Genomic DNA, 1,153,433 nt, shown 5'->3' with positions numbered 1-1,153,433 from the left:
TAAATAGATAAATAATTAATTAGTATTAATACAGCAGAGAGCAAGTAATAATTTAGATATTTTTTTCAAAATAAGATTATTAAAAACAAGAGAAGAAAAAAGAAAAAAAAAGAAAGGGATTAGTAAATATTAGTCAATAAATAATAGGAATGGAAAGTTTAGCAGAAAGACTCAAAGCCTTCAGTATTGATGAAAAGTAAATCGCTGATATCTTGAAGAACAAGAAGATTTGCGAATCTATTGAAAAGGTTTTAAATTTATCAGGAATTAACTCCGCTGACAAGAAGAGAGGTAATCTTTTGTATGGTATTGCTACTAAGATTACTCCTTCTATTGAAGAATTCAGATAGACACTCACAAAGTATGTTGTCGAAGATAAGATTGCTAATTAAAATCATCTCGATTACACTATTTCTTATATTGATACTGCTATCAAGAAAGAAGGTAGCATTGCTACTGAAGTTCTTGAAAAGAACTGCGGTATTGGCGTCAATATGACTGATGCCTAAATCTCTTAAAAGATTAAGGAGTATCTTACATCTAAGAAGGAAGTTTTAGAAAAAATTAGATATACACTCAGTATTTCTGACTACCTTAAGGCTCTTCGTGAAATAGTTCCTTTCGCTGAAGGCAAGCTCCTTTCTACTGAATTTAAAGTTTAACTTGAAGCTATCATAGGACCTGAAACTGAATAAGATAAGTAGATGAAGGCTGATTTGCTAAAAAAAAAAGCCAAAGAAGAATCTAACAAGCACAAGAAGGTTGAAACTGCTGCTACTGAATAGGAAGTTGAAGAACCAAAGAAGAAATTAGGTGATATTTTCAATGCCAGAGATCTTGCTTCATCTAGAAACACTCCAGAACTTATCAAGTAAAGAAACGAATAGTTTGGTGATGTTATTCTTACCCGTTTCCCTCCTGAGCCTAATGGTTATCTCCACATTGGTCATGCTAAGTCAATTAATTTCAATTTTGGTATTGCCAGTGAATACAATGTAAATATCAATCATAAATTTTACTCTTTTTAAAAACGTTTAAGGGAAATTATTCTATTTGAAACGTATTTTCATTATCAAAGGCTTAAGAATTAAAAAATTTGTTAGTTAGCTAGCTATTTTCTCAGTCATAGATTTTATTCTCTTTTCTGAAAAGTTTTATTGCTTGATAAAATAAGAGAAGAAGCCAAATAAAATATCCTTATATCGTCTTCTAAGATAAATAGATAAATACAAAAATAGTTAAATCAATTAAAATTTAAATTTCAGAAACAAGCTAAAAAAATTCTGCCAAATATTAATAATATTAATTGATTTATTAGCATATATTTTCTTCAGATATAAGAGACCAGAAAAATTAGATAAACATAAAGATTATAAATAATACTTAGTTAGTGTGTTAATTAGAAGATAGATACAAAAAGATTGAATTAGATTTCAAAAAAAAGTTTAAAATTCTCATTTTTTTAAAGCCACTCTTCAACAATTATTTTATGAGTTATGAGCAGTCATTTATATCAAATTTCCCTTAAAATTTTAGCAATTAAACAAATTTTATTCAGAAATTTTAAACATTCGTTAAAGAATTTTGAATAAACATTTTAAAATCTTACTTATTTTTAATATTAATAAATAGGGTTAATGCTATTTGAGATTCGATGATACCAATCCTGAAAAAGAAAACATGGAATATATTAACTCTATTAAAGATAATGTTAAATGGTTAGGAAGAACTCCTTTCAAGACCACTTACTCTTCTGATAACTTCGAAATTCTCTACTAATGTGCTATCAAGCTCATTAAAAAGGGATTCGCTTTCGTTTGTCATTAGAACAAGGAAGAATCAAGAAAGTTCAGAGAATAAGGTATTCCCTCACCTTACAGAGACAGACCTGTTGAAGAAAATCTCCGTATTTTCGAAGAAATGAGACTTGGTCTTTGGGATGAAGGAGCCGTAAATATTAATAAATTTTATTTCACAAATATAGCTTTTAGATAAATCATAAATTTGAAATAATATTTGCAATTAAGTTAAAAGAATAAAATAAAATAGTTTTGAGTTTAGCATAATATATAAATTTTTATTAGCTCAATCAAAAAAATATAAAAGCTTTCAAATTAGCTATAAAATTTTATTTGGTTTATTTATTTTAGCATTCTTAAGCATTTTATATTCGAAATAGGCTGTTTTAAGAGCTAAGATTGACTACAAGTCACCCAACACTACTTTAAGAGATCCTGCCATTTATAGAATTAGATATGTTTCTCACCCTCACGCTGGTAGCAAATGGTGTATCTATCCTCTCTATGATTACACTCACCCTATTTGCGATTCATTAGAAGGTATTACTTACTCTCTCTGTACCTTAGAATTCGAAATTAGAAGAGAACTCTATTACTGGTACCTTGAAAAGCTCGATATGTATCGTCCCTACGTCTGGGAAGTAAACATTTTAGAATATATTTTTACTTTATTTTTTACAATATTTTCATGCAAATAAAATAAAGTTCTCTCGTTTGAATGTCTCCAACACTGTTTTGTCAAAGAGAAAGTTATAAGCTTTGGTCTTCGGTAATCACGTTAAGGGTTGGGATGATCCTAGATTGTTAACAATTTAAGGTATGAGAAGAAGAGGTTACACTCCTGAAGGTATTAATGCTTTCTGTGATTTAGTTTCTGTCACTCGTAACGGTAATGAAAATGTTATTGGATTCTAGTTATTAGAACATTGCATTCGTAAAGATTTGGACAACACTACCAAGCGTACCATGGCTGTCATCGATCCTGTCAAGGTTACCATTACTAACCTTCCTGATACTTATGAATAGGTTCTCGAAGCTCCTGATTTCCCAACTTAAGTCGAAAGAGGTAAATTAGATTATTATATATTGAATGAGAAACGATTTATTTTAAGCTTTAAATTTTATTTCATTTTTACAAAAATAAATATTAAACAAAAAATTTAATTATTTTAATAGGATCTCACAAAATCTCTTTCACCAACTCTGTTTATGTTGAAAGAGAAGATACTTAATTAAAGGATCACAAGGACTTCTTTGGTTTAGCTCCAGGAAAAGTTGTTGGTCTTAAGTACGCAGGTGTTGTTAAGTGTATTGATGTTAAGGCTAAGGACGGAGTTGTTACTGAAGTTGTTGCTGAATTCATTAAGGACGATCCTCCTAAACCCAAGACTTATTTGAATTGGGTTTCTGCTAAAGAAGCTTTTGATTGTGAAGTTAGAATTTATAATAGTTTATTCACTGAAGATCCTACTTCTTCTGATAAAGAATTCCTCGAATTACTTAACCCCAACTCTCTTGTTTTCAAGAGCGGTGCCAAGATTAACAAGAATATTATCCCTGAACTCTAACACTTATCTAGATTCTAATTCGAAAGATAAGGTTATTTCGCTATCGATTTCGATTCTGATATCACAAAGAAAACTTTCGTCTGGAATAAGATTGTAGGTCTTTCCGACACTGGCAAATAAAAGGCTTTATAGAGAGTTGCATAGGCTTGATTTAATAAAAAGAACAAGTTAGTGAGTAAAGCTCAACTTAATCTTATATAAATACATATAATTAGATAATCTATTTAAATACATATTCTATCTAATAAAATTATAATTAAAACTAAATAAATGCTTTAAAATTTATAGAATAACTAACTAACTAAATGGTTTGTATTGTTCATGTTTTTTTTTAAAATTTATTCACTTATTTTTTAGAAATTATCTTCAAAATAATATCTAAACTTTTCAATTCTATTTTAATATTCATAAAGCAAATAATAAAATTTGTGCATAAATAGATTTAATTTTTTCAAAAAAAACTAATTTAGAATTATATCAAGCAAGATTAGCTTTTACTAATTATGTAAAAAATTGTGTATATATATATATATATATATATAATACTATTTTATAAATTTAAATAATGTTAACTTATTAACTACTATAAACTCTTCATTTTAATGAGCTAGATTAATTTTCTTATGAAAATTAATTTCATTTTAAATCATCAAAAAGTGTTTATTTCTTGGTTTAAAAATTTGAAGTTTAAAATCAAGGTTTTACAGTATTTATTAACTATTTGAAATTTGTTTAATTACTTTTTTATTTTATATACTGAGAATAATTAATTAATTTTTAAAGTAGTTATTTTAAATAAATTTTTAGTTTTAATCTAATCAATAATTTAATATTTAGTCCTTATTTATTTTTTAAAACTCAAATTTAATATAGTAGTAATTTAATTTAGTAATTGAATATCCATAGATACTTTCATGTTTTATCATTTGAATTATTTTTGCTATAAATTTTTGATATGTAGCTCATTTATAAAGAATATTATTTTTAATCTAAATTTTGTACTTTGTTACTAGCAAATTTTTCAACAAATGAGAGATTTTGTTACTCCTTTTGTTTTTAATACTTAACTGGGATATTAGAATTTGTTAAAATAACGCGATTTCTATTATCATCTTCCAAGTCATATTTTTAATTAGACTCAGTTGATATTGAAACAATTAGCTTGCCTTTATTTAACTGCTATTGAATGAATTCTATACAAATCATGGCAATATCATAAAAAAAGGAAATTATATAAACGCTATTAAAAATTGATAAAAATATGATCATCATTAATCCAAACATATTTAGTTTATCTTAGTCATCTTTGGACATGATATTAACAGAATTAAATTAAGAGCGAATTATTCCTATGAGTAATAAGCAAATCCAGGAAAGTAAAAAGGATGTGGTTCCTATTATTTTTATTATAAAATAAACCTTACTCTTGAAGGGCCTATTGTATAAGATATATGTTAGAAGGAAGGCCTAGATAGATACAATAATAGATACTGTAACAATAAAGTTAAAGGGTGTTAAAATTAAGCATAAGCAAGTGAAGAATTTTCCTAGCAAACTGTAAAAATGAAAATAATATTTATTTTAATTCAATTCCAGCCTCGTTGTAAATATTGGTATTTTTTCATATTGATTTTATATCATCTACTATAAACTATACTTAAAGCAAAATATCGTTTGTATCAAGAATATGCACATTATGTAAATCGAATATCTATTTGCAAAGTAGTCACCTTACAAATTTTAAAATTAGAGATAAACTGAAACAAAATAAACAACAAAGTTAGATTCTAAATTAGCAATCATCAATTTTCTCAACAATATGATTATACTATCTAACCTTTCTTAAAATTTACTTTAAGATTATTCAGTTTAAGGGTTATTTTATGGGAGTAAAAGCTAAATATTATCTTTATCTTCTTGAGGATTTTATTTTAGCTGTTCTATAAGACATTATTTATTATTACTTAAGTAGTTTAATTATACAATATATTAAAGTTATTTTAGCTTATATTGTTCAACTTTATGTTTTTGATCAAACTTAAATTTGTAGGTGACTATGCATATAAAATGTAATATTGTAAAGATAGTGAATAGAAGTGATGGAATCTGGGTGTTATAAAAGTAATTATTCAGAAACCCAATTTATTAGAAATATTCATTAGTTGGTACATCATTTTTTAATTACTTAGAAAAATCTAAATTTAGGATTTTGTATTCGTTTTAATCTGACTAAGTAGACTTGTAAATTTAATACCAGCTGAAGAATTTATTTTTACTGAAGACAAATTATCCTATAATTTTTAAGTATAACTAAATATTTAATGGCAGCTAGATTTGAGCCAGTAGAAAAAGTATAGTAGGTTGCAATGTACTCAAAATATATAGAAAAAAATAATATGTTGTTACAAACTAAACAAATGGGTTGTTTTATACAGACTCAGATGCAGCTTTGAGTTCAGCTAGATTTCGTTAACTACTTGAATAATCTACATTATCTTATACCATTTTAACAAAAATAGGATTTTCTACATATTTAATATCTAAAATTGTATTGCTAACCCCTTAAAAGTAATTTTACTTTAATGCGATTACAAATAATTTTTATCTTGGTATTACTTTTTAACTTATCATAACAAATTCAAGCATATTTTAATCATAAAAGGTCTACTAAAAGGTATATTCACTTTTTGGAGTACCTTCTAAATAAATTGATAAATTTTACATAATCAAATCACTACTAATCTTTTATAGGATAGTATCTGAAAAACTAATTCTATATATTTGTTAAAATTCGCTATTTATATATATGCTCAAATTTATATTTAGAGAAGTCACACATTTTGGTAGATTGTTATCTAATTCATCTTTAAATAAAGTCATATTTGCTCCAACACACTAACAATAACCATCTGAATTCTAAAGAAATGAATCATTATAGCACTTTGTGCATTAATTTATATTAGGACCACTACAGTGTTTACAAGAAAAATGGCAAGGTAGGCATCCCTTTTAGTTATCATTTAGCATACCAAAATATTACCCATCAGGGCATTTTACACAGTCAGTACTTTATCCATCATCATAATAATTTTATTAACACTAACAAGTGGGTGGATTTATTCTATTTCCTTTGCATTTTAAACAGTTAAATGAATTACCATCACAAGAAACGCATTTATTGTCACAAACTAATGGTACACATTCCATACGCTCATAATCAAAGATTTCATAAGCTGTGCATTATATTTAACAAATAGGCGAATTAATAAAACCTGCAGCACAAGAAGTACATTAATTTTATCCCGAGGCTTATTTATTATATGAGCATGTATAGCAATTACTATTGCAGTCTTTTTTAAGTAAATATTTTATCTTAATTTTTTTGTTTTTGTAATAAATAAGTTAACAAAATAATTTTTTTACCCTAAAATAAATTAATATTTTAATATACCATAAATACTATCTATCTTCATTTATCATTAGATTAATAAATATAAACTATAAAATTTCATTAATTTTTATGAAATATGGTGGGTTAAAATTAATTTCAGTGAGAATTAATGAGGATTTAAGGTAAATAGGTAAATAAATTATCAAAAAAAAATTAGTCTTCAAAATCACAAAATTAAATTAAATATTACTTTTGCATGAGGATGAAACTGGATCGAAAAACATTCCATTTGGACAAGAACAATTAGGAAGAATTTAATTTTTGTCAATACATAAAGTACAATAATTTTCTGTAAAGTAGCACGTTTTACACATGACATTGCATTCTAATTTTAAAATATAAATTATTGGTTAATTTTAATTTGATGAGCTAAAATTAAATTAAATTTTGTAATTAAAATTATTTGATTTCTACCCAGAATTTTAGATTACTTTAGATACTTTAGAATTGTACACATATAATTAATTTCAAACTTTTTTGATGAATTTCTATTCGAAATTATTTTTTTAGACCAAAAACTTATTTATTATCAGTAAAAATAATTATATGAATTACTTTAACAGCGAAATGAGTCATTCATGAAATATCCAGCATTGCAGACACATTAATTGTACAATAGAGATGCATTTTCAAAACAATCTAAGCAACCAATAGTGTCTTAGCATGATTTGCATGTTGGCAAGCAAGCTATACAAATTGGCGAGGAACTTTACTCGTAATATCCTTTTTTGCATACACATCTACCATTATCAATAACTCTGTTTTGTTAGTTTTAGCAGGAGCTGCAAAGTTCTATGTTATGTATGTCTGCAAAGCTTGGACAAAGGTTATTTGTTAACTGTTAGTAGTAAACTCTTTTTATAATTTTTTTTAAAACAAATTTAATTGATTTGAGTGTAATCTTAATCAGAAATAAAATTAAGAAAAGACTTATATAATTTTACTTTTAAACTTAATTTTCACTTTGAATTTAAGGATTTATTCCAGGATTTAAAAATGAGCAAGTAGCCGTAGGAGAAGAAGTAATTTATATGATTAATATATTGTTTATTGATCCAACATATTAATTCCAATCAAAAGTTAATGTTTTTTAATAATAATTATAGCAAGGACTAATAGATAAATCTTTGTTTAGTACATTATTTCCATTAAATTCTATTTAAAGTTATTCATTGCATGTTTATCTAGATATTACATTAAAATTAATTAATATTTTGATTTAGAAAAAAACATTGTTTTAAAACAATGTATATAGATTTATTTTACTGTTTGTAAGTGACACTCATGGTTATCTTATAATAGCTAAATATGGTTAGCCGCGAAAACTAAATAGTTCCTGTGTAGTATAACAAGCAATGTGATGGGTTTTAAATATTATGTTATAGCCAAATATTCCCGTTTTATAAGCTAGAACTTATGCTGAAAACTTAAACTGTAGTTGTACCTTTGAAATTAATATTTATCTTTTTAATTCATGTCATAAATAAACAAAACATATCTTACTTAGAGTTATATAGCTATTTTATGATTTGACTACTTTTAAGAATTCTGTAGATATAAATAAGAAGAGAATCCAGTTTTTTAAAAGTAAAAAAATGCCTATCCTCATTTTTTGAAATATTATAGGATTCTCAATATTCAAAATGCAGTTTTTCTCTCTTATTTATTTACTTAATTCTTAATTAAAAAAGAAGAATATTATTATTTATCCTTCAAATTTTTAAACATCAAAAAAATTTCTCTGTAATTTAACTTAGTCAATCAACTATTATTATTTATTTTTACAATCCTTAGTTTTCATTTAAATGATATCAGTAAAAGCTGATATCTTCAATTTACAATCCACTTGTATTAAGTCAACATTTGGATGGTTTATTGGTTAGTTTTAAGACTTTTTTAGATTTTAGTTAGATGTTATTTTTAAATGATAACTATAAATAACTTTAGAGATTTTTGTAAATATTTATTCAATTACTATTAAAAAATTTATAAGATAAACTGTGATTTTTATTTTTTTACCAATATAAATTTCAAGCATTTATTTTTAAATATTTTCACTATAATTATTCTAAAATCAAAATTTTTTTTCCTTCTAAATTATTTCAGATAGGCACACATATTATATATAAAAAATTATTAACACACTAAAACTAAAATTTGTTGAGGAATAGGGAAAATAAATAGTAGAATCTTAAACTAAAAAATTGAAATATCTAGTTTTTTGCTAAAATAATATTGAGAAATATATATAACTAAACAAGTAAATTTATCTTATTTAATAAGACAGACAGACGAATTTAACTATTATGAGTTAGCCAAAAATAAATAAACATTTTATTATTAATAAAAATAATATAATATAATGTAATATAAGTTATATTTTAATTTTTTGAGATTTGATTTTTCACTATTTATTTAATTTAATTGTACTGAATTTTTATTAAAAAACTAAAGGGTTTTTTAATTCATTTGGAGAGTTTTCGTTTTAAGCATCATCAGTTTATTTTAGTTCATATTTTGATAAATATGGTAAGAATTATATATCAGTTAAATTTAAGTTTCTTGTATTATGTAACTCTATGCAAATATTTTAATTATCAACAATGTGAATTGTGTCAAACTTTTTATTTTTTGAACCAAAACATTTAAATATTAATTATTTAATTGTAATGAAGATATCTAAAAAAAAAGATAATAAATACAATCCATTAAATAATGACAATGTAACCATCATAGCAATACCAATTTTATTTAAAGTTTGCTAATCACTGTCAGTCATTAGATTATTTTGATCGAATCGAGACTTTATTATTCCAATAGTTAGCACACAAACCCAAGAGGCTAAAAAAGAAAGTGTACCTAAAACTTTAATGATCATATATATTATGCTTTTAAAAGGTCTATAATAAAAAATGTAGGCTAAAAGCATTATTTATGTTAATATAATTATTGAGATATTCAAATTAAAGGTTTTAGAGCTGAATATGGCACATATAGATATAATTAATTTTAAAATCAGGCTGTAAAAATGGAAATAATATTTTGAATTCTTATTCTTTAATCTATCTGCAAACATAGGTACTTTGTCAAATTAGTTTTGCTTCATATAATGATAGGCTCTTACTTAGATGTAGATTGCTTAAAAAATAAAGGCAAACATGATATAAATAGATACTCTATTTATATAAACAGAGTCTTAGAAATTGTAAAATTAAAGATAGATTGATATCAGATAAAGTACAAAATTAGATTCAAAATTAGAGAGCAGTTAATTGTTTAAGAGCACAGTGATGTTATAAATTTTTTATGTTATATTTGTTTATGATTATTAATTTAAAATAAAAGGTTAGTTTTGATTATTTTAATTAGGATTTATCATTTTATTATATTATTCGATTAGTTCAAAATACTAAGTCTAACCAAAATTCTAAAAATTCAATTCTCTATACAGTAGGATACTCATTTTTAAATCATTCTAATCTTTGGTATCCAAAAACTTGTGAATTAATCTAAGAATCCAGTAAACAGACAGAAAGATTATGAATAGCAGGCTTGGGACTTGTGTGTTGTAGAAAAAATTATTTAAAAATCCTATTTAATAGAATTATTCATTTTCAGGTATTGAATTTTTTAATTCATCTGTTAGATCAAAACTAAAGATGTAATATTAATTTTATTTGGTATAGTCATTACCTTATTCTTCATATGAGGAAAAAAATTAGTTATGGCTGAAAACAAACTACCCAACTATTTTCAAATAAAGCTAAATATTCAAAGGAAATTCAATAGGCACAATCAAGAATAGGATAGTGGGTTGAAGAGTACTCAAAATAAATAAAAAAAAATAATACTTTGTAACAAATTAAACAAAGAAATTATTTTAGACTGACTAAGAAGCTGCTTTAAGCTACTAAAGATTTTATAAGTTATTTTAAGAGTTAACCTCTTCTTAAACCAAATAGACAGATAGTGGTTTTTAGAGATATTTTAGGTCTAAGATACTTTTGTTAACACCCTAAAAAATGTGCTACTCAGCTGCGTAAACGTATAAAAATTATCTAGGTATAACTTTTTTAGTAGAGATGCAGAATTCAATATATTTATTGTTATAAAAAGTAGGAATCATTTAATATTCTTATGGTGAAGAGTATTACAAGTAAATAACTAGATTATTTACAGCTTAATCTAGAGAGACGCTCTAAATTAGTTAATCAGAAAATTCAATTCTAAATATTTATTTAAATGATTTATTTATGTAAATGGTAAGATTCATATCTAATCTATTCATGCAAATAGGTTTATTTTTATTTAATTCATCCATGATTTAAGTTTTTGTATTGTCTACGCATGCACATCTACCATCATATGTCCTAACAAATTCATCACTATAGCAATCTGTACAATCAAATTTATTTGGACCAGTACAGCGCTTACATGAGTAATGGCAAGGCTAGCAGCCTTTATTACTATTGTCATTTATGTCTAAAAACTATCCTTCAGGGCATTTAATACAATTAGTGCTAACACCATCTTCAAATAAAAACCTATCGCATTAACAATATGGTGGATTTTTTCTATCACCTTTGCACTGCTAGCAATTAGATGAATGCTTTGAACATGTTAAGCATTTATTATCACATTATAAAGGTATACATTAATTTTAGGTGTAATCATATACTTAAACATCAGAACATTCCTATTAACAAAAGGGAGGGTTTATAAATCCAGGAAGGCAAGAAGTACATTAATTTTTAGAAGCTTTCGCTGGATTATACTAGCAAGTCTAACACTGAGTATCACAAACTAATCATAAATTTAATTAATTAATGTATTTAAAATAAAATTTGCCTGATTTAAAAAGAAAAAATTTTTGTTTAACAAGGCGAAATTAATTTATGGTGTCTGTTTAATAATTTCTTGACCCCTGTTTAACTTAATAAATAAATGTAATGTAAAATTAATAATTGCGACTAAAATTTGGGTGGATTTTTCATACTTACTTTCTTTTTATTTATTTATTTTAATAAATTTAATTTACCTTTGCAAGAGAGTGCAGATGGCGTTGGATCAAAATACATTTTTGGAGGACATTAGCAATTAGGTAAAATTTGTAATAGATCAATGCATGAAGTGCAGTAATTCTAAGAAAAAACACAAGTTTTACATGGGAGATTGCACTCTAAATTAATAAAAAAAATAATTTATCTTAATTGAGAATTTTTAATCTAATTAATCTTTAAACAGCCTTTCAAAAATTAATGATAATTTTGAATAATATATATATTAAGATCAGAAATTAGATCTTTCTTTTTTTAATAAATTTTTTAATTATTTTAAGACAACTTGAGCTGAATATTTGGATAAAAAAAATTTCAATTACTTTGGCATTGATAGGAATCATTCATAAAGTATCCTTCATTGCAAATACATTAATTTTATTTTAGGGTTGCATTTTCAAAACACGCAGTGCATTGTGATTAATTATTGCATGTAAGACAAGATGGTTTACAGGCCAAGCAAATTAAATTCTATTTAGACTAAAAATAACCTTAGTTACATTGACAATCATTATTAACAAGATATCGATTTTAGCTGTTTAAACATGAATAACAGTTTTTCAAATTTGATTGATTAGTAGCTTCAGGACAAAAGTTATTTATTAAATTTTGAAAATAGATCCTTTATTGTTAATAAAATTTTTTAATTATTTTTAGCTTACTAATTAGATAAGTGGAATATGCATATCTTGAAAAAAAATCTTTATTTACTTTATAACATAAGATTAATCTGATAAAGAAGGAGTCTATTGCGATCCAGTTAATGAACAAGAATCAGTAATTGTTTTTATAATTTGCAATTCAAAATTATTATTTTAACTTGAGATATAGAGATCAGTCGTGATATTCAAACTAACATGATAGTTAACATAGCAGTTATTTATAAAGACATGACTGAAATCTAAATTATTACTATTCCTTGTAAAGATTATTTATTCGTTGCAGGTTTATCTATTTGTAATGTTTAATATAAAATCTTATTAATAGATAATAATAGATAAAACTAACTAACTAAATATGTATTTTTACGCTCTATAATAAACAATAAAGGTAAACCTATAAAACTTATGTATGTCTTATGATGAGAACTATATTTATCCAGTATTGCTAAATAAACATACTCCTGGGTTGCTTACTAATTAATTAAACCAGTTTCCTTATGATGCCTTGTAAATACTGAAAACATTGTTTTAATGAGCACCTAAATAAATAATATATAAGAGTTAAGAATAAATATTAAAATCGCATTTAGATTTTCTAAATTACTAATTTGTATATTAAACGGATAAGAAGAGCTCCCTAGTTTTATATTGAGCAATATAATAAATAGACTTATAATATGCCTAAAATAAGATATTAAAAATATCATTTTTAAGCTTATATATTTGCTATCAGCAAAATTTTGTATTAATTTTTAATTTTAATTAAAGGTTTTTACTGTTTCTCAAAATTAATTTACTTTTTTTTCAAAACAAAATTTTACATTAATTCTTATATTTTCTTTTGTTATGGCAGAATATGTGGCGATTGGATTATTCTAAATATATTTTACTTATGAAATAGTATTTAATATTCTCTTAAATTAAATTATCATTTTCTGAATATTAAGCTATTTTTATTTTATATATAATTTAAAAGTAATAAATATATTCATGCCTAAATTACAGAAATATGATACATATTTATTATTTAAATAAAAGCTCATTCAATTACATTAAATCAAATCAACAAAAGAATTATTATTTTTTAATTAAATTAATGATGTTTCTTAATTGAGCAATTTACTTTGTTAAAAATTCTTTTTTAAAATGTAAATTTCGTCAAAATTAAACAGAATTGAATATTTAATTATCACTTGAATACAATAAATATCTATTATTACAATTATAATCAATTTTTTATTTATATTTTATTTCTTAATACTCACAACTAACTTGTTATTAAAACTAAATTTTAATAGCACAAAATTTTGATTAAAAATTATTAACTTTATTTAAAAGTCATTTTATTTAGATTATTTTGTTATTTTTTAACTTTAACTTTATTTTATTTAACTATAAATAATATCTTTTTGAAATTAAAAAATATTTTTAGGTCATTTAGATTTTTATTTGATTTATTTGGAAATTAATTTTTCATAAGGCAAAAATCATAACCAATTTACTAATTGATTTCTTATTTTATTTTATTTTTAGTATGTGCTGTTAAAAATAATCATAATTTTAACAATCTCAAAACTAAGCAAAGAAGTTAAGCAGTTAGCTAGCAAGAACACTATCCTTTGACTAAATAACTTTTTAAATACTTGAAATTTTTTAATTTTTAATGTTTATTCTTGTAAACTTTAATAATGTATTAAGATAGAAATTTTAAATATTTAAATTAAAACTAAGCAGCCAAGATAGCAATAAGATCCTTTTACTTCATATCTTTTTGTTTAAATATTTGAGATCGTTTTAGTTTGTAATGCTAATTCCTGTAAGTTAAATGCATTAAGATTTAAATTACATTTTTGTTTTATTATTGGACTCTTCGTATTCCATTTTTTTATATTTATCCTCGCTGTTGTTGGTCTAAGTTTAGAGTTCAATAAATTGTTACTTTATATTATTTTTCATATTAAACTATAAATATGTGTCATCTGAATTAGAATTTTTATACACTACTATCAAATTAATTTCTTTCTTAGACCAAAGAAGCTTACATAATTCAACAGTCTAATAGGCAATTTTTATTAAAAACAAAATGAGGTAAATTGCGTTAAATACTATTAGTAGTATTATAATCGAAAGACCTAAATTATCCATATATTCAACGTCTTTTGACTCGTAAAACTGTTCAGATTAAGAATTTAATTGTTACCTTTTGATCAAATAAAGCAAAAGGCAAAACCAACTAAGCAAATAGCTGGAGGTTGCAATTACTTTTAAGCAAAGGAAAATTCTACTCTTAAATGGTCTAACAAATATAATGTATATAAGCAGGAGTATTTAAACAATTAATATCATTGAAACAAAGGCTATTTAATTAAAGCTATTAAGCTATACGCAGATGATAGTTATTATTTTTCCCAAAAAACTATAAAAATGAAAGTAGTATTATTTGTCTTCTTTTGTTGATAATGTAAACACAGGTATCTATTCCCTTTTTCCCTACTTCATTAATCTGAAGCACTTTATATGAAAGTATATAAACTATATCAAGAAAAAAAAACACAAGTACATTGAAATTCTATTTACAATATTTTGTTATTTGAAGTTAGTAAATTACATTCCCATAGAAATAAAGTAAATAGCAAAATTAGATTCCATATTAGAGACTATTAAATTTTATAAAATCTATTTGATCTTTTTAATCTTGCTTTAATCATTTTATTTTTCCTATTCATCAGTTATTTTGGACTGATCTTGAGAATCAATTGATGTTTTTGTTTCATTAGATTCTCTTTATTCTTATAAAACTTATTAGCTATTCATTTGCTCATATCCATTTATTGATTAATTCTAATTTTGATTCATATAAACTTATTCTTATTTTTTATCCTAAATATTTTATCCTTTTTATTATTGCTCTTTCATTAAACCTTTAGAATCTGTTATATATTATTTATACTATTAGTAAGTAAATTTGCAATTACTATTACTTTACGATGTTTAACTAAGATGTTAACTCCCATTATCAACTTAATCTTCTTATTTTTATTTAAAACAGATCTTACAAAGCTTAAACACGTCAATAAAGGAAATTATCCAATAAATAATGCAAAAAAGAGTAACAATAAGTAAAGGTATCTAGTTGTTAAATATAAAGTTTTTCATAAATCCTAACTACTCTATTTCATAGCTTTGTGGCTTATCATTTTTAATATACTCAGTAACATCAAAAAAGAAAATATAATACTCTTATTTCGCATTTTCCTAAGATAGTTCATACCATGCAAAAAATTTATTTTTATTAAAGACAAATTATCCTATTATCTTTAAGAATAGCTCTAAAGTAATTGGTAGTTAAGTAGAAACTAAAATAAAAAGTATCGTAGGTTGAAGTGTGCTTAATATAAATAAAAAAAAGTAGTACTAGGTTACAAATTTCACAAACGGATTGTTCTAAACGGATTCTGAAGCCTTTTTAAGCCTGAGTAAATTTTATTGTTTGTTAGATAAATCTTGAAGGTCTTGGAACATCTAGATTTCTATAGGGTTGTTCAAGTACCATCTACTCAGTATATTTTAGCCCTCTCCATATAAAACATATTGAGTGAGCAGCTATACAAATATTTTTTATTTGGGAATAATCTTATTAGCAAATATGATAAATTCTATGTAGTTTCTATCTATTATATCAAAAAACTATATTTAGTATTCATTTTAGCTAACATTCTCCAGTTTTATTTATAAAGCTTCAACTAAGTCTAGTTTTTTTATGCTCTTTATTAAAGGCGAAGAAAACTCTATTCTAAAAACTTACTGAAAATTTTCATTAATGTAAACTTTCAAGCTCATTTTCATCATAGTTTAGCATTTTGGAGTTTTTGATTTTGTATCATTTATTATATCCATTTCTTATTCAATGCATTCGCAAGTAGACGAAGCGCTTAAATAAAACTAATCTGGATAACATTCAGTGCAATCCGTTATTAGGCTTCCTTTGCATCTTTTACAGGAAAAGTGGCACTTTTAACATTTAAAATTTCCTGAATTGACATCTATGAATTCTCCAATAGGACAGGTTAAACAATTTTCACTTTTCAAGTCATCATATTTGTGCTATTCACATAAACAATAAGGAGGACGCTAGCGATCTCCTCGGCATGTAGAACAATTGTTTCTTTTTCCAATACAAGAACCGCATTTATTATCACAAGAAAGTGGTACACACTCATTTTTTTAAAAGTCTAGCTCTTAAAATTAATCGCATTCTTTTATACATAATGGCGCCAACTAGTACCCTTTTGTGCAGGTAGTACATTAATCAGGTCTATCAGTGCAAGTCGAACATTTATAGCTACAAACTAATTAGTTAAAAAATTTTTAGTTAATTTACACTTGCTTAATTAGTTAAGATATTTTCTAGCACTAATTAATTTTTTTAAATCAAAATCGAAAATTTTATTTTTCTGTCGAATATCTGAATTTTCTGACAAAATTTAATTTCGTCAAAAACATCAAAAACACAAGAGTCACACATACATACATACCAGCTCACAATATTTAATTGAGAAAAATAAGATATTGATCTATAAATTTTTACATTTGCATTTCTAATCAGCAAGGTCAAAATACATTCCGTTTGGGCACTTGCACGAAGGGGGTTTCATATTAATATCATCAATGCATTGAGTACAAAAATCTGAACGGCCTTAGCACTTCTTACAATTAGAACTACATTCTATCATTAATGGATTTATCAAATTTAAAAATAGAACTTAAAAAAAAATTTACTTTCACATTTCTAATCGAAATTAGAAAAGAATCCATCATAACATTTACATTAATTATTTAAATCTAAATAAGCATTTTCAAAGCATTCAGAACATTTATTTTTGTTGTAATTGCATTTTTTGCAACTTCCATTACATCTTGAGCAAGTCAATTAATTTTTATATTAATAGTAGCCATCTTCACATTCACAATAATTATTCACCATAACTCTGTTGTATTCCTCTAAACAGTTATAGCACGAGTAAATGCTTTCAGGTGAGGATTTTGTAGGACACAAAATATTAGTTATTTTAGTAATAGTCATACTTTTACAGTAATAAAAAATATTTAATTTTTCTTGATAGGAAAAAATTAATTAATTACCTTTTAATATTTCCGTAGGTAAAATCTACATTTTACAATTCTTCAGAATTGCAATTAGAATCAATATTCAATGGTAATTTTAATTCTAACTCTAATATTTTAGTATTAACAAAAATATCAAATGAAACTTGAATGTATTTCCAACTGAAAAATCTGCTGTCATATTCAACTTTATAATCATCAATTTCTTTTCTTTATGCTTTGACAACAAGTTTTTAAAAGTCACCTCCTCTATTTAATACAATCAAAATAAATTCATTTTTTTCAAAGTATTAATAATGATTTAACTTACTATATTTTATATTAATAGTATATCTAAATTTAAAAGAAGTTATTAATGTACTCAGCTTCGATATACTATTTAAAATTGTACTTAAAAATGCACTGAGTTGAATCTATTTTATATTTTTTCCAGTCAGCAGAAAAGCTCGATCCAATATTTTTATACACTCCTTATTTATAGTAAATTAATATGAATAAAAATCATAAACAATTCATTATTATTATTTACTTCTCTAAATCTAAACATCTCCAGTCAGTTGCTATCCTTATGACAAAAATATATTTTAAGAATAAATAGTTATCAATAATAGTAAATTAATAAGCCTATTCATTTTGCTTCTACTTTGTTTTAAATTAATTAACAGCGTTTGCTAATTTTTTGTTAATATTAATAAAATTAAGAATTTTACCTTTAATATTATAATTAAATGAATATTTTTATTTTCTTTTTAGCTAAATTAATTTTTTTACATAAAAAATTTAATACTTAGAGGGTGTAAGAGATGATCAGATATAATTCTAAAGTGTTAATTTTACATGTATTTTTTACCATAATTATTGACTATCTAGTAGTAAGAGTACTTCTTAATTATTGCAAGATAGAACTAGATAAAATTGTAGATTAAATAAAGATGATATATTTTTTATTTACATTAAATAAATTTTTTTAAATTTATTATTTTTACTTATAGTTGAATTCTGAATGAAAAATACATTCATAATTTATTTTCTTAATAAGTAAATTTTACTTTTATTATGTAAACTTAAGCTTTTAATTTGTAAATTTCTACTTTAAACTTCCAATTTTTTTAAAAATATGCATTTAAAATATTTTTATTAATAATGTTAATAATTTTATTAAATTTTATTTAAAGTAGATTTTGTGTTATAAATTAGCTTAAATTAGGAGTTTTTGAGACAAATATTTTAAATACATTTTTTTTAATTAAAAGCTCTTTTTTTAATACTCTTTACTCTTAGCTTTTAATCTTTTTATGGAATAATATAAAAATTATTTTTGAAAATATAAAATTAAATTTAATTAATTAATTTTAATAATAATTGTTTATATTTTCTTTATTTAATTTGAGTGTGTTTAATTTAAATTAAATATCTAGATAATTTATATTTGTTGAAATTGATAATTAAAACTAAATAAATTCAATAATTAATAATCTATTTCTTTTATTTTATTTTTGTACTAATTTTTATTTTGAAATAATTTTATTATAAATTTTAGTTGACTCATTTCTATTTAAAAGCATTTATAATCTTATTTTTATAAATAAAAAAGAATTTATTTAGTCATCTCCTTTATTATTCTAATTATAATTTTTGAATGGCTTTTTCACCAGAAAATATTTATAACATATTAATTTTATGGTTTGCTAACTCTTAACAATAGAAATATTTCGGGATATGGATGATTATTCCTTAATCTTCAAGCTACAATAATCTTTTTTATAAAAAATTACATTTTTAGTAGTATTTTTATAATTTGCAATTAAGTAAAAATGTCTCACCTTATATTAATGAATATTATCTGATAATTATTAATTACAAATATTTTGAAATATCTAAAAAAACAATAAGAAAAGAGATAAATAATCAATTAATCAATCATAAATTAAGAAAACTTACTAAATGGAATTCTTAAAATTTTTTGTATTACTAACTTGTATCTTCGGCTTTTTAAGAGCATAAGAAACATCTAATACTTCATAAAATTAAAACTCAAGCAATACTCCATTAGAGAACGCTGTAGCATGTGTAAATCATTTAGTAGATCCATGCACTAATATAGATAAATAATGTAATTAAGATTACTATAAATATAGTTCATGTAGTAGTGCTTGCTCCTCTAATCCAACAGATATCAATTAATATTAAACTTGCATAAGTGCTTGTGTTTCTACAAATTAGGCTCTCGCAGGCTACATTACTTAAATAAACAATTGTATAATATTAGCAACACCTTCATCTAGTTTAATCATAAACCTTTATTCATTAAGTGTTATTATACTTATCTTAATTTACTGAATAATAATAACTTAAAAAATCATTTGTAAAATTACTTTAATGCTATATTTATATGTTTGTTAATTTTATAATTAATTTTTTTTTTTCTATTATATTTGGTCTCTGTCATTTTCATGATTAAAATTAAAAATATCTTTTGATAAGATTAATAAATAATCAAATAAATTAATAAAATTAAAGGATACTCACAATTTAATTTGTATTTTGTAGAGTTTCTAATAAGTCAAAGATTAATAGTTGCCCAGAAATATATAATCAATAATTTATATTTCTAATGTTACAAATTTTTTTATAAATGAATCTTAGAATTAGGTCAAATTTTACTGCTAAGACACAAAACAACCATAATAATAAAATAAAATAAAAATTATATTAATATTAAAATATATATTGTAAAGAACACAAAGATATAATATTTTATATCAGGTATTTTTATGCATAAATATGTCCCCTTAACTAAAATATTTATCTCTCCACATTACCTCATTCATTCGACACAGCTGGGAGAATTAAGGTATATTAAATATTTTATTTTAAAAATAATATATCTCTCTAAATTTAAAAAAAAAAGAAAAGATAATTTATTTTCTAATTAATTAGAGATTACAATTATTAAATAGGATAAAAACAAATTAAATAATAAATAAACTACAAATTTGTATTTTAAATAACTTAATTTAACTTAAACAAAAAATTTTTGAAAAAATTACTACAAAATAAAAATTTTAATTTTAATTAATTCTTTATATAGTAGACTAATCTAACTAAACTCTTCTAAATTATAAAATTTAAAACTGCAATATATTTTATTTTTTTTTTAAACTTAACTAATGTGACAAATAAACCTGAATCATTTGTCTATCAAAACAATCATTTGAAACTATTTAAATATTTTCCTATTTTGTTATTTTGTTAATAAATTTTTATAAAACACAATAAAAACATAATTAATTGAAAGGATATTTCAGTAATTGTAAGTTAAAAACAATTCTTTTTTTGAAAATAAGAATCTTATCTTTAATTAATATAAAAAATTAACATACAAAATTTAGCAATAAAAGTTAAGTTAATTTATTTTTTTTTTTCACTTTTTTTTATCTTCTTTATCAATTTTTTCCAAATCTACACCCATATCTAAATCTATTATATCATCATCGTTTCTATTTTCATAATCTATTTCTATTTTGGAGGTAGGCACTGTGTTTCCATAAACATCATAAGCAGTGGGTCTAGCTTTAGTTAAGATGGTTTGAAGTTATCCGATTTTAAAAATCAAGAATGGAAGACTTAAGTATCCATAAACTAACTTTGCAACAGCAAACTAAACAGACGTTTGATGGAATTATGGTGGTACTTTTGTAGAATATGAGTAGTAAAATGCAAGACAAGCAACTCCAAAGGCAAGGAAGTCATAAATCATAAAAATGTAAAGTTTACCACCTTTTGAGCAGTCGCAACATGATTTCTAATTTTACTAGGCTTCCTTTTCAAGCATTTTTTCCTTTTCTTCTTGTTCTAGCTAATGAATGGAATTTTCAATATCTTCTTGATGAGCTTATTCTTCACTTTTTTATTCATTATTTTCTTATTAGTCCAATGCCTATTATAATTCTTTTGCCTTTTATTACTAATCTAAGTGATCAAAATCAGCTTTTCCTTTAGATTCAGAACAAGGTAGAAGTAAGAAAGCTAGCCAAATAAGTATAATCTAAGAAGCGAAGTCAACTAGATCTAAATAAAAATCTAACATAGGGGAAGATGGAGCTCCATAGATACAATCATATATAGGGTCCTTTTCAGATTTGTCATCCCAGAGTCTCATACACTAAAATTAGCTCAAGTACAAAGTCAATGCTGCAATTACTCCTTGTCCTATAAATTAAGCCTTTTTATAATCTAAAATGTAAGAAACAAGCATGAATTCATCACCAGTATCCATGCATAGGAATGCAAAAAAGTACAATGCTTGCTAGATGCCATAAAATGGAATAAGTGAAATTAATGTTAAAAGCCAGTAAGAAAAGGTTCTCATTCTTTTCCATATAGACATGTCTACAGGGTTAGTTGTGTAATTATACCAAGCTTTTATTTTGTAGCAAGGAACACAAATACAGCTTACTTAAGGCTCTTTTATGGTTTTCTTAGGCTTAAACATCTTCATACGGAACTGGTACTTGACTTCATCTAGAATAATAGGATATGTTTCATCAACAGCAACATCAATTCCTTACTTTACGAATTCTGGCATGTCTGGATCTTTGATTGAGTTAGCAACTTTAGGCTTGAATTTTAAGAGAAACTCAATCATTTTCTTTTCCATTTACTTTTTTATCCATAACTCGAGCTTATTCTTCTTTTCTCTGATAGCTGAAGAAACAAAATTGTCAGCTTTTTCAGCAGCTTCAGTAGCTTATCTAACAAATTTATTTTCCTTTACTGAATCTATAGCTTTCTGATATTCTTTAGAAAGACCATCAAACATAGAAGTTTTTTTTGGCTCAGCAGTCTCGTTACTATCTAAGCGTTCTTTCTAGCTTCCTTGCTCCTCTGAACCCTTCCTCTCTTTTTCCTTATCTTTTCCTCCACTAATCTTATTTTTTAAAGAATCAAACATTTTTGAAAAATTGGGAACCTCTACTTTTCTTTATTTTTAATTTAATATTATTGCTTATCAATTAATATTTATTAATTATTTTTTAGATCTAAATATTGGTTTTATACTAAAATAGATAGATTTAAATAATCTAAAAAGTGGGTGAAAATTGAAAACGTAAATTGAATACAAAATATAAAATACAAATAAAATAAAAGTATTTGTAAAATAAAATTTAGATAGATTGACAGGCAGACAGATTTAGATTTAAATCAGGATTTGATTTAGTTTTCCTTCTATAACTTTTGTAAATTTTATTTAAATCTTTGGAGATATATTCTGAGTGATCATGAATATTCTTTTCGTACAAATAATAGATAAATAATAAGGAATATTTTTAATTTATTTAGGAAGAACAATAAAATAATTATTATTTAATATTTCTTTTATAAAAAAATACTTTTTAAAGTTGTTGATATTATTTTTAAAGTAATACATTTATAAATTATTTTTATATATTTCAGACCAAATAAACAATTATATTCAAATAATGATTCAATATTTAATTTTTATTTAAATATTTTTTAAATCATTATGGCTATATTATAGAATTGTTAGTATTACTTTAAATATTTATATTTTAAATAGTTTTATGAAAATTAGATCATTTCATAATGACAGGCTTAAGTAAAAAAAATAAAGGTATGTAAATTAATCTTTCTATAAACTATATGTAGTATGTGTCTCCTTTAAGTTATGGTTGTATCTTAAATAAATTTTAAAAATTTTTATGCGGTAAATGAAAGAAAAAAAGAATCTAATCATTTTGAAATAAAATAAAAAATTGTTCTTTTCTCAAACAAATTAAAGATCTAAATGTAAACCTGAAAATAGAAAATAATATTTTTTTATAAATAAATAATTTGTTTTTTAATTCTAAAAATTTAATAAATGAAGATGTGCTTAACAAATAACTTCATTTGTGAAAATATGAAAAACATACGTAAGTTATGAGATTCTATTATATTTACACTTTAAAAAAAATAAATTATCCTTATATAGTTATTTGTTTTTTAATTTCAATTATACCACAAATCTAATGTAATTAACCTCGGATTTAATTTCATAAACAAAGCAATTTATGAATTAAATACGATTAGTTATTAAACCCTCGATCTTCTGAAATTAACAAATTAACTTATTAAATTAAATAGACTTTTTAGTTTTTGATTACTTATAATGAAATCTTTTAAATTGATTTTGGTTAAATATGGCAATTAAACAAGCAATTTTGAAAAATCAACTATAGGCTTTATTTGATTTGGTTTTTTAGAGTTGTTTATGCTTTCAATTATCTATTGTATTAAGACTATTTCTACCAGCTTTTCTTTTATACAAATTATGTTTTTAGTTAATTATTCATAATTTATCTATTCACTACTATTCTAGCAGAAGTAAATAGACAAATTTGGAAAATTTTTTGGAGAATAGGATTCAAATATATTACTCTAAATATATTCAATGCTTTGTGAAATTAATTATTCTTCAAAATCCTTACTTATAGTGAGTACTATCAATGAATTTTCATTTTTTGTTTCTTATTTTTTTACATTAAGTTTAAGATGCTTTAGATTGTCTAACTTTTTTAATTAATCAAAAAGTAAAATAACTCCCTACTTAGAAAAGGAATTTATGGAGTTAAAGACTAATTCAAGCTTTTTAACATTCTTAAACAATCCTAATATATCTGATACAATATACACATATTTACCCAGTTGAATTAAACTGTTTATGTTCCACTTTAAATTTTTAGTATATTTTGCTATTTTACTAATTTAATTTGCAAAGTTAATCAATATGTGATTTTGAGAAAACTGAATGTCTATACATAAGTCTAACTATTTTGGGCATATTTTCATTTTATTATAGATTTCGTTTATATTTTGAATGAAATTAAATCCTTTTAACTCTTAATACACTAATTCATTTGCTATTAAAATACTATCTGAGTTGTTGAAATCATTTCTTTCAAATTTAGTTTATCCATCATAACATATTTTTTCATTTTCACATTCCAAATAGCATAATGATGGTTATTAGTTTCTGTTTGGAGCAATGTTTTCTTTATCACAACCTTGAAAGAAATCAGTAACAGATGGCATCAAAATCTGTCGTTTGTGTATATTCAGCTTTTAAATATTCATATGTTTATTATCTTTTCCAGCAATTTAAAAAAAATACTTATTTTCAATAATAAACAACAAAAGTTGAATAATATTTAAATTTAAATCTATTTTTTAAAATTCTCTACTTAAAAAATGATGTAAATATTTTTTAAACAAACTAAATATTTAATAGTAGAAAAAAGAAAATAATAATAAGAAAACAAAGATTTTTTATTTCTTATAATTTCTATTAATTAATTTTCTATATCATAATTACAAGATTAATATTTTCTGATTTACAATTATTTTTTTTGTTTTTTCTATATTCTTGGATATTTAATTAAAGAATCTATATAAAAATTGTATTTAGGTTTATATTATTATTTAAATTCAAAATTATTTTAATTTTAAAACACTACTTTTTTAATGAAAATAAATTTTGAAATTATAAATAAAATAAAAATTAGGAAACAAACAACTTAAAATTTAAATGTATATAATACTCTTGATCTCAAAGAAAGTAAGCTCTATGTAAATTATAGAAAATTTACAGATTACTGCTTCAAAATAATGAATTACTGATCAAAGTCTAATGCGAGAAAAAAAAGATGTAAGAACATATAAATAGAATCAAAAAAAAAAATTTTTTTATCAAACATAAAAAACTTTATAATGAAAGTATTTTTCATATTATTGTTACAAGGCTAGCCACTAATCGAAATTGACTATGAGACAATAATTATTTCAAAGAATTATATATATAATTTATTTTTATTTTGATTTAAGGATGTAACATTAATGAAATGAATAAAAATAGTATATTAGTTAAGGCACAATTATCTCAAACATTTAAATCAAATATTAGTTTATTAATAACAATTTTATAACCTATTTATGACAAAAGAATTTATATTTATAGTTGTATAAATATTTTTGATACTGAAATTAAATTATTTAGACCTTACTCTAATTTATTTATTTTCATAAGCAAAATTTTAATAACTTATTTAAATTTCTTAAAGTTTTATCTAAATATTTTTAATTAGGTTTTACAAAAGAAAGTGAAATTTATATTTAGGCCATTAAAAATAATCCTACTCAAGATATCGAACAATAACAGAAAAATAATTAGTTTTTCATTTAAAAATGTTTTGTAACATGTTAATTATAAAGCAAGACTGCCTGAAACCTTGCTATAAACACATTAAAATCAGTTGAAATTTCATCCATTTTTAAATCTAATAATGTTAGTATTTATTTCTGGAAGTGCAATATTTTAATGAAATAAACACTTATATTTTTATTTAGAAATAATTATCTCTAACATAACTCAAAAAAGCATAGTGAACAATATAATTGAAGAAAGCTGGAGATTTTTTAATTTTTTTATAAAATATTGTAACATGATTTATAATTAAAATAAAGTTAGGCTAATTGAATATTTAGTTTATTAAAAATTAATAAGATTTAAATATTTAAATTTATAGAATATTTTATTTGAAATCATTTTAAATTAAACGAGGTGTTATTTTTCTAATATAATACAAACACCGAATCGAAAATTAAAAAACATCCAATTATTATCATTGCAAAAATCACATTTATTTATTTAAAATAAACATGATATATCTCATAAAAATATAGTAATTAAAACAAAATATAATTGATAATTTATCAAAAATAATTAAAGTCAAAAAAAACAAAAAAACAAAAGCACAGCACTATAAACATAAATTAAACAAAATGAGTTTTCTTTTGAGGGTTTTTATGGTTTTAACTTTTGTAAATGATGTTTATTTATCATTAATAAATATCTTAGATAGCAATTTCATACAGACTGGTAATTTCGCTATCTACTAGAGAAACACTCCTATGAATATTTAATTCTCCTCACCTTTTAATTCTACTCCTAATATTATAACTTCACTTAATTTTTTGGACACTTATAACAAATAGGTTGAATTAGACTTTCAAATTTTCATTACAAATCAAAGCCCAACTGGTTTTTAAGTTACACTCCAAGCCTCTGATTTTTCTTCTCTAGCATAAGCAAATTACTCCTACATAGCTACAACAGCATCAAATATTTATTAATTTAACACTACTAATTAAACATTTTTATTAGATAACAGCTAAGACTAAAACTATAACATTTATACTACTAAAATACCTTATTCTTAATAAAACCTTCTCTAAAATTCGAATATGAAAGTTTTAATCGTTGGATTTATGACTGGGTTTTATGTAGATTATTTTACTAATATCTTAAGTGTTTCCTTTTAAATAAGCTAACCAACCAATGATCCTAATAATTTTTTAATAAATTTAAATGAAGATCTCTCAGCAAATGGGTAACTTAATGAAGTTAGATATAATTATTTTGAGTTTTATTATCAAGAAAACAACTCTATAATGATGAAAACATACAATGATCAAACTTATGAATTTATTTCTAGTACATCTAACTGCTTGTATAATAATTTAATATCAACTAGTTATACAAATAATTTGAGCCCAATATGCAAGCAAGGATTATGTTGTTAAGATCTCACAGTAGCATATGTTAGACTTTAAACAATACCTATTCCTATAAATACTATGCAATCTAATAAATTCAACTTTTAATTCGGTTTTTCTAAAATTTCAATAGATTTAAATGCTTAAAATGGAAGATTATTAATCATTGACTTTTATTTTAAATAATAAAATGGCAACAATGGAATGTATATAACTTATAGAACTTGGGAAGGTTCAAAAATATTAGGAGCTACTTCTACTATTATTGAATACTATAATTTATCTTGTCCTACTGGATATTTTTATTCATTTACTGTTAAAGATTGTGTATAAACCTGTGAAAGTTAAACTTATTCAGAATAAAATTCCTTAAATAGTAGTCTTTTACCTTCATGTAATCCATGTAATTCGAGTTGTTTATAATGCTCTGGCCCTCTATCCACTAACTGTAAAAGCTGTCCATCTTCCCTCCCTTTCTATGTTGTATAAAATAATTAATGTCAGTCAGTATAACCGGTTACTGGTTATATTTGTTAGCAAAGTACAGATATATCTTTGCCTTATTAATAAAACTGTTATTCTTGTGACTCTACATGTTTAACTTGTTCAGGAACACTTTCAACTAATTGTCTTAGTTGTTCTTAATCTTTTCCTTATTTTGTTACTTCCACTAATTAGTGCCTTTCATCTCCATAAAGTAATTTCTATTGCTAGCAAAATACAACTACTCCTACTTATCAATTCACTTGCTAAACTTGTGATCAAAACTGTTAAACTTGTTTTGGTCCTTTATCTAATAATTGTTAAAGCTGTCCTCCTAATCTACCATTTTTTAATACTTAAACAAATGAATGTCTTCTTTAAGCTCCAGCTACTGGGTATTATTGTTAAAATAGCACTGGCACAACTTAAACATACCAATAAAATTGTTATCCTTGTGATCCTAGTTGCTTTTAATGCTCAGGACCACTTTCTACAAATTGTTTAAGTTGTGCTACTTCTTTTCCTTTCTATAATCTATCAACCAATTCTTGCTTAGCATCAGCTCCTAATTAAGGTTATTTTTGTCAGTAAAGCTAAAATACAAGCTTACCTTATTAATAAAATTGCTCACCTTGTGATTCTACTTGCTTAACTTGCTCAGGTAGTCTCCAAAATAATTGCATCAGTTGCACAAGTTAGTTTCCTTATTTCAATATTTAAACTAATTCTTGTCTTTCAAATATTCCAAGTTCAGGCTTTTATTGCATATAAAATTAAACTAATCCCACTTATTAGTTTAATTGTAATAATTGTCATGTAAATTGTTTAAGCTGTACAGGCCCATAGTCTAATAATTGCTTGAGCTGTTATCCTTATCTACTTTTTTTTAATACCAAATCTAATGAATGCCTAGTATAAGCACCCGCATCAGGATATTATTGTTAAAGTAGCTCTAGCGCATCGCCATGGTATCAATAGGACTGCTATCCGTGTGATCAAAGTTGCTTATAGTGCTCAGGTCCTCTTTCTACAAATTGCTTAAGCTGCACTACTATTTTCCCTTTTTACAATTTATCAAATAATTCTTGCTTAGTTTAAGCACCTAATTCAGGTTGCTTTTGCACAAAAAACTCAAATATCAATTTGTCTTACCAACAAAATTGCTATCCTTGTGATGTAAACTGTCAAAATTGTAAAGGACCTCTTACCACTGACTGCACAGCATGTTCGCAATCATATCCTTATTACAACACTCTCACAAATACTTGTATTTCGTAAGAACCTTCTGGCTTCATTTGTTAATAATCTCCTAGTAACTATCCTTCATACTAATCAAATTGTTATCCTTGTAACGATAATAATTGCCTTATATGCACAGATGTTATGCCAAACTCCTGCATACAGTGCTAATCAAATACTTATTTGTATAATAAAAGCTGCTCGTTAACAAAACCTTCTCCAGCATTTTGTGATAGCAATAATAATTGTCAAGATTGCACAATTTAATTCTGTCTCAACTGTGATTAAGGGCCTTAGACTTGTAGTTTATGCCCTCCTTCATTTTATATAGATCCAAATTCAAACTAATGCAAATGCCCTTATGCTTCTTACTTAGATTCAACCAATAATAATTATCAGTGTTTATCATGTCCTGTAAATTGTGCATTATGTGTAAATAGCACGACTTGCTAATAATGTGCTTCAAATTCATCACCAGATCCTTTATATCCAGGAAATTGTATTTTGAATTGCTAGTCAGGATAATTTTATGATAGATAAACACAAAGCTGTTAATAATGTGCTCCAACATGCCTTACTTGCTTTGGGTCTTATAATAATTGTTTATCTTGTAAAACTGGAGCTTAAACTCTTTTTAATTAAATTAATAAAATAAATGAATGCGTTTGTATAGATTAAAAAGATACATTGAGCGAAATAACTGGAATATGTTAGTAATGTTCTGATCCCATGTGTCTGTAATGTGACTCAGATAATAGAAGTATATGTTTATAATGTATAAAATAAGCATAATATTCATAAGCTGATTAAAAATGTGAGTGCTCTTAATCAAATTATTACTCTTCTATTACAAATAGTTGCATCTAATGTCCTTAAGAAAATTGTTAGGAGTGTTTACCAGATGGATCTTAATGCATTTAATGTAAAAATGGATTCTTTTATGATAATAAATTATAAACCTGTAGCTTTTGTAAATAAGGTAAATTTACTGATAATGAAAACAAGTGTAGTTTAAGTTGTACTGATTAATGTGAATTGTGTTCAGATACCAGTTTATGCTTTTAATATTATTCTAATTCCACTTTTGTTGGGAACTAATGCTATTTTACATGTAGTAAATGCACAGGAAGCAATAGTGATTAATGCATAGAGTGTAATTCATCAACTAGGACTCTCGATCCATAAACAAATAGTTGTATTTGCTAATCATCATTTATAGAAACTAATTAAGAGGATTGCTAATTTGATCCTAGCTCAAATATTTTATTTAAAATAGCAAGTATAGTTACAAATATTTAGTATTTTATTTACCTTCCAACTTTGTTTGTGAACCATCATCCTTTCTCTGATTATTTTTTGATGAACTCTTAATTAATAGGCAACCATTTTTATTCAAAAAAGCTAGATTAAACAGGTATTTTTGCATGCCACAATGCTAAATTCAACTATTTTAATCTTCTTGATAGTTAAATTTTAGTATTTAGCTAAGAAATTCCTCAAACCAAAGATTCATCTAATAATTTAAGTGTTATGGTTTTTTTTGGTTATGCCTTTTTATCATATTTATTTATCGCTATAGGATTTGTTTATTTTAAGATTGTTGATATTAAATGTTTGAATTTGAGAAATTCTCATAGGAGCTTAGTTATAAAATACTTTTTAAAATGGAATTTATTCATAAAAGTGAATAGAATATCAAGTAATATGATACTGATGTACTCAATTAATAATTTAGAAATGTTTAAGTAATTAAACCTTTACTCTGTTTGCACAATAATATATGGAATATTATATCTAATATTTCTTTTGCTTGAAGTATATGTAGTAAAGACCGTCCCTAGTAATCAACAATTAAAGTTTTTAACAGATAACTTAAATACTAACTCCAAAGTAGGTTTGATGTTTTGGTTAATAGCAGAATTAAAGAAAATAGCTTTTTGTTCAGCCTTTTTACTCAGCTAAAGTTACTTTTTATGGGTGTAGTTTTCTATTTGTACCTTTAGTCTAATAATATTATTACTAAGCAAACCTTATAATAATAAAAGAAGAGATATGTACTATGTATTAATAAGCGATATTATATAAATAACATTTGTTTCATGCCTAATAATAATCAATTAAACTTAATAAAATCAGTCTTTAGTACATTTAGTAAAGTATGAGTAAAATAGCATCTCCTTATTATTAGTAAGTGAAATAGCTTTGGCAGCATTTCATTGCCTGGTTATTATTGAATTTGCCCATCGAATGTACCTTAAGATAAGTAAAAAATAATTATAAAAATCTTTAATTAGAAATTAAAATAATAGTTTCTTATAGACAAATAACTGCTTTATCTTTGAATAAAAAATAAAAGAAGAAGGTATTACTGTAGATTAAATTCAAAGTATTCTAAATATCAGTACAATTTCAATCCAATTTACAAAAAGAAAAAAAATTCAAAAAAGCTAGCCTACTTTTAGCTGAGTATTTAATATTGGTAGCATTTTTAAAAATTATTCCTAAATAGAAATAGAAATATTTAAATTTTTAAAAGAATTTATTCATAGTTAATTATATATCTTATTATATTTACTATTATTTTTTTATAAAATTTATTAAAAAATATTTTATTTTATTCTAAATAATTCTTTTTAATTTAATTTTTCTCAATAATGTATATTTAATTTTTCTCTACCTTCAAGTAAGAGTTTATCTTTATGTTAGGTTGCTTATAAAATAATTTGTTTTTAACAAGCAAAACTTATTGAAATCAATAAAATAAAAATTATACCATAGTTTCTCACAGTCTCGGATCCTCAGCATGAGGAATTTCCTATGTCTAGGAATGAGGAATAAATTTTTACTAAAAAATTTTTAAATTCTCAAGTATAATAAATAAAAATTATGAAACAAATAGTTTATATATTTAAAAATATATAATATTGATCTCAACAAAAGTTAACTCTATCTAAATTATAGACATTTTTCAGATTATTGCTAATAAATGAACTACTTACCTAAGTTTAAAAATAATTATTTTAAGAATTAAATACAAAATTTTAAATAAAGATTTAAAGAAATATAAAAAGAATCAAAAATAAAAAGTATTTTTGTTATCTAACATAAAAAACGTAATAATTAATATATTTTTCATATTTTTGCTACAATGCTAGTCACTAATCAAAATTGATAGTGAGGTAATAATTATTTCAAATAATTAAATAAAAAATTATTTTTTATTTTTAGTAAAGGAAATAAAATAGTAAATATTAAAGAAATATATAAAAATATGATATTAATTGCTAAAGAAATAATTAACTCATATATTAAAATATAATAATACTTTATTAATAACAATTTTTCAACCAGTTTATGATAAAAATAATTTTTATTTATCAATATTTAAGGCTGTATATATATTTTTGCTACTAAAGTTAAATTATTTACAACTTAATTTGATTTATTTATATTCTTAATAAAGTATTATTTACTTATTTTAATTTCTTAACATTTTATCTAAATTTTTTAATTAAGTTTCATGAAATAAAGTAAAATTTATATTTAGGCCATTAAAAACAAATTTTAATTAAATTTTTCAATGTTAAATAAATAGAACAAAATATAAAGAAACAATTAGCTTTTCTTTAAAAACAAATTAATCCAAAACTTTCTTTTTTGTTAAAATTCTATTAAATATATTAATATATATTTTGGAAGCAAAATTTTAGATAATTAATGAGTCTGCTGTAAAATTCACAAAAATTTATTTAATTTTGATATAAAAATAATCAGATTTTAAAAATAGCAAGACTGAATAAGAATTTGCTATAAACACATTAAAATCTATTGAAATTTGACTTATTTTTAAATTCAAGAAAGGAGAAATTTAAATTTCTGGAAGTGCTATTTTTTTTATTAACAAAAAACTATTATCTTTATTAAGAAATATTTGCTTCTAATATAACTCAAAAAAACATAACCAGTAATATAATTGAAGATGCTGGAGATTTTTTAAATTTTTTGTAAAATATTGTACTAAGATTTATATAATTAAAATAAAGTTAGACTAATTGAATATTTAGTTAATTAGAAATTGAGATGAGGATTATATATTTAAATAAAAGAATATTTTATTTGGAATCATTTTATATTAAACGAATCACATTCATTAAATTTATAATAAATATGAAAGAATATACCTAATAAGTAAATTATAATTAAAACAAAAATTTAATTGATCATTTATCAAAAAAATTTAAAGGTAAAAAACAAAAAAACAACAGCGCTATAAACAAAAACTAAACAAAATGAGTTTTCTTTTGAAGGTCTTTATGCTACTATCATTTTTTAAAAATATTTATTTATCATCTATAAATATCCTAGATAGCAATTTCATATAAACTGGAAATTTTACTCTATCATAAACAAACACTACGCTCACCATTTAGTTTACCTCTCCTTTTAATTCTACTCCTAATATAATCACTTCACTTAATTATTTAGACACTTTAAATAATTAGTTTGAATTAGACTTTCAAATCTAGATTACCAATATAAGCTCAGTTGGTTTTTTAGTTACTCTCCAAGCTTCTGATTTTTCTTATGTATATTAAGCTAATTACACCTACATAGCTACAACAGCATCAAATATTTACTCATTTTCTACTTCTAATTAAACATATTTATTAGATAATAGCTAGGACCAAAATTATAATATTTTTACTACAAAAATACCTTATTCTTAACAAAACCTTCTCTAAAATCCAAAAACTAAAGTTTTAGTTGTTGGATTTATGACTGGGTTTTATCTTGATTATTTATATAATCTTTTAAGTGTTTCATTTCTAATAAGCTAACCTACTAATGATCCTAATAATTTTTTAATTAATGTTAAAGAAGATCTCTAGGCCTAGTGGTAACTTAATGAAATAAGGTTTAATTATTTTGAGTTTTATTATCAAGAAAATAACTCAATAATGATGAAATTGTATTAAGATCTAACCTATGAATTTATTTCAAGTTCGTCTAACTGTTTATATAATAATTTAATATAAACTAATTATGCAAATAATTTAAGTTCTACTTGCAAGTAAGGTTTGTGTTGTGATGATCTCTCTCTTAAATATGCTAGAGTTTAAACCACGCCCTCTCCTATAAATACTATGCATACAAATAAATTAAACTTTTAAATTGGTTTTTCAAAAATTTATAGTGATTTAAATGTTTAAAATGGAAGATTAGTAATTAATGACATTTATTTTGTCTATTAAAATAGTAACAATGGAATGTATATAACTTATAAAACTTGGTAAGGTACAAAAATATTAGGAGTAACTTCTACTTTTGTTGAATATTACAGTTTATCTTGCCCTCAAGGGTATTTTTATTCATTTACTGTTAAAGATTGTGTTTAGACTTGTGAAAGCTAAACTTATCCAGAATAAAACTCATTAAATACTAGTCTTTTACCTTCATGTAATCCATGTAATTCGAGCTGTTTGCAATGTTCTGGCCCTCTCTCCACTAACTGTAAAAGCTGCCCATCTTCCCTCCCTTTCTTTATTGTATAAAGTAATTAATGTCAATCAGTACAACCAGGTACAGGTTATATTTGTTAATAAAGTTCAGATTTAACTTTACCTTATCAATAAAACTGTTATTCTTGTGATTCTACTTGTTTAACTTGTTCAGGTAGTCTCCCAACTAATTGTCTTAGTTGTTCTTAATCTTTTCCTTATTTTGTTACTTCCACTAATTAGTGCCTTTCATCTCCGAATAGCAATTTCTAATGCTAGCAAAATAATACTACCCCTACTTATCAATTAAATTGTTAAACTTGCAGTCCAAACTGTTAAACTTGTTTTGGTCCTTTATCTAATAATTGTTAAAGCTGCCCTCCTAATCTACAATTTTTTAATACTAATACAAATGAATGTCTTCTTTAAGCTCCAGCTACAGGATATTATTGTTACAATAGCACTGGTACATCTCCATCATACCAATAAAATTGTTATCCTTGCTATATATCATGTTTATAATGCTCGGGACCACTTTCTACAAATTGTTTAAGTTGCACTACTTCATTCCCTTTCTATAACTTATCAACTAATTCTTGTTTACCCTTAGCTCCTAGCTAAGGTTATTTTTGTCAATAAAGCTCAAACACAAGTTTATCTTATTAATAAAATTGCTCACTTTGTGATTCTACTTGCTTGACTTGTTCAGGAAGTCTCCCTACTAACTGTATTAGCTGCTCAAGTTCATTTCCTTATTTTAATATTTAAACAAATTCTTGTCTTTCAAAAGCTCCAGGCTCAAATTTTTATTGCCAGTAAAATTTAACTAATCCTACTTATTAATTTAATTGCAATATCTGCAACATAAATTGTTTGACTTGTTCAGGATAATAATCTAATAATTGTTTAAGTTGTCCTTCTACTCTATCATTTTTTAATACTAAAACAAATGAATGTCTTCTTTAAGCTCCAGCTATAGGATATTATTGTTAAAATAGCAACGGTTCATACCCATCATATCAATAAAACTGTTATCCTTGCGATCCTAGTTGCTTTTAATGCTCAGGACCTCTTTCTACAAATTGTTTAAGTTGCCCTACTTCATTACCTTTCTATAATCTATCAACTAATACTTGCATAGCATCGGCTCCTATTTAAGGTTATTATTGCCAATAAAACTCAAACACTAGCTTGTCTTACTAATAAAATTGCTCACCTTGCTATTCGACTTGCCTCAATTGCTCAGGTAGTCTCCAAAATAATTGTTTAAGTTGCACAAGTTAATTTCCCTATTTCAACATTTAAACTAGTTCTTGTCTTTCAAATATTCCAAGTTCAAACTTTTATTGCATACAAAATCTAACTAACCCCACTTATTAGTTTAATTGTAATACTTGTCATATTAATTGTTTAAGCTGTACAGGTCAATTGTCTAATAATTGTTTGAGCTGTCCTCCTTCTCTACCATTTTTTAATATCAAAACTAATGAATGCCTAGTTTAAGCTCCAGCATCAGGATATTATTGTTAAAGTAGCTCTAACACATCGCTATCATATCAATAGGACTGCTATCCTTGTGATTAAAGCTGCTTGTAATGCTCAGGTCCTATTTCTACAAATTGTTTAAGTTGCACTACTATTTTCCCTTTTTACAACTTATAAAATAATTCTTGCTCTGTTTAAGCACCTAATTCAGGTTACTTTTGCACAAAAAACTCAAATATCAATTTATCTTACTAATAAAATTGCTAGCCTTGTGATTCTACTTGCTTAACTTGCTCAGGAACGCTCCCTACTAATTGTCTCAGCTGCGCTAGTTCTTTTCCTTACTTTAATACTTAAACTAATTAATGTCTTTCCTAAACACCAGGTTTTAATTTTAATTGTCAAAAAAACACAAATTTTCCAAACTATTAGTTTAATTGCAATTCCTGTAATAGTAATTGTTTAAGCTGTACAGGACCTTTACCTAATAATTGTTTAACTTGTCCAACTTCTCTACCATATTTTAATACATCCACTAATGAATGCTTTTCATAAATTCCAAACCAAGGATATTTTTGCTAAAATAGTTCCAGTCCATAACCATCATATCAACAAAATTGCTATATTTGTGATATAAGCTGTCAAAATTGTAAAGGACCTCTTACTACTGACTGTACAGCATGCTCGCAGTCATATCCTTATTATAACACTCTTACAAATACTTGTATTTAGTAAGAACCTTCTGGTTTTGCTTGCTAATAATCTCCTAGTAACTATCCTTCATACTAATAAAATTGCTATCCTTGTAACGATAAAAATTGTCTTATATGCACAAATACTTTACCAAACTCCTGCATACAGTGCTCATCAAATACTTATTTGTATAATAATAGCTGCACATTAACAAAACCTTCTCCAGCATTTTGCGATAACAATAATAATTGCCAAGCTTGCACTATTTAATTCTGTCTCAACTGTGAATAAGGGCCTTAAACTTGTAGTTTATGCCCTCCTTCATTTTATATAGATTTAAATTCAAACTAATGCAGATGCCCTTATGCTACTTATTTAGATTCAAGCAATAATAATTTTCAGTGTTTATCATGTCCAGCAAATTGCGCGATATGTGTAAATAGCACAACTTGCTAACAATGTGCTTCGAATTCATCACCAGATCCTTTATATCCAGGAAATTGTATTTTGAATTGTTAGTCAGGATAATTTTATGATAGATAAACACAAAGTTGTTAAAAATGTGTTCCAACTTGCCTTACTTGCTTTGAATCTAATAATAATTGTTTATCATGTAAAACTGGTGCTTAAACTATATTTAATTAAATAAATAATATAAATGAATGCGTTTGTATAGATTAAAAAGATACATTGAGCGAGTTAACTGGTATATGTTAGTAATGTCCAGATCCCATGTGCTAAAAGTGTGACTCTAATAATAGAAGTATATGTTTATAATGTATAAAATAAGCATAATATTCATAAGCTGATTAAAAATGTGAGTGTTCTTAATCAAACTATTACTCTTCTATTACAAATAGTTGCATCTAATGTCCATAAGAAAATTGTTTGGAGTGTTTACCAGATGGATCTTAATGCCTTTAATGTAAAAGTGGATTCTTCTTTGACAATAAATTAGAAACCTGTAGCTTTTGTAAATAAGGTAAATTTACTGATAATGAAAATAAATGTAGCTAAAATTGTATTGATTAATGTGAATTGTGTTCAGATACAAGTTCATGTTTTTAATACTATTCTAATGCCACTTTTGTTGGGAACTAATGCTATTTTACATGTAGTAAATGCACAGGAAGTAATAGTGATTAATGCTTAGAGTGTAGTTCATCAACTAGGACTCTTGATCAATAAACAAATAGTTGTATTTGTTAGTCATCATTTATAGAAACTAATTAAGAGGATTGCTAATTTAATCCTAGCTCAAATATTTTATTTAAAATAGCAAGTATAGTTACAAATATTTAGTATTTTTTTTACCTTCCAACTCTGTTTGTGAACCATCATCCTTTCTCTGATTACTTTTTGATGAACTCTTAACTAATAGGCAATCATTTTTATTCAAAATAGTTAGATTAAACAGGAATTTTTGCATGCCACAATGCTAAATTCAACTATTTTAATATTCTTGATAGTTAAATTTTAGTATTTAGCTAAGACATTCCTCAAACCAAAGACTCATCTAATAATTTAAGTATTTTGGTTTTTTTTGGTTATGCCTTTTTATCATATTTATTTATTGCTCTAGGATATTTATATTTTAAAATCGTTGATAATAAGTGTTTGAATTTGAGAAATTCTCATAGGAGCTTAGTTATAAAATATTTCTTGAATTGGAATTTATTCATAAAAGTGAATAGAATATCAAGTAATATGATATTGATGTACACAATTAATAATTTAGAAATGTTTAAATAATTAAACCTTTACTCTGTATGCACTATAGTTTATGGTATATTATATCTAATATTTATTTTGCTTGAAGTATATGTAGTAAAGACCGTCCCTAGTAATCAACAATTAAAGTTTTTAACAGATAACTTAAATACTAATTCCAAGGCAAGTTTGATGTTTTGGTTAATAGCAGAATTAAAGAAAATAGCTTTTTGCTTAGCCTTTTTACTAAGCTAAAGTTACTTTTTATGGGCATAATTTTCTACTTGTACCTTTATTCTAATAACATTATCACTAAGCAAGCCTTATAATAATAAAAGAAGAGATTTGTATTATGTATTAATAAGCGATATTATATAAATAGCATTTGTTTCAGGCTTAATAATAATAAATAAAACTTAATAAATTCAATCTTTAGTACATTTAATATAGTATGAATAAAATAGCATCTCCTTATTATTAGTAAGTTAAATAGCTTTGGCAGCATTTAATTGTTTGATTATTATTGAGTTTGCCCATCGAATGTACCTTAAGTTAAGTAAAAAATAATTACAAAAATCTTTAATAAGAAATTAAAATAATAGTTTCTTTTAGACAAATAACTGCTTTATATTTGAATAAAAAATAAAAGAAGAAGGTATTACTGTAGATTAAATTCAAAGTATTCTAAATGTTCGAACATTTTCAATCCAACTTTCAAAAAGAAAAACAATTCAAAAAAGCTAGGCTTCTTCTAGCTGATTAGTTAATATAGGGAGCACATTTAAAAAATTAAATTATTCCTAAATAGAAATAACAATATTTAAATTTTTTAAATTCATAGTTTATTTTTATCTAGTTTAATATTTACTACTTTGTTATAAAATTAATTAAAAAATATATTATTTTATTCCAAATAATTAATTGTAAATATTAAAAGTAATATTTATAACTAAAATTAAATTAAATAATTATAGATTTTAAAGTTACTCAAAATTTAAGGGTTATAAAGATTCTAATTTTTTGGTTGGCAAAATATTTTTTTAAAAAGAAAATATTTTGTAAGCCCTTTTATATTTGTTTATCAACTTATTCTTAACAAGGATTAGTTTTTTAAATTGAATCTTTTATAATTCTTTAATAAATATTAAAATTTAGATTTTAATTCAGTATATAATTTTAATTAACTAATAGATTTTATTAATTATTAGCATTTTTCAATTTAATTTATAAATTGTAGTTAAAATGGGTTAAAGTCATCCTAAAGATAATAGAAGATAAGTCAGAGGAGGTATTTAAATTTAATTGAATAAACTAGCTTTCGTTAGTAATGAAGTTATATAAGGTATGCTTTATATAAGTCTTGAAGAACCTTTTTAAGGGTGCTTTCTATAAATCAATCTTTAAGGGTTTGAAGATGTTCACTATACATATACTACAGGGAGCGGTGAAAACGAAAGCACTGTTTATGCAAAAGCTATGAATAATTTTTTAAATTATAGTATGCCTATCTATGATTTCTCTTAAGGGATAGGTAACTAAGCATTTGTAATTCAACCTTGTTAGTTATCTATACCATTTTAGCTTGTAATTGCTTAGTAATTACCTTCTTCAATCTAATATTTTAGCAATGAACATAATAAATGCAGTCTAAAATATTTATTAACAGCATAAATACTCTCCACAGAACCTAATGTAAGGCCTGTTAGTGGAAGCTAAGAGATATTTATAGGGTAAATAAACTAAGTTTAAAATTTACCCAATTTTACTACTTCAAAATAAACACCAGTTGTTTGTTGCTGCTGTAAATCAGGAGAAATAAATTACAATATGATTTTGAACAGTAGATCCTTTGTCCCTAACGAGATTATAAATATTAGAATGAATGCAGATCTTGCTTAATATAGAAATACAGTAAAAAATTTTAGTGTAAAACTAATTGGGAAGCTTGAGATGAAGGCAGGTAGTCGTTATAGAGACTAAATTGTTAACTAATTCGAAAAAAGCACTTAATTTTAAATAAATAGTAAGCAAGTTTCTTAAGAAATCTAATTACAAATTCCTAGTAACCTTTTATTAAGTTCTCAAGGTTAGCTAATTTAAATGAACTATTACTTATAAATTATACCTGATATTAATTCTTGTTGCTGTGTAACTAATAAATCCCCTCATGAAATGCTAATATATATAAATCCTAATTCAAACTAGATTTTACCCTTTCAAAGTAATTAACAATATTAACCCTAATCAATCCCTTAAAACTGGAATCCAGTTTAATTACAATAAGCTTAATTTAATCCAATGTAATACAATTAAATGTAATAGTAGCACTTGTAAAATTTAGCTTATGAATAAAAATTATATGATAATTACTTAGCTATTGAACCAGCAAAAATAAAAGTTGATTATTAACAAGAAATGCTTAATACTTAACAATAAAATATAAATTAACAGTAGCAAATTTACTAGCAGCCTGCTTAATATTACCAAAACCAAATCTAAGCTAATATTGTTAATGGTTAATAATAATAAATTTACGCAGCTTAAAATTATAATAACAATATTAATTAATTCAACTAAGTGCCAGGATAAGAGATTCCTCTAGGTTAACCAGTAATGTAAGATCAAAATAAAGTTTATATTTGATATTTTTTTTGTAAATTAAAAATAATAATTATTAATTGAAATATTCAAAATAAATTCAGAAATTGGCAAATTAAAAAAGTTTTTTGATCAGAAAATTTATTTTTTGAAGAAATTTAAATTAACTAACTTAATTAATTCCTGATCAAAAATATAAAATTTAATTTTTAAAATAGAATCATGATTGATGTATAACAATAAATAAATCTATCTTATATTTATTTATTAAATATTGTTATTTCAATTTTAAATATCTTTTTCAATAAAAATTTAAATCATTTTTATCATTTTAAATTTCAGTGAATTGAATTAAGTATTTATGAAAAAGAAAATAGAGCTAAAAATCACATTCTTTATATTCATATCTATATATTAAAAATATATCTGAATTTGAAACTATATTTTCAATCTATGAATATAAACTTTTTAATTCAAAAGATACTGTGGATTCTAATTTAAAATTAGATTTTTTAATACAAGCACCTTTTATAAAGTGTGTTGTTTAAATTTTCTTTTTTCTATAAAAAATTAAAAATTTATTAATGGTAGGGAAATTAAGGAAGTATATTAAATTAAGATGCTGATCTAAAATAGATTCTGAATTATGTTTAGTTAAAAAAACGATATTTTATCAATAATTAATTAATTAATTTAAAAGATTCTGATAATATATATATCTCTATTTTTTTTAAAATTATGATTTTTATTTATATAATATATTTAGTATCATTCCTCACATTCGCCACTTTTAAAATTCTTCTTAATAATTTTATATTTTTATGGTAATACTATTACTTAGCAAACCTTATAATAAAAAAAGATGAGATCAATAATATGTGTTAATAAGCGATATATATTATATAAATAGCATTTTTTTCAGGCTTAATAATAATCAAATAAACTTAGTAAAATCAATCTTTAGTACATTTAGTATAGTATGTATAAAGTAGCATCTCCTTATTAGTAAGTTAAATAGCATTAGCAGCATTTAATTATTTGGTTATTATTGAGTTTGCTAATAAAAATAATAACAAAAATCTTTAATTAGAAATTAAATATTTCTTTTAGACTAATAACTGCTTTTTATTTGAATGGAAAATAAAAGAAAAAGGTATTACTGTATATTAAATTCAAAGTATTCTAAATGTCCGAACCTTCTCAATCCAATTTTCTAAAAAATAAAGAATTCAAAAAAGCTAGCCATCAACTATCTGATTATTTAACATCTGGAACATGTTTAAAAATTAAATTATTCCAAAATAGAAATAGCTTTTTAAAAGAATTTTTTTTATAGTTTTATTCAATATTTACTACTATGTAATAAATTTAATTAAAAAATATATTATTTTATTCTATAAAACTCTTTTAAATTTAATTTTTCTCAATAATGTTTATTTAATTTTATTAACCTTTCAGATAAGAGTTTTTCTTTATAAAAGGTACCAAAGTTATTTATTGTAATTATTATAATTTTGAATTTAAAAAATTCAAAAAGAAACTTCAAATAAAAAAATGGAAAAGATGTAGAACAAAAAATTTTAATTAAAATATAAAAATCATTTAAGATATCAGAAATCACGATATAATTGATGGTGATATTTCAAATGAAGGAACAGCTATATTTATATCAAGATTATTTTTAAATCCTGAAATTTTATTTATATAAGTTGTGAAATTATTAAAGTATTCTTAGAATTTAGATACTTAATAAAAATAAGTTGGAAAAATATTTTGTAGACTTTATTTGTTTATCAAATTATTCATAAAAAGGATTACTTTTTTAAATTGATGATTTTATAATTAATTAATAAATAAATATCAAAATTTAGATATTCAATACATTATTTTAATCAATCTATAGACTTTATTAATTATTAAGGAATTTATAAATTAAAGTATAAATGGGCTCAAGTCATCCTAATGATAAAAGAAGATAAGTCAGAGGAGGTATTTAAATTTAATTGAATAAGCTAAGTTTCGTTAGTAATGAAGTTATATAAGGTATACTTCATATAAACCTTCAAGAGCCTTTTTAAGGGTGCTTTCTATAAATCAATCTTTCAGGGTTTGAAGATTATTATTGTACATATGAAACTACTGAATATAATTAACATACGGAATAAGAGGAAACAAAAACTTAATTTTTGGAAGGTCATAGTAATTTTTTAAATTATAGTATGCCTGTCTATGATTTCTCTTAAGGGGCAGAAAACTAAGGATTTGTAATTCAACCTTGTTAGTTATCTATTCCATTTTAGCTTCAAATTGCTTAGTAATTACCTTCTTCACTCGAATATTTTAGCAATGATCATAATAAATGCAGTCTGAAATATTTATTAACAGCATAAATACTTTCCACAGATCCTAATGTAAGGCCTGTTAGTGCAAGCTAAAAGATAACTATAGGGTAAATACACTAAGTTTAAAATTTACCCAATCTCATTACTTCAAAATAAACACCAGTTTTTTGTTGCTGCTTTAAATCAGGTGAAATAAATTACAGTACACTTTTGAACAGTAGATCTTTTGTCTCTAACGATAATGTAAATATAGTAATCAATATAGATCTTGACTAATATCAAAAAACAGTAAACAATTTTAGTGTAAAACTCATTGGGAAGCTTTCGATGGGGAGTTTTCATGTTATTAAATAGTTTAAAAAAAGCACTTAAATTTATACAAATATTAGGCGAGTATCTTAAGAAATCTAAATTAAAATTCCTAGTAATCTTTTATTAAGTTCTAAAGGTTAGCTAATTTAAATGAACTACTACTTAGAAATTTTACCTCATATTGATTCTTGTTGGTCGGTAACTACTAATTTACCTCATAAAGTGCAAATTTATATAAATCCTAATTCAAACATACACTTTCAAGGTATGCAACAAGATTAACCCTAACAAATACCTTAAAACTGGAATCCTGTTATATTACAATAAGCTTAATTTAATCCTAAGCAGTACAATTAAATGTAATAGTAGCACTTATAAAATTTAGCTTATGAATAAAAATTATATGATAATTACTAAGCAATTCAACCATCTAAAAAAAAAGTTGAGAATTAACTAGAAATGAACAATTTAGAACAATAAAATAAAAATTAGCAATAACAAATTAGCAATCATCAAGACCAAATTTAAGTTAAAATTGTTAATGATTAATAATAATAAATTTAACCAAATTAAAATTAGAACTTCAATATTAATTAATTCGACTAAATACCTGGATATGACTATCCTCTAGGTTAATCAGAAATGAAAGATCAAAATAAAACTAAAATTTGATATTTTTTTTGTAAGTTAAAAAATATTTGAATCAATATGAATTGAAATATTTGAAATAAATTCAGAAATAGGCAAATTAAAAAAATGTTTGATCAGAAATTTTATTTTTTGATGAAGATAAATGAACTAATTTTATTAATGCCTGATCAAAAATATAAAATTTAATTTTTAAAATAGAATCATGATTGATGTATAACAATAAATAAATTAATCTTACAACTATTTATTTTTATAAGTATTGTTATTTCTATTTTAAATTTATCTTCTACAATAAAAGTTTAAATTCATTTTTATCATTTTAAATTTAAGTAAATTGAATTAAATATTTATGAAAAAGAAGTAGAGATAAAAATCATATTCTACAAAGCGCATACATGTATTAAAATATATCAGAATTTGAAACTATTTTTTCAATTTATGAAAATAAATTTTCTAATTTAAAATATAATGTGGATTCTGATTTAAAATTAGATTTTTCAATACAAACTTCTCTTATAAAGAGTGTACAATTAATTTTCTCAAATTTTAACTCTAAAAAACATAGCAGCTTCCATAATTGAAAATCGATGGTACTTTTTAATAGTTTTGAAAAATATATAATAAGATTAAAAAAGTTAAAGAAATCATACTTGTTGTTAATTTAGGTATTAAGAAGTTAATATGATACATAATTATTTAAATTTAAAGACTATTTTAATTAAAATCAATTTAAATTTATAGATTGATAAAAATTACATCTTCATTTACTAATTTTGTAAATAAAAATAGAAGTTTTCATTTTAGTAAGTTATTAATAGAAGAAAAAAAAAGTTAATTTAAATTTATCAAAAAATTCAATTGTAGAAAACAAAAAAAATTGCAATGCCATATTAAAAATTAAATAAAATGAGCTTTCTTTTGAGGACTTTTATGGTATTATCTTTTGTAAAAGATGTTTATTTATCATTAATAAATATCTTAGATGACAATTTCATACAGAGCGGTAATTTTACTATCTCATAAACCAACACTATAGTCAACATTTAATTCTCCTCACCTTTTAATTCTACTCCAAATATTATCACTTCACTTAATTATTTGGACACTTTAAACAATTAGTTTGAATTAGACTTTCAAATTTTCATTACAAATCAAAGCTCAACTGGTTTTTAAGTTACACTCCAAGTTTCTTATTTTTCTTCTTTAAAATAAGCAAATTACTCTTACATAGCAACAACAGCATCTAATATTTACTCATTTAACACAAGTAATTAAACAATTTTATTAGATAACAGCTAAGACTAAAACTATAACATTTATACTACAAAAATACCTTATTCTTAGTAAAACCTTCTCTCAAATTCGAAAATAAAAGTTTTAGTAGTTGGATTTATGACTGGATTTTATGTAGATTATTTAAATAATATCTTAAGTGTTTCCTTTTAAATAAGTTAGCCAACTGATGATCCTAATAATTTTTTAATTAATTTAAAAGAAGATCTATCAGCAGATGGGTAACTTAATGAAGTAAGATATAATTATTTTGAGTTTTATTATCAAGAAAATAATTCAATAATGATTAAAACTTACTAAGATCAAACTTATGAATTTATTTCAAGTACATCTAACTGCTTGTATAATAATTTAATATCAACTAACTATGCAAATAATTTGAGCCCGGTATGTAAGTAAGGCTTGTGTTGTTAAGAACTTTCAGAAAAGTATACTAGAGTTTAAACAATACCTATCCCTATTATTACTATGCAATCTAATAAATTAAATTTTTAAATAGGTTTTTCTAAAATTTCAAGTGATTTAAATGTTTAAAATGGGAGATTGATAATCTCTGATATTTATTTTAATTATTATAATGGCAGCTATGGAATGTATATAACTTATAGAACTTGGTATGGTTCAAAAATATTAGGAGTTACTTCTACTTTAATTGAGTATTATAGTTTATCTTGCACAACTGGATATTTTTATTCATTTGCTGTTTAAGATTGTGTTTAGACTTGTGAAAGTTAAACTTATCCAGAATAAAACTCTTTAAATACTAGTCTTTTACCTTCATGTAACCCATGTAATTCGAGCTGTATACAATGCTATGGTCCTCTATCAACTAACTGTAAAAGCTGTCCATCTTCTCTCCCTTTCTTTATTGTATAAAATAATTAATGCCAATCAATATAACCAGGTACAGGTTTTATTTGTTAAAAAAGTTCAGATATATCTTTGTCTTATCAATATAATTGTTATTCTTGTGATTCAACTTGTTTAACTTGTTCAGGAACTCTCCCAACTAATTGCCTTAGTTGTTCTTAATCTTTTCCTTATTTTATAACTTCTACTAATTAGTGCCTTTCATCTCCGAATAGTGATTTCTAATGCTAGTAAAATAAAACTACTCCTACTTATCAATTCAATTGTTAAACTTGCAGTCCAAACTGTTAAACTTGTTTTGGTCCTTTATCTAATAATTGTTAAAGCTGCAATCCTAATCTACCATTTTTTAATACCAAAACAAATGAATGTCTTCTTTAAGCTCCAGCTACAGGCTATTATTGTTAAAATATCAATAGTACATCTCCATCATACCAATTAAATTGTTATCCTTGTGATCCTAGTTGCTTTTAATGCTCAGGACCTCTTTCTACAAATTGTTTAAGTTGCACTACTTCTTTTCCTTTCTATAATATATCTACCAATTCTTGCTTAGCATCAGCTCCTAATTAAGGTTATTTTTGTAAATAAAGCTCAAAATCAAACTTTTCTTATTAATAAAATTGCTCACCTTGCTATTCGACTTGCCTCAATTGCTCAGGTAGTCTCCAAAATAATTGCATCAGTTGCACAAGTTAATTTCCCTATTTCAATATTTAAACTAGTTCTTGCCTTTCAAATATTCCAAGTTCAAACTTTTATTGCATTCAAAATCTAACTAACCCCACTTATTAGTTTAATTGTAATAATTGTCATATAAATTGTTTAAGCTGTTCAGGCCCATAGTCTAATAATTGTTTGAGCTGTCCTCCTTCTCTACCATTTTTTAATACCAAAACTAATGAATGCCTAGTTTAAGCTCCAGCTTCAGGATATTATTGCTAAAGTAACTCTAACACATCGCTATCATATCAATAGGACTGCTATCCTTGTGATTAAAGCTGCTTGTAATGCTCAGGTCCTATTTCTACAAATTGTTTAAATTGCAATACTAATTACCCATTTTATAATTTATCAAATAATTCTTGCTCTGTTTAAGCACCTAATTCAGGTTACTTTTGCACAAAAAGCTCAAATATCAATTTGTCTTACTAATAAAATTGCTAGCCTTGTGATTCTACTTGCTTAACTTGCTCAGGAACTCTCCCAACTAATTGTATTAGCTGCTCTAGTTCTTTTCCTTACTTTAATACTTAAACTAATTAATGTCTTTCCTAAACACCAGGTTTTAATTTTAATTGCCAAAAAAACACCAATTATCCAACCTATTAGTTTAATTGCAATTCCTGTAATAGTAATTGTTTAAGCTGTACAGGACCTTTACCTAATAATTGTTTAACTTGTCCAACTTCTCTACCTTATTTTAATACATCCACTAATGAATGCTTTTCATAAATTCCGAACCCAGGATATTTTTGCTAAAATAGTTCCAGTCCTTAACCATCTTATCAACAAAATTTCTATCCTTGTGATGTAAGCTGTTAAAATTGTGAAGGATCTCTTACTACTGACTGTACAACATGTTCGCAGTCATATCCTTATTACAACACTCTTACAAATACTTGTATTTAGTAAGAACCTTCTGGTTTTACTTGTTAATAATCTTCTAGTAACTATCCTTCATACTAATAAAATTGCTATCCTTGTAACGATATTAATTGTCTTATATGCACAAATGTTTTACCAAACTCCTGCATATAGTGCTAATCAAATACTTATTTGTATAATAATAGTTGCACATTAACAAAACCTTCTCCAGCATTTTGCGATAGCAATAATAATTGCCAAGCTTGCACTATTTAATTCTGTCTCAACTGTGATTAAGGGCCTTAAACTTGTAGCTTATGCCCCCCTTCATTTTATATAGATTCAAATTCAAACTAATGCAGATGCCCTTATGCTTCTTATTTAGATTCAAGCAATAATAATTATCAGTGTTTATCATGTCCAGCAAATTGTGCCAATTGTGTAAATAGCACAACTTGCTAATAATGTGCTTCAAATTCATCACCAGACCCTTTATATCCTGGAAATTGTATTTTGAATTGTTAATCAGGATATTTTTTTGATAGATAAACACAAAGCTGTTAATAGTGTGCTCCAACATGCCTAACTTGCTTTGGATCTAAAAATAATTGTATGTCTTGTAAAACTGGTGCTTAAACTATTTTTAATTAAATAAATAATATAAATGAATGCGCTTGTATAAATTAAAAAGATACATTAAGCGAGGTAACTGGTATATGTTAATAATGTCCAGATATCATGTGTTAGTTGTGTGATTCTAATAATAGAAGTATATGTTTATAATGTATTAAATTAGCACAATATTCATAAGCTGATTAAAAATGTGAGTGCTCTTAATCAAACTATTACTCTTCTATTACAAATAGTTGTATCAAATGTCCATAAGAAAATTGTTTGGAGTGTTTACCAGATGGATCTTAATGCATTTAATGTAAAAGTGGATTCTTATATGACAATAAATTATAAACTTGTAGCTTTTGTAAATAAGGTAAATTTTCTGATAATGAAAATAAATGTAGCTAAAATTGTATTGATTAATGTGAATTGTGTTCAGATACCAGTTCATGTTTTTAATACTATTCTAATTCCACTTTTGTTGGGAACTAATGCTATTTTACATGTAGTAAATGTACAGGAAGTGATATAAATCAATGCTTAGAGTGTAGATCATCAACTAGATCACTCGATCAATAAACAAATAGTTGTATCTGCTAGTCTTCATTTATAGAAACTAATAAAGAGGATTGCTAATTTAATCCTAGCTCAAATATTTTATTTAAAATAGCAAGTATAGTTACAAATATTTAGTATTTTATTTACCTTCCAACTTTGTTTGTAAACCATCATCCTTTCTCTGATTATTTTTTGATGAACTCTTAATTAATAGGCAACCATTATTATTCAAAATAGCTAGATTAAACAGGAATTTTTGCATGCCACAATGCTAAATTCAACTATTTTAATCTTCTTGATAGTTAAACTTTAGTATTTAGTTAAGACATTCCTCTAACCAAAGACTCATCAAATAAATTAAGTGTTTTGGTTTTTTTTGGATATGCCTTTTTATCATATTTATTTATTACTATAGGATATGTTTATTTTAAAATCGTTGATAATAAGTGTTTAAATTTGAGAAATTCTCATAGAAGCTTAGTTTTTAAATATTTCTTGAATTGGAATTTATTCATAAAAGTGAATAGAATATCAAGTAATATGATACTGATGTACTCAATTAATAATTTAGAAATGTTTAAGTAATTAAACTTTTACTCAGTTTGCTCAATAGTTTACGGTATATTATATCTAATATTTCTTTTACTTGAAGCCTATGTAGTAAAGACAGTTGCTTGTAATCAACAATTAAAGTTTTTAACAGTTAACCTAAATACAAATTCCAAGGCAAGTTTGATGTTTTGGTTAATAGCAGAATTAAAGAAAATAACTTTTTGCTTAGCCTTTTTACTTAGCTAAAGTTACTTATTATGGTTGTAGTTTTCTACTTTTACCTTTAGTCTAATAATTCTATCACTAATCAAGCCTTATAATAATAAAAGAAGAGATCAGTATTATGTTTTAATAAGCGATATTATATAAATAGCATTTGTTTCAGGCTTAATAATAATAAATTAAACTTAATTAAATCAATCTTTAGTACATTTAGTATAGTATGAATAAAATAGCATCTCCTTATTATTAGTAAGCTAAATAGCTTTGGCAACTTTTCATTGTTTGGTTATTATTGAATTTGCCCATCGAATGTACCTTAAGTTAAGTAAAAAATAATTACAAAAATCTTTAATTAGAAATTAAAATAATAATTTCTTTTAGACAAGTAATTGCTTTATCTTTGAATAAAAAATAAAAGAAGAAGGTATTACTGTAGAATAAATTCAAAGTATTCTAAATGTCAGAACATTTTCAATCCAACTTTCAAAAAGAAAAATAATTCAAAAACGCTAGGCTTCATCTAGCTGAGTAGTTAATATCGGGAGCACATTTAAAAAATTAAACTATTCCTAAATTTAAACAACAATGCTTAAACTTTTTAAATAATTTTTTTATTATTCGAAAAAAATCCTATTCTAATCCATTTTATTTTACAAATAATTTATAACTAATTCAAAAATATTTTATTTTATTTATTAATTTTATTTTTCCAAATTAATATTGATTTGTATTTTTTTCAACCGTCCAATAAGAGTATATATTATAATTAACATGCTTAATCAATTATTGATGAGTTATTAAATAATTAATTGTAAAATTTAATAATATTGATTTTAAAAATGGAATAAAATAATATTAAATCAATCTAAAGACTTTTTGAGTCACATTTTTTTAAAATGATAAATGAAAGAAAAAATAAGTATAAATTTCTTCTATATTAAATAGAAAGCAAATATTAAAGTATAAATATTGATGTTCTTGATGTTTAGTTATTTATTATGCTTTTATTTGAGAATTTAGCATCAGCGAAATTATTAGGAAAAATGTGAAATATCTAAATCTAAATTTATTTTTTGGTAATTGTGAATTAAATTGTCTTGTGATTAAAAATTTAAATAAAAGCTTATTAATTTATTAATAATTATTTATTAACAATAAAATATCCAAAAGTTATTTGAAATAATAAGCACATGATATAAAATAGGATCTTTTTTTTTTAACAAACAAACACTAATCTAAAAAAATTATTTTATTTGATAAATAAATTCAAAAATTTGCTAGTATAAAATTATTTTTATCTTTGGATGTTCAAATTAAGATTAAAATAAATTTTTTATTACTGTAAACTAAAATAATCAAAAATAAAAATCTATTAAGATTAGAGACCAGAGCTCTATCTATTAATTTATTTTACTCTCTTTTAAATGGATAAATTATTCATTTTTAAGCATTATATGACCTAATTTATTTTTAATTACAATCACAAAAACATAATTGCTATCATATATTTATTTTTTAGATAGTAATTTATATCAATTTAAATAAAACTTCAATATTTCAAAAAACTACAAAATAAAATTAAAGAAAGTAAGTAAAATACCTAAATACCATAATAAAATTGTGAATTTATTAAAAAAATTCTTTTATTTATATTTTGCTTCATAACAACTTAATGTATTATCAACTTTGATTCATGAAAGTATTTCATTTTTTTGATTTTTTTTTATCTAATGAAATACAAGTAGTTGTTTCTGAATATCTAATTATCTTAATCATACTAAATAGCTATTGAGAGTAAAAACTATTTAAAGTTATTTTTAATTAATTAAATTAAGAGTAAAAAGAAGACAGGCAAATAAAATGAGTTTAATTTATATATTGACTACTTTCTATATTCTGATTAGGTATTCATATTCACAATAAAACAAATAAATAATCGAAGTAGACAGTAATTTATGCAAAATAGGAAAATTTTCGATTTAAATTAATAATAAACCAACCAGTGTTAAATTTAATAGAACATTTTCTTTTATCCCTTAAGTGATAATCTCTTAAAGCTATTTGGATTCATCAAATAGTACAAATGAACTAGATTATTAAGTTTAATTAATAGATATTGATTAGACTGGCTTCTAAGCTGTCCTCAATTATTCTTAAAATTCTTAAGTATTTGAAGTTTAGTATAACTATATCGCAACAATAGTTAAAAATATTTATTCAATATCTAAATCAATTGAGATTAATAATATGAATGTAACCTCTGACGAAAGTTATTAAATTTATTCAGCTTCCATTCCTTTTTAAAATTATACTCTTCTTAATAATCCAAAAATCAAAGCCAGAGCTATCGGATTTATGACAGGATTTTCTATAAGTTCTATATCTTAGCAATTAGATGTATAATTTGAAATTAGCTCATATTAAACTAGTATTTTAATTTAAGTTAGAAACAACAAAAAATTTTAAGAATAATTAAAAATAATTAGATTTAATTTTTTTGAATTTTACTATCAAGATAATAATTCAATTATGATGAATATGTATTAAGAAAAAAGTTATGAATTTATTTAAGATCGTTCAAATTGTTTGTTCAATAACGTAATATAAGACCAATATTTATAATTAAACTCAACATGCAAAATAGGACTTTCTGGTGATGATATTTAGGAAAAATGTGCAAGAGTTTAGACTTCTAAAACTCCAATAAGTGTCTAGCATATGATTAAACAAGATTTTGCTATTGGTTTTTCTAAAATTTCTTGTAATTTATCTGCCTAAAATCCTAGAATTGTTCTATATGATTTTACCTTATCTAATAATACAATCTAAATCACTTACTACACTTGGTAAGGTTCTTAGGTATTAGGAGTAACTTCTACTATTATTGAATTATATAGTTTATCATGCCCTACAGGTTTTTTCTATTCCTTTGCTGATTCTGATTGTGTAAACAGTTGTGAATAATAAACTTATCAAGAATAAAATTTATCCAATAATAATTTATTACCTACTTGTAGTGAATGTGATACTAGCTGTCAAAATTGTATAGGGCCTCTTCCTACTAACTGTACAGCTTGTTCATAATAATATCCTTATAACAACACTCGTATAAATAATTGTGTTTCTAAACAACCTTAACCTGGATTTATTTGTTAACAATCTCCTAACAACTATCCCTCATATTAATATAATTGTTATCCTTGTCAAGATAAGTACTGTAATAACTGCACAAATATTACACCAAACTCTTGTTCGTAGTGCTAACCAAATTATTATTTATACAACTAAAACTGTTAATTAACAAAACCTTCTCCAGCTTATTGTAACAATTAAAATATTTGTCAAGATTGCACTATTTAATTTTGTCAGAACTGTGATCAAGGACCTTAAATTTGTAGTTCATGTGCTCCTTCATTTTTTTTTGATCAAAATACAAGCTAATGCAAATGCCCTTCTGCTACTTTCTTAGATTCGAATAATGCTCAATGCATATCATGTCCAATTAATTGTGCTATATGTTAAAGTAGTATAGATTGCTAGGTCTGTGCTTCAGATTCATTAAAAGACCCGTTAAATCCTGGAAAATGTATATTAAATTGTAAATCTGGATAATTTTACAATAGATAAACTTAAAGTTGCTAGTATTGTGCTCCATAATGCCTTACTTGTTCTGAATCTCAATCTAATTGTTAATCATGTAAAACTGGTGCTTAAATAAAATTAAATTCTGTGTCTGATTAAAATGAATGCACTTGTATTGATTAGAAAGATACATTAAATTAAATAACTGGAAATTGTTAATAATGTCAAGATCTTATGTGCTAGTAGTGTGATATCAATAATAGAAATTAGTGTTTATAATGCATATAGTTAGCATAATTTTCACAAACTGATTAGAAATGTGTGTGTTCCTAATCAACCTATTACTCATAAAGCACCAATAGTTGCATTTAATGTCCTCAAGCAAATTGTTTGGAATGTTTACCTGATGGATCTTAGTGCATTTAATGTAAAAGTGGGTTCTTTTTTGATAACAGGCACAATACTTGTAGCTTTTGCAAATCAGGTAAATATACTGATATTAATAATAAATGCACTTAAAATTGTATTGATTAATGTGAATTTTGTTTTGATTCTAATTCCTGTTTCACATATTACTTAAATGCAACTTTATCTGAAAATGAATGCTATTTTACATGTAGTAAATGTAATTCAATTAAGAAAAATTAATGCTTAGAGTGCAGTTCTTCAACTAGGATTATTGATCTATAAACAAAAAGCTGTGCATGCAAACCTTCTTTTATAGAAACCAATCAAAAGGATTGCTAGTTTAGTCCTAAGCCTAACATTTTATTCGAAATTACAAGTATAATGACAAGTATTTAGTACTTTATTTACCTTCCAACTTTGTTTATTAATCATCATCCTTTCTCTGATTACTTTTTGATGAATTCACAGTTAATAGGAAATCAATTTTATTCATAGCAACATGATTAAGTAGGTATTTTTGCTTGTAATTATGCTAAATTCAATTATTTTAATCTTCATGATAGTTAAATTTTAGTTTTTAGTTATGATTTACCTTCGTCTAAAGACTCTTCAATCCTCTCAAACTTAATTGCTTTTTTTGGGTATGCATTTTTCTCATATTTATTTATTACTTTCGGATATGCATATTTTAGAATTAACAATAAAAAGATCTATAATGTAGCAAACAATTTTAAATCTTTCTTAAACTGGAATTTGTTCATTAAAGTGAACAGAATATCAAGTAATATGATACTCATTTACTCAATTAATAATTTAGATATATTTAAGGAATTAAACTTTTACGCTGTAGGCTTGCTTGCTTATGGAGTGTTTTATTTAATTTTTATATTGCTCCAAATAAAAATAATAAAAAATGAGCTTATAATTTAATCTTTTAAATATCTTACTGAAAATTTAAATTTTAATTATGGATTTAGTAAGTATTTTTGGCTAGTAACAGAATCAAAAAAAATAACCTTTTGTTTATTTTTCTTGCTAAGTGATCATATATATCTATGGACATAATTTTCTGTGTGCCTTTTAAGCTTATTTATAAATTTGATATTTAGACCTTACAATCATAAAAAATTAGATTTGTTCTATCTGCTTATTAGTGATATTTTATAAACTTTAATAATGCTAATTTTAATACTGATGAATTAAAATAGTTAATATAGTTAATCTTTACAGGATTTAATATTGCACCAGGAATTGTTAATTAATATTTTATTATTATTATAAATGTTTTTCTCAATTGTACACTCATTTATTTAAATTGAATACACTTATAGATAATACAAACAATTTAGTTAAAGAAAATTGAAATAGAGTTTTATTCATAAATAAAATGGTACAATAATGATTAACAACTGCTAAGAAGATGAACATAGAGTAAGATAAGAAGGAATTTCAGCTAGTTAAATTGAAAGCATATTAAATTCTAAGGCATTTTAAATATCCTTTTCAAAGAAAAGATCAAAGTAAACATCTATTTTTTGATTTCATAAATAAATCTAAAATAAATTCAAATTATTCATTAATATGATTATTATATTATATTGTATAAAATTATAATCACAGTAGTTAATTTTAAATTAAAATAAAATCATTATTTTTCGATTTAAAAAAGATAAATTAATTAATTTTATATATCTAAATTAAATTTAATATTTACAATTTCTTAGAAAAATTTAATTATTTGTTAATATTACATATCTTGTAATACATTTAATTCAGAACAAAGCTTTAGTAGATAAATGTGACCTTTAAATTATATTTTCATTTTTAACTTTTAAAAGAGCATTAACACTGCAATATTATAATTATTGTATTAAATAGTAATATATTTTTAACTTTTAAGGGATATTATTGAAAACTTAAATTTGTTTGATTTAAAGAGATCAAATAAACAAAGCATGAATATTGATTAAAATTATAATTGCGAAAAAGTATTATCTTAAAAAAAAATCAGCTTAATTACAAGTATTTAATTTGTTTGGCTACTAATAATCTAATAGATTAATTGTCTATTTTTATTTTTGGTAATTTGGCTTAATTAAATTTCTTTAAGATAAAAATAAATTTTAAATAAAATTTGCTGCATGATATATATCGAGTATTTACCTAAAATGAATTTTTTAATGTGAATAGTCTAATATAGAGATAAAATTTTGAGTAGATAATACCATTAGTAAAATGAATACTCCCACACAATTTTATCATATAACTAATCAATAGATTACTGCATTTTAGCTTTATATATTTAATATTTTATGTACTTTGCAGTTTTTGCACCATATAAATATTCTGGAAATCTTCCAAAAAGAAAGTATGTCACTATCTATAAATTTATTTTTTATGAAAAAACCTTACATTTTGAAATCAAATTTAAAGAAAATTAAACTTTTACTCTGTTTGCACATTAGTTTATGGTATATTATATCTAATATTTCTTTTACTTGAAATATATGTAGTTAAGATACTTGCTTGTAACCAACAATTAAAGTTTTTAACAGATAACTTAAATACTAATTCAAAGGCAAGTTTGATGTTTTGGTTTATAGTAAAATTAAAGAAAATAGCTTTTTGCTCAACTTTTTTACTTAGCTAAAGTTATTTTTTATTAGTGTATTTTTCTACTTGTACCTTTAATCTAATAATTTTATCACTAAACAAGCCTTATAATAATAAAAGAAGAGATCAGTATTATATATTAATAAGCGATATTATATAAATAGTATTTGTTTCATGCTTAATAATAATAAATTAAACTTAATTAAATAAATCTTTAGTACATTTAAATATTGTATGAATAAAATAGAATCTCCTTATTATTAGTAAGTTAAATAATTTTGGCAGCATTTAATTGTTTGGCTATTATTGAGTTTGCCCATAGAATATATCTTAAGTAAGTCAAAACTAATTACAAAAATCTTTAATTAGAAATTAAAATAATAGTTTCTTTTAGACAAATAACTGCTTTATATTTGAATAAAAAATAAAAGAAGAAGATTTTCTGTATATTAAATGAAAAATATTCTAAATGTTAGAACATTTTCAATCCAACTTTCAGAAAAAAAAACAATCCAAATAAGCTCGCCTTCATCTATAGCTGAGTAGTTAATATTGGGAGCTCATTTAAAAATTAAATTATTCCTTAATATAAACAAAAATATTTAAATTTTTAAATAATTTTTTTTATTACTCATTATAAAACTTATTTAATCCATTTTACTTTACAAATAACTAATAATGAATTTAAAAATATTCTATTATATTTTTTTATTTATTATTTCTAAATTATAATTTTCTTCAACTTTCTAATATGAGTTAATATTATACTTATCATGTTTGATCAATTATATATAAACTGTAAAATTTTACAATTTTGATTTAAAAATAAAATAAAATAATATTAAATCAATCTAAAGATTTTTTAAGCCACATTTTAAAAAAATGATAAATGAAAGAAATAATAAACATGAATTTCTTTTATATTAAATGAACAGCAAATATTCAAGTATATATATTGATGTGCTTGAAGTTTAGCTATTTATTATTCTTTTGTTAGAAAATTTAGCATCAGCGAAATTATTAGGAAAAATGTGATATATCTAAATCTAAATTGCTTTTTGGTAATTGTGAATTGAATTGGCTTGTGATTAAAAATTTGAAAAAAAGCAAATTTTTATATTATTAATTTATTAACAATAAAATCTCCTCTCCCTTTAATAAATGGCAAGCACATGATATAAAAATAGCATGTTCATTTTTTTAACTAAAACAAACACTAATCAAAAAAAAATATTTTGTTTGATAAATAAATTCAAATATTTGCTAAAATAAAATTATTTTTGCTTTGGATGGGTGTTCAAATTAAGATTAAAATAAATTTTTTATTACTGTAAACTAAAATAATAAAAAATAAAAATCTATTAAGATTAGAGACCAAAGCTCTATCTATTAATTTATTTTACTCTCTTTTAAGTGGATATTATTCATTTTTTAACATTAAATGACCTAATTTATTTTTAATTACAGTCATAAATACATAATTGTCATCATATATTTATTTTTTAGAAAGTAATTTATATCAATTTAAATAAAACTTCAATATTCCAAAAAACTAAAAAATACAATTAAAGAAAGTAAGTAAAAGTAAGTAAACTACCTAAATACCATTAATATAAGTTGTCAACTAATAATAAAACAATTCTTTTATTTAATTTTTGCTTCATAATAACTTTCTGTATTATCAACTTTGATTCATGAAAATATTTCATTTTTTATGAGCTTATATTATCTAGTAAAATTCAAGCAGTTGTTTATGAATATATAATTGTTTGTTTTAATCATACTAAAATAGCTATTGTGAGTAAAAACTATTTAGAGTTATTTTTAATTTAATTAAGAGTAAAAAAGGAGACAAGCAAATAAAATGAGATTAATTTATAAATTGACTACTTTCTTTATTCTTATTAGGCTTTCATATTTAAAATAAATAAGTATTGTAGACAGTAATTTCAGTAAAACAGGCAATTTTATACTAACTAATTAAAATCCATCAATCAATGTTAGTTTTGAAAGCAAATTTTCTTCTATCCCTTAAGTGATAATCTCTTAAAGCTATTTGGATTCATCGAAAAATACTAATGAACTTGATTATTAAGTTTAATTATCAGCTATTGATTAGACTGGCTTCTAAGCTGTCCTCATATATTCTTAAAATTCTTAAGTATTTTAAGTTGATTATAACTATATAGCAACGATAGGTAGTAATATTTATTCAATATCTAAATCAATTGACATTAATAGTATGAATTAAAGCTCTGACGCAAACTATTAAATTTATTCAGCTTTCATTCCTTTTTCTAAAAATAATCTTCCTAATAACCCAAAAATCTATGCTAAGGCTATCGGATTTATGACAGGATTTTATATAAAGTAAAATTCTTAGGAATTAGATATATATTTCGAAATTAGCTCAAATTTAACTAGTATATTAATTTATGTTAGAACAAACATAAATTATTAAGTTTAATTAAACACAATTAGATTTAATTATTTTGAATTTTACTATCAAGATAATAATTCAATTATGATGAATATGTATTAAGAAACCAGTTATGAATTTATTTTAGATTCTTCCAATTGCTTATACAATAACGTAATATCAAACCAATATTAATCATTAAACTAAGAATGCAAAAAAGGACTTTCTGGTGATGATATTTTAAAAAAATTTGCAAGAGTGTAGACTTCTAAAACTCCAATAAATGTCTAGCATATAACTAAACAAGATTTTGCTATTGGTTTTTCTAAAATGTCTTGTAATTTATCTGCCTAAAATCCTAGAATTGTTCTATATGATTTTGCCTTATCTAGTAATACAATCTAAATCACTTACTACACTTGGTAAGGTTCTTAGGTATTAGGAGTAACTTCTACTATTATTGAATTATATAGTTTATCATGCCCTACAGGTTTTTTCTATTCCTTTGCTGCTTCTGATTGTGTAAACAGTTGTGAATAATAAACTTATCAAGAATAAAATCTGTCAAATAATAGTTTATTACCTACTTGTAATCAATGTAATACTACTTGTTTTGATTGTACAGGTCCCTTATCTAATAATTGCAAAAGCTGCTCAGTTAATTTTCCTTATTTTAATACAATCACAAACGAATGCTTATAGCAAAAGCCTATTTCAGGCTATTTTTGCATACAAAGCAAAGATATCTCATACCAGTTTAATTGTTAACCTTGTAAAGATATTTATTGTAATAACTGCACAGATATTATACCAAACTCTTGTTCGCAGTGCTAACCAAATACTTATTTATACAACAACAGCTGTTAATAAACAAAACCTTCTCCAGCTTTTTGTGACAGTTAAAATATTTGCCAAAAATGCTCTATTTAATATTGTCTCAGCTGTGATCAAGGACCTTAAACTTGTAGTTAGTGCCCTAGTTCATTTTATATTGATCAAAATACAAACTAATGCAAATGCCCTTATGCTACTTTCTTAGATTCAAATAACCCTCAATGCATACCATGTCCAATTAATTGTGCTATATGTTAAAGTAGTATATATTGCTAGGTCTGTGCTTCAGATTCATTAAAAGACCCGTTAAATCCTGGAAAATGTATATTAAATTGTAAATCTGGATAATTTTACAATAGATAAACTTAAAGTTGCTAGTAATGTGCTCCATAATGCCTTACTTGTTCTGAATCTCAATCTAATTGTTAATCATGTAAAACTGGTGCTTAAATAAAATTTAATTCTGTGTCTAATTAAAATGAATGCACTTGTATTGATTAGAAAGATACATAAAATTAAATAACTGGTAATTGTTAGTAATGTCAAGATCCTATGTGCTAGTAGTGTGATATCAATAATAGAAATTAGTGTTTATAATGCATATAATAAGCATAATTTTCACAAACTAATTAGAAATGTGTGTGTTCTTAATCTACCTATTACTCATAAAGTACCAATAGTTGCATTTAATGTCCTTAAGCAAATTGTTTGGAATGTTTACCTGATGGCTCTTAGTGCATTTAATGTAAAAGTGGGTTCTTTTTTGATAACAGGCACAATACTTGTAGCTTTTGCAAATCAGGTAAATATACTGATATTAATAATAAATGCACTTAAAATTGTATTGATTAATGTGAATTTTGTTTTGATTCTAATTCCTGTTTCACATATTACTTAAATGCAACTTTAACTGGTAATGAATGTTATTTTACATGTAGTAAATGTAGTGGAATTAATAAAAATTAATGCTTAGAGTGCAGTTCTACAACTAGGATTCTTGATCTATAAACAAATAGCTGTGCATGCAAGCCTTCTTTTATAGAAACCAATCAATAGGATTGCTAATTTAGTCCAAGCCCTAACATTTTATTCAAAGTTGCAAGTATAATGACAAGTATTTAGTACCTTATTTACCTTCCAACTTTGTTTATTAATCATCATCCTTTCTCTGATTATTTTTTGATGAATTCACAGTTAATAGGAAATCAATTTTATTCATAGCAACATAATTAGGTAGGTATTTTTGCTTGCCCTTAAGCTAAATTCAATTATTTTAATCTCCTTGATAGCTAAATTTCAGTTTTTAGTTATGATTTACCTTCCTCTAAAGATTCATCAAGCCTCTCAAACTTAATTGCTTTTTTTGGGTATATATTTTTCTCATATGCATTTATTGCTTTCGGATTTGCATATTTTAGAATTAACAATAAAAAGAGCTATGACGAAACAAATAATTTTAAATCTTTCTTAAACTGGAATTTGTTCATAAAAGTGAATCGAATATCAAGTAATATGATACTCATTTACTCAATTAATAATTTAGATATATTTAAGGAATTTAACTTTTACGCTGTAGGCTCGCTTGCTTATGGAGTGTTATATTTAGTTTTTATTTTTCTCCAAATATATATAATAAAAAATGAGCTTCTAATTTAACCTTTTAAATATCTTACTGAAAATTTAAATTTTAATTATGGATTTAGTAAGTATTTTTGGCTAGTAACAGAATCAAAAAAGATAACCTATTGTTTATCTTTCTTGCTTAATGATCATATATATCTATGGACATAATTTTCTGTGTGCCTTTTAAGCTTATTTATAAATTTGATATTTAGACCTTACAATCATAAAAAATTAGATTTGTTCTATTTGCTTATTAGTGACATTTTATAAATTTTAATAATGCTAATTTTAATACTTATGAATTAAAATAGTTAATATAGTCAATCTTTACAGGATCTAATATTGTACCAGGAATTATTAATTAATATTTTATTGTTATTATAAATATTTTTCGCGATTATGCACTCATTTATTTAAATTGAATACACTTATAGACAATACTTGCAATTTAGTTAAAGAAAATTGAAAGAGAGTTTTATTCATAAATAAAATGGTACAATGATGATCAAAAGCTGCTCAGCGGAAGAACATAAAGTAAGATAAGAAGGAATTTCAGCTAGTTAAATTGAAAGCATATTAAATACTAAGACATTTTCAATTTCCTTTTCAAGGAAAAGATCAAAGTAAACATCTATTTATTGATTTCATAAATAAAATCTAAAATAAATTCAAATTATTCTTTTATATGATTATTATGTTTTATTGTATAAAATTATAATCAGAGTAGTTATTTTAAATTAAAATAAAATCATTATTATTCGATTTAAAAAAGATAAATTAATTAATTTTACATATCTAAATTAAATTTAATATTTACAATTTTTTTGAAAAAATTAATTATTTGTTAATATTGCATATCTTGTTATACATTTATTTCAGAATTTATAAGAAAGGCTAAGAAAAAAGCAAAAATATACCATATTTTTTTATGGAAACAAATAAAAAATATTTTAAATTACTGATTCTAAAGATTAAAATATTTTAAATGTTAGTTTCTCTTTATGAATCTATTGTAAAAAATAAGTATATTTGCTCAATTTAATCTATACTTATTTTATCAGAATTTATTAATATCTAATTTTCAAAGCAGCAATATATCTTGGAATTGGAAGCTTACTAAATTAATATAATAATAATATACAAAGCTATTGTTCATAAATGTGTACAAAATATATTTTCATTTTTAACTTTTAAAAGAATATTAATACACTGCAATATTATAATTATAATATTAAATAGTATTATTTTTTTAACTTTAATGGGATATTATTGAAAACTTAAATTTGTTTGATTTAAAGAGATCAAATAAACAAAGCATGAATATTGATTAAAATTATAATTGCGAAAAGTATTATTTAAAAAAAAAAATCAGCTTAATTACAAGCATTTAATTTGTTTGGCTACTAATAATCTATTAGATTAATTGTCTATTTTTATTTTTGGTAGTTTGGCTTAATTAAATTTCTTTAAGATGAAAATAAATTTTAAATTAAATTTGCTGCATGATATCTATCGAATATTTATCTAAAATGAATTTTTTAATACTGAATAGTCTAAAATAGAGATAAAGTTTTGAGTAGATAAAACTTTTAGTAAAATCACTATTCCCACGCAATTTTATCATATAACTAATCAATAGATTACTGCATTTTAGCTTTATAAATTTAATATTTTATGTACTTTGCAGTTTTTGCACCATATAAATATTCTGGAAATCTTCCAAAAAGAAAGTACGTCATTATCTATAAATTTATTTTTTATGAAAAAACCTTAGATTGAAATTGACACAATTGCTAAATGATAAAATATATTTTAAGAAGTTTTGCAGATAATCTTAGTAGCATAAGAGTGTTCAATTCGATACTCTTTAACCAAATATTATTGGAGTTTTTTGCTTATTCTTTAATGAATATTCAATACAATTTCTTTTTTGCCTTCTATAAAATTTTATTATTTTGTCTATTTTAAAAAGATTCTATTCATTTTTTGAGATTGGATTAATTAAATTTTAATATTTGATTAAGTTAAATCCAGAATTCTTACTTGAAATTACATTTATATTTAATGCAAGGCGCTATTTAATTATGGCAGTACAGCTAAAGCAAAGAGAGAAGCTAGTAAGAAAATTCTTAAAAGGAAAAATGAAATATCGATTAATCTTCATTAACTTAGATATTTAAATTAAATTAAATAGCAATCCTATATTGTTGATAAAAGAATATATCTTGAATTAGAAAGTAAATAATTCAATTTGACTTGTAAATTCTTATAGAATCTCTCAGGAATGGATAAATTATTGAAATTTATAATACCAATGATTTTATTACTTTTAATAAATATATATAGGTACTGCTTTATATATATCCAAGGCTTAAATGGTCCTAGCAAGATTTAATAATTAATAATTTGATTTAAATTATTTATAAATATTGAATTTAGGTTGATGCTTTCTTATATAAATAATATATTGGAAGACAGAAGAATAAATAAAAGAACTCTTGCATTTGGAATATCATTTGTATTAGCTGCTTTTGCAATAACAAAAAGCTCATTAGTTTAAAGGTTGAAAGATAGAATCATGGGATCAAAGGCTTCCTGTTGTTAAAGTAATACAAACAATTCTCTGTCTTCCGAAATTGATGCATAAAATTTACCATACACAAAAAGACTGAATGCTGTTTCATAAGAAGATAAAAAAGAATTTGTTTTTGTTCAATCATCCTCTATTAAAGAAGGTGAGTAAAAACCAGTTCACAGCATTCTCAAAAAGTCTACTTCTATAGAAATTTAAAAAAATAGAAGTTCAATATTGAAGTCAACGAAAAATAAATCTTCAAAGGAACCAGAAAAAAAGAATCAAGCGGAAGAATAGAAATAACAAAATATTCCATTTATTTAATAAAATTAAACTAATTCTTTAATAGGTAGCAAAGTTACAGAAATACCAAAAATTGATGATTCCGTTAAAGTGGAAACAAGAGGTACTCTTAACGTTGTATATGGGACAACTGGAGGTAACAGTGCTAGATTAGCTGCTAACTTAATTGCTGAAGCTAAGAAGCATAAATATCAACCAAAACTAATCCATTTAGGTGATTTTGATGCTACCAATTTTGTCAACATGGATAGAGCTATTTTTGTTATTTCTACCTACGGAGTAGGTGGACCAACAAGCGATGCTTAAGTCTTTTATGATTGGATTTCTTAATAATCTGATTCTAAATTGTTTTCCCATATGAAGTACACAGTGTTTGGGCTTGGAAATAGCACTTTTGAAAATTTTGCTGGTTTTGGAGTAAAAATTGACTCTAAATTAGAGGAATTAGGGGCTAAAAGATTATATCCTTTGGGAAAAGGTATTTTTATAAATTATCATACTGGATTTATATAACTATAATAAATAATTTAATTAATTTTCAAACCATTAGTTTCGAAAAAATATAAAATATCATTTATAACAAATAAAGGTGATGCTGCCGAAGATACAACAGATTAAGATTTTAACAAATGGAAAGAAAACTTATGGAATGTTTTGAACGAATAATTTTCAATTCAAGAAACTACATTGAAGGAATTACGTAAGGCAGAAGCAGGTTTCTAACTCAAGATGGTGTAAGGAGTTAACGAGCTTGATTTTGATAATTATACTTTTGAAGAATAAAAAATTGAAAGCAAGTTAAGAGAATATTTTAATGCAACAAATGTCCCAGTTAAAGAAATTCGCGAACTTAGACAAAAACCTGATGAATCAAGTTGCTTACATATTGACTTTGATATTTCTTCCACTGGATTTAAGTATGATACAGCTGGAAATTTAGGTGTATATCCTGAAAATGACTATAAATCAATTCAAGACTTTGCTACTCTTTAAGGATATTCTTTAGATGATGTATTTGTCTTAGAACCTTCATAAGAAAGAACCAAATTACCTTTACCTTCTCCAATGAAGGTTAGTACCTTTTTGTCCAAGTTCTGTGATTTGTTTGGTCCTGTTAACAAAACAATTTTATAGGGTTTAGCTGATTTAAGTGGTAATCAATAGTTTATTGCGGATTGTGAAAAATGGGTTAGTGATAGTCAAGGCTTTGAAGAAAACATAAGAGAAAAAAATCACTCTATCTTTTCTTTAAGCAAATAATATAAGATAAGAATTCCACTCTTAAGCTTGATTAAAATAAGCAATCGTATATTCCCTCGTTTCTATACTATTTCTTCCTCAAATAATAGTAACCCTAAAGATCTCCATATGTGTATTTCTATATCAAAAGTAAAAGACCCATCAGGTACTCGTAATGGTTAAGCTTCTTCATTTTTCACTGCTTTAAAGTCTAACTATTCTGGTAAAAGAGTTAGAATTTTCCACCAAGAAAGTACATTTAAGCTACCACAAGATAAAGAAAAACCTATAATAATGGTTGGTCCTGGTGCAGGACTTGCTCCTTTTAGAGCCTTCTTGTAAGAGAAATAGTTCTTTGAGGAATCCAAATAAAACACTTAATTTGGTGAAACCGTTCTTTATTTTGGTTGCAGAGGCAAGAAGGTAGATTACATATATAAAAGTGATTTAGAGGACTTTGAAAAATCTAAAGTGTGCAATAAACTTAGATTGGCATTCTCTAGAGATGGTCCAAATAAAGTTTATGTCTAAGATTTAATGTAAGAAGATTTAGAATTAATTGCTGATCTTTTCTTGAATAAGCAAGGAACCATTTATGTTTGTGGTTCTAAAGCAGTTGGAGAGTCTGTTAAAGAATTTATAATAAATATGTACTAAGAAAAAGAAGGTATGGTTCCATATTTGGCATACTCAAAAATCGCTGAATTAGAATCTGAAAAACGTATAATAATGGAAGTTTGGGGTTGAATAATTAGTGAATGAATGAATGTATTTATTGATGATAAAATATTTATTAATTAATTAATTTTGTAAAAATATATTTTTATACAAACTTAAATGCTCAAGTTTAATTTTATTTCATTCATTAATAATTATCATTTTTAAATATATACTGAGATTAAAGTATATTAAGAATTATAATAATTAACTAACTAATTGCCATACTTAATCAAAATACAAGTAAATTTATATTTTTTAAAATTTAAAATATTATCAATAATAAAAATAATTATATTAAATATCTGAAAAAATAATTAACTTTTTAATTAATGGTCAAATTTATTAAAATATTTGTCTAAAAACACATGAAATATCTTTAATTAATTCAAAAATTATTAATTAAATCTATTTGCTATTGTAACATTTTTGTCTTTAGAAAAACTTAGGAATAATTAAAGAACATTTATTTGCTTATGTTAAAAATAGTAGCATATACAACTGTATTTGATTATTTGCTTTATTACTTGGTTGTTAATAAAAAAATTTTTATTATTTAAGTCAATAAATTTTATTTTGAATCTTTATTTTGCAAATAATTTTATAAAAATATGTAAAAATTAAATAATTTTAATTTTCCTTTTATGTTTAGCTAAAAGTAAAATAAAAACAAAATATAAATTAATACTTTATTTATAAATATTTTAAATTTTAGCTTCTTTTTGAAAGACAGACTTCATTAATTTATCCAAAAAAGATTTATCTACAAGTTTATTATTATTAATCTTATATAAAATTCTGAAGAGTTAAGAGTAACTAAAATTTCTAAAAATTTTCTAAGATTTTTTTAATTATTTTTAATATTGAAAAAATAAGGATGAAAAATATAAAAAAAATAATTAAATCTAATAATAAGTCTAAATTATAAATGAAAACTACAAAATTAGCTTAAACTGTGTTGCTTAGTGATGGAAATAAGATTCCTATTATAGGGCTTGGGACATTTTTGACTACTAATAAGGATTAAATGACAGACCTTATTAGAACTGCATTAAACGTAGGCTATCGTCATTTTGACACTGCTAAAGTTTATGAAAATGAAGTTTATATTGGTGAAGCATTCTAATAGATTTTTAGCGAAGGAGTCTATAAAAGAGAAGATATTTTCTTAGTATCTAAAATAATGTCCAATAAAAATGAAGTTGTTAGTGATGTTATAAGATAAACTTTAAAAGATCTTTAGGTAGAGTATTTAGACTTGCTTTACTTACACTGGTCATTTACTCCACCTTCAGATTAGCTAGAATGGAATCACAAGCCAGTCCATCAAGTTTGGGCCGAGTTAGAAGAAGTCTAAAAGAAAGGCTAAACAAAATCTTTGGGAGTCTCTAACTTTAATGTTTAAGGATTAGTTGATTTGCTTTCATATGCAAAAATTAAACCTGTCTCATTATAAGTAGAACTTCATGTTTTTCTTTAACAAAATAGACTCATCGAATTTTGTAAAAGAGCTAATATACATGTCACTGCTTACTCACCCCTAGCTAGATATACAGAAGTTATAAATAACTAGGTCCTAAATAACATAGCAAAAAAATATGGTGTTCCAGTAACTTAGATTTTACTTGCTTTTCTTATTTAGTAAGGAATATCTGTAATTCCAAAAACTGAAAAATCATTTAGATTAAAGGAGAATTTTGATGCAATTAACATAACTTTAGAATAAAACGATGTTGAAGAACTTAAAAAATTGGATATAAATCACAGAACTATATAACCAGCCACATTTTAGCCATTTTAATTTATACCTATATTTGATTGATATTATATTAATTTGTATATAAAAAGTATTTCAAGTGATTATTAATAATTTTTATAGTACTTATTTAATTTTTTTATTTTAATTGAAATTTTCCAAAAACTTTTTAAGATACAAGAAATTGATAAAAATACTGTTTTATAAAAAAAGAAATTTACATTTTTTAGTTCCCTCATTATTTAATAGGAAAAAGATTAAGCATTCAAGTAAATGTAAAACTAAAATATGAAGCGAAAACTGGATTAAATTGAAATTTCGTATATTTATTTTTTAATTAGGCTACTGCCTTAACTTTTAACTTGTCTTTTACATACTAATTCCAAGCATTTTTATTAAATTGCATATTTTAAAAGTCATATAAGCTAATTAGAAGATGTAGAATTAGTTTCCAACATTGTCTACAATGGGTATTTAATTGAAAGAAATATTTTAAATTCCAAAAAATATCTTTAAAAGAGAAGAAAGGTATATAAATGATGAAGTAGTAAAGCAATTTTCTTAAAAAGTTGCAAAAAAATACCCTAATTTATAAGGGTTAAAATTGAAATTTGAGTAAATTTAAAGATCTTTATTTTTTCTAAGAAAATCTAAATTTAAATACAAATTATCAAATTAGGAGAAGCTATATTAATATAGAAGGATTTAAGTATTTAGGAAAGCTTTTTAAAGGATTATAAAACCTTAAATATCTCTATTTAGATTTATTGTAAATTATTTGGATATATTCAATAATTTATAAAAAAATTTATAGTAATGCAGGAATAACAACATATGATATCCATGAAATAGCCTCTTCAACTTCATAGTGTATGCAGCTAAGCTATTACCATATATACATCAAATAATTGACTTAGATTGAAAGTAGTGATTTTACTTTGCTTATAACATCTGTAAAAGACCTTCCTTAACTATATGATTTTGGGATAGAGATTCAAAATATTATTTTAGAAAATGAAACTTTTAGCGACCTCAACTAAAATATTAAAAATTTTTACTGCCATCTCAAGTAAAATCTAAGATTTTTTTAATTATAATTAAAATTTAAATTATACAATATTTTAGTTTTTGCACTATTAATGATGATTATTGTTTGGAGTACTTAAAGATATTTTTGAAAAAGAGCTACAAGTAACTTTAATCAGTAATTCTTAAATTCAGGTAACTCATTTATTTGAAAAAAAGATTTTTTAATAGAAATTTTTTATAAAAGTGACACATTTCTGTCTTAGTAGAATTTTTAATGCATTCAATATTGCTTAGAAAATAAGTAGTTGTTTACTGTAGAAATTTAAGTGGAGTAAAAAATTAATCTATTTTAATGAAATAAACAATAATTAATTTAATAGGGATTGTGAATTAGAATTGGATGGAGATTATTTCATATATAGACTCAAAAGACTATAAAATTTGTAAAACCTAAATATTAACTTTTGGTAAATAAATTTTCTTGTTTGTGATAATTGATAGCTAAATTATTTCTTCCCATTATTCTAGCGGAAACAAATTGGCTTACAAATCAGATAATAAAAAGACTTCTGAAGATAAAAAGATAAAAAGCTTGAAGAAATTGATTATAAATCTAGAGTAAAATAAATTCAAAGAAATTATATTTTATAAAATTTTTTATGTTAGGAGAGTTAAGCTTGCAGAAAAAAACTGTTTATAGTTTTTAAATAATTTTACCTCAAATGTAGGCCTTTAAGAATTATCGCTTAACTTTAAGTAAATTTACTGAGCAAAACACATCCTAAAAAAATTTATAAAATAAGTGGGTTGAATTACAAAAATGAGTTTTATAATGACTTAGGAGATTTCATAAAAAAATAAGCGAATTTAGGTGAACTAAGCTTGGTGATGTAGATTAGGTTACATAGAATAAATAATAAATAAATAAAATTTAAGTTATTTTAATTTTAAACATATAGCTGTAATGATTTTTAGAAGCTCATAGAAGACATCGCTTTCAACAAATAAAATTTAAAAAAAATTCATTTAGATTGTAGGTAAATAAATCAATTAAATATTTAAAAATATATTATTGGTATATAATTAATTTCCTATAATTGATTATTTTTATCTTTTTAAACAAATTTTATTATCAATTATATTAAGATATGTGATCAGTAAAAACGAAAATTCAGTTGAAGAAAAATATTAATTATCTTCCCTAAACTAAATCAAGAATTTATAGTCATTCACTTTTCTAACAAGGTATTTAAATTTTTTTTGTATTTCTAATATCATTAAGTACTAAAAGTTTTTTTGCCTAATTTATTTTTAATTTAGAAACATAGGTTTTGATTAAGATGATATCATCGATTTAATAGATAAGTTACGATTGAATACAAGAATCAAATCCTTCGTTTGTTATTCAATGTAAATTTATATTTACCATCCAATATTCATTTGTTCGTTTCAAAATATTTTGTTAATTTTGCAAATAAATTTAAGGGATTAGAAAAAAAATGTGAATTCGATATCTAGTTTGTGCAACTATTTTATTAATTTACCTTACTAATTCGATAGATTAAGTATTATTTTTGGGGTTAGTGAAAAACTTTTAAAGTAGTCGGATATTTTACTTGACTAAATAGAGCTAACTATGCATAGAATAGGATATATTATTTCTTTACAAAGCATTGAAGTAGTTGAAAGGTAAAATTATAAATTAGCTTTAGAAATATCTATTTAAAATTTTTTTTAGTAAGTACAGCATGAACAAGGCTTTTAAAAATTTTTAGAGATCTATCACAATTTAAATACTTCAGTGTGTAGCTTTTAAAATATAGATATTTAATGAATTAACATATAATCCTATTTTTATTTATTAAGATTTATGTGTGTGACGACAACTGATAATTAAATAAATAATCATTTCTTTTACACTTAATTGAATTTAGTTAGTATTTATATATATTAAGCTTAAATTTTAAATCAAAATTATATATAGAGTAAATAAATAAATTCACAAATAAACTATTAATAGGTTTTTATATTATGGCATCGAAATAATTAGATGCCAAAAACATTTAATTAAGTAATTCCAAATAATTAATTGTATTACATAAACTATATGAATTGCTTTGTATAGTAATATTTTTAGTTTATTCTTTATAAAATAATAAGGTATAACAAAATTTCATTAAAAATATAAAGAAAGAACACTGTAGTTTTTAAATAAGTATTAAAGCTTTTGTTTGTTTATTTTAAAAGATAAAGACTATGTAAATGAGGTTGTTGTCATTTAAGTAATAGATCATTGAAAAGTTTAAGTCCTCCTCAGAAGTATTTTATAATTATTTAACTTTAAGATACTTGAATAGTTAAATGGAGGAAGAGTTCTATCAAGAAGAATCAAGGGCAGTAAAATAGAATTATTGTTTATGTTTAATCTGAATATATTACACTCTAATTGCTAATAATTTATTTTAACTAACCTTAGAGAATTAGACAAGTAGGCGTCGTCATGATATACTAAGTACTTATGAATATAATATACATCATCGGAGACTTTTAATATCTTTTTTTAGGCAACATTTTTTTTTGTATAATACTGTTTGCAATTTGCTTCTACTTTCGAAAGATTCACAAGTATATTTATACAATGGCTTTTATCTATATCTCATATGCTCATACAAAATTCCTAGTTTCAGATAATATTTCTAAATATACCTTATTTAGTAATGGTCAAGTATTTATCATATATATATCTTTTATTTGCTATATCTCTACTTTTAATTCATACCATAAACTTATCTTCTATTATTTATCTTTAAACTATTACTTTTAATTAATAGATTTTTGTACTTTATTACACTGTTTCTCCAAGTGATTTTATAGTATAAATGCTTGCAATTATTTTTGGACAAGTATGGGTTACATATAAATTAGCTGATGAGTGGTTAGACGCTGTAAGGTAAACACTATGGACGTTGACATTTATGTTGTTTATAAGGGTTTAGTATATCGAGAAGAAAACATCTTACTTTATGCAATAAAAGTAGTTTAAAGTCGATTAGATCATTAAAAACAATATATTTTAACAGATTTTAATTACTTCTTTTGACAGTCGCACTAACTTAATGAATGTCTATGGTAAAATAATCATCTTATCAAATGTTTTATAATAAAATTCAAGCAAAATTAAATCAAATATATCCCTATTATTAATATCATCTCAGCATCAATTATAATCTGTATTTTTTATTTACAATCAAAGTCTTATAAATTTGTCAATTAAATAATTTTCGAAGAAAATTTTTTAAAACTTAAATGGTAGAAAATAGCCAAAAAGAATTTTCTCTTTTCATTTTCAACTTTTGATTAAAATCTATAATCAATTTAAAAATACAATTATACCCACTAATTATATTTAAGAATAAAATCTTCAATAAATTTTTGCAGTTTTGATTGATATTAACTCAGCAAGATATTTATACCAATTTTAACTATCAATTATGCTATCATTTTTCTTTAAATATGATAATTATGTTTATTTTAGAAATTTAAATCTAAATATTTATTTTTTAAGAAAAAAATGAATAGATGGATCAAATATTAGATGGTTAAAAAAACTAAATAAATTTGAAGAAATGCCTCGAGACTTTTGAAATAATTAAAGCAAGTAAAGATGCTGAAGTAAAAGGCAATCTATACAAATATTTACAAAAAAAACATTTTATAATGCAGAATAAAAGTAAAGATAGGTTCAAGAAAAAAGAATTTAATATATAAAGCCAATTAAATATACCTCTTTAAAAAACAAAAAATACATCTTTCAGCGCATTAAATTCATAAAAAAACTTAAAGGTAGAATCAAAGAGAGAAACTGTTACATAGAAAAATATGAATGAGTAACTTGAGCATGAATTTTTATATTTGATGCACAATGAACAAACATATAAAGCTCGAATTTAAGAGGTTTACTTAGATCAACCTTTGCTCATGATTATTTTTGAAAATTAAGAAATAGTAAAAAATAATACCAAGCTAAAAAAATAGTTAGAAGTCTCAAACAGTGTTTTATTGAATTTTTTTTAAGAAGTCAACTCTAAATGTAACACTTTGAGAAGCCTCATTTTCAACAATGACATATTTAACTCAAAGTTTTTATTTCAGCTGCTCCAGAATAATATTTACAGTATACAACAGTATCTTCGAAAGAGAGGGAACAATGCTCAGCAAAAAGTAAATAGCAATAGTGCAAGTTTATCTTAAATAAATAATTTAGAGAACCCTATCTCTGCACCTCTTTAAATGCAAAATCTAAAAAAATAAATATTAAAATTTGAATGTTGCTCTGACACTTAGAATGTACATATGTCAGTTGATATTTCCAATCTATTTAAAAATAATTTTCATCATAACTTAAAAAAATAAAATAAATGTAATGGAATAAATGGCTAAGCTCACTAAGCTCAAAGAGATAAATAAAAAAAAAGACATAGTAGTTTTGATTAAAACTCTTCAAGCTTTTAAGATGATGTAAAGTTAAATTGTGATGGTAAACACTCATTTACTTAGTAAGCTCATTCTAATTCAGATGAAATGTTTTCTATATCTAAACTAGAAATGTTGGAAGAATAAAACTAAATTGACTATATTGATAGAGTTAAAATTGACGATAATTATAACTTTCAAAACATTTAAAAGAATAGCATGAGTTAGCTCAAATCAGTTTAATAGATTTAAAATGAATTGAAATTATAATTACAAATTCAAAATGCAAGTTAAAAATAATAATAATAAATAAATAATAATAATTTAAACAAAATATAACAATTTTAAAACAAATCTTTTAATACCTAAAAAATAGATTAAAACAAGATACTCAATACAAATGAAAATAAAATATAATTTGATAGTTTTAATTAGAACAATATCAAAAATAATTTTAACAATATAAACAATAATGCATCAGTTATGGCAACAAATATCACATAAAATAATACATTTATACTTAATGTTAGCAATAATATCTTTATTAATTAGAGCAGCATGGATAACAATAAAAATAATCTGAATGACGAATAATTTAATATGAAATCTATTGAAGGTAAAAATGGATAATAAATAGATAATATTGCATCTAAATTTAATTCTAATTTCCCTTCTTCAGTAAATTTTTCAAATGTATAGTTAAATAATTAGCCTGTATCATAGAATTTAGAATAAAACCAAGTAAAAGCAACAGATAACAATTTAAACTTTAAAAGCTCAATGCATAAAATAAGAAGTAATAATCGACACCTAACATAGGATTTATTTAGGGGAAATATAAGATTATTTAATTTCTAAGAAATATTAGAGGAAATTAAAATTTTTCAAAGCCAAATTAACATAAAATATGATTAAGAAGTCGCTCATAGTAAATTTTAGAGTGATAAAGACATGATTATTTATGTTTTAAGGTCGTTCTTAAGTAGTATTTTAGTAATTAACAATTATAGAAGAAATTAAATAAATTAATTAAAATTAAATTTGTAAAATAGTTTAAATTCTCCTAATTTTAATTAAATTAATCAAGTCATTTAATTAAACACTTAAAAACCCACTTTAGATTAAAATAATTCTAATGATAAAACTTATGAAGCTCCTTTACAGAATGGTTAATAACTCACAGAATCATGCTATTCTTACAATTTGCAAAATCTATTTTTAGAAGAACCTGTAAAGTAAACAAATATTCGTTTATTTTTTGAAGATAAATCTAATAACTAAATAATTTAAAATCCTTAAAATAAAATACCATAAAGCTAGCAAACAGAAAATAAAAATATTTAAAAACTTGTTTCAAGTAAATTAAGCTAAAAGATATTTTTTTAAATAAATAAAGAAAGATAGTCAAGTGAAAAAAAGCTCAGTAATTTTTCAAACTAAAATAGTCAAAATAACACATTAAGTGATCTAAAAAAATAAAATAGTTAAATGCAGTTAAAAGAGTAAAAAAATTTAACAGATTAATAAAAAAGCAAAACAGATTTAAGATAAGATTAATTGGCTTCAAAAAAAATCTAAATTATTGATTAAAATATGTAATAAAGAACTAAAAAATAACAATAAGCAGGAGAAATTATTCAAGGAATAGATATTCCTTTTGATTTATATGAGTCAGAGCTGGAATTTAAAATTGAATAAAGTAAGTATTGTAAAAGTATTAATGTAATAATTAATAATGTAAGTAAACATGAGCTCTTGAGCTGTTTAAATTTAAATACCAACAAAGAAGTTAACTAAACAGAATATGAAATCATAAAATTAATCATTCAAAAAATAGGTCCTTATCCTTTATTTTATGAATCAAGAAGAATATCTTTTTCTTTTCTCTTAGATTTAGCAGATATAATTGAAGGGTAGTCAATTTTTAATCTCCACAATCAAGATAATCTTACTCAATGAATTTTAGAATAAACACCTGAACCTAATGAGAGTTCTTAAATTGCAAAAAAAAAAGAAAGCTCAAGTTATTAGCTTAATTATTTTCAAAGTAAATTATGAAAAGTATCTTAAGTCCCTCCATATTTATTCTTATATTTTTCTTTCTAATTAGAATAAACCTTATTTCTCTAGTTTAATATGTATCAATTATATCATTGTGGAAATTTACTTGATTGAAATATATTATTTTCTATTTAATTTATGTTTATTTTGTAGCAAATTATTGGCTTTGACTATTTATTAATATTTCTTGATAGTAAATATAAATTAATTTGTGAAATATTATTATATACATACATATCACAATTCCCTTTATCTAAAATTTGTTAAATGTTTATAATTTATTTAAATATTAAAAATATAATTTGATTTTGTTTATTTTATAAATTTAAAAAAAAGCTTGTTAAAAAATTATTATTAAGAGTTATTTTAAAAATTAACCATCAATATGTTTAATAAATAGTAGAACAAACAAAAAAACAAAATTCTTAACATTTTGGGATTAAAAAATTTGTATTATATTTTTTAACTCTAAATCAGTAAATCTAATTAAATCTTAATTGTTTAGCAAATAATATGAAGAAAAGCATGAAGAAAAGAAAGGTAGACCTTTCATTTAATGTCAGTTCTGTCTTAAATAGCTTTACTTTAAGATACAAAAATAGTGAATTAGAAAAGGGATTTTTTTAATATGAAAGCAATTAGGTTAGCCATTTTTTAATTATTATTATTTTTTGTTAACATTTTCTAAATCACATTGAGCTTCATATTTTTTATAAGTCATAAAATCTAGATTTTCTTAACTAATTTATTTTAATAGAGAATAAATCAAGCAAAGCTATTGGCTTTATACATAGTGATGGTTAATTTAATGATTATAGCAATGAAATAATTTTAAATTATCTATTTAGTTAATTTATTCGCTGGTCTTGGATTTTATTTTTTAATGCAAAAAATTCAAAGGCTACATAATATTATCATTGTTGTAGTTATCATATATTCAGGATATGCAATATCAGATCACTTAAAGAATCCAGAGACTACAAATAATGCTTACTTTTTATCTGGAATGGTACACTTATTAACATATGAATTTTATTAATATTTATAGTTTATATTTAATAACTTATTTCTTTTTAATCATTTTACAGGCTCTTACTCTTTATTATAGTATCCCTCCAGGGGACTTTTTGCTATAATTTATAGCGATAATTATTTCATAGATATTTGTAATGATAACAGTTCCAAAAGAAATAAATGAAAGAACTGCCTTGATTTTGTGGAATTTAGGGTTCATTGCTTATCATTATATCTAACATAAAGAAAGAAAGATTTCTTATTTTCTAAAGTAGAAGTAATATAAAGTAGACTAGCTTATTAAAAACAATATTTTTTAGCAGATAATCCTAACATAGTTTGAAAGCACAACTTAATAGATTTAAATATATGGTAAGATAACTTTATTTCTACTTTTTAAATAAATTTCATATTTTCAATTATAGAAAAGAATGATCAAATGAATTAACTATTGAATGAAAAAGATTTGTCAGATTTAAAGCTTTGCTTTGAAGCTTTTATCATACCAGAAGAAGAGCAACGATCAAAAAATATTCACTTTTAAAATTTATATGCCTACACTTAATAAATGCATTTTGAAATGGACCAATAAATCCAGAAAACTAAATCTAAAAAAAACTATTATACAGTTCTAAAGACTAATCTTGAGAAGCTTTGTACTTTCTTTAAAAAAAAATCAAATCAAGACGACTAGTATCTAGAAAGCTCAAGTGCAAGAAAAAGGAGAAAATTAAGTACAAATTAGAATGATTTTAAAGTTTTTAAGGTTGTAAACATTGTTTTGGATATTTAATTTTTTGTAAGAATCAAAGCTGTACATTTAGATTGCCCGTTAGTGATGATAATTTTCGAAAATCTTGATATTGTTAAAAATAATAAAAAGCTTAAAAAATTAATGGAAGTAAATAATCTCTTAAATACAAAATTCTTTTTTGAAGTCAATAAGAAATGCGAATATTTGAAATGGGCTATGAAATAAAAATAGATAGATTAAATATAATTTTTTTTCTCTATTTTGCAAAATAATGTGTTTTCAATTATGAGTAGATAGTAAAAACAAGATACTTTTAACAGCAACAGCCCTCTTTTAAAGAAAAGACAAAATGACTCTATTTTTAATTAATCTGCTCAATTTTCTCCTGTTATAAAATTCAAAATATTTAATCAAAACAATACATAGCTTGGTAAATTGAATATAGTAAAGCTATTTAATTGTTAGTCTTAATAAAACAGCAATTAAAATTTAAATGAAAATAAACTCTCTTCAAATATTTCTAAATAATCATTGTGTAGCAGTCTAAATAAGCATATTATAGCTGAAACCAATTTTTTTAATATTGACAAAAAGTCTTAATCTGTTGACGAATATAAATAAGAATAGGATTATTATAAACTTTCATATTTTTTTTAAGAAGGAGATATGAGTCAAAGTTTACAAGAAATCAGCTAGAGAGATATAAATTAAAAATAAAACATAGAATCTCATTATCAGTTTTCACAAATGTATAAAAATTACTTTCAAAAAGCTTCCATCAAAATAGATCTTGAGAGTAAATTAGAAGATCCTAAATAATAATTTAGCAAATAAAAAAATGAATTATAGGAATTAAATGATTTGAATTTAAGTCCAAATCAGGCTAAATCTATAAATTAATCTGATTCAATATATAAAAACAATAACAATAATTCTTTTTAAAGCACTCATAATAACCTCTTGCAATCTCCTTGTTAAGAAATTTCAAAGCCAAATTTATATAGCTTGAATGGCAGCTATGAATAATAAAAATACAATAACAATAACTACGGATTTAACTTTCTAAATTCTACTTAACAAAAAAAGAAATCATTCGAAAAGCACAAAAAATAAGTATTAGGAGGGACTTTTTTATAACCTATTTCTGATAAAAAGCGAAATTCACTTTAATTAGTGCAAGATATTGTTTTGTTTTAAATAAATTAGCTTAACTTATAAAACGATAAAAATGTTAAACTAAGTCCATAATAAATCAAAAACATTCAATATAGCTCTGTTTTTTAAGATAAAGAATAACAACTACGTTTTGACAATAAAGATAGAGATAATATTAATGAATTTGAATTCTAAGATATTATTCAAGAACTAAGTATATTTAGAAAATTTGTTAAGATAAAAATAGATAAAACGTTATTTGGACTAAAAATATCAAATAATAAGGAAGCAATGTTGTATGTCCTCAAAAGTTTTTTAAGTAGTGTTATAGCTTTAAATTATATAAAATCTCGTAAAGCCAAATAAGATAGTAAATAATAATTAAAGTAATTTGAAGAAAGTAATGAGATTTAGTACAATCAACCCTTTAAAATTTAAGAGTAAGTTTAAAATGATTTATAAAACTAAAGGGTTTCTAAGAATAGCAGTGCTTCTTCTTTAAATAATGTCGTTTAATCAAGCATTTAAAAGTCAAAAGAAGTTTCATTTACACCAAGTTTGAAAAGCAATTCAATAAAAAAAATAAAAAATAATATCAATTTTAGTTCCTCTCCATATAATAAAAATAAAATTAATTAAGTTAATTTAAGCTTAAGAGATGAAAAAGAAGAAACCAAAACATTATCATTTTTCTAAAATACAAATATATTCATTAATAGCAACTCAAAAGATAGAACGAGTCCCACTTACTAAGAATATAAACAATATTTAGAATAAGATACTGTTTTAAGTAACACAGTTTAAGGCTAAACATAAAATAAATTAGAGAGTAGTACTTTAAATTTAAAGAAGTTTGATAATTTCAAAGAAATTTAATTTGAATTTCAATTAGAAACTAATTCGTTAACAAAGTGTTTGCTTGTTAAAATTGCTAATGTGTAAAAAGATGAGCTAATCAGTTGCATAAATTTTAATTCAAACAATTAGATAAATTAAATGGAATATGAAAACATTAAAGATATTATATAAAAAATAGGTCCATAGCCTCTTTCTTACTATTAAGGAAATGCTTATTTTTCCTTTTTAATTGATTTAAACTAAATTTTAAATAGAGAAAGTGGATTTAATCTAAGACCTACTAAATCTGAACTAAATAATGAAAACCTTTTAATTATTCCAGAAGAATAAGAAATAGAGAAAAAATCTTTTATCAAATTAAGTCCAGTTAATTGATTTAATATTTATTATTAGTTTTAAAAATTTTTGTTTATTTTTTGGAAATATAAATTAATTAAGTATTTATCATAAATTTAAATAAAATATATTTAAAAATCGTGATTAATTCTTAAAAATCTAAACATAGAATATAACTAAAATTTCTCTATAAAACTAAAGTAAATAAATATGTAAAGATTTTATTTATTTCATAGCTTTTGTATATTGAAAATTTACAATTATTTAAAAAAAATTTGTTCATGTTTAAAATACTTAAGTTTAATTAAGTTAACCTATTTTAATTAAAGAAGATACATTTTTAAATTAAAAAATCATTTATTAATTCATATTAAAATTTTTTGACAAAATTTAAATTAAAAGCAAATATAAATAATTATTAATACTCATTAAAAATAGTGATAATTTTTTTGCTATTGAAAAATAACTAAACTCAGCATAAAATTAATAATATTTCTTTATAAAACTAAAATAAATATATCAATTAATATATGCATGCATTTATATATGATTTAATCATAGTTTTTGTATATTTTAAATTTACTATTGTTAAAAAAGATTATTTATGTTTAAAATACATACTTAAATTTAATTAAAATTTTCAGTTCATTAACGAAGATTTAATTTTAATTTGAAAAATAATTTATTTAATTTAAAATTCATATTAAAATTTCTTTTCAAAATTAAAAATTAAAAGTACATCTAAATATTTATCAATACATATTACAGTTTATAGCAAATTTATATTAAATAGATAATGTGATTCTTATTAGACATAAAGCTTTAGTATATAATTTAATTTTTTATTATAAATATAGAATTAATGGAATAAATATTTTAATTAAAGTTGTAGATAGGTAGGCAGGTAGGTAGGTAGGTAGGTAAATGAAATTTTTAGGATTTACTTTTTCAAGTTTTTTTATTAATTATTTATTTAGTTGATTCTCAATTATTATAGTTGTTATAGAAATTCAATCTATTAGGTTTTTATTAGTTTTACTATGCTTAATGCTATTGTATTTATTATTGTTATTATATTGAATAGTTTTAGAGATTTATATTTTAATTAAGATGATTCAAATTTTAATAAGACATAGGCTATTATAATGGTTGCTATTATTGTTGAATTGAAGAGTTGCTGCCAAGAGCTGCTCCAAATCTATCTTTTGATCTTTCTCTATTAATATTATTTAAGTAAGAACTGTCTTTAACATTTAATTAAAGTTATAAGTATTTCTTCTCTAATTCAGTGTATTTTATTGTTTTTGCGTCTAACTCTCCTGTTAAATTTTTTATTTTATTTTCTTTATCCTATTTAGTTTTTTCAATTAATTAAATATTTATTTATTTGAGACAAAAAAATATCTTACAAGTATTTCTTAGACAATCTATTTAACTCCACTAATTAAGTCTCTATCAAGAGAAGATTTTTGGAATTATTTGAGTCCTTTGCTTGATTAACCCATTTATATGATTTAATTTGTTTAAATAATAATATCTTGAAGCTTCTTGTTTTCATTTATTTGTTTCTGTTTTAAAAAAATATTTTTATTACATAAATAAATTCATAATTTAAAAAATGCTTACTTCAAGTTCCATTTAAATTGATTTATCTGTTGAAGAAGATGAATTACCAAACCTCTGATTTCCTATATTTTTTAAGGGGTTGCTTCTATCAGGATTTGTGCGAAGCTATTCAATTTATTTTAATAGCTATTTATTTTCTTCTGCAATCTAGGCTAGTTAAGTAGATAATTCTTTCTTTTCGTTTTTTAATAAAGTATTTTCTTCTTTTATTTTATTAAACATTTTGATCTTCTGGTCAGGATTGCTTTGAATATAAAGAATTTAATTTAATATTATTTATCTAAATTAAATAGTTATTACTTATGACCTCCGATGTACTGTAATTCTCTTTACACATTTTCATAATCTTCCTCCAGTTTTTTATTATCTTCGTTTAATCTTTTATTGACTTCAATCATATCATTCAACTGCTACTTGAGTTTTTTTTCATTACTTTATAGTCTTTTTTATAAAATTCATATTAGCTCTATAATTAATCTTATTATAAATTTACTTTCTAATTTCTTAATTAATCTAAGCTTTCTCTTTTGCATAGTCTGATATTTCAACCTTTAATTTATCCATTTTCTCACTTTGTTCGTTATATTAGGACTAAAATTTAAATACAAATTTATAAATAAAAAAGCAACTTAAAATAAGTTATTTAATACCATAATTTTATTGTGTTCATCTAATAGCTTGCAGTATTAATCTTTAACTTCTTTCACATCTTTGTCTCTTGTTTGAGCAAATACCTAAGTTCTTTCATAAAACTCTTTCAGTTCATTTTTTTATACATCTATTTCTTTGTTTTTTTAATCTAAAATCTTTTTCATTTCTTACATGTCTCTTTTAGCTTGAATCAAGTTAACTTTACTTTCTTCAATCATCTTTGTCTTCTTTTCTAAATCGTTTTCAAGTATTTTATTAACTTCAACTAGTTTCTCATACTCTTCTTATATATATAAAAGCTCATCCCTTTTATTTAACTCTTACTTGAATTCATTAAGAGCAACTTAAAATTAATTGCAAAGTTCTTCTTTCTCAGCGTTTTCTTTTTCAAGGAATTCGTTTTAGTTTTAGAGGTTCTTTGTGAGTTTTTTAAAATTATCTATTTCCTCTGCATATTTTAAACATAATTCTTCAATTTCACTATCCTTTTGTTATTTTTGCTCTTCTAACTGCTCGAGCATTATTCTTCTTTCTTCAAATATTTTATTGAGCTCTTCATTATGCTTTTTTAAAAATTATGAATTATTATTTTCTTAAAATAAATTAATTTTACCTTATTTTCAAGTTCCTCAAGCTTTGATTTGTGCACTAACTCAAGTCTTTCAACTTCTTTTTATTTATGAATGATAGATTGTTTTTCTAGTTAAGTTTGAGTTTCAGAAATTTGATGCTTTAGCTATTCGTTTTATTATATTACTTTTGAATATTCTTCATTAAGAGTCTGGATAATATCCTTCTTTTGCTAAATTTCTTGAGCTGTTTTTTGAATATAAGTGTCTTATTGCTAAATATTCTTGCTCAATTAAATTATTTTTGTTTCCTTCTCTTGATTCAATTATTCAAGCTAATGAGCCTTTGTTAAATATTCTCCATTTTAAACAATAAGTTTTTGAGTTTCTTCAGCTTTTTCTTGTAGTTTTGCATTAAGATTTTCTAAATTTTGTTTAAGTGAGTTCTTTTCAGTATTAACTTAATCTAATTATTTAGTGAAAATCTGGGTATTGATTACACTTTACTTTTCATTAGATTCTTAAATTTCTTTTAACTTTGTTTAATAAGTATGACTCAAGCTCTTGAATTCTTCTAATTGCTATTTCATTTAAAGCAGTTCTTAATTCTTTTCGAACAATTCATTTTCCTTTTGAGAAATTGTCATTTTATGAGAATGAAGTATTTATTCTTTTTCTGCTTTCCATTTCTCATCTCTTAAAGCTTCATTTAAAAGCACCTACTTTTGAGTGTTTTATTCAGCTTCTTTCTGAAGATTTGTAAACTTCTGCAAGAACTTGTTATGTTCTTCTTCAAGTTTATTGTTAGATATATCTAGTTATTACTTTAAATATGCTATTTGCTCTTACAAATTTGCTTCAGTTTAGTTGAAAACTAATTAATTATTCTCAGCTTCAGCTAAGATTTGTTTGTTCTATTCCTTTAATTCATTTAATTCTCTTAACTACAATTATTATTATTATTCTATTTTTTATATTAAATTATTATTCTCTTTTACTGATTAATTCTTCTCTTACAAAAGCTACTCTTTTACTTATTCAACTAGTTTGTTAGCTTATTACAACTCCTCCTCCTTTTATTTAATTATTTTTTCAAGTTATCTCTTTAATTCTAAAATTTATTTTTCAGCTGTTTCAATTGCTTCCTAAGATTCTTGCTAGATTTTGTTTATTTCTTAACTACTTTTTTCTTCAATTTACTTAATCTACATATCAAATTATTATTAAGTTTCTTATTATTCTTCCCTTTCTGCAATAAGTTATTCAGATTTATTGACTATTTCTTTCTTTAAATTCTCAATTTGCTTTACTAATAAACGATTTTCTTATTGCTGATTCTCATATAATTACTCTTGCTCAGATAATTTTTCATAGCGTTGAGTTTTTAATCCTTCGATTTCAGTTTTCAATTCATCTATAATATTTTGATGTTCCTCAATTATCATTTCCTTTTATTCAATTTGAGACTGATGAGCTTCTTATTCATTTGATAGTTATTCTTAGTAACTCTTAATTTATTCTTCCATTTGCTTTTGTTTCACAGAGAATCTGTTTTCAAGTGAAATTTAAAGATTTTGCTTTTCTTCAGCATATTTTTCAATCAAATCTTGCTTTTCCTTGCTTTCTCTTTCATAATTTTCCTGCTTTTCCTTTTCCTTTTAAGATATTTTCTATCTTAATAAGATAACCTATTAGTTTAAGCTATCTATTTCCTCATTTTAATTTTGTATATTTTAACTTTATTCTTCAATTTGCTTTAGTAAATCAGAAATTTTATTTTCTTTTTCATTATTTTTGTCTTCATACTGAGTAATTATGATTTCCTTTTCTGAAATAGCCTGTTGAACTAATTCTTCTAATTCTTTGATTCTCTCATTGAAAATCAATTCCTGTTTTTAAAGTGAAATATCTTTATCTTACTATTACAATTTTACAATTTCTTCAATTTCTTGCAGCTTACTGTCTAAAATTTATTTTTTTTCCAAATTTAAATGAGCAATTTCATTTTCTTTGTCTAAGAGCTTTTCATCAGATTCTTACTATAGTTAATTATTCAATTTAACCATACTAGCTTTTTCCTATTCTAGTTAACGAACCTTATCTTCTAATTCATAGACATATTTTTCAGATTAACTAGATTCCTCTTACTGTCTTTCTTTTAATATCTTGATTGTATTTTCTTATTAAAGAATTTTCTCTTGTTAGTATAGAATTTCATTTTATAATTTTTCAACCTCTGCTTTAGCCTTAGAATATGCTTAAGTCTAGCCTTCAAGTGATTCTGCTAATTGAGATGCTTTATCTTTTAATTCTTAAGCTTCTTCTTTTAATTATGAAGATTCACTTTCTAAATGACGAAGCTTAGATTGTTATTCCTTAAAAGCATTATTTTTTTCTATGTAGAGACCTTCTTTTTCTATCAAAGAACTCTCAAGTTCCTATATTTATTATTCATAAGCTTAGATAGAATTTTAATGCATTTAAATCTCGTCTTTATTTAGTTAAATTTATTTTAAAAGCTGCTATTTCTCATTTAAAAGACCCTATAACTCCTCAGAATTCTTTTCAATTATTTACTGTATTTCTTAATCCTTTTATTCAGTAATTAAAACAACTTATCTTTCCAAATCTTCTTTCAAGGTTTCTAATTCCTATTAAGTTTCTTCTTAGCTTTATTGAATAACCTTGCTTTTTTCTTCTTCTAACTTAGCAATTTTTTTCTCACGAATTTCAATTTATTTCTCTAATTCAATACTAAAATTTTATTGTAGCTACTCACATTATTCCTAAAGATCTCTCTTACATTGTAAAAGAGTTTCTTGTTTCTCCTTTTTAAAATTTTCTTCAAGTTTGGTTTTTTCATTATTGAATGATTCAATTTCCTTTTGAATTGATGATTTTAATTATTAAACCTATGATCTCAGTTATTCAATTTCAGTTTATTTTTAGTTGATAACTTCTTAATTTTAGTCATCTTCTAACAATAATTTTTCTTTCAGAATTTTTATTTCACCTTCTAAAACTTAAGTAATTCTTTCTTTTTCATCAGAAATTTCATTTATCTTCTATTAAACAAATACCTTTTCTTATTCTAAAGACTTAATTTACTCCAATTTATTCTAAATAACTATGTTATCTGCTTCTTTAGTCTTTCTGATTTCGTTTAATTCTTATTCAATAACTACTTTTTCGTCTTCTAATTTTTTCACTTCTTCTACTTTTTCCTCTAAAAGTTTATTGTTTTATTCATTGTTTTGGCTTTCAAGTTCTTCGATTCTCATTTTTAAGGTTTGAACTAATTCTTCAATTTAAACTTTAGCAGCTTATAATTCTTAGATTTAGTTCAAAAGTTGAGTTTTTTATTTTTTCATTTCTTCAAGTTCATTTTCTCTAAAGTTTAATGTTTCATTTAATGTTTCAATTTCTTCTTGCAAATCTTTTCTCTAATTGTCAGCTTCTTCAAGCTCAATCAACTATTCTTCAAGCTATTCTATTTGATTTTTTTTCTACTCAATTTCTTGTTAAAGAGAGTCTTAAACTTGTTTTGCTTAACTGATATTAGATTCTAACTCACGAATTCTTTCATTACCTTGAATCACTTCATCCTTTATTCTTAAATTTTCAAACTCTTTTTCATTAAAATTCGAAGTGAGTTCCTAAATACTTGCTTGAAGATGAGTTGTTTCTTCATTGTATTTTTCTAAGTATTTCAAATATTTCTCGTGAGCTTACTTTTTTTCTTCAGCCATATCTTGTCTTTGTTTCTCTGATTCCTTGCTTCTTTCATTCAATAGTAAATTCTACTGTTGTAATTATTTTATTTGTTCTACTAAATCAATATTTCTTAAGCGCAACTCTTAGTTCATTTCATCAGTTACATTGCTCTTTTCAGCAATTAACTTCTTCAATTAATGAACTGTTTCTTCGTGTTAAGCTTACTTAAATTCTTACATAAGCTTCATTTATTCAAGTTCTTTTGACAGCATTTAATTCTCTTCAACGATCTAATCAATCATTCTTTCTTAATCGTTTAATTTTTATTTTTATCTTTTTATATTAATTTAACATTAAATAAAAATCTATTAATTCTTTTAATATTTACGTGAGTAATTCCGAATTTAAATTTTCTACTGCTGACTTGTGCTCTTTTTCAATTTGAGTGAGCTAAAATTCAAGTTTCTTTGAGCGATCAGGTGAAGCATTTTTTTTTGACTCTTCAAGATCTTCAACAACTTTTTACAATCTAACTCTTTGTTCAATATTTTGTTCGAGCTTATTTTAAATACTTTTTAAGACATCAACATTATTTGTTAGTTGCTAGAAAATTGATCTGCCTGGTTCTTAAATTTTTTCAACCTATTATTACAACTCAACATTTTCATCAAGTAATTTAGCACAGTACATTTAATTTTCTAATAATTCTCTCAAGTTGTTCAACTCTTTTTAAGTTTTTTCTCTGTCCTCATTAAAAAATTCTTGAACTTGCTCTTTTGTTAATTGCTTATTTTTCAACATTAATTCAACTCTTTCGATCTTAGCTCTTTATAATTTAATAATTGAGCGATATTAATATTCGTTTTATTAGAACTTCTCAACGTATTTCATAAGATGCATTAATTGATCTTTAGTTTTACCCATATTATAATTCATTTTAAGCTCAAGCTCTTAAGCTTATTCCAAATAGTGCTAACAAAGTTCTTCAGTTTCTTGCATTTTTATATTTTCATCTTTAATCATTCTTAAATTGTTTTTTTACTAAATTTTAGTTAAAATTTCAAATTTAAATTAAAATAGCTAAATTAAATATTACTTCACGAATAGAAGGCGACTGAGGTTAGCTATTATTAGGTTAAAAGAATGATGGAATAGATCCTCCTTTCAAGAGTAATTCTCTAAACTTTAAATAAAAAAGTGAGATTAATATTATTGATAAATCATAATTTAAAAATTAATAATATTCTTGAAATATTACTTGCAAATTTTCTAATCTAAGTTTTTTAATTTCATTATTGAGAGATTCAACATTTCCAGAATGATCCTCGTTGATTTGAACTTTATTTTTGATTAATTTAGCTCTTTTAGCAAATTTAAGTGTAGATAGAGTTTCCTAAAAAGCGCTGCTAGCAGGTGAAATATTAGCTATAACTCTAGTTTTACTATTACCTCCTAGAGAATCCTTTAAGAAAAATGTTAGTTTACTATCTCTATAATGAATATGTCTAGCCCTTCCATTATCTACTTCCACTAAAGCATTAATTACATTACCAAGTATACTGAGAGATTTGTTAATATTGCAACCTTCTTTAAGTCTTTCTCCCATAGCATTTGTTTGCTTTGTTCTCTCACTTCCTGCCAAATCAACAAAATGAAATCTGCTATATCTTAAGTGAGTGACTCCCTCAGAAAGAGTCTATTATTAAAAAGTAAAAATTTATATGAGTATTAATCCATTTAAAAATATTCAAATATTTATCTGGAATAATTTAGTTATGTTATCAAACATTACTTTAAATAATATTTTATTCTAAGCTTTTTTAATTGAATAATTTTTATCTTTTGCAAAATAAAAATTGATTTGATAGAATTTTATTTTATTCTAAACATTTAATTCAAGCTAAATTAAATATTTTCTACTATTGTCTCATTTTCATTTCTAAGAATTATTTAATACCTTTGATTGCAGAATGATAGAAAATACAGAGTGAGAGCGAGATGACTCTCTATTCATTGATGTTGCTCCGTTGTGGCGATTTCCACTTCCTGTTTTTAAGATTTCAATAGCTTACAAGAAATTTTAAGTAACACATTCAGTAAGTCCTTCAACATAAACACCCTAAAAAAATAATTTTATATATTTTATGTTAAATTAACAAATAATAACTCATAGAGAAATTTCTCTAATAAATATATTATGAATGCATAATTTAAATAGAAGGAAATTTTCAAAAAATTATCTGTTATTGATGCTATTTACTTTATTTATTTTTCTATCAATAAAGAAAACCTATGATTTTAATTTCTTTTTAGCTCTAAAAATTCAAACGCATCAATTATTTGCATTAGTAAAATTGAATTAAAAATTATATTTATTTTAGACATCAAATTAAATTACTTTTTTAAGATCTTCTCTAAGCTAGAGATTATTTCCATTATCTGAGAGAAGATCAATAATATGTTCATTATATATTTCCAAATAACTGCATTTAACTAAATACTCTACTGACAATGATTACTATTGCTTTATTTTTTAAAATATATACTCCAAAACACGAGGTAGCATACCTCTGTGGTCTGTATTTAAAACACTTTCTACATTACTTGCACCAGTAATTGTATATGTCTTACCAGCGCCAGTTTAACCATAAGCGAATATACATCCATTATAACCTATTTTTATATTCAAAATTAATTTATTTACACTAAAATTTTCCCTTATTCTTTTTTATTATTTTTTAGAAGCTTAAAGAATTTAAATTTCAAAAACCTATCATGCTATTCATCTAAAAATATATTCAAAATATTATTAATAAACTGAATTTACCTTCTAAACACGAATCTGCTGCAGGTAGCGCTACCTTATTAAAAACTTCCTATTATGGAGTAAATTAATGGGCAATATAATCAAAACAGAACATTTTTGACTCAAATGAGTTGGTTTCTAAAGTTATTGTATTTGGATAATTTGGATCTACTTTTACACATGAAATTTCATTTTCAGATAATTCTTTTTCATTCAAAGGTCTAATTCTGACAGTGACTTAAATGGAAGTCTTTTCTGCCTCGCTAAGATCTGCTTAACTCATAGAATTTAATGGAGTTTATACAGACTGCATACCGATGCTATCAGACATTTATTTATGATTCTATTGCTATATATTTATTTGCTTGAAAGATAAATGCAAAAATTAAAAAAAATTTTTGAATAATTAGTATTCCTTTTGATTGTAATTTCAAATTATTTAATGATGATTATTGCAAATTTCTATTTACTTTAATTAAATTCTTATTAATTTTTTTTTTTTGATTATAGCATTATATTGACTCATTTCTTGTTGGGTATGGAAAATATCAATTTTTACTAATTAAATCTTGATTTGTTATTAATTTGAATATCTTTGATGATTTTGTAATGAATTACTTGATGTGTTTAGAATTAAGGTAAAATGCATTAAAAAAAATAAGGAATTTATTTTTAAATTGTCTTTAAAATCTTCTTTAAATTTACTTGTTAATTGAATCTTCACCTTTCATCTTATAGTCTAAATTTTAAATTTGAATAATAAAGCTTAAATGTTTGGAGTTATTAGCTTGATGTATCTTTAAATTTTGGCTAAATCAATTAATTAATATGTGTAAAAGTGATAAAAACAATTTACTCCTCAATTTCAAAAATCAGTTTCTTAAAAATAAATCAAAAAATAACAACTCATTTTTTTATTAATTATAAATAAATTAATATTTTTTTTCTTATTTTTTTTGAAATGATTTAAAATTAAATTTATAAAAATATTTAAAATAAATTTTTGGAATATTTGATAAGTCAATTACAATAATAAAAATAATAATTAAAATTAACTATTTTTAAAAAATTTAATCATTTTAAATAAAATTTATACTAATTTATATAAGATGATTTAGGTATTTTGCTTAAAAATATTTTTTTTAAATTTAACTTTAAAACTTAAATTTATATAAACAGTTGTAAAACATCCAAAAATTGGTTACTATTCTAGTAAGCTCACATTCTTATTATCCTTTATATTGCATAGAATAAATAAGAAGAAACTTTTTAAAAAGTTATTATTGATGTTATTTACTTTATCGATCTATCAATAAAGAAAACATATTATTTTAATTTGTTTTAGTTCTAAAAATTAAAATGTGTCAATTAATTTGATTAGTAAAATTGAATTAAATATTATATATATAAATCGCTGTAATATTTATAATAATTATTTAATTAACTCAAAAAATATATTTTTATTGATTTTCTATCTAAATTTTTTCAAGTTGCGTTATTTAAGTAAGACGAAATTTAGATATTTTTAATATTTTGATTTAATTATTTATAAGGTAAAGTTAATCACAGCTTGTTTGAATTAGTCAAATGGCGAGATATTTATTATTAAAAAATACTATATCGTTTTATATAATTTTAATTAATATTTATTGCATTAGGTAAGTGGTTTTAATCTCAATAGAGAATTTTGTTTCAAGCTATTTCAATAAGAAAATATCAAAATTTTAATATAATTATTCACTTTATTTAGCTCGGAATCTTCTAAGATAGGTTGAATAATATAATTTTCTTCAAATAATGATAATTACAATGAAATCTCCATAATTCAATTATATAATCAGGCTTCTATTATATATTTGGAAATTCCAGCTTCTTATAACATATACTGTTTGGCAAAGATAGCTTTTGACATCATTCTATGCTTTCCATGTTTAAAATTATATCCAATTTTACTTTTCTTAATTTTTACAAGGAAGGGAGTGTGAGACTTTCTGAATAGTGAAAAGGATTTCAGAAGTAGTTATCAATAAGCTAATCTGAATAGATTTATTTATCTTGTTTAAACCTAGCTGTATGAGAGTATAGTATTAAATGGTCAAACTAAAAATATATGTAAGGGGAGGATAGATAACAGGTGATTAGAATTATGTCTCTTAGAAATGGGAAAAGCTAAGAATCAAAACCATTTTAGTCTAGATAAACTTAAGATTTTGAATATTTAAGACCATATTAAGATAAACAAGTGGCTTCTTTACTGATGCATTTGTCATTTCCTGTTAACTGAATTTTAATCAAAATATACTTTTTAATTCTAATACCGTAAAACCTATTTTCTTATGTTTCGCAATTCGTGAAAAATCGCGAAAAACAAACGTTCTTATATATAGTGAGTTTTTTGACCCTCCTCGCGAACTCGGTGCAAACATTATTGAGGATTTACAGTAAATAAAAGAAAATATGATGGCAGGCATGCTCTTAAAAGCTTATTTTAAATAAAAACGTTTAAATTGAAATAATTACTATGAAATGGATGGGATTCAATTATTCTTATCTGATAACCTCTCATCAAAGTAATATTTATAATCTATTATTACAAAATTATGAATCGAAGAGTTAAATTTTCCTCGAATAATATTTCAGAATATGTAAGAATTAAAAACCTTAATAAATATACCATGAGTCTCAGAGATATTTCTCTTTTTTAAATTTGATAGATACAAAAAGAGAGACTTTTTCTTAAATCAATAATGAATAATTAAATACTTATAAATTATAAAAAATATTGATTTCAAAAAACAATGGGCTGCTGCAAATCATCTGATAATAGAACCTAAGAGGATTTTGAATCTAAAAAACCTCAAAAGCATTCAGAGAATCTTTAAAATAATAAATAATATTCTGAATAAGAACCAAAGGAGAAGGTCTCTGAAAAAAAAACTCAAGCAGATTTTTCTGATTAAAAATTTAATAATAATGAATCTTAAAATGCCTTAGCACTCTATAATAATGATAATGAAGCAAGTAATACTAGGATTATGCTTTATTAAAATAAAAATCAATAAATCTTAGCTGCTTAATATAGTAATCAATATTAAAGGATTTAATATCTATAATCAACGTATAAAACAAATACATTTTCTGATTCTTAAGTGGAGCTTTAGCAAAATCAAGAGGATGATAGTGAAAATAACTAGGATCACAATATGTCTATGTTAAGAATTAGCATGATTGGGCACAAGTCTAATTCAGATAATACAAAAATTGTTTTGTATTAGAAAATGATATAACTCAACTTTGATAAGGATAAGATGTAAATGATTTTAAGCTAAAATATTTCTATCGGAAATATAAATTCTTAAAATATTTAGTACTCGTAATAATTTTATTAGTATCGTATGTACAGCTACTTTAAGCAAAAAGAATCTAAAGAAAATGCTTTAAAAACTAAACAATAGGCAGTGAGTGATCAAGTTGAGCGGATGATGAAAGAAAAGATTCAAAAAAATAGATCAAGCTTTGATTTATGCTTTTAAGAGATAGCTTTACTAGCTTTGAAAGCTTATTATCAGAAGCAATAAACAAATTTGCTATTTGAATCACCTGACAGAGATAATAATATTCTAAATAATATGGATGATGATGATGATGACTCTTTCAGTGAAGAAGATGAGGATTATGAAGATATTTAAAGACACTTTACCTAAATAGGTTTTAATCTGGAAACATATTATCAACTCAATTTAAATAATAATTAAATAGGCTGGAATTGCTAATAAATTAAAAATAATGAAAAGGGTTTTATTGACTTTTTAAGGTAATAAATTTTAAAAAAATATAAAAATTTGAAAGAGGATGATATTATTATCCTCAGCATAACAGATGGAAAAGTTGTAGATTTTATATGCCCAATATAACTTGAAAACATCTAAGTTGGAAATCAAATATTTAGGTAAGTTACTAAGAAGTCTATAGTTAAGGAACTCAAACTAAAATTAAAATATTTTGATCATAAATATAACTAAAAATGGCAGACTACTAACTTGAAATGCTATAGAGGGAAAATAAATAATAATAAATAGGAATACCACCTTCCATTCGATTATTATGGATTAGGATTAAGGGTTCTAGATAAATATCCTCAAGATGGTTGGATAAATTCAGATACAAGCGATTCTACTTGGATTGTTCTTTTTCACTCTACACGTCCAGAATCTTTATAACCTATTTTAGAAAATGGGTTTAAAGAAGGATAAGGTTAAAGGTATGAAAAAAGCCTATGCAGATTTGGAAGAGGTAAAGTTGGGAAAGGTGTCTATTTTTCGGACAATATTAAAAATTGCGAAAAATTTGGATCTCAAATTTCTGTCTGTGGTAAAGACTACTAATTAGTTTTTTAATGCAGAGTTAATCCAAAAACAGTAAAAAGTCCTTCAGATAAGTAATCATACTATGTTGTCAATGAACCTAAAGATATTAGACCTTACAGGATATTAATTAAAGAAAAAAAATGAAATTAAAATATAGTATAAAGAAAAATGTTCTATAATAAATTTTAGTTAGTTAGTCAGTCAGTCAGTCAGTCAGTCAGTCAGTCAGTCAGTCAGTCAGTCAGTCAGTCAGTCAGTCAGTCAGTCAGTCAGTCAGTCAGTCAGTCAGTCAGTCAGTCAGTCAGTCAGTCAGTCAGTCAGTCAGTCAGTCAGTCAGTCAGTCAGTCAGTCTAATAGTCTAATGTGAAGCTAAAAGCTTATCAGATCTAAAAAAAATATTTTTTTATTTTAATAATAGAATTGTAAAAAATAGAATAGTTGATTTTTATTTTTGTTTTTCAGGTATTTATTTTTTAATAGAATGATTCTATCATATATTTTAATAATAATCTTATACATACTTACTATTTTAACATTATGATTTAAAAATTACAAATTAGAAATGTTTGAATAATCATTTTATTTTCATAAATTAGTTAATAAAAATCATATTGCTTCAAACTTACTTAGACACATTATTTATGCTTATTTTAATTTATAAAGTAATGCAAAAAATAATATTTATTTACTTTGATTTGCATTTTATTTAATCAAAAAATATTGTTTGTAACACTCATTTAATAAATTATTTCACTTTTTCTTACTTATTTTGCAGCTGATTTTCAATTTATTATTTGATTAATATATATATGATATTCCTCAAAAATAAATAAAACACCAATAAAATTAATTTATAATTTTTAAGAAGTTATTTTTTAAGTTGAAGCAAATTAAATAAAACATGTTCGATTTCCTTAAAGAAGTTTTACAGTAAATTTAGCTATTATTGTGGCGTGGTGTTGCGTTGTTAGTTATTATATTCTTTGTTCCTTTTTTATGTATTAATTAATAAATATGTGCTTTACTTTTTTTAATTCTATTTTTCTAAAAATAAGAAAAATACTTTTTGCTAATTATTCAGAATATGTTTTGAATATTAAAATATCATTCATTTAATTAGAATCTCCTCTTTAAAAAAATATATTTTTAAATTTATTTCTATTTCAAAAATATTTTGTAATCTTTATTTTTTTATATGAGTATTATTTGATAATACAAAGCAAAAAATTAATAAAGAAAGAAAGAAGTAAAGAATATAAATAGAGTAGTAGATATGGTATAGGAGCCAAATGAAATCATCTATGTAACTAAAAATATACTCAGTAAAAGAAATAAGAAACTTTTAGTAATTCCAAAAATAGAAAATGACTTAAAACTATAAATTTAAAATATAAAGAAGAAAAACATCTTAATGATTCTTATTGGATGTATTTTAAGCAAATTTGGGATCATTTTATGCTAGTAGCTATGCAGCTATAGCTAAAGCTAAGTAATTGACTAGAATTAATCTTATAAATTTAATATAATTTAGTATTTTAGTGTTCTTTTTTCTTAAGGACTTCTTGGTTTCACTGTAGATTTGATATCCTTAAGTTCATCATGGAGATTTACATAATGTGTCTGTATCATTGGTATGTTAATATTTATATTAGCGTCTTAAAGTTAAAATTCATAAATAATTATTGTGGCAAATATTTTAATAAGATTCAGTTAAGGATGCAATTATATTTGTGGAACTTATATTTTGTATGACTCTTCTTACTACCTCAAGAAAAGATTTTTATATCAGTCTCTTTTCATACTTATTGGAAGTTTTGGGGGTTTTTTAATATACTTGATATTAGATTGGCTATCGATTCTTAATAAAATAAATCAAAAATACTTAATCTAAGTAATTTGTGTATGCTTATTAATTAATTTAATTGGAGATATCATAGTCTCCTAATTTTATAATAAACTTGATAAAATTAAATTAATGTCTCAAAGCTATCAGTAATATTTACAGAGTAGAGGAGTGGCAATATCTTTAAGAGCTATTTTCAACTATTACTGGAACGAAAATATTATATATTTAGCAATTACTATGATCTCTTATAGAAGTATGTCTTCAGTTAATAATGTTTTATTCACTATCACTAATATATAATAAAATAAATAGATTAACCTTTCAAATAATTTAGCAGAGTTACTAAAAATGTTATTTTATTTATCTACCATAACGATAGGAATAATTATTATGTACAGGATACAAAAAAGGAAAAAAGTAATTTAATTTTCATATTAAATTACTAGAAACTTTATGGTTATCACAACCATAGCTTAGATTCTACTCACTGCTACTTTATACTTCTAAAATAAATTAAATTTATACTTAATATATCCATTGTTGATAATAATTTTAATAACCAAAGGAATTGCTTTTATTCTCAGTTCTATTTTGTGTAATCAGTTACTGATAAGTTTACAATCAGAAAAATCTTCAATAAGGTGTATGGGAATAGGAATATTTGGTATTTGCTAAAATCTATTTGAAATTTTCTACTACCTTAGCATAAATCCCATAATATTAAATTCTATTTTAAGCTTAGTTGGTATTTTATTCTTGCTTTACAGCTTTTATTATTTATAGAATAGGAGATTTGATTTAATAGATTAAAAATTAAATTAAAGCAAATTGGGCGAGCCTTTAATTTCAGTAGATAATTCTAATGCTTGATTTAATGGATAAAAAACAATTTAAAACCACTTTTATACATATCTTTATAATTATTAATAATTTTAAATATCCTTACCTGATTATTTATTTAATTTAAATGATAAATAGTAGGAAAACAAACATAAAAACAAAAATTTTTTAGAAAGTGTTGTTTAACACGAGGTACAGATAAATCCTTTCAAATTTCTAATTTAGTGATTTGTAATTGATTTGATGTTTAATATTATACTTTTGTAAATATGAATTTGTATATTTGAATATATATAAACGGCAATATTTCTTTTAAAGTCTTTATATTTAAAATTTTTTTATATTTTTATTCAATTATTGGGGTTGAAAGGTGTAAAAAAATTTTTCATTTTTAGGCGGTCTTAGAGTTTGCTGTTTTCTATATATAGAAAGTTTATCTTTCATATATTTATTTTTTTTTGTTATCAACAACATTTTTCAAGTTATTTTAATTATAGCATTTCAAAAACGAATATTTTAAATAAATAAATTAAACATCTTTTTATTAGAATAGATTAGTATTTTAAATGTGACTATTAAAGTGCTGATGTAAGGCTTTTGTCTTGTCATCATGCCACATATTTTTATAACAGGAATACTACCATCATTCCTCTACACTGAAAAATATCACTTTTATGCTTAAGTTTTGATAAATAAATGAAATAAAAATATCTATTACAATAATAATTTAGATCAAAATTTAGATTCTTTTATCAAATATAATATGATAAATTTTATTTTATTTTTTATATTCTCAATTTATAAAAATTTTTAAATAAAAAATTAACAATAATGTATCTTAATTAAATAAATAAATTAAAAGTCTTTTAGTAGAACAAAAAGAAAGTGCTTCAAATATGGAAGATGAAATTTTTTTGATGTAAGGCTTTTGTCTTGTATACATGGCACTTATTTTTATAACAGGAATACTACCATCATTCCATTTCACTGAGTAGGATGATTTTTATGTAGAAGCTTTAAATTGGTCATAAGGATTAATAAATGACTTACAAATTGTTAATTAACTTAATGATTGTCCTTAATAATTTGAGTCTTTAATAAATTATAGCTGGCCTGGATTAAAGGGAGGATGTTTTTGTGCTGATAGTAGGTACTATGAAATGTCTTAATGCAAAACCTAAATGAAAAAATAAATTTGTTAAGATTTGCCTTCTATTAACTCAAAGACACTCAACAGCTACTTATTTACATAGGTTGATAGCAATAGCATATAGAAAGAAATACCTTTCAAAATTTGTGGCAAAAAAATATCTTCTTAAGCATAAAAGACTAAAATGAGGATAAAAGATATTTGTAAGTAGGGCGCAGGAGAGAGATGTGTCATAGAAAACTTAGCATTTTGTATGCCAGATAATACGTAATGTCCTTAACTCAAATAAACTTGCTTAAAAACAGAAAAAAAGTGTCAAATAAACAATAATTTGAGTTTTTGTGTTTAAAAGAATTAATATTGTCCATAAACTTATGAGTGCGAATCTTCAAGTAACAGACCCTGTTTTTCTAAAGACAGAATAATATGCATTGATAAAAATGAAAAATGCCCAATAACTAACATCAGATTTGTTGATAATAAGACATAAATAAATTTAAATCTTTCTTAAGATTATGAAGAAAAAAGCATGTAAGTTAGCTCTAATTACAGATTGTTTATTGATAGAAGTAAAAAAGGAATACCTATAGTAGACTTTACAATATCCTCAATTGATGGAGTTTGTTTGGGTGACAAAAACTAAATATTAGTAAAGTACTATCCAATGGATATAAGAAATGTATGCCAAGAATAGGATTTTCGTTACAATTCTGTTTTTGAATAGCCTATTCTTTCTACTGACCTCTATAAATCAAATGGAATAGAATTAGGAAATCATGAAAGTTTAATTCCAGAAAGTGATTAATATGATATGTACTTTAGACGATTTTATGATAGTTCATATGAATGCTAGTATTAAGTTGATATAGACAGTTGGAGAGATCTATTTAGAAGCATAATAAATCTATCAAACGCTATGTTTTACTTGTCTATTATAGCTATGATTTTTTTGATATTGTCAATATACTTTTACTTACAACCACATTAAGATCCAAAATAAATGATGGTTTTTATTCCATTCATAATTGTTTTCATAAATTCAATTATTGTATTATTAATTGAAAGCGATATTGAAGAAATCGATTAAGGTCTAAAACTATTTTCAGATGAAAAGTGCTACGATTAAGTTTTAATTAGTGAAATAGATAATCTAAGATATTATTTAGGAAGTGGACCATTAATTTTTGTTAAAATAGTATATTTTCCTATTATACTATATTTAAAAATAGCATCTAATTTTTGATTGAAATGAATGTTTTTGAGAGATAATTGAAACATACATACATAATATTTTAAAAATTTTTAAAATATTTTTTATTATTAAACAAAATATAAAATATTACTTATAAAAAAAATATTTACTTATATAAATTCGAATAGCCTAATTAAAATTATTGAAAACTTTATTTTTTATTTAAAATTAAAGCATTAAAAAAATTTATTTTAAAAAATTTAAATAATATATTTGAGAGCTTTTTATAGTATATTTATATATAGGAGTTATTTTAAATTTATCAATTTTATTGATGAGTGTCCTTACTTATTTTTTAAAATATTTTTTCAATTTCTTGATTTTAAAATAAAGCTAATCCAAGTATTAAAATTAATTTAATGCGTATCAGTTTATCAAATATTCGTACCTGGAATAGCAATAGTTTTTTAATAAAATTTGAGAAAGTTTATTTTTATTTTCTATCAAAACCGCATTTTTCTATTTTTTAATTATGAAAACTAATCTTTTGAATAAATAACTTATATTTTACAATTCATAAGTATTTTAAATATGATTGATGAATTAATTACTGATGTCAGGCTTTTTTCACCTATTTTTAAACATAAGACAATATCAACAATCCTCTACACTGAAAAATATGACTTTAATTTTAAACTTTTGATAAGTAAATGAATTACAAAAATCACTAATTACAATAATAATTGCTTACAATATTTTAAGTCTTTTTTTAATCAAAATAAATTTGAGAAAATTTGTTTTATTTTCATCAGCAGAACTTTTCAATATGTATTTTAGATGATTTTATGATAGTTTATATGAATTTCAGTATTAAGTTGATATAGACAACTGGAGAGATCTATTTAAAAATATAATAAATCTATCAAATGCAATGTTTTATTTTTCTATTATAGCTATGATTTTTTTGATATTTTCAATATAGTTTTACTTGCAATCACATTAAGATCCAAAATAAATGATGGTTTATATTCCATTCACAATTACTTTCACAAATTCAATTATTTTATTACTAATTTAAAGAGATATTGAAGAAATTGATTCAGGTGTAAAACTAATTTTAGATGAAAATTACTACGATTAAGTTTTAATTAGTGAAATAGAGAATCTAAGATATTATTTAGGAAGTAGAACATACATTCTTGTTAAAATAATATATTTTCCTATTATAATATTTATAAAAATAGCATCTAATTTTTGATCAAAATGAATGTTTTTTGTGAAATAATTGAAACATACATAATGTTTTTTTTTAATTTTTAAATTTCTTCTCATCATTAAACTAAACAAAAAATATTAAATTATATAAATTCGAATATCCTAATTAAATACTTTATATTTTAGATAAAATTACCTTAAGTTTTTTTTTATTTTTTATAAAGCTGAAATAAAAGGGGGTAAAAAAGATAGAATTGAGTATAATTTTCAAAAATTTTACAATGATTTATGTATCGTTATTAAATATTTTTAAAAAAAATTAATTATTTTAACCCTGCTTATTCAGAATTGCTTACACTAATTTTATAATTGTTATTGAAGATACTTTTATTAAATGTAAATATCTTATAACATATACCAAACAGATAAATAAATTAATAAAGCTTTACTTTTTGTTGAAAAGATAATTAATTGGCTTTATAGTTTAGATATCAAAGCTTAATTTAATTGTAAATGCAAGAGAAATACCATTTGTAAATTTGAAGAATAATTAATAAGATAAAATAATAATTAATAAATTTGCGTAAAACAAAGCTAGAAATGGAAGTATTAAAAAATAACTTGATAATTTAAGTAAATTAAAATAATTTAAAGCAATAAGATAGAAGTCTAATAGAAATTCCGCCAATTCAAGATAAAATTTAGTTAGAAATTGAATTAATCAAAAAGAAATATTTACATCTTATTCTAATTGGTTGCATCTTAAGTAAATTTGGAATAGTATTATGTCTTAATCTATAAAATGAAAGCTAATATAAACAGGTAAATTATGAGGATTATCAAATTATAACATATTTTACAATCAATATTTTAGCTTAAACATTTATTGGATTTACAGTTGATTTAATATCCTTAAAGACATCTTGGTTATTTACTTAGATAATTTGTGTTTTATCGATAATGATCTAAATTGCTTCTTCATTTATTGAAAATTATTAAACAAGTTTATTAGCAAATTATCTTTTAAATTTTAGTTTTAATTGTAATTACATATGTGGAACATACATATTATATGATTCATCTTATTACATCAGAAAAAGATTCAATTACTAATCACTTTTCGTTAGCATAGGTAGTTTTATTCCATATACAATTGCCTTGCTATATTAATGGTTTTTTATTGAAAAACAACATGCAAAAACATATGTTTTTTTAAGCATAATATGCTTCTGTTTACTTATAAATTTGATAGGAGGAGTTTTGATTACTCATTTGTATAGTCAAGTAGAAAATGTTAGATAAAAATCATAAAATTATTAGCATGCTTTAAAATACAGAGGAGTAGGTCTCACTTTAAAGATAATTTTTAGATATTATTGGAATTAAAATATTATTTATTTATCTGTAATTTTAATTACGATGATGGCAATTTCATCAATGAACAATGTGAAATTTTTGAAGAATGTAATAGAAAATAATTACAATTTCAAAAATTATAAAATGGATAATGCTTTAAAATTGATATTTTATCTCTCAGTGATATTTATAGCTACACCTTTAATTTATATTATTAATAAGTAAAGATAAATAATCACATCTTCCTTTATGGTATTAAGGAATTTAATTATCATTTTGACAATAATTCAAATTCTATAAACACTTTTAATATAGTTTTAAGATAAATTTGCATTTTCTTTTCTTTCAGTAGTATCTTGCATTATCTTAGCTGTTAAAGCTATTGGATACTTGTTAAGTCATGTATTATGTAATTAGTTGCTGATAAGTCTTTAATCTGAAAAGTATTCAATAAAATGTATAGGACTTTCATTTTTTGGAGTATTTTAAGATGTAACAGAAATTTTTTATGAGATTCAAATTGAGCCTAAAATATTTTCACTTTTACTTTGTTTGGCAGGAGTCTTATGTATATTGTATAGTTTTTATTATTTATAGAATAGAAGGTTTAATGATTTAGAAAATAAGCTTCTCCAAAAAATAGATGAATAATAAAATAATAACAGATCTACAACTTTAATAGAGGATATATATTAATGAAACATTTATTTATTTATAATATAACAAAATATAATTTAATTATTGATGAATACATATTATATGGTTATTATATATCAATTAGTAATAGTATTAAATTTATTAAATTCTAATATACAATAAATAATTTTTAATTAATAACTATTTACCATAAAGATTATTAAATTATCTAATTTTCTAAATTGAATAAATAAATTAGTCTAAGTAATAAGAGATTTATTTTTTTCCCATTTTTAAATTTATCATATATTTCTTTTTAACAAGATATAATTTAAAATATATTGAAAAATTTGTAAATTAAAAAAAAAAGAAAACCAAATTTATCATTTTTATGAAAACTAAAATAACAAATTATCTTTTAAATAATGCTTAGAAAATGGTGAATTCTCAAGCTCATTTATAATACAAAAATGAAGCTAAATTAGTATTAAAGGCAGCTTAGTTTAAGTCAATAACATTTGATTATGATTCAGGTATTAATCAAATTATTACATATATTTCATTTTATTCTAAGCAATTTTTAATTTATGACTGTTTGTCAAAAAGGTTATCTAATAATTTGATTTTGTTGATATTTTTGCTTATTAATAAAGTAAAAAAAATAATTGGATTCTATTTGAGCTATTGATTAAATTATTAAAAATATATCATTCTAATATGTTAGAAGCTACTTTTAATTAATAAATATTTACCATAAATATTATTAAGTAACTAAATTAATTTTCTTCATTAATAAATCAATTAATCTAAGTAAATAAGAGACTAATTTTTTTCTATTTTTTAATTTTATTATATCTTTTAATTCAAGATTTAATTAAAATATCTTGCAAGAATTTGCAAATACAAAGAAGTAATTTAAAAATCTTATTAAAACTAAAAGAATAAATTATCCTTTGAATATATATAGTTCATTAAAATGGTGTAACTTAAGCAAAATAAAATGAGAAAATAGGATTTAAAGCTTCTTCTTATGCCAGATCTTTAGTAAGCAAATGAAACCATATTTTAAATAAAAAAGAACTATAATTTAATTATCCTAGTGTCCTTGATTTTGTCTAAATTTAGTATTTCATTAACTAATTACGCTATTTCAGATTATAATCAGAAGCTAATAACAAACTCAAACTTAGTTTTTATAGTATAATTTATTTTTGGGAATATGTTTAGTCAATTAACTATTGGATTTTTAAATGATTTAATTTCTGTATAAACGAGTTGGATTTTTACTTGGTTTATTTCTATCCTAGCTATGTCTTTAAATATAATTTAGATATGCGGAGATTTAGATAATATTTATCTTTTAGGAAGTATATTGGCTATTTGTTCTTTTGTTAATAATTACATAGCTGGAACTTTTATTATTTATAATTCATCCTATGCTTTAAGCGTTAGATTTAATTAAGCTGTGCTCTTTGTTGTTATTGGTTCGTATGCTTCAAAATGCTTATTTGTATTATTATAAGAGCTTATTTAAATGCAAAAGTAACTTTATGTATATATGATCACCATTTGCTTATTTGTTAATATAGTTACAGGTGTTATTATATTTTAAGCCTATAATAAAATAGAAAATGTAAAGAAAGATCAACTTGCTTATTAAGTATTTCTTAGGCATTAAGGCGTTGGACTGAAAATAAAAAGCATATTTTACTATTATTTTAATAAAAATATGGTTTTTTTGGTTGTTCAAATACTTGTGGGAGATCTTATTGGATATAATTCACCTTAATAGCTTCTTGATATCCTTAAACAAAGGCAAGGAGATTGGATGATAAGTGAAAAATATTACACATTTTTTTTGAATTCTTAACACATATGTTGTTTTTTCTTTATTTATTTCTTATTTAAACGAATCAACTCTTCTAGATAGTTCATCAGTACTTAATATTTAATCCTAAAAATAGTGATGATAATTTCGTTAGCAGTGTATTTGCTTGCATCAATAGTTTTGATAATTAACGAATATCTACCATTCATTTTTCTAATAATTTTCTTTTAGCTACTTTTAATCTACTAAGGGGTAATATTTCTTTTGAGTGCAACTATCTCATTTCAAATAAATTATTGCTTGCAAGATGAAAAGTGTTCAATAAAATGCATAGGACTTGGTTTATTAGGATTTATATAGGATCTTCCATCATTTATATAAATAATTGATGTTAATGCTAAATTATCTTATAGTTTTCAAACATTAATAATATTTTCAAGTTTAATCTATAATAAGAAATATTTAAGAAATATTGAATTTGATGAAATAGAAGAAAGGATTAAATAATAGTATCAGATTTAACAAACTTGATGCTCATTTATTTTTAAAAATATCAATTTATATTTTTTATATATTTAAAAAATGATATTAGTTAAGAAAACTATAAATATAAGATCTTTTTTTTTTAAACAATTTGTTTGGTATAAAAATAAAAAAAATTATTTTATGATCCCACAGTTTTAAAAACAATTTATAAAGCATTTTTTTACTTAAATAGCCATGATACTAGGTACATATTTTTATATGCGTCATATTTTTAATTTATTTTTTTGTAAATAATTTTTAAAAATAATGAAAAATATAAAATTAACGAGAAGCATGTTTGTTTTTTTTCAGAATTGCACCAAAAAATTTACAAAATGAAAAAAATATCTTGATAAATTTCAAATTATAGTTTAATTAAATATAAATAAATCTAAAATTAATTACATTTTTACAGCATTAAGTCTATATTAAAAAAATACATATTTTAAGGTAAAACTTTATAAATCAGTAAAGTTAGAAGCAAAAAATGAAATATAATTCAATAATATTTGTAAATAATTCCTTAATTATAAGAAGATAGAAAAAGTGCATTTATTACTGCAATTTCTCAAAAAAGATTTTTTAATTATGGCGTTTAATATGTATCTGCATATAGTTATTTTCTATTAATCGGGTTATTAGTAGATAGAAAATTCAACTTTTTAGCAATATTATAATAATTAATGCTTATATTGTTTAATATCTATTAGCATTTATATTTGTTTGAAGAAAGATTATTTATAACTAAAAGATAGGAATAACAAATTGAAGGTTAACAAATAAGTTTGCAAGTATATAGAATTTTTTTAGGAACAGCCAAGCATTTTTATATTATGAAAAAGTATAACTTAAACAAATACACTCTTAGATATTTTAATTCTAGCTATGAAAAAGAGTTTAATGAGAAAGATGCTATAAAAGTAAGTTTTTACAATAAAATAAAAGCCATCTTTAAGTTTTTTCAAATTATGTTTATTAACAATTATAAAATAGAAATACAAGCTATAACTTGCAATTGCTATCTACTATACAATTATGAATTCTATATATTTAGGAGTGGATGGATTTGATTTGAATCTCATTTTGTATACAATAATGCTTTTGATTTTTATAATTTTAGTGCACTAAAAAAAGATACTTGTTTATTATACAAACATACTTATAATATTAGCGACGTAGTTTTCTTATTTAATATATATCAAAGAAAGAGAAGGATAGATATCTGCTGGCGAAATCTTTATAAATGGTCAAGTAAATTGCATCTTTTTTATTAAATAATATGATTTATTTCTTCAACTCAATATTTTCAAATTAATACTGACAAATATTTATATGTCTCTGCATGAGAAATAAGTTATTTTAGAATATTTATAGTGTTTAAATTTAAAGGCAAAAGTGAAAATAGGTTAAAGAATTGAATAATAAAGATTTAAATATGATTGATTTTTGATTTTTATTTTGAAAATATACAATATTAGGCAGTATCATCTTTATTTCTACTGAGTAGTTAATCGTTTTATTTTGATGCTATAACAATGATTATATGTTAGGCCATGTTGAGATACATGATGCAGACACTTAGTTATCTGAACCTACTGGATGCATTTTAAATTATTTTTATTAACTCGACCTTTAAGTATTTGCAACAAAGATAAGAGAGATAGACATTCTTCGAGAAAAAAAAAGCAGAATAATGGAATTTATGCACTGATAATTTATTTTAAAACACAGTCGTTTTAACTAAATACGATAAAGTAACTTGTAAAGTTTGTGTCTAAGGTAAAAAATATTTAAATTATATAATTTTTTTATTTTAATGTTTTGTATTATTATGGAATTTACTTTTAGAAATATAATGGATGAATATTTATTTTTATATGGTTTTTCATTTATTAAAAACTATTTAATCGTTAGGCTTTAAAAAAATATTCACCAATTTAGAAATCTTATGGATAAAAATTGTTTTTAAATTTGTTATCAAGATATTGAAAATTATAGAATATTTTTCTAATTTTTTTATTTGTTTCAAGGACTTACTTATCATGTGATTAAGATTTGATTGATTTAAATTTCAAAAATTTTCTTTTCATGCTTTTAGTTTATTCCTTAATTTTTCTATAAGCTTATATTTTTTAACAAATTAGATTGTAATTATCAAGCGAGAAAGCTAAAGATTTATGATGATGATTCCTTTGAAGAATTTAGTTAGACCGTAAAGATTGATTTAAGCAAATCGAAAATAAGCTTTTTGCTTTCAAATGAAAAGAATACACTCAAGGATTACCTACTTTTAAAACACTACCTTTAATCAAACTTAAAAAAGAGGAAAGCAGGAAAAATACCAAATTAAATTTAGTCCTAATCAGGATCTTCTTAGTAAGATACGAATTAATAAGAATCGAAGAAGGTTACACAGTAAAATATTGACGGAAGCACTTCTATAAAATATGCAAAGCATGATGTGTTGTATGTTACATATGAGAATCCAAAGTGTTAAGGAGAAATAAAAAGAATGAAAATAAAAGCAGGAACTCTGGAGTTAGATTATCCATTTATTATATTATCTATGTAGGATGTTTCATCTCAAACAAACCTATCAAATTTAAAAATAAAATCGACAAAGAATGATCTTATTTACATAAAAAGTATAAATGAAATCAGAGACAAAGTAGTCAAAATAATAAGCTAGATAACTTCATCTAGATTTTCATCTTAAAAAAATGAGACAAACTCAATTAATTAGTAAAACTAAAGAAGGGTATCAAACGAAGAAGTCTAATTAAATGGTTTCATAACTTATAAGAAATAGAGAAGCTTTTACGATTAAAGGGAATAAAATCAAACAAATAAGTAGAATGCTAATACCCCAGTAAATAATACTTTCTTAAATGTGCAAGATTAGATCACATTTTAAGCAGCGAGTGAAAATTATAGCTAACAAAATTGTGTTGAAAATAAAGATGAAAAAGATAGCAAAAATATAAAGCTTGAGGGAAATGATAACAATAATTAATCCCCGTTATCAGCAGATATTTATCTTAATAAAGCTAACTTAAAAAAAGAAATAAAGTAATTATAACAAAACTCAAAATAGCAAGATGAATAAATTAAATATTATAATTAACAATAGAATTTTATATTACAATAAAAAAATATTTCAACATCGATTTATTAAAAAACTAATTAGTTATTATTACCTCCTCAATCAGAACCCCTCATTAGCTAATTTTCTTAGAGAATTTCAGATTTTAAAGAAAAAGATGAATTAAGTGATATTGCTAGCGAATATAGAAGCTAGAAGTTATATCAATAAAATAATAATTAGAATAATAAAATTCTTAAAAAGTCATCATTTAATAACAGCTATTATGAAGGAGATTCAATATAATTGATTGAAAATGATGAGATTGATTATAAAATATCTAGTTTAAAATTGGGTCTAAGCTGCTTGCTTAACAATACGTATTCTTTGCTTGATTACATCATACTTTCAAATGAAAAATCACATTTTAAAAAATTAATTGTTAAACCTAATTCGCTATAATTAAGAAAATTAGAGTAATTCCTAAAATAACTTTTTCCTAACCTCAAAGTGACTTATTAAACTTAGGAACTTTAAGACAAAGAGCTAAAGACTGATATAAGAAGACTCAAGTATATTTTAATATCTATTATTAGTTCCTACTTTTATAGAAAAAAAGAATTAGATGCTTAATTCAATAATCCCATACGCAATCACAGTAATACTTTTATGATTCTAACAGATTAACTGAATTAGACAGTTTTGCCAAATAAGACAAAGTAATTGTATAAATATCAATAACAAATTCATAATTTAGAATATGATAAATAGATTGAAATTCTTTTAAACATATCAATAAATGAGCAACCCCATTTTACTTCTATTAGCTTTTCAGTTTAAAATTTTGGTAGTATAAATCTACAACCTGAAAATTCCCTAAACATAATAAACTCCCCTAAAGTAAGAAATATATCTGATACTTGTATCCCAATTTCTTACACAAACAAAATAGCGGGACCTGAGAAATTCACTTCTTTCATGTCAAAAAATATGTGCATAAATGGAACTTGTGATTTAACAATTAGGGAGATGGAAATTAGAAATATATATTTCAACATAATGAGGCTAGGACCTTATATGCCTGAATATGATTCAAGTTTGAATTTGTTTTAGTTTGATATATTTGAAAATATAGATGTAATAGAGCAGATTCCTTCAGCAACAAATATTTAGACTACTTAAACCAATATCATGATGCAGCCAACATCAGGTTTTAATGTAGAAAATAGTGTCAAACAGACAAACGGGGTCTAACTACTAAATAAAATTAATTTAAATTTAGCACCTTAATTTTCATCAGATAATTAAAGTACGAAACATCGAAAAAGCAATTTCTTTCAGCAAGGAGCAGCTAATTTAAATATTACTTTTCCTAATGGTAAATCCTAAGATGTTATTAGAAAGAAAAGTGCTTAAAGAAGTAAATTTAATTCCAACGAGAGTGTATTTAGTAAAAAGAAAATCCCTCTAGACGAATTTAAGCAGCAAGCTATTGAAAGAATAAAGGAAAATATTTAATCATTTGATGGAGACTTTGATATTGGCTCATATATAACGTTTTCTAGTGGAAATGAGTAAAAAATGGAGGAACATATGGAAGATTCTCTCTATATTTCCAAAAAGTTACCAAAATCGTTTTGGGACATAGTCTAATCAGAGGAAATTCAGTAATAAATTTGAATTTAATAAATAGCATTTGCTAAAAAAATAAACATTTGTTCATATATTTATTGCAAATACATTTAAAGTAATAAAGTAAAATGAATAAATATATTATAATTATATTTTTGATTTATTTTTAAATTGATAAATACTCTTTGAGCTAAAAAAGTTTTAAATAGTTTAAATTTTGTTAAATATTTTTAACTTAAATTAATTAAAAAATATTTTTAGAATAACATAGTTCTTATTGCTTTAAAAAATTAAAAATTCACTTTAAATGATAAAGAAATCTTAATTCAATAGTACTTACCCTATTTCTAGTTTAAAAGAAATAAATACTTTTTCAGTCAAATATGTTTTAAATAAATTAACCCCTTTTAATCTTATTTAAAGTTGTTAAAAAAATATTTTATAAAAAGAAGTATTTAGTGAATTATTTGACAAACTTCAAATAGTTTAATTTTTCCTAAATATATTTTTTGGACACATTCATGTTGTTTTAAAAAATTTATAACTTTTCTCAAAATGACAAGCTAATCTAAATTGAATAATATTAATTTTTTTTAATCTAGTTTAAAACAAATAAAACCCCTTTAATAGACAATATTTTAAATAATTTTAATTTATATATATTTTTAACTGAAATTATTTAAAAAATATTTTTTTTTTTGGACAATTACTTGTTGTTTGAAAAAATTATAATTTTACTGAATATGAAAAACAAATCCATATTAAAAGTGATTTTTTTTGTTTATTATTATTCTTCTAGGTTGCAATTTATAAGAGGGTAAAATAAATTCTTCTTTCTTCCTTTTTATTCATTATTTTAAATTCAGCTATATATATAAAGACTAAATGTATAGACTAATTATAGGAATTTCATTTAAATTAATAGTCTAAATGTATTGATTATATAATAGAGGTCTAAAATCTATTCATATCCAATCAATGATTCATTATTGTTTTAAGAAATATTGAAAATTAATCTTAAAGGAGTGCTTAATTAAGAAATCTATCAGTTTCTTTTAGATTATTTAAGTAAAAATTAAATCAAATTTGTTTGTGTGTTTGTTTGTTTGCTTGCTTGCTTGCTTGTTTGCATGCATGCATATATGAATGAGTGTCTTTTTATATGAATGTATAAGTGTTTTTTAGTTGCTTATTTGTTAAAAGGATATATATATATTCTCATCGTCTTATATTTATAAAATTAATATAAATATTCTACATAATTGATTGAAATTATCACTAATTAAAAAGGATAAAAAAGATATTGTTAGTTGACATTTTAAATAAAAAATGAATTTGTATTTCGATAAAGATGATGATGATCATGATGAGTAAGATGCCATTTAATAAATTCAATAATAATAGTAATCTTAGATGCATACATTCATATTTAATAAACAACTATTTAGAAGTTCAGCTGAAAAAGATATCTTAAGTTTAATTAGCAAACTCCCATCATCGTAAAGCTTTTCTTAAATGAAAACTACTTCTCATTTGATTAATTTAACAAACAGCGAGTAATATATTCAAAATTTAAAGAAAAAATATAATATGTTAAGAGATTATAGAGATAAAGAAGCAATGTCACGCACAAACTCTTCGAATTCCAACTAATCAGGATTAATATTATATAATACAAGACTTTAAGGATAATCAGAATCGGATGATGAAGATCAGATTTAAAAAGATGATATAAAGTATGGTGAAGAAGAACAATTAGATGAAGATGATGAAGATTTGGAGTCGTTGTAAGATTAAGAAGAAAGGAACTATTCCAATTCGGAATCTCCAATAAAATATTCTAAAAAATTAAGTCAGCATGATTCAATTAAAGAATATGATGATGGCAGCTATAATCCAAACATTCGAGAAGAGGATTCTCTAATCAGCAAAGAATAGATAATAGAGTATAAAAAGTTAGAACCTATAGAGAAGCTAGCAACTTTTAAGAAATACAAATAGACTTTGCTGAAGCAACCTACCTAGAGTGTAAGAGAATTTTTTTGTGAAATTCTTCATGATAAAATTGAAGAAGAGAAGATAGTAAAAATGAAGTATATCGCTAGAGTGATTGGATTTATTTTCTCATTAGAAAAATATTTTCCACATAAATACTTAGTAAAATTGATAGAAGAGAAGGATCTCAGACAAAAAAAAATTAGAGAAGTGCTTAAAGAAATTTATGATGAAAAAAACATTGATAGAAATTCAATTCTTCCATTCATCTCAGCTTATAAAGTTTAATAATTTGTAGATGATCTGTAGTCTCTACGCTCAATAAAAGATGATGATAAAAAAATTTAGAAGGAAGATGAAATATTAAAAGAATTCATTAACAGGAAATAAGAAATTTCTAATTATGAAAGCAACGAAGAGTTTAAAAACCTTATTGAGCAAATTATTATTTTTAAAGCCTAAAGATATTATGATTTTTCAAACTCTGCTGAATTAATTGCTTCATTTTTGCTTAAGTTAAACATGTCTTCTTCATTTATGTTTAAATATCTTCTAGATAGTTAAAAGCTGTAGAAAATGTGCAGCTATGCTATGGAAGTCATTAGGTTTCTCTCTAATAATTAAAAATATGATGCACCATAATAAAAATGATAAAAAACTATATTCTTAATTATTTAGATAATAAATTTTCCTATTTTAACATTTCAGCTAATATCTTCGTTTATTCATTTAATTAATCTATTTATATTGAAGTATCTATCGTTAATAATTTATAATAAACAACAGACACTCATCCAATAAATCCTATTGCAAATTTAAATATTTCTATGTTTAAAAGTTATTAATTAAAATTAGAATTTTCTTAAAAATCACAAAATTCTAAAGAATTTCATCTTTTAATAATAAATGGGTTAATTATTAAACCAACGATCGATCTCACAAAATAATTTCAAAAATAATATATCCAAAAGATAAATTTTTTACATTTTAAATGACTACAAAATTTACAAAAAATGAATTCAAAATTTTTATTAATTTAGTTTGAAAAACTTTTTAAATAAGTTTTAAAATTATTTTTTGTGATATTAAATAGATTTATTAACTTTTAAATAAATTAAAAAAAACTGTGTTAAATTTTTATCTTGACCTTAACATAAAAAGAATAAAATAGAAAGAGCTGAATTAAATTATTACAGATTATGCCTTTAATTAATTTAAATTTAAAAATTTTACCATTAGAAAAATATCATTCTATGAAATATGAAGTTAAAAACATTTTTAGTATGAATGACTAGATTATTCCAATAAAATGAGATTTAATTTTAAAAATAAAGTATCATATTAAGAATATAAAATAGTAGTCATAGTATATTAGATAATTCATAAGAAAAATATTATAATTCTTCATTTATAAAATGAAAGTTAATCAAAATTACTTGGCTTTATAATCAAGGAAATTAAATTTAGAGTCAATTAAAATTATTAGAAACAATTAAGCTTTTTATGAGCTAGTTAAATTTAATTTAATGTAAATTATTTTTATTTCTAATTTCCTTCTTATTTTTAAAAATGAATTTTACCATTTTACTTATTTTACTTGAGATTTCTTAATACGATTTTTTTTTTAGTGTTATTTATCTCATTATTTAAAAATAATTTTATTTTTTAGTTGATAATAATAATATAAATTAAAAATAATCATTATCTACTTTACGAAAATATTACACTTATTTGAATATATTGACTTGGGTGTTTTTAATTTTTGGTCCAACAAGTGGTTTACATTGATTTATAAGAAAAATTTTTTCGACTCAAAAAAATTTTGGTAAATTATGGTAATTCTTTTACTTTTTCTAGTTGTTTTTTGATAAGTTGTTAAATTAAAATAGCAAACAAACAAAAGAGTAATAAATAAAAAATAATCAAATCAAATTTTTTATTTAAATAATATAGTACTATTTTACAATTATGGGATAATAAAGCACTAAAATACCAACTCAAGAAAAATCAAAGTGGTTTTAATTAAAATGTAATTTTATTATTCAATGTTATCATGTCTTCTCATATATACCTAAAAAATAAATCTCCACATTGATTTGGTAGATTCAGAAAATGATTCGAATATAAATTATGTATAACTTTAATATACTTCTCATTTTCAATCTAAAAATAGAAAGAAGAATCACTGAGTTAGAAGAATAAGCATTAAGTTAAAGAATTAACTTTCCTTTTGAGAGTATTTAAAAAGCTGTAAACTTTCTAGAGTAAAAAAAGTATATTGTGGAGAATGGATTCCTTGGAATGGGAGGATCTGCGCTTGTAATGAAAGCATGTAGCGAAGAAAATGATTACTTAGCCATCAAATTTATAATTAATCCTAGTTAAGCATAAGTAAAAGCATGCTAGTAAGAATTCCAAATACTAAGCCAATTTAATAGCCCACATATCATAAAGGTCTATGATATCATTTAAGAATAATATGAATAGATGAATTATTAAATTTTAATCATGGAAAGATGTGCATGTAATATTTTGTTTAGTAGTTTTTCATATCGAAAGAAAAATAATTTTTATCTATCAAATTTAATTTTAAATTGAATACAAATTTTTATTTTAATAGATGATCTAAAGTCCTACTTATAAAAAAATATAAAAAATAAAAAGATTATATCAAATAATTAAACTTATAGGCTAAGTCTGGAGCTTGCCAAAGGACTAAGAGATTTGCATTCTAAAAATATCTTGCATTTAGATATTAAGCCAGGAAATATTTTGTTTGGCATTGATCTAAAATGGAAATATGGTATTTAAAGCTTTATGAATTTATTGATATTATTTGATTAATTAATTAATTAATTTCTGTAAAATTATAAAGCTGATCTAGGAATCTCTAAATTTCTTGATAGCAAAGACCATACAGATCATCTTGTACAGTTTTTTATTTTTATCTAAATTGTGAAAATTAATAATTTAAATAAATTTATTTTGACTTTAAAATTACTTAACAGGAAGGTTTCACAGCTCAATATTCATCACCCGAATAATACTAGCTTGCTAATTGCCATTCTAAGAAGTCTATTACTAAATCTGTAAATTTTAAAGAATAATATTTAATTTTACATAAATACTCAATATATTTTAATGTAATAGAGTGATATTTATAGCCTTGGATTAGTTTTTATGCAATTGACTGGAGTTGATATTAGTCAAAAATGGGTTTTTTCTGAAAAACTTAACGGAGGAAACTATGATAAATGTCTTAATCCAAACTATGAATAATTTAATACAATAATCAAATAAATGGTTTGCTATGAACCTGAATAAAGATTAGAAATAAATGCCGTTGTTCTTAAAATTAAATAAATAATAAAAAATGAATATGAAAGCAATTAGAACTAATCAAAAATACAAGTTTTGAAAAAAGCACAATCAAACGGCCTCTTATAGAAAAAAGAAGATTCAAGAGAGCAAACTCCAATCAATTTGTCCAGAAATAGTAGTAACCTAAATATTCTATAAAACTCAGTTGTTGAATAAGAAGAATAGCCCAAATCGACAATAAAAAAGTTAAAAATAATAAGAAGACCAAGCTTAAAATTATTTTAAAATGATATAATTTAATAAGAAATAAATAAATAAGGAAATTAATCTCCTATCTCTCCTTAGGTTTTTAAGTAAACAATTTATAATTAAAAAAGCGGAGATAATACACCAAAGCTTCCATAAATAAAATAAAATCCTGCTTCATTTAATGTAAGTGGCTATTTTAATCATGCCCAAACACCAAAATAAATAGTTCAAAACAAATATTCAAATATTAAACTAGGATTTTCTAATGTTTTAGCTTAAAGCTCCTACAGTTCAGATTTTAAAGAATCGAATTCTAATTCTCCATTAAGTATCTACAATTCTCCTTCAAACTCTTCAAATTCTCAAAAATTTAATTTCAGATAAAAAACGCCTTCATAATTTTCAAACTATAATCAAGATTTTGATTTCTTCTAAAAATAACAATAACAAGAGTTAAATAGTCCATAATATAAAATTCCTTTAAGAAAAATAGATTCCACGTTAGCAGTTAAAGATTTTAATCTACCAAAGTTAAAATTAGAAAGTAATAATATCCATAGTAATATTTACTAGGAATATGCAATTCAATAAAACCAACATAAAATACAAAAAGTTAATGGTAATTTGTTAAATAGTAGTAATTATTTTGGATAAAAATAAAAATAGTAAAATCACAATTAATTTTAAAACTAAGAATAAGGAAATAACCAAAAAAGAAGGAGCTCATCTTTAATTACTTTCTAATGAATTATTCAATATATATTATTTATTAAATATTAAAAATATTAAAATAAATATAAAAAATAAAATAATTTATCTACAAAATATTTTGAAATATATAAATATATATGAGTGTTGTGTGCGTTTTCTTGTTTTATAGTATTTTTCCTCAATATTTAATTAACTTAGAATAAAGATCATCTAAAATTTAAAATTGATAAATACTTTTCACTGTTAAAGTAATCTGCTAAAAATTATATAAAATTTAAAACATTATCCTTATTTATAAAAATACTTAATTAAATTGAATTACAAACCCACTCTATCTCTAATGGAGGTGCAAGCAGAATGAATTTTAGGCATAAAAATATGTATCTTAATTAATTAAAACTTATATATTAGTTAAATTTTTTTTGCAATTTAGTTAAAATGTAATAATATTTCATACCTTAGATATAAAATCTCTAAAATACATTATATTTAGTAACGAAAACATTCATTTGAAATATTTTTATATTTAATTTTCATTTACATCTTTATTAAAATACATTTCAAAATTTTTTGACTCATCAATTTCCAGTTATTATGATTCTAATTAAATTAAATAAAGAAACAGATTTAAAAAAATATTAATAAATTAATAACTTAAATTTTATTACAAATATATCATTTCATCAAGCAAATCTTTTAAAATATTTAATTAAAACAAAAAATAAAATTATAACCGGAATTTTATTTAAGATTATAAAAAAATAACTAATCAAAATGTTATGCACTTAGTCAGAGCTAGTAAGGTAGATATACATATATACTGTCAGTACTATTTGATAAGGTGAAATTTTTACTAAGGTTTAAAAATTTTTTAAATTGTTTTTGATTATATCCTAATAATATGAGAGTAAATATTTATTATCACTTTTAGATTTTTTTCATATATTTTGATATTTGAATGATATAAATTTAAAAAATTCATATTATTTATTATTAATTATTTAGCATCAGTATTTTTAGATTAAAGTTAAATTTATTTTAAATTAATACATAATTTAGAAGAAGATGATGACGATGATAATATCAGACATCGATGATGATATTGATAATTGTTTTAACTTAAAAAAAAAGTGCTACAATATAATATTCATTATTTATTTAATATTTTAAAACTATTTTTTTAATTTAATATAAGGTGAGTTTTTCTTCCTTTCAATAAAATACTGAACATATTTAACGTAGATTAAATAATATCTAAAATTAAAAAATTAAAATTAATTAGATAAATAAATTAATTTTAATAATAGTTAATATTTGTCTATTTTTAATGGATTATAAATTTTAGAAAGATTCTACTTGAAATCTATCTATCTATGGATCGATCGATCCTAAAATTCCTCGTCAGAAAAAGTAAGCAGATTTAAGTATCTTTGCAATAAAAAGAAGCTCATTAAAATAAAATACAAAATTGATTAATTAACAATTATAAAAAATATTTGAATTGAAATGATATTTTTAGACTGTATAACTAGTATTAGAATATAAGCCTTTCTATTTTAAGTTACTGTGTTTTTATCCTATCTTGCAGCAGCTTTAAGCCTTTGGCTAACTATTTGCCTATTTGATGAAGATATTAGCATATTTTATCCTATAATCGCTTTATTTTTAAATATAGTGGAGAAATTTTTTGGGTTAAAACAATTTTATGGAAATGATAAAATAAATAAGTTTAGTTTCATAGTATTAGAGATATTTTATGCTTCATTTATTGGATTTTACTCAAAAGCTTGCTAATCTTTGGTTGAAAACTAACCTCTTAAGAACTTCTATTTTATTCTTCCTTTTTAATTGATATTAGTAATATTAATCCAATAGGATAATTTAAAAAGCTCTACTTACAATCTTAGCATAGCGTTAATAATTATATTGCTTGTGATTAAGCTTCTACAGCTAATTAATAGACTTGCGGTTAAGGATAATCATTCTATATCATTTTTGAGTTATATTCTTAATTTAAAGATTTTTATAGCAGCTTTTTTGATATTCTTCTGTAATTTAGAAACAATATTCAAATATATTTTAATAACGATTTGTTTAAAAATAATATAATACGTTCTAGTTCTACAATACTTGCAAAGAAATTTTAACTTTTATAGGTATGAAAAAAATAATATGTTTTTATTCTCTATAATTAATTTTAATCATGGTAATTTTGAGCATAAAACTCTAAATTAAGAACCCAAGTATTATGAATGCTCTTAAATGCAATTTCTATGCTTCATACTTAAATCTTTGTGTCTATTTCTGTTAATGGTAGTTACATAATAGTACTCTTTATGGTATTTAACAATAAATTTGTATATCGAAATGATGTAGCCTCATCTCAACACAATAATTTTCAATAAATTTAGTACTGCAGATCCTCATTAATTAAAAATATCTCTTTCCCCAAGCTTTTTAAACTCCCAGTTGACCCTCTAAAACTTTTAAAAAATGATTAATGAAAATTTTGACCCATAATTTAAGGAGATCCATAGTAATTATATAATAAAAGAATTTAAAAATATATTGGATTTATTAAACTTTCTTAAGAGCTAAGATACGAATTAAAATTTAATTATTTATTAATCTTAAAAAAAGATTAAAATAACAGAAAATTACATTCAATTAAAAGATGAATAAGAAACAAATGATGAAAACTTCAGTCTAAATAGCCAGTTAGAACTTCATGACATTCTTCATGCTTTTTATAAAAATGAGAAATAGATAAGTATATAATAATTTACAATTTATATAAACAAAATTTGTTTTGTGGTAGAAAAGTGTGTTAGCAAATAAGCTCTTTTCGAATTTTTATACTATGTAAAAAGAATCCCAGAGCCTTATTTATCACCAATATTTTACTTAGATATCAACATTTGGTCTGTTGTTTTTAATAGAATCTTGAGATTGTAAAGAATATCTTATTATGAAATAGGTTATGTTCCTCATTATATGCATGTTATTTACTATTAAGCATATTTAAGGCTGACTCCTGCAATTTTGCTAATAACAGTTTTTGTAAAGTATGTAAGTCAATATTAAATTACAAATCCTACATATGTTCTTTATGATCTTTATTAGTGATAAATAATTTTCTTTATTTAGGTAGTGTTAACATTTTTTATTTTTTAATCTTTATTAAATAAATATTTAATTATACACTAAAAATTTCAAAAACACATAAAAAAAATTTATAAACAACTTTATTATAAAGATATTAAATAGAATTTTAAAAATAAAGCAAGAAAGAATTTATAAAAAAGCATTAAGTTTTTCTACCATCTTAGTTTGTTTATTTATTATTTTAATCATCCAAATATTTATCTTTACATTTTTATTAAGTGAAAATAGAACATAAGCCATTTTAAAATATAATTATTTTATATACTTTTCTTTCATTAATAATTATTTAATTGCAGGATTATATTTTTTCTTACATGTAAAAAAAAGATTTTTAAAAATTTGAGGATTTTACTAATTAGAAAAAACTCATTAATTTATTTATATATTTTAATTAAAAATTTTAATCTAATCAAAAGGGTGTAATTGATTGATATTTATATTATTTATTTATTTAAAACCTTATTGGTCAGAATTAAATAATAAAAATAAAAAAACTAATCATAATTCATAATTATTTGAATAGAAAAAAAAAATACATAAAATTACTTATATTTTAAATATAAAACAAAATTGATTTTTAAAAATATTTTTGATAAATCAAAAACTAATTGTGAATTATTATTTAAATTTTTAATACATTAAAATTGCTTGCTAAAGTATAGATGATGTCAGAAAATTATAAATATAGTACTTACTATCTGTAATAGTTTATAAAAGAAAATAGTAAGATATTTAAAATAAAGCATCAAAAATAAAACAGAGATTTATAAATAAGGAATAGAATTTTAGCGTTAAAATAAAAAGCTGGGGTAAAAATAGACAATTAATTTCAAAAGAGTTTCATTCATTCATTTACACTTTTTTTATTATAAGCAGGTTGTTAATAAAAATGCTATTCACTATATTTCTTGAAATTTAATTGTATAATTTAAGGTAAAAAAGCGTTGTAACATATGGTAATAAATCTATAGAAATTATAAAAAATACTTTTGATTTGTATCATAAAAAATATTTAAGCAATATCAATTTTATTTGATATATTAGAAAATTAATTTGAGTTATACTATTTATATCAGGTATAATTATAGTGTGCTAGGATAACTTTATAAAAATGCTCCTAATTATAAAATTAAATTTATTATATATCGATGATCGCTTTATTCGTTCATGCTAATATTAGAATGTATAAATAAGTTAGGTATAAAATACAAATAAGTTAGATAAAAAATTGAAATAAGTTAAGTATTTATTTTGGATTACATATACGAAATTCTTAGTAATTAAAATTAATCTCTTTTATTCTATTTAAGTTTTCATTTTCTACTTAAATTTTGAATATAAATAGATAAATGGTTGAATAAATTTGTATCTAAATCCAAGAAATACAAAGAAGCGTAAAAAATTATAATTTTTTATGGATTTAGAAATTTGAATTAAGCTTGAAAATAATGATAGTTTTATGTATACTGTTTAAATCTTATTTTATTAAATGAGATTTGAAGCATTAATTATTTAATTCAGTACGATCAGTGTCGTAAAAAAAGCATAATCATGTTATCTATTCAAATCAGTAAATTAAAATTTTAAGGAAAACAAAAAATTGAAAAAATAATTAAGAAAAAATAAATACTAATTTTATATTCACTGAAAGTACACTCTGATAATGGGATCTTCTCCTACTAAGAATTAAGCTATTTAGCTTGAAACACCTGCTTAAAAGAGCCCTCCTAAATCGGAATAATGGATTAAACTGAAAGGTAAAACATAAAATATTTTATTTCATAAAGCTTAAATATCAAATAATTAATATATTTTACTCAGCTTGAAAAATCTCTTTATAAAATTCTATAAAAATAAATAGAAAGATAAATTAATTTGCAAGAAATGACTGAGCTTGGTTAAAAAATAAAATAACCTTTAGACTAGATACAAAAGGCAGTCAAATATATAGAAAAACAAGGAATAATAATTGAAAATGGGCTCCTCGGAGCTGGAGGAAGCGGGTTTGTTTTAAAGGCATGCAGCGAGTGGAATGAACATCTCGCAGTAAAATTAATGAAATACTCTAATCTTGAATAATTTGAAAGTAACAAGAGAGAATATGATATCTTAAAAAAATTTAACTCAAATAATATCACGAAAGTTTATTAATACTTCACAGAATCTCATGAGTCAAACGAATATTAATTTATTGTCATGGAAAGATGCGTGTGTAAATATTTAAAATCCTTTGTTTTATATATTATTGCATATATTCATAAATAAATACAAACATAAATATATAATTTTTAAAGAGCAATTTTACCAATCGTAATATAATATTAGCTAATTAATTTGCTAATTGATCTTATTTATTTTAGTAAAGAAGTACATTACTCTGAAATGAATTGATTGGTCAAATAATTTATTAACTTTCAAATTATTAAAATTAGATGATTTAAAGAATTATATTGCCAAAAAAATCTCTTCAAACAAGCTTCTCAGCCACTAAATTTTGTATACTCTATGTCTACAGCTATCCAAAGGATTGCAGGAACTTCACTAAAAAAATATTATCCATCTTGATATAAAACCTGCCAACATACTTCTAGGTTTAGATTTAAAATGGAAGTACGCAGATTTAGGCGTCTCTAAGGTAGTATCAGAGCAAAGATAACACACTAAAAACTTAGTAATTAATTAATTAATTAATTAATTAATTAATCATTTATCTACTTGCTATTTTAGTTTATCTTACACTTGCCAATATTTAAAATTATTAATAATTTTTTTGTCCACTTCTTATATTTAATATTTATTCATCAAAAAAGATAGGATTTACAGCCACTTATTCTTCTCCTGAATAGTATTAGCTCATGACCACTAGTGCTACTCATAAAGTCACAAAATCTGTAATTTATTTTTATTACCACAAAAAACAAAACAAAAATATAATTAATTTATTTTCTAAATGTTTTTTAAATTTTTAAATATATTCAAAAATTTGATAATTAAAAATATATTTAATGATTTATTTCTAATACTTTAGAGTGATGTTTATAGTCTAGGAGTAGTTTTTCTGCAGCTAACAGGAGTCGATGTCACATAGAAATGGATTATAAAAGAAAAGATTTCAGCACATAATTATGATAGATGTCTGAATCCTTACTATGAAGAGTTCAATAACTGCATTATAAAAAAAATGATGTAACATGAAGCAAATGATAGATTATAAATTGAGGAAGTGATTGATATTTTGAAAAGACTATAAAAAAATAAAAATGAAGAGCCTGCCAAAATTAAAAATTCAGCAAATTAAATTTAACAAGATTAACTAGAACAAAAAGAAATAATTAAAAATAATCGAGAATAAATAATATAACAAATTAAAACATAAAGAGAGTCAAATAAAGAGTAAGAAGATGGATAGAGCGATTAAGTCAAAGTTTTAAAAGTATACAAAGGTTAAAAAATGGTAAAAGTAAGACCTGTTTCTACTATGAGTTTAAATGAAATATTTAATATTGATGAAAAAGTGAGAATTCCAATACAACCTTAGATTCCTCAGTCTCAAAAATAAAGAGTATATTCATCCAAAAAATAACTATTTATTAATCATAATTAGAATGAAAATATTGAAAGCAAACCCTATTAAAGTGATAGGATTAGAAATTTTTCTTCGCAACCTTAATTATAAAAAAATTAATATGATAATAGTAATATAGAACATAGACTAGTAGTTAAACTTCCATAAATAACACCACCCCTTCGTTCGATGGATAGATTACCTTAATTATCTACTAAAGATACAAAAAAAAAATTCATAATTTCTTCACTCAACGATTTGGACTAATTTTAATCTAGCAATAATCTTGATAAGAAGTCTTCAAATAATCTTCCTTCAATTGATGAATTTAAATCCCCATAATTAGCATAAAAAAATTAAAGATATGTTAATATAATGTAATACCTTTCATCAGATAAATAATAATAAAACTAACTATAAGAATTATAGTAATACCATTAAAAGTAATAATACATATTTGTATCACCTGATAAAAAGAGCTACACAAAAAAATTATTTGGTTCAGGATAATTTTCCTCTCACTTTTAAGATTAAAGATTAAATAAATTCGAAAATCCTTTTAACTCTCCTTTTAATCCTTTTTGAATTTATTACTCTTAAAAAGCCTTTAATAACTACTATATATATACATAACAAAATCATCTCATATAATTCTTATACTAAAAAATATTTCAAAATCAAGTTAAAAATAAATAAATTCAATTAATGTATTTTTATTTATGAAAATATATTTTTATATGGTACAATTTTAATTTATTAAACAAAATTAAAATACTATTGAGAATTAAATGTCAGTACTTACTTCATTTTTACTTAACTATTTTTCAAATTTTACCAAATTTATTTTAAAGAAAATACAATAAATGATAAATAGTATTTATTCATTCATTTTATTAAATTAATTTACTCATTTTAGTGTTTAAAATTCCTAATTATTTAAATTAAAATTCCTAATTTAATATTGTAAATATTTTTTGTCACTTTTTTATACAATGTGAATTAGTAGAACACATCTTTTCCTTAAAAAAAACTTTATTTACAATTTTTAAAATGAAAATATGCTAAAATTTTTAAAATTAAAAAAAATTTTTTTCGTACCCCCCCCCCCTTAATATCTATTACTAATATTAGAATGTATAAATATATGCAGAAAATGTAAATTAATTAATTTGATAAAATATTGAAATAAGTTAAGTATTTATTTTAAATTAAATATAAAAAATGCTTATTATTTTAAATCAATTACTTTAATACTATTTAAGTATTAATTTTGACCTAAATTTTGAATAAAAATACATAAATGGTTAAATCTAAATTCAAGAAATACAAAAAAGCTTTAAAATAATATATTTTTTAAGATTTAAACATTTGAAGTAAGTTTGAAAAAAATAATAGTTTTATGCGTTTTATGATTAATGTTTAAATCTTAATTTTTTAAAAATGATGCCTGTAGCATTAATTATTTAATTTATACTTTTAGTATCTTAAAATAAGCACAATAAATGATATTTTTTATTCAAATCATAAAATTTTATGGAAAATAATATTTTTATTGAAAAAATAATTAAAAAACAATAATAAATATAATCCACTGTAAAAACAAACTGATAATGGGATCTTTTCCTACTAAGAATTAAGTCATTTAAGTTAATACACCTACTTAAAAGAGCCGATCAGAGAAATGGATTAAACTGAAAGGTAAAACAAAAATATTTTATTTCATTCATTAAATTTAGAAATTAAAAATAAAATTTATTGAACTTTAAAAATTCTTTAAAAAAAGAAAGAAAAATCAATTTGCAAGAAATGATTGAGCTTGGTTAAAAAATAAATCAGCCTTTAGACTAGATACAAAAGGCAGTGAAACATATAGAAAAACAAGGAATAATCATTGAAAAAGGGCTCCTCGGATCTGGAGGAGGCGGGTTCGTCTTAAAGGCATGCAGTGAGTGGAATGACCATCTTGCAGTAAAATTAATGAAATATTCTAACCTTGAGTAATTAAAAATTAACAAGAGAGAATATGATATCTTAAAAAATATTAACTCAAAATATGTCACTAAAGTTTATTAATTCTTCACAGAATCTTATGAGTCAAACGGATACTAATTTATCGTCATGGAAAGATGCTTATGTAAATATTTAAACTCCATTCTTGTTTTATTATGATATTATTACATAAATGTGTACTTAAATATATAATTTTAAAGAATGAAATTAGTAATCGTAATATTAAATTTGTTAATTAATTTAGTCATTGATCTACTTACTATTTATTTTTTTATTTTACAAGGAAATTAATATTACTTTGAAATAAGTTATTATAGTTTGGTCAAATAATTTATTAACTTTTAAATTATTAAAATTAGATGATTTAAAGAATTATATTGCCAAAAAAATTACTTCAAAAAAGTTTCTCAGCCACTAAGATTTGTATTATCTATGTCTACAGCTTTCCAAAGGATTGCAGGAACTTCATTAAAAAAATATTATTCACCTTGATATAAAACCTGCCAACATACTTCTAGGCTTAGATTTAAAATGGAAGTACGCAGATTTAGGTGTCTCTAAGGTAGTATCAGAGTAAAGAAAACACACTAATAACTTAGTAATTAATTAATCTTTTAACTGATTTGCTGTTTATTTATATCTTACACATATATAAATTATTAATTATTAATTATTTTTTTCCTCTCCTTAAATTTAATTTATTCATCAAAAAAGATAGGACTTACAGCCCTTTATTCTTCTCCTGAATAGTATTAGCTCGCGAATACTAGTGTTACTCATAAAGTCACAAAATCTGTAATTTATTTTATAAAATGATTTTTTAAATTTTTAATTTATTTATTAAAATATTTGATAATTAAAAATAATTGATGATTTTTTCTAAAATACTTTAGAGTGATATTTATAGTCTTGGAGTAGTTTTTTTGCAGCTGACTGGAGTAGATGTTACATAAAAATGGATTATAAAAGAAAAGATTTCAGCACATAATTATGATAAGTGTCTGAATCCGTACTATGAAGAGTTCAATAACTGTATTATTAAAAAAATGATGTAATACGAAGCAAATGATAGATTATAAATTGAAGAGGTGATTGATGTTTTGAAAAGACTATAATAAAATAAAAATGAAGAGATCGTCAAACTTAAAAATTCAGCAAATTAAATTAAACATGATTCACTAGAACAACAAGAAATAGTTAAAAATAATCGAGAATAGCTAGTGTTACAAGTTAAAACACCAAGAGAGTCAGAAAGAAAGCAAAATAAAGGATAGAGCGATTTAGTCAAAGTTTTAAAAGTAGACAAAGGTTAAAGTAAGGTAAAAGTAAGACCTATTTATAATATGAGTTTAAATGAATTATTTAATATTGAAGAAGTATAAGAATATAAAATAGAGCCTTTGATTCCTTAGTCTCAAAAATATAGGATATATTCATCCAAAAAATAAATATTTATTAATTAGAATTAGAATGAGAATAATCAAAGTAAACTAAATTTAAGTGATAGGATTAATAACTTTTAATCCCAACTTTAATTATAAAAAAATTAATTTGATAATGTCAATATTGAAAAAAGACTATCAGTTAAACTTCCATAAATAACCCCTTTCCATAGTTCTTTGGATATATCACCTTAATTATCTGCTAGAAATAATTAAAAAAAAATTGAAATTGCTTCATTCAACGATTTGGATTACTATTAATCTTGCAATAATATTGAAAAGAAGTATTCAAATAATCTTACTTTAATTGACGAATTTAAATATCCTTAATTAATTTAAAAATAAAAAAATTAAAGATACGCTTATTACCTTTCATCATAAAAATAATAATAAAACTAATTGTAGGAAATATAATAATACCATTAAAAGTAGTAATACATATTTATATCACCTTGATGAAAAGAGCTTCACAAAAAATTATTTGGCTCAGGCTAACTTTGCTCTAACTTTCAAGACCAACAAAATAATTCCAAAATCTTTTTTTAGCTCTCTTAGTAATCCTTTTTGAATTTACTCTGAAAAAGCTTTTAAAAACCACTATTTATGTATAACAAAATAATCTCATAAAATTCATTTACTAAAAAATTATATATCTAAATTAATTAATAAATAATTTTTGTTTAAGGAAATATATTTTAAAATTATTTATACCCTTTTAATTTATTATAAGTTAAAGAAAATTAAAATATTGTTGATAATTAAATTCATTAGTGCATTTTTAGTAAATTTTTTTTTAATTTTGCCTAATTTATTTTAAAGAAAATATTTATTAAAGTAATTTATGAATAAATACACCATACTTCACATTTCTTGAAATTAAATTATTTAATTTACAAATATTTGCTAACATATGGTAATAAACCAATAGAATTTATAAGAAAAAGCTTTGATTTGTATGATAAAAATATTTGATTAATATAAAATTAATTTGTGTTATCCTATCTATATCAGATCTAATTATAGTTTTCTAGGATAACTATTTAAAAATAATCCTAATTCTAAAATAAAATTTATCATATATCAATTTATATCATTACTAGGGAAAGGACTATTATTTTGAAATAAGTTATTTTATTCAAATAATTTATTAATAAAATTATTAAAATTAGAGGATTTAAAGAGTTTTACTCCCAAAAAAATTAGTTAAAAAATGCTTCTTAATCACAATATTTATATTTTTTATGTTTACAGCTTTCCAAAGGCTTCACTAAAAAATATTATCCATTATTGATATAAAATCTTTCATCATTCTTCTAAGCTTAGATTTAAAATGGGTGTACGCAAATTTAGCTGTCTCTAAGGTAGTATCAAGTAAAGATAACACACTAAAAACTTAGTAAATAATCATTTAACTGCTTTACTGTTTATTTATATTCTAAGCTTACCAAAATTTCAAATTATTAATATTTTTTTCCCTCTCCTTAAATTAAATTTATTCATCAAACATATAGGATTTACAGCCTTATATTCTTCTCCTAAATATTATCTGCTCATGACCACTAGTTTTACTCATAAAGTAACAAAATCTGTAATTTATTTTATAAAATGTTTTAAAAACTTTTTAATTTACTTATTCAAAAATTTGATAATTAAAAATAATTGATCATTTTTTTCTAAAAAACTTTAGAATAGATTTTTATAGTCTAGGAGTAGCTTTTCTACAGCTAACTAGGGTTAATGTTACTTAGAAATAAATTATTAAAGAAAAGATTTCAGTATATAATTATTATAGAAGTCTAAATTCATATTAAGAAGAGTTCAATAACTATATTATTAAAAAAATGATGTAATATGAAGCAAATGATAGATTATAAATTGAAGAGGTGATTGATATTTTGAAAAGACTATAAAAAAATAAAAATGAAGAGCTCGCCAAAATAAAAAATCCAGCAAATTAAATAAAACAAGATTTAATAGAACAAAAAGAAATAATTAAAAATAATCAAGTATAGCTACTATTACAAGTTAATATATCAAGAGAGCATGATAAAAAACAAAAAGAAGGATAGAGTCATTAAGTCAATTTTCTAAAAGTAAACAAAAGTTAAAAAATGGTAAAATTAAGACCTGTTTATGATATGAGTTTTATGTATTAATTAATATTTGTGAGAAATAGAGAAATCCAATAAATGCTTCTACTCCTCAGTCTCAAAAATAAACGGTAATTTTTCCAAAAAATAACTATTTATTAATCAGAATTAGAATGAGAATATTGAGTGCAAACCCTATTAAAGCGATAGGATTAGAAATTTTTCTTCGCAACCTTAATTACAAAAAAAATAATCTAATAAAAGCAATATAGAACATAGACTAGTAGTTAAACTCTCATAAATAACACCACCCCTTGGTTCGATGGATGGACTACCTTAATTATCTACTTAAGATACTAAAAAAAAATTTATAATTCCTCCACTCAACGATTTGGACTAATTTTAATCTAGCAATAATATCGAAAAGAAGTCTTCAAATAATCTTCCTTCAATTGATGAATTTATATCCCCATAATTAGCTTAAAAAAATAAAAATATGTTAATATGATGTAATACCTTTCATCAGATAAAATAATAATAAAACTAACTATTAGAATTATAATAATACCATTAAAAGTAATAATACATATTTGTATCACCTGATAAAAAAAGTTATACAAAAAAATTCTTTGGTTCAGGCTAACTTTCCTCTCACTTTTAAAATTAAAGATTAAATAAATTCGAAAATCCTTTTAGCTCTCCTTTTAATCGTTTTTGAATTTATTTACTCTTAAATATTCTTTAATAACTACTATATATGCATATACATATAGTTAATTTAATTGTGATTTAAAATAATTTAATATTATCTTTTAACAATTTTTATAGGTTTCTTTTTTTTCAAAAGAAATAATCATTACTTGACAAAAAATTTAAAATTAATTTAATATTTTAAAGAAATAATTAAATTTTAGTCCTAAAAAATTCATGAAAATAAAATCATTTTTAAAATAAATAGTATTTTTAAAATAAAAAATTGGTCTAAAAATAGACAATTTATATCAAAAAAGTTAAATCGATTATTTATTAAAGTAGTTTGGGAATAAAAAAATAAATAAATATATTATAAGTCATATTTTAGAAATTAAATTGTATAATTTAAAAATAATTGCTAATATTTGACACTAGATCAATATAATTTATAAAAAGTATTTTTGATTTGTGTTATCAAATTTTATTTGACATAATATAAAATTAAATTGAATGAATAGATCTTATTTATATTAGATATAATTATAGTTTTCAAGGATAAATATTATAAAAATAATCCTAATTCTAAAATAAATTTTTTGAATATCAACGTTTACTTTAATTGCTATTGCTAGTATTAGAATGTATAAATATGTGGCAAAAAATGTAAATTAATTAGATAAAATATTGAAATAAGTTAGGTGTCTATTTTAAATTACAAAAAAAAATTCTTTTTATTATTATAAATTAATCTCTTTTATATGACTTAAGTATTTGTTTTTACCTAAATTTTGAATAAAAATACATAAATGGTTGTATCTAAATTCAAGAAATACAAAGAAGAATAAAAAATAATACATTTTTAAGGGTTTAGACATTTGAAATAAGTTTGAAAAAAATGATAGTCTTATGCATTTTATGATTAATGTTGAAATCTTAATTTTTAAAAATAATACCTGAAGTTTGTTTTAATTATTTAATTTATACTATTAGAACCTTAAAAAAAGCATAATGATATTTTTAGTTAATTAAAATTTTAAAGAAAATAAAATATTTATTAAAAAAAAAACTTAAAAAGCAATAATAAATTTATATCTACTGAAAATACAAACTGATAATGGGATCTTCTGCTACTAAGAATAAAGCCATTTAACTTAATACACCTACTTAAAAGACCCCATCGGAGAGATGGATTAAACTGAATGGTAAAACATAAAATATTTTATTTCATTAAATTTAGAAATTAAAAAAAATAATTTACTCAACTTGAAAAATTCTATAAAAAAGAAAGAAAAATGAATTTTCAAGAAATGACTGAGCTTGGCAAAAAAATAAATGAGCCTTTAGACTAGATAGAAAATGCAGTCAAATATATAGAAAAACAAGGAATTATAATTGAAAATGGGCTCCTTGGATCTGGAGCAGGCGGGTTCATCTTAAAGGCATGCAGCGAGTGGAATGACCATCTTGCTGTAAAATTTATGAAATATTCTAACCTTGAGTAATTCAAAATTAACAAGAGAGAATATGATATCTTAAAAAAACTTAGCTCTAGATATGTCACTAAAGTTTATTCATACTTCATAGAATCTTACGAGTCAAACGGATATTAATTTATTGTCATGGAAAGATGCTTATGTAAATATTTAAAATCCATCCTTATTTTATTATGATATAAAAGTCTACTTAAATATATAATTTTAAAGAATGAAATTACCAATCTTAATATAAAATTTGTTAATTAATTTGGTAATTATCTACTATTTTTTTATTTATTTTACTAGTGAATTATTATTACTTTGAAATAAGTTATTATAGTTTGGTCAAATAATTTATTAACTTTTAAATTATTAAAATTAGATGATTTAAAGAATTATATTGCCAAAAAAATTACTTCAAAAAAGTTTCTCAGCCACTAACATTTGTATTATCTATGTCTACAGCTTTCCAAAGGATTGCAGGAACTTCACTAAAAAAATATTATTCACCTTGATATAAAACCTGCCAACTTACTTCTAGGCTTAGATTTAAAATGGAAGTACGCAGATTTAGGTATCTCCAAGGTAGTATCAGAGTAAAAACAACACACTAATAACTTAGTAATTAATTAATTAATTAATCATTTAACTGCTTTGCTGTTTATTTATATCTTACACATTTCTAAATTATTAATTATTTTTTATCCTTTCCTTAAATTTAATTTATTCATCAAAAAAGATAGGACTTACAGCCGTTTATTCTTCTCCTGAATAGTATTAGCTCGCGACTACTAGTGCTAATCGCAAAGTCACAAAATCTGTAATTTATTTTTTTTAATGTTTTTAAAATTTTTTAATTTATTTATTAAAATATTTTATAATTAAAAATAATTGATAATTATTTCTAAAATACTTTAGAGCGATATTTATAGTCTAGGAGTAGTTTTTTTACAGCTGACTGGAGTAGATGTCACATAGAAATGGATTATAAAAGAAAAGATTTCAACACGTAATTATGATAGGTGTCTGAATCCTTACTATGAAGAGTTCAATAATTGCATTATAAAAAAAATGATGTAATACTAAGCAAATGAAAGATTATAAATTGAAGAGGTGATTGATGTTTTGAAAAGACTTTTAAAAACTAAAAATGAAGAGATCTCCAAGCCTAAAAATTCAGATAATTAAATTAAACAAAATACACTAGAACAACAAGAAATAAAAAAATAATATCTAAAAAATCTATTACTAAAAAAATTTATTTCAAAATCAGGTTATACATAGTAAATTAGTACTTAGTATAATATTTATTAATGAAAATATGTTTTTATATAACTTTTATCATTTTAATTTATAAAAAAAATTGGAAATTAAAATTTAATACTTCATTTTTACTTAAATATTTTTAAAAATTTTGTCTAATTTATTTTAAAGAAAATGTAATATATGATAATAATCATATTGTGAATATTAGCTGTTACTTTGTTACATTATTTTGAATGAGAACAACACATTTTTTCTTTGATTTATAAAATTTTATTTACAACTTTTAAAATGAAAACATGCAGTTTATACTTTTTTTATTAAATAAAAGTAAAAGTGATAAAAAGTTTAGTTTAAATTGCTATATGCAAGGAAAATTAAAAATATATATCAAGTTATTTCAGAATTTTTATTACATATTTATTACTCATTTTCACAAGGAATAATAGGTACATATCAAATGTCTTTATATAAATTTTATTACTATTTATTTATTAATAGAGCATTTTAGTTTTATTTATTGGTAATTGCAATTATTTTTATTTTAATAGAATAGCAAAAATGAATTTCATCTATATTATAAAAATTTTTTTATTGATTTTTAATTTCTCATCAGATCAAAACTGCTATTTACTCTTGAATAGTAACTTCTTAGTAAATTTGAATTTTTATAATAAAAAATTTAGTTAATTAATTGATAGCGCTTCAAAATAATTTAATATTATCTTTCAATTATATTTGTTGATCTATTATTTTCAAAAGAAATAATCATTATTTAAAAAAATTTTTTAATTAATTTAATGGTTTTTATATATAATTCAATATTAGTTCTAATAAGAAATGATAAAAATTTTTAATTAATTTAATGGTTTATAGAAATAATTCAATACTAGTTCTAAGTAATGCTAAAAATTAATGAAAATATAATCAAAATTCATTTATTTTCTAGAACTGAATAAAATAGTTCTAAATTTATCATTAAAAAATTAATTATTTTTTTTGGAATGCTCACTTAATTTTCTGAGGTTTTGAGTATAGTTTGTTGTTTTATTACACTATGAAATGTTATTAAATGCTTTTTTTAATTAAAGTATTTCTTAATAATTTTTTTGCAAATATTTATTGATTAATTATTGAAAAAATAAAAATAAAAAAATAAACTCCGATTTAGCTGCCAAAAAATAAAAAATGAGTGATTATTATTCTTATAAATAAATAAATACTGAATAAACAACTTAAGAATCTACAACCCCTTAGAGTTAGAAATGGCTCCAAATAAAAAGTATAGATAATCAAACCATTAAAAAATTTAAATTTTAATATTATAACCATTTCTTATTTCAAAAAAACAAATATAGGCGAAAGACAAATAAATCAAAACTAAATACTAGCACTGTGCACAAAAATTTAACAACCATATGAACAACTCAGCCTTGCTTTTAAATATTTGCAAGAAAAGGGTATTTTTATAGAAAATGGATTAATGGGATAAGGAGGGAGTGCTTTTATTCTAAAAGCTTTTAGTGAATGGAACTTATCTTTGGCTGTGAAGTTTATTAAGTTAAACCAAAATTAATAAAATCAAGAAGACTATAAAAGAGAATATGAAATTTTGAAAATTTTTAATTCTCCTTATATTTTAAAGGTTTTTACCTTCTACAACAAATCTAATAGTAAAAACTTAAGTTACCAAATAATTGTTATGGAGAGATGCAAATGTAATTCCTATTTATCAATTTATTTAATTTTTTTGGATTTTTCAGATTTTTATTTATGGTGGAATTTGAGTAGTTAAATTAATATTCCCAAAGTTAAGTACACAAACGATTCATTTATTTATTTATTAATTTACCCAAATATTTAAAGATGACTTGAGAAGATATATAAACAAAGTAATTTATCCTTAGCAGTCAGATAATCTGTTGAATATTTATCTCTTGTCTCTTTAATTAGCTAAAGGTTTACAAGTGCTTCATTAAAATAACATCATTCATCTTGATATTAAACCTGGAAATATCCTTTATGGCTATGATTAAAGTTGGAAATTTGCAGATTTTGGAATAGCAAAAGTAGTTTCAGATGACAGAACTTTTACCAATCAACTTGTAATTAATATTATGCTATTTACTAAACGACATTTATTTTTTAAAAAAACTAATTAAGTAAGGATTTACTATGAGGTATTCATCTCCAGAGCAGTATCTTTTAGCAATGGGAGTTCCTTCTACCATAACCAGGGCTGTAAATCTTTTTATTAATTTAGACTTTTGTAATTAAATTAAATAGTTTACATTTTGATCAGAAATCTCCCTGATATAAAATATATTTAATCTTTTTATACAACCCAACCAAAATAGAGTGATGTATATAGTCTTGGTATTATTTTCCTAGAGTTAACTGGTGTAGATATTACTCAATAATGGATAGTGGAACAAAAATCATGTGCCTTAGATTTCGATGAATACCTAAACCCACAATTTGAGAGATTTAATTCTATGATAGTAAAGAAAATGATCTAATTTAAACCAGAGAACAGAATATCTTTATAAGAAGTTATTCAAATATTAAGTGCATTCATAACTTAATAAATTTCTTTTACAAAAAAATTAATTAATCCAATGGTCAAAGGTTATAAAATCTCTATACCTGTCAAGCCAATAGTTAAAGCCCCTTAAGAGGAAAAGCCATAGTCTAAATCAGAATTAACTAATATCAAAGAAGCTGATCCTAATAAAGAATAGTCATAATAACAATTATAATAAATACCCTTAGAAGATAAACAATAGCATATATATTTAAAATAATCTAAAAGATCTTTTCATAACCATATTGAAATATCATAAAATGAACTTTCTAATAGTCCGAGAAGATTAAGGTCTATTCATAGATCGATGGATTATATCTTATCAGAAAGATCGAATAGCCTTTATGACAAAAAGCACTTATTGATGTAAGAAATAGAAAATAAAAACTAGTTAAAACTTAAATTAAATGAAATTCCTTCAAAAAATATTTAGAAGAGTTCACCATAAAATGTAAATCTAAACATAGTGAGAAAAATTGGTGATCAAAACACACCACTAAAATAAGATTAAATAAGTAAAGTGAGTAATCTAAATTAAATAATAAAACAAAATTTCTCATAATCTAAAATTAACTTTAAATAAAATGCCTAATTTAAATTGAAATTGAAATAATAATTATTAAATTCTTAGTAATAGAGCCCAGCATATTTGTTTTAAAAACAATAAAATCCAAACAAATAGTTTGAATTCTCTAAGGCATTAAAAGATATATAATTCAAATCTCCTTAGTAAAAAAATTTTTTTGTCACTCCTATTGATTAAATGTATAAAAAATAATGAATAATCTTTGTTATATAGTTAGTTATAATACAAAAAATATTATTGTATAAATAAGACAATGTTTTATAAATCAAAAAACATTTATTGATTGTTGTACATTTTTGTTTTGTTATTCTTTCTTATCCGAATATAATTTAAATAAAAAGTTAATTATTCTTATGATTTATTCTTATCAAAAAAAAACTTCTTTTTCTACTAGATTTCTGATTGCGATAATAAATTTTGATATTTTAATATGCGGTTTATAATTTTGGAGATTGATTAACAACTTTTTTATTCATTTTAATAACTATTTAAATAATCACTAATATTTGTTTGTAGATTAAATTTCTAAATGATAAGATAATTACTTATGAAAGATGATCAAATAATAATAAGCTATTTTAACTTTCTAAATAATTAACCACTTTGAACAAAGAGTTAAATTTTATTACTTGAAATATTCTTTTATATTCATTAAATTTAGTATTAAAAATAATTATTCTACACGATTATTACATCATTTTTTAAATAATGTAAATTTTCATATATTGGTCACCTCAATTTCAGTTTGGATGCATCACTTAAGGGCCTTTATGACCTTATCAAATCAAATTACAAATTTTTTAAAAACTGGTCTTAATTTATAAGTATTTACAGTATTTTATAAGGCATAAAAACAAAAAAAACAAATTTATTACTATAACTAATGATTTTTTTATTTTTATTTAAAAGAATAAATTTAAGCAAGTGTAAAATAAAAATAATTAATGTAAGATACAAGCAAAATACAAAATAGAATAGAAGGTAATTTCAAATAACTAATATATACAACTCAAAGAATATTCTAATCCAATTTAACATTTAAATAAAGCATAATTACATCATTTTGCAAATAATTTTTAAGAAATTGGCTTAGAAGAATTAATTTGATTAACATACATTTCTAAGAACAAATTTAAGCAAATGTTTAAATAAATAATTAATTATATTTTTTGTATATATTAATTAAAATTGAAGAAGATTTATTATTATTATCAAAGAATTTTCAAAACCAATTTAAAATTGTATTCTAGTAAAAACAATCTAATCTGAATCAAATTATTTATTTTATAGTAGATTAAATTTTTTGATATTAAAAATAAAAATAAATTTTTTTTATTTAAATTATATTTAAGAATTTCAATCATATGATTTAGAACACTCATTTTTTTGTAAAAATTGTAACTGTTACATTTGATTTTAATTTATTAATAAATATTATTAAAATTTAAATTCCAAAATATGAAAAATATTTTATGATTATTTAATCAAGATATAATATTTTTAAACTGTTTTTATTAACTTAATTATATTTAAAAAAATAAACATAAATATTTTTATTTTATTTATTATGTTTATTGTTAATTGCATAAATATTTAAAGTATGGCTTTTAAGAAAACCATTAAAAAATTAAGGTTATTGTTAGAACATAAATAAATATATAAAATACAACAAATTATTGACTTTGTTATGACTTTTAAAGTAATAAATTTGTAAAGAAATGTAATAAATGTTTCGATAATTTGTTTTCCTTAAAATTAAATAATTAATTTTCCTCTAGTATTACAGATTGATAATTTTTTAAGGAGAAAAACTAATTTATGTTTTTGCGTGGCTATAATTTAATGGGGAAATGAAAAAGAATGATAAGAAATTAATAATTAAAAATCAAATAATAATTCAGTCTCAAAGATATGATTTAAAATCAGCCAGTTTGGTTATATTTGATTTGAAAAGTAAATCGGTGGAGATATTTTAATCAAATTGAGATATTAATAGTACTGATTTTGAATAAATAAATAATAATACTTCTAAGAAGATATACCTTGAATTTAATCATATAAGGTGTTGATCTATATTATATTTTGCGGGGGAAGATATTACAGAAATTAAATGATTATTATTTTTCGATAAACTTGATATTTTCATCAAAAATCACAAACACTATTTAAATTTTAATCAATGCACCTTTTTTTTTCAAAATTATAATTTTTTAGGTATACATTTATAAGGTTTAAATTTAAAATGGTGTCAACAAATAGATATAGTGCATTTTGCATAATTTTAAAATTAATTATAAAATCTCTCTTTTTTTAAAGAAGATTTAAATATTTCAAAAACTCTAAATTAATTCACAAAAAAATGTATTTTTTATCTCTGTCTTAGTTTGGTAAATCAATCACCATTTATTCTCAAAAAAATATGATGAAGAGTTTTTGTATATAAGCTATTATCAAGCTTAAGCTCGCCAATTTAATTGAATTTTAAATCAAATATTCTACCATTTAATGCATAAATTTAAGTTTTAGGTTTTTTGTGATGACTGTAGATTTGGAAAAGTTGTATTAAAATCTCCATTTTTGGTTTAAATAAAATGAATGAAATAAGTTTCTTAATTTGTAGGAGAAAGGTGTGATTTCTGTCTTGAAAAGTGAATTTCATATTGATTTTAATGCGTTGTATTAGTGATAGCATAACAATAAAAATAAGTACGTTTTTTTTGCAATTTTTAAGAATTGAATAAAAAAATGAGAATTTAGAATTAATATACTTTTCAAAGTAATAGGATAAGATAGAAAAGAAAATGCAATCTTATTAATTGACAATAAAAGAATATAAAATATGTTTTTTTTCTTTTTTTCTGTTGTTTGAATTTTGTATGGCCATCTAAATTTTCAAATTGTTTTAATTAGAATGTAACATACTCACAGAAATAGTAGGTTGATCCAATAATAAATTGATTACTAATTTATGGAGTTGAAGCAAACAAATGTAATATGATAATAATTGATTGATATGAATTTTAATAATCTTACATTTAGAAGACTTGTAGTAAATTCATAAAAAATGCTTGATCTAATTTTTTAAACTAATAATTTTTTTATGTACCAATACTTTACAAAAATACACTAAATCAAAAACAAACAATAATATTAAACATTAAAAAGAAAAATTAAATACTAATCTAACTTTTATACTTCAAACTAATGGGTTAAGAGCAAGCTAAGCCTACCAGGCAAATTAACCAACATAATAATAATAAATAAATTAAATCATGTAATGCATTCGAAGATAATAACGATCCAGCTAGTCCCTTAAAAGCTAAATAAAACAGTAAACATTCTTAAAAACTCTAACCTTAATAATATAATTCATAATATTTATTTTAAATTATTAGATAATGCTACTCCTAGTATTAAAGACCTTTAACAATAAATGGGATTAGATGATAGTGAGATCCTTGAGATTATCGATTATCTCAAAAAAAGCAAATATTTTTTGGATTAAACCATTTTAGGTAAAGGAGGAAATGGTTACGTTTTAAAGGGAATTGACGCATTTAACTACAAAGTAGCAATTAAGGTATTAAAGTGCGAAACAGAAGAATAATATCTATAAAATTAATATGAATATGAAAACATGAAACAGTGTAATTCAAAATACGTAGTAAAAGTTAAAGATTTACTGCATTATCACAATAGTAAATCAAGTATCTAATTCCTCATAATGGAGCGCTGCTTAAGTAATAATTTAACAATATAAATAGCTAATTTTTAAACATTCTTCATTGATTAATTGATTCATGAATTCATTCAAAATTCAAAGTTTGAATGATGATGTGTATGGATAAAAAATAAATGTAGGTACTTTGTATCTATAATATTTATTTATTAATTTAATTCTATTTACAAGAAACAATAACCAATAGAAACTTTTAGTTTATAGATGTTTGTTATTAATCTTCTTGAAAATATCAATTAATAAATTCCCCAATATTTCCCTCCCCATTCACTCTTAGGTGTTATCTCTTGTTATTTCTTAATTAATTAAAAACAAACCATACATCGATTATTTCAAAGATAGTTTATTATCCATAGACTTCTTATTTTTACTTATATAATACAATTTCATTACATTTAAATAGTATTTAATGATTTTTTTTGACATTTTTTTTTTCTATTTTAAAGCTGATTTGAAGCAATTTATGAAAGATAAACTTGCAAATAACATATGGATGTCTAAAAAATATATTTATGAGACATGTTTATAGCTAGTTCTCGGTTTAAAAGCTATACATAATAAAAATGTTTTACATCTTGATATTAAACCAGCAAACCTTCTTCTTGGACTCGATCTTAAATGGAAATACAGTAAAAAATTATTTTTAATTGATATTTTGTCTTTTTTAGAGAAATTTTCAATTTACACATTTTTAAATTGAGATAAGCAGAATAAGCAGAGAATTAAAAATTTACCACAAATGAAATTTAATTTTCTAAGCAATTATTTAGCATCTTATAATTAATATCTTTTTATCAAAAGCCGATCTTGGAGTATCTAAAAATGTTGATGATGAGCGTGACCATACTGTTAATCTAGTAATTAATTATTCTCTTTAAACAAATTATATTTAATTTTTAGCTGAATCATACCCAAATTTATAAATTCCACTTAATTTATTTTCCTAATCTATTCTTAATTAAATTAGAAAGGTATCACTGCTTGCTATTCATCACCAGAACAATATTAGCTTTACCAATTTTAGAGCAACAAAAAAATAACAAAATAGGTAATTTATTTATTTTAAATGTCATTTTATATCATTTTAAAAATAAAATATTCTCAATTTGACATAACATATTTTTATTATTTAATATGTTTGTTATCAACAAAGTTTAAACAAATAATTAAAAATTCAAATAAATAAATCAATCAATCAAAGAATCTTTCAATAAATATATAATTTTAATAGACGAGATAAATTATATTTAAGAGATATCAAAATAAATTTGTGTTATTTTATCTAAATTTTCAATAATTTTACTTAAATAAATAGTGTGATATTTACAGTCTTGGTGTAGTTTTTATGGAACTGACTGGAGTTGACATTCGTAAAAAATGGGTTATTAAACAAAAGATTAGATAAAAACCATTTGATAAATATCTTAATCCTGAATTTTAAGAGTTTAATGATGCTGTTCTTAAAAATATGATGTAATATAACGCAAACTAACGTATATAGCTCGATGAACTTGAAGTTATTCTAAAGAATTTAATAAATTAAGAAAATAAATAAAGTGATTCACAAGAAAGTACTACTTAAGACGATGCTACACGTAAATCTGTTGTATTTTTAGTTGAAGAATCCTCACCTTCTAAACGCGTAAAATCCATACACAAAAAAAGTTTCAGTGTATCAGAAGACAAATTTTAGGATTAGTAAGCTTCTAATTCAGCTGCAAACGGTCCCTCATAGATCTATTAGATATAAAAATCAGGTAATTAATCTCCTTCTAAAAGAATCATAATTCCTATTGAAAAAATTCAGTCATATAATTACTCAAAGAATGTTGGTGATTCTCCTGAAAACTCTCCTTTAAAAAAGCGTACCACTAAAATAATAACTCGTTAAGTTGGAGGATCTAAGACTCCTTTATCAAATAAATAATCTGAAAACATTTACATGACAGGAATGAGCTTAACTCCTAACAAGCAAAGAAATTCTTAACAAAACATTCCCGATTAATAAGAAATATTTACCAAATAAAACTTTAACCCTGCAAGGAGAGCTGTATCAATGCATTAAAACTAAGAAATGCTTCCTCCAATTTAAGGAATAAACAGAATTTAACAAATGAATAATAATGCCTATAATAATTCTCCCTCTCCCATCTCATTTATGAAAAGGTCTTTTATACAATAACAATAATAAAACATACCTGTTTAAATGGTAAGCAGCTAATTAGTGTAAAATAGTTCAAGCTAATCTCCAATCAACAAAAATAAAAAAGCTAGCAGCAAAAGCTTTTCTTAAAAAATAATTATTCCTAAAAAACTGATTCCTGGAAATTTTAATGGAATAATGATGACTAAAAATTAATTTGACTAACAATTCTTAGTGAGCAATTGATTTAATTAATCACTTCAAAATTAAACAAAAATGTTTCTTCGAAATTGACTTCAAAATAATTCTCAAACTTCCAACAAATAATTAATAATTAAAATTAATGAACAAATACTAAACAAATAAATAAACAAATAATAAATATATATATTTGATTTACCTCACTAACTTATAAATATTCATAAATGAATAAATAATTAATCAATTAAAAAAAAAACATTCTTATCCTTTTATTCTTATACTCTTTATTAGTATTACTGTATGTTTTAACTGAGTTTTTAAATAAATTCAATTAATTGCAATTGTCCTAAAAATAAATAAATAAATTAATTTATTAATTAATTTAATATTTATGTAAGTAAATTTATTTATTTTTTATATTAAAATTAAAAACTACTTTTATTTTTGTGATAATTTGTAATTTTTTTTATCTGAAATACTTTACATTTTTAGCATTTTCAGTGAAACCATGTGATTCTATTATTTTATTAAATGCATCAACTGGTAAAGCATATTTTAATTTTATGATGGTGTTAAGTCTATGAATTAAAAATAGATCAAAATAAGATAAATTAATAATTTAAAATTTATTAAATAAATTAGACAGATAATTAGTACAGTCGATATAGCTATTATAATAACTCTATATTGATTTATACATTATTTCAATTAAATTTACAAGCAAAATTAATATGATTTTTTTAAAATCTAAAAAAAAAAAAATTAAATTATTAACATTTTTAAATTGGAAAACAAAATTTCTTTAAAAATTAAATTGGTAGCATTTTTACAATGATGGTAAATCTTTAATACATTTCAAGTATTAATTTATCAGTAATTTAATGATTTATCTTAAAATTTACTATCCATTAAAATTGTTCATTATTTTTAATTCAAGCCTGAAACTCTTTTTTTATTCTGATTCATTGAACAAACTAGTTGATTACAAAAAATTATATTGAGGTATCAATTTTAATTATTAAAAAATTTACACAAATAGTTTAAACAAATAGAATACTTTAAAGATTAAAAAAAAAAAAACTTGAAATGGGAGCAGTAGAAAGTTAGCAGCAAGACAAAGCTTTGACAAATGGTAATTACATTATTAAAATTATTTGATAAGTCTTTTTAAAAGATGGTAATCGAACTATTTCAGATTTTTACATTCAACAATAATATTTTTATCTTCTTAAAAAAGTGACTGATAGTGTTTTGCTAGATAGAGTATTCTTAAAAAAAATAGCTTTAAAGCTAAACATTTAAGAAGCTGAAGCTCAAGATATTAAAGAGTATCTTAATTAAAAAGGCTACACGTTTTCAAATAGGCTATTAGGAAAAACCCCATCAACTAAAATACTCAGAGCACTGAATAAATAAGGTAAAAGTGTGGCTATAAAAATACTTAAATGCAACAGTATGAAAGATTATGAAAAGAATCAAAATGAGTTTAAGTTAATGAAGCTATTTAACTCTGATTACATCATAAAAGTTCAAGAGTTACTTGAGTATAGAACATAAGATAAGCTACTACATTTTCTTATCATGGAGAGGTGTTTATGTAATTCTTAATAACTTAAATATTTGTTTGATAGACTAAAACTTTTTTTGAATAAATGCGTTTAAAACCAAAAAAAATTCAATTAAGAATAATTTCTACATCTTACGTAAATTAAACGCAGAAGTCTATGATTTCAATATTATAAATATTATAAGTAAAAATATTGATTCAATAATAGATTTATTCATTCAAAATAAGACTCAACTCCACAAACTTAATAAAATAGTTTTTAATGTAATTTTAAAAATAATAAATAGATGATCTCCATTCATAATTAATGCTGATGACTGTTAATCAAAGTCATCCAGATATTTACAAAATTTGCTTAGATTTGATAAGAGGACTGTAAGATATACACAATAAGAATACAGTTCATTTAGATATAAAGCCCCATAATATTGTACTTGGAGCAGATAATAAATGGAAGTTTATTGACATGGGGATTTCGAATCAGCTAAGCACTAATGATGGATATGTTTCAAAATTAGTATAAATTTTATTTTTTTATTTATGTCTAAGTGTTATGAAATCTGTCAAACTTACAATTTATTTATAATTTTATTAATAGAAAGGATTAACTTTAAACTATTGTTCTCCTGAATAATATTAACAATTCTATGGTATTAACAAAGTCAAAGCTACTAAATCTAGTGATACATTCAGTTTAGGTCTAGTCTTTCTAAAGCTAACAGGAGTAACTATCCCTAAATCGGATGTTGAAAAATCCAAATAAGAAAGCTACAACTATGTTAGCTTTTTTAATCCTAAGTTTCCAGAGTTGAATATTATTATTAATCAAATGCTTTCTTAAATTCCAGATCAGAGGCCTTAACTGATAGAAATAGAAGAAAATCTTAAAAAGATTATAAAGTCATCTACTTCATCTAATAATCTCTCACCACTAAAATAACATAGAAAAAATAATTCGTCGGTTACTGTACCCATACCTATGAAATCAATATAAAATCCAGTAAATTAGGATGTCGAAAGCAGTTTCTTTGACTATAAAAAGCTTACACCTCTAAAATTAAGAAAGGAGGCATAATTTGATAAGAAGAATACCTCATTTGATATGATTGATAAAAACATGTTATCTCCTGTTAAATCTTCTTTAAACCTTCCAAAAATGAGCCAGTCTGATTAAAGAAAATAAAATTCTTCATAAATTAATCTAAATAAACATCCAAACATATAAAAATTTGCTCTCCCATAGATCTAGCAAAGATCCTCAGTCCAAAGTGTATTCTAGAGTGCATATATTTCTAAATGAACTAATGAATGAATGGACTTACTTAACAAATAAATACATAAAAATGAATAATTTAAACAACCTCTTCTTAAACCCATCTTGACTCTTCAACTTTAAACTGCTACTGCAGTTTAACTAATTAATTAATAACAATAAGTTAAAAACCTATTATATAAATAAATATTTTTCCATTTTAAAAACTGTAAATATATTTATAGTTTTATAAAAGTATCTTGATATCTATTTTTAATATTTATTTTTTGTTATAACTATTAAGAAATCAATTTTTTAAACAAATCTAAAGCTAATATAATATTGAGCGACCTAAGATTAAAATTATTTTTACAACTAACCAGTAATATTGCAGTATAAATGATAAAATAAAAGTATTTATTGTAACCAAGGTTGAATAATTAATTAAAAAAAAAAATATGAGAAATTCTTTATCAAGTTACATTATACTAAATGATATTTTTATAAAAGTTTAATGAATAAAGCTTAAGATAGATTACAATAATTAAAAAATATCAATAGCTAAATATAAAAATACCTATATATCTTTGCGATTTTTTTAATTTTGAATTGGGGTAAATAAACTAAATTACTTAAGTTTTAATGCTTAAATTTTTTGGTTATACTTAGATTAAAATTATTAATTAAATATAAACTTTAACTAAAATTTTTTTGGCTTGCTAGTTTATTTTCATGCAGTATTTTAAATATTTTATATTTTTTTTTTTTTTGATGAACGCCTGATAAGGCTCCCTAAAAATCCAATCAAGCCTTTAGTCAATTATAGTTTATTGTGAAGAACTAATATTTAAATAATGAAATTATAATTTTTTACCAACAAATACACTTCTTTATTTAATATTGTAAATTTAGGTGATAAATTATTTTTTTATTATTGCAAAATAACAACTTATTATTCATCTTAAAGATTTTAAAATTCTCAAAAAAATGGCATAAGCTTAAAATTAAAGTTAGAAAAAGGTGAAACCTATCAGCAATACTAGTTATGTTATTGATTTCAGAGAAAATCCTATTGCTAAGGGTTCTTTTGGATAGATTAGGAGGGTTTATGACTTAGAAAATACTTAAAAAAAGCTTTGCTGCAAAATAATATCTATTAAAGATTTTAAAAATTTACAATCAGCATTAAATGAACTGAGAATAATAGAGCAACTACCTTAAAACAAAAACTTGGTAAGTTTTGAAAAAATAAAATTTAACACATAAGAAGATATGTATTTTATTATGGAGTACTGCGAAGGAGGAAATCTTTAAGATTATATTTATAATAATGACTATCTCAGTGAAATAGAGATACAAGATTTTTTATATCAATTTGTTTCAGGTTACGCAGATTTACACAGTCATAACATTTTGCATAGAGATTTAAAGCCTGAAAATATTTTAATTCATAAAAAGTAATACAAAATTGCTGATTTTGGTCTCAGCACAATTTTAGAGTTTAAAAACTAAAAAGTTGAGGGCCTAGGTAAACAAATTGATTAATTATTTATTTATTTTTATTATAAAAAACAAATTTATTCTTCTTTTGGCTAATATCAATATTATGTATTAATGTAGGTAATTTATTAACTAGAGCGCCAGAGCTTTATCCTATGCATTTGAGAGACTAGATGTTTAAAGATAATAAGGATTATTCAAAGGTAATAAGATTAAGTTATTATATATTATTAAATTATATAACTAATAAACAGATTGATATGTTTAGTTTAGGAGTAATTCTTTACAATTTAGCATATAAAGAAGATAGCCATCCTTATGTTGGAACTATTAGATCACTCTTTGGCAATAATTTTTAAGGTGATCAAAGTATACACTTCTGTAAATCTGTAAATGCATCGAAGCAAATAGTATTTCCTCCTTTTCCACCTCGCTCAGAATAATTATAAAATATAATCAAAAAATTATGCCAAAAAGATGTTAACCAAAGAATGAGCTTTGATGAACTAATATAATGCGACTATATTTTTGATATCAAGCCAGTACAAGAGAATGAATCTCAGTTAAATATCTTTGACTCAAAAATTTAAAGTGAGAGTGACTCCATTTTAAAGCTTACTTAAAGATAAAGTTATCGACAAACAATTTATCCATAACCAGAAATTCGTCTTATTTCTCAATTTTTTTATGAAATGGATTTATAAAATAATTTAAATTAATCAGATATCTAAAACAGTTCAAAAAGTAAAATCTTATTCGATGAAAACGATGATTTAAATTAAACCTCAATAAAGATTATGAGTGAAATAGAAGAATAAGAACTACAAAAACAATTAGATTAAATAGAAGAAGAAAATAGGAGAAATGATAAATAAAATGAAGAAACCTTTGCAATTTTTGATAAGTGTTTATATTTAAGACAGATTGTTTTTTTTTTTGATAAAGTTTAGCTGCACTTAGACGCATTTATTAAGATGCTTGAAAAAAAAATCAAACCTCTTAAAAAAATATAAAATATTGACCTTTATATAAAAATATTCTAAGACCTGAGGATTACATGTGCTCTTGAATCAAATAATAGAAACGAAACTATTTATATGTAGTTAGAAAACTACTATCCAAAAAGTAGTATTTATAATTTCAAATTAACTCCAGAATGTGTAAAATTCGAATAGCTAAGATGCCAAGATGAATATTAATTAATCACAATTATAAAATAAATACAATAATAGAATCAATAAAATATAAAATTAACTGAAAATTTAACTTTAAAGGCTTTTTATACATTCTAAGAAATATTTGAACTGTTTGAAAACTTGGATGAATAGCAATATAAATTTGAAAAAAAGCAAACACTCATTAATTATTGGTATATCTATCAGATAAACCGATTTTTAAATTGTCTCTCTTTTTTTTGCAACTCTCCTTCTTTTGAAAAAAATACAAATAAATTCCATTAGTACTATGAATTAATTGATCACTATTTAACTATAGATGAATTAAGATATAAAATATTAGAAGCTGTCTAGTTATTCAATATCCATTGCATAATAAACATAGATTGATTGTTGACTTATGTAATTAATTACATATTATGCTTTATACAAAAGCAAATTTTTGACCTTAAATTAAGTAAAAATTAAATTATTGATAAAAATTAAAAATGTTAAGCTGGTTTTGTATTAAATTTTTAATACTGTTTGATTGGATTTTCTTTAATTTTCATTAAAATAAATATAAATTCTTGTTTTTATGTATTAAGTAATTTCTTTTATAATTTTATTTGATAAAAATAGCATCAAAAATTTAAATAAAATGATATCATTTCCATATATGCTGAAATAATAATTTATTTTTCTTCATTCTATGTTTAAAAGAGAAGAAATTAATATTTTTGACATTTGTTATTCATAAAAAATACAGAAAAATCAATTTTTATCTATTTTTATTTCTTATTAGAACAGATAAAATCTTAGAAATTATTTTGTTTTAAAAGTTTAAAACTCCATCCATTTATTCATACATATAAATCAAAAAAATAATAATAATTTAGATTTTTATATTTTGTAAATGTTAGTAAGAATATTTAAGTAATTAATTTAAAAATTATATTTATTAGAAGGATTTTTAGACTTTATCCCCCAAGAAATCCTTATCTGAATGGTCGAAAAAGAGTACTTAATTTTAGTTTTATAAAAAAGTATGTGGTGCTTAATAATTATAATCTTAAGCTAATATTTTTGATAATAACTATAAGCTAAAATCATAAATAAGTTTATCAAAGTTAATTAAATATTCATACTTTATCTTTAAATAGAAAAAACTACCTAAAAATGCTAAATATTAGATAAAATAAATCTTTTTTTCAATTTAGAAGCTTGCTTAGTCAATTTAAAGTATATTTTTTGATATAAACAGATTTCAATAAAAAAAATAATTTATAATCAACTTTAATTTTAAACTATTACCATCAAAAAGTAATAGATTACTTAGTTTTTATATTTATTTACTAAATGTAACACTATAAATTTTATTGATAGCAAATATGTTATATATAGAAATAAAGATGTTAATAATAGTGCTATTCATAATACCAACAAAAAAAAATGTAAGCAAAGGTAAGCAAAAAAAGAGTGGTTAAAGATTTTTGTATATTTTTATTTAGTTATTCTTATATTACAATTTTAAGATGTTTTTACTTATTCGCAATATTTAGAAAATGAGATATTTGCTCATATATATCCAACAATAATTACATTTCTAGTTAACAAAAAATTATAATTTGAAAATAACACATATTGCTCATCAAAATTAATTAATTTAGAAGCAAAATATATTTGATAATTATTATACAAATAAATAAATGGGTTCATAGCAAGCTAAACAAAATTAGGAATTCTAAAATTTTTCTGAATACTGTAATTAAAATTATTAATTCTCTTCATAATCAACTGATTCATTTATGAGAAAGAATTTTTAACATGTTTTTTAATTTCATTTTAGATTTAACTGAAACGGGTCCTTCAAATAAAGAAATGCAATACATAGAGAAATTAGCTACCAAATTGAACCAAACAACGGAGGAATTGTAACTCATTAAGAATTTTTTAGAATAAAGAGGATACAAATTTTCTGAAAGACTGTTGGGGAAAGGTGGAACTAGTGTTGTTTTAAGAGCAGAAAATATTCAAGGACAGAAATTAGCACTCAAAATATTAAAATGCTCAACTAAAGAGCAATATTTGAATAATCTATAAGAATACCGCTTAATGAAATAAACAAATTCAAATTATGTTATAAAAGTGAACGAACTTCTTGAATACAGAACAAATAATAAATTAATTTAATTTTTGGCAATGGAGAAATGTTTATGTAAGATTTATTTATATATCAAACATTTTATTGTTTATTTAGCTTAATTGTGTTTAAAATATCAAACAAGCAAACATAGATAGATAAATAAATAAATATTTTGATTAATTTATTAACTTATGCTAATAATAAGCTAATATTTTACTTGGATAATTAATTAGATAATTTATAGTCTTAGCTCTGTGGAGGCAAGAAGATGAAAAAAGATTAAATATATGAGATTTGTCTTCATCTCACAAAGGGATTAAGCTCTCTTCATAAATAAAATATTTTACATTTAGATATCAAGCCAGGAAATATTGTTTTGGGATTTGATAATAAATGGAAATTTATTGATTTGGGATTGTCTTAGGTTTTACCTCAGAACTAAGATTGCTGTGATGATGTGGTAAATGAAAATTCAATTTAATTGTGAGCTTACTTTTATTTTTATATGATTGGGTTAGTAAAAATTAAATAAAAATACAATTTTTTTAAATTAATTATTTTTAGAGAATGGTTGTAGTTTCTCTAAATAAGTTAACAAACATTATAATAGTTGTAAAGTAAAGAAAAATTTATTAATTGGATGTCAGCAACCACCTATTTACACTTCAATAAACTATTTAAATTGATTACAATTAATTGCTATTATTTAATTAAAAAATGAGGAAGTCTAAATAAAAATAAATTTCAATCCAAAAAGCAAAAAAAAAAAAAACATTCCACAAACAATTATTTGAAAAAATAAAGAAAATTAATTAGCAATTATCAATTTTTTTAAATATTTATTTTATGAAAATAAAAGCAAGGCCTGACAAGATATTATTGCTCTCCAGAATAGTACTAATTGTTCTATAAATTATCTAAAGCAAAAATTGGCAAGTAAAGTGATATCTACAGCTTGGGACTAGTATTTCTCGAGCTTACAGGAGTCAAAATACCAGAAGCATAAATACAAGAAACAAAGTTGAAGAAAATAAACTTTGAGCAGATGTTTAATCCAGAATTTGAGGAAATCAATATACTACTAAATAAAATGTTATAATATAATCCTGAAAATAGATGCAGTTTATCTTAAATTAAGAGTTATTTAGATTAATTGAATTGCGAAGAAGGTTAATGTACTACCACTGTTGGCACTTCTCCTATGAATACACTGCAATTCTAAATTAAAAATATATCAATAAGTAAAAAAGACTAAAGATCGAAATCAAATCTTAAATAAGATATTGATTAGTAGATCTTTGAGAAAAGAAGACATTACAAGCATGGGAGTATGAATGATTTGTCTTCTTTAGAAAATGTATCAAGTTTATCTCCTAAAAAAAACATGCTTTAAATCAAATAAGAATAAAATTATTAGAACTAAAACTTCTCTCATTTCTTCGAGCTGAGGAGATCTGGGTCTCAGGCATAAATTCCCTCAGAAATGTTTAGTAATAACTAACATCAAGATGGCTTATCTCCTACAAAAAAAGTAGTTTATCCTTAAAAATTAGAACAAATTTAATTAGCAAGAAATATTATTTCTAAAAAACTATCTGTTGCTGATATGTTTAAAAATACAAGTACACAATAATTTAAAGATGTTAGTCCTATAAGACCTAAAATCAAAGTAGTTCTACCTTCTTTAAGTAAGGTATCTTCTAAAGTAGTCTCCCCATCTAGTACATAAACAAAATTCTTTTTGCATAGATAACATATAAATGAATAATAAAATTGAACCAAATTCAACTAAGAAAATAACCATAATATGAATAACTTAGCGAACCAATTAATAAATAAATTTAGTCAAATTAAAAATATTTAAAATAGATTTAAATAAGAAAGCTGTAAAAATTAAAAAAAATTAAAATAGCCACAACAGAAATATAAACAATTTTTGAATTTTATAATTTATTCATGAATTAATTATTAATTAATAATAATAATTAGCTATCATCAATTCAAAAACGAATTAAATAATAATCAACTTTCTATTTCAAAAATTGATTCTAAAATTTGACAAATTTTCTGACGAATAATAATTATTTATCTATCTATCTTTTAATTAAACAGCAGTAATGCTTACAAAAATTTAATTACACAAAATCAAATTTATAATAACAGAACACATTATAGTCTAATTTAATTTATAAACTAATATAAATAAAATAGTCTTATTTATTTAAATATAATAATTAATAACAAAAATCAATATAAACTATATTTACCTATCTTCCTACCTATCTACTATTATATATATTATGTCCTATTGTGATTAACTTATTTCATATTCAAATAAAAACATAATACTTTCATTTTTAGATATATTATTTATCTTAATAGCAAATATAGACATTAATTACTCCTATAACTAGAATTGAATAGTTATAAATGATTTTTATATTTTTAGGCTTTGTAAATTGGTTTTGAAAACTAAACTTACAAAAATCTAAATTATTAAAAGGATGAAAGTGGGTTGTAAAAAGCAATTCATACTGTAAATCAAATTGAGATTATCTAACTTTAATTTAACAAGCGTTTATAAATAAATATGTTAAGAATAATTAAATACAAAAATTAGACATAATAAAAAACCACATCCTTTGCTTTTATTAAAAAATTTAAGTTTTATTTAATATATATAAAAATAAAATAGATAAAAAAATATGAGTTCAGTTTAACTTGAAAATCAATTTTTATAAGTGTAAATTAACTACATTTAAAATAATACTACAAGAAAACAGTTATTTGAAAACAAAATGTTATTTCTAAAACATTAAATTTAGACTTTTTATATTTTTTATAAGGCAGAATTAGATTTTTAACAAGTAATGAATTTTCATTAAGTAGATGTAGACTTACCTACCTAAAAATAACTATTGTAATTAATTTTTCCTTTTTATATATTCCTTAAATTAGCTTTCTAGCTTTCAAAATCATTCATATTGTGTAATTAAATTATTTATGAGTTATTCATTATCAGATATTTATATTTATTTTTTAAAAAAAATCATCAATTGCAAATAAAAATAAGTAATTGCATAATAAGCTCTATATAAAAACATATAGCCATATTTTCAAAAATATTTTAAAATAAATAACAATCAAACTAACACAGTACTATCTTAAAAATATGGGATCTGAGTAAAGTAGCTCTGTTTTATCCACAGACAATTAATTTTATATGGAATGTAATTAACGCATAAACATCAAAAAAAGTTTATCACAATACTCTTTTTTAAAAATTAGATGTCTCTAAAAAGAAGATGACAGTATCAAATTTAACAGCAAAATTATAAATTGAGGCAGTAGAGGTATGCAATCTAATGAATTTCCTTGAATAAAATTAGTACCTAATTAGTGACTAAGAGTTAGGAAGAGGTGGTTCGGGAATAGTTTTAAGTGGTGAAAAAATGGATAGGTAGCCTATTGCTATTAAAATAGTAAAGTGTATAAAAAGGGGATAAGTAGAAGGTATGGTAAAAGAATTTAATATACTAAAATCTATCTAAAGCACTCATGTTGTAGAGGCTTATGACTTATTGTAATATGAATCTCCAAACATTAACATCCTAATCACAATCATGGATAAATGCGAATGTAATTTTTTAGTCTTTGCTAAAACTTTTAAACTTTTTAAGAAATCTAATAATTTAGATTGATTTTGTTTAGTATTTGTATTAAATTATCCATACATACATATACTTGTTAAATCAATTACTCAAATGATAAAAAGAATTTTTTAATAAAAAGGTAATCTAACAACATATCTTAGATCAATTAGATACTAATTTGAAAAATAATAATATGAAGAAAAAATATATGAAATATGCAGATAGCTCATAAAGGGACTTAATGATATTCATTCAGCTAACATCCTTCATTTAGATATAAAACCAAGCAACATTATGATGGGAAGAGATAAATTATGGAAATTCATTGATATGGGAATCTCTGTGAGACTTGAAGAATAGCACTTTATTAGCAGCGTAAATATTTATTATACTTATTTTCCTGCCGAAAACTCACTATTATATAAAGATAATTATTTTTTCTCTCTCTCTAAATAGATTTATGATTTTCAGATTACAATATTACCTAAATATTTTTATTTATACAAACCTTTTTAATTTATCTATTATCAATTCTTCTTCTATAATTTAACAATAATGAAAAAATGAATTTCATTTCTTAACATTTTATTTAATCATTTTTTTTAAATATAGTTTGGACTCACTTAACTTTATTCTTCTCCTGAATAATTTAAATGTTATATGGCTAATATGCAAAAATCTTCATCAGTAAAATAACAAATAAATAAGTAAAGCGATATTTATTCACTTGGTTTAGTTTTCTTAGAAATGACAGGTGTTAATATGGATAAAAATATAATAATGTAAGTAAAATAGAATTAACCAGCTGCAGAAGGCTTAAAAGGAATCTAGTTGAATTCTCAATTCAATAAATTTAACACTAATGTCATCCTTCAGATGGTTTAGTTCAACTAAGAAAGTAGACTTAATACAGAGTATATAGACAAATAATTGTAAAGCCTCTATTTAGAAATATAGAAAAGCGGGTAATCTGAAAATAGTTATCCTACAAACTAAAATTACAAATCTCATCCTCTATCAAGATAATCAACACTTCCTATTTCTAATTCATAAAATGTTATGATAGCAAGACAATCTTCATTAAAAACTGGTTTCCTCCAAAATTAAGAATAATAACAATAATAAAGCATAAGCACATTAAATTATATTCAAGATCCCTCAACCTAAGTGTCTTCCAATAATATTAATAATTAATCTATTTCTCCTCCAAATACAAATTATTGTACCAATCATATATTTAAAACATAAAATATACAATCTAATTTATAAAAGAACTCATATTAATGCTAACAATATTTTAATAAGAGTCCACAGAGTAACAATAGTCATCAATAAATAAGTAGTAAAGTATTTGATTAAACTTCTGATTTTAATAAGATTAGCAGAGAAAGTGATTTTTAAAATAATAACTACAAAAAGCGCTATTCTGTTTTGACTCAATTTTAATAGTATTGATTGAACATTGAATGTAAAATGATAATAATATTAAAATTTTTCAAAAAAAATATCAAAAAATATTAATTGTAAACAACAAAAAAGTTTATTAATTAATTAACTAAATAAATAAATAAATAATACATTTCTAATCAATAAAAAATAAATAATTTAAGTACTATAAAACAAACAAACAAATAATTTGAAATAAATAACTAGCTAGTTGGCTTTCTTGCTTGTAGCTGACTTGTTAGCGAATAAACAAAGATAACTAATTAATTTATAGTTATTAAAATAAATTCTTTTATAAAATTACATATATTAATTTGATTTATTTATATTTATGTATATATAAGATTTCTAAATAGTTAATAATATTATCAAAATCAAATCAAATTAAATATCAAAATATTTAATCAAATCATTTCATTTTTTGTATATATATTGTTAAAGAAATTATGTTTAATAATTTATGTAAATAGTTATTAAATTATTAACTAATATTTGATGATTTGTTTGTTGACTTGCTTAATTAAACGCACTTCAACTAATACTTTATTCTTCGTTTTATAAAAATTATTCATATTACTCTTTCGTTAGTTCAAATACAACTTAGTCATCAGATACTCCATTTAATTATGCTCCAATTTCTTATCTTTTGAAAATTTAAAATCCAAGTTTTAAGCCTACATTTTAACTTCTTAGATTGCTAGATTTTGTGATTAATATAAATCTTTATATTTAGTACTATTAAAGGGCATATTCTATCATAAATTTCATACATTTTCTTAAAATACCTTTACCTTAATAGTCTTTGTCCATCATATATCCTACTTCAGCTTCTTTTTTTGTAAGATCTATAGTCCTAAAACAAAAAAAGCCAGCTACATTTTCATTTTGCATTATGTAGTAGCATGATTTTGTACCTTGCAAATATGCTTATTGCCATGTATCTATCAACTTTTTAGAGTCCTCGATAGTGTTAAAACTTTACACCCATGGAATGGTATTTAAAAATATATCTCTATTTTTTTAGATAAAGTTGTACAAGACTGTGTAGTCTACACAAAGTTCAAGTCTAAAATCATTATCTATCTTTATAGTTTATTCTATTTTTATCTCTTATTAAAATTGCATTGAGAAAGTAGAAAAGTAACAAAAAATCAAAAATGTATCTAAATTTATTTAATTTAATTTATTTATATCTCTAAAACAATAGTATCAAATTATAAATCGATATATATTAACCAAATATGCATTTTTTATTTAGTAAATATTTTGATCAATGATGTATTATAAAACCTTAAAACTATTCCCTAATAATAAGAAAACAATTAAAATAATATAGCCTTTGATAAGTTTTAAAGATTTTCGTAATGAATAAATGATAAAATAGTACTTACTACTCATTCAATTAAATTAAAAAAGAAAAAACCAATTAAATAACGATCATATATATAAGATATTTAAATTTATTAACGAAAAAAAGATATGATAAATTAAATAAAAGCTTTATCATAAATATTGGAATAGAAATAAAAACTTTATCATAAATATAAGAAATAAAACAATTAACCAATCTAAATTAATTTTTAAAATATAAAAATTAAAGAAATAAATTAAAAGTAAAGTGTATTTCATATAAACAATTTATTATAGCAAAAAATGATCTGATCATATTTAAGATTATATAAATTAATTATTTTCTATTTTTTTTTATTTTTTCTAAAATATAAATTAATAAATTTTTTATGATTCTTTTAATTAAGCATTTCCATATTTAAATTTTTTTAACTTTTCATTTTTAAAAAAATGATGAAAAATTTTTAAAAACTATTATTTTCTATATTTAATTCATAATTTAATTAATAAGTATATTGATTTATAAAAATGTTGATTATATTTAAAATTTAGTTAGAATTAATATTTTTTTGGATGTTTCTTTATTAAATTATTTCAAAATAAATTAGTCAATAAATTTATAAAACTTTCTAATCCATTTTTTAGATATTAAGTTTATAAATTAGATTATTAATTAATTCATTTTGCAAAAAAAATTTTTGAAATTAAATCTTTATTTTAACGATCATATTATTAATAATATAGTAAGAATAATTAAGATATATTTTTTCTTGTATAATAGATAAACACATATTTTTGCAAGAAATGAAATCAATTGATTACTAAAACAGCATTAAAAAAATAGCTCAAGCTAATTGCAATTATAATAGCGAATCTTCAAATATATAAAACCTATTATAGCCCCCCAAATATTTGAAAACTTAATGTATTTACTCATATTATTTATAACTATACATTATTTTTATTTTATATTAAACATAAAGAAATGATGAAGGTTCTTTCTTTTGCTAACGGGGTTTATTAAGGACATGTAGATTAAGATAATTAACTCAATGGTTTAGGTGTGTTTATTTGGAAAAACTCTTAAACATATTATGGTACTTTTTCTGTTTTATTTTAGCTTAAAATATATTAATTTTAAATCATAAGGTTAATGGTAATTAAATTAAATGGCAGGTAGAGGTATTATTGTCTTCCCATAAGGAGGTTATTTATATGGACACTTTAAAAATAATTTATTAGAAGGAAAATCTAAATTAGTTTTCCCAAATTAAGATGCTATGTTTGTATATTGCAGCTAAGGATTTTTTTAAGGTAAAGCAATTAGAAAATTCAAAGATTCTTCGCAATACATCGAATGCTTATATGATAAAGGAAACATGATTTCTATTAATAGCAAATTGACAAAAGATTAATTTAGTAAACAATTCTACTCTTATTTTAGATTATTAATCATATTCTTATTTTATAATATGAATAGAGCATAAAAAAAAACTAGAATTTGATGAATTAATAAATATGAAAGAATTTTTCGAACATTTAAACAAATCAGACCAAAATAGTTAAACTGTAACTAAATTAAATGAAGATTATGTAAATTAAAAATATTAAATTTCTTAAAATTCAATTAATTAAAAAGGATATATATGACAAGTTTAATAATTAAATGAAATGCCTATTGATAAATGATGAAGAAATATATTTTGGTTCATCTAAATTTAACTTTCCTAGAGGTTATGGAGTTAAATTACATCTAAAATCTAATTTAATTTAAAGGGGTAGATTTTTAGATGGACTGCTAGATGGTAGAGGAAGGAAAAACTTTTTGAATGGTGATATTTATGATGGAGGATTTACTGAAGGTCAAATATCAAATAGTGGTTTGTTCTATGATAATACTAACTTTAACAGCTATAGAGGCTTTTTCGAGTATAATAAGTTAGTTACTTTGTTCGCTATTTTTTAGACTAAATTTCCATCTTCTTAGTGTAAAAAATTGATTAATAATACTTATTTTGTTTATTAAGAAAAATATATTATGATTCAATTATTTATTTTTTTAAAAAAGATGATTATGAAAAATAATAAAATTAAGACCTTGATTGCAATATAGAGTTACAAAGTGAATGCATTTTTTTCACTTAAAAAGAAGCTCTTTTTATGATAAATTCCCTTCATACTTTAGGTAAAAAATACGTTTTAAGTACAAATTCTACAGAAGATATTATAGTAAACAACGAATTGATTGAATTATAATAACTTAAAAATAGCTTGTAATAATAATAATAAGTTCACTTTTTAGATTTAAAAACATTTTAATAGGATGAAACAATAGAAAAAACTCTTACTGAAAAAAATTAAAGTAAAAACTTCTCTGAGTAAAATTAAAATGAAAAAGTAGATTTAGATGCAAAATAAAAAGCAGTAAATAAAAAATCTGCAAAAAGTCTTTTACCACCTTTATCAAGAAAAGCTAGTTTATTAGATGGATAGAAGGGAAATGCTAATACAGTTTTATCAACTTCAATGCTTAACTCTACACAACCCTTTAGTAGCTAGTATAATTCTAATACAAGTAGCAACACAACTTTTATTTAGTAAAACTAAGGAGAATTTTCTAATACTGATAAAAATTCTCAACAAAGTAGTTACTTTAGTAAATTTAGGTCAACTCAAGAAGTTAATTAAGAAGATAATTCAAATATAGCTCATAGTTAAAGTTTAGTTAAGAAAGTTAGTTTCTGTGATCAAATCAAAAAAATGAATACCTAGACAAACAAGGCAACGAATATATAAAACTCTTTTTTGGAACAAATGTAAATCGATACAATAAATGAGATGAAAAAAAATGATAAAAATAATAATTTAAATAAATCTAAAGAAGAATTAATTCTTCTATATGACTCAAAAGATTAATAAAAACCTTAACAAAATAATGATTATGAATCGAATAATTACCATTTATTATCTTTAAATGATAACAGAAGTGAAATGCAAAAATAAAATATAGATAATTAATCTGTAATTTTTGAAAAATCAATAGAAATTTATGATAGTAATGAAAATTTATAAGAAATAAGTGCTTAAAATGAATTTGAAAATTCTTATTTTGAAAGTAATATAAAAAATTTATAAATGCCTAATTTAGAACAATAAGATTTTAATTAAATTATCAATCAAGACTAATAAAATTTAAACCAAAATAGTTATCTTGAAATCTCACCCTAGAAGGAATAAAAATAATAAAAAGAAAACCTAAATTCTTCTTCTCCAAAATTAGGTTCAAGCGAGTTTTCTTTAAATAACAATAATTAAAATGAAAATTCTTGTCAATATTAACATTAATTGGAAGACAATAATTGCTAATCTATGAAAAAATCAATTTAAAAAAGTTAATACACATAAAATGATGAAAAATAAGAGTTTGATAAAAAGGAAATATCAAATTTTTTAAATAATTCATTTTAAATGAATTAAATTTACAACTAAAATAATGAATAATAAGAAGAGGAAGAATCAATAAAAAAGCAATCCTAAATACAGTTTAAAGGTTAAGCTAATTTAGATTATTGCTACAACTCAAACTAATCCATAGATTATATGACTAAAAGTGTTTAATTTTATGATTCAGAAGAAAATTCTATTTAAAACAATAGATCTGACTTTGTAGAAAACAATTAAAATGGTCTTTAATAAAATATTACGTTTGAGTAATATTTTTAGATTTTATCTTAGAAATAGAATATTCAATAAGAAAATGGCTAGTTAACACTGACCTTTTCTAAGAATAATGACTCTACTAATTAGTGTATTGATTTAAAAAATCATAGAGGCACCTTTAATAAAAATGAACAATCCCAAAAATCTATTTGTTAAAATTTTTTAGTAGGAATTCCTTAAGATTGTGTGCATTCTCATTATGATATATAAGAATAAAAATAAGTAAGAAATGATTTTTCTGCAAAATTGAAATAAATAGTTTAACATAAATAACTTCAATTTCATAATTAAAAATAGCAAAGTTAAACTGAAAAAATAGATTAAAAAACTATTGTGTCTGAAAATTAAATAATAGACAGCAATATTACAACTGACCCCTCATATTCGTATCAATAATTTAAATTACAGAACTAAAATTAATAATAGAAAATGCTAACAAGTAACATAACCAATGAAAATAGATTCTCTTTCTGTAACAATGCTTCATTTAATGATAATCTTCATCTGTAAAATTAATCATAAAAAAGCTATTATTACAATAATATTGAACAGGAAGATTAAATCAAGCAAATTTAAGGAAGAAAAATAAATCAGTAAGAGTTAAATAATGATTTTGAAAATAAAGAAAATAATTCTTTAAAAAATAAATTTGATAAAACTCAACAAAATTAAAAAGCCAAATCACAATAATAAAAAGTTAAAATTGTCTAAATAGACCTATTAAAAGAGCTTTCATAAAATAATCTCAAATTTGATTAAGATTTTTAAGAGAAAGATAATGTTTATGTTCCTTAAATATTCTATAATGAAAATTCACAATATAGGCATTAAGATCACAATTAGTTATCCTAAAATTTATAGTAAGATAATAATCAAAAATAATCAAATAAAAATGTTAATAAAGCCTGCTTTTATAAATCAAATCATAGAAAATAGAATTCTGAAATTTTTTAAAATGCTTATATAGAAGTTTAATATCACTAAAAAAATGAAAATAAAATCAATAGTTTAAATCATAAATTGTAAAGAAAATAGTCAACAAGCTCATTAAACGTTAGCCATAGCAATTAAATTTAAAAAATGGTATCATCAAAATCTTAAACTCTTTTGAAATAAATGTCTTCTGGAGATTTACATACAAAAAATAATTGTGAAGAAAGTAGCACAAAAATATTAAAATAAATTAGTAGTAAATAGTTTTAGGGTTAAAAGGCAATATTTTAAAAGTTGATTGAGTTTAAATATGTCAATAAACTAGCTTAATTGCATTGAAACATTTTTTAAAATATAAAATTGAATTTTGTAAATATAAAATTAAAATTAATTTAAGAAATAATTAATTGTTTGTAAATAAAAATATATATACTATTTATTATTAAAATTTTTCTGAAATTATAAATTTTAATTAGAAATAATTTTAAATATTTTTTTAAATTAAATGAAAATAAATACATTTTTTTATATATATTGAAAGTGCATACATAATATATAAATTAAATTATAATATTATCTATATTTTGTTTTTATTAGTTTTTTCTTTCACCAAGCCTCAACTACATATTATCTTTTTTTGATTAAGTTTTATATAATTGCTTTTGCTTTTTCACTATCACCTTCTAAATACTTGGTTAAAAGCTCTACGAAACCTTCTTCTACTTATTTTGGCATATATTTTGCTGTTCCACAGACAAATATTTTTATTTTTTCAAAGTTATTAGCTATTAAATCTCCAAAAACTTCGTAGTGCTTTGTAAGTAAATGTTAGACATAAACTTTACTGTCAAAATCTCTTGAAAAAGCAGTGAAAAGGTTTATTCTTTTTTAAATAAAAAATTTAAGTTTACAATTAAAATGAAATAAAATATATTACCTGTTAAGTTCATGAAGTTCTTCTAAGAATTTTTAGTAGTAAAATTCTTTTTATTTATAACGACAACCAAATAGGATAAAAGTTTTATTTGAATACTGCTCTTAAGTAAGTTACTGTCTTTCAATTAAAATGTTTCTTTACTCGACTAAGCTCATAAAGGGTGCAATTCCTGTTCCTGGTCCAACTAGTATTACTGGAATTGTAGGATCATTGAAAGGCATTTCCATAGTACCTTTTTTGATCCAAGCAATTACTTTCTACTACTTAAGTTCTATTTATTTGAGATATTAACTGCATACACCAACTATACTTCTTTTAAATGGAGTTTGATATTTAACTAATCCAATTGTTATGCTTACCCTATTTTTATTAGAGAGCTAAGAAGATGATATACTATATTCTCTTGGTTTTTAAAGAGAAAGTCCTTCTATCAGATATTCTAATGGAATTTGAACTGTTCCGAAATCAAAAAGAATTTCAAAGACATTTCTTTTTTCTTTAACAACATAATTATAATATTCTTCTTTTCCTTCTTTTGATGATATTTCAATTAGTTTTTCATTATGAAGTTCATCATTTGTAAAGTAGCTCATTAGCTTAAAAAGGTAACGAGTTGGAGGAGTTGAAATAGATAACCACTACTTAAATAATTATTCTATTGTTATGTACTCAGGGAAGGGATTCTTAAACTACTATAAACTTTTTTCATTTTTTGTAATTCTAACAATTTAAGATAAACTCAAATTGAGGTGATCAGCCAAATCCTTACATAATTGGTGTGAATTTTCAGGATGGATAACTAAGATGTCACCAGGATTATACGAAGTTTAATCATTTGAATCAAATTCAAATTCTATTTTTCTAGTTTCTCTATCATAATCAGCAGGAGTTAATAACTCATTTTCTACAACTCTTGAAACTATCATTTGGTTTTTTTTACACCCTTATGGAGTTGGAATCAGTTTGTAGTTTTCTTATCTTTTATAAAGAAAATTAAAAATAAATTTATTTAAAAACATAAAAATATAAATAAAGAGATTATACATTTTTTATTATGCTTATTCCTCATACATATTTTCCTTGATTAATTCTATCTAGTATCTAGGCTAAGGTTTTTGTTTTATTTTTTCTTCTAAATTTTCATATTACTTATTTGGAAAGATATTTTTCAGACTTTCAAATAGTTTTTCTGTCCAGCTATCTAATTCACCATCATAACCAAATGGATGTTAATCATCTCCTAAGCCTCTTTCATGGAATATCTTAGCGCCTAGTTGCAGCATACGCTAATAAAGTTTTCTTGCCATAGAATTAAACTATTGATAATTACTGTCTCCTAAACCAAAAACAGTGAACTTTACATCCTCTAGAGCATCATTAGGCAAATCTTTAATAAGTAAGAATTACCAAAAGTTAATCATATTTGAAGGAGGTTCGCCTTATCCTGTAGTTGAAACAACAAAAATTACATAATTTTCTTCTGGAAGATTGGTAATTGCATAATCATCCATAGATTATAATAATGTCTTAAATTCCCTCAAAATTAATTGTCTTTCTAATTCCTCAGCAACATATTTTGCAGTTCCTGTCTATGAGGCATATAAAATCAATATATCGTGGCTACTCATATTGTAAAAAGCCTTTATATTAGCTAAAAAATGATTGAAATTTTAAAAAGATAGACCTAAATATCGTAAACAAGTACTTAACTAATTTTAATCAATAATTAATTTTGTATGCTAATCAGAATTAATTATTAATTCAATGAATACTCTTTCAAGGCAATTCATATTTTAGCGAACAATTCTAGAATAAATCCATATCTTTAAAACCAGAAAAATATAAACATGCATTTTCTTATCAAAAATCATTCATGGAGCCTAAGGAAAACTTATTTTTTATTTAAAATCTTTATTTTGTTTGATTTTAGCTATTTTAATAAAGATTAAAAATAAATATTAAATAATTAAATTTTAACATTAGCAAAAAACACAATATATTAAAATCTTTTTACTAAGTTTAAATAAATTGTTTAATTTGAAAACAAATAAAACTTGTCTTCCTTTCTAATGAAATTTATTTTGATGTCATATTAAATCTCTTACAAAATAAATGTCTAATTTAACTTGTAAATTGATAAATTATTGAAAATCAAATTATTAAAAAAGAATAAATTTTTTTTATACAAAATATATTTAATTTACTGCTTGAATTGTTTAAATAAAATTTATATTTGAGAAATATTTTTCATGAGTAGCAATTAAGAATTGGTTTTTCAAATAGAAAAATGAGACATTGTTAAGAAATTTACATGAGCATATATTTTTTAAATATAGATTTGAAATAGTATTTGAATAAAAAGTAATGAATAAATGATTAAATTACATGTTAAAATATAAATTTCTATTTACAAACAACTCCTCTTAGTATTAATAAAATTCTACATTAATTATTTAAATTTGTATAGTGGTAGTTATAACTAATTAGTTACTCTTTCGATAATTTGGACTCAATAAGATAGTAAATTTATATATCTTAAATAAATAATAAATAAGTTGAAAAATTATATTTATCTAACTAACTTGTGCTTTAGTTAATTCTAATTGGCACATAGTAGAAGATATGTTTATGGATGAATTAAAGGATGGCAGAAACTCACTTTCTTTTTTTGCTTAAATTAAGATACTGATAAATTTTTTTAGTCAATACCCACTTAAAGTTTTAATTGATAGTTATTAAAAAAAAACTATTTAGCTGATTCATCTTTTGGATGAAGGTTACTTTTAATGATTTAGCTCTAGTGATTACAGTTGATAAGACTTAATATTTAATTTTAATCACACAAAATTTGATATTTTTTGTGATTTGTTAAATACCACTAATTAAATGAAAGTCCACTTGAGTTGCTTTACAATTTACGATTAAAATCATAATCAACTTTTCACATCAAATCATATTTTTATTTTAAAAAACCATTAGAGGTTCATCCTTTTTGGCTGTTTCAGTTGATAGAGTTTAGTTGAAAGCATCTTTTTTATTAAAGCTTGAATATAAGTGGCTGTTATTGTTTTACGAAGCATCATTATTGAAAGATTAGTCAACATATTTCGATCTGTTTTTTGTGATAGGTATATCACTCTTGTTTGGTTACTGCGCTTCAGCTTCTACCATAGAGCTTTAATAGCTGGATATATCATTTAAATACTCTTTTTCCATTAGCTATGACCACTACTCAAATGCCATAAAATCTTAATTGTTGCAATGCTATTAATTAATTTCATCAGATATCTTTTTTATTGCTTAGGCTATTTCATTATCCTTTAATTTCATTAGATCACTTTACAATTTAAACATCTCTTTATCTTTTTCAATAAACGGAGCTTGCATTAAGAAGTCAAAAAAGTTTTGATAAAATGAATATAGATCATCTCTTTCTATTTTTCCATCATTGTTTGTGTCAAACAGCTAAAAAATGAACTCAAGTTAATCTTTTTTCTGTCCGTACTGCATCAAATGTATCATTTTGATAAATTTTGAGTAGTCCATAAATTGACCTGTCTAAGCATGATCAATTACCTTTAGGCAAGACTTAAATAGTAGTTAAATAAATTGACAATCTGGAATATAAGAGCTAATTTTATCTGGCTCATCATAAACGTTTAATAAATCACTCTGAGTCCATATATACTATAAAAATTTCTACTTGCCTATAATATTTTCTCTTGATAATTGAACAAAATCATGGTAAAACTAATCTGTATTATTATCTTCAGGAAACTTTTTGTAAATTTCTTGAACATATTCAACAGCATTTTTATTTTCTAAAACCTCTGCGCGTTTAACGAAAAGAGTTTATTACTCTTGCTCTACAGGTAAATAAGCCTTTATTGGTGAAACAAAACCAGTATCTACGGCATCATGATTGTAAGGCTTAACTAGCTTTTTTTGCTTTTATTTGCTTTATTTCTTCTCTTCACCTTCATCATCATCTTCCTCTTTGAAAGCCAACGGTCTCATTAATTATTTGTTTCCCATTTAGCAAATTCAATCTAATTTTACTTAAAAAATGCTTTTATCAACCAATATATGATTCTTTTAAGTTAGCCAAGCCTTATTGACAAATTTTAAAATAATTATCAACTAAGATGATTTGACCTTTATTGTTAATTATATATTTTGCTTAGTCTGGCACTCAATTATCTTTTTTTCAAACTCAATTAGTTTTTACTTGAAAATTTAATTAGCTTTTTAATATTATTTTTATTAATTTGCAAATAATCTAGCTAATAAACAAATAATTCAAGTTTTAATGTAGGAAAGGCGTTTAAAAACAATCAAAAATTCTTTATCTATTATTCTTATTATGCATTTCATTATTTAATTAATTTAAAATTCACCTTTCTGTTTACTTTTTTTATAAATTTGTAAAATACATATTTCTTTTCTCTCATTTATAATAAATACTTTTATTCTTTACTTCCAAAATTTGTTTGTGAAAATCAATAATTTTTTAGCTTTTAGATTTTTTTTTAAATAATAAAGTATTTTCGCAAAAAGAAAGCCAACAAATTTGAAATTAACTCAACATTGAAAATCGCTTGATATCAATATTACCATCTTAAGTAATTAAGTAATTAATTTAAAAATATTTTCTAAAAATAAATTGAATAATTGATTTTTTTAATTCATGAAACATATAAAATATTGTTTTTGAAAGCTAAAATTAATTACACTATATTAAAAAATCAAATCTTTATAATAACATATACAATCTCAAATCAAAAATTTCTAAGGTAAATAATTGATTATCTTTGAAGTAAGGGCATCAGAAAATATTAAAATCACATTTGAGAAAATAAAAAATTTATTTACTACTTAAATATTGAATTATTTATTTATTAATTAATTATTTGTTTTACAGCTTTCTAGAAAATTTTTTGTACAAATTCTAATTTTAAATATTATTTATAAAAAACTAATATAAAAGCATTATTAATTAATTATGAAAGGAGTGTCCAACTTTCAAAGCAAAATTTTAGAATTAGTTAATCAAATTTTAAATTATAATTAAAAAATTGAAAGGTTATTTGAAAATCTACAGCATGGATGCGAAATATCTAAAGAGATCAATTAAAATTTACTTCATTTTGAAATTGCTAAAATATTTTTAAATAAGAAATTTAATTTTTTATTTTTTATAATTTCCATCTTTTTACTTGTGATTAATTGTAACTTGCTTTTACCTTTAGAAAATTTATAGTTTCAATTAAGATATTTAAAATAAAATTCTAGCAATTAAAATTGAAATTCACTAAAGAATAAATATGATTTGGATCTAATGCAAATTAAAATAAACTAATTAATGAATAATTATTTTTTTTTGGTTTAAAAATTGTGAATTGTTTGCTTTCTCAACATTTTATTGAATTTTTTTATTCTGATGATAGCTATAAAATTAAAAAAAGAATAGCGCCACGAGTAAAGATAACACTTTAGCTCGGATGAAACACCCAACCCAAAATAATAGAAGTAACTCGTTGACTTGTCTATGCGTTTATTAAAATATCAAAAATTATAAATAAAAATTTTTATTATTTTAACTTTTTTATGGGTTTTTCTTATAAATTATTAATATTTGATTTTACTATTTTAAATAAATAAGGAAAATATATTTTATGGTTTTAAAATAGCATCACAACTATCATACTTTTTAATTCATATTTTTTGCGAAATAAAAGAGTAAAGAGTAATAAATAAGAAAATAAGTGAAAAATATTAGATGCTAACTATTTATATTTAACTATATTAAATTCCACAATAAAATTATATTAAATTTAAAGCGATATTTATATATATTTCTTATCAAACTATTATTATATTTCTTTTTACTAAAAGTTTATTGATTATCACTTACTTTATTTCCCAAAAAACTTAAGTTTTAGATTAAAATAGTCATCAAATAAAAAAATGGTAGGTAGATTCATTAATCAGAATGTTAGATTTTTAATATTTATTATTAATTAATACAAACACACATTTTCAAAAATAATATACTGTAGTCCCTCAATAATTAAGACGTCATGTTATAAAGATTGATTTCTAAAGAAAAATATACAAAAATTAATAAATTAAATTAAAAAATGAAACTTAAATAGAAATAGAAATATTGAAGTATAACTTATTAGATATTTTTTTAAAAAAATATGAATTTACTAAAAGTATTCATTTGATAAATTTTAATATAAATCAAATAAAAGCTATATTTTAAAGTTATTTCTTTTAGATTTACATTAAGCAAGAACTTAATTTTCAAAATCACAGAGATAATTTTGAATTTATTTAATAAACATTACTCATGAAAATTTACATGAAACAAGCCTAAGCAAATATTTTTTTAATATTCTTTATGTTACCATTTTCAATTAATTATTTTCTTGTTCTTATTATAAATCTTCAAATTTGATAAGTATTCTAAATACTTAAATTTTTGCATTTTTTAGTCCATCTATTATATTTTTTACTGATTCTAATGTAATTTTTTCTGTGCTATACTAAGAGTAATATTTTATAAGTGCCTTAACTTTTTTAGGCTATCTGAGAGTAAATAAGTAATTTATTCTTATTTTTGGTAAATTTTTTTTTACTTCCGCATTTATTTGACTTATTTTTTTCTTTTTGAAAAGTTATATTTTAAACAATAAATATTATTTGGATCAAATGCAAATTAAATTAAACTAATTCATGATTCACTATTTTTCGTATAAAAATTATGAATTGCTTGCATTCTCAACATTTTATTTTTCTTCTAATAATTACAATAAAAAATTTGCACACTGAGCAAATTTCACCAAATTGGTTCCAATTGGAAACCTGAATTGTTAATAACAAATTTTAAAATAAGATGGTATATCTCAGCGTGCATATATTTATTCAATCATCAAATATTATAAATAAAAAATTTTAGTATCTTTAATTTTTTATGGGTTTTTCTTAATTAAATATTTTTAACTTCTCCAATTAAATTAAATTAAAAAAAATCAAAATGTTATTTGAACAATTAAAAAAAGCGAATTACCAATTATTTTACCTTACTTTTTTCCTTTTGAAAAGATATATTTTCATTTAATTTGCTTAAAGTAAAACTTTTACAAGGAAAATTGAATATTACCTAAACAATAAATATTATTTGGATCAAATGCAAATTAAATTAAACTAATTCATGATTCACTATTTTTCGTATAAAAATTATGAATTGCTTGCATTCTCAACATTTTATTTTTCTTCTAATAATTACAATAAAAAATTTGCACACTGAGCAAATTTCACCAAATTGGTTCCAATTGGAAACCTGAATTGTTAATAACAAATTTTAAAATAAGATGGTATATCTCAGCGTGCATATATTTATTCAATCATCAAATATTATAAATAAATAATTTTAGTATCTTTAATTTTTTATGGGTTTTTCTTAATTAAATATTATTAACTTCTCCAATTAAATTAAATTTCAAAAAAATCAAAATGTTATTTGAACAATTAAAAAAAGCGAATTTCCTACCTAAAAAGCTCAAACAAATTAGTTAATTTTGAAAGAGCTCCAAAATGTTTAAATAAGTAATTTATTTTTAATTTTTTGTAACTTTTTTTTTACTTACGCATTTATTTAACTTACTTTTTTCCCTTTGAAAAGTTATATTTTCATTTAATTTATTTAAAATAAAACTTTTGCAAAGAAAATTCAATATCACCTAAAGAATAAATATGATTTTGATCAAATGCAAATTAAAACAAGCTAATTTATGATTAACTATATTTATTTAAAAATTGTGAATAGTTTGCATTCTCAACATTTTATTTTTCTTCTAATGACTACTATAAAAAATTAGCCTAAAGAGCAAACAAAAGTTTTTGAAAAATTTGTTCCAAGTGGAATACCCTATTCTAAAATTAAATAATATGTCATACAACTAACTCTTTAATGTAGTTATTAAATCATCAAAAATTATAAATAAAAAATGTTAGTATCTTTAATTTTTTATCAGTTTTTCTTCAATATTATTAATTTCTCCAAATTAATCATTTGATTTTAAAATTATTACAAACTGAAAAAAATTTAATTCATACTTTGAAAATAGCATCACAAATATCATATTTTTAATTATTATTTTTTGCAAAATAAATGAATACAAAGTAATAAATCGGAAAATAAGAGAAAGATATTAGATTTTTTAATTATTTAATAATCATTTGTCATAAAAATTTACATGAAACAAGCCTAAGCAAATATTTTTTTAACAACCTTTATCTTATCATTTTCAATTAATAATTTTCTTATTCCTATTATAAATCTTCAGTTAGATAAGCATTCAAAATACTTAAATTTTTGTGTTTTTTTAATCCATCTCTAATATTTTTTACTGTTTCTAATGTAATTTTTTCTTATGTGATTATACCAAGAGTAATTTTTTATAAGTATTTTAACTTGTTTAGGCTATCTGAGAGTATTTTTGAAGCATCAAAGCTAAAAGAGCTAGGCATTACATTTAATACTAGTTAATTAAGATTAACTAAGTGCTTAATCTCTCTAAATAAATCTTCAATGTATTCATCTTCGGTTTCAGTTTAAAGAAAAAAGATAAATTTCTAAAGATGAAATAAAAATTAGAATCCTTTCGAAAAATATAAAAGATGAATATTCTGTATTTTAAATATCCTTAATTCTAGTTCTTGTAATGATCTTATTTATCCAATTAATTCTAAAAATTAAGTTATTTTTTCTTCCTTTATGGTGGTTTAAATTATAAAATTAATCTTAAAAGAAGTTAGATTTTTCAAGCTGTTAAGAGCTTAAGCTATAACACAAAGCTCATCACTTATCCGATAATTAATATCTAAGCTGACTTAATTTAAATTCTAAGCACTTTAAAATATATCTACTAACTCATTGCTTATACTCATCTAGTGTACTGTCATAGAATTAAGTTTTAATTCAAATATCGTCAACTTACTTAGATTTTTAATACAAACAACTTCTTTTTGTAATTGTGATTATTCTTACTATATTTTTTTTTATAAGTCTCTTTTTCTGATTTGCAATTTAAGGTTTTCCAAATTACAAAGAGAATTTATGCCTTTCTAAAAAGAATCTACATATGTGTAATTAGTCAAAAGAGACAATTTAAGTGTTTTTATATTTTTAAGATTTGTAAGAGATTCTCCAATCCCATCTAAGCAAATACTTGTTACTTATTAACTTATATTCAAATCTAAATATATTAGGTTTTTCATATTTTAGAGAGAAATCCCTATGTTATCATATCTATCTTCTTAACCATAAAGATATTAGAAGTCCAACTTTAAATATTCAATAAAAATCATTTTTCTTAAATAAATTAATAAATTATTATTATTTTCTTCCTTAATATATATGTTTTAATTAAATTTCAAGTTCAGAAATTTAAGATTTTGTTATACTTTTAAAGTTTCAATAAATTTATTTTGAAGATTTAGAGAACTTAATGAAATGATATGCATTTTTAATTTTTCAATATTTTTTTATTAGGATAAGCCTAAAAAAAATTATTCTAAAGCATTTTCGCTTAAAACGCAATTTTCAGTGATTTACAAATCTAAATCTTCTAAATTTTGAATGCTTGAAATATATTTTGATAGATTTATAATGACTTCGTCATTAATTTCACAAGATTTGATATTAATTGATAAGTTTTTAATATTTCGCATAGATTAGGATAATTATTGTCTAAAAATGAAAGTTTATTTACAATTACTTTAATCAAAGCAAAATGTTTGTAAACAACTAAATTAACTTAAGATTTAGAATAATATGTCTTCTTCTTCAGGAAATAATTCGTTGAATAGTTCTAATTTTAAATGAAATACTTTTGAAAGCTAATAACATACTTGTTGCAAAATATTAAATTATTTTTTAGATTAATAATTTTTAGGAAGAGATAAGCAAATATGATCTTAATTTATATCATACTGAATATGATTAATATAATATTCAATAGAATTAGAAGGATCTATCTAGATTTTATAATATTTATTTGCATTTTAATCCATTTCTAATAAAATATCTTTGCAATAAAAGTTTATAATTTATTTCATTATTATTTATTTTGTATATTTAATTAATTGACTGATTGATTTGATATTTATTATTATCCATTAAAATAAATCAATCATTTAAAAAATATTTATTCAATATTAACATAAATTTTATTTATATTAGCATAAATTTAATATTTTTTATATTTAAAAACTGAAATATTTAATGAATATTTTGATTAAAAATGCAGCCTGTCATTTCATTAATTTATTTATTTAAGTGTTTGCATAATTATATCTGTAGAATACTAATTAGAATAACTTTTTTTTCAAGTACATAAATTGGCATCAAATCTTTTTTTACAAATAATTAGAAAGTTCTATTAAAAAGTCTAAATTAAAAGAAAATATGATATTGAAAAAATAAATTAGTAAATTTTTAGCAAATTTAAATTACTCAAGCTAATAGCCCTTTTGTTATTCACTGAAGAGAGTAGCAGGAGAAGAAATTATAGGTATAGATTTAGGAACTACCAATTCATGTGTAGCAGTAGTTTAAAAAAATGGTCCTGTTGTAATTGAAAATTCTGAAGGTAAAAGAACTACGCCTTCTATTGTTGCTCTTGAAAAAGAAGGTTTTTCTTTAGTAGGGTAGCCAGCTAAAAACTAAGTAATTTTTAGTTTTGTAAATGTTAAAAGAATTCAAATATTTTAAATTTATAAAATAGGCAGTTGTAAATCCAGAAAATACTTTTTACGCTACTAAGAGATTGATAGGTAAAAGATTTGATGATAGAGATGTTTAAAAAGAAATGAAATTAGTTAACTATAAGGTAGATTTAAAAGATAATAAAACAAATTGAATAAATAGCAATTATTTTACTTATAAATAAATAGATTATACCTTCAGATAAAGGTGATGCTTGGGTTTAAACTAAAGAAGGGAAAAAATACTCTCCAAGTTAGATTGCAGCATTTGTTTTAATGAAAATGAAAGATACTGCTGAATAATATGTAGGAAAGGAATTAAAAAATGCAGTTATCACAGTTCCTGCTTATTTTAATGATTAATAAAGATAGGCTACTAAAGATGCTGGAACTATTGCAGGGCTTTAGGTAATAATTTTAAATTTGAAATATAAATAAAAGCAAAAGTTCAAAAATATGAAGCAAATTAAGTTCATTATACAAATTTAAATAAAGCAAAAAATAGCAAAAGCCAAAATTCTACTTGTTAACTATTATATAAAAATTAATTAAATTTATACTTTTTTATAAAAGGTTTTGAGAATTATTAATGAACCAACAGCAGCTGCATTGTCGTACGGTGCAAATAAAAATTAAAACAAAATTATAGCAGTTTATGATTTAGGTGGTGGTACATTTGATATTTCGATCGTTTAGCTTGATAATGGTGTTTTCGAAGTAAAAGCCACTAATGGAGATACTAGTTGTGGTGGTGAAGATATTGATGGAATGCTTTAGAGCTTTTTAATTAAATAATTTAAAGAATCATCCAATATTGATATAACATCTGATAAGATGGCTTGCTAAAGAATCAGAGAAGCTGCTGAAAAAGCTAAAATTGATCTCAGCTAATCAGATTCTACCGAAATTAACTTGCCTTATTTATTCAATACTCCAGCAGGTCCTAAGCATTTCAGATACTAATTGACTAGGAAATAGTTTGAGTAATTAGTTGGGTCATTTTTAGATAAGACAATAGATTCATGTAGATAATGCCTAAAAGATTCTGGCTTGACTATTAATTAAATTGATGAAGTACTTTTAGTTGGTGGTTCATCCAGAATTCCATATGTCTAAAAGTTGGTTTAGGACTTTTTTTAGAAGTAACCAAATAAATCAGTCAATCCTGATGAAGCAGTAGCTCTTGGTGCTGCTATTTAAGGAAGTGTTCTTAGCGGTATTATTATTAATTTGATTAAGAATTTTTAAATTGACATTGAATTTTTTAGGTAATATGAAAGATTTAATTTTACTAGATGTCACTCCTCTTAGCTTGGGAAAAAGTATAATTGGAGATATGATGAGTGTAATTATTCCTCGTAATACTCCTGTTCCATGCTCAAAGACAAAAACCTATACAACAACAAAAGACAATCAAACAAAAATTGACATTATTATTTATTAAGGTGAAAGAGAAGTTGCCTCTAAAAATAAGGAGCTTGGAAGATTTATGCTTGATTAAATTCCTATGGCAAGAAAAGGAGTTCCTAAGATAGATGTAACTTTCAGCTTAGACTCAAATGGTATTTTAAATGTTTTAGCAAAAGAAATTGGAACTGGAAAAACTAAAAAAATAACTATCTAACATCAAGGAGGTCTATCATCTTTTGAAATAGAATAGATGATTAAAGACGCTTAAAACCATAAAAGATATGATGAAAAAAGAAAGGTATTTATTTATTTTGTGTTATTTTTTCTATCATAGGAATTTAATATTTTTATGCTAATAAAATTAGAAATTGACAAAATTGAGACACGAATCTGAAGACTTAGTATAATAAATATCGAAAGAATTAGAAACGCATAAAAGTTCATTAGATAAGCAGGTTTATACAGAGATTAGTTAAGAGGTATCTAAGCTCAGAGAATTAATTTCAAAGAAATTAGCTTTTGAAGATATAAAATTGATAGAACCCCAATTAAAAATTACTAAAGAAGCAGGTTTTAAAATAGGTGAATCAATATATGCAAAGCACTAAAGAAAATAACAATCTAAGGAAGATTGAAACAAATTAATAAATAATATAAATATAAATAAAAGTTTTAAATATTCAATATTTTTTTTAATTTTATATATAAAATTTATTCATAAAACTTGAAAATATTCTTTTCAAATAAAAAAAAGCTTATTTAATTGATTATAACTTGCTTTAGCTATAGAAACATTTTGTAAATTAAACTGATTAAATTCATCTATTAATTTATATCAAGTATTCCTGAGTATTTTTTAATTTTATCTAAAATTAATTATTTGTGATAACGCAAAATTATTAAATTTAATCCACCGATTAAACTTCTAGTAAAACTAACTTAGATATATTTGTAAATACTCTGTATTTTTTATTTTGCTATAATTCAATCAAAAACTTTAAGCATATTTAAACCATCACTTTACGAATAGACAAAATAAAAACCAATAAATTTATAATTTTACATAAAGTTAAGTATCGTAGATATTTATTAAGATTAATTACAGTCAAAATGAGTAAACAAAGAAAATTTTAATATATTTTACCATGCTATTACAGAATAAAAAGCAGTAAATCACAAAGCTAACTTAAATATTTCCAATTGAAATGTATTAATATTATTTTTGAATTTCAAAATAAATCTCTTTGTAGAGTATCTTTTGATGGGTGATTTATAAAAAAAATATAGGTTTGAAAGAAATTTTGATTTAAAGGAGTAACAGAATATAAAAAAAATTAGAAATAAAATAAAAAATCAGATCAATCAATAAAAAGACTAAGAAATTTAACAATGTTAGTACACAAATACCTTTTTTATATTATTAAATTATTTATTTTAGACTTTTAGTTGTTCAAATTTCTAGAAATGACTCATTTTTCTTTTTGATTAAATTGATATTTATTTACATTAAAACAAAAATGGCTTATTTCAAATTGCTTGTTTGATTTGTTTCAAAAAAATGTAAGAATGTAGAAGAATCTTTTATTAAATTATGTACTTTAAAACAGTCATTAATTTTTTTTACAACAAATAAATGGTTATTTATAATATTTATCAAAATTAAAGTGTAATGTGAAGCTTTACAATCATTCAAATATATTTGGGGTAACTTTTTAATAAGTGAATGATAAAATTTTTAATTGAAAAAATAGAAAAATTTTCTGATTAACACAGAATAATCAGATAAAAGCTTACAAAAAAAAGAAATAAGAAAGCACAGATCTTTAAAAGAACTAATATCAAATTATAGTTTGTTTTTAATCATAATAAAAATGTTTTGATTTAAACATATGCTTTATTAAAGTAGAAATGACGAAGTTAAGTTAAGCATAAAAAAAATGTTAATATTTAAGAAATTTCATGCTTAATTTTTTTAAATTTCTTTCTTAACTTAGTGAGTTTCCAATAATATCTAATGAATAATATAGTACTAAGATAAATAAATATTGGTGATTAATTGCCAGAACCAGAATAAGTAAAATAAAATTATAATTTATTTAAGTTTTGCAAAGGTTCTAGTTAATTAAAAAGCTAATTAAAAGAATATTAAAAATTTGTGGTGTTTTTTAAAATGAGTAAATTAAGTTTTTAAATTAAGAATTCACCAGTTTAAAATCATAAACAGCCATTTCTAATAAATTTATCTTTTAATTTACTTTAATTTATGACAAAAAATGATGGTTAAGACTACAATTTATCTTTATCTTAAGTCGTAATTGAAAAGATTCAAAATTATTCAATTAATAATCTTAGGAAAATCCCAATTTTTCTAAATCAATCCATTAGGTATTCTTTATAAATTAATGAAAAAATTATGATTTATTCAAAAGCACATCACCAGATCAATATTTTTAATAATAAATAATAAATAAATAAATATTTTATAGATTTTTAAGCTTTAAAAAAAAGTTGAATCGCAATTTTTAAATAATAAATAAATAAATAAAAAATAGCAGTGTCTGTGAGACAGGATGGATAAAATTGATTTATTTGGTAGTCAGATATTATTAAGATTTAATGGCTAGCCAACTCATAACACGAAGTTTGGCTCTATTATCACTTTATCTATATTAACAATACTAGGTTTACGTCTTTTCTTTATAATCAAAGATGTGTTCCTGCGTACTAGCCCTTAAGTCATTTTCTAAGAAAGACAAGTAGATAATCCAAGTGTTTTCGAAATTACAAATGAGAGTTTCTAATTTGCATTTGGCATGTAAGATGCTAATTTTGATCATTATATAGATGAGTCTATATATAATATTCAAGTCACTCAGAGAACAAAAAAAAGTGTTCTCAATTAAGCTACTAATTAGTATGAAGATTAATGGATTGATAGAGATATTAAATTAGTAAGATGCAGTCTTGATAGTTTTCCTGATCCAGCAACTAAAGATAAATTTGTACAGCTAAAGTACTATAATATGTACTGTTTTCCAACTAATGAAACTCTTTACATTTAAGGAGATTTCGGGTCTCCTGAATATTAATTTTTAAGGTTAACCATCACTCAGTGTCAAAATTCAACAAATTAAGTTTGTAAGGGACCTGATGTCCTTAAGTCATATTTAAGATCTGCTAATTTCGCTTTGTATTTTTCTGATATGTTTGTAGACCCCACTAAAAAAAATGACCCTTTTTAAAAATTTTACAGAGATATGTTCTATACAACAAGTACTGTAGTACCCAAAGATGTTAACTTTTATTTAAGAAACAGCTATATCCAGAGCGATTTTGGATGGGTATAGGAAGATTTGGTGACCTTGCATCATCCTTAATTCAGCTACACAGATGTTAATGTAATTTACTATTTTCTAATTATTTGGAGAATGTTTATATAAAATTTTGATAGTATTTTATAATTGGTTTTTCAGAAATTTATTAATTCTTTTTTAATGTAAATTTTTAAAGATTGAGCCTTCAGATTTTTAAGATTATTTCCTTTAAATGATCGTTAGATTCGAAAAACAAAAAGAAAATTTATATCTAAGATATTATAAGAATCTCAATAACATTATTTCAGAAATTGGTGGTTTTACTCAGAGTTTACTAGCCATAGGATTTTTGATTTGCTCAAGGTTTTCTTAATTAGATTTAAATAAAAACATCATTAACGAGGCATTTAATTTCAAGAATATCCCCTTAAGTTCTTTCTATAATTAAAGTGGTAAAAGATCTCCATAGAGCTCGTCTGATGATAACGAATGTAAGAAAGAAGATGAGAAGATCCAAAAAAATGTAGATCGAAACTAAAATAATTCTAATTTAATTAACATATTCCCTATTTCAAGTCCTTCTAATTCATATATGAATTAAAATTATTAATCATCAGCTATCGATTTGTTTCCTAGTACAGCGAGGGGTAACTTAAATCATACGTAAAATCTACAGAACGAAATTTACTAGTAACAATAACTTTAACAACCTCAAATTTTTTCTCCCAGCAAAATTCAAAGCTAGATAAATAATTCTCAATCCTCACCTTTATCTAAAAAGTAATACAAAGTCAAAAATGCTCTAAATGAAACAGGTTTATCTATGAATGTAAACTAATCTTCTTCTGCTATGTTTGTAAATGAACAATAATTTTTAACAAATTTGATCTAACAAAACTAATACAAGGAATAACAAAAACAGAATTAGCAGGATTAGTTAGCATTCATTTCTACAGATCATGAAAAAGTAAAGAAACAATAGCAAAGACTTGAAGAGAAAGAGCAAAAAATAAAAGAGTCCATTTTCAAAAAATTAATGCAAAAAACAACTAGCCATATGAGCTTAGGTGTGTTTGAATATTTGAAATTACTTATTTGGCCATTCGGGAAATTAAAAGAAAAAAAGAAAGTTTTGGATTTTAGTATTGATACACTTTACTATCATCTAGATGTAATGTATGTTGTCAAAAAGCTTTTAGAAGTAGATAAGTTAAAATAGATATTATTAGATAAAGATTAACTTAAGCTTTTTGAATACATCCCTAAGCCAACCATAACTTCAAATTATGGCTTTACAGAGAAAGAAGATGACCTGCAGATAGATATTGATACCTAATACTAAGATAAAAGAACTGAACTGCAAAAAGCACAATAGGCTTTCAACGCTTATCAAAATATATCCAATAAAGAACATTAAAATTTATTAGATAATAGGATAATAGAACTGCTTGATCCTAAGTTATTAGAATTATTTGGATCACCTTCAAAGAGAAGTAGCTTGAATTTAAATTAATAAAACCTTAATGGTACTACTAACAATCAATAAATAATTCTGTTATAACAATAACATTCTTAAAGTTAAATTTAATTTGAATAGTTAGAATCAGCTAGGAAATCTGATAATTTATCACCTAAACTTCAAAATGGGGTATCTCACTAAAATGCTAACAGCTTTTTAAATTAATAATAAAAAAATATTCACTTTTTTAAATCACAAAATAATCACGCTTAACAAAAAAATAATTCCATCCAACAATCACTAACTTCTTCTCAATAAAATTAATAATCCTCCCCAAATTAATAAATTACTTCATCAAAAGTAAAGTTATAAATTTAATAAGATAACACACACAAAAGGAAAAAGTCAATTTCAATATAAGAAATATAAAACCAATCGATAATCTAAGAAAATAATATCAATAATATTAGTAAAATTATATAATAAAGCTTTCCGATCAGTATGATAGAAAATAATAACAACAACACCAACAATCCAGATTTGAAAGTTGAATCTCATATTAGCATATCTGAAGATAATGCAGCTGCCAGTTAAAGGGAAGAAATTGTAACTGAAGGCTAAGAAAATGCTAGCGAAGGTGAAGAAATTCAAAAGGAATAAGCTAATGACTTCATTATAAGTAAGACAACTAAAGAAAATTAAGAAAAATAAAGTTAATAAAAAGACTTTTAAGAATAGTGATTCTTCTATAGATAATACAGAAATAATATTTCTTTTAAACATCAAATGTAAATAAATCTAAAAGAAATTTTATTGATCATTAAAAAATTTTTGATAGAGGAGTAAATAAATCTCAGCTTTTAGCTTACACCTAATAATTTAATTTATAATAAAAAATGACAATTATTTCTTTAATAAGAATTTTATATAATTTACATATTAGTATTGCATCATTTAGTTTAGTTTATTACTTATTCATTATAAATATTATAATTTCTATGATTGCCCTTACTATATGGACAGATAGATGTTAATCAAGAAAGCAATATTTATTCTCAATATCTTTCATCTTAATACTTATTTTAATGCTAACTTTAAAAATAGTGTTAAATTTCAATAGAAGAAAATAATTGTTTTAATAATAGATTCAAGCATGTACTTATTACTATTTCAAATTACAATTAAATTTTTACTAGGCTAAGATTAAAAAATCTTAATTTGTATAAATTTAAAGAAAATTTAGTAAAGAAAGACTTCTTCATTTTTATTAATTATAGATAGTAGCGTTGCAAAAGAATTAAAAAATACTTTGTTGTTGTTCTTTTAAAACGTAATAAATGAATGAAGTCTTCCTTAGATAAAATAGTCTTTTAATAATTACCAAAATATTAGCTTTTTTGAGTTTTTTCACTATTTAATTAAAAATTTTTTATCAAAATTAATTAATTTTCACAAAAGTATTCAAAAAAAATCCAATAAATACTATTTTAAATACTTTTATAGTAAAAATTAAATTTTGCAAATTACTTAATAGCTATATTTGATGCTGAATTAAAAAAAACGAATAGAAGATTTTTAATTAAACATTTCGAAGAAATTTTAACATTTATGCTAAAAACTAAATTTACAATTATATACACTTAATTTTATTTAAAAGAAATCATTTTATGGATGAAATAACTTTATCATACTTTAAAAATATTTATTTCTTTTATTATAGATGTTATTTATTATATGTGTTTTCATATTACATAAATTAAAAAATTTATTTAACTGAAATTAAATAAAAAAGGAAAAGTTATTTACAAACTTTTATTACTCATTTACATCAATTTACAAGTTAGTTTTGAATCTTCGATTTTTGATATAGAATAATTAAATTAAAATACTCCATCAAATGAAAATCTATTTATTTGTGGTGTTGCTATAGAAAATTAAATTTAATAATAATTAAAAAACAATAAAAAAATAAAAATCAAAAAAAATATCAATAATATTCATTTTAATATAATACAAAATAAAATTATGAAAAAGCTAGATCTTTTTGGCAGCTAGATTCTTTTTAGATTTAACAGGGAGCCAGCTCACTAAACCTATTTTGGATCAATTTTCACATTAGCTATAGTGTCCATAGTAGGGTTGCGTCTTATTTTAATTATAACCTCTGTTGTTTAAAGAACTAATCCTGTTGTCATTTACTAAGAGCGATAAGTAGATAGCCCAAAATTATTTACAATAAATTAAAACACTTTCTAAATGGCATTCGGAATGCAAGATCCTAATTCTAATTAATTCATTGATGAACAAGTTTATAACATTACTGTTTAAAATATACATAAAACTACGAAGGCCGATCCTACTACTGGTAAGTCTACTGATAGTTATATAATAACTTAAGTACCACTTACAAGATGTTCTTTAGCTAATTTTCCAGATTAAAATAATCTTCATTACTATCAATAAATAGACTATACTAATATGTATTGTTTTCCATTAGATTTCGATTTATAAATAGAAGGAGATTTCAGTGCTGATTCTTTTTAATATATTAACATTAATATTTAAAAGTGCTCATCAAATTGCAAACCCGATGATTATATACAGAAAATGTTAGATTATTCATTTTTCTCAATGTAATTTTCTGATATAATTGTTGATCCCACACAAAAAACAAATCCTTTTAAACATTACTCTAGAGATACTTTTTTCTCAACTAGCTTATAAATGCCCAAATAAGTTGCTTTCTATATGAGAAACAACTACGTTGAAAGTGATTATGGATGGATAACCTCAGATATAGAGACTGTTGATTTTCCTTCATTCAGCTATGCCGAATCAAATGTAAGAAACTGAAAAAAATTTCATGATTAAAGATTATTTGCTATTTTTTATGTAAATTATTAAAAAATTAAAAATAGCTATTTAATTTTTACAATCAATTTTGATATTCTAGTTTGAAGATGAAATAATTAATTAACTAAGAATTTATTTATTATTACATTAAAATAGGTTTATCCAAGCACTTTCTAAGATTTTTTCTTCTCGTTAATCTTTCGCTTTGAAAAACAAAAAGAGAGTCTTTACACTAGGAAATATTAAAATTTAAATGACATCATTTCCCAAATAGGTGGGTTCTCTTAGTCTTTACTGGCTATAGGTTTTCTAATATGCTCAAGGTTATCTCAACTTGACCTAAATAAAGAAATAATAAATGAAGCTTTCAACTATGAAAATGTTAACTTCGAAGAAGAGAAAAATTTTAAAATGTTTAAACCAAATGATTAAAATGAAATGGCTGCTCATGTTTAATAAAATATTAGTCCACCAATTAGTTAAGATATTTCATTTAATAACATGTAATAAGTTTGTGTTAAAAAAAAATTGAAAATATTTCACAAAGTCCAAAACATTAAACTAAATAATTTTTTAAATAAGATCAGCCTTGTGTTAATTAATCTGATAATAAAGGCAGTTTGATTAAACCAATATCAATCAATCCTAATCAATCTTATATCAATAACAACAATCAATTAACTCCTACTAATGGAAATATAAATTAAAATAATTAATAATCTTTTATTAATTAAGCAAACTAATCCAATAATGCTAACCAAAATTTAGCTACAAAAAGATACTCATTTAGAAATAATTTTAAACCTGAAAATTAGATGCATGATTCTGATGAAAAAAAAGGTTTAGAAGATATGCTATCAAGCAAGCAATATTTTTTGCAAATTCTCAAAAGTAAGATGAAAATGAAAAATAATTTTTATCTTATTTAATTTAAAACAAAAATTCAGCAGTGAAAAGCAATAAGCATAAAGATGATTGCACTTATTAATTGTCTTAAGACCATTAAAAATTGAAATAGCAGTAATAAAAATTAGAAGAAAAAGAATAAAAGTTAAAAGAAAGCTTTTTTAAAAGACTAATGTAAAAAGCGACGAGCAGCATGACTTTAAATACTTTCGAGTATTTGAAGTTCTTTTTGTGGCCATTTGGATAAAAGATTTAACAAAAAAAGAAAGTTATTGATTATAGCATAAATTAGCTTTATTAAAATTTAGATGTTCTCTATGTTATTAAAAAACTGATGGAAGTTGATAAGTTAAAAAACATACTCCTCAATCCTGATTAGCTTAAATTATTTGAATACATCCCGAAGCCTACAATTAGGTCAAATTATGGATTTTGTAAAAAGGCTAAAGATATTCAATTTGAAATAGATGATCATTATTAAGACAACAGGACAGAGCTTTAAAAGGTTCAATAAGCTTATTAATCATATTAGAATATAGCAAATAAATAAAATTTAAGTGCTCTGGACGTTAAAATACTACAGCTTTTGGATTAAAAGCTGCTTTAATTATTTGGATTTAGCTAGAATTAAAGAGATTCTTTGATATAAAATATATAACTAATACCACAAAATATAGAAGTTTCTTAATATTTGGACCCAAATTTAGGACATAGAAATGCTAAAGATAAAATATAAACCTAATCTATCTCTATATCAAACTCAAACTCTGATGAATATAAAAATGAAAAAATTTAAGAATTTTCCAATTTTAAATTAAATAATTAACCAGCTCCAAACGCAGCGAAAGAAGAGTATCAATTCATCTTCAGTCCAAAAGGCGAAAACTAGCACATGATCAACACAGCTAAAGATAACCAAATATTGAGTGCCCGATTAGATACTGAGAAGAGTATGTATTCAGATATAGCGGGAAACGAAGCTGAGCTGAAGTAAAACGAAATTCATTAATTTGAGAACTCTAACCCTAAAGGCTAGAGCTAATTAAACCAGTGAATTGTGTGGATAAAAAAGTTAATAAATTAAATATAATTTATTTCATTATTTTAAATGTAATAATAATTAATTAATTAAGTTTTTACTAAAAATAGAATTCAAAACTGATTTTGTTTAATTAATTAATAAAATAAAATACGTAATGTTTTATAAAAATTAATTTAAAAAAATGTTTGCTTGTCGTATTTTATTGACTTATAATTAATGTGATTAATTTCATTAAATTAATAAATTTCTAAGCAAATATTTTCTAAAAATACAAAAAATTTGATAAACTTAAAATTTATATTCTGAATACTCCTCTCCTTATTATTATAAAAAGAAATAATTTTAAATTCTAGTTTCAAAATAATTATAATTTCATAGGTATCATATAAATATCGATATAATTTGTCGTTTGAGATCATAAATAAAACACTAGAAATTTTGGAAGAAATTTAGGAAAAATACAAAATAATACACAAAGGCTTATGGAGTTAAAAAAATTAATAAAAAATTGAATAAAGTATAATTAAAGCTAGAATATTTTACATTATAAAGGAGAGTTTTTGACCATATAAAATCAAACAGAATTTGAGGCTAGTAATCATTTAAACTAATTTTAAATCTAATCTGAGAGAAATGAATATAAATTATAAAGTAATAGTAATTCTTGAATAATATTAGGAAAAATACAAAATAATACCCAAAATAAAATTATGAAGTTAAGAAGAATTAATAAAAAATTGAATAAAGAAAATATAGCTAGCATTTTACACTATAAAATAGATTTATATACCATATAAAATCAAACAGAATTTGAGGTTAATAATCATTTAAATTAATTTTAAATATAATCTTAAAGAAATAAATATAATTATAAAGTAATAGTAATTCTAGAATAATAATTAATATTAGGCTGCTTAAATTTTAATTATACTTATTTGCATTTTCAGTCATAATGATTAATATCATTATTAATTTAATAGTAAAAAAAAAAAATAGAAGAAAAAAAGAAAAATAATAAGCTAGAATAAAAACTATTAAGAAAATAAAAGTTTTAATAGGCAACAAAAAAGCTGGATTCCTCTCAGAAACCTTAATTTCGCTAAAAAAATTTCTTCAAACTTAATTGATTTGGCATATTTGTTATTAGTGCTAAACGAAATATGTATACATAGCTATTATTTTCTATATTTACTTTTGCTTAGCTTGCAAAAATAAGCCTAAGCTAGAACTTACAAACAATAAATGGAAATCTACCAGTTTTTTAACCTTTTCCGCTCTCTACTCTTTAGCCTACAAGCTTATGTTAAAATGCAACAACTGATGTCATGGCACTTTTTACTCAAAGCTAAAAAAATATGCTTGCACTGAATTTAGAGCTTTGCGGCTTTGCTATATATGATTTAAGTCAATTATCATCAGGGTAAGTAGAATTAATATATCATGCGTAATTTAACTAGGACAAAGGTTCTGTGCTTTCTTTAAGTGTAACAGATGAACAAAAATTTCTTTGGGTTGGTTATACAAAAGGAATATTGGAAATTTATGATTTATCTTAGTAAAGTTTCCCTATGATTTACTCAAGTAACATTACTTTTTATGGCAATCAAGACAATGTAAATAAAGTAATTCAATTTCCAAATTAAAATGTGACTTTTTTAGCTTGTTTAAATAATTTTAAAATGGTCAACTTTATTAATAACTAACTTTCCATCATTTAAACATACAATTTATCTGATTGGAATATAATTAAAATGAGATTTGCTTTAAATTAGTCTGTACTTGTTGTACTAGGCTACACCTCTCTCCATTTTTACTAGCAAACAATATTAAGCTTTTAACAAGGATAATTAAATTTAACATGCAATTATTAACCAAGTACTGCATATATTTTAAGTTCTTTTGAAGTTATTTAAGAATCAATACTTGTTGTCCAAATTTCACTTTCTCAATATATAATGATTGATATCACTAAGTATATAGCCTCGTATGACGGTAAAACTTGTAACGTAAATACAATTACAACTCTCAACACTTATCCCTCCACTCCTCTTGGAAATAATTTTGCTCTCTCAAAAGATGGAAAATTCCTATACACTCAACAAAGTTCTTTGGGAATCTTAATTTTTGATGTAAGTCAAAAAAGCCTTTAAGTATTTTAATCAGTTAAAATTAATGGATACTGCGGAGACTTGTAACTGAGTGATGATGAAAATTTTGTATTTTACTCTAACTAGTATAATGTGCAGATTTTTTAAACAACTGCTCCAAATTTAAATTTAGATAAACCTAACCTCCTTTTAAACTAGTATCAATTGACAAGCTATTCTTTTTACAAAACAAAAGGGTTTAGCTTTGATAATCAAATAATATTTTAATAGCCAAGCAATTATTTGTATATGGCTAGAAAAGACTAAGGGAGTGCCATATTTCAATACTAGGGTTCAGGAACTTTATAGCTAAAGTCTCAAATTCAGAATGGAATACCAAACATTTCGATTGCTTATCAAGCTATAGTTCCAGGTACTTCTATATTCTATCAAAGTAGAGAAATTTTGGGCTTATAAATAGCTGACTGTTCTAATATAACAGCTCCTGTAGTCCTCAAACAGAACATTACCTTTAATTTAACAAGTATTAAATTTGAGATGATTGTATTTAATTCTAAGGGAACTTTAGCTTTTATTGCAAATCTAGTAAATCTCCTTATCTTAAATACAACTGATATCTTAAACCCTGTACTGCTTTCTGTCCTTAACACTCACCAATATCTAAACGGGGATTAAAGTCTCTACAAATTCATGCTTTCTAATGATGAAAAGACACTATTATTGTGTGCTTAGCTTTATGGAATAACTTTTGCTGACGTCACAAACCCTTAGCAGCCTTACTTCTTATTTTAATTAGAATAATAAAACATAAATTTCATCCAGTAATAAATTTTTTTAATTTTTTATTTGTAAAATTTAAATTACAATTTTGTTACTATTTTAGAGATTAAATTAATTATTATTTATAGATAAACGATGGATAGTAAATATTTGATTGCAGGACTCAGATTTTATGGAGTCTATATTTATACAATAAATTAAGACAGAAGTATAACTTTCCTCTCTTCTGTATAAATAAATGGTGTCCTTTACTTTTAATGGTTGATTTACCAAGATAATTATTTAGTAGTAGGTACAGGAATTAATAACTATATATTTTTAGTGAATTTAGTTGATAAGGCTAATCCTTTTGTTGTACAGAGTGTGTCGCTATATGGGAATCGTCCTATTTATTGGATTTCATCATCCTAAGACTAATCGTTTGTTTTTGTCTCAGCCTATTCAGCACTTTACTAACTGTTCCTTTAAAGTTCTATTATTATCCATTCTTAATATTACTTGCTAACTCCTATCGAAAATACTAACCAATATAGTCGTTAATTGTTAAATATTGGATAGCCTTTGATGGTTGGATAGTAGATAGAGATCTACCTAGTCAATATTTACTAGGCTAAAAACCTATAAATTAGCTAGGCATTTTACTATTAGAATCTGATTGTGTAAAATCTACCGAGCTGGATGTAATATTCTCCAACTACTTAAGTATTAAGTTTATAAGTATCAAGAGATTCTCTCATCCCTGATCAAAACGGAATGTATGTTGGCAAGACACTCCAATAAGTCATATTTTTAAGCTATCAGCAAATAGCATAAAATGCATTCATAAATTCAAATTTAAACATTACTGCTAGTGATTCGTCTTCTATTTGGTCAGCTTGCATGAAAGTTGGATACTTGAATAACTAGGGTTATATTTCATCAACTTACTCTCCATTAAATATGTTTACTTTAGGTGGTGATCAATAAACTGCAGTTTACCTTGCAAAATGGAACTCTTCTCAAAGCTAAATATAGTCAATACTAAATTTCGTTTAATTTATTTTAAACTAAAACATAATCAATTATGTTGTTTAATTCTAAACATAATCATCACTTATTGTGAATTTCACTAATCAGGCTCATCCAATTTAGTCAAACCAGTAGCAAGTTACAGTTACCCTACAAACTTCTAATGGAAAATTTGTTTAAAAAACATATCCAGGAATTTTGAGTGTAATAAATTCACTTGAGAATGTAATACAGTTATAAGGATCAATATCCAGCATTAATTTTGTTTTATTTAAAACAATAAAACTTTCTTTAACAGATAATTCATAAAACTCCACAAAAATTTCGATTGTAATTGATGATTCTATCAATTATAAGTATATCACAACTCTTAATTTAAATTAAGCTACGTTTATTTCACAATAATCACCAGTCTTATTAATAGGAAAGCTTTAATAAGATTTTAATTAGCAATACCCTGGTGGAGAAATTGCAATTTAGACAGCTTTTTCTTACAAATTAAATTCATCTATATTTGTATGCAAAGATTCATAGCAATTAATCTACTCAGCTTAAATAAAAATAAAAGACTAATATTAAAATATACCTTAAGGATATTGGCTATCATTTTCCTCAAATGAATAAACATTTGTTGGAAATCCTCAATCAAATATATACTATGAAAGCTTTACTGTAAAAGTCTAAGTGACAGATGGATACACAGTAGTTGAAGATGAATTAGTAATAAAGGTTGATCTAGTTCCTTTCATGTATATAGTTTAGATTTTGATATAGATCATAGGTCCAATCCTGGGTATTTTTGGAGTCTGGAAATATAGAACTTCGTTATATAACACTATTTATAAAAGTAGATGTATTTACACTCAAGAAATAGTTTATGTATCTTAATACTATGAAAAGAACATAATAATAGCAAGCGATACATTATCTTACTCTCTTTAACTCTGGAAATAAGTTAAAAATAACCTCCCTGTGGAGCTTGTGCAGTAATAAATTAATTAAGCTGCATAGAATAAAGAGTTAGTAGCAGAATTGCTAAAAAAATACTCATAAATTTATGAAAAAAATTAAAACAAACCTAATTTTTTAGAGGAACTATAAAAATCAATTAACCCCTATTTGAATCATTATGCTGATTCAAATGATGAAGAATAAAGTTATAAAATACAAAAATAATTTAGATTACTAAGCTTATCAGATAAGAATCAAATACCTCTTAAATCTAATACTTTTAAAGATTCCCCTCTTTCTCCTGAATTATCAAGAAATAACTTGATTGATAGCCCGTCACAGGGCTTTTTAAGGAAATAGAAGTCTATTAGTGATAAAAATTAAAAAATAATGAGAAAATTTTCAATTTAGTAAAAGAAAATTAACTAAAGTTTAATTTTGGAAAAACAGATTGATACAAACGCTAGTAAAAAATTATTTAAAGACCATTTTTAAATTGACTTCAACTCAATAAAAAATATGATTTTTTAGATTTAAACAAGTTTACCTGTGAAAAAATAAATTCTCTCTAAGTAATAAATAAAGTAACTTAATATGCCTGAATCGCGTTTATAAATAACAATAAAAGGGTTAGCAACATAATATTTTGTATTATGTTCTCCAATTTGTTCATATATCGTGTAGAAGCTTAAAGAAAAAGCTTTATAAATCTATAAATAAATAGATTGGTACAGAGCTTATGTAACTTATTAACCATAGATTATTGATGAAAATACATATCCTAAATATACAATCAACTATGATTGCTTTAAAATTGCAATTTAAGAAATACTACATGAAATGTAGTAATAGTAGTAGTTGTTTTAGTTGTTTCCATAAAATAATGAAACAGTCTAAACTGAAAATAACAATTCTAAAAACTATTTAGAATATATTGTAGTTTATCTACCTTTGATTGAAGAATATATATTTGCTTAGGCTTTAGGAATTTCTAATTAAACCAAAAGAAAATACTAAATTTCTTAAGGTGATACTTTACATTGTAAGCCTTTTAAAATACGTTCCATCAAATGTTTTGAAAAAAGTTAAGGATTTAGTTGCTGTCACAGTCTCTAAGAGTTTTTAGGAATGAATATGGTAGAAAAGGGGCTCTCAGAAAATTAAAGGCTACCTGAGTGGATGTAAGTTGAATATAAAAAATCTCATATATCTATTAAAGGAACTCCAAGCTAAGAGCATGCTGGTTTATCGAGATTAAAAATATATGATTTGGATGGATATCTTTTAAGATAATTTGATATCAAAGTTATGCCACAAAAGAAAGATAGTGTTAATGATCCATAAATTACTTAGTAAGTAAAACTACTTTAATCTTAAAATACTGAATTAAATACACTATTAAAAGAAGCCAGTCCTTAATTTCAATCTACTTGCCGTGGTTATACTAAATCTCACAGTGATGAGATATTAGAAGAAGAAATTACCTCTGTCAAAAGATATATAAGTATTGAGAAAAAATCTAATAATAAAAACTTTAATACTCTCTCTGAAAAATAAGAATAAAATTTTAGTTTATAAATCTGAAATACTTTTCACTATTTTATTCAAAAAAAAATTATAAATATACTGAATTATATTCACTTTTCTTGTTTTGCTTTTTTTTAAAATATTTTAATTTTACTTAATATTCACTTTTATCTTTTTTGTATTTTGAATTTCTTTTTAAATTAAGAATTTATTATGTTAATATTAATTTTAATTTGTGTTGATAAAATAATTATTAATTTATTTAAATTTATCTTGAATTTTTTGAGATAATAAACATTTTTAAAAAATATTTTAAATCCTCACTAATTAAATTAATTAAAATATAAATTTACTGAAAAATAATAATATAATCCAAAATGGTACAAATTTAAGGTGAGGTTAGCCTTAATTATCTAGAAACTACAGTATATTATAGTATATCAAAAAAAGTAATACTATTCACATATTTTAATTAAATTTAGATCAAATATATCTTATCAGGAGAGTAAAATTAGCAAATATTTATTATCATCAAATTTATACAATTTAATAAAAACAAATTCTCAAAATAAATAAGACAATTTATATTAAAAATATGCTATGAAATTTTTTAAAAATCTCACATAGAGATTAAAAGAAGTTACTAAGATTTCTATTCATATTTTAATTAGAAAAGTCAATTTACAAATAAATAAAATGTTTGATTTTTCAATTGAAAATTAGAACTGTTAATTCAATGAAAAAAATATTTAAATGTTAAAATAATAGAATAAAAATTGCTAGAAATAATTGATTTAGGATAGTGATATTTTAGTGATGATTTCTTAAAGTGTTTATGAAGTTTCTCCTAATTAATTTATGTAATTGCGTAATAGAGATACTTATGAAATTATTTAATTAATCATTACTTCAAAAAAAATTAATATATTGCGTAATAATGAAAATACAATCTAATTTGTTTATAAAAATTGAATAAATTTAAAATAATCATTACAAACAAATCCATATAATTTAATTATTATCATTTCTGATTATCTTTGGTTGCCAATTGATAATTGAAAAAATTATTTATAAATCAGAAGTATACTTTTTGAATAGCATTTTTTTAATCCTAAACAGTTAATCTAAATGCTTAACTGCATAATATTAAAGCATACTTAAAATTTTTTAATGCTAATTTTTTATTGGTGATGAAGTATTTAGTAATTTCATTTAAAAATAAGGCTATTCTATTTGATTGTTTAAAATTCTATTTCATTTTAAATTTGAATGAATCTATTATTTATTATAAAGCAAGCAAACATTCATTTAAATTTTGTTAAAAATTTTAAATAGCGTATTAAAAAAATACGTATACTAACTTATCGTCAATACACCTTTGAAGGATATTATAAAGCCTTTTTTAACAATTTAAAAATTTTCTCTACTTTAAACACGAAAAATAAACTACTACGCATGTACTTATTGAGATACAATGCAGAATTTTAGTTTTATTGTGCTTTCGGCTTGCTCATTTTTTTTTTTTGGCAGTATTCTATTTGATTATGAATTTTACTTTCTATTATAAATTTATTATGTCATTACTTTCTACTTGCTTTTTTATTAGCTTTAAAAAAAGCTTTATAATATTAATACTAAATTTTAAGCTAGTACTAAGAATTTTTAAGGAGGGTTATAGACAATCTCCATTTATGAAATTTTTAAAGTTATCTAAAGGTTCAAACGCTTTCAACAAAAAATATATTATAACGATTTAGATACAAATATTGATATAAATTTATAATTCAAAGCCGTATCAGGTTTATCATGTTCGCACTTTGTTAAATAAAAGAAAATTTTTTAGCTTGGGTAAAGTTAACTTATTAATTACTAATAAAGAAGGGGGTACTAAAAATAAATATGGATACCTAACTTAAAATTTAAAATAGTCCTAATAAAATGCCAACAAACAATAGACGGAGGCTACAGATGACTTATTGAGGGTAGAGGAGTTACTTTTCATATGTTTTAGATGAGATTAAGACCCAATAAGGTGATATCTCAAGATGTACAACTATGGTAGAGATTTTAGGAAATACTAAATCTTATCAATAATACGAGAGATGTGTATCTAAAATTCAATATTAAAGCGTATCAAAATATCAGACTTAACAAAATAATTCGCAATATTGACGGCTCGTAATTTTGCAATCACGTATTATTTAAAAAATTTTTCAAAATAATACGCAGTTTCTATCTCTTTTAATATAGATTGAATATTTAGCATATGTAGATGTATAATCAATAAATTAACACTAAAATAAGTAAAAAAAAAAATATCAAGTATCTCCTTATAAAAATGTCTCACACTGCTATCAACACCAACTTTGTCACCTTAACCAGAAACTTAGTTTTTGAATAACAATAAGTCAAGGAAGCTTCTGGTGACTTCACTCTCTTACTTTCTTCCATCCAAACTGCTTGCAAGTTCATCTCTTCCAAGGTCAAGAAGGCTGGTATTGCTAAGCTCTATGGTCACCACGGTACTGAAAACTCTAGTGGAGATTAAGTCAAGAAGCTCGATATCCTTTCCAACGAAGTTTTCGTTAACTGTCTTAGATCCAGTGGTAAGGTTGCAATTATGGCTAGTGAAGAAGAAGACAAGCCCATCGAAGTCGAAATCAAGAACCAAGGTAAATACGTTGTCAGCTTCGACCCCTTGGACGGTTCCTCTAACATTGATGCTAACGTCTCTATTGGTTCTATCTTCGCTATCTGGAGAAGATAAACTGAAGAAGAAACTGGTGCAACCATTGAAGATCTCTTACAAGATGGCAGAAGCTTAGTTGCTGCTGGTTACTGCTTATATGGTTCTTCTACTCACCTAGTCCTCTGCACTGGTCACTAAGTTAACGGATACACCTTAGATCCTTCATTGGGTGAATTCCTCTTGACTCATCCTGACATCAAGATTCCCAAGAGAGGTAACATCTACTCCATCAACGAAGGTAACTCTACCTACTGGGATGAATCCGTTAAGGAATACATCCAAGCCAAGAAGTTCCCCACTGATGGTACTTCTCCCTACTCTCTTAGGTAAATAGCTTTTACAAGCTTTCTTATATGAATTTATTATTTTATTCAGAGCCTTTAATTAAATTCTACTTTTAAAATTTTAGATACATTGGTTCCATGGTTGCTGATGTTCACAGAACTTTACTTTATGGTGGTATCTTCTTATATCCTACCGACAAGAGAGTAATTATTTTATTTTCACACTTATTAAAATGAAACTATTTATATAGCTAGTTATCAGTTAGCTTTTTTGGTAGTGTTTAAGCTTAAGCCTACCAAAACAGCTTGCTAGGCATCAATTATAAATTTATTTTATTAATTAATTCTAAAATGTTTTTTTAATGTAAAATAGTCTCCCAAGGGTAAATTAAGAGTTTTATACGAATGCTTCCCTATGGCTTACATCGTTGAAAAGGCTGGTGGTAAGGCTATCACTGGAGAATGCAATGTTTTGGATATCAAGCCTAAGTCTATCCATGAAAGATGCGGTATCATCTGCGGTTCCGTTGAAGATGTTACTGAAATTGAAAATATTTACAAGACCCACAAGCAATGAACAAATTAGCTAAGCATGTGAGTGATGATTGAACTAATAAGTTGGTCCGTCATCCTCATTTCAAAAAACAAAAAAAAGCATTGTATAAAAAATAAGGAAAAACATTAGTACTAAAAACAAGCAAAAATCCTAATAAAAATTAGTTAAAGTTAATTATTAAAGCAAATTTAAATCTTATTAGAGAAGAAAGCTTAAATATAGATGAGCAAAGGAACAAAAGGAAAATATATATTTAATAAGTAATGAAAATGCAAATGGATCAATACAAATAAAATATTTTAAAACATTCTATATTTATTATAAAATTCAATTTTGATTGTAAATTCATACTTTATATTCTATGTTTTCTTTGCACAAATATTTATAAAATTTCTTCTGACAATAGGAGATAAAAATAGCTTTTCAAAATATAAATAAATAGATGAGCATTTAATTTGCTTTTTTTCTTTTTCTTATTTCAATTTAATTTAAGTCAAGAATTGAATTTGGTAAGAAATTTTTTGGTATTGAGTTAATAACTAAATAATGAAATAAACAATTGAATAATAAAGTAAAGTCATTAAAAAAACCAAATAAATAGTCTAAGACTTTTTCTAGTAATCTTGTATAAAATTACATACATATTTCTACTATTTGGATGGAAACAAAGACACAAGCAATAAAATAATAATACTCATTCTTCATTTCTTTTAATCAAGTAGAAGAATTTTTTAAATATTATAATTTTTTAAATTTAGTTCTAGAAATAGACAACTTATAAAAAATATTTGGAATACCAAATAATTTTTAATTTACCCTCATATTAATTCTAACCCAATTTAGGAAAGTATTTTTTTGCTAAATTTGTCTAATATTTTTATTTTTATATGTAAGTTTTTACAAAAATAAAATTTCAATACACATTATAAATATTTTTATCAGATAGATTAAGTTAATAATTATAAGTCTCTGATTAAATAAAACTCAGTATAAAACTTTTTTTGTGCCATATTCATGATTACCTAATAACAGTTTTTATTGATAATAAAAATAATTAAAATTATTTTTTTTGGTTTCAATCAAAATATTAAAGAATAAAATAGAATCTTTTAATTTAGTAAGATAATTAATTAAATTTTTGAATTTCATTTTATTATTTAGTGAATGGTAGGTATCCTTTAAATATTTTTTTTTAATTCATAAAAAATAAATAAACTTATTTTTACCTGTTGAATAGTCAGCATGTTAGTCTAAAATAAAATTTTTAGATCTGACAATATTATAATAGTGTTATTCTTTATTTTCCCAATTTCTAAATTATTCTCTGTCATATTTATCTATTAATAATAAATTAATATTTTAATTATCAAAACTCATATGTACTCAAAATTATCTTAATTACCCCAACTAGCATTTACTCCATATCTTGGCTCATAAACTGCAGATACTTTCTAAATCAAAGGATTGTATATTTTTTTCATTCTCTTATCACTTTTATAGTTATAAAAAGTTAAAAATTTAATAAAATTTAAATTTATTTACTTTAGTATATCAGGAGAAGAGTAATATTGGTTATCAATTTGAGATGCACTTAAAGGTTATTAATATCCTTACTACTATTAATAATTTTTTTAATCATTATACTGTTGTTATAATTATTATTGGGAGCTTCGACGCTCTTAAACATTTTAATCATATATCTAAGGTGGAGGGATATTTTAGTTAGGTAAATAATCTTATGGTATTCCTTTTTACTGAAATTATTGGTTCATTTACTTTTCTTACTATTAAAGTTACTATTGATATGCAGGATTATCAAAGTCTTTTTGCTTTTATTATTATTATTAGTATTAATCTTCCTAGTAATTATTTGTTCGCTAATCATATTGTTACTAATTATTTAAATTATAGTCATTTTAGTACTATTAATTTTAATAATCAGGCTAATAGTTGTTATATATTTAACTTTGATTTTGCTAAGACAAAAGGTTTTACTAAGATTGTACCTATCTAGAGGGAGGAATAGCATTTTAACCTGCTCCAATTTACATTTAATATTATCTAGAAGGAGGAGCGATTGGACCTTGATTAATTTAATTATTTTATGGTATCTTATGAATATTGGGAGCACTCGCTCTCTATGGGTTATAGTTATTTTATTGCAGTTACTAAGGAGGTGGAGGACTTCCTTGCCTTATGTTTTAATAAACATTTTCAGCTTATGGATAGTCATTCTTTTAAGCGTAATTATTATAAGGACTTTATTGCTATATAGTGTTATTTTGATTGTTTGAAGCAAGGCGATTTTGCTAATCTAATTGGTAATTCATTAAGTTATGACCTTATTTAGCTCTATCGAAATTCTTTTGGCGCTAAAGGTAGTTTTATTAGAACATATCTAACGAATCCACATTATCTTGGCTCTTTATATAAGAATTAACTTGCTCTATTTCCTACTTTTTTTAAGGCATAGTATATTAAGGTTCAATAATTTTTTTGTAATGAAACTCATGAAATAGGGGATTTCTCATCTTCAAATTCATATCTGCATGTCTTTAAACTAAATGAATAATTTTTAGATTTAAATTTATAAAATTGTAATGAAATTAATAAATAGAATGATAATATATTATTCAATTTGATATATCTTTGTTTGCTTTGTGTATTTTCAAAACGATAAACCAATATGGTATCTATCATATTTTTATTTTCAATTTTTGCATTTTCGGATATAGCAGTTCGTTTATTCATTCTTTTTAGACCAGTGAAGTGATAGCAATTATTTTAGCAAAACACAAAAAATGCTTTATATATCTATGATTAATCGAATATTAAATATTTTTACCATGTCCTTGATCATTAGTAATTTGCTCTGTAATAAATTGGTTCTAACCAACATTTCTATCATTTCTTAAATTTCTTGGATGAGATCCTAATTGATTAATAATTAAAATAATTATTTAGATGCTATGAAATAATAACTAAATTTTTATTTCATTTTTAAATTTAAAAGCTAACCTTGATAATCATTTAATTTAGATGATAGAACATCTCTTCCAGGAGGATGCATTAAATCATAGACTTATCCTTACGGACTTCCTCTTTAATATTGCATTTTTAAAAGGTCTAACTATTAAAAGATCAAACTTCTTTTTTAATAACTTTGAACTGTTTTAAGCTTTATAAATTGTTAAAATCTTTAATATCTTAAAAAAAAAACATTGATTCAAGCAACCAAAAAAGAATTAAACAGCATTATTTAATAAATAATTTATAAATTTGTTAATATATTTTGATGATCTATTTGTAACTTATTATAACACATATTAATTAATAAATTTTCATTTTGTTTGACCAGTTAAATTTAGAAAGAAGTAATTAGTATTCTTAAATTTTTTATTTTATAAATTAAAAGCTATTTTAAAATGCAATTATGAAACTTTTTATTTATTACTTCATAATTCCATTTTATTTTTAATAGTTTATTATCTTTAATTTAATTTTATAATAATACTGACTTCCTTAAATATGAAATGCATATCTGTTTTACCACAAAGCATGATTTGATTATTAAAGTAATTTATAAAATATAGATAGTGATCTTATATTCTAGCAAAAAATAAAAAATTATTTATTTAATTAATATCTCACTTCTAGTAAGAAAACCATCGATCTATATTAAAACTTGATTACTTTCAATTTAGTAAATCATAATATTAAATTTATAGTTTGATTATTAAAAACACAAAATTATTTTATAAATTTTTAACATATTAGAAAGGCTTACATTAAAATAAAAATATAAATTTCAAATAATATTAGTTTATTAGTTAATTTTATATCAAGCTTGGATCTTAGCCTTGTAGTATTCAACGATAGCACGAACACCATGGATATCGTTGTTGAGGAGAGTCATACCAGCAATATCAATATGAGCCCACTTAACTCCTTCTTCAACGAACTTTTCAAGGAAAGCAGCGGCAGTACCAGCACCAGCCCAAGGAGCCTTACCTAAGTTTTGAATATCAGCAGTGGGATTGGTGGTGTTTTCTCTAGGATAAGCATCCAAAGGTAATCTCCAGAAGGTTTAGTGAGTATTCTTAGATTTAGCTTCTAATTCAGTGGCTAATTCGTCATTAGCAGTGAATAAACCAGCAGCAGAACCACCCAATGCAACGATGCAACTATTTGAATTATTAAATAAATTTAGTTTAAATCAATTAAAAAAATATATATATACGCTCCAGTAAGAGTAGCGAAGTCGAAGATAGTGTGAGGCTTGTAAATATCTTGTTAGTAGGCAAGACAATCAGCTAAGACTAATCTACCTTCAGCATCAGTGTTCAAGATTTCAACAGTGAGACCCTTGTAACTGGTGATGATATCTGAGTTTCTGTAACATTTGTCAGAAATAAAGTTTTCAACGTAACCCATTGTGCAAACAAGGTTAATCTATTTAATAATAATAAATTAGTTAATTAATTCAATATTTTAATTGTTTGTTGACAATCAATTAAAAATATATTATTTCATTTTCATTCTAATTGATGAACAAAAACATATCCATCTGAATTTCCTCTCAATTATATAATTTATAACTTGATACTTAATACTATAAATAAATGCTATCTTTTTATTTGTTTATTTAACGTTTATTAACTAAATCTCTATTTTAATAAATAAAATGTTTCTTTAAATAATTAGCTACCTTTAAACCAAGAGCAACAACAGCCTTGAAGATACCGAAGATAGTGCAAGCACCACCCTTATCAGTATACATCTTATCCATAAGTTATTGCTTAAGGGAGAGACCACCAGAATCAAAGCAGACACCCTTACCAACTAAACCGTAAACGTCATCCTTACCTTCAGGGTTACCCTTGTAGTAAAGAGTGACCATTTGAGGAGTGTTAGCAGAACCCTTACCGACAGCGTGGATAAGGTTAAGACCCTTCTTAGCAAGGTCATCACCGCTAATAACTTCGATAGTAACCTTATCAGTGTGCTTTTCAGCAAACTTTCTGCAGTAGTTAGCCATATATTCAGGGGTAGCTATAGAATTTAAAAAAAAATACTTTAATATATATGTATGGGGAACTAAATATGTTAGTTAATAGAAAAATAATGTATTATTTTATTGATTATGTTGCATTTTTAAAACTATTTCATTATATGATTTTCTTTCTATTTGAAATTTATTAATTTACCAACATCAGCTCTGGTGTAGGTAAGTTCTCTAGCTTCAATGTGAGGACCAACAATAGTTTGCAAGTACTTGTGGTGTTCACAGTTAGGATTGAAGTGGGTAGCAACAACAGTCAAAGCAGTGAAAGGCTTGAATAAACCAGTAGGTTATTCGCCAACAGCGTGACTCTTCAATTCATTCTTCCAGTTGTATAAAGTAAGACCTTTTAAATAAAAGTTAAAAAATGAATTTCAATATAAGCTTAAGTATTTAGAAATCTAAATATAAAGCATTTAGCTAATTTAATACAGGTGAATCAATCCAAAGAAAAATAATTTTACTAAAATATATTTCTCATTAGTTAAAATATTTAAAATTATATTTACCATATAAGTATTCAGCAAAGAAGGTAGCAGGGAAATTGTCGCTGAAGACCAAAGTTAAATCCTTGAACTTCTTTTCAATCAAGACCTTAGACAAAGATTGACCAGACTTGAATGATTCCTTGCAACACTTAGTGTTCTTAACGAATTAAACGTATGCAACTTCAAATAAATCAGTTGTTCTACCATAAACAGTTTGAACAGACTTCTTAACATCATCAACGAAATGGGTATTGGTAAGATAGTCAGCAACCAAGGTAGTTCCTGAAGTTAAGTCTTCTTCAGAGAGGACAATAACTGCAGCAGGTACTCTAGTTGTCAAAGCAGTAGCGTGGTGAGTGATTGTGGGAACAACTGGACCGTTGGGGCTATGGATAAAAACTTGGTTTTTCTTCATTTTTCTTTGAACAAATTTTAGGATTAATTTTTTTTTTTTTAATTTTTACTTCTAATAGAAAGATACACTTTTCTATTTAAAATCAAAAACGAATAAGAAGTAAGAATAGAATCACACTAGTTGAATAGTAGGATTATAATCATCTTTAAGTATTTAAACATCTTATCAAATGAATCTTAATCTCTTTAAAAATAATAAAAGAATAAAAAATTGAACTAAAAGTTTCTTAGATTTTCATAAATACCTCTAAAATTGAAATAGATACAATTTATTTTAATTTATTATCTGATGTTCAAAAATTAATAATATCTTGTTCAAAATATTTAATGTAAACTATTATGACACAGCAAATATTTTAGATTATTTAATTTATTTAACTCAATTTGTTGAGAATTTTTATAAGATAGTTCAAGCTAAATTATTTATTAAAATAATATAAACAATAAATTTATTTTTTTTTTTGAACTTTTTTAATTCTTTCTTTTTATGAATTTAATTAACTTCATTTCTAGCAAATAAAGATTTTATAATCTATTAATTTAGTTATAAAAGCATTTTAACTCTTTTAAAGTATTATTTTAAACCAGGATATTTCTTTATTTCAAAAAAATACTGAGATAATAAGACATGCAAAGTATTTTTTATTTTTGATATTTAAACACAAAATATCTTCATCTATCTATGCTTATTAAAAATCTATAAATTTAGAGGCAAATTTAATTGCAAATCCAAAATTTTTTTCTTAACTTTTAAAGTAAAATTTGTAACCTTTTACTTAAGTTATTGTTTTTCGCTATATTAAAATAACTAAAAAGTGACAATTGTTTAAATATAAAAACTCAATGTAAATATATTTGATTTGATATGAAATTAAATACTTTTGATTAAATTTAGTGTAAAATATTTAAACTAAGCTTTTATTCTTAATCCATCACATAAAAGAAAATATCTGATTATATCATTAAAAATGACTAAATAAGCTTATTGTCAATGTATTAAGCTTTTTTTATTTTTATTTGTGAGTTTTATAGTATGAAAACTTTAAAATATAGAAACAATTATTAAAAGTAAAATATATTATTAAAACAAAAAAATTAATTCCTGAGTATGGATTTTAAATTTTCATTATCATTATTTCATTTTATTTACAAAGTGATATAATCTACCTAATTATTTAAACTTCTAATAAAATTATTTAAACAAGCTATCGTTCATTTTTAATCACATATATACTATAGGTTTATTTCAGTGAATGATACTCTTGATTGATTTCTAGATAAAATGAATTCTTTGAATTAAAGTACATCATCAAGATAAGCAATTTTAGTTGTCATTTTTAATTTTTTCATTCCTTATTCATTAAATTGACAACTTATAAATAAATAATTGTTAAACTGTAAAAAAAATTATTATATCTTTAGCTATCAGATTGAAGTTAGGGAAGATTGAATTATAAATCTCATATGAAAACTGTAGCGTGAGTTAGGTGCAATTGATAGTAGTAGATTATTAAAGAACAAGAGGAAATATATGGATAGCTTAAAAGAAAATAAATTAACCTATTTACATTAATCTTATTATTAAACTCCAGTTACTATTTGAATAATTCTCTATTAAATATTAAAATAATTATTATAATTTAAAACTATTTTAAGATCTAATTTAAAAAATTTGTTAAATATTTATAATATTTTAATATCTCTCTCTCTCAGAATAAATTTTAATTTTGTTGATAATTTAATTATATCAACTTATAGATTATTTTAATCTATTCATCAAGTCATCAAAAAAGAATTTAATATATCATAATTTATTTTGCAAAATTTTTTGCTTATAATTTTAAGAAATTAAAATTTTATTATAATAAGTTAATTCTTAATATTTGTTTATAAACACTCATTCAAATGAAAATTATAAATTAAAAAATAAAAATTCATGATGCTGTTCATAATTTTCATTCAATTAATTTAGGCATTTTAATATTTTGATCATCCTTAAAGTTACTTAAATTATTATTGAAATAAAGTAATATACTATTTAAATATGATATTCTCTTTATTAGTATATTTTTCTAAAATATTGATTCAACGAAATAAAAAAATTAGATATTTAGTGGTCAAATTAATTCCTTCATTATTTTATCAGCCTTAAATTTACTCAAATCTGTTTTGAAACAAAGTAATGTATTACTAATATATAAACCGCTCATTCTAATTAAAAATTTCAAGTATTTTGCTTTAAAAATAAAAAATATATCAATATTTGACTATTCACTTCACTCATAAACTTAATAATATTATTTTGAAAAACTTAAAATATTTACATATATTTTATAAATTTTTAACAATTAATCTACAGGATATTTAAGTTTTTCAAATTATTTTATTTAAATCCATATAATTTAATAAATATAAATAAGTCATCTTTTGACAAATCAAGCAAAATATTATATTATTTCAGCTTAACACTTTTAATCAGAAATCAGAAATCATTCATTCTACCAATATATTTGAAAAAGAATTTGAATGTAATAACTATGATTTTCATTTAAAATATCAAATTTATTATGAAAGTACAGTTCATATGAAAATCTATTTAAATAATAATGAAAATAACAATTTATTACAAAATTTCGACAAAATAGTTTCCTATTTTATCATATTTTAATTAGTTTTTTTTCTAAGGATAAAAATAGTTTGGTTTTTAATTAATTTAATACCATTCTTTTAATAATTAGAAATTTTATATATTAGCATCTTCAACAGATAACGCAACTAAAATATATTTTAGTAAATTTTTTGACTTTAGACTAAATGTTTTACTAAAACTCCATTAAAGACAGTAGTTTAGAAGGTTACATTAAATAAATTATCAAATAAATACTGAACAAAAACCCTTCAAAAGCTTAATTTTTAATGGAGTTTCTATTAAATATTTTAAAATAATTAAGATTTGAATTTTCTTTTGATAGAAAAATAAATTTTGGAAAAACAAACTTTAAAATATCTATTTTTAGAATTTTATCTTTTTTAGACATTTTAACTTTAAGAATTACTTAAAAATATAACATATTTAATTTAAAAATAATCTAATTTAGGTAAATGATAAAGAAATATGTTGATTGAAATAAATTTTGTAAATAAATATAATGGAATATTATATTATATTTATGAGAAAACACTTATTCGAAAATACATCAAATTAATCAAAATTTATAATCAAAGTGATCTATTTAATAAATTTACTTGTCTAATGTTATATAATCAAATTAATTTTTAAAAATTAAAAAAACAAAAAAAAATCAGAAAAAATAACAAAACTAAGCTCAATTGAAGCTAACCATTTTGACTAACATAAATTTTCAACAACTCGAAAAACTGACTTATTTTACCAGACACCAATCTTTATAATTAAAAATACCATATATACAAGGTAATTATTACATTAATAAAGCATATCCAATAGACAATACTATTTCTTATCCCAAAAAATTCAAAGGATTTAAATATTGAACTCCAAAAAGAAAATTAAAACTTGGCAAATAACATATATTTCTAAATACAAAATAAATTTATCTTATTGATTTTTATGCTTCAGGAGGATTTTATTATTTATTATCTTGCTGAGTTTGATGCAAAGCAGAGTAGTACATTTTAAATACTTTGATCAGATTATTTTTAAAAACAATGAAATATTCAAAACAAATTTTCACTTAAGTTTTTGTGGTAAATTTTGTATTAATATTATTTATTTGGCAGACACATACAATTTGAGACTAATGAACATTTAAATCAAATATTGTGAAAATTAATAAATTGATAATTTGAGATTTTAAGATAAAAAAGAGATTTTTACAGATTTATTTTTTATCATTTTTCTTTGATTTTTAATCTAAAGCAAATCACTAAATTTGTAAATAACTCAACATTTAAAACTTATTTTATTGCTTTTTAAAAAAAACTGAATATAAAATTGGTATTTATAATTAATAATTAAATGTTTTTATTAAATAGATGACGTAATTTATTAAAATTTATTGTAAATTGAAAAATTTTCAACCAATAAATTATATTTAGAGTAATCGATAACACTGAAAGCCTCTAAAATTCTCAATTGCTCGCTTAACAATAGCATGACGAATTTTTGAAGATTGAGATTGTGTAAATAAAATTGTTTATTTTCTTCTTAATTCAATAATTATTTAAATTTTATTTTAACAAATTTGTTATAATCAGACATTAATAACTTGAAGATAAAGATGCTTAAAAAATTGGTTAAAGTCTTCATAATTTTTGTGACATTTAATACTTAAAAATGGACTTGCAGTAAATAAGTTAACTAATTATTTTTCTATAAAATTTAATTATATTTTTTGTTTACAGCCACAACAAAATTGGCCCACAGGGTGCTTGCGAAATAGCCAATGGCCTTTAAAGATGTTTCAATTTAGAAGTTCTTGTTATAAATCTTTGGTATTCTAATTTTAGCTTAATAATTAATATTTATATATCCAAATAAATAATAAAGCTACAATGCTATTTGTGCTGATGGATTGAAAGCTCTCATAAAAGGAATTTAAAATTGTAAAAACCTTAGATAACTTACACTAAATTTAAAGTATTTAATATTAATAATGAAGAAAAACATTTATTAAAATTTACTCTAATGAATTTATAGTGGAAACAATATAAGAGATGAAGGAATCATCTAATTTTACGAGAGACTAGGGACATTTGATAACTTAAGTAAATTAAGTCTTCATTTAAGGTAAAAAATTATTAAGAAGATCACTAACTAAATTAATCAATTAATTTATTTATCTTTTTTTTGTTATTATTTTAGTCAAAATAAAATTACAGACGTTGGCGCTTAATACTTAGCTAAGGCTTTTTGCAAATTTTAATCAATTAGTGAATTGAAAATACATCTTTTGTAAATAAATCTTTTTTTTATTTCATTTGTATAAAATTTAAGCTAAAAATCTTATAATATTTTTTAGTTCTAATCGAATTGGTTAGGAGGGTTTGGATTGCATGGTAAAAAGTTTAAAAAATACAAGCATTAAAGATCTCCGTATAGACATTAGGTAATAATTTTTATTTATTTATTCCATCTTTTAAAATTAACTCATTAAAAAATAAGATAAAACGAGATTGATGAGACTGGAATGATTAATTTGGTGAAAGATATAAAAAATTGTAAATATTTAAGAAACTTGCACATAGAAATTAAGTAAACTTAAAAAATTAATTTATTTTAAAATTAAAATTAATAATGACTTAAAAATAGTCGCAATAATTTTGAAGAAAACACTCTCTTTAAACTGGCTCAAGGACTCAAATATTGTACTTAAATTATGACACTTAAAATCAACATATTGTACAATAAATTTATTTAATTTCAAAATAATAATTATTAATTATTTTTGTCAACTTTTAAAATTTAGATCATAAAACTACGATGATGAAATAATTGACTAGCTTATAAAGACTCTCAAAAAAATGAAAAGATTAGTTAGCTTATGTATAGTTTGAGCTACCACTCAACTCATTATGAGATCTTTAATAAATATATAAAATTTTATTAAACTATTTAAAAACATTTTAATTGAAAGTAGAATTTTTTCAACTTATTTCAAATGAATAGCTTTCAATTTTCTAAACAGATAGCTGAATTGAGAAATAATATCTATAAAATTAAAAAAAAACACACACCCACTGAAAATAAGACAATAAATAAAAAAATAAATACTTTATAAATAAAAAACTACTGTAAAATAAGGTTTACTTTTACCAAAATACTTTTACTTTCAACTATTTACATACAAATTACATTATTAGTAAGTTTTAATTAATATTTATATCTGCATTACTTTGAGTAGTATTCACCCTTTTTAGATTTACTTTTTATCTTTATCAGAAATTCAAACCTTCTTAAATTAATAAAAAATATTATTCACTTATGATTATTATTTTAATTTTGACTGCTTTCTTAATGTTAATTTTATTGTTGCTAATGTTCTTATTTTTATTGCTATTTATGATTATCATCATTTTAATCTTATTGGTGATTGTTATTTTTTTAGCTATTATCTCCTTCTCCATTATGTTTGTTGTCTTTGTTATCAACTTAAGAATTACTTCTATTTTAAGGCTAATTATTTTGTTTTTAATCATGCTTTAATTAAATTTATATTTCATTTAATTCTTGCTAATGTTTTTATATTTAATGATAGTTTTCAGTATTTTTTTACTCCACACTACTTATTTACAGCTACATTTTTTATTACTGCTCAGATTCTTTAGCATGACTTGTCTCTAAATTATGTAATTTTAAGCCTTAATCTTTAAGCAACTAAGAATTATGTATGTTTTCCTATAAAATTGAATCAATTTTTTATTAATATTAAGCTTTGACTTAATTCTTTTATTAAAGTAAAATAAATAAATATTTAAAAATAAATTTAATAACTGTACAATATTTTCGCTAATTTCAGTATCTTTTTATTCATGCAATTTAATAATGTCCTCAAATTATCTAAAATTTTGCTCTGTTTGCTCTATAAACATATCTAAATCTTTAGAGTTACTTAAAATTTCTTAGTGAAGCTAAACAAATTATTTAAATTAAACAATATTAACTAAAAAACATAATTAATTTTATTAAACTAAAGATACCTTAACCTATTCTAGGTTTGCTAATTCTATTTTTTGGAAGCATTACACGAACTGGTATTCAGCTTGCTGAAGGGCATCGTCAATTTGATGTATAGATAACTAATTAAACTATTTCTAAAGATATACTTGATTTTATAAGTCTATAGATGTATCATCAATGTAATTCCTTAATACCTCCATCTACTTCAGTAAGTCAGTTTATATTTTTAGAGTTTTTGTATCCATTTGTTTTAGCGAGTTACTAGTCTCATATTGTAATTTTTATAACTCAGATTCAATATATTTTTTTAAGTTATTTTCACTAGTTTCAAGTGATAGTTTCAAAATTTTCATTGAATCTTCATGTTATTTTTATCTCTCTACCTACTCAGATTGTATTAGAGCTCTTGTAAGAGCTTTATTGCTCTCTACCTTCTACTCTAAAGTATGTAAAAGCATGTTTTTAGTATTTTAAATATTTGTATCTAATTTTTAAAGACTCTCTTTCCTTTAACCAACTTCTTCATCAATGCTTTACATAATTTTCTTTAGCACAATTTCATGCAATTCAGTTTTAAATTATTTAGTTATATCATTCTTTTATTCGTTTAAATCTTCATTTAATTTGACACCTAAAGCTTCTATTTTACTATTTGCATTTGTTTCTTACTTTAGCAAGGCTACATTTGTTATCTTCCTTTCTAGCTCTAATTTTTCTTTTATCTAAATTATAAAAATTTTATCAAAATTAATTTATTAATTTTTTTTAATTCAAACAAATATTCAATATTAAATAAATTTTGAATAAAAAAATAAATATTTTACTTTATTATCTGATTCTTGAGTATTTAAAGCAATTTATTCTAAAATATCTTTTTGGAATTTTGATAGACTGAGATCTGTTTCTGTTTTATGCTTTTCTACCTTTTTACCATGCTCTTAAATAATTTTGTCATTTTTAATGATTTCTTGTTATGTTTCACTTTATTTATAAAACAAAAAATAATATTAAATAAATGAGCATCAAAAATAAATTTTTTACTTTCTGTGATTTTGTAGATTTTTCAAAATTAATTCATAATTCTCTTCAATTTTTGCTAGTAAGTTGTTTGCAAGTATTTTGTCAGCTAAAATGAAATTTTTTTCAAATTTTTAAGACGTTTCTTTAATTAATTAAGCTGTTTAATCAGTTATTTCTTAAGATTTTTATTGAATTTAAAGAGCTATCTTATTCTCAAGCTATTTATCATCTCTTTTGTGGTTTTCTGATATTTCTAATTTTAAATCTTACAATTGATATTTAGTTTTTTCTTTTATTTAATTTATTTCAAAGAAGATTTTCTCATCCATTCTTTTAGTGTGCTCAGCTAGATTATCAACCATTTATTCATTCATAACTTAATTACTAACTGATCTCTGCATTAGATCATTTAACCTATTGTCTGTATTTTGAGATTCCTGAAGCAATTAATAAATTATTTAATGTTAGATAAAGATTCACTTAAAAATTTTACTTTACTGAAATCTGATTTGAGAATTTTCATGGTGTTTGAAATCTCAACAAAAATAGTGTGATTTTTTTATTCGAATTCTTTTTTCCAAATATTATTCTAATTTTCTATTTCCTTGATTTTTTCATTTTAAGTGTTTGTATACACATCAAGCTCTTAATTAATAGCTTATTGCCATTTTTCAACCATCGTAAACTTTCTTTCAAGTTTATCGTTGATATCTTTAAAATGATCTACAATGTTTTTTTTATTATCTGAATCACTCTTTAGCAAAAAAGTACTCTATTGATCTAATAAGCTCATCCTTGTAAGTATTGCATCTTTAAAATTTTCTACATTTACTCTTAAATCTTAAAAAGATAAATTAAAAACAAGTCATATATTTACTAAAATGATATTTACTTGACACAACATCATTTATTAAAGTCTATCCTTATGCTTAATTAGCACTCAATTCTTCTTTGTTTAGCCTTTTTAAATAAAAATCAAGTAAAATTAAATAAAATCAAAATAATTTTTACTTAACAATTCTTGAGAGCTGCTCAATACTTTCTTAGAAGATTTTGACGAATTTGCTTTCACTTGAAATTAGTTCTTTTTCTTCTTTTTGCTTAAAGAATAAATAATTATTAAAATATTTATTTCAATTTAATTTTTACAATTTCAATTTTTAAATTTTCTAATTAATTTTATATGTCCATTTGCACTTATTCAATTTAAACAGGTTTTCTTTCGCTAAATTATTTAATAGAAATTTCCTAACGAGCAATTAAATCTTTTAACTAAGCTGTTTCTTCTTAAATTTTTTCAAATTTAATTTTATCTAAAGTTGATTGCTAGTCTTTAAACATATCTTAAGATTAAAATATCTCTTATTTCCACCTATTGAATCTATCTATCATTTCTCTTTGCAAACCTGCCATCTTTTGCTCAAATTCTCTACCATAATCTATATCTAAATTATTTCTCCTCCTGTTCTACTCATTTATATACTCTTTCAGAGTTATCATTAACTCTCTTTACATTTGAGAAGTATCTAAAATATTCTACTAATAAGGCACTAATTATCCTTACTGATTATCCTTATTAAAATATATTAAATTAAAAGTTAACTTATTTTGAATTCAAACTTACTTGCTAGTTTTAAACTATTTTTTTTAATTATTGATTTTAATTTTTCTATTCATCGATGCCTAGTCTTAACTGATTTATTTAATTTTTAAGACTATTTAATTCACTTTCCAAAGATTTATATTAAATTGAGCTTGTTTCTTATTCTGTTTATCTCATTTTTTAAAACTACTGATACATTTTATCCATTATCTAATCTTCAAACATTTTCATTTAACTTTGAATATTCAAACCATCAGTTTTTACAGTAATTTAATATATTTTTCTTTCTAATTCTGCTTTTTAATCAATCATCCTACCTTCTACATCCTTTAATCTGTAAATAAATATATTATACAATATCATTGAGCTTAAAAAAAATTAGTATTTACTTAGCAAATACCTCTAGATTGCTCATGTCTTTCTCAAAAGTACTGAATTCCTTACTATCTTAGGCTAGTTAAGTCGATTTTTGTCCTTCAAAATAGCTAATATTATTGCTTTTTATAAATTTCAATTAAATTTTTCAAAATATACTGAATGAGAAATACTCAACTGTTGAGAATTAACCGTCAACTAATGATTTTATTCTACTTCTTCTATTACCTGTTTCATTCTAATTCTATAAATTTATTTTTAAAATAATATTTTTAAAATGTATCATATATAATTTAAAATGTACCATATTATTAATTTGAGGAAACTTTGGTCGACTAGAAGGCCTAATTTGAACTTTGCTAAAATTCAAAGGAATGTTAGACTAGCTATTAGATTATATTTTGATGAAGGAGTCATTTAAACTTCTCATCTTTCCACTGTTAGTTCTCTGGTAAGAATAAAATGAATCGTTTTAATTTTTCATGCACTACTATAATATGTGAATTATTTTATTGGTCAATATTAGCCGAAAATATTTATTTTCTGAATAATAATGAAAAATATCAATTACAAAATGTAAAAAAAACTTAATAAAAAATAAATTCACAATTAAATATTCGTTTGATACAAAAAATATTAAATTGAAAATATATTAAATTACTAAACTATAACAATAACAAAATAAATAATTTTATAAATAACTAATACAAAATTTAAATATTTCTATTTCGATGAGAGAATTTTTATTTTTCTTTCAACAAATCTAAAAAATATTTTTAACGATTAAACCTACTTTTATAATCTTAAAATCTATTTAATATAAGAAGCCTTTTACTAAAATTGATTGATAAATAATTATTAAGCAAGCTTTATTTTCAATTCTTTTTTATACCATGTTCCCAAATTCCTTTTTTCTCTATACCTTTTTCAATCATTACCCCTTCTCCATGTGGTTTATCATCTAGCCAATTTCCTTTATAAATCTTATTCTCACTCACAACATACACACCATAACCATTTTTTTAATCATTTTTAAATTGACCTTCATAAACATGTCCTTGGTCTGAAATATCTCTTCCTTTACCTTCCATTTTACCATCTACCCATTCTCCTTCGTATAATCTTCCACTCTCCCACTAATAATACCCTAATATTATATTTAAAATTTTTAATATAAAATACAAATAAATGAAATAATAAACATCAACTATCATTAAACAAGAATTAATTTAAGAAAAAATAAACAAATGATTTTTTGATTAAATGATAAAACAAACTGAATGATTAAATTACCATTTCCATTAAATTAATTATTTTTGAAGTTTCCTTGATAAAAACTTCCGTTCTTCCACATAAAAATTCCCAAGCCTTGTCTCTAGTTATTTAAAAACTAACCTTCATAATAGGCTCCATTATTCCAATTTTTCCTACCTTCTCCTTCTAATCTTCCTTACTTAAACTCACCAATATAATCTTATCCATTTGGATATTTAAGATATCCATTACCATCAAATACTCCATTGAGAAGATCTCCTTCATATCTAATTTACATAAATAATATGCTAATCTTTTAGAAATTAAATAATAATTGAATATACTGTTAGCCATCTTTCAAAATTAATCTTCCTTTCCCTGTCATTTAATCATCTCTCCACTCGCCTTCATAAATACTACCATCTTCGTCATAAAATGTTCCTTTTCCGTGTCTTTTTCCTTTAAGCCACTCCCCTTCATAATATTTTTCACCTTTTACTGATTTCATCAATCCTAATCTTGATTAGTTCTAATTTGTATCTGGTATTTTAACAAAGCCACATTTAGCTTAAATTTCTTTTAATTTATTTTTTTAAACAAAATTTTCTGGCAAACTCTTTTGTGCAACCCAATCTTTTTAAGGCTAGTTAATTTTTATATTTTTTTGATCTGTTTCTACTGGTTTTTGGATCAAATCATATGGAGCAGACTACACAGGTAATTTGCAATGATCAAAATTTTTTTACTATGGAGGCTATCTTATATGTGACTCTTACTTTTCAAGTTGATTTTCAGAAGGAAGATACATTTTAGATCCCTACGGTACAAAGTCTTTATTAGCATCAGAAGGTAATATAATACTCATTTAATTATTTGAGCTCCTCTCTATTTTACTTTTTGAAGGACTATCAAATTATATGTTTTGCAATGAGTCATTTACACTTTAATTATTTCTTTTTTCTGACCTATCTGGAGAAGAGTTTTCATATTAGTTATTAAAATTAGAATGGCTGTTTTCTTATTAATCTTCAATTTAGTTAAGACTCTTAGGAGCTTAATAACCCTAATTTTATTTTTAATTAATAATATTTAAGCAATAATTACACTATCTAAAAGAGTTTAAAGAATATTAAGCAGGAGAATTGTTTAAATTTGTATGAATAATACAGCTATTATTAATAATATTTTTATTTTCTCTTTTTGGACTTTCATAATAAATTGTTGGGCGGAGATAGGGAAATATTTATTTTTTCTTCTTTTTTGATATTAAAGAGTTGGTTTTTTATTTATTTTTTATAGATTTATCATTTAATTCAGGCACAGGTAAAAGAGGAATTAAAGTTGAATTATTTTTTCTATTCTGATTGATAAGAATCAAGGATGTTGTTCTTTATCTTTCTTAAATAACAGGTTAACTTTAGTTATCTTTATTTTACTCATAAATATCTTCTAGCGAATGAGAAAAATGCTTGTTTATTTATTAGCTTCTGGTTTGTTTGACTTAAACACTTTGGTTTTCAATAGGTTATAAAGTCCTAATCTCCTTATCGCCCTGATTTATGCTTGGTAAATTATTGTTATCTATAATAAATTATGCAAAATTTAGTCTCATTTTAGCTAAATCTTGCTTTGAAAATCTGTTTTAAATAGCCATATTTCTCATTAATTGTTTTTTAGTTTTAATTGAAACTGCAGAATATTATTGTTTTTGTTATTTTTTGAGGGGTTACTAAGAATATTAAATATCGTTTTCAATAAATTAATCATTTTAAATTACCTAATATTCTCCATTATGATTTTGATTATGATGATTGTTTTGTCTTTGATACTGAGTATCTTTGCTTGCTTCATTATTATAATGCAAGCTGTTTCCTTTTCTCTATTGAAGTTATCTAGAATAACGAATATACGGATCTTAAGAATCGCTGAACATATCTTATTACCCAAAAGGATAATATCCTTAATTACCATTGTTATTACTATTATAGCTGTTTTAATTACCATTTTGCATTTAAATTGCATACTAATCTAAGCTATCACCATGATGATGATTTTTTTTATCTTGAGATTGATCATGTTACCTAAATAAGACACTCTAAGGTTTAGAATTCAATCCATTATTCATTATATTTTGCATAGATCTTGCTGTACGCTATTATTATTAATTATTATAACTAGCCTGATCTAGATTTCTTTATCTTTCTAAGTCAATGGTATTTTAATTGTCAAGGTCTTATCTAGATTTGTTAATATCTGTAGACATTAAATTTCTTCTGGCATTTCCTATGTTTGGATCATATATATTGTAGCTATTATTCTATCCTTCAATTTCTTTTTATTCTCTCCTGATTGAAGAAGTTCTTATTGAAGGATATGTCTAATCTTTTTCTTTTCTTCTTATATTTAGAATTTCATTTTGATTATCATTCGTATTATTAAAGCTCTCTTTGAAAATCAATGGTATTTACTCCATAATGTTTTTAAAAAAAGCCTCTAATTTGATGTGAACAGTTGTAAAATAGTTATTTATAGATTGTAAGTTTCTGTGACTGATAAAATATTCATCCTCAAGAAGTTCACCGTACTTGTCTCCTCTATAAATTTTTGACATTAAATCTATTGCTTGGTTAGATTGATGACTCCATGGTCTATTAATTATTCTTTGCACCTTAGTTTATAAATCAAATACACTTTATCCTAAAGCCTTTTCATCAATTTAATGATTCATTTAATGAATTTGACCTTAAACTTCTGCGTTTATGTTGCTAAAGACTCCTTAAAGTTGCATATTTGCATAATGAATTTCATCTTTAATTTTTTTATCTATTTTTTACCAATATAGCTAATCTAATTAGCTTTTTTTCCCTTTTTCCTAAAGCTAAATATTAAGCATTAATCCATCTTTTTATACTTTATTTGTGAAATCACTGATCTTTACTAAAGATTAAATGTGCTGATTATGGAAACGAAATTTACAATAAGAGCAGCACAAGCGTTAGTCTGCTGTGCAATTTTCGAACACACAAACATACTAAACTTTATCCAAAAAGTGGTTTGGTATTTCACATCTAATGTCATCACTTAAACTTTATTATAAATTCATCATATCTTGCTTGCTTGCTTCTTGCTTACTTGACTTGATTTTGATTTATATTTAATTAATAATAATAATTATTATTAATTAAAAATTATGAATTTATAACTAATTTGGTAATAATAAAGCAAACTAACTTTAAGCTAATTACCTTATTTATTTATAATCAGTGGCACATGATCACCAAAATTGTGGTTAAAGATAAATTAATTTAGATTTTCACTTTATATATCTTTTACATAAACCATTAAATACTTGCTTACAAGATAAGCCGTATGATAAAGCCAGCCAAACAAATATTTATTATATTTAATTTTGTGTTAAAAATCATAAAAAAATGATTCAAAATCTTGCAAATAATAAATATAAAACAACAAAATAAGTTATTGAACTTAAATATTTAAATTTTTCTCATCAATAATTTTTAAATGAATTTATAAATTCTAATTAAACAACATTACTTTATCTAAACTTAAAAATAAAAAACTACTTACTTTTGATTATGAAAATAATTAATTTTTCTTTTATTTTTAAATTTTAATTTATCATTAATTGAGATGATCATTTTTATCCATTTATTTATTTGAAATAAATCGAATAGCAATTTAAAAAAAAATCTACTTCCCTAAATTATTAATAAATATTTAAAATATATTTTACATATGAAATTATATTTTTTAGAATTGTGTGTATTACAAAATAAAAAAACAATTAAATGTAATACTCAATAAATTTTTAATTTTTTTATTGTAAAAATAAAAATAGTTGAGTCCTTTATTTTTTTGTGAATAATTTAAATAAATTATGTTTGTTGTTTAGAATATTAAAATTCAAATGAGTAAATACATTAAATATTCAAAATAAATATATATGCACATAGATTTTTAAATTTACAGAATGATTCAGCATAGAAGTAATTTAAAATGAATATCTAATTATTTCAAAAAAACTAATGCAACAGTAAGACTTTTGCATAATCATAGAAAATGCTGAGTAGTTTAAATTAATTTAAATACAAATTTTCTTTTGCTTCACTTGCCTTCATTTAATGCGTAGTATTATTGAATGGCTGCATCTACTTGGATGGTTAATTCCTTTTGAACTTCTAATTTAATCTTTCTTCTGTAAATGAAAAGACCTATCAAAAAGACAAAGAAGAGAACTATGCAAACTGTGATGATAACATAATTAAAATTGCTATCATTGCTGCTACTAGTTCCATCTTCTTCTGGGGTTTCAAACTATTCGCAAGCATCAATATTCTTAAGGTTTTCAAAACCTTCACAAATAAATTCCTAAGCACTTTCTTTTAATGTCAAATCACCCTATTTTTTTATAAAAAATTTATTTTTTCCGTTCTCTTCTATATTTTGTAAGAATAGTTTACTCTGTAAGGGGAACCATTAACAAAAAGAGCTGGATAGAACTTTAATCCTTATTCAGTGAATAACTTGTATTCTTATTCTAACAATTTACCTTTTTCTATTTCTGCCACTCTACATTCTTTAATTTCATAGGTAAAACTATCTTTCTTAGCATCAGGCTTTAGTTCTTCTACTCTTTTGAAAGCGGTTTCTTAGCATGAAAGTAATTTTTTGGAATTACCTCCATAGCAATTATTATATTCAGTAAAGTAATCAAAGAAATATTATGGGAATAAGCTTTGGACGCACATTTCAGTAATTGCTAACTACAAAGAATCAACACCACTCAAAGGTCCATTACCATCTTTTTAATTAGAATGAAAATTGATTTTAAAATGAGTAATGAATACTAAATGATATTAAAATATTCAAACTTCAACAAATTTAAAAGAATAAAATAAGCTAATTATTGCTAAAGTAAAATTACCAGGATCAGGATGACAGTACTTACCACCCTAAATACAAAAGCTTTGAGTTGACTAACCATTTCTTTGGTAATTAGCTTAACAATCTTCATTGCAACGGAAAAGAACAAAGTGAGGTTCAAAAACAAGTTTTTCTTATTATACTAAGTATTACAAGAAGCTGGTATGGTTTTATAAGAACTTGTAGCTATCGAGCTCAGCAGGAAGCATCCAATATTGAACTTCACTTTTTTACTTACTGAATGGCTATTAAATATAAATATTTTATCAAGTTATGCTTCAGAAATTGTTTTTATTTTTACCTTATAGAATTTAATTGAAGCTGTAACCATCAAATCTGAATCAAAATGATCCTAACTCATTTCATCTTCAAGTAAACTTTTTATTTTTTAACCGTCTTTTTTTGAAATCATGACAACTGGAATCCTTACCTTTTCACCTATTTAAAAATTTATCATAAATAACTATATAATATTCAAAAATTTGAATAAATGTTCTGCTTATATTCCATATTCTTCTCTAAATAAAATTATGTAAAGCTTCTTTGAAAACATATTTTATTTTTTTAGGTTTTGTTTGTTTAAAGTTGATTTTGTTTTATTCAATCAATTATTAGTAAATGATTAGATAAATAAATATTGTTGCAAACAGAAAAAAAAATGGTGAAAGATTAAATTACCTGAAAGATCGTCACCCATGATAGATTCTGTCACATCTTCATTATCACTATTATCAATAATAATTAACATTTTGCCAGTTTTAGCTGCAAGACTTGCCTTTCTGACAAAGGTGCAATAACCTCTGTCAACTATATAAATTGGAGACCCATAACTTTAAATGTAGGCATCGTTGAATTGTTAGTAAGATTTGCATCCAGATGTATCAAGCTTTACACCATTAGGCTTATCAAACAAATTTGTATTATTGACTTTAACGTATTCATTGCTTGTTTTATTTATTCTATTCATATCAACTTAATCTCCCCAATAAGTGTAGTTTGCTCCAATTTGTATTCTTCCAGTTAGAGTATGTCCATATCTGAATTAACCGAAATTAGCAAGTGATACTTTGAATGCTTTATATACAAAAGACATTTGAATATTTTTTATTAGCTCTCTAACAGAGCAAATTTATTTAATGAAAAATTAGAATAAAAAGCTTTTTTACAAAAAAGCAAAAAACAAATAAAAAATTCATCCATCAATCAATCAATGATCTTAATATATTTTGAAAAATTAAAATATCATCGTGCATTATGGAGAAAAAGTAAGTAAAGGTCAAATATTTTACAATATTTTTGGTTTTTGCTATATACATTCAAATAGGTGTCTTCAGCTTAAATGACTACCAATGACAAAAGGATTAGTAGAATAACCTTTTACATCTTTTTCCTTTTATTTTATTAATTTTTCACTAATAATATTTAATTAGATTATATTTATTATGATTAAATATAGTTAATTAATTTTCATTCTTTTTATTATTTAACAAACTATTTGTTTGTTTTTTGCTTTCTCGCTTAATTAATTATCTGTCTGTCTGTCTTTCTGTATGTATGTGTTTCTGCTGATTAATCTAATTTCTTTTATTTTATCAATTAATTTTACTTAATCTCACGTATCAAATCTACATTCTTTTATAAAAATTTTTTATCCTATTTTTCTTATCATCCTATTCAAAATTTACTAAAATTTGTTTGATAAGGTTTCCTAATGTTCCATTCCAACTAACATTAATTTTTTTCTTTTTATATTTTAAAGCTAGTTTTCTCTTTCTCTCATTCTCATTAATTATTAGATTTTTAATCACCAAATTCACTAAAAAGAGAAGATATTTCCTAATATCTTTTATTTTTTGATAAGTGATCTGCTTATTTAACAAATATTGATAAAAAATTTATTTGGACGATATCAATCGAAAATAATCATTTTTATTAAACATATGCTTTCTCTTATTAAATTAAACTCTTAAATTATTAGCAAATAAATCAATACACACAATCAAAGATACATTGCTAGATTTTACTCATTAAAGGAGAAAATATAATATTTACAAGATGTAAAATTACGCATAAGAAAAGATTAATTTATCAAAAATTGATAAATTTATTAATCTAATATTTCTTTTAATATTAATTAGATCTAATTATTTTTGATAAACTTAATTTCAAAAAACTAAATTTTATTTTTAGAATCATGTTACACATTATGAGTCAAAATTATTCAAATAGAAAAATTTTACTCATAATCCATAAGATAATATCATATATAGATTTAGTATATTTTATAGATCTTTTTTTTAAGTTTTGTTTAAAAAATAATATATTTTATATTAAATTTCAACAAATTTTTAACTTGCTTTCAAAATATAAAATAAAAATTAAGTTTTAAAAAATAAAATATTTTTAATTATAAAGAAATTAACAAATATTTTGTTAATTGGATTTTTAGTTTTTAAATAAAATATAATTAAGGTCTTATAAAAATTTGTCATGCTTTACTACATTTTATTTTAGATTTTGTTAAATTTTAACAGTTTTAAAAATGAAAAATAAATTAAGTTATAAAAATAAAATAGTTTTAATAATAATTAAATTTTTTTTCTATTTCATCAATTATTTTTTATATAAAATGTAATATAATTATTATGGATGGATAAGTTTTATGTATTTAATAAATAAAAGAAATATTTATAGTATTTATTTAGATTAAATAGATGAGAAATCTTATGATATATAAGATTCAAATTTATAAAATAATTTACAACTCAAAATATATTTATTAAATATGAAAATTATTTATTATTATTATTTAGTTTGAAAATTTATTTCATTTGTTTTAACTTTTTTGTTACATTGATAATTTATTTAATTTTTGAAATTGGTTCATTCATTTGTTAACTCATATTAGTAGACCTTGAAATTAATAATCGCATCTGTAAATGGCAATTTTCTTTTCAAATGTATCATCCCATTAAGTTATAATCTGTTAAATAGTCTTTTTTCTATTATTCCATTAAGAGTCATGAGAGTCAAAGTTGAATTTTACATATAGAGCCTCAAGCTAATTACTAAAATTCTCTAAAATAAATAATCTTAACAATTCTAAAGAGCTTTCATCACAATTTAATTTATCAATCCCAAAAGTTCTAGTATTTAAATAATTTATAATATGTATTTTTTTTTATGGATTGAATTATTTTACGCTACGCTAATAGTAATCCATAATACTTTAAGATTAGGAAAATTTTCAAGATACTTAATAAGTTTTTTGTAATCTGAAGTGTTCATAATTCTATTAATTTTATAAGTTTAATATAACTCAATTACACCATTTTTAATTTTAAATACAAGTATTTTGTGTGTATTGCCAATGATTTAATAGAATTAAGGGTTTCTGCATTATTCTTTTCTTCTGAGGCTATATAATCTTTAATCTCATACAAGGTATTGAACTTAATTTATAGTTTTTAAATAAAAATTCATATTTAGAGTGATGACTAAATTTTACATAAAGTTTATGTTCATTTGAATATTAGTTCATATATTCTGAAAATCTTTTTTAAAATTCTTCTTTTTAAATCATCTTTTATTATAATTTCTCATAGAAAATCTTTGTTTATTCTTATTCCTACTTTTTTTTCCTCTCTATTTCTTTTTCAATTTCGCTTTCTCCTTTTGATGTTATGTTGTCTTTGCTAAAAAAAAACATATTGTCTTAAAAATATTAAATTTAAAAATTAGGTAGATGTTTTTATTATTTGTAAATAAATACCTAAATCTTTTTTAAAATACTAATTTAGATTAGTGTTTTTAAAATTAATTTCATATTTTATTATTTAAATGTTAAAATAAATTAGCAGCAATAATCAAATAATATTCAGTTTATTTGTATCACCTTACATTTTTGTTACAAATTTTATTAATAAATATTTTATTTAGTTTGAATAAGTAATTTGTTCATTTTTTAATTTCTTTATAAATATTTTTTTTTTGAAAATGCTCATCGAATTTTAATTATTTATTGATTTTTTTATCTTGCTTTTTATTTTTAATAAAAATATTTTCTAAATTTATAATAAAATTAGTTAAGCTTTTTTATTGTTTAAATTAATATTTAAGGCAATCATTTTTTAATTACTTATTTTTAATTTTTGTTTTTCTTATAATTCACTAATAAACATAGAAAAATAAATTTAAACTATTTACATTTTTTATTTAAAATTTGATTATATTTTTATATAAATTTTATTATAAATTAAATTAATTTTTTGATTATTTTCATTAATAAAATAAAAATTGTTTTTACTAAATATCCTAAATATTGTAACTAAAATGAAGTTTATTTTTTTACTCTTTTAATGAAGTAAGTGAAAAAAATATTGCATTTGTTCTCATTTTCATTTTATTCAACTCATATCCAAATCTATGTCTTCTAAAAATCGAACTTACTTTGATTTTTTTTATTACTTTAAAAAATTTTTAATACATATTTCCAAAAAAAAAGTATTGATTTACTTATTTCATAAAAGAGCTCCTTTACATAATTTTTTCAGGATGACATTACTCAATAAAATTTTTAATATTTTATATTTTCCAGTCTAGATTTAATTAGTTCTTTTTAATAATTAAATAAAAATAAATTCTCAATTAATAAAAATATAATTTTTACAAAAAGATTTGTATATCTTTAATTCAAATCTTTGCTCTATTTCTAATCTAAGTTAGGAGTTTAAGTGTTATTCTTTTAGATATTTGTATTTGATCTTCTTCTAAAGTTTACATTCTCAGCTTTTTTGTTGTCTGCAGTTTTAATACCAGAAATATTTGAAATTTCATTAGAGTAATTTGAATTTGGTGAATTATTTAAAATTAATGTGTTTGACCTAATTTTTGTATTTTACTTATCAATATTAAGAATTTTTACATCATTTTTGGTATTATTTTATAAATTATTTTTATTTTTAGTGCTGCTTGCTTTTAAGTTTTATCCTTATTATTTTGTTTTTTACTAATGCTCATTATTTTTAGGAGTTTCAGTTTATTTTTTTTTTTAGTTCTATGAGCTTTTGAAATTATGAGAAAGAGAATTTGATCTACTTTTAATATTTTACATAATATTTTTAACAGATGAAGGAGTGTCATATATATTATTAATTTATTCCAATAGATTAATTTTTTTAGCTTGATCTTAATTAGATTCATATTAAGAATTCAAAAAATAATTTTAAACTTATTTTTATTCGTTTATTTAATTAAATAATTAAATTTTTTCATTTTTTGCTTATTAATTCTAAGAAATTATTAGTTTCTAAGGATTTATGCTTTACTCAATGTCAATATTTTAGCCAAATCTTATTTCTAAAACATTTTTTTAGTCATTCCTAACAATATCTTTATTTTAGTTTGTATTTTAAATTGAATTTAATTTCTATTTTATTATAAAATTATAATTTAAATTAACAGCTTTTTCTTAAGATTCATTTTTCTAAGGAATAAATTAAAATCCTGTACTTTTAATCATATCTATTTACTTAAGTCCTTCGATTTTAAAATGCTATTAATTTTATTTTCCTTATGAGCAGCTGATTGGAGTTAAACTTTTTTATTAATAAGTTTAATCTTATTTTTATAAATTATAATTGCATATCTGTTACTTCTATTAATTATTATTATATACCTATTGAGAGAGTACTCTTTTTCTATTGGGTTGGCTATTAACAGTACTTTTGCTTTCGTTTACTTTAATATTTTACTCAATTTCAAGTAAATTCTAATTATTTTTTGAATTAACTTCATTTAAATGCTCAATTCGACAAGAGTTGTCTAAGAAATTTACCTTTGTGTTATCACACAAAACTTTACGATGCTTTATCTTTTAAATGTACTAAGAAATATTAGATGAAGTATTTTGCTATTTTTTAACATCATTTTATTACAATTAATTTTTTTCAAAGCCAATTATTAATGGATCTTTTATTAAATGCTAATCTTATTTTATATCTTCAAATTAAAATACATTTTATTAACTTTAATTATTCAATTAATTTGTATTTATTTGTAAAAGTGCCTCGTTTTTAGCATAGTTAATTTTTATTTAAGATTTCTTATTGCTGTGATATTCAATTTATCCACTCGCATCTAGAGTAGATTAAAAAGATTATCCTTTGACAAATTAATTATTTATTTGTTAGTCATTTTTATCTATTAAAAATTAAGAATTTGTACATTTGTTTGAAAGAGATAACTGTTCAAATTGATACTCATTATTTTATGCTTGTTTGTTTGAAGATTATGATTAGCATTCTGATAAGAAGGAAGAGGAATATTATTCTTAAAAATCATTTATTATGTTTTCTTAGCATTCTTACTTTTATTTTTAGTCATCTTCAAACTTTTGATAAAAGTATCCTTGTTTTTTTTATTCCTCTTTTTAGGTATTATCTAAACTTAAATCAAAACTTAAATTAGAAGAAATTGTGACCTTACTATTACAAGAAGATAGTTTATTCTAGCTTTGCTATTCATCTTTAAAATTATTTATATATTATTAATTTACAATAGCTTTCACTTCAAATGATTTATTTGTTTAACTCTCTTAAGCAGTTTATTTTACATCAAGTGCTTTAGCTTATACTTTTTCATTAATATTATTTGCGTTGTTTATAACTGTTAAATATTTTGTATCTTTAACTGATTTTTATACTTTAGTTGCATCTGCTGGTTTTCCAATGCTTTCCTATCCTCTACAAATCTATTAATCTAATTTAATTTCGTTTTTTATATTTAATGAAGTTTAATTTTAATCTTTAGCATTTTTTTTAGTTACTTGCTAAAAATCTAAAGGTTTATAAACTTCCATTACTTATTGCAGCTATTATTTATTTATCTGTTTGATCAGATTAATACGCTTTCTAAACTTTTTTTAGTTTGGAATTTTATCCACTTAAGACTAATCGTTTTTTACTGTCTCCTCTTGGTTAATTTCATTTTTATCTATAATTTCGCTTTTTATTTATGCTGTGTTGTCTTAAGAATCAGAAATTTTCATAATTTTCTTTATATTTTTATGTTTAAAAATTGAATTCTCCTTTATGTTTATTAAATAACATCAAATTACATATAAACTGATTTTAATTTCTTAATAATTTATGCTTACTTTCACAATCTTTGAGATCAAATATTAATGGTTGATATTATTTATTCTTTCAGCAAATAAATAAATATCATTAAAAAATTAATATTTTTCTTAAATAAAATAATAAAATATCTATATCGTTTCTATAAAAAAACTATTCTTCATGAAAAGAAAATAAAATTAACAAACTCTAATAAAATATATTTTTTTAAAATTATTTATTCCTATTTCCCTTAATTTAAAAAGTAAATAAATTTATTTATTTTTTTGTTTAAAAAAATCTAATCTAATTTTATAAATTAATAAAATCATTAGCATAAAATTAAGATATTAAAATATTATAAACATAAGTATAATAAACCATAGAAGCAAAATTTTGATAAAATTAATATTTAAAAGGATATTTTATTACAAATATGCCACATTAATATTTACAGTTAGTTAGTTAATTAGGTTCAAAATTTTTAATATATTTTAAAAGTATTTTTTATTAATTGTTTTTAATTTGTTACTTAAGCAATTTTTTAAAAATAAATTCATATCTTCAAGAGAAATAAATTTCTACGATTTCTGTAATTTATTTATTACAAATTTAGCACAATTAGATATTCTTACTGGTAGAACAGCTTTTACAGCAAACTAAATGCCCACATGGTTTGTATATCATTTATTTATTTTAATCGTTACACAAATCACATTTCATGTCATTAATTTCTTTTACTAATGCCTTTTGTACATTTTTAAGAGAATCTTGCTATTGGTTAATAAGCATTCTTCCAGCTCTTTAAGCTTTTTTAATTTAATTGTAAACGTAGTAAGAGCTTAAGCAAGAGATTACGATAAAAAAATAAAAGTAGAACTTTTTTTCTTTCTATTTAGTTATTAGCCTTCTAATATAATCAGCCTTTTTACCAATGATAGTTAAAGGATTGATCATTTTTAGCTCTTTAGTTTAGAAATTGTAAATAACCTAAAAATAAAAAAATAATTAATTGATTATAAGTTAGTTATCTATCTTTTAAAATAAATATTAAAAATTAATTTAAGAAGTTATGTTTACATCTCCAATAATTGCAAGAGTTCCTCCACTTTTAATGCCTATTTCATGTTCATTAAATCCTATTTCTATTCCTTTAGAAAAGCTGAAGTATTTATCTTTTTAAAAGAGCATTCCTAAAATATTGACAAAAGTAGAAAATTTAGCTTAAAATTTATGTAAAAGGCTGAGTTGTCTATCAGTATATCTTAATGTATAGTGATTAATTGAAGTTTAGCAAATTTTAGGTTCCAAATTTATACAAACTTCTATTTTTTTCTCTAAATCTTTTTCATCAACTAAATTAAATTCTGGGACATACATGCAGACCTAATTCTATTTCTTTTAGTTAGCGAATTTTGTAAAATCAAAAATATTTTTTAGCTCATCATTAGAGTATTTGACTATACAAAAGTTATATCTATAAATGAGATTATTAACATTTTAATCTATTTTAGACTACAATGGTTGTTAACACTGAACAGCTCCTTAAACAATAACCTTTTTAAATAATAATTCATTTTCAGTAAGCTATTAGCTATCTTGACTCGTTTCTTTAACTCTTTATTAAACCAATTTATCAAATTCTTCACTACATTCTGAAGGAGAGTAAAATTTCGATTCTTCCATCCAAGTTACTTTCTTTTACAATTTTTAGATATCATTATAGCACCTAACCGCAGATATGCCAAATCCTAGAGAAATAATGCAAGTAAATACAATACTCTTGTTTAGATGCTAAAATACATTGATGTTTCCCATATTTATTCTATTAATGATTGTATAAAAAACTACTTTTTAAATTATTTGCTTCAAGAATTTTCTGACTAAAAACAATATTTTACAATATTTATTTTAAATTATATTTGATAGCTGTTTAAAATTAGAAAAAACAAACAAATCTGATGTAATAAAATTAAATTGAATATTTATTGATCAATAAGCAAATAAATTTGTGTTTCATTAAATAAAATTTAGAATATATTTTACAAAGGATATAATTTATTTATTCTAATAGAAATTCTTAAATCTTTAAATCCTTTCAACAATTTATCAATTAAATTACATGATTAAAAATAGTATTTTAGATTATTTATCAAAACTAATTTTATAATGAAAATGTTTTATAATAAAATTAAACATTTATAAACAAATAAATTTAAATAATTTTCTTTTCATATTGTAGAGTTTTCTGTTTCGTTTAAAAAATCAAAATCGTTCTCGTTTATAGCTTATCCGCTTTAATCTTCGACTGCCTATAAAAAATTACTGCTGACGCTATTTTCTTGGTCCATTTTTTCTCTTTTATAAAATATTGTTAAAAATAAAATTACATTTTTAAGAAAGTAAAATTAAAAAACTTACTAAAATCCTTTTATGAACTATTTTAGATTTTCGTTTTACTGCGACAAGTACTTAATTTTGTTTTGCATGTCAAGCAATTAAACTGCATGCTAGTTTTAAAGGAACTATATCTCTTCAGTTTACAATTTTTATTGTTGATTATCTTCTTATGCAGCCAATTACTATTTTACTGTTTCATTCTTTTTAAATAAAATTATTTTTAAAAATAGCTTATAAAATTTCTTAATTAATTTTTACTTCTACTTTTAAATTTTGATACTTTTTTATCAACAAATTATATTATTCTTGGAGATTGTTAGGACCTGAATAAATATGTTTGGGTTTTCTTTGTGGGTGTTATTTTTTAAAAACTTGAACAGGACATTGCCCAAACTCCTACACTTGGATTTCCATGGCAGCCTTCTCATAAGGAGATTAATATTTACTCCAGTTTATATTTTATTCATAAGTTAGAGGGTAGAATAAATTATTGGATTTTTTTGCCTGTTCTCCTGTTTGCTTGTATCCAAAAATCAAATCAATCCAATGATGTATGTTCTTACTAACGTAATCTGACTCAATACACAATTTCATTTTTTAAATGAAATCATGAACATTCTTTTTATAAAAAAATAAATTTAATGTGTAAGCAAATAATTAATGAATGAATAAATAAGTACTTCAGCCCAGTTTGGAATAAGTGCATCATCTATAATATCTCCTTCTGGAGAAATACCTAACTCTAGTTTTTCATTATTTACTAAGAAATCTCCATCTGAATAATAGAATTCTGGTATTAATTCTTTAAAATCTGCATCTAGCTTAAGAGTGTTGTCCCAAGTGCTCTCAACTCCCCTAAAAATACGATCTGTTGGACCAAAAACGCCATTTTATAATTTAATAACAAATTCTGGAATTTTTCTAATCAAAAAGTAGACAACTAATCCTGGAGAGCTATAATGTGTTGGATATAAATACCCTTCTGCATTTTTATATTTCTCTCTCAGTATGTCAGTGTAGAAGTCCTTTTTTCATAGAATATTATTGTAATAAAATATTTAGATATTATTTTTTTGCACGATTAAAATTTGTTTTGCTAAATAGAGCCAACTAAATTCTAAATTATTATTATAAAATATTTATTATTTTTATTTACTTTTAGCTTTTGAAGTCTATGTTTATTTAAAGCTCCTACTGGCTTAGATAAATCTCTAAAAAATTCAGGATTATCTAGATCAATTGATTCAGATCTATAATCACCTACTATCCATGGAAAAATTGGATAAGAGCTTATATCATTAAATGATCTATTAGCTATAGTATTTAAATACATTAGATATTCAAAATTAGAAATAGAATTATTTATCCAGAGTTAAGTGATTTAATCTTAGTTATAACCATACTATTATACTTTTGTGCATGCTTCTCCCAAATATGAGAAGACAGTTTATTATGTTTAATTATCATCGAAGACAAGTAATAAGCTTCTCTTTTTGTTATAAAACCATATTTCTATTCCTTAATGCTTCATCAGGTATCTGTATTTCAAAAATCCTTTTACATCTGATAGCTTATATTCAATAATATTAGAATCAATGCTGTTTATAATTGGGCAAAACATCAAACTTGTTCCTATTGAAGTCCAGAACCCATGAATGTTACCTTTTACATTAAAAAAAAATAATTAACCATATTGATAACCAAAAAAAAATAAATAATACCTTCTGGAGTTATTTTCATAGCTTTATGAATAAAGTTTATCTGTTTCCCTTGATTTTTTTTTTATTCTGCAAACTCCTTCATACTTTACTGTACTGAATTTTCTATGATAAAATTAATGTACAAAGTTTCATCTTTTGTCCTTATAAAGCCATCATAAAACTTAAGGAATCTAATAATTTATTCTTTTGTATTTGTTTTGTCAATGCTAAAAATTATGTTGTCTGTATTCTAAAAAATATTTTTGAATAAAAAAATTAGTAACTAAATAAATAAATATAAAACTATCAAAAAATTTACTATTTCTGTGAGGTAAGGAGAAATAGGATTTCTATGAATTACAAAAAGCTTATCATTCTAAATAAAAATTGCATTCATTAAGACATCTTTGAAGTAGTTTTACTATTATTAAATACTTTATGATTCTTTAATGCTATTACTTGATTGTTTTTATTATCTATATAGTCTAGTTACTAATTCTCCCTTTTTTTTCTTTTAAAAAAAACATAATTTGATATTAATCCTTGCAATATTTATCCAAATGCAATAAATTTTTCTAAACTAATTTAAATTTAAACATACATTTTTAAGATCTTAGTTTAAAGGTGATTAAGGTCTAGCCTAATTACTTTATCCTTATAGCTTCTAAATCTCTTTTTCTATTTTACCTTCCTAAGTCATAAAATAAGATATTGCTATTCTAAATATTTCAAATAATATTATATTAGATTACATTTAATTAGCTAGCTGGTAATTATATCTAGAGTAGTGCTTAAAGCTTTTGGCAATTAACACTTTTAATTAATTTAAGGGAAATGTTATGAGAATATTTCATTTTAATAAGAGGCAAATCAATATCAAAAGGTTCAAACACTAGAGACCTGCTACATAAATGAAGCTTTCCTTATACCCTACCATTATAAAATATTAATTTAGTAAACAATTTTTAGAGGTTGAATGTTTTATTCTAAAAATAATTATCATTTAAACAATTTATTTGATCAAATAATATATGAATCAAAGATGATTTTTACTCTTCGGTATTTAAATCAACTATTAAGGAAACGCCCAAAGAAAGTATGTAAAGTTCATTAGATTCCAAGTGAAGTAAATTGAACTACTTCTTTGGCTTTTTTATTGATGATAAACAGTAGAACATTTTTGATAAAAGCTAGTAATTATTAGTTATTTATTTGTTATTTTTCAATAATTAAATGCAAAATTAAACAACATTTAAATTATTCACAATAATACCAATAAATAATAAAGATTTCAAAATTATTTTCGCATATATCTTAATATCAAAAAATCAATCAATTTTTTTTTTTTAAATCTTAGAATTTAAATAATTTTAAATTGGGATAATAAAAAATTTATAATTATTATTATTTTTTTGAAATCGTATTTGTTTAAGATAATAAAAAATATTTTATTTAGAAGTTTTATTAGTATTCAGATTTTATTAAGTCAATATGTTTAACTGAAAAAGCTTATAAATATTGTAATTGTATAATTTCTTTACTTTTTATCGCAAATTCTACTTTTAATTAGAATCTCATAAGTTAAAGTCACTCTAAAAAATAGACATGTTAGAAATAAAAATAATGTCTAAAATGTTTATTTGTCTGTTTCTACTCTTTTTAGAAGACTAGAAAATTAATTTATAATTTCAAATAGAGATATATTTTGATAATTTTACTTAATAAATAAAGCAAAAAAAATTGCATATAAAGTATAAATATAACAACTTAAAATGTATCAGACGAAAGACAAAGTAGAAATTTTTAACAATAAATATTAGCAAATAAAAAGCTTAGGATAGGGTGCTTATGCAGAAGTATTTGCTTGCAGATATATAGGTCAGTAAGAGAAACAGCATCAGGTTCCATCTTTTACTCTTGATAGATTATATCAAGAATCAAAAGAAAAACCGAAGGCAGGAGAACTATTTGCAATCAAGAAATTTAAAGACAACGGAGTATGGAGATGATCATAATAAATAAATTGATCAAATATGTTTACTAGCAATTAATCGTAATATCTCTTTTAAATAGTAAAATAGATTAGGGTTGAGTATGGATAATATTAGAGAAATTAGATTTATGTAATAATTTAATCACCCTAATATTGTCAAAGTAAATAAAATTAAAACAAGCATAAGCAAGAGTATTTTTTACATTAAATTTAAAAAAAGATAGTCGACGTCTTCATAGTCTAAAACGAGAATAGCCAAAACGAAAAATAGTCTAATTTGATGATTGTTATGCCTCTTTGTGTACCTATACATAAATTGCTTGAACTAAAACGTATAGATTCATTTAAGGAAGAAGACTTTAAATGTATGTTTAAGTAAATTTTATAAGGAGTGAAATATTTGCATGAAAATTACATATTGCACAGAGTAATTATTTTATTGAAAGAGTTATTTTATTCGCTTTGAGAGAAAATTAAGCAAAAAAAATAAATATTTGATGTTAAAATATTTATTAGGATATTAAGTGGGAAAATCTTTTAATTGATAAAGATAGAAAGATAGTAATTACTGATTTTGGTCTTTCTAGAGAGTTTGGTTCAACCGAGCGTATTTTTACAACAAACATGTTCACTGCAAACTACAGACCTCCTGAAATTATTTTAGGCAGTGCTAAATATGGACCTAAGAGTGATATGTGGGCTATCGGAGTTGTCTTTATGGAGATTCTTATGAAATTCGAGAAATTCTTATTCCCAATTACTTCCGATAATAATGTTGAAATATTAAATTGTATATTTGCACTTAGGGGTACGCCTGACGTAAAACTATTTTCGATCTTTTTTGCAAATTTCATAGCATATTTTATAATAAGTTCCTTAAATTTTTAAATTATTTTAATTATGAAAAGTAAGAAACATGGAAGGACTATGATTAGCTGCCTTTAAAAATTAAATTTAATCCAGTCTAAGCTAAAAAGTTAAAAAATTTGGATGTCTTATAAGGATACTCAGATGGTTTGGTAGATGTTTTGGAACGACTACTTCAGTTAAATCCAAATAAAAGACCTACAGCAGCAGAGGTAATTAATTAAATTTACAAATAAGAAAATAAATAGACAATCTTTAGTTATTAGAAGATAAATATTTCAAGAATGCACCCTTAGAAACTGAATAATATGAATCAGTAATTAGAATTCTTTTATAAGAATAGTAAAATTAATTAAAATGAAAATGCCTACAAATATTAATCATTCAATCAAAAGAACAAGCAAGCAAGCCTCCTGTCAATAGATCGATAGATTATCCATCTTGTTATTAGCTTATTTTCAAATATTTAACAAATAATAAAAACATTATCGAATTTTAATAAACAATCTGTAAATAAATAAATAAATAAATATTTTTTCCATTATTTTAATTTAAAAATAAAAGTGTATCTATCTTCTTACAATAATAAGTTATCATTTTTAAGCAATAAATTAAATTATCAATTTGGATTCAAATATTTTTTATGTTTGTTTTTAAAAATCTTGTTTCTATATTTAGTAGAAAAAAGTATTTTATGAAAAAATAAATACTCATTTTATTCGATTTAAAAAAACTAAAAGTTTTAGAATAAAAAATAAATGGAGTTTAAAAATATTAAAACTTTTTAGACATTTTATCATTTTATTTTTGAGTCATTGTTAAAATATCACAGCTTTATAAATAAATCAAAATTTTTCATTACAGATTTAATTTAAATTGTTTTTTGCTTTTTTATAAATTACAAATTAAAATTTAGATGTTTTATTTTTATATGAATGATGGGTATCAATTTTTTTTACAATACTTGTAAAAAATATAATTGAGATCTTCAGCATCTTCTTTTGGAGGTAAGTCAATATCCTCTTCATCTTCTGCTTCATTCTTTCTGCTTATAAAAGACTAAGCATTTTCTCTTGATTTTTAATTAAATTAAATTTTTTTATTAAATGAAAAAAAAAATTTTAATGCTTACTCAGATATTATATTTTCATCTGCTATCAATTTTTAAACTAAGGTTGTCACTAGTACAGATAGATCTTTCTTTTAATCACGATTATTTTTTTATTCTTCTTAACTCTTAGGTTCTTTTTGTTGAGATTTTTTGTCTCTCTACTACTATTTAATATTCTAAAACTCTATTTGTATCGGTTATTATTGCTTTTAGGTTTTCTGCACAATCAAATTTTTATTTATTGGCCTTATACTTGGTGAGTAATTAAGATTATCAAAGGAAGTCAATTGTTTATTTGATGATTGAGAATTCTGAAAATTATCTTATAAGTTGCTACTGCTAAGAAGTAACTATGGTTATTATTGCTGATTATAACTTAGCATTCTTCTTTAGATTTTTATATTCTGTTTAGTTACAGCTATTTCATCTTATAATTCTTTTTCTTTTTGATTAATTTTTTAGTTTTTTTCTTAAATCCTTTACTATTCCCTTTATAAACCGATTTAGTTTAAGTTCACTTTTTCTTTTTAAGAGTAGTTCTATGTAAGTTATTTATCATTTTTTCTTTTGATTGGCTCAGTAAAAGTGTTGCTAACACTAATTGGCTATGTGTGTGATTATTAAATTTATTAAACAGGATTTACATCATGAGATTTTACAAACTTTTAATTGTCTATTTAATTAGTTTGCATCACATCATATAAGGATGAACGCACACGACTCTTTCTGAAGTTTTCTTCTACATTTCTTATGTCATCATCACATATCAAATACTCTACCTACTCAGTTTTTTGCTCAAACATATTTTAATTAGCCTTTTCTGAGCTAGGGCTCTATTGTTGAAAACCAAACTAATTGTTTTCATTTTACCTTTAATTTTGGCAACCAACATTACTAGATGAGTTTTAAATTTCTTATGAGCTCACAACAAAGTTTTTAGTTTGTTTTTAGGCTATATTTGATGTTTGCTTTTCTGATAATCTTACTTATTCTTTATCTGAATTATGCTTTCCTTTTTTTATCAATTTACAATCAAACTTTAACCTAAGATTAATATCATAATATTTTTAATTTTCTTTAATATGCTCAGAGTTATTAATATTATTAAGTGTTTAAGAAAACCCCCTTTAATATAGAGAAGGAATATCTTATATTTATCTATCTTCATCGTCATCGTCTTATCTAAGATTCATGAAAAGTTCTGGATGTAATTGCATTTAGTGCTTCTTCAAAGCATCCTTCTTTAACTAGACTTCAACACATTAATGACTTAAGTGATCCTCTTTATCACACAAGAAGCATTTGAGGCCAAATAGTTTATAATTTTTCTAATATACCATTTAATCTTTCAATTTAACATACTTTTACTGTTTGATTTTTAAGGAAGTTTATTATTTTCAGTTAAAAACTAAAATAATTAATTAATTACATAATCTTCAGGAAAGTTTTTGATGATTTTTAAAAAATCATTTCTAGAAACTGCAAAAACATTTGTTAATTCAATACATCTTGCACTTTCATGTTTTTTTTCTCCACTAAAAAACTCATATAAACCAATAAAATTTCCTGATTCAATAGACTAAATAGGTATTCCCTATCCGTTATTGTAAAATTACATATCATAATAGAGTTATACTTCTCCTTGCTCTACGTAATAGAGATACTAGTCTTCTTCTTACTCGTCTTGCTAAATTTAAAAATAGAGTCAATCTTAATAAATAAATCATAAAATTAATAATTAATTACATGATAAAGTAGATCGTCTTCCAAATATTTTTTTTCCGTTATAAACTATGCTAAAAGTTATAAAAATCCATACGAAAAATGCTTAGACCATTCATATTTTTTAAAAAAGAAAGAATTGGCTTAGTAGATCAATTATAACTTCAAGTTTTGAGGAAGAGATTATATTATCTTTTTTTCCTTATCATCTTCTCTTGATTTTGTGTCTTTCCAAACAAAATCCAAATACCCATTTATTTTTTTTGATAATTGAGGATCTATTCCTTTATCTCTCATGTACCTATTCATAGCATTCATATTCTGCCTATAAAATAATATACAAGAAAAAAAATTAAAATAATTTAATTAATGAGTCTATTTTACTAATATCTTTATGTCCCTTAAGAAACTTCAGAGATAATAAACCAAATGCTATTAATACTATAAGCAAAAAGGATACAAGAGCACATCATTGAAAAAATACAAACAAGAACTTCATATGGAGCTACTGGAGTTACATCACCATAACCTACAGAAATCATTGTTGTTATACTCCAGTACAATGCATATAAATAATATTGAAGAGTAGAAGGATCATCAACACCAATTTTACTAAACCAGCACTTACCATCATAATATTCACATTCAATAACACCTACTCTATAAAAAACACAAGCAAAGAAATTTGAAATAAATAATACAATTATTCCAAGTCTTAATAATTAGTATGCTGCTTTGCTATATAATTAAAATTAAAATTTATAAACGATCATGAAATAATGTGAGATCTACTGTATAAAATTTACTACTGGATCTAATAAAAAAATAGTATTAAAATTTTTTTTTTTTCAATATATAATAAAATCAATAAAATTTGATGGTGTTTTTATATTGCTAAATAAAGAAGATCTACAATAGAAATAATTAATATATTTGAATAAAAATTATCAAAACTATATTAAATTAGTTCTAGAGTTTAGTGCTTATTTGTTTAAATTAAATAGATTTATCAATTTAAAGATAAATTACCTCTTTCTATGCAATTAAAGCTACTAAATAATGACTGTATCAAATGAGTTTAAATTGATAATTCTCACATAAAACAGTAGACAAAAATAAGATGATACATCAATTCCGAACTTTCTATCATTTTAGAAGAGATTCAATGATAATCCGGTGATACCAAGTATATCAACAAGAATTTTTCCATCAAAAAATTTTTTTAAATAGTTCATAAATATTTTTTTGCGATCTAAAATAAGTTTTCCTCTATCAAAAAATCCAGTGTTGAGATAGAAGATGATATCCAAAATAAAAGCAATAAACAAAAGTATTCTAATAGCCAAACCCATTCCTTCAGTAGGGATGATGCTAGTCTGAAAAAATAGTTCAATAGGAATGAAGAAAAAGATAATGCAAGTCAAAATAAATATCATAAACTCCCAGTACAAGAGATAAACATTTGATGGCTCAAACACTGGGATTTTTTCTATGATTTGTTAAATTAATGGAACCTATTCAACTTAGTTTTCTATTAATTAAACAAAAATGATGTTATTTATATTTAAATGCAATTATTTGGGTAATAATTGTTACATATTCTTTAATTAGGAGGAGTAAAATTATATAATGCATTATATATTTTCATGTTTTTTAGGTAAGTCTACCTTTTCTAAAAGCACACCACATTTTCTTTTTTGCTTTTTCTTATGTATGGTTACCTTTACTCTTCAATGTGCTAACGATTTGATTAAGATAAATTATCTGCTTTATGCATTGTTTATCTAGTTTAATTGTTTTAACCTTTTTATTCTGTAGAAGTGTAAGATTACTGATGATAATCTATGATGTCTTGATCTATACTTTCTTATCCTACTCCATTTATCAATGGCTACTTTAATCCTCCAAGTTTACTAAAATTAACTTATTAGCTTTCATAATCCTTTTCTTCTTCTGATGTATTATCTATATCTATTTATTAGGAATCTTCAGGTTTTTTAAAAAGAGATTTCATAGTGCACTGCCAAATTATTTACTCTTTTTTAATAAAAGCTACTTTTTGGATATTTTTATTATTTCCTAAAAAAACTTAACTTTTTTTTGATTGAATTTAATAAGAAGTTTTTATGTAGATTAAATTTCTTTAAAGCGAAAATGAGCACAGTTTATGTTTAAAAACTCATATTTTAGATAGATAGATATATCTTACACTTTTTTCAATTTTTTTGGTATATCAATTCTTAATTTAATCTATGATAATATCTAAAAATAGAACTAATTTCTATTAAAAATATTATTATTAAAAAGAGAATATTTATTTTAACTCCCTTTTACAAAAATCAAAGGCTATTAAAAATTTAATTTTTATTTTATTAACATGATAGACACACATAAATATTTTCGATGATATAATAACTAAAAAGCTTATTTATTCAAAACAGAAATAATTACAAAAATATTTACTAATAAATAATTTAAATTTAATAACAAAAAAAAAGTTTATGATTAATAAGTAAATAATTTACATGGAATATTTTTATTTTATGATTATAAAAAGTATTTTATTCTTTAGTTCTAAACAACTAAACTAAATTCATTTTTAAGATTAAATAAATAGCTTAAGAATATTTATTTCAACTTATTTTTACATAAAACTGAGGCAAGTAAAATTAAGCTACTGCCTGTACTATTTATTAGGCGTTCTTCAAATTAGGTGAGGAGAATTTTTGATAAGGTGTAAAATGGAAATTTATTTATATTCCCCAATAAAATGTTTGTAATTAAAATTTAGAAATTATAGTATTTAGTCTTCTTAAATTCTTAACTAAAAGCTCAATGTATTTTAAGGTTTTAAAAAAATAATAAAATAAAACATAAAAAAAGACATAAAAAAATTATTAATAATATTTTTGAGTGAAATATTTATATAAACTCTCCACTTAATTTTTGAATTAAATAGTACACTTTTTATCTTTATTCAATCACTTTTATCTGAAAGATTTTTGGTGAATAATTGATTATTTAAGAGTTCAAATTAGAATTAAAAAATTTTAAATATTAATCTTTCAAATAAAAACGAATAGATAGATATTTAATCATTTTACATATAAAAGAATGTCTTGCTCTTATGAATTTTTTAAATAATCTTGGTCAATACAAGATTAAATTTAATCTTTTACAAAGCTATCCGTTATGATAAATATTTATTTATTATCTTTAAGCTTTTACTATACTAATTTTATCAACTCATCTTTATGAAGAGTTTCTTTGTCTTTCATAATCTATACAATGTATGAATTGATAATTACTTTCCTATGATTTATTATATTTGAATTTATTTCTTTTTAGCTCTTTTAGGTTTAAGCATCTGCTCTTAGATTTTGTAAAATTTACTAAGAATAAAATTATTCTTATGGGATAGAATCAATTTCTAAATCTTAGGTTTTAGCATAAAAATCTGTATTAACTTCATAATTTTTTTTATTTTTTTCACTTTGTTAATCTTTATTGTCTTCTGTTATTTTTAGTTTTAAAATGTTAAATTTGGATAAAATGTTAAGCTTTTCTTTTATTATTTTTTTATTTATCCCTGTCTTTTCCTTTAATTCCTAAACACTTATAGAATTATTTTTGTTAAAGCAAAGTAGGATGATCATGGAGTAAGACGAAACTTAAAGCAAGTAAGTTCCTCCAAATTATAATTTCGAATCACTCTTAAATTATAATGTAGAATAGCTGACATGATGCAGCAAATCTAATTTACGTTAATTTTTGAATACTTTTCTAAAACTTTCACTGTATTCTTAGTAGTATCTTTATAAAGCTTTAGGAAGAATTATCTAAGAGTTTGCATTTGTTTTTGAAAGCTTCAGTGGCCATTTCATATTAGTTAAGATCATGACATCTATTAGTGAATTTTTAATTTCTTAAGAATTATTATTATGCTTTCCTCCTTCTTCTTCATTTTCTTCTTTTTCATCAATTATAATCTAATTCTTTTTTAATAAGTACCTTTTCCCCTTTTACTTAGTAGGTTTGGTTTCACTAATTATTAAATCTTCATCACTGTTATTTTAGTCGCTATCTTCAATTTGTATAAGTTAGTTAGAATCTGATCTTTCAGTTCTACTATTTGATCTCATTTATCCGACTTCTTGATTTCTTTAAGAGTTATCTATCATTATTAATTCTTCACTTTAACTTAGGTTATCCTTAATCATTTTTAAATATAAGTTTAACTTTTTGGTAAAGAATAGTAAATTACTTATCTGCTTTGTTCGATTTCAGCATTATCATCTATTACAATTTAGTCTATCTAATGATTATTGTTTCTTCGAATCTTGTTTTAATAAATAAATAAATAAAATATTTTTTTAATCTATAATTATTGGAATGAAAATAATTACTTAATTATTGTTATTTCTACTATTTTAACTAATAATTTCTATTTCTTCTTCACTATTATCATCACTAATATCTATTTAAATTCCGTTATTTCTCCTTTTATTTGATTTTTCACTACGAGACTCAATTGATTTTGATCTTGATCTGGATCTAGATCTTGACCTTGAAGAAAGAGAATTTTTGCTTTTTTAATCTTAGTTATCCTTATTAATTTTCTTCATCTACTCATAGTAGTCAAATTTAATCAGATCACTTTTATTTAAATCTTAGATCATTTATTTCATGTGATCGATTTGAGTAATCAGTCCTATTGACTTTTCAAAATATTCCAAATACTTTAGTTCTTATTTTTCTCCTTAACTTTATTTATATATTAATCTACGAGAAAGCAGCTTTCTATAAATTTCTAAGAATTAATCTTTTTAGAAAATATAAGAAAATATTTTGCTGATAAAATTTTCAAACTCATCTTCTTTAAGTTCAAGACTAGTTTATCTGAATTTTTCATTCAACAGATATTAATGGCAAGAGTTTACTAAATAATCAACTGCTAGCTCGCTTGAATTAAATTATGACTCAAAAGCTCTACTTAAAGCAGTATTCAAAGTAGGATTGTTATCAAATGCTTAAACTAACCCATTTTAATAATAAATTAAATAAATTTCATAAATCTATTTAATCCATTTTTATTAGCAATTCTAAATATATTGAATATCTTTTTCCAAATTTTCATCCTTTGATTCTGAATTTTGCATATAGTTTTCTGCCTAATTTTATTGCTCTTTCTTATAATCTTCAAACATGATTTCTTGTTCTTTTTCTACTTTTTAAATTACGCTTTCTACAATCGAATTAAATTTTTGGGACAAAGTCTTGATCGATTCGTTATCATTTTAAACGAAATTGTAAATCAACTTCAATTCTTTATAATTTTAATTATTAAAACAATAAGTCAAGCCATACTTTTAATGATTAATTAGTTTTGGATAATTCTGATAGATACACATTTTTTGTAATAAATCAGACACTTTGATAGAAATACGGTTCATGTAATACGAAATAAACTATTACTCTCTAAAAATATACTCCTCTATCTAGGTTATTTAATCTTCCAATTTTTCATCTTTGATACGATCGATAAATTCTTCAGAATCTGATTTCAATTTCTAAATATATTTTTCCTCAATTAAGCTGAAAATAGATTCAAATTCAACTTTCTCTTTTTTCTTTTTTTCCTTTTTACTTTTAGATTCAATCACTCTTTTTTTCTTCTTGCTTTTTTTATTTTCTAATTCTATTTCTAGGCTTTAATCGCCTTCTTCTTACTCTTATTCTATTTCCTATTAATCTAATGATTTTTAGCTACTAGACACTTATTTATTTTCATCGCTACTAGAATCGTCCTCCATCAATTACTTGAATTTTTCTTCCTCTATCCTCTTTTTTTCTTAATACCTAATTAGCTTTTCTGCCTCTTCTTCAGTGAAGTCACAATTGAATAAAACGCTTATCTAAAAATCATATGATTGCCTATCCAAATAAAGCTAATTCAAAAATGTTCTACATGAAAAAAAATTGATAATTTATAATAAATCTTAGCTAAATCTCTCATTTTATTCCTCTAACTATTTTCTCTTATTGAGATCTTTGACAATTTAATCAACTATCTTCATTGAAAATTTCCCATTTGAGCTATCAAGAACTTTTTAAAGACAATATTGCTATAAGCTTACCTAATGTAAACCTTTGAAAATTAATTCATCGAATTAATAGAAAAAAACTGATATAAAATATATTTATATGAGCTAGTCTCTTAAAATTTTTTAAAATTAATTTAAAATAGTCGAGTCATCATCAGAGCTTTTTCCTTTAAAAATAAGTTTTAATTGTTGATTAGAGCTATCTAAAATATTGATCATAATTTCATCAACTAGCAATTATACTTATTTACCATCAAGCTAATAAACATTTTGAAATAAATTTGCATATTTATCTTAAGAAAATAGCTTATTTATGTCTTCATATTGGTTATTCGCTAAAAGCTTTCTAATTTTATAGAAGATTTTAGGAATTTTTTTTAAAATCTTCATTTTTAACCTTGGTAATTAATTAATTGAATTTAAAGTTTTATTTAGTTTATTAATAATTAAAAAATACTAATCAATAATTCTTTCTTTTAATATCTTTAACTATTAATCGTTTCTAATAAATCTTATTAATATTTTAACAGTTTGTAATAAAGCGCCATTTAGAGCCTTTAATTTAAATAAATGAATAATAAAATAAAGATTTTATTACTACTCAAGTATGAAATAATTTATCATTCATTGTTTAAAGACTTATTAAATCTTCATAAGGAGATTCATTTTTATTATTTTATATTATTTTTTATAACTCATAAAAATATTTATTGGCTTCCTCAATTTGTTTTTCATTTTAATGAAGTAAATAAATAACCAATGCTATAAAAAAATATTTTTATTAATTGATTAATAATTTTGCAATTTTTTATTTTGAATTTTATAATTATTTTTATAATAAATGTAATTAAAGGATTTGTTTAAAAGATAAAATTAAAATTTTAAATCCTTTTTGTATACAATAAATAAATAAATAAATAAATAAATAAATAAATATTTATTTTTTAGAATTTAAATGGAATAAAATAAGAATAATTTTAGTTAAAGATTTTTTTATCTCAAAAAATATAAACAAAAAAGTTGTATATAAAGCAAGCAAATAATATTTGATATAATAAACGAATGGCTTTTATTTCTTAATATAAGCAAACAAAAAAATGAATATTAGTTGAATTAAGACCAATCAAATTATATTTCTTACTATTTATTTAAAATTTCAATTTAATTATTTGATCCTAAGATATTTACAAATTAAACTTTTTACTAAATTTTAACTAAATTTACTATTTGAATTTTAAGAAATAGATTTGTAATTTGAAAATTAGAAATAGGTTAATTACCAACATTTAATATAGCATTATTTATGAATGAATAATAAATCTTTATGTGAAATGGATTCTTCAGACATTGATGTACTTATTTATAGCATATATATTTAATAAATATTGATTTTTTCTTGTTTGTTTTTCAGAAGATCTAATCTAAAACTTATTTCAAAAAAGGAGATAATCATTTTGTTAGAGCAAAGAGAGAAAGTATAATAAAATATACAATTGATTTAAAAATAAAATTCAAATAATCCTGCCTCACAAGAAAATTATTATCAAACTAATGAGCTCTCATAGTCAATAAGTGACCTTGAAAATTAAAAAAATAATTTAGAATAAAAGGTTTTTAATGAACTGCTAAAAATTTCAAAATTTCAAAACTATTTTTTAGATGGCTACAGCACATAATTTCGCTAATGTATGAATTACATTGAGTATTAGAAGCTGAATATTCATTAAAAATTATTCACTCAAGGTAAGTAAATTTGAAATGGCAAATTTAATTAAGTATTTTGTTTAAATATTAATAGACAGCAATCCAGATTACTTTTATATAATTTTGAAGGGGCAAATAGGTCTTTTTTCAAGCTAACAGCTATATAATGAATAAGATGGGTATTAGTATCAAGGCAAAACTTTAATTAAAATAAGCAAACTACTAAAATAAAATTAAAATGATAGCAGTTAATGCAATAAAAGTGATGCTACTCCAAAATAGAAAACAGGAGATATTAATATAAAATAAAAAAATAATAATAATATTGATGGTTAGTATTACCTACTTAAAACATTATGTTAAGGCATGCAGTTTGGTGAAATTAGTATTCTTATGGAGTAAAATAGAACATCTACAGCAATCGCTTTAGAAGATGAAACTATACTTTTAAAATTAAACTGTTAAAAATTCTTGTAGATATTAAAAATAAGAGAGGAATCAAAGCTATTTGCAAGCTTGAGCTGCATAAAAGAAAGTAGCTCAATAAACTTTTTATCTTTTAATGCCCTAAAAGATATATTTATTAAGTCGTATTTTGTAAGATTTCAAAGAGATTAATATGTTTGCATGTAAAATTAATATCCTAAGGCAGCATTCTTGATATAATCAGGTGAATTCTCTCTTTGGTCTTATACAAATTTAAACTCAAATAAAGCTCCTCCTTCAAAAGAGCCATACTAAACAACTCTTCCTAAATACCATATCAAGCAGGATATTAAGGTAATTTAATTTTTTCATTAAATAAAATAAATTTATTTTAAATTTCTACATAATCAAATCAGAACATATTTGTATAAAAGTGAATTGAATTAAATTAATAAATTAGCACTATTTATTTCTAATTGATATAAATAAATATCTACTTATGAAATTTAAAATTTAATTTAAATTTCAAAACAATTTACATTTTTTCTTAAGAAAAAAGACAAAATTCAACTTTAAAAATTTAAAAAAATTTTTTAATTTATTTGTTTTCAAAAATAAAATTTTTTATTGATTTTCAGTTGATATTTTTGCTCATTGTAAAATCTTAATTAATATAAATGTGAATTTTATAATTAGATGTCATTACTTGGTGTTAAAGAAATATTTGGAGATATTGAAATACTTTCAGATGAAAATTACTAATACTCTTTAAAATGTGAGAGTGAAGGAGATATTCTTATTATACCAAGAGAGATTTATGAGGCTAAAGTGAAGCAAAATGAACTTCTTATTGACATTATAAAGAACAAGTCTTCAAAAATTAATTAAAAAAGATTACAATTATATAAAAAATTTAACTAGAATTTAGAGGTATTTAGACATTTTATGTATGATGCTGATGACACAGATGAGGAAGACTCAGGAAAGATCGGTTACAACAAAGGCTATGATGTATTCGTAAAGTCAAAATTTTTTAAGAAATTGCTCTAATAGGAAAATGGACTAAAAGGGAGCAGTAAAAATAAAAAAGATGAATAAACCCAACAGATAGATTAGCTTTCTTTTAAAATGTAGTAAGCAGATAAAAATCAAATGAAAGAATTGTTATTTCTAGAAAATATCAACTGCTATGAATTAAATAATTAAGATAAAAAAAATTTTTACTTTACTTACAAGGGATCTTCTAACTAGCCATCCTCATTAAATTCCTCTAATAACTTTACCAATTAGCAACAATAGATTTTTAAAAATAAAAAAAGTGAAAAAGGAAATGGAAATAAGAAATCTTTTGAATTATTATTCTAAACAAATTATCCTAATTAAATTGAAAGAGCTTTTAATTCTACTAAAAATAATTTAGTTTCAGAACAGAATAGTTCAATACAAAGAAATTCAAATAGTCTAAACTCATAACAAATTTCTTAATTTGAAGATTCCTCAAATGTGAGAAATATATTTTATAGAAATCGTTAACAAAGATCTTCAAGCAGGAATTAAGAATAAAGGACAGGATAAGGATTCTATTCAATTTAAGATGACTATGACAGCAAAATAGCTCAAATATCTAAATAGAATGTTTGTTACTCTCTAGAATAAGGTGTAAAGGCTCAAGAAGATAGTGATTGTTAGAGTTATTCACCAACTCATTCAGTTGGGTTCAGTCGATAAATGCAGGGAGAGTTAATAAGTTAGCTTTCTTAAAGAATTTGCAAAAACGACCTAAATGAAAATTAAACTAAAAATACTAATGAAAAATAGCAAAGACTATCAAGCAGAGATCAAAGAAAAATAATAAAAAAGCTGTAAAAATAAAACAAAGACCTTTTTAAGATGAAAATAGATCCAAAGTTAAGATAAAAATTGATTGGTTATGAAAAAAAAAAAAATTTTATTGAAGACTATAGAGAATAAAATCTATAAATCAAAAGAAACTCTTTACATGCTAACTAAATACTAAAACAACTTAATTATTAGCAAGACTAATTATAAGAATTTATTAAAATAAATTAACTTGAAAACTAAGAAAACTAATAAAATGTTAATATATTAAAAATCAACAATTAGCAAACTAACAGTTAAAGAAGTAAGAATAAATCTATGCCTCATACTCCTCTTCCTGGTTAGCATAATAACACATTCATTTAGATTCATAGAAAAAATATTCCTAAATAAAGACCTAACACTTTTATGGCTTAACAACACATGTAATAGGATAAATAATTTCTTATTGCAAGAATAGAAGATTCTTCTTCTGTTTAAACTCCGCTTACTGCTCCAAGTAGTAAACTAGGAGTGCATAGAATAGGATCACCTAGTAAAATTTAAAATGACTAATTTTAATTACTTGTAAAATAAAAGCCAAAAACTGCTATCCCAGCAACTTCAAGACATACAACAAATTTAGTCCAGTAAAATAAAAGTAATTTAAATAGGGAAAGTAACAGCTCTTTTACGTCTCACTATACAGCAAATTCTGAAATAGATGGATTCGATAAATCTCAACTTAGCTTTGAATAAAACGGTTATGATATCAACCAGTATAGGTAGGACAGAATAAAATCGTAATCATTTTCTCTAAATATCATGAACTCTCTTGAACTAGGTATTTAACCCAACACTCCTTTAAATAGCAATAGAATTGTTAAAAATAATATGGATAGCCACTTTATTTAAAGAAGATAAACTTTTAATTGTATCACAAACACAGTAAAAGAAAATCAATAACAAGTATAATAATAATAACAGTAGTAAAAATAGTAATAGCAATAATAGTAAATGGTTCCTACAAGACCACCGACTGGGAGATAAAAGCTATCCTCAAAAGAAGGAAGATCCCAAAATAATAATCATATTAACTAAAATTCATAAATAAGCAAAAATAGCTTAAATAATTTTTTTGAAGACAAAAAAGAATTAATACCATAGGCACTGGTTGGAAATTAAATTTAATTATAAAAAAAGCAAAATAGAAATTCTTCAAGATAAGGCCCAATATTGCGAGATGATTTTTTAGTTAATAATAATGTTTAAAACTAAAATACTTTGAAACATTTTTAAATTTAAAATTCAGATCAGGAAACTCGAGAATAAATAATTGAAGACAATTTGAATAATAAAATTTTAAATTTATAAGCTTCTCCTGCTTAAAGCTTTTTTGTTGGTAATAAACTTAATATTACATATTAAAAACAAAAAGAAATCAGTAGAGAGGGTTCCAACGAACATCAAATTTAGGTTGAATAGCAATAGAAAAATAATAGCCAAAGAAGATATATATCATTTGACTTTCGTCCTCCAGCTTAAATTAGATAGCAATACTGATAACTAAATTTATTCATTAGTTCTTTTTTTTCAAATCTAAAATTAAATTTAAAATTAAAATTCTTAAATCTAATTTATAATCCGAATAGATAAATAAATATCAACTAACTTTTAATTTAAAATTAGTATTTTCTTAAAATGAATTCTCAACATACATAATATGAAATACATTATTGTATTTTATGAAGAGTTTTTATATTTAAATTATTTTTGCACTAAAAATTTTACTGTAACTTAAAATTTTGTTTTTATTAAATTATCTAATGTATTTTTTATTAAAATGTAATTAATACTTCATTTTCGTGTTAGTTTTATTTACTTATATTAGATTAACATTATTAATATTTGATTTTTGCAATTTTTATCCATATTATTTTAGTCAAAATATATTATTGGTTAATAATTTATATTAAATCACAAATTCTAGCTTAAAAAGCGCATGGTGAGAAATATTCTTACAGAGAAGAAATATTTTGGTAGTTACTATACTAAAAATACACATATTTTTTAAGAAATAGATTGTGGATTATTTATTCTTCCTCATAAAGAATTTTGATATATTTAGATTGTATTTTAAAAATAAGATAAATAAACAAATTAAATGTAATTAGACTATATTATGTTAACCTTTTAGCTCTTATAGATTTTTATTATTTTTGATAATTTTTTTGAATTGAAATTTTACTTTAATTTTTTATGCATCAAAGAAATATATAATATGCTCAACAAAATTGATGAAAGTAAATTTTAGAATCCAAAAGTATAAAAAAAGTGTATAAAGAAGGAAATAAAATATAATTGCATTTTCAAATAGAGAAATTCATCTATTTTTATCATTTAAAAAGAAGCAAAGAAATAGAAATGCTCAAAAAACAAAAACAAAATTATAAAATTTACTTAGAAAGAAAACTACTAAAAAATAACTAAAGCGATTTGATGCATATGAGAAAACAAAAATTAAACTAATCAATCAGTCAAATTAAGTCGAAAAAAAAGAAACAATCTCTACCACATTCATTAAAAATATTCAACATGATCCAGATTTATGACTACCTTAAATGAAAAGCTAATAGAAAACTTGATTAATTTAAGGTGAAAAAAGAAGTACGCAGACTCAAAAAATATAAATAAATAAATAAAAAAAGAAAAAAAAAATAAATACCACTACAATAATCAAATTATCAATAAATCAGATTTAACACAAAATACATTAATTCGTAAATCATGAGCATACAATGTATGTCATCGAATTCATCTCTAGACTTCCAAAGTAGCTTTGGATAGCCTGATCTTTCTAGTCTTGCATTCAGCGGAAGTGCCAACCGTAAGTAAAATACCAAGAAAATAGTTAAGTAGATCTAAGAGGATTATTCTATTGAAAAAAATCCATCAACTGACTGCTCTAGTGATTCTTCTGATTAAGGTAAATAAATAATTTGTTTGTTTAATCATCATTTATTTTCAGCGATTTAGCAAATTGTACAAATGGAGTTAACATAAGAACAAAATATCCTACTAATTTAGACGCGCATTTAATTTAACGCTAAATTGTTACATTCTCATGATAACTCTAGCGTAAATGTGCAGTGCCTGTCATTTTAGTGGAAAAAGACTATCATTTGATCCAAATTTGAATTTTTGAAAACTCTTCTATATTAAATATTTCAATCATTTGTCTTTCTTTGTCTTTATTTAAGCTCCTACCTATCACTAAATCTTAAAGATTATACTTAACTTCCTCTTTTAAAATAATAAATAGCAATGAAACCTAAAACCGATGAAACTAAATATAAGACAGAAATGTGTAAAAACTTTTAGGCCACCGGCACGTGCAATTATGGAAAGAAATGCAAGTTCGCTCATGGAAAATAAGATCTTGTGAACAAGCCAATTCAAAACTCTAAGAGTTACAAAACAAAAACATGCAAGGCATTCCATGAAGAATTAAATTGTCCTTACGGATCTCGCTGCCACTTTAAGCACGATTAGCGTTCTATTTCAGAAATTTAATAAAGCAAATACTACTCAAAAAAGCTTGCGACATTAGAGTTTGACCTAAGCGAAATGGAAAATTGCAATTTGAAAATCAGTCATGGATCTCGCTTACCATTTTTCATGTCTATGATCCAAAATAATTGAAAACTATAACATCTAAATATCTTCTTTTATTAATATATTTATCACTAAAATTTGATAAGTCACTAACTAACTAGCTTGCTGGATTAATTAGCAATTTGAACTAAAACTATGAATTAAAATCATATCCTATTTATATATAACTACTTCATAACTTGATCATCCATATATCAATAACATTTTTACAGCTAGTTAATTAGCCTTTACTTAACTACGACTTAATAATAAATTAACTATATCAAGGGAGGAATCACTTTCTTTCTTTCTCAATTAAAACTTTTTTATTCAATATGCATCTCCAGCTATATTTATTTGCCAATTTGCTTTTATAGAGGTTAAATTGCCGCTGCGGAAGAGGGGCAGACAAACTTTATTGCTCTACTTTATCCTCTATAAGCAAAAACAAAAGGAGATGTATAGATTCTATAAAAAAATAACCATATAATAAAACATTTTTTATTTATTCGATTATATTAATTTGCTTTTAATATTGATTGAGGCTCTTTTCAAGCGTTGTAATTAGTTTTCAAAAATCATTATTTTGCTCCAAGGCTGCTAAGATTAGAATTAAATATAGATAAATATTCATACAAATTCAATTAAGATTAGAACTTAAAGAGATAAACAATTATTTTTATGGTTAATTTTTTGAAAAAGGGAGAAAACAAACTAACTAAATAAATAAATACATGCATTATTCTAAAATAATATTTTTGAAATCTGTGACTTTCCTTTCTCAAAACTGAATAAACACTCAGAAAAAAGTTGTCCTTTTAGCGTTAAGTAGACACACTAATGATCTGCTCTTACTCTAACAATAATAAAATATTCTCAAATAAAATTTGAAGGACATTTCTTATCTTAATTAATTAATTCGCACATTCATAATATATTTTTGATTAAATACGTTCAGCATCAAAATATAATTAACATTTCAAATAGAGAAAAGCTAAAACATACATACACACATACACTCATAAATAGATACAACCCTAAACTTAATTAATTCCTATGATTATTTATCAACCTCTAACAAAAATTGATACAAACTTTTGATTCAATAAATTATTATCTCTATTTCCATTTACATGGAGTCTCGCGTCTAATTTCCTTACTTATGTAGTATTCCTAATTCTATAAAAATTCAAATACTTGGAAATAATGAAAGCTGAAACTGCAATCTATTGAGGCAGAACTTTTATTTTATGATTTTAGCACAATTTAAGAAAGCGGAGGTAAAATAGAAATTAGAGAGTGAAAGAGACGTTGTGATACAAATGAAAACAAATTAAGTTTGTATTGATAACAAAACTAATTAATTTCTGATGATTTATCTTAATAGAACAATTTTATTAATTCATTAACTGAGATAATGAAAAAAGCTTAGCTCGTATTTTGTTTGAATCAAAATTGCTTTAATAATCCTTTTATACTAAAATAATAAATTTTTTCTATCCTTAATAACCATATTTATTAACAACCTAAATAGCAATTTATCTTCAACTATTTCTCTTATTTTATAATAAATAACCATAAAAATTTAATGAATTCATATATCAAGAGACTCTGTAAGTTCATATTTATTTATTTTGGCTTACTTACTAATGATAATAAGCTGATTTAATGGCTTATATATAAAAATAAAACGGCAAAAACAAAACAATGAAAGAATCTATTCGATTTTGAAACTAACAACAACATTACTTTAAACCTCAATCAACCAATACATATTAAAGATTTCCTCACTTTATATAATAATTAGGATAATAATCATACTTTTCTACATTAAACACTATGCAAATATAATATATATTTTCCATATTTATTTAATTATTTATTATTTTTTTCATCTATAAAAACAATCTTTCTATTAATAAAAAAATTAAAAGAAAATTGAAGCCAAATTTAGTACTACAATTTGTTAATTCATAGGCTTCAGATGCTTTTTTTTTATTTAATCAAAAAATCTTTATTTAATCTTTAAGCTGTATGCTTTTTGATTTGAAATGATATTACAAAAATAAAGATATAAATATACGCTTGTAATATATACACGCTCATTTTTATTAATAATTAAAATCTAATTCTCCCCATATAATATTCATAAGAATAAATTTTAGAATAAGTAAATAAATATTAAATACAAAAGGAATAATTTAGAATTAAATTAGAAGTAGTTTTTTTCTAGATTAATCTTTTAATTATTTTTATTTTAAATACTCTTACTTTAAAGTAGAATTAATATGCTGGAGCTATTTTTAGGATATTAACTCTGCAATGACAATTTTGAATGATAGTTTATATTCGTACTGCTTATACTTATTTTCATTGAAAAATTATAAATTTTAAACTGAGGCTACTGGCAATTATTTAATGTACAAAAATTTTCTTTTATTTTTAGTTGTGCTGTGATACAATATCAAAAATAAATTGAATAATATAACAAATAAATTTATTTATTAAATCCAGCATTAACTAATCTGCAAAAACAACAATTTGCAAATATAAAATAATTTTTAAAAAAATTTAATTTATTGAATATCTACTTTCATGAAAAGCTTGAAAGAATTAAATTTTATTATTTGAAATATTCTTATTTATTTATTTAATCTTGATGCGTAAAAAGCTTACAAAATAAATTGAGATAAATTTTGTTTTTAAAAATAAAACTAAATTTTTCAAAAATCTTTTAATTTTACTTAAATATTCAAAGAAAATTTATTAAAACAATGTTGAGTTTCAGTTTACAATTTTAAAAAACTATTTTGGCAAATACACAATTTATAAATTAGTATTATTATTTCATTTTATTTACTCTTATGTTAAAAATTCTTATCAAATGCAGCGAAAATTTAGTGAACAAATATTAAGAATTGCTTTCTATTGTATTAAAAAATGTACTTTAAATATTAAAACTAGATGCAAGTAAATATTTTCTACTTTTTTTCAAAAACTTTCATTTTAACTGAATCAAAAGATTTATTTTATATATAAACATTTTTATTTTGCTTTTTTCCTGCAATCATAAGTTTTTTTTGATCATAAAATTAAGAAAATAATATATATTCTAATTATTTTTAACAATAAGAGTACTTAAAAATACTTATTTGTGGAGAAGTAAGTTTAATGTGTTATTTTAAAAAATTACTTGATGGATAATTTAGAATAAATCTAATATATTTTTAAATATAATTAATAAAATTCTTTGAATAATGTTTATTTTTATGCTTAGCATAACAAAATTTAATTAAAATCAAAGCAATAAGATAGATGTCGAATAAATAGTAGAGTTGTCATTGAAATATATTCTACAATAAATATTTGATAAAAATGTAGAATTTATTTACTTTAAAATTTAAATTGATGAAAAATATCGAATATAAATTTAAATTTATGAAAATTTATAATGCGTAATTTCTTTTTTATAAACATTTTTTTGCTCTTTTAAAAATAAGCCAAGGCAATACAAAACCATTTGTTAATATAATTCAAATTATAATATAAAATAAAATTAAAAAAGAAGAGACACTCACTTGTAAAGTAAGAAAAAAATAGACTGTAATCAATTCTCAATACAAAAATAAGGTAAAAGTTTTTATTAAAAAAAGTTTTTTGCTAATTAGCACAATTTTTCTCTGTAAATACAATCTCAAACTGTCTCAAGCACATCATTCATGAACCTATGTGCTTTTGTTTATGACTGAACACGATGATTTTGAGATTAATTTCACTTTTCTTTTTTTATCTTTGAGCGAAAATTTTTATAACAAAAACTTTTCTATTTCAAGAAAAAATATTTACTCTTAAAATTTTTAATACTACAATACATTTACAGTATTTCTGAGTTATTCAAAACCTTCATTTTTTATCCCCTAAACTTTTTTATCGCATTAGTATGCTTGATTAGTAAATTTTCACTTAAAAATATTTTACTTTTAAGAAAGAGAGAAGGAAATCAAAAGAAGAAAAAAATTTTTAGAAGCAATTAAAAGAAAAAATTTTATTAAAACCAAGGAAGAAATATTTCTCAAAATTTTCTACACAATAAAAAATCTCTTAATGATGAATGAATAGCTTTTTATTTGCTAAGATTTTTTAAACATGAAAAATTTAATAACCTCACATATGATAGGCTAAAATATTATTTAAATTTTAGTATTTCGCATTTCACTTCTAGACTAAGAAGCTTTAGATTACACTATATTTAATGCCATGTGTTTATGAAAAATTTAAATTAGTTACTCTAATTTTTTTTTCTTTCTTATTCTTAATAACTTAGGTTCGTTTAAATCCTCTCTTTTAGCAAGAAAATACAAAACTTAATTTATTGTTTTTAGATTTTGTTAGGTACAAAAGATTTTACATCATTGATTCTAAATATTTTTCATAATCATAATTATTATTATAATTATTTGCTACATAAAAAATTTTTTATCATTTATAAATAGATTTCTAATTAAATTACTGCTTCATATTATTATTTTTTTGAAAAAAAAAAAATAGAAAGAAAAGAAATAACTATATTGCTAGCTTTCAAAGATAAATTAATATCTCATTTTAAAAATTTGTTTGCAAAAGCATATCTTAATATTAACAAATAATTTTTTTTGTCAAAATTTAACTAATATAGATAAATAGGATAGCACATAAAAGGAGAAAGGAAAAAAAAAAATGGTAAATTGTTAAAAGTGTAGGAAAAGTGAACCATTAAATTTAATATGCCTAGACCCGAAATGCGGTCCTTAGTAGAATCTAAATTTAATTTGCTGCACATGTCATAACGCTGCTTTAATTCATCACACAATTTCAATAAATATGTTCTTAGATATAGCTTTTATTGCTACTTAGAGCTGGATCGACAGTAAAGAATAGACCAATAGTCTTATTGCTGAAGTTGAAAATTTAATTTAAAAATTATAGGAAAGGAAAGCAAAAATGGTTTAATTTTTATCTTACTATGAAAAAAGTAAGCACAAGTATAATAAACTTTAGAATTTGATTCAAGAATTTCGCTACTAAATAAATGATCAGTCCTATGATGAATACGAAGAATTTGAAGAAACATTCCTTGAGATAAAAAACCATTTTAGCTTTGTACCTAGCAATCCTCGTTTACCAATTAAGTTAAATTCAGAATAATCGCTAGACGTTATTCAGTCTAACTTATAAGAAGAATTGGATGAATTCTCAAGAAGCTATCTTCAATTATTAGAAATTAGAGATGAAGATCTAAAGCAGCTTTTATAATAGCAAATATAATCTTAGCATACAAATAGCTATAATTAGAATGGTAATCACAACAATGTTGCAAAAAATAGCACTTTTTCTAATAATTTAAAAGTAAATAATCATCTTAATGGTAATCTATAAGGTTAAAAAATTACTTATAGTGCAAGTAGTGGTTCAAACCAGTAAAATTCTAAAAAATCTTCTACAAATTTTATTACTTTGCAGTAGTAGATTCAAAATTTATATGAGCCTAAAGAAATGCTAGACTATGATGAACTATACTCAAAAAATTGCATAGACATTGGATTTAAGGTAGTTCCCAAATATGTAGAAGACAGAAAAAATATAGAAAAGTCATCAAATGAAAGTATTAAAAAGAATGGAGTAGAGGAACCAAATAAAATTTATTAGAACTAAAGCAATAACTCTACTTCCATTTCTTAGAATTAAGTTACAGACTCAAAGACACAAACAAAAATGGAAATAGAATAGACAACTAATTCCACCTTATAAAGCGAAAACCACAACCATGACATATAAGTAAAAAGTTAGAAATTAAATAATCAAAATACAATGGAAATTGAAAAAAAAGACGAATTAAATTTAGAGTAGAAGTAATAATATTTAAATCAAGAAAACAATCATAGTGAGAATAAAAATGAAAAAGATTCAAGCTATTAACAATAATTTGATAAATAGGTATTGAGCTTAGAAGATTAGAGAGATAAAAAAGACCTCATACAATATTTTGATTCTGTTCATCAGAAAACAGTTAGCAATAGTAACTTAAGTTTAGCTCAGTAATAGCAGCAATAATAAATAAATAAATTAGAAAAAAAAATACTAACCAGAAGTGCATCTGCAACAAACACTAACAATTAAGGAACCACTAGTGTTGCATAATTTACAAGTTAGCCCACTTCCCTAACTTCAATACCACAAGCAAACAATGCTTCTCCTGAAAAAGATAAGGATAAGGATAAAGAAAAAGAAAAAGAAAAAGAAAGATAAAGAGAAAAGGAAAAAGAAAGAGAAAATGTAAAATAATAGCTGAAAGTAGAAAAGGATATTGAACAAATAAATTATATAAATAAAAAAGCAGATTCTTACTCAAATATTTCTTAATCAAGCAAATAAAATATAGATTCAAAACAGTAATTCTCTTAAAGGAGATATTAAAATAATGAGGAAGATTAAGATATGTCATCAAATAGAAAGTATAGAGGTGAGTCATCTGAAGATGAAGACGATGATAACAATGATGCTCAAAAATCTTAATCATTTCCATCAGGTAAAAAACCTAAGTACATAAAAAAATATGATAGAAAAGGATAAGATTATTTGAAAACTCTCACTGAAGAGTAAATTGACGAGTTAATACAAGATTATAATCATTTAAAAAATTGGAGAGAAGTAGAAAAGAAATGGGGAATATCTAAGTACCACATTATTAAATTTTTTAAAGAGAAAAACTATATTTTAACATCTTAAGATGAAAACGATTTTGATACAGAATCAAGGTGAAATTAATTATAAAACATTAAATATTTCTTTCTTTCTTTATATCAAAGAAAAATAAGTGTAAGTAAGTAAGCAAGCAAGCTTTCTATTGAATTGCCAATTTACTACACTTAAAAATAATTAGTCAATTATAAAATAATTATATAATCTAATAAATTAGTTATAAATTCATTAAATAAAACTTAATTGTGAAATAAAAAAAAATTATTATAGGTCTTTTTGTTGTTTTAGCTTTTATATCATTTAATTTATAGAAATTTTGTTAATATTTTGCAATTTTTATGTGCAAAGTGTCATAATATATGCTCTCACATTAATTATTAGGCGTATTGAATGATAAAGATCTTATAAATCACATTTATTTTAAGATTTTCCACTTTTATATTTTTTAAATAAAAAATAAATATTTTTCAAATAAATTGTTGTGGGATTTACTTGTTATTCTTTAAGATTTTTTAATTGTTCAAATATATTTTATATAATTTTAGTGAAATTATATTGGCTATCTAGGATAATCTTTATGTACCTTCAGTAAATAAATAACATTTAAATTTGTTAGTTTTTACAAATTGATTTAAAAAATAGTTTCTTTAAATTGAATTCCAATACACTTTAGAAAAGTATAAAGTATGTGAAGAAAATCAAAAAATGAATGAAATGTCTTCATTACTAAATTTTAAAATAAAATTTCCTATTTTTTGTTTGATTTCAAAATTTATTGAATTTCTTTTTTCAAAAATGTAAATATAATTTGTTGAGTAAGTCGGTATTATATCCACAAAATTAAACTAATGTTTATATATTTATTGATTTAAGGATTGTGTAAGTGAAAAATAAAATTAATGTTTAAAGATCATTTAAAGAATTGTAATAAGAGATCAATGATTTTGTCAATTTAATTAATTTCTACAAATTATTTTTACAATTTGATAATATTAAAATTTATTTTAGATTTTAAAGCTCAAAAGATTATGGGGTGCGGCGTAAGTAAGGAGAGAGAAACAAATTCTTAGCAAAAAGCTTCAGAACCAGTTGTAGTTTAAGAAAAAGCCTAAAATTTGGAAGATCATATTGAAAAAGACTAAGTTGTAAAGCTAAATAATTCATAAGATTTAGAAGATTATAAGAAGAATCCAGTTTCTGTAAAGAATTAAAAAGGAAACTAAAGGAATAAAATTGTAAGAAATTCATAGTAGAGAGGTATATATAATAAAAATGATTATTCAGGAATCGATGATATAGAAGAGGTATCTTTAAATGACAATTTATATCAGGTAAAGTAAACTGAATAAGCAAATAAAAAAGGATTAGCCATTAATAACTAAAATGATACAGATATAGAAAAAACCCAAACATAAAATGATATCGCTGAAAAATAATTAAATGGATTCTATTTAGGTAATGGATATAACATTAGAAGATAGCATTCTAATTCTAAAAACAAATCTAATGAGCGTTCATTCTCTTCTGAATCTAAAAACGACTTAAATCATTTACATGTCAGCCTTGATACTACTTTACAGATTAAAAAAATGAACGCAAATTAGAGTAATAGCAATTACTTAAATATATAGGATTAATCTTAAACTAATGAGAAGAAAACCTTCAATTTATTTCAAAAAAAGTAGAATAACTAAAATATTTTAGAAAGAAATACTGGTGGTATTGAAGATCTTACTGTGCATATTTTGGATGAATAAAATAATAAATATGACAAGAATACAAGTGCAACTTTCGATCTTGATACTAATGATAATCATGATATTGATTCATTTTTTGCAATAAATGAAGTAAAGCCACCTTTGTAAAAAGCTAATAGTTATTTATAATTCAGTTTAGGCACAGCTCCAGTATTAGGCTATATATTTTACTCACCTGATATAGATTTTACAAAGGAAAATAAGTAGAGATAATTCAGCAAAGATGGTATTTTTAATTTAAATGAAAGCAAAAAAGCATAACCTATTGATAAGTAAACTGCTGATTGTGTGAGAAATCTTTTGTTTGGTAATTCCTAGAAACAATATTTACCCAAATCCTGGTCTCAGGGTTTTATATTAAATGAGTAAGATATATTTGGATTGGTTTAGAGAGAAGGAGGACCATGTGGAGTTATAGCTGTTGTATAGGCTTACTACATAAAATATATTTTGCTTTAATCAAAAATAGATGAATCACTTATGAAAAAAAGAAATGTTTAGGAGAACTGTCTTTTGGCTGCTTTGGCTGAAATAATTTATAAATGCAGAATAATATTAAGTAAGAATAACTATTAAGTTAAGTTTGTGATTGCCAAATAGCAAAATACATCTACTTTCAAATCTTGTGATATTGGCGACTGCCAAGTAATTAACTTATATGTTAGTAAATTTGAAGATTTATTTAATCAATTAAGGGAGTTAAAAGAAGAATTGATAGGAAACTATAATAATGGAATAATTAACTTCCTCTATTCTGTTTTAATCACAAAAGGAGTTGATAATATTGTAAACTCTATGGATGTCAAGTATAACTCATTAATAGGAAATCATGGCCATGCTACTTAAGAATTAGGTAATTTTAAAAATACATTTTTTAAAAGAATTTAAATAAATAATTTTAATAGTTAATTTGTTAATTACGGGGGAATCAACAAGCAACTGTTTTGATGGAGTTAAGGAATTAGGACAAATGAAACTTTTTGGAATAAAGAAGAGATAGTAAATTGGATTCTTAAGTGCTTTAGAGTGTGATTCTTTGATAGAGGTAGGAAAAAATTATAAAGAACCTTATCTACCTATCTGGGTTATATGCAAAGAAAACCATTACACAATTTTATTTGCTAAAGATTCAAGAATCATACATAATTCTTTATGGGATAAATTTGATTTAATCTTTTATGATTAACTTTCTGAGAAGGGTTCATTTTACTATAAAATTACTATAGAAAAAGACAATATGCTGAGAAATAATAGATTTACTCGAAATAGCAATGATATCCTTGAAATAATAAGTAAAAGCACCCAAAATATTCTAAATGTTAAATGGGGTTCAGATATTTTAATTTCATGGCCTTCCAATAATGTCCTATTTTGAAATATTGATTGCTATATTTTTAAACTACTCAATTAAAATATAATTAAAAGCTCTATTTGGATCTAGAAAATAAAGAATACAAAACTACTTTATAATATTAAGTGTTAATTAATTTAATTTAATACATTCTAACACAATCAATCAAAATCTTCGCTACAATTAAACTAAGTATTAAAATATTTAAAAATTAATTTATTCTAGATTGTTTAAAAAAGAAAATAATAATCTTTTTTTTGATCTGAGTATTTAAGCAAATCAATTTAATTTAAAATATTACATATTTACTTACTATCTACTTAATTATATACTTGTTTGCTTATTAAATAAATTTTATTAATTTTATAAGGCAAATTGTTTAAAAAACAAATAAAAAATATTTACATTTTAACTTATGTAAATTATATTGATTTTATATGTGAAATCTATGTTGAAATTTAAAAGATAGATTATATTGTTATTAACTTAATCTTTTATCTTCTACATAGAAAATTATTTTTTAAATTATTGGTTTAAATAAATATCTAATTGTATCAATATTTTTATCTACTAGTTAAAATATAGAAAGATAGATAGATATTTTTTTTGTATTTTATTTATTTGGAAAAACCTAATTTAAGAGAATAAATAATACTTCTAAAATATATAATTGTCAGATAATATTTAAATTTTTCACTTTTAATAACAATTTGTAAAGAAAAATAAAATATTTTAAATATATATATAGTACCTAATGCCTTTTTCAAGGCTACATACACAAATAATATCCAAATATATTATTTTTATTTTCTAAAAAAAATAATTTATGTATGTATTTTTATAACAATCTAAAAAATGATTTAAAACATTAGTTAATTTGTGATAAAACTTGATATTTTTTATATATACAACATTTAATTATTATATTTATTTAACTCATCTTATAAATAAAAGAATAAATTTATATCAGGAAAATAATTATTTTTAACTCATTATTTAAAATTAATACTCTATTAATTAATATTTGATATACTGTTTAATTTATTTGTAGTGTCATCTTTAAATTATTTATTCTATGCTTGGTTTTAGATTATATACTTTTATTAATTGGTAAGAATTTTATTATTTTAAAGAGGTTTGAAAGCTGTATTAAATTCTAATTCATTATATTTTCTTAAAGTAGAAATTTCCATCCATTTTTAAAATGAATCATTATGTTATTCATCCACATTTTGCCAGCCTTCAAAGCTCAATTGATTATCCTACTCTTGTTATGAACTTATTTTAGGAATATAGGGCAGGTGATCTTTCCTAGCTGAGCTATTCTCTTCCAGATAATCCTAAATATTTTTACTTTGAATACTATGTCGTTGAGGATTAATCCCAGCTTAAGCCTCTAAAAGGTAAGGATTTTGTACTTTGCTTTAAATTTAACTTAATATTTCAACAGAATTTTAATAAGAATTTTATAATTCATTAACTAAATGAGATTATTCGAGCTAATTGTTAATGTCTTTAAAAAATATGTTCCCTTTATTTGCATCTTATTATTATCCTGTAATATTGCCATTTATTTATTTATTATTATTTTTATTGCTTAAAATAAGTTTAGAATTACTTGCATTCAATAGACTTTGGTTTGCATTAAAATTTAAGCTTACATTTGATTGATTAATTCTTTCACCATTAACATAATGCTTTTCAGGAGAATTAAGTTTAATATTTTTTTATATAGTTTAAAAATTTGAAACTGGATCAGTTAAGCTTGATGGGGACGTTGCTAGTTATTGTTAACTTATTTATTAGAACGATTAATTATATTAATTGTTTCCAGAATGAGCTATTTGCTACGATTTTATAATTTCCAATTCAGTTTCCTTTAGAAGATTCTTTTGGGATTGCAAGAGTTTATTACCTCCTTTAAAACCATTGGCTTGATTCTAAAAAAAGAAATTGTGATTACTGTTTTCTACTGCATTTTCAGATATGCTTTCTTAAATTATTGATATGTGATTTTTTAACTTATCATTTCGTTCTGTTGATGCAAAGTTTTATTTATTGAAATTTATCTAATTTGGATACTAATTTTGTTATTAAGCTTATTGAATCATATTTATTTCCTAAAGAAGCTTTTTTGATGTCTGAAGAGGCTAGGGATCTGGAGAGTTTTTAATGTCAATCATGAGCTCATTTATCGATGGAAGAAAGTCATACATGAATCCATTTACTATATTGCTTTGAAATCCATTTTGAGACTAAAATGGATTAGAAAGAGATCTAGATTTATTTTTTATGGAAGATAACTAAGTTCTTCCGCTAATTTAAGGGCTTTAATTGCTTTAATGATTATTTGAATTTAATCTTTTAATTATCAGAGGTCCTTATGTTTGAGAATTCAAAGAGCTTAATGAATTTTAGTGATTAAATCTCTAACCTAAAGATGCTTGCTTCCCTAATCCTATAACTCCAAAATCTGTAAAAGAAGAACTTATAACAAATTGATTGCTACTACTTTTCGACTCTTTAATGTTAGCTGTGCTAGATTTTTAGGCACAAAAATTATTTCTTTTTTATATTTGTTGTAGTCTATCTGAATTAATACTATGGTTTTTTTTGTAAGATGTGTTATGCTCTCCATTCTATGCATTTTCTTATTTTGTTTTAGAAAAATTTGCATGGCTCTCATCCAAGTGATTATCTTTAAGAATTCTTATGTCAGAAAATATTTAAAAATGCAGGATTATTTAGTTATTTTTGAACTTATAATTCAGCTCATTGTTGGGACCTATCTATTAGATGAGATTCCTTGAGACGGGAATACCCAATTTAATTTTTTTGAGAACATTGTAATAATCATCATCTCCATTTTAATTATTTTATACACTATTTTAGTTAGATTCTTACAAAGTCTATTCTAAATCTCTTGTAAGTGCAAAAGTGTCTAAATCCTTTTCTAATGAATTAATTATGTGAATATCTAAAACATAACTAGAAATTAAATTTTTTTTAATTATAACTGCAATTTTCCCATTTAAGGGAGTAAATTTAATAGCGTTATCGAGTAAATTAAATATAATTTAATTGAACTTATTCTTGTCATTGATTATGTTATTTAAGGATTCATCTATTTCGTGAAAAATAAGTAACTTTTTTTCTTCTAATTTAGACTGGAATATGCTCAGCCATCCAAATAATTCTTTTCCTGGGTTAAATTCGCACACATCAAGTACATGCTTTTTAAAAGTGAATAAGTTATTTGATGAGAATGTAGCTTTGTTTTAAGAATTTAGTCCTAATTTATTTGAAGAATAAAATTTATTATTTTTTTTCCCTGCTTAATGTTTCTTCTAAGATCTCTCTTATTGCATCATGAAATCACTAACATTTTTATTAAGTATTAACATCTCGTAGCCTACTTGTAGGCTTTATTTAAGTTTTGAAGCTAAACTATTCTTCTTCTGCTTCATAGATTTTAATTAAGATTATAATTAAACTACTATTTTCTTACAGTTTTTTTCAAATCTTTGCATTATCTCCTTGTGGAAAGTTTAGTGAAACTCATTTTTTTTTTATTATTTTCTAAATTTAGACTTAAAGCTCTCACTTTCAATTGTCATAACAGCATAGTTATCAACTAAACAAAATGTAAATACTTTAATCGTAAGTTTCTTAGAATTACCTTTATCAGTTATCAAATTAGCAGAGTAATGTTCAAGATTCTCAAAAGTGTTATTTGTTAATCTAGGATTATTGGTCAGATTTGTATCCCCATTAAAACCATCTGCTTAACTCTGTTTTCGAGTTCTCTCTTACTCTTACTGCTATTAAGCGCTTTAATTTTTTTGATCTAACTATTTCACTAGTTTGTTTTTTAGTAGCTTCTTTAGAGTGAACTTATCGCTGTGAGCATTTTTCGTAGTTCCATTTTAATTAAGGGTAAATCCAAGATTTAGACTTTTTGATAAATCAATCTGCCCTCCTTTAGGAAGTTAAGTTGCTTGTCTTTGAAACGGGGGGTTTCCAGTTTTTGAACCATTTTTCCCCTCCATTAAGATGTTATTATTTGTTGGCGATAATATATTATTATTATTATTCATGAAAGATGTTGTTGTATTTTCATTCGTTTCAATAATTGTTCTATCTAAAAAGTGCTAAAGATCATCATCATTTATAATTCTTAGTTTTCTGCTGGCACATTTATTAGTTTATGTCAATTCTAGCCTTTGAGTAGTCTTATTATATTTAACTACAATTAGGTTTATTGGTAAGAACTCTTCTATAATCGAGTCCCATAAGTTCTACTTGCGTGTTTGCATAAAAAGGTGTCTTTTCATTAAGTCTTCATTGTAAAATTTAACAAGTAGCATGAGCATAAGAAAGGATTGGGCAATAATCAAAATCCAAATATTAGAGTGATGCGGGAATATAAATATAGCAGATATGTTAACCACTAGAATCAAAATTATCTGTAGATTATTGTAAAAAGAAAGAATATTATAATTTGATATTCGAGTGATGTAATTAATTTATTTTCTATTTCTTTTATTGTGTATTTTTTTATTTGCTTAAATTAAATTTAAATAACCTAATTTCCTAATTGTAAATATTCGCATCTAACTAACTAACTAACAAACTAATTATTTCTGTTCAAAATAATGGGTATAAAATGGATAATAATCCTTCTCTAAGTATTTGAATAGTTTAGCTAATTGTTAAAATTTCTGTTATTTTTTTTATTGAGTGTTTAAATTTTACTTGGTATGATGTAAGTTGCGTTAGTATTAAAGTATTTTTAACAAACTATTATATAAAAAGTACTTACTCTAATAAAGAAGATTGATAAAGAGGTTTTGTTTTTAATTAGTAAAATTTGATACAGAAAATCTAAAATATGAGCCATCAATTAAGTGCGAATAAATAAATGTTTGTTTAAAAATAAATAATCAACAATTAAATCTGATTTACTTTTGTTGTGTATTTGGCAGATATGTACAGAAAGATGTAAACGTTTGCAAAAATAAAACCTTTATAGAATTCGCTAAATGAATTAAATGTTGTGATATCAGTATCAACCATTTGCCAGCAAATCAAAAGATGCAAAATAAGAACTATCGTAGAGTGAGTGTAATCAAATAGATTTGGATATTTTTTTTAAACAACTATATTTGATATAAATACTACAATAGGGATAATGTAATAAACATAGATTTTAGCAGGCATTCCTCCTTTTCTCTAGTAAAATGGCAGTAGAAAAAAAGTGAATAAAAGCGGGATAACAGCTATTATAAATGTAATATATGAATATCTACTAAGCTACTTTGCTTGGCTATTGTTGAAGTCATCTTCAAGCTACTATTCCTTGAATTTTAATATAAATTTATTCATCTATTTATCCTTTTTCTTGGCATCTAACTTTGTACCAATTTCTCCTCCACCTATACCATTTCCTTATACACCTACTTATGTATTATTTTATGTCTTCTACGCATTCATTCTAACTACTGAAATTAATTGTTTTTAGTAATCTTTCTTTTTAGGATTATTTTACCTTTCTTTAATAAAGTAAATGATTAATAGTGATATTCAATAAACTTTCAAAGATAGCAAAATTTTAATAAAAAATAATCTCAAATTTTATGTTTATATATATTTGATTGCATAACTTTATCTATTCTTTAATAAAAAAAGCTGGATGAATCCATTTATAATAAAAATTTAATATTTTTTTAAAGTAGCTAATGTACTGATTCCAAATTATATGCTTATTATATAATATATTTTGCTAATGTCCTAATTATGGTATCTTGTAAAAAGCTTCATTATTTATTTTATATTAAAAAATAATACTACTTACATTTTCAACTTAGAAAATTTCTAATTATTAATATTTGTTTATAAAACAGCACAAACCGTCTTTTATCCATTTTTTTTGTTCATTTAATTAAATTCATAAAATCAATCTTAATCATCATATATGCTAAATATTAAATATATTAAGATATTTATTAGTATTTTTTTTCATTTTTTACTCATAATCTACTGTTAAACGTTTTGTTACATAAATAGAAATCTAAGTAATACTTTGGTAAAGCTTAAATATATAATTTAATTAATGACTTGAAATAAAGGTTTACCTCAAAAAAAATAAAAGTTATTTACATATTTTTGTTTGAAAATTTCATAAATAATAAATTACTTCAGTATGGATATTGGTTAACAATCTATAAATAGTTTAGAACAGTTTTCTATAATTTTAACATAAAAAAATTGATTGTAATCATTAAGTTAAAGAATTTAAAAATTAACTTACATTTAATTATTTATTTTTTTATTTTAATTACAGCAAATATAAATCTTAATTTTCTATTTTATGATTAAATTAATTTTCACCTTAAGAATTTTTATTTCAAATAAATACTTTTTCTTTTTTAAATACTGTAGATGTTCTTAAATAAGAATAAGTGAATACAAGATGCCTTGATATGATTATTATCTTATCTTATTTATTTTAGAGTTATACGATAGCAAACATATTTTTATTTATAAGGATCACTTATGGTAAATATAATTAGTGATAAATTTTAACTATATTTCAACAGATCTTTAATAATCTGTTTTTCGACAAAATTAATTGAGATAAGCATAAAAATTAAATTCATTCATGATCACACATTTACTATTAAAAAATAATAAAAGATAATTTTATTTTGTTTAAGCTTTATAATTATTAAATTTTCTTAAATTGCCAAATTGTAAGAAATATTTTTAGAATTTTAAAAAATTGTTTGATTAATTATTAAATTATATTATAAAAGTAAAAATTACTTTAGCAATTAGGCAATTTAATAGATTAAGATTAAATCTTTGTTTTACTCTAAAATAAAATTTTATAGTTAGTAGAAAATTAAACAATAATAAATACTTTTCTAATGCATTTTTTTTTTTTAATAGTTGCATTTGCTTCACAAATTTAAATGAAATATTTGTATATTTATTACTACTCTTATTTATTTTTAGTTAATTTTTGTTGTCTATAGCGAGTTAATTTATTTATGATTTTGATGACTAAACATTTAGATTTTAATTATTTTTTTTCGTAATATTTTAGGAAATTAAAGATAAAGAGATGATGGGTTTTTTAACAAATTTGTCTATTTATTAAAATTTTTAGTGAAATAAATTTTATGAGAATGAAATCAAAGATAATTAATTAATTATTTATTTATTTTAATTTACATTAAATTGGAGAGAGCTAAATGAAATAAGAATGCATAAGAAAAATTTAATAATCAATTAATTAAGAAATTATTTAAAGTATCATAAATGAATGAATGAATGAATGAATGATAAAATTTTAATTAGAAATAAGAATAAAAACTTTATTTACATAAATTATAATAAATTTATACTTACTTAATTAATTAATTAACTTATATATTTATTCTCTTCATATATATTAGCTTTATATTTAAATTTGTTGATAAAATACTGCTAAATTTGCTTATTTATTTTCAAACAAGTAATAATCAAAAATTCTTTTTTTAAATTAAATATATTCATTTAACTTTATGATTTATTTATTTATTAAATGTGTATTTCGTATTTTCTATTTGGATAAAATTTGTGAAGTTTGTTTTTTTGTTTATTTATTTGTTATTAGTTAGTTGATTCAGAGTTTTTGTTTAGTACTATTAACATTCTGTTAATCTTAATTATTTTTTAATAAATTCCTTCTGAAAAATTTTCAGATATTACAAATCCTTTTTAAAACAATTTTTTTATTTAAGCTGTTAATCTTTCAGTCATCATTTTTTAGTTGATTGTCGCTCTTTTAAAATTTAGATGACTGTGCCTTTTTATTTATTTCTCTTAAGTTTGGTGGTGGACCAGGCAAATCCATAAAAAGATCAATTGAAGGCTCCTTTTTACTTTCCTTTAATTTGGTACCGCTTTCTTTATTTTTTTTGCTTTAATTATCTTAATCATCATTTCCAGGTAGAGTATTTTATTGCTTTAAATCTAGTGCTAAATTACTCGAGGCAACATTATCTATTTAACTACTTTTTTCTTTTTCATTTTCTCTATCTTTTTCTTTATTTGCTTATTTATTATCCTTTTCTTCATTTTTAGACTTAGATTTTTGAAAGGAGTCTTTCTCTTAATCATTTTCAAAAGTAGGAGTACGGTTTTGCTTTGCTTGGCTTGATAGCTACTTTTCACTATTATTTTTTAAGCGAAAATTAGTTTACAGATTTTTATGGATAAAAATCAATATATTGAAATTACAAATTTTTATTTTTTCCATGCTTGGAGGCTGTATCGTCAGTTCCAGCTAAATCCTGTATTTTAAAAGTTTAAAAGATTAGGTAATTAAAGAAATAAATAGCAGAACAAATAAGAATTATGGACTTACTTATTTTGAAGCAGTCTTTTCTATATCAGGTTGCGTTTTATTTTCATCTTTCACTAATGTTTAGCTCTAATATTAAGAATAATTGATGTAAAATAATTATATATATACTTTGTTTATCTGTATTTTTTGTATATTAAAATTTTTAATCTATAAGCTCAAATGTGCTGATGAATAAATAAGTGCAGAAAGATGAACAAATTTAGAAAAATATACATTTTCAACATTTTTATGTGTGCAGCAAGTCTATCCCATCTATTAAGCTAAACTAAAGAAGTTTCTTTTCTATTTATAATAAAGTATCCAAATATAAGGCCCTTGCTTGTTGTGGATCTTTATAGGGCTATTTTATGTATTTTTTAGTTTAATTAATATAATTTAGCTATAAAATTGAAATTATTTACGAATTTAATGATTATCACTAATTTAATAAGTAAATTACAAAATTATCTTATTTTGTTATTGACAGTTTTATGGATTAAGTAAAATCCATTACTTCTTAAATTTCTAATTCGATCCATTGATTTATAACATAATTTTTTAAATATGCTTAAAAAACTTATTTGCCATACTTAATCCTAGTCCAATCTTGTTTCTCTTTGTTGGAAAAAAGACAAACATATAATTTCTATACTCAAATTATTTGTTTTCTATTAATATTAAGACTATGAATAAAAATATAGCTTTTTGGTAGAATAAACTTTTTTGTTTATATTACTGCAATAAATATTTAATATTTTTATTAGATAATGATATAGACTTTTTTTAATCTTTGATGATAAAAATAATTACGATACTTAAATTACTTTTGTACAGTCCAAAATATTCACGTAATTATAAGCGATATAGTTTGAAGATTTTTGCCTTAAAATAATTAAATAAATCCCACTACTTTTTGTGAATAAACGAATTATTTAATTTTAATTAAGATTGAGAGTATTAAAAAGGAAGTAATTATAAATATAAATATTTTTGGATATCTTAAACAGGATTAAATGTATGATATAGGATTAAATGTATGAAATAGTATTTATTAAAAGTGCGGAGTTACCAAAATTACAAACAAGAAAATAAGAGAAAATTCCTTAACTTTTCTTCAAAAAAATATTGGTGCCTCTACTTTGTTAGTCAGTTTTTACTTACTATTTTTCTTTACATATAGCAAGCATTTCACTTGTTTATTTTAAAGATATATAATTAAAAGCTATTCACTTTTTGATAAAATTAAAACAAAGCAATCAACCATTCATAAAATTAAGAAGAATAAGAAGAACAAGATCAATAAAAATTAAAATAATCAAAATGAGCACACATAAAATTTAGGTTCTATAATTATTTAAAGAAACTTTGAGAGCTGGATTTGGATTTAAGGATTACAATTTCAGGAATTACATTGTAAGAAGAGCTAAAGAAGATTTTCGTAAATATAGCGCTCTTACCGACTAAAATGAAATAGCTAAACAAATCTAATTTGCTAAGGAATAACTAGAATTGCTTCAAAGGTAAAAGATCATACAGAATTTGTATTACTAACAAAAGAGTATTATTGAAAAGTGAGCATATATCTATAATTTAAATGTTATAAACCTGTTTTCAATACTTAATTTAAATTTGTTGATGGATGAATGATAAATGTAGAAAATAATTTATTTTAAACTTAATTCTTTCATTATTTTTATATTTGGTTTAGTTGTTAAGTTAGTTAGTGAGTTTATTGAAATTTGACATTTTAGTAAAGACTAAAAAAGATCATGCAGTAGAATTTAATTTATTTTTTTTAAGATAATGATTTTTATAGATATTTTCTAGAAAACGAATAAAAGATATAAATAATCAATAAAAGAACTTTATTTTAAAAATTAATATTCATTTAATTGAAATAGAAATATATTTATTATTAATAATTTATTTAATATTTTAAGAGTTGAAGATTTGGTATTGTAAATAATATTTAATATAGATTTTGTAAATGCAAAAATTTAGAAATATAAATGAGAAAACAAAGAATTAATTCATATTTTTTAGATTTAAATATTTATCTTAAAAGAGTAGATTTTTTATCTAGTAATTAAAATTTTATAAAATACTAAATTTTGCATTCTTTAGATAAAAAATATTATTTTTTAACTTATTTTAAAAAAGTATGTCTATCATGTTACCTTTTTTCTTCAATTAAAATTTATTTTTCTTTCATAAATCTTAAATTTTGTTATTTGTAATATAGTATATTTAATACCTAAATTATTTTTATATTTTTAATTTATATCTGCTTTTTTATTGAAAATCTGATGAGTAAGATGATCAGATTAAAAGCATTTAGTTGATATTTTTAAAATTAATCTTTGATAATAAAAATAATACTCTATAGATTTTTACAGTAAAATAAATTAAATAATTATAAATCCATCCACCTAGATTTTGTTAACAATAAAAACAATAATCAATAGATTTTTGTATTTAGGGTAAATAATTATAGTAAATATGAATCAATTCATTTAGATTTTATTTTTAAAATAATTAATTTGACAATAGTTTAAAGTTTGTTTTGTCTATTGAAACTATTAATGTTTGTTTTAATACATAGCTAAAATTTATTTTTAGCAAATTTTTCATTTTTTAATTGATAAAGCTTATCTTTTAATACCTTTTTTAAGAATATTTATTTTATTAAAATCCTTAAAATATAGAATAAAAATAATTGTATGATTTGCAATTAATTATAATATCTTTTAATTAAGATATGTATCTAATATATTAATTATAGATGAATAAGGGAGAACAATTTTCTTAATTGCTGTTAGTTGATTAATAATAATAATAATAACTAACATTTATTCATTCATTATGCATACACTTCTTAGTGTAAATTTACAAGCTTTTCGTCTATTTTTAATTGAAAACCTGAAACTATTTTAAGATTTTCATCTATTTATTCTACTAATTTTGATATCTAATTAATAAAAAATGATTTTTAATATATTTTAATGATAGAAATTTTGAAAAAGGATCTTTCTATCTATTTTATTTACTTTTTCTTAAAATGAAATTGCTTTCTTGATATCCTAGGTAATTCTTTGAAGATCTTTTTTCTCATTTGGATCATTTGATATTTTTCTGTTTTAATTTTTAATAGAATTTATAATATTTATTTGTATAAAATTAAGATTATTTACACTCTTATATTATCGATTTACTCCATTTTATCTTCTATTCGCTTGAGTTCATATACACTTATTTTTCTTGTTCCATCAACTTAATTTTTAAGACTATTAAATTATTCATGAATCATTTCAATTTCCTTTTTTGTATTTTCTATTTCTACTTCATCTAGTCTATTTCGGAATAGCTGCAATCTCTCTTACTTTATATTTATTCTATCTTCTAAATTTCTTAATTCATTAACTAGTCTTTGACAATTTTCTTTATTGAACTGATCCATTTCATCTAAATTATTGAAATTATCATAATTAATGACTATTAAAAATGATTAATTTTATATACCAAGTAATACTCCTTATTCGACATTGTTAATTTTTAACAATCTTTCAAACTTATCCAAGTTATCAGGAAGGACAAGTAAATTATTTACTCTTTCTTTTCTTTTCTAATCTAATTGAAGTTGATAATGAACACAAACTACCCCTATTTCCTTTATTAAGTTTAAAGTGTTATTTAGGAGTAAAAATTAGAAAAATAAATACTCTCCAAATGCTGATAAACTCTTTTTCAATTTATTCTCTCAAAATATGCATTTACATATCAACTCTCTCTTCAATCAATTTGCTGTTATCCCCTATCACCTACTAGTTAACACCTCCAAATTTTCCAGAATTGATCAAATTTTAATAATTCTAAAATTTTGAAATATTAATTAGATTTATTTATTTTCTATTTTGCAGAAATTCATTTTGAAATAAAAACCCGATTTAATTTCGAGAATAGTAAATAGAAATAAATTACAGCTGAAATATGATTTATCGCTTATTGAATACCAGTCTATTCATTACTAAATATCTACTTAAAATCTTCTAGAGATTTATTATGAGCAGCAAGCTTGGAATTTATATCATCTTTCATCTCTCTGATAATATTATTGAAATCGCTTTCTATCTTATTTTAGTTTTTCTTTAGTATATTCAAATTTTACTCACTTTCTTAATTGCTATTACTGCTCTGAGATTTTTCTCTTTTCATTTACTAAACAGGCATTTTCGAGTTATCTATTTAACTTATGCCACTTAAATATTAGTATTTTATCACATCTACATTCTTTTGTAAAGTTTATATCTATTACGAGAATTGAATTATTTTTTCATCATTTTCTATCTACTTTTTTTATATTTTTTTAATGGTTGCATCTGCTTTATTTATATTATTTGCTTATTCAAGCAAGCCAAGTAATGGAATAAATTAATCATATTAGCTTGCTAATATAGATAGTCTTTCTTCTAGTTTATCAATCCTTTTCTCAGAATTTGAGTTAGCTGTTAAAGACTAATACATAGGAAATATATTTGGTGAGTCTAAACCTCCAGCAGCTTAAGTGAAATCAGTAAACCGAACAGAATTAGCCATATGAGTCTTTCTGAAAGTCTATCTTTAAGGAGAGTTTCCAGTTTACATTTTTTGTTTCTCTGTTGCGCTATCCCTAGTTTTAGGCTTTGCAAACATTTAATAAATTCAAATTTTTAAAGTGCAAAATTGATAAAAATCAATTAATTATATTTTATTACATCAATAATATAGCGTTTAAGATATTTTCTATGATTTACTAGCAGCTAATTTTTTATAAATTTGTGATTTAACTAATTTAGGGACTTAATTAGAATTTTCATCAATAAATAAATGGATTAAGATCAAAAGTAAACAACTTATTCTTTATATTTACAATTGTTTTATTTAAATTATTATATTTTCATTTTAAATCTATTTTTAAATATTCAAAATAAAACGATTCGTTGTTAAAGAATTAAAAATCAAATAAAAGCCATAGAAAATAGAAAAATATTTTGTAATAATAAATAATTTTTAAGTTGTTTATATTTCCTTTTATTTAAAATAAAATAGTCAACTCAATATAAAAAATATAAAGAATCAAAAACAAACAGCTATAAAGTAGTTTATAAATGAAAAATGATAAATTTTTTATTCTATTATCATTAACTTTTTTATTTAATTTGATTAAAATCAAAATATATTCAAATTTACTATATGATTATGAATAAAAATTATAATTTAACTGAAATTAAAAGAATCAATTTGTTAAAAACTAACAAATTAATTGAGAAAGCATGTAATTTTGGATAAGTATTATACATTTTTCCAATGAATATGAAAATAATCTAACATGAATTAATACTCAAGTAAATTTTATTAAGGATTTTAAGTTTTTATATTATTTTTTAATTTATTTTTCAATCTTTAAAAATTCATTCAATTCCTCCCTCCCTTAAATTTCATCAATATTTTAAACAGAATTAATTATATTGCCTAATCAGTTTAATTTGCTGTTTTAATAATTTATTGTCTTTAAATCTTTCTATTTATTTATTTTTTGTTATTTTTCTGTTTGTTTTTCATTACTTATTAAAAACTGGCTTTTTACCAAGGACTAAATATTCTTCATTGAATTTTTTTGATTTTTTCTGCTTATAAGGAGGATATTGATTATTTGGTTTTTATTTGACTGAATTCTACCCTTTCATCATATTGACTTTTGTTTCCATTTACATCATATGGTTGGGATTCATTTAGTTTTTAATAGGAGGTAAGAATTAAGGCTTGCTTCTATTGTTGTTATCAGCATCTTCGTCAGTTCCTGAATCCTTATAATTACTTTCAATTTTCAAATTCAAATTAAAAGAGGGATATTATTAGTGTTAAGTTTTCTTCATTGAAGCTGCTTGTTATCCCTTCTTCTTATGGTATGGGTTTGTAGCCTTTTTGATAGTCAGTACAGGATAGAATACATTTTCAGCGCTTTCTCTATAAGGATTATATTTTGTTGTTGTATTTAAATTACTATTGGAAGAATTATTTTATCCACCTTAGCCACTAATTTAGGAGTATATTTTCATAGTATTTAAATTTTTAGATTAATACTAAGGATCATTGTGCTAAGGAGATACTTCTAATCTTGTAGTTGAGTTAGTGTGGTTATTGTTAGTGTTATTGTTTGTACTTTAATTTAAATTCAATTAGTTTTCAGGTAATGTACGATTATACATATTGCTATTATTACTTGGAGAGAGTTTAGTCTTTGAAGTAATAGTGCTCTACAAAAGTAATTAGTTTTCTTAATCCATCTGATAAAGATCACGGAAATATGGATGTTAAAGAGCTTATTCAGCATTAATACGCTCTTCAGGATCATAACATAATAGCTTATAAATTAAGTCTACACAGTCTTTGGGAATGTGTGGAGCTAATTTTTCAATACCAGTTCCTTTTTTAGGAGGAAAATTTAGTTCCATATGGGTGGCGTGTTTTTAAAACTGCTCCAAAATTTTTGGATTAGGTGTTCCCAACACATTATGAATTTTATGGGCTTAATCTAACTCATCATTACCAGGGAAAAGTGGGAATAAACTCATTACCTTTTTAATTTTTAAGTAATAAAAATATTAACATCAAACTTTAATCAAAAGAGAAAGTGTTTGTTTAAAAAGTCTAAAATTTTATTCAGAAATATTTTTTCTTAATTGAAATTGAAATTAATTTATTTATTGTTTATTCATATCGTTTTATGACTTTTAGAACTAATTAATTTTTATAAGGTTTAAGAAATACATGTTAGATTAAAGTTAAAAAAAATTTTTTGTCGCTCACTCATGAGTTTTGTTTGGTTGAAAGTATATTTAAAATTTAAGAGATTTGAAAAATAAATTAAATTTAACAATAAATTTTAAATTGATTGTTTTTATGTATCTTCTGTTTGAATTAACAAAAGTATATTCTAAAATATTAAATATTAAAAATCTTCATATTTATATTTAAAAATTGATGTACCTCAAACATAACACAGCCAACTCCCCAAAGATCCATTTTACTAGAATAATAACCATCTGTTAACAAACACTCTGGCGCACGATACCATCTAGTTGAAATATATTCTGTGTAAGGATGCTCTGAATAAATACCTTTGCAGCTACCAAAATCAGCTAATTTAACGTGATCACCCAAGAGTAAAATATTTTCTGGTTTTATATCTCTGTGAAAGATTCCCTTTTTGTGCATATGATCTATAGCCTTCAGAAGTTGATACATGTAAAATTTGACCTATTTTTAAAGATCAAATATTTTTTTTTAGCCTTATTGAAAATTCAAAAATAAATAATCGTAATATTATAAATATTATCCCATATATATCTGGTCTAGTCTCATGTGATTATTTGAACGATTTAATTTGTATTTAATTAATAATAATATTTCGTAATATTTCATTATTATTTTTCATCTGTTATTTACTGATATTGGTATTGTCACCTTGAATATATCGAATTTTTAGTTATTTATTCTTTGAGAGAGATAATATGCAGGGCGCTTTTCACCTTTAATATGCTTATTCAACTTTAATTTGTTTATTATCTCAATAATTTAGTTAGAATGACAATTAATTGTATCAAATAATTTTGAATAAATATCATTTAAACAAAAAAATTAAAAAAATTCTACTAATTAAATTGCATTTATTTCATTTTCTTAATGAAAAAATATTTAAAATTTATTAAAAGATCCTTCTATGCATTTTATAATTTTATAAGCTTGTTCAAATTTTTATATCAAAAATATTTCTTCTAACTTTTGTAACTAATCGATTACGCTATATTTATTTGATTTTGAAGTGTTGGATTTTATATTATTGATTTTGTATGTATGCTTACTTACTATTCAAAGGATTTACTAAGTAAATGAGATATATAGATTTATAGATATGTAAATTAATTGATATATGGGTTTAGTTTATAATCTCAATGAAATGAGAGAAAGAAAGAATATTGTAAAAGTAAGAATAATTGTTTGTTTACCTTCTATTAATTTAAATATTGTTTTTTCCCTCTAATTGCTTCATATAGGTTCTGATCCATCAATTCAAACACAAGTGCCAAACGTCCTGTAGGTTCATCATAAAGAACCTCTATTAGTTTAATAATGTGAGGATGAGGCGAAACCTTTCTCAAAGCTTATATCTCCTTTAATCTTTAAACTTATTCAATTGAATTAAAGTGATTTTTCATGCATTTAATCGCTACAAACTTGCCCTCTTTAAGAGACTGCGCTTTAAGTACTTCTGAAAATGTACCCTCTCCTTTCTTTGATAACAATTTATATTAGTTCATTTGGTATGATTTTTTAAATATTATTTATTGATTATCTCTAAATATTAATGTCTTTCAATATTTTCTAAACAAGCTCTTCTTTTCCTTTATGCTCTTTAAACCTTTTTAATGCTAAGACTTATTTTTTTAACTAATTGGACGTTATCCAAAATATTTATATCCAGATATAGTGGCTTCTCTGAGTAGCTTCAAACAAATTATTCAACTGGTTTAATTGAATTGAAAAACTATTAAATTGATAAAAAAGTTTCTTTTTTGATTTATTTATTATTTTTTTGATTAACTCAAACAATGATTTTGTTTCTTTTTTATTATATTGTTTGTTTGTTTATTTGTTTATTTATTAATAAATCAGCTCAATTCAATGTATTTTTACATACACTTCAAACAAATTTTGTTTCATTTACATGAAAAAAAGATAGACTCAAAAACAAATATTTTTTTTAAATGGATTCTTCCTTATCGAAATAATGTAAATCCATTCAAAATATAAAGTTTGATCAAAAGGATAACATTTTTAATAAATCAATAATACTTCAAAAATATGAATCTCAACTAAATTAGAAAGGAGTTTAGTGATTGATTAGCAGCATATTGAATAATAATTATTAAAACTAAAATTTATAAATAATTCAAAATAAGGGAAATACTGACAGAAATCTAAAAAATATGTTAGGTAAAATAAATTTTCTGTATTTTCATAATTTTTGTAACTATACAATTTAAAAATATTTAATTCATTTTAGTTTCAAAGAAAATTATACTAGATTTAGTAATTTGTTAATATATTGTATAATAATAAAAAAATTATATAAAAAAATTTCAAAGTAAGAAAAGAAATACTGACAGAAATATAAAAAATCTGGTAGGTAAAACAAATTTTCTATATTTTTTCATAATTTTTGTAACTTTACAAATTTAAAATATTTAATAAATCATAATTTCAAAGATTACTTACTAAATGAGATTTAATGATTAGTAAAATATTGAATAATAATAATAATATTAAAAACAATTTAAAATAAGAAGAGAAATACTGATAAAAATCTAAAAATCTGGTAGGTAAAACAAATTTTCTATATTTTCTTATTTTTAAAAATTTTACAACTTTAAAATATTTAATTCAGCTTAATTTCAAAAATTAAGAAGTTAGTTAAATCTTTATTTTTTATATTTAAATTTTATTTTTTTTTATTTTAACATAAAGACTATCACATAAAATTATTATTTCCTTAAAAAAATGTTTTTAAAATTATTTTTGAGAAATTACTTAAGTTTTATTTACTCTATATATTTTAGATAAATGAACTTATTTGTTTTGTTAAAGTTTATTTTCTTTTAAGATTTTTGGAATATATATTTAATAATTAAAATAAATTTATATAAATTATAATTTTGAAATAAAATATATATTTTATTAATAAAAATTAATATTAAATTTTAATTATTTATTAGTTTCTATTTTAACATATAATAATTCCATGTTAGGAGATCTTAATATAATCATTGATTTTAAGAATTTGTATTTGTTGAGTATGTTCCTATAATAGATGGTAAGTTTACTATTTTAAAAGTTTTTTTAAAAACCTAGCTGAGAGCAAGTTAAATTTAATATAATGAGAGATCTTAGATATGATATGTAGAAATATACGAATTAGTCTAGTTTTAACTTATCATTTCATCACACTATACGAAGTAAAAGGCAGTACTTTCTCTGTGGCTAGACTAAGGTAACTCATCATAAATACGAGCTTATAAGTAGTATATTTCTCTTATTTCTAATAAACAATTTAGGTTCAAGTAGAATTCTAGAGATTTATTTAGACATTATAATGCATTTTTTCTTATTTCATCAAATACTTCTATATTTATTATGTATCAACATATTAATTAATTAATCAGTCTTACAAATTTAAAATTTAATTACATTTGTTTATAGAATCTGAAGCTGTCGATATCTTTAACAATAAAATAGATTTAACATAATAGAAGAAAGCTTATGTCTTCTAACTAAAGTTCATTAACCATTTTTCTTCAATATCTAAAGGTTGATTAAAGAAAATTAAGATAAAGTTTTTTTTTTTTAAATTAAAAAGTTACTTTTTATTATCTTAAGAGTAGAACTTATGTATCCTGTGTGAATTAGTATCAGCACTTTATATAATTTAGCAACTGAATACTGTTCATGGAGACCATACAATTTAGCTTTTTTAAGAACTTATTGGATAAGGGTGAGTGCTGAAAAGAAATCTCTTGTCTAGTATTTTAGCATTATTAAATAAATATACGACTAGGTTAAAAGCTCTTTATGAAAACCACTTTGCTAGTTGTATTTTATATTTTACAGGATAGCTTGGTATGCTTCTGAGTGTTTATTCTCTTTGATCAAAATTTCAATGTGAATTTATTGGATTTTAGAGTTTAAAAGTGGATCAATAAGATTATTTTAATATGTATCTATCATCAATTCAAGCATGAATCTGCTAGATGCTATTTCCATTCTATTTAAAAACATTTTTGCATTAGAATAGTATAAATAAAATTAATATAATGGTTTGAGCATATTATTCATCATCTCATAGAGCTTCTAAAAAAGGGTTACACTCTTATCTAAATCCCAATCAACCTATTTTTAATTTAGATGAAAATCAATTAATTCATTTTTTTTTCTGATAAATGCTTTTATTATTTTACTTATCTAATAGCAATATCGAAAAGAATTTGTAAGTTTTTATTTGCAACTAATACTTGAGGAGTAGTTTCGTAAACGTTATTTATCAGCAAATCTACAAGTGCAGGCTAGTTTTATGAATCAAATATTTATGACTTTATCATGAATTCTAGAGATCTAGGAATCTGTAAAAGGACATACTTAGATTATTTCCTGCCTGGAAGTAAATAATTTTCATAGTTTTGTATGATTTTTCGTATTGAAAAATGGAATAAGTCTATCCACTTAATGTTATTCTACTTTAGGAGATCATTAGTTTTATTGTTTAAGTCATAGTGCTTAGAAAATTTAGCATATGAGAGACAGGAATAAAGCATCAATAGAGGATTTGTTTAGATATTAACTGAATGACAAATAGCGTGCTAAGTAAGCTGAATCGTGTCTTAATGATGAGAAAGTAAACTAGAAATCTCATATAAGTACATTATGCAATGATTTATGCTTTCATCATCCTGATTATTTTAAGAGATACGCATAGCTTCACTGAGACTCTTCAAGCACTCATCCACAAAACCCATTTACAAATTTAGATAAGCCAGATTCAAAATGCAATGATTAACTTTACTCTGATTGTAAGCTACCTATTATTCACCCTATATTTCACAAATGTTTAAAGTTAAAATTTTAACAATCATTTGGCAATATATTAAATAATGAACTTTATTTTATACTTTCATATTTACTTTTAAAAGATAAAATCAGAAATATTTATTTAAAGTAAGTCTATTTAAAGCAGACTTTTATTTTAAATAATTTATATTTTTTCATTTATATTACCTATTTATCAGAAAAGAAGAGCATTTCAAGCTATTTATCAAAATATCTGTGTATGTTATCTAAAGCTGCTAAAGGGTGTTGATTTTTTGCTTCATTTTATGCTTTCAAATAGCTTATTTTATCATTAATTTTTCCATTTTCTAAGCTCTCTATTTACTTATGTATCTCATTGTATCCGTAACAGTTATCGAAATCTTTTTAATAAATTCAAATTAACTAAAATTAAAAAACAATAATTTACTTAAAATTTTCAATTGCAAATCTTCCAATTTTTTATCTATCAGGTATACATTTTAACCATTCTTTTTTAGTTTATATTCATCGTTTTTATAGTCCAAGAAATTTTGCCATAACTTAACCATTTCACTAAATCCACATCTACGTAAATTCAATAAAGATCTTCTCAAAAAAATATCAATAATATTTCCCTATTCAATTCTAATTATTCTCATTTATCTTAGTTCCTTCAAAGCTTTTATTTACATAAAATTTCATATTTTTTTTTGCCAAAAAGTATTATATTTGTTTACTATTTTCTAAATAACTGTATAAATCATGCAGAGACTGAATTCTTTCTATCTAAATACCATTTTAAAAAATATTGATTAACTAATCATTGAGTCAAATATCTGAAAATGTTAAGATAAGAAAATAAAATTTCTTTATTTTTACCTGTACTCTATATCTATCACTAATATCAAAATTTTGTGTTTCTTTAATCATCTTTTTAAAAAACTACGAACTGCTTAAAGCCTCATCTTCCTCATTCAATTTCTATTTCGAATTAAATTTATATATAAATAAATACATTTATATTCTGTTTTATTGAAAATTTAAGTTTGAATTTCTTTTGCTTTCCAAAAATATTGATACCATAATTTTATTGATCAAGAAATTAGCAAACGGATTAGATGGATCAAGCTCGTTTGCATTTCTGGAATACTCTTTTAAAACTATGATGCAAGAAATAGTATTTGGGGAAAGAAATTCAACTCCTCCTCTATTCATTTTTATAAGTGCTATTGTTTAAACGCTTTTGAAGACCCTATTAATTCAACCGTTTCTTGAACCTAATTTAGTAAAATCTTTATTTATTTATTACCAAACTTTTTTATTTATTTTTCAAAATTTACAAATATTTATGATTTTAAATTTTACTACCTCTTCAAGATTATTAAAAAATAATCGTTTAAAAAAAAATTGATCATAAAATATAAATAAAATATTTGATTGAAGTGAAACTAATAAATCATTTTAACTCGTCAAGATATTATTTAAAATTTGTCTATAATTTTTTTATAGTTTTTGTGAATATTTTAAAAATAATTATTAATATTTAAAAATAACATGTACTCTTTGAAATTTAAATTACTAAGCAAATTTTCTGAAATTTAATTTGAACTAATTTTTAAACAGTAAAATTCTTTTTAAAATGTAATTATACCTTAATCCTTCTCAATCCAATTTTTATTCCACATTGAGATATATTTTATTTACAATAATATTTTTTGAAATATTACAAATATTGTGATATAATGGGTGATGATATTTCAAATGCAGGAACAACTATATTGTGTATTTTTTTTTAACAAAACTTGAAATAAAATATAAATAAATAAATAATTTTAAATATATTATATATAGCAAAATAATCTAAATCATATGTTGCTTTTTAATTGTTTAATTTCTAAAAGCTTTTCTTATATTAATGCTTTTAATTCTGATGCTCTTACATTATTACCCTATTGCTTTTTATTTTAGTATTCAGCAATAATTTATTCTAATTATTTATTTTTTTCTTTAATATCTTCAATAATAGTTGTAGAGTGATCTTAATCAAGGAGCTAAGCTATGTTACTCAAATGAAGAACATGATTAGAATTTTACTGTACATTTAGCAAACTATTACGTACTTTAATTTACTAGTTAGACTAATTTTAAAAATATCCAGAATTATTTTTTTAACTCTTTGGTGCTTCAACTGGTATTTCATTTAACTGATTAAATATGTTATTACTTTATTTTTAGTTTTAAGAGAATATTTGCTATTTAGCTGTAGTTACATTTTCTTAGGTGATTTTATTATTATTTTGTTTTACATTTACACCTATTCGCTGGATTTGAATTGTATCTTAGTTTTATTAATTTTCTTATATTTTTTTAGGGACCAATTTATTCTTAACCAAAAACTCTTTATCAAACCAATTTAGAATCTCTTTGGCTTTGTCTTCAGATCCTTATCTGAATGTTGGGTTTCCTTAAGAGGATGGTGGTTTATTTGGTGTATTTTATTAAAAGAAAACTTTATTTTACTATTAAATATTTATAGAATCATTTTGAAATGACTCCTTGCTTAGCTAATGATTTGGGAAAAAACTCATTTAATAGGCATGCTATCTTTTATTACTTCTATCAAAAACAATAGTGTCTTTTGGTTACTAAGCTTTTATGTTTTATAAACCTTTCTGCTATTAAATCTACTACTTGTTTTAATTTTAACAATTTAATTATTTTTTTAAGATTTTCCTTCTTTCATAAAAATCTAGCCATTTTCTACCATACTTAAAGGCTAAATCTTATTCCCTTATTTTTATTTTAACTAAATCATTCTTTTAGAATTTGATCTTACTTTCTTTGATTTCGATTCCCATCATAATAACTTTTTTCAAAACTGATAAAAAATAAATAACAGTTTGAATAAAAAAAGATAATAAAAATACCTTCATTCTATTTATGAGAAATGTGTAAACTAAATGCATCTAGTTCTTCTTATCTTTTTTATTTCTTTATTTACAAAAACTCTTACATTTTTTTGAAAGAAATTTTTTTTTTCTGGTTTGACCAATGAACAATAGCATACTTAACTTTCTATTTAGCTCTCCTAAGCTATTTTAAAATATTTTTAATAAATAATTATATTAATTAAATTACAGCTTTTAGGTAGAGTTTCCATGCAAATAGAGATTTTATCAATAGTTTAGCTAGGTATAGATTCTCCTTTTCCTTTATTTCCTGTTTTTTTATTTACTTCTTCCATAAAAATTATTTCATATGAGTGAATATTAGCTTTTTCATTTTAATCATTTTTTTTAGTTTCAAAGCTCTTAACTTTCTTTTAATTATTCTTTATTCCTGTACATTTTTCTCAAATCTCTTAAATGCAATTTTTTTGGCTATCAAAGTTGACTTTTCTTAAAAATAAGTTCTTTTATTTTTTTTTAGGCAAATTATGTTTTTCCATGATTGTAAAATTCTTTACAAAAGTCCGCTTTAAATATTTTTTTAATGCTTTTGTTAGTCTATTTTTTTAAAGATTTTAGATTTGGAGTATAGTTTAAAAGCATTAAATATTTAAAGTTGCTATTTATTTACATTCTTATTTAAAAAGTTCTAGTATTTAGCTTTCTTTTTCTATTTGTTTGCTTTATTTTAAAGTAATATTTAAAATGATTATTTAGCCAACAAAATGTTATTTTGTTATTCTTTTTATTATATTTTGAGAACTATATTTTTTTTAATTAAATAAACTCTTTTCATTTCATAAAAACCTTATTTTACTGATTTTATGAAGTAAAATTTCCTTGCCTGCCTCTCTTTTTCTTATACAGACTTTTTTCTTAAATAAAACTTAACAACTAGTTAAAAATATTTATGAAGTAAATGTTTGTTTATTATTTTTTTCTATTTTTTCTTAACTTATTAATTAATTTAATAATTTTTTAGTATCTAAAATGATTTCTTCAAATACTATTTGTTCGAAATTTATTAAATATCTTTTTGTTTCTCTCCTTCAGCTTGCTTTAGCAGTAATTAATCTCTCCATTATCTCCACACAAACTGTTTGACAAATTTCTGTCTAGACCTAGTAATTAAGTAGCGCTTTTTAGTCTCTAATTAGCATCTTTACCAATAACTTTTAAATGAGTTGAAGATATCTTTAACTAAATATTTTATTTTTCTTTAATTTTTTATTTTATGATAATGCACGATTTTCTAATAGAGCTTTAGAGCAGTGAAAAATTTTTTAGCTAGCTTTTATTCAAAATGCTTATCAGCATAGTAAATATTTACATTAAAGTTATATTCTAATTATGACACAAAAGAATTGAAATATTTTTTTAGCATTTTCTTTTTAATGAGGATTTATTTTCTTTTAAAATCCTAGCAATCTTTTACAATCTTTTACAACAAGTTAAAATATTTTTGTTTGATTAAATTTCCTACTCTATTTTATTGATAGCTATCAGCTAATTATAATCTTTTTTATTTTATTTATTACTTTACCAAATAATTTTTAAGCTTATCAAAATAGATTTTCATCTTAGCATTCGCCAGTTATTTAAATTACTATTTAATCTATATTCTATGATCGACATTTTCTTTTAGATTCTTAATAAAAATTCTAGCATGAGTCTTCTTAAATATGAGCTTACAAATGTTTATCTTCTTTTATATTTCTCTGTCAATTTAAAGCTTCATAATTTTTGCTTACTTCAAACACAAAAAATACTTTCTTTAAAGACTTTACTTCCAAAATATATTTGCTTTTTGTTTTTAAAAGTCCTACTCCCAAATCAGTTCTTTCTAATTTTTCATTATATTAAAGTACTTGTGAAGGATGAAATCATGATAGAAGTAGCAAATCTTAGCAAAAAATTCGGATCTGACCTCTTTCTTTTATTTTATACTTTAAAACCCTTTAAAAACTTTCTCTTTAAGCTTTTGATTAATTCTTGCTGACTATTCCATTAAAAGAATCCTAACATTAATGAAAATTAATTATTTTTATTAACAAAAATGAATAATACCTCATATTGTAGGAATAAGACTTGTTATATTATAAATAATCAAATATTTTCTTCTTTCTTTTAAATTCTATTTCGTAACGGGCTATAACTAATTTTCTGAACATATCCTATAATATGATTTATATATTTATGATATACTACAAAAATTTTAAACAATCTACTTTTTTATTATTTAGCCTTTACTTCCACTCATTAAATGCTTTCTTGATAACTTTCTTATTCCAATAAATGATTCCCTCTTCATCCTAATCGTTAACTTCTCCTTCATTCATTCTTTAAAGCAACTTTTAGAGTTTAAAAAATCAACTATTTATTTTTTAATACTATTATTTTGATTAGCTAATACTGATCGCTCTTTAGAATTTAAAAATCTTTTGAATAGTAAATAAATAATCTTTAATTTTTTAAAATCATAAAAAAAACCAACAATTAATTCAAAATATTTAACTATTTCATCCAGGCTCTCTCACTTAGTATCTTAAAATATAATAAAAATTGCCACTTATTTAAAATAAACAATATTCGATAAATATTATTCTCATATCTTTTTAGTAGAAATTTCAATAATTAATTCTAATTATTTCAAAAAATTTTAATTTAAACTAAAAAATCTACTTCATCTCAATATTTACTATCAATCTAACTTATCATTACTTGTAAATACATATTTACATTAAATGTTTATAAAAATAAATACTTTCTTGTTTCTATCAATCATAAAACTCACTCATAAAAATTAATAAAAGATTCATTTTAAAAAATCTTAATATTTACAAACTTTAAACACTCTTTAAAAAGCAAATGTATAAAACAGAAGTTAATTTGCTTAATAAAATATGCAAAACAGATTATTTTAGTAAATTAAATACTAAACTTGACAATCTGGTTGATTATAATATCATTTTTAATGAATACTGCGATTTTTTAATGATTGAGAAATACTCCCTACTTTTAAATGAGCCTAGAATAAATTAATTTAAATATAATCAATTTTATTATGATGAAGTGAATCTCAGACAGCAGCTATTTTCCTAATTTTAACTAAGTCGAATTAACCAAACAATAAAGATTTCTAATATACTTGTTCAACCATATAGTAACAAGGGAACTTATCAATTAGTAAAAGACTTAGACTCTGAATTAGAAGCATAGGCTTATTTTTTAGATAATACAGAATATTCTTTTTTAGATGTGATAGTCTTTTCTTCTTTACAAAAATGTAGAATATGGTACAATTTATTGATTTAAATGAATTAAATTTAGCAATCCTTTTTACCATACAATAAATAACTTTATTATCAAAACAAAATCAGGCCAAAGCTCTACAAAGATGGGAAGAAGTCAAAAAAGGAATTACCTTAGCTTATTGATTGGTATAAAGTATTTATGAATACATACAAACATGAAATTGAATACTAATTTGATCCCAATATTGTGACAAGTAAATACTAAAAAAGACTAGAAATATAAAAGAAAGAAAAAAGATTAGATAAAAAATTAATTGAAGCTGTTTAAAGTAAATAATATGATTTAATCCGGAGTCTCATAGAAGAAGGCTCAGATATAGAAAGCATAGAGTAGTAGATGTACAAAAAACCAGCTCATATAGCATGTGAACTAGGAGATATAGAGCTTTGTAGGTTTATAGACTAGTTTGGGTGTGATTGGGAATCATTAGATAATGAAGAATAGACTCCTATATTCTATGCAGTTACGAGTGGAAATTTAGAAGTTGTAAAATTTCTCATTGAAGAAAAAAATGTCAATCATTAACATAAAGAATTTTAAGATAGGACTCCATTTTATTTGGCTTGTTTCTTAGGAAATATGCCTATTATTGAATATTTATATGAAAAAGGTGTGAATATTAATGAGCCATCAAAGCTCAAGCGCTGTGCACTAAGCAAGGCTTGCTATTTAGGGCATGTAGAAGTAGTAAAATTCCTCGTATCGAAGCCTGAAACTGATATTACTATGTAAGATTCTAAAGGTAGAACGGGGATGCATAATGCAGCATGGGGAATTGAAGGTGGGAAAGAAGGAAAGAGGAGGGGAACTTTGAAACTCCCAGACTCTCCTTAATCTATAGAAATACTTCATGATTATGGTAAACTTATGGTATTATGTAAGACTTTTTAAAAAAAAAGAATTATTTTTATTAAAAAAAGGTCATCCTATTGATTTTTAAGATTTTGAAGGAAACACTCCTTTACTTAGTGCAGCATCCAGCGATGCAAGGGAATCCTTAAGAGTACTAATAAATAGAGGCGCAAATAGAAATATTAGGAATTTTTATGGAGAAACTCCAGTCTTTTTAGCAGCTAAATATGGTCATACTGAGATCTTAAAAACCTTAATTAATGAATATAAATGTGATTGGGAAATGAGAGATATTAGAAACACTACTCCTTGCGAAATAGCTGCTATAAACTAGAAATATGAATGTTTTGATATACTTTTAAATTTAGAAATTCAAAACAATACAGTTAATGTTGAGAGTTTCATAAAAAAAATCAATGATGACTACATCACTCATGAAGAATAACTTAAAATATTTGAATTGTACAATAGTAAAGTAGATATTAAGAATCGTATTTAAGATATAGAAAGTGTAATCTCTTTTTTGACTAATTGTACTAATCCATAATTAATGCTTAGAATTTAAGAAATAATATTAGATAGATTAAATCCTTCTCACATTAAACAATTTTTCATTAACTTAGCTGATAATGGCAAGTATGATACAGCATTTTAAATCTTAGAGACATTTGAATTAAAATATAAAGCTTCAGATAATCAAATTTAGGGAATTCTGTTTGATCCATAAGAAATTTATAATTTTATTATTAAGGGAGTTAGTGCCACTGATGAAACAATAAGTAAACTTCTATTTAAGGTTAATAGTGATTGGATCAATTACACAGATGATTCAACTAAAAATAACTTTTTACATATATTATGTGAATAGAGGAGAATGAAAATAATAGTAGATTTAATTACCATAATCAAAGAAAAGAGCATTAATCCTGCTTACTCTTTTACATCTAACATATATTTGCTAAATAATAATTAGTTTTACACATAGGATTTTGTTAGAAAATACTTAAATGCAGTCAACTCTTAAAACTTAAATTCGTTAGATATATGTTTACTTTCAAAAGCAAACGACATTCATTTGATCATAGATAATTTTATTAGGAGCTTTCTTCATGAAGAACCTTCTTATCATTATGTTATACCAAGTTATGACTTTGAAATGATTTCCCAAAGAGACACAGATGTAAAATAAATTATTACACTTGAAGCCAATATATTTTTGTCTCAAACAATTCACTTATTTATATTTTATTTTAAAATAAATTAGCATGCTTTAATCGGTGAATTAGAAGAAGAAGCGAAAAAGCTCTAAGAACAAATCAAATAAAAAAGTGGAGATCTTTAGCATTTGAATTGTTATTCTTTCTTAGACGACTTAAGTGTAATTGATTAGTAAAAAGTGACAGTTGAGGACAATTCAGAATAAAACCAGAACATTGAAAAATTATATCCAAATAGAAAGTTGTATTTTATAAATTAGATTGATTCAGATGAATCAAGAATTCTTAAGGAAGAAATCGAAAAAAACAGTATTTTTGGTATTGACCTTGAGTATTACTCTGAAAATAAAGATAAAAATCTAGGATTTGTATGTACTATTCAGATATCTACAGTTAATATGGATTTTATGATAGATGCTATGGCATTAAGAAATTAGATAAATTAATTACTAAATAAATCTCTCTTTTTAAATAAAACAAAAATTAAAATTTTGCATGGCTGCGAAAACGATATCAAGTGGCTTAAAAACGACTTCGATATTGATATAGTTAATCTATTTGATACAATGTTTGCAGAAATGATTATTAAAAACAAGCAGCAATCTTACTCTCTCAAAAATTTATCTTAAGACTATCTAGGTGTAGAACTAGATAAATCATATTAAATTTCAGATTGGAGAATTAGACCTCTTCCAACTCCAATGATGAATTATGCAAGAGTCGATTCTTTTATTCTGTTGAGACTATTCCCCATCATGAAATAAATGCTAACATCCAAAAATTTGTTAAATCAAATGTTCCTAAAGTGCCTTCTTTTCATAATTCGTTAAAGCAATTCCAAAAAAACACAACAATTATAATAATGCTAGTAAAATAATAATAAGTGAAATATATTTAATCTATTAACAAATATTTAAAACATTTTTATTCTTAATAAATTGAATGTACTATAATAATTAACAATACATAAATTTAAATAATTTTAGAATTCAATTTTTATTATTGTGAAAATGAAAACTAACTTTAACCTCATTATAATTTTGAGCGAGCTTTAAAAATAATTTCAATATTATATAAAGAATGTTTAAATTAAAACTAAAAAGTAGATAACAAATTCATTTTTTTGTTAGAAATTAAATATTTTAGATTATTTTTTAAAAAGTTTTTAAATAAGAAAGCTTGAAATAAAATGAAACAAAATAAGAAATAATCAATAAAATCCAATAAATAATTTGATTTTGTTCAAAAAAAAAATGTTTTTTAATATTTAATGAATTAACAAAACACTTAAGAAAAGTATTTTTTAAATTGTTTTAATGAAAACACTTCAATTAAAAAGATTATTTATCAATATAATATGAAGTTTAATATATTTTATTTGAATTAAGAAACTCTTTAATTTTTAACTAGCTTTATATTTTGTACACAAACAAATACATAAAAAAATGATATATAATACATTGGATATAAAAAAATTTAATTTCAAACAAATGGATAAGCTAAAATCACTATTAAACTAAAGAAGCCAATTAGCTTGAGCGAAAAAGTTGCATCAGTGCATTACCCTAGCCAATCCAATTAAGGGGGATGACATCCACATGTTCCATTTATATTTGTATAATTAAAATCAAAACAATAAGTTGTAACTGTAGGACAAGGATTAACTCCATCTATACAAGTAGGAGGCTAGCAAGTATCAGAGCCTGTATCGTTATAAAAGCCGTAATCTGTGCATGCTTTTAAATAATTTGGTGAGTTTGAATTGCATGCGTCAGTAATTCCATAGCAAAAAGAGTATTATGGTGGAAGACATAAAGTGCTATTTTAATCACTAGTATATCCAGATTAAATGCAAACATTAGGACAAGGCGTTATTTATTAATTCATACAATAGTTCCAACTTGCTATTGGCTAACTACCTCCACCAGACTAAGTATTAACCTAAGTTAGAATTAATCCAAACGTAAAAAGAAATTATAGCTTTAATTTCATAAATTTACAAAACCTTTAAAGTTATACTCAAAAATATCTGTTTCTATTTTTTAAAATATATAAAAAATTCTTAGTAAACGCTTGTACAAAGAAACAAATTGCAAACAAATTTTTTATGAACCTGCAACATATTATAATTAAATATTATGTTAATAATAATAAATAGAAATGCAGCTTTTATTCTTTTTGTTCAAAAAATATATTTATAATTTAAATAAGTAAATAAACTTTTTAAAACAATTTTAATTTAATCTTTAATAAAATATATTTTAATGATCAATAAATAGTTCAACTCTCTGAAAAAAAATTATCCTCAAAATAAAATAATATAATTTTATCAAATTGATTTGAATTTATATTAACAGAAGTGTTTATAATTTTTCTCTAACAATGTAATAAATATGATGTAAGCACTTATTTATTTTAAATAAAGAAAGAATTAAAGACAGATGTTTTAAATTTTCAATAATAGTTTTATAAGCAGCAATATAAAAAATTAGAATAAATATTATTTTAATGATCTTCAAATAATTTTGCGTTGTCTACAATACCTCGAAAAATATAATATTTGTTTTGCTAAAATTTTAATTTATCCTTTGACTTTTGATGCTAACTTCAATAAATTGGATCTAAAAAATTTAAAGCATTCGAGTAGTGTTTGAGTTTAAAATTGATGTCAACTTGTAAGCATAGATTTCAAAATTGATCATCTGCAAAAGTTACGAAATGAAAAATTAGTATATTAGAAATATGGATTGAGTATAATAAATTTTCTACTTTTTTTAAGTGATATCTTTTTAAATGATGTGTATTTAACTGAAACAATAATAATAATTAGTTCTACTTTTTATTTTTAGGTAAATCTTTGAGGAAATAGTTTTTGAAATAGCTAAATTATTAAAATTGTGATAATTTCAATTTAGAGTAAAATTTAAAAAAGTTTGCTAATAATTTTATTGGAAAAATGAGCAAAATTAAAAAGTTTAATACCAAAAATGTTTTTTATAAAATAGAATTACACAAATAAACCCATTTATTTAATATATGTACATATATTTTTCTTTCTATCTCTCATATAAACGAAATTATATTTTATGATTTTAAATTTATGAGTTTTTTGAAGCAATTTGTAATTATTTAAAATTAATAAATTTCATCCTTTTCAAAAAAAACTCCATATTTTTAATTTAAAATATATGATAATATTTTATGTTTTATGATTAAAAAAGTAGATTAATTTAATTTAAATACAAATTTTAATAATATTTATTTAATTTTAGAGAATAAGAGGAATAAAAAAATATTATTATTTTTAACACTTTTAATCTATCATTTGAGGATTATATAAAATTTTTCAAAATTATCTTAAATTTATAAAAAATTAGATAGATAAAGTGTTAGCAAGTATTATATATAATTACATAATTTAATCCATTACAATGTATCCTTTAGTAAGTCATGAATTATATATTTTTATTAATTTTTTAAGAAAAAATTAAATTATTCGTTTTTATATCTTATTTCAAAATAGATAGCAATGATAAGTTTTAGTTGGAACGTTTTATAGCTAATCCTAGTTTCAATCATAATTCTTGTGACTTCATCTTTGATTTAGCAATATTAAGATGATTTAGTATAAAAATTTAATGATTCCATTCCTAATTTAATTCAGGAAGCTGTTTCTTCTGGCTAAGGCAAAGCTAGTTAGCTTGAAACTATTTCAAAATTGATTAACTCTTACAAATAAATTTTAGAAAATGCATTTGGAAAAACAGATGAATCTTATAATCAAGTTCGTAAAAATTAGAATTTAGCATTTGGATATGTGGCAGATTTAGATATTTATGTAGACGCAATTGAATTAATGAAATAATTAGGATTTAACTAATTTTAATAACCTCATTTTCATGATAGTTTGCTAAATAAATAAGAAGTTGGAGAGACATTCTCTTACTACTTTGAAAAAGGTGCAGGAAGCGAATTATTTGTTCAAAATAAATAGCTTTTCGATGAGATAGTAGATATCTCTAAAAAGATTTAGAAAAAAGATGGTTTAGGAGGAAATGCATCTACTATGGCAGCAAGGGCATTCAAAGAAGGAACAAAAGTTATTTTAGGCCACGCTATGAATAAAAAATTTTACAAAGAAATTTTTTAGGAAAAAGCAATATTAGTTGAAGAACTTTCCGAAATTAAAGATGTGCATTTAGTACTAGATTATTATAAAGACGAAACTTGGGGAGGTAAAGCAACACCTCGCTCTAATAGAATGTATCTTAATCACGATATTGAAAATTCTCAGCTTTCATATATGGATAGATTGCATGAATTTATTAGAAAAACTCCAAATCTCAGATTAGATATCCTTGGCTTAGGAGGATTTTAACTTCTGAATCATAGAAACGCTACAGAAATTTCTTATTTAATGAAGAAGCTAGGTAAAGAATTACTTGAAATGAGAATGTATGGACCTAAAATTCACATGGAAATGGGCACTTTTACTGATGATCATTTGCTTTCTGAGCTTATTAAACACCCCCTTCTATAAACAGATTCTATTGGGCTTAATGAATAAGTAAGTTTATATTAATGATTTATTTTAAGTAATTAAAAAACATAAATTTTATCAGAAATTAAATTTTTTATTTTAGATAATTATCAAAAAATATAAATTTATTTAAAAAAATAAGTTTTTTTTATTCAAAATTCTTTTCATATTAAATAATAGGAACTCAAGAATCTGATATAGTATTTAGAAAATCAGCACTTTATTGAGGCTGTATCATCTGAATTTGAGCTTAACCAAGCTTTGCATGATGTGTTAAAATTAGTAAGTCTATTTCACAAGTATAAATTTAAGATTAATCGTGTTCACTATCACACTATTAATCTATAAATGATTTGCAGTAACGTTAATGAATGGGAATCTAGTCGACTTGCTTTAGTAAAATCAATAACAGTAGCGCTTTAAGAGAGTGAAAATAAAGAAAGAAGCTTCTTTGATTTTGAACCTTAAAAACTAAAAATTTCAGTTCCAGAACAAATTATTCTTCCTTTCTTCGATGACACTTTTAACATTATCTAAAGTGATTAAGGATAAAAATCTATTGAATTTAATCCAGAAGATCCTGTTTCATGCTGGAATCCTCATAAATCTATAGAGTGTTGTGTTGCTCCTAATATTTAGGTTATACATCCTTAAAAGACATGCGGTTTAGGTGATAATATCTCATCTACTGGTCTTGTTTATCACAAAGTTATTTCAAAACAATGAGACAGATTATTTATAATTATAGAAAATAAAATAAATATCATTAAAAAAGATAATTTTATATTGTTTTATTTTTTGAATTAATGTCGATAAAAATGTATTAATAGACAAATAAATTACATTTCAAATGTTTAAAGTGAATAACTTATACATAGAAATTTTGCAAATCATATTAATTAGTTAGTATTAATAATACTAGTTATTTTATAGTGACTTTAAGCTATAACTTTATATTGAAGAAAGCCTAAACATTTTTAAAATAAAAAATCTTTATTTATTCTTTTAAATTTATCTTATATTGAAATGAAATTTAATTTGTCATTTCATTAATGTGAAATTTATTTAGTTATCTTTTATTGATTGATATTGATTGGTCATTTCTTTTATTATTCTAATCTAAATTAATATTCTTCAAGTATTTGATTATGCGATATGAATGAATCTTGATTTGTTCGATTAATATCTATTTGCCAAATATACAATAAAAAATGTGTCATTTTTGATGGCAATATTATCAATATTAGCGTATATTTTGAAATAAATTTATATTATATACTCTTAGTATTATGTATGTATATCTTTTCAAATTATTTAATTAAAACTTATAAAAGTATCCAATCATATAAAAAAGAATAAACTAAAAGAACCAATTAAATATTATCAAAATGCTTAGCAGATTAGTCAAGTCATAAGTTTGTGCTTTAAGAAACTTTAAGGCTCTTTAAAATAAATTCTAAATGAACTTCGCAGGTACTTAATTTTTAAAATATTAGCACCATGCTCTAGATTCATAATTTCATTTGCCTTTTTTATTAATAAGTCCTGAATCTATTTATAATATATTAAAGTTGTTAGAAAATTCACAAAGGAACACGAATGGGTTGATTATGATGAAGAAGCTAAAGTAAATTTATTTTGAACATAACGCTAAATCAAATTAATCTAATTATTTTATTTTTTTAGACTGGTACTATTGGTATTACTGCTTATGCTGCCTAAGAATTAGGTGATATTGTTCATATTGAATTCCCTGATGTTGGCACTAAATTCAAAGTAGGAGAATCAATTGGATCAATTGAATCAGTTAAAGTAGCTGCTGATGTTTATGCTCCTGTTGATGGAGAAATCGAATAAGTAATATTTTAATAAATAACAATATTCTATTATCTTAATATTAATATTTCTGTATATGCAAACAAATAATTGATTTATTAATTAACAAAAAAAAGATCAATGAAATTGTTAATGAAGACCCTGCATTAGTTAACTAAGACCCTAACTTAAACTGGTTCTTAAAACTTAAGGTTACTAATGAAGCATAAATTAGAGAGTTATTCACTGAAAAGTAATATCAAAGATTCCTTGAAGACTTAAAATCTGGAAACGCTGGATCTCATTGATTTTTTTGTATAAAAATATATGTTAGTAATAAAGTTTAATAGCAAATAGTAATATTGTATAGATTTGTTAAATATGGTTTGTAGATATTCATTATCAAATATTAAATAATTTGGTTCTATTTTTTACTTTACTTTCAATTTATTTACATAAAAAAAACAAATAACAATTGTAGTGCATATTGATGTTAAGCAACTTTGTTGATCTATCTCTTAAAATCAAAATTATCAAAAGTATCCTCTTTATTTTTGAATTCCTTTTGATTTAATTTAGATTAAATTTAATGGAATAAGGAATATTCTTTGTTATTTTAGATTGATATTCGTTTGCTTTTCTAATTTATTAATAAGGTTAAATTATATTTTATTATTTAGCTTTTAAGCTAAACAAATCTGATTAAAATTTCTTTATTATACTTATTTCTTCATAAAGTATTGAATTTATTGAAACACTGTAACAAAATATCTTAATATTAAAATTAAAACACGTATATACTACTTATTTAACTTGAAAATCTTAATTTATTTTATTTATGAAAAATATGAATAAAGTTAATAATTCGTGATAAAAAATATTGTAAATTAAAAAAAATCATTTTTTTATGTGTAAAAGCATCACTTTTAAAAATCATTTTTTAAAAACTATTCACTAAAATTAAAAAAATTTTTTGGTTTTTAAATATTTGATTAAATCTTATAAATTAATATTACGAAAATAGTTAAGCTGTATGTAAAACATTAAAAATTGAATTTATTATAAAAATAATTTGAAACATCGCTAAGCATGATATCTGTATTGGTGATATTTTATAATAGGAATAGCTATAATTCAAATGAAATAAAAATTTCCATAATTAATATAGTAAATTTTAAAACATTTTCTTTAATGAATATATTTATTTAACTTAGTTTTTAATCAAATATGATTATTGAAATAAAGGGGGAAATTCAGATGTTGATTATTAAATAATCCTGTAATTTTTCAAATAGTTTTGCTAATTTATTTTAGTTAAGAAAATAAAATAAAATTAAATAATATCATAAAAACAAAAATCTTTTTATCAATATTAATTTTTAAATTTATTTTACAAAGAATGAATTAAAGAATTGATTTATTTATTTAATTAATTTTATTAATCAGTCATAGCAATTTTTATTATATATTTAAGTTGAATAGAAGTCATTTTTTGGAATCATTGCTAGTGGTGGAGAATTTCTTTTTGCCAAATTGTTAAGCAAATGAATTTGAAGGAGTTTGAGCTAATGAAGTAGAATTAGATTTAAATAGTTTATTTATTGATGATACATTTTTGAAATTTTATGAAGAAGAACCTTATCCTACTGCACTTTAATTAGAAGAACTTTTTTTATTTAATTTGTTTCCTTTATCAAGAGGTCTTGAGTTTGAATCTTCATTATTTTATTTAGAGTAAAAGATACTTTAAGAGTGGTCAGCATAGTTTTAGAAAGCCTTTGTAAGAGCTGATTCACCAAATTCATTAATCATTGACTCTTTATTAAAACTATCATTGAATTAAGAGAATCTATTTTTATTGTTTTTAACATGCAAAATTGAATTCTTAAGATTTGCTCCTCTTAAATTACTGAAACCTTAAATATTTTACTAGTTCTATTATTACTTTTGACTAACTAGTTACTAAGCAAGACTAGTTTACCCATTTCCGAAAGATAAATTACCTTTTAATACTCCAACTTTTTCAGAGATCTTTGTAGGAATTATTTTTTTCTAAATAGTGGTTCCATTAGCTGCAGGTCCTTATGCAGTTTGGGTATTACCTGCTTATTTATTTTAAATTAAATCTAAAATAGAAGAATCCACTAAATTCTTTTCATCAAACTTATTCTATTCACTTGCTTTCTAGTATTCCTTTTTTAGAAGTAGATTTGCTTCTCTAATTTATATTTGTTCCTTTTCGTTATGATCTTTCTTGCTCTTTGACTTATTTGTTTTTTAGTTACCAGTAATAGGATCAAAGTCCTCTTCAGATTCATTTTCATCTTCTTCATCTGAATACTAGTTTTCTCCGGTTTGTTCTTACAGAGTTCTGATTGCATCCTATATTCTCTTTAATTTTTTAGACTCTGAAGTTTCGCCATCTTCAACGAGTAAATCGCTTAAATTTCTTCTTTTAGCACGAGTACCTTTGTATGCACCTTCGATAATCTTTTTGATTTCTTCTTTGTCTCTTTTTTCTAAATCTCTGATAAATTTACTTGTAGCAAGTTATTCATTTTCTTCATTAAATTCAACAATGTTATTTATCAATTCCTTTAATTCAGCATCTAGGTCTTCATCTTTACTCAAGCCTGCTTCTTTGTACTCATCTTCATCACCAATTTATTTAATTTTATCATCATTTTCTTCATTATCAGAACCAAGCTCTGCCTCGTCATCTATCATTTCATTCATTATTTTTTTCATTATAGGGTTGTTTAGCAGTTACTTTCTCCTTTCCTCCTTTTGTTAACGTATTCTCTCTTTTTCCTTTTTTTCTTACTGTTTCTTCAATATTTCTGCAGCTATGTTTTTTAAACGTCTCATTGGTTTTATTTCACTTTCATTATCATCATTCAATTTATTCTAGTTTAGTCCTTCAGCATCTTCTTCAAAACCAACAAGTTAATCTTCTAAATTTTAAGCTTGCTGATCTTAATTCTCTTCATCTTGCTTATTGTCTTTTTCAGCAGGATTTTCTTCTAAATCTTCACTCTCTTGATCGAGATCATCATCTATTTCCAGATTTTCTTATTATTCTGTTTCCAATCCATACTCTAAACGAATTTATCTTTCAAAATCTTTTTCATCAATACCTTCTTCTAAAGCTAACAGTTTTCTATATTAAATTTCTGCTTCTAAAAGTTATCTTTATTTGTCTCCTTCTTTATCGTCAGATTTTTCATCATTATTAGCTTCCTCTGCCTCACTTTCTTCAGAATTTTTATTTGGGTCATAGTCACTATCATTCTCTGTATTTTGACTATCATTTTCATCATCTTCATTTTTTTTAGTTTCTGTTCTTGACTTTTCGCCATCTTCTTTTTCTTCAGAGCTTTAATTTTTCTTTTGCTTTTTATCATTTTATTCAAGCAAATGATCGAATGTTGTTTGTTTGAAAGTATTTTGAACAGCTTTTAAATCAATATTTTGAGATTTTCTTTCAGTGAATCTCTTTTAACTTTACTTTAAGAACTCACCTCTTGATAGAGGCTTAATTTTTTCTAACATTTTTTGACTACCAGCTTATCCTGCAATTTGAGTATTGCTATTAGTAGAGCTTATTGAAGATTGTTGCTTTAATAACAAATTTTAATTATTGGTTCTAATAATTTTATTAAAGAATAATGTATTATTAATTAGTTGCTAATGTTTCTAAGATTAATCAATTGTAGGCACTTATAATTCGAGTTCTAAATCATCATCTTAACTTTAACTTTATTTGTTTAATCCTTAACTTAAATTTTGAGATTAAGAGAAAGAAAGCATTCTTGTAATTTTTTGTGAACTTTACTTTAAAAGTTATAATTTTTTATCCTAAGAAGATTTAGGAGCAATAGAATCTATTATGGGAATTTCTGTTTAAGTATTAGGAAAATCAAATAATTTCTAACTATCATCACTATTTGCAATAACTGATACACCTGACTTTAACTACATCTCTTGTTAGTTATTTTAGCTTCTCTACGAAAGATTTTGCATATTCTAAGATTGCTCAAGCTGTTCTTTGTATTATTCTTAATTCACTGAAATTTATTTAGATGCATTGAATGATTATGATCTTTCTAAAATATTTGTTGATTCCTATAATATAAAATAACATTTTTATCTCAATTGATTTTAATTTTAAATTAAAATAAAGTAAAAATGTGTTTACCCTTAACATGTTTTAAGAATTTTCATAATCGATACCTCTTTGCTTTTTATATATCATAGACTATTTCAAAAAATCAAGTAAATTTTTTTAATTTTTATTATTTTGTCTTTCAAATTTAATAGACTCTTCAAGCAAACATTCCTCTTCAACAGGTTGTTCTTCAATGTTATCCAGATTTGCAGATTCTAGAGTATTTATTTCTTTAAAAAGTTTATTATTTGTCTTTATAATTGCAGCATTTTGGCTTGATTTAGAAGCTGCACCTTTGGTCCTCTTCTTCTTTCTTTGATTTTAATCAGTGCCATCTTCATAATCTTCATCGTCATCATTATCTTTTTGATTTTAGTAATTATCATCTATATCTTCTTCTTCATCATTAAATTTATCAGCCAATCTTTTAATCATATCTTCATTTTTTTCTAATTCTATTTTCTCTTTTTGCTTCTTCTATTTCTTTTTTTCTTATTTTTCTGCTATTTTTTTCTCTTCATCATCATCAAAATATTAGTATTCGTTATCTTCGCTAAAATTTTTCTTTTTATTTAATTTTCTTGATTTTTTTTATTATTTTTCTGCATCCATTAATGCTATCTACTCAGATAGTTCATCAAGTTTAGATTTATATGTTGTCTGTTTATCATTATTATCTTCTTAAATAAGCAATTTGTTTTCAAACATATTATTATCAATATCATTTAAATCTGAGTTAGCATTATTTTTTTTTATATCAACTTCATCTTCTTAGAAAATATTGTTATCTTCTTCAGAAGAGGTTTGCTTTTTACTCTTTCTAACTAGCTTTCTAATCTTTTTTATTTTTGGAGAATTTTGCTATTATTCATTTTATATTTAGAAGTCCTCGTTTTGCATCCCGACTTATAGGTCTAATACTTCCATTTCAGCTATAAATTTGATTGAACTTCTATTATTAAATAATTTTATTTGACACTAATACGATACTGTATACTCTATATAGCTTTAAGATAATGTGAAAATTTGCTTATAATAACTTTTGATATTTTAACACAATATTATTTAATATACTTAAAAGAGCTTTCTTACTTAATTAATACTAAATTATAAGATTGGTTAGTAAAAATATTTAGATTTAATTAAAACCTTTCGCGCCTCAACCGCTAAATTTATTTGGTTGCACATAAATTAATATAAATATCAAAAAATTTGGGTTATTTTGATACTTAATTTAAAATTTAGAAAATTTTTAAATTGTAAATTTAAAACTCATAAAAAAGGAGCTAAAAAAATCTAAAAATTTTTACTTTAAGAATGATAATAGTTTATTTATTTTAAAATTTTAAATAAATAAATAAATTTTAATTCAATATCAAATCCATTAAAACTAAAAACAATAAATTAATTATTATTTAAAATTAAATTAACTTATTTTAATTTTTTTGATTTTGGATATTCTTAATTTAATAATTATCATCTTTAATTCAACTTTTATAAAAAATAAAATATTTAAACTTTTTTAAAAATAATTATTTTTATTTTTTAAATAATTAGAATTATTTCAAATATTTATTTTTCAAATTTATAATTTTAAAAAGAGTTATGAATTTATAATAAACAAAATTAATTATGCATTTGAAAAGTATGTATGTATATATATAATTATACTATAATCACTTCAGTTTTTTTAATTATTTATAAAGAAGATTTCAATGTAAAGAGAAAAAGTTTTTGAAAATTTATTTTAAAATATTATAATTATTTATTTATTTTTTATTTATTTATCTTATATTAAGCTTATATTCATGTAATAATTCTTTACTAATATCAGTGGAATAATATTCTTTAATAACTATCATTTTAAGAAATCTTGTTTGTGTATTGATAAGATTTTTTATAAATTTTAACATTTTTCACTCTCTTAGTCTTTAATGTTTTTTTTGAGTAAATTGTAGAAATTTTTCTTAATATTTTGATTGGTATTTAAAATATGGAAGAGAGAGCTAATTAGACAATATCACTAAATTTTATCTATTTACTTATTGTTATTTTTTTGAAATTTTTATTATTAATTAGTTTATAATTTTAGATATTTGTTATGTGATTTTCTTAATATGTATTATATGATTTTTAGCTCAAAAGGTTGATTAGCTAGTTATTCCTGTCAGTTACTTTAATTGATTTTTATAAGTTGAGTTAATTTAAAAATTTCATGAAAGACTGCTTAACTATTTAATAATTAAATTGGTATGTATTTTAGATCTTTCAATAATTCTGAGCTATTTCACCTTTTTATTAAATTGGTATTTAATTGTATATTTAATTAGAATTGTTGAATTGAAATAAAAAGAAAGAAGTAAAATCAAAGAAGATAGATAACAGGAAGGAAGATATAGATAGAAAGCTTTTTTATTTATTTCGTTTTTTTTTTATTGATTAAGTGCAGGGAATTTCTTTCATTTTTAATATTTTATCTTGCCTAAAAGATTTAATAGATTAGATAAAAGTTAAAATGTACATTTACTGTTGAGAATATGTTAAATCTTTTATTTTTCAATTTAAAAGCTATCTTATTGCTTATAATTCCTAAATGCTATTAATTTATATGGTGTTTGACTTTGCTCTTATTACAAAGTCATCTACTTATTCCTCACTTTCATCATTTTCTTTGTGTCTACCTTCATTTTTTTCTTCTTCATCTACTTCTTATTCTTTTTATTCTTCTTCAACTTCTTTTTATTAAATATCTTATGCTTTTTGTTAAATTTATTCTTCTTATTCACTCTTATTGAAATCATTTTCTTTAATATCAACATCTGTTTTCGCATATTCATCATTTTAATTTTACTGATTTAATTTTTCCTCTGCCTTTTTATGTAATTATGCATTTTTTTGGTTTTTAAAGCTTTGAATAATCTCCTCATAATTATCTTCCTCCTCTGAATCCTCATCATTTTCATCAATGAAATTCTAATTACGTTGCATGTTGAGTTAATTCTTTGCTTAATGAGTAACTTTTTTATTTTTAATTTCAATGTCTGTGTTATCTCCTATATACAAATTAGAATCTCGAGTCACCAAATAATTATAATTTTTTTAAATAATATAAGGATCCTATATCTGTAACACATTATTTTAGTCATTAACTTCATTTAGCAAGTTATTGAAAAGATGATTACTCGTTTATTCATCTAAAGTTCTTGAGGAAAAAATGTCTTCATAATCCTAATATATTATTTAAACTACCTCAACTACTGTAGGATTCATCAGCAATTCTTCTAAAGCTTCTTTATATTTGTCTCCACTTGGTTTACTTCTTATTAAAGTAGGAGCAAAAATTTTTGTCAAGGCTTCCATTTTCATTAAATTAGCTTCACTATATCTGGAAACAGTTCTTAGCAAATCAATAATATGCCTTAAAACTCTAAAATTTAAAACTGGTATCTGCTCAACAATTTCGTGAACTTTTTTCTTTTTCAACTAAATGTCCTTCACTTTTATGAAATAAAATAATAAATTAAAATAAAGCATTGCTTAATATCTAATTTACTTTAACTCAACTATTTTATGATTTCATATTATTTATAAGGAATAATTGGTTCAGGCATATGACTCAGCAGTCTCTTTAAAGAAGCTATAGAAATTTAATAAAATATTTTTATTTTTATTGATTATTTGTTGATAAAAAATGTAATGAAATATTTTAAAATCAACACATAAAAATAGAAAAATTACTTGCGATGACATGAGGGTCTTCATGATTTTATATAAATTCATAATTTTTATTTAGCATTTACTTCTCCATTTCCTTAATATCATCTTCTCTAGGAGCCTTACGAAAAATACCTGGCTCTTTTATATGGTCCTCAACTTCTTTAAAATAATTTATAAACTCAATAATTATTTTAGGGATCTACTAATCGTTGAGCTCTAAATCATCAAGACCTAAGCCAAATAATTTATCTTTTTTATCATCATCTTAGCTTTTAGATTTTTAAAGTTTTTGATCTTAATTATTGAAGGTTTTAACATAATTTTATATCTTTTTATAAAAAGATACTTTAAAAAAATCGAGATCATATACATTTCTCAGCCTATATTTTAAAAATAAGTTACTTCAATAAAATTACTTTATCAAAATTATGTTTTTTTTACGATTTTAAATACTCTATTTTATTTTTGAGACAGCTTGGCGTGCTAAAAAAGTTATAAGATTTAACTAAAAAAGTAGGATTAACTATATAAAAGCTCTTAAGATTATTATAGTATTTTTCAGGAAGCTTTTTCATTACATTATACATAGTTTGAATGTAAGAGTAACTTGAAAGGTCTGTGTGGAAATAAAACAGGTAGTATTTTCTATTTTTTAATTAAAAATATTACATTAATCTAGCTTAAAGCTAAAATAAGATATTTATTATCACCAATGATGACTTTGTTTTTTTGTGTATATTTTAGAGCTTAATATCTATTTATTTATTGCTAAATATTTAGATAATCAAGTGAATTAATTGAATACTTTTAATAATAATTGATTTTAGATCTGAACGAAAAATACCTACATAGTTTTAGGTAAATTTTGAGAGTTAAAAAACTTTTAAAAATGCAAATTGCTTTTCAAGGATATTAAATAATAAATTCAGAGTACTCGAATTTTAAAAAATCGATTCCAAAAGTATTTGTTTGTTGCATTATTCACTTTTGCTCAATATTAAATATATGAAAATCATCAGTGGTTTCTATGAATCTTAAAATATTAATAACTAACTACTTACTGATCAACAAGCTCGTCTAGAAAAAAATAGAAATACCTTTTAAACTAATTATATTCTTTTTTCAAGCCAGGGTTTGGCAAATATTTCCCAAAAACAAAAATTATATTTTCATTTTAATCTGTTACTCCTATTTATTTATAATATAATTCATTAAACGCTATTGATTCCTAATACTATATATTCTAATTGTTCATCAAAAATTTACAAACAATTAATTCAATATAGCAGCTTTTTTATAATCGAATTGCTTAGATTTTACCTGCATGCACTATAACTTCATCATTCTGAAATTGCTAATTGCAAAGCTAGTATTAACCTGCTTGCTTATCGCTTAAGTAGTCTTCTAACTGCATTTATTTCTTATCAGAATTCTAAATTTTACATTCCTTCTTTTCCTCTTAATCGCTCATGTTATAGATTCTTTTCTTTGCAGGCTAAAATTATTTCTTTCAAATTGATTTTCTTTTTCAAAAAACACAAGCAAATAGCTAAATATGTAAATTGTGTGCGCTATTAGAAGCTCTTCAAAAATATTGCTTCAGTTTGTCTAGAGTTTAGAATAATTTTGCTAGGTAATTACTTTTATTGTGTGATATCACTTAAAGTTACCTGTTTTATTTTAATTTATTTTTAGATGAAATTTACTCTTAAAAGAAATATTGATAATACCTACCTTATGTACTTTCTTCCCAAATAACTAAATCTTTACTATCAGGTTGATTAAATTAATTAATAATCTTCATTCGTTCATTTATTCACATATTGAATTAGTCTTATAATCAAAAACTTAGTGAAAATTTTAATTTTCTTAAATATTCTTACAATTGAAATAAATTAAAGGTCGATCATCATTAAATCAGAATAACTATCTTTTAATCTTAGCATTTAGAATGACATTTTGAGGTAAAGGTAAATACATTCATACAAAAATAGAAAGATAGATATATATCTTAAGGTATAAGGTTATTTATTTATTCATGCCTTTTCTCTTTTTCTTCTTTTACTATTTCATCAAAAATAAATATAAAAAGGAAAAATTTAATTTTGCCTGATCAAACTCTAACTTAATAGATAAGTTATTAGATTCGATTGGCTTAAATACATTTTTTTTTTGAATACAATTAAATAAAATTATTTTTTTTATATAAAATTTAAATATTACACAATTAATTTATTTAATATCATATTATAAAAAGCTATAAAAAATATTTAAAAACTAATTAGCTTACTATTATTATAAAAATACCTAATATCTTTCTAAATAAGCAGAAGTTTGAGTCAATATATTTACTTATTTTTACACCACATAAAGAGTATCAGAAAAATGTAATCTATTATTTTTTATATATTCCAAATTATTTTAAAATTTGATTACTCACTCAAAATCCATTCTGATTCTTAAAAATTCAAAAAACAATCAGATTTATTTAACATATTTATTCAAAATAAATACAAAAAAAATAATAAATTTTTATTAATTTCTTAAAACCATAAAAATATTTTATCTCATTTAATTTAAAAGATTTATCATGCTGTTACATGTTATTAAAATCATAAATTTAGTATAAAATTTAAAAAAAAGAAAATTTATAATAAATTAAATTCTGTCATTTTTTCAAAGGAAAGGAATATTTGTGGAATATATATTTATTTAAAAAACAACAGAAAAAGTAGTTAAAATCACTTCTATGTAATATATCTTATTTTAAATCTTAAATTATACTTATTATATAAAATTTTTGTAAAATTTTATTTGATTAAAGCATAAAATTTAGTAAGATGAATAAAAATATTCATTATTATTTTATTTAAAACTATTTTCTGATTATTTATTTATGTCGACAAGTGTAATTAATTAGACTGGAGAAAACCATTTTTATTCAATATATTAAATATTTAGAATTGAGAATATTTTTACCAAAGATTTTGATTTTAAAAATAAACTAAATGAAATTTATTATATTACATCACTCTCAACTGATTATATATATCTAAAAGAGTATGCTTTTTGTTATGCATTTTATATGAAATATTTTACCTTTACAAAATTCTATAAAATAAATTAAATTTACTTTTTTAATTTAATTAGATTATTGATAAATGAAGATAAATATATTTTAGATAGTTTTTCAAAAAACCTATTAAAAACTAATAAAAAATTAACTATGTGATAAAATATTTTATTTATATTTTAACTTTTTATTGAATATTTTTTCCTTTCTTAAAAATTTTGAAAATTTTATAAATTAAAAATAAATTTTTCATAAATATTTGCTTGATACTTTATTTTTATTTTTTAAATGACATAGAATTAATTATTTAATATGCTTGGATTCTTATTTGATTACTTATAATGAGATATGGGAAACCTCAAATATAAAAAATATATATTTTACTCTACTTATCAAACTTTTAAATAGACTTCAAACATCTTTTTCTATTTTATTTAGTGGTATTTGCATTTTATATGTTTTTTTTTTAATTTCTTAAGAATGTTTATTTTCAAAAATCTTCTTCTTTCTTAACCTTGATTTTAGGAATGTGCTTATATTTAATATCCTAACCACCAGCGTTAATGACATCAATTTCTTCTTATGTCATTATTCTTCTAACGAAAGTGCTCTTAGTGTGCTTGAAATCTAAATTATAATTAATAGAGTTAATATTTTTAAATTCTACTTAGATAAAATAAAGATATTTTTCTCATTTAGATACTTTGATGGAATTAAATAGTAAAATATGTTAATAGTTTATGATAAAGCTTCTCTTTCTTAAGTTTGATAAATTTCTAATGAGTTTTAGGTTTTACAAATATTTGAATGGCAATAATATTAAGATTACCTGATAAACTGTATTTAAAAACTGGAGCTGCTTATTAATTTCCTAATTCAAGTAATGATCTCTTTCCTAAAAACTTAATACGAGGAGAATAAGGACTCAAGGGAGTATAAAAGTATCTAGCTTATTATATAAGAGACTTTGTGATTCTTTCCATTTTATTTATCTATTTGCTGTGAAATTTGATTGCACAATTATTTTATAAGTCTTTATTTAATTGATTAATTTTATTTATTTTATTCTTTGATTTTCTTTAGAAAATTGATATACATATAATTCCATTCTATGCAAATTACATACATAAATTATTTATTTATTGTCTTCAAAGAAATTCTTTGGAAAATAATCAAAGATTCTCCTAAGTGACATATTAACAGTTTTTATTAAGTCATTATGTCATGCACAATAAGTATCGATGATATGACAATTTTTTATATGAAATACTTTAAACAAAATCTTAACAAGATTTTTGCTTATTTTAATATAATTCAATGTATCAGTGACTAGGATTATTACATTAGTTTACATTTATCTTAAAAATAATCTGATTATTAATGAGAAGCTAATTCTAAAGCTCATTATTAAAAAGGTTCATACTTAATCCTACCTTTATTAAAGTATGATTTTAGTAAATATAAAGCAGTAATTAATACTAAATCTTAGATGATAACAAAATTAAAACATTTGAATTTTCGAATAATAAAATAATATAAATTTAAGAGTCTTTTTTTAAAAAAATAGACAGATGCTAAGGTTTATCTAAATATCATTACAAAGATAAATCTAATTGCTTATTGTAATATCAATCTTATAACCAATCATTTTTAATTTTAAGCTGTGATTTCGTTATTCTAAATGCTACTAACTTACCTATAACAAAATCAAATAATATAAAAATTAATATATTTATTTCAACTTTTTAGACTTAAATCAGAGTGCATTCATAGTTGAATATAAATATATATATTATAACTTTACAAAATCTTAAAAAAGAATTTAATAATAGTCTTATCAAAATAATTTAATAAGATCACTTTTTTACAAAACAATATTTAAAATAAAGATTTTTAAATGGGTCTTATGTTTGAAAAAACTGTTAAAAAATAGACAAATTAAGCTAGCACAATGTAAGAAGATGAGACATTAAATAATTAAGTTGCGCAAGACAACAAAATTTATATGGTTATAGCATTTATAAAGAAAAACTATATAAAAATATGTGTAGCTGTGTTAATCATAATTTCAATTATTTTAGTTTTAAGTTTTGTTGGTAATGAGCTAAAATCTTATTTAGTAGAAAAACTTGATTAGTATAAAGATCTATCTTTGACAGGATTTATTTTCCTTACAACATTAGGAACAATCATGGTTTTGATCGGTGCACCAATCCTTTTTTTTGAACTTTCTCTGGGGTGTATATTAAATAAGTACATATTTGCAGTTTTAATTGCTGCTTTTTCGAAACTATTAGGGATATTTATAAGCTATTAGATAACTCAAAAGTTACTTATGAATTATATTTTAAGAAAATTTGGAAATAATCTTTATCTTAAACTTCTTAGGAAGATGAGTAAAAACTAACCTGCTAAAGCTGTAGGAATGCTTGCTATTATTTAAATACCAATGCTCATAAAGAATTATAGTCTACCCCTTTTTGAAGTACATGTCTAATATATAATATTAGTCTTTTGTAGTATTTAAGTACTTCAATCGTTTTTATTTTGTTTTATAGGCTCTACTTTCACCCCATCTTAATCATAAAATATTGATAGCTAAAACAGCATTGCTAAAGATGTTCTTACTTATATATCATATGCATTTACAATTGTTGCATTCTATATTATCTACAAAGAAACTTAAAAATTAAAATAATAGTCAGAAATAGAAAACTAAGATGAAGTTGATAATGATATTTATGATAAAGATTTAGAATTGCAGTAAAAAATATCATATACAAATACATAATAACTATAGCAAAAACATTAAATAAAACTAGTTTATCCTAATACTAATCAAGACGAATGAAAAATAAACAAATAAATAAATAAAATATATAAATCATAATTAAAATAAACAAAATTAAGAAAAAAAGATAAATTTTTAAAAAGAGACCAAACCAAATAAACAAAATTAGTTAATATAATATATTCATTTATGAAATATAAAATACTTACAGAAAATATAATACAATTTGCCATCTAATTGTAGATTTTATACTTTTTCTAATCATACACCAAAAATATTATTTTAAAAATTTATTTTTATATTTATTTGTAATTAAATATAAATAAATAAATTATTAATTAGCACACCCTATAAAAATAATTAATTTTATATCAAAATATTTTTTATAAAATTTTTATTTTAAATAAAATTAAGTTTTTAAAATAACTGAAATTGCCAAATTTTTAGCCCTGCATTATATAAAAGTAGCAATAATTAAATTTATTCAATGAATAAATAACTATGATGCAACCCTCTTGTTTATCAAATCAACAATTTTAACTATTCATATTATCTAGGAAATATATTTTTATAGATAAATTATCAATTATCATTTTAAAATATTATCAATATGATTAATACATATTTGTAAAAGAAAATTACTTTTGTTTTTTGATAATTCTTTAATATTCTGAATTTAACTATTTATTTTTTTATTTTAAAAAACCATCAGCTATTGCTGTATTACTTTTTTTTGATAAATAAAAAAAAAAAATTCATTATTAAACTATATAGATTATAAATAAAAAAGCTCTCCTTAATTATTCCCTAATTTATAACATCAATATAATAAAAATAGTAGGAGATTCTTCTAATAATAAATGCCATAATCGATACTTATTTAAATGAAAATAGTTTTTTTTTTATTAGCATAATTTCTCAAAATATTTGCTTTGAACTATCAAAATAATATTAACTTTGTCTATTCCTAGATAAATGTAACAAGCTTTGAGATTAGTGATTAATTAAGTGCATATACATAAATCAGGGTAGCAAAGAATGCAAATTTAGTGTTTGTATCTTCAGGAATGGAAGGTATTCTTATAATAAATTCTCTTAATAACAAATTAGTCCTAAGATAAACATTTAATTAGTATATTAATACATTGGATGTTACTTAAGATGGTAAATATATTTTTACAAGCTTAAATTCCTCTCTAACAATAATGTCGTTTGAAAGTAGAACTTAGCTATAAATATTAAGATCACTAAATTTTCCAACGAACATAACAGACATCGTTATAGACAATAATGAATTAAGAGTTTATGCTGTAGGTGTAGGAGGTTTTATAGTAGCATATGATATACAAAATAAATCAAATATTTAATAAGTAGGCATTCTTAATACTTAATCAGTAACAGCTCACTCTGTTTTTGTTTCCCCTGATGATAATTGGCTTTTTATAGCAAATGATTAAAAAGGCCTTTTCATCTTAAAGATCATTATTAATTAATAGCAAAATCCTTCTTAAATTTAAAAATAAGACTAATACTAATTGAATTTTCACTTAAAAGCGTACGGATTAAGTTATTGGAAGATAGTAGATGTGGTTATTACTGATTCTATGGATTATATTTATTGTATAGATAACTGGTATGGAATTTTTATTTATGAATTTTCTAATTTAGTCAATTCTGTTTCCTCAGAAATACCTTAGGAAATTTAATTCATAAATATTTGGCCCTTTACCAAAATAAATCCTTCAACTTACTGCTTAACTCTTTTGTAAAATAGCAGATATTTGGCAGTTGGTGTTAGGTCTTAAGGTGTTTTTATATTTGACATCTAAAATAAAATGTTACCAGTTATATACCAACAAATTTCTGTTTAATAAAACTCATTCTCAATTGCTGTTTCGAAGGATGAAAATTATTTATACTACTCAAATGCAAATTCCCTTTTGGTATTTGAGAAAGTTAAACCAAATTTAAATCTGAATTTCCCAAATTTATTTAATGTTCAGTAATCTCTTTTTATTTAAATATCATCAGCATACTACAAATGGCGATGTTACTGTAAAGATTTCGATGGTTAAAGCTATTTTTTTGGAGCTTTTGACTAAGAAGGATTATTTATATACAATGTCACAGATCCATACAATTTCAAGCCAATTTATAAAAATAAATTTAATAACTCATTAGTTGATTCTATAGCGTTTGCTAGCAATTTCAAATACATGCTGCTTCCAATATAAGAAAATAACACTTCAATTATTGCTTATGATATTTCTGTTTTAGATAACCCATAAGAAGCTTTTAGATTGACAATGGATCAATTAAATCATGATGAGGATATTTTTATAACTAAAGATGAAACTTTAATTGCATTGAGCTTTGACGATGGAGTACTTCTGATATAGTATGATTTATCAGAACTTCAGCTTCTCGATTATTGGAAAAAATTTGGTTATATGATTGGAGAGAATGCTGGTGTTATGATAACAAATGATAATTAATTTCTTATAGGCTGCGTAAGAGGATATGGTTACTATGTTTTGAGCATTCATTTATAAAATAAATAAAATGTATTAGTGTGGGAATACACTTTACAAACTTTTGGTGGAGAAGGAATAATTCCTTCTAAGTATTACAACAACTATGCGTATATCTATGATGGATTTAGAGGAGTAGGAGTAATTGACACAACTGCTCTACCAATAATTAAAGTCATTAGCAGAGTTTAGTTGTAGGGGTGGTCTAATCTAATTGTACCTATTTTAAATGAAGATTTCTTATTAGTAGCATAAATTGAATCTGGAATGATTTCATTGATTGACTCAAAGAATAAAACTAATATGATTCTTATATCTTAGCTTTAGTATCAAAGTTAAACAGCACAATCTCTATGTACCACTGAAGATTATTCATATTTATTTGTGAACAATAACCTTGGCACTTTGGTAATTCCTCTATAAAGTTAAATAATTATTCATACTTAGTTTTAGCAAATTACTAAAGATTAAAATGGGGTTAACACTTATTAATAACTCGAAAGCAATTCATTTTATGTAGGTTAATTTATATAAATGAGCTTCCTTATTTTATTTCCTAAAGAAGGCACTTAAATAATAGGATTTTAATATTATCAGAACGAATTGATTTACGATACGCCTTAATGGATATCATTTGACATTTTAAGCTAGTAAATTACATTAGCATTAGATAAATAAGCATTAGGAGCGTTGCATCAAAATAAAAATGTCAATATAATCTTGCTTAAATTGGCTATTCCTCTTCAAAAATCTTCATTTATATTCAATTTAGATGATGGGTCATCTACATCTTTAGAAGACTCATCCACTATATATAGTATATTAAAGCAGCAATAACTTATTACAAATGATAATTTTGTTTCAGATAACTTTGATTATACTATGGATTTACAGATTAGCTTGAATGGCATCCTCTTATCTGATAAACTGTAGAAAGCAATAAGGCTTTAACTGTAAAATAGTATATATATAAATTAAATATAGTTTTTTGTGTCTTCTTCGCTTATATTAGATCTAGAAGATTCAATTTAACCCATTAAATCTCTTAGCCAATAGCTAGAAATTGTGTTTTCAGTAGATTCAGGACAGGGAAAGTTTATTTTAAATAATTATGAAGGAGTGATAGCTTCATTTTCTTAAAATTAGGAATAACTACAAATATAAGGATCATTAGGTAGTATCAACAAGCTTTTATTGAGCAAAATTATATTCTTTTCATAAAAAGATATGAATGGAATAGATGTTAGTATTTAAATTTTAGATTCTTTAAATTATCCCATAACTTAAGTTGTTAAAGCAGCAAAATGTAAGGTACTAAAATAAAAATACTAAATTAGAAATAATTAATAGGATGGTCTATAAGCTCAGTTTAATAAAAAATATTCAGATGGAATAATTAACATTTCAGAACTTTTTTAAATTGATTTCTCGTCTGATACCTTTATAGATTAAGATTCTACTTCAATTACTTATGATGGTTTTATTGTTAGCGAAAGTGGTGTCTAAAATTAAATATAGTTTTCAACATGGATTTAATTTAAAGAAAATAGTGGATAAATTTCTATATAAGGAACTCCTGGTTCTTCACTTTTATATTAAAAATTTAGGATAAGAATAATAGCTGATGATGGATACACTTAAGCAACTGATGAATTTGTTATTAAAATTTACGGTATTCCATTTACAATAGTGATAAGTATCCTTATTTAAATTTTAGGACCTTTAGTTGCAATTATAAAAATATATACTTATAGGTTTTTTATACTCAACTTTTTCTACAAAAATAAAGTGACTTTTTCAAATGAAACAGTGAAATGTGGTGAGATTTATAGCAAAAGATTCATAATTATGGGGGATAATATGGCCAAGTGCTTAAATTTATTTAAAGGGTTTATTATTTAATACAACAAAATCGCTAAACCAAACTAAGGGATATAGAAGTTAAACTAATAGCGAAGTTCTAATTCTGAAAGTTTTATTTCAATTACTAAGTAAAATAAAATGATAGATGCTGAAAAAGAATATGATGATAATTAATAACACTAATAATAACATTTATCATAAAATTAATTAAAATAGGATAATCTACTTTTAAAAATTCAGAGAATTTTAAATCAAGAAAATAATAAAACTAAGCAAATACAAAAAATTTAATCATAGTAAATAATAGAAAAATAATTTTCTAAATTAGATTCTAAATTCATAGACGCAATAGATGGTAGCATAAAATGTTAAATTATTATTAGTTATATTAAATAATCAAATCCATAATTCAGTATTTCTGGAAAAGATTACTCGATTAAGTCTTTTGATTTAGATTTTAAGAATAAAAATTCATTTATTTATAAAGGAATAGAAGCATTGTCAGCTCGTTTCTTTTTGAAAAAAGATAACTTATCACATTTAGTATACTAACATCTGAAAAGATAATCGCTAAAATAGGGCAATTACAATTTTAATGACTGGTATAAATAATATGTATAAATTTAGTATGATGATAATAATAAAGATTGCTTTGGAAAATAAATTCCATTTCCTAATCTTACTTTAAAAACAACAGCTATTGATTATGTTTTATAATCAATTTAAAAAAACATAAATTCTAACAATAGTAAATAATATGGCATAAATTTAAGATTAATATAGTCAGTTTTGTTTGCTGATACACTTGGACTTGTAGGGTTTCTACCTTAAAAATTATCTCCATGTATAGGAGAATCTATACATCTACATTCTTACTAAATCCATGGGATATAAGCTTACTAAGAAATCCTACATGGTCGCTGTTTAAATTTAAAGAAACTGTTAAAAATAAACTATAATTAATATGGAACTTCTAAAAATAGAAGTCTTCCGAACTGGCTAGAAATGGAGCATAAAAGCAATACTATTGAACTAATTGGTATGCCTATGTCCTAAGACACTGAAGATATCCAAATAAGAGTTACAGATTCAAATAATTTTGTCATTAAACAATTTACTCTATCTATAATATAATCTGATTCTTTGATTTAAAGTAAATAAACTAATGATTTAGATACAACACTTAATAGGTAAGATACTCCAAACATAAATAAACCAGAATATCTCGATATCCCTACTAGGTACTATAGCAGAAGTTTTACAAAAAAAGTAACTAAATTAGATAAAATTAACAATTTAAGATCCCAGTAAAATATTTAATTTCAAGTAGACAAAGTAATAACTGAAGAAAATTCTAAATACTTTATTGATTAAATAGTATATGATAATAGTAATATGTAAACAACAAGAGAAGCTAAAAAAAGTATATTTTGTTTTGATAAAAGTATAAACTAAAAGTCTTTAGATTCATAAGACCTAATAACGTTATATTCTCCTAAATTAAGCTAGAAAAATTTCCTAAAGAATGAATTAAGCTCTAATATAGATAAATCTAGTATACATTTAAATTAAATTACACAAAATAAATCAAGATAATTTTAAATCTCACAGCTCTAAAAAATAGAAGATTAAATTAATTCATCAGGCTCATGTGATGATTAAGAGATAAATTTTTCGAATGAAGACTTTAATAAAAACAATGTTTTTAAATAAGACTATTTTACTCCAAAAAAAAAAAAAAAATTTAATTTTAAAAATGAAAAAAATTAAACTAATTTAACGCAGTGAATTAAATTTAAAATTTACTTGTTAGTATTTTTAATTAATTTGTAAAAAACATAATTTTGCTTAGAAAATTTTTTTAAATATAAATATTTAGAGTTTAAAATTTTTATGAAAGTAAGTAATTAAATTAAGCTTGTATTTATGTGTAAATAATACAAATTTTTTAAATTAAATCACATTATGTTTTTAAAATTAATTTTAATTTTAACTTAAAGAAATAAAATACTTAAATTTCAAAAAATATTTTATATTTATATCTAAAGGATAATTGAATATAATTAATTTATAAATTAATATTTTACTGAATTTTATTTAAAATTAGAAAGCTGTACTTAACATGATAACTTAATTATTTTGTATTATGTCAAAATATATGATTGGAAAAACCTTTCAAAAAAAAATATTTTTTTAATTATATTTTACTTAATTATTTTAATTTTTAAAATAGTAATTATTCATAGTAATCAATAGTTTAATATTATCAAAATTTACCAATATTTGTGCTATTTATATTATATTTTATAATTATTTAATATTTAATTATTATACAAATAAAAAAATAAAAATTTAGAGCAAAAAAATAATATTTTTAAAAAAAATGTACCTACTTAATAATTTTAATAATTATAAATATTTTAATTTAACTATATTATAATAAAAATACTGTGTCATATTCATATTTTGATTTAGCAAAGGATGCATTAATTAATATGTAATATGAAAAAATAATGATGAAATTTTAAAATATAAAATTTAATTTTAAAAATAGTTTTGAAATATACACCTAAAATCACAAATTTTCATATTTGGAAGCATATTATGATAGCATGTTTGTTTAAAATAAAATAATAAAATTAATCAAATTTCCTCTATACTGTTTAAATTCAAAGAAAAATTAAAATTTCTAAGTAGCGCTATGTACGAAAATTAAAATGAAGGAATTTGACTATTACTATCTTGACAAATTTTTTAAATAATTAAAATTTATTTAATTTTTTCTCGCAATTTGATTGGTTTGTCAAATTTATTTGTTATTTTGTATCAAAAAGGAAACAAACAAGTATAAAAAAAGATTAAATTTATGATTAAAAGAAATATTATAATAATATAACAAACATAAAATTATTCAAGCTTATTATAGAGAATACAATACCCATCTAATGCAACTTAAATATATTAAAATTTTGATTGAAATATTTTTTAGCTACTTTATATTGAGCAAAAATATTTCAAAAGTAAGCGCACTTATGTTATAACAAGATATGCATTTTGTTTATTCCTAGACCTATGTTTAAAAATTCGATATCACTAATCCGGATGGTGCTTATACTAAAATACAAACAGCAAAAAATGCTAATTTGGTATTTGTATCTGCGGGGTAGGAAGGAATTCTTGTAATTGATACAAAAACAAACTAAGATCTTGCAAGAGTTAGTTTTAATGTTTATGTAAATACTTTAGAAGTCACTTCAGATGGAAATTTTGTATTTCTTAGTTTCAATAACACAGTTAATATTGCTTCTTTCGAAAGTAGAACTTCTTTGTAATTTTTGAGCTAATAAAATTTCCCCACTAATATAACAGATATGGTATTAGATAATTAAGAAAAAATATTGTATGCTGTAGGTGTTGATGGCTATGTTGCTGCATATGACGTATAAAATAAATATAAAATGAATCAGCTATGCGTCTTTAATACTAATTCAGTTACTGTTCATAGAATTAGAATTTCACTAGATAATAATTGGCTAATATTGGCAAATGACTAAGTAGGACTTTAAATTTTTAAAATAATAATTACAAATAGCACAAATGAGAATTAATAATAAACTCTTAATATTACACTTGCAGCATAAGCTGCTGCTTTATGGAAAATAGTTGATGCTGTGATTACAGATTAAATGGATTATATTTATTCTATTGATAACTGGTATGGAATTTTTATTAGCAAATTCGATAGTATACTTAATGCTGATTAATCTTAGTATCCTATTCAAATAGATAATATTAATTTTTGGCCATTTTTAACTTATGTCCCTTCAACTTTTTGCTTAAGTTTGATTTAAAAAAGTGACTATTTAACAGTTGGACTAAGATCTTAAGGTATTTTTATATTTAACATTTAAAACAGAGAAATTCCTACTCTTTATCAAATTATACCAGTGCCCTCTAATTCGTTTTCTATCGCTGCATCTGTAAATGAAGATTATATTTATTATTCAAATGCAGAGAGCATATATGTTTTCTAATAAGTCTCTTTAAATTTAAATGACAATTATCCTAATTTGTTTAATTTGCAGTAGTCTATTTTTGGATAAACTTCATAAGCATATTATAAATGGAGGTGCTCAATAAGATAAATTGGGTAGCATTCTTACTTTTTTGGCGCAATTGATTTGTATGGATTTATCATTTTGAATGTTACAGATCCATATAGATATTAATAATTATATACTTACTAATATCAATCATCAATTATTGACTCAATCGCACTTTCTTAAGATTCTTAATACTTATTTGTACCAATTTAAGAAAACAACACATCTATAATAGTTTATGATGTCTCTGATGTCATTAATCCACAAGAGGTTTTTCGTTTAAAAATGTAATAGACAAATCATGATGAAGGTATATTTATATCAAAAAATCAAAAATTTATTGCCCTGACATTTGATGATGGAGCTTTGCTTATAGATTCATCTAATCTACCTTAATTATATCTTCTCGAATATTGGAAAAAGTTTAGTTATATGATAGGAGAATGCTCATCAGTTATAGTTACAAACGATAATAAATTTTTAGTTGGAGCCATAAGAAGTTATGGGTATTTTTCATTAAGTATTAACCTAAATAACACATCTAATATTTTGACATTTTAATACACGTTAAAGACTTTAGGAGGAGAAGGCTTAATACCTTCTATGTACGATGATAGATTCTTGTATATTTTTGATGGTTCTAGAGGTATCGGAGTTATTGATGCTACGCAGCTACCAGCTTTGGTTGTAATTAGTAGGTTAGCTTTAAATGGTTGGTCTAACTTAATTGTTCCAATCTAATAAGATAAATATTTTTTAGTAGCTTAAAACGAACAAGGAATGGTATCTCTTGTTGATGCTAATGACAAATCTAATTTGTTTTTAATTTCTTAATTTTTAAAAAACGGTCAATCAGCTTAGTCTATATGCTTATCTATAGATCAACAATAAATGTTTGTTAATAATAACTTAGGTACATTAATCATGCCTCTTTAAAGCTAAATTAGATTACATTCAGAGTTTTAGATGGTATCAGTAAATAGCAGTGGATATACAAATTACACAAGATATAGCAGTAATCAGTTCCAAGTTGGTCAACAAATTAAAATGACTTTTGTTATGATTTATCCCATAGAAGGAGCTTAAATCGTAGGAGCCTAATACTATTTAAATTACATAGTCTAAGATCTTCCATCTTGGATTTAGTTTGATCCTGTAAATTAAAATATCTTTATGACAATAGATAAATAAGCACTTGGCACTTCATTTAACGGAACTAATTTAAATATGATTCTACTCAAAACTTCTATACCAATTAATTAAGACTATTTCATATTTGATCTAGATGATGGCTCTTCTACATCTGAAGAAGATTCAATAGCAATTTACAACACCTTAAGGTAGTAGGAAATTATTTCAAGCAATGGTTATTTATCTAGCAACTTTGATTATACCATAGATATGAGTATATCAATAAATGGAACAATACTATCTTCATCTCTAGAGAGTGTTATAAGAGAAAAGCTACAAAGAAGTGTATTCGTAAACTAAATTTCATTCTATGTAAGATCGTCTCTCCAACTAAATTTAACTAACTCTGTTGGTCCCCTATAAAGTCTGTCTTAAAGTATTCAGGTATCATTATAAGTAAATGAATAATAAGGTAAATTTGTTTTAAGTAATTACTAAGGAATCATTCTCTCAAGTTCAAATTCGCAAAATTAAATAATTTTAAAAGGTAATCTATAAAGTTTAAATCATGCTCTTTTATAGCAAATTATATTTTTTCCTCTTACTGATCCATCTAAGATATAGGTTACTATAACACTTTCAGATGATATAAATTACTCTTAGTAATAAACTTATATAGTTTCAGAGTGCCCCATAATTAGATAAAAGAAAAAACTCTAAAGTAACACAAATACAACATTACAATAGCAATTTAATCAAAAGTTTGTTGATGGCATAATAAGTATATAGTAGCTATTTTCTATTGATTTTGAGATTAGCTCTTTTTTAGATGAAGAGAGCTCATAAATCTAGTATAAGGCATATTTTGTAAATGATGATTCTTTAAAAGAAATTTAATCTGAATCATGGCTTTAGTTTAGAGTAAGTGCAGGTTTCTTTTCTTTTTAAGGTACTCCAAGCTCCTCTCAATTATACCAAGTAGTTCGAGTCAGAGTTTTAGCAGATGATGGATATTCTTCAGCTTATGATGACTTTGCTATTACCATAAAGGATATACCTTTTACTTATGTTTTAAATATTCTTCTTTAAGTGCTAGGTCCATTATTTGCTCTTTTAAAATTATACTATTCTAGATATTTATTTCTTAATTGCGTATATAAAAGTAAAGTAACTTTTTCTCAAGAAAATGTTTCAGTAGGTAAACTTTACATTAAAAAATTTATACTCATGGGTGATGATATGAAAAAATGTATAAATCTTTTTTAGGGATTTATATAAGAAGAGAATAAAAAAATAAAGGAAAATGCTCTTAGTAAAAGTAAATTAAGTAAAAAAGCTTCATTTTCTTAATCTAAAATTATTTCTTCTTAAATGAATACCAGCTCAGAATTCTAAAAAAAGTCAATAATTGATTAAGATAAAGTGAATCGCCTTGACAATAAAGAGCAAAAACCTTCTAATTATTCATATTTATTGAAAAAGTATACAAGAGCTATTTCAGAATAACTTGAAAAGGCTAGTTTTAACTTGAATTTAAAGTAACCATCATTTTCAGATGATTAAATAATGTAAAATTAGTCAAGCGAAATTAAAATGGAAAGTATTTTACAATAAATAAATAAATCTCAGATTTCATTTAAATTAGGAGGAAAAAAATATTCACCAGAATCATTTAAATTAGATTTCAAGAATACAGACTCCAGGATATACAAAGGTTTAGAATCATTGGCAGGAAGATATTTTTTGAAAAAGGATTAAAATTCTTATAATGTATATAAATATTTGAAGCTTTATTCTATGGAATACTCAATATATAATAAGAATGATTGGTATAAACAGTGGGTGAGTGTTTTTCCAAATTAAAAAAAAGATATTTATGGAATTCAAGTACCTTTTCCATCTTTAAGTCTTCAGGAGCAAGCAATAAACTTAGCCTTGCAAAAATTAAATTCAAAAGTGACTATTTCAATATCATCAGCATCACAATTTGGGATTAATTTTAATTTAATTAAAACAGTTCTTTATTCTGATGCTCTTGGCTTAGTTGATTACATTCCTAATTCATTTAATCCTTGTATAGGAATATCAATCCATCTCCATTCATATCAAATAAAAGCAGTCTAATCCTATAAGTAGGTTACTCATAGTAGGCTTTCTTATGTAAGAAAATTACTAAACATGGAGTATAGTGAGTATGGTACTTCTAAAAACAGGAGCCTGCCTAACTGGCTAGAATTAGAGCATAATAATGGGGTTATTCAGTTAATAGGAATACCTATGTCATAAGATGCGGAAAAAATACTATTAAGAGTAATTAATTCTAATGATTTTGTAGTACAATAATTCTCTCTATGCATTGATTAACAGGATGATTAAAATAAAATCCAACCTCAAAATACACTTCATGAAACTTTCAATTTAGATAATGATGATTCAAATAATTAAAAATCTGAAATTATTAAAAAATTCTCAATTTATAGTAGAATTTCAGAAAAATCTGGATTTCATAAATAATAGTTGTAACTTATAAATAGTAAATAAATGAGTGAATCACCAATTAACCAACTTTCATATCTATCAAGTTTACCTATTGATTGTAAGGAAGAATCTTTAGTTTATTTAAATAGCTATTAATTAACAGATTTAAAAAATTAAAATACTAGAAAAAGTAATTTTTCATAAGATTAAAAACTTTATGAAAATAAAAAATGTACCTCTAATATTACATAAAGCGTAAATAGTAAATAAAAAGCTTAACTATAAGCTATACTTAGTGATTCAGATAAAAATGAAGCAGCTTTTCCTTCAAATGTATAGAATGTTGAAAATTAGAGCCCATAATCAAATAATGAAAACAAAAATCATATCTAATTTTCAAGCAGCATTGATTTGGATTCATAAAGTGAAGATATACAAGTTTCAGATGTTCCTCAATTCTAATAATAACAAATAAATAATAAATAGAAGTATATGTATAAAAATCTATAAAAAAATAAAATATATGAAGAGCATTAGTGAATTTTGAATTCGTAAATTATATTTTATTGTAAATATTAAATTTTTTTTAGTAATTTAACATTTGCATTATTTTTTTTGTTGAATTGATAAAAATATTTTTAATAATTAAAATAAGTATACTGTTGTTTCTCAAATATTAAATCTCTGTTTCAATAATCCTATCAATATCAAAATATCTTAAAAAAATAAATAAAATCAAAAAATAACAAATTAAATTCTCTCAATACCCTCCTTAAAACATTTATGTATAACACTTAATTACCAATTTAAACTAATTTTTATATTTTATAAAAAAATTAGAGATAGTTGTAATAAAGTAATAGATAGAAGAATTTAATTATTGAGTTATCTTAATAATTTATATTGAATAATTGAGATTAGAGTAAATCTCAAAAAATTAATTAATATTTAGTTGATTTTTAATCAATTTTTATATTGTTTACCTAAATTATATTTTGAAAAAAACAAATTTTTTTGATTTAATTTTTTACTATCATAATTAATAATGCTTTTATTCAAAATTTTATCATAAATATAGCTTAACTACAATATTTTAAAAGATAATGTTAACTATATATAATTTTTGTTATATTACATAATTTTATAACTAACTTAAATAATATAAATAGATCATAGCTTTTAATTCAATTTTTAATATATTTTTTTGTTTTTTATTGAAATAAATGAAAAACAATAATATTTATTCGAATTATCAAAACAAAAAATTAAAAAAAATATATTTAAACAGATAGATTAGCAACTCTTACTTTTTAGATGGGTCTTAAGAAAATAAATTTCTATTAAAAACTACTTTTTGGCTGTTTTAAATACAGCTTATTTCTTCTTTAAGTACATGCATAACTATAATAATAGAGTATACCTTTTGCCTATTCTTAGTCATATTCATTTAGATTTGATATAACTAATAATGATGGTGCTTTTACTAAAATAAAAACTGCAAAAAATTCTAATTTAGTTTTTGCATCTGCGGGATTAGAAGGTATTCTTATTATTGATACCAAAACTAATTAAGATATCGCTAGAATTAATTTATATTCATACATAAATACTTTAGAAGTAACTTCAGATGGATAATTTCTATTTCTTAGTTTAAACAATACGCTAAGTGTTGCTTCTTTTGAAAGTAGAAGTTCTTTAAAAATTTTGAGTCAATCAAATTTCCCAACTAATATTACAAATATGGTTTTAGGTAATAGCGAGTCCATATTATATGCTGTAGGAGTTGATGGTTATGTTATTGCTTACGATGTTAAAAATAAGTATAAAATAAATTAGCTTTTAGTTTTTGAAACAAATTCTATTACTGTTCATACTGTTTAAGTGTCACCAGATAATAAATGGTTAATACTGGCTAATGATTAAGTGGGACTTTAAATATTGAGAATAATAATTACAAATAACACTAACACAAATGAAAACAACATTCTTAATTTTACTCTCGCAGCGTAAGGTACTTCTTATTGGAAGATAGTTGATGCTGCGATTACAGATCAGATGGATTATATCTATTCTTTAGATAATTGGTTTGGAATTTTTATATGTAGATTTGATATTATATCTAATGCTAATTAATCTTAGTATCCCATTTAAATTAACAACATAAATTTTTGGCCTTTTTAAACTATAAATCCTTCAACTTATTGCCTATCTCTGATTTAAAATAGTAATTACTTAGTTATAGGTCTAAGATCATAAGGAATTTTTATATTTAACATCTAAGATAGAGAAAACCCAAATATATATCAAATAATACCAATATAGTATAATTCATTTTCAATAGCTTTATCACCTTTAGAAGATTATATTTATTATTCTATAGCTGAAAGTATATTAATTTTCTAAAAGGTATCTCTGAATTTAAATGATAATTATCCTAATTTTTTTAATGTTTAACAATCTCTCTTGAAGTAAACATCAGAAGCATACTATAAATGGAGATGCTATGTCAAAAAAGTTAATCAATAATAATATTTTTTTGGAGCATTTGATGTGGGAGGTTATATCATTCTTAATATCACTGATCCATATAATTACAAATAAATACTTTCTTACACATATCCAACTTCAATAGTTGACTCAATTGCAATATCTCAAAGTAATTAATACATGTTAATTCCTGTCTAAGAAAATAAAACTTCTATTATAGTTTATGACATTTCAACAATTTAGAATCCAGTCGAGGTCTTTCGTATGAAAATGTAATACACAAACCACAATGAAGCTTTGTTCTTTTCAAAAAATTAACAGTTAGTTGCTTTATCATTTGATGATGGGGCTCTCCTTATAGATTCATCATAGCTACCTTAATTATATCTTCTCGATTATTGGAAAAAGTTTGGTTACATGATAGGGGAATGCTCATCAGCAATAATAACCAATGATAATAAATATTTAATAAGAGCTGTTAGAGAATATGGGTATTTTTCACTAAGTATTGACTTAAATAGCAAATCAAATATTTTAAAATGGTAATACACGCTAAAGACTTTAGGGGGAGAAGGTTTGATACCTTCTGCGTACGATGATAGATATTTATATATTTATGATGGTTCTAATGGTGTTGGAGTTATTGATGCAACATAACTTCCAATTTTAGTTGTCATAAGTAGAGTACCTTTAAATGGTTGGTCTAACTTAATAGTTCCAACCTAATAAGATAACTTATTGTTTGTAGCCTAAAACGAATCAGGAGCGGTGTCACTCATTGATGCGAGCGATAAAACTAATTTACTTTTAATTTCTTAATTTTAATACTAAAATCGTTAGTAAGCTTAATCTTTATGTCTGACATTAGATTAATAGTAAATTTTTGTCAATAATAATTAAGGTACGCTAATAATGCCTCTATAGAGCTAAATTAGATTGCATACAGATTTCTAGCTAGTATCTCTAAATAGTAGCGGATATACCAATTATACACGATTATAAAATAACAATTTTAAAGTTGGTTAATAAATAAAAATGTCATTTTTAATGCTTTATCCCATTGAAGGAGCTCAAATAGTAGGAGCTTAATACTACTTAAATTATAGAGTTTAAGATCTTCCATCTTGGATTCAATTTGATACAGTAAATTAAAATATTTTTATGGCAATTGACAAGCAAGCACTCGGTACTTCATTTAATAAGACTAATTTAAATATGATTCTTCTCAAAACTTCTCTACCTATTGATTAAGACTATTTTATCTTTGATCTTGATGATGGCTCCTCTACATCTGAGCTTGACTCAAGTGAAATCTTCAACATCTTAAGGGAGCAAGAAATTATTACAAATAATGGATATCTATCCAGTAACTTTGATCACACTTTAGATATGCATATAAAAGTAAATGAAACCATATTATCTGATTCTCTTTAAAGTGCCATAAGATAAAAACTTCAAAATAGTATTTTTATAAACTAAATTTTATTTTATGTAACCTCATCTCTTTAATTAAACCTAAATAATTCAATTAATCCTGTTACAAGCCTTTCTTAAAGCGTTGAGATAGAGTTCTTAGTAAATTTTGATTAAGGTAAATTTATTTTAAGCGATTATATAGGCCTTATAATTTCAACTTCTACATAATAGAATTAAATCATCTTGAAAGGTAGCTTATAGAGTTTAAATAGTGCTCTTTAATAAAAAATCGTATTTTTTCCTTTAATAGATCTATAATAAATTTATGTTACCATTACACTTTCAGATGATATAAATTACTCTCACTCATATATTTATAAAGCATCTGAATGTCCAATAATTAGGTAAAAAGTAAGGCTTTAAAGTAACTCAAACTTAAAATTGCAAAAATAATTTAATCAAAAATATTTTAATGGCATAATAAGCATTTAACAATTTTTTTCAATTGATTTTATTATTGATTCATTTATTGATGAAGAAAATTCATAAATCTAACTTAAGGCTTATTTTGTAAATGGTAATTTAATATAAGAGATTTAGTCTGATGATTGGCTATAGTTTAGAACAAGCTAAGGCTTCTTTTCTTTTGAAGGCACTCCAAGTTCGTCTTAGCTATTTTAAGTAGTTATAATTGGAGTTATTGCTGATGATGGATATTCTTAAGCTCAAGATGAATTTACAATTACAATAAAAGATATCCCTTTCACATATATTTTAAATATTATTCTCCAAATACTAGGTCCATTACTTGCTCTTCTAAAAGTTTATTATTCGAGATATATATTCCTTAATTGTATATATAAAAGAAAAGTAACTTTTTCTCATGAAAAAGCAATAACAGGAAAACTTTACTTCAAAAAATTTATACTAATGGGTAATGACATGTAAAAATGTATCAATCTTTTTTAAGGTTTTTTATAAGAAGAAACTAAAAAATAAAATGAAAAACCTTAAAATAACCAGAATCTAATAAAAAAAGAATATTTTTCTCCATCTAAGATTCTTTCACCCTAAATTAATATGAGCTCATAATTACAAAACAACAGTACACACTATTCCCAAAAACTAGAAAAAAATGAAGTAAAATTGTCCCATAATTCATATCTACTGGGGAGATATTCTAAAATTATATCTAAATAACTTAATAAAGCTGATAATTCTATTAATGATTCATCATTTTCAGAGGATTAATTTATGTAAAATAAAGCAAACAATATTTAAATGGAAAATATTTTAAGCTAAATCAATAAATCTAAAATATCTTTTAGATTAGGAGGGAAAAAATATTCACCTGAATCATTTTAATTAGATTTCATGAATCCTGATTCAAGGATATACAGGGGCTTAGAATCATTAGCAGGTAGATATTACTTGAGAAAAGATGAAAAGTCTTATAATATATATAAATACTTAAAGCTTTATTCCATAGAATATTCAAGATACAATAAGAACGATTGGTATAAGTATTATGTTAATCTTCACCATAATTAAAAAAAAGATATTTATGGAATGCAAGTACTTTTTCCAATTTTAACCCTTTAAGAGCAAGCAATAAACTTAGCTTTACAAAAATTAAGCTCAAAAACAACTATTTCAATATCATCAGCATCTAATTTTGGAATTAATTTTAATTTAATTAAAAATGTTCTTTTTTCAGATGCACTTGGTCTAGTTAATTATATGCCTAATTATTTGCAACCATGTAAAGGAATATCTATTCATCTCCACTCATATGAAGTTAAAGGTGTGTAAGCATATAAATTGGTTAATGATAGCAGGTTTTCCTACCTCAGAAAGTTACTAAACATTGAATACAACGAATATGGTACCTCAAAAAACAGAAGTCTACCTAACTGGTTAGAACTAGAACATAATAATGGAGTAATCTAATTAAAAGGTATACCTATGTCATAAGATGCTGAGAATATATTTTTGAGAATAATTAATTCAAAAGATTATGTCATTTAGTAATTTTCTCTGAGCATTACTTAGTAAGCAATAAATTAAAGAAACTTACCAAATATACTTGATGAAACTTTTAATATGAATAATCTAAGTAAATTTGATGAGTCATGTTATTATAGGCACGATATCAATAAATTAAACTCATTTTACTCTAAAAATCGTGAAAAATCTGCTTTTCATAAATAATAACAATAATAACAATCTCTAGCAAATTCTATTTTAATTTCCGAATCACCTCTTTATTAATTTCCATACCAATCTAGCATTCCTAATGATATTAAAGATGAATCTTTTGGAATAATAAATAATGATCAAATATTAGATTAAGAATCTTGCATCTTTAAAAAATGTAATGTTACATTTGATTAAATCGTCTAAGATAATGAACAGCAAACTTAGAATATTTTTTAACACCTTAAAAATAAATAAAATGAAAAAAATTAATCAAAATAATTAATTTAAGGCAAATAAATTATTCTCTCAAATTTCTCTAAAGAAAAAAATTTTCAAAATAAAAATAGCGAATAGAACAACGAAAATGAAAATTTTGTTTAGTCTTTAAGTAATACTGATTTAAATTCGTAAAATGAAGATGTTTTTGTTCCTGGGATCCGTTTATTCTAACATTAGTAAGAAAATAATAGAGATAAGCATTTTGAAAAAATAGATTAAAAAATGAAAATTTTGTAATGAAAAATTTAATTTATAAATTAATGAAAATATTTTGATTTCATAAAATCTTTTTTGTTTTTGATTTTACCTTAACTTTAAAAAAATTCAAACTTTAAATTTTCATTCAAATTTTTAACAAAAAAATAAAATTAATAATTTTTAATATCTTTAATTCAAATAAAATAAGCTTATTATTTACTTAATCAACATTATATTTTTTTAGGAAATATTTTTATAAATTATTTTAGATTCTCATAAATTAACACCACCTCTCCTACCTTCAAAGTTTTAAAAAAAATTAGGCTTAAGGGTTTTTATGATATAATGTTAGAGTAGATTATTTAAAAGAAAATATATCTAATCTTAGCTTAAAAAATAACGATAATATTTTTTATAAATATAAAATAAAATAAGATGATATAAAAGACTTAGGTTGATAGAAATAAAATATTGTTTGAAAGATATTGTTTCTTCTTGTTTTAATATTCTCAAAAATGATAATTTTTTGTTATGAAATTAAAAGTAAGTTGTTAAGGCATTCAAAATTTTCAAAATCGAAATTAATCAGAACTATTAATAGTAGGCTACATTTATAAAAATAGAAAAATTTATAAGAATTAAATCAACAGAAACAATATATTTTAAGTATTAATTTTAAATTTCCCCAAACATAAATATTAACAATAGTTATTTAATTGACAATAAATGTAAACTGTTCAAATTTTTAAAATTTATTAAATCAAAATTAATCAGAACTTATAATCACAATTAGGGCTACATTCAAAATATTAAAATGAAATAAATATATTAAAAAATTGAATTTATCTATTTTTCAATTTATCTACCAATAATTTGTTCTTCATCTTAATAATTTTATTATTATTTTTTTATACTTAGTTTTATTTGAAAATACTAAAAAAAGAAAGCTGGCAATTATAAAACTATAATAGTTATTAAAATAATACTAAAGCTTGATTAAATTACTACAATAAAAACTATTTTAAAATTTACAAGAAATAATGTAAAGCATACTTTCAATTAAATTAGTATTTATAATTCTAATTTTAATAATAAATACTAATGCTTAAAATCATATGACTCCACATAGTGGAGTTTATCAACCTAAACCATAATAAAAATATAATTGTTAAACTCATCTGGGATTTATAAAAGTTAGCTCTTTGATGAAAAGTTTAACTTAAGCAGACGTTAAAGCAAGTGTAGCTACTGATAACATTATCTCACAATTCAAAAAAGCTAAACCTTAATAAATAAGGAGTCATAAACTTGGTGTGTGCAGATAATTTGCTGATCAAAATACATGCTGCAATTCAAATATTGTATCTTTCATTGACCAGCTAGCCCTATATAAAGTTTAGTCAATTTAAAAGGAAAAGAGTGCTTTTTAAAAGCTTATATCAGTCTACATCAAATAACTTAATTTAAACTGTAACTCTAAAGTAATTATACATACTACTTATGAATAGATTTTAAATAATTCAAATTTAACTAGCTTTTAAGAAACAAGAAAAAATTAAAAAGAATGCAAAATTTCATTTTCTAAAGCTATTAGTGCCTATACAAGAGGCGTTATGTGCTCTATTTGTGTAGGGGTTGAGAAAATCGGTTCATACTTTAATAGTGAAGGCTAAATGATTATATCTTCTTAGTCTTAGCTTATGTATTCTAAAGCTACAGATGATGCTATTAATTGTTTTTCTAACATCTTATCAGCTTCAAATTTAGATAAAATTATTAATGAATTTAATTTAAATTATATTAAAGATAATGATTAATGTGGAATTTTAGTAAAAAAAAATGTTTTATCTATATTTGCAAATCATAGTGTGTAAAATAATGACGGAAAAGGAAATAAACTGTGTAAAGGTACGCGTATATTTAGTGATAATTCTGCATGTGAAAATGTTTTACTTGGATCTCGTGATCTAGAAACTAAAGAAAGGTTATTGAGAAGTGAAAGCAACTAAACAGAAAGGATATTACAAACTATAGAAGATGTCATTCTTAAGCCTAATGGAATGAATATATACATACCTAGTAGTATAGATGTTACCATAGATGAAGATGGTAAAAGTATTTCTGTTGATTTTTCAAATTTCAGTTCTTCTACTAATAAATCTTAGATAATAACTAGTATTTCTTTAATGGCCATTTTAATTTATTTTTTATGATAAAAATTAATCCTTGTTCTAAAGGTAAATTAAAACAAAAAATATTTTTGATTACATTTTCAAAGATTAAATTATATATCTATTTTTTAATAATAGTATATATCATAATAGTTTAATTTAATTACTAAACTTATTTCGATTGCATTAAAACTCTTTTATTTTATAATTCTCAGATTTTTATTTCTACATTTGATTTAAAAATAATTTATAAAGGAAGTATGAAAAGGATTATAAAATTTATTATTTTATTAAGCATGAAAATTATTAAAATTTTATATGGTGATATATTAGGGTTATATTTAATCACTAAAGATTATACATTTAGAATCTGGATATACAATTTCTTTTTTTAAATAAAAAAGAGCCTCTCATCAAACAATATCTTACTTATTATCTAACAAAAGAAATATAAAAATAATAGTTTAGCTTAAAAAAAATATTTTAAAAAAAATCATATAATGACTGTATCTAATATTAGATAACATTAAAATGTGAGAATATTTAAAAAATTTAAATTTGATTAAATAATAAATAGAAATATCATCAAATAATTCTTATGTTTAATTACTTCATTTTTTAAATTTGTTAAATAAATTTTGTCTTTCTTAAATATATACTTGCTTATATTATGATAAAATAAATATAAAAATAACAGGTTAGCTAAAAAAACTATTTCATCTTTATTTATTCACTGACTCTATTTAATTTTATGCCACATAAAAATATGAGAATATTTAAAAATTTTTAAATTTGAATAAATGAAATTAAAAATACAAAAATTATCAAATAGTTCTTATTTTCTATTACTGCAGATAGGCGCCTACCATTTATATTTCAAAATAATAAAAATCTATTAGGCTATTTGTTGGATGAAGACGCTTTAGCATCTAAGTAGAATTTAAAATTTTTATTTGTTCTTTCGATTAATTCTTTTAACTCTTTGCTAAATTAAATTTAAAGAAATTCGAAAGAAAATTTAAAAAAAATCAAAGTAGTATATTTATTATTCAAAATTTTAATTACTTATTAGGAAAAATGTATAAATTCTCGAATTTGCTTTTGAAAGAAATAAACTAATTGACAATTTCGAAAAAAAAAACAATTCGAATCGAATGTTACATCAAGATTAGTCACTTTAATTTGATTATAATTTCAAAGAGGAATATTTTTGCTTTGATGACATGAACAATATATAATCAAATTTTTTTAAATTTTTTGATCATACCAATCATATTTCTTACACCATAAACAATAATTAAAATAAATATTTGATTGATTTATTGATTCTCTTTTTAAAAAATTTAATGTAATCAAAATTTTTAAATATTTATTTCTTTTATTCAAATTTGCTGGTAAGGCTATAGCTATCTCTTACTGAAGACTTTACCTTTAATAATTTTGATATCAATAAATGATGAAAAGCTAAAAAAACTAAAAATTTTAGCTATTATTACAATTATTGAATAAATATATAATTCCTCAACAAAATAAAATAAATTTATCAATTAAGTGTATATATTTAATTTTTTAGTGTGGGTAAAATATTTTTGTTTAGTATTAAAAGTATATTTATTTTATTTTGTATTTTCGAATCTAAAATAATAGTATTTATTTGATCTTCAAGTAAATATCAATGTATTTACTAAGAAACAAGAATTTAAAGGTCTCAGAAAAAGTAAAATTATAATAAAATCCTTAATAATATTAAATAATGTTTATTTATACTTATTTTTTTTGTGATAGAATCTTTCATGAATGGCTTTTTTTTTATTTCATTTATTCTTTTTCCTCTAATTTAAGATGAAATTAAAAAAATCATGAAATTAAAAATTGGTTATATTACAAGATTTACTTTTTTTAAATTTTCTCAATTTTCTTTTTAAAATATCTTTTAGATTATCATTTTACATTTAAGTAGAAAAATGTAACTTAATCCAATTATTATCAAAATATTATTATTTTAATTTAAAAAAATGAAACTACTTTATTGATTATAATAATTGTTGATTAATCAACCAATTTCTATATTCAGGTAAATATTTATCCATAACTTACTAAATGAATTGATAATTTAATTATAAATGCGTTTGAAAAGCATCTAGTAAATTTAATACCTTTATGTATCATCGTTAAAACTGATTTAAAATGAATGATACGTTGTAAGTTAATATATTTTTTTTGGTGATTGTATTTTTTTCCTTGAATTGATAGTTATTTTTATGGAAATAGCTTATGAGATCATTTTATTGTGTTTATTTATTATTGTATGGCAAATTTGGAACTCTCAATCATAAGTATCTTAGAGATCAAATTTATAAAATTATCAAAATACTAGCCATGCCTAACAAAAAAAAAGTATAGAGTAAAATTAAGTAAAAGTTTATGGGATTCACTAATCTTTTAAGGATTACCAATAAAATTACAAATATATTAGATGTAAATAATAATCATTTTATACTTTTACAAGTTTGAATATATATATTATTTTCAAACATTTTTAAATGTTTTTGAGTAATGCCTAGAAAATGCTTGAGTGAGTGATTTTTAAAGACAAATTCAATAAGCAATAATGATAACTAATTAGTTAAGCATAGAATTCCATTGAGAGCTTATTAAATCTTTATGAAATTCAGATAGATCGCTTAATTTTAAAAAATTATCAAAGAGTTAAGTAGAATAAATAAATAGTTAATGAATGAATGAATGATGTACTGACAAGGAAGGCAGAGAATAAGTTAAAGAAAGAAAATACAATATAAATATTCATAAATTTGCATATATTTAAGATTGGGTAAATAAGTAATTAATTAATTTTATATTCCAAGTATTTTGAAAAGAATTGAAATGTGATTTGTTAATTTACTTTAAATATGTACATTAAATTTTGATATTTTATATATTTTGAAGATAAGCAGAATTTGAATCTTTGGATTTTGGATGAGAGAGATTGTTTGTTGGTTTATAGTCTTTTTTGTTGATTTTTTTGTTATTATTATAGAGTTTAATTATTCTTTTTTAAATATATTCATGTAATTAATTATTTATTCATTCACTAATTGATATTATTGTAATCAATTTTATTATAAGATGAAGCTGGATTGCTTGAAAAGAGCAGGGTTGTTAATTAAAATTTTTGAGTTGGAGATGATGAAATTAGAGTAGTTTTGCAATTAATTAGATTAAACATTTAGTGCATTTGCATAATCGTTTAAAGGGATGTTGATTCCGTTTAGTAAGCAAGATACAAGGACAACGGAAGATGAAACTATACTAGAATGTTCACCCTTAAGGAGTCCATTTACATAGATATTCTAATAGAGATACTAGCTGGCGTATAATATTTCTTCGGGAGCATTGACAACTGAAACGATTTCTTTAATAAGAAGCTCGGGCTCTGCTATTTAAATAGATTTGTATTAAGGAAGAACACCTACTAAATGATTATAGACCTTGTTGATGCATCTTTCTTTATCAGAGACGATTTCTGTTAAGGCCTTGATTGTAATAGGGAAGTTAGCCAATTTGCTTGCATAAAGGACAATAGCTTCAGAAATTATTTCAAAACTTTTATTCTTGAAAAAATCCTTATCATTCAAAATAGCAACGATGATTTCCTAAGCCATTTTAAATATTTATTGAGAAGCTTCAGCGGTAAGCTAAAGCTTTTCTATCAAGCTGATGATACATTCTTCAAGCTTTTGATATTTCTTTTACAAAAATTTATTTGAAATTTGAGAATTAGAGTTATTATTTTCATTTTATTTTGATTATCTTGGTTTTGATTTTTGTTACTATTACTATTTTTTCTTGTTGATTTGATTTGCAATTGGTGTGAATTAAGTATTTTCGCTTTTTTAATTGATTTAATTATAGACAATTTCGATTTTAGAGTCACTAATATCACTTGAAATGGGTCTGTACGAAGCTGTGGAAAAATTGATGCTGCGGACAGGAGACTCTGTTAAGCCAGTTGAAGATGAGTCGAAAAAAGATGAAGAAGAGTTATCTTCGTACTGCTTTTCGTTCATGGGTACGTAGTTGAAGTTTTCAAATTGCATATCTATTTCTTATACTTCCGGTTCTTCTATCTCTTCTTCAAAATCAGGTACTTCAGGAAGAATTTTTCTAGTTTTTTGAGAATCAACAGCTCTCTACTTATGAATTTCTTCTTACTTTTTCTTCAAAAAGAGCTTTCTGATCAAATTCTCCTTTTGATTTTTAAGTTGTTCCATTTTTTTTTAGTTTATAAAATCATTATATAGCTTATTATCAACAGGTGAGTCAGTAATTTTTGAAGAATTTTAATTTTTGTTAAGGTGTTAGTTTAATTGTATTTTTTTAAGGTATTCGGCTCTTTAAACCCATTCTTTTTATTTGTTGAATAATTATGCACGTTGGGAAGCAGAGAGGGACTCATATCTCTTTTAGCTATATAAAATGTAATTGGTTTATTCAATCATATTTGCAAGTTTTTAGAAGCTATCTTATGTCAAGTTACACATGCTGGGGAAGGCTGCACTTAGGTCTTTTTGCTACTAAAGAAATTCAAGTAAATACTGGTGAAAATTTATGATGACATTCTTAAGAATGATATGATTATTGCCATTAGCGCAAAATTAGCCAGAAGCAATAGATGCTGAGCTTTGATCAAAGGTATTGTTATTCATTGATTTTATTTAGCAAATTTATAAATATTTTAATTTTAACAGTGAGATCAAATTTGATAGATAGACAAGCAAGAGGTTATTTAGAGTGATTGTAGGAAAAAATTGAATTGGTTTCTGATTTATTCCTTAATTGTATCAAATTATTTAGTTTTTCTTGGGGGAAGAAAAATTTAATTTGTTTCTTCGATTGATGATTTTTTTTAATAAATTATCTTTTTTTTTTTAATTAATATTTTATTTCAATAATAATTGTTCTAAATTAAAAAGGTTAATTAATCTTGCTTAGTACTTGCAAGTATAACATATTATGAGATCTAATTAATTACGCTCAGATTGCTTTAACCTTTGATTTTTATAGAATATAAATCATCTCTATTTAATCTCATGAATTACGCTCATAAATATAATTAAATGCATCTTTTTCTATTTACTTTTCATGGTTGCAAAAGCAACATTAAAAAGTCTCTTGGTCATAGAAAAAAAGGGTAAATAATCATATCATCAAAAAGCTATCAAAAAAATCTTATTTAAAAAGCATAGGCAAATTTTAAAAAATCTATCAATCTTCTCTTTTTCTATTTTCTTTTGAACATTCATAATATATTTTCTATTTTAAAAAGCCAACAAATTTTTTTTCATAGCTTATTTTCTATTATAAAAATTATTTTATTTGTTAATATTTCCTAGACACATCTGTTTACCATCATTCTGATCAGAAAAAAAGTGTATTTTGGACTCAATCATTCATCTCCCTGTCAAAAATCTATCTCTCTATAAGCATCTAGTATTGTAATCACCTTTGTCTATTATAATTAGATAATTTACTTTTTAACTTGAAATTGTTATATTTAACAACTTTAAACTTATCTGTAAAATATTATTTATCTATTTTAATACAATTCTTTTTTCTATATGATTAAACGCGCTATCAAAAAAGAATAAAGGCATCTTCATTAAAGTTATTTACTCCACTTATTAAAAGGAAGTGCACATGTTTAAAAAATACAATAATTATGAGAGTTCGTTTCGAAGCTAATAATTGTACACAACCTAAATCAATACAAACAAATAAATTATCAAAATTTGAATAAATTAATTAAAAAATCTATTTAGCTTGAAAGTTATATAAATTAATTTGGAGAGTTTTTATAATTTAACTAGAACATCACCATTTATTACTCAGTATAACACATAAATATTACAATTTTACTTATTTCAGCAAAAATCCTCATATGAAAAAATATACAAACAAAGTCTCTAAATTATTTTAAAAAAGAACAAACATTAATCTTCAAAACCTTTTATTTAAATTTCACATTGCTTATAACCTAAAAAAGTGTATCAATATATCAAAATTAATTTATTTTTATATATTTTCTATCTTTAAATTAAAAAAATTGTTGTTTGTTTAAAGTAAATTTTTCAAATTTTCACTATAAAGCTAGAATTAAATGCAGAAATTCAAAAATAATGATAATCAAAAAACCATTTATTTCAAAAATAAATTATCTTTAATATTGTTTATCTTCCTCTGAATTTGATTTTGTTCTAATGTTGATTTTGAGATTATTTAAAACAAGTTGGTTGGCTAATTGATTTGGTCGAAATTAATCATCAATAATAATGATAAATAAAATTTTTTAATTTTAAAGGGTGTTAGTTGATATTTTTCAAAGGGATAATTTAGTTTAGTTTGCTGATTTTGATGTCTTTATTTTGATAGCTTACAATCATAAATTTTAATAAATTATTTAAATATTGCATACGAAATAACTGAATTTTAAAACTTAAAAACAAATAAATAAATAAATTTAAATTAAGAATAAAAATTTATAAAACTTTTAGCCAAAACTTTATGTCTTCTTTTGACTTTAATAAAAGAATAGGACAAAATTAAATAATTTATTGTATGTAATCTTATTCTTATACATTTCTAATTTTCTCGATTTTGAGCTTTTAATGATACAATTTTTTGTATATTTTTAATTAAATGATAATTAAATTTAAGGATTAAGTAAAAGAATTATATTTCACCAATTACTAGAAATTAATAGATATCAGTAGTATTTTTAATAAAACATTTTGCTTTCTGGTTTTTTAAAATATGTGTACTATTCAAGTTGCTTAACGTATACAAAAGTATAATCAGTTTCTTGAATTTATTTGATTTCAGTTAGGTTAATTTAATTTTTTAGTTATGGTAATAATTAAGAAACAAATCGACGCTGGCAACTATTTCGCTCATGACAATAATCCAAAAATTTGTGATAATTAAATGCATGAACACTTGAATACTTAATTTTAAAGTATATAATCAATTCAGTCAAATTTTTTTAGCTTCGCGATTTTCGCCTTTTATAATGAACCCAAAATAGATTATTATAATTTAAAAAATATTCATTTTTGCTTTACTTTTAGAACTACTATGAGAGAGAGAGATGAATAAAGTGTAAATTTAAAATAAAATAGATAAATTGATATAATCGATTAAAACTAAAAAATATTTTGAATTTTAAAATTAGCAGATGCAGAATTTGTCAAAATTTGAAGAAATTTAGAGTAAAAATAAAAAAATTCAGGCTATTTTTAAAATATCTTTAAATTAAAATTTTTAATAAAAATTATTAATATTTGAATATTTACTATTAATTTTATGTAATTAATTGTTAACTCCTATGAATATTGATGGAATTAAAAATCTATAACAACTTACTTGCTTACGTTGGTTTTATTAATGACATACTAATTAAATTTCAAAAGCCTTCTAAATAGATTTGAACAAAACGGTAACCGCTATGTTATGTTGTAGTATTAAGCTTTTAAAAAGTCTATATTTATTTAAATTTGTAGTTCTATTTTTAAAATGTTACAAACTATATCTGTTATCTTCTGTACTTTTTTATTAACAGATATTACTGAATAATAAAAAAATTAATGTTTTAAGCGTATCTAATTTATTAATTTACAGAGTCTTATTTATATTAGGAAAATTTAAATATTTTTTAGAGACCTATTAATTAAGAAATTTTAATTTAATTAGCAAAAGAGCAACTAATTTGTAAATGGTTTGAATTAAGTATCTGCAAATGATTTAATTGAAGATATTTCAATACAAATTAATGAAATATTTTTCAAAATTGGTTACTTTTTGACTCATTTATAAATTACAAAAAAAAATGTAAATATACATAAAATAGCTAAATAATTGTAAAGAATTTTTATACTGTGGTCAAAAATATAGTTTAGATTTCAATAATTTAAACAATATGTCTTTTTTAATGATAGGAAATGTAAATGACTTTAAAGAAGATAATTAATTTACACGTTTTAACAATTTAACCCTAAATACTAAAAATAGCTTTTTTAAAATAAAAATCTATGATTTTTAGCATACAATGAGCTTTATAAAATATGAAAATTAAATAAATAATAGAATAGACAAAAGTTAAAATAGACATTTTAATTGAGAAAATAAAATCTACAAACAACCATAAACATTTTTTACACATATTCAAATAGCTTTGCAATATTATTGTATAAATTACTTATTATTTGCAATCTGATATATTCTCTTTTATCAAACAAATTATTAAGTTTTCTTTCATTATTTTACTTTACTTTCTTTTAAAAGTATAATTTGTTTTGGTTGTATAATTCAAACTAAGGGCTATTTATTTGAAAAAAATAATTTCAATTTATTCAAATTAAATCAATATAAATTAAGATAAAATTATTTTACAGCTGAGAAAGAAGAACTTGCAGATTCGTTTTGTTCCTTTTGCTTACTCTTTTATAATAAAATGTTATAAAGATAAATGAATAAAAGCTAAATTAATAATATTCTTTTATATGTTTTATTTAAGTAAAAGAATATCGAAATGATTAAAAGTTAAGTTGTATGTTTATTTCTAACTAATTATTACTATGAAATGAAGAATTATGTAGTATACTCCAACTGTAAAGAGAATTATTCCGTATATCCAGCCTAATATGGCGTTTGTTTCTTGTTCAACGTTGTATACAGTTAAACTGGATAGGCTTTTTTAATTAAATAAATATAATTGGTGTTAACAAATAAACATTTATTTTTTAGTTTTTATAAATCAAGGCTATAAGTAAATTTAGCTAAAAGCTTACAATAAGTAGAAGGATCCAAGACCAATATATGTTTTTAATATTTTTAAGTATTCAATGATCAACTCAGGCTTTAATTCAGACAATAAAAGAATACCGCCAAAAAGACTATTTTTTAATTTATTAGATATAGAATTTTAACATTTAAAGATCTAAATAGATTTATTTTAAGTTTTATTTATTTATAATTCCATTTATTTGCTTTTTTTGTTGAATTGTGCTAAAAACATTTATTTTACATGAAGAAGAATGGAACAAAAACATTAAAGAACTTGAGAGTCAATATATTAGTGAAAATTTGCAAAGTGATAATCTTCCAGATACCTATGAATATTAAAAGACCTCTATTTATATTTAAAAAAATACCTATTTAATTTCGCTTTTTCAAAAAAATGATCAAATAATATTTTATTTTAATGGATAATTGAAAATGTAGTTGGCATTCTGTTAAAAACTAAGCTCATTTGTTCTCACAAATTATAATTAAACTAACATTTACCCAATTCCAAGGTTGATTATTCTAATATATTTAGGAAAATCGTACTATTTAGATTTCTTTTCGACGTAATCGCCGAATTCAGAAAATTTATTTTAACTCATTTTACAGCTACTCTTTCTAATTTGTTATTAGTTGATCTTAAAAAATTTGAAGATTTTTTTCTTTTTTCTTTTAATTATTTTGTTCTGTCATCGTCAGCTAATTCACTTTATACAATCCCTTTAAAAATAGAAAATTGATCAGAAATATACACAAAAGATTACCTTTTGAAGTGCCTGGTGTTAATTAATTTTAAAAATTATAAATTAAATTCTATTATTATTATTATTAAATTTTATTAAATAAATAAATTTCATTTTAAAAATTGATTAATTTTATCAAAAGAAAATTATGCAAGAAAGTAAGCAACAAAAAGATATTTCCATACGAATTAGCAACTCTAATTAAATAAAAAACATAAATTACAATTTATAGAAACTAAAATAAAATAATAATACAAATAAATTAAATATATGGTTTGGCTAAAATGAAAATAATTTATTTTTTAAATATAAAAAAATCTTTTATTTATTTTAAATTTATCTTTTCTATTTTTTAAAATATCTTACTTTTAACTTTTTAATATAATCTTCCTTCTTTTGCTCTTCTTGGAGATTAAAAAAAATAATGAGAAAATTACAATAAAAAGAAAACTAATTCATTCTTTGAAACACTTGGTAGAGTTCGGCCTGAAAATAATAAGATCTCTTTCTATTCTATAAGATACTTTCTATATTTTAAGATAACTCTTTCAGATTTTAGTCTATTCTAGCTTTTAAAAGTTGGAAAGTTATTATAAATTTACTGAATATATATAATTAAATATAATATCAGCTCTCTTTAAAGCAGTCTTAATATAATGCATTAAATTTTAAAAATAAAATATATTTTATCAACTATAAATGAAAATATCTTTAAATAAATGTAAATTCATAGATAAATATTTAAATTTCAGAATACTTTCAAACATAATTAATTTGAAATTTACCCTAAACCAAATAATAGATACTTGATTATAATTATTATGGAGGAGATTAAAAATATTAATAATTTCAAATTATTTGTTCTCATATTATTTGAATGAGTCAAGAGAAACTATTTATTATATATGCACATATTCAAAAGATATTGTGAGAACAAATAAATCATCTTGGTTTGTGTATTTTCATATTTTTAGCTGTTTTCTATTTTGTATAATTATGAAATTGAAATATTAAAAAAATATTTAAATTAAAAAGAAAATGTGAGAAAAAATGATAAATATTTTATCTTCTCAATACAATCAATGCAGCAAAAGAAATAAATTTTTACAATAATTTAATATATTTTATCATTAGTTTTTCATATAAATAAAAATGAATTGATTAAAAATAGTTATCAGAATATATTTATTAAAAATGTATTATTATAGACAATAAATAAGTATTTAATTTATAATATATTCCTGGTCAGATTCAAAAAATATCTTCTTGAAATAAATTCTTGTAGTTACTTTAGCAATTATTTTTTAATAAGAAAGCTTTAATAAAAATAATTATTTTGTAGACACTATAAAAAAATTTTATTGAAAATATAAACTATTTTAAAATATCTAAAGTTAGTTTCTATTTTTTAATTTTAATAGAAAAACGGTATCATGTTATCATATAATGAGCATTGATGATAATAACGTCTATTATTTTTTATCTTTATTTTGTATTTTGCTAACAAAAACAAAATATCATTAAATAATTAAGACAGAAGAGAATAATTAACTAATAATAAAATAGCTATTTAGCGAGTGCTACTCACAATAGGAACTTTCAAATAAATTAAGGAATAAAATCTGATAAATACTATCATAAAGCTTATAATAGGTATTTGAATATTTTAAAGCATCAAATAAAATGCAAAGAGAGATTTTAAATTCAGAAAATGCGGATGTTTAAAATAATGAGTTATTGCCTTTAAACTATAATAAATTACCTACAGATCTGAATGGATATACCAAACCAACATATTTTTACTGTAAAAATTGCTAAAAGGCTAATGTAAGCGATATGAATATTTCCCCAAATACAAATACATGGCTAGCATGCATATTATTTTCTTGTTTTTGTTGCTGTTGTACACCATTTTTCATAAAAGACTGTAACTCTATGCATCATTATTGTTCAGTGTGCAATATTAAAGTTGGTTTTACTAAATGATATAATCATAAATTAATTAATATTTATTTTTTTGTAGTCTTGCTTTAAAATTAAAATAAATAAATAAACTATCTAAAAAGTATTTTTTAGTTTAAAATATTTTTCAATTTATAAAAAAACCTGATTTTATAAAACAATTGTTAAATATTTTTTAAAAATTTTAACATTAAAATTGGTATTGTTCTATTAAATTTTAATCATAAGTGTTTTTTCAAATTATTAATTACAAAAATTTTTAAATGATTACTTTATCATTTCAATCAAAAAAATCTAAAATAATAAAAACAAAAATAAAAATATTATTTTAAAATATTTTTTTTAAAAATTAAAATAAATTAAAATTCTTAGATTTTTTGACAAAATTGTTTGAAATAGCATTTGATTTATTTTAAGAAATGTGATTTTTTAGGCTAATTTATTTGTGGGATTTTATTGTTTTTGGTGCAAAGATATTATATAGCTTTATATCCACTTAATTTTTGATAAAAGAATATTAATTAAACAAAAAATATTCAGCAAATATAAAAAGCAAGTCTTAGTTATGACCAATCAACTATCCTAATCAGATTCAGTCTACGTTATAGGAAATGATTTCCAAAAGTATTATTGATTTATATTTTTAATTTTTATTTCATCATGTTTTTTATCTATAGAGAAGAATAGGAGTTTGTTGCTTTATTAGAAGATTATATTAAGTTCATAAGATAATCTAATTGTTTATTTGATGAAAAATTAGAACTGAACGAATAAGCACAGCAAATTTAATAAATTTTACTTAGCTAAAAATGCTAAGATGTATAATTAGTTAAGGTATACTATGATAAAGGCATTCAAATAATAAACATTTACTTTTTTAGAATCGTTTATGGAGGAAAAATGTACATCATTAAAGTACATAAAAATGATGTTTTGATTAGCCATGATGAAATGAAAGGAATAAAAAATCTTAAAGAGATAGAAATAGGATTAAAAATAATAAAAAACATTTCAGCGCATGAATTGATTAATGCATTGTAAACATAATCTAGTGATAGTGAAATGTTTTCTTTTATTCTATATGAGACACTCAGTGATATGTGGTTGAATTTAGATAGAGCTGCAGAATTAAAATAAATAATCTAATAATATTGCTAATAAGTAATACCTATAGGTATAAATAATAATAACAATAATATTTCTAGAGGAGAAAACAGCTACTTTTTTAGTATTAAATATGAAGATAGGTTTTATATCCTTAAGGCTGTTTAGAAATCACACTCTGATGCTAATGACTATTTATAAATACAGTATAATCTATTAAAACAATAAATTTAAAAATAAGGTAATAACAAGGATCTTCATTCATAAATTCTATAAATAATTGATAATCATCCACTTTATAAGGATTTAATATAACACAAAGATTACTAGTTTGTCATTTTTGAATACTTTATCTGCAATATCTCAGATTTGCTTATTTATCAAAATGACATTTAAAAAATGTATAAGCAATAGAATTAAAGAAGGATTCCTTCTATAATTATTGCCAGAATAATGGTAGAGATTTTTAAAATAATTAAAAACATAAAAAATTAAAAAATCAAAATTCAATTTTTCAACCTTAATAATATTTATTTAACCTAACATATTTCAGTAGCACAAAAAATCTCAATAGAGATTAAAATAGGGAATTTTACATGTGTCGATAAGTAATTTAATCTTAACCAATAAGTAAATATTATCAATTGTGCCTTTAATCATTCTCTAAGCCAAAATGAGTAATAATAAATAAAAGATTATAATTTAGCACAATTAATAGAATCATAAAATAGAAATAATAGACATTTTTACTCTATTGATTAAAATGAGTAAGAAGATGATTATGAATTAATTGTTTCGCAAGATAAGGTGATTCCAGGCAAAATTTAAGTGCTTGAAAAGGGAATAATTCATCAAATAAATGCATCAGTTTTTATTTAATAGGAAGAATAAGCCAATGAGTTATCTTCAAATTATGATGATAGCTAACAAGAAAGCAGCTTCGAAGAATCTAAAAGCAACTTCGAATAATCAAATAGCAACTATGAAAATAGAAATCAATTTTATCTAAATAACAGAAGCAGTGAAAGTATAAACAATTCAAAGAGTTAAACTATGAGTACTCATACAAATAGGTTAACAAAAGAAAAAACTTTAAATTATTCAAATATTTTAAAGCAATTATTTAATGTAGTGAAAAATTGTGAAGCTTTTAAGATAAATTCCTCACTTTAATTAGCATATGAATAATCTGAAGAATTTGCTGAAATAAAAAGCATAATTTTACAAAATAATTACATAAATGTAAAATTTGTAAAGCTTGGATAAAATTCCAAGCATTTTTTTTGCTAGAGTAGCTTTTAAGAAAGAGACTACTATGTCAAAGTTTATAATAAAAATAAATAACATATCCTCACAGATAAATTTATAAGCAATTAAATAGAAGCAAGTAAAAACATTAATTGGAATAATTAATCTATTAACTGTTTAAATTAGTTTTAATAAACACAAATTTAAGAGAAATACCTATCGAATAGTGATAGTCAAGCTACAGGATTAGGTGAAACATATAAGTATCTTCTAAATCCAAATCATGAAATATCTTAAGGCAATTTTAGAATATTTGTTTATGAAAAATGTCTATGCAATTTAAGGGAAATACTTCCTTATATATAACCAGGTTAGTTAATATTTCCTAAAAATTAAAACAATGAGTATACAATTTACGATTTGCTTAAATAAATATCCATGCAGATTGTTTTTATTTTTAAATGTATTCATGAGTCAGACTATGTTCACATGGACTTTGATTTGACTAAATTTCTTATCGATACTAAGGGAAACATCAAAATAAGTAATTTTTAACTTTGTCAGTAACCTAAATAAATTAAAGTAGAATTTGCTAAATGCTATAATTAAATTTATAAAAAAATATTTCATAGATTATTTGATTTAAACGAAATTTATGTAGATAAAGAAATACAAATAGGAAAATATAATTCTAAAATTATATTAGCAGATTTTTTTATGCTTGGTTTTACTTTAATTGAGCTTTTTCTCTGTCTTGATAATAGAAAATTCACTGAAAGAATCTTAAATATTTAAAATAATTCAGATGTTAAAAGCAAAATAGAGGATTCTGCTGAAATCTTGAAGATAAAATTGTTAAACCCTAAAATATAATTCATCTTTGACTAAGAATTTTAAATATAGATTAATGATCCATAAGAATAATAGCCTCTATTTGAATTAAGCTAATAACAGAAGTAGTTAATAGAGATAGCATTAGATTTGATGAGTTTATCAGAAGATAAATGTGCTAATGACTTATTAAATTAACTGTTAAAAAAATTAGAAAAAAATTGAAATTAATTCATTTTATATTGCATATTTTATTTTTCTATTACTTTATATGATCAAATGCTAACAATCTAATAAAACATAAATAGATATTTAAATTTTGAAACATTAAAAAATTTTTAGCTATTTAAAGTTACAAATAATTTTTTTTTTTAATTTATATCCTTTACAATTTAAATAATAATTTAGGTCAAAATATTTAAAAAATTTATTTTAACTACTCTAAATTTTTATATTAAATAATCTCATTATTTTAAATGAAAATAAAGCTTCTTATTCATTTGTTTTAAATAATGATTTGTATATTTTTATTATATTATTTGTATTTAACCACACAAAAACTTATAGACTTATGGATTTTAGATAATTTTTTTTTCTATTTTTTACATTTTAGGAAGAAAATTTTTTTTTTTAAGAATCGATAACTAGTTAATATTTTAGAAGAAGGAGTTTTGTCTATACTATCTAAATAAAGAATAAAATATTTTAAATAAACTTCAATTAAATATAGAGAGATGATATTAAGGCTTATTTTGTATTTATTTTAATTTCATTATAATCTAATAAAATAATAAATTTTACTACTTTAAAAAATAGAAATTTTTTAATCAGTTACTCCAAATAGATTTATTAATATCACTATCAGTATTTCTTTAATTATCGGATTGACTCTTGAATAATTATTTTCAGAGCTAAATTCGATAAATTGTACTTCTAAATCGATTTCTTTTACTTTACATTAGCATTTTATTATTGTTTCTTTTCAAAAAAAACAAAAAAATGTGTTTTATTTTGACTTTTAAAAAAATTATAGCTTATGAAATTTTTCAATTAATGTAATCATTCAATTCAGTTAGTAAGTTAAATTTTCTTTAATACTTTAGTAATTGAGTTATTATTAAAGCATAACGGCTCATCTTTTTTATAGACTAGATATTCATAACTGTTTATTAACTCTTAATTTTAATGTAATAGAAAAATGATAGCATGTAAATAATCAAAAATATAAATAGGTTAATTAAATTAATTTATCTATATTAACTACTGAAATTAGTTTTAAATGCAAGAAATGAGTTTAATTTAAGAATTATTTTAATTAATAAAAAATAAGAAAAGAAAATAAAAAATATTAAATTTAAAATGGCTGAAGAATAGTAAAATTTATTATAATAATAAAATCAAATCTTAGATAAAGTTGAAAAATTTTTTGGTTTCCGTCCAAATTTATTTAAAAAATTTGATACTTTTCCTCTTGGAGCTGACATTTTTGGTGCTTTCGCCTCTTAGTTTGTTAAGCGTAGACCAGACCACTAATTACCATTATCTTAGCCTGAAATTGAATATCTAGGAATGAAAAGTAGTGAAGAATATGAGTGTAATTATTTATTTTCTCATCACAAAGCATTACTTGAGTAGCTTTTGAAAGACGATTCTAATAAGATTCCAGAAGAAAAGAAAGCAGCTTTAGACTATTTTGCTCATATTATTGCCAAAGAACCTAAAAAGGCAGGAAATGATGCCTTGTTGAATAAATTCAAAGAAGCAGGGTTCACTGACGCCTAATTTAAGCATGCACTAATGGTGTCAGGTGTTTTTAGTGTAGCTAGTAGATGGTGTTTAGCTAATTCAATATGCCTTGAAGAAGATTTTGACCTCATCTATAATTTAAAATAATGAAATAATTTAGTTTTCAAGTATGACTTACTTAGCATTTACATATTTTATTTACTTAAAGTATTTTTTAGAATTATTAAAATTTTTTTAACTTATAAATACTTATTTGATTAATCACTAAAAAAAAATAATTCTTCTAAATTAAGATCATATTTTTTAAATTACTCAATAATTAACTAAAAAACATACTTTAATAGCTGCTATTTAATTATAAAAGAAAGTAAATATTTTTTAATTATATATTAAATCATTAATAACTTATATATTATTATAAATTGCTTAAAATAAAATTATATTTTCAAACAAAATTTAATTAAAAAAAAAAAATTAAATGCTTAATACATACAATTAAAAATCAGTTTTATTTTAAATTAAAAATTTTATTTTCAAATTTTAAACTAATTTTTATTTTTGATAATTTTGATACTTTTATGATTTTTGCAAAATTTCTCCCATATTTCACTATGAATAAATTTATTCAAATGCATAAAATAACTTTTCTCACCACTAAATTCTACAAATTGGAAAATTAATTTTACTTTATTTTTAAAATATTATTAACTTTTTTAAGATATTTTTGTAAAATAATTAGATAATTTATCTAGCTAATTATATATAGTCTGTTAGTGATAATATTATTAGTTTTATATTTTTATTCAATAAGGAATAAATTGATGCAAAATATTTTAACAAAGAGATATGATTATTAAGCTCAAATGAGTTATCATTTTTTATCAACTTATTAAATATTGCAATATATTTTGAGATAAAAAATAAGCTTTTCTATCATATATGTTAGATATTTTTATAATAAGTTTTAGACACTTTATAATCAATAAATTTTAATTATTAAGATCATTATTAAATTGCAAGTAATGGTAATTCAAAAATCAGCAGTAATAAATTATATTTATAAATATTAACTGACAAAAAAATTAGTAATAAATTAATTTGATGGATATAAATAAATACTTTTAAGGCAGCTTATAATAAATTTACAGAATCAAAAAATAATAATTAATTAAATTTTTATTTAGTGTTTAGTTGTTTTTTATCTGCTAAATTTTGGAGCGAAAGAGGAGTTTTAATCTATATGTTTAATTTAAATTTTGATTTTTGAAATATTCATCCGAAGAAATGTAAATCACAGAGACAGTCTAAAAACAATCTATATTGTTTAATTGAAATAACATTTATTAATAAATTATGTTTTTTAAATAAATTGATTGATTGAATGAATGAATGAAACAATCAAATTAAATAAATACAATTAATAATATAAAGCAAAGGTGAATAATACATTAAATTTTTTAAGATATATAAATAGATAGATTTCGACACAATTTTTAATAAATCAACTAGAAATAATTCAAAAGACCTACTTCTATTAAAATCAATTTTTTTTTCTATAAAATAGAAATCGTCATTACTTTCTTGAAAATATTCAATTAAAATATATTTATAAAGTTTTGATTTAAAAATGCTTAAAGAAAGTACCAAGTAGAATATATGCAACTATTCAGATCACTTTTAAAATGTAGAATAGTCATTTTCTCAAAGCCAATAATAGAATTGTCAAAATAATAAGGGCTAAGGTAGCCCAACTTTAATTAGATAAAATTAAACAGGAATTAAAAAGATCACCGAATAGATAAAAAAATCTATAGCTTTTAATCAAGTATAATCAGTCACTTCTGCATACTCAAATCCATAAAAGAAACTAAGTGAATCTGTAAATGAAAAAAGTAACTAATTATCTTCTGATTTAAATAGCAGCTAGCCAATCCCATTACAGCGTAAAGGTCGTTCATAGAAATCTAAAATGTAAGAGTAACTTAATGAGGCTACTAAATCTTTGTAAGCTTTTCGTGACAAGAGCAATGAGCTTTAGATAAGACAAAATAATCTCAAAGTATAGTACAATGGATTAAGTGAAAAAAGAAAAAAATTTGATCAAGAAATAGGAGATTTTACTTTGAATTCAAAATAATTACAAGAATATACAAGTGAAGTTTAAAAAGATTTAAAAAAAGTTAGTTAAAATTAAAAAGAAGTTGTATAAGATACAAAGGAAAATTTGTAGGAATTATTGAATTAACTCCTTTAATATAGGGATTAAAGATAAATTATGGAACTACTTGGGGATGCAATTTCCTAAAAAGACTAGATACTCAAGCGTATCATAGAATCAACATAAAAAAACTAAAGTAAAGAATTAGAGTAAGTCTTATAATAAAAGGAGCTTGAAAAGCTATTGTAAGAATCAAGCTAATCAATTGAGGATTTGGATAGAAAAATTATATAACTCACTATTGAAAACTAGTAATTAAGCTAAAGCATCAAAGAAAAAGCAGATAAAATAAATGAACTGATTCTCAAACTCTCTGAAAAAGATTAACTTGAGGCAAATCTTAGAAATTAAATTTGTGAATTAAATTAGAAATAATTACGTAATGAAAGCGAGCTGTTCAAGATCCAAGAAAGATAACTCGTAGAAAACTTTTAAATAAAAGAGAAAACATACCAGCAAAGAATTTAAATGCTTGAATCTTAATTAAATGAGAAGACTTAATCTGAATTGGAGCTAAGATAAAAGATTGTTGATTTAGAAAATGAAATTAAAAAATATCAAAAATTAGGGAAGTAAACAGAAATTCTAAACGCAGAATTAAAAGATGTGCTTTTACACAAATAATCTGAAATAGAGCAACTCAAAGTATAGATTGATAACATCCACCAATTACACGAATAAGGACATTAAGAATTCAGATCTAAACTCACATAAAAAATAAAGCAATGTATTGAGTTATAATCAGAAGCATCTTCATCTCCAGAAGACAAAAAAAAGTAAACATTCTTAAACATTTAAAATGTGAACAACAAATATTTATTTTCAAACATAACAAAATACGAAGAAAAAAAATTAATTTAAATTAAAATTTTCAATGCTTGAATTTACTTAATTATTTTTAAATTTAAGTAAATAAGTTGCATATTGATTGTTAAAAATGTAAACGAATCGATATTTCAAATTCAAAACAAAAATTAATAACTGAATGAAAAATAAATTTAAGTTATTTAATATTTAGGCAAGATAATTAATTAATAAATTTTAAAATATTTATTTTCTAATCTATCTAAATAAGTTAGCAATAAAAAAAATAATATTTGAAAATGAATTAATAATGAATAATTTACCTTTTTTGATTAATTTTATTTAGAGTTTTTATTAATTTAAATTAAAATTTATTTTAAAAATACAAACTCAATTTTATTATATTAAATAGCTCAATATTGAGTTCTTCATCTCATAAACTAATACGTAAATAGATTCTTTTATAGCTTTTATAATTAATTAAATCATAAATTATTATATAAAAAAGCACGAGAAGAGTAAAATTTGACAAATCAAAGCTTTGATAGGCCAACCAGTAAATCATAACACATTTAAAGTACATAAAGTGAATAGAGTAATAAAGGAGTAAAAACTGATATTACTTAAATTGAAAAGGAATCTCAAATGAACTAAATATTTAACGAGCTAAAAATATTTAATGAGTAAACAAGCAAACCTACTCTTAGTTAAATGAAGCTTAAAACATTAACTAATGTACAAATAACTCCTATTGTTTCAACTATAAAATCAAATTATATGTCAAGAGATACAAGTGCAGAGTGTAAACAAGCATCCTAAAGCTACATCAGTGTAAATGTTGCTAATTAGAATATTTAAGGTTCCTCTTAATCTTCTTCTAGTATACTATAATAAAATCCTAATAACTTATCATAAATATCTTAAAATACCTAATCATATCATCCACCTCTGAGCATGGGAGGCAACACAGCTCAATATTTACAAAACCGGGTTGTTCCAAATTAAAAATTTGTATTTAAACATCCTCATCACCCCTAAAAAATAATAGAAATGAGTCCTATATCAAGATAAAGTTCTGTTTAAAGCACAATATACCTCATGAAATAAAGCAACGTTTCTTCTTACGGATAAGGTACACCAAATACAAGCAACTCACTAATTAAAAAAATATGAACTAATTCTTCTTGAATTAATAAACATTTAAACTAATTTAATCAAGAATATCTACTGCTAAAGGATACAAATTTATAATATAATTTAATACGATCAAATAAATAATTGTAAAGTTTGAGAAGATAAATTAATAATTTCTTCCAGCTTTTAATATATATAGAAAATAATTTTTCTTAATAAAGTTGTAAATAATTTCTATTCTATAAAATAATATTCAATAAATAATTTTATCAATTTTTCAAATGCATCTTTTTAAATAAATTAAATTCAAACTCAATTTTATTTTAGATTTTATCTTAACTTAAATGGTTAAGTTGAAAGTTCTAAGAAAAATTAATTTATTTTCAATAAAAAATAAAAAAAAAATATATTTTATTTATTCAAATATATTGCAAAAAATAATTCAAGTCAAAAAGCATAAAAATAAATAAATTATATTAATAATATTATGGAAAATAATTAATTTATTTTCATATTGAAAAGTTATTTTTAATTAAATTTTAATGTACTCGCTTTGAAATCAAGCTTTTTCTAGAAAACTTTTAAAAATAATATGCCTAATTATAGCTATTCAGACAGTTTTTTGTTATCTTAACATATTTGCTTATTTATAAAAATGTTTTAAAATTATATTTAATCAATTTTATGAAATATTTTTTTTAAAAATTTATAATAAAATTAAATTATTAGAATTTTTCATTTTAAATTATTTAATTTTAGCAGAAAAGAAAAATATTTAATCATAAAATTTACATTCAAAATTATAATTCATTAAATTAAAATCATATTTAATATTGTTTTTAATGGTTAGTCTTTATCTGGTTTGAGATATAAAATAGATTATTTACTTTTAAATTTTTATTTCTTAAATTTACTAATCATCAAATATACATTCATAAGAATTACACAATATTTTTTCTTATTCTAAATTGTTTATTAAGTTAAATATTCTGAAATTATTTTTTAGTGGTGAGTGATTTATGTTGTAAAATTTAGTAAATTATATTTTTCATTTTACCTCATAATTGATAATTGGATTATTTTAGATAACAAAATGTAAATTTTAGATAGTAGACGTAGAATGATTCGTATTATTTTCTAAATGCAAATGACATATGTTGCTTTCTTCATTATTTAGATGTAAGATATCTGCATGATTTTATAAAAAAAAGATTTTTTATTTGAGTTAAATAATAAACTGCTTGGGATTTTATCATATTATTACTGTAGCTGATCTTTAATAACTATGTTTGTTAAAAACATCATCTCCTTTTAATTAATCTTAAATACATTTCGTAATTTTAAAATAAATATTAAAATTCTTAATCAAAATCTTTGAAAATAGGGTAGAACGCCTAAATATTTATTAATAGCAATAGACAATTTAGACAAAAAAATAGCTAAACATACTTAATATGGAAGACTAAGGAAGCCAAAAAAAGGAGAAACCTGTTGTTGACATTAACTCACTTAACTAAACTGAAATTCTTCATATAATTACCTAGGAAATACAAAGGAAATCATAAAAGCTATTATATAATTTTGGAACAAAACTACAGGCATCTGTTGGTTTAGTATTCCGTCCTTCGCTAGATACGCCCAAGGAAGTTTTGTAGAAGCTATAGAATTAATTGAATGCCATTCGTAAGAGAGATGAAAACCATTATATAACAGATAGATTTCCTGAAAAATATTTTAGCGAGATTTTTGGGGATGATGGAGATCAAATTAAATATGACTTGATGGTAGCTTAACGCTCAGTTAGTTCTATTTCCACTACAGATATGTATTCCCAACAAGTTCGTTTTTTAGGAGGTAAATGTGAAGGTAAAAGGCAGGATGATTTACAGGCAGTTTTTCGTTCAATTCGTGATGATAGTGGTTTAGATCTACAAGATTATGGGTGTTCTACACTCTATTTAGGAGCTCTCCCTAAAAATTTTTACACAGGAAGAATAGAGTCAAGATAGAGCGAACAAATATAAAGAGAAGTATACAGTAGAGCACATATATTTGTAGTTCTAAATACAGCTAGAACAGAATAGCTTAAATTTAAATAAGGAAATATTGAAATGGTGAAATGGATTCCCTTTACAAATTTATTAAATTTTGATGCTAAAACATAAATCAAAGAGCGTATTATAGAAAATCCTAAGCAATTAGTAGGAATATTGCCATCATTTTTATAGAAATTAGCAGAAAATGGTATAAATAAAATTGTTTTCCTATCTCTTGATGTTGGAATGCCTAGAAATATGTGGGGTCTGCATGCAGCAATGGTTGTGTTTTTCATGAGTGTATTTACAAAAGGAATTTTAGATAGAAAGAGTAAGAATTCATATTTTAAAGTTTACAATATAGTTGTTGATAAGTGGAAATAAGTGTTTGAGAAATTTTCTGAAACATATTGCACATCTGAAGCTAATCTATTAGGAAGTTTCCTTTTAAAATACTTCTTTGGTTAATGGAAAAAGGAATTCCACAAAAAATATAAAGAAAGTGATGGTCTTGATTATTCATTCATGATGCTAATAAGCTCAACTGCTCTAATATTTGCTTTGGATTGCTATTACAAGAATCTTTCTATCAACAAAAAACCTTCATTGTGATTTATTTGAAGAAATCTAAAATACCACTCATTTAAGTTGAACTCAAATAATTAATATCGAATAGCAAAAAAATAATTAATTAATCTATTAAAATAAAAATTTTAAATAGAATATTGCAAATGAGTTTACTTAACATAATTTATTGTATGTAATTAATTTCAGTCTTTTGACAAATAAAATAGATATGTTATAAAAATTATATTTTAGTTAACTTTTATTATTAAAATTTATTTATAAATTCAGAAATTCATTCACTATATATATTCAAGTTCAATTAATTGTTTAAAGAGATTAATTCATAGCATTATTTCATCTCAATTCAAATTATTATCTTAGGCTATTTTTCTAATAATCAATCAATTTATTGTTAAAGTAGCAAAGTGTAGTATATATAAATATGTTGCTTATATTGATTTATCAATTATATTAGTATATAATTATTTTCCTTGAATATTTTTAATAATACTTAAATTATTATTCAAAGTCACATTTATTGAAAAGTTTTTCTATTTAACTTTAAAATTTATCTTACTTATATTTCTTTTTATTTTATTTAATTTAATCAAATTACAATATATTTTTTTTCAAATACTTTGTCTTTAATAGTTAAACAGATTAAGTACTCCACAGATTTTTGTACTTATATTCTTATATTTATTTAGTGCAGTATTTTTTTATAAAAAAGTCAAAAAAGCTGAAATAATTAATGCTTACTATTATTTTGTTTGAACAATTAGAAAATTTTTAATATCATCATAGAAAAAAAATATTTGATATCAAAATTTTTTCTATAAAAAGATATTACAAACATGATAGCATAAATAAAGGTTTTTTATTTATTTTCATAAATAATTTTTCTTGTTTTGTTTGTAAATAATTAAATCAGATTTGTTTTAGTGAAAGAACATTGATTAAAACAATTCATTTTTTATGTTTTAAAAATAGATTTAAATATAAAGGATATATCTTTCAAAATTTCATATGACTTATAACAGATAAAATATCATTTTTTATTTTTAATATTTTTGCTCAAAGATTAGTTTGAAGTGCCTTCTTGTTTGATTTGAAGTGCCTAAACTAAAATTAAAGCTGCACTTATAATAGTAAGCCCGTGTAGCTCAGTTGGTTAGAGCGCGAGTCTCATAATCTCGAGGCCGAGGGTTCGATCCCCTCCGCAGGCATTTTTAAATTTTTTTAAAATATGAAGAATAAGCACTACTAGTGTGATGGTGTTCCAGTTTTTTTTATAAAAAAATAAAATACTTATATGTAAATGAAAAATGTATCTCTTTTGTTTGTGGATAAAATTTAATTGAAAAAGATCAAAATGTTTAACTAAATAGATATAGATTACGTATTTTAATTTAAATTTTTGTTGGTTTGCAATCTTAGCTGAATCTAATTTGTGACGCGAATAAAAATGATTAATAACAAAATTTAAATATGATCGAATTACCGAAATTATTAAATTATGTGGCAAAAAACATTTGGTTTTCTTAAAATCAGTAAAAAATATTTAGATGGTATAAAATTAATTCATAAAAATTTGGTCTTATATTTTTATATTACATTCATATTTAAAATTATTTAAAAATTCCTCCAATTTTAATTTACAAGTATGACAAAGTAAACTAAAAACAAAATCAAATATCCAAAAAACAATTAAATAAACAAGCAAACAAATAAAAAAGTAATTTTAGGATTGTCTTTGCTCTTTCTCTATTATCTATTGAAGATAATTATTTTTATTATTTAGTATTTTTCTAAAACAGCATATTTTGAAACAAAAATCATTTGTTTTTTTAATTTAGTTCTAGTAAAAATGTAATATAAATATTTTTCTCTAAAATTATTAGCAATTATTAATAATGTGTTGACAATTAATTTATTTTTCTATTAGGATATTACAAACTAAATATTTTTGAAAAAGCATCAAAGACGAAAGTTTTTTGGATAAATTTGTTCATTTATATTTTAAAATTTGCAGCAATAAAATGCGACTTTAATTAGATTAACTCAGTATTTACGTAATTATTTGATATTTTTAGGACGTATTTTTGATCATCATCTAATGCATAGAAAATATAAATTACATCTATTTTTTTGTTGCAATTATAACAATTTATGATAATTATGAGACGACTATGAGGAACTTATTTAATAATTTTCGCTTAATTTGAATCAACAAATAGCATTACGTAAGATAAATCGATGTTTTATCAGAATAATTATCTTTACAATAGAAATTTAAAAGAATTGGCAATATATTTGTTTCAATTTTCAGTCAAAGGTTAATATTGATATTAATTAATATTATAAAAGTTTTCATTGTGAATTAGAATCTTTTAATAGATATTTTATAAGTAATAATAAAAAGAAAAAAAAGAAATCAAACAAAATTTTACATTACTGCTAACTCATACCATTAGATAATAAATAATACATTATTTGTTTATTAAAAGTAAATTGTGTCTTTTAATTTTACTTTGCAAAAAAATAACTCTAGCAAACATATTTTCAAAAGAACTCAATTCAGCAACAATTCTAATAAACTAATCAATAAAATATATGCGCTATCAATCACTTAATCCACTTAACTAGCTTTTTCTCTACTTTAAAAACTTTGAAGATGAACTCCACTTCTTAGAAACAATCTCTAATAAAGTAAAAAATTTTTTCAAGTGCTAACATATCATAATTATGCTAGCAGGGATTAAAATAATTCAATAATAATGTTGTTGACAAATTTTATTTAAAATTAGAAATTAAGATTCATGTCATGGAAAATTTTTTGCTTTTTTACAACTATATTTCCTATTATTCAAATTATCTATGATGAACACAACTATATATACTTAACAGTATCTGGAATATCTTTTTGCTTTTTGCTAGGATTCTAGTATGCACGCTATTATATATGTCTTTTATAGTGCTTTGCTATTTAAATTATGGTATAAATTTTTATAGGAATATACTATTCAAGTTAATTATCTATTGTAAACAACAACAATCATGTGACTATCATCGCTTAGGTAAATTCCCTATTATTTTATAATATAACATTTAAATGTGTGATTAAAAATTACAATCAATCAATTAAGTAAAGATTATATTATTTTTTATATATTAAATTAAATTAATTGTAATATCATACGAAATAACCTTCAGACGTAACATTTAATCAAAAAAAAAAAAGAATAAACAAAGATTTTAATTTTTTTTAATTTGTATTTCAATAATCAAATAAAAAAGATAAAGTATCATGTATGTATGGTCAATTTGCATTTACCAAAGTGATTAAAAGATTGAAAATTTTTACTCTTAAAATACACTTTATAAATTTCTCTAAAAATTCTTTCAGCAATAATCTATACTTAATTGATATTTTGAGAAGATCAATTTATAAATAGGCATCTTTAATTATTTAAATGCATTTTAAATTTCGTTTTAAATAACTTAGATTTTTGAATAAAAAATAATATTTTATTTAATCAAAATAAATTAAAAATATATTATTAAAATGTTTAGATTATTTTATGCATGCTTCTTTTGGATAGCTAGATCTTTATAATAGAATTCACTTAAGCTCTTGTATTCACAGCTATTTAGCTAATTTATATTAATCCATTTTCAGCTGTACTTTGTGTGAGTTAGATAACAATAGTCTTGCTTATTTTATGCCTCAAATATTTTTTTTATAGAGTTGTCCGTCAGCTTTATATCTTTTCTTAAAATTTTAGTAAGTGGGAGCATATTGTTGATTCAGTAATGCCAATTAATTATTTAATCACTAACTTTGAAGTTAGAACCCATAATATCTAAATTTACAGTAATTTATTTACACATTCAAAATAAACAAATAAATAAATAATTTCAATTATATTTTTAAGGTCAAAATAGAAAAGTAAGAGAAATGGGAATAAGAAATAGTGATGAACTAAAAGATTGGTTGGAGAAGCTAATTATAATAAATGATTCAAAAATGATTAATAAGCGTTAAATTACTATGAAAAATCATTTGCTTAATCGTCATAATTAGTTGCTAAAGGATGCTAAAAACCTGAATAAAATAAGAGATAAAATAAATGAAAATTAAATTGTTTTTGCTGAATTGGAAGACGAAACTACATATAGATTTGAAATGACTCCTATATTTATGGCAGAATCTCCTCTTTTGTTGATTGCATTCGAAGATATAACTCAATATTAAAAAAGCAGCAAAAAGAAAAATGAATAATTAAATCTGTGCTCTATGATATTTGATAATCTTAAATCCATATCTTGCAAGCTTGAATAGACTTTGCATACATCTCTAAGCTAAAAAATTCATCCTAAATTAATTGAAATTCAAAAGATAAGCTCATATTTCATTAACTAGCTCTTTACTTTTGTCGATGTCCCAAGAGATATTCCTCTTCAAACATTTAAATTCAAAGATGTTTTCTCTTAGATTTAGAGTTTATTTTAATGTTATCACTATTAAATTGAAGTAAAAAAAATTGAAATATGTTTATTTTATTAATATTAATTTTATAAATTAAGGACAACGTAAATGATTTGAATGTAAAATCAAACATCCTTCTAATGAAGTATTGCTTAATTAGCTTATTTTCTTGCTTTGAAAACAGCAGACATCAAGTTTAAATAACATTGAAAAACATCTGTAACAAATACATTATGTTCGAAATTCAGCTTTTGGGTAATTATCAAGTTGACTTATTTAAAAGGATGAATCTATCTTCTAACGATTTTTCCAGTAGAAAGCAAATTAGTATATTTTAGTAATTTGTCTAAAAAATCAGCCCTCAAGAAATATAGATTAGCTTTAACTCTGAATAAAATAAAACAAAAATCTTTTTGTGCATGTATATAAATTTAGAAGAAAAAACATATGAAAAAACTTAAAACTGGATAAATTTTATCAACAAAGGGTAACCTATATTGATCTAGACTCCTACCAAAAATGAGTAACCAAACTTAAGTGAAATGTTAAATGGAGTAAACTCCATCAATCACTCTTATATAACAACTTTAAGCTAATTTTTCTTGAACGAAAAAACAACTTAAAATACATAAACAACTCCAAAATATCGCAAAATTAGTTTACAAAATAATATTCGTAAATTTTCTAAGGAGTATTCTAGAAAGAGAAATGCTTCAATTTCACTCCATTCTCCTAAAAATGAAATTTTGGAATAATACACTCGCTTTAATTAAATTGGTGCTATTGAAAATAATTTGAGTGAAATAAAATCTATAGCTTCTGCCAGCAATATCTATGATGAACTAAAATAATCAAATAACATTTAGTTAGCTAATGCTTTAAACTCTAATAAAAAGTTAAAAATCTAAACAGATTCATAAATTCCCAAGCATGCTTTTTCAAATAAGTTTATAAAATCAGACATAGAAAACGGTCTTATAGTTCATTCTCCTAAATCAAACTCTCCTGCAAACTAAGACTTTGTTGACTTACTAAACAATATTAATAAAAAATAGTCAAAGGATGAAATTAATATGAAAAACTCTTATTTATCAGATAGCTTTAAATCACAATTAGTTGAACATAAAAATGATTTAGATATAGAAGGGTAGTAAAATAGAATAAAAGAATTTACTTTAAATAGATAATAACAATAATCTAAATAATTTGATTAGTAGAATTTTTAAGAAAATAACTATAATAGTAATTCAAACAACAATTATATTCCACCTCATTTCTGCTAAGAGTAAAAAAATGTATAAACAGTATAATTACATAATAATAATCAAAATTATTAAGCATCTATCAATTTCGACAGGCAATAGTATGCCAGCACTTCTTCAATTACTTATTTATCTTAAAAAATAAATGATGAATCAATAGTATTTTGTAATGGAGTTAACTCTCTCAGTAACAGCATCTGCTAATTTGATAACTCAATTAACTACCAATTCCAAAATAACAATATTAACTTCTAGGACCGTAATAAATTCCAATCTCTATCTCCATCTAAATTATTTTAATAGCAATACTAACAGCAGGTATAAATTATGTGAAACAAATTAATATTCTTTTCTAAAAAATAGTCCCTTCAAGTTAAAAACTTTTAAATAAATTTATAAGCAAAATTAATAATTAATTATAAAATTATAAACAAAAAATATTTAATAAAAAAATTGTAAACAACTATTATTCTCAAATATTATTCTTCATTCTCACGGCGTCTTTCTTATTGTGCAATAAATAATTGTAATTAAAATGATATTTTCTAAAACCATAGCAATTAATTAAAACAATTAAACTTAAATATTACTTATTTCTTAATAAATTTAATATTAGCAATTTAAGAGTATATTTATATATTATATTTATTTTTACTATTTTATAAAAATATTTATTTAATAATTTAATTTTTAAACTGATTCAACAATCAACTAATAATATTTTAAATCAATCTTAATATTTAGCTTGACATTAAGTAATAAAAATATTAAAATATAAATAAATTTAAATATTATCTACTTACAATTTTATTAATATTTATTAAATTAAAATTTTTAAAAAATTTTTTAATTAAACAAATTTAATCAATTAAAAATTTTGAATATATTTTTAACAATATTATAAAAAATAAATTAATAATAATTATTTTTTTAACTATTTGCTTATTTAATTACAAACTTCAATAATTTCAATGAAATAATTCTTAAAGAAAAAATGAGATATTTTTTTATTTAAAACAATATTTTAAATTTAACTAAAAAATGTAATAAAATTCTATTTGGTTATTTAATTAAATTAAATTTTATAATTTTTATGCATTTATAGGTTTTAATTAATAATATATTTTTTAATTTTATTTTGATAAATATATCTATTAGATATGATCAATTATTTTGGTTTAAATTTGCATTTCTTCTTGATGTTATTTCGATCTCTCCTAGTATTCCTTCTAGTTCAATCCTATAGCTTTTAATTTCCTGATTTTTCTGCTCTATTATTCTTCTTAATTCATTCTTTTCTATTTCATGTCTCTTAATTAGATATTCGCTCTCTCCAGTCCTTAAAGAGCTGAACCTTGAAGGATCAGTAAATTATATATTTTTTTCAAGGTCGTGTAGCTTATTTTCAAGCTCTTCTATTTTAACGATTGCTTTTGACTTTTCTTACTTGCAAATATCAAATTCTTTAGACCTAGCTTAAAGCATACTCTAATATTATCTAACTTGTTTCTCTAGTTATTAAATTTTTAAATTTAGTGTATTCTCATTAGAGTATTTATCAAGAATTCTCTCTTTCTACAGTTTTTAATAGTCTTCTAAAGTTATTCCTTTTGGGATATTCTCTTTGTTATTGTTTATATTAAATGTTTAGTTTATAAAATTATAATTTGATTAATTATGTTGATCAAATACATTTTATTATTGATTGAATTTATTTTAATTGTTTTTTATTTTATCAAATTCATATTTTTTAGTCATTAGCTGGTTTTTAGTAGAAAATTACTAGACATGTCTTGTTAGAATTTTATAATATTAATCACTTATACTTTGAATTTACTTCAACCATTTTTCATATATTTTATCATTTTGGTCTACATTCTGCATATCCCTTGAGTCCCCAAGCAATTCTTAAATCTCTGTATAAAAATCTCTTAAATTTTAAAATTCTTATATCACACAGCTCATTAAAATATCAAATTTTTTAGGAATAAACTCAGCATTCAAAGTTATAAATTACAATATTTTTTAAGATCTATCATATATTTAGCTATGTTATAGTTTCATTATTACCATATCTTAGAGTTCATCAAAATATTTAGTTATTTAAATCCATTTTTGTGAGTCTTCTGTATTTAAAAATTCAATAAAATTTCTACAAAACTGCATATTTTAGCTTTAATTTAATTGTTAATAACTCATTTGGTTATATTGGGCTAAAGATGATTGAAAACTATCGTTTTGATTATTCACTTTTGGGGAATTTCCCTTTTATGAATTGAATTCAGGTCTATAATTTTGCACAATACTAATGCTTTTATTAATTTCTTATAAATTGTTGTTTGTGAGTCCTAGAGATGCTTTTAATTAGCTCAAAGATGTTCTCCGATTACAATCATATTACTGGCTTTATTTAACAGAATCATGAGAGGGATATTAGTTTTACAAGCTCTGTTACTGCTAAAGAATTGAGTTGGACTGCTATTAGCGTTAGTTTTAGGAGTTTTCAAAGTTTTAATTCAGATTGTGATATATATTTTATTTATTTTAGATTGTAACTATTCCTTAGTTACTAAAGGATCTTTACCTATAGCTGTTAGATTTTAATTTATCCATACCTTTAAATCAATGTAAATTTTGAATTTTTAGAGAAAATTGAATAATAAAAATTGGATAATTTGATATTTTCAAAAACAAAGAGTGTTTAGTTGATTTAGAATTAAAAAATTCTAATTTAAATAAATTGATTTTAAAATATAAAATTAAAAAATAATTTCATTTAAGAAAGCTATTTAAATAATTAAGATATCAATAATTGAATTCTTAATAATAAATTAGGAATAATAAAGATATCAATCAGAAGTGAAAGAGGGCATATTGAGATATTTATTCTTTACAATATTGATGTTAGCTGCAGGAAACTAGTTTGCATCTACGACATCTAATTGAATTCTTAATAATATATAAAAAATAAGGTAAGAATATTTATTCATTTTTTAATTAATTTTAATATTCTTAAAAGTAAAAAATTTCTCAAACAAAGATATTTATAAATAATTTTATTAAAAGATATTATTAATTTTATAGTAAATATTTTTATCATAAAACCTTAAATAATAAAACTAACGAAATAAAAAACATGGAAAAAGTAATTATTTTTTAAATGACTTTAATTTATTTAATTAAATTTACCTTTTTTAATAACTATAAAAAACACAAAGCAATTTCTCGAAATGACAAATTAATTACATATTAATTTACATAAAATTTGTTAAGTTTTTAATTAAAATATTTAGATCTTCAAGATTGAATAAATTAGTTCATAATCTAAAATTTATTTTATATATTTTCATATTAGTGAGTTCCTCCTTCTTCTATATCTAATTAAGCTTAAGGTAAAAACTAAAGTGTTTCTTTATAGTCTATAACCTTATCACCTTTTTATATAAGTAAAAGTATATTTCTCTTTTAAAGTTCAATATCTATTTAATTAGCTTTTATTTTTTCAAGTTCCTCAACATGGGTTTGATTCCACTCAAATTTAAAGTTTCTAAAATCAACATGCATACCACAGTGCTTTGATAGAGCTTATTCACAATGCACAGAAGGGTTAATTAATATTACTTTAATTAAATCTGGATATTTATTTAAAAAAGATAGAGCATAAAATCCTCCTAATGAGCTTCCAATCAGAATAATTTATTAATAAAACTGTTTAAAGTTTTAAATAAGCTAGTCAATAGTATCGCAAGCCAAAAATGGGGATATTGGCAAAGATGGAGATATAAAATTTGCAAATTCCTATTTTAGTAATTCTGTTTTAGGAGAGTAACCTGAAGATTTAAATCCATGAAGATAAATCACTATAAAAGATGATTTATTTGTCGTTTTTTATTTTTAATTATCCATTTGATTGCTCAATTATTTAGTTTTTCTTAAATTATTAAAATTTTGTTAAAAATAAATTATATAATATTTATTAATCATAATTTCATACACACAAATAATATAAACAAAGAAAATTTTTAAATTTTGGTTAATAAACCAATTTATTTTATTTTTTTATTTAACATTGTAAATTAAACGTTTTATTAACTTATAAAATGTGCTATTTATGCTAAATGTTAAATCTCAAATAAAATAATCATTCCTAAATGTAGTTTACTAAAAAAAACTATCAAATGAAGAGGAAACTATAAAAAAATTATGTTACAATTTTTAATATTTATGCTGATTAATTAAATAAAATGATAACATCAAAACTTTATTTAATTAATTTTATTCCCTAATTGCTTAAAAAGACATTTAAGCATTTTTTATAGTAAATTTTAAAATTATTTTCTATTATAATTGATATAAAGAAAAATAAATCTTATTTGTTATTTATACATAAAGTATCAAAAAAATAAAAGAACTGATTAAGCTTACAATTTAATAATATAATCATATATTAATATATGCTCATAAATAACTCATCAGACAGAGTTAACAAAATTTTTTATCAAATCCATTTTTTAATCTAAATTAATATAGGAATGATCTCCTCCTTGATAAATATCTGTTTATGCATGAGGAAGATACTAAAGTGCTTCTTTATAATCTAGCAGTTAATCACCTGTTTAGACAAGAAGCAATACTCTCTCTTTTTAAGTTTACTCATCTAATGTAGTCTTTAAATCTGATAATTCCTAAATATGAGTATTATTTAATACAAACTTTGTGCCACCAAAATCTTCATTTTCACCAATATACTTAGATAAAGTTACTTCACAATGAACTGCTGGATTAATCAAAACTACTTTGCATAAATTGGGATATTTTTTTAACAAGCATATAGATAAAAACCCACCTAAAGAACTTCCAATTAATGTAATCTAGTGATAAAATTAAGAAAAAGCTTAGACTAATTAATCAAGAGTTATAAATTGCAATTTTGGAGAAATAGGAAGCGAAGGATTAATAAAATCTTCAAACTATTCTTTAAGATACATGCCCTTTGCTGAAAGGGAACTTGCTTTAAATCCGTGTATAAAAATTACTAAGTTAGCCTTTTTCTGGATATTCATAATTATTTGAAAAATAAATAAAATTTGATATCTATTAATTTATTTATAATCAAAAAGAAATATAAATATCTGAATATTATATCAATTTATTATTGGATTAATAGACAGGTTGCAAATCCAATAATTTATTTAATAAAAGTTGAAAATATTTATATTTAAAATATAAGTAGAGTTAGCTTTTTTAAGCATTTTCTTGTCATAAACCATATTTATAAAAATCAAAAAGATAAAATAACATTTTTGAGAACACTTAAACATCTAATTGATAAAATATGCTTTTTTTGTTATATATTTTTAAGATTAAGACATATCTTTTAAATTCTATTTTTTCATACATTCTGATTTATTTTATTTAATTAAATAATAATCAATAATCTTATTATTTTTATCTATATCGCGGTAAAATAATTAAGATTTTATTTTTAAATTTTGATTTTTGTATCAAAAGTAGATGTTTGCTACTAATAATCGTCTTACTATTAAGCAAAAATATTGGAAGGTATTTTTTAATTATTTATTTATTTATGATATTATTTATTATAGGTGTATCAATCAATAAAATTCCATTAACTCTATCTTTATTTTCAAAGTTATTCACAAAAATAAATGGAAATTGAAGAAGATTTGAATTTAAAAATACTTGAAGATGTCAAAAAATTATATTTATAGTCTTTTGACTATATAAAAAATGGAATAAGTAGCAGTTTACCTAGCGATAAAAAATTTTTGGCAGATGATGATATTGATCTTAGCAGAATTACTTTTTTGTACAAGTTTATATCAGTGAATCCTACCCTGCTATTAATAAATGAAAAAACTTAAGCAAAAAGGCGCATATTTTAAGGCGAGTATTTATATGGTAAAAAGAAAATCTAATTTAATATTATTGCTAAGAACTTGGAAATAGAAAGAGAATTAATATAATTTTTCAAAAAACCATATTAGTGCTACATAATGCATAATGTATAAGTTTTTTAGATGCTCAATAAAAATAAAAATAATAATGTTGTTGAATTTATGGATTCTGAAGATCTTTAAAGCTCTGTAGATTGCTAATTATATTATCTTATTGATGAGTCTTCGCATGTATTAGAAGATGATTCTATGGATTTTATTTCTACTCTCACCAGGTTATCTGATAGCTTTAATTCTAATGAATTCGTATTTGAAACAAACTACTCTATCTAAATTTCATAGATGCCGAAGCCACTAAATACAACCCACTTTAAATTACTTTAACCAAAAGTTGTGAATTCTTTTGAGGGAGTTATTTTGCAAGTTTAAGAAGGTAAAAACATTTTATAAATAGAAGAACTTATTGACTAAGTTTATTTGAATTCCCGTAGAGATAGATTTTATATTCTTAAAGTAGCTAATGGAAAAAACTATATGGATTTTATAGAAGTTTATCTTGTATACGATAATGAAGACCAAGAAGCTAAATAATAATTATAATTTTATTTAAAACCATTTTAACGTATACTTATATTTTAATCTTTAAAACACTTCACTAAAAATTTGAAATTGTTTATGATTTCATTTTTTTATTCTTCTGGAGTTTAACCTAACAACTCAAATGTGAAAAACTTTTTGGTTTCACATAAAGGAGTTGAATTTTTTAGTAGATTTGACATATAAAAGAACGAATTGCTCTGTAAAGATTTGATAAAAAGTTATAACAAATTACCACTTAGTAATATTTCTAAACTTTTAGAGGACGAAGGAGTAATGATTCGTTCTAATATGAAATTTTAAGTAAGAGTAAAAAAAGTAAAATATTTTAAAATACGTTTAAATTGTCTAAATTGTAAATAAGAATGGACTGTGGGATTGAAAAATTGTATAAATTGTAAAGGGTAACAAAGTTATATTAGCTACAACATATAAGTTCTTGTTTAAGACTAACATTTTTTAGAATAGCAAGCATACATTTATCTCTACGATGATTTAGCAGCACAGTTCTTTAACATAACTGAAAGCGAAAAGAAAGAACTGCACCTACACCTTACTAAAAATGAAACTTTTATATAGCTTTATTACAGCTTTAATAAAGATTACCCACTATCTATTATTAAATTTAAAGATAAAATATTTAACAAAGATATTACTAATTGTATTGTTGCATATCCATTTGCAGATATAGATAACAAAATTTTCAATTCCTAGTAATAAATCATTTAAGATGAAAATCTTAGGATAGAAAGTGAAAAATTTATTTAAAACTTTACAGAAGATAATAATTTGTAGGAATCTAAATTGTATTACGAAAAATTTAAAAGCAAAAATAAGCAACAAATTTTTGTAAATGGAACCTATATTTCTACAAATTACTCATAAGGATAAAAAATATGTTTAAAGCCTATTCCTTGTTTAAAAGTAATGTATGTGTTTCCACAAGAAGATATAAAACTATCAGCCCTTAAAATTATAGAAGAAATAAACTAATTAAAAATACAAATAGATTAGTTAAATTGAGAATGAAAATAAATTATTTCTTTATTTGAGTTTTAAAATAATTAAATAAAAAATTATTTGTAAATTATTACTATTTATAAATATCTTTAAATATTGAACTAATTATTTAACAGCAATTCTATTCTATATATTTAAATCTTTATTTATTTTTTCAAAAGAAATTTATTTGAAAAATTTGGCATATCAATCTTAATAAATTTTAAATAATTATTTAAAATACAATAATATAGGCATAATATTTATTATTAAAAAATCTTTATATCTTTAATGATACTCAGAAATTTAATTCATTTATTCATCGATTTTTTATTTTTAAGTTCAATTATTAAAATAATCTTAAAAATTTACTTTCAGATTAAATTTATATTATTTACATAAAATTATTTCTATTAACTTTGAAGATAAAAATAAAAATTTAGTTAAATTAATTTTTTAAAGTTGCTTTTTTAATCATTATTTAAATTTTTTTGTTTGCATTTAAAGATTAAATCTAATCACGTATTACTCATAGTAATTAAGTGAAATAAGATATTTTTAAAATCGATATTAAATTTTTATCTTAAATGAATTTAAAATCAAATGTTGCATAACTTTTATTTTTTACTCTTATTACATTTCTATCCAAAAATGTTAATCTTTGAGTATTTTGTATTTCATTTACAATCTGAAAAAAAATTATTGATTTAATTTTTGAGGGGTTAAAATGAGCAATTTAAATCTAAGAAAAAAAACACACTTTTTTATTTGAAATTTTAATTGAGTCTAAGATTAATTAACATTAGAAACAATATATTTAGATAATTAATATAAAATTTTATTACTTTCTTTAATAATTTATTTTTCCTTAATTATTTGTCAGTTGAAAGAAAAGAATTTTTCAATGTTCAAATCTTGAAAATTTTTATTATTTGTTAATATAAAAAATTAATTAAGAAAAAAATTAATAGAGACGAAGTCTCAAATATACAAGTAATATAAATACTAATGCTCAAATAATAGATGTAGATATAGATTAAGTATGTAATGATGCCATTAATTGATTTTGATTGCTAGTAGTACTCAATAGCTGAAGAACATTAGGGTTACGGAAAAAAAGCAAAACTTTTCTCCTATCGATTCAATCCCTACTTCACTATTGATACGAAAACAATTAATTGAGATTTATGAATTATTCATACGCAAATTTTTAAAACTCCTTAAATAAAGCAAAAAACCCATCTAAACAAGATAAAACGTTTTTAAGGAAAATCCCAATACCAATCCAGGAAAAAATTAAAACAATCCACTAAGTTTTTAAACAAGATCTACATCACATTAGTACAATATAAGAACGTATATAATTTAATCCCGACAAGGGATTGGAGCATCAAATCACAAACTATTCCTCAAAGTTCCGAAATGAACAAAAACTAATATAAAAAATAGGAAATTAAAAGATAAAGAGACAGTTATAAAAATATTTTTAGAATTTAGACTTTTTTTAAAATACAATTTAGTTAGTTAAGCAGCTATTTTTTTTTAAATCATCATCTCTTAGTATAAAATAAAAGATAAAAAGTATAAAAACATTAAAAAGAAAAAAGAAAAAAGAAAAAAGATTAAAAAGAATTAAAAATAAGTAATTAATAGTGATTTAGATATTTACAATAAAAAGAAAAAGAAAAAAGATCAGTTAAAAAAATTAATTAAAAAAAAAGAATCAATTAAAATAAATTAAGGAATAATTAAAAAATCAGTTAAAAAGAAAAAATAAATTAAGAAAAAACTCAGAAAAATTAAGAATAATTAAAAATAATTAAAAATAAATAAATACACACAAAATAAACCAAGAAATTAATTAAAAGAAAATAATTAAATAGGAAGCACGCATCAAATTTTGATATTTTAATAATTAATTTAATTAAAACGATGTATCTAATTAATTTTTATTTTATTTTTCTTATTTTATTAATCATTAGAAGCAATTTTCTTAAAGTTAAGAATATTTTTCTGTTAAAGTAAATTATTTAAAATTTGCTTCTTAATTTATAAAAAAATATCTAAGTATAATGTTAATAACTGTTTTTATTTAGTTTATTCAAATTTTCATGTGTTCTTCTAAGATTTGCATTTTATATTTTGATAAATGAGTAAAAAAATTATCAATTTTATAAAGTAAAATTATTTCAATTTAAGATTTTAGAGTAGATTATATAAAGCTTACTTATTTATTTTTTGAAAGTATGAAAGCATTTTATTTGAATAACGGATTTTTACTTTATTTAGTAAAAATATCCATTTATTATTCTAAAATTACATTTTATGATTTAAGAAATGATCAAACCAATTGGTAAGGGTTTTTATCAATAAAATTGTTTCAATTTAATTTAAAAATATTTAAAGCTCAAATTATATGAAATTTCCTTCATTTTTTAGATAAAAATTGAAGAATTATATTTTAAATTACTTATAGTTATTGTTAGCTTCTTATTCTATTCAAAAATACAATAACTAAATTATTTATTAGTATTTATAATAAATATAATTACTACTCAATCTTAAATATAGAGAAATTCAGAAGGGATAATCACCTTTTTTATAGATATAATAAATTCATCATTAACATTTCAAATAAAATAAATAATTAAATATTTTTTTTTATAAGTCATTTATTTCTTCAAAGGTTTATTATGAATATTTTATTCTTTTTTTAATATTTTTTAATAAAATTAAGATGAATAAAATAAAAATATGCTTTTTATTATAAAAAATCATTTCTATTTAAGTTTTAAAAAATTAAATAAAATTCACTTTTTATTTTGAAAATATTTACTTTCCTAATAACTTTTATAATTAAATAGTTATTTATTTTGGATATTTTTTGAAAAAATATAAATAAATTTTTTATTTATTGACTTTATAATTTACTAATGAAGTATGGTTAATATTTATCAACACTTATTTTTACTAAATACTATTTATTATAAGATGAATAAATTAATTACATATTTTTTTTACAAATAAAATTATTACAGTTTAAGTTAATTATTATAAATAAGCTTAGTGTAAATATATACATAAAATGATCACTATTCTATATTAGTTTATCTCATCCCTTTTATTTGTATGTATTTCATTATGTTTTTATCTGCACTAGGGAAAACTACAATAAATTATATTATTAAAAAAATTTAGTTAAATTGAAAAACAATTTTTTAATTACTTTGCTAGTCTTCCCATTTCTAAGAAAGAGACTGTAGAGATTTAATGATTACACTTTTGTTTTAGCTATAACAATATGTAATATCAGCTACAATAATATAAAAAAGGCTAAGATTTTTACTCCAGCTACTCATTAGTTTAATAGGTATCAATTCTTTAGAATTCAAATCCTTAATTTAATTTTCAAATTTTATAAATTAATTTTGTAATTAATAATCAAAAATTAACAAATTACATTTTTATAATCTTGTAAATTTAATTCAATTGGAAATACTTAGTGATCTAAACATGAGTTCGTTCCCCACCACGCTAGACGCTTGTCAATTGTTAAAACTATGCTTGATCTTAAACCAGCTCTAACTTGCAAAAATGAATTGATTGAGTCTATAGATTTACTTTTCACAAAAATTAATTATGGATTTGATCTATATTTAGTATCTCCTACACCTAGTTACCCAAATCTATTGTTTCCCCAGGAAAAAATCTTTCCTGATATTAAAAAATAAATGTAAGATATATGATGTTTTTTTTAAACGATATAATTTAATAAATACCTAATGCTGTGAGACATATTGTATGCTTTAGCCCGCAAGATACTTATTTGATCTTTTCTCCAAATTTCTTAAATGAGCTTATAAGTTAAGGACTTTTTCTAAATAGTCTATCACCATGACCTAATTCCCCTGAAGTATTTTAGCCAGAAGAGAATAGTGTACCCTAAATTGACAAAAACATAGTAAAATGACCTCCACAGCTTATTTAAGATATTTAGACAGGGAATCTGATTCTTTCAAAGTCAATAGATTTTTTATAATTATAGTGTAAAACATCTCCATCAGTTAACAAATAAAAAAACTAATTAGAAATGGCTTGCTAATCTATTTAAGAAATTTACTATGATTTTTAAGGATCAATTTTAGAAATTTCATACAAATAAATATCTTCAAAAAAGGGTATTTCAAATTGACTATTGTCTCCCCAGCAATACATATCCTTTAGTTAATTTTGAATGAACAGCTGATTATTAGCCTTGAAAATGCTATTTATTTTATCTATTTTGCATTTTATCACCTTTTTAGGTGGATTAAATTATTCTTCGGTTTAATATGAAATATTATTTTAGGTGTTTAAAGTTTAAGTAGAGATTTGTTCAGGTGGTTCTTAGTTTTAGAAAAGACCAGCTTACTTTCTCAAGCTATTATATAAGCTATTATTTGAATTATTTTAGTTCATTTTTAATTTTTGCTAAGAGTTATTGTATTAGTCTTATGGACTATAGCTACTTTAAAATTTTTTTTAACTATTCTATTAATAGTTTTAAGTTTCTAATTAAACAAATAGAGGATTATTTTAAAGTACAGAGGGTATGAGATCATTTTATAATTTTTTTTGAGGAGTAGAATATAATTGTGCTTAGTAATTAGGAATTTATCTTTGTAGATTTGGACTTTCATAGATGTTAGATGTGTTTTTGGTTTATTACTAATATCTATTAGATGATTAACTTATTTTAGATTATAAGGGTTAATCATTTAAAAACTTATCAGGACTATAATAAATTTATTAATCTGTTGTGTGAACTTGATGATTTAAAAACTCATCTCCAAACGTATAACAGACTGAGTTATCTCCGACTATTGTAGTATAAGAATCTCCAATAAAAATTTTTAAAATTGAAGAGTTTGATTACTCAAGTTCACTCTGAATATCCTAGTAATGCTGTGCCCATATTTAAGAAGTATAAATTTCATGTGATTATGGTTATTAATCGAAATCAAGTAAAATAGTATTTAGCTTTATCACATCAACTGACATTCTTTTTGCCTGTAGCTAACTTTAAACTTGCTTTTTTCTGCTTTCTGAATTAAAATCATATAATATATGATCCTTTTCAAGACCCAAATCATGATAGTAATACTCTTAAATTTTAGGCTAATTATTTGAAGTGAATTCATTTACTTAAGTCTAATATTGATCATTATCTTTCAAGGTTATTTACATTTATATTTTGCCAAATTAATTTTACATTAAGATATTTTAATCAATACCATTTAAACAATCATCAAGCTTAATATTAATTTCATTAATTGGAGATTATTTTTATATCTCCTGCTTTTCTGCTCCTCCTAACTTAATAGATGATTTTAGGATTTTTAACTATTAATCTAAGCCTAAATCTTCGAATTCTTAAATAGATTGCTATTGACTTACCTTCGCTGAAGATAAAACAATACTTTTCTAAGATTTTATCTTTTATTTTAAAGCTGCTAATTTTGCTAAACTATCTTATCTATCCAGGTTCTTTTGTTTTTTTTATAAATACTCAATTTTTTTTTAGGCTCTTTGTAAGCTTAATACAGTGTGCTACTCATAAAACTAATTTTTTAATTCTTAAAATTTTAAGTTTTTCACCAAATTTTTTTTATAAGGAATTCCAAGAATGACCAAGTTTTGCTAATTAAGCATTTCATCTCTTTTAACTGAATTCCAATCATATTTAACCCATTTCTCAGTTAGAAAATATTTTTAATTCAACCAAGACCTTACCTTTAGAAATTATTTATGAAAAATAAAATCTCATAAAATTTTAAACTAAAAAAATAGATTGAAATAATATTTGAATAAAACAATATGAGAGAAAAAAGGTTTTTAATTTAAATAATAACTAAATATTCTGTTAAAGTAAATTTATTTTACATGCATCTAAATGAATTTAGTATTCTTTTTGATAAGCTGAAATAGAGCAGAGCACCACTTTTTTCTGAAATAGGCTTGTATTCTGTAAGCAGCGTTTCTATATCTTTTCATTGATAAATAAAAATTTCTATATCTCCAATACCTTTAAATTTTTTAGATAGCTTTTCTTTCTAGAATTACATTTTTAGCTTCTCTTGATTGTTTTACAATACCGTAGTTGTTAATTTTAGCCAAGAACATTCTAACTAGGGATTGAATCTTAATAGCTGAAATATTTCTGATTTTTAGCCAAGACTTGTCAAGCGATTAACTAATTACCATAATGACTTTTTTGCACATTTCAATTTATCTCTATTGTAAATTTTTTTTATACCACTTTTATATTTGTAGGATACTTTTAAGCTTTTTTTTATAAATTGATCTTTCCTTTAACATCAAAAATTTCGATTTTATAAACTCCTTGATACCTTTAAGTTTCTATTTGTAATATTCTTTCTTTTTGTACATAATATATGCACGTTATATCATCAAAGCTGCCCTGATTTCTTTCATTCTTTTCTTTAAGATAAAATTTCTGATCATTTTTTAAATTTTCTTAGCAGAAATATTTTGCTTTGCTTCTAATTCCTTAGCTTTCCTCATTCCTCTTATTTTTGCAACAACATCAGATTTTAAATATCTGAATCTATAAATTAATCCTTTCAAAAATTGTTTAACTTTCTTTCTGTTTTTTAACCATTTTTTAAGCTTGTAATTTCTAAACAATTTCTGTATTAATTTAACATTGCGATTGATTTCTTCTTTCTAATATTAATTAAATAAATAAATTTATGATTTTATTAAAATTATTTATTTTTACTGTTTGTATCAGCTTTGATGTTAGGATCATTAAAGCACTTTCTTTTATAAAAATCATGCTATTTCCAAATAAAATATTATTTTATTCTAATTATTTTTGGTCAACATTCATCTCCACTAATCTAATATTTGATGTAAAACTCTATTAAAAAGTGATTCTTGAAATTCTAAAGTAAATATTACTTTTAACTTAGTCTTTAATAATCTGTTATTTTTTAAAACATAGTAGTTACATCTGCTTTAATTTCATTGAAATTTGGTGGATATAGCTCCCAGTGGTCTTTATAAAATCTAAAATAATCAGCTCTGTAAACATACCCTTATTTCCTGACACGGATTGTCTCTAAAACACCAAGACAGTTTATTTAATTCAGAGAATATCTAGGTTATATAAATCCTGCCTTTTTTGATGCATTAGGTTTAATACATCTTACAAATTGGCACTCACAAGAGCTTAATTCTTCCATTAACTTTTTCATTTAAAGTCTGAATTTTGAACCTAAAAATTTATCTGTTACTCTACTCCCAACTTATTAAGTATTAAAATCTGTAATTCCTAGCTAAATGATTGACTTAATTGTTTTTTATTAAGCTAAGTTTTATAATGCTAATGAGACTTCATCCTTATTCTTTGCCCTAAAGTTAGTAATATTGTATTCAATACTCCCTGTTGAGTGGTGAATAGTAAAATTAGTTTTTTAAATCTAAGAAAAGGAAACATGCTAACTATTTGATTTATGCTCCCTTTCCATTTGAGATATCAAATTTAAGTCACTTCCAGTACTTAAATTGCTTGAATCATCAATTAAATTAAAAACTCCAATAGGATCTTTAGGCTTGTCAAGAGCCTCTATAATAGATTTATTATCAGTATACTTTATTTCCATTAAATATTTTTCTAATCCTTATTATTTAAATATGTTTCTTTCTCCCTCATAAATATAGCTAATATAAAGTTATTAAAGCTTTTCATTTGCAAAATTTATGCACAATTACTCAAAGCTGTTATTCTCAAACACCTCAAACCCAAATATATCTAAAATCTCTATTTATCTCTTCTTCCCTTGCTTTATTAAAATTAAAATAATTATTAATAAAATTCATAAATAGAGCAAAGTCTCTTATCCAAAAACAAGAAAATACTTATTTAATATTAATCTGCTTTTAAAACAAACAAACATTTTTTAAAGACTTAAGATATCTCCTTCAATTTTTTATTTATTTTTAACGATTTAATTAATTAATAATAAAATTGTTTACTGTTATGCTTTGCCTCTTTTATTGAGGAGCGAAGGCATGCAATGTATACTAGTCTACTTCGTCTTAGTCCATAATAGACTAATTTAATCTAAATACTATCCAATTGAATAGCTTTTCATATAAAAATTTACTGTAAGAGTCTCTATTATCTATTGACTCTTTGATAGAAAGAGGAGAAGTTGTAACATTGTTGTTAACTTATCTTTTTTTAGTTGTTAAAGCGTCATTTAATTCTTTTTCAGTACACTAAAGCTTTTTACATATAGTTTCTACTGTTTATTTCTATTTAGGCGAAATAGTGCAAGAATCGCCTGTTGTTTTAACTTCTTCAAAATCTAGATTTCCTAACAAAAGGACACAGCTAACTATATTCCAAATTCCCTTTTATTCTATTTCAGTAAAATTCAAATCATCTAAACTTGACATAACTTCTAAAAACAGCTATTCATCAGATAAAGTATCAACATTACTGCACTCACTTTTTAAATACCTTTTTGAAGTTCAAAAATAATAAGTATGAGCTAATTTAAAATAATACTTTTTTGTTACCTATAAGAAGAAATATCTGGACTCAATCCTAATTGAGAAAGAAATTGAGGCTCAGCTCCTTTTAGAAGATGATAAAAAATATGATAATTCCTTTCTTATTGCGAAATTTAAACTATCCTGCTTTTTTCTAGCAAGTAGTTTGTAAGAGAAGCAGACGAAATTACTAGTTTTTTTTACTTTTACTTGATTGAAAATGAAGAACCAATATCTTCCTTTAAATGCAAGATAACTAATTTTCCAAATCTAGATGAATTATCATTTCTTGTTGTTTTAGCATTACCAAAAGCTTCTAAAATTGGATTGCAGTTTAATATTCTTTATTCTATAGAGACAGTTGATTTTAGAGTTTATCTAGATTTTAAGTTTAAGTAGCTTTCTCTCAAATTAGTCAAAGTTTAAGGTGTATTTTACTATTAAAATTAAGCATTCATTTGGGTTAAAAATTTCATAGCATATTTTGTATTTTCAGTCTTACCTGCACCAGACTCTCCTGATATTACAATCGCTTATTTAAGTGTTTTTTCTTACAAAATACTTTGCATACAATAAGCAGCTATTCCAAATATGTGAGGCTATTCAGAGTAAATATCTTAATTTTAAATAACTTTCTCTTAGTACAATTCTTGTGTTTTTTCATTAAATAGATGATCCATTCTTTTATAAGGATTTACTACAACAAGAGTAGGACCAACATAGCTAAATATTTTATCCTAAACATATCTTTGAGCTATTGCTTTAAGCAATTCAGGTTCATTTAAAAAAGGAAGGTTAACTAAATCATTTATTGAAGAATAATCTCCATCCTCTTTATCATATCTAGGTTCCAAAAAAATATTATCAACAACAATTAAGTTTTAATTTCCACCTTATTGAATTTATAAATTAGAAGGCTTTGCCTAGTTAGCTTGTTTCTCATTAAGCAAGCTTAGTATTGAAGGGCTGGGCTAATCTAGCAATTATATTAAAGATTTATTTTTATCAATTACAGAAATGACTACTGATTCTACGAAAGCAGGTGCATCAGCTTATTTTGAAGTATTCTTCAGACCTTCTTTAAGAGAATACCAAACTGGTGCTCCTTCCTCAAATTGCATCATATTATCTTAAAGTATTTATGTGGCTAAAAAAATAATTAATATATAGACCTATCTATCTACTTATAAAAATTATTTATGATGAATTGATAAAAATTAATTAATGATTATGATAGTTTACTACTTAATATTAAATGTTAATTAATTAATAAAAAAAGAGCATATAAAGTATTCCTAAAGATATTTATTAATAAATTTAGAGTTAATTCTAATTTAATTTTTGATGAGCCACAAAAAATATGCATTCACAATTTTAAAAAGTATGATATTTATTTCCTATTAAATTTAAAATATTTTTTTAAACTAAACTGTAAAAATAAATTACTTTTTTGATTGCTAAATTTTTGAATCATATAATATGACAAGAAATATTAGAAATATATTTAATTTTAATAAATCTGTAACTAAATAACAAAGTAATTAAGTAAATAAATAAGAAAGCAGCTAACTCACTAACAAATTGAATATTAGCATGTGCGTTATTTTTATTTTAATTGCTGCTATATTAGGTAAAGCAAATAAAAATAATTGTTTTTAAATGATTTTCTTAGGAATATTTAAGTGAGCTAATTTGGTATAACAAATAAATTTAATTAACAAAAAAATTAATTTAAATAACAAATTACAAATTTATTATTTTGCAAATAAGATTATCTTAATCCTGTTGCTTTGTTATGAAATTCTTAAATTAAAAAAATCTATTTTTATTTATATATATTTTGTTGATTGAGAAGATGTAAATTATAAAAGCTATTTTTACTATTTATCTTCACTAAATGTAAAATAATTGATTGATAGCAATCAATCAATCAAAGAACAAATTATAATAAATATTTGATTGGTTTTTATCCATTCAAATAATAACATTTCTAACTAATATTTTCATTAATTATTTTTCTCCTTTAGAGAAAGAATAAAAAAGCAAGTAATTTGTAATGATATCAATTGGTATTATCTTAATTAATAAATATTTATCAAAAACCAAATGAATATAAAATAAGCTTAAATTTATTGTATATCAAGATACTAAAGAAATAATATTTAATTACTAATAATAGGTTAAAAATAGTTTAGTTTGTTATTAGTTATTTTGCTGTTATTTAAATGAGCTAAAATAAAACTACTATAACGTATTAATAGCATGAAAGACCAAGCTAATTTGAAACGCCATCTAAAATTTTTCCTTAGTTTAGTAGCAGCTTGAATTAAGGAAGTTAAGAGAAAAAAAACTATTTCAAAAATGAGCATCAACAATAAAAATTTTTTTCTATTCAAAGAAATAATCATTAGCCAAGTAGACATTTCAGTCCAGAGAAATAATTACTAGAATTGCCTATACTTAATAGCACAAATATAGGGGAAATGAATTATAAGCGTTTAAATGAGTTTAAGACTGCATTGAATTAAACTAGAAAATTTAGGAATGGAAGTCTCAATGATAATTACTACTCCCTAATCCAATAAATAAAAAGGAAACACCGTTTCGATGAAGAGCAAAGAGATAACTCAGACTACACATACCAAACGAGTGATTGTAATAGGAATAAGATACTGGCTAATGCAATGTTTAATATTGCAACACCTTTTAATGAATTAAATCATATAAATTAATAGACTTGCTTTAATCTAGATATGAATCTTTGGTTAAATAAATAAAAATAAAATTTGAATAACAGTTTATTTGCTCTTGCTCCAATAGGAGATTCCCCTCAAAATAATTTTAAAAAAACAATTAATAAACCTCGCAGTAGAATACTTTCACTTCCTCCTACAGCAACTACAAAATTAAGCGAAGGCTCTTAAATAATTAACAAAAGCTATTAAATAACAAATAGCTTTTAGTAACAGCAAAGTTAATTAAATAAGCATAAAAAGCTAAAAACTTAATAATCAAGCCTCTCTCCCGCGAAGACTTCATTATTTGATGAGAATTTTTAGTTGAAGGAGATTTTAGTACCTTCTCCAAAAAAAAAGATACTTGAAATAAATTTTGCTACTGGGATGAGTGAGAAAAATAAAAAAAAGCATGGAGATAAAACCAAAACAGAAATAATACACACTCCTTACATAGATAAAGCAATATAAATAATAGAAGAAAAGTATTAATTAGATAATAATAATAATGAAAATGAGAATTCTTAGCTTTTTTCCTCTAATATGTAAGAAGAAATCAATAAAAAAAAGTTGGCTGAAACCCAAAAAGACCCATTTATAAAAATAGATGGAGGCTTTGGAGATTACATTCTCAGATATCATCATATCAAACAAAGGATTTAAAATAAGCTTATACCTCAAAAAGTTGCTATGCCTAACTTATCTAATCTTTTATAAAACTACCAAGAACTAGAAGCTGAAATTGAAAGAAAAAAAGAGGAGTAGCACTCTGAACAAGAAAATACTCCAATTCCTTAAACTCATAAAAAGAAGAACTAGCTTGAACCAATTTAGTTTAATAAAATATGATATTATTTATTTATTATTATTTGTTCTATTTTCTAATTAGTAAGTACTAAAGAAAAAATTATTCATTATTTTAATAATAAATTTTATAATTTTTGCATTTTAGATTTTCATGAAAATAAAATAATTATTTCAAATTATTAAATTTATTGAAAGAGATTTATCATTTATATTTTTGATAAAGCTTTTAGAATATTAAATTAATAAAGAAATTTTCATCTTAAGTATTTATAAATGATATTTCATTTAGAATATTTAAATGAAAAAAATTTTTTGAATACATAAAAAAATATTGAGTGTTAACATAATTGAATGAATGAATAAATTAATTAATATTAAGAAATAAATTTTTTTAAAAAATTTGTGAGATAAATAAAAATAATAAAGAAATGATAGCAGCTAATAATGCAAATAAATAATAGATAGACCTCCTGAATGAAGCGGCCAAAAAAATTATTAATATTATTAGAGGTTATAATTTTGATAAAGCTAAATAAAATATTTTGTTTTAGATATAGTAAGTAATTGGCTCATATTAAGAATTGTTAAGCAATTAGATATAAGAATCAAGAAAAATTTGGAATTTTTTCAATAAAAATGGCCTAGTTAACAAAACTAACATATTAATTACAGAAGAATTTAGTAAAAACAAAATAAAGAATATTTTGGTTTCATTTTAAGATTCACTCATTTCTTATTCCAAACAAATTCTTGATAAATTAAATGAATTCTAAGAAATAATAAATTTTATCAATTTAGATGATATACATTAATTAACCAAAGATCTTTAAAACTATTTAAAAAATTGCTTTGTCAATAATTTAAATGAATTAGATGATTAATAAATAGTCTAATAAATTTGGTTTATAAATAGAAGTATTAGCTTTGAACTTAATATTAAACAAATATTAAATAATAAAAATTCTGAACAAATTTAAAGAAATATTAATCAAGCACTTGGCAATATAAAAACATAAATTGATAAGCAAATAAATGATATTTCTCAATATGTGATGAACTATAAGTAAAAAGTGAAAAAATATTTTAAATTAAAATAAGATTATCTACAATCATAAAATCAAATCATATAATAAAGCTAAATGCAGATATAACAACCCTATTATTTTTAAAATTAACTCTCCTAGTAAATAGTCTTCCCATAAACTAATAAAGAAGATATACAAGTCAAAGATGAATTCATATAATTAAACTAACTATAAATGAACATCATATAAAAAAATTAAGATGAATTTAGATCATTAGAAAGCTGTATATAATCTAGGAGGTCGAGTATAAGCAGCTGTATGAATATAAAATCTAATGATCAGTTTAGATAAAAGAGTCATTCAGTTGTTTGGAATGATAATATTTTTAATTCTTCACAAATAATAATTTGGATAGACAAGAATATTAAAAGTGATGATAATTAAAAATACATTTTTAAATTAAGGTAAAAATTTCCTTGGGTAGAAGTGAAAGGCTTTGAAAACTTTAATGAATTTTAGAATTATTTAAACGATAAATTCTAATAATAATATGAAATGAATAATAAAATTAACTAAAATTTGAAAATAAAAAGATTTAATACAGAATTAAACTTAAATTTACTTGATGGTCATAGTACTCAAGAAGATTTAACAAAATCTTTTATATCGTAGTGTACAGTTTATTAAAAGTTAGAATAGCAAACTGAAAAAGAATTGAATCTATAATTCATATTTATTGCATCAGGAAGTCTGATAAAAGAAGAATATGATAGAATTTCATGCTTTTTGAAGAGTATTATAATTTACTGTAACTGTATTAGTGAATACCTTAAATTATTTGAAAATAAAAAGAATATTTCTATTATTAGCAAAGATTTTAATTAAATTATTCTTAAAATAGAAGAGACTTTGTAATAAAAAAAAAAAGAAAGAATTTATAACTACGACATAAAAAAATTAAAGGAATTTGAAGAATTTGATTTAATTAGGTATATGTCTAAAGACTACTGTGCATAAGAAATAGTAATAAAGACTAAAACAGAATTTTAAAATATTTTAGAAAATATTTACAAATGTTTAGGAAAAAAAAATGAAAAAATTGATGCTCTTTCTGAAAAATTTAGTGAGTTTTTCATAAATGTGGATAAAATTATAGAATTTTATACAACTAATTAATTTTGCAACTTTATTTAAGAACTAATGTCATATCTAAATGAATAAATTCTATAGAGTGCATCATACTTAATTACTACTCTTAGATATTCAATATAAGTTTACAATGATAGTTGTAAAGAAATATTTAACTAAGAAAACTTTACGCTTTATCGAGGTATAAACATAGATACTGAAAAATTCTAAAAAGATTTTCCAAAAGGAACTACATTTGTAACTTTTAACTTCTCCTCTAGTAGTTTAAAGAGAGATATAGCTTTATAATTTGCAATACTAGGATAAAAAAATCCAATGATTTTTGAGATTACTTTTGATATTAATAACGAAGATTTTGAAAAGTGTAGACCAAAAAAAATTAAACGTTCTAAATACTAAGAAGGAGAATTTATATTTAACTGCTTTTCAATATTCCACGTTAAAAATTATAGAAAGTAAGATTAAGTTACTTATGCTGAATTATCTTTTATAAATAATGTGTTTGAAGACTGACTCACTGATTGACTGACATTTTAATAAAAAAATAAATAAATAAATTTATTAATATTAAGAATTTATTGTTTTCAAGATTATTTGTTTTTAAAGTTTAAGTCTAACAATTAAAAATGTTTTTTTTTAAATTTTAATTTGATTTTTCTTTATTGTGATACTGTAAATTCTCATATATTAATTAACACCCTCTCCTAATAAAACTTTTAAATTTTTTTTGGGGGGTTAATATTTATTTAAAAATAACCAAATCTCTTCAGGTAAAGTTTTGAAATTTTTAAAAGTGATTTTTATTAAGACCCAAAATCATGTTAATTGAGCTATTTATTTGTCTTAATTAATGAGAAAATATTAGTTATATAAAAACAAACTGATAACTTTAATATTTATAATTATTAAAAAATAATACAATAAATGATTTTCAATTATTTTATATCTAATATTTGCTTTAACACTTAGAAAAATTAAAAAATAATTTATTGATTGAAAGGTTGATTGATTGTTTTAAAATTTTCTAAAAGAAAAAAATTCTAATTTTGCAAATTTTAGAATATAAATATTGCTTGAAAATCTTTTACTTTTTCTTAAACACAATTCAATTTATAATTTTAAAATATTCTTCAGAATATGTTTTATTATAAGCTACATTTTATTTTTTGTAATTATTATGACTTAAATAGATAGAGAAGTTTTAAATTAATATTATAATCAATATGATAAAAAGTTACTATTAGTTTAATTTAAATTTTTTACACAATTTAAATACCCAAATAAGTAAGTAAATAAATAAATAACACTAATTCATTAAGCATTTGGAGAAATTGTTCTTATTATAAATAATATTAATTTTAATATTAAAAAGAAAATATAATTTCCACTGTTCCAGCAAAAGTTACTGAAAGGGACAGCTTAATATCCAGGAGCTTAGTCGAAACTGGCTAAAAATTTTACTTTTATATCTTTCCATAGTTCATATGCTAAATTTATATTCATATAAATGTCTTCACCTTTATTTTATTTTATATACCTTGGAGCTAAAATACGTCCTAAAATTGATTAAAATAGAGTCATTGCAAAGGAAAAGAAATAAGCATGATGAGTCAATTACTTTGAACCCTTTAAAATAGAAATAAGTAAAGGAATGAACCATAAGTGATGAGTGCTAGTTAAAATTCTTAATTTTGTAGTAGTGGGCCAAGTGAGATATTTAGCTACACCCACTGGGAATTTCTTAGTCAAAAGATAACCAATAATATCAACGTACCAGAGACATTAATCAATTGAAATAATAACTAAACTTGCTCCTACAGTTAATGCACTATTACGGATAATACCACATATCATCATCACAATTGCAAGATTGCAAGCCCAAAGCATTTCATAAAGGCTTGTTGACCCATTTTATTTTATACGAACTATCATCATTAATGCTAAATAAACTATAAGGAGAGGAAGTGCTTTATCTTTTGCAAATTGAGGTAATCCTTCTTTCAAATTAGGATATTGACTTTCTATTAATTATTATATTTTTCCAGACAATAAAATAGTTGATACAAACCCTAAAAGGCATGAAAATATAGCGTGAGGATATTTTAAATGCTTAGGATCAGTAGGAGATGGAACAAATGCCCATTTTGCAGCTGCATTAATATTTCCCATGAAACTTTTTAACTAAACCTAAATAAATTTTGAAAAATTGTTTGTCCTATTTTATTTTTTTTTTAAATTACGAAATTTCTTAATTTTTTAATTGTTTTTTGATTATATTATTTAAGATAGATTTGATGATTAAAATTAATACCAATAAAAATATTCATATAATCTAATAATAAATTAATAAATCAAAGAGGATAAAATTTTATAAATAATTCAAGTTATGCATGTTTAAATTATTAAATTTAGTTCCACATGTTGATGAATTGTATCCATAAAATAAATAGTAAAATATAAAGTTAGAGGTGATAAATTCAATTAAAATCGTCATAGATTATAAGTATATTTTATTTTATTAATTTAACATTTTTAATTTCTAAAAAAAGATTTGGTTTGATTACATTTATTTAAATAGAAAGAATGCTAAATATCTTTTTTTTAAAATCAAAAGTGAAAAAGAAGGAATCATAATTTTCTTTTAGAAAAATAAAATTAATACTAAACAATCACACGAAATGAATAAATAATAAACAAACAAACAAAGACAATTCATACTAATATTAATTTTCATAAATTTTTGAAAAAGAAGTGTTCACAAGATGATAAATAAAATCTTCAATATTTTTAAAATTTTAGGTGGAATAAAATCTTTTTGGATTAAATATATAGATTACATATATACATTCATACATACATACATGCATAAATAAATTTATAAATATATTACACAAATTATTTTTTTTATCTTAAGATTAAAAGAAATAAATAAAAGGCTTTTTATTTACCTTAAAAATATTGAAAAATTTAATTATTATTTTTATTTTCTGGTTAAATATGAAAATTAATATTTTTAATTTTTTTTAATTGCTCAATAGGCATCTAATGAATCCCAAAATTTCTTCTGTTTGTTTTCTCTTTTTTTCTTCTTTTTCTTTCCAAATTCGTCTTTGTTGTTTTTATTTCTAATTTATTTTCTTTGTTCTTTTGTTAATTTCTTTTGTTGCTCGTCTTTCTATAATTTTTGACGAGCCTTGACTTAAGCAATTAGCGTTTAATCTGATTGCATTCTTTCTTCCAGCTTTGACTCCAAATCTATAACAGCTTAGTCAATGTCTAGAGCTAATTTACCTTTATGAACTTTCGAATCAATTTCTCCTTTTTCAAACTTTTCAAATAACTTCTTTTTCATTATTTCAGGAATGACATCTGATATTTCTTTTTTAAGTTCTGCTTACTTTTCTTCTTTGGTGCTAATTGCAAATCTTACCTCAGGGCCATACTTAAATCCTAAATCTCTGCATATCATGCCAGAAAAATATTTAGCAAACTTATTCAATCTAACATTAATCTTTTCTTCCATTTTCTACTTATATTCTAACTGTTTTTCAGTATGAATTCTATTAACCATACTCTTGTATTTATAAAGTGCTTATTATTCCAAACTTAACTATCTAACAGCCTGATCAAAACTATTTTCTTCTTATAAAAGTTACCAAAAGACATAAATTACAGTCATAGCTTCATTGCAGCTAATTTTATCAACTTAAATAGGTTTAAAAAGTGTTACACTCTCTAAATTTCCTTTATTTCCAGTTAGCTAGCCTCTAATATATTAAGAAAGTTGCTTCATACTCCTATTGATTTATTTTATTATTGATAAAATTATATATTCCATTCTTAAAAATTTAATTCAAAATCCTACCTCTTTTTATGGATATCCCATCTTGAGTCTTATACTTGCATTTCGTTGTACTTTTAAGCTAATTCTTTTAACTTTTAAAAAATAAATTAATTTACAAAAACGTATTTAACATTACTTTTTGCAAATCAGGTATATCTGTGTAGATTGAGTGTTAAGGAACATTCTAACCCTTGAAGTTTTGTGATGGATCTGTATAGTCAACATCTTTGAATTAAACTTCATTCAATTTTTATTCAAACTTTCTAACCTCTTAAATTCTCTTACGTCTTTCTACTTTCTTCTTAAACTCTGCATTTTCTTCTGAAAGCTTCTTTTAAATAAACAAATCCTCCTTACTGATATCAGCCATGACTTCATAATCTTCAGCATCTTCAGGATCATATTTATTAATACCAAGCTTTTATAAACTGTTTTCTAATTTTTTTTCTTATACAAGGAAACTATTTCTTCTAGGATCAGCGAAATCTCTTTTTAACTATCTCTTTTCTTTATCTGTAGGAGCTTCAACTTGCAATTCTGTATTCTTTGAATCAACTTCTACAAGATCTCTAAATCTTTTATCTTCTTTTTAATCTATCTCAGCTGCATGCAACTTCTGAGCTAGAATTGTCTTTTTCTTTATTTTTTCTAATTTCTACTCTTCATATCTATCAATAGCTGATTCTTAAACTTCTGCTAATAAATCACGCTTTTAAGTATAAGTAAGTCTATCAGGATTTCCTTATTCAAAAACCCTAAATTCAAGCATTTCCTTTGGAATATTCTTTCTATCAGCAAATGGGTTAGATACATAATTACCTACAGCAGCAGCCTTAGAATGAATCTCAAATTTTTCAGATTCAGTTAATTTACGATTCAATTTGAATTATTCTTTGAATGGTAGTTCAGTTAAAGATAACTTTTCTACTTTGTCTTAATTTTCTTATAAAATATCATAGAATTGCTCATAACTTGATGCTTACTTTTGAAAACCTTTATCGGATTAAAATATGTTGTAGTTTTTAGATTCTTCTTTTGCTTAATTTATTTAATCTTGATATTCTTAACTGAATCCAATTGTCTTTTAAGTTTTTTGTAGACCTAGAATTTCTTTAACTATATCATTTGCACTTTTACCTTCTTCTATTCTCTTTTCTATCATCTTATCTAAGTGCTTATCATATTCACTAAAACTTGCTTCATTTATAATATTAACCGACATATCTCTATCTCTCTAATCTTGCTACATCAAACTTTTTATTTCATCTTTTGTTAGCTCTTTATCTCGTGTGCTTATTTCTGTTAATAAATTAATTTACTCTTTTCTGGTTAAAATTCTATTTGGTTTTTCATTATTTTAACCTTTAGTTTAATCTTATTCATCGCTTTTTTTAGCATTTTATCCAAATTTTGGACTAGCTTTACGCGCAAACCAACTCTTAAGTTAGAAATTTAGTGTAGTAGTTTTTTCACTATTTGTGCCTTACTTAAAAAGGCTTGAATTTTTTAAAACTCTTCCACAAATCCTACTAAACATTATTAAAATATTAAGATTTGAAATTATGAAATTAATTAGTTTTATATATTTTTGATAGAAAGTAGATTTAAAGATAGTAAAATATTCTTGTTTGCTTTATTGAATAAATTAATGAATAAATGATAAGATTAATTTGTGAAGATACAATAATCTAAAAATATATAAATTAATATAACCCATCAATCTATCTATTGCTTTTTTTTAAGAAAAAAAAAGTAATTTCTTTTTTTAAAGGAAAATTTGTTTAAATTCTAATTATTTTGTATTGATAAAATGAATTAAATACTACCATAATTTAAAAATTAAAATTCCAATCAAATTATCAAACTATTTTAATCATTTTTATTAAAATTAAACCAAATTTAAAAATATTTTAATTTATTTTATTTTTTATCAAATCTAAAGAGTCAATTTTACATTAAAGGTATGTATGTATATAGTATATGTATGCATGCTTGTAATATATAAATGAATGAGTGAGTACATTTAATATTTATGATGATATAAAAAAATTATAAATAAATAGTTTGATCAGTTTTATACGTAGTAGTTTTCTGGGGATTAAGACCTTGATTTATTTCTTTCGTTTTATGCTAAATCTCTATCGATATTGTTTTCTAATCTGCTTATCCTTCTTTCTATATTTTGCTTAAATAACTTTCTGTTAGCTTTGTTTCTTTCTAACCTATTATAAAAATATTTTTAAATATATATTTGTTTTTTTATTAAATACTCTTCATGAATTTATTCAGCTGTTTCACAGTCTTCGTAAGTAGCAAAATTTTCTTCACCAAAGCGATTGTAAGGATCATAACTTGCTCTTGTTAAGGCATTTCTTTCTACTTAATAATGAGCTTCTCTAGCATTAGAAGGGTCTGTGTGAATTCTTTATGCAGGAGCTGTATGAACATCCTCGACAGAATGTAGATTATAAGTATTGTGATAACTCTGATTGTGAAAATTAGAAAAGGTGTCCACACTTCTAAAATTAACTTGCATTTCGGATTAAGGCTAGTAGCTTTTAATAGTGCTAATTCCACTATTTCTTAAAACATTTCCAGTATTTTCTTATTCCTTTATAATCCTTTCACTCATTGGAGAACCCTATCTGCTATAGAGCGGACTTGTCCTTTCATATTCTTAAAATATAAATATTAATTTTAAATATTTGAAACTAAGCATTTATTTTTTTACATTAATTTTAGTCTCTTAATGTCTAATTCTTAACTCTTCTATCAATATCTTAAATCTAATTAATGCTTCTATTTAGTTTATCCATTCTCTTCTTCAAATTATTTCTCTAAGTATCAAGCTCGTTCTAAAGATCTTAGTATTCTTAATCTTAAATATTATTTTAAAAAATGTTAAAATTCCATTTAAAACTAAATATTTTACAATATTAATTCACTTGAGGATGTTCGAGCATTGGCTGTATATCCTAAAATAGTTCTAGTTCTAAATGTTATTTCCTTAATTCTTGTTAAAGTTCATTAATTTATTCTTAGAATCGGATTTGCTTGTCTATAAATTCCTATATTTGTGTATTCTTGCTTTCAATAATTGCATTGAAGTCATTTATTTTTTAATCATACATGTCAGAAGACTCTCTGATTAAATCTAAACTTTCTTTTAATTTAGATTTCAATTATTCAATGTCCAAATCTTTTCCATATACTTAATCTTTTAATTCTTCATTCTAATTTCAAAAAATTAAGTTAATTTTAAAAATCAAATAAACAATTCAATTTTACTTCTGAATACAATTCTTCAATTTTAGTTTTAAACTCATTAGCCATCATTATTGAATTCTATAATTTTTTTTCTGTCTCTCTCAGAAGTATAGAGGATTATTCTCCTCTATTAAGTAAAGCTTTTTCAGTTTCCAAAATAGTATTTTATTTAACTTTAATAAAATAAAATAATTTATTATTTTTAAATAAATTTTTCATAAAAAAAATATATAATTTTTCTACTTTTCTTCTTAATACTATTTTGAAAAATCAGTTTTATTCCGAACTTTAAAATCTCAAAAAATATTTTAAATTAAAAAAATATTACATTCAAGCTCTCTTTGGAGGATAGATATTTACTTTTAGACGGCTCTGGTTTCATTTTTAGACTCATGAATTTCTATGTCTTTTTAATGAATTTATTTTTAATATTCTGAATGGATTTATTTAAGCAATTCTTCATAATCCCTTATTCTTAACTCATAAGCTTCTTTTTCTTCTTTAAATATTTTTTCTTATCTCTCAATTGATCTTAATTAAGAGTTACATTTAATCTGAATTTGCTAAAACTCTTCAATAGCTAGTTTTTAGCCAAAATTTTCTTCTTTTAACTAATTAATTTCATAAATTAAATTCTATTTTTCGTTTTCATAAGAACGAATAACTTCAGAGCTAGAATTTATATTTGTTTCATTCAGCTTTAATTCATGGTTCATTTGATATAAAATCTATTTTTGCTTAAGGATATTTTCCCTTGCTAAAGCATTCAAGAATATACGATAAATCTTAAATTTTTAGTTTATCCTAAAATTAATAACTAATTTTTTCAATCTAATTTCTTATTGAGTGTGCTTTTTGAAATCATTAAAACTTTAAATCAATTTTTTTTTTTGCTTAAAATCTAAATAATTATCTAAATTAATTTGATTGAACTTCTTTTTAATTGATCTTTTAGCATAGTTTTTAATTTGATAAAAACATTTAGCAATTAAATTTGCTTTATTTTTAACTTACTATTATCTTGCAGCATTTAATGGTATCATTCTCAAGTACCATTACTTGAAACAATACTTATAAAAATTGGATTGAGTGATTTTCTACACTTGATCATATTTAGCTCTTTCTTCAATCTTATTTTTGCGATATTATTTAATTGCTTAAAAGTATTTAGCCTAAATTTATTTTCTTAGATAATTAAGAACCTTTAAGGTCTATTTCTTGCTATTTCTGCTATCTAAAAATGAGTTTCTCCATTGCTTAAACATAGATTTCAAAGAATTGTGTCTAACTAAAGCTTAAAATTCTACTTTCTAAGTTCTATTCTTTAAATAAATTTATTTCCAGCGCTTGAAAATTAAGTTTTTAAATCTCTTAATTTAGAATGTCTCATATTATCTTGCAGTAAGCAAATTTTATCTACCTTGCAAACGAATTTATTGAAATACTTTAAAGATTCTTTGCATTTACTAGAACTAGAGAGATTTTTAAATATGTTATATTCTTTTTTTCTAAGGAATAACTATATCATATTAGTAATTTTACCACTACTCAAACATTTTGCATCTTAACTTTTTATTGTAAAAGTTGGTGGCTTAATCCATTAATCTTCTTTCTTTAATAGGATTTATTTTACTTGCTAATAAATTAGAACGTAAACACTTAAAAGCTTTCAATTGTACCTATAATTAAAAATAATAATTAATTTTGTTTTTTTTAAATAAATCCTCTAAAAATAAAAAATACCTTTTTTTAGAAAATCTTCAAGATTTTTTCTTTTTTCTGCTATTTTATTTGCTAAATTCGTTAGCTTTGCTTCCAACATATCATACTTTTTTTCAAACATATTTTTTATCTTTTCTCCTTCATGATAGACAATCTCTACTAGAAAATAATATTTTTTCTCCATGTTGTAAGCATCTTTTTTTACAAGGTGCATTTCTATTCATAAATATATGCCTTTTCAAATTTCTTTACAATGACTCTCCTCAACCAAGCTCTAAAATATTCACTTTGTAAGTAGTCAGATTATTCTTATAATTTCTTTGCTCTGAATTACTATATTTTTTACTCTGTTTAAACTGCAAAACCTAAATATTTCATCAATAACTTTTTTAATCTTATTTCATTAAAAGCTTCTGCTTTTTCTTCAATTTAGTTTCTGTAATCAAGTTCTTGAATTTGTCCCTCTTTAAACATGATTTATCTTTCAAGTTCTGATTTTTCTTATGCCTCTTTCTCTAAATCAACATTCTTTTGCATTAACTAATTTATTTACTATCTCAACTCCTGAATTTCGAATTCAATCTCATTTTGTCCTATTTCCCTATCTTACATATCTTAAATCCTTCTTTAAGCAAAATCTAATAGCTCAATTTTTTCTTTATCTTTTTCTTACTATTCATCTAAAATTCTATTTTGACAAAAAAATATTATAAAAAATATAAATGTAACAAAATTACTTTTAATTAATAAATTAAAGTTCTTTAAGTTCGTCTTCTTTCTATTACACAACTTAATTTAAATCACTAATTATTCCTTTTAAATCATTATTAGTTTAACGATAAGGTGAACGAGATGACTAAGACTTTTTAAATTCTTCTAAAGAATGGTCATCTTAGTTCATATATCTACGACAACAATCTTAATTTTAAGAATTTAAATTCTATTTATGATAATTTCTGTTGCTGTTTGATTATTAAAATGTGATATTCTCAATACTTTTCTTTGAAGAATTTAGTCCTTATTCTTAAATTTATTATTTTCTTACTTTTTAAGTAATTTTTTTGCTGCTTGTTGGGATACCTTCCTATTTATTATTAAACATTTATTTTATTTAAAAAATGAAAGAAAAATTAGAGAAAATCATTAAAAACAAGATATTTATTTTGAAAACTAAAATGAAATAATTACTTATGAAAGTGGAACAGGAATTGTTCTATTTGGTGATTGTGACCTTTTTGTTGATTAAGTTTTGTGCTTTTAATCTTCTTCCTCTTATTTTTATCCCTTTAAGCTTTTTTGTAGGGATCTGTAATACAAGGTATTTTAATTATATTCTTGTTCTTATTGTGGAGATTTTGTACGAATTTCTTCTTTTGTAACTTTAGGTGAATACAAAACTTACTATTAATCTTAGAACTATTAAGATCTTTAAGTAGAATTGAATTAAGAATATTGAGATGATGCAAAAGGTTGCTCTTTATGTTTAACTTTTATGTTTGCTTTTAATGAGTTTAGTTTATCTACCTATTACTAACATTATATATTTAATTGAGCCATCAATTATTGTTATTTCATCAATAACTCTGTAAAAGCCTTTTCATAATTTTATTCTTATTCTCCTTACAGTTAATTTAATGATTCGTACAAGGTTAAAATATCAGACATTATATTATCAACCATTTCCTAAAAAATATATAATTTAATATTATTAATTAAATAAAGAAAAAGCTTACATCTTTGACATACTAAGGGAAGTCAGACTAAAAATCATATTACTTTTTTATCTGTTACAAATTGACAGGCATATTTTAAAATTGAGGATGATAATTAATAAACTAAAAATGGTTTTGTCCAAGCTACTAATGTAAGTCAAGTTTTTTAGAAATCTATATATTTTAAATAATTTTTTTTTTAGCAAGCAAATTAATTTCTTTAGCAAGTTTACATAATTCAATTTTCTTATTTCTATGTAATTATTGAGAATCAGGTCAAGAAGTGAATTTTACTTTTTAAGTTAAACTTCAGCAATTTATTTGTCTTCTTTAGTGACAACCTGTAGTTTATAAATTGTATGATAAAGTACAAATTATTTATATATGTGTGTATTTTATATAAATATATTTCTACTTTTCCATCAAGTTATTGCAAATTTGGAAGTGTGGTTAAAATGAGTTATCTGTAAATTGGATGTTTAGTTACAGGATTCCCAGACATGTTCAGACTTTCTAAGCTGTCTAACTTTCTAATAAGCTTAATCATTGAAATATCTTTTAGCTTTTTTATATAAAAAATAATCATATTGTCAATCCTATTTCAAACTTTTATTTCTTAAATAGTTTTAAATTTTATGTGAATTTTTAAATTTTTTGATAAGATTTGCAAAGCTTACTCTTAAAATAAAAAATACTTTCTTAAGAATTGCTTGATTTTATTTTATAGCTGAGGAATAAAAAACAAGAAATTATAATAAATATTACATTATTGTTAGTGATCGATAAGTGTTGTAAATGAGTGAATTATTCTATTCCATCCAATGTTTTTATGCTGTTATTGCTTATATATAATGTATCAATTTTTTTATAAAAAGTTGGAACTTTGTCAATTTCTTTAATTTATTTCTGAACTAATCTAATTTTAAATTCATCTGCACACTAAGGATATTTCTTAATTGCCTCTGAAAGCTGTTTATTAGGAAGTAGATGTTTAGATATTAATTTTCTTTCATTAAGGCTAATAATAAAATAAAAAAAACGTCTTTACAGTTATCTAATTGCTTAATAGTGCTTTACTTTACTGAATCGCATCTTTAAGTGGTTGTTTTTTATCAATAGCCTTATATTTATTTTAATATATTTTTAATTTAGTGATAATGGAGCTGCTTTATAAATGATAATAAAAATTTTAGTAAAGTATATACGCGCTATTTAAATTTTGAGAGATAACCTAATTACGAAGTTGAAACACTCATTCTGTTGCTATCTAAAATTATTAATATGAATATCTAAATATTAAAACTAATAATTAATTAATTAATATTCAGTCTAATATTTCTTAATTTTATTGATTTGAGAATTTTATAGTTAGTTGCTGATTCTTTCAGTAGAAGAATAAACTTTATTAATGTCTTAATATCTTTTTAAATAATTTATATGAATAATTATTAATTTAATTAATAATTCCTTTAACATCTTTAAATTTCAAAAAAAGTAATTTTTTTCAAAAAATTTGCTGACACCTACCATTTCCTAAAATAAAAACAAATAAAGATTTTTCAAAGCTTTTTCAAACATAAATATTTGACATATGTGATCAATCTATCAATCAAATAAGCAAAGAATAAATAATTTACTGGTTTTTATTCTATGCTTTAAAAATCACTTAACTTGAATAAGATTTGTATAAATCATTTTATATTTTATCTAAAATTATGTTTATAAATGTTAAGAGAAATTAATTTTATAAATGTACTGAAATAGAGTATAAAATAAATAATTATTGACTCCATTTCAGTTTTTATTTATATTTGTCAACTTTGAAATTAATAAAATCATTAAACTTGAATAAATATTTATAAATCATTTTATATTTTATCTAAAATTATGTTTATAACTTTTAAGAGAAATTAATTTTATAAATTTACTGAAATAGAGTATAAAATAAATAATTATTGACTCCATTTCAGTTTTTATTTATATTTGTCAACTTTGGTATTAATATTTGTGAACTTTGACTTTGTTATTAAGATTTTACTTTTTATCTACTCTAAATGTAACAATCAAATAAATATAAAAATTTAATTCAAATATTTAGTGATATTTATATAAATAACATAGCTAATAAATTTAAAATTAAAAATAAAAGGTTACTTTTACTTTTTTACAAATATTATTTTTTAAAATTATTTTTATTTCTTTTTTATTTTTTTACATTAACAAACAATTTACAAGAAAATTATTTTGAAAGAATGAATGCACAAAGTATTTTTACTGTAATTGTTGTTTGAACTGTATATATAAAGACTTATTTGCTAGCATTAATAAAGAATTTGAATTAATTTAAGACTGAATACTTAAATTTAAAGATAGATAGATAGATACACTGCTTATATATTTACAATTTATTTTAATTTCTTCATTCAAATTATCTTAAATAAATATGGATGTGATTACCATCATAAGTTATAATGTATTCATATCTATCGAATGTAACTTTTTTTAAAAAATTTAATTTATTAGCATTTAAAATCTTCCTTACATCTTAAATGATAAATAATAATTATGTAAATATAATAAAGTTAAGGTTCATTTACCATTTAATTTATGGAAGGTATTAGTTTCATTCTTTATTAAGCTATTTGTTCCTTCAAGCATTTTAATAGCGGTACTAACTATTGCTGATTAATTATTTTACAACTCTCCTGAACTCTATAGTTTTTTAAAAATTTTAAATACTATTTTGACATTGTTTTTATTTAGTTAGATAAAATTTAGTAATTGTTTTTTATTTAAGTTATTTTTATAGAATATCCTGAAGCTTTGTTAGTTTATTTACCTTAATAACTCTTCCGTTTGGGTCGGCAATAAGGGTACCTGTAATACTTTCTTCCATTTTGCTAATCTAGTTTTAAATCTTTTTTTAATTTTGTTGAGATACTAAATGTAATGTAATTAATATATTTAATATTTTTTATTGAAAAAAAGACTTCTATGTGGTTTTAAGTATTTTTATACTTTTGATAGATTGTAGTTTGTTAGAAAGAAAGGTTATCAAAAATTAATTTCTGCTTTTACCAATAAACAAATAGATATACTTTCAATACATGTAAGCCTTTATTTCATAAATTATTAAAAGAGAGAATTCTTTTATTTATTTATGATATTTAATATAAGAAATTATCATATTTATCAAATAAATAAATAGGAAATTTATTGATTTTGTATACAAACAAATTTTATTGATGCTCATTTTGATAGAGAAGATATTTATTAATTTTTCTGATTTAGTTAGTTAATTATTCTGGGTTTAATAAAGATTCATGAATTTGTTAATCGGAATTAATTTTTGTAAATATTTATAGCATATTATATCAATCTCTACTAAAGTAGGAAAAACTAAAATTTAGAATTAAGAAGGAACAAATAACATTATATTTTAATTAAGCATTAAAAATGTAGACTAACGATATTAATTGGGAGACATTGCTATTCTTAGAGAAGTCTCCTTCGAAGAAATATTTAAGAAAAATTATTGAGTTTGCATATATTATTAGAAATAAATTACAATAATATGATTAAAATTATTAGACTCCTGTTTCCACATAATTTTACATAGATCTCAATCTTACAGAGGAGTAATGTCACAAAGTAAAGAGAAATTTATTATTTCATAAAGAAAACTGATGATATAATATTATAATGTCTTTTGCAGCTAAGCAAAAAAAAAAAAAAATCTAAATTATTTTTATATTCATTTTAATATTAATATAAATAGATGCTAGTTTCAACTGTAAAGTTATTGGAAAAAGCTGCTCAATCTAATTTCTAAAACGTTATTTAAATATTCCCTGGAGATTTTAACCAGTCATTAAGAGATATGCTGATTGAAATTTTTGAATAGTACGGTGAGAGTAAATAGTTTACTTACTTTTTATATTTTTACTAAACAGCATTAAATAATTTAAAAGAATTATTGCTATTTTTTCACATAAATTTTCTTAGCCTTTTAATTGTAAAAAAGTTATCTTAACATTTTAAAAATTATTTTAAAGTATGGAAGAAGAACATGAATAGCAACATATAATAGGGAGATAAATTGATTGATGTTGATTGGAGAATAGATGTATAAGTTGCTACTCATGGATAAGAAAAGATAAAAAACCCTGTTATTTTTATGCAATTAGAAACTCAAGGATCTAGAAATGAGATGAAAACAATTAATTTCCAAATGAACTCTGCTGAATTAAACACATTCCACAACAATCTTCAAAAAATAAAAGATCAACTCTAACAAATTGTTTAATAATGAAACATACGAAATATTTTTATTTTAAATCTTGATTTATATTTTATAATTGTAATCAGAAATTCTCTTATTTTTTTAATACTTTTATTTACACAAGTTACTGAAATTTAGAGCAAGAGTTAATTAAATGTATGTATATTAATATTAAGTTGGGTAATCCATTTACTATTATTGTATATTTATTTTGCACTCATTTAGAGTTTTGAGCTTCTTTTTATTAACCTTTTTCAATTTGAGGAACAACTACAGGTGTTTGTTACTGACTTTAAGTTTGTTTTGAGAAAATAGATGAATCTTGGTAGTCTTCTGTAAGCATATTTTAAGACTTTAAATATTCAGTATGTATTTTAATCTGCTCTTAGACTTCTTCAAAAGTAAGAGAGCTATCTCTATTCTAATAAAGTTAGTTGGTAAGATAAGGAACTCCAAATCTTTCGATGTTTGCTTATTCTCTCAATTTTTCTATTTCTTTCATACGAAGCCATCTTTTTCCTTCACTAGGAATACGATTGATTTTAATTGATTCTTTTCTATAATTATCTAATCCATGAATTAAAAAGTAGTGTCTTATCTAAACGACATAAATATCCCACATTATAGATCCTATACAAAGAGTCCAAGAGAATTTAATGCTTCTCATAAAATTAGCAAAAAACTTTGCTTAGTTGCTTTATTCTAATTTATTTTTAATAATTTTAAAGTTTCAAGTGTCAAAAATTAATTTTATATTTTTATAAAAATCTTTGGATAAATCTAGAATTATCAATTTAATTAAAATTGTATTATTACATAAATATAAAAATGTTGCTATATTAGTCACTACACCTGCTGCAGTATTGCTAATGAATAATTATTCACGGTCCATACTTCTTCTAACTATTCCGTTTGCTACTTCATTTACAGCTATTCAAATTTATCAAGTTTTATTATTTAATCATAAGTTTTTTGCATCAATAAACTTACTATAATATAACAGTCCCATCCCAAAAGCGCCTAATCCGTGGCTTTTAATCAAAGGTCTCTAAGGCACTTCTTTATAAAGGGCTTTTGCTAAACCGAAAAAAGCGCCAGCCGTACCTTTTTGTTTAAATAATAAAATAAATTCAAACTTAAATTTAAACAAAAAACTCTTTACCAGCTAAAATTGAGTTTAATGGAATTCTTACAACTGAAGAATCCCTACTTAAAAAATAATTTTTGATAAATTCAAAAGGAGTAATTTCCTAAGATTATGCAGGACCTTGAATTTTAGTATCTTTAAATTTAAAATAAAATGTGCATTGAAGTCACCCTACTTGAATAAATATACCTATAAGTTTCATCATTTTTAAAGAAGTTTTTTGTTAAATTCAGAATCTTTATTTATTGTTGTAAATTTTAATCAAAATAATTAATTTCTAAAATACCACTAAAAATATTCATGTAGAGATAGTTTGGCAAATAAATATCTTTAAATTAAAAAGAGAGCAAGCGAGCATTCTACTTATTTGAAGAATATTTATTCCTATGAAAAAAGCAACTAATTTAGTTGAAATTTAATAAAATGTTTTATATAAAAATTGTTACAAATAAATCTAAATTTAAAATAAATATCCTAGTTAGTTAGTAAATTAGTAGCTTACATATTACAATATTTAACATAAGATATAGTTTATTATAAATAATCAAAGTAATTTATTTGAGAGACTTTATAAATTATGTTTATATTTTTATTCAGTATAAATTTATAAACAATTTTTAATTTATTTATTATAAAATTTAAAATTAATTTACTGTAAATTATTTTTTCTACTAAGAACATTATTCTTTAGTAATAAATTTCAAATGATTATTTAGTTTACTAAATAAATAGTATTTCAATTATACTCAGGAGAATTTACTATACTAATGTTTTCATTTTTAGCATAATTTACAAGTAAACCTGTAGGTGTATATAGATTCAAAGAAGGAGCAGTCATCATTGGAAACATAGGAATGTTATATGTGTTGTTTTAAACTGATAGTGGGTGAGAGAAGAAAGGGAAGTTATAGAAATTAGCTCTATCGTAATTTCCACCTTTAAATTCAGTATTTAATTTAGCATCACTTGTTTAAGGAGCTCTAAAAGTGTTTTTTTAGCTTGAATTTTTAGAATTTTGATTGTTTAGTTAGGATTAGAATTTAAAGTTCTTGCCACTAATATCAGAAGAGCTTTTCGAAGAATGAATTTTCCTTTTTTCTTAAGATGTATTGTATGATCTTTTTTCTTAGATATTAGGCATCCTATCATCGTTATTATCAGTGTATTTCTGAAAGAATTTTTGATTTTGGCTTGAGTAGAATTAAGAGTTTAAGTTATTTGAAGAGGAGTATTGCTGAGTATCAGGTCTCTTTGAATTAGCTGCTGTGCTGATACTAGTTTTCCAAGATCTTACAGTCGATCTATTATTCTCACTACTTCTACCTTTTTCTCTGACATTAGACCTTAATTAAAAAATATATTAAATACATGTTTTCTGTTTCGTTTAATATCTGCAAGTAATTGTTTGAAATAAAAATTTACGTTGTTGCTGGGAGATAGTCATTTTAATGGCTATCTACTGAACTGTGAGCATTTGTGTGATGCTAAAATAATTTATTTTTTGAACGTTCACTCTCTAACCCTTTGATTGTTTCAAAGTTTGCTTTCTTTCTTTAATCCATAGCATTTGTAGATCTAAGATAAGAAAATGTTTATGATTGTTAAGAGCGAAGTTTTGCATAATTTTTTCCTAGAGTTTCAACATCATCATCATTTTCTTCAGACTCTTCGTCTTCATTATTTTCTTACTTAATTTGAATAGTGTATTTGTTTTATTTATCTTACTTTTCATCTTGCTCTTGCTAAACCATATTCTTGTATATACTTTTCTTTTCTTCTTCTATCTTGTTAAAAAGCCTGTTTGTAGTAGCTGTTGTATCATAATTTTTATCTAACCTATCTATTTTTGATAATATCTTCTAATTAGTACTAAACTATCTTAATGTCTTTTTATGCATATTTTGTGTATCAGTAGCTTAAGTCAATCTATTGTTTAAATCTTGAATGACTTTAAACTAGGCATTTGGTATTTTTTCTTATTCTATCTACAACAACTTTTTGTTTTTTTCTTTTTCCTTTATGAGATACTCTATGTATTCTTACTTCTCTCTCTATTTTTACTTTTTTGCTATCTCATCAATAAATAAATCTTCTTATATATCCTGCAAAGATTTATAATCTTGTGTTTTTCTTTGTTATTTCTTTAGAATACCTGATGTACCACCTTGTGTAATTCTTTAAGATGAAGTTACATCTGTTATTTATGCTGTACTTTATGTGTTTTATAGATTCGCTAGGTTTTATGAATTATTAATTTAATTAGACTGTAATATTTATGGTCCATTATTTTAAAATTAAGATGACATTGTTTGTTGTTGTTGAAGTAATTAGTGCTATTATTATTATGACGACTAAATTTAAGAATTTTAAGTAAATTAAAGTGGTAAAATTTCTTTATTTAAATGAATTGTAGCTCTGTTGCTATGAGATACACTAGCTGCCATTTAGATTTACTGATTAGAACTGTTTGTATGGTTGATAATTAATGAAGAAGATAATAAACTCTATCCGCCAGAAATACCAGAACCATTATTCTTTAATGTCTTTTATCCATAGCCTGAAGGTATCATATACTTTTTCTTCGCAGCTTCTCTTTGTCTAGAAGAAGGTACCTTCTCAATATAATCAATAATTTGTTATAAGCGGGAGCCTTCCTTCTGGTTTTAAGGTTCGTTTTTCTATATGTCATCACTACTAATTTTTTAATTTAGGATTGTATGATGTAAATGATGACTATTTTAAGGTGATGTTTGCTGGATTTCATCTTTGTTACTTTCACTCAAAGAGAACAAATACTCATTTTATCTTTTAATAGCATTTTCTACAGCTTAAGCAATCTTTGGATTTACTTATTATTCACTTTGCTTGTAAAGACGAAAAGGGTAGTACACAACATTTTTTTCTTTTAAATCATCCAAAATTTCTTTACTTTCTGTTTTAATCTAATTCATCATGCCAACAAAATGATTATACAACTCATTTAATTTATTATTATATTCTTAAGATGCACAGTTTTCTAAATCAATAAATTCCATCAAGAGTTCATTTACAGTTTATTTGGAATCATAAGAATGTGAAGCATGTCTATTAATCAAAAACTCTTAAATATTTTCAGTATTACAAAAAAACCAAACTAATCTGTCATTTTTGATGGCCTAAAAGAACTCAGCTGCTTCTTAGTCATATCCCTCCCCAAAAATATTTGTAAACATCTCCTTGATTTCCTCTAAGCTAAACTTTTCCATTATAATTTTAAATTTTTTATGTCTTTTAAGTTCTTTTTCAACTTATATTTAATGCAAAATTTCAAGCTATTCTGCTTAGATGTTATCAATAGAGAGACGGCTTTTATGCTTATTACTGTTCTAAACCTGCAATGCATTAGTATTAGTACTTGAGCCTGAAGGATTCATTTATTACTATACACTAGAAATGTTGCTTTGCTGCACTGAAGACAATTCAGGTAGCATAGGAAGAGTCTCTAAAACTTCTTTATTTTTTTCGTTTTCCATCCAAATACTTGATATATATTTAATTGTCTCTTAGCATCTCTTATTCATTAAGGGAGAAGGAGAGTTTTGTAAGATTTTTTTGAAAATAGTCTTAACAATTTTACATATTCTAACAATAGAATCTCCATAATTCATAAAGAAGTTAAAGAAAAAGTTCTTATTGTATTTAATTTCCTCTACAACAGGTCCAAAATCTGTCATGTCAGACATTTTAAGTATATTGACTGTAGTGTAAAGAGATAGCTTTTTTGCTAGTTCTTCTCCTTAATGAGAAGCAGGTACTAAAGAGTACTTAGGGGTGTTAATTTTAACATACCCAGCATCAAATGCTTCTTATATATTTTCTAATCTTTCTTCCTCAACACTATTGTTTCTCATGAGTTCGACATAAGGGTTATTTTTTTAAAGCTCTTTAAAACTCTTTTCTAACTCGAGCAAATCATGAGTTTTTAGAGTTTTTGATTTTAAAAGAGTTTCATATTTTTCATTATTTGTTTCTTATTCGTATTTCATTTCATTTAAGACCCTTAATATATTTTCAACACACGAGTCTAAACCATCTGGATATTGATCTAAAAAGCTATTTATATAACTAATTAGCTCTGTTCTTTCAACTTTTTCATAATCATAAAAAATTATTTTTATTTTTCAATCTTTGTTATTAAGGAGCAATAGAATATTTAATAAATAATAATTTGAAGGTAATTACTTTCTTAATCTTCTTAGTTAAGGTTACTATTGTTGTCACGATAGTCCTATTCCTTTACCTAATCTTTGTTCCTATTTAAAATTAGAAATATTCTCATTTTCATTTTAAAATAAATTAGTTACTATTTATTGTAAGACATGCTTGATTTATTCTCAAAATTAATTGGTGCAGCAGAGTTCATCGAGTAAACACTTCTAGCATCTGCATCTGGATTATTTTCTTTAATTATATCATCAAATTACTTTTCTTCATTATGGGAGTGCAAATCTTAGGCTTCATAAAGTTTTTTAATTTTATCTTCTTCTACCTTTTTTTTAATTTTAAATACATTAAAATATAAAAAAAGTTAATATTTTATTGTAATTTATTTACATTATCTCCCATAAAAAGCTCTCTAAATTTCTCAAAAAACTAAATGTACTTAATTATATATTTAGACTACATACGTTTTTTAATAATTTTTCTTTCTTCATTAAGTAACTCTTGAAGTTGTTATTTCGTTTAGTTAAAAATTACTTGCTACTCATCTATTTTTATTAATATATTTCCTGTAGTTTCTTCATTATCTTTTCTTCCTTTGTGCTCTTTCTCTCTCTTTTCTTCCTATCTCGATAGAATACCTTATCTCATTAGTTCTTAATCTGATAATTCCTATTTAGGTAACATAAAATAAGATTTTAAAATATATAATTCATTTAAAAGAATAAAAAAGGATTTAAATTCTTCAACTATAAAGTTAAAGCAGCAAGCAGTAAAATGTTAATTTTCATTTGATCTAAAAATATTTATTAATTTTTGGTAATAAGACATCTTCGGAATTGAGTTAAAAGTAATTGAGAAATTATAAGCAGTGCTTAATAGTTTACTGTTTTTATTTTGTTAAGCTACTTTGATGTGCTTTATTCTTTCTCATGAGCAAGGAATTAAATTCTTTATAAATTATCGAATCTACGATCTGCAGCTTCATTTAAAGACTCAATTTCACCAAGAGCATGCTTGATTTTTTGCTTTGTTTTAAACAACTAATCTAATTAATTTTTAATACTGTAAGTTCTCTCTTCTTCATTTTCAATATTAGCTTGAGTAGTTTCTATTTCTTATTTGATTAATACTAAATGGTCTTCTATTTCTTATTTATTGGCCATTTAAGTCCTACTTAATAAATTCAAAGTGTTAGACCTATAATAAGATTTGCTGAATATGGTAGAAAATTATTTAGCAGAAAATTGGCTCTTTGTAGCAAAAGCATTTTCTTACTAAAACTAACTAGCATACTAAGAATTACTTCCTTATTCTGAAGTAAGTGATATCAATTATTATTCTAAATCTCGGAGCTGCTTTTCCTTACTCTATCTAATTTCAGCTTATACATCTAGCTCTTTCCTAAATTAAAATTCTGTGCTGCCTTTTGTGCTTTAAATATACTCTTATTATTTTGTAGTGAACTTTTCTAGCTCATCTATCTCATTGAATTCATCTTTCAATAACTTTCTTTTCAAATTAAGTGCTTATTCTCTCTTCCTTTTCTCTTTTAAATCATCATCCTCAATTTTTTTAAACTTCTTCCCTACAAAGTTAACATTTCTCATTTTTCACTCCACTGTAAAGTAGGTTTTCCCTTTTTAAAATGGATAATTTCACAATAACTAAAAATTGTTTTAAATTATATTCCTAGCTTTTTGTCTTGGTTTATCTTGAATATAACTTATTATTATAATTTTTTTTGAAAAGCTTAATCAATACTGATTGAAAAAAATATCTATTAATTAATTGTAATATTTTGTATAAGAATCAAATGTTATGGTAATGTGTAAAATCTAATAAACATATTAAATAATTATGAAAAGAAGAGAAAAATATTTAAATAATAGCTAAAACAAACTAATATATATTTGATATCTTAGAAATTAATTACATAGAGATTCAAAAGTTTTATAAAATTTTAATAACTCTACTCTAATTAATTAAGATTTAAAAAATAACAAACATCACCAATATGTTTTTAATTAAATACAGATTTTTTAAAAAATTTTGATTAAATAATCAAAAAAACTTTTTTTAATTTCATTTTGTAAAATATTCTTAAGACAGACTTAAATTTCAATAAATTAAAAACAAAAAGAATAGAAAATTGATTTAAAAAAAATAAAACAAATATTGAAAAAAATTATTAATGAGTAAAAATGTATGTGAGTGATTAAATATTTTAAAATACAGAAAAAGTTTCAAATGTTAATGGCGAATATAAAATTAACAGTTGGTTTTAAAATATTTAAATAAGCTACTTAGCATAAAATAAAACTTAGAATTACTATAACAAATAAATAAATAATATATTCAAGGATTTAACCAGTTTCTAAAGATATTTAATAAAGCTTTGATCATTTAATGAAATTTTAACAATTAATTTAAATAAAGAAATCACCAAATAAATTATATTTATAAGTCTTTGCAATAATAATTATTCTTCAAATATTAAATAATATCTTGATTGTTTTAAAGAAGGATAATAAATATACAATAAAAACCGAAATAAAAGGCAAAAAAAGTAGTATTTTTATAGGGCAAAAAAATGGCTAGTTACGCTAACGAAGACTTTATAGTTGAAGAATTAGTTGGTAAACAGGGAATATCATCTCCTGTCTAACAGTCTTAGAAAGTAAGAATATCTTCTTCGCATCAAGGACCTGAAAAATCTGAAATGAGAAACTCATTAGCAGATAAATTCAGCTTAAAGGATTAAACTCCACAATTATAATCTTCCATAGCAATCTAAAAATTATTAGGTATTACTCCAGCAGGCAATAACGCTGGACAAATCAACACAGCAACTTACACTTCGTAAATCTAAACAGCTAACACTCCTGTTCCATCGTATACTAGCCCTTCTGGATTATACGGAGGAGTTACGGAAAATTATAATGCAAATAGTAATGTGAATCCTTCTTCTTTAAGTGGGTAGTATTCTACAAATATATAAGGTTATGATTACAAATATGATAATTAATCAAATATACCTAACTATAATAGCAATTCTTCAAGTGGCTTAACAGGTTTAGATGCAAAAAGTGATTCAAAAATAAATTAAACTTCAGGAAATTAAGCAATAGCATCTTACTATTCAGCCATACCATCAAGTTTAAATAATAAATCTGATATAAAAACAACTACAGTTACTACAATCACAAACAATAATTATGCTACTAGTATTTAAGACTACAAGCCATATGTGCCTTCTTCTACATAAGCAACTATTGGCACAAATTTTTCAACTTCTCCTTATGTTCCCTTATCAAGTACATATCCTGCACAAAATTACAGTGTTAGGGCTAGCTAAGAGTATTTCCCAATAACGGATAGTAAGTAACTTATAAAAGACTCTAATCAAACAAAAGGTAGTGCAATAGTTGAAAAAATAGATTAATTAAATCCAAAAAATTAGGATATTTATGGATCACTTCAAGTAAATAATCAATTAAAGTATGGTGGCTCAATTAGTGGAGTAAATTCTATTAGAGACACTTTAATTCTTTAAAATTAGAATTTAACAAGCAATGTGAAAGACAGCATCACTATCAATCCTTCATTGTTTGCAAATTAATTTTCTAACTCACCTAAAAATTAGGATGATAAAGCTACTTAAGACTAATATAAAATCTAAAGTGTTTTAAGTAAATTCGCCTCTTATCAGCCTACTCCACAAGGTGCTCGTACTTCAGGATTGAAAAACTCAACTTCTTAATTGAACATAGCTGCAAATTACCCTTCAATTCCAAATGAAACAGTAGAAGAGACCATCAAAAGAGCCAATAACACCTTAAAATCATCTCTGCTTAAATCTTCTTCAACAAAAAATTTAAGTAGTAACTTCAACACAAAAGAATTGTCTGCATACGATTAAGGTCCTTCTTCTTATAATTATTAATTTTAACAGAAGCCAATAGAAATAAAATAAAATGAAAAGCTCTACACAAAAGAGTCAGTAATCTAAGATTTTGTTCCCCCTTCTTAAACTTATCAAGCTCCATAATATCAGCTTGAAGATTACTCATCTAAATACAAAGTTAACACCAAAGAATCTGTTATTTAAGATTTTGTGCCTTCTAAGCTTTTCTCAGCTTAAAATTAGTAAATTGATACAAATAAATAGATCAATACTGAGTAATTAAATACTAAGTAATCAGAAATATAGGACTTTGATCCCTCTAGAAACCTCTAGCCTTAATCATATGAAAATAAAGTATATCAGTATGATTCTTAATATCAAAATTATAATATTCCTTCTTCAAGTGTTAAAACTAGCTCATTTGCAAAAGCTAATCCTTTAACTACTAAAAATTAAGCTGAAAATAGTAGAGTATCTAGTTTTCATAAACCATCTAACAGCATTTCATAGTCGCCTATTAGAGAAAATCCTCCTAGCTTTTAAGCAAATATGTTTAATACAACTCCATCAAAATTTGATTAGTTAAGAATCATTTCGACTATATAAGCTGGTGCTTTTTCTACTAATTGGTAGTAAATAATACAAAAAGGAGAAAAAGATGGCATAGAATTCAATGACTCTGAATTTCCAGCTACATTAGCTAATATTGGAGGAAAATACCCTGATGTAATTATTTATTATTTTTTTGATTTCACTTTTATATTTTTTTTAAAGCATAAAATTTTTACTTTTTTCTATAATCTATTTATTTTTTTATTTTTTGTAAAAAAGGTTGTTTCTTGGCTACGTCCCAGAGATATTTTTAATACGGGATATGAAGTATTTGTCAAAGGTATAGATCCAACCACATTAATTTCAGGTGATTTAGGTGATTACTATTTTTAAGGTGCTGTGAGTGCTTTAGCTGAAAGAGATTATAGCATATTGAAGTTATTCCAAACAAAGTCAGTCAATAAAGCTGGATGTTATGTCCTAAATATATGTTGGAAGGGTGTTTGGACTTCTGTTATACTGGATGATAAATTCCCAACAAAAGGTAACAAATAAATTTGCTTTACCCGCTCCTCAAGCAATGAATTATGGGCTATGCTACTAGAAAAGGCTTGGGCAAAACTACATGGTAGTTATGCTAAAATAGATGGAGGACTAGTAAGAGAAGTATTACATGACTTCACAGGAGCTCCTTGTAGGAATTTCTTTACTTCAGGTAAAAATATTAATGTAGATGAAATAAATAGATTAAATTTAATGAAAAAAATATTTTAAAGGTGAAGGATTTTTGAACAGATAATTGCTTTGGTAAAAAATATAATATGCAGAGGATAAAGATCTTATTGTACTCGCCTCTTGTATGGATGATTTGTTGAGTGCAGAATAAGAAGAAATTAAAGATCTATTTGGAATAGATAATGTCCATCCTTACACTATTCTAGGAACAATTTGCTTGAAATATTAAAACAAAGACTATAAATTTATAAAATTAAGAAATACATATGTCAAGCAAGGTAAAAAAATATATTCTAATACATCTTTTTGTAACAATTTTTAACAAAATTTAGAATGGTAGCCAATGAGTGAAGACAAATATTTCAATAAATTGCCTTAAGAAGTTATAAATCAGTTAAGCTACGGTGGTAGATGCACAAGAGAGGGTTTCTTCTTAATGGAATATGAATTTTTCTATAAGTTCTTTACTGATGTTTAAATATGCTATTAATTTTTAGGCTACCAATACACTGGCGAAAAGCTCTGCACAATGACAGCTTAAAAGAATTACTTTAAATTATAAATAAGCTAGGCTGGGTACTACTTCTTTTAGGTTTCCTAGCAATCAATAAGAACTGAGAGAATCTCAGATTAAATGTCTACAACTGAGAGAGATTACTATTCTCAAGTTTATTTAGTAGTAGCACCTGAAAGTAATCCCTCTTAACCAGTAGTCGCTGTTAAAGGTAATTAAAGAGATCTTACCTCATTTAATTACATAGATAATCCTACCTATTTACCACAAGGAGAATATCTTGCATTTATTGAAGTTGACTGGAAGAGTAGCTAAAGTAGCTCAGGTAATTGCGGTTTTGGAGCATATGGTTCTAATTACATAGAAATCAGAGTATCTAATAGCAATTAATGCTAAGAATTCGCTAATTATGTCGATAAAATTTTAAATGATAGTAGCAAATGGGAGTAAGTATGATAAAAAGGTAATTATCCTATTCCTGCTCAAATTAAATTTTAAAGATTTTAAAAAAATTGAAATATTTACACTTTTATTGCAAGAATATTCGTAAAAGTTTAATTATTTGTGTGTCATTTTAATAAATTTTTTATTTTTAAACAAAAAATTCTACATAAAAAATTAAAAAAGATTTTTATTATTATTAAAATTCATTTTATTTTTACATTTTAAGAATTTTAGGAGAAAAATTTTTTATCTAAGTGTGGATGGATTGATAATAGATAATTAAATATTTAACATTTGGTTTGAAATATAAAAATCATCATTGATAAAATATTTAATTAATCATGTTTTTTGTTAAGATAAATTGGATGTAATTATAAATTAATGAAATTTTATGAATATTTTTAACAAGCAAATGTGATTTTAGAGTTTTAAAACAAAGAAGAATTTAAGAGAAAAAAATATTTAATAGTAAAATTTAAATACCTAAAATGTATATTTAGTTAACTAAAATCTGGTAAGTTACACAAATTAATATGTTTTAAGGAAAAAAAAAATTAACAAACACTTTAAAAATGGCATTTTTTTGTAAAGGTTTTATTAACAATATAATCCAAGAATTTAAAATAAAAAGTGAAATTCTTTGCTAATAAATTGCTCATCACAAATATATTAATCATTAAATTGCTAATTATAAACTACATAATTAGTTAAATTGCTAATCATAATAGTTTACCATTATTATTATCTGGTTGAAATACAATTAGTAACAGTAAACAAGTATTTATTTATTTAAATTTTATTTATAATTTTATACTTTTTATAATTTCATAAAGAAATTTTTACCAACCCCTTCCCTTCTATTTATTTTATTTAAGTTAATTTTTCTAATTTTTTTCTAAGAAAATTTATAATTTGAAATGTAATAAATTGAAAACATGAACAAAACATTTTTATTTTTATAAAAGGATACAAAATTGCATCTAAATTACATTCTAATATAATTAATAAAACTAAATCAATAATAAATAAAATGAATTTTAAAAGTTTTAAAGAGATAGTTTTTATTTATTTGTGCTTACTGGATTTTAGCATCATCAACTTTGAAGTTATCTTTGAATAATATTAGCTTTTTGGTAAATAAATGAAGAATTTTGAATTATTTATTAGATCATTCTCTTTATAAGTTAGTCGATTTTTTGTTTAATAGAGATCACTAATATTAATTATTGCTTTTAATAATATATTTATTTAAAAAAAGATAAATTACACGTCATCAATTAATCCTTTTTTTGGAAAAAAATTTAATTTTTCTTTATTCTTAGGATTTTTTAATGCGAAGTAATTTAATGAAAAAGTGCTTATGAAGTAAATTTGATACTGAATATTAAAGACTCAACATAATTTTAAGAATATTAGATAAATGTTAAGCAAGACTATCTTTTCTAAAGGCAAAAATGCTTTAGTGAGGTTAAATATTTCGTAATGCTTGACGAATTTCAAATGTAAATTAAAGAAAGTAATAGTCCTAAAATTTTTATAAAAGATTTCATTTAGCAAGCAGTTCTTTAAACAAATTTGTTTTACTTTTATAATTTGTAATATTATAAATAAATTAAACTTCTAGAATAGTTTTGTTTGTGAGTGACAATTTTTCTTAGAGTAAAAATTTAATTTTGAGATATTTATATTAATATTACATCTAGTCTTATTAATGCTTTAGATAAATTTTATTTTTGACGTTATCACCTAATTTTGGTATAATAAGCGTTAGTTATGTGAATATGTTTTACGTGCTTCTTATATCGTTATTGCATATTAAAGAGATCTTTAAATCTTAAAATTAATCAAATAAATTTGAATTAAAGAAACAAAGAACAATTGTCAATAAATCAATACATCATAAGAAACGTATTAATAGAGTTGATAGAAAATATGTTAGACCTTTCAAAAACATTGTAAAAGTTATATTCGAGATACAAACAATTTGTATATTAATTGAAAAGGGAATGTTTTTGAGTTGCAACAAAATGTTTCTTGAAAAGTACAAAATAATTAACCTTATATTTTATTATAACCAGATATACAATTCTAATATATTATATTTATTTAAATGAGGTAAATGATGTCATTTGTTTATTTTATTTTTTATTTAAATACTATTTTTCTATTAAATTGTTTTTTGTAATCACATACTTTTAAATATTCATATTGTCTAAATAAAAACTCATATTACTATCTAAATTATTGCATAAATGATAAATCACACACTATCTTTCTAAATTAAACGATTTGGTGAGCTAATTATTTTTTTTTAATCAAATTATTCACAAAAATAGTTATTAATTTTTCTTATTAATTCTGAGCTAAATTTTCCATATTTACCTTATAATCTTCAATGTTAACACAATATATTTATAATAATGGCTGATATTAAGCTTGCAGTTTTTAATTTATTTTATTTTTTAAAATTATTTTTTATTCAATTTTATTTGAAAAGGTTTTTTAAATGTAATTTATCTATTTTAATTTAACCAATTTAAAATTTTGTAAAATGCTTTAAATAGAAAAGCAATTGCCTTTAATTGAATGCTTATACAATTCAATAAGAAAGGTAGAAAGAATACTTTGAAATATGTTCTAAATGTTTAGAAAATAATTAAAAAAAAAATTAGAGATAAATTTTTAAGAGGTTAATAATTTGAATATTAAATACCACAGAAAAAATTTTAAAATAGACTTAAATAGATATTTATCTTTTTTTTTGAGTTGTATAATTATTAAAATATATATATATATTACATTATTTATTTATTTAGTTAATTGATAGATATGATTGTAGGTAAGTAGTTCATTGCAATATATTTTTGATTATAATAGAGTGTAAGAGTAATTTTTTAGATTTTTTTCATAATAGTTAAACCTGCCATGCAGGTAGGTCGTTTTAGATTTAATTTAGTGAGATCAGTAATAAAATCACTTTCTGAGTAAGAAAGTTAAGATTTTGTGAGTTACTCTAAGCAATGATTACTATTTAGTCATGGTAAGGCTTCTCTTTTAGATTTTTTCTCTTACTTTTCTTTCGAAGTTTTAGAGAGCGTATTTGTCAACTTGGGTATCATCTTGCATGTATTTGATGTAGCTAGGAAGAGTACGGAAATATTCGAAGACGTGTTCAGCTTCCATAACTTGTTCGACGTTCTATTCGAATTTTTAAATGTTGTTGAAATGTCTCATCATAACACCTTAGTTAAGGAAAGGGTTGTTTGGTAAAATGGCGTATTCGCTTAAGTATTCATTCAAAGTGGCGAAGTCCTTTCTTAAGGCTGCGTTTTCCTTGTCATCATAGCAGGCTTAGAATTCAACATCCAAAGGATTAATGGAAGTTAAGGCAAGAGTACCTTCAGCAGAAAGGAGTCTTTCCTTGGCAAATTAGTAAAATTTATCAGGTGAGCCAAAGTTATGGATTTAAGAACCAATAGTAACAAGATCAAATGTCTTGTTGGGGAGCTTATCAGCGATTTTAAAGACATCGCCATCAATCAATTGAGTACGATTGATAGCTTATGTAGGAAGAATCTTTTAGGCTTTTTGACGAACAAATTCTACTCTTTGAGAGTTTAAGTCAATACCAACAATGTTACCGTTGAATTAGTGGTAAAATTAGAAGAAGTTTTATCCAGTTTCCATTCCCAAATCTAAGTAGTTGTTTCTGTTCTTGACTTAGTTCAAAACCATGTCGAAGTGTTGAGGAGGAATAGCAGGTCTAGATTGATCGTAAGTTTGAGTATCCATTTATTTATTTTTGTTTAAGTTGCGTTAAATTTGTTGATTTATAATTAAAGTTTTATAGAAATAATCTAGAGATTTTTGATAATAAGAGTTAGTTATTTAGTTGCTTTACTATTAATTAATGAATAGGTTATTTAGAGAGTTGCTTTCAATCTTTCTTTTTATACTAAGTATGTTGTAGCTGTCTACTAGGCTTTTTGAGTTCCGCTATATATTTGCTCTTGAAGGCTGTTTTTTTTGTAACTTGGTTGCTTGGATTCTGTGTTAAAGAAGTAGAGATGTATAGCTCTGTAGGTTTGAGTTTTTTAAAAAGTATTTATTTTTTTTTACTATTTTTTGTTTCTTGAATTAATTATGTATTTTTGGTGGAAGATCTTTTATACATACAGACTTCTTATTAAATTATTAATTGATATCTGATGCATTACTAATACCCAGATTGCGTAAGAAAATTATAATCTTCTAATTTAATTACGTAAGCTTACTTTGTTTAATACAATTTGCTCTTTTTTTTTTCTTAGGACTTTATTTCTTCAAATTTTCCAAACCTAATTGTTATTCATATTAAAATAGAAGTGTCAAAGGATTTTTTTGCTACTTCATCTTTTTCATTCATTCTTTCAAATCTATTTTTATTAATTTTTTTTTACTCAAATAATTTTTTTCTATCTAATTTCGAAAGAACATTTTACTCATTTAAATACATATAACTTATAAAAATTTTATTCTATACTTCAATACTTACATTTTAAATAAAATTTATAATTTTTTATGTTAATTCCTTCACACATACCACTTACTCTTCAAGCTAGTCACTGAAGCAAATAAGAGCCCACTTGAAACAACAAGCAGTCTCATTCACTCTTTTTGAAAACAATCTTTAAAAAATACACTCCTACCCCTTAATTAATATACTTAGAAAAAGCTTATGTAAATTATTATAATCGATAAATAATAATAATTGGCAAATATTTTGTCATCTCTTCAAAAAAAAATTTTGGGAACTAGCTTGCTTTCTTCCTTAACCGCCCACCTTGTCTGTTAACAGTATAAAAGAATTGAAAATTTTATAATTTCAAGAGGCTATAGAATACTATTTAGTTTATGTTTGAAAAAACCAAAGATCTGTTGAAAAGCAGCAAATTTTTTGAGCTATTTATTGTTTGAAATCAAATAGATTAAGCTAATTTTAAACATACATTTCTAAAATTTCACATAGTCACAGATTCAATTGAAAAATTAACATTTTTACAAAATTATAATAATAATACTTTATTTATAATTAACTGAGTAAATATCGATCTAGCTAATTCCTTTTTTCTTTTAATACTTTTATGTATTTAAAATTAACTTAAGGCGTTTCTCAAAAAAAATAAAATGAAAAATAGACAATTTTTTTTTTTAATAAAAGAAGCATTTTTTTTATTTATTTTTGATAAGTAAAAATTTTTGATTTATAATATATGGATAAGAGTCACAAATGACTGCATTAATATTTCAAATATCAGAATGCAATGTAAGTACCTCATTTCCATTAAGCTTTTTAATTCATTTCAATCCCCAAATTAAACAGAATATTTATAATAATAATGGTCTTGTTTGAGTCAGCTATTTTTATATATGGATAACTAAACTCTGTAAAAAATGTTTTAGAGAAGTACAAATCAAAGACTCCCTTTTTTTACATGTATATTAATAACTTATTGATGTTTTTACAATTATGAGAGTCAGTTATTTATTTTGAATGGATATTTATATTATAAATATTGTAGTATTTAAATAACTTGTAAAAATACTAAAAAAAGCACAAAATTTAAATTTCCTAAAATTATTGGAGGGGTCCCATTAAACAAACTTCTTCAACATTAGCCTCAGGGGTAATTGCAGATAACTAGTTTTATGAAAATTTAGGTAAGTCGCAAAAATTTTCTTAATTTAAAGTGTATAAATACTCATAAATTTCAAATTTACTCTGAATTTTAATCAAATGAGACGTATTATCAAAATTAAATTGCTCTTTTGTTAACTAAATTTTAAAGGCATTCTTTTAAAATCCCCTATCTAAATATAATTGTCAATCTATTTATAGTTATTTAGTATGTAAATGAATTTGATTGATACATTAAAAGGTAGGGCTTAAACAAATTTCTAGTATGCATTATTATGCTGAGCGGACTTTTCTCTCAATATTTATTCCTGTTTTGAGCTGCTATCTCTGTTTTTAGATAGCTATTTATGCTAAAACTTTTTTGTCAGGTTTCATTTCATTATACAAACCAATTACACTAAGGATGATTATATTTATTAAAATAGAGATTATTGCCAATTATTTTTTGGCTATATACTTCAAAGTGCGTAACATTTTAATTCTTCACCTATCTTAAATTGACGCCATGTTACGTATCAATTAATTTGACTATCTGTTTGAGCACTCAATACTGAACATATATTTAAGATTGCCATTGCTTTTTATAGATTTGGTGTATTCATTTAAAATCTAAATTGCTACATAATATAATTCTGGTTTCAAGCTACAAATAAATAAATAAATCAACTCTTCTTTCACTCTCTTTCCTCATATTAAATATTGCTTTCTTTGAATTTACAAAAATATCTATAAAAAATTGATATTCGTTAATTACTTGATAGCTCATGACATAGTTAAATACGGTAAACAAAATATACTTTTTAATATTAATTCATTAGATTTAGTGATTTTTATAGGTGATAAGTTTATTTGATAAAACATGCAGCCATATTCTAAAATTTAGTTTATTAAATAATTGTTAGAAAACAAAAAGTAAAATGCCAAAAATCTAGATTGATTATAAAAGAATTTTAAAAGAGTTCTTATCTATAAATATTTTTTGGTTTATTTTTGCTAATTTTTAGCTAAATCACCAAAATTTGCTTTCATAAATACTAATAAAAATGTTTAGTTTGTTTGCAAACCTTAAAAATGTGTGAGTTTTTTTATAAATTTTAACAAAGAAAATTAGTTTAGTTGAATTATAAAAATTAGTAATAGCTCATACTATACATGCAACTTAGCAAATTAATAAGCAAGCATCAAAATTAAATAAGTCATATTTATCTTAATTTTAAACATATTGACATAATATAATATTTTGTATCAAATAATACTTCAAGGCTAATGAACATCTAAATTACCAGCTCGAAATGATTACCAATATGAATATATATATATTTAATTAATTGATAGATTTATACTTATTTAAGGAATTGAGTAATTTTAACAAAATAATAATATTAAACTTTTTCTATCTCATTTAATTTAAAATAAACAAAAAATAAACAAATACATTTTTATGCTAATAAACTAGGTATTTATTTCATAAAGGCTGGGTTTTATATTTTTTCTTAAAAACATATTAATATTCAATTATGTATTTTAACTATCCTCTAAAAATACATATGATACTCGTCTTATACAAGCTCCATAAAAGAAAAATACCAAAATCAAATAAAATATAAACAGAAAATCTAATTAATTAATTCATTTAAGTAAATTTTTAAGAAAATTAAATATATTTTTTTTTAACAATAATTCTTAATTTTATTAATATTTTATAAATAAATTTTATTTTAAATTATTATGAAATATTTGATAGATTAGTTATTGAAAGATTATCTTCTATTAATTTTAGGAATGAAGGAAAAACATTCAGAAATAAATATTTTTCTAAATTTTTTCAATCACACCAACTCAAATAATAAAAAAATTCATTTTTATACATTTATTTTTTAAGATGGGAATTTATAGCTTTTGAAAGGAACACATTAAATGTCTGAGTATTTTTATTGAAGATTAATTTATTCTTTGTGTTTACTGACATTTAGTGATTGTTTTTTCTTTGTGAAAGGGTTTTATTTTTTAATTGCAGGAGATTTAATCATCAATTTTTATATTGAAATTGTATCTTCACTTTGCTCTAAATTTTCATATTTGTTTGACTTTGAGCTCTTCTGATTGAATATCATTTAGACATTAGAAAATTCAGAATCTTGCTCAAGTAATAGAGTATTTTCTTAATTGTTTATTATTTTATCTTGCACATAGTTGTAGCTATCAAATAGGTAAGAGTATTTCTTAATACTATTTAATCTAAATGGTAAAATTTAAATTTAAGTATTATTAAAAGAGTCATTTGAAGGATTGATAGGTTCAATTACTCCTTAAGTATTCTATTTTAGCTTTATAGGTGGTAAAGATCTACCTTTTTTTCTAGTAATTTAAGGTAATAACTCTTGCTTTTCCATGTCTATATTAAGTTCTATGATCTTAGAATTGCAGGGTGAAGTATTTTTACAAGAAGGTAAATTGCTGAAATTTATATTACTATTTGCATTATTTATGCTTTGATTAAATGAATTCCACTAAGTAGTAGATGAAGGAGATGTAGGAGGATTAATTTACATAGTTTATTAATTAAAAAGAGAATTTATAGCCTCCTTAGATCCTTATGATAAGTCTGTATATTTATAGGAACCTTCTGTTTTCATTTTGTAAAATATATCATTCTAGCTACTTCTCTAGCTAGGTGAAGTATTTATAATAATGTTCTTTAAATAGTGCATTTTTGGTAAAGGAGATAATTTATTTTGATTGTTTATAGTTTGTGTCTTTTATTATTGAATGGATGATTTGTTATTCTTATCAAAATTTATAGTAAAATCTTCTAAGTAAGAAACTTTAAATGATCCCTTTTTGGCCAAAGCCAATGAATTAACTTTCATAAAATCTAAATCAATCTACTTTTAGTTATTTTCTTTATCGCAGCTCTTTTACTTTCTTTAGACAATCTTTCTTTACTTATTTTACTTGAATTAAGCATTAAAGTTTAACTATCTTCTTTAATCAGCTGCTTCTGTTTGAAAATGATCCCTTAGGATTATTTTTTAACTGTCTTTCTAACTTTCAAGGTTTAAGAACATGTTTGCAGATTGCTAAATTTATAAAAAAAGTATTCAATAAGAAAAATAATAGAATGTTAATAAGATTATTAAGTATCATACAATCAATTATCTAATAATTAATTAATTAAAACCAATTATTTATTAGTATTATTAATTACTAATAACAATTTAATTATTAAATAATAACCCTCCTGAAAATATATTTTTACTTAAATACATATTTTATTGTTTTACTTTTAAAATTTAGTTAATAAAATTTCATAAATTTTTAGATTTAAAATACAATAAAGTATGATTTTATAGTTTAATCAAATTTATTTTTCAGCAATTTTTTGCTTAAATAATGAAATTTTAGTAAAATAGCTTTATGTCATAAAATTAATTCAGAACAAAAATAAAATAAATCAAAATAAAATCTCAAATTTTTATGCAAAACATCTATTTACCATTTAATTAAAAATTAGAATATTTAAATTTCTTAAAAAAGCTAAGTAAATTACAAATAACCACAGCTGATATTTATTGTTAAAGATTGTATTTTATGGAGAAGTTTCATGAATTTTTTAATTCTTAATTTATTTCTATTTTATACTACTTTTTAAAAAAATTTTACTGATATAAATATTATTATTTTGTTCAAAGCAATCATTTTTATCTTTAATTTATTTTTGAGATTATCTTACTTAAATAAAAAAATAAGTTTCTTACTTGCTAAGTTATTATTATAAATTCAATTTAATTTAAGATATTGTTGCAACAAAGAAAAAGATGAATATTTGAATTCTATTGTTTTAAATAATATTTTTTCCCTTTAAGTATGATTGATTAAACATAATTTATTTTTGGGATCATCTTTTCATAAATTAAAATATTAATAAAGTCCACATTCATTAAATTATTAATGTAAACTTAATTTAGTTTAAGATATTTTCACAAAAAGAAAGTTGAATATAGGAATAATAACGTTAATTAAAAAGTTCGGTGTTGATATGGTTTAATTTATTAATTTGTAAGTGATGATTATTATATTATATTTTTCTTTTGCATTTTGCTTAAATATTATCCACATGAGTTTGGTGATTATAATTCACAAAGAGTATATTATTTACAGTTCTATTTGCTCTTATTTTTTCAAAATATTAATTATATCCAATCTTATTAATTATAATTAGTGTATATAATTTATTAATAATTTATTGTCATTTAAAAGCATATTTTATATACAATGACTAATCTATTAAGTGTTAAATAGTAACAAAAAAACAATATCTTGTTAGCAGATTACAACTACAAAAATGACATGTAAACTATTCCATCGACTTAAGCTAGAAAATCAATTAAAAGCAATGGCAGTGAAAATTCATAAAATAATTAAATTTAGCAAAAACAATGCGTTAGTAAACCTAGATCAATATCTTATAATTAAAAAGGAAATTTACAAAATAAACAGTAAATTACTTCTAATTTTGAAAAAGAAGAAAGTAAAACGAGTATAGAAAGTTCTTAATTTGTAGTGAAAAGCTAATACTCTAAACAGAAATGCAGAAGATAAACTTTAATGATGACAGGATAGGAATTTGAAGCTAAAAAGCTACAAATTACAGATTTAGATCAACAACAAAAAATAGAAATTTTAAAAAGACTTTGCAACTTAAAAGCAGTTAAAACTGATAAAGATAATTAGCTTATATATGATATCCTCAAAGAAAATTAATATATAAAATTTATAAAAGATACAAAAGGAGAATATTTTGTTTTGTCTAAAGTTTGCCCTAATATTAAAATTGTTTACAAGCGATAAGGAGAAATAATATATGAATAAGGTATGTATGTATTCAGTTAATATATAAATTATTTACTTTCTTATTAAAATCTGCTTACTTGGCTAAATTTATTCATTAAATCAAAAATTGTGATAGAATTTTTCAAAATTATTTATTATTATAAAGATAGTTAAAGCCAAGGTTTTTATGTTGTAATACACGGGGAGTGTGAAGGTAGGATGAAAAACTATTATACTGGAGAAGTCAGATTAATAACTGATAAATACATAGAAGGCACTGAATTTGGAAATATTGAATTACTAGATTAAAAAACAAGGATTCAAACTGTAATTAGCAAAACAGAGACACTGCTTATGTACTTCGATACTAATGTGCAAAAATAGTTTTTTCAATCAATATAAAAAACTCAGTTAGACTATTTAGTTGATATGCTTCTTTTGTTTCCATGCTTTCAAAATTATGGAAAAAGAAATTTATTAAGTTTTTTACCATTTTTTACTTTCTCAACATACAATCGCAATCAAAAAGTATATTAAACATCATAACTCAGCGATTATATTTATTTTATAATTTCTGGGGATTTTAAAGTTTATTAGAAAATCAATATGAACAATGATATTACTCTAGATTAACTTTTAAAACTTCCTTCAAGATTACTTACTGATGAAAAAGACAAGTACTCTCGTTCAATAGAAGTAATCTTATCATAATTAATTTTATAGAATTGATTTAATTTAAACATATATTTATTTATTTTAGGTTTCTGTTGTTGGCTCTGGCTAAATATTTGGAGAAGAAGAAATAATCATGAATGAAAATAACCGAAAGCAAGATGTGGTTTGCTCTTCTCCTTTAGGATAGGTTTTACTGCTTCATAAAGAAGTAAGATATTCTATTTTGAGAATTAAATATTAATGAAAATTTTTGTAAAAAGGATTATGTCTTTAAATTTGCGAATGATCAGTACTTTAGTGAAATTTTTAAATCACTTGTAACTTAAAAAAGATAGTTCAGAGAGCAGAGATTAAAAGAAATTGAAAATATTTCTAAAACTACAATTAATACAGAGGAATAAAATTACAATAAAAATGTTATCACAAAAAAAATTAAGCTAAAACTCGAAGACAGAGTTTTGGATTTACAAAAAAAGGGTCTTATTAAATCTAAATTCGAGTTTTAAATTCATAAAAACTAAAAGCAGTAGCAGGAATAATTACAATAAGATTAAATTGCAAATGCATCTTCTAGGATATCGTAAAATAAATTTATAATCACGATTTATTATTGAGTTATATATGTACTTAATTAAAAATAGAAGTCCTTCATAAAGTTGCAGAAGATAAAATACAGGAAGCCCAATTCAATTAAGAACAGCAAATAAAAGTAAAAAGTTTATTAAAATAATTATAAATATATATAGTACCCTAGGTCACTGTAACTGAAAATATTAGTTTTATTTATTTCATTGAAATTGAATCACCGCACACAATGGTTTCCCATTGGCTTTTACGATTTCTTCTTTTACTCTTTTGAATAATTTTATTTATTTTTTTATTTTATAACTAGAAGCAAGAAATTAAACAAAGTCTTCAATGAACACTGAAAGAGAAAAGAGATCTGAATAATTAAATAACTCTTCTTATTTAAATTTTGATAAAGGATCCAATTTTAAAAATGATATCAAGATTAACACACTTAACAGTTTTAATGAAAGTCAATAAATTTTTAATTTGCAGAATTCAAGGGTGGTACAAAATAATGGTTTAATTGGAAGAGAAGTTATACCAGCTATATTAATTGATAAAAATTACACTGACAATCACATAAATATATTTTACGAAAGCTAACTCTTGACTAGTGTAAAATAAAAGTCTCCAAAGTAATAGCATCATTAGGATTCAGTTAAATTAAAAAGCATAGGCAGTCTGGGATAGCTCAGTGATTAGAGCTAAAAGATTTCAATTAACAGCGAAAAAGAGCTATCAAGCACACTTAATTTTAAGAGAATCAAACAAAAAAATACTTTAGATAAGGGAGATTTTTATGGGGTTGATTACAGTGGTGATATTTCTGTCAAATGTGAGACGAGCCCAAGCTAAAGAAGAAGCAAGTAAAATAAATAAATAATTTCCAAAGAAAATACTTGCTATGAAAGCCCCTATAAAAATAAAGATACATCTTAAGACAAATTGGTTAATCTTTATAAATAAAAAAGAAGTAAAAGCAATTAACAAGAAAGCAGCATTCATTTTGACCCTTAATTTATAAATAAATTGGATGATGTAGATGATGAATTATCTAAAACTTTATAAACTGTTTTCTATAATAACTAGCTAAATCTTTATCAAGCCCAATAAAATAAGTAAGAGAATCAAAAATCTTATGGTGAAATTATGGAAAATAGTTAAGCTGATGAATTTACTTCATAAATTGATGAGAATACCTAACCAAAACAAAATTACAATAATTTCCAAAAACCAAAAACTACTTTAGCTAGTATAAGATCACCATAGGACGAGCCATAAAAGATATACGATCCAACTGGAATCAACAAATACCTGAGAAGAATATTTTATGGGAAGCAAAGAAAGAAAAATTACACTGAGCCTCATGGAAGCTACAACGAAATAAATGATAAATCTTACAACAACACATAGAGATCGTTTGCAACAGATAAAGAAAACAGCCCAGAAAAACATTAAAAAAGAAATGCTTCTTTGGAGGAAAAATTTGTTCGCTAATTCAAAAAAAATAAAAATGAAACACTGCAAAACTCATCTTACCAACAAGTAATGAAATCTGTTGATAAAAAGCAACTTAAAATGTAGTTGTATAAAAAAAATATTTTAAGAGATTTTGGTGAAAAAGAAAGATACAATAAATTTATAAAACCCTAAGGAGTTAAAAAAGACTACTATTGCTTTGAGTATGTTAATTCTAGGTTGAGTTCGCAAAATAATTTGGATGATGAAAATTATCAAAAATATTCTTAAATGGTTTAACAAGAATACTAAAAATTCAAGTAGCAAAGTAACGAAACATTCGATTAGCAGTCTGTAGTAAGAGCTGGCTCTCCGTGCGAACTTGATTTTCATACAGCTTATAACAGTGATTTTTAAAATATAAAAAACAAACCAAACCTCAATGAAACAGAACCTAATATTAGTTAATCTTAACTCCATAATGTTAGAGTATCATCTTACAGCAAGAAGAGAAAAATTCTTAAAATTGTTAATGACCCTAACACTAAAAAAATTATTATTTTAAATGCAAACAAAGCAAATGAAACATAGATTTCTTAAAAATGTGAATCATAAACAAAATAAATAGACGCTTTATAGCAAAAAGTTAGAAATTTGTAATAAAACATAGAATAAAATAAGAAGTAAAAAGAGTTACTTCAACTGAATGAATTGATAACAACCAAAGATGTCATAAATAATTGTTTTATACCTTCATCTAATGAACCTCGTTACAAAAAGTAAAAGCATTAGAAATTTGTTAATCATAAATCTAATACTTCAGAAAGTAAAAAATTCACTTAAACTTTTGAATATGTAGGTGATTTGAAAAGATATTCACCATCCCCATTCCGATTAGCTACAATAGACAAATGAATAAAAAAAATTAAATTAAATATTTCAAATTTTCCAATATAAATAATTTTAAACATACTTACACACATACTTAATAAAATAGAGTCCTATTTATTTATAAATATAAACTATATATTCAAATTTCATATTTCTATAATTAAAATAAATGAATTAAAAAATTATAAAATATTAATAAATTATTTATTTAATAAATTAAATCAAATATTTAAAATTTTAGAAATTAAATTAATTTAAGCATACTAACACATACACAATAAAATAAAGTCCTATTTATTTATAAATTAAAATCATATATTAAGTAAGATTTAATATCTTTAATTAAAATAAATAAATTAAGAAATTATAAATTCTTATAAAATATTAAAAAACTATTTAAATAAATTAAGTCAAATATTTAAAATTCTAGAAATTAAATTATTTTAAATATAATAAACACATGAACATTAAATTCAATTCTTATTTATGTATTTATTAAACTTTAATACAATATAATGCCATCAAATTATAAACTAATTAATAAATATTATAAATTTTAAATAAAAAATAAATTTCTCTGAATCAAATAAAAATAACATTGAATTAATAAAGGATTATCATATTAAAATTTAAAATAATATAACATTAATGGAAGTGATAAAAATGAGATAGATATGTAGATTAAATATAAGATAGATTGATAGATAGATAGATAGATAGATAAACATTAAAAATTCATATAAATTCTTACAAAAGATATCTATAATAAATTAAAATAAAACTCATAAAAAATTTAAAAGTTTTATTGATTTTGTTAAGATTTATTAGCTAGTCAATAAAAAATAAATTTTGAAATAAAAAATTGCATAGTTGTTTTCTATTGATTTTTTTATTTGCAAATAAATATAAATAAGACAACATATAATTCATTTTTGCACAAAAAAATACATATATTTATTTAGATAAAAAGTTATTCAAAAACATATTGGATAAGTATCATTTTTGCTATATAGCATTTTTTTGAAAATTTATTCATTAATTCATTTATATATTGAAAAAAGAAAAAAGATTTGTTAATTGAAACAATATTTATTTATTATTATTAATTAACGATAAAACCAGCAAATAAAAAATATTAAGAAAAGAGAGATTCTAAGAAACCAAATATTTGTAAATGGCTTCATTTAGAGCATCGTAAGATAGAATATATTCGTTAAAATTTAATCAAAAAGGAATAGGCTGAGAGCTTAAACTTAGGTGGCGTAGAAAATGCTGCTAACCAAAATAGAAAAAGCTTTCAGTATTTCAATGGATTTCAAATTACAGAAAATACTTTGATGCAACACCTAATATATTTTTAATTTAAAATTAAAAAAAAATAGATTTGAAAAGGAATTAAAGTAGAGATTGACTTAAAAGTCAACTTCTCACAGCAGCGATGAAGCTGTTTTGCTCAAAAGTTTTAAGTACTTTGATTTAGATAACAGCGGAAATGTGGATCAAAGCGAATTTATTAAGGTTGTTGAAAAAATTGGTATCCCCATCTTCAATAAATAAGTAATCATTTCTAAAATTTGGAACAATTAAAAAAATTCTTTTATCTCCTCTAAGTAATTGCAAAAATAACTTAATTGCATCTTTAAAAAATAGGACTTTATTGATTTGTTCAACTATTACGATGTTAATGGTGATGGTAGACTTGACTACAAGGAATTTTCAGCCATGATTTTCGGATATAGTACTGCAGTTACAAGGTAAATGGGGAGTTTAAAATTTTTTAATTTATATATAAATAAATAAAACAAAAAGAAAGAAAGAATTTATTAATGAATTAATGAAAAAATGTTTAATTGATTTTGTTTGGAGAAATGTTATTTTTTAAATATTTTGTTAAAAATAATTAGAAAAGATTCTCCTAAAAAGCCTTCAAGTATGAAAAGAGCTAATGACTATTTCTAAGGGCACACTTAGCAAGATGCTGTTACTCGTTTCTAAGAAAAGTTACGTTCAAGAGGGGCTACTGGCATTTTGGGTATTGCACGTTAATTCAAGGTAGTTAATTTAATATTTATAGAACTTTTTTAAATTATTTTAGTAGATTTTAAGTTATTATAAAATTTATTTATGTAAAATTATTGATTGATATTTCGTTTTCAAAAGTTTGTGAGTTGCAATATAATTTATTTTATTTATTTATTTTTCTTTCAAAATTTTACTGAATTTCTATTTAAAAGATTCAATTTTAAAATATTCGAATATTAAATAGATATTTGATGATGATAACTCTAGAACATTAGATATTTAAGAGTTTACAAAGGCCGTTAAGGATTTCAGAGTAGAATTATCAGAATAAGAAATTTAAGATGTATTTGACTACTTTGATAGAAATAGAGATAATGTTATTAATTATGATGAATTCTTGCTAGGAATTAGAGGTCCTATGAGTCAAAGCCGTAGAAAATTGGTTTAATAAGCTTTTGCCATTCTTGACAAAGATGGTTCTGGTATTGTTGACATTAATGACATCAAAGGTACTTACATACATTAAATATAGAAATAGAAATTTAATTATTTTCATTTATTATTTAATAGGTACTTATAACGCAAAGTTCCATCCTGATGTTAGAAGTGGAAAGAGAACTGAAGAATCAGTATTGCTTGAATTCATAAGCACTTTTGAAACTTATGTTGGCTTTAGAGGTATCAGAGATAACTAAATTACTCCTTAAGAATTTGAAGACTATTACACCTTTATCAGTGCATCAATTGATAGAGATGATTACTTCGAGTTAATGATGAACAATGCTTGGAGAATGAACGAAGGTGCAAATAAAAATTGGAACACTAAAGGATGGGCTTCTAACTCTCAATAAAATTAAAATTTATAATCTGCTTACAGATAAAAGTTTGACCAACCTTCTAATTAACACACTCCTTATTCTATTAGATAACAAGAACAATAACAAACTCCTTAAAAGAGCGTCCGCAGTGGTGTTTAAAGCTAATAGCAAACTCCTCCTTAAAGCTATTAGAGAAATAACTACGAATAAGAAGAAAAAGTCAAGAGATCTGGAAATCAATAACAATAGCCTTTATTCTCTCAACAAAATTACAACAACTAGCGTCCTTAATAGTCTGTTACATTGTAATATTAATTATAAACTCTTTTTAACATTTGCAAGAATAATGCATTAATATTCTCATTTTTTTATTCATAGTGATGTCAGAGATTTAATGACCAAAGTTAGAAATAAACTAAAAACCAGAGGCACTAGCGGATTACTTGGAATCTAACGTCAATTCAGAGTATATTCTATCTTTAGTTTCACATATTTATTCATTTTAAAATTATATTTAGATAATGGATGATAACTTTGATAAGTGCATCAGCTATCCTGAGTTCAGAAAGGCCATGAATGACTACAAGATGAATCTTACTGATGAAGAAATGTAAGCCCTCTTCTAATACATTGATATGAATGGTAACGGAGTCATCGAAATAGATGAACTAGTTAGAAACTTACAAGGAGAAATGAATGATTTCCGTAGAGGTTTAGTTGATTAAGCCTTTAACAAGATTGATAAGAATAAAGATGGTACTTTAACTGTCAACGATATTAAGGGAGTTTATAGTGCTAAAAATCACCCTGATGTTAGAAGTGGTAAAAAAACTGAAGATGAAGTTTTAGGTGAATTCCTTGAAACTTTTGAACTCCACCACCATTTGAAGGTAAAAATCTAAAACATTAATAATTAATTTTTCATTTTATATCTTACATCCAATTTATTCAATTAGGTTGGTATGAGAGATCAAAAAGTTTCTAGAGAAGAATTCCACGAATATTACAACAATGTTTCTGCTAATATTGATAACGACTAATACTTTGAATTAATGATAGTCAATGCATATAGAGTAATTAATTAATTATTTATTATTTAATTCAACTTTTTAATTATCAATTGAAAATTTTTCAATCATTTTAATTTATGTCTTTTTTAATGACCAAAAAAAATAGCTCTATCAAGACAATCCCTCCTAATATTAGTAATACGCTCCTGCTAACTACAAAAATCAAGAATACAGAGTTGGTAATAAAAATTAATTTTTTCAAACCATTTTTTTTATCTAAAAAAATTTTTTAAAATAGGTGGACCTTAAGAATTCAGATCTAAGACTACCTAAAATGCACCTTTCGGAACTTCTAATGCCCCTACTGATTACTCTACTAGCTTACGTCCTAAGACTGGAAATACTAGTAATTTGAACTTATAAAAATCAGCTGTTTACTCTTAACCAGCTGGTAACCCTTCATGGCCTGGATATAACTGGCGTCCATAATCCTCTCACGGATAATCTAATCCTGTTGTTGAAGAGTAGGATGAAAGAGTTAAACGTGCTGGCAGAAATGTTCAAACCTAAGGCTCATAATAATAATCAGAAACTTAATCCGTCTAGTAAAGCCAATATAGCTAATAATAATAAAGTAATTACTCTTAGTTGAACAGTGAAGAATTATTCCAAACTTTCAGAAAGAAATTAACTTCTCGTGGAACTAGAGGAATTTTGAGCTTAGGAAGACTCTACAGAATTATTGATGATGATGGAAACAGATCAATTAATTTCAATGAATTCAGCAAGGTTTGCAAGGATCTCCGTGTTGGTCTTAATGAGTAATAAGTAGCATAACTCTTCAAGCTTTTCGATAGAGATGGATCAGGAAGTATTGATTATGATGAATTCATTAGAGCCGTTAGAGGTTCTATGAATAAATTCAGACTTGATCTAGTTCTTGCTGTTTTTGCTAAATTAGATAAAAATAGAAACGGAGTTATTGAAGTTGACGATATTTTAGGTACAAATTATTTAATTTTTTATTTTTTTCAGCTTTACTGGTACTATTACTAAAAATTTTTAATTTATAGGCGTTTACGATGCTAGCAAGCACCCTGACGTAAGAAACAGAAAGAAAACAGAAGAAGAAGTTTTAGGAGATTTCTTAGACACATTCGAACAACATCATGCAATCCAAGTAATGAATTAATGAAATATCTTTAACAAAATTCATCTAAAAAATTTATCCAATATATAGACTGCCAACAATAAAGGAAGAGATAAATCTGTTACTGTTGATGAATTTGTTGAATATTACAATAACGTTAGTGCTTCTATCGATGACGACTAATACTTCGAGCATATGATCCGCTCTGGTTGGAAAATTTGAAAAAAAATAAAATTTATTGCATTTTTGATGATTATATAATAATTGCAAATTACTTATAGATTGAAATAAAAAATATATCTAAGTAACTTCTTTGTCCACTCATTTATATATATAGAAATGTTATTTTTGAATAAAAAATATTATCTTTTTAAATCAGCTTTTCAATAAATTCGCTTTATTTTTATCACATAATTAAAAAAAAATATTAAATTTTTCCATCAACTCAATAACAAATATTAATTTCAAATAAAATTGATAAATCAGATTATTATGTTATTAAATTATAAAAATTGTGATTATTACTGAGAATCTTATTTTCTTTTTTCAACAAAGAAAGTAAGTTATAAATATTTACATAATAAATAAAATATGGTATTTAATATTTTAAAAAGATCTCTTTACATTTTTAGAAAATTAAAAGTTTAAAATTATAAGCCATAAATAAGTAGAAATAGTTATTTTATTATAAAAAATATGTTCTGAATTTTTTGCTAATTAAACAAAACTAAGTAAGAATATAACTATTATTTAAGAACAAAGTATCTTAAGGGTTTAATAAACTTTCTAAATTAAAATTTTTGCTATTTTCTATCATTATAATAATTCTATGTACTTTTCAAATGAATACTAAACGTAGTTGTTACTTTATAACTTTTAAATAAAAATATTTAATTGTATGGTTATGTGTCTTTTAATTCAGATCAATTAAACAATAATCATTTATATGTGCTTAATATATAAATCTTTCTAAAGCAAAATATATAAAATTTAATAAATTTTTGTTTAGTTAATTTAGAAGCATTTTAAAAACTGAAATAGGAAAAAAAAAAATGATTTAGCAAGCATCGACTCGCCAATCTCAAACATCTACCACAACTTATGTTGTATAAAGTGGATTTTAGTAAGTCCCAAAATCTGGTTTTCATAATCATATAGCTGGTGATTTAAATTGTCCTTGTTGTAATACAAAGATTGTAGGAGAAGTTTAATATAATCAAAATAACTTTGTAGAAAAGTAAGAAATCAAAAAAACTGTAAAAGAAAAAATAATACCCAACTTAGTCTCAAATAAAAAGTTTGTTCCTAATCAAAATACAAAATACTGCAATATTCCTAACTGCACAGTATGTGAAGGAATGTATAGACTAAAAGAAGAAACTGAAGTTAAAACAATTATTCACCGTGATGTTTCTCACTCATGTGATTTCTAATGCAAGTTCTGTTCATATAACGCTGCAGATGCTCGACTCTTATAGTTAATCGAAGAGCATCATACAAAAATGGTAATTTTAATTATTTAATTTTCAAAGGACAAAATCAAAATAAGTTGGTAGCTAGCTGGGATTACAGACTTTATATTTACAATAAAAATTAGCGTTTTTACTAAAAATAGTTTGATATATAAATTTTATTTAAAAAATTTGATATAGGCAGAATTAAAGAGATAAAAAGAAGAAGAACTCCTAAAGTAATAGCTTATGGATGAAAATCATATTGATTAACAAATTGAAGTTTAGTCTTAGAATTTAGAACCAAACAGTAGAATTTCAATGTGACTTTATAAAAAAAATAATTTTGCACAAATATTATTAAAATATTAAAATTAATTGTTATCAATCTAGGAAGCAATTAAATAAATGCTCTTCTTTATTTAGAAAATTTGTTTTTATAAAAACTATAAAAATTTATTGAAAAATATCTCTTCATAAGTTAAATAAGTCAGTCATATCGATAATTAAATAAAATTATATATATTTTTATACAGTTAGTTAAGCAAATTGAGTAAATAAGCTTAAATAACTTTTAAATATTATTATTTTTATTTAAATAGGTATATTATTATAAATTATTTTTAAAAAGCAATGTAAATAAATAAATAACTAAGGTTTGTTTTTCAAAAGTGAAATAAATATATCCAATTTTAATAAGAAAAATATCTCTAAATTAGTTAAATAAATCATATTGATAATTTAATAAAATTGTATTTTTTTAAGCAATTGGCTAAACAGATTGAGTAAATAAACTTATTATTATTTTTATTTAAATAGGTATTTTATTATAAATTATTTTTTAAAAAGCAATATAATAAATATAGGTTTTTCAAAAGTGAAATAAAAATTGTCAATATTAAATTTTAATAAGAAAAATATTTATAAATAAGTTAAATAAGTCATATTGATAATTCGATAAAATTATATTTTTTATGCAGATAGCTAAGCAGATTGAGTAAATAAGCTTAGATAACTTTTAAATATTATTCTTTTTATTTTAATAGATATTTTATTTTTAAAAAAGCAAAATAAATAAATAACTTAGGTTTGTTTTTCAAATATGAAATAAAATTTGGAAATTTTAATAATTTTTGAAAGTTTTATCATGCTAAATCTATGATTTTAAAACATTCTATTTTATGAATAATATTTAAGCATTATTATTTTTAAAAATGTAAGATACATACTTATATTATAAATTGATTCATGTATGCATGAAATTTATGATAAATAACAGTGATTTTTAAATTTTTCAAATATTTTTAATCAATCAAAGCTTGATTTAATTGCTTTGATTCATTTTCTCTTCGTATGATTTCTTTAGTTATTCCAATACTTTTGCTTAGTTATCTAAAGATAAGCTTTTGAAATTAGAATTAATAGAAGCAATAACACTAACAACTGATCCTATGACAATGTAGTTCAAGTAACAGAAAGTAAATGTTCCCTTTAGAATGTTATTTATTTATTAATTTATTTATTTTAAATAAATTTAAGATGAATTTTTACCATTAAAAGTTGACAATCCATACGATCTGTGAGGCCACCATGTCCTGGAATAGAAGTACCGAAATCTTTGACTTTAAGAGCTCTCTTGAAACCAGAAGCAAAGAAACCACCAAAAGGTGCAATTAATGAAGCAAACAAACTCAAGTAAAGACTGTGAACTTAGAATTCTGAGAGCTAAATATGATTGAATGGGAATGTTTAACTAAAGAATTAATTAGTTAAAGGACTAGGAATATAGAAAGAATCTACTTAGCAAGATTTGAATACAAAAGGAGTAATTGTTTGAATGTCATTTTAGCAAATCAAGAAAGGGACATTTTAGAATATGTAAGAGAACTTATTTTAAATAAATATTGAAATTATCATGTAAAGCATATTTTAATAATAAAACATACCAAAACAGCGAAGAATAGTGAACTGAAAAAGCCACCTATAAATCCTTCCCATGTTTTATTAGGAGAGAGCTAAATGAGTTTTGTTTTACCAAATAGTTTACCAAAAATGTATGCAAAAATATCATTGCTAATAACTAAGAGTGCAGGAAGAATAAACCAAACTAAACCTTGATATAAATTGCTAACAATAACGGAAGTTTGAGCTACAACTATAAGTATAGTAAGATGAGTCCATCCAAACAATCTGAATTAATAACGATAGAAACCTTAAGTAAGTGATAAGACAAATACCAAGAAGCCAATAATCCAAAGACTAAAAGATGCAAATTTGTGATAATTTAAAATGGATCTAACATAATCTGGTATAGATGTTTCTTCACTTATCTTTGAGGTATAAAATGCTCCATAGAAATAGAAAACACCTACAAAAAAGAAATACCAGTTGATCATATTGAAAAAAGGTATTTTATACTCCCTTTATGTCTTTCTCTTGAGATTGATAATTTCTCTAAATATACCTAGTTTTGAGATATAATATTATTAGTTTATATTGCATCTATCTTGAAGAAAATTAATATTTATTATAAAATGCTTTTCACATTTTCTTTTAAAATTACTGCTACTAAATAACCCAAATACATTTCCGTGCTTTGCTTGCAAATCAAATTTGAATTAGAAATTTAAATATTAATTTTTTTTTTTTGTAGATTATTCTTTAAATAAATCTCTTCTAATTTTCGCTTCAATTTTTATTTATTTATTCATTCTCTACTTTGAAATTTTGTCTAAGAATAAGATAAATTGCAAACTTGATCTTTATTTATTTTGTCATCTTTTATTATGAATTCTAAATAACAAAAATACCTGCAGTGATAGTAGTAATAAGAAGGGCACAATAGAAAGCTCCAGCAGAAACAATTAAGATGAAACAGAAGAGCATAATCAAAGTGTAAATAGTTCTGACTTTAGCGCTTTATTTATATAAAGTATCTTGAAGTTAAAAAAACTCTATAAATAAATTTATATTTATTATATTGTATTTTTTTCAAATTGCTTATTAATCTCTATTAAAAATTATTTTATTTGAATCCTTGTTTGCTTTTCATTTATGGTATCCTTAGTTAATTTACTTGCTTAAAGTTGCTACGGCAATAGGTACGTTTCTCATTGTTTTTTGGGTTTCTTCTTTCTTTTATGCTTCCTACTGTTATAAAATGAGCATTTAATTTAATCATCTAAATCAAATACTACAAAAGATATATACTAATTTATCTAGTTCCTCCTCAGAGAAGTCATCTGTTTTTTCATCAGAAGAATCTTCTTCTGATTTTTCATCTCTCTTTTGATGAGATTTCTTTTATGATCTATTAGTTACTTAGCTCATATTTAAAATTTAAAGTAATAAAAGGATTTTTAATTAATTAATTTATAAATATTTATTATTGTAAATATCTTAGGAGAAGCTTTTAAATTAATCATCAAATATATATACCAATAATTAATTTGCTAATATCTACTAAAAACGATATATATTTAATTAGCTATTTTATTTTTTTCTAATTAAAATAATATAAATTCTCAATTAATTATTGGTTGTCTATTTCTAATATATAAAAGTTCACTTTTTATACATTTTTTTTATTTTGAAGATGAGAAAATAATTTAATTTTTTATCAAATATAAATGATAAAAATAAACTAAGCTATTTTCATTTTTTTATAGACATTTTAGAATTTTTAGATAGATCATACATAATAATCAAGCCAACTTTATTTCACTAATTTAAAAAAATTATCTTAATAAAATACCAAAATAAATGCTGTTATTTATATTCATTCATTCAAACAAAAATTTGAGAAAAAAAATGTTTTCTATTCGTATAAACAAACTGTTAAATTCTTATCATTTAAAGATTTAATTTGATAAATAATTGTTTACATTTTTGTTTGTTAGAATAGAGAGGAATGAATAACTTATTCATAAATACTGATGAATAAAATTTAATTAACTTCTTTATCTATCTCTATTTATACGTATTAAATTATTGAGATAGATATTTTATTGAATTCTAAGAATATTTAAAAAAACTCTTCTCTTTTGAACACGTATTTGATGCAATTTTAAATACCAACCATTCTTTTAATACAACCTTCTATATACAACTTTATTTTTAATTTCTTTAAATTCATAAAAAAAGTCGTAAAATTTTATAGATAATATTTTATTATTTTAACTGCCTTTTCTGACATTTTGCTTTATTAAATTAAAATTTTTTATTTAAAAGTAAAATTTTTGAAATAATTTTGATTTTAAATTATTAATGCAGAAAAAATATTACTTTATATTTAAATTACTATTAATAATTTTAATTATTATTATTAATTTGAAATTCAAGAATTGAAGTTTGTAAATTCTTAAAGAGTTTTACTTTCTCTTTAATTAGGTTTCTGTAATTTATTCTTAGGAGAACTGACACCAAATTTTTTTATATTTGAAGGAAATCCTTTATAAAAATTTAATTAGCAATTTAGTTTGAATATATCAAGCTCTTGCTATTTCATTTCTTAATCTTTTTAGTTAATTTATTTTTTTAATAGCTATATTTATTATTTAAGTTCTTAATTTTCTCTTTAATTTAACTCATTTAAGCTGAAATTTTATAAGTATTCGCTTTCATTTTTGAGGATTGGAAAGAAACTCGTTTTTGATGTTTAAACTAATTCTAAATCTAAATTTAAATTTTAAATTTTCTCTTTCATTTCTATATTTATATTTTGATCCAAATTTTATTCTAAATCCAAAATAATAGAAACCATACCTTTTAAAGCAATCAAAACTTCTTGTAGTTTTGTTCTTTCATTAGGAATGAATCTAGTTAATCCCAATATGAGTTTCTTTAATTGGAATTTAAAAGGAAATTCTTTTTCGTCATCTTAAAATTGAGGAAATTCCAATTCTTTATTTTTTTATGAGATATAAAATAGTAATTTGCTTTCTCCAAATATCAAATAATACATCAAATATCCAAATGAAAAGCAATCTCCTCTCTTACTTGGAGTGTTTTTAATTTTTTTGCTATTATTTTTGTTTATTTATTCATAATAATCCTCATAAAAGTTTTATACTTCTGGAGGGCTAAATAAAGAATTTCCTTAAAATGAATCTTATGCATAATAATTATCCATTTCAATCAGCTTGTTTCCCATTCCGAAATCTGCCACTACAGCATTATTATTGTAATCTATTAGTATATTGTCAGGTTTAATATCTTATACAATAAATCTATTTTTATGGATATAGTATAAATTTTCAGCAATATCTTTAGAGTATTTAATTGTAGAGTAAATATTTAGTTTGCCACCTTATTATTAAATTAAATCCTTAAGAGTTCCTTTACATTCATTTAAAACCAGATAAATCATTAAATCTCCTTCTAATTTTTTGAAAAGCCTTAAGTTGTTAGGCTAATCACTCATTTTTAATAGTAAATCTGCTTCTTTTTCACAGGCTATTCTATCATCTTCAAATACCTAACCACTCTTATCTTTGATCTGGAATCCTTTAATAGCGTATCTGAATTTATTTGCATTATCTAAAGCAAGTAAAACACATCCTTAATTCCCAGCTCCTAAATATTTAAAATTTGAATAACCCAGCTCAGATAGTTCTGACTTCATAATATCAATTTTATTTGAATAATTTGCATTCTTTATTTTAATTTCTTAGAATTACTCGAGCACTTTATTCTCTTTTTAAAGGGTTTCAATTTTTTTATTTATAAATAGATTTTTATTGGTATCTCTATTTTCTAAATGCTAAGTTAGCTATTTATAAACTTCAATGTTATCCATTTTCAAATTAATTAGTATTTTTTTTATTTTTTTATTAATTAATAATCAAAAAGAAAGTCAAATACTAATTGAATTAGAATATAATCAAAACAATTAGCTTTGATCATGAAATCTATTAAATATAACAATCAATCTAATTAATAACAATTTTTAAAATAAGTTTTAATTAAGAAATAGAATTTAATTGAAAATGTTATTATATTAAATATTTTCTTTTTTAAATTATATATTTATTTACAAATTCTATTATAAATAATAAAATTTTTGTTTACTAATTCTATTATTATAAATAAATTAGAGCTCAAAGCATATTATATTTTTGTGTGAAAATAGTTCTATTAATTATATCCATTTAGTTGTTTGATTATTTGTTTATCAACGGTAAAATATTCATATTATTTTTTATAAGCTGGTTTTAAGATCAAAAATTTTAGAAAATAAATTATCATATCAAAAAAGATAAACCTAATAGCATAAATATATAATTATAAATAGTTCTTATGCTCATAAAATGAACCATAACACTTCTTTAAACAGCTTAGGCTCAAGTGATTTAGATAAATCAAGAACATTCTCTTCATTTTCGCAACAGAAAGTTTACGATGCATATTAATCACTCAAGAATAATGATGGTTTATATTGGTAAATTATGGAAGGACTTTAAAATGAATAAAAAATTGAAATATTTTTAAGAATATTGAAAAAAGAAATTCCAGAAAGTAGATCTGAATACCAATTGTAATTTTTATAATAATAATGTAAACAGTTTGAATTTTTTAAAAATATTTCAAATAATTACGGAGATGATGTGGTAAAAACATGTGTTAGATATTTGAGATATGAGGATCGAGCAGCTGATTAAATTGTTTTCGAGTAGGGTGAGAGAGGTACTAGATTTTACATTATTCTTTAAGGATCTGTTCACATTTTAATTCGACTTCCTGAGAAAGGAAATGTTAATAAGTTTAAACAATAAAAAATTAATACAATTCACGCAGGAAAAGCCTTTGGAGAAGTTGCTTTAATGAATGATAATACTACTAGGACAGCAACAATAAAGGCAGCAGAGTTCTGCAGATTTGCATACCTTGAAAAAGAAGATTTCAAGAGTATAATAGGAAGTAAAGCGGTGGAATAAATTAACTAACGTTATAATTTTATAAAAGACTATAGCTTTTTTGATGAGTTCGCATATAGAGAAATTATCACTTTTAGTTATCATTTTAACGAAATGAATTTCAAAAGAGGAGAAATTGTTTATGATATTTTTGATAGCAAGATAGATGATATTTATTTTGTAAAAGAAGGTTCTTTTATGCTCTAAGGATCTTTCGATATAACCTAGCAAATTGTACCTAATTTTAAGCAAAAAAGGCAACATAAAACATTTAATATAGACTTCCTAGTAGAGAAAAGTATTTTTGGGCTCGAATATTTTAATAAATAAATTTTAAAAGATACCCATTTCTATATTAAATACATAGAAGAAATGAGTAGCTCAGCTCCTTAATCTCAACATGGGAAATTAAATATAAGCAATCTTAATTAATAATAAGTTGAAGGATAAAACTAAGCTCCATACTAACCTTCGAGGATAGCGTAATAGTTTTGTTGTCATAAAGATTTTAAAAATTGATAGGGAAAATATATATGAAATCCTCAATTATTATTGATTGAAATTTTTTTAACATAAATTACTAGTTAATTTCATTTACTTAATGCATTTTTTATATTATATAGACGAGTTATTTGTGATTCTACTAGAGGAACGCTGTATAGAGTGAAAGGAAGTGAAATAGAACAAAGATTATGGAAATAAGATAGTAAAGAAAAATGGAACTCACTCTCAAAAGTGATTTTTGAGAAGTAGGTTAAAAAAATAAAAGAGTTTATTGAGAAGAGTTTACAAGAAAAGTCTGATTAAGAATTACAAAGAGAATAAGTAAAATATTTAAAACCTCCAATTGAATATCTAGGTAAGACAGAAGAAATAAGGCAATTTTATTCATCAGAAAGTCCAACATAAAGAAATTCATTAGCTAATGTATAAAGTAAAAGTCCTAATAAACATATAGATCATGCATAATCGCCTCTTTTAAAGAATAGCTCAGGATCTCTATTGAATAATCATATTTCTTTATTGTTAGATTTAGACAAGTTCATGAAGAGTAGTATTGATATAGGACTAGATAAATCTCCTTTTTCACAGAGCATATAAAAAATGAGAAATATATAAAATTCTCCATCTCTTTCACCCTCTAAATATAAAAATAACATTCAAAATTGTATTAATTCACTTAGGTGGATTGATGGATCACCTAAAAAAAGTAAAAATGTTACTATTTCTGAATTTGGAGATTAACAAAACCTTGAAAAAGCTTCTCCTAAAAGAAATTGTTATTAAGGCAATGCTTCAACAACAAATAGAAACCACTAAAATATTAATAAAAATTTCACTCTTAGCATTTTTTAAATAGAAGAAAGTGGGTCATCTCAAATATTAGATAAAAAAATTGATAAAAGTTCACATATTATTAAAGAAGAAGATGACTTTTTTAATAAAATGTACGGATCGAGTCTCCTTTTAAACAAAAAGAATTCTCCGAGGAGATAACAAATAAAAAAAACAAATTCAGCTTATTCTTTTAATTCTCATGAAAATCTAGATTCAGCTCAAAGAACATTAGAAAATTTAGTTTATGATGATGAAGATGAAGACATAAAGAGCAAAAAAGAGAAGAAGAAAAAAATGAAGCAATGCAGTCCTCCTAAAAAAAGTCCTGAAAAAGAAGCATTACAACAAGAGAAAGACTTAATAAAAAGCGAAAAGAAATTTAAAAAAGATTTCATCAAAAAATTAGAGAATATATAGAAGAAAGAAAAAAATATTTAACTATAAAATTAGAATTCTACTCAAAAAAACTAAACAAAAGACAATAAAGTAATAAAAACCGAGAATCCCTCTGAGACATTAAATAAGTTATTTTACTTTTCCCATAAACGCAATTTGATGGTAAAGAGATAGGAAGAAGTAAAACAATTTAAGAATAAATTTCTGGGTGAAGATCCTGAAGAATCAAACCCCTCATAAGTTATAAGAGGTGATAATGCAAAGCAGAATGTATAAGACTAAGATCTCTTATAAGCAACAACACTTGATGACTACAAGAGAAGAAAGTTTTAGAGAAAATTGGAAGAAGAATAAATAGATAAATTTTAGAAATTATTTTCGAATGATTTGGTTGAATTATCAAACATCAATGAAGATTCAGAGTACAACTAAAAAGTTAAATAATTGTATATAGACAATAGTAAAGTAGATAAAATAATATTTGATTAAACAGCTCACATAGTAAAATAGTAGAATTGTAGCTATAACTAGGTTAGAGAGTACTTTTATAAGCTCAATCATAAAGATAGATTTTTTTAAGACCTTTATTTAAAAAAAGCAAAATAAGAAATTGCTAACAACTTAAAAAATACCAGTTAAATGAATACAGATTCCAGATAAATCAGTGATAAAAAGAGTACTGAAATAGAGCTGAGCTAAGCTAGTTATATTCTAAGTAATAGTCGTTAATCTTATGCTACCCCTAAAAAGCCTTCTATTAGTTCTGTAACTCCTAATAGGAGGAGAACTTTAACACTCAAAGAAAAGAGAGCAAGCTCAAGTTTAAATGGGTAATTAAACGGGTTGGTTAACGAAACTAATGTGAATATAAGCAACGACTTAGATAATGACAATTTGAAATATCACTCTGATTAACGTTAAAATCTATCTGCAAGTAATCAAGAAAATATTTATAATGAATACATAGAAAATATCAATTAAGATGAAGAAGAGGGAAATAGAAACAAAAAACTCATCTAATTAATTAAAAATAATCCAAGTTATTTGTTTTATCTTTAGTAGAAAAACTACAGTGAGTGTAATCGTATCTTTGAATAATTATTGTCCTACTCTTAAGAAATGAATCAATCTCCTCTAAAAGTTTAAAAATTAGATATGTAAAATGAATAAGAGTATTACTTACTATAAGCATTAAAAATACACTAAGAACTATAAAATAAGTAGCTTACTGAAAATACTAAATAGGAAACTTAAGCTGAAAATATGACTGATGAAAATTATTCTGGTTAAATTGTTACTTAAATTTCATATAATTGTAAAACAGAAGGAGATAATAAATACAATTATAGAAATTAAAATGCAGACGAGAGATATATTGAATCTTTGAAATAAACAGAAGGAACACCAAGGCTTTCTTAAAATCATTTGTCTCATTTAAAATACACTCCAAAGTACAATAAAAACTAAAAAAATAATCGTTTCTCCCCATTTAACAATTTTTCATTTGACGCTGAAAGTTTGACACAGCACACATTTAATAAGTCTCATTCCTAAATGAATAATAAATCAACTTTGGAAACACATACCTTGAAAAAGATAATATTGAACCCTAATGATTTGTTATCAAATTAAAAAACTCATAGTAGTTCATTTGTAATATAAAAATCTCCAAACACTCTACCTTAGTAATTAAGTGTTTAATTTAATAATTCAATATTTAAGTAAGATATAGATACCTCTACAAAAAATACCTTTCTAAGTCAAAATCATAGAAAGTAAATTATAGATAATAAAATTAAAAATAGGGAGTTGTTTTTACGTTCAAAATCTTCCCTTAAAAGATATTCATTTGCATCAACAAACAACACAGAATCTAAGCAAAAAAATAAGCTATAAGTTTAGTAATTAGAAGTAAATTCAAAATGCCTTACTTAAATTCCTGGATGGAGTATCAGAGCTAATACAAGTAATGGAGTAAGATAAAAAAATAAATTTCCGAACAGGCAAAAAGCAAATCCCAGATCTCTTTAAATAGTATCATCAGTAAGTCCAATTAAATATAATACAGAATAACGAATTCAAACTTCTATAAGTTTTTATTAGTCAACTCCTAATTAATAAAAAGATAATTTTTTGAATGGTAACTCTTCATTCTGCTACAGTCATGAAAAGAATATTTGACTGTCTTATTAAATTGATATAAAAATCTAAGTTTTTAGATATTAAATAAAAAATTTCAAATGTATTTAAAATTTTAACAAATAATATGTTTAATTTATTTATATTCATTCCTAAAAATTAATTCCTTTCAAAAATACAGCAATCACTTTTCATCCCAAAAAAGAGCTTTTAAATTATATTTAAAATTTTAGAATCAAATACACAAATAATGTTGAAATAAAAATCTTATTTTTGTTTAATAAAATAATTTCTAGAGAAATTAAATTTAAGTTTAAATAAAATTAAATTAATATTCATTCATTTTAAAGAATTGATTCAAAAACTAAATCAAAGAAACTATTTAGTTTCTAAGCAAATTATTTATATTTTTTAAAACCAAGAAATCATTTATTATTGAAATAAAAATTAATTTTAAATAAAATCATTTCGAATATAATTTAATTTTAATTTTAACAAAATTTGTTAAATTTATTAAAATAATATTCATTCATATTAAATTATATTTTAATAATATTATGTTTCCAAAAAAGAATATTAAAAACTATCTTTTTGTTAGAGTCAAAAACACATTTATTTAATATTAAAACAAAATTAGCTTATTTATTGAAAGTATTTGTAGTGTAATTAAATGTAAAATTAGTTAATTTTAAAAAACTCCTTCAAAAAATAAAGTAAAAAAGATATTCCATTTCCAAAATAAATTATTTAAAACAATCTTTTGTTAGAGTCGAGGACACAGTTAACATTTGAAAAACTTATTAAAGTTGATCATCAGAAATAGCACTTGTAACATAAAATATTACATAATTAACAACTAAAATATGATTAAATGCTAATGAAATTATTATTAAATTATCTTAAAAATTAAAAAAACATAAAGATATTTTATTTCATAATAAATTGATATTTATTTTACAAAATTTATAAATATTTTAATTTTTTATTTGAATTAAAGTTTTAAATGATTAGATTTGTTAAAAAAAATGAATGGCTCGCTTATTAATTATATTTTTGTTTCTATTACTTAAAAATAAATAGAGAAATTATATTATTTTTTTTTTGGGTGTGTTATTGGAATAAAAATCACAAACTCAATAATGCATAATATTTATTTATAATAATGATTCAAATAGAATATTTGTTTGATCAGAGCGTTCAATTTAGTAGAATCAAACATCATACACCCACTTTACTTTTACAAATATTTCTAATGATTTCGTAATAAACTATAAATTATCTAAAAAAACAAAATATTATAATATAAAATGATGAGGGTTTGTATGTGGTGGTAAAGATCAAGGAAGATCATCGGAAAGATCTTTTTTCTGATTATAGATATTCTTACATACAATTTATCAAAATATTAATTGTATAAAATTAAAAGATTAATTCAATTTATATTACTTTTTTTTACAAAAGATTCAACAAATTCTGATTTTATGGCATCATTAGGTATGAACGATTAAGAAGAGTGCAAAGTTTCCATAACAAATAGCGAGGAAGCAAAAATTAAGAAAGAAGGTCATGATAAAAAACAAGATATGTGGAAGTATAACTAGGTAAATTGGCCTGAATAGTTAAAGAAGCTCACTTATAAGACAAAATACATTAAAGTTGATTAAAACCTTTATGATTACTTGGAAGAAGATGGTATTTACATTCATCCTAGGTATTAGAAGAATTCCTCACAGAACTATCTTCTTGAAAAGAACAAAGACTTCCATCTTTAACAATAGAAGAATGAAGAGGAATAGAATAAATAGGATGATAGTTTTAACCAAGATTATGATGATGAAGATCATGATTTTAAATTCCGTATTTTTTCTAAAGAGTTTGAAGAACAAGTTAAAGAAGCTTTTGATGATTTTGAAAGTGTCTTTGTTAAATTAAATTGGAGAGCTCCAAGAGACACTGAAAACTGGCTTCATGGCCTACAAATTGATAATTTGGAAGACTTACTTACTGTGCTTAAAAGTAGTGGAATTCTTGCTGAATTGTTAGAAGAATACAAAGATTAATTTGGTCTATGTTCTACTATTAATACAGAAAATTAATTTGAACAAGTCTAATAGCAGATAGATTCTTAAATGGGTTTATATTTAATTTTAAAAAAATGGTATAATTTGCACAAGCATATGATGGTTAGATGCTTTGTAAGAAATAAAAAGCTCATAGCAATTTCTTAAAGACATTGTTCAAGTGTCAATCGCACTATTGAAGAATTTGGTGACTTATTCTCTTAAAAAATAAGTTCTTACTTCTATGAAAAAATAGCTCCCTTCTTTGAAGAAAATAATTATGTATTCGATTTGTACATTGGTATAGCTCCTAACTACAAGCTTAGATTACTTGATATAAACCCTTGGAGAGGTCACACAAACCCTCTCTTATTAGATTGGGATCAGTTAGAAAAAATAGATACTGAGGAATTTGGTTAAGATAAAAAGATATTTATTCAATATGTTAGGACTGAATCCGATGTAATAATAGAGGATCTCTCAGCATACAGAGTTCCTGAAGATATGCTTTTTGATGGAGAAAATGCTCAAGAATCAATGGAAAAAGTATTTGATTATCTAAACATCCACAATAAAGATTTGTATTAATGATGCAAAGAGCTTACATATATATTTTTATAATACATTTATATTAATTTCTTAGTTAAAAAATAAAAATTGATCATTAACTTTTTTAATTCATTCATTTTACTAATTTAATTTATTTTACATCTAAAAATAATGCATAATATCTTCTTTGTAGATCGACGTAAATTTATAAATTTAATATAAAATCATCTTTTATTTAATTCATTTAATAGTAAAGTAAGGATTTTTTTTTTTTTCATTTTACTTATTTAAAAAAAATGCCTTATTATCAAAAAAAAAAGCATAATATTTACTTTAATTGTAAATGTTTTAATTTTAAAGTAAAATAAAATTGAAAATATAAAATTACATCAAATTTATTTTAATTAATAAAATAGAAATTTTAATTTTTTATTCAAAAATATGAAAATATATTGATATTATTTTAAATTAAAACGAACGAGTTAATAAAAAATTTTTTATTTATAATTTAAGATAAACTGTAAATTTTATATATTCTCACCCTCTCAAATATTCAATTTTTTTTGACTTAAAATTTCTAATTTAACAGATAAAATTAATTTTTTTTTTTTGAAGTGAACACCTACTTTATTTTAAAACACAGTGAATAAATTGCTATAAAAATAAATATTTTTATTGGTTTTAAGCAAATAACTAAATTTTTTAATAAATAAATTAATTAAATTTTATTTTATAGCTATTTTTTTTAGCATCTTTTTAGAATATTTTATAAATTTAAAGTATGTTACAAATAAAATATTAAAATTTTTAAAAAATATTTAAGATTTATTAGAACATAGACTAAGTAGTTTACTCAAACAGTTCCTTACAATCTTTTGTTTAGAGGTTTTATAGGCTAAAAGTCCTTATCTTTTACATAACCAAACTAATTTTTAAATTTTTTTAATCTCACAAAAAGGACATCTGGAGTGTTTTTGTTTTCACCAAGCTTTTTCAAATAAACTATTTTTGGTTCTTTTTTCATTTCAAGAAGTTGATCAAGAATTTTGCACATGACATCGACATCTTCTGCTCTGTATGCAGCATCAAAAACATAATTTAACACTTTCCAAGTTTCATCCAATCCTTCTGACTTCAACCAACCATGCAATTTATAAATTTATGGTAAATCTTTTTTCTGATGATATAACTCTTTTCATGTAAAATTAGCAAAAAAAGTAAAATGAAATTAGTTTAATAAATTGAAAATTTACCTAATAAATTTTCATAAGTTTCTGTATTTTTTTTAATATTATATTTTTCATATAAAGGCAAAATGAGACCATCAACATCATCTTCTCTTAAAGCTTTAACATGTACATCAAGCAAAGAGTTAATTATGTGCACATCAACCATATTTTCTTTAACAGCTCTTTCAAACAATTTCCATGCATCTTTTATATAGATGTCAATAAGATCGTTAGTCATATAATCAGATTTAACAACTCCACCATATACTTTTATTGCTGAATTTAGAATGTATTTGTTCATTGGGATTTTATTGAGTTTCATTATTTAAAGAGCATCAAATGCTGTTTTTATATCTCCAGCTGAAGAGCATGCTTTAAAGAGATGAACAAAAGTATCTTCATCTGGCTAAACTCCTAATTCCTTCATTCTTAGCCACATATCGATGGCCTCATCAGCATAATCGCCTCTAGAGCCTAAACACTTAATAATATTATTAAAATGTATTGTGTTAGGATAGAATTCAGGCATTTTATCAAGTTTCCCCCATAAGAGTTTACCTTTTTCAGCATCCCTTGTCTAATTTAACATGATAATTCAGAATTTAAATAAAAAAATCAATTAAAAAACAATTTTACATGGGAAGCAATTTCAATCATTAAAGAAGTCATAGGAATGTCGATTAAATTCTATTTTTCTTTCTCTAGCTTTTCAAATATCTCCCAACAACGTCTGAGATTTCTTGATTTATAATGAGCATTTATGAGTGTCGTATATATTGGGGCATCTAATTTTAAGCCTTTTTCTTCCATTTCTCTTGTTATTTTTTCACATTCCAGAGCATTTTGATTTCTTGCATATCCCAAAAGTAAAGAGTTGTAATTGAAGAGATTTGCACCAAACTCTTTTGACATAAAAGTGAAATTTAATCACAATAAATTAGACAAGAAGAATAAATTTAATATTTACTTTAAAGAGATTACTCAAAATATTCTTCAGCTTTTTCCATATTTCTTTATTTACCACAAACTTTAATCAAACTGTTGTAAGAATAAGAATCTGGTTCAATATTCATTTCCTGTTTTATTTTTTTACCAATAATTAAAGCACTTAAATAGGCTAAATAGTTTATTAGTATACCTTCATTAATTGAAAGACACTTTCTGCATTTTATAAGTCGCCCTTTTCAGCGAGAATTGATAACAAAAAGTTAAAATTCTTTTTATTATACTCTCTCTTTAAAAAGAAACCATCGAAGCTAGTGTCCATTTTTTTGTAAACGTTTAAAGGATTCATTGACTAATTTTTAAATAAAACAATTAAGCTTTCTTTAGAATTTTCTACTTTTACTGAAATTATTTTTGATAAAATTTAATAGACATTACTTTAATTCTTTATTGAATTAATTCAGGAGAGCCAACGTCTTCAAAATTCTCTTTTGCAAGCTACTTCAACTCCTTATTTACCTTTTCCAATCTAGCTGTTATAAAATATTTTATTTAACCAATTTTTCATGAAAGATTATGAGATTTTTCTCATTTTTATACTTTATTCATATTATTAATATTACTTGAACTTCCTTTCCTGATTAAAGAACCTTATTTTCCCTTTCCTGAAGAAGGAGTGGAGCAAAATAAGTAATGTATAGCTGATTATAATTGCTTATTCTTAGGAGCATTTATTTATCTAAACGACCTTTCTAACACTAAAGCTATTTAATTCATATCAAAACTACTTCTTTAATAATCCTTAATTATATATCTTAAAAATTTTTTAATTTTTAATAAATATTTGTTTGCAAATATTTAATTCTGACTATAAATTCAACTAAACAAACAAACAAAATAATACTTCTCCTTTTCATAATCAAATAAGGAGTCTAACTTCACTAAATGAATGATTAAAAATGTTAAACTTTGAAATTCTACTATATTTATTTTATTTAAAAAAAATTAGTTAATAAATTAATTAAAAAATAATTTTGTATCTTTTATCAAAATGGTTAAAACTACAAAAAATTAATTTCTATTTTTAAAATATTTTTTTATAAGTTTGTGAATAAATTTTTAAAATCCTCATTAAAAAATAATTTATACATTTTTTAGTTTAAAATTTTACACAAATAGATATTTTTTGCATAACTTTTAATATGATATAAATTCATTTTTATATTCTTTAATAAGATTAAAAATATGTTTTTACTATAAAATATACTTCAAATAGTTTGTTTTTTATTTTAGAAATTAAAATAATTTTTATTTCTAAATAATAATTTGTATTTAAAAACAAAAATTTAGAAATTAAATTAAAATAAAACAGAAAGCATAGATAAAATTTATATATTAATCTTTTGGTTCTCTTGATATTAATTATTTTATTTTTGAATTAATCTAACTAAATTAAATTATAATTTTATTTTGAAATAACTAAAAATAAATAAAATTTGTAGAAACTTTAAAGAATAAATTTCAATATTTTATAGCATATTTAAATAAAGTTAAATGAATAAAAGGATATGTTATATAATTAATTTTAAAAACTACTTTCTAAATAAAAAAAAATATATTTTTATATGTATGTATAGTTTCAATATTTAAATGGATAACTAAAACACAATAAAATATACAAAAAGTAATCTTACTTTTTATACTTTTTAAGGAGATTATTTGTTACTTCACGCGAACTCAATTAACACTAATTAATAAATAAAAAGTCAATTATTATTTGTTATTAACAATTTATTTAGAGTTTTGAAATAGAAATAGGTTTAAAAACAAATTTAATAACTTTATTTAAAAACTAAATTGTAAGTAAGAGATGTCACATTTAAGTTAGAGCTCAGAAAATTTTAACAATCCTAAAAGATTTATTATAACTATGCACACAAAATATAGGCCGGTTAAAGAAAAACATATTTTGGGAATAGATTATGATAAATTAAAATATGGAAAAAAAAGATCTCATCAAAATTTCACTATGAGCACAGTTCAAGATTCTTCTTAAAATAATGAATTTCCGAGGGATTCTTTATTACGCAACTAAACACAAGAATCTTTTAGACCATCAACGAATCATTCTAGTTCATCTAAAATGATTTTTAGATCTTCAACCAATGAAGGAGCAAAATAAATAGAAAACCCACTTAAAGCGTATAAAACTTAGTTCTCAAAATCAAAAATATTTATAAAATTCTATTTAAAGAAACTATTAACATAGTATTTAAAGATTTTAACTAGTTTTGGATTAAATTAAGCATTATTTTGCATTAAAAATAATTTTTTGCCTTAAGAGTTTGAGATTTCAGCCAAAATATTTTTTTAAAGCTTCATTAATATTTAATTTGCTAACTTGTTTAGCTAAAATTTTTTAACACAATTTGGAGAATAAATGATTTTTTTTAATAATAATCTAACTACAAATAACATATTTAAGTGACTTTTTTTCATTTTTATCTACCTTTTGATAGATAATTAATAAAATCAAATGTTGAACAATTTTATAATTTTTTAATAAAAATGTTATTTATAGATTTTTAACTATTAATTAATTAATTAAAATATATAGAGATTTTGAAACTTTCAAGAAATACCAAAAAGAATTCATGGAGTTTAAAAAATAGAAAAATATAAATACACAATAGCACTATATTAACTCACAGTACCCTAGAGTTTAAAAGCAAAATTTTACAGCTTAGCCCCCTTAATCTCCTAATGTTTTTTAAAGATTGAGCTGGCATAAAAATAACAAATAGAGTGGATTCCAATCTATGCATGATAAAACTTATTCAAAATTTGATCATAAAAGAAGTAGTCTAAGTATGATCCCTGCAGATAACCTATAAAATATTGATAAAGTAAATGAACAAAAAATTGAAAATGCAGAAGCTTTTTCTTAGCAGGAGTCTTAGAAAATAGGCTAAGTTTAATTTGAAGATTAAATAGGTGACAATTATTATTAAGAGTAAAGCAACAAAAAAAACGAAATAGTTATTTAAGATCAGCTACAATAACTAGAGAATGCAGATAGAAATTTCGAATTATAAAAATAATTATAGTAAAATGAATTAGGACTAAACCAATAAACAGATTCAAATGCTTTGGATAATAATTATACAAGTTCATAGCAATTTTTTGACCCTTATTCTACTCAGTACATGAAAATGGTCGAGAAGCACTTCGAAAAGAATCCTGATTATTATAGACACTTGTAAGGTAATCAATCAAGTTTTTTAATATTTATTTTGTTTAATTTTAAATTTCAATACAATTATGCAAATTCATAAATTTTATTCTAAATATTTAAGGTGATTGTATATGTGGGAGATGCATCTGTGGCAAGTGCAAATGTCCTTACAGAAATGTCCCAGTTGATTTTAGGAGAGGAATGTAAACCTTATATCAAGCTGATTTTTAAAAACATAAAAATCTAGAATAGCTCCCATAAATCACTATGGATTTCCATAGTTAGGTGCAGTGCTTAGAGCCAATCAAATGTTGCTCTACGACCTAAGTAAATTTAAACCACTTAACACCAAATTTAATTGATAATATAAAACATAGAATGACTTTAGACCTCACGATGTTAAAGAACCTGTTTATGAAAAAGGACCAAAATAATAGCATTATGACTAACCTTTTATAGGTTCCACAAACTATAGAGTAAATTAAAAAATTTCCATTACGTGCTTCTAATTATGATTTATTAAATAGAACAATTTCGTTAACTGGAAAGCTCAGGTGCCAGAAAAGCTACCTAATCCTTCCGAACACACAGTTGTTCAATCAATACCTTTTATAGGCAAAACAATGTATATGGAGAACTTTTAACAAAAACCTATGAAAGATAGAGATTTTGAAGAATACATCAAACAAAAGAGTAAATCCAAACTGTAATTTATTCATTCATTCATTTTTTATTAAAACTGTTATTAATAACACTTAACTTAATTAATTTTAGGAGCTCGCCAATGAATCCTGATTTCAGATATATGAACGAAACAAATTACCAATTTTTTTACTAAGCTAAAAATCAACAAAGAACAAACATATTAAAACCATTTGTAATAATTATTAATTGGCTTTAAGTTTTTTTAAATGAATTAAATTAAATCGTTTTAAAAATACATAGTAACACTCTGTAAAGACAACTCCTTCTGTTCCTGATTAATATAGAACTACATTTGTTAGAGAGTTCGAAGATAAATCTTCAATAGTTTGCCCTTCTAGACTAGAATTAATAGAGCTTAATAAAAAAAAGTAATAGGAAAAATATAAAGAGTATCTTGAAAAAGAAAGACTAAAAAACTAGCCAGGCTAATCTGTAACCATGCATACTATTTTATAATAAGCCAATTCTAAATCTCACAAAACTTACCATGCTTGATTTTTCAAATAATTAATTAGTTTGTTTAATATTAAAATCTATAATTTTCGTTTTGTAGTTTTTATTTTTTGATTAAGGGTTCATTCTACTAACTTTGGTAGAAGTTTTTCTTTAAATTTCTTTTTGGAGTTCAAAATAAATTAAATTTATTTTAGATATTTTAAAAAAAAAAATATTTGTTGCATTTTTAATTTATTTTTTAAATTAAATTTATCACTCAATAAAACTTATGCAATATCATTTAACTCATTTAAGAATGTATTTTGGAATTATCTTAACAAACAATTGCGATTATTACAAATTAAATTAATTGCAGTTAATATTATTTATTGCATATAAATAAAAAGATCATTTTGATATTTGAAATTTCATTCTTAGAAAATTTATTTAAAAAAGCTAGTTAATACATACACTTAATTACAAACACAAATCCAATTCTAAATTATAATTTTATTTTTCTTTCAATCATCGTCATCATCGAAGTCTGTTTTATTGTTACATCCTAATCATATCAATAAAGTTATGACTTTTTTGTATCTCTTTAAATTTTAATTACCAATAATGCATGCACTTAGACAATCTTTAGGGTCAGAAGGTGCTCTAGAAAAAAATGAACTCCATTCTATTTTTTAAATTCAAAATAAAAATACTCATTATTTTTTAATAATGCGTTGAACTTATTTACTTCCAAGCTTAGAATTATCGTCTCCTAGTTCGCTTCTGATACAAAGTGATGAACACGTTTCTGCTTTACACTTTTGTCTTTAAATTATTAAATTATATTTAATTGAAAATGATTTAATGTTTTACAAATTGTCTTCATCAGAGTCACATCCTTTCTTGCAAAAAATTCTCTTAGGATCCCATGCATTAAATTTGTTGTTACAAGATTAATAGCAAGTTTATTGTTCAGCCATTGTTTATTACCTAATTAATTTGATTATTCTTTATACTTTTTGAGTTATTTTTAATCAAAAACCTTTATAATTTAGTATGCTAATATGCCTATTTCGCTTTTTATATAATTTTTAACTAATAATATCAAATAACTATAAATAAACAAAAAGAATAAATGCAGCTGCAGCTATTAATTATAAAGTATTTTCCAATTGCTATTTTTATTTTTTTTCAAAAACTACTTTTCAATAAAATAGTTACATATAATAATCAGTTTTAAATTTGTTTATCATTAACTTTAAAAAAAAAATAAAATGTTTTGTTTATAAATATAAAACCAAATTAATTGTTTTTTTTAATTCTTCAATTTACCTTTTTGTGTCTAAAAAATTTTTAATTATTTTTCTATTTAAAATATTTTTTATCTTTACTTCCTTATTTAAAATTTTAAGAACATTTAATCTAAAAAAGAAATTTCTAAAAATAGTAAATCTAGCATAATAAAATTAATTATAAAATAAATGAAAACCTAAAATATATTTACTGCTTATTTCAAGCATCTATTATAAAAATAAATGTCTAGCAAAATTTTTATTTTTATCTAAATTATAACATTTTTATTCAATCTTTTTTCCTCAATTTTTCACAAATTGTTTTTTTTCAAATTCTTTTATTTTTAAAATATTTTTTTAATTTAAAAACCAATAAACAAGTATCAAAGCATGAAGAAAATTAAAAAGAACTTAGAAAAATAAACTAATTCAAATCATTCTTTGTCGAGTCTTGGATTGGAACTCAGAATATTGCTTTTTGTTTAAAAAAGAATTTTTTTGAATGAAATTTATGAATGATTTTTGATTAATGAAAAAAAAATTAAATTAAATAATTTATTTGTTAAGAAATTGAAATTAGCTTCAAAGAAAATAATCTTCAAAAAATCACATTATAAAGTAAAGAAAAAAGCACAAGCAAAGCGAAAAAATGGACACTTTAGACAATCACAATAATAACTAGTTGCAATAAAACATTGATAACTAAATTGCTAGAAAAATGTGGTGTCACACATGCAAATTTGAATTTTAAACTGCAAATTCAACATCATTCGAATGTGTTAAATGTAAGAATGATTTTTGTGAAGAAATAGAACCTCAAATTGAGTAAATAGACGATCCAAGATAGTTTGTTCCTTTTGGTGAAGAGTAGAATCAAACTAATAACTAATAACAATTCCAAAGAAATGTTTAGAATTCTTAATAAAACAACCTTCAAAATGTTTAGTATCCCTAATAAAATAATCGCATGGGAAGTGCATCAAGTAATTTATCAATTTATTTATTGAGAATAATTTCTACATTTATCTAGCATCATATTATTTTTCAGAAATATATCAATGCATAAACGAAAATTAATAATGCCAAAATTTTACATTACTAGCTAAGATTAAATATTAATTAGACTAAACTATGCTTGGCAAAATAATTTGGATTCTATTAAAACAAAATCTAAAAATTGCGGCTATTTGCTGCAAAAATTATTTTTACTCAGCAAGACAAAGATAGTTTTTATATGAAGTTTATAAAACACATTCTTGATTAATAAAATACATAATAGCACTTGAAGTTAACAAATTTCATTTGCAAGATTGAATTATTACTTGGCATTTAATTTAATAGAATTAAATTTTTTTCACCTGTTTTCTTAATTTAGTAGCATTAAAATTACTAAAGATTATGGAAATAGATAGATTGATATAAATACGCCCAAACAATTTTAATGTTAGAATATATTGATTAAATTAAAATAGTTTTAAAAATAATTAATCTTTTTTTATATATATAAAGCTATTCGTACAAATATCAATCGCTAAGGTCAAGGTCAAGGTTAACCTACACTATCTTATTCTATTTCAATTTAGTCTACTTAGCTTGAAAATCCATTCTTCGGAATTAATAACCTCATTTCAAATTTATTCCCTGTAACATCTCAACGTACAGGCCTATTTGGAATGAATGACAACAACTTTGATAATATAATTGACTTCTTGATGCGTAATGACCCAAATGTTTATGGTACTCCACCTGCTTCTGAAAATTCCATTTCTAATTTACCAACTGTTACTTTCTCAACAGAATAAGTAAAAGAAGAAACCCTATGTGAATGTAGTGTCTGCAAGGAAGAATTTACAGAAGGAGAACAATTAGTTAAAATGCCATGCAATCATATGTATCATAGCAGCTGTTTAGTCACTTGGCTTAAGATGCACAACTCTTGTCCTACTTGCCGTTACGAACTACCAACTGATAATTAGGATTATGAACGCAGAAAATAATAAAGAAATAATTAAAATCAAAACCGCAGAAATTGATAAAGCAATCATTTCTTCTTAATTTTATCAACCAATTCAAAAATGAATATAATTTTAATTTGATAATTATTAAATCACTAAAAACAATAAAACATGTAAAATTTATAATTAAATAACTAACTAATTAAAAATCAATCAAGCAAGCAAGCAAGCAAACAAACAAACAAAAAAAGAAACAAAAAATGCATTTTATATCTAATTTAAAATTCATGAAAGTAAGAAAACACAAGAAAAATAAATATTAGCTTAATAAAAATACATTCTAAGAAGAAAAAAATAATTATTATTGGTTGTAAAAAATGATTTAGGCAAACTAACAAATTCTTTTTAACCAAAAATAACTCTTCCTTCTGTCAATATTTTATTTAAATTTTGAAAATTTATTTATAAGAAATAAATAACTCATATTAAATAAAAATCAAAGAAAGTAACCTAGATAGACATAAACATATTCAAGGAAATATAAATAAATAAATATTTTTTCTACTTAATAAGAAATTAAATAAAATTATTGATTATTTAACTCATTCACTCTCTAAATAATTATTAAGCTTCTCACTATCTATTTATAATTAATTTACTATCATCTATACTTTTTTATATATAATTAATAAACTGTATTTTTTTAAAAGTTAATAAAATATATTGCTGAAATTTTTATTTTAACTTTCTACAAAACAAAAATAGTACACTTTTAACACTAAAAATTTTTAATTGAAAAATATTCTAAATTACATTATCTATATTATAAATCCAATCAATTATATAGCATAATAATATTTACTTATTTAGTGTTTTATTGAAATAGTTCATAAAAAAATATTTAAAATATTTACTTACGATTTTTTTAATATATATAATTAAAGTATGAAAATAAAATTCATTTTTAAGATGGAATAGATTAGTTGTTGGAAAAATGATTATCAGTAAAATATTATTCTTGCTCAGTGTTTTATTTCACTTTTTTAAGTATTCTCAACTTAATATCAAGTAGATTTTTTTATAGATTTATTTCGTGTTCTTTCCTTTTGGAATTTTAGAATCTATTCACAGGATTTATTACTGGACTTTATTAGTAATCAATCAAAGGCTCTAAGTTTGTAGATCCTAAATTTTATTAATTTGTATTGTGAACATTAGTATTTTAACCACTGGCGATTTCAAAGTGATGAGAATCATTTAGTTAGGTAGCGTTAGAATTAAAGACAATAAAACTATTGCTAGCTATTTTAGTCCTATTTTAGCTTGTTGCACGTTTTCTGTTTTGAGAAGAGCCTATCCTATTGAATTAATTAAGTATTAATTCTTGGTTTTCAGAATGCTGAGATGAATTTGCTTGATCTCTATTTTCATAGAATCTATTAAATGTTGGCTTTATGATGTGCGAAGAATCTATCTTTTTATTTTGTAAATAAATCGGTTATAGTTAAGAGTATTCATTTATTGGATTCTTATTTATTTTTTCATGGCTCTACTGAATTATTGCTGAACCTTTATTAGAAATCAAGTTATTATTTACAGATGAAGTTTGTCCTTATGACACTAAAGCTCTTTTAGCTTTCTGGGACGAATGACTCTACCTAACTCCATTAATTTATGAGTCTAGATCAAGTGCTTTTGTAAATGATATGTTATGTTCTTTACAAGCATTTGTGTACTATATTTTTTTTAACTTTATTTGATCTTTTTCTAATCTCAGGTAAGGCCTTTTTGGCTGAATAGGAGATTCTTAAATTTAGCTTTCTTATGTTTGGAAATTTTTATTATTTGATTGGTTTAGGGATTTTAAACGTATTAAAGGGTAATTGCTGTTGGAATTTTCTTCAAGATCATCATTGAATTCTTCTCCTTCGTCCATGCTTTAATTTTTCTATTATTCTTTTTTGAGGTTTGAGAGATTATCAATGTTACCTAGAGTTTAGCTATTGACTCTATCAATACCACCTTTAGGAGACAATTACTAATTTTAGCTTAATTACAAGAATTCTATATTCATCAAAGACATTTAATATTAATTGTAGTCTAGGAAACTATCAATTAACTTTTCAAGGGCCACTTCAGTTTTATCTGCTTTTTTCCAAATATTTGTAATAAACACACTCATTTTTTACTGTAAATTTTCATTGAATTTTATATGCTCCATTTCAGCAATATCAATCAATTGTTTCTATATTTCTAAAACAATTGTTTGGAATTCTTTAATTCTCGGAAAAATATCAGCTAGTCCATTTTCTAATTTTTCCAAATCAGCAATAATATCATTCCTAAATGTAGATACATTTTTACTAACATTAGCTGTATTAGTTTTTATGTTATTATTTTACTGCTCTATTTATGAATTGCATTCTTTTTAACAGTTATCAATTTTAACAATCACATCTTCTATATTTGTTGTTATTTTATCATTGAGCTATTTATTAATCTCATTAATTTTAAAACTTAATTAAGTCTTAACAACCTCATTCCCTTTTTATGCTTCATCCATAGCCTTTTTTATTTCTAGAAATTATGCTTCAATAGGTGGTTTTAACTCTTCGATTTTTCTATTAGTTTGAGTGATTTCAGTATGGAGTGTATTACACTTTTCATCGTATTTAGAATCAAGAGTTTCAATTAGCAATTTTGATTACTGTAAGAATTCTATGTCTTGCAGTCCTCTTTCAAGCTATTCCCCAAATTTATCAAGATTGTAAGAAAATATTTTGTCAAATTTGTTTTCGTTCATCTTTTATACTTCTTGTATAGTTACATCAACCTAAGAAATTAGATTATTATTAGTGCTAAGCTATACTTTTGTAGAATCTATTTCTGTTTTAAGTTGTTATTAATGAACCTCTATGATTTCTTTGATATTATGTAATTCAGTATTAAAGTGGCTCTCATTTAAGGCAGCATTAATCATTTTCCAAATAATAAATTGATTTTCAAATTAATAATTTTCGTCCTCAATTTACTAATTTATTTCAACTGAATCTTTACAGTTGCTATTTTTTTCAGAAACAGCTATTTCTTTTTAGCTGCTAACAACACTACTTCGTTTACTATTAATTGGAGTATCTTTTGCAATCGAGCTTTTTCTTTGATCTTTTTTTTATACATCTTCAATCTTTTAATTAGAAGCCTGGCTTTGCTTACTTCGACTAAAATATTTACAATACACCTTATTTAATTAATTATATTCATCTTTTATTTAAATCTCTTATTCTACTTAAAAATCTCTCATCTTAAGTCTTTGCTCTAAGCTTTTGATAGTATCTTCTTGCTGCTATAGTTTTTTATTTACTTCCTAGAATTATTGGCTTGTTTTTTATTCCATAATCTTCAACAAATCTTTAAAATCTGAATCCATTTCTTTAATTTTTTAATTGCTCTGATCAATTTATTTCTAAACACAATCAAATTTTTGGTCTAATTTATATTGCTTGATCCACTATGTAACGTTTCTAAGGATCTTTTCACTATTTTTAAACATGAAGGGTACTACGTTAGGCACATTGTCCCACTGAGGCCCTTCATAAACCCAATTATCAAAATCTAAAGACATTAAAAACAAATAGATTTTTTTAATGTTTTTTCTAGTTAATATTTACTATTAAGGATACTAATTTGATTTAATTAGATAAATTATAAGTAAAAGCCAACAAAAATGAATGAAATTTATCTCTTTTATTAATAATCAAGATATTCATCACTTCTTTAACATTTCATTTTCTAATTTTTATAATCATACATTTTTAATTAATTAAATATTTTAACAGAGATGTCCATTGATTTGAGTTAGTCAATTCAAAATCACAAATTAATAACTCATAAATATTTCGCAAAATACATTAAATAACCATAATTTTAAAAAATTTACACTTTTTAATTCAGGAATGCGTTGTAACTAGTTTCTCTCCTAGCATAATGTAAATAAATACCAAAGAAATACATGATTTTAATTAATATTAGGTTTTAATAATTTTCATAATAAACTTTCTAAATTATTTTTTAAAAATTATTTTAAATTTAAATTTATTCAAAAATTAATTTGTTTATTTACATTTTAAAATTAATTTTTTAAAAACTACAAAAAATTTACTGAAATATCTTCAAAGTTTTTATGCTCTTTTTCTTAATAAAAAGTGATGGGTTATTTTAAATTTGTAAATTTATACAAAATTCAACATGAAAAGTATTTTATTTAAATAAAGTATGAATAGTATTAGTGAAAATTTATAGATATTATCTAGAGTATTTTTTTATTATTTATCAATTCTAACAAAACAAAAAACAAAGCTCTAAAAAAGAGAAAAAATTAATTTGAATTTATTTTATTTTCTAAATTAAAATGAGTTAATAAAATAATCAAGATATTGAAAAAAGTTAAAACTAGCAAATAAATTTGCCTCAGTAAACTCAAGCTTAAGTAAGTTATATTACTGTTGATGAAAAGCTAATAAATCAATGTAGATTACATGTAAGAGCTAACAGAGTTGCTCTTGAATCTAAAAATCCTCAGTATTGTGCTTGCTGCTAAAGATCATATAAAAACTCAAGAATTTCATTATTTTGTTCTTTAAAAGAACTTGCTTTTTTGGGCTCTGGAGTTCCATTATATTTTTAATTTGTAAAAACAGCTAGAAATATGTTAATAATGAGTGGTCTGTTTTCAATTTACATGATTTACTACAACTATTAGGGAAATTACTGCTAGGATAACTCAAATTAAGCTTAAACTTCTAGTTGCTATAAAGATTTTTACTCTAATTTTTCAATGGTTAATATTAAAAATAAAGAATAATAAATAGATTAATACTCTATAATATAGTTTTCACTTGCTATTGTAATGTTTTTTGTCATTAAAATATTTTATAGGCAAATGGAAACATTAAAAAGTGAAGTTGAATATTTAAATAGAAGTCCTGAAGATTATACTGCTTAGCTATATAATATGCCAGCAGGTTTCAAAGATAAAAATAAATACCCAGATATAAAAAGATATGAAACAAAATCAGTAGTAAATTTTGGTACTAATAAAGTAAATTAATTCCAAGTAGAATGCACTAATACCTATAATTAGGATAAAAATTATGATGATGTATCTAGAGTTGGATATACTAAAAATGAAGTAACGCTTGCAATCTAAAAATCTTTGAATGAACAAAAATTATAAGTAATTGCTGTAAATATTGCTTATGATTTAGAGGATTTTTAAAATGGTGACTAAAATATAAAGAATTATATTTTACATGGAGAAAACAGGAGATAATACTGCTCAAAGTCTTGTTTTGTTACATTTTCTTCAATAAGAGAGCTTAACTAGTTTATATCAGATCATCAAAGAAATATTCTACAAACGCTATGGGCTAATTTACGAATTTACTTTGAAAGACCTTCAAAAAAATATTTAATATTCAGGAATAAGTTAATAAGGGTAATAAATTATTTTAAAAATAAGAAATATTTCTAATTGATTTGAAATTAACAATAGATACGAAACATATAAAACATATGTTTTTAGAGTTCAAAAATTCAATAATTTTAATTTCAAGATAATATTTAAATTTATTTTAAGATTATCATAAAAAATCAATAAATAATTTTATAGAAATCATTTTTTGTAGTTAAATTTATTAGTTAATAAGTTGCTCATCATTTTAATTTGATTTAAATTCCAAAAATTACTTTCATCATTTTTATTTTTCATTTTTTATATTTAATAGGCTAAAAAAGCTCCTGCTCCTGATGATGTTTATTGGGAAAATATTTCTTATGGTATGAGGCACCCCTATAAAAAACGGTTAATGCGCTGTGTGACTTTGTTAGTAAATATATTACTTATTGGAATTGCTCTTGGATGTCTATTTTATGTAAACGATTTAAAGAAGCAGATAAAATCTAGCGCTGACTTTTAAGAATATAAAAATAATAGCTATGCTCTTATGGGGCTAAATTTTTTAAGCAGTGTCATCATTTATATTATTAATCTGATTAATAAGCATGTTGTGACTTATCTCTCAAAAAAAGAGTATCACTAAACAAAAACTCATCTCAGTATATCTAAAGGAAACAATCTCTTTTTAATACAGCTTTTTAACACAGCAGCTATCTATGTTATAATTTATTTAACAAAGTATAGAGATCAAATTTGGATGAGTTCTGGAATTTTGGCAGATGTCATGATAACCCATGCATGTATTGCTGTATTTACTCCTCTTACTGATTTTATACTTAATTTTTATAAATACCTTGAAAGATATCTTTGCTTACCCTATGGAAAAAAGGCATAAAAAAATACAGTTGAAGAGAAGCTCTTGATAAATAAAATAATCGATAGACTATAAGGATATTAATTTGATATTTCATATAAATATGCAAATACACTCTACTTTCTATTTAGTATAACATTTTATGGACCTCTAATGCCATCCTTGTACGTTGTAGGTTTTTTTGCTTTATATTTATAATATTGGGTTGATAAATACCACATTGTAAAAAGATACACAATTTCAAGTACCATTTCTGCAGATATTAATGGTGAATTATACTAATTTATTAAAATCATACCTCTTCTTTAAATACTTTCTTATTGGTTTTGGACTTAGATTGTTGGATTTTAGTCTAAATAACCGTTTATTTTTTATGGGATAGCTATATGCTTAGTTACTTTTATTCTACCAAATAGAATTTTTTTAAAAATATTTTGCTCTGACCATAATACTTCTGTCAATGATAAAGAAGATTTAACATATAACGATGCTTTGATGAAAGGCTTTTTCAAAAAATTTTATGAACATTCAAATCCAATTACTTGTAAAGAATCAATGAGAGAATATAAAAATATTCTATAGAAACAGTAATTATCCAAAAAATTGACAAGAGATTTAAACGAAGTATTAACAAGTACATAGGAAAAATAATCGTTGATGCAATTAAGCTCTATTATTAAGTAATACAAAAATTAATCTGATTCAATAATTAATCAATAACACTTAAGAATTATCAATAATTAAAACTCAACTGAAAATTAAAATAATATGGAAAGCCCATAAGAAATATGTTAATCATACACAAGTGAGTAAATTTGCAGTAGCTTTTAAGACTAAATAAATTACTAGGAATATGCAAATTAGAGTAAACAGCTTTAAAACATTAATATAGAGCTAAACAAAATTCAAAGCTGTTAAACTCAACCAATCTCTTCCTCAAGAGAAAAGTAGCTTAATTCTTAAATAATAAACATGCAAAAATTCAGAAATATTTAAAATATTAACACTAACTTTTTGTGATCAAATTATTTTTATAGATTGATTTGCAAATACAATCATCATTCTTGTTAGTTTTTGTTTATAAAATTTAATTAATACTATTAAAGACAAATCTTGATATCTACTTGTTTGTTTTCTAAAATAATTAATTTAACAATTTATTTCTACAAATTTTCTATTTTAAGATATATTCTGACAAATAGCTTCGATGGAGACTTTAAAAGACATTATATTATCTAAAACAGCGGTAGCTGCAGCTATAGGATCTGGATTAGCTCTATTTGGGTCATATTTTTTGTATCAAAATGTGAAAGAAACAATAAAAATAGAAAAGATTGCCTCATTAATTGAAATAGATGAAGAAGCATTTAAATAGGCAAATTTTATAGGTAAAAAGCCCCTTTTATAAATTGTATCAGAATCTCAAGAAATAGTTGCAGATACAATCAAGATATAAGAAAAAAAATTTATTAAAAAAGCTCTGCAGTTATTAAAGCAAAAAGAATATTTGGAATATGCTGATATTTTACTAGAATTGGAGAATTTTAGAGTATAAAAGTAGTTAGAAGCTCTGAATTAGCTTCGCGAGTATCTCGGAGTGAGTGAAGAGATCTTTAACAAGAATTTACAATAGATTAACTAAAGTATGTTGATTTAGAATTAGAATTTTATTGATGAATATAAGGAGGTAGTCAATAACAAGCAATTGTAGATTTACTAAAAAGAAGTAGAAGATTCTGAACTTCTTAAGCAAGATTTTCTTTCTTTTTTGTGCTTATTAGAGGAACATCTAGTTAATATTCTTGAGAAAAACGAAAAGATTTTTGATGTAGTTATTAAGAGAATAGTAGAGAAACTACCTGAAATAGATATTATTTATCCCTGTATGGAAGCATTAGCATACTAATTATTTTAAATTTAAACAAGCTTTTCAATTTATGAAGTCAAACAAACATAAAAAAAATTTTAAAATATTTTTAAGGAGAATAAAAGCTAAAATTCATAAAAGCTTTAGAAGTAACTTGAAACATGTTTTGCAAAGCTTGAAAAAAGTATTATTGACTTTTTGCAAGTAAAGCACAGAAATGAGGTTGCAAAGTTAGTTAAGAAGTGAAAAAATAAATATTAAATTTAATCTAGGTATAAATTAAAAATTAAATTTCTACTGTATAAAATAAATAAAACATAAATTAAATGTATCAAAATTGTTAAATTAAATTAATAAAATTCAAAAATTAGATATTAGTATTTTATTCTTTTAAAAATTTAATGTTAAAATGTGTTTTAAATTTAAAAGTTTTATATATTTTATTGTAAGCATTCTATTGATAATTTTGATTTAATTAATTATTTTATTTATATATTATTTAAAGAGCTTATTAGCTACTAAATTTTATAATATTTACCAAAAGTTTGCATAAATAAACAAACACATTTTTTTTTATTTTAATTTAAATTTTTTATTATTTTAAATGATAAAAAGTATTTAAATTGTAATTTGATTAAAATTCAATCAAAATTATAATTTAGAAATCTTAAAAGTTTTTTTAAAATTTATTAAACTTAAATAAAATTTTCATTCAAAAATATATTATTATTTAGATATTATTTTTAAAATTTTAAATATTGTAGTTAAATTTGTTTGTTAAAAATGCATAAATCCTTGATTGGGTTTTTATAAATTTAGACTTTTTGCAAAATACTAATAAATAAAAAATACAACTAAAAATATTAAGAGTAAAATATTTATTAAGGAATATGTTTTAATCATTTATCAGCTTCTCCAGTAGATTCATCGTTAGAGTTTGCACTTAATAGATTTTAAGCTTCTTTCCTTTTTTCTATGGCTTTTTTAGTGTTTTAATTGAATCCCCAGATTGGAATAACAATTATCTCATAAAAAATCATAGTACCAATGGCCAAAATCACGTATCCAATTAGTTGGCCATATAAGAATGTTTCCCATCCTAATATGAGACAACCCATCCAAACAAAGAATGGAGAACAGACTTAAGCAACATTTCTAGCCAAACTGCTTACATATTTAGTGATAGCCAAAGAAATAGCATTAAAGAATAAAATCAAAATTATACCAAATAAAATTAATATAAGGAGTGCTGGTTAATTACCTTCCATTGTGAAAACTTACTAGAAAAAGAAAGGAACATCTTCTAAATTTTTATTAGGAGGACAATCATCTGCTATGCTAGAAGGGCAGGGAACATAATTAAAAATAGCAACAAAAACTCCACAAATTAAAATACCCCAACAACCTTCAAGTCCAACTGTTTAGAAAGGGTTTAGCTCATATTAATGGAAAAACTTTTCCTCTATAATAATTTATGATGAAAAAGTAATGAAAGAGCACACAAGTAGAATAATTCCAAGAATAATTTTGGATTAACTGCCACCGCTAGAGCTATTTAAAGTTACTACAACACCTGCAGTAGTAATACCAATCATGACTGTAAGCAGACCAAGATAGTGATGTCTGTAGAGCTTTCTTTTGAGGAAAATAACAGAAAATAATGTTGTAATAATTAAACCTCCTCCTCTAACCATCGAATAAAGGGAAGTAGGCATAAATTCTAAAGCAAAGAAAGACAATGTTGAAGTGACGAAATCACAAGAAGTAGGAATAATAAGCAATAATGGATTAATCTTGGTTTTTTTACCATTGATCTCTGCGTCTGCTAATTTTTTTTGATATCTTTCTCTATATTTTGTAATGTATGCAATGTACAAAAACATGCAAAGAGCTTCTCCAATGTACATAGTCATTGACTGCATAAAAGGATGGTTGTAGTTTGACCCTTCAACTACACATCTTGATTAGCCTTTAAAGATCAAACTTGTGAAAGTACCTACTATCTAAAAAGCTGCTAAAAGTAAAGCAGGATGCATTCTACTAAATATTTACTTAACTTTATTTATAAATCAATTTTATTCTACAAAATATGTTTGATTGAAATTTTGTATCATAAAATAAGGAATTTTGCTGTAATTTTGTTAAGCTTAACCTAATTTAATAATCAAATTAATTTAGTAATGCATTCAAAAAAATTTATTGAATGCAAGATAGATAAATTTATTATCTTAATTTACACTTAACTACTAATTAGCAATAGGAACATATAAAAACAACCATTTAATTTTCGAATGATGTAATATTTAGCTTTAATTATTTGTTTTTTTCTCTGCACCTATTCCATCTGTAAAATATATTCTATTAATCAAAAAAAATTTCTAAAAATTTCAATAATTTGTTTGTATGCTTTTGGGTAGATTTCGATAAAATTCAAACATTAAAATATATTTAAATGAAAAGTTAATCATAGAAAAAGCTTAAGAAAGGTAAACAACTAGGTAATCCCTAATTAATAGCAATTAACATATTTTTAGAAAATTTTGTTATGCGAATTAAAAATTTTATTTGAAGATTTTTAACTGAGTAAAGATACTACTTTATTTAAAATTAAAAATATACAATTGAGTGTACAAATAAAAAACTAATTATTAACTTATAAATTTATGTTATTTTATCTCACTCAGCTTGAGCAGCGTGGAGAGTGGTGAAAGACTTATCGTCAGTAACTTCCTTAGTGATCTTGATGAAAGGAGGTAACTTGGGTTGAGTTTCAGAAGAAACAGTTTCGTATCTGAGCAAAGTGTTGCCCTTGAAAGTTTCTAAGATGTAAGAACTATTTTAATTTAATTAAAGATTATAAATTTATTAAATTTTATTTTAATTATATGAAAATTAATTACAGCTTGTCATAAATGAAAGCAATTCTGGTCTTCTTAATAATATTTAAAGTGGTATCTCTCTTTTCAAAGAGGTTAATGTATTCCCTAGCAGTGATAATATTCTTAACTTCACATCTCATTTCTTTGTTGCTTGATTTTTGTCTAACAGTGTGGACGTAAGAGAAAGCGTTGTTTTAACCTCTCTTTCTGATCTTTTCGAATTCATTCTTTTCAGAGTCAGTCTTTAAGAAGGCTTCTTCAACTTCAAAAATTTCAGTCTTGACATCAGCAGGGATTTAGTCTAAATTTCATTTAATCATAAAAATTATTTAATAAATATTCTTCAATGACTGAATGATAAATTAAAGAATTTATAAAACTAACTATTTTATTAATTTTCATCTTAACAACAAATTTATTTTTTAAATTTCTCTTATCATTTAGAAGGCATGCAAGTTTTTTACGTGTATTTCGTTAAACGATGAATAAAAATTTTTATATTAATAGAAAATAGTTAATCAGTTTTATCATTTAATTTATTTTTTAACTTTCTAAAGACTAAATTTTTTAATAATTACATGATTCAACTAAGAACTTTCTAAATAAAGTGGTGGTGACTGGGATACCAACGAACTTTTCGACAGCATTGATGACCTTTTCTATCTTCTTATCGAATGAAGGTGCAGAGTTATCAATAATGATGTGGTGGGGATGACCTCTCCAAGCATTTTGAAGGGCTTAATCAACCTTGATAGCAGTAGGTCCATCTTCATATCTAGCTACGTTGTTTTCTAAGGTGTAGAACTTTTCAGCACCATCAGCAGCAGTAACTAAGTGAATGACTGCATCGTATCTCTTATCTCTTAAATAAACAGAGTTCCAGCCACTTTCGTCTAAAACTGCCTACCAGGTGTTGTCATCCATGTAACCCTTAGGATCCATGACACCTAAATTAATGATTTAAATACAATTAAAAATATATCTTTAGGTATTTTTAAATTTTAAAAAAAGATTTTCATAAACAGAAGCTTGATAATACTTAATTTTTTTCTCAAAGCTAAATATTTTATTGTTTTTATTTTAAAAGATACACTTCTATCTTACTAAATTTTTAAATTAAATTTATATGATCCTTATTTAAATGGAATGTGCTTAGATTTGAAAATATGCTTTAAGTTTACACCTTTGTTTTCATATCTTTTTAATGAAGTATATGTTACTAGACATGGCAACTTTCAAATTAATTATTATAATAGTATTGTACTAGTTTTATCATAAGTAAACTGATAAAGGTATTAAAAAGCAATTCTAATTTAACAATAATTGTTTCTAATCTAAAAACTCATAAATATGAAAGTCTATTGTTACCTCTATCCATAAGAACAACAGCGGGCTTTCCATTAAGCTTAGCGAGATCAATGAAGTAATCTTCTAAATTGATTTAGGCCTTCATTAACAAACTTTAGAATCTGCAAACATTTTCAGAAGTTAAACCACCCATAATGATCTAATTTATTTAAGATTGTTTTTGATAAATAATAAATAGAAAAATCGTGGGCATTAATAATCAAAAAGCTTGTTATTACCATACCACCACCTTCCATGGTTAAAGTAGGAACTTCAGGGACAACAAATACCTTAAGACCCTTTTCAGTTAACTTTTCCTTTAAGGTAGTAAGGGCTATTTATAAAAAAATAATTATTTGAATATGAATTAGAGTAAAGCTAGCAAAGTAGATTGGATTTTATTGTAAATGTAAAATAATAAAACAATTTGGCATATTCGCGAATCATTTACCTGTAGTCTTACCAGCGCAAGGACCACCAGTCAAACAAATCTTATAGACAGGGAAATAATCGACCATTTTAAGCTTATTCTTGAAAATTTAGAAATTAAAAATTTTTATTTAAGATTTTAATTATATTTTTTAGTTCTTTCTTGAAGTGAAAACAGATAAATAATAAAAAATACGGATATTTCGTTTGATATGTTTAGCTTTTCGATGTAAATATATATTATAAAAGATTCGCGATAAATCTTCACCCCATGAATCTATTTTTTTTAAAAGTCATATTTTTCTATTAGAATCCATTAAATAAAGCATTCCTTCAAAAGATATTTATCGTAATCATATTTTTCTACAAAGTTAAGCTAGCTATGTAAAACAAACTTATATCTTTAACAATCGAAAGATGGGTGATGTCCTTACAGAAAAATATACTTAATCTAATTAATGAAGGAAGTAAAAATGATGTATTATGCTTCTAAATATTATTTTTTATAAACAGAATTTACTCTTAATCACATCCGAATTCATTCAATATAGATATCAAATTAATTTAGATTTTTAACTTATTACGTTGCTAATTAAAAAAAATTTAAGTCTTTCAGTTTTCTTTTTATTTTTTGTATTTTTTTATAAAAATTTAAAATATTTTTTATCAAATTTACCACAGAAGAGTTTACTAAGTTAAATATTCATTTTTTGGTCATTTTACTTACAACTAAAAGTATTTAAAAGTTAATAAAGTAATTTATATATTTAAATATTTATCATTACCAGAGAAATTCTCAAAAGATAATCATGTGTGTGCACGATAGTGGTAAAAATTGCATCAATTGTTATCTTTGATATTTTTTACTATCAAGTAAAATAAAAAAATAAACTTAATTTTTAATCCAAAAATTAATTTAGTTCAGATATTTTATATAATATAAAAACAATATAAGATCATGAAATATTTCTATTTAAAATTCAAAAGCATTTTAAAACAAGTAAATATAAAAAATATTAAAAAACATGATTAAAAAAATGAGAAACTTGCTTATTGATTGAATTAATTTATAATAATTGTCTTATTTATTTAATTATAAAATAAAATAATATGTTTTTTCAAGAGAAGAATTAGAAGCTTTAGCTTTAAAGTTAAAAATATTAATTTAAAAATCATAAAAAATGAAACCTACTATAAATTTAGAATTTTAATCAGTATTTTACCATCTAAATTTTGGGTAATTATTTAAAATTAATAAATTGATTAATTAAAAATGTAGGAGTTTAGGTAGTTAAGGAAAAAATAATAATAATTAATAAAAAATGAATATGTAATTTGACAGTAAATAAATTAATTCATTATATTCTCTGTTTGTATATTCTTAAAATATACTATAAATTTTACATTTGGATCATTTGATGTAGTATTTTGCATTAGGCTGATCAAATATTCATTTATTTTAATTTAAAACTTTTGACAAGGTTATAATCAAAATAGAAAGGAGTTGATAGATCAATGATTTATTTAGCTATTTATATACTAATGGACGAAGAATTAAACGAAAAAGAAAAATAACTAAAAAAAGAAGGAGCTAAGAGAATCGATTGAAGGTAAGATAAGAGGCGTTAAAAGAGTTTAATAGGCGAAATCCTTACAAGGAAAAAAAGAAAAAGAAAATAATATATTATGGTCTATTTTACTGAGAAGGAAGTAATTAAGTGTGTATGTATGTATATGATTGATCAATTTGAAGAGTTTTGCTGATTAATTGATGTTAGGAATAAAGCTTTTTGCAGCAAGCAAGAGGAAATGAATTAATTGCCTAACTATTTATTTACTTGAATAATTAAATTAAATAAAATAAAAAAGTTTAAAAAGAAAATATCAAAAAAGAAAAAAAAACATATTCAAAAGAGAAATACATCAATTTCAACATTGTAAGAAAAATGGGACCATATATGTCATAACCTAAAAAGGAAAAGGTATACGATTAGAATAAAGGAAAGAAGGTCGAGTTCTGTGCTGCCTCTATGCAAGGTTTATAATTAAAATTTGTTAAAATTTATGTTCTTAGAGTTGTTGCTTACTGTTAATTAACTCAAAGGAAAATTCTTGGGAGACATGGCTTATATTAAACGCTTAATGGATTATTTAGTCTTTTAGTTAACTAATACTCCAAGTTAAAATATAAATTATTGCTCACAAGCAAATATTCAAACTTTTACTGGAATGGAAAGCATAAAATATCATTCCATATCTTAATAATTAGCCTAGGTTGTTTAAAAAAAGAAAATCGTATTTTTATACTAAGAACCATATTAAGATATAAAATGAAGCAAAATCATAATTTTTTTTACCTATATGAACTAACGTTTTAAAAAGAGAAGACAAATGCGTTCAACTAATCAGCTCAATAGTGCTGCCAATTTAAAATTAAAAATATAAAATTTTTGATATTTTTAGCCATGCTTTTTGCAATACCTTTCAACTTTTATTTTATTACCTATTAAAAACTAACCATTTAAAAAATAAAACATAGGATGGAGAAACACAATGGAAGACTCTCATATTGCTGAAATGAATATTGATGGTGATGAAGATGCTTGTGTTTTTGGTGTTTTCGATGGTCATGGAGGTAACATAGATATTTTATTAACAAGCAGACAGAGGTGCAATCATAGATTAGCGATAAATAATTAAATGTTTCACCAATATGTCATTTTGTCCAACCTGAATTAAAGAGTTTAGAACAAATTTTGCATGTCTTTTCAACATTTATTTATTGAATAGAATGCACTCTTTAAATATAATGTAGTAGCATTAAATGGACCAAAAATTTTTAGCATAATAAAAAAGAAGGCAAACAAAATGAATGATAATACAACATGAAACAAATATTCAAATTACGTTTATTTTTTAAATGAAATTACAGAAAGAGTTAAGAAGAAATCTTATAATAAAATGATCAATCAGAAATTTCGATTGAATCAATCAAAATTTATAAAAGTTTTAAATTTTAATTTTTTAACTTTATTTCATTTCCCCTCCTCTATAACTCTTAAATAAAAAACAATTACATTAAGGAAAAGAATGTGAATTTCAATTATGATTTCCAAGCAAATAAGGAAGAAGAAAATAATAAATAAATAAATAATTTAGTGTTTTTGAGTGCAATTTTTAATTAGAATAAGATTTGTTTTGAAATCAAAAAAAATAAGATTAGTTTGATAAAATTTTGAATTTTAATTATATCTAATAGCCACCAGCTAGCTTTATATTTATATAGCTAGCTAATTATCAATAAATCTAACTAATTAAATCCTATCCGATTTGTCTCTAGCAATTTAAATAATTATAATCCAATTTTGATGTATTTTTATAAAAAATACTAAATTTAGTTATTTACTTTTTATATATTTTAAAATAAAAAAGTTCATTAAAAAAATTAGCATAGTAAAAATTCATCCATTAACCAATTAATAAAAATACAAAAAAACTCTTTTAATATTTTTAATTCAATTTTAAAATACAATCTACCCTTTGATTTTCAAAGATAATTAGTTCGTTAATCATAATGATTCACTTATCTCAATCTATTTTACTAAAATCTGCTTGAATTTTATTGGTTATTGTTTTACTGATAATTAATTTTATAAACAATAGGTTCTGAGGTAGCTCAATTTGTTAAGAAATATTTTGTTCAAGAATTGACAAAAAATCCCAACTTTAAAAGCAAAACAAATCTCGGAGAGGCTTTGAAGGAAACTTTCATTTCAATAGATAAAAAAATGATTACTAAAGATGGTATTAGGGAACTTCACTAACTTAGAGACCCTAGCAGAAGCGGAAATCAAGATTATGATTTATAGACAATCTATGCAGGCTGCACAGCAAATGTATGTCTTATATATAATAATTAATTATATGTTGCTAATTCTGGTGATTCTAGATCAGTCCTTTGCTCCAAGGACTAACCTTTTGCTATGTCTATTGATCACAAGCCTGATGACAAGATCGAATTAGAAAGAATTAGAGCTGCTGGTGGTTTTGTTGCTGAAGGAAGAGTCAATGGCAACTTGAATCTTTCTAGAGCTATGGGAGATTTCGAATATAAAGATATAGGCGAATAAGGTGGCGATAAGGTATATCCTAAAGAACCTGAAAAAACTATGATTACTGTAGTTCCTGATATTAAATCTAAGAATTTAATTACCACTGATAGATTCCTTCTTATGGGATGTGATGGTATTTGGGAATGTAAATCAAACGAAGAACTTATGGATTTCATTATTTAACGTTTAGACAGATAGGTTCCTCTTAAAGTTATTCTTGAAGAATTGCTAGATACTATTCTTGCAAAAGATTGCTCAGGTAAATAAAACTCATTCATATATTAATTAAATTAATTATAGCAATTTTTTAATATTTCGCTTTTTCTTTTCTTTCTATGAACATTTTTTATAAAATAAAATATTTTTGAAAGCTTTTTTATATTAAATTTTTGTATTAGAATTTATCTAAATAATATTTTTAATGTAAAAATAGAGGGTATTGGATGTGATAACATGACAGTAATTTTAGTTGTTTTCAACAATGCTAAGTAGTGAATTAATAATAAATTTATATAAAATTAACTATGATGGATGGATGAGAGTATATAATATGAATGAGAAAATAACTCTTCAACTTATAATTCATTATTTTAATTAAATGCTCTTCAATATAATTTTAGCACTAATCAAGCAAAACGTATACTTTTCAACTCAAAAACAAGCAAGTAAGCAGGCTGATTGAACAAACTTAGTTAGGTACACAAAAAGCAGTAACTAAGTAGGAATAAAGTATGAAGATTTCGAAAGGAAAATGCTAGTATAAGCATAAAAACAAACATACTTACATACACATGCATAAATACATTCAATCAATCAATCAAGCAAGCAAGTAATTAATTAATTAGTCTAATAACTCACTCACTCACTCAGTTTGTAAGTCAAACAAGAGTAATTCGTAGTTCATAGAATATACATTACCATCATCAATAAATCAATAACCAACTCATTATTTTCTCTATATATATGTTTTATTACCATCATAATCATTAACATTTTTGGAGAAGCATTATAAAAAAGTAGATAAAAAAGCAATTAAACAATTTATAAAAATATATAAAAAATTATAATATCCATACAAAAGCAGCTCTTCTTTTTCATATAAAACTTCTCCTATCTGCTTATCAAATTATATATAAAAAAATAAATCAATTTATATTATTTCTTTACCGTGCAATATAAAATTTTTTTTTATATTGCTTCTCAGAGGTTGCATGCATAGGCTTCATTTATTCTTCGGAAAAAATAGAATCCGGATAAAAATGTTTGGGTGTCCTCATTTCTGACCATCCATCGTTTCATATCTTCATGTGTGCCAATTATTACAAAAAAAACTACAAGAAAGTAATATTTTTAATTTAGTTGTTACTGAAAGTCATAAATCAATCACATTAACTATCAATCTTTCTTTGCTAACAAAAAATATCTTTTTTCTAATAGAATTACTAACAAGCTGTAAATTAATTATGGTGGATTGGAGAAGTAAAAGTGCTAGCTTAAAATTCTATTTAGATAAAGATATAATCATTTGTTTTTTGAATAAGATTTCATTCAGTGATCCTAAAATTACTAACAAATGTTCTTCTTGAATGTTTTCCTCTGAGATTATAAATATATATATTAATTGCATCATTTGTATTGTTATATGGCTGTTTTATCTATTAAAATATATTAATTATAATTTAATCATAACATTTATATTCCACTTTAAAGTTAAAAAATGTTAGCCAATCAACAGTAAAAAATTAAAAAAAAGATATTTTTTTTGAATAAAAAGTAATTTTCTAGAATTACTTAGCAATTTCTTTTTTATAAGAAAGACAAAGAGATCTCATGTTAACCTTATTATCAAAATTTATACAAACAAAGAGTGATATTTATTTAGAACAAATTTTTAATTTTCTAGTAACTAAATTTTATATCAAAATAAGTTAAAAAATTCTTTTAAAAATAGCTAGATAGATACAAACAAACAAACAAACAAACTTAAGCAAAAAACATATTTTAAAAAGTAGGATGTTAGTAAAGAGTGTTTTGTTAGGAGCTGCTGGTACAGCCTTATTTTCATATTCTAATTAAAAGACATACAAAGCTGAAAAAAATGCAGGAGAAAGAATAGCTATTGCAATATTATACCCTGCTCCAGGATATGATGTTACTGGTGCTGTTACTTTCTACTAGAAAGATTTACATTCAAAAACTTAAATTACAGCTCGTCTTAAAAATTTAAATCCTAATGGACTATTTGGTTTTCACATTCATGAGTTTGGTGACTTGACTAATGGAACAGAATCTGTTGGTCCTCACTATAATCCATTTAATAAAAAGCACGGAAGTCCTAGAGAAGATGAATCTCATATGGGTGATTTAGGTACAAATAATTTTTATACCAAAAGATATAAAATATTTTATAATTCATAGTTTAGTTAAATGCCTTTCAGGATAAATATTTACACAAAAAAAGCAAAATACAATAAATTTTAAAGTAAATTTTAGCTACAAATAGTTTTACATAAATATAATAAACTTATAAAGAATAATTTATTAAGAAAATAAAATATTTCTTTAAATTTGTTCTAAAATTTTAAAATAATTATTTAAATAGGCAATATTAAAGCAGATGATCTTGGTTATGGTTATTATACTTCTGAAAATAATAAAGTTACTTTATTTGGAGAATATTCTGTTGTTGGTAGAAGCGTATTAGTTAATAAGAATGAAGATGATTTAGGTAGAGGCAACCACCCAGACTCCCATACAAATGGTCACTCTGGTCCCAGAATAGCTGCTGGTATTATTGGACTTGCTTATGAACTTAAAAACTTGCCTGCTAGATTTTGAGGGAAAAATATGTTAACTAAATAAATGAATGAATTTACTCTATTTTCAATAAAAATATATTAACTTAATAATAATGAAGTTTTTTTGTACATTTGCTTAGATATATCAAATATGTGTGTGAGTATTTATTTTTCTTATTCAATGCATATAAAAATGAATTAATTTATCAAAAATGTTTTAATAATTTATTTTTAAAAATTAAAAAAATAATTTTATTTATTCATTAATAAATACCTAGAATAATCTAAAATTTATTCATTTTTTGTTTTTAATTGAAATTATAAGTAATTAATTAAAATTTGAAGACCTATTTCATATTTTATCAAAAAATAAATTTTATTTGGTAATTTAAAATGTATTTTATTCAAAAGAATAAATTTTAAAAGAAGAAAAGCAAAAAATTAAAATTTTCTTCATTCAGATTTTATACTTAAAAATAAATAAATTGCTAAATAAAGAAAAGTAAACTTATTATAATTATTATTTTGAACTGTATAACTTTTTATTTAATTAAGTACAAAAAATTTTAGAAGTATGTAAATAATACATATATAATTGATATTTAGCAGAAATATTAATGATAATTATGAATCATTTTTAAAAATAATTTAACAATAATAATTTAATTTTTTAAAGTTGTTTGAAAATTTAAAGTAAAGTTTTTTTCACTAATTTTTTAATAAGTAGGTTTTGCTCCTCAAATCAAAACATTTTGAATTAAATGTATTGATGAAATCAGAAACAAATAAAATAAGTTGATTGAAATATTTCACATATTTTAATGAAATTTATGTTAAATAATTATTTTAAAATAACTTTAATAAAAATGAAATAATTTTTATATAAAAATAAGAATAAATGTTTAATTTAGATTTAAATTTGTTTTCATCTTTAAAAATGAAGGAAAAAGCTTCTGTGAAATTATACGTTTTTACATTTTATTAAGATTAGATTTAGTTAATGAACTTTCTTTTCAAAAGATTTATCATAATCAAAAATCAAAATCAATTAAAACTGAGATGCAATTTTTAATTTCTCAGTTGTCCGTTTCTAAAAAGGGAAATTAATAAACTTAAAGAAAAAATTTTGTGAAATCAAATCATATTTACAACACAAACATAATAATAATAAATAATACTTCTCTTAGTAAAATGAATGAAAATTGTTATGATAAATCGATATGTAAAATAAATGAGGTATAATAAATAATAAAGACTGTAAATTAAATTCATTTATGAAATAAAATAGATGTATTTTGTATTTTTTCATTCAATCAATCAATGAAAATAAATAGAATTTATATAGTTCCATTTAGATAGAATGAAATTTGATAAAAATTTGTTTAATACATTCACAAGGTATTTGAAACAAAAACAATTAAATTAAAAACAACAATCTAAATAGTAAAGAAAGAGAGGCAAAAAGAATTATTCTGATACAAACAATATTTATCTCTTTGTAAATAATTATAAACTCCTTCTTTCCAATATAAATTATTCCCTCTTTAAGAGATGGCTGTACTTACTGATGTAGGAGCTTATACCTAAATTATTATATTTTCTCTAATTGGTTTAGGTTTTACGGCCCTAGTTTACTTTCAAAATGTATATTATTTCTAAATATTTATTTGTTATTGTTATTAATTGCTAGTTTTAACTACAATAAAAAATTTAAACTGGTCATAATTGTATTTCAATCTTTCAATGAAGCAAGTTCATAATTTAATATATTTTATCATTTGTTAAAGAAATTAGGACATGATATAGAGAAAGATTTAGAAAAATAACTTGGAAATGAAATTGTAAATGAATAGTTATTAGGAAATCAATAAGATCCGTCTTCAATTGCAAGCTTGAAAAAGTATTATCTCGGAATAACAGTGTAAGTACAAAGATGCGCAATGGAATTCTACAAGAGCCAAACCTTTTTTATGTCCTTCTTTGCATTGATTTTCTCAATAGGCTTCCTTGTAACAATTTATAAAATTTTTGAAGCAAATATGATGTGCATGTATATCATCTAAAATAATTCGATCTTAAATTTTCAGAAAGGCAAAAATATACTTCATCGTATTAAACAGTTCTTTGTTCAAAAACGTTTTAAGTAGAACATATAATTTACTCTTAGTTAGATGAGTCTTAAAAAAAAAAAACTATTTATTTTTTTATGACAGTAACAATTTCTATACTGACCTTATTGGACTAGAGATATAAAAACGAAAATACGCTATATATTAAAACGACTTTCTAAATTAATTAATTACTTACTATTAAGTAAAATCAAAGCAAAATATTTTGTAATGTCGCTGAAATAAAAGGTCTGGCTAAAATTTTATAGTAACAGATTTTACTATATACACAACTAATTTTATATCGTGGCTAGCCAATAAAAAAAGCAAAGATATACTTATTTAATATCGAATTAGATTTTAGATATAAACTTTTTCTATTTATCTATTTCTACTTATTCTAAGAAATTTTTTTATTTTAATTTTAGATTTGGTTGTCTCAGGATGATCGTACTTTTATGCTAATGATTGCTTTTGCTTTAGGGTGCACTTGCGTTGCTATAAATACTTTAATTACTTTGAAGATATCTCTTGCTTCTGTCATAAGAACAGCTATATTATCAAAAGAATAGAGTATTATCGGATTCACTTACTTTAACGCTTCAGCTATTTCAATAGCTACTACTGCAGTTTCTATCTTAACACTTAGCATATTAATTCCAAGTTTCAGTAAAATAAATGTTACTAATATATTTTTTACTTAATTTTTTAATTTATTAATCAGTTTCTGTTTTGGATGATGAAGATACTACTGTTCAGGATTACACTAATATTTTCCAATCTATTTTAGGTTATGCTTTGGGAAGTAAAAAATTATTTTACAAACATATTACTTTCATCATTTAACTTAATTAAATTTAATAATTCAATAAATAGAATGTAAAATGATGCTTTTCATATTTTCAACTCTTAAAATATTATTTTAAAAATTTATTTTTTGTAAAGCATTAAATTGAGTTTTAGTAATTTTTTTAAAATAACAATAGCCGCTTTTGCTAGTCTTTTTTATAGAGAGGCTGGTGGTATGAGCTGCAAGGGTATTTTAGTAGGACGTGATATGATTTAAAAGTCAAATTACCAAAATTATGATTAAACTGTTATCGAAGTCAATTTAAACACAGCTAGTATTATTAGTAATATTTACAATAATAATATTATCAGTGTACTAGATTTCTAGACTGTTTTTACTGCTTTCCTTTGTATTTATCTAATAGTTATTTGCTAATCTCCTTAAGTTGATAAAGATTACCGTGGTACCTTTTATTTACCTCTTTACTTGGTTGGTATAAACCTTTTAGTTGCTATTGCTACCACTTATGTAACTAACACAAGTCCTACTATTGAAGAAGAAGATAATTAAGCTTGTAATAATATTTATTTCATCTGCATTTATTTATATTAAATTAATTCTTAAAATTTTAGATGAATATAGCATTCCTAAAGAAACTGCCAAATAAGTTAGATTACAAGTCTTAATCTGCAATATTTTCTCTTTCATTTTCTTAATATGCTTCCCTATATGGATAGTCCCAGATGGATTTACCATAGGCTCAAAAAAGCTAAATCTTGTCAGCTAAGAAAATATTGATTGCTCTGACGCAATTTGGGCATTAATGACTGGATTGGCATCTTAAACATTTTTGATTGTATATTCTGAAGTCTTCACTTCTCACTACTTCTCTCCTGTTAAGAAAATTGCTTAAATCAGAAAAGATCGTAAAAAAAATGTTATTTTGATTATTTATTTAATTTATATTTATTTAAAACTAGATCCTAAGGGTGGATTTTCAATGACACTTTTGACTGCAACTGAATATGCTAATATCAGCTAATTTGGTATTTTTATTCTTTTCAGTTTCACTATCATGCTAGGTTATCTTCTATGTGGTATGTTTGGTGTTGCATGTGCTATTTGTGGATTAATTTGTGCACCTTTCTCTTTAATGAGTGTAAATATTTTCTCTGGTTTCACTGCAGAGGCATTTGAAATCTCTGGAGTAGGTAAAATAATATATTACATATCTTTAGAATATAAATATCTAAAACATTTTTAAATAAATATCTAAAACAGGTTACCTTAAATCAATGAGACAAAAACTTTTCGGTTATAGCTGGGCTTCAAGAAATTTCAGTATATATACTCAGATAGTCACAATTGTAGCAGTTATTTTGACTAGTGTTTTATGCATCGGTGCATGTGTATTTATTACTGGCGATTTTGATATTTATGTTTGGGATGCTTATGGAATCTTTGGATTTTTATATGGTGGTTCCCTTGCTTACTTCATTAAAGGTATAGGACTATCTGGCATTAAGCAAGTTGCTGAAAATTTAGTAAACTATTTAATATTGTTTAATTAAATTATTCTGAATTGTATTTTATTTTCTATAATAGAAAGAAACATACTAACTCAAGAAGTCTTCTGATGTAGGATCTAAAAAGAGCAATTTTAAAGAAGTTGATGTATTAGTTAAAGATTAATATAACTCAGTTATCATGAAAGTTGCCATTAACATTTTCACTGTAAAATTTATAATTTTTTGCTTTTTTAAGCTAAATTAAATTTATTATTAAAATTAGAGCATTTTTAGTATCGTTCTTATTGGTATTTTCTTTGGAAACAAAACACTAGTTGCTTTCGTTATTGGTCTTAATCTAGTAGGAGTTTATCTTTGCTTTATGTCTCTTATCGTTGGATACAGTGTAAAGAATGCTAGAGAATATAGTAGAGGTACTTTTTTATTGATATTTTAGTTCAATTTTAATTAATTTTAATTTTATTTAGATTATGGTAAAGTTACTGATGTAGATGAAGCTCCTATTTAAGCTGATATTACAGTCACTGCCTGTGAAGGAATTCCAGGAACAGCCCTTGTTACATACTTAGTTTTCAATACAGTTTTTGTATTGTAAGGAGCTATCAAGTGGGCCTAATACGGCTATTTCAGAAAGTGGGTTGATTCTGGTGAATTAAATAAGTTAGCTGATTCAACTACAGATGGTTATCTAAGTTCAATTAAAAATATACCAGACATTATATCAAAGGCCTTCGATGGTGAAGGAGCAGAGTGATGATTATAAATATTTATCAATAAATATTTTTTTTAATTACTACTTAGTATAAAAGATAAAATTAGGGATGAGGATCAAGATAATTCTTAATAAAATTGATTAATAATCTTCCCTTATTGTTAAAATACTAATTTAAGTTAAACACTCTCATGAAATAGGGTGCTTAAAGCTTGATTTAAGTAACTTGATATTGCTTATAATTAGTTATATCAGTCATTCATTATTAAACTAAAAATATATACTTCTTTCTTGTAAACATTTTTGATGATACTTTACTATTTTTCCTTTATATATGTAGAAGTTATTACATTTATTTTCCTTAGGCACACAATTTTTTATTTAAAAACCCAAAATAATAAACGAAAGGATATAATTTATTTCTTTATCTCATAATTTTAATCATAAAACAAATTAATTTTTTACTTAAGAATTTGAGCAAATAATAAAAGTAATTTAGTAGAATTAATTTGTATTTTAATTGAAATTTAATAAATTTTTGTATTAGTTTTTTAATTTATTTTTTTTGATTGAAATTAACTAGATAGATTTAAATAAAGAAAAATAATTAATTAATTAGATTTTTCTAGAGATATTTAATTTAAAACCTTTCGTTTACAAAATATTTATCTCATGTTTCCTTTCAAATTAAAAAAATAATTCAATCAAATGAAAAAATAACAACTAAAAAATATTTAAAATCAGTCAATATAAATTACAGTAAATAATGTTTAGAAATTTAACAAACATCATATATAAATAAAGAATACTTGTTTAAATACTTACAAAAATATTAATTAATTTTGTTCTTTTGTTAATTTTTTTCACACCTATCTCAATTTAAAAAATTTTCTTTAATAGAAGCTATTGTTTCCTAGAAGTTTTTAACGGAGTGACCTACTGTACGTTCGCTTGTATAGATTTCATAATCGTTTCCACCCTTTATATATTTAAATATTAATTTAAATTTTTAAAAAATCTTAATTTGTACTGGGAATGTCTTGTCTCCATAAAAATGGATTTCCTTAAATTCTTCAAGGAAACGCAAACAATAAGTCTTATCCCAACCAATAGGGAAAACATCAAAGCTAATCTACCCACCAATAGAGTATTTAAGATTTAAATCAGGGAATTCAGATTCAAGTTTTGATATCAAATTCTTTCTGATATTATGTTGCTTTTGATTTTTATTAAACATAAATAAATTAATAAATAAGGTAGATAGATAGATAATGTAATCAAAATATTATAAATTATTTTATATTCAAAATTACCAAATCAAACTTTTCAAATTCGTCTCTTTCTTATTGGGAGCAATTTCTACCAATAGGAGAAATGTTAATCATACCATTTCTGTACTCAATAAAAGTTCCTCTCTTAACAGGAATATCTATTTCGGAAAGAAGTCTTAAAGTTGTATTTATGAACTTTTTCAATTTGTCTTCACCGATTTCATCACCAATACTCTTTAATTTTATTTGAAATAATTTTAATCACTTAGAATATTTGCTCATTATATTAAGTGTATGTTTATTTTAATTAATATTTACTCTTTTAGCAAAGAATTGGCCTTCTTTAAGAGAGTATGTACCATTTTCACTAAAACAATAATCGAAACTATCAACAACTAATTTTCATATTAAAAACAATAATTTTATTTTTATCGAATAATTTAACTTAATCTTAAAATATTTACCTGGTTTAGTTAATTGCTCAATAATCTTATGTAAATCAGAACCTCCAACAACAGCTACATAATGCTTTTTTTTTAACTCAGCTAAAGTATCTATCATGTCTTATTCTACTATCTATTTTAAATTAATAATTAATGAAGCACCTTATAACTGTGAAACTATTAAACAATTATGTATTTAAATACATTTCTTGGCTTGGTCAAAGTGCCATCAACGTCAAAAAGAATAATTTTATCTTTTGATCTTTCCATTTTTTAAAAAGTTTTAAAGCTTTATTAGAGTTTTTAAATAAGTAATTATTTATTAATAAATAAATTTAACTTTTATAAACAAATCATAAAATTTCAGCAGATTTAATTTGTATTAAATTCACTAATCTTTTATTCAAATATTTTTATCAATCGACTTGTTCTATTTTAGTAAAAACAAGTGTTTAAAAAATATCAAATTTCAACATTTTACATTTATATCATCATATTATATCAGTTATTACATTTTTCTATTTTATATTTTTTAAATTACTTTTTTTTTACAAACTATTCTAAAAATAATTAAATTTATATTTATAATTTCAAATTATTTTCAGAAACTAACAATATTAATTTAAAATTTAATTTATCATATTTCGAAAGATTTTAAAATATACTTTTTAAATAGTACTTTATAAAATTCATTTTGGATAGTTTAGAATATAATTATGGTACTTATTTTAAAAATATCAAAAAATAAATAAAATTTTAAAACTAAAAATAAACAATTTATTTAAAATCATAAAATTTCGTTATATATTTTAACCTGCAAGTGTATATATAATATTTAATTATTACAATCAAAATAGATTAATATTAGATATCAAAAATGTGTTTTCTTGGTTTTCAACTATATTCAGATAATTAATACTGAATTATTTTTATTAATTTTATTGCATATGAAAAAATTATGTAGATTTCTTTCAAGGTTATTAGTGAATAAAATTTATTAATTAATTAATTTAATATAATATTTTTAAAAATATATTTTTTAATTAGAGGTAGGTAGTTAGTTAGTTATCTTGATAATATTTAAGTATAAAAATTCAATCCTTTCTTAGCATATACATTTGCTTTTTTTGCACATTTTATGGTATTAAAGAGTAGTTTATACAATCAAGGGCTTTATGGTTAGTTTCTAAGTCTATATCATAAATATTTTCTATATTTTCAATATTTTCGAGCTATTTATAACTCTAAGAGTATAGATTCTTCAGATAAGAACAAACGTAGCTTTTTATATCTTGGGAATTTTCATTTTTTAATTCTGGCTGACTTGTTGCGTTTGGCTGAACTCCTCCATATAATTAATTTAAGTATGAGTTTGCCATATCTTTGAGATTTTGCTCTTCAACATTTGAATTACTGTTAGGTTTGTTGGAATTTGAAGAAATATTTTTAGTTTTGTCTTCATTAAATAAGACCAATTCTTTAGTAACTCTTCTAGAAGCGAGCATAGAAATAACCTATTGATGTTATTCATTTTTAAGAGATAGCTATTTATGAATATCTAAAATTTCTGCAAAAAACTCTTCTGTGATATTTTAGTTATCTTTATTAATATTCCACCATTTTTCTATAGATTCTTAGTCTGTGCATAAAAGAATGGACAATACTATTTAAAAACACTTTATTGATATTGTTAACACTTTTTCTATCAAAGGAGGAATTTAATTATCTGTGCATTTATCTTACAGCATCATAGCTAATAAGCCTTTAAAATCAAAATCTTTGATTTTGTTGTGATATTCACTAATCACCTGTATGCAAGTACTACCTTTGTTATCTACGTTTCTTGTAATTTGCTCATTCTTTTGTCTTATCTTTTCTCTAACATTAATTATCGCTTTTTCGAGCTCTGGATTATTTGTGATATTTGACTCAACTATTACTTTGTAAAAAAAGTTTGTATCTACAGATCTCATTCTTAAATGTTTGTTAAACTTTTGGCTACATAGAAATTCAATCTTTTATTCAAAATCTTATGGAATAACATAATCTTCTAAATCAGCAGGATTATTGTCATTAGTTTCCTTTTCTTGGTATTTATCTTAATTATCTTTTTTTAAAATGAATATTTTAAAAATTTAAAATTAAAATTCTGATTAACATCAAACTAAAAATAATTAATATAAGATTAAAATGTTTTATATTCCTTTACTTGAATCAATTAATTATTAAAATTTAGTAATTAAAATGATAAAGTACTTGATTCAACTATTAATTTGTGGGTTAATTGTTTACTTTATTTATAAATGTTTGTAAAATATTTGCTTGATATTTAAAATATGCTGACTTAGTAGAAATAAATTAATTCAATAAAATATTTACTCTTTTTTACATTCTTAGGCATTTTAGCTTTTGTACCACAAGCACCCATATATATTAATAAAAATAGTATCTACTATTTATCTATAAAAGTTATAAATATGTCGGTTTACTTTAGTTATCTTTCAACTGCTTCTATTTATTTTAAATATAGCTGTTTGTTATTATGATTAAAAATTGATTTGATTGATTTGTTATAATTTTTTTCTTATTGATCACTCAAATTATATTTTAATTACTTAGCAAGTAAATGAGCAAATATTTATTAATAGTCTATTTTTTCATGATTGGTACTATTAACTAATAACTTATTCAGTAAAATATTAATTAATACAGTCGAATTTCTCATAAAAAAATTAAGAGATATATACTTTTAACGATTACCAAGAAGAAAAAAAATCAAGTAAATATTAAAAATACAAATAAATGAATTAAATCTTCTGTACTTTTTTTTATTTTTAAATTGTAGGATATAATTTTCTAAATTTTTATAAGAATTGATATGTAAGTTTAAAATAAAATATATAAATCATTAAAATAAACAGGCATTATAGCAAATAAAGCATTGAAGTAGGATTTATAATTTAATTAAGTGTAATGAATCAATAATTTTTATTTTAAATTTTCTTTAAAATGTTTGCTAAAAAATAAATAGTTTTATAAGTTGAAATTTATAGATATTATATTCCACATAAAATATTTGTCAAAAAGATATTTTTATTATCAATAAATTCTTTTATTTTTCAAATCATGTAAAATAATGAATATTTATTTTTTATAAAAGCACAAATAATAAGTTATAAAAATTAAAGCATCAATCGAATAAATTCTATTTAATTATAAACTGGCCATTAAGTTTAAAATGATTCAGGTTAAAGTATTATTTGGTGGATTTTATTGAATTATTAAAGTATTTTAGTAAAAATCTCTATTTTAAAAAGATATTTGATATATACTGTAGTAAGAATTTCGTTTAAAATATTGAAAATAAATTTGAAACTAAAAAATTGTAATAATATGGGGTCTTATAGTAGGGGGGGATCTTATTATAGGGGGGGATCTTAATATAGAGAGTATACAGTAGTTATGTTATTTTAAAATAAAATATTTGCTAACTATTTGCAAATAATAACAAATTCTTCCAATAAAATAAAATAAATATTTTAACTCATTTTATTAAACTTTTAACAGCTAAATATAAACATAAAATAAAATAATAGAAAAGTTTAAGTTTTTTTTAAGATTAAAGTATAATTTTAACAATTTCATAGTTAATCTGCATCAGATTCTTCAGAGGATTCTTTTTATGATTACTGATTACTTGATAAAGAGTCTTGAGATTATGGCTACTCATAATTTTCAATGTTTTTAATAAAATCATTTTTAACTATTTATTGATTATTTGTATCTCTACCTGAAGGACTAGTTTTGAATTTCTTTTTGTTATTAGATGAAATTTCCTTGCTATTTTTTTAACCTAATTTAGAGAGATTTAACTAGTATGATTTTCCTGTTGCGGAGATCTAGCTTATTTAGGATTAATATTCATTACTTTGACTTTTATTTATACTAGAGTTGAGTCGGCTAAGATTTGGAGATTGTGGAGGGCTGTTTTAATTAGCTTTTACGCTCCTTTCACTAATTTTTGAGTTTGATTTTTCTCTCGTATAATTTTATTGATTTCCAAAAAAGGAAGTTTCTCTTTAATTTGGACTTCTCTAACTTTCCATTTAACTATTCTCAATAATTGAATCTGACCTCTTAATTGAAACTTCAGATTTATTAGACTATGTATTTATTTTTTAACTATGGAATGAATTAGTTTTTTAAGATTTCATATTATTTCCTTTATTCTTTTTGCTTAAGTAATCATTTTGAACTCTCAATAAAGACTCAACAATATCATCTTAAGTTCGACCATAGCTCTCATTTTCTTCATGAACTTCTTACTCCCATAAAGAGAATTTTTAGAATATTATCTAGTCCTATTCTTTCTACAACTTCGCATTTTAAATAGGTTAGCTATTTTTATTCTTATTCTAAGGATAATACTTTTTAATATCAAAATCTAAATAATTATTGTTTGCTAGAATTCTATCAAACAAACCTGTTCCTAAGATAACTGTTTCCATTTGTATGTCTTCTTCGATTTTATCCTTTTCTTCTTCCCTTCTGATTTCATCTTATATTTTTTATCTAAAACTACTAGGTGTTTAATTTTTATTTTAGTTTTAAGAACTAGACATATTGCCTTTACTTTTATTTGAAGAATTAGATTAAGGTCTTTCTTTCATATTGCTTGTTTTGGAATTATTGTTACCTCCCTGCTAATTAGTATTTATATTCTTTTTTGATCCTTGATTTTTGTTATCATTAGTATTTCTTTTTGATTAAGATTTATTTAAATCAAAGGATTCATTCAAATCAAAAGATTTATTTTAATTTTGATTCTAATTTCCTTAAAAATCATTTTGTTATTATTACGATCTGTCTTCTAGATCTTCTAAATCATCCTAAGCTTACTCAAAACCTCCACTGTCATCTGAATTTTTTCTTCTTGCTTTTCTCCCAGTGTTCTAGCTAAAACTGAGACTTAAATCTATTGATTTTGGAGAGTTTGGATCTTTCTATTCACTTTAATCTTCCTATTTATCTTTAGTGCCACCATCAATACTATCTGGATTTACTTCGCTTATAGATTTTATTGTTCTCTTGCTAGGATTACTGCTAGGGGGTTGTGCTCTTTTTGAAAATTAACTTCTAGCTTAAGCTTTTTTGTCATTTAAGTTTTGAGGATCTTCTATTTTATCTTCATTTTCACTATCATTAGCTTATGCGCTCTTATTTGTTTTAGGACTATTTACTTTTTTATTAAAATAGGAGGGTGATTGCTTGACTCTAGGTTATGGACTAGAATCAATTGAGCTTCCACTTCTAAATCTTTGATTCATTGTTTTTGAAAAATTTGTTCCTGAATCATCACTTTAATCTGAAGCACTTGAGCCAATAGTATTCCTCCTTTTATCAGCTTCTTCATCATCCATATTTTTATTATTCTATGGAGGCTTTTTCTTTTTTTATTTAGGAGGTTTTGGCTATGGTTAAGGATCTTCTTCTTAAACATTTTATTAAAATCTTTAAGCTCTTTCAAATTTCATTTTGTTTCTTGCCTTCTTTTGCGAATAGGGGGTTTCAATGTAGCTTGATTCTTCAGAGACTTCCTCATTATCAGTCTCCTATTTTTCTGGAGTTTTTGGTTCTTCTACTAATTTTTATGAGTGCATACTTAACTCGTCTTCAATAAGCATCTGGTTATCTTAAGTTTTGTTAGCTGATTCATTATTTGCTGTATGAATACTCAGCATACTTCCAAAGTTTTCTTCTGCAAGAGATTAAAGTGTCCTTTGTATATCTTTTAATTAGTCAGGGTCCTCATAAATATAATAATCATTAAAATCTTAATTTCTTGGACGAATATTAGGTGGAAGCTGAATCCTATATGACTTTTTATCAAAATTAGCAAGCATCTGCTCATATTACTTCTTCATCATTTTCAGCTTTTCATCATAATTAGTATTGTCTGAATTTAAATAATTTCTGCATCTTTCGAGAATATAATCTTAAAGTCTTTAATGAAGAGCTAAGCGAGAGTTAGAAACTTAGCTTGGCTAAATCTTTGATTTCTAGCTGATACTAGGTAAAATGCTGTTTTTTTGCAAATCATCATTTAAATTTTCTAATTACTCAGTATTTTAGTTCTGTACCACAACCTAAACTTAAAATCGATGACCCACTGATTTAAAATGATTTAAAACAAGAAAGTATTATTCTCTCTCTTCATTTGTTAAAAAGCTTAATTGCTTTTAAGACAGCTCTTAGAATTGATGCTAATTAATTTAATAGTAAGTGTTATACTACCATTCTATATCTTTGTTTCTATCAATAAAGCTACCTTACTTGTATCCACTGTTTTAATTAATGTTATTTTTAGACATCAATGATGTATCGTTGCTTATGTTAAATTCTTGCTAAGTGTTTTATTAAAGAGAAGAGTTTAGCTGTTATTTGTTTTATTTAAGCTAAGCATTTTATGAAATAATAGAGTCTTGGTTTGAAGGATATATATTAGGATTAAAAAAATTAATATTCTACATTCTGTTTGAATTTTAATTACTAGAATGTTACGATTCCTTTTAAGCACTGTTTTATGTAACATTTATATTATTTTGGTTTTAATAAATAGATTAAGATGATGGAGCTCTATTCTATAAATTTATATTCAAATTATTTAAACCTCCCATAGACTACAGAACAGTTTTATAAGATTTTTCATGAGATTTTGCACCAAGTTCTTTTTTTATTTTAAGCATTTTTAAAAACTGTTACACTTTCATCTCAAATTCTTGTATCAGCTATCTACGTTAGGCTATGGTTATTGGATCATCTATACTTTATGCAATTTTTTCTTCATTGTTTTTTAATTGACTGAAATCTTTTACTCTAAAAATATTTTTATGATCATAGAAATTTGGTTTCTTTTTATCTATTCCTAGTTGATCGCTTTAATTCATTGAACTGCTGAGGTGATTAGGCTGATAATAGCTATTTTATGTATGCTAAAATCTTTAATTAAATGACCTTCTTGTATTTTATTAAGAATAAGATGTTGATTTTTTTTAACCAACTTATGTAAACCATCCTCTCATTTCATTAAATAATTCTTTTTGCTATACTAACCTATCTGGTAAATCTAATTTATTCATATTAACGCCTAAATTTCTCTTTTTTCTAGGTTCCATACCTATACTAGAACCTCTATGAGAATAAAAAGAAATTCCTGATGATTTTTGAGCTGAGTTCGTTGTAAAAGCAGGTAAAGTTAATTTTGCAGCAGAATTGCTATTTTAAAAACCATTTACTTAAGTGACTGCTAAAAAACTAGTTGAATAGCTATTATTAAGCCCTCTTTTTTTAGATTTGATTGACATAAAACTAAATTTTATGATAAAATTCTATATGTCTCCTTTACTTATTATTAAAAATTATGTATTAAAAGTATTTGCTTCTTCCTATAATCTAAAACAGCGAGTGCTTTCCCTTAAAAAGATAAAAAAAATTTTATAAAAATTTATTAAAATTAAAAGTAAGGTTGCTTTATTTTTTTACTTAATTAACAGGTTTTAGTCTTAATTATGAATAAACATTTGAATATTTTAAATAAAAATTTAGAAGTGGCATGTTTTTTATAATTTAGCAAAGAAATCAAAATTTACTTCTTAATAATTTACTGGACCTATTTGGATTTATTTAATTTTATTTTAATTCTAATTTTTATTAAATTTTAGTTTTTAATAAAATAATTTAGTTTAAAAATATTTTTATGGTATTATTTTATTTTTTTAATATAATCATTAATAAGCTAAGCTACTTTACTCAAAAAATATTTTATTTAGTTAAATCAATGATTATTTAAAATTCAACAATAAATATTTTCGATCATCTACTTCTTTCCTTTTGAATTAGGTTTATTTAAATTTCAATACAAATTAAAATTTTGTTTAATTATTATTAAAAAATTGTTTAAAAAATGATCTTTTTAATTATTTTATAAATTGCATTTAATTGTTTAATCATTTTATTAAAAATCATTTATTGTTTATATTATTAAAAGTCCAATACTATTATATATAATACTATAGTTAATAAAAATAAATAATTCTTAAAATTAGAAAATTATTAAGTTAGAAAATTCTATTAAAATAGTATTTTTATTACAACAAATATAAAATTTATTCTATAAGTAGTTAATACGATAATTATTTATTTATTTATTTAATAATTCTTATAATTCAGTTAAATAAATTGTTCCAAAATTAAATTATATTGAAAACTATTACATTTTCAGAGTTTAATTTATAATTTATTAATTTATCAATTTTTGTAAAAAATTATATTCATTTTTACTTTTTGTTAAAACTTATTTGTTTTAATATTTTAAACAAATTTTAATTAAAAAAGTGAAGATATTAAAAATTCGTTTTAATCATATGTCTTCTTCACATTCTAAGAAATCAAAGGAATCTTTGTAGATAACCTTTCTGGATTCAGTTAAAACTCTCCTTTGAAATAAAAAAATAAAATTAATTTTAAATAAATAAATAATCATATTTACTAACTGTGTGGAAAGCTTTAAATAGAATTAGCTATTTGTTAAATACTTTTTTATGGTGAGTTGAGATCAGAATCTTTGATACCTGCTTAAGAAGAGAATTAACTCGGTTTATAACCTTCTTTTTATCTAGTATTAGGGCGAGAATCTAAAATCTGCAAAGTTGGCTGAGAGTTATTTTTTGGTATTGATCTTGAATTTGATTTAGCTGTAGTAGAAGAATTATTATTGCTATTATTACTACAAGTACTATTAGGAGTTTTTACTGATTCTCTAGATTGCTATTACTATAATTGTAAACTTTACTTATGAAAGGATAGTTACTTTTCTTATTTTTATTTATTATTGTTGTTATTTTCGTTCACTCCTGCACTTGATGTATTTAAACATGGGCTACCTGAGCTACAAGCACTAATATTTACAGAATTTGTTGATTAATTATGGGGATTGGTGACTAATTTTATTTAAAAATTTTAGCTCGATTTTCTTACTTGCTTTGAGGTACTTGATAAATTTGTATAGCTAGGTTAGTTTGATTAAGTATTAATGGGAGTTTATATTGGTCTTTATAAAGAATTAGTTTTTATATGAGAAATTAATTAAACACCACCATTTTATTGTGGTCTTTATGCTCTTTGTGCATGTGCTGATAACTTTTATTAATTCTACTACATTTTTGCTTGATTAGGTTAGTTTTATTAGTTTCCGAAATTAAATAAATTTTAATTATCTTTTTTACCAAAGAAGATAGGTGTAGATTGTAAGCTATTTTATCCTTTGTTAATCTATGGCAACTATATATTTTTTTAATTTACTGAGTTCGGACTTTCAGCATAGAATTTTGAATAGCTATTTGATATTTACAAATTTTATTGGTTTCCCAATTATATTTATTTAGAATTTATCAACTATGGAGAATTATCCTTGCTCTATGATGAATTTGGTTGGTTTGGTGAATTTGTTTAGGATTTTGCTTATCCAATCTAAAATTTATTATTCACTTTATGATCTAAGGGTATTTATAGCTTAAATTTAAAAGATTAATTATTAGTTAACTTCTCTGCTGCATTCGATTTTTCATTTATTTTGGCAACATTTAAACGAATATTTCTTGCTGGAGAGTCCTCTGCTCTCTTTAAGTCAAAATTAGGCTATATTTTACATATTAAAATTTTATAAAAAATCTTTAAGTTAATATTTAATTACGGAGGAATCCATTTATAAATAGTTTTTGTTCATATTATCCATATATAAATCCTATTCATTAGTGAATGTCTTTCTGGTTGCTTATCTTTCAGTCGCTGGCGAGTCCTTTTCGTCAAACGTTTTATATTTCTATGGACTCATTTTTATCTTTAGAGGTTATATTTTTATAGAATTCTCAGTCTACTTTGTTGATTTTTATTAAATGTATTTCAAAACTAAAATGGCCTTAATTGCCTATTTATAATTAAAGGATAAATTAATTTTAATAGATTTTTTAGCCATTTAATATTAAATACCTAAGATAGCTTTCTTTCGTTTTGAAAAACTCTTGCACTTTCTTAAAAACTTAAAGGGATACTTGAGTTTAATTTTCTAGTAATAAAAGGGTGCTTTAAAACCTAGCTAGCTGTATATCTATTTGATGGTTCTTTATTCAGCATCCTTAAAAGTAAATCTTTTGCCAGACTTTCAATGATAAAAAAAATACATCAAATTAAGTATATTATTTTAATTTAAACTAGAGGGTATTATATTATTGTGTGCTTTAAAAATTGTAAATCTTTACTCTGATGGGAAGTCATCTTCATCTAATACTTCTTTTGATACATCTAAGTTGATAATTTTTTTTATATATTCTTCTCTTGAAATGCTTGAACTCTTGAAGGGGTGCTTTCCCATTGTGTATAGCATATAAAGGATTATTCCGCAACTCCATATATCTATTGGCTAAATGTAATTAATAATAATTAATTAATTAATTAATTTAGAAAAAAATTAAATTTGTATAAGAAATATCTTATTATTTTTAAATAAATTGAATGGCTTAGAGATAATTTCATCATCAACTTCATTTGATTATGAGAACAAATTTCTTTTTTTTATAATCTCTTAGACCTCAAACTCGATCATAGCATTCAAAAAATAAATAATTTAGGTAATCATGAATTTTCTAACATATAATAAACTACTAGTTCATAATCATCATTTTTTAGATATAAAGAATATTTTCAAAAGGAAAATTAATTACCTTAGAGTATTATTTCTCAGCTAGAATCTCTGGGGCCATAAATATGACTGTTCCACATTTCTAAGAGTATGACTTAAAAGGTACTCCATCTTAATACTTAACAGATAACCCAAAATCAGATAATTTTAATTTTGATAAATCTTCTTTGCTTCCAAGAAGTATATTTTCTAATTTAATGATATTTAATTAAAAGTAAATTAACAATATTATGTCAATATAATAGCTAGTAATTAATTAAAAATCTTTCAACGCTGAATTATATTTAATTTCTACTGTAACTTCTTACCTGGTTTTATATCTCTATGAAGAACATTATTTTCATGCATACATTTAAGTGCTGACATCAAGTGGCTCATTATCACACTTATTTCTTGTTAATTAAAAGGATTATTTTTTGCTTTTCTTTCTTCAATTAATTGCTGCAGTGTTCCGCATCCAATATACTCCATTACTATATATTTATTTGAGTCGAGTTCTATGAACTAATTTTAAAAATTATACAAATGCTTTATTAGTATTCAATCAAATTAAAATTAACACTCATTTATTAAAACTAACTAATAAAATATATATGTCTGTCTGTAAATCTATCTATCTAATTTAATTTCATGAAATTTCGATACAGCTAAGGGAATTAAATAATTTTTTTTCAAGTCTATAAAAAATTTATTTTTTAAATATCTGTGAATATGAAATAAGGCTATAAATTTCTTTTCCATACTTGCTGACTAACATTTTTCATTTAAAAAGTATTTGCTTTTTTGCTTAACAAAGAATTTATATCTTAAACTTCTTCGTATGCTATTTATAAAGCTTTTAATAGAGGTCAATTTATTGAGTGTGTTGATTAAGCTAAAAATGCATTATTTAAAAGAATTACCTTCTTAAATTTAACTATGTTAGGATGGTCTAAACCTCTCAATATAGATGTCTCAATACTAGTATATTTTTCTTTATTATTTTGAGTAACCTATTGTTAATAGAAAATTATATTTGCCATTTCAAAGCTATAGAAATGTTTAGTTGATTAAAAAAGCATGATAAACTAATTAACTAATGAGAAGATTCATGAGCAAAATATTTTTTTATATTTCTTTTTATTTCTTTATATGGCTAAGATTGAATAAGAACATGTATTTCAGATTAATCGTTCAAATGTTTACTTTGACTGCGCACAAAGAACCATCTTAAATATCTCTGCCTTTAAATACAACTCCAAATGAACCTTCATCTATTTTTTCTATTAATTCTATGGAATATTCTTCTTTTAACTGATTTTGTTCATCTTCGTCTACTATGGAAGAAATTTCATCTTAGTTCATTTGCTTATTTTTCTTTCCTTATTCGATATTTAAAATTTTTTTACTCTACTACTGTTTATATTTTTGATGAGACTAACCTACTTCGATTTAATTAATAATATAAAATCTTAGTAAAAAAAATTTTTTTATTAATTTCTAATTTTTATAAATTAATAAGTATTGAAGAAATACTCATTTTGATACTTTTAAGCATGATAATTTAAAGTAAATACGCTAAAAGCAGAAAAGCTACTTAATTATTTTCAAAGGCCAGTGACATACTTATAAAATAAGATTCAAAATTAAGTTAATTAATCTACAGTTTTAAAAATATTCCTTTTCATCAGATACTCACTCATCAATGTAAATTTTCAATTCATTAAGTTATTTAAGATTTCGTAGAGTTATTTATAACAAACTAATTTTTAATCAAAAACATAGAATTTTAATCTAAAATCATATAAAATAGTGTATATATTGAATTTTTTTGGGAAATAACTTCTAAAAAAATTCAATTTTAATCACTAAGGTTATAATATTTTTACAAATAAATACATTAAAATTAATAATTAATTTAGGTTATGTCTGTATAATTTATTTGTGATTATAAAAATATTCTTTAATCTCAAGGATTTTAAAATTATGATATCTTTGGTAATAAGCAAATGAGTTTGTTACCAAGATTGCAGTATTAATTAAATTTATCTGTAATTTACCAAAATTTGCTTAAACCTATTCGTTGATAGATACTTAAATATTTAAAATTTTAACATTTTTTATTTAAATTTTAGAAATTTATTAGATTTTTATTTATTCATTTTTTATTATAAAGTCTTAATAAAAGTATCAAATTTAAAAATCAATACACCCGTTCTTTTACTTTAAATTCTTTCTATAGAATTTATTATATCTACTTACATATAGAATGATAAATATTTGAAATAACTCTTTCTAAAATAAATTGCTTTTTTTTAAGTAAAAATTATAATAATTGTTTAAATATAAAATAAATAAAATATTTACTTAACTCATTTTTTGAGTTAAAAATATTTACTAAAAATCATTAAATATTTTAAGCCTTTATTAAAACGAGTAAATTTATCTAAATAATTATTTTTTATGGTAAATTAAGAATTAATGAAAGAGAAGAAGAAAATTAAATAAGATAATATTACTGTAATTATATTTATTTTCCAGCGCTTGAATGAATTGATATCTCATAAAACTTTCTTTTTACATTATAGATGATAATAAATAAATAATTCTAATATTTATCTCTTTTATTTCCAAATACTTTAAGCATAGAATATACATAAAAAATATTTTAACTAATTTATAGATTTAACAACTTTATATTTGAGAGAATAATGAATAAATATAAAGAAATATTTACAAATGCGTTAATAAAAACTAAATAAATTACAAACAGCTTTATTAATAGCTGTTAAATCATTAATTCATCATTGAGGGGCATTATTATTAGGGTTAATTACTTAGAGGGGAATATCTTATTTTTATTGTTGCTGTTAGTTTTCTTAAATGAAATCATCCATATTTTGATTTTCATCAAGCGACAAAGTTAATAAATATCCAAAGAATCCTAAAATTGTTGTAAAGTATAATGGATGAATTTCCAGATTTTATGCTAAAGGAGCCAAACTACTACCTAAATTATTTATTAATTGTTAATTTTTTACTTAAATATAAAAATGAATTAATTACCTATAGAGCCAACAATCATACAAATACCTTGGCCTTGTGATCTTAATACTGTAGGGAAAGCTTCACTTGTGTATGTCATCAAAATTACAGTAAAGAAAACTATAGCGAATTTAAGAATCTATTTATTTCAATTAATATTTATTTTAAATCGATTGTGCTATTAATCAAATATGTTAATTACAATTGCAAATAGGATAACTGCTTCTTTAGCTATACAAAAACTTCCTATATATCTGCACTCAGGAGGGATCTCAATTACAGCTGAAAAAAATGAAAAAATAATCATCATAAGCATAGAATGCTTTATAGCTTTTTTCCTTGTTAATCTTAACTTCAGGGGTACTAATTATTGATTAATTTTTAATTTAGAAAATGTTTACAATTTATAAAATATTACTGCTGACCAAAGCTGATAATACTTCAATAATAGCTAAAATTTAGAAGTTCTTTTAAAGTTCATCACCTTTTTATAGTTAATTTTAAAAATATGATATCTTTAAAAGATTATTTTACCAAAGTTTCTGATTGAGAAAAGCAAGGAAAAGTAAGTAAAATATCTTGTAAACCAAAAGTAGCACATAACCAATGTTATCTTTATAATTTTTTTAGATTTGACAAGATCTAAAAAGTTTGTTTATCTTTACAATTCATCTTAAAAAACTTTTTAAGGACGAATGTAGCTTGTGTTTGCCTCCTAAGGATCTTAAATATTATTCTTATCTTAAATTTAAGTTACAATTGAGTTATAATCATCTATTTCTTCATATAAGTGAAATTCATAAGGAGGTCTATTATTTCTAGCACTGATAAATCTAAATACCTCTCTTGCTTCGTAATATCTCTTTCTACTTGCTAAATAGCGAGGACTTTCACAAAAATACCTATAACTTAAAGCAACACTTAATAATAGTGGAAGACCTATGCAAAAAATATATATTAATCTCCATTCTTCAACAAGTCCACTAATTGTAGGCTACAGAACTTATGAAAGTGCCCACATAATTTACAGAACTGTAACTGATATGTCTCTAAATCTTCTTTCTAAAATTATTATAAACACAAAATAACTCTGATTTCTTGGACTAAATAATGTAATATAAAATACCAGAAATCTCAGAGCAATATACCAAAATAATAGTTTCATATCCATTCATGCCAAAACCTGCAAGAAAAGTGAGTCCCATAACCATATTGATATTTGAAGAAAAGCCAATACCTATCGTGGCTATACTACCTATTATGATAGATATTAAAAAGCTTTTTCTTCTACCAAATCTATCTGAACACCAACTACTCACTAAACCAGCAACAAAATAACCTTATTTAATAAGTATTAATTTATAAGCTTGAAATTTTCAAATATTTTATCTAAATTTGTTAATGAAAATATTTTAATTTTATCCTAAAAATGATCTATTTATCTATGAATCTTTGTATTATTTTTTTTTATATATCTTAATAATATTCTTAGAATTAATTTATTAATATTTAACTAAGTTATTGTGTTTTTATTACCTGCAAATATAATAGACTGAGCTATAGAGACTAAAGGAGCTTTATCGCAATACAAGTCAAATTCAGATGCAATTGATTAATCTTTATCTATTATTCTAAATTTTCCCTTTCCTGAGTTAATAATGTTACACACTCCTTCCTCTTAGCAGGTGACATATGTGTTTTGATTATAATAATCGCATTCAAATTTAGGAGACTAAAACATGATCGGTGAAATCATAACTAGCATACTATAAAATATCCATTACTATTTTATCATTTAGAAAAGAATGCTTAGCTCAATATTAAATAAACATTTTATCTTACAAATGAAAGTATCCATGTGATTCTTTGCTAAAATCTAGAGTTATCGCCGACATATATATAAGACTTATTTAAATCTATAAATGTTTTTGTCATATCATTTACTATGAATGCTGGTCTTTTTAATGGTCTACTTTACTTTAAAAATCATTTAAAAATTACTAAAAAGCAAAGCTAGATGATTTTTTCTTTAAAAACATAAAATAAATTTCATTTTTATGAATAATTTTTAAAAAAAATATTTCTTGTGGGATCTTTTGTTAAAAAATGGTTATTTGATGCTTATTTATTTGTATTATTTTGACTATTTATTAATCATTTGCTAAAATCTTTATTCATTAAATTTCTCAAATAATACTTACTTAATAGATTTGACGAAAACCTAAATGACCAGCATCAGAGTTGTTTGATATAGTAGAAGTTAAAAGCCTTTCGTTTATGTTGTTGCTACTCATTTAATCTAAGCTTGAAAGTATAAATAATCCTTTTAATATATTTATTTACTTTTTCTACTGTAGTGAAATAAATAATCAATTTAATTAATTTTCAATTTAAAGAAAATTTATGAATTTATTGGATATTATAATGAAACAAGTTATCAATCAATAAATAAATAGGAATGAATTCTTTAAAATATGCAAGATTGTGACTTGTAATTATCTATATGATTTTTTAAATAAATCTCTGTCATAAACCAGCCAAATATAAATTTAAAACAATTTGATATCAGTAATTTATTCCTAATTTAGAGTAGATAAAACTAAATTTATAAAGTAACATATCTATCACATAAATACTTCAACTTAGCTTTTAATTTTCAAATATTTTTATTTACTTTTGTTTCATTATTTTTTTAAAATTAATGACTTTATCATGTTTTTTTTATTTTATTTCAAATTTTTTAATAGAAGTTTTAATTTGCCCTTTTTACAAATCTGTTAGAAATTAAAAACTAAAGATTTTTACTCTTTGTATTCATTCCTTAAACTTAAACCTATTTTTTTATATAAAATTGTGATTTAGCTCAAAGTGATATCAATATTATTAGTTTCCTAAAATATTTTAAAAAATAAAAACCTTAAAATATTTGAAAACAAGCTGTTAATTTAGTTTTAAGATCTATTTTCTGGATTTAGAATTGATTTAATTTTCAAAATTTTAATACCATGCTTGAATTATTGTTTGATATAATATATGAACTCTTTAATTTTATAAATAAAACTTATTATTTATAACTTTAAATGATGAAAATATTAAAATCAATATTTTTATTTGCAAATATAAATAAAATTATTATAGAGTAAAAAAATTTCAAATAACTATGAGAATTTTTAAGATAGAGATAATTTTCTATTACCATTTATTTAAAGCTTATTAATATCATTTGATATTTCTTATATAATCATAGCATCTACTATATTTTTATAAATTAATTTAATATTTTTTGTCTTTTAAGTTTGTGAAAATTATTAGAAATATAATTACAAAATGAGCATGAAGGATGATTTAACTAAGGAAGAAATTCCTGAAAACGATGCAAACTACGAAAAAGTTGTAGAAGAAGTTTTTGATGAAAAGTATGGAAGAAAGAAGTTTATAGTAAAAAAAGTTTTAAAGCAAAAATAGAAAGATGAGGATATAGATGGAACCAATACTATTTAGTAGACCATATATTTTTAAAGAAGAACAGAAGACTTAGGCTTAGATAAAAAGATTGGTGAAAGAATTAATGTTCTTAAAGAATCTCATAAATCAGAGCATGGTGGTTTTTATTGCTAACTTTGTGATACAGTAATTAATTATTTTTAATTATAATAATATTTTTTAACATTTTAAATTTATTGAATAAAGCATGTTTGGGATAGTAATGCATGGCTAGACCATGTTAACGGTAAAAAGCACAATCGTTTATTAGGTATGAATAATAAAGTAGAAAAAGTTGGTCTAGATCAAATTAAAGCAAAACTAGAAAGCTTAAAAAAAGATAAATAATAAAAAGTTAAAGACTATGAGCAATTGATTTATGAAATGGATAATGAATAGCAAGACAAAAAAATAAAATTTTAAAATGATAGAAAAAAGTTAAAAACAGAGGAATAATCAGCATATAATCCTTCTGATTCATAAAATAAGCATGAATAAAAGTCTAAATCTGAAGAACTATAAAAATAAGAGTTTACAGAAGATTCCAATAAAAAAGAAGGTGATGATAAAGAATAAAATAAAGAGCAAAAAAAAGGAGATGAAGATAGCAATTAAAATGAAGAAGAGGAAGAGGAGGAAGAAGAAGATCCTAATGCTGCTATGATGGCTATGATGGGTTTGCCTACTTCTTTCAATACAAAAGCTAAAAACTGAAAAACTTAATATTTTAGAATTAAACTAGATAATAAATTTGTATATATTTAAGAGTAATTACTTAGTTAAATTTTTAAATCATAAATGTTATTCATGAAATAATTCAAATGTCTTTTCATTTTTATAGAATATATGTGATAAAAAAATATATTATGAGTAGAGTTTTTCTATAATTTTAATTACTGAACCATTAAAAAAAATAAATAGATAAATAAATATGTTGTTTTTATTTTAAAATAATAATTAATTGCCCAAAAAATTAAGAGCTCAGCTCAATAAAGTTTTTGAATTTGTTTATTACAAAATTTAAAGATATTTTACATTTCTACTTAACAGCTTTATAAAAATTAATGATTTAATGATTATAATCAGATTAAACTGTAAATCTTAGGCAAGCATTTATAAATAATTTATAGCTTTTTGCTGAAACAATTCAAATAAAATAAGAAATAATAAATCCTTTCTTAAAAATAAGATTAATAAATAAATATATAAAATAAAATAAGCTTTAGCTTAAGTAAGTAGCAGGAAAGCTGACATAACTAAGGTTAATTAAGTATAGAAAGCCTTATTAATAAAGATGGATACATAGTAAGATGAGGATTAATAAATAAACGAAAGTATGCAAAGCGATAATATAGAAGTAATGTAAATGACAATTATATTTATGAATATTTTGCCATTTAAAAAAGTTAATAATGATTTAAGACTTTTCATAAATTTTAAAAATTAATTCAGTTCTTTATTAGTTATTTAATTAAAATTATTAAAAGTGAGTATCCATTTTAAGTAGTCCTGATTGGAGATCCAGGAGTTGGAAAGACTAGCTTTTTAATTCGTTTTTCTGTAATTAGTTATTAAAGTTTCACAATCAATAATGAGTTATTTCTGAAAAAATTAATTTGATGAAGCTGATTAAAATATTTATATTAAAAGGAAGACTAATTCTTAAAAAATGTGAACACATCAGTGGGTATTGATTTTGTAATTAAATAATTAAAATAAATTTATTCAAAAAAAGAAAAAATATTCATAGTTTATATTTTCTTAGAACTGAATTTTCTGCAATTTTGATTGATAACTACTTTATAGATAATTAATTTTTTGTATTTATTTATATACATAGAGATTCAGAAGTCTAATCCTATAAAATAAATAGATAAAACTTAAAATAGTAAAATATTTTTATAAAGAATTTATTAGTATCTATTGCATTTTATATGAATTATTAAGTGGGATACAGCTGGATAAGAAAACTTTAGGTCAATATCCAAAAAATACTTCTAAAAAGCAGATGCAGTAGTAATCATGTTCGATATAACTAATAACGTAAATAAATAAAAAAATACATTGCAGTTACAAGATAATATAAGTAGTTTTAAATAAATTAATTTAGGAAAGCTTTAACAATTTAGGATATTGGTCAAAAGAATTAAACGAAAATTGTAAAGACATAAATATTCCAAAAATATTAGTAGGACATAAATCAGATTTGAATTCAAAAAGAACAGTTTTAGAAGAAGAAATAGATGACTTTGTTAGCAGCTAAAATATGGAATATATTGAAGCAAGTGCAAAAGAAAATACTAATGTTATAATGACATTTGCTAAAATAGGATAAAAATTAATAGACATATATGAAGACGGCGAATTAAATTTCTAAAAAAATAACAGAGAAATGCTTATAACATAAGAAAAAAAGAAAATACAGTCAGAGGCTCATTGTAAATGTTGCTTAAATGAATGACAGGTAGAAAATAAACCAAAATATAATTATAATTCTTAATTAACTCAGCAAAAGTATTCTAAGAAGTATTAAAATATTATTAAAAATAATTAAATTAATCAATATTTTGTTAATTTAAGTTAAATTATTTAAAATATAATTTTTGTAATATTCTTATTATTTGTAATTCATCTGCTTACAAGAAAAAGGTAGATTAAAAATTAATATATATAAATTTAAAGAACTTTTTTAATTTTACCTTCTTTGAAAGTATTTCCTTTACATTTTTTTACCAAAACTTAAATAGATTAAAAAATATTCTTTGAAATTATTTCCTTTAAATTTTTTTACCAAAATTTAAATAGATTAAAAAATATTTTATAATTCATGGATCGTTAACTATTTTTAGCTTCTATAAACGTATTTTTAAACATAAGAGTAGAATCTAAATCAAAATTTATTTAGAATTGGTAACTCATTAAAAAAAAATATTCTGAGAAGCATTTAAAAGCTATTACAATAGAGTATATTCCAAATTAGTATTTTGCAATTAACTAAATTATTTAAAAATAAAAATAAAAACACTTTTATTATTTTAATTTCTAATTAAACTAATTATAGGTAGATTAAAATTTATGATATATGTTAAAATGTACTGTAAACTAATTTTAGCTTCTTTGAGAGTCTTTCTTTCAAATATCCTTCAATTAAAATTTTTAAATATGATTACTATTCAATAAATTATTAATTCAATGTAATCATTTCTTAGATTTTATTTGATATAATAGTAATAAAAACCATCAAAATTTTAATTTATTGAAATTTACATTGATATTCTGAAAGAATACTTTTATGAATCATAAACTCCTTGAAAGTGATAATATTTCGGTAGTGTCAAGTTAAGAATATTCAAGAAATGTAAGCTTAGTTAGAGTAGAGGAGACTCTTATGATGAACCATATTGGAGATTAGTTTACTAAGAAGGAAGGGTTTTGGATTGAAAAAAGATCAGATGTATCTTAATACTTTTTATACATTGATATCTTAATGCAATATAAAAAATAATTAGAAAATATTAAATCTAATGTTATTCTAAGCTAATAGTAACTTACTCTATTGTAAAACTTTTCTGAATTGCAAGTGTTATATCCAGATAGAATTTACGATCATATTTATAGCTTCATTAGATTACAAGTTGATTTAATTCGTTGCAATAATTTGAATTTTGGAAAATGGGGAGTATTATTGTTTATAATATTTTAATTCGTTTAAATCGGAATTTATTGCATACCAATATTAATATCCAAGTATGCAGATTTCTATTATATCTTAGTATACCAGCTAGTAACTTTATCATCTCTTTGCTATGTCCTTTTGGTCTTAAATTATCTTCTAATTGCTTTTTTTTATAGGATAGAGGCTATAAAAAAAATGAAATTCAACGATTCAATTATACCTTATGAGCAAAGTTACTAAGAATTTATATTTAATGACAGGTTAACTCATTCTCTAAGTGATGGACTCTCTTGGTTCTTTATCCTAAGACTTTAAAAGTAAATCTTTTTTGATAAAATAGGATATTGTTAATGCGAACTTAGTTAAGATTTTATTAATAAAATGAATGTAAAATATCAAGCAATAAATAGCAATGATGAAATAATAACAATAGTATATAATGCTAAGTGGAAAGTTAAGAATAGTAAAGCATATAAGGGTTTAAATGATGCTGTTTTTAATACCATCTTTTTATATGAAATAGCTTTAAGTATAGTATTTTCAATCTCATATGGATATTATTTAATAGATAATTTTGATCTCTTTTGATAACACCTCTTTGATCAAAATCAAAGATATAATTATCATTGATCATGATATAATAGTTCAATAAATATTTATATGTAATCAAAACCAAACAAATTAAAAAAAAAGCTTTTATAATAATCAAAATTAAAAATAATAAAAGATAAACAAATTGTCTATGTAATATTCAAATTACTAAAAAAATTAATATTTTATAAAAGAAAAAATAAATAAGTCAGAGCATTTATAAAAAGTTAAACTGATAAAGATAAATCAATAATAGTAAAATCATGAATTAAATAAACTTATTTTAAAAGAAAAAGCTAAGAATGAAATATAAATCTAACATTGAAAACCATAAGGCCTAACTAACAAATTCATAAAAATCTATTTTAATTAATTAAAAAATAAATATTTAAATAAAAATTAACAAAAATTATTTTAACAAACCTAAATATAATGTTTTAACTAATAAAAAATTTGTAATTTTTTTGTTGTTTCAAAATATAATAATCGAAATTAATTTATTATCTAATTTGCACATAATGTAAAATTTTGATAATCATCGACTTGATTATTATTGCTATTAGCGATAATAATTATTGAGCATTAAATGGTTTTTTTTAAAAGCAATTATGGATTTAATTTAATAAACTATAAATAAGTATACTAATTTGAATGATATTAAAATAAAAATCTTCTTGATTATTATAGTCAAACAAAAATATATTTTAAAACCTCCGTTAATTCTTAGAATGGTAATTTTAATAAGAGGTATCTTTATTTTTAATAATGATAATTAAAATATTAGAGTAAATATTTGTATCAATATTTTAATAATTTTAAATTTTATCAAATATCCTACCAAAAATAATTAAAAATTTTCTATTTATTTATTTATAAAATAAAAATAAATTTTAATTACAATAATAAAAATATAAATTATTTTTTAAAAATAATTAAAATAAAATATTTTTTTAGAATAAAAATTTTTTATTATATTATCATTAAAAAATCATTAAGAATTATTTATTAATATTTGGGTAGATAAATATGTTAATAATTTAGAAATTTTATGAGCGATTCTATCAAAAATTATTTATGGTATCCATAATTAATTAAATATTAAAAATAAATATTATTTATTTATAATAGCAATAATAATTTAAAGAAATTATGTAAAACATTCAAATTTGTAATCATAAAGAAATGAAAGTTTCTATCATGATAATTTTTCAAAAATTAGTAAAGATTAATTAATATGTAGATGAAAGCCTGTTTATTTTTTAATAATAACTAAATAATTAATAATAAGTGTCAATTTTTTTAATTTAATGACTCAACATGAACAAGGGTGGAAATTATGTATTTATTCCAAAACTTTCATTGCGTTTAAGCATTTTTCGTCTTCATATGGAAGAGTTGCTACTTAAAGAGCTATTGGCATACCCTAAATACCTTAAAGATTCATTTAGATTAGCTTTTTAAGGATTCTATTATTTTTCTTAAAGTCAAATGTAAACTGTTCATCTTTTGCCTCAGCCAATCTCATAGGGATAGTACCACAAGGCAGCTCTAGAGTATTTGTCAGACAGCCATGGAACCTATATGATAAAAACCATTCTTCATGTTTTCTTGGTGCCCATGCATAAGAAATTGGAAGTATTAAGGCATCTATTTCTAAGCTCTACCAATATGAAAAGAATTTTTTCTTTAAAATTTCTCGTTCTCTTACCAATCTTTCATATTCTTCACTATCTACTTCTTACACAGACTCTATAGCATCGGCTATGATATCTTCTCCTATTAGCTTGAATAGCATCTGCCCAGCTTTTTTTATAGTAGAAGGAAGTTCTTGACCAAAGATTCCTAATTCTATACCTAATATTGATCTTTCACCTCTTAGCTCATTTAGCATCATTGCCTTATCTTGAGAACCCATAAATAGTTTTCTACTTATAAATTCCATTTTCCAAAATTCTTCACTAAGGTCAAATTCAACAACTTAATGTCCAGCTTTTGTCAATAAAGCAATATTCTCTTCTACTAAATTATTTATATATGAACCATATCCTATCCTTATATCCTTTTTAACTATTCCAAATCTTAATCTAAGTAATTAATTAAAAAATTATTTTAATTTTAAATTAACAGAAAAGAAGAATTTTATTTAGTTTTGCTTCATTAATTATTTACTTTCTATTGATATTAAAAGCTTCTTCATTAAATTTCATAGGAACACATTATTTGTCTTTGTTAAAATTACCAAACATTCCTTTCATACAATCTACAAGGTCATCAACACACTTTCCCATAGGTCCAAAAATTGGCATTATGGACTTAGCCACATCACAGTCATATCTTAATTCAAATCCTTGTGCCCCACTCTTAGAGACTCTTCTAGATGTTGGATTAAATCCATACAATCCACACCATCCGCTAGGCATTCTAATGCTACCTAGAAGATCACTACCTATTAAAATTAAAGTAGAAATAATTAATTTTATTTTTGATTAATACTAAATACAGAATTTCAAATTATTTTTCTTAATTTCAATTAAAGAGGAAATTATTATTAAATTAAATTCTTGGTTGCAAGTTGAAAGCATTATCATTATTCATCAAAAATTTCGAATTAATTAGATATTATATATTGTTATTATCAAAAATTTAACTATTCAATATTTACTCGTTTATAGAGATAATCTTAATTAAAAAAGATCTACCAAAAAAAATTTCAAATCATTTTAAATTTACAAAATTTATTTATCATATATTAATTAAATACCTATTGCTAGAGGAACTGAACGGGTAGCTACAATACCTCCTGAGCCTCCAGAAGATCCTCCTGTTGTTCTATATTTTTAGTATGGATTCTAAGAGAATCCAAAAACAGTATTATTAGTAATGTAATGCCCACAAAAGATTGGAGTGTTTGTCATGCAGATTACAATAGCACCCATTTCTCTGAGAACTCTGACCATTTCTGAATCTTCAAATCCATATTTGCATTAAGGGATATGTGATAGTACCTTTTAATTAGAAATTTCTTCATAGCTTAGTCTCCTTTTATAATCAGCACCTCTGACATCTCCTTCCCACACTTTTTAAAAATCCTACTAAAAGGTCTTACCGTCTACTTAATCAGCTAATCTAGATTAAAGTCCCATGGTGCATAAGAAGTTCTTAGCAGTTATATGATCTTTTATGGCAATAGGAATTCCATATAATGGAGGTAATTTACCTTAATTAGACTCCATTACTTCCTTTTTTTTGGCGTCTTTTTCTTTTGCTTCATTTAATGCGTTTTACAAGTCAATGTCAGCACAATGGTTCATCCCAAATGAGAAATCTGCTATTCTTTGTGCATACACTAGTACTATCTTTTCACAGCTAAGTTCGTTTTTCTCAATTTTAGAAATCAACTCTCTAATATTCTCAGCCTTTAACACAGTGTCTATGTCTTATTGGTCGATGTCGCCTTAGTGTTTCTACTTGAATTAAAGAACTTCATCTCTTCTCTTTGCCAAATATTCCTTTGTTTTTTTTTCTAAGTAGCTACTAGAGTAGAAAGGAAAACGACGTCTTAAGCGGGCTTGGAACCTCATATAAAGCTTGTGACTAAGAACCCATACAATAAGAAAATAAACTAATGATTTTTTCCTATTTTTTAAGAGATATTAAATGAATCTCTCTATGTCCATCAGTCTATCAATCATAGCTTTGTTGTTATTATATTTTGATTTATGTGTGTATGTGTGTTAATGTTACTTACTTTTTATGATTTAATATTTTTAAGATTATTTTGAATTATTTTTTCTACTAAGCTTAGTAAGAGGATGTTTTAAAATTGTAATGGAGAGACAACCAAACGATTATAATTAATATTTTTTGAGTTTTATATTAAAAATATATTTCTAATTATAAATAGGATTTTTTGAGTAAGAACTTGCAAGTGCAAGAAAATTAATTATGAAATTTCAATTAAAAGCTAATCAATATTAATGGTTCCATTCAAAATTTAAAAATTATATAAAATATACGTCATTTCAGCTTTTCGTCATTTGTTATAATCCAGAGAGGAGAGAGAGAGAGTTTTGGTGGTCTTCTTAATTTAAAGAAATCTAAGGCTTTATATTATAATAAATTGAAAATATATTAGGTTATCAACAATTACGCAACTGATAATACTTTGCAGAGTATTTTAATTTCATCTGAATATTTGGGCAATTATTGTTTAGGAATTCGATTTTAGTAGGTAAATAATTGAAGTGATGGCATTAAAATATTACGTAGGTACTTTGTAAAGAAATTACGAAATTAAATTTTTTTTATAATCAAGTCATTTATTGACTTGAATCTATCTTTTTTTTGTCTTTTAATTTCATCAAATATATTTTTTACTATATAAGATATAAAATATATACTTATATATAAATAAATAAATTTAATTCTCTTGTTTTTAAACCAATAAAATTTTATTTTATAATAATTGATTGATATTATCATTCCAATCAAGATTCTTAATAAAAATTTCAATTTTTTTAAATTTACAAATCAGTATTTTTTGTGTCTAATTATTAATTTTTAAATCAAAAATAGCTTAATTCCAAATTCAATATTATTAACTCTGATAATCAATCAATAAGATTATGAAAAAATCATCAGATTAGATAACAGATTTTATTCCCCGAATATTACAAATCAATTAAATAAATAATTAAGAAACGATACTCTAAAAAAATAAATAAATATCTTACATTTTTTAAATATAATAAATTAAATCTAAATTAAACATGATTTGGATTCACATTTTGATTTATTCTAAATATTTTTTAAATTTTGGAAACAATTTAGTATAAATAAATTTCCCTGGTTTTATATTTTAACTATTTTAATAATTATAAGTAATATTTTTATATTTAATTTTAAAACAAGACAGTAGATTTTTGATTTTCCTCATAAGAATATTTAATTGATTATTCTAGTTCTTTTTTAATACACTAAAGATCAATTTAATAAAATTTATTTTTTTTGATATATCTTCATATATTTATGTTTTATAATTTATATGAAATTAATTTTCTCAATTTAAAAAAAAACAACTAAAATATTAATTTTTTCTTCATAATTTATTTAGTCATTTTTTAATTAAATATTTTTAAAATTTTCAATTTAATTACAAAAATGATTAAAATAAAAAACAACAACAAAAATGATTACAAAAGCAAGTTTTTATTTCCAATTTTAAGATTACCAATTTCCCCAAATAAAATAATTCTTTTTTAAAGTCTTAAAGATTTTAATGTTCCTTTAAAAAGGTAAATATTTTAATTAAGGTGGATAGTTTGAATATTTTATAGATACAAAATATGAAAAAGAAAATACATCTTAATCAAATGGATTTATATTTACATGTTTTTTTAAAAATATCTTACTCCTTTTATTATTCAGTTTTTATTTCAGGATAATATTTTTCAAGAAATATTTATGAAAGCAGAGTATACTCAAAGTTTTGGTATAAATTGTTTTCGCTTTGTAAGTTTTAATTATTTTTTTTTCTATGATTAAGAATGGACTTTATTGAATTAAACTCAAGATCAAATTTAATAATTAATAAATAGTCTAATTCTTACTATATTTGCTATTAGCATTAATATTATAATTCGGGTGGATAATCTACTTCTTTTATCTGTATGTAAGCATCATAAAATATTTTCAGCTCATCCAAAGAAATAAGTATAAAATCTTGTTTAAAGATGAATTAATTAAGTAGTTACTTTTAAATTATTTCTAAAATTGCACCAAAAAATACTTCACAATTAGAAGTAAAAATTGTATCAAGAAGTCCAACCCTTAAAAGAAATTAGCTTAGATTATTTTCTTCTAAACCTATTAATGCAAATATTCCCTTACTAATATATATACTTTTGATTTCAGTTTGCTGAAATTCGAAATTTGTGCTCAATTCTACTATTTAAAAAAATTCCTCATCCCCTAGCTATTCATTAATAAAATTATGAACCATTCCTTTTCTGTACTAAGATCTTAGATCAACAATATTCCTTAAATTGTCTTCTTAATTTAAGTAAGCATCCTTAATCAACTTAATAGTCTCAGTTCTGATTTAAGAATAGTCTTGATATCCTCTAAGTTGCTGAGCAAATATATATTTTTAATTGTCCTAAGAACTTTCTAGCATTTTTATTGGTAGTTCAAAATTCTTTAGCTTCTTGTTATGACTTATATCAGCTTATACATACCTATCATATATCTAAACTTAATTTATTTTTTTTTAAACAATACTTTCAGTGATGCACGCACTTTTTACGTTAACAAATAAGTCTCCGTCAATATTAAAAAAATAGTTTTATGTCAGATTTTATAAAAAGAAAATACTATCTAAAGTTTTAAACTATGCTTAAAGCTTGTAACTTTTTTTTTGGTATTTTTTAATTATCTTCTTTTATTTTTTTGGTATCAATTATCTTTGACTTTCTTTAGAATCTTCACCATTATTTTCACTTATTTAAGAAGAATTTGGTAAATCTAAATTGATATCTATACTCTTTATTTAAGCTTAGCTCATATTTTAACCTTATTTATCTCTTTTAAATTAACTGTTTTTATATTAATTCACATACTTTAACAATTAAATTATTTATAAGAATTTTCTATTTTACAATTAAAACTTAAATATACAAAAATTCTTTATGGTCAATATCGAATTAAATGTATAGAGCAGATAAAGTTTTTGAAGGAAAGCAAAAAAATTAGTTCGTAAAGTTAAATTAAAAGAAAAATAATATATTTCTTTTTAAACTATATGAAGGAAGTATATTTTTCTATTTTACATATTAGTCATGCATTGTTAATATATTAAAATTATATGAAAATTATCTTTTAACAATTCTTTTGTTAATTTTATAAAAACTAATATAATATTATAAATTAATTTATAATTATAAATATTATCAAAACAATTTAAATTTTAATATATATTTTTTAAATAATTAATCTTATTTTGAATTTAAATATAAAAAAAACAAAATAAGAGAGCAAATCTATGTTATTAGACAAAGAAAATATTAAATTGTAAAAAAAAATTATCAAAATGCTTGATGATTACCATTTAATTATAATTTGCCTGCCTTTACAATTACCAATATTATTTTCTTTTTATTACATGAGAATGTTTACTTTTTGTTTGATTTTAAGATATTGATATATTAGTTTTGAAGGATACTAATATTTCTTTTGAAATCTCAGATAATTAAAAATAAAATAAATAAAAAAACAGGAAAACATACTTTCTCTTCTTAATTAAATGAAAAATTCTGAAAATTGCTCATAAATTTTATATTTATTAAATTTTTAAAAATTTTGCGTAATGCCTCTCTTAAGATTAATTTTCTTTTATTTATTAATTTTATTTTTTATTTTTCATATTATTTAATTTTCTTTATTTGTTTGTTTGTTTTTATCTTTGGTTATTTTGTTTCTGTTAATTTTCTATTCTATTTGAGTTCTATTTTATTTGTTTGTTATTTTTTTGCTTCTATTTTTTATTTTTTATTTTTTATTTTATATTTTTATTTATTTATTTTTATTTTAAGTTTTTTTATTTTTTTTTATATTAAGATATTATTTTATTATTAGATATTTGATCAAGGATAATTTGCTGATGCTAAAATGTTGCTGCTTAAAATTTTATTTTATTCAGAGAAGAGAGTATTTTTATAAAGAAAAATAGGTGTCTGTGTGTCTTCTTCGGTTTAAGGTACCTAAGGGAATAGGAGATTCTAATATAGGGGGGAATAAGAAAAGTAAGATTTATTATTTTGATCAATTTAGCTTTTGATACATAATAACTTATTGGTTTTAAAAATTTAGATGTGGATCACTTTACTTAAATGGAATGAATATTATTACGTTCGGTTCATTGTCAAAATCAGTCTTTGAAGTAATAATTGGAGATTTAAAAACTTATTCCATTTAAATAACTCTTATTTAAGTTAATTATGTTTTTTTATTGCAAAATTATCAAAATTATCTTACTTTTTTATAATATTTTAATTTTATGTTTTTCATTTTTTGTATTTTTTCTTATCTTTGAGTTTTTCCTCTTTCTTTTCTTTTTGAAATCAAATTATTATATGATTTTCTTACTTTTCGAAAATTAATTAATTAATTTGGATATGAAAGATTTTCCTATTTGCTTAATATGAAAATATTTAAATAAAAAATATTGCCGGTAAAATTAATTAATTTATTTATTCATAACAATAGATTTATATTATCTATTGTATTAATAAAAAATTTAACTTTAATTTTAAGTTTCTATCTAAATTCTTCATTTAAAATAAGAATAAAATTTGTAAATTTTTGAATATTGTAACAAATATTAAAATAAATTTTGTAAATTTTGAGTTCTCTAAATTAATTTTGTATTTTCATTTCAAAGGATTAATATATTTTAGATTATATATTTATCAATTAATTTTTTAAGTTTATTTATTTATAAACTTGATTTAGTGAATTCTTTTATTTTTCTATGCAAATTTAGATTCTAAAGGAAAAAACTTAACATTTAAATTTGATTAACTATTGTTTATCAATTTAATTTGGTGGTCACTCTTCCTTTAATATAAATAAACCTTATAGTGATTTTTTTTTAGTTTACTCAATTAATTTCTGAATTACAAATAAAAGCATGGGAATATAATCTAATAATATTGAATGAGGAACTATATAATGTAATGTAAAGTTAATAAGTGTAATTAGATAATCCAAATCATTAATATAAATAAATAAATGAATATCTATAAACATTTTTTCAAATCAATTTTGAAGTCAATTAAAACAAAACTTAATAATTAATCATCTTTATAAAAAAAAAGTTTATATTTATTTTGGATTTTTATTATTATTGTAAGATTTATATTTATTTTTGTGAAAATAGCTAATATTAGAAAGATATTAATTCCTTTTCGAAGAATAAAAATCATTTTAAATCTTTATTGAAATATTTTTTATCATTAATACAAATAGTTGTTTTAAAATTTTTATCTTTTATTCACAATATTTGAAATTCTAAATATTATTTTCTCAATAAAATCTTATATAGTTTACATACTATAAATCAAAATTATATTGTATTAATAGATTTTTAAGAAATATGAAAACAAATTTTTTTTTTCAATTTACTAATTTTGAAAAAATACTTAAAAATTGTAATTAATTGAATAATATCTTAATTATTTTTAAATTTTAGCATTATATATAAGTTAATCATTACATTAAAAAAATATTTCTTTGAAATATAATTAATTTAAATATCTTTTATAAATAAATAAATTTTTTTTATGATTTATTAATTTGCTACAAACTAAAATTAAAAAGATATATTTACCATTATGAAGTTCATTATTTTTATTAAAAGTAAACCTAATAATCTGATTACTTAAAACCAAATAGAAACTATTAAAACTATTTACTAGCAGTAATCGAAAATCTATTTGAAATAAAAGAGATTAGAATAACTAATTACTATTTTAAATAAATCTACTAAAAATTCAATAATAAATGCTTTTAGATTAGCTCTTAAAGACATTGTAAATAAAAATTTATAATCCTATATTTTTTTGAAGATAGATAAATTTATAAATTCTCATACTTTAGTAAAAGATTTATTTTAATTAATCAAATTTTTGATAAGAAATTCAAGGATAGAATCAATTTAATTACTCAATTTTTGTAAATTTTATATATTCACCAGAGAGTAACAATCAATACAAATAAAATTATAAATAATCATATTTTATATTAGCTCCTGATTCTTAATTTGAGAGATGAGTAAATAATCATATTATCTAAGATAAAACATAGTAAATGCATAGATTTCAATATAATTTTCTTTTTAGCAATTTTAAGAATTTTAGAAAAGACTTATCTTTTTGAATTCATGAATGAATAAATAGATAAACAACTAATTAAAAATAAAAATTTTGTGCACATTAGATTTATTTAAGAAAACTTTTAATAATTTAATGCTTAACGCTTAACTTTAAGCATTTTGTATATTTTCATAAATTTGATTGCTAAAAAAAGTGTAATGCACAAATTCATCTACATTTATATAAAGTATTATTCATTGAAATAATTTTATTTGCATATTAAAGTTCAAAAAGAATGAAATCAACCATTCAACTTATTCATTTTATAGATTATAAATTTTGTCTTATGAAATTCAACCTCCTCAATTATTGTTTTGATTGTAATCAATACCTTTAATTCCTAATTAACTTTTATTGGTTTTTAGATCGCTATCAGTTAATTAAAAATAAATAATATTTTGAAGATTATAATGAATATTTTTCTCAAAAAATCAATCTCAAAAAATTTTCTATGAAAATAATCTTTTAGTATTTACTTTAGATACTTATTTACTGCCAAGCAGCATTTGCAGGTAATTTGAAGATTTGCTAATTTAATTTAATTTTCATAACTATCTAAAAATCAATTATAAATATGATTCTTATTTCAAATTATTTTATTAACTACAAAATAATTTTATAAAATAGATAGAAATATTCTACTTGTTTCTTCTGAATTAGGAAATTTATCTTATTTCCCTAAAGCGATTTTTACTTGTCCTAATGGTTATGGGGTTTTTAATTAAGCTATGTACGGAGGTTTTGTAAACTCTCAATAAAGTCCTTCTACAATCACTAATAACTAAGCTATTTTTGACATTAACAACCTTCCTCCTCATTTCAGAAGAGAAGTGAGAATAGAAGTTTTTCAAATGAAATAAGCTTAAGTTGGGATTTTGTTTAAATTGGATGACATGACACCTTTTTCCTATGCCTTTTAATATTCTGCTCAATATACAACTGAAAGACTTAATATCCCTTGCGATAGAACATAAAATTCATATTTAAAGGAAAGTGACTACTATTACAATTGTAATAATTATACTTTTTTATTTTTATTTACTATTTTGTCTATGAAAAAGTCAATTATTTTACAACTATCATACCACCAAATAATGCTTACACTAAATTTTCTATTGTGGATAATGGTTCAGCCAGTGGATCTTCATACTTAAAAGTAAAAGAAATTTAATACAATATTGAGGCTTGTGATAACTCTTGTCTATCTTGTTCTGGTTCATCTACCTAATGTACATAATGTGATACCACTTGTTCTTCCTTATCTGGATCAAGTTGTATGATTAACTAAAGCGGTTATGTTCTATAAGAAGGAAAATGTGTTAATACTTGTACTTAATCACACTTTGAAATTAATGGAGCTTGTGTTTGGATTCCTAACTGTTAATCAGTTTTATAAGGAAGTACTTAATGCACAACTTGCAAAGCCGGATTTTTTCCTGTTTAGATAGCTAATTATGAAGCTTAATGTTAGCAATATTGCCCTATTGATTACTAGTTAGTTAATGGGATATGTACAGATATCAAAGCTAATTTATAAGGTAATAAAAAAATAAAAAAAACATATTTAAATAATTTATTTATTATTTAGGAATGTATTTGGTACAAGGGTTGTATTAATATGTCTTTTCTTACAGTGAAATTAATAGATTGCAGTTAACTTTAAGTAATTTTTAAAATAACAGTGGCTTTAATTCAAAATATACTCGTTGTGGAACTTATTTCCTCTTGGGAGGATATTTTTCATTTAAATATAATTCTGTAATTTAAACTTAAAATTATTAAACTTCATACTAGTTTGTTAGAGTTTCATTTAAATGGGTATTAATTGACTATAATTCCTCAGCAAATCCAAATGATCTTACTTTTCAAGTATCTGGAAGTTCTTCTCCTATCCAAACACTAAATCTTAGTGGCCTTACTCCCAATTAAATATGTGGTTTGAGTGTACCCGAATTTGTTGGGGATTTCTAATATGATTTTTAAGTCCCAAGTGGTTAAGTAACATTTTAAATAAATAATTAAATGGCAAATATTAATAGTAAAGCTTCATTTGATGATGCTGCCGATTCATCAAATAAAAATTAATATTTTGGTATTAGAGAATTCTCAATTTTTGCTTTCAGTGTAAATTGATAAATTAATTATTTATTTTTTATTAATAATATTTTTAAAATAATTTAATTTTAAAAATTTAATATAATTTTAATATTCAATCATAGTGTACTTAAGCTTCTTGCATCTAATGTTAAGCGTAGACATAAAATATATGTACTTAATGTATGAATGGTTATTATCTTTTTAACTCTACATGTTTACCATGTTAATCAACTTGCTAAACTTGTGCATCTTCAAATACTTGTTAATCTTGCTATGGAGGAGCTTTTCTTGACTCTCAAAATTAATGCGTTTGCCCAAGCAAATAATATTGGTAAAATTCTAGTTGTGTTGCTTGTCAAAATACATCTTGCTAAACTTGTGATAAAGCTGATAGTAATAAATGTTTAACTTGCCCAACAAGCACTTACTTTATTAATAATAATTGTGTTCCAGTTTGTCCCAAATAATATTTCCCAAACGATCAAACATAATATTGTGATCCTTGCATTTCGAATTGCTCAAAATGTTCTAATAATTCTTCTTGTGATATTTGTATGCAAAACACTTATCTATAAATTGATGGAAAAAGTTGTTTAAGTAATTGCCCTGCTGGATAGTAATAAAATTCAAATAATAATTAATGTATTAAATGTGCAGATCCTAATTGCTTACAATGTTAAAATGATATAAATTAATGTACTCAATGTCAAAATCCTTATAATTTACAAGGATTTGTGTGTAAAATAAATTGTGATTCTTTTTATTGGCCAGTAAGTAATATTTGTTAACTTTGCTCTTCGCTTATTCCTAATTGCTCTATATGTACATCCTCAACATGCACTACTTGCTTAAACAATTACTACCTTTAAAATGGGAAGTGTTATAATCCATGTCCATTAGGATATTATGGAGATTCTACAAGTATTCCTCCTAAATGTGTTAGTTGCTAGTCTATATGCAGTGATTGTACAGCTTAAAATAACTGTTCAAGTTGCAATGGAGGAGCTACTCTAAATAACTCTAACTAATGTGTTTGTCCAGTATAATAATATTGGAATGGATCTATTTGTGCCCCTTGCTCTAATACTTCTTGTTAATCGTGCGATTCCTCAAATAGTAACAAGTGCTTATCTTGTCCAGATGGCACATATTTATATAATAATACTTGCCTTGCTAATTGCCCTGATTATACATTTTAAAACAAAACTAATCAAAAATGTGATCCATGTTTGAATAAATGTGTAAAATGTAGTAATAATTCATCATGTGATGTATGTGAGTCAAATTCATATTTATCTATAGATCAAAAATAGTGTTTAGATAGTTGTCCTCTAGGGTAATAATAGAATTAGAATACATGGAAGTGTATTAGCTGTACTGATCCTAATTGCTAATTATGCTAATAAGATCCTAACTAATGCTAAAAGTGTGGTAATAATTAGAATCTGTAAGGCTTTATATGTCAACCTAATTGTGATTCTTAATACTATCCAGCTAGTAATATTTGTATACTTTGTTCTACTAAAATAGCAAATTGTGATTAATGTACATCCTCAGCTTGCTCATTGTGCTAAAATAATTTTTATTTATTTAATGGATAATGTGTAAGTTAATGTAATCCAGGCTATTACATAGCTAATAATCCTCCTTCTTGTTAGCCCTGCAGAAATGCAACTTGTAATACATGTGAAGCAGCCCCAAGTTAAAATTGCCTTTCTTGTGCAACTCCTTACTTTTTAAATGGTGCTTAATGTGTAAATGATTGTGGTCCTACTATGTATTCTAACTCATTTAGAATATGTGTATAATGCTCTTAGACATTTTCAGGGTGTTTATCATGTACAATTAATTAATGCAATAGCTGTATAAATGTTAACGATTATCTCAATCCAATAAACAATTCATGCTCAAATACTTGTCCAAGTAACACATTCAAATCTACTGTTGGATCTCCTCCTCAAAATATATGTGTCATTTGTAATGCTAATTGTTTAACTTGTGATCAAAATAGTAATAATTGCACAAGCTGCTCTTCAAATATGTTTCTGTAAGGTAATACTTGTTAAGCAAAATGTGATGTTGGATATTATGCTAATCCAAGTAATATTTGCATTAGTTGCATAAATAATTACCCTAACTGTAGTGAATGCACAATTAGTTAATGTTAATAATGCACAAATCCTTATTATATAGTATAAGGATTAAATACTTGCTAACTGCAATGCCCACCAGGATATGCAAGTACTTCAATTAACAATTCAAATCAATGCATAAAGTGTACTAATAATCTCTGTAAGGAATGTTCTCTTTCAAACTTGAATTCGTGTATATCATGCTTTTAACCATCTTCAAATCCTTATTTATAAGATGATAATTGTGTTTCTAGTTGTTCTACTAATTACTATTAAAATAATCAGAATCAGTGTATTTCATGTTAAACAACTTTCGCAGGTTGTGCAACATGTTCTTCAACTGCATGTCTATCATGCTCTAATCCAAATTAGTATTTAGATATTATAGCAAATGTTTGTGTGGATAATTGCCCACCTCTTTTGGATAGTGTAGAATCTCCTATTAAATAATGTGTTTAAAAGTGTAATAAAATACCTTCTTGCATAAAATGCACTATTGATGCTAGCAATAATCAAACTTGTCAATAATGTAAAGAAGGAACGGTTCTCGATTAAAATTAATGTGCTCTTAATTGTTCTTCAGGAAAATATCCAGATAATCAAAATATCTGCCAAGCATGCAATGCATTATTTAAAGGATGTATTATATGCAACTCTACTACATGCAGTTAATGCTAAAATTCAAATGAATATTTTGACCCTGTAGCAAAAATATGTACTTCATAGTGTATTTATGGAGCAAATCCATAGTCTCCCTCCTTTTAATGCTAAGTTTGTACAAATCTCAAATGCAAATCTTGTCAAAGTTATAATCTCAATTAGTGCATAAATTGTGATTCAAACTCAAAATATTAATATCTTTAAAATGGGGATTGTGTTGAGATTTGTTCACCTCAGTATTATTTAAATGGAAACTAGTGTATTTTATGTTCTACTAAATTTACAAATTGTAATACTTGCACAAGCAATAACTGCACATAATGTAATTCTAATTATTATTTAAGCTTAGATGAGTAAACTTGCAATTTGAGCTGCCCTTCAAAATAGTATAAAACTAATATTGGAGGGATTAATGTTTGCCAAAGTTGCTAAAATTCTTAGTGTTTAACTTGTGATCCAAATAATTCTTTAAACTGCCTAAGCTGCGATCAAAATTCTAGCTTCAAATATTTTGAGAATAATTAATGTAACTAATCTTGCTCTTCTAAAAACTATGCTGATTCAAATAATATTTGCTAATTATGTAATTAGCATTTTTAAAATTGCGAAAGCTGTACTCTTTAACAATGCCAATCTTGCAAAAGCGGATTATATCTTGATCCCCAAACAAATACCTGCTCAAACAGCTGTCCATTGTTTAAATATAAAGACTAGACCACATTTACTTGCTAAATATGCAAGCAGCAAACGGAGTGTGAATAATGCGATCCTGGATTCCCAAATCAATGCATTAAATGCACCCAACCATATTTTATTGTAAATAAGTAATGTGTTTCTTCTTGTCCAGCAGGTACATTTGGAGATAGTAATTAAGTATGCTAATTATGTGCATCTCTTGATATCAATTGTATTTAATGCGAACTTGGTTAATGTAGGTAATGCAAATAAAAAGATTATTATTTAGATTAAAATAAAAAATAATGTGTTACCGAATGCCCAACTGGGTATATAAAGTATACTGATGTAAAAGGTATTTAAGTATGCACCTTATTAACATCAGGAGGAGCTACTCCATAGTTGATAATCTTTAACTAGATATCAAGAGTTGATAATAAAATAATTTTTTAAGCTTAAATAACATTTGATGAAGATGTTTAAGTAACAAATCAAAATTGGATTTTTAGTTTAGATAACGAATATCCTTCAACTAATTACAATATAAACTACGATTTAGTTAAGATACAAGAAAAACCAACAGTAAACAGTGTTTATGCACTTAAAATTTTGATAAAAATTATTGTAAATGATTAAACAAAAAGTTACAATTATTTAAATGTAAATTTTGTTAACTCAAAAAATATTTTAGATAATCAGCAATTCGGTTTGAAACTAATTTAATTAAGTGGAAACTTACCAAATTATAGCGAACTAGCTTATCCAAAAATAAATTCTATAACTAAAGTTATATAAATCCTCATTATGTGTAGTCATGTTATGCTTTTGCTAGGATCCCCATTTTATTTGTTGGTGAGTTTATTTGATATTTTACAAGTATCAAATTATCTCTTGTACTTAAATGTATAGTATCAACCTACATTGTATAATGTATTCAAATTATTAGATTTCGCTAATTTTGAGATTATACCAAATATAAAAAATGATGAATCTAATGCGCCATATAAGTTTAAAATGGAGAAAATAGATTCTTTCTTTTTTTCAAACTTAATATAGTCGATATCTATTTGGTCATTTAGCTTCGCTTTATATCTTACTTGTAAGCTAATAGCCAAAAAATGTATTCACAGTTAAAACTTGGTCATAGAAGCTTGCAGAAATTATTAAAGACAATACTTTTATTAAATTTTAGTAGGATTAGGGTTTTTAACATATTGTGATTTGCTATTAGCAGTTTTTTTATAATTTTATGATTCTAGCTAAATAACTATAAACAAGACACTTGGTTTGTCTTTTGGTATATTTATGCTTTTGATGATTATTTATTTAAATTATTTGACATTTAATTCTACAAAAATTTAGGAAAATTAACTACTATATAAATTAGAAATTAAATAATTATACGGATTCCTCTATAATGGTATTGAAATAAATAGAAAGAAGGCAATTATAAATTTGCTTTTATTATTTAGAAGAACTATTTTAATTCAGTAATTAGTTTTTAATTAAGAAAATCCAATTAATTAAACATATATGTGCTGTCTAGTTTTAGGAGTAGAAACAACAGTAATGTTGATACTAAAACCTTACCAAAGTTAGGAGGAATTCAAGTTACATATTATAAGTAGGCTTTTTTTAATTTTAGCAATTTTACTTATAATCATTTTGGCCGTAAACGATGCTATTTCTAATTTAAGTTAAGGGTAATCTCTCCTGATTTAAATAATCATCTCTGTTTTGATAATTACGGTTTACATAACCTAAGTAAGTTACCTTGTTTATAAGCTATATAGGATGTATAAATAAAAGAATTATGTTTCAAATAATATTAGATTAGCTTGAGTATTAATATCTAATACTTTTTTCTTAAATTTGACAATTGAGGTGAAAGTACTAAAATATTAGTAAATATATTTTTTACTTAACTTGTATTTGATTTATAATAATTTGTTACAGAATTAATTATTAATAAAACTAAATACATCAGAGTTAATTTTTAATTCAGCTATTTAAAAAGTGCAAAACAAAGAAGTAAAGTAAATAATATTACAGAAAGAAAAAATAAATTGACTGGGTAATATATTTCAATCAATTTTAATCTGTATTTTTTTATTCACTCTTAAAAAAATTATGAATCTTTTTGTGAATAATTGTAACAAAATAAAAATATCCTCAGTAAAATATAACTTGAGAGTTTATTTAATACAATACACTCACTTTTAAAATTATTAATGAGTTAAAAATCTATTTTTTTTTATTAAAATCAATTTTTATTATTTAAATTATTTGTTTGATAACTGATTATCTAAAATCACCTCATAATATAAAAGTGTTTGCTAATCAAAATGAGTATTATTAATATTGATATTATTATTAATATATATCCTTATTTTCTTTTATTATGCTAATATTTAAAATATATGGATGAAAAACATGCAAACAATTAATAATAATTTAAGAAAAAAAGAATTATTCTATACTCGTTTTATAGATTGTAAGCTCCTTTTGAAACTAAATCAAATTGATTTTAATGTATTAAGACAAGATAGCGATTGTTAATATCAATTAATAAATCTACTTTGCATACTTTAAATAGCAGAATGAGTATCTTAAAAAATTAATCCTTTTTAGAATTAATAATTTTGTAATTATTATTTTTAGATAATGGTTTATACCTACAAATTAATGTAAGCTAAATTAAATATGCAATATTTTGATATGGCATATTTGTTTTTGAAATTGTTTATTTTTAACAAATATTTAATTTTGATTAGTCGAAATCTTCTTATACTATTTTTGATAGAATCTAAATTATAATATTTATATTTAAAGTAAAGAAATCTTAAATTATTCCATTATTTTATTTCTATGAAAAATAAATAAATCTTTTATTAAAAAATCTTAATTTGAAATGACTAATATTTGTATTATAATATACCTTATTTAATTTTTATAAAGCAATGGCGATATTTATAATTAAGATTTAAATGAAAGTATAAATTCTATATCAAATTAATTAAGTAAGAAAATTAAAGATTAATATTTAAACTAACTAACTTTGATTTAAATACATTTTTACTTTATTAATATTTTTAAGAGATAAATTTATATTTTTGACTATGATAAATCCTTATTGCTTTTCAAATAGGTCAATGACAAAATTAATTAAAATTTTGTGGGGTTCAAGAAGATATCTTTTTACCTTAATTTTTAATGTAATATGTTGCTTTACTTGATCAAATTAATTTGAGACTTAAGCTTAACCTAAAGCTTTTTTGTTCTTTAAATGGTAAGATTTAGGTATTATTAATGTCACAGCATGAAGCAGTTTTTTATACCAGAAAACATAAATAAAATGATACTTAGTTTTTAAATTTCGTTTAAATGTTGGATTCCTTACTGTAATTTACAAGAATTGTGTTCATTTAGAAAATATTTACTTTTATTATATCTAGTTTTGAGTTACTGCTTATAAAAACTTAGAATAAATTAGATTAGAGACTTTTAAGAAAGGTTGTTCTATTTAATTAACCAAATTATCGTAACAATATACTATTAGCATTTTCCAATAATTCTTGTCAAATAAAATTATGTATGATAGAACCTAGCTAATACCATTATAATAAATTATTCAATCAAAAAATTAAATAAAAAATATTTAATAAATTATGGCATTTTATTTTTATATTCTAATAGTAATCTTCTTTATTATCTAGCTAAGCTTTTCAGGTAAAATGAAAATCTATTTATTTTTAATTTTATATATTTACTTTTTTAATTAAATAAATTAAAATAATAAAAAGCTGACAGAAACATTTTACTAGTTGCAAGTGATTTGGGTAACTTGTCTTTATTTTCAAAACCTACTTATACTTGCTAAAATGGATATGGAGTTTTTAGTTAGCCTATGTATGGTGGTTATTTTGAGTTTTCATAAGATAGTCCATCTACAAATAGCGCTAACTATGCTGTTTTTGAGGTTAACAATCTTCCTCCTCATTATATGAGAGAAGTTAGAATTGAAGTATTTTAATTAAAGTAAAATAATGTAGGAGTATTATTTAAATTGGATAGCATGAATTCAATTTCATATTCTTTAAGTGTTTCTGTTGCAGAAAGATTTAACCTACCATGCAATTTGAAAGGAGACAGCATTGAGCAAAACAGCGATTATTTTTATATATGTATCTTTTATTTTAAAGTAAAAACATAAATCATCATATTCTTTAAAAAAAAGTAAATTATTAGACAACTGCTATTCCATCAAATCCCTCATATTCAATATTTTCAGTTGTAGATGATGGTGAAGAATCTGGGAAATCATATATAAATATAAAAGAAATATAATATAATATTCAAACATGTGATAATACTTGCCTCTCTTGCCAAAATGATCCTAATTAATGTAAATCTTGTGATACAAATTGTTCTCAATTGTCTGGAAATAGTTGCATTCTCAATAATTTAAGTAATTATGTTTTATAAGAAGGAAAGTGTGTTTTGTCGTGTACCCTTCCTCATTTTAATATTGGAGGAAAGTGTATCTGGATTCCAAATTGTTAATCTGTGGCAATCGGAACATCTTAATGTACATAATGCTAAACTGGATTTGTTCCTGTTTAAACAAATAATTACGAGGCTCAGTGCCAGCCATATTGCCCAAAAGATTATTAAAATGTAAATGGAATTTGTGTTGATAATAAATAAAACACTCCTGGTAAATTATTTTTATTTGCAGCAAAGTAATTAAAATAAATAAACATTTTTTAAATAACTAGGATAGTATTTAATATAAGGACTTTATTCCTACATATTTTCTTATAGTGAAATAAATAAAATGTAGTTATAACTAAATAACTTTTTATCTGGAGGAGGTTTAGATTCTAAATTTACTCGCTGTGGAAATTATTTCCTATTAGGTGGATACTTTTCTTTTACTAAAAACTCACAAATCACTACATAATAATATACAACAGCATTTTAATATGTTAGAGTATCGTTTAAGTGGGTATTAATTGATTACAATACTAGCACAAACCCTATAAATCTTACATTTTCTGTTATTGGAAGCTCAACTCCTAGCTAGACTTTAAATATTAATGGTATGGCTTCCAAATAAATTTGTGGATTAAGCGTACCAGAATATATTGGTGACTTTTAGCAGGATTTCTTAGTTCCAAGTGGCAAAGTTACATTTTAAATCAATAATTAAATGCCTATTATTTATAGCAATATTCCTAGCGATAGTTCAAATGATAAGAATAACAAAAATTAATACTTTGGAATTAGGGAATTTTCTATTTATGCATTTAATGTAAATTTTTATTATTATAGATAAAAAAAATATATTATTTTTCAAATTTCAATTTTTTAATAAGCAAATAAATTTATTTAATTAATCAAATAAACTATTTTAAAATTCAAAAAAGTGTATTTAGAGCAATTGCTAATTATGCTCATCTTTAACTTCAAATGGGTGTACATAATGCATTTAAGGATATTATTTAGATAACTTTGTATGTAAACCTTGTTAATCAACTTGCTTAACATGCTCTTCTTAAAATACTTGCCAATCATGCTATGGAGGAGCTACACTTGACTCTTAAAATTAATGTGTTTGTCCAGACAAACAATATTGGAATGGAACTAGCTGTGTAGCATGTTCAAACACTTAATGCTAAACTTGTAATGCATCTAATAGCAATCAATGCTTAACTTGTCCAATAAATTAGTATCTATATAATGGAAATTGTCTAGATAAATGCCCAGAATAAACCTATCCAAATAATTTGGCATGCAATCTTTGCTTGCCTCATTGCTAAAAATGTACCAATAATTCTACTTGTATGATTTGTATGCCAGGTAAATATCTTTCTATTGATGGAACATAATGCTTAAGTTAATGCCTTCCTGGGTAATAGTAAAATCCTGATAAAAGATAATGTATTTAATGCACAGATCCTAATTGTTTATCATGTTAAAATGATGTATCTCAATGTACTTAGTGTGGTAATAATTAAAATTTATAAGGATATATTTGTAAAGCTAATTGCGATTCTTAATATTATCCTTTAAATTAAATTTGCAAGCTTTGCTCTTCTAATATTTCTTAATGCTTAGAATGTACACCTACAACTTGTACCAAATGTTAAAATTCATATTATCTTTATTAAGGAATTTGTTACAATCCATGTCCTCCAGGAACTTTTAGTGATTCCAAAGCAAACCCTCCCAAATGCACTTCTTGTTTAAATAATAATTGTGGAACATGTGAACTTCCACCAAGCTAAAACTGTCTTTCTTGTATATCTCCTTATTATTTGAATGGTACTTAATGTATAACTGATTGCGGTCCTACTATGTACTCTAACCCATAGAGAGTATGCACATTATGCTCTTCTACTTTTTCTGGTTGTTTTTCATGCACAATAAATGAATGCATTAGCTGTATAAATCCTACAGATTACCTCAATCCAATCACAAACACTTGTTCAAGTACTTGTCCAAATAACACATTCAAATCCACTGTTGGATCTCCTCCTAAAAATGTCTGTATTATTTGTAATTCTAATTGTTTAACATGTGATCAAAACAGTAATAATTGCATTAGCTGTCCTTCAAATATGTATTTGTAGGGAAATATTTGTTAAATATAATGCAATAATGGTTATTATCCTAATGCAAGTAATGTTTGTATTAGTTGCACAAATAATTTCCCCAACTGTAGTAAATGTGATAGCGTTGCATGTAAATAGTGTTTAGACCCCTATTATTTAGTATAAGGATTAAATACTTGTTAACTGTAATGCCCTCCTGGGTATGCAGCTACTTCTGCTAAGGGGTCTAACTAATGCATATAATGCACTAATAATCTTTGTATGAGATGCGATAATTCTAATTTAAATTCTTGTACATCGTGCTATCCTTAATCCTCAAATCCTTATCTACAAGGTAATACTTGTGTTTCTAGTTGTTCATCAAATTATTATAATAATAATTAGAATTAGTGCATTTTGTGCTCAAGTACTTTTCCAGGTTGTGCAACTTGTTCTTCAAATGCTTGTCTTTCATGCACTAATACAAATCAATATTTAGATATTACAACAAACTCTTGCGTAGATTCATGTGTCCCTCCTTTAGTTGGTGTTAACACTCCTTCAAAGTAATGTGTTTAAAATTGTGATAAAATAGCTTCTTGCATAAAATGTACAATAGATATTAGTAATAATTAAACTTGTCAATTATGTAGTAATGGAGCAGTTCTTGATTAAAATTAATGTATTTCTCATTGTCCTTAAGGAAAATATGCAGATAGCTAAAATATATGCTAATAATGCAACAAATTATTTATAGGATGTAGCATATGTACATCTACCACATGCAGTTAATGCTAAAATTCAAATGAATTTTTTGACCCTGTAGCAAAAATATGTACTTCATAATGTGTTTATGGAGCAAATCCTTCATCTCCCTTTTCTCAATGCTAAACTTGCACGAATCTTAAATGTAAAGCATGTCAAACTATAAATTTGAATTAGTGCACAAGTTGTGATCCAAAGTCATCGTATCCATATCTTTAAGATGGTAATTGTGTTGAAAAATGTTCCTCAAAATATTATTAAAATGGTGATTAGTGTGTTTTGTGTTCAACTAAATTTCCGAATTGTAGTACTTGCACAACTAGTAATTGTATTTCATGTGATTCAAATTACTACTTAAATACAGATTAGTAAACGTGTACTTTGAGTTGCCCTTCAAAACAATATTAAACTAATATAGGAGGGGTTAATATTTGCAAAAATTGCTTAAATTCCACCTGCTTGACATGTGATCCTACTAATCCTTTAAATTGTTTAACTTGTGATCAAAGTTCTAATTCAAAATATTTAGAAAACAATTAATGTAATTTATCATGCTCAGCAACAAATTATGCAGACCTAAATAACAAATGTTAAATATGCGATTCTCTTTTTCAAAATTGCCAAAAATGCACTCTTTCGTAGTGTTAACTTTGCAAAAATGGTTTATATCTTGATCTATAAACAAATAAATGCTCTAATTTGTGTCCAGATTTTAAATATACAGATTAATCTACTATGAGCTGTAAACTCTGTTCTTAACCCACTCAATGTATATAATGTGATGCTAAATTTCCTGACTAATGCTTGAAATGTGCTAAGCCCTATTTTCTTTTAAATAAATAGTGCATTTCTTCTTGCCCAGATGGTACTTATGGTGATAGTAATTAAATATGCCAACCTTGCAAATTACTAGATGAAAACTGCAAACTATGCAATCCTGGTTATTGCACTGTGTGTAAACCAAATGAATATTATTTAGATTTGGATTTTAAAAAATGTTTGACTTAATGCCCAAGTGGATATGTAAAGTACAAAGATATTAATGGTATTTAAATTTGTAAAGTAGCATATGGGGGAGCAACTCCAACATTGGTTATATCTAATGAAATATCAAGAGATTAAGATAAAATAATATTTTAAGCTTAAATAATATTTGATGAAGATGTTTTCGTTACAAACAAAAATTGGATTTTTAGTTTAGATAATGAATATCCATCAACTAATTATGACATAAATTATGATTTAGTAAAGGTTTAAGATCATCCTACAGTTAATGGAGTTTACACCCTTAAGGTATTTGTAAATATAATTGTAAAAGTTGATTCAAAACCTTTTAAGAAACTTTATGTGAACTTTGTCAATCCAAAGAATGTTATTGATGATTAACTATTTGGGTTAAAAGTTTATTATATTAATGGAGATTTACCTAGCTACAGTGATTTAGTGTACCCAAAAGTAACTGGAATAGCTTAAGTTACGTCATATTTAGTTATATTATCTCATATTATGCTTTTAATAGGATCTCCATTTTATTTACTAGTGAGCTTCTTTGACATTTTATAGCTATCTAACTACCTTTTATACCTGAATGTCTAATATAATACCACTCTTTACAATGTTTTGAAATTGTTAGATTTTGCTAATTTCGAAATCATACCTAATATTAGAGATTATACTTCAAATGCACCTTTTAAATTTAGAATGGAAGAAATTTCTACTTTCTTTTTTTCAAATATAATATAATCAATAGTTATTTGGTCATTATCATTTATTTTATACTTAATTTTTAGATTAATTGCTACAAAATTTGCTGACCATACAAATTCTATTGTAGATTTCTGTAAAAGCTATTCAAAACAATACTTTTATCAAATAATAGTTGGTTTAGGATTCCTAACATATTGTGATTTAATATTAGCTGTATTCTTACAATTTTATGATTCTAAATAGATGAATGCAAAAACAATTATAGGAGTAGTAGTAGGAATGTTAATGCTTTTAGCAATTTTATTTTTAAATTGCCTGACATTTAAATCAACAAAAATCAAAGTAAATGATTTACTACAAAATACTAATGTAAAAAAAGTATATGGTTTTTTATATAATGGACTTGAGATTAACAGAAAAAAAGCAATAATTAATTTACTGTTTTTATTTCGCAAAACCATAGTTATATAGCAATTGGTTTTTAATCAAGATAATCCTATTAACTAAGTTTATATATGTTGTCTAGTACTAGGAGTTGAAACAACTGTTATGCTAATTCTTAAACCTTATGAAGCATAAAAAGAGTTTAAACTACATGTTTTTAGTAGAATGCTTTTGATTATATCTATGATAATGATTATAAATTTAGCAATAAATGATGCAATAGCAAATTTGAGTTAGCATGGATCAACCATAATTTAAATACTAGTCTCTGTTTTGATCATCGTTATTTATATCTCTCAGGTCAGTTATTTAGTTTATAGGATTTACATATTCTATAAAAAAAAAAATATAATACCATCAAATATTAAATACATTTGATGATAATTATTAGTTTCTAAAGATAGTTATTATTTTAGTTTAATTAATATATTTTCCATATTATAAATATAGCATTCCAAGGAATTAGAGCTAACATTTAAACATATATTTTAAATATATACACATTTTTTTTATTGAGTATATTTTACGATTTGTAAGATTTTTAGTTTTTATATTGTGCAACCGAAATTTATATTTTGGCAAATAAGAATTTTTTAAAAATATAAGAAATATTATTGTTCTAGAAAACTAGGATTAATTGGCTGTTTTTACAGTGAGCACATATTGAAAAATTAAAATTTAATTTTTATATTGAAGAATTATTTTTTTAAAAATATCATTAACATTCTCAAAAATTAAAATAAAATAATTATTAACATGAAATTTAAACAAATAAAAATATTTAAAATAAATAAATAATGTAAATTAATAAAAAAAGGAAATCCTAACTATTAATATTTTACTAATCATATGATTAACTTTAATACTTTTATCAATGAATATCCTAAAATAAATTAAGTTTTCACTTGAAATCATATGATATTATTTTATTAAAAATCTAAAAGTTTGAGAACAGTTAATCAAATAAAATTTAATAATGTAAGTAAGTATTTATTTACTCTTTTTCTCAAGACAAGTTTTTTTTGCATTTTATTATTTTGTATTTTTGATGTTATTAAAATTAAGTTCATCTGTTAAATATACACTAAAATAAGTATTTTTTGATTAAAAGTCAGATTATTGAGCAATGATCTCATTTTAAGTTTTAAACATCACTTTGAATAAGTGTTATTGATTTTTATTTCAAATAAAGAAATTTATTTATGTTACTTGAAATCTTTACTTTTTATGCATGTAATCATAAAATATAATTAATTAAATTAGATTACAATTTTTAAATATAAAAGAATTATCAATTAGTTTTAAAATTAATTCTTATTGATGAATCTGTTTTTATCTAATAAGGATTAGTTATAATATAATTATTTAATTCTTAATTTATACCTATTATTAATGTCTCATTCAGTTTTAAAATATATTTTTGCACTTAAATTCTCTTAAAATTTATCAAATTGTAATCTAAAAATAAATTAACTTTAAAAAAAAAATAAATTGTTGTGTATATCCTTTTGATAACAAGTGTAAGTAGGAATTACTAATTTCTAATTAAAAATAATAGATTTTACAAATATATTTAAAAATAAACTATAAATGGATAAAATATGTTTGACAAAATACAAGATAGTTTTTACTCCTTTTTATACATAGATCATTCTAGTGTTCAATTGTGGGTATTACTTGTATTTAAATCTAAGCAATTTAAAGTTGTTATTGTAAATTAAAAATTTACCTTATTTTAATTTTTTAGTTGTAAAGTAAAAATTTACCTTACAGTTTGATTAGGATAATTAAAGATAAAAGCGATTAGATTTTTAATACAGGATTATTTTTCAATACCAAAAAAATCGTCTTTCTTATAATTGAATAATTCAGGTGATTATGTAAATTTGAGTTAAAGTCCTATTTATTAACAACTAATTCAATATTTTACAATTAAAATATAATAATCAAAAAATTAAAAAAAAAAACCAAATTAAAAAATATCTAATAAGAAAAAAATTAAAGAAAATAAAATGAAAAGATTTTTTACTTAAATACTTGGATTTTTTCTAAGTTTTTAAGTATTTTTAGCAGGTAATTTTGTAACAAAACTTTTAGTATTAATCAATTATTTATTTTTATACAGATAGAAATATACAGTTAGTTTCATAAGAATAAAATAACCTAAATACCTACAGTAAATAGACAGATATGTGTTATGATGCTTATGGAGTATTTGTTTAACCATTCTATAGCAAATTTTTTTGCACTGATGTACACCCAACAACAGCTACCAACTCATCTATACCAGTTTTTGACATAAGTAATTTACCTCCTCACTTCAAAAGAGATTTAAGGATAGAACTTTACAGCGTTAAATATTCAGGGCTATCAGCTTCATTCAAATTAGATAATTTAAGTCCTATTCCATATACTTTTAATATTAATGGTGATGAAAGACTTAAATTACCTTGCTAGAGAAATAGCTCAGATCCTGTAGCTTAAGATGGAGATTTCTATTATAATTGTAAATTTAAATTTAAAAAACTTTTAAAATTAAGTTGAAAAAATAAATTTAAAATATAAAGTTAACATCAATACTACTACTATTCCTTCTATGAATACTTACACCATTTTCTCTATTATCGAGACTTCTTAAGGTTGTACTTAATCGTATCTGAGAATTAAAGCTATTTAGTATAATGTAGAAAATTGTGATAATACATGTTTGTAATGCTCAGGAACATCAACTAGCTGCACAAAATGTGATGCAACTTGTTCAACTCTTCAAAGCTCAAGTTGTATTTTAAATAATAGCAATTATATTTTACAAGAAGGTAAATGTGTAACAAATTGTTCATCTCCTCATTTTAATATAAATGGAAAATGTGTATGGATTCCTAATTGTTCATCAGTAACATCAGGAAGTATTTATTGTACTTCTTGTTAAAATGGATTTTTGCCAATGTAAACAAATAATTATGAAGCTTAATGTTAATATTAAAATTGCCCTAACGACTATGAAATTGTTAGTGGCGTTTGCTAAGATAAAAAGAGAAATCTGTAAGGTAATAATAATTAATTATAAATTTTGTAAAAATCTTTGAAGTAATTAATTCTAATATTTAATAGGTTCTTACTTATTGTAGGCATTGTATAGCTTTACTTTTTCGAGCTTTGAGATAGATAAAAACGGATTAATTTACACAAATTTTGTTAATGTCAATAATTACTCATCAAAGTACACTCGTTGTGGTAACTATTAGCTTTTTGGAGGATACTTTAGCTATCGCAATACATCTTTAATTGCTACTAAGTAATATACCACCACTTCTAAGTATGTTAGAGTGTCATTTAAATGGATTTTAATAGATTATACTAACTCTACAAATCCTATAGGTTTAAATATTTCTGTAGTCGGAAGTACTTCTGGGACCTAGAGCATATAAATAACTGGTATAACACCTTCATAAATTTGTGGCCTTTCAGCTAATGACTATGTTGGAAATTTTTAATACGATTTTTTGGTTTCTAATGGTAAAGTTACTTTAAATATTCTAAACTAAATGCCTGCTACAATAAGTACTAAAGCGTCTGATAATGATGGAGATTTTAATAAATATCAATACTTTGGAATCAGAGAGCTTTTTATTTATCAACTTAATGTAATTATTTATTATCAAATTTAAAATTTTTAAAATTAACTTAAAAATTAAAATATTTTTAATTTTGGTTTCATAAATAATATTTTAACTATAAATACCAATAAGTAACGTATTTTATTAAAGGAAAGAAAATTAAGCTATATTTTTATAAAATAAAAATAAAAATTTTATTTATTTTTTCTAGATTTTTATTCAATAAAGCTCTTCAAAAAATGTTTTCCCAAATAAAATACAAATAAATTAATACTATTATCCATTTACAAATTTGCTGTAAGCTTAAGAAAAAAAAATTTTTTATAAATTTACAAAGCTTAATTAATTTGAAATTAGCTAAAAAATTTTAACTTAATTTAAATTCATAATTTTTGTCCCTTAATTTATATTTTTGAAATATAAGTGCCTTTAAAGTTATTGTATAGCTTGTAGTTCTTTATCAAATGGTTGTACTTAGTGTTCTTAAGGCTATTATTTATCAAATTCTGCATGCCTCCCTTGTTTATCAGATTGCCTTTCTTGTACAGAAGGAACATAATGTACAGTTTGCACTGGTGGAAGAACTTTAAACACTTCAAATTAGTGTGTTTGTGCAAGTAAATAATACTGGAATGGCTAATAATGTGTAGCCTGCTCAAACTAAAGTTGTAATACATGTAGTACAAGTGATAGTACTAAATGCTTATCATGCTTATCAAACACTTTCTTATACAATAACTAGTGTTCATCGTCATGCCCTAGCTAATATTTCAAAAATACTGTCTCTTTAACTTGCGATTAATGCATTACAAATTGCTAAACATGTATAAATAATACCTCTTGCAGCCAATGTTTGCCTAACTATTATTTACAGCCAGGCTAAAACACTTGCTAAGCTACTTGTCCTTCTGGATATTAGTTAAATACCTCAACTTGGAGCTGTAAAGCTTGTACAGTCTCAAATTGTGTCTCATGCTAAGCAGATATTAGCTAATGTACAAAATGTGCAACTAATTATAATTTACAAAGCACATAGTAAGGTACATAATGCTAAATGACTTGTAATAGTTAATATTACGCTTTAAACTAAGTGTGTCTAAAATGTTCTTCTAACTTTAATAATTGCTTATAATGCAGTAGTTCCTCTTGTACCTAATGCTAGGATTCATTTTATCTATATTAAGGAGCTTGCATAAGCATATGTCCACAAAGCTATTATCAAGATACATCAACTTCTATTGCATAATGTACACCTTGTTAAAATTCTAATTGCAGTACATGTTAACCATCTAGTTAAAATTGTTTAAGTTGTATTTCAACTTACTTTTTGAATGGAAATTCTTGTGTGTAAAATTGTGGAGCTAATATGTATCCTAACTCTTCTAATGTATGCACCCTGTGCTCTTCTTTATTCATAGGTTGTTATTCATGTTCTTCTACTTAATGCACTAGTTGCATAAGTTCAACAGATTATCTTGATTCTATAAATAATTCATGTGGTTCTACATGTCCTATTGGATATTTTTAATCTACTACATCAACAATACCATCTATAAATATTTGCAGTGTTTGTGATTCTAATTGTTTAAGCTGCACTTCAACGAGTACAAATTGCATAAGCTGTAAATCAAATATGTATTTATAGGGTAGCTAATGTTAACCATCATGCAATTAAGGGTTTTATCCTAATTCTAGTGGAATTTGTGTTAGTTGTAATATAAAGTTTTCTAATTGCAATTAATGTACAGCAAGTAGCTGCTCATAATGTTAAAGTTCATATTATTTAGTTTAAGGAACTAATACTTGTATAAATTCTTGCCCTTAAGGATATGCGACAGATACTTCTTCATTAAATTAATGCATCCTATGTACAAATACAGATTGCAATTCTTGTAGCACTGATTTAATTACTTGTATTACATGCACTTCAATTAAACCCTATTTATCTAACGGTACTTGCGTATCTCAATGTGGTAGTGATTAGTATGTAGATCAATTATCATCTACATGTACTAATTGTAGCTTTAAATTTGTTGGCTGCTAGACATGTACATAAAATTCATGTTTGTCTTGTATCAATAGTACATATTACCTCGATATTACTACTAATTCATGTGTAGCATCATGTGATGCATCTCTAATTACACTACCTCCTCCTATCTCTTAATGTGTGTAAAACTGTGTAACTCTAGATCCAAGCTTAATAAATTGTATATTATGCACAAATTCTTCAGGAACTTTAACCTGCTAATTATGTACAAATCAAAAAGTTTTATACTAAAATGTTTGTCAGGACAATTGTCCTTCTGGATATTATGCAAAAAGTTAAAATATTTGCACTTCTTGTAGTATTTTATTTTAAGGTTGCAATACATGTACATCAACTAGTTGCTCATAATGTTAGAATTCCAGTGATTATTTTGATCCTATTCTTGGTCAGTGTGTAAATCAGTGTTAAAATGGAGCAAATCCTGTTTCACCTTCAATTTTATGTTAACCATGCACTAATTCAAGCTGCTAAACATGCTCAACAAGCAATTTAAGTTAATGCATGAGCTGTAATTCAAATTCATCATATGCTTATTTGTAAGATGGAAATTGTGTATAAAATTGCTCATCACAATACTATGTATACTAAAATAGTTGTTTATTATGTTCATCAATCCACTCTTAGTAATGTATTTCTTGCGATTCTACCTAGTGCTATTAATGTAGTACTAATTATTATTTAAGTATAGATAACCAGAGTTGCGTTTAGGTTTGCCCTTAAAAATAGTATTAAGCTTTGATGGATGGAGTTTATAAATGCCTATTATGCTAAAACACAAGATGTTCTTAATGCGATCCAACAACTCCAAGCAAATGCTTAAGCTGTGATTAAAGTTAACCTACTATTTATTTAGAAAATAGTTAGTGTAATTTATCATGTAGTAGTACAACTTATCCAGATTAAAATAATGTATGTCAGATATGTTCAAATTTATTTCAAAACTGCTAACAATGTACATCTACTATCTGCTTACAGTGCAAAACTAATTATTTTATGGATTCTATTTCGAACACTTGTGTTTAAACTTGCCCTCCAGGTAAGTATGGTTCCACAGTAACAAATAACTGTGAATTATGTGGATAAAGTACAGAATGTTCTGTATGTAATTCCTAATCCCCAAATATATGTACTTAATGTAATAGTTCTTATTACTTATATAACTCAGTCTGTGTAATCCAATGTCCCAATAAAATGTATCCTGATTCTAATAATTAGTGCTAACCTTGCACTAACATTTAATCTAGCTGCTTATAATGCACTTCTGGCTAATGTACTTAATGTATTGATGGCGACATTTATCTAAATCCCTTAACAAATTTATGTGATAATAATTGCCCAGATGGTTATTTTAAAAATATCAGCACAACAAATGGAATAAAAATATGCTAACAATGTTCTAATCCTCTATGTAAAACCTGCTAAATTGATGGATCTTGTTTAAGTTGTTATTCAACATTACCATAAAAATACTTAAACGGTTCATAGTGTGATTCAACTTGCCCTTAATATATAGATAATGTTAATAATATTTGTGTTAGCTCCTGTAATGCCAACGAAACACCAGATCCAACTACTTTTATATGTGAAATTTGCCCTTATTTAATTTACAATAATTAGTGCTTGACTAATTGCCCTTCTGAAACAATAATCGACCCCGTAAATACTAGCACATGCACTTTATGCTCAAATATATATTCTAACTGTTCCTAATGTAACTCTAGTTAATGTACATAATGCTTATAAGGATATTTCCTATCAAATGGAATTTGTGGATTAAGCTGCCCTAATGGAATGTTTAAAGACTCTTAATCAAGTTTATGTGTAAGTAGTTGCTCATAATCAGGATATTATGCAGATGTAAGTAGTTAAAGCTGTTTGTAATGTAATTTAAATTAATGTGCTTAGTGTATTGATAATAGTAATAAATGTACTACATGCAATAGTGGTTATTATCTTTTTCAACAAACTAATTTATGCTATTAAACCTGTCCTGCATAAACTTATCTTGATCCTATATCCTAATAATGTATCACTTGCACTCAACCAACATGTTTATTATGTGATTCTGCAACAAAATGCACTTAATGTTCAAATTATTTGAATATAGATGATAATTAATGCTATTCTTAATGTCCTAATGGAAAATTTATTTATAAAAATTAATGTGTTAGCAGTTGTCCTGGTGGTAGTTTTTATTAATTATAGACAAACACATGTATTTCTTGTCCACAAAATTGTTTGAATTGCACATCGCTAACAAATTGCACTTCATGTTAACAAAATTATTAAAATAATTCTGATTAAACTTAACTTTAAATATGCGATTAATGTATTTCTGGATTTTATATGCTGAACTATTAATGTGAATAATGTTCCTCTAATTGTTTAACATGTAAAAATACTGATAGCTATTGCATATCTTGTCGATAGAATTAAAATTTAAATAGCAATAATTAATGCATTTAATGCTAGTAAAATTAATAATTTGACTCAATTACATTAACATGTATTAGCAATTAAGCTGGAGGAGTAACACCATAACTTATGATTTCTGATTAAATTTCAATATACAAAGATTTAGTGATAATTAATGCTTAAATTATTTTTGATACCAAAGTAATTATTAAAAACCAAAATTGGATATTTAGTTTAGATCAAAAGTAATCTAGTGATTATAAAATTATTTCCAGCATTTTTTAAGTCACGAATTCATCCTAGTAACTTCAACCAGTAAACATTGCTTAGGAAGTAAAAATAATGCTTTAAATATAAATTACAGAATCTTCTGCGAAAATTACTTATTAAATGCTATATGTAAATTTTGTTGATTCTTTAAATATAGTAGACCCTAAAAATTTTGGATTGAAAAAAATAAATTTAAGTGGAAATCTACCTAATTATAACACTCAGACATATCCATAAGTCAGTAGTGCAATAAAAGTGATCTCAGCCCTAGCCGGATTAAATCTACTTATGTTACTATTAAGTAGCCAATTTTATTTGCTAGTTAGTTTTTTCGATATCCTATAGCTAGCGAATTATCTTCTTTATTTGAATGTCTAATATGGTAGTACACTTTATAATGTCATTAGAATTTTTGATTTTGCTAATTTTGAAACAATACCCAACATAAAAAATTAACACTCAGATGCTCCATATAAGTTTTAACATGAAAAAGTTGATACTTTTATTTATTCTAATCTAATTTAATCAGCAGTTATTTGGTGCTTTTCATATGTCTTATATTTATCGAGCAAATTAATAAATAGGAGGTTTTTTAGCTATTAAAATATATTTTTAGATTTAAGTAAAATATATGAAAATGAATACTTCTATCAAATAATAGTTGGGCTAGGATTTTTGACATATTGTGATTTGATTTTATCTGTTTTCCTTTAGTTTTATGATTCAGAAAATATAACAGTTGTAACTTTGGTTGGAATAGTATCTTCTATTATTTTACTTTGTGCTATTGTATTTTTGAATTTTATTACATTTAGCTCTGTTAAAGTTAATATTTACGAGTTAGTTAAAAGCAATAAATTGAAATAAATATATGGATTTTTATATAGTGGATTAGAGCTTAACCGCAAGAAAGTATTTATGAATATGATGTTTCTTATAAGAAAAACTATTGTACTTTATTAATTAGTATATAATTAGGATAATCCAGTAAACTAAAGTTATGTTTGCTGCTTAATAGTAGGAGTAGAAACAACAGTTATGTTTATTCTCAAACCTTATAGGAATTATTTAGAGTAAATTTTGCATTTACTAAGTAGAATGTTTATGATATTCACTATTATAATAATAATAAATTTGGCTATAAATGATGAAATAAGCAATTTAAGAGATGATTAGAATAATTTATTACAAATTATTTCATCTATACTTTTAATAGCCATCTACATTTTATAAATTTCATACCTAATTTCAAAAGTGATAGACTTCATTAGAAGAAGAAATAATTAAAATATTCCTTTGAAATTGACCTGATATTTTTTGTATTTTTTAAAATAATTTCTGCTAAAATTATCTAAATTTTTTTATTTTTTGTGAAACAAATAATAATAGTTATTTTAACCTGATGTTGTGTTTCAATATTTTTTTCTTCCATGTTTTAGTTTTATATTTATGAAGCGAATGTTAAATTTAGTTTGTTGATGATATGATTCATTTTTTACACATGAAAACAGTAAAGCTCCAATATATTTTGGAAAATATATTAAATCAATTTAAAAATCCTTAGTTTAACTATTTTTATTACAATTTCTACAAATAATATTTTATATTAATTGCATGTTGATTAGATAATCTTATATTTTAAATATAGATTTGAATATATTTATTTTAAAGAAAAATAAATTTCATTTAAGTAATTTAAAAAATATATTATATATTTTAGAATTTAAACCTAAAATAGAAAAATTTGGATAAACTTGTAATGGTTGTTAGATTATCCTACAAATATTTTTTAGTTTTTGTTACTAGAAAAAATAATACGTTTAAGAATTCTAAAATATAAATAAATATTAATAAATTAAAATAAGTCAAACTTCAATGATTAGTTTTTGTTTGTTGAATTTCTATTATTAAAATTTTATTTTTTTATAATTTACAATTTATTTTTAATACTTAGGTATTTAAAATGAAAAACTAAACAAACATTTACAATTTATCTTTATAGTTTTTAAATAAAGATTTGTTGCTATTGATTTTACATATGTAAAATTAAAAAATTAACTTTTTTCTGAAGAAATCCAAATATTCAAAATAAGATCAATTGAATTTATAGTTATAATACTGAAAATAAAATTATTTTTTTTCTATTTATTATATCACTAAATGTTAAAATTTTTAGAATTTGAAATACCAAAAAACAATAAATATATTTCCAAAAATTTAGTAGAAAATGGTCGGCGCTAAATTTATTCATATCCTTAGGTAAATGTCTAATTACAAAGTGAGGAGCATTTTTTGAGGTAAATTTTGCTTAGATTTTAAACCTAAAAATTAACTTTAAAATTTTTAGCCTTAAATTATGCAATTAAAAATTGAACACTCTTTGACCTTGAATTGTTTACATGTGATTGTTTTTTGGTAGAACCAATAAATTTCTAATAGGTATTTTATTTTGTTCATGTCTTATTGCGATTGATTTAATAATTTTTTTAAAATAATAAAAATTAATTAAAAGCAAAATAAATTAATATAAGCATAGGTAATCATATATCATATGAGACTATTATTTTAATATTTTTTTATCATAATAATAAATACTAACTTTATTGCTGCAGGTATTTTTATCTAAGCTTAAATTTCTTTTAAATCTTATTTTTTAAAGATAGAAATATTTAGTTAATTTCAGACGAATATGGAAATCTATCAGAATATGATAAAAATGTTGTTCCATGCAATACTTCATATGGATAGTTTAAAACTAGTTATTATGGCAAATTTGATTGTGTAAAAAAATAACAATCTAATATGAATTCCAATTATGGAGTCTTCTAAATTGATAATCTCCCTCCGCATTACAGAAGAGAGCTTAGGATGGAAATTTTTCATATGAAAGAGAGTAAAATCTAGCTATCATTCTAACTAGATAACTTAAGTCCCGTTACTGTTTAGTTTAATAAAGGAAGTATAGCCAGACTTCAAATTCCATGTTAAAGTAACAGTGGCAATTCTTATGATTCTGAAACTGAATACTTCTACAATTGTAAAAAAATAATATTTTTATTATAAATAATTTTATTCATAAATATAAAAATAAGTCAATTAAGTTAACGATAATTTACCTTCTACTAACTCTGTATCAACTTTTTCAGTTTTAGAGTAATGCAATGATAATGATTCTTATTTAAGGATAAAATCTATTTAATTTAATATTGAGTCTTGCCATAATTCTTGCCTTTCTTGCACGGGTCCAACTGAATCAAACTGCTCCTCTTGTGACTCTACATGCGCTACTTTACAGAATTAATAATGTATTTTAAAATCAAATATTTATCGATTATAAGAAGGGAAATGTGTAAATACATGCTCGATACCTCATTTTTAAATAAATAATAAATGCGTTTGGATACCAAACTGTTAAGCTGTTTCTTCAGGAAAGTATTGTACACAATGCTAAGTAGGATTTTTACCAGTTTAAACAGAAAATTTTGAAACTTAATGCTAAAAATATTGCCCAAAAGACTACTCTAACGTGAATGGAATATGTGTAGATAATAAAATAAATATTTCAGGTATTCAATTAATTACTACTTATAATTTAATTTATATTAATAAATAAAATGAATAAATAGGTTAGTACTTATTAAATGGCTTTTTTAAAAATATTTTTTCGAGCTATGAAATTGAGTAAAATAATATTAACTTGACTGGTTAAATGTAGGTAAATGTTTACAGTTCTAAATATACTCGCTGTGGCGAATACTAACTCCTTGGTGGATATTTTAGTAATTTTAGCGGAACTTAAATATTTACTAAGCAGTATAGTACAAAATATAAGCTTTTGAGAGTATCATTTAAATGGATATTAATAGATTATAATTCTAATTAAAATCCTAACATATCCATTTAATTATAAGGATAAAATACATAAACTTAAAATTTGTCATTAAATGGATCTTAATAATAATAAATTTGTGGATTAAATACTCAAGATTATATTGGAGATTTTCAATATGATTTCAATGTACCCACTGGTACATTTTCTATTATTATTTCAAATTAAATGGCTGATTTATAAACTTAGGAATCTGATAAATATGATAAGAATAATAGACATTAATATTTTGGAATTAGAGAATTATAGATATATGCTTTTAATGTATTAATTTTTTTAATTAAAACTTACTTTTTAATAATAAATATCTTTAATCCTTTATGTTTATTAATAGAAATAGAAAATAATATTTAAATATATTTTTTATAAAAAAGTGTATACAAAGCTTTTGTATTTTATGTTCTTCTTAGCTGCCTAATACCTGTTAATAATGTGATATTGGATATTATCTTAATAATGGTACTTGTGTTTAATGTTCAGCTGATTGCTAAGAATGTTAGAATGGTACTTAATGTACAGTTTGCAAAGGGGGTAAAATTCTTAACTTATCCAAAATATGTAGTTGTCCTTCTTAGTAATATTGGAATGGATAGAATTGCTTGGCTTGCTAAAATAAATCTTGCGATATATGTGATGCTTCTGATAGTACCAAATGCTTAACTTGTCCTCCAAATTTTTATCTCTTCAATCAAAATTGCTTATCTGATTGCCCTCCTTTAACTTATAAAAATACTAATACTCTAAAATGCGAATCATGTTTGACAAACTGTAAAACTTGTTAAGATGCTACTTCATGCTAACTTTGTCAACCTAATTATTATCTATCAGCAGATAAAAAAAGTTGTTAGCTAACATGTCCTCAAGGATAATAGTAGAATTCTAATTCTTATACTTGTATACCTTGTTAAGACTCTAATTGTTAGCTATGCCAGTAATAGATTGATTAATGTACTAAATGCGGAAACAATTATAATTTACAAGGAAATAAATGTTAGTAATACTGTGATCCTTCTTATTACTCTGACAATTTTGTTTGTAAGTTATGCTCCCAAAAATATTTAAATTGCTAATAGTGTAATTTAACTTAATGTATTCAATGTTAACCTACCTATTTTCTATATAATGGAACTTGCACAAACATATGTCCTACAGGTTATTTTTAAGACACTTCAATATCAATTCAAAAATGTACTAAATGCTCAAACACTTCTTGCCAAACTTGTGATCCATCTCTGAGTAGTAAATGTTTAACTTGTAGTAACTTATAATATAAGTAAGGAGATAATTGTGTTGATAACTGTGATTCAAATATGTTTCCCAATTCTTCTAGAGTATGTACATTGTGTTCCTCTAAATTTATTGGTTGCCTTTAGTGTACTTCAACATAGTGTTTATCTTGTGTTAACTCCACTGATTACCTTGACAAATAAAATAATTCATGCGGAAGTACATGTCCTCAAAGTACGTTCAAAGATAGCTCTGGAACACCACCTTCAAATGTTTGTACTGCTTGTGATAGTAATTGTAAATCTTGTGAATAAGTTAGCACATAATGCACAAGTTGTAATAATGATAAATATCTATAAGGAATTACTTGTTAATCTAGCTGTGACTCAAGTTATTATCCTAACTCTGATAGGAAGTGTACTATATGCAGTTCAAAATTTCCTAACTGTACATAATGCACAGCTTCTTAATGCTTTCAATGTAATCTTCCTTACTTTTTTGTAGAAGGATAGAGTACATGCTAGATTTAATGCCCTTAAGGTTACGGACCTATATCTACTGCAACGAATAACACATGTAAACCATGTACTAATAATGATTGCAAATCTTGTCAATCATCTAATTTAAATTTGTGTGATTCTTGCTACCCTAATTCTTCTAAACCTTACCTTTCTGGAACATCTTGTATAAGCTCCTGTGCATCTAATGAATATGTTGAATCAGCAACTAATAAATGTATTTTATGCTCTTTGAAAACTTAAGGGTGTGATACTTGTACAGAAACTGCATGTAAATCTTGTTCTACTCAATATCTAGATGTAACTACTGGTAAGTGTGTTGATGACTGTGTTACTTTATCATTAAAATCAATAGAAACTCCAATAAAGAAATGTGTGCTAGATTGTGTCACAATTGATCCGCTAATGACTTTTTGTGTAAACTGCCAAACTGATGCTATTAGCAAAACAATGTGCTTAGAATGCGAAAATGGTAAATATTTAGATCAGGGATTATGTTAAGGCAGTTGTCCAGGTGGAAAGTATCCTGATATTAATTCAATTTGTTAACCATGTAGTAATAAATTTGAAGGTTGTAATAAATGTACTTTTAATTCTTGTACATCATGCTTAGATTCAACTTAATACTATGATTCTATAGCTTAAAAGTGTGTTGTTTCATGTGAGTACGGTGCTAATCCTCAATTACCGTCATTTATCTGCCAATCTTGTTTAAAAAATACTTGCAAACAATGCAGTCAATCAGATCTTTCATAATGCACAAGTTGTTTTTCAGATGGAATGTATTAATATCTGTAAAATGGAGATTGTGTTTAAAGCTGTTCCAATAAATATTACACAGATAGTTTAAGCTGTAAATTATGTTCCGATAAAATTCCTTATTGCGATATTTGTAATACAGATGGATGCTTATAATGCTCCTCAAATTATTATTTAAGTATTGATAAATAACAGTGTACTCCACTTTGTCCAGATAAATAATATGGAACTTCTGTTAATGGAGCATTTATTTGTTAATATTGTCAAAATTCTAGGTGCCTTTAATGTGATTCTTCTTAACCTAACTTATGTTTAATTTGCGATCAATTTTAAAGCACAAAATATTTAGAAAACGGTCAGTGTTAATTATCTTGTAGTGATCACAGTTTTCCTGACTCTTAAAATATATGTAAGAAATGTGAATCCAAATTTTAAAACTGTGATTCATGCAATCAATCTAATTGTCTTAGCTGTAATGTGGGATATTACTTAGATGTATAGACATATAGTTGTGTAGTAAATTGTCCGAAGGGAATGTATGGATCAAATTTTACAAAATAATGCGAATTTTGTGATTAAAAAAATGAGTGCGAAATATGTGATCCTTAAAAACCTAATAATTGTACAAAATGTATAAGTTCTCTTTATTTACAGAATGGTTTTTGTACATTAAATTGTACTGATGGAACTTATCCTGATAGCAATAATATTTGTTAGCCTTGCTCTGATTTTGATGCTAACTGTATTAAATGCAATTCAAAGTATTGCACATAATGCTAATCTGGAGATATTTATCTTGATGTTGTCTCTAAAAAATGTATTAATACATGTCTAGACGGATATTATAAAAATCAAGACTAGTTCACTGGTGTTAAAACTTGCGAAATATGTTTAAATACTCTTTGTAAAACTTGTTAAGCCGATGGTTCTTGCCTAAGTTGTTATACAAGCAATCTTGAATAATACTTAAATGGTAATCAATGTGTCTAAACATGTCCTAAGTATATCGATGATATTAACAAATTATGTGTTGAATCTTGCCCTTCTTCTAATTAAGTGCCAGATAAAACTACATAAAAATGTACTATTTGTAGTCAAAAAATTTACAATTTAGAGTGTTTAGCAAATTGTCCATAGGGCACAGTAGAAGATCCTCTTAACTCAAATTTATGCGTTTAATGTAAGAGTATATTTTCTAATTGTGATATTTGTGATCAAAATAATTGCTTGAAATGTTTGCCTAACAATTTCTTAAATAATGGAAAGTGTTCTAGTGACTGTCCTTTGAATACTTATAAAAACTATTAGAATAATGAATGTGTTTCAAGTTGTAACTAGTCTGGATATTTTGCTGATCAAAATAGCAAAAGTTGTTTATAGTGTAATACTAACACATGCTCTGAGTGCGTTGATACTAAAGACAAATGTACAAAATGTATTCCTGGTAAATTCTATTATGAATCTCTAAATTAGTGTTATTCAGACTGCCCTTAAAAAACATATAAGGATATACTTTCTTAAAAATGTTTACCTTGTGACTAAAAAACATGCTTAAAATGTGAAGGAGGTGGAAAATGTCTTGAATGTGAAGATTTTTTAAACGAAGATGATCATAAGTGCTATCAAGACTGTCCTAATGGAAAATATTATTATCTTCAAAAATGTGTTAAAAGCTGCTAAGCAGGTTAATATTTAGATTAAGTTTAAAATACATGTTTTGATTGCCCTGATAACTGTGTAGAGTGTCTTCAAAATAATGAGTGCACTAAATGCTTACCTAGTTATATGAGCAACTCTGACAAAAATTAACCTCAAATATGTGATTAATGTATTGATGGATACTTTTTACAAAATCAAATATGTATAAAATGCTCAATTGATTGTCAAACATGCTTAAACTCAGCTTCAGAATGCTAAACATGCTCTTAAGGATACAACTTAGATTTTAAAAAATAATGTATTGTGTGTAATTAAGATTAATATTTTGATGAAATTAACAAAAAGTGTATGATAAAATAAACAGGTGGTGTAATACCCAAACTTCAAGTACTTGATGAAATTTAATTAAAAGATAACAAAATTCTAATTTAAGCCAAAATTACATTTAGTGAAGAGATTTTTGTTATTGAACCTAATTGGAATATGAATTTAGATTCAGTTTAAAGTCAAGATTATCAAATAAGTTATGATATTGTCCATGAATAAGAAATCAATTTCAAATTCAACTCAAGTGAAATAGGTTAAAAAGCATAAAAGCTAAAAGCATTAATTTCAATAACAATTGAAAAAAATTCAAATAACTAGTACAAACAACTTTTAGTTGATTTTATGAATGAAAAAAATATAGTTTAAAGCTAGAATTTCGGATTAAAGATTATTAAGCTTCAAGGAAATTTACCAGAATATGATTTCTATAAATACCCATAAATGTCTAAATCAACAGAAATTTCGTAAGCTCTAATAGGTACATCTTACTTTGCATTAGTTCTAGGAGCTCCTTTTTATATGCTTGTAAGCTTCTTTGATATTTTATAATTGACAAATTATTTACTTTACCTTAATGTTCAGTATTAAGATATCTTATATAATGTAATAAAGTTATTCGACTTTGCAAATTTTGAATTTATACCTAATATTAAAAAAGACAACTCAAGCTCTCCTTTTAAGTTTAGAATGGAAAAAATTGACACTTTCATATATTCTAACTTGGTTTAATCAATAGTTATATGGTTATTCTCATTTTTAACTTATATTCTAAGTAAGACAATAACGAATAAATTTATTAAATAAAAGAATATTTTTATAGATGCCATGAGAAGCTATCATAATTAGTATTTCTTTTAAATTATAATTGGATTAAGTTATCTTACATATTGCGATTTACTGCTATCAGTGTTTTTGTAATTCTATGACTCTACAAATATGACAGCTTCGTAATTAGTAGGTGTAATAACAGCTACAGTTCTTTTACTTGGAATTGTGGCATTAAATATTTTGACTTTTAAGTCTACAAGAATATAAACATACTAGTTAATATTTAATGATAAGGTAAAATCTTTATATGGATATCTTTACAGTGGTATAGAAATGAATTAGAAAAAGGCAGTAATGAATCTTCTCTTTTTATTCAGAAGGAGTTTTGTCATTTAATAATTAGTTTTCAATTCATCTAATCCCGTAAATTAAACATATATATGCTGTCTATGTGTAGGCATAGAGTTTACAGTGATGCTTATCCTTAAACCCTATAAAAACTTAAATGAGTAAAGATTACATTTAGGAAGTAGATTTTTAATGATTTCAACTATGGTTATGATTATAATATTAGCAATAAATGATTCTATTCAAAATCTAAGCTAGACTGTATAGACATTTATCTCTATTTTAATATCAATTTTGCTATTATTGATATACATTTCATAAATATGCTACTTAGTTTTCTAGATATACCAAATTTTTAGAAAATAATATTTGTAAAGACATTAATCTAAATTGGTTTGATTTAATAACAATTTTTTACTGAATATTAATTTAATAAATGTGTATAATCTAAAGTAAATTGTATAGTTTTTTTTGCACTCCAACAAAAAAAAAATGTAGCCATTTAAATAAATAAATATCTTAAATTCTTTACATTTAATTTAGTTTTTTATTTTGATATCATTTTATTAAATTTTCCATTAGATTACATTATAATTAACCAATTTACAAGTATATATCGACATTTTTACTTATTGAAAAGAAAATAATTTTATTTTTAATCCAAATATCTGAATTTTCAAATATTTTCAATGATTTTACTAAATCATCTAAAAAATTTTATTTTTTATTGCAAAATATCCTCATACTATATTATTGTTGAAAATAAATTTTTATTATAAAAAATGCAAAATACTCTATTATTTAATCATTAAATTACATAATTTAAACAGTATTTTCATAAGTATTTAAATATTAAATTTATTAACTGAATTAAAATATAAATTATTAATTGTCTTTAAATATTTAATTAAGTTAAAATACAAAATTTATAATACGTTGGATATTTTTTTAGTGGCACCACTTTTAAAACTAAGATTAAAATAAAAATTTAAAAATAAAATTTAATTGCTAAAATAAATGAAAATGAGTATTTTAAAGATGAAATATTAAAAATCAAAAAAAATATTATTTTTCATTATAATAATAAAATTAAATATTATGATCTAACATTAAGTATATTTCTTTCATTAAAAAAAGCAAATTATCAACATCATATGAAATTATATGTTACACATATTTTATGTTACAGTTTTAATTTAGTAACACAAAATTAAATTGACATCATCCAATTAATTAAAAAATAAGCAAATATGAATATCTTTTATTATAATTATAATTTAATTCTTTTATAAGCATATCCAAAATAAATAGGCATATAATAATACACTCAATAAATAATTGCTAAAGCATATTTCTTATTCTTCTAAAATTATAAAGCTTAAATAGGTTTTATTTATCTGAATTTTTAAAAAGAGGGTTCTTATTTTAATCATAATTACATATTTTTTTTTATTGTTTTTCAAATCTAAAAATCTAGAGTATTATTAGATTTAATTACCTATTGTTTCTTCCCACTTTATTTAGAAACATCTTAGTCAGATTTTATATGGGTTTATATACTTAATTTAGTTTTTAATACGTAATCGTAGCCTAAGAAAAAACTTTATTAATGATTTTGCATTTATTTTTTGAAGTAGTTAGTTACCATTTTTAAATTAAATTAATCTTTTCTTAAAAAAGTAAATATTTCTAAAATAAATTTAATTTTTAGTTAAAGGAAAAACTGATAATAAATATATTTCTTTTAAATTTAAATTGTATTATTTAGCATTTAAATAGATAAGTAAATATAAAATAATTTTTAAGATTTTAAGCTACTTACATTATTTATACTATTTCTTACAAATTTTGAGAATAAACAAATGCTTATGACTTTTTTCTTTTATTGTTACTGTGAAATCTCTAATTACAAAATCAGAAGCATTTTTTGAGGTAAATTTTGCTTAGTTGTTCAACCTTAAAGATTATTTTTAATTATTAGCCTTAAATATTGTTATTAAAAATTGAATGATTTTCGATTTATAATTCTTCAAATTTAATTAAATTATGATTATACTAATAAATTCTTTTGTAGATATTTTATTGTTTTAAAATTTGATACAAATAAATTAAATAATTTATATAAAATAACAATAAAAATATTTAGTATGATAAAAATAAATCAAATGATACTTAAGATCGAATATCTATTTTTTATTTTAATAAATGTTCATTTTATTTTTGCAGGTATATAACACCTAATTCAACTGCTATTAATATTTTTTTTATTTTTTAAAAAGATAGAAATATTTAGCTAATAATGGACGATTATGGAACTCTATCAGCTTACAATAAAAACATTCTTCCATGCAGCAATTCATATGGATAATTTCAAACAAATTATTATGCAAATTTTAATTGTGTAGATAAATAAAAACCGACTATGGATTCCAATTATGGAATTTTTGAAATTGATGACCTTCCACCTCATTTCAGAAGAGAGGTTAGGATAGAAATTTTTCATAATAAAGAAAGTAAAATATAGCTGTCTTTCTAGCTTGATAATTTAAGTCCTATTTCTGTTCAATTAAATAAGGGTAGTTTAGCAAGACTATAAATACCATGTTAAAGTAAAAGTAATAATATTGATTCTGAAACCGAATACTATTACAATTGTAAACTAATTATTTTAAATAAAAATAATTTATTTAAATATATTTAATTTAAGTTAATTAAGTTAATATCAATCCTTAGACAAACTCAATATCAACTTTCTCTGTTTTAGAATAATGTAGTGATAAATCTTACTTAAGAATAAGATCTATTTAATTTAATATTGAGTCTTGCCATAATTCTTGCCTTTCGTGTACTGGTCCATCTGATTCTAATTGCTCTTCTTGTGATTCAACTTGTGCTACTTTAAAGAACCAATAATGTGTTTTAAAATCTTCAAATTATGTCTTATAAGAAGGGAAATGTGCATATAATTGTTCTATACCTCATTTTTTAATAAATAGTAAATGCATTTGGATACCAAACTGCTAAACTATTTCTATAGAAAATAATTGCACATAGTGCTAATCAGGTTTTATCCCAGTTTAAACAAAGAATTATGAAGCTCAGTGCTAAAAATATTGTCCTAAAGACTACACTAAAATAAACGGAGTTTGCGTAGATAATAAAAAAAATATTTCAGGTAATTATTTAATATATTCTTTTTATTTAATTTATTTTAATATGAACAGGTCAGTACCTATTATAAAGCTTTTATCAGTATGTTTTCTCGAGTATTGAAATTGAAAAGAATAATATCAATTTTACAGGTTAAATGCAAATAAATGCATAGAGTTCTAAATATACACGTTGTGGAGATTATTAACTGCTTGGGGGATTTTTTAGTAATATTTAAGGTTCTTAAATTTCTACAAATTAATATACCTCTAACTATAAGCTTATAAGAGTATCTTTTAAGTGGATATTAATAGATTATAATTCAAGCGATAATCCAAGTATATCTGTTTAATTATAAGGTTAAACATAGTAAAGTTAGAGTATATTGTTAAAAGATGCCTAATAATAATAAATTTGTGGATTAAATAATCAAGATTATATTGGAGATTTTCAATACGATTTCAATGTACCTACAGGAACATTTTCTATAATTATTTCAAATTAAATGAGTGATATACCTTCTGCAGATTCTGATAAATATGATTAGACAAATAGACACTAGTATTTTGGAATTAGAGATTTCTAAATATATACTTTTAATGTATTTTATCATATTATTATAAACAAATGAAATTATTAATTTAATTTTTAACAATTATTTCATTAAATATTTTTTTTTTTAATATTATCTATTATCTAATAAATATTATTTTTTTAAAAAGTGTTAACAAGATTTTTGTATTTAATGTGCATCTTAGCTACCTAATGCCTGTCAATAATGTGATATTGGATATTATCTTAATAATGGTTCTTGTACTTAATGTTTAAAAGATTGTTAAGAATGTTAGAATGGTACTTATTGCACTGTCTGTAAAGGAGGAAGAATTTTGAATTCTTCAAAAGCCTGTGTTTGCCCTACTAAACAATACTGGAATGGATCTAATTGCATAGCTTGCTAAAATAACTCTTGCGATACATGTGATAGTTCTGATAGTACCAAATGTATAACTTGTCCTCCAAATTTTTATCTCTTCAATCAAAATTGCTTATCTGATTGCCCTCCATTAACTTATAAAAATACTAATACTCTAAAATGCGAATCATGTTTGACAAACTGTAAAACTTGTTTAGATGCTACTTCATGCTAACTTTGTCAACCTAATTATTATCTATCAGCAGATAAAAAAAGTTGTTAGCTAACATGTCCTCAAGGATAATAGTAGAATTCTAATTCTTATACTTGTATACCTTGTTAAGACTCTAATTGTTAGCTATGCCAGTAATAGATTGATTAATGTACTAAATGCGGAAACAATTATAATTTACAAGGAAATAAATGTTAGTAATACTGTGATCCTTCTTATTACTCTGACAATTTTGTTTGTAAGTTATGCTCCCAAAAATATTTAAATTGCTAATAGTGTAATTTAACTTAATGTATTTAATGTTAACCTACCTATTTTCTATATAATGGAACTTGCACAAACATATGTCCTTCAGGTTATTTTTAAGACACTTCTACATCAATTCAAAAATGCACTAAATGCTCAAACACTTCTTGTCAAACTTGTGATCCATCTCTGAGTAGTAAATGCTTAACTTGTAGTAATTTATAATATAAGTAAGGAGACAATTGTGTTGATAACTGTGATTCTAATATGTTTCCCAATTCTTCAAGAGTATGTACATTGTGTTCCTCTAAATTTATTGGTTGTTTTTTATGCACTCCAACATAGTGTTTATCTTGTGTTAACTCCTCTGATTACCTTGATAAAATAAATAATTCATGTGGAAGTACATGTCCTCAAAGTACTTTCAAAGATAGCTCTGGAACACCACCTTCAAATATTTGTACTGCTTGTGATAGTAATTGTAAAACTTGTGAATAAGTTAGCACATAATGCACAAGTTGTAATAATGATAAATATCTATAAGGAACTAATTGTTAATCTAGCTGTGACTCAAGTTATTATCCTAACTCTGATAGGAAGTGTACTACATGTAATTCAAAATATCCTAACTGTACATAATGCACAGCTTCTTAATGCTTTCAATGTAATCTTCCTTACTTTTTTGTAGAAGGATAGAGTACATGCTAGATTTAATGCCCTTAAGGTTACGGACCTATATCTACTGCAACGAATAACACATGTAAACCATGTACAAATAATGATTGCAAATCTTGTCAATCACCTAATTTAGATTTGTGTGATTCTTGCTACCCTAATTCTATTAAGCCTTACCTTTCTGGAACATCTTGTATTAGCTCGTGTGCATAAAATGAATATGTTGAATCAGCAACTAATAAATGTATTTTATGCTCTTTGAAAACTTAAGGGTGTGATACTTGTGCAGAAACTGCATGTAAATCTTGTTCTACTCAATATCTAGATGTAACTACTGGTAAGTGTGTTGATGACTGTGTTACTTTATCATTAAAACCAATAGAAACTCCAATAAAGAAATGTGTGTTAGATTGTGTCACAATTGATCCACTAATGACTTTTTGTGTAAACTGCCAAACTGATGCTATTAGCAAAACAATGTGCTTAGAATGCGAAAATGGTAAATATTTAGATCAAGGATTATGTTAAGGCAGTTGTCCAGATGGAAAGTATCCTGATAGTAATTCAATTTGTTAACCATGCAGAAATAAATTTGAAGGTTGTAATAAATGTACTAGTAATTCTTGTACATCATGCTTAGATTCAACTTAATACTATGATCCTATAGCTTAAAAGTGTGTTGTTTCATGTGAGTATGGTGCTAATCCTCAATTACCGTCTTTAATCTGCTAATCTTGCTTAAAAAACACTTGCAAACAATGCAGTTAATTAGTTCTTTCATAATGCACAAGTTGTTTTTCAGATGGAATGTATTAATATCTGTAAAATGGAGATTGTGTTTAAAGTTGTTCCAATAAATATTACACAGATGGATTAATCTGTAAATTATGTTCCGATAAAATTCCTTATTGCGATATTTGTAATACAGATGGATGCTTATAATGCTCCTCAAATTACTACTTAAGTATTGATAGATAATAGTGTACTCCACTTTGTCCAGATAAATAATATGGAAGTTCTATTAATGGAGTATTTATTTGCTAATATTGTCAAAATTCTAGGTGCCTTTAATGTGATTCTTCTTAACCTAACTTATGTTTAATTTGCGATCAACTTTAAAGCACAAAATATTTAGAAAATGGTTAGTGTTAATTATCTTGTAGTGATCACAGTTTTCCTGACTCTTAAAATGTATGTAAGAAATGTGAATCCAAATTTTAAAATTGTGATTCATGCAATCAATCTAATTGTCTTAGCTGTAATGTGGGATATTACTTAGATGTATAGACATATAGTTGTGTAGCAAATTGTCCGAAGGGAATGTATGGATCAAATTTTACATAACAATGTGAGTTTTGTGATTAAAAAAATGAGTGCGAAATATGTGATCCTTAAAAACCTAATTAATGTACAAAATGTATTAGTTCACTTTATTTATAGAATGGTTTTTGTACATTAAATTGTACTGATGGAACTTATCCTGATAGCAATAATATTTGTTAGCCTTGCTCTGATTTTGATGCTAATTGTATTAAATGCAATTCAAAGTATTGCACATAATGCTAAGCTGGAGATATTTATCTTGATGTTGTCTCTAAAAAATGTATTAATACATGTCTAGATGGATATTATAAAAATCAAGACTAGTTTACTGGTGTTAAAACTTGCGAAATATGTTTAAATACTCTTTGTAAAACATGTTAAGCTGATGGTTCTTGCCTAAGTTGTTATACAACCAATCATGAGTAATACTTAAATGGTAATCAATGTGTCTAAACATGCCCTAAGTATATCGATGATGTTAACAAATTATGTGTTGAATCTTGCCCTTCTTCTAATTAAGTGCCTGATAAAACTACATAAAAATGTACGATTTGTAGTCAAAAAATTTACAATTTAGAGTGTTTAGCAAATTGTCCATAGGGCACAGTAGAAGATCCTCTTAACTCAAATTTATGCATTTAATGTAAGAGTATATTTTCTAATTGTGATATTTGTGATCAAAATAATTGCTTGAAATGTTTGCCTAACAATTTCTTAAATAATGGAAAGTGTTCTAGTGACTGTCCTCTGAATACTTATAAAAACTATTAGAATAATGAATGTGTTTCAAGTTGTAACTAGTCTGGATATTTTGCTGATCAAAATAGCAAAAGTTGTTTATAGTGTAATACTAATACATGCACTGAGTGTGTTGATACTAAAGACAAATGTACAAAATGTATTCCTGGTAAATTCTATTATGAATCTCTAAATTAGTGTTATTCAGACTGCCCTTAAAAAACATATAAGGATATACTTTCTTAAAAATGTTTACCTTGTGACTAAAAAACATGCTTAAAATGTGAAGGAGGTGGAAAATGTCTTGAATGTGAAGATTTTTTAAACGAAGATGATCATAAGTGCTATCAAGACTGTCCTAATGGAAAATATTATTATCTTCAAAAATGCGTTAAAAGCTGCTAAGTAGGTTAATATTTAGATTAAATTTAAAACACGTGTTTTGATTGCCCTGATAACTGTGTAGAGTGTCTTCAAAAAAATGAGTGCATTAAATGTTTACCTAGTTATATGAACAACTCTGACAAAAATTAACCTCAAATATGTGATTAATGTATTGATGGATACTTTTTACAAAATGAAATGTGTATAAAATGCTCAATTGATTGTCAAACATGCTTAAACTCAGCTTCAGAATGCTAAACATGCCCTTAAGGATACAACTTAGATTTTAAAAAATAATGTATTGTGTGTAATTAAGATTAATAATTTGATGAAATTAGCAAGAAGTGTATGATAAAATAAACCGGTGGTGTAATACCCAAACTTCAAGTACTTGATGAAATTTAATAAAAAGATAACAAAATTCTAATTTAAGCCAAAATTACATTTAGTGAAGAGATTTTTGTTATTGAACCTAAATGGAATATGAATTTAGATTCAGTTTAAAGTCAAGATTATGAAATAAGGTATGATATTGTCCATGAATAAGAAATCAATTTAAAATTTAACTCAAGTGAAATAGGTTAAAAAGCATAAAAGCTTAAAGCATTAATTTCAATAACAATTGAAAAAAATTCAAATAACTAGTACAAACAACTTTTAGTTGATTTTATGAATGAAAAAAATATAGTTTAAAGCTAGAATTTCGGATTAAAGATTATTAAACTTTAAGGAAATTTACCAGAGTATGGTTTTTATAAATACCCATAAATGTCTAAATCAACAGAAATTTCATAAGCTCTAATAGGTACATCTTACTTTGCATTAGTTTTAGGAGCTCCTTTTTATATGCTTGTTAGCTTCTTTGATATTTTATAATTGACAAATTATTTACTTTATCTTAATGTTCAGTATTAAGATAACTTATATAATGTAATAAAGTTATTCGACTTTGCAAATTTTGAATTTATACCGAATGTTAAAAAAGACAACTCAAGCTCTCCTTTTAAGTTTAGAATGGAAAAAATTGACACTTTCATATATTCTAACTTGGTTTAATCAATAGTTATATGGTTATTCTCATGTTTAACTTACATTCTAAGTAAGGTTTTTATAAAAAAGTATAAAATTTAAAAGAATATTTTTATAGATGCCATGAGAAGCTATCATAATTAATATTTCTTTTAAATTATAATTGGATTAGGTTTTCTTACATATTGTGATTTATTGCTATCAGTATTTTTGTAATTCTATGACTCTGCTAATATGACAGCTTCGTAATTAGTAGGTGTAATATCAGCTACAGTTCTTTTACTTGGAATTATAGCTTTAAATATTTTAACTCTTAAGTCTACAAGAATATAAACATACTAGTTAATATTCAATGACAAAATAAAATCTTTATATGGATATCTTTACAATGGTATAGAAATGAATTAGAAAAAGGCAGTAATGAATCTTCTCTTTTTATTCAGAAGGACTGTTGTCATTCAGTAGTTAGTTTTTAATTAGTCTAACCCAATAAATTAAACATATATATGCTGTCTATGTGTAGGCATTGAGTTTACAGTGATGCTAATTCTTAAACCTTATAAAAACTTAAATGAGTAAAAATTACATCTAGGTAGTAGATTTTTAATGATTTTATCAATGATTTTGATTATGATTCTAGCAATTAATGATTCTGTTTAAAATTTGAGCTACTCCACATAGAACTGTATCTCTATTTTTATATCAGTACAATTATTAGTGATTTACATTACACAAGTATGCTACTTGGTTACTTAAATATACTAAATTTTGAGAAAAAAGTACCTATTAAAATAATAATCTAAATTAGTTTGACATAATACATTAAACAGTTTAATAAAAAATAAATAAATATTTTCACGTATATACCTCTATGTTTTAAATTGATTACTATTATTAATTTTGATTCAAAAGTTAAAAATAAGTTGTTATTTTAATAATATTAAAATTACAAAATTTTAATTTTAAAGTTAAATTTAAATTAAATGAAGATAGAATAAGTTAGAAGAAAAATTTAGATTACAGATGAAGAGAAGTCAAGAATAAAGGAAGAATACAAGACAAGAAAGACATGAACAAAAACTTTCCAAAGAGAAATATATCTTATCTAATATATATACATTATTTGTAAAATGCTTTGGAAAGTATTTAATATCTCTTAAATTATTTATTTTCATAATATAAGATTTTCATATTCATTAAGAGCACTATTAATTTGCTAATATTCAGAGAGAAAAGTTAAATTTATAAAAATTTAAAGATTTGTTAAAAAATTTTTTTAATAAAATAAATTTTTTATTTTATTGATCATATCTCAAAATAATTTTCACTAATTTGATTATATTTTTAAATAAATAAAAAAATAAAATCTATATTTATAATAAAAACAGAAACTTAACATTTTGTAGTTATAGATAGACAGTATATTTAATTAAAATTAAATTTATTTTTAATAGAAAATATTATATTTATTTGAATAAAAAAACTAATATTATTAAAAGTGTAATCTAAAAACGCAATAAATATTTATAGTTTTTATTAACCGAGTAGATAAAATTAAAAAAATTATATCATAATTAACCTAATTTACTTATATACTCTGTAAAATTAAAAAATAAGCAAAGAATATTTATTGATTTATCATAAATTTTTAATTTAAAATTCATATAATTTTAAAGAAGAATACAAAAACAAAGTAAGTATTAAATGTGTAAAATTTAGTAGTTAATAAGATAATTATTATTTTTATTTAGTATGTTAATCAGAATTATTAATTTTAAACTTATGCATTTTTTAGATTTAATTATGATTATTAATCTAAATATATTTGGACTAGGAAGTAATAAGAAATTTTTTTACTAATTTTTATCAATAATTATGAAAGTTTCTTTGATTTTCTTACAATTTTTATAATGTATGAATTTCTAAGAAAAAGATATAAATTATTACACTTTTTTGAAGTTTTAATATAATTTATTTGGTTTAATAAATGTTAAGTAAACTTAAATATTGTATGGATCAAAATAAATTAATCATAATATGAAATATTTTCTATGATAACTTTTTTAGTAGAATAACAGAATATAAATATAGATTTTTAATTATAGATTTACTATTTAAAAAGAGTATGTATAGTCGTATATAAATATATTTTAAGTTTAAATTCAATATCATTTATAATTATATGTTACTTACAATCTATTCTAATCTAAATCGATTAGATTAATTCTTTTATATTAAACTCAATATTTTATATTAAAATCACAAGATAGTAATTTGAGGTTAATTTTTGTCATAAATTTTAAGTTACAAGTTTTTGAAGGAAATCATCTATAAATTAAGCATTTAAGATTATTACCTCTATTTAGAAACATAACACTTTTAATGAAGAGTTAAGTTATAATGGGATGGAAAATTAATTGCAATTAAATGATTATTAATCTAATCAGATAATTAATTTTTATTAAAAATCAAATAAATTGATATTACCTTGATAAATCAAATGAAATTTAAGATTCAATATTTATTTAGTTTTCTACTAAATCTCCATTTTATTATGGCTGGTATTTTTATTTATCATCAATTAAATTGAATATTAATAATAAATTTATTTTATTTAAAGATAGAAATATTAAATTAATCAATGATGAAAATGGAAATTTATCAGAATATAATAAAAAAATTGTCCCATGTAATATATCTTATGGCTATTTTAAGGTAAATTATTATGCTAATTTTTAGTGTACATAAAATCATCCTTCAACTATGGATACCAAGTATGGTTTTTTCTAAGTTGCTAATCTCCCACCACACTTTAGAAGAGAACTTAGATTGGATATCTTTCATATGAAAGAATCTAGTGTTTAGGTTTCTTTCTAACTGGACAATTTGAACCCTGTTTCATTTTAATTTAGCAAGTCAAGTTATGCTAGATTATAAATTCCGTGTTAAAGTAATAGTGGTAACTCATTTGATGGAGAAGCTGAATACTACTATAATTGTAAAACCATTTTTAAAAAATTAAAATAATTTGTTTTTTATTAATTTATAAAGTTTATTAAGTTAATACTAATTTACCTTCTACAAACTCAGTATCGACTTTCTCCGTTATAGATAAATGTACTGGTACTGGTACTTCTTATTTAAGAATTAGATCTATTCAATTTAATATCGAGTCTTGTCATAATTCTTGCCTATCATGCACAGGTTCAACTGATTCAAGTTGCTCTTCTTGCGATTCTACTTGCGCTACTTTAAAGAATCAACAATGTGTTTTAAATTCTAAAGCTTATGTCTTATAAGAAGGGAAATGTGTAAATACATGTACTATACCTCATTTTCTGATAAACAATCAATGTATTTGGATACCAAACTGCTAGACTGTTTCTTCAGGAAAATATTGTACGTAATGCTAAGCAGGATTTATGGTAGTTTAAACTGATAATTTCGAAGCTTAATGTTAAAAATATTGTCCAAAAGATTATACTAATGTGAGTGGTGTTTGCATAGATAATAAAATAAACATATCAGGTAATAATTTAATTGATTTTAAAAATTTAATATATTTAGATTAATTAAATAAATAGGTCAATATTTATTATATAGCTTTTTTCAGTATACTTTTTCTAGCTATGAAATTGAAAAGAATAATATCAATTTTACAGGTTAAATGTAAATAAACGTTTAAACCTCTAAATATACGCGCTGTGGAGATTATTAACTACTTGGAGGATTTTTTAGTAATTTTTAAGGTTCATAAATATCTACAAAGTAATTTACTACAAATTATAAGATTGTAAGAGTGTCTTTTAAATGGATATTAATAGATTATAATTCAAATGATAATCCAAATATATCTGTTTAATTATAAGGTTCAGCACCTTAAAGTTAAAATTTATCATTAAGCGGTGCTGTATAATAGCAAATATGTGGATTAAACAACAATGATTATATTAGTGATTTTCAATATAATTTTAATGTACCTAGTGGAACATTTTCAATCAGTATTACAAATTAAATGGCTGATACACCTTCTTCAGATTCTGATAAATATGATAAGGCAAACAGACATTAATATTTTGGAATTAGAGAGTTCTAGATTTATGCCTATAATGTAGTTCTTTAATATTTAAATTATTTTAACATATTAATTTATTATTCTATTCTATTTATTTAATTTTTTTTACTAAATTAATAAAATCTCATTTCATTATAAAATATATTATTTTAAATTTTTATTAAAAAGTGTGTACAAAACTTTTGTATTTAATGTGCATCTTAGTAACCTAATGCCTGTCAATAATGTGATGTTGGATATTATCTTAATAATGGTTCTTGTACTTAATGTTTACCAGATTGTTAAGAATGTTAGAATGGTACTTATTGCACTGTCTGTAAAGGAGGAAGAATTTTGAATTCTTCAAAAGTCTGTGTTTGCCCTACTAAACAATACTGGAATGGATCTAATTGCATAGCTTGCTAAAATAACTCTTGCGATACATGTGATAGTTCTGATAGTACCAAATGTATAACTTGTCCTCCAAATTTTTATCTCTTCAATCAAAATTGCTTATCTGATTGCCCTCCATTAACTTATAAAAATACTAATACTCTAAAATGCGAATCATGTTTGACAAACTGTAAAACTTGTTTAGATGCTACTTCATGCTAATTCTGTCAACCTAATTATTATCTATCAGCAGATAAAAAAAGTTGTTAGCTAACATGTCCTTCAGGGTATTAGTAGAATTCTAATTCTTATACTTGTATACCTTGTTAAGACTCTAATTGTTAGTTATGCCAGTAATAGATTGATTAATGTACTAAATGCGGAAACAATTATAATTTACAAGGAAATAAATGTCAGTAATACTGTGATCCTTCCTATTATTCTGATAATTTTGTTTGTAAGTTATGCTCCCAAAAATATTTAAATTGCTAATAGTGTAATTTAACTTAATGTATTTAATGTTAACCTACCTATTTTCTATATAATGGAACTTGCACAAACATATGTCCTTCAGGTTATTTTTAAGACACATCTACATCTATTTAAAAATGCACTAAATGCTCAAACCCTTCTTGCCAAACTTGTGATCCATCTCTGAGTAGTAAATGTTTAACTTGTAGTAACTTATAATATAAGTAAGGAGATAATTGTGTTGATAACTGTGATTCTAATATGTTTCCCAATTCTTCAAGAATATGTACATTGTGCTCCTCTAAATTTATTGGTTGCCTTTCATGCACGTCAACATAGTGTTTATCTTGTGTTAGCTCGTCTGATTATCTTGACAAATAAAATAATTCATGCGGAAGTACATGTCCTCAAAGTACATTCAAAGATAGCTCTGGAACACCACCTTCAAATGTTTGTACTGCTTGTGATAGTAATTGTAAAACTTGTGAATAAGTTAGCACATAATGCACAAGTTGTAATAATGATAAATATCTATAAGGAACTGCTTGTTAATCTAGCTGTGACTCAAGTTATTATCCTAACTCTGATAGGAAGTGTACTATATGCAGTTCAAATTTTCCTAACTGTACATAATGCACAGCTTCTTAATGTTTTCAATGTAATCTTCCTTACTTTTTTGTAGAAGGATAGAGTACATGCTAGATTTAATGCCCTTAAGGTTACGGACCTATATCTACTGCAACGAATAACACATGTAAACCATGTACAAATAATGATTGCAAATCTTGTCAATCACCTAATTTAGATTTGTGTGATTCTTGCTACCCTAATTCTATTAAACCTTACCTTTCTGGAACATCTTGCATTAGCTCGTGTGCATCAAATGAATATGTTGAATCAGCAACTAATAAATGTATTTTATGCTCTTTGAAAACCTAAGGGTGTGATACTTGTACAGAAACTGCATGTAAATCTTGTTCTACTCAATATCTAGATGTAATTACTAGTAAGTGTGTCGATGACTGTATTACTTTATCATTAAAACCAATAGAAACTCCAATAAAGAAATGTGTGTTAGATTGTGTCACAATTGATCCACTAATGACTTTTTGTGTAAACTGCCAAACTGATGCTAATAGCAAAACAATATGCTTAGAATGCGAAAATGGTAAATATTTAAATCAAGGATTATGTTAAGGCATCTGCCCAGATGGAAAGTATCCTGATAATAATTCAATTTGTTAACCATGCATTAATAAATTTGAAGGTTGTAATAAATGTACTAGTAATTCTTGTACATCATGCTTAGATTCAACTTAATACTATGATCCTATAGCTTAAAAGTGTGTTGTTTCATGTGAGTACGGTGCTAATCCTCAATTACCGTCTTTTATCTGCTAATCTTGTTCAAAAAACACTTGCAAACAATGCAGTTAATTAGATCTTTCATATTGCACAAATTGTTTTTCAGATGGAATGTATAAATATCTGTAAAATGGAGATTGTGTTTAAAGCTGTTCCAATAAATATTACACAGATGGTTTAAGCTGTAAATTATGTTCCGATAAAATTCCTTATTGCAATATTTGTAATACAGATGGATGCTTATAATGCTCCTCAAATTACTACTTAAGTATTGATAAATAATAGTGTACTCCACTTTGTCCAGATAAATAATATGGAAGTTCTGTTAATGGAGTATTTATTTGCTAATATTGTCAAAATTCTAGGTGCCTTTAATGTGATTCTTCTTAACCTAACTTATGTTTAATTTGCGATTAACTTTAAAGCACAAAATATTTAGAAAATGGTCAGTGCTAATTATCTTGTAGTGATCACAGTTTTCCTGACTCTTAAAATAAATGTTAGAAATGTGAATCCAAATTTTAAAACTGTGATTCATGCAATCAATCTAATTGTCTTAGCTGTAATGTGGGATATTACTTAGATGTATAGACATATAGTTGTGTAGCAAATTGTCCGAAGGGAATGTATGGATCAAATTTTACATAACAATGTGAGTTTTGTGATTAAAAAAATGAGTGCGAAATATGTGATCCTTAAAAACCTAATTAATGTACAAAATGTATTAGTTCTCTTTATTTACAGAATGGTTTTTGTACATTAAATTGTACTGATGGAACTTATCCTGATAGCAATAATATTTGTTAGCCTTGCTCTGATTTTGATGCTAACTGTATTAAATGCAATTCAAAGTATTGCACATAATGCTAATCTGGAGATATTTATCTTGATGTTGTCTCTAAAAAATGTATTAATACATGTCTAGATGGATATTATAAAAATCAAGACTAGTTCACTGGTGTTAAAACTTGCGAAATATGTTTAAATACACTTTGTAAAACTTGTTAAGCTGATGGTTCTTGCCTGAGTTGTTATACAAGCAATCATGAGTAATACTTAAATGGAAATTAATGTGTCTAAACATGTCCTAAGTATATCGATGATATTAACAAATTATGTGTTGAATCTTGCCCTTCTTCTAATTAAGTGCCTGATAAAACTACATAAAAATGTACGATTTGTAATCAAAAAATTTATAATTTAGAGTGTTTAGCAAATTGCCCATAAGGCACAGTAGAAGATCCTCTTAACTCAAATTTATGCATTTAATGTAAGAGTATATTTTCTAATTGTGATATTTGTGATCAAAATAATTGCTTGAAATGTTTACCTAACAATTTCTTAAATAATGGAAAGTGTTCTAGTGACTGTCCTCTGAATACATATAAAAACTATTAGAATAATGAATGTGTTTCAAGTTGTAACTAGTCTGGATACTTTGCTGATCAAAATAGCAAAAGTTGCTTATAGTGCAATACTAACACATGCGCTGAGTGTGTTGACACTTAAGATAAATGCACAAAATGTGTTCCAGGTTATTTCTTTTATGAATCCCTAAATTAATGTTATTCAGACTGCCCATAAAAAACATATAAGGATATACTTTCTTAAAAATGTTTATCTTGTGACTAAAAAACATGCTTAAAATGTGAAGGAGGTGGAAAATGTCTTGAATGTGAAGATTTTTTAAACGAAGATGATCATAAATGCTATCAAGACTGTCCTAATGGAAAACATAAACAATTACATTTATGTGTTCAAAATTGCTAAACAGGTTAATATTTAGATTAAATTCAAAATACATGTTTTGATTGTCCAGATAACTGTGTAGAGTGTCTTTAGAAAAATTAATGCACTAAATGTTTACCTAATTATATGAATAATTATGACAAAAACTAACCTCAAATTTGTGATTAATGTAAGGATGGATACTTTTTGCAGAATGGACTATGTTTTAAATGCTCGCCAGATTGTTAAACTTGCTTAAATTCTTCTACAGAGTGTTAAACATGTCCTTATGGAAAAATCTTAGACTTTAAAAACTCTTGCATTGTCTGTAATTAAGACTAGTATTTTGATGAAATCCTAAAAAAGTGTATAATAGGATAAACAGGCGGTGTAATTCCCAAACTTCAAGTACTTGATGAAATTTAATTAAAAGATAACAAAATTCTAATTTAAGCCAAAATTACATTTAGTGAAGAGATTTTTGTTGTTGAGCCTAAATGGAGCATGAATTTAGATTCAGTTTAAAATCAAGATTATGACATAAATTATGAAATTGTGAAAGAATAAGAAATTAACACAAGATTCAACTCAAGTGATTTAAATTAATAAGTTTAAAAGCTTAAAGTATTAATTTCAATAACTATTGAATAAAATTCAAATAATAAGTATAAACAACTTTTAGTTGATTTTATCAATGAAAAAAATATTGTTTAAAGCTAGAATTTTGGATTAAAGATTATTAAACTTTAAGGAGATTTACCAGAATATGGTTTCTATAAATACCCATAAGTGTCTAAATCTACAGAAATTTCGTAAGCTCTAATAGGTACATCTTACTTTGCATTAGTTCTAGGAGCTCCTTTTTATATGCTTGTTAGTTTCTTTGATATTTTATAATTGACAAATTATTTGCTTTACTTAAATGTGTAATATCAAAGTATTCTTTATAATATAATTAAACTATTTGATTTTGCAAATTTTGAATTTATTCCAAACATATCAAATAACAATTCAAACTCTCCTTTTAAGTTTAGAATGGAAAAAATTGATACATTCATATATTCAAATTTGATTTAATCAGTAGTAATATGGGTATTCTCTTTTTTAGTTTATATTATAAGCAAATTAATTGTAAGAAAATTTATTCACTCTAAAAATTTCTTAATAGAAGCTTTAAGAAGTTACTAAACTGAGTATTTCTTTTAAGTTATAGTTGGGTTAGGTTTTTTGACTTACTGCGATTTGTTACTCTCAGTATTTCTATAATTTTACGATTCTGCAAATATGACAACTTCATAATTAGTTGGCGTCATATCAGCTATAATTCTTTTACTTGGAATTATTAGATTAAATATTTTGACTCTTTAATCTACTAGAATATAAACATACTAGTTAATATATAATGACAAAATAAAATCATTATATGGATATCTTTATAGCGGCATAGAGATGAATTAAAAGAAAGCAATTATGAATCTCCTCTTTTTATTTAGAAAAACAATTGTTATTCAACAGCTTGTTTTTAATTAATCTAATCCAATAAATTAAGCATACATATGCTGTCTATGTGTAGGCATAGAATTTACTGTGATGTTAATCTTAAGACCATATAAGAGCTAATATGAGCAAAGATTACATTTGGCTAGTAGATTTTTGATGATATCATCAATGATTTTGATTATTGTATTGGCAATAAATGACTCTATTTCAAATATAAGCAGTTCTATTTAAAATTTAATCTCTATTTTTGTAGCAGTGTAATTATTAGTAATATATTTTACACAAGTATGCTACTTAGTATTTTAGCTATACCAAACTTTAAGAAGAAGGTATGTTCTAAATGATTCTAAATTAGTATGAAAGTCAGTCAGACTTTGCTTATTAAAAATAAAATATTAATTTTATTTATTTAATAAGTTTTATATTTTAATTTCTTAAAAATCATTTTTAAATAAATTTTCATTTTTTAAAATAATAAACAATATATCTAACATAAAATTAAAAATATTGATCAATTTCGGTTAAAAAGTAAATCAAAAAAAAATTTAAGATTTAAACTAAAAAAGGTTTTATTTTATAAAAATTAGAATAAAATATTTAATTTTATTTTTATGAGTTTAAAAATAAAAACTTTTATCTTTTTGTAATTTTATTTTGTTTTAAATATTTTAATTTAAAGAATTAATTCAAATGATTAAAGGAGAATTATAAGTTTTGAACTCTCAAATAAAAGTTTTGAAAAACCTTTTAATTTATTTTTTCTAAAAAAAAATAATATTGAAAAAATATTTAATGAAGATTCAATTAAATTTTTTGATTAAACAGCCAAAATTTCAAAAAAAATAATTTTTAAAACTAGGTTTATTTATTTATAATATAAAGGTATTTTAAGTGTTTATCTAATCTATTGATTTAATAATATTTATTTAAGTTTATAACTAAGTAAAATGTATTTTTATTTAAAAGATTTCAATTCATACTTATCAAAATAAACTTATTTTTAAAATTTAAAATCGAATTTTTATGGATTTCTTCTTTTGTAAGAATTAATTAGAATTTACATAAAAAAAAAAATTCTTTACTTTTTTACATGATAATTCTTAATGTAAAATAGAAAGATAAATTAAAACAATCTAGATGAAAAAAAGATTATTTTTTTAAAAATTGAGTAAGATATAAGCAACAAATAGAATTGCTATACTTCTAGAAGAATTAATTAAGTTGTTTAAATTAATTAAATTGAAACAAATGCTTATATAAATAATAATAATATCAAAAGTTAAATCTCTAATATTTAAAAATGTTTTCATCACTTTTTGGTACAAAATAGCTGACTCCTTAAGAATAAAAAATAATAAACAGCTAACCTTATAAAGCTCTTTTAACTGAAGATGAGAGAAAAGGATACATTAAAGCTACTTTGAACGAAACATAAATTTACAAGAAATGCTCTCTTCAACCTATAATAGAAGATGTTAAAATAAGATTAGATGGTAGCAACTAAGATCTATTTATACACACAATAAAATACCCAAGAAAATAAACTCAATAATAATCAAATGAAATTCCAAGTATTTTATGCTTACATGGTTACGGTGGTACAAGTTTAAGTTACTACAAGTTGAGTTCTCTCTTTTAAGATAGTTTTGATACATATACCATCGATTTCTTAGGAATGGGACTTTCATCTCATCATGAATTTCACTACACTACAATCAATGAATGTATAGAATATTTTGTTTAGAGTATCGAAAAATGGAGAATAGCTAAAGGAATAAACAAATTAATTATAGTTGGTCACTCATTTGGTGGTTACATGGGTTTTAATTATGCAATAAGACATTAATAAAGAGTAGTTAAACTGTTTTTAGTTAGTCCTCTTGGAGGTACTAAGCGTACATAAGAAGAAGTAGATCTTTGGTTCAAAAAGAGGCAGGAGGAAAGTGGCTATATTTAATCATAATTTTTTAATTACTTCTAAAGTGCTTGGCATGAAAAAAAGACTATTTCTAGATTCTTTAAAATGCCTCTTGTCCCTACCTATTTTATGTTAAATAACTATCTAAAAAAAAGATTATAAATTGAAGAAAACTTACGATCTGACTGGTATGATTATATGACAGGATTAATTGAATTACCTGATAGCAGCGATAAGGCGATTTTTTATTTATTAAGATTCCCAAGGATGTCTGCTATCCACTCAATTGAAGAAATTCTTAGTTATGAAATAAAAGAAATGAAAAAATAATTTGATTTTCACATTCATTTTATGTATGGCGATAAAGATTGGATGTGTTCTGATGGTGCAAAAAGGATTGTTGAAGCTAAACTAACTCCTTCTTCATTTATTGTTATTAATGACTCTACTCATAATATAGTTTACGATTAACCTAAGCAAATTCATTCATATATAATGAACAACATAAATTGATTATTTAAACTTGTTTACTAAGATATGTCTTCTACCATTTTATATTAAATAAATTAACTTCCTTTTAGTTACAAAATTCATAAAAGCAATATAAAAAACTATGTCTGATTATGAATTTTTTTTACTGTTTCACATAATTTTAAATTAAATCTTTGATAAAATAATATAATTTCTTCCTAATTAAAATTTAAATAAAAAAAAATCAAAATTCTTAAATATTATTTTGATTTAGAAATTCACATTACGCTTAATTTAAATTTTATTTTAAATAGTTGTGATTTGAATTTTTAAAATCAAATAAAACAATTTATGCAATAAATCTATTTTAAATTTATGTAAAATTAATAAAGGCTTGAATAGTAAAAGACTTAAATGGTAAAATAAAATCTTTGAAGTATAAATTTTAAGTTCGTTGAGCTTATAGTTTTAGAAAGAATCAAAAGATATTTCTAAAATTTTAATTGAATTGCTAAAATTTATTAAAAATATTTTATAAAAATTATAGATTTTTCACAATACTTTAAATGTTAAAAATTATGATTTAATTCTGCCATATTTAAACTGAATAAAAATTTTCCTTATTTTATTGAAAATAATTAAAATAAAATTTGAAAAAATAATAGATGTTCTAATAAGAATAAATTAAAGAAGGTATTTAAAATATTATTTACAATAATTAAATTTGTATGATAAATATTAAAAAAAAAAATTTTATTTTGTTTGCCAATAATTTAAGTTTTATTTTAATATTTCTTCATATAATTTTTGAAATGATTATATTAAAAAAATTTCATTTTTTTAATCAAATTACAATAGAAATCGACAATTTACTAATGGAAATCAATTTCTGTCATAGTGAAAGCATAAATATATTATTAAATAAATAAATGAATGAATGATTCATATTATTTTTGACGAAATTTAATCTTAGCTTATTCTTTTTATCAAGTAGCAATTTACATAATAAACAAAAGTATTTTTATATAAAAAATATTTGTTTAATTATTATAGTGATATGTTTTTAATCATAATTTTTATCATTAATTATCAGTCCCGCAATTAAATTTTATATTAAGGATTAATATTTTAGCTTAAAATTATCATTTGTTTAAATGAGTCTAAATACTACAGCAAATGACTCAAATCAAGCTATGGATAAATTAAGGGTAAACATATTTAATGATATGTAATCTTAATTTATTAATTAACTTCATATTTAATTTAGGAATTGATACAAATTTTACAGCTGAATGGTAATTAGAGGAAAAAATAACACATTAATTTTTTAATGGATGTTTTATAGATTATACCTTTTTTCATTAAATTCAGAGAAGAAGGAGATGAATTTACATAAAGACTATTTTGCAAATATATTAAATACGAATACTATAATTCATCATAGCTTGTTTTTAGAACAGGTTTTTAATTTTGATTGCAAGAAAACTAGCAATAATCATCTTATTTATTTACAGGATAGTAAGGAGATAGCTTTTACATAATCTTAGCTGGAAAAGTAGGAATATATGCAGAAAAAAATTAAATGATAAACATTCAAGATGTTGTAAATGGGTTTAATCAAGATAAAGAAATGAATTAAGATACTCATGATAATATCAAGCTTATTAAGGTATTTATATTAACTCTTTTAGTAATTTAAAGGTCTTCTAATTTTAGGTTTTAGATGCTGGTGCCAGTTTCGGAGAAATGGCTCTTTACGAAGATAATTCTTTAAGAGTTTCAACAGTTTTTGCTCACACTGATACATTTTTAGGGGTTATCAAAAGGGAGGATTATTTGAATATCATTTAAAAAAAAGAAGAAAGAGAAAGATAAAAAACTATCTAAAATCTTATTAATATGAGTTTATTTTAAGGATGGAATATGAAAGAGATATCAAATATAGCTGAAAAAATGAAAACTATTCATTGCAAAAAGGAGGAAATTATATACTAAGAGAATTAGCAAATATAATCTGTATTCATTGTTCTGAATGGAACTTTTTTAGTATTTATTCTAATTATAAGTTTTTTATTAAAATTGAGTCTTATTTAATCTAAAAGATTGCCTAAAATGATGAAATAGATGAGTGGGATGATTGCACAATATCAGTGGAAGATATAATGAAAAAAGAAAAAAAGATAAAGAAACAAAAATAAAAAGTATTTAGTTTGATATAAATCATAAATTAAACAAAAAATATTTTAGTTAAGATTACTGTAGGTTCATGAGCTATTTGGTGAAGAAGAACTATTTCAAAATTAAAATAAGAGAATCCACAAAGTAGTGTGTATTTCAGATAAAGCAACACTGTTCTAAATGGATATATTTACTTTTGAAAATGATATTTTAAACAAAAATGTAAATACTAAATAAGAAATTATAAAAAGGGTTAAAGTCAAGTTAGAGGATCTTTAGTAAAATTAAGATAAAGAATTATAGCAAACCAATGATTATTAAAGTTTAATGTCTAAAAATTACAAAACGATTCTTCTTAAATTCAATAATGATGAAAATGGACAAATGCAAAATTTAATTGAAAAAAGCTCAAGAAGGTTAGACAAAAATGAGAATAAAATAAATTCTGTTTGCAATATTTAAGATGCTTATACAAACAGAAAGAATACCAAAATTGTAGTTTCAAAGAAATAAGTGATCAGAAAAGGAAGGTATTTAAATTAATCACTTAATTATTAGTAGACTAGATAAAATAGCCTTGAAAATATCAACTAAGAATCTAATATTTTATTGAATGGATATGAAGCTGACTAAATGTACATTGACTAAGACACTTTATAGAGCCATTATAAAAATAAAACAAGTCCTATGAAGGAAAAAAATTCTATTGTTAATGAAATAAATAGTGATTTACCCAAGCTTTACTAAAAAGTAAAAGCCTCCATTATTTAATAATCAGACACTTCTAAAAATCCAAGTAAATTATTTGACAATATAAAATTTTTTGAAGTAATGTTAATATTTAAAAATTAATTAGACTCATTTGTGCTTCAAAACCCTGATAGCTTTATACTAAATTTTCTTCCCAGTATGAATAAGGAACTGACTCATAAAATGGAATAAATCCATAATCAAAAAAATTAAGAGCTATAAGAAAACATTTTGAAAAAAATACAAAGAACAAAAACAACAGAAAGCTCAAATAAAATTTAAAATAATAAAATAGATTTATAAAATGAAGGTGTAAAAGGATCATAAATTTTTGGAAATTTTGATTAATTATAAAGAAAAAAAAAGATAATGATTGAAAAAGCTTTTTATTATAGATAAAATGAATAAAATGGAGTATAGCAATAAAAATTATAGCAAATCGTAAATAATTCATCTAATAACTAAAAATAAAACTATCCTTTAGCTGTAATTCTTCCAAATAAGTTGTATAAAGAAGAAAAAAAAAGAAGTAACAGCATTAATACTATTTCAAAAATAGAAGATTAACAATATAAATAATCTCTGAAAAAATATTTGTTAAATTAAGTTTAGCAATCCAATAGAGACAAAGTTAATGAAATGTATAATACAGAAATTTAATCACTTGAAGTTATTAATAATTGCTCAGATTCTATTTTAGTGAAAAATAATTCAAGTTTTTCGTATAATAAGAGGTTAAGTGAAAGATAATCTTTAAGCTAAAGGACCTCACCTAAGCATTTATAAAGAAAAAGATTATAACCATTAAACTGATTTTTTTAAATTGCATTTAGTAAATTCAATTTAATTGATATTTTAACTTTATACTAAATAAAATTAATGTGTATATATAATATAATTATTTTCCTTTTTATAATATTAATAAGTTAATTTTATAGCCAACAATTTAATTTTTTCATAATTTCATAATTTATTTCCAAATTTATTCATCTTATAATTTATGTTTTGTTTTTTACTATTTATATATTATATGTTATAAAAAATATTTATTAATTCATACTAAAAAAATAAATATTTGAAATATAAAATAATTATTATATTGAAATGCAACAAATAAATTAATATATTATTAAAATTCATACAATTTTATTGTTTAAAATGTAATTTTTATTCAATTATACTTAATGCCTCCCATAAAATTCCTTGGATCTGGAGCTTAGCCATTAAATTCAGCTCCACTAAAATCAAAACCAGGATTCTTAATTATTCATATTTTTAAATAAATTATTAAAAGATCAATAATATTAACTATGAATTTACTTCTTCTTAAAATCTTTCTAACATTAATTTCTTTTAAATTTCTTATTATAATAAAGGGTCTAATTTATCATGTCCTATAAAAACTGATTACCATACTTCTCCTTTATGTCCCTTCTGTAGAATTATATGTAATTCTTCATCCTCTGCAAAAATATAATAATTTTTATAAATTGCCTATCCTAATTAAATTCAAATGTATTTATTACCTATGCACCAAGTTGAATCATCAGTATCACATAAGCTAGTTAAACTTTCCTAATATTATTTTTATATAAAATTATTAATACATAATTGGAATAAGGGAATCCATACATTTATAAATGGAGGATTTCCTTTAATTCCTATTTTAAGATGTTTTGGCTCTATAATAATTTCTAGCTTCGGCATCTGTTAACCTGGTTATAATTGTTTCCTAACTTCATTTTCATACTTTTTTAGAACGAATTTAGGTGGCTATATGTAAATATTAACATCATCTATAGTTTAATCCCATTCATAAACAGTTTAACCTATTTATACAAACTATTAATAATTTTTTAAACGATTCTAAATTTATTACCATTATGTATGAATTTTTATCTTGACCCTGCCTTTTTTTTAAGTTCTTAATCTATACTTGATGGCTACATTTTTAAAATTTTTGTATTCTTGTTTATCTTTCTACTTTTTGAATAAGCTTAAATTAAAATTTAAAAATTTAATATAGAAATAACCAGTTTTTTGCAAACAAAATCCTAAATTTATTTATAATCATATTTATTTTAAAATATTCTTTTAAGATTCTAATTTTGGTTAAGTAAACATTTCTAAAATAAATATAATTTATTTATTATCTAAACAATTACAAAATCGAATAAATATTAATAAAAATATAAATTTAATTATACTAAATACTTTTTTTTAGTTTTTTTTAAAAAATGAAATTATAAATTAATAAATTTATTTGTTCATAAAATTATTTTAAGCTACAAATAAATATTTAACTAATAGGTTATTTTATTAAAACATTTGTTTCATAACAAATCGATATTCTCTAATTTAGGTGAATTATCGTCTATCAAATTATTTTATTCCTTTTGTTATTAATTGTTTGGGTTGTTTTATGGTTTTTGAATTTTTGTTTCAAAAATCTTTCGTTTTTAAGGATGTAATTTAAAAGATGGAATAACATTTGCAGGAACCACTACTGGATGGTTTTTATCACTAACATTAAACTTATTGTCAAATGAATAGTTTAAGCTATTGTTTTAGATCTCAATACCCTCCGTTTGACTAATTTACTAGAATTACTAATTTTATGTAGAAGAGTATTTATTTGTTGCAGGAAGTTTTTAAATGTCAATTAACTTTCCTAGATAATTCAAGAAAGATTTTAAAATCTTCCAAATGGTGTTCATAAAATAAAGAGCTACTATTCCAGCTATAAATATAAATGTTACTATTTTCATGAGAAGATCTACAAAAGCTCTTTTTTCATTTTCGTCACTGAAGAAATTTACTGTCTGAGGTGGAAGAAATCCAATACGATTATTTTATATATCAAAGATTGTGTATCTTTTATTTAAAAAAACTTCACCTAGGATAACTTTATTATCAGGAGATGATGCAATATTTAAAATACATTAATTAGATACTGATTAGGAGATATCTTGATTGAATAAGGCTATTTTATCATGCTTACAAACATGCAAAAAATCTTTAAAAGGTATACTGATTGCTAGATTATCAAATTAAAAATTAACTTCCTTATCATTAAAGACTCTTGGCACAATATCAGTACAGAAAACCATTAAGTATTTTTTATCCACTATTGAGCAACCCATAGAATAATTGCTATTCATATAGCTAACTATCTTGGTCAGAATTTCAAAAGGTATTATTAAAAAGGAACTGCTAAGAGTGATATATGCTTCAGTGAATTAAAATGATTCGCCTAAAACATTAATAGAGTTTAATGGAAGTATATATTGATAATTGCTCTTTTTTTTATTAATTCTTAAATCAACAAAGTATTTTTCTATATCCACTTCACTAGAGTATTCAGCATTATATCCCCCTAATGTTAAAGCAAAATCTTAAATTTCTTTATTTTATCTATTTATATAAATTCCAAAGACCATATCTCCTTATTCTTCAACATCAACGCTTTCAATCAACTACTTCAAAAAATGAGTTTCTGGTTCTTTTTTTTTAATAATTTAAATTTGTTTCAAGTTATTGGATTTGAAGTAATATTATTATCATAATAAATTAAATTAGTTATAGCTTTGAAAATTAACCTACTCTATTATAATCAGGGTTTAAATAAATTTATTAAATATTGATATTATTTATTTCATGAAATTAAAAAAATTAATTATTTTCATGTAATTCAATAAATAAGCTAAAATTAATTATATTTTATTGAGTTTTTTACCTATATTTTTGCTATCGAATTCAATATCTAATCTACCAAGTCCTATCGAACCTTGTCCTGCTATTTATTAAATGTTAGAAAGCTTTTGAGCATGCAAAACTTTAAGCTTTTTGACTGTGGTAAGATCTTCTAAAGCATTATATGATCCAAATGAAAGTTTCTCTTTGACAGTATCTTTGATTGTTATATTTCTATTAGGATTATATGCTATAAATGAAATCATATAATTTAGAAAGATTCCATATATGCCACTATCTTATGTAGTTATTGCTGCTTTCTTACCTCCATTCTTGCTTAGCTCCTAGTTTTAGTTGATTTTGAAAGGATTAAATTTAGATAGTTTATTAACTTTAGATATTTCGCATTTCTCTTCGCACTATACCTAAGAAAGACTTTAATAAGTATAACTATCTAACTCTTATGAACACTCCATACAATCAAATCCAGCTATCCAGCTCCAAGGGCTATTTATATTTATCTATATTAAGTATTAAATTAATAAATTTTCTGATATATTAATGTGTTAAACTAAAATTTTACTTCTAAATTTAGGAATTCTTGATTTTTCTGCTTTGGCTTTGCTGTTGAAGCTGAAATTTGATATGATAAATCTCTTTCAAAGCACATTAAAGTTGACCAAGTACTATTATGAAATACATTACGATGGTATGAATCACACGAAGCTATCGATGTCACTATTTATCCAACATTTATAGTATTATTTTAGTTAATTCTTTGCATTCTAAGTTCATAAATGTCCTTGCTATTGGATTTATAAACTATATTCTTTTTTTTTGCACTATTTACTAATATAAAGGTTAAGAAAAAGAATATTATTGCCTTATTTATGTTCATTTTATTTAATTTCTTCTTCATATTATTTCTCTTGATGTATTTATTTATTTATCTTATATATTACGATACTAAAATTTTGAAATTTTGTAAATTTTAAAAATTTAATATGACTTTTATCTAAATTCAATTTGCATTATTAATCCTTTTAAATGATTTAAAAAATTTTACATTATGCAATTAAATTTTTTTTTTACTTCTTGCAATTATTTTATTATAAGATTAACTTTTATAATATAGTATTTCGTTTACAATTAAATAATGATAAATATCGAAAAATAATTTTTTTTGAAATATTATGTAAAAAAAATTTCATCAATATTTATTTTTCATTTTTAATGTATGGTAAATTAAAATGATAAGACCATTTATTTTTATAATTTTTTTAATGTTATGTAAATACCTATAAAGTGCCTATTATGATATTATTTACTATCCATAAATTCATTAATAAAATTAAATAAAAAAAATTGGCTATTTTATAGAAAATTAAATTATTAAAAAATAAAATATATATATAAATTTTTAATTAATTACACTATTTCATAATAATCAAAAAGTTTCTAAATATAGAGTTAATAGAAAAAGAATTTTCTTAAAATGGAGATTTATAAAAAATAAGTGATAAAAATAAATACGTGTAATAAAGATAAATCAAAATAAAACCTCAAATTATTACTATAATGTTAACTTTGTTTGTTGAATTTAATCAAAAAATGCTACTGCAAAATTGTATACAATTTGAGATGACAAACTATTATTTAATATTGATGATTTTTCAGATTATACTTGCTATAATTCACTAAGTTAGTTTAATATCAATTAAATAACAAAGTTTTAAGGTAATTAGTTTTAATTTGTTATAGACTATTGCTAATCTAAAAATCAAAATAATTGGAAAAATATGTTTACATTTGTAAAAGCTCAATTCTTAGTAGTTAGAGCAATAGAGTTTGGTTTGATAGCCAAAATATGATTTCGAAGTATAAAAAAAATATTGTCAGAATTTAATCCATTCCTTACTAATTTATTAAAATATTTTGTTTGCGAAACTTAAAAGTATTATTGTTTTTTAGTACAGAATGAATAAAATATAAGTTTTTATATAAAGTTTTACTTTACATAAAATTTTTTTATTTTTTCTTGAAAAAAATTTTATATTTTTGATAAAATGATAACATTTTTCCTATATTTAATATAATTTTACAATAAAACCTTGAAAAAAGTATGTATTTTTTAAAATTCATGAAAATGTGAACTGATTGATTTTTTTTTTTTGTGAAAATAATATTCAAAACTAATGTTTTTATGGCAAGAATATTCTTCTAATAAATATTTTGATTGGGCTTTTGCGTAGTAAATATCATTTTACTCGAATCAATATGTAAAGCTTAAGATATAAATAAAATATTCATAAAATGTGTTTTGTTTTTCATTAACTTAACTTTTAAACTAAAGTAATTTTATGTCTAGACTATATTGGTTGACTCCATTAATCTAAGTATGAATATTTATTTACAATTTTATTATGAATACTTAATTTTAAACTAAAGTAATTTTTTGTCTAGACTAAATTGGTTGACTCTACTACTCTAAGTATAAATATTTATTTACAATATTATTATAGAGAAATACTTTTATTCATAATTTAAAAATGAAGAAATTTTTATAATTTTTAACAAAGAACCTATTTTATGGTAGAATCACACAAATATTGGTGTTTATTAAAGATAAATGAATTTGTACTAAAATTAGCTATTAAAGAGTTTTATTCAGTATCTTTCTTCAATACATTTGCAGGAAGAAATTATTATTTCTCCTAATAGTTCAATATAATTTAGAGTATTTTCTAAATTGCTACTATTATAGATGCGATTGAAAAATAAAAATGAAAGAAAAAGTTATTTGGATTTATAAACAATTCAGTATTTTAGACTTTGATAAAAAAATTTTTGACCTTGTATATTCAACTAAAGATAAATATTTAAAAAAAGAAATAGCTAAGTCTTGATATAAATATTATATTGGCTTGAAATGTATTTTTGGTTAAGCTTGGTATAAATATCTATTCTATATGTTTAAATAAGGCATCTCGCCAAATTCTATTTATGAATTTGTAAATAAAAAATATACGTCAATCCTTTTTAATGAAATTTAATTAGATTAAGTCACCAAAATTAAAGAGAACTGGAGTTTTAGTCAGATTATTAAATTGATCTAAATTTTTGCTTTTATTGCACCATCATGATAATTATTACTGCTTTAAATAGCCATAAAATTAATAGACAAGAGAATTGATAAATAACAATGGAATTTATTTTCCACTAAAACTCCACTTTTCTCCATATTTTATTTTTTTATATAAATAATTATTTTACATTAAATAGCTCATACTGATAGCGATAGTTAAATATTTAAATGGAAAATAAATAATTGCAGTTATTTCAACATAAATTTAGGTATTTAACTTTTTTCTATTTTTAGCTTTTGAGCTTTCAGTTAATATAGTTAATATATATGAATTAAATTAGATGAAAAAAAACTTACTTTTTAAACCTAAATGATAAATTATTGTTCTAATTTTAGATTTCAAAACTCCTACTTCTTACTTTAAATGGCATTTAATTAAAAATAATAATTACTTTTTCAAAAATTAATTAAAACAAAAGTCTTTAAAATAAATAAAAAAAATTAATAGGCTTTTACCCACATTATAAATAACACTGTTAATAAATGAAAATTCAAGATCATTAAGATCCTAAAAATAAAGAGTAAAGAGATGATGCCTCTCAGAAGTCATAGATTGTTCGTAATTTTGAAGAGCTAAGATAATCTATATAGAATTTTAACGAGCTGAAGGATCATCGTAGAAAATCTATCTAAAATATAAATGCTGAACGCCGTTAATCAGCAGCTGATATTCAAAGAAGATAATCTGACATCTATTAAAGCTAAACCCTCAACGGATAGGCAACAACAGCTAATAATAATAATCAGAAGGCCTAAGAAAATAATGAAAATAAAACTAAGGCTGATAAACAAAATGAATTAATGAAGATGGATGAGCATAAAATAGATCTTGAAGAACTCTATCTCAGATTTAAAACTAATCCTGTTAAGGGTTTGTCTAATGCTAGAGCAGCTTAATTAAATTAAGAACTAGGTAAATTAATTTAAATAAAATTGATTGATTTGTGATTTTAAATTTTATTTATTCCTACTTTAAATTTTATTTATTCATTTTACTAATCTAATATTAATTTATTTAGGTGATAACAAGTTGACTGAAAAGGGAAAGGAACCTCTATGGAAAAAATATTTAAAGGAAATAACAAATCCTTTTGCTATCATGCTTTGGGTTGCTGCTATATTTTGTTTTGTCACATATTATCTTTCTCCTGAAGATCCTTCTAACCTCTACTTAGGTTTTGTCTTGATAGCAGTTATCTTTGTTACTGCCCAAATCACATATTAACAAAATAAGAAAAGTGAGGCCTTGATGGAATCATTCAAAAACTTTTTACCATAAAAGTCTACTGTAATTAGAGATGGATCACAATAAGTTATCCATGCTGAAAAATTAGTCGTTGGTGATATAGTTTAAGTCAAAGCTGGTGAAAGAATTCCTGCAGATATTCGTATAATTTAATCAAATGAAATGAAGGTTGATAACTCTCCTTTAACAGGTGAAAGTGAACCATAACTTCGTACTCCTATTTGCACTCATCCTGATTCACCTCTTGAAACTTAAAATGTCGCTTTCTTTGGTACTCTTTGCAAGGAAGGATTTGCTTAGGGAGTTGTCATTAAAATTGGTGATAATACTACTTTAGGTTTAATCGCAGATTTAGCATCTTAAGAAAAGACTCAATTAACTCCTTTAAGAATTGAGCTCAACCGTTTGATTTATGTCATGGTAGCTATCGCTTTAAGTCTTGGTATACTCTTCTTCTGTTTAGCTTACTTACTTATTGGTTATAACTTGATCACTTGTGTTCTTTTTGGTATTGGTATTCTTGTTGCTAATGTACCTGAAGGATTATTAGGATGCATTACTGTTTCTTTGGCAATTACTGCTAAAGCCCTCCACGGTAAGAATGTCTTAGTAAAAAACCTTGAAGCAGTAGAAACTTTAGGATCTACTTCATGCATTTGCTCAGATAAGACAGGTATTAATTAATTAATTAATAAATAGAATTTAGATATTTATTTTTGCTTTTTCTTGTTTTTTAATTAATTAATTATTAAGTTAGTTTAACTGAAATCAAATTTAAAAAGAATTTTTTTAATTATGACAATTACTGATTATTTGATTTTTAATAAAAAGGAACATTAACATAAAACGTAATGACTGTTGAACATATGTGGTATGGTTTAAATACAATCAGGGCTGTTAACAAATCTTTAATAACAGATCATTCTAAATTAGAATATGATGAAAACGGTAGTGATTTCAAAGAGCTACATAAAAGTGCTATGATCTCTAGTGAAGCAAAATTTGATAGATCTAAATTGGCAGATTTAAATAATATTAATTACTTGAAATGTGATGTCATTGGTGATGCAACTGAAACTGGATTAGTTAGATTCTTCTAATACATTTAAGACATTGAAGAGACTCGTAAACAATTCAAAGTTCCTTAAAACAAAGACAGTAAAAATTTTATTGCTTTAAAAATAAATTTAACTAAAATTACATTTTTTAATAATAGAAACTGAGGCAAAAATGCCCTTCAATTCAAATGTTAAATTTGCATTAACAATTGTTGAACTTCCCACTTAAGACAGTGATTATTGCATTTATATTAAAGGTGCTCCTGAAAAAATATGGACTTTTTGTTCATTTATTCAAAATAATGGATAACCTTAAAAAATCGATTCTGCTACCTAAAAAATTTTTAATGATGTCAATCTTAAATTCGGTAGAAATGGTGAAAGAGTTTTAGGATTTGCTAAACTTCACCTCCCAAGAGCTGATTTCCCTCTCGGTAAATCTGAATTTGTTGTTTCAAATCCAAACAACTTTAATTTTGAAATGAAAAACTTTATTTTCACTGGTCTTATTTCACTTATTGACCCCCCTAAAACAAGAGTTCCTTATGCTATTCTTGAATGCCGTAGCGCTGGTATTAAGGTTATTATGGTTACAGGAGATCAACCTCCAACTGCTGCCACTATAGCAAGACAAGTAAATTTAACATTTATTTTAAATAGGTTTTTGAATAATTAATATAAATTAGGTAAATATAATTCCTGAATTTGTAAAAACTTCTGAAGAAATCATGTTTGAACAAGGATGTACTTGGGAACAAGCTGTCGAATAAGCTGATGCTATTGTTGTCCACGGTGATAGAATTGTAGCATCCTTAGATAAAGAAATTGAGGAAGGTTTACCTTAGTATTCTATTTTAAGAAAATGGGTTAAAAAACCTTATTGCGTATTTGCAAGAACAACTCCTGCTCAAAAATTATAAATAGTCTAAGCCTGCTAAAAAGAAGGATTTATCACTGCCGTTACAGGAGATGGTGTAAATGACTCTCCTGCTATTAAGTAAGGTGATATAGGTATTTCTATGAATCTAACCGGAAGTGATGTCACAAAAGATGCAGCTGATATGGTTCTTCTTGATGATGACTTTGCTTCTATTGTATCAGGAGTTGAAGAAGGTAGAAAGATTTTTGATAACCTTAAAAAGACCTTCGTTTACCTTTTATGCTCAAATGTCCCAGAAATTCTTCCTTTCCTCGCAACAATCATTTGGGCAATTCCCCTTCCTTTAACAAATATTTATATGCTTTGCATTTGTGTCGGAACAGATCTTTATCCTGCTATTGCTCTTGCATATGAAGAAGCTGAAATTGATATCATGACAAGAAAACCAAGATCAAAAGATGACCATATTGTCTCACTTGTTTTAATGACACATTCATATGGCCTTATGGGAATAATGTCAATGGCTGCTGGTTTTATTGCATACTTTACTTCATTGTAATATTTTTTTAAATTAAATCATATAATTGCTTTTTAAAATAATAAATAATTTTCTTAACAAAATTTTCTAAAATAGAAATTATTACGGATTCCCCATAATGGAATTATTTGGAATGGCCAACTATAGTGGATATTACCCTCCTATCCATGATTTTGGTGACTATTCTAATAAGCCTTTAGGAGTTATGTATAACTAAAATGTTATGCAAGATCCTGTCACATTAAAAGACTACACAGATTGTACAAAAGTCCCATAATCTATCTTAGATTAATATAGCTGGACTCCTGACTGGTTCTTGGTTTCAGATGGTCAATATGATTTAAGAAAAGGATTTATAAGTTGTGATTCAAAAACTGGTTAATGGAAATCTCTTGTTTCTAAATGGAGTGAATGTCATGTTAACTCTGACCACAACTACTCAAGTTTTGTTCATAACACAGCTTGCTACTCTACTGATGGATTAAAATATACATAATCTTGTTTCTTTGTTTGCATAGTACTCTTTTAATGGAGTAATATTTTTGCTTGCAAGAGTAGAAAATCTTCATTTGCAACTTCGCCATATAACAGTTAAATGATTAAAGGTATTGCTTTTGAAACTATACTAGCAATTTTCTTAGTCTTAACTCCTGGTGTAAATAATGTATTTGGTGGACGTCCACTTGATTTCTTTTAGTTTATGTTTCCTGCTGCTCCATTTTCCATTTTAGTGCTAGCTTGGGATGAATCTAGGAAATATTTAGTAAGAATAAATAAATGGTTTTTAAAGTATTGCTATTGGTGATTAATTTCAACAACAAAATAGTTTAATTTTGTAAAAAACTATACAATAAGGATTAAATAAATTTAAAAAATAATTGTTATCTATAACTTATATATTTGTTTTACTATTTTACTATTAACCAACAAACTTACTTATTATTTTTTAATCATTAACTTTTCAAAGCTAAAGTAAAAAAATTTAGCACAAATATAATTTATGCAAATAGAAGCCATAAATCTTGGTTATTTATTTTTTTTTGGGTTTTAAATATTTTTTTAAACACAAATTAAAAATGAATTACTAATTAATAATTTACTAGGCATTTAAAATCATTTTCAAAAGTCAAAGAAAATAGATACATTCTTAATAAATTATAGAAAAATAAATGTATTTATAACAAATATATTTATCAATTACTGTTGATATTCTAATACATATGTTAATAAATTTCAAAAAATCCACAAATTTAGCAACATATTTTTCTTATTGTATATTAAATATTTTCTAGTTGTTTTAAAACATTTTTTAATTAATTTTTTAAACAAAATTTATATAGAATCTAATATATAAATTTGTTAAAGATATTTTAGATTATTAGATTATATGAAAATATAGTGTATATGTTTCTAAGATTTAAGCAATTATTGTTATTGTCAAAAAATATTTTTAGGAATAAATATAATTATAGGTCTGTGACCATAAGGTGAATTTAGAGGCATGTGAAAAGAGGATATATATTAAAAGGTGTTTTTTTTTTTTGCAAAAATAATAATACTATAATAAAATGTTTAACTTAATTTCATTTAAAAAGTTAAATTGTTTTTTTAAGCAGTACAACAATTTTCAAAATTGATTATCTAATTTCATAAAGTAAATAAATAACTATTGATAGTCTGTATTTTTTAATTTAGTCATAGAGTTGTTAACTTACTTTTTTCATTAATTAATAGAATATTTCCAGAAATAAAATTATACCATAGAACATAATTCCAATAATTTCGAAGATTTTATTTTAATTTTTAATGATTACTAGTTAATATCATAAATTTAAAGTACACAATAACTTAATTTTTTATCTTATTTACTAATCAAAACAATACGTTTCTACCATACAAATGCAAAAAACAGATTGATATGCGAATTCAGTAGTAACTTTATTAGGAGATTTTCTAAAATTATTAGGATTTTTATTATGATTACTTTTTATTTTCTTTTATAATCTATTTTATTTGATTTAATAGAATTTATATATTGACAAAATCTAATAATTTGAAAGATTTGATTTATCTTCTTGATTCTTTTATAATCATGATAAAAATTTAAAATTATAAATATCTTCCATACAAATATTTAAGAATTTAATATCATTTATTTATAAACTACATATAGAATTTGAAATTCCATTAACATTGATAAGTAGAAATGTTCATACTTAAATGCTTTAGGTTTATTTTTTGTTTTTGTAAACTAGAATTTTCTAGTTAATTATATATATTAATACTATATTAATTTAAATCTTAATTATTTTGTAATTATCTATTTTTATACGCTACATTATATTATTTGTTTAAAATAAATCACTAAAATGATAATATTAATTTATTTTCATATATAATTTTTTTACTTATTTGAAAAATAACTTATATCCCATATAAATCTAAATAGTTTATTAAAATTTTGATTTTAAACAATTACAGTATAAATTATATATATAATTCGCCGTTTATTGATTTTATGGATTTATTACAATTTTCTTTGATAAACATATTAATTTAAATTTTAAATAATAAAAGATTTTTTCTTGAAATTTAAAATGATATAAAAAATGATTTAAAAACTCATCAAATTGTTCAAAAAAAATAAAATAATCTAATTATTTCAAAAAAATTTTCAAATTTCAACTAGTAATCAAACAAAAAAAAAGTAAGAGCAATAAATACATCTGCAAATTATTTGAATCAAATTTTTTTAAACAGTATATTAATATTCAAACATTAATAATTTTGAAAATAATTTAAAAATATTTAATTGGATAAACAATAATAAATAAATAGTATCAAAGTTTATTTCAAGGTTAATTTTTTTAATTATTAATTAAAAATAGGCACAATTAAAAAGTAATTCATACAAATTCGGCCATGCTTAATTACTTCAAAAAGCTAAAGCTATTCTTTGATAAAGAATATGCTTGGAGATTATACTTCAAGCTAAGATTATTTAAACGAAATGAAATAATAAGTGGTCTTTCGATACTATTTAAGTTTCTTAATCTCACTATTTTGAATCTGTCTTCTTCTAAAAGATTACAAAACAGTTCTGATTAAATTCTTTAATAATTAATATATTTGAGCAATCTATATGAAGAGCAAAGCAAGATTTAAATATTTTCAGTAATAATCCTACTTTTAAATGTAATGGTTATTCTCTACTTCATTTCTTATTTTATTTACCTATTCATTTTCAGTGAAATGAAGAAAAAGACTGAATTTAAATTTACTCTTACCTCTTACCTTCTATCAGCTATATTATCTTTCTATTCTTATTTTCTATTCATACCGATTTTAAGACTGTCGTTTTCTGGAGATATTTCAGCTATCAAAATTTCTAATATAGTATTGACGATTATAATAGGTAAATTTTTTTATATCAATATAATTTTTAAATTTTTTAAATATCTTCTTTCATAGATATTCATGCGTATTTACTATATTTTATTTAATTATTGATAATGCCATAAAAAAACTTAATTTTATTTGAATAAATAACTCACCAAAAGTAATTTTGTTTGAATTAATAACTAACCAAAAATAAAGCATTATTTAGTTTGTTGGTTTAAATTTACACAAATTTAATTAGATTATGTAATTAATATTAATAAATATAGTCCTTATTCTTGATGGAAATGACTTTCACCTAAATTTTCACACCAAAGATTTCTTATCTAAGAAAATAAACTCAATCTATTTAATCTCAAAATTTGTAGAGATATTTCAAATTTTAGCTTCAAGATTAGCAACCAATCAAAATTTAATTAGTACTCTTAACTTGTTTGCCTTCATAATTGTATTTGCTATCAACTTAATTTATCAGCCATATATTAAAAATAAAATTTAAGTGATTATAAATTCAGTTTATTTATATTAAATACTCTTTTCGCTGGCTATTTTAGTTTTTTAACCATTTGAAAATACTTAAACTACATTCTCATTTTACATAATCACCCTCTTCCCTTTTGGTTACATACTATCTGAGATTTTGATGGAAACAAGAATCAATTTTCTTATTAAAAAATTGTAAACTACTCAGCTATATTTTCTTAATTAAGAGTATAAAGAAGTAAATCTTTCAGCCAATGAAATAGACATAATTTTGAGATATTTAAACTAGAATATGAAAACTATTTACATAGATTACGCATAAAATAAACATTCTATCATACTTGAGCATATCATTTTGAGTCATTAGCTAACTTGTGGTAACCAAAGAGATTGCTTTTGCTGTAATGTAATCAACCCATTTTTCAAATATCATTATTATTTCTAAAATTTCAATTTTTTATTTAGACAAAGTAAAATTAATAACAAGAAGATTTAAGATACTAATTTTTAGGTGATGAGATAAGAAAAAAATACATTTAAGATTTCACCATAAATCTTTATAAACAAAAAATAAAAAATGAGAAAGAAGTGTTTAGTTAAGCTAAATATGGCTACTACAGCTATTTGCTTGATGTTTTGAACAACGAAAAACACATATAACTAGAGGTTATTAAACTTAATAATTGCAAGCAGCTTTTAAATACATCGAAAGGAAAATAAATTTTCTAAATTTTAAATTATTTAGCTCTCTAAAAGTCCTTTACCACGAACAAAATTAATTTAAGATTAAATTAGCTTAATAAAAATTCATAGTTTCTATCAATCAAAGAATTTAGTCTGTACGATATAATAATTTTTGATGAATTACTGATATCTGCTTTAAAAGAATTTTTCTATTGTCTTAAATTAAAGGTAGAGGTGATTTTAACTATCGGATAAGACATAGTTGACTTGAATTAGCTACTCAATATTTGTAAAAAATTTTAAATTTAGAACAAAAAACTGTTTGCGATGATCAGTAAACTTGCCAAACAAAATAATTTCAATCAGAATCTAAAGCATTTGTGTGATTAATATTTTTATGTAATTTCTAGTGATGAGAAATTAAAATTAGAAATTAAAACATAAAAAAATTCTATTTCGGAAGAAATTGTTAGAATTTTAAATGAGCAAGATTCATGTGCTGTTTATATTTCTCTGCTATAGAAAGAAAACCAAATAGTTAAAGTTTCATAGAATTTTGAAAAGGTATTCATAAATTATAGCAACTCTTCAATCATAGGAAAGACTCTTAACTTTATCCTTCCAAAGAGATTTTAAGATCCTCATTAAAATATGCTTAAAGGTTACAGCGAAAGAACTTCATTTACTAAAAATTTGAAAAAACATCCTATGCAATTAGGAGTTGATTCAGAAGGTTATGCTATTCCTTATCAACTAAAATTGTAAAACCATTAAATAGGAAATGATGACATAGGCCTTTGCGGATAAATTAAAAAATTGAATAGCAATAATAGATACTATATGAGCCTTTTTTATAATGAAGAAATCAAAAATTACGAAATTTTAACAGTTTCCTAAAATTTTTACTCTGCTATTTTTAGTAAAGGTCATTTTAGCAACTAAGAATTGAATAAAATTAACCCAGTCAGCATAATGCCTATATTATAATTTTACTTAAAATCTCAAGAAAGTTACTTAAGCTACGAAAGTATTGTTGTAGAATCAGTAAATGAAATTTATAAAAAACAAAATAGAAACATCTCATTTTTTGAAAATAGAGATTTAGATAAGAAATAAATTTTTTTTGGAGTAATAAATCAATATAGATATCAAAATAAATATGTATGCATGATCTAAATTGAAATTGAAAATATGCAATTAATCTTGAGTAGCTAGCTTAAATAAGAAGTATTGGAAGCGTTCTAGAAAGAATTTGAATAGCTTGAAGATGCTATACAGGAGCAATCTAGCACTAGTTTAGATGAAATTTATAAAAATTGTATTTAGCTAAAAGACAAGCACTTTTCTTAACGAATTTTTTAGACTAACAAACTCTTACAAGAAAGCTAATAAGATTTAAACAAGGGCTTTGCATAAATGAACTTTTAAGAAAACTAAAATATCATCTATAATAAGTAATAGCAGGCCAACCAATTACTATGTAAGACTAATTCTCCTTCAATTTAAGAATTAATGGATTTTGATTAATTAGCTAGTCAAAGAAGAGGTCTTAATATTGAATAAAATATCATCTAGATAACATCGCCTTAATTCTCTACTGATAAAACTTTACAGTTGTTGCAAAGTTATAAAAATAATTTTGAATAAGAAGGAACACCATAAAATTATACAAGTAGATATGAATTCAAATTAAATCCCTATTACTTAAAATAATAATCATTAGAACTAAACTAAGAAAATGATAGAATAAAGAATATATATCAATAACAGTATTCAACTTCAAGGGGTATTTTAAGCGATAGCAAATTGGAAAATAATTATATGTATAATTATATCTAAGAGAATCCAACTGATATTTCTCCAGATAAATTTGCTATTTCTAACTAAAACTTTACATAGGTAGCTTAAATTTAGTTGAAAGCAATTTAATAAAATCAAAAAAGTGGAAAGTAAAACTAATAATCTTAATAATAATAATAACAACAATAATAATTCAATTTAGAAAATATTAAAGAATAAAGCAATATGAACATTTTCTAGTTAAAAAACAGGTAATTCATTAATTAAAAAATCTAATTAATATTAAATTTTAAATATTTAAAATAAAATATAAAGGCAAACTCTTTAGAAGATCAAATCAGAGAAGACTACAAGAAGATATTTTATTATAAATATTTTAGGGATAGTCTTATTTTTTACTGTTTATATACTCTACTTAGTCAATTTCATAGGATTTTAATAATTTTTCAAAGATTAAAAGTCTGTATTTGATAAATCAAGTTGGAATTCTGGCTTAAGAATTTAATTTGATTCAATTTTTTCCAATTATTTTTTTTACTTTTTAATAGATAATAACTTATTATAATTGAACTAGAATTAATAAAAAGAATTTTTAATTTAAACAATTTATAAACTTAATAATCAACTTTTACAAAAAATTAATTATGATTTAAACTAAATAATGAACGAAGCCCTTGGTGATGAGTTTCAAAAAAATTAAATTTTAAATGCAAAGGAGATCATTTATTTTTAAAGTGAAAACTAAAATAGTAGGATTAATACATATTTAGGTTTCAATCTTATTAATTTGCTTGGGGATTTAAGTTCTAACAAATAAAATTATTATTTGGAATAGTAAGGTCTTATAGAATTGTATGATAATTTTGATAAAGTGAGGTCGTCCCTAATAGATATAAACTAACTTTCAAATGACAAACTCACTTCTGATTTAAATGAGAAACTTAGTTAGAACTATTATTAACTATTCTATATGTTAGTTGTGAGTCTATTGCTAATAGTATTTATTACTATTATATATTTTTATATAGAATTTAATAGGGAAAAAACTATATTTTTATTAACAACTTTTCACCCTGAATAGTTAAGAAAAATGATTTATAAAATTTAGAAAAGTGTTTAATCGTTTCACTAACAGCTAAAAAATTCAACATTCAAGTTAAAAAATAATTAATCTACTGAGAAAAATGCTTTCAAACTTAACCTAGAATTTCTTTCCTTTAAGGCTAGTTTAGATCATATTTAAAATAAAATTTAGAAAAAAAGGGGCTTCTCTGAAATTGTAAAATTGAAAAAAATAAGGTTTAGTTTAATATCGTTATTAACAACAGCATTTTTACTTCTTCAATTCTATTCTATTTCTGTTTATTTCTACTTCAAGCTGTAAAGTCAGAACATATAAGATAACTCTACTTTTTAAGGTAAAATAAGCAAATATTTTAAATATTTTATTAAAATCTATTTAAAATTATAGGTATTTTAAATGATTCTCAATATTAAGTGAAATACTTAGAGTAGTTGTAATACGTTTCTATCTCTGCTAAATTTCAACCATAATAATTCAATAGAGATGCTGCAAATTATATTACTATCAATTAAAATACTTATAAAAGCTAAAACTCCATAATTTTAAATAAACTTTTAGAGTATCAAAATTTTTTCAGCAGTTAATCTACAAAAAAATAAAAAATTTATGAAGATTATCTTGTTAAAATTTTAGAAAGTGATGCTTGCACTGCCATATTTAAATATCCTTAATATTTAACTGATGATTTTCAAATCAATTAATAAGATTGTATTGAGCAAAATAATGGGATATTTTAACAAGGACTTATAACTGCTATCAAAAGTATTTTTGATATTGAAAAATAAATAATAAATATCATTTTAATTAATCCTAATTAAGAAGCTTTCTCATATTTAAATTAGTTATAGTAAGCCTACTAATTGGATGAATTTTTCTAAACAAACTAATCTATCTCTTAAATTTTTGAGCTTCTAAAAAACTTTATCTTACTTTAAACAAATTCAATTTTAAATGAGGTCTCTAGTATATACATTCTTTTATTTGCATTACAAACTATGATAATAGCCTTAGTAATATATTTAGGATGGTTTAAATATTTCAAGTTAATGTAAAATTAACTTATTGAAAGTAAGCGTATTTTATTGATAATAGATGAAGAAATATTATTACAAAACAATAAAATTGTTCAATATTTTAATAAAAAATTTTGAAATTGTTCATATTTTAATAACAAATTTATTTAATAATTTTTCCTGTAAATCTTCATTTTATAATAAATTTAAAATTGTATTTTATAAAATATTATTCAAGCTAATCAAAATTAATCTAAATAAATTATTTCATATTCAATGAAAACTTATTATTTTTAAAAATGTTTGATTTCTTAAAAAATTCTTAACCTAATATCTTACTATTTAAAATTTATTCATTAATATTCTAACAATACTTATAACATTTTTATGTAAAATTATATAAATTAATGTAAGCTAACATACCTATATTCAAAGAAAAGTAATATGAAAAAGTAATGTAAACAAAATTTAATTAAAGCAGCTTAACTTGCTCATCAAATCTATCTAAAAATAACTTTTTACAAAAAAACTTTTTAATTTACTCTCTAAAATTTTAAAATGGCAATCTTAAATAAATATTTTTTAATTTTGCTTTATTAAATATTATATTATTTTAAAAATCTAAAGCCTTAGTAAATAATTATAATTAATATTATTGTTTCTGTAGCTAGCTTTTCAGCTTATTTAGTTAAATAAATTAAATTAGAAATTTCTAAAAATCTAATTATTTATATTACAATTACAACTATCTGGTGGCAACTAATTTTTTCAATAAAAATTTTTAATTTACAATGAATTTAAAAATTTGGTTAATATACTATTTGTAACCTATTAATTTGAATAATGGTAAAAATATAAAATTTATTTAATGATTCAAGAAAGCTATAATATGATTAAGCTAATCAAGCTATATTAGTAATTGCGTATATGTAAAAAACATAATTTTCTAATTTCGCATTATATATATAAGAATTAATTACTAGTTTCTATTGTGTATTTCTTTCATTCAAAGAATTAGTAAAATAGAACTTTCTTTAAGATTGATTAAATTTTTTTAACTAATTAACAAAATTAAGTCATATTTTGTGATTTATTTATTCTAAAGAAAATCTAGATTTGTTCCATTTTTTAAATTTACTAACAAAAAAATATTGTTTAAATATCATGCATAAATATCTCTTTGCTTGAGAACATTATTGATCTTTTTGTATTTATCAAGAATTAAATTTTTATAGCTTTATAAATAAGATATGTAAAATAGAATTACAAAATTATTACTTTGATTTAATTTAAAAATATATTAATAAATCGAATTAATTCTTCTACTTCTGGTGTGCAAATAAAAGCGCGGAGTGTGATATTTTAGAACTAATAAATAATATTTAAATCATTCATTTAAATTTAAAAATACCAAAAAGATGAAGTGCTCAAAATCGAAAAGCTTATTTTCTAAAGCCCTTAAAAAAATTTAATAATTTTATATCAAAAGATTATATTTCTTGATTAAGATATATGAAAGGCCTTATAATATTAGCGTTATTTTAGTAATAATTTAAAACATTCTGCCTTTAATTCCATTAACTTCAAAGCTCCTTTACGAATACAACTATGAAGAACCTAGTTATTTTTAATAGAGTTTTTTTCAATTAAATAAAAACCAATCCTTATAGCTTAGTATAGAAATATTAAATATTGTTATAAATACTTCCTTAATATTCTACTTAGCCTATTCAGTTATGGTTTAGAAACCAATAAATTAAGTAAACACTATACAAACAGTGTTTTCTTTCTTAATATAAATTTATCCTTATACATTTTAGATACTGTTTGCTATTCAACCTATAAATTAATAATTTATGCCTCTAAGTCTTTGCAATATCGTGATTTCTCTTTTGAATGGTAAAATTTATTTTATAGATAGATAATTTTGTTAATAAAATATTTAATTTTAATAGTTTTGCTCATAAATTTAAATGATTATGATTTTAGATTCAATCATTAAGATTTTTTGGCTAAAAGGTATTGTGTTTAAAATGTGTTCTTTTAGGTCTTTTAATTTTGCATCTACAAGTTGATCAGCTCAGTTAATTTAACTTTCTTTCAGCTACTATTACAAATGATAATTAATTCGATTGAAATTTACTTACTCTTCAAATTTATATTTTATATTTAAACCAAGATTTTTAAATTACAAATTATTTCTTAAACAATACGTAGTGGAATTATATTTATCCTAATTATTAAGATGATAAGTAATATTTCTATTTTCATCTGCTTAACCCTATTAATTCCTTTAATTTACACTCTTGGAAATTCCTGTTTTTATTAGAAAATGTTTAATGTAGAGGAACTTACTAAAGATATTATATAAAGATTGTTAAAAATAAAAGAATAACCTTAGAATTAGCATTCACACTCAAATGATTTTTTTAAAATCAATCAATATCAATTAGATTTAGTTATAAGACAGTTGAATTAATCTATTTAGTTGCATTAAGATGAATATTAAAATAATATTTGGAGCATCATTTTCGAATAAATAGTTTTGCTGCATAAATAAAACTGCTCAAATTAAATATATTGCTATTGTTCAAGGGTAAAAAATTATTTTTCATAAAATTTCTATTTAAAAATATTTAATTAAATAATTATTAAATTTACCTTTAAAATTATACCAAGAGTTTGTTGTTTGAGACTTCCTAAAGAGATGAATTTCTAGGAAACAAACTAAGAAGCAAATACTTGAATGATTTTTTTCGCTAGATGTTTCTAAATAATTTAGGATCAGATCAAGATATTCCAATGATCAAATAAAGTTTTTACTACTTCTTAATAGATGTAATGGAAAACTAAACTTTATCTTTGGTTGAGATTCTTAAATCTAAAAAATACTGCAAAAAAAGTATGATCAATTTATAGAAAGTAGAAGTTGCTTTTAATTATGCCAAAGCAGTTTTCAATACTGGAGATGAGGATAAATTGGAAACATAGAGCAATTAAACTATTTAAATATAGAAAAACTTAAATAAAAATGCACAATAAAAATTAGTAAACTAAATCAAGAGATCAAAGTAAAAAGTGAAGCTTATAGAAACAATTAATTTTGAGTAAAAATTATTTGAAGCTTAAAAATAGTATTTATTTTGTCTAGAGCTCAAAAAGAGCCTCTTAGATACTATTTCTAATGACCACATTAAGCTCAACTAATTAGACAAATAATTTTAAGAAATTACCAAACAAAAAGGTTTTCTTTATAATAATTTATACTAATTGGTTACTTTGAATTATTAATCTATCGAGCTTTAAAATTTATGTATCGACTATGAATCTAATCTTACTAACTAAAACTTGATTTTTACAAATTTTTATGTTTAAAATGCAAAAAAAATGGTTTTGCAGTATAGAAAAGGATTGAATGCTTTTTATCAGTTTTCTAAAGATTCATGTGTTATTTTTGTATCTTTATTAGGTAATTTAGGCCTTGTCTGCAAAGTATCAGAAAATTTCTAAGACGTTGTTCCCATTATGACAAACGAGCAAGCAATAGGAAAAAATATTGGTTTCATGATGCCTTAAGAAATATCAACTGTCCATGATTTAATCTTAAAAAATTTTGTCCAAAGAGGGCTTATATCAGAAGGTATATCAAATTATCCTCTCTTGATAGGTGTTGACAGAAATGGATGGGCAATTCCTTATGATGTTAAAATATAAGTTTTTCTAGTGTCGGATCAAGAACTTGGAGCTTCTGCTTGGCTTAAGCAAGTTTCTTAAGATGAATATCAAAAAACCTTGTATAACACTTTCTCTGGTAGCAATTACAATCATGCTATTGCATTAGATAAAAGGTTTTATGATATCTTATTTTAGGATGTATTTTAACAATCTGAAATTCAAAATATTTATTTTGGAAACTTAGCCCCTTCTTTGATGGGAATACTCTAAAAAGCAGATCTTAGTAGAGAATAAGAAATATTATTTTTGAAACCTAAAACAAAATAAGACTGTAAGAAAACTCATATAAACTTCTCAAACGACTACAGCAATACATAAACAAATGTTTTTTTTTAACTTTATTAGTATGAGTTATTTGTAATGAGAGCAGAACTAATACAAATCAAAAACAAATTTACTCATTTCGTTTAAATGAAGATTAAGTATCTATCTAAACTTTAAAGCACATTAGAAATCAGAGAAAACTTTAGGATTCTAGCTAAATAGTTAGTAGAATATCAAGGAATTAATATTGAAGATGTCGAAAGTCATTTAAATTAGTTTTTTTAGTTTCATTCAAACTTTTTAAACTAATCAAAATCATAAACAATTTTACTCTTTACAAAAAGAGATATTTAAAATGAAAATTCTTCAGAAGATTAAGAAGAAAGCTCTCCTCCAACTTTAGCCAAAATAACAGAAAATTATGAGCAGAGAAGATCAACATTTTTAAAAAGTAATTACACTTAACTTATAAGCTAGTCATAGCTATAGAATTAGGAGATAATAACTCCAAGAAACGAGTTAGCTAGGTATTATGAGTAAATTAGTTCATAAGTGAGCCTTAAACTTCAAACCCCTACAGCTAATAAAGGTATTTCATTTATGAATATTCCTATGGTAAGCTCAAAAAGAGAGAATATCCCTTCCTAAGAAAATATGATATTAAGCACAAATAGAATTTTGACTCCCAAAGAAAACTCTAAATTGTTGCAATATTAATTAGCTTCAACAGAGATCCAGACATCTAATTAAATTTCAGTGAGTTAGGAACAACCAGTAAAGAGGCTTGAGAAAATAAAAAAAAAGTAAAAAAAATATAGATATCAGTAAAGCTCCATCAGTTCTGATTCAACCAAGCTGAGTTTATTGTAAATATAATTCATTTTATAATATTTAATAATATAAAATTATTTTTAAATAAAAGTTAAATTCTAAAGAGAAATATATCAAGAGAGAAAATAGATATTAAAACAATAGGACTAAATGTACTTAGTCTTTTTTTAGTCCTCTGTGTTATATTGATGAGTGTTCTCTTCTTAATTTTATCAATTTAAAGCTAATAGTAAGGTTTAAACTAGTCTAAATTTATGATTTTTGCTAATGAAATTAATTCCTCAATTTAAGATTTGATAACATATAAATACTTAGGCAAGTTGATTTAAAATAATCTTATACAAAATCAACCTAATTCATCTTTAATTAGTTAATTGATTAATTTAGAGACAGTTTAAACATTTGGAGATTATTAAAAATTAATTAGCAGCATCATATTTAATAGCAAAGATACTGAAAATACAATTTTATAGCAAATAGTTAGTTCAACTATGACTTATATTACTGAAATTAAAGGCAATACAAAGTTATCAAAAAAATAAAATTTAGAAGTTTCAATAGTGTAAACATATTCTTAGCTCTTAAATGATTTTTACAGGCCACCTTTAAATAATTTAATTTCTTACTTTACTGAAAATAATTTAAACTACAAAGATGAGTTATAAAAATTATAGCAAGCTAACTAAAATGATATACAAAATTCACACGACCAAAATATTAATTAATTGATGATTTTAACTATTTTAATTCTAATTGATTGGTTTCTTTTAATCGCAATCTATAATTATAACTTTACTTTGTTCTAAAAAAGAAAGGAAGAAACTCTAAAGCTGTTTTCGACTTTTTCTCCATAAGATCTTAGTGTTTTATTAGAATCTTGTAACTAAGAAATCCAAAAAACAAAATAATAAATTATTAACCACAAATAAAATGTACTCGCTAATTAGTAAAATTAGAAAGATTTGAATTATTTTAAAAAAGAGAATGTGAAAAAAGAATTAATACTTTCCTCAGCAGATATTTAAATTAAGAAGAGAAAAAATATAAGCTCTACTCAGGGTTTGAAGGTCTACAATAATTATCTAATTTGCTATTCATTTTTAACTCTTATTCTAATCATTATAACTTTTGTTCTTATATCTATTCTTCAGTCAACAACAATATAACAAATCCAAGATAACTAAAAATTCATATGTAATTAATTTTAAGAAATTTAATTTTTTTATTTAAAAAGAATTTTTATTAAATTTTAGAAATAGTTTCTGAAACAGAGCAAAATATAGCAAATTAGTTAACTGTAACATCTATCAGTACATACTGTTTACTAGGATAGGATGAATAAAATATTAATTTCCCAAATTTACAAGCTGAAATTAATAATTAGATCTCTCAAAGTAGCAGCATAATTTAACTTCTAGTAACTGAAATTAATAAAAATAACTACAGCAACTAAGAGTTTGTACAAAATATATTTGAGAATAATTCCTGCTAATAAATGAAATTAATAGATTCAACATTAAATCCAAAATTATATAATTTTATTTAGCAATAATGCAGTTAAATTGAAAATGGAATCCTGTAAAAAGGATTAGTTTCCTCTTTAAAACTTTATAACTAAAAAACATAGTCAATAATGTAAATTTTAGCATCAGATAATGTAAATCAAGAATAGTTCATAAAAAGCTATAATAACTAAAATTCAATTTAAAGTATATTTCTGCTTAAATAGGCTATAGATTTTCTTTTAGAAAGTATAATCAACAAACAGATGATATCCTTTTAAAATTTTTATGAAAAATTCTTATCTTTTTCAATAATAATCTTCATTATAAATATCACATCGGCTGTAATTTTTATCATCATAAAGGCATAAAAATTAGAAACTTTTAATTCAAAAAAGCTATAAAAAACAAAAGAGTGTATTGACATATTTGATCCAAAAATTATACTCAAGAATCAATATATTCAATCATTTTTCAAAAAAGAACTTATTTATTGAATAATTTAGTTTACAGAATTTCATTTAGTTTTACACTTAACCCTAATTAAAAGTGTAAGGAAATAATCTAGATTTTATAATTAAATAATAGTATTTACATTGTATATTAAGTTTCTTTCATATTATTTATTAATTTATTTCTTCTCCTTAAATAAATATCCGATTTCCTCACTAAAATTCCCCTTCAAACAAAATACAAAATACGCAAGATATTTAAAAAAATGTTAAAAATAAAGCTAGTATGCTATATTTAAATGGGTAATAAAATTTATGAGGAAATAAGGTAATTACATATTAAAAGAATCATTTCTTCTATTATAATTAATATATATCAATCTGTAAAATTCTCCAAATATTTTTAATTATTTATTTAATTGCTTTTAATCAATTTATACTTTTATAATATTATCTTTCGATAGAGCTTTCGTGATTTGTAACAAACAAAACAAAATTTCAAAATCTAATTTATTTTTTAAAAGGCTACCTTATTTTTTTAGCTACAAATTTATAGATTTGACTTTTTTTCTTTGATTAAATTATGGCAGTTATATTGCTATCTTATTTTATATAGTCAAGCTAAGATATCTTTTGATTTATTTTAAACAATATCAGTATATGTCAGTTTATAATCTGTAAGCTGAAGTTTTTAATAAAGAATACTGATGAGCTTAAATTTACTTGATTTCCAAAATATAAATAAGCAATTAAAAAATTAATCCATTAGTAAGTAATTAATTTACTTTATAACGAAACAAATTCACGGCTAACAGAAAAATTGAATTAATTATGAAAAGAATAATTAGAAATTTATTTTTGTAAATATTTATTAAATACTGAAAATTAAAGCAAAAAAAGTAAAAATACTTAGAAATGAAAAAAATTAAATAGGAGATGTCAGAATACTTTATCTCGAGACTCTATATTGTCTAGAGGTAATATAAAAGACCAAAATATTTATCATGCTTCTTGATAATATTTAAATGCTTATTTTTGTTCCTGGCTAATATTAAGAATCAGACATATCAAAGCTAAATACAAAAATCTAGTAGCGATGGTTAGATTTTAAAAGTATTTAGTATAATTTTTGAAAATGAAGATTCCTTTTTTATATCAATGCTGCTTCTTTCTTTGAACTCAATAATAATACTGTTTTTCCTTTTAGACTTTGTTTTCTTTGTTTGGAAAAATCCTAGTATTTAATAACAGGAAGAAATTTACAAAATAGTATCTTTTGTATTATAAGTTTATGAATATCTGTTTTTTATTCCAACATTAAGATGGTCTATTTTAGGAAATATCTCTATAGAAAAAATTATTAATATAATTCTTTCAATTTTGTTAAGTAAATAATTAGACTCTCATAACTAACTAACTATTCACTAAAATGAAATTTAATTATTATTTTTCTTTTATAAAAAAGTGATACTAATTGAAATAAATGACTTTGATTTTAGGTACTCACAAAATGTAGATTTTCTTGCAAAAAGACGTTAGCTGTTGTCATTTTTAAGAATATTTTTATATGCAATTGGTCATATTGTTTTGCAGGCTACTAATAATCTAACTTTACCTTGTATTTACAATGGTTTAATGCATCTTTTAAAAGTTTTTTATTACTGCTTTTACAATTAAATTATTAGCATAAAGGCAAATTAACTAATCAGTATCATGCACTGTCTAAATATCTCATTAGCTTTTAGTTTAAGCTTTTAAAATATCAAATAAGATAGTTTTGATTATTTCATTTGTTTTCTATCAATATCGCCAGTTGCGATAATAATTGGATATTCAGTGTCAAATATCACTCGAATGCAAATCTGTAATTTAAAAAATAAATTCAAAAGCTTGTAAGAACTAATAAATGCTAAATCTGATTAAGTGATTAAAAACAAAAACTTCAAAGAAGAATTTAGTTGTGATGAAATCGATATTTTTTTAAGAGATACAAACCAAAAAATTAGATATTTATATGATGAATATACAAACAGTTAAGACTCAATTTTTTTAGAATCTATCATACTCCAGCATAAAGAAAATTGCTCTCAACCTGAAAAATGCTTCTGCAGCAAAGTAAGATCAATTGATAAAATATTTTTAATTATTATTCCAATCATTCTCTCAGTTAATTTTATTTTCAAGCAATAAATAATTGGTATTTTTGGACAAAGACTTGTTATACTTTTAAAATAACTCCATATTTTTTTCTAGAAATTTTAAAAAGAATAATTAAATGTAAACTAATATTTTTGTTTACATGATTAATTCAATAAAAGTCCTATGTTTTTTTTGTAAAAGAATAATTAAATTGATTACTCAATTAATTTTTTTATTAGGATAGTAATGCTGTTAAGGGAGGCGAGTAGTTCTTAGGAGCTGAAATAAGAAAGCAATTCATGGCTGAGTACACACTGAAATTATACTAGTCACTTTTAAATAATCCCAGAAAGGATTTAGATTTTGCGCATTTTAGCTACTTTGCGTATTTGATAGACCAGATAAAAAATTTTCGTTTCTTCTATTCTGAATTAATTTAATTAAAAAGAAATAAAAACATTTAAAAATCATTAATTTACAAGTAAGCTGTAAATTATTTATTTTATTATGCACCAATCGAACTGTAAAAGGAAGAATCTGCCAACTAAAAATTAAACGATTTAGTTGTTTAAAAAAATAAAGCTGACGAATCTACCAAAATGTGCTTATATGATATTATATTATTTGATGAATAATATACTCAAACTCTTTAGCTAATGAAGGACAGTCTCTTGTTAAAAGCCAATCTTATTTAAATTCTTGGAAATAATTTTGTGGATTTAAATTTACTTTACCAAACTGCATCTTCGTTAATTAAGTAAAAAAATTTACTGTATTCATAACTTCTGTAATTACAAGCAAAAAACGAATGCAATTAAGAACTTTTAAATATATGTAACATCTTTGAAAAAACTCTTTAATTTAGCGAAAAGCTAAATATATTCAAAAAGAAAATAAATAAATTTAATGTTATCAATAAACTACCATTAAGAGGTGCAGATTCTTGTGTAATTTTTGTTTCTTTGATGAACAATTTTGGAAACATTATTAGAGTATCAAAGAATTTTCAAGAAGTAATAACTTCACACACTAATTAAGAAGTTATAAACAGTAACCTCAGTGTTATAATTCCAAATTAAATTTATGAAATTCATCAATAAGAACTGAGACATTATTTAGAAAAACAAGAAAGTCGAGTTCATATAAGGAATTTTCCATTATAAATTGGAAGTTCAAAAGACGGATGGGCTATTCCCTTAAATATTAAAACTTAGTTTCATCAGATCGGCGAATAAGAAATAGGAGTTTCTGCATGGATAAGAAAGTAAGAAACTAACTCATACTAATATTTAAGCCTATTAATCAATGAAACAGAAAAAAAATGTTCCCCAATTGTTATGTCGTAAGCCCTTTTTGAGAGTATTTTTAAAGACTCATGTACATAAAAGCATGTCCAATCTATTAATATGAATTTGCTAGCTCCCACGTTGTATGAAATGATTGACAAATACAATAGCATAACTGAAAGAGAAACTTACATTATAAAGCCAATTTCAAAAGCTTAGTTAACTAATAATTAATTAGATTATAATAAGAATTAGACTTATTTTAATGACATTTTCGAACATAATGAAATTTTTTGTATATAGTTTTAAATTTACAGATCATAATCAAAATTTATCAATCTTGCTTAGCTCGAGTTGCTTTAAGTTACAAGAATAGAAGAAAAATAATTAAAGTATGAGTGTCTTAAATCACTTAATATATAGCTTACAAAATTTTGTGATTACAGTTCAACTAAATAATACGAAACAATTTAATTTAATTTAAAAAAATATCTTAACTCTGTCGCATAAGATAGTTAAGAATCATTATCAAGTAATCAAGTCTAGCTTCTGTAACCAACTCCAAAATAAATTAATTAAAATTCAAACTAAAAAGTAAAAAACTAGGTAAGTTTCTAACAAAATTTATAACAATAAATAAATAGCTTTGATTAAAACCAATTTTAATATGAAGAAGTTTAGCTATACATTGACAAAGAAGAAATTTCTTTAGATTAGAATAATATAACAAGCAGAAATTTACTCAATTAAACTTCAACATTGAATGATTTAGATAATTTATAGTTAATTTAAAACATGTCTTCAACTTAATTAGAATTATAAAAGGGAAAATATAGTTAATAATAAAATTCTTAAATATTAACAAACTCTATTTTGAAAAATAAAAATAATGATTTTAATATTGAACAATTAATAAATCACCGTTTATTAACAAAATAAACTTCTACAGAATAATACAGTCCTTTAGCAAAATAAACCAAAAAGCTAAAAATTTAAGAATAATCAATATCCAATTCAACAAGTAACAAGATGATAAGACTTTTTAAAAATAATGTTTAAGATAAGATTCCTGTCTAAAATAAAGTCAACGAATATGAGCAAAGCGTAAGTTCTATGAAAACAACAAATTCAAAAACAAAGTAATCTTTTAAAAAATTTATTTTTTTAAACTTTAGAATATTAAATTCACTTTGATTTGATTAAATCTAATTTTTAATAAATTACAGTATTTTAATTTTCAATTATTGATTTTAAAATTATTATAAATAGGAAAGAAGTGATAAACTCTATAAAATCTTAAAAAAGAATGCTTGGCTTGAGATTGTTAAATTATATAGGTATACTAGCCTTAACAACAATATTTTTAATTAATTTGATTAACTTTATTCAACTATAAAGTTTTCTTAAAATTTAAAAAACATCCTTTCATTACTTAGACTGGAACAGTAATTTGAGAATTGCTCTTAGCTCTGTCTTAACAAATTTTTATATAAATTCTTTGATAAGTATAAAACTTTTAAAACCAAAAGACCCAAAAATGACTACATATTATATTCAACAATTTTTAGATTAAATGTAAAATCAAAGAATTTTTTATTCCAATTTAACAAGTCAATACTCTAGAGGAGATAAGAATGAAATTCAATCATTTAGGTAAATTATGGATAGTAACTATACATATATTCATGCTTTGTAATAGGCAAATTATAGTACATAATTTTCTTTAGGATACACTTTAATTATGTAGAAAAGTTACTTGGATTAATTTAGATTAGTTCCTAAATAATATGATTTGTATAGCATGACAACAATATTTTTTAATTTTTATGACCTTGATGACACTTTAAAATCAATATAGGATAATTCCTTTGATGAATATAGTGATGATATGAACTAAATTTTATTGTAATAACAATAAAATTTAATATCGATTTCACTAATAACTCTAGCTTGTGCTATAAGCATAGTACCTATTTATATATTTATCCAAAAAAAAAGAGAATAAATCTTGAGATTAATGACAAATATTTCACCAGAAAAGTTGAGATATATGTTGGAAACAACTAGTAATTATTTTATTTAAATAGATTAAGAATTAGATTAAAAAGATAAATAAAAAAAAATGAAAAAAAACGTGACTATTTTGTTAAAAGAAAGTGGAAAGTATATCAAATAAAGTAACTTAAATATGTTGTCTAACATTACAATTTAAAAAAAGAAAAATATTAGCCAAACTTCTAATTTTGCAAAGATGAATTTCCGAAACTTACTTGGATCTTTGGCATTTTTTATCCTGTTGCAGATTTACTCATTTTCAATTTTTATTATGATAAAAATGTACTCTGATAATACAATAGATAATAGATTATTTATGAGTAAGTTATTTTTTTTGTTAAAATAATTTATTTAACTTATGTTTTTAAAAATAAGATTAATTGGCAGAAGCTCGTCACTTTCTTTAAATTTAAGTTGGGTCTTTGTACATAGGATTTGTAGCAAAGCTTAACCCAAAAGTTTTACCAATATCACCCTAACCTTTGTTTGATAAAATAAAATAATTATAAAGCTCTTCATAAACTTATTTGAATAATATTTATAATTATTAAAATAATTTTTATGGTCATTCAAGATATAAATAAGATAATTATAATTAATACATCATCAAAGCCTTAGAGAAAAACTCTTGCGATGTAATATAAAATAACCCTCAATATTTAAACAGTGATATCAATTTTAATTATACTCAATGCAAGTAAGCTGGTGATTAATTGTTAGACTAAGGCCTTGTTTAAAGCTTGAAAACAATATTTGTATTTAATGGCTAAATTAGTGATTTATATAATATAAATAATCCTTTATAATTTTAGAAAAATCTTTAAATGCTTGATTCATCAAACTCATTAATAGACTCAACTTTCACAATTCAGTAAGCAAGTATAGTTATTCAGTAACTAAATTATTTCTTAGAATATATGACAAACGAACTATTTGACTATTTAATATATGTGAATGTGGCATTGCTTATTTCTCAAGTAAGTGCTACTGTAATAGTCTTGTCCTTAGGATGGTATAAATTTTATGAGAGAATAGAAAAGTCTTTACAAAAAACGAAATAGTTATTAGAAGTAATTGATATTGATGTACTATTAGAAAATTCTTATGTGATTTCTTATTTTAAAGCAAACAAATGATTAAAAAAATACATCCAAAAGTTTTGATAAATTTATTAATTAATTAAAAACTAATAATAATAATAAAAATAATATATTTTATATGAGTATTTAAACATTTTCTATTCATATTTTATTTATCCAATTTAATATTATTCAAAATTAATAAGCACAATACTTTTATTTTTTATTATGAATTACATAAGTATCACCAGCACCCTTAATAAACCCCAAATGACCCGAATGATATTTTTTTGAATGCTAGTTTCTCATGGGTTTTAATTTTTGATATTTCTGTAACATTTTTAATTGGTTCTTTAAACTAATTATTTTGGCTTTTTAGACTTTAATCAGTTGCTTACTTTTTGTTACTTATGTTTTTAACAACTTTTAACTGTTAGAAAAGAAAAAAGAAACACTAAAATTTGTTTTTAATTTTGTTTCTGCAAAACTATATTAAATTGTAAGCGTCTTTTGGAATAAAAAATCTAAAAAATTCTTAAGTAAACAGTCAAAAAATCCGCTGATTAGTCAATTAAATCTAGTGATAAGATAAAATGAAAAATCATTCTGAATGTTTAAAGATACTTACAAATGTATTTATTAAATTGGCTATTTTTTTACGAATACAATAATTTTGAATTTCTTATAGAATTTGGATAGCAAAAATCGTGTTAAATTGAAAATAATATTCTATAAAAAGTGGTAATTACTTCTTTATAACTATTTAACTTGAAAATTGATACAATTATATAGTTTTATTTGTTGTAATCCGTCATAAAAATTTTAACAACTTAACTTGAAATAAAATGTTAAGCAAAAATAAGAAATAGATCTTGTTCTAGAAATAATTATAAATTAATAGATCCTATCTATTTTAGATGTATAAAATAAATAACTTTATTTTTTTTAATAGAAGGTTTATCTGTTCAAAAAGGTTGTTATATTTATATTTTTCAAAAAATATATAAACAAATAAATTGTAATGATGGTTTTCATAATAAATTTGTTCTCTAAAATTATGAAATCTAATTTTTCTTTAAAAATAAATAAGATGGTTTTTAGAAAAAATTGAAAAAAAATTTCTAATTTATTTAAGCGTTAGTCTTAACAAAAAATGTAAGTAAATTAGAGAGATTTAAAATCAAATATTTAGATTAAATTTTGTTTCTTAGATTTATTAATTTAATAATTTATTAGTGATTAAATAAATATTGTATTGCTTCATACAATGCCAAAATGAGTAACTAAGATTAGAGGTTTTAGAAAATCACAGTAATAATTAATTATAATTTTTTATATGGCTCTAGAATAATAGCCTCGATTCAGAAGAAATACCATGAATATTATTTATTAGAAGTTAAAATATGTAAATTCAATATTTGCGAATTTAATATTTACTTACTTTTAAAATTTGTAAAATACTCCCTATATTTTTATTTCCGATTGATGTATTGCCATTTATTAATAAATATAAATTTGCCAATTATAAAATTATAATAAAAATATATTCTAAATCTACAAATTTATTTAAAAACTAATGTAATAAAACGTTTATTTCTATTAAAATATCCAGCTACTTTTAAGTGATAATATTTAAATGTAATATTCATAAAATAATAGATTTTAAACTCGTTTTAGTATGTATGATTAGTAAAGAATAATTTATTGAGTGTATACTCGTATTTTTTTAATTAATATTTACAGGCTAAAAAATAACATTAATAAAAATTGTGAATTAAAAATAAGCCTTTAATTATTTATTACTTTTAAAATGTACTATAATTGTGACCAATATAAGATTGAATGAATTATAAAAAAAAATATAATTCATATTTATCTTATTAAATATTAATTAATCCCTAAAAAAGTTAAATTAAAAAACATGTCTTTTGGTATCAAGAAATTTAAGGAAAATATTTAAGAATATTTTATTTCAAGGGTATATACTGTCTAGAGGTAATATAAAAGGTCAAAGCATTTATGCTGTTTTTTAATACTATTTAAATGTCTTTTTTTGTTCATGGCCAATTTAAAGAATCAGACCTATCAAAGCTTTATTTAAAACTTAAGCTATGACAAGTAAGCTCTAAAACTGATGAGTATTGTGTTTGAAAATGAGGATTCTCTTATTATTTAATTACTGCTTTTTTCTGTGAACTCAATTATAGTGTTATTTTTCTTACTAGACTTTATTTACTTTTTATGGAAGAGCCCTACAATTTAATAGCAAGAAAACATTTACAAAATAGTTTCATTTGTATTATAAACCTATGAATACTTATTTTTTATTCCTTCATTGAGATGGTCTTTATTAGGAAAAATCTCTGAACTAAAAATCATTAACATGATTCTAACAGTTTTATTAAGTAAGCATTTAGTTAAATTTATTTAGTGATTATCTTGGATTAAATTAATCAAATTTATTTATGTTTTTCCTTTTATAAAAAGTGATGCTGATTGAATTAAATGACTTTGATTTTAGGTTTTCAGAAAACGCAGATTTCCTTGCTAAAAGAAATTAGTTGTTATCGTTATTAAGAATATTCTTTGATTTAATTAGCCATGTTATTTTAAAGTTAACAGATAATTTAACTCTTCCATGTATTTACAATAGCTCTAAACATTTATTAAAAATATTTTATTACTGCTTTTATAATAAAGTACTCAATCTTTAAGCTCATTAGTTGATTAACGTTATGCACTGCCTTAACATTTCGATCGCTCTTAGCATATGTCTTTAGAATTTAGATTAAAATAAATTCGATTATTTCATATGTTTTCTATCTACATTACCTATCACTGTAATAATTGGGTACGCAGCACCAAATACCATCCGAAATAAAATCTTCTATTTTTAAAGTTAATAAAAAAACTTCTAGGAAATAAAAAGTGCAAAATAAAATAAATACTCCTAAGAAGATTCTAATAAATCAAACATTGATATATTTCTAAGAGATATTAACCAAAAAATTAGATATCTATATGATGAGTATACTAACAGCAATCACTCAATTTTTTTAGAATCTATCATACTCTAACATAAAGAAAACTGTTCTAAACCACATAAATGTTTCTGTAGTTAAGTAAGCTTTCTTTTAAAATATTTATATTTTTTTAAAATATCATTTTCTCAGTTTATTTTTCACATTATTATTAAATATTTTAAGATCAAGACAGATATTTCAATTCCTATTAAAAATTGCTTCATATTTTTTCTTATAAAATTATTTAGAAATATTGATTGTAAACTAAAATTTTCATCAAGTATTACTCAATATAGTCCAATATAAAAATTTATAGAAGAATTATTAACTTTTATTATTTAATTAGGATTGTAACATAGTAAATGGCGGTGAAAATTTCTTAAATGAGAACATACGAAAGTAGTTTATAACGGAATACACCATAGTAACATACTAAAATTACTTAAATAATCTAAAAAAGGATATAGATTTTGTACATTTTAGCTATTTTGCCTATCTTATAGATCATGTCAAAAACTTTCGTTTGTTTTATTCTGAAATAATTTAATTAAAGAGAAAAAAAAACATTCAAAAGTCTTTAATCTATATGTAAGCTATAAATTATTTATTTTATTACGCATCTACCCAATAGTAATAAGAAGAATTGGCTCATAAAAAATTGAATATCTCTGTTAATTAAAAAAGTAAACTTGAATAGTCAAGTTAGACATGCTTATATGATATCATTTTATTTGAATAATAATATTTTTAAACTGTATAGCTTATGAAAGACTGCCTCTTGTTGAAAACTAATCTTATTTAAATTCTTGGAAATAATTTTGTGGATTTAAACTAACTTTATTAAACTTCGTCATAGCTTATAAAACAAAAGAATTTATTATAAACACAGCTTATATAATTGCATGCACAGAACGAATATAGCCAAGAGCTTCTAAATATTTGTAGCATTTTTGAAAAAACTCTTTAGTTTAGTGAAAAGCTAAATATTTTCAAAAAGAAAACAAATAAATTTAATGTTATCAATAAATTACCATTAAAAAGTTCAGATTCTTGTGTAATTTTTGTTTCTTTAATAAATAATTATGGAAGTATTATTAGAGTATCAAAGAATTTCCAAGAAGTAATAACTTCTTACACCAATCAAGAAGTTATAAACTCTAGCCTAAACATTATTATCCCTAATTAAATTTATGAAGCACATCAGTAATAACTTAAACACTATTTATAAAATGTGGAGAGTACAAATTAAATTAAGAATTTCCCATTATAAATTGGAAACTCAAAAGATGGATGGGCTATTCCTTTAAATATCAAAATATAATATCATTAAATTGGAGAATAAGAAATAGGTGTTTCGGCATGGATTAGAAAGTAAGAAAGAAACTCTAATTAATATCTTAGTCTATTGTTAGATGAACATGAAAAAAAATGCTCACCAGTTGTTATGTCTTAAGCCTTTTTTGAATCAATTTTTAAAGAAGTATATACATAAAAGCAAATTCATACAATTAATATGAATTTAATAGCTCCAGCTCTATATGCAATTATTGATAAATGCGATAATTAAGAAGAGAAAGAAACTTACATTATAAAACCAATTTCAAAAGCTTAGCTAACTAATAATTAATTAGACTATAACAAGAATTAGTCATATTTCAATGATATTTTTTAGTATAATGAAATTTTTTGTGTTTAATTTAAAATTTACAGATCTTAATCAAAATTTATCAACCTTGCTTAACTCGAGTTGTTTTAAGTTACAAAAGTAGAACAATAATAATTAAAATACGAAAGTCTTAAATTACTGAATATTTAGCTTACAAAATTTTGTAATTACAATCTACCTAATTAATACGAAACTATTTAATTTAATTTTAAACAGTCTCTTTATTTTACCAATAAAAGTATTGAGGATATTTAATCTAGAGATGAATCTACATTCTCGTAACCAACCCCTGAAATGATTAATCAAAGTTCGAACTAAAAATAAAATAAATAAGATAATTCCTTATTAAAATATAAGGATAATATGATAAGCTTTGAAAATAACCATTATTTATATGAAGAAGTTTAGCTACAAAACGAAAAAGAAGAAATATCTTTAGATTAAAATAATATCACTAGCAGAAATTTACTCAACTAAACACTAACTTTGAATGAATTAGATCATTTGTAAATGATTTAAGGTATGTCTTCAACTTAAATAGAATTTTAAAAAGGAAAAGGTAGCTTATAATACAATTCTTAAACATAATCAAATTCTATTTTTAAAAGTAAGAATAACGACTAAAATATTGAATAGTTAATAAATAATTATTAATTTACTAAGTAAATATCCACAGAACTATTAGATCCTTTAACTAAATAAACCAAAAATTTAAAATTCAAAGAATTGACTAATAAAGTTATAACACTACCTGAAAATGTTCCTAATTATCATAAAAAGCCTTTTTTAACTAAAATAAACTAGTAAGAGCAGAGTATAAGTTCTATGAAAACAACAAATTCAAAAACAAAGTAAAATAAAAAAAATTATTTAAAAGCTAATTAAATGATATTCATTTGTTTATTTCTTTACTAGATTATTTACAAAAAAATTTTAATGAATTTTTAATTTAAAAAAAACCCAAATAAATAATTTTCTAAATTAATGGAAAATCAATTTTTCAAAAAATAATCTATTTTTTTTTGATATAAAACATTTGTTTAAATTTCTTTTTCCAATATTAAAAAATCATTTAAACTCTACTTTTTTAAATTAGATATTAACTCAAATATTTTAAAATAGGAAAGAAATAATAAACTCAATAAAATCCTCAAAAAGAATGTTAGGTTTGATAATACTTAATTATATTGGTATATTAGCCTTAGTGACTATATTTCTTATCATTTTAATTAATTTTATAGATCTGTAAAACTTTCTTTTAACTTAAAAAATATCTTTTGATTATTTAGACTGGAATAGCGATTTGAGAATAGCGCTTAGTTCAATCTTAACAAATTTATATATGAATTCTTTAGTAAATCTGTAGCTTTTGGTGCCAAAAGATCCTACAAAGACAACTTAATACGTGTAATTATTTTTAAATTAAATGCAAGAACAAAGGATATACTACTCTAATTTGACTAGTGAATATTCAAAAGGGGATAAGGACAAAATTCAATAATTTAAATTAATTATGGAAAAAAAATTTATGTATATTCATACTATTGAAGGATTAAATTATACAACCAATTTTAATTTAGGATACACATTAGCTATGTAAAAAAGTTATTTAGATTCATTTAGATTAATACCATAATCCTATGATATAAATAGTATAGTTACTATTTTCTATAATCTTCAGCTTTTCGATGACACCTTAAAAGAAATTCAAGATAATTCTTTTAATGATTATAGTGATAAAATGAATTAAATTTTATTATAGCAGTAATACAACTTAGTATCAATTTCACTTATTACTTTAACTTGTGCAATAAGCATCTTACCTATTTATTAATTTATCCAGAAAAAAAGAGAGTAAATCTTAAAACTAATGACTAATATTTCACCAGAAAAACTTAAATAAATGTTAGGAACAACAAGTAATTATTTGTTTTAAATAGACTAAGAATTAACTTAATAAGAGAAACAAAAAAATTCAAAAAAAAAAGTTGTTGGATTCTTAAAACAAAGTGAAAATTTAAGCTAATAAAAAAGCTAAGAGTATTTTTCTAACATTTCTATCCAAAAAAAGAAAAATATTAGCTAAACTTCTAATTTTGCAAAAATAAATTTCAAATATTTACTTGGATCATTAGCCTTTTTTATTCTTATGTAGATTTACTCATTTTCAATTTATGTGATAATTAACATGTATTAGGATAACTCTATCAACAATAGGTTGTTTATGGGTAAATTAATATTTTCATATTTTTATTAAACTTTGATTTATTTTTTATATTTTATTAAGATCAATTAGCAGAAGCTCGTCATTTTCTTTAGATTTATGTTGGTACTGTATACATTGGTTTTGTTGGTAAGTTTGCACCATAAACTCTTCCTACGTCTTAAGAGTATTTGTTCAATAAAATTAAATAATTATAATAATCTTCATCAAGCTATCTGAATAACATTTATAGCTATCAAAACAATTTTTATGGGCACTCGAGATATAAATAAGAAGATTACAATTAATACATCATAAAAGTCTTAGAGAAAAACTCATGTGATGTAATAAAAAATAACCCAAAACTATTAAGTAAAAATATAGACTTCGACTATAATTAATGCAAGTAAACAGGTGATTAATTATTAGACTAAGGGCTTGTGTAGTCTTTGAAATCAGTATTTGAGTTTAATGGACAAATAAGTGATTTATACGATATAGATGACTCTAATCAATTTTACATTGCACTAAAAAATCTTGATTCAGCAAAGTCTTTAATAGAAAATCCTTTAGTAATACAGTAAATTAGTATAGTTATTCAGTAGCTTAATTATTTTCTTAAAATTATGACAAATGAATTATTTGATTTTTGGATAATTGCAAATCTAGCTTTGCTAATCTCACAATTAACTGCAACTATAATAGTTTTGGTCTTTGGATGGTATAGATTTTATGAGAGAATAGAAAAATCCTTACACGATACAAAATAATTATTGGAAGTAATAGATATAGATGTATTACTTGATAATTCATATGTGGTATCCTACTTCAAAGCAAACAGATGAATCAATCATGAATGAATGAAGAAATAAATATATAAATCTTGGTGACTATTGATTATTTTCTCCAATTAATAATTTTCTAATGATAATATACTATTTAATTGATAAAAATTCTATACCTCTTTTTAATTAAAGGTTTTATTTACACATTTTTTGTATTCAGTAAAATTTAGTCAATATGAAACGTGAAAAGAATTTATGTGTTTATTTCAAAATAATTTATTTTTTTGGATTCTAAGGATAAAAATAATTTAATTTATAATTCTTGGCTTTCTTATCAAGTATCTTATCAATTAAAAATCTTAAAAACTGTGATAAATTTAAAGTTAATACTTTATAAAAGACAAGTAAAAGCAAAATAAATTTTTTAATTTATTTTTAAAGTAATTTCACAAATTGTAAGGTCAAGGCTATTTTATTAAGAAAATCAATAATATTCTCTACTTCCCATTTAGATTATAAAAGTGTTTGATTTAGAAACTCAATTATTACCATCTACAGAGCAAAAATTTAATAGATTGTACTGATAATTAAAAAATCTGTGATAAAAATCAAAACAATAATTAGAAATAATAATTCAATTTATTTTTTGGTCTTTTAAAAAATATTAAAACTATTTTTACACCTTTCTATTAAAAATAATAATTATTCATAATTAAGTAATTTTGTTTCAAATATAGTATCAGCTAAAATATTTCAAATTAATATCTAATTATCTTAATAATATGTGTTAAACAAATGAAAAAAAAACAAATATATACAATTTTTATAATATCTACGAATCATGCGTATTTTTTGATTATGTCACATTTTAATTTTTGATAATTATTTCTAATAAAATATAAAGGAAATTTAAAGAAAAAAGAAAAGCAACTTATTTTTGAAATAATAAGAACTCAAATAAAATAATGGTTATTTGAACTGATTTATTTAGTTAACATTTATTTGATTCAAAAATTTTAATATTTTTGAAAAAAACAAAATATAGACGATTTTTCCATTTTTAAAAAGAGCCACAAATTTTATATAATGAATTCATATAATAAGAAAATTACAAAGGCAATTACAGTTTTTTATTAATTTTTCAGTTTAAAAAATGCATGAATGTGTATAACAAGCTAGTTAGTACTAGAAGATATTTATTTAAAAAATTATAACTTTATTTAAAAAAATGAAAGAAATTTCAAAATAATATTAATTGAATTTTTTATTTTAATGCATTTGATGGCCTCTTTCTTTTAGAAAGAAGCATTTTATATGCGTAATTAGTATCTACAAATAATAATGACGCTGGATTATACAATTTTAATGACGGCCTTTAATTTGCAATTATAATTAGAATATTCAATTAAATTTTCGTAATAATTAGTGACAAAAATTTTGTTGTATGATGTATTTTTTCCCTCTTGACAAAATTTAAAATTAATTATCAGTGATTCATTTAAAACAGTAAAGAGCTATTTAAATGTGAAATAAATAAATTATTGTAACCCTAATGATTTTAAATTCATTAAATTGCGTTATAAGTTAACAATAGGAGCTTATTATAAACTCCTTATCTAATATAATTCTAAAGCATATTATAAGATCTTATATTTTATTGAAGAAAATTATTTTTCTTATAAGTAAAATGAATAATTTATTTTTATATCAGTTTTAATTTGAAAGCAACTGCTTTTAAGTAAGAATAATTTGTCTTTTTTATTTAATAAAATGTATGAAGAGTGCAAACTATATTTTTAGACAAATAGCAACTTTTAAAATTTAGCTTAAATTCAAAATATTTACTAAAGTATTTGAAATATTCAAAAGATGTAATAGAAGATTAATTACTATTACTTTAGCAAAATCTTTGATTTAATTACAAAAATATAGATGGTAAATTTGATGCTATGATTATTATTATTTTTTGTAATAAAACTAGATCTAATAAGGTTTTGTGAACAGAACAAAAATGCCTGTAATTAAAAACTTAAATTAGTTTTTATGACAACAAAAATTTAATCTTTCAAAATATTATTCAATTAGAAATTAAAGTAATAAATAAATAATACGGCATAAATTGCTAACAATAGCAACTAATATAAAAGCAGCATAAAAAATGAGCAATTAAAACAATTCTAAATACTAACATAAGGACAATTTCTAATCCAAACCTAACTTCTTCTAACTCATAGCCAAATCATATCGCACATACTATTTAAATAAATGTTACCCTCTAATTAAGCTATTTAAGCGTTCCTTTTGGTTTTCTTTTGTATTATTAGCTCTTAAATCAGTTCTTCTTTTATTGACTAATGTTGATCTAGATATAAAAAATTATTTGGACAAAAGTCAAAGCACATCTATTAGCGCTAAAATAGATTCAATAAACTATAATATTAACAATTCTTATAGATAGAGCATCTTATAATTTATTTTAGTTATCAATGTTTATATTTTATTAATTCTAGCTATTGAGTTTTTTATATCTCTATCAAATACCTTTAAATCCTCTGTATAAATTTTTTCAATTACTGAAGATGAAGAAAGCGAAATAAATACTATAAATAGTATTAATGAAAATTAAAAAGAATCATAATTTTTCAACCGGAGTCTTACAACTTATAAGATATTATCACTCTTGCTCCAATGTTATCCTTATATAATATACATTCCTTCGTTGAGTATATCTCTTTAGAACCTCAATTTTCTATCTTATATTAATCTACCAATTACTATCATTATAAGTAAATTGATTTTTTTAATTAGACATTCATTTTTCTTTTTCAAATTATTCTAGGCTTGCAAAATTTAACATTTTATTCAATAAAATAGATTTATTTGTTTCTTTACATGAGTTTAATTATGAATTCTCTCAAGAAAGAGATTACCTAGCACGTAGAAATTATTGGTCTTAAATGGTTATTTTTATTTTAGACACTACTACTATTTGCGTACTATAATTGCAGTCAAACAGCTCAGTCTTACTAGGCATTAATATATCTCATTTCTTCGTAATAGCTGTTTACGAGTACTATTATGTACCTATTATTTAAAATACAATCTAATATTTTTCATTGGGTATTTATGTAATGCAGTTTTTTGTAACAGCCTAAATCTTATTCAATAAGCAGTTGTCAGTAAATGCTGATAACTTTTTAAGTTTCTTTGTCATCGCACCTCTAAGTTGGAAGATAGGATATAACTTAGCCTAGTACAGGATTAGTAGTATTGTAACTAAAAATCATTAAAAATTTAAAGATATATATAAACAAATGGGATTAACCAATCAGAGAGAAAAAAATATACTTCACTCAAATTAAACAAATATAAACTCACCAGGTATATTACAGTTCGAAATTTACATTAGATTCCTTCTAGATAACTTGAAATGCTTTTTTGATGATTTTTCAAACAGCTAATATGGAATTTTGCTTTAAGATATAATTGAATTACACAAAGAGAATTGTTTTGAGTCAGAAGCTTCTTCTTGCTTTTGTAGAATTGTAAATTAAATTTTAAACCACATATTTTACTTCAATTTAATACCAGTCAGCCACTAACCTTAATCAACTTTTAAAAAGTAAGCCAAGGAAATTATTAGGAACAAAAAATTTATTAAGAAAATAACTTTGATTAATAAGATTGGCTGAAATTACAAATTAAGAGATTTCATACGTCACTTTTATAATTATTTCCCCAATTAAAATACAAATTTATAAATTTATAGTTTTACAAAATTTCAAAATTCTACCCAATATATTATTTAATTAAATTCTCAAGAAATATCTATCCACTTAATATTTTATCATGCTCAGATGATTTAAAACCTTCAAAGTCCATGAAGCACAAAATGATTCGAATTTTTTAAAAAAAAGGTAAATAAATAAGAGGACATTGACAGAAATTAGTTTTTAGATAAAAAATGGCGTTTTTAATTTTTGAATAGCTACATTACTGATCTCTTTGTTTATTCAATTTAGAAGCTTTAAAGAGCTCCTTTATCAGACATAGAAAGAGAGCATTTAAAGAATCGCTATTTTTATATTAATGAACAAGCAAATATCTTAAAATTCCAATTCATTTCTTATCTTATTGAGATTCAGCGAAATGAAACTTTAGCTTTTAAAGAATTGTTGTCTCTTGGTAAAGATATTTGTTCTGAAATAGATCAGAATCAAGATATGAAAGATGTGTTTAATAACAAAGAATCTAAAAATAAAACAAAATAAACAGTTTAGCTATCACTTAGAGACTAACTCATAGTCAGGTATCTTTACTAGAGATCATTGTATAGCTTTAAATTCTAACAGTAAATTCATTTGAGAAATAAATAACATGAGAAATATATGCTCTTTTCTATTATGTCATTTGATGAAAAGATGCATATTGCTTAGGAAATGTTAAGAAATTGCATTGAAGATAAGTCTATATTAATTAAAAACTTATCTTAATCAGAAATTAATATTGAACAAGTGTTTCAAGATGGATTAAAACTAAGAAAACAAAGACGTGATCTCATGAAAATGCTAAAATAATTAATCAATTTAAATAGTTACTGTTCTTAACTCGAGGAGATGTGCTAATTTTTTGACTCAACAATTAATTTTGACTTATCTTTGCTCAAAGTATTGAAAAAAAAGAAAGAAAGAGAAAGTGAATCTTCAAACAGTAAAAGAAAATAAATTTTTTTTACAATTTAAAAATTTTATTCACCTGACTCCACTGTTGCTTTTGTTTCATTGATGGGTAAAGTTGGAAAAATAGTTAAAGTATCAAATAATTTTTCTCAAATTATACCAAACTTCACAAATAAAGAAAATAGCATTTTAGGTAGCTCAATAAATTGTATGATTCCTCCTTAGCTTCAGGCTGCCCATGATGCTATTCTTCAAGATTTTGGAAAATAAGAAATTATGTAAACAGCACTCAAAGATCTTCCTTTAATTATTGGTGTTGATAAAAACGGATTCTCTGTACCATACTCCCTAAAATTATAAACCTATCACGATATTATTAATCATGAGTTAGGTATATGTGCTTGGATAAAGCGACTTAATTTAAACTATTAAAATCATTTTTAGGATGTTTAATTTATCAATGCAAACTTAAACTAAAATGCATCTATAATAAATGCATCATAACATTTCTTTGAGTAGGTAATACATACTCATTTCCATTAAAGAGATATACATACCATTTCTTTATTTAGCATGATTCCTGCTCTGGAAGGAATTATAAAGGATTATTAGTAAAAACAAGAAATTGAAAATCATTCAAAGTTAGTTGGTGAAATATATGAAACTTTATTAGTAGAAGTAAAGCAAGATTAGAAGCAAGCTAACTGGATGAAATAACCTCATAGAGCAAGTTTAATAAAATAAATATCTAAACTGTAACTACATTGGGTTTAGATGGAAGTTAGCATCGTAAAAAATAAATATATGAATATTTTATAGATTCAAATTAAGAGCATGAGAAATTTACATAATACTGTATAAAACTTAACAAATTCTTTTGATAACAGCAACAATCTAAGCCTTAAAATAGAAGGAATTAAATCTCTTTGCTTATAATTAATCTCAATTTGTGAATGGAGTCAAGAAGAGATATAATCTCAACTGGTGGATATATAGCTTGAGGATTGTAGTCCAATAAATAGATAAATTTCATAAAGGTAAAATCAAGCTTCGATAGATATAACCCCTTCAAATAGAAAAGGATCCCTAAATTCTTCCAGTCTGAATTAATATAGAAAATATCAGTCAATTTAATTTGGCAGCAAAAGAAAATTTTCAAATTAGGACAAAGAATATGAACTGATACATCTCAAAGAAGTAAAATAAGTAGACGAAGAAGAAGAGCACCTCGAAAAAAATTATAATTTATCTATTAATAAAATAAGCTTCCCAAGTTTACCATAAATACCACTTACAAATAGAGAAAACTAATCATTAGTAGACTTACTTAGAAGTGATCGTGGCCTTAGCTTTGGTGAAGAAATAAACTAAATAAATGTCTCAAATAATAACATTTTTTTAAAAAAATAACCCTCTTTCTAAGAAGAAAAAAATGATAATTTTTAATCTAATCCTAACATTTCTTCTTACTAGGAAATAAAATAAACTAATAAATTAAATATAAATAATTTCTCTATTGAGTATCTGGCTTTTTCACCTAATAATAATGATTATTCTCCATTTTATCAGCTTTCTAATTCAATAACCTAAAACTAAGTTAGCACTATGAAGAATATACTTCACCCACATAGGTAGTCTATCAATTCCTTTCCACATGGATCTAACTTAATCAACCACTCAACTTCTATAGAAAAAAACACTTCAAAAGAAGACAGCTCTCCAGCAATAGTAAAAACCAAAATCTTTAACTCAATAAAAAGAAATAAATAAGGATAGTAGGTTGACTATGAAAGTAGTGTAAACTCTAGTAAAACTTCCCATGATGGCTTAAAGTATTTTTTTTTTTACTAAAATTAGATACAATTTAAATTAAATAAAAATTTGATTATAATTTATATAATATTTTTATTTAATAATTATTATATTTTAAAATAATCCTTAACATAAAAAAAATAGGAGAGAAATTATTTCAAAAATAAAATCTCAAAAAAAGATAAGAATATTAATTGGAATAAACGTGATTGGTATTATTACAATTATTGGATTATATTTGTTGAACATTTATAACTTTACTAGTCTTAATTACTTGTTGAGTAATGAAAAAACTGCATTTCATCTAATAGATTGGTGCTCATAGCTGAGGTTATCTTATGCTTACAGCTTATCAGACATGTATTTGCTTGTAATGATGTAGCTTAAAATTGTATAATTTACTTCCATGTAATAATTTTCAGAATACAAATAATTTGCTCTTCAAAGATTAAATAGCTCATATTAAACTTATAAGCAATTAATGGTATAATATACAAATTAAGATAAAAATCAGGTGGACGTTTTTAATACTATTTTAAATACTAACATGAATGTCTCTGTTTATTCAACTCCAACATCATTTTACAATATTACAATGAGCCTTGACTATGCTTTAATAACTTAACTAGGAAATATTGCCATGTATGCAACTTTAAATGATAAAACATAAATCCACTAAATAAATGCAAATTAAAACTATGAAGGACTTATTAATCATCTAACATTGCTTTAAACTTAAAATAATAATTAATATGATAATATTTTGAATAGTATATATAATGATTAAATGAATTAAATGATATACGTGCTAGTTACTACATTTATAATTTCATTAAGTGTTTTGCCAACATTCTCATTTATACAAATTAAAAGATAAGAAATTCTAAAACTATTATCTACCTTTTCTCCTGAAAAGCTAAAGCTAATGATGGCTAATTTGCTAAAAAGTAGATAAAGAATCAACGAGATGCTTATGCAGCAAAAAATTTCAAACACTCATTAATATAAAAATAACTAAGCATCCTTTAATGAATCAACTAATAAAAAGAAGAAAGGCTAATAAAGCACAGCAGTATCTCAAAATGATGATGATTTATTCTTTTTGGCATAAACTCAAATATAGAAAAAGAGAAACATAAGTAGCATCAAACCATTAAACAAACTAAATATCAAATTATTAATTTGGGTTTTAGTGTTTTTCGTTTTCATGCAAGTCTATTCAGTCTTAATTCTATATTTTGTAAGTAACTTTAAAAAGAATAGCACCAGTAACAGAACTATAATGAGTAAAAAATTGATTTATTTTTATTATTTTACATACTTTCTTAATTAGACTTTTTTACTTAAAAATTAATCAAAAAATTTTCTGATTAATTGTTTGAAAAGAAATAGTTTTTAAATTAATTATTTTATACAACGATATGAATAAAATTAAAATTATAAATTCTAATTAATTTATAAACTTTAATAATATAAAAACAGATGCATTAACAGAAACTAAAAGCTAAATATCAGCATAATTTGCTATGAACTAAGTTATGAACATAGTAATATTAGCTCCATAATTAGTACCTCCTCCTTATGATTTATACTTTGGTAGAGCTTACTATCTTTCAAACCTAACAAGTTAAGTACTTACTGATTTATATAATGCACAATAAGAAGTGCATAGTTTTGATAGATATCAGCAGGATTAATTCAATTCCTTTTTAAGACCAGTTTTTGAAAAGAATGCTTGCAATACTCTAGAAAAATTTCCCTTATACACATTTGATACCAATTTCAACTACTCTTAATGCACAACAGTATAAGATGGTTAGCTAAATTATGGACTGATTAACGCTGTTAAGCAAATGACAGTTTTATTAACTTAATAAGTGGATCTTTTTAAAATTAACAATAAAAAACTTTATATATAACAATTAAATATTTTTTAATAACAGAATAACTTTTATATTTTAGACTTATTTAGAAACTAAATTGATAGCACAATAAACTCATCTCTTACATTTATGAACCATGTAAGTGATAACTTATTTGACTATATGATAACAGCAAACATTATTTTAATTTCAATATAATCGTTTGCTGTTTTAATAATAATAGTTTTTGGCTGGTTTAGATATTATTCTTAAATATAGACTTTATTATTATAAACTAAATACGTGCTTGATTTATTTGAAGTCTAAATCTTAATGGATAATTCCTACATAGTTACATATCTAAAAAAGAGTTTGTGACCAAATCCTACTACCTATTTCTTATTATATATTTAATTATATTAAAATTCCTAATATTAACTAAATTGTTTATAATTAATGTTTACATTTTAAAAAATTTTGTAATAATTTCTATAGAAAAATTAAACAATTATAAATTTAATATAAAAAAACAATCAAATTACTAGTTTTTAAACATATTTTTTGTCTGTATGTTTGTTTTTACTCATTAACAACAAGTTATCAGTACAAACAGAAACAAAAAGGCCAAAGAAAGATTAGAAACAAAGATGAAGAAGAGTGAAGGAATAAGTTAGAAAAAGGATAAAGAATTTGAAGAATAGGAAAGAAAATCTGTTATTCCTGACTCAATATCATTAAAAAAATAAAATATTCAGCAGATCTTTTTCATTTATGATAAATTAAAAACTCAAAAATAAAACAAATTTAAATATTACAAAACTAGTTGATTGATTGATTAAGAAAAAATTCATAAATATTTTTACAAAATGCAACAAATTCAAACATATCAATTTTTAATAATCATTTTTGTTCTTGGTTTTAACTTAAACTCATAAAATACCACTTCATAATATTTTTCTAAATTTTTAGAAAAAATCATAAAATAAAAAGGGAGCTTTAAAGTAAAATATTTTTAATACTTTAATCTTAATTGTTAAATGAATTCTTTTGAAATTTTTTTAATTATTAATTAAAAAAAGGATAGATGAATTCATTTTAAATTCTTATTTGATATTTGAGAAATTTAGTTAAGAATATTAGATTTTATATTAATTAATTATAAAAAATAATAAAATGATATATCAATTAAACTATTTCATATTTTTTGTGTAATACAAATGTTTACATTTATAAAAAAGGCAAAAAATCCCATTTATTTTTTAATATTTTAAAAAGTTGTTTACAGAAAATTAAAAGTTCTAGAATAATTTTTGGATTTTGTGACTTATTTTTATAAATAGGTATTTATCTTGAAATCTTCTTTTATTTTTGTTTAACGCATTTACTATTTTAAGAATTTTAAATAAAATGGCAAAAATACAAATAATTATATGATTGCAGTATCTTAGCCAAATAATTTCCAAGTTTTTTTTTTGATTTGGTTTACACTGAAGTTTGTATATTTAAAAGATATTTTCAATTTTAGAGTAACTTTTTTTTAGTTATAAATGTAAGTAGGAAGGTAAATCAAAATATTATCCAGATGATGATAATAATGACTGAATTAAAAAATTTAAGGTAAATTAAAATATTTAACAATTAAACAACTCATATTTTAAGAACATATCTTAATCTTGTATTATTTGGATGGCGTTTAATTGTTTTTTTTGTGATTTTATAGTAATTATTATTAACTTATTATTAAAATGAAAATTTAACAATAAATTTTAAACAGATCGAACCAGAAACATTTGAAGTTGAAGAGATATACAAGAGTTCCTTCTTCATATTAAAAAAGTGTAAATTTAAATAATCTCTTGAATTTCCTAATTAATTAGAGATAATTTTAATCATTTTCTTTTAATTACATAAATAAACAAATAATAAGAAAAGAGAAAAGAAAAGAATATGCATTTAGTATAATAATTTTTTGAAAGAAATTCATACAGCTTAATAAAAGTGTTTGATAGGCCACTTAGCTTAAGCTTGCCATTGATTTTAATAAAACAAGTATAGTATCTTTAATCTTAGATTAACAATGAAGTCCTTGATATTTTAAACAGTTAAGATAGCAATACCAGCTTTATTAAATATATCATATTTTACAACTATAATTCGCAATTATCTTTTAACATTTTGTACATTTTGCTAGTAGCAAACTCTTTAATGATAGTCTGTTATTTGGTATATTTGATTTATTTCATTTTTCAAAAGAAGGAAAATATGAAAAATACATTACTGTCATTTTACTTCTAAGTCCATTATTGCGCTTTGTTTAAAATGACAATCGATATGGCCTTGGCTAATGTAAATTAAAATTATTACATCTCTGTCTCAGCAATAATGACCACAATTTTAATCTGTAAATTTCTTTGATTAACAAATTTATTTACTTTTAGATTAAATTAAATAGATTATCAATATTAATATAAAATAAAAACGTAGGTATAATACATTCAATACATGATTATGATTACAGATTTTAGTAAAAGGATTACTTAGCTTTAAGAAACCCACTTCTACGATATTTATTTTTAGTTATAGAAATAGGCCAATCACTTTTACAGTATAATGTACCAAAAAATGGTTTTTGCATACTAAATATCATCATAAATTTAACGTACTGCTTTTTAGATATTATTTATTCCCCTTATATAAATAGTACAATCTAAATTTTAAGCACTACTGGCTATATTTATAATGCGTTAATAAGTTTAAATATATTACTGCCTGTTTACTTAAGCTAATGGACTATATTTAATTTTAGCTTCTTTATTTTATTGCCTTTATCCTATAAAATTTCTGCAAAGATATATGAATATAGAAGCTTTTAGCTCATCAATTAACTTAGATTATTGGATATCTAACAAAAAAATTCAAAGGTTTAATCAGGGTCTTTTATGAAAGCCAGAAATATTGATTTTTGTATAAGATTTTTAATTAATCACATATAATTTGATTTCGATTAATACTTAACTTCTTAGGCCTCAATTATATTAGATCAAATTGTCGTTAACCACTAAATTAATTGCAATCAGCCAAAATATTGCTTTTGTTCTCAAGTAATTCTTTCTTTTTTTAGATTTTTAATATAAGATAGGATACTTAATTGATTTTTTAAATAATATTTATTTTATCAAATAAATAAAGGCCAATGATATTAATAACTTAGCAAGCAAGAGTGTTAGATGCAGATACTTTAACAATTACATAGAAATATTCTTTGAATCAATATTCAAAAATTAGAAAGTAGAGAATATTACAATGATAAGCTATTTAATGTTTATTGTAGATGTCATACAAAATCCAACAAAGAGTATTGTTTAAGCTCTAAGATATTCTAATGCAAATAAAAGAAACTGGCTATTAAATCAATAATTATATTAAATTGTACTTCTTGCAAAGTAGAAATTTAAAAATTAGGAAAGCCTAAGAGAGTCTTAATTAGCTCAAATACAAGAGAAGATTTTTTATAATAATATTGTTTTTGACAAGAAAATAAGCGAATGTTTTAATTTGCTCAAATAATGCTTGGAAGAGAAAAAAATTGCTTTGTAACAGATAGGGCAAGACGATATAAATTTAGAATAGATTGAAAATTATTTTATGTAAATAAGGAAAAAAAGAAATCATTTAGAGTGCATATTAAAAGAGTTATGTGAATAGCATTATAATAACCAAGTTTTGATTTACTTGGTTGATATTTTTGAGTCAACTCTTTAATTTAATTAAAAACTGGGTCGTAATCTTTCTAAATTAAAAAAGAAATATCACAGTTTGCCAAAGAGTGAAGATTTATTAGATTAATTAACTTGCACTGTTTTTATTTCTCTAACTAAAAAAATTGGTGAGATTAAAATGGTTTCAAATAATTTTGAAAGAGTTGTACCTGTTTCTTCAAATAGTGAAGTTATTGGAAAAAATATAAACTTTATGATACCATATGAAATAGCTTAATTTCATGATAGAATATTAGAAAAGTACATAGAAAATTATACTCCTAACAATAGTTACAATATTCTTAATTTACAAATTGCAAAAAACAGTGAAGGGTGGGGTATTCCTTACACAATTAAAATGCAAACCTTTTAATTAGAAATGAGAGATTTTGGAGTTTGTGCAATCCTAAAATAAATTGTTGATAGTAATATTTATTTATCAGTTAACTTAAGTAATCAAAATTAAATTTTGGCAATGTAAAAAAAATTTTATGAAATGTTCTTATCCAAGGCTTTGAATGAAAGTAATGCTCAAAAAATAAATATTGATATTTTAATGCCTACATTTAAATAAGTATTTTTGCAAAGCTAAGGTACATTTTTTTATTTTAAATAAATTATAATAATTTAGTAAATTAATATTAGATAAAAGAGCTTTTAATTAGTTTCAGACTATTATTGTCAATCCAAGAAATCAGTAAGAATTTAACATGCTTAGAACAATAAATAAAAGTACCTCAAATTTAAATAGCCTTATTGAATTAAACTTGCTTCTAGTTAGTGGAGAGTATCAAATTATTGATAATTAATATATTTAGATTTTATAAATAAAAATAAATATTATTAATTGCTTGGAAGATAGAGCTTCAAAAATATATGAAATTTTTTAGCTAAATTAACTTATTTAGAATAGCAGCTCTAATTTGATCCAAAATAATAAATTTGAAAGTAAAAATTCTTAAGACGAATTTATTGATTTTAATTAGCAAAAAAATTATGAGCTACAACAAATTCTTTAATCAGGTATATCTCCTACTTAAAAATAATATCCTAAGTAGAAAAGATTAATAAATATAGTTTAAGAAAAACAAGAAATAACGAATTAATCTAATTTTATGGACTCAATAAATCAGTAATCAATGAGAGAAAATTAAAATGAAAATTTAGATTAGTTGGATCTAGGAATTACAATTGACATAAATAAAAATACAAATAACTTTATTACCTCTCCATTAAATTCATTTAGAAATTAGAGTTCAAATTAATTATTAATTAAATTTTAGGAAATACCACAAATCTAATAAGTTTAAAAACAATTTTCTAGTAAGTAATAAGAAATAGAAAAGAGCCTTCTTAGCCAAGAAATCTATTAGCAAAGATAGTTTAATAGTATTAAAAATTATTCACAATTTGGCACAGATACTATCACTAAAATTTTAAGTGACAAAGATATTGAATAATCCACAAATAATTTGAAATAGATGACTGAGTTAACCTAAATGAAATAAAATAATCAAAATATCGATTATAGCATATAAAGTGATGATAATCAATAAGAAATAGATGATTCACAATTTAAGCGAACATCTACAAAAAAAAATTAAGAAGGATAGATTGCCTAAAGTGTTCATTCTCAGAATTCTACAAGATCAGTTAAAAGGTATTAATTTATTCTAATAAAAAAATCAATATATAAATTTAGTGTTTAATTTAATGATTACCAAAATCATTATTAAAGAATAATAAATTTACAAATATTTTCAAAAAATAAATGTTAAACTAGCTTTTTTGTTCAATCGATTATTGTAAAAAGAAAATAATATTAAAATATAACATAAGCACCGTATGTAGTCTTCAATAATCAGCTTATTTTTTTTCCTTATTAAAAAATCCTTTTTACAAAATTCTTTCTTTTAAAAAAAAAAATTATTAAAAAAATTATCATCCTTTTTTAGATTATGTATGGTAGTTAAATGGTTTTTAATTTTAAGAATAATTTACTTATGCTATTTATTTTAAATAAAATATAGAGATTTGCTTATTAATTAGATACAATAGAAATAAAGTTTAACAGGATTGCTAATATTGAAATTATTTGGAATTTGTTCTTTAATTCTATTCTTGTTTCTTAATATTCTAAACTTCTATTTACTGGAATAAGAAGTAATATTTTAGAGAGACGATTATATTAATATAGATTGGGGATCTACATTAAGAGAAACTTTTAGCTAGGTTATAGGTGATTAGAATCTTTTAGGACTATTACAAATTCCATATTTTAAGAACCCACCTTAGCAGCAAGCACAAATTTTAAAGAGTATTCTAGACTATCAAAAGCAGAGATACACAATTACATAAACTCTAATTAAAAGATATGAGCAAACAGATAAATCTAAAACAAATTTGTATGAGTTTATGTTAGATACAAAATAAAAATTATATTTTGGGTTTTCAGTTACAAGAAATGTAACTTTTGATTCTTATTTTGGGTATGTACAAATAGCTACTTTTGGGTACATGTATTAAGTTTCTTAATAAATAGATGTCTAAACTTAGAATTAATTATAGATAATAGTTAACTATCTTGAAACTGTTACATAACTTGATTCTTTGCAATCTGATGTAAATAATAAACTAAATGAAGAATTAGATAATATTGTAAATCAAGCTCAATTATCTCTCATTATTATAGTTTGTGTTTCAACAGTGGTTTCTTTAAGTATTATCTTTCTATTTTCATTTATCTAAAGAAAAAGAGAAGAAATTTTGATCTTACTAACAACGATTACTCCTTAAAAGATCATTACGATGATGGAGGATACCCTTTTTTACTTACAATAAGTTATTTATTTCTAGTAATAACAGACAGATTATTTAGATAAAAGCAAAAAAAATGTAAATAATAAATAAAAAAATTAGTTTATTAAAGCCTGTAATTATCAAGTAAAATACTAAAACTAAAATGGCAGTGTATTGATTAAGAAAAAAAAACTGATAAGCACTTCAAATAGATTACCAAAATTCAAATTACAAGCTCTTTATTACTCTTGTATCTTTTTAGTATTAACTTAGATGCATGCAATATCTTTATATATAATTTCAATAAATTTTAGAAGTAATGAGACAACAAATAGAGAATTTTTAAGTAAATTTTTTAAAATCTTTGTTTAATTTAAATTAAAAGTGTTAATATTTATTAATTTGATTAATTTTAATATAAAAATTAGATGGACTATAAAAGTTAAATGATTATGTTATTTCAATAAGCGGTATTAGGGCTCCTCTTATAATTACAAAATTATTGAATTATTAAGATTATTTTTATGCTTATTTAGTAAGAACACAGAACTTGTTAAATGCCTTAAGCTAGCAATAAAATTCTTTTTATAATTTAATTGAAAAATAGTATAAAGAAACTAGATTTGAATAAAGCTCTTTCGAAGATTATGTGTATAGGATTCTATAGAGTGATGCTTGCAATGCAGTAAAAGAGAATACTAATCTACTTATTGAATAAGGATTTGATTACAATTAATGTTTATCTACATAAAATGGAGTATTGAATACAGGCTTAGTTAAGTCAGTTTAATTCTTATTCGAAACATTTAAGTCAAGAATGCCTGTTTACTCAATTCAAGATCCAAAATTATTTATGTAATAAATTCTTCTATAGGAAAAGGATTTTAGCACATTTAATAGCTATTTTTTTAGAATTAATTTCAACTACATAATAGAGACAATATATCGTAAAATAAATTTGCTCTCCAATGACTATTATCAATATATATTGAAAATCAATCACATTCTCATTTCTATATCTCTGGTCTCTTTTGCCTTTACATTTTATCTAATCTATCATAAATATTTCGTAATTTAAATTGAGAAGCTAACTGAAACTAAGAGAATACTTGATATAATAGACATCCATGTAATTGAAGATAATTAATATATTATGAACTATTTTAAAAAATTTAAGTGAATAAATTTACTGAAAAGAGAGTTTCATAAAATGAATTTTGCAGTTTATAGGGTTTATATTTTTTATTCATTTATAATTATTGTCAACTTTCATAAATTTACAAGTCATTTACAAAAAATATTAAATTAATTAACTTATCTTCATAAAAATTGTAATTATTCTTAACACATATCACTTTTATAAAAAAGAAATATTTGCAATATAAATTTACATTTAAATAATAATAAAAAATAAATAAATAAGATTTTTATGTTTCTAAATCAAAAAAATACTAATATTATTATAAAGTGATTTTTTTTTTATTATTACTTATATATTTAAGATAATTATTTTCATGTTAAGAATAAATTTAAAAAAACTTCATTTACAAACTAACGACATGAATATTTTTTACTTAAAATGAAGCAATTTAATTTAAAGAATAACAATAAAAATTATAATTAATGAGTGAAAACATGTTTAATGATAGATAAATTCCTAAGTTGTTAATTTTAACTTGAAAATGATGATAAAAAGCTAATCTGATAATTTAGAATTTATTTAAAATATATTTTTGAATGAAATCATATAAATTTAAAGCAATCTCTAAAAATTGGTTAGCTTATAAAAATTAATAGATTAAGCAAAATATATTAAGAATTTGATTAAAAGTTGTTAAAAAACGAGTAGATAAATTATCAAGTAGAATTTAAACAATAGATAAATATACTGGTTGATATGACTGAAATAATACAAAATTTACTCACTAAATTAAAACAATTTTTTATATACAATAGCTATGAATTAGTTAAGAACTTTAATAGAAATCTTCCATTTAGCTTATTTCTATTGTTTATCAAAAACATTTAGTACACCTAGATTTAATTATCACCTCATATTTACAATCAAATGATTATTAAAGACTAAAACTGCTCATATTTGCAATATTTTATTCCATAATTATATAGCGATGGCACTCAAAAATTATGCCTATACTTAATTTTTTCAATTAATTGTGCTATTATTTTCTCATCACTTATCTAATCTATAGTGATTTTGGTAACTGAAACAAATAACAATCAAGACAAGATTATTTCATTTTTCTATCAAATTTACTACCATGTTTTACTTCTACCTTCAGTGTTTTTTTCTATTAGTTAGTTCCAAAAATATTCTATTATAGCTACAATAAATATCATAATAACTTTAGTGATAGGTAAAATATTTTTCAAAATTTCATATTAATAATTTTATAAATATATTGTAAATAGCTGCAATACAATGTTTACACAATTATGATTTTAGATACATCATCAATGATTATCTAAGTTAAAATAATACATGGCTAACAGCTTTAATAATTGCTTTAGAAGTGATTTATGTTGGATTGTTTAGCTTATTTGATCATTAGGGATAAACTATTATTTCCTTTTTCTAATACTTTGCTCTATTAGCTGTTGACATTTTTTACTACCCAAATTTAGATAGAAAAATTTCGATAATAAATATTTTTGGAAAAACATTCAATTTCATGTTCAGTGTTAACTAATTTCTAACTTTGAATATTTAGAGTTGGAATATATTCAATTTCTTAATACCAGCTTTATTGCCACTTTCGTATAAAATTTCCAAAACTATACACTATCACAAGTTTTTTTCTATCTTAAACAAATATTTAATTAATAAAAATGCCTTTTTTAGTTCTTTTAAAAAAACAGAAAGTAAAAAAAAAAGCTAAGAACCACGTCTAATTGATTATTATTTAAGAAATTTATACAAAAAAACAAAACTAGATTATGATAACTATTTACAAAATAAATCTTCTTTAATTTTAGAAGAAATTACTGTCACCCATTAATAAAATTGCTATAATCCTAGCTATTGCTTTTGTATTCTAGTAAGTTTTTTATTATTTTTATTTGAATTAAATTAAATAATAATTTGCATAATTATAAACTAATTACCAAATTTCAAACAATATCTAGCTTCATTCCTAAAATATCATCAACTTTTTTTTTATTTCTAAACGAATTGCATCAATTATAAGATAATTTGATAATATTATTACTAACCACCTTCATTATAATAAGCCTTTAATAAATCAGCAACATTTTAAACCATATCATATTTGTTTCTCAAATTAAATTATTAGTGTAATTTTATCAAAAAAGTCTTTGGAATTTCCAAAAAATTGGTAGTCCTACCCTAAACGGAAATCAAATTTTAAAAATTCCAAAGGATTTTAGAGTCACCACCAATTTATAAATTTCATTATTGCAAAAATAGAATATTTAGAATAAAAAAAGATTTATAAATTATAAAAATAACCCCAAAAATTTCATATTTATTAGAATATCAATTTTTTTCCAACACTATTTTAAATTTTCTTAGGAACCATATAATTTTTCGATGGTTTATAAAAGTTGATAATGATTCTACATAAATATAATAAAAAACTGAATGAAATCCCAAGGCTGATAATCAAACGAAATAAAAAATTTTTTAGTAGTACCTGTTTATTTCATTTCACTAATATATTTTCTAGTTATCATTTTTACTTTATTTTTTTAATATTTTTAAATTGCATTTAAAAATAAAAGGAAAAAAACATTCATGAAAAATAAACCAGAAGCCAGTATTTATTTGATTATATTGAAAAATACTATGAAAGTGAATTACACAATTGTAAAGATATTAATATATTGCATTTAAGCTATTTATCTTTTTTACTTGATGTCAAAGAAAACATTAATAAATGCTAAGTAAAAGCTATCTTACTCCTCAATTCCTTTTAAAAATAGCATCTTTCTTTGAGCTAAGTAATACAAAACTTTCTTTAATAGTCTAAGTAAAAACAAATTAAATAGGCAGAAAGCTTTAAATTTTTAAACAAAGACAAAAAGGACAGCCTTCATATTTATGAAGTTATGGAGTTTGATTAAAATTTGATAAATATTTTTAAGGATACAAAAAATTGTTTGATTTAAAAGAAGAATATGATTAAAACTTTAGGTTATGATAATTTAGAGCTTGAAAAAATATACAAATAATTTTTTGTTGTTAGATAGCAAAGAGAATAAATCAATTAAAAATTAGAGTAATAAGTAAGATTAAAAATAAAAAATAGTTAGCTGAGTTATCTAATTTAAGTTTTTTAACTATCTCTTTCATTTGATAGGCAATTAGGTAATTTAGAAAAAAACCTTCATAAAAAATGGCATTTAAATAAAAGAAATAATGAATTTGATACCTATTTTAATTCTGATTATTGTTCTGTCTTTGTTTCTTTAACAAATAAACTGGGTTAAATTAAACAAGTTTCCACAAATTTCGAAAAGATTGTACCTGTTTTAAATAACAAAGAAATTGTTGGAAAGAATATAAGTGTTATGCAACCTAGTTTAATATCTGAAGTTCATGATAAAATATTAATTAAATATTTAAATAAATCTGTAACTTAACAAACATAATCTAATTTTGATTTGATTTTGGGAGTTGATAATCAAGGATTTGCTGTTGCATACTAAATAAAAGTACAAACTTACTTAAAAGGCGATTAGGATTTTGGAATTTGTGCTTTAATCAGATAAATACCAAATTCTAATTAATACATTTTACTTCTTCAAAATTAAAACTTTGAAGTGCTCACTCTTTCTTAAAGTTTGTATTTAGATTTATTTCAGTAATATATCTCTTACAGCCATATTAAAGAAGTTTATCTTTCTAAAATAATTCCCGCTTTTCCTTTGATCTTCCTTAATTGTTAACTTAACCGTAAAATTTAATTTAATTTTCATTTTTATAAAGCTCAATTCAATTTTTATTATAAATTAATTTTATTTTTCAATCAAAATCACCACTAATTAAAAAATTATTTTTCTTCTTTTTTTCAAATATGTGAATAATGAATAAATAACTAATTTCTTAATATTTATTTATTTTTGAATATTTTAAATAAAATCTTTAATGAAACAGCTGAAAACTCAAAATTTTAAACATTGATCATCCTCCCAAGAAATAAATAATAATATCAATACATTCAAAACATAACGATAAAAGAAGAAAATGTTTTTGATATTTTAGATTATGAATTTTGTAGAGTCTAAGGTGAGTTAGTTTGTATTAGAAATGAGTTTATATCTGTTATTTAATGCATAATATCTGAAGTAAAAAAAATCAACAAAAAAAACGAAGTAATTGAAGAAATAGCAAATCTGTAAAAATATTTATAATAAAATTAAGATATCAAAAAGTAGTATAAAAAGAATAAATTCAAATACAAAGAAAATTAACTATTGGAATGTCTATTATAAAATTATAGTAAAAAATATAAAGAGTCAAGATATTAAGATAGCTTTGTTGAAAATGATTAAGATACTAAAACATTTGCAATTTAATATCAAGAATATTCTCAAAGATTGGATTAAGAAAAGTAATTATTTACAACAGAATCTAACACCTAAAATACTCCCAGAGCTCTACTAAACTTTAATACCTCTGCCATTAATAACTAGTTGGAAGATTACATTTAAGAAGAAAATACAAAAGAAATTTCTCAAATTTTATCTCCTATTTCAACAGGAAGAAGCGGAACAGATTAAAGAATCATAAAAAATAATTATGAACTAGAAAGCAATCAGCTCAGATAAATTAAATAAAGTTAATAAAATATTGATACAAGTGTATAAAGATTTTCAAGAAATAGTAATTATGGTTTGAAAAGAAATACTTTCACAATCAGCAGTGATCAACTTGAAAAATAATCTTCAAATTTAAATGATAAACAAAAGGATAAATCGTTTTCAGTATTTTTTCATTAATAGCAATCTTAATTATAAAGCTCTAATTAAGAAGAGTCTTAGAATAAAAAATCTAATATAAGAAGCAATAGCTCTGTCGTATTAGACATATCAGAAGCTTTTAAAAATACAGAGATATAAAAAACAGGAAGTATTGCTTCTTAGAAGTCTACTAATTCGAGTATTATGAGGTAATTAATTATTTATATATTGAATCAAATTCATCGAGTATCCTTAAAATACAAGATAATATGGGTGAGCAAAAATCAAACAAAATTTTAATTGAAAATTAGAAAGTTCCTGATTTTTACAATTCCTAAAAGTATTTCCTAAATAAATTAAAATTAAAGCCCTTATGATTTTTATTTATTAGCATTGCTCACTAATTCTTATCAAAATCAAACTTAAAAATAAAAGATTTAAATTCTGAAGAATATTTTTAATTACAATAGACTAGCTAATTTAAATTTTTTATAAATTTATTTTATATTTTCTCTACTATCAATCTATTTTTTATAATTTAATTTCCTAAATTTCAAATATCAAATAGTTTTTAATTTAAAAAATATTTCCAAGTAGCACTTATATTATAACACTAAAAAACATTATCATTTGAATACTGCTTTAATAATATCTAAAAATTTATTATTATTGTAGCAAATTTTTAAAATATTTAATTTTGGTTATTACATTTTAATAACAATTAAATGGAAAAACTTTATACAATTTTAATAAAAACTAATATAGAAATTCATTTTATCAAAATAAACTTCTTTAAATAAATAAATTAGGGTTTATATTGAACAGCACATAAAATCTATGAGAAAATATATAACTCTTAGAATTATCAAATGGATAGGCATTTCCTGTTTACTAGGATTTTTAGTTTTAAACCTTGTAAATTTCTAAACCTTAAATAGCGCCTTAAATAATTAAATAGAAGATTATTAAAATATTGATTGGGGTTCTAATCTAAGGATAACACTAGATTAAATTGTTTATAATTAATTTTTAGTTTAAATATTACAAATTCCTTTATTTGACACAGATTAATAAGCTAATATGCAAGCATTTATACAAATACAAGATTTTTAGATATAATTAAAAAATTAATTTTTAAATTTGATTGAGCAATACATAGATTATGATAAAACCAAAACGAATCTTTTTAATTATATACTCAATTTAGATTCAAATTTTACTTTTTCTTTTACTCAACAAAAATTCTAATATTAAATTCTAAAATTTGGGTATCTATAAACAGTGCTTTATGGTTATATGTATCAAGTAGCTACTTAAATCGATTTTCAATAAGATAATATTTTACAACTGTAATCAAATATAATAGAAACTCAAGATTAATTATAAGCCATACAATAAAATGTTTCTGAATTATAAAATAGTAACTTTAATTCAATTGTTAGCAGTACATTTGTTAGCTTTATAATCATTTTTATTGCATCGATTCTCTTTTCTGCTAGTTTTATTTATATTTATAGCTACATTCAGAAAAAGCGTGAAGATATTTTGGTCTTATTTTCTACATTCTAACCAAAAAAATTAACTGAAATGCTTATCTAAATTTCATATTAAATAAATTGTTTAGAGCTATTCTTCAATCAATAATTTTAGTAAAAAAATGTAAAAAAAACTACTAAAAAAGATGATAATAATAATTACAACAAAATTGTTTAAGAATGTTCTAACTTAATTTAGAAAAAAAAGAATATTAGCTATTACAATAAACTAAATCGCTTTCATATTAAGATATTACTTATTTCCCTTATTTTCTTTATCCTTATGCAAGTTTAAGAGTTTACACTTTTTATAATGACCCAAAATTTTATATAAATATAAAAGAACAACAGACAGCTCATAAGTATTTTTTCAATAATTAAATTTCTATTTTATTTAAATTATTCTTAATTTATTTAATTTTTAGAAATTATCTTATTTTAATAAAATAACAATAAATGAATAAATAATTAGATGGATTAGAAGATATTTCAGATTATTTTGTGAGTCTTAATGTTGTTAGATTACCTCTGATGCTTTTAAGACTGTAAAATAACACTTCAGTCTTTTAACTCTACTTAAATCGTACTCAATTTAATGTGGATTAGCATTAGGCAAAACTGAATTAATTATATGAGTTAGTTTAAAGTTAGTACTAAGTTGATAGATATTAATAAACGGAATTAGATAATTATTTATTTGCAGCATTTGAAGGAGAAGCATGCACTCTATTATCTTAAAACACTGATTTGATCACAAATTCTTCAACTTTTTCACTGAGCGCTTGTCTTGAAGTTTAAAATGGTATAATTAACACGGGTATTGTAAAAGTAGTAAAATATGAAATAGACCTTTTTATTTAAAGATGGCCAACCTTTACTGAAAATAACTTTGATCTCTTTATAAGATAAATAAGGGCTTAATAATAAGATCTTAGCGAAATAGATAATTTTTAGTTAAGAACTTATTATCTAATAATAATAAATAGTATTTATTAAAAAATTAAAATAATCACTCACTCCCACTATGATTTTATGATTCAAGCAAACGAAATATTATTCTTGGTTTCTTTTATTATATTTGTGATTGGATTTTACATTTATTAATTTAAATTCTTTAATTATCAAGTAAATAAACTGAAACAAACAAAACTTCTCTTGGATTTAATCGATATCAACGAGCTAAATGAAAATTAATATATTTAAAATTATTTTAAAATATCTAAGTGATTTATATCAAATGTGTTTTATTTGAGGTAGTAATCAATCATAAACATATATAATTATTGAATAAGATTTAGTTGATTGTATCTTACACAATTATTTTTTCACTTATTTATTAACTTTATTAATTAACCTAAATTTTTTATTTTTTACATATTAATAAATCAATCAATAAAAGAAAATAAGATAATTTTGAAAAAAGCCATCCAATTTCTAAGAAAAGTTGGCTTGCTGTTAATTAATTTATATCTGTTTTTTTTACTCTCTAAATTTACATTTAATCCCTACCATAAAATTACATCATTATTTATCTTTTTAATATCTAATCTAAATACTCCTATGTTAAAATTTGAAATATTAAGATAAATTTTCAAAAAATAAAATTTTTATTTATATACTATGTAACAATTTTATGAGTGTTTTTAGATTTCAAAATTTCAAATATTTAGGGTTAATTTTAGTGAATAAATTGAGAAAAAAATGAAATAAAATCCAGATTAGTATCATATTTTAAATTAATTTACTGCTTACAAGCATATAAAATATAAATAGTATTCCATATATTCTTTTTATAAATATAGTACTTATTAGGCTAGTAATAATTTCTTATTTTCTGTCTGCTTCATACTATAGGTTTCTTTGTTCTTGTTAAGCTACTGTTTTATATTAATTACTATTCAAATTTCGTGTCTAATTTGTATTTTTTCTTATATTTTTAATACAAATTCGCCATATTCTAAATTGAATTACTGTTTTAAAGGATAACTTACAAAATTTGAATATGGTTTTCAAAAAATCTACCATATTTTAAAAAAATAAAGATGGTCTCTTACTCTAAAAAGATGGGTAGATGATTGTTTTGGTAATCGAAACAAAATAGCATTTGCATTAAAAATGCTATTAGTGTATAAAGTATAATTCAGTCTATTTATTTGTTATTTTGATTTAATTAGTTAGATAATTTCAAAAAGTATTGGAAAATAATTAATTAATTAAATAAATAATTAAATAATATAAGTAAATTTAATTAAAAAAATCAAATAGATAAATAATTAGTTACTAATTAAGTATAAAAAATGAATTAAAAAAACAAATAAGCTCAGAAAAATGATCTTTCAGGAACATTTGCTGAAAGGTTTTTTATTACAAATAGCTTTTAATTGTTTAAGTAATTTGACAGAAGCTATCGATTTAGTTAACTTCTATTGTTTTTCAAGCATATCTAATATATTTGGTTACAATTAACACCTCCTATAAAAGATGCTCTGATTTCAAAAGATAGCAACTCCTCATATATAAGCTATTTTACTTTTTTATTCGATAACTAATTTCTACAGGATAACTTATTCTATTGTTCCTTTATAATAAACGCTCTTTTGGTATTATCATTGGTTTAATACTTAATTAGATTTAAAATAAGGAATAGAGTATTTGGCTCTAATTTTTTGCTCTCATTCATATTTAGATGCTACTTTTATGTACTGCTTTTACCCTTTTTAATCTCTAGCTCCAAGCAATTCAACGATTAGATAGCTTTATATTTAATAAATTTAGTTTTTATTCTTTACCTTGGTAAATCACTTATTTTTTTTTTAAGTTAATTTATTTGAGTTATTTTTATCAATATAGGAACTGGTACCAATATTGCAAACTATAGTTTAAGATATAAAATGACAGATTTTCTGTGTGAAAGGTCTATTATTTTGCAACAATTTATTTTTCTTTTAGAGATATGTGTTTCAATACTGTAATTCGCTATGAAAAGTAAGTCTAACTCAGTAGTTTCTTTCATATTTTTAACTATCTTATTTTTGTTGTAAGCAATTTATAATCCTTATTTAGATCAAAGAATCCAGCTGCTATCTTTATCCTTATCAACATTCAATTTAATCCTGAGTATTAATGTTCTATTAACAGTGTTTGTAGATAAATGGAACTATTTTAATTTTACTTTAGTTCTTATGATTCCTTTTTCATATAAATTAGCGTAAGCAATTAATTAATATCGAAAGAATAAAATAATGTAGAAATTAGCAAGAACAAATTTGTAGGATTTATATTTTAATAAATTTAATGCTTAAAATACTTAACCAACTCAATAAAATAAGATGTATCTTGTTGATTATTACTTACGCTCTATTTACAATAGCGTTGAGTTAGATTTTGATAAGTATCTATGCTCTGGTTCGTCTATTTTTTTAGAACACATTTCTTTACAGCACTAGATGTATTGCTAAAAGCCTTAATTTTGCTTTTGCTCAACTGTAACTTTATTAAAATTTTTAAATAACACTATAAAATAAATAAAAAATTCAATTTGAATGAACGAACATCTTTCTAATTAAAGAAGATATTTTATATTTGATTAACCTTGATTATTAATTTAAAAAAAAAGAAAGTTGATGAGAAGGATAAATACAAAAGAAGTGAATTGGTTTATGAATATATAGAAAGGTATTTTGAAGTGGAATTGGAAAATATCAAGAAATTGAGCTTTTTACATGTTTCATATTTGGCATTTCTTTTAGATGTTTAAATGAATTTCAATAAATTTTTTGTGAAGGCAAACTAAATTATGAGGAAATGCGATAGTTAAATTTTGTATTTAAAATCTATTAAATTATTGGTTTAGATTGGTATCCTCTTCAAAAAGGGAGCATTATTTTAAAAAAATAACTAAAATCCACAAAATATTTAATTCATTGAGATCCTTGAATTCGATGATAAAATTAATTAGTGTTTCCTTTACTCAAAGCAGTTTTTAGATTAAAAAAAGCAACTTTTATAAGATATTGGTTAAGATTACTTTGATTTAAATAAAGCAAATTCTGATTTACTGAAGCTATTTCATTTTAGATAAGAAATTTACATAAGTCTTTAGCAATTGATAAAAAAGTAAATCTCAAATAACTAACTGAATTTTTTAATTGATGTCTATGAAAATTATCTTTCTCCAGAAACTTAACTGAGTTAACTGCTTATTAGATTAAACAAAAAAAATATTTTAAATCAGAAAAGCCATAATTTTTAAATAGATGGCAAAAAATGTTATGCTTTTATAAGTCTCTCTGAAAATAGAGGATAAGTAATAAAAATATCAAATAATTTTGATCAGATAGTGCCAAATACTTCGAACAAAGATGTGATTGGAAAGAATATAAACTTTATGCAGCCAAGCTCTATTGCTAAAGTGCATGATGCTATTTTAAATAACTATTTAACTAAATTTTAAAGTAAAAATAGTTCCATGCACCTAAATCCAATTATAGGTGTTGATAAGGACAATTGGGCAATTCCTTACTAAATAAAGTTATAAACTTGCCAATTAGCAACATATAATTATGGTGTTTGTGCTCAAATAAATTTAATCGAAGATTGCAATTAATATATTTTAATCGATTAAGCTAAAAACTACGAAATCATTACAGTCTCAAATTCATTCTATAAATAAATACTCGAATAATCTGTGGGTAAATAAACCGTCAGTCATTTAAAAATTAGCTAAATTATTCCTTGTTTGCCTGATATGTATTTGAATATAAAAGAAAGTAAGAATTTAGGTTACATTTAAATTTTATATTAATAAAATTTATTAAAATTAGGTTAGACTATTAAGAAAAATATTAATTGCGATAATTTTACCACTGTTATGATTAAGCCCCAAGGTAAAAATTAATTAGATTGGATGAAAAATCCTATTCTAGACGATGTGAGCGATTCTAATTTTTTGGAATTAGATATTTATGCAATTAAAGGCGAAATGAGTTCTATTGAAAATTAATTTCTCCATTTGATTTAGCTTAAAATATTTGAAATAGTTTAAATCTAAGAAATTCATGAAAAAATTGAGCAATTATAAAACGTTTTTTCAATTTTAAAAAAGCGTTAGATTTAAAAATCAAGCTTTTCTAACATTGTGATGTCTTTAGAATAAATATATCCACAATAATCCAGATAATCATAGAGCGATAATATTTTTAATAGCTATAAAAATAGTAATAATAATACTTTAACAGATTAATATGCCAAATAAATTTAAGAATAGTCAGAATATTCTGATGAGCTACCATTAGAAAGATAACTAAACCAAAGAATAGAAGCTTAAAATACTCTTGACACTAAACTATAAACTTTCTCACCATTAAATAGGTTTAGAGTGACTTAGGGAGATGACTATTTAAATGAAAATAATTTAGAATTAACAAGAGTAACTTAAATACTTTCTCCATAAAATAGCTTTGTAGCTTTAAATAGCAAGTAGTTTTATTAACTAAATTCAACAGATAGAGAATTGTCTATAACAAGTAGAAATCAAGCAGAATAACTAACCTTATTGAATAAAAAAAGATTTAGCAAACAAAAATCTAATCTCTAAAATGAATTTAACACCTTTAATTCTTTAAAATAAAAATCACTAACTCTTAACTACTACATAGAAAATCACAAATCAAAAAATAACATTCAAAAACAATAAGAATAAGATCAAAATAACTAAATCGCCTAGTTTAACAAAAAGCAAGAAGCAAAAACTAACAAACAAAATTTCAAAGCAGCTGGAAGTCTATAGTCTTTTAATTCCCATTCATCTTCAAGGTTAATATTTTTAGTTACATTTGAAGTTGAATTATCAAACATTATTTTATTATTTCACTATTTGAATTTCAGTTAAATCATTTATAATAAATAATATTTTTTGTTAATAGGAAAAACATATTGACAAATATAAAACAAATTGATAAATTTTTAGGATTGCTTCTAGTTAGAGTTTTAGGAATTTTGGGGCTAGTTACATTTTTGGTTGTAACACTGGTTTATTTTTTAACTTTGAATAAGTAACTGGAAAACCAAAAAGATGACTACTCAAATTTAACATGGAGTTCTCATTTATAATCGCCAATAGCTGAAATAATTACAGATAATGTTTTCTCTAGGACATTTTTTCTTCCGTTTTTAGTCATTCCATAATAAAAATAAGTTTAATTAAGTAAAGATATAGACTATGAATTGCGTATTAATTACAATAATACCAAAGCTTCAATAGAAAAATATATGAAATCAGATAAATCTACTACTTAGTTATATAATATCGTGCTTAATGAGAATATTGATTATACTTTTTTATAATCTATGACCTTATACGATATACATAGTGTTAATTTTGGGTATGCTCTTGAAATGATTTATGCATTATCATTTTAAGTAGTAAATGGTTTAGATACTACTACTCTTAATCTAATACAAATAGGATTAAACTTGGTTAGCATTTCTGAAGCTTTGACTCGTTTTAAAACCCAGGCTGGTGATTAAGTAAACTAAACTTTTGACACTAATCAACATTTAATCACAATCTAGTTTATTGCGATAATGTTTGCTTCCCTAATTTTTGCTTTAAGCTTTCCTCTTATATATTACTATATATAATTGAAGAGATAAAAAATTTTAAGCTTATTTGCTACTATATCACCATAAAATATAGCATACATGCTTGCTAATATTGCAGATTGTCAAAATTTAATGGAGAAAAACTCAAAGAATTTTGATCAAAAAAAAAAGTTAAGTTCCAAAAATTTAAATAACTAAACAGAATAAAAAAGTGTTTCGTAATTTAATTAAGGGATTTTAGTTTAAAAAAGGAAGAATATTAGCATAACTAACCACATTCCTTATTTTAGCTTTAAAGTTGTTTTACTCTCATTATTTTTCTTTGTTTTGGCTTAATTTGGTTCAGTTACGAATTATATACTTGTTAATAATTTCATAGAAGAGGAAAAAGCAAACAGAGAATTCATAGGTAACTTTATTTATTTTAAATATTGTCTTTTAATTATATAACTAGTTTTGAAAATCTTTAAAACTTTAAAATTTTGTTTGATTGTTGAAAAATAAAAATTTTTATTTACCAAATAGATTTTTTGTAATTTTTGATTTTTTAAATTTAAAAAAATTTAAAAAAATAAATACAAGATAAAATAATTTAATTTAAAAATTTTATTCATATTTAATAGGCGATTTAATGAATGTTTATGAGTTTTGCATCACTACTAGTACATTAAGAATTCCTTTGATTATTTATAAACTACAAGACAATTTATCCTAAACCTATATAGATCTGATTAATTAGAAACTATAAATGGCAGACGGAATCTTAAAAACAATGTACGATTTAGTAAATAAAGTATATAATGATAAAAGATATGAATAATAATCTTTTAAAAATTTTGTGATGCAAGCCTTACAAGACGATTCTTGTTTAGTAATTTAATAAAATCTAAATCTTTTGGATAATCCATAATTTTCGTTGGAATTATGCAATTCAATTGCTAATGGAGTTTTTTAATAAGGACTTATTTAAGTAGTAAAATTACATACAGACTTGTACTCATAAAGATCTCCTGAAATTTTAAAATCTGACATGTAAAACTTTTTTGAAATGATAATACGACAAGAATAGGATTTGAGTGAAACTGACCATTTTTATTTAAGAATATATCTTGAATATGTTATTGAATGTATTGAATCAAAAATTACTCAAATTACTTACGATCATTATGATTATATGATTAAAATGAACTAGATAATATTCTCTGTATCAGTAATAGCATTTCTATTTTTAATATACATTTCTTTTTTCAAATTTTTCGAATATTCAATTGGTTAGATCAGATAGTCAAAGCTTCTACTTAATTTACTAGATATTAAGGCTATAGAAGATAATTAATATATTTTAACTTACTTATAAATTCAAAGATGAATCAATCATTTTAATAAATTTATTAGAGTAACAACTTTTATATTGTTTAAAGTAAAATAAAGTGATAGCTTTTATATTGTTTAAAGTAAAAATAAAAACCATTTTTTTTTTTGAAGAATTTATATTTCTAATTAATTTGCTAAATTAGAATTGGATAAATTTTAATATATATTTTTAATAACAATTGTAATTTTAATTTACAAAAAATATATTCTTTAGAGCATTTTTGAGAAATCAAAGCAAAGGAAAGATAAATTTTCTCTTTAGTATCAAACTAATTTAATCATCACTAAATTGCAGATAAGATGTATTTTTGAATTTAGTTATTTAATCAAAAATAACTTTTTTGCTGGTATTATTTATATTTCAAAATAAAGTATCCTTTAAAATTTCTTTACAAATTGAATGATCGATTAGATAGTTGAGTAATATAAAATATAAATTTCCAAAAATAAATGTAATTTATAATTTATTGATGGTATAATCAATATAGCTCTATTTAAATGAATGCGAATATATTTTACAAAACTGTTTTCTTATCAAAATTAAACATTTGATTTGAAATACAAGTTTTTTTGGGATTTAATTAATTTATTTTTATGTAAACATACAAAGTAAAAAGAATTTATAACTAGTCACAATCATCAAGTAAATTTTGTTAAATGTTTTATAATTGGGCTTTTTTATCTTTTAGTTATTCGATTTAAGTATTAAAAAGCTATTTAAAATATTTTTAAAATGGAAAAAAATAAATTCTATTTAAATATCTAATTGCTGTTGTTTTTATTTACATTTCATTAAATTAAAAATACACTTTTTACTTAAACTTATAAGTATTGTTTATATTAAGTAAAACTAAATAAATTTTTGTAAACATATAATGTAAGTATTAATATTAATACAAATATTATGTCAAATTTAATTATCACCAAATAAAATTAGATGAATTTTTTACTGCGTAACATTCATTATTAGCAACCAAATTAATATTAATTAATTAAATTTATATCATTATTTTACAAGGTAACATTTTCTTAGAATTAAATTTAGTTTACTAAGAGGAATTGAAGTATCAGTGTTAATGCATGGATTACCTATATTTCAAATTAAAAAAATATTTATATAAATCCTGTAATTTTTTATTTCATCAATTTTTAAATAAAGAAAAAAAAATATTTGTAAAAATACTCAATAAAATCAGAATTAACCAGTATATTAAAATGAAGAAAAAATAATTACACATTTAATCAGAAGAAAACCTAAATTTCGTGATTTTTCAAATGTAAATTCAATTATTTTAATAAGGAAGGATGTTTAAGAAAATTCAAAAAATAACGCTAGCTGTCTTTTTATCTACATTCTAATTTACTTAAAATTTAATAATTAATTTTCTTTTAGTTACTTATTTTTAATTCTCAAATTTTATTCTATTCCTCAATCTATTTTATTGCTACTAATTTATTGCAAGACAAACTAACAATAAGAATAATTATTTACTATCAAAAACATTCTTAAAATTTTAAAATGAATAATACCTTAAATAGTTAGAAGCGAAAATTGAAGAGCCATTTTTTAGAATAATTCTTTATCAAAAATAGTACACCTCTATTCAGGTCTTTTGATAGGAATTTAGCATTTAGTATCTTGCTTATATTTATCAAGAACTTTTAATATATTCAACTTTAAATCACTTCGTAGATGTTTAACATTCTCAGTAAGAAAGATAATAATTGCTAATATGCTAAGAATTTTATGATCTTATTTGGAAAAGATGATACTTAACTCTTTTATTTGATAATTTCATTATCTTTTAATATTTTACTCATTTTAATAGTTGTAGCTTATGTTGTAATATTTTTGCTCAAAAGACAACTTTTTAAAACAAATATGGCGCTATCTATAATTACCAAGGTTTACTCATACATATTTTTTATACCATCTATTATCTTCTCAGGTCTTTAGTTAAAAAATCATATAGCTATTTCCATAATTAATTTATTTCTTACTAATTTTTTAGGTAACATTTTTTTCTAGAAAAATTAAAGAAAATTAATTCAAAATTATTTAATAAAGCTTATTTTTATTGTTTACAGAATTCTAATTTAAGGTTCAAAATGTCTGATTTTGCTTCAGAAAGATCTATTTTGATCAGCTAATTAAAAAATGTTTTAGAAACAGTTGCGGTAATCTTCTAGGCTATTCTCGAAGATAGGAGATAGTCTATAGTTAGCTTTTTACTCTTTTTATCTCTATTTTTCATATAAATTGTTTACGCTCCTTATATCAATCTTACTGTCTAATTAAAAAATTAATGCTTAATCACTTTTAATTTTTTACTAAGTTTCAACTTGCTTCTAGTAGCTTATATAGATAACTGGGACTAGTTTAATATATTTTTGCTTATTTCTATCCCAATAGCAATTAGAATAGCATATTAAATTTATAATTTTAGAGAAGAATAAATTATCAAAAAACTTTTTAGTGAAAATATAAATGAAATATAATAGCTATAAGAGTTTAATTTCTCTATAAATGATTAATAGAAAAGATACTAGCATTATGCAATTGATTTCTATTTAAGAACTCTTTATTATGGTATCTAGATAGATTTTGATAAATATCTTTCTTCTTAAACATCTATTTTGCTAGAAAAAATTTATTTAGATCATATTCAAAATTGCTTACAGCCACTATCTTGCTTTTGTTAAAATGTAAACTTTTTTCTTTAAAATTTTATCATTTTTTAATGTTGATAATTTAATTTAAATATTTATTGTTCTATTAATTTTAGTAAGTAGATGAAAAAGATAAAACCTTGAGAAGTAACATCCTTTATGACTATATGGAAAGATACTTTGAATTTGAGCTTTCTAAATGCAAAAAGATGAGTTTCCTTCATTCATCTTATTTATCATTTTTATTAGATGTATAGGGTAATTTCAACAAATTTTTTGTAAAGGCAAATTAAATTTTGAATACTTGTGATAGCTAAATATTATATATGAAACAAATAAAAATGCTGATATAAAAGGCTAAAGATATTCAAAAAAGTGTTTTATTTAATTCTAGAAATACAGAAGAATAGTAACTAGAGTTTATAGAAATGATAGAATTTGATGAAATAATCAATTAATGTTTTAACCAGATTAAATGTTTTTTGCAACAAAAAAAATAAACTTTGCTTTCTATAAGCAATGACTTTATTGATATCAAAGCTATGAATAAAAACCTCTTAAAGATTTACAAACAAAGAAAAGATATTTGTTAAAATATTATTCACATGATTTAAAAAAAAATTTATAGTCAGCAATTAGAATTTTTAATTGAGATTTATGAAAATTATTTGTTAATAGGTAATGACTTAAGCAAGTAATACAAAAGAGTTAAATAAAGTAATATATAGACGCATAATTAAATGAAATAAACTTATGCAGTAGATGAAACAAAGGGGTTCGTTTTTATGAGTCTTTCTGAGAATATTGGCCAAATTGTTAAAGTTTCCAATAACTTTGAAAAAATAGTAAAAATATTAAATAATAAGCAAGCCATTGGTAAAAATATTAACTTTCTCTAACCTAGTGTAATATCTAAATGTCATGATTAAATTTTGTAAAGTTTTCTAAATAAAAGAAATAAAATCAACAAAACTGCCCATCTTTATCCTGTTATCGGAATTGATAAAGATTACTGGGCTATACCATATGATATAAAACTTCAACCATGCTAATTAGAAAACTATAATTTTGGTATTTGTGCATAAATTAGTTAGATAAATGACAATAAAATGTACATTTTAGTTGATAAGAAATAAAATTTTTAAATATCTACCATTTCATGCCAATTTTATTCATAAATCTTATCTGAATCAATACCAAAATAAAATATTTCTTAGATAAGCCTTAGTTCTCTTATTCCTTGCTTCCCTGCTATATTTCATGTATACCAATAAAGTAAATTAAATTTATTTTTATATAATGATTTATAAATAAATTTATTTTATTTACCATTTAGATATTAAAAAATAAATTGATGATAAATCAGTTGACAGAGAATTCACAACAATATTGTTTAAACCAAACAGCTATGAATAATTGATTAAACTTTAAAGTCTGGTTTTTGATTATAAAAAAGCTTATTAATTGTTAGATTATTAAATATTTGGGGTTAAAGGAGATATTTATCATATCTAGAATGAGCATATTGAAATAATTTAAATTAAAATAAATGAAGTAGTTTAGATATTTGATGATAATTTAAAAATTGAACAATTGAATTAACTATAAAATTGGATGGAATTAAACAAACCTGAAGCAGAATCAACTCCACATTCTTTTAATTAAATGGCAAATGAGTTATTTAATTAGCTTTCTGAAAATTATAATAATTAGGGCTTTGTTGAATGCAGCCAGATTTCTCAAGAGGGGGTAAAAGAAATAGTGAATCTTAGAAAAATTGAATTCTAAAACTCGTTTGAAACAGGAGCTCTTCTATCTCCTTAATTTAGGCAAAAGATTTCTTTAAGTGAAGAAAGAATATTTAATGAGTAATATTTGTAAGAAAATACAAGATTGCTATAGGCTAATTCTAATGCACATAAAAATGTTAGCATAACTTAAAATAATATTTAACTTAATCCTTTAAATACTGGTGAAAAAGATTTCTAATCCTACCTGAGCAATTAAGAGATATATTCTATAAGAAATAATGAATTTTATTAAATAAAAAATAGTGAATTAAGATTTTCTACAGCATAAAGAGCAGCATTTCTATCTGAATACAACACTTTAGATACTCTTAGAAATAAATAGAGTGGATTGAATTATTTTATTGATAATTAATAAGTAAAAGCAAAAAATTAGTAGAATTGCTAAAAATAATTCAGTAGTGACATTAAAGAAAGCTAATTATTTTCGTCTAATGAATAATAATTAGAATTAAAATTAGAAACAAGTATGCATTCTTCTAAATAAAGCTCAGTTTTAAGGTAAATTAAACATTTTTTAAGAGTTAATTGAAGCATTAAAAAATTTAATACAAACAAATAGGAAACATATTATCAAAAAAATGAATTAAAATGAAAAGTTCACTGGTATATTCATGGTCAGACTATTTGGAGTCATAGGATTATTATGCTTTTTAATTGTGAGCTCTGTACTTTTTTATAGCTTAAATGAATAATTGTAAAACTAAAAAAACGATTATCAAAATGTTAGTTGGGGTTCTTAAATAAAAAGCCCTATGGGAGAAGTACTTTCAGATAGGCTATTTGCACTTCTTATCTAGACTCCTCCATTTAATTTTTCTGGATAAGAACAAATTTAATTATTCAAAAGAATTTAACAATAATAAATAAAAAATTATAACACTATTAAAAACTTAATGATCAGATTTATATAATCCGATAAGAGCAAAACAGACCTTTATAATTTCGTACTTAATAATTAGTTTAATTATGTATTTGTCAGTTCAAATACAACTTTATCATAGACAAATCTAAATTTTGGTTACTCTTTGTTAATAAATTTTGCTCAATTGTTCTTTGTGAGCAATAATTAAGATCCTCAATCATTAAACCAAAACTAAATTTCTTAAAATTATATTTCTAATTATAACTTATTGACTAACATCACTAAAGAAGTTTCTAATAAAGTAAACTAAACTTTTGATTAAAACGAAGAAATTGTTCTTGCATTTTTAATAGCAATTGCAGTAACTACTTTTATATTCGCCCTCACTTTTCCTATTATAAACTATTACTTCCTGCAAAAGATCTAGATTATATTAAAATTATTTGCTACTCTTACACCAAAAAACTTAATTTTTATGATTAAAGAAATTACAAATTGCTTACATTTAATAGAATCAAATTCTCTTAATTAAGATGATAAATTTACACAAACAAAAAATAAAATGTCAAGCTAATAAAATCTTTAAAAACATATTGAAGATCAAATTTAAAAAAAGAAAAATATAAGTGCTACAAATAGTATCCATGAGTTTAAAATTAAAGTTGCTATCTTATCTCTATCTTTTTTCTTATTGGCTTAGGTTGCCAGCGTGACAAATTATTTTTTACTAAATAATTTTATATAATAGGAGAAAGTCAATAGAAAATTTATAGGTATTATTTATTTAGTTATTATTCAAAACATAATTAATATTTTTTATAACTTACTTAGATGATTTAATGATGGTTAGTGATTATGTAATAAATTTACAAATTTTAAGGTCTCCAATTATCTTATTAAAATTATAGCAAACTGCAACTCAAGAATATATCGATCTAGCCTTAAATGATGCATATTAAAACCAAAAATACCTTACAATTTTGAATGACTTGGTTAACTAATTATATGATTAGGATATATAATCTGATTTTAAAGAATATTCTATTCAAGTTTTCTAATAAAATGCTTGCTAGGCAGTTAGTGAAAACTAAAATCTTATAAGTGATAATCTATTTTAAATAGAAGAATGCAAATCAATAGCAAATGGTATTTTTAACAAAGGGTTTATTTAAGTAGCATAATTTTTAATAAATATTTATTCTTAAAGAATTTCGGCTTTTGTTGAAAATGATTTAACTAAATTTGTATAGTTAATTATAAATTAAGAATAAGAGTTTAATAATGCTCAAAATTTATATGCAAGAATCTATTTTTAATATGTAGTTGAAAGTTTGGTGTAGAAAATGACAGAAATAACATATAATCACTACGATAATATGATTAAAATGAATTATATTTACTTATTTTTAGCTATAAGTACATTCATATTATCAATATACATATCTTTTTTTAAGTTTTTTGGATCTTTAATTGATAAAATTAAACATACTAAGCTATTACTTAACCTAATAGATATTTAAATTATTGAAGAAAATTAATACATATTGACATATTTAAAAATTTAAAAATGAAATAAATTAATAATTATACTTTATTTATTTATATTATTGTTTGTAAGTAAACCACATAATAAATTATTACCACTTCGTTTTTTAAATTACTTATCAGATTTCATAATTTTATAATTTAATTTAAAGAAAAAAATTTTTAATTCAAAACTAAGAAATCAATGATTGATAAAGGAGGTTGAAGAACTATATTAATACTGAAATTTATTTTTGACATATTTTTTAATGATAAATGTGATTTAAAATTTGAAAAAATAAATACAAGGTAAATAAATTTAATTTAAAAATTTTATTCATATTTAATAGGTGATTTAATGAATGTTTATGAGTTCTGCATCACTACTAGTGCATTAAGAATTCCTTTGATTATTTATAAGTTGCAAGACCATTTATCCTAAACCTATATAGATCTGATTAATTAGAAACTATAAATGGCAGACGGAATCTTAAAAACAATATATAATTTAGTAAATAAAGTATATAACGATAAAAGATATGAATAATAATCTTTTAAAAATTTTGTGATGTAAGCCTTACAAGACGATTCTTGTTTAGTAATTTAATAAAATCTAAATCTTTTGGATAATCCATAATTTTCGTTGGAATTATGCAATTCAATTGCTAATGGAGTTTTTTAATAAGGACTTATTTAAGTGGTAAAATTACATACAGACTTGTACTCATAACGATCTCCTGAAATTTTAAAATCTGACATGTAAAACTTTTTTGAAATGATAATACGACAAGAATAGGATTTGAGTGAAACTGACCATTTTTATTTAAGAATATACCTTGAATATGTTATTGAATGTATTGAATCAAAAATTGCTCAAATTACATACGACCATTATGATTATATGATTAAAATGAACTAGATAATATTCGCTGTATCAGTAGTAGCATTTCTATTTTTAATATACATTTCCTTTTTCAAGTTTTTCGAATATTCAATTGGTTAGATCAGATAGTCAAAGCTTTTACTAAATTTACTAGATATTAAGGCTATAGAAGATAATTAATATATTTTAACTTACTTATAAATTCAAAGATGAATCAGTTTATTAATTTTACTGATAGCTTTTATATTGTTTAAAGTAAAAATAAAAACCATTTTTATTTTTTGAAGAATTTATATATCTATTTGATTTGCTAAATTTGTATGAGAATTGGATAAATTTAACATATTTTTTTAATAACGATTGTAATTTTAATTTACAAACAATATATTCTTAAGAACATTTTTGAGAAATCAAAGCAAAGGAAAGATGAATTTTTTCTTTAGTATCAAACTAATTTAATCATCTCTAAATTGCAGATAAGAGGTATTTTTGAATTTAGTTATTTAATCAAAAATAACTTTTCTGCTGGTATTATTTATATTTCAAAATAAAATATCCTTTAAAATTTCTTTACAATTTGAATGATTGAAAAGATAGTTGAGTAATATAAAATATAAATTCCCAAAAACAAATATAATTTATAATTGATTGATGGGATAATCAATATTGCTCTATTTAAATGAAAGCAAATTTTTTTAAAAAAACTGTTTACTTATCAAAGTTAAACATTTGATTTGAAACACAAGTTTATTGGCATTAATTCATTTATTTTTATGTAAACAAACAAAGTAAAAGGAATTTATATCTAGCTCACAAGTGTCATGCAGATTTTGTTAAATGCTTTATAATTGGATTTTTCTTTCTCTTAGCCACTTCATTAAAGTATAAAAAAGTTATTTAAAACATTTTTAAATGAAAAAAAAAAAAAATAAATTCCATTTAAATATCTAATAACTGTTGTTAATTTACATTTCATAAATTAAAAATACACTTTTTACTTAAACTTATAAGTATTGATAATATTAAGTAAAACTAAATAAACTTTTGTAACATATAATGTAAGTATTAATATTAATACAAATATTATGTCAAATTTAAATATCACCAAATAAAATTAGATGAATTTTTACTGCGTAACATTCATTATTAGCAACCAAATTAATATTAATTAATTAAATTTATATCATTATTTTACAAGTTAACATTATCTTAGAATTAAATTTAGTTAACTAAGAGGAATTGAAGTATCAGTGCTAATGCATGGATTGCCTATTTCAAATAAAAAAAGTATTTATATAAATCATGTAATTTTTAATTTCATCAATTTTTAAATAAAGAAAAAAAAAATATTTGTAAAAATACTCAATAAAATCAGAATTAACCCTTATATTAAAATGAAGAAAAAATAATTACACATTCAATCAGAATAAAATCTAAATCGTAATTTTTCAAATGTAAATTCAATTATTTAAAAAGGAAGATTGTTTAAGAAAATTCAAAAAATAACGCTAGCTGTCTTTTTATTTACACTCTAATTTACATAAAATTTAATAATTAATTTTCTTTTAGTTACTTGTTTTTAATTCTCAAATTTATTCTATTCCTCAATCTATTTTATTGCTACTAATTTATTGCAAGACAAACTAACAATAAGAATAATTATTTACTATCAAAAACATTCTTAAAATTTTAAAATGAATAATACCTTAAATAGTTAGAAGCGAAAATTGAAGAGCCATTTTTTAGAATAATTCTTTATCAAAAATAGTACACCTCTATTCAAGTCTTTTGATAGGAATTTGGCATTTAGTATCTTGCTTATATTTATTAAGAACTTTTAATATATTCAACTTTAAATCACTTCGTAGATGTTTAACATTCTCAGTATGAAAGATAATAATTGCTAATATGCTAAGAATTTTATGGTCTTATTTGGAAAAGATGATACTTAACTCTTTTATTTGATAATTTCATTATCTTTTAATATTCTACTCATTTTAATAGTTGTAGCTTATGTCGTAATATTTTTGCTTAAAAGACAGCTTTTTAAAACAAATATGGCGCTATCTATAATTACCAAGGTTTACTCATACATATTTTTTATACCATCTATTATCTTCTCAGGTCTTTAGTTAAAAAATCACATAGCTATTTCCATAATTAATTTATTACTTACTAATTTTTTAGGTAATATTATTTTTCTAGAAAAATTAAAGAAAATTAATTCAAAATTATTTAATAAAGCTTATTTTTATTGTTTACAGAACTCTAATTTAAGGTTCAAAATGTCTGATTTTGCTTCAGAAAGATCTATTTTGATCAGCTAATTAAAAAATGTTTTAGAAACAGTTGCGGTAATCTTGTAGGCTATTCTTGAAGATAGAAGATAGTCTATAGTTAGCTTTTTACTCTTTTTATCACTATTTTTCATATAAATCGTTTACACTCCTTATATCAATCTTACTGTCTAATTAAAACATTAATACTTAATCACTTTTAATTTATTACTAAGTTTCAATTTGTTTCTGGCAGCTTATATAGATAACTGGGACTAGTTTAATATATTTTTACTTATTTCTATCCCAATAGCAATTAGAATAGCATATTAAATTTATAATTTTAGAGAAGAATAAATAATCAAAAAACTTTTTAGTGAAAATATAAATGAAAATTAATAGCAAAAAGAGTTTAATTTCTCTATAAATGATTAATAGAAAAGATACAAGCATTATGCAATTGATTTCTATTTAAGAACTCTTTACTATGGTATTTAGATAGATTTTGATAAATATCTTTCTTCTTAAACATCTATTTTGCTAGAAAAAATTTATTTAGATCATATTCAAAATTGCTTACAGCCACTATCTTGCTTTTGTTAAAATGTAAACTTTTTTCTTTAAAATTTTATCATTTTTTAATGTTGATAATTTAATTTAAAAACTTATTGTTCTATTAATTTTAGTAAGTAGATGAAAAAGATAAAACCTTGAGAAGTAACATCCTTTATGACTATATGGAAAGATACTTTGAATTTGAGCTTTCTAAATGCAAAAAGATGAGTTTCCTTCATTCATCTTATTTATCATTTTTATTAGATGTTTAGGGTAATTTCAACAAATTTTTTGTTAAGGCAAATTAAACTTTGAATACTTGTGAAAGCTAAATATTATATATGAAACAAATAAAAATGATGATATAAAAGGCGAAGGAAATTCAAAAAAATGTTTTATTTCATTCTAGAAATACAGAAAAATAGTAACTAGAGTTTATAGAAATGATAGAATTTGATGAAATAATCAATTAATGCTTTAACCAGATTAAATGTTTTTTGCAAAAAAAAAAATAAACTTTGCTTTCTATAAGCAATGACTTTATTGATATCAAGGCTATGAATAAAAACCTCTTGAAGATTTACAAACAAAGAAAAGATATTTATTAAAATATTAATCACATGATTAAAAAAAAAATTTATAGCCAGCAATTAGAATTTTTAATAGAGATTTATGAAAATTATTTTTTAATAGGCAATGACTTAAGCAAGTAATACAAAAGAGTTAAATAAAGTAATATATAGACGCATAATTAAATGAAATAAACTTATGCAGTAGATGAAACAAAGGGGTTCGTTTTTATGAGTCTTTCTGAGAATATTGGCCAAATTGTTAAAGTTTCTAACAACTTTGAATAAATAGTAAAAATATGTAATAATAAACAAGCCATTGGTAAAAATATTAATTTTCTCTAACCTTGTGTAATAGCTAAATGTCATGATTAAATTTTGTAAAGTTTTCTAAATAAAAGAAATAAAATCAACAAAACTGCCCATCTTTATCCTGTTATCGGAATCGATAAGGATTACTGGGCTATACCATATGATATAAAACTTCAACCTTGCTAATTAGAAAACTACAATTTTGGTATTTGCGCATAAATTAGTTAGATAAATGATAACAAAATGTACATTTTAGTTGATAAGAAATAAAATTTTTAAATATCTACTGTTTCATACTAATTTTATAAATAAATCTTAGCTGAATCAATATCAAAATAAAATATTTCTTAGATAAGCCTCAGTTCTCTCATTCCTTGTTTCACTGCTATATTTCATGTATACCAATAAAGTAAATTAAATTTATTTTTATATAATGATTTATAAATAAATTTATTTTATTTACCATTTAGATATTAAAAAATAAACTGATGATAAATCAGTTGACAGAGAATTCACAACAATATTGTTTAAACCAAACAGCTATGAATAATTAATTAAACTTTAAAGTCTGGTTTTTGATTATAAAAAAGCTTATTAATTGTTAGATTATTAAATATTTGGGGTTAAAGGAGATATTTATCATATCTAGAATGAGCATATTGAAATAGTTTAAATTAAAATAAATGAAGTAGTTTAGATATTTGATGATAATTTAAAAATTGAACAATTGAATTAACTATAAAATTGGATGGAATTAAACAAGCCTGAAGTAGAATCAACTCCACATTCTTTTAATTAAATGGCAAATGAGTTATTTAATTAGCTTTCTGAAAATTATAATAATTAGGGCTTTGTAGAATGCAGTCAAATTTCTTAAGAAGGGGTGAAAGAAACAGTGAATCTTAAAAAGATTGAATTCTAAAACTCTTTTGAAACCGGAGTTCTTCTATCTCCTTAATTAAGATAAAAGATTTCTTTAAGTGAAGAAAGAATATTTAATGAGTAATATTTGTAAGAAAATACAAGATTGCTATAGGCTAATTCTAATGCACATAAAAATGTTAGCATAACTTAAAATAATATTTAACTCAATCCTTTAAATACTGGAGAAAAAGATTTCTAATTCTACCTGAACAATTAAGAAATATATTCTATAAGAAATAATGAATTTTATTAAATAAAAAATAGTGAATTAAGATTTTCTACAGCATAAAGAGCAGCATTTCAATCTGAATACAACATTTTAGATACTCTTAGAAATAAATAGGGTGGATTGAATTATTTTATTGATAATTAATAAGTAAAAGCAAACAATTAGTAGAATTGCTAAAAATTATTCAGTAGTGACATTAAAGAAAGCTAATTATTTTCATCTAATGAATAATAATTAGAATTAAAATTAGAAACAAGTATGCATTCTTCTAAATAAAGCTCAGTTTTAAGGTAAATTAAACATTTTTTAAGAGTTAATTGAAGCATTAAAAAATTCAATACAAACAAATAGGAAACATATTATCAAAAAAATGAATTAAAATGAAAAATTCAATGGTATATTCATAGTCAGACTATTTGGAATCATAGGATTATTATGCTTTTTAATTGTGAGCTCTGTACTTTTTTATAGCTTAAATAAATAATTGTAAAACTAAAAAAACGATTATCAAAATGTTAGTTGGGGTTCTTAAATAAAAAGCCCAATGGGAGAAGTACTTTCAGATAGGCTATTTGCAGTTCTTATCTAGACTCCTCCATTTAATTTTTCTGGATAAGAACAAATTTAATTATTCAAAAGAATTTAACAATAATAAATAAAAAACTATAACACTATTAAAAACTTAATGATCAGATTTATTTAATCTGATAAGAGCAAAACAGATCTTTATAACTTCGTACTTGATAATTAGTTTAATTATGTATTTGTCAGTTCAAGTGCAACTACTTCAAAGACAATTCTAAATTTTGGTTACTCTTTGTTAATAAATTTTGTTCAATTGTTCTTTGTGAGCTATAATTAAGATCCTCAAACATTAAACCAAAACCAAATTACTTTAAATTACATTTCTAATTATAACTTATTGTCTAACATCACTAAAGAAGTTTCTAATAAAGTAAACTAAACTTTTGATTAAAACGAAGAAACAGTTCTTACATTTTTAATAGCAATTGCAGTAACTACTTTTATATTCGCCCTCACTTTTCCTATTATAAACTATTACTTCCTGCAAAAGATCTAGATTATATTAAAATTATTTGCTACTCTTACACCAAAAAACTTAATTTTTATGATTAAAGAAATTACAAATTGCTTACATCTAATAGAATCAAATTCAGTAAATTAAGATGATAAATTTACACAAGCAAAAAATAAAATGTCAAGCTAATAAAATCTTTAAAAATAAATTGAAGAGTAAATTTAAAAAAAGAAAAATATAAGTGCTACAAATAGTATCCATGAGTTTAAAATTAAAGTTGCTATCTTATCTCTATCTTTTTTCTTATTGGCTTAAGTTGCCAGCGTGACAAATTATTTTTTACTAAATAATTTTATATAATAGGAGAAAGTCAATAGAAAATTTATAGGTATTATTTTTTTAGTTATTATTCAAAGCATAATTAATATTTTTTATAACTTACTTAGATGATTTAATGATAGTTAGTGATTATGTAATAAATTTACAGATTTTAAGGTCTCCATTTATCTTATTAAAATTATAGCGATCTACAACTTAAGATTATACCAATCTACTCTTAAATAATGCATATTAAAACCAAAAATACCTTACAATTTTGAATGACTTGGTTAACTAATTATATGATTAGGATATATAATCTGATTTTAAAGAATATTCAATTCAAGTTTTCTAATAAAATGCTTGCTAGGCAGTTAGTGAAAACTAAAATCTTATAAGTGATAATCTATTTTAAATAGAAGAGTGCAAATCAATAGCAAATGGTATTTTTAACAAAGGGTTTATTTAAGTAGCATAATTTTTAATAAATATTTATTCATAAAGAATTTCGGCTTTTGTTGAAACTGATTTAACTAAATTTGTTTAGGAAATTATAACTTAAGAAAAAGAGTTTAATAATGCTCAAAATTTCTATACAAGAATCTATTTTTAATATGTAGTTGAAAGTTTGGTGTAGAAAATGACAGAAATAACATATAATCACTATGATAATATGATTAAAATGAATTATATTTACTTATTTTTAGCTATAAGTACATTCATATTATCAATTTACATATCTTTTTTTAAGTTTTTTGGATCTTTAATTGATAAAATTAAACTTACTAAGCTATTGCTTAACCTAATAGATATTTAAATTATTGAAGAAAATTAATACATATTGACATATTTAAAAATTTAAAAATGAAATAAATTAATAATTATACTTTATTTATTTATATAATTGTTTGTAAGTAAACCAGAAAATAAATTATGACCATTTCCACTTCGTTATTTTTAAATTACCTTTCAGATTTAATAATTTTATAATTTAATTAAAAGAAAAAAAATTTTAATTTAAAAACTAAGAAATGAATGATTGATAAAGAAGGTTGAAGAACTATATTAATAATATTTAAATTTATTTTCAGATATATTTTTTAGAGATAAAAAAATATTTAATTTTACTTGAACTTCTATCTGTAGTCACCAATGAATTTAGTTGTATTTTTAAAAATCTGATATTTATTTCAATCATTTTTATTCCCGAATAGAATTTTTGGGAATAATTAATTATCTATTTTTTATTATTTTTTAAATTTTTTAAAATTTAAGAAAAATAAATACAAGGTAAAATAATTTAATTTGAAAATTTTTTTCATATTTAATAGGTGATTTAATGAATATTTATGAGTTCTGCATCACTACTAGTACATTAAGAATTCCTTTGATTATTTATAAGTTACAAGACAATTTATCCTAAACCTATATAGATCTGATTAATTAGAAACTATAAATGGCAGACGGAATCTTAAAAACAATATATAATTTAGTAAATAAAGTATATAACGATAAAAGATATGAATAATAATCTTTTAAAAATTTTGTGATGTAGGCCTTACAAGACGATTCTTGTTTAGTAATTTAATAAAATCTAAATTTTTTGGATAATCCATAATTTTCGTTGGAATTATGCAATTCAATTGCAAATGGAGTTTTTTAATAAGGATTTATTTAAGTAGTAAAATTACATACAGACTTGTACTCATAACGATCTCCTGAAATTTTAAAATCTGACATGTAAAACTTTTTTGAAATGATAATACGACAAGAATAGGATTTGAGTGAAACTGACCATTTTTATTTAAGAATATACCTTGAATATGTTATTGAATTTATTGAATCAAAAATTGCTCAAATTACATACGACCATTATGAATATATGATTAAAATGAACTAGATAATATTCGCTGTACCAGTAGTAGCATTTCTATTTTTAATATACATTTCCTTTTTCAAGTTTTTCGAATATTCAATTGGTTAGATCAGATAGTCAAAGCTTCTACTAAATTTACTAGATATTAAGGCTATAGAAGATAATTAATATATTTTAACTTACTTATAAATTCAAAGATGAATCAGTTTATTAAATTTATTAAAGTAACAACTTTTATTTTGTTTAAAGTAAAAATAAAAACCATTTTATTTTTTGAAGAATTTATATATCTATTTGATTTGCTGAATTTGTATGAGAATTGGATAAATGTAACATATTTTTTTAATAACGATTGTAATTTTAATTTACAAAAATATATTCTTAAGAACATTTTTGAGAAATCAAAGCAAAGGAAAGATGAATTTTTTCTTTAGTATCAAACTAATTTAATCATCGCTAAATTGCAGATATGAGGTATTTTTGAATTTAGTTATTTAATCAAAAATAACTTTTCTGCTGGTATTATTTATATTTCAAAATAAAATATCCTTTAAAATTTCTTTACAATTTGAATGATTGATTAGATAGCTGAGTAATATAAAATATAAATTCCCAAAAACAAATATAATTTATAATTGATTGATGGGATAATCAATATTGCTCTATTTAAACGAAAGTAGATTTTTTTAAAAAAAATCTTTACTTATCAAAGTTAAACATTTGATTTGAAATACAAGTTTATTGGCATTAATTCATTTATTTTTATGTAAACAAACAAAGTAAAAGGAATTTATATCTAGCTCACAAGAGTCATGCAAATTTTGTTAAATGATTTATAATTGGATTTTCTTTCTCTTAGCCACTTCATTAAAGTATAAAAAAGTTATTTAAAACATTTTTAAATGAAAAAAAAAATAAATCCATTTAAATATCTAATAACTGTTGTTATTATTTACATTTCATAAATTAAAAATACACTTTTTACTTAAACTTATAAGTATTGATACTATTACGTAAAACTAAATAAATTTTTGTAAACATATAATCTAAGTATTAATATCAATACAAATATTATGTCAAATTTAAATATCGCCGAATAACATTAGATGAATTTTTACTGCGTAACATTCATCATTTGCAACCAAATTAATATTAATTAATTAAATTTATATCATTATTTTACAAGTTAACATTATTTTAGAATTAAATTTTGTTTACCAAGAGGAATTTAAGTATTAGTATTAATGCATGGATTGCCTATATTTCAAATTAAAAAAATATTTATATAAATCCTGTAATTTTTAATTTCATCAATTTTTAAATAAAGAAAAAAAAATATTTGTAAAAATACTCAATAAAATCAGAATTAACCCGTATATTAAAATGAAGAAAAAATAATTACACATTCAATCAGAATAAAACCTAGATCTCGTAATTTTTCAAATGTAAATTCTATTATTTAAAAAGGAAGGTTGTTTAAGAAAATTCAAAAAATAAAACGATAGCTGTCTTTTTATTTATACTCTAATTTCCATAAAATTTAATAATTAATTTTCTTTTAGTTACTTATTTTTAATTCTCAAATTATATTCTATTTCTCAATCTATTTTATTGATACTAATTTATTGCAAGACAAACTAACAATAAAAATAATTATTTACTATCAAAAACATTCTTAAAATTTTTAAATGAATAATATCTTAAATAGTTAGAAGCAAAAATTGAAGAGTAATTTTGTAGAATAATTCTTTATCAAAAATAGTACACCTCTATTCAGGTCTTTTGATAGGAATTTGGCATTTAGTATCTTGCTTATATTTATTAAGAACTTTTAATATATTCAACTTTAAATCACTTCGTAGATGTTTAACATTCTCAGTATGAAAGATAATAATTGCTAATATGCTAAGAATTTTATGATCTTATTTGGAAAAGATGATACTTAACTCTTTTATTTGATAATTTCATTATCTTTTAATATTCTACTCATTTTAATAGTTGTAGCTTATGTTGTAATATTTTTACTCAAAAGACAACTTTTTAAAACAAATATCGCACTATCTATAATTACCAAGGTTTACTCGTACATATTCTTTATACCATCTATTATCTTCTCAGGTCTTTAGTTAAAAAATAATATAGCTATTTCCGTAATGAATTTATTTCTTACTAATTTTTTAGGTAATATTTTTTTTTTTAGAAAAATTAAAGAAAATTAATCAAAATTATTTAATAAAGCTTATTTTTATAGTTTACAGAACTCTAATTTAAGGTTCAAAATGTCTGATTTTGCTTCAGAAAGATCTATTTTGATCAGCTAATTAAAAATTGTTTTAGAAACAGTTGCGGTAATCTTGTAGGCTATTCTTGTAGATAGAAGATAGTCTATAGTTAGCTTTTTACTCTTTTTATCACTATTTTTCATATAAATCGTTTACACTCCTTATATCAATCTTACTGTCTAATTAAAACATTAATGCTTAATCACTTTTAATTTATTACTAAGTTTCAATTTGCTTCTGGCAGCTTATATAGATAACTGGAACTAGTTTAATATATTTTTACTTATTTCTATCCCAATAGCAATTAGAATAGCATATTAAATTTATAATTTTAGAGAAGAATAAATTATCAAAAAACTTTTTAGTGAAAATATTAATGAAATATAATATCAAAAAGAGTTTAATTTCTCTATAAATAATTAATAGAAAAGATACAAGCATTATGCAATTGATTTCTATTTAAGAACTCTTTATTATGGTATTTAGATAGATTTTGATAAATATCTTTCTTCTTAAACATCTATTTTTCTAGAAAAAATTTATTTAGATCATATTCAAAATTGCTTACAGCAACTGTCTTGCTTTTGTTAAAATGTAAACTTTTTTCTTTAAAATTTTATCATATTTTAATGTTGTTAATTTAAAAACATATTGTACTATTAATTTTAGTAAGTAGATGAAAAAGATAAAACCTTGAGAAGTAACATCCTTTATGACTATATGGAAAGATACTTTGAATTTGAGCTTTCTAAATGCAAAAAGATGAGTTTCCTTCATTCATCTTATTTATCATTTTTATTAGATGTTTAGGGTAATTTCAACAAATTTTTTGTTAAGGCAAATTAAATTTTAAATACTTGCGATAGCTAAATATTATATATGAAACAAATAAAAATGCTGATATAAAAGGCTAAAGATATTCAAAAAAGTGTTTTATTTAATTCTAGAAATACAGAAGAATAGTAACTAGAGTTTATAGAAATGATAGAATTTGATGAAATAATCAATTAATGTTTTAACCAGATTAAATGTTTTTTGCAACAAAAAAAATAAACTTTGCTTTCTATAAGCAATGACTTTATTGATATCAAGGCTATGAATAAAAACCTCTTAAAGATTTATAAACAAAGAAAAGATATTTATAAAAATATTAATCACTTGATTTAAAAAAAAATTTATAGCCAGTAATTAGAATTTTTAATAGAGATTTATGAAAATTATTTGTTAATAGGCAATGATTTAAGCAAGTAATACAAAAGAGTTAAATAAAGTAATATATAGATGCATAATTAAATGAAATAAATTTATGCAGTAGATGAAACAAAAGGGTTCGTTTTTATGAGTCTTTCTGAGAATATTGGCCAAATTGTTAAAGTTTCTAACAACTTTGAATAAATAGTAAAAATATGTAATAATAAACAAGCCATTGGTAAAAATATTAATTTTCTCTAACCCAGTGTAATAGCCAAATGTCATGATTAAATTTTGTAAAGTTTTCTAAATAAAAGAAATAAAATCAACAAAACTGCCCATCTTTATCCTGCTATCGGAATCGATTAGGATTACTGGGCTATACCATATGATATAAAACTTCAACCTTGCTAATTAGAAAACTACAATTTTGGTATTTGTGGATAAATTAGTTAGATAAATGATAACAAAATGTATATTTTAGTTGATAAGAAATAAAATTTTTAAATATCTACTGTTTCATACCAATTTTATACATAAATCTTAGCTGAATCAATAACAAAATAAAATATTTCTTAGATAAGCCTCAGTTCTCTCATTCCTTGTTTCCCTGCTATATTTCATGTATACCAATAAAGTAAATTAAATTTATTTTTATATAATGATTTATAAATAAATTTATTTTATTTACCATTTAGATATTAAAAAATAAACTGATGATAAATCAGTTGACAGAGAATTCACAACAATATTGTTTAAACCAAACAGCTATGAATAATTAATTAAACTTTAAAGTCTGGTTTTTGATTATAAAAAATCTAATTAATTGTTAGATTATTAAATATTTGGGGTTAAAGGAGATATTTATCATATCTAGAATGAACATATTGAAATAGTTTAAATTAAAATAAATGAAGTAGTTTAGATATTTGATGATAATTTAAAAATTGAACAATTGAATTAACTATAAAATTGGATGGAATTAAACAAACATAAAGCAGAATCAACTCCACATTCTTTTAATTAAATGGCGAATGAGTTATTTAATTAGCCCTCTGAAAATTATAATAATTAGGGTTTTGTTGAATGCAGTCAAATTTCTTAAGAAGGAGTGAAAGAAACAGTGAATCTTAAAAAGATTGAATTCTAAAACTCTTTTGAAACCGGAGTTCTTCTATCTCCTTAATTAAGATAAAAGATTTTTTTAAGTGAAGAAAGAATATTTAATGAGTAATATTTGTAAGAAAATACAAGATTGCTATAGGCTAATTCTAATGCACATAAAAATGTTAGCATAACTTAAAATAATATTTAACTCAATCCTTTAAATACTGGAGAAAAAGATTTATAATTCTACATGAACAATTAAGAAACATATTCTATAAGAAATAATGAATTATATTAAATAAAAAATAGTGAATTAAGATTTTTTACAACATATAGAGCAGGATTTCAATCTGAATACAACACTTTAGATACTCTTAGAAATAAATAGAGTGGATTGAATTATTTTATTGATAATTAATAAGTAAAAGCAAACAATTAGTAGAATTGCTAAAAATAATTCAGTAGTGACATTAAAGAAAGCTAATTATTTTCATCTAATGAATAATAATTAGAATTAAAATTAGAAACAAGTATGCATTCTTCTAAATAAAGCTCAGTTTTAAGGTAAATTAAGCATTTTTTAAGAGTTAATTGAAGCATTAAAAAATTCAATACAAACAAATAGGAAACATATTATCAAGAAAATGAATTAAAATGAAAAATTCAATGGTATATTCATGGTCAGACTATTTGGAGTCATAGGATTATTAAGCTTTTTAATTGTGAGCTCTGTACTTTTTTATAGCTTAAATTTATAATTGTAAAACTAAAAAAACGATTATCAAAATGTTAGTTGGGGTTCTTAAATAAGAAGCCCAATGGGAGAAGTACTTTCAGATAAGCTATTTGCACTTCTTATCTAGAATCCTCCATTTAATTTTTCTGGATAAGAACAAATTTAATTATTTAAAAGAATTTAACAATAATAAATAAAAAACTATAACACTATTAAAAACTTAATGATCAGATATATTTAATCTGATAAAAGCAAAACAGATCTTTATAACTTCGTACTTGATAATTAGTTTAATTATGGATTTTTCAATTCAAATTCAACTTCTTATTCTAAGAAACTTCTAAATTTTGGTTACTCTTTGTTAATAAATTTAGCTCATTTGTTCTTTGTGAGCTATAATTAAGATCCTCAAAGATTAAACCAAAACCAAATTACTTTAAATTACATTTCTAATAATAACTTATTGTCTAACATCACTCAAGAAGTTTCTAATAAAGTAGACTAAACTTTTGATTAAAACGAAGAAATAGTTCTTACATTTTTAATAGCAATTGCAATAACTACTTTTATATTCGCCCTCACTTTTCCTATTATAAACTATTACTTCCTGCAAAAGATCTAGATTATATTAAAATTATTTGCTACTCTTACACCAAAAAACTTAATTTTTATGATTAAAGAAATTACAAATTGCTTACATCTAATAGAATCAAATTCAGTAAATTAAGATGATAAATTTATACAAACAAAAAATAAAATATCAAGCCAATAAAATATTTAAAAATAAATTGAAGATTAAATTTAAAAAAAGAAAAATATAAGCGCTACAAATAGTATCCATCAGTTTAAAATTAAAGTTGCTATCTTATCTCTATCTTTTTTCTTATTGGCTTAAGTTGCCAGCGTGACAAATTATTTTTTACTAAATAATTTTATATAATAGGAGAAAGCCAATAGAAAATTTATAGGTATTATTTTTTTAGTTATTATTCAAATCATAATTAATATTTTTTATAACTTACTTAGATGATTTACTGATAGTTAGTGATTATGTAATAAATTTACAGATTTTAAGGTCTCCATTTATCATATTAAAATTATAGAATGCTATATCTAAAGATTATTACAATCTATTCTTAAATAATGCATATTAAAAGCAAAAATACCTTACAATTTTGAATGACTTGGTTAACTAATTATATGATTAGGATATATAATCTGATTTTAAAGAATATTCTATTCAAGTTTTCTAATAAAATGCTTGCTAGGCAGTTAGTGAAAACTAAAATCTTATAAGTGATAATCTATTTTAAATAGAAGAGTGCAAATCAATAGCAAATGGTATTTTTAACAAAGGGTTTATTTAAGTTGCATAATTTTTAATAAATATTTATTCATAAAGAGTTTCGGCTTTTGTTGAAAGTGATTTAACTAAATTTGTTTAGGAAATTATAACTTAAGAAAAAGAGTTTAATAATGCTCAAAATTTCTATACAAGAATCTATTTTTAATATGTAGTTGAAAGTTTGGTGTAGAAAATGACAGAAATAACATATAATCACTATGACAATATGATTAAAATCAATTATATTTACTTATTTTTAGCTATAAGTACATTCATATTATCAATGTACATATCTTTTTTTAAGTTTTTTGGATCTTTAATTGATAAAATTAAACTTACTAAGCTATTGCTTAACCTAATAGATATTTAAATTATTGAAGAAAATTAATACATATTAACATATTTAAAAATTTAAAAATGAAATAAATTAATAATTATACTTTATTTATTTATATAATTGTTTGTAAGTAAACCACATAATAAATTATGACCATTTCCACTTCGTTATTTTTAAATTACCTTTCAGATTTAATAATTTTATATGTGAAAATTAAACCATTTACTTATAAAATTTTATTGATTAGTTGTATCTTGTGGTATACAATAAATATTATCATTTTTAAATTGTATTTTTGATGATCAATTTAAATTAAAAAAGATTAATAAAACTTATCAAAAATCTAAAAACTAAAATAAGAATTAACCTGATTTAAATCATTAATCAAAATTAATTACATTAAACTAATACAAAAAAAAAACAATCACTTTTATATCTATTTCTATTTTTCATTAAGGAGCATTTCTCATTTCTTTATTCTTTTTACAAACTATAAAGTTATTTATTGTAGGTAAATAATTTAATAAAAATTTTATTTTACATTTTAACATTCTTCAAATAAAATGAGGAAAAATCAAAATATACATAAACTAAAATTGAAAAGTAATGTTTTAGAACAATTATTGATAAAAAACAGTATACCCCTATTTAGGTAGTTTAATAGAAGTTTTGGAGTTAGCATTATGCTAATACTTATTAAATAATTTTAATACTTTCAACTTCAAATTACTTCTTCCGTTTTTGATGATCTCATTTAGAAAGTTAATAATAGTAATTATACTAAAAACTTTACAATCTTATTTGGTAAAGATGATGATTAGCTCTATTGCTTGATACTGTTATTATTAATTAATATAATTCTAATTCTAATGACTCTAACTTACATAGTATATTTTTTTTATAGAAGACAAATTTTATAAATAAATACTATTGTATAACCTATGATTGTTAAGGTTTACTAAAATATAATTTTTTTACCATGTTTAATTTTCTCAGGTCTCTAGCTAAAAAATCATATTTATATATCAATTACTAATATTATCCTAGCAAATTTATTAGGTAAAATATATTTTTATAGGAAAAACTAAACAAAATTAATATAAAATTTTTAATAATAGTTAATTTTTATAGTTTACAAAGTTCTAATTTATAGTTTAAAATATCAGATTTTACTTCAGAAAGATCTGTTTTGATCAATTAATTAAAAAATATTTTAGAAACAGTTGCTGTAGTTTTATAGGCTATTCTTGAAGATAGGAGATAATCAATAGTTAGCTTTTTTCTCTTTTTAACTCTATTTTTATTACAAATTATTTATACTCCATTTATCAATCTAAATGTCTAGTTATTTTATTAACGTTTGATAACATTTAATCTTTTGCTCAGCTGTAATATACTTGCGACGGTTTATATAGATAAATGGAATTACTTTAATATTTCATTACTGATTTCTATCCCATTAGCCTATAAAATAGCTTCTTAAATTTTTTATTTTAGATAAGAATAGATCAGAAACAATCTTTTTAATTAAAATATAAGTGATGTAAAATAATTCAATTACTTAGGATATACTGTGAATAATCAAAAAAATTATTATGTGATAGACTTTTATTTAAGGACTCTTTATTAGAATATTTAGCTTGATTTTGGCGAATACCTCTCCTCTTAAACATCTATTTTGCTAGAAAAAATCTATATAGATCACATTTAAAACTGTTTCTTACCAAAATTTTGCTTTTGCTAAGATGTAAAATGACTTTATTTAATTCATCTTACATTATTTAAATAAAAATCAAACAAATTTTTTACAATTTTTTTATAATTTTGATATTTTAGTAAATAGATGAAAAAGACAAAACCTTGAGAAGCAATATTCTATATGATTACATAGAAAAATTCTATGAGTATGAAATTTCTAAATGCAAAAAGATAAATTCCCTTCACACATCTTATTTATCATTTTTATTAGACGTTTAAGGCAATTTAAACAAATTTTTCGTAAAGGCAAATCAAATTTTAAATATTTGTGAGAACTAAATATTCTATATGATCCAGATAAAATTGCTAATATAAATGGCCAAGGATAAATAAAAAGATACTCTGTAAATGTATTCTAAAAGTACAGAAGAATAATAGCTAGATTTTATTGATATTATTGAATTCGATGAAATAATTAACAAATGCTTTAATCAAATTAAACACTTTTTGTTATAAAAAAAGTAAACTGTGCTTTCAATAAGTTAAGATTTTATTGACTTAATATCTATGGATCAAAATCTTTCAAAAATTTACAAATTAAGGAATGAAATAAAAACGAATATCAGAAATTTAATAAAAAAATAGATATGTTGTCAGTAATTAGAATTTTTGATAGAAATTTATGAAAACTATTTGTAAGAGAGGAACTAATTTAAATTACGATATAAAAAAGTAAACCTCAAAAAAAATCAGGTTTAAAATAAATTAAATTAAAATTATGTAAAAGATGATTTAAAGGCCTTTGCTTTTATTAGTCTTTCAGAAAATACTGGGTAAATTATTTCTGTTTCAAATAACTTTCAAAAAATAGTGAAAGTACCAAATAATAAAAACGTTATTGGCTTAAATATTAACTTTTTTTAACCTAGTATAATAGCTAAATATCATGACTAAATTTTAAAATCTTTTCTAGATAAAAAAAACAAAAGCAAAAGCAGCTATATGAATCATACTCCAATTGTTGGTATAGATTTAGATAAATGGGCTATACCTTATGAAATAAAATTATAGCCTTGCTTATTAGAAAACCATTATGGTATTTGTGCTTAAATTGGCTTGGTAAATGATAATAACATGTACATTTTAGTTGATAAAAAATAAAGATTTTAACTATCTACTGTTTCAAAGCAATTTTATTAATTAATTTTAGCTGAATTAATACCATAAGATAAAATATCTTAGATCAGCCTTAGTACTTTAATTCCTTGTTTTCCTTTCATTTTTGAAAAGTTCAAACAAAGTAATTTAACTTACAAAATTGTAATATTAATTAATTTTTAATTAAAAAAAAAAAGATATCAATATAAATAAAGAAGATTAAATGATGGATAGTGAATTTTCAACAATATTATTTAAGCCAAAAAGCTATGATTAATTAATTAAACTTTAAAATGAAGCTTATGATTATTAAACTTTATTTAACTTCTAATATTTTCAAATTTTTTTAGTGAAAGGAGACATTTTGTATGTCAATAACTAGCACATTGAAATAATCTAAATTAAAGTGAAAGAAATTGTTTAATTTTTGGATGAAAGTTAAAAAATTGAATAACTTTACTATTTTTAAAAGTAAATGGAATTAAATAAAACTTAATTTTCTAAAAATTTTATTGAGAATCAAATCCTTAATGAGCTTTCAGAAAATAATAATTATTATTATTATGGCAATATTGAAAGTAGCTAAAACTCACAAGAGGCTTTTAAAGAGGTGCATATTTGTAAATAACTTGAGTTCTAATATTCATATGAAACAGGAGCTCTTTTATCCCCTTAATTGATACAAAAAATTAGTACAAACGAAGAAAAAATATTAAATGAAGCTCTTTCACAAGAAAATATTATCGATTCTCAAAGGAATTTCAACTTACCTTAAAGCAATAATTAACTTAAGAAAAAATTAATAATGGAAAAAAATAATTAATCCCATACATTTAATTAAGTAATTTATTCTGCAAGAGTCCCTTTAAATAGTATTGTGAAATACCCATAAGTATAAAAAGTAGAACTTTTATCTGAAAGTAACATTGTAGATACAGTGAAAAATAAATAATTTGGCTTGAATTCTATTCATAAGTTAGTTAAACCTTTCGATGCAAACAATTAGATTATCTCAAGTAAAAGTGAAAAGCAAACTAATTTTATAAGCTAAAACTAGTAGAAACAAGAAACAAAGATGGCAACAAGTATACGTTCGTCTCAATCAAGCTAAATTTCAAGGTAAATAATTTAAATTCTTGCTATAATTTTTTGCAAATCTAACACTAATATTTTTTAATTAAATTAAAATTTTTTTAAGTAAACAAAATTACTAACTAAAAAAATGAATTTATTTATTTGGAAAATTATCAAATAGAATTATTATTTTTTGGTACTTTTTATAGCCAAAAATTTTTTTATCTAACTAAAGTATAATTTATAAATATAATCTAAATTTGTAATTAATTTTTAATCATAATTGAGAATTTATATTATATTTATTTAACTTATTTTTTTTAAGAAAATAAATTGTGAAAAACATTAAAAAAGAAGAAAAATTCACAGGGATTTATGTCGTCAGGTTTTTTGGAGTTATAGGATTAATATCCTTTTTGATTGTGAGCTGTGTACTTTTTTATAGCCTAAATTTATAATTAGAAAACTAGAAAGAAGATTACTAAAATATTAACTGGGGTTCGTAAATTAAAAGCCCTATAGGAGAAATAATTTCAGATTAACTATTTGGTTTCCTAATTTAGATTCCTCTTTTTAGTTTTGAATATCAGGATTAAGTTTAATTATTACAAAGAATTTAATAATAAAAAACAAGAAATTACAACATTATTAAAAAGCTCATTATCAAATTTATCAATTCAGATAAAACTAAAACAGATCTTTACAATTATGTTCTAGATAATTAATTTCTCTAAATGCTAGTGAGTTCAAACACCACTACTTCTGTTAATGAGTTTTATTTTGGATATTCTTTACTAATTAACTATGCTTAAATTTATTATATCAGCTTCAATTTAGACACTTAAGGATTAAGTTCTAAAGAAGTCTCATAGAATTACATATCTAACTATAAATTATTGTCTAATATAACTTAAGACGTTTCTAATAAAGTAAATTAAAATTTTGACTCAAACCTATAAAATATGTTAACGTTTTTAATTATCATAACTACAACGAGTTTGATTTTTGCTCTTTCTTTTCCTTTAGTAAACTACTACTTTTTATAAAAAATATAAATTATATTAAAATTATTTGCCACTCTGACACCTAAAAACTTAATTTATATGATTTAATAAATTACAAATTGCTTGAACTTAATAGAATCGAATTATTTATATTCAGCTGATGGAAATAGCCACACAAAAGAAAAAAGCCCAAGAAAATAAAATCATGAAAATTAAATTGAAATTCAAATTTAAAAAAAGAAAAATATAAGTGCTACAAATAATATCAATAAGCTACAACTGAGAGTTGTATTTTTATCTTTAGTATTTTTTATTTTGACATAAGTTGCTAGTGCGACAAACTATTTTTATCTAAAGAGCTTTATTCAGAAGGAGAAAGCGAGCAGGAAATTTATAGGTATTATTTATTTTTTAATTATTACTCTAAATATATTTAACATTATCTATATCAAAGGCAATCTAATGACAATCAGTGATTATATAATAAATATAGACATTTTAAGAGCTCCCTTTATTATTTTAAAGCTTTAATAAATTATAAGTGAAGACTATGTTAATCTAGCAATTAATAATGCTGATAAAAGATAAAAATACATATAAATATTAAATGATTTGGTAATCTAATTGCATGAATATGAGCTAGACGCTGAATTCAACGAATTTACTATTAAAGTCTTTTAATAAAATGCATGTGAGGCAGTTAGTTAAAATTAAAATCTTTTAAGTGATAATCTATTTTAATTAGATGAATGCAAATAAATTGCAAATGGAATTTTTAACAATGGGTTTGTTTAAGCTACGCAATTTTTAATAAATCTTAATGCTTAAAGAAATTCGGCTTTTCTTGGAGAAGATTTGGAATAATTTATTAAATTAATTTTAATTTAAGAGTAAGAATTCAGTAATGCTCAAAATTTTTATGGAAGAATTTATTTTGAATATATTGTTGAAACAATGGTAAAGAAAATTACATAAATAACATATGAAAACTATGATTTCATGATTATGATGAACTACATTTACTTGTTCTTAGCTATAATTACATTTATACTATCAATATATATATCATTTTTTAGGTTCTTCAAATCATTAATTAATAATATTAAAGAAACAAAACTATTACTTAACCTTATTGATATTTAAATTATTGAAGAAAATCAATATATTCTAAGCTACTTAAAAACTTAAAAATGAGGTTTCCAATTTTATCAGTGATTTTATATATTATTACTTTCGATTGATAAAAAACTAATTGGTAAATAACTAGGATTACTGATTTCTAATCTTAATTTAAAAATTTAAAAGAGTAGCAAAACACAATCTTAATAAATTTAGTCAGAATAACCAGAATAAATATTATATTACTAGTATATTTTATAGCAAATTTATATATTTAAAATAAATTTTAATTATTATTTTTATTTTAAAATATATTCATAAATACATAAATAGAATATTCTTAAATCTGAAATAAAATTTTGTTTGCTTAGGATTGATAAAAAAATATATGAATCTTTCTTATTTATTTTTAAAAAAACTGAATCAACTTATTTTTTACCAAACTTTGATAAAAGCAATAATATATAATTTTTGTTAGTTTATTTTAATAGAGATTATCAATTATATTTTTTCAAAATCAAACATTTGCAAAAAATCATTTTTAGTATTTTTTAGCTGCTAATAATTTGAATAATATTATTCTGCTTTATCTCGATGTTTATTATCAGAATAAATAAAATTACAGTAATTAATTTTTCAATATATTGACATTTTAGTTGCTTTTATTAATATTTTAAAATATCTAAAAATATCAACAATTATTTATAAATAATTAACTTTATATCATAATAATATTACCACTTATTTAGTTAATGATAAAATCAATAATATAATAATTATTATATTTACATTTACTTTTTATTATGTTTAAAAAATAATTTTTAAATATGATTTTTTCAAATATTCATTTATTATTTTTATTGTATTTCAATCATAAATAATTATAAAAGTTTATGAATAGATATAAACTATCCTCTTTTATTTCCATTTTTAAACTATTACTTACTATAAAAAGTTTAAATTAATTACTACTTTGACACAAAAATGCTTAATAATACATTGATAATTATATTTATACCAATGAAAATCAGTATTTCTTGGACATGATTTAGCATAAATAATTAAATTAATTTTAATTTAAGAATAGGAATTCAATAATGCTCAAAATTTTTATGGAAGAACCAATTTCAAATGTATTAAAACTTTAGTAAAGAAAATGGCAAAAATGGAATATAATACAACAATTTCAAGTTTTTAATTAGCTATATTTACCTATTCTTATAATCATATTTAAATTATCATTATATAAAATATATTCTAGGTTATTCAAATCTGTAATCAATGAAATTATAAAAACAAAACTATTAATTTACCTTATTGATATTTAAATTATTTAAGAAAATAAATTCATTCTAAGATAGATAAAATTTTAAAACTAAGTAAACAATTTTTTATTTGATATTTATGTATTACTATTTCCCTTATCTAAAAAATTTATTGGCTAACAAGTAGAGTTTTAATCATCATAATTTCTTCAATTTGACTAATCTTAACTTAAAAATTAAAAAAAGTAACCAATCAAAACTATATTTATAAAACAAATATCAAATTCATATTATTAAAATTTATTTTATTAAGGGGATTTTAAATATTATTTTATTTGAAAATAAAAAAGTCATAAATAAATAGAATAATAATATATTATTTTAATGACAATTATTTTTTTTATTTCATAAATAGTTACTCTTTTAAATATTAAGATAAATAATCACTAAATCCATCCTCTAATATCCTGTCAATCCATTTTTACAAGAAGATTTTTTTTGATTAATAAGGGATTAATTAAATATAAATTTAATTAAAGAATTATCATCACATTAATTATTTTTAATAGAAAAAATTACTTATCTTTTTTATGTTACATTTCTCACTTTAATAGTTAAATTAATTTTAATGTAAGATAAATAAATGTATTCTTAATTTAAAATTCAAGAGCAAACTACACTACAAAATTGTAAAATAAAGAAATCCCTAACTGACTTAATTTTTAAGATATCTGCTTGAAAATTTGTCTTAAATATATTGAGTAATATTAAGTCATTCTAATTTGATTTTTATAAATACTATATTCAAGATTTACTAATAAAAAATTATAATTCGCTATTAATGTAAAGGAGTTGATCCTCAAATTAGGAAATTTTTTGATACAAGTATTAATTAAATTTGATATCAATATAATAAATAATTAAAGCGATGCAAACCTTTATCGTTTTCTTAAAACATGTCATGATTTGTGATAAAAAAGTATCAGATAATTTTATTTTAATTTATTAATTAAAAACTTTAATAAAAAAGCGATTTCTTAAAATTAACCAAAATGATACCTAAAAGCCTTAATCAAAACTAATAATTATAAGATTTAAGAAACAGATTCATAGACTTCTATACTAAATGTAGCTATCCTCTTCTGAAATCCTTCAATAGGAATAAAAAAGTTAGTGTTTTTCTTCTTTTGATCAAGCATATTTAGTTCATATTTCTCCAAGTCTCTCCTGAAATTAAGACATAACTAATGATTAAAGATTAAAACAATGATTTCATAAAGTATTTCATGCTATTATTTAATGACAATAACTTATAAGAGAAATTCTTTTACATATTTATGGGTATTAATGGGGTACTTGTAATAACGTATTTAGCATATTTTGGGATATTTTTGTGCTCGCAAAAAATAAAAAAAACTAACTTACTGATATCATTCTTTTTCTAGATTTACTATTATACTTTGTTTTTACCTTCTTTAATGCTTTCTTTTAATCTAATAAATGAAAATCCTATCGAAGTATATTTCAATATTGGATTAATTCTATTTATAAGTAAATTATATTTTTTTATAATATTTTTTTTAAGATTAAATATTAATAATAGCCTTCATATAAAGTCTACATGATTATGACTATAGATACGAAACTTAAGATTATCTGTCATTTAAGTCTATTCCAGCTAAGTTAATCATCACTTTGATAGAAATCTTAAATGTATTTGTTGTAAACTATGCAAAATGGAATGAAGTATCAATAATAAATTTAATCTTTTTCTCTTTATTATTAGCTATTGAAACTGTTTATGTTCCTTATATAAACAGGGAAACTCATGTCCTAAATACTTTTGGAATAATATTTCATTTTTTTTTTGCAATTAATTTGATTTTGGTGCTTTAAGTTGATAAATGGAATATTTTTAATTTATTTTTAATTCTTTTATTTCCGCTCTCATACAAGATGTCTAAAGCTATACATAAGACTAAAAAATACATGATAATAAATAGGCTTATTAACAGAGATAGAAGTATTCTATTTACTTCTGGAAATAAAAAAATGATAAATTAATATGTTAAAAGCTATAAACCGTTCATTGTAGATTATTTTTTAAGATCAATACACAGATCTGTTAAAACTGATTTTGATGATTATCTCTCATCAAAAAATTCACTCATTTTAGAAGATCTAATTACTTCTCATCAAATTTATTGCATCTAACCATAATTTTGCTTTTGTACATAAGTAAATTAATTAATTTTATTTAAATTTAAGTAATTTATTAAAGCAAAACTTAGTTCTAGAAGTTAATAAAGTCTGGCTTTTAATGATTAGTTAATTTTATTAACATTATCTGCTTTACTTAAGTATTATTTATTTACCAGGAGATTACAATCTTAATTATGGACTGGAATCAAAATCCTATTATTATTAGAAATAATATCAAAAATTTTAATTTTACTAATTTTTAAAAATAACTTAATAGTTGTTCGATGAAAAAGACAACACAATTCGATAAGACTATTTATATGACTATATAGAGAGATATTATGAAAATGAAATACAAAAAAGCAAATAATATAATATTTTGCACATAAGCTATCTTTATTTTTTGGTAGATGTACAAAAAAATCCAAATAAATGCTTAGTAAAAGTTTATTAATTGCTATCATAGAGTAAATAACATTCTATTATTTATCGCTAAATTGTTAATAACCTGATTGAGGTTGCTAAAGACGCTCTTTTCAAACATAATCAAAATAAATTCTTCTAAAATTAATCTCTCAATAATACTGCTTAATACATTAATTTTATAAATTTTGATGTGGATATTAATTTATGCTATAAAAATATATAAGAATGCCTAAATATGAAAAAATCTGCTATCTAATAAATAGGTTAGGACACAGTTGATATATAATCTATTTGGTTGTAACTTAAGCTAACTAGGGATAAAAGGAATTAAATATTTACTACTCTTTATAATCTTATTAGAAAATAAATTCCAAGCCAGCAAATGAATTTTTTAATTGAAATTTTTGAAAAATCTCTTTGCTTTGATGAGAAGCTAAGCTCTTTAAAGAAAAAGGTTAACTAACGTTTTCTTAGGTTTGACCAATAGCAAAAGCCATTATACCTAATTGATCAACAAACATGTAGTGCATTCATATCACTAACTAATATTGGATAAATTGTTATGGTTTCTAACAATTTTGAGAAAGTTGTACCTATTTTTAGTAATAGCGAAAGTATAGGTAAAAACATTAACTTTATGTAACCTTCAGCAGTAAGTCAATTTCATGATAAAATTCTAAATAACTACTTAACTAAAATCAGAAGTTAAAAAAGCTAACTCTCATTGAGTCCTATAATAGGAATCGATAGAGAAGGATGGGCAATACCTTATGACATCAAGCTTCAACCATGCTTAATAGAATCAAAGGATTTTGGTATATGTGCCTAAATTAAGCAAATAGAAGGGTTGAATATGTTTTTATTAGTTGACTAAAAAGACTTTAGAATAATTTGCAATTCCTAAGAATTCTACAATTAGATTCTATCTAAAGTTGTCTCAAAAAAATAATTGCAAGACATAAATATTAGCAAACTTATTCCATCTTTGAGGCTAATTCTTTCAAAGAATTACAAAGGTAATTATTTTGTTGTTATTATATTAAAAACATTATTTTTATAAAAATTAGAAGGTGAAAACTTTCAGACTACATTTTCAACAATAATGATAAAGCCATAAGATAAATCAGAAATAGCAAGTTTAAACGAATTTATATTGAAGCAAGGAAATTTGAATTAACTTTTAGAATTTGATTTATTTTCTATTAAAGGAAAATTATATTCTATTTCTAACCATTATATTCAATTACTATAAATTGAGATAGAAGATATGATGCATCTAAGTGATTAAAATACTAAAATTGAAGAAATCAAAAGTATCCAACAGCAGATAATCTCGAATAAAGATTATTATGAACAAATTTATTCAGAAGAAAAAACCCACTCATTAGAATTCTTATCTAACAAATATTTAAATAGCTAATCTAGTCCCATTCTATAAAATAAAATAAGTTTAGAAAAATAAACTTAAATTTAGAGCAGCAAAGAATAGCAAAATTATACTATAAATTAGTTAACATCTCAAGCGAACTAAATTAATCCATACTCCTAAAATAACGATTTACAAAATGAATTATCAGCTAATTAGCTATCTTTTATACAAGAAATTAATTATGAAAATAGCAACCAATATTACCAGGCCGAAGATGAATTCTAATTCACTAAAATTTTATCACCTTAGACAAGTATAAATCTAATAAATAAACAAGTAGGTTAACAGATCGTTTAAGATGAAAAAGACAATTCGCTTTTATATGACAATAAAATGAGTTTCCTTTCACAATAAAAGAGATTTGTATTTCAAAATAGAAAGTAGCAAAGTACATTTGAAGGTACAAAATAATCAGCAGATACCTTTCAGGCTTAGCAAACAAAACTTAGTTCGTGCAATCTACTGCAGCAATAGGGTTTATTGTCTACTTCAAGAAATAATAATTTTATTAGTAATAATCCTTAACAGGTTAGTTAAAAAGATAGCACAATGAGAGATTCGTTATCTCGTTAAATTGAATAAATAAACATTAAATAAGACATACATGTAGAGGGAAGCGTGCAAACATCTTAGTCTGGTAGGACATCTTTTAGGTAAAATTTTTATTTAAATCAATGACATTTTTCTAACTAACAATTTTTAAAACAGAAAATCAATAATTGAAAGCATTTAAGCACCATTAAAGATAAAAGGACTTACACTTGTCAAATTAACTTGGAGTATTGCTTTTTTTGGGTTTCTAATACTAAATATCTTTAACTATTACTCTTTAGGCTAAAGCTTAAAAACTTAAAAATCATAGTATAAATATATAGATTGGGGCTCTAAGTTACTAACTACTCTAAGCTAATCAATATGTGACTAAATGTTAATGCAAGCACTTTCTATTCCTTATTTCTAACCTAAACAAGATACTTAGAAAAATATTATTAAAAATATATAAAGTAAATAAATCCAAAGACATCAAATTATGAAATAGTTAATGATTGATTATGTAAATTCTGATAAATCTGAGTCAGATACTTTTTCATTTGCTATGGATTATCATCAAACATTCACATTTGCATTTACTACAGTAAGAATTGAAAATTATTATTTAGGCTTTGGCTACATTTAAGAAGCTCTATTTGCATATATGTATTAGCAAGTATACTCTCTTGATCCCCTTGGACAGAATTCATTGTAAATTAGTTTGAATTATGTAAACACAACTAACTCAGTCTAAGCTATTCAAAATTATGTTAACGCTAAATTAAATGACAATTTTGATAGCACTATAAGATAGGAGTTCATATCAATGACTATTATACTAGTGACTTCTATTATTTTTTCAGTTAGTTTTATCCCTATTTATTCCTTAATCTAAAGTAAGAGGCAAGAAATCCTAATTCTATTTACGACTTTCCCACCAAATAAGCTCATGTTTTTACTTAGTGAAACTATTAACTATATAAATATTCTCTAGATTAGTGAAGAGAAATTAAATAGAAATCAAAATAATCACAAAAAGAAGGACTTAGCTAAATCTTATGGACAGGCAAACAATATAGACGTCAAGAACTTAATTAAAAAGAAAAAGAATATTAGCACATTTAATCGTTTACCCAGATTCGATTTTAAAATTTTATTATATTCAGCTCTGTTCTTTGTTTTAGTATAAATACATTCAATGACAAGTTACTTTTTAGTCAAAGATTTTTTTACCTCAGAGAGATCCAACAGATAATTTATAAGTAATTTTCAACTAATTCATATTTTTCTCAAACATTTATTTAAAAAAATATCAATCAATTAATAAAGAAAGTAAATAAACATGAATCCATCAACAAATTATTTAATCAAATTTTTCTTATTGAAATAAAAATATTTTACTAATTTCAAAATAACAATCTTAAAAAAATAAAATAAGTCGATTAAGATTAATTAATTTTATACCTGCATTAGAAATATAATCAAATATCAAATGTAGTATACGGTTTATGATTTTTATATTATTAATTGAAATTTTTATTTATCACAATTTTTAGTGCTTACCATCATGATTTATAAAGTTTTGAGAGCATATTAAAAAATTTGTTAAGATAAACTTTAATTTAATAATTTTGGTTTTCTTCACAAATTAATTTAAGAAGTTTTATGGTATCTCAAAAAAATTTTAAATTAATTAGCTTTTATTTTAATTAATATAGATGACTTTTTGAATGTTACAGATTTTTCTTCTAATGTTAATATTGTAAGAATACCTTTGGTTCTATTAACGCTTGCTTAAAATAAAGAATTATTAGCTTTGTATATTGCTCGTGGTGAAACTAACTTAAGTAGAGTGAGTTTAGAACTGAATTTACTATACTCTGTTGTAGATAATTATTATTCTGTTACAAGATACAAACAAGATGAATTTAATAAATATATCTCTGGTATATTGTAGGGAAATGCATGCCAATAAGTTGCTCAAAATTTAGATTTACTTACAGATTCTGGCTTTTCATTAGAAGAGTGTGATCAGGCAGCAAATGGTATATTTACTGCAGGTTTAGTCAAATCTGTTAAACAAGTTTGTGATCTATATGTCTCTAGAATGCCAGTCTATTACATTAAAAATCTAAAAGTATTTTTGGGATCTATTATTGAACAAGAAAAATCATATTCATTTATTGATAGCTATTACTATAGACTTTATCTATTTTATATAGTTCAGAGTGTACAGTAGAAAGTAGCCAATTTAACTTATGATCACTATAACTTAATGATTAATCTAAATCATATTTTGTTATCCATTTCACTTGTTAGTTAAATGTTGGCGATAGTTATAGCTTACATTAAATTCTTTTAGAAGTAAATGAACTAGCTTAAGGAAACAAAGCTTCTTCTTGATTTAGTTGAAATTCACGCACTAGAAGAGAACTAATACATATTAACTTATTTCAAATTATCTAAATGAATGGAACAAAAATTAGTTAAAATAATCAAAAAACAAAGTAATAAGAAATCATTCTATATAATTCTAAATTTAAATTAACTTTTCGCTTAACTTTTCTAAATATTCCCTTTTTGACTTTATATCATGTATATATATTGTAATAAACAATTCTGAAAATGTAAAAAAATAAAAGTTAATTAATCAAATTTTAGTGTGTGGATTTAATGCAAAAGTTACATCTCTTTCAAAAAACATCTAACTTGAATTTAATAAAAAAACGAACTACACTATAAATAAGGTTAGATATTCATTAATTTTTAATTAATTAATTGTTTTTCTTTTTCATTGGTAAAAATCAATTTTACCATTAATTAATTTAAAGGCTTATTAAAGGAAATAAATTTGTACATTAGTATTTCAAATCTATTTTTATAAAGGACATTTTTTTAGTCAAATGATTATAGTTAATTAAACGGAGAAGATGTTCCTCAGATTGTAATATTTCATTTTTTGTCTAAGAATACTATATTTAATAATATCTATAAATAAAATATGAGCATTACAAACATAATAAAAATGGCTTTCGTTTTTATAGTTATGCAATTAAAATTATCTAATAATGTTTTAAGGTTATTTTTCTATATATTTAAAAATTTTTTTACTTGAAATGCAGATATTTTTATCTAAATTATGATAAATAATAAAATAAATTCACACAAACTATTTTCAATTTTAAAAAAACAAATAATTTTTTTGAAATTAAATACTATTTTGATCTAATTTAACTTTTTCTTATAAAATTTATTAATATTTATTGATTTATTTAGAAAATTATTAAAGATTTAAAAAGAATTATAAACAGTATTAATATGTTTATGTAAATTTTATATCTAAATAAAAGTATTATTTTTAAAAAAAGAGATTAGATGAAAAGGTTGATTAAATTACTCTATTAATTATTTATTGCAATAAACCAAAATAAGAATTTAAATGAGAAACTGAATCAAGATTTTTGAATATTTTTTAGATAAATTTTATAGACTAATTATACTTTTTGTAATTTTTAAGAATTAATGTTTGTTACGATTGAGATATGTAACCTACCTAATAATTACAAGAAATTCTTAAATGTAAAAATTTCTAAAATTTATTAATTTATCAAAACTAAAAATATCAAATCTATGATTAGTATGATATAGTTTTTAATGGTTAGAGGTTTGGGTATTTTCTTATAAATTGTGTCAAAAACTAGGAATTGTTTTTTTTATAAATTAATTAAAATAATTAAATAAATAAAGAATAAATATATTGTAAAATAAAATGAAGAGAATATAACAAAATAATTAACTTTTAAATTTATTTTAACAAGATCTACTCTAAAAATTTATTGTCTTCTAAACATATGACATAGTGAAGCTCTATGACAGAGGATTGTTACTGTCTATTATTTTGCTAATAATTAAGCATTCTCTGTATTTTTCATTCTCAATTCCAACCTCAATACGATAACATAAATCAAATATTCACTACCTTAACCGATTAGAATATAACATGAATAATCTATCAAAAAATTATACTTCTCTCATTTTTTATTTAACATTAAATAGCATCATAACATTTTTTATAATAATAAAACTTATTCAGTTTTCAACTAATCAAATTAAGTAAAAAGACCAACCAAGTATAATTTTATTTAACAAATCAATTAACAACAACAATAATAACAAAGATCTATTCATATCTGTGATATTACAAGTGTATAGATATACATTTTTTTTGCTTTCAACGATGAGTTCTTTATTCAACATATAAGATTCAACCGTTTTATCAAGTATTAACATCTTTCTAACATGGACTATCAGTAAGTTAAATATTTTTCTCATTTGCTTCAAATAAATTTATTTTTTTTATTAAAGCATTTTTTATTTGCTTTCACAGCTACGATGCCAGATTTATCTAGAGAGATTACTTAAATATTAGATTTAAATGGATGTATTATATGGAAGTATTAATTGACATCTTAAATATGGCTTTATATAATTTTTTTAACTCTGATGTCTTGATAATTTACAACATTTTCAAATATGCTATTTTATTTTTACTTAATGTTATCAAAATACCATACTAAAATAAAAGCATTCAGATTTTAAACTGTTCACTTTGTTTATTTAATCTAGCTTAGAATATTTATATTTTGCTGTTTATTAAAGACCATTTGGTAAAAGTATATTATCTATTAATTGCTCTTTCAATTCCCTTTTGCTATAAAATTGCTTAGAGTTTAATTGAAGCTAGACTTAACTTTTTGATTGATTCTCTGAAATTCAAATTTAATGTTCCTAAAGAAAATTTAAGAAATTTAAATATTTCTTAAAGTGATTTGGAGCATTTAGATATTTTTATTAAGCATTTTTACCATAAAAGCCCACAAAGTTATGATAGATATTTGACTTCTTAGGAATCAATCTTTTTAGAATAGATTACTTATTTCCACAAGAATTCATGCAGCTAACAATTATTTTGCTTTTGTTCAAATGTAATATTTATTTCGTCTGATCTTTATTATCTAATAAATTCTTAAACAAATTAATTTAAATTAATTATGAATTTACTTAATTAAAAATTCTGTAAGTCTAAAAAAGTATACTGATGTAATCCAATTCATTTGAAATCTTACAACTAACTTTCTATTTCAAATATTTAGTTTTAATTAATTTAATCGATTAAAATCAAAGGATTCTATTTTTCAAAATAAGTTAAATCATTTAAAAGATATTTATTTGTATATTACTTTATTATAAAGGAAATATTAACCTAAGAAGACCGCGAAAGCGAAAAAATTAGAAAAAAATTCATAACTAAGTATGTAGAGGATATTTTAGAAAGTGTAAATATCTTAGGAAATTCATTTTTTGTATAAAACTTATAAATTGCATTTTTCGTTGATGTATTATAAAATGAAGCGAAGTCATTAACTTTAGCTCTTAAATTATGGAATGAATAAAGTTAATAAATAAATATATCATAAAAATAAATGCTATTTAATAGCATCAAATATGTTAATTAATAATAATTTCTTATAAGATCTAAATAGAGTAACCATGATTTGAAAAATCTAGTCAATTAATCGAAACGCAGCTTCTTTGAATAAATAAAATTTGAAGAAGATCTTTCAGAATGTATACAAATGCTTAAAGAATGTTTAAATATAAAAAAAAATTTGATACAACAAATTGGAGTTAATCACTTAGATTTACAAGAATCATTCGAAATAAGCATGATTCTTTTAAAGAAAAAAGCTTAATTGGGCAGTTAACTTTTAAAATTGATAAATATTTCTAAATAGTGCTATACTCTTTAGATAATAATTGAAATATTTTAAGAAGCATTCCTTCATAATTAACCACTTTCTAAAAATATTTAATAATTTAACTTACTGAATTCAAGAAATTTAAATTAAAAAGAAAATATTTTTAAATTTTAAAGCTAAAGTTGTGTGCTTTTTGTAAGTTTAATTAATATCGGAAAAATAGTAAGCGCTTCAAATAATCTATATAGTGTTATCCCCATTTATAAGTAAGATGAATCTATAGGTAAGGATATTAATTATATGATTCCAAAGTCTATAGCATAAGCTCATAGTAATTTAATAAAAAATTTTTTGGATAGTAACTTTTCTAGATAGATTACTAAATCTCATAATTTGTTAATTGGAATCGATAAGCAAGGTTGGGCTATCCCATACTAAATTAAACTTCAAACTTGCATGATTGGCTTATCTGATTATGGAGTAACTGCTTAGGTTAAGTAAATATAAGACAGTTTTTTGTATTTGTCTGTAGATTTAGGAAAAAATTTTAATATAATTACATGCTCATAGATACTTTTTAATACTCTCTTTAAAGAAAATCATAATAGGCATTCACTTGATTAAATAAGACTAGATTTATATATGCCTACTTTAGCTAGCTTTACTAAAAAAAGTAATAAATTATTTGTTAAATATTATTTAAATTACAAAGTATATTATTTAAAATTAAAGATAGATATGAAAATTCATTTTATGAGACAATATTTGTGAAACCAAAAAATAAAAACTAAACTCAATTTGATAATTTAAAATAATCACCTGAATTCATAGAATTATTACTGTAGATGGACATATTTAAAATATCAGCATAGTGCACATTCATAGAAAATAAATTTACTTAAATTTTATAATTAAAAATTAATGAAGTAGATTTGATCGAAGAAAATCACCATAAAATAGAATTTTTAAAATAATCAATGGATCATTTAGAGCAATTCCAAATAATTTCTTAAGAATTTACTCAATAGCAAAAGTAAATTTTAGATCAAAAAAACAAATTTTTTAATAACTAAAAACAAAATTCTCTCACTTAAAACTAAATTAATGGAGATAGTAGAAATTTTATTTCTGAAAAAACCTATAGCGGATCTAACAACAGTAATTTAAAATATATTTCAAACGAAAATATTATTTAAAGTCCTAGATAATAGTATTAATAATTGGATTTTACTTCAAAAATTTTGCAAAATAGTATTGTAGAAACTACAAAACTAAAACAGTAATCATAATAATTCAGCTAATACAAAGTTTAAGAAGAAAATTAAGCTTAAAACAATACATATCAATAGATTCAAGCAGAAATAAGCAGTTAACCTGAAATTTTATTCTCCTCAATAAATGTTTTAAGTACTAAAAGGGATAGTACTAAATTGATATAATAATAGCAAAGTTTGATTTCTCCAAATATAATAGCCAGAAATACAATTTTAGATTAAAATTATCCTTTTAATTCTATTGAAACAATTGACTAATTTACTTTAGATAACTACAATCAAAAAAATATTAATACCTTTCAAAGAAATTTGAACTTTGATTAATTTATATAAAAGCCTAATAAAACTGCCAGCAATCTTCGTAGGATGAGCTATCTAAGCTAATCAAATATTATTAAATCGTTCAAAGATAAAATGAAATCTCGTGAATTGAACTTGGAAACAGAATCCATTTAATAGACTAAAACCCTAAGAGATAAACAAAAATAATTCACAAACAAAAAGATTGGATCACTTCAAAAACTTCAAGAAGCCAGCACATAATCTTAGAAATCTGAAAATTCCTACAAAAAGTAAAATATTTTTTTGAACATACTTTTTAATTAATTAAATAAATAAATAAATAAATAAAAAAGAAAAATGATCAATATGATTAAAAAACCATCAAAATTAATTGGTCTGTAATTAATAAAATATTCTGGTATTTTAGCGCTACTATCTATGATTGCCATGAATATAATTAATTTTGTTTAAACAAACAATAATTTATTGCAACAAAGAGAAGAATATCAAAATTTTGATTGGAGCTTTAACATAAAAAAGTGCTAATAATTGATTTTGTAGTATTAATCAATATTACAACTATATCAATCAAACACTTTTGATGATTAAGAAAGCAAGACAGGTAGAGATTTCAATGATGATATTTATTCAAGCTAAATTTAAATTTATAACAATTACAAAAACCTAATTATTTAAACTTATTAAGCAAACTCTACTTATACAAATTCCATTTATTCAGAAGTTTAGCATTAATTTTTAAATTTTACTTTTACATATCCATATGGAAAGTAATTAGTTAGCCAGTAGAGCTTTTAGTATGTTTTAAAAATATTATTAGCCTTTTAGTACAAAGTAGCTTATCAATTAGATGATACATTATAAGATGAGATATAAATTCTCTTTAATTACCAATAAGTAATAGATTAATTTGATAAAATTGATTTAAATGCTATGTTGTCAATTAAAACTAAATATTAAGATATCAAATAACAGGCTAATTTATATTTAGCTTTGAATATTTTTATTTCAGTTATCTTTTCTTTGAGCTTCATGCCAATATTTATTTACATTCAAAAACTGAGACAAAGAATTTTAGCGCTTTTGGCTACTTTTACTCCTGAAAAACTTTAAAAAATGTTGAAATCTGTAAATGATTCTTAGGATAATATAAAGAATGAACTTTTGAGGGAGTAATATGGCATTCCAAACCAATTTAATGAAGGCTAATTAAATCTAGACAGTTAAAAAGATAGAATAAAATCTTCTTTTGCTTCTTCAACTTGTATTCAAACTATCCAAAAAAATAAAAGTTTGAGTTCTACATCAAAGTTAAATTTGTGTAGCTTTAAAATTTGCTTTTTTGCATTTTTATATTTATTGTGTAATATAACCTATTCAGTTACAGTAGGCATTTATTAAAGCTATTTCTTAGAAGCAATTGAGAAGAATATTGAATTCTAAAGTAATTTTTTTTATTAAATTTAAATTATTTTTAAAATATTTTGACAAAAATATCTTATAATTTTCATTTAATATGATTAGAATAAATAAACAGTATAGCTGAGTATGTTATAACAATAGCAAATTAAAGGGTAATAATGGTGATTGTCTATAATGGAGCAAATAGTCTCTATTAAACTTACTAAAAACAGTAATAAGGATAATATGAACAATTAAAATCAAAATTAGACTCCTTATATAATATTATAGATAACTAATAAAATAATAAGCATTTTAATTCTTTTTTTAACAATAATTTTATTGAGAAAGTCCTTTAAAAAAATTCTTGCTCAACAATTAATGAAAATTAATAATATTTAACAGTATAAGGATTTAATATTACAGAATGTAATTAAGTAAAATAGAATATTTTTTCCTCAGGCTTGATTTCATCAACAAAATGGTTTTTGTAGTTGTTTGAAAGCTAATATTAATTATATTAAGCTGATGGCTTAGATAATTCTGATTTTTTTTTTTCAAATATGTCCATTGTTTTTAGTGAGTTATCTCTTTCAGATTAATTCTACTACTAAAAGTATTATGAATACATCATAAATGCATTGACTGAGTTTACTATGAAAAATTCTTATGATAATTACACCTTTTTTATAAAATTAAATATCATAATGATATCTATTTAGCTAGCCTTGTTTGTGATACTTTCTCAGTTCATTTATCTGAAATTTTACTCAAATATGTTTAACAAAATTTAAAAAACAAAATTAGTCTTAGACCTAATAGATCTAAATTTTATATTAGAAAATTAGTATATAATGTCTTATTTGTGCAAATATAAATGATCTCTTTGAAAATTACAAAATAAACTTTTTTATATAAATATAATGATGTATTTTTTATTAAGTATTTGAATTGTTATCCAAATAAATAAATTTATTTTAATTAATTGAAAAATCTAATATTTTTAATTTTTGATGTTGCTTTGTTTATATTTTAATTTGAATGCTTTAATTATAATTTCAATTACTATATATTCAATAAGTGTATAAGCAGTGTATTATCTTAATTTTTATTATTTTTTAGATGATCTATGATGTTATAAAAAAAGATATTGTATATTTTAATGATAAGATAAATTGATTTTAAAAAGAAATATTTATTCTTTAAAAATTGAAAATAAAATTAGATTAATATTTTATTTATCTCTAAATTATTATTATAATTATATTTAATATTAATTTTAATATAAAAAATATAAATATGATATATTTAAATAGATTTTTTTTACATTCAAAAAGCCGGTAATTGAGATGTCTAAACTGAAATCGAGGTGGCCTTAATATATGAACCATTACAGTCTTTCTCTTATTTTATGGAAATGAATGCCATTAACTTGCTCAAAATTTAGATTTACTTACATATTCGGGTTTTTCTATAGAGAAGTGTGATTAAGCAGCAAATGATATATTTACTGCTGGTTTAGTCAAATTAATTAAAAAAGTTTATGATCTATATATCTCTAGAATACAAATCTATTACATTAAAAGCAATTTAACTTATGATTGCTATAACCTAATGATTATTTTAAAGTTTTACTAGCCATTTTACATGTTTATTTAATGTTGACGACAGTTAGAACTTACTTTAAATTCTTTTAGAAGTAAACGAACTAGCTTAAGGAAACAAAGCTTCTTCTTGATTCAGTTGAAATTCACACACTAGAAGATAATTAATATATTAACTTATTTCAAATTATCTATATGAATGTAACAAAAGATTAGTTAAAATAATAAAAAACAAATTAATTCTATACAATTCTACATATTAATTTACTTTTCGCTTAACTTTTCTAATTAAAATATTCTCTTTTTGACTTTATATCATGTGTATGTATTCTAATAAACAATCCCGAAGAATATAAAAGTTAAATAATCAACTTTGGTGTGTGGATTCAATATAAAAGTTACATCTCTTTCAAAAAATATCTATCTTGAATTTAATAAAAAAAACGAGTTACACTGTAAATAAGATGAGATATCAATTAATTAATTCTTCTTCTTTTTTCGTTTGAAAAATCAATTTTACCAATTAAAAATGAAATAAAATATGAGTATTATGAACATAATATAAATGGCTTTCGTTTTTATAGTTATACAATACTATCTAAAATTGTGTTTAGGTAATTTTTACAATCATATGTTAAAAATTTATTCCCTTAAAATGAAGATATTTTTATTTAAAATAAGTAAATTAGCATAAATTATTTTCAATTTAAAAAAACAAGTTAATAATTTATAATTTTTTTTTTAATTGAATACTTTTTTGATTTAATTTAACTTTATCTTATAAAGTTTAATATTCATGATTTATTTAGAAAATAATTAACTTTTAAAGAGAATTTATCTATAAAAATAATATATATTATAAATTATAAATAATTAAAACTATTATTTTTTAAGAATCAGCTGAGATGATATGATATGGTCTATTAAATTACTCTATTAATTATTTATTGCAATAAACTAAAATAAGAATTTATTTAACTGAATCAAAATTTTTCAATATTTTTAGATAAATTTTATAGACTAATTATGCTTTTTGCAATTTTTAAGAATTATTAATTTTATGATTGATATATGTAACCTACCTAATAATTATAAGAAATTCTTAAATGTAAAGATATATAAAATTGATTAAATAATTAATTAAAACTAAAAAATCAAATCTATGATTAATGTAGAATCTTTATGATAGTGTTTTTTAATGGTTAGAAATTAGGGTTTTATCTTATTAATTGTGTCAAAAACTAATTATTATTTTAATATAAATTAATTAAAATAAATAATAAATATATTCTAAAATAAAATGAAGACAATTTAACAAAATAATTAACTTTTAGATTTATTTTAACAGAATCTACTCTAAAAATTTATTGTCTTCTAAACATATGACATAGTGAAGCTCTATGACAGAGGATTGTTACTGTCTATTATTTTGCTAATAATTAAGCATTCTCTGTATTTTTCATTCTCAATTACATCCTCAATACAATAACAAAAATCAAATATTCACCATCTTAACCAATTAAGAGAATATTACGTGAATAATCTATCAAAAAGCTATACTTCTCTCATTTTTTTTTTAACATTAAATAGTATCATAGCATTTTTTATTATTATAAAACTTATTCAGTTTTCAACAAATCAAATAAAGTAAAAATATCATTCAAGTGTACTTTTATTTAGCAAATCTAGTAACAACAACAATAATAACAAAGATCTATTCATATCTGTGATATTACAAGTGTATAGATATACATTTTTTTTGCTTTCAACTATGAGTTCTTTATTCAACATATAAGATTAAACCGTTTTATCTAGTATTAACATCTTCCTAACATGGACTATCAGTAAGTTACTTATTTTTCTCATTTGTTTTAAATAAATTTATTTATTTTTTATTAAAGCTTTTTTTATTTGCTTTCACAGCTACGATGCCAGATTTATCTAGAGAGATTACTTAAATATTAGATTTAAATGGATGTATTATATGGAAGTATTAATTGACATCTTAAATATGGCTTTATATAATTTTTTTAACTCTGATGTCTTGATAATTTACAACATATTCAAATATGTTATTTTATTTTTACTTAATGTTATCAAAATACCATACTAAAATAAAAGCATTCAGATTTTAAACTGTTCACTTTGTTTATTTAATCTAGCTTAGAATATTTATATTTTGCTGTTTATTAAAGACCATTTGGTAAAAGTATATTATTTATTGATTGTTCTTTCGATTCCCTTTTGCTATTAAATTGCAATGAGTTTAATTGAAACTAGACTTAATTTTTTGATTGATTCTCTGAAATTCAAATTTAACATTCCTAAAGATAACTTTAGAAAATTAAATATTTCTTAAAGTGATTTGGAGCATTTAGATATTTTTATTAAGCATTTTTACCATAAAAGCCCACGAAGCTATGATAGATATTTGACTTCTTAGGAATCTATATTTTTAGAATAGATTATTTATATCCACAGAATCTCATGCAGTCAACAATCATTTTGCTTTTGTTCAAATGTAATATTTATTTCGTCTGATCTTTATTATCCAATAAATTCTTACAAAAATTAAATTAAATTAATTATGAATTTATTAATTTAAAAATTTTGTAAGTCTCATAAAATATTCTGATGTAATCCAATTCATTTGAATTTTTTCAACTCACTTTCTATTTCTAATATTTATTTAATTTAATTGATTTAAATCTTTTATTTTTCAATAGAAATTAAATCATTTAAAAAGATATTTATTTGTTTATTATTTTATTATAAAGGAAATCTTAACCTAAGAAGACCGCGAAAGTGAAAAGATCAGAAACAAATACATAACTAAGTATGTAGAGGATATTTTAGAAAGTTTAAATAGCTAAGGAAATTCGTTTTTTGTATCATACTTATAAATTGCATTGTTTATTGATGTATTGTAAAATGAAGCGAAATCATTAACTTTAGCTCTTAAAATTTGGAATGAATAAATTTAAAAATTAAATATATCATAAAAATAAATGCTCATTAATAGCATCAAATATGTTAATTAATAATAATTTCTAAAAAGATCTAAATAGAGTAACCATGATTTGAAAAATCTAATCAATTAAACAAAATGCAGCTTCTTTGAATAAATAAAATTCGAAGAAGATCATTCAAAATGTATATAAATGCTTAAAGAATGCTTAAATTTAAAATAAAATTTGATACAAAAAATTGGAGTTAATCATGTGGATTTAAAAGAATTATTCGAAATAAGCATGATTCTTTTAAAGAAAAAAGGAAAATTAGGAAATAAACTATTAAAAATGATAAATATTTCTAAATAGTGTTTTACTCTTTAGATACTAATTGAAATATTTTAAGAAGCATTTCTTCATAATTAATCACTTTCTAAAAATACTTAATCAACAAGCTTACTGAATTCATGTTATATAAATGAAAATTAAAATTAAAAAGAAAATATTTTTAACTTTTCAAGCTAAAGCTGTGTGCTTTTTGTAAGTTTGATCAATATCGGAAAAATAATAAGAGCTTCAAATAATCTATACAGTGTTATCCCTATTTATAAATAAGATGAAGCTATTGGTAAGAATATTGATTATATGATTCCTAAGCTAATATCTTAAGCTCATAGTAATTTAATAAAAAATTTTATGGAAAGTAACATTTCTAGATAGATTACTAAATCTCATAATTTGCTAATTGGAATCGATAAGTAAGGTTGGGCTATCCCATATTAAATTAAACTTCAAACTTGCATGATTGGCTTATCTGATTATGGAGTAACTGCTTAGGTTAAGTAAATATAAGACAGTTTTTTGTATTTGTCTGTAGATTTAGGAAAAAATTTTAATATAATTACATGCTCATAGATACTTTTTAATACTCTCTTTAAAGAAAATCATAATAGGCATTCACTTGATTAAATAAGACTAGATTTATATATGCCTACTTTAGCTAGCTTTACTAAAAAAAGTAATAAATTATTTGTTAAATATTATTTAAATTAAAAAGTATATTATTTAAAATTAAAGATAGATATGAAAATTCATTTTATGAGACAATATTTGTGAAACCAAAAAATAAAAGCCAAGTTCAATTTGATAATTTAAAATAATCACCTGAATTCATAGAATTACTACTGTAGATGGACATATTTAAAATATCAGCATAGTGCACATTCATAGAAAATAAATTTACTTAAATTTTATAATTAAAAATTAATGAAGTAGATTTGATTGAAGAAAATGACCATAAAATAGAATTTTTAAAATAATCAATGGACCATTTAGAGCAATACCAAATAATTTCTTAAGAATTTACTCGATAGCAAAAGTAAATTTTAGATTAAAAAAGCAAATTTTTTGCTAAATAAAAACAAAATTCTCTCACTTAAAACGAAATTAATGAAGATAGTAGAAATTTTATTTCTGAAAAAAACAACAGTGAATTAAACAAAAACAATTCAAAATATATTTCTAATGAAAATATTATTTAAAATTCTAGATAAACGATCTAATAACTGGATTTTACTTCTAAAAGTTAGCAAAATAGTATTTTTGAAACTACATAACTAAAAGAGTATTCATAATAATTCAGCTACTACAAAGTTTAAGAAGAAAATTAAGCTTAAAGCAATACACACCTGTAAATTCAAGCAGAAATAATTAGTTAACCTGAATTTTTATTCTCTTCAATAAATATTTTAAGTAATAATAGAGATAGTCCTAAAATGATCTAATATTAGTAAAATTTGGTTTCTCCAAATATAATAACCAGAAATTCAATTTTAGATTAAAATTATCAATTAAATTCTATAGAAAAATTTGACTAATTTGCTTTAGATAACTAACTTAATCCAAAAAATATTAATAATTTTCAAAGAAATTTGAACTTTGATTAACTTATATAAAAATCTAATAAAATTGTAAGCAAACCATGTAGAATGAGCTACCTTACTTAATAAAATATGATTAAATCATTCAAAGAAAAAGAGAAATCTAGTGAATCGAACTTTTAAATGAAATCTTTTTTAAAAAAAAAAACCCTAAGAGATAAAACAAAGTAATTCACCAATAAAAAGATTGGATCGCTTCAAAAACTTCAAGGGACAAGCATATAATCTTATAAATCTGAATATTCCTACAAAAAGTAAAATATTTTTTTTTGAACAAACTTTTTAACTAAATATATAAATAAAAAAAAAGGTCAATGATTAATATGATTAAAAGACCATCAAAATTAATTGGTTTGCAATTAATAAAGTATTCTGGTATTTTAGCGCTATTATCTATGATTGCTATGAATATAATTAATTTTGTTTAAACAAACAATAATTTATTGCGACAAAGAGAAGAATTTCAAAATTTCAATTGGAGCTTTAACATAAAAAAGTGCTAATAATTGATATTACAGTATTAATCGATATTACAAATATATCAAGCAAACATTTTTGATGATTAAGAAAGTAAGACAGGTAGAGATTTATTTGATGATATTTAATCAAGCTAAATTTAAATTTATAATAATTATAAAAACCTAATTATTTAAACATATTTAGCAAACTCTACTTATACAAATTCCATTTATTCAGAAGTTTAGCATTAATACTTAAATTTTAATTTTATTGATCCATTTGGAAAACAACTAGTTAGCTATTAGAGCTTTTAGTATATTTTAAAAATCTTATTTGCCTTTTAATTCAAAGTAGCTTATCAATTAGATGATACATTTTAAGATGAGGTATAAATTCTCTTTAATTACGGATAAGTAATAGATTAATTTGATAAAATAGATTAAAATGCTATGATTTCAATTAAAACTAAATATTAAGATATCAAATAATAAGCTAATATATATTTAGCATTGAATATTTTTATTTCAGTTGCCTTTTCTTTGTGTTTCATACCAATCTTTATTTACATTCAAAAACTTAGACAAAGAATTTTAGCGCTTTTGGCTACTTTTACTCCTGAAAAACTTTAAAAAATGTTGAAATCTGTAAGTGATTCTTAGGATACTATAAAGAAAGAGCTTTTGAGGGAGCAATATGACCTACCAAACCAGTTTAATGAAGGCTAATTAAATCTAGATAGTTAAAAAGATAGAATAAAATCTTCTTTTACTTCTTCAACTTGTATTCAAACTATTCAAAAAAATAAAAAAAGTTTCAGTACCACATCTAAGCTGAATTTGTTCAGCTTTAAAATTTGCTTTTTTGCATTTATATATTTATTTTGTAATATAACCTACTCAGTTACAATAGGTATTTATTAAAGCTATTTTTTAGAAGCAATTGAGAAGAATATTGAATTCTAAAGTAATTTTTTTTTATTAAATTTAAATTATTTTTAAAGTAATTCGACAAATATTAATCTTAAAATTTATTATTAATATAATTAGAATAAATAAACAGTATAGCTGAGTATGTTATAACAATAGCAAATTAAAGAGTATTAATGGTGATTGTCGAAAATGGAGCAAAAAATCTCTATTTAAGTTACTAAAAACAATAGTTAGATTAATATTAACAACTAAAATAAAAATTAGACTCATTATATAATATTATAGATAACCAATAAAATAATGAGTATTTTAATTCTTTATTTGAAAATAATTTTATTGAGAAAGTCCTTTAAAAAAATTCTTGCTTAACAATTAATGAAAACTAATAATATTTAACAGTAAAAGGATTTAATGTTACAGAATGTAATTAAGTTAAATTGAATATTTTTTCCTCAGGCTTAATTTCATCAACAAAATGGTTTTTGTAGCTGTTTGAAAATTAATATTAATTATATTAAGGTGATAGCTAAGATGATTCTTTTTTTTTTTTTAATATGAACAAAGTTTTTAGTGAATTATCTCTTTCAGATTAATTCTATTTCTAGAAATATTATGATTATATCATAAGCGTATTGACTGAGTTTGCTATGAAAAATTCTTATGATAATTACACGTATTTTATCAAATTAAATTTGATAATGATATCTATTTAGCTAGCCTTGTTTGTGATACTTTCTCCGTTCATTTATCTGAAATTTTACTCAAATATGTTTAACAGTATTTAAAAAACAAAATTAGTATTAGACCTAATAGATCTAAATTTTATTTTAGAAAATCAATATATTATGTCTTATTTGTGTAAATATAAATGATCTATTTTTAATTTCCAGAATAAACCATTTCTTAATCATATATCTTTATTAAGTATTTGAATTGTTAAATAAATAAATAATATTTTTTATTTTTTGACATTACTTTAAATTTTTATTTGAATGCTTTAATTATATAGTATATCAAAATCAAAATGTTTTGTGAGTTTAACTATCTTTTATCTTCTCTTTATTGACTTTTTATTATTAAGTTATTAAAATTAGTTTAGAACAATTTACATGAAATGGAGGTCAAGGATGTTTTTCATTAGGGTATGGATTATTCTATATCATAAAATTGATAGAATAATTAGGTTAAATAAGAGCACTGGTAGCATTGAGTTAAAGAACAAATATAATAAAAATGCTTATAAAATAACTAGATAATTTACTCATTTTGTAAGGTAAGCAATTTAAAAGAACCAAAACATGAGCTTTAGACAAATTCAAGCAGTCAATAATATTAATATATTATGCTTCTCACAAAAAATAAGGCGAGGCGATAGTTAAATGACTAAGGGCTTAAGTGTTTTAAAGTACATATAAGGCACAGAAATAGTGAGAATATTGAAGTAAAAAGAATGAAGTTTTTAAATAATCATAAATAATGAGTCGATAGGTGGTACTATGTTTATTTTAGTGATGAGTTTATGTTTAACACTGAGACTAATGGTAATAAATTTGCTTGGGAAAAGACTAAAAGTGAACTGGATAAGATTATGGTTCCTATAAAAACTAGGTTTCCAAATTTTCGCATTCACTTATGGGCTTTAATCAGTTATGAGGGAGCCGAAGCGATACGTTTACTAGAAGGTAGTGTGAACCCTGACGTTGCAATTGATTTATATAGTAGATAGCTTGATAAAAGAAGATAAAATCTTATAGTTTGATAACACAAAGGATCATGTTACTCAAAAAACTAAGAGAAAAATGAAATTTTTGGAGTTTCCTCCATATAACCCATATTTGAGCATCATTGAAAATAACTTAACAATGATAAAGAGGGAATTAGTTGATGTTAAAGACACCATAGAAACCAAAGAGCAACTGTTCAAAGACATATAAACAATATTTTATAATTCTAATAACATATTTGACACAATTTAAAATACCTATTAAAATTATTCAAAAGAGAATATAAGATAAGCTCCAAGAATGTTAATAATCGAATCAATGAAATAAATAATGAAGATTATTAGTTGTATAAATTATATATTATTTAAATAGTTTCTGTTTCTTTTTATGATAGATCAATACAATGCGTTTTGATTTTGATATACTATGATTTCATTTGCTAAATATTAAGAAAATAAGTGAATATGTAGAATTTTTACTTAAACTTTATTATTTTTTACATTTGTCTATACAATTTTATAAAAAAAGATAATAGTATATAGCAATTTGATATTTTAAAAAAGAATAAAATTAAATATTAATTTAAAATAGAGTTATAAAAAGAAAATAAATGATAATGTATTTAGATTTTTAATAGTGCGTGGATTCAAAAAAATTAATAAAAATTACAATTAATGATAATAAACTTTAATTTAATCATTTTCTTCACAAGTCAATTTAAGAAGTTTTATGGTATCTCAAAAAAAATTTAAATTAACTAACTTTTACTTTAATTAATAAAGAAATGACTTTTTGAACGTTACAAATTTTTCTTCTAATGTTAATATTGTAAGAATGCATTTGGTTATATTAAATCTAGCTTAAAATATAGATTTGTTAACTTTGTATATAACTCGAGCTGAAACTAACTTATGTAGAGTGAACTTAGAACTGAATTTACTATACTCTGTTGTAGACAATTATTATTTTGTTACAAGATACAAACAAGATGAATTTAATAAAAATATCTTTAGTATATTTTAGGGTAATGCATGCCAATAAGTTACTCAAAATTTAGATTTACTTACAGATTCCAGCTTTTCTGTAGAGGAATGTGATTAGGTAGCAAATTGCATATTTAATTCAGCTTTAGTCAGATCCATTAAATAAGTTTGTGATCTATCTATATGTCTCTAGAATGCCAGTCTGTTACATCAAAAATCTCAAAGTATTTATTGAATATATTATTGAACAAAAAAAATCATATTCATTTATTAATCACAATTATTATAAATCTTAGCTATTTTACATAGTTCAGAGTTTACAGTAGATGAGATAACCTTTTTTTTCTAAATAGCCGAACAAGTAGCCAATTTAACTTATGATCACTATAACCTAATAATTACTCTAAATCATGTTTTGCTAGCCATTTTACTTATTAGTTAAATGTTGGTATAGTTATAGCTTACTTTAAATTATTTTAGAAGTAAATAAAGAGCTTAAGGAAACAAAATTTCTTAAAATTCAGGGACTAGAAGAGAACTAATTATTATATTTCAAATTATCTAAATAAATAGAACAATTAATTGATTAGTGAAAATAATCAAAAAACGAAATAATTCTATAAAAATCTAAATTTAATTAACTTTTTACTTAACTTTTCTTATTAAAATATTCGCTTTTTGACTTTATATCATGTGTATATATTGTAATAAATAATTCTGAAAAATGTAATAAAATAAAAGTTAAATAATCAAATTTAGGTGTGTGGATTTAATGCAAAAGTTACATCTCTACAAAAAATATCTATCTTGAATCTAATAAAAAAAACTAGTTTCACTATAATTTTAATAAGGTGAAATCTCCATTAATTATTACTTAATTAATCATCTTCTTCAATAGTAAAAATTAAGTTTGCCAATTATAATGAATTAAAATATGGGTATTACATACATAATAAAAATGTTTTTCGTTTTTATAGTTATACAATAAAAATAATATATTACTTTTAGGTTATTATTAAAAAATTTATTTGGATAAAATTAAAATACTTTTATCTAAATTAATAAAAATACTAAAATTAAAGAAACTATTTTCAATTTTCAAAAGCTTATAATAATTTTTTTATTAATTAAATACTTTTTTGATGTAAATTTAATTTTATCTTATAAAGTTTAATATTCATGATTTATTGATAAAATAATTAGCAAAACAAAAAAAAAATATATATTATAATTTATATATAATTCAAACTATTGTTTTTTAAGAATGAGATTAGATGTTAAGGTCTATAAAATTACTCTATTAATTATTTATTATAATAAACTAAAATAAGAATTTATTTAACTGAATCAAAATTTTTCAATATTTTTAATTAAATTTTATAGACTAATTATGCTTTTTGCAATTTTTAAGAATTATTAATTTTATGATTGATATATGTAAGCTACCTAATAATTATAAGAAATTCTTAAATGTAAAGATATATAAAATTGATTAAATAATTAATTAAAACTAAAAAAAATAAAATTTATCATTAATGTATGATCTTTACAATAGAATTTTTAATCTTTAGTAGTAATGTATTTTATATTAAATTGTGTTAAAAACTAGGAATTATTTTATAATAATTAAATTAATAAAGAAAAAATATATTCTAAAATAAAATGAAGACAATTTAACAAAATAATTAACTTTTAAATTTATTTTAACAGAATCTACTCTAATAATTTATTGTTTTCTAAACATATGACATAGTGAAGCTCTATGACAGAGGATTGTTACTGTCTATTATTTTGCTAATAATTAAGCATTCTCTGTATTTTTCATTCTCAATTACATCCTCAATGCTATAACAAAAATCAAATATTCACCACCTTAACCAATTAAGAGAATATTATATGAATAATCTATCAAAAAATGATGCTTTTTTCATTTTTTTTTTAACATTAAATAGTATCATAGCATTTTTTATAATAATAAAACTTATTCAGTTTTCAATAAATCTAATTAAGAAAAAAGACCAATCAAGTATAATTTTATTTAACAAATCAATTAACAACAACAATAATAACAAAGATCTTTTTATATCTGTCATATTACAAGTGTATAGATATACATTTTTTTTGCTTTCAACTATGAGTTCTTTATTCAACATATAAGATTAAACCGTTTTATCAAGTATTAACATCTTTCTAACATGGACTATCAGTAAGTTATTTATTTTTCTCATTTACTTTCAAATAAATATTTTTTTTTTATTAAAGCATTTTTTATTTGCTTTCACAACTATGATGCCAGATTTATCCAGAAAGATTACTTAAATGTTAGATTTAAATGGATATATTACATGGAAGCATTAATCGATATCTTCAATATGATTTTATATAACTTTTTTAATTCTGATATTTTGATAATTTACAACATATTCAAATATGCTGTTTTATTTTTCCTTAATGTTATCTATATTCCATACTACAATAAAAGCATTCAGATTTTGAACTGTTCACTTTGTTTATTTAATCTAGCTTAGAATATTTATATTATGCTATATATGAAAGACCATTTGGTAAAAGTATATTATCTATTGATTGTTCTTTCGATTCCCTTTTGCTATAAAATTGCATTGAGTTTAATTGAAGCTAGACTTAACTTTTTGATTGATTCTCTGAAATTCAAATTTAATATTCCTAAAGATAACTTGAGAAAATTAAATATTTCTTAAAGTGATTTGGAGCATTTAGATTTGTTTATTAAGCATTTTTACCATAATAGCCCACAAAGCTATGATAGATATTTGACTTCATAGGAATCAATCTTTTTAGAATAGATTATTTATATCCACAGAATCTCATGCAGTCAACAATCATTTTGTTTTTGTTCAAATGTAATATTAATTTCATCCAATCTTTATTAACTAATAAATTCTTACGCAAATTAAATTAAATTAATTATGAATTTACTGAATTAAAAATATTGAAAGTCTAAAAAAATATTCTGAAGTGATTAAATTCATTTGAATCTTGCAGCTCATTTTCTATTTCAAATATTTATTTTTAATGAATCAAAATCAAAAGAAGTTAAGCCATTTCAAAAGGTATTTATTTGTTTTTAATTTTATTAAAAAGAAAATCATAACCTAAGAAGACCGTGAAAGCGATAGGATCAGAAATAAATACATAACTAAGTATGTTGAGGATATTTTAGAAAGTTTAAGTAGCTAAGGAAATTTGCTATTTGTACCAAATTTATAAATTACATTTTTTGTTGATGTCCTATCAAATGAAGCGAAAGCATTAACTTTAGCTCTTAAAATTTGGAACGAATAAAGTTAAAAATTAAATATATCATAAAAATAAATACTCATTAATAGCATCAAATTTGTTAATTTATAATAGTTTCTTATAAGATCTAAATAAAGTAACTCTGATTTATAAAATCTAGTAAATTAATCAAAATCTAACTTTTTTGAACAAATAAAATTCGATGAAGATCTTTCAGCATGTATACAAATGCTTTAAGAATGTTTAAATATAAAAACAAATTTAATACAAAAAATTGGAGTTAATTATGTTTATTTACAAGAATCATTCGAAATAAGCATGATTCTTTTAAAGAAAAAAGCTTAACTAGGCAATTAACTTTTAAAAATGATAAATATTTCTAAATAGTGCTATACTCTTTAGATACTAATTGAAATATTTTAAGAAGCATTTCTTCATAATCAACCACTTTCTAAGAACACTTAATAACCTAACTTACTAAATTCTAGAAGTACAAATTAAAATTAAAAAGAAAATATTTTTAACTTTTCAAGCTAAAGTTGTGCGCTTTTTGTAAGTTTGATTAATATTGGAAAAATAATAAAAGCTTCAAATAATATCTTTAGTGTTATACCTATTTATAAGTAAGATGAAGCTATAGGTAAGAATATTGATTATATGATTCCTAAGCCAATATCTTAAGCTCATAGTAATTTGATAAAAAATTTTATGGATAGTAACATTTCTAGATAGATTACTAAATCTCATAATTTTCTAATTGGAATCGATAAGTAAGGTTGGGCTATTCCATATTAAATTAAACTTCAAACTTGCATGATTGGTTTATCTGATTATGGAGTAACTGCTTAGATTAAATAAATATAAGAAGGTTTTTTATATTTGTCTGTAGATTTAGGAAAAAATTTTAATGTAATTACATGCTCATAGATGCTTTTTAATACTCTCTTTAAAGAAAATCATAATAGGCATTCACTTGATTAAATAAGACTAGATTTATATATGCCAACTTTAGCTAGCTTTACTAAAAAAAGTAATAAATTATTAGTTAAATATTATTTAAATTACAAAGTATTTTATTTAAATTAAAGAACAATATGAAAACTCTTATTATGAGACAATATTTGTGAAACCAAAAAATAAAAGCCAAGTTCAATTTGATAATTTGAAATAATCACCAGAATTTATAGAATTACTACTGTAGATGGACATATTTAAAATAATAGCATAGTGCACATTCATAGAAAATAAATTTACTTAAATTTTATAATTAAAAATTAATGAAGTAGATTTGATTGAAGAAAATGACTATAAAATAGAATTTTTAAAATAAACAATGGACCATTTAGAGCAATTCCAATTAATTTCTTAAGAATTTACTCAATAGCAAAAGTAAATTTTAGATTAAAAAAGCAAATTTTTTGCTAAATAAAAACAAAATTCTCTCACTTAAAACGAAATTAATGAAGATAGTAGAAATTTTATTTCTGAAAAAACATATAGTGGATCTAACAACAGCAATTTAAAATATATTTCAAATGAAAATATTATTTAAAATTCTAGATAAACGATCTAATAACTGGATTTTACTTCAAAAAGTTAGCAAAATAGTATTGTAGAAACTACAAAACTAAAAGAGTATTCATAATAATTCAGCTACTACAAAGTTTAAGAAGAAAATTAAGCTGAAAACAATACACCTTAGTAGATTCAAGCAGAAATAAGTAGTTAACCTGAAATTTTATTCTCCTCAATAAATATTTTAAGTACTAAAAGGGATAGTACTAAAAATATCTAATAGTAGCAAAATTTGGTTTCTCCAAATATTATAGCCAAAAATCCAATTTTAGATTAAAATTATCATTTTAATTCTATAGATACAATTGAGTAATTTGCTTTAGATAACTACCTTAATCCAAAAAACATTAGTCACTTTCAAACAAATTTGAATTTTGATTAATTTATATAAAAGTCTTATAAAATTGTTAGCAGGATGAGATATTTAAGTTAATCAAATATGATTAAATCATTCAAATAAAAAGTGAAATCCTGTGAATTGAACTTGGAAACGAAATCTTTTATTAAAACAAAAACCCTAAGAGATAAACAAAAGTAATTCATTAACAAAAAGATTGGATCACTTCAAAAACTTCAAGAGGCAAGCATATAATCTTAGAAATCTGAAAATTCCTACAAAAAGTAAAATATTTTTTTTTGAAAAAACTTTTAGCTAAATAATTAAATAAAAAAGGAAGATGATTGAAATGATTAAAAGACCATCAAAATTAATCGGTTTGCAATTAATAAAGTACACTGGTTTTTTAGCTCTAGTATCTATGATTGCCATGAATATAATTAATTTTGTTTAAACAAATAATAATTTATTACAACAAAGAGAAGAATATCAAAATTTTAATTGGAGCTTTAACATAAATAAGTGCTAATAATTGATATTACAATATTAATCGATATTACAAATATATCAAGCAAACATTTTTGATGATTAAGAAAGTAAGACAGGTAGAGATCTAATTAAGGATATTTAATCAAGCTAAATTTAAATTTATAACAATTACAAAAACCTAATTATTTAAACATATTTAGCAAACTCTACTTATACAAGTTCCATCTATTAAGAAGTTTAACATTAATACTTAAATTTTACTTTTACAAATTCATTTGGAAAACAATTAGTTAGCTATTTTAGCTTTTAGTATATTTTAAAGGTTTTATTTGTATTTTAGTACAAAATAACTTATCAATTAGATGGTGCACTTTAAGATTTATAATAAATTTTCTTTAATTACTAAAAAGTTATAGATTAATTTGAAAAAATTGATTTAAATGCTATGATTTCAATTAAAACTAAATATTAAGATATCAAATAACAGGCTATCATATATTTAGCTTTGAATATTTTTATTTCAGTTGTCTTTTCTTTGAGCTTCATACCAATCTTTATTTACATTCAAAAACTGAGACAAAGAATTTTAGTTCTTTTGGCTACTTTTACTCCTGAAAAACTTTAAAAAATGCTAAAATCTGTAAGTGATTTTTAGGATACTATAAAGAAAGAGCTTTTGATGGAGCAATATGACCTACCATACCAGTTTAATGAAGGCTAATTAAATCTAGATAGTTAAAAAGATAGAATAAAATCTTCTTTTGCTTCTTCAACTTGTATTCAAACTATCCAAAAAAATAAAAGTTTCAGTAATACATCTAAGCTAAATTTGTGCAGCTTTAAAATTTTCTTTTTTGCATTTATATATTTATTGTGCAATATAATTTACTCAGTTACAATAGGTATTTATTAAAGCTATTTCTTAGAAGCAATTGAGAAGAATATTGAATTCTAAAGTAATTTTTTTAATAAAATAAAATTTATTTTTAAATATTTTTACAAATTTTAATCTTAAAATTTACATTTAAAATAACTAGCATAAATAAAGAGTATAGCTGAATATGTTATAACAATAGCAAATTAAAGGGTATTAATGGTGCTTATTTAGGATGAAACAGATACTATCTATCTAACTTACTAAAAACAATAGTAATATTAATATGAGCAACTCAAATAAAAATTAGACTCCTTATATAATATTATAGATAATCAATAAAATAATAAGCATTTCAATTCTTTTTTTGATAATAATTTTATTGAGAAAGTCCTTTAAAAAAATTCTTGCTCAACAATTAATGAAAACTAATAATATTTAACAGTAAAAGGATTTAATGTTACAGAATGTAATTAAATAAAATATAATATTTTTTCCTCAGGCTTGATTTCATCAACAAAATGGTTTTTGTTGTTGTTTGAAAGCTAATACTAATTATATTAAGGTAGTAACTTAGATGATTCAGATATTCTTTTTTAAAATATGACCAAAGCTTTTAGTGAATTAACTCTTTCAGATTAATTCTACTTCTAGAAGTATTATGATTACATCATAAATGGATTAACTGAGTTTATTATGAAAAATTCTTATGATAATTACACCTATTTTATAAAATTAAATATGATAATGATATCTATTTAGCTAGCTTTGTTTGTGATACTTTCTCAGTTCATTTATCTGAAATTTTACTAGAATATTTTTAATAGTATTTAAAAAACAAAATTAGTATTAGACCTAATAGATTTAAATTTTATATTAGAAAATCAGTATATAATGTCTTATTTGTGCAAATATAAATGATCTACTTGAAACTTTAAAATAAAATATTTTAGATATATATCTTAAACATGTATTTTTTATAAAGTAATTGAATTTTTAAATAAATAATTAAGTTTATTTTATTTTAATTTATTGAAAAATCTAATACTTTTAATTTTTGATGTAGCTTTTTTTTATAATTTGAAACCTTTAATAATGTATTCACTTAAATTTTATTATTTTTTACATTAATCAAAACGATGTTATAAAAAAGATATGGTATATTTTGATAATAGAATAAATTGATTTAAAAAGAAATATTTTTTCTTTAAAAATTAATTCTTTGATTTTTTAATAATTTTGGTTTTGTTCACAAGTTGATTTAAGAAGTTTTATGGTATCTCAAAAAAATTTAAAATTAATTTGCTTTTACTATAATTAATATATAGATGACTCTTTGAATGTTACAGATTTTTCTTCTAATTTTATTTAATATTGTAAGAATACCTTTAGTTAATAATACTGCTTAAAATAAAGATTTTTAGCTTTGTATATAGCTTGTACTGAAAATAACTTAGGTAAAATATATTTAGAACTGAATTTACTATACTCTGTTATAGAAAATTATTATTTTGTTACAAGATAAAAACAAGATGAATTTAATAAATATATCTCTGATATATTGTAGGGAAATACAATCCAATAAGTTGCTCAAAATTTAGATTTACTTACTGATTCAGACTTTTCGTGATTAGGCAGCAAATGGCATATTTACTTCAGGTTTAGTCAAATCTATTAAACAAGTTTGTGATTTGTGTGTCTCTAGAATGCCACTTTATTTCATGAAAAAAACTCAAAGTATTTATGGGATCTATTATTGAACAAGAAAAATCATATTTATTTATTGATAGCTATTATTATAGACTTTATATATTTTATATAGCTCATAGTGCTTTGTAGAAAGTAACCAATTTAACTTATAATTACTATAACCTAATGATAACTCTAAATCATGTCTTGCAAGCCATATCAGTTGTTAGTTTAATGTTTGTGAAAGTTATAGCTTACATTAAATTCTTTTTGAAAGTAAATGGACTAGCTCAAGGAAACAAATCTTCTTCTTGATTTAGTTGAAATTCACGTATTAGTATAGAATTAATACATATTAATTAATTTCAAATTATCTAAATTAATGGAACTAAATATTAGTTAAAATAATTAATAAATGAAGTAGTATGAAGTCATTAAATTCTGAAGAATGTAAAAAATAAAAGTTAAGGTATTCAAATTAAAATTTTTGAAGATAAATAATATAATAAACAAAAACAATTTTCAATATTTAAAAACCAAATTTATTATTTATAATTTTTTTAAAAACAAAATTTTTGATGTAATTTAAGTTTATCTTATAATGTTTAATAATACTTATTTATTTACCTACTTTAGAAAATAATTAGCTCTTTAAAGAGAGTTATCAATAAAAGTAATATGTATATTATGAATTAAAACTATTATTTTTTATGAATGAGATTAGATGATAAGGTCTATTAAATTACTCTATTAATTATTTATTACAATAAACCAAAATAAGAATTTATATGGAAAACTGAATCAATATTTTTCTATATTTTTAGATAACTTTTGTTCAATAATGATGCAGTTTACAATTTTTAAAAATTTATATTTTTATGACTGAGATATGTAATCTACATAATAATTATAAGAAAATCTTAAAAATAAAGATAAATAAAATTGATTAATTAATTAATTTAAACAAAAAAAAATCAAATTTATGATAAACGTAGAATCTTTACGATAGAATTTTTTAATAGCTAGAAGTTAGTGTATTTACTTATAAATTGAGATAAAAAAACTAGTAATTATTTTTTTATAAATTAATTAACTAAATAAGTAAAGAAAATAAATGAAGACAAAGTAACAAAATAATTAACTTTTAAATTTACTTTAGCAGAATCTAATTTAAAAATTTATTGTCATCTAAACATATGGTATAGTGAAGCTTTATGACAGGGGATTGTTATTGTCTATTATTTTACTAATAATTAAGCAATCTATGTATCTTTCATTCTCAATTACAACTTCAATACGAGAACATAAATAAAATATTCACTACCTTAACCAATTAGAATATAACATGAATAATCTATCGAAAAATTATGCTTCTCTCATTTTTTTTTTAGCATTAAATAGCACCATAACATTTTTTATAATAATAAAACTTATTCAGTTTTCAACAAATCAAATTAAGTAAAAAGATCAATCAACTATAATTTTAATTAACAAATCTAGTAACAATAACAATAATTACAAAGATTTATTCATATCTGCTTTATTACAAGTGTATAGATATACATTTTTTTTGCTTTCAACTATGAGTTCTTTATTTAACATATAGGATTAAACAATTTTATCAAGTATTAACATCTTTCTAACATTGACTATCAGTAAATTACTTATTTTCTCAATTACTTTTAATAAATTAATTTTTTTTTATTAAAGCCTTTATTATTTGCTTTCATAACTATGATACCAGGTTTATCCAGAAAGATTACTTAAATGTTAGATTTAAATGGATATATTACATGGAAGTACTAATTGACATCTTCAATATGATTTTATATAACTTTTTTAATTCTGATATTTTGATAATTTACAACATATTCAAATATGCTGTTTTATTTTTCCTTAATGTTATTTATATTCCATACTATAATAAAAGCATTCAGATTTGGAATTGTTCGCTTTGTTTATTTAATCTTGCTTAGAATATTTATATTTTGCTATATATTAATGACCATTTGGTAAAACTATATTATCTATTAATTATTCTTTCGATTCCACTTTGCTATAGAATTGCATAAAGTTTGATTGATGCTAGACTTAACTTTTTATTTGATTCTCTGAAATTCAAATTTAATATTCCTAAATATGACTTGAGGAAATTAAATATTTATTAAAGGGATATAGAGCATTTAGATGTTTTTATTAAGCATTTTTACCATAAAAGTCCATAAAGCTACGATAAATATTTGACTTCATAGGAATCAATCTTTTTAGAATAGATTATTTATATCCACAGAATCTCATGTAGTCAACAATCATTTTGCTTTTGTTCAAATGTAATATTTTTTTTGCCCTATGTTTATTATCTAATAAATTCTTACACAAATTAAATTAAATTCATTATGAATTTACTGAATTAAAAATTTTGTAATTCTAAAAAAAATTCTGATGAAATCAAATTCATTAAAATTTTTTTATATTACTTATTATTTCAAATATTTATTTTTAATAAATTTAATAAATCAAAATCAAACGATTATATATTTTTGCCATATAAAAAGGTATTTATTTGTTTTTAATTTTATTAAAAAGAAAATCATAACCTAAGAAGACCGTGAAAGTGATAGGATTAGAAACTAATTCTTAACAAAGTACGTAGAGGATATTTTAGAAAGTGTAAATAGCTAAGGAAATTTGCTTTTTGTATCAAATTTATAAATTGCATTTTTTGTTGATATACTATAAAATGAAGCAAAAGCATTAACTTTAGCTCTTAAAATTTGGAATGAATAAAGTTAAAAATTAAATCTATCATAAAAATAAATGCTCTTTAATAGCATTAAATATGTTAATTAACAATCATTTCTTATAAGATCTAAATAAAGTAACCATGATTTGTAAAATGTAGTCAATTACTCAAAAATTAGCTTTTTTGAATAAATAAAATTTGAAGATGATCTTTCAGAATGTATACAAATGCTTAAAGAATGTTTAAATATAAAAACAAATTTAATACAAAAAATAGGAGTTAATCATGTGGATTTACAAGAATCATTCGAAATAAGCATGATTCTTTTAAAGAAAAAAGCTTAATTAGGCAATTAACTTTTAAAAATGATAAATATTTCTAAATAATGCTTTACTCTTTAGATACTAATTGAAATATTTTAAGAAGCATTTCTTCATAATTAACCACTTTCTAAAAATATTTAATAACCTAACTTACTGAATTCGCTAAGTATAAATGAAAATTATAATTAAAAAGAAAATATTTTTAACTTTTCAAGCTAAAGCTGTGTGCTTTTTGTAAGTTTGGTCAATATCGGAAAAATAATAAGAGCTTCAAATAATCTATATAATGTTATCCCTATTTATAAATAAGATGAAGCTATAGGTAAGAATATTGATTATATGATTCCTAAGTCATTAGCATAAACTCATAATAATTTAATTAAAAACTATTTGGATAGTAAACATTCTAGATAGATTACTAAATCTCATAATTTTCTAATTGGAATCGATAAGCAAGGTTGGGCTATCCCATACTAAATAGAACTTCAAACTTGCATGATTGGTTTATCTGATTATGGAGTAGTCGCTTAGGTTAAGTAAATATAAGACGGTTTTTTGTATTTGTCTGTAGATATAGGAAAAAATTTTAATGTAATTACATGCTCATAGATGCTTTTTAATACTCTCTTTTAAGAAAATCATAATAAGCATTCACTTGAATAAATAAGACTAGATTTATACATGCCTACTTTAGCTAGCTTTACTAAAAAAAGTAATAAATTTTTTAACAAATATTATTTAAATTACAATGTATATTATTAAAATTAAAGAACAATTTGAAAACTCATATTATGAGACTATATTTATGAAACCAAAAAATAAAGGCTTAGCTCAATTTGATAATTTAAAATAATCACCAGAATTCATAGAATTATTATTTTAGATGGATATATTTAGAATATCAGTATAGTGCACATTTATAGAAAATATGTTTACTTAAATTTTATAACTAAAAATTAATGAAGTAGATTTGATTGAAGAAAATGACCATAAAATAGAATTTTTAAAATAATCAATGGATCATTTAGAGCAATTCCAAATAATTTCTTAAGAATTTACTCAATAGCAAAAATAAATTTTAGATTAAAAAAGCAAATTTTTTGCTTAATAAAAACAAAACTCTTTCACTTCAAATTTAATTAATGAAGGTAGTAGAAGTTTTATTTCATAAAAAACCAGTAGTGGATCAAACAACAGCAATTCAAAATATATTTCAAACGAAAATATAATTAGTGTAGAAACTATAAAACCAAAAGAGCAATAGGAATAATTCAGCTACTACAAAGTTTAAGAAGAAAATTAAGCTTAAAATAATACATATCAGTAGATTCAAGCAGAAATAAATAGTTAACCTGAAATTGTATTCTCCTCAATAAATATTTTAAGTACTAAAAGGGATAGTAATAAAATGATCTAATGTTAGCAAAATTTAGTTTCTCCAAATATTATAGCCCTAAATTAAAATTTAGATTAAAATTATCCATTTAATTCTATATAAACAATTGACTAATTTGCTTTAGATAACTACCTTAATCCAAAAAACATTAATCACTTTCAAACAAATTTGAAGTTTGATCAATATATATAAAAACCTAATAAAATTGTAAGCAATCCACGAAAAATGAGCTATCTAAGCTAAACAAATATTATTAAATCTTTCAAAGAAAAAATGAAATCTTATGAATAGATCTTGGAAAAGAAATCTTTTTTATAAGCTAAAACCCTAAAAGATAAAGAAAAATAATTCAGCAACAAAAAAATTCTATCTCTTTAAAAACTACAAGAAACAAGCCTATAGTCCTAGAATTCAGAAAATTCCTACAAAAAGTAAAATATTTTTTATTGAACTAACTTTTTAACTAAATAAATAAATAAATAAAATAGAGAGATGATCTATATGATTAAAAGACCTTCAAAATTAATTGGTTTGTAATTAATAAAGTACTCTGGTATTTTAGCTTTAGTATCTATGATTGGCATGAATATAATTCACTTTATTTAAACAAACAATAATTTATTGCAACAAAGAGAAGAATATCAAAATTTTGATTGGAGCTTTAACATAAAAAAGTCCTAATAATTGATATTACAGTATTAATCGATATTACAATTATATTAAGATAGCGTTTTTGATGGTTAAGAAAGCAACACAGGTAGAGATTTAAATAATGATATATTCTCAAGCTAAATTTAAATTTATAACAATTACAAAAACCTAATTATTTAAACTTACTAAGCAAACTTTACTTTTACAAATTCGATTTATTCAGAAGTTGAGCATTAATATTTAAATTTTACTTTTGTATATACATTTAGAAAAAACTAAGTTAGCTACTAGAGCTTTTAGTATATTTTAAAAATCTTATTAGCCTTTTAGTACAAAGTAGCTTATCAATTAGATTATAACTTTAAAGATGAGTTTTAAATTCTTTTTAATTACCAATAAGTAATAGATTAATTTGATTAAATAGATTTAAATGCAATGATTTCAATTAAATCTAAATATTAAGATATCAAATAATAGGCTAATGTATATTTAGCTTTGAATATTTTTTTTTCAGTTGTTTTTTCTTTGAGCTTTATACCAATCTTTATTTACATTCAAAGACTAAGACAAAGAATTTTAGCTCTTATGGCTACTTTTACTCCTGAAAAACTTTAAAAAATGTTGAAATCTGTTAGTGATTCTTAGGATACTATAAAGAAAGAGCTTTTGAGGGAGCAATAAGGCATACTAAGCCAATAATATAATGAAGGCTATTTAAATTTAGACAGTTAAAAAGATAGAATAAAATCTTCTTTTGCTTCTTCAAGTTGTATTCAAACTATCTAAAAAAATAAAAGTTTGAGTTCTACATCAAAGTTGAATTTGTTCAGCTTTAAAATATGCTTTTTTGCATTTACTTATTTATTGTGTAATGTAATCTATTCAGCTACAATAGGTATTTATTAAAGCTATTTCTTAGAAGCAATTGAGAAGAATATTGAATTCTAAAGTAATTTTTTTTAATAAAATAAAATTTATTTTTAAATATTTTTACAAATGTTAATCTTAAAATTTACATTTAATATAATTAGCATAAATAAAGAGTATAGCTGAGTATGTTATAACAATAGCAAATTAAAGGGTATTAATGGTGCTTGTTTATGGTGGAACAGATAGTATCTATTAGACTTACTAAAAGCAATAACAAGAATAATATGAGTAACTAAAATAAAAATTAGATTCCTTATATAATATTATAGATAATCAATAAAATAATAAGCATTTTAATTCTTTTTTTGATAATAATTTTATTGAGAAAGTCCTTTAAAAAAATTCTTGCTCAACAATTAATGAAAACTAATAATATTTAACAGTAAAAGGATTTAATGTTACAGAATGTAATTAAGTAAAATATAATATTTTTTCCTAAGGTTTGATTTCATCAACAAAATGGTTTTTGTAGCTGTTTGAAAACTAATATTAATTATATTAAGGTCGTAGCTTAGATGATTATGATTATTTTTTTTTAAATATGACCAAAGCTTTTAGTGAATTAACTCTTTCAGATTAATTCTACTTCTAGAAGTATTATGATTACATCATAAATGGATTGACTGAGTTTATTATGAAAAATTCTTATGATAATTACACCTATTTTATAAAATTAAATATCATAATGATATCCATTTAGCTAGCTTTGTTTGTAATACTTTCTCAGTCCATTTATCTGAAATTTTACTCGAATATGTTTAACAGTATTTAAAAAACAAAATTAATATTAGACCTAATAGATTTAAATTTTATATTAGAAAATCAGTATATAATGTCTTATTTGTGCAAACATAAATGATCTTTTTGAAATTGTTTTATAAAATATTTTAAATAAATAACTTTATCATGTATTTTTTATTCATTATTTTAATTGTTAAATAAATAAATTTAGTTTATTTTCATTTTTCGCAATATTTATTTTTTTTAATTCGAATTCTTTAATGTCAATTTCAGATATTTTTAAAATAAATATTGAGTAAGTGAATAAGTAGAAATTTTAACTTACATGCAATTATTCATTACATAGATCTAAGCAATTTTATTTTGTTATTTTAAAAAAAGTATATTTAGATTTAAAAAGATATATTTTTTTAAATTAAAAATATAATTAAAAAATATTTTATTTATCTTTAAAATTAATTATCTTTAATATTAATTTTAATCTAAAAAATATATCAATAATACATATTATTGTTTGAGCTGTTAATAGAATAAATTATCACTGAGCTTTGCTGACATTTAATAAAAAATTTTATTAAATAACTCTTTTTTTATTGGCAGTGGAGATATAAAATTTAATTAGAAGTTAATTTAAAATATAAAATTTAATTTTATTTTGTAAAATAGTTAGTTTTTATTTAAATATCTACTTGGCTTTATATATCAAAAGCCTAATTATATACCAACATAAATTATTTTTGAAAAAAAGAGGTATATTAAGTTCATTTAAATAAGAAATAAAAATTTTAATTTTAGCTTGTATTGATTTATTTTATTAATGAAATTCTTAGCATATAGAAAGGATAATTGTCTTAAAATAAATAATAAAAGACTATTTTCTTTGTCTCAAATAAATAGATTAAATATTGATTTTTTTGATCTCATTTATTTAAAAAGCAAAAAAATAAAAATTTTTTTCAAATAAATTACAAATAATTAACTTGAAACAAAACCAAGAAGAAAAACAGTTAATAAAAATAAGTAAGAGGAAATATAAGTAAATAATAGTTAAAAAAAAGTAACTTTGAATAATATGCAGGCTATCAAAGATATTTTTAAAGTATTCTATATTTAAAGAAGCTACGATCTTGTGAAACATTACGACCGTTCTTATTAGTTTTGTTTCATTCTAATCACTTTTAAATATGCGTTCTCAATTTATTTATTTTTTAGCTAAGAAATATTGAATTAAGTTAGTAGTAGTAACCAATAAATAATTAAAAATATGTGGTAAAATATCTCACTAATTACTTTGATACTAAATTTCTTTTGCATATTTTCCTTAATGATTAACATAGTGACTTATAAAATCTTAGAAAAATCTAAAAAAATACTCTCTTTTTACTTTTAAATTTATAATAATCTCATTTTTCCTTTGAGTGCAATTTCTCTAAAATATTATTTTGATTAAATGCCTGTTTTGACAATCTTTAACTTTACCCTGGTCGTTGTTATTAGTAAAATGATTTTTTGCTTATCTTTATACTATAAATATTCTTATTTTGCTTCAAAATATAAAGAATTAAATTTCATAATATTTTAATTACTAAAATATTAGGTTTGTTTGCCGCTATACATGATTATGATTTAAGATATATTAGTAAAGATTACTTGCAAACAAGAGCTCCAAAATATAATATTATTTAAATTATTGAGGATATAATTATACTTATACTTTGGTATCTAATTTAAGACTCCGTTTTCAAAATTTGCATGATCATTATGCTATTAATTAATTATTTGACTGAATTATATTCTGAAAGTATTTTATGTAAAAATATAAAATTTTTGAAGTTATCAATAATTATTTCACTAATCATAACATTTGGTGTTTATACTGTTAATTTTAATTTCTAGTACAGCATTTAAGACAAATACGCATTATTATTTTTTTTACTGCCTTTAAGTATAAAGATTACCAGCGAATTAATAGTAAAGAAAGAAATGAATCTGCTATACAATTTTATGAACACTATTGATTAAAATTATCACTAATCTTTCTTATCAAAAAATAAACTATCTGATATTGATTACATTCTAAGAATTTTATTTCAAGAATCAAAAATTAATTATGATGATTATATTAATAATCATGTCTCCATTTACTTAAGTAGCTTGTTTTTTTATCATAAACTAAACTGTACTAAGCGCTCTAGTTAATGTTTCTGTTAAAATGTAAACATTTTGATCTTTTTAATGTTTTAAATATTATTTTAAATTAAATAGAAATTAGAAACGTTAGAAATGCTGAAAGAAAATAAGTAGAAATAAGAAATAATTGAGATTATTTGCTCATACTATTCAATTGATAATTATTAAGACGTTAAGGATAATAAATTTATTTTTGGGTTTCTTTATTTTTTGATTGATGCCTGTCAAAATGTTTAGTAATCAACGTTATGTGCGTTTAAGATATTTGGGAGTTTCTAAAATTTGTAGAGTACGAATAAATAATAGTCTTTGTTAACTTAATAAATGTATTATACTTTTTTTTATAAGTATTTACCATTCAAGGCTTAGCAATTTTATCTATTTGATCTTACTAAAAAGTCTTAGAATAAATCATTTTAGAATAACTTTTAGGAAAATATTTAATCACTACGCGAATACGAAACTGAATAAATTTATATGAGTGAACAAAATTAATAACTAAAATTGATTTAAGCGATATAATATGAGGACAAAGAGTATCAAGTTTGCTCAGATATTTTAAAATGTCTAATTAAAAAATGTGAGCTCCTCCATCATTTATTATACTCACAAATAATTAATTTATCTTAACTCTAAGATAAGCTGACTATTCTTAGATAGAATTTGTAATATATAAACGAAAAGCTAAAATAGCTTATTAATTTAAATCCCTTCAACGCATTAATTCCTCAGCTTGTTGATATTATTGAATCAGAATTTTGCTGCGATAGGTCTTTAACTTAATATTTGAAAAATATGAAAACATTTTTTTAAAAGAAGGACCACTCAAATCTAAAAGTCAAACAATACATCAAGTAGACTATTGAATTAACAAACTTAACTGATTCTGTTATACTTTTTTTATCATTAAGAGAAAGAAACCCTTTTATAGTCAAGAAAGCTACATTAAATTATCATGATTTTTTGAATTGGGATATCAAAAAGCTTCCATTAATTGGTTAAAGCATAAATGTATTAATGCCTCCCTAAATTGCTAGCTTTCACGATGAAGCAATCAACGTATACTACTATTAATCATAGAAATATAATGAAGACAGTTTAACTCTTGACTCAATAAGTTAAAGAGAGTAGATTGGCATAGATGGAAGGGGTTGGGCTACTTGTTATATGATTTACTTTTAATTAACTATTTTCTCAGCAACAGAAATAGGAATCTGTTCAAGAATATAAAAATAAAAAGAATTCACTGATTGTTTGATTGCAGATGCAAAAACTTTATAAATTATAGCAATTTCTGAAAATCTACATGAAAAATTAATTGGTCATAACAATCTCTCAAACTAAATTAAAAATATAAAAATTAATATGATAATGAAAGATATAGAAAATTTTATTGAAGAATTAAATCAAAGTAAAATATTATTTTAGTTGATTTTAAATCATTTTTATCTTTATTTATTTAAAGATAATTCAGAATATGGGTTATTAGAAACAGTTCTTACAAAGCCTTCCATTGAATTGTTAAGAAGACACAGCTTAATATAAAAATCTGTAAGGCAATAGGATAATGAAGAAGCGGTAGCGTTTTAGTTGAAAGCTGACTGTATTTACAAAAAAAGCAAATACCTAAGAATTATTCAAATAAAAGTAATAAGCTTAAGATAAATAAATAGCTCATAAGATAATTTAAACGAATTAGAACCAGAAAAAATAAAGAGAATTTCTTCTATTTTTGATGATAAAAAACTATTTTAATCTAAAATTTTTAACCAAAATGAAAAAAATTTTTTCCATTTACAAACCTTGTCTTTCAATAAATTTTAAAATAGTCCCATATCCAGATTTTCTAAAATAGAAAATTTCGATGATGAAACTCCAACTGCAAAAAGATAGCTATCTTAAAGGACTGAGCTAATAGTAAGTTAAACACAATCTAATAATGACAATCTTTATCTCACTGATAGAATTTTTTCAAATAGCAGTAAGTATTTCTAAAATATCCTTTTTACTTTTTTTTTCGAAAATATTATTCCATCATCACAATTAGAGAAGAGAATCGAAAATATCCATAAAATCAAAATGAGTGGAAGTTGAATAAAAATTATTGAATTTATTTTAATTTTCTTTCATTTTGAAAATATCAAAATTTTCTATTCCCATTTCTAATTTTTTTTCAAAAAAGTTTTAATTAAATTTGATAATATTTTTAAAGTTTTATCTCAAAATGTTTAATTGAATTTATATTTATTATTTAATTTGAAATATAATATAAATATCAAAAATTTTAATTAATAATCATATGTAGATTTGCTAAAAAGATAAAGTTAGATATAAAAAATCAAATAGATTTAAATAGCTGAAAGTGACGATAGAGATAAAATGTCTTAAGAAGACAATATTGAAAATATTAAATTTTAAGCCAGCGAAACTAGATCACGATAAACAGATTTAACTTACAACAAGTAAATTAAAATAAAAATGATTTTTATTAATAATTTATTTATTTTAGATTTTAATTGATGGCGAGAAATATTCATTCTAAGAGATAAATTTTTGGATTGAAATTAATTAATATATTTGGTATTGCCTTCTTTATTTTAATTATGGTATTATCAATAGTCAACTATAGTATCCTTAATAATGCTTATGTTAGTCAGTAATAGGAAATACTCAATTTAGACTGGCCATCTTAGGTTCAAATTTCATTATAGTAAGTGGTCTCAGATTTATCGTTTTAATAGTTGACTCAGGATACTTATATACTGAATAATTTATTTTTAAAAAATGAGAAAAATAATTTAACTCCCAGATTAAAAGCACAGCTGAAGAATCAATTAAGTTAACTTAAAGGATATGTTGTAAAGCACTTGTTAATGACTTATCCAACTTAATAAGTTTAGGATGAATTGCTCAGTAAAAGAATATAATACTAATTTGAAAGCAAAATTAATTAGTTTGTTACAATAGATAGTACATCTGATTATAGATTAGAGCACATTGTTTATTTTATGTTAGAAAGTGTATTTGCTGTGGCTAACTCAACTTCATCGTTTATAGAGACGAATGATAGGTTAATAAAGGATAATTTTGAAAATTTACAAGCTTCATACTAAAATGTTTCAAAAGCTATTGAAGATGCAATAAATTTAAAATTTTAAGCTTTAAATATATAAGCTAAAATCACCTTTTATACAATACTTGGTGTTGCAATTACATTTTTCTTATTCTTCTAAGCAATTTATTATTATATTTAGTAAAAACGAAATAAAATCCTTAAGGCTGTATGCTCATTTACTTCTAGTTCTTTGATATCTATGATTGATTCAAATAAACAAAAATAAGTCAATTTAGAAGAAGTATTAAATTACAGTAAGAGATCAAATGAATGTATTTAATATAACAAATAATTGGAAGGAGCTTAACACTTTTAATTACAAAAAGAAAAATAATTATTTGAAATCAATGAAAAAAAAAATGTTACTAGGTCTAAAAAAATAATTTAACTCAAATAGTTAAATATTATTTTAAGTTTCGTTTGCCTTTTGAACCTTTCTGTAATCCAGCTTTACTCTTTCTCGAATTTTATTTTAGTGCAAAGTTTCACTTAGCTACAAGTTTAAGAAAGATTATTTTTAAGTAAATTATATTTTTATTTTTAGAATTAAAGAATCAAAACTTTAAAAGTTACTTTTGGCAACAAAACCATTTTCATTCATATTTAAAAATATTTTTTTATAAATAATTTAATTAATATTTTTTTAAAAATTAGATACTCTCACTTATGTCTAATAAGCTATGAATAGAAGTATAGCCTATACACCTATTCTTTTACATTTGAAAATATACTATCCTTAAGAGTTTGAATATTATTATTAAAAATATAAAACAGAAATCAAGTAGAATCTTGCTTTGAATGATAATTTATTTTAATTGTATTCGTAGCAGTAATATGTTAATAGAAATAATTAAACTTTTTTTATGTATTTCATGAATGGGATGTTTACAGGAGATGCTTGTAATATCACCTAATAGTATTCTTATTATGTAAATGGAGGAGGGTATAATATTACTGACTGCTACTTAGTAAAAGATTCTATTTTATCTAAAGGGATGATTGCAGCATTAACTAGTCAGTATTCGTATTTATAGTAATAGTTTGAAATCCTTGCTTAAATGAATATCAAATAATTTATAGTGAATGAAAAAGTGTTATTATAATCTTTTTCAATTTATTAATAAAATCAATTCAGAGTTAACTTTCAGTAAATATTTTCTGCTAACAAGAGATGTATTCGCTATTAAATAATAGGAGATTATTAAGGTATTATAGATAGTAACTACTTTTACTTTATTTTACAGATGGCTATAAGCTGCACTATTTTTATTTTTGTTTGGATGTTCTTTTTCTCTTATTTTAGAAAATAACATTTACAAACGAAATTATCTTTAGATGTATTTGATTTGCATTCTTTGGCTAATAACAGAAAATTATATAGCTAGTTTACTTAAATTAAATGACAGGATATTTGTAAATATATAAATTTATATATTACTTAAAACATATAACATACACATTACTCAAAAATTAAAAAAATGTTAAACTCTTTGTTGTTAGGTATATATTGTAATTATACTAAAATAAGTCACGCCATTTTCTGAAAATAACATTTTTTTGTCAAGTTTATTATAATAAACTTTAATTTAATAATTTTGGTTTCCTTCACATGTTGATTTAAGAAGTTTTATGGTATCTCAAAAAAATTTTTAATTAATTAGCTTTTACTTTAATTAATATATAGATGACTTTTTGAACGTCTTCTAATGTTAATACTGTAAGAATACCATTGGTTCTATTAACTCTTGCTTGAAATAAAGATTTATTAGCTTTGTATGTAGCTCTTGATATTAATTAGCTTTGCATGTAGCTCTTGCTGAAAATAGCTAAGGTAGAGTGAATTTATTATACTCTGTTGTCGACAATTATTATTCTGTTACAGGATACAAACATGATGAATTTAATAAATATATCTCAGGCGCTCAAAATTTAGATTTACTTACAGATTCGGTTTTTCTTTAAAGGAGTGTGAATAGGCAGCAAATGGCATATTTAATGCAGATTTAGTCAAATCCATTATACAAGTTTGTGATAAATATATCTCTAGAATCCCAGTTTATTACACGAAAAATCTCAAACTATTTTTGGGATCAATTATTGAAAAAGGAAAATCGTATTCATTTATTGATAGATATTATTATAGACTTTATCTATTTTATATAGTTAAGAGTGTTCAGTAGAAAGTAACCAATTTAACTTATTACCACTATAACCAAATGATTACTCTAAATCATATTTTGGTAGCCATTTCACTTGTTAGTAAAATTTTGGTGATTTTTATAGCTTACTATAAATTATTTTAGAGGTAATAAACAATAAATAAAGCTTCTTCTTGGTCTAGAAGAAAATTTATAGATATTAACTTATTTCAAATTATCTAATGAATGGAACAAAACATTAGTTAAAATAATCAAAAAACAAAATAATATGAAATAATTATAATAATTCTAAATTTTAATTAGATTTTCGTTTAACTTTCCTCAATAAAATATTTCTCTTTTTGACTTTATATCATGTTTTATATATTGTAATAAACAATCCTGAAGAATGTAAGTAAAAAACATAAGTTAAGGAATCAAATTTAAAATTTTTGCTGTTGGATTCAATTCAAAAGTTACATCACTTTTAAATTTTATTTAGATTGAATTTAATAAAAAAGACGGGTTACACAAAAAATAATGTGAGATATCCACTAATTAATTTTTCTTCATTTTCATTGGTAAAATCAATTTTGAAAATTAAAATATGAATATTAAAAACATCAAAAAAATGTCTTTAATTTTATAGTTTTCAAATAAAAATAATCTAATAATGTTTTATGTTATTTTTACAAAAAAACATTAAAAATTTATTTATTTACTTAAAATGCAGATATTTTAATCTAAATTAATGTAAATAGTAAAAAATACACACACCATTTTCTATATTTAAAAACCAAATTTATAATTTATAATTTTTTTATTAGCTTAATACTTTTTTGATGTGATTTAACTTTATTTTATAAAGTTTAATAGTATTTATTGATTTACTTAGAAAATAATTAGCGCTTTAAAGAGACTTATCAATAGTATTAATATACATTAGGTATTATATCTAATTAATACTATTTTATTTTAAGAATGCGATTAGGTGATAAGGTCTATTAAATTACTCTATTAATTATTTATTACAATAAATCAAGAATTTATATGGATAACTGAATCAATATTTTTCTATATTTTTGGATAAATTTTATAGACTAATTGTGCTTTTTGCAATTTTTAAGAATTTATATTTTTTATGATTGAGATTTGTAACCTACCTAATAATTATAAGAAATTCTTAAATGTAAAGATATATAAAATTGATTAATTGATTAAAACTAAAAATTCAAATCTATGATTAATGTATAATCTTAAGAAAAGATTTTTTAAAGGTTAGAAGTTAATGTTTTATTTTATATATTGTGATCAAAAATTAGTAATTATTTTTTTATAAATTAATTAAAATAAATAATTAATTAAATCAATAAATTAATAAAGAATAAATATATTCTAAAATAAAATGAAGATAATGTATTAAAATAATTAACTTTTAAATTTATTTTAACAGAATCTACTCTAAAAATTTATTGTCTTCTAAACATATGACATAGTGAAGCTCTATGATAGGGGATTCTTACTGTCTATTATTTTACTAATAATTAAGCAATCTCTCTATTTTTCATTCTCAATTACTTCTTCAATACGATAACATAAATAAAATATTCACTACCTTAACCAACTAGAATAATACTTTAATAATCTATCAAAAAATTTTACTTCTCTCATTTTTTTTTTAATATTAAATAGCATCATAACATTTTTTATAATAATAAAACTTGTTAAGTTTTCAAAAAATCAAATCAAGTAAAAAGATCAATCAAGCATAATTTTATTTAACAAATCTAGTAACAATAACAATAATAGCAATGATCTAATTATATCTGCTATATTATAAGTGTATAGATATACATTTTTTTTGATTTCAACTAGGAGTTCTTTATTTAACATAAAGGATTAAACAATTTTATCAAGCATTAACATCTTTCTAACATGGACTATCAGTAAATTACTTATTTTTCTCATTTGTTTCAAATAAATTAATTTTTTTTATTAAAGCCTTTTTTATTTGCTTTCACAACTATGATGCCAGATTTATCTAGACAGATTACTTAAATGTTAGATTTAAATGGATATATTACATGGAAGTATTAATTGACATCTTCAATATGACTTTATATAGGTTTTTTAATTCTAATTATTTGATAATCTATAACATTCTCAAATATTCTATTTTATTTTTCCTTAATATTATCTATATTCCATACTTGAATAAAACCATTCAGATTTTGAACTGTTCGTTTTGCTTATTTAATCTAGCCTAGAATATTTATATTTTGCTATATATGAAAGACAATTAGGTATAAGTATATTATCTATTTATAATTTTTTCGATTCCCTTTTGCTATAAAATTGCATAGAGTTTAATTGAAGCTAGACTTAACTTTTTGATTGATTCTCTGAAATTCAAATTTAATATTCCTAAAGATAACTTGAGAAAATTAAATATTTCTTAAAGTGATTTGGAGCATTTAGATATTTTTATTAAGCATTTTTACCATAAAAGCCCACAAAGCTATGATAGATATTTGATTTCTTAAGAATCAATATTTTTAGAATAGATTATTTATATCCATAGAATCTCATGTACTCAACAATCATTTTGCTTTTGTTCAAATGTAATATTTATTTATTTAGCATGATCTTAATTATCTAATAAAATCTTACACAAATTAATTAAATTAATTATGAATTTACTTAATTAAAAATTTTGTAAGGCTAAAAAAGTATTCTGATGTAATCCTATTCATTTGAATTCTTTTAACTCACTTTCTATTTCAAATATTTATTTTTAATTAATTTAATCAATCAAAATCAAAGGATTTTATCTTTCAAATGTAGTTAAATCATTGAAAAAATTATTTATTTGTATATTACTTTATTAAATAGGAAATCCTAACCTAATAAGACCGTGAAAGCGAAAGGATTAGAAACAAATTCATAACAAAGTATGTAGAGGATATTTTAGAAAATGTAAATAGCTAAGGAAATTCGTTTTTTGTATCAAACATATAAATTGCACTTTTTGTTGATGTATTATAAAATGAAGCAAAAGCATTAACTTTAGCTCTTAAAATCTGGAATGAATAAAATTAAAAATTAGATCTATCATAAAAATAAATGCTCTTTAATAGCATTAAATATGTTAATTAACAATCATTTCTTATAAGACCTACATAAAGTAACCTCGATTTGTAAAATCTAGTCAATTAATCAAAATACAGCTTCTTTGAATAAATAAAATTTGATGAAGAACTTTCTGAATGTATATAAATGCTTAAAGAATGTTTAAATATTAAAAAAAATTTAATACAAAAAATTGGAGTTAATTATGTGGATTTACAAGAATCATTCGAAATAAGCATGATTCTTTTAAATAAAAAAGGAAAACTAAGCAATAAACTTTTAAAAATGATAAATATTTCTAAATAATGTTTTACTCTTTAGATACTAATTGAAATATTTTAAGAAGTATTTCTTCATAATTAACCACTTTCTAAAAATATTTAATAACCTAACTTACTGAATTCGCTAAGTATAAATGAAAATTATAATTAAAATAAAAATATTTATAACTTTTCAAACTAAAGTTGTGTGCTTTTTGTAAGTTTGATCAATATAGGAAAAATAATAAGAGCTTCAAATAATCTATATAATGTTATCCCTATTTATTAATAAGATGAAGTTATAGGTAAGAATATTGATTATATGATTCCTCAGTCAATAGCATAAGCTCATAGTAATTTAATAAAACACTTTTTGGATAGTAACATTTCTAGATAAAATACGAAATCTTTTAATTTGCTAATTGGAATCGATAAGCAAGGTTGGGCTATCCCATACTAAATTAAACTTCAAACTTGCATGATTGGTTTATCTGATTATGGAGTAACCGCTTAGGTTAAGTAAATAAAAGACTGTTTTTTGTATTTGTCTGTAGATATAGGAAAAAATTTTAATATAATTACATGCTCATAGATGCTTTTTAATACTCTCTTTAAAGAAAATCAGAATAAGAATTCACTTGATTAAATAAGACTAGATTTATACATGCCTACTTTAGCTAGCTTTACCAAAAAAAGTAATAAATTGTTTATCAAATATTATTTAAATTACAAAGTATATTATTTAAAATTAAAGAACAATATGAAAACTCATTTTATGAGACTATATTTGTGAAACCAAAAAATAAAAGCTAAGCTCAATTTGATAATTTAAAATAATCACCAGAATTTATAGAATTACTATTATAGATGGATATATTTAAAATATCTGCACAGTGCACATTTATAGAAAATAAATTTACTCAAATTTTATAATTAAAAATTTATGAAGTAGATTTGATTGAAGAAAATCACCTTAAAATAGAATTTTTAAAATAATCAATGGACCATTTAGAGCAATTCCAAATCATTTCTTAAGAATTCACTCAATAGCAAAAGTAAATTTTAGATTAAAAAAGCAAATTTTTTGCTAAATAAAAACAAAATTCTCTCACTTAAAACGAAATTAATGAAGATAGTAGAAACTTTATTTCTGAAAAAACCTATAGTGGATCTAACAACAGCAATTTAAAATATATTTCAAATGAAAATATAATTTAAAACCCTAGTTAACAGTGCTAATAACTGGATTTTACTTCAAAAATTTTGCAAAATAGTATTGCAGAAATTACAAAACTAAAAGTGTAATCATAATAATTCAGTTACTAGAAAGTTTAAGAAGAAACCAAAGCTTAAAATAATACAAATCAGCAGATTCAAGCTGAAATAAGTAGTTAACCTGAAATTTTATTCTCCTCAATAAATATTTTAAGTACTAATAGGGATAGTAATAAAATGATTTTATATTAGGAAAATTTAGTTTCACCAAATATTAAAGCTAGAAACCAAATTTTAGATTAAAATTATCCATTCAATTCTATTGACACAATTGACTAGTTTACTTTAGATTATCCAAAAAACATTAATCACTTTCAAACAAATTTGAAGTTTGATCAATTTATATAAAATCCTAATAAAATTGTAAGCTATCCACATAGAACGAGCTATCTAAGTTAATCAAATATTATTAAATCATTCAAAGAAAAAATGAAATCTCATGAATAGAATTTGGAAAAGAAATCATTTTAATAATCTAAAACCCTAAGAGATAAAAAAAAAAAATTCACCAACAAAAAGATTGAATCACTTTAAAAACTTCAAGAAACTAGCATATAATCTTAAAAATCTGAAAATTCCTACAAAAAGTAAAATATTTTTTATTGAACTAACTTTTTTACTAAATAAATAAAAAAGGAAGATGACCAATATGATTAAAAGACCATCAAAATTAATTGGTTTACAATTAATAAAATATTCTGGTATATTAGCCTTATTATCTATGATTGCCATGAATATAATTAACTTTGTTTAAACAAACAATAATTTATTGCGACAAAGAGAAGAATATCAAGATTTTGATTGGAGCTTTAACATAAAAAAGTGCTAGTAATTGATATTGCAGTATTAATCGATATTACAATTATATCAAGTAAGCATTTTTGATGGTTAAGAAAGCAAGTCAGGTAGAGATTTAATTGGTGATATTTAAACAAGTTAAATTTAAATTTATAACAATTACAAAAATCTAATTATTTAAACTTACTAAGCAAACTCTACTTATACAAATTCGTTATTTTCAGAAGTTGAGAATTAGTATTTAAATTTTACTTTTACATAACCATTAGGAAAACAATTAGTTAGCTATTAGAGTTTTTAGTATATTTTAAAAATTTTATTAGCTTTATAGTACAAAGTAGCTTATCAATTAGATGATACACTTTAAAATGAGATATAAATTATCTTTAATTACAAATAAGTAATAGATTAATTTGATAAAATTGATTTAAATGCTATGATTTCAATTAAAACGAAATATTAAGATATCAAATAACAGGCTAATATATATTTATCATTGAATATCTTAATTTCAGTTGCCTTTTCTTTGAGCTTCATACCAATCTTTATTTACATTCAAAAACTGAGATAAAGAATTTTAGCTCTTTTGGCTACTTTTAGTCCTGAAAAACTTTAAAAAATGCTAAAATTTGTAAGTGATTCTTAGGATATTATAAAGAAATAGCTTTCTAGGTAGCCACAAGACCCATCAAGCCAATTTAATGAAGTTTAATTAAATCTAGACAGTTAAAAAGATAGAATAAAATCTTCATTTGCTTCTTCAACTTGTATTCAAACTATCCAAAAAAATAAAAGTTTGAGTTCTACATCAAAGTTGAATTTGTGTAGCTTTAAAATTTGCTTTTTTGCATTTATTTATTTACTGTGTAATATAATCTATTCAGTTACAGTAGGTATTTATTAAAGCTATTTTTTTGAAGCAATTGAGAAGAATATTGAATTCTAATGTAATTGTTTTATTAAAATAAAATTTATTTTTAAAACATTTTTACAAATATTAATCTTAAAATATTTATTTAAAATAATTAGAATAAATAAACAGTATAGCTGAGTATGTTATAACAATAGCAAATTAAAGGGTATTAATGGTAATAGTCTATAATGGAGCAAATAATCTTTATTAAACTTATTAAAAATAATAGAAAGATTAATATGAACAATTAAAATAAAAATTAAACTCCTTATATAGTATTATGGATAATCTATAAAATAATGAGCATTTTAATTCTTTTTTTGATGATAATTTTATTGAGATAATTCTTTAAAAAAATTCTTGCTCAATGATTAATGAAAACTAATAATATTTAACAGTAAAAGGATTTAATGTTACAGAATGTAATTAAGTAAAGTAGAATATTTTTTCCTCAGGCTTGATTTCATCAACAAAATGGTTTTTATAGTTGTTTGAAAGCTAATATTAATTATATTAAGGCGACTTAAATGATCCTGATTTTTTTTTATTAAATATGTCCAAAGTTTTTAGTGAATTGTCAATATCAGATTAATTCTACTTCTAGAAGTATTATGATTACATCATAAATGCATTGACTGAGTTTACTATGAAAAAATCTTATGATAACTACACATATTTTATAAAATTAAATATCATAATGATATCTATTTAGTTAGCTTTGTTTGTGATACTTTCTCAGTTCATTTATCTGAAATTTTACTCAAATATGTTTAACAGTATTTAAAAAACTAAATTAGTCTTAGACCTAATAGATCTAAATTTTATATTAGAAAATTAGTATATAATGTCTTATTTATGCAAATATAAATGATCTATTTGATATTTGCAAAATAAACTATTTTCAATAAAAATCTTAATTATGTATTTTTTATTAAGTAAAATAAATTGTTAAATAAATAAATAAGTTTAGTTTATTTTAATTTTTTGAAAAATCTAATATTTTTAATTATTGATATTGCTTTATATTTTAATTTGAATGTATTAAATTTTGAGTAAGTGAATCAGTAGAGCTTTCACTTAAATATTATTATTTTTTACATCGACCTAAAGTATGTTTTAAAAAAGGATGTGGTACATATTGATAATAGGATAAATTTATTTTTAAAAAGAAGTATTTTTCCTTTAAAAATTCAAAATAAAATAATAAAAATATTATATTTATCGATATAATTTTATTATATTTAGTATTAATTTTAATATAAAAAATATAATTGAAAAATATATTTTTCTTAGAGATTTATTAAAAGAATATAGCAGAATTCTTTCGAAAATATGTAAAAAAAAAATTTTTTTCACTTTCATAATTTGATCAAAATGTAATGGATTACAAATAGAATGAAATTAGAGTGTGAACAAAATTTATTTAAAAACATAAAAATGAAACGAAACACTGTCATCTGTTCAAACACAATTGATAATATTTTAATTGAATAAATAGTTATATTTTTATTAAATTTCTTAATAATTTATAATTTATTTATAAATAGTAAATAAAATACCATTTCTAGCTACTTGCTTATTTTATTAAATTTCCCATAAATTTCATGTTTTATTTTAATAAATAAAATTTATTATTTAATTTTTAAAAAACTTTTTATTGTTAAAAATTTTAATGTTGATATACTAGGAATATTTAAGATATTTACTAATAGACTAAAACAAACTATGTCTCCATCCATAAATAAAAATTATTATATTTACTTAAAATATTAATAAAAGTAGATATCCAAAGGCTTCAATAATAATAATATTGTTCCCATAAATAATGAATGAAAGTATATAATTAATGATAATAGATTTGCATGAATTTAGATGTGAATATAGGTATATTTAATATAATATTTTTAAATAAGCTGCATGAATAACATTAATAAATATAGTTTAAATAATGTAATTGATTATATTTAATATCTATGTGTATTGGTTGAAAAAATGTTTAGAATATATTTGTTATTTATTAGTGTATGAATATAATATTTTTGAATAAAAAGTAACTAAATAAAAATTGAATATATTTTTAATATAATTTTATTAGATTAAGAAATAATATAAATGTAATATGTTTATTTTTTCTACTTTAGATCACTATTAAATTGTAAGGTTTCTGATGCATACAATTCTTTTTTACTTCCTCCAGTATTTTAAAAACCTATTTTTTTGATGCATTATCATATGTTAATCATCTCCAAGCATATTAAAATTTAGTGAAATGCAAATTAAATTTTTCATAATACTCAATAAAGTATTAGTAAACAACTAAATATTATTGTGTTTTGAACTTATAAATAATTCAAATGATTTCAGCTTTGAAAAATATTTAAAAGTTTGTATAAACTATATTAATTCTTGTTCATTTGCCTCAAATCCACTAGCAACTAGTTTAAAATTTTGAAGTTTATTTGTTGCAAAATCTGACTATCCTAGATTTTTAAGTTGTAGATTTGATTATTTTATGTATATTTTAAATAAAGAATTCATAGATTTAAAGTTGTTGTTGGAAACATGTAGGTAGAATGTATGTAAATTTTTATTTTCATATAAAATATATCCTATTTGTTCCAGATAAAAGTCGTCTAAGTTACAGTTGTTTAAAATTAATTCTATAGATATGAAATGATGTCCATTTTTTAATGTCTTAAAGAAAGATTTATAATCTTGCTCTTTTTATTAAATTTAAGAAAAGTTTAATGATATGTACTAGACATTTTTACAGTTAATTAAGCGATCAGCTACCAAATAAGCTATTTTATCGTTTGGTAGAGATTTTTTATCTTCTTTTTGGTCCTAACGCTTCTTAATGAATATATCAATTTAAAAATCTAATTTTATTTTAGTTATTGTCCTGCATTTGCTAAGCCCTGATAAAAAAATCTCCATAGTAGAATTAGGAATATAAGTAAAACCTATGTTTAGATGAAAAACTCTTAATTGATGATACTCTTGCAGCCTTTAACTAATAATTTTAAAGATCATCCTTTTCCTTAATAGGGAATTAGAAAAATTTAAGGAAAGGATAGAAGCATTATGGGCATCAGAAAGTATTTAAGAAATATTTAAATAAGACTATTCATCCTCTAAGTAGCTTGAAATTTTCATATTTAAATGCAGAGATATGTTTTATGAATCTATTTGGTTTATCAAATTTGAGTAGTAATCATACGAATTCTGAGTAAAATATGTGCTTATTTTGATAGAAACTGTTCTATAATTTTATTCCATTTAAAAACTATCATTATTTAGGTATTTTGTTTTCTATCTGCTCCGATTTTTAAAAGGAGTGCATTGGTTTCCCATTAATTAAAGATAATATTTAGTCCTTTTGCTTATAAATTAGGTAAAAAACTTAATCAAAACTATATTAATGATCATACCAAAAATTAAAAGTAGTGAATTGGATATTTTAAAAATTTATAAAAATAATTTTAAGCTGTTAAATTAAATTTTTATAAAAATCAATCAAATTATTTAATTTATAAACTTAAAGTTTACAATTATATATTCTTAACTGCTTTAATGCCAAATAATATCAAAATAATAAAAATGTTTCATATCCAGTCTAAACAGTCAAAATTAGTTTTATTTTAAAGTAAAATATTTAAACTGATTTAACAGATTATATTTTTTTAAAATTTTAATTAGATACATATTTTAAGGTTCTATAAAATATTAAAATTTAATGTAAATATTTTTAAAATGAGTGCTAATTTTTAAATAAATATTTTAGTTGGTGATAAGTGATTTATTGATTGATTGATTATCTAGAAACGCTATGGTGTTTAATTTTATAAAATCTGAACAATCAATTATATTAATTATGGGTTTTCAAGCTTAACTTACGTGAATAATTCGATTAATGAAAAATCTCGAGTGAATGAGTAGACTTATTTTTTTAATTTATTAATTTATTCACTTAATTAATTAATTTTTAATAAAAAAATTTGATAATTCAGTAAAATTAGGTTATAATTAAAGAACTGTTTACTAAGAAAAGAATTTATACAAAATATGGAAAATATTAAGCAAATAATAAAGATATTTTACTTGTAAAAGAGCTATTTCTTGGTTAAATCTTATAATAGGTCCTATTCATTATGCATTCTATTGATCTCGCTTAAATAATTATCTTATATATTTATATCCTTTAGTCAAGAAATATAAAATTTAAGCAGCGATTAATTGTAGTTAATTTAAAATATATGGTAAATAGTTTCAGAAGTAATAATGGTTATTAATTCAATTTGTTTCCTCACATTAATGGCTAACATTATTACTGACAAGATTTACGAAGAATCGAAAGTAGTGCTCTCTTTTTGCTTTTAGATATACAACTACGTGCTATTGCCTTTAAGTTTTATTTCTACAAAATATTCTTATAATTAAATTCCTATTATCTCTCTCTACAATATTGGATCTACGATTATTTTAAGTAATTTTTACAAAACTTTATATAATAATAATAATTTTAAGAATTTAAAATTATAATTTTAACTAATAATATTTAGCTAAAATACTATAATTTTTTATAAATTATTTTAGGTTTATTTGTAGCTATACATGATTATGACTTCAGATATTAAAGAGAAGATTACTTACAATCTAGAACTCCAAAATATAAGATATTATCTCTCATTTTAGATTATATATTGATAGGAGTGTGGTATGTGATTTCTAGTCTGTAAATTTAATATTTTTTGATGGCGATAACGTTCTTAAAATATGTGATTGAGATTAGTTAGAAAAACATTTTGTTTTAAGAAATTAAATTTGTGGAGTTAGCTTAGTTGCATTCAATTTTTATTGTTTTTACAGTGTAAGCAATTGATTTTAATTATTTATATAACTCAACAGATAAATACGCATTATTTTTAATATTGATTCCTTTAAATTTCAAGCTGACATCAATTCTATTAAGAAGAAAATATATCAAAATTCTTTCTGAATTGCCCTAAAATATTACAATAAATTTGGGGAATAGATCAAATTATGATTTAGATTATATTTTAAGAATTATTTATGATTTTTCTAAAATAAACTACGAAGACTACATCAACAACTCAAGTTCCATATAGGAATGCTACTTGAATTACATTCATAAAATAGGCTGCAAGCTAAAAGATAATGAATGTTTTTGCTAAAAAGTATTTCTATCTTATATTTATTAATAACTTTATTCAACATTTTTTAATATAGTTACTTTATTTATACTTAATTATTTTTATGTTTAGAAATTAGATCCTTTAGATACATTTTAAGAAAAGTAATAATAAAAACAACTATGTGAGCTGTTATCTTCTTATTACAGAACTAGCTATGCCTCTATTAAAAATAATTAATTTGATTAATTTGGATTACTCTACTTCATGATTGATATTTGCAAAAATATATAAACCTCAACAATATTAGCATATTAAATGTATAATCAGTATTCTACCACCTAAAATAAAAGGGATAGAGAGTCCTCTTTTAATCAATAAATATATTATTAATTTACTTTTAGGTATCTACCATAAAAATCATAGGAGCACTATATTTTTAATCTCACAAAAGCTTCGCAAAGCAAATAATCGGAAAATGTTTTAAATGAATAGATTGATAATATTGAAATTTACGAAAAGGAGTATTAATAACTTAATGATTAAACTCAAAAATTATAATTGATTTAATCTATAATCTATGAAGAAAAGGAAATGGATGTTTCACAAGAAATATTAAAATGCATAGTGAAGAAAAATGAGATGCTTAACTTTTTACTATACTCATAAACTATAGCTTTATCTTAATTATAATAAAAGCTAATGGATCTTAAATAAGTCTTAAATAAAGTAAATATATCGCTTAAATAATTGATAAATTTAAACCCCTTCAATATTCTACTTCCTTAATTAGTGGATGTAATGGAAACAGAGTTTTGTATTGACAGGAAACTCTTTAAATATCTTAAAAAAGCTAAAAAAATATTTTCAAAAAAAGATCATTCAAATTTAAAAATTAAGCAATATATTAAACAAACTATAGAACTAACTACATTAACCGATTCTTGCATTTTATTTTTATCTTTAATTGAAAAAAATCCATTCATAGTCAAAAAAGCAACATAAAATTATGCAGATTTATTAAATTGGACTGATCAAAAAACTTCACTTATAGGTTAAAGTATTAATATTTTAATGCCTCCTGTAATAGCCAGATATCATGATGAAGTTATTAACAAATATTTTTTTAAATCTCAAAACTACAAAGAAGTAAGTAAGACTTTAGATGTTATAGATTCTAGGCAATAAATAGGTATTGATGGATAAGGTTGGGCTGTGCCTTATTTAATTTAATATTAGCTCACTGTTTTATCTGATTCTGAAATAGGAATCTGCTCAAGGATAGAACGGTAGTACGAATATTCAGATTGCTTGATTGCAGATGCTCAAACTTTTGAAATTATTGCTATTTCAGAAAATTTGCAAATAAAGTTGCTTGAAGAAAATAATGGCTTAATTAGTATTAAAAATATCAAAATAAATAAAATTATTACAGAGTTAGAACAATTCTTGAACATGTTAGATAAAAGTAAATCTTATTATTATTATTACCTTGTAGGCTTTAATCAATTTTAAAAATAAATTAATAGATAATCTTGAATGTGGTTTACTAGAAGCCATTTTAACTAAGCCAAGTTATCAAACTGTTAGAAGATAAAGCCTTTTTAAAAAGACTTCATCAAAGGAAGTTAATATTAGCGAAGATTCTCAAAAATATATTCTCAAAGCCGATTGCATTTATAAAAAAAGTGCATTCAAAAGAATTATTTAATTAAAAGTTATTACCTTAAGGCTATTAAATAACATTTAAGAGAGTTAGGTTTTGACAAAAAAACGGTTATCATATTTCAATGATGAAAAAAAGGTCATATAGAATAATGCTATTACAACCGAAAATAGTTTTTTGAATATTATTTCAGGGTCTTAAATCAAATTGACGTAAAGCCCTGTATCAAGATTTGTTTAGTAGGAAGTCTAAGACGATGATTTATTCACTCTTTAATCTAAGAGATTTCAGTCATATTAAACAGATGCAGGGTTAAATGCAATCTATTCAAATCAGGATACTTTTATTAACTCAGATAGAGTATTTTCAAATAACAGTAATAATAAATTAATTATTTCTTATTAAATTAAAAATAAAAATAAATATTACACAATAAAAAATAAATAAGAAATCACAACAAACAGACTTAAAATTTTGTTAATTTTTAAATTTTTTAATAAATAAAAAATATAGATTTGATAAGGAAGCAAAGTGATGTTTTAAAAATTTAACAAATTATGAATTTTGAAAAAGCAGAAACTGAAGGTAAGCATAAAATGTCTGAGCATGATGAAGAAGAAAGAAATGCTAAATTTCACTAGAGCGAAACAAGATCAAGGCAAACTGAAATGACTTACAATAAGTAAATAAATAAATAATTAAATTTAGATAAATAAATTAATTTCTAAAAAAATAACTTTTATTTTGGTAAAAATTAGGTTTAAAATAATGGCTAAAAATATTCATTCTACAAATTAAATTTTAGGATTAAAATTGATAAATATTTTTGGGTATCTTTTTTTCATAGTAATTTTGATTCTATCGGTTGTCAACTATAATATACTTAATAATGCTTTTGTAGAATAATAAAATGAAGTACTGAATTTAGATTGGCCCTAACAAGTTTAAAATTCTTTGTAACAAGAAGTAGTTGACTTAACTTTTTAAAAATTAACTGCAGATTAATATTTTATTAATAATTTATATTAACCAAATGAAAATTCTGCTTTAATGCCAAGATTATAAGCTTAAATGAAAAATTAGCTTAAATTGCTAAAAAATTATATCTTGAAACACCTCCTGATAACTTATCCTACTTAAGATGTAGAGAATAAAATTCTTAGCTAAAGAGTTGATTACTAGTTTGAAACTAAAATAAACTAATATGTGAAAGTAGAAAGTACTTCAATATACAGGATAGAACACATAGTATATTTTATGTTAGAAAGTGTCTTTACAATCTAGACAAACAACAAATAATATATTCAATCAAATGATGCTTTGATAATAGATAATTTTGAAAATTTATAAGCATCTTACACAGATATTAAATATGCAATGGAAAATGCAATACAGTTAAAATTTTAACAATTATTAAACCATGCAAAAATTACTTTTTACACTATCCTTTGTTTTGCCATCATCTTTTTCATATTTTTTATAATCATTTATAGCTATATTTAAAATAAAAGGAATAGAATACTTAAAGGAATAAGTTTTTTTGGATAAAGTTCATTAATATAAATGATTGATCAAAATAAACAAAAGTAAAAAATTATAGAAGAAATATTAAATATTAGTAAAAATCCCAGTCATTTGGCACAATTTAAAAAATAAATAGAAACATTAAAATCAAACCAACTAAATTTATAAAAACAATAATTTGAGATTAATTAAAAACAAAATGTAAGAAGATCTAAGAAAATCATCAATCTTAAAAGATTTAGTATACTCCTAACACTCATTTGTTTGTTAAATCTTTCGTTAGTATAGCTCTATTCATTTGCAAGTTTCGTCACAGTTGAAAGTTTCTTAAATCTCCTGTCACAAGAGAGATCATTTTTAGGTATTTCTTTCATTCTTTCTTAAATTCTATTTGAAATTTTCTTAATTAATTTAATTCATAATAAATTATTTTTACTTTTAAATATTTTAATTTTAATAAATTAAATAAATAAATATATCAATAGATGTTATGTCTAGTGTGTAAGTTGCGATGAACAGAAGTGCAGGGTATACTCCAAAGTTACTACTATTAAAAATTCATTATCCTGAAGAGTTTTACTATTACTACAATAAATACAAAAAAGAAATAGCATAAAATATTTAGCTTAACTAGTAGCATTACGATTAATATTTATAATAATAGTATGTAAAGAGAAATAACCAAACTTTATTTATGTACTACATAGATGGACTTTATAAATACGATGCTTGCAACATGACTTAACAATTTGCTACTTATGTTACTGGTGGTGGATTTAATTTAACAGACTGTAACTTAGTAATCAATAAAATATTTTCTCAAGGGATAATACAAGGAATAACATTTTTTTATGAATATTTGTAATAATAATTTGATCTTATAGCTCTATAAGATCTCTCTCAATTCATGAGCTTAGAAAAAAATTTAATAAATTCATTTACATTTTACTAATAGAATTAGTTCAGGTTAAACCTTCAATAGATTTTCTCAGCATCAAAGAAATTTGTTAGATACTAAATATAGGGAGACTATGCATATATGATTAGCTCAAACTACTTTTATTTCGTTTTATAGATGGTTATAATTTGCACAATATTTATATTCATATGGATAACATTTTTTACCTACTTCAAAAAACAGTATATCCTTACAAAGCAAACATTAGATGTCTTTGATTTGTATTCTTTGGCTAATAACAAAAAATTATATAGCTAATTTTATAAAATTAAATGATTTATGATTCTATAAATATAAGATGTATAATTTATATTAACGTAATTCTTATAAGGAATTTTTCAATATTGCAATTTATTTATTATTAAACTCAAGTACAAGCAATTAAAAATAATTAGAAAAATAAAAGTTATTTTACTAAATTAGCTCACTTCTATACATAAAATTAGGTTTCATATTTTTATTTTTTATATAGTGTATATTTTGTTATAGTAAAATGCCATTTCAATTTAAAGTAAGCGAAATTTTATGTTTTGATTTAATTAAGATAATTTACAAGTATTTACTTACTTAATTTCATTCATAAGTAAATGAAATATTAATAAATTTGAAATTAATACAAATTTTGAATATTCATTAGTATAGCCTATCCAAAATTAAAAAGGCATTAAATTCATAAAAAATATGGTGTTAGTTTTAACTTATAAATATACTTATTAATTTTTTTTTTTAATGCTCAAAATCTTCAAATTATAAGCTAATATTAGATGTTTTAGATTTATATTCATTTGCAAATAACTAAAGACTGTACAAATAATTTTAAATTAATAAGAATATAAAAATATTAAATTTAAATTTAAAATTGTTAATAATATTTGTTAATTTAATTCAAACAAAACTCAAAATAAATCGAAATAATTAATTTCAAAAAAGTTTAGTTACAATATGAAATCATGCCAATCTCCACAGTTATCTTTTAGCAGAAAAACTAAATAAATTATTTCAAATGTTATTTTTTTTTATTATTCACCAAGAAGAAAAAGAGATGAATAAAAATACAGAAATATTTGTATTGAATAAATGCTATATATAATAAATAAAAACATAAATTTGAGAGAAAAATTAAAAATGGATTTTTAATATTGAGTATTCTAATTACTATAAATAAAAAGTAATATCCAAATGTCTGCTTAATTAATGCTGCTTTCTTGAATAAATATAATTCTTTAAATGTACAGCTTATCATACTATGAAGTACTAAGAGAAATTCTTTATTTTAGCATAAAATCAAATCATATTATATTATATAAATAGTATAAAGTATTTTTATCTTTCACATATATCCACCAGTAGAATCTGTATTGTAATCTGTTGAAGTATTGTCCTCTACCTGCTTCATATCAATTTATAACTACTCTGACTCAGCTTTCTCTTATATGACTATCCATTCTTTTTTCTTAATTTCACTCTTTAATTCTCTTAAAGATCCTTCCTTTTAAACTAATTTTTTCCTCAAGCCATCTAAAGCGCCATCTATTCTCATTCTTTCATCATACAATTTTTATTTCTCTTACTTAAGCTGTATAATTTATTAATCTTTTGATTATTATTTACGTTCTAAATCTTTCATCATGTCTTCACGCTGAAGCAGTAAGCTACCTCTTTCACTATCTAATTACTTTTTAGTTTTTGCTAGACCTAACTATGTTTTTTATATTTCTTAATCTATTTTATCTAATTACTGCTATTTATCAGCCTCTCCTGCTTAAGTAAAATCAGTAGCCAAAGCTTATTTAAGCTCATTTCTTTTCTTTTTTAGGTTTTCAATCTTTCTATTCATCTCATTTTGATAGTCTTAAGTATGTTATGTTACCAGATCTATCTTCTTTTAAATTTCTGAAAGTTCATCCTTTAATTACTCAACTTCATCTCTACCACTTGGAGTGTTACCGCTCTATAACTTTTCTAATTCATATTTTATGTAAGATTCTTTTTCTTTTATTTCCTTTAGGCGATTATCATGCTTAAGTATTTCCATTTATAACTATTCTAATCCATCTTTTTGCTCTTACAATTGTCTATTTAAGCGAGCAAGTTCATCCTCAATTTTTCTAATGTTCATATTTTTGTCCTCAAGAAGAATTCTTCTTTCATAATTTTTATTCCATTAATCTAAATTATTCATGTTAACAGGAGCATTTTTACGCTTGACTTCTTCTTGTGCCATTTTCATCATTTGATTGACTTCTCCAAGAATGTGATTCTGATTATCTTTTGACACTGCTTCAATAATGTCAAAATTTTTCTTGATATTTTCTGATACCTATTAAAGAAATAAATTAATTTATTATTATATTTTTAAATAAAATATAAAAAATAACAAAATAATTATTTTATTTTATGCTATAATTTTTGTATATTTTTTTTTCTATCCATCTTTTATTGACGTAAAACTTACAAAATTTAATATAAATTTATTTTTCTCTTAAAAATACTTTGTTTAATATTTACCTGTCTTATACATTCATCTTTAACAGCTAAGGCATTATCGATATCGTCTTTCCAATACAGGTTGATAATTAAATCCCATTCTGGTTTTGTCAAGTCTTAGATATTCTTTCCTTCTATTTCCTGCAGGTAAGAGAGATTAAAATCGCGTGAAAATCCTAATATATTTCTAAATCTACTTATAAGAGCAACTTATTATTCCATCAAGAAAGCATAGAATTCTTCTCTAATTTTTTAGAATCTGTTTTCTATTTGGTTAACTAGCTATTCTTCAACTGAATTTTCACTCAATTAATTAAGATTAACTTCTTTGTGTCTTAAGGAACATTTTTCAACAAATTCTTAGATGGAAATTAGTTTAGCTGGATGAGTTGCATGATAAATAATACAGTGACCACATAAGAGTCTATCTAAATCATTGCATTCTGGCTAAACGCAGACACGAATAATCTTTTCACTTTAATGCTTTGGCTTTGTGCAATAAGGTATATTTCTGAGACTTAAAAAATAGTTCCCATTTCCACTTGTAGCCAAATGGTTATGGTTGCTTGCACTATGTTATCTTGAAGTATAATTAGTTTGCTTATCAGTATTGTAAAATTGATTATTTCCGTTCAAGCTGTTGATTGAGTTATTACTTAAAACGCTTCCATTATATTTGTTATAGTATCCATTACTAGTATTTCTCAAGTTTAAGGATGGTGAACGCAAGCTCATTATTCAAATTTATCTAATTAAAAAATTAATGGATCTTATCTATTTATTTATATATTTGTTTTAAAATTAAGCAAATTTATCAAAGACTTTTTGTTATCCTTTATTAATTTATTATTTAATTTGCGAATCACTAATTTTTAATAATAATATTTGTTCACCTATTAATTTATTCATTCATTCCTAAAATATGTAATATGATTAACTCTCTCCCAAACTGTTAAATTTATTAATTTTTAAGATTGAAATACAGTTTACTTTTTTATTGGTATTTATTATTCATTCTATCTCTTTTTAATACTAAATTGTTTAGAGATTATTTCAATTATTTGTAAATTTTTTGCATAAATAATTATCACCGCTTGCTCTTTATCTATTTATTTATCTGTTTATCATTAAATAAAGCATATTTAATATTTGGAAATGCTTTATTATATTTATCTCAATATTATTTATTTCAACCAATAATTTTTTCTAATCAAGTATATCTTTTATATTAATTTAATATATATAAGACTATCTTTTTAGCCATTCGTCAATTCATTTATCTTACATTAAAAATAGTGCACACACTAAAAAATTTAATTTTTATCAATAAATTTAAATTGTATTTTTTAATTTTTTTAAATTTTTAAAATATTGATTTTTAAAATTATTTTTGGTATAAAATGGAAATTCAAATATTTTCTTTAAAAGAAATCGTTTAGTGTTAATGGTATTTTTTAATAATTTTTTTTCATAAAAATTTACAAGAGGATTTAAAAACATTAAAGTCGATTATGAACATGTGGTTAAGATTATACTTTTCAAGTTCGCCGCTTTAGCTCAGTGGTTAGAGCATTCGCCTAGTAAGCGAAAGGTCGGCGGTTCAATCCCGCCAAGTGGCTCTTTTTCTTTTTTTTCATTACAAATAGAAACAAATTAAATTTTTTATTTGTTTTCTATGAAAAAGTATTAATATTTATTACATGAATGAATGATAAAGATAAAAACAAAAAAACAAAGTAGAAAGAAGAAGATATTTATTTAAATTGATTTGATTTTCACAATTTATTGGAAAATGAATACAAAATTTAAAATACATTTTAATACAAAAATAGAAATTAAAGAGGAAGTTTTAAAATTTAATAGTTTTTAGTATAATTTTTAAGTGGAGATTAATAATTTTAGAATAAGATTTGAGTTTAATTATTGCATTTTTAATATACTTTTTTTAATATTATCATAAAAAATGAAGCTAGTAGAACTTTAATTAGCTCAGACAAGCATGATATCCATTTCTTCATAACCAAGATCTACCAGACCGTTGTATACTGATTTATTGAGAATAGGAGGACCACAGATAAAGACTCTTTTTGTTTATTTGAGATTAGCATTTGTATAAATAAATTCTTTGCTAAATTATTGAGAAGTAGTTTCTAAGTAACTAAACTTTTATAATTCCTCAGGGTTCTTTGAAACTTTGACTATGCAGCTAAATAACTAAAGATTGTTTTCTTTTTCGAATCTCATCATTTAGTTTAATAACTCAACTGCTCCAAAACTCTAAGAAACACTCATGAAGGATGCGAAGACTTTGATTTTTAGGTTTGGATTGATATTATTTTCATAATCTTCGTTTTCAATATTAATTTATTGAGAGAGAGTATTCTCATGATTAATAAAACTGTTTGACTTGAGGAAAGAGTTTCCATCTAAAGTTTTAAAGCTTTTGTAAATCATGTACTTAAATAAATAATCAAGTAAATCGTAGAAGGGTAAAACGCCAGTTCCTCCGCAAATAAATAGATGTTCTCCTTCACTTTTTGCGCTCAATTCTAAGCCACGACTCTAATTATTATTTAAAATATTTATTTAATATAAGCTCAAAGATTTATATAAAAAATTTTATTACATAAGGTCCACGAATGTAGTAAGCATCTTAGGTATTTTCATGTAAGTGCTAAGAAAATCCTTTATCAGAAGGATACTTTTTGATGACCATTGGGAATAAATTGTCTTCCTTAAGTTCATTCAACTTTTCATGATTTAAACTAACAGAATTTTTAGTAACTTAATCACCAAAGTTTTAATTGTAATTTTATAGAAGTTGTTTTCTAAGCTCAACATGGTAATTGCTGAAAGAGAGAACATTTGTATATTAACGAGTATGCTTTGAATAATTGCTGTCATTTATGACAAAGTGACGACCTAACCACTCCAATCCTTAGAAAACCTTTTACACTTTTATTTTGGCATCTTTACCAATAAAAAAGAAGACAGAAGTATCGTTATCAAGCTTTTAAATTTAAGCAACTCTCCATAAATTGTTAGACTCTTCAGATTACTTGGGAAGGAAGAGGTCAATGTTTTCTATTTCTCCAATGTAATACTGTTCAAGCATGTCATAGGCATATTTCGAGTGCTCGTAACCTGCCATATTGCTTGTTTCTAAACCAAAAGCTCCATACATAAATCTACCAATTTCTCTTCCTTTCATTTTTTTGATAATAAAATTACCACCAGGATGATACATGTTCTTGATATCATAAATTCCATTATCAAAAATAACCAAAAGGGTCTTATCGTATTAGTTAACAATTTCTTTTGTTAAGCATTCTATTTAAATAATATTGAATTAATAATTTAATTAATAAGTTTAATTATTCTTACAATTATCATTCATTTTAAGCACTATATCTTTAATTTTCTCTTCCTTGGAAATCAAAGAGAGTTTCTTATCTTCTATATCCTTTATCATCTTTTATTTAGGATCAATAAAGAGTATTTTCTTAAAAAGTCTTGGGTAAAATATAAAGAATGCTTCTAGAGTGATTCTCAGACCAATTAAAAGTGAAAAAACAATGATGCAGACATTACTATAATTTTAAAAAATTATATTTTAATTAAAAATTTTTAAAATCTAAGAGATTATTTACGCTGTGTATTCGTCTTAGATAACTTTGAAGCCTGTAACATTGCCAGCCTTGCCAAACAAGTAAAGAATATAGCCAAATACCTAATATATAATAGGATAAAATTAATTATTAAAATATTTATAAACTTTTTATTACTTAATGATAAAGCTTAAAATATTAAGATCCCTTTCCACCAGTTTTATTTTTAATGAGCATCAAATAAAGTATATAGCCGCCAACTAAATGAGTAATCATGACAATCATGAAAATGAAGCCCATCAAGAAATGGAAGACGACCAAATCATCTAATTGATCAAATCTATTGAAAAGCTGAGGGTCTAATTTATTTTTAAATTTTGTTAAATTAATAATTTTAATTAGCTTTTGTAAGTTTTAAGTAATTAATCACAAATCCCATCAGAAAATTTTCTCAAAAGATAATTATAGATTTTTTTTATTTAATTTTTTCTAGATTTATCCAAGCAAAAAAACAAACTAAATTAAAATCTATCTAATTTAAAACTAAAAAAAAATATCTTATAATGGAAATTTTCTGCTTGTTTGCTTATTAAACTTTCTTTATTTCATTTGTTCTAGAAATATATACTAGGTTGGTAAATTTGCAAGTATATTTTCTTTATTTTTATTCAATTAATTTGTATGCAAAAAAGGAAATGAGGAATTTTATTAAAAAATTACTTTTAATCAGAGTCCACATTTCAACTGTTAAAGTTGAAGCGCATACAAGCAACATCAGGTAACCGTGAACATGCATGTAATATTTTTTAGTTTTGAAAAATCTAGCTGCGCAATTAGCAATATCAATAACAATACCCCACATTGTAAAGTTTACCCAAAAGTGAATTTTTTGGTAAAGTTCAATAGGCCATTGCATAAGCCCCATGCCATTATACCCATTTTCAAAAGGGAACTATACAGCACCTTATTAAAGAGCTTTAGAAGTAAAATATTATTCACTAGTCCAAAAATATTTAATCCAGACTACTTCACCTTAAGTATAAATTCTATCATATTAATCATTAGTATTAAGGTCTCTCTTAAAAAGGAATTCATTAGTGTATTCATCTTAAGCTCCATCAGGTGTGTCCATAGCAAGATTTTTTTTAGATGCTTTAAATCTAATTAATTTGCCATTTTGCTTTGAATTTACTTTAGACATGAGAGTTTCGATATTGTTTTTTCCTCCTAAGATCTCATCATTTACTTGGATGCTACCTTCCAAATATGAATCTTGAATGGATTATTTTCCGTCTGGAGAAGAAAGAAGTTCAATTAGATCTCTATCTTGTCCTTCAGGTGCACCCTCATCTGAAGTTATTTAAAAGAAAAATGACCCGTCAAATTTGTATTACATTCTAATAGTGATATCAGTTTCTGTAAATATCCAGCACATTCTAATCATGCCCCATTCCATTATCAAGCATGAATCATCAAGATTATAAATTTTTTCAGGTTCTTAACTAGGGTGTAAGGGTTCTTAGCAACTAAGTAATGAAAGGGAAATAATAATTATTAGGAAAATATACTTCATTGCCAATAATTGAAATTTTTTTAAATAATCGAATTCACTTAGAGTGAGTGAGTGATTGATTTTTTTTATTTTAGAGTTTTGAAATGGTATGTGATAATTTAAAAATTTATTAATTACAAATTTTAGGGATGCTTATAAATAAATTTTAAATAAAATATCAAATATCTTTTTTTTTTAGAGTACTATCTAAGTAATAGTTTAAAAAATTAGTTTGGAACGATTACTCTTGTAAACGATCGTAAATTATCAGTAAATTTTAACACATGATAAAGTAATATAAAACAAGAAATATCACGTTAAAAATTCTTAAATTAGAATATGAATATTGATATTGTATCAAAAAATCAAACAATTTTTTGAAAATAGTTTGTAAGATCTCGTTTTTATGCAATAAAACATTATTTCTTTTTCCATTTTTAGTATGTAAAGTGATTTATGTGATTGATAAATTAAAAAAATTGTAATTGTTCAGAAATAATCAGAATATAAAGGTAAGCAAGCAAGCATGACTTTTCAAAAGAAAAAATCATTAAAGTAAAAAACAAATATGTTTGGCTTAATAAATTGGAATTTATTTTATTCTTTCTTATTGCAACCTATTAAATAATATATATAATCAAATATTTTTTCTAAATAATCTTATAAATAAATCTAATTGAATATCAAATAAATTTTCTATTCTTAAAATGAGCAAAACATAATTTGAAAGCCCACAAAAATTTAAAAGCAAATCAGATAAGATTAAAAGATTATAAAATATCAAATCTAAATATTTACCACAATTAATATGAATATTGCTTTGTATTTATATTATTTGAACAAAATAATAAATAAGCTTACTCTCTATCTGTAAATTTTGTCAAATTTAGATCTTTCTTTTTACTTTCTAACCTCACTTTTAAATTTGTTTTGTATTAAATTTAATTAATAAACTTTGTAATATCTATAAAATTAAGTAATTTATTTACATCATGAATTTTTAAAAGAAATTAGTAAAAAATACTTTATTTAATCTATCATAAATCTATTTTTTATTTTTTTCACAAACTAAAAATAAATTTGTGAGTTTTTTTGTTTTTTAAAAGCTGTTTTTTTATCAATTTTATCTTCTAAAACTCAAAAATTTTATAAAATTAACAAAATATTTTAAAATAAACAAAAATTATTATTTTATTTCCAAAATACATATTAGAAACTGTTGTATTAAAAACATTCAAAGTTGAATTAAAAATATTTTAATTATTATAGAATAAGATATTGGTATTTATTTATTTTTTGTAGCATTTTTCATCTTATTTATTAGGTTAAGAAATAAAGACATTTCTTTAATAAAAAAAGTAATAAAATATTATGATTATAATTTTTGAGAATATATTTTTTTAGATATTAAATAGGGTTAAAATTATTATTTTTTCTTTTAAAATATATATCTTAGTCAAATTTAATTGTATAAAAATTGACATTATATATTTCTGCTTTGAATGAATTTATTTTTACCTATTAAAAAAAATAATTTTTTAAATAAATAATTTCAAATTCAGTTAAAAATATTCTCTAAAAAGATAAAATTTACTCATTTTTTTAAACTAAAAAAGATACCAACAAATTTAATTAATTTTAAATAATTTAATCTTTATTTTACAGATATTTATATGAAAGCATTAATTAAATTTTATTTATGAAGGAGTATTTAAATAAAATGTAATTTAAATAACAGTAAAATTAACTTTATTTTAATATCTAGAAATTCTAATTAAGATTTTTCAACAAATAATGAAAATAAATTATTAGAATAAATAAATAAAAAATTTAATTTATTTAAATAAAATTAGAATATTTTAATAAAATAAAATGTAAAACTTAGTAAAAATAAATTAAAAAAATACTTTAAATTTTATTAAAAATAAAAAATAAGCTGTTTATTTTTATTTATTTTCAATGAATATCTTATATGAGAAAAAATATTTTATAAAACAAATTTTAAGAATTTGAAAAAAGACTTATTAAACTCCAAATATCTTTTTTATAAAATTTTCAATATCTTAATAAGTAAGAAATAAAGTTTAATTTTAGTTTTTATCAATTAATTAAAGAATTTCAAAATATTAATATCAAATGCAGTTAATCAAAAATAAATAAATAAAATTAGAATTTTAACTGTATTTATTTAAAGCCAGTAAATTATAGCTAAATAATTAGTAAGAAAGTTTATTTAAAAATGGAAAAAAATATTAAAAATATTTATTTTTTTTATTCTTATTAGAGAGATTTAAAAATATTAAAATATTCATTCTTTTTTTATTTATTTTAGTTAAATTTAAGAAAAACCTTAGGATGATAAGTAAATAATAGATAGGATCTTAATTTGAATGTTTATTACTTGGATATATTTCACTATTCAAATATTTTGGTCGAACAATTGATCAATTTAGTATTTAATAAAATATAATATGATCCTTTTATTAAAATATCTTAATTATATAGAAAACACATTAATCTCCTTTAAAATATAAAGAATTTCCTCTTTAGATTACATTCAAATTTCAAACACAAAAGTCTGTTAATTGTTTAAGATATGGAATTTAGAGATATTTTAAATTCAAATGACATTACTGGTTTAGTAGTATACCATATAATTATAAGAAAAATAATAATACACAATCAATTAATATTAAGTCATTTTAATAATAAATAATTATTATTTGCTTTTATTGATAAATTAATCAGCAAATATTTTCAAAGCTAATTAATTTTATTTATTTTCATGTTTAATTGAATAAGTAAATAATATGAATCAGTGATTCAAATGCAAAGTTAGAATTTGCTTTTTTGAATGATAGGATACCATATGAAAAATATAATAAAGAAGTTGCTGTTAAATTAAATATTTAATGTAGCATGTGACTAAGATATATCTCTATCCTAACAGAAAAAAAATCAAATAAGAGAGTGTTGCTATCAAAGAAAAATAAGTCAAAAATGAAAATAGAAATTTTTATTTATAAATTCAATTAATTATTTATTTTTCTTAAGGTGAAGAGAATGAAATGAATGAATGGGTGGGAACTTTTCAAATATATACATACATATATAAATGAAAATTAATTGATTGATAAAAAATCCGCAATGAAGAAATATTATAAAGACCAAAAGAAAGAAAAAAATAATCAAAAAATGAATGGATTAGAAATAAAAAATATGAAAAACAGTACAAGAGAAATCAAAATATATTTAGTATTAAATTTTAAATTTATTGCTTATCTCTTTAAAATTTAAAGAGAGAGCAATTAAAGCTAACGAAATTTATTTAGTTGTCTATTGGCCTTGCTTGTTTATTTGATTTGATTAATCAAATCCTAACTATAAATTAAAAATACAAGCAAACAAGCAAGCAATCAAACAAGCAAATAAACAAAAGTCAAGCAAATTAATTCAAAGTATAAATTGGTAAACAAAAACACGCGAAAGCAATTTAATTATTATTAAAACAAATAAATACACATTTCTAAAAAATAACAACTAGCTTTTTTTCGAAAGGCTAACAAAAAACATTAAAGAAAAAGAGATTTTGCCACTCGGCTATCTTCGAAGCGTAAAGCAACTCTACCCAACCAACAAACCTAGAATTCAAATTATAACTTAATTTATAATAACATATGAGCACTGATAAAGTTTATTCTGCTGATTCTATTGCCTCTCGCGACTCAGTTGAGGGCCAATGCTACAAAACTTCTGAATATTTTCCTTGTCCACACATTAAAACTATTAAGCATAAGACAAGACTTAATTGCTTCAAATGTGGTCTATGTCTTCACGTAAGCACTTTATTTTAATGAATATAGTTTAGATTATGCAGCTACTAAACCAAGCAAACTCATCTAAATATTTATTTTATCTTATAGGATGGAGCAAAAGCTTACAAGACATAAAATATGAAATATGGCACATACTTTGATCCTAGCAAATTCTTTTCATCATGCTTGAAGCAAAAGCTACCTTAAATAGTTATTGACAAGGAATCTGAATATTACAAGGTAATCTACTTATGCGCTAAATATTATAAATCTAAAAAACACATAGAATCCCAATTACACTATTTTATTAACAAGAATTATATTCAACAAATTCTACTTGTTTGTTTTGAGTTGATAGTGTTTAACTCTCAACTATTTAATATTTTATTTCAAAAAAATATAAAAAGACTTAACTGAATAATAAATTTATTATATTTTTTAATATAAACCAGAATAGAAATTAGTTGCTTGATTTGCTTTACGATACCAGTCATAGCTTAAAACTCACAGTCAATACAACTCATTTAGCAGTTATGTTTATGGATTTCGCCTTAAGCAGAATCCATTCTGTTTCTTACAAGACTATGCAAATTTATGCAGCTACCTGTGTTATGCTTGCTGGTAATTTACATTTTATTTAATTTCGCAAAATATTTCTTCTTCAACAACAATAATTGATTTCTAATCTTACTTTTTGATATCTATAAATAAATACATTGATTAATTGATTGCATTTATTATGAAAAGCCTTATCGAAATTTAAATATTTGATTCTATAGATAAAAAAATAAAGAGAATAATTTGAATAATAAATAAGCAAAACGTAATTAATTTACTTACTAACAAAAAATCTGTATAAATTCATTTAAAAATTAGAGTTGTTAACACAGAAATTTATAGTAGATAAAAATTAAATAAAACCTAAAAATTGTTTTGAAAATCAAAAAAATTATTTTTATTCAAAAAAAATATAGAAAAATTATTAATGATAAAATATAATTTTTAAATAAAATTATCGCTCGTTTTTGAAAGAAAAATAGATTATTAATTCCTTCTTTAATCATAGAAAATCAAAATTTGTTGTGAGGAAAATAAATAAAAATTCAATATAATTTATACTGAATTCAAATGAATTTGTTTTTTATAAAATAAAAGCTAAAACTATTGAGTTAGATGAAAGAATCCCTTTTATTTCAAAATTGAAAAGATACTCTAATTTGGTTTCATATGATTCTAAAGAGTTCTACTAAGTTGAATAATCAATTCTAAAAGAACTTAATTGGAACTTATAATGCGTTACCCCTATTGATGTCATCGAGTACTATCTCAGTCAAGGAATTGTTTTTTCAACTGATTAATTTACTGAAGAGAGTTCAAGTAATTCAAGTTTCAATGAAGAAAATGCTCTTAAAGAGAAGCATAATTAGAACGATACTACTCCTAGCGCTTTATCAAATAAAAACTCTAATTCTGTTACAAATAAGGCATAAGGATTAAAGAATGACGAAAACAAAGACTTCACTTCAGCATTAAATAATCTTTCTATCGGAGAAAAGGAGAATAGCGGTACTACTTATGTAGGTTCTTGCAGCTCAACTAATAACTTGAAGAAGAAAGTTTAAATTAGCGACTTAAATGACTCTCGTATCTTCCAAATAGTCTAAAAAATAGAAAAAGACTATTCTCGCCTCGCTAATCTCATAATTAGAGGTAAAAAATATTTTATTGGAAAAAGACAAAATAATTTTTAAAAATTTTTGATTTTAATCATTTTTTAATTCAAATTATTTGAATTAATTTTTTAGAATAGCAAAATAAAATTTAAAAGTAATTTTAATATTAATTTATTGATTAATTTTTGCAATTTTGAAAATAAAAATAAATATTTTTAATTTAATTAGATCATAGATTTAACGATTTCCACATTAAGGTTATTTCTGCAGCCAGTGTTTGCTTCTTAAGAAAGATTAATGGTATTACTCCTGCTTGGAATAAACAATTAACTTCTTTAAGTAATAACTTAATCAATGAGTCTATGTTTTAAGATTGTTTGAATATCTTAGAAAGCAAATTCTCTTCATAATTTTAACCTGTATAAACAAATACTATTGCTAAACGTCCTGCAGTATTAAGCATTAACAATTCAAATATGCTTCTTCGTGATTCTGAAAGTTAGAACAAAGCTCCTACTAGCTCTTCTATTCCCACAAAATTCAATTACAGAAACAATCTTTCCACCCATACAAGCAATCATAAGGTACCCACTGGAGAGAATACTTATAAAGTGATAACCAAGCCTTTGCAATTCAGTCACACAAATAATAACAATATTTATTGTGACAATGACTTACCTACTCAATATAGCGTTCTTAGTAATGCAAGTACAAATACTGTATTGACTAATAAAAGTAACTACACAAACTATCAATACAATAATAGCTATTTAAGTAGTTAGAATGTGCACCATCACCAAATAGGGTATGGAGGAAACTCAGCTAATAACCAAAACATCTATCCTTCTTCAAGTTTATTATCTACAAACAATACATATTTAAAGCATGGAAATGCTTAGCAATAACACAAAAGCTATATATTATAAACTAGAAGTGATTCTAACTTTCTTTGAGAGTAAAAGCTGATCACCTTTAATAAAACTTTAATCAATTAGTAAAAAAAAGCAAAATTAAGCATTTTACCCTCTATAAACGAATTAGCCTGAAGCTAGCTATCTATAACTTTTATATAATTTCTTTCTTAATCATAAAAATAACCAAAATTAAGACATATAAATAATAATATAATATAATAAATAAATAAGTAAATCGAAAGATTTCTTAATTTAAAACCTACATAAAAACTTAAAAATTAAAAATTAGAAAAAATCTTTTAAAATAAAAAATAAAATATATTTTTTAATGTTTATATTCATGCATTTTACATAAATGTAAATTTTATATATATTTCTTCATCTCCATTCTTTAATCAACTCAAAATTTTTAAATTTGTCTGCTTTATAACTAAATTAATTGTGCTGCTAATAAATACAAAATTAAAATATTAATAAATATGATATAAACTTTATAAATTTTTTTATATTAAATTTTGTAATAACTTAAATAGCATTATAAATATTTATAGCAATAATCTTAGTTATAGCATTATAAATATTTATAGTAATAATCTTAGTTATAGCATTTAAATAATATTTAAATTAGCAATGAATAATAACATTTAAATTTATTTGGTATGTTTATCAATTAAAATTACCAAATAAAAACCCAAGAAAGTAAGTGAAAAAAACTTGTAATTTTAGATAAAAAATTTTAAAATACTGAATTTTGATATAATGAGTGAAAATTTATATACATTTAACTAATATTAAGAAAATTTAATTGACTGGTTAATTATTATTGTTGTTGTACTTTAAGAGATTGATTAATTAATTATAATTTATTTTATTTGAAATATATATTTTAATTTAAATTACTGTTAATTATTTGTCATACTTCATCACTATATTTATCATTAAATTCTTCAGCATATTATTCTAAGTTATCCATAAGTGCGAATAAGTTACTAGATAATGATTAATTTCTTATTACTTCTTTTAGTTTATACGTGTTTTTATTTTTTTCATATTCATTTAATTGCTATACTTCCATTTCTTCTACTTGATTAAAGTACTCTACCTTTTTTAAGAATAAAAGTTAGATTGAGTTGAATTATATATTTTTATAATATTTTTTACTTCTTCTTCTAATATATCATCCATTAAAGCATCAAATATTTCATCAAAATATACATGGTACTGAGTAAACAGAGAAGGAGCCAATTTAGATAATAATCTTGTATTACGGCAAACTTCTGATTTATCTGCTTTTTACTTTAGTTTTTTATTTTATTTGTTAATTTATTCAATTTCTTAGTTTAGTTCTTTTAGCCATTCTTTCTTTAAGCTCAAAAGTTCTTTTATGTCATTGTCTTCTTCCTTTTTCTGCTCAATTACAGAATATATGACTTATTCTCCTTTTGTAACTGGTCGTTAAAAAACAGATCCTATCACTTAATTTTGATCAAGTTCAGACCCTTCAATATACTCATTATATAATTGATTTCTTAAAGTTTCTTACTATATTTCAATTAAATTATTTGATCAACTAAAGAGATTTTATATTTAATTTTACCTTTTTTAATTCTGCTTCTGTTAATTCTTCCTCTCCTTAAGAATCCTGCACATTAAATTGACTTGTTTTAAAGTCATTTTAATCATCTTATTATGAAATATATTATGTATTGCCAAATGTGCCCTCTTTTACTGATCCAGATTAAAATTTTTTAGTACGCGTCAATTCATTTTCATTTAGTAATATAGTGTCAAAATGATTAGGATTTAAGAATCTCTCTTGCTATTTTCTCCTCTCTTAAATATCTAAATGTTTCTTTCTATACTGATCAAATAAGTTTGTCAAATAAACTGAATCTAGTGCATTTGTTTGCTGAATATTCCTTTAAACTTATATATTTTGTTGTATATTTTGCAACTAGTAGTTTCTTGCATGTACATACTCTAATGGGTGTATTTAATCTACGTTTATCCCTTTCTATCTTTCTTCTTCAGTAAATAAAATAGAATTCATTTTCTTAGTTGCAGATACGTATCTTCAATATATAAATATATATTTTTTTTTGAATAAAATTTGAAAAAAGTACCTAACAACAAATAAATATTTTTTTTCAAATATATTATAAGATAATTGAGTGCTAATAATGATTCAATTTGAAATTAATGTTTTTAATTTAAGGTTATTATTAATTTAAAAATAAAAAAGCAAATTAACAAACTAACCAAAGAGAATTTAAAATATTTTTCTAAGCTACTAAAACGATTAATACATTTTTTAAATTATGAAAGTAATTTAAAAAGAAGAAAAAATAAACATTTTTATCTCATAAAAATTTATCATTTTAGTCAATATAAATTTCTTTAAAAATTCAATTATTGACTTTACAATTTTTAAGAACTTATTTTCTGTAAAAATATCGCAAAAGGTAAAAATTAGTATTAAATTAATACCAAGATATATTGAATATTTTAGTAATAAAAACAGAATTTATTATTACATCTAAGCTTTATTAAATATAAGTTAAAATGTCTGATTAGCAAATAGATAAACAAAGAGAAGAAGCTCACTTTAATGAAAATGAGTCTTCTGATTCTAACTTTGACCATATAGAAGATAATGAATAGGATGAATAAAAAAATGAAATTAATTTAAATTTAGATGATGAAGAAAGAAAAATTTTACGTAAGCATTCTTAAGAATTATCAGCGGAAAAGAAATTATCATTATTACGTAAAAGGAAAATATGCGGTCTTTTAGAAGGATGTGATTCTGTAGATAATTATTAAAAATTAAATAAAATTCATGAAGGTGTTTATGGTGTTGTATATAGAGCTGTCGATAAATTAACTGGAGAAATTATAGCTATTAAAAAAACCAAAATAGATCGCAAAAAAGAAAAGGAAGGATTTCCTATCACTTCAATCAGAGAATTTAACATTCTAATGGCTCTTAGACATGAAAATATAGTAGGTAAACCTTTATTTTATATAATAAGTTGCTTTTTTACAAGAATAAATTCAAATTTTAAGTTTTCAAAATAAAAAAATCGCGTCTATTAAAATTATATCAATAAATATCATGATTGATATATAAATAAATATAAGAAAATGAATGAATAATTATATTTATGAAGTCTATTTTCTATTTATTTCAATTAATTTTTTTATAAATTTATATAAAGATTTTTTTAAAATATAGCTGTAAAAAGAGTTGTGATGGGTACAGATCTAGATTCTATATATATGATTATGGAGTACATGGAGCATGAGTTGAAGGATGTTATTGAGAATCATCATGATGAATTTTAGGAACCATAAATTAAAAGTCTTGTCTAGTAGCTACTTTTAGGAATGGATTTTTTATAAAAAAAGAAGATTATGCATAGAGATTTAAAAACTTCAAATATTTTGTATAATAATAAGGGGTAATTAAAAATTTGTGATTTTGGTTTAGGTAGAAGATGGCAAGGTAATAAGCCTTACACCTTAAATGTAGTTACTATGTGGTATCGTGCACCTGAAGTATTACTAGGCTAAGATAAGTATACAACTGCTCTAGATATGTGGAGTGTGGGTTGCATTTTTGGTGAACTAATAACTAAAGATTAGCTATTTAAAGGAAAAAATGAAACAAACTAAATTGAGTGTATATTCAATGCCATGGGAGGTCCCACAGAGCGTTCATGGCCTGGCTGGACTGAGTTCAAACATTCTAAGCTTTTTAAAGATAGAAATTACCCATCAGAATGTACCTTGAATGAAAAAATAGGGAATAGAATATCATAAACAGGTTACAAATTATTGTGCTAAATGCTTACTTTAAACCCTAAAGAGCGTATTACTGCTACAAAAGCACTTCAAGATCCTTGGTTTAAAGAAGAACCTCTTCCTGCAAAACTAGAAGATATGCCTAAATTCAAACCATTAAATGAAATATCGAGAGAAGAAAGAAAAAAGTTAAAATTAAATAATTAGCAAGCTTAACAGTAGGCTTAACAATCTCCAATTAAAGAGTGAAAGCCATTATTTGAATTAAAAGCATAAGATATATATTTTATAACAGAAATCATAAATTTATTATGGTAAAAATTAATAAAAAGTAAACAATTAGATTTTTTTGTAGTTATTTATTGAAGTTTAATTTTTGTTTTAATTTTAATGACTTTTACTTAATATGGTAGTTATTTACTTATTTACAAATATCGAAAATATCGATTTTAATATTTTGAACTAATTTTAATTTAATTTTGTTATTTATTCAAAATATATTTTGCAAAAAACTTGTCCAGTATAAAATAAATAGAGGGGATGAATATTTAAATATTTAATGAACTGATTAAGAATCTTCAATATTATTTTCTTTTTTTAGGAAATTTTATGATTATGTAAATTCAAATTAAATAAATATATGTTAAATTTGGAGTTAAAATAAATTATTTAAACTGTGGCTTAATAATAAATATTCAATTTTTATAATAATCAATAAAATCATATAAATTTAGAACTGAAGTTTCTTGAGATATTTACTAATTAATCTATCTAAATTTTTTAACCATACAATTTTATTAAATGAAATGAAAAAGCTAAATAAATAGGTATAATTTACAATGCAGTTATGACCTTTGAATAAAAATAGTAGAAGCAAACTGTTTAGTTAAATTTTTAAAAATTAAATAAGAAATATGCTATTTAAATTATAGTACACTATTTTCAGTTAGATTGGTAAAAATAAATTTGCTTAATTTTTTATTTTAATTCAAGAGTTAATATAGTTTGGGGAAGATTCTTTTAAAAAATTGAGATTTTCACTCAACAGAATCGCATTTTTTTGTAAAATAAACCAAAGTTTTAAATTAAAAAAGAATTCTACTCACTTTTTAATAAATAATTAAATCCTCCTTTTATAGTACTAAAGCTAAGAGAGAAACAGTAATAACAACATATATTTTTAAAGCAAGAACATAATTTTGGAGTTAAAAATTTCTTTAACTTATAAATAAAATAGGTAAGATTACTTTAAGACTAAGACATTTTTACTCACTAGAGGCTTGAAGTTTTTAGAAAAATAGAAATTAGGTATAGCTCCCTTGTAAAAATTTGAAAAGCAAAATTTGAATCTGCCTAAAAATAAATGCCTTCATTAACGCAAAAGGAAGAATTGACAAAATTAAGGTATTTAGCAAATATTTATTCTTTTATCTACCTGAGAGACTTCGAAAAGAGAAGCAGCTAGCAAGTGCGAGGTGTGATTATATATTGTTGGTATTTTATATAAATGACAGGATTATTTGTTTTGTGTTCTAAACATAATTTAGATTCAGATAGCTTCAACAACGCATCTCAAGGAAGCTCTTCTGCTACTATTTTTGGGTTGTGGATGAAATTAACAATATACTCAAGATTTAATCCTATTTTACAATATTTCTCAACCGGATTTATAGTACCGACTGCTTATCTTGCATTACTATTCTTTGTTGATATCTTATTTATATATTTCTTTGCCCAGCTTGCAAAAAAATCAACCAAAATACATGAAAATAATTACAAGTTGAATTATAATAAAATAATGTTTTTAGGTATGTATATTGATTTATTTCGGTGGTTTTTATTGCAGCTTAAAACTGAAATAATTTTTGCTAAATTCTTATGCACCTATCCTTCACAAGGATAACCAATAACTTTTGAAAGCTCCAATCAATAACTTTGTAGCTATCTGCCTAGCTTTTAAAATTTGAGCAGCGGAGAAAGCTTGACGATTACGGTATTGTGCATACTAAATATATTATCGCTAATATTTTGCTTCTCTTTAGTATTTGTAATTAATCACTCTGCAGAATTCACTCCATCTAATCCCTTCAAATCGAAATACTCTGAAGTGAAATTCTTAGAGTATCCACTAATTGTTATTACTCAATATCTTGCTTTCTTTCATGATAATACATATGTTTATATATTTATAAATATCAAAATTGCTTATTATTTATTTGAGTTCATCAGTTTTTTCCCACTTTTTAGGGCAGACCTTACTGGATATTATTTGAAAATTTTAGGAATATTTATTTACTGCTCTGTATTGATGACATTAAGAGAATTCACTAATTACATTCAAGAGTCCTTTCACCTTGAGTTACTATTTATAGGATCTTCTTTTATATTTGGATTCCTTTCTATTCTGTATAAGTAAATTAATATCCATGTTCTCACTATAAAGCTCTCAGATGAGCCTGTGTCCTACCCAAATATAGTTTGCCAGCATTTTTATGAAATTCTTTAACTCTTTTAGAAATTTCAAGATTCTGATTCACAGGCTAAATTAGTTTTGCATGGTAAAATTAAAATTTGTTTTTTAAAATAACATTAAATTTATTTTTATTAAAAATAAAGGAATTTTGGCTTCTCATTAAAGTACGTGCGTTGATAAATTCTGTCCATGTTAATATGATTAAGAAAGAATAGATCGAGAATTAGGTGTAGAAAAAGTCAAAGAAGAAAATTAAGAAGTAAAAAATAGAAAGAAAAGGGATACTGTTTCTCCTCAACAAATCAAAGAAGTAATTGAAGCAAAATTAGAAAAAGCTGATGATTAGGAAATCGAAGGAGTTTACTTCACAGATCTCATGAATAAGCCAGAGCAATTCTAAAAGTGGTTATATGAATTTATCAACTATCACTTTAGATACTTGATTTTCAAATCTAAAAAAGAAAGAAACTATAATATTGAAGATTTGAGTATAAAGTATTGGTTTTTTCTTGTAAACGATAGGCACAATATAATCAATGGTTTATATACCATCAAATCATAACTTGAAGAATTTACTAGTAAATCTTATTTTATCAAAGTTATCGATATTGTAATCACTAGATTTATTGAAAACAATATTAAGCAGAAAGACAAGTAAATTTTCTTTTTAATATTCATCAAATTTTAATTGAAATGAATTAACCGAAAACTATTTTTTATCAATAACAAACAGGTCTCTTAAATACTCATTCAGAAAAAAAGATATGGAGGAAGCAGTTTAGTATGAAGTTTTTGAATAGTTTGTCTTGAGTGAAGTAATAAAAGATAAATTTAAAAAAGATCTTATTTTGTTGATAGAACAAAAAGTAAACTTGATGCAATCTATGATAGAAGGCTATGAAGAGTTAGACACTATGCAAAATCAAATGATTACCTTAATAGATGAGTCTATGAGGTTAGAGAGTTTGGTTAAGAGTGAACTCAGTTATTCTTAACAAAATTTATATTATTTAAAAATGCTCTCTATAATGAGAATAAGAGTTTAAAATGATCCAATATTTGCAACTAAGATAGAGAAAAAAGTCGATGAGATACATGCAAAGAGTTTAGCATAAGATTAAAATCTTATACACTCAATCACTGTGCTTAACGGAAATGTTATATCAATTATATCTAGTTTTAAAAAAGAGAAAGGAAAAATTTTGAAATATTCCGAAAGAACTCCTTAATTCTTTGGGTAATCAATCTTTCAAACATTCAAACATTTAAGCAAGCAAGCAAACAAACAAACATTCTTTATCAAATTTTTTATTTTAGCTTTTTTTTAAAGTAATTTCCTTTCATAATTTGTAATAAATTAGATATAAAAAAACAGCTTTTGATTCAAGTGTCAAAAGTATATTGCAACTTATGCCAAGTATTATCTCAACAAATCATGATTAAATCATTGAGAGGCTTATCGTTGATGGCACTCCTAAAATTATGAGAAGATACAGGATTGCAATTGCAAAAGACAAAGAAGGCTTTTTGTTTCCAATAAAAATCTATGTCAACTACTACTTTTAAATCAATGATGATTTTGTCTTTTCTGCTCTCATTCTTAAGCTAACTTCTTAATCAAGCTATCTCCTTTTAAATACAAGTTACTAAATTGAAGGAACTAACAAGTCTTTTCTATAATTTTTTAATTAGCTAGATGAAAATGTAACAAAAGAACTACTAGAAAAGATTCCTATCCAGCTATTCCTACCTGATTTACCAGAAACAATTAAAAAGTTTCATCAAACTTAACTTAAAATGGAGGGACTGAAATTACCAATGATTATACCAGAAAGTAACTCAATTTTTTCTGTTTTCATTCAATAGATACACAAATTAATCTTAAAAAAACTATTGAAATTAAAATTTATTTTGATTTTTGGATGGAATTTTAATTTAAAATATTTTAAAAAATATTTTGTTGTAAAATTTATAAAAATAAATTTCTTTTTACTTAAAGGCTGCTCAAAATATTTTATGGGATATAAATCTTTCCTAAAAAAAATGTAAGGAAGAGATTACAGTGACTCAAAGCTTGTAGATAGTTTTATGAGCTAAAGCAAAAAATTCTTTAGAGAAGATGTGTACATATTTGACTGGACAGTAAATGTGATTCAGGAGGATTTTAACTTATTAAATGGATTTTCGTTTACTGTTTTTCTTATTGAAATTTAAAATATTTAACCTATCTAAATCATCTAAAATGGCTTAAAGACAACTATGAAAACAAATACAGAGTAAGATTCCTTTATTCCTAATAAATCAGTAAATACAACTTCGAAGGAGTAGTCTAATTATTATAAAGGTAATAAAAAATCTCCGTTTGAATTTAATTCAACAATGTTTACTCATCAATACTCACAAGATTAAATAAAGAAAAAATTCCACTTCAAACATGGCTAATCAATAAACAACGATACTCAGGAAATGAATTCAGATTAAAGGTCCATGCTTATGTCTTCAAGACAAGATATCTCCCCTTAAAAAACTAAGTAAGAAAATCAATAGGAAAATATCCTCAAATAAAAGTATAACAATAACTCTCCAGTCATCCAATCCTAAATAAATATGAATGAAATAAAAGAATAAAAATTAAATAGCGATGATAATTTAAAAAAATAAACTTCTATCTTAAAGAAAGATAATAATATTAGCTTTTCTCTAGATAACACAGAATAGTATTTAAACCCTAATAAAAATCATGGATAGAGATTCGATGAAGTTATAGATATGACTGAAGATGAAATGAATAAACTTAGGAGATCTTATGATGAAATTGATGTTGCAAATGCCCATGGCACCACAAAATAGTTACCTAACTCATAGTTTCCAGCTAGAATGGAGTTAATTAATAATTAGCAAATGTGTGTTGAAACAAACAGAAGTAATATTTCTTAATAGCAAGAAGAAACTGGAGAAAATCAAGTATAACTTAAGCAGTAAGAATTAACTTCTGCTTAGTAAGTAAAAAATCCAAAGGCTACTTTAACTAAGAGTTTAAGTAAGTAAGAAGTCGGCTAGTAAGGTACAAAAGATCAATTAGTTAAATTAAAAAGTAGTGAAGAGGTAGGTGTATTGAAGTCTTAGAAATAAAATGCTATGTCGAAAGAATAGCAAAAAAATAGAATGTCTATTATTTAAGAGCAATACAATGATAGTGATCCTGATAAATCAATAAATTCTTTTAACAGGATAGAAAGCTAAAATAACTTAATTACTTAATAATTTGCTACTGAAAATATTTAGACAGATTAAAATTTAAATTTTGCAAATAAAAACTCTCCTTTGATGAAAGGTGGCTAAGCCATAAACTTTGATACAGATGCAATAAATATTACGGCTTAGGTTAATAATATGACAGAGGTTGAAGGAGTTAATTAGATTGTAAATAACTCAAGGTTTATATAATTATAATAAAATAATAATGGTGATGACAATGATCATGAAGAAGATCCTAACTAAGATAAGAATAAAAGCAGAGCTAACTTTTTATTTAATAGTTAGCAAGTTCTTACCAGAGGATCTTCTTATGAGAAGGATGGAAATCCTGTTCTTATGAATTTATAGTTTCTCAGAGAATCAACAAAATATTCTAATCGTAAATAAAATCAAGATAACAATAATAAAAATGACGACTAAGAATCAGTAAAATTAAAAAAAATTTTTTATTTATTTTAATAAAATATCTTAAAAATAGGATGCAGCTACTGTTGATAAAGATAACTAACAGCAGAGTTTTGAAGATGAAAGTACATTAAAGGAAGAGGTTAAACTAAAACCCACGGCAGGGAACTAAAATGCAAATAGTGTAGCATCAAGTCAAAGCAGCCAAGTTAGCACAACGATTTAGAGAATTTATTATTCAGCTCAAAGCAAGAAAATGCCTTTTTTTATGAGTCTATTTTTCTAAGTAATAGGATTCCAGCTATTATTTTTTTGTTTGGTTTGTGCCATAGTTTGCTTGATATTCAATTCTTAGTATTCAACATTAAATGACTTGACGAATTAGCTTGATATCTCAACATAAATTCTTACTCCTTATTCATAAAATCTTCTTAGTATCGATGCTTATTCCATGAGCAATGAAAGAATGATTAATTTTACTTAGTAATATCTATTGCTCAGCAATGAAACCTAAACAAGTTCATTAAAATAACTTTAATCAAATATTTTTAATATGATAGATTAGAGTGTTTAGTATAGCTTCTAGGACAAGTATCTTTCAACAATTGTTGAATCAAGAATTTAATCAAGTGGTGTATAAGTAACTTAAAATCTTTACTTTTTTGAATCAGTCAAATAAGTATTTGAAAACATTTATTATCTTAGCTAAGTTCCACAAGTAATAAAAACATTTATCCTTATTATTATTATCATTATTATTATAGATTTTAAATAAATTTTAACAAAACTCTAAATAATATTAATATTTTGTTAAGCCCCCCTCCAAAACATAGGTTGGTTGAATTATTGATTTTTTATTTTTAAATTCTTTGGAGGAGATGGGTTCATTTTTTCTAAGCTTTAATTTTTATCAAATATTTTATTTATTTAAAAAAAAAAATAATAATATTAATAAATATTTTTAAACTTAAAGAAAAGTATCAAATTATACATCGATGAGATATATAATTTGAAAATGAATTATTATCCCATTGAGTAAGTCATTACAAATTAAATAAAACCTGGAACAAATTCTTAAATCAATTCTATAGAAAACAGCATTGATTATTTAAATTAGAACTTCATTATTGTATCTTGTTGTTTGCTTTTCTTTTGTTTTGCTATGCTTATATATCCTTTTTGGAGATATTCTATATATGTTAAAGGTGTTTTACTTAGTGTTTCAAGGATGACAGAAAAAGAAGCTGAGTAAGAAATAATACTCTGTAGGTTTATTGTGTAGCTAATGAAATCGGTTGATGAAAAATATTTAAGTATTAAATATACTAACTTTGATATAAATCAGATATAAAACGAGGACTTAGGTATTTCAAGTCATTTTAATCAATAGTTGAAAAATAAAACTCAAAAGAACCATATGAAAAAAAATTATATGCTTTCATAGAGAATCAATAATCCAAAGATTAAGCTTTATCACTTTGCTCTATACTTCACAGGATTATTTATATTTTCTATTACAATCTTCGTCATAGTAATTTATTTATTTATTAAAACCTTTTAATTTTATAAAATTTAATTTAATAAATTTTTCTTTTAAATATTTTTCTAAAAATAAATAAATAAATATTAAAAATTATTCTTAATAAAAGGCATATTCTATTATATCTAAATTTAACAACTCATTGAATCCTGCTTTAAATACATATCAAAACTATGTGTATTCTCTTTAAAAATATTCATCTTTTGCTTATGCTTCTGATCAAATTTTTACTTAAAGAGTAATCAGAATTTTTAAATCATAATATGGCGTTTTGGATGATTCTTACATAACAACTCTTAACACAAATAAAGCTCTAGATCTTCAGGCATTTACTTAATTTTTTTAGTCTGATTTTTTGTATTTGACTGAAAAAAATATTTTCAGCAGTAGCTTTAACAGCTACATTAATTAAATTTAAAATTCTAATCTGTGTCTTTAAGCGTCTGTATTTACAGAACTATAAGTTCAACTATGTTAAAAAGCAATGAATTCCGTTATGCAGTAAGGTTTGAATGTAGTAATTAGTAAAATATCTGATGATGTAGGATAGAAACAAATTGATTAGTGGAGTAATCAGCTAGTTATAGATAGCATCAACTTACTTGAATATGAAAACTAACTTCAAGTAATTTAGTTAACTTACTTAATTTTATTACAAATCCAGCAAAAAATGTTAAATGACATTAAAACCCTTATAAACTCTTATACGCAATAAATTATATTAATTTATACACTTGGAGGTATCTTTTACGCCTTAGCTTTCGTTATAGTCTGCTTTTCTGTCTACAAAAATATTTATAGAAGATTTTTCCTCATTAAAAAAACAGTTCATTTAATGCCTTATAAGCGTTTGCAAGAAGATTAAACCACTATCAACCTAATAAAAAATGCGTTAGAAGGTTGATAAAAATAAGAAAGGCGTACTTAATACTTGAATATTTAACTATAAAATATAAAACATAAAAAGGAGGCTTAGTATTGTAGCAGTAAATGTTTATTGGTAAATTCAAAATCAATCGATCTATAATAATTATCTAAATAAATATGTTTTCTTATAAAAATTAATCACTATCACTAAAATAAAAGTTTAGTTTATAAATTTTATATAATTTTGTATATAAAAATATTATTGTTTATGATTTTAATCTTCTTTCTCCATTTTCTATCCCCCTTTTACATTATTTTAAAGTATATTCCTTAATTTTTTTCTAAATTTTCTAATAAAAGGAGAGTTGATTTATATTTTGTAAATATTTTTATATAAATTAAATTGAAAATGATTAACTAAATTTTATAAATTATAAAAAATAGATTGAAAATATGAAGATTTTAAAAACAGTTGATTTGATTTTATTTAAGATCAAAAAATATTTTTCTGATCATTTTATAATTCTAAATTATCTTTAAACTACTTATAAAAAAATATTTCTAAATATGTTATTAAAAAATTAAATACATTTAGTAATATTCTATTTAATTTGTATGTTTATAATTGAAAATAAAAATAATAAATAATTCATAATTAGCTTCAGAGTATAAACCAAGTTATTTATGTAGAATAATAATTATAATAGAACCAATCTGTATATATATCTATTACATATATTAATTAATTACTTGCTCAAATTTAAGATTTTTGTTTTTAATTTTTATACAATTAAAAAATCATCAATAATCAATTTCGAAGTAGCAAACGAAAAAGTTGAAATTTTTCTTAATTCAAGAAGCCGCTTATTAGTAAATAAGCCAATTTAAAGTTACATAGTTGGTTGGTATCTTAAAGTAAACGTAATAATGCACTAGAAAGAATCAAAAAAAGATATTGTAGCAAAAGTTTTAGTCATAGGAGAAGCAAAAGTTGGTAAAACATCTATATTGACAAGATATACAGAAGGGTCTTTTCAAGAAAGCATGATTCCTACCTTAGGTAATATTGAAATGAAAATAGCTAAAATTTTAAGGAAATAATATTCATTATTTACAATTAGTGCTAGCTAGCTTGCACTCCTGATTAAATATTTCTTATATATTTATTTTAAAATAGGTATAGATTATAGATTTAAGAAATTATTTGTCAAAGGGTAGGAAATAAAGCTTTAGATTTGGGATACTGCTGGCTAGGAGAGATTCAGAGCTATTACTTAAAATTTCTATAAAGGAGCGATGGGAATTATTTTAGTTTTTGACTTAACTGATCCTAAAACTTTTAAAACTCTTTCAAACTGGATCGAAAATATTAAATAATATTCTGGATCAGAAGCATGTAGAATTCTCCTTGGAAACAAATGTGATATATCTTAAAATTAAATTCCAAAGCAAGACATATAAAATTTGGCAAATTAAAATAAAATTTAGTACTTTGAAACATCAGCAAAAAGTAACGAAGGCATATAGTAGGCTTTTTAGTAGATAGCAGATGACATAGCGAATAAATTCTTTAGCGAGTTAATAAATATATAATCCGACCAAAAATTAGACTTAGACAACTCTTTAATAAGGTCTCCATCTTCGATAAAAAGGGAAGAGTAGCAATAAGCACTTTAACTATAAGTATAAAAAAGTCCTAGAAAGAAAACTGAATCAGAAAGCTGCTGTTCATGAATTAATTAAACTAATCTTACCAGGCATTTGACAGAAAAAAAAATCTTAAAATAAAATATAATAATGCTTTTTGATCAATCTAATAATAAAATTCCTTTGAATTCTGGTTTATTTTTTCTTAAATAATTAAACTTATTTATTAAATTTCAGTTTTTAAAAATGAATTAACATAAAAAGATTTCACTTTAAACAAAAACAAAAATTATTTTAAAAAAACAAAGAGAAAAAGCACAATTATCTTAATAACTAACTAATTATAGCGAATTCTAAGAAAAGCCTTATGAATAATTTGTATAATACCTTTATTTAATAAAAAATAGAAAAACTAACCAGCAAATTAATTGTAAAAGTAATAATAATATTGATTTAAATATTGATTGTATTTTTGCATTAAAATATTATAAACAAATTAATTCGAGCATTTTTGTATCCGAAATTTCAATAAATATTTTCAATTATTTGTTTTGTGCAAGAATTAAATATCCATATCAATACTGTATGTTAATTAATGTTTTTTTTCAATAATTATTTTAATCTTTCAAATAAATTATATTTCTCATTGTTTTTAATTATAAAAATTTTATCCCTTATTTTTATATTGCTTATCAGACTATATGATATATAGTAATATTTATATCAAATCCCTTGTTTTATATTGCTTATCAGACTCTATTATATATAGTAATATCAATAGCAAATAAGTTGAAGAATAGGTAATCATTAGTCATAATTATTTTTTTTCTTATGAAAATGATCATCAAAAATGGATTAATAATAATCCTTTTTGAAATAAATTTATAAAAGAAATTAATTTGAAAAACATATTTTGTATTCATATTTAATATAATAATCTTCAAGATAGTTTTTAATCATATTTTTAATAAGGTTTACAATTTATTATTAATCATGCTTAAATCTTCAAGATTTGCTTTTAATTAGAAAATATAGTTCATTTAAAAAATAGTTAAGCATTCATTTTATAATGTAATTAATGAAGATCAAAAGAAAGAAATTACTTAAAATATTGAAAAGAATTAATCAATATGTTAAGCTAACACTGATTATGTGTAACTATAAATACAACCTTTTTGAAACTTTATTTTTATTTAATCGAATTATTTCTTTTAAACTAATTATCCTATATATTTTTATAAATAAATTCAAAAGATATTTTTTTTAGATATATTCAAATCACTATATTGTTTTAATGTAGTGCTGTAGACGATGTTAATTTATGTGGAAAAAAATATTACAAAATTAATAAAAGAATTCCAAATAACGAAGAAAGATATTTTACTCCTGTATTCTATGAAGATTACTGCTAAAAAATAAAAAATATAAACTAGTATACATAACTAAAATTCCACGGTTTTCATAAAAAATGCAAACTTATTTTTAAAAGTGGTTTGTAAAATTTGTTACCTAATTTGTTTCTCCTTTTTTAGTTAATAAAAGAATTTATTAATATTTTTCATTGCAATATGAAGAAATCTTTGATTTACATTTAATCTCTGATTAGGTAAATTAATCAATTTCAAAATCAAATAACAAATTTCTGCCCGAATAATGCTTTTTAAATCACAAAAGATTTAATTGTGAATTAATCGTAAATTAGAATCTTAAAAGTTTTTTGCTTATACTAACACCATATTCTCAAAATTAATTACTATCCATTAATAGAAATTTTTTCATTCAACTCATTAAGATATTTTTTTACATAATTTTTTAAATAGGTCTCATTAATTATATTTGAAATTAATTATTTGCAAATAAATCAAAAAATTAATAAAAAAATACATTAAAATGAACAAACTCGTTTTAATTGCTTTAGTCACCCTTTTCGCAGGTGTCATGGCTGACAACTATGCTGTCTTAGTTGCTGGTTCTAATGGTTATGGTAACTACAGACATCAATCTGATGTATGCCATGCCTATCACACTCTCTTAGCCAAGGGATACAGTGCTAACAATATCATCGTTTTCTCTTACAATGACGTTGCTAACAACAAATAAAACCCCTTCAAGGGCACCCTCTTCAACAAACCTACCTACAAAAACCCTGGTGTTGATGTTAACTAAGGTTGTGTTATCGATTATGAAGGTAAAGATGTTACACCTGCTAACTATCTTGCTGTCCTCAAGGGTTTAAAGGATTAAGTTAAGGGTGGAAACAAGAGAGTTCTTGAATCTGGTCCTGATGATCACGTAAAAAAAAATTGACAAAAACATTAATTTAAATCATTGTTAAAAATCACTTGACTTTTTTTATTTTATTTCGTGTACCAATTTAAACTGTATCAATTTAAATAATAGGTCTTCTTGTCTTTCTTCGACCACGGTGCTCCTGGTTTGATTGCTTTCCCTAGCTAATATCTCTACGCTAAGGACTTACAAGATGCTTTCGTCTACATGTACAACAACAACAAGTACGCTAGATTAGTCTACTACTTGGAAGCCTGTGAATCTGGTTCCATGTTCTAGAATTTACCTGCTAACATTAACATCTACGCTCTCTCTGCTGCTAGTCCTGATGAGTCTTCTTGGGCTGCTTACTGGTAAGCTATTACATCTTTTATTTCATAAATGCTACAAGCAAGCATACAAAAAAAAGAAAAATAAATAAATAAATAATCTAAATAAGAAAAAGACTTTTATGAAAATTATTTAATTGCAGTTAATTCTAATAAATTATATTAAACATTTCATGAATTCTTATTATACTTAAATGATAACATCTAATAATTGACTTTTCTTATTAAATAGCGGTAGCGATGCTGTTGTTAACAACAAGAATATTGGTTCATGTTTGGGTGACTTGTTCTCCGTTAACTGGTTGGAAGACACTGATGCTCATACTGATCTTTCTAACTACAGTCTCTAAGAATAATTCGTCGTCGTTAAGAACTTAACTACTGAATCCCAAGTTATGTAATGGGGTGACCTCGAATTCACCAGTGAACCTGTTGGCGACTACTTGAGTGGTAGCACTACTCCCTCTAAGAAGGTTAACAACTACCTTAGAGCTTTCTTCGCTTATGGTAATGAAGAAAATATTTTCAATCAACCTAAGAAGGGTCTTCTTAACTCCAGATAAGCTACTCTTAACTACTTACTCAACAAATTCTAATCTAAACCTACTTCTGAAAACTTCTAAGAACTCTCTGAAGCTCTTAAGTTGGTTGAAAAGTTCGCTAGAAAGTTCGTCTAATTCGCTGAAAAGTTCGTCTTAAAGGGTTCTTCTAATGCCTTAACCACTAACTTCTCTTGCTACTCTAACTTAATTGACTAATTCGAAAGCACTTGCGGTAAGGTCCCTGAATCCAAGTTGGGTGAATTGAAGTACTTCTACGAATTCTGCGGTCAAGAACGTTTCTCTAATGTCAATACTCTCCAATTCTTCTAATCCATCTGCTGAGTATTTTGAGAATCATTCTCTGAGCATTAAACAAGCATGAAACTAATATATTTAAATGATTATAATTTTATATAAAATAATACATTTATTAATTCATTTTATATATTAGTACTTTTAATATTTGCAAATAAACTATTTTAATTCAAATATTACTTACTTACTTACTTTTAACTGTCAACTAACTAACACACTTTTATTTTATTCTGGATTATGAAAAGATTAATCTTTAGATTTACAACCTTTAAAAAAATCATGAGTTCTTTCTTTAGAAAATTCGTTCGTTCGTTTACAAATTATCAAATAACACTGTGTCTATTTAGATGTATGCTGGAAATTTGTTAAAATTGATTGATTATTCTTGAGAGTTAAAGATTTTTTATTTTTTTTTGTTATATAAAAGATTTTGAAGTATAATGTAATTATAATGCTACCTATCACCTTTGTTAATTAAAAATTAGCTAATTTACAAAATCTAAGCAGGAGTATTTAAATATAAGCTTTAATATAAATAAAATAATAAACCACTTTTGATATTTAAACAACAACTATGATAACAAAATATAAGTAACTAATAATAATATTACCACCAAATTGCAAAAAAAATTTGTATTTTTCCTATTATTTTATGAAAGAATTTATTTAAATTAATAAATGATAATTAGCAATTTTTATATATAATAGATGATAAAAAATATAGCGTAATCTAATAAAAAGTTCTGGAAATATTCTAATTGTCTCTACTAACTATCTATTTGGATTTATTTTCAATTTGTGGTATTTTTTAAGAGATTTAAACAAATTACACTAATGCTGCTTGAAATATTTCAATTTAATTCTTCAAAATGTTTGAATAAACAATATAATCTTTGTTTGATATGGATTAAGAACACATTCAAATAATTTTGACATAATGTGATAATGTGGAAATACTACTTACAAATATATTTATTAGAGTAAATTGTTGTTTTAAATCCTACCTCAAGTTATAAAAATTTTAGAAATAATTATTAATTAAATTAATTCCTAATATAAAAAAAAAGTATGAATAAATTAATTATTATTGGGTTGACTCTTTTATCTTGCGCTATGGCTGCAAATTATGCAGTTTTAGTTGCTGGGTCAAACTATTACTATAATTACAGACACTAATCTGATGTGTGTCATGGTTATCATACACTTTTAAATAAAGGATACAAAGCTGAAAATATCATTGTGATGTCATACAATGATGTAGCCAACGACCCTCAAAATCCTTTCCCTGGAAAGCTTTTCAATAAGCCTGACGTAAATGGCTAGGGTGTAGATGTGAACTAAGGCTGCGTTATCGACTACTAAGGTGAAGATGTTAATCCTTAAAACTACTTGGCTATACTTGAAGGTAGAAAAGATAAAGTAACTGGAGGAAATGGAAGAGTTCTCGAATCTGGTCCTTAGGATCATGTAATAAATAACTCACATTATTATATTTTTTTATTGAAAAATTAATTTAGGAACAAACAATATTTAAAAATACACATTTAAATAAAAGGTATTTTTATCATTTTATGATCATGGCGCTCCTGGTTTGATTGCATTCCCTTCAGATTATCTTTATGCTACAGATTTATTAAATACCTTCTAATACATGCACACAAACAAAAAGTACTAAAGACTAGTTTACTACTTGGAAGCTTGTGAATCAGGTTCCATGTTTGTTGATTTATCTAAAAATCTCAATATTTACGCTCTTTCTGCTGCTAGTCCTGATGAGTCCTCTTGGGCAGCTTATTGGTATTATTTTTTTTGAATAAATTTGAATTCTTTTTTAAAATAAAGAAACTTAATTTACTAAAAACATTAATAACTCCTAAAAAATATTTCCATTTATTTTGAAAACAAAGTCTACAATTAATTCCTGAAATTTTTTTGATTTGAAAAATTTACTTATCTAATTACACTTTTTTTAATCAATAAACCCTCAATTTAAATTAAAAGTGGTGATCAAGCTGTTGTTAATAACGTAAACATTGGATCATGTTTGGGAGACTTATTCTCTGTAAATTGGATGGAAGACACTGACAATCATAAGAGCCTTTCTCACTACCCACTTTAGAAGTAATTTGAAGTTATAAAGGAAGAAACTAATCTTTCTCAAGTTATGCAATGGGGTAATTTAGCTTTGACATTCAAATACGAAGCTACTGGAGATTACCTTAGTGGAACAACTCATAACTTCATCTTTTCTAACTTGATTACACCAATTGCTGATTTCTTCAAAAGAATGTTTAACATCGGACTTGAAGAAGAATTAAAATACAAGAAAGCCTTAGAAAGTACAAAGCTTAACTTAGTAAATTCCAGAGATGTTTACATGAATTACCTTCAGAATAAATACAAAAAAAACCCAACTGCTGAAAACAAAATGCTTATCGTCCAAGCCTTAGAAAAGAGCAAATAATTCTAAAACTTGTTCGACAGATTCTCTAAAGACTTCTCAACACTTGGAAACATGAATCATAAATCAACCAACTTTACTTGCTATAAGAAGTTGATTTCCGAATTCTAATCAGTATTTGGCAGAGTACCTGAAGATAAATATAGTGAATTCAAGCACTTCTACGAATATTGCGCTACAAACAAATACTATTAAAACAATGACTTTAATAAATACTTTAAAAGCTTATAATGAATGAAATGTGATTCACAACAAGCAGCTTGAAATAAAATAAATTTTTTGCTTTCTTTTTGTTTGATTGAAACTTAATATAAATAAAACAACTTATTTACTATTAAAACTATTATATTAAAATAAAAATGGTAATTTTTTTATTATATAAATTATAATTTGTGTTAAATATAAACGCTGTCAGTCATATTTAATATTAAATTATAAAATAAATAAACCATCAATTAAAGAAAAATAGAAAGAACATTTTTATTTAAAAAAATATCAATATTTTACATGAAAGTACGTACAAAAAGTAAATCGTTTTTATATATAAAAATACAATTTAAGTTGTATGTAATGATGATTCAGTGCATGAAAATTAAATTTATAATATATTATTCGTTTTTTAAGGATTAGTTAATTAGCATTTATCACAATATTTATGAATTTGTTTGATATTATTTTAATCATTCTTGTTTTGTAACATATCTTGTAGCTTTTGGATCGTAGTAGTATTTTATATGAGAATGAGGAGAAGTTCCGTTCGCATGTTCTAAAAATATGTGCATATAATCTTCATTATCTACAAGTATTTCATTTTCTATAACTCCTCCTTTTTCTAAGGATTCTAGCTCTATAATTTCTTTCTTATCATATTCAAGTTTAAAGACTTTTTATGATTCCTTTGAAAATTTAGTTAGTCCTCCCAATATGAGGGCATTATTATTTGAAACACGAACTACCATAAATCTTCTTAAGGGTATTGGAAGCTTGATGTTGGTAACCTCAAATTTATTTTCATTAATTAGATATCTTTCTATAGAATCTAGAGTTCCCTTTTCTTTATTGTAACCACCAAATATTAATATTTCGTTGTCATTAATCCTGCATCCTGCGGATTAGCTTCTAGGAATAATTAAATCTCCTATCGATTACCATTTTTCTGCTTATATATTATAGCATTCACATGATGAAAGCTACACTTTTAAATTTGAATCGTATCCTCCGAAAGTGTATACACGATGACTGTAATATACTGCAGGAAAGAAGTTCTTTATGACTGGCATAGGATTTTTGGAAATAGCCATTTTTCCGTTGACAAAAGTTCTAAAATTGATATTACTTTATCCTCCTAGCAAAAAGTAGCCTTTTTATTCAGGAATATAAATTGTAGAAAAATGATAGGGGAAATTGGTTTTGTCTGGATTTTAAGCAATTTTCCACTTTTATTTGTGAATGGAGAATTTTCCTATTGATGATCCTCCGAATTCAAACCAGTAGCAGTTTTCGTTTAATATTAAAGTTGATTCTTTATAAAATTATCCATAATTTTCTTTGTTAATTGCAGATTTTGTGCTCGTAGGATTTCCATTTGTATTGGAATCTCCATTGATATTTTAATTTTCTTTATTGCTTTGTTTTGATAAATTATTACTTTGCTACTATGATATCAGTTAAGTAGATTTAGATACTGATTAACTACCAATTGGCTAAGCTTTTAGAAGCGTATTAAATTATTAGTTATACATGCGAATATATTCATTTAGTTTACGCTTTTTTGGTTCTTTTAAATTAGCTGTTTCGCGAGCTTAGTTTTCATGCTCAATGAATAACTACTCAATTTCGACAAAGCTTGGACGACCACTCTCTTCAAAGATTAACATAAGAGCAATGATATTTACAAATTAATTAGAGTACTTCTTTTCTAATTCAATGAGAGCTTATTTAATCAGTTATTCACCATCTGTTTGAGGTGTCTTATTATTAAATCCAGTTACTTCTTCGATAGCGGCAAGTTAGTAAATCAACAATCCGCTAGAAAAAACATCTGACTTATAGATATTATGTTCAACGTAGCGAGAATTTCCATCTACTACATGAGCCTTCCATAAAATAGGAGACAGATATTGAGGAGTTCCTCTGATTGTAGCCATCTGTTAAAATTATTTTAATTTAAATTATATGGATGTTTTTAAATAAGCATGCATCTAAAATATGTTTGCTTTTAGCTTAACAAATTAATATTTTTGACTTCATATTTTTTAATTTGTGCTAAAATAGCAATAACTTTTGTGCATTTTGATTATTAACGGATTATTAAAAATCTATAAATTTATCAATCAATCACTTGATTGATTATAATTGTTATGATAGAAGATCATGCTAGAAGTTTTTTTTGAAATCTTAGAAAAATATTTTAAATGATAAAAAACTTACGGTGTAAGTATTTTTTGACTCATCTTCTGGATCATAAAAATAATCTTTGCTCTCGCCAAAGTCAATTAATTTGACTTCTCCATTTTCCATTATAAATATATTAGCAGGCTTAATATCTCTGTGGCAAATTCCTATATTATATATTGAGAAAGTTAAAGAAATGGCTATCTATTTAACATCTTAGAAAGTTTACCTTTTTGCTAAAGGAGTGAGCACACAGATATAAGAGAGAACATAATGGTAACAAGTTCAGATTCCTTCCATTATATTCCTAATTTCTTACGCTTTCTATATATCATTTCTAAATTAGTATTGTGATCCATAAATTCTGTAATAATTCCCAAACGAAATGTTTAATACTAAGTTTCCGAAAAGTAGTATCCATGAAATTTGATAACATTATTGCAATTCTACACTTTTGATAGTTAGACTGCTTCTTCTTTATATTCATTCAACTTGTCTAAAGTTTTCGCTTCTATCTCCTTCAAAGCATATATTTTACCTGTTTACAAATGCTATACTTTGAATATCTTTGTATGCTTTTTGCCAGATCCTAAAAGATCTAGTTTTTTAAAATCTTATTTCCTAAACATTAAAATGAAGACAGATAAGATTAATTCTATTATATTTCAGCTACTTAGAAAGACTTAATGAAAATTGCTGCTTTTAACTATTTTTATTTTAATGAAATAACCAAATTCAAAGCTATTGATTTTCTTTCTTTTTTGCAAAGTGAAAAATTAATATAAGTTAAATTTTCTAAACATTCAGATTTTAACTTTGAATTTTGTCATAAAGTTGGTATTTAATTAATCAAAATTAAAGGTTTTTTATAATCATTCAATTTCTATTTACCAATAAATCAAGCAGATATCATTGTCATTAAATCTTTGAATGACCTTCAAAACCCAACCAATCGATCATATTTCTTTTGATTATTATTTGAATAATTGAATTTATAGCTTACCAAATAATAACGAATATTTTATTACCATTCTTTTGACTATATTTATAAAATGATTGAATAAAATCTCCTATCTTTCATCACATTTGAGTTAATTTATCTTTAACATATTAAAATAGATTAATGATATTTACAAAAATATTTTTTTGATAGAAAAATTAGCAGGGTATTATTTTTATTCAAATTTACTAAATTTTTTATTTTAACCTTTTAAAAAAATATAGCAACTAATAACTAAATAACTCTAATTTTTATTAACCCTATTTATTTAATTTAAAAATAAAACAAAATAATTAAAATAAATATATTTGTTTTACTTTGTAACTTACCTCATTAATTTTAATAAAAATAAATAAGTTAAGTCAACAAATTTATAAATTTATTTTTATGAATAAAATTGTTGTTTTTTTTAATCATAAAAAACTAATTAATTTATTTTTTAATCTTACAATCAATTATATTTAATAATCTAAATTATAAGTTTATTTTACAGATAATATCTTCTTCTAAAGAAAATGAAAAATGGTATTAATTTAAATAAGAAAAATAAAGAAATTTACCAAATGCAAATATTTTTAATAAATAAAGAAATCTTCTTTTTTAAATTTTTATCTATTTTAAGCTTTTTAAAATGCCATTTGTCAGATTTTTAAAAATGTCAAAATTTCAAATTAATAAAAAACAAACATCTTATATTTATATGTCATAAATAATAAATTTATCTATGAAATGTAAGTTTATTTTACTAAAAAGAAATGTAGAAACAATTTTAGCTTAATCTGAAAATTGCTTTTTTAGTAATATTTAACTATAGGAGAGAAATTTTTATATCTATTCTATTTATTTTGATTTAGCAAATAAGATAGCTTGATAGAAACTATCAAGAATAAAAGGAATAGATTTTTATTTTTATTTTCTTCGATATATCAGAATAAAACAGAAGCAATGTGATGCTTATCTATGTCAGTTATTTTTAAATTTAAGAGAATAGAGTTAATCATTTTAACATTCTATAATTAGTAGAAATTGAGAAATATTATGGATTAGACAATTTATAGAGAAGAGAGAAGTCAATAAATGTTGTAGACAAACAAATTTCTCATTTTTAAACATAATTAGAGTGTGAGCCTAATTATTTTTTTTATTCGAGGATTTTTTTTGCTGTTATTGTTGTTTCTAAAAAAACAGAAGAATATAAATCTTTAATATTTTTGCATTCATTCAATTAGCTAAAGTGAAAAAAATAAGAAATTTCTTTAAATATTTGTACTAGGGTTAAATTATTTGTTGATTTTTTATTTTTGACTCATTGATTAAAAAATAAATTTAAAATTTGGTGGGAAATTAGTGATTGTGGCATTAAAATAATAGTTATAGTTTATAAAAATTTACTTAAGCTTTTGGTAAAATTATTGTAAGCTGAAACTAATTTTTATATGAATTTTCAGCTTAGCTTAAGTTTAAAAATTTAATATTACCAATGGATTCCAAAATACCTATTTAGTTGAAATAATATAACCTCTTTCTTACTTTGAAATAGTGGTTTTAGAACTTTGGTAGAATAATAAAATTACATAAGCAAATAATAAATAAATATATAAATAATATTGAAAAATAAATACTTATTAGTAGTATGGGATGGGATGTTACGAAATGCTTTGAATATTAATTACCATGGGAAAATAAATAATTGAATGAAAAAAGAGTAAGAATATATTTTTCATCACCTAATTTAAATAAATTTGATGGGGATTTTTGATAAATTGAATGAAGAAAAAAATAAATAAATAAATTAATTCAAAAATACTTATCCACTTCTAACTTTTAATTGTAAGCCAGGAAGCTATCTAAAAAAATATTAAATATTACTAAAATCAAAAAAATCAAAAAACAATAAAGAAAATAGTAAAGCAATCAATCAATCTACTTGGTTTATTCAATCTTAATTCTAAAACACCCAAAAATATATTTAAGGTTAAGATAGATGGGTTAAAGCAGATCTCAAAACAGAAAATAGCTTGATTAGTCAAAAATTATTTACATGTGTACTTTAATTAAAATGAAGCTGAACGATTATAACTGCAGTCGACAAGCAGTCATTTTGCAAAAGGAAAAAGATTTATTACTTAGCATATAAAACAGCTAGTAGAATACAAGAAATTAGTAGTAAGAAATACATCAGCTCTCTTCTATCATTGAAAATATACTGAATGTTCGCGCTGCTGAGTCAATTATAAGAAAATGCGATGTAGTGAAGGACCATGCTTAGGTAATTAGCTAATCTCAAGGACGTCTGTAATTGATAAAGGATCTTTCTCCTTTTATTGAAAACATTTGTTGGTCTAACTTGATTTTTGGAATGGACTGCATAAATTAGTTTAAAGATGAAATGCTTGGTTTTTATGGAGAAGATTTAGAAAATATCATCCACTCCTCTGCTAATATTGATGATAGAGTCAGAAGAGCTCTTGCCCCAGCCATAATTGCATCTTACGATGATCTTTGTGGGTATGTAAATATGTTCTGCTCTAAATATAACATAACTATAACTTAGTTTAATGAGAATATACACAACTTTGTTTATGTTTAAAATATTCTCAATAGCGCTTTTGGAAACTAAAATAACAGTAACATAAATATATACTCTTAATGCAACAATTCTCAAAGTACTTAGCATTATCTCAATGGATTTTAACCAATGAATCATTATGAAAATACCTTAATAGCATAAAACAAGCTTCAGAGTGGCCTTACTCGCTCTTCCCAAAAGGAAAATAAAAAGACCAAGATATTTTTCTGCTACTGAATGCTGAAATCTATTTGCAAAAGAATAATTATTTAAAATAACATCATAACAAAATAACTGAAATAATAGAATCATTAATATACCCACTTGCTAACATACTCAACCATTATCTAATTTGTCCTAAAAAAATCAACTAAAATTCATTCATTTTCTATAAAATAAATGAGAAACTAATACTAAAATCACCAAGAAATTTAAAAATGTTCTAAGTGGAAAATAGTAAATAATAAATAAAGGATGAGTTAAAGTAGTAGGATACATACAATAAATAAAATTATTTATAAACACTTTTTAACAAATTTATATAATTTATGAGATTAATTACTGTATAATAAAATATATATCACTCTCTATTTATTAAATCTTTCAATGTAATTTTTTATATCAAAGAAAGTTATTTAAATAATTATTTTAATCTTTTTTTGCTTAGAAAAACACATTTATCCATCACTTTCTTTGCTCTTTTTACATTAACATACGGTTAATTTTATTACTATCCTATAATTCTACTAGATATTACTGAAAATTATTTGATTAAAAGAATTTTAGACAAATAACTTAATTACATTTTAAATAAATCAATCATCTACATTTTCATTTTCCGATCCAAAAAAAAAAAAATCAAATTAATTAATAAAATTTAGATTTATTTATCAAAGATCTTGCTAATTCTTTTATTTAGAAATTTTCCCCTCAATTAGTGACCATATATAATAATTTATTAATCAATAAGATTCGAAATTTGTAATAGGTTTTATTAGTCATCTAACCTTTTTCCATTTTTTTTACTCTATTTATATAAAATAATATTTTTCATGTTTAATTTAATTTTATCCAAATTTTATTTGTATTTAGCCTGACACTCTAATATTGTAAGTTTGAATAACAAATTTCTTGATTTGTAGCTAAATTAAACAAGATTTATTGTGTTCTATTTACAAAAATATAATTATAAACTTTAATTTATTTTGATAACTGAAATCAATAGTTTCTAATTTTATTTTTATATAAAAATGTAGATATTTTATTAACCCTTGGTTTAAGTGTATTTTGGTATTTAGTTTTATTTTTTTTAATTATTATATAAATTAAAGTATTCTTTTGTATTTATCTGACTTTCAAACAAAAAGAAAATTATTGATCTAAGAATTTAAAAATTATGCAGAAATTTATTATATTTTAAAGTGTAAATTGTTTTTTGTGATTTTCATTCTAATTAAGAAATAAGTAAGAACATTCTTTAGATAAATTTAATGAGTAAAATTCTTTATCAAATAATAACTGATTTTAATTTATTGAAATTTAGCAAATGTAAAATTCATAAATTAAAATAAATATATAAAAAGATCAAAAATGTGCATTAAAAATAAATATAATTCATAAAATTAAAAATTTTGTTAGATTATTTAATAATTTATTTGAAATAAATCTATTCAAAAATTTTTAGTTATAAAAATTTAACTTTATCAACATTTGAATATAAAGTAATCAATTTTAACAATTATAATGCAAAAGATATTCGTAATTTATTTTTTGTTATTAAGCCTTTCTTTTTGTTTAATGAAATCACAGCTCAATTTCTAATAAAAAATATCCATTTTTATGATAGACTTTGATATTTTAAATAATTAAAGCAGAATTTTTATAACATAAAATAAAATATTATTTTGAAAAAAATTTACACTGTGATTTTTATCACAATAAATACAGTTAAGATTAACATTTTCTAGGAATATTTTATTTAGGTTTTTAGATTGGATATCTAATTTTTAAATAAAACAGAAGTAAACTATGTCATTAAAATATTAAAATGAATTTCTTTTAGTAATTTAATCAACCTTTTTTCTTTACATTTAAAAATATAAATTTAAATTTCGTTAAAATCCTAGAAATATAAATTTAATGCTTTTTAATATTTAAAAAGTAATCATTTTATTAAATAGCTTGAAAATTCTTCAATCAAATCTAAATCTTAATTTTCAAATTATCTCTCCTTAGCGAATTATTTCCAATTTATTAAAGCAGGATTTGTATACTATTAAATTTAGTTAATTATGAATCTATAGTTGATTATTTCTTTCTGCATCTATGTTGGGGATGGATGAAAATATATATTTTCTAAATTTATTTGTGAGAATGCTTTCTAAAAATTAGGCCTAAAAGTGTAGTAAAGTATTTATGTTCTTTCTATATGATAATCAGAAGTCACTATGTGCATCTCAAAGTCTCTAATTGATTACTACTTGTTGTAAAGTTTCCATAATAAAAAGTAAGAGAAAATTAAATTTTCGGCTGTATTCATTGATTTATTTTCTTAAAGAATTGTACTATTTTTTTTTATCTTAGATTAAAGATAGGAAGCCATCTCATTTGATTCGATTTTTATCCCATTACCTCTACCACTAACTATAAATAAAGACTGCAATTTATTCCTATTTTCAAGGATTTAATATACCTTTGCTGTATGATTCATTCTTTCAAGTAAATGATTATGCATAAATTAGCCTTATTCCAATTTTAAGCCTAAAGTTAGAAATATTCGCAGTTTTTCATTTTAAATCAAATTCATTTTCATTTAGTTTTATGATAAATATTTAATTTAATATCAGTTATTTTGTAGATTTTTGGTGGATATTAAAACATTATAAATTGAAATTATTATGAAAGCTCTGGTATTAAAAATTCAGAAAAATATCATAAAACATTTTTTTCTAAGTTTCTCAAAAAATCATCTTGTCACCAATTAGAAAATTAAGATGTTTTTTGATTTATTAAGTCAAAAATTATAAATGAAATTATGTACAATCAATACATTAATGAATCAGTAAAAAATTATAATTTAAATTATTAGAAATACCATTACATACTAGTTAAAATGATATTGCAGAATATTATTAATTTGAATAAAAATATCAGAAAATATTCGAAAATTCTGAGTTTTCTAAATTTTAAGTTTATTTTTGAATGAATATTTTAGAATAAATTCTGTGAGATTATTGGATAAATTTATAAATAACTTTACTCTTTAAATTCATTGTATTTCAATCATAGTATAAGTAAACATAGTTAAAATAATATAAAATATATAAAAAACAATATAACAATTCATTTTAACTTTTAATAATGTGTGGAAGAATCTAAATTTTAGTTTTAATATTTTTTTCTATTAATTTTGCTAAAAACATAAGCCATAAAGATTAAAAGCGATTTTTACATATCTCCTACAACACCATAGAATGATGATCCCTTGAAAGATTAACATGTTATAATTTCAATCATCATTTTTGTGTAATATACTGTAATAGACTCAAATGCAATCTTTTCTCCTAAACAAAGTATGGCTTATTTTTTTGAAGTAGTGATATTGTAGATATTAGAAGAATCAACTAATCTATTTTCAATATTAATAAAATTTTAGTTTAGATTTTATAAATAAATTAAATAAAAACCTTTTTAAAGAGGTGTCATTGTTTTCAGTCTTAATAATATTTTAGGCAGCAAACTATCCTTAAATACTAGCATTATAACTCATTTTGGGTTCATCATTAGGAGTTATGCAGGCGTCACCAATACAAAATATGTGCTTATGATTCTCTAATCTCATGAATTAATCAACCACTATTCTTCCTTTTGAGTCAACATCTATTAACATGAATAATTGTTAGTTTATAATTATTTTTTAGAAATATTTTTATTTACATTATTTGAAAACTTCATTCATCATGAAACTTGGAGAATAAATATTTCCTCTACAATCAAAAATATAGTCATATTCTAATAATTATAAATAATAATTAATAAATTTTTATTTTATCAAAAAAATAAAATTACATGATTCAGGTAGTTTTTCAATTGCTTTTCCATATTCTATTTTAATACCTAATTTTTTTAGTGCACTATCTGCTAACCTTCTAGCTCTTTTTGGGAATTAAGGTAATAGCTCTTATGGCTTAGTCCAGAGTTCTACTTATAAGTGCTTGAATTAATCCTTGACTAATCCAGCTATTTCAACACCAACAGCACCTCTATTATAGATAAAAAAGGAATATTAATTTTAAACTACAAATTGAAAAATATATTTTTTATTTAAATTTATTAATTAATTAATAACGATTAATTTTTAATAATATTATATATATTTGATTAATTAAGATAATAATTTACCCTCCAACAACAAGCACCTTTTTACTTTTATTAAATTTGTCTATTAATTATTTCATTTATTCCTTTCTTTGTTAAAGTGTCTAAATTTCTTCAGTAGATTTGACAGATGAAGCATAGTTTGAACCTGTAGCAATAATACAATAATCGAATAACACCGTTTAGAAATTATCTTTAGATTCTTAAAGAGTTGCTTAGTTGGAATCTAGTTTAGTAACAGATGCTCTAATAAATTTAAAGTTATTTTTATTTGCGTAGTTTTAAATATCTGCAGTTATTCTATCAATGTAATCAGGATTTTAGAGGGCATAGTGGAAGGAGGGAGTAAACTTTAAATATTAAAATGATATTCAATTTAAATGTCTAAAAATAATTGTATTTTACTTCAAAGAATGTTTTTTTATCAACGACAATTACATTAAATTTTTTTGCTAAAATTTTTGCAGCAGTTAAACCACCAAAGCTCCCACCTATCTATGATAAAATCAAAAAATAATGAGAATACTTATTTATATAAGCAGATAAAATATATTACGATTAGCACAGTCTTTTTAGTTGAATTAGATTATCCCATTTGTGATGTTAATTAATATCTTTTTATTTTAGTTTATTGACTTTAATAGTTTAGTTTTTAATTCTTAATTATTATTGAATTATACTAAGTACTATTATTGACTTTTATTGCCTACAAAAATTCAAATAGATACCCAAAATTAAAGCAGAAATAATCAGGCATTAAAAATAATACATGCTGTTTTACAAAAATTTGATTAAACTTTATTTTAATACTGAATTTCCTTATATTTTATCAGTATTTTATAAAAAATTAATGTCAGCTTATTCGATAATTGTCTATTTTAGCCTTGATTTTTTGTTTGATAAAAAATTATGTTTTAATTATCTGTCAAAATTCAATCAAATATAATAATTTTTAATGTCATTAGGTATTATGTTATTGATGTCATTATCTTAGTTAAAATGTCTAATTTACTCAATTTAATAAAACAAACAATTTCTACAGTTTTTAAATTATTAGATCATTAAATAATTGACTTTAAAATCTTATTCTCTTTATTAAAGGTATTTATTATCTTTATATAAATTTAATATCGAATACTTAGAAACTAATCTATTGATGAAAATGAAAACAATAAAATTTGATACAAATTATATATACCAATACAATTAATTTATATTCGTTTTAATATGTAATTTATTTATTATTTTTATATGATCTTAATCAAAAATTTATTCAAATATTTTATCATTCAGCCTGTCTGTCTGTATGTAACTTGCTACTTATTTATAAAATCAACTTTATTTATTTTCTTAAGGTTACTTTTTTTTTGAACATCCAGAAATTAATATAATTATTCTTCTTGAGAAGCTTGATACAAATGAGTAAAAATAAGATCCTTAAAGAGATTTAATTGCTTTATTTTGATAAGAGTGCTTGTTACTAGTAGAGGTCTGAGAAACCCTACTGCCAAAGCATTAAATAGCTTCTTTTTAATTAATTGTTATTAGAAAAACATTAGCAGTTCCCTCTAATCTTTAATTATTTAAATAATAAATAAATAATTTTCCCATTTTTCAAATAAAAAACTTACTTTTTTAGACATTTACTTTTTTTTTCTAAGCTAATAATATTTTGTCCTGTAAATTAACCTTGAATAGCAGCATTATAGCACATTTTAGATTCGTTATTAGGTGTTAGGCAAGCATCTCCAATACAAAATATGTTTTTATGGTTTTTCAATCTACAATATTCATCTACTTGAATTCTTCCTTACGAATCAACATCTTTTATATTTATTTTTATTAATTTAAACATTCCAAATAACTTATGGGTTGTATATATTTCATTTATTGATTAAAATTTCTAAAAATATTTACATTATGAGAATTCACCAATCATAAAATTAGGAGCATAAACATTTCCTCTGCAATCAAATACTTAATCAAATTCTTTAAATTAAATATATTAGAGCAATCAATATTTTTAGCTTTATATAATTGTAAGAGAAATTTACCTTATATTGGCAATTCCTTAACTTCTTTGTTATACTCTATAGCCACACCTTATTTCCTAAGCATTTAATCTGCTAATATTCTTGACTTCTCAGGGAATGATGAAAGTAGATCTTTAGACCTACTCCATAAATGTACTTTGAGATTTTTGTAATGATCTGATAACACACCTGCTATTTCTACACCTACAGGGCCTCTAATTAATTAAAAAACATGAAATAATTAATTAATAATAATTAGTTCAAAATATTTACCCTCCTATAACTAAAACTTTTTTGAAGTTTAAAAGATTTTGAATTTATTGTGTTATTTATTCTTTCCTCTGTTGTATTGTTTATATTTATTTTTCAGGCTTTATAGATGAAGCATACTAAGAGCCAGTAGATATTACACAATAGTCAAACGAAATTTCCAGTATTTCTTCATTAGGCTGTTTAATTAAAGCTTTATCTTGAAATAATTACTCTAATGTCCCTTATATAAATTAGCATTTATGAGTTTTAGCAAAATCTTACAAAGTAATGGTCATTCCATCTATATAATTTGAATCAAGTAAAGTAAAAGGGTAGTTTGGAGTATACTATATTAAAAAATAAAAATTAATATTTTTTTTCATTTAAAAGAATTTTACCTCAAAAAATGATTTTCTATCAATCAAAATCACATTGAAATCACTATTTAGATATTAAATAGCGGTTAAACCTCCAAAGCTGCCACCAACCTAAATAAAAAATTAAAATTTAATTTTTTACTCATATAAAAATTTTTACAATCAGAATAGTTTTCTTGTGTGCAGAAGACTTGAGCATTTATTCTTATTTTCTTTTGATTATTAAATAGATTTATTGATGATTTATAAATTATAAAATTACTATGCTTCATTTTTAAAGGCAAAATTCATTCAAAAATCAATATCACATCATTATATTTTGTTGAGATTGATATGTAAATTATGTCTTTATTTGTAAGAAATATGATTCAAAGATTAAATTTACAATTTTGATTTACAATAAAATAAATGAAAAAAATAATTCATTCACAAAATTCATCAGGTAGTTATTTTATTATCTTCTTAATTTACTAAAATTTTTGATTAATAATAATTAAAACTTTCTAAAATTTCTTTTTATTTTCTTTTTTTTGTCTATTGCTTAATGTAAATTATAATAAAAAGCATTACTGAAAAATTAAAGTACTTTTATTCTATCTTTTAATTGTAAATAAATAAATAAATTCATTTTATGAAATTTTAATTTTACTTTTTGATGCAAAAATTGAATTTATAAATTGGAACAAAAATTAAATTTTTAGTAAGAGTTTCTAGAAATTAAATACTTTTTTTATTTTTATAATAAAATAAATGCAAAATATAATTCATTAACAAAATTCATCAGATAGTTATTTTCTTAATTTACAAAAAAATTGAATTTATATAAACAAAATTCGTTTACATAATAATTTATACTTTCTAAAATTTCTCTTCATTTTCTATTTTTTTTCTATTGCTTAAAGTAATAAAAAAAAATAATAAAAAGCATTACTGATAATCAAAGAATTTTTTCAATATTTTAAATAAATTAATTCATTTTATGTAATTTTAATTTTACTTTTGATGCAAAAATTGTATTTATAAATTGAATTAAACGAAATTTAATTTTAAGTTTTAGCTTCTGTAAATAAAATACTTTTTTTCTTTTAATAAATATATAAATTTATTATTTTATTTTATTCTAAAATTTAATTGAAATATTTTACAATTTTTATTCTAAAATTTAATTGAAATATTTTATAATTTTGTTTTGCACAACATGGATTGAAATTTATTATTTATTAGAAATAAAATTATAATCAAAGAAAAGGTAATTCATCTATTTTAATAGAAGACGAGTCAGTAAATACTTATTTATTTTTATCATTATTTTGTTATTATTATGAAGATTTTTATATTTAATTTATATCTTCTTTTAAATTCTAAACAATTTAATTTGGTTAATGACTATCCTATTTAGTTTATATTTATTTTTACTCTTATTAATCATCACTATCATTGAGGTCTATTTCATCTTTATTTTTTATTACAAAATGACTATTATAGTTTATAGTTGCATTTTGATTAAGCATTTGCTAAGGTTTTTCTATTTTTAAAAAAATTTAAGAAGATATTCTTAATATTTTTAAATATATAAATACCGTTATCATAGAACAAAAGATCTCTTAGCCTTTCATAGCTAACTCCTAAAAGATTTAAATAATCAAGAGTTTAATTATTTAAATCTAATTTATCTGGCATGCAGGCTTTAAAATAATTATAAATTGATATTTTTATTTTTTACAATATTAATTTTACTTTAGTCAGATGGGCCTGAATAAGGAGTACAAGTTATTTTGAAATTAAGAGGGATTTTTAGAATTTTATTTTCAAAATAATTTTTATTTTTAATAATTTAATCTTAAACTTTTTTCTAGAAATCAACATCTTTCAATTAGATTTAACTTAATTTTAAATATTTCAAATAAATATCATTTTTAAATAAATGTTGAATTTACTTATTTTATAAATTAAAGAAATCTTATTTCTGATGATAGTTAAATGTTTCGTACACACTTTTTTAGATCACTAACCATTCTTCGTCATAAAAAAGCTCTATTTCTTGATCAATATCATCTTTTTCATCTTGGTCTAGTTAACTATTTTGAATGTTATCTTCCTCTTATAAATTCCAAGATTTTTTGCAAAAAGGAATAATTTGCAAGAAATCTCTGTTTGGTAAACATTTGTCTAGTGCCAAAAAGTGAGTAACATCTTCTTTTGAGTCTTTTGAATGAGGAAAAACTGCAGAATATTTGACATGCAAATGACCACTAATCCAATATTTACTTTGATTTTTTAATTTAAAGAATATTTATACATGCTCAATTCAATTTAGTATTACGGTTTGATAGCTTTCAAAAGGTAGTTTAATGGAAAAGACCCTAAACAATTATTTCTTACATCTTCTGCAAAGAATTTCTTTCTTCTAAGTAAATCAGCCACATTACCATGGCTTACAACATCAGTAGGCCAATCATGGCTCAAAAAAACATCCATATTTGATGTAGGATTGCATAAACCAATTTGACTAAGCTTTAATATATCTATTTATTTTTGATGAAAGCAAGAAACTATACTATTGCTATCAAAAGGAAAGGATTCTAACTAGCTTTTAATAAAGTCATATTACTTATATATTCCCGAAATACCTCCTAAACGAATCTATTAATTCCCTTTTTTAAGTACGATAACATTAGACGCTCCCATAAAATAAATATTTGGAGCAGCCCATCCTCCAAAATACCTTTTGTTAAGTATAATTTTAGTTAATAAGTATAGCAAATAATTTTTTAAAATTACAATTCTCTATTATGATTTGATGCTTCGTGATTTCCACCTACAAATATGGTCAAATAGGGAGCCTTTTTAGCGCCTGTATAATATTCATGGAAATTTCCTATTTCAAGATATTTTTCTTTACATTTCATTGAATACATATCTGCTTTATTTCTAATTGCTTAAAAATCTCCACAACTAATCAGAGCATCTATCTTAATGTTATGCTACTACTCAATATACGTCATTGTTTTATAAACTTATTCTAAGTTGCCATGAAAGCACCCTTCAAATGCTATCTAAAATAATTTTAAACATACTTAAATAATTGATAACTTGTCTAATATTGCTATTAACTAATTACATTCATTTTTATTAACTAAAACTATAATCAAGAAACCAAATTAAAGGATATTATTAATACTTTTACTTAAAAATATGTAAATTCTTTAATGTATAAAAGATAGATTTTATTATGTAGACAAAATTTAATTATAAGTCAATTTTGTTTAAGCTTTACAAAAAAGCAGGCATTTAAAGTATTACTGATTAAATTCACAGATAAAAAATGAGGTGTCATATTTTCAATCAAAATTTATTATTGAAGTTTTAAAATTAAAAGTATAGCCTAGTTAATTTAATACATTGAACAATATTATATTTTTTAATTTAATTAATTAAAACAGGAATATAATCTATTATTAAATTAATATTACATATTTTTTTGTTAATCTTTAACAGAAAATAATCAAAATATTTTTTCCATTATTTTTTTATAAGAACTAATAGAAATTAAATAAAATTAATTATCTAATATTTAATATGATATGCAAGTTAAATCTATTAAAAATAACAAAAATTTTTTCTATGTAGATTATTAAAGTATATGAAAATATTATAAAATACAATTAATATTTGTATTTTCCTTTAATATAACATTTATTTTCACTTTTCTTGTTATTATAAAAAAAGCATAATTTCAATAAGATAAAAAAATTGTTCATTCCGAGGATTGAACTCGGGACCTTTCCCGTGTGAAGGGAACGTGATAACCACTACACTAAACGAACATTGTAGTAATTAACATATAAAAAATTAATACTACATATAGTGGATAGTTAATTTTATTTACTTGAGTTAGTCAAATCAAATAAAAAATTTCATTTAAATATATTAAAATTTCTAATTTAATAATTTATTTAAATTAATACTTTAATTAGTAAATTTTTTTTTAACAAAATAAAATTATTTTGTAATTTTATTTTTGAAATGCCTCTTACGTTTGCTTGCTTATTAAATATATTAACTTTATTTATTAACGATTTCATAAATTTGCAATTTAAATCTTTTAAATTACTCAAAAATAAAAAATGTTCATTCCGAGGGTCGAACTCGGGGCCTTTCCCGTGTGAAGGGAACGTGATAACCACTACACTAAACGAACCAACTATGAGATATATAATTTTTTTGTAGAGATCAAAAAGCAAAGAAAAAAACTAATATTAAAATATTAAGCTATTTATTATTATACTGAAATTATTTTTCATCAGAAAAATAAAATTAAAAAATAATTTGAATTTATAAATTAATTTTTAATGCATATAAAAAATCATATTTCTAAAAAATATATGTAAATTGAATAAAAATAAATGTAATTATTTTGAGTAATTCTTGAATAGTCTATTATTTATGATTACTTATCAACCAATAATGATAAGTCTCTTTCATATTTAATATTTTATTATAACTACAATAAATAATTAAATTTTAATTATTGTATCTACTTAACTATCTTAAAATAAAAAAAATATACGAAGATAGTATACTTAAAACAAGAGTTTGAAGAATCTCACTCATTATTTTAGAATTTTAAAAATTTCTATAAATATATTTTAAAATTTAGATCGAATGTAAAAGAAAAAAACAAATAATAAATAAATAAATTACATAAAATAATACAATTTAATTTATATTATTTATTATGAATATTGTTTTGCTTTTTTAAATTAATTTCTTTTAATTTTAATATATTTTTGAGTATGATAATAAGAAAAAGTGTTTTATTACTTAATTAAATTTTATAAGAGAGTAAGATTTAATTATTTTTAGTTATTAATGTAAAAAAATAATAATAAATTCTTTTAAAATTATTTTAGTTAATTTAATAAAATTCAAATATCATTATTTTTATTTTTTTAATACTATCTAATCATTTGATAATTTTCATTCTTATCTACTATTAATCCTAATACGTTTACTTAATTTTAAATATTTATTTTTTGTTTTAAAATATCATGAATACAAAAATTATAATTCTTCTTCAAATTCAATTATAATATTTATTTTTAGTCAATAAATTGAGTTTTAATAAAATAATTATAAGTTTATTTTTCAATATTTTCATACAATAAATTAACTAAATTATGGATATTATTAATACCTTAATAATATTAAATTTTTAAGTGTAACTTAAGTAGATAATCTATTAATCCTTAAACACCAAAAACATTATTTTAAAATTATATTTTCTCTGTATTAATTATAAATGGATTTAAAATTGTTTTTATAAAAATTATGTTTTCGTTTCTTTTTTTTTGATGCTTTTTAGAAATTATAAATTAAGCTTTGTATGGTAATTTAATATTTCGTCAATATATTATTTGGGTACTCTTAATATTATTTTTAAAATGCTAGTTGAATTTTTATTAAAAGAAAATAGATAGTTTAATTAATATTTTATTAGAGAATGTTAATGAAACTTAGAATAAATTTAAACCACATATTTTGCAGCATCCATTAATTATTTTAATATTAGAACAATTATAAGCAAGTATTATTTAACTTTACTGAAGAATAAATATTATTTATTATAGTGTATCAGCTGTATATATATATTATGATCATTAGTATGAAAATTTGAAAGCAAGTTATACAAATATTGCAACAAATTTTTGAGTAAAATATTTACAAAAAGAAAAATTTAAATAGATGGAAAAAAGGAGGAAATAAATGTAAATTAATTTTTTCATTTTTATTAAAAATTGTTTTGATGATAAAAATAGTTAGTTAATTGTTAGATTTTAGTAAGAAGAAAAAGGATAATTTAGGAAAAGAAAAACTTATAGTTTAAAAAAGTGTAAAATAAATATACTTGATAGTTAGCTATTTCATCTACCTGATGAAATTAATTATTTTGCCTAGATTTATTCTATTTTTAATTTATTTTTCCAAATCTGAATGTAAATTTTTATATTAATAACAAAGTAGTCTTTAAAGCTTTAAGATTAAATTAACATCACACTTTAAAATACTCTAAATAATTAACAATAAGAAATGCAAAGATTTTCTAGATTTGTTCTGTTTTTTAAATTGAATATATTTAAAGGTAGAGCTTTAAATTTATGACCTAATTATAGGTAATTATTACAGCAAATATAAAATTTAATGATTAATGAAGTAATTTATCTTTTCTTGGGACTAGTATTTTATTAATTTAATTATAGTTTTGTTTTTCTATCAGACATGATAGAGAAAATTTTTAATTAATCTTTAAATTTTGTAAATTTGAAATGTATCATAAATCAATTAACTGGATCACTTACATTTAATCTTTACAATTAAAAAAATTATACAATCCATAAAAAAAGTAATTAACATCTATAAGATAAATAGAATTCTCATTTATCAGAATAATAACTTCTCAAAATCAAATCTGTCAATTTTCTATTGTCAGAAATATACTATCAAAACTATTAATTGACATCAGATGGTAATTTGTAAGATATGTTCGATATTGATGCAGTAGATATGGCATTCTTTTTTACCTTGGTTAAAAATTAAATAATTTTTTAATTTTATTTGTTTATGGTTTGATTATATTTGCTAGCAAATTTATTTACTTCTATTTCAACTTTAAGTTTAGCAATATTTTGAGAGAATTTTTCTCCATTAAGCTTAATCTAATCTTCTAATGCATTTATCCTAATTGATATTATTTAATAAATTTTATAAGCATTTCAAGTAAATTTTTATCCTTATATAACTAATTAATGTAATAGCTATTAATTACTTTGACTACACTCCTCTCAAATCTATTAGAAGTTTTTGGTATTCAGATGCAAAATTATTTTTAGTTTACTCTCTGCTCATAAAAATAATCTAATTCTATTGTTATTTGCATATTCTATCTAGCTTTCTACATAAATCCTATAAATATTATAGTTCTTCAATTTACTCAGGCTATTCACCATATAGTTTTTTTCTAATATTAGATTAAATAGTGAGAACATCTCCTCTCATATCGATATATTCTCTCTCTAGGTGATCATTATTTTAGTATTGTAACAGAACATTTTCCATAGTTTTGCTAAGTTTATCTATAAAATTATATTGTCTTACTATCTTTTGTTTGTAGTAGTCTTGTTTTGAAACTTCATTTTCAATAATTTTTCTTACATAAACACTATCTTTGTATCCTTCTTTGCTATTTTCTTTCATTAGTAGCAACTAACCCAAGTTCTCAATCAGAGCCTTTGAATTCAATAAAAAACTCTCAATATTTGCATTTAGCTTCTGCCAATAAACAACTTTGTTTAAGACTAAGCTCATTTAGGCAAAGATTTCTTTTTCATTCATCAATCGAATTTTTTGGTCAATATAAATTGAAAAATCAACATGTTCCTCACCCCAAAGTCTATTTCTATATGGAATTAAGAATAGATAAAATTAATTAAAGTATATTTATATATTTTGCATGGTTATTATATTGATAATAAAAAATTAATTTTAATCTCTTAAAATGGCAAATTTATGCTTGATTGATTCCCTCCCTCACTGGTTACAAATTAGTTAATATTAAATTTTATAATTTTACTTATTAAAACTGTAAAGCTATCTTAGAAGCCTATTTCCTTTGATATAGTCAGTTTTAATTACTTATTATGCTCTAAGAATTCTTTCGTGCTATTCTGAAATTTATTTATATTGATTTATAGTTAACTACCTCTCTTTCAGAGTTTAGGAGTATATTTTCCACTTTTCTTTATAGTTAGTAGGATCAAGCAAATCTATGTTTTTTTCAGATATAATTTTTTTAAGATACTACTTTTCATAAAGAGGGTTCTCGACTCCTTCTAGAAAACTTCTTGCGAGTAATTGATTCAAATAGTTTTATTCGCTTTGCTCCTAGCTTAAAGAATTTCCTTCTGTATCTGTCTTTTATTGTTAAAATTTAATTTAATAATAAAAATAAAATTGCTAATATATTTTTATGATTTTGTACAAAGGATATATATTTAGCTCGAAATTAATGATTTACTCATCATAATTTCCCCAATATCCAACTTATGTAATATACAGAGTTACTATTTGTAAGTTATTTAACTTAAATTAAAACTATTACAGAATAATGTAATGTCAGTAATAGTTATCCTACGATTATTTCCTTTCGCTTTTGAATAGTGGTTATAAGCAAGTATTTATTTGAGCCTTTAATAGAATACAAATATTAAATGGGTTAAATAACTCCTCTCCCTAAAAGAGTATGAACATTTTCATCTACAATATACACCTCAAGCTATAATATCAAAAATTTTCTTTAATATAATAATTTAATGTAATATTAAAATTTACTGTTAGTAAATCATCAACTTAAACAGAGTTTCCTCTCAAAGGAATGTAAAAGGTATTTGGAATAAAAGTTGGCTGAGAAATGCAATCACTAACATTTGTTTTTAACTGTTAAATAATAGTTATTATGATAAAATTGTTTGAATTTCCAATTATAATAAAATTTTAAAAATTATTTTGCAAAAATCATTTGAAATTTCTCCAACAAATCTACAATCTTCACTATTTACATCATTATTCAATGTAAATGGAGACAATTTATTCAAAATAAAAACTAAAACAAAGAATATCTCTGCCAAACTAACTCTTAAATACTTTCATCCCATAGCTCTTCAAGAAAATAGTGATGAGATATTGTTGCGGCTCAAAAAATTAGACATTATCAATTTAAATTTTTAAATAAAGTTGTTCAGTTTGCTCATTTTAATTGAATTATATTTAATTCATTACGAAAAGATAAAAAGATTGCTGATTATAAAGATAAATCACAATTTTTATGTAAATTATAATCACAATAGATTATTTCTAACTTTTTCCTTTATTTAGTTAGATCTAAACAATTTTTTCTATTTCCAGTTAAGAGAGTTATAAAACAACAATTATTTTATCGTATCAAAATTACGTTTAACTTACTTTATCTATTTTATAACGAAGTTATATTTTTTAAATAAAATGTAACGAGGGACAAAAAATTAATTACGACTTAAGCAAATATGTTCTAAGCTTCACAAATTATTATGCTTCTATAGTTTTACAAATTAAGAATATTCAATCAGTGAGTGCACTAAAATTGAAATTATAAATTAAATTTAATTGATTTACTACTGATAATGATTTTGCATGAATCTACTAATGATATAGATAGATAACTAATTTTTTGTTTTTATTTTAATGGAAATATCTTAAATATTGTTTCAGGATTTATCGAAATTTAACCAAATCAAATTCTAATTTACTCCCATTTCATAAATATTTTGAAATTAATTATAAATTTCTATTTCTTAATTAAAGTAAAAACTTGATAAAATATATACATATTTTAATTTTATGTAATTTAAGTATAAATTTTTTTCCTAAGATTATTTGGATAAAATTCTTGTCCTCCATGTGAAGTTCATTCTAATTTTTAACTTCTATCAATTAATAATGAATAGCGTGAGATTAATTTTACTAATTAGCATGAGAAATAGATTAATTATTTTTTTTTTTAATGTTTGTAGGTAAATTACTGCATTATTATAAAAGTAAATGATCTACCTGCCTTTTTTTAATTTCAAATCAATATTTTTGTAAGTTTCGCCAGCTAAAGCTATAAAACCTAATAAAATTTATGATTTGATCAAATATAAAGTTTCCAGAAATTTATTACTAATTAATCTAATAAACAAAACTAATATTTTGTTTTTTAAATAAAGTAAACCGATGCTTGTACTCATAAAATATGATTTTAGAAATGTCATTAATTATCAAATCAAAATAAACTTTTTTATTTTGAAATGTATTTATTATTATTTAATATTTAAATTCGTTTTTGAAAAATATTTTGAAAGAAATAAACGCAATTGCGTTAAAGCATTCTAGTGTTAGAAATTTAAAAATAAATGTAAATTTTAAGAGTAAAATTTACTGCTGATTGCAAAGTTGTCACAAAATCATAAATCTTTCACCGCTTTCGTGTTATATTTCTTTATTACTCGACAATCTTTGTTTTATATCTTTAATCTATTTAATATTTTGATATAATTAAATGAATTATTTTTTTCACTTCTTTAGGACAATAGACATTAAATTTCAATTAACCTTAAAACTTTATATGGGAAATTATTGATCTAAAAACTTAATAAAAAATTAATTAAAAAAAGAAGAATCAAATATTGAAAAATAACCTTTAAAAAGCAAATCAAATCAATCTATCTATCTATCAATCAGCGAGGCAAGCTCACTAATAAATAAACAAAAAACAAAGCAAAACAAAATAATCTTAATCAAAAACAAATATATAAAAAACAAAAGGACAAACAAATACAGTATAGAGAAAATATGTCAAAAATTGTAAATATTTTTTCATAATTTATTAGCAAATTATTTCAAGCGCACTAGCTAATGAACATAAAAATAATATTTATTTTATCTAAAATAATAGTCTAACTCATCTGACGATCTTCCTGCCGTCGATTTCGATCATTTGAAGAAATTTGAAAGCAGAGTAATTAATTTTTTACATATAAAGTGCTTCTATATATTTGAGCTTGACTTGATTTTTATTGTGGTATGATTACTTTTTATTCTACATAGAAATCAGCTCAAGCTTATTAAAGAAGTAAGTATTAATAACTGAATAAAACTGAATAAAAATGAATATAAATAGATTAATTCCGCAATCAGCGAATTCGAAGAAAAGCAATGCACTGGCTATAGCTACTAAGTCATTAAAAACATTTAATAAGAAGTTGATTAATATTTCTTGATGAATGAGAAACCTGATGTAATTTTTTAATTTATCTTTCAGTTATTACCACCATATAATTAACTTATCTATCCATCTAAAACACTTATAACTAATCAAAAAATTATAAAATAGTCAAAAGAGTTCATTGATTTAATGACATAAATTTGCACAAAATTAAATGAAAATCCTATTGTCGACTCTATTAACGAATAATTCTAAAGAAAGCCTTCATAAAAATACAGCAGCTACACTAATTACATCAGCTAGCCAACTTAAGACTTAGATATTGACGAAGAAATACAAGTAATAATTTTACCATATTCTTAATTGATAAGCATACACTAGATATTAAGCTCAATGCCATTTCATATTTAGACAATTTATTATAAAGAATATTAAATTTAGTTTGTATGAGAATTTATTTTAATTTACATTTATACAATAGATTGAAAGCTTTGTCCATTACAAGAATCATCAGGTTAGATATCAAGAACTTGATAATTTACAAGATTTAAATTTGGCAAAATCTCATAGTAATAGATCTAATTTATAGTAAAAATTGCAACAACTTAATGGCAATAACATTAACATCAGCACTCCTGCTGCTGTAGAATCTGTTCCCACAAAAAGTGATTTTGAAATTCATATGGAAAAAGCAAATTCTCACATTAAGGATATTGAGGAACTCTTAGATTCCAGAAAAATACTTGCAGTAAATAACCTTCATTCGTTTATTAATCTACTATATAAAAATGTATAAGTTTAAAGTAAATCTCTATTTTTAAAGATAGAGAATCACTTTATTGATAATTACATAATTACTTATAAATATTTCTTTAGCTTACTTATCTTATTTTACTTAAAAAGGCAAATAGAAAGGTCCTTAAAATTGAATAGATTCTAAGTGAATGTGAAGAACTTGATCTTTCAGAACAATAAAAAAAGGTAATTAAATTATTTATGAAAAATTGTGTATTACTATTTAATTCATATCAAAAAATTTCACTGAGGCATTTTTTTACTTCCTAAAAATTTATTAAATTTAATTTTATATTGATTCACAAAAAAAAAAGGCTGGATTAATCTAAATAAATATAACCAAATAACAATTAAAAATCATTTAAACAAATCTTTTTCAAATCTAATCGAATTAATTTTACAAAAATATAGACTATCGAAGAATTCAAAGAGAAGAATTTCAAACTCATTGAACTTATTAAGGATGAAACAGACTTGATCAACTACAACCTTGAAGTTCTTTAAGTAGAAGAGGTAATTTATTCATATTTTTGTATTTTCTTATATAAAAAACTAAAAAATATCTTTGGTTCTATTAATTTCAAAACTTCACAAGATGATTACATATTTACATTTATTTTAAATTAAAAAGGGCTGGATTACCGAAAAAGAAAAAGGAAAAATTAAAATTTCTTATTAATACCCTGATTCTAATTCTTTGAGTCTCAGAATGGAAAGCGAACTTGATCTTCCTCTAAGAAATCTTCTTTGCTTGGGTAACGAATTTGAATACTTTAAGGACTATGTTCCATTCGTTGAGGAAGGTAAATTAGTTAAGGATATCCGTAGAGCCAGTAAAATTGGATATGCTTGCATGGATGTCCCTATGGTTTCTAAGAGAGAATGTTATTTCTATGGTACTGGTTACAATTTACTTGATGAAATTGGCAGTATCCCACTCGTTTCCAAATCTATTCATAGCGACCCTGAATTTTGCCGTAAAATTGATCTTTAAATTCCCAAAACAACTAAATATGTTAGACTCGAATATAAATACTATGTATTCAATATTATACCTTTAGGCCCTAATAAATGCTATGTCAAAATTGTACTAAATGTTGACTATAAAATTCCACTTGTACCTAAATCTATTTAAAATTGGTGTGCTCGTAAATTCTCCCTTTATTTCTTCGAAAGAATTATCAAAAAAGCTACAAACTTCGCAGGTACTAATTGGGAAAAAGCTATGATTAAAAATAAAGAATTTTATGACTGGCTTGAATCATAAATATAAGAATTCTTAAAAAATTGTGATTTGACAGATAATTCTAATACTTTATAATAGGCAAAGGATAAAATTGCTGTCTACTTACAAAAGAAAAAATAAGAATAACAATAGGATGTTTGAATAAATATGAATAATGAATGAGAATACCAAAAATAATTTTCCAGTATTCAAAAAGAAAACAAGCAAGCAAGCAAATCCTTTTATTCTAAATCTAAATATAATAAAATAAAAAAATCTCATCTATTTTCTAGACTTAACCTAATTATCAACCAATAAACAAACCTTAATATAAAGAATTTATAAAAATGATTTTACTTAACATTATTAAATCACATACTAAAAAAATTAAATAATTATATAAAAATATAGTTTAATTAAGACAATTAATTAAGATTAAAAAAATGTAAATTAATTTATTTTATATCTTGCATAAATAGATAAAAATCTATCTATCTATGTATGCTCCACTCTTTGTATTGTATAGTTAAAGAAACTCACTCTTGTTTATTAAAAATTAAAATAATTCCAAAATAAATTTCAACTCATTTTCTGATAATGCTGGCAATACTGATCTACTTTAAACAGTTTAATAAGCTAAAAATAATTATTTAACTATTTTAGAAATCACTCTTAAAAAACGGTTATTAAGCTTTTCTAAAATTATCAAGACTTTTTTAGATAGTTTTATTTTTTTTAATTTGCATTCTTCTCTAATTCATTAATATCTTCTTATTTACACTTTACTGCTTTTGATGCATAATTTTTTAGGTAAAGAAATAAATTTTAATTTTAATTAAATTTTAAGGTAAATATTTTTATTTTGTATCCTATAAGTCATCATTTTTATATTTTTTAATAGTTAAAGGACTTTATCAACCTGCATAAATTTCAAATTTAAATTAAATTTTTAGTTTACTGAATATTTCAAATCAAATTTTGAAAGTTCCCTTTTTATTTTTAAGTAATCAAACATAGTTATTATCCTAATGATTTCAATATTTTTAAACAAAATAAAATTAAAGAACTAAAAGTTTCAAGTTGAAAAATATTTTGCCAACAATTTATTTATTAATAAAGAAAAAAAATATACATTAGTTTTATTAATATACAGCATAAAATAAAAAGCAATAAATAATATTTATATTCATATTTATTTGCCATATTCAACTTCTATTAAGAATATAATATAAGATAAAGATTTTAAGAATTCTATATTATTTTAAGTTGTACTCACTTATGTAATAAAAATATTAAGATCTACCAAAATAATGAGTACTAAAAATATCTTTAAAAATTTTAATTATATTACAATAACTGAAAATTCATTAATTTCTAATCAACCATCTCTTAAATTTCTTAAATTTAGCATTAATTTTTAATTCTAAATAATTTTAGGGTATTTTCAAATATATTTTATTTACTTTTTCTTTATTAAATAACTTTTTAAAGTGAATAAATACTATATATTTTAAATAAATAAATTTCAAAATAAATACCTAATTTAGTGTTTCTAATTTGGAATTTATCATATTTTTAAAAAACTAATTCATTTCTAAAAAATAATTAAAAAATATATTTTATTGAAAAGACAAAAATTTAAATTTACCTTTTTAATTTTTAATAATTTTGTAATTTATTTCAACAAGATTTTGAACAATTTTTTTATAAAAACACTTTTACAATAAGATAATAAATGATAGAAGCACAATTTGAAAACAGTAGTAAAAAAAAGAATATTTTTAACAAGTTGATAATATAAAATTGCAGAGTAACTCATCAAAATTTACTTAAAATATTTTTTATTTTTATGTTTAATTTAAGCAATTCGAGTTCTTAATATTAAGTGAATTATTTATATATTGTTTCTTTATTTTGTTACGTATGTATTTTATTTTACTAAATCATAGAATTTAACAATCATTAAAATATCACAGAATTTAATAGGAATTTATTATAATCTAAATTAAGTGATTTAAAATTATCAAATTTATGTAAATACCTCCAGTCACATTAAATTAGCTTCAGGTTAATTTATACAATTAACTAAATTGATACCATTGATTTATTAATAACTAAGTTAAGCTTAGGGGAATCATAATTTATATAATATCCATTTAAAACTAAATATTCCTCCTTTATCCTGAAATGGTAAATATAAACTGTTTTAATACTTTCATTGGTTTTAAATATTTGAAACTTAGAGTTTTAGATTTTTGCTTATTCTAACAAATTCGCTTACAGCAGTTATCATGATAAATATAGAAAAAAAATATTTCAATTTTAAAAATAGATTTATTAATAATAGTATAAAGTATCAAACTTGTATATATAATATTAGTTATACAAAATGCTTCTTTTTTTAATTTTCCCTAAAAAAACAACATATTTGTTGAGTTTTTTTGATATTTTTGATATCTCAAACACTTGTTATATTAAAATTGATAGACTTATACATGAAAAAAATGAAAAAGTGGAGTTTTATTTGATCTTAATTGTTGGTAGTACCTGCATAGTTGAAGGGATTTAATGCAATATTCGAATTCGATTGTTTTTAGAAAGATATCTTTAGGAGTGGTAGCTATTAACTTGAATATATCATCAACTTCTTAATTAAATAAACAAAATTTCTGAGAGTCAATGGAATGATAATTAATCAACCGCTTAGTAAAAATCTAAAAAATTGATCAATCATAAAAGAAACACTCCCATAGAAGTAATTAAATTAATGTTATCCCAATAAATTTGATTATCAAAAAAGATATTCATTCATATATTAATTAATTCTAAACAATTTTGGAATCAATTTAAAGTACTCTTTTTAAATCAAGAAACAAATAAACAAACAAACACATTTTTGAAATTAATTAATCAAAAAATTAAATAAATAAAATAATTAACAACAAAGAATATTAGCAAAATAAACATTCAAAACACCTACTTTTAGGTCTAACAAATAAACATAGCAATTAGAATAAAGTATTTCAAATGTCAGCTTAAAAAAAGCATTTATTATCAAAGCTTAGAGGACAATCTATTCTGGTTATTGACACCTAAAAAGATACCTATTCACATTTAAGTGAATTGTTTGAACCCTCTGTGAAGGTTTTGTTTTCTGACGATTAGAATGATTCTATATCCATAATATAAGACAAAAAGCCAAATTTAGTTTTCATAAATTGTGACTCCTCAATAGGCGCACACACTCGTTTTGATGGCTACGAGATAAGCCAAGCTATAAAATAGCTTGAGGCTTTTTCTCTCATACCTTCTATTCCAGTAATTCTTTATGCTAAGGTTAATTCTATTCTTAACAAAGAGAAATTTAGGATGAGTTCTGCAGATTCTCTAATTATATCTCCATTTAATGAACAAATAATCATAGAAAATTTATCTCAATTACCTATGTATAAATTCTTGATAGAGCAATGAAAGTATAAAATAATAAAATCTTAAACCCATTACATAAAACTATTTTATGTAAAACACAATTAAATAATCTATTTTTCTTACTTTTAATAATGATAAGAATAACTACTCTCCTTACTAAAATTAAAACAATAATAATAACTTCGAATTTTTTAATTTACTAACAAATACAAACAAAAAAGAATCAATTATCTAGCCAATAAACAAAACAAACACAAAAACAGATATATAAATAGTTAATTGCCTACCAATTTATAATTGATTGATTCTATAATAATTAATTTAAAGTATATATACATATATAACAATAATATTTAAACTTTTATTTCTTGAGTTGTAACAAATGTATATTTTTTTAAATCTTGCATAAATTTATATTTTCAAAACATTTATTAACACAATTTTTACTTGCTCCTAAAATTTTTTTAAGTAATTAAATACTTCATGCTAGTTTAAAGGAAGGAATTTGTTTTCTAAATAAATAAAGAAACAAAAGAAGTAATATTATACAAATATTGCTTTAAGAATATTTTATGGTATGTAAGTTTTAATAATAATTTGAAATAGAAAAAAACAATAATTTTCTTTATTTTTAGAACAAAGAGCTAAAATTTCTTTTTAAATAATTAAAGGTAGTAACTAACTTGACTAATTGTAAAAAAAACACAAAAATATTCTCTTGTTTTTTTCTATATTAACTTTGTATTTATTTTTTAAAAATGTGTGGATTTTTTAAATTAATGATGAATTTTTATTTTTCATAAAAATTACAATTTAAGAAATAAGCCAATTTTTTGAATTAGAATCTAAAATTAATTAGTAAAATAAATCTAATCAAAGTTTTATTTATATTGTAACTATCTGTAAGTTAAAGATCAAGTTTCTATTTAAATAAAATAAAATTTTTTTTGCATAAATAAATTAGTATTTTTCTAATTTTTTTAGGTTTTTTTTTACTAAAATAAGTTTTTATTCAAGAATAAAATTCTATCAGTCATTTCATTATAATTCTCTATGATATTAATTTTTAAATAGCTATTTAATCAATTGTAATATTTCTTTCTATTTATAGCTTTTCATAATAAATAATTTCAAAAATAAACTAAATAAATACTGTTAAAATTATTAAAAGTAAAAATGAAATTACTACGTCATATTAATTAAGCTTAGAACTTTCGATGTAAGTGCGATTGATTTGAATAATATTAAATTATTGTAAAATTAATTATTTTAAAAGAATTTTAAATTACTTTTAGATATTCTTTTTATCAGCTACTTTACTTTTAATTAATTTTATTATTCAGAACAAATGAGTGTTATATTTTTTAAATTCTTTTTTGGCTTATATAAAAATCTTATTTATATATATAAGTGATGTTTGTTACTTTTGATAACTCAAGGCTACTCTCTTGAGAAGTGCCCATTTATTTTTTTTTTTGAAAGACTAAAAAAATAAATTTAAATGATTTTTTCAAAAAATTAATATTAAATAAAATATATTTATTTATATGCATAAATATTGTTTAAATTCGTTTTAGATTATTTGAGCTCATAAAAATTTATTTTGATTTTTCAAAAAATCATAAACAAAAATAAAACTCATAAAATAATCTACAATATTTGTGGAGATATTGTGAAAACATCCAAGTAAATTAAAAATTCTTCTCTTTATTCAGTTTAAAAAGTTGAAAAAATAGTATAAATTTATTGAAATAATTTTTATTTTGATAAAAAGATTAAAAAACTTTCTTAATCTTCATCAAACTTAAATAAAGGATTGTATAATAACGAAAAAATTTTTAAAAAAAAATTTATCTTTTTGCTTTTCAAATTAAGTAATTTAAAAAATTTAAACAATAAAATATATTTAAGAATTTAAAATTGAAAGATAGTTTTTAATTTTCTTTTTATATGAAAATCTTAAAAAATATTTAAAAAAAGGTTTGTTCAAATTTATATAATTATACGATTAAAATTTATTTATTCTTTCTTTGGTTTTTGTTAAGAAAATTAATTTAATTTATAAAAATATATTGAAGCAATTTACTAAAAATTCTTTGATAAATAATGACGAACTAATAATTTATCTCTTTTATCAAGATATTTTTTGCATAATAGTTTACTATGACTTCTTAGTTTTTTTATCAAGGAATACTTTTGATTTGATACTACTATTTTTTTTATTATTTTTATGAATTGATAAATTAATTAGAAAAGGATAATTATATTTGAAGGATGAAACAAATAGCGAAAAACTTTCTTTTAGTTTTTGTTTTGTTACTTAATTTAGCAGCAATATCTTAAACCTAGTCCATCGATGTTTCTATTAATCTGTAATAGAATGAATATAAAGAGATAGATTTATCTGAATATTTTGGCGTTATTTAAAAACCCTTTTACCTTTACACAACTTAGAACATTAATGGAGTGAAATTAATTAATCCATTAGTTTTTTAAAATCAAAAATATGAAGAAGCAAACTTCTAAAAGTTAGATTCCTAAGTCATTTTTCAAACAAATTGTACTTACTCTGTTAGAATTGGTGTAAAAATTTAATAGGATGCATCTTAAAATACAGTATTCACGATAGTTGTAGATGAAATTTAAAATATACAATAAGTAATTACAATTAATAATCTAAATTCATTTTAAATTGCTAACCCTTATTCCACTTAAATGAATAACATCAGAATACAAATTTTGAAAACATATTATAGAAAAATATTCTTAGTAATTGATTCAAACTAACCAACACTTATTTACAGTATCGATTCAAATATGTATAGGTATAGTTAGGTAGATATAGATTCAAAATTAATAAATTACTAAGGTCTTTAAGCTTAATTGAGAAATTAAGATACATATAGTTAAGGGTTTTGCTTTTAATTTGGAATCTAAAAGCCATCAATTGCTTTTTCAGAAGATACTGAATAACAAATTAAACTAAAGAGTTATTTATACAACCCTTGTGGCGATAATTACTATAATATATAATATATTGAAAACGATGCATTTTATTTAGTCAAGTGCACTTTATAAACAGGAAACTTTTTCTTTGGTGTAGCGTATTACTTAAAGAAAAATTTTTTTGATGAAATTTAATTTGTTAAGAGTGATTAATATTTTGCAAACAATGTCTAAAATTAATAGAGTTAAATAAAAACTATCACTAAGACAGTTAATATTAACCTTATTTATGTTCTAGAACTTTATTCAGATACTGCATTCAATTAAATGAAACTGTATAAGGTTAAGTTTTATTAAGACACAAACAGTTTATAAGTAGAGACAATAAATTTCTAAACTGATTTTGATTTGAATTTTGATTTCGGTGTTTTCTTTATACAAAATGATTTGATTGCTGCTGTAACAAAAAAATATATTTTAGGTTTTTCTGTGCTTAAAGGAAGTCTCGTTTATAAATTCGAGCTAGAGAGTATTCCAAACTTAAGCTTAATTGATGTGAGCTAAGTATTTAGTACATTATTATTCACATATGTAAAGGATACAAACCCAACTATGTATGAAACTTATTAAGTTAATTTGTCCCTACCTTTGATGACTATTGACATGACATAAATCATAGCTTCTCCCTTTTATTTTAGTGTCAGAGAATAGGAAAACCCATTTCAATAAATAATCAATTTCAAAATTTAGACTTTAAGCTCTACCTAACCAACCACAACCCTAACACTGAATTAATTAAACATTTATTAAGTGATTCAGTAAAGCAAAGGTAATCTGCAAAATTTAAATTTAGAAAAGTACATATTTGGTTCTAATTTAGAATTAAATGTTAACTAACAAAGCACTAATGACATTCAAATCAAATATGAAATGATAAAACCAGCTCAATTGATTTCAAAAGTGTAACTTGAAACAAAGGACTTATTAAATTTATCATCAACATACATAAAAGATATATATATCGGAGTTTACTAGGCCAACGATGAATAAAAATCATACAATATTAAACTTCTCAAATTATCTGCAGATTCTGATAACATAAATAGCTTTAAAATAATTGATGAAGTAAGTACTAACAAAGGAAATATATAATAAGACATAAATGGAATCATATGCATCACCGTTAAATAACTTGTTTAGGTCTTCTTACCAATATCATATAATGAAAATTATATTTTAGGATCAATTATCTATTAAGACTCAAGTAATTTTCAAAGTTTTTCTTCAGATCCAATCAACAAATATATATTTATGTCATACGAATTATATGTAATGGTGTTTGCATACCTTCCTGAGAAAATTAACTCATAAAGCAGATATATGAATTATGTTTAGTCAAAAATAAATGGATAAAGTAAATCTTTTTAAAGCATATAATATAATCCATATAATAATATATTATACTTTACAGACAACAAAATAATATATTCCTATAATTATTTCAATTAATACTAGAGCCAATAAATACAAATCCCTTATGGTTCAAAATAAGAATTAAATAGGAATGTCATTTTATTATTCTCATGCTTTGTTGTCTTTAGACAATACTCAGATAATACTTAAGAAATTAGTATTTACAGTTATAATGACTAAATTAGCTTTAGCAATATTGCTATTGATCCTTAGTATTTGAGATCACTTAATGGATTAGGATATACACTATAGATTTCTAACTTTTTGATGATTCGAAAATCTGCTAATATTTTTAATATGCAGGAATATATTGCTATCCCTGCAACAAGCTCAAATAACGATAAAGTTTATTTAATCTTTAGAATGAACTAAGTTAATTCACAAAACCAGCTTTACTGTGCTATTCCTGCAGATCCTAATTTCTTTAACATATTTCTCTTTGGAAATGAGCTTATTGGTTTTATCAACACTTAAACAGATGCTCCTTCACTTTCATTTTACAAGTTTTCCTATTTCATTTAAATATCTATGAATTATCAAATTTAAGATCAAAATTTTAACTCAGATATTTTTTTTTCTACATCTGCATAGATTTAAGTAGTAAATAGTCAAAATAACCTCCGAATATTAGATTCAGATAGTTTATAAATGAACATGAATCTTAACCTCTAAAAAGATCTAACATCATAACAAGGATATATCAATAAGCAATCAAATGGAGTTTTATCACTATTAAATTATTTTGACTCATAAAACTTGAAATTTAATGATCTCTACTACTTCAACGATAATAACGTTTATTCCGGAAATTTCCTAGGTTGGTAGATTGCCTACAGCTTACCTCAGCTAAATTTGCAAATATATCTTCAAAATAGCTTGATTGGAAAATATACTAATGGAATGAATGCATATGATACTATCTTATTTGGAGAAATTATTGTTTTGACCTACCAAAACAAGTTGATCTTCAAAAATGTTTTTAGCTTGAATCTTGGTGAAAATTTAGATTACTGTTATTTATAAACAGATGAATCTTCAATTTAGGTCACATTAGATCCTATTACCAATAAAAATAAAATAGTATAAACATTTTTTACTCTATGTTAGAACAATTAAAATTCTTCAACTCAACAATTTAATCGAATAACTGTTTTATAATAACCTTAAATGTACAGCTAAGATCCTGAGATTTAGATAATAGCAAATTAATCTTGGATATCTACTTCTATCCAATTTGATAAAAACACACAAATCTTAAATAAAATTTTTAATGATCCTAATTTAGGGCTTATCGCTTCAATCCAATAGCTTTAAACTATAGGATAGTCTATGTGTTAAATAAATCTTTCAGAGCAGGAGCAAGGGCCATTTAGTTTTGATTGTTCAGTTTATGAAACTATGAGTGCTTTAAATATAGTTTATACTATGTGGAGTAATCAATGTGAATCTAATATTTTCTTTACTTAAGAAGGGTTAGCATATTATTAAATTTCAAAGACACTTGATAAGTTCTAAGTAATAAATATCAAAAATATTTTATATAGTTAGAACCAAAATGTAAATTATACTAATCAAGTCATAAAAGCGTATAGCATCTCCAAGATAGACTCAACAAAAGTTATTCTGGGTTTTAATAATTTTAGTATATTTGAAGTAAATATCATTTTTAATAAAGATAAGATATTTGAAAAGTTAACATCTACCCAATATTTTACAGAACCTAATTATATTTTTGCTGGCTTCGCTAGCTAATCTAGTGACCAAGGATAAACTATACTTGCTATGTATAGTCTTTAAGAAGAGTAAAGCATAACATTTTTCTATTACTAGACTACATAACAACTCTACACTGTCAAAAATTCCTTTAAATATTAACTTGTTGATCCACTTTCTCTAAATGGATAAATGAAAATATTTTTTGTCAAATAAAATTGTTATTTTTTTATGAACATTAAAAATGATAAAGTAGGAAGTATCGTAGAAATAAGCTACACTGGAAAAAGCTAAATAATAACACGTAGTTTTAACACAACAAATAGTTTTGATTAAATAGGATTCTACTTAACACCTTTAGGAGTTAATTCTAATTAGAAAACTACTTTACCTGTTTAAGTAAAAACAAGTTAAGTAACCAACCTCTCACAACAGAAAATAGAATTTTTCTTATCCTTAATACTCATAGGATCTATCATTTTGTGATAACTTAAAATTATTTAATGTTATTTATCTTTTATATTTTTAAAGAGTATTTTTTTAAAAGGATTCTTATTTTGTGATTTTTAAATAAAAGTTTTATTTCAATTAACTTTCATTAAGTATTCTATTCTATTTTAAACATATTTTATATAAATTAAAAGATGCTTTGAATAAATTTCATTTTTAAAAATTTAATACAGATACTCTTGGATATACCTTATCCGAGTAGCTGAAAACAAAATTTATTTTTCCATTTTTTTAAAAAATTTTTAGAAAATAAAAAAATTTTTTGAACTTACAATATCTTTAATTTTTTTCAATGAAACATTATATAACTTAAAATACATTTTCAAGAATTTTTCAAATATTTCTTTTTTAATTTCAAAATATTTATTTAACAAATTTAAAATTTGCTTTTTTCTTCAGAATGTTTTAGAAAAGGAGTAAATAATAAATTTTTCATGTATTTTTAAAATATTTAATTTAAACTGCTTATTCAGACTAAAAAATCTTAAAATGCCGTTGTTAATAGGATAAAATTTTAAATAAAATTACTTAATTAATTAAACTAAACCATAATAAATCCTTAAAGTTGAATTCCTACATTTATGAATCCACAAGAATTAAAAAGTGGAAGTTCTACATTTTGTAATAAACATTATTTTTAGTATAGTCTTAAAATGATGTTATGATATCGTGTAATATCTCTTAAATTAAGGTTCAATTGAAAATTTTGATATAAAGATCTTTAGAAATTATATTGAAAATTAATTTATACTGCAAATTAATGATGATTTACTGTATTTAAATATATATTTAAATGAATTTAATATCTGATCAATTTTATTCAGTTTTGAAAATGGAGGATATTATTCTTTTGTCCAAATCACTCAAATTGTCGCTATTTAAACAATTTTCTATATAACTTTAGAAATATTAAGATTATAATTCTATTGAAGACAATATTTCTATTTGGTTTTGTAAAAAGCTAATTTCTTTATTTTAATTAAAATATATTATTTAAATTTTATTATCAATTACAAAAGAATACATTTTTATTTTGACATGTCACCTTTCTTTTCTTAATTCAACTTTTTACAAGAAGGAGGAGAGCAACCAATAAAATTTATTGCAGCTAACTATTATTGAGTTAATAGCATCATTATAGCTTTTTTCAAAAATAACAAATCTTTGTAAACTTCAAAAATATTTAGATATCTCATTACTTCCTATTCTATTTCACGTTTTATTTAATTTTAGATTTCATTTTCAGGCTTTCTAAATAGTTAACAGCACCTTTTAAATTAAAAAATATTGATCTTTATTATCTAAATACTTTTAAAAATTAAACTTACTTTTTGCTAAATAATATTTTGCGCACCTTAATTAGATTATTTTTATCTTAAATCACTTTTAATCTATCAATCAAATAATCTTTGCAACTTAACTTTTTTTCTAAAAGTTACTAGGTATTTTCTGTTCTTAGATGATTATTACTTTAATTTGTAATTTATGGAATTTCTCTTTTAATTGCTTCTGAAAATGTCATAGTAATTTCATTTTTTTTGAATGATAAATTATCATTTTATAAATTTTTTTTGACTTGTTAATTTTTCAAATGAGATTACTTTCTACTTGTTATTTTACTATTACGCAATGTATTTTCCTCATTAATTAATTTATCACTTTAAGAAATTTATTTTGAATAGAATATTGATTTTGGTGTTTCATCTTTATTTTGCTCCTTTTATTCATCTAAATAACTGTTAAAATCCAATTAATTTGGTAAAAGTGACTACTTATTGTCAACCTGTTCTTTTGATTTTGTTAAAATTGTTGGTACACTCACTTAATCTTAATCTTAATTAGTATTTTTTTCTTCTATATCCTCAGACTTTTTCATTTTCTTGTCAAAAAAAATTACTTCTTAATTTTGGAATAAATTATTTATTCTTAGAATTGATTCATAAGAATTCTAGTAGAAGTTTTGTAAAAAAAGTAAAAAAAAATCTTGTTTAATTAATTCTTGGGCTAAATGCCTACCTAAATATCCTAGAGTCATAGATATAGCGAATATCGTATTAACAAGAGCTAATACTTCTGGAAAAGTAGGATATTAAATATCGATTTGCTAAATTATATTTCCTAGTTAAAAGCACATCTCTCCTAAAGGTATATAATTTTATAAAATATTAAGTTATTATGTCTGAAACTCGTATGAACCAAGGGAGGAATATTCAACTGAAGATTAGAAAAATATTCCATTTTTGATGGTAGTTAAGTATTTTTAAGCTGTTAAATAAGTAAAAGAACCCTATGATGTGCTTAAGTATAAATACTTATCTATGTAGTTGATTTCTATCTATTATGAGGTGAAGTTATACTAAGACATAAGTAACTTAATATGTAATTTTGATTTCCACATTCCAATTACATTATTCAATTCTGTTTGATTTGCACAATTCGGAGGAGTTTATTATTGAAAATAATCTGAGTAGCAAGCAAAAGTTAGAATGAGTATTTATGAAAAGATGTTTTAGTTGCTGTTTAACTCTAAAAGTTAATCGGAAATAGGGGAAGTATCGATACAAGTGAAGTCTGAAAGCAAAGGATTCTAACAGCTTTATAATTTTAAAACTGTTAAATTTTCAAAAGATTTATTTTGATATCTAAATATTGCATAGTGATTCAGATATGTTTTATTGTTTATTTTTTCTAGTTCAATAAGGTTTTTATTTTAATCATACTCAAATCTAAATGCGATGAGATCATTGATCAATGGCAAGTCTACGCTCTACGAAATTAAACTTTAAGATCTGTATTTTGGGTCTATCTAATTTGTGAAATAATGATACGACAAATAAACAAAATATGTAAACACAACAAGAATAGTAACCAAAGTTAAAACAAACCCTGTTGTAGTTGCTTTTCTTCTGTCTTAATTTTGAATATTAAATAAGAAATGTGATGAAAAAATATCAAATTTAGCAATATTCATTCTTTTTTTACTTATTTTTACTTTTATTTTATTTAACTTATTATTACATAAAATTTTTTATTTTATTTAAACATAAAATCCCAATAATTAATTTTTCATCTAACAGCTGGCTATGAATTATTTTAATAAGACATGCATGCAAAGTCAATAAATAAATAAAATCAAATTTGTAGTGATCCATAATTTAAAAAACACAATAAAATAATCAATTTCTTTTAATTTAAATTTTTGATAAGACATAATATATAGTTAATAATTTTTTTTATTGATAAAGGAGAGGTTCATTTCTTTTAAAAAAATATTATGTTTGTTTTTAATGTTAATGATAAATATGAAATTCAATTGAAATTAAAACTACTAAATAATATATCATTTGTTATTACCAATATACTTGAAAAAGGTAGTATAATATATGATGGTCAATTATTTCTAATTAGCCACTACGTATATAGTTAAATATCTTTAAAAATCATAATGAAAAATAATTAATAGTCTAGATTAATGAGGATTTACTGTATTTAAATATATGCATTTAAAATATTATCAATTTTATTCAATTTTGAAAATAGAGGATATTATTCTTTTGTCCAAATCGCTCAAATTATCACTATTTTAACACTTTTCTATATAACTTTAGAAATATTAAGATTATAATTCTGCTGATGACAATATTTCTATTTGACTTTGTAAAAAGTTAACTTTTTTATTTTAATAAAAAAAATATCATTTAAATTTTATTATCAAATATAAAAAGAATACAATTTTGTTTTGACATGTCACCTTTTTTTTCTTAATTAAACTTTTAATAAGAAGGAGGAGAGCAGCCAATAAACTTTATTGCAGCTAATTACTCTTGAGTTAATAGCATCATAATTGCTTTTTTCAACAATAGCAAATCTTTGTAAACTTCAAAAATATTTAGATATCTCATTACTTCCTATTCAATTTCACGTTTTATTTAATTTTAGATTTCATTTTCAGGATTTCTAAATAGTTAACAACACCTTTTAAAATAAAAAATTTGTCTTTACTATCAATGATACTTTTAAAAATTAAGCTTACTTATTATTAAATAAAATTTTGTGCACCTTAATTAGATTATTTTTATCTTAAATTGCTTTTAATCTATCAAACAAATAATCTTTACAACTTAACTTTTTTTCTAAAAATAATTAAGAATTGTCTGTTTTTAGATTATTATTACTTTAATTTGTAATTTATGGAATTTCTGTTTTTATTGCTTCAGAAAATGTCATTGTAATTTCATTTTTTTTTGATGATAAATTATCATTTTGTAAAATTTTTTTAACTTGTTAATTTTAAAAATGATTTTACTTTCTACTTGTTTTTTTACTATTATGTAATGCATTTTCTTCATAAATTAATTTATCACTTTAAGTAATTTATTTTGAATAGAATATTGATTTTGGTGTTTCATCTTTAGTTTATTCCTTTTATTCATCTAAATAATTTTTAAAATCCAATTAAATTGGTTTAAATGACTACTATTTGTCAATTTATTCTTTTGATTTTGTTAAAATTGTTGGAACACTCACATAATCTTAATCTTAATTAGTATTTTTTTCTTCTATATCCTCAGACTTTTTCATTTTCTTGTCAAAAAAAATTACTTCTTAATTTTGGAATAAATTATTTATTCTTAGAATTGATTCATAAGAATTCTAGTAGAAGTTTTGTAAAAAAAGTAAAAAAAAATCTTGTCTAATTAACTCCTGAGCTAAATGCCTACCTAAATATCCTAGAGTCATAAATATAGCGAATATTGTATTAACAAGAGCTAATACTTCAGGAAAAGTAGGATATTAAATATAGATTTGCTAAATTATATTCCCTAGTTATATGCAGAGCTCTCCTAAAGGGACATAATTTTATAAAATATTAAGTTATTATGTCTGAAAATCATATGAACCTAGGGAAGAATATTCTACTGAAGATTAGAAAAATATTCCATCTTTAATAGTAGTTAAGTATTTTTATGCTGTTAAATAAGTAAAAGAACCCTGCGATGTGCTTAAATATAAATACCTATCGATGTAGTTGATATCTATCAACTATGAGGTGATGTTATACTAAGACGTAAGTAGCTTAATATGTAATTTTGATTTCCACTATCCAATAACATTATTCAATTCTGTTTGATTTGCACAATTAGGAGGAGTTTATTATTGAAAATAATCTGAGTAGCAAGCGAAAGTTAGAATGAGTATTTATGAAAAGATGTTTTCGTTGCTGTTTAACTCTAAAAGTTAATCGGAAACAGAAGAAGTGTCTATACAAGTGTAGTCTGAAAGCAAAGGATTCTAACAGCTTTATAATTTTAAAAGTACTAAATTTTCATTTGATTTATTTTGAAGTCTAAACATTGCGTAGTGATTCAGATAAGTTTTATTATTTTTTTGTTCTAGTTCATTAATGTTTTTATTTTAGTCATACTCAAATCTAAATGCGATCAGATCTTTGATTATTGGCAAGTCTACATTCTAAGAGCTTAAACTTTAAGATCTGTATTTTGGGTCTATCTAATTTGTGAAATAATGATATGACAAATAAACAAAATATGTAAACACAACAAGAATAGTAACCAAAGTTAAAATAAACCCTGTTGTAGTTGCTTTTCTTCTGTCTTAGTTTTGAATATTAAATAAGAAATGAGATGAAAAAATATCAAATTTAGCAATATTCATTCTTTTTTTACTTATTTTTACTTTTATTTTATTTAACTTATTATTACATTAAATTTTTTATTTTATTTAAACAAACAATTCCCATAAATAATTCATCTAAGAGCTGGCTACGAATTACTTTAAGAAGGTATAGAATCAAAATAAAAATTAAATTAAATCAAATATGTAGTGATCAATCCATTAGAAAAACACAACAAAATAAAAATTTCTTTTAAATTTAAATATAGAAAAGACAAAAAAGAAAGTTAATTATTTTTTTTGTAGGAAAGGAGAGGTCCCTTTATTTAAAAATGATCATGCTCTCAAGTTTAAATGATATTTGAAATAAAGATATAATAAAACTACATTTTTTTAAAATAAAACCTTTAAAAAATTTTAAAATATATTACTTTCATATATTAGACATTCAAAATCATACTCATTTCTTCCACTTGATTTAAATTATCACTATCTTATTTATCACCCTGAAATAAGACTTGATATTTATTCTGATATTAATCCAAACAATAAATGAGTTTTTAACATTTATAGATTGCTTGTTGTTTGATATTTTAAAAAAAATAAATTAATTTTAAGCAAAATTTATATGGAATTTAATCTTTTAAAACACTACATTTTTTGCACAATTCAATGAGATATATATTTTATTAACCTATTATTACATTCAATTTAATTTTAACTTGGCTTTATTTAACCTTATAAGACTTAGAACCAGCCATAGATAGTAATATAAACATTTGTAAAAAAAATTTACCATCAAATTTTGTGTATAATTTATTTACTTTAGATTAAATTAAATTTTGTAAACCTAAAATAGATTTTTTTAAAAAATACTCATAAACTTTTAAGGCAAATCTAATTGGTAATTTAATTTTTTTATCTTAAAATAATATGTTTTAAGATGGCTATTACTTTAATCTGAATTTATAAAAATATAATTTATATTTTTTAACTTCTTTTTAACTAATTTATAAGATGCTTTCTTCTTTACAGTTTACTATCTAACTAATTATTGAATTTAATTAAATTCAAAAGCAGTTAATTCTTACAGTCAATTCATTCTTAAGATTTTGCTTTAATCAGTGACGATATTAGAGAATAGTGACTACTTAAATTTAATTTTTCTTTTTACACATTATTATTTAATTTTTTATCAAATAAATTTCCTTTTAATTTTGAATTAAATTTTTATTTATTCTATGAATTGATTGGTAAAACTTTTGATAAAAAAGTAAAAAAAAAATTTATCTAATTAAATTCTGTACTAAATGTCAATCTAAAATTTCTAAAGACATCAAATCTCAAAAATAACATTAAAATTAGCTTAAAGTTCAAGGATATTAGGTTATTAAACCTAGATTTTCTGTAATATATCTCTTATCTATGAGCATGTCTCTTGTATAAATTATTAACCTAAAATAATATTAAGATATTATATCTGAAAAATTTTATGATTTATTCGAGGACTATTCTGCTGAAGATTCTTCAATTCACAGTCATTATTAAATAAGCCTATACTATTATCTGCTTAGAAATTAAATATTTATCATGTAGTTGATTTACTTCTACTTTGAGGTATTTTTTTCCTAATATTTAAGTGGTTTTATATGTAATTTTGATTTCCATATTTCAATTACATTATTCAATTTGGTTTAATTTAAACTATGAGTAGAGGTTAATTATTATGGAGTAAAAAGCAAAATTTTGAATAATTAATTTGAAAAAGTTTTTTTATTGGTTCATTAACAATTTTAAATTACTCATATTTAAATCTAAACAAATGTGATAAAATCTCTGATTAATTAAAAATCTACAGATTAAAGACAAAATTTTGAGATTTATATTTTAGGTCTATATAATCAGTAAAATACTGAGATGATAAATAAACAACAATATATAGATAAAACAACAATAGATGCCATGGTTAAAATAAAATCTTTAGAAGTTATTAAATTTAGGTTATGTAATTTAAATAAACAAAATATTTATTAATTTACAAAAAAAAACACAAAAATAAATATCTATCATTTGTTTTTAGCAAGTTAATTTATTTTTAAAAATATATTAGTTCAATTTTTATAAATTTGTCATCAAAAAAATGATTATACATATGGAATAAATTATCAATTTGTATTTTTACTGTAAAAAAGTAACTTTTAAATGAAATTTAGAGTAGGTATTTTATTATTTTATTAGTATTAAATATCTTTAAAAATCATATTGAAAAATAATTTATAGTGTAGATTAATGAGGATTTACTGTATTTAAATAAATATTTATATGAATTTAATATATTATCAATTTTATTCAATTTTGAAAATGCAGGATATTATTCTTTTGTCCAAATCACTCAAATTATCACTATTTTAACACTTTTCTATATAACTTTAGAAATATTAAGATTATAATTCTGCTGATGACAATATTTCTATTTGACTTTGTAAAAAGTTAACTTTTTTATTTTAATAAAAAAAATATCATTTAAATTTTATTATCAAATATAAAAAGAATACATTTTTATTTTGACATGTCACCTTTTTTTTGTTAATTCGACTTTTAACAAGAAGGAGGAGAGCAACCTATAAACTTTATTGCAGCTAATTACTCTTGAGTTAATAGCATCATTATAGCTTTTTTCAACAATAACAAATCTTTGTAAACTTCAAATATATTTAGATATCTCATTACTTCCTATTCAATTTCACGTTTTATTTCATTTTAGATTTCATTTTCAGGTTTTCTAAATAGTTAACAACACCTTTTAAAATAAAAAATTTGTCTTTATTATCAATGATACTTTTAAAAATTAAGCTTACTTTTTATTAAATAAAATTTTGTGCACCTTAATTAGATTATTTTTATCTTAAATTGCTTTTAATCTATCAAACAAATAATCTTTACAACTTAACTTTTTTTCCTAAATTAATTAAGTATTGTCTGTTCTTAGATAATTATTACTTTAATTTGTAATTTATGGAATTTCTGTTTTTATTGCTTCAGAAAATGCCATTGAAATTTCATTTTTTTTTTATGATAAAGTATCATTTTGTAAAATTTTTTTAACTTGTTAATTTTGAAAATGATTTTACTTTCTACTTGTTTTTTTACTATTATGTAATGCATTTTCTTAATAAATTAATTTATCACTTTAAGAAATTTATTTTGAATAGAATAATGATTTTGGTGTTTCATCTTTAGTTTATTCCTTTTATTCATCTAAATAATTTTTAAAATCAAATTAAATTGGTTTAAATGACTACTATTTGTTAATTTGTTCTTTTGATTTTGTTAAAATTGTTGGCACACTCACATTATCTTAATCTGTATTTTTTTCTTCTATATCCTCAGACTTTTTCATTTTCTTGTCAAAAAAAATAACCTCTTAATTTTGGAATAAATTATTTATTCTGAGAATTGATTCATAAGAATTCTAGTAGAAGTTTTGTAAAAAAAGTAAAAAAAAATCTTGTCTTATTAACTCCTGCGCTAAATGCCTACCTAAATATCCTAGAGTCATCAATATAGCGAATATCGTATTAACAAGAGCTAATACTTCAGGAAAAGTAGGATATTAAATATAGATTTGCTATATAATATTTCCTAGTTATAAGCAGAGATCTCCTATAGGGATATTATCTTATAAAATATTTAGTTATTATGTCTGAAACTCGTATGAACCTAGGGAAGAATATTCTACTGAAGATTAGAAAAATATTCCATCTTTAATAGTAGTTAAGTATTTTTATGCTGTTAAATATGTAAAAGAACCCTGCGATGTGCTTAAATATAAAAACTTATCGATATAATTGATATCCATCTACTATGAGGTGATGTTATACTAAGACGTAAGTAGCTTAATATGCAATTTTGCTCTCCACTATCCAATAACATTATTCAATTCTGTTTGGTTTGCACAATTAGGAGGAGTTTATTATTGAAAATAATCTGAATAGCAAGTAAAAGTTAGAATGAGTATTTATGAAATGATGTTTTCTTTGCTGTTTAACTCTAAAAGTTAATCGGAAACAGAAGAAGTGTCTATACAAGTGTAGTCTGAAAGCAAAGGATTCTAACAGCTTTATAATTTTAAAAGTACTAAATTTTCATTTGATTTATTTTGAAGTCTAAACATTGCGTAGTGATTCAGATAAGTTTTATTATTTTTTTGTTCTAGTTCTTTAATGTTTTTATTTTAGTCATACTCAAATCTAAATGCGATGAGATCTTTGATTATTGGCAATTCTACATTCTAAGAGCTTTAACTTTAAGATCTGTATTTTGGGTCTATCTAATTTGTGAAATAATGATACGACAAATAAACAAAATATGTAAACACAACAAGGATAGTAACCAAAGTTAAAATAAATCCTGTTGTAGTTGCTTTTCTTCTGTCTTAATTTTGAATGTTAAATAAGAAATGAGATGAAAAAATATCAAATTTAGCAATATTCATTCTTTTTTAACTTATTTTTACTTTTATTTTATTTAATTTATTAATACATTAAATTTTTATGTAAATTAAATTTTTTATTTTATTTAAACAAAAAATTCCCAAAAATAGTTCATCTAAAAGCTGGCTACGAATTACTTTAAGAAGGTATAAAATCAAAATAAAAATTAAATTAAATCAAATTATTTAATGATCAATCCATTAGAAAAACACAATGAAATAACAATTTCTTTTAATTTAAATATAGAAAAGACAAAAAAGAAAGTTAATTATTTTTTTTGTAGGAAAAGGAGAGGTCCATTTATTTAAAAAATGATCATGCTCTCAAGTGTTAATGAAAAATAAAGATATAACAAAACTACATTTTTTGAAAATAAAACCTTAAAAATATTTTTTTAAATATTACTTTCATATTTTAAACATTTAAAATAATACTCATTTCTTCCACTTGATTTAAAAAAATTATCACTATCTTATTTATCACCTTGAAATAAGACTTGATATTTATTATGATATTAATCTAAATAATAAATGATTTTTTAACGTTTATAAATTGCTTGTTGTTTGTTGATATATAAAAAATATAAATTAATTTTATTAATTATTAGCAAAATTTAAATGGAATTTCTTTTTTGGAATTTAATCTTTTAAGACACTACATTTTTGCGAAATTCAATGAAGTATTATATTTTATTAACCTATTCTTATATTCAATTTAATTTTAACTTGGTTTTATTTTACCTTTTAAGACTTAGAACCAGCCATAGATAATAACATAAACATTTGTAAAAAAAAATTGAGCATCAAATTTTGTGTAAAAATTTATTTACTTTAGATTAAATTAAATTTTGTACACCTAAAATAGATTTTTTTAAAAAAATATTCACAAACATTTAAGGAAAATTTAATCAGTAATTTAATTTTTTTATCTTAAAATAATATATTTTAAGATGGCTATTACTTTAATCTGAATTTATAAAAATATAATTTATATTTTTTATACTAACTTCTTTTTAACTAATTTATAAGATGCTTTCTTCTTTACACTCAACTATCTAACATTGAATTATATTCAAAAGCAGTTAATTCTTACAGTCAATTCATTCTAGTGATTTTGCTTTAATCAATCAGTGACGATATTAGAGAATAGTGACTACTTAAATTTAATTTTTCTTTTTACACGTTATTATTAATTTTTTTATTAAATAAATTTCCTTTTAATTTTGAATTGATTTATTTATTCTATGTATTGATTCATAAAAATTTGATAAAAAAGTAAAAAAAAATCTTATTTAATTAAATTCTGCACTAATTGTCAATCTAAAATTTCTAAAGACATCAATACCTCAAAAATAGCATTAAAATTAGCTTAAAGTTCAAGGACATTAGGATATTAAACCTAGATGTTCTGTAATATATCTCCTATCTGTGAGTAAGTCTTTTAATAATATTAAGATATCATATCTGAAAATTTTATGAGTTTCTCGAGGAATATTCTACTGATGATTTTTCAATTCACAGTTATTAAGTATTTTTATTCTATTAAATAAGCCTTTAATATTATCTGCTTAGAAATTAAATATTTATCAATATAGTTCATTTACTTCTACTTTGAGGTATTTTTTTCCTAATATTTAAGTGGTTTTATATGTAATTTTTATTTCCATATTTCAATCACATTATTCAATTTGGTTTAATTTAAACGGTGAGTAGAGGTTAATTATTAAAAATAATAGGAGTAACAAGCAAAATTTTGAATAATTAATTAATTATAAAAAGTTTCTTTTTTGTTCATTAATAATTTTAAATAACACATATTTTAATCTAAATAAATGCGATAAAATCTCTGATTAATTAAAAATCTACAAATTAAAGAGAAAACTTTGAGATTTATATTTTGGGTATAAATAATTAGTAAAATACTGAGATGATTGATAAACAAAATATGTATATAAAACAATAATAGTTGCCATGGTTAAAATAAAATCTTTAGAAGTTATTAAATTTAAGTTATGTAAATTAAATAAATAAAATATTTATTAATTTACAATAAAAAATGCAAAAATAAATATCTATTAATTATTTTTTGCAAGTTAATTTATTTTTAAAAATATATTAGTTCAATTTTTATAAATTTATCATCAAAAATATGATTATATAAATGAAATAAATAAAGTTGAATTTTTACTGTAAAAAAGTAACTTTTAAATGAAATTTAGAGTAGATATTTTATTATTTTATTTGTATCAAACCATATTTATTATATAAAATAATTAAAAATTTTATTAAGTCTAGATATACATTCAATTAATATACAGGTTTTCCTACATTTAAAAAACTATCTGTAATATTTCAAATCAAATTATTAAAATTTTAATAGATAAAATATTTTTTAAAATTTTAATAGATAAAATATTTTTTAAAATTTTAATATTCTAGATAAATAGGAATATGAGAAATTTAGTCAAATACTGACACTTCTCAAGGCTGATAAGTTCATGAAACTAAAACTGAATTTTACATTAAATTAATTGATTTTATTTAATTATGAAAATAATGAATATATAATAAAAATTAGCTAATTTATTAGGAATACCAAATATTAATAAATAAAATAACTGTTAAATTAAATTATTTTTTTTTTATCGTTCATTACTTCCTAAATTTTGAAGTAAAAATATTTAAATATAATTAAGAATAAATACTATAAATATATAAAAATACAATTTTAATTTGTAAAAATATAAATTATCTCATTTTTGAGTGGCAAAATGTATAGCCAAATTAAGCTTAATATATTTCTGAATTAACATATAATATAAATTTACCTAATAATCTATTAATTTAAGTAAATAATTTATAAAATAGTTAAATGTTTATGCTTAAAATAATGATTTATTTGCTTATTTTATTATCTCATTTATAAATAAAAATGCTTGTTGAATAATTGTAATATAGCAAAGTTTTAATTGTCCTCTGATTTATATTAAGGAAATAATATTTAAATAATAGTCTAAAAATAATCATATTTAACCTGAAATCAACACATACAAAAATTTAGATTATTTGTTGATTAAATAGACATCTTTACTTTCTTTATTTTTTTAGAGTATTTATTTTAGTTGAATATTTTAAAGCTATTATTCTTTAAATCCCAAAAATGATATTTATTTTAATCAAAAAAAATTATTAAATATATAAATTTAGCATTGTGATATCCCTTTTTATAATCAGATTTAATTAATTGATATATCTAATAATATTAATATTTTAATATTTTAGATTCCAATTTTAGCATTAATAACTTAATGATATAATTCAATAAATATTTAATTAATTTGCTTAATATTTTGGTAAAATCAATAGAAAGAAAAGAAATTAATGATATTAAATTATATTTTTTTATTAAAATTGACTTTCCTCTTACTAAATAGTCTTAAAATATCATCAAGCTAGGTGATTAATATAGCAATAAATTTGTAATAATTTGAATAAAAACAGGTAGACTTATCTGATTATTTTGAAATATCTTAAGGCAATTACTATGTTGATAATACTTAGAATCTAAATGGAATATAGATTATAAACCCAATAAACTTAATATCTAAAACAATATAGCAAGATAAGTTTGAGAAAATAGATTCATATTTCGTTGATTAGCTCAACTCGACTACTTCAATTAAATTTAATGTATAAGTTAATAATGATTTGTCTTCAGAAATTATATTTAAATTGTACTTTGAAGAGATTACAAATATAGAAAACGTAATAACATTGACAAAAAGAAATTCTATAACAATCGAAAATAAAATTAGACCTTAATTAGGGAAAATAGAGACATAAATAATCCCATCATATAGTTCAGTCTTAGTGATTGCTACATCTATCTAATAAACTTTAGTTTATTAAGTTACCGCTAACTTATATTAACTTCTTATTTAACCTATTAACATAGATTAAAGTCTAGCAAGAATACAGTCTTTATAGTATCAATTTTATCTATAACTTTACTTTATAGGAATCTTAGAAAACTCAATTATTTCTTTTATTATAAAAGACCAAAACTTAATGTTAAAGGATACCTTTTATGATGTTAACTTTTTAAATATGAAATATTTACAAAATGATTCATTTTATCTTGTTAAATGCAATCTCTAAAATTTAAAATAGTAATTTTTTGCAGTTTTTTATCTGGGATTAAATGGTAAAATTAACTACATTAAAAGTGAGTATCTTTAAAATCCTCTATCAACAAATATTGAATATAACACAATGGTATAATCGATTAACGCTTTTGAAGTTTATGTATTAGAATATTATTCGAACTAATAATATATCTATTTAACATTATACAATGTCAAATATTATTAAAATTTTCAATCCTTACAAATACAAATTACAAATTTCAATAGTGTTTCTATGGGTTAATTCATACTTGGAGCTTTTATAATTCAAAAGGATTTAATAGCTATAATAACATCTAATTATATTTTAGGATTTTCTGTTGCTAAATGTAGACTTATTTCTAGATTTCCTCACCTGCCGACTTCTAATTCAATTTTAATGTCTGCAAATTAAATTTTTGAGACTTTAATTTTAACATATTTAATAGGAAATAACCCTGAAGTGTATTAAATAAACTAAGTTCGTTTATCTCTTCCTTTTTTAGCAATAAACATGTCCTAAATTGAAAAAACTCCATTGTTGATTAGCATACTTGAACAAGAAAATCCATTTAGCTAAGCAGTAAATTTTAAAATATAGCTATTGAATACAAATTAATCAGAAATAAACATTTTATAAAGTTAATAAAATATTTATGAAGTAATTTAATAAAATTAAGGTAAATTGATTTACAAAAACATAGAAAAATATATAATAGGATCAGAGCTAAAGCTCAATTTTAATCAGCAAGAAGCAAAAGATATTTAAACAAAATATTCTTTAGTTTAATAAATTAATCAAATTTCTTATAATTCATTTGAAACAAAAAATTTATTGAGAATGGCAGCTACTTATTTAGAAAATATTTTTGTAACTATCTATCAAAATTAAGGAGCTTATGACATTTATCTTTTAGAAAGCGCATAAACTGGTAATAATTAATTGGATTTTTAAGTGTTAGACCAAGCTAACTTTGAGTAAGGAGAAATGAAAATAGATGAAAATGGGATTGTTTGTATAATTAATTTTGAAAGGTTTGTTGCTTTAATACCCATACTTAATAGTGAATCTTAAAAATATGAATTTGGATATTTTAATTAATAAAATAAAAATGTTACTAACATACTGACTGATCCAGTGAACAATTATTTATTTTTTGAAACATATGATCTCCTTTTAATATATAAATACTATTTTTTTTCAAAAAGTAGTTTCTAAATAATATCTTAAACTTTCATTGCATAGTTCTAATTTTCTAAAATTACTAACATCAAATGTAATCATGAAAATAATATAGTTTATTCGACCAATAATACCCTCATAATTAGCTATAACTATGTTAAAAATTTTTTTTCTTACAATATTAATGTACCTCAAGGATAAAAATAAGAAATAAGTAGAAATGTAATTTTATTTTATACTTCTTTTGCTGTATTTAGATAATATGCAGATAACTCTTCAGAAATTAATATTTATAGCTATAATGATTAAAATTATTTGCTCGCTGACAATATTGATCCTTAGTTCTTAAGGTCACTTTATGGGCAAGGATACTAACTTTAACTTTCGAATCCTTCTCTAATCTAAACATCTGCTAATATTTTTAACATGCAAGAATATATTGCTATACCTGCTATCAACTCAAATAATGATTCAGTTATATTAATTTTTAGAATATATCAAGTCAACTCTTAAAATTAGCTTTACTGCTCTATACCAGTAGATCCTAATATCTTTAACATATCCTTCTTCGGAAATAAACTTATTGGTTTCATCAACACAAATATCGATGTACCTGACATTTAATTTTATTACTTTTCCTATTATTTATAATTTTAGATGGATTATAAAATTTCATAGTAGAAATTTAATTAAGATTTTTAATTCACCATGTCTACTTAGATTTTAATAGATTCGAATTTAAAAAATCTAAAAAAAATAACTTAAGAAGATTAGCATATGATTTTTAATTTCAAATTCTAAAAAAATTTAGCTTCATAATAAGGTTATATAAATAGGCAATCTGATGGAATTTTATCTCTTTAAAATTACTATGACTCTTAAGTTTTAAAAGTAAATGATCTCTACTATTTCAATGATTTTAATACTTATTACGGCAATTTTCTAGGTTGGCAGATTACCTACAGTTTAAACAACATAGATTTAAAAATGTATCTTCAGAATAGCTTAATTAGCAAATAAAACAACGGAATTAATGCATATGATACTATTTTGTTTGGAGAAATAATTGTAATGACCTACTAAAATAAATTAATTTTTCAAAATATTTTTAGCATGAATCTTGGCTAGAATCTCGATTACTGCTATTTGCAAACCGATGAATCATCAATTATGATCACATTAGATCCTCTTATCAATAAAAATATTATTAAGCAAACATTTTTTACTCTTTGCTTAAATAAATAAGATTCTTCTACTTAATAATTTAATAAAATAACTGTTTTATAATAGCCTTAAATGTACAGCTAAGATCCATAGATTTAAATTATTTCAAATTAATCATGGATTTCTACTTCTATTTAATTTGATAAAAACGTATAAGTTTTAAATAAAATATCTAATGATCCAAATTTAGGCCTTATTGCTTTAATCTAATAGCCTTAAATTATAGGATAGTCTATTTGTTAAATAGTACTTTCTGATTAAGAAGAAGGACAATTTACATTTAATTGCTCCGTTTATGAAAAAATGAGGCTTTTAAAGCTAGTTTACTTTATGTGGAGCTATCAGTGTTAATCTAATATTTTCTTTACTCAAGATGGGTTTGCATATTACTAAATTTCTAAAAATTTTGACTCATTTTAAGTAATCAATATCAAAGATATTTTAAATAATTTGAATTATAATGTTGATTAAGGAAGTCAGGTTTCAAAAGTATATAGTATCTCCTAGATAGATTTCACAAAAATTATTCTTAGCTTTAGTAATTTTTAATTATTTGAAATATAGATGATATTTAACAAATAGTAATTATTTGAAAACATAAAATGTATTGAATATTTTACAGAGCCAAACTATATTTTTAAAGGATTTGCCAGCTAATCAAGTAATTAAAGGTAGACAATACTTGCTATGCATGATATTTAAGATTAATAAAGCCTAATATTCTTTTATTATTAGCCAAATTAACTACCCAACACTATAAAAAACTCATACAAATATTAGATTATTGATTAAGCTTAGCATAATGGCCAGATGAAAATATTTTTCAAATAATAGGATTGTTACTTTTTTATGAACAGAAAAGATGAATAAACAGGAAGTATTTAATAACTAAGTTATTCAGGATAAACTGGACTAATAGTTAGCAGTTTTAAAAATACAAGTAGCTTTGATTCAATAGGATTTTATTTAATACCAATCGGAGTATCTTCTAATAAATAAACAACCTTGCCTATTTAAGTAAAAATAAAAACAATAAATACTTTCTCAAGAAAAAATGAACTATTCTTATTATTGCTAATAGCAGCAATTTTTTTGTGACAGCTTAAATTGCACTTGAAAAACTTTGTTATAAAAATATGTATTCCTCTATGCTATTTTATGAGTTTTAAATTAGTTTATCTTTATATTTTGGGTAAATTAAATTTATTTATAAAAAAATAATCAACCTTTAAAATTTTAAACTAAATAGTTGATATATTTAATAATTAATAATGATTCTAATTAGTTTCTAGATAATTAATTATTTTTGTGGCATAAAATTTTATATCAACTTAATAGATAGATTTTTATTGAAAAAAAAATTAAAAACAATTCCTATAATTAAATTAGTACTATTGATGTATGTAAGTAATATTTTAATAAAAATAATTAATTGAATTTATTTTTAAATGTATTAATCAAGTCTACAGTAAATAGAACCATTAATTTATTTATTTATTAGTTTTTTTTTAAGATTTTATGATAAATTACACTTAAGAAATGAATTCAATTAATAAGTTAAAATTTATCATAAATATATCCTAAATTCAATAATAAATGATAAAATAATTTAGATAAATTAGAAAGAAATTCCATAGAAATTTTGTGAATGTATGACAGAAGGTAGGTTTAATTTATTATAAAAACATTAAAATGAGAATTAATAAAAAATACATTTAAATATAATTATGTACTAAGTTAAATAAAATAATAAAATTTTTTTAATTTATCATTCATTTTAGTTGGTGATTAATTAGTTAATTAAAGTGGAAATAAAATTTAATATAAGTTAAAGTATTTAAATAATTTTCTTGTTAAAATTAATTGATTAAAAATGATTGTGGTTATTATTTATTTATTAGGTTGTTTATTTATTTATTTTTAATCTAAATTTTTTTTAGTTAAAATGTGTTAGTAGTACTTATATAAATTCACTGGTAAGTAATCAGATATTAAAATCTTAGAAGCTAACTCTTCATTTAACAAATTTTAGAGAATTCATAAATTCATAGTAAAGATTGGTTAGATTTGATTTGTTATTCAGTAACTTTTTAATGTCTTATTTAGCTCTCTCTTAAGGACTTAGCTCTCTTTGAAGCTTTTCTGGAATTTTTTTTACTCTATATTTTTTCTTTTTAGCTGGAGAATAACTCTTAAGATTACATATTTCTGTCTAATTCAATTAACTTAGCATTTCAAAGCTCTCTATTTCTTTAGCTAATTATGATTAGTCTTAGTCATTATCTTTTAATTTATTTAAAATCATATTGTTCATTATTACTTATTACTAATTCATTATTTTCTAAATATTTTTAGAATTATTTTTGAATATATTATCTGGATAGTATTTATTACTGAAGTTGTTTTTATTTATAGACTCATGATGTCCATGCTCCTCTAAGAAATTTTTGATTTTATTGTCAAATATCTTTGGTAATACTAGGTCTTTTTTAATTTGTGACTTATTTCTTTATGCTATTGCTCTATTATAATTATCGAACTTTTCTTTTAAGTTAGCTGCTCTACTTTCGCTATTGCATCTATAACTAATAGCAGAAATATAATTTTTAGGTTTTAGCTATATATCTTCTTATATATTCTCATAAATTCTACTGCTAACTTTTTCACTTTTTTAGTTTTATATAGAATTGAATTCTTAATTTTAATTCCTTTAGTGCACAAAAGATTCATTTCTCTATATGGTATGTGGACCAGAAGGTTGCGTTGAATCGTCCCTATAATTAAAATTAATGAATCTAGAAATAATTAAGATAAATACAAAATACCTTTCACTCAGCGTCGTTGAATGAGATCTTAATTTATATTTATTATTTACTCTTATTTATTTGAATTTTTTTATAAGGTTTTTCTCTTGCTTAATAAATAATGGATTTTCTTCTTAATTGAGATCATTTCTAATGAAAGGATTGTTTCCTACCTATTCTATAGAATACTGCCATCTTTAAGGTTAGTTACAAATCATTATACCTCTGTATTACTATATTTTTGGATTTAATTCTATTTATAATTCATAAAACCAAATATTATACTTGTATACAAATATTTAAAATTATACCTAAATTTATAGAATACCCTTCGGAATCGCTGTCACTTAAGTTGCTCATATTTTATTTCTTATTATCATCAAGTTTAGTATCAAGTTTTACAAAAACAGCTTTAATTCTTTTTAGTATTTTTTTCTTTTTTAATATTTGTTAATATTTAATTAAATTATTAAGATAAAACTTGCACAAATTAGTGATTTTTTTTAATGTGTTATAAAATATATGACTTACATAGCTAGATATTTCATGGTTATCAAATTACACACTAAAAAATATAAATTTAGCAGTAATCATTTACTTCTATTTACATGTGCATTTTTGAAATTATATTTCTAAAAACAACATTTTGTTGTTTATAAAAATTTACTAAATCAATTCATTATTTTGTATAATAAATTTTAGTTACACCAGATTAGCTTGAAAATATTCCATTGATCACTAACTAAAATTTGAAGTTCTATAAAAATACATTTTTTTGTTTGCCTACATTTTCATTTGTTTAGATATATTATTTCAAAACATTCTTCTTTTTTCAAGATTATTTTAAATTCTATTTAAATAATCTATTCCCACCAATAAATAAATAGATGAATAATAAATTTATTAAAATTTTATTCTAATCAATTTCATAAGATAAAAATTTTTACTTATATCATTAATATTCAAATAAAAAATAATATTTAAAATAAAATGAATAAATTAATTTATAATAAATCTTAAAATATAAAAACATTGATGTATATTAAAATTTTTTAATTTTATTAAAACCCATTTTAAAAGGAAATTATTTATTTTATTTAAATATTTTTTTTTATCAATTTTATATCTTTAATTAAATCATTAAATATAAATTTATTTAATTATTTTAAAAAATATTTAGTGTCAATCAATTTACTATAAATCAATTAGATTGTAAATTTAAATTTTTAAACCAGTGGTTAGTGGTTGATTAATTGATAGATGATTAATATTAGAGATTGCTTAAAAAATTATAATTTTACAAGTTCTAATTAAAATTTTTAAAATTTAAAAGTTTAATTAACAAATGGATTAGGAGTTGTTGAAAGATTTTCTAAAAAATCTGGAGCTAAATGCTTTGGAAAAGGCACTCAAAATTATAGATGAAAAACCAAAATAGATTTAAAAACCTTAGAGTGATTAAGAAGATTAAAATGTCGTCATGGATTTCTCAAAACTGTTTAAAAAAAATCATAGTAAAAAACCAGAATTAGGGAAAAATAGATAAAAAAAAGGAAATGAATAAAAAATCAATAGCGAGAATAAAGAGAATATGGATTAAAATGCAAAGAATGTCTAAGTAATTTAACCAGAGGTTAAGCTAAAAAATGAAATTCCTAAGAATCTTACGATAACATAGGAAGAAATGAAACAAAGAAAATATTTAGATTAGAGAAGATGGTAAATAATTTAAATTTTTTAAAGCAATTGAATGAATTTTAATTTAACAATTAGGTTTTGTCTTTCAAGACCTCAATATCAGCGCTCTTGTGGAATAAGTAGCTTGGTATAATTTATTTATAGATGTTGCATTCAATAATAATTGTTAATTTAAATAGATGTCCAACTGGAATTATTTATTCTCTTGGCTTGGTGTTGGTACTTTACCACCTATTTCTGTAGAAGAAGCCTTACAAATCTTAGGAGTAGAAAAAGAAGGCAAGCTTTTTTAGGATACTGATTTCGGAACTTTCACTGGAAATGGTACATTAATAAAATGGTTCAAGCTCCTTTGCAAATATTTTAAAGTTGATGGAACAGCATATATTTTCTGGAAAATGTGCGGAGATAATCGTACTCCTGGAATAGATGAAAAAGAAGCATTAGACAGATTAGAAGAAGTATTAAATTTATTATTTGGTTTAAATAGTTTAGTTTTTAATCCTAAAAATATCAAATAAAAGGGTTTAAGAAATGAAAATATGACATTTATTTATCATGCTCATGACCATTATTTCTGTCCTGTGGGCTATGAAATAGTTCCTCGTAGACCACCTGATGCTTATAAAAAATTAGAAGTAAAAATTAGCAGCTATTTTGTTTAAACTAATTAATTATTTAAAATATATAGGATATAGACCCCAATGAAGTAGACCATTGGATATTTATAGGAGAGCCAAGTAAAAGATATCCTGCATTCCACATTAGGTTATGGTCAGAAATAGCAAAAGATATATCTTTAGGAAATCCTTAATACTACGATATTAGACACCCCGAAAAAGGAATTATGGAAAGAAAAGGAGAATATTTTAAAACTACAAAAGCAGGAACTAGCATTCATTGCATAATGGCATTCTAAAAAATAATAAAGAAAAAGAAATAAGTAATCAGCATCCCCAAATAAATAGGATAAGCAGAATAGTAATAAGACGAAACTACCATTCCTTAGATTAATGAAGAAGATAATTAAGAAACTGTGCAAGCAAATGAAGTATTAGAAGAACCTGATAATCTCAACTCTGACTCAAGAGAAGATCTAGATTGAAAAATATTTACAATGTAATTAAAAATAAAACAATATTAATTGATTCTAAGCAAACTATGATACAAATTAGAGTATTTATTTATTAAAAAAAAAATTAAAGAAATTTTATATAAAAGTATTTATTTATTTTAATTTTTGTTTTCTAAATTATGAATATTTAGAAAATAATAAACTAATTAATATTTGATAACATTTGAGTTCAACATATTACTATAATTAATTATTCAATAATTTTTTTTTCTTATCTCTTATTAAATATTTAGAAATATTTTAATAATTAATTCTTTAAACAATTAATTTTTAGAAAATAATTTAAACCAATTTTATTATTTTTTGTTTATTAAATTTGCTATAAATAGAATAAAAATATTTTCAGTAAACTATATTATTTTAAAAATGATAAATGTTTATTTATATTCAAAAGTTATTAGCAAAAATGAAAATTAATTTGTTGTTTGATAACAACTTATTTATAAATATATTTTTTGAAAAAATATAATATTGATTGCTATTGCGAATTTTCAATTTACGCATATAGAGGCAACTATAATAATACAATTGAGGAGAATGGATGGTTATGATTTGTATGATAAAGTTAAATAAAATTTAAGTATTCTAATAAAGATTTAAATCAATAAATTAATAAATAAATGATTCATTGATTGAATCTTAAAATTAATTACATATTTATATTAAGCAAAAAATAATAAGGGTGATTCAATCAATGTTTATTATAATGTAAAAATGAAAGATTGTAAAAAAAACAGATAGTTTGTATTTAATGGATTGTTATTGTTAACGTGATTGTTAATATTTATATTATTATTGAAAACAAGTATTGTAAGTAATTTAAAATTAATTCTTCAAATATCATTTGCAAATTAATATTTCTGTCTCATAGAATACTAACAAAAAAGTAAAGAAAAAATAACAAATTTTTTCTAAGCAATAATAATTACTTACAAAACTAAAACTAATTTTAACAGAATAAGAAAATATTTTTTGTGTTCATAATTTAGCAAATTTATTTTCTATATTATTCTAATCTTTTTCTTGCTTACAAATCTTTAGAAAACCAATAATAAGCAAAATGAAGAATTCTACGTTCACCAATTTTAGTTACAACTCACCTATAAAGCCATCAAAAGATCATTATTTAAAGCACAATAACAATCAAAATTAGGAATGCACAAAAAATATTTCGATGACTCCAATAATAAAATCAGATTATAATGACCATAAAAAGGGCGAATCATTAACAGAAAGCAAATTATCGAAATTTGAGGAATAATTTAAAACTTAAAAAATATAAATAAATAAGAAATAGAATTCACTGTGTTAGGAAGATGATGCTATTATTAACCATGGATTATTGCGACATACAAATACTTCCGAGGCTATTTTATTATCGCAAGGACAGAGTAATTATGTTTAAATTATATATTTAATTAAATATCTAAAAATTAAAAAATGAAGATTAATCGCTGTAAGCTAAATAATAGTCTGGTATTGTAACTGAAAGTCCCTTTAAATCTCGCTCTAAAAAAGCTTCTTAAAATGTAAATGTATCTTGCTTACCAAATATCTTTTAAGACTAAGATGAATACACTTTTATACGATAATAGTAGCAAGCTATTGTAGATGGATTGGCTATTGACTCCAAGCTTCATCCGAACGGAAGTATTAATAAGAATTATTAATCCTCAAGGTTACAGTAATAGAGTCAAATTAATGAATACTCTAAAAAGAAAAATTAAATTCGTATACGATCTTCTTAAAATTAAGATAGTTAGAAGTATATGATGGGAGAAGATTAAATAGTAGGCAGTAAACCTATCCATTATAGAGTAGAAAGATAAGCCAAGAGCAATGATTAAAGACATGCAAATAATATTAAAAAAGCTATTAGAGTTTAATTAAGTAAAAATCCTGCTCTAGCAGCTTCTCTTGAAATATATACTAATGGTAACCAATAGTCTCTTCAATAAATTTCTAAGGGAGTTTAGCCTTATGTTATTAACTAATTTTTGCAAAAAAGAAAAAATCTCCTTCAGAAAAAGGTAAGTGTGCACAATCATTCAGTTAACAATAGGAGAGGTTAAAACCATTCACTGTAATATAGAAATGATGGAATGAATGCGAATACCAAAAATAATAATAGCAACTACAACAATAATTCGTTTAATTGCTTCGTTAATAAAAGCTAAATATTAGATGAAAGCTAAGCAAATTACTCTTAAACATAAAAGCTGACGTAGAACAAATATCAAAATTAAGTTAAACAAAATAATATACAAGCAAATAATATTGTGATAAATTAAACAAATACGACCAATTTAAATGCTTTACTAAGTGAATATAGAAACAATAGTGCATAATAACGTTTAATCCTTTAGGATTTTTATAATTAACAAGGAATTAAAGACCCAGAATTTACTTAGAAATAATAATCTTTAATTGACTAATATAATCATTCTAAACAAACTCTAAATGAAAAAACATAAAGCGATAGTCCTAAAAAGTTGACTCCATAAAATACAAATAATCAATCTTTTGGAATTGCATAATCTATAAAAGAAATAAAAAATGATCATCAAAAAACGATAGAGAAGGAATTTAACAATAACGATAGATATGAGGAGTCCTTATCTAATATTTCATATGTTCAAAATTTTATGGATAATGCATATGGAGGGTTTCAAGAAAATGATACGAATGGCTAGAGTAATAATAGTTTTTTAACTCAGTCAATCTCATCAAATAGAAAGTTAACTAATAACTAAAACTCTAAAACATCTTTGAAGTAAAAAAACACTAATGCATAAAATAAAGAACTTACAGGTACCAATTCAGAGTTTTATGAAGAAAGCCAAACTCAAAATTAAAAAAAATAAAATTAAATTATGAATTCAAACACTGTAGGATAAAACCTTTAACAAAATAGTAGTAATTTAAATGTGTCGCCAAAATCAAAAAGAAATGCTAACAGTAATAACTAAACTTCTCCAGTTATTGACTTTTAAAACGTATATAACAGCATAAATAATAAGAGTGCTGACCAAACTTTGTCTCCAATAAAAAATACAAAGGGTGACAAAAATTAATCTTCTCTTATCCAGTAACGCATAGTATTATAATAATAAAAAAGAAGAGGTAATTCATTTAACTATACTAAAGGAGGGACCTTCAGTATTGCAGGAAGTGGAGACGCATCGTTTGATTTAAATTTTGTGACATAAGAAAAAAATACCAACAACAACAACAACTAAAATAATAATTAAAAATAGTTTGATTTTTATGAGAATAAATCATATTATTAATAAAACATGTTTTCACCTCCAAGAATACATAAAACGAAAGCAGTTTATGTTCATAGTAATACAATGTCTAATTAAGTCGATATAACTAAATTGAATAACTTGGAAGAGTACAACTTTTTAAATGAAGATTAATCAGAAAAAAGAAGTTAGTCTAATCCAAGAGCTGTCATTTCTTCTAATTTAAATGATCAAGTATTACTTATAAAATCTTAAGTTCCTGAATAACAACAACAACAACAATAGCAGTAGTAAAATTTAGAGATAAAATCCAATATAATTACTTCTGCTTATACTGTATAATAGAAGTTACCTGAAGGAATTTATACATGCTATTTTTAGAAAGGCAACAACAGTGGTTTAGTTAGAAGAGTGCTTCTTACTCGCTCAAATTGGAGAGAGTCTCCTGTTTACTCTAGCAATCTAAATTTTAGATGGCATCCATTTTCGAAGGGAATTAAGTAATTAATTAATTAACTAATTTTTAATAATTTAACAATAAAAATAATAAAAAAATAATTAGATTTGAAAGTTTGAGCTTACATAAAAAAAGAATTGTCAATCATTTTGAATTTCATGCAGAAATTACTACAAAAAATGGAATCATCAAAAACATTGGAAGGTAGAAAGAAAGAAAGAAAAATTATTAATTATTTTTAAGTTATTTCCTTTTTTGTTTTTATCATTCATTATTTTTTAAATATTAACATAGATATTGCAGTGAAAGAGGATTAAATATTTTTGATTTTACTCCCACAACATTTTTGTTTTCTTTGAAAGAAAAATTCTGGGATTTAGATTTAATAAGATTTTGCGATTTCTTTTACAAGAATTTACCTGAACCCTTAAAAACTTAGAACGAATATAAAAAGAATTACATTGAGATCAAGAGTAAATTCAGATAGGTCTAAATTCGTACGAACAATTAAAAGTCTAACAAGAAGAAATAACTTGGAATTGTTGCTCCACCAGGAGTGGATAAATATGGAGAAATGAAAATTCACAATACTTTTTTAGGTGATTCATAAAGTAGCTATATTTGGTTGTTAAAACCTACAAATCTAAATAGAGGCAGAGGAATCGAATTATTTTCTAATTTATTCTAGCTTGAAACTCTTTTAAATAATTATTTTGATGGATTTTATGAGTAACCTATACAAAGTAAAGCTTAACCAAATGATGATAAATAGACTCTGCAATAATAGTAAGATATGTTGTTAGATATAGCCATGGCAGAGAGTATCGCAAATCAAGAGAATAAGCAAAAAAATGAATAAAACGAAAAGGAGGAACCTGTCTTGAAAAATTTATTCGATAAAAGCTTATATGTAACCCCTAATAACTTAGAAAAAGAAGAAGAGAAAGGGAAAAAAGTGGATTAAATGAAAAAAAGCTTAAATCTAAATAATAACAATGATGGTGATTTCCAAGATAAATATTTAATTATAAAAAATAATAACAATCGAAATGAAAAAGACATTGAACTTACTCCAAACTCATAACAAACAGGAGCATTAAACTAAACTGAATAATTACAAAACGAATAGCTTAATGATTAATAAGAGAGCCCTAAAAAAAATGAAGATGGTGAAACAGAAAATAAACCAAAAAAACAAAAAATTAAAAAAAATAAAGCTAGTAACAGCAACCATAATGTCAACTACAATAATAATATTCACATTTCACGTATACGTGATTTATCTCTTCCCAAAAAACCAACTATAATTACTTAAGCTGCAACTAATAGTAGTACAAGCGGAAATAGCTCTAACAATTAAAATAAGCAGCCAAACTCTCCAGAAAAAAAAGGTAACAAAAATAGTAATGGTATATCAGCAGAATTTGGAGGCTACTTAATGAAAGAACATTCATTTGTAATTTAAAAATATATTGAAAAACCTTTCCTTATAAATGAAAGAAAATTTGATATTCGTATGTGGGTTTTAGTTAATTAAAATCTTGATGTCTACTTATTCAAAGAAGGTTACATTCGTACAAGCAGTAAAAAATACGATGTTTCAGATTAGGATAATATTTTTATTCATTTAACTAATAATGCAATCCAGAAATACTCTGATTCATATGGGCAATACGAGAATGGTAATTAGCTAAGCTTGGATAATTTTGATGAATACCTCTAGAAAAAAGGTTATATTCAAACTTTCAGAGGTGATATAATGCCAAGAATTAAGGAGATCATAACTATATCTATGCTAAGTGTGAAGAATAAGCTGAATGCTAACGATAGAAAATACTCATTTGAGCTTTTTGGCTATGATTTCTTTATAGATTAATAATTTAATGTTTGGCTAATTGAAATCAACACAAATCCCTGTATTGAAGAATCTAGTCCTCTCCTTGAAATGTTGATCCCTAGAATGATAGATGATGCTCTTAAATTATCTGTAGATCTCATATTCCCTCCTCAATACTCTGATGATATAATATAAAAATAAATCCAAAAACACAGCTAAAATCATAAAGAAAAGAAAAGTTAAAATATTGAAAATAATCCTAATAACCAGCAATTAGGAAATGATAATTAAAATTTTTCTCAACATTCTAAGAAAGGTCTGATAGAGTCTCTTTTCCCTGTGACTGGATACTCAAGTTAAGAAAATATGTTCTAATTCCTAGTTAATTTATATAAATCTAATTGAAGAATTTTATTTGAAATTCAGATTTTAAAAAAATCTACATTGATATTTTCATAAAACTCTAACTAAGTTTATTGAAAATAGATTTTATCATTTTATAATTAAAAATAAATTTATAAATATCAAATTTTGTAAAAAAATAAATAAATCAATGTCTGTCTTTCATTTTTTTCATAAATTTATTCTCACAAAATAATAAATATTGTGTAAAAAAATATATGTTGATTGTTCTAAGTTTGTTTTGTGACTATTTGTAAGTTATAAAAATACTTACAAATACAAAAATGTATTTATTTAGATGTAACTAAATATAAAAATATATATTATTATTAAAAATATCCACAAAAAACTTATCTATAAATGAAGGATTAACCTTTAACTATTAGGCTAAGAGTATTTAGATATTTATATTATATTAAGTGCAAGTTATGGTTATATATTAATTAAATTAATTTGTTTAGTTAGTTAGTTAATTTTATTAAATTAATTAGCACTTAAGGGTATGAGCGAGTTAGAAATCTATATTTAGGAATAATCTGAAAATGATAAAAACCTTAAAGAAATTTAAATTTAAAGATCTAGGGATGACGGATAGCAAACATCAAACTTAGATGGGAGCAAGGTTTAGTTGTTTTTATAAAAAATGAATCTCAAATCTTTAGATTCCAATTTGTTGATACCTGGCAGTTGTAATCAAAGCTCAAAGCATAAAAATCATAATAGTAATTTGAATTTTACAACTAAATCCTAAGAAGTTTTATAGCCATTATCGCCCAAGTAAAATAGTGCCTAGTAAACTTAGTAAACAGGGGAAAGTAAAAGAGTAAAAGCAAGTATTGCAATGTTGCAAAGTTAAGATATTTAAACAAGCTTTTTCTAACAATAAACTTTGATAGGTGAATCATCTGAATATGAATTATGCAAAAATATTTTGAAAAAACCTAAATCTGAAAGAAACGATAAAGATTTGAGTGTCCTTTAAATAACTTTGGGAAATAATTTAGAGTTTTTATAAAAATATAAAACATTTTTACCAATGAAAAGCTTTAAAGATTTGTTGTTTTAGTTTGAGTATTAAGAGTGCTAACCCTTTGAATAAATATTAAATATAGAGTCTAAGTCTAACAAAATATTCTTTCTGTTAAAAGGAGAGTTGGCTATATTTATACCTCGTATTGAAAAATTAGAGTGCAACGATAACAACAATTTAACATAAATACCTAGTGATAAAAACTCATAAACAGTTAGCAAAATAAACCTTAGGAAGTCATAAACTTAAATAGACTTGAAACCATAAATCAAGATTAATGAATAGATTTAAACTAATCAAACAGTCTAAGAAAAATCTGAATCTAAAAGAAGATCTATTTCAAATTAAGGGAAGGTATTGAATACGAAATCCTCTTCTATAAGTATGATAAACATTTTAGATGATTAGGAAATTTACAAAGAAAATGACATAAATAAAGTTAAATAGAATTTTCAAAAAGATATGGAAGAAAAGTTTTAAAATTTCATGCTCTTAAAGTTTGCAAAAGTAGGTGATATGTTTGGGGAAACATCTTTGGAATATCGTTATCCAGAGTTATATTCTGTTGTATGTGTAACAAAATGCGAATTTGCAGTTATTCAACCATCTTCTTACTATAAATATTTTGCTCATAAATTCTTTCTGTTACACCTTGAAAGTGATAAAATGTTTAGAAAAACATAATTATTTTATAATTGGCCTTAGTATTGCATCTATGAATTTAGTAAAATTTCTTAGAGGCACTAATACAAAATGCACGATGTGATATTTAATATTGGAGAACAAATTAACAAAATTTATTTTTTTTGCTCAGGAATGATACATAAATTATAACCTTTGTATTAAAATCAAGATATATAATCCTAAGTGACTAAACAAAATAAGTATTTATATCATTTATCATGAAACCTAATTTAATTTGATCTTTCTAATTTTTAATAGTTAAAAGGCTAAAAAGTAGTAATTGCAATTAGGAACAAAAATTGAAGTAATCAACAGGTAAAATTAAATAATTTGTTTAGGAAATTTAATCACTTCAAAAATAAATGTTTGAAAGCTTATTTAAAGATTGTTTTAATAAAATATCTAAAATTTTATATTTGAATTAATTTAATTGATGATTTAAATGAAAAACATTTTAAAATATATTATTTTGAATAAAGTGTTAGCGTTTTTGGTGAAGAGGGAATTTTAGATCAGAATGAAACGAAATTAATAAATAAGAGAGAGTATTAAGTAGTTTGCAAAAAAGATGAGACTGTTGTTTATAGCATCGAAAAGAAATTATTTTAATTAGTTTATAATTATTTTGCTGCTAAGGAAGGACTAGATAGCTATGAATAATAGCAAGAGAAAAAAAAGAGAAAGTTTTTAGATAGCATTTATAGAAGCATTAGACAAATGGAAAGGATTCAAATTTTAGAAAAAACCATAGACGAAATTAAAAGATAAAAATAGAAAGAAAACAGAAGGAAACAGCTTTAGAGAGAGCAAGTTTTAAATGAAAACTAGATTCTCTATGCTGTAACAAACGATGATCTTGATCATATTTAATTAAATCACTACCTAAAACATCAACTAGAAGATTAAATAGGTGAAAAAATTACCAATAACTAAATCAAAGATAAAAAAAGAAGTTTCTCTTAAACCAGCAAAAGATAAAATTAGACTTTTTATAATATAACAAACTTTCACTTTACAGAAAAAGAGCTCAGAAAATACAAGCAGATGTAGATTAATAAAATAGATAAAACTTTAAATTAAGAGATGCAGATTAAAGATGAAAATAATAATAATTAAATTTTAATTGTCAAAGATGATTTAATATAAAACCCATAACATCTCAATGGAGAAAATTTACAGTAACAAATAACAATATAAAATAATTAAAATCCTTCATAAAAATTGGAATAAATAAAATACAATGTTATTGCTCAGCATTTATATTAATTTGAGCTTAATAAGCCATAAAATAATAACTCTTAATCTATTTAAAATAGCAAAAACTAATCATTTGTATTGGGTTCTAAAAAAGCAAAATTTTAAAATGGAGACAAGTATAATATCTAAAAATTTCCTTTATAGCAATAATAATATTTAGTGGATAGAAATGTGAGTAAAACAGAGCTAAAGTCATAAAGCAACAAAGACCTAGAAAATTCTTCAAATAAAATAGTTGAATTTTCTGCAGGAGAAAAGCAGGAAATTTCTATGAATGAACTAAATAAAGCTGAGTAGCAAAACAATATTTAAAATAAAACTAGCAGATTACTCAAAGTAAATTACAACCATTACAAAAATATTATTTAAAATGTAAATAAAAGCTAAAAAATTAATAACTTTTATGATGAAAACAAAAATGAATCAGATTTATTTAAAAATACCTCTGTATTTTTCGAGAAAAGTGAATAGGAAAACGTTTAAACTCTTCCTAGCAGTGCTATTAAGAGCAGAAATTAAAGTTAAGAAAAGAAAGATAACTAATAATCACCATTTTCTTAACAACTAAAAAAAACACCTTTTTAAAAGTATAAAGAGAACTCTGATGAAGTAAAAAAGATAATTCGTATAAGAAGGAGTAAGAGCGAAAAAAAATATGATTTCTCGATAAAAACCAAAGGTTTTGATATACCTAGCATAAATATAGTAAGCTAATAAGCAAGCTAGTAAAATATTCACTAATAATAATAATAACAAGCTAATAATAGTTCTTCTATAAACACAAGTTTTGTTGGTTTTAATCCCGAATAATCACACAAAGCAAATATGTCTGCTTTATCTGCCTTAATAAATTTAAAATTAATGAACTAACAAGTGTCTAACTTAAACATATAAGATCAGATAGACCAAAATAATTAGCTTTCAACATCTGAATAAATTGAGAAGTCTTTAGATAACTTCTATAGGAAATAATCCTCTCCTTTACCTAACTATAAATAAAATAAAGCTATGTCTATGCATTAAACAATCGAAGAATTTAATTTTAAAAAAATATTAAATTCACCTAAGTTGCACTAAATTGATTTAACTATGAATGCTTAGTCAATAAATAAAGTCTTTAAGAACACTTTAAAACTAAAATCTTGGCATAATTCTAAGATTAAGAATAGTAAAACAAATAATCAAGGAAATTAGACAGATTTGAAGTACCCTTCTTAACAGCAACATTCCTAAATTAACAGTGAGTAAATGAAATCTTTATCTAACCATATACAAAATTTTGAATTTTATGCAAAATGCAAAAACGGTAATCCTTACAATATTTATGATGGAGATGTTTTCTAAGATTTTATCTCTAGACCAGTAACAGCAGCTGCAGCATAAAACATTATTTCTAAAAAAACCCTAATCAAAGATCTAATGAAGCAAACACAAATAAAACAATATATGATCGTTTAATAAAAGAATGTAAACAATCAAATTTAACTATGATAATTTCTAATCAATAAACTTTTATTTTTCCTCTCTATAAAATTTTGTAAACACTATATTTTATTCTTCAATTTATAAAAATTATTTTAGATAGATTTGAAAATTAAATACTAGAATTACTTATTTTAATTCTTTAAATTATAATCTTTCAAATTATTAGTACTTACTCAACAAATTTTTTTTTGAAAAATGTTATTTTATTAATAAAATGAGATTAGAATATTTAAAATAATAAATTTGTTTATCTCAAATAAAATTTTTTTATTTTATATTAAATGATAGTATATTAATATTAAAGTATGGTATTCAATTTTAATAATTAACCTCAATAAGAAATATTTTTATTTTATAATAATATTTAAATTTTATGATTTAAGAGACAATTTTTATTAAATTAAATAAATTAAATAATAAAAAAAATACTTTTTATTTAAACAAATTATTAAATTTTTTACCCTAAAAGCTCATTATTGGATGCTATTTGAATATTTATTTTCAAAAAATTTGAAAATTCATTTCATTGAAAAAATGCAGGGAGGATTTATTCTATTTATTTTCTTTCTAATTTCTTTTTATTTATATCGAAAATATATTTCTGTCTATTTAAATATTTAAATAGTAATGTAATAAAATAATATACTGACTGCTTGCTAAAATTTTAATAATTAGCTTAAAAAGGTTTAAGAGAAAAGATTTTTGTTTTATGAAAATAATTTTAAAAAAGTAATTTCAACATTTTTTGGATGTTTATAATTATATTACTTAAATGAAAACTTTCTAATAAGTTAAAATTGATTGTAAAAATAGTTTTTTTTTATATATTGAAAAATTAACAATTGCTTTCTTTAAGATTGTGGTTTTTCATTAATTAGCAAAAATAGAATTAAAAATAAAATTTTATGAAATTGATACAAAAACAGTAAAGTAAGAATGAATTATCTTTAACTAGTAGAAGGTTTATTACATAATATACATTTATAAAAATTGTAAAAGATGACTTGATTACTAGTTTAGCTGAGTAAGTGTTTTTTTATTGAATTAAATTTATATTTTGATATATACGATTTCCCTTCACTTGTAGAAATTAAATTCTCTTTCTGATTTTCTAATGACTATCTTATAAGCCTTATCGAAATCTTTTTATGTAACAACATATCTATTTTAATTATGAAATAATTGTAAAAACTAACTTCTAATCTTTAACTGCTAAATTTAAATTACCTGTTCTTTCTAACTGCTTGCATACCAGCTTCTTAACAAATTGCAGATATATCAGCACAACAAATTTTATCGGGTCTGCTAACATCTAAATTAATTTAAAAATATATTTAACCCTTAATTTAATTAAATAAGATTTTAATACATGCTTCAAGATCAACATCTTCAGATAAGTTCATCTTTGCTGTAACAGTTTAGAAAATAAGACGCTTTTGTCTTCTATCAGGAAGAGGGAATTCAATCTTTCTATCAAGTCTACCAGGACGAAGAAGGGCAGGATCAAGAGTATCTGATCTATTAGTTGCCATAATAACTTTGACATTTGTAGTTTGATCGAAACCATCCATTTAGTTAAGCATTTCAATTAAAACTCTTTAAACTTCTCTGTAATTTTAAATAACAGTAATGTAAAACATAAATATTATTTTTAAATTTTTAATTAATTACCTATCAGCACCAGTTTAAGCATCAAAACGTTTGGTAGCAATAGCATCGACTTCATCAATAAATATAATAGAAGGAGCATTTTCTCTGGCAAGTTTAAAGACATCTCTGACCATTCTAGGGCCTTCACCAAGATATTTTTATACGAATTCAGAACCAACTACTCTAATAAAAGCAGCTGTAGTATGGTGAGCAACAGCTTTTGCCATCATAGTTTTACCAGTACCAGGAGGACCATACATTAAAACACCTCTTGGAGGGTCGATACCAATTTATTGATACAATTCAGGATATGTTAAAGGAAGTTCTACTGCTTCTTTCATTTCTTACTTTTATTGATCTAAACCACCAATATCTTGATAAGAAACATCGGGTTTTTCTATTTTTTAATTAAATTTATTTATTTTTAAAAGATTTTAGCTTAATTGAGAATTATTTATTTTAAGTATTTTGATATGAGCTAAAACATTTCTATAAACTAATTAATTTATTTAAAATTTTTAGTTCCTATTTTAAACGTATCTATTCTGAAGACAATAGAGAGTTTGTAATTCATATATTGAAAAAAATAATAATTTAAAAAATATCTTAGCTTTTAATTTTCTTTTTATTTATTATTAGATTGCTTGATTATTTGTTTATTTATTTATTTTGTTTCTATTAAATAAATTAATCAATAAGTAGTAGACTTCAGTCATCATAAATTATTATCAAAATATTTCACAAATTTTGTCAAGTTTTGTTGATATTTCTTATTCTAATTCTAAATATATTGTGTAAATTTATCCTATTTCCTATTTGAAACTTATACAATAAGCATCTGAACTATTATAATATGATAGCTTAGCTTTTACTCATTAAAAATAATGCCTTTAAATATATATTTACCAGTAACTTTCATCATTTAAATTGAAGAATCAGATTCACTTGGAAGGATATCTACAACAGAGTGAGAATGACGATGAAGTGCAATACTTGTTGAGGGTTTCAATAATTCTCTATCTAAAGTAGAGAGAACTCTAACATAGTATGTAGAACCACCAGATGATGAAACTAATGCGTGCAATTCATCAATCATTTCAATGAAGTGACCAATAACAAGAGGTGTAGATTGAATTCTCTTTAATTCTTCCTTTGAACGAACTAACTCTCTCTTTAACTTCTTTTAATCATCCTTAATGAATTCTTCTTAGATATCAAGGAATTCTAATTCCTTTTCTAATTCTTTCATTTTTTGATATAAATCTTGCTCACTTAAATCCTATAATATTTTATAGATAAAACTTTTATACTTTCATAATTTTGATTACTATCTATATGCTTCGTTTAAACAAATAATGTTAAGTTTTCATAAAATGATTTTTGATTTTCTAAATTTTTGCTTATTCCCCAAAATCTACAACACCAAATAATTGATAACTGAATTCTTGTGATTCCAAATTTAATTTTAATTTACATTGAGATTGGTAGGAGCAGCAGCTTATCCAGTCTTTTCAATTTCCATTCCTAATAATTTGCTTATTTTTTTTCTTTTTAGTTTTATTTTCGTTTTTACTAAAAGCAATAATTTATATAATAAGTATCAATCAATCTATTAATATATCTTATAATGAATGAAAGACTCTTTGTATTTGTTAAATCATTATCGATTCATAAAAACAATTCAATTTTATTTAAAAAATGAAATCTTTTGATTTTTTATTGATCATTTACGAATCTATTCATCTTCTATCTATTATCATAGTCCTAAAGAAAAGGCTATGCATCTTCAGAACATTAGAAATCTGCTCTTAAAATTATCAATCGATATTCTGTTTTTTTTTATTAAATTATCATTTTATTTAAATTAAATTTTAATAAATATTTTAAAATTAATTTAAATAAATTTCATCTTAAAATATTTTAATTTTTATTTTAATGAATAGATTTTAGTTTGCTCAAATAATTTTTATCTTTTAACTACAAACATTTTTAAACTGCAAATTATGATTTCAAAAAATAAAAAAAGCATTTCTGAAAATTAAATCCAATTAAATTTTGTTATATTTAAAAATAAAATGGAAACTAAATTTAAAATTAATTCAAAATTGTTGAAATAAGCAATCTTAATTTAATTAAATTATATTAATTTATCTTTTTAAATATGTTAGAAATAAAGTATTAAATAAACTGATAAAGTAATGAAAACTAGAATTTTTTATTTAGGATAATCAAAAATGAAATTTCCAAACTAGAATAAATAAATACTAAAGTTTAAATATTTTAAAAACTAATTTTATTTTAAATAATTTATTTATTTATTTAGGTATTTATTGATGATGCATGCAAATCCAAATAAATAAAGTCTTATTTCATTTAATTTAATTGTTTGATTTCTAATAGAAGGAAAAAAAAAGATTTTTGATTTTAATAATAAAAATTGTATGGACAGATAAAGGAAAAATAAAATAATGGATTTGAGCTTTGATTATTAATTGGAGCTGTCTGTGCATTGAATTAGTATGAGAAATTTTCATGTAAAGAAGTTTTTACTTTAATTAATTTGGATTTATTATATGAATGAATGCTTTCTTTATTGATGATAAAAAAATTAAAGGAAAAGTAAAAGTAATTAAAGAATATTTATTATTTATTGAATAGAGGAAAAAAGAAATAAATAAAGAAGATAAATTAAGAAAAAAGAAATGAGCTAGGATCCTAAGATTGTTAATCCCCAACTCTGGCCCAATCCCAACAAATTGAGATTCGCTGATCTCTATAAATATCAAGGTGTTGAAATGAAAAAGATCAACGATTCCATTAAGAATTACAAGGCCGCAAAATTCTACATTGGTAAATCTTGAAATTTCCAACAACTTGTTGCATTTATCGCGAATATACAAGCGATCATATTTTCAAAATATTAATTTAATTTATCATTTATTTTTTATTTACTATAAATAAATAGGTGGTATTTTGGGAGGTTGCTTAGTTTTCAAATTTTTCATTGACGCTGCTGTTGATAAATACATTTTTGGTGAAAATGGTAAAGCCTTTTTAAAGTTTTTAGTGATATCATAGTCAGAATTTTATCTTAACATAGTAGCAAATAATTTAATATTGCGTATCTTTTGAAAATGAGAAAAAGAAATTATTTTATTTGGCGAAAAGTCATTGATTAATTAATTAAATAAGGCTTAGTTCGAATTATAAAACATGCGATAGTTCAATATGAATTTAGATATCAAATTTTATTTTTTAGCAAAATAAACGAATAAAGAAATAAATAAATAGAATTAGGAATGAAATTCAAACAATGATATCATTTAAGAAAAAATTTTGTTAAGTTCAAGGAATAAATAAGGTGTTAAATTTTAATTTTGTAATGAAATTAGGTAATGGTGGTAAATTCTTGGAAATGCAAACTATTAACAGCAATTACGATTACTACTATAACAGATAATTCCAAAGAATGAGATACTTAACTGAAGATCCCGCTGGTGATGATCCTTTACAAAAGACCAAGGATGAACACTTAGTCGATTTAGGTTTCATTCCTAAGGTTTTCGGTGCTAACGTCGAAGTTAGAAAGAGAGCTCCTCACGATAAATATTTGTGAGAAAATAACATAAATTAAATAATCTAAACAGTAGCTAACCTGTTTGTAAGCTTTACAATCAAAAATAAAGTTATTTTTAAAATGCAGCAGAGTACTATCTATCTATGATCAATAAAGCTATTTGGATAGTAGTTTAAATCTAATTAGTTAAATGAAGGAAATTAGTGTATCTATTAGATTAGTAAAGTATTAATTGCAGAATATATAAATAAACCTATATTAATTTAATACTATTCAGTATTCTAATGCGCATGCATCCTATCCAATCGTGCTGCATCTAATAAATTCTTCTTTGTATTGTTGTAATAAGCTGCAAGCATTTCTTTTTCAGAGAATATTTTCTTTCAATTTATCATCTGAAATAATAAATCAATAAATAAATGTATCTTTCAATATGACTATCATTCTAAATAAATAAATCTTCTTTTATTATTGATTTATTGGATTATTTAAAAAAAATATTTTCTAAATTTTTCATTAATAAAAAAAGATTTTTCTTGGAAATAACTTCATATTTAATTTTAATAAATAAATAAATTTCTTATTTTTATTAGAAAAGTAAACTTAAAAAGTAAAAAATTTATTAAAAATTCCAAAATTTCTTAAATATTTATTAAAAATGATAATAAAAAAAAAATAATTTTATTATCACTTCTAATAAAAAAGTTTAAAAAGTGTATTTAACAATGTTTTTTTTAATTTTGGAATTGAAGCAAATTTTAAGAAAGAAATATATTTTGAATGATTAATAAATAAATGGGTTACTTTTTTAGATTTAAAATTATTTTTTCTTTATTTGAATTATTGATTTAGAAATAAATCCAAGATTTTTTATACAAAAAATAAATTGACCAACTATTGAGAAGTTAATCCGAGTAGATAAAAAAAAAGATTAAATAATAATTTTATAAAATAATTAAAATTTAAATAATTTTGTAAATAATTATTTGCATTAAATTTTAAGACTAATTTATATGTAAATACACTGAGTAAATTAATTTTTATCTTGAAAATGGTTAAAATGAAAAGTGTGTGATCTTTCTTGGAATATCTAAGGCTTTTCTTGGAGCTAATGAATATCTTTTAATTTAAAAATAAGTTGGAGATAAAGATAATATTGATTGATTATGAATGAGGAAATTTCTTATGATATTAATAATTGCATGTAGAAAATTTCAGCATTACTTAAATTTTTTTATTTTTCGTTAAAAGATACAAAAAACTTTTGTCAGCTTAAATTTTTATTAGAATGATTTTGATATATCTAATATTTCTTTTAATTTATAATGGTTATGAAGGTGAGGTCCTTAAATAAATAAATAAATAAACTCACTTTGCATTAAATCATATATCACAATTGTCTTTTAATTTGCAATTAAATAAAATAAGACCTTAATAAGTTTCTATAGAAAGTTTAAAAGAAATGTTTTTAAAATTTTGTATCTCTAGTAAGTTGCTAGCGCTATTGAAGACTAAGGAGATAGTCACAAATCTATAAATTAATAAGTGTTTATTAGTTTATTGATTTGATTGCTATCTCGCTTGCTTGCTTGTTTATTTGTTAGCGAAATTAAGCAGATAGGACAGAAGCTGTAGTAATAATAAATCAGAGAATAGACCTTCAAAGGTGAGAGTGACAAATACTGAGATATTCCTCATTCAAGATAGAAGAAAAGAAGAAAAATAAAAAATAAATAAAAATAATTATTAAATAAAAAGGAGGAGGAGATTCTTAAGGAATTAAAGAAAAAAACTAATTAAAAAATCATAAATTATTTATTATAAAATAAACAAAAACAAAAATAAAAAGTAAATAAAGAGAATGTTGTCAAAGACTATTTCCAATTTCTTCAGCTCTACCAAGCCCTACGTTTGGATTAACAAGCACACTAAGGTTATTTGCCAAGGTATCACTGGTAACCAAGTAAGAATTGATATCAATTTCTAAATTTTGAGCTATTTTCATTTGTTCTCCAGCTCGCTTTTGGATTTTAGCAAATGCTCTCCCTTTCCTTCATTTTCTCTATTAGTCATTTTAAACCATATCCTCTTCAAATGAAAATATTTCTTCAGTTTGAAAGTTTCAAAGCAAATAGACCTTAAAAAGTAAAATAGCCATGAAAATAAAAATGATTATCAAGTATCAAAAAATACAAATTAAGCAGTCAAATTGTAAAAAATCGAAGCAAATAAATAAAGTCCAATTCAAATTTCAGCAAAAGAGCATTAAAATCGTAGATAAGGGAGTATTAAAACACAGAAATTATTTGAATTATTACTGCAAAACAAAATTCAGTCAAATCCAAAACAAGCTACATATTAGAAGAAATCTCTTTTATAAATCTCATTTGAATAAGCAAAAAAAGAACTTTAAAAAGAAGGGAATCAACAATCGTATTTCCAAGGAAACAGATATATCTATCTTATTTATTCATTTGAAGCGAGAGAATAAATTAGAAAAATTTAGAGATATTTATTTATTAAAACTCCTTTTATTAAAATTTAGGGTACTTTACACACTCAACAAGCTCTTGAATACGGTACTAAGATGGTTGGTGGTGTCAATCCTGCTAAGGCTGGTCAAACCCACTTGGGCTTACCCGTTTTCAAGAACTGCCAAGAAGCCAAGAAAGTCACCGGTTGTGATGCTTCCGTTATCTACGTTCCTCCCCCTCATGCTGCTAAGGCTATTATGGAAGCTATTGAAGCTGAAATTCCCTTGGTCGTTGTCATCACCGATGGTATCCCATAACACGACATGGTCAAGGTTAAGCACGCTCTTAGACAACAAAAGATTACCAGAATTATTGGTCCCAATTGCCCTGGTATCATTAAGCCCAACGAATGTAAGATTGGTATTATGCCCGGTTACATTCACAAGCCTGGTAAAATCGGTAAGCAAATTACTCTTAAATATTCACTCAAGCTATATTTTTAATTACCTTTCAGTTTGCACTTTGATTCTAAAAAAGAGAATGCTTAAGAAGTTTCGCATATTAATAGCTAACTGCATTTTTAATAATTCAAAATAATCTGAATATTCTGCCTTAATTTTATTAAATTAATTGAAGGAAAGAACTTAAATAGATTAAATTGCTTAATAAAAAGTATCTTAAAAAAGACTATATCGTTTTTCTTTTTTACTTAAGATGTGTAGAAAACAATAGAACTATTTATATCTTTAAAAGAATACAAAAGAACATTATTTTTTAGACAAAAATTCAAAATAAAATAATAATAACAAATTAAATTAATAGATAAATAAATATACAAAAAACATCAAGCATATCTTAAATTTATTTATTTATTTTGTAGATAAGGTGCAGATTGAAATAATTAAAATGAATGATTAAATTTAGTTTCTTCCTTACATAATTCTTATATTTTATATAAAAGGTATCGTCTCAAGATCTGGTACTTTGACTTACGAAGCTGTTGACTAAACTACTAAGGCTGGTTTGGGTCAATCTACCGTCGTTGGTATTGGTGGTGATCCTTTCAACGGTACCAATTTCATCGATGTCCTCGAAAGATTCGTTGAAGATCCCGAAACTGAAGGTAAAAAAAAATAATAAAATTATATTAATTCAGCTTATTAAAAGATAGCATTATTATTTGGCAATAAGATTTAGAATATAGCAAAATTATAGAATATATAATGCTTTTAAAATAAATAATATTGATTAAACATATTATTTGTAAATTTACTTAAGAAATACTTTCTTAATAAAATGCTAAAAGATTTTACTAATTTTAGATTATTTATTTAAAAATTGTAATTAATTTTGAAAACTTGCTCACTAATTGTTTTATAAAAAAAGGTATTTTATTAATTGGTGAAATCGGTGGTGAAGCTGAAGAACAAGCTGCTGCCTGGTTGAAGGCTAACAATAAAACCAACAAGCCCGTTGTTTCTTTCATTGCTGGTGTTACTGCTCCTCCTGAGAGAAGAATGGGTCACGCTGGTGCTATCGTTTCTGGTGGTAAGGGTTCTGCCACTGAAAAGATCAAGGCTTTAGAATCTGCTGGCATTAAGGTCTGCAGATCTCCTGCCACCTTAGGTCAAGAAATGCTCAACCTCATGAAGGTCCATAAGAACTGATTGATGTTTTCTTGATAGATTTATCTGATTACAAATTAAGACTTGTTCATTCAATATCAATTTAATAATAAATTTAAATAAAACTGTTTAATTTGTATTATCAAAGAGTTTTGATATTCGTAATTTATTATCTTCATTTAGTCTTTGATATGAACTAAGTCTATTCTTTAATTTTTCTTTATTCAATCCTTTTTTATTTATTTATATTTATATTTATATTTTATTTTTACTTTTTTATCTGATTTAAAAACCATTAAACAAACATTTGTTTAAACATCAACATTAAAAAATAATTAATTAATTTAATAAATAAATACATTTTATTAATTTTTTAATGATTATAAAAGAGATAATTTTTCTATAAATTACACAAAAACAAACTTAGAAATACACTTAAAATCTTATTATATTGACAATAAATATAATTTGCTAAACTTAAACAAAAGATTATATCAATATCTATCTCAATCGTCATCTAAAGTTATCACATTATTTACATCTTCTTAATTGTGTTTTAGTTATTCTTCTTCTTCAAGTATTTCTTATAGTATATTTTCTTATTGTTATTAATCTAATTAAGAAGCTTCATTTTTATCTGTATCTGTAACTATTTTGGAGTTTGATTGTAAATTACTTTAGCGATCTATTTCATCCTAATTTAAACTTCCAAAATCCTCTCCTTTTTCCTATCCTAACTCTTCAATATATGCTTTATCTAATTCTTAGTTAGAAACAAATTCTTCTTGCTTTTCTGTTAATTAGATATCACTTACTTGAGGGATCAAGATATTTTGATTTTCTATATTCTCGTTTTATTAAATTTCTTTTTCTGTGATTTCATTAACAGCTTCGCTTGTATTTTTTTTTGCACCAAAATTAGCTTACATCAAAGGGTTAGAATTTAATTTTGCTTCTGTTTTTTTTCTATTTGATAAAATCTCTTCGGTGGTTTACTTTTCTTAGTTTTTATTATTATTATTATTATTTAAGAACTTATCTTCCTCTTCATTGTGGTTTAAAGCTTTGAGTTAAGCTTCTAACTCTTCTATCTTTTTATGAAGTAGTTTGTTTTCTTCTCTAAATTATTCATATCTCATTTAAGAAGATCTCTTCAATACGTACATATTATCCCTATATTGATCAAAAGTGTAAATATTTAAATTCGAAAAAAAAGTTTTACTCTGAAAAGTTGCATTCGGTGTAAATTTTGTAGGCATCACAAAAACCAGGTTAATAAATCATGAAATGATCTCTCCAAACTGAAAATCTTCTTGTATGGCTATCAGGGAAGATTATAGATAAGTTGGTATCATGAACTGACAAATAAAAGGGATTTTCAAATGTTACTCTTTAACTGTTTAAGTAGCTCCATAAAGAAATAGTTTAAGATCTTGCATTGTAAGCAACTTGTTCCTTTAATTTAAAGTTTTAAAAGTTATTTGGAAATTTTAACATACTAATAAATGTACTTGGTAGCTGTTGTATAAGAAAGTACCGAACCTGCAGCTCAAGTAATGATGTGCTATTTCACTTAAAAACTTAGAATTAAACTCAAAAGAAAGAGGGTATTACAAGGTTAATTAATAAACACAATCTAAAAATTAAATAAATATAGGAGCTCTTTGGTCGTCATTGCAATTTTTTGAAGCATGCCCTGAACGCAAACAGAATTGATGGCCAAATTATACCCAATCTTTTTCTATGAGTACTTCAAAACCTTCAATAGTACGAAAGTAAGGATCTATACACATTTATGCTAAGCAAATGAGCTGAGATGTTCTATCCCATCCATCACTGCAGTGAATCACTACATTTACTTCATCTGTTAACGAACTAACAACTTTACGAGTACCTTCCATAATTGTACTTATATGAATAAACCAATCACTTTTATCGACTTCTTTTAAGAATTCGTTTGTACCAGCATAAGCTGCAGCAGCCATTTTTTTGTAAGACTCACGTACTTTGTGAATATTATGAATATCTAAAAATTCGATATCACCATTCCTATAATACTATTTCTGCTCATAACCTTTACCTGTAATTTGTTGGCCAACAGCATTAAGATATGGTCTGGCATCGTATATTTTTACTACCTTAGCTAGTTTTTATTAATAAAATAGAAATAAAATTAATTCTTCTTATTTAGTAATGAAAATTATTTACGAATATTAGAGTTTTTTTCAAGACATCCGATAACTTTTATGAATGTCTCATCTTCAATAGATCTATTAGAGTTAATACCAGGCTTACATTGAGCACATCTCCATAAAGTTGTATAGCTAGAATTTGGTCTCCTTTTAAAAGCAAATGAAAGTGCTGGTAATCTTTCTCTTGAACGAAATTTCGAGCATTTTATAACATCATCATTAGACAACTTGCTAGGAACAACTATCAAAGGGGGATAAGTTGAGCAAACTCCACCTGTGCTATTGTCCATATACTTGAAAGGACTCTAATTAATTATTCAAAAAGTTAATTAGAATTTTTACAATAAAATGGAATTTTTAAAATCTATTTTCATAGAAACAAATTCTTTTACTGATGCATAATCCTTATCTGTTTGGCTTTTATCAAATTCGACTGGTTAAATAATAACACCTTGTCTTTCAAATTCAGCTTTGATGTCTAATAGTTACCATCCTTAAAATTAATCTTCTAATTATCTGTCATAGATGCTATAAGAATAGGAAAAGAGTCTCCTTACATCCTCAGGAAATGCAGTTGCATGTATTTTGATTTACATTTCAAATGATTAGTTTTAGCACTCTGGCTAGTATCTAAACCTATAATTTCTGCCATCTTTACATGTTATATCAATATAAGAATACTATAAACCCTTCTTTTCTACACTTCTTTCTAGCTTATGAATGAACCCTAATGGTATCAACTGAAAATCTTTTCTATCAATAAATTAGAATAATCTACCTTCATCATTTGGCACAAATATTAACTTTGATATTAAAGATAAATTTAAATACATTTATATTAATTTAATGATATATATGCTCTTAATTTAATATAAATTACTTTGTAGTTTGTTAGAATTAATTTGCCTTCAACCATATACTAACCAAACTTGAGAAAAGTTTCTGAAAACGCTTTCAATTCCTCACCCTTTAAAATAAAATCGCGATCTACTTTCATATTTTTTAGAGAATTAAACATAATTTCCTATTCTTATGCAATAATATGAGGATCCTTCCCTTTTAAATTTACTACTTTAACTTAACCTTTTTCAAATGTTTGGCTTTAATTATCTTTCCTAATATCAATCCAGTCATTTGATATATTTTAGCTGCTGCTATTGCTTGAATTGTTGTTATTTTAATTTTATGTGCTCTATCTGTTTTTATTTATATCATCAAATTTATCATGCTCTTTAAAGGGATTTTAAGTTGAATAATTTGAGAATATTGCAATAGCAGGGTCAGGGTTCTTTTTAATAGGAGAGAAATTATCCTTATGTGAGTTTTATTTATTAGTTTATTAAGGAGGTGACTCTCTACGAATCAAAGACTCCTAACTTTGCTATTAATTTTGCTATAAATTTTGTTAAAACTAATTTTATGGAGCTTCGGAAGATCTTGCCGAGTTAAAGCTAATAATCTAATTTTTAAAATAAATTCATTATGTTTTTGATAATGCTCATGTTTTAAATTAAATAATTTACTCTTCTTTAGTTAGATGATCTATCGCCCTTTTTATTTATTATTCATAGAAAAATTATTTAAAAAACTATCGAGAAGTAGTTAATAAATAAATAAATGGATAAATTTGCGAAAGTAAAATCAAATAATTTAAAAATTACAGATAAGATGACATTATTTGTATTCTTGTTGATGACAAACTCTAATTTTATTAAATAAAATAAGTTATTCTTATTTTTAATGCTAAGAAATTGCAGAGTAAAGTTATATTTTATAAACGCTTTGTAAACTGCAGACTAATTATTATTATAAGTAAGCATATGTTGCGAACTTAGTAAAAAAGCATACGGTCATTTTAAGATGGCTTTGTCTTCATAACTCCTAAAGGATCCCTGCCTTTTTGTATATTAACTTACTGCAAGTTCGAATTGACTCCTTATTAAGTTTATTACTATTGGCTATCCATAAATATAAGATTTCACTGAAGTTGATATATTTATTTTTATAAATTTTTAATCGTAATAGTTTTGATAAAGAAATTTATGATGATATGATATAAAAATTAAAATCATAAATATCATAAAAAATAAAAAAAATTAATTTAACAAAATATAAATAAATAAAGAATTAAACACACTACTACTTTTAATTTCATATCATCTTTATTTATTAGCATATATTACCGAAAACTGTGTAATTTCAAGAACAATTCACTTATTAAGTGATACAACCTGTGATTGTTACTGCTTTAATAAACAAATATTATACTTATCAAATTAATAAGTTTAAAAATTAATTTATGATATTACTCTTTTAAAAAAATTTATTTTAATTTTCAACGATTTCAATGTTATTTATTTAAAATTATTTAAAATTTCTAAGTGCTATTAATAATTATTATCCTTTTTTAATAAAAATTAATTATCAATTACAATAGATTTTTTAATTCATAAAGATATTAATTTTGTTTTTTTAATTTTTTTTAAATTTATTATTTTTTTATTTTTTATAATTATTGTAATAAAAAATAAATAGATGATTTTTTCATTTTTCACTATCCTTAAGATTTGTAAGTTAAAATATATTTTAAGAAAATTGAACCATTATCTTTCCATACTTAAATTAGAAAATAAAAATGTCAATAAAATATTCTAAAAATGCCCTAATTAAGTATGTAAAAATAAATTTCGATTTACCTTATCTATTTTTATATTTCATAAAATACTACTTTCATTTAGGTGATATCACAATTTTTATTTTTTATTAATTTATTTATTCGTTTTTTATTTTATATCTAAAGATATTCAAAAATTATCTATATTTATGATGCGATTTGATAAAAAAAGAAAATCATTTGATCTATTTTCTATCATGGAAAAATCTATAAAAGGTGTTTATGAAGAAAAAATTTAGCCTAATGGAACATCATTTGCAAATAATATATTAAGTTTTATTTGCAATGAGCAGATTTTTTAGATGTATTTGATTGGTAAAATATCTCTACTAGAAAAAATATAACATTATTAATAGTGGTAAAACAAAATTTTTTTATTTTGCAAAATCTAAAAAGTTATCGTTCATGTTTTAGATAATACTTATACGCGATAAAATGTATTTGTCCTAATATTTCATATTTGTTGTTTATATGTATTCTAAATATTATAAGATTATAAATAGAATTTGCTTGTTTACATACACATCATTAAAAATAACAAACTCTTAAAAATATCTATGTGAAATTCCAAAAAATTTTTTTAGAACAATACTTAAAAAAATGAGAAGTTACTCTCTAATAAAAATATGGCAAATTATTAAAATTTAAAAAGAAAATAAAATAAGTAATAAACTTTATCTCCTTTTGATACCATTAATAGGATAAATTATAGAATTAAATTATATCTTCTTAAGAAACTTTATTTTGTATTTATTAATTTATTTTACATACGTAATTGAAACAAATTTTTTTTCTTACATTTTTCAATTGTAATAAAAAAAATTCTGAACTAAAAATGGAAATAAAGAAAAATCCCACTCAATTAATTACATTACTCAGATATTCTAAAGATTTTATTCCAGATTAGTGTCATAAAAGCCAAAATTATTACTTTTACAAAAATATTTTTTATTTATATTGATTTGTTAAAATGGTCATTAATCAAGCATTACTGGTAGCTTTATTTGCTATTCGAGAATATAAATCAAATATATTAAACGAGCTAATCCTATGCTTTAGTATTTATATTCTGTAAAATTCATAAGATATTTTATGACATACCAACTTTATTGGTCCATTTAAGAAAGAAGCAATGACTCATTATAAAAACCTCAAGAGCATAAGCATTTTGAGGTAGAAGCTAAAAAATAATAAATAAAAACTAAATCAAATACTTTGATGCAAAATATTTTTTATCAACTCTTTTTAAGCTTTTTGAATTAACTTTTTTCTATAGGTTTGTTATCTTTAAGTCAATAAATAATCATCACACATTTTAGATTATTCTTCTTAATTAATGAACTAAATTTTAAATGGAAACTAAGTGCCAAAAAATATAATAGGCTAATATAAATTTAATTACTTTAAGTTCAACTAACTATTTTGGTTGGATGGTGATTTTAGAATTGTTTTTATATATCTCTTTTTAGTGATATTTAATTGTTTAGATGTTTGAAAAATATTAAGACCAAATTTACTAAATAAAAAAACGTGAGAATTGATAGAACGATTAGGATATTACAGCTTAGCTGTAGAAAATATCTTTTTGGGAAGTATTGAAAATTAATTAGAAAACTTAACTATTTTTTAGCTTGAATAGTCTGCACCTGATTTTTAATAATCTTTTGTTGTTAACGATAGAAATTATAATTGGCAGCATATATATTTAGATATCTAACATGAAAGCCATATTAATTTATTTATTTTACTAGAGCAATTTTCGTAGTTACTAAACGAAAAAACTGAGAATTTTAATGGTAAAAATCTTTTGAAATATTTTCAATAACATCAACAGTAGATATCTTTAAGTAAATAAATTAATTGCAAATAATTACTCATCAGAATAGAACCTTTGAGTTTGTTTGTTTCCTTAAAATTAAATTTTTTCTATTTATTTGGATATCAAAAACATCACAAAATAGTAAAGATCCCCGCAAATTTTTATTTAGCTGAGAAAAATATTGTACAAAAAAAAGATACAAAGAAGAGTTTGCTGTTTTAAAATTTTTATATTCATATAGAGATTTTTTAGTTAGTTATCATGATTGTTTTGCATGAGCAGAGAGTAGTTTTTTAGAATGTCAAAGAAAAATGAAGTTAAACTGAAAGAAAAATCAAAGTGAAAGAGAGAAAGAAAGAATTTGTTCCATATAAAGCAATGAATTAATATGAAAGAATGAATGAATAATGAAATAAATAAATAAAAACTTTAAATAGATATGCGTGATTGCTTTAATAATTTAATTTAATAAATTACGAATTATCTTCTTTTTATTACTTGTTTATTTTCAAGTATCTCATTCAGAACGATTTAAATAAAAACTTAAATAAAAAATTATTTATAATCTTTAAAGCAAAAAAAAATTAATTAAATAAAATTCAAAAAACAACAAACAAACAATAAATAAATAAATGGCTCAATACTCTCAAACTCTCAGATCTTCTGGTTTCACTTCCACTGTTGGTCTCACCGATATTGAAGTAAATACTCCCACCATTCAAAACAATTATATCCCTTAGCCTACAGTCTTTCAGGTTATTAACTCTCACTAATATCATCTACCACACATCGATATCAATCATCACGAACTGATGCTGATTTTACTTGAGCCAGTGAAAAGAAATTTGATGGTTTTGTAAAAGGAAGCAAATAGAGCATGTTATAGAGTAAAAGAATATAAATAAAGAAGTAAGTTATCAACCATATTTACTAGAATGAATAAAACGAAATGGTATTTAGCCTTTAAAAGATAGCAAAAAAATTTTGAAGATACACTTTAAAAAGCTTGGTACCATATAAAATAAATCAAGTCAGCAAGTATAAATACAAGCAAAAATTAACAAAAAATAAATAAATAAACTTACTTCTTCTTTTTATGATAACTCTTGATTCTTATCTAGCATCAAAACAATATGAAATCAATTTACTTAAGAAGCAGAGGCTCTAGATACAGATCAGATATGAACAAAAGCGGTATTGAGTTAGCTAGTTGATGAGTTAGTGATCAAAAGACTTTGGCTATAATTATTTGACAAACATTTTTTCTTATAATCTAATTAATCTTTTCTAATAGGGTGCTAAGACTGTCGCTAGAAGAATCTTCGAAAACTACGACAAGGGCAGAAAGGGCAGAATCGAAAACACCGACTGTGTTCCCATGATTACTGAAGCCTACAAGTCCTTCAACTCCTTCTTTGCCCCCTCTTCTGATGACATCAAGGCCTACCACAGAGTCCTCGACAGAAACGGTGACGGTATTGTTACTTACTAAGATATTGAAGAACTTTGCATCAGATACCTCACTGGTACCACTGTCTAAAGAACTATCGTCACTGAAGAAAAGGTTAAGAAGTCCAGCAAGCCCAAATACAACCCTGAAGTTGAAGCTAAGCTCGACGTCGTAAGAAATAAATACATTTTATTCTTTTTTAGAACTTATAAAAAATTTTAAAACGTAATTTTAAAATATCTTTTTAAATTAAAATAGGCTAGAAGACTCTTCAAGAGATACGACAAGGACGGTTCTGGTTAATTACAAGATGACGAAATCGCTGGCTTATTAAAGGACACCTATGCTGAAATGGGTATGTCCAACTTCACCCCTACTAAGGAAGACGTTAAGATCTGGTTATAAATGGCTGACACCAACTCTGATGGTTCAGTCTCCCTTGAAGAATACGAAGACCTCATTATCAAGTCTCTCCAAAAGGCTGGTATTAGAGTCGAAAAGTAATCCTTAGTTTTCTGAGCAAAATAATAACCAATTTCTTTAACAAATCAATACACACTAATATTAATTTGTCCTAACTAATATGAAAATAACATATAACACTGTACAAAGAAATTTTATGTATGCTTTGTATTTGAGACATTTTTTAACTTTTCTTTATAAAATCATTAAATTCAACTCTTAAACTCCAATTTTTAAAGCTAAGTGGTCAAAATTAATTATTTGTATGTTTAATACCATCTCTTTAACATTTGATTATATAAAAATTAAAAATAAACAGAAAAATTGAATTGAATTGAAAGAAATAAATTAATTGATCTATTTGTGAAAAAAATCATGTGAAATTTTTCAATAAAATAAAAAAAAAAGATATTTATTTCTTTCTTAATTTTTTCTTTTATTTATTTTTTAATTAAATATTTTGGCATTTATTTTTTTTAGAACTTGCAAACAGATTTTTCAAAATAAATTAAAATGTTAATTTCAATAAAAAATAATTATTTATAAATATTTCTCATTATTTATAAACTAAATAACATTTCTTTAATTTATTTTTATAAAGATTAAAATAATATTAATTTAATTAATTAATAATTTTATTTATTTCTATGATAAATAAATCATGTAAAAAAGATATTTTTTATTTGACTGTTTCTTTTTTTAATTGATACTCATTTTTTTTAAATTTTCAAATAGATTTTATTTTAATAATTAAAATTTTAAATTCAACAAATATTAATTATTTAAAATATTTTAAGTTATTTACACCTTTAATTAATATCATTTCTTTTAAAAAGAAAAAAATTAATTAAAATAATTCAAAATAGATTTTTATTTTTTTGATAATATTTTCAATTTATTTTTGATATTAATTATTTTATTATTTAATTATGAAAAATTTTTAAATAATTTTTTTAAATTTCAAATTAATAAAAATATTAATTTCATTAAAAAATGATAATTTAGACATTTTAATTTTCAAATAAAAAAAGTTAATTATTACCCTAATTTCTGAATTTTATTTTAAATTTTTTTCATTGATTATTTCTAAAAATTAGAAAATTTTTTAAAATAAACTTTAATGATATTTTAAATTATGTCATTCAAAATAATTTAATCAAATTTATTTTCTTGGAGAGAATAGAAAAGAAAAAAAAGAGCAAATGCTTACTATTACTTAAAATTTGTCTATAGCATTATTAACTGTTTTTGTTATTTAAAGACACTCAAATAAAAACAAAAAATGTGCTGAATAAATTTAAAAACACAAAATATATCAAAAAAAAAGTAAATGAGATAAAGTTCTTTTTATAAGTAACTTTTCTTTAAAATTACAAACAAGTATTATTGAATTTATAGAATTAAACAATTTTCATAAATAAATATTTTTTGGCTATTAGATTATTCTATAACAATTTGGATTTCAAAATTTAATAGAGTTATAATCTTTTAATTATAATTTTATTATGCTTTCAAGCGTATTCAGTTTTTCTATTCCAAGTTAACTATTTTTCTTAATTATATATCTTGTAATATAAATTATTATTGTAATACTAAGTGGCTAAAAATAGCTATTAACACTAGCAAATTATTTTTAAATACCCTTTTAAAATATGTACGTATTAAATGTAAAAAATGACTATCTTTTCAGATACTTATCTGCATAATACAAAAGATATTCAAAATAGATTTATTTTTGAAATAGATAATATTAAAAAATTTATAAACCACTAAAAATTCTATTTGTTAATATTAATTAATTTTTTAGCCTGAATTTTTAAAAGTCTCTAATTAGGATAATTATAAAAATAGCTTGGTATTAAAATATTATTTTATGATGATAACGCATTTGTAAAAGCAATACAATATCTTTCAGTCTTAGATAAAAAATCTTCGTTCGAACAAAAAGTTTAAGGGAGAAAAAATAAGAAAATCAATTAAAATTTATTCATTTAACTGTGTATTTTTTATAAAAAACTAAATTCGAGAGTAAAAATAAACAATTAGTCAGTCGCATTTTCAAAAAAAAGATTTTTATATTTTAAATTTAAAAAAATAACAATGGCTTACAATAGTATTTAGTTTTTAAAATGTTGTATTTTAACGCATAGATTTAGATATTTAATCATGAATTCTTTTATAGACTTTAAAATTTATTTACTCCTTGATTAAAAGAAGGATAATATAAAAGTAAAGCATTAACAGCTATTAAAGCTTTGATCTTCATCGAAATTAGTAAAAGTGTTTGATTTTCATAAAATATTCAAACTTATTAGTAAATCTAATTGGTTTAGTTTTCATTTATCTAAAAATAATTTAAAGATTAAATATCACTTATAATGTACTAAAGCATTGATTTACTAAAATTGATGTTTTGTAATAACGAACAAATTAGTTTCTTTATTTTAGAACCAACGAATATCTAATTGTCTTTTGTATTATTGTAAGGTGAAGAAAATTTGAAGCGCACTTTTGCTTATAAAGCAGATATTATTTTTTTAATAGAGGATGTGCGATCAAAGTAAAAGAATATTAATTAGTTGGTTTAACTTGATAAGAAAAACTAAAAAATCTAATAATAATATAATATAAATCAAAATTTATTAAATTATTTTTGTTAGTTTGCATTAGTTTCAAAAACAGGAAGAATAATTTAAATTATTGATAAAACATATATCTACTTCTTTAAAAATGGCTTAAGATAAAACTGAAGAGAAGAAACAATATAACGTTGATGAGAACTTGGCAAACGGACCTCTTGCTTCAAGAGGCTGCAATGATATTTTTTGTTGTTTGCTTTTCTTAGCCAACATAGCTGCCATCATAGCTATAGGTGCTTATGGTTTAAGTAAAGGACATCCAGATAGGCTTTTGGTTGGGTAACGCATATAATAAATACATGTTTTATTTGCAAATATAATATCAATTTATTTAAAATTCGATAGATGCCATTTTTTGATTGATTAAATGATGATAAAACTATGAATTTCTACAAACAACTTTATATTTATAAACATTTTTTTTTTTGGAATTTAATGGCGTTTATTAATCATTTATGAAAATAAAAAAAATTAAAAAAAAAAACAATAAAAAAATACCTAAATTATATTTTTATCTAACTAGTTATGATTCTTATGGTAGAGCTTGTGGTTTTGATTCCCTCTCTGATTATAAATACGTTTATTTGACTGCACCTGGTAGTATTAAAAAAAGTATTTGCTTGGATACCTGCCCTACAGACCCAAGTAAGCCTACAATAATATTTTGAGTTATATTTTTTATATTTATGATATATAAATTAGTTTCTGACGAATCAGCTCCACTAACTCCTAATTAAAATAATTCTTAAGCATAAGCATCTTGGTAAAAAGTTAAATTTGTAACCACTCCAGGAGCCTTATAAACTGATAAAACTTATTACACTTTGAATATAGAAACTTACATGGCTAACACAAATTCGATTAGTTTTGATGATTATCATGTTGCTGTTTATCAAACTAGAGGTTATTTTAATAGAGTTTGCTTACCTTATGGAGCTTCTTATGATAAGGTAATGGGATAAATAGGAGATGCATTTGGTGCTAGTGGTACAACTAATTTAGAAAGGTATATTAGTGATATTAAAACAGCTTGGGGTATGATTTTAGGCAGTGTTGGTATTGCTTTTGTTATTGCTTTTGTTTACATGGTTATCCTTAGATACTGCTCTGGATTAATAACTTGGTTGACAATCATTGCTTATTTTGCTATCATAACAGCCTTTGCTATCATATTATTAGTAAAAGGATAAAATAAATATGATGAAGTAAAACTATTTATAATAAATATATTTTTTTTTAAATATCAACAAATTTCATTAAAAAGGGAGTCACCGCCAGTGATAAAGACATGCAATAAGATGGAAAAAATTTAAAATATCTTTCTTATGCCGTTTTTGCCTTAGATGGTTTATTCCTTATTACATTCTTATGCTTGTTCAATCGTATAAGATTAGCTATTGCTATTATTAAGAGTGCTGCTCTTTTTGTCGGGGAAGTTAAGACTTCTTTCTTAGTACCTCCTGTTGTTACTATTTTTTGCATGCTCTTCACTGCTTGGTGGTATGAATATCTTTCTATTTTTTGATTTAATTTTTTCTTTGTTTTAAAGGATTTTTTTCCTAAATATCAAATAAAATAGCCAATTTATTTACAATTTTTTATAAATAGGATTGTTGCTTTTGTTTTTGTTTATAGTGTTGGTGATATTCAAGGAAGTGAATATGGCCCCTTCGCTTCTGTTAAATGGTAAAAAAATACAAGATACATGCTTATCTATCATATTTTCGGAGGTTTGTGGATTAATGCATTCTTTGGAGCTTTAATTCAATTCATCTTAGCTACAGCATGTTCTCTCTGGTACTTTAGTAAACCAAATGAAGTAATTTAATTATTTATTTTTGTTATCTAAAAAATTTTTAAGCGAAATTATACCAATAATTTAAAAAGCATTTAGTATTTCCGTTTATTTATTTATTTTATTATTTCAATAGCCTCATTAACCTGTTTACACTGGTGTAAAGAGAGGTCTCACTAATCACTTTGGTTCCTTAGCATTTGGTGCTTTGATTTTGGCAATTGTAAAGATTAAATTTTATTTTAAAATAATCTAACAAAAACATTTTTTATTTTTAGGTTTAATTTATTAGACTCGTACTTGAATTTATGGAGCAATAAGTAAAAAAATCTGGTTAGGGCAACAATACTTGTGTTAAATACTTACTTAAGTGCTTGCAATGTTATGTTGCTTGTTTTGAAAGATTTATTAAATTCTTAAATAAGAATGCTTACATTTAAATTGCTTTAACTGGTAAGGGTTTCTGTAGTGCTGCAAAAGATGCCTTTGAATTGATTTGGTGCAATCCTGCTAAGTTCGGAACTGTTGCTACTATTGGTAACATATTCATCTTTATAGGTCGTCTCTTTATTGCTGGTATTACTGGTTTGATTTCATATATTATCCTTATCAAGAGCTCATATTACGACAGTCACTTATTCTCTCCTATAGTTCCTACAGTTTTTTGTGTTGTTATTGGTTACTTTGTTGGTACATTTTTCATGAGCGTTTATGGTAATTAATTAATTAATAAAATATTTATTTATTCAAATTTTGAAATCGGCGTTTAAATTTAACCTAATTATGTTATAAAGGTATGGGTATCGATACTATTTTGTAATGCACATGCTTGGATGAAGAACTTACTAAAAAAACTGGTAAAGATTCTCAAAGATGTCCAGGACCACTCAAAGAATTTTTCGACTAACAAGGAAAAAAATGATAAAATATTTGAATTATTTAGATTAAAGAATATAGATTAATAGTTAATATTACATTTTTTGATTTTGGTTTATATTTTTTTTGATTTGATGATTCTCACGAATTGTTAAAATCAAAAGTAAATTTTTGTTTAAAAAATAAAAATTTGTTTAATTTTTATTAATTTGCAATTCAGTTCTAGTTAAACTTAAATATCAATTTCTTAGTTAAAAAAATAAATTTTGTTGGAATATATTTTAAAATTATAAATCCAAATAAACAAAATTTTCAGAAATTTTAGAAAATAATTAATTAGTATGTATTCTTCAGCAATAAAATAAATAAATCATAATTTAGATAATATTAAATGCTTTTAATTTGTGTTTAAGTTTACAACATATTTATATTTTTATTTTAGAAAATCTATTTATTTTTATTTATTAGAAGCTTATTTAAATTCTAACTAAATTTTAAAAAAATATTAGAAAAATTTTTTAATATTTGAATTAATTAACTAAAAAACAAATAATCAATCTAACAAACATACAAACAAGCTTTTATTTATTTAAAAAATTAAAAACATAAATTAGATTTATATTTATTTTTTTTATTTTAAAGGTTTTATATATTTTAATTTGAGAAATCAATTAATTAAGCTATCAATATGCTAACCAACATTTTCATTCAAAGAAATCAACAAACACTAATTGCTTTATTTTTTTTGTTTTTTGAATTAGTTTAACATTTTCTTATTGCTTTTCTTCATGATTTATTTTAAAATCTATTATTTTTTACCTCTAGTTTAGATAGCTTAAGATCAAAAGCTTATTTTTATGAAGATTATTTTTATAAGAGTGTACATAAAAATAAAGTGTGCTTAAATTTTGCAACTTATCTAGCATTCCTATGATTTGAATGTCAAGATCTACTAATTTCTCATTTGATTAAATCTCTAAAAGTAAATATTTGAGGTTTTCAAGTATTTAAATAGAGTTTGTAATTTCATAAATTTGTGATTATTTTTCAGCCTTAACCTATATTATTAACTTTTCTAGGCCAATCAACTTTTATAAACCATTTGATATTTCTTAATAAAATTTGCTGGTTGTATTAGTATCAAAACTTATTTCTAATTTTTTTAGGCAAATATTTTTTTGTATAGTGTTAAATATGCCTTCAATACCATTTTTCCCAATCTTAATTTCATCTAATAATAGACTTATGCTTTGTAATTTATCTAGCTAGCTGATAGCTTCCAAAAAGTAATTCAGTCCTTAATCTTAAACTGGGCATGATGTTAGATCTAAAGTTAATTCTTATATATTATTTAAGTTAGATAATCCTTAAGCTAAAATTTCAGATCCAACTGGATTCAGATCATTAACAAAGATTTTTAACCCAAACTTTTTTAAATGGCACAAATCAGAATAAAAGTTAGATAATTTTGTAAATCCTTCTTTTTTCCAGATATTTTATTCCCAGCTTGTTATAAATAGTGAATCATACTCTAAATCTTTCATTAAAAATTTAAAATTATTCAACTGTGGCTCAGTTAAATAAGGGCTTAACTCTACTCTAAGACATTTGTTTGATAAGTTATCAGTTAATTACTTTTAAATATTTTCTAAGTTATCGTAATATTCCATTTTTAAAAAATTATTTAGTAGTATTTTGATTTTATATTTTTTTTGTTTATTTTAGGGAAAGAATCTTAATTTATTTGTAATATTAAATTTCTTTTAAAAATATTGATGGTTCTAAAATTTTAATATATATAATAAATTAGTGTATCTTTATTTTTCTATGTATAAATATATTGATCAAAAATCTGATGAAAAATTAAGCTAAATCTTTTATTTAATATGTTTTTAGATACTCTTAAGGCTTACATTAAATAGAAATCTATGGGAAGCCCTATAACAGACAATATAAAATAAATTTAATCCTTGTTTTTAATACAAAAAATTTTTAATATAATTAACTAGAAACATAAAATATATAAAACAATGATTGAAAGTTAATTTTCTATTTGGCAATCAATCCAAAATCTTTTAGTTGATTAAACTTTATTGAAAAAAATTAAAAATTATGTAGAAAAGAGATTTAAATAAAATTTAAATAAAAAGAAATAAAAGAATTTAAAAAACAGTTTACAAGATTAATAATTATTAAAAATGAATCAAATTCAATTTTGATCAGAAAAAAACTAACTTTTCTATCAATTATATTCTTTTATATTCTCAAAAAAAGTTGTATATGCAATAATATATTTAATTTTTGTTTTGCTTTTAATAGAATTATTTTTGCTCATTAAAAATTGATTTTTAAAAATAAAAAATTAAATAAGAAATATTTTGAAAATAAATATTTTTGGACTTAAATATTTTTTTTGAAAAATGACAGATTAGTTTTCTGTTTTATTCAAAAGTTACTTTAGGAGCTTAAGAGTATGGTTTTAGTTAATAGTTTGAAAAAATATATTTTGATGAAGTTTTAAATTAAATTATTTGAACTTTTTCAGATAAATTTTTAATTTTTAAAATGAACTTGAATTGAAATGTAAAAGAAAATTATTTACATGAAAATAATTCTTAATAAATAAAAATATATTTTTCTTTGGGCAATTTATTTCAAGCAATTTTATTAGTTATAAGCATGGTCTATAAATAGTTGTTTATAAACGATTAATTTCTTTACAAATATTTCGTTTTACTTTTCTTTTCTTAGATTTACATGATTAAATTGCTATTTAATAAAATTTATGCACAAAAAAAATAGTTTGTTTGTTAGTTTATTATTTAATTAATAATTTAGGTAGTAGTATTTAGATTTACTTATTTATTTATTCATTTTAGTGATTTAGCTTTACTTAATTAAATTGGCATAAATACATAGATACATATATATATACATACACATATTTAAGTTTTAAAATAAGGATTGCGTTGTTTTAGTAAAGCCTTAGACTAATCAATGTATAGATAAGTGCCAGTTTCTAGCAAGATTGTAAGCAGAAAAATAAAAGAGAGGGATTCTCAAATTCATGAAACGAAATTAAAATAAATATCCAGTTAAATTGATACTAAGAGGCCAGATCATTTCAATCCACTTTCATACACTTAAAATAAAAAGAAAATACAATTGATGGAAGATAAATATACAGAAATAGAAAGAGAAAACAGAATTTTGTTAGAGAAAATAACTAAAATTATGAATCCTCCAAAGACTACTAGCAACAGTAATTTATATTATTGTAAGCTTAAATAAAGTTTAAATAAAATAACCATTAAGAAAATTAGTATTAGGATCAATCAGTTATGAATAGACTAAGCAGAAATAACAACTATTCAACTATATAACAGTCTTCATATACAAAAAAGAAGTCATTAAATTAGCTAAATAGAAGAAAAGAATTGTTGAGCATTATGGAAGAGAATAAAAAAATTTTGGAAAGAATAAAGTCCAGGAAAAGCGAATATGACCATCGTAAATGGGAAGAAGATCACAAGAAAAATGAAGTTCTTTTGCATAAAATATCAGAATATCCTGTTAATCTTTACAAGAAGAGTGATTCAAAAGCAATGTTCACTAGAAATGATTGCTAATATAACCCAAATGGTTAAAATTTAGACTAATCATCAGCTTCAATTAAACGTTAGAATTACTCGCTTGATGTAGAAATTTAGACATTTCATAAAATTTTAATAATATTCGTTAGATAAAGTTGATTGGTTGGTAATTTAATACCTATAATTTTATAATGTGTCATTCAATTCAATCAATCAACCTATCTATTTTCATAATAATTTTTATTTGGAATTTATCTCTTTTACAATTTAATATATTTTAATTTTTAATAAAAATTGTTAACAGAGACAGATTGGAGCACCATAATAGAAGACAGCTAACCATAGTAATAATCTAATATATAAATTTTGCTTTTATTTCAATTTAAAATCAAAAACTTATAAAACAGAAAGAGATAGATCGTTTCACTTAGAACCTTTAAGTAACAGCAATAATAAAATAGATGAAAACAAAACTATTCTCTATAGACAGTCACGTCAGTTTGGACTTAATTTTTACATTGTGGAAATCTCTATAGAAAATGGGTAAATTAATTAATTAATTGATAATAATTTTTAGAAAATAATTTAACAAATGAATTAGTATATTTAGGATTATTGCAGATGACATTGAAAATCCTCTTACGAGAGTTTTAGAAATGTTTGAAAATGATGGGCTCAAAGTATTAAATAAATTCTTCCATAATAATTTAGAAGAACTTGTGTCAAATTTGAAAATAACTGATAAAATATACATTAAGGGATTAGAAAAATACCAAACTGAGCCATCAGAGAATTATAATTCATAAAATGAGAAATTATATACAGATAAGTCTTAAATTTTAAGTAATAATAAAAGTTCTCCTTTTATTTTTGATAAAGGCTTTGAGAGCTAACAAGATAACGGCTATACTACTAACGATTCTTATTAAAATAAAGATTAATAAATATATACCCTTAAAGAAAATAATGCTTAATTTGATTAAAATCAATTATAATAATAGCAATAATTAAAATAATCAGTAAGGAGATCCTCATTAAATAAGTCATAGAACTAGTAAATAAAATAAAATTAAAACTAAGAAACTCCTAATAGAAAAGTACTCCGTGAAATCACAGAGTAAAATAGCACAAATAACAATACTCTAGATAGTAGATCTCCAATTTAAATGAATGAAAGATAATCTTTTAACAATAGCCCAAACTAATAAAACAATAATTAAACATTTACAAATTCTAAGTTAATGATGGATTTTTATAACAATTAGTAAGAATTCGAAAAGAATTACAAAACTACCTAAAACTAAAGTAACTCAAAATAATAATAATAATAATAAAATTACCAAAACAGCTAAAAAGAATAAAAAAGATAACCTGAATTGAATAATAAAACTAAATATGAAAAAGATGAGTATGAGGATGAAGAAGAAGAAGGAGATGAAATTCTAGGAGCTTAAAATTGAATTTTATTAGCATGATATTCAACTATATTTATTTATTTGTTTGTTTTATATGAATAACCATAACAAATATAAAAGTTTATGAAAAAAAAATTTTTGTTTCATATGAGATTTGTTGCAATTTAATTGATTTGTTGTTTTACAATTAATTTATATTAAAAATAATTAACTAAGGTTAATAAAATTAATAACTTAAGATAATAAAGCTACTTTATTTTCTAAAGCATATTTGCAAGAAAATGAATTAAAGTATGTTAAATTTTTAAAACTGTTTAGTAAATTAAAATGTGTTGATAAGATATTTATTTCTTGATATTTAATTTTTTAAATTGATTTTAAATACTTCTTTTCATTTTTTAAATAGATCTAAAAACAAATTTTATTATTTTGTTTATTAAATTAAAATTTGTTGATAAGATATTTATTTATTTGTTGATTTTTCATTTTTTTAAATTGATTTTAAATACGTCGTTTCATTTTTAAAATAGATCTAATGACATATTTAATTATTTTGTTTATTAAATTAAAATTTGTTGATAAGATATTTACATGTTGATTTTTTATTCTTTTTAAATTGATTTTAAATACTTCTTTTCATTTTTTAAATAGATCTAATAACAGATTTAATTATTTTGTTAAGTAAATTAGAATTTGTTGATAAGATATTTATTTATTTGTTGATTTTTCATTTTTTTAAATTGATTTTAAATAAATACTTCATTTAATTTTTTAAGTAGATTTAAGATTTCTTAAAAATTGAAGGAAAAATATATTTTTGTATTTTAATTTTTTATTTGATATTTTTTAATAATAAAAACAGTTCAAATATTAGATAGAAATATATTTAAAATAAAAGTAAATTAGCAAGAAATGGCTTAGAATCAAAATAAGTATTCAGTTTTACTTCCCACTTACAACGAAAGAGAAAATTTACCAGTTGTTTTATATCTCCTTTTTAGTATGGCTGATAAGAAGTAATTTCAATCAAAAATATTTGGAAATTCCTTATGCTTGCTTCATCATTATTATAATATTTTTAAATTAGATTTTTTAATTTTATATTGAAATGAAAAGAAAAATTTTTTTAAAACAAAAGCAAGCTTGATTTAGAAGTAGTTGTTATTGATGATAATTCTCCTGATGGCACCTAAGAAGTAAATTATATTTTATCTTTTTAACCAAGCATTTTAATTTATTTATTTTAAATATTTGAAATTAGGTTGCTAAAGAATTACAAAAATTCTATGGAAAAAAGCTTGTAAAAATTTGAATTTAGGAGTTATATAGATAATAAAATTAGATTATTGTGCATAAAATTATTCTTTTAAAAAATAAATACTTTGAATATTAGGTTTTACATTTTAGACCAGGAAAATTAGGTTTAGGAAGTGCTTATATTGATGGGTTGAAATACGCCACAGGTAGCTTTTAAAAATTATGGCATGGTATATATAAATGATATTAAAATAAATATAAAATAGGTAATTTTATCATCTTGATGGATGCAGATTTCTCTCATCATCCCAAGTTTATTCCTTAATTCATTAAGTAAAATTTAATTAGTTTATCTTTCTTGAAAATTAATCCTAACATAATTTATTTAAGGAAATAAGCTGAAAATAATGCTGATATAGTCACTGGTACTAGATATAGAAAAAACGGAGGAGTTTATGGATGGGATTTCATGAGAAAGCTCACAAGTAGAGTTGCTAACTTTATTGCAAAAACTACTCTTGGTTCAAGTTGCTCTGACTTAACTGGAAGTTTTAGGTAAAGAAATTTAAAAATAGTAGATATAATATTTAACCAAAAATTTGAAAAGACTATATAAAAAAGATGTAATTGAAAGAATTATGAAGGAAATTATCAGCAAAGGTTATGCTTTCTAAATGGAAATATTGATCCGTGCTTAGGGATACAACTACAAGATTGAAGAAGTAATTAATTTATAAAAAAAGTGTATAAGTAAATAAATATATATATTTATAAACAAAACAGGTTCCTATTATTTTTGTTGATAGAGTTTTTGGTGAATCAAAGCTTGGTGCAAATGAAATTAATATCTATCTCAAGGGTGTTTGGAAATTATTTGAAACTTTCTGATTATAGATAGATTTCTAAATTAACATATTAACAACTATTTATGTATTTAAATGTAAAGTGCTCAAATTAAATACATTTAATATATTTTAGCTCAGCAAATTTTTTCCTATACAAAATTTACATTATCAATTAACAATTTATTTTCTCAAAAAATGATATAACTATTATATAAATATATCAACATATTTATGAGTTTAAAATTTAATTTAAATTTTGATACAAGACAGATGATAAAATAAATTTAATTTAAAAAATAAAAATAAGAATTAGAATTATTTTTTACCTATTCAAAAAATGAAATTTATTGAAGTATTTTTTTCACTTCTAAAGTAGTTTTCAATTTATAAAAATTTACTTTTATCTTTCTTAGATTATTAAATTAAAAAATATTATCTTACAAAGCTTTTTACCTATTTCTTTGTTATTTTAAAAATTAATCAGAAAAAATAAAAATATTTTGAACTTTTTAAAAATGATTTACATACAAATAAATAAAGAGCAAAGTATAAGTTTAATTTTAAGTAAAGGCAATTAAAATTAATTTTTTGTCCAATAATTTTTATTTTAAATTAATTATTCCAGCTTAAAACACAATATTATCAACATATATATTCAATGGTCTTAATTTAATTAAATGTAGATTGACTAATATATATATATTGAATTTCAAATAAGGAAAATTAGGCATTTAATTTTTTTAACTCATTTTTTCTACATTTATTTTATTAAGACAATTTTTTTATTTTTTGAAAATACTTTAAAATAAATTAAGAAATTTTTAACTTTCTTTCTTTTTTTTCATATTTTAAAATCTATCTGGTTGTCTTTCATTGCTCTATATTTGTCTAATACCTCATTCATTCCTTTTTATTTCTCTAATATCTCAACTAATTAAGAGTTTTCAAATAATTTTTTATATATATCTTATTCTATTTAAAAACAACTTACTGAATTTTTTTAAGTTATTTGAGTTTTCTGGCTTTGAACCAAACTACTTGCTGTAGCTGTCTTCTTAACTTTCCATTTTTTTCAACTGCTCTTCAATGAAATTCTTTTATAAGTTAGATGTTTGTTGCTTGAAATCTTTAACAAATGTGTTCAACTTCTTTTGATCAGTTGTCTTTTAAAAATTAGGAAGTAAATCAGATTTTTTATCAGGTGGAGGAGGTTCAATTTTTATTTTTCCTGGGTACCTTATACCTTTTTCTTTGAGAGGATAAGCTTGTGTGTAATCTTTTTCATAAAAATTTCTCAGCTTCAAGTGTATCAGTTTTCTGAAAACATCAAAGTCATTTGCATTATCACTGTTAATTTTGTACTCTTTTTCTTTGTTTGTGTTTTTCTGTTATTTTAAAGGAACATACATAAGTAAGAACAGTTTATTTTATTGATAAAACATAAATATGTAATTTAAAGTTTGTTTACCAAACAATGATATAATAAATAGTTGTTAGGTAAAAATTTTCTCTTCAAATTTTGCTTTTTATTTAGACATTCTATGAATTCCTCCCATGTAATTAGCTTATTTTCATCTAATTCATAACTACCACTTATTGATCCCGCCTCTTACTTAGTATTATCTTTTGTTAGATCCTTCTATCCTAAATTATAAATTGTCCACTAATACCTACGCTATGATTTATTTAAAGCAAATTCTTGTGCAAGGCAAGAACTCTCTGAGTAAATATGAGACTACTCTACTGTAAAATTTCTTTCTATTCTTTATATCATTTTTCTAATATCTTCAGTGGACAAACATTCATCTTCATCAACATCTGTTAAGGTGAAAATTACTAAAATAATATTTTTATTTATTTAAAAAATAGATGATTGCTTGCTAAGTATATCAATATATTTACACTTTAGCTTCTGCTCTTCGCTCATTCTCGCAAGAATAGTTAAAGAAATTACCAAATCTTAAATATCAACTTTTTCAGCATCAATATTCTACTAAGTCACTATTTTACTGAACTCAGAATCTTCGAATTTTTCACTTAATTTTTCCAATTTAAACCCTATAATTTTATAAAAATTATATTATTTACATCAACACATTTGAAGTATTCATATTCATATCATCCATCAATCTATCATATATATCCAAAATAATATTTTACTTTCAAAGAGAGCATCTAGAAATAATTCTCTAACTTAATCATCAATTATATTAATGAAAACTTTTTTGAACACTTATCTTGATATTTTTCCTGAATCGCTATTACCACTTTCTCTAAATGATTTCCATATCCTTTAAATATATTTATTATCTAATTTCTTTTAAAATTCATCACATTCTTGCTAACTTATATCTCTCATGTACGGGTTAGTTTCGTATTTATTTGCTTATTTCAAAAATTCAATGTACTCTTCTTCTGTGAAATCGAAATCGTATTCTTACAAAGAGGCATTTTGATCATGCTGAAAACTATTCTAATTACTATTCTTTTTATTTCCATGATAATTAGAGGTTAACTTTGGGTCTGTTAAAAAACCAAATCTTTCTGACATTAAAATTTATATTATCAACTACTAATTTCTAAAATCAGAATTTACAATTATTAATTAATAAAAAGTAATAAGTCTGTTTCATTCCAAAATTCTTACAGTAAAAATTAAAATTTTTTTAGATTTTTGTAATAGATAATTTATTAATTAATATTTTTTTTTATGAAAAAACAATTTAGAAATTTAAACATTTTATAAAAAAATATTTTCTTCAATAATTCTATCTGAACTAATATTAATTAAATAAGCATCTCGATAAAAAAGCATAATTAAATAATTAAACAAATACATTGTATAAATGTAATTCCTACTTAGATATTTCTCAATAAGATATAATATAAAAAAGAATACAAATTACAAATGTTAAAACAAAAAAGATTTAAGGAAGGAGAATATTTTTAAAATATATTCAAAAGCTGAAAAATAAACTTTAGTTTAAGTAGTTAATTAGGGTAAATAAATTAAAAAAATATATTTTTGCTTTATTTATTTTAATTTAAAGTAGTGAATTTTACAAATAAATATCTGATATAATACTGATAAAATATTAAGTAAATTACATAAAAATATTTAAGCAGGCTGAAAGAGAATATTAGTAATATATAATAAAACTTATTCAAAAGCCCAATTGTAATCTCTCAGAAGTAATTATTGTAAATGTATAAATAAAATAGATTAAAATTATATTATTAAAATAATAATTTTTCTTTTAATTATTTTAATTGGGAATAAATATCAGACTTAATACTGATAAAATGTTAAGTAAGCTTTCATTTTATTTAATTTATCTTTGAGGTGTTTTGCTTAAACTTTAAATCTTTAATCTACCATTTAAATATCTTCAATGCTCAAGTGCCTTTGTAATTATAAATCTCCATCAGGATGGAGATACTTGTCACCACACTTTTAAATTTATTCTTAAACTTCATCTTTTTATATTTTTTGTAATAAATAATAAAATAAATTTGAAATATCTTCATAAGTTATTTACTCTATATTGATTTTATTAGATCAAAATACATCTTTTCAAAGCTTTCATCATCTACCTCAGTCCTTTTATAAAGAAAGTTTAATTATTTAACTTAAATATAATTATAGAAGTCATTTACTTATTAATTTTTTTAAAGCTGCTAGGTGCTTGCGTTTTTATTTTATTTTCTTGATTTTAGCTTTTAAGTGAGGATTCTAATTATTTAATATGCTCTTGTTTTATAGTAAACGTTGGTATCTTCTTTTCGATAAGACTATAGTTTTTTTCATAAGTTCCAACTGGTGGAACAATTTATTCAGGCCTAAATCTGTCTGAAAAACATCTTTCTATATTTGAAGAATTGTTACTAATTTTAGTGGATTAATTTTTCTTTTAATTAAACATTTTAAGTTTTCCTGTATCTGATTAGTAGGTTTAGATTCCATTTTTAGGGTGATTAAATTTATACTTTTTAAAGCTTTCAAAAGGAACCATCTCATCAAGATCATGACTATAAAAAAGAATTTCTGGGTAGTCAAAGTAACTGCTTTAATTTATAAGTGGTAAATTTGTTTGATAAAGAGTTCTGTTATCCTTAATATTTTCACTTGTTTTTAGTTCTGCAGCACTTTCCTGCATGCCACTTTGTTTGCTTTTAGTAAAATCTTCTTTCTATAAATTTTCATAACTCTCTGTGCTTGCAGTGAGTTGTGGTAAATAAGGTCTTTTAATTTGTTAGTTACATTAAAACTAAATGTCATCAGAATTAATGTTTTCTTCTATTAATTACTCTTAAGTTGCTTGAATTTAATTTAATGTAGGCTTATTTGAGTTTTTATTTGTAATGTATTCCGAATTAGTTAACTTTGATTGATTTAGAGTAGTTTTACTATCATCCTATCTGACAGAAGTTAAAAAGCTTCTGTTGCTTGTATTTGCAGTTTATTCACCTTTGTTTCCATTTTTATTTGGTTTGCTTAAATAATAATTTATTGTAGGTATTCTTTGATTTTTATTACTCGTATTTGAATTCATATTTTCTTCAATTGAATGATCCTATGTTTTAGATAATTTTGAATCTGTCATTAATAATTAAATTATTCCCTAGTTTTCAGGTCTGTTTTTTAAATAATTTAAAACATGATATTTATTTTAAAGATTAAGCATTTTATTTTTATTGCTTTTGTCTGATCCATGGCTTTTATTTTAAATTTTTTAAAAGAGTTTATTTATTTGAAATTATTTTATTTTAAAAAAAATATATGAAAATACTCTTAAACTTCAGGGTATTTTTATTGGTCTTATTGCTATTGCAAATCGGTATGTTTAGTTTCATTTGATATTCTTTAATTGGATTGAGAGTGATTTAAATGAATTTTAGATAAGTTCTAGGTAGATTATTGGTTAGAAAATTAACTAATACTAGCCAATATAGTATTTTTTTTGTTCTAGATAAATAATTGTTGTTTAACCTTTAGTCCTTTATCAAAGAGGAGCTTTCCATTCTTTTAAATAGGCTAGTTTCTTGGAGTGACTTAAGTTGCTGTATCAATCTTAAAATTCTTCACTCTCTCTAATGAATCTATTAATTTTCTATTCAAGATTTTCTTTTTGTACAACTCATATTGAGACAGTTTTTTTTCAAAGTCCATTTCAAGATCATTTTTTAAATGCTACTTCTACACCTAATTTTTAATAATTAAATTAAAAAATATTTTATTGGATAATTCATTCATTTTCATAATTTAAAATGTAGCTTTACAATTATCTTTCCTAACCCATTTCTTTCTTGTTGATAGGGCTAAAATATTTGGCTTTTATATGATGAAGATCGATTTTATTCTACTTTTCGATCCGAATTAAAACCCTAGTTAGATTAATTACTAAAATCAGTTTAAAATTGAGTGATATTTCTTTCAAACGGTCTGTAGGTAGTACCATGTTTGAGAAACTCTAAAAATTTCTGTTTTGTAAATTTTTCTTATTTACCAGGTGATGAATTCATTGCTTTAAAAGTAAAAAATATAAAATTTCTTGATTTAATACTTTTCTGCAAAAATATAATTCTAAATTATAATAAAAAACTCTAAGAAGCTAAAAACGAAGTGTTTCTACAAATGCTTATTTTGTTATTTTTTATTTCAGTAATTGAAAATAGTAACAAAAATATATTAAGTTTTTTTTGATATTTTACAAGCAAACAAACAATTTTATTAATGAATCTAGTTGAATGAACGAATAAAAAATAAATTACACACCTAAATTACCATTATTAAAAATATAAATAAAGTCTCTATATTTTGTATCGTATAATTACTATCTAATTTAATGAAATTTAATATAACTATCTAGTATTTATTTGTATTGCTAAATCACAAATATTTAATAAAGGATAACCCTAAATTTACATAAAACAGAATTAATGCATGAATGAATACACTTAGAACAATCTTATAAATCTAAATATTAAGTTAAGTTTATTTTCAGTTTCAAATATTTTTGAGAGATTTTAATAAATTATTTACAAAAATTGATAGATAGATAGATTGATACATAGATTGATACTAATAAAAAGAAGACTTCAATCATTTAACTACTAATAATATTTTTTATTTATTTATTTAGAGCTAATTAAATAAAATTTTCAAATAGCAGAATTTAATCAGTCTTTTTAAAATCTTATTTTTTTATGAGTAGAAATGAGTCCTTAAATTTCATCAATTACCTTTAACTTATTTTCCTTTTATTCTTATACCTTTTAGCTTAGTTTATTCTTTTCTAACTCCTTCAACTCCAATAATTTTTATGTTTCTATAGCTTTGAATTTATCTTCAAGCTATTAAATAAAATAATGGTAAATAAATTTTTAAGTATTTACAAAAAGTTCTATAATTTTATTAACAAAAAAGCATACATTCTTAATCTGAGACTTTAATGCCTTATTAGAATGTTTGGCTTTGTAATATTTCTCCTTATAAGATTCTATAACGTCATTTAGACTTACAATTTATTTTCTATAACCCTCATCTTTTATCTTATATTCTTCGTTTAGTGCCTTTGAAGAATTAATATCTAAGATCAATATATCAACTTGTTTTTCGATTGCAGTTATTTCCTATTAATTTTATTAAAATGAATGATTGTTGATTTGTAAAAGCTAAACTATAATTAATCAACCTCATTTTATTTTTCTTCTAAGTTTTATAAATCAATTTCTAATTTTTTATTGATGTCTCTTAGCTCTATGTTGGAGGACTCTTCTTCTTCTAGTGATTTTCTCAACTTTATATTGTAAAGAATGTTTAATTAATTTCACTTTTTCAGCTATTATTAGATTACTTGTTAAATAGTTCTTGCATCTTCTAATGTTCCAGACTCAAGATTCTTAATTTTATTCTCTAAAGATGTAACAAGGTTTTGTAATCTTTCTAATTCAATCTGATAATTGTTGCTCTTTTTAAAAATAAAATAAATATGAAAAATTAGTTTTTTTTTCTAATAAATACATTTTATTTTGTAATAACAATTTCTTAAGTGGCAAGCTTGAGATTTTCTTTGAGAGATTCTATTTCTTTTCTGTTATCAACTTATTCAACTTAAGCTTATTAAACATGATTTTCATGGTGAATTTTTTCGTTTTCGAGCTAGACAATTCTGTCTTCTTGCTCATTTATGAACTGTTTAAACTTTTTGATTTTTTCTTTTCTCTTTTTCTTTAGATTATCAATTTACTTTTTATAATCCTCTTTTTCAATGTCATAAGTAGCTCTTAATTTTTATAATTTAGCTTCTAAAGATTGGCTAAGATCTTTGCTTTCTTCAAATCTTTATGAAAGAGATTTTATTTGATTGTCTTTATCTAGCTTCTCATTCATTTCCATATCGAGCTTTTAAACCAATCTACTGTTTTAAGTTCTTAAATGTTCAATTTCTCCACCGAATCTTTCCACTTGCTCATCCTTAATTTCTATTTTCTTTCTTAAATTTTATAATTCCTCATTCAAATCATTAGAAGTTCTTTGGCTTTAGTCGCTGTTTTTCAAATTAAAATAACATGGAATTAAAATATATATATATTGGAGTTAATTTAGTTTACAGAGAATGTTAGCATTCGTTGAGAACTCTTTACAAATGATCTATTTTAGATGACAAATTATCTTCTAACTCAATGTAATCTTTATTTTTTGACTAAACTGACAACCTTTTAGAATATAGTTTAATATGATTTATTAGATATTTGATTTAATAATTAACAATTTTTATCTAATTAAGTTAAATTAAACATAAATCGCTTACTTTAAAGTTTAAATTTTCTTTTTTTTCTTGAGGATTTTTTGCTTTAAAACTTCATTATTTTCACGAAGTTGTTATTCAAGACGAGCCCAATTATCGTGTTTAAGCTCCATTTCTCTCATTTTTTCCATATTAACTAAGAGATCGTCTTAGCAATTCTTCATCTCTCTATCTATTTGGTGAATAACTTCTTCTTTATGTCTAACCTACTCTTCAAGATCTTAGTTACGAATAACTTAATCCTTTAATTTTAAATCAAGACTACGCATTTCGAATTCGTCCTATCTTCTTCTCTAATATTCCAAATCTTCCTTTAGTTGCATTGATTTTTTTAAATTACTAAAACTTGAAGCCAACTTTTCTTATTCATTATTTAGTGTTTCGATTTTTAATTGTTAGTCAGTATTTTGTAAAGTCTAATTTTAGAAGTTAGTAATACTCTAGTTTCTAATTGTTCTATTTATAGGAGATGTAAGTGAAGAAACTCTATTGACTGGAGACTTTAAAACTGATGAATTTAATCTTTGAGGACTTGTATAACCACTAATTATATCTCTAGATTTATCTGTCTATGTATCTTATAGTCTGCTAATTTGACGATCAATCTTTTGCTTTATTTATTAAACTTCTTCATCACTGCTATCACTATGGAAACTTCTTAAATTTGAACCTAACCTTCTATAATTATTACATAAAAATATTTAATACTAATGCAAATTGATATTTTTGATAGATTACGTGCTTGGAGAAGCCATTCTAGAGAGCATTCTGGAAGCATTTTATAATAGAGTATCACAGTAATTTACTTAATTTAATGGTTAGTTATATGAGTTGATGTCAAGTGATCCAATTAATTCCTTTAATTATGCTTATTTCTCGCTAAGGAATGTATTTTTTTCTTTTAAACTAAGACGAGGGACATTTTCTTGGTTTTTAGTCAAATCAGTAACAAGATTTTCAGCTTCAACTATGAGTGATTCCATTTCTTTTTACTTTTAAGCTGTTAATTCCTATTGAGGAATGTTATTACCAGAAACGCTATTTTGTTACAAAGTATTGCTTCCCAATGTATTATTATTGTTCAAGTAAGAGTTGTTTCTAAACTTACCTGTAAAAGATGGAGAGTTTTAAGATGCACTTTTTATTTAAATAGCTGTTTAAAAATTATTTTAGCATGAATTAAAATTACTTGTTTTGATGATGAGAAATTCTAGATTCCTCTTATGTGTTCCATCTTTAGTAGCCAGATTAGCTTTGTTAAAGTTATGATCTGTCATGACCAGTAGTCATTCTGCCAAAAAACTTATATAGATTTGTTTGTTAAATTAAGATTTAAATAGTATATTTAAATTACCTCGATTGTTTTAATAGAAGAAATATAAGCTGCAGGATTAGTTGTAACACAGCATAGCAATCTTATATTAGCAATTTCATTTAAAGTATCACGAAGAGCAAATGTGAATTTTGATTACTTATAAATTTTATAAGTTGAGCTGATTTCATTATATCTGGAGCAGTGTTGTAAATATTTTTTTAAAACAACGAAGTCATTCTTAATTGACTCTTGTGTATTTTCATAAATATCAGTATCTGCAAGTCTGATAACACTTAATTTAGTAATTTTATTCTTTTCTTTTCCAGAACTGCTTTCTTCAATGATACTTGTTTAAACTTCAAATTGAACTACGATATGAGATTTGCCATAAATATTTTATTCCTTAAGTTATTCTCCCAGAAAGAGTAAGTTTTGGATGGCTTGAGAGTAAGTTTATTTAAATTCTGAAATCATTTTGATATCTCTTTTTGTAATATTCATGATTTTAACTTCTGCGTTTGATTTCTCATATAATTCTCTAATCTAAAATTTATGTAAACAACAAATTAACTATTTAAACAAAAATGTTAAAGAATGAAAAAAAACATTTAAATTTATTTTAGGTGAAAGCTATTAAAATATTAATTGATATTATTTACAGACTATTTTATGTTTTTGGGAGAAAAAGAGTGCAATAAATCAAAAACTTCATCTTGATAGATAGAATACACAGAAACTTTTAAATTGGAAAGCTTAGAAGAAAGTTAACCAGATTATGGTCTTTAAACTTTTCCAGCAGAAGGGGCAGCTGTTTATCCTCCAAAAAGATGGGGAGAAAGATTTTGCATGATATCTTCACAAGCTTTAAAAACAATACCTTTTTCGTTTTTAGCCTCATTTCCACTAAAACTGAAGCTTTTACCAGCTCTTTTTTGATATAAAGAATAAAATAAAACAACTAAACCTAACAATTAATCAATTATTTATTTATCATCATTCTATAGAATAATTTCCTATGAATTAACGTATATTAAGATTTATATATATTATTATAAGTGATAATTACCCAGATGGTCCATAAATCAAAAAAGATGCATTTATTCCTGAAAATAGCTGCTTTGTTGCCTCAGAAAAGTACACTTAATAAATTTTATCTTAGCTTTTTATTAACAAAAAAATTATTACAATAAGATTTTATTTAATATTTAAATGCTATTATGATTATGAATGAATCAATAAAGGAATACCCTATATCTATGTATGTATATATGTAGATAAGGATTTATTTCAAATTAAAAAAAATCTGTTTCACTGGCCTTTATATTAAATACTAAAATTTGCTAACTTTTATTTGTAAATATTGATTGCTCTGTTTTATATGATTTTAAGGGGAAATTTCAAACAAAAAATAATGGTCTTACTTTGAATTTATGCCAAATACCTAGTCAAACTTATATGTTTCAATTCTGTCTTTGAAAGATTCCCTAAATGATGCTAAGTCTTCATCTTTTTTAAATAGCTTATTAACGACTGATTACTTAATTCCATTTCTAGTTGTGACTATAATTCTTCCATCTTCTTAAGAACCTGAAATTACGCTAATTGCTTCATCTTTTGCATTTAAATCTCTAACCTCTAAGTGGGGCTTGATTCTAGCACCAGTCTAAACCCATCCACCGTCGCTTCTAACAGGTCTATCAATATCAGGAGAATCTATTATGATGAAATTTAAATATTTTAAAATTCTGACTGTATACTATTTTAGAATAATAAATTGCAATAAGCTAAGTAGGGCGTTAAACAAAAGCAAGTACCTTATGAATAATTCATTACTTTAAAGGCCTTAACGATTTATCTCTATAAAATTAATTGGATACGGATTGATTTTACTTTGTTTATAAATCAATTAATTTGCTAAATGTTTATTTGATAAATATATTTTTTGTTAGATTGTATATTTGTATGTATGTATGAATGTATAAATGCATGCAGATTTATAAATTATTTTCTGCAGCTTTTTCGTTGAGATATTATCATGCAAGATATTTTTTAATTTTTCTTAATTAAAAATACAATAAATAGATAGATCTCATTTCTTTATTTCCCACAGTATCGTTTTATAGGTAAAGGAAACAAACTAACAAACACAAAATCAAAGAAATCAAAAATTTTTAATTTAAATAATATCCCAAGAGCCATTTATTTATAAATAAAATCAAAATAAAATAGCTTAGATACATCAATAAATATTATATTGAAAATTTATAAATTAAATGAAACAACTTTAATTCTAAACAAGATAGATTTCAAAATTGACAATAAAAAAAATTAGTTAAGAAATAAATCAATAAATTAAAAAGTAATGTAAAATGAAAGAAAGACTCTTTCCTTTAAATTAATTTAATTTATGGTTAATATTTGTAAATTATTAAAGCAACTTGAAATTGAAAATTAATTTAACAACTTTAAAAATTGAAAACAATTAATTTCTCACCATAAACTCAAATATTATAAAACTTGTAATTTATTCATATAAAAAATATATTAACTGTTTGATCAAACATTATTAATTATTTTTTAATTTCACTATATTAAAAAAATAATCTCATATACTTTAAAAATATTTGATAAAATTAGTCAATCTAAAAAATGTTCAAAGAATTAAATGCCTATTAAATTAAAATTAAATCTATTTAAATAATGATAAATGATATGGATTTTATAAACTTTTGAAATATCAAAATTGATAAACCAATTCAAATTTTGTATAGAGCTAAGAAATAAATTTAAAACTTTGATTTAAATTGAAAAATTATTAAATAAAAAAATTTCAAATTAAAATAAAATCGAATACTTTTATCAAATTTTCAATTTTGAAAATGGATCATCATGTAAGATATTAATTATAATATATAAATAAATTCAAAGCTTAATTTAACTAAAAACAAAATATTTAAAACAAAAAAATTATGAGATCTACTAAACAAAATAAATTTAGAGCTCAATAAATTTTTAAAATATATATTTATTGTAATAAAATCTTAAATTTATAGAAATAAGAGTGAAATAAATAAATTAAAAGAAACGATATAATGATATAATGAATTATAATAAAAATATAAATGAACAAATAAAGAACTCAAAATATTTAAAACATCAAAATGAATAAATGCAATATATATATAAATGATACAGTAATATTAAAATTTAATTAGTATTCAAAATAAAAAGATAGATTTTATTTATTTATATGTTGCTTTAATATAATTAGCTATGAAATCTATTATAAAATATTTAATTTATTAATTAATTTAGGCTATTTTTAATGAGTTACTAATATTTCATAACTACCTAAATTAGCCATTCTCTAAATCAACTTTTTCTCCAAGTTTTCATAAAAATTCTTATGATTTTTCAGTGCTACGCAATCTTTAATCTGTTCTAAATTTAGGAGATTAAGGTTGGGTCAAAGGTATTTCACTTTTATGTATTTCTACTTATCTATATTTTCTTACTGGCTAAGCCTATTTAATATAATATTATCCTGTTATTTATTATTTCTGAATATTTAAAAATTACCTTAAATTGTGCTTATTTTCTTAAAGCCTCTTCTTCTTCATCTTCTTTGGCTTTTTAATTTTCATCAATATATCTAAATTTTATTAAAATTCTTTTAGTTAAATGATCTAAAATAAATTTAAAATTAGTTAAATAAAAAAGTGACTAAAATCAAATGTAAAGAAAGAGATAAAAATTATTTATTTTATGAAGAAAAAAAATGGTTGAAAAAATCTCTTCTTTTTTTGGTATTTTGGTCACTACCTTTACTCTTTCATTTCTTGTTGCATTTTGAATTCTACTTTTTCATCAAAAAGTTTTCTCTCTTCTGCTCTCAAGGTTGACTACAACTTTATTTCTACAGGAACTGTGGCTTTTTTAGGAGAGGGTTTATTGGGTGATCTAATCTTTGAAAAATCAGGAACCTTTCTAGCTTTGAATTCATATTTCTCAGCAGATTAGCTAAATTAAGATCTTTTTTGTGCAAATTCAGATCTTTTTTCAGTTTCAAATTTAAACTCCATAGGAAGAGTAGGTTTTGGAGATCCGCAACTATAGTTAGCATATTTTTATGACAATTCACTATAATCAGGAATCTCCTAAGCATGGAAATGTCTCTACAATTCTTCTTACTTCTTTTCATTTTCAAGTTTCAATTGCAATTGTTATTCCTTAGAGCGTCCTCTTTGCTCAGTATTTAGACGAAATTCTGTGAACTAAATAGGATTTCTTTCGACCTTCTTAATTTCAAACTTTAATGAATCATCTGGTTTAGGGCGGGCTTTAAAGACAAACTCTTCATCTTCTTTGATTGGAGTTTATGGACGAGATCTTGCTCTCTTTTCTGTTTCTAAAAAAAAATTCTTTGGATCAATTTTCTTTGCAGAATTTTTGCTATTATTCATTGACTCCATTTCTTCCATTTACTTATTTCTGATAAAAATAATTTTATTTTAAAATTTTTATTTGCATACAATAGTAAAATATGAAGGAGAAAAGACCAAAAAGTATTGAATACCTTAAAGAATGAATTATGGATCTTTGAGTTGTTTAGAATTTAGGGGATTGAGGTTTAGTTGTTGTTTTGACAGGAGCAGATACCTTACCGTCACCATATCCAACTCTAGAGTTAAAATATTTTTCAATTAGCTGAGCTTGACTTAAATACTCAGGCTTCTACTTTTCAACAGAGCTTAAAAGATTATTCTTTCTCTCTGAAAATACATTACTCTTGCTACCACTCTTTTCTACACTCTTCTTTTCTTACCAGTCTTTCAATAATTAATCTCTAGGCAAGCTACTAGTTATTTCAGAAGCAATTTCTATTTTACTAAAACCATTTGCTCTATAAAATGATTTAGTATCGCTTAAATTGCTACCACATAGCGATTAGCTATATTAGACAAATAAAACATAAATTTTATATTATTAGCTAAAAACTTGTATTTTACTTCTGCTCCTTTTCTACTTAGAAGTTAACTAACTAGCCGCTTTCATCTTTTAATTTAGAAAACTTAAATTTATTTTCTTTATCAACATCATCCTCATCATCATCGCCAAATCTATAAAGATTAATATTTCATTAGATCAAACCTATTATAATAACATATCTTACAAACGCTTTTGAGGATTAATATGCTCTTCTTTACTCAAATAGTCGAATAAATTATTTTTGTCAGATAGATCCATTTTGATTGTAATATTATGAAGTAGCTCTTTTATAAACCAATTGTAGATGTGATATGTTAATTTTTCTTTTTAATTTTTCTACACTATTAAATACTAAAATATTCCAAAAAAGGCTGATTATGAGTTTTTAATTTTTCTGATAATTTATCGAATTCAGTCAGATTAAAATTCAAAATTAAATTGATTTCAAATTATTAAATATCTTTTTTTATTTTCTTTATATCTTCAATCCAATAAAGAAATTAAAATGCTACTTTTCCGTTTGCGCCTTTCTTTCTCATAATTTTTTCATATCTAAGAAAGAATTATGAATTTCAACACTCCAAAAATGTATTTTGTATCATTTTTATAAATTAATCATTAATTTAATTTAAAATTTTTTAATTTTATAAACTCTTTAGCAGTTAAAAACAGGTAATAAAAAAAATCAAAAATAAGTTAAAATTATTTTTAAAATCTATTAAATTTATTTAAAAAAATATATTTAAAAATTTTAGACAAAAGTTAAAAAATAATAATTAAACATTAAAGTATAATTGAATGAATGATATAAATTATTTTCTTGTGTTTTTAAAATATTCTTGAATAATTATTTTATTTTTTCAACGTTTAATTAATATTAATTTATTCAAATATATTTTATTTTTTATAAAATAAATTATCAAGAAATTGAATATCATCTAAATTAGTAAGCTTTAAAATTTATTTATATAGAAAGCCTTAATTTCTATTTTTATTTTGAGATAGTAGAATTTAAAAAAAATTATTATTTTATAATAATTTAATTTAAATAGCTATTTTTTTATTCCAAAAATATTTATTTGTAGAATTTATATTTTTAAATGTTTAAAAACAAGGACATTCTTTATATATAATATTTATTGATTTTTTTAATTAGTTTTAAAATAAATCTCTCTTTTTTTTAGAAATTTACAATTCAAAGATTTTGAAAAATCTTTTATTAGCTATAAAAAAGAAATATTTAGTAGATTTTAAAATATACATTTTAAAACTCTTTTCTAAGCAAACATTTATTGATTTATTTAATGAAATAAAAATATATTTGTTAACTTTGAGATTTATCTGATTTAATTAAAATATTATTGAAAAGTTTAGTCTAACAAATTGTGAATAATTTTTTTATATTCTGTTTACAATTATATAAAATATTTATTTAGTATTAACATTAAATATAATTTTATAATTTTTATTTTCTTTCTTAAAGGAGAGGGTATATGTTTTTGTTAACTTTCCAAATTGAAAAAATCTTCTATTGATCATAACATTGTTACTTTTCCCTAAAATTGTAAAAGATTTTATTATTATTACTATTGTTGCAACCTAGCAGCCCAAGAAGGATGCAACTTATCTATTTCTTGCAAATTTTGCTATTTAAAATTCTTTCTTGTATTAGAGTTTTCTTGTTCTTATTTTTCAGTTTTTTATCTCTTTTCAAACTTTTCTTGTTTAAGTTATTGTTTTCTTTCCTTACCTTTCTTTTTAAACTCAGTTCTTTCTTTAGGAGTATCGTTTCTATATTTAGAGGCTAATTTGTCATACTTTTATTAAATAGATTTTTGTTTAATTTCTTTCTAACTTTATTTTTGTTATTTATTTTCACCATTATTCTATTTCTTCTATTCATTTGTTTGTTATTCTTTTAATTGGTTCTCATTTTAATCATTTTATTCTTCTTTTTCTGCTATTTACTCACCATCTTATTGTGATTTACTCTATTGCACTTCAGAAGATTTTTATTATTAATTCTATTTTTTGAGTTTTAGCTTTTCTTTCTTTTATTACCTCCTACTTTTACTCTTTCCTAGCTTGTTACTTACTACTCCCATAATCTTATCACACTATTCCAAGAATTATAAATACCTTGCATGGCTTTCAAATTTTCTTTTATAGATTGCTACTATGCTGTCCTTATTTTTAAGATCTTCCTTTAATTAATTTAATGCAGTTTAATAGTCGCCAGAGAACTCCTTATTGAAGAATTCAAGTTGCTTTTCAATATTGAACTGCTTTATTTCCAAAATAAAATGTAAAGCGAGAGCTTTTAAATGAGTTGATTTAATATCTTTTATAGCTTCTAAAGCTTTTTCATTTTTTTTATAATCAGTAGCTAATTTTAATTTCAAAGAGACTTCATCCATAGAATCTCCTAAGCTATTGGCCTTATCTTTACTTTACTTAATTTTTCTGATACATTTTTATGAAATGAATTATTTGCATATCTTAGCAGTAGTATAGAATAAATTGAAAATTTTAATTCTATAATCATCTCTTTTAGAGATAATATCTTAAATCTGATTGCTCATATTTAAATCTTTGTAAAAAATAATATAGTTGTCCTTTTATTTTTGATTAGTTTGAAGAATCTTTTAAATATTAATTGCTTATTTTTTAAGATTATGCTTTCAATAAACAATATAAATTATATTTGTTTCTACTTTTGTAGCAATTTATGATTTTTTTCTATTTTTAACCTTTTAACCAAATCTATTTATAATTGAATGATTGGAATCTAATTAAAATTTAGAAAAATTATATTATTATAATTCAAATTGCTTCTTTTTCTTAGCTGATATCTTCTACAAAATTCCATTATAAAATATCAATAAAACCATAATTAATTACTAAAAGATATTTTCTATTAAAAATTAAATTTTATTAAAACATTATTTTTACATTTGTTTGTTTGTTTTTTGTTTAAATTTACTATTTCATATTAAAAAACTATACGGTTAAAAAAGAAAGAGATAAGTAAAATGATAGCACAGAATAATAAAATAATTAATTAATTAATTAACTAACAATATGAAGAAGTTATAAAAATTAACTAGAATTAATAATATACATTTTAACAAAAAGACATTTTTTGAATAAATTCTCTTCCTGCTTTGATAATTAACTAATTAATTAATAACCTATTTTTTTTAGAATTCTTCCTTTATTATTATTATTGATTTTGATCCTTTGCTTATTAAATGCTTAAAGATTTTATTATAGATCAAAAAATTTTAACTTTTTTTACAGTATTTCCCATAAATTTATTTTTGAGCTCTTCGATTGAAGCAGATTCTGTAGCTTTTTCTTTCTTCTTTTACTTCTTTTCTTCCTTCTTTATTTCTTTTTCGACTTCTGGTGCTTCGTATAATTTCATCTATTTTTCTATCTTTTCCTTTAACTTTTCTTCAGATTTCTACATCTTATTTCTTAAATCCTTAGTTTTCTTTTCCTTTTCAGTCATAAAGTACTCACCAGTTTCCATAGCAATATCTTCTTTTCTAGGTTATTGCTCAGGAGGGAAAGGAGTATATTCCTTCTTTTCAACTTTTTACTTTTTAGCTTTCTTTTTGACATTCATTTTCTTGAATTAAGGTAGGAAACGGTCCCAATTTTCATTCTTTAATTTTTCATCCTTAGCAAGTTCTCTCTTAATCATCAATTCTTTAATATTATAAATAGGATGGATATTAAACATAGTGTCTTCTACGATTCTACGTAATATTTTTAACTATCTCCAATCTCCAATACAACTAACAGTACTTCCTTAAACCATAATGTAGCAATTAGTTAACAATTCAAGAGCTTTTAAAGTTTATCCATTAGGTCCAATTAATCTCTATCTTCTCTTAATGAACTTTTCTTTATTCTTAACTAAGCTTCTAATTTTAACAACATCACTAAACACACCATCTTCCATGACTCTTAATGCCTAGATATCAAAAAACAAAATTATTATAAGCTCATTTATAATTTATAATATCAATATTAAGCTATTGAAAATAATTTAATCTTTTCATATCTAATTAATTTACCTATTAGAAAGGGACTGATCTGGCTAATAACTTAATACAGTCTCTGGCTTTAATAATTGCATAGGGATCCCAAGTCTTTTTAGTAGTTCTTACAGTAATAGAACCTTCTGTTAAGTTAAGTTCTGCCTTAATACCATATTCAGAGAGAACTTTCTTCACATTACCAAAACATTCTTAAATGTATTTTTCTCTATATTAGGGGAACAATGTGGCAAAAGATGATTCTTCAGCAAGAGGTTCGGACATATCACCTTTATTGAAAGGTTCTATTTTCCACTTATCTAGGGTAGGATCATTATCCCAAGGCTTATCTTTTCTGTACTTATTTTTCTTGCTAACTTGTTCAGTTGCACTATTGTTAGTATTATTGTCTCCACTCATTATTGCTTTTATAATTTTGTATATACACTACTTTCTTATTAATCAGATTTTTATATCTAATATTTATTATTTCTACATTCTTTTGCTCAATCTTATAAATTTATATTGAAAAGTTAAATTATTTTTCTACTTAAATTTTATAAAAAAACAGAACACCAATAAAATAAACAAATTAATCAATTTATTTATTAATTCAAGCTATAAAATTATTTTTTCATTATTTAAAAAATAATGAAAATCTTTTAATTTTATGAAATTTGTATTTTTTAAAATTGAAAATTATTAGTTTGAATTAAATTTAATCGTAAAAACTTTAACCATTAAATACATGCTTTTTCAGAACAAATTTTATAATTCTACAAAATATGCAATATTTAAAAATAAAAACATTTAATTCCAAGAAATTCAGCAAGCAAGCAAGTTACTTTATTTAACATAAATTTTAAATTCAAATAAGTTGAAAGATGAACAAATGAACAAAGAAGCTATTTCTAAATTAAATTTATTTTTATTAAAATTAAAAAATAAAGACTCAATATAATTTAATATGGTTTAGTAATATTTAAAAGAAGTTTTATTAGTTTTTTTATTAAAAATATTTATTAAATACTTCAATTTGATGAGATTGAGTGATTATTTTTATACTTTTATTTGCCTGTTTGCAGATTTTTCAATGCAAACTTTGCAAGAAAGACTAAACAAGAAAAGAAAGCTATTCCATAGTTTCTTCCTTTAATAAATTGCACTTATAATGATTGGTTCAATAGCATTGAGAATAAAGTGATATAAATTAAAAATAAAGCTATTTGAATCCATTTTTCTATTGTTTTGAATTTATACTATTTTATTGAAATAGCCATGGAGATAAACTGAATAAGAGTTGATAAACCAAATATCAAATAGCATTCAATTTATATTTACTATGTAGCTTATTGAGCTATAAATGAAGAAACAGAAGCAAATGTGTAAAGTAATTAGCCAGCTAAATAAATATTAGAAAATATCTTTGAGGCAATAAAACCAATAAATATTGTGTTAGCTAAGCAGAAAAAAGCCAAGATAAAATCTGAGACTTAAGTAAAATTTTAAAAGAATATAAAGAAATCTAGGATATTTAAGGATATGTAAAAAAATCTAATCATAGAGTCAAATTAAGGAGTAGATTTGATGAATTAAGTCTTATATTTGATTTAAACTTAGATTGAGATGAAAGCTAAGTAGAATACTATCAGTCTTATAGTTGATACTATTTTTAAATTTTAATCATTTGCCAAGCTTATACAAATAAAGATTGGAATGCAGTTAAAGATAATAAAGAAGGCATAACTAAATTCACCATTTTATTTGTTTTGAGCTTCATTCTAATTTTAGATTTAGTTATTATTTTGATTTTAGCTAGGGTCTTGTAAGCTTTATAAATATGGTAAAAAGTTTTGGATTTGCTATAGCAGAACAAATAATGAATAAAGTATGTTTATTTCTTAATAATCTGAGGTTGTAAAGATAAGTGTAGATAACTCAACAATACTCTAAAAAAAGTTAATAATTGAAAATTAACCAATTGAGTTTGTCTTATCTTAAATAAATTAAATAATAGTTAAAAGGAATTAAATGGCTAGAGATATTAGGAAAATTTCTGCATCTTTTAATGAAGTAAGTGCAATAGCTAATCCCAATGAGATAATACATATTATTTTAAAATATATAAGGTGTACTTATAGCTTTTTGTAGGGTGATCTTATTTCTTTCTAAGTTAATATTTCTTAAATGCATTTCATTAAAGACAAAACTTAGATATTTTTCGTGCTATTTTATTCCATTTAAATAATAATTTATTCATCTTCTTCTTGTATATTTGTTAATTCTGATCCTGTGCTTATAATAGCTTTTTGGATGCTGTTTTAAAAAAATGAATTTAATTTGTCTCTAATCTCTCTTAAATTTGGTCTTTTTAAAGGATCTATATTTAATATGAATTTTACAAACTCATTTGATTTTTTAGAAATGTTATGACAGTATGTTATCATAAATTACGATTCATTTTTATTTTTCTAAACTTATTTAATTTATCCCCCTCCTAGAAAAGATAAGCAAGCTCCATATGACCAAATGTCTCCTTATTTTGTATAATTATAGCTCTCTTTATTATAGATTTTTTCTATGTATTCAGGAGGCTTGTAAGGGAGAGATTGAATAAAATTCTAGCTTTGATTTTGAAGACTAATTAAATCTGATGAATCTTAACACACACTACAAATCTTAACCTCATCATCTTTATTGATTAAGAGAGTATCCAAGCTAATGTCTTTCAAAAAACATTGTTTTTCATGAATAAATTCTAGTCCATCTAGAATTTTACCAGCAAATGATACAAATTTATAGTCAGAAATTTTTCTGCCTTAATTTTATCTAACCCAATCATTAAGAGAGCAAAATATATCTTAAAACTAAGTAAAATGATATTTTTCTATAACAAATTCATCTACGACTTCCCCAATACTTTAGTGGCAACAATCTTTAATAAATTAAACTCCATTTTTGCATTTCAATAACTTGAGTTGATCGATTTCTCCACTTCCTTCAACTGCAATGTTTTAAATCTTCAAAGCATATTTAATGAAAGTGTTATTATCCTCTTCAACAAAAATATAGCTCTAAGTTAATGGCCCTTTTAAATTTCGATTTGTAATAACTAAATTCTTTTCTTTTAAAAGTAGCTATCTAATTTAACAAATTTCAGTTTAGTGTTCACTTTTCATTTATTTATTTTGAAGAGTCTTTTAATTATTTAATTTTTCCTAATTTTAATGATTCTAATCTTTTTAACTACATTAGTAATCTAATCACTCCTTAAAATATTAGACTTTTAATTGGATAATTTTTTTACTTTTTAATACAAAAATCAAGTTATCATAAATTCTTCAGTAACAAGTAATGTTTTTGAGCACTCCTTTTTTGTGCCTCACATATCTTGTACAAATATTTTTCTATAATATTCAATGCAAAATATTAATATGATATTTAATACTTTAATACTTTGCGCATAATATACTTGAAGCAAAATTTCAATCTCTTTTTTTAAATTCAAAGATTATTGATGCAAGATTAACCTAAAAATATCAAACATTTTTTGGAATCAATAATATATCAAATAAAAAAATTAATTTGTTTTTATATACCAAAACAAAATAAAAATAGTACTAGAAAGCTCTAAAAGTGTTATTTTTTAATAAATCTAATTAAAAATTAATTTTTAACTCATAACCCTAAAATTTATTACTGTTTATTAATTATATTAATAAAATATTATGCAAATTCTAATTCTTGCCAGTACATGTTAACAAGAAATTCTAGGCGGAAAATTATAATTAATGATTTAAAAATATCAAGCTTCTAAAGAAAATTTTTTACAATAATAGAAAATAATCAGAGAATGGCTTAATATTAATTTAGATAATTACGCAAATACTAATTCAAGTATATATTTTTTATCTCACCTATTATTCAAGAAAAAAGTGTAAACCTAATGAAACTAAATAAATTACTAAAATTTATGATACGCTTAACAAATATAAACATTATAAAAATATTTATCAACAAAAATATTATACTTATAACAATAACATTATATTTAAAATAAAAATATCATGCTTATAACAAAAATCTTAAGTGTTAGAGAAGAGTAGCAGCAGTAGATTAATATGCTTCATTTAATGAAATTATTTGAATACAAAGTGTATTATCAGGACGTACATTGAATTTAATTAAAAACTCGCTCTCAGAATCAGCCAACTCAATTAAAGCGCCAAGCTTATAATATTTAATATCATACTGATTACTATTTTACTGAAGTACAAAATTTTCTAACGAAGTTATTTCTAAAACTTTAGTGAAAAAGCGTCTGAAGTAAGCAGGAGTCTTAATGATCTGCTTAGAAACAGGAAAAATATCTGTTCTTAAAATGTGGCTTCGAAGATCTCTCCATTTTGAATGAAATGCTTAACTGTCTAAATCTTTAAATTAAATATATTTTGTCAAGAGATTAGGAAGAAAAACACTTGTTTCAATTGTTTAGCTTTCTTCTATTTCTCCGAAATCAGCAGTCAGATCCAAATTAACCATGGAAAAAGGCACATCTTTATATCCAACTATCAACTCAAATTTTTCTTAAGTTTTAGCAGGAATAAAGTCTATAACTTTTTCTTGCTTAACATAAATATATGAACCTACATTATTATTATTATTAGTATTAATTAATTCATTAATATTTTTAAATAAATAAATCTATTAATTAATGGTGAAAATTATGTAAAAGAATAATAAAATTTACTTTCATCTCCATCAAATTCAATTTTTATATTCCTGATAGGAAGCCTTGTTTTGTTTCCAATAAATATGGTCAACTTTAAGTAATTTTATGAATTTATATAATCGAATATTAAGTCAGAAATGCAACCAAATTGAATTTAGGAATTTTCATAAAGATTATTTTTTCTCTTCAAGTTTGATAATTTAAATCTCCTTACATTTTATGGGCTTAACTAATATTACTTAAGTGTTTATTCTATGCTGTTAACTACTGGAACTTCTTAACCTTTATAAACTTTATTATCTATTAGTTTGATATGTTTCATAGGGAAATCATATTAATTATATCCTCCAGCAACAGAAATATCTATTGAAATAAAATTTTATAAAATAGATTTATTAACCTAATTTTTTAATTGTAAGTTAAATTTTAAATCAAATGTTTTTATTTTCTTAAATTTTATATTTTTAAAAAAAATAGTTCTAAATTGTAAAATCAGATTTTAAATAATATTCTAAATTAAAAAAAAATATATTGAGATTTTACAATAATTTTTTATAATTTTAACAAATTAATTTGCTTTAAAATTAAATTAAATTTAATCAATTGTTAAAACATGATTTGTTTATTTTTAATTTAATTTATTTTTGCTTTATTTAGCATTTATCTAGAAATACACAAAATATCTCCAATCATTAGCTATTTATTAAAAATTTTAAAGTTTTTATATTTAAAATTACTTGAAACAGAGAATTGTTCGTTGAATGACATTTCAGTCCTGTTATCTTTTAATAAAAAAATGTTTATTTTAGTAAAATAAAATTTTTAATTTAACCTTCATTTTAGACATTCAAATTATTATTTCTATTTGATTAGCTTGCTTAGTTATTTTTAGAATCAGGACCAAACTTTTAAATAATTTTAATATGATTTAAAAATATACCAAAAATAATATAATTTTTTACTGAAAATTTTTAATTTGAGCTTCCAAATGCAGACTCTATTTTAGATATCTTTGGATCCTAATTTTATTTTTATTAAGAAGGGAATGCTGGAGGACGACCGCTGTTATTTACATTAGAATTCGTATTATTGTTTAAGTTATTATTTGCTTTGCTTGTGTAAACATTATTATCATTCACAGTAACTGAATAGTTATTGTCATTGCTTTTCTGGTTTTTATTTTATTCTTATTATGTTTGTGAATTGAAAAAGTAACCTTGATTTTGAGCTCCAAAGGAGTCTCTATTGTACTAATCATTACTGTTAAAATAAAAATTAGACTTTTAATTGAATGGATTGTTTAAACTTTCTATTTATTTTGACTCTTCTTATTATTATTCATCCTCTCTCTACTATTCTTCCAAGAGCCTTCTTTGTCTTTCTTGCTCCTCTTACTATTATTTAATCATTTTTTATCTTCTTTATTCTTCAGCCAACTATTATTATTCGTGTTCCAATCTTAAGCGCTCCTACTCCTCTTCATAAAGTTACTATTGCAACATTCTTTCTTGTTCCTCGTCTTCTTCTTGTTGTCTTCTTAATTTGGCTTGTCTTTCTTACTCTTCTTATTATTCTTTTTATTTTCTAATTTTTTCTTCTTAATCTCTTTTTTTCAATTCCTCCTACTCCTTCCTAAGTAATTCTGCCTATTTTTTTCTTTCTTCTTCTTATTCCCTCTCAAGTTACTATTATTTTTCTAATTCTTTCTATTTTTAATATTGTCTGTCTAATTCTTCTTGTTGCAGCTTAGATTGATTTTCTTATTCCTCATTCTTCTTATTTAGGTTCTAAAAGTTACTTCCAAATTATTCAAAGTCATCAAAATGAGATTAAAACTAACCTTATTAACCTTAATTCTTATTTTATAAATCCTTCATTTGATTATTTGTAAAGGTACCGAACAAGTCCTCATTATTATTTTGATTCCCTTAGTGAGCTACAGGTTAAGACCCAAACTAATTGAAATCAAAATTATCATCTTTATGGGCATCAAATTTATTTTCTTCAAAGTTTCCTTATGGTTTGCTATCTTAAAACTTGCTTTTATTATCAGGTTACTGCTATTAGTTTTATTATTGTACTTGGTTTTTCATTTATTGATTCATTTAGTCATTTTCAAATTATTCTTATTCTAATTAAAATGGAAGCTCGTAAGTGAATAACCATTACTTGAATTCTATTACAGAGCTATTATTATACTTATTTTTTTGAAGTTTCTCAACCTACTAGATAAATTGATTCATTAAATCTGAGAAAGTTAACATTTTGTTAAATGATTCCTCATCAAAATCTGCCTCCTCAAGCATAGAATTTATTTACTAAATTTGTTTTTGGAATCTCTTATATTAGTTTTCAATTTCTAATAAAACAATTTTATAATAAATAAACATTTTTTAATAAAATAAAAATCTTACCATCTTTTGTGTCTTAATCAATGTCATCTAAATTCGAAAAAATATACAACAAAGTGCTAATGCTTGCTTGTACATCATCAAAAATCTTATCTTTAAATAAGATACATTAATTAGTAATTAATAAATATTATAAATAAATAAATACTTGAAATTTATATATTTTTAGATGTTTTTTAGTTAACTCCTTAAGCAGTTTAAGTTTCTGGTGCTGGACTTTTATCTCTTTTAGAAACTGCAGATTGTTAAGGTGCATTTTGAGATTAAGAGGCATTTTTCTTTTTCTTCGTTTCATAAAAGGTTAAAGGTTCTTGAGGAAATGTTACCCCTTCTTCTAGCAGTCTATTATAAATTAATGCAAACTAAGTAGGATTTTTTTTAGCATCCTAAGAAAATGATTTAGCTGACTTGTAAAGGAATTCAAGCACTAAAATTAAGAACTTTTTACCTACTTCAGGATCTTTTTTTAGTTTTCATGCATTAAATTAAAATATGTAATTCGCCTTAATATTTATATTTATATATACCTCTTGGAAAATAAGAAGCTCCACGATTAGGATCAGAGCTTCTAGCTTCATGTTTAGCAATTTTTTCTAGTACTTTTAATAGTGCTGATGTGTTATGCACTTAGTTAATCATTTCATTAGACTTCTTAACAACTGTTTTCTAAATGAGCTGTATATAAATTTAATATTTAAAATTAATTCATCTAAACAATTTATAAATAAATATGTTTTATTTATTACGAGCAAAAGTAAAAATTGCTAAATAGGTTCCTTCTTATTTTACTCAAGTACTTAAGTCGTTAGCTGTACTATTGCTTTAACCAAATTTCTTTTTACATATAATATATTAAAATGATTTATAACAATCAATCAATTAATTAAATCTTTAAGCTATAGTTATGATTATCATTTTTTTTAAATGAAAGCATTTTAACAAATAAAATAAATTACGAGTCTTTTTTTTGTAGAATTTATTCTTCTATCTCTTCATAATATGCATCAAAACTATCTTAAGATTCACATAATGTTAAAATTTAACTTTGAATTTCTTCTTTGGATGTCATTTATAAAGTACAAACTTATTATTTATTTGTTTAGTTTAGTTATTGAATCTAATTTATTAATCACTAAATCAATTTATTTAACGATATATAAAATTTTAAAAAATCTTTTTGTTTGAATTGAAAAGATTTACTTTTTTATTTATTAAATCAAATTTGCAGCATTGATTACTTACCTCCATAATATAATGATACAAAACGATCCAGTTAATTATACATTTATCAATATATGACAGCTCAAAATGATTTTTAAAATAAATATTAAGATTTAACAGTAAATTAATATTAACAATTTAAAGCATTAAAATTTATATTTATCCATAAAATGATTATGTAAAATTTAATTAGTTAATAATTCCTTCATATAATTATCTATATTTGATAGCTTAAAATAGTTTTTATATTAAATATTATCACATAATTGATTTAAAAGTAGTTTAAATATAAAATTTTAATTAGTTTTAAAAAAAATATTTTTATTTTTTACTTTGAATAATATTTAAATTTACAACATGCATATTGTGATAATATAAAATAATCTAAATAATAATACTTTAAAACAATTATTAATTTTTTATCTCTAAATAATTTATAGTATAAATATTATCATAGATTTAAAAGTGGTTTGTATTTTTAAATTTAAATTTTTTTACAGTATACCCAGCATTCTCATTAATTATAGCATTTTTCTATATTAAAAAATAATATTTAAATCTAAACAAAGGCAAATTTTTGAAAAAATATTTTTTGTAAACTAACTTTAATTAATGAGAATACATATTATATAGAATGAGTTAGAGTGATTTAAAAATTAAATTAATTTTTGTTTTGCCATAAAGTTAAAAAAATTTTCATTATAAGTTAATGGAAAAGAATTTACTAAAAATGATTTAAAATAAACATTCATCTCTTATTTATTAACTTTGTAATCTTTTTATTTATATTTTTTATTTGTTTGCATATATAATTACTGGTTGATATAAAAAAATTGAAATAAAACTTATTCTTATTTTAAAAGAATATTTATTTTTATGATTTATATTAATTAATTAATTGTTGTGGTCAAAAGCATTAATTAGTAAGAGCATTGCAAGGGAATATCAGTAAATTTAATTATATCATGTAATTTAATTATCAAACAAGAGATTTTGTCAAATTTAGTAAATAGTTGTTGTATATAATCATTAAAATCATTACAATGAATTAATTATATTTATTTGTTTTAAAATCTAAAGTTATTTAAATTTAGAACAGACATTTTATAAATAAGTATGCTCTTTTCCGAATTTATAATATAGCAATTATGTTTATTTATTTATTTAGTTACTTAGTTAGTTAGTTAATTTATTTGTTAGCTTGATTGCATGCTTGCTTTTTTATAGAATTAAGTCTTACTTTTGTTAATCTATTCAAAATTATTTTATAGTTACTTAGTAATTAATTTGAAATTTTTTATTTTGTTCTTTTAGCTCAAAGCTTTTTATATGTTAGATTTACTATTGCAGAAGTAGAAAATTTCTTTTTATATATGAGGAGATATCCTTTGTTTGATAAAACTTCTTCTTAATTTATATAATTTACTTATTCATCATCAAAATTTACCCAGCAATCTTTAAGCTCAGATCCATCTTCTTTTATATTAACAAAGCTAGTGTAGTGACCTATTTAATTTAAAATACGTTTTTTAAAATATTTTTACTGCTAAGCTTTATTTTTTACCTCCATGGCCGTTACCAAGGTGATTCACAACTGCAAACAAATCATAAATTTCATTTTGATTATCTTATATTTATTTTGAATTTTATTGAGCTTATTATAATTTGTTATCTTTGAAAACCCATTTCGATAAATCTAGCTTCTTCAATGGGAAATTAACTAAATCATCAATTTTTTCAAACAAACCATTTTGATATTAGAATCGGCTAAGATGTATCTTTTATGATATTAAATAAAACTTTTAAAATAAATTTAATATGAAATAATTAAATACTATTAAAATATTAGGCAGTTTATTAAGTAGATGCATAGTAGTTTATATTTAGTTAACTTTACAGACATCACATTCTAATTATACTTTTTCCTATTTTAAAATATTACTTAAATTTTAATAAAATTAATGTATTAATTAATTAATTACCTAAGCAGAGAATAGATCGAAGCAAGATTAAATTGGTATTCCCATTTTTATTTCATTCTTTTATTTTTTTAGATCGATGTAGCTAAAAAATTTAATTAAAATTATTCAATATTTTTTTTAGTATTAATTCAAAGTTACCTTTCATCATTTTAAGGTACCATGCTTGAGGGATTGAAACTAAGCGAGTCTTTCCAATCAATAGCAAAAACTAAGGCAAGTTATTTTATATCCCAAAATATTGGTCTTTCTATAAGCCCAGGTTCACAGCCTTAACAACTCTCCTTTTAGGTGATATCAGGAATTAAAGGAAGATCACAAATTACACATCTTTAAGTGACTGAATCAATTACTCTTAATCTATAAGGGAAATAACTCGCTTTTATTTTAGTTGAAATTAAAACTTTTAATTTGTTTTAAGAATAATATTTACATTATAAGAAGTCTATTGAATCCTTTATTTCTCCATTAAAAGCTGAGTAGTATTCATCTAGGTTTTAATATTACTAGCTTTTTTATGCATGGCTTTCAAACTTTTAATTTTTTTCTAAATTTACAGATTATTTAATTGTATTTTTTAAGTTGTTTTATTAAGAATTTGTATTTCCATCTTGATTTTAATTGGAATACCCATTTGATTAAAGGTTTTCCTAGTACTGATGAATAAAAGTACTAGTGTTAGCTTTATATATATTTTAGTAATCAGAGATTGTTGGACGAAGTTAAGGTGGCTCTTCATCTTTTTATTGCTTGTTTTTTATTGGTGATTTACTTGAAATTCTGTAAGCATCCGTTTAGTTGACTAGAGATTTTCTGTTTCTTATGTACTCGTCATCTTAATTAATCTAATTACCTTAAAATTAATCTTCTCCAAATCCATGAAAAGAAGGGGCTTTTTATCTGTACTCTCTGACATATTATAATTGCTCTTGGTGGGTCTTTTCCTTAGTCCTGTAGTCATCGTTTTAATAAGTTTGAGCAGCATTATTGAAATCTATTTCTTCTAATTCTCCTCCTAATTAAGTATAACCTTAAGTCTTAGCTGATTTTATTTTTTGTTTAGTTTAAGCTTTAGCTGTTGTTTAGTACTTTTTGATCAAGTAATTCTTTTAATTATAAATATTGTAAATATATCTATTAAATCATAAAGCTTAATTTAAAATTACAAAGTCAATGCATCTTTTAACTTAGCTGAAAACCAAAAGATGTAACTCTTTCCAAGTGAGCCAGCCTGGTATAATAATACATAGAGGAATTCCAAATCTCTCTATCATGTTATTCATTTTCCTTCTGTTTACAAGAAATACAACATATCCCTTTTAATTTGGATAAAATGGTATCTAAGTCCTAAAAGGCATAATCCTTTTTTGCTCGCTTTTAAATTTGTACAGATGATTAAACTATTTCTAGATTTTGTAAAAAATAAATTTAATTATTTTTAATTATTGAAAAAAATAAATAATATTACCAAATTTTCATCAAGTAATCTAAGTTAGACTATTTATTCATTTTTTTATTCAGCAAAGGTTATCCTTTCTATTTAGCCATGCATCCATAAATTAAATCCATTAGATTAATAATTATAATCAACGAAATCACCTTCTTTGATATTTTTATTCTATGAGTGAATAGTGTAGTTATGAGGATATAGCGATTTTGTTTCTTCCTCTAACAATTAATTAGTATTAATAACTTCAAAAGCTGTAATTTCATCATTACTTCTAATACCTAAAATTTTAGAAAGCGTAACAAAAATTAATCTAGAAAATAAACAAGTTACCTAAATTTCTCATTGGAATACTTGGATCAATGAGATACAAATTTTTGAAGTTATAGTTTTTACATATTTCTGCAAAAACAACTGTTTATGGATTTATCCTTGAAGTTTTGTAAAATGCTTACTAAAAATCAGCATATGTAGCTGAGCGATGTAATTTTATACCATATTTTTTTATAGGCTTCATTATTCCCTTATTTATTCTAGGTACATAAGTAACTTCATAGAGTACCTCATTCTTTTTTTGCAAAGTAAATAAATAAATTAAACTTAAATTGTTTTTTATTTATCAATTTAAAAAGAGATCTAAAAATAAATTAATTTACTTTGATAGGTAAAGGTAAGGAGATTGTGAAAAAATCCTCATATTTGTGATTGACGTTTCCACATACAGAGCATTAAATCGTATTGATTGTCTATCCCATATATACATCTTTGATAATTGAAAATTCTTAAAACACTTACTAAGGTTTTGTATTTTATTAATTTTCTAATTTATCCCCAGACTCTCTTTTGTTATTTTGATTTGTTTCAATTATCTAATCTGTTTGCATTTGAGAAGAGACTGCTGGCTGTAAAGGTAGATTAGAAATAGGTTCAGGAGGAAATTATGGAGGCTGAGAAGTTAAATTTTCTTCATAGACGTATTTAGATAGTGTTTATTTAACTAAACTAGTTATATCTTTATTATTAGAAAAAGAATTCTTTTATAACTATAGTGGTTGAGTATTGCTATTTGAAATGGTCCTTGTATTTTGTTTAGCAGTATTTTAATTAGCTAATGCATTAGTTGCAGTGTTTGATACACTATTATTAGTTTCGTCAGGTTTGTTTATATTAACTAGTTTTTTTATTTTGATTTCATCATTTAGTTTATCTAAAAATCCCTACAAAAATTCTTAAGCATCATGCTATTCATGGCCTGAAAAATTAGGCATTAATTTATCAATAGACTTTTTCAAGCTTTCTGGCTTAACTGGATCATAAATATCATTATAAGGCTTTTATTTCAAGTACTTTGCAAGCTGTGAAAGCTCATGAATAAGAGAAATTTATTATTCTTGTGAATTTCCTTAATTTTAAGGCTATTGATCTTTATATATGTTTGAGGGGTTGTTATTTGAAATAACAGAATTTACATTTGCTATAGCCTAGTTGTTAAAATTTCCTGCAACTGAATTAGCTGCTGCTACTACAGTCTATGGATTCTAAGACTAGTTTACAATAATATTTTCTTTTATAGAATCACGATAAATCTCATCAAGCAAATATTATCTAAAAAAAGGAGTGTGAACCAAAAATTAAATGATACAATTAATAAAGCAGGTGTTGCCTAAATTAGCTAAACCTATCATCTTGGGATTGTATTTAATATGATTATTTAAATGAGTCATGCTTTAGTCAATATTCAATTAAGAAACTTAGTTACTCTCTTACTTCAAATAATTTTCTAATTTTTTCTTCTCAAATATTATATCATTTCTGTATGATTCTCTTTTGAAATGTATTTAAATGGTATCATTCCTTTTTATTATTCAAAAAATTATCAATAAAATTAATCAAATAATTAAAAAATAAAATTTATAAATGTATTTTTAAAATTTTAAAGTTTCTCCTTTATTTTTATAAGAAAAGCTGTTTGTTTTTTGAAACATAAAATAATTTTTCCATAAATTTAAATTTTCAAAAATATTTCAATCAAAGAAATTACTTTATTGAGAATATATAACCTTTTTTTTCTATTCTCTCTGATGGATGAAACACACAGATGCGATCTCCGACTTCATAAGTATCTAAGATTTCTGTAAAGGTATTGATTCCCCCTTTTATTTAACTTTTCATCTTTTATTTTTCCAAAAATTTCTCCTCTATTGCCTTATTAAGAAACAAAAAGATAGTTCCACTTTCAATTTACAAATCTACTATCATTGTTTTATCTAGGTCAGTAGCCTTATTCCAATAAGAGCCCATTTTTTTATAGTAAAGTATGTCTTCTTACTTTTCACTTTTAAAGTATTTTTAAAATTTTTTCATAACTTCTTTTAAAGTTTTCCAACTACTCACCATTAACTCTTACCTAGTGTCATAATTAATTTCACCATTTTTACGACCTATTTTATTTTTATTAATTTTCTTTTACTATTTTTTGAATAATAAATATGCTTTTTTACATTTGTATCCAATCACAAGTGGTGGATATAGCTCTACAGTTTTATAATTCTTTTGAATATCGACTATTCTCTTCCTTTTAAATGTTGGTCCACCTGAGTACCAAGAAAATAATTTTTCCCAAGCTTTCTCAGGAATAATAACATAATCATTATTTTTTAAAATATTTTTTTGTAGTTCTCCTTGAAACTCACCTTCAATATCGGTATTGTCTATTTAAGTTGGTCTATCACCTGATTATTTAATAAATAATTTTGTTTTTGTTTTCTTTTAAAATTAATAAAGTTTTCTTTATTACCTAGGTTATGTCCGCTGTACTGTTAAAAGCGAAGTCTATCATCGTTAACTTTTTTATGGTCTTCTTCTTCCTCATGGTCACCGAACTCTTCTGTATTTTATATTCCCTTATCGAATTCGTCCATATAGTCATCATGTAGCATCTTATCAGTAGGGATATGAACAGTATTTAAGTTTATTTCATTGGATTTTTTTGTATTATTTTAGGTTGTAAGAATTGTATTTAAATTCACATCAATAATATTTTGTTGTTTATCTGGAGAAGAAGGCTCCTCTGACTTCTTTGGTGAATTGCTGGTCTAATTCAATAACTCTGGTTATTAATTATTCTAAAATTCTTTAGCAAATTAACTCTACTCAACTTGGTTACTGTTGTAATTATTTATATGCTTATTAGTTGCAGCAGCTATATTTGATTTCGATAAATCGTCTTAAGATAAAAGATCGTGTGTTTCGCCTTTAAGACCTTACAAAGGCTTGCAAATATTAAATTTTATTTAAGAAAACAGAGTAGAGGGTTGATCAATATTTTTTGTTTACTGTTAAATTGACTGTTGATCATTTTTATTTGCAATTTAATTGATATTTCCTTGAATGTTTGGATTTATTGTTGGTTTATTTCTTTCATTTTAATTTTATCCAGCATAAACAGATTTTTAAATATAAAACTAAACATGATCTTAGGGAGACTATCCTTATTCTACTCGTTCACTCTATTCTATTTGCATTATATCAAAGCCATCATTCACAGAATTTACTTTTTCAAATTAATTTTGATACAATTACTATTATTATATTTGTGATTATTAAAACATCTAAACAATACTTGTATTCATGCCTCTAGTTTCTGGGTGCAGGACTTCATTATATATTGTTTAATTATCATTGTACTTTTCTTAAGCTTGCTTTTAATTTAAATTATATTATTATTGTTGTTTATTTTCTTATTACTACTACTAAAGATTGCTATTATTTTAAGAAATTACTTCAGTTTCATTTTAATGAGCAACAAAATTGTGAGTTTCTACTTAATGCTTGGTTTTATCTTAAAAATTAATATTTTAATTATTATCTATGGCTCCATTCCTTATGCTCTAAAGAGGAACCAGCCCAGCAGGAATGCTAGATGGTGTGTCTGGGAAATTCAATAGTTACTACCCTTAGTAATTTAATATATTTTAATGTTGATCTTCAAATTATTCAATTTTTTAAATCTAAACTTATTATGGATTTATAATTCCTTTATATTTGGATGGTGAGTTATTCTGTGAGTTCTCAAATTGCTAATTATTCCAATTAGGATTCTAGAAGAGTTCAGAATCATTTATATCTCTTTAAGTGTTATTATTATAATTTAGCAGATGCTTATCAGCAGCAGCGTTGCTAAAATATATTTATTTATTGCCTGATGTTTCTTATTGATAATTTTAATTTTGTAATTAACTTTATCTGGGAGTAAAGAAACTTCCTTATTACTAAAATTGATGGTGATGAGAAACTGATCTAACTTAGCTTTCTTAAGGCTAATTATGATTTTGTATGCCTTAAAAATTCTATTATCCATCATCACCTAGACTTTTATTTTCTTATATCTCATTTGTTTTGATATGGTCTATTTTTTCAACGTAAGTATTTTTTATTATTTAATGTGCTTATCCGAAAGAATTTAGATCATGATTAACTTTAGAAGGAGAGTATGGACGAAACAGATTGTGATCACTAATTATATCTTCTTCTCCACCTAATATTTTATTGCTATTATACTATTGATTATGATACTAATAGTGTCCTATTTCATTCTCTTGTAAATTACGCATGTTAATCTCTAAATTGTTTTTAAAGGCATTTGGCTTTAAATGGTACTTTACCTTTTACTCTTCTTATCTTTCACTAGGAATGCTATTATTAAATTCCAAATCAACCATACTGTTTCTGGAATGGTTAGAGTCTCTGCGTTATGGGGAGAAAGCTGGTGAGTTAGAATTTGATTCAAACTACTCCTATGAACGGTATAGGCTATCATTATTTGCAATATTACTAAAATCATTAAGTTAACGATCATTTTGCTCTTCTCCAATCAAACCTATTCCCTTCTACTAATTTGTTTGAATGTTACTTGCTAAATTATTATTGTTGTTATTCGCCGCACTGATTTTATCCTACTATTTATTTCCTGCTTCAGAAATAAGGTTTATACCTAATTCTGGTGGGCTGCTATTTTTTAAATCATTATAGTTAACTGCATTAGTAGAATTTTTATCTTGCTATTAAGTATCCTATCCATTAAAGTTTTTAAACATTTTTTGCTAATTATGAGTATTCATCTTTTTAATTTTGTATGCATAATTTATGTAATACCTCCACATAAACCACCATTTCCATGAGACAACATAAATTGTTTCTGTAAATCTTTCCTTTTAGAGGAGTTTTTCAAAGCTATTAGCTACTTTACCTTGCTATTGCTTTATATTACCATTACTATTCTTTTTATTATTTTTTGAAGTATCCTGATTATTTGTTTCATTCCCATTTCTGACTTAATTTTATTCTTCCAGCAGCTGCTACTTTTGACGGTATTCTAACAACACTTAATTGATTTGCCTATCTTTTTAACCCTCTTCTTTTATAATAGACCTAATAATTTCTCTTTCTAGCAGTGGATCAGGTACTAATTCAAACATTAAAAAAAACTCTTCTACATTAAAATAATCTATAGCCCAGTTATAGAAAGTTTGATACCCTATTTTGTCTTGCTTTTTGCTAAATAAATAAGCCAATGTTTCCTTTTCTTGCTATTCTATTAAAATTTACTACTTTTTTTAAATTTCTTTTTGCGTTTTTTGCTATTGCTTCTAATTTTTATCTTAAGTGTTGTTAGTCGTAGCATCATATGCTGCTCCAATTTCTTTAGAGGTTGTTTTACTTAAGATTTTTATATTATCATTTACTATATAAGCATCATTTATTGCTATATTGCCTTGTGTAACTGATAGTTTGTCTAATTAGCTTTAATGCTGCTTTAACCTTTATTAATCTAATGAGTCCTTTTCTATATTTCCTACAATTTTATTGGTTGAGCTATTGTTCACTACTAAATCGTTTGTGCGTATCTTAAAAATATAATGCGAACAATATTTTATCATAGTTTAAACTTCATTCCTGCTTAAATACTTGTCACTATCTGTATCGAAAAGCATATACAATAAATATATTTTAGAATTGACATCACTTTTGCAACAAACTGATAAACTCTAGCAAAACTCCTTAAAATCTACTTTTCCATTCCTGTCCCTATCAAAAAAGTCGAATGCCTTCTTCTTCACATTCTATTTTAACACAAATGATTCATAATTTAAAATATTTTATAAATTTTGTCATTTAAATTTGTGAATTTGACTTTTTTTTATATAGCCTCTTTATTATTTAATCAGAAAGCTATCTCTCAAAAAATATGAAAAAAGGGCTGATATGAAGAGAGATATCACTTAAAATAAAAATAAATAAAATTTTTTCTATGTGCAATATGAAAGAATATAATAAACATCATTCCAATAAAAAAAAATAATTTAAAATGTCTGTAAAATATGCTAGAAATTTTTGCTTCTAGAAGTAGTATTTCAAAGATTATGTTTTTGAACTGTAATTAGAAGCTGTATTAACACTAAATTACTAACTAACTCGTCTGATGGTAAGCAAAGTAAATAAATAAATATCTCCTCTCCAAAAAAAAATAAAAATACTGACAACTTATCAGTGCTTTAACAAATAAATACCTTAGGAAATGAAGCAAGCTAAGGAAAAATTTTTATAAAATCATGTTGATCTAGAGAATTATCTTCTTTGTTGGCATATTGTTTAAACCTTTATTTAAAATATGCTATCACAGAACCTTACCACTAGTCAACTAATCTGTTTATTATATCATCGTTGATATTAGGGATCATGTTGGCTTTTTTTAGAAATAAAATGTGGAGTTTTATAATGAAACCATTTCATTATTAAATTAAATGCAAATTGGGATGTATTTATATTATTGTTTACGCAACATGTTATCCCTGTATTGAAAATGACTCTTTTGTGGCTTTTTACCACAGAAATTGCCCATAGTGTATAATCTTAATTTTGAAAATCAATAAATAGCTAATACTACTTGATTAGATATACTATAAAAAAATTAATTAATTAATCAATTAATAACTAAAAGATAATAAATAACAATAATTTATTTCCTTTCTTCTCTGTAAAAAATCTCTATTTATTTTTAATATGTTTTAACATTTCTTCTTTCATTTCTTTGAATCGAAATTTTAATTTACTATTCTGTTTCTTTGTGTTTCCATGCTTGCTTGCTTGATTGTTTATTTGTTTAATTATATTGAGTTTATCTAATCATTCTGATTGTTCATTTTTTTTTGTGTTATTAATTTCATATTTAAATTTTCATATATAAATAAATATCTTCTTTAATTTTTTAGCCTGAAACCATTATTCAAAATGAATTACAAATTATTGAAAATAATAGATTTCTTTTTAATTTTCTTTTTTTTAAATTTTATTTTTTATTTGTTAAATTATCCTTTTAAATTATGTTTTTAATGGGCTCCTTCATTTTATTTATCCAACCATTTATTTTAAAATTTAAACAATAAATTTTTGTCTAAAAATTATATAGTTTGGGAACTTTTATTTATTTAAAATAAATTATAACATCAATCAAATAATTATTTGAGTACATCATACTATATATTATACCTTATAATTATAGTAAAATTCAAAAGTTGTTTTGATGAAATTTAGACTTAAAGATAACGCCTAAAATTTGAATTAAGATTAAAATTAATTTATTTATTTAATTTTAAAAAAGTTTAAATTTTTTGGAGCTAAGCTTTTTGCATGCAATTTATTGATGGAAGACCTTCCTTTATATTGTTGATAAAAAAATTCTAATAACTTTTAATGATAAATTATATTATAGATTTTAAAAATAATTTCATAATATAAATGCTAACAAATATAACAAAAATAACGATTCTAATATTTTTAAAATTATGAAATTTAAAAATTTTAATTGAAAAATGTTGAATGAAAGCTTTTTGTTTTAATTTAAAGTAATTAATATCAAATCCTCAAAATATGAGAAATAACCTAATAATTATTTTTAGTCATATGAATATATAATAGTTATTCTCCTTATAATTAATTATTTTTAAATATAATATATTTTATTATAACAATTAAAATTTTAATTAAATTTAACTAGAGTACAATAAACACTTTATATTAAAACATTCTTTTAAATTTTCTGCCTATATATATCTATCAACCTAATTTAGGAATATGCTTGTTTTGGTCTTAAATTACAGAATTAAAAAATAACCTAACTGTTTCAATAAGCTAAGCATCTTTAAAAGATTTATCAAAAAATAACTTAAGAATGGATTTTATATCTTATATGAAATCTATATCGGACTCATATAATTGATTTTTTAGCTTTTCCTATTAATAAAAAACACTTTTACATCTTTGAAATTATAAATTTTAATACATCAATTTTAGCAAAATTAATTGGGTCATCGTCATCGTAGTCCACATTTAATTCTGTAAAGGCATAAGTGTTTATAAAGGCGTAATAATGCTATGCTAAAATTGATAATTATTCCCTATTGCTTATCTTATTGAGACTCATTTGCTTAAACCTATAATTTTTTATCTTATCTTCTACAAAATCAATACAAAAATTTACACATCTAGAAGTCAAATAAATATATTAAATTGAATATTTTTGATAAGCCTTCACATAAATAAAAGTGAAATACTTATTGAAATTAAAAAGAATAAATTTCTTTATTCCAAAAAGCCAAAAATGTAAGCAATTTTATCAGTATATTTTAAAAAAATAGAATCATAAAATCCTCTTTAAAAAAGAATAGTTCTACTATAATAAATTATTTAATTTAAACAAATAATTATCCTAATAAAAAGACATATTTAATATTAACTTGATATATATTTTTTATTATTTTACCTCCAAATAAACTTTTTTTAATATTATAATAATCGATTCCAATAACAATATAGAAAAGCAATTTTTGGAAATTTTATTTTTTTTAAGCACAAAATTTTTCAAAATCAATGAGATGTTATGGCAGAAAAGTTAACCTAATTAATTTGTTTAAATTATTTAATAAATGATAAGAAAATTAATAGGCAAACTAAATATTTAGTTTTTCCTCACTCTATCACCAAATAAATAATTTGCAATCTAAGGAAACAAGTATTATTTACAAACTTCTATTAAAAATTAAGCAGTTTACTATTACAAAAATATTTTTGTTAGTTCCTTTGATTATTTTATTTATGGCAAAGAAAATACTGTACTACCTCCAAAATTTATCTAAAATATTCTATTTTTTATTATTTTTTAGATTATTTGTAGGATTAGTAAACGAATTAAATACCTTATTTAATTTTCATAGAGAAAATTGAGTTTCTCTGGTAAATGGTTAGTTAATTTTTTTATTTTATGTCATATTGTATTCCGTTTGCTTACAACAATACCAATTTTTAAAAAAATTCCTCTTACATAAAATACTTTTAAACTAGTATTTTAAAATTTTAAGAGTCAAAGAAATCATTTTTTTATTCAATAAAGCAAGAAAAAAACTAAACATTTTTAAAATTTAGCAATGTTTGAAATTATATTTAACAAAAATTATATTATAACCATCCAATTTTATATTAAAGTATTTTGAAAATACTTAAGTTACCACTATTATGATTGATTGAAGAAATTTGATGCAATTCATTTATTTTAAAATCATTCAATAATCTATTTATTTTTAATAAAATAAATAGTCTATAATTATTTATTTTAAAAAATTTTAAATAAATAAAAAGGATCAGTAACTGTAATCTTTTATTTAATTATCTATTTTAAAAAATGTTATGATAATACTAAATTCAGGCAAAATAATAGTATATCATAACGCAAAACAAAAAGATAAAAAACATTTCATAATTCGAGAGTGAAATTTATCTGTTCTCGAAATTCAAAATAATTCAGCTCATCTAATATATATTTTATGAGTTATTGCTAATTCTTGTAAAAGAATCAATTTGAATAGCAAATATAGGTAACTTGAATAGAACAAAAGAAATAATTGTCTATTGTTTTTCTTTTAATCTAACAAATATTTGCTACTATAAGCGTTAATTAATAAAAATAAGTTATAGACTATTGATTTATATTCTGGCAAAAAATGCACTAATTTATTAACAAGTAAAAAAAAAATTTAAAAACGCAAGTAAAATATGCTTATACTCAAACGATTATTTGAAAGCATTCTAGTTGTTCTATTTCGAGTGATTATTTATTTTGATAATAGTAAATAAATTACCAATTTAAATAGAGCAAGCTAACAAACAAACAAATTAATTAAAACTTAATATTTTTAATACAAACAATCATAACTCTTATTCTTAGTTTAATCTTTCGCTTATTTCGAAGTTCTTTATAAATTGAAATTATTAAAAAATTTTCTTATATTAAAAAAGTAAACAAAAGTAAAAATAAAAACTCTTCTCCAAAACAATCTTTAGCAATCGATCAATCAATCATCAATCCTATTTGTTTGGCTTTATTGAAAGATAAAAAGCATATTAAAAACATAGAAGGCTAAAAGTTAAAAAAACTCTCTTTATCGCTTATTTAATTGTAAGAGACTTACCTACCTTTAAAAAGCGCAGCAAAATAATTTAAATTCTACCAAATTTTACAATTAAATAAAGCATTTGATTGAATTAAAATGAGTAACCAAGTAGTTAAAGTACATCCTCAGTAATTAAATGCTACTGATTAAGTTGATCAGGAGCTAATGAATGGACCAATCAACAAAAGAGAATGCAGAGATATTTTATGCTGCCTTATGTTTATTGCAGCATGTGTTTCTTGTGTATATTTCTTCGCCTTTGGTCTTGCAAATGGATAACCTGACCGTCTATTCTCTGTCTATGATATGGCAGGTAAATTATACATAATAATAGCCTACACTTATAAAAAAATAAAAGAATTAATAAATCTAAAATCATTATTTATTTTAAAAATGATAAAGAAACCTTTAAAAAAAAAAAATTTTCTATCATATTAGATAACTTATTAATTAAAGTTTTATAATTGGCTTTAAAAAATAAAAGCTTTATTTTTATCTAATAAAAAAGTAAATAACTACCTATTTTATTTAACTAATTTTTATATAAAAAGGTAACCCGTGTGGATTGGGTTCATAATCAAGTCGCCCCTATCTTTTCTTATACACACCTTTTACTGGATACACAAGTCATTCAACTTGTGTAGCATCTTGCCCATAATCTTAAACTGATTCTACCCTTGATTGCGATACTACAGCTATGACTAGTGGTTCTTGTAGCTAGAGTAATTGTGCTCAAATTAATTCGCTTGGTGCAAATTCAGTTTGCTACTATTAAACAACAGTTTGTAAAAATTTTTTATTGTTTGTAAAATTTTTTTTAACTTAAAATTTTAATAAAAGTCTTAAAGAAAATTTGTTTTCCTTCAGCCTCAGCTTTATCAAGTTTTAGTAGTGACTCTGCTTCTCAAATCTAATCATTGATAAATTCTAGCACCTTAACCCAATGGATTAATGATGTTACCAATGCGAAAAATGTGATTGCAGGTTCTGTAGGTATTGCCTTTGGTATTGGTTTAGTCTATATGATTTTCCTCAGATTCTTTGCAGGATTAATAGTATGGATTGCTATTGCAGCTTATTTTGCAGGAGTAATTGTTCTTGGTTACCTCAGCTATAAGAAATCTACTGACATTAAAGAGTAATTCGTTATTTAAAACTATCTCTAATAAAAAAAACGTTATCTTTTTAAAAAACAGCTATTTAAATGCTAATAATTAAGTAGAGAGCGGAAACAACACCAAAGATAATATGAATAGTTATAAATACCTAGCATATATTCTATGGGCATTTGCAGGTTTGAGTCTTGTTGGATTACTTTGCATGTATACCAAAATTAGATAAGCTATTGCTATTATCAAAGTAAATATTAATTACAAAATTTATTTACTCTTAATTTTAATCATTTTAAAATAATAAATAAGTTAGTTAGTTTATTAAAAAAATAAATTAATTGTTGTATTAAATAATATATAAACCTTTTTAAATTTAAATAAAGACCACTTCTTCTTATGTTGCAGAAGTTTGGACTGCAATGCTCGTTCCCCCTATTTTTACTTGTTTAGTTGCTGGTTGGTGGTTAATGTGGTTAGTCGGTTATGTCTATCTTTATGCAATTGACTCTTCAGGATAAATATAGAAATCTAGCTCTTCCATGTTTGCTACTGTTAACCACTCTTAGTTCGTGACAAGACTTCTTTGGTCTTATCTTTTTATAGGTCTTTGGGTTAATGCATTTATACAATCACTGTGCCAGTTCATTTTAGCTGTAAATATACTTTTTGTCTTTATTAAAAGCATTTTTAATATATTTTATTATTTAAAAAAGAGTTCTGCATGTATATGGTACTTCAGTCATGGTGAATCTGGATAAAAGCATGCACCTATTAGAACATCTGTATATAGAGCTTTCAGATATCACTTAGGTTCAATTGCTTTTGGAGCTCTTCTACTTGCTATTGTTTAATTTATCAGAGTTATTCTTGCTTATATGGAATAACAAATTAAAAGGGCTGGTGGAAGTAATAACAAGCTTACTATGTGCATACTCAAATGCATGTCTTGCTATATGGCCTGTTTTGAAAGATTCATTAAATTCCTCAATAAAAATGCCTTCATCCAAGTATTAAATTGCCTAGTTTTTAAGAAAAATTAAACTATTGAAAGAAAAATTATAATTAATTTTAAGCATTTTTTATTATTTTATTCTGAATTATTTTTTAATACTTTAAATATTTATAAATATAGATTGCCTTGAAGGGATCAAACTTCTGCGTTGCTGCTAAGAATGCTATGGAAATTATTTGGTCAAATGCTGCAAGATTTGCTCTTGTGAATGGTATAGGAGGAGCTTTCATTTTCTTAGGAAAAATTTTCATTACTTGTGCCACTGTGTTTATTTCTTACATAATACTTACTAAGGAATCTCCCTATAAGGATAATATTGATAATTATGTCTTACCTTGCATAGTAAACAAACAATTTTTTTATTAAATTTTTATTCAATAATTTTTAAATGAATTAATTAGATTATCTTTTTCATAGCCTATGCTATAAGTGTCTGCTTTATGTGTGTCTATGGTATGGGAATGTCTGCTATTTTAGTTTGCTTCTTGTGGGATGAAAAAATGTTCTAAAAGGCTACTCCTCCTCACTGTCCCCCTCTTTTGCAAGAATTCTTTGATAAAGAAGAGACCAAAAATTGATACTCTTTGTTAGTTTAATTTATTTAGCATCAGCAACTAACTAACTAGCCAGCAGGTAATTCTATCCATTCAGGCAAGGGATAGTTTTAAGATTTTCTAATTTCTAAAAAATAATTTATTTATTTGACTAAAATACACAAATATTATATAAATATTATAAACCTGTATTGTTTATTATTAATTATTAATATCATTATATTATTACTACATTCCATATTTGTTTTAGTTTAACTTTTACTTCAATAACTATTCTTAAAGATTAATAAAATTTACTTGCTTACATGTTTAAATATGGCCTTTTAATTTATTTTAATAAAGAGCTAGAAAGAACATAGTAAATTGTAGTATTTTAAGTTAAAACAATTTTTTGTTAGAAATTAAATTTTTTATTATGTCTATCATAATATCTAATAGATTAAGACTATTTACTGAAAACCAACTTATGAAATTTTTAAAAGGTCAACTATAGATAAAATTTTAATTAAAAATTTTTTCTAGATTACCTTAATTATAGAAATTACAAAATATAATAATATTTTTTTAATAAAGATAAATTATTTTTTAATTTGATTAAAATTTTTTTAAAGTGAATTAATTGATTATCTTTTCTATATTTCTTTAAATAATACTCAAATAATAAAACATAATCCAAAATTCATTATTAAATAAAATTATAATTAAAAATTCGTACAAATTAATACGAAATAATATAAATTTATTTTATTACTAAAATTAAAGGAGGATATTGATATTGTAATTTAAATTATAAATAAAGGTTTTATTATATGTTAAATAATTAACTTATTTTAATATTATTCTTTCTTTCAATTAACTGAATTTTATTTTTACTTTTAATCTCATTTGAGATATTTTCTCTTAGATTAATTACTACATTTATCTATAGATTTTTTTACTTTTATTTATCAGTCGTCCATAAAGTTTTTGTTACCCTGATTCTATTCAGCCTATCCATAGACTCCAAAAGTTTCAATTTACATCCATTCTCCCTTACTATTAGCATCAGTATCCACATAAAGAATGGGAGGTGTAGAATAACAAGTTTTAGAAACATATTCATTAGTTTTGATACTGCTCAAAATACTTCTCATATGCTTGTTCAAGATATTATCCTTCATTTATTTATTTTAGAACGTTTATTGTTATCTATAATTAATCATATTTGTTTCAGGTTCATCTTATAGCTCATATTCACTATCGTGTTTTGATTTTTCTTACTTTTGCTATTATTATTTTAAAAAATAAAATAAAATTATTTATCTATTTCTTATGAAATTTAGTGCTGATAATAATATGTAATCTTAAATTAGATATGAATTTACCTAAATTGGCTCTACATTAACTGTCTATTTATCTACTTTACTCATACGCATTTGTTAAATAGATAGGGTTTAGCTGACTCCTTTAAGAGAGTTAGGATCTACATTTTCTTACTCTTTCTTTTTAATCTAAACAGAAATATCTTCTTCTTTCACTGTTATAGTGTTAACTTTTTTAATGATGCTATTATCTTATTTTGAAGAATTTTATTCTTTCAACACAATGTTTTATTGCTAAATATTCATATTTTAAGCCTATTAATCTAAATATTTATTTTCGACATTATTTTAATTTTGTTGAGGAGTAGGTGTAGAGTTATTATTTTATTGGACTTATATTCCATTTTATGCATTACCATTTGGTAAATCTACCCTTTGTTTATTTTCAGTATTTATAGTTGTCTTATTTTCTTCATTATTATTCTTATTTGGATCAGCCCTTTTTGTATAAGATATAAGTTAAAAAAATTATTTGAGAGTTAATCAAAAGTTGTGATTGAAAATATAAAGTTTATTATTACAATTTAATAGGTGTTTGCTAGATTGGGGCTTAAGCGCCATTTTGTTTATCGGCAATTTACTTTTTCTAATTAGGTTACTTTGTTGTGCAACAACCCATTTTTTATTTGCTTAATGATTTTTTTACGATTTTAACTTTTTTTTTTTTGCTTGAGCTATTTGCTTACTTGATTTTCTTAATTTTTTTACTGCCTTAAAAATTATTATAAAATATCTTTTGATTGAATGTAAAATCTAATAATTATTGTGTTAAAAGTCATGATAGAAATTTAAAAATCATCTATTTTAGTTAATTTTTTAACTTAATTCATGAAAGTAAAATAATAAAATAGCCTTGAGAGCTAATTTTTACAATAAAAAATTTATAATTTCCTCATATTGTTAAATTGAATTTGAAATTAATTGATTTTGACTACATTAAAAAATATTCTAATATAAAATACTATCTATCTGTGTATGATATAAACCAATTAGAAAATTTAAAAACTATTTATAAAATATGTAACAATATTATGTTAACATGAATTAAGTGAGTACCTGACCTCATTCCTGAATAATTTAATATTTATAAAGCAACTAAATTAATCATACCTTTATTAAACTTATTAAATTATTTTTTAGAGATGAAATTTGTAGACTTTAGTAATATATTAAACTATTTGCTTATATTTTTTGTTTACTTTCTTCTCATAATATTTGACGAAAATAAAACTTATATATATATTTTATAAATCAAACATATTTAAAAGACAAAACTCTACCTAAACTAAAGTAAAATTAAGTGACAATTAGAAATTTAAATAATTGAAAATTTAATCTATTATTTAAATTATGTTCTTAATTATTCTCTAAGGTTAAATAATTATTACTTTTAAAGATCAAATAATATATTAATAAATAAATTCAAAAATATTATTTTATTTTATTTCTTTATTTGTTCTTATTTCTTCATATTTATTTAACTTAATAAAAAATGAAAAAAACATTAACCTTAATAATTCCACACCCCATTAATACAATTTTTATGTGATAAAACCTAAATTTTGTGGTAATTTTAGTTATTAGAATCTAATTTTGAGGTTGAGCTAGTTACTTTGCTTAATAAATTTCGAAGTCTATTTGCCAATTTTTATTAAATTTAATGATATTAATTTCATAAATAACCAAATTATAAATTATTAAATAAATGGTAATAGGTAGGTGGCATTGAATCTTATTGTTAAAAAAAAATTTAATACTATTAAACTATATTTATATACTGAATGAATTCAATCTGATGCTCTTTTTGAGTGTTGTGGATAATATAAAAATTATTTATAAAATAAATAAAAAATTATTATTTTAAAAATTACAAATATTTAATTAATTTATGAGCTAAAAAAATTAAGTTATTAATAAAAAATTATGCTTTTATTTTACAATTTTTAGAATTTGAAATTGTATAAAATATAATATAAAATAATAAGAAATGATTGAGATGAATTGATATAATAATAAAGAAATACCACTTATAGGAAAAAATATATTATTTAATAAATATGAATTTTCATAATCAAACTGTTCAAAATTTTGTTAATATACTTGTTGTTGTTGATTGCATGATTTGCTTTTTATTTATTGATTAACAAATAGCTTTCTTTTCATATTTTAGACTATAGCCTTATTTGAAAAATTACATTCTTTTTGGCAAAAAGATGTTTTAACTTTGAGTCGAATATATACACCGTTTATAAAGGTTTATTATACAATTAGCTTAAAGGAAATAATAGGCGTTTATATTCTTCAAAGAAAGATACTTAAGTTAGAGTTAGTAAGTTATTTGTTGAATTTTTGGTGGTTTATTGGTTGATTTGTTGGTTTGTATGTATGTATGTTTGTTTGTTGTTTGTTACTTACATTTCAATTAAAGAGTTATTTTATTATTGTTATTATTTAATGAGATGTTGAATCATAAAATGAGAATAATAAATATTTTAAGCTTATTTTATTAGCTACATAATAAATCAATAATTAGTGCGGCTAGTCATTATATTTTAGTATTTATTTATATATAATTATATGTGATAAGTAAAGTTTAAATAAAAAATCAGTAGTTTATAGTTGGTAAAATTTAAATTAAATTTGTCAAACTACTGATTATTTATTTATTTAACATTACTAATATTCTGTTCAGCTTTTTACTTCTGCTATTTTTTATTCTTCTTATTCTTTCTCTTATTTCCAATTTTAGATATTTTATTCAATATTTTTGGAAACTTGCTACAGTTTACCTTGACCAAATTATTCAATTTAAACCCAAAATGGCTTAATGAAAAAGTTAATAAATCCAATTTCGTTAGTTGCTAAAGTCAAATACTTATCTAAATCTTTATAAAAAGGTGTAACTGGTAAGTTGTTTTATTGTTCTAATTCAAGCTTTTATATTTAAAATAATTTTTTTAAATATGGGAAAACTATGCAAAAAATGCAAAAGAATTTGTTTTTTATCTAAAGAAAGTTTAATATGAATGTGAGAAATATAAACTAACCTGTGCTGTGAATTCTTTTGCAATTCTTAAAGACCACTCTTTTGAAATTGAAAAATCTCTTGTAGGTGCACCAATATCTGCTGCATGAACAAGAGCCCCACATAAGTTTATTTTCTATTGTTCTGTTATCGCTAAGTCTTCTTTTAGTAAAGAAGGTAAGTTTTCCTTGAATTCATTCATAATTTAGTTATGCTTTGACATATCAGTAGCTAATATGTTATGCTAAATATACTTCTTCATAATGACTAACTAGTCTTGAGGAATGCTATCAAACAATCCACATTAATCAGCTATTTATATTGTTTACGCATAGTGATGTTTTTCTAAAGGCTATAATATAAATTTAAATAATAAATTACATAAAATACTTTATTAAATATTGATTTTTAAATAAAAATCTACATTTAAATTTTAAAACTTAGTATAATAAGGAAATGTAAAAAGTGTTTATCATTTACTTCTTTAAATAGCAAAATATATCCTTATTTAAATGTTGAAGTGCATGAACAATTTAAATTGGAAAGTTTTTGAATCAATATAGATTTTTATAATTTTTTCTTGAAATTAACTCAGACTTATAAATTTTATTCAGTCAGTATTTTATTAAAATTTTTCAGCTAATCTAATTGTTAGATTCATTGAAAAATAGAAATTAATTGGAGTAGAAAAATGTTTGGCTTTAATTTAAAATCATTAGATTTCTGATAGGTTTTCTTAAATTTCAAAACAATCAACTTGAAAATTAAATCTGTTAAAATAATTTATCCCATATTTTATTTTGCCTTGGAAGAACAAAGGGCTAAATATAATACCTTATAAATTGAATTTTATGTGGTTCTCAACTAAAAAATGCGTTAGGATAATAATTTGCGTTATTAATATTTTTTATTTTATTTGAAAAAGAGAAGAGAGAATAAATTTGATCTGAGGAAATTTAATTTTCAAGTAAAAAAATTTAATCTTAATTATGCGAATCGTGAATCAAATCTGTGGTTTCAAATTCAAGTTTTTCTTTGAATATAGAAAAATTTAGATAAAGTTAAAATTTACTGATTCATTGCCATATAAAGTAAAGAGCTCAGATTTGCTATTAGTTTCGTAAGCATTGCTGTGTCCTGTGTGATCAACGTCGTGGCACAGTGCTGAAAAGAGCAAAGAAAATTTCTCCAACTAATTTAAATGCTTGTTTGTGATTCCTTGCTTTATAATGTAGTATATTCCATGGGCAACTATATATTTTTATTTAAATAATAAATGCCTTATTTATTTTTTATAAACTAAAACTAAATTGAAAATACTCTTCGTTAAGTTAAGATATAAAATTAAATTTAAAAATTATTTTAAAACAAATAAGTATTTTGCCAAAAATGTATTTTTGTATTTTTTAAAAAATAAATAAATAATTTTGTTAAGGAGGGAGGATCAAGTAGGATTAATTTCATGAGGATTTCAATCTACTTCATGCTTGAATGATTAATTACTTTAAATTTAAATTAATTTGCTTAAATTTAAAAACTTAATCTTACGATCAACTAAATTATCCAATCAATAATCCATACATTCAAATGTATGATATTAATTTTAAAATGCCTTTATAAGTAGAATAGCGAATAAATATGCTTTAAATTAGCTTACAAATTGCTTATTGTTTCATATCTAAAATGTAGATTAGAAAATGAAGAAAATAGGATAAAAACCATTCATGATTTATATTCATTCAAACTGAATAATATTTTAAAAATAAATTAGAAAGATATCTAACTTATTAAGTAATTAACTAATAAGTGGTTAATAACTTTCTCTTATTAGACATGTTAAATAAATAGTGTTTGTTTGATTGATTTGCTCTTGATTTATTTTAAAAATGCTATTTGAATAACGAAGGCTTATCTAATTATCAGCTTTATAAAAATTCAATTACCTGTTATTCCATGGTCAAAATTATGAAATGGATTGCCACGATAGTCATACTTATTACTTAATTAAACTAAGAAGTTCTAAAATTTGTTGGAAGATTATCCTAATATCCCTAAAAGATCTATATCTTTGAACATCAAAATTGCCACTTTAAACTTTTTTTCTATGCAAGGGATAGTTAATATGTTGAAGTTCCAGCTACTAATTTGCTAAATTTCGTTTTGGTTGATCTCCTTTTCTTGCCCATTTTGATCTCCGTTCATTCCGTTATCTATAAAATAGAATAATGTTTGAATTATAAAAAGAGTTAAATTTGTCTAAAAACTATTTCATTTTAAATTTCAGCCCCTGCTTCATAATTCCTTTAAACATTTGCTACATTCAGGTATTTTATTTAATTTGCTAGCCATATTAGAGCTTAAGCTTATGTAAAATTTTAATTTTTAAAAATTATTACATTTCTTTCATTTCTTTCTTTACATACATGGTTTCAATTAATTATTCATCAAACAATTTTAAAAAATAAATTTATTCTCTACAAAAGTAATTATTGACTACTTTAGTTAGCATGTAGTTAGTTATAAGGAAAGAAAGAAGAGGCTTTTGTTATGCATATATATTTAAATTGTAAAAGCTATTTTACGGTGATGACCATTAGTTAATGCGTGATTTTCTTCTGTACTCATGATTAATTTAGTAGTCTTTTTCTTTAATTTATTTTTATATTGCTTTTAAATTAAAGGTGTTATTTATTATTGTTTTTTTGAGATCCTTTATCTCCGTATTTACTTTACTTTTTTTAATTTTTTTTTGATAGTTATTAATTATATTAATTAATAAAATGTAAATTCTTTAACACCAACTGATTAAAAAGAGTTTGTTTTTTTTATTGATTATTTGCTTGATTATATAATTATTTATTTATTTATTTACTTATTTTCTTTTTGCTTTTTTATTTCTTCTGTGTGGCTGCAATAAGTAGATTCAGTTGTATGAAATTAGAAGTAAATGAGAAGATAAATGTACTACTTGACTGATTCGTAAATATATCATTATTATTTTTTCTTTCCTCTATTTTTTTAACATTACTTGCTAAAATTTGTTTTGTAAGTATACCTTCAATTATCTTTTCAGTGGGCTTTTGTAGTTGAACGAAGCAAGGTGTATCTTTATAATTTCTCTCTACCTATTTTTGATTTTTTGCTAGTTTGCTATTTCCCTTAGTTTTAATATCAATCAATTATAACAATATTGTTAGTTTTAATAATTAAAGCCATTAACTGTTCATCTATTTATTACTATCTAATTCCTATAATCCTAATAGCTATTAAAGTTATTAAAGTACATTAATGTAATTATAAAAACTCAAAACTCAAATCCAAAAATTCAGCTAGTCTACTTATTTAGTCAGTAATCAACATTTAATTTGCCTAAACGAGCACTCTATTAAGTTAACTGTCAATTCAGGTAAAATTAGCTATTTATTTATTTTAAAATGCTTTTAAACTTTTTTTATACATGCTCAGTAAGAAAGACTTGGTTGGAATCATATCAAATTTAAATAAAAGATAAATTAATTATCAATTATTATATGCCAATTTCAAAGATTACTTCATTACAAACCTCCTAAATGCTTTTTAAATCTTAAAATTATGCAAAAATAAAATTGAAAGTCCTTTATTCCTTTCTTTCTTTCATTTTTATTATTAATTCTTTCATTTTTTTAAAACCATAAATAAATTTAAAAGTCTTACATATTTACAATAAGTAGAATCTTTATTTATCTATTCACTTTTAGCCTGATAAAATTTTTGTATTTTTAATAAATACAAGTATTTTAATTAGAATTTAAATAATTCCATTCAAAAAATGGTAACTATGAATTCAATAAATGCTTTACTCAAATACTTGATTCTGATAATTTAAAAAAACTATATTTTTCCTTCACCATTATTTATATAAAATTGGTATGGTATACTCATTTCTATAATATTGATATTATGAATTCCAATTATTTTTACTTCTTTAATTTGCATTGGTAAAAATAAGTACTTCTATTCTAATTATGATTTATCCTAATAATTCTTAAGTTACTAATTTGATAATTCTGGTATAATTATTAAAGTACATCTTTTATAATACTAAAAAACATTAAATATTTTGAATAAAAGACTTTAATATTTTATCAAAAACTCAATATTACAAGTTAAGTGTAAATAAATAAATAAAAAATGTTGGCAGATAGGTAATTAATAGATTTTTTAAAATGATAATTAGTTTAATTTTACTTATTTTCAAATAAATATCAAAAACTAAACATTTCTGCAAAAAAGTAAGAATGATTTGTATTATGAAATTAATTTACTTAAAAAACTACAAATATAAATAAAATTATTAGTTATTCTTATATTATCAATCATGAATACATAAATAAACACTCTAATTTTTAGATAATTAGTCATACTCTTAATGGTTAAGCTATTATTTATTATTTTATGTTCGCTCATTAGATTATTCTTGAAAATAATTAATGAACTATGAATTATATAATTAATTTTAATTTTACAAGTTGATTTTGTTTTGATATGAAAAAGATTATTTTATCTTGTGTAAGATATTGCCTTCTTTAGATTATTTTTCTTTTATTTTTCTTTTAATTATCTAAATTTATTTGTGATTCGTTTATTTCTCAGAAGCAATTAACTTTTAATCTTATTAATATAAAATTTTTAATTATTTAGATACTTTTTATTTTGCTTTCATAAATGTTATATTTGATATTATTTTTTGTTTGCACTCTTGTCTTAGCGATAAATATATAAATCGAAATCTATGAAATCACACTCTATTATAGATTCTAATTATTTCAAGTCAACATTCCATCTTTGTTGATTTAAGTTTATTATATACTAACAGAAGAACAATATTTTACTCTATATTTCTTCAATGTCTTCTACCTTTAATTATATTTAATTTTAAAAATTAACAAACAAAAATGATAAATTGTTCCTTCCAAAATAATTCTAGAATTTATTAACATAGTGTATAAAATAAAAAGCTAAATCAATTCTTGGCATTTTCAAAAAGAAAAGCCAATTCGTGAATTTATATTAGCCTTTACTGAAATTTTATGAGATAGAAGTAGAAAGCTAATTTTATATTAGTATAGTATTATTTCTCATAATCTTTTACAAATGTTTTTTTTTAAAGGTATTAAAATTGTACAATTAATGTAAATAAGATATTAAATATTTTTTATAATTTGCTTACATGAGATTAAGTGAATATTATCTTTCTAGATTTTTTCTATACATCAGAGGACACATCATCTTCTAGTAGTTTATTTTGGTAATCTACTTTGTGGAGAGAGGGGAAATAGCTAGTGAGTAGAGGAACTGTGCTAAATGGGGATATTAATTTTTCTTCACTTATAGAAGTATTTTAAGCGATCTAATTAATTTATCCTTTGAATTTATTGTTTGTAGATGGATGCTAACTATTGTTATTAAGCTATCCATCATGAGCTTAGATCTAAATTCCAAAATCTGGTTTTTTAAAAGGTTGAATGTAATTTTAAAAATTAATCAAATTCAAGCAATTACTGATTGATATTTAAATTTAATAATTCTAAAAAATTGACCATCAAATGAAAAAATTCAAATTAATAATAAAAGATGGGTTGAAGTTTCTAGCAAATAAAAATCTAGATTATTTGATATAAATTTGAATCTCAAAAATCGTGTCATTTTGTCTGCTTAAGCAAAAAAGCAATTTTAGTTAAAAATTATTATTTTTAAGATGAAATCTATAAATGTAACAAGAGAAAATATATTGCTTAATTTGTAAACTGGGTATGTAAAGTTTATATATTGCAATTTAAAAATATCTTCTATTTTTTATAATCTTGTTGGTTGGGTTGATTATTTTAGTTTTTGAATTAATATTTAGAATTTAAATAATAAGAAATTAATTAAAAAAAGAAATTGTGCTCAGCGGATGAAATACAGTAATTATTTCAAAATTCAATTTTTAAAAAAATTGAATAAAAGCATTCAAGCTTTGCCTAAATTTTTAAATAAATTTGCTTGATATTGAATTTAAAAATAATTAATGACAATTTCATTTTTGTGATATTTTTAGCAAATCTTTTTCGAAAATTAAAAATGCTAAATTTCTTTTTTATTTATCAAGTTAGTTTGCATTTTATAATTAAAAATTCTAGCTTTTTAAATTGATGATTCATAATAAATAAATAAATTTAAATTTTAAAAAGAAGAATGGCTTACAGTCTAATAAAAACATCCATTGATGTAAATAGAATTCTTCTAGTTAGACATAAGATATTTGCTCAATCAGTTTGAGTGCAGCTAAGACTAAATTTGGATTTATAGGGCTTTAGGAAGTACTAGTTTATTATGATGAAGTGAAGGTACTACCTAAAATTTAATTTGCATATTATGATGAGCTTTACAGTTTATTATTTTTGTCAAAAATTTGAAGCAAAAGAGTTAATAAAATCGGCCAAGTATTTCTAAGCAATTCATTTAATACTCTGGGACTTAGTCTTAATATTAGAATACGTAAGCAGAACAGAACCTAATTTATTATATTTATAAATTAATTTAATTAAAATTTAAAGATTTTTTTAATTAATCAAAAATTAAAAATAAAAAGTTCATTTATAAAATAAAAATTGATTAAGTGAAAGTCTTAAATAATATTTACCAAAATTAATAACTCATGACTTTAATTTTAAATGTTTTTAATTATATCTCCTATGTTTTCCAACAGCAAAGTTAGCTGTTTATGATACTTATCTTAGCGACCACTGTATATTATAAAGCAGATTCTCTAAAATTTTCTTATCTTTAAATTAGTTTCTTCACTCTTACTAAGCAAACTTTAAAAGAAACTTTCACTATTTTTAATAAAAAATTTAGCTAATTATTTAATTTAAAATTTATTTTCTAAAAGTTTTTAAATTTTTTTGTTTTTTATATATTAAAATTTATTTTTTTATTGCTTACCGTTCAAAGAATTCTGTGAAAAGATTTCCACTTTCATCAAGCCAATTAATAATACTTCTCCAGTAGTTTAGGATTCTAATATTGCACTTAAAGAAATCCTATTGAAATAAAAATGTTGTCAAATTTTATATTTGAATATTTGTAAATAATAAAGATTTGTTAAATCAAATTTACATTCGATGTAAATATTTCAAGCAAGTTCTTTCTGAATTCTTTCATAATAAAATCTGGAGATTAAGTGAGAAGTTTGTTGCATAAATCACTTGCACATTCTACTAAAATCAGTTGGTGGCTTGAATTTTTCTTTTCTGAAAAGGCTTTAGTAATTACAGTACCCAGAATGTCTTTTGCAGTTTATAAAATTTTTTATTAACTATCAAAGCAATTCTGAAGGACTTCATAAAGCAAAGATCTCAGAGCTTTATATGATAAGAGACTAATTTTGAAAGAATATTAATCTCTTGTTAAGAGAGGATGAGAATTAGCTGAAGAAGAAGAAAATGAGTAGTTACTACAAAAAGAGCTTCTTCTTTCTTCTAAAGTTAACTCCTCTGTCTAATTTTAATTTGTAGATTGGTTAATTTGGAAAAGATTTTTTTCTATTTCGTAGTAGATAGGGTTCGAGTTTAGTAAATTAGATTCAGTTTGTTGTTAATTTGAAATTTTTTAACCATCACTATTACTGAAACTAATGTTTCCATCAAAGCTATGTAGATCTTGTGTTTAATTCGTATTAAAATTCCTCTAATAATTATCAAATAGTTCGTATATTGTGGGAGAAAAAGGAGCAAAAAGTTCAAAGAATGGTTGTTGTTGTTGTTGTTGTTGTTGTTGTTGTTGTTGTTGTTGTTGTTGTTGTTGTTGTTGTTGTTGTTGTTGTTGTTGTTGTTGTTGTTGTTGTTGTTGTTGTTGTTGTTGTTGTTGTTGTTGTTGTTGTTGTTGTTGTTGTTGTTATGGTTAATCAGCTGCTTGAGATTTTTGAGGTTGCTTGACAGATGAACGTTAAGTAAAATTTCTCTCAGTTGTAGAGTTAAATTGTATTTTCTATATCGAAAAGTTTGCTAAATTTGTCAAATGGATTTTAATAAGCTCATGGAGATCTTGACGGATATTCTTTTCATTTAAAATTTCTTTGGGACTGTATTTCCTAGATGCAGCAAGAACAATATCTAAAACCCATATGCATGTAGTGGGATGCTTAGATGTATTGAAGGTTGATAAAAATGCTACCAATTAGAACCAGAAAGAAGATATTATTTACTGATTCTGTGATGATGTAAGATCTAAATATTAATAAGAAATAAGCTCAAATAAAAAAAATAGAATTTAAGACTCTTGCTATGCTATTTGTGAATTAATTAGAGCTTAATCTTTAGGCATTTACAACCTTTAGATGTAATAGTTTCTAATAGACTGAATTGTTGGAGACTTAGCTAAACTGGTAATTATATAATCTATTTTCACATTCATATAGCTAATGATTTCCAAAATTTTTGTCATTACTTTTTCTTAATTGTCTTAACATACGATATTGTTAGCAGCTTAGTTTATTTAAAATATATTTGCAGATTAACTTCTATCTCTCTAGCTGTAAGGGACAAAGAAAGATGAATCACACTGATGAATCCAAATTTACAAGAAAGCATGAAGGGTTTGTATGGGGAACTATTGGATCAGGGGATAGATTACTGATAGAATTTCAACTTTTATCAAATCCTGAAAGAGGAAATCATTATTTGAATCTGACAGGTAATTTAATATTTTTTATAGCCTTTAATTGTAGCCCTCAAATTAGGAGAAGTTGTAAAATTTAGTACCTTACCTATTAAAAATTAGATTCGAATCTGTATTACTGCTCAAGCTCCAGCAATTCAGGTAAGAAGTAATCAGATTTGGTAATTCCAGCATAATTAAGTTGCATGCTACAGGGTGTTACTTCTCTTTCAAACATTGGAAATTTAATTGAGATAAAGGATCAAGATTAGTTTAAGAAGAACTACTAGATCTTGAATCGGCAGCAGTAGAAGTGGAAGCTGTTGAGTTACTTTAAATGTTTATTGATGGGAGGTACGAGAAACGATCTTGATACTATTAATTCTAAGAGTTATTATTGCTTGAATTAGACATGAGAGCATTACTATTCAGGAATTTTAGCGTTATGATGTCATATAAAGCAGAAGCCATTTTATAATGCTATTATTACTGATTGATAGCTTATGAGATAGATTTAGTTGGAGATTAATTATTTTAAAGAGATACAAATGTCATTCCATTTGAATCCTTAAACTGTAAAAAGTAATTTAATATCGATTTTATAGAGTCACAAATATTTCTAATTTCTTAGCATTTAAATTGAGAAGATAAATTCATTTCTTATTCACTTTTTAAGTAATCATCTTCATCATGATCTTCTTCTTCTTCGTTTCTAATATTTTTTTTTTAATCAGAAATCGATTCTTTATTCTCATCTAATAAACTCTAGTTTGTTTAGCTATTTGCGTTTTATGCAGAGTTTTTTTTGCTTTTATTACTTTAATCATTTTAGGTATTTTTTCCCAAAAACATAGTTCTTTTCTTAGTTGATTTATTTCTAGCATACCCTTTTTAATATTCAAATCCCATATCTGTTTCATATTAACCTCCTTGTTATGCTCTATCTCTTGTAAAATAATTCTCTTTGATGCTATTTTGAATAATAGAAGCAGCAGCACTTTACGATAAATCTGAAATTTCTTCGTTATTTGAAAATTCTCCTTCCTCTGTTAAGTCTGTAGATTGTATAATATCTTACATCCTGACTGATTTAAGGACGGCATAATATTTAACAAAAATAAGAGTTACTATATCTTTTAAATTTTCTTCGCTAAAAGCATCACTTAGAGTCCAAATACCTATAGTTATTACATAAATATACCTACTCCTAACGAAAGGATCTTCTGAAAGTTCAAAACCTTCTAAAAGATTAGAAAAAAATAACTAACTGCCAAACATTTCAATTGCATTTCTAAGACTTTCTTCTGCAATTTTAAATCCTCCTTAAACTGATGAAGTAACCTTTTGATTATTTTGAATTAAGCTATTTTAGTTTTATTATTGCTGTTAAACTTAAGATTAAGATGGTATTTAATCTGCTTAGCTCTTCTTTTTACAAATTTGCTTAAATTTCATTACAATTGATTATATCAAGTTAATTAGCTCAACTTAAATGACTAAATTTTTATTCTAAATCAAAAACTTTAAAGTAATTAGAATTTTTTCTAATGTTAAGTTGAGAATTTTAATTGCTGTAGATTTGTTTTCAGCATATTAAATGAGTTTGTCAAGATATTCGCTGCATAAAGAGTTTATCTATTAATTTTCTAATCTAAATTACTCTTCATGAGCTTATTCTCTCTTTCTTTTGCTATGTTACTTCTATGTTAATTTAGGAGATTCTAAATTATCTCCACTAATTTAATTATTTAATTTGGTATTTTTTAAATTTTCTGCTTATTCATTCCCCTCTTCTTCGTCATCTGAAGAGACAAAGCTCATAGAAAGTGCTTCTTTTCTATTTTCAAGTAAATCTAAAGGTGTTTAACCCTAAATAAATCTTACAGTTATATTGCAAATAACATCCATATAAGTTGCATTTGATAAATCAAATTAGTTCTAAATAAATAAAATAATATGAGTATTTTAAAAGTAAAAAGAATAAATTTTACATAAAATTTAGATGATCTGATTTTATTTGAAAGGTGAGAGCTTATTTTAACAGAAAAAATGTAGCTCACAAAAATATCTTTCAAGATTTCTAAGGTTTATTCAAGCAATTTAATCAAATATAAAATTCTCTAACAATCATAGGATTCTTCATAAATAAACAAATTCGAATACTTATATTATACTCGGCAGTTATGCTAACACTCCAAAAGCTCGATCAAAAACGGATCAAGTACCCTAAATAATAAAGCTGTATTTTCCATCAAAAATGTTTTCACAACATTTCTCAATATTGGATTTTTATTTGATAAGAGATCTAGCATCTAAAATAAACCACAACCCAAATTGCTTGAGCTATTTTTGGTTATGTAATTATTTGTCATTCTATAGAAAGTCATAAATCCTTTCATCGCTGATTATAACTTAAGGCTATTACTGATCATAAAAAATATTATTTAGATAAAAATAGCAGTTTTTATATGAATTTGAATTAATTTTTTATCTTTAATTTAAAAAAAATAAATCAGGTAATTTTTTTAGTTTAGGCATAAAATAAATTTACTTTTGCTTAAAAGAAGATTCAACAACATTTGTAAATAGTTTAGGAAATTTATTCATTAGAATTACAAGATAGTCAATGATTCTCTTTTGTTGATTAGATAATTCAAGGTTGGACCAAAGAATTTTAGTAATTTATGTAATTTTCGAGTCTTCTTCTACAAAACACTATAAAAGATTAAATCTATCTTAATGTTTGCATTTATAAGTGACTATTTCTATAAGGCTGTCTATGCAAAAAAGCTCAATCTTTGGGAAATATTACTTGCTTATTTCTATAATTAAATATATCTTTTTAATCCATTCAGGTGCACTGTCAAATTTTATTTGCCAATTGTAATACCCCAAGTAGAGTTTATGCAGACTTAAAATAATTTTAGAAGATTAGTCAAACATGTTATAAAGACACTCCTCATACCTTTTTTGGGTATTTTCTGCTTAATCTTCTATTTCCTTACGTGACTAATCGCTTAATCTATTCGAAGCTTGCTATTAAAGCTAGTTTTATTAACTTTACTGCTATTAGTTTCCTGAATTTTGTGAATGAAGCTTAGAATCCATAGGATCTATCAATAGCTCAATTTAATTTGTTTTATTTTGCTTTTTTTATAATTTTTCCTCGTTTAAAGTTTCTGTTAAAAGATAACACAACCTTAAATAGTATTTTTCAAATGTCTAAACATAAAATTCATAAGTCTCATCCATCTGAAGCAATTTAATATCACTCCCACTCTTTTCCAATTCTTCTAATATTTTTCTTAAATATTCAGTAAGTTAAAAAATACATCTGAGCAGAATTGAATGCTAATCATCTATTACGTTGCTTTAAAATAATTTAAAAAATTTAAGAGAAAAAAATAAAAATAAAATTATAAAAATTACCTAACTTCATCAGATAGATATGAAATTAGCCTTGATATAAGAGGTTAAATTGTTTTGCTTAATTCTGAAAACTCCATTTCAGAGTGATAAACAAACATTTTAATAAAAGTAAATTCTATCAATTCAAGTGTATAAACTTTTTCATTAAAGTAAAAATCTTTTCTTAATTAATTCTCCAAGTTTTATTTAATTAATTCATCATAATGATCACACAAACTTGAGAAAATAACATCAAAGTAATTATAAACACATTCAAACAATCTCAACGAGCTCTTTTATACTTCCTAATTAATAAAAATTTAAATTTAACTAATTAGAAAAATAATTAAATTAAATAAAATCATTAGATTTTATCAATTGATTAATCTTTAATTAAATTTTAAATCTATTTACTTAATTTTCAAAATGCTATTTTATGTATTTTATCAAATAAAAACTAATAGTTTTGAGAGAGTCTGCAATCATGTGATTGTTTTTCATATAAAATGTTTGAATTATCTTTATTGGAGCATTCAAATCTGAGTGACTGTGATCAAATATATTTATTATAGCATTTTTTATAAAGTAATCATTTACCACTCTGTTATGTTCTCCAATCTAAAAATTACTATTTATATCAGCTTCACCAAAAAGCCACTAATGACATTTCCACACTATAGAATACTCATTTTTTAAAAATAGATATAACACGCATTGTGTTAAAACCAATTTATCAGACTCGCTTAATGAATCTCCTAAGATAGGAAAATAGTTTAAAAGAAAATCTAAACCAAATTTTTTCGTTTAGTTATTTTCATCTTCGAGTGTCTAAACAAGTGCATTTAATATTAAAGCGCTTTTATTTGGAAACCTTGCATTGAAATCGTCTTAGTTTTTAACTTCGTCTATTTTAATTTTAATTTTAAAAAACTAATTCTACTTCAATCAAATTTTCAAAAGAAGTTACTTATATTTTGAAGCATAACCTCTTATTCATTGAATATATGATCTTCTTCTAAATGCTAATCTTCAATATTCCTTACACCTACATTATAAATTTACATTAATCTCTTTTAATTTACAATTTAAATATTAAAAATAAAAATACTATTTTACAAAAAAAAGTTTTTTATTTATATGAACAAGTTAATAAAATTTCAGAAAATTACCTAAATCTAAGTTTCTTTGCTATTCATACACTTTTATAAATGGGGAATAATTTTCTGTAGTTTCCTCAGTTTGTGAGAAAAAAACTTCTTCTTGTGTAAATTAGTTACTTTATTGCAATTTTTTAATTATATGAGGTTCGATATCAATAGAAGCAAGATTTTATTAATCATTTTTTTTAAATAACTTTGACAAGCAAGTATATGCTGCTACTCTCGTCCTTGGTAACCTTAAAATGCTCAGCCATAAAGCCCCGTATAAATATTTCTTACCTTTTTAGTGAATAAATATTTAAAATTTACCAAATTATCATATATTTACCTATCTTAACTTACAATTACTCAAATATCTAAAATGTTTTGCGCTAAATTTCTTCATTATTCTCAACTACACCTGGTAAAATACTAACAATTAATCCGACGGAGCAAGGAATTAAATCCATTTCTAATGGGCAAAAGTGAGTTTCTATTATATCTAAAATATCTGGCTTCAACTTTATTTACAATAAAATTGAGTTTATTTTTTTTCAATGGTATTTAAATCTTAACTATGCTCTTGATGGCATATTTAATAATTGGTTTGTGTAAAAAACGATGTTTATCTAAAAAATTGTATTGCTAAAAATAATTTAAAATATTTACTTGAGCTGATGCACCAGAAAAAAAGGGAAATAACCCTAAGCTAAATATATGGAGATTTTTAGATATGTGTTTTTTTACAGAATCAGGAGAATCATCAATATCATGGATAAGTTTGAGATTATTAAAAATCAATTTATAAACTGTTAAAGTTGATTTATGAGTGCCTACAGGTAAATTATGATTTAGACATTAGCTTAATCTTTTGGCTAAAACTAATTTATCTTCTAAGTATGGAGTAGGATGATCTTTGAAAGCTTGTTCTAGCTTTAAAAGCCAATTATTAACAGATGGCCAATCTGTTATTTTTTAGAAATCCTTTAAGTAGGAAGATAATTTATTCTTGAGAAGCTCTTTTTAAAAAAATATTTAATGGCAAATTAGTCTAAATAATTTTATATTATTGCAACGAAGAAGAAAAAATGAATTACCAGTCTCTTTCTATATGCTTTGCTTCATTTTTATTGGTTTCAAAAAATTTTAATTGTTAAAATTTGCTAGTGCTATGATATATTTTTAGTTATCCTACTATCAAAATTGATTAATTGAATAGATTTATTTGTTAATTTGTTTAATTTATTGTCTTACAAATTCTTACTACTTACAAATTAAAATAGCAATTTTTTATGACTAAAATCTATTATCTATCTATTAATAATAAATAAATATACAATCTCAATTATTTAATTCCAAAAATATATTTCAATTTACACAAAATATAAATCAAAAAAATTTAGAATTTAACAACATGTTATTTATTATTGATGGATGATCAGGCAACCTATTATTGATAAACACATCCCATTTTTTTTTCAGCTCTTTATTAAAACATTTTCAAAAATCTTTTCATATATTTTTAATACTCTAAAAGTTATCTATTTGTTTTAATGTAAACACACCAAAAAAATTTATACTAATTATTTCTAAGAGTTCCTTCAATTTAAATATGACAAATATAATATAAATAATATTAATTTATTGAAAGAATTTTTAATACCATTAATTTTTCATTTTTAAGTCTTTCTCAATTTCAGATAATTACTTTTAAAATTTTTATTTATTAAAAAATTTTTTGAAAATATTTATTTTCTTAAAAAAATATTTCTATTTGTATAGCAGTAAATAAATAAATATCTAAATTAAATTTACTCTTTTTTTAAATTAGAATTTTTATTTTTAAATTAATTTATGAATAAAAATAAATATTTTAAAAATATCCAAAATCCTATTGCAAATAATTTTTATAATAATCGTCATATTTTAAATAATTTTGATAAATATTGATGCAATTTGCTAATTTTATCAAATATTTTTCTATTTATTAAGCAAATATTTAATAACTTTTATTTTTGGTAGAATTCTAAAAGCTACTTGTTTACTTATTTATTGCTAATAAATATTATTTTAAAAAAATTACAAATTATGAACAATAAAGTAAGCGTGTACCATAATTTGTTGAAGAATTTAACTTCAAATAATTAACAGCTTTAGTCATTAATTGACTAAGTAGGTAAGAAAGTATTGCCTTACTCATTTTAGAGCTTATAAAATGAAGATTAATTAAAAGATAAGCTTTTATCATAGATAAATCATTTCGAAAAGTTTTAAGAAATTTTGATAAACTATTCTACTGAAAATAAGATTCCCATTTAATCAATATTCGATTCCTATTGGAATTATGTTCTTCCTTACTACAATCATCTGATAAACATCAAACAAAAAAGAGGTATATAAAATTTTTTAATATTTATAATTTAATGTAAATAATCTATCAGGATTGAGTTCAGTAATATCAGGAGTCTTAGGGGTACAAGGCGCTGGAAAAACTACCTTTAGTAATTTAATCTAAAGAATAGGAGAATAGGATGGTAAAAATGTGATGGTTTTTTCTATTGATGATTTTTATTTAAGTTATGAGGATAGACTCAAACTTTAAGAGAAAGATCCTAGAATAAAATACAGAGGACCTCCAGGAACACACGATATAAATTCTCTATACTAAGTATTTAAATAAATAAATGAGTAAAAACTACCAATAAATATTCCTATATTTGATAAATCACTTCACAATGGGTAAGGTGATATAAATGGATATAAGAACTATCCATAGCTACCAGATATTGTTATTTTTGAAGGGTGGTTTATAGGTATGTAAATAAATCTCTATTATTTACATTTAAATATTTTGTTTTGTATATAAATAGGTTTAAGAGAGTGCTAATTAAAATAATTAAATCCAATTAATAATGAAAATGATTTATAATTTGCTAAGGATTGCTAAGAAAAATTGAAAGAGTACTACAAACTTTGGGATTCTCTTCACTCTCTATTAATTATAACTCCTGAAGATTACAACTTCAGTAGGTAATGGAGAAAAGACGCTGAACATAAAATGATAGCGAAAACAGGTAAAGGAATGACGGATGAATAGCTTGATTAGTTTGTTGATTATTTTTGGAAGTCACTACACCCATAAATCTATATTGACAATTAACTCTAAAAAAATTAATACGATTTAGTTGTATAGCTTTCTATTGATCACGAGATAGTGAATATTATTGAAAAATGATAATAAAATTTACTAAAAAATTGAATTAAAACAATCAATAATATAAATTATTTTAAATAGCTAATTAAATAAATAAATAATATTTATTATTTATTTTATTTTTTTAATAATTTTATAAAGTAATTTTAACAAAGACTTTTTTTCTCAAAATATTTCTTCTTCTTAAATTCATCTGAAGATTTAAATCATACATTATGTTTAAAGAGAAGTTAAGTAGAGATATTTTAGCTATTGCTAACTCGTTTAAAACAATCAATTATCTGTTTACTTTTTATCATCTTTAAATTGTAAAATAAACTTTTATAAGCTTTAAATTTAATTGTCATAATCAAAATTAAAATCTGTTTCAAAGAGAGAGTTATTTTCTCTAACAAATCTTATTACTCCTCTCCAAAAACTTTCTGATTAATGAAAGGGTTTCATTAAAGAGTTTGTCTTTTTTTCATATTCAATAGTATCTATTATATTTCCTGCTTACACCTAAATATTAATTTAATTATTTATTATAGAAAAAGAATGAATAATAAATTCAAAGGTTTTACATAAAGCTGCTAAAATTCTTAAATTTTTCCTATATTAAAACTCACAGATTGCACTTTTTAATCTATCTCTTAGGTATATTTTGGAGCTAACTTTTCTCTTTCCGAATTTTTAATTTCTTGAATTGAATTGTTTTGTTCTACAATAATTTTTTATAAGTTAGACAAATTGCTAATGATAAATGTTTCCCTATATTCTATGAGTTCGAGAAGAGTTTCTTTTAATCTGTCTTGTATTTGTTATAGTTATTTTTCTGTATTGAAGACATTATCTGCCCTTTCACTACATTCACGAATTTAGTCTCTAAAATGAATTAAATCTACATCTATTAATGCTTTTAAGCTCATATCTTCATTTGGTTCTATCATTGGTAAATTACATTCTCTAAACAAATCTTTAAAGAATTGAGGTTTTTTGATCATAGCTTCTGTAGTCAAATACTCTATCATCCATGATATTTCCTTTTTTAAATAAAAGTTTGTTTATTAAGTACTTTTATATTATAAATTGATATAGATGAATAATATAATTATTTTACTCTTGATTAGTCTATGTCTTTTTAGATTTCTTAAATTACTTTAATAATGCTTTTGTCCTCCACCAACTCTTGTATTTTTACCTTTATTTCTTCTTTATTATGATCATACTCTAGTATCTTTTACTTAAATTATTCAAATGAAATTTTCATCAAAGAACCAAGCATCCACTTATGTCTGTCAATTTAAAGCTAAAATGCCAGCTCCCATAATTTTATAAAGTAAATAGATTGTTGCTTAATTTACTCAAGCAGAACATATTTTGTTACTAATAAATATTATTTTTTATTAAAAATCTTAAAATAAAAATTAGTGGTTCAAAATTAATTTTTACATTAAAGTTATAGAAGCTGTTCTCTCTTATTTATCTACTATCCTTAATATATAGCATCATTAATTTATTCATTTAATGATTAGGCTTCCATGCAATAATCTTTAGCTAGCTGATAATTATTAAAATTTTTTACAGTTTAGAAATCCTGAAAAATGTTTTCTATTTTTAGTTGGAGCAATTATCTCTCTTTATCAAGAGAATCAATAAATTTCTTTTCTTGCTAAGCAATTACTTATTTAGATTATTATAATTTTTCTCTTACTAACTAAGGACATGTATAAAGCATCCAATAAGCCTCCCATGTAGTTGGGTTCATTTAAAAGTAAAATTCTTCTATTAAATCAATATACTATCCTATATTTTTAATCTAAATAAAATAAATTTAACTTAGATTATCATGAAATTATAATTTGTTTCTTTCTATCAGTTTATAATTAACTAAATACTTTAGAAGAATTTGAAATTTTTATGAAAAAATTAAATTAAATTTAACTACTCATTTTTATTTATATGTTAATTTAAGTAATAAATTTTTATGAACTAATTATTTTCTTTTAAATTAACAATTTATTTTATTTACCTCTGTTTAAAAATTTTCAATATCACTTTCACAACCTGAAATGATAATTTTGCTTTATACAAGCTCTTCTTCATTAGTTGGATACTTAGAAATTTTAAGTTTAAAATGCTCAAAGCTTTCTTGAAGAGTTCCAATATTTTACTAAATGATAAAAGCAATCGATTTCAGTATGGTAGTTTTAGCATTCATCCCAAAAAAAACTGTATTTTTCTTACATGGTTACACATTTATGAAAAATAGAGGTGTTTTTACAATATCACATTCTAACATTTTAGCTTTTTAGATATCTTCATGCAGTTTTCTTAGAATTTCTCTTATTCTATTAGTATCTTTCAATTAATTTAGAGAATATATATTACCGCTTTCTCTGACAATAGTCATATCCAACAAAATATTAGCTAAGCCTTTTTCAAAAATCTTTTAATTTGATTTTTATACAAAATTATTTGTCACATTTAAGTTATTTGATTAAGCACCAAAATTATTGCTTATATAGTTAGCATTTTGTTAATTTTATACATTTTAAACTTAAGAAGTAATCCAAGATTTATTTGATTGGTTTTACTATGGCTGATTTTGTGAAACTTTTTATTTATTTGATTAAGAATAGAGTTAAGCATCTAATAGGAAAACACTGATGCTAAAATTTTAATTCATTTCACTTCCTTCCTTAAAAATTTAAAAGACTTGTGTTGATTCTTCCAAGAAAAAGTGGCTAAATTAGCTATATTTTTCTACAATAGGAGTTAAATATGTATCCCATTAAGCCTATATAAATGAAAAAATGAAATCTTTAACTGTATTAACATAAGGACCATGGTCTATCTTGTATGTTTCAGGAAGATCAAAATCCAGCAAAGGTACCACTGTTTTTTCTAATTTTTAGAAACTGTTTACCATTTCATTTAACATGTGAATGGGTTAGCAAAGCTGCTAAAATATTTCTTCAAAGGCAGGTTAGAAAGCTATTTTACCCTAATCAGTGCAAACTACTCTCAAGTTTAGTAGCTATTTATTATTGCAAACCCATACTTCACTAAGTTTAATTTGTTTTACTTGAAAATCTATTTCTTCTTATGTGAGAGTACTATTTTTAATTTTGTTATTCTCTTAGGAAAGCAACTTTATTTCAGGATAGGTGAATGATTGAAGAAATTTCAACCAAATAAAACAATTGTGTTTGAAAACATTTTCACCTAAGGATTCTACTATCTAGAATTCCACTCTTTTTAGGAATCTAAAAAGCAGTGAATTTCTATACTTATCAATATCAGTTTCAAAAAATTTATAGAACTTTTAGAGTTTATCAAAAATTTCATGAATCATATTTTCTCTGTAATTAGTAATTAGACGTATTCTCATGTTATCAATGCTTTCTTTCTTTATAAAAAAACAAAATATTATTAGTTAAATTAACTTAACATCAACAATAAAAAATAATAAGATTACTTAAATTTTTATTAACTGATCTATATTTTTTGGTGGCTTTATTGTTTCAATTTAAATATCGAAAGCTGGTTTCATCCCAAACTAAATGTTGATATTTTGTACTTAGCTTAGAGATTTTTAGCACTCATTTTTTAAAAAAACATTTCTTTTCAAGAGGAAGTACTTTGTTATTTAAGCAAAATTTTCACTTCTATAAATGCTTGTCATAAAAGGAAAGCTTGGAGCATATAATAACCTTGGTTCAAGGTCTGCTTCTTTATAAAAGTATTCTTGAAATTCTGGCTTTTACATTTAATAAATGACCAAAATCTCTTTCATTTTATGCTTATATAATTTGTCAACTTCTTAAGACATTTGATGGAGAATTGCTTCACTTAAAATTTTCTTTTTTACATTCTTCAAGTAGTCTTATCTAAGACATAAATTAAAAATTCTTTATTTTTATTCTGACTGCATATTTTCCACTAAAGAATCATCAACCTTACTAACAAAAATCTAAAATTTTTTCTCATCTTAAACAAGTTTACTTTTACTAATTATCGTTTCTATCCTTGAAATTATATTCTCCATTTTTTCAAATCTGAATAAAAATATAATAATCATCAAAATAAATTATATTAATTTAATAGATAAAAATATGTCATAGCAATTACTTATAGAGTAATTAATTATTTAATAATAATATGAATATTTTAAAAAATTTAATTTTTCATTAATCAAATATAAAAATTTTCTTCCAATTTAAAAAAAATTTTTATTTTAAATAAAATACCTAAATGCGATTACATTTCTGTTTACAAATTTTTTTTAACCTCCCTCAATGAACTCAACAAGGTACTTCATTTTCTCTTCTGAATACTCTAAGATATTTACTTTTTCCCAAACATATCTATTTTACAAATTATGTTTGATTAAAATTCATTTTAAAATCAAATTTTGTTTTCTTCTATAAAATATAATTAAAAATACAAAAAAAAAAGAGGTAAAGTATAATTTATACTTCTTATCTTTATAAAATAAGCACCGAGCCTGGTAAGGTAGATTCATGTTTTATATCTTTTTTATCCAAGCTTCAGGAGTTAAATCATTTTCTACTATATTCTATTTAATAAAAAAAAATAAGATTTAATAAAGCAAATAAAACATTACTGCTTCTAACTCTATATTTTTTATATTCAGCCCATCTTATACTAATTTATTGGCTGCCTCCTCATCAAAAGTTTCAATTTTATTAAATAGGAGCTGCTTATTCAAGTTCATATTTTAAATTTTAATTTCTAAGAGAGACTAATAAGTATACATGTTACTGTACCTCTTTTAATTAGGATTCTTTTTATTCAGATCTATATTAATTAGAGTCTTATCTTACTTAATATTATCAAATAACTCTAACTCATCATTTGAATTAACTAAGCTGTTTGATTTTATAAATTCTATTTTATACCAAAAAAAAAATATCAAAAAAAACCAATAAATTCGATCATATTTTTAAATACATACCTGAAGTAAGAATTCCTAAGTTAGAATGCCTCTAATTATCTTTATTAAATATTGTTTTCTTCTTAGGCATTGTTCTTGCCCTTTCTCTCTTAATAGACTGCTTTCTAAATGCAATAATAGGACCTATCATTTTAAGAACACCTTGAAAAAATTATTTCAAAGTTTTTTATTTCCTTTGGTTCTAATTAGTTTTAAAAAAATAAAATTATTTTTTTGAAAAATTGTTTTTTTTTTTACTTAATTTGCTATTTAATTTTGCGATTGTATTACTGAGTCACTAGTTTTTTCTATAGAATATCTTTAATTAACTTATTTATCATAAAAAGAACTGAATCCTTGAGTATCTACTTTATTCTAAAATTTTTAATTTTTAGGAGAATACTAAGAGAAGTGACTTGAAATATATTCGATTTTTTCACTTGAAGTTTCGTTTTGTGTAGGTTATATTTATTGTAATTAATTTTTCTTCTATACTACTTCTTTTTCTTACTTTGGTAAGTACAAGAGATGCTTTGAATCAATCTCTGAAGAACTTATATCACTTTATTGTTTAATCTATATCTCAGAATCTAAAATTGATTTATTTGATATTAAAATGCTGGTTTATTTTTTTAAGCTCTATTAATAGGTATTTAAGCTAACCTCTTTATGAATTTTTTATTCTTTTTTTGTTGAGCCCATTTAATTTTTATTTTAATCAAAAGAGGATTTTACTGATGAAACATTGCTATAACTATTCTAATTGTTTGTTATAAATATTTAAGAATCTTCTTCCTAGCTTGTATCTTCTTTTTACGAAGATTACTCTTACAGTGTATCCATACCCATTTAAATATTATCAAAGAAGCTATCTTCTTTAGTTTGTATATCAGCCTATTTTATTTTATATTTGGGAGGACTTTTTAATATAGCTTATTTAGGCAAATAAGGTATAGTGCGAATAGGATAAATTTCTCTCCTTAATTATTCAGATTATAGTACTTAGTTTGCTTAATTATAGTAAATGTAACTATTTTCTTATTACTTATCAATTTCAAAGCTACTGTTTAGATTATTATAAGTAGGACTCATTTAATGAATAGCTTTATTTAACTTAACATTATTTTTCTCATTAGGATTTAATCTCTAAGGGCTTTTCGAAGAAGATTTTCTTATAATAAATTTGTTTTAAATACTGCTACTTTATTGTTCTTCAAGCTATTTTCTTGCTGACTCTAAGCTTCTATTCCTAAGTTTTTTTATTAAATTCTGAATAAAAATTATTTCATATTTCTGTTACAATAAGTCTACAATATTGAGTTTTTGCTTAGAGGATTGTCAGGAGAATTAGACTTTTAAAAGGTCTTAATGAAGACTTAAGGTAATTTTACTGGTCTCCTTAAATATTCTAAAAATTATTTTGTATTATAACCTAATTAGCCAAAATATTTACATGGATTTTTCACTGATATTAAGTTTTTATAGTCTACTTCCATAATTCAAAAATTTATCAATCTAAAAAATTAATTAGAAATTTTTTCTTCTACTTTTAAATTTTACGCAAATCCAATTTAAAAATTATAACCAAAATTTAAAGAGAAATTAATCATTTATAATGAAAATTAAACTGTATATTTTTTATCTTTAAATTTTTTAAAAGAATTATCATTATAATAATTCATTCATTATTTTAGAAGCATGATTTTAAAAAAATATTTTAACCTGATTAAGTATTTTTAAATCTAACAAAATAGTTATTATTAAAATTATAAATATATAGTTACCTTTTAATATTCTAATTAAAGATAGAAATCAAAAAATATCAAATTGATATTTATATTTAAACAAATAATGTTATTAAATTTAATAATAATAATCTAACTCTCATCAAATGTTATTATAATTTTAACAAATATTTTAAAATGAGATCATATAAAATTTAATAAATTATTTTTATATTTGTTTATTATTATGACCAAAAAATTTTTTTAACTTTTAAAATTTAAACAGAAGTTATTTAAGATATTTTTATTTAGTTGATTAATCTTATAATAATTAATTTAAATTCACCTTTTTAAGAAATGTAGCATTTCATAATTAAGTAAGAAATTTTTCTTTTTAAATAAAATTTAAAAAAATAATTTTAAAGAAAAATATTTTATTTAACTTATAATTTTAAAGGAAAAATAATGATTCTTATTAAATAAATAAATAACTTTTACAAAAAATGATTGAATTATGAAACTTTTAAATTGAAGAAAATAAATAATTATGATTCAAAAAAAGAGAGAGATATTTACTTTATAAAAATAATAGAAATGTTTCACATAAAGATTTATTTATTTAATTATTATTTTTGTATCTTTTAATTGAGTACCTATCTCCCAAAAATAAAAAGAGTTCAGTCAAATACTAAAATCAAAAATCAAGATAGATTGATAGCAACCAATTCTAATGGATATTTATAATCACTTTATCAACCTCTGCTTATAAAAATAATTTTGATTATATAATAAACAGTGACTTAAAAAGTGTGTTTTATGCATACTTCATTGATTAATACTTTAATTTACTCAAATTAATTTAAATCACATATTTTTTTTTTTTTTTACAAACTATCCTAAAAATTATAATAATAGCAAAATCTATATCCAACAGAGTTTGTATTAAAATTTGTGTAAAAATTAAATTGTTAATTAAATAAAGTTAGATTTTAATAAAGGTATTAATTCTTGTGTTTTTAAAAGTAATAGCATGAAAAATCAATAATCTAACTCCAAATAAAATGGGACTATCTCTCTACCACGTACGTACATTTATTTACTTAACTATTTTCAAAACAGCTTTATCAAAATCAAAGTTATTTTAAAGCTTTTAAATTAGTTATTTCATAATCAATACAATAATATACACTAAAATATATAGATATTTATTCAAATAACCAGAAATCATTTAGCTCACATACTTTACAAAATAATGGTTATACTATAAATAATAGTATTAATACAAGTTAAAACATAAGTAGCTTATAAAATTTGAATTCAACATACTAATAGGCTATGAAGAGCAAGAGCCCTAGCTGTAAAAATATTTTTGGAGAAGCCTTCACAAAAAAGAAGATACCAATTAGCTCACTTTCTGTGACAAAGTATCAGCAGCTATTAGCTGTTTAAGAAAATGACCCAAAACATCCAGATATAACTTTACATATTCCAGTTGACTCAAATGAGACATAAAATTATATAAAATCACAGTAATTGAGCTAGTTAGTAGATCCTAATAAAAAATAATAAAAACGCAAATCGCAGTACATATCTGAAAGTTTTAATGATCTTGAACACTCAAAATTCATTCCATTTAAAAACAGCAAAGAGATAAATAAGCAATAATTTATTAAGCTTCACTAAGAAAATCCCTCATTTTAGAATTTAGATTTTCATGAACTGTTTGTGATGACAGGTGAAAAAATGTAAACTACAGAATAGTAATAAAAACTTTAGAAAAAAATCAACTAGCAATTAAAAAGTGATTAAAACAACGAGGAATCAAGCAGTAGCGATGAAGATAACGATTATGGAATCAATTTTTAGAATGGATTTAGGCGCATACGTAATGGAAAATAAGTGAGTAGTTCCCAATCACTAGGATAAAGACCGCTTAATAAAATAGAATTATCTCTAATTCATAACAAAGATATTCACCACTAACTTAATAGAAACCTTTTGTTTGAATCTTGGAATAGCTATTCAGATGTGCAACAAAGAATAAAAGAGCAGCAAGATGTCTTAAAGAAGATGCCTAAAATAAGGTAGTATCCAATATTTAAAAATAAAAAATTGACATCGATACAGGGTACTATAGAAGGAGCATAAAATAATAATGAAGAGAGTAAAGAAAATAACTAGCCTAGCACAAATAGAGCTATTGGGTCAACTAAATAGATTAATGTAAAAAATGCAAACAACAACAATGGGACTAGTTCAAATCAATAAAATAGTGAACCTGACCCATTAAATAATAAATTTAATGAAGAAGATGATAAAAAAGTAAGATTTTTAAACTCTGTTTCTGGAAACTATTCTGTTTATTGGTATTCTTTTGAATAAAACCACTGGAAACCAGACATTAGAGAGTGTTAAAGCTTGATTGTAGAAGGTAAAAAAGGCTATTTATTTGGTGGAGTAGGAAAGGAATTATACAATACAATAGTCGAGCTTGATTTAGGTAAAATTGCACAGTTATTTGCATTAAAATAAAAATTGAAATCTACCAATATGAAATACACGAGTTTTATTAATTAAATGAAATTATTTTTAAATAGAAACATTTAAATGGCAGGAAGTTAAAACAAGCTAAATGAGTGGTAACATACCATCTGCTAGGTTTGGACATTCTTGTCACTTATACAAAAAAAATTTAATATTTTTTGGTGGAGAATATAGACAGACCTAGAACTAAATTAAGTTTAGAGATTGCTTACTAGATGTTTATTCATATAATTTGGAAACAAGAGCATGGAAATATATTACTTGTACTGGAGGTCCTCTCTAACCTCGTAGAAATCATGCTTCTTGTATAATTGGGCGAAATCTTTTAGTTCATGGAGGAGTGAACAACAAGGATCAATCATTAAGAGACATGTGGTTTTTAGATTTAGGTAAAATAATAAATTATCTATTATATTTTCATAATTCATTAAATAATGAAGGTTTTTTAATTGAATTTATAAATTTGATATATATTTATTTTGCTTGACTTAAAATATCAATTGAATTAAATAAATTTATAAATTTGATTGGTTGATCAATTATTATAATTAAACAAATTCAATTTTTTAAATTTATAAATTTGTAATAAAATTTGACGTATAATTCAATAGGTACATAAACATGGAGTGAGGCTGTAGTTAATGGAGAATTCGAATCATCTTATCATAAATGTGTTCCTGTTTATCACAGCTAAAGGTGTGGAAAAATAAATATTTACAAATCAGCAGAGCTGAAAGTAACTAAATGGGGTGCATCTGTAATTATTTTTGGAGATTATATCAAAAAAATATTTTTTTTCTTTCATAGAGAATCAATTTTCATCAAATCAATAACAAGAAATTTCAAAATATTTTTAATTTTTCATAAAAAAATTTTATTGAGCTTACTCATAAATTTTAATATTCTTTTAAAATATTGTCTTGTACAAAATTAATTAAAATCTGAAAATTAAATGAATTAATCATTATTTTTCTTATTTTTTTAATTATCCTTTTTAAATAGATTTAACAAGAAGGTGTCTATTTCTTTGGTGGTAAAAATACAAAAGGAGAGATCTTAGGAGATTTAAAAATTTTAAGGACTGATATCAAGCCTATGCAGTGGATTAAGCCAGAAACAAAAGGCATTGGACCTAAAAATAGATATGGTCATACTATGGAATTTTCTTAAGAATTTAACTTTGTTATAATTCATGGTGGTAAAAATGACAATGAACTCGAAGTTTATTTTAGTGATCTTTTCCTATTTAACGTTGATGATTTTAATTGGATCAAAATTTAAGTTAATGGCAGATAACCATATGCAAGATTCAACCATTCATCAAGTGTTTATGGTAAAAATTTACTATTTTATAAAATAAAAACCTCTTATTTTAAAAATGAATTAAATAAATAAATTAAAGATATATTATTTTTAATATTATTAAATTTATTTCTAATTAATTAAATCAGAATCAAAGTTAGTTGTTTTTGGCGGTATCAACCTTGATGGATTTTTATAGCCTCATGTAAGTGTCTTGGAGTTAGGTATATTTTTCTACTTATTTTGGATTCATTTAAATTATATTAAATTAAAAAGACAATGTAATTGCAGGGAAAATGTAGGAAAGAGAAGATTCATAATTAATTCATTAATTTTCAGGTATGAGATAAAGCAATGCAGATGATAAGGATAATAAAAAATCTAATAAAAATAATTCTCATAATATTAAATTTGAATATATTCCCTTCTCTGAAAGAATTAAGGAGTTAGAAAGTGAATTGGATGAATAAAAAATTTTAGTTAACTAATTGAGCTTTCACAACTTTAAATCTTTTTTACCAATACCTAGATTCCCTACCTAACCATACTCACGTGTGCCTAATAAACGTAATACGTTTTTGAAGCAAAATATAAATGTAGATACTTAGTCAAATACTTAGATAAAAACACCTACAAACGAAAATAAATAAAAAATATCTTACGAATGATGATATAAATAAAAATATACTTTTTTAAATAAATAAATAATTCATTAAAATAATATATTTCTCAAGATGCTCTTCAGCTAAAAATTCATTTGTTTCAATAATGCATTTTATATAAAAATAATTCCTCTTAAAATTAAAAATTTATTATCAAAATTTCTAAACATGAAAGATTTATTTTTCTTAAATTTTTACACTTTTTAAATTAGAAATGTCTTCTTTTCTCAAAATTAAAAATTTAATTTTTTCAGTAACTAATATAATTAACTTTCACATTTGATTTATATTTTGATAATTATAATTAAAATGACAAAAATTTACATTAAATAGAAGTTTCTATTATCAAAATTAAAAATACTATTTCAATATAAACAAAAAAAAAAAATGTAATGTTTACCAGAAAAGTTTTTCTATCTTTAAAACTTTAATTAATTAGTCTACCTCTAAGTAATATACAATTGTATTGTTTTGTATTTCTTAATTGCTTAAAATTGAGTTGACCTTTTAAATTAGCTCAAATTCAGTAATTTAAAAGATAAAATCAAATAAACAATAAATAAAATAAAAAAAAACTAAAACTTAATATAAAAATAAAACAGAACTTTTAGAAGATAAATGAGCTAATAAACCTAAAAATAGGATGAGAAAGTATCAATCTTTCAAAAGCTCCTACTGAGAATTCCTATTCCAGTATCAGTTATATACACATTTTAAGCTTTGAATTTCATATTTACTAAAAAAAGTGAGATTTTAACACTAATGAAAATTAATCCCTACGAAAACAGCATAGAAGAAAGGTTATCATTAGTTAGTAAAGTTCTCTTTGCCTTAGGTTTGATAATAGGTGTGTTAATATAAATAACTATGCTATTCAGAATTATTCTAGGAACTAAACTTAATGCAAATGGAAGTGATCCTTTTCCTATTACTTTTCTAAATAAATTACTTAATAATAGTTTATAAAACTACTTTTTCTTCTTAGGAAATTTACTTTATTTCGCATTTTCTGACAATTAAAATGCTGATCAAACTCAAGTCTTTTAGAAAAATGTTGTGTTAGCTTGTGTGAGTATTTTGTACATTTTATCGAGGATTGTTTTTTGTGTTACATATGCTGTCGGTGTAGCTACAGGTGTACCTGCTCTAAGAGCATTTGGACATATTCCTTGTCATTTCCTCTCAATAATGTTATTGTTATAAAATTTAGGATATAACATGTTTTCATCTTATCTTTGAAATATTTTATCAAAGAATTAATTAATATCTTTTAAAAGTATTTATTTTTGTATTTTTGTAAATATGTAGAACAATAATATTATTAAAAGAGGATAATTAAAATGTCAAATTAAAAATTGTTTAAAGAAATGAATTAAAATGCTAACACTTTACAATGAATGAATATTTTTTAATACTTTCAATTAAATAATTAGTGTTGAGATAAAAATTATAAGCAAGTTTAATATTAATATTAAAGATTTGTTTGTACTTAGTCACAAAAAATATTGTAAAGTTTTTATTTTTAACTAATTTTAAAATTTTGATATTATTGTTTAATTTTTTTTTAGCAATTCAATGGTAAAATAAACAGTTAAAGTTGATCCATAGTTAATAAAATAAGGCTTTTAGATTAATGAGCTTACTATGGGAGATGCTGATACAGGCAATAAGCTTTGGGTGTGCTAAGACTCTCAATAATTGATAAACAGCGAAAAAGAAATTTAGGCAAATATCCCAAAAGAAATATTATAATGTAAATCAGTGAGTAGAGATATTAACTTCTCTTCAGCTCATACGATAAAAAAATTAAGCTTAAAGTAAATATTTAGTTTGAATGGTTAGCCTATCGAGCAATTCTCATTTGATTTTGGATTTGTAATTCCAGGATCTACAAATAATTGGTAATCAATAATTTAAGCATCCGAAGAGATGATTCCTGTTGAAATTTTAAGTGGAAATTTGGTGGTCGAAACAAAATTTTATGATGAAGATAATCTTATTTGTTCTATAAATGTTCGCATATTTTATGTTTGAATATCCTTTTAGTTTAATATTTGGATTTATCTTTCACTTTTTTCTCCCCTTTAAATTAATGAAAATTGAGTAATAAGTATGTAATTTAATATGAAAATTTTTATATTTAATAAAAAAATAATTTTAATTATTTATTTATATTTCTAAGATTATTTAATGAAGAACTACAACTTATTTGTTCAATTAATATCAATAGTGATAAATATTTTTTTTAAGTTACTAAAAACTAAATAAAATATGTAAAAATTATATATCAAACACCCTCTCAATTTAGTATTTTCTTCAAATAACACAAAGTAGTCTAAAATTCCCTTAATTAACGAGGAGTTAGAACATGTTGTTTGAATTATATTTCTAATCTGAGCAAATGAATTGAATTGATTTAATTTGTTTTAAAAAAAACTGCCAATAAATTAAAATAATAAAGCATGTGAAAATATAATAAATTATATAATTTAAAGATTTAACTACAATCAAAATATTTAGGTAAATTTTTTTAATTAGCTATTTATTTGTTTATTGATTTATTTAGTTTTATTATAATTTTACTTTAAAAGAAAATCTTTTTTTCTAACTCATAGTTAATTAATTTAAAATTCTAATACTTATATATTTTTATGCCTTTTTTATTTGTTTAGTAGCATTTATTTGCACTTTACTATTGAACTACTTATTTATATAATTGACTTTGTTAAAATCCAACTTTAAAAAAATTTTTTTCAGACTATACTACTAGCCCAACTTGGAATGCTAAGACCACTTCTTAAGCTAAATGAGGCAGTATGAAGGAGTGCTACAGATGCGTAGATAGGGGATTTTGTTAAAGCACTGTTTTTAAAAGCTACACCCAAAAAAGCGCTATTATAACTAAAGGCCAAAATACCTTTTTACATATCAAGGAAAACCCCACAGACTCCACTATTTTTAAATTTTGCACCATAATCAGATCCATGAGCATTAGAGCCGTTTCTAAGTTTTCCAATTGTGTAATACCCAAAACCACTTTCTTAATCACAAAAGGCTGTGTTCTTATTAAATAAATTATTAGTTACAACACCTATTTTGAGCTCGTTTTCAGTCATTTAATCGAGTTAGATTTCAAAATAATGCTGGCCTTTTGTAAATGCCTAATCGGCAATTACACTTTTAAAAACATACACACTCTCTTTTAATTTTACACTGTATCCATCTGCTGAAATTACTATATTGTCACCTTTATTATTTAAATCCCATTTAAATTATAGTTAGTTACCACTTGGTGGAAAATTATTTTTAATTTATATGAATGGCACAATTGGTATGTTAGGAGCTTAGACACTAGTTTTTAATGAATTCTATTTAACAAGTTAAGTACTATTTGTATTATTACTATTTGAAGTTTTCTTATTTAACACTGTCATTATTTCTTTAAATAGTTTTTTTTGATCTTTTATATTTTACTAAGTTAGGTCTAAAATAAGACAAGTAGAGCTACATAGTTGTTAATCCTTGAATTTAGGAGACACTTTAAGATTACAGAAAGAGAAATATTTACAGTTAGGTTAGTTGCAAAAATCTTCGTGCTTTGCCATGTCTTAAAGGCTAAATACTTAATTACAATTACATTTATATTTTAAATTAACATAAGCTTCCATTAGATGCTAATTTAAAGGATTCATTTTTTTATTTTCACATTTTATACATTCATAAAAACCATTTTCTTTCTTCCAATTTTCTTAGCAATTTTTGCAGTAAATTTAACTAATTTTTATTATAAAATAATTTACATTAGTGCATCGCGAAAAAGAGTGATAAAATATACAAAAGTATTTTAGTTTTGTTAACTTTAAATTAATTTTAAGACCTGCAAGAAAAATTTTTAAATCTATTTGAATGCTAATTTTTTAATTATCTTGTCATTTAGATGGCTGAGTAATTTTATAAATAAACTAATAAAAACTAATGCTAAAGTAAATTACCCACATCCTAAACATTCAATAGGGTTTCTTGCTACGCCAAAGCAAATAAGACAATCAAAATTATCAGATTTATCAACCAAACGGTCTTTTAAATATCCTTTTATATCTGTCATTCTAATACTGATGAATATACTTAAAGTATTAACTTTTTAATTAATTTTTTTAAAATAATTTGTTTTTTTTTTCTTTTATCTTCTCCTGTTAATTTTAAGATTGCAGAGATTGAATATATACTTATTAAACCTAACCTGCAAGTAAATTTTGTTGATTGGCTATTTTAAGAGATATTAAATCTGATTCAAAAAAAATAAATAGAAAGGTATTTTTGAATTTTTAATAATAAATTATATGAATGAACAAACATATACATGCCTACATAATCAATAAATTATAAAAGAGAAATAATCTTAAAAATTATATTATTGAAACTATTCAAAAATCAATTCTAAATTATTTTCTACAAATTTTGTCTATTTCTGTTTGAATTAACAAATAGGAAATCTAATAATTTTTTTTAAAGAATACTTAAGATAATTTATTTAATTAAATTATGAGTTTTTTCTTACAAAATTCTAAAAATATTAACTTTTATCTTTTATTTAAAAGATGAAAAAAGAAATTAGAATATTTAGCTAACTAAATACATTGAAATATTTCCTTAATTAAATATTAAACAAATAAATTTATTATGAAAAAATAAAATTAGAAAATAATCTAGTCAAAAAAGCTTGCTATTATTATTATCTTTCATTTAATTTATTTTTGTTTCTTTTAAATTCAATAAGAATAATCTCAAAATATTAAATTAATTAAATATTTCTTTTAAAATTGAAAAATTTCTAATAAAAAAGATAAAACATAAAATATTTATTTACATGAAAAATAAATTAATTATAACAAATTTTTAGCTAAAGCAGATATTTCAAAATTCTATTTTCTTATAGTCGTCATTGTAAGAATATTCAAAGGCCCAAGGATTGCTTTTCAGATAAATAAAATTTTAAGTTATAGAAACTTGAGAGCTATCTATTAAGAGATGTAATAAATATTGTATAAAATAAATAATTACGCTTGCAAAAACTCTTCTACACCTTATTTTATAGCATGGTTAGGATAAAGATTAGGTCTAATACTAGCTCTAGTGAATGGATCTATATATCCATTCTTTTTGAAGTGATCTTCGATAACCACTTTTTCATATGTGTGGCCAGCTTCAGTAGTAACAGGATCCTCAATTAAATCTAATGTAATCTTGCAACAAAGATGGTCAGGAATAATAAACTCATCTTCTCTATAGGGATCTCCAACAGTAAAAATAAACTTTTTTGTATTTTAAAATAAAATTTAAAGATTTAATTTCAAAAATAATGTTTAAGTATTTATTCATTTATTTACATCGTCCATTTACTCCTATCTTTGCAAATCACTTAGCTAGCTTTACTATTCAAGATAAACTTTATAATTTTCTATTAATCTGATTTTTTTTTGCTTTTATTCTTAGTATTACTTATACCACTTTAGCTTTTTAGCACGAAAAATATAAACACTAATTTCCTTTTCAAATACTTTCTTTTTTTATCCAGCTTATGAGCTACAAAGTGTCAAGCCTATTGTTTATTATCGGAGAAATATTATTGCTGCATTTTTTTGTTTAAAATATTACCTTTTGTTAATCTCTTGATACCATTTTCGATTTTATGGATACCTTCTTCATATTTTCCCATTTCACAAAGGACCTAACCACATAACAATTAGCCTTTTAAATTATTTTCATCTAACTCTATTGCTTATACTGCATCATCAAAAGCCTAAAAAGTTATTTTTAATAGACAAATTAAAACAATATTATATTGAAAATTTAAACTGTAAAACTCAATTATTACCTTCTTTAAATCACCCTTAATTTTATAGCAGCGACCTCTATTTGAATAATATATTGACTAAGAAGAATCTATATTTATTGCTCTTGTATAATATTCTAAGGCAGTATCATAATATCTCTATTTAAACATTTCATTTCCTTTTTATTTCCAATAATCGCTAGTATTTTCTTTTTAAACTTCTTTCTTCTTTTCCTTTTTTGGCTCCTCTGCTTTCTTCCAATTGCTTCTTGTATTCTAAAAAGTAGGACGAGGCTCTTGCTATCTTTACTATTAAGAACTGCGATTATTCTATTAGCTACTAGAATAGTTCTATTATGATTATTGCTAATAAGACTATTATTAATTATTTTATTAACTTTAGCTACCGAATCTAGGATATGATGGCCTATTTTAATTATGCTAGTATTATTGACTGCTTTATCTAGGTGGATTTTGCTATTAAAAATTATTTTAGTTGCCTGAAGTGCGCTATTACTGTTATTATTGCTGCTATTATTATTATGACTACTATTAGTATGGATTGAAAAATGGAGATTAGAAAAAGACATTGAAAGCATCATTAAAAAAAGAAGATTAGCCATTATTATTGCTATTACTATTTTAATTGCTACTTTATCTCTAGCTTGAATTAGAATTAAATCCAAAAAAATTCATTTCCAAAATTTTCTTAAGAATAGTTCTATTGATATTTATTCTTTTTAAACTTAATAATTTGTTTGATGTTAGCTAGATATTATTTTTTTTTTTATGCTTTTTGTTATTTAATAGGATAATAACTTTCAGCATTCTGATAAATTAAAAATCTGATGATAATTTTAATTCTATTAAAATATTAGCTAAATCAAATTCACAAGCATTCTATTTTCTAAATTCCTTATTCTCTTATTCTATTTCCTTCCAAAATGATTAAAAAATTAAATAATTGATTATTTTTTTGAATTTCTTAATACTTCTTCAAAAATTGATTATAAATATCATGCATTTAATAAAATCAATGAATTTATATGATATTTTATAAAACGAGTAATATTAATATTTTATTTCATTCATTAAAGTTTCAGATTTTCGTGATAGGTAGAAAAAAATATTTTTGAAATGAATTTTTTATCTAAAGATTTCTTAAATGCATTTTAAGTAATAGTTTGAAGCATATTTTTATAATTTGATTTAAGTTTTTGGTAAATTTATTATAAAGATTAATAATTAGAATACTAAATAACATATAACAAATTAATTATTTTACAATCATTTAATTATTTAAATAGTATTAAGCAAGAAGTAGAAAATTATCAAACAAATCTTTTTCATTCTATGGTTTATATTGGTTGAATAGTATTACCTTCAATTAATTCTTACAAGCTGGAAAACTATTTTATAAAAGAATTTATTAATCTAACGATATTTTTTATAGCTATATTAAAACAATTTTAACAAAATATTTTCAATTTAATCAGCATAAATAGATAAATTACAATATTTTAAACGTGTCTTTATTTATGGACTATCTATTCTTGTCTAGTTTTATAATCTTCTTCTAATTTACTCATTTTTTCACTTATGCTATCAATTTAATTCTAATAAACTTCACACTCAGAGTAAGCTATTATTTGATCAACTATCTAATTACATTCTACTTTAAAAGCCTTCTTTTATATTTCTTCCTTTAGTAATTCTTCATTCTTTTTAATTCCTATTTTCACATTCTCTATTTCAACTTCTATATATTTAATAGACAATGCAAATTTAAAAATTATAAGTTTATATGAACTATATTATAATTGACAAAGACTTTTATAATAAAAACTCATAATTACATATTTCTTTTCCCTTCTTTTCATTTTATGATAAATCTTTAATAACAGATTATAATTATATCTCTGACTTTGCTACATGGAATTCATATAAGTCCAAATCCTTTAACAATTCTGTTACATCTTTTTCTCTAATTAAATATTCATACATTAAATATATCCTCATAATAGGTAAAATAATTTGAAAGAATTAAAAAATTCTATTTTACAAATCTTCAAGAGAAGCATTTTTGAATTTTTATAGGATTACTGTGTATTTAGAAATAATTTTATCGAGGATGGCTTCTTTATAAAGCAATTTATTTAGAATAATTTATTCTTATGAATCTATATTTATATGTTTTAAAAAACTTAATTTTGAGTAAATCATATAAAATGCTAAAAATTAAAGCAAGCGCTATTCAAATATGTTACCTATTATTTCAGATTATTAGTTCATTTTCAAATTTTACCTAAAAAATAAATTTATTTTATCAATTATTTAATTACTATTTCAGATTACTAAAAGATTGATTAAACCAAAATTAAAAACAATATAAATTAATTAATTTATAAGTAAATAAATACAATTTGCGCAATCAAAATTCAAAAAGATATTTTAAGTCATAAATAAATAAATAATAAATAATTTATCATTTGTTTTCAAAATAATAAAATTATTTAAACTTAATGTTAAATACTAAAAAATTAGTAAAATGTTTATTTTTCTAATGTGTCATTTAAGATAATTGAAAGTAGATTTTCAATAATTTTTATTGTAAATTCTAAAAATAATTTAAATTAAATTATATTTGTATTTCATTTATTGCTTATTTTTTTAAAAGAAATTAATTTAAACATAAGATGAAAAAAATTTAACTACATTTCAAATTAAAAACTCTTGACAACATTTTTCAGTAATTTTTTTTTTAAAGTTTCTTCATAAATTAATACATTTTAGATATTGAGAAAAATAAGTCTTCAATTATAAATATAAAATTTAAATTGACTATCACAGATTTGTTTAATATTTAATCTGAGTCATACATAAAATAAATAAATATTTAAAACATCAATGTCTATATTATAAAATTTTTTTAGAAAGAGTATGAAGTTTAAAGCATTAATTGAATATAAATTTTTTATTACTAAATAAATTACAGCTTTAACAGAAATTGATATATATAAGCTATTTTGTATTTTTTTATATTAATGCTTTTACTTTAAATAAACAATTTTATAATGATAATCTTCATTTATTTATTTATTTTTTCAAAATAACTTTTTTTCAATATAATTTTTTATCATATAATTGGATTATTTGCCAATTAAAAAAACTCGTGGCTCTAAAATTAAAAATTAACAAGCATACTCTCATTAATTTTATTTTCACAAATTATGTATGATCATATATATTTTTAAATAATTACTTGATCTTAAAAAGTAAAAATGGAAATCATAAAAAAAAGTTAAATTTTTTAAAATACAAATCAATAATATATTTTTTTCATTTTTTAATCTGATTAGATTTATTATGTAAATAAGCATTTTCAGTTTTATATAGTCATCCTAATAAATATTAAATAAAATTGTATTAATCTATAACAAATATAAAATAAAATAATAATTTTAAAGCTGAATTATTTCACGAGAGTTTTTAAATTACTTTTAAATTTGGATTTCCAAGTTTAAATAAACTAAAGAAATACCTAATTTAAAAAGTCAAATTAAAAAATCTAGAAAAATGCTTAAAAAGTACTGTAATGAAGGGAAACATAAGAAGTAATTATTTGAAATTAACAAAAATATTTGAAGTGCAAAAAAAACCATCAATTCATCTTGATGGAAATAGTTATCCAAAAGAAAAATAAATGAACATTTTTAAGAAATAGCAAGATAACTAACTAAATGAATTTATTTTTAATTTCTTATTTAAAGGAATTTAGTTATCAGTTGATTCTTAATATTATTATTGAATGAAGTAATCAAAGAAAATTTTCTTCCATTCATTCAACTTTTTAATATTAACTAAGCCATCTATAGTGAATTTAAAGAATTTATACAATAAGACGCATTCTTTCTTTATTAATTAAATGCAAAAACTAAAAAATAAATAAAGGTCTTAATTAATTAAATAAGTTAAATTCGCTACATTAAATATAATTTTATATAGACCAGCAAATAAATACATAATATTAAAACACAATCAAAGAAGCAGGAGTTTTAACAACATTAAGAATTCATACTAAACTCTATTAAAAAAGAAATTAATTTCTTTAAATTATATTACTAACAAGCCAACAATAACTCTCAGCGATTTCATAAAGGCAATTTTAAAGTTAAAAGCAGCAATATTAAGAAGAGAGAGCTTGAATAGTAAGGAAAAGAAAGGTAGTTTCCTAAAATTGTTCTAGCATATTAGTATAGGTATTAAAAAAATAAAGGAGAGAGTTTAGGTTTATAGAAGTTCAATAGTTCCAAAGAAGAAGAAAGCAAGTAAGTAAGACCCGAAATAAAAACAGAACATTTCAATTTTAGGAAAGGACTTCTTTTATAGCTATCTAAGGATCAAAATAATCTTTTTTGTTTTTATAATTCATCTGATAGTAGTAGTAATTAATAAATAACTATTTCCGCATATTTTAAGCTAGTAGATTCAAATTTGATAGAAAATCCTAACATTTTCAATAGACATTAACAAGTTTTTGCAAAACTATTATTAAAAAATCTAAGAGTAATTCATTGGTAGAAATGAAAAATATGTATAATAGAGCTTATCGGGAAGCAGATGACTCTTTTTTCGACGATAGCTATGGTGTAAGTGGGATACATAGCAATGAATTTTGGATCAAATGTGAAGAATATGATAAATTCGATTAAAGTGAAATGACATTTTAAGGGCGTTTATATTAGAAAAATCCTAAGACAAAAAAGTGGTAAGCATACCATTTTGAATTATATAGCGACAGATTAATAAGAATAAGTGCCGGAAACGGGAATTCTAACAACTCACAAAATGCAGTAAATAATAACAACAATTAGAATGGCTAAATATAGAACTAGGCAAATTCAGAAAATGCAAATAAAGAAGAGCTACCAGAGTATTTACCGCTGAATGCGTGTTACTTAAAAAAGATTAAATATTCAGACACATCGTATGCAAATTATAAGTACGGTATTAGACTTCAAAAAGGAGAATTGAAGAGTGAGCTATTTACAGAAAGTGCTGAAAATTTTAATAAATTATATGAAGAAATAAAAAGGTTTTGTATTTTACCGAAATTCGCTAAAAAGTATAAAGTACTAACTAAATTCAAATCACCAAGCCAAATGCCCAACGCTCATTTGTATAAATGCTTTCGCTACAGTGATTCCACTCAGTATTGTGTTAGAATCATTGATAAATACACTCTGACAGATTAAGGAAGAATATCAGTACTCAAGGAAACGGCAATATTGAGAAAGATAGATCATCCTTCTCTTATTAAATTATACGAAGTGTATGAAGATGAAACTAATATATTTTTAATTTATGAGCTTCTACAAGGGAAAGATTTGAAAAGCAAATTGAATGAATTACTATGCATGGATGAGAAAAGTGTATCCGATTTTATTTGGAAATTATTGCATGGACTACACCATATGCATTCTAGAAACATAGTTCACAGAGATATCCGTCTTGATAATATATTTTTTCGTGCACCAAACAACTATTCAGATGTCTGCATTAGTAATTTTTTCTTAGCTGACTTTGCTGACTAAAATCGCTGTGTAGGTCAATCTTATTGCTACATTCCTACAAAGTAAAACTATAAAAAATATGGCACTGCTGGCTACCTTGCCCCTGAAGTTTTAAAAAATAAATAATATGATTGCAAAGTGGATATATTTTCTCTAGGTATTATTTTTTACTTTTTTGTGTTTGGTCGCATGCCTTTCGAAGGTAAAGATGCAGAAGAAACTCTTAAGTTAAATGAGAAATGCGAAATTGACTTCTCTTAGTAACCTTTCTTTGGTAAATTCACTTCGTCTGCTTTAGATTTGATGAAAAAAATGCTAGATAAAGATCCAAAAATGAGAGGAGACGCAGCTACTCTATTAAATCATACTTGGTTTGTCAATATGAGAAATAAAGGTGACGATGGAAAATCAAGAAATGGTAATAATTACTGTGGATTTCCTACTTTATCTACTGTCTAGGAATTTACAGAAGGACCAGAGCTGCTTTCAGGCTGTTCACAAGATAGTCGTATCCTAAGGAATTATGATTTAAAAGAGCTGCGTTTTCCTAACTATTCTGGGGAATTCAGCAATATAAAAAATGACGAAGATATCCCTGGTAGTAATTATATTTATAATGTTGTTAAGGATGGATCTCTCATTTATGAAGATGAATTCATGAAAGAGACTGTGCATGATAAAATGATCACTCTAAATAAATTGCAATTTATGAAAGTTCCTTCAAAATACCGCCATGATTCATTTCATTACCATCTATAATCAAGGCTTGGAATAAATATTTAAGAATTTTACAATATGCCTTAGCAGACATTACAGAATGTTAATTCGAGTAATTCAACCTCAAACACTAATTAAGTAGGCTAAAATCTAACATCTTAAACATAAACATAAAACGACATAGCATAGCTATAGACAACTGCAAACTCAGTCATAACCGCTGTAGGATCGACTCCTCTTAGTACAAATACTTCAGGACCTGCTAGTGGTTCTTCGATAATAAAGCAAACAAATGCTAATAACAAAGAAAATAATGAAGCAGAAGATTTAATTAAAAATAATAAATCCTAAAGTACACCAGTGAAAGGAAGCGCATAAAATTAACAATTACCTTTATCAAAAAACAATGAGTAATTAGCTTTATGATTTTGTTTATAAAATAAATAGAATGTTTTAATTGAATAATAACAATAATTTATAAGTAAATTACTAACTAAATAACAAACTAAACCCTAATAGTGTAAAAAATTAAATTTTAATTAGCGTTATTACAATAACAATAATGTAAAATAAAAGACTAAAGTTGTGTCAAATAAATTAAATACATTGTATATAGCCTTTATGCAAAGCAAGCAAGATATAATCAGTTCAGTTTTTAAAATCATAAAACCCGAAAAAATCAAATGGAAGAATCTTGAAACTCTATAAAATAATAAATATCAATAGCATAAATAAAATATCTATCTAAATTCTAAAGCTTTAAATGCTGAAATTAAATAAATTATCACTAGTTAAATAAATACTAGAATAATTTTCAAATTTTCCCCAATAAAAAAGCAAATAAATTATGATTAATTGATTGATTGATAAAATAAAATTTAAATTTAAAAAAAGCTAAAACAATCCAGCCATCAGTAAATCAGAAACGAAATTTAAATAATAAAAACACAACAATGATAAATTAATATTCATCAAACATATAAATAAACAGCTGTCTATCTATCTACATGTACAATATTAACAAATCAAAATAGAAAACGTAAAAAAAAAACATCATTCATTAATTTTGAATACAAAAATTAAAAAAGCTATCTAACTTTTATTAATAACAATCCAAGAAATTAAATAATATAAAAAATTATACTAGCCAAAATCAATTATATATTGTTTAAATTATCTAACTAACCTTCTTTCTTCCTCTATTCTATTTTAACAATAATTGTATATCTCTCATATTCTATATAATATTATTATTTTAAACTACCTATTATTTCAACAATAAAAATATTTTATGTCTTCAAAATCCTCTGTCTTTTTGTATGACTTCATAATTTTTATCTGTTATTTAACAGTTCTAATTTTAAAAGCATCAAAATATTTATTTAATTCAACTGTTTACAAAAATAATTTCAAAATTAAAAAAATTGCTTAAAAAATAAAAATAAAAAATTTAAAAATTCAAATTTTGAAAAATAAAATATTTTTTTAATTATTTTTGATCAAAAATTTATATTAAAATTATAAAATTAAATTTAAATGCAATGATAAATATTTAAAAGAGTGAAATATTTGTTAGCAATTTTGAACAGTTTTTAGCTGAACACTCAAATTTCATCATAGATTTTTGATTTAATTTATTTATTATTTTTGAAGTAAGATATTTAAAAAGCTGATTAAAAATTGATTATTTATAAAACTATTGCTTGCTGGTATTTTTTATAAATATAAAAAAGATTTAGTTTTTTTAAAGTTTGAATTTAGCCTGTTAAAAGTGAATAAAAAGCAGACCGCTCTTAAACAGCATAACATAATTTATTAATTATCTCAAAATTATAGCAAGTATGGCTTAACCATAAAATGATAACAAATCTCCAAAAAGAGAGAGTAAAAAAATTATTTAAGATTGTGATTATTAAATTATGATCAAAATTATGAGATATGAAAGGATATATAATATGAATACAAAATAACTATTTTTGTTAAAATAAAAAAAGATTCAAACGAAATACAAGAAACATTGCATGACCTTGATGATAAATTTACCAACAGAAACACCTCTAAAGGTATATTTTCATAATTAAATTTAATATCTATCTATCTAACATATTATTTTTGATTAATTTAAGCTTAGGTAAATAAATACTTTGTTTTCTTTCATAATATTGATATAATAATCCAAATATGTGCAAAATTAAATAGACTATGGTGAATTTCAAACCTAATTAAAACGTATAGCAAGTATCAAATTTAAATTCTTTTTAGAGTTTGAGAAGGTAAACAAATATTGCAGATAGTTTTAAAAAATTACTTTATGGTATTTCTATAAATTAAATATATATATAATTTTAAATTTATTAGGTTAAATACAATGAGTAATCTAGGTAAAGGAAATGCAAACGATTTTTAAAATAACCCAAACTTCAACAACTTGAAGTCAATAAGAGAACAAATTCTTCATAGTGATTTAAATTTAAGCGATTTAGGTGATTAAAGGTACATATGTTAACCAGATTTTTTAAATCCAACAAATTTTTATATTTAAAAAAGCTATTAGTGTGTTCATCATGGAAAGAGAGAGTATTTTCATGAGAATGGAACTATTAAGTAAGAAATAACTGCATTTGATCCTAAATCTATAATAAATTACTATTGTGAAGACTGTAGAGAATTTTGTTGTGAATATTGTATCGCACTAGGCCCTCATAATAATGAATTACACAAGGTAAGCTTTTTAAAAAGCTTTGCTGAAAGATACTACGATTTCATAGATAAATTTTTAAGATCATCAGCTAATTAGAAGTGTTCACAACTGTTTAACAAAATAAAACAAATGAATGAGAGATAAGATTTGATATCTAATTAAGCACAAGTTATAGAAAGAGATGCATACATTGAATTTACTCATATACTCGAAAGACTCAATTTAGCAGAAGGCAATAAAGTTTCTGTATTGTAAAATGATATAGCTAGAATACAAAGAGACATAAATTCTATTGAAGACACAGTTAAGGCTTTTGAAAATTTAGCATCAAGAGAAGATAGACTTCCTTTCTTATTATTCTATAGATCTTTAAATTAGCATGTTATTGAGGCTTTATCTTTGCATGTTAAATGTAATTTAAAATATTTATATTTTCATTCAAATTAAAAATATTTTATTTTTTTGGTTTTCCAAAAATAAAAAAAATAAATTCATTAATCAATAATTAAGAGAAAGCTCTTTTAAATATTTCTCAATAGATTAATTTTTATAGAGTAATAATAATTTTTTTATTTAAAAAAATCACTTAGAGGAAATCACACAAACACCTTATGATCTGCCTAGAGAAATCTCATCAATTAAAGTATAAATGGAAAATTTTAAACCAAACGACGAGATTCTAAAATTTAAAGATATCATTATTTGGGACTTAATAGAAGAAAAAAACAAACATTTAGAATCAATAAGAGTATAGTAATCAGAATCTTATCAATCTAAATTAGAATTATGGACAGAGTAACTAAAAAATTAATTTTTTATTTATTTTAATTTTAATAAAATTTATCTTGTTAGATTGGCAAAAAAAACATTTGAAGAATTTGAATCGATATAGCTTATATGCCACTATTGTGGTGAATTAATAAATGATGATATTATTAATTAGGATTGTTTTAATAACTAGATTTTTAAAGATCGTGATCGTTCAAGTATATTTTAACATATATTTATTTATTTAAAAGTATTTAAATTATTTACTAATTTTTAAGTTCCAATCACTGTATATTCTGATGAAGTAATGGAAAGAGGTATATATGGATCTAAGAGACATTTTTGGGTAAAGCCTCGTTTAAGAGATCGCTAGATTAAGCTTGGTTAACTCCCTAATATCTAAGCAGGAAAGAGAAAAGGAATAAACAGATCAGTAGCTTATTATAATTACATGAAACTTTATTGTAAACATTTATTTAATTCATCAAAAAACAAAAATACAATTTTTATAAGAAAAAAAAAAATTATAATTAAATATGCCAATAATTTATATGATTAAAATAATTTATTTAGAGTTGATGTTTGCACTTATAAAGAAGAAGAAGGCAGAAAAAGGAGTTGACTTAGAATAGATTTTTTAGGGATATGACAAAGAAAGATCAGGTATGCTCAAAAACAATTACTATAGATAATTAAAAATTATTCTACTTTAATAAAAAGGATATTGCTCAATTATACAGTTTTAATATGTTCTTAATACTGTCTTAGATCTAGAAATAGATTATGTAGAGAGGGCTACAGAATTTTTAGGAACTACTTAAAAAGAAGTAAACAGATTAAATGGTATTCCTGATGACGAGCCGTAAGAAGAAAAAAATTATGGAGAAAATCCATTTGCACCATCGTTTTTAATTAGAGAGCCTGTTCCTGAAAAACCAACATTAGTTAATTATATAGTGTTCTTAAAAATTATGTAAAATCCTGCATATTTAGAATACGAATCTTTTAAAGTAATTGACTACGCTCATATAAAATTGCATGGCTAGAATTACTTCATTTAATTAGATGATGATCTTTATAAGTAATGCAGATTAGATGGAAATACAAAAGTAAGCCAATAAAATGCAAAAGGGGATTTTAACTCTACCCTCAGAGGAGGATATAATGCAGGAAAATGTAATATAATATAATCATATATTTTATATTCAAATCTATTTTAATATTTTAAAATTAAGTTTCTTCAAGCAGTTATGGCAGAACAGATTTCAGCAGCACTTTAAGAAAATGATGATATTTTTGTTTAGATTAAATTCTTTAAAGTATAATTAAAATATTTTGTAAATATTTGTATATAAAAATTCCAGGTTATAATTTAATATTTCAAAAATATAAAAAGTGAAATCAGTGAGTATGATTGATTGATTGTTATTTATTAAGTTTTATTAAATAAAATTAAGAAATTATTTTTTGTGGAATTAAATTTATGTGTAACCATCAAAATAATTTCAAAAAATAGACAATAGGATAGGACAAGTTACTTAACTTAATTTAATAATATTAATAATTTTATTTAGTATAAAAGTGCTTTATATTTAGTGAACTTGTTTTTTGAAATATTTGATTTGGCTTTTTTAGGAATATTAAAGTATTAAGATAATTTTAAGTGGAAATAAATTGATGATTTTTTTTAAAAATAATTAATTTAAAAAACAGTTTTTAACAGTTAAAAGTAAAATAAAAAACAAATATACTTATTATATAAACAAAAATGCAAACTCTATCATAGATTTATTGTTATTATTTCTGCTCTCTGATCTTTTGTGTTCAGATCTTTCTATTAAAATTAAAGATTTTATCAGACTAGATAAAATTTTTTGTTTCTAAAAAATAAAAAAAATATTGAAAATAGATTACTTGCTTTCTATTTATTTATTAATTTTTGAGGTTTTAATAGGATTTGAAATGGAATACTTTTAATTTAATAATTAATTAATTATTTATTTAGATATAAACTGAAAACACTAAGAAAAATATCATCAGAAAAATTAAATAATTAAACAAATAAATAGGATTTAAAAGACAAATATTTAATTTTAAATTACAAGCAAAAGCATTACCTATAAAATTAAAATGTCAGCCCAAGAAATTATTTTAAGAATTCGTCACCCAAAAGGTTTTAGCAGACTTACAGTTAACTCTAAGGATACTGTTAAAATATTAAAAGACAAAGTATGATTGATATAAATTACTTTTTTATAGTCAAATCTTAGAATAGAAATATATAATATTTGCCAAAATATATATGATTAAATTATTTTAATAAACTTAAATTAGATTAGCGCCCTTGCATAATTGCCTGTTTCAGATTTTAAGATATTTTATGATTAAAATTATTCTTCAACTGCTTAGTTACTTTCACCTGATTCTACTTCTCTTAGTTTAATTCCTAAGTTGAAGTAAGTTTCGTTTTCATAGATTTTTATTTAAAATTATAATAATATCATAGAAATGGTGTTGAATTGTTCCTCAAGGTACAAGCTTAAATGGCAAATCCAACTTTAGAGAAAAAAAGATCCCTAAGTCCTACACTAAAAGCTTAAAATTAATAAAAGTATAAATTAAAATCTAAGATTTTAGCAATTTAAATAAATGTAATTTATTAAAAAAGCCTACTCTCAGTTAATTGTAATCACTCCCTCAATCAAAGATGTATTAACTGCCCTCCTTAAAATAACCCTAAAGAAAAAGAAAAAGATGTTAAAATACCTGCTTACGTGTAAATATTTTATCAATTAATTATTTGTAAGTATTTTGTATGCATTTAAAAAATAAAATTTCAAATTATTAGAAATAAATGTACTCATCCTCCAGGTGGATCTTGTTTGAATTGCATAGACACTTCTAAGAAAGATGAAAAGCTTGAGAAGAAAGAAAGTAAAATTCAATCTCATAAATTATTTAATGCAGTATTAATTATTGTCTTTTTTTATCTCCATAGCTTAAAAATGGCTTTGCTAACATGGACCTAATGGAAAATGTTCTCACTGTATAGATGCAGATTACATTTCAAATATTAAGCACGTATCATTCACTCACTTCTTAGATGAGAAGAAACTTAAATGTAAAGGTGTTCATCCTCCCACTGCAAAATGTCCAAACTGTACTCCTCCTTCTGAAGTAATAAAATTTACATTTTTAAAAGAAATAAATCAAAAAAACTTAGCCTGCTTTTTGAATAAAATGACTAATAAAATAAATAAGTTTATGCAATTTCATTTTTAATTCATATTTATTTTTTAAATAATAATAAAATAGCAAAGAATGACTGTTGAATTAAATTGTAAAAACCATGAACCATGGCCTAAGGCTATGTGCAATAATTGTCTTCCACCAAATGTTGTTGTTTATAGATAACCCTATAGACATGTAGATTTCGCTTAGTTTATGAATGTTAGAGAAGTTAGCAACTTTGTATAAGCATGGACATAAAATTCTCATGCAGAATAAAGAGTTGGATATATGTATGGTTATTATGCAGAAGACCCAAATTATAAGGGTGGTGTTAGAGCTATTATTGAAGCCATTTATGAACCTCCTTAGATAGGTGATATCTCTGGATTTTAGATTTTAGAAGATGAAAATGAGACTCTTGTTAACACAATAGCAGAAGCTCTTACTTTAGAAAAAATAGGATGGATTTTCACTACAATTAATCACGATACTTTCTTATCATCTCACGAAGTTCGTATGGCTGCTAGATTTTAAGAATAATATAGAGTACTTCATGAATCTGGCTATCCTTTCTCCACATTTATTACCACAGTTTTGAGAAGTAAATTTAAAAATAAATTATAAATAATATTGAATATAAATAATATAAATTAGCTGGTAAGGATAACCCAAGTGAAATTAAACCTGAAGTATATATGGTTTCTGATTAAGCATAGGTTTTAGAAAAAAATAATGTATTTGGAGATAGCGAAAGAAGAAAGTTTATGAAAGTCAGAGAATCAAAAGATGAGTAATTAATTTAGTTACTTTATAATTCTCTTTAATATTTTTTCAATTATTATTCATTTATAGGAGAGATGTTTTGCCTTCTATTATCGTATCTGGTAAATAAGTAAATGAATTTGAACCTGATTTCTTATTAGTAAATGTTGCCCATGGTCATTCTAACCATAATAAATTCTCTATTGTTAAGCATGCTGATTTCCCTGTAGAAAACCGTTAAGAATAAAATGTAAATCATCCTTTGAAAAGAATTTTAATAAATCAAACAAGTTTAAAATTAATTTAAATTTTAAGCTTTTTTAAGATTCATAATTAACAAAACAAATTTAAATTCACTTGAGATAAACAAAGTATATTAAAATTAATAATTTTTAAAAATTAATTGATAGCCTAATGAAGTGAAAAAATACTTACAGAAATTCAAAAATTAGAAATCATGGGAGAAATATTCTGATTTCCACTTATTAATCTACTTAGCTAAATTAGTGGATTTAGAAGTAATTCTATTTTTAATTTATTTATTATATCCTAAAATTTTTTATAAAATAAAAGACTACTTTAGTAATTGCTGATGCTGTAGCTAAAGAAAAAGATGTTCCAGAAACCTGTGAAGAATTAATTAGAGGAATAGTTGGTTTTTGATTAATTTGATGAATTATGTTAAAAATTGAATAACTATTTGCTTTAAAATATTTAAATTAATTAATTAATTAGTTTATTTGAGTTTAAAAAATAAAATAAACTAATTTATTATAAACAACTAACTAATTAAATTAAAAAATTTAAACAACTTCTTTCTTATCATTATTTGAAAATTAACTATTAACAAATAAAAAATTTACTTTTCTGTATTTTGTGTCAAAAATACTATAAAATACCTTTACAAATTATTTTAATGGTTATATAATTTTATGCAATTAAAATGCATTTTTTTCATTCATTTTTTCATTTAAATGATATAAAAAGAATTAAAGATTAATTCAGATATATTAATTAATATATCTGTATTCAAATAATTTAAATAAGTTGAATAATTACATGAAATATTTCTAAAGATAAAAGCTACAATCATCAATAGATTTTTGATTTATTAAGATTTAAATATATAAATTTAAAATTAAATAAATTACTTTTTTGAATAATCATATAATAAAAGTTCTTAATAATTAAGTCCTATAATAAATGAAAAAAAATTGTAAAGAAGTCACATAAGGCCAAATTATCAGTTTTTAAAATTAAAATCGACTGGCCTTAATTAATGAGTATCTGCAGTATTTGTATTGGGTTTAACAATAAAATTTTGTAGTATAATATTTTATTTTTTAATGTAAAATTTATTAACAAATTTAAGTTTGAAATTGCTTTATTATGCATGATATCTACTTCTTAATTAAAATAACATTATTTGGATTTTAATTTTTAAACTTATTTTTATTATTAGAACAAAGAAACTTTGTTGGAAAATAAAAAACGATAAATTATTTAAATAACCATTTAAAATTAATAATAAATATCAACGACACTCTATTTAATAAATCTTTTTAGTATTTAATTTATTTTTATAGATAATAGAAAAAAAAAAACTAAACTTTTATAACATATTCCATTATTTAAAAGTAAAAATATTATATTTTGATTCATTTATAGTAGCATAATGAATCAAGAGAACTCAATAGGTTTTAATAATTAAAATAAAAGAAATAGCTAAAACTCAATCAAGTAAACATCATCTAAAAAATTGTAAGATTTGAATGACAAAAGCTTTCAGAATAGTAAAAAAAATGTAATAATTAAAGATTCAGAGCTTAACAACTATACTTCTTTTAAGTAAAATGCTTAGTTAATAATTTAAGAAGAATTAAAACAGTTAGATCATTTAGCAACTCAAGAGACATATGAATAAAGAGGGCTTGAATAGCAATATACTAGTGATAACGCAGGTTTAAATTTCAATTCTACAGATTTTACAAATTATTTAAACTCTCCAAACTAAAATGGTCATCAACAAAGTGTGAAAAGCACATATAGAAATTAAAATGTATTTAGCAATACGGGTACATTGTATGGCAACAATTAATCTTTGCCTCAAGCTAATTTGTAGCTTTTTAATACATAATAAATTGCAAATGCACAATATTCTAGCTTTAATTAGCCAGGAGGATTAAGATTAAGCACATTAAATAGAATGAATAACCGCTAATCGCAAGTATATGATGGCACATTTTATAATTCAAACCTTAATTCTTAACTCAATGTTAACTAATCATAGCTTAGTTCTGTTGTTAATTCACCTTAGAATTAAGTAAATTAACTTATTTCACTTAATAACCAATTGTAAAATTAGTCATAAAATCAGATCATTAGTTAAAGCCCATAAAATATGATACAACAAATGGCTTCTCAAAATAGAATTTAAAATGAGTAAAATTTACAAAACTCGTTTTAATTACAAAAATAATAATCTTAACAATCGCAATAACAATAACAATCACTATCCAATTTATTAGATTAACAAAAGTAATAATAAATAATACATTAAAAATAAAATTCTTTAAGTAACTTATAGCTTGCTTTTATAGGAATGTAAGGAAATAATGCATAGCACTCTCATCAGTAATCAATACAAAGTACATTGTAAACATCTGCTTAGTAAGGTTAGCTAATTTCACCAACTTAAAAATTATCATTTGGGCCAATAGACTTACAATAAAACAATTAAAATTTAGTAGGATAGCATGATTTCAAGTAAAGCTTTAATATATAAGAAGGTAATACTAATGAAAAATAATAGCAAGCCTAGATTATTTAGAATTTAGGAAATAAAAATTTAACTGGTCAAAATTAATAGCTGAAAATTTTAAATAGCATACTAGGAAACAAAGAAAATTAAATTAAATTATAGAAAGATAATTCATAAATAAGGACAGCAAAAGATTAATAGGTAAACGAAGAATTGGAATCAAGAAAAGAAGATTCTTTTAATCTTAACTTTTAACCTTCCCAGATAATAAAGCTGCCTAAAGCTTAGCAACATCAAGATTCACATTTTATAAATTAGTAAGATTTAGAGGAGCTAAATAAGCAAAAGTAGTAATAAGATATACTAAGGTCTTAAGATATAGCTTTGAAACTTATTTAAACTGAATAAGACTAAAACGATGACAATTAAAACAATGATAAGGTGAATGATAATTTGATTCTCAATTTTGAGTCTTCAATTCACTCAAATGCATTTGATGATGAATAGTAATAATCAAATTAAAATATAGTAAGCTTAGATATTTAATAGAAAAAAAATTTTCCTCATAAAATAGACACTTCTCTACAAATAAAGAAAACACAATTCTAGGCTAGGTTTTCTGTTGATAGCCCTATTTTTAAAAATGTTTAAAAAAAAGCTATCTAACCCACTCATTTCTAGAAATATTAAGATTTAAACACTTCCAAATAACAAGAATAAAATTTTTCAAAATAGGCAGAATTAAATTGTTCTACTCTAAGAAATAGTAAGCACTATCAACCTTTTTTAAATGCTCCTTTGTAAGATGAAGTTAATTAAAATAAAGTTAATATCTATCGTAAAGCAACTGAAGAACAAGAAGATGATGAATATTCTATTGTTAAATCTGAAATGAATTAATAACAAAAAGATGAAGCGATGCTTCTATTTTTGGAATAGATTACATATAAAAAATAAGATCAAAAGAAGTATAATCCTATATAAATACCTCCAGATTGGGTGTTTGCTAAAAGACATGCAATGTCTAGAGCAACTGCGAGACCAGCAAAAGAACCTAAAGAATTTTGCCGCTGCTGTGGATATGTTATTGAAAGAAAGCCACTTCCATTCTCGATAGATCCATAACAGCTTAATTTTCTTGGAAGTGGATATCCTTTATTTTATAATTTTATTATTTATTGCATTTTCATGCTTTTTACCTTATTTATGATTTCAGGAGGCTACAATCTCTTCACCAACTACCTAGGTAATTACTGTATTGCAGATGAATAAGAGCTTGATTCAACATTCAAAAAACGAATGGAAGTTCTAGGTAAATAATATTTAAAAAATAAATAAAAAACTAATTAGTCTTTCTATTCAAATAAGAATTTCTTTTTTATAAATCAGAAAATTCATTCAGAATTTTGTTTCAATAATTTGAATTGATTTTTATCAAAAAAAATTTATTCTAAAAAAAAATGAAAAATTATCTTTGACTTAATCATTTATGCATATTATATTGAGTCATTTTTCGTTTTATTTATGAATTATTTTATTTTAAATTAAGAAACTTGTCATAAAAAAATTGACAATTTATTTTATAAATTAGGATACAAATTAGAAGAAGAAGAAACAATTTGCCATAAAAATATTTTCCATACGTTTTCTTTAGCAAATAAGAAAGATAGACCAGAATTGTTAAAAATATAGAGCTATCTGAATCTTTTTGTAAATATAACAATAATGGTTATTTTAATGTTTTTTAGAAGAAACTAGAGACAAATTGATATGGAAATAGATGCATCTTTATCTACACCATAGGATTATACTATTATGGTTAAGAACATTCCTATTGGGTTGTAAGATATTGATTATAAAAAGGAGTTAACTACTATATTTAATTTTCACTCTGTGCCAGGTAAGGTTTTAGAAGTAGCAACCATAAATTTAATTTATGATATATCAGATTTGATAAATAAAGAAAATGAACTTGCTAAAACTGTAAAAGAAAAGTAATAATTTTTAAGCAAACATGGAGGCTTCGAATAGTGTGATAAACATGAGCTACATGAAATTGATGAGCATATTGAAAAAATAGAAGAAGAGATAGAACATTTAGAAGCTTCTATCAAATCAGATCCTCATAAGTTTGCTGGTGTAGCTTTTGTATCGTTTAGCTCAGAGTAAATGAAAAAGGATTGTTTAAAAGAAAATGTAAGTGGATATTGGGAACAATTATAAATATGGTGGAATAAAGGAATGAAATCAAGACCTAGCGAAAAGGATTTAATGTGGGGCAAGCACAAATTGCTAATAGAAGAGGCTCCTGAGCCTGATGATATAGATTGGGAGTTTATTCATATACCTACCAAGAATAAAATTTTTTGGAGATTCTTTTGTTTTTTAATTAAATTGAGCTTCATGTCATTATCCTTTGTTGCTATTTCTGCAATTGCTAAATTTCAAAGCCACTTAATTGAGCATTCTTATGAAGAAATTCAACATGGAAATATTGAGAGTTCTACATTTGCTTTTATTAAATCTTTATCATTCATTATTTCTGCCATTATTGTTTTGTTTAATAAATTTGTTCTGGCTGAAGTTTTTCACCATATAGCAGACTCTGAGCGCTGGTCAACGAAAACAAAACTTAATATTAGTTTTGCTGATTCTTTATCTCTTGGGTTATTCTTAAACTCTGCAATTATTACTTATGTAGTAGAAATTTTATACTATAAAAATTACTATGGCCCAGGTGGTTTTATTTATACTGAGTCATGGGTCTTTCTTTGGAATGCTATCCTACCTCCTCTTGTATGGATAATAAATCCATATTAAATTTATAAAGAGAATAAGCGTAAAAAATAGCTTCAACTGGCAAAATAAAAGATGTGCTTTTTAACATAATAAGAAGCAAATGAGCTTATGGAAGAATATCCTTACATTTAAGGTAAAAGATATGCTGATATTATGAAAACAATGTGGTTTACATTTTTGTACGCTCCATGCATTCCATTAGGAAACTTTTTTTCGATGTTTAATTTAGTAATTTATTATTATATAGACAAGTATAATATTCTTAGAAATAGTACAGTGAAAGAAAACTTATCAAAAGAGGTCTCTTTATAAATGACAGAAAATTTAGAATACATAACTGTATTTTTTGCACTAGGAAATTTCACATTTTCAATACATCTTTTCAATACAGTTGAATGGGCATCAATTATTATGTTAGTCCTTGGCTTAATCTATGCTATACTTCCTATGCAAGATCTTAACCAATATCTTTTTCATATTGAAGATCTAGATGAAGAGATTACCTATTAATAAGCAAAGTTTTCTTTTAAAACAAATTATGATTTACTTAATCCAATCACAAAGAGAGATTCTCTAAACAGGCTTGTTAAGTTTAAGAAAGGTATACAACGTGTAAATGAAATTAACAAATTAAAAAATATAAAAATCAAATGATTAATATTAATTGAATCTTATAAAAATTCAAAAAATTTATTACTTACTTTTTATGTTTTGTTTTTGTAAAGTATTAATAAATGCAAAAAAAGTTTATAAATAGATAATTAACTATTTTTCTTATTAAAGTTATTTATTTTACTAGTGATGCAATTGGTTATTGATCTCTTCATAATACCTTTTTTATTCAATAAGTAAAATTAATTATGTATGGATAATCAAAATAAAAATATATTTTTTTATTTAAAAAAAAAAATCAAATTGTAAATTAAGTATTTATTTTATTTAAACCAAATATTTTTCATAAACTAAAAATATTTCTAATATTATTTAATATTTAAATTAAATCTAAAGAAAATAATTTTTAATTAAAGAACTTATTAAAATAACTATTTAAATAAATAAATGTCTGAGTAACAATGATAACATTGCTAATATTATTAATTTTTTTTTTGAATTTAAATTTTCATAAAAAGCTTATTTCAATATTAAATTTTATTATTTATGACAGTCATATGTTTAAAAAAATTTTAAAATGCTAATCTGAATAAAATCTGTTCTTTTATTTTAAACTGAAAAATTTTACGCGCAAAGATAGATTAAATTTATATTCAAAATTTTTGCCGGAATATCAAGTATCTAAGGCGGGATGGAACACACATAAATGACACAAAAGATACTAATAATTAAAAATTGATAATATTCATTAAAAACAGTATAAAAATTATATATATATATATATGTATTGATGGTTTTATGAGTTAGTGAGTGAGTATCTTTAGATATTTTATAATTATATTTTGTTTATAATTTTAATATATTCATTTAAATTAATTAAAAATATTTTGAATTTATCAACTAAAAAAAAGCAAACAATTAATAAAGAAAAAAAATTATCTTTAATAAAAAGGAATCAATCATATATTTAATAAATTTAAAAATAAGAGACATAATAAAATGTACTAAGGAGAGTAAATTAGTTATACATACTAAAATTTGGTTTAAGATGAACCCTACAATCAAATCGATAACATGCCTCATGTACCCTAACAAGTCTAAGAAGGTTACAAAAGATTCTTCTCTGAATTCTTACTCAAGAATCAGAAAGTTTACATTGAAAAAATGAAATAAGCTGTCGAATCACGTAAGAAATGCTTCGAGCTTGACTTAGAAGATTTGTAATCTTACAACTCTGACCATTACTAGCTTCTTATTTAAAAGCCAAACGATTATCTTCCTCTTCTTGAAAAGGCTGCTTCTGAAGCTTTCTACACAATTACTAATAACCGTAGCAACTTCTAAGTTTTTCTTATCAGTACTTAAGACCCTAAGAATCTTCGTGATATTAAGGCTTCTTCTATCTCGAAGCTTATCACTGTCTCTGGTATTATCACTCAAGTAATTTTTGCATGCTTCACATTTATCATATATCATCTCTTTTAACATTTTGAAAATCGCTTTTATTAATAAAACTAATTATCATAATAATAAAATAGGCAACTAGACCTTATATTCGTAGTAAAATTTTATACGTAGAGTGCTCTAAATGCCATCATTAATTGAGTTTAGAAGTTAGCTAAGGTTTGGGTTCAGTATCAATTCCTCCTTACTGTAAGAATCCTAACTAAAGTAACGAAAAGTGCCCTGTTGACAGTTATGTTGTAATTCCAGAAAAGTGCACTCTTATAGATTAGCAAAGAATGAAACTTCAAGAATCTCCTGAAGATATTCCTACTGGTGAAATTCCTCGTACTTTTTCTCTTTGTGCTGAACGCTATTTGGTCAACAGACTTGCTCCAGGTACTCGTGTTGTTTTGACTGGTATTTACTAAGTCTTAGAGAAAACTTCAATTTCTAACAAAACAATATCTTCTACCAACTCTAAGATAAACTATATTCAAGTTGTTGGTTATAAACTCGAAGATGAAATTAAGAAAAGATCAAGAAGCTTTACTACCGAAGAAGAAGAGGCTTTCTAAACTCTTTCCAAAGATCCTAAAATCTTTGAAAAAATAGGATAATCCATAGCTCCTGCAATATTCGGTTTTGATGATATTAAATAAGCAATAGCATGTCTTTTATTCGGTGGTTCTAAAAAGATTTTATAAGACGGAATAAGACTTAGAGGAGACATTAATGTCTTATTGGTAATTAATTTTTAAATGTTTTAATCTAAATTTTAAACAGTCAAGCAAAAGCAAACTTTTTGAAGATGAAAATAGCAAAAATATTTTGAAAATTTCCATGCAATAAAAACTTTATTTATTAAATTTAAATTTATAAAATAGATCGGTGATCCTAGTACTGGTAAATCTTAATTTTTGAAATTCGTCCAAAGAATAGCCCCTAATGCAGTATATACATCCGGTAAAGGTTCTTCTGCTAGTGGTTTAACAGCTAGTATTACAAGAGACCCTCTTACTGGTGAATTTTAAATTGAAGGTGGTGCCATGGTTTTAGCTGATGGTGGAGTTGTGTGTATTGATGAATTTGATAAGATGCGTCCTGAAGACAGAGTAGCAATTCATGAAGCTATGGAACAATAAACTATCAGTATTGCTAAGGCTGGTATAACAACTCGTCTAAACTCTCGTTGCTCTGTTCTAGCTGCTGCCAATCCTATTTTTGGTTCTTACAACGACTTGAAGACCATTGAAGATTAAATTGAACTCCAGACTACCATTCTTTCTCGTTTTGATACAATTTTCGTTGTTAGAGATCCTAAAACCTAGGAACATGATTAACGTCTCGCTGAACATGTTCTTAACTTGCACATGATGAATAACTAAAAGAACGGAGGAAGCATTAATGCTGCTGTCATGGAATAGGAAATGCTTGAATAAAAAGGAGTTGAAATTGAGTTAAATCTCTTAAGAAAATACATCTCATACGCTCGTGCTAAAATCCATCCTCGTTTGACTGAAAGATCTGCTTAAAAAATTTAAAATTTATACGTTGAAGATAGAAAGCAATCAAATCAAGGTCACTCATCTAAGAAGCACCATATTCCTATAACAGTTCGTTAATTAGAAGCCATTATTCGTTTGAGTGAATCAATAGCTAAGATTTAATTGAGTGAAGAAGTTACTGATGAACATATCAATAAAGCACATGAACTCTTCTAAAATTCTACAATGAACGCCATATAAAACGGTAAAGAATTAGGTTTAGAACTTCCTTAAGAATTATAGTCTCTATGCTTTAAAATCGAAGAATCTATTCGTCACAATATTCCAGTAAATGGAAGATACGATTTCACTTCTCTTAAAGATAAATTGTTTTCTAAATTTAACAATGCTCGTGCAGTAGATTATGCCTTTTATAAGTTGATTAAAGATGGAGAGTTGCAATAAGTTGAAGGAAACAGATTTATTGTTCGTAAGAAGTGAGCTGTCTGTCTGTCAAGCAAGTTTAAAATGCAATATCAAAGTGCTCTCACTTACTTACTTAAATTACTCACTCTTTTACCATTCTACCTTTTATCTTCTTATTCTATCTACTATATAAAATTATAAATAAAATAAGCCAAATAAATGAATAAATAATAAAAAACTAAATAAAATCTAAAATAACTAACAAAAACTAGTAAATTAATAACTATATTATTTATATATAATAAATAACATGTTCATTGACATATTTGAAATTAAATTATAAAAAATTACAATCATATTATATTTAATTTTTGAAAAATAATTTATTTTTGTAAATTAATAAATAAAATTTTATTATATTTTCTAAATTCAATTTAAGCATAAAAAAAAAATAAATTCATCTATGTGTTTTTATTAGATAATTCATTTCTTTATATTTTTATCAAGTTATTAGTTCTGGAAAAAAAAGAAGAAATTTATTTATTTTTTTATAAAATGGTGTGTAATATAAAAGGCGAAAATATTAGCTACCAAATGTAAATTGCATCAATTATTTATTTACAAATTAGTAATTAATATAAGAGATTATTATAATATAATTTGGATAATTAATTATCATTTATTTAATTATTTAGTTAGTTATTTTTCAATATTAATTCTGATAATAAAAATTTGTTAATCGTTGGTTTTTAGAAAAATTTCTTTATTTTTTTATATTTTCATTGATATTTATTTTTAAGGATTGTCATTTATCAATTCCAGCTTAAATCTCTTGGATCAAATTCTTATTGTACTTTGTTTCTTCTACTGTGGAAAATTAAATAAACTGTTCCAATCAAGAATACTACAGCTATTTATTGTAAAAGTTTAAGTTATTTTTAATTTTTTTTTTTAAATTAATAAATACATGTAATAATCAAAACTATCCCAAATCCAACGTTTTTGCCGCCTACTGAGTTGGCTGTTTAAAAATATAGTGTTTTCCCTGTTCCCAAGTTGCTATCAAAATCTTGATTAAAAAAATTATTATTATCTACTTGGGCATATTTGAATTATTTACTGTTGGTTACTACTAATCTATACTTTCCTGCTACCATATTGGTTAAAATTGTTCCATAAAGTTTTTTCCAGACTGGAAGAGTTGGAGTATTTATCCAATTCATGAAGCTCTCTTTTAAAATTAGAATTTCGATAAATTTTAATCACTAACAATTAATTATTACCTTATTATACGTCCCTCACACATACTCTATCAGCATACGGGATTCTTTAGAATTTATCTTCGATATCTACTTTTAAAGCTATACCCTTTCTATCTATTTCTATAGGAGTTTAATCTGGAGGACTATTATTATCCAAGCTATAAACATCAAAATAATCTATATAAAAACTTAATATATTTAAAAATTCCACTGACAATAAATTTACCGTTGAAAACATACTTGGATGCCATACCACATGGAAAAGCTATTGCTTATGGATCCAAAATGTTAGCACCAAAAGAAGTGGGAGTCTCTCCAGATGGGAACATATCTTAGTTATAAAGAGCCCCATGACACTTTTCTTTAAGAATTGAAGTTTCAACATTTTCTCCTCTAAGCTACTCATAAACTATACTATCTTAGTATCTTTTAAATTTAAAAAAATGAATAAATTTACTAAAAAATAAATATTTCAAATAATTTACTAGAAATGATTTTAATAAAATGTTCCAAGTGAATAATAAATGTGGACAGGAGCTTTAAGATAATCTAATACTTCGAAATCGATTGTACACTACTGATTTTATGCATTAATACATTTAGGATGGTTATCATATCTCAAACTCACCTAAATTATTTTTTAGTAATATTTAAATATTTTAAAAATGAAAAATAAGAGATTATGAATGATCAAACATTAGATTATAAATTATATTAGATATTGGGTATCTAAAACCTATATTTTACTATAATTAAATAATTGGTATTTTTTTAATTTACATCTTTTTTGTGATTATAAGCTTAGTTAAAAAATTATTAAAGAATTTTTAGTGACTCTTTAATTTTATATAGACCATAATATATTTATTTGATAGATAATTATCATGTTTTTGGTCTTATGCAAAAATGATACCCTTAATATGTTAACTACTATCTTAAACTAATTACCTGAGTATTGCTTAAAGCTAATCCTAAGGTTACTATTCCGAATAATAGAAAATAAAACCACAAAAATCCACCAAAGTATATAAAACATTTATAGCTGCCTATTAGTGATAGTGAAGAAGGTATTTAAAAGTAAATAGTTTCTTTAAATCCAAAAAGTGATCTATCTATAGGATATTTCAAGTCTGCTTGGCCATCTTAATCTTGAACGATTTTATTTGGCAATGATCTTTATCTCTTTAAAGTTTTTTTATGATTTTCGTGTATCTTTTGAATATTCTTAAAATCAATAGGATCGTGATTATCCTAGTTAATTTCATAAAGTCTATTTATAATTGCATCTCTTTTTTATTTGGTAACTATCAATTCATCCTTTGGATTACTCACAATTGGAGTTATAGAGTTAAAAACTGGATTAGAATTCGGTCTAACTTTTTCTATTTTCATTTTAGCTGATTATTTCAAAATATTGCAGTAGTTTTTCCTTCCTTCCTCGATATTACTTACTATTCTTTTTCAAATTTATTACAATCTATTATTTTCTTTTCAATAAACAAACCAAAGTAGCCTAAATGAATGTAAATTATTTATTTGTTACTTAGTTTTATAAATTTTACTAATTATAAATTAGTAATTTACTAATGTGAGGTTAATTAATGATCACTAAAATAATTTACATGAATCTATTTTTTTGTTGCTTTAAGAAATAAGATTAATTCTATCTTTTTCTTGGATTAAAAATAAGTCTAAACAAATATAGAATATCTAATGAAAATCTTAATCATATTTTAAATCCTAAATACCATAAATTTCTATGAATTTAAACCAAAAAAATCTGAAAATTTTAATTAAATTTCCTTAAAAATAAATGTAAATTGAAGATTTTTTGACTTATATTTATGTAAATTTATGGTGTTTAATGATAATCAAAGAAAAATTCATATATAAATGGAAATATAATGGATTTAATGATAATTTATGAAAGTTCATATATTTTAATTTAATTAAAAACTTAAATTGTTGTTTAAATCATTCAAAAACAAAGACTATTATTTGATATTAAATTCTTTAAATTCCTTTTTTAATTTTATATGTTATGAGAATTGTATAGATAAAATATCATTTAATGAAATGTTTAATAATAATTTGAAAATTTTTTACTCTTTTTTATCATAAACAAATAATATAATTTCATTTAATTTAATCTTGTAAATGTAATTAAATATAAGGGAATGAATGTATTAAGAAAAAAAAATGCATACACACATAATAAATTTATGATAATGATAAAGATTTTATCATTAACTAGATGAAGCCATTATAAATGTTATTGTTAAAATAGACTCTATAATCATAAACAACCAAATATTCAAACAAATAAGAAGGTAAAAGAATCTTTTTTTTTAATTTAGCGCAAATTTTGCCGGAAAAGTAAAAAAATTAAAAGACCAAAGATATTAAATTAGTATAAATTAAAATTTTAGCGATTAGGAATAAAATGAATAGCAAGCTCATGAAAAAAGGAAAAAAAGTAGGACCTCCTCCAGGACTACAATAGAAGATGTAATAGCAAAATAAATAAGAGGAGTATGATGAGTCAAGTAGTGAAAGTGACTATGATCCTGAATTCGAACATCCTGATGACGCAGAAGATTTTGAAGATTACAGACCTGATGGCTATCACCCAACAATTTTGGGTGAAAAATTTAAGGATGGCAGATATACTATTGTTTAAAAGTTAGGTTGGGGTCATTTTTCAACAGTGTGGTTAGCATACGATAAAGAAACAGATTCTAATGTGGCATTAAAAATTTAAAAGAGCAAAAAAAGTTATTAAGAAGCAGCTGTTGATGAATTATAGCTTTTAGGAGATTTGAGAAAGAATGAAAAAAACGAAAAATGGCTCAGTTTTATAAAAGAAATGAAAGAAAAGTATCCAGATTGTACAGAATTTAATGAAAATGAATAATACTGTGTTAAGCTACTTGATAATTTTGTCCACTTTGGTGTTCATGGAAAACATTACTGCAGTACCTTTGAAATTATGGGTCCTAATTTACTTGACCTTATTTAACATTTTGATGATTATAAAAAGAATATGAAGTATTGGCTTGTTAGACAAATAGCTCGCTAATGCTTAATTGGCTTAGTTTATCTTCACGATGTTTGTGGTATGATTCACACAGATCTTAAACCTGAAAACGTTATGCTTTAGTTAAATGAAGATTATTATCATTAATTCATAGAACAAGTAAAGAAATTAGATAAGAAGCCTATGTCTATGTACTATCTAAAGAAATAGTAATAGAAATAGTCGAAGCAGACTGCAAAAAAAGATAAGAAAAAGGAAAAGAAGAAAAAAAAGAAATAAGAAGCTGCTGCTGCAGCAGCTGCTGTAACATAAGCAACCAATTAAACCCAAGATCAAAATTCTACTAATAATACTACCACTGTTAGTGAATAGACAATAATTGAAACAAGTACAAATGAAAATAAGGAATTAAATAATTAAAAACAAGAGGAAATTGTTAAAAACCTTTAAGAAAATAAAGAAACAACTAACAATGGAAAGAATGATGAGAAAAAGTAAGAAAATGCAATTGACTTGAAAGAAAATCAAGATTAAAATGTTTAAAAAAATAATAATGATAACGCTCAAGAGAAAGTAGAAACTAATTCTACTAACAAGTAAGAAGATTCTCAAGAAAAGTTAAAATAAAATAAAGAAGACACTAAATCTAAGAACAAGGAAGATGATGAAAAAAAAGAAAAAGAAAATGACAGCGATTACTCTGATTGTGAAAGCGACTCAGATAGAGATGAAGTTAGTGAAGAAGAGCTTTATACTTTAAAGTGGAAAAACAAAATACCAATTGCTTTAGACAAATCTTTAAAAATAAAAATTGTTGACTTTGGTAACGCCTGTTGGATCAATAAAAAATTTACAAATAATATCTAGACACGTGAATATAGAGCTCCTGAAACAATTTTAGGAATAGATTACTAGTAAAATACAGATGTTTTTAGTTTTGCTTGCATGATTTACGAGTTAATAACTAATGATTATCTATTTAAACCTAAGAAGAGAGATGATACAACTAAAAATGATGAACATCTAGCCCTCTTCTAAGAAAGCTTAGGAAAATTCAATAAATAGTTTGCTCTTTCTGGTACAAAAAGCAGAGAATTCTTTAACAAAAGCGGACAATTAATTAGAATCAAAGAAATTTAGGATTATCCTATCAGCAGAATTTTAATATCAGAATATGACTGGGATACTAAAGAAGCTTTAGATATTGAAGACTTTTTATTGCCTATGTTGCATTACAACCCAAGTAAACGTATATAAGCAAGAGAGGCACTCTAACATCCTTGGCTTTGGTAGTAATGAAAAGACAATTATATAATAATATTATTCTACAATTCTAAAAACCTTAATTATTAAAAATAAACTTAGTACCAATTTGTTTTTATGTAAATATTCTGTGAAATAAATAATATTAAATTACTTTTTTAATTTAAAACATGATTGATTAATTTAGATTTCAAAGTAAATAAATAAATAAATTGAAATATCTTTGATTTTGGTTCATAGTAAAATCTAAATAAGAAAAAATATAATAAAATATTAAATATTTTTAAATTGTTTGTTAAATAAATCTCAATTACCTTAAGGCTTTCATGTTGTTCTCTAAATTTTTTATAAAATAAATTTATTATTTTATCAAATTTAAATAAATTTCTAAATTATTTTTTTAAATAATAAAATTCTGTTAAAATTTAGGATGTGTGTGGTTTAATAGTATTAATGAGGATTTGTGGCAATTTATATTTGTTTTTCTTAAATTTGTTTAACTAAAAATAATCTAAAGCTTGAAAGAAATTTAACTATTTTCTATTGATACATATTTTGATTTATCTATAAGCTAAATTTGATATAAGTCATAACGGCCTGTTAAGATTACAAGAAATAATTATTTACAAAAAATTAATATTTAATTGTAGAAAAATTGGAAATATAAATTTTATTATTTTAAATTATTTGTTTAATTATATTTCTATATGAATAAAATTTACCAAAGTATTTTAAAGACTAAGAGCTCATTTTTTACAAAAATAATTATTATCATTTTTATAACTTAAAAAGAGTAAGAAATTAATTAAAAAAAACTTATTTAACATTTCTTTTTCGAAAAGGTTTTCTAATATATTGATTTAATTAGGTATCTATTTAATTATATAAAAAAACACTTAATAAAACTCTATTTAGATATTTAGAATACAATTTTTACTTAATTTACAAAATAATAATCTCAAATTCTTTTTTAGAAAATCAATATATACCTGCTTTTTTCACAATATTAAAAAATTAGGTTCTTATAAAACATTTTAAGATTACAATAAGAATTATATAAACTATATATATTAAGGAAAATACTCATTTTTCAATTAATTTAAAATTATATTTATAAAAAGTAGTAGTAAATAAGTAAGTAAGTAATTAATATTCTTTAAATAAAATATTTATATAGAATTTTGAAAAAAGAGTATTTATTAGTCTTCATCTTTTCCATAAATTCAATAGAGTATATCCCAGTGTTAATATTGTGGCTAAAAATCTAGCATCGGGGTTATATGTTTCTTGTAGGCTGTTAGAATTAGAGCATGCTGTCTATTAGATAGTATATTTTATCTAACTATTTCCTGGCATTCTATATACACTTTACTTGGATTGATCTCTCTAAATTTTAATCTTAATTTAAAAGAAAATTTGAATCTGTAAAATATCTTTTATTTACCTAAATTCTAAAAAGAACTATTCTAGTTTCCTGAAATTAGCTGATTGTACAAACTGTTTAGTTGAATGCAAAATTCCGTAATCTCTGACTTAATTCATGCTTTTTAACGCGAAGTTAGTTATTAGTATATAAACTATATATAAAGATTTTAATATTAAATATTTACTATAAAAGAATATTGGCAACAGATATTTTTTCTAAATTTGAGACTGATTTGCATAGCTCAATAGACCCTTAATTACTGATAGCATTATCTCTGTTAAAAAAAATTGTAACCTTTGAAACTAAAATTATAGATTGCTCAAAAAAATTTACTAAAGACTAATATCAACTGTTTGTAAATATTTTAGATTTTCTATGCACTATGATAGTAAAATAGCCCCATTATCATCTATTTTATTTTAGCTAAATTATTTTAAGAAATAGTTAACTTTAGCAAGAGTAAAATAATTTATTTTACCTGAGATGAAAATATAATTTTTTTAACATCAAGATATGTTTGAGCTCACTACATATGAAGTTAACTCCAATAGAAGTAATTTTATTATGACTAATTAAAATAAAAATATGGTGCTTTAATTAAGAAAGACCAACTAAAAAATACCTTAAAAATAATCCAACTTCATCTAATTATTTAAGGTGTTTAATCGAACTGCCTATTTATTCACAGTTTGAATCAGTCAAATTATTCCATCTAATTTAATTTAATTAAAAAAATACCCTCAATAAATAATAAATTAGCTTACATTAATTTAGATTAATCAAACAAAGTATATAAAAAAGGTTAAATCAATCAACACTATACAAATTAATAATACCTTAAATCTATGTAGAACTGCTTTAGATTAGTCAATTACTTTGTGCAGTCTTCCAAGCTCTTAATACCATTTTCTTAGGCAATATTGTTTGATCTTTCATTAATTAAATTAAATATTAATTTAAAATTTAATCAAAAAACAAAAAAAACAATTTTTAATAGAAATTCTACCCTAAATCTAGTTTTAAATAAGTTAAGTTCTGACAGTAATAGTTAATCTTTTCGAAGCGCAAGCATGTGATTTCGTTTATCCTACATTTTAAAGGGACACCAATTGAAGTTTAAAAAGTTTAGTTATAAATAAAAAGTTTTTATTTACTGTAAGTTGATATATAAACTATTCAAGTTTTTCATGGAGAAAACTGTTTGAAATACTTAGTTCGCACCTTCATTTTTCAAGCTTTGGCAGCTATTAATTATAAATAAAAATAACTAAGGGTCCCCCTCCATTATTTTTGATAAAATATCTTAATGAAAAACAGAAATCATCCAATTACAAATAATTCAGAGATAGTGTGCTTAGGTTAAAAAATTCTTCAGCTGTAATTGAACAGTAATTCCTTTTATCTTTAGCTTTTTCAAGCAACCCATCAACTAGTTTCTAAGGAGAATTAACTATGTAGGAATTCTAATTACAAGAATTTTAAAACGGTTCTTTTTTAGGCTTAGTTGGAGTATTTTGGCTCTGCTTATTAGGATCAAAGAAGCTTAGGCTACTATCAAAAGTAGGGTATGGTCTAAAATTCTTTTTAATAAATAAAATTTAAATATTTTCCATTAAACTAAGCTAGAAATTTATTGATGTATGCTACCTCTTTATTAGCTTCTATTTTGCTTGAATTTTAATTCATCTGTTTTAAGTGATTTGTATGTAATTTAAAAAAAATAATAAATTATTTGATTACAACAACTTTGGAATATAAATTTAAAGTATTATTTTTCAACAAACAGATGTTTAAAAATCATTAATATGTCTTTTTTATTAATCTTATTAAATCAATCAAACAGTATCAAATAAATCCATTATGATAAAATCAAGAACTTTATTTTATTTAAATAAAAAAGATTTTTTTTATAACAAAAAACAAAACTAGGCCATCTTTGAGTTATTTTGAAAAATTTATTTTTTATTTAAATTTCTTGCAAATTTAAATTCTTTTTATAAACCTTAAAGATATTATAAGATTTGACTCAATATAATATAAAAGATTGAACTTTATTACTATAATTTTGAATAATAAACAAATTTTAATTTTGGAAATCTTCTCTATTTAACAAATAAAATTTAAATAGAGATAATGCCAAAAAAAGCATTTAAATATACAATGATTAAGTAAATATTTCACTTTTTTAATTAAATATTTTTACAGGCAGATCCAAAAATACTTAAAATAATCAAGTATTTTATTTTATTATGATTAGAATAATAATAGAGTCGAAAATCAATAAAAACATTTATAAATTGAGAAGATTCATTAAAATATTTTCTTATAAAAAATATTTAGATAAATAAATATCTATTCAATTAAAAAAATAAAAATGAATTAAATAAACAAGTTTTTATTTTTACTCTAAATAGTATAACTAATAGATAGTTTTTTAAATTATTTAGATTATTAACTTAATTACTATCATATAAAAAAAAACATAAACATATGTATATTCTCATAAATGGTATCTTCTTAAATATTGAAAACTTTGTTAAAGCGATACATATGATTAAAAGCGTGTTTGAAAAGGCTTAATTAATGAGGATTTATGGTTTATATTCATTTATTTTTTTTTTAAAATAATTTGTATAAAAAAAATAGATTAATAATAATATAAAGTAGTAAAATAAATAAATATAAACAAACTATTATAATTAATTATAGTAATTTTAATATATTCAATATTTTTTTAAGAAATTCATTATGTAAGGGTTTTCTATTAGGTAAGATACTTCAAAATTGCTCAAAATGATTTTTGATTTAGTTAAGTCTTTTTAAATTGATTATTAAAATGGTATCCAAATGAAAATGTAAAGAATGATGAATAAAGCGAACTAATAAATCATCAATATTTCTTGAACAAAATAGTTTAAGTTAAAGTAATCATCGTTCATGGCATTGACAAAATTATTTAAAGCTAATATTATATTGTTCATTACTTAATACATATCATCTAATGCTTTTAGAGAACCTAATTAGATCATAAAATTGGTTAAAGCTTCCTTACATTTAGTGTCATCCTTGATATTATATATATCTATTAGATTGTCAAATGTAGAAAACAGTTTAACTGAGCTTATTTAAAGACCTTATTAAAGGATACCATTAAATAAAGTATTGCATAAATTAAAGTCAATTTAGCTGGTTTTATACTACTAGTACTATTGTTCTTAAAAAGGTTAGCAAGCATTTAAGTTAAGAATCTAAAATAAAAACGAATTGTAATCAGACTCTTTATAGGATATATTTCCAGATAAATTTTTTATGGAATTTGATAGACCTTATAGTATTGGACCATTTTATTTTTAAAGTTGTAATATTCTAGCATAATGCAATGAAATTGGAGCTACACGAATTGTTGGTAATAATTTCTCTAAAATATATGCTATATGTGCAGTCATGTTAGATAAATATTGCGCCTATACACTATACAGCTAGTCTATTTTATTAAAACATCATTAATTCAAGAAAGTAGATAAAAATAATGAATTTCATAAAAACAGATTATTTAATTTAAATAAAAGCTATTAATTTAAATTTTATGATTTTATTCTCATATAATAATTCTAATATATTAAAGAATTAATAAAATAATTAAAATAAATTTTATTTTACTTATTAGTTGGACATTGACGTTGTTTTAATCTATATACCCTTTGCTCGTTATATATTGGATGAATGGGTATATACTGACCATAATTAAAAATACGGTACTGATTAATATGATTTTGAACTTATATTTTGGTAGACTTGTAGTTTGAGAAATTTATTTCTTTTTTTAAGAAAATTGTATTTCCTAGTTGTAGTTTGTGCTATAATTTTTTTTCATAATTTCTTTTAAAGAGAAGGTTATGCTAAAATACATATCCCTTATGTAATTATAATCTACTGTAGCAATTAAAGAAAGAATTTTTTCTTTTTCTTATTATAAAAATCCATAAAGGAAAATAATAGAGATTGAAATGAAAAAACAAAGACTGCAGTTAATTATGAGCAAGGTGAGATTTATATGATTGATTGTATCATAATAATTTTAATTAGAGTTAACTGTTATATTTTAAAGACCTGATAGCCAATTAGTTATGTTAACAAAATTGTTATAAACATTTAGTTCAGTAACACCATTATAATATATTTAATTACTAAATTAAAACATTATCAATTAATACATTTAAAGCGAATAACCAAAGAATTCAGTAATATTGCGATACTACTTAAGTGTTGTATATGCTAAAAGTGTTGCTTGAGTTGAAATTATATATTATTTACTCTAAAAATTTATTTTTTCATCATTCATATATTACTAAATGTATCCTCTCATATCTTATAAATTTTTTGAAAGCCTTGAAACAATTATTTCATGGTATCCATTAACATCTGGAATTCCATTCATAAGAGCATTATTCTAAGTGAGTTCCCTCAAATTTGTATCTTTAATTGCTGTGCTCATGGTTGTACGGAATCTGAAAGTCCAAGGGATATAAGAAAAATTTTTATTTTACTCATTAAAAGAAGATATGATCTCCCAAAAGAAGTAAATTGAAATAAGTATGATTGTAACTATTTTAATAAATAAATAAATAAATCAATAAAGCAATCAATCAATCAATCAAACAATTAATCAATCAATTTATCAAACAATTAATCAATCAATTTATCAAACAATTAATCAATCAGTCAGTCAATTTATCAACTAACGAATCAATGAAAGAATAAATTAATGAATTAAATTTTTATTAAATAAATAAAATTACTTAATGAAATAAGAGAGAAAGCATTAATCAATTTTAATTATTTAGAATATTTTTGTGACTTTATCTTTTCAATCAAAAATTGCTTTTTTGCATAGAATTGATTGTCCTATAAAGATGCTATGGATGATTAATCTTTCTCAAATTTCTTTGTTTATTGATTTTTTTTGGAAGTTTCTGACTCTGATTCAAATTTTTAACTTAATTTTGTCATTTTAGTAGATCTTCTTTTTTCTTTTGCCTAGAATTTACTTCTAATTTAATTTTTTACTCTCATTAATTTCATTTAAATGGAATTAAAAGAATGAGTGCTGGCTTAATATTTTTCATTTTTTGAATCTTCATCAGTATTCTCCTACTTAATTGTACTTTATTGTTTTTGGTGTTGGATCAAATTATGAATATGTAATTCTTATGCTAAATTTGGTTTTAGCTCTTTAGTTAGTTCTTTATTTATTTAACTACCAAATAGACTAGTTGATACATCAGAAATTTTCTTCACTTTATGAAAATTATCGTCATTTATATCCTTCAACAATGAATGATTATTTGTAGGTGATATCAAATTACTATGACTTAAAGCACTTTAATCTACTCTATAGCTTGCAAATGGTGATTTAGGTGAAAGAGGTATTAATTCAATTTGTTGATATTTTAAGTCTTTGTTTTCATTAGCCACCAATTAGATTTTCTCTGGGATATCCAATAATTTTTAGGAATTTATACTCAAGTGTTTAATTTAAGACTAATTGTTGTTAGGAAGAATAATATTTCTGTTGGATAATATTTCGTTTTACTCACTCATTAATTAGATTATTTATGTGCTCATTTGTATTTCTTATTATGAAAAAATAGATTTCTTATTTTTATCATTTTAAATGTTAGACTCTATGATGCCTGCACTAAGACTATGGCTATTACTTGAACTCTATTTTGAATGGCTGTCTTCTTAATCTTCTTAATCAATTTTCTGTTAAGTGTTCAACTAAGTTTATACTGACTCTGAAGAAGAATGCTCTTCTTAAAGCAGATTGCTTAAATCTTTTTAATCTGCTTGCAATTGATTGTCTATGTTTTAAACATTTTCTTCATTATACAAAACACTCTTCTCAACTTATAATAACTTAACAGAATTTTGATTTTATACTTCTGAATTTTATTTATCATGATGAAAATAATTTTTTGTTTAGAGTAGTTTAGAAGCTTTGAAAAAACAAGCAACATTTTCAAAATTGTACTTGACTCCACAATATTTTTTCATTTACTATGACCAAGTATGGAGTTCAGCTTTTTTATCTGAAAGTCGTTTTACTTATCTAAAATTTTTAATTTGAACATAGCATTAATTAATATTTTAATTTTGCAAAAAGGAAACCTCTATCCTAATTTAATAAATTTCATTTTCAGTGATACTGAATAATTAACTATCATTAATTTATTTTTCTATGTCTTCTAATTTATTAAATAATCTATATTTTATATTTTATATAGGGAAAAAGCAAATAGTGTCTAAAAATTATTCTTCCTTTAAGATATTTAAGAAATGAAATTTTAGATGCTATCCTTGCTCACTTGTATTGTCTGAATATTTTTCTTCTCTCATTTTAGCCTTAATGAAACCAGATATTATTGGAACAAATTAATCTAGGTATACTTTATTTATTTCTTCTTTGCTGATAAACCTTTTAAATAAATTATTGAACAGATTTTCTGTCATATTTTATATTTTAAAATTATCAGTCCCTTCTAAAATGATATAATTCTAATCACTTGAATTTCTACTTTTTACAATTGCTGAAACTCCAAATTCTCGCTAATTTATATAATCCAATTTTATATTTAAATCTAATGGTATTACAAAATCTATTTTTTTAAATTAAAATAAATGAGTAATATTTCTATTTTATAAATTTAAAATAATAATTTAATAAAAAATGGAATTCTGCACTCTCTTAAATTCTTGAGTGTGATTAAATAGAATTCTTTTTATAGTAATTTTAATAATTAGATTTTTTTTAAAAATAAAATTCTACCAAGAGGATCGATTCAATTTTTTAGGATTACATAATAAAAGTGACTAATTAAATAAATGATTCTAAATTTATTACCTTATTTTGTTACTCCAAATAAAATTTTAAAATAATTAGTCCTATTTTAGCTTATATATCCTCTGTCGATCATTTGCTAAAGAAAATCGTTATGATACTTCCCAATAGAATTCTACATCAAAATGCTACAATTTTTATTTAAAACTTCACTAGGTGGGACATCAAAGATATTTTAAAAAGAATCAGAAACTCTTTTTATTTCTCCTAGAGAACCTTTGAGAAGAGAAATAAATACAACGCACTGATTCTCATTGAATAAATCAATATCTGTTTTAGATTAATATTTTCTTTATTTTCTGTAATAAGAACCCCTAATTTCATAAATATAAAAATAAGAATAAGAAATTTAGAATGCTATTTATTTAAATAGATCTTTACTTAAAATCTCCAAAAGATAAATTGTTAATGTATATATCAAGCATTTTTTCTTATAACTTGTTTATTGAATTAACTTAATAAAGCCACACCAAATCTTTATGCAACTATTTTCTAGCTGAAATTAGTTTCTATCCATCTATGTAGACATTTTACAAATTTATTGTATCTTTAGAAATTTCTGATAAAAAATCTCTCTTTTTTTCAAGAGCTGAGCAAAGCTTCTTTTAAAAATCTTTTAATTTGTCATCATAATCTAATACTTTTTACATATCAAAGCTTTACAGTTTATCTTTATAATATTACTACTAATTAATCAAATAGTCTTTCTAAAGCATTTATTTAATATAAGAAAGAAGAGCTAATTATTAGTTAGTTGCTTCCTTTTACTATTGATTTTCTGTATTATGAAGAAGAATAATAGCTTTAGTAGGATTATTCACATAATCGTGCAAAAAGAAAAAATACTCCAAGTGCACAGTAGAAAGGTTTTAATTATTCTTATCTAAATATTTCTCAAATATTTCTATTATGTAGTCTTTTATAAATCTTTTTCTTTCTGTCTCTCCTAAGAGGAATTCCTTATTGACCATACCATTATTTTCCTTATTTTATTTTATATAAATAAAATTAATTATTTTTATTCAATTTTTTCTGAGAGCATTTTGTTTTCTTTTTTAAAACAATTTATTTTTATAATTTTTTAGATTTAAAGTAAATACCAAAAATAACCCTATTGAAAAATTTATTTATTTTTGATTACACAATTATCTTTTAATCACACAAATTAGCTTAAAAAGAAGTTATTTAATAGTAATTCCAGATTTTTTATTATTTAGTTAACTCAACCAATTAAAATAGTTAGTTAGTTGGTAATTACAAAATTTGAAAAGAAAAAGAGTTAGTTAATTATTGAATAAATCTTTTTAATTTTACTTCACTTTTTTTGGAGTAGTCTTAACAAAAACATTAGTCTTTTAATTTTTGGCAATTTTAAATATGATTTAAAATGATTGTTTGAGTAAATATTTGCAAATTCGATTTCATATAATCTTCATAATGAAAAGAAATGGACTCATCACTGAGCTGCCTTATGTAAAAATCTAACTAAGAAATTTAAATTTCCGACTTCCAATCAATTAAAGTTAAATCTTAAGAGAAAAAATTCTTTATTTTTTACTAATATAGTGTAAACAAGTATGAACCAATCTTGAGCATTAATCCTATTAATATAAGCAAAGTTATCGCTATACTCTGAAACTTATTTTAGTTAACGGCAATCAGTATTACAATAGAAATTATAAAATTAGTAATAGAAAATTATAAATTTAGTCTTGATATTCTAATGTCATAATATGGAATTTCTTTTACAAAATCCGCTAAGCACAATAAGGATGATAAAAAAATAGAAAGTGGTTAAATTTAATATGATCCATAGATATTCATAGTACAAGAAATTAATTTGACTAGAACCTTAATTACTGGAAAGAAAGATTTCCTCCTACATAGACTGTCCATTTCTCTAAATTCATATGAATAGTCATGGAAGGCGATCAAAACCCCTATCATATTTACATTATTTGTTAATTTCATAAAAATGTAAGTTTTCATAAAATATTAAAATAGACAGAGTTTGTAAGTAAATGCTTCTTTTATTAACAGTAAATTTTTCTTAATTTTTTGATTGAAAACATAAATAAATTTTTTAGAAAATTTAATTAGTTTTTTTACAATTTTTAATTTACACAATTTCAGATACAATTTTTATCTATGAATTGTGAAAAATATTTTGAAGCTTTTTCTACATAAATAAAATAAAAATAAATTATTTTACCAATTAATGCTGAGATAAAGAGGTTTGCAAAACCAAGAGGAGTTTTCAGATTTAAAGAAAAGTAAAATTAAGGCATAACAAGTACTGAATTATAAAGACTAATTATAAAACTTAGAAACCTATCTATCAAAGGGCCTTTTTTGCTGCTAAAATAGAATTTAAAGTAGCAGAATACTATCTTCAAAATCATTATTATGTTTATGCTAAACAAAATCCAAAAAATTATAATATTTATTGATAAATCTTGGTAAAGAAGAGCATATTTTAATATTTTTATTTGATCGTCTTAAAGCTAAAGATGATCTAAAACTTATGAAGTTATGCCAATAAAAAGAAAGCTATAATGCTCAACCAGTAGAACAAAGACGCAAAAGGCAAAATGCTTTCTAATAGATTTTATTATTGAGAATGAATTAATAATGTAAAACTACTTCAATGTCTCTAAAGAAAATAGTTTAAGACTATTCTTCTTTGATATCATATTTATAATTCACTAACAAATTAATATTTGTTTGCTGTTTTATCTTTTTATCTTAAATATAAAATTTAATAATATTTTAACTTATATTTTGTTTATATCTGTTTTTAATTCTTCTTTAATTATTTAAAAGTAAATTTGCAAATCAATTATTTATAAATAAAATGACCTAACACATCCAACAAACCTGATTTTTTTGGTTATTATATATGTTTTAATGGTTGACCTTATTAATCATTAATCTAATTTTATCTCGAAATACAGCCAGGTTGGTAATATCTTTTTAAATTGCTTTTTTTCATATTTTTTGATTAAATGCTTATTTTTTATAAGAAATAAACAAATAAATAAGTAAATAAAACAATCTATACCATTCACAAAATTAAAAGTTAATCATCTAAGTAAAAAATTTAATCATATCCACTCAAAATACCTATCAAAGCCAAATTTACAAAATACAGTATTGCTATCTCCTCTAAATCTTACAGATAAAAAAATTTTTTGTTTTGATAAATCCCCTAATAAAGCAAATAAATTTGAAAAAAGCAATTATTTATTTAGTATTAAAGTTAAGTTTTTAGGTAAGCACTCTTCTAAATCTTTTATGCTAACTTTTACATTTTATTGAAAAACTACAAATGTATGGATTTAATCTATTAGTGATATTTCTCTGATATTTTCTAAGAACATTTACAAAAGATTATCAAAAATTTGCAAATTACTTTAGTAATTGATGAGATCAACTTATTTAACATATGATTTATTTTATATTTCCTATAAAGTATTTTACCCAATTTATTTTTAAAATAAGCTCAACCATATTTAATATTTTGTAATCAAACACTTTTGTATATTTATATACAAATTTCTATTTTATATATCTAAAAATGATACCATATTTACTCTTTATTAAGGATAATGATAGCAAAAGGATAATTTTTGAGAATATTCTGAAATTTTCATATCAAAATGTTTTTAATATGTTTGTTGGTTTCTTTCATTTAAATTAATAATATTTTAATTTTTTAAAGTTTTTTTCTAAAAAAATTCTTAATACAGAAATTTAATCTAATATTTACTTTAGAGGTAAAATTAATATGAATGAATGATAGAATTATAAACAGTCGTATAAATCTTTATGTCATTTTAGAATTAAATAAAAATTCTACTATTTAATAATTATTTATTTATTTATTTTTATATTAAGTTGAATTTTAAAAAAGAGGAAATTAATAAAAAGTAAAAATTTTATCCCCCTCTTTTTGTAAAGAGAATGCAATGTATTCTTATTAAGCTTATACTAGAAAAAAGTAAGTAGATAAGCATTTAAAATTAAAATCTAAAATATTTATTTAAAGAGAATAATATATTTTCTTTTTACTATTATCAATAATTTGTTTATTTTATTAACTTACAGAAATTTTAAAAATAAACTACCAATAAAAACAGTTTTTACTAAATTAAATTTTTAGATTTCAAGAAAGGTATTTGATAAGATAATTTAGTTTTTATAATCTTTATGATCAAAGCTTTATAAAATTAAGAAAAAAAACCATGAATTAATTTGCTAATATGAATTGGTTAGTTGATTTATCATATTCAATATTAATATAAAAAGTGTGAGAACATTTTAATAATATGAATTATTTATTCTTTTATAACAATCATAAAAGTATTTTTAAATATATTTAAATTTTATTATCTTTTATTAAAATAATTTTAAACGAAAATCAAAAAAAAATATTTTCTTTTTATTCAAATTATTTTTAAATAGAAAAATAATTAAAATAATGATATAAAATTTTGGTTGGACATTAATTTTTTAAAGATATTTTAAATTTCCATTTATTTTTAATATATAAATTGAATTACTTTTTAAAATTAGCTATAATAAAAATCATTAGGAAATTTCTTGAATTGCGTTTAGGGATTATCTATACTTAATACTGATATTGTTTGTTTTATTAGATATTAAGAATCAAATTAAATTTGAAATATTCTTATTTCACAAAGTTGTTTTTATGGTAAAAATAAATAACCAAAAAAAATTAATTGATTAAATAATTATTGATTAATAAAATAAAATTTGATTTTAATATCAGTCACTTTTAGTGTTTAAAAAATTAAGTTATTAGCTTTAAGACCATCAATAATTATAAAAATAAAATCTGTTTGAAGCCGGCATATGCACAATTTTCAATCTGATGTAAGCTAATTAATGAGCTTGATAAATAAATACTCATTTTAATCAAACATAAATAGAACAACAAATAGAGGAATTATGAACTGAAGGTATATTCAAACTCATTTAATATAATGGATGAATTTTTATTAGCTAATGAAATAATATAAATGCAAAGTGAATTTCGCAGATAAAAACTGGCTATTTTAATAAATATAATAGGAAGTCCTTATCAATAAAAATTAAGATCCTTCTTCTGAAATATAAAATTTAGGAAATCAATGGAATATTAAATTCAATTAGATATAAAAATACTTAAAGTCATTGGATCTCAAAGTAAAGCATAATAAAAATATTTGTTTTTTTTGAGTAGACTTAACTCAAAAGAAAAATTCAAGGAAAGTGCTTATTTATTTTGCATATATCAATAGGTTCCTGAGTTAGAATTAAGAGGTTCTGATGAATAATTCAGAAAAAATATGTAAAAACAGATTTATTTTTAATACTTCAAAAGTTCTAGGGTTCAATTATCATAATAATTTTTTTCATTCATAGCAAAGATGAAATATAAATATGTGCAGCAGAATCTAAAATTTTGGGTAAGTTGTATGAGAGATTAGTATAAATCACAGTCAATTCTCAAAGTGATAAAGTAAAAGCATTAACACAAATGAAAAATATTGATTATTACTTACTTATTAAAAGAATTTGAAAGAAATACATATGGCATAACAAAGGTAGTAATTAGAACAATTTTAAACAAAGTTTAAGATTATAGCTGAAAAATATGCAAATATAGAACAGAGAAATTAAAAGTTAAATAAATTCTAGGAGCATAGATTTGAACAGGGAGTAGATGCAGAACCTACAAGTGAGTAATGAAAATATTATTGTATGAAATTGTTGCTAAAAAATGCAAAAATGTTTATAAATTAGGCGTTAAAGATTGAGAATAAACGAGTAAAGGCATGAATAAGAAATGCTAGAAGCAAGAGCTAGAGATTTACAAGAAGTTTTATAGTAATTATTAATTAATTTAAGATATTCTTTGAAATAGAAAAATATTTACTTAATAATTATTTAAGAAACCTTTCTTAAGCAGTTTCTATGATTTAAGATTTAGATAACAAAGTTGCAGAGCAAGGAATCTAAATTGGTAAAAATATTTATTTATTTATTTATTATTTCTATTTTTCTTTACATGTTTTAATTAATACTTAATTATTTATCAAAATAAGAAAATATGGTAGCAGTTGTATAGGACACTCAATACCAAACAGAAGAAACTGCCAAAATAATGGAAGATACAAAAAAACTGACAAATTCAACTACAAATACTACGTAATTTACATTTTTATTAAATTTATATGTGAGGTTACATTTTAGGAAATGATAATTAGCAACTTAATAAATTTTTCATATTTTTTATTAAATAATAGTCTTCAACTGTGCTTATTAGTTACTGTTATTGTTGTAATATTAATTTTAATGATAAGCAGTGGAGGCAGCAAGAGTTCTTCATCTAATAATAACAATAATAAATTACGATTCTGAGCTTAATTAAAAAATATATTTATTTTTTTGCATATTTGACTTTCTTTATAAATATTATTATATAGTTAATTTTTTAATTTAAAATTAATTATTTTTTGCACTTAATAAAATGGATAATATTTTTTAATTACAAAAAAATAAAATTTTTAAGAAATTAAAGAATTTTGCAATAATACAAAAAGCAAAGTAATTATTTTTATATTGTAATAATAAATTAATGCATTTATTTGTAGTAATTGATTGGATTATTAGCCAAATATAAAATTATAGAATGATAAAGCTTAATTTATTTTAATAAAAAATTTATGAAATGAAACAATAATTTCTAACTAAATTTTCTGTGTAACAAAATTAAATTTAAGATAAAAATAATTCAATATTTTATGATACTCTTATTTTTGTTACATTTGATTGATATAGAACAGAATATATATATACTAAATATAGGTAGATAGATTATTTACCAAAAAGTATGAGAATATTAATTTAGTCTAGTTATTTGATTTTATTTGAAAAATGCTAACATAATTAAAACTATTCAAGTAAAGGTAAAAAACCATATCAAATTACCATTATATCTTTTATAAAATTTATTATAAGGGACATTCACTTTACTTAAGGGGTTTTTCATTAAAATATTCTAGAGATTTTCTATCCAAAGATTTTTTTAGGTATGTTATTCAAATATTTTTAAATTTATCCTTAGAAGAATTGTTAATGAATTATCTTGATTAAATATTTATAAAATTAGTTAGTAAATGATATTATATCATTACTCTTATTTCTTTTATTCAATATATCAATCAATGCATAGCTGAAATACGAATTTTATTTTTGGTGAGGTGTATTGATCTAATATATTAAATATAAACAAAGATATTACTTAACTAAATAATAACATAAATATAATATAAAATATATTTTTTAAAATGAGTACAATTTCATGCACAACAGATAGCGATTGCGACTTTAATTTTTATTGCAGTTCTGACTTGACTTGTGTTCATGACTCACTTTGGCCTCCATCAGTTTTAGATGTAATTACATATTTATTGATTCCTGTAGTAGTAGGTATTGGTAATGTTGGAGGATTAGGAGGAGGTATTGTAAAAGTCCCTATGCTTATGCTTATGCTAAATTATTAAACGAAGGTTGCGACATTTATTTCTTACTGCATATTATTTGGAAGTTGTTTAGCCAATTCAACACTCCTCATTTTTAAAAAGCATCCTTTATTAGACAAGCCCATTATTGATTATAATATTGTTCTAATGATAAATCCTATGGTCCTATTAGGAACTAATATTGGTATTTTCTTAAATATTCTTTTACCTGAAATTGCTGCTGGCATACTCTTTATATGCTTTTTGATATTGATATCACCTTACATGTTCAAAAAGGGTTTAAATTTATATAGACTGAAAAAAGAACAATAAAAGTGCTAATTAAGCGAGCAACTTTTAGAAAATGACTAAGAAAACGAAGAAAATGAAGAAAATAATGGTAAAGCAGGATTTTCTTTATAAGAAATAGAAAAAAATGTGAATAACTACCAAAAAATCAATTAGGATATTAACAAGAACCCAAAAGAATAATAAGATGCTTTTAGCTTCAAAAAGTTATAAAATACAAAAGACGTCTAAGAAGTAGAATCAATTATGCCCTAAAATCCTAGGGCTTAATTTAATAATAAATAGTAGCATAGCTAAGCATCAGATAGCTCAAAAGTTTTATCAAAGTCTTAGTTAATCGAAGAAGAAGTAGCTAGAGAGAGAACTAACTCCTACTTTTAAGCAGAAGAAGCAAATCAAGACCACTTAAAAAGGTAGTCAATTTTGATAAGTCAAAATGCAATCAAAGAAAGTGAAGTAGGATAAAATAAAATATTTGTTGATGCAACTGGAAGTGAAGAATTAGAAGCTTTTTATCAAGAAGAGTACAAACAAGTTCCTACAAAGAAGCTTATTCTACTCATAGTAGTTTTCTTCTCAGTATAAATGCTCGTTTTTATTAGAGGTGGAAAAGGGTTGAGCAGTTTTGTAGGAATCACAACATGTTCTACTGCTTATTGGGTTACTAATGGTGGAATAGTTTTATTAGCATTTGTTGCTGCCTTTGTCATCAGATTCTTTCTTTAGAAATGGGAAAAGAATAAAAGAATTTTTATTGAAAAGTATCATTTAGAGGATGAATTTGCAAGTGATTTAGATGTGAATAACAATATGAATTATATTAAAATTTCATTAGCAGGTATATATATTATTTTTGATTATCAACCAGTATATAAAATGATTGAATAGACATATTATTTGTCAGAAATCAAAATTGAATTTAAAAATCTTCAATCATTTACGATTATTCAAATACAGCTTACTTATTCTTACCTAGTTTTATGACTTTAAAAACAATATTCATTTGATTTCATATTTAATAATTATTATGCTAATTCTTTTCAAATTATTTCAACAATAGGTTTGACTGCTGGTATGTTAGCTGGTACATTTGGTGTAGGTGCAGGATTAGCTCTTGTTCCTATTCTACTAGCATCTGGAGTACATCCTTAAGTAGCTGCTGCAACATGTGGGTTTAACTATTTTTTTATTTCTACAACAACGATTATTTAAGTTTTCACTAATGATTACTTAAACATTTCTTAGATTATTCTCTTTAGTATTCTTTCTTTTATAGGAGGATTCTTATGTGCTAAATTAATCTACAGATATGTTGAAAAAAAGAAGGCTAGCTATTTGATTGTCTTTATAGTTTTTGGGTTAGCAATTCTAAATATATTAGCATTTATAGTCTACCTAACAAAAAAAGGAGTTAGATATGGATGGGATAGTTTAGTGAATCAAACCCCATTTTGTGAAGTTCAATGAAATTAACAAATAAATAAATTAACAAATTTTAATATTTTTCAGATATTTCCTAATAATAAAAATTGTATTTCAAAAATATATTTTAGTAATAAATTAATAAATTGTTATACACTAAGTGATAGAAAAGATTAACTATTTTTCTTTGAGAAAGATTTTATCTTAATATCAAGAATTCAAATAATTGTAAAATTGTAAAAGAAATTGAATTTCAGGTTTAAAAATTAATTTAAAAAAAAATTAAATAAATTTATAATCATGCATTTAAGAATCAGCAAAAGGATTACTATTTATCAGTTGAATTATTTTTTATGTTATTAAATAATCTAAAAGATTTTTCCATAAAACAAAATTGTAATTCATCAATCAAAAAATAACCTTGTAAGTCAAAATGTTTATAATATCATTTTTGTTAGCTTAGTAATTAAGTTTTGATTTGAAAATTTAAAGTAATTTTTGATAAAAGAATTTAATTGTCAAAATTTTGATCAATTAATTAAAAAATAATACACTTTTAGATATTTAAATATCCTAGATGATAAATGGTTGGATTTCACAAAATATATTTCGAAATATTTTAAAGCTTGTTTATTGATTTATGTAAGTTGAAATTTTTTATCAAGAATAAAAACTAGCGAGTAAATTGAATCTCAACAGTTCAACTAGTAATTAATTAATTAGAAAAAATTTACTTTTTTTTGATTATAATTTTAATAAAAATTGAATTAAATAAATAAATAAAAATAGGGATTTCATTCGAATCAGACAAAAAATTAGATTCAAAGAAATACTTTTCATCAAATAAATAATTTATAAATATAAAATTAAGAAAAAATAATTAGCTTTTGATAAGAAGAATCAATAAAATGAGTCTAATTTTTTAGAGAAATATGCAGATTTTATTATTCATAAATGTGATTTAAACATTCTGTTCTAGTATATTATTTTTATTTAGCTCATTTCTGTTATTTTAAAGTATTATATTTTTTATTATAGGTGTTTTTTTAAATCCTGTTCCAAGCTAGATTATTCTAAAAGGATACAACATAATAGATTTAGGGTCAACTTCAAACAATTATATTTATTAGCTCAATCTGAATCCTTTTAGTACTTCTGGATTCTATAAATTTACTCCATAAATATAATTTTTATATGATTTTGGGATGTATAGTTGTGAAGAAATATCATTCGATGTCTCAATTGACACTATTTAGTTTTTAAAAAACCAAACTATCAAGTAAATAAATTTTAGCTTTTTGATTTGAAAAATGAATGCCAAAACTTTCTTGATTAGGAATTAATTTGAGTTACACGGATTTTAATTGATATTAATTATAAGTATATTTATAAATTTTATTGACTTATTTTTTTCTTTTAGGTATTTTAGATAAAATTAGATTACTTTTAAAATTGTGGTTTTAACTAGTGATATGCAATACCTTGAATACTTACAATCTTTTAATAATATTCATTCTCAATTAATTACATAAAATATAAAATTAAATTTCAGTCAATATCAGAAAAAAGAATTTCAAATATTTATAGAAGATATTACTACTTAGTAATATCTATCTGCTGCAAACATCTCTATGTAATTTTACCTTTTTTTAAACTTAGATACTTGCTTTTTAAAAGTTCTTACTAACCTTAACTTTTTAAAATTTGTAATTAGTTCTTTTGTAAACTAATTAATATTTTTCTAATAAATTATCAATAGTGGACCATTTTAATGCGTCAATAATAGCAAAAGATAAAATAGAAACTAAATATTTTAAGAAATTAAGAAAAATATTGATTTAAGTGATGATAAATGCGTAAATTATCTAAAAAATTGCTTAACTTGCTTAAGTAAAAATCAATGCAGTAAATGCGCCTATGGATTATAATTAGATCTCAATAGTGAATGTATCAAATTTTAATTAAGTAATTCAACTTAAATCCACTTAACTGATTAAATCTTGAACAATCTTTAAATCAAAAATGGATGTCTATAAATTAATAATAAATGTGTAATTTGCTTAGATAAATTCTTAGGTATCTAAATTAATGGGTAAAAAGTATGTGTAGAATATTAGGAAAGTCAACCAATCAGTTCATAAAATTAACAAAGTTTGTGGTATATCTAATACTATTAAATAATGAATGTAATTTCAAATCTACATTAGCATAACTTAGAAGACAGATATAACATTAAAAAGAGTATTTTTTATAAAATTTAAGAATGTCAAAAGAAATAATAATTTTCCATAGTAGAAGATAGTGATATTACTTGTATTGAGAAGTGTCCTGAAAAATATTACTATTTAGATCAATCTACTAACTTTTGTATTCCATGCTAAAATGGTTGCGTATTATGCAGTTAAGATAAATGCTTGTAATGTGATGAGAAATTTTAATCTAAAATGAGTTACAATAGCAAAGAGTTTATTTGTCTTCCAAAAGATTATACTGAAAACAAATCTATGTTATAAATAAATGCATGCAAAATTGAAAATTGTAAAATTTGTAAGCAAAATCAAAATTAATAAACTTACTGCGATTAGTGTGATTAAGGTCACTATTTATATTAAAATAGATGTTTATAAAAAATTTAATGTTTATAATAAGGATTGGCTCTTTCTTACAATTTTTACTAATAATTTTGTACACAGTGTCAAAATCACAATTAAAAACAATCTGATAATTTTTGTTTATCTAAACACTAAGGTAAGTATTTGTAATTTGATCACTATGAAAATGATATTAAAGAAGAATTTTGTGAAAACTGCACAAATGATTTAGAATGCTTAGAATGCAAGATAAATAAACAGTAAGCATTAAGCTCTTAGTGTAACTATTTTGATTTAAATGGATTTTGTATTAAGGATTTAGAAAATGAATTAGAAAATAGCAAGTTCCACATTTGTCAAAATAACAAATTTTAATAAGCTTTTGAACGCTTTACTAGTTAATGTATGCATTTTTATGATCCAAATTGTTTAAGTATTAATAAAATAATGAACATTTGCATTAAATGTAAGGAAGGTTTTTTTATGGATCCTGCTCTGAATTATTGTAGAAAATGCCATGATTCTTGTAGAGAATGCCACAATTAAACATAAATTTGCAGTGATAATGTACATTCATTAAGAAATCTCGAAAATCAATAAATCTGTCAATAGGAAAATTGTCAAGTCTGTAATTCCAACTAAAAATGCATTTAGTGCATGAGCGGATATTATTTGGATACAAATAATGCTTGCTAGCTCTGTCCCAGTAACTGTTCAACTTGTTCTAGCTCTAACCCTTAAATATGCACTTCTTGTAATGAATTTTACTATATCAATACTAAAAGTGGTACTTGCAATTTCTGTGAAGAAGGTTACTACAATCAAAACTAATCAACAGACCCTAAAAATGTAATTTGTGGTTTATGCGATTCAACTTGTGATACATGTAATGGTCCTTTAAATACCGATTGCATTAGTTGCAGCTACTCGCTTTCCAAAAGCCTGCTAACTGGAACATGCTAAATGAGTAACCAAATTTAAAGCGAGATTGATTTATATAATCAAATAAGAAATCTAAATTGTAAGAATATTAATTTATTTAATTAATCAGTCCATCTAATCTTTATTCTAATTTTAAATAGGTTTATGGGTTGATAGAAACAAGTGCTAAGAATAATAAGAATAATCTTAAAAGCTGAGTAATGTAAACTATTAATTATAGCTTGCCTCTATTATTATAGGAAGTACTGTGGGAATTATTTCCCCTGAAGTTAGTAGTTCTGTTTGGTTTTATTTGCAGAATTAATAATTAATAGGCAATAGCTATTTCCTCAGTAAAATAAATGAGCTTTCACTAACATAGCTCCATTTAAAAAATGCTTATGCCTTCAATTTTTTTGTTTTATTTAGTAATCCATTCTCAAGCAAAGCATAAAATGTAAGCTAGATAGACTACTATTCCATAGAAATACTTAAAAAAACAGATAGTCGTCTTCTAATGATTAACGAAGTTCAATAATTTTATCCTTTATTTTTATAGAATTGTTTTTACCAATTCTCTGTTCTTGTTGCTTGCATTATAATATTAGGCTTATTATTCTTTGTAGGAAAATGGCATAGTATATTAGAGAGAATTTATTAATATTGTAGATGGAATTTATTAATTAGATTATTTATGGTCTGCTCAAACTTCATAATGATTAGTTCTTTTTCTTTCTTTAATTAAGAAGCAAAAAAAATAGAGAACAAATAAAATGTTACAGAATCAAAAGAAATATGCAGCTTTGTAATGGCTTCTATTTCCTTGATAATATATTTATTTTTATACATTAAAATATTAATTTTCTTTATGGATTACAGACAAAGATATGATTGCTAATCTAAACTTTTATATTTATCTATTCTAGAGAATTTACGTGAAAATAAAGTACTCTATCAGCTTTTTTGGATCATCTTTGAAGTAAAGAAGGCTGCAAATGTTGCAGTTCTAGTTTTTTTTAATTCTTCCTAGTCTAACATTATTTAATGGATATTTTTTTCATTAGAATTTTTATTTTTGCTTTATACTCTGATCTTTAAGCTTTTTGAAACAAAATTCTTGAATAATTTTGTGAGATTTATCTAAATGTTATAAGTCTTATTAAATTTAATGCTTGCGTTGACATTCACTTTTAAAAATGATAGCGTAGCACAATCATATTTTTGTTATGGTAATAATTTATTTACTTAATTAACTACTTATTTATCAAACTTTCACTAAGCAATATTTGATTTAAAATAATTTATTTTATTAATAAATAGTTTTTATAATCATAACTTTTGTTTTGCATATTTCAGTGATTTGCTTTTCTTTAGTAGTTCCTGTAACAAACTACATTATTGAATATTGTAAAAAAAAGAGAGAAGCTAATGCAAATGTTACTTGTAACTAAACTCAGGTTATCAGTTAATAAATGTCTGAAAATATTGAAGAGATCCTAAACATTTCTCTTTCTAAGCCTAAGAAAAAAAAATTCAACTTTAATTTTTACTGAAATTAAAAGTAGAAATTTGTAAATAATTAAATTATATAAGTATAAATTAAACATATTTTAAAGTTATATTTAATAAATACCAAAGTGTATAATGCAAATTTTTGTAAATAATATTTAATATAAATCTTTAGTATTTCTTAATAATAAATAAATTGCAAAATTTCATATAGTGTAAGTTCTCACTAATTACCACAAACGAATTTTAACTTCAAATATATTAAACAAGATTTATTTATTTATTGTAATTTATATTTTAATTTCTATATGACCGTAAGTAGTAAACCAAGTTACAATATATAAATTAAAAAATAAAAAAAATATAAGGATCAAAATTATTAGGGTTCTAGATGTAAAATGCGACTCCAAATTTAATATAATCATTCATTCATTTACTAAAATTAGTTTAATACTTCGTATTTATCAAATAAAAGATTCAATCTATCTATATCTTGTTTGTTTAATGCATAAAAAAAAAAATTAATTAATTAATTTATTAATTTACTAAAAATAGAACAAGTAAAAGGATTAAGTAAACAAATAATTTAACACCTTAAGTATGAGTACAATTTCATGTTAATCAGATAGTGACTGTGATTTTAATTTTTATTGTAGCTCTGACTAGACTTGCCTTCATGAGCCTATTTGGCCTCCATCAGTTTTAGATGTAATTACATATTTATTGATTCCAATAGTAGTAGGTATTGGAAATGTTGGAGGATTAGGTGGCGGTATTGTAAAAGTCCCAATGGTTATGCTCATGCTAAACTACGAAACAAAAATAGCCACATTTATATCTTACTGTGTATTATTTGGGAGTTGCTTAGCTAATTCGACTCTTCTTATTTTTAAAAAGCACCCTTTATATGATAAGCCCATAATTGATTATAACATAGTCTTAATGATTAATCCTATGGTGCTTTTAGGAACTAACATAGGTATTTTCTTAAATATACTTTTACCTGAAATAGCTGCTGGTATACTCTTTATAGGCTTTTTGATTCTGGTATCTCCATATATGTTCAAAAAAGGATTAAATCTGTACAAGCTAAAAAAGGAGCAACAAAAGAACTAATTAAGTCAAAGCCTTTTAGAAAACGATTAAGAAAATGAAACTAAAGAGGGATTTTCTAAGTAAGAAACTGGAAAAGATATGAGTAATTACTTGGCAATTAATCATGATTCCAGCATGAATGATTGTGGATATGAAGAATCTAGTTTAAAAAATGCCAAGAAGGCAATAAATCATTAAGATGTAATTGAAACAGAGTCTATCACTGCTTTAAATACCAGATCTTAGACTAATAATTAAAAAAATGGATGTTAGATGAATACTTCAAAAGCACTTTTAAGGTCTCATCAAATTGAAGAAGAAATAGCTATAGAGAGATCAAACTCCTATTTTTAAGCTTAAGAAACAAATGACGATCGCTTGAAAAGATAATCAATTTTGATAGGCCATAATTCTATCAAAGATAATGAAGTATCATATAACTAAAAATATGTTGATCCAACTAGTACTGAAGAATTAGAAGCATTTTATTAAGAAGAATATAAATAAGTTCCGACAAAAAAACTTCTATTGCTAATAGTGGTCTTCTTCTCTGTATAAATGCTTGTTTTTATCAGAGGTGGAAAAGGATTAAAGAGTTTTGTAGGAATTACAACGTGTTCAATTAGCTATTGGATTACAAATGCGGGAATATTGGTACTAGCAGTTGCTGCGGTTTTTGTAATCAGATTTTTCCTTTTAAAGTGGGAGAAAAATAAGAAGATTTTAATAGAAAAATATAATTTAAAAGAAGAATTTGCTGATGATTTAGATGTTACTAATAGTATTATGTATGCAAAAATTTCAGTGGCAGGTATTAATTTTTTAATAATAAATTAAGAAAAGTAAACAATGCCACTCTTTGTTTTAGTGGATCAAAGAAAATTTAATTCTTCTATTTTAATATCGATAAAATTTACATATTTAATCTACTTAACAACGACATTCATTTACTTATTTATTTAAAATTCATTCATTCACAAAATTATTATTTATTTTCTTAAAATAAATAAAAAACCAATATTAATTAAATTTTTAGATTTTTTTTGAAACAAATATTAAATTATTTGTATTAAAACTTTTTAAATAATAGGTTTGACTGCTGGTATGCTAGCTGGTACATTTGGTGTAGGTGCAGGACTAGCTCTTGTTCCTATCTTATTAGCATCCGGAGTAAATCCTTAGGTGGCAGCTGCAACATGCGGATTTAATTATTTCTTTATCTCAACTACAACAATCATTCAAGTCTTTACAAATAGTTATTTAGATTTATCGCAGATTGTATTGTTTAGTATCCTCTCTTTTATTGGTGGTTTTGTAATAGCTAAATTTATTTATAACTTCGTTGAAAGAAAAAAGGCAAGTTATCTGGTTGTTTTTATGGTTTTTGGTTTAGCAATACTAAATATTATTTCGTTTATAATCTATCTCACCAAAAAAGGAGTTAGGTATGGAGGGGATAGTTTAATTAATCAAACTCCATTTTGTGAAGCTTAATGAAATAAATATAATTTTTATTATTATTAAAATTAAATAAAGTAATTGTTAACTTCATTTTATTGTTATTTTATTTTCATATTATTTCTACCATTCACAAAAAAACAAACAAATATTTTTAAATACATTTAATCAACAAAAACAAAAACAAATCTTCCAACCATTTTTATTTGACATTTAAGTAAGATATTAAATTAATTTATAAGATAAAATTCCATCGAAAATTATTTCCTTCATATGTAAAATTAAATATTTAATCTCACACTCAAATAATAAAAGGATTTTTATCAAACAATTATATTTATTATTTGAAAATTTCTAATAAAATTCTGATTATTATTTTTCTTTGTTATATATGATCTCTAAACCACTAATATAAAAAAGCCAATAATAGTATATTCTAGTAACTTACTTATTAGATAATAAGTATAGAAGAAAATAAAAATAATATACCATAATTATTTTATAAATGACGAAATAAAAATTATTTAAATTGGTCTTAGTTTGTTTTGGTTAATGTTTGAATAGTTTGTAAAAAAATAAATAAAATACTAAATAAAATAAGGGAATGCATTAATTATTATTTAGGTTTTTAAAAAGTTTTATTTCATTTATAAAATATCAAACACTTAATAGCAAATATTTTGAAATATAGAAAATTGAATACTTTTTTAAATTTTGTCAATATTTAAAATAGAAGCTAAGTTAATTAGTCTTTTTTTACACTTTTGTAAAAATAAACAATTTTGATAATTAAAAATATAAGAATTTCAGAGCATTTTTTGATAATAAATATTCTGGTAAAAAATTAAGTGATAAATTTGATGTAAATAATTCAAAAAGACAAAAAGGAAACAAAGAATGAATAATATTACTTTTTGATATAAATTCTACTTAACATAATTACACCTATAAAAGAAGTGGCTAATGATAAAAATTGCATTTTTATAATAAAAAATGTCTTTTTATTTTAAAACTAGAATCAATTTATAAATAAATATGATGTATAAAACTTTCAAAAAATAAGACCTAAAAGTGTATAGTTTATCAGTAATTTATCTTTGAGTGAATACTCAGACATTATTTATTAATGCCTCTAAGATACAGGAAAATCTAATTTTACCCTATTACAGAGTTGCTATTGTACAAAGATTATTTATTTGTAAATCAAATTGTTATTTGATTAAAATATAGGTATTTTATTAATCCTGAAGATACTCTTTGAAATACGGAATTGTCTATTTACATAAATAACTTGAAATAAGATATTTATATAAAATTGATTTTTGGGGAGTTTAGGAAATTTTAATTTTACATAAATTGATTGATAGAATTCACTAATATGTTAGCTCATTAAATTTATGGGTAATATGACCAAATTATTTTTATTAATTTAGCTAATGAAAATTCGTTTTCTGGTGGTTTACATTTATTTGTAAATTTTAGATCAATTTCTGTTAAATAAAATTATCTAATTCCAAAAACAAGATTTTTAGATTGGAGAATGAATTGGATTACTCATAAGAAAATTTTTTTAATCAACCTCGTTTTGAGAATAATTTTTATTCATATTACTACTAAAGTATTCATTTTATTTTTTAAATTATTTATATTAAATAAGTAAAATTATGTTGTCTAAATTAATTTTCCTTTATTTGCATAGAATGCTTTTTTATTTTATGAAATCTACTATTATAATTTGAATATGATATTCTAATTTTAATAATGCTACAGATGTATTATTAAATTCTTTTATATTCTCAGAGAAAAATCCTTCAAAGTTTTATGACAGATAATTAATAACTCCTTAAAAAATTGTTTGTGAAAAAAATTAATTGATTTATATGTTCATATAAATTAATATGAGTTGAGTATGTAGAATAATTTAATATTCTTTTTGCAAATAACTAATATAATTTAATATGACAATCTACAACATCAAATAAATTTATTTTAGCTCCCTCAATAAAATATCTCTTGTTAAGAGTTTTAAAAAATTATTTTAAGATGATTTTTAAGATTTTATTAAAAACAACTTTTGTTATTTATTTTCATTTTATGAACAATCTAAAATGTGACCTTACAATAGTGAATCAATCTACTCTAGCTAGATTTGATTTTTATGATTGTGAACAATAGATGAAGTATTAAATCTTTGATCAATAGAGTATTAAAAAAATGAAATTAATTATTGTTTTTATTTCCGTTCAAATAAAGATTGTGAACATAATTTTAATTACTTCCAATTGAATCAGAATAGTCAATTCGTAAATTTAAAAAGAGAGCCAAAAAATACTATTTACAAAAACGTAAGTTACAAATTAATTATCTTTTGATTACTTGGTTACGATAAAATCTATTTGTTGACAAATTTGATTCTTTAAAAATTTATAAAAAAAATAATTCTATTCTTAACAAAAGTTCATAGACAAGAAAAGTATACAAGTTTTTTATAGACATAAATTTCTTTTACAAAAATTAATCTGGCGCGATAAAGTAAAATTTGTCATTTGATGACAGATATCATCTTATTTGTATATTTAGATGAAGTCAACATTGATGAAAATATGCTAATTTAAATTGTGGGAAAATTTGTTTTTACAGATTATTTAAGAAGTATTATTACATCTCTTTTATTTAGATTTAATTTAATCTTTAGATTTAGTAATTCGCTGATTAAATAATCTAAAGAAAGTGTTTGGATTACATATTTTGTGATCCTATTTAAAGAAATCAATTAATTCTTTTATTTACTTCAAAGCTAAAAGTAAATAATTAGCTAGTTCTGAGCCAACGAATTGCAATGCATAATTGATTATCACAAATGTATAAAAATGTAATCGTACTTGATTAATTTAAAATATAATAAAAACATTTCTAATCAATAAGTTGTTAGTTGTTTCTCATGCGTTTAAAAAGAAGTTTTCTAGATTGAATTTTATTATGATATTAAATAATTTCTTAAATAAATATAGTAAACTAAGCAAAAAAAAAAAAAAAAAAAATCTAAATCTGAAATGAGTACAGTATCTTGTCATACCAATAATGATTGTGACTTTAACTTTCACTGCTCAAATAAAGTATGTGTTTACAACGATCTTTGGCCACCTTCTGCATTCCAAGTTATAGTGTATATACTTATTCCTTTTATTATAGGTGTTAGTAATGTAGGAGGCCTGGGAGGTGGTATTATTAAAGTACCTTTAATTACGGTTATGCTGAACTATCCATCAAAGGTAGCTACCTTCATTTCATATTGCATTTTGTTTGGAAGCAGTGTTGTCCATTCAACCATCATCATCTTCAAGAAACACCCACTCTTTAACAAACCTATTATAGACTATAATATAGTGTTAGTTATTAATCCAATGGTTCTTTTAGGTACTAATGCTGGTATTTTGCTGAACGTTCTAATGCCTGAAATAGTTGCAGGTGTAATCATATGTGTCTATCTTAGTCTCATAGCACCATACATATTATTCAAAGCAATCAGCTTATATAAAATAACTAAAAAGTAATAACAATAGATTGAACCTGAAGCAAAAGCCTTAGAAACAGTAGAGAGAAAAAATGAAGGAGAAGTATAAGTGTTTGAAATGAACGTTAACGATATTCAAAAAATGAACGGAGATCCAATCAATACCGTTTAAGACTAGAGAATTTTAATCACATCAAATCCTATCCTGAAAGAATAAGTGTCTGATAAAACAGGAACAAATACCATTCTTCCAATATAAATAACTCCTTTATCTCCCAGTATCTAAAAAATGGAAAGCGCAGCTTAACTAGAAGACTAACTTTTAATGTAAAGAGTAAATTCTTACTACGTTCCTCAAGAGCCTCCTAAAGATAAGACAAAAAGAGGATCAATAATAGTAAGTTAAAATTCCTTGAAAGAGACCCCAGAAGAACCCAAATAGGAATAAATTATGACTGAAGAATTAAAGGCCTTTTATGATGAGGAATACTAATAATTCCCAAAAAAAAAAATTCTTTTATTAGTGATAATTTTTTGCATAATTTAATACATAGTCTTTTAAAGAGGTGGAAAAGGCTTATAGAGCTTTGTTGGTATTAAGACATGCTCTGCTTCTTATTGGGTTTCTAATGGTGCTATCTTAGTTTTATGTGTTGCTGCCATTTTTGTAATTAGGTATTATCTATTGAAATGGACAAAAAATAAAAATGAAATAATTAAGAAATACAACTTATAGAAGGAATTCGAAGGTGACTTTAACGTTCTTAATAAAACACACTATTTTGTAGTCTTATTAGCAGGTAAAATATGGATATTTAATTCTTAAAAATAATTTTTCAGCCATATTTTATATTTATTTATCCATTTCATAAAAAATATGAAATGGCGAAAATAATTTATGACTTAATTTTACAATCATTTACTTTTTTGCTGAATTAACAAAAATAATTTGATAGAACTGTAAATTAAAAAATTTAATTAAATCAAAAAGGTTTAGCAGCAGGATTGGTTGCAGGAACTGTAGGTGTAGGAGCTGGTCTTACCTTAGTGCCACTTTTACTATCAATCGGAGTTCATCCTTAAGTTGTAGCTGCTACTTGTGGATTCAACTACTTATTTATTGCTACTACTACAATTATTTAGGTTTTCACAAGTCATTATTTAAGTTATGCCTAAATTGTATTATTTTCTCTTCTCTCTTTTGTTGGTGGATTTATTATTGCAAAGTGTATCTATAATTATGTTGAAAAAAGAAAAAATGGATACGCATTAGTCTTCATCGTATTTGGTCTTTGTATATTAAGTATAGTAACAATGATGATCTATCTAATAAGAAAGGATATTTTATATGGATATAAGAGTCTTATTTAATAAACACCTTTCTGCCAAGCATAATGAAACGTTCGTTTGATTAGAATAAAAATTAGTATTATAATAACATATAATATAAAGTATTTATTAATTAATATATTTTATTTGTATTTTATTTGAAATTTTACCATTCCTGGCTGGCTATATACAATTTGAATAAAGTGAAAATCTTGCATCTAATGAAAAGTTAATTTTTTTTTATATTGTTTAAATTATAATTGCATTAAATAAAAACAAATTCTCTAATATTCAAAGAGTAATTAATTATAATAGTGATTGAAAACATATAAAATAAATTGTATTTACCTAAGTGCGAGCTTTATCAAAAAAAAAGAAGCAATTATGAGAATTAAAGTATTTATTTATCAATCGATCCATAGAGTGAGTAAGCATACATGAATTAATTTTTCTGGAAATTTTCTAATTTTTTAATTTTGGTCTAAATTAATACATACTTTAATTTATTTTATCAATTTCATAATTAAAAATTTTTGTTTAATGACATATTATTTATTTTATAGCCTTTATATTAAAAGAATTAGATATCAAAAAAAATATTTAGATTCTATTTTTAATTTCTTTACCAAAGTTTTCATTTCTTGATAAGATATTAAATTAATCAATTTTTTAAACACCTTTATCCCTCATCAGTTATGATAATAAGAAAGTGTGAATTGTAAAAATATTATCAAATTTTTAATGAAAAATGTATTATGAGTATGAAATATATTCATAAATTACATTTTTTTTTCTTAGCATAAAAATTATGAGGATAAACAACAAAAATAATTTTTAAACAAAGTTTATTGAACATAGCTAAGTAATAATTTAGAGTGTCTTTTTATAATTTTTGATTAAAAAATGTAATTTTTAGAACATATTTTTAATAAAATTTCATTTTATTTAAAAATAACTTAAATACAAATAATAACTAAAAAAATTAATGTTTATTGATAAATTTATCAAAAAGATAAGTAAGATATTGTAACGAAATATTTTTTTGTTATTTTTAAAAATACATTTAATAAATTACTTTGAACTCACGCTTATTTTTTTATTTGTTTATTTAAATAAAACGAAAATTAACTTAAATTGTGAAATTTGATTTATATTTGTAATTAATATTAAAAATTCATAAGGAAAGTTTTTACCATAAGAAAATAAAGGAAATAATAAATACTATTAACTTACTAAACATCTTAATTAATATATTAATTAGTTAATATGGCCAATTTTATAAAAAGGATTTTCAAAAGCTATTTTCAGACGGTTGTTTAAATTATTGAAGATCAGCCTAATTTTAATATACCTCTACCTCTTTACATTATGTTAGTATGCATTTATTTTTTCTAGTTATGTGGATACATTTTCACCAGGGATTAGCCTAAACCAATTAATAATGATTAGTATTATGTTTTAGCTTTAATTAATGAAATATCAACAGGAGTTTATCTACTCAAATTAAAGGGTAACGATGCCTTGACTTTAGTTGGATTTGGAATAATTTAATTTATAATATATTTCTACTATATTTATGTTGGAGTGCTAACATTTTTAAGAATTTATCATGAAGAGTGGCTCAAGTAGAAATAAAACCTATTTATTAATATTAATTAGATTCTAAATGTATTTTTCACATTCTATCAATTTGTCTTCTTGATTCCATTTCTGGAAATTAACATCCAAATGCTCTCTTGCAACTAACAGAGCTTTTTGACTGATTATGCTAAGTAATAAAACTGCTCAAGCAAGCCTCCTTACTTAATAATTTTATCAATTATAGGAAGTATATAAACTGTATTTACCGGTTTAGTAGTAGTATATTTCTATAGGAATTATTAATTTGATGAAAAAGTATTATTAAAAAGAGTATTTTCTTATTTGTAAATAATTCAGTAGATCTGTTTTTTCATCTTCATATTCTTTTACTATGTCTATGAATCTAGCACAACTCTTTATATAGTAAGCTAAATCATAGGAGTCATTTAGGCTTTTGATTTGATTTACATATGTCCCTATTCTCATGAACTAATAAATATTATTTACACATTTTTTACCTCCTATTATGGAATGAGCATGCTGATTCTAACTATATGGACCTATTCTAACCTTCTAAGACCTTATTCAGTTTTATTTTTTATATTGATATTTTCTAGTCTCTTTTTCTTTATTTTACGGTCTGTACAAGCCAATTAGTACTTCAATCTCATTTTCATAGATCTCAGCTAAAAATCAATGTAATTATTATCTCATACATAAGCAAATTTGAAGTTTATTTTAATTGTTAACAATTAAATGAAAATATTTTTAGTTTAATTTAAAGAAGGAAAACAACATAAGTTTTAATTTACTTAAAATTTATTTTATTTAATTATAATTAATAGAAATCAGAAGTTGTATTATCTTAATGATTATCTAGAAATGATGTATAAGTTATCAGACCAACAGACAAAAGATGAATGTAGCAAATTTAAAATATTTGAAATGCTTAATCTACATCAATAACATTGCACTCACCTTTAATGCATATGTAAAATCAGCAATTTTAAGGATAAGAAAGATAATTTAAGTCACGAAGATGTTTACATTCTGATTGAATAAATCTTTTACAGAACTCTTAAATCAAACTTAAAAAATGTAGATTTTAAACTAGTTGAGCAGCTTTATTTGAAGTACATCACATACTTAACAAGAACAAGGAATAGACCAACTAAAGCTTATTATGAGTTAAAATAATATATTTCAAAAAAATAAGATACTAGCTTTTATTTTGATTTAATAAAAAATGTTTTATCAAGCAAGATAGAAAAGATAATGAGTATGAATTAAAAAGTTTACATTAAAACTAAAATTGTGGATAATTATCTTGAAACAATCAAGGAAGAGCTAGATACTAGTTAAATATTCCAAACAGATGAAATAATTAGTGAAATCATCCCTGAATTGGCTTAATATATTGAGCATAAAATATAGTTTTGGAGAAAATTATTGGTTTCTGAAAGCTAAGATATTTTAAGCTTTTACAAATTAGCTACAGACTTGTCTAAGAAATCAAAAAAAATCTAAAAAATCTACTAAAAAAACTTGCAGACCATTACAAATAAAGTGACTACATCTTCAAATATTACATTGGCTAAGGTAAATTCTTCAGAAATTAAACAGAATATGATTTTTATTTTTTTTAGATAATAGAAATATATAAATGCACAGTTACTTCAGATTATTTGTAGGCCTTTAAGTTTTCATAACTTTACAGTGCATTGTATAATAGGGATCTTTAGAAGTCTTAGATTATTATCAATAGCTATAATATAGTTAAGGGAAATGTTTAGACAATCAAAATAAGTCTATCATAAGATCTAGGTAAAATAATCAGCTAAAAAACAGAGAAGTTAGCTAATTTTTTTGGGTATCTTCAAAAGGAATTCTAATAAATTGATAAAATTAACGAATTGATGCCTCAGTTTATCAGCTAGATTCATGATAACTGTATTAATAATATGATATAAAGAGGATTTTCCCCAATTATTTCAGATAAAATTTCTACATTTATCAAAAACAAAGATTCCTTTATTGAGCCTATAAATTTATATTTGCAGAATCATTAAAACCAAGCTGAAGATTTTTGCTTACAAGCAATACTTCTTAAAACAGTATAATAAAGAGAGTATATTGTGTTTGATGAATAAGGATATATTTAAGGAATTACTTAAAATATGTTCAACTTAATTTTTTAAAAAAGAGAAAAATACGATAAACAAATTAAATAATTGTTTCACATTGATGGTCCTCATCCAATTCCAGTATTTATATATTTAATTAGAAATGAATATCTCAATTAATAATTTTTTATATTTCAAATAGGGAGATTATATAATTGAGCTGCAATCATTCTTATATAAGTTCAACATTTATTTACTTATGCCTTAAATCAGTAAAATAGTCAAGAAGCATTAGTAGAATTAATAAAGTGTTGTAAATATGTACAATAAATTTAAGAGCCCTTAAAAAAAATTAAATATAAACCTAGAGGCTTCTTTAGTAGATCAGCATTCTCAAATTTGCATAAACTAAAATAGTGATTTATTTTTACCAATAAGAATTTTTCATTTAAATAATTTATATAAAAATTAAATGAATGGTTTATCTGATAAAAAAAACATAAATAATGATCAGCAAATATAAAAAAATCAAGAATAAGTCGAATAATTTCTTACATAGCATTTAAAGGTAATTTATTATGGCAGCAATTTATATTTTTAATTAATATTACTACTCTCCTCCAAACCAAAAAAGCTAAATTCAATTCAAATAATATATTTTTTCACTAAATTTATAAATTAAATTTAATATGTATAAAAATGATTTAGTTTTAATAAATAAATATTTCTCTTTCATAAAAAAAGCTGGATCTAATTTTCATGTTCTTAAAACTTAGAATTTGAAAACACAAAAAATTTTTTATGAATTAAAGCAGAAAAAACTATTATCGATATATAAAAAACCCTAATTTCTTTTTAAATTAGATTTATTATACAAATAAATATCATTTCAGTTTAAATAATTAACTTTATTAAAAAAGCCAATTTTATAGAAATTAATTATAAATTATTTTTTAATTAAATGAGATTATTTTTCAAATAATTAAAAAATTTATTATTATTTAATAGGATTATGATGAGGAGCATATTTTTTGCTAATTTTCTATGCTACTAAATATATAATAAAAGATTTATACTTACTAGGATTAAAATTAATAAAATATTTAGAAAAAGATAATTTATGTTATGGAGGTAGTTGAAAAAACTGATTTGACTTCAAAATAGTTGAAGCAAAATACTAGGACAGAGAAATAAAAGACTATTTTTGATTTTGATTCACAAAAAACACACAGCTAGACAGTAGATGGGTAATAATTACCTTCAACTTAAGCAAAGGAAAAGCTTTCTTATACTGAGTAAACGAGTATTCCATCTTTTAATGATATGAATTAGTAATATTTTGAAAGCTCTTAAGATATTGATAATTTTAATTCATAAAGTTCTCCTCCTCAAAGATAGCTTAAATTTAAAAAAGTAGAGAGTTAAAAATCTTAGAATAGAGTTTCTGATTTTGGTTTAAAAATAGATTAAAGTAACTTCTTTTAATCTCATTAGAGCTTAAAAAATAATTAAGTAGATTAAATAAATTATCAAGCTAATTTAGGTCAAAAATCATCTAAATCATAAGTCATTAATAAGAAAAAAACGTTAAATAACGCACCTAGCTTAAATCATATTAATGTACAAAATTATAATCAATAGATTAGTTAGAAAGACTTATCATATAATTTAAGTGCTGATGAAACAGCTAGAAATCCAAATGAAAATCAAATTAATAAAATTAAAGATGAGTCAAACCTATTTTTTTTCAATGATTAAAAGAGTAAAAAGCTTAATTAAAATTTTTTCTATTTAAATTTTTATACTTAATCAATTATTTTTTTCTCAAAAAAATAAGAAATAGATGTCAATCCTAATTAAGAAAAAGAATAAAATGATAATGATTTATACTTAAATAGTATTAATTCAAATAGAATAAATTCTCTTAAGGACAATGGATTGTTTAGTTAAGAAGATAATTAGTAAAACACCTATACAATAATAAGCCCAAGGCAAATATAAAGTTAAGAAAATTTAATGCCTTTTAAAGAAAATAGTAGCAATTAAAATTAAAGCTAAACTCATATCCTCAGTTACTCTTAGCAAAGACTTAATAGAGTTAAAGAAAAATTAAATATTTTAAAAAGCAACTCCTAATTAAATATCTTCAAAGATGATGTTTAAGAGTAAGACGAAGGAAGTTAATGGAGTAAATTAATTGAAAATGCATAAAAAATAGTAATAAAATAAAATTCCAAAAACCTTAACGATCAAAACAAAAGTTCTTCTTCAATTGATTATAGAGCACAAAATGCACCTAAGTATTAAATTTAAAAGCAGAATATATAAAAGGAAGAAATAGGAGCTTCTCAAACAATGACATCAAGAGGAAGCAAGATAAATAATTTTAGCTAATAAATAATACAGGAAATCATTCAAAAAAATTCTTCATTAACAAACCAACTCTTGATGCTTGCCCTTTTTAGTAAATTTTTAAGTCTATGATGAAAATTAATTTATTTAAAAAAAAGAGAGAAAATAAATTAACAAATAAATTATTTATTTTTATCTTAATAAAATAATTAAAAAAAATAGTTTTAATTTAATTTTGTTAATAAAATAGTTTTTTTCTTGGCAGTCTTAATTTTATTTAGTTATTTTTTCTACTAGATTGTCTAAGCTTTTTTGAGCCATGTAAAAAAAAGTTTAGTAAACAGCTACTCAACTTCAATATCTTAGTAAATCTATGCCAACTAAACAAACAACGCTTATAATTTATATCTTATGAGCTTGCCAACTCCAATCTTAAATTTACAATTAATTGAAAAGCTAGCTCCTATTGAAAGCTATTCTTGTGTATACAATGCTCAATTTTACAATGGATTTATTAGCTATATATTTTAAGTTATATATGATCATGCCTAATAATTTCCACTATTAAACTTAGATTTACAGGTTTTTTCAAATTTGTAACTTAATTTTTTTAAAATGTTTTTATTTATTTTTAGACATTAAATTTATATTAATTAAAATTACAATTTTATATTTAATTTATAATAGATAAAGGTTTGATGTGTAAGTTAAATTCACTGAAGGCTTTCTTCTTTAACAAAATAACGCGCTTTTGGCATGTTAAGCAAGTAATTCAGTACCACCAAAGCTCATATTTGATTTAGATGGTTTCTTTTTTATGATAAATAATCATATTTATATGAATTAAGAAGCTTTTGATATAATCAATAATATTATGGATAAATTAAAATAAGAGAGCTAAGACCAAACATCTAGCTTAGAAATATTATTTTATTGTAGTATAGGATTAAGTAGTTTTTGCTTTATGATAATAATCTTAATTATTTAAAGAATAAATTTTTACAAATAGAAAGTCATTTTACTTATTTCGAGAATTAATACAAGCGAAATAGAAAATGAAGTATTAAAATTTGAAAGCTGCTTAAAGCATATTTAAAGTACAAAAGAAGATTGGATAAAAATTGATTTCATTAATCAAATTTCAAATCATCAAAGTCATGGTGCCTATTTAACAGTTTCTTCTTCTAAAAATTTCAATTAACAAGAGTCTGATCTAAAAAAAAAAGGACAAAAGAAAAACGAAAGCAAATTTAATAATAAAGTTAAAATAAATACTGAAGAAAAGAATTCTAAATCTTAAACATCATAATTAAAAGAAAAAAATGTATCTTAAAATAATCAAAAGTAAAGAGTTTTATCTTCAAGCTTTGTTAGTCGAAAAATATTTAATTATAAGCAAATTATTATAGGAGGGTGCATATTTACAACAGGTATAATTTTTGTAGGTTTTGCTTTGTTTATTGCTAATAAGGAGAATGAAAATTTTAAATAAGCTTGTGATATTTACTACACAGTTTTAAATACAATAAGAGCTGCTGACTCTATTATTTTAGTCAGCTAACTCTTGCTGACTTAATTATATTTAGAGGAAAATATTAAAAATTTTCCTAAACAAAACATTACTGAAAATTATTTATATTATCAGAGTTAAATTTAAGTTCTGTAGAAATTTGAATCTAATTTTATGCAGCTACTTTCTGATTAAACTTAAATGGACAAATCTTACAAGGATCTTATATTTGATGTTTTGTAAAACGATGTTTGTGAATAACAAAATTCTTAGATTCATTTTCAAAATAATTTATATTTCTCATACTAGTTATAATCAATATGCAAAGATCCTGAGACTAAAAATATTTTATAAAATGGAGTTATTGGAGTTATTAATTAATATATACATTATGGGATTTCTCTTGAAGAATATATCGTGGCAAATAAATTTACGAATAGTTAAATTTCTTAATAATAAATGCTCTCAATATTAAACTCAAGTATTCATATTGAGCTTATCACAAAAGGATTTTTAGCCCCTATTAACTCTATTTCTACTGTAATTAATCTTTTTAATTATGCATTTCAAGATAGAAGTAGCATATATTTGACCGCTTTCAAGATATACTTTTTAATTTTACTCCCATTTTTAACTCTTATAACCTTCTTAGTTATAGTAGTGTATACCAAAAATACTCAAAACGATATAGTTGACATTAATTTTACATTAACATTAATTCCTTATGATAAACTTCTTGATGAAAACACAATAAATATGCTTAAATAATTAAGGAAATATAAATGAAGAATGATATTTATATTTTCATTAAAATTTTATTTATGTATTTGTTTCTTTATCATTAAAATTTCAAAAATAAAATCTTTTATTAGGTTAAATTTATTTTAATTTGGCTTTATTGTAAATAATAATTTTTACTTTTATTTTTAGAAGAAATTAAATTATTTTTGAAAAGCAAAAAGCTTTTTTATGAACAAGTTTACGAGTTAAAAAAAATTTAAATAAAATATTTTTCTTTAATTATTTTAATTACATAATATTTATAATAAAATTTAGAGTAAATTTGATTTTTAAATTTAAAATCAAGAAGCCCACAAATTTAATTAATTTTTTAGAAATTTTGAGGAAATTCTTTTTGAAGATTTTTAAAAATGCTTAAATAAATAAATAAATAAAAATCTAAACGCTAAACTTGAATAGGTTAAAATATAAATAAGAAAGTAATAATATTAATTATTTGCATGTAAATAATTAAGTTTGAAGAGCAAATTTTACTTGATAATAGTAAATACAAAAACTGTATTTATTTGTTTGCTATGCAGAATAAATTAAAATATTTGAAAGAATTTTTTATTAAGTATTTTCATAGAATAATTTTTTTCAACTAGAAATAATAGAATATCAGAAAAAATATTAAATATTCTAAAAATAATTTCTTTGCAAATGTATAATCCAAATTAATACAAATTTTAAATAAAAGTGCTAGAAAAAAAAAAGAAAATTTGTGGAAGTTCTTATGGAAAGATTAAAGAAAATTTAAAAAATATTTACAAATATGGCTGGCTAATCGAACTGCATTTATATATATATGAATCGAAAATGATAATCTAATTGATTAGTTTAAATCAACAATTTAAAAAATTGCAAATATGCTTGCTTAAATAAATAAATACCTTTTAAAACTATTTAAAATGTTTTTTATAGCTTTATCTTCTTATCTTTGTATGATTTAATTTTTTTTCTTTTTTGTTCCACCTTTAATCATAAAATATCTGCAAAGTGATTATAATTTCAAAAATAGCTTATTTATATATTTACAATCTAAATTAATACTTAAATAAAAGTACCAGAAAGAAAAGAGAAAATTTATGGAAGTATACTTTTTTGAAAATTTAATTATATATGAAAATAGCAAATATATAATATATAATTTATATCCTTTTTATCAAGTAAAAGGAATTGAATATTAAAATTTTAATAGTTTAATTTAAATCATCAATAAGTTACAAAATATTAAATTTGCTTATTTAAATAAAATACAGTATAAATAATTACATTTAAAATTATTTCAAATACTTTTTTTAACTTTATTATCTTATTAAATGATTTTGTTTTTTAGGTAAGAATTATTTTTATTTGATAAAAAGAATTTTTTCTTTTTTTATTCCAGAAATGATAAAATATTCAGGAAGAATATCAAATAACCCTAAAAAAATCTATTAATTTTTTAGCAATCTATTAATTTTTAAGCTTTTGGTTAAAAAATTAACTATTCTTAAAAAAAGAAATAAGATTAAGATCAATACCAATTTTTTCCAGATTTTTTCTTTTGAATGCTTTATTTGTTATTTACATAAAATTCTGTAAGAATTTATTGCTTAGCCTTTGTTTAAATGTTCAAATCCAAACAATCAATAACTTATTAAAAATAAATTAAAAAAAGAAGAATAATAATAATCAATAAAATTTTAGTAATTCTTACCAAAACTAAAAATGAATACACCAATAACATTAGGTGCTTTAACCCTAAAAAATAGATTCATTGTTGCACCCCTAACAAGAATAAGAGCTGATCCAAAGGATGGCGTTGCTAATGACTTAGTGGCTGAGTATTACGGTTAACGTACCTCTTATGGCTTAATAATTACAGAATGCAGCTAAATTGATATATAATCTAATGGCTTCCCTGGTTCATGCGGTATTTATTCTAAAGAATAAGTACAGGGATGGAAGAAAGTTGTAGAAAATGTCCATAGTAAAGGAGGATTAATCATGCTTTAAATTTGGCACTGTGGTAGGGCTGCAAAACTTTAAAATACAGGAGGAAAAAAAATAGTTTCTTCTACTGATGTTCCCCTTTCTGACCCTGGTAGTGATACTCCCCATAGACTTACAGTTCCTGAAATAAAAGAAATTGTAGAGTAGTTTAGATAGGGAGCTATAAATGCTAAAGAGGCTGGCTTTGATGGAATTTAATTACATGGTGCTAATGGTTACTTAGTAGACTAATTCTTAAGAAATGGTGTCAATGATAGGACAGACGAGTATGGTGGATCAATTGAAAATCGTAGTAGATTTGCTTTAGAGGTTCTGGATGCTTTAATTTCTGTCTTTGGTCCTGAAAGAACTGCTATTAGAATTTCACCAACAGGTAATTTCTAAGACATGTATGATAGTAACCCACTTGAGTTATATTAATATCTCCTCAAAGAATTTGAGAAAAGAAAGTTAGCATTTGTTGAAATAAGAAGACATGCTTAAAGAATAGCCAATTTTATACCTAAAGGTTTAAATGTTACTCTTGATTAGCAAATACCTGATCTTTTTAATACTCTAAGAAAATACTACTCTGGTAATATAGTAGGTAACGATAGTATTACCATTGAAGAAGCAGAAAAACTCACAATTAATAAAACTGTTTAGGCTGTTTCATTCGGTAAACTTTCTATTTCAAACCCTGACCTTCCTATCAGATACTAAAATAATTGGCCAATAAACTACAATTATGACGTTGAAACTTTTTACAAAGGTGGAGAAAAAGGTTATATTGATTATGAAACTTACAAGCCTGTAAATTGAAGTCAAACAAAGGCCAAAACAAACTTCATTTAAAAAATATTTCAAATAATTTTATTGATAAAAAATAATTTTATGTTTTTTGATTTGTAAAATTCTGTCTGATATTTTTTATAAAGTAAAAATTTTATCAAACAAAATAAAAACAAACATTCTTTGCATTAGAATTTCATAAAATGATATTTTTTTTATTTTATTATCAAGAATTTTCTAAGAAAAATTTCTAATAATTAAAATATCTTAGAAAAATATTTAATTTAAAATATTTTAAAATAACTTTGTTGTATTTTTGAAAAGAAGAAAACCTAAATAAATAAATAAAAATACATAAATCGTATTTCATTAATATTTGATTCACTCCAACTTTTATAATTAATGTTAAATTAAATATATTTCAAGTATAAAATTAAAATAAATTTTTATTTAGAGGGTATTTTTAGTGAATAATAGGGTATATAATATCTTATAGAATTAGAGCCTTTGAGAGAAAGTTTTAGAGATATATTTTAAATATTATTTGATAGATGTTCTTTTTTTAATTTTTTAAACAAATAATGTTTTGATTTATAGCTTTATTTGTTTTAAATTATCGTGTGTTTGTTTTTGTATTTTAATTATTCAATTATTTAAATGAAATGAAATCAATTTATTTATTATTGTATCTAATATATAAAAAGAACTTTTTAAATAAAATTTCTCAATTTAAACTGCAAAAAAACGCTTTCAGAAATGAATACCTTTAAATGTAATAAATTAATATTGAAAAATAATGAAAAATTAATTTTTTGTATTTCGATCTGTTTTTAAAGCTTTAACTAATATATTATATACTTTGTTATTTGTTTATTTATAAACAAACAAACATCAGTAGAGTTAATTAAAGCAAAGTATTAATAATTGATCAAATCCAAATAGTAAATAGTAAGAAGTAGAAACTAACAAACATAAAATGAAAATTCGTTTGATGGAGATTTTCTTTGAAACAATTACAGAGTTAGTTGATTCAACAATCAAGATGAACTTAAGTAAGAGAGCTTTTGCAACCATTTTAATTATCCATCATTTACAGTCATCTGGATATTTTATTTGCACGAAATAACCTAAACCTGTTTATGATGATAAATTATAAACGGTTTTAAGGATAAATGAAGCATCTACAATCACTTATCTTTTGTATTACAAATCTGATGATACTTTAACGCTTGTTGTCTTTGGACTTTTTTAAATTGGCATCTATTTATTTTTCACTTACATTATTTTAATAACATTTTTAAAGTAATTCTATCCAAAATGGTATTTATATTAAAAGTAGAAATTAGAAAGTTTAAATTACTTACTATAAACTTATTTGACATTTTATAGATACCTTTTTTTCATTCCTACTATTGAAATAAGCTTAGGAATTATCACGTGTACGTAGTCTTCGTTTCTTTATAGTAACAGAAATAATCCAAACTGCAGCAATATAGTTTAGCTCCAAGTTTTAGGACTAGTAAGCATTCTTCAGGCAATATTTTTGAATATTATTATAATCTATTTCTTTAGATGCTATACATTTTCTGAAGAAAATTTACTTCACAAGAAATACTCACTAGTTTCTATATTTAAGACTGGAATTGTAGTAGCCATTATATTCAATTACTACTATTACGATAATATGTTTAAAATTTAAAACATTTTAAATGGGATTTACTAAGCTTTAAATTTATTAGAACTACTTTGTTAAATTCCATTTAGAAATGAATTTATCACAAATACATATGCAATATTATGCGCCTATTCAATATCTTTTAGCTTAGTAATAGCAATATGGACGAATACTGAAAATTTGATAGATGATAGGCAGATATTTTATTTAGGGTTTTTGGTGACATCTATACTTGCATACACTTTGATCTCATTTAATATAAGACGTTTTTATCAAATTTTGAAATACACACCAAGTGACATTAAAAAGTAAAGATTCTGTTAAATTTTAAACAAAACCCCTTTACAATTAATAAAATATTTAATTTTTTTATGAAATATTTTGTATATTTGAATAAGAATTTTATTTCTTATCAATATCTTTATAAAGGTAAAATATATTATGATATTAAAATAAATAGTAACCCTTTGCTACTTGATCTATATTTAGAAAAACTGCATTCACTTAGTATAGTTTCAGCTAAAGATGATTAAGCAAAATACTAGCTAATAGAAGCCTTACTTTATCATAAAAAGTTTTGCTCAGAAAATGAATGTCTTTGTAAATAATAATCATTTATCACTTCAAATAATGAAATAGATATGCATTTTATCATCTAATTCATTTATAAGCAGTTTGAAATTTATCTGTCTTACTCTTATAGCTTATATAATTTAAAGCATTTAGAGCATTTGCAGCTAAAATTTATCACTTTTATAGCTAATTTTTTCCAAAATCCTGTCAAAGCGTATTACCAGCTAAAGTCGTCTAAGAAAAATCTAAAAATTTAAAGTTTATTTTTCAAGCTAGTATCAAATAATATTGAAATAAAAATAGGAGTTTTAATGGAACTAAAAAACAAAAAACTAGTTACTTAAGACAAACAGGATAACTAATAGCTATAGCTCAACCTAATCATATAGACTTTCCAATAAAAAGACGAATTTATACCTTTAATAAAAAATTATCTCACTGAAAAGATTAATTTTTGGAAAACTACATTAAAAGGTTATAAAAAATTAGATGATTTCTCCAGTTAGGTAATTCAATTAGCTCTCAAAGGAGAATAACTAAAGCAATAAATAGTTACATTCTATACCCTTCCATAGAATTAAGCTTTATTGGAAGATAACTTTTTATTTCTCAAAGTAATTTCTTAAAAATATTCAACAAAATTTATTTTATCAATTATCAAAATTAAACAGCAAAATTTATTTGATAAAATATTAAACAAATTTTAATTAATTTTGTTAAAAATAGATTTACTCAATTTTTTTTAGCTTAGTTACAAATGAATAACGAAAATGCTTTAAAATGGAATAGTAATTACAAGAAATGTTGAATAGATATGGAGGAATATCACATTTAATCAGTATAATAAACGTTAATTCAGATATTATTAAAAATACTGTCTGCTACTTAACTATCAGTATAGTATAAGATAGAGGTAGAATTATTAATTAGCTAACACCTAAGATGGCTAGTTTTTTTAGCTATTAATTTCAAGACTTTTCAAGCATTAAATACATTCAAGAACTAATGCCAGAATAGATATCTGCAGTTCACAATCGGTTTATTGATAATTTTTTAGATAAAGGGACATCAAATTTAGTTGATTCATTCAGCACACTAGCAATTAGAACATAAAATGGTTTTATTCAATAGGCTCGCATTTACCTATAGGCTCCTCATCCAAGTTTTAATGACTTTATTATTAATGGAAGTCTTTAGAAATTGGAAGATGACTAATAGAAACTTGTAATTATCAACAGTATAGGTTAAATTGTAGGAATAACAGAAGCATTATTTAAGTCTATATTTTGTTATGCTCTAAATTAAGTAACTAACCTTCATATATATTCACACAAAGATTTTAAATTTCATTTAAAATATTTTAAATTAGGTTAAAGCAAGTAAACATTCTTAAGAAATTATAGAGCTTTTTGAGCTTAAATAGCTTATGGGAATAAATTTTTTCTTATTTTTTCCTTAGCTTATCAAATAAATTACGAGTGAAATCGCCTAAATTTGTAAAGGGGATAATAATAATAACAATGCTACTACCACTACCACTATTAATGGGGAAGACAAGAATAAAATCAATTAAGATTAGTAGCTAGATTTGAATTAGATAATTTCAAACTAGACAGGTATTATTTATGTTCCAAGCCAAATATTTGAGATATAAAAAATAGCAGAAAGACAAATAAGCAATCTATCCTAAATTAGCTAATTCAGTAATAGTTTTTCAAGCTAATTGGAATTGCTGAACTAGTTAAATACTTTCATTTCTTAGAGTAAAGAAGTAAATAATTTGAAGTAGGAATAATAAATAAACTTATAATATTAATTTTTGATTAAAAAAGAATTGGGAATAGGATCAATAATTAATTCAAAGTTAAATTACATTCAGTGTTAGCAAAAAAAGACTATCTATCCTTTAAAATAATGTACATCTATTTGAAAACTTTTATTTTATAGACATCAATTAAGAAAATATTGTTTAAGCTCCTTTGAATGTAATAACTTAGAAAACAACTCAAATTATGAAAAATATATCAGCAAAACTTAATGAAAAAATGAATAAAATTTTTTAAGAAGATGAATCTTTTAGGGATAATTTATCATCCCCACTCATAAAAATACTTCGTTAGAACTCTTTATCAACATAAAATAATTCGCCAGAGTTAAATTATTTTTTTAATTCAACTTCTTATGGGTTAAAAGATTTGAACTTAGATACAAGTTAATAAGACTAAATCAACGAGAATTAAGATGAAATCAGTGATGATTGTATCAACAGAACCAGTAACAATGATAACAAAACTAATAACATTATTAATTAAATAAAAATCTTAGATAAAAATTTATTTTAAGAAAATGCCTAGTCCTAAATAATATCACCACCAACTATAAAAATACAAGACAACTCTAATATTGATATTTTTAGCTCGCAAAATCAGCCAAATGCCCAAAACATAATTTATTCAAATTAAAGTAATGCTTTACTGCAAATATTATCTCCAAACTCACAAGAATAGACTCAAAACTTTATTTTTAATGAGAATAATTAAAATAGCAATTCAAATAATCAAAATAGGTTATCATTATATTATAGTAACAGTAATAGGCAAAGCAGCGTGAATCATTTTTAAAATTAATTAGAAACTCATATGAATATGTAAAAAGACAAAGAGGATATGAATGCTTCAAATAATAAAAATATTGTAGATTTCTTTTAATCAAATAAAAAAATTGGTGAAGAAGAGATCAACTGTGGATAATCATCAACATAAGATATGCAGTCGATTAAGCACTCTGTGCATAACATTGTGTCTTAGATTATTAATAAGCAGGATATTAAAATTTCAAAGATTATAAACTCCTTATTATGTAAAACATAAACAATTCATTTTTTTATTTAAATTAATCATATTTTTTTTCTTTCACATATATAATCATTCAATTTATTTTCATAAGAAAATTAATAAATAGATTTAAAAATATATTAAATTATAGGTTAAACTACTTAATTTCATTTTTAATACCCTAAATATTTAAAACATTTATAATATCATAATATTTTTTACAAATATAAAATTAATTAATATTAATTCGTAATACTTGATTGATTCAAATATATTAAAAATTTAAATTTCTTACTTTACTATGCAAACAAAAATTTAACACACGATAATATTAATTGAGTGTGTTCAATAAAAACCCAATTAAATATTTAAATCAATTTTAAAAAAAACATAAATTTCAAATTATTTTATTTATTTTAAAAAATCTGAATTAATTTTCAAACAGTATCAATTAATAATAAATTTTGAAAGAAAAAATGAAAATTTGAATAATTACATAATTAATAAAGCAGTTTTTATTGCTTTAAATAAAAATTCAATGACTATTTTCAATAAAATAAAACGAATTTATATTTAAGAGATTTTATTAAATTTATATTAGATATTATATTGATTGTCTTTAGTTTTTACTCTCTAATATATGGCATGATAATGTTTGACACTTTATAAAGCGTAAAATAAAGTATCATAGATGTAACAACTTACTAGAACTTAAATAATGTATATGCCAACTAAACTCTGAATTCAGTATTGTTATATTAGTTTGAAAAAGGCATCCTTGTTCCAAACTCACCTATTAATTAAAATTTAAAATAAAATAGCTTCGAGTATATTTATGATAGTTGTTCTAATTGCACTGACTCATATGCATCTGATATATAATCATTTTCTTCAATTCTATATTCAGATTTTTAGGATGTAATTTAGATAACTCTTTATCCAAACAAGTAAATCACAAAATTATTAAATTAATAAAATAAAAACTATTTTTATATTAAATAGAATTCCATTTTAGATTGAAGCTAATTATGTTGAGACTATCTTTTACAATTAAATAAATGTAATTGATCTATGTTTAAACAGCACATTTAATTTTGGAGAAATAGAATAAGAATCTGTACTTTATCTTGCTTCAAATTATTATAACAACTAAATTTAAGTATAAAATTACACTCAAAAACTTGTTAAAAAAATAAAAACTCAATATGATATATTTAACAAGCTCTATTTGATGTTTGCTATTATTGTTGCAGGTACATTTCTTACTATGTTTGTTCTGTTTATTCATTACTTTAAACAGATTAACAAATACAAATCTAAAGTTCTGCTTTTACTAGCCAGAACTAATATTGATGAGGCTGCATTCGAGATCTAGAAGTTAAGTGAAAGCTTGGAACTGTTAGACAGTTAACTGGAATCTTGGGTATAAAACTCTTTTTTTTCTATTCTTTCTAAAGCTAGTCTAAAATAATATGACAATTAGAAAATTTAAACTACATAATCTAAAAGGCAAAGCGAAAAACATTCAAAATCTGTCAAAAGCTTTGGTTAAATCTCAGAAAAGCTGAGTAGAAAATCTAAATTTTAAATAAAAAATATTTTTTCAAAACTTTCAAAAAAACTTAACATGAACGGTTTTGCCAATTTTTTAAAGTTTAACAAATAAGCTTAAAATGCAAACAATTCTGCTCTTAACAAATTTGGAGGCTAAAAGTATGTGTCAGCTTTAATCCAAAATCACAGCCTTTCGATTGTTAGATAAGTTCTTATTATTTCATTCTTCTGTGTTTCAGGAAGTATTTTTTTCATTACAATTGTGACAACAAATTATCTAAAAACGAAAGAAATAGAACCTCTTTACCATTTATTTGATTAATCCATTTAAAACACTTAGTCGCTTTGCAGCGTAATAACTTTAGGTTATTTGCTAGTAACAAATAAAATAAACCAGCTAAATAACACTTCTTATCCAAATATATTGTCTAACTCCACTATAAGTTACTTTAATAACTAAATTGATTTAGTGCAGATGTCAATAAATTAATTTTCTGCCACTATAACAGGCACATCCTTTAGTTCATAGTCTTAATCATACTGCAATTAGATCTTAGAGATATTCGAGTAAGATCTATGTCAATTGTAACCTCTATCGATTTCATGTGAAGATTTAAACTCCCCCTTCAGAAAAGTAATTTAGAATGGTCTTTCAGGAATAATAACAAGTTACACACAATTGTACTTTTAAAATATATTCTTAGATCTAAACATGTAAAATTTAGCAAATTCTTTATCTAAAGATGATATAATAAAGCAAAATAATTACTTTATAACGAATCCATCTTTTATAAATCTAATATTTTATGGATATGACATTCCTTTGTATTATACTATGAAGATTAGTCTATTAATTAGCGAAGCTGTAACAAATTAAACTAGCTACATAAGAAATCTTATTTTTATTTATTTTTTCTCAGTCGGCATTATACTAGGTTTAATATGGCTTCTCTTCTCTATAAAGGTTAGAAATAAATTTAACGATGAACTAAAGTCAATAAATTTTTCTCTCACACTGCTACCATACCAAAAGTGCTAAGAGGAAGCAACAATTTACATTTTAAAATCTATTTAAAAAATATGATGATTATTGCTAATTTATTTCATATTTTTAATTCTAGTAATATAAAATTATGAAAAACACAATAAAACTATTAAATAAATATATTCATATTTGTTTTCTTTAATTTGATAGCTAATCAAATTAGTTTTTTTTAAATAAAATATGATTTTTCACTTATTAGAATTCCTTCATTTATTCTAATTTTTAAAACTTACTTTACTAATTTTTAAATATTTCATTAAAATTTAATGTTTTTTAAAATTTTACTACTCAAAAGATTTTATGATATTATTTTATGCATACTTGTTTAGCCATTCAATAAGCTAAAATTTTATAATTTTTGCTTAAGAACTTTACTCATATTAAAGAAAGTAAGTTTATATCATAATTTTTTTTTTTTTTCAGTTATAATGTAATTATTTTCAAATTTATCTGATTTTACTTTTAATCACAAATTTTTAGTTTACAAATAATTAATTATTTAAGTTAATTGTTAGATTTATATTTAATGGTTTAATTATCATTTATAACTACTGTTAATATTTTATTCTAAGTCTCAAAAATACTTTAATATCTTTTTAAACTAGAATAACAATAATATATTGACTAAAAATAAGTTCATGAGTTTAAATAGTAAATATTTTAATGTATTTATTTACTTATGCGATTTTATTTTTGTTAACATTAACTTATTGGCGTGAATATTGATTAATGAATCTATTTTTTATGCGAATACAATTTATTCATTAATAATATAATTATATAAAAAAAATATTTGCTAATCTTTTGCATTAACTGAAAAAATACAATTTTTCATAATTATTAAATCACAAAAAAATACATCTGAATGAAGTAAAATTTAAAACAAATTTTTTATTTCATTGATTTAAGTTAAATTGTTTTTAACAACACAGATATTTTTATTTCAAAAAACAGTTTTTATTTTAATTTTTTTATGCTTATCACTATTTTTATAATTCTTGATAGACTTTATATTTTACCTAAGTAAAGTATTTGTAAATATTAATAATTAAAATATTCACCACCCAAAAAAATAAATACAGAATATTTAAAAAAAAATAAACTTTTAAGATTTTTCAAGATTGAACAATAAAAAAATTAATTGAAAGCGTGAGCTAATCAATCTAAGAAATAAGTAGAACTTTCAAAAGACAATAATTATTTAATAAAAAAGGTTTACACACTATTTAAATAATTTAAGGTTGCAATAACTATCCAGTCAAATTTATTTTTTTTTTGAAAACAAAACAAAAATAAAATTAATAAATACTTCAATTTGTTAAAAAAAAACTATGTAAAATAAAATAATTAAAGGTAATATAAATTGAGAAATAAATTTGTAATTTAATAGTTTATTTTTCTAATTAAATATTAATACATATTCGCTTATGAAAAGTAATACTGAATGAGCTTATTAATTTAGCGAATTAAATACTAAAAATTTTAATGCTAATATAAGTAATAAAAAAATAAGAATTAATAATTTAAGAGATAAAACAATAAGTAGAAATAGAAAGGAAAGAAGGAAGGAAGGAGTTAGAGCAAAATGATATCTAAAAAATTTAAATCCATCTTCAAAAATTTTTTTAAAACAATGTTAGAGGTGATAGAGGATAGGCCAAATTTTGTTATCCCGTAATCAGTTTATATATTTGTGATAGCATTTTACTTTTTTTAATTGAGTGGATACATATTTTGTAATGATTAAGAAAGAGTACTAAATGAGCAGCTATTTAAGATATTTGCACATATAAATGAAGTATCTACAGGGACTTACTTGCTTTCAATGAAAGGAATTGATACTCTCACATTGGTTTTTTTTGGGATAATGTAGATACTTACTTATATGTACTACATTTATCTGTTTGGCTTGACTGCTTTAAAGAAATACAACAAGTCTTATGTTTTGTAAAATAGAAGTAAGATTAAAAAGATTAACTAAATGCTAAATGTATTTTTTACGTTTTATTACTGGATCTTTTAAATTCCATTTTCTGAAATAAGTATATCATTACTTTCATGCAACTAGAATAGTTTTCTAGTTGAATTTAGATTGTAAAATTGTGAAAAAAAATCACTTGTGCTTATAATGTTTGCATCGATCGGACTAACTTTATCAATCTTCACTGGTATTATGATAATGTTTTTTTTTAGGAACTATGAATTTTTTGAGAAAAATTATTTAAAGAGAAAATTTAATAAATGGCAAATCCCTCAGCTTTTTTCTATGTTTGTATTCCTATATATATACTACATTTCGCTAACAAAGGGCAGTATAAATTATATTGCTTCATAAATGGTAGGAGTAATTTTATATGCTGACCTTATAATGAATTATCCTTTTAGAAACTCTTTGATCTCCAAGCTTTACATAATTGGATGCAACTACTTTTATGTCTCTGTCACAGTTATTTGTGTTTGGAACTACGATTATACTATTTACGATAGCGATCTCTTTTATTTTATGGCTTTCTTGATGATGTTACTGTCTTATTTTCTTTACAACATCCAAAATTATTAGCTTGAAAATATTCTTCACCTTACTCATGAAAACTTTGAAATGTAATATAAATCATATTTTCTTTTATAAGTTAATTATAAATTACTTTATTTTACTTTACTTAACAATTTCCGATGCTAACATACTCTCAAATATTCTCACATTTTCTTGATTATCACAAATAATTTGAATTTATTATAACCTTTAACACAGTCTTTTAATTAATTTCTACCTTATTCTTAATTGTAAGATAATTTTTATTTGCCACTAAAATTCCCAAGATTAATGTTATTGAAAATAATTAATATCAAAAAATAAGTCAAATTTGGTTGGTCAATAATTAAATTTTCTTTTTTAATTTACAAATTAACTATTTATTATTCTACAAGTAACATAATCAGTTTTGACACCATATTTATTAAATATTCATATCTTATTTAATAGGCTGTACATGCATTTAGATTTTTACTTGGAGGAACTTGTAAGATTTGGAATCGATCAATATAAAAATGAATTCAATAGGTTTAAGTTATTTTAATTGTTAGGATACCATAAATAGAAATGCATATTTTTGGATTGTTACTGCAAACGAACTAATTTCAAAGATCATAAGGACAATCTCAACTATTAAGACTTGCTCATTCTAGTGGATGATTTATTTTTACAATTCTTGAATAGTAAAATAATATCTAAAAATGATTATGAAAGGGAACATCTATATTTAAAATATATTTCTTTCATTACAAATTATAGAAACAATCCTATCAGAGCATATTATGTTTTGAAAAGCTATTTAGCTAAATATAAGAAATCTTCATTTTATTTTGCAACAATTAGCAAAGTTTTATCAGCAAAAATAGAAAAATAAATTGAAGAAAAGTAGCACCTTTTTTATTAAATATCTAAGATAAATGAAGCTTAAGCTAATAGCAAAATTAAAGAAACGGTTAAAACCAAGGAAGTTGAATAAACATTAAGTTTAAAATAAAATTTATTACCTCTTTTTATCAGTTTTGTGAAAAGCAAAATTGATTATTGGTAGAGAGTTATAAACGGTTTTGATAATATAGATTAGTTTTCGAAGTAGACAATGCTTTTTTCAAAAAAAAGCTTTATAATTCAATAAAATTTTAACGAGTTATTTTCAAATGAAAATAAATTGATTTCTTTGGATGAGAATGCGATTGTAGCCAAGGTATTTTTTTAGAAATAGAAATTTTCTAGAGTATATTTTTTTATTTATTTATTTAATTAACAGCTAATCTCAATTTATAAATGCATTGTAATGAACTAGCTTAGTTAATCCTATAAATATGAAACTCTGTTTATAAGCTTAAAGAAAAACGATTTCTCTAAACCCTATTTCACTATAAATTAATATAATTTAGCAGATTAAAATGTTTAGCATTTTGTAATAAGCATCTCTAAAGAAAGAGGCAAGATATTGAGTAAAAAAACTTAAGAGTAGGCTAACCTTTTTGGATATTACCTTAAAGATTTTGAATAAATTTAGTTTATAGACCAACTCATCCCCCCTTTTATATCAGTGTGTCATAATTAACTCATTGAAAATATGATATAGAGAGGCGCCACACTCTATCTCTAAAGGAGCAAATAAACGTTTGCCAAAAGCTGTTAAGGATTTATATTTCCAATTAATATATATTTAGACCACTTCCACTAGTACGATGATGATTTCTGTATGTTTGGTGTAGTTTTAAAACTAAAATCTAGCAAGTAATATATAATATTTGACTAATAAGGAAAGATAAAAGGGTTTTCAAAAAAAATATTTCATTAAATATTCAAGTAAAGAAACGATATAAAAAACAAATTAATCAAGCAGGAATAAGTAAACTTTATTTTTTTATTTTTAAAATAATACTAAATAAATTAATTTGATTAATAAATTTATTTATGTAAAATAATCAATTAGGATTGTGAAGTGATTACTTTATCATAGGCCATGCTAAATTTAAATTTGTTTGTACTAATGCCAAAATTAGCTTAAAATGTTGAAAATTTATTTTAATCTTGTGAAGATTTAGAATAGGAGAATAAGTAAAATATTATTAATTCAATCAAATCAAATCCACTAACAAAATATATATAAAATGTTACAAGTAATTCAGAAGAATACATTGAAAACATAGTCTTTCCTAGAAAGGCTTAAGAGCTTTCTTAAAACCTTGAAAAATTCTTAGCTACTACCATCAAAGGGGGTGCATTGAAAAAATCTCAAAAAATTACTAACGAAAGCGTCTAGTCTGAGCACATTGGATTTACAAGCTATGAATAGTTTTATCAAAATAACATAAAAGTATATTTTATTTATTAAATTCGTTAATAACCAATTTAATCATAACAAGGGACATAAATAGATAAAAATTTATTATAATTTATGAGCCTCGGAGGGTACTCTTTGAATAAGGAGAGGATAATAAATTTTATTTATTATTTTTTTACAATATTAGATTAAAATTGACAATTTATTTTTTTTAAATAAAAACCCTCTAAAAAACAAAAATATAATTCCAATAATAATTATTACTATTTGGTAAGAAAAGAAATTTATTTGAAAGTTTTATTCTCTCAATCAAAAAATAATACTTTTTATTTATCATTATCATTCAAGAGTGTATACTGACTGACTGACTGACTAACTTACTGACTTTACTATTTTTAATCAATTTCTAATTAAAAATTCTTACAAATTTTCAAAAGCTTTAAAAATAAACACAAAGAGCAAATAAATAATTTATTTATTTAAATAAAAGTCATATGAAGAAGAACAAATTTATAGCTCAACGCTGATAAAATTTAAATTAGAAAAATAGGAGCTAAAATTTATATAAAATAAATAGATAGTTTCTAATAAATATTATGTAATAGAGATAAATAATATGATAGATTAGGGATAGAAACCCATGATTGATTAGAATCATTTTCAAAACTAAATAAATACGTTTAATTAGATTGAGGATAGTGAAGATTCTTAATATGCTAATTCTGTAGCATTTGATAAAACAAATTGCCCATAAATCGCAAATAATCTGCAAGCTAAACATTTCGATAGAGTAATGGCAAATCTATAGATCAATCACAATTAAGTAAAAAAATATTTTTGTTTAATTTAAAATGCAAAAAATATTTATAAATTAAATAGGAAGATTCCTATAACGAAAAATTATCGATATCTCATAATCCTGATATGCTAGACTAAGACTTAACTTAAAACAATCTTGTATCATTTTATTTAAACAAAAATAAAAGTATATTTTTTTAAATAAAAATGATCATTTTTTTAATTTTTTTTTATTTATAGAAAATCAAAGTATTATATTAAGTTAAGAATAACTTAACTAATAATAAAATTAAGATACGTTTCGTGTAGATTAATCTTAAGAAAAAATAAAAAGCTTAGGAAATTTAGAACAGCATATAGATAAATACATTGATAAAAAATAATCCACAAATAAAGAAAACGATTAAAAAATAGATTAAGATGAAACTTAAGGATCTTCTAAAATAAATGGCATTTGTTCTCCAAATTTTACTCCACTTAATTCTCCAACGCTTTGTAATGAAAAAAGCTTGCTATCATAGTCAATGCAAAATGGCCTTTTTAGTCCACTCAATATGAAAGGAGATATTGAAAGTTTTATAGTATCTTAAAACTAAGATTAAATAATTATGAATAGTGAAAAATAAAGAAATTCATTTAAATTTAACGGCAAAAGAGCTTCATTTTTTAAAAAGAATTAATATGACAATAATAATGATGATAACTAAAAGTCATTTCAAAACTTAAATGTGAAACCCTTAGATTAAATTTAAGAAAACGGCTAAAAAAACCATAAAAAGCACACTAGGCAATAAGAATTCGTTTTAAGAAGGCTAATAAGCAACAAAAATAATTTTGACTAAAATGAGTTAGATGCTCAAAGATCATAATCTTGTTATTCGGCAGTTTCTTCTTTTAGAAGTATCAGCAATGTCCTTATCCAAAATATAATAGGCAAGACAAACACTATCTTTAGTGTAGCTATGTAGATATTCTCAGGTAATTATACATTTTTTACAATTTTCATAACTTAATTAATTTTATTATAAATGAATAATTAAAAGTAATATACATTACTTTTTTTGCTTTAATGTCGCTCATCATAGGAATTATAATACTTTTGAATTTATAATCCTTTTCAGATGATGTAAAGAAGGTGTAAGAGTAGTCTGGCTTTTTACCATTAATTGCAAACCAAACTCTAAATTCTTTCAGCAGATTTTAAATGGAAAATTTTATTATTTAAGATGATCCTTAATAAACTCTTTATTCTTCTTTAATTGAAAGCTGTGAAGCAGTAAAATAGCTATTCTTATAGGAATTCAATGATAGATTTTAAACTACTACCAGTACTTATTTGAACAATCAGGATACCTATTATAAAACAGTAACATATCTAAATAAGTAAATTATATTCAAACATATTTTTTTACTTTTTATTTGATGAAGTTCAAATTTAATTGATTTATTTATTTATTTAACTATTATAAAAACAGCTAATAAACTTTTGAAACAATTGATTTCATAGATATGTAATTTAAAGTCTTATAAAGCTCTTAAGCTATTTGTGGTTCTGTTGGTAAATAAAAGCTGTATCTCTAGAGTGATTTTTACTTTTTGTTATAAAATATGATATATATTTACCAGTCTGGAGAAATCGTAAGATCCTACTAATTTTCTTTAGTAAATGAAAAAAAATAAAATCAATCTAATTTATACATATTTTTAGGTACTTGTTGCTTAATTATTACATTAATACAAATAATAGCTTCTTTACTAGGTTTGAAATATTTTAACTAATATAAAAGCCTGATCTTGGTTCTAATAGGTAGAATGAGTTTACTAGAAGCTGATATAGAAATAGAAAAGCTCAGAGTTTTTTAAGATGCACTTTAGGATATTAATTAAAAGTGGATGAATTTCGACTTTGTGGAAAATATGCTATTTAGTCAAAACAAAAATGAAGAAGAAGAATCCAATTAATAATAATAATATTAATAAAATAAATAAAAAACCTCAAAAAATAAATAAACCCATATTCAAAATACTCTCAATTTGAGACAATCATAAAGAAAAATAATATCTTTAGTCAAAAATACAAGTTTTAACTATATAAGAGGTATGATAATAATAGGGTTTATATGTCTAAGTGGGTGTGTTATGATAATTGCAGTAATACTTATGTCAAACTAAATTAATGTTGATTTTACATCATATTTAAATTTATATAAGAATACTTTTGAGACAGCTGATTAGTTTAGCTTTGCATTATTTATGAGTGACTATTTATCAATATCTCCTATACTAAATTAAAATGATCCACATTTCCCTTAGGCAACATAGTAAATTTATGGAAATCCTGATATGTATTAGTAGTTTTCACAATATTTAACAAATAGTAAGCAATTTTTCTATAACATTTTAAATGAAATTGATTAGTAAAAGTAAATATCATAAACTTATAAGTCCTAAATTATTAACTTGCTCTAATAGGATGTGTGCAACAGCGTCGGGTATAAATATGATAGAATGTGCATATAAAATGCTTCTCCAACCAGTAAAATATTTTTTTTTTGAAATTGAAAAAAACATCTAAATTAAAATATTTTTAAAAATAATATATTTTTATTAAATAGTTAGATAAATATTAAGATAAGGTGGTATAGCATTATTTACAGATATTTTCTAACTATTCAGCTCAAACGATTCTTTATTTAAATTTAAATAAGGAGATCTGTTTGATATTGCTAAGTAGAACCATGTTAACCAATATGTTCATTCATCATATCACCTTGAGTATATAACTCATGGATTTGATATAGCAGCAAACTGCTTTGAATTGCTAAAATAATATATGAAAGAAGGGTTTTAAGATTATATAGCATCTTTTATAAAAATTGGTTACATATACTTAGCTTGTCTATGCTTACCATTTATTGTTTTTTGGATTATTCTTTCCATAAAAATTTAAAAAAGAGTCAAGTAATCAATAGTTAATATTAGCTTTGGATTAACTCTTATTCCATATGAGAAACTCTAAGAAGAAAACACTATAATTTTTCTTAAGAAAATTGAAAAATATTGAAGACATATAAGTGTAAGTAAGTAAGTAAGTAAGTAAGTAAATTTTGATAGATGAAACAAAAAATAATTGGTTGTTTAAATATTTTTGTGCAAAAATTTCAAAAAAATAATTGCTCCATATTTTTATAATACGTGTAAATTTGATAAAACTGTTTACTAATACTTTTGGGTTCGTGTTCTCATTATCTATTATATTTTAAGAAAAGAAAAAAGCAAGTAAGTATATATATATCATACATTCACTTATATCTTTATTATTTGTAAACATCTTCAAATTTATCAGATTTTACTATTTTTAGGAAAATATTGAATTTGCAAATAAATATTCAAGCTTATTGGTAGATTTATATTTAGCAGATAAATAAAATTATCATTAGCAATTAATTATTGTTAATATTTTATTTGAAAACCTTAAAAATACTTAAATATCTTTTTAAAACAAATATAATTATTACATATTGTCTAAAAGTAAGCTCAAATTTTTAATTAGTAAATTAATTAGTTTATTTACTTATTTTTTATTATTTCTTAACTCTAGTTTTTCAAAAAAAGTAAAGATTAATGAATCTATTTTTGAGTAATGAATAAAATTTATTCATTAAAGAGCTTTTAAATTAAGAATTTTGAAGAAAAAGAAATTTATTATAAATAATTTGCATAAATTTGAAAAATACAATATTTTCATAACTATTTAATTGCTAAAAAAATACATTTGAATGAAGCATCATTTAAAACAACTTTTTAATTATGTTAAAATGATTTTTATTCTTTTGGAAATAACAGATATATTTTAATATCATTAGAAAGTTTTTATTTTAAAATTTTTTATGTTTTACTAATATTTTTAATATTTTGAGCTTGACTTCCTTCCTAATTTACTGATGTAAATGTTTGTAAATCTTGAAAATTAAATTAATCACCACTCAAAAAAATTAAATAAAGACAATTTTCAAAAAAAATAAACTTTAGAGATTTTTCAAGATAGAGCAAAAAAGTGATTAATGAATTAAAAATTAATTCATTGTTTGCGTTAATCAAAATAAGAGATATAGTAAAATGTTCATAAGACCAAGCTATTTAATAAAAAAGATTTATTCATTCTTTAATTAATTTAAGGCTGCAATAACTATTCAGTGAAATTAATATTTTTTGAATACAGAAAAAAAATAAAAATGATAATAAGTTTGTTTAGAAAAACTATGTAAAATAAAATATAAAAGTGAGAAATGAATTTACTATTTAATAGAGTATCAATCTTAAAAATAATAATTACTAATCAGTTTATGAAAAGTAGTACTGAAATAGTTTGTGAATTTAGTGAATTTATCAATTAAACTAAACACTAACAATTTTAATGCTAATATACGTAATATTTATCAAAAATATATAATATAATCTTTAGTTATTTTATAGATAAAATAATAGATAGATATATAGATAAATAGATAAAAAAGATTTAGGGTGAAATGATATAAAAAATATTTAAGTCAATCTTCAAAAGTTTTTTTAAAACTATGCTAGAAGTGATAGAGGATAGGCCAAATTTTGAAATCCCATAATCAGTTTATATATTTGTGATAGCATTTTACTTTTTTTAATTGAGCGGATACATATTTTGTAATGATTAAGAAAGAGTACTAAATGAGCAGCTATTTAAGATATTCGCACATATAAATGAAATATCTACAGGGACTTATTTGCTTTCAATCAAAGGAATAGATACTCTCACATTAGTTTTTTTTGGGATTATGTAGGTAATTACTTACATGTACTACTTTTATTTATTTGGCTTGACAGCTCTAAAGAAATTCTACAAGCCTTATGTTTTGTAAAATAGAGGCAATATTAAAAAGATTAACTAAATGCTAAATGTATTTTTTACTTTTTATTACTGGATCTTTTAAATTCCATTTGCTGAGATAAATATATCCTTACTATCATGCAACTAAAATAGTTTTCTAGTGGAATTTAGATTGTAAAATTGTGAAAAAAAATCTTTAGCACTCATAATATTTGCATCTATTGGATTAGCGCTATCAATTTTCACTGGTATTATGATAATGTTTTTTTTTAGGAACTATGAATTTTTTGAGACGAATCTTTTAAAGAGAAAATTTAATAAATGGTAAATCCCACAGCTTTTTTCTATGTTCGTATTCCTATATATTTACTATATTTCGCTAGCAAAGGGCAGCATAAATTATATTGCTTCATAAATAGTAGGAGTAATCTTATATGCCGACCTTATAATCAACTATCCTTTTAGAAACTCTATGATTTCCAAGCTCTACATAATTGGATGCAACTACTTTTATGTCTCTGTCACAGTTATTTGTGTTTGGAATTACGATTATACTATTTATGATACAGATCTCTTTTATTTTATGGCTTTCTTGATGATGTTACTATCTTACTTTATTTACAATATTCAAAATTATTAGCTTGAGAATATTCTTCACCTTACTCATGAAAACTTTGAAAAGTAATAAATAAATAATTTTTCTTTTATAATTTTATATTAAAATTTAACTTACTTTACAATTTCCAAATACTAACTAACGCTCAAATACTATCTAGTTTTTTTGAATATCATGAATAATTTTAATTTATTATAACCTTTAAAGCAATCTTTTAATTTCTACCTAATTCTTTATTGTAAGATAACTTTTAATTTTCACTCAAATTTCCAGATAAATAGTATTGGTTATAAATAGATAGATAAATTAAACCAAATTTAGTTGGTGGATAATTAAAATTATCTATATTAATTTGCAAATTAACTATTTATTTTTCTACAAGTTAATATAAAGACTATTGACGTCATATTTACTAAATTAATATCTAATTTAATAGACTTTACATGCACTTAGATTTTTACTTGGAAGAACTTGTAAGATTTGGAATTGATCAATATAAAAATGAATTCAATAGGTTTAAGTTATTTTAGTTGCTTGGGTATCATAAGTAGAAGTGCGTATTTTTGGACTGCTACTGCAAGCAAACGAATTTTAAAGATCAAAAAGACAATCTCAATTATCAAGACTTACTCATTCTTGTGGATGATTTATTTTTACGTTTCTTAAATAATAAAAAGATATCTAGAAATGATTATGAAAGGGAACATCTATATTTAAAATATATTTCTTTCATTACAAATTTTAGAAACAATCCTATCAGAGCATATCATATTTTGAAAAGTTATTTAGCTAAATATAAGAGATCTTCATTTTATTTCACAACTATTAGCAAGGTATTATCAGCAAAAATAGAAAAATAGATTGAAGAAAAATAGGATCTTTTTTATAAAATATCTAAGATTCATGAAGCTTAAGCTAATAGTCAAATCAAAGAAACTGTTAAAGTTAAGGAAGTTGAAAAAACATTAAATTTGAAATAAAATTTATTACCTCTTTTTATAAGTTTTGTGAATAGTAAAATTGATTATTGGTAAAAAGTTAAAAATGGTTTCGAAAATATAGATCAGTTCTCAAAATAGACATTGCTTTTTTCAAAAAGTAGCTTTATAATTAAATAAAAATTTAATGAACTATTTTCAAATGACAATAAAACTATTTCTTTAGATTAGAACGCTATTGTAATCAAGGTATTTTTTTAGAAATAGAAATATTAATATTGATTGATATATATATATTTTTAATTAACAGTTAATTTCAATTTATAAATGTGTTGTAATGAACTAGCTTAGTTAATCCTATAAATATGAATCTTAGTATCTAAATTTAAAGAAAAGCGATTTCTCAAAGCCCTATTTCATTATAAATTAATATAATTTAGCAAACTAAAATGTTTAGCATTTTTTAATCAGCATCTCTAAAGAAAGAGGCAAGATATTGGGTAAAAAAACATAAGAGTAGGCTAACCTTTTTGGGTACTATCTTAAAGATTTCGAATAAATTTAACATATAGAGCAGCTCATCCCCCCTTTTATCTCAGTGTGTCATAATTAGCTTATTGAAAACATGATATAGAGAGGTGCTAGTCTCTATCTTGAAAGGAGCAAATAAACTTTTGCCAAAGATTATTAAGGATTCATATTTCCAATTAACATATATTTAAACCACTTTCATTAGTTTGATGATGATTTCTGTATGTTTGGTGTAGTTTTAAAACTAAAGTCTAACAAGTAATACATAATATTTGACTCATAAGGAAAGATATAAGGGTTTTCAAAAAAAATATTTCATTAAATATTTAAACAAAGAAATAATAAAACAACCAATCAAAGCAAATAGGAATAAGTAAGCTTAATCTTTTATTTTTATAATAATGCTATATAAATTAATTAAATAATTATGTAAAATAATCATTTAGAACTCTGAAATAATTACTCTATCATAGGCAATGCTAAATTTGAATTTATTTATATTGATGCCTAAGTTAGCTAAAAAAGTTGAAAATTTATTTTAATCTAGTCAAAATTTAGATTAAGACACTAAGTAAAATATTATTAATTCAATTCATTCCACTAACAAAAATAAAATAATACAAGCAATTCAGCAGAATACGTTGAAAACATAGTCTTTCCTCGAAAAGCTTAAGAACTTTCTTAAAACCTTGAAAAATTCTTAGTTACTACCAGCGATGGTACCAAGAAAAAATCTCACAAAACGGTAGATAGCAATGTCTAGTCTGCACACTTTGAATTTAAAAGTTTTGAATTGTTTTATCAAAATAACATAAAAGTATATTTTTTTATTAAATTAAAACTTAAAAACCAATTCAACCTTCATAAGAGAAATAAATTGATAAATATTCATTTTTATTTATGTACCATAGTTAGTACATACTCCTTATTGAAAAAATTTTATTTTTAATAATTTTCCCTACTAATTAATTTTATTAAAGAGTACAACAACAGTTAAATTTTTAATAATAATTATTATTAATTTACAATAATTTTTTAAAAATACAAAAAATATATAATTTATTTATTGACTTAATTTATATTTGATAAACTAAAAGTAATATGAAGAAGAGCAAATTTATAGCTCAACGATTATAAAATATAAATTAGAAAAATAGGAGCTAAATTTCTCACAAAACAAATAAATTGTTTCAAATAAATACTTCGTAATCGAGATAAATAATATGAAGGATTCGGAATCTAAGACTCTGGATGATTAAAATTAATATCAAAACTATATAACTACATTTAATTAGATTGAAGCTAGTGAAGAATCATCATATACTAATTCTGAATCATTTAATAAAACAAAATCCCCATAAATCACAAATAATCTGTAAGCTCAAAATTTAGAAAGTGTAATAACAAATCTAAAGATTAACAACATTCCAGTAACATAATATTTTAGTTTAATTTAAAAATTAAAAATATATTTATAAAACCTTAAAAAACTTAGATTGCTCATAATTCTGATATTCTAGATAATCATCCAACTTAAAATAATCTTGTGTAAATCTATTAAAGCCAAAACTAAAGTATATTTTTTTAAATTCAAATACATAGTTAAAATATTTTTTACAAATAGAAAAGCATAGCATTATAATAAGCTAAGAATAACTTAATTAATAGTTAAATAATGATACTTATCTTGATGTTTAATCTTAAAACTAAATAAAAAGCGAAAGTTAAATAAAAATAGAACAGCATTTAGATAAATATACAGATAATAAATAACTCATAATTGAAAAAAATGATTAAAAAATAGAATATGATGAAACTTAAGGATCTTATAAAAGAAATGATATGTGTTCTCACAATTTAATTCCACTTAATTCTCCTACGCTTTGTTATGAAAAAGCCTTACTATCGTCACCATAACAGAATGGCATCTATAGTCCACTCAACGTGAAAGGAGACATTGAAACTTTTGCATCATCATAAAACTAAATAGATATCAATTGCGAAAAATAGAGAAAATCATTTAAATTGAATAGTAAGAGAGTTTCATTTTTCAAAAAGAACTAAGATGATAATTATAGCAAAAGTAATGATAACTAAAAGTCTCTTCAGAATTTAAATAATCAAAAAGTGCAATCCTCAAATTAAATGTAAGAAAATGGATAAAAAAGCAATAAAAAACACAATAGATAATAAGAATTCGTTTTAAGAAGTCTTATAAGCAACAAAAATGCTTTTGATAAAAACGAGTTAGATGCTCAAAGATCATAATCCTACTATTCAGCATCTTCTTCTTTTAGAAGTATCAGTAACATTCTTATACAAAATATATTAAGCAAGACAAACACTATCTTTAGCATATCTATGTCGATATTCTCTGGTAAATTAAAATATTTTTTTATTTTACAATTTTCATAGCTTAATTTTATTTTAAATAATTAAAAGCTATATACATTATTTTTTTTGCTTTAATGTCACTCATCATAGGAATTATAATACTTTTAAATTTACAATCATTTACAGATGATGTAAAGAATGTGTAATAATAGTCTGGCTTTTTCCCGTTAATTGCGAATCAAACTCTAAATTCGTTCAATAGGTTTTAAATAGATAATTTTATTATTTAAGATCCTTAATTATCTCTTTATTCTTCATTAGTTGCGAGTTGTGAATAAGCAAAACAGCTATTTTTATAAGAATTCAATGATAGATTTTAAACTACTACAAATACATATTTGAACAATCAGGATACTTATTACAAAGCAGTAACATATCTAAATAAGTAAATTATATTTTCAAAAGTATTTTTTTTACTTTTGTTTGATAAAATTCAAATGTGATTAATTTATTTAACTTAAATCAATATAGTTAATAAAATTTTTAGACAATTGATTTCATAGACCTGCAATTCAAAGTCTTATAAAGCTCTTAAGTTATATGCGGTTCTGTTAGTAAGCAAAAACATTATCTTTAGAGTGATTTTTACTTTTTGTTATAAAATATGATGTTTATTTACCAGTCTGGAGAAAGCGTAAGGTCTTACTAATTTTTTAAGGTGACTGAAAAAAAATAAAATCTATATAATATATACATATATTTGGGTACATCTTGTTTAATTATTACATTAATACAAATTATTGCATCTTTACTAGGTTTGAAATATTTTAACTAATTTAAAAGCCTGATTTTGTTTCTAATAGGTAGAATAAATATACAAGAAGTTGATATAGAAATTGAAAAGTTAAAAAAAATATAAGATGTTCTTTAAGATATTAATTAAAAATGGATGAATTTTGACTTTGTGGAAAATATGCTATTTACTCAAAACAGAAACGTAGAAGAAATTTCCATCTAATAATAATCATAAAATGATTAAAAAATCTCAAAAAATAAATAAATCCATATTCAAAATGCTCTAAATTTGAGACAGTCATAAAGAAAAATAATATCTTTAGTCAAAAATACAAGTTTTAACTATCTAAAAGGTATGATAATAATCGGGTTTATATGTTTAAGTGGGTGTGTTATGATAATCGGAATAATACTTATGTCAAACTAAATTACTAACGATTTCACATCATATTTAAATCTGTATAAGAATGCTTTTGAGACAGCTGATTAGTTTAGCTTTGTGTTGTTAATGAGTGACTATTTATCAATATCTCCTTTACTAAATTAAAAGGATCCGTATTTCCCTTAGGCAACTTAGTAAATTTATGGAAATCCTGAAATGTATTAGCAGTTTTCATAATATTTAGCTAATAATAAGCTATTTTTCTAGAACATTTTAAATGATATTGATTAGTAAAAGTAAATATCAGAAGCATATAAGTCATAAATTATTAACTTGCTCTAAAAAGACGTATGCAATAGTATCGGGTATAATTATGATAGAATGTGCATATAAAATACTTCTCCAACCAGTAAATTAATTCTTTAAATAATTTTTTTTTAAATTCAAAAATAAAATAAATTTTTAAATAAAAATAATTTTAAAATAATGTATTATTATTAAACAGTTAGATAGATATTAAGATAAGGAACTATTGCTTTATTTACAGATATTTTCTAGTTATTCAGTTCATATGATATTTTGTTTAGATTCAAATAAGGAGATCTGTTTGATGCTACCCAGTAAAATCAAGTTAGTTCTTATGCTAATTCATCTTATCACCTTGAGTATATAACTTATGGATTTAATATAGCAGCCAACTGCCTTTAATTACTATAAAAATATATGAATAAAGGGTTTTAAGATTATATAACATCTTTTATCTAAATTGGTTACATATACTTAGTTTGTCTATGCTTACCATTTATTGTTTTTTGGATTATTTTATCCAGAAAAATTAAAAGTAAAGTGGAGCAATCTATAGTTGATATTAGCTTTTCATTAACTCTGATTCCATATGAGAAACTCTAAGAAGAAAACACTATTATTTTCCTAAAGAAAATTCAAAAATATTGAAGAAATCTTTGATATTATTATTCAAAAAATATACAAAATTCCTTATCTATAAAATAAATAATTTCATAAAATTTTAAAATAGTTATATTAATTTGTTAAAAGAATTAACTTTTTATTTATGTTATTGTATTTTAATGTGTAATAAATTTATAAAACTCTGTAAAAAAGAACACAAAAAATACACAATTTTTTATTGCAATAAATATTAAATAATTTGATCACAAAATAAAAATATTTTATATTAACATTAAAGCAATCTAAAAACTTAAAATATTGTATTATTCTTTTTTTTTTAACAAATATAAAACATATGTATACTTTGCATGACTAATTTTCTTTTTTTATTTTTGTATTATTTGATCTACATATAATAATTTTTTTTCAAAATTTTAAATAATTTTCTAAAAGAATTTGAAAATTATTTGATTATTAAATAATAAATATTTTTTTTTTAAATAAGTAAGCTAATAATATTATAAATTATAAATCTAGTATTCATGAATAATTTAATAAATGAAATAAATTAAAAAATCATAAAACAAATATTTTATCATAAAAATTTAAATAAAATTATTTTTAATTAATCTACTTTATAGCAAATCCATTAATTAAATTCTTAATTTTCCTTATCCACAAAAATTTAATACCTAGGCCTGGAACTACTATAATTATTAACAGTAAAACAATGATCAAATTTTATTGTTATAGATCGCTATTTATTTTTTACATTACTGACTTTTCTTATTTGATAGTTATCATATTCGAACACAATAATAATTTAGTAATTGACTTAATATAATTTGTATGATTGTTGATGATATAATTTTTTTTAATACATTCCAAATAATTTAAAAAATGCCTAAATATTTTGTAAAAAAAAGATGAGTTTTTTAAAGGGTAAGGAATGTAGATAATTTCTTTGTAAAATATATAAAATTTAATTATGTAAACTAAAAGAATAATTAATTAATTCAATTAATATTGTGAAAAATAAAAATAAACAATATTTTATTTGTGTATTTAAATAATTAATGACTAATTTTATTTATCTAAAAGTGTTTGAATTCAGCTATCTTTAACTTTACTGAAAAATTATGAATAAATATTTTTATTTTTGCATTCTAAATCAAATAAAATTTAAAAGAATAAAAAATATTTTATTATTTTAGCAAGTAAAAAAAAAAGAATACATTTAATACAAACACAATTTTGGAATAAGTTAAATAAGAAGTGTTTATAGAAAATTAATAAATTTAAAAATAAACAAATATGTGATTGCTTATAATAAGGAATTGTGTTCTACAATCAAACAATAAATCAATTATTTATGTATTTATTTAAAAGCAGATCAAAGTAGAAGTTTAGCTAAAATAAAGATAAAAAATGAAATTAGAAAGTCCTCAAAGTAAAAAAGATAGCAATAAAATAATAAAATTATATGATCAAGTATTTGAAACAATAATTCTGATTATGGAAGAAAAACCTAACTTTATTATTCCTAATTATTGGTATTATATAGCAATCCTTATAAATACATTTTAGAAAAATGGATATACATTTAACACAAATCAAAGTAAAGAAATTACCCAACAAAACTTATATGTAATTGCCAAAATAAATGAATTTTCGACTGTCTCCTATCTAGTAAGCTTATAAAAAGATGATATCCTGACTCTCTTTACTTTCTACTTATTCAACTTAATACTTTTTAGCATATACTTTTATATATTAATCTTAACTTACTTGAGAAGAAAGAAATTCTATGAAACCAAAATTAAAAAAACGGCTGAAAATATTAATAAGCTTCTTTACATCTTTCTTAGCTTTTACTAGTGGCTGTTGATAGTTCCTTTGCTAGAAATTAATGTTGGTATAATTTGTTGCAACAAAAATTATTTTGTTGTCGAATATTAAAATTGTTCCTAGCCAGTTTTTACAATTATTATAGCATCAGTTGGAATAATATTAACTCTTACTTTAAATTTTTTGATAATTTATTTCACTAGAAGCTACGAGTTTTAGGATTCAAATCAGTTGAGAAGAAAGTTCAGTAATTTGGTTTTTTTAATTTTTGTAATATAATTCTCTGTTATATTCATTGACATATAATATGATTAATACGATGTCTTAAAATATTACATTTTTTAAGTATAGAATATTATTACACTCTATGATATTTTAATTAATTACCCCTTTCGTAATAAAATTCTTTCTGCCTTGTATAATTTATAATTCTCATACTGCTTAACTACTTCATTACTACTCTAAGTATGGTTAAATACCAACTTGATTGAATAAATTGATATATTTTATTGCTGGCTTCCATTAAATTCCTTAGTATTTTACTTCGTGAGGTCAATTTAAAATAAGAAATATGAAACTCTCACAAAAATTTCTTCTTTAAATTTTTAAAGGTAAATTTATTTAAATTCCTTTTTGTTACTTAATTAATTTCTTTATAATTTAACTATGTTAATACATTTATATACTAAATAAGGTATTACAAAAACTTTGATTTTTACCTAGATGAACTGTATTCAAGTGCACTAAATTACACAAAGAATGAAGAGTCGAAGATGTAATTTTGCTAATTGATAGAATATCATAAAAATAATTGCTCTAATTTGAGATGTAGATGTCACTCATACTAATTTGATTAAAATTACTTTAAAAATCACTTAAATTACACTTTGGACTTAATTGAAGATTTATTTATATGGAGTCTAAAGCAGCCTTAAGTAATTCAAGATAGCTAAGTTTTTATGAATATTAGTATAAAATATATCTCCTTTATTTCTAAATCAAGAAATAATTTCATAAAGGCATTTTTTTATTTACAGTAATATTTTTATTAGCTTAAAAATATTAATTACTACAACTAAAAAATCTTTATTGTACTTTCTAAAAATATGTAGTATTTAAATGAAATAGAGATCCTAAAATTTAATTAAAAAAAGCAATATTTATAATAAGAATTATCAGTTTTAGATTTAAAAAATTCTGAAGAATTTAAATAGCATATAATTCCTCTAATTACAAATTATTTGGTGAAGAAAAGAGAGCTTTTTGTTAAATTGTAAGCTGGTTATGAAAATTTTCAATCTTTGTCAAGAGATACAAAAGAGCTTTCTATTAATGGAATGAGTGCTGTTGAATAATTTCAAAAGAAAATGCTAGAATTCTCTTTTGATAAATCCAACCTTTCAATCCCCATGAAAGTAATAAATTTTATTCAATTAACATATTAATTCTTTTTGTAAATATGTAGGTCTGCAGTATATTTTACACATTCATTCAAAATAATCTAAGAAAGGCAACAGATTTAGAATATGAAATTAAGTAAAATCTAAAAAAAGAACTTAGCTAAAAATAAGATAAACTTTCTAACCTGAATTGTGTTAAAGGTAAAAGTTAAATTTTCCAAGTTAGCTTGTCTGGTAACATAGGAAAAATTAACAAAAAGAACTTAAATTCAAGTTAAATTTTCAGATTGTCACTATTTTTTGGTTATAGCGTTTAAGAGTTTAGGAAAGTTGAATATATCACAGATTTGATTCCTTCATATATATAAGAATATCATTCAAAAATTGTTGAATAAGTTATTGAGTAAGGTAGCATAGGAAATCTCTTTAGTGCTAAAAATGTCTTTGCAAGGACAAAAGAACAATATTTATTCCCAATTAAAATAAAGCTATAAAGCTGTCCAAGCATAATAAACAGCTTTGAAATGATAGTTTCTGTCCTAAAGTTGCAATCCTAGCATTAATTTTTAACTTTTAATGAAACTGGTTAAATTCTAGGAATTACTGAAAAGTTATTTAGAAACTTATTTAAAAATCCTATTTAGAAACAAGCTAAAAAGGCTTCTATAACAAATAAAACTGAATCAAACGAGAAAATAAGATAAAAGTTGTTAGAAGCAGTAAAAATAAGTTTTTATTTATTTATTATTTTTACCTATTTTTTTAAAATTTAACAAATTCTCTTTAAAATGATTTTAATTACAAATAAAACTATATAGAAAGATTTTGAAATTTCACACACAATTAATTAATTTGTTAATAAATAAACAAAGAATTTTTAAAAATTTACAGAAAATAAAATAAAAAATATATTTTAATTTAGTTAAAAAGTTTTATTTTAGAGAAATTAAATTAATTATCTTTTATATTTTACATTAGGATGGGAATCAATAGGACTTTGACGTCTTTAAAGTTTACAACGGTTTCAATATATATCTGATATTTTAAAATCTATTGGAGTTAATATAATCTAAAATAGATAAATAAAGCGAATAAAAAACAGATAATAATTTACTTTAAGAAGACTAACTCAATAGTAATTTAAATAATGCAAATAGTCTAAAAGAAGCTTACAAAATACAAAAATATATATGTTAAAATAAATTTTTTAGCATACGCTTACCATCATAGCTATAGGAACTTAGTAAAAAATTTACAAGCTAAGTGAGCCAAAAGGGAAACAGCATTAATTTTGATTAAAAACAATTTTACAGAAATTCAATTTAATTTCTGAAAGAGAATTCAATTGTAAGTAGCATTTAAATATTTTATTAAAATTCATTAAATCTTAATAATTAATTTTAGAGCTTTGAAGAGAAAAGATCACTATAAAACTTTGAAGCAGTAGCAAGTGTTGTTAGCAATAAGATTTGCTATTATTAAAATTCTTAATTAATAGAAAAATCATATTTTATTATGTAAGTTCATGAATATAGAATTTAGAAGAAATAATCAGAAAAAAAGGATATTGATTCCAATTTAGTTTCATATAATATTAATTCTAGCTTTCAGAGCTAGCTACAAATAATTAATTCACTTTAGGCGGCTTAATTAAGTTCATTTGAGGTCTTATCTTCTTAATTGTATTCCCCCAAATTCAAATAACTTACTTCAAAAGAAACTTAAAATTATGATAGTTCCTAAATTTAAACTACGCAATAATCAAATACTTAAATGTCACGTACATCTTCATCATCATCATCTTCATCTTCTTCTTCTTAGTTTTCATAAGCATCTCCTAGTTAATTAAAAACTAGCAAATATGCAAATGAAATTCAAACAGATAATAGTCCTTTAACAGTAAAAAATAAATTTACTCTTAACTAAGAAATAAGCTAATTGAATTCAGCTTGTTAAAATTTTACTAATGCTATTATTGGCTATAATTCAAATGATAAAGAGTAAGCATTAAACAGAGCATAGACAACAAATTAAGATAAAATTGCTATAACTACAGTTTCATTTTAGGAAGAACCAAGAAATCCTTCTAAAACTCTATCTTCAATAGGAACTAATGGTAGAAGATTGAGTAAATTTGGTGAGGCAGCTTACTTTAAGTCTGTAGATGCTTTTTAGAAGTATAACCATTCTCTTTCAAACATAAACTAAGATTTAGAAAAAGATTTATATAATTTCAATCAAATAACACCTCTAAGTAGCTCAAAAAATAATTTGTTAACAGCAGAAAGAAATAGTATAAATATTTAAAATTCAAGTAGTAACATGTTGTTTTCAAGCATATTAACTACTATGCAAGGGCATGGCTAATAGAGTAAAGGGTAATTTTTAGATGTATATGACAAAAATAAGCAAGATGATTCAGAAACAGCGTCTTAAAAGAAGAAAAAGGTAAAGGCAAAAATTAGATCCTCTTTTAGAAGAGCAATTTTAGCAAATAAACAAAAAAACTAAAACAAAGGATTTGATTTTTTTGATTTAAACAAATAATAAGAAGAAGAATAATAGTAGTAGTAAATAGATGAGGATGAATATCAAAAATAAAAGTAAGATTCTCTGTTTATAGATGAAGTTAAATTAAATGAAGAACATGAATAAAACCACTCTCAAAGTTCAGAAAAAAATCGAAATATACAAAAGGGTAAAACCAATGCTAACATTGGCTAAAATTAAAAAGATGAAGAAGATGAACGAAGCAATGATTAAAATATTATTAAACAAGATTACGAGCTAGTACAAAAATACATAAATTACTCATCCAGTAGCATTTATAATTCATCCACTTTAGTTTTACGTAAATATTTTATTTGAAATTATAATTAATTTCGCTATCTTTCTTATTCAATTAGATCTAAAAATTTTTGTGTTTATTGGTCTATGCACTGGTTACTTGTTACAAGTTTTAAATTTTACATCTAGTGTAAAATCTATTGTAGATCAAAAAGATGTTGTCTTAGATACAAATACAATTTATTCTAAATAATTAACTGAGTCGTTATTATAGTATTTCATAGAAGATATTCAAATTTATGATAAGTATACAACTTATTCAAGCTATTTACCTTAGTTTACTAAAAGGTGCCAACAAAATACTGAGGATTACAGAAAACAATACTCTTAATTGATAAATTATTTTTCTCAACTAGAAGGTTCAACTCTCTCTTAGACTATAATAATTCCTACATTTTCTAAAGGGTAATTTTAAATTTTAAAAGAAAGCAAACAAATTATTTTGATAATACAAATATTATTATTTTGAAATAAATTTTCATTTATTTTAATAATTTTTTTAGTTAATAAAATCTAAGCCAACAAACAAATGCAGACTTAATATTGATGGTTTCTTATTATATCTTAAATGAGTGTAAATTACAAGCAGATGTGTATTAAAATGGATAATCATTTTCAGATGGATATTATTTTTTGTTAAAAAATTATAATTAAACAATCAATTTAAGTTAAAAATTATATTCAAACATAACAACATACCTCAGTGATCATATAGCTTCTCTCATAAATTTTTTTATAATAATGTCTATAGTAGCTTCATCTATTTTTACTTTGTTGAATTTAGTTTCTTTAAAGAAATTAAATGATTTCATTTAATTTAAAAGAAGAATTTTGTTGCTCATCTCAAGGATATCACTTGATGAGCTTGATGTTGAAATAATAAAAATAGAAAACTCTATGAAATAACTGATGGATTAAATGGATTCATGGATTTCTTTCGATTTCGTTAAACTAATAACAAATACTAAAAAATCAAGCGAATTGAAATATTAGCACTCAAAATTTTATAACTAAAAAGGTGTCAAAAGAAAAGAAATTCAAGCTTCCTCACTCATTTTTGATTAAAAAATAAGTAGAAAAATCTATGTTATTACCTATATTCTCATAGCATTTACAAGCATTGCTTTCTATTGTGGATTCATTCTAAAGAATTATTTTGAAATTACGCGAATGCAAAGATTGTTTTTCTGTATTAAATCAACAGATCAAGCTCTAAACACTTTTACCCAAATACTAACATAATCAAGTATTTTATATTCATAATAATATTTTAGTCAACATTAAATTTATTATCCAGATTTAGATATTAATTATATTTACACTTAATACAATTAAAATTTAAACAATTTAAGAGATTTTAATAACTGGATAAGCTAATAATAATTTAGTGACGATATACAAGGGAGTAGCTAGTAATAATAGATTTAGTACATAATGAAATCTAATCTATGTAACGAAAATTCTCCTGTTTACTAAAACTGTTCAGACATCTCTTCAAATGTTAGCGCTTTTTATTATTAAGGGCTGTAAGGAATATTTACATAATATTTTGTTTACTTATAAACTTATGATTAATTTTTACAAAATTAACCCACTTCTACAAATAAATATAAAGACTTATTGCAAAGCTTTTATGACTAATAATCATTTGAAGTACTTTATTTAAACGGGTTTATTATGCCTTTAATAGCTTTCAATGAGTTAAAAAATCTTTTTGGCTCATTTTTAATTTCAGAAACTAGCTAAGTATAATAAAGTTGTCTCTTGTATTTTCTTATTGGAGGTACCTGCTTGGTAATAATATTCTATTTTATACTTCTAAAACTGTATAAATACACTAAAAGAGATGTATAAGCTCTGAAATTCTCACTAACTCTAATTCCTTATTATAAATTTTAAGATGAAGCCACAATATATATTTTAAAATAATTGTTTAAAATATGATAATTAACAAAAAAAGAATACAATATCTTTATATAAATATGGCTATTAAAAATATAATCAATTTTAATAGTTACTTGTATTATTTTATGCTATTGTATTAAATTTAATAACAATTTTCCTTTAATCTAACTAACTTTTGTGGATGTTGAGATGTAAAAATTTAATTTGCGAATAACCTATAAATAAAAAAATTTAATAAATTATTATTCATTCATTATTTTATTTTTTTTAAATTAAGTTAACATTTTATTTAAGTTTATTTTTAAAATTGTTTTTGTTTTTAATTTTTTTTAAATGAATGCAGAAATCATTTAAAAATTTAGAAATTTGATAATTTTTTATAAATTTCTTTTATTTAATTCCAAAATATTTTATTTTTTTCTACAAAATTTTTTTTACTTTAAATTAATAAAAATTAATTAAGGTATTCATAAAAAGAAAGAAGTTTAAAAACAAAGTATATTTTGACTTCAAAAATTAAAAATATTTAATAATAAACTAAATATAGATTCTTTCAATTATAGTAAGAATATAGATTAATATCATGAAAATTAAAATTTGATTCACCATTTAAATATTATTAGCTTAATTCATAGATATTTGTCTTAGACTACTCAAAATCTATGATTTAATTTTCGTGATTTTACTCAATTTCATTATAATAGTTATCTTATAGGCTATTTTCAAAATATAAATTAGATTCATGCCCATATTACTATTGCTAGTTTTGTTACATATTGTCTACACTTTCATTTTGATTAATCCACTAAAATTAGCATTAATAAGGTGAAAAATTATTTGATAATTAATTTGATGAATTCATCAACAAGTGCTACTACTCTCTGTATATTTTTATCTATTCAGTACATTTATCTAATTTATTAATAATAAAATTAAAAATTGAAATATTTTTCATTATATAATAAAACAATTTATACCTTTATCCATTTAATGACTTGAGTCTTAGTTTTCAGACAACGAATAAAAATTTAGAATAAATTTTTGAGAGATTTCCTATACATATTCTTGATTTTTAAATATTATTTTAGATGTTTTGTTATCAATAATAAAATCAATTTCTTATTCAATCAGTATTTTTAAAAATTGTCTGAAAAAGTTTTTATTAAGTTAGAAATCAATTGATTATTATTTTATTTCGTTTTATAAATACTCTTTTAATTTTATATATAATATAAAGGTTTTGTGATACTCATCATATTATTTTGTAGTATTTTAAACCTTTTTTCTTTCAATAAGCTCATTTAAAAGTACCACAAATTTTATCTTGCGTTCTGAAAAATCATATAGCTTCAAGAACTTATAAAGTATAAACAATCTATTTTAATTGCTGTTTAGTTATTTTCTTCCTTTTTCTATTTTGAAAAATATATTAGCAGTTAAATTAAAATGAATTAATTTATTACCTTTCAAAGTTGGATCTTTTTTAATTCTGTAAACAGTTGCCCTTGGTGTGTTAAAAGCATCAACTACGTCTTGGACTCTTGTTTTCTAAAATTATATCAAGTAAATCATTATTGAAATATTATTAATTATTATACATTATTTGTTTCGTTGTGAATGAATTATCTTAATTCATCAGAACTCATATTTTTTGATAAATCCCTTAGACGTTTAATAGTCTCTAAGTTTTGTTTTTTATGCTTCCTCATTAATTAATTTTCATTAGTTATTAAATTTATTATATTTTTTAATTGGATAGAGTCAAAACATATATATAAACTTCATTGTTCATATTTAAGTAAATTTGAAAAAAAATAATTAAATATTAATTGTTTTATTTAATAAAATTGAGATAAAGTACATTTATCTCAATAAATAGAAAGATTATTTTATAATTTACCTAATGTGATCATATTTAGGTAAATTTTTTATAATAAATAAATATTTGAAAGATAATTAAATTTTCAACAGTATAATTTATTTAACTTTGCTTCTCAATAACTTAAAGATTAATTATCAAAAATAGATTCTACTTATTGTAAATCAATGAAACATTTAAATGTCAAAAAATCAAAACTAAAAGTCGAATTAAGTACTAAAAATAAAAAAATAATGATCAATAAAGAGCTTATTTATTTGAATATATAAATTCTATTATAACAGTTTGTATAAAATTCTAATTATTCCACATTTTTTCATTTATTCATATAAATGATAGACAAAAAAAAATAAATAAATATGGCTTTTTTGCTTCTAAATTTAAATCCATCATAGATAAATGCTCAAAAGTATGCTTTTCTGCTAATTTTTTAAGCAATTATTCTGAAACAATTCTTATCATTAATGAACTTTATGTATCTATTAAAAAAAATATACTTAAAAATATTTTTATCGTGCGCGTTAATTTTGAGATAAAAGGCTTTTAGTTTTATTGAGTTAATGTTTTAATATTTTTTTTCTAGATTATAGAGTCCTTTTTAAATATTTGGTTTGTTTATTCAGTAAAAATAAATAAAATAAGTTTTGATTAAAAATGATTTATTTAAAAATAGGAATTGATAATTTAGTAAAAGTGTAAATCCTTTCCAAAAGAAAAAAAGAAATCTATAAATAAAGACTAATTAATTTCAGAATTTATTATTATTTTAATTATATTTGGCTTTTCTATTGAATGACGAGTTTGCTTAATAAAAGAATTACAGGAATAACTACAATATTTAATTCTTTTTCACATAAAAAATAATTTATATGCAACCAAAAACCTAATAAACAATTGATAATCAAATATTAAAACCAAAATTGACTAATAAAAAAATATACAATGTAAAAATATCTTTTACTTGCTCTTATTGTTGTTGTTTGCTAATGCTAATAAGCCTAGCAACCCTTACCTCCTGTTTGGCCTAACAGATTTAGTTAAGATTTTGTAGAAACCTGGAATATTACTAACACTATTCATAGAAGTGTAGGTACCTATTTTTATGATTACACTCAAGGAACCACCCGTTTAGCTAGATCAAATGGCTAATATGATCCTTTATGCAAAAGTCTTCATACTGATGCTTAATAATGCGATTAAATTATTGTTAATGGAGAGAGATACATTTATTACCCTGATACCTAAGAGTGCTGCTACTGTTGCGGTTAAAATGATGGTTGTGGTGTATTATCCCCTTAATGGTTTATCGAACCTACTTTCTTAGGAAATGTTTCTTACTATGGAGTTCCTGCTTATAAATGGGTAATTTATGAAGGCCCTAATGAAGCTAACCCTAATTATTACATTGAAACAACTGAAGAAGAACCTACTTAAAGATAATTGCTTTATCTTGCTAGATCAAACTATGAATAAAACTACTTTTTAGATTCCTTAAGAACTGACTTCGGATCTATTGATCTTCCTTAAACTTGTAACCGTAAAAGTTTATGTCCTGGAACATGTGCCAAAGTTAGACCTGCCTAATCTAATTGAAAAATTGATAAAATCTTATTATTAAATTTATAAATATTTTCTAAAATAGTTTATATTTCTTATTCATTTTAAAAGAAATTTTAGATTTATGGATAAAAAAACAATTCTTGGTTTTTGTTTTCAATTTTAAAGTGTTAAAATTCAATATTTTTAATGTTCAAATCTTTAAAAGCCTTTTCTTGAAAAAAATAATTTTTTATGGATTGAAGTTGTATAAAAAAAATGAATTTATCAACAAAAAAAAGAAAAATAATTTTTACAAAGCAAATAATTTATTGAAAAATAAATAAAATTATAAAAATCATCAAAAAAGATATTTTTAATTCAATAATTTAAAACAAGTATCTCATGATTATTATTCAAAAGTATAACATTTTCATTTGTATTGAGTTGTAATGGTGGAATTAATAAATTTGTTTATTTGCAAAAACTTTAATCTTAAATATTGTCTATTTCATATCATTATAATTTACTAACCCACTTTTGATTACAAATTTTAATTATTTAATATCCTATTTAAATAATATGTAATTTTAACTAAGAAATTTTAACTCAAAATTATATTTAATTAAATAGGAACAAATACTAAAGAGTTTATTTACAATTAAAAAACTTAAAATAGATATTTATTATCATATATTTTTTAATTTAATACCTTCTATCTAAAAATTAATAATATTAAACTATTATTTTAGTTTTAGCAAGATTATATTTAAAATCTACTTTTTACTTTGTTTTCTTTCACTTAATTTTATGCTTTGAATACAAAAAACATAAATAATACCTTAATTTCTCAGAATTGATGCAGAGCCAAATTGCTTAGAAAAGTATATTTTGATTAAATTTATCAACTTTATTAAAAATTAATTAAAATGTTATAAAGAAAAGAAGAATCTAATCAAATGCATTATATAGAATATAAATAAAATAATAATCATATAGTTATGTATATTTTGGATATTCTATAATTTTGTTAAATATTTCTTTACATTTCATCAATATTCAATATTTTAAAAATTATTTTTTTATTTTAAACTTTTAATTTCATTAATATCATAATTTTATATTAAATTATTTATTTAAACTTCAATAAAATAAATTCAAAATTAAATACCCAATTATTAAACATGCTTACCTTTTTAATTAATTTTTAATTAAAATCATTGAAAATAATTTAATTAATAATGTTTTAGTTATGAAAATTACCTTACATTAGAAAATAGATTATAATTAAAATGCATAAATAGAAAAATTGTTTTATATTTTAGTTAGTTTACTTACTAATAAAATATTGAAATTTAATATGTATAAAGAAATTTAATATTTCTAAAGATATTCTAATAAATTAATAACTCAAATTGTGGTATTAAAAATATTGAAAAAGCTTCATCAAATTTTGTTTGAGAATGGAAGGTATATTTATTTTAAAGCCTAATTCAAATTAAATTATATTTTTGAATTTTAATAAATAAATAAATATCTTTGTAGTATTTGAGTAAATCAACTTTCCTCTTTTTATTTATTCGTTTTATTTAACTATTAATTCAATAGATTTGCAAAAATTAAATAATATCTTTTAGACTTTCAACCAAAAAATAACTCTCAACTAATTAATTAGTTAGTATCAATAACATAAAATAGGTTATAGAAAATATGAATAAAGCAATTTTAGCTGGTGTAGGATTACTAGCAGCTGATTTTATAACTTCTCATATTAGAAGAAAAATTGTAAACAAATACTAAGATAGAAATGAAGATTTATAGAGGGTAGAATTTGAACCTTTGAGCAATTTATAAGAAAAGTTTGAAAAAATAAAATTTGATTTCTATAATATTGATGGTGTTAAATGGTGTGGATATTTGCTCGGATTTTGCTATGATAACTATTGGATTGATGGAGCTGGATATAGAATATCAGAAAATAAATTCAAATAAATAATTTAAACTACCCATGAACTCCACAATATGTGCCTATAAGCAACTGATGAAGCTATTAAAGATGATGAGATTTTACAAAACGTATTCGATATTCCTCAAGATATGATTCCAATTATAAGAAAGTCATGGTAAGATAGATAACTAGATCTATTAGCTCGCTACGATTTTCTTTTAGGCAAAGAAGGAGAATTATACTTTTTAGAAGTTAATGGAGATACTCCATCCAGTATTATTGAAGCAGGTCCTGCATAAAAAATATGGGCAGAAGAGTTTAAGCTACTCTAATTTAATAATATAGAAAATTAAATAAAATTAGGTTTTCAAAATATTTTATAATAAAACAAGAAAACAAAGCTTTTAATGTTCTAAAATTAAGATCTTGAGGATAAATGTACATTTAGTTATTTGAATTCAATATTGGAGCCATTCTTACAGGCTAAAATTGAGTGTCAAAATATCGAATCAATAGATGAATGCTTAGAAAATGAATTAAAATAAGATAGCTTTAAAAAAAGTATTATCTGGAGATAATATCCTTTTGAGTGGCTTGCATCTGAAACAACCAGAAGTTACTTTACTGATCCTAAGTTTTACAATATTAATTCTCAGACTATGATTGAACCTCCTTGGAAAATAGTTATGTCCAATAAAGCTATAAGTGCTTTACTGTATTAAATGTTTCCCTCCAATCCTCACTTAATTAAGTCTAGCCTAGAGCCTTTGGGTGAGAATGAACTTTAGCTATCTAAATAGAAATATGCAAGAGAAGGAGAATATATCAATTACTCTGATAATTATGAATATTTCAAATATTTTTTAATTGATTCATATATCAAGTATGTGCATAAGCCAATATTTTAAAAGTTTATTTAAAGCGATCTGCATAAAAACAGATATATTACAATAAGTTGCTGGGTAGTTTAAGGAAAACCTTGTAGCGTCATGCTAAGAGAAGATCTTAATCCTATCATAGGAACAGGTAGCTCAGTAGTACCATACTTTATTCAAAGAAAAAATACTGAAGAGGAGCCTATTGAGGTCGAGTTAAAAACAAATAAATAATAATCTGAAATTAGAAAATCTCTTTATGGATTAGAAAGATTTGATTCTAATAATGAAAATATAAAATTAATTGAGAAGGTTACTTTTGAAAATAATTAATTTGGCAATTTTAAACAATAAATCATTTAACAAAATAACTGGTCCGAAGGGCAGAAATAAAAAATTATGAATTACAGTGAATTAGAGCTAACTGAGGAATAAATAGAGGTAAAAGACAATCCTTTATTAATAGGTTTTTCTTAATAATTTTAATCATTCCAACCCGGTTCTACAAATAATTCAATCAATGATCAATAAAATAACACCTCATCAACTACAGGAAGTGGAACCGGTTACTATGGAGGAGGTTCTAGTTCATAATAAAGCAATAAAAGTAGTGGAAATACATAAAGTTAAGCATAGAAATTTAGTAAGCCTTCACCTAAAGCTGGTTCTACAGGAAAGGCTTTTAGTACTCATTCTTGAAAAAATTTATTTTTTGTATTAAAAATAATTAAAATTTTAATAAAAATCATCATTAAATTTCCAAAAAAATTAGCCCGCCGTGGGGCTCGAACCCACGACCACAAGATTAAGAGTCTTGCGCTCTACCGACTGAGCTAGGCGGGCAACACATAAAAGTTTGAAAATTATAGAAAAAAACTCTTTAAAAATATTATTATGGATATATAAAATTTATTCATTTTATTTATTAAAAAGTATGTTAATTTTTCATTTTAAACTTTAAAAATGCAAAAGAATAGAAATTTGGCTAGTATTTAATAGATAGATCAAGATATTATGAAATATAAATAAAATTTAAATAATAAAAAAAATAAAATATATATTTATGAAGAAGAAGAAGAAAACGTTAAAAAATAAAGTAAAAATGCTTAAAAGCAAATTTGATAAATAAATCTTAAGTTTTTATAAAATATAAAAACATTTTGTTTCAAAAATTATTTTCATTACTTTTATCAAAAGAAAAATCAGTAAAATATATTTTAAAGTAATTTAAACAAATGTTTTATTTATTTTTATCAGTTTAAAGAGAAAAATAAAAATAGAAAAATACACAAATAAATTTTTTAATTTATGCATGAATGTTATTTTTTAATTGTATGGATGTCATAAAGGTTTGTAAAAGAATTTCATATGTAAAAAAATTCTTACATAATCTGAAACACTCAAAAGAATACTCTATTTCTTTTTAATTTGATGATTTCTAATTTGATTTGTTGGAATTTTTTAGCTAATCTAAATTGTTATTTATTTTAACATCATAAAAATGAGAAGTATAATTATGAAATCCTTCATTTATTTTAAAGATTTTCACAACAAAATAAATATTATAACAATTTTTTATAAAAAAATGTATTTAAGTTCATTATATCATTAGTTAGTGAAATGGTTTTTAATCTTTTGCTCTTTAAAAAATCCCATTTTTTAATGTGGATTTTATGCATATTAACTCATAACTTACTAATAGAATTTAAACAAAAATCTGAATATGAAATTCAGATCAAATTTCTGAATGAAGAAATACATTTATTTATATAAAATAAATACAAATAAATTACAAATTTATTTTATGAAAATTCAATTTTTTAATTATTTTGTTTGTTTTTTAAAAATTATTGTTTGTTTATACCTATTTACGTAAATAAATAAAAAATACAAATAATCTCATTTTTTTTATATTTAGAATTTTTAAAGCTTAGTAATCCTATTATTATATATTTATATCAGAAAGCTGATAAGCTATCTCCTCTTACTTCTGCACAAACACCAGGACAATTGCCTAAACTTTATACTTAGCAAGCTTCTGGTAAAGTGATTTAAGGGAATTCTTTTCTGAAACTATCTAGGAAGAAATGTTATTAGTAATTATTTCTGGCCAAATATAAAGTTTTTCTATCAATTGGATTTTCTTCAGTAGTTTCATAGTAATAATTAGGTCCTTATTCGTTAGGTTGTTCATAAATTACCCATTTATAAGCAGGAGTTCCATAGTAATCGGTGGTTCCTAAGAATTAAGGATCTATAAACCATTTAGGTTTGAGGACTGCACATCCATCATCCAACCCACAGCAGTAGCAACAGTCATTCAATTCAGGGAAGTAAATATATCTTTTATCGTCAACTACTACTTGGTCACAAGCTAATTATTCAGTACTATTAAATCCACAGAACAAATCAAATTGACCATTTGATCTTGTTAAACGTTATTTGTTGTTAGCATAGTCATAGTAATATGTACCAACATCTCTAGCTGTCTAATTCTAATCTGAAGTAGCTGTCTCAACAAAGTCTTAAGCGAAAACGTCAGGCCAAACAGGTGGTTAAGGAATTTAAGCAGAAGTTGAAGCAACTTAAATGGCAAGAATTATAGATAGAATATATATTTTATTCATGGTTTTTTTTTAATTTTTGATTTAATAATATTTACTATTTTTTTTAATTATTATAAAGATAACAATCATTTATGTCTACACTTAAACAAAGTATTAGTTCAATTTTATATTCTTTTATTGAATGAAGAACCAGAATTTAATATATAACTATTAGTTTACTTAAATATTTGGAAAATACGAATTTTAATTAATTTCATCTCTTATCTATCTATTCTTTTTATTTGCAAGAAATTTTTATCAGAAATCTTTTAAACAAACAATTAATAAATTATTAGAAAATAATTGAATAGTAAATTATGATATTTTTTGGAAGATTTTTTATTTTACTAGAGCCAATTTTATATAATTATGTTTGTTAAGAATATGTAAATTAATAAACTTACATATTGGTAATAAACTTTAAAGAAATAAATATAAAGTTCATAATTTATGTTTTAAATTATTGTATATTAATATTTGTAGCCAATAATAGAAACATTATTTTTCATCATATATAGTCTCTAAAAATATTAAATGATTTATATCTTTAAAAGTAATCTATTATGTACTTAAAGTATAAATTTGTGGATAATTTAAAACTTAATGGTAAAGTTTTTTTATTATTGATGGGTTAATTATAGAAACAAATTAATATTAATATTTAATGCATTACTATAAATATATCAGCTATAAATTTATTAAAACTTACTTTTTAAGTAATAAGCTTTATTTGTAAAAATGATGAACTACTTTATAAATCAGTTAAAAATACCTATAAAAATATAATTTATTATTTTTATTTATTTAATTTGTTAGAAAGAACCTAATTTTTATTTTTAAATACCTAAATATTTATAGATAAATATTAAGTAAATTTGATTATTGATTTTTGTGAAGATTTAAAAAAATTATGAAATTTTGAAAATTTAAAATTTTCTAAAAGCAGGCCTTTAATATAATTTGGCTTTTATATATTTATTATATATAGAAAAATTAATTTTAGTCTTAATTTAAAAAATAGGTTTAAATAAATAAATTTATTTTTAGTAAAATATTAATTCTTAAAATTGCTAAGTTCTTAAACAAATAAATAAATTTTAAAATCAAAGTTAACTTTAAATATAAACATTTATTTTTCTGATTTGATTTTTTATTTATTAAATATATTTTATTATAAATTTATATATATTACATATTTATTTATTTTACTAATTTTATTGAATTTTTAGTTTCAAAATTCTGTTACACTATCACCTCTTATTTTAGCACATACACCAGGGCATTTACCCAAATTAGTTGCTTTACAAGCAGTGGGAAGAGTTATTTGAGGGAATTAAGTTCTGTAGCTGTCAGATACGAAATTTAACTCATAGTTATTTCTAGCTAGATGTAAAGGTTTTCTGTCAATAGGATTTTCTTCAGTGGTTTCAATGTAATAATTAGGTCCTTTTTAGTCAGGTTATTCATAAATTACCCACCAATAAGCTTAGACTCCAGAGTATTCTTATTGTCCATGATATTCAGGGTCTATAAACCAATCAGGCTTGAGAACTGAACATCCTTGATCCTATCCACAGCAATAGCAGCAGCTATCTTATTCAGGGAAATAAACATATCTATTGTTTTCAACAATTATTTGATCACAAGCTAAAGGTTCATCGTTAAATCCACAGAAAAAGTCAAATTGACCATTTGATCTTGTTAAAAGCTATGTATTTTCGGCAAAGTTATAGTAATATGTACCAACATCAGCTAATGTCTAATTTCCTTTAGTTGAGATTTCAACAAAATCTTTAGCAAAAACATTTGGCCAATGAGGTGGTAAAGGAGTTGCAGAAGTAATTGCAACCATAAGCACAGCAATAAGAGTGAGAATATATATCTTATTCATTTGGATAAAAATTTTTTATTTAAATATAAATCTTATTAATTATATAACTAATTAAAGCTTCCCATCCTTGCTTGATTTTAAACAATTATTTATTAACCTTATTATTATTTTTCTTTTATATTTGAGCTATCATTTAAATTTGATAATATGCAATATTAAGATAAATCTGATAAATAAATGAGTTTCAGCACTTTCTTTTTTGTTTCTAGAAGTTATTTTTGAGTTTTTTACAAACTAAATCTAACTATTAATTTTAGATTTTTGAAATTATTTTTTAGTATAGATTAAAAAATAAATTTTCAATAAAAATGTAAGATATAAAATGGATAAATATTATTTGTAAATTTTATCTCGGCAAATCAATCAATACATTCTTAAAATAGAATAGGCAAAAGTTAATTATTTACTGAAATAACTAAAAAATCCTGTCAAAAAAACTTGTAAATTTTTGATTAGAAATACCAATTTCTTTTATATTAGTATGATCATTTAAATTTGATAATATGTAATATTAATAAAATCTGACAAAAATATGAGTTTTCAGCACTTTATTTTTTCTTTCCAGAAATTATTTTTGAGTTTTTTATAATTTATAATATCAATCTATCAACTCTAGATTTAAAAAAAGATTTTATAGTAAAGATAGATTTAAGGATTAATTATTAACTTTCAATAAAAACCAAAAACGAAATGGATAAATGTATTTTGTAAATCTTATCTAAGTAAAAATCAACATATTTTTAAAATAGAATAAGCAAAAGCTGAAAAATTTAAAAAATTTCTTTTTTAAAACAATAAATATTTTGATTTGAAATACCAATTTCTTTTATATTGGAATCATCTCTTAAATTTGATAATATGTAATATTAATATAATCTGACAAAAAATATGAGTTTTAGCACTTTATCATTTATTTCCAGAAATAATTTTGAGTTTACATTTCAATAAAATTTAAAAATGAAATGAAAAATAGTTTTTCTCAATTTTAAAAAAGTTAAATCAATAATTTTTTTTAAAAGTATAATCAAAAGTATACTAATAGAAATATTTAAAATAATGTCTTTATTATATCTCTATTATATTCGTATTAAAGATAATATTTTTATTTGATATATTATTTATAGATATTTATCAAGAATTTTATCAATTAGAAAAATTATAAAATACAGCTCTAATGAAGCAACTAAAAAAAATATTGATATATAATCAATTAATTTAATAATATTAACAAATAATAATAAATTTTCAAACCATTTTGGTATAGACACATTTATTTATCTTAAATTATTAAAAAGGGCTTAATTAATTTCTTCTTTTTAATAACTAAATATTTTTGTATAAATAATAAATTTGTATATTTTTGATAGGGATTCAAATTTTATGAGTTTCTAACATTTTTTTTTAATTTATTTTTTCCTTTCTATTAAAAAAACAATTTAACTTGTTGGATGGAACTGAAATAAATTAATTTAAATAGTTTTAAAATGTTTTTATACAACAATTTTAGTGGTTAAAATAACTTTAAAAATTATATATATATATTTTCTATTATAATTTGAATTAGATTATAAAAACAATCAGAAAAGATCAAAAAATTTCTGATCCTTATTTACTAATTAAAAGTTAAAAATAAGGGAACTAAAATAAATAAATAACCAACTATAAAAAAGTGGTATTTAATTTTTAACAAAGATAAAAATATTATAATCTATAATTTAAAATATTAGAATAAAGAAAAATCCTAATTTTTATTTACACAATAAGAAATTAATTTATTGAATTCGATTTTATAAATAATAATAATAACTAAAATTCTATGAAATAGTATTATTAAAATTTTGAAAACTTTTAGATAATATCAGATAGATAGATAGATAGATAGATAGATAGATAGATAGATAGATAGATAGATAGATATAAAATAGTTTTGGATATTTTATATTTATTTAATAAAAACTTTTTATGTACATTTAGAATTATTCTAATTTAAAAAATAAAAAAATCTTAAATAATAGGTTATAATAATTAAATATTTTAATGTTATTATATCAAGTACATTTAAAAGCAATAAACAAAGACTTATCTAGGATAAATAAAGATAATTAATATATTAATGATTAAATTTTCTTTTTATAAGTAGTAACAGTTCAGAATTAACAATTAAAAATAGAACTAATAAAAATGTTTTCATTCATTAAAAAACTAATCTTACTGTTCTTAATATTCACAAATCGAAAGATTCAAATACATCGAGTCTTTTTTTAGAAATTAAAATTAGTTAAAAAAATAAATCTTTGCAAAGTAAATTAATACATCAAATTAAAATAAAGTTTTAAAATTCTTAAAGAGAGCAAACAATTAATTTAAATATTAAATTTAATAAAATTTTCTACAAAAATTGGTTTTTATTATGTTTTATTTGCAAAATTTGTTAATTTTTTATCTTTAAATTAAAAATTGAATTTATAAAAAAACTAAAACAAATTTAATAAGTGAAAATGGACAGAATCAGAATCTTATAAGTAAAATAAAATAAATGAAAAATGAATTATTCTTTATCTGATCAACTAAAAAAATTAAAAATAGTTTTATTTTAAGCTAAAAAACATGATTAATTTATAAATTTTATAAAAAAATTAATTATTTTTTAGTAACTGAAATTAAATGTAAAGTGAAGTGAATAGTTAAAGAAATAATTATAAATTAAAATGTTAAAAATTGATAAAACATATTACCACAATCATAAATAGTGCTTTATTTATTTGAGTCTTCTTGTGTATTTTCATGGATTTAAAGGGAACTTTATTTAAAATATTGTCTCGTATTTAAGTAAAAAATATAATTTAATAGAAATAATACTGAATGTCCTGTCGACTTTTATACTGGTCTTTTATTTAGTCATAGAGTGCTCTAAATCTATCATATTCAGGATATTTAACATGGTTTGTTATTTGTGGAATTTCCTATATTTGTTGCTTCTCTTTTAGAAATTTCACAAAATTTTTCTTTCTTTGTGGAAATTAATTGCCATTTTCTGTAATTAATTACTGAAGCAGATCACGTCTCTTATCTTCTTTTATGATTGTTTTCCTGCCTCTTTCTTTATTTTTTATAAAGTAAACCAAGATAAATGATACAAATTAATTCAACTTTTTCATACTTTTTAAACATGGGTTTTCTAATATTCTATACAATTATGGTTTTGATATATTAAACTTTTTTACTAGTTATGATACTGTGTTTCCCTTAATATATTGTAGAATGTTTTAATATATTGTGCATTAGCTTGCTTTTAAAAAATAAAAAGTTACTTATTATTTAAGTCTAATTATTTCTAGTCTAACACTGTTTTTTTATTCGTTAATCAACCCTTTAATAGATGCTCTCCAATCTGTGTACTTTAAATTGTTGTTATCTCTATCGTTCATTTATTTGCTAGCCTAAAGTTTTATTTTGTTTTTTTGTTATTTTTTATTGTTAATATACTTTTGCTTTATTTATTTATTAATTAAATACAACAATCAAACGATTCTTTTTATTTCAAGTATGTAAATGCCATTCAAAAAAATAAAAAAATATTTATTTGTTTATAAATAAGACTTATAAAATGATTTGATTAAAATAATTGTTTTGTCATTCCTCTAATTTTTAATTAAACTTTAAGTAAATAATTGAGAAAATATATTAAAAAATAAAACTATTTATATTTAAATAACAATTTAAATTAAGCTGTTATATATAAAGTTTATTTATAATGAATATTTTTAATTTCTTGGATTTTTATAGTTTTTCCTAATACTAGCTCGAATTTTAATAAATATACGTACTTCCCTATATTTTGAAAACTATAAAATTTCATTTATATTTTATTAATAATAATAAGTTTAATAAATTTTTAATTGATTTAAAAAGTTTAGAATCTTTTCATGTGTATATAGAGATTAATTTAAACCTCTATATTCTTTTTTTTATATTTTTTATAATTTGGTTAATAAATAAATTTATTTGTAAAAAATATTTTATATTAGATTGATAAACATTAGGTTTTTAGCAAATCATTATTCTAAAAATTAAATGTTAAATAAAAAAATAAGAAAAATAAATTACATTAAAATATTAAAAAGAGTATGAATGAATAAAATATTTTAAAATATTTGATGATTGAATTTATTTATTTTATTAGTTAATTTTTCTTTATGTTAGAATTTTTATCTTATGTAATAATTTTCAATGTTTCAAATAAAAAATAAATTAAATCTATATGCTTTTCTAAAAAATTATTGGTTAAAGTGTCATAAGAATAAGAATAAAAAGAAAGTTTGGTTAAGATTATGCTTCATTAATAATAACAATTGTTTACAATTAGAATGCAATTTTAGCAAATAAAACTCTATATTTTAATACAAATTTTGCGGCAAGGTTTAATAAACTAATTTTTTACTATGAAATTAGTTAGATGTAAAAGTAAATAATTTTTCAAATAAAATAATTAAACTAAAAAATATTTTAATTTGATTAATAATTTTTAACAATAAAATTATATTCTGATTTTTGAATAAACCTTTTTTTTGAAAGAAAATAACAAATTTAATCACAAAAAATGATTACTCAAAATTAAAGATATTTTTTCAACAAATTTTATCAAAATTTTAATGAAACTAAACATAAAAAAATGAATCGATTAAACAAGATAATTAATTTTCTATTTATTTTCATTCAATTAAAAGCCTTTTAAATATATAAAATAAATTTAAGTTTTAGAATTTATAGTTAAAATTTACTTTTTTAAACTTTGATTACTCGAGAGATCATCTTATTAATATAGATCAAAAAATGTATACCTACACTCAAAAGAAAAACTCTTTATTTCGAAGTCGATCGATTTTGATGAATTTGTTGGGTGATTAGAATAATTTTAATGGCTGTATTACTAGTAATTTAAATTATATTCTTCTTGTATTATAGTCCTTTCTTTATTAAAAGTAAATAATTGCATATTATTAGATTAATATTATGATTTGTTGGCATTTTTAACTTTGCCAATAACTTAATTTTTAAAATATATTTTATTGAAAGAAATATTTTTTTACAATTTTCCAAGTATTTGTTATACTCAGGATACTTTACATGATTACTTGCTTTTGGTATTTGTCTCTTATTCTCCATCTACTTTATTACTTACATAAAAATATTCCTTTTGACAGGTACATCAATCCCATTTATATTTTTACATTCATCATAAATAGCTTTCCTGTGCTCATCATCGTATTTTTATCTCCTGCCCTATTCTTTTATATGTTAAACAGTTATTAGGTAATGCATAAGAGTTTATTTAAAACATAATAACTACTTTTTGGTTCTGGATTTTTTATCATACGATAAAAATGAGCTTTGGAGATTCCATACTATTGCATTATATATTTATAATCAACGCCCTGGAAAAGATAAACAATAAATAAAAATTTTAGGCCATCGTGAAAAATAAATTCACTTCTTTGTATAGTCTCTAAATGTTACGTCTTATCTCTATGGTTGTTTTATTGCTAATATCTTACATGTTTAGCTTCCATATCTTTTATTTGTTCATTTTTAATCTAAGGTTTCTATTTTTAGAGGTGTTTACTTAATAATTATTATAAAAATATAATATTTTCTTAATTAATTTATATATATTAAAAATATGTCACTGTGTACGGAAAATTTATGAATAATGAATGGCAATAATCACTTTTATTTTAATCCAAAATAAATTATAATTTTAATGTGTAAAATTATTTCCAAGAAAAACTAAAACTAAAATATATTAGCAAATAAATTTCATCCATTTTTTTAAAAAAAAAGCTTTGAAACTTGCGTAAAATAGAAAATAAAATACTTTCTCTATTAAAAAATAAGATTGTTTATTTTAATTAAATGAAAAAAAATTCCTTTTTAACAAAAATGAAATAGAAAAAGCTACATTAATTTACAAATAAATATTTTAAAGTTTTAAAAAGCTATCATATTGATTAATAATTATAATGGAGTTTAAAAACTAACAAATAATAATAAAAAGTAAGGAAGAATTGAGCATTTTTAATTGCTTATTTTAATGCTTTGAGAAGAACAAACAACACATGAATTTACTTACTATTTAATTGAAGGAATTTATATAATTATTAAAAACTGTTTTTTTCCCCTTAATAATTAGGAAATATTGATTGGAAATATATCAAAATTAAAAAATAAATTCTGAATATCTTTTATATTAATAAATATATTCTATTGTTATGCCAAATCTAATCTGAGGCAAACTATTATAATTATTTAAGACTAATAATTTTTCAAATACTAGTAAGTGAAAATTGTTGCTCTATTATAAATGTCATCAATTTTTAAATAAACATTTCTAAATTTTTAATAAATAGTAATATTTTATTATGAATTTTCAAGATTTATAAAAAAAGCGCTTAAAAAATTGGAAATTATTGATTCGAGATAATCCTTTTTATCTCAATATCTTAATAAATAAAACACTTGACTATAATTTAAATTAAAAAATATTTCCAATATGTTTGAATCTAAAAACGAATTGAAACAATTTTTTTCTTTTCCAAATAATTTTTTATGATAAAATCTAGTTTAAAAAAAGAATAATTTAATACAAATTTTATATTTAATCTATGAAGAAATTTAAAATTATATTTTTTGTTAAAAATAAAAGAAAACAATTATGAGTATTATTTATATTAAAAAATATATCTCAACTTTTATTAAATATTATCTAAAACAAGTTAAAACAATTATTAAAAATGAGAAATTTTATTAATTAATTATAGTAAGTGAAACTAGTCTATTATAAATTTATGTACAGTATTATAATAAAGGAGAATTATTTAAGATGGATTTTAAAGATTTTTAATTATAAAAATAGCGCTTTAAAAATAAAAAATTATTCATTCAAGTTATAATAGATAAATCTAAAAAGGTCAGTTTATTTAATACAAGTTTTTCTATTTCAAATAAAACTAACTAAGTGAATCTCAACATCTTAATAAAACACTTAAATATAATTCAAATTAATAAATATTTTCAATCATTTTTGAATTAAAAAGTTTATTTTACTTTAATTATCAATTTTTTTTACGTGATATTTCATGTAAGACATGCTAAAAGCCAAAAGATGCTAAATGATAATTAAAAATAAATTAAAACAATTTTTTCTATTCCAAATAATTTTTTTTTTAAAAAAATCTACTTTAAAAAAATAAAACAAATTTTATATTTAATTTATGAATAAATGAATGTAATTATAGCTCATATTAAAAAATAAATTCATGGAATATATTCAGCTTTAAAATCAATTAATATACTTTCTTACTATACGTACTTTTGTTTGTTAATAAAACATTTCAAATTATTGTAGATCCAAGAATATTATTTTCTAAACCACAGGCATTATTTGCGCTTAAGGTTATGTACCCAGATTCACCCCAAGCAGACCCCCAAGAGTTTTTAATTATCCAATTTCCTTCGTTAGTGTATCCGACTAGCAAAGCTACATGATTTTATTATGTAGTGCAATTTGAAAAGACTCCTGATTTATAGTTAGACCAATTAGAGGCATCTACTATAACAGCTAGAGGTGAATTTAAAAGTAGTTATTTGATAATTTGTATTTTGTTACTTTCTTAATCAGCTTAAATTTAAATAGGCTAACTAGGATAAAAAGCCTTTTTAGTTTGCTAATTAACTGTGCAGTTTTCTTATATACCTTTGTATGGATATTATGAAGAAAGAGATATTCCATTTTTTTTGGAGTATTCAAATGCTAAATGTGGCCAACCTCCTTAACAACCTGAATTTCTATAAATGCCGTTTGAAGAACAGTCTAATAGTTCTTATTCAGAATATAGTTCAACTGTTTTATTTCTAATTAAATTTATGCTTTCAAATAGACCAGTTATAGTAAATGCCCAACAAGAACCACAGTTACCTTAATTTTTAACTTGAGTAACTTTTCCTAAATTTCTCCAATCAAATTATTATGGTAAGCTACTTGCATTAGTTTTGAGAAGTTGCAAGTAAAAATCAGCTTATTAATTTTCATTTTTTATATTTTCTAATTTTCTTGATTCACTATTAAATAGTTATTGATTTAATGAAATAGACTGAAATTCTTCTATTGTAAGGTCCGAAAATTAATTCATACCTATCTAATAACTATTATTTTTTTCTTGGTTATGCTACTTCATTTGCTTTATGTTTAATAGAAAAATTTATAGCCTGAAATTAGCTTCTTCTTGACTAAAATATTTTCTTTAATTCACACTCTTCCATTTGCTAAATTCCAACAGATATTCTACTGTTTCAATTTAAATTTATCTAGCTAATACAAATATAATAGAAATATTAAATGCTAGTAGTTTCGTTATCTATTTCATTTTATTTTTTTTAAGTAGGGTACTATAATTAATAATTACTTTTTATTTTTTATGTAAAAGCGGAATTATTATTTGTAAATTAATAAAATTTACAATGACTTATAACTGATTTAAGCTTTTTTTATTTTTTATTCATAAATCAGGTAAAATATTAAACAATTTTTACCTCAAATTAATTAGAATAAAATTAAATTTGTTTCAAGCTAAAAAAAACTTAATTATCATATAACCTTTTTAACATTTTAAATAAATATTTTTAACGAAATGGTTATAAATTTTTAACTTTAAAACTGAGCAAATACCAAAATTGAATTGAGAAAATATAAATTATTTGAAGAAAATAAAATAATACTTTAATTTTTTATTTATAAAAAAGATAAATTAATAATTTCTGATAAAATCCTAATATTTTATTTTTAAAATTTAAATTTTAATATTTTCTAATCATTACTAATTAACATAAATCTGTAATAAATTTTTTTATATTAAAACTGATAATTATGTTAAATTCATTTTATTTTCTAATTATCACAAATTAGTATAAATTTGTTATAAATATTTTTATATTTTATATATATAAAACTGGTGATTATGTTAAATCTGATAAAAAATAAAAAAAATAATCCTTTTCTTAACATTATGTATGAATAAGTCTGGTATAATAAATAAGAGTAGAATTAATGAATATAAAATTATGATTTTAAAAATTTAAATTTATTTAATTATACTTATAGTAAACACAGTTTATTCTAAGAATTAAAAAAATTTTATTGTAAAGATATCATATACTTTCAACAAAGTGATTTTTATCAAAATTTAAAAAATTTGTAAAATAAAGCACTCTTTATCTTTAAGATTTAAATTTTAATGTATTTGATAATTCTCAAATTATTTAATGTAAAAAAGATTTTATAATAACATAAAAAAATAAAATTATTTAAAAAGAAAAATACTTTGCTAATAGTAAGTTATTAATAAATACTTATCATCTATGAAAAAAGATTGACGATTGGTGTATTCATTAGAAATATGTTGCTTGATTACTTTTAAAATATAAAAAATTAATTAAAAATTTTTATTTTTAAAATATTCAAAATCTTTTTATTGAATTAAATTAAATGAGAAAATGTTTAAATTAATAATTTAAAATAACAAGCCAAATTTATAAAATATTAAATATACCGTAATTCCTCTTTAATTAAGGCAACCTTTGATTAAGGCCATTTTAGAAAATTTTTGGAAATTAAGGCCTTTTTTCCAAAAAACTTTGGAGGATGAATGACCTTGAGGTATTACGGTATTTAAATACTTAAATGATAAATTAAACTGTTCTTATAAAATATATTTATTACCAACTATTTATTGAAATTAATTATTAAATAATAAATGAAAAACAAAGAGTTTCATAAAACATATAATAAACATCAAAATCTAATAAAATTATAATAAAAGTTAAAAATATTAAATTAATTTAAAAAAAAAAAATGAAAATAAAAATTAATTATTATTAATAGGTATTTTAATAGATCGTATTGGAGAGAAAAAATTAGAGGGATTTCTGATTTAAATAAATTTATTTGCTCTATCAAAATTAATCAGATTTTCTTAATATAAAATGATAATAAAATTTTTATGGAGAGTAAATAAACAAATACAAACAAATAAATCTATCTAATTTAAATGGATAATATTTATAAAAAGAATAAAATAATTAGAAATATACAGAGTCAAATTAAAATTATCTGCTTTTATTAGATTTCTTTAATGCTAATATGTTCTCTTTAAACCAAAAGGAAAAATAATTAATTTTTTAATTTCCAAGTTATAAAAACTAAATTTTTGTATCTGAAGAGAAAAAGAAAATCATATTAAAATTTTACAACTAAGATTTTACTAAAATAATACTATGGATTCTATAAAATATAATTAGAATTAAATTATTTAGCAATCAAATTAAAGTCTCAATAAAGATTAAGACTCTTAAAACAATTTTTAAATTCCTTCTTGTTTCAGGCAGATTGATGATCTTTACGACGATGATTAAGCTTCATTAAGAATTATAGAATAATTTGAAAATTTATGTCTTGAAGTCGGTGAATAAAATCCTGAGAAGTTAGTCGCTAAAACACAGAATATGGATTTGGAAGATAAAAATAGTGTTATTAATAAGGGCTAACAAGAAAATGATGGCCATGGGCATAATATATATTTAGATAATAAAAATAATAAAGTTATTATTTCATTTAACAAAGAAATTAATTGCCTAACAATCACAAAATTCTTTAAATTAGAGTAGAAAGAAATTTATGAAAAAGAAGTTAGTATAATCAAAGCTATTGAAAACTAAGGGATTACATTACCTATCGTTGGATATGGAGTTAAGGAAAATTAGTTTTATTATGAATAAGTAGCTGGATAAAAAGATTTTTTAATGCTAAAAGAAGATTTTAAAAATCAAAATTAACATTTATTTGATTTCTTTTTAGTGAAACTTTTTATGAAATTGGATAAGTTGCACTCTCTAGGTTTTGCTCATTCAGATATTAAACCTCAGAATATAGTGATTGGATTTGATAATGAACCTTATTTGATTGATTTTGGAGGAGCTGTGTAATGCTAAAATTATAAAGATTACTTGAAGCAGTTTACTCCATTGTACAATGTAGCGTAGTTTTACGAGTAAAAAGAAGGAAGCACTGAATATTTTAAGCATAATTTTACTAGTGTAGAAGAAATATTTTACTGTGATAGAATGCAATTAGTTTTATCATGCATCTACATAATTTACTGCTCAGATTAAACGAGTAGAAATATATTTAAGCAGAAATAATTTTAGAGATTTAGAAATGAAAATAATTGTTCAACTTTACTTGATTTTCTATTTGAATTTTTAGGGCTTGTTAAATAATAGAAAAATCTCGTTTAAACTGACAAAATTATTAAATTACTATAAAAAGATCTAAGTGAAGATATCAAATTTATTAAAGATGTAGAAATAAAAACTTAAAATGGAGCTTATTAATGTTTGATTAAAAGAATCAACCAATACAGTATCAAAATGATAGATGCCCTAGTTGAGTTATATGGATAAGTAACCTTATCCGATAAATGCACCACTATTTACTTCGTCCCTAATGTGAGACAATATTAGATAATTTACAATCTGTATTACTATTACATAGACTACTTTTAAGGTTTTAATCACTAAAACATTAAAATTAATCTTAATATTTATAATCATCCATTTAATAGTTCAAATATTTAGAAATAATTACCTTAAATTAAACCGTATATTTACCATTTATCAATAAGCTATATATCACCTGACGAATCAATAAATTGGATTAAATTTCATGTTAGATATGCAACATATCATACATGCAAGCATTTTAACTTAAACAAATTCACTATTGTAATAAATTCTCTAAAAGATGAGTATATTGAGTTTATTGAAGAGCTTGATACATATAATATTAAAAATTCAGAGATTGATTTCATTCTTTTTAGCAATGAAGTTGAAGAAAAGTATTTTTAGCTTTATTAAAAATTGCAAGCAAAAAACAGAAACAAATATAAATATCTAGTTAATTATAAACCAGATTTAGTGGAAAAATAAGATTGCAGCATGAACTATGTAGGAATACTATCTCAAGGAGAGGAACCTGAGCTAAATACTCCATGTGAAGGAATAATTAAATTTATTAGATTTACAAATGATATCAAATAAAAGAAGTATTATTCAGTAGACTAATAAGAAAAAGTCAATTTAGAATTAAAGAGGTCTATTTTTAATTCATTATTTTAATAGAATATTTAATACTAAATGAACAATCAATAACTATTAACAGCAGCAAAAGATGATCTAGTAAAAAAGTAATAGCTATTTAACATTTGATATAAACCCTCTTGTTAATTGTCAATACCTTTCAGTCTATCCCAATAATAACTTTGAAATAAAGTTTGTTCAAAGGCTAAGATGAATTATTATTACATATTAAAAATATCTTGTATTTAATCCAAGTATGTTAAAAATTATTTTATTTTAATTAATTATTTTGTTTGTTTGTTGATTCTATCTTAACTTTTTTTATTTCCCATCAATTACTAAAACCAATAAAAGATTTTTAAAAATTAAAATGATTGTGATTCATAATTTAAATTAAATCATTCCATAAACATTTTTTAATATTCTTTGAATGCATTTTGTTTCTCCACAAAAATGAGAATTCAAAATTAATTAGATTTCTAATATTTAATCAAATTTAATATTATTTGTGAGTATTTTTTATTATAACTATAACAATCAAATATTTGCATGAAAATAGGAAATTTTTCAGGATATTTTTAGAAAGATCAAACAAATTTATTTCATCTATTTTTAAACACCTTAATTTATGATTTGAAAATTATTTTTACTAAAATTATTTTGTTAATTAATTTTCTTGAAATTGTTGATCAACTATTAGTGTTAAAATGAAAAAGATTGAATTTTTATAAAAAAATGACCGTTATTAATTATTACACTCAATAAAAATAGTAAAATTCAAAGTAATAGATTGTTAAATTTCAAACATTTCAAAGTAAATAAATTAAATTGAAGAAGAAAACAAATAAATAATAAGTATCTATTAAATTTATCTTATTTAATTAATTTAGCAGACTGAAATAATATGTTAAGAGAATTGGATTAAAATTAATTCTATTAAAAAGGTTTAATTTAAATGAGTAACCCTCCTCCATAATCAGAGTAAGGGACATAGCTGTAAAATCACCCTTTAGCTAGAAAAATACCAAAGTACAGGGTTGAGAAATATCTAAATTTAAATGGTTAAGACAAAGAAAATCAGATGCTTGAAAGCTACATAAAGTTTTAACGGTAAGGAGAAATTTCATAGTAAATGGCTAACTAACAAAAGATTTAGAACTAAAATCAAGTTAATTACCAATAAATGATGTAAAATTTCACAAGTTGTGGTAACATTTAAATGCAAGAGAGAGCAACTTTCGGATAAAAAGAATCATCTGCTTTTTAAAATTAGAATTACATCAATAAAGATAGATAGAATTCTTAAGATCCAAATGATTCAATTTTATGCGCTCAAAAGAGTTCATCTATCAAAAAGAATAATAGTTTTAGCTATGAAAAACTTGATTTAAAGTCAAAAATTGAATAACCTTATCAAGTTTTTAGCGCTGAAGTAAAAAGTTGCAAGTTTAGTAATAGACCTAACAGCTAAGATTGGCTTTAATTCGGTAATTAGTAATAATAATAAAGATATGATGTAAAAATTGATTCAAATGACAAGAAAAAAATAGCCAAAAATCTAAATTTTACAGATTCTTTTAATATCTCTCAAATTTTAAAAGATAGCACTAATAATTTACAAAATATCCCGAAGCAATCATATCAATAACTAAATTAATCATTCCACTCAAACTCATCTCTAAATGGGTCAAGGGCTATTATAACTGAAAAGCCTCCTCTAAATTAGTAATTCTAATAATAATAATAATAATAATAATATCTTTAATATCAACAATAATAACAACAACAGTTGTATTAAATTCCCATTCAAAATCCACCATAATAACAGGATTTAACTAAAAAAAGATCAAATTCAATGACTTAATCTATAATCTCTACATAAAATTCTCAGCAATCTTTAAGGATTACCCCTGCTATAATGAATTAAATGTCTCTTTAACACCAATAATAAATATAATTATAATAACAATAACCTTTATAATAGAAATAATAACAAATAAAACAGTAGGAAAATAATTTTATTAGCCAAAATTAACCTAATTAGTAATTTAATATATATTCTCATAATATCCACTAGAGCCAATCTGAAAATTAGAGTTTTAATGATTCTAATTTGAAATTAAAAACATCAAACTTCTGTAACTTAAATAATAGTAGCAATTCATCAGCTTAAAAATAATTTTAGACAAACAATCCTAATATATAATAGAGTTCATAATAATAAATCATATAAAAAAATGTTTAGGAAGAAACCACTCAAAACAAACCTCATAATGGGAATAGCAATAATAATATGGATTAAAGCATGATGTATAAGAGTGTGATCAGTTAAATAAATGAAGATTTCATCAGTAAAGACAGTATGAATCTTTTGCTTCATGAAGAAGAGTTTATAAATTAGTTCAAAGTAAAAGTAGATCAAGAAAAAAATAGCATAAGGTAGAGCTATGATTTCATAATGAAGCACATTTATGATTAAATATCCATAGAAATGAATAAACAATTTAGTCAGTTAGACAAGTAAATTGCTGACTTTACTGATTTATTTTAGAAATTTAAAAGTCATGCTATTGAGTATAAGAATATTTCAACTTCGATTCCTCCACTATCATCAAACTTAAAAAATGTTTGGAACAGCTGTATATTAAGTAATATTAATAATTACATCCAAGAAGGATTCAATAATAACTCTAACAAATTGCAAGATAATAATCTCTACGATATGATTGATTGGGAAGAATGTCTTAAGGCTAAAGTCTAGCATTAATAGTAATAACATCAATATTAATAAATTTACTTTTAACAAAAAGAGTTGCTCCTATAAACAGAATGCATTTGTTAACAGATATATTCTTAATTGCAAACTAATAGAGTTCCTTAATTTAAAGATTAATCACTTAATATTTTCTTCAATATTGTTGATTTGATGAAACCACAATAAAGTAAAAATTTTACAAGCAATCAAGGATAGTTAAATCCACATCACTTATTAGATAATAAAAAGTAAAATCTAAGGGAGTCTAAGAATAACTCTCTTGATAGAAATGCTGTTATTAATACTGAATTTTCTCCTGAAAGAATGGGCTTCAGGTAATAAAAAACATAATAAAATACTGATAGCTAACTATGTTTTGATGGATAAACATAGAAAAATATTTGTAATACAAATAATATAATGAATTTAAGCGAAGTTAATTCTAAAATAACTAAAACAGATGTTGAAAAGTGGGACACAAACTAAATATTTACATAGATTTAATCAAGAAAACCATCTATTGATGAAAAGAGCCTGGTATCTGCATTAAAAAAAGATTTCAAATAATTTGAAGAAGAATAAACAGATTCTCTTCCGTTTGACAAATTAGTAAAAATGTAGAAATAACAATTACAAAAGTATGGAGAATAGAATAGTTAAGGAAATTTAAATGAAAAATATAATAATAAAACAGAGGAAAATTCAAATTTAGGAGACACTGAACGCTAATCACTAAAAATAATTGCATAAGATTTTGTAGAAAGAATAGATTCTTACAAGGCTCCATACATGTTTAGAGATGAAGATTAAATTGCTGTCTTAGAGTCAAGTGAAAATATTATTTCAAACTATTTGAATGAAAATGGAAAGAGCTAAATGGATTCAAACAATTCTGTTTAACAACCAAATGCTGAAAAAAGCTAACAAAATAAGAAATCACGTAAAAATAGTTCTAGGAATGGAAAGTTAAGTAGCCTATCAAATAATGGAAGTAACCGAAATTAATTGTTTACTGATAGAGAACAAGAATTCTAGTTCGACGATCAATAGGATTAGTTTAACAATACTTATTCGATTTAACTTAGTGTTTCTAGAATAAGTAATTAAGAAGTTGATTAGTTGAATGAAACTATTAACAACTTAAGATTACTAAATGAATCCTTCTAAAACAATAACCTTAATGAAACGCTTATGAATCTTTAGCTTATGAACACTTAGAATAATTGCTAGAGCAGCAATAACAACAATCAAAATAACAATAATGGTAATAATAGATTAAGCTTAAAACAATTATTAGCCTAGACAAATTTATAATTAGCACAATAACTAAATATGAACAATCAAAAAACAAATAACTAAAATCCACCTCCTCCACCACCTAAATAATATAACAATTTAAAATAAGAAGCAATTGATGGCAATAAAAAATAAACTTAAAAGAAACAAGAGGAAAATACTATATTCAGTGAAAATGAGTTAAAAAAGTTAAGAGAGCAGCTAAAAAAAGACGATTCTCTTGATGATATATAAATAAATGAAAATTACAGTAAAAAAAATATAGATTCCCCAGCTTATAATCCAAAATTCTTCTAAAGAAAACTGAAAAACTCCAGAGTTAATTTAATCTCTTTGCCAAGTTCCAAGACAATTGAAGAGAATAATAATGATGATACATCTGAGATAGAATCCAGCTAATATTCTACTTAACAAAATCCAAAATAAGAATAGCTTTATACTGAATAAAAAATGAATATTTATGATCCTGCTCATATAAATTTACCTCTTTCTGTAAAAAAAGAAACAAATTAAGAATTGTAATAAAATATTTCAGAATAAAATAAAAAATTATCTCAAAATTAAAAGACTTAAATTGATAGCTAGAAGAACTTAGAATCAAGAAATAACTTAGAAGATAAATTTAATAAAAATAATAACAATATTTTAAATTATAGGACAAATTCTCATATGGAAATGCTTCCTCCTTCATAATACTAAAATACTAAAAAAAATTATAATGAATACAACTCTGTAGATCAAACAAGAAAAGGATATTCTTGCGACTATGATTCCTAAAGAAGCAACTAAAGCCTAACTGCTAAAGAAACCTAAGTATCAAGCGCTTATGCTAGCAATTTCGAAGGTTAATCAGTCATGAGTATAATGACATCCAAGAGAAGGTTTGATTCTTTAACTCGAAATCATTAAAATTAAAATAACTCTTTGAATAGCTAATCTTAACCTCCTCATCCCTCATATAACATAGAATTTGAAGGATATGTCAAATAAAAGCAAAATCATACTGATTCTTTCTAGCGTAGCAGTTTTAGAATGAATTCCTTATAGAGTTCCAGAGCAGAAAAAATTAATTCAGTTTAATCGCCAAGAAACACTTAATCTAACATGGAAGAAGAAGCACAAAAATATCTTGAATTTAATCCTATTTCTAGTGATGGATATTAATTCATCAAAAGAGACATTTAGAGCATTGACATTTTTAAGCCAAAAACATATTCACTTTAAAATGGAGAAAATATATTGCAGTAAGAGTTGAATTCAAAAGGAATACAAGTTATAAGTTGTTTATGGGTAAGAGAAAATATATTTGCATTTGCTACAACAGATAATACTTTACTCATTTACGATACTTCAAAAGCTAATAGTGAAAACTTATAAGAACAATAATTATCTCTTAAAAAATTCTCTTCTAAAGTACCAATACATAAGATGGTAAGAGTAAACGAATAAATTATAGCGTTGTCATCGAAGCAATCTTAAAATATTAAATTATTTGATATCGATAAACTGGATGTTTCTCTCCAGTTAATTGGACATAATGAAAATATAACTGAGATGACTTTTATCTAACCAAGTGTATTAGTTTCTACAAGCTCTGATGGATGCATGATAGTTTGGTAAGATTTTGTTATAACTCATAAAAAGCAAAACAAAAATGAGATTAAATTTATGTCTGCTATGAATAACTTATCTAGACTCGTCTGCATCGATAGTGCAAACTAAATTTTAATATATCAGTTGCTCTTCAATGAAACTAAAAATAGATTGTGTGAAATAAGAAATGAAAAAATAATTAAAACTTGCTCAAATATTTCATCAATTAATACTTAATTTTCTTCTAATAATATGCTTGCTTGTGGCACAGACGAAGGTATCATAAGAATCTATGATATTGATGATGAAAACGTGATTAAAATTATCAAAGTAAGTTTATCCTAAATTTAAAATTTGCTTTTGGTTGAACACCCTGCATAGAATTACTAAAATATCAACTATATTTTAATAGTTGGAAGTTAATCAGATGATGATTTAGTTACATTTTCTAAAATATCAAATAGTAACGATATAATATCTACAAATTCTAAATATAGAATATCTAAAGAATATTCATCCAACAATTATTCAACTTTCTTTATCTAAAACCAAAATTCAAGCAATTTATAACTGTTCACTCTAGATTAATCTACATCATAATTCTCGCTCTGGAACATGAAATTCTCATGATATTTTTCTGCTATAAAATACACAAATAATTAATTTTATCATAATCTATAATAATTAAATTGCATTTGCCTTGTAAATAAATTCGTCTCTATATAAAAAATATTTGTTTAAAGACTTTAATATACTAAAAATATTTTTAAATAAATAGATTTCTTTTGTAAAAAATTTTTTTTTTTTGATTTAAATTATTTTTTTAGATTAACTATTTATAATAAATGAATGTTCTTTTTTCAAAACAAGATTCAAATTATTTATCACTTATCAGCCTCGTCTAATCTATGTCAAAATTATTGCTCTAAATTTCACAATAGTCACTTCAGCTAGTTTGTAGTGATTAAATTGCAATAGTTTAAATATTTTATCTTTTTTAAAAATTTAAATAAATTTGGATTCTTCTACAAATAATTAATCCACTTTTTAAATTCAGTTGTAAATTAATTTTTTAAATTAAATATTTAATACAAAATAAAATGATTTAGGTATTTACAAATTTTAATAAAAATTAACTGGTTTAATTATTTTCAGAACAAATTTTATCATTGTTTTTATACATTTAATAGCTATTTAAATTATTCTTTATCAAAATAAAAGGTGGAGAATCCTTTAGGAATATATTGTGAATTTGATCTTTATAACACTTATCTGTCAACCATTACTTCAAATCCTAAAAAAGATAGAATACTACCTACTTCTTATTCTTTTTCACCTTTTGGTTAGTTAAAATTTAATAAAATAAAAATAAATAATATTTTAAACTAAAAATTAATACCTACAAAAGTAATCAACCCACCAAACGAACAAACAGGATACTCACACTAATCTAAATTGAACTTTTAAACAATTTTACCCTGATTTGATTATGCTCCAGCTTCATAAACTTTTCCTGTTGCTGAAATAAATTTTAATTTATCAATATATCCTTAAGAAGACATCATACACTCTACTTATTTCAGATAGTCTACTTATAGCTATTTATTACTGTTGCTATTATTGCTATCTGTTTTATTATTAAAATCAAAAACAACTTGATTATACTCGTTTTTATTGTCAACTACCATCTTTTGTCCTTCTACTATATTTTCGTTCACCTTATAAAAAAACTGAACACCATTAATAGTCCTTTTGTTTGTCCAAACAATCACTTTTATTATTTTTGAATGAAGTTATTCTTTCAAGATATTTCTATCAGTTATACTTCTAGTACAGCCATGCTATTTTCCCATAATTTCTTTCTTTATTCTTTATTTCTCCTCTTTTAATGGTAGTAACTATGCTTAGCTTTAATTAGAGTTTACCTTAGCAGAACTTAGCCTAATTATGTTAGGATCTTAATTTTCCTTCTAATGTTAAAATGAGATATCTTTTGATATGATATTTTATTTTTTATCTCTTTTTTCAGTTAAACTGTTATCTTAAGTTTTTTCGATATTGCTGATTGGTTATAAATTTAGTAATCCCTATTTCATATTTAATAATTAATATAATAATCTTTATTAAATGCTAATTTATTTCTAAAACTATTTTATTTATTCCTCATTAAGAAATAAATTAAATTTGTTTTTATTGTTTAAATTTTATTTAATTATTTTAATTTTCAAAATGAGAATTTACTTAAGATTTAATGACTGAAATAGATTTATTTACTCTTTTATGTTAAATAATAGGTTAATTTTCTTATCTAGGAAGATGTTTTAATTCTTAGATTTATAATTTTAATTAGCTTATTTCTTTATCTTTCAATTTGACAGCTGCATTAAGTTCTTTAATTTATATTTCATATTGCTTATAGTTAACTTTTTTATGAGGAGATTAAATATTTTATGAATTATCTTATGAATTTTTATTTATTTCTGTTAAAACATTTTATGGGTTCGATTCTACTTTTTTGGATATATGGATTTTTTGTAATTCTTCTTTTAAATTTTATTTGGTGCTTGATGAAATTCCTAAATATTCACAAATTTCTCTAAATTTCTACTCTAAATCAACCTGATATTCTTGTTTTTTAAGCATCTATTTCTACTAATTATCTAACAAAGACTTAAGCTTCTTTATCTCTGAGTTTTAGCAAACAATCTTTTTTTCTTGATCGTCAATCTAAATAAATTTATAAATTGGTTAAATAATTCTGAGATGAAATTTATAAAAATTTTTATCTCTAATGAATGAAAATATTTAAATATAATTCAAGCACACCTTTGTAATGACATCTATTTGTTTTGACTCTAAACTATTATTTTTTTCAAGCATTCTCTTTATGTTCTCAAAAGCTTTTATTTCATCTTATTACTTTTGTATAAGTTACTCCCTTTCTTTCAGCTACACTTCTAAATTTTATATCCTATTTAGTATAAATTTTGAATTAGGCATTGCATATTTTATTAAAATTACATGGAGGGAGAGAGCTTTTCTAATTTCTATTATAAAAATTTATTCTGCTTTTACAAATATTCTATTTTTTTGTACGCATTTTCCAATTCTTTCTGTACGATTGCTATTTAAAATTAAAATATAGGTTTTCATATATAATTTTTGATGAATAATTAAATTATTTATCTACTTATATCCTTAGACTTTTATTCTAGCTCCTATTTGGCCTGTACCTTTTTTTATTACTTGTCTAATATATCAGTAAGTTTTTTGTTTAGAAATCTCAGTTAATCTGTTAATTTTTTATTTTATTCTTTTAATCCTACTATGGTCTTTTCACTATTTATTAGTAAAATATCATTATTATCTTATTTATAACTTTGTTTAAAAGAGCCTACTGATCTATTTCTTCAGTAATTGGAGTTAAATACAAATTATATGGATGATAGTTATATCTATAATCATTGTGAAATGAATTCAACTGCATTCCTTCAGGAAATGCTTTAGAGTTATCATTATAAGTTTCCTGTGTATCCTAATCAGTATTAGTTGTCTCTTCTTGCTTTTTTTCATCCAGAGAATTAGAAGAGTTAATATCTTTAAACTATGCTTATTCATGAGTTTAAAGAGTGCCTTTGTCTTAAGAATCCATTATAGTACTCTATTATGCAAATTAATTATGAAGTTGTGATATCTTTACTTAAAAATTATCTATTGAAAAGAGTTATTTTTTAAAATATTAATGAATGTTTAATAAAAAAACTATTAAATATATGATTCAAATTCATATAATTGATCATACAAACAATTTTAATATTATTTTTTTTCAATCCTTAAATGCATTGATAAACATAAATGATTAATTTAAAATTTCAAACGTTTGGATATTTATAAAGTTATTAAAAACCCATAGATATCATATTAATTAGATAGTATTTATAAAATCATTTAACGAATATCTAGCCGATTAATATATTAATATTATTTAAATTCATAAATTCACACACTCTTTCTCATTATTTATGTATAAATAAAATTTTAATCCCTTACCTAAAAAATGAATGGATTTTTAAAAATTAAAAAGTAATAATTTTATTTCATTCATTAAGAAAATATTGCATAAATAATACATATTTCATCAAATAAAGAAATACATAAAATTTTTTAATAAATTTTAATTAATTAATTTATTTATTTACAAGCGAAATGTGGGCAAATATATAAATTAAAAAGTAAAGAGTTTGAAATATTTAATATAATTTTAGTAAAAATACTTTTGATATTAAATAATTGAATAAATACATATGGTTAGGTATTAAAATTATTAACTGATATCAATTTATTAATTTGTTAATTCCTAATTTACTTTCAATTCAATCAACTTTATTATTTTTCAATTTATTTTATTTTTTTAACTATTTCTTAATCTTTTTCATTTATTTTAGTCTTAATTTGAGTGGAATAAAAACAATAAGGCAGTATATTGACAATAATATTATAGCTATAACTTTAAATAATTCAAAGGTTTTTTGTTCAGCGAATTGATCAAGCAGAATCCACGTGATTGAAATAAAAATTGCAAATAACTAAAAAGCCTTTTAAATATAATTTAAATTTGCTTTAATAATATTTTTATCAAAGTAAACAGTTTTAAAAGGATTTTCTTCTATTTTTTCACTGACAATTATCACTCTCTAAGATATTGAGTCAAGGGAAATCTTTTTTTATTGTTTAAAGTTTTATTAAATGCATATATGAGATTTATTTCAAAATAATGAGGTATTCTAATTTATATAAATTTTAAATAGAAATATATTATAAAAGATTACTTAAAATGTAGCTTTAGATTTAGGAACAACTTTATCTATAGAAAGTTCTTATTTATACAAATATAAGATACAAAATATACTTGAGAGACAGCAACAATAGGAGATTAGGTATTCTTGCTCAAAATAATTTGCAAGCTAATTCAAATAGGTATTTAAAGCAATTTATAAAAACAGTGTATTTAAACAGTAAGACCACACTCTGTGTGAGAGATATTATTTTAGACAAGCAGTAGAAACACACATTATCAAAAAATAAGCTTATATAATTGCTATTGTTATAATGTAGAAGTTGATATCTTTACTAAATCCATCAATAAAATAAAGTACTGATGAGAACAAACCAAACTTATATATTAATTTTCCTATTTTTTTATGCAACTTTGTTCCATACTTATCATCAATCATGCCTTCAGAGTATATATTGAGGTAGCAAGTCCCTAAAATCATGCCAGTATTTACGAAATAATTAAGTAATTGCATTAAAAATAAAAAGATATTATCATTTTTTGTCTGAACTAAAGCAAGTCCAATAAAACGTTTGTTTTCGCTCAAAATTGCAGCATAAATATTTTACAGAATTATTCCCACTAGTGCTAAAGTTGTTACTATTCCGACAGAAAATTTAAAATTATTTGACAAAACATTTTCCCTTTCAATACTTAGCTTTCTTTGTGATTTGTGTAATTCTTGAAGGTACTTCTCATCTGTAAAACTTTAGTTGTATTCAAGCAAATTTACTCTATTGAAAAGGGTGAGAAAAAAATTATCTCTATGCAAAATATCTCCCTATTTAGTATTTATAAATTCAACAATAAATATTAAGTTATTTTTCATTGTTAAAAGCGAGAATAATGTTGTAAAAACTTACTTTCATTTTCAGAAATAAGAGAGTTAATAACTAAAATTAATTTCAAAAATCAGATTGTATTTTTTCGACTAAATTATCAAGATATCATCTAAAAATTAAACAAATTATTTATTATATATGCTAAAATTTAATTATTTGTTTAACAACTATCTATAATGGATAAAGGATAAACACCTCATTTTAAATTGAATTACTACCTGAAATTTTTAATTCTTTATTCTTTTAAATATTTGTACCACAAATATATAGAAATATATGATAAACCAAATACATTTTTAATTAAAATTTCATTAAAAATTCAAAAAAAAAATAATAAATTAAGATATTAATCTCTTTAGATTTGGCTTTTAACTTAAAGATTATTTCATATTAATATATTTAAAATAAAACCTTTTATTAATTTAAAATTATTGATAAACTCTATTTTTTATAAAATTAATTTGTCTTGTTTTCAAAAAAGATCTATTGAAATATACTTAATTCGTTTTCCCATATTTTTTATCAATAGGTTAAATTTTTTTAAAAAAAAGGAAGCTTATATTTTAATATTTAATTATTTTATCAATAAATTATTAAACATAAAATAAATATACAAAATCAGAAAATTAGTTCTCAGAAAACTTCTGTTATTAATAACTTTTTATCTTTTCCTCCTGAAATAATATAGTTACTGTAAAATTTCAAAGCCAAAACAGTATCTGTATGATCTGTTGAAGAGTAAATCAGTTATGAAGGAGTTGGATGATCATTTGTACTTAATTAGTAAATATCAAAATTAGTACCTCCTTTTGAAATTGCTAAAATGTTGCTACTATCTTAATGGAAAGCTATAGAATTAGTGTGTATCAAAGGGATTGTATCATAGATTATTGGAGGCCAAAATGTTAAATCATATATGTAGCAATTAGAGTAGTAATCATTTACACATAAAAATCTTTCGTTTAAAGATATTTTGACATCTCTGATACAACCAGTAAAAGGAATTTGATAAATTATATTTGGATTTGCTAATAAAAAAAATTTATAAATTTTGTGTTAGATTAAAAGATATTTTACTTCTAGCATTTTAGTAAATGTTGCACATATTATTTGCTGTGTTTACAGCTAATACATACCTCACCGTTAGATCAAAAGAAACAATGGGATGTTCTAACTTTATTTTATGAAGAATACTGCTATTTGCAGGAGCAGATACATCATATATGATCAAGCTTTTATCTAAGCTTGAAGTCACTAGTATTTTGTTATCTCTTGAATACTATATACCCGTAATTGCTTGCTAATGATCCATAAATGTTTTTAGTAAATTGTTCTTGTTTTTATATATTATAGACTGTGTGCAATACATTCTTACAGCAGAGGATTCACAACCTTTTTAAAATTTTTTATTTAAAAGAATTATTTTAAGCTTGCTTACATTTATTTATTTTGTTGATATAAATTCTAAATTTATTTTTAAAAGATTTAATTTCTTTGATAAAAAAACTCGGCTTTCTTCAAAAACCACAAATTTTGTAATTATTATATCTATCTATCAATCAATCTATCTATATGTCAACTTTAAACTAAATAAATGTTTTTAATCAATATTTTTACCTGAACAAAAGAAGAGTCCGTTTGGAGAAATACGAACAATCTGTACAGCTGATGAATGAGGGAGAGAAGCAAGTAGTTTTGGTTTTTAAAGATTTTTGTCTTAGATATCAAATACCAAAACTACAAATTTTGGTTTGCCACAACCAATTAGTAAGAATCGACGATCTTAGCTGATATCTACTGAGAGAATATCACACTCACAAAGTATTTAAGAGCGAACTGTAGGATTTGAATTTCTATAAAGATTCATCATATTTTCAATGCTAGTTTAAGAATAAGAATCATATCCTTCCAGCTGTATTTAATCGTATTTATGCACAATCTTAACCACATCATTGAAACAATCGATAGATTTTATTGCATTAACTTCCATTTAAAATAAATCTTATTGAGATTTAGCAACTAAGTGCTTTGCCTATTATTATTTTAATTATTTTAAAAAGCTATTATGTTAGAGCTATAGAGTGCTTAAATCTATAATGACTCTATTGATATCTCTGCTTTAGTCATTTTATAATTCTTCAAGATATTTTATCAAGCTATGCTATAGAGCTTTTTAAGCTTCTTTATAGGAGCTAGGCTAGGAAATTTAAGATAATGTTCTTCCTTTTATATTTTCTTCTTCATTATCTTCAATATTTGAGGGCTATTCTTATTTAGGTTCGTCTGCTTCTTCTTATTTTTAATCTTTTTAATCTTCCTAAGTTTCTTCTTCCTGACTTTTTTCAGGCTCCTTTCTATCATTTTATTAAGAGTTTACAAACCCATCAATTATCTTCTACTATCCTTCAATCACTTAATCAAGTTTAGCAACAATCATATCCTTGAGTTTTTAAAGTTATTTCATTCTTTCCAAAGCTTCTTAAAGCTCTTTCTCTTAATTTTTATGGTAATCGATCCTTTCACTGTCACTTTTTTCAACTTATATCTAAGTATAGGTTTTTTCATCTGAGAAATCGTACAATTTGTGAATAGGGATCTTATTGCGGCATTCGTGATTTTATTCGCTTAAACAAACACCACAAATGAGCTTATTTAACTTACAGTATGGATTCATGCAAAGTGAAATCACATTTTCCTTTGGATGAAGCTTACACTCAATTTTAATTTTATCAAAATAAATATTTTTCTTCATTTAAACAATGCTTTTAATCTAAATTAATTCTTATTTATTGCTTTTTGATGCTATTTATAAAATATATCTTTCTAAATAGTCAATTAAGAATAACATTTTTAGCGCAAATAAAATAAAAACTTAAACAACATCTGATGAATTAAGATATAAATTAATTTAATTTTGTGGTTATGATAACAATAAAATACTAATTACAAGTTAAAAAAATGTTTTTTATTTTTTTAAATATAGTATTTTTGGCATTTGTATAACTTTTATTTTATAAAATTTTGGTGAGCATTTATCAAAATACATAAATAAACAATAATATTATTGTATTTTTATTTTTTTAAAAATAATTTAGATTTATTTATTTCAGTGTTATGAATAAACTTTTTTGACTATTTTGAAATTTCAAAAATAAATTATCTTTGTGAGCTAAACATTTTCTAAACTAATTTTGAAATAAGAAAATTTAAGCTGTAGTTGTTATCATTTAAGTTAGGTAAAAAGTGTCTAAGCCAATAAAATTTGTTAAATAATCTATCCTTAATTTAAAATAAAATTAATTTTTATTTAGATACAAATTTATAGTAAATAACCATTTAAATTAAACTAAAATTATAACTATAGATGAATGTCATCAGATTAAGATAATTGATATTATATCTATTTCTATAACTAATCATTAAATTAAGAAGGAATTTTATTAAAATAAAATTTTTTATATAAGTTGATATATATATATATACAAACTTACATGAATACATGTGAATTTAAAATAACAAAATATTAATTGAAAGTAGATTTAAATTATAGTTAGTTAATCTTTGTTTTTTAATTTTTAAAATTAATAAAATTATTTTTCACTTTTTTCAGCTGTTGCTCTTCATTTCATAATATTATCTTAAGATGTCTACAAGAACTTTGCTTAATTCATGAACATCCTATATAAAAATTAAATTTTTATAAATAAAATTTGTAATTTGATTTTTTAATAAAATTACTTTAACAATAATGTAGTATTTATATGGGAAATCTTCTAAGTAGTGTTTCATTTCTATTTGTAATTTGCCATTAACGTATTTTTAGCTGGTAGATTTTATATTCATAATAGATTCCTTGTCTTCACTCTTATCCAAAACAATGAAAACGAAAAGTTGATTGTTTTCTTCAGCTTCTTAGATCAAAGGTTTAACAAGCTTTTAATTAAAATTTGTAAAAATATAAATTCCAATTAAAAATAAATAAGTAAGTTATACCTTTTTATTGAAACGACCATCACTCATTATAAAGCAAATTTAATGAGTATCTTTAGATCCTCCTTTAGCTTCTTTGAATGTCTCAATTGTAGATTTCATAAATTTGACCAAATCCTAATAAAATTAAAACAAAAGGCTTTTAATAAGATGAATTTATCTAATTAATAGTTACCAAGTCAGAGGAGTTTGTATCTGAGTGAGTGAAGTTAAATTGAGAAAGAATGAATGGTGAATCAGCAGGAGTGAGAGGAGTATTGAAATCATGGAGAAGCTAGAGACCGTCTTTGATTGCAGCTATACCTATTTAACCAACTTCCATTTTACTCATAGCAAGTGAAAGTATAGTCATAGATTGCAAAGCAAAGTAACCAACATTTTATTATGACATAGATAGGGAATCATCAATAGCCAATAAAATTTAGTAGGTACGCTTGGAAGGTTCATTTCTTCTAAGCCATATTTTATCCTTACGGAAATTGGATGCAATGTATGGAATAATCTTTTTCATATTGAGACGTTTACCTGATTTATAATCACCCTTGAAAGAAGCAATTAAAGTGGGTTCCAATACTGCCTTGAGTTCTTCACATAATTGGACACTAAAGTATCTGGCTTCATTTTCAATTTTTTACCATAATTCTTATCCTTTTTGGAACTTTTCAGGGTTATTTTTACATTCTTGAATAAGCTTGAGCATTCTATCACGCTTCTATTCAACTGTCTCATTTTCATTTTCAAGGAATGAAAGTAGATTTTCATCTTCTTCCTCTTCAATTTTTTCTTCGTCCTTCTTTTGGTTATTTTTTTCGAGTTGGGAATTTTGTTAAGGGATTTCACTTTCTTGAAGGTTTTCATCATTTTCTTGATTTGCATTGTTTTTGTCTTTTTTCTTTTCTTTTTCTGCCCTTTCTTTTTCCTCCATATTTTTTTATTCTTCTAAGAAATCTATTTATTCTTACTTTTCTTTTTTGTTAAGTCCATCATTTTTCTTATCCTTTTCTTAATTCTTTTTAGGTTGTTAATATGAAGATTCTTCCTTCTTTTGATTTTCTCCTTCAGGTTTAGGAGGTTGTTGAGGTTAAGGCATATCTTAATCTATTTAATCTTCATTATGCATTTCTTGAGGAATATTACTTGCGTTCTTCATTTCTTAAGCACTTACATTAGTAGCTAACATATTCTTTAGCTCTTCAGGATCGATGTTATCTTGAGGATTAAAAGCTTCGAATTCCTATTCTTCATTAAACTAGTCTTCTTTCATTTAAGGTTACTATTATTGTTGTTGTTGATTTTGTTAGTCTTCCTTTTACTCTTGAACAACATTGAGATCTTTAAAGAAATTTTGTAGATCTTTAGCATTAGGCTGAGTTTTTTCGATAATCTATTGAAGGAAATCTAAAGAAAATTTATTTTAGTTTGAAGAATTATTTTAATCTTGATCTTAGCCGTCATTTCTATTTTTTTTATCGTCTTCTTATTCTTCATTTTATCCTTTTTATTTGTTTTCTTTGTTTTCCTCAGCTTCTTCTTAATCTTCTTCCATTTGAATTTGATCATCATCACCTTCAACACCAAATTTCTTTTCTTGCTTCTTTGGCTTTTGCTTTTAATTTTTCTTTATATCTTTAGGATATTCTCTTTCTTCATCTTATTCATCTTAATCCTATTCTTCAATATCCATATCATCATTTTCAAGAGCAGTGTTTTTATTTTCATCTTCAAGATTTTCTTCATCTTCTTCGTTTTCGAAGTCACTAACGTTTTCAAGTGGGTCTATTTTATCATTATTTTCTCCATCTTCTGCATCTTCCATATCATCTTCTAAATCTCCTTCTTGAGATCCTCCATCTTGATCTTTTATATTAAAATGTTTAAAAACTATTTTTTTTTTCCAAATAAAATATTACGATCATCATTAACTTCTTCTTCCTCTTCTAATTCCATTTGTTACTTCATGAGTTCAGGATCAAGTTATTCACCTTCCTTACCATCATGTTCACCTTCTTCATCTTCATCTTCAGCTTCTTCTTGCTAATCATTTTTGTTTTTCTCTTTACCTGCATCCTCATCTTCCTTATCTATATTTTATTCTTCTTCTTCAGGAGCATTTTTTTGTTCATTTATTTCATCTTCTTTTTCTTCTCTTTCAGTTTTTTCGAAATCATCAATGTTTCTCTATTGTTCTTTTTCTTTTTCCTCTTCTTTTGCTCTGTCATTTTCTTCTCCTTATGGCTTATCCTTGGATTTAAACTCAATGTCTTCTTTCTTACGATTTTGTTTATCATCCTATTTGTCTTCTTATTCTTCTTCTTCTTCATCTTCTTTATTATCATCTCCCTACCACATTTTGAAATCTAATTCATCTTCATCAACATCACTGAATTACTCATCACCATCCTATTTTTATGGAAAATATAATAAATGATTTATTTATTTATTTTAATAATAATTTTCTTTACTTTATTTGCTTGGTCTTCTTCTTCTTCATTCATATCTTCTGGCTTTGATGTTGTTCCTTTGAAGTCTTAGTCCATTTCAAAATCATCTTCTTTTTTCTATTCTTCTTTCTTATCTTGATTTTCTTCTTCTTCAGGAACTTCTTCTTCATCTTTATTACCGAGAACCTATTCTTCGAATTCTATTTCTTTTGAGACATTTTCTTGGCCTTTACCTTCACCGATACCAGTTCCGTCCTTCATTTCATATTTACCGTCTTCATCATCAGATCCAGCTCCTTCATCACCTTAGTTTTTAGGCTAACAGAAACCTTTGTACACAAGATTGTAAAAGATTATACCTAAGAGATTCATGAATTTAGACTATGCTTTAACTGATTTTGTATGATAGAGGATAGTATTTTTTAGATATAATTAGATAATTATCAACATCTAATAAATAGTATTGTAAGATTTTTTTGATATTTACTTAAGTATTTCAGATTCATACAATTAGGTAAGCTTGTAGCAAAAATCTTCAATGGATTTATTTAATTTCTTTAATATTCTTTCTTCATTTTGAATGAAAGTGAATTCAGGTTATTAATCTTTTTAGATAGTGTTAGCTGATTCATCACTTTCTATATGATTTTTCACAGAAGCAGTTGATGCATCATCAGAGTGATTTACTGGCTCTTTAGGCTCAGCACCTTCTGCTTATTCTTCTTCTGGTTCTTCTTCATCTTCAATAATTAGCTTCAAGTTATTCTTGTAAGATTAAACAGTTTTTATAATACCTTAAGCAAAAAGCTGTAAATCTTTAATTATCTTTTCTTCTTAAAGGTTTTGAGATTCACCATTTTCTTCTTTATTAGCTTCCTATATAGATTGTTCAAGAGATCTCTGTAAAACTAAAAGAGTAGAGCTAGCTTATCTAAAGCTAATTTAAATTATAACTTAGAGGTCTTTGAACCCAAGTTTAGAAGCTTTACTTGCATTAGCTCTAAGCTTTTCAGATATTTTGTTGATGTTAGAAATGAGCTCTTCATAACTAAAGATATCAACTAATTTTCCATTAAATGTTGATGAAAGGCTTGCTAAAGTAGTTTCACATAAAGTTCTTAATGAGTTGATTTCCATATCTGATGAAGTAGGAATGAAGCTAACTACTTATTTCACTTCAGAGCAGAGGAAAATTATTTTGTTTAGGAAATTTTCAACTTCTTCCTTAATTTGTTCATAGTTCTTGAGAATAATAATTTTACTTTGGTGGATATCAGAAGATGAGGAAATAGCACTCAAATTCTCAACAAAGGAGATGAATGAAGAAGAATTCTTGAAAAGAGAATTTAATTACAAATAGATACGCTTAATGTAATAGAAGTATTCAATTAAAAAGCCACTACCACGACGAATGTTATCTTTTGTTAGATCTTCATGATAATTTGTATTGAAACGGAGGACACAAATTTTATCTAAAGTGGTATAATAGCATTTCTCTATGTAGTGAATATCTTGAGATAAGTAATTTGTCAATTCAGCTCCAAGGAGTGAAGTATCAAGCTTAATTGAGCGCATATCATATATAACGGTGTTGTCACCCATAAGTTAAGATGTGTTTAAGAAATAAGAGGTAAAACCAAGAGATTTTAAGTATTTAAAGATATCTAATACAGCTTTAAACTTCATATTACGAGTAACTTCTTCTTGGGTTAGATCTTTTACTCTTTCAAATACTTATGAAATCATTTGCTCCTTGTATAACCAAGCGCAAAGCTCATCAGGTTTTTCTACTACTTAACATTGCTTGTAGTGTTTAATAGGAGGAACAGAAAGACAATTTTATAAGAGTAACTTGCGACCAATTTAAATTACTTTTTCAGCATTTTCTTAGACTTGATATTTCATAATGTGATGCTCAGTCTATTGATATTCGCTATCTTCTTCAATGAATACCTTTTCGTACTTGACGCGGAAAGATTCATAGTTTTCAGCAAATATTAAGTTTCTGGTAGGATCAAAAATGTGGCGATTTATTGGCTCCTATAAGAAATCTCTGTATCTCTTAACAATACGATGAACTTTACCTTAGAATTTATCAACAGTTGCTTTCAAAGTTATGTAATTTTTGCTTTCCCAACCTGCTAGAGTAACATATTCTTCGCAATCTTTTTCGTGTTCAGAGCGATTTTGTTGCAAAGCAATAGAATACTAGGCATAGAATTACATATAATATTTATAGACTTATTACAATAATTCTTAAAGTCCTAGTTTTTAAACTTCAACATCACAGTAACTAAGGTAATACAAACCTTTCATACGTAGTCCAAAGTTACCCATAACTGAAGTACGGACAAATTGATCTACAATCTTAAATAAGGATTCTCTATTTTCTGCATTGTTTCCATTTGAGCTAACCACTAAGTTTCTTAATTTTAAGAACATGACAACATCTAATAATTCAATTTCCTTGTCTTTCTCTGAGAGCATAAATTTCCAGCATCTACGCTCAAGTTTTCTCCAGTAAAGTAAGAGTTCGACTATAGGATTGATTTCATTGATTAGAGAGTAAGCTTTAGCAGTTGAAAGATTCCATTCTTCAACTTTTTCAGCAATAAATTGAAGACCAGTGATAATTTTGTTGAGAGGAGTGTTTAAAACAGATTATTCCAAAGTGTAATCACACAAAATTGCAAGATTTTGTAGTACAGCGTTATTCTCAAATATTTCTTCTTCATGAAGAAGTCTTCTTATAGAGTTTAAGAGATTCATAACGGGTTTAAATATTTTCACATTCTCGCTTGGAATAATATCTTTATAAACGTTGAATTATACTTATGAAGTATCAAGCTATTGCATGGAATTCTTCTTTTTCATACATTCTTCAAACTAGTTAGTCTTTTAGACTTATCCGAAAGCACTGGAGTATTCTAGTACTTAACTCAAAGGATCATGAGGGAAAAGATTTTAAACAAGACTGATTTTGATGTATTCAATCTTATGACCAAAAGTAAAGTCTTTCCATGAACTTACAGACTTGAGAGATCTTTTCTTTTCAGAGTTATCTGTGACAGCGGCTACAGTTGCTTAATCAGAATATAAAATATTCTTTTTGTTTCTACAATTGTCATAAATATTTAAGATTTCTATAATTGAATTCAAACTGCGCTACTTAATAGCATTTAACTCACCCATAGTTAACTCTTCCATCTTGATTTCCTCCAAATCTTCTTCATATTCATCAATATTATCTTCATTATTATTGTTTGCACCTTATTGTTACTGTTATTGAAGTTCTATTTTTTCTTAAATAGTCAAATCAACTTGCAATAAATGAATATAATCCTTTGAGAAAGTATTGAATGCTTCTTAAATTTCCTAGCGTTCTTTTTCTTTATATTCTTCAATAGTCTCTTTTTTATATTCATCTACAATCATTTTTTCTAACTAACGAGTTGCCTTGATAAGTTTGGTTGTATCATCTTCAGCTAACTTATCTATTTCTTCCTTTTACATTAAATTTTCACTAGCAACGCTCATAATTTAAGCGCAGAATTCTTTCATTCCTTCGGTGTCTTCAAAGAGTTAGTCATTTAATCTGATATTCTTCAAGATATTATCACAATTTTTAAGCTTATATATGTTCTTCTTCTACCAAAGAATTCTCTTAAATTGATCTATTCTATCTTGAGTAGATTCACTAATAAGACTGATTTAAGCTTCCTTTATTTTACTCCTATTTAAAAATTAAAAGCAAATAAATTACTGAAAATAACAATAAAAAAAGATAAATTGAATTTAAAAAACTTTTTTGTTAAGACAATAAATATTTTAAAAATGTTTACTTGCTTAAGATTTAGGAAATGTATTGTTTGACCAAGATAAGACCAAAGTGAAGAGGGATAAGGAAATCAGAGAAAGGTGCATAGTACTTTTCAAAAGAAATATGCAACCAGTTATCAATATGCTTTTTGATTTCAATGAATTATCTTAAGTCTTCAAATGAAAGAGTGGAAGCAGAAGAAATATGAAGACTCTAGAGATTAGGTAAGAAGTTTTCTATTCTCTAGATGAATGGTATACTTTCTTCAAAGAATTCACTGAAGGAGGTAATGTTATCACCTTAATATCCACGATAGATCATACGCTTTTTAATATTTTTAAGTGTTTGTTATTGGGCTTTTAGTTAGTCAATGTGAGTAGTATGAGTAGTTTCTGTAAAATCAATTGTATTTGTCAAAGCCTTTTCGATAACGCATAGAGAAACATAATCATTCAATTTATCTAAGTAGCTAGCTTCTTCGTATTAGAATTCATAGTCTTCTTTTAACAATTCACTCAAGCAATCACGCTATTCAAATCCTTCAATTTCAAAGTAGCTCTTATTAATTGAAAAGAGACGGATAATGATCAAACCTAACTTAAGTAATTCATTTTGTCTAAGCAATATTGATAGTTCATCATTAACTCTTTAGCACAATGAGTGCAAAAATTTATTGTTATGTTCATTTATCAAAAGAATTTCTTCTTAAATAGTAATAATGCCTTCGACATTATTTTCTTGAATAAATTAGCTGATCTTCTTGTATAAGTTTTTGCCAATATTGCTTGTTGATTCGGGTTGTTAGTTTTCATTCTACTTTTTAGATTTATTTTTGTTAACTCTCTAAAAGATATTTAATAGCCAAACATAAGCCAACACAAACAAGTCATTAAGTTCCTTTTATTCTTACTCTTCTTCATTTTGATCTTATTCAGCAGTTTTGATAGAAAGAGAGAAATTTATTGCTGAACGGAGAAGATTAATTTCTCTATTTAAGAGAGGTAAATGCTTTAACTTGACATCTTAAATTACTTTTGCACAGCGCTTGAGACGGAAAGAGTCAATATTTCTATTTTTCATCTGAGCTAAGTAAAAGATTTCTACTAATTCATTGATTGTAATTTCATTCTTGAAAAGTTGGAATATTCTCATAACATAATAGTCAGGTCTATCAATGTGATCTACGATATTTAATTTTACATTTTCTCTAGTACTTAAAGTATTTTAGGATTCATCAGCCAAAGAGAATTTTTCGATTCCCTTAAAAACGAAAAATTCACGCATTTCATTGAAGCATTGGTTGTCAAAGAAAGAACTTTCATAATTTTCTATTTGCTCTTGCATTTTCAATTCCCAGTATTGAATGCCTTTGTCAGATGCCAGCACTGGAATAGTTTTTAAAATTGTCCTAGAATATTCTTCTTCAATCACAATTTCAAATTCATTTGCGCATTATTTTTTTACAACTTCTTCTTATTCTGGATTTTATGATTCTTGAGCTTCTTATTAAGCCTTGTTTTGAGAATCTAAAATTTTAAATACTTCTGCTTTGAATGCATTGAATATTTGCTCAGTTCTCTACTTTTCTTCAAGAATTTCTTACTGTTCAGTCTTTTCTTCGTTTTAATTTTAATCATTTTAAGTCTTCTTAAGATTGTAAATTAATGCTAAAATTTCCATAGAAGTTAAACGAGTTTTACTATTTTCAAGATAATACATATTTCTGAAGCTCTTTCTTAAGTTAATCATTTCTTATAGATCATCACTAAAATCTATAGATTATACATTTCTACTAGAGAGTAAGTAGTGAACCTTTTCTCTCTATTCATATTATATTTTACTTCTAGGCATACTTTCGAAGTATTCACATGCACGCCATAAACAAACAAATATATTCTCTTCTACTTGTTAAATATTATTTTTAGCTTATTCAGGAAGTTAATTGTTTTGGTCATTAGAATTTTGAGTTACTTAAGAGATTATACTATTTAACTTTTGACTAACAAGTTGGTAAATTTTGGGTAATTATTAAATGTTACGGATAGCTTGAAGCATAGCACATTGAACAACACTTTAAGCATGTAAGAAAGCAGATTCATTGGAACTATTTATATTTTATGATAAGTTATTTAAAGATTGCATAGCTTTCTAAAAGTTGCTCAATATAAATTCTTTTGTTTTCTTAAATTCTTAGGTTGCAGCAAAAACTTTACGACGAATACGAATTGCTTCAAATTCATCAACTAATTATTGGTAGAGTGCTTCTGATGAATATTTCTTTTGAGAAATTTGGCGCAAGACACTTGCATCTACTCCTGAAATATACTAAATGATATAGTCAGCAAAGCACTATTGTAAAATTACACGAGCAAAGTTTTCTTAAATCTTTGCTTTTTAAGTTGCATCAAGATTGTTTTGTCCATTTTCAGCTGAGTTAGACTTTTAAGTGTCGTTAGAAAATAAAGCTTTTCCTAGAGCTTTGTATCTGTGGAGTTCTCTGTTAAGAGGGAATTCAGAGAAATTTAGAGAAGAAGACCAAGAGCATGAGTTTAAGAGTTGTTCAAGCTATTAAGTAAATGAGTCACGAACTATTTCTGGAATGTTAGAGAGGAAAGCTTTTTATCTTTAGGTATTTGAAGAAATCTAGTCTTCGTCACTATTGCTGAGAATAATATTGGAAAGAATACCATCTAGATTTATAGCATATTTGATACTCTTAGGTCCATAAGCTGACTTGAAAGAAGTGGTAACAATGTTATTTAAATTTAAATCTATCATGTTCATATTTATTCCTCTTTGGATTAGTTTTAAGAAATGGACAAAAGTACCAAAATCTGAATAGGCCATTGAGCGTCTGTGTACGAATAAAGCATTCATAAAAGTCATTGCCAATTCCAAGATATATTCTCTAACTCTATTAGGAACTTATTCATTATCCATATTCAATTCGAACAAATTTTATAAGTCGCTATAATACTTGCTTTCTTCGTATTAGTCTATTTTAATTTCAACACATTTATTTTTAATAGCTTCATTCATGGTATCATTTTCTCCATCGAATAAGAAGAATACTCTAAAGTCAGGATGAATGCGAATTATTTCAGGTCCACTTATACCTTATTGATCTTCGTTATGGCATTCAGTAATTACAATCTCTCTTTTACCGTTAAGATTCCATTCAAGAAGTGGGTTTAAACGGGCAAGGACTGCTTAATTAGCACGGCCAACGTTATCAAGTACTAACCAATCACCGTTTTATACAGCTTCAATAATTTAAGAATAGAACCACTCAAAATGTCCACTACTTGTGCTTGTATTTTTTCCTTTTTTAGAATTAATATTTTATTGTTCTTCATCATTGATAATTTTATTTTTTAGCTCCTCTAATAACTAGATAGATTTCTAATATTCTTAAAGGAAATCTTCATCATTCATATTACCAACATTTAAGTTTGTTAATAAATCCAAAGCTTCTTTAATTCCAACTAGCATATCTTTTTGATTGTATGAATTTGCATTTTTAGTAAGAGTTTCAATTTATTTTAATACTGTCATTAATTATAAATCAGTTATATTATTTTTATTAGAGATATTTGATGAAATGTAAGCTCTTAACAAAGCTGTAACTCTGGTATTAAGAGTAGAGAATTGACGCTTAATGTCAACTTAATCATATCCTCCGATTAACTCACTGCTATCTGTTTAAGAATTTAAACTAAACTCAATTAGTTTTTTATTGTTGTTAAGTTAGCTTAGCAATCTCACTAAACGATTTTTACCACTTCCAGATTTACCTTAAACAATAAAGCTGCTACAGTATTTTGAGCATCTTTCAATCATCATTTGCAAGAAATTCAAAGGTTTACGTTAAGAGTTTAATAATCCAATACGCTCGTTGTGTTCGTCTATATAACTGTAAGAAATAGGAATTTTAACTCTTAAATCCATTTCCCAAGCAGCTTTCTTTTTAGCATGGCACTCTTAGATAGTTAAAGAAGTGTCATTATTTATTATAGATGATTAAAAGTATTTTTCAACATCGTTACGACCAAAAGCTATTTCAAAAGCTACTTCAATGTTCTTCTCACTCTTTTGATACACTTCGTAGAATCTGAGTAAATCACGGAGATTAATTTTTTTATAGTATTAGGTTTCCATGACTTTAGAGAAACGAAGCAAACCTTCTAAAATTTGTTATTGACCTTCTCCTTCACCATAGATATCTTTAAGAATAGCTTCATATTCTTAATTAGTGTAATCTTCAACATAAATCTTGGTAAATCTATTCATAAAACTTGCAGGAAGACCCTTTCTGCCACCTCCTAAGCTTAATGGATTTTGTGTAGCAAACAATCTAAATTCTATATTAAAATTATTATTAAATTCTAAATGATAAGAGTATAAATATAATTACGTGGATGTTTGGTAAAAGACATATTCATTTCAGGTATGAAAACAGTACCTCTGTGATCAAGGATAGCATTTAAACCTTCCAAAATACTTTGAGAAGCAAGATTGAGCTCTTCCAAGAGGATCCAATACCCGTTCTTTAAAGCATCTAGCAAGACACCATCATACCATTTAAATTTCATAGTTTTATTAGAGCTTGTATCTTCATTTGAGCTAGCAGCGGGCAAATCACTACCAAGGAGATCTACAATATCAGTTTGTTCAGATAGAGAAATTTTAGTAAGTTTATTCTAGGTTTTAGCTGCGATATATTCAATTATTGACGATTTACCTAAAATTAAATAAATTTTTGTTAAATTTGTATTTTAAAAAATAAATTTTAATTCTTACCAACACCAGGCATGCCTTCTAATAGAATTGACTTATCCAATTAAAGACCTCTAACTATTTTTTCTAAGGTTGATTATGTTTTTAATGAACTAATAGAATAAGCAATATTATCAACAGGTTTAGAATTTTAGTTAATAGGTATGCTAAAAGGCCCTGCAACAAAGCTTTGAATAGACTCAGGAATTTCGATTTCCATGGCACTCTCTTTTCTAACTTTTTCAATATTTTTTTCATCTTCGTTTTCATCAATGTTCATTTGTTCCAATTAATTTTAAATAAAAGATTCGATTTCTAATGTCATTTTATTTTTTTCAGAAGGTGAGAGCTACATAAATCCGATAGGCTCAATAACAACCATATTTAAAGCGTGGTAGTATAAGTCTCTAACTGAGCAATTATTTTTGCATCTATAAATAAATTCCATCAATGCAACTATATCTCTCATTGTTAAATTTTTCTTATCTAATGAGTATTTTTCACAAAAGTTAACGTTATAGAATCTGAGGAATTCATATAATTTCATGGCAATTTCGTTTCTTGTTTGCTCACTTTCATATACTTTCTTTATTTTTAAGAAATTTCCAATCATTTCTACTACGTCTTTTTGGCCTTCTTCTTAATTTAAAAAATTTTTATTTGTAAGAGGCTCAACCCATATTTCAGTAAATCTATTTCTTAAAGCAGGTGAGAGTTCTCTTTTACCAAAATCACCTCCTGGATTCATAGTAGCTATTTAAAAAAAAAAAAATTAGTTTTTTCATTCAAAAAATAATTAATATTTTGGTTTTTTCATTCAAAATAATAAAATAAATTACCAATTATTATAAAACCTTAAGCAGCAACAATTTGTTCTGACTTGCTTTTTTCTGGTAAGAGTAAGAATCTTTCAGGTTCTAAAACACTATTTAAACGTTCTAGTACGGAATCTTCAGCAAGATTCATTTCATCGATTAAGAAAACTCCACCTTTAATCATAGATTCAACTAATGGACCATCTTGCCACTCAAAAAGAGTTTCATAAGCAACAATTAAATATTCAAGCTTTTCTGCTTATTCAGGGGAGAGGTCAGAAATGGACTTGACTCTTTGATCAATTGATAGAGTAGAGTCGAAAATTGGATTGATTTTGGAGGCTTCTAAATTCAATTCTTTTAAAAATTATTCTAGATTATGGAGATTTTACTCTTTATTTCTAACAGGACGAAGAGAACCTAAGAAATCACTTGATTCTGTGTATTAATGACAATTAATTGAAAATAGTTGAGATTTACGTAAAAATGCAACTAATTGAGCAAGAGTTGTTTTACCACAACCTGTTTCACCAATCAAAAGAACAGGTTCGTTATTTACTAAAGATTTAAGGACAAGACAAGCCATTCTCTTGAAGCCTTAATTTAATTATAAGTAAAAGGGTAGTTCCTAATCCATTAAAGGCTCAAAATGTTTTTTGGAATAGCTTTCATAGTATTGCTAAGGATGGATTTTTACCTTACAATGCTTTTCAATAATTTTTTAGATAAATTCACGTTCTTCGTTTGTACGAAGTCTTTCAGCAAGTAAGCAATAACCTTCAATAGCTAAATCTTCAAGAGATTAAACTTCTCTGTTACCCCATTTAATTAAATCTCTTACTGTAATAACACCTTCTTTTCCTAAGAAGAAATTATTTCTTTAACGGAATACCTTCAAATCCTTTAGGATACTCATGAGTCTCTTACAGTAGCTTGGAGCTATAACGCATCTCTTCTGAAGAATTTATTCAAGATCTTTTTCAGAAATGTCATCAAAATAGATCTAAACGAATCTATTTTTAAAAGCTTTAGAAAGTTCCTTTCTACCACCATAAGAAGTAGGATTTTGTGTAGCAAAAATTCTAAAATTGTGGTGGGGTTTGATGTAAGTCTATGTTTCATTTACAAACAATTCTTTGTTATCATCCAAAAGTCTATTTAAGCTTTCTAAAATTTCACTTCTTGCTAAGTTTAACTCATCCAAAATCAACCAATGGCCTTGCTTCATTGCTTCGATTAAAACACCTTCATGGAATACTAATCTACCTATTTTATAACATAATACATTTATATTTTAAATAATGTTAATCGATGATTATCAAATTTAATTTACCTTTGTTATCTGGAAGGTATGTACCAATATATTCTTCAATTTCTGTGTGATGATGGTTATTTACTCTTACGCACTTATATCCTGCAAGTTCAGCTATATATTTGACCATAGAAGTTTTACCAGCAGATGTGGGACCTTCCAATAAGACAGGAAGATCACTGTTAGATATAGCTCTAAGCAAGTCGACAATATACTTCTTGAAGGTATCAGTGACTAAAAATTCGCAATCTTCAGGATTTTTTGGAATAAGTGTACCTTTACTAACTTAAAAACCAAATATATTGACAGTTTCTTGAGTCATTTTAATGTTAGCCTTAAGCATTTAATCGAAATACTTTTGTGTTGAAATGTTTAAAAGTTTTTCTAATTGTTTTTCAAAATGGACTTAACTATTTTTGTTCAAAGCTGTTCCAAAACCCAAATAGAGACCATCGTAAACAGTTCTGTCAGGACCATACAATCCAATATTTTATCTTATGTAGTTAAGTGATCTTGCTAAATTTCTCAAAGAAATGTGAGTCTTACGATTATAACCATCTTCTAATTAGTGGTTTTCGCTATCGTATTTGATTTACATAAAAAGATCAACGATCTTCTAACAAACATCAAATTCGACTATGCTGCCCAATTTCTTCTTAACTAAGGTCAAGATATCTTCTCTTTCACTTATATCGTGGACATAAATTTCTGTGAATTTAGCTCTAACATTTTCAGGTAATTCCTTTTTACCGATATCACTTCCTGGATTCATACAACCAATAATACGGAACATAGGATGTCTCTTAATTTCTTTTAAGTCACCTCTTTCATAGAGCACAAGAGATTTTCCTTCAATGATGGGTAGCAATTTTTGTAAAACTTCATTGTTTGCTAAATTAATTTCATCTATTAATACCCAGTCTCCCTATTTAATTGCTTTTATAAGATTTCCTTCAACAAAATGAAAAGCTAAATTTGATTCTATTTTGTCTTTGTTTGCATATAAATTCTTAAGCTTCTTTTCTAAGTTCATCTAATAAAAATATAAGTTAGTTAAAATAAATTTTAAATTTTAAAAATAGTTATTTATTTACCCATTTCTAATTGACTTCTTCTCCAAGATTTTTCTTGGTTATTTTTTATTTAATTCCATCTATACTTGAGAGCATACCCTTAATCAAAGTAGCGTAATTTTTACTTTAATAAAGTTTTGTTAATGAATCTATAAAGCTTTTGTTAGCTTCTAAATTAGCAACCTTTTCAAAATGCTTGATGTATTTGACTAAAATTTTTTTAAGTAATAGACGAACATCAATAGGTTTAAAACCACCAATTAAATCAATAGCATCAGAACCTTAGTTCATGTTGTAAATGTATATTTTTTTTCTAAATTATTCAGCAACATGCTAAGCCATAGTAGTTTTACCACAACCAGTGTCACCAACAAGTAAGCAAGGCTCATTAAAAGCCAAGCAAGAAGCTATTTTTTCAATTAATCTAGAACTGTAGGCGTTATATATAATGTTAGAAGTCGAGCGGAAAGTTTAAGCTTCTGATTCGTCTAAATTTTTACCAAAAAAGCTTCTTTAGAGAACTCCAAGCTTACCAATTTTAACAGCTTTTTGAGTGGCTTCTATCTCAGGATAATGCTTGAGAACACTTAATTAATGCTCCTCTTTAGGTAATTCTAATACTTCAAGGATATCATAAATCATTTTTTCATCATAAATAGCTTCCTTCTCAGCAAAGACCATAGTTTCCATAACTTCAAGGAAAATTCTCTTTCTCATTTCAGTTACGAGCATGTTATTTTAAATACCTTTGTCACCATACAATTCTAATAAATGGAAATTAATACGTTTAAAAAGTTTAATAATTTTATCAGCTGACAATCCTCTAGAAAAGTAAGTATATTTCTTTACAAGATTTTTGTCATTTTTAAGATAATTAATAATATTTTTAATTTTTTAATAAATAAGTTCTTCCTATTTCATAACGTTAGGGAACCTGCTTTTTAAAATTTATTTTAAACACTCTTCATTTATCTCTTTTTTATTAATATAGCCTCCCTTACAGCTATTCATGAGGAAGACTTTCTTGCTTTCATATTTAGCAGTACTAAAGTTACCTAGCCCGATGATTTTAAATCTATTTTTTAAAGAAAACAATTAAAATTGTTAAACCATTTATTTATTTGTTTAAAAAATTATATTTCATAATCATTTTCAGCTAAAATTAAATAATTTCATCCTATAAAATAGTATAATTACTTGTAATGAGCAAGAATAGATCTGCCTTGAGAAGTGAGAAGATATTTTCCTTCATGAGCACATCTTATAAGTCCATCTAATACTTCTTCTGAGGCTTCAGAGAGATTTTCTAAAATAAGCCACATGCCTTCTTCCATGCACTTAATGAGTGGACCATTTTTCCATTCAAATTAACCAATATTTTCAGTGCAGACATAACTACCAATTAAACTCTTTAAATCTGTGGTGGAATCAATAAATAAAGAGATGGTTGTTTCTTTCATATCAGAAGCTATTTTATTTAATAATATTGTTTTTCCTGAACCTATGGGGCCATCAAGAACAACAAAGTTATTCTCTAAAAGGGCAGTCTTAACTTCGTCTATATTCTATGATTCACTTGAAACTAGAATGAACTCTTCTGATTGTTCCTCTGATGCACTTGCTTTTCCTTCATACTATTCCTATACCTTCAAGCGCTTAGGAACTATAAAATCTTCATCAGAACTTTTGTCATCTTTGTTTAACTAACCATTAGATTCTTTACTTTAACTTTCTTAATCTTGCTATTCTGATTGAGTATTTACAACAGAGCTTATCACATTGTTTCTCATTTTTTATAGTTTTTCAAATAGCTTTTAAACAACTGCTTAATCTTAAATTAAATTTTAAAAATAGTCTGGAGTGCTATGATCTGATCCATATACTTTTTCCAATATGCTTTCCTTATGTAAATCACTTGATAGCTTTATAATTAAATTAATATAAAGTGCTCTTAACTACTAGTTGTTGCTGTTTTTGAGTATGCCTTCATAATAATCAAATAATTCCTTTGTATCAAATGTTTCTCTCATTGCTTCTAAAGAATACTTAAATAAAACAGTTAAGTTTTCTAATCTTTCAATCATTTCTGCTTCATCGCTGCTTTCTGTTAATAAAATAAACGATTTAACAAATCTATTGTTTCTACTTTATTATTAATCAATTTCAATGTAGACTTTAAGAATTTAAAATCTCGAAAATAATCAATTCTATTATTTACCTCTGATTTATTGAATAAGATCGTAATTGTATTAAGATTTTAGACTTTTGTAATAAGAAATAATTTATTGACGAGCTAGTGGAAGAGAGGAGTAAAGTATTTGAGAAAAGAAGTAATCGACATTCTATCTTGATTGCTTATCAGCTATAAAGCTATCAGATTTATTTGTAGCATGATCAATAATGTCTAGGATGCCTTTGCCACACTTAAGCAAATACCAACCGCAGCTCTTTGCATTAGTTCTAATCAGGTTGAATGCTAACTAAATAAATAAATAAAAAATATTTGTTAAAACAATATTCCATACAATATGCTACAATTGACTATAATTTATGTTTATATAAAAGGGGTATGAACTTACTTGTGTTATAAATAAAGGAGAAGACTACTAAAATTGTGATTAGTTGAGGAATCTGTTTTCACCAGTAAAATATGGTTTAAACTTTTCCCAATCATTTTTTATCGCTGCCTTAACTTCTTACCAGCTTTCCATTTATATAAAACTAGATTTTTTAATTATTAAAATTTCTATTTGTTAGATATTAAATTTTGCTGCTTTTTATAAAATTTATGTTTAGATATACAAATTTTTATTAACAAAAAATAATGAAAATGCTATCTTCTTTTTTTATTCTTTATTTATAAAGACTATTTTTGATATAAATAAATACTCAAGCAAGCAAGTCTTAAATTAATTAATATCGTTCATTGATCTTTAATATAATAAATTTATTATCTATGCATGTATATTAATAACATGGGTTAAATTAACAATAGAAAGATAATCTTAAGAAAATATAAAATTAAATTAACACTATTTGGAGCAAATCTCAAACTGCTTTATCTAATATTTTTATGATTTCTACTTATCAAATAACTCGCTGTCAATCGTATTTTTAACTAAAACCTCTACTATTACTTGTCTTCTCAAAAATTTATATTGTTTTTTCCATTTTTCCAGCTTATACTTTTGATCACAATTGTCATATTTAAAATTTGATTTCATAAAAATATTTTATGATAAATTTTACAATATTAGCAATTGCAATTCTTCAACTAAATCAAATAAAAATTATTATCATTTATAGAAAAATAATTTATAAATAAAGTAATTAAAATTTTTAAAATTATTATTAAATTCTATTTTCAAATAAGCTTTTAATAGTCTTTTAAGATATTTTAAATCCAAATATTACTCTATGTATATTTTTTTAATATAAAATTGAATTTATCAATTGATACTTAAATAAAATAATGGCTTATCAATAAAATTAAAAAAATAATCTTATTCTTTCAAATTTTATTTTTTAAAATAAATCAAATTAAAATAATTTTCAGATATTAATTATGTTGAAAATATGAACTAGTTAGATTTCTTAGAAATATATTCCTTAATGAAAATTGAGTAATCTATTATTTGAGATAATTTCTTTTTTGAATAATAATTAAAAAGAATTATCTTTACAAAATTATAGCAATATAAAATAAAACTAATATTTTTTTAGCATAAAAGTATTTATATTTTAGAAATTTATATTTTAAAAAATTTAATTTTCAAAATTACATTATGAAATATGGATTGTCAATATATGAGAGAAGTCATGAACTTTAATTTAAAAAATAAAGAAATATATATGATATAAAATTATGCTTTAGCTTAAATTTCAACATATATGTTTATCTTAAATATCTGAAAATTATATTAAGAAATCCAATTTGAAATTAAGATAAATAGAAAGAAATACGATAACCATTTTTTAAATTGACTTAAAATTTAATTAATAAAAATTATTAAATTTGTCTTTTATTTAAATAAATGTCTAAAATTTTAAATGATATTTATATAAAAAAGATGTATTTTATTTGAAAAGTAGTTTAAAAAAATTTAACTTTTAAATGAAAAATTGGCATATTTCTTTTTTTATATTTGATTTCAATCTAAATCTAAGAAGATTGATACAAGTTTATTAATTAATTGGATATATTTGAAAATATATATTGGTGATCATTCAATTAATTATTTAATTCATTTAGCTCATCATCATCAGATAATGTTTACTTTGATAACAAATTAATAATTTTAAGTAATTATTAAAAAAATTGAAAGTTGTTTTTAGAGTGAGTGTGGAGTTGAGAAAACCTCTAAAAGCTCTTTTATATAAAACTCTTTTAACTTACAATATAAAATTTATATGAACATATTAAGCAAAGATAAATAGTAATTATTTAATATAGAATTCATCTTAATTTGAAAGGATTTATTTTAGTCATCTCGTAGTAGTCATCTACGAATTTAGTAATTTCGCATTTTTAGATTGAGTGGTTTTTAGTAGGTTTTTAAACATGCTTTATAAATTTTTAATAAAAAATTGATTTAAAATGGGATTTTATTTTAGTAAGGAATGTATACCAGTTAATTTGTGAACCATCCTATTTCTTGGTTTCTTGTTTAAGGTAAATCATACTTTTACCTTGGAACCAAAGTAACTGTTTTTAATGTTTTATCTAGTTTTTCATTTGAGAAAGCTTCCTCTACAGGATCTTCGGTAAAATGATTACCGAAAATCTCATTTGCATCTGACTTTTTTTAATTTTATATACCCTTTTATCTCTTGAAGTCTTGAGGAATTACATAATTAGGCTTTTCAGCAAGTATAAACACTATTTTAATTTAAAACATTAAAGTCTTTTAAATAAAATATTTCAAAATAAATTTTTACTGTTATGAGGGTTGAGTTGGAAATGTTCCATTTAATTTTTATCGCAAAATTTCATTTCCTTTGTTATAGTTTCAGTGTGGACTATATTTTTATGAACTTCGTTCATTCCAGTTCCTTATCTATTAGCTTTAGATTTCATTGTTGCTATTCCTTTTTATTCAAATATAATATTGTTTGTATTTTTCTTTTTATAACTTCTTAAAAATTTATGATTAATTTTTATATTATAAAATTGATGAATTACTTATGTTCTTCTTACATCCGATCTTTTAATATACTATATTTATTTTTCATTGATTTTTCAATCAATCAATCAATCATTAATGCATGAATGAATAAATGAATGAAAATAATCGATCCAGTTATTTTCCTATTCAATAGTTCATTCAATATATATTAATTATGAGCAAATCAAAATATAATAATCTATATATACTCGGCAAAGATTTATCCTATTACTTAGAATACATACCATCCATAGATATATTAAATAAGTATTTAGATTAAAATTATTTTTAATTAAATAATTTAATTTTGAAATCAAAAAAAATATTATTTTAATCTATAATAAATATTAATTACTAAATAATTTAATATTTATATTAAAATGACTAAACTATATATTAAATCAATATTTCAAAAACTAATTTTTAAATTATTTTTTCAAAATAATTATTTTTTTTATTTAGAGTAAATAAGAATAAAATATTCACTCAATTGATAAAAAATTAAACTTACAACAATTATAATATTTATTATAGATACAATTATGAATATTTACATACCTTAAATCTTCATAAGTCAATACATCCCTCATTCTAATCTACTATAAACCTAAAATGGTATTTATCATAATTTTTAAAATTTTGATGTGAATCGAATTGCATTTTAATAAGAATTTAAGGCAAATTATTTTTAATTTAAAATTTTTATATATTATTTCAAATATGATTTTACTTTAATTAATTTTAAATTTATTTACATTTTATTTATTTAAAAGTGAATTTTGTGTTAATACAAACAAGTATTTGAATAACTAAGATAAATACACTACTTATTTATAGATGAGACTTTTAGAAGTTGTTAGATATGGAGATAGATATATAGATTGATTGATAAATTAGGTCTTCTTTTCATATAGATATAAAAACTGATATGTGTTTAATACGAATAAATTAATGATTATTCATTCCTTTAAGTTTAAGATTTCACATTTAAATAATTAACTTATTTAATATAATTAATTTTTGTTGATTTTTACTATTTATTTCGTAATAAATTTTAATTTAAATTGAAGTCTTTTCATTAATACTTGACTACACATTACTGACTGCTTGCTTGTTTGCTTGCTTGCTAAATGACTACTAAGTAGTTCTAAATTATTATTAATTATTTTTATGTTGAGAGAGAGAATAAATGTTATAGATATTATTTGATCAAATAAGGAACTATATTAGAAATATTAGAAATTGCCAAAGAAATATATTTGATAAATTTAGTGTTGAAGATTAACAAATTTTTTAGTTTAAGGTTATTTATTTATTTAAATTATATTGTTTTTAAGAAATTGGTTGTTTGTAATTATTTATTTATTTATTTTTGTTGTTGTTGTTATAAATTGAGATACTCTAATTAATTGCATTTCTAAAATAGTACTCAACAATTAATTATTATAACTAAGCATTTCTCAAATGGTATATTTATTTGATTTTAAATTTAATATAAAATATCATATTAATTTAGATAAAGTATTTTTTATTAGTAGATCTTTATTTTAAGGTTTGTTTGTAGAATTATTATTGTTGTTACTATTTTAGTTCACTGGCTCTTTTAAGTTATTGTTGTTGTTATTTGAAGTAACTCCAAAGATATTCATCGGTTATATTGTCCTACGATTATCTGTTTTAACAATTGGAGTTTCTGGAATAGTAGCTGTTTACTTAAATTCGTATTTTTCTAATGAAGGCTTAGCTACTAATCTCTACATATAATCATTTTATGTAACAGCAGTTTGAATATTTACATAATCTCCTGGTCTAACTTTCTTTTGAGGAGACATCCATCTCTCAGTCGGATTGCGAATGTCGTCTCCTTGAGGATTATCAAGATTTCTACCTCCTAGCATAGGAGTCATACTTACTAGCCCTTTTGAATCTTAAGGCTTTAATTCGTGGGGTTTTATATTTTGCACATTAAATCTAATATTTAAATTAAAAGTATTTTTAAAACAATTTTAATTTATAATTATTAAGCTTACTGAGTCTAGAATAAACGCATATTTTCATAGGCAGTACTTTCTTCGTTGCCAGTATCAAATTCGTCTTAACTTGTATTTAAATTTCTTTCTCCAAAGAATTTAGTAAAAAATCTATCGTTGAGGGCTTGTGAAGCAGTTATACGAGTCTTAGGATCTACATCAAGCATCTTTTTGAGAAGTTCAGTAGCTTTTTATTATTTTTTATTTAAATTTAAAAGATTTTTCATTTTAAAATTATTTACCTTCTTAACTAACTTTCACACCTAATTCATTGAAATCATAAGAAATTTGGCAGTTTTTATTTTTTGACAAAATTTCATTATAGCTCTTTCCATAAAATGGTGAACAACCTGTAAGACTTAATTCAAATAAAAAAATTAAGTTAGAAAAATTTAATATTTTAATTTCTTTTATTTCTTGAAGAATCTATTAAATATTAATCAGGGAAAATTATAAGATAGATGGTACAAATGAACCATTTTATAAAGATATTCTATTTTTAATTTCAATTAAAATAAACTAAAATTTTACAGTATGTATAGGATGACTCCAGAGCTAAAAACATCAACTTTTTAATCATATTTTTTATCTTCTAAAATTTCTGGTGCTACATAGCCAGGAGTACCACATCTTTTAAAAAGGAGGTCATCACTAGTAAATGCTGCTAAACCAAAATCAGCTAGTTTAATTTAGAAGTCATCACTTTTATCAACTAGTATAAGGTTCTCAGGTTTAATATCTCTATGCATTATATTTTTTGCATGTATGTACTCTAATGCACTTAGCAATTGATGTATTATTTTTGCTGCATTCTTTTCAGAAAAATTACCATTTTTTATTATGGTATCAAATAACTCACCTCCCTTCAACACATTTTAAACCAAATAAATATAATTGTCAGATTCATAAACTTCGTAGAGTTTGATTATATTAGGGTGGTCACACTTTCTCAATATTTAAATTTCATTCAAGAGGCCAGTCTTTGTTTATCAAAAATATTTTAAAGTTAGAGACAAGAAAAATAAAATCAAAATTTTATTTGAGAATTTTAAATTGAAAGTAAATTCTATGTTTGTTTTTTAAATTTATTTTATTGGTTTTAATCATAAAAATTGATTAAATTTAAGAGATAAGCCAGTTGGCTGGTTGCTTTTATTGATTTATATTATTATTAAAAATAGACAGACTGAATAAAATAAATTCAGCTCTATTTAAATTGAGGATTGATAGAAAGCAAAATTATAGCAGCGTTTGATTAATAAAAGTGATAAAATTAAAAGTTATAAATTTATCTTTTATAATAGCTATTTGCTTTATAAGTCAGTATATTTTAATTTACTTACAATCTATTATATTTGTAATTGCTATTAGAATTAAAAAGGAATAGAGTAAGTAAACCAATATCAAAAATACAATAATTTAATTTATGGTAAATTTTATAATATTCAAATCGACTAAAATTATTAAATTGTTGTTTCTTCTTAAACCAACGAAGGATAAATACTACCAAAATCCAAACATTGTTTTTAATTTTCCCATCTGTTTATACCTTATGTTTTATAATAAATACTTTTCAACATATTGATCATAAATATTTTATTTCTTTCTATGTTTAACATTTGGATTTTTTGGTTTAATCATAATTCTATCATTTTATATTAATTCAGAAAAAGTATAATTTTAACATCTATCCTCTTTTTAAATGTTTTTATGATTAAAAAGGCAAGTTACTCCTAGCTTTTACACACTACTAGTAAATCAAAATTATTTATTTAGTCATTTTTTCTAAAACTATTTGCTTTACAAATTCTATGCCATTTGAATATTAGTTAGTTATTTATTTCTTAAAAAATTAATATTGCTAAATCCTAAACTAAAATTATTAAGGGTGTTTGTTACTCTTTATTATTTTATTTTTTTGTTTTATTAAAATTCTCATATTTGTATTTTTATTAACAAATTAATTTATAATTTACTCTAGTTTTTTCTGAGTTTTTACTTGTCAATAGGGCTCTTTTATCAAATGTTTTGACTGCAAATTCCTAGCCTCCTCTTACCATCTTTGTTAGAAATACCTAAAATATATTTTTTAAGAAAATTTGAATGACTCATTATTATAAATGGATTTCAATTATAGACATTTTTTTTTCATCATTACATTTTTTTTAATGTTTTTTGATATTAATTTAATTTATTTAGATTATTAAATGAACAGAAAAATAAAATAATTGATTTTTACTTTTGCAAAAGTGCCTTTACCAAGAATCTTTATGTTTTCATACATTTGAGAAAAATTTGTTAGAATGCATGTCTTTTTTAGGTTTTTAACCCATCCATTATAAGTTTCTTAATCTTTTGCAAATAAAAAGAATCTCATTTTACAGCTTAAGAACATTAAAAAGTATCTCTCTCGCTCATTTAACTATCTTAAATCCTCTTCACATATTGGTCTCAAATCTAATCTAACAGCTCCTAATAGCATTATATTAGAAGCCCTTTAAGTTTTCATTTCTTTCTAGTCCTATTTATTTACAAATTAAATAAATAAATAAAAAAGATATTTAATAAATATTGTATAATTAGTGTATTTGACTAGAAATCTATTTAGTTAACTATTTAAGTATTAGCATAGATAGATAGATAATACATAAATTTTACACTATACTCTGAGGTTATGAAAATACTAATTTATAGGAATGGTCATATTTTGGATATAAATAAAATTCCAATTTTTATTTGAATGTATTTAGTTTATTTGCCTTCTTAAAATTGGAAATATTGCTTTTTGATAGTTTTTTATAATTTAGTACCAATAACTTTTAATTAATTTTTCATGCTTATCAATATCTAAAAGGTTAATGTGCATATTACATTATTTCTTAATAGTTTAATCCTAAATAAATGGAAAAAGTGGAAAATTAAATGACAATAATTATTGATTCAGATTGTCATTGTTTTGTTAAATATAGTATTTTCTAATCAGCTTTACTGAGATATGTATATAATTGCCTTATTCTATAATTTAACTATCTTATAATCTATACTCAGTCAGTATTTATAAACTTTGAGTTTACTTTAATCCAATTCATAATTAAACAAAATAAAGTAAAGTTTACTAATTAGTATGAGAAATTATTTTAAATTAAAAAATTGATTTTTCTCCTCAGATATTTATTTTTATCAAATAATAAATAGCAATTTTGCAAGATCCCTTAGTCAAATAAACTAAAAATGCTAAATCAACTAAAAATAATTTTAAATTACTCTAAAAACTTCTAATCTATCTTCATAAAGCACAAAATATCTGGCTTTAAACATATGCTATTCGTCTCTAGATTTCTTCAAAAGGTGACCTTCGTGTAGAATAACCTTGGATAAATTCATCTTACGGATTTTTGGATGCTCCCAAGGATTTGAAATCCAGAGTTACGAGTCCTTAGCTAGATCATCGAAAAACGATGGCTCGACTTATGTAACTATGTGCGATGTTTGCGGTGTATAAACTCTTTCATGTGGAGTATCTTCGGAGCATGAGGTGCTAGCACCACCATTTGTTGTATTCATATCTCTTCGACTCACTTTTACTATACTTTTTTATAATAATCACTGCTTAGTTTCTGTTATATTTGAAAATAGGCTCCCTTCCTAAGAATGCTTGCTATGTTGTATGCTTTTAGATTCCCTTTTTAATTCGAAATCTGATTTCAATCAGCTAATTAATTAATAGTGATTAGCGCTTATTTATATATATAAATATAATAGGCCTTTTGTTTCTTTTTACTTTTTTTTCTCTACTTACAAAACTTTTATTAAATTAATTAATATTAATAAATAAATTAATGCAAAATTTACAAACACATGAGAATGCATTTCATAAAATTTGCATAGTTCATTTTTTTATGAGTTAATAAGAAAAGTTAGTGGTAACTCTGCTTAAATAAATTTGTAATTTTTATCAATCAAAAAGTTAAAAAAAGATTCATAGATTATGTGTTTCTAATACGGCTATCTATCTATCTGCTGCTTCTCTCTATTTCAACTTATTGAAAACCAATTAAATTTTTATTACAAAATAAAAGTAAGCTTTTAACAAAATTTTGATTGCTATTATAAATTTAAATCTATTATATTTGTATATTTAGCTGAACTCTACTACTCTATTATAGTTTTGAACAAATATTGTAGCCTATCATGCAGTGTATTTTATTATTGTAGATCTTTCAATCCTCTATTTTGTAATTTTTAAAATTCATCTAAAAAAGAATATTTATTTTTTAAGGAATCAAAGATAAATTAAGCATATTTTCAATTAGTTACTAATTAACAAATTTATTGCAAATTTTTTATGTATCGTAAATGATAGAATCTATACAATAATAATCTTGTCCGTCCTCGTTTTAATTTATAAGATTAATAATGAATCTAAATGTTATCATAGCTGCGAAAAAGCTGCTAGAATTAAAAAAAATCTATTTGATTATAATTTTTAATAATAATGTTGAGGTTGTAAGTTTATTTTTAAAAAATATCTGATTTAAGAAATTTAGGTAAGTTTTTTCAATTTCAGATTATTTGTCTTTATTACTGACAAAAAATTAAGTGAGAAACCGAAATTTAGGTGATTTTTTAAATATATTGAAATACTCCGCTGGCTTAATTAATTTGTTAATTAAACAAAAAATTTTAGAAAAAAACATAATCTCATAAAAAATTCTAAAGAACAAATGGGGAATTGTAAATACTCTAATTTAAAATAATAACTACCAGAATAATAAGTTATTTTTTGTATCTAATTTTAAATTAAAATAGAATTTCTAAACCTTCCAAGTAAATAATTCCATGCAACTGAAGGAAAAGTTTTTTAATTAATACTAGCTCAAATTTCTAATTATGCGTCTTATCTCTTTTTTCTATACTAAAAATAAATAAATACCATTTGAACTTCAAAGAGCTAAATTTACTTAGTTTTAGAGCATTTTAAAATTTAACCATAGTCATAAATGTCAATTTAAAAATATAAATTTTTGTAAAAATATTTTTAATATTTTATATTTAATCCATTCAAGCGTAGAAATAAAAAGTCGATCATTAATTAAGTTTTTTTGTTTGTTTATTTGTCTTTTTATTTGAATAATAATTAGATGATCTCATTCTTAAAATCAAAATTAAATTTCAATCTATCTAAAAGATGTGCTTGAATGATAATTAAAAATACAGACTGAATATCTTTAGTTTCAAATAATCAGATATTGTTCTTATTTCTATATTTGAAATAAAACTAATTGGTACAATTTTTATGAAGAGTTAGTTATTAATTTTTGATAGATGATGTAATTATTCTTAAGCTGACTAATATTTTAAGAAAAAGAAATATTCTTAAAATAATATATTAATCAGATTAAGTTTTTATAACTAGTATTTATTTATTAGAAAAAGATTAAATAAAATATTTTTGTATTTTGTAAATATATTTTTAATAATTAATAGATATTTTTCTTATTTCTATATTAAAATAAAACTAATTTATCAATTTTTATTGAAAAGTTAGTAATTAACTTTTTGATAGATGATGTAATTATTCTTAAGCTGACTAATATTTTAAGAAAAAGAAATATTCTTAAATTAATATATTAAGCAGATTAAGTTTTTATAACCAACATTTATTATTAGAAAAAAAATTAAATAAAATATTTTTATATTTCTTAAATAAATTTTTAATAAATAATTGATATTTTTCTTATTTCTATATTAAAATAAAACTAATTTATAAAATATCTTTTGAAAACTTTCTAATTAACTTTGTAATAGATGATTTAATTAAATTTAAGCTGACTGACATTTTAATAAAAGCAAAGCCCTTTAGATTATAATTAAGTAAAGACTATTTAATTATTTTAGAAATATTAAATTACAATCTCTATTATTTTTGTATTTGATAAATATATTTATGATTAATAAAAAAGTGAATTTGCTATTTTAAAAGACAAAATAAATAAATTTTATCAAAAACAAAGAACACGTACTTTCTTTCTAGTGTTATTAATCTAATAAAATTAATAAAATTTTTTGCATGAATAGCCACTTTATTTGAATTAAATATTCACTATTAGATATCAAGTTAGAAACCGATAGGGAAGCTATAATGAGAAGAAGTAGTTGTTGCATCTTTTTTGTTTCTTAGACTCAAATCAATCTAAATATTTTTGAATTATTTTAATAAAGTTATTTTATTGATGGTGTGGTGATCTTTTTAAATTGAATATTATAGATTAATATTTTCGGGTAATATTTTAAGCTAATCTCAATTATATTTTATTAGCTGTAAATTACACATTTAAAATAATAATTTATGGCTTAAAACTCTTTATAAAACTTATTTAAGTTATTTTTTGGTTAGAGCTCTTTTCTAGAAACATAAATCAGCCTTTAATCTAAATTTATAATGCACCATATATTGCCATTTAACTTACTAAATTTATTAAATTAAAAGAAAATGTATGTGGGTATTTTACCATATTTGATATTGTGAATTTAATATTTTTGTTGATGTCTATTTCGAAGGAGGAATTAACGATAAATTTATCATCGATTTTAGCACGGCAAATTACATTATCAAATTTTGTATATTTTCCACCAAATACCATTCCGAATTTTTTCTCATTAGAATCATGATTAAGTTCAACTGCAATACTTAAATGATCATTTAACTTTTAGTAAAGTGAATACAAGAATGTATAGTAGATTTCTCCTCCTTAACTGCTTGAAGCTTCATGGTCATCGACCCTTTATAATCTTTTCATTTAGCTAAAATAAAAGTAAAGTTAAAAAGTTGCTTTAGTAATTAATTTACACTTATTCAATTTAAATATTATTATTAATCAATTTTTTAAAAAAAAGGCTACTAGTACAATGAAAAATTAAATTAGAGTAATTTTTTATTACTATTGCATATTCATTGATGTATTCAAGCTATTGTAATAGACTAAAGTCTTGGCATTAGAAAATAAGTTTTATTTGAAATCAAAGCTTGCTGAAACTCCAGTACCATATTACTCTTTATCTTCACTGCTATGCTTATCATAGACTGCTTTACCCTTAAGTTATGCAACTAATGTTTCTATATTAAATTTTGCCTAATTTTTTAGTTTAAAAATTAATAAATATAGTATAAATATAAACTTTCAATATAGAAGTTAGATAAATTATCTTGGAAATGTAAAACCTTTAATTTATTTAACATTTTATTTTTATCCTAATTAATTTTTAAACTTAAAACGATTATCACTGAAAATACAGTAGATTTAAATATTAGCTTTATACTTATAATTTATTAATTTCTAAATGCTACATTTTATTAAGTAAGTGCAAGTTTAATAAATAAGTAATTTAATTATTTTTTACCTTGTATGCATATTTATCAAAATTTTTATAAACACCTATGCAGGGATTGTGCTATGATTCAGTTTAGGAGTCAGAATCTTTATCAAATTTACCAAAAATTGTATGTCCTTTCACAAATTCCTTTATTTTAAAAATTTTTAATATTTTGAAATTAGCTTTATTATTAATTCAAAGGAGATTTGAGCTTTATGCTAAGCAAGCATACACTTCTATTGTAATTCTGCTGAAAATTCTATGGAAAGAAATAATAAACTAATTATTTTATCAATTACTTGTTAAAGGAGCTTATCAATTCTCATAGATATATTTCTATTTACATCAATTTTTTTTGAAAATCTCCACTCATCATTTTTATAATCAAGCTCAAGCAAACCGTTATTATGAACAGAAGTTGTTCCATTGTTTTCGATGCGCTAATAAACCTTAGCCTTTAATTTCTACTCTCATAAAATTTAAAAAAAATTAAAATGGATTAATAAAAAGTTTTAGAATTATAACAAGAGATTGAATAATGCTTATTTTTTCATCGATCAATGATAAAAGTTATGATTACTGAAAAAATAATTATTATATCTCTGTGTCATTTATTTTTTCGTTCTTAAATGTATGATTGCAACTTATTACAAACTAATTCTATATTTAATTAGTAAATGAGAAGGTTGAAAAGTTATTGTGGACATAACCAGTTTGCAAAACACCTATTAATATATATTTAATTTCTCTTAAGCTAAATAGGATACTATTTTTATTATCAGATACCTTTTTGATTATCAAAAATGTCAGAAAAACTTGTAGTAAAACTCATTGTATCTTTGTTTAATATTATTTATCAATAAAAATATATTAGCTAATTTATTAATATTTATTTACCCTTTATATAATACATTAAATATAATTCTCTACATTCTTTATTAAAAAAAATGCAAATTTCAAATACTTATATTAATTAAATAAGATCTATTCAAAACAAAGCATTTTAAATAATTTTTTATATTCAAAAAAAAAAACAATTAATTAAATAGAATTTTGAGAAAAAAATTATTTTTAATTATTATTTTCTTTAAATTGAAAAAAATTATTTTTTATTTTAAATGAATTTAATTAATATTTGTTTTTCTAGAAAGCAAAATTCTAAACAAATAATTATCATTTATAAATTTAACAGTAACAGAAATTAATTATATATATGCTAGCCTTACAAGATATGTAAAATCAATATATCCAACTTTTATTTATGTGATAATTATAAATTTAAATTTTAACATGAAACTCTTTATTTCTCATATATTTTCTTTGACTTCATCTTTTGCTATAACATTTATGTAAATATTCGATGTTTATGATTCTTTTGAAGAAAGAGAGTTTTAGTGAGGTGAAAATAATAAAAAAGATTTTAGTTCTTATTCTTTTAATTCATCTCCTATATTATTTGATTCGCTCATCAATTATAAATTTTCGTTTTGTAGAGTTTAATTTTAATTGGTTTTAATAGGATATTCTAATTTAAAGCTATTTTTCATTATATCGGTTAAGTTTTTCTAAGAAGTAAAATGACTTTATAACATTTCGCTATCTTTGATGTGACTGCTACTATAAATGTTTCTTCTCATTTTAGGTCTTTTAGGTAATCTTTATTCATTCTAACTAAGTAGCAGTTTAGATTAATCCAATTAATTGTTTATTTAATCATATTATTTTATTTTTTTATTTAATTAAGATTCATTCAAACTAACGTTGATAATAAATTATTAGATAACATATTTGTTATCATTATATATTTTAATAAGAACTTCCTCTATATCTTAGTTTTAAGGAACTCCATAAAGGAAAATAACTCCTTTTTTTAGATTAAATGAAAGCCAAGTTGGCAATCTTGTGTTTTTTGAAAAAGCATATCTTGTATATTCAAGATTCAAAAGCTTAAATATAGGTTTAATGTATTTGTTAATATTTCTTTTTTTAAATGCTATGATTTAACTGATATCTTAAGAATTAATGTGAATAGATAAACCTATTGAGGGTTAAAAACTTGAAGGTTTATATTAAGGAAATCCATAAGCATCAGCAAAAATTACTTCTCTCAAAAGAAATATATTTACACCATTTAAATACTTATCAAAGTATTTTTTTAGTTGACTAAATGAATTTGGAATTTTTTATAGTAATTTGTGATCATTATTATTATTAAGCTATTAAAGTATTTATAGAAGCTATTCATATTTGAAATGCAACAAAGGGAAAATATTCTGATCTTCTTAATCTTCATTTTACAAAGGATAATTTCGATACTGAATATTGATAATAGCCTTATACCAGTCATTTTTGTTATGCTAGATTATATTAAAACATTATAACTTAATAAATTCATATATAATTTAAGATATTTTATCTAATTTAAGTAAATATCTTGAGATTAATGCTCTAATAATTCTTTAAATTAAAGAATTCTCATCAACCAACTCATTTATGAATTATTGTTCAGAAATTTACGAATAAGTATCAGGTCTGATATTAAAACTTATTATATCTTAAATAACTTTAGATAAAACTAAACCACCTGATTCATTAAGGTATCTTTTTTCTAAATCTGACTTGCTACACTTATTCTTGAATTTAGATAAATTTAATAGTACTTTTTAGATATATTATTAGTTTGCCTCTTTTTCAATAGTAAGTTTTTTTGTTTGCTCAAATTTTTAGTAATCTTTGAAATAATTTTCACCTAATTAATTAGTTTTTATATTGGTTTCAAATAAATTATCCATATTTTTTAGCTAAATATCAGAAATGTTATTATTTTTTTTAATTCCAGATTATTTATTTTATTATAATAATACATCTTTTTACATAATATTCTTGAAAAGATTCCTCACTATATACATCCCATCTTCATACTGTTTATTTATAATTATTAGTTATTTGTTATACTTAATACCACATTCAACTTCTTCTTGAGAAAAAGTCACCCTCTCTGAAAATATTATATTAAAAAAGTGATATCTTGCTTTAAATATTCCTAAAATTCCTATCAATGGTCCTAATATTTTTATTAGTAAGTTTAAAGCGTATGTGAAAGGTATTCCATAGACTTATACTGTAAATTAATCTACAGCTGTAGTATAACCATCAGTAGCTTTTATCTGAAATCTGTAAATTTATCCATATAAGCTTGAAGTTGTTGTACCCCTGAAATTAAGCTTATCGTTACTTTACTATTGAAGCCATAAACTAGGAGGAATTATTATAAACTCGCCATCTGATCCTTAAATATAAGCTTAATACGTTATTAAGGAAGTATCTCCTACTATAAATGTTTTGGAAGAAAATGTTATTGCAATATTAGTTTCTATATCAACAACTGCATTAACAAATTATTGATTAATTTATGATTATAAATTTAGATGTTTATTGACGGCTATTTATTTTTTGAGGACAATAAAAGTGCATTCAGAAATATTGAACAATTTCGTTAAGGGTAAATTGATGTTATCATTAACTGTAATTTAAATTGTGGATGAGCTAATTTCATTAATCTGACTAGAGTTTGCGAATATGATTTGTTATTGTAAAACTTTATTTACATTTTCTAAAGTGCCTTAAATTTAAAGCTAGTCTTATGAGTCTGATATTTAAAAGTTAATGCTATCTTACTTCTTATGGATTAATTTACCAATTTTACTATTAATCTGCAAAGTAACTGTAATAGTATCTAGAGAGTTTGTTGAAATATATTTAAATTTGTTCTAATTATCAAAATTTAATGATGAAATTACATAAAATTTGAAAGGATTATATGAGTATGATTTTTTAAGTGTTATGCTTACTTTTTATATAATTTAAGACATTACATCAAGGTATAAACTCTCTTACATTACAGATTTGTCGATTAATAAATTTTAAAATTAGTTATCAAAAGTTAATTATTTCTGAACGTCATAATTATCATTAATAGTACCATCTAAGTTGATAATATTTTGATTTATGAGATATTAGTAAATAAGTGTTGCCTATGTCGAATTAGTAATTCCTAAATCAGCTGAATCCTATGATTAGTATATAAAAGAAATACTATCTATTGGGATTTATGTTTTAATTAATATGATAATTAAATCAGATATTATATTTTTAAGTCCAAGCAAATCTTTTTGAATTAAAATTTAGAGACTGCTTTATTCAACATCAAACATAAAATATGTTGGTAAGTTTTCTATTTTACCACTCTAATAAATATATATATTAGAGATTGTCATATCTAAATTAATTGGATACAGAATTGTGAAGTCCAGAACAATAGTTTATCCAACTTAAAATATATATTCGTTAGTAATATTAGCCTAATTGGATGCTAGAGTTAAACTTTACCTGTTATATCTTAACTTTTAAGTGGATTTCGGATTAATAAATTGCTTAATTTAAGCAACTTCTGTATGAATTTGAAAATCACTTTTGAATGGGACTGTTAAGATGCCATTTGAAATAGCAATAAATAAATAATTGAGTGTTTTGCAAGAGCAAACAGCCTAAGCATGTTGATTAAGATATAAAATTTTATTTATAATGATTGGATTTTATTTATTCGTTATATCAACAAGAGTTATTAAACCTTTATCACTCTACGTTATTATGATAAAATCTTCTTTTTGAAGTGGTAATAGCATGTATGAATATCCAGTTATACTCAATCTTGACATATATTTAATTTAAGGAAGAAAGGTTAAATCTAAGATACCAAAACCTTTACCACCTTCAGCAACGTAAGCTAAATTATAGTAAGTAGAAAGTAGTATAGAACTTCCTGATAAAGAAACCTAATAATTTACTAAAGTTGGGTTTGTTTTATTTGAAATATCTAATACATAATACCCTTAATCTAATATAATACCTATAATCCACTTATTATTAGGTGAAATACAGACATCAGATAAATCGCCTATAAAAGGATTAGGTTTTTACCAAATAGACAAAATTTACATATCTAGTATGTTTGTTGAATTATAAATTATTAGAAATTCTTAAACACTTTAGACTGCAATTGATCTATCTAAACTAAAAGCCATATATGCTGAATAAAAATTCGTATCATAATTATATACTTTTACGATTTTCATATTCATAGGAGATATATCCTGCTACTACTCACTATTATTTAGAGGATTATATTAATAAATACTGAGAATAATTCCCTAATAGTATTCTGGCACTATAATGTATTTACCTTCTTATTCGAATTGCAAGGTGTCTAATTAAAAAGGATAATTTTTAAATATTTTTGTATTGAGTCTGTAAGGATTTTTGAAGATAGGAAAAACAAAAAACCCATCTTAATCAAAAGCACCAAAAAGGTAATTGTCTGAAAAATCTGTATAACACCGAGGCTTAATAGCAAGTTTCAAATCATTAAAAGCTGATTAATGTGTATTGAATAAATTAGGAAAATTATCATTCAAATTAGTTTAAATTTAAGGGAATGCAAAAACACTTGATGTGTTTGTTACATATAAATAATTTTCATTTCTAGAAAGTTAAATAGAGAAGGGGATTGAATCTGTACTTATAACTTAAATTAGCTGTATTTAATTGCGATGCATAATATCAAATAGATAAACACCAAGAGATCTCACTCCAACAAATAAAATAGTTTCTTAAGAATTTGTTAAAAGTGATTTTATTGATGGATTTGGTTATTAATCAGGCCAATAGTATACAAATTAAAAGTTTATTGGATAAGTATTTTCATTTTAATTTTTTTATGCTAATTATTAAGTGTTAGCATAATAAAGGCCTGTCCATTAATCATAGCAATAAACATAGAAATCTTTAGTTGCTAAGCAAAACTAAGCTGAAAAGCCTACTACTCCTGTACCAACTTAATTAAATGTAATTTAATTATGCAAATTATTTTTACTGTCAAGACTCAAATTTAGTTTTAATATACACATTCCATCATAATAGGCCCCTACAAATAGATATTAATAATCTATAGAAAGAAAAAGACCGCTAATATATTGGACTTCCATTTAAAATAGCCCAATTGTATGAATTTAAGATTTTTAAGTTGTATTGTAAGAAGTTATTAAGCCATTCTATCCTGAAATTATTAATTATTCAATTTCGTTAATGTAAATCATTTATGTAATAAATTACATATAATCAATTGTTTATTCTAAAATAACTTCTTCCAGTTTAAAAAACTCAAATGCTTTGTACATATACTTTAACTAATAGACTTAAAGTGAAGAATTATTAGCTAAAAATAGAACCTTACCATTACTTGAGATTTAAAAATTTAGAATTTAAGTATTATTAAAATTAATTGTTTGTAGAACTTAGGTTCCAAGTTAATTAATTATGGAAATACCATCAACTCCGCATGATACAAATACTAAATCAGATTCTTTTGCTATTTAAATTGATAGAGGAGTTTAACAATACTCTTAATTTAATGTACTAGCAAAAAAAGATGAATAAATTTGCTATATTTATACTTGAACAACTTCCTTAAAAATATAAAATGCTAAAAAAATTTTTTTAAAATTGAACCTCTTCATAATTATTATCTTTTTTATCTTATTATTTATTTATTTCTACTTACCTAAAAAGACTTATTCTCTATAAATCTCTCTTGCTTTTTAAATAATTTTTTAATTAATAATGCATTTTAAAAAATGCAGTTTTTACATAAAAAAACAAGGTTTCTAGTATATAAACTATGAATTATATTAATAACTTTGATAAATAGAAAGAAGTATAATGTATGATTTTTAAATATAAACTCATACTTTATTTTATTGTAAAATTAACTTTTTAAAAAAAAATGAATAAATTACTTTTGTATATTTGTTGAATAATTTATTTTACTTTAAAGAAACTTTATTTTATGAAAGCAAAATTTTCTTTATGCTAAAGATTATTAAACTAATCTTATTAATAAAAATTTTAAAAACTCATATTTAGGATAAGTTAATTTAAAAATTGATAAAGATAATGTCAAAATAAAATATAAAATTAATATACTATAATATATAATTTATATAAAAGGGCTCATTCAAAATTTTTATTTAAAAGATAATTGTAATAAAAAAATAATTATTTATCCTAGCTATTTGATTTATGCTAATCAAGAAAAACACTTGTTATTTAAACTTGGATATTATTTTTGCAATGGAAGATTAATATATTCGAAAATGTTCCAGTATTTATTGTCAAAATATTTTATTCTCAAAAATTTTTGTAATTTTTGCACAAAATTTTTTAATATTTCAATGATTTATATATTACAACTAACAGTTTCAAATATATTTTATTCAAATTTAAACTCAAAAATAGACAAACCACTAGGTTTTAATTAGGCATTTGGCTAAAGTGAAAAGAAGTTGAGATGTCGAAGAATATTAATTTTTAAAAAAATAATTTTCATCTCAAAATTTTTATTTTCTTTTTTTTAAATATTAACATGATAATTTATTTTAGATGAATTTAAATTAAATTTAAGGAGAATATTTTAAATTAAAAAAAAAATTTTATTCTTAAGATTTAATTTAACATTTTTTTTTGTATTTTAAAGTCATAAAAATATTTCATTATATTTAAAACACAAAAAATATATTAAATTAAAAATAAGAAAAAACTAAATATTATAAAATAATCTTTACTTTTGTTTCGATTTATAAATTCAATAAAATAATTTAGTTTTTGAACAAAATTTTATATTTAATATATATAATGATAAGTATGACAATCATAAATTTTCATTGATTTCATCAGTTTAGAATATTTGCTAAAAGTTTAAAAATTGTTGTTCCTACTTTTCAGAAATAGAATTTCTGTGAGTGGTAAATACTGAAAATGCAATTGTTTCTGATTTACTCAATTCCTCTCCTATGTTTGATTCGATACTTCCCTAAATAATATCATCTTAATCAGGGTAAGTTTTTTAAATAGAATTTAAATTTTGAATTACTGATTTATTGATTTTTAATTCATTTTGAAAGCTACTTTAATTTTGAGATGATGGCGATAAAGAATCAGAAAAATTTTTCAAAAATTAATATTTACTTTGGCTATTTTATTATAAGATCATTGGTTTTTTTATCTTTTATATAGGCTAATATTTTGTTTAAGTTATCAATTACTTAGACTCTTCTAAATCAGTATATATTTCATCTATTTACTATTATTATTTATCACTTTGCATGCTAAATTTAATTTTTATTATAAATTACTATATGACGTATTTATTAGTATCATAAATTTTAATTAGTATTTCTTCAATGTCTTGCTATTAAGGAATTCCATGTAAGATAATAAAGCCATTTTTTTAATCAAATTAGAGCCAAGCTGGTAATCTCATATTTTTAGAAAAGCCGTATTTACTGTATTCCATATTTAGAAATTAATAAATTGGTCTTAGATATGAACATATTTCTCTTTTTTTAAATGCAATAATTTAACTAAAATTGTATGAATTAATATGAATAGATTGCCCTACTGAAGGCTGGAAGCCTGAAGGTTTTTTTTGAGGAAATCCTAAAACATCAGCAAAAATAACTTCTCTAAAGAGATATAAATTTATATCTTTAAAATATACGTTAATATATTTTTTAAACGAATTAAATGAGTGTGGTATTTTTGTTATTTCAGATTTTTCAATATTTAAAATCTATTAAAATATGAATAATAACTGATCATACTTAAAATCTAATGAAGGGAAAGTATCAAACGAACTATAATTATTATTTTATTAAGAATTTCTTTTACTTTTGTATTATATCTTAATAATAGCTTTATACCAATCATTTTTATTTTGATTGATATTCTAAAAGCAATAGTTTTTAATAAGTTCGTAAATAATTTAAGATTTTTGATCATGTTTTAGTAAATTTCGAGAAATTTATGCCCTTATAGCCCTTTATAGAACAGAATTCACATCCTATAGCTCATTTAAATATTACTCATTTGATTATTTTTAATAAGTGCTAGGTTTTATTTTAAAATTAATAATATCCTAAATTGCTTAAGATAAAACTAAACTCCCAGATTTATTTAGGTATCTCTTTTCAAGACTAGATTTTTCACCTTTAGATTTAATTTTTAAAAAATTAGATAAAAGTTTTTTATATTATTAGTTATTTGCTTTTTTTAAAAAGATATTAAATCCGTTTTTTTGTTCAAGTTTTTCAAAATCTTTGAATTTAATTTCATCTTATTGGTTTTTTTTATTTTATTCTTCAGATAAGTTATCCATATTTTCTTATTAATCAACTGAAGCTCTATGACATGGTAATTCTACTTCTCCTTTTGAAAGTCTTTATTAAGGTTTTTACATAACATTTTTGAATAGTGTCCTTACTATAAAAATTGCATCTTCATTCTATTTACCAATAATTATTAATTTTTTTTGATATTCTTATCCACATTCAACTTCTTCATTAGAGAAAGTCACTTATTTTTAAAATATAATGTTGTAGAAAAAGTGTCTTTATTAATATAAACCCAAGATTCCTAGAAGTGGGCCCAAAATTTTTATTAGTAAGTTTATAGCATAGGTAAAGGGAATACCACTCACTTATACAACAAAATAGTCAGCTGCAGTTGTATATCCATCAGTAGCTTTTACCTTAAACTTATAATAATTACGATATATACTAGAAGTAGTTGTTCCTTTGAAATTTAGTTTATCATTACTTTGCTATTAAAGCCATAAACTTGGAGGAATTAGTACAAATTCACCATCTGAATTCTAAACATATGTTTAATAGGTAATTTTTTGAGTATCTCCTATATAAAAAGATTTTGAAGAAAATTGTATTACAATATCTGATTCAATATCGATAATTCCTTCCTTAAATTGATTTTCAATTTACTTTTATAAATTGAATTTTTTATTCACTTGAATTTAATTTTTAAGTTTTATAAAATTGCATTCGAAAATCCTTATTGAATTTGTTAAAGGGTAATTTATATTGTCATTTATTGTTATTTAAATAGCTGATAAACTGTTTTGATTAACCGAAGATGAATTAGCAAATATGATTTACTATGACAACACTTTGTTAACATTTTACAAAGTTCCTATTATTTGAAGTTAGTCTTGTGATTCTGAAATTTAAAAATTTACACTATCTTGGTTTTTATGAATTAATTTTCCAATTTCGCTATTTATTTATAAAATTACTTAAATAGATTAGAGGGAATTTGTAGAGATAAACTAGAATCTATTTGAGTTATCAAACTTTAGTGAAGAGATAACATAATATTTAAAAGGGTTGTAAGAGTAAGATTTCTTGATAGTTAAACTAACTTTTTATGTAATCTATTAGAGTATCGCTTCGTAGGAACTATTTTAAATTATTTTTTAATCAAATAATTAGCTTTAAAGCTTTTAATCAAAATTGAATGCACTTTATACATTATAATTTTCATTTATTATCCCATCAAAATTAATAATATTTAAATTAATCAAATATTAATAAATAAGGAAAGATTAAGTTGAATTAGTTATTCCTAAGTCAGCTGAGTCTTCAGCAAAATAAATGAAAGAAGTCGCATCCAAAGGTGTATAAGATTTAATTAATATTATTTTTAAGTTTGAAATAGCTTAATTATTATCAATTAATTGAGAATTAATTTGCATTTAAAGACTTTGCTATTATTAATCAAATGTAAAATATTGTGGTATGTTAACTATGTTTCCATTTTAATAAAAATAAACATTAGAAACTTTCATACCTAAGTTTATTGGATAGAGGATTATAAAATCCAAAACTATATTTTAACCAACTTAAAAGATATATTCATTAAAAATATTAGAATTGTTATCCGACTATGTAAAATTCTACCTACTATATTTTTGTTTTTAAGGTTATTATGTATTTAGAAAGTGTTTCATTAAAAAAACATCTGTATGAATTTTAACTTCGCTAAAAAAGGGCATCGTAAGAATACCATTAGAAATAGTTATAAAAATATACTTCATAGTATTACATGAGCAAACAGCCTAAGAATACTGGTTTTGGTAATATATTTAATTTATTATTACAGGATTGTACTTATTTCTAATGTCTATCAAAGTTAGCACACCTTTATCGTTTTAAGTTACCAAAATATACTCATCTTTTTGAATGGGTAATACCATAAACGTACATCCAGGTATATTTAATCTTGACATATATTTGAATTAAGGAAAGGCTGCTGTATCTAAAATAGAAAAACCTTATGTACATTCTGCTATATATGCTAAATTATAATATTTAGAAGCCACTAAAGAAAATCCACTATGGGTAATAGAATAATTTGCTAAATACGGGTTTGTTTTGTTTTAAATATCTAATAGAAAATACCCATACTATAAAGAAATACCAAATATCCATTTATTATTTTAAGCAATAATAGAATTGTATAAATCTCCTAGTAAATAATTTGGTTTTTACCATGTAGACAAAATTTGAAAATCAAGAACGTCTGTTGTGTTATAAAGGATCAGAAATGATTAAAAGCTTTAAATCGCTAAAGTTCTATCAACACTAAAAGCCATATTTGGAGTATAATCAGAAGTATTGTAATAATAATTTTTAATTAATTTCATATTCATTGGTGAAATATCTTTTTATTGTAAGCTATTATCTAAAGGATAATATTGATAAATGCTAAGCACTGGACCTTTAAAATACTGAGGGAAAATTATATATTTACCTTGTAAGTCAAATAACAATTCGTCAGTATAAAAAGGATAGACTTAAAAGTTTGTTATATTAAGTCTATAAGGGTTTCTATAAATAGGAAAAACATAGATACCATCATAATCAAATGCTCCAAAAAGATAACTGTCTGATAAATCTGTATAACACCTTTACTTATAATTAAAAGGAATCTCTTTAAAATTTGATTAGTGGATATTGAATAGATTGGGAAAATCATCATTCAAATTCACTTAAACTTAATTAAATGAATAAATATTTTGATTGTTTGACATATACAAATAAAGTTCGTTTCTTGAAAGCTAAATTGAGAATGGGATAGAGTTTGAGCTAATTAGCTAAATTAATTATAATTTATCACGTTATCTTATGTCAAACAGATAAATCCCAAAAGATCTTACTGCACAAAATAATATAGTCTCTGCAGAGTTGGTTATAAGAGCTTGGATTGATGGAATTGGCTATACTTAAGGCCAATAATATGTAAATGTAAATGTTATTGGAAATTCGTTTTAGTTTGATTGTGCTAGTTACTAAGCATTTGCAAAATATAATCCTGTCCATAGATCATAGCAATAGACATAAAAATCTCTTGTTTACAAGCAAGATTAAGCCGTGTCACCCATTATTCCCGTTCCAGCAAGGATAAAGATTGTTTCATCTTATAAATTATTTATATTATCGACTGCTTAATTGATTTTCAATACAAACATTCCACTTAAAAATGCTCCTACATAGATATATTAATAATCTTGAGAAAGAAAAATATCTGTAATAGATTAAATTTCTAACTAATATGAACCACTTTTGTAGATATTAGTCACCGTTTTTGTATTGAATGAGCTAATTAAACCATTAAATCCAGAGATAATTAATAAATCAATATCTTCTGCATAAATCGCTTATGTGATAAACTGTGGAAGTTCGATAGTTTATAATAGGGTTACATCTGCCATTTTGAAAAACTCAAAAGCTTTAAATGTAAAATTTAATTAATATACTTTGATTGTTGAATTTTAAGCTAAAAACAACATTTGACCATTATCAGATACTTGAAATATTTAAACATAAGTGTTGTTAAAGTTAATTTAATAAAGCACCTAAGTTCCTAAATAATCTATGATTGAAATACCATTTACTCCGCATGAAACATATACCAGATCCAATTATTTCGCTATTTAGATTGATAATGGTCTCCAATTACTGGTTTAGTTTAACTAATTTGCTAAAGATGATGAATATATCTACTTTATTTAATCTGAAATAGTTAATTTAAGAATAAAAGATGATAATATTGCTAAGAAAAATATTTAATTCTTCATAATTTTGTATATTTATTTTCACGAAATTATTTCTTCTACTTTGCTTGGTTTTGTTTTCTAAAATTACTTTTATTGATAATTAACTTATTATTTCAAATGAAATTTTAAAGTTAAAACTTAAAAATAAAAAAACTTTTTAAGTAAATAGCAAAAACATTAATAAAATATAAATATACATACCCTTAACTTTTAACATAATTTTCTTAATTTTATTCAATTTTTCAATTTTTTATGCATATTATTTAAATTAAAAATATGTAATAATTAATTTAATGAGCTCAGTATAATTAATTTTATTTATGATTTTTGTAAAAAATCCTCTGATTGAGAGTGAATAATCAACAGCACGTTTGCACCTATAATACTTTCGTAAATGTGTATAAATTTTTTTACCTTCAAAATTTGAGGAAAGGCGTTAAATTTCATAATAAATTTTTAAAAATATGATAAAACTTAATTATAAAAAATATTAAAATATGAAAAATTAAAATTAGCTTAAAATCATAAAAACTAAATGAAATATCTCTATTTTTACCTATACAATTGGTTATATTTTATTTATAGGATTAAAAATAGTACAAATAATACAAATTTTATTTAAAAATATATGTATTTGAAAATTAAAACTTTAACTTAAATCCTCTATTTAAATTAGGTGATTTTTTTGAGAAAACAATTAATTATTGGGTAAAAATGAATTTATTTGAATAAGATTTCATATGTTTATTATTTTATTTTTTCCAAATTTATTATCATATAATAATTAAGGATTTTAAAATATTGAACCTTAAGATAATCTATTTGTTGTTCTAATAGTACTTTATTATTAAATTAGATTTGTGTTTGCCCTAGTCAGATGAAATTATACAGATGTTCTATTTGTATTTTTATTTTAGTTAGTTTCATTTGTTTTTGATTACTTTCTAAGCTTTGTGGTAGCTAGTGAAGAGTGATACTTTTTCCTAAAGAATTTTTATTTGTTTATTTGTGATATGTAAGAAAAATTATTATGCCAGAAGTAAACAGTATAATTCCTCATCACATCAAAGTTATTGTAAACTTCTTCATAAATGTTATCAATGCCTTTAAGATTAATTCTTTTCTTATAAATCAAGGCACAAAAATCTTAGTCTTTTTTGAACTTCATTTGAATGCTTTGTCTTGACATTAACTTTGAATAGAGACTAGAAGGATCATATTACCAAGAAAATTAACTAGATAATCCATTATTAGCTCCTAGTAGCTATTATTAGAAATTAGCCACAGCATTATTAAGTATATTATTATTCATATTATTATTACCATTAATACTATTTAAGACAGTGCCACTTCCTTGAAAGTTAGTATTTTAGTGTTGATTAAAAATGTTATTAATATTATTAGTAGCATTATTGATTTAGTTTAAATTTTATTATGATAAGCTTCTTGTAAATAAAACATTTTTTTGTTGCTCGTTTAGATTCTAAATATTCGCTTTTTATTAATTTAATTATGACATTTGACTCACAAAAGAGTTATAAGTATATTGGTTATTAGAAAATTTAGAAGGTTTGTGATTTGATCTTTTACTTTTTTTTTATTTTTAACTATTTTTAATATTTTATTAAGCTTGTTCAAAGGTCTAAAGTGTATTCTAGTTATTTAAAGTTCCTCCGCTATTATTTTATAGTATTTCATCTTCATCTTCGGCAAATTAAACATGTTGAGAAGATGGTATTCTCGATTTATAGTTTAATGTATTTGTTTACATTTTATCATCTTAGTTAGTAGTATCTTATTCAGAGCTAAAGCCTCTTTATATTTGTATAGATTCCTATGAAGGAGGCTACTAAATTTTCATAGGAGATATAGCTTCCATATGATGATATCCTATTGTTCCGTTACTTCCTATAAACTGAGAATTACCTGTAGATTATTAATCTTTTTACTTTACATGCAGTTTTATTGATGGCTCTTTGCTCTACCTGCGACCATTAGGGAGAGGTTAATTTGATAAAATTTTGCTTCCCTTATCAGATTTTCTTGCTGGTGTGATATCTTCTTCGTTATTTTCTTCTGAACTCGAACTTATAATTTCTTTAGATTACATTTCATTGATAGGTTCTAACTATTATAGTGCTGGTAGATATATTCCATAAGTTCCTAAACGATTGCTATATGGAGAGTTAGGTTAGTTATATTATGCAGCAAAGGGGTTTTATGTAATCATTTAGTTATAGTCCTATATTTACTGCTGCTGTTAAGCACTTAAGTTTATTATAGCATTACCAAATGAATTTATAGAATTAGGATTTGTTTAGCAATTTGTATTAGAAGGGCTTAGGCTGTAAGTTGTGCTTGTGCGTATGACATTAATTGGATTCAGATTAGCTGAGTTATTGATATTTTAGCTAAAATTCTTATATTGTGAACCAACAGGACTGATAGGAAACTGAGAAGGAATATTAAAACTATTGGAATTGGAATAACTCGAAGAGTTGAAATTAGGATATTGAACCTTAGAATCAATGTGCCTTAATGATAAAGGTTAAAATATTGTTGGAGATATACTGCTATTTGAGCTGCTAACCTAAGAATTTAAATCTGAATTTTTAGATTACTGCTTATTATATATTGAATTTCCTGATATTTAGTTTTAAAATCTTGTTGGAGATCCTTAAAATTGAACTGTCTTCTAATTTTTTCCGCAAACCATAGTAACAATGTCTTCAGGAAAATTAAATATTTCATCTGCAACATAAGCTTATGGAATGTAAAAAGGATTAACATCAGACTGTAGAGCATAAGTGTAATCTATTTTTTGCTAGCTTCTGCAAATCTAAATTCTCCTATCGGAATCTTAGTGTTGTAAACTTTTTTGAGAAGATTTAGGTAAAAGAACCACAGTTTTGCACTTTCTACTATCTCTATTTAATGAAGTCATATTTTACAGACTTTCTTCTTATTCAGCAATTACTTCTTCGTGAATTTGCTTTTATGAAAAAAAACTGCTTCTTCGCCTTTCTAAATTATTGATATGTTGTTATTGATTATTGTAAAAGTGACTATGCGAAAATGTATGAGGCTTAGAATTTTAAAAGCTAGATCCTTCCTCCTGTTATTCTTCGCTAACAGATATTTCTTCTTGTTATTAAGGATTTTTATCATCTTGTATTTAGCTCTCAGCCTCCTTTATTTCTGAACTACCAAACTGTTATTGCAGAATGGTTTCTTCTTCCTCTTTAGATAAGGTCTCCTTGATTTGTTCTGCTAATATATCAACTATAATCTTAAAACCTTAAGTTTTGACTTCAAAATTATTGACATATGCATTATATTTATCTTATGCTATTTTTTTTTATGCCCCTCTTCTTAATGGAATCTCTTTACATGTTTCAATCATTCTAAAAGAGTGTGAAGTTTTATTCTTTTTCTAGTACTCCATTTTTTCCTTACTTACTATAGATTTGTCTTAACGATTTTAAATCTCTGATTTTTATGCTAAATCAATTAACTTTTCTTTATATAGAATAAAGTTAATTGAGTTACACTCATGCGTTTTATGGCGATACTCTGAGCATATGGGACATTTAAGATCTATATTGCTATAATTTTTGTATATGTTTATCTAATCTTTTATCTAATAGTAAACTTCCTTATCTAATTCGAATTTATCAAGAGTTTCTATAAAATCAGTGTAATTCAAATAAGCAACTGAAGTTACACATTTAGTTTTTAATGTTGATTTTCTCTTTGTTTAAGAAAAAAATTCTAACTAACCAAACATATCTCCTTTCTAATTAATTTATTAAAAATATAATTTGTATTTAATTGATTTAAATATAATTTGTATGAGGTATTTACCTTATAAGAGTTTATGAAATGCAAAGTAGGAAGGGATTCGTACTAATCTCCTATTGTTTCTCTTTGTAAATACTAATTTTTAATAAAAACATAATATTTAGTTTGATAATATAAAGTAGATAGTTAACTTGATAAATTGATTAAATTTTCTATAAAAAACTATTAAATAAACAATAAAAATATTCAAAGGAGTTTGAATAAATTAAATTCCATCCAAATCTCCTTAAATTTAAAATAATAAAAATTGGATTAATTATTAAACACTGATAGTAAAATTGGTTAGTTTTTTTCAAAAAAGGGATCTACACAAATTGGGATTTACTAATTTTAAAGGATAATAGCGTAAGAAAACAATGAAAGTAATAGTAAGAAATTTAAAATAAAAGTTTCCTCATATTTTAAAAAACTTTTAGCTAAGCGGAAAATTTATTTAACCATATTAAAACAGTATTTTTTAAATAATTTTAAAAATAAAGAAATAAATAAATACCTAATTTAAAATGATTAAATTTTTGAAAGACTTTTATGAATTGATAAAAAAATTGAATTTTATTTAAAGAAGAAAAATTTATTTCAAATTTTTAACAAGGGATTGTACCTGATCAACTTCTCCAGATATTATGATAAAAATATAATTTGCAGAGTCTCCATTAACAAATATATATTCTTCAGGCCCAAATTTTTTCTCTTTAACCTTCAGGGAGAGCATATTTATGAATTCGTTAGAAAAATTAGTAGAAAAAATCTTATTTTGTTAAAGCAATTTGCCATAGACATCTATCCAAACTTATTTTTTGAGAAGCGATGTAAGATTATTAAATACATTAGATCCTTCTTCGTCTTCATTCATCTCCTCTTAAAATAAGTATTCATAATATTTTCTAACTTTTTATTGTAAGTCTTTGTTAAGTGCTCTCATATGCATAAATTTATTTAGCTTAGCAGATTTTCTTTTAAATATAGATTTCTCTCTTCCTATTTCTCTTACTTATTCTCCGATTACGTTAATACAATACCCAAATAATCCACAACCAACAAAAGCAAAAACTATTACATAGGCTCTTTCAACTAATTAATTTAATTAAATTTTATTTTGAAAAAAAAATTCATATATATTACGTATTGTCCTAGGAGTGATGTCTCCATACCCTATAGTTATAATAGTAATAACACTCCAGTACAAGCTAATAATATACCTTTCTAACCATGGGCTATCATATGTGGTTTAAAGTATCAGCCAAGTCTATTCTACTCCATTTTAGTGCTGGACTTGTGCTAAATAATGGAACTATGAATTTTTTTAATTTTAATAAAATAATATTTTAAAGTTAGGTAAATTTAATAGAATAAGATAATTATTATATAAAAGCCCTCAATTAAAATAAATAGATATTTTAGTGAACTATAAAATGAAAATGAAAATATATTATTCTATTGCCATTGTGTACCATTTTTAAAAAAAGTCTTTTTTTAATAATTTAGTTTTTATGTTAAAAAATTGCTTTCTATTTACACTTATTAATTGTTAGATATTTAAAAATTAACTTCATGCAAAAAAAGGTGTTTGATTGATTGTTTTTAATTAGATAGATTAAAAGAAATAAAAAGAATTTCCTTACTAAATAATTTGGGAGTAGTTTTACAAACAAGTAAAATATTTAAAATTAATTAAATAAAACCATCGAAAAGTAGAAAAATATAAAATTAATGGTTTTAAATCAATTCTGCCAAGATACTTTTGCATGGTTTGAAAATTTTATTTAGAATAACCAATAAATAAATTCTTCTAGTATATTTGTGGTATTATTTTTAATTTTCTAACAAAATTTGTTAAGGAAATGCTCAATCTTCTTATTTAAAATAAAAATAATTCAGATTATAATTAATTACAATAGATGCAGAATAGTGTGAGACCAGTAGGATACTTAAAATTAATTAAAAAAATGTGCTATAAGCCAGTCCTTTTTCTCTCAGCTAAAATTTATTTTCCATATCATTAAATATCTTACGAACAGATATAAATCTGTAAATCATTAGATAACTCATAAATAGTAGATCTTCAAAAGTATATGAAAATATAAATATAATTAGCCCTAAAAAATCATATCTAATTTTAATAAAATTTAAATATCAATGAAAATTTGTTATTTTTGTTGTAAATAAAATTTTTAATATTATTGAATGTTTAATAGATTTACATAAATTTCCCTTTTAAATAGTTCATTACAATCATGCTTTTCTTCGAGATTATCAGTCCATTTTCAAAGTAGCTCTTTTTATATTAAAATAAAGTTAATAAATTTAGCTCGCTACACTTTCCAAAGTTCATTATTTTATAATAGTAAAAGTTGGATTAAGAAATAAAATTTTCTTATCAATACCTGACCATTTTGGATAAAAATTATAATTTAATTAATTTGAGAAAAACACTTTGTAATAATAATGGTTTTTATTAGCATAAAAAGATTTTTTTTGACATTTAAAGTTATGAAATATCAAAAAAATTTATTTTATCTAAGCACATATTTCTATTGAAATGTAAGTAATTGCAATTAATTGTATTAATTAATTTACTCTTTGTTTTATTTAACTTTTTTTAGTTTATTTTGATATAATTTAATAAAAATTTCATATGTTAAATATTAATTAAATGCATTTATTTTTTACAACCATTCCTTGCTTAGAAAAAGAAGCAAATTCTGAATTTCTAATCAAATACACCATTCATAAAAATTTTAATTTTTTACTTAATAAATTTGATTGATATGAAATAAGCTATTGAAGAGTAAGTAAAAATTTGATATAATTTATTTATTTTTGGAACTGGTAGCCATATAATATTTTAATGAGTGATTGGTATAAAAAATGAATTGAATCTTAAGTAAAATATTTTTAAAAAAAATGAAATGGTATTTTAATTTACTGTCCTAAATTATAGTAATATGTCTAAAGCAAAGACTGTGCTAATAAAGTTAGTCGTTAACAAACTGTCTTGATAGGCTTCAAATGAATGACGAAGAGGAGAAGTAAATATGTTGAATATTGTTACAAGCAATAAAAAGATATCCCAAATTATCTTAGCTTTTGAGCCTTCATCGAAGTCCTTTTCATTTAAGTATAAATTTTAATAAGGAAGTAAAGATTTACTATAATCAATTTCTAAGAATTTATGGTATTTTTATATTTCATTCAAAATTGATAATACTTAAATTTATACCCTTGAATTAATAAGCTTTTGATTTTTTTCACATTTTATGTATAAAGTGTAAATTAAATAATATCAATATTTTAATTGCTCTCAAGGAATTTTTGATTTACACTTTTTATTGAGATGATAAATTACTAAACACATGTAACTAATCATAAAATCAAGTTTATTAAAATAAATGAATTTCAAAAAATTACGGGAAGGAATTAAACCTCAGTCTTAGAACATAGACAGCGACTTATTAAAGAATTTAGTTTTCTTATTGAAACAAACTGCTTCAATTTATATTTGACTACTTCAAGTATAGATGGTTTCTTCATATTAGTATTGTTAAAAAAATAAGTTTATATTAGGTATAGAAGATAATCTAATAATTAATTAAAGCTGATGAATTTTATTAAATATTCTGAGTAAGCGTATCAGAATTATTTGAATTCTTTTCTATTTTAAAACATTTTTAATCTCAAAAAGAAAATATTAAGCTAAAATAAGAGATAGATTGTTCATATTTATAATTTTTGTGTATTTTTCTTTAAATTGTATTTACTTAGATTTTATTTTATTTACACTTAGTAAAGTTGTTACAAAATAAACAATATTTCATTTTGCTTAAATTCTGATAAAGTCCTTTGATTTAAAAAATTTTATTTGTAATCTTAAAGAATTAATGGATGAGATTTTTGCTTAGATTAAATAGCTTTTTTCATATGTGAGAAGTTTTAAATGGGAAAATTAAACTCTATCAGCTATATTTAAGTATTGTTTATAATCATAATTTGTTAAAGAAGAGACGAATTGATACCTATTTTAGTTATCCAGAGTAGTAGAAGTACTTATAGAATGAAGCAGAATCACCAATTATTTTAATTTTCATCTAATTCAATAGCTTGAACTGCTATCTTTAGGAAAAATAAAACAAATTTTTAGCAAATTTAATGACACGCAAACAAAGGATGGAAAGGATATAAATATTAGATTATTTTTGTATATTTTTTGTATTTTAAGTGGTTGTAATGCTATTTTTTTTATATTCTGATTTTTAATGATGCTAAGTTTCACTCAATTATCCTATATTCATATTCGAAGCATGATTTTTATTTAACAGTTTTTAGCTTCCAACCATAGAATTATGATCAATTCTAAATGAAGGATTTCTTGACATTCTCTGAGCCAAATGCAAATTTTAGTTACTCATTTCATCTGTTGGTTCATTTTAAAAACTATAAATAAATTTTCCATTTAATTATGATTAGTTATCTTATTTAAATGGAGATGAGATGCCTATGTGATTATTAATTAAAGAAGTTCTATTTTACAATTTCGAATTAAATTAACCCTATAAATGAAAGTCTTTTGTTTTTTCACTCTAGTACTCATGAGTTTATTCTTCAAAACTACTTTTATTTTTAAGTTCTATATTGCTTAAATGGTTTAAGTTTTCATTACTTTTTATATTGAAATCATTCTAAGAATCCAATACCTTTATCGCATCTTTATTTTAATAGCTATTGGTGATATCTTCTTAATAGCTTTACTAATATTTACTAACTATCTAGTCTTTAGTATTTTAAGGAGAAATAATAGTGAATTCTTTAAAAGTTACAGGACTCTATAACTCTTGCATGTTATTATTATATTGGCTTTAGTTATTGCTATTGTTTTTGTGAATTTATTCTTCTATCATTGAATTTATAAGTAATTCGCTGTTATTTATTTTAGGATCAATTTTCTCCCCTTTAAAAATTCCTCCATAATTAGTTTAATTATAATTATCATTCTAATATTGATGTTAAAAATCATAATCTACATCTCTTTTTATTCCCATTAGCTCTTAATGACTCTTTATATTAAACATGGAAATAGAATCATGTTTGCTAGAGTTTGCTATGCTATGCATGGGGTATTAAACTTTCGTAGTGTTAGTTTTACCTGCAATATGGTTTTTAATTGTAAATCTATATAGAGATTTTTTTAGTATTTATATCTTTGAATTACTGCTACTTTTTGTTAGTAGTGATTATTCCTTTTCTTTATTAATTAATTATTAAGGAATTTGATTATTTAGAAATGAATTCTTTTAATATATCAAATTTTTTACAAAGTAACAATACTAATTTATATATTGAATAGAGGAAAAACTATAAATAATTTATTAGTTAATTAAATAATTAATGAATGAATGATCCAGCCAGACAAACATTTAATTATCAATTTCAATAAAATATACTGATTCTCCTTTGTTGAATTGTTAACATAGCAATCTATACCGACTGCTTTTTTGGCTGAATACTAACCCCTACTATTTTTTTCTATTTTAACATATAATTAAAATTAGTTACTCTAAAAAATTAATTAAATTAATTCTATTCAATCTATACATTTATTTCTAATTAAAAATTGAATGAATTGCTTGCAAAGCTAATCACATGGTAAAAACATTTAAATCTGCATTTAAACGCACTGCTTGAATGCTATTTTTATTTCAAAATCTAGCATTTATTCATATTAAAAGTAAAATAGCAAATATATTAGATTAACATTTCTTTATTTATAATCATTTTATTCAATTTGATTAAAATATTTTAGATAAGCAAAAATATTATTATTGCGTAGCTCATTCTAACCAATTATTTAAGCTATTCCTTTTTTAAAAATCGAAATTTTTTAAACTCAAATTATTTTTTTACTTGAATTAATTGCTCAAAACAGTTTACGTAAATAAAAATTTGTTTAAAAATAAGCAATTTATTTGAAAGTACATAATTTTTATGTTAAAAGTCAGATCTAAACAAAATAACTAATTCATGAAAATTTTAAAAATTAATAAATTAACTTCTTTGTTAATTGATTCGAACGAAAAATAGTAATAAACTGAAACAAAAAAAATTAATTTCCACTATTCCTTTTGTTTTTCTCTAATTAAATAAAAATTTAAGTATAAAATATTTTTTCAAAGACTTTTATCATAAAATATAATAAGTAATATCAACTATTAAAGTATAAATTAATATTTACACAATATAAATAATCAAATTAGATTTAATCACTAATTTAATTGCCATTATTTTTTTAAAATAATATGTCTCTACCTTTTAATATTTATTCAAAAAATAGAAAAATAATTAAAAAAATAATTTATCAATAAAATATTTTGTTTAAATCTTATTATTAATTTACTAAATTTAAGAATTTTAAATTAAACTAGAAAGGAAGAGTGTATTTAAAATTTAAAATAATAAAGAGATCTTAAATAAATAATAGACATCAATAAATAAATAAGATATATTTTTGAATTGTAAATACAGCCATATTTAACAAAACAAAAAGCAAATAAATATAAATAGAGTACATTAATACTCTACACAATAAATAATGCTTTGATTACTTTTAAATTTTGAATCAATATATATAGAGAATTATTTCACCTTTTTTAAAAATTGTTTACTTTAATTTATCATTTAATCATTTTATTGTTTAATTTATTTAATAAATCTAAATTTTATTAAGTATTGCTCAAAAACTGTAAAAAGGGTCATATTAATAGGTTAGAAGTAGAGAAGAAGTATAGTATATTGAGGAATAAAAATATCATCTTTTTTAGAATCTTTTGTTAACAATCTTTTTAAAAATTCTTTTAGTTTTCAATTTATTATATATAATAAGTATTTATTCTAAATTATTATGAGGAAAGTAGTAAACAAAGTTTTTATACATATCAAGTCCAATAAAAACTTCGTTTTCAAACTCAACCTTAGATGGTTGAAACTTTTCACCTTTTAAATCTTTTGATCTCAAGTTTTAATAGTTTTATGTTAATTGGTTTGAGAAGTTTACTTTTTTGGCAACATTCAATTCATCTTATTAATTATTCATCTCCATTTTACATTAATCATCAACTATAAGATGACTGCTAAGGATTTAATCATTTGAAATTCCCTTTTTTTAATCACTTGATATAGTTTTAATATATATTTTTCCATTTGATTAAATAGTCTGACCTTTTCCATTTTTTAATATTGTTGAAATGGGGTTGTCTTAATCATATGTAATTGGAGTATTTTAAACGTATTATATTTTAGGTGAATCCTCAATAGCTTTTAAGCTGCTATTTTAAACCTCTAAATTAATATAAGAAATTTTGATAGAATCTTTTTCATTAAAATCACTTTATGGCTGTTATTATTGCAAAATTATATTTTTTTCTGTATTAAATTTGATTGTACCTGAATCATCATTCATATCATTTGTTTTGATTTACATATTACTTTTATAATTTAATTTCTGATTGTCTTGTTAATTATTATCTGGTTACTTTTATTTATTCTTGTATTTTTAAAACTATAAAACTTTAATTTGATCTTCATATTGTATTATATCTTTACTTGATACAATAAAATTGTTACTAAACTTAATACCCTATTATTCAAAGTTCTTGTCTAATTCTTTTATTACATCTTGGAGAGAGTCTTACTTTTTTTCTTCTAATTATGAATTGTACTCGAAATACAATTTGTTATATATATCACTATCTTATTATAATTAATTTATAAAACACTTTATTTCATTTATTTAGGTATATGCTTTTTATTTTTAGTTTCTCCTTTTACAAAATTTCCTTTCTTAATTTTTTGAGTATTGGCTTTTCAATATCAAAGAAATTTCACGTGGCATATAGTGAACTAGTGGACAAAACTAAGTATCATGGTTTGATTATTTACAACAAGCGCATTTTAATCTTTATAGCAATTTATTTCGTTCTTTATAGATTACCAACTTATCTCTCATCATACAAAAAATTTCCTACAATTTTATTAAGTTTTGAAATTTAATTTCATGAAATTTTATAAAATAAATAAAAGTGAATTTTTAATGCATAGTGCAAATGAAGAATAAAAAGTTATATTTACATGATCTTTTGGGAATTTTTAGATTATTTCTAAAAATTATTTTTAATCAATACAGCCGGCATTAGTAACTGTTTTTGCAGTAGCATTATTTTTCCTTTAATCGCCACTTATAAATTCTTCATATCCAAGAATATCGCCTTTCTATTTTAATTATTTTAGCAATGAAAGCAAGTTATATACAAAAGGATTATCTTACTTTATAAATTGAAATATTTCCTTTCCAATTATCTTGTTTTCCTTGCATTTCAAACATATTGAGTTCAACTTTTTAAAGTAATATTTTTTAAAAGTAATAAAATTTAGTTTATAATTATATTACTTTCACCATTCAAAATTAAATATAATTAGTTTGGCTCAGAGTTTTTTGCAAATATTATTTCTTCTGGCATAAAAGATTTCTCTACAACTGTTAAAGATATTTCTTATAGAAACTCTTCAGAGAATACTTGATTAAAAACTTGTTAGTTTTTAATAAACTTACCAAAAACATCTATTTTATATTGACACTACAAATTTAAGCTTAGAGTTTATAAAATATCTCTAATAGAATAGTTTTCCTACAGCTGATGAAAGAATAAAAATTCTAGTTATTTATTTATCTTAATTTAAAGCTACTTGGAAATGCTTGCTTAATTTAATTATTTAGTGATTTCCATCATTTTTTGCTTTATTTACTTTTCATGTATGTTATATTAATCGAGAATTTCTCCTATTTTGTTAATAGTATAGGCTGTTATTGAGTTACTCACTAGCACCATAAAAATTACATAAATTCTTTCATCTATTTAATTAAAAAAATATTAAATTTTATTTTTTAAGTAAATAAAATATACAAATATTCATAGGCACAATATCTCCATATCCTATGCTTGCCATAGTTACTATTGCCCAGTAAAAACTAGCAATATAAACATCTACCATATTTTTATCTTCTAGATTTTAAGAATGGACCCAATTATTTTCAGTTGAAGGATTATAATAAGCTCCAATATAATAAAACCTTTCAAAATTAAGGAAAAAAAAAAAAATTGAATAAATCAATGATTTTATAATTTATTAAATTAAAATTAGATACATGCATCCAAAAATATGAGACATAATGACTATAATTGAAACAAGCTTCAAATACTATATTATTGTGATTTACTACCTATTTAATTGTAATTGCTGCTCAATATTTTCAGATAGCTATTTTAAAGCAGGGATACGCAAGATTACAACAACTATTTTAAAAGGAGATCTATTGGTCCAGAAAAAACAAATTAAAATAAGAAGTAATAAGTCTATCCTATAATAAAATAAAAATTATTAAAAAATTAGATTTGAATAGATACAATACTTAAATCTATTTTTCATATAGTTAACCAGTATTTTCTTTCTATCTTTAATAACCTAACCATATTCATAAATTCCCTATTAAATCAATAAATTGATAATTTATTTTATTTTTTTTCTAATTCAAAATAATATAATATTAAATTAGTTAATTTAATTATCAATAAATACAAACGTTTATTCAATTTTCTACAGTTTTCATATTTATAAATACTGTAAAGCCTTTATTTATCCTTAATTTCTCAAAAAAAAAGAAAAAGGCCACCAGAATACCAAAAATTTTCTAAAATGGCCTTAATAAAAGGTTGCCTTAATTAATGAGGAATTAAGGTGAGTAATTTTACATATAAAATATTAATTTGTATTTGACAAGAAATAACAAATTATTGATACTATATAAAGGGAAAAAATTATTTTTTTAATTTTAACTGTTACTTTACTAAGAGAAATAAGAATTTCAAGTATGAACAAAAAGGCAGAAATTATGAAGAAGTAATCTATTATTTTTATTTCATTTTTGAGAAAATTAAAAAATGCTATTTCTATAGGCACAGTAATAATAGTAGTCAAAGTTGAAAAGAAAAAAATAATGTCGAAGACTAAACTGAAGTGACCATCCTTAATTAAAATGAATTTTTAAATAAAAAGTGAAGCTTAAAAAACAATTTTACTGGTTCTAAGGTTTATGAGCACAATTTGAAAATTTTGCAATTTAGGAGCTCTATTGAATAATTTTTTACACATGATCAATATTTAATTTAGCCTTAATAAAAATTTACTATTTAATCTTATTTTAAAAGTAGAGTTCTTATTTTTTTAATCCTATAAATAGTTAAAATGAATAATGAAATCTTTGAATTTTACAAAAATGAGTTTAATTAACAAAAATCATTTTGTAATACAATTTAAAGTTTTATATTTACTTATTTTAAAAATGATATCTAAGAATTAAGATCAATTGAATTATCTTGTATAGCCTATAGAATTTAAATATTTAAGCTACTCAATAATCGCCCACTAATCATTCCCTTTATAGCTCTCATGAATTTTGTTATCAAAAAGCTTTAGTTCCATAGTCCAATCTTACTATTTCGTTTTTACTGCTTTTGATGCAGTAGCTAAATAAATTAATTTTAAATATTTTAAGGGTTTTCAGCATGTTTAGCTTGCTGTTTAGTTAAGGATAATTATAATTGATCGCATTTCTAATCTTAATTCTCTAGCTAAATAGTCTGTTTAGAATTTTACAAGGATAAAATTTTATTTTATACATGCTATTACTGCTACTTTTAATTTTCTAAATTGAAATCTGATTAAAATACTAATGTTTAACCTGCTGTGTTACATTTTAAAGGTTCTTTCATAAATAAAGATTATTGGCGCTTTTTAGCTCCTTTTAATAAATCATCATTCACCATAATATTTTCTATATCGGATGTATCACTTCTCTTTTGATAATATTGAAGATCAAATCTATTTATTGGGCTATTATTTTAAATTAAATTTTCTAATTTGGACTATTCTAGCAGTTCTTAAGATTAAATTTTGCTCTCTGCAAAATAGCTGAGTTGCTGCTATTCATTTTTTCTCATAGTAGAAGTAAATAAGACTTTATTTTTTAACCTATATTAACAAATTACTTTAAAAAAGTTATTTGATTATTATTTATATTTATGATAGTTTATTTGTTTATTTATTAACCCCCAAAATTCAGACTTTTTTAATTGTGTTTTATTAATTAATTTTGATATTTCTATATATTGTTCAAAATTTAGAATAGTAAAAAAATAAAAAAACTAAAACAAGTGCTTCAACTGGAAATTTATATTTATAAAAAACAATGAAATTTCTTAAATCATCTACTTAAAATAAAATATAATATCAAAAAATATATAATTTTCTCTTTTTATTCGTTTTATAAAATCTAAAAGTGTATTTACTATTTAATAAATTTTAAAAATAATTGAAATTTAAGTATGTATGTTAAATAAAATACTAATTTTACTTATTTAATATTAAATTTCTCATATAATAAAAATCACCAATAAGCTTGTAAAATTTAATAGCAATGAGCAAAATTTTTTAATAATGGCTTGATGATAAATAATATTTAAATTAGTATTTTATGGCAGTAATATCATATTAGCTCAGCATTTAGAGTTTCTGCTTTTTGAAAATTCTAACCGAATTTTATTAATTATATTATTATTTTCAGTTATCATTCAATAAATTGGTCTTTAAGATAATTAAAATTTACAATAAAATATTTTTAACATCTCTAAAATATTTATATAAACTTAAAATAAAATAATGTTAAGGAATTAATTCATTTACTTTGTTTAAAATTTTTATATCATTAATTTATTTTCAGTCAAACAAAATATTTTTTTTCTCAAATTTAAAGAGAGTGAAAATTAAATAAATTTGATATTTTTAATTAAAATAATTATTTTTTCTTAAAAATTAATATATTCTAACTTATTCTTTAAATAAATTATTTTAAGTTTCCACAAGATCAAAAATATATTTTAGGCATAAAAAAAATAAAGTTAACGAATCAAATAATTTTTTTAGATTTAAATGCTTTTTTTATCAGTAATTTTTTTTGCTGGATACCTTTCTTTAACTTATATTAACTTAGAGAAGATAAAACTTGACTTAAGTTATTATGAGGAAAATAATGCTTGTAACTCTTTAGAGAGTCAAAGATAAAAAAACTATTTTCTAATAATAATTTGCTGTGTCGTTCTTATTAAAACCTTTAATTCATATCTTCTCTCCTTTTATTAAGATAAGCGAATTAGTATTCGTTTAATTATTAAAATTTATCTAATTTTTAAAGACCAGGATCTTCATCTTATTTTTAAATTTTAGGAGACATTTATAGTTTTATATTTTAAATAATTTCGTATTGCAATTCTTGAATTGTTTAAATGGCCTTCTTATTTTTAAAATATTCACTTTTTCTCTTCACATGTTGTTTTGAAACACTTTGGCGATGATGAGATAATAATTGTTATTGTTACTTTGAATTCTAGCTTTAACTGTCTTCTTAGAATTTTATTGCTTTGTTATTTTGATCTGGAAAATATGTTGATGAAGGAGGTTTTTCTTCAAATTAAATTTAATTGAAGTTGTTAAAACTCTTTAAATCTAAGCAGTTCATGTTGTATTCTAAAATCTCTTATTAGCTTTTTTTTTCTAATACACCTTCAATATAATCTTGCTCTTCTTACTTTTGATATGTTGAGCCTTCAGTTGGCTCATGTATGCTGATATTTTCATTTATTAAAATACTATTTTGTATTTATGCTTACACTTATTATTTAAGTTAATCTCTACTTTTTTATTTGATGAACTATAGTTATTTAGATTTTTTAAGTATGTTTTCCTCTAAATTAATGCTGTTAAAAGTTTTATTTTATATAGAATTAGTATCAGCGTTTGAAATAGACTTTTAAATTTATTCTTGATTTTATAATTCTTATTCTTATAATATTTTAGTGTGAGACTTAATTTCATTAATATTTTTTTAGCTGCCGCAGATATCACCTTATTGTTAATTAATAGTTTAATTTGATGAACTTGTAGAACTATCTGAGTTTTCTAATAAGCTGGAGTTAGAGCTTATATTTTATTAATCTTTTTCTTTTTTCTCAATTCCCTTTTTGAGTTCTTTCAAAAGTTCTGTGTTCTAAGATATTTTTATTTAGGCTTTTATTAATTCTTTAAGCAGCTAAGTAGACTTAAGTTTTTTACACTTTCTTTTAGAATACTCTTATCTTCTCTAGTCTTTGCAATATTTAAATTTATTAATTAAACTTTTAGTGTTCGCAGTAAAATGTATGCAAGGACAATATACTATTTAATGATCCTTCTAGTGGCAGCAAAGACATTTCATATTTACAGATGTATCTAATATTTTTTGATGATTTGCATTATCTCTAATCATACAAAATATTTCCTATTAATATTTAACAATTTTATTTCATCATTTATTTTTAAGTATCACCCTTAATTAATCTTAAAGATAGTTTTAAAATGAAAATGAAATGTATAAGTTTAAGATTCAATAAAGAGATAAAATAAACAAGAAATGTTCATTTTTCTAAAATAGTTTCATTTATTAATAAAAGCCTGGTTGATAAAAAATGCAAATATTTAATTTCAAATAAATTACATATTCTTTTGAATATTTTTTCAGGATGTCATAAAATTGTTAGTAAGAAACTAACCCTGCATATGTTTTTGTTTTCGAGACTGCTATGAATTTTCTTGTATTTTGGCAAATAAAATCTTCATATCCAAAGATATCTCCTTTCTGTTCATTCAAAAAAATTAGAAAAAATTGGATTTAAAAAAATTAATTGATTGACTTAAGTTACATGTAAAAATTAAATTAGACTTGGAGATATTTGCTACTTTAATTAAGATTCTATGGGCAATAGCTCAACTAAATATATAAATATCATAAAAATAGTTTCAATATATTATATAATTTAGTTAATTAATTAATTAATTAATTATTTAATACCCTTTCCTTCAATTATAATAAAGAACTTATCTGAAGGATCTCCTTTGGTATAAATAATTTCTTCAGGCATAAATGTCTTTTCTTCAATTTTCAAACTAATCTCATCAATAAACTAGTCAGAAAAAATATTTTTCAACTCCTCTTTACTTTTTAAAAGCTTGCTATAAACGTCTAATTTATATTGGCACTATAAATTATAGCTAATATTTTCAAGTATCATTTAACCTTCTATATTTTATTTTTATTACTACTGAAATAGAAATTCAAGTTATTTTTTTATCTTGAGCTAGAGAAATTTAGATATATTAATAGATTTTAAGTGTCGACTGACTTCAATCATATTTTATTTAACTTTCCTTTAATGGATATCAAATTAATCCAAAATTTCACCTACTTTATTGATTGCATAGCCAGTAATTGTTGAGCTAATTAATATAACAAAATAAACAAATATCCTTTCTCCTATTAATAAAAATTCTTTAATTTTCGTTTGGATTAAATAATATTCAATAAAAAGTTTAAAATATTTTTTTTATTTATTTTATCCTATTAAAAATTAGTCATTTAAAATATTGAGTATAAATTATTAATAATCCTGTTTTAAATTTAGCATTTATTTTTTAAATTTTATATCTAATATTACTTGCGTTAGTAGGTACAATATCTCCATATCCCACAGTACAAATAGTTACCATGCTCCAATAAACAGAAGCTATATACTATTCAAACCAAGAGAGCTGATTTATTCCAGTAATGGTGACCCAATTTTTTTAATCTTGATTATCTTTTCCAATAATATAAAACCTAAAGTTACAAAAATTTTATAGTTTAAAATAAAATAAAAAAATATTACATGCATCCAAAGATATGGCTTGCCATAATGATAAAAGATAGAAGTTTAATAAACTATGAAACTGCAATTTAATTTTGAGTAAGCTGATAAAACTACTCGATTTATTCATAGAGTTATTTTAGATTAGTTAATCTGACTATTAGTAAAAGCCTAATTTCACCCAAATTTTCTTATCTCAGAGACATAGTTATAATAAATAATATTAAAAAGTCTATTCTATTTATTTATATTTTATTTATTTTAATTTATAATAAAAAATCTCAAAAAATTTTACATAAATCTCGAAGATAAGTATTTCTATAAAATGACTTTTCTATTCATAATTATTGCTCCTTTCTTGTAGATACCCTTTTTTCAAATAAATTATATTTGATCAATGTCCTATAAAAAATTTCAATTTTACAGTGTTGAGGCAAACTAATATCTCTAAAATTAATACTGCATAGATAAATAAATGGATATAGTTCAAAAAATTTTAGTTTTGTTAATAGAAAGGTTCGAAAGCGACTTCCATTGGAGTTAGTATTATAAGTAGAAGTGATGATATGAAAAATATGAAAGAAGTAATCAGCGAAATAAAGGAATCCTAGTTTATTTAGAAAAAAATATAATTTATTATTATTTATAATAAATTGAAATTTTACTGGCTCTATAACTGGTATTTGAATCTCAATGGTTTGTAACAAATCCACTAAGTAAATTAATAAATAAAATTCATTACTTTAATTATTAATTAACTATTTTACTTATTTTCCAAAATTAGAAGTAGCTTCTATGAATATGGCTCTTTTTTTATAAACAAATAAATATATTTTAAATATTATGTTTAAGAAAATACATTTTGCTATAACCATATGGATGATGATATTTAATTACTATTTAATGTGCAGACATCTCCAATCATATTTAGTTTGTTTATTGTCAAATTTGTAAGAGTTCTGCCCTAAATCATTTTTTTCATTTTGTATATGAATCTTGAAATTAAAAAACTTTAATTCCATGATAAATTTTTAGTAACTACAGAATTAGCGGTCTTTTATTTTTTATCTGTGAAGAGACATTTTAATATTTACTGAATTTTTTCCTGTCCTCCAACTTTATCTAATTTTGAGTTAGAAATTTATATTTTTTATTATTCGTTATTTTTTGCCATTTCTGCATCTAAATTTTAATTCTCTTCAAACTAATGCAAAGATTTTGCAACATTGTGTATTGGCTTATTTTAAAAACCACCAATCTTGGTCTTTGAAAATTAATCTATGCTATTTATAACAGAGTTAGAATTTAGTGGGGCGTCTCCTTCTAAACCTATTTTCATATGTTCTTTTTAATTTTTTAATAAAGAGTTTTTTTATAGCTATCCAATCATTGGCACATCTTAACTAATATTGAAATATCTGCTTTAGTTAAATTATATAAATGAGTTATTTTTATCATCAGGACTATTATAATCTATCTATTTTGTTGTGTTTAAGTTGCTTTGTTAATTTTACAAATTTTATAGGCTATTTTCAAGTTATTAATTCAAACTAAAATCTACTGAGAGTGTTCTCATAATATATTTATTTAATTTAACCTAGTTTGTTCTACTTTTTATATTTAATTGATTAAATCAAGTAGGAATAAATATTATTAAGAAGAAAATATTAATATTAATAATTTCTTACTATGTATAACATAAGAAAAAAGTGTTTATATTTAACTATTAGATTACTATTATCACAACTAACTAATCTAAAAAATTAAATTATTTTTATAAATAAATAAACTTACAAAATGTATGCATTTAGATTATTTTAATATTAACTCAATCATAAAATTTTATTAATAAAATTAAACATTTTTTAAATACTTTAAATAAAATACTTTATTAATCATCGAGAAAAATAAAATATTTCACACTAATCAAATATAATTAACAAATCTATTTTATGTTTTGATTATATTTTTTTTCGTTTAACATCATTGACAATATAATATTTATTGATGATGCTAAAGTATTTACTTATGCTATGTTTTTAGTATTTTTCTATTAATTTTTTTGCTAATAAATTAATTTAATTTGAAATTTTGTTTAGTAAATTAAAAATTATTATTTTTTGATCATTATTTTGAGCTAATAATTCATTTATAAATATTTTTAATTTATTATTCATTCAAGTCTTTATCATAAATGCAAATAATTGAGCTTTTATTAATTTAATTTTTATTAAAAAATTGTTTATTTAATTTTTTTTATTTTACTAAATCACAAATTCCTACTCATAAATTATTTTCTTTTATTAATAAATTGATAATAAAATTATAACAAATATCTAAATTATTCAAAAACATAAATTCAAGGAAAAGATCAAAAAAAAGATAGTTTACAATTCCAAAAAAATATTTTATTTTTTTCATTCAAAAGATATCTAAATATTTGTTAATTATACATTTTATTTTTTGCTGCTTATCCTGAATGGGCCCCAGACCCAATCTAAAATTTTATTTATCTACAAGTCTTTTATATTGATTTTTTATGTATTTTTGTATCAAAAATGCAAATAATTATTTATGCTTTTATTCTTAAAATTTAAATAAAATTTGTTCACTTAATTTTTTTATTCTCCTCTCTAAAGTAAATTAATCTACAAATTAATAAATTAATAATATTATTAAAGTAAAATGAAAATAAACTACCTAAATTACTCAAAAATACAAATTCTAGAAAAAGATGTGAGGAAAACTTAAATTTAATATTAAAAAAATAATTATTTAAAATACTTTCTTTATTTTTTGATTTATCCTTTATTATTTAATAATTAAAAATTTTAATTTGTAAATGATTAACCTGCATAAATTAATTCACTGAAAGGATATTTCAAAGCTGAAGAATCTTCTTCTTTTATTTATTTTCTTCTTTAAAATTTTATCAAATTTTACTACTTTTAAAAATTTATTTTACATGTTTTTTTTAAATTAAATAAATATTTGTTTCTATTTTGATAACTCAATATTATTGAAAGGTAAAAGTATAAATTTTGATGATGTTCCTACGGATTCAATAAATTAAGATAAAAAATTTTCTATATGAATTTATATAATGATTTAGGTAAATAAATATTCACAACTTTTTAACTTTCTATTCTTATATTCAAGTAGATGCCTTTAATCTTTTAGTAATAAATCTTATCAGAATTAATTAGCTTATGATAAGATTCTTCTACATATATAAACATAACAAAAAGATATCAAACAACTAAAAACTTATAATCATAAATTAATAATCATAAATAAAAAAGAATCAATTACCTAACACAATAAAATGGAGTTTCCTGATCGTTATTTCTGCCCTTTAAATAAGCAGATTATGTACTAACCAGCTCAATGCGAAGATGGATATAATTATGAAAAATCTTGTATCATAAAGTATGTTATGGATATGGGTCATTCACCAATCACAAAGCAACCTTTAAAGCATAATCAAATTCAAGATAATATAGCCTTAAAACAAGAAATCGATTAAGTAAGACATTTAATTACAGATGAAAATAGATTCAGGGATCTTAAGTTAGTTGCTGAAGAAGAAAATAAAAATGATAACAACAATATCTAAGTTGAAGGAAGTAACAATTAGAGCAACTCCTCTCAACTAAAACTTCAAATCAATAGATTCAATGACTAAGTTAAAATTAGTATTAAGACCCCTGAAGGTTAATAACGCTCCGCTTGTGATATTTGCTGTGTTATTGATGTTTCAGGATCTATGTCTGATGAGGCTAAAATTAAGAACTCTAAAGGTGACATTGAGAGTAATGGCCTCACTATCCTTGACTTGGTAAAGCACTCAGTAAAGACTATAATTAATAACTTAGACGAGAGAGATAGACTTTCTTTAGTAGCATTTCACACTAACGCCTACAAAATAACAGATTTAACTCCTATGAATGAAAATGGAAGAAATCATGCAATTAAAGAGTTAGAGAAGCTTATTCCCTTGGACTCCACTAATATTTGGGATGGTATCTACTAAGCTTTAGAGGTTGTTAAAGCTGGATAATAGTAGAGTATATAGAAGGGAGAATAAAGAGTAGCTTTCTCATAAATTTTACTATTCACTGATGGCTAGCCTAATGTTATTCCTCCTCGTGGACATCTGCCAATGCTTAAAAAGTACAAAGAAGAAAATGATGTTAATTGTTCTATAAGTACATTTGGATTTGGTTATAACCTAGATAGCGAACTATTAGATTAGCTTGCTATTGAAGGAAGAGGCTCATTTGCATTTATTCCAGATGGATAATTTGTAGGCACAGTATTTGTAAATGCTCTAAGCAATTTAATGACAACTTTAGCTGTAGATGCAGTACTTTGTATTGAGAATAGCAATGGAGCTTAATTTGAAGAAGTATTGATAGAAGAAGAATAAGCCAAAAACATTTTAAACAAAGAAACTGTTTTAGGAAACTACGACTACTAAAGATGTTCGTGGGGTTTAAATATTAATATAGGTACTTTATAATATGGACAATCAAAAGATATAGTAGTTACTATGAAGAATGTGAATAATAACTCTAATAAACCTTACATCACAGCTACCTTAAAATATAGGACTTCATCAACACACAAATAACCTGAAGAAATATCAGCATCCTCATCTGATATCAGCTAATAAGAAAACGAAGTTATGGTTGACGTTTTCAGACTTGAATCAGTAGAAGCAATTAGAAAAGCGATGACTCTTTTTAAGACTGGAAATAGAGGTGAATCATAAAATATTATTAAATAGCATATAAATAACATAAGTAGCCATCAATTAAGCAAGTAAAATAAATTCATATAGGATTTAGTTAAAGATTTAGCAGGCTAAGTAACAGAGGCCATATCTGTAAATGATTATTATCAAAAGTGGGGCCGTCACTACCTCCCTTCACTCCTTAGAGCTCATTAAATTTAACAATGCAATAACTTTAAAGACCCTGGTGTGTAACATTATGGAGGAAAATTATTTAACTAAATAAGAGATAAAGCTGATGAAGCTTTCTTAAAAATACCTCCACCTAAACCTTCAATTAAAAAGTAAGGTTAAGCACCAAAGTCGGTAAATATGGCTTCTTACTATAATAATAGCGCTCCTTGCTTTGATGGTAACTGTTTAGTCAAAATGGCAAACGGAGATATCAAAAAAGTTATGGATATTAGAAAAGGTGATCTCATAGCTAGTCCAGCCATTAATGGAGTCGAAGCAAAAGTATCTTGTGTAGTGAAAACACCATGCTTAAACAATCAAGCTTACTTTGTTGAATTCGAAGATGGACTCATAATTACTCCATACCACCCTATAAGAGTAAATGGTATCTGGTAATTCCCTTGTTAATTAAAACCAACTGAACTTAGAGAATGTGACTTTATTTATAGCTTTTTACTTGAAAGCGGCCATTCGATGGAGATTAATGGAATAGAATGTGTAACCTATGCTCATAATTTCTAAGAAGAAATCGTAAAACATGATTTCTTTGGTACAGAAAAAATAATAACCGAACTAAAGAAAATGATTGGATGGGAAAATGGCTATGTTACTCTTTCTACTGATTGCATGATAAGGGATCCCACCACAACTCTTGTTATTGGCTTAAAATAAAATATTAAGAATTAATTATCTATTGAAAATATCTAAAACTATCAAATTATTGTTTGAATTGATAAAAAAAATTAAATTTTTTTTATTTCATTTATGTTGAATGAATTAGTTTAGGAAAATAATATAAAAAATATTATGTACTGAGTTATGTATGTTTTGTATCAAGATGATTTTCTGAAATAATTTTGAAATAGAGATTTAAAAATGACTAGCTATTACATAAATACAAAGTGCCATCTTTATTAAACTAATAGTTTACAAAATATTTAAATAAGCTGTAAATTTAATTAATTAATCTACTTTTAATTTATTCAGTTATAACAATTAAACAAATGTAAATTAAATTTATAAATTCTTAAATTATTATTATTATTCTCAACTTTATATTTGTTGAAATAAAATTACTTTGTAAAAATGATAAAAACTAGTTTTTTAATGAATTTTATACTCTTTCAATCTATAAAGATGCTTTATTTGTTATTTATATGAAATAGATAACAATAAAAATAATTTGAGGAATATATTGTTAAAGTATATTAAATTATTTTTAAAACATACCTCTATATAACATAAAATGATAAAAATCCAATTTAATAATAATAATAATTTATAATTTTTATTTCATGGATACCTTTTAAAATTCAAATACTCTTTTATCTAAAAGTGTTTCTTAAGCTTTAGGAGACCCTCGTTTGTTTCCATTTATATGGAAATCATATTTTTTAAATTAGAATCTAATCTATTTACTAACATCTCTTATTGAATAATTAGTAGTTTTTTTTTTAGGTTTAAAATTGCAAATTTTTTGAATTTTTATGTGTCGTTACAAATGATAGTAAATAATCTTAATAAGAGATAGATTGCCAATAGTAGCCATTTATATTTAAGCTTACTTACAGAGAATCTTAATTAATTAGAATGAATTAGCAAGGTATTTATATATTCAATTTTCTTAAAAAAAAACTGCTATATAGATATCATATTTTGTAGTTAGCTAGCTAAGTTGAAAAATAGCAACTAAAAAAAATAAAGAATCTTTTTTTGAAAGTTTCTAAATTGCTTGACACAAAATTGTACATTAATATATGATTTATATTTTGAAATAATTTTTTTAATTTAAATTGATAAATTTTTTTTAAGTATGCTTACTTTTTTAATGATTGATTAAGTTTATTTATCTATGGATTTTATGAGAATTTGATTTTATTAATTACAAATGTTTACAAAAAATCTTTAATTGGTAAAATACAAATGTAAAATTTATTTCAAATAAGTTCTATTAAAATAATTGCATTTCATTTAATTTATGTTTTACTAATATTTGCTGAGCTATTATCTCTATCTACCCTTGATAATACCTTAGTTCTTACAGCTTTTGTCATTTGTTTGGTGCTAAACAAAGTAAGCATTTCGTTCTTCTTTTTTTTCTTAAAACCTTATTTGGATTTGATTACATTTGAAAAATTATTCCATGGGAAATATGCATTGTAGGATTTCATGCTGTCAAATTCAAGGATTAATGAGAATTTATACTAATCATCTTCAGAATTGTGATTATATTCATCATCTTATTCATCCATTAAGTTATATTAAGGTGCTAATGTTTATGTTTGAATTAAGCTATTAGATTAAATAGTATGGTTTCTTTAATTATCACGAGGCATATTTGGATCTTCAGTAATCTTAAATGATATCTTTTTATTTGTAAATTTCCTTTAGAATCTTTAAGTCCTATTATCAAATGACTGATTATTATTTGCTTCTAAGTCTAATGGCTAATGCTCTCCACTTTTTATAATACTATGTTGCTTTGTATAATGTGAGGAAGAGCGATGGTTTGTATTCAGCCTTATGTTTGATAAACTTTAATTTTTATGATTTAATGTTTCTAGTAAAAGCTTCTTATTACTATGAATTTTTTAATCATAAAGTTGGATTTATTAAATTTAAAATTATGACTGTGGATGAATAGCTGTTGGCATTTTTACTTTAGCAGATTAGTTTTTATACAGACCAGGCAAAGCTTCTTTAGGGTATTCTTAGCTCTGACTAAGTATTTCACTTTACAACTATTGTATCTAGGTCTTAGTAATCGAATCATCTCTCCTATTCTTTCTACTTTATATCTCTATGTTTCTTTGAGACCTTATATTTCTTTAAGAGCTCCTATTATTCTGTAAATAATTTTACATGAGTTCTTTTTTATAATCATTTTGAAGAGAATTTATTTTTTCATTCCATAATTCATTTTGAGTTGTTTTGCTAGATTTTTTTCTTCCTTAGTGAGAAGGATGGTAATCGTTTGCTGTTTCAGGAAAATTATAATTTTACAAATAGCTTTAGCTAGTATTGTAATTCTCTTCATAGTTTTTTGTGCTTTACTAAGTTTACTAGAGAGAATTTTACTATTCAATTTCAGGAGGCTGTTAACCAAATATTAATAATGTATTGTTTTTATGTGTACCTTTTCTTATTGAAAGCTATCTTGTTGACTGACCTCTACTACTGTTCTCATATAAGATTTAATAACGAGTTTATTCTATACTTTTGTCTTAAAATTATTATTATTATTGTTGATCTTATTCATCTAGTCTAATTGAAACTGAGTTACTATCTGGATTTAAAGCATTTTATTGTGATCTATTTTGATTATTTTATGGGTAAAAATATTCATCAAGGTTTGCATAAGATGGTTAAATAGGGTTTTATCTTCTCTTACTATCTTTATCATACGAATTCTAAACTTGGTAAGGCTAAATTAATTTATTAGCAGGAGATTAGTGGTTTTATTTTTCAAGCAATTACAGCTACTTTCTATTTCTTGGAGAAAGCTGATCAGATTAAATGTCGAATTAGAGTTCTGAATGAGTAAATATTTCTTTATTCATAGAAAGCATAGGACTTGTATTTTCTTACTTTGTTTGCTACTTTATTGGTGAAATTGGTTCCAAAAGTAGATTTGACATGGGATTGATATTGCTTTATCCTGAAGAGGGCTAGAGATTATTTGAATTACTAGCTTTATTATCTTTTCCCTCATAATAATTTAGTAAGCTTATATTATTAGATGTTCCGTGAGGGATTTGATGAGAAGGATTTGAATCGTCTATCGTTGCTGAAAACTAATTATTTGTTACTGGCATTAGAAGTTTTGAATGAGATTGATCATCGCGTTTAATTTCACTTGTTTTTCTTTTATTATAACCAGAAAAATAGCTTGACTTACGCTTAAATGTATCTACTGCTGAAGATTGTTAAGGAGTGTTATTACTATTTTAATTACTTAAAGAGTTTATATTGCTTAAACTTTTGCTATTGCTTTACAAATTTGTAAAGTTTGATTCTATTTTTTGAATTTCAGGATGGCTTTAAGGTTACTAATTATTATGACTGATACTAGGGTTGATATTACTAATATATATAGCATTATTGTTATTTTAATTTATTTCAGTTGAAGCTATATTTTTAGATTAAAAGTGTTCATCTTATTTTTTATGTTAATCTAAATTTATTGGTGGTATATTTAATGCTATGCTTTGAGGTTTATGATCAATTTAAGGAGTATTCATGATATTATTTGTTTAATTTAAATTAGAATTTTACATCTAATTCATGTTCATAAATGTGACGTTGCTCTTATCTGATGAGTTTGAGGAGTTTTAATGTAGTCGAATTTGGTGTTAATTTTAATTTTCTTATTCTTCTCTTTAAAACGATGACTATTAAGCAAAAGAAAAAGAAGTGTTATCTTTGCTAAGAAGGTGATTAACTGAGAGCAGATTTTTTTAATCAGCGTTAGTTGGAGTAACTTTTCCATCATAATATAAATGATTATCTTTTTCCATTAAGAAAATGTTTGGTTGATTCAGATCTTTTTTTTATGAAACATCAAACATATTTTAAATTACAGAAGGAAGATTTTAAGGATTATCTTTAATTTCTTATCCTTATTAGCTTGGAACATGAGTAAATTAATCAAGATGCTAAAAATCAATAGCACTGTTACTTTTATTTTATTATGAAAAAAAAAATTTTGCCAACTATTCTTTTTATTTATCAGAAAATTCAGTATTAAGATTAGTCGAAAGGGTGTTATTTTATTTGTTCAGATGTTAAGATTTAAACATAACTATTGCTTTGTAAGGAGTATTTTCACCGCTTTTGTCATTATAAAGAGTTGTAGCTGTTTATTTCATCTTTTGATTTTCCTCTCCTTACTAATCATTTTATTCTTGATCATCATTTTCAGGATCATCATCCTCTCCATCTTCATCTTAACTCTCTTATTGTGAATTATTATATATGTCGACCATATCATCGTAAAATTAAACTATGTCATCTAAATTTTTGTATAAATACTCAAAAAGTCTCTTCCAAACATAAGCTTATTGGTCTCTGCTGTTGAATTTTTTAGCATGTCTTAGCTTATCTAATTTCTATCTTTCAGTTTGAATATGAGGTTTTTTAGCCTCCTAAATTATATCTTTTAAAGTGTTTTTCTTATAATTTTTAATGTAAAATAAATAAGGGCAATCACTTGTAACATGCGAAATACCCTAGCAGTTTTAACATCTTACAAATACTCTAACAGTTTATCTATTTATGTTGAAACTATCATAAATCATTCTATATTTTTCTAGATCAAGCTAATATTTCTTTAGTAATAAACAAAAATCTTCATAACAGATATATGCTACAGTTGTTACCCTAGAAGCCTTCGCAGATTGGACTCTGCATTGTTAAGAAAAAAATTCCTCAACACCTAAACTTTCTCTTTTCTAATTTTAAATTTTAAAATATTTCAAAATTTTATTTTAAAGTGAAATTTTTAAATAGTGTTTCTAAATTAACTATTTTAAAACTGACTGATGTAAGTAAATATTCACTTTACAAATAATTAATAACATTATTTAAATGAAAATTTAATTTCGTTTTAATATTTTTTAAGGGAGAGGGAGGGGGATGGAAATCTGGGTTTACTAAAAAATAAAAGGGATTTTGATAAATTATCCTTATTTCCTCTCACTCCAGTCCAAAAATCCCGGATTTTACCCCCCCCCACCCACCTTTTTTGCAATACTAAAATATTTAATTAAGCTTAGAATAAATAATTGATATTTAAAAAGATTTTACTTAAATAGTGCAAGGACACTTATTTGATTAATAATATAACTCAATCTCTCCTCTTATAATAAAATAAAATCTATCAGGGTGATCTCCTTCATAAAAGAGATACTACTCTTAACTATAAGTTTACTCCTAAAACAGATTACACAGCTCTGATAAAAAACTATCACTGAAATTAATATTAAAAGCTTATATTGTCTTTAAAATATTTTTGTAGAGCTCTATCTTAAGCTAACTTCGCAAAGAAATAGTTAAACTATTCAACATCTCTTCAACGACTTTATCCTACTAGTTACTATCCATAAGAATATATTCTATATTTTTCTTTACTTTTACTTAAATATCTGGAGAAACATTCCTTTTCTTTAAATATGACTCAATGATAGCTAATTTCTTTCTAACCATATTCGAATTCATATAGAGGTTCGACATAATTGAACCAATTTAATTTAAAGTAAAACCAAATACAACACAACTTATAATAGCAAAAAAAGATGCATAAACTCTTTCCCCTATTTATTTTTCATACATTTAAATTAAAATATTAATGTGCTCTTTGCTAATTATTTATAAAAGATTAATTTACTGTAAGAATAAGGGTGAATATCACCATAACCAATTGTAGTCATCGTTATTATACTCCAATAAAAAGAATATATATAAACTTATAACCATTAAGTCCTATCTACATCGATAGAATCAAGATATGTTTTTTCAATGTCTGATTTTGGTAGAGTTGAAATTTCATAAATAATGCAGGCAGAAAGATGAGCAACAAAAAATATAAGGAAGATACATTTTATTGCATCGCCAATATGACTGTTTTTAAGAAACTTATCGTCTATCTTATTAAAAATTATCAAAAAGTCTAAAAACCTAATTAAGTATAGTAAATTTAAAATCTTTAAGTTAGAATGGAGCTAACTTAGCAAATAAGGGATTCCAACAATTAAATCAATCCTTTTTGATTAAAAATTAAAGTTTAATATTAAGTAATAATTTCATTGTTTTTAATATTTTATTTGAAATGGTATTTCAAATTTAAACTAAAAAATGTATTACCACAGTCTGCCTTGTAAGTAGTTTTTTAAAACAGGAATTTAATCTTTTACTAATAAACCACGAGAATAAAACTGAGTGCTCATATTAACAAAAACTTCAAGAAGCAAAAAATATAAAGTAATTTTTTCAACATACCCTTCAGAAAATAAGTTGAATATCTCATCATAGGAATGTTTAATTGGCAAATAGGCAATATTTATTAAAATAACTATAAATGTTAAGACGTCAAATATAAATTTTGTGGTGGAGAACTATTTAATTATAGAAATATTAATAAATTATTAATTAGATACGAACTAAATATTTAATTTACAGGATTAATAGTACAATACATTATTGAGATGTAAGCTTTATATAAAAAATTCTTTAATAATGTATGAAATATTTAAATAAAAAATATTACAAACTATATCTGAGATGAGAAATTATAATTTTAGGAGCTTTTTCTGTTTAGGATATTATATAAAAAAACGTTAGTCATCTTTTAATAAAGAAAATAGTGCATAAAACTTGCATTTTATGTCAATCATAAACATAAATTACATATCTTGAAAGCTTCAAAGCGATTTCCCTTTTAAAATCTTCCCATACAAAAGCTTTATCACCCAAAAGTTAAAATGAATATCTATCATCTAGTGTTTTTCTAAATACATAAGATTGTGATTTATTTAACATTATTTTTTAAAACTTTTTTGCAAGCATCATAACTCTAAAATTTCTAATAGTTTTCTCAGATCTTAGCTATTTTTAATCCTTTTATGGTAATGGACTTTGCTATTCTTTCTTTTCTCCCTAATAGTTCAAAGATTTTTGTGTATTAATTACTTTAATCTCTTATGTCTTATTGTTAGGACTTTAGTTTTACACAATTTACTATTGCGATGTTATTTGGTTTGCATTTATTGTAATATTAGATTTGCTTCTAGTTTTATTTTGATAGTTAATATCTAATTCCATTATTTGAGGTTTTGAAAATGTATCATACTCATTATGCTAATTAATATATTAATTCATATTTATTCCTGTTTTAGACATCGAAATACTTGAGTTTTTATCACTCCAATACAAACTTTCTTGCATATCTATTTTTCTTTAAAAGGGAGTTTAATCCACTTCATAGAATAGCTTTCCTCTTGAAGCAGCTCCAATCCTTATTTTACTTTCGCTATCTATATCTAAGCTTTTAGGACTTTAAAAGATTTCATCATGGTCATTCTTTAATTATATCATAATGTTAAATATTTTTGAAAGTATTTATTTGTTTCTCTTTAGATTATCTTGAAAGCTCTACTAATAACAAAGTTAAAATATACTTTTCAAAAAAAAATAGAAAGAAAGTAAATTCCAATTAATAATTATTTCTTATAAACTGCATTTGCTAATTTAGAAAATAATAAATGAGTTATGGATTGTAAATATAGTATTGTTACACTAAATTAAATTCTTTTTATGAGGTAAAAAATTGATTGATTTACGCAGTGAATTTTTGATTTAAACAGATTTTTGAACAGCACAATTATTTCTTAAATCTCTCAAAACTTTACATTTTTTTGTTTAAAAAAATACATATTTAGTTAACTTAATCATTAAACTGGAAATATTTAATTAAAGATTGAAAAAAATATCACTACTTTTGTATTGGTTACGATAAGTGATATTAATTTAAAAACACTATTTTTTGAAATAGTAACCTATTCTTACAAGTAATACTAAGTTTAGCTTTAATTACACTTACATCAGTTACTTGCTATTTATTTAAAGAAAATTATTTAAAATAATTAACAAAACCAATTAAAAAAATATTTGTTAAAGCAAAAAATTATATTAAAGATATTACCTTTTTAATTTATAAATCAATTAAATATTAAAAATAAAAAAATTCAATTTAAAAATCCATTTAAAGCTAGAAGTAATAACTTATATTTATGTTTCTAATAACTGATTTACTTATTGTTTAAATCCTTTTTGGGTTAATTTATCTAGTAATTTTTTCCAAAAAATAATTATTTAAAATTAAAACGAATAATTAATTGATTTTTCTTTTAAAATTATTCATAAAATAATTATTTACAATTTACTTCAGAAAACAGAAAAAGAATTTAATATTCTTCTTATATTGAAAAAATTTTTAACAATTATCTATATAAATTTTGAAAATTAGATCAATATAATTTATCATTTAAATTTAATTAAGTTATGTGAAATTATTTTAATTTTTGTTTATGGTAAGTATATTGAAAAAATTTAATTAAAAAGTAATAAATTTAAAGAATATTTAATTTAAAATAAATTTTACATATTTATTTTTATATCATTTCACTTATATTTTATTAAGATTTTTCAAATAAAAAATATCGCTTTAGTTTGAAAATAAATAAAGTTAACAATATGGTAATTAATGCCAAATAAATATCTTTCACATATTTATTAGGTATCTATCATTTATCTTTTAATTTGAAAGAAATATTTTGATTGATGAAATATATTTTTTACATACATCTTTGATTTCAAACATATAAATAAATAAATAATTGAAAATAAAGATGTCTTTTAATAAAATATAGGGTCAATTGATTATTAATTAGATGAGAAAAAGAAGAAAAATAAATTGTAAAAAAGATAAGATAATGTGTATGTATGTATGCATTCTTATATGAATGCAAATAAGTAATGCAAAAACAAAAAAAGAAGTAAAAAGAAAAAAGGATAATAAATTAAAATAAAATATTGAATAACATTAATCAAGTATATCACTTAGGAGAAAAAAATGCTTCAATAGGTTTTTGGCAAGTCAAAAGGAGGTGAAGTTACAAACTCTCACTTAACTCCCAAGGTTTTAAATAAAGCTCAAGAAGCTGAAAAATTAGCTTCTTAAATTCAAGCTTAAAGATTTAGCAATAGATTGGTTGCTTTCTCTTCTCAATATCCTAGAGCTAAGCTCTTCTTCGCTGGTATTGGTATTGGTACTCTCTTATACGGAGCCAATTAATCATCCAAGGCCAGAGAAAATAAGGTTGCTACTGAAACTAGAAAGGAAAGAATGGCAAAGCCCACTATTTAATTAACTGGTGCTGATTCTTAAAATCCTCCTTTTACTGAAAAGAACATTAATGACTGGCTCTATAAGACCGTTTCCATTACTGGTCGTCCTATCCATGGTAAGGGTATGATGATTCCTGCTAAATCATATGGTCTCCATGGTTTTGAATACCTCGTTCCTTTTGTCACTAAGGAAAATGAAGATGGTTCCGTCTAGGAAGGTCTTATTTTGAATTTAGGTAAGATGCTTTTAAAATTTTATTTTATTATTGCGATTAAAGTTTGGTTGAGATATTGTCATCAAGCATATTTACTTGCAAACTTATTATCACTAGATACTCTAAAAAAGCTATATTGTTAGAGATATTCATAAGTAAAAGGAGAAAATATTTATATGTATGTGTTAGTTATTAAGAAGAATAAACTTTTAGATATAAGGATATTTGAAAAAAAGGCATTTCGTTTGATTTGGATTATTCAACGATAAACAATAAAAGTGATTTAAATTATAGCATGGTTAGATTGAATAAGGGTTAGATAAGCTGAATGTTAAATAATATCTAAAATAGTAGGATGATAGGTGCGATATCTTCATCAAAAGAGTATTGTTAATTTTAATTGAATCTCAAATTCAGGAAAAAATAAAATAAAAAAAGCAGGTTTTATTGTATAAAATTTGAGATTGAAGTATAGCAAACTAAAAATGGCACCAAGCTTTTGGAAATGATTTTTGTTTCTTCAATAATTACTCTAGCAAATTAAATTAACCATTTAACATTATTAAAAAATAATGAATGAAATCCATTTATTTCCTACACAACAAAACCCTATATTTAAATAGAAAAGATTATTTATTCATAAAGCAAATCTTAAATATTTTTATTGAAGATATATAATTATTTTGACTACCTTTGTTTAATAATCAAGCAATACAATACAATACAATGCAAAGCAATCAAATCAAATTAATAAATATTTTATTATATTATAAACCTCGATATAATTTACTTAATTACCCTCTTGTAAGCTATTCATTGAATTGATATTGCTTATCATATATTTTATCTCAACAGCACACTTTATAGCTTTTTCTAATTGATAGATCTTTGATAAAAAGCATTTTTTTTATATTAAAAAACTATCTTTTTAATAAAAAGGTTTCATCCCTAGAGAATATGCTCCTATCTGGGCAAGAGCTAGAGTTGAAAATGTTGAAGAATAAACTTTCACTTGTGTTGTTACTGATGGCAAGCATTTAAGTGAATAAGGTGGTTTATTCGCTAGCAACAAACCATGCGAAAACTAATGGGAATATGCTGATCTTGACTAATTAGCCAAGCACACTGGTAAAATATATAATTAATTCATTTATGGTTAGGTTTATGTATCAAGAATATAGCAAATCATTTATGCAAAATTTTTAAATAATAAAACAAAATAGGCTTTGTTAACTAAGAATAAGTCAGAAGCTGCATCTTAGAACACGTAAATACTGAAACTCCTAATGACGAAAGAGACTGCAGACATATTGATATCTGCTCAGACTATAAAGAAGACTATCCTTACAAATTCACTAGAAGTGGTGTCTTATAACAACCTGGATAAATGTACTGGGACCTCAACAAAAGTGCTAGTTACTATAGTTTACTTGGTCTTGGATGTTCAGTCTTTTCTGCTCTTTTGTTCTTAGCTAAGTGAGCAGGAAGGCTATAAGAGCATTTAAAAATAATTTAGATTGATTACAAAAAGGGGTATTCTATACTTCCAGTTACTTAAAACAAAATACAGGCAAGAAAAACAAATATCTTTTTATGTTTTTGTTTAATGTATCGTTCTTATGAATGCCTTACTTATGCTTACTCACTTTACAATGCATTATTTTTAATTTAAGCACTTTTATTTATTTGTCTTCTTTCCTTAAGTTGTTATTTATGTTTTAAATATTACAATTTATTTATTTATTTTTTACTTATTTTCATAAATTTTATATTTAATTAAAATACTTTTTAAGTTTTTTATCAACAAATAAGCAGTAAAATACTAATATAAGAAAAAAAAAACTAGCAAAAATTAATAAATTTATTCACAGCAATCTAATCTGGATTATATCCATTGTAAGTAACTATTGCTATTTTAATAAATCAATTAATTGATTCATAACTATGTTGATAAAAATTTCAGAAAATAATAATTAATCTTATATCCTTCTAGTGTAAGAGATATCTTTTTAATTTAAAAAATAAAACTAAAGAAATTTAATTTTTTTAAATTTTTAATATATCAAAA

At 22.7% G+C, this 1,153,433-nt stretch overlaps 306 protein-coding genes across 306 annotated transcripts in view; 169 read left to right on the top strand and 137 right to left on the bottom strand. All coding sequences in view use genetic code 6, as the record gives it.

The window, feature by feature from the left end:
* The window catches only part of TTHERM_00056140 (glutamylglutaminyl-tRNA synthetase protein), a gene marked incomplete at its 3' end in the record, with an annotated part of 3,527 nt that extends 10 nt beyond the window's left edge, over positions 1–3,517 (top strand). Inside the window, exons 1-5 of the mRNA XM_001007545.3 lie at positions 1–995; positions 1,633–1,950; positions 2,180–2,440; positions 2,505–2,865; positions 2,976–3,517. The exon at positions 1–995 is cut by the window's left edge and continues 10 nt beyond it. Of these exons, the coding sequence (XP_001007545.2) occupies positions 150–995; positions 1,633–1,950; positions 2,180–2,440; positions 2,505–2,865; positions 2,976–3,517 (2,328 nt within the window). The 5' untranslated portion in view covers positions 1–149. The remainder of the gene's footprint in view (positions 996–1,632; positions 1,951–2,179; positions 2,441–2,504; positions 2,866–2,975) is intronic.
* Positions 3,518–5,496: 1,979 nt separating this feature from the next.
* TTHERM_00056150 (hypothetical protein) lies at positions 5,497–8,254 on the bottom strand (the record flags this gene model as incomplete). The annotated part of the gene is made up of 6 exons (XM_001007546.2): positions 8,085–8,254; positions 7,763–8,002; positions 7,374–7,672; positions 7,009–7,143; positions 5,774–6,717; positions 5,497–5,658 (listed from the first exon to the last, which is right to left on the bottom strand). The coding sequence occupies exons 1-6, from the start codon at positions 8,102–8,104 to the stop codon at positions 5,497–5,499; spliced, it is 1,800 nt and encodes a 599-aa protein (XP_001007546.2). The 5' UTR covers positions 8,105–8,254.
* Positions 8,255–9,222: 968 nt separating this feature from the next.
* Positions 9,223–13,244, bottom strand: TTHERM_00056160 (transmembrane protein, putative; the record flags this gene model as incomplete). Its single annotated transcript, XM_001007547.2, has 6 exons — positions 9,223–11,621; positions 11,857–11,997; positions 12,199–12,497; positions 12,587–12,826; positions 12,905–13,076; positions 13,142–13,244. 6 exons carry the CDS (start codon positions 13,242–13,244, stop codon positions 9,223–9,225), a joined length of 3,354 nt encoding a protein of 1,117 aa, XP_001007547.2.
* Positions 13,245–14,298: 1,054 nt separating this feature from the next.
* TTHERM_00056170 (transmembrane protein, putative) lies at positions 14,299–18,500 on the bottom strand (the record flags this gene model as incomplete). The annotated part of the gene is made up of 9 exons (XM_001007548.2): positions 14,299–14,953; positions 15,146–15,467; positions 15,519–16,886; positions 17,126–17,263; positions 17,317–17,621; positions 17,680–17,910; positions 17,972–18,131; positions 18,191–18,226; positions 18,449–18,500. The coding sequence occupies 9 exons, from the start codon at positions 18,498–18,500 to the stop codon at positions 14,299–14,301; spliced, it is 3,267 nt and encodes a 1,088-aa protein (XP_001007548.2).
* Positions 18,501–19,605: 1,105 nt separating this feature from the next.
* TTHERM_00056190 (transmembrane protein, putative) lies at positions 19,606–20,001 on the top strand (the record flags this gene model as incomplete). The annotated part of the gene is made up of 1 exon (XM_001007550.1): positions 19,606–20,001. One exon carries the CDS (start codon positions 19,606–19,608, stop codon positions 19,999–20,001), a length of 396 nt encoding a protein of 131 aa, XP_001007550.1.
* A 1,084-nt stretch (positions 20,002–21,085) lies between these two features.
* Positions 21,086–22,615, bottom strand: TTHERM_00056189 (transmembrane protein, putative; the record flags this gene model as incomplete). The annotated part of the gene is made up of 1 exon (XM_001470672.2): positions 21,086–22,615. One exon carries the CDS (start codon positions 22,613–22,615, stop codon positions 21,086–21,088), a length of 1,530 nt encoding a protein of 509 aa, XP_001470722.2.
* A 1,326-nt stretch (positions 22,616–23,941) lies between these two features.
* Positions 23,942–24,756, bottom strand: TTHERM_00057200 (hypothetical protein; the record flags this gene model as incomplete). The annotated part of the gene is made up of 3 exons (XM_001007552.2): positions 23,942–23,976; positions 24,102–24,191; positions 24,366–24,756. The coding sequence occupies 3 exons, from the start codon at positions 24,754–24,756 to the stop codon at positions 23,942–23,944; spliced, it is 516 nt and encodes a 171-aa protein (XP_001007552.2).
* A 1,746-nt stretch (positions 24,757–26,502) lies between these two features.
* Positions 26,503–29,804, top strand: TTHERM_000057199 (H-type lectin domain protein; the record flags this gene model as incomplete). Its single annotated transcript, XM_012795498.1, has 2 exons — positions 26,503–29,735; positions 29,801–29,804. 2 exons carry the CDS (start codon positions 26,503–26,505, stop codon positions 29,802–29,804), a joined length of 3,237 nt encoding a protein of 1,078 aa, XP_012650952.1.
* Positions 29,805–34,265: 4,461 nt separating this feature from the next.
* Positions 34,266–38,911, top strand: TTHERM_00058210 (zinc finger lsd1 subclass family protein; the record flags this gene model as incomplete). Its single annotated transcript, XM_001007554.2, has 4 exons — positions 34,266–37,437; positions 37,535–37,872; positions 38,079–38,738; positions 38,849–38,911. The coding sequence occupies 4 exons, from the start codon at positions 34,266–34,268 to the stop codon at positions 38,909–38,911; spliced, it is 4,233 nt and encodes a 1,410-aa protein (XP_001007554.2).
* Positions 38,912–39,626: 715 nt separating this feature from the next.
* Positions 39,627–41,027, top strand: TTHERM_000058209 (arrestin; the record flags this gene model as incomplete). Its single annotated transcript, XM_012795500.1, has 1 exon — positions 39,627–41,027. The coding sequence occupies one exon, from the start codon at positions 39,627–39,629 to the stop codon at positions 41,025–41,027; it is 1,401 nt and encodes a 466-aa protein (XP_012650954.1).
* Positions 41,028–42,844: 1,817 nt separating this feature from the next.
* On the top strand, positions 42,845–44,308 carry TTHERM_000058208 (arrestin; the record flags this gene model as incomplete). Its single annotated transcript, XM_012795499.1, has 1 exon — positions 42,845–44,308. The coding sequence occupies exon 1, from the start codon at positions 42,926–42,928 to the stop codon at positions 44,306–44,308; it is 1,383 nt and encodes a 460-aa protein (XP_012650953.1). The 5' UTR covers positions 42,845–42,925.
* Positions 44,309–45,193: 885 nt separating this feature from the next.
* On the top strand, positions 45,194–49,406 carry TTHERM_00058220 (H-type lectin domain protein; the record flags this gene model as incomplete). Its single annotated transcript, XM_001007555.2, has 2 exons — positions 45,194–48,742; positions 48,834–49,406. 2 exons carry the CDS (start codon positions 45,194–45,196, stop codon positions 49,404–49,406), a joined length of 4,122 nt encoding a protein of 1,373 aa, XP_001007555.2.
* A 2,825-nt stretch (positions 49,407–52,231) lies between these two features.
* On the top strand, positions 52,232–54,743 carry TTHERM_00058230 (hypothetical protein; the record flags this gene model as incomplete). Its single annotated transcript, XM_001007556.2, has 5 exons — positions 52,232–52,412; positions 52,500–53,570; positions 53,620–54,050; positions 54,206–54,615; positions 54,683–54,743. 5 exons carry the CDS (start codon positions 52,232–52,234, stop codon positions 54,741–54,743), a joined length of 2,154 nt encoding a protein of 717 aa, XP_001007556.2.
* A 3,671-nt stretch (positions 54,744–58,414) lies between these two features.
* TTHERM_00058250 (H-type lectin domain protein) lies at positions 58,415–60,951 on the top strand (the record flags this gene model as incomplete). Its single annotated transcript, XM_001007558.2, has 4 exons — positions 58,415–58,957; positions 59,069–60,162; positions 60,212–60,642; positions 60,814–60,951. Exons 1-4 carry the CDS (start codon positions 58,452–58,454, stop codon positions 60,949–60,951), a joined length of 2,169 nt encoding a protein of 722 aa, XP_001007558.2. The 5' UTR covers positions 58,415–58,451.
* A 401-nt stretch (positions 60,952–61,352) lies between these two features.
* TTHERM_000058249 (transmembrane protein, putative) lies at positions 61,353–62,105 on the top strand (the record flags this gene model as incomplete). The annotated part of the gene is made up of 1 exon (XM_012795501.1): positions 61,353–62,105. One exon carries the CDS (start codon positions 61,353–61,355, stop codon positions 62,103–62,105), a length of 753 nt encoding a protein of 250 aa, XP_012650955.1.
* A 1,801-nt stretch (positions 62,106–63,906) lies between these two features.
* On the top strand, positions 63,907–66,327 carry TTHERM_00058260 (aldo/keto reductase family oxidoreductase; the record flags this gene model as incomplete). The annotated part of the gene is made up of 3 exons (XM_001007559.3): positions 63,907–64,069; positions 64,388–64,819; positions 64,931–66,327. 3 exons carry the CDS (start codon positions 63,907–63,909, stop codon positions 66,325–66,327), a joined length of 1,992 nt encoding a protein of 663 aa, XP_001007559.2.
* Positions 66,328–67,225: 898 nt separating this feature from the next.
* Positions 67,226–68,119, top strand: TTHERM_00058259 (aldo/keto reductase family oxidoreductase; the record flags this gene model as incomplete). Its single annotated transcript, XM_001470671.1, has 1 exon — positions 67,226–68,119. The coding sequence occupies one exon, from the start codon at positions 67,226–67,228 to the stop codon at positions 68,117–68,119; it is 894 nt and encodes a 297-aa protein (XP_001470721.1).
* Positions 68,120–68,489: 370 nt separating this feature from the next.
* On the top strand, positions 68,490–70,962 carry TTHERM_000058258 (hypothetical protein; the record flags this gene model as incomplete). The annotated part of the gene is made up of 14 exons (XM_012795502.1): positions 68,490–68,668; positions 68,733–68,822; positions 68,868–69,122; positions 69,179–69,274; positions 69,327–69,413; positions 69,463–69,549; positions 69,611–69,700; positions 69,749–69,838; positions 69,886–69,981; positions 70,042–70,119; positions 70,229–70,327; positions 70,403–70,492; positions 70,568–70,771; positions 70,821–70,962. The coding sequence occupies 14 exons, from the start codon at positions 68,490–68,492 to the stop codon at positions 70,960–70,962; spliced, it is 1,683 nt and encodes a 560-aa protein (XP_012650956.1).
* A 247-nt stretch (positions 70,963–71,209) lies between these two features.
* Positions 71,210–75,514, top strand: TTHERM_00058270 (transmembrane protein, putative; the record flags this gene model as incomplete). Its single annotated transcript, XM_001007560.2, has 4 exons — positions 71,210–71,479; positions 71,559–71,807; positions 71,914–72,211; positions 72,648–75,514. The coding sequence occupies exons 1-4, from the start codon at positions 71,339–71,341 to the stop codon at positions 75,512–75,514; spliced, it is 3,555 nt and encodes a 1,184-aa protein (XP_001007560.2). The 5' UTR covers positions 71,210–71,338.
* Positions 75,515–76,094: 580 nt separating this feature from the next.
* On the top strand, positions 76,095–79,772 carry TTHERM_00058280 (transmembrane protein, putative; the record flags this gene model as incomplete). The annotated part of the gene is made up of 4 exons (XM_001007561.2): positions 76,095–76,258; positions 76,374–76,625; positions 76,705–77,002; positions 77,056–79,772. Exons 1-4 carry the CDS (start codon positions 76,130–76,132, stop codon positions 79,770–79,772), a joined length of 3,396 nt encoding a protein of 1,131 aa, XP_001007561.2. The 5' UTR covers positions 76,095–76,129.
* A 945-nt stretch (positions 79,773–80,717) lies between these two features.
* Positions 80,718–89,430, bottom strand: TTHERM_00058290 (hypothetical protein; the record flags this gene model as incomplete). Its single annotated transcript, XM_001007562.2, has 13 exons — positions 80,718–81,083; positions 81,143–81,301; positions 81,360–81,603; positions 81,660–81,800; positions 81,853–81,950; positions 82,010–82,573; positions 82,624–86,626; positions 86,682–87,334; positions 87,390–87,476; positions 87,552–87,989; positions 88,251–88,412; positions 88,692–88,966; positions 89,121–89,430. 13 exons carry the CDS (start codon positions 89,428–89,430, stop codon positions 80,718–80,720), a joined length of 7,500 nt encoding a protein of 2,499 aa, XP_001007562.2.
* Positions 89,431–90,889: 1,459 nt separating this feature from the next.
* On the bottom strand, positions 90,890–91,369 carry TTHERM_00058300 (hypothetical protein; the record flags this gene model as incomplete). Its single annotated transcript, XM_001007563.1, has 1 exon — positions 90,890–91,369. The coding sequence occupies one exon, from the start codon at positions 91,367–91,369 to the stop codon at positions 90,890–90,892; it is 480 nt and encodes a 159-aa protein (XP_001007563.1).
* A 528-nt stretch (positions 91,370–91,897) lies between these two features.
* Positions 91,898–93,610, top strand: TTHERM_00058310 (hypothetical protein; the record flags this gene model as incomplete). The annotated part of the gene is made up of 1 exon (XM_001007564.1): positions 91,898–93,610. The coding sequence occupies one exon, from the start codon at positions 91,898–91,900 to the stop codon at positions 93,608–93,610; it is 1,713 nt and encodes a 570-aa protein (XP_001007564.1).
* Positions 93,611–94,739: 1,129 nt separating this feature from the next.
* TTHERM_000058309 (transmembrane protein, putative) lies at positions 94,740–96,182 on the top strand (the record flags this gene model as incomplete). The annotated part of the gene is made up of 1 exon (XM_012795503.1): positions 94,740–96,182. The coding sequence occupies one exon, from the start codon at positions 94,740–94,742 to the stop codon at positions 96,180–96,182; it is 1,443 nt and encodes a 480-aa protein (XP_012650957.1).
* An 866-nt stretch (positions 96,183–97,048) lies between these two features.
* On the top strand, positions 97,049–98,545 carry TTHERM_00058330 (transmembrane protein, putative; the record flags this gene model as incomplete). The annotated part of the gene is made up of 1 exon (XM_001007566.2): positions 97,049–98,545. The coding sequence occupies one exon, from the start codon at positions 97,049–97,051 to the stop codon at positions 98,543–98,545; it is 1,497 nt and encodes a 498-aa protein (XP_001007566.2).
* Positions 98,546–99,335: 790 nt separating this feature from the next.
* On the top strand, positions 99,336–99,752 carry TTHERM_000058329 (transmembrane protein, putative; the record flags this gene model as incomplete). The annotated part of the gene is made up of 1 exon (XM_012795504.1): positions 99,336–99,752. Exon 1 carries the CDS (start codon positions 99,426–99,428, stop codon positions 99,750–99,752), a length of 327 nt encoding a protein of 108 aa, XP_012650958.1. The 5' UTR covers positions 99,336–99,425.
* A 2,385-nt stretch (positions 99,753–102,137) lies between these two features.
* On the top strand, positions 102,138–102,757 carry TTHERM_00058340 (hypothetical protein; the record flags this gene model as incomplete). Its single annotated transcript, XM_001007567.1, has 2 exons — positions 102,138–102,234; positions 102,669–102,757. 2 exons carry the CDS (start codon positions 102,138–102,140, stop codon positions 102,755–102,757), a joined length of 186 nt encoding a protein of 61 aa, XP_001007567.1.
* A 690-nt stretch (positions 102,758–103,447) lies between these two features.
* TTHERM_00058350 (hypothetical protein) lies at positions 103,448–103,738 on the bottom strand (the record flags this gene model as incomplete). The annotated part of the gene is made up of 1 exon (XM_001007568.1): positions 103,448–103,738. One exon carries the CDS (start codon positions 103,736–103,738, stop codon positions 103,448–103,450), a length of 291 nt encoding a protein of 96 aa, XP_001007568.1.
* A 1,149-nt stretch (positions 103,739–104,887) lies between these two features.
* TTHERM_00058360 (transmembrane protein, putative) lies at positions 104,888–108,816 on the top strand (the record flags this gene model as incomplete). Its single annotated transcript, XM_001007569.2, has 4 exons — positions 104,888–104,974; positions 105,048–105,305; positions 105,533–105,833; positions 106,199–108,816. The coding sequence occupies 4 exons, from the start codon at positions 104,888–104,890 to the stop codon at positions 108,814–108,816; spliced, it is 3,264 nt and encodes a 1,087-aa protein (XP_001007569.2).
* Positions 108,817–110,097: 1,281 nt separating this feature from the next.
* On the top strand, positions 110,098–111,414 carry TTHERM_00058370 (hypothetical protein; the record flags this gene model as incomplete). The annotated part of the gene is made up of 2 exons (XM_001007570.2): positions 110,098–110,267; positions 110,322–111,414. The coding sequence occupies 2 exons, from the start codon at positions 110,098–110,100 to the stop codon at positions 111,412–111,414; spliced, it is 1,263 nt and encodes a 420-aa protein (XP_001007570.2).
* Positions 111,415–113,383: 1,969 nt separating this feature from the next.
* TTHERM_00058380 (kinase domain protein) lies at positions 113,384–115,080 on the top strand (the record flags this gene model as incomplete). Its single annotated transcript, XM_001007571.2, has 3 exons — positions 113,384–113,566; positions 113,772–113,852; positions 113,914–115,080. The coding sequence occupies 3 exons, from the start codon at positions 113,384–113,386 to the stop codon at positions 115,078–115,080; spliced, it is 1,431 nt and encodes a 476-aa protein (XP_001007571.2).
* Positions 115,081–117,544: 2,464 nt separating this feature from the next.
* Positions 117,545–117,991, top strand: TTHERM_000058379 (hypothetical protein; the record flags this gene model as incomplete). The annotated part of the gene is made up of 1 exon (XM_012795505.1): positions 117,545–117,991. One exon carries the CDS (start codon positions 117,545–117,547, stop codon positions 117,989–117,991), a length of 447 nt encoding a protein of 148 aa, XP_012650959.1.
* A 1,958-nt stretch (positions 117,992–119,949) lies between these two features.
* TTHERM_00058400 (Serine/Threonine kinase domain protein) lies at positions 119,950–122,359 on the top strand (the record flags this gene model as incomplete). Its single annotated transcript, XM_001007573.2, has 4 exons — positions 119,950–120,421; positions 120,642–120,880; positions 121,020–121,100; positions 121,238–122,359. The coding sequence occupies 4 exons, from the start codon at positions 119,950–119,952 to the stop codon at positions 122,357–122,359; spliced, it is 1,914 nt and encodes a 637-aa protein (XP_001007573.2).
* Positions 122,360–123,384: 1,025 nt separating this feature from the next.
* Positions 123,385–125,682, top strand: TTHERM_00058410 (Serine/Threonine kinase domain protein; the record flags this gene model as incomplete). Its single annotated transcript, XM_001007574.2, has 6 exons — positions 123,385–123,472; positions 123,558–123,908; positions 124,144–124,382; positions 124,499–124,579; positions 124,678–125,510; positions 125,583–125,682. 6 exons carry the CDS (start codon positions 123,385–123,387, stop codon positions 125,680–125,682), a joined length of 1,692 nt encoding a protein of 563 aa, XP_001007574.2.
* Positions 125,683–127,337: 1,655 nt separating this feature from the next.
* Positions 127,338–127,824, top strand: TTHERM_00058420 (kinase domain protein, putative; the record flags this gene model as incomplete). Its single annotated transcript, XM_001007575.2, has 2 exons — positions 127,338–127,447; positions 127,581–127,824. The coding sequence occupies 2 exons, from the start codon at positions 127,338–127,340 to the stop codon at positions 127,822–127,824; spliced, it is 354 nt and encodes a 117-aa protein (XP_001007575.2).
* A 1,299-nt stretch (positions 127,825–129,123) lies between these two features.
* On the top strand, positions 129,124–130,801 carry TTHERM_000058419 (Serine/Threonine kinase domain protein; the record flags this gene model as incomplete). Its single annotated transcript, XM_012795506.1, has 5 exons — positions 129,124–129,211; positions 129,294–129,644; positions 129,867–130,105; positions 130,224–130,304; positions 130,403–130,801. 5 exons carry the CDS (start codon positions 129,124–129,126, stop codon positions 130,799–130,801), a joined length of 1,158 nt encoding a protein of 385 aa, XP_012650960.1.
* A 1,429-nt stretch (positions 130,802–132,230) lies between these two features.
* Positions 132,231–134,112, top strand: TTHERM_00058430 (Serine/Threonine kinase domain protein; the record flags this gene model as incomplete). The annotated part of the gene is made up of 5 exons (XM_001007576.2): positions 132,231–132,465; positions 132,614–132,852; positions 132,911–132,988; positions 133,105–133,782; positions 133,963–134,112. 5 exons carry the CDS (start codon positions 132,231–132,233, stop codon positions 134,110–134,112), a joined length of 1,380 nt encoding a protein of 459 aa, XP_001007576.2.
* Positions 134,113–137,025: 2,913 nt separating this feature from the next.
* On the top strand, positions 137,026–140,045 carry TTHERM_00058440 (Serine/Threonine kinase domain protein; the record flags this gene model as incomplete). Its single annotated transcript, XM_001007577.2, has 6 exons — positions 137,026–137,248; positions 137,313–137,657; positions 138,103–138,285; positions 138,458–138,513; positions 138,624–138,704; positions 138,972–140,045. Exons 1-6 carry the CDS (start codon positions 137,122–137,124, stop codon positions 140,043–140,045), a joined length of 1,866 nt encoding a protein of 621 aa, XP_001007577.2. The 5' UTR covers positions 137,026–137,121.
* Positions 140,046–141,086: 1,041 nt separating this feature from the next.
* On the top strand, positions 141,087–142,867 carry TTHERM_00058450 (kinase domain protein; the record flags this gene model as incomplete). The annotated part of the gene is made up of 4 exons (XM_001007578.2): positions 141,087–141,132; positions 141,238–141,597; positions 141,855–142,084; positions 142,166–142,867. 4 exons carry the CDS (start codon positions 141,087–141,089, stop codon positions 142,865–142,867), a joined length of 1,338 nt encoding a protein of 445 aa, XP_001007578.2.
* Positions 142,868–143,806: 939 nt separating this feature from the next.
* On the top strand, positions 143,807–145,884 carry TTHERM_00058460 (Serine/Threonine kinase domain protein; the record flags this gene model as incomplete). The annotated part of the gene is made up of 3 exons (XM_001007579.3): positions 143,807–144,347; positions 144,440–144,522; positions 144,574–145,884. The coding sequence occupies 3 exons, from the start codon at positions 143,807–143,809 to the stop codon at positions 145,882–145,884; spliced, it is 1,935 nt and encodes a 644-aa protein (XP_001007579.3).
* Positions 145,885–147,113: 1,229 nt separating this feature from the next.
* Positions 147,114–149,396, top strand: TTHERM_00058470 (Serine/Threonine kinase domain protein; the record flags this gene model as incomplete). Its single annotated transcript, XM_001007580.3, has 4 exons — positions 147,114–147,237; positions 147,323–147,691; positions 147,853–148,079; positions 148,479–149,396. Exons 1-4 carry the CDS (start codon positions 147,183–147,185, stop codon positions 149,394–149,396), a joined length of 1,569 nt encoding a protein of 522 aa, XP_001007580.3. The 5' UTR covers positions 147,114–147,182.
* Positions 149,397–150,015: 619 nt separating this feature from the next.
* TTHERM_00058480 (kinase domain protein) lies at positions 150,016–153,886 on the top strand. The gene is made up of 3 exons (XM_001007581.3): positions 150,016–151,258; positions 151,412–151,647; positions 151,885–153,886. The coding sequence occupies exons 1-3, from the start codon at positions 150,124–150,126 to the stop codon at positions 152,725–152,727; spliced, it is 2,214 nt and encodes a 737-aa protein (XP_001007581.3). The 5' UTR covers positions 150,016–150,123; the 3' UTR covers positions 152,728–153,886.
* On the bottom strand, positions 153,250–153,843 carry TTHERM_00058490 (GNAT family acetyltransferase; the record flags this gene model as incomplete). The annotated part of the gene is made up of 1 exon (XM_001007582.1): positions 153,250–153,843. One exon carries the CDS (start codon positions 153,841–153,843, stop codon positions 153,250–153,252), a length of 594 nt encoding a protein of 197 aa, XP_001007582.1.
* Positions 153,887–155,237: 1,351 nt separating the features above from the next.
* Positions 155,238–155,718, top strand: TTHERM_000058479 (hypothetical protein; the record flags this gene model as incomplete). The annotated part of the gene is made up of 2 exons (XM_012795507.1): positions 155,238–155,487; positions 155,549–155,718. 2 exons carry the CDS (start codon positions 155,238–155,240, stop codon positions 155,716–155,718), a joined length of 420 nt encoding a protein of 139 aa, XP_012650961.1.
* A 673-nt stretch (positions 155,719–156,391) lies between these two features.
* Positions 156,392–158,732, top strand: TTHERM_00058510 (hypothetical protein; the record flags this gene model as incomplete). The annotated part of the gene is made up of 3 exons (XM_001007584.2): positions 156,392–156,446; positions 156,491–158,648; positions 158,693–158,732. 3 exons carry the CDS (start codon positions 156,392–156,394, stop codon positions 158,730–158,732), a joined length of 2,253 nt encoding a protein of 750 aa, XP_001007584.2.
* Positions 158,733–159,191: 459 nt separating this feature from the next.
* TTHERM_00058520 (NADPH-dependent diflavin oxidoreductase) lies at positions 159,192–161,501 on the bottom strand. The gene is made up of 3 exons (XM_001007585.2): positions 160,703–161,501; positions 159,659–160,636; positions 159,192–159,604 (listed from the first exon to the last, which is right to left on the bottom strand). Exons 1-3 carry the CDS (start codon positions 161,446–161,448, stop codon positions 159,328–159,330), a joined length of 2,001 nt encoding a protein of 666 aa, XP_001007585.2. The 5' UTR covers positions 161,449–161,501; the 3' UTR covers positions 159,192–159,327.
* Positions 161,502–162,604: 1,103 nt separating this feature from the next.
* On the bottom strand, positions 162,605–163,693 carry TTHERM_00058530 (EF hand protein; the record flags this gene model as incomplete). Its single annotated transcript, XM_001007586.3, has 1 exon — positions 162,605–163,693. The coding sequence occupies one exon, from the start codon at positions 163,691–163,693 to the stop codon at positions 162,605–162,607; it is 1,089 nt and encodes a 362-aa protein (XP_001007586.1).
* Positions 163,694–166,404: 2,711 nt separating this feature from the next.
* On the bottom strand, positions 166,405–169,399 carry TTHERM_00058540 (hypothetical protein; the record flags this gene model as incomplete). The annotated part of the gene is made up of 5 exons (XM_001007587.1): positions 166,405–166,528; positions 166,887–167,006; positions 167,958–168,301; positions 168,626–169,012; positions 169,133–169,399. 5 exons carry the CDS (start codon positions 169,397–169,399, stop codon positions 166,405–166,407), a joined length of 1,242 nt encoding a protein of 413 aa, XP_001007587.1.
* A 736-nt stretch (positions 169,400–170,135) lies between these two features.
* On the top strand, positions 170,136–172,479 carry TTHERM_00058550 (molecular chaperone DnaK; the record flags this gene model as incomplete). Its single annotated transcript, XM_001007588.1, has 6 exons — positions 170,136–170,396; positions 170,455–170,559; positions 170,624–170,842; positions 171,008–171,650; positions 171,703–172,142; positions 172,210–172,479. The coding sequence occupies 6 exons, from the start codon at positions 170,136–170,138 to the stop codon at positions 172,477–172,479; spliced, it is 1,938 nt and encodes a 645-aa protein (XP_001007588.1).
* A 1,935-nt stretch (positions 172,480–174,414) lies between these two features.
* On the top strand, positions 174,415–177,358 carry TTHERM_00058560 (transmembrane protein, putative; the record flags this gene model as incomplete). Its single annotated transcript, XM_001007589.2, has 2 exons — positions 174,415–175,242; positions 175,355–177,358. The coding sequence occupies 2 exons, from the start codon at positions 174,415–174,417 to the stop codon at positions 177,356–177,358; spliced, it is 2,832 nt and encodes a 943-aa protein (XP_001007589.2).
* A 1,284-nt stretch (positions 177,359–178,642) lies between these two features.
* On the top strand, positions 178,643–181,430 carry TTHERM_00058570 (transmembrane protein, putative; the record flags this gene model as incomplete). Its single annotated transcript, XM_001007590.1, has 4 exons — positions 178,643–179,458; positions 179,627–179,973; positions 180,018–180,361; positions 180,418–181,430. The coding sequence occupies 4 exons, from the start codon at positions 178,643–178,645 to the stop codon at positions 181,428–181,430; spliced, it is 2,520 nt and encodes an 839-aa protein (XP_001007590.1).
* Positions 181,431–182,578: 1,148 nt separating this feature from the next.
* TTHERM_00058580 (hypothetical protein) lies at positions 182,579–187,849 on the top strand (the record flags this gene model as incomplete). The annotated part of the gene is made up of 2 exons (XM_001007591.2): positions 182,579–184,347; positions 184,435–187,849. 2 exons carry the CDS (start codon positions 182,579–182,581, stop codon positions 187,847–187,849), a joined length of 5,184 nt encoding a protein of 1,727 aa, XP_001007591.2.
* Positions 187,850–190,014: 2,165 nt separating this feature from the next.
* Positions 190,015–191,799, top strand: TTHERM_00058590 (fructose-1,6-bisphosphatase, cytosolic protein). Its single transcript, XM_001007592.3, has 3 exons — positions 190,015–190,867; positions 190,951–191,029; positions 191,199–191,799. Exons 1-3 carry the CDS (start codon positions 190,059–190,061, stop codon positions 191,400–191,402), a joined length of 1,092 nt encoding a protein of 363 aa, XP_001007592.2. The 5' UTR covers positions 190,015–190,058; the 3' UTR covers positions 191,403–191,799.
* Positions 191,800–192,365: 566 nt separating this feature from the next.
* On the bottom strand, positions 192,366–194,496 carry TTHERM_00058600 (hypothetical protein; the record flags this gene model as incomplete). Its single annotated transcript, XM_001007593.3, has 6 exons — positions 192,366–192,403; positions 192,608–192,718; positions 192,784–192,872; positions 192,924–193,941; positions 194,227–194,313; positions 194,400–194,496. 6 exons carry the CDS (start codon positions 194,494–194,496, stop codon positions 192,366–192,368), a joined length of 1,440 nt encoding a protein of 479 aa, XP_001007593.3.
* A 726-nt stretch (positions 194,497–195,222) lies between these two features.
* Positions 195,223–197,346, bottom strand: TTHERM_00058610 (cytosol aminopeptidase; the record flags this gene model as incomplete). Its single annotated transcript, XM_001007594.3, has 5 exons — positions 195,223–195,565; positions 195,622–195,833; positions 196,090–196,433; positions 196,589–196,789; positions 196,953–197,346. 5 exons carry the CDS (start codon positions 197,344–197,346, stop codon positions 195,223–195,225), a joined length of 1,494 nt encoding a protein of 497 aa, XP_001007594.1.
* A 4,013-nt stretch (positions 197,347–201,359) lies between these two features.
* Positions 201,360–202,880, top strand: TTHERM_00058620 (kinase domain protein; the record flags this gene model as incomplete). The annotated part of the gene is made up of 11 exons (XM_001007595.2): positions 201,360–201,364; positions 201,423–201,506; positions 201,582–201,671; positions 201,729–201,818; positions 201,874–201,963; positions 202,024–202,113; positions 202,189–202,278; positions 202,346–202,432; positions 202,489–202,578; positions 202,636–202,725; positions 202,793–202,880. 11 exons carry the CDS (start codon positions 201,360–201,362, stop codon positions 202,878–202,880), a joined length of 894 nt encoding a protein of 297 aa, XP_001007595.2.
* A 421-nt stretch (positions 202,881–203,301) lies between these two features.
* TTHERM_00058630 (hypothetical protein) lies at positions 203,302–207,287 on the bottom strand (the record flags this gene model as incomplete). Its single annotated transcript, XM_001007596.3, has 12 exons — positions 203,302–203,769; positions 203,823–203,954; positions 204,024–204,725; positions 204,828–204,984; positions 205,045–205,460; positions 205,517–205,863; positions 205,916–205,983; positions 206,035–206,123; positions 206,173–206,595; positions 206,648–206,960; positions 207,016–207,123; positions 207,175–207,287. The coding sequence occupies 12 exons, from the start codon at positions 207,285–207,287 to the stop codon at positions 203,302–203,304; spliced, it is 3,336 nt and encodes a 1,111-aa protein (XP_001007596.3).
* A 589-nt stretch (positions 207,288–207,876) lies between these two features.
* TTHERM_00058629 (MORN motif protein) lies at positions 207,877–211,400 on the bottom strand (the record flags this gene model as incomplete). Its single annotated transcript, XM_001470669.2, has 3 exons — positions 208,600–211,400; positions 208,295–208,542; positions 207,877–208,148 (listed from the first exon to the last, which is right to left on the bottom strand). The coding sequence occupies exons 1-3, from the start codon at positions 211,359–211,361 to the stop codon at positions 207,877–207,879; spliced, it is 3,282 nt and encodes a 1,093-aa protein (XP_001470719.2). The 5' UTR covers positions 211,362–211,400.
* Positions 211,401–212,380: 980 nt separating this feature from the next.
* TTHERM_00058640 (PA domain protein) lies at positions 212,381–214,582 on the bottom strand (the record flags this gene model as incomplete). The annotated part of the gene is made up of 6 exons (XM_001007597.3): positions 212,381–212,674; positions 212,737–213,077; positions 213,201–213,444; positions 213,501–213,637; positions 213,878–214,273; positions 214,489–214,582. 6 exons carry the CDS (start codon positions 214,580–214,582, stop codon positions 212,381–212,383), a joined length of 1,506 nt encoding a protein of 501 aa, XP_001007597.1.
* Positions 214,583–216,098: 1,516 nt separating this feature from the next.
* TTHERM_000058639 (hypothetical protein) lies at positions 216,099–217,025 on the bottom strand (the record flags this gene model as incomplete). Its single annotated transcript, XM_012795508.1, has 4 exons — positions 216,099–216,345; positions 216,402–216,491; positions 216,548–216,651; positions 216,708–217,025. The coding sequence occupies 4 exons, from the start codon at positions 217,023–217,025 to the stop codon at positions 216,099–216,101; spliced, it is 759 nt and encodes a 252-aa protein (XP_012650962.1).
* Positions 217,026–217,605: 580 nt separating this feature from the next.
* TTHERM_00058650 (hypothetical protein) lies at positions 217,606–220,073 on the bottom strand (the record flags this gene model as incomplete). The annotated part of the gene is made up of 3 exons (XM_001007598.2): positions 217,869–220,073; positions 217,715–217,813; positions 217,606–217,665 (listed from the first exon to the last, which is right to left on the bottom strand). The coding sequence occupies exons 1-3, from the start codon at positions 220,056–220,058 to the stop codon at positions 217,606–217,608; spliced, it is 2,349 nt and encodes a 782-aa protein (XP_001007598.2). The 5' UTR covers positions 220,059–220,073.
* Positions 220,074–220,878: 805 nt separating this feature from the next.
* Positions 220,879–222,132, bottom strand: TTHERM_000058649 (zinc finger, C3HC4 type (RING finger) protein; the record flags this gene model as incomplete). Its single annotated transcript, XM_012795509.1, has 2 exons — positions 220,879–221,304; positions 221,395–222,132. 2 exons carry the CDS (start codon positions 222,130–222,132, stop codon positions 220,879–220,881), a joined length of 1,164 nt encoding a protein of 387 aa, XP_012650963.1.
* Positions 222,133–222,545: 413 nt separating this feature from the next.
* Positions 222,546–225,592, bottom strand: TTHERM_00058660 (beige/BEACH domain protein; the record flags this gene model as incomplete). Its single annotated transcript, XM_001007599.2, has 9 exons — positions 222,546–222,672; positions 222,736–222,914; positions 222,973–223,332; positions 223,395–223,739; positions 223,871–224,376; positions 224,436–224,664; positions 224,734–224,925; positions 225,016–225,105; positions 225,167–225,592. The coding sequence occupies 9 exons, from the start codon at positions 225,590–225,592 to the stop codon at positions 222,546–222,548; spliced, it is 2,454 nt and encodes an 817-aa protein (XP_001007599.2).
* A 594-nt stretch (positions 225,593–226,186) lies between these two features.
* Positions 226,187–227,972, top strand: TTHERM_00058670 (Serine/Threonine kinase domain protein; the record flags this gene model as incomplete). Its single annotated transcript, XM_001007600.3, has 5 exons — positions 226,187–226,411; positions 226,488–226,568; positions 226,628–226,834; positions 226,924–227,226; positions 227,316–227,972. The coding sequence occupies 5 exons, from the start codon at positions 226,187–226,189 to the stop codon at positions 227,970–227,972; spliced, it is 1,473 nt and encodes a 490-aa protein (XP_001007600.3).
* Positions 227,973–228,219: 247 nt separating this feature from the next.
* Positions 228,220–232,217, bottom strand: TTHERM_00058680 (cyclic nucleotide-binding domain protein; the record flags this gene model as incomplete). The annotated part of the gene is made up of 7 exons (XM_001007601.2): positions 231,704–232,217; positions 231,137–231,638; positions 230,492–230,845; positions 230,132–230,432; positions 229,815–230,072; positions 228,407–229,752; positions 228,220–228,346 (listed from the first exon to the last, which is right to left on the bottom strand). The coding sequence occupies exons 1-7, from the start codon at positions 232,119–232,121 to the stop codon at positions 228,220–228,222; spliced, it is 3,306 nt and encodes a 1,101-aa protein (XP_001007601.2). The 5' UTR covers positions 232,122–232,217.
* An 800-nt stretch (positions 232,218–233,017) lies between these two features.
* Positions 233,018–236,617, bottom strand: TTHERM_00058690 (cullin family protein). The gene is made up of 3 exons (XM_001007602.2): positions 234,514–236,617; positions 234,372–234,446; positions 233,018–234,318 (listed from the first exon to the last, which is right to left on the bottom strand). The coding sequence occupies exons 1-3, from the start codon at positions 236,599–236,601 to the stop codon at positions 233,203–233,205; spliced, it is 3,279 nt and encodes a 1,092-aa protein (XP_001007602.2). The 5' UTR covers positions 236,602–236,617; the 3' UTR covers positions 233,018–233,202.
* Positions 236,618–237,518: 901 nt separating this feature from the next.
* TTHERM_00058700 (cyclic nucleotide-binding domain protein) lies at positions 237,519–241,722 on the top strand (the record flags this gene model as incomplete). The annotated part of the gene is made up of 4 exons (XM_001007603.2): positions 237,519–237,563; positions 237,654–237,954; positions 238,010–238,695; positions 239,038–241,722. The coding sequence occupies 4 exons, from the start codon at positions 237,519–237,521 to the stop codon at positions 241,720–241,722; spliced, it is 3,717 nt and encodes a 1,238-aa protein (XP_001007603.2).
* Positions 241,723–242,946: 1,224 nt separating this feature from the next.
* TTHERM_00058710 (zinc finger C-x8-C-x5-C-x3-H type protein) lies at positions 242,947–243,861 on the top strand (the record flags this gene model as incomplete). The annotated part of the gene is made up of 2 exons (XM_001007604.3): positions 242,947–243,145; positions 243,482–243,861. 2 exons carry the CDS (start codon positions 242,947–242,949, stop codon positions 243,859–243,861), a joined length of 579 nt encoding a protein of 192 aa, XP_001007604.2.
* Positions 243,862–247,082: 3,221 nt separating this feature from the next.
* TTHERM_00058730 (hypothetical protein) lies at positions 247,083–250,611 on the top strand (the record flags this gene model as incomplete). The annotated part of the gene is made up of 2 exons (XM_001007606.2): positions 247,083–247,443; positions 248,489–250,611. 2 exons carry the CDS (start codon positions 247,083–247,085, stop codon positions 250,609–250,611), a joined length of 2,484 nt encoding a protein of 827 aa, XP_001007606.2.
* A 968-nt stretch (positions 250,612–251,579) lies between these two features.
* Positions 251,580–253,683, top strand: TTHERM_00058740 (hypothetical protein; the record flags this gene model as incomplete). The annotated part of the gene is made up of 2 exons (XM_001007607.1): positions 251,580–253,161; positions 253,214–253,683. 2 exons carry the CDS (start codon positions 251,580–251,582, stop codon positions 253,681–253,683), a joined length of 2,052 nt encoding a protein of 683 aa, XP_001007607.1.
* Positions 253,684–254,648: 965 nt separating this feature from the next.
* TTHERM_00058750 (transmembrane protein, putative) lies at positions 254,649–259,152 on the bottom strand (the record flags this gene model as incomplete). Its single annotated transcript, XM_001007608.2, has 2 exons — positions 254,649–258,125; positions 258,625–259,152. The coding sequence occupies 2 exons, from the start codon at positions 259,150–259,152 to the stop codon at positions 254,649–254,651; spliced, it is 4,005 nt and encodes a 1,334-aa protein (XP_001007608.2).
* Positions 259,153–261,457: 2,305 nt separating this feature from the next.
* Positions 261,458–262,324, bottom strand: TTHERM_00058770 (hypothetical protein; the record flags this gene model as incomplete). The annotated part of the gene is made up of 4 exons (XM_001007610.3): positions 261,458–261,878; positions 261,946–261,998; positions 262,073–262,138; positions 262,286–262,324. The coding sequence occupies 4 exons, from the start codon at positions 262,322–262,324 to the stop codon at positions 261,458–261,460; spliced, it is 579 nt and encodes a 192-aa protein (XP_001007610.2).
* A 924-nt stretch (positions 262,325–263,248) lies between these two features.
* On the top strand, positions 263,249–263,626 carry TTHERM_000058769 (complex 1 protein, LYR family protein; the record flags this gene model as incomplete). Its single annotated transcript, XM_012795510.1, has 1 exon — positions 263,249–263,626. The coding sequence occupies exon 1, from the start codon at positions 263,372–263,374 to the stop codon at positions 263,624–263,626; it is 255 nt and encodes an 84-aa protein (XP_012650964.1). The 5' UTR covers positions 263,249–263,371.
* Positions 263,627–264,908: 1,282 nt separating this feature from the next.
* TTHERM_00058790 (hypothetical protein) lies at positions 264,909–266,740 on the bottom strand (the record flags this gene model as incomplete). Its single annotated transcript, XM_001007612.2, has 6 exons — positions 264,909–265,019; positions 265,099–265,183; positions 265,243–265,513; positions 265,571–265,718; positions 265,771–265,920; positions 266,030–266,740. The coding sequence occupies 6 exons, from the start codon at positions 266,738–266,740 to the stop codon at positions 264,909–264,911; spliced, it is 1,476 nt and encodes a 491-aa protein (XP_001007612.2).
* A 905-nt stretch (positions 266,741–267,645) lies between these two features.
* TTHERM_00058800 (long flagella protein lf4) lies at positions 267,646–270,408 on the bottom strand (the record flags this gene model as incomplete). The annotated part of the gene is made up of 3 exons (XM_001007613.2): positions 267,646–268,665; positions 269,078–269,347; positions 270,097–270,408. 3 exons carry the CDS (start codon positions 270,406–270,408, stop codon positions 267,646–267,648), a joined length of 1,602 nt encoding a protein of 533 aa, XP_001007613.2.
* Positions 270,409–271,911: 1,503 nt separating this feature from the next.
* Positions 271,912–274,924, bottom strand: TTHERM_000058799 (anaphase-promoting complex subunit 5; the record flags this gene model as incomplete). Its single annotated transcript, XM_012795511.1, has 9 exons — positions 271,912–272,270; positions 272,336–272,449; positions 272,509–273,034; positions 273,103–273,732; positions 273,917–274,110; positions 274,158–274,388; positions 274,447–274,495; positions 274,589–274,690; positions 274,790–274,924. The coding sequence occupies 9 exons, from the start codon at positions 274,922–274,924 to the stop codon at positions 271,912–271,914; spliced, it is 2,340 nt and encodes a 779-aa protein (XP_012650965.1).
* A 650-nt stretch (positions 274,925–275,574) lies between these two features.
* TTHERM_00058810 (hypothetical protein) lies at positions 275,575–278,996 on the bottom strand (the record flags this gene model as incomplete). The annotated part of the gene is made up of 5 exons (XM_001007614.2): positions 275,575–276,587; positions 276,637–276,802; positions 276,848–278,675; positions 278,725–278,831; positions 278,886–278,996. 5 exons carry the CDS (start codon positions 278,994–278,996, stop codon positions 275,575–275,577), a joined length of 3,225 nt encoding a protein of 1,074 aa, XP_001007614.2.
* A 436-nt stretch (positions 278,997–279,432) lies between these two features.
* On the top strand, positions 279,433–283,009 carry TTHERM_00058820 (3'-5' exonuclease). The gene is made up of 3 exons (XM_001007615.2): positions 279,433–279,953; positions 280,038–280,831; positions 280,893–283,009. Exons 1-3 carry the CDS (start codon positions 279,526–279,528, stop codon positions 282,926–282,928), a joined length of 3,258 nt encoding a protein of 1,085 aa, XP_001007615.2. The 5' UTR covers positions 279,433–279,525; the 3' UTR covers positions 282,929–283,009.
* Positions 283,010–283,523: 514 nt separating this feature from the next.
* Positions 283,524–284,033, bottom strand: TTHERM_00058830 (hypothetical protein; the record flags this gene model as incomplete). Its single annotated transcript, XM_001007616.2, has 1 exon — positions 283,524–284,033. One exon carries the CDS (start codon positions 284,031–284,033, stop codon positions 283,524–283,526), a length of 510 nt encoding a protein of 169 aa, XP_001007616.2.
* Positions 284,034–285,570: 1,537 nt separating this feature from the next.
* Positions 285,571–287,307, top strand: TTHERM_00058840 (archaeal ADP-dependent phosphofructokinase/glucokinase; the record flags this gene model as incomplete). Its single annotated transcript, XM_001007617.3, has 2 exons — positions 285,571–286,608; positions 286,762–287,307. 2 exons carry the CDS (start codon positions 285,571–285,573, stop codon positions 287,305–287,307), a joined length of 1,584 nt encoding a protein of 527 aa, XP_001007617.3.
* Positions 287,308–287,969: 662 nt separating this feature from the next.
* On the top strand, positions 287,970–288,704 carry TTHERM_00058850 (glycine cleavage system H protein; the record flags this gene model as incomplete). The annotated part of the gene is made up of 4 exons (XM_001007618.1): positions 287,970–288,054; positions 288,153–288,208; positions 288,268–288,438; positions 288,534–288,704. The coding sequence occupies 4 exons, from the start codon at positions 287,970–287,972 to the stop codon at positions 288,702–288,704; spliced, it is 483 nt and encodes a 160-aa protein (XP_001007618.1).
* Positions 288,705–289,881: 1,177 nt separating this feature from the next.
* On the bottom strand, positions 289,882–293,689 carry TTHERM_00058860 (hypothetical protein; the record flags this gene model as incomplete). The annotated part of the gene is made up of 2 exons (XM_001007619.3): positions 292,595–293,689; positions 289,882–292,521 (listed from the first exon to the last, which is right to left on the bottom strand). Exons 1-2 carry the CDS (start codon positions 293,489–293,491, stop codon positions 289,882–289,884), a joined length of 3,537 nt encoding a protein of 1,178 aa, XP_001007619.3. The 5' UTR covers positions 293,492–293,689.
* A 1,431-nt stretch (positions 293,690–295,120) lies between these two features.
* On the bottom strand, positions 295,121–297,752 carry TTHERM_00058870 (RhoGAP domain protein; the record flags this gene model as incomplete). The annotated part of the gene is made up of 6 exons (XM_001007620.3): positions 295,121–296,061; positions 296,118–296,201; positions 296,303–296,661; positions 296,723–296,926; positions 297,343–297,469; positions 297,602–297,752. The coding sequence occupies 6 exons, from the start codon at positions 297,750–297,752 to the stop codon at positions 295,121–295,123; spliced, it is 1,866 nt and encodes a 621-aa protein (XP_001007620.2).
* A 2,092-nt stretch (positions 297,753–299,844) lies between these two features.
* On the bottom strand, positions 299,845–300,460 carry TTHERM_00058880 (hypothetical protein; the record flags this gene model as incomplete). The annotated part of the gene is made up of 2 exons (XM_001007621.3): positions 300,184–300,460; positions 299,845–299,981 (listed from the first exon to the last, which is right to left on the bottom strand). Exons 1-2 carry the CDS (start codon positions 300,335–300,337, stop codon positions 299,845–299,847), a joined length of 291 nt encoding a protein of 96 aa, XP_001007621.2. The 5' UTR covers positions 300,338–300,460.
* A 791-nt stretch (positions 300,461–301,251) lies between these two features.
* TTHERM_00058890 (transmembrane protein, putative) lies at positions 301,252–302,205 on the top strand (the record flags this gene model as incomplete). Its single annotated transcript, XM_001007622.2, has 1 exon — positions 301,252–302,205. The coding sequence occupies one exon, from the start codon at positions 301,252–301,254 to the stop codon at positions 302,203–302,205; it is 954 nt and encodes a 317-aa protein (XP_001007622.2).
* Positions 302,206–303,350: 1,145 nt separating this feature from the next.
* TTHERM_000058889 (calpain family cysteine protease) lies at positions 303,351–307,978 on the top strand (the record flags this gene model as incomplete). Its single annotated transcript, XM_012795513.1, has 2 exons — positions 303,351–307,808; positions 307,931–307,978. The coding sequence occupies 2 exons, from the start codon at positions 303,351–303,353 to the stop codon at positions 307,976–307,978; spliced, it is 4,506 nt and encodes a 1,501-aa protein (XP_012650967.1).
* Positions 307,979–309,571: 1,593 nt separating this feature from the next.
* TTHERM_000058888 (calpain family cysteine protease) lies at positions 309,572–314,791 on the top strand (the record flags this gene model as incomplete). Its single annotated transcript, XM_012795512.1, has 1 exon — positions 309,572–314,791. The coding sequence occupies one exon, from the start codon at positions 309,572–309,574 to the stop codon at positions 314,789–314,791; it is 5,220 nt and encodes a 1,739-aa protein (XP_012650966.1).
* Positions 314,792–315,509: 718 nt separating this feature from the next.
* On the top strand, positions 315,510–320,872 carry TTHERM_00058900 (calpain family cysteine protease; the record flags this gene model as incomplete). Its single annotated transcript, XM_001007623.2, has 1 exon — positions 315,510–320,872. The coding sequence occupies exon 1, from the start codon at positions 315,566–315,568 to the stop codon at positions 320,870–320,872; it is 5,307 nt and encodes a 1,768-aa protein (XP_001007623.2). The 5' UTR covers positions 315,510–315,565.
* Positions 320,873–321,945: 1,073 nt separating this feature from the next.
* TTHERM_00058910 (hypothetical protein) lies at positions 321,946–323,043 on the top strand (the record flags this gene model as incomplete). The annotated part of the gene is made up of 1 exon (XM_001007624.1): positions 321,946–323,043. The coding sequence occupies one exon, from the start codon at positions 321,946–321,948 to the stop codon at positions 323,041–323,043; it is 1,098 nt and encodes a 365-aa protein (XP_001007624.1).
* Positions 323,044–326,114: 3,071 nt separating this feature from the next.
* Positions 326,115–327,710, bottom strand: TTHERM_00058920 (hypothetical protein; the record flags this gene model as incomplete). Its single annotated transcript, XM_001007625.1, has 1 exon — positions 326,115–327,710. One exon carries the CDS (start codon positions 327,708–327,710, stop codon positions 326,115–326,117), a length of 1,596 nt encoding a protein of 531 aa, XP_001007625.1.
* Positions 327,711–331,365: 3,655 nt separating this feature from the next.
* TTHERM_00058930 (COPI associated protein) lies at positions 331,366–332,444 on the bottom strand (the record flags this gene model as incomplete). Its single annotated transcript, XM_001007626.3, has 6 exons — positions 331,366–331,377; positions 331,450–331,497; positions 331,634–331,748; positions 331,848–331,952; positions 332,084–332,188; positions 332,344–332,444. The coding sequence occupies 6 exons, from the start codon at positions 332,442–332,444 to the stop codon at positions 331,366–331,368; spliced, it is 486 nt and encodes a 161-aa protein (XP_001007626.2).
* Positions 332,445–332,720: 276 nt separating this feature from the next.
* Positions 332,721–334,504, bottom strand: TTHERM_000058929 (transmembrane protein, putative; the record flags this gene model as incomplete). Its single annotated transcript, XM_012795514.1, has 2 exons — positions 332,721–333,154; positions 334,348–334,504. The coding sequence occupies 2 exons, from the start codon at positions 334,502–334,504 to the stop codon at positions 332,721–332,723; spliced, it is 591 nt and encodes a 196-aa protein (XP_012650968.1).
* Positions 334,505–335,112: 608 nt separating this feature from the next.
* On the top strand, positions 335,113–337,955 carry TTHERM_00058940 (hypothetical protein; the record flags this gene model as incomplete). The annotated part of the gene is made up of 2 exons (XM_001007627.2): positions 335,113–335,171; positions 335,225–337,955. The coding sequence occupies 2 exons, from the start codon at positions 335,113–335,115 to the stop codon at positions 337,953–337,955; spliced, it is 2,790 nt and encodes a 929-aa protein (XP_001007627.2).
* A 1,089-nt stretch (positions 337,956–339,044) lies between these two features.
* Positions 339,045–339,626, top strand: TTHERM_00058950 (hypothetical protein; the record flags this gene model as incomplete). The annotated part of the gene is made up of 1 exon (XM_001007628.2): positions 339,045–339,626. Exon 1 carries the CDS (start codon positions 339,090–339,092, stop codon positions 339,624–339,626), a length of 537 nt encoding a protein of 178 aa, XP_001007628.1. The 5' UTR covers positions 339,045–339,089.
* Positions 339,627–341,103: 1,477 nt separating this feature from the next.
* Positions 341,104–343,671, top strand: TTHERM_00058960 (hypothetical protein; the record flags this gene model as incomplete). Its single annotated transcript, XM_001007629.1, has 3 exons — positions 341,104–342,470; positions 342,911–342,945; positions 343,007–343,671. 3 exons carry the CDS (start codon positions 341,104–341,106, stop codon positions 343,669–343,671), a joined length of 2,067 nt encoding a protein of 688 aa, XP_001007629.1.
* Positions 343,672–345,394: 1,723 nt separating this feature from the next.
* On the bottom strand, positions 345,395–346,195 carry TTHERM_000058959 (hypothetical protein; the record flags this gene model as incomplete). The annotated part of the gene is made up of 1 exon (XM_012795515.1): positions 345,395–346,195. The coding sequence occupies one exon, from the start codon at positions 346,193–346,195 to the stop codon at positions 345,395–345,397; it is 801 nt and encodes a 266-aa protein (XP_012650969.1).
* A 2,653-nt stretch (positions 346,196–348,848) lies between these two features.
* On the top strand, positions 348,849–352,319 carry TTHERM_00059000 (transmembrane protein, putative; the record flags this gene model as incomplete). The annotated part of the gene is made up of 5 exons (XM_001007632.2): positions 348,849–348,944; positions 349,043–349,312; positions 349,809–350,109; positions 350,171–350,769; positions 350,823–352,319. The coding sequence occupies 5 exons, from the start codon at positions 348,849–348,851 to the stop codon at positions 352,317–352,319; spliced, it is 2,763 nt and encodes a 920-aa protein (XP_001007632.2).
* Positions 352,320–353,150: 831 nt separating this feature from the next.
* TTHERM_00059010 (hypothetical protein) lies at positions 353,151–354,599 on the bottom strand (the record flags this gene model as incomplete). Its single annotated transcript, XM_001007633.1, has 1 exon — positions 353,151–354,599. One exon carries the CDS (start codon positions 354,597–354,599, stop codon positions 353,151–353,153), a length of 1,449 nt encoding a protein of 482 aa, XP_001007633.1.
* Positions 354,600–355,283: 684 nt separating this feature from the next.
* On the bottom strand, positions 355,284–355,937 carry TTHERM_00059020 (BAAT/acyl-CoA thioester hydrolase carboxy-terminal protein; the record flags this gene model as incomplete). The annotated part of the gene is made up of 1 exon (XM_001007634.2): positions 355,284–355,937. Exon 1 carries the CDS (start codon positions 355,890–355,892, stop codon positions 355,284–355,286), a length of 609 nt encoding a protein of 202 aa, XP_001007634.1. The 5' UTR covers positions 355,893–355,937.
* Positions 355,938–356,458: 521 nt separating this feature from the next.
* Positions 356,459–357,049, bottom strand: TTHERM_00059030 (alpha/beta hydrolase family protein; the record flags this gene model as incomplete). Its single annotated transcript, XM_001007635.1, has 1 exon — positions 356,459–357,049. The coding sequence occupies one exon, from the start codon at positions 357,047–357,049 to the stop codon at positions 356,459–356,461; it is 591 nt and encodes a 196-aa protein (XP_001007635.1).
* A 606-nt stretch (positions 357,050–357,655) lies between these two features.
* Positions 357,656–359,524, top strand: TTHERM_00059040 (telomerase-associated protein p75; the record flags this gene model as incomplete). The annotated part of the gene is made up of 1 exon (XM_001007636.3): positions 357,656–359,524. One exon carries the CDS (start codon positions 357,656–357,658, stop codon positions 359,522–359,524), a length of 1,869 nt encoding a protein of 622 aa, XP_001007636.2.
* Positions 359,525–360,687: 1,163 nt separating this feature from the next.
* TTHERM_000059039 (hypothetical protein) lies at positions 360,688–361,404 on the top strand (the record flags this gene model as incomplete). The annotated part of the gene is made up of 1 exon (XM_012795516.1): positions 360,688–361,404. One exon carries the CDS (start codon positions 360,688–360,690, stop codon positions 361,402–361,404), a length of 717 nt encoding a protein of 238 aa, XP_012650970.1.
* Positions 361,405–362,589: 1,185 nt separating this feature from the next.
* Positions 362,590–369,186, bottom strand: TTHERM_00059050 (myosin; the record flags this gene model as incomplete). Its single annotated transcript, XM_001007637.2, has 9 exons — positions 362,590–362,666; positions 362,727–362,895; positions 362,961–363,214; positions 363,280–365,272; positions 365,423–366,226; positions 366,282–366,402; positions 366,464–367,347; positions 367,541–368,030; positions 368,090–369,186. The coding sequence occupies 9 exons, from the start codon at positions 369,184–369,186 to the stop codon at positions 362,590–362,592; spliced, it is 5,889 nt and encodes a 1,962-aa protein (XP_001007637.2).
* A 1,101-nt stretch (positions 369,187–370,287) lies between these two features.
* Positions 370,288–371,646, top strand: TTHERM_00059060 (hypothetical protein; the record flags this gene model as incomplete). Its single annotated transcript, XM_001007638.1, has 1 exon — positions 370,288–371,646. One exon carries the CDS (start codon positions 370,288–370,290, stop codon positions 371,644–371,646), a length of 1,359 nt encoding a protein of 452 aa, XP_001007638.1.
* A 386-nt stretch (positions 371,647–372,032) lies between these two features.
* On the top strand, positions 372,033–374,291 carry TTHERM_00059070 (hypothetical protein; the record flags this gene model as incomplete). Its single annotated transcript, XM_001007639.2, has 1 exon — positions 372,033–374,291. The coding sequence occupies one exon, from the start codon at positions 372,033–372,035 to the stop codon at positions 374,289–374,291; it is 2,259 nt and encodes a 752-aa protein (XP_001007639.2).
* A 798-nt stretch (positions 374,292–375,089) lies between these two features.
* Positions 375,090–375,947, bottom strand: TTHERM_00059080 (transmembrane protein, putative; the record flags this gene model as incomplete). The annotated part of the gene is made up of 1 exon (XM_001007640.1): positions 375,090–375,947. The coding sequence occupies one exon, from the start codon at positions 375,945–375,947 to the stop codon at positions 375,090–375,092; it is 858 nt and encodes a 285-aa protein (XP_001007640.1).
* Positions 375,948–376,809: 862 nt separating this feature from the next.
* TTHERM_00059090 (hypothetical protein) lies at positions 376,810–379,159 on the bottom strand (the record flags this gene model as incomplete). Its single annotated transcript, XM_001007641.1, has 3 exons — positions 376,810–377,575; positions 377,644–377,714; positions 377,759–379,159. 3 exons carry the CDS (start codon positions 379,157–379,159, stop codon positions 376,810–376,812), a joined length of 2,238 nt encoding a protein of 745 aa, XP_001007641.1.
* Positions 379,160–379,690: 531 nt separating this feature from the next.
* Positions 379,691–385,630, bottom strand: TTHERM_00059100 (hypothetical protein; the record flags this gene model as incomplete). The annotated part of the gene is made up of 15 exons (XM_001007642.2): positions 385,529–385,630; positions 385,372–385,443; positions 385,089–385,292; positions 384,739–384,885; positions 384,557–384,664; positions 384,345–384,497; positions 383,800–384,294; positions 383,349–383,695; positions 382,633–383,299; positions 381,218–382,568; positions 380,911–381,062; positions 380,555–380,855; positions 380,354–380,500; positions 379,893–380,298; positions 379,691–379,844 (listed from the first exon to the last, which is right to left on the bottom strand). Exons 1-15 carry the CDS (start codon positions 385,577–385,579, stop codon positions 379,691–379,693), a joined length of 4,755 nt encoding a protein of 1,584 aa, XP_001007642.2. The 5' UTR covers positions 385,580–385,630.
* A 950-nt stretch (positions 385,631–386,580) lies between these two features.
* On the bottom strand, positions 386,581–387,437 carry TTHERM_00059110 (hypothetical protein). The gene is made up of 3 exons (XM_001007643.2): positions 387,163–387,437; positions 386,921–387,035; positions 386,581–386,819 (listed from the first exon to the last, which is right to left on the bottom strand). The coding sequence occupies exons 1-3, from the start codon at positions 387,217–387,219 to the stop codon at positions 386,743–386,745; spliced, it is 249 nt and encodes an 82-aa protein (XP_001007643.2). The 5' UTR covers positions 387,220–387,437; the 3' UTR covers positions 386,581–386,742.
* Positions 387,438–387,779: 342 nt separating this feature from the next.
* On the top strand, positions 387,780–388,635 carry TTHERM_00059120 (HCaRG protein; the record flags this gene model as incomplete). Its single annotated transcript, XM_001007644.3, has 3 exons — positions 387,780–387,974; positions 388,102–388,237; positions 388,379–388,635. 3 exons carry the CDS (start codon positions 387,780–387,782, stop codon positions 388,633–388,635), a joined length of 588 nt encoding a protein of 195 aa, XP_001007644.1.
* Positions 388,636–388,822: 187 nt separating this feature from the next.
* On the bottom strand, positions 388,823–389,957 carry TTHERM_000059119 (transmembrane protein, putative; the record flags this gene model as incomplete). The annotated part of the gene is made up of 5 exons (XM_012795517.1): positions 388,823–389,307; positions 389,422–389,535; positions 389,596–389,709; positions 389,768–389,887; positions 389,942–389,957. The coding sequence occupies 5 exons, from the start codon at positions 389,955–389,957 to the stop codon at positions 388,823–388,825; spliced, it is 849 nt and encodes a 282-aa protein (XP_012650971.1).
* Positions 389,958–390,488: 531 nt separating this feature from the next.
* On the bottom strand, positions 390,489–395,562 carry TTHERM_00059130 (hypothetical protein; the record flags this gene model as incomplete). Its single annotated transcript, XM_001007645.3, has 6 exons — positions 390,489–391,095; positions 391,175–393,878; positions 393,974–394,044; positions 394,096–394,280; positions 394,346–394,624; positions 394,840–395,562. 6 exons carry the CDS (start codon positions 395,560–395,562, stop codon positions 390,489–390,491), a joined length of 4,569 nt encoding a protein of 1,522 aa, XP_001007645.3.
* A 983-nt stretch (positions 395,563–396,545) lies between these two features.
* Positions 396,546–400,116, top strand: TTHERM_00059140 (calpain family cysteine protease; the record flags this gene model as incomplete). Its single annotated transcript, XM_001007646.2, has 4 exons — positions 396,546–398,585; positions 398,691–399,126; positions 399,188–399,424; positions 399,479–400,116. 4 exons carry the CDS (start codon positions 396,546–396,548, stop codon positions 400,114–400,116), a joined length of 3,351 nt encoding a protein of 1,116 aa, XP_001007646.2.
* A 2,961-nt stretch (positions 400,117–403,077) lies between these two features.
* TTHERM_00059150 (methyltransferase domain protein) lies at positions 403,078–404,505 on the bottom strand (the record flags this gene model as incomplete). Its single annotated transcript, XM_001007647.4, has 1 exon — positions 403,078–404,505. The coding sequence occupies one exon, from the start codon at positions 404,503–404,505 to the stop codon at positions 403,078–403,080; it is 1,428 nt and encodes a 475-aa protein (XP_001007647.4).
* Positions 404,506–407,637: 3,132 nt separating this feature from the next.
* On the bottom strand, positions 407,638–408,849 carry TTHERM_00059170 (hypothetical protein; the record flags this gene model as incomplete). Its single annotated transcript, XM_001007649.1, has 1 exon — positions 407,638–408,849. The coding sequence occupies one exon, from the start codon at positions 408,847–408,849 to the stop codon at positions 407,638–407,640; it is 1,212 nt and encodes a 403-aa protein (XP_001007649.1).
* A 1,186-nt stretch (positions 408,850–410,035) lies between these two features.
* TTHERM_00059180 (cyclic nucleotide-binding domain protein) lies at positions 410,036–414,232 on the top strand (the record flags this gene model as incomplete). Its single annotated transcript, XM_001007650.2, has 6 exons — positions 410,036–410,654; positions 410,781–411,310; positions 411,375–411,497; positions 411,550–411,869; positions 411,931–411,998; positions 412,182–414,232. The coding sequence occupies exons 1-6, from the start codon at positions 410,057–410,059 to the stop codon at positions 414,230–414,232; spliced, it is 3,690 nt and encodes a 1,229-aa protein (XP_001007650.1). The 5' UTR covers positions 410,036–410,056.
* Positions 414,233–415,382: 1,150 nt separating this feature from the next.
* On the top strand, positions 415,383–419,430 carry TTHERM_00059190 (EF hand protein; the record flags this gene model as incomplete). Its single annotated transcript, XM_001007651.2, has 13 exons — positions 415,383–415,402; positions 415,591–415,765; positions 415,859–415,962; positions 416,113–416,260; positions 416,475–416,739; positions 416,801–417,353; positions 417,427–417,514; positions 417,567–417,938; positions 418,005–418,121; positions 418,225–418,297; positions 418,357–419,061; positions 419,132–419,238; positions 419,299–419,430. The coding sequence occupies 13 exons, from the start codon at positions 415,383–415,385 to the stop codon at positions 419,428–419,430; spliced, it is 2,859 nt and encodes a 952-aa protein (XP_001007651.2).
* Positions 419,431–420,126: 696 nt separating this feature from the next.
* TTHERM_000059189 (hypothetical protein) lies at positions 420,127–420,657 on the bottom strand (the record flags this gene model as incomplete). The annotated part of the gene is made up of 2 exons (XM_012795518.1): positions 420,127–420,384; positions 420,484–420,657. 2 exons carry the CDS (start codon positions 420,655–420,657, stop codon positions 420,127–420,129), a joined length of 432 nt encoding a protein of 143 aa, XP_012650972.1.
* Positions 420,658–421,971: 1,314 nt separating this feature from the next.
* Positions 421,972–423,989, bottom strand: TTHERM_00059210 (phosphatidate cytidylyltransferase; the record flags this gene model as incomplete). Its single annotated transcript, XM_001007653.3, has 6 exons — positions 421,972–422,148; positions 422,211–422,546; positions 422,606–423,123; positions 423,470–423,576; positions 423,736–423,806; positions 423,870–423,989. 6 exons carry the CDS (start codon positions 423,987–423,989, stop codon positions 421,972–421,974), a joined length of 1,329 nt encoding a protein of 442 aa, XP_001007653.3.
* A 1,584-nt stretch (positions 423,990–425,573) lies between these two features.
* On the top strand, positions 425,574–426,050 carry TTHERM_000059209 (hypothetical protein; the record flags this gene model as incomplete). The annotated part of the gene is made up of 1 exon (XM_012795519.1): positions 425,574–426,050. The coding sequence occupies one exon, from the start codon at positions 425,574–425,576 to the stop codon at positions 426,048–426,050; it is 477 nt and encodes a 158-aa protein (XP_012650973.1).
* A 917-nt stretch (positions 426,051–426,967) lies between these two features.
* TTHERM_00059230 (cyclic nucleotide-binding domain protein) lies at positions 426,968–431,488 on the top strand (the record flags this gene model as incomplete). Its single annotated transcript, XM_001007655.2, has 2 exons — positions 426,968–428,055; positions 428,197–431,488. The coding sequence occupies 2 exons, from the start codon at positions 426,968–426,970 to the stop codon at positions 431,486–431,488; spliced, it is 4,380 nt and encodes a 1,459-aa protein (XP_001007655.2).
* A 1,270-nt stretch (positions 431,489–432,758) lies between these two features.
* On the top strand, positions 432,759–434,260 carry TTHERM_00059240 (cell division cycle-like protein, putative). The gene has a single exon (XM_001007656.3). The coding sequence runs from the start codon at positions 432,769–432,771 to the stop codon at positions 434,095–434,097; it is 1,329 nt and encodes a 442-aa protein (XP_001007656.2). The 5' UTR covers positions 432,759–432,768; the 3' UTR covers positions 434,098–434,260.
* A 648-nt stretch (positions 434,261–434,908) lies between these two features.
* On the bottom strand, positions 434,909–437,006 carry TTHERM_00059250 (PPR domain protein; the record flags this gene model as incomplete). Its single annotated transcript, XM_001007657.2, has 7 exons — positions 434,909–435,246; positions 435,309–435,861; positions 435,921–436,186; positions 436,252–436,360; positions 436,423–436,581; positions 436,668–436,762; positions 436,853–437,006. 7 exons carry the CDS (start codon positions 437,004–437,006, stop codon positions 434,909–434,911), a joined length of 1,674 nt encoding a protein of 557 aa, XP_001007657.2.
* A 1,093-nt stretch (positions 437,007–438,099) lies between these two features.
* TTHERM_00059260 (STOP protein) lies at positions 438,100–440,664 on the top strand (the record flags this gene model as incomplete). The annotated part of the gene is made up of 7 exons (XM_001007658.2): positions 438,100–438,431; positions 438,847–439,493; positions 439,586–439,791; positions 439,842–439,940; positions 439,992–440,170; positions 440,239–440,341; positions 440,410–440,664. The coding sequence occupies 7 exons, from the start codon at positions 438,100–438,102 to the stop codon at positions 440,662–440,664; spliced, it is 1,821 nt and encodes a 606-aa protein (XP_001007658.2).
* Positions 440,665–441,125: 461 nt separating this feature from the next.
* Positions 441,126–441,581, bottom strand: TTHERM_00059270 (hypothetical protein; the record flags this gene model as incomplete). The annotated part of the gene is made up of 4 exons (XM_001007659.2): positions 441,126–441,166; positions 441,221–441,286; positions 441,350–441,426; positions 441,475–441,581. 4 exons carry the CDS (start codon positions 441,579–441,581, stop codon positions 441,126–441,128), a joined length of 291 nt encoding a protein of 96 aa, XP_001007659.2.
* Positions 441,582–442,542: 961 nt separating this feature from the next.
* Positions 442,543–443,926, top strand: TTHERM_00059280 (zinc finger, C3HC4 type (RING finger) protein; the record flags this gene model as incomplete). Its single annotated transcript, XM_001007660.3, has 2 exons — positions 442,543–442,876; positions 443,403–443,926. 2 exons carry the CDS (start codon positions 442,543–442,545, stop codon positions 443,924–443,926), a joined length of 858 nt encoding a protein of 285 aa, XP_001007660.3.
* A 1,083-nt stretch (positions 443,927–445,009) lies between these two features.
* TTHERM_000059279 (transmembrane protein, putative) lies at positions 445,010–445,393 on the bottom strand (the record flags this gene model as incomplete). The annotated part of the gene is made up of 1 exon (XM_012795520.1): positions 445,010–445,393. One exon carries the CDS (start codon positions 445,391–445,393, stop codon positions 445,010–445,012), a length of 384 nt encoding a protein of 127 aa, XP_012650974.1.
* A 2,863-nt stretch (positions 445,394–448,256) lies between these two features.
* On the top strand, positions 448,257–451,197 carry TTHERM_00059300 (kinase domain protein; the record flags this gene model as incomplete). Its single annotated transcript, XM_001007662.1, has 2 exons — positions 448,257–449,342; positions 449,632–451,197. 2 exons carry the CDS (start codon positions 448,257–448,259, stop codon positions 451,195–451,197), a joined length of 2,652 nt encoding a protein of 883 aa, XP_001007662.1.
* Positions 451,198–451,384: 187 nt separating this feature from the next.
* On the top strand, positions 451,385–452,290 carry TTHERM_00059310 (transmembrane protein, putative; the record flags this gene model as incomplete). Its single annotated transcript, XM_001007663.3, has 1 exon — positions 451,385–452,290. One exon carries the CDS (start codon positions 451,385–451,387, stop codon positions 452,288–452,290), a length of 906 nt encoding a protein of 301 aa, XP_001007663.1.
* Positions 452,291–452,943: 653 nt separating this feature from the next.
* On the bottom strand, positions 452,944–454,080 carry TTHERM_00059320 (nucleotide-sugar transporter; the record flags this gene model as incomplete). The annotated part of the gene is made up of 1 exon (XM_001007664.3): positions 452,944–454,080. One exon carries the CDS (start codon positions 454,078–454,080, stop codon positions 452,944–452,946), a length of 1,137 nt encoding a protein of 378 aa, XP_001007664.1.
* Positions 454,081–454,720: 640 nt separating this feature from the next.
* On the bottom strand, positions 454,721–456,788 carry TTHERM_00059330 (AAA domain protein; the record flags this gene model as incomplete). The annotated part of the gene is made up of 6 exons (XM_001007665.3): positions 454,721–454,877; positions 454,945–455,224; positions 455,502–455,870; positions 456,292–456,430; positions 456,510–456,604; positions 456,722–456,788. The coding sequence occupies 6 exons, from the start codon at positions 456,786–456,788 to the stop codon at positions 454,721–454,723; spliced, it is 1,107 nt and encodes a 368-aa protein (XP_001007665.1).
* A 1,857-nt stretch (positions 456,789–458,645) lies between these two features.
* On the top strand, positions 458,646–461,306 carry TTHERM_00059340 (protein phosphatase 2c; the record flags this gene model as incomplete). The annotated part of the gene is made up of 4 exons (XM_001007666.3): positions 458,646–458,736; positions 459,239–459,334; positions 460,363–461,070; positions 461,245–461,306. The coding sequence occupies 4 exons, from the start codon at positions 458,646–458,648 to the stop codon at positions 461,304–461,306; spliced, it is 957 nt and encodes a 318-aa protein (XP_001007666.2).
* A 1,320-nt stretch (positions 461,307–462,626) lies between these two features.
* On the top strand, positions 462,627–463,817 carry TTHERM_00059350 (superoxide dismutase [Cu-Zn] protein). Its single transcript, XM_001007667.2, has 2 exons — positions 462,627–463,179; positions 463,414–463,817. The coding sequence occupies exons 1-2, from the start codon at positions 462,642–462,644 to the stop codon at positions 463,647–463,649; spliced, it is 774 nt and encodes a 257-aa protein (XP_001007667.2). The 5' UTR covers positions 462,627–462,641; the 3' UTR covers positions 463,650–463,817.
* A 1,343-nt stretch (positions 463,818–465,160) lies between these two features.
* Positions 465,161–468,790, top strand: TTHERM_00059370 (proton-translocating inorganic pyrophosphatase; the record flags this gene model as incomplete). The annotated part of the gene is made up of 11 exons (XM_001007669.3): positions 465,161–465,253; positions 465,397–465,618; positions 466,146–466,386; positions 466,442–466,522; positions 466,704–467,081; positions 467,140–467,433; positions 467,488–467,718; positions 467,789–468,051; positions 468,113–468,241; positions 468,299–468,449; positions 468,504–468,790. 11 exons carry the CDS (start codon positions 465,161–465,163, stop codon positions 468,788–468,790), a joined length of 2,370 nt encoding a protein of 789 aa, XP_001007669.2.
* An 832-nt stretch (positions 468,791–469,622) lies between these two features.
* On the bottom strand, positions 469,623–470,819 carry TTHERM_00059380 (phosphomannomutase; the record flags this gene model as incomplete). Its single annotated transcript, XM_001007670.2, has 6 exons — positions 469,623–469,727; positions 469,779–469,964; positions 470,062–470,253; positions 470,338–470,414; positions 470,484–470,595; positions 470,667–470,819. The coding sequence occupies 6 exons, from the start codon at positions 470,817–470,819 to the stop codon at positions 469,623–469,625; spliced, it is 825 nt and encodes a 274-aa protein (XP_001007670.2).
* A 737-nt stretch (positions 470,820–471,556) lies between these two features.
* On the bottom strand, positions 471,557–472,890 carry TTHERM_00059390 (hypothetical protein; the record flags this gene model as incomplete). The annotated part of the gene is made up of 2 exons (XM_001007671.1): positions 471,557–472,569; positions 472,842–472,890. 2 exons carry the CDS (start codon positions 472,888–472,890, stop codon positions 471,557–471,559), a joined length of 1,062 nt encoding a protein of 353 aa, XP_001007671.1.
* A 1,213-nt stretch (positions 472,891–474,103) lies between these two features.
* On the bottom strand, positions 474,104–477,925 carry TTHERM_00059400 (hypothetical protein; the record flags this gene model as incomplete). The annotated part of the gene is made up of 1 exon (XM_001007672.2): positions 474,104–477,925. The coding sequence occupies exon 1, from the start codon at positions 477,824–477,826 to the stop codon at positions 474,104–474,106; it is 3,723 nt and encodes a 1,240-aa protein (XP_001007672.1). The 5' UTR covers positions 477,827–477,925.
* Positions 477,926–478,881: 956 nt separating this feature from the next.
* TTHERM_00059410 (Serine/Threonine kinase domain protein) lies at positions 478,882–482,685 on the bottom strand (the record flags this gene model as incomplete). Its single annotated transcript, XM_001007673.2, has 9 exons — positions 482,404–482,685; positions 482,121–482,210; positions 481,527–481,722; positions 481,241–481,407; positions 480,779–480,939; positions 480,510–480,678; positions 480,214–480,447; positions 479,011–480,158; positions 478,882–478,957 (listed from the first exon to the last, which is right to left on the bottom strand). Exons 1-9 carry the CDS (start codon positions 482,560–482,562, stop codon positions 478,882–478,884), a joined length of 2,400 nt encoding a protein of 799 aa, XP_001007673.2. The 5' UTR covers positions 482,563–482,685.
* Positions 482,686–484,001: 1,316 nt separating this feature from the next.
* Positions 484,002–486,536, bottom strand: TTHERM_00059420 (MFS transporter; the record flags this gene model as incomplete). Its single annotated transcript, XM_001007674.2, has 9 exons — positions 484,002–484,207; positions 484,264–484,381; positions 484,445–484,605; positions 484,661–484,726; positions 484,777–485,304; positions 485,369–485,581; positions 485,779–486,025; positions 486,085–486,219; positions 486,444–486,536. The coding sequence occupies 9 exons, from the start codon at positions 486,534–486,536 to the stop codon at positions 484,002–484,004; spliced, it is 1,767 nt and encodes a 588-aa protein (XP_001007674.2).
* A 1,033-nt stretch (positions 486,537–487,569) lies between these two features.
* On the top strand, positions 487,570–488,439 carry TTHERM_00059440 (zinc finger, matrin type 2; the record flags this gene model as incomplete). Its single annotated transcript, XM_001007676.1, has 2 exons — positions 487,570–487,872; positions 487,933–488,439. 2 exons carry the CDS (start codon positions 487,570–487,572, stop codon positions 488,437–488,439), a joined length of 810 nt encoding a protein of 269 aa, XP_001007676.1.
* Positions 488,440–489,019: 580 nt separating this feature from the next.
* Positions 489,020–490,186, top strand: TTHERM_00059450 (ADP-ribosylation factor(Arf)/Arf-like (Arl) small GTPase family protein; the record flags this gene model as incomplete). Its single annotated transcript, XM_001007677.2, has 6 exons — positions 489,020–489,087; positions 489,213–489,285; positions 489,376–489,423; positions 489,566–489,613; positions 489,673–489,768; positions 489,836–490,186. The coding sequence occupies 6 exons, from the start codon at positions 489,020–489,022 to the stop codon at positions 490,184–490,186; spliced, it is 684 nt and encodes a 227-aa protein (XP_001007677.2).
* A 1,159-nt stretch (positions 490,187–491,345) lies between these two features.
* TTHERM_000059449 (transmembrane protein, putative) lies at positions 491,346–491,873 on the bottom strand (the record flags this gene model as incomplete). The annotated part of the gene is made up of 2 exons (XM_012795521.1): positions 491,346–491,564; positions 491,622–491,873. The coding sequence occupies 2 exons, from the start codon at positions 491,871–491,873 to the stop codon at positions 491,346–491,348; spliced, it is 471 nt and encodes a 156-aa protein (XP_012650975.1).
* A 1,431-nt stretch (positions 491,874–493,304) lies between these two features.
* On the bottom strand, positions 493,305–495,684 carry TTHERM_00059480 (amidase; the record flags this gene model as incomplete). The annotated part of the gene is made up of 3 exons (XM_001007680.3): positions 493,305–494,076; positions 494,162–494,438; positions 494,754–495,684. The coding sequence occupies 3 exons, from the start codon at positions 495,682–495,684 to the stop codon at positions 493,305–493,307; spliced, it is 1,980 nt and encodes a 659-aa protein (XP_001007680.2).
* A 1,854-nt stretch (positions 495,685–497,538) lies between these two features.
* On the top strand, positions 497,539–497,913 carry TTHERM_000059479 (hypothetical protein; the record flags this gene model as incomplete). Its single annotated transcript, XM_012795522.1, has 1 exon — positions 497,539–497,913. One exon carries the CDS (start codon positions 497,539–497,541, stop codon positions 497,911–497,913), a length of 375 nt encoding a protein of 124 aa, XP_012650976.1.
* A 1,719-nt stretch (positions 497,914–499,632) lies between these two features.
* Positions 499,633–499,960, bottom strand: TTHERM_00059500 (hypothetical protein; the record flags this gene model as incomplete). The annotated part of the gene is made up of 2 exons (XM_001007682.1): positions 499,633–499,749; positions 499,898–499,960. 2 exons carry the CDS (start codon positions 499,958–499,960, stop codon positions 499,633–499,635), a joined length of 180 nt encoding a protein of 59 aa, XP_001007682.1.
* A 2,780-nt stretch (positions 499,961–502,740) lies between these two features.
* On the bottom strand, positions 502,741–503,992 carry TTHERM_000059499 (hypothetical protein; the record flags this gene model as incomplete). Its single annotated transcript, XM_012795524.1, has 2 exons — positions 502,741–503,447; positions 503,713–503,992. 2 exons carry the CDS (start codon positions 503,990–503,992, stop codon positions 502,741–502,743), a joined length of 987 nt encoding a protein of 328 aa, XP_012650978.1.
* A 35-nt stretch (positions 503,993–504,027) lies between these two features.
* Positions 504,028–505,857, bottom strand: TTHERM_000059498 (hypothetical protein; the record flags this gene model as incomplete). Its single annotated transcript, XM_012795523.1, has 1 exon — positions 504,028–505,857. The coding sequence occupies one exon, from the start codon at positions 505,855–505,857 to the stop codon at positions 504,028–504,030; it is 1,830 nt and encodes a 609-aa protein (XP_012650977.1).
* Positions 505,858–511,145: 5,288 nt separating this feature from the next.
* On the top strand, positions 511,146–517,477 carry TTHERM_00059520 (transmembrane protein, putative). Its single transcript, XM_001007684.2, has 5 exons — positions 511,146–511,214; positions 511,289–511,669; positions 511,723–512,202; positions 512,264–512,799; positions 512,915–517,477. Exons 1-5 carry the CDS (start codon positions 511,154–511,156, stop codon positions 517,373–517,375), a joined length of 5,919 nt encoding a protein of 1,972 aa, XP_001007684.2. The 5' UTR covers positions 511,146–511,153; the 3' UTR covers positions 517,376–517,477.
* Positions 517,478–519,009: 1,532 nt separating this feature from the next.
* Positions 519,010–521,672, top strand: TTHERM_00059530 (hypothetical protein; the record flags this gene model as incomplete). The annotated part of the gene is made up of 6 exons (XM_001007685.2): positions 519,010–519,070; positions 519,123–519,503; positions 519,565–520,044; positions 520,109–520,641; positions 520,826–520,911; positions 521,039–521,672. The coding sequence occupies 6 exons, from the start codon at positions 519,010–519,012 to the stop codon at positions 521,670–521,672; spliced, it is 2,175 nt and encodes a 724-aa protein (XP_001007685.2).
* Positions 521,673–521,945: 273 nt separating this feature from the next.
* On the top strand, positions 521,946–523,169 carry TTHERM_000059529 (transmembrane protein, putative; the record flags this gene model as incomplete). The annotated part of the gene is made up of 1 exon (XM_012795532.1): positions 521,946–523,169. The coding sequence occupies one exon, from the start codon at positions 521,946–521,948 to the stop codon at positions 523,167–523,169; it is 1,224 nt and encodes a 407-aa protein (XP_012650986.1).
* Positions 523,170–524,021: 852 nt separating this feature from the next.
* On the bottom strand, positions 524,022–524,660 carry TTHERM_000059528 (hypothetical protein; the record flags this gene model as incomplete). The annotated part of the gene is made up of 1 exon (XM_012795531.1): positions 524,022–524,660. One exon carries the CDS (start codon positions 524,658–524,660, stop codon positions 524,022–524,024), a length of 639 nt encoding a protein of 212 aa, XP_012650985.1.
* Positions 524,661–528,151: 3,491 nt separating this feature from the next.
* TTHERM_000059527 (zinc finger lsd1 subclass family protein) lies at positions 528,152–535,080 on the top strand (the record flags this gene model as incomplete). The annotated part of the gene is made up of 6 exons (XM_012795530.1): positions 528,152–528,386; positions 528,442–528,915; positions 528,976–529,502; positions 529,613–534,500; positions 534,549–534,919; positions 535,012–535,080. The coding sequence occupies 6 exons, from the start codon at positions 528,152–528,154 to the stop codon at positions 535,078–535,080; spliced, it is 6,564 nt and encodes a 2,187-aa protein (XP_012650984.1).
* Positions 535,081–537,143: 2,063 nt separating this feature from the next.
* TTHERM_000059526 (zinc finger lsd1 subclass family protein) lies at positions 537,144–544,347 on the top strand (the record flags this gene model as incomplete). The annotated part of the gene is made up of 4 exons (XM_012795529.1): positions 537,144–537,498; positions 537,552–538,019; positions 538,069–538,595; positions 538,717–544,347. 4 exons carry the CDS (start codon positions 537,144–537,146, stop codon positions 544,345–544,347), a joined length of 6,981 nt encoding a protein of 2,326 aa, XP_012650983.1.
* Positions 544,348–546,374: 2,027 nt separating this feature from the next.
* TTHERM_000059525 (hypothetical protein) lies at positions 546,375–546,855 on the bottom strand (the record flags this gene model as incomplete). Its single annotated transcript, XM_012795528.1, has 2 exons — positions 546,375–546,524; positions 546,610–546,855. The coding sequence occupies 2 exons, from the start codon at positions 546,853–546,855 to the stop codon at positions 546,375–546,377; spliced, it is 396 nt and encodes a 131-aa protein (XP_012650982.1).
* A 1,858-nt stretch (positions 546,856–548,713) lies between these two features.
* Positions 548,714–549,678, top strand: TTHERM_000059524 (zinc finger lsd1 subclass family protein; the record flags this gene model as incomplete). The annotated part of the gene is made up of 2 exons (XM_012795527.1): positions 548,714–549,620; positions 549,671–549,678. The coding sequence occupies 2 exons, from the start codon at positions 548,714–548,716 to the stop codon at positions 549,676–549,678; spliced, it is 915 nt and encodes a 304-aa protein (XP_012650981.1).
* Positions 549,679–551,219: 1,541 nt separating this feature from the next.
* On the top strand, positions 551,220–551,696 carry TTHERM_000059523 (hypothetical protein; the record flags this gene model as incomplete). Its single annotated transcript, XM_012795526.1, has 1 exon — positions 551,220–551,696. The coding sequence occupies one exon, from the start codon at positions 551,220–551,222 to the stop codon at positions 551,694–551,696; it is 477 nt and encodes a 158-aa protein (XP_012650980.1).
* A 716-nt stretch (positions 551,697–552,412) lies between these two features.
* On the top strand, positions 552,413–553,405 carry TTHERM_000059522 (transmembrane protein, putative; the record flags this gene model as incomplete). The annotated part of the gene is made up of 1 exon (XM_012795525.1): positions 552,413–553,405. One exon carries the CDS (start codon positions 552,413–552,415, stop codon positions 553,403–553,405), a length of 993 nt encoding a protein of 330 aa, XP_012650979.1.
* A 940-nt stretch (positions 553,406–554,345) lies between these two features.
* Positions 554,346–555,476, top strand: TTHERM_00059529 (alpha/beta fold hydrolase; the record flags this gene model as incomplete). Its single annotated transcript, XM_001470666.1, has 1 exon — positions 554,346–555,476. The coding sequence occupies one exon, from the start codon at positions 554,346–554,348 to the stop codon at positions 555,474–555,476; it is 1,131 nt and encodes a 376-aa protein (XP_001470716.1).
* Positions 555,477–556,463: 987 nt separating this feature from the next.
* On the top strand, positions 556,464–559,305 carry TTHERM_00061550 (cyclic nucleotide-binding domain protein). The gene is made up of 7 exons (XM_001007689.2): positions 556,464–556,642; positions 556,702–556,894; positions 556,949–557,103; positions 557,151–557,480; positions 557,537–557,635; positions 557,682–558,408; positions 558,469–559,305. The coding sequence occupies exons 1-7, from the start codon at positions 556,589–556,591 to the stop codon at positions 559,173–559,175; spliced, it is 2,265 nt and encodes a 754-aa protein (XP_001007689.2). The 5' UTR covers positions 556,464–556,588; the 3' UTR covers positions 559,176–559,305.
* TTHERM_000061549 (nuclear movement domain protein) lies at positions 559,216–560,493 on the bottom strand. Its single transcript, XM_012795533.1, has 5 exons — positions 560,242–560,493; positions 559,995–560,204; positions 559,889–559,937; positions 559,683–559,825; positions 559,216–559,620 (listed from the first exon to the last, which is right to left on the bottom strand). Exons 1-5 carry the CDS (start codon positions 560,434–560,436, stop codon positions 559,534–559,536), a joined length of 684 nt encoding a protein of 227 aa, XP_012650987.1. The 5' UTR covers positions 560,437–560,493; the 3' UTR covers positions 559,216–559,533.
* A 202-nt stretch (positions 560,494–560,695) lies between these two features.
* TTHERM_00061560 (eukaryotic aspartyl protease) lies at positions 560,696–562,974 on the bottom strand (the record flags this gene model as incomplete). Its single annotated transcript, XM_001007690.3, has 3 exons — positions 560,696–561,864; positions 562,099–562,576; positions 562,639–562,974. 3 exons carry the CDS (start codon positions 562,972–562,974, stop codon positions 560,696–560,698), a joined length of 1,983 nt encoding a protein of 660 aa, XP_001007690.3.
* A 2,709-nt stretch (positions 562,975–565,683) lies between these two features.
* TTHERM_00061570 (Na,H/K antiporter P-type ATPase alpha subunit family protein) lies at positions 565,684–569,727 on the top strand (the record flags this gene model as incomplete). Its single annotated transcript, XM_001007691.1, has 6 exons — positions 565,684–566,113; positions 566,220–567,119; positions 567,278–567,604; positions 567,663–568,138; positions 568,191–568,939; positions 569,019–569,727. 6 exons carry the CDS (start codon positions 565,684–565,686, stop codon positions 569,725–569,727), a joined length of 3,591 nt encoding a protein of 1,196 aa, XP_001007691.1.
* Positions 569,728–571,828: 2,101 nt separating this feature from the next.
* TTHERM_00061580 (hypothetical protein) lies at positions 571,829–572,401 on the bottom strand (the record flags this gene model as incomplete). The annotated part of the gene is made up of 2 exons (XM_001007692.1): positions 571,829–572,105; positions 572,157–572,401. The coding sequence occupies 2 exons, from the start codon at positions 572,399–572,401 to the stop codon at positions 571,829–571,831; spliced, it is 522 nt and encodes a 173-aa protein (XP_001007692.1).
* Positions 572,402–572,910: 509 nt separating this feature from the next.
* On the bottom strand, positions 572,911–573,237 carry TTHERM_000061579 (hypothetical protein; the record flags this gene model as incomplete). The annotated part of the gene is made up of 2 exons (XM_012795534.1): positions 572,911–572,985; positions 573,112–573,237. The coding sequence occupies 2 exons, from the start codon at positions 573,235–573,237 to the stop codon at positions 572,911–572,913; spliced, it is 201 nt and encodes a 66-aa protein (XP_012650988.1).
* A 578-nt stretch (positions 573,238–573,815) lies between these two features.
* On the top strand, positions 573,816–577,523 carry TTHERM_00061590 (transmembrane protein, putative; the record flags this gene model as incomplete). The annotated part of the gene is made up of 4 exons (XM_001007693.2): positions 573,816–575,539; positions 576,042–576,232; positions 576,617–576,706; positions 576,760–577,523. The coding sequence occupies 4 exons, from the start codon at positions 573,816–573,818 to the stop codon at positions 577,521–577,523; spliced, it is 2,769 nt and encodes a 922-aa protein (XP_001007693.2).
* Positions 577,524–580,148: 2,625 nt separating this feature from the next.
* Positions 580,149–584,009, top strand: TTHERM_00061600 (transmembrane protein, putative; the record flags this gene model as incomplete). Its single annotated transcript, XM_001007694.2, has 4 exons — positions 580,149–582,250; positions 582,307–583,409; positions 583,475–583,872; positions 583,926–584,009. 4 exons carry the CDS (start codon positions 580,149–580,151, stop codon positions 584,007–584,009), a joined length of 3,687 nt encoding a protein of 1,228 aa, XP_001007694.2.
* A 1,075-nt stretch (positions 584,010–585,084) lies between these two features.
* TTHERM_00061610 (transmembrane protein, putative) lies at positions 585,085–590,785 on the top strand (the record flags this gene model as incomplete). The annotated part of the gene is made up of 5 exons (XM_001007695.3): positions 585,085–585,556; positions 585,635–586,284; positions 586,548–588,733; positions 588,864–589,969; positions 590,025–590,785. 5 exons carry the CDS (start codon positions 585,085–585,087, stop codon positions 590,783–590,785), a joined length of 5,175 nt encoding a protein of 1,724 aa, XP_001007695.3.
* Positions 590,786–594,514: 3,729 nt separating this feature from the next.
* Positions 594,515–598,465, top strand: TTHERM_00061620 (transmembrane protein, putative; the record flags this gene model as incomplete). The annotated part of the gene is made up of 4 exons (XM_001007696.2): positions 594,515–596,268; positions 596,540–596,607; positions 596,659–597,645; positions 597,705–598,465. 4 exons carry the CDS (start codon positions 594,515–594,517, stop codon positions 598,463–598,465), a joined length of 3,570 nt encoding a protein of 1,189 aa, XP_001007696.2.
* A 2,098-nt stretch (positions 598,466–600,563) lies between these two features.
* On the top strand, positions 600,564–607,136 carry TTHERM_00062630 (transmembrane protein, putative; the record flags this gene model as incomplete). The annotated part of the gene is made up of 5 exons (XM_001007698.2): positions 600,564–601,191; positions 601,280–601,950; positions 602,323–604,916; positions 605,041–606,182; positions 606,379–607,136. The coding sequence occupies 5 exons, from the start codon at positions 600,564–600,566 to the stop codon at positions 607,134–607,136; spliced, it is 5,793 nt and encodes a 1,930-aa protein (XP_001007698.2).
* Positions 607,137–607,327: 191 nt separating this feature from the next.
* TTHERM_00062640 (hypothetical protein) lies at positions 607,328–607,585 on the top strand (the record flags this gene model as incomplete). Its single annotated transcript, XM_001007699.1, has 1 exon — positions 607,328–607,585. One exon carries the CDS (start codon positions 607,328–607,330, stop codon positions 607,583–607,585), a length of 258 nt encoding a protein of 85 aa, XP_001007699.1.
* Positions 607,586–610,061: 2,476 nt separating this feature from the next.
* On the top strand, positions 610,062–614,287 carry TTHERM_00062650 (hypothetical protein; the record flags this gene model as incomplete). The annotated part of the gene is made up of 6 exons (XM_001007700.2): positions 610,062–610,941; positions 611,162–611,303; positions 611,430–612,176; positions 612,547–613,235; positions 613,744–614,170; positions 614,251–614,287. The coding sequence occupies 6 exons, from the start codon at positions 610,062–610,064 to the stop codon at positions 614,285–614,287; spliced, it is 2,922 nt and encodes a 973-aa protein (XP_001007700.2).
* Positions 614,288–617,470: 3,183 nt separating this feature from the next.
* TTHERM_00062660 (hypothetical protein) lies at positions 617,471–619,632 on the top strand (the record flags this gene model as incomplete). The annotated part of the gene is made up of 4 exons (XM_001007701.2): positions 617,471–617,571; positions 617,653–618,248; positions 618,450–619,454; positions 619,520–619,632. The coding sequence occupies 4 exons, from the start codon at positions 617,471–617,473 to the stop codon at positions 619,630–619,632; spliced, it is 1,815 nt and encodes a 604-aa protein (XP_001007701.2).
* A 1,614-nt stretch (positions 619,633–621,246) lies between these two features.
* TTHERM_00062670 (hypothetical protein) lies at positions 621,247–621,826 on the top strand (the record flags this gene model as incomplete). The annotated part of the gene is made up of 2 exons (XM_001007702.2): positions 621,247–621,607; positions 621,777–621,826. The coding sequence occupies 2 exons, from the start codon at positions 621,247–621,249 to the stop codon at positions 621,824–621,826; spliced, it is 411 nt and encodes a 136-aa protein (XP_001007702.2).
* A 1,636-nt stretch (positions 621,827–623,462) lies between these two features.
* Positions 623,463–623,803, bottom strand: TTHERM_00062680 (hypothetical protein; the record flags this gene model as incomplete). Its single annotated transcript, XM_001007703.1, has 2 exons — positions 623,463–623,544; positions 623,580–623,803. The coding sequence occupies 2 exons, from the start codon at positions 623,801–623,803 to the stop codon at positions 623,463–623,465; spliced, it is 306 nt and encodes a 101-aa protein (XP_001007703.1).
* A 316-nt stretch (positions 623,804–624,119) lies between these two features.
* Positions 624,120–628,762, top strand: TTHERM_00062690 (transmembrane protein, putative; the record flags this gene model as incomplete). Its single annotated transcript, XM_001007704.2, has 6 exons — positions 624,120–624,275; positions 624,407–625,559; positions 625,614–626,604; positions 626,715–627,318; positions 627,439–627,802; positions 628,017–628,762. The coding sequence occupies 6 exons, from the start codon at positions 624,120–624,122 to the stop codon at positions 628,760–628,762; spliced, it is 4,014 nt and encodes a 1,337-aa protein (XP_001007704.2).
* A 3,415-nt stretch (positions 628,763–632,177) lies between these two features.
* Positions 632,178–636,730, top strand: TTHERM_000062689 (transmembrane protein, putative; the record flags this gene model as incomplete). Its single annotated transcript, XM_012795538.1, has 7 exons — positions 632,178–632,712; positions 632,774–633,746; positions 633,928–634,883; positions 634,942–634,967; positions 635,019–635,211; positions 635,377–635,526; positions 635,985–636,730. 7 exons carry the CDS (start codon positions 632,178–632,180, stop codon positions 636,728–636,730), a joined length of 3,579 nt encoding a protein of 1,192 aa, XP_012650992.1.
* A 3,373-nt stretch (positions 636,731–640,103) lies between these two features.
* Positions 640,104–644,816, top strand: TTHERM_000062688 (transmembrane protein, putative; the record flags this gene model as incomplete). The annotated part of the gene is made up of 6 exons (XM_012795537.1): positions 640,104–640,638; positions 640,700–641,672; positions 641,734–642,559; positions 642,785–642,809; positions 642,868–643,182; positions 644,071–644,816. 6 exons carry the CDS (start codon positions 640,104–640,106, stop codon positions 644,814–644,816), a joined length of 3,420 nt encoding a protein of 1,139 aa, XP_012650991.1.
* A 1,639-nt stretch (positions 644,817–646,455) lies between these two features.
* On the bottom strand, positions 646,456–647,040 carry TTHERM_000062687 (hypothetical protein; the record flags this gene model as incomplete). The annotated part of the gene is made up of 2 exons (XM_012795536.1): positions 646,456–646,784; positions 646,872–647,040. 2 exons carry the CDS (start codon positions 647,038–647,040, stop codon positions 646,456–646,458), a joined length of 498 nt encoding a protein of 165 aa, XP_012650990.1.
* A 1,138-nt stretch (positions 647,041–648,178) lies between these two features.
* Positions 648,179–651,654, top strand: TTHERM_000062686 (transmembrane protein, putative; the record flags this gene model as incomplete). The annotated part of the gene is made up of 6 exons (XM_012795535.1): positions 648,179–648,725; positions 648,787–649,759; positions 649,941–650,899; positions 650,958–650,983; positions 651,035–651,542; positions 651,620–651,654. The coding sequence occupies 6 exons, from the start codon at positions 648,179–648,181 to the stop codon at positions 651,652–651,654; spliced, it is 3,048 nt and encodes a 1,015-aa protein (XP_012650989.1).
* Positions 651,655–654,313: 2,659 nt separating this feature from the next.
* TTHERM_00065700 (hypothetical protein) lies at positions 654,314–655,695 on the top strand (the record flags this gene model as incomplete). Its single annotated transcript, XM_001007708.2, has 3 exons — positions 654,314–654,611; positions 654,667–655,588; positions 655,668–655,695. 3 exons carry the CDS (start codon positions 654,314–654,316, stop codon positions 655,693–655,695), a joined length of 1,248 nt encoding a protein of 415 aa, XP_001007708.2.
* A 6,099-nt stretch (positions 655,696–661,794) lies between these two features.
* On the top strand, positions 661,795–665,989 carry TTHERM_00066710 (transmembrane protein, putative; the record flags this gene model as incomplete). Its single annotated transcript, XM_001007710.2, has 4 exons — positions 661,795–662,575; positions 662,627–663,641; positions 663,697–664,781; positions 665,238–665,989. 4 exons carry the CDS (start codon positions 661,795–661,797, stop codon positions 665,987–665,989), a joined length of 3,633 nt encoding a protein of 1,210 aa, XP_001007710.2.
* A 1,299-nt stretch (positions 665,990–667,288) lies between these two features.
* Positions 667,289–667,984, top strand: TTHERM_000066709 (transmembrane protein, putative; the record flags this gene model as incomplete). Its single annotated transcript, XM_012795541.1, has 1 exon — positions 667,289–667,984. The coding sequence occupies one exon, from the start codon at positions 667,289–667,291 to the stop codon at positions 667,982–667,984; it is 696 nt and encodes a 231-aa protein (XP_012650995.1).
* A 1,594-nt stretch (positions 667,985–669,578) lies between these two features.
* TTHERM_000066708 (hypothetical protein) lies at positions 669,579–670,712 on the top strand (the record flags this gene model as incomplete). Its single annotated transcript, XM_012795540.1, has 3 exons — positions 669,579–669,951; positions 670,011–670,436; positions 670,531–670,712. The coding sequence occupies 3 exons, from the start codon at positions 669,579–669,581 to the stop codon at positions 670,710–670,712; spliced, it is 981 nt and encodes a 326-aa protein (XP_012650994.1).
* Positions 670,713–672,516: 1,804 nt separating this feature from the next.
* TTHERM_000066707 (transmembrane protein, putative) lies at positions 672,517–673,134 on the top strand (the record flags this gene model as incomplete). The annotated part of the gene is made up of 1 exon (XM_012795539.1): positions 672,517–673,134. The coding sequence occupies exon 1, from the start codon at positions 672,817–672,819 to the stop codon at positions 673,132–673,134; it is 318 nt and encodes a 105-aa protein (XP_012650993.1). The 5' UTR covers positions 672,517–672,816.
* A 4,370-nt stretch (positions 673,135–677,504) lies between these two features.
* TTHERM_00066730 (hypothetical protein) lies at positions 677,505–681,895 on the top strand (the record flags this gene model as incomplete). The annotated part of the gene is made up of 7 exons (XM_001007712.2): positions 677,505–677,826; positions 677,886–679,002; positions 679,059–679,123; positions 680,254–680,559; positions 680,656–680,809; positions 681,500–681,577; positions 681,625–681,895. 7 exons carry the CDS (start codon positions 677,505–677,507, stop codon positions 681,893–681,895), a joined length of 2,313 nt encoding a protein of 770 aa, XP_001007712.2.
* Positions 681,896–681,935: 40 nt separating this feature from the next.
* Positions 681,936–682,274, top strand: TTHERM_000066729 (hypothetical protein; the record flags this gene model as incomplete). Its single annotated transcript, XM_012795542.1, has 2 exons — positions 681,936–682,206; positions 682,255–682,274. 2 exons carry the CDS (start codon positions 681,936–681,938, stop codon positions 682,272–682,274), a joined length of 291 nt encoding a protein of 96 aa, XP_012650996.1.
* A 4,505-nt stretch (positions 682,275–686,779) lies between these two features.
* On the top strand, positions 686,780–688,337 carry TTHERM_00066750 (hypothetical protein; the record flags this gene model as incomplete). The annotated part of the gene is made up of 2 exons (XM_001007714.2): positions 686,780–687,152; positions 687,211–688,337. 2 exons carry the CDS (start codon positions 686,780–686,782, stop codon positions 688,335–688,337), a joined length of 1,500 nt encoding a protein of 499 aa, XP_001007714.2.
* Positions 688,338–693,670: 5,333 nt separating this feature from the next.
* TTHERM_000066749 (hypothetical protein) lies at positions 693,671–694,150 on the top strand (the record flags this gene model as incomplete). The annotated part of the gene is made up of 1 exon (XM_012795543.1): positions 693,671–694,150. The coding sequence occupies exon 1, from the start codon at positions 693,827–693,829 to the stop codon at positions 694,148–694,150; it is 324 nt and encodes a 107-aa protein (XP_012650997.1). The 5' UTR covers positions 693,671–693,826.
* Positions 694,151–695,560: 1,410 nt separating this feature from the next.
* On the top strand, positions 695,561–697,252 carry TTHERM_00066760 (transmembrane protein, putative; the record flags this gene model as incomplete). Its single annotated transcript, XM_001007715.2, has 2 exons — positions 695,561–695,979; positions 696,037–697,252. The coding sequence occupies 2 exons, from the start codon at positions 695,561–695,563 to the stop codon at positions 697,250–697,252; spliced, it is 1,635 nt and encodes a 544-aa protein (XP_001007715.2).
* A 3,603-nt stretch (positions 697,253–700,855) lies between these two features.
* TTHERM_000066759 (hypothetical protein) lies at positions 700,856–702,154 on the top strand (the record flags this gene model as incomplete). Its single annotated transcript, XM_012795544.1, has 2 exons — positions 700,856–701,471; positions 701,526–702,154. 2 exons carry the CDS (start codon positions 700,856–700,858, stop codon positions 702,152–702,154), a joined length of 1,245 nt encoding a protein of 414 aa, XP_012650998.1.
* Positions 702,155–702,439: 285 nt separating this feature from the next.
* Positions 702,440–704,578, top strand: TTHERM_00066770 (transmembrane protein, putative; the record flags this gene model as incomplete). Its single annotated transcript, XM_001007716.2, has 3 exons — positions 702,440–702,522; positions 702,570–703,696; positions 703,830–704,578. 3 exons carry the CDS (start codon positions 702,440–702,442, stop codon positions 704,576–704,578), a joined length of 1,959 nt encoding a protein of 652 aa, XP_001007716.2.
* Positions 704,579–704,780: 202 nt separating this feature from the next.
* On the bottom strand, positions 704,781–705,192 carry TTHERM_00066780 (hypothetical protein; the record flags this gene model as incomplete). Its single annotated transcript, XM_001007717.1, has 2 exons — positions 704,781–705,048; positions 705,119–705,192. The coding sequence occupies 2 exons, from the start codon at positions 705,190–705,192 to the stop codon at positions 704,781–704,783; spliced, it is 342 nt and encodes a 113-aa protein (XP_001007717.1).
* A 3,832-nt stretch (positions 705,193–709,024) lies between these two features.
* On the top strand, positions 709,025–711,132 carry TTHERM_00066790 (transmembrane protein, putative; the record flags this gene model as incomplete). Its single annotated transcript, XM_001007718.2, has 5 exons — positions 709,025–709,397; positions 709,457–710,003; positions 710,142–710,564; positions 710,614–711,012; positions 711,099–711,132. 5 exons carry the CDS (start codon positions 709,025–709,027, stop codon positions 711,130–711,132), a joined length of 1,776 nt encoding a protein of 591 aa, XP_001007718.2.
* A 2,698-nt stretch (positions 711,133–713,830) lies between these two features.
* On the bottom strand, positions 713,831–714,919 carry TTHERM_000066789 (hypothetical protein; the record flags this gene model as incomplete). The annotated part of the gene is made up of 1 exon (XM_012795546.1): positions 713,831–714,919. Exon 1 carries the CDS (start codon positions 714,842–714,844, stop codon positions 713,831–713,833), a length of 1,014 nt encoding a protein of 337 aa, XP_012651000.1. The 5' UTR covers positions 714,845–714,919.
* A 915-nt stretch (positions 714,920–715,834) lies between these two features.
* Positions 715,835–716,378, bottom strand: TTHERM_000066788 (hypothetical protein; the record flags this gene model as incomplete). Its single annotated transcript, XM_012795545.1, has 3 exons — positions 715,835–715,858; positions 716,020–716,189; positions 716,342–716,378. 3 exons carry the CDS (start codon positions 716,376–716,378, stop codon positions 715,835–715,837), a joined length of 231 nt encoding a protein of 76 aa, XP_012650999.1.
* Positions 716,379–716,419: 41 nt separating this feature from the next.
* TTHERM_00066800 (transmembrane protein, putative) lies at positions 716,420–721,369 on the top strand. The gene is made up of 6 exons (XM_001007719.2): positions 716,420–716,886; positions 716,974–718,309; positions 718,371–718,883; positions 719,021–719,189; positions 719,266–720,392; positions 720,517–721,369. The coding sequence occupies exons 1-6, from the start codon at positions 716,443–716,445 to the stop codon at positions 721,263–721,265; spliced, it is 4,338 nt and encodes a 1,445-aa protein (XP_001007719.2). The 5' UTR covers positions 716,420–716,442; the 3' UTR covers positions 721,266–721,369.
* Positions 721,370–722,319: 950 nt separating this feature from the next.
* On the bottom strand, positions 722,320–724,211 carry TTHERM_00066810 (hypothetical protein; the record flags this gene model as incomplete). The annotated part of the gene is made up of 2 exons (XM_001007720.1): positions 722,320–723,309; positions 723,498–724,211. The coding sequence occupies 2 exons, from the start codon at positions 724,209–724,211 to the stop codon at positions 722,320–722,322; spliced, it is 1,704 nt and encodes a 567-aa protein (XP_001007720.1).
* Positions 724,212–725,465: 1,254 nt separating this feature from the next.
* Positions 725,466–728,657, bottom strand: TTHERM_00066830 (cytochrome b5-like heme/steroid-binding domain protein; the record flags this gene model as incomplete). Its single annotated transcript, XM_001007721.1, has 6 exons — positions 725,466–726,038; positions 726,103–726,806; positions 726,861–727,066; positions 727,127–727,206; positions 727,262–727,443; positions 727,805–728,657. The coding sequence occupies 6 exons, from the start codon at positions 728,655–728,657 to the stop codon at positions 725,466–725,468; spliced, it is 2,598 nt and encodes an 865-aa protein (XP_001007721.1).
* A 3,656-nt stretch (positions 728,658–732,313) lies between these two features.
* On the top strand, positions 732,314–735,077 carry TTHERM_00066840 (amine-terminal domain cyclin; the record flags this gene model as incomplete). Its single annotated transcript, XM_001007722.3, has 5 exons — positions 732,314–732,472; positions 732,560–732,691; positions 732,904–733,072; positions 733,607–734,161; positions 734,353–735,077. The coding sequence occupies 5 exons, from the start codon at positions 732,314–732,316 to the stop codon at positions 735,075–735,077; spliced, it is 1,740 nt and encodes a 579-aa protein (XP_001007722.2).
* Positions 735,078–735,951: 874 nt separating this feature from the next.
* TTHERM_00066850 (hypothetical protein) lies at positions 735,952–737,088 on the bottom strand (the record flags this gene model as incomplete). The annotated part of the gene is made up of 3 exons (XM_001007723.2): positions 735,952–736,140; positions 736,200–736,580; positions 736,636–737,088. The coding sequence occupies 3 exons, from the start codon at positions 737,086–737,088 to the stop codon at positions 735,952–735,954; spliced, it is 1,023 nt and encodes a 340-aa protein (XP_001007723.2).
* Positions 737,089–737,600: 512 nt separating this feature from the next.
* On the top strand, positions 737,601–739,091 carry TTHERM_00066860 (cyclin-dependent kinase-like Serine/Threonine kinase family protein; the record flags this gene model as incomplete). The annotated part of the gene is made up of 2 exons (XM_001007724.3): positions 737,601–738,045; positions 738,274–739,091. 2 exons carry the CDS (start codon positions 737,601–737,603, stop codon positions 739,089–739,091), a joined length of 1,263 nt encoding a protein of 420 aa, XP_001007724.1.
* A 1,114-nt stretch (positions 739,092–740,205) lies between these two features.
* TTHERM_00066870 (transmembrane protein, putative) lies at positions 740,206–747,422 on the top strand (the record flags this gene model as incomplete). Its single annotated transcript, XM_001007725.2, has 8 exons — positions 740,206–741,400; positions 741,459–741,969; positions 742,049–742,552; positions 742,677–743,149; positions 743,315–744,999; positions 745,052–745,696; positions 745,952–746,509; positions 746,628–747,422. 8 exons carry the CDS (start codon positions 740,206–740,208, stop codon positions 747,420–747,422), a joined length of 6,366 nt encoding a protein of 2,121 aa, XP_001007725.2.
* Positions 747,423–748,141: 719 nt separating this feature from the next.
* Positions 748,142–749,119, top strand: TTHERM_00066880 (Rab-family small GTPase; the record flags this gene model as incomplete). The annotated part of the gene is made up of 2 exons (XM_001007726.2): positions 748,142–748,445; positions 748,563–749,119. Exons 1-2 carry the CDS (start codon positions 748,313–748,315, stop codon positions 749,117–749,119), a joined length of 690 nt encoding a protein of 229 aa, XP_001007726.1. The 5' UTR covers positions 748,142–748,312.
* A 1,803-nt stretch (positions 749,120–750,922) lies between these two features.
* Positions 750,923–752,534, top strand: TTHERM_00066890 (peptidase C13 family protein; the record flags this gene model as incomplete). The annotated part of the gene is made up of 3 exons (XM_001007727.3): positions 750,923–751,324; positions 751,433–751,674; positions 751,883–752,534. The coding sequence occupies 3 exons, from the start codon at positions 750,923–750,925 to the stop codon at positions 752,532–752,534; spliced, it is 1,296 nt and encodes a 431-aa protein (XP_001007727.1).
* A 1,041-nt stretch (positions 752,535–753,575) lies between these two features.
* Positions 753,576–755,202, top strand: TTHERM_00066900 (peptidase C13 family protein; the record flags this gene model as incomplete). The annotated part of the gene is made up of 3 exons (XM_001007728.3): positions 753,576–753,974; positions 754,063–754,304; positions 754,509–755,202. The coding sequence occupies 3 exons, from the start codon at positions 753,576–753,578 to the stop codon at positions 755,200–755,202; spliced, it is 1,335 nt and encodes a 444-aa protein (XP_001007728.2).
* A 446-nt stretch (positions 755,203–755,648) lies between these two features.
* On the bottom strand, positions 755,649–757,991 carry TTHERM_00066910 (Serine/Threonine kinase domain protein; the record flags this gene model as incomplete). The annotated part of the gene is made up of 3 exons (XM_001007729.3): positions 755,649–757,115; positions 757,399–757,529; positions 757,592–757,991. 3 exons carry the CDS (start codon positions 757,989–757,991, stop codon positions 755,649–755,651), a joined length of 1,998 nt encoding a protein of 665 aa, XP_001007729.2.
* A 2,355-nt stretch (positions 757,992–760,346) lies between these two features.
* TTHERM_00066920 (hypothetical protein) lies at positions 760,347–761,168 on the top strand (the record flags this gene model as incomplete). Its single annotated transcript, XM_001007730.3, has 1 exon — positions 760,347–761,168. One exon carries the CDS (start codon positions 760,347–760,349, stop codon positions 761,166–761,168), a length of 822 nt encoding a protein of 273 aa, XP_001007730.1.
* A 1,927-nt stretch (positions 761,169–763,095) lies between these two features.
* Positions 763,096–763,743, bottom strand: TTHERM_00066930 (hypothetical protein; the record flags this gene model as incomplete). The annotated part of the gene is made up of 1 exon (XM_001007731.2): positions 763,096–763,743. The coding sequence occupies one exon, from the start codon at positions 763,741–763,743 to the stop codon at positions 763,096–763,098; it is 648 nt and encodes a 215-aa protein (XP_001007731.2).
* Positions 763,744–764,273: 530 nt separating this feature from the next.
* TTHERM_00066940 (pyridine nucleotide-disulfide oxidoreductase) lies at positions 764,274–765,903 on the bottom strand (the record flags this gene model as incomplete). The annotated part of the gene is made up of 7 exons (XM_001007732.1): positions 764,274–764,559; positions 764,618–764,810; positions 764,868–764,942; positions 765,000–765,193; positions 765,333–765,658; positions 765,714–765,803; positions 765,865–765,903. 7 exons carry the CDS (start codon positions 765,901–765,903, stop codon positions 764,274–764,276), a joined length of 1,203 nt encoding a protein of 400 aa, XP_001007732.1.
* Positions 765,904–766,640: 737 nt separating this feature from the next.
* Positions 766,641–768,169, bottom strand: TTHERM_000066939 (pyridine nucleotide-disulfide oxidoreductase; the record flags this gene model as incomplete). Its single annotated transcript, XM_012795547.1, has 7 exons — positions 766,641–766,881; positions 766,940–767,132; positions 767,226–767,297; positions 767,363–767,556; positions 767,615–767,940; positions 767,992–768,081; positions 768,131–768,169. The coding sequence occupies 7 exons, from the start codon at positions 768,167–768,169 to the stop codon at positions 766,641–766,643; spliced, it is 1,155 nt and encodes a 384-aa protein (XP_012651001.1).
* A 1,039-nt stretch (positions 768,170–769,208) lies between these two features.
* On the bottom strand, positions 769,209–771,097 carry TTHERM_00066950 (pyridine nucleotide-disulfide oxidoreductase family protein; the record flags this gene model as incomplete). Its single annotated transcript, XM_001007733.3, has 7 exons — positions 769,209–769,495; positions 769,551–769,655; positions 769,708–769,853; positions 769,908–770,237; positions 770,294–770,695; positions 770,752–771,026; positions 771,092–771,097. 7 exons carry the CDS (start codon positions 771,095–771,097, stop codon positions 769,209–769,211), a joined length of 1,551 nt encoding a protein of 516 aa, XP_001007733.3.
* Positions 771,098–774,470: 3,373 nt separating this feature from the next.
* TTHERM_00066980 (hypothetical protein) lies at positions 774,471–776,802 on the bottom strand (the record flags this gene model as incomplete). Its single annotated transcript, XM_001007734.2, has 7 exons — positions 774,471–774,551; positions 774,627–774,708; positions 774,797–775,426; positions 775,601–775,941; positions 776,129–776,302; positions 776,359–776,463; positions 776,671–776,802. The coding sequence occupies 7 exons, from the start codon at positions 776,800–776,802 to the stop codon at positions 774,471–774,473; spliced, it is 1,545 nt and encodes a 514-aa protein (XP_001007734.2).
* Positions 776,803–778,395: 1,593 nt separating this feature from the next.
* TTHERM_00066990 (START-2 domain protein) lies at positions 778,396–780,950 on the top strand (the record flags this gene model as incomplete). Its single annotated transcript, XM_001007735.2, has 8 exons — positions 778,396–778,407; positions 778,499–778,561; positions 778,724–778,840; positions 778,937–779,107; positions 779,250–779,516; positions 779,672–779,749; positions 779,975–780,076; positions 780,195–780,950. 8 exons carry the CDS (start codon positions 778,396–778,398, stop codon positions 780,948–780,950), a joined length of 1,566 nt encoding a protein of 521 aa, XP_001007735.2.
* Positions 780,951–783,815: 2,865 nt separating this feature from the next.
* On the top strand, positions 783,816–784,259 carry TTHERM_00067000 (hypothetical protein; the record flags this gene model as incomplete). The annotated part of the gene is made up of 1 exon (XM_001007736.3): positions 783,816–784,259. One exon carries the CDS (start codon positions 783,816–783,818, stop codon positions 784,257–784,259), a length of 444 nt encoding a protein of 147 aa, XP_001007736.1.
* A 2,232-nt stretch (positions 784,260–786,491) lies between these two features.
* On the top strand, positions 786,492–790,835 carry TTHERM_00068020 (hypothetical protein; the record flags this gene model as incomplete). The annotated part of the gene is made up of 1 exon (XM_001007739.2): positions 786,492–790,835. One exon carries the CDS (start codon positions 786,492–786,494, stop codon positions 790,833–790,835), a length of 4,344 nt encoding a protein of 1,447 aa, XP_001007739.2.
* An 834-nt stretch (positions 790,836–791,669) lies between these two features.
* On the bottom strand, positions 791,670–793,830 carry TTHERM_00068030 (AMP-binding enzyme family protein; the record flags this gene model as incomplete). The annotated part of the gene is made up of 3 exons (XM_001007740.2): positions 791,670–791,827; positions 791,884–792,128; positions 792,188–793,830. The coding sequence occupies 3 exons, from the start codon at positions 793,828–793,830 to the stop codon at positions 791,670–791,672; spliced, it is 2,046 nt and encodes a 681-aa protein (XP_001007740.2).
* Positions 793,831–794,373: 543 nt separating this feature from the next.
* On the bottom strand, positions 794,374–796,535 carry TTHERM_00068040 (AMP-binding enzyme family protein; the record flags this gene model as incomplete). Its single annotated transcript, XM_001007741.2, has 3 exons — positions 794,374–794,528; positions 794,590–794,834; positions 794,893–796,535. 3 exons carry the CDS (start codon positions 796,533–796,535, stop codon positions 794,374–794,376), a joined length of 2,043 nt encoding a protein of 680 aa, XP_001007741.2.
* Positions 796,536–798,832: 2,297 nt separating this feature from the next.
* TTHERM_00068050 (transmembrane protein, putative) lies at positions 798,833–800,988 on the bottom strand (the record flags this gene model as incomplete). The annotated part of the gene is made up of 4 exons (XM_001007742.2): positions 798,833–798,987; positions 799,049–799,293; positions 799,625–799,916; positions 800,034–800,988. 4 exons carry the CDS (start codon positions 800,986–800,988, stop codon positions 798,833–798,835), a joined length of 1,647 nt encoding a protein of 548 aa, XP_001007742.2.
* Positions 800,989–805,989: 5,001 nt separating this feature from the next.
* Positions 805,990–808,369, top strand: TTHERM_00068060 (hypothetical protein; the record flags this gene model as incomplete). The annotated part of the gene is made up of 5 exons (XM_001007743.2): positions 805,990–806,183; positions 806,589–806,940; positions 806,989–808,044; positions 808,120–808,226; positions 808,291–808,369. The coding sequence occupies 5 exons, from the start codon at positions 805,990–805,992 to the stop codon at positions 808,367–808,369; spliced, it is 1,788 nt and encodes a 595-aa protein (XP_001007743.2).
* A 1,200-nt stretch (positions 808,370–809,569) lies between these two features.
* TTHERM_00068070 (hypothetical protein) lies at positions 809,570–810,719 on the bottom strand (the record flags this gene model as incomplete). The annotated part of the gene is made up of 3 exons (XM_001007744.2): positions 809,570–810,329; positions 810,381–810,612; positions 810,671–810,719. The coding sequence occupies 3 exons, from the start codon at positions 810,717–810,719 to the stop codon at positions 809,570–809,572; spliced, it is 1,041 nt and encodes a 346-aa protein (XP_001007744.2).
* A 985-nt stretch (positions 810,720–811,704) lies between these two features.
* TTHERM_00068080 (immunoglobulin-like variable motif protein, putative) lies at positions 811,705–813,162 on the top strand (the record flags this gene model as incomplete). Its single annotated transcript, XM_001007745.3, has 5 exons — positions 811,705–812,078; positions 812,133–812,184; positions 812,237–812,518; positions 812,582–812,695; positions 812,749–813,162. The coding sequence occupies 5 exons, from the start codon at positions 811,705–811,707 to the stop codon at positions 813,160–813,162; spliced, it is 1,236 nt and encodes a 411-aa protein (XP_001007745.2).
* An 886-nt stretch (positions 813,163–814,048) lies between these two features.
* Positions 814,049–819,139, top strand: TTHERM_00068090 (tubulin-tyrosine ligase family protein; the record flags this gene model as incomplete). Its single annotated transcript, XM_001007746.2, has 4 exons — positions 814,049–814,583; positions 814,639–816,940; positions 817,003–817,101; positions 817,192–819,139. Exons 1-4 carry the CDS (start codon positions 814,253–814,255, stop codon positions 819,137–819,139), a joined length of 4,680 nt encoding a protein of 1,559 aa, XP_001007746.2. The 5' UTR covers positions 814,049–814,252.
* Positions 819,140–819,620: 481 nt separating this feature from the next.
* Positions 819,621–823,598, top strand: TTHERM_00068100 (cyclic nucleotide-binding domain protein; the record flags this gene model as incomplete). Its single annotated transcript, XM_001007747.2, has 3 exons — positions 819,621–821,050; positions 821,109–821,165; positions 821,330–823,598. The coding sequence occupies exons 1-3, from the start codon at positions 819,639–819,641 to the stop codon at positions 823,596–823,598; spliced, it is 3,738 nt and encodes a 1,245-aa protein (XP_001007747.1). The 5' UTR covers positions 819,621–819,638.
* Positions 823,599–824,669: 1,071 nt separating this feature from the next.
* On the bottom strand, positions 824,670–826,764 carry TTHERM_00068110 (26S protease regulatory subunit 6B; the record flags this gene model as incomplete). The annotated part of the gene is made up of 6 exons (XM_001007748.2): positions 824,670–824,754; positions 824,820–824,904; positions 824,962–825,200; positions 825,264–825,639; positions 826,149–826,521; positions 826,717–826,764. The coding sequence occupies 6 exons, from the start codon at positions 826,762–826,764 to the stop codon at positions 824,670–824,672; spliced, it is 1,206 nt and encodes a 401-aa protein (XP_001007748.2).
* A 1,180-nt stretch (positions 826,765–827,944) lies between these two features.
* TTHERM_00068120 (hypothetical protein) lies at positions 827,945–828,858 on the top strand (the record flags this gene model as incomplete). Its single annotated transcript, XM_001007749.3, has 3 exons — positions 827,945–828,092; positions 828,208–828,285; positions 828,635–828,858. 3 exons carry the CDS (start codon positions 827,945–827,947, stop codon positions 828,856–828,858), a joined length of 450 nt encoding a protein of 149 aa, XP_001007749.3.
* A 1,344-nt stretch (positions 828,859–830,202) lies between these two features.
* TTHERM_00068130 (transmembrane protein, putative) lies at positions 830,203–830,517 on the bottom strand (the record flags this gene model as incomplete). Its single annotated transcript, XM_001007750.1, has 1 exon — positions 830,203–830,517. One exon carries the CDS (start codon positions 830,515–830,517, stop codon positions 830,203–830,205), a length of 315 nt encoding a protein of 104 aa, XP_001007750.1.
* Positions 830,518–830,680: 163 nt separating this feature from the next.
* Positions 830,681–832,960, top strand: TTHERM_00068140 (succinyl-CoA synthetase alpha subunit; the record flags this gene model as incomplete). The annotated part of the gene is made up of 4 exons (XM_001007751.3): positions 830,681–830,782; positions 831,365–831,752; positions 832,255–832,416; positions 832,680–832,960. 4 exons carry the CDS (start codon positions 830,681–830,683, stop codon positions 832,958–832,960), a joined length of 933 nt encoding a protein of 310 aa, XP_001007751.3.
* A 464-nt stretch (positions 832,961–833,424) lies between these two features.
* On the bottom strand, positions 833,425–837,076 carry TTHERM_00068150 (myotubularin-related protein; the record flags this gene model as incomplete). Its single annotated transcript, XM_001007752.2, has 9 exons — positions 833,425–834,091; positions 834,141–834,373; positions 834,430–835,061; positions 835,127–835,415; positions 835,503–835,913; positions 835,991–836,569; positions 836,634–836,660; positions 836,772–836,812; positions 836,959–837,076. 9 exons carry the CDS (start codon positions 837,074–837,076, stop codon positions 833,425–833,427), a joined length of 2,997 nt encoding a protein of 998 aa, XP_001007752.2.
* A 578-nt stretch (positions 837,077–837,654) lies between these two features.
* Positions 837,655–837,844, bottom strand: TTHERM_00068160 (hypothetical protein; the record flags this gene model as incomplete). Its single annotated transcript, XM_001007753.1, has 2 exons — positions 837,655–837,772; positions 837,807–837,844. 2 exons carry the CDS (start codon positions 837,842–837,844, stop codon positions 837,655–837,657), a joined length of 156 nt encoding a protein of 51 aa, XP_001007753.1.
* Positions 837,845–840,010: 2,166 nt separating this feature from the next.
* Positions 840,011–841,572, top strand: TTHERM_00068170 (25 kDa calcium-binding protein; the record flags this gene model as incomplete). Its single annotated transcript, XM_001007754.3, has 3 exons — positions 840,011–840,304; positions 840,898–841,224; positions 841,312–841,572. 3 exons carry the CDS (start codon positions 840,011–840,013, stop codon positions 841,570–841,572), a joined length of 882 nt encoding a protein of 293 aa, XP_001007754.3.
* Positions 841,573–844,245: 2,673 nt separating this feature from the next.
* Positions 844,246–846,871, top strand: TTHERM_00069180 (plasma-membrane choline transporter; the record flags this gene model as incomplete). The annotated part of the gene is made up of 8 exons (XM_001007756.3): positions 844,246–844,433; positions 844,678–844,799; positions 844,857–845,359; positions 845,419–845,654; positions 845,763–845,973; positions 846,086–846,172; positions 846,228–846,663; positions 846,744–846,871. The coding sequence occupies 8 exons, from the start codon at positions 844,246–844,248 to the stop codon at positions 846,869–846,871; spliced, it is 1,911 nt and encodes a 636-aa protein (XP_001007756.1).
* A 658-nt stretch (positions 846,872–847,529) lies between these two features.
* TTHERM_00069190 (hypothetical protein) lies at positions 847,530–848,495 on the bottom strand (the record flags this gene model as incomplete). Its single annotated transcript, XM_001007757.2, has 1 exon — positions 847,530–848,495. One exon carries the CDS (start codon positions 848,493–848,495, stop codon positions 847,530–847,532), a length of 966 nt encoding a protein of 321 aa, XP_001007757.2.
* A 1,159-nt stretch (positions 848,496–849,654) lies between these two features.
* On the top strand, positions 849,655–851,878 carry TTHERM_00069200 (hypothetical protein; the record flags this gene model as incomplete). The annotated part of the gene is made up of 5 exons (XM_001007758.3): positions 849,655–850,087; positions 850,141–850,523; positions 850,723–850,762; positions 850,826–850,961; positions 851,020–851,878. The coding sequence occupies exons 1-5, from the start codon at positions 849,823–849,825 to the stop codon at positions 851,876–851,878; spliced, it is 1,683 nt and encodes a 560-aa protein (XP_001007758.2). The 5' UTR covers positions 849,655–849,822.
* Positions 851,879–852,745: 867 nt separating this feature from the next.
* Positions 852,746–853,978, top strand: TTHERM_00069210 (dolichyl-phosphate beta-glucosyltransferase; the record flags this gene model as incomplete). Its single annotated transcript, XM_001007759.3, has 8 exons — positions 852,746–852,849; positions 852,972–853,029; positions 853,095–853,133; positions 853,227–853,296; positions 853,357–853,423; positions 853,481–853,645; positions 853,698–853,812; positions 853,874–853,978. The coding sequence occupies 8 exons, from the start codon at positions 852,746–852,748 to the stop codon at positions 853,976–853,978; spliced, it is 723 nt and encodes a 240-aa protein (XP_001007759.2).
* A 798-nt stretch (positions 853,979–854,776) lies between these two features.
* On the bottom strand, positions 854,777–856,486 carry TTHERM_000069209 (hypothetical protein; the record flags this gene model as incomplete). The annotated part of the gene is made up of 5 exons (XM_012795548.1): positions 854,777–854,865; positions 854,927–855,320; positions 855,404–855,771; positions 855,838–855,993; positions 856,096–856,486. The coding sequence occupies 5 exons, from the start codon at positions 856,484–856,486 to the stop codon at positions 854,777–854,779; spliced, it is 1,398 nt and encodes a 465-aa protein (XP_012651002.1).
* A 732-nt stretch (positions 856,487–857,218) lies between these two features.
* Positions 857,219–859,500, bottom strand: TTHERM_00069220 (hypothetical protein; the record flags this gene model as incomplete). The annotated part of the gene is made up of 5 exons (XM_001007760.3): positions 859,216–859,500; positions 858,726–859,138; positions 857,593–858,651; positions 857,475–857,536; positions 857,219–857,412 (listed from the first exon to the last, which is right to left on the bottom strand). The coding sequence occupies exons 1-5, from the start codon at positions 859,456–859,458 to the stop codon at positions 857,219–857,221; spliced, it is 1,971 nt and encodes a 656-aa protein (XP_001007760.2). The 5' UTR covers positions 859,459–859,500.
* Positions 859,501–860,115: 615 nt separating this feature from the next.
* On the bottom strand, positions 860,116–864,891 carry TTHERM_00069230 (kinesin motor catalytic domain protein; the record flags this gene model as incomplete). Its single annotated transcript, XM_001007761.3, has 14 exons — positions 860,116–860,289; positions 860,368–860,568; positions 860,631–860,735; positions 860,793–860,906; positions 860,960–861,485; positions 861,550–861,654; positions 861,750–862,424; positions 862,485–862,883; positions 862,936–863,048; positions 863,101–863,604; positions 863,721–863,988; positions 864,128–864,220; positions 864,483–864,774; positions 864,876–864,891. 14 exons carry the CDS (start codon positions 864,889–864,891, stop codon positions 860,116–860,118), a joined length of 3,585 nt encoding a protein of 1,194 aa, XP_001007761.3.
* Positions 864,892–866,453: 1,562 nt separating this feature from the next.
* On the bottom strand, positions 866,454–868,308 carry TTHERM_00069250 (targeting protein for Xklp2 protein; the record flags this gene model as incomplete). Its single annotated transcript, XM_001007763.2, has 6 exons — positions 866,454–866,585; positions 866,641–866,713; positions 866,890–867,552; positions 867,638–868,012; positions 868,071–868,181; positions 868,235–868,308. 6 exons carry the CDS (start codon positions 868,306–868,308, stop codon positions 866,454–866,456), a joined length of 1,428 nt encoding a protein of 475 aa, XP_001007763.2.
* A 1,277-nt stretch (positions 868,309–869,585) lies between these two features.
* TTHERM_00069260 (hypothetical protein) lies at positions 869,586–870,632 on the bottom strand (the record flags this gene model as incomplete). Its single annotated transcript, XM_001007764.1, has 1 exon — positions 869,586–870,632. One exon carries the CDS (start codon positions 870,630–870,632, stop codon positions 869,586–869,588), a length of 1,047 nt encoding a protein of 348 aa, XP_001007764.1.
* Positions 870,633–871,324: 692 nt separating this feature from the next.
* Positions 871,325–872,516, bottom strand: TTHERM_00069270 (KRR1 small subunit processome component; the record flags this gene model as incomplete). Its single annotated transcript, XM_001007765.3, has 2 exons — positions 871,325–872,032; positions 872,136–872,516. The coding sequence occupies 2 exons, from the start codon at positions 872,514–872,516 to the stop codon at positions 871,325–871,327; spliced, it is 1,089 nt and encodes a 362-aa protein (XP_001007765.2).
* A 1,228-nt stretch (positions 872,517–873,744) lies between these two features.
* On the bottom strand, positions 873,745–874,158 carry TTHERM_000069269 (transmembrane protein, putative; the record flags this gene model as incomplete). Its single annotated transcript, XM_012795550.1, has 1 exon — positions 873,745–874,158. The coding sequence occupies one exon, from the start codon at positions 874,156–874,158 to the stop codon at positions 873,745–873,747; it is 414 nt and encodes a 137-aa protein (XP_012651004.1).
* A 194-nt stretch (positions 874,159–874,352) lies between these two features.
* On the bottom strand, positions 874,353–875,275 carry TTHERM_000069268 (kinase domain protein; the record flags this gene model as incomplete). The annotated part of the gene is made up of 2 exons (XM_012795549.1): positions 874,353–874,412; positions 874,499–875,275. 2 exons carry the CDS (start codon positions 875,273–875,275, stop codon positions 874,353–874,355), a joined length of 837 nt encoding a protein of 278 aa, XP_012651003.1.
* Positions 875,276–876,161: 886 nt separating this feature from the next.
* TTHERM_00069280 (hypothetical protein) lies at positions 876,162–880,308 on the bottom strand (the record flags this gene model as incomplete). Its single annotated transcript, XM_001007766.2, has 10 exons — positions 876,162–876,742; positions 876,847–877,191; positions 877,566–877,610; positions 877,661–877,733; positions 877,791–879,187; positions 879,243–879,332; positions 879,388–879,699; positions 879,767–879,914; positions 879,986–880,073; positions 880,196–880,308. The coding sequence occupies 10 exons, from the start codon at positions 880,306–880,308 to the stop codon at positions 876,162–876,164; spliced, it is 3,192 nt and encodes a 1,063-aa protein (XP_001007766.2).
* A 1,467-nt stretch (positions 880,309–881,775) lies between these two features.
* Positions 881,776–890,787, bottom strand: TTHERM_00069290 (ubiquitin carboxyl-terminal hydrolase; the record flags this gene model as incomplete). The annotated part of the gene is made up of 15 exons (XM_001007767.3): positions 881,776–881,966; positions 882,025–882,238; positions 882,296–882,385; positions 882,443–882,524; positions 882,581–882,818; positions 882,873–883,545; positions 883,606–883,845; positions 883,908–884,167; positions 884,220–884,454; positions 884,543–885,740; positions 885,928–886,327; positions 886,388–886,618; positions 886,684–890,008; positions 890,456–890,631; positions 890,724–890,787. 15 exons carry the CDS (start codon positions 890,785–890,787, stop codon positions 881,776–881,778), a joined length of 7,617 nt encoding a protein of 2,538 aa, XP_001007767.2.
* Positions 890,788–892,001: 1,214 nt separating this feature from the next.
* Positions 892,002–892,368, bottom strand: TTHERM_000069289 (hypothetical protein; the record flags this gene model as incomplete). Its single annotated transcript, XM_012795551.1, has 2 exons — positions 892,002–892,178; positions 892,228–892,368. The coding sequence occupies 2 exons, from the start codon at positions 892,366–892,368 to the stop codon at positions 892,002–892,004; spliced, it is 318 nt and encodes a 105-aa protein (XP_012651005.1).
* A 2,119-nt stretch (positions 892,369–894,487) lies between these two features.
* Positions 894,488–897,093, top strand: TTHERM_00069300 (plasma-membrane choline transporter; the record flags this gene model as incomplete). Its single annotated transcript, XM_001007768.3, has 8 exons — positions 894,488–894,704; positions 894,943–895,176; positions 895,232–895,529; positions 895,588–895,750; positions 895,887–896,156; positions 896,217–896,510; positions 896,636–896,857; positions 896,917–897,093. The coding sequence occupies 8 exons, from the start codon at positions 894,488–894,490 to the stop codon at positions 897,091–897,093; spliced, it is 1,875 nt and encodes a 624-aa protein (XP_001007768.2).
* Positions 897,094–898,016: 923 nt separating this feature from the next.
* On the bottom strand, positions 898,017–899,163 carry TTHERM_00069310 (hypothetical protein; the record flags this gene model as incomplete). Its single annotated transcript, XM_001007769.3, has 3 exons — positions 898,952–899,163; positions 898,434–898,869; positions 898,017–898,334 (listed from the first exon to the last, which is right to left on the bottom strand). Exons 1-3 carry the CDS (start codon positions 899,047–899,049, stop codon positions 898,017–898,019), a joined length of 852 nt encoding a protein of 283 aa, XP_001007769.1. The 5' UTR covers positions 899,050–899,163.
* A 1,955-nt stretch (positions 899,164–901,118) lies between these two features.
* Positions 901,119–904,080, bottom strand: TTHERM_00069320 (3',5'-cyclic-nucleotide phosphodiesterase; the record flags this gene model as incomplete). The annotated part of the gene is made up of 5 exons (XM_001007770.3): positions 901,119–901,364; positions 901,478–901,807; positions 902,528–902,706; positions 903,399–903,665; positions 904,038–904,080. The coding sequence occupies 5 exons, from the start codon at positions 904,078–904,080 to the stop codon at positions 901,119–901,121; spliced, it is 1,065 nt and encodes a 354-aa protein (XP_001007770.1).
* A 2,073-nt stretch (positions 904,081–906,153) lies between these two features.
* On the bottom strand, positions 906,154–915,806 carry TTHERM_00069330 (dopey, amine-terminal domain protein; the record flags this gene model as incomplete). Its single annotated transcript, XM_001007771.2, has 15 exons — positions 906,154–906,351; positions 906,665–906,939; positions 907,681–907,990; positions 908,120–908,312; positions 908,422–908,519; positions 908,596–912,072; positions 912,126–912,558; positions 912,686–913,504; positions 913,564–913,847; positions 913,957–914,447; positions 914,510–914,587; positions 914,712–914,981; positions 915,031–915,202; positions 915,351–915,700; positions 915,779–915,806. 15 exons carry the CDS (start codon positions 915,804–915,806, stop codon positions 906,154–906,156), a joined length of 7,476 nt encoding a protein of 2,491 aa, XP_001007771.2.
* Positions 915,807–916,769: 963 nt separating this feature from the next.
* Positions 916,770–917,916, top strand: TTHERM_00069340 (glycerate kinase; the record flags this gene model as incomplete). The annotated part of the gene is made up of 3 exons (XM_001007772.1): positions 916,770–917,073; positions 917,123–917,494; positions 917,552–917,916. The coding sequence occupies 3 exons, from the start codon at positions 916,770–916,772 to the stop codon at positions 917,914–917,916; spliced, it is 1,041 nt and encodes a 346-aa protein (XP_001007772.1).
* Positions 917,917–918,168: 252 nt separating this feature from the next.
* TTHERM_00069350 (hypothetical protein) lies at positions 918,169–924,330 on the bottom strand (the record flags this gene model as incomplete). Its single annotated transcript, XM_001007773.2, has 12 exons — positions 918,169–918,396; positions 918,459–918,917; positions 918,995–919,260; positions 919,327–919,693; positions 919,907–921,286; positions 921,356–921,935; positions 922,128–922,244; positions 922,356–922,456; positions 922,505–922,788; positions 922,856–923,036; positions 923,093–924,083; positions 924,146–924,330. The coding sequence occupies 12 exons, from the start codon at positions 924,328–924,330 to the stop codon at positions 918,169–918,171; spliced, it is 5,139 nt and encodes a 1,712-aa protein (XP_001007773.2).
* Positions 924,331–925,588: 1,258 nt separating this feature from the next.
* TTHERM_00069360 (kelch motif protein) lies at positions 925,589–929,072 on the top strand (the record flags this gene model as incomplete). The annotated part of the gene is made up of 7 exons (XM_001007774.2): positions 925,589–925,640; positions 925,760–927,058; positions 927,156–927,491; positions 927,714–927,859; positions 928,105–928,435; positions 928,554–928,628; positions 928,681–929,072. The coding sequence occupies 7 exons, from the start codon at positions 925,589–925,591 to the stop codon at positions 929,070–929,072; spliced, it is 2,631 nt and encodes an 876-aa protein (XP_001007774.2).
* A 612-nt stretch (positions 929,073–929,684) lies between these two features.
* Positions 929,685–930,305, top strand: TTHERM_000069359 (GMP-PDE, delta subunit family protein, putative; the record flags this gene model as incomplete). Its single annotated transcript, XM_012795552.1, has 1 exon — positions 929,685–930,305. One exon carries the CDS (start codon positions 929,685–929,687, stop codon positions 930,303–930,305), a length of 621 nt encoding a protein of 206 aa, XP_012651006.1.
* Positions 930,306–930,641: 336 nt separating this feature from the next.
* TTHERM_00069370 (retinal rod rhodopsin-sensitive cGMP 3,5-cyclic phosphodiesterase subunit delta) lies at positions 930,642–931,100 on the top strand (the record flags this gene model as incomplete). Its single annotated transcript, XM_001007775.2, has 1 exon — positions 930,642–931,100. One exon carries the CDS (start codon positions 930,642–930,644, stop codon positions 931,098–931,100), a length of 459 nt encoding a protein of 152 aa, XP_001007775.2.
* Positions 931,101–931,819: 719 nt separating this feature from the next.
* Positions 931,820–933,171, bottom strand: TTHERM_00069369 (SPRY domain protein; the record flags this gene model as incomplete). Its single annotated transcript, XM_001470665.2, has 2 exons — positions 931,820–932,840; positions 933,059–933,171. The coding sequence occupies 2 exons, from the start codon at positions 933,169–933,171 to the stop codon at positions 931,820–931,822; spliced, it is 1,134 nt and encodes a 377-aa protein (XP_001470715.2).
* An 809-nt stretch (positions 933,172–933,980) lies between these two features.
* Positions 933,981–935,703, bottom strand: TTHERM_00069368 (U-box protein; the record flags this gene model as incomplete). Its single annotated transcript, XM_001470664.2, has 5 exons — positions 934,942–935,703; positions 934,722–934,866; positions 934,454–934,665; positions 934,128–934,378; positions 933,981–934,038 (listed from the first exon to the last, which is right to left on the bottom strand). The coding sequence occupies exons 1-5, from the start codon at positions 935,593–935,595 to the stop codon at positions 933,981–933,983; spliced, it is 1,320 nt and encodes a 439-aa protein (XP_001470714.2). The 5' UTR covers positions 935,596–935,703.
* A 542-nt stretch (positions 935,704–936,245) lies between these two features.
* TTHERM_00069380 (U-box protein) lies at positions 936,246–937,191 on the bottom strand (the record flags this gene model as incomplete). The annotated part of the gene is made up of 5 exons (XM_001007776.3): positions 936,246–936,308; positions 936,414–936,658; positions 936,756–936,883; positions 936,962–937,079; positions 937,167–937,191. The coding sequence occupies 5 exons, from the start codon at positions 937,189–937,191 to the stop codon at positions 936,246–936,248; spliced, it is 579 nt and encodes a 192-aa protein (XP_001007776.2).
* Positions 937,192–939,491: 2,300 nt separating this feature from the next.
* TTHERM_00069390 (Serine/Threonine kinase domain protein) lies at positions 939,492–941,615 on the top strand (the record flags this gene model as incomplete). Its single annotated transcript, XM_001007777.3, has 1 exon — positions 939,492–941,615. One exon carries the CDS (start codon positions 939,492–939,494, stop codon positions 941,613–941,615), a length of 2,124 nt encoding a protein of 707 aa, XP_001007777.3.
* Positions 941,616–943,030: 1,415 nt separating this feature from the next.
* TTHERM_000069389 (B-box zinc finger protein) lies at positions 943,031–945,946 on the top strand (the record flags this gene model as incomplete). The annotated part of the gene is made up of 12 exons (XM_012795553.1): positions 943,031–943,073; positions 943,184–943,252; positions 943,316–943,320; positions 943,389–943,462; positions 943,548–943,682; positions 943,737–944,302; positions 944,481–944,685; positions 944,743–944,876; positions 944,937–945,122; positions 945,232–945,321; positions 945,379–945,834; positions 945,894–945,946. The coding sequence occupies 12 exons, from the start codon at positions 943,031–943,033 to the stop codon at positions 945,944–945,946; spliced, it is 2,016 nt and encodes a 671-aa protein (XP_012651007.1).
* Positions 945,947–946,788: 842 nt separating this feature from the next.
* TTHERM_00069400 (NPL4 family protein) lies at positions 946,789–949,314 on the top strand (the record flags this gene model as incomplete). The annotated part of the gene is made up of 11 exons (XM_001007778.2): positions 946,789–946,887; positions 946,993–947,114; positions 947,165–947,269; positions 947,327–947,434; positions 947,507–947,592; positions 947,657–947,835; positions 947,974–948,490; positions 948,544–948,679; positions 948,742–948,901; positions 949,062–949,169; positions 949,225–949,314. 11 exons carry the CDS (start codon positions 946,789–946,791, stop codon positions 949,312–949,314), a joined length of 1,710 nt encoding a protein of 569 aa, XP_001007778.2.
* A 1,012-nt stretch (positions 949,315–950,326) lies between these two features.
* TTHERM_00069410 (transmembrane protein, putative) lies at positions 950,327–954,865 on the top strand (the record flags this gene model as incomplete). The annotated part of the gene is made up of 2 exons (XM_001007779.2): positions 950,327–952,724; positions 953,004–954,865. 2 exons carry the CDS (start codon positions 950,327–950,329, stop codon positions 954,863–954,865), a joined length of 4,260 nt encoding a protein of 1,419 aa, XP_001007779.2.
* A 957-nt stretch (positions 954,866–955,822) lies between these two features.
* On the top strand, positions 955,823–958,254 carry TTHERM_00069420 (DNA replication licensing factor MCM4; the record flags this gene model as incomplete). Its single annotated transcript, XM_001007780.3, has 3 exons — positions 955,823–956,263; positions 956,362–957,012; positions 957,154–958,254. The coding sequence occupies 3 exons, from the start codon at positions 955,823–955,825 to the stop codon at positions 958,252–958,254; spliced, it is 2,193 nt and encodes a 730-aa protein (XP_001007780.1).
* A 737-nt stretch (positions 958,255–958,991) lies between these two features.
* On the bottom strand, positions 958,992–960,833 carry TTHERM_00069430 (ligand-effect modulator 3 LEM3 family protein; the record flags this gene model as incomplete). Its single annotated transcript, XM_001007781.2, has 7 exons — positions 958,992–959,089; positions 959,147–959,248; positions 959,300–959,410; positions 959,463–959,618; positions 959,668–959,867; positions 959,927–960,069; positions 960,390–960,833. 7 exons carry the CDS (start codon positions 960,831–960,833, stop codon positions 958,992–958,994), a joined length of 1,254 nt encoding a protein of 417 aa, XP_001007781.2.
* An 841-nt stretch (positions 960,834–961,674) lies between these two features.
* Positions 961,675–963,929, top strand: TTHERM_00069440 (Serine/Threonine kinase domain protein). The gene has a single exon (XM_001007782.2). It carries the CDS (start codon positions 961,696–961,698, stop codon positions 963,775–963,777), a length of 2,082 nt encoding a protein of 693 aa, XP_001007782.2. The 5' UTR covers positions 961,675–961,695; the 3' UTR covers positions 963,778–963,929.
* Positions 963,930–964,964: 1,035 nt separating this feature from the next.
* Positions 964,965–966,853, bottom strand: TTHERM_00069450 (hypothetical protein; the record flags this gene model as incomplete). The annotated part of the gene is made up of 11 exons (XM_001007783.3): positions 964,965–965,139; positions 965,186–965,284; positions 965,352–965,441; positions 965,501–965,590; positions 965,646–965,735; positions 965,790–965,879; positions 966,004–966,096; positions 966,174–966,254; positions 966,322–966,411; positions 966,500–966,747; positions 966,815–966,853. The coding sequence occupies 11 exons, from the start codon at positions 966,851–966,853 to the stop codon at positions 964,965–964,967; spliced, it is 1,185 nt and encodes a 394-aa protein (XP_001007783.2).
* A 1,037-nt stretch (positions 966,854–967,890) lies between these two features.
* Positions 967,891–973,039, bottom strand: TTHERM_00069460 (transmembrane protein, putative; the record flags this gene model as incomplete). Its single annotated transcript, XM_001007784.2, has 5 exons — positions 967,891–968,651; positions 968,828–969,772; positions 969,967–971,826; positions 972,072–972,382; positions 972,450–973,039. 5 exons carry the CDS (start codon positions 973,037–973,039, stop codon positions 967,891–967,893), a joined length of 4,467 nt encoding a protein of 1,488 aa, XP_001007784.2.
* Positions 973,040–976,943: 3,904 nt separating this feature from the next.
* On the top strand, positions 976,944–978,494 carry TTHERM_00069470 (transmembrane protein, putative; the record flags this gene model as incomplete). The annotated part of the gene is made up of 10 exons (XM_001007785.3): positions 976,944–976,964; positions 977,021–977,050; positions 977,163–977,276; positions 977,372–977,421; positions 977,496–977,592; positions 977,646–977,815; positions 977,877–977,960; positions 978,026–978,096; positions 978,179–978,281; positions 978,380–978,494. The coding sequence occupies 10 exons, from the start codon at positions 976,944–976,946 to the stop codon at positions 978,492–978,494; spliced, it is 855 nt and encodes a 284-aa protein (XP_001007785.2).
* Positions 978,495–979,423: 929 nt separating this feature from the next.
* Positions 979,424–981,373, top strand: TTHERM_00069480 (sulfite exporter TauE/SafE; the record flags this gene model as incomplete). The annotated part of the gene is made up of 2 exons (XM_001007786.3): positions 979,424–980,744; positions 980,967–981,373. The coding sequence occupies 2 exons, from the start codon at positions 979,424–979,426 to the stop codon at positions 981,371–981,373; spliced, it is 1,728 nt and encodes a 575-aa protein (XP_001007786.1).
* Positions 981,374–983,508: 2,135 nt separating this feature from the next.
* Positions 983,509–988,941, top strand: TTHERM_00069500 (sulfite exporter TauE/SafE; the record flags this gene model as incomplete). The annotated part of the gene is made up of 6 exons (XM_001007788.2): positions 983,509–983,923; positions 983,978–984,940; positions 985,002–985,193; positions 986,161–986,297; positions 986,905–988,255; positions 988,535–988,941. The coding sequence occupies 6 exons, from the start codon at positions 983,509–983,511 to the stop codon at positions 988,939–988,941; spliced, it is 3,465 nt and encodes a 1,154-aa protein (XP_001007788.2).
* A 3,014-nt stretch (positions 988,942–991,955) lies between these two features.
* Positions 991,956–993,814, top strand: TTHERM_00069510 (sulfite exporter TauE/SafE; the record flags this gene model as incomplete). The annotated part of the gene is made up of 2 exons (XM_001007789.2): positions 991,956–993,216; positions 993,408–993,814. 2 exons carry the CDS (start codon positions 991,956–991,958, stop codon positions 993,812–993,814), a joined length of 1,668 nt encoding a protein of 555 aa, XP_001007789.2.
* A 1,616-nt stretch (positions 993,815–995,430) lies between these two features.
* Positions 995,431–995,997, bottom strand: TTHERM_00069520 (hypothetical protein; the record flags this gene model as incomplete). The annotated part of the gene is made up of 3 exons (XM_001007790.2): positions 995,431–995,543; positions 995,593–995,740; positions 995,845–995,997. The coding sequence occupies 3 exons, from the start codon at positions 995,995–995,997 to the stop codon at positions 995,431–995,433; spliced, it is 414 nt and encodes a 137-aa protein (XP_001007790.2).
* Positions 995,998–996,211: 214 nt separating this feature from the next.
* TTHERM_00069530 (hypothetical protein) lies at positions 996,212–1,000,622 on the top strand (the record flags this gene model as incomplete). The annotated part of the gene is made up of 6 exons (XM_001007791.2): positions 996,212–996,925; positions 996,973–997,590; positions 997,652–998,017; positions 998,458–999,211; positions 999,287–999,913; positions 1,000,489–1,000,622. 6 exons carry the CDS (start codon positions 996,212–996,214, stop codon positions 1,000,620–1,000,622), a joined length of 3,213 nt encoding a protein of 1,070 aa, XP_001007791.2.
* Positions 1,000,623–1,001,512: 890 nt separating this feature from the next.
* On the top strand, positions 1,001,513–1,002,097 carry TTHERM_000069529 (transmembrane protein, putative; the record flags this gene model as incomplete). The annotated part of the gene is made up of 1 exon (XM_012795554.1): positions 1,001,513–1,002,097. One exon carries the CDS (start codon positions 1,001,513–1,001,515, stop codon positions 1,002,095–1,002,097), a length of 585 nt encoding a protein of 194 aa, XP_012651008.1.
* Positions 1,002,098–1,003,804: 1,707 nt separating this feature from the next.
* On the top strand, positions 1,003,805–1,004,890 carry TTHERM_00069540 (FAD/FMN-binding family oxidoreductase; the record flags this gene model as incomplete). Its single annotated transcript, XM_001007792.1, has 1 exon — positions 1,003,805–1,004,890. The coding sequence occupies one exon, from the start codon at positions 1,003,805–1,003,807 to the stop codon at positions 1,004,888–1,004,890; it is 1,086 nt and encodes a 361-aa protein (XP_001007792.1).
* A 1,403-nt stretch (positions 1,004,891–1,006,293) lies between these two features.
* TTHERM_000069539 (hypothetical protein) lies at positions 1,006,294–1,006,516 on the bottom strand (the record flags this gene model as incomplete). The annotated part of the gene is made up of 2 exons (XM_012795555.1): positions 1,006,294–1,006,420; positions 1,006,476–1,006,516. The coding sequence occupies 2 exons, from the start codon at positions 1,006,514–1,006,516 to the stop codon at positions 1,006,294–1,006,296; spliced, it is 168 nt and encodes a 55-aa protein (XP_012651009.1).
* A 903-nt stretch (positions 1,006,517–1,007,419) lies between these two features.
* On the top strand, positions 1,007,420–1,012,580 carry TTHERM_00069550 (transmembrane protein, putative; the record flags this gene model as incomplete). Its single annotated transcript, XM_001007793.2, has 6 exons — positions 1,007,420–1,007,722; positions 1,007,835–1,008,413; positions 1,008,478–1,008,879; positions 1,008,941–1,009,967; positions 1,010,544–1,010,889; positions 1,010,945–1,012,580. The coding sequence occupies 6 exons, from the start codon at positions 1,007,420–1,007,422 to the stop codon at positions 1,012,578–1,012,580; spliced, it is 4,293 nt and encodes a 1,430-aa protein (XP_001007793.2).
* Positions 1,012,581–1,014,876: 2,296 nt separating this feature from the next.
* On the top strand, positions 1,014,877–1,017,485 carry TTHERM_00069560 (transmembrane protein, putative; the record flags this gene model as incomplete). The annotated part of the gene is made up of 5 exons (XM_001007794.2): positions 1,014,877–1,015,142; positions 1,015,525–1,016,275; positions 1,016,339–1,016,932; positions 1,017,017–1,017,400; positions 1,017,450–1,017,485. 5 exons carry the CDS (start codon positions 1,014,877–1,014,879, stop codon positions 1,017,483–1,017,485), a joined length of 2,031 nt encoding a protein of 676 aa, XP_001007794.2.
* Positions 1,017,486–1,017,983: 498 nt separating this feature from the next.
* TTHERM_000069559 (transmembrane protein, putative) lies at positions 1,017,984–1,021,229 on the top strand (the record flags this gene model as incomplete). The annotated part of the gene is made up of 8 exons (XM_012795556.1): positions 1,017,984–1,018,190; positions 1,018,247–1,018,352; positions 1,018,406–1,019,143; positions 1,019,209–1,019,548; positions 1,019,641–1,019,736; positions 1,019,953–1,020,316; positions 1,020,377–1,020,701; positions 1,020,781–1,021,229. 8 exons carry the CDS (start codon positions 1,017,984–1,017,986, stop codon positions 1,021,227–1,021,229), a joined length of 2,625 nt encoding a protein of 874 aa, XP_012651010.1.
* Positions 1,021,230–1,022,648: 1,419 nt separating this feature from the next.
* On the top strand, positions 1,022,649–1,029,579 carry TTHERM_00069570 (transmembrane protein, putative; the record flags this gene model as incomplete). Its single annotated transcript, XM_001007795.2, has 11 exons — positions 1,022,649–1,023,710; positions 1,024,082–1,024,832; positions 1,024,894–1,025,487; positions 1,025,561–1,025,685; positions 1,025,739–1,025,931; positions 1,026,212–1,026,544; positions 1,026,610–1,026,688; positions 1,026,739–1,027,491; positions 1,027,557–1,027,893; positions 1,027,980–1,029,034; positions 1,029,131–1,029,579. The coding sequence occupies exons 1-11, from the start codon at positions 1,022,695–1,022,697 to the stop codon at positions 1,029,577–1,029,579; spliced, it is 5,685 nt and encodes a 1,894-aa protein (XP_001007795.2). The 5' UTR covers positions 1,022,649–1,022,694.
* Positions 1,029,580–1,032,488: 2,909 nt separating this feature from the next.
* On the top strand, positions 1,032,489–1,034,049 carry TTHERM_000069569 (hypothetical protein; the record flags this gene model as incomplete). The annotated part of the gene is made up of 4 exons (XM_012795557.1): positions 1,032,489–1,032,797; positions 1,032,848–1,033,501; positions 1,033,761–1,033,917; positions 1,033,994–1,034,049. 4 exons carry the CDS (start codon positions 1,032,489–1,032,491, stop codon positions 1,034,047–1,034,049), a joined length of 1,176 nt encoding a protein of 391 aa, XP_012651011.1.
* Positions 1,034,050–1,034,555: 506 nt separating this feature from the next.
* TTHERM_00069580 (hypothetical protein) lies at positions 1,034,556–1,037,266 on the top strand (the record flags this gene model as incomplete). Its single annotated transcript, XM_001007796.2, has 6 exons — positions 1,034,556–1,035,633; positions 1,035,785–1,036,034; positions 1,036,454–1,036,701; positions 1,036,834–1,036,875; positions 1,036,927–1,037,155; positions 1,037,245–1,037,266. The coding sequence occupies 6 exons, from the start codon at positions 1,034,556–1,034,558 to the stop codon at positions 1,037,264–1,037,266; spliced, it is 1,869 nt and encodes a 622-aa protein (XP_001007796.2).
* Positions 1,037,267–1,038,087: 821 nt separating this feature from the next.
* On the bottom strand, positions 1,038,088–1,039,243 carry TTHERM_00069590 (hypothetical protein; the record flags this gene model as incomplete). The annotated part of the gene is made up of 4 exons (XM_001007797.2): positions 1,038,088–1,038,446; positions 1,038,512–1,038,946; positions 1,038,998–1,039,082; positions 1,039,133–1,039,243. The coding sequence occupies 4 exons, from the start codon at positions 1,039,241–1,039,243 to the stop codon at positions 1,038,088–1,038,090; spliced, it is 990 nt and encodes a 329-aa protein (XP_001007797.2).
* Positions 1,039,244–1,040,355: 1,112 nt separating this feature from the next.
* TTHERM_00069600 (hypothetical protein) lies at positions 1,040,356–1,041,006 on the top strand (the record flags this gene model as incomplete). Its single annotated transcript, XM_001007798.1, has 1 exon — positions 1,040,356–1,041,006. The coding sequence occupies one exon, from the start codon at positions 1,040,356–1,040,358 to the stop codon at positions 1,041,004–1,041,006; it is 651 nt and encodes a 216-aa protein (XP_001007798.1).
* A 1,653-nt stretch (positions 1,041,007–1,042,659) lies between these two features.
* TTHERM_00069610 (glutathionylspermidine synthase) lies at positions 1,042,660–1,044,471 on the top strand (the record flags this gene model as incomplete). Its single annotated transcript, XM_001007799.1, has 1 exon — positions 1,042,660–1,044,471. The coding sequence occupies one exon, from the start codon at positions 1,042,660–1,042,662 to the stop codon at positions 1,044,469–1,044,471; it is 1,812 nt and encodes a 603-aa protein (XP_001007799.1).
* Positions 1,044,472–1,045,730: 1,259 nt separating this feature from the next.
* On the bottom strand, positions 1,045,731–1,046,453 carry TTHERM_00069640 (hypothetical protein; the record flags this gene model as incomplete). The annotated part of the gene is made up of 1 exon (XM_001007801.2): positions 1,045,731–1,046,453. The coding sequence occupies exon 1, from the start codon at positions 1,046,397–1,046,399 to the stop codon at positions 1,045,731–1,045,733; it is 669 nt and encodes a 222-aa protein (XP_001007801.1). The 5' UTR covers positions 1,046,400–1,046,453.
* A 1,156-nt stretch (positions 1,046,454–1,047,609) lies between these two features.
* TTHERM_00069650 (transmembrane protein, putative) lies at positions 1,047,610–1,048,269 on the bottom strand (the record flags this gene model as incomplete). The annotated part of the gene is made up of 1 exon (XM_001007802.3): positions 1,047,610–1,048,269. One exon carries the CDS (start codon positions 1,048,267–1,048,269, stop codon positions 1,047,610–1,047,612), a length of 660 nt encoding a protein of 219 aa, XP_001007802.1.
* Positions 1,048,270–1,050,456: 2,187 nt separating this feature from the next.
* On the bottom strand, positions 1,050,457–1,051,697 carry TTHERM_000069649 (resolvase helix turn-helix protein; the record flags this gene model as incomplete). Its single annotated transcript, XM_012795559.1, has 4 exons — positions 1,050,457–1,050,524; positions 1,051,005–1,051,069; positions 1,051,129–1,051,514; positions 1,051,581–1,051,697. 4 exons carry the CDS (start codon positions 1,051,695–1,051,697, stop codon positions 1,050,457–1,050,459), a joined length of 636 nt encoding a protein of 211 aa, XP_012651013.1.
* A 1,163-nt stretch (positions 1,051,698–1,052,860) lies between these two features.
* On the bottom strand, positions 1,052,861–1,054,094 carry TTHERM_000069648 (hypothetical protein; the record flags this gene model as incomplete). Its single annotated transcript, XM_012795558.1, has 3 exons — positions 1,052,861–1,053,240; positions 1,053,360–1,053,557; positions 1,053,620–1,054,094. 3 exons carry the CDS (start codon positions 1,054,092–1,054,094, stop codon positions 1,052,861–1,052,863), a joined length of 1,053 nt encoding a protein of 350 aa, XP_012651012.1.
* Positions 1,054,095–1,055,660: 1,566 nt separating this feature from the next.
* TTHERM_00069680 (papain family cysteine protease) lies at positions 1,055,661–1,056,503 on the bottom strand (the record flags this gene model as incomplete). Its single annotated transcript, XM_001007805.1, has 1 exon — positions 1,055,661–1,056,503. One exon carries the CDS (start codon positions 1,056,501–1,056,503, stop codon positions 1,055,661–1,055,663), a length of 843 nt encoding a protein of 280 aa, XP_001007805.1.
* A 2,095-nt stretch (positions 1,056,504–1,058,598) lies between these two features.
* Positions 1,058,599–1,060,587, top strand: TTHERM_00069690 (kinase domain protein; the record flags this gene model as incomplete). The annotated part of the gene is made up of 1 exon (XM_001007806.3): positions 1,058,599–1,060,587. The coding sequence occupies one exon, from the start codon at positions 1,058,599–1,058,601 to the stop codon at positions 1,060,585–1,060,587; it is 1,989 nt and encodes a 662-aa protein (XP_001007806.1).
* Positions 1,060,588–1,061,362: 775 nt separating this feature from the next.
* On the top strand, positions 1,061,363–1,066,732 carry TTHERM_00069700 (hypothetical protein; the record flags this gene model as incomplete). Its single annotated transcript, XM_001007807.2, has 1 exon — positions 1,061,363–1,066,732. One exon carries the CDS (start codon positions 1,061,363–1,061,365, stop codon positions 1,066,730–1,066,732), a length of 5,370 nt encoding a protein of 1,789 aa, XP_001007807.2.
* A 536-nt stretch (positions 1,066,733–1,067,268) lies between these two features.
* On the bottom strand, positions 1,067,269–1,069,754 carry TTHERM_00069710 (hypothetical protein; the record flags this gene model as incomplete). Its single annotated transcript, XM_001007808.2, has 7 exons — positions 1,067,269–1,067,438; positions 1,067,502–1,068,189; positions 1,068,344–1,068,829; positions 1,068,929–1,069,073; positions 1,069,124–1,069,226; positions 1,069,293–1,069,441; positions 1,069,501–1,069,754. 7 exons carry the CDS (start codon positions 1,069,752–1,069,754, stop codon positions 1,067,269–1,067,271), a joined length of 1,995 nt encoding a protein of 664 aa, XP_001007808.2.
* A 721-nt stretch (positions 1,069,755–1,070,475) lies between these two features.
* On the bottom strand, positions 1,070,476–1,071,805 carry TTHERM_000069709 (transmembrane protein, putative; the record flags this gene model as incomplete). The annotated part of the gene is made up of 3 exons (XM_012795560.1): positions 1,070,476–1,070,820; positions 1,070,932–1,071,717; positions 1,071,800–1,071,805. The coding sequence occupies 3 exons, from the start codon at positions 1,071,803–1,071,805 to the stop codon at positions 1,070,476–1,070,478; spliced, it is 1,137 nt and encodes a 378-aa protein (XP_012651014.1).
* Positions 1,071,806–1,072,329: 524 nt separating this feature from the next.
* TTHERM_00070720 (WD domain, G-beta repeat protein) lies at positions 1,072,330–1,074,593 on the bottom strand. The gene is made up of 3 exons (XM_001007810.2): positions 1,073,396–1,074,593; positions 1,072,856–1,073,170; positions 1,072,330–1,072,806 (listed from the first exon to the last, which is right to left on the bottom strand). Exons 1-3 carry the CDS (start codon positions 1,074,528–1,074,530, stop codon positions 1,072,412–1,072,414), a joined length of 1,845 nt encoding a protein of 614 aa, XP_001007810.1. The 5' UTR covers positions 1,074,531–1,074,593; the 3' UTR covers positions 1,072,330–1,072,411.
* A 791-nt stretch (positions 1,074,594–1,075,384) lies between these two features.
* TTHERM_00070730 (ATPase family associated with various cellular activities (AAA) protein) lies at positions 1,075,385–1,092,716 on the bottom strand (the record flags this gene model as incomplete). Its single annotated transcript, XM_001007811.1, has 15 exons — positions 1,075,385–1,075,456; positions 1,075,517–1,075,711; positions 1,075,772–1,075,885; positions 1,075,944–1,077,625; positions 1,077,679–1,078,168; positions 1,078,231–1,081,942; positions 1,082,052–1,086,390; positions 1,086,444–1,086,770; positions 1,086,830–1,087,558; positions 1,087,645–1,088,886; positions 1,088,954–1,089,965; positions 1,090,027–1,091,080; positions 1,091,203–1,092,109; positions 1,092,224–1,092,485; positions 1,092,585–1,092,716. The coding sequence occupies 15 exons, from the start codon at positions 1,092,714–1,092,716 to the stop codon at positions 1,075,385–1,075,387; spliced, it is 16,269 nt and encodes a 5,422-aa protein (XP_001007811.1).
* A 1,614-nt stretch (positions 1,092,717–1,094,330) lies between these two features.
* On the bottom strand, positions 1,094,331–1,095,164 carry TTHERM_00070740 (hypothetical protein). Its single transcript, XM_001007812.3, has 3 exons — positions 1,094,944–1,095,164; positions 1,094,634–1,094,884; positions 1,094,331–1,094,569 (listed from the first exon to the last, which is right to left on the bottom strand). The coding sequence occupies exons 1-3, from the start codon at positions 1,095,080–1,095,082 to the stop codon at positions 1,094,462–1,094,464; spliced, it is 498 nt and encodes a 165-aa protein (XP_001007812.1). The 5' UTR covers positions 1,095,083–1,095,164; the 3' UTR covers positions 1,094,331–1,094,461.
* A 1,508-nt stretch (positions 1,095,165–1,096,672) lies between these two features.
* TTHERM_00070750 (Serine/Threonine kinase domain protein) lies at positions 1,096,673–1,100,764 on the bottom strand (the record flags this gene model as incomplete). The annotated part of the gene is made up of 7 exons (XM_001007813.3): positions 1,096,673–1,097,141; positions 1,097,201–1,097,387; positions 1,097,443–1,097,558; positions 1,097,732–1,098,180; positions 1,099,177–1,099,275; positions 1,099,440–1,099,721; positions 1,100,465–1,100,764. The coding sequence occupies 7 exons, from the start codon at positions 1,100,762–1,100,764 to the stop codon at positions 1,096,673–1,096,675; spliced, it is 1,902 nt and encodes a 633-aa protein (XP_001007813.2).
* A 2,536-nt stretch (positions 1,100,765–1,103,300) lies between these two features.
* Positions 1,103,301–1,105,406, bottom strand: TTHERM_00070770 (eukaryotic porin protein; the record flags this gene model as incomplete). Its single annotated transcript, XM_001007815.3, has 7 exons — positions 1,103,301–1,103,393; positions 1,103,713–1,104,004; positions 1,104,143–1,104,333; positions 1,104,602–1,104,721; positions 1,104,874–1,105,038; positions 1,105,226–1,105,299; positions 1,105,361–1,105,406. The coding sequence occupies 7 exons, from the start codon at positions 1,105,404–1,105,406 to the stop codon at positions 1,103,301–1,103,303; spliced, it is 981 nt and encodes a 326-aa protein (XP_001007815.2).
* Positions 1,105,407–1,105,881: 475 nt separating this feature from the next.
* Positions 1,105,882–1,110,810, bottom strand: TTHERM_00070780 (hypothetical protein; the record flags this gene model as incomplete). The annotated part of the gene is made up of 1 exon (XM_001007816.3): positions 1,105,882–1,110,810. The coding sequence occupies one exon, from the start codon at positions 1,110,808–1,110,810 to the stop codon at positions 1,105,882–1,105,884; it is 4,929 nt and encodes a 1,642-aa protein (XP_001007816.3).
* A 1,529-nt stretch (positions 1,110,811–1,112,339) lies between these two features.
* On the bottom strand, positions 1,112,340–1,117,253 carry TTHERM_00070779 (calpain family cysteine protease; the record flags this gene model as incomplete). The annotated part of the gene is made up of 1 exon (XM_001470663.2): positions 1,112,340–1,117,253. One exon carries the CDS (start codon positions 1,117,251–1,117,253, stop codon positions 1,112,340–1,112,342), a length of 4,914 nt encoding a protein of 1,637 aa, XP_001470713.2.
* An 891-nt stretch (positions 1,117,254–1,118,144) lies between these two features.
* On the bottom strand, positions 1,118,145–1,126,698 carry TTHERM_00070778 (cyclic nucleotide-binding domain protein). The gene is made up of 9 exons (XM_001470662.2): positions 1,125,473–1,126,698; positions 1,124,868–1,124,984; positions 1,124,386–1,124,565; positions 1,123,661–1,123,734; positions 1,123,353–1,123,569; positions 1,122,582–1,122,750; positions 1,122,061–1,122,530; positions 1,121,463–1,121,534; positions 1,118,145–1,121,394 (listed from the first exon to the last, which is right to left on the bottom strand). The coding sequence occupies exons 1-9, from the start codon at positions 1,126,565–1,126,567 to the stop codon at positions 1,118,335–1,118,337; spliced, it is 5,454 nt and encodes a 1,817-aa protein (XP_001470712.2). The 5' UTR covers positions 1,126,568–1,126,698; the 3' UTR covers positions 1,118,145–1,118,334.
* Positions 1,126,699–1,128,258: 1,560 nt separating this feature from the next.
* TTHERM_000070777 (cation channel family transporter) lies at positions 1,128,259–1,130,933 on the bottom strand (the record flags this gene model as incomplete). Its single annotated transcript, XM_012795562.1, has 5 exons — positions 1,128,259–1,129,470; positions 1,129,578–1,129,718; positions 1,129,774–1,129,841; positions 1,129,897–1,130,358; positions 1,130,411–1,130,933. The coding sequence occupies 5 exons, from the start codon at positions 1,130,931–1,130,933 to the stop codon at positions 1,128,259–1,128,261; spliced, it is 2,406 nt and encodes an 801-aa protein (XP_012651016.1).
* A 2,536-nt stretch (positions 1,130,934–1,133,469) lies between these two features.
* On the bottom strand, positions 1,133,470–1,137,900 carry TTHERM_000070776 (cation channel family protein; the record flags this gene model as incomplete). The annotated part of the gene is made up of 11 exons (XM_012795561.1): positions 1,137,138–1,137,900; positions 1,137,046–1,137,085; positions 1,136,944–1,136,990; positions 1,136,703–1,136,885; positions 1,136,574–1,136,647; positions 1,136,300–1,136,515; positions 1,136,090–1,136,250; positions 1,135,447–1,135,674; positions 1,135,298–1,135,365; positions 1,135,093–1,135,233; positions 1,133,470–1,134,876 (listed from the first exon to the last, which is right to left on the bottom strand). Exons 1-11 carry the CDS (start codon positions 1,137,852–1,137,854, stop codon positions 1,133,470–1,133,472), a joined length of 3,282 nt encoding a protein of 1,093 aa, XP_012651015.1. The 5' UTR covers positions 1,137,855–1,137,900.
* A 1,703-nt stretch (positions 1,137,901–1,139,603) lies between these two features.
* On the top strand, positions 1,139,604–1,141,976 carry TTHERM_00070820 (von willebrand factor type A domain protein, putative; the record flags this gene model as incomplete). The annotated part of the gene is made up of 1 exon (XM_001007820.1): positions 1,139,604–1,141,976. One exon carries the CDS (start codon positions 1,139,604–1,139,606, stop codon positions 1,141,974–1,141,976), a length of 2,373 nt encoding a protein of 790 aa, XP_001007820.1.
* Positions 1,141,977–1,143,214: 1,238 nt separating this feature from the next.
* On the bottom strand, positions 1,143,215–1,149,446 carry TTHERM_00070830 (cyclic nucleotide-binding domain protein; the record flags this gene model as incomplete). Its single annotated transcript, XM_001007821.2, has 7 exons — positions 1,148,652–1,149,446; positions 1,148,512–1,148,554; positions 1,148,422–1,148,456; positions 1,148,109–1,148,359; positions 1,147,633–1,148,006; positions 1,147,053–1,147,558; positions 1,143,215–1,146,697 (listed from the first exon to the last, which is right to left on the bottom strand). The coding sequence occupies exons 1-7, from the start codon at positions 1,149,336–1,149,338 to the stop codon at positions 1,143,215–1,143,217; spliced, it is 5,379 nt and encodes a 1,792-aa protein (XP_001007821.2). The 5' UTR covers positions 1,149,339–1,149,446.
* A 1,429-nt stretch (positions 1,149,447–1,150,875) lies between these two features.
* Positions 1,150,876–1,152,845, top strand: TTHERM_00070850 (SURF1 family protein; the record flags this gene model as incomplete). The annotated part of the gene is made up of 3 exons (XM_001007823.3): positions 1,150,876–1,151,386; positions 1,152,305–1,152,493; positions 1,152,589–1,152,845. 3 exons carry the CDS (start codon positions 1,150,876–1,150,878, stop codon positions 1,152,843–1,152,845), a joined length of 957 nt encoding a protein of 318 aa, XP_001007823.2.
* Positions 1,152,846–1,153,433: the final 588 nt, after the last annotated feature.

Source organism: Tetrahymena thermophila (genome assembly GCF_000189635.1).
Source record: "Tetrahymena thermophila SB210 genomic scaffold scf_8254811, whole genome shotgun sequence".
NCBI lineage: Eukaryota > Ciliophora > Oligohymenophorea > Hymenostomatida > Tetrahymenidae > Tetrahymena > Tetrahymena thermophila.
Note: the sequence above shows the minus strand (reverse complement) of the source record. Positions and strands in the feature narration are given on the sequence as shown.